The sequence below is a fragment of the Kogia breviceps genome, chromosome 17, assembly GCF_026419965.1.
Source record: "Kogia breviceps isolate mKogBre1 chromosome 17, mKogBre1 haplotype 1, whole genome shotgun sequence".
Classification (NCBI taxonomy): Eukaryota; Metazoa; Chordata; class Mammalia; order Artiodactyla; family Physeteridae; genus Kogia; species Kogia breviceps.
In genome coordinates, this window is record NC_081326.1 from 48,683,341 (window position 1) to 49,675,574 (window position 992,234).

General features: G+C 37.7%; 3 protein-coding genes and 1 long non-coding RNA gene across 12 annotated transcripts; 2 read left to right on the forward strand and 2 right to left on the reverse strand.

The window, feature by feature from the left end:
- Positions 1-13,639: 13,639 nt before the first annotated feature.
- Positions 13,640-53,929, forward strand: LOC131744244 (protein CEBPZOS-like). Its single transcript, XM_059043619.2, has 2 exons — positions 13,640-13,726; positions 53,212-53,929. The coding sequence occupies exon 2, from the start codon at positions 53,419-53,421 to the stop codon at positions 53,719-53,721; it is 303 nt and encodes a 100-aa protein (XP_058899602.2). The 5' UTR covers positions 13,640-13,726; positions 53,212-53,418; the 3' UTR covers positions 53,722-53,929.
- On the forward strand, positions 13,641-515,958 carry OXR1 (oxidation resistance 1). Of its 9 annotated transcripts, none has more exons than XM_067017533.1 (17): positions 13,641-13,726; positions 141,581-141,754; positions 276,014-276,210; positions 436,284-436,366; positions 441,518-441,625; positions 443,049-443,162; positions 450,689-450,841; positions 458,307-458,491; positions 461,315-462,075; positions 465,515-465,683; positions 469,168-469,330; positions 498,379-498,459; positions 500,411-500,536; positions 501,319-501,471; positions 510,108-510,203; positions 512,041-512,114; positions 514,049-515,958. In XM_067017533.1, the coding sequence occupies exons 2-17, from the start codon at positions 141,732-141,734 to the stop codon at positions 514,182-514,184; spliced, it is 2,622 nt and encodes an 873-aa protein (XP_066873634.1). In that variant the 5' UTR covers positions 13,641-13,726; positions 141,581-141,731; the 3' UTR covers positions 514,185-515,958. The 9 variants fall into 9 exon arrangements, with proteins under 9 accessions (XP_066873634.1, XP_058899590.1, XP_066873636.1 ...); XM_059043607.2 differs by lacking the exon at positions 13,641-13,726 and adding an exon at positions 56,764-57,052; XM_067017534.1 differs by lacking the exon at positions 13,641-13,726 and adding an exon at positions 57,270-57,431.
- A 6,881-nt stretch (positions 515,959-522,839) lies between these two features.
- ABRA (actin binding Rho activating protein) lies at positions 522,840-531,318 on the reverse strand. Its single transcript, XM_059043617.2, has 2 exons — positions 530,502-531,318; positions 522,840-523,439 (listed from the first exon to the last, which is right to left on the reverse strand). The coding sequence occupies exons 1-2, from the start codon at positions 531,167-531,169 to the stop codon at positions 522,920-522,922; spliced, it is 1,188 nt and encodes a 395-aa protein (XP_058899600.1). The 5' UTR covers positions 531,170-531,318; the 3' UTR covers positions 522,840-522,919.
- Positions 531,319-692,886: 161,568 nt separating this feature from the next.
- Positions 692,887-824,209, reverse strand: LOC136792883 (uncharacterized). The gene is made up of 3 exons (XR_010837460.1): positions 824,130-824,209; positions 741,840-741,926; positions 692,887-693,013 (listed from the first exon to the last, which is right to left on the reverse strand). It is a non-coding gene; the product is annotated as an uncharacterized lncRNA (long non-coding RNA).
- Between the last annotated feature and the right edge of the window lie 168,025 nt (positions 824,210-992,234).

Sequence of the window (992,234 nt, forward strand, 5' to 3'; positions counted from 1 at the left end):
GATATCTTCAAAGATTAAATATGTTAATCAGTCGGCTTTTTAGAGCTTTCTATTAAAAATAAAATTCCTGTTCTATTTGACTTGCAATTTCAGGAATTTTTTTTTTTTTTTTTTTTTTTTTTTTTTTTTTGCGGTACGCGGGCCTCTCACTGTTGTGGCCTCTCCCGTTGCGGAGCACAGGCTCCGGACGCGCAGGCTCAGCGGCCATGGCTCACGGGCCCAGCCGCTCCGTGGCATGTGGGATCCTCCCGGACCGGGGCACGAACCCGTGTCCCCTGCATCGGCAGGCGGACCCCCAACCACTGTGCCACCAGGGAAGCCCCAGGAATATTTTTAATGATGAAATTCAAAAGGTCAAAGGAGACATAATTAACGGTTACTTTTACTTCTACACACAAAACATTCTTTTCATGGTTTAATTTCACCTGAATAGTGTTCTTCGGTGATTTTGCCATAGCAATGCCTTAGTTTCATGCAGAAAATATTAACCCACAGTTAGAAATGAAATATATACGTAAGAATCAAGCCCTGCTCAGTGCTCTGTGGTGACGTAAATGAGAAGGAAATCCAAAAAAGAGGGGATATAGGTATACGTATTGCTGATTCGCTTGGCTGTACAGCAGAAACTAACACAATATTGTAAAGCAACTATATTCCAATTAAAAAAAAAAAGAAGAATCACATCAAACGCTGTTTCACTTCTCAGTGAAAGTCACTTTGACAGCAAATTTTTAAATAATTCTAAGCCACAGTCTACCCAGGCAAACTATTATTATGTAGTCTCTCCTGAGAACCTTTTGTTTTGGGGATTTCTTCCCTCTAGTGGTGAAAAAAAACCTGATTTCCCCCCTCCTCACCCCCGTACATGGTTTGCTTTTGATACAGTGGTCCTTTTAGGTAGGAAGCCCTTTCTTCTCTTGACCAGATTTGGTTTAAGTACAATACGCTATTTAGCTAAGGGGGTTTCCATGTCTTTTTGGTTACCTCACAGTGTTCCTTAAGCCCAGTGTGTATAAACAGTAAAGAATTCACAGCGTGTTGCCTTGTTTTCTCTAACTACCTAATCGACTCTCTTGCACTTGCTGAATTAAGGTTAGCTGCAAATTATATCTCATTCTCCCCATAGAGAGGTGGACTTTATTTCTTCTCTGAATCTGGCTGGCCCTGTAAACTTGCTCAACTATGGAGTGTGGTAGAAATGACACACTGTGCCAGGTTAAGCCTGTTCCTTAAGAGGGCGGCTGATTCTGCTTCCCCCCTCCTGGAATGCTTGCTCCTGGGACACTTCATCTCAGTATCCAGTTGCCATACTATGAGAAGCTCAAGACTCATGAAAGGGCATATGTAAATATGCCGGTTGAGAGCGCCAGGTGAGCTCTCATCTAAAAGCAAGAATTAACTTCCTGCCCCATGAATAAGAAATATTGAACATTGCATTCAGTGGAGTCCTTAGATGACTGCATTCCCAGGCAATCTCTGTAGAGCAGAAGAGTTACCCAGCTGAGTCCAGGCAACCCACAGAATCATGAGAAATAATACATGGCAGTTGTTATAAACACTTTCTTTCCCATTGCGGAGCACAGGCTCCGGACGCGCAGGCTCAGCGGCCGTGGTTCACGGGCCCAGCCGCTCCGCGGCATGTGGGATCCTCCCGGACCGGGGCACGAACCCGTGTCCCCTGCATCGGCAGGCGGACTCTCAACCACTGCACCGCCAGGGAGGCCCTAAACACTAAGTTTTGAGCGGTGTTATGCAGCAGTAGATGACTAGACACTGTCTCTAATGAAAGACGTCATCTTTCTTTCTCTTTCTGTTTTTAGGTCTAGCTTTGAAATTTTGCCCCCATGGTTCTTTTTCTAGCCCCATATACTGATTCTGAACAACTCCAACCGAGCTGAGAGCTCCAGGGAAAGGAGTACTTGTCATTTTTGTCCAAGATACCAAATTCCTAAGTAAACATTTTCAAAACAAATAAATTTAATAAATAGCAAAAACAATTCCTTCTGTATTTTTGAAACGATCAAGAATAAAATAAGGGTTAATAACACAATAGCTTCGGTTGTGACTGTAGTTAGAACTGCATTTTTGATTATTATGTGCTTATGTGCGTCCCCCATGGTAGGGATCCCACACTGATATTTAGCTTTTTCCTTTAGTGAAGCTGGTCTTTCAAAGGTCATTTTTCCCAATTTGTACATCTCTTGGTGTTCCTGTGACATCTGACCACTGCTTGATTCTCTTCTGGCTCCTCTTGTTCCTCCTAATATGTAAGTGCAACCATTCCTCCAAGTTCCTGTCCGAATAGCTCTTTATCTAGACATACACTATATGTCAGTCAAAATGGACCTGCTATTGCTTTCCAGATTAGTCAGGTCTTTCTCCAGATTTACATTCTGTTTCATGCTCTTCTTTCTGAAACAGACCTCTGACCTATCCTCTGCGAATAAACACGGTTCAGTGATGGAAACTCACATAAGGATCCGGTGAGAAGCTTATCTAGATCTTTAATCACCTTACTCCCACACTTTGTACACATTTCTCCAATAATTTTTTTTCCTTGCACCATGACCCTCATTTATCACCTAGCCCTTAGGTTGCAAAGCAGTTGGCATTTGCTGTCACACAACTGTATTACATACAGTGCAGTCCTCATACTCAGTTTGCTCATGCATCCTGCCTTGCACTCCATGGACCAGCATCAAGATCCAGCAGAGGGTTTCCTTGGTGGTACAGTGGTTGAGAGTCCACCTGCCGATGCAGGGGACGCGGGATCGTGCCCCGGTCCGGGAAGATCCCACGTGCCGTGGAGCGGCTGGGCCCATGAACCATGGCCGCTGAGCCTGCGTGTCCAGAGCCTGTGCTCTGCAACGGGAGAGTCCACAACAGTGAGAGGCCCGCGTACCACAAAAAAAAAAACAGATCCAGCAGAGAGGCCCATGTGTGGCCTGCACTGGCTGCTCAGCTCACTTTCAAGACCCTGCTTAAGTGGTTCCTTTCCCATGAAGATTTCCTTGTTACCTATTAATTATGAACTCCCTTTATTTGAATTCTCATACCTCTGTGTTTATATTTTGTGGAATTTATCAACATTTACCTTGTATAGAAGGAGCTTGTGGGTATGACTCATTTCCTTACTCATTTCTAACCTGCTTAGAGGACAGACTCTGTGCGCTTGAAGACTTCCTCATAAACACTCGCTTCTTCTTAGTCTTTACTATGCAGTCATATTACATATTTGACTTTCATTTGCATTGTGATTATCACTAACCCATGTCTATAGAACCATTTCCTAGAAATCATACTTTAGGCATCATCCACAAGTCATCTTCGTTAAGAAATTGTAGTACAGAACTTTTTATACTTAGAAATAACAGGGAATACTATCCGCCATATCATATCAGCATGAAAGATTTTATCAGATGAGAGAGTAGACTGATACCCTAAAAGCTAATTATGTGATCCAAGTCTTCTTTCTGAATTCATGCTTTGCCTACTTGAATTCTCCTCTTGTTAAGACATTTTTCCACTTAATACAGATGAACCGTTGCTTTCTCCATCTTGTCTCCCTAATTTATGCCAATTTAAAACTTTTATGAAAGCTTTCAAGGTCACCACCAACCACACCAGGCATCCTGGTAAAAGTAACATTGCTTCATCATGGCAGTTTACCTTTTAAGTAATTTACTTCATTTATTCAGCATAACCCCAATTCTTAAGCCATTTCTGTTGAAATAAAAACAGAAGTATTGTTCTTTTTAAACCTACACTAATTAAAATATATGCCCTTTTAAATATGTGGGCAAGAATACAGAATTTTAGAAAACAAGGAAGAGAGTTATCACTGATTTCTCTTTTCTTTTTTCATTAGAAGGGGAAAATTCAAGGACTAAGGTCGTAAGGGAAGTATATCGTATGCATCATTTGATTATTCAAAGCATTTGGCATCAAGCTTGGTAGAATAAATGAGTTAACAAATGTTTTCAATTCTGATTACATGAGAAGGATCCAGTAGGGGGCAAAGATGAGGAGATCCATTTTGGTTGGAGACGGAGAATATGAGAAGCCTGTGAGATTTTCAGGTATACATGTTCGTTTAGCAGTTGGTTTGAAGGCTGAATAATGGGAAAGAAGTTTAATGGGAAAGAAGTTTGGGCTAAACATACCAGTGTGAAAGTCATCAATGGGTAAAATGGAGTTTAAAGACTGGGATTGGGTGAACATATCCAGGGAAAGCTTGTAGCATGAAAAAAAAGAGATAGTGGAGGAAAGAATCTTATTTAGTACATGTCTGAATGCTTTAGTAGGGATAGAAGAAGAACTGTGTCCCATTACAGTCTGATTCACCCAGGACCAAAGAGATAATGAGTTCTATACACAGAGAATACATATAAGTATCTTCCTTGCTTATAGCAGAAGTAGACCTTAGTTTATTCATGCAAACGAGACTGAACATAGGTGGGGGGAAGTAGTCAGGGGATGGGTTGGGGATATTTGTTGAATGAATAAATGAGAAAGGTTAAATACTGTTTCTGGAATCCAGAGGCCTACCTGATCAAGCTTATATATCAAAACTTTCTTCCTTCTCTCCCTTGCCACTACACCTGAGAAAGCCTCTGCACAGCCACACTGGAGGGTCATTTCCTCCATTTCTCTACTTACCTTCTATCCTATTCAGCTGCTAATCATTATGCGAAGGTTCTAAGAGATACAACAAAATAGATACTCCACTCAAGTGCGCCTCCCCCATTTCTCATCACACTGTCTATTCTGATTCCCTGCCGTGCCGAGCATGTGCGAAGGATTTCTTTATCCATCTTCATTTTGCTTTCTCTCCTCTGAGCCCAGTTCCGGCCCTTCTAATTCTGAAAAAGCTGAAACTTCCCACCACCCAGGCTAAACTATACCTTCCCTAGGTTTATCCCACAATGTGCTGCTCTGATAGCGATAAAAGTAAAAGGCATGTCATCATCTCTTCAATCATTTCGTCCCCATAAACAAAATGTTTCAGACTTTATTACTTTTAAGATACTTAACACTTGGGGGGATGTCCGGGGCAGGAATTTGGGGGAAAGAGGTTACCAGTAAGTCTCTAATAAGAAGTTTTTCCTCTCTACAAATGTTTTTATGTCTATAGTAGATTTGTATTCCTATGTCTTCGGTGCCTGATAAGGCCCGCAGCAGACACTGTTGGATGCCTCAGCAAATGGATCCTCCCCCAACCTCAGCCTTCCATAATGACGGACCGCTGTTCAGGTGTTTGCTTTCTATGTTTGCTCAGCGAATGTGTCGCAATCCCAGCCTCAAGAGTGGGGATCTTGATTAGTCCAAGCCAATGGAATTATGCTAATTCTATTTCCCTTGCCAGTGATTGGCTTAGAATGAGTCATGGCACCGCGCAGTTCTAGAGAATGAGGCAAAAGGGGAATATTGCGGGCTTCCCTGGTGGCGCAGTGGTTGAGAGTCCGCCTGCTGATGAGGGGGACGCGAGTTCGTGCCCTGGTCCGGGGGATCCCACATGCCGCAGAGTCGCTGGGCGCGTGAGCCATGGCCGCTGAGCCTGCGCGTCCGGAGCCTGTGCTCTGCAACGGGAGAAGCCACAACGGTGAGAGGCCCGCGTATCGCTACGAAAGAAAAAAAAAAAAGGCGGGGGGGAAGACTATTAAAGGAGCTATGCTTTTTTGAAAAAGGATATTTGCTCGTAAAGAGAAACACAGAAAAAGAAAAATTATTGTTTCCCACCTCTGAGTATTGTCCGGTGAAGATTTGATTATTTGAAACTGTTGCAGCCATCTTAAGACCAAGAAAGGAGTAAAGAAGGGCATGACTGAGCTGTTTGGGATAAAACTGGTTGAAGGTATTTAAATAAACTGCCCTACCTCAGACTTCCTTTTTATATGGCATTATAAATTTGCTTTATTTTTATGACTTTGAGTTAAGATTTTTATTGTTTGCAGCCAACTGATACAGGGCCCTACTGAGAAAAGATTAAGGGACAGAAATTGATTTCCAGCTTCAGTGGGTAGGGAGAGTGGGTGAAAATGTGCTTGCTTCTGGGTGTAGGAACCTGAAGGAATAAATCAAAGAAAGGTGACTGGGATCCCACCATGGTCCAGGTTCTGCTCAATGTCCCATAGAAAAAAACAAACGGATGGGAAAAAATTCCAGTATTTCCTTGGTTTCTAAAAAAAACAAAAAAACAAGCAACAACAACAACAACAAAAACAAATGTTTGGGGTGAGATTAGCATGTATCTAATTTACATCAAAAACATTTTTTTAAAGCCTCTCTATTTCTGTGACCTCAGCCTATTGCATAGAAATGTTAGTTCTTCCTCCAAACCTCTTTTTCTCCCAGTTTTTAAAATCAATTTATTTATTTATTTTTGGCTGTGTTGGGTCTTCGTTTCTGTGGGAGGGCCTTCTCCAGTTGCGGAGAGCGGGGGGCCACTCTTCGTCGCGGTACGCGGGCCTCTCACTGTCGCAGCCTCTCTTGTTGCGGAGCACAGGCTCCAGACGCGCAGGCTCAGTAGTTGTGGCTCCAGGGCCCAGTTGCTCCGCAGCGTGCGGGATCTTCCCAGACCGGGTCTCGAACCCGTGACCCCTGCATCGGCAGGCGGATTCTCAACCCCTGTGCCATCAGGGAAGCCCTCTCCCAGTTTTAACTCCCAATCTACAGCTGCTCAGAGGCACAGACTGAGCTCCTTCTAGTGCTTCTTTTTCTTTCCCCTCTGTCTTTCCCCTTCATTCTTTCTTCCTTGCACCAGGGCAAGGATTCTTGTCAGTTTGGGAGGCCAGTTCCCCATCCTGGCTTTTCCCAGGTCCATTGCTCTCTGTTATTGCCCAATTCTGTGGCACAAAACTCAAAGAACTCTTATGGCAAAGTCAAACTTCTCTTAGGGGCCAGAAGCACAAGGCTGTGAACATTCACACCTCATATATTGCTATTTTTGGTTCTCACAATTCCAGAGCTCCAGACTAGGAAACTCTACAGGTGTTTTGTGAAACTCAACAAGTGATCTGGTTACTTCAACAAATAAATTGCAAAGTAGTGGGGGGCAGAAAGAGATAAAGGGGGAACTTATAGATGGGGAAAGACTAAAGAAACATATCAGCCAATCATAATGTATAAACTTTATCTGGATTTTGATTCCACCCCCTCCTGCAAAAACTTACTCATGCTAATGAAACTTATGAGATAATTGGAAATTAGAACACTGCCTGGATATTTGATAATACTGAGGATACATTGCTAATTTTATTTGTAATAATGGTACTACAGTTATGTTTTTTTAAAGTTATTAGATTTTAGAGATATCTATTAGAACATTTAAAGATCCATTTATATGGTCAGGTATTTGCTTAAAAATAATATGGGAAGGGTGGAAGTGGCCACAAATTTATCCTTATTGAAGCTAGAAAATGGGTATATAAAGGTTTATTATATTCTTTTTCTGCTTGTGGTTGAATATCTCTGTACTAAATGATGGATAAATGATGATAATGATAGAGACAGATGATAGATAGATAGATAGATAGATAATGAGAGAGACAGAGACTCTTACAGGAATAGATGATAGATGAACCTGAAAACACCACTGGTAGGTGACTTGGTGAGAGCAGCCTGACTAGGCCTGGGAAGAATAATTCTGAAGACCCTATGGTTTCTTATTTTTTAACTTTTAATTTTATATTGGAGTATAGCTGATTAATAATGTTGTATTAGTTTCAGGTATACAGCAAAGTGATTCAGTTATACATACACAGGTATCCATTCTTTTTCAAATTCTTTTCCCATTTAGGTTGTTACATAATATTGAGCAGAGTTCTCTATGCTACACAGTAGGTCCTTGTTGGTTATCCACTTTAAATATAGCAGTGTGTACATGTCAATCCCAAACTCCCTGACTATCCCTTTCCCCAACCCAGCTCCCCTAGTAACCATAAGTTTGTTCTCTAAGGATGCTATGGTTTCTGTGAGCATGAGTCATGCCTATCAATGATGTCCCTGCATAATCCCCGTGTTAGAACCTGTGTTTCAGGTGCACCGCATGGTATTTGTAATGATTCTGAAGGACCATGACCTTTCCAGATTTGCTCAGCATCCGACTACCCACTCACTTCATATACCCATACAGAAAAAAACTCCTAACCACAGCCTTTGTCGACACATCTGCTTGAAGCAGAATGGTGAAGCAAGCCAGGTCATAAGATAGATCTGTGGCAATTTTCTTTTAGCCATTAATGCCATCAGCCATATGTAAAAGGAATTTTAAAGATCTATCGTTTCTGTCTTCCACAGTGTCTGTGTTCAGAGATTCATCTCTGCTCCGTATTTAGTATGGCTCACACATGAAAAGGAGGTCAGAGGCCAAATTATATTTAAGCATCTCATTTGAAGTTGTCTCAGAAGACGTAACATAATTTTTCATTCATTATGACCCACTCTTTTATGAAAGACCCTAAGTTCAGATTCTAATCTCTTCAAAATAGTCACTCAGTTTTGTTCATCTGAATTTTTAAACTCCATTTCTAATAGTTCTTATGCACTTCTTTTTCATAACTCACTCTTATTCATGTAATAGAGTACCAATTTCTAACTGTGAAACTGCTTGTAGTTATTTAGTTATTGAAACAAATAACTCGTGAACTCAAAACATTTGTGCATTCCTGTAACATGGAGTTCCTTTTGTACAAAGTTCTCCAACTGAAAAAAAAATGTAATTCCTAATTTGTTGTTAAGCTTTGTAATTCTTCAGAGCACATCAGAAGTTCAACTTGCAGGGTAACATGTTCGAGATTAGGAAGTTTATTATCCCAAATCCTAAACCATCAATGGATCCCTGAAGAAGATTGACATACAATATAGTGGGGGACATGCACCAAGTACAAATAGAGCATTGGGATCTTAGATAGAAGGTATTCCTCTTTTTCTTCCTTGTCTAATATCTGACCTCCCTTCTACGTTTCAGAAATTCTCTGAACATGGGTGTTAGTAACACGCAGAGTCTATCTTCTACTATAAAAGCCAAAAAGGCCAGACCATTTCTTTCTGATCCTCTGAGGCAGCTGCTGTTCAGATTTGTGATCCAGGCTCAGCCAATGAAATGCACCTGACTTGGATCTGGAGTCTGGAGCTAGAAGCAGGGGGATTATTTTTGTGTCAGAAGCTGTAGCAACAACATCCAGTGTCCAGAGGTAGGATGGGCAGTGTCACCATGGTGACAGCTAGTGCTCAGTGCCAGCAGCAGTAGGGGTGCACGCTGCAGTATCCATGCCTGGTGGCATCAGAACTAGTCTTCTCACTGGACTGCTTCTCAAAACTGGTTTCCTTTTGTGATTCTGGCTGCACCATCACATTTGAGACTTGCCCATTTTCTGACTGATTCCTTGTTTTTGCCAAAAATTCTTCAAGTAACCCAATATCTATTCGATAAATTATTTTTCAGTTTAATTCAGCCAAAGTCAGCTTCGATTGGTAGCAAGTAAGAATCCTGGCTTTACAGAAAATGGTACAAGGAATGAATGGCTGCAGCATAGAACCTCCAGGAAATCTGGGAGTTAAAGAACATTCAGTCATTCACAAGGGATAGAAAGCTGATAGCCTAGGACCTGCCATGACAAAACATCTAATAAAAGTATGCCCTGAGTTCCCTTAGAAGAAAATTCCCACCAAAAACAAAATTTTGGAGGTCAGTGTGACTGATGGCATATGAAGGACATGAGGTATTGAATAACCATAGGGTAAGGTGCAATGAGGGCTTTTAATAGCACCTGTCAGCCGAAAAATCAAACAAGACACTCAAAGCCCAAAATTCTTGTCTCCAGGCATGGGCCTGTGTGTCGGTCCTGGCACACCGCCTCTTTCTCCTCCTCCACCCACAGCTACAGGGTTTAGAGCTGATTCTGCTCAGTGTGCTGGCATTAGCTGGAAGTGGACGGCCAGACTTACAACCCCACTAAGCATCACTTAAAAGGCAGCGGGTAAGGCAGGTCTTATCAAAAGGCAAAACGTTGGGCAGTAGATGTCTTTGTCCTCTTTGTGTAAAAGGAGAATTGTCCTAAAACAAATCTACACCAATTTGTGAAGAACAAATTGTTTGACTTGATGGTCACGGACTTGGGGGTAAAAAAAGCGGGATCAGTGACCAACAAGTTTGGGGAAAAGTTATGGATAGACCCAGTGTAGGAAGATAAGTGTTTGTCATATGAATTCTTACCAAAGCCTCCCACTCTGGAAAAGGTATTTCATAATTAGGAAGAAAGATGATTCACCCTAGTGCTTGTTCAGTGGACTCATGCACAGAGTGATCAGAAGTAGCTGTATCAGTTATCTATTGCTGTGTAACAAGCCACCCCCAAACTTAATAGCTTAAAACTAAGGGCTGGGGAAAACCTGGGAGAATCATAACATGGACAGTTGCTGTGGTATTTCAGGGTCTTTCCTTCTGGCAATCAGGCCTCTCTTTCAGTAAGTAGTTTTGAGGTCCAACAGTTGCCTCAGGTCTAGGCAAGGTATTGTAACTTTTTGGAGGGCAACTGTCCTCAGCTTCCCAATAATTCATTCTTAATGTCTTTTAAGTGCACACTTTGAGTAGTACTGTTACCAGCGGCCCATTGATGTTTCATGCCTAGGGACACCATGTTATATTAACAACTTCTATAATTCTCTGAAAGTCACACCCCATCTGGAAGCCCTTCCAGATTTGCCACTCATTAAAATGTGTCTACCTGACTGTCAACAGTTAAATGGTGCCACTGAACTCTGTCATTTCAAGGATCCTTGCCTCCCCACTACAAACCTTTGCTATTAACCCTAGCTTACAGGAGATGGTCACCTCTGACCTTTTAACTGATGCTGGTACCACTCTTACCAGGACATTCTGTATCGTTTTGGTGAACAGTATATCCTCTGGGCTCTTCCATGGAACATAGTCCCCTGTGAGAATTCTGGCCTTACGTAACAAATTTATAGAGTATTCTCTCTACCACACCCACATCTCTGAGCCTTTTAATCCCTTCTTACCCTATATGTCCTGGAAATTCTGGCATCCATACTTCATATGTGGTCCATGGCTAGTAATTTGTCCTCACTATTTTCCCAAGTCCTTACCAAGGTGTTCAGTTGTCTATCCCAGGAGAGTGATCCCAGATAATTAAATAAACTCTCCCTTATCTAGCCCTTCTGTTTTCCCAACCCGATCAAAGGCTCCCAGAATCCAGGGTCCTATGTACTCCCCCAGTCCTTAGGGTACATGTTAACAGGTCCTGTGGCAATTTGGAGCTGTAGTCCATTCCTTCCTTAACAAGCTCAGCACATCCCTAGCTGCAGTTATGTTGTAACTCAATCTTAGTTATTGCCTAGGAGACGGAAGGGAGTTGAGGGCGGATCTTGGGGGACTGGAGAGACACACATTGTCTTTGAGGGGAGAGGCTTCTGCATCATTTCCAATTGGAGGAACGTTCCTAGTCTTTAACAGGGAGATATAAGCCTTTTTTGTAGGCCCAAAGGACTCAATGAGATCTGGGAATTCAAGATTTTTAGCACATCAATTCCATACCAAGTTTCATGGTTCCTTTTTTTTTTTTTTCCTTCAACCAGGGTCCTGATCTTAGTGCAGTAGACCTGCCCTTAAAGGATTTGAACCTTTTTAAAGCCCACCTAATCTTTAGTCCTCAATTTCTCTGTCCCTTCTGCTGCAGAAGAGGAGAGTCTCTTTGATGCTACGAAAAGGGCCCTCTGGCTTTCAAACTCAGCTTTTAAGTGAATATTAATTATTCTCAGCTTTTTGCTGTATTTTTCCAAAGCATCAGTCAAGCTTAGCCAAACCCAGTCCCATCCTCCTGGTAGTTACTATGTTCTTCTTATGTCTCAAGCACTTCACACATCACACCAGTCAGTGCATTCCCTTCTACCAGTGTGTCATCCCTGTTTTCCAAGGTGAAAGTCTCCACAATCACACTCTCTTGTGCCAGAGGCTCTCTATGCTCTGCCTACTGCCACTAATGGGGTCCTCACTGGCTGCTGGGCAGTCGTGTGATCCTGCCACAAATCCTATCCCTGTGTGGGCTCTCTTGGGTCCCTCCTACCACCAACTCTTACAGATTGAGTTCTCTGATTCTGAGACAGAGATTTGCATCCAGGAGGTTTATTAGGAAGACCTCGTTGGCTCAATAGCTGTGTAAGGGAAGGGGAGGGAAGCCAGCAGAACTGAGTAGAGCGAGAGTAGAACAGGAACATAGCCCCAGCCAAAGCCCCAGCCAACCCTCTGGGGAGTCCTGAAGGTGGAACAAACCCTTCAGAGCTGTCCCAAGTTAGAGAAAGGAGGCTGGGTCACCACAGAAAGCCAGCGTCGTCAGGTGGCGCTCTTCAGCTGAGACCCCATCCCCAAAGAAGAGGGTAGACAGGTGTGGGCTGCCCCCCCAGCAGTACTACCAGAAGCTGAGTGAATAAAGCCTATATTTTATGTCCTGTAAACTACATCGAAGCATCCAAAAGGAGATTTCTGCTTCATAGTAGGAACGGGGAAGAATATAAATGGAGGCAGATATTCTTGACGGTACCTCTAGCACTACCTTGACTATTGGGAAAAAAAATAATGAAAGACGAGAGGAACCCTATATGGCTGGACTATTTCAAAATAATATGTGACTTTGCCTGATGATACTATTTATTGCCGAAATCTACTGTGCAAAAGTATTTTCATAGTGGAAGCACATAGGAGGGTAATTACCCTGGCCTTAGTATAACCATGGAAGGCTTCACATTCAGGATTTAGATAGATAAAAAGGAGAGGAGAGCATTTTAGGCAGGGGTACAGCCATGGCAGAGGCCTGACGTAATTGATGTATGCCACGTTCAGTGCACTGCAAGGCATTTGATACTAGAGATTTTTTGATATCGGAGATAAGGTTTGGAGAGTAAAGACTATTCCCTTTGCACTGTGATCAATCAATCAGGAAATATTAAGTTCCTGTACTGTTTAAATCACTGCCTATCTTTTGAACGACAGCAGTCAATATAAAAGAAGGTGATCTCTGAAGGAATTCTCAGTAGACCTTGAATTTGTTTGCCGATATGTTTTCAACCGTGACTTCTAATAGTTCAGAATCACTTTTTTTTTTTTTTTTTTTTTGCTTCATTCGTTATTTTGCCATGTTTAACTCGAAAAGATCTCAGGAAGAAAAAACTCCTACGTCATTTTTTTGTGCACTTGACCCTGATCGTGGTTCAACTTGAGATGTGGCTCTCAGTGACCTATGCTGGTGTCCTCAGGCCATTATTTCTTTTACTTCTCTATACTGTCTTTTCGAAATGAGCAGGATGTTGAACTTTTCTCCACTAATCATCCCATTGCTGGCTACTGTGTCTGCTCAGATTCACGGCAGTGCTCAAGCTGGCCACAGTGGTGACGCAATGGCTTTCTGTGAATAACTTCAGGCTTCCTGGGAAGGCATCACATGACCCTACATACCATCTGCCAAGCCATCTGTGTCTTACTCAGGAACCTAAATAAAAGCAATAGTCCCTGCTAACTCATAGGCACCATTCACTCGGCAAACATTTATTGAGCTCCTACTATGTTAAAGGTAAATCTGCAAGGTGCTGTGGGTAAAAAAGTCTCACAGAGAAGAGTAACAAGCAAGCAACTAACTACAAAACAGTTTCATAAGTGATACATAGAAGTATGTGCAGATTCTAAGGGAAGAATATGCACCTTGGAAAGAAGGTATGTAAAGATTTTCTTTCTGTTAAGGTGTGTACATGCTAATAAGTGTTTCATTTGGCCCTAGATAGAAACAGAATCAATGGTGGTGATACAGTGTTTTAAGTTGGTTTTAGTCAGGTAATTAGGCTGGTCATAAAATGAATGAAGGTGATCTGCTTTCAGCTTCTGAAGTGTTACCTATTACTCATCCTTGAATGAACAGACCCTCAGGGAGAGAAAGATCAATGGGCTTGGCAGTTCGGAGTGAGGATCTTAAGAGAAGCACTGCTCCTTGTGACATTTACAGCCATTGATATGATTACATATTCTTTCTACTCCTATGTGCTAGTCTATATTTATGTTGGAAAAAGGCTCCTGCCAGTATGTAAAAATGGGAATGCTCTTGGTTCCCTCTCTCCTATGCTAAGTATGCTAATTATATCTTCAACTATAATATTTTTAGTCTTACATTTATGGAACACTTACTATGTGCCAGACACTGGACTGTAGTACAGAGGTAATGACATTTAATCCCTCACGGGAACTCTTTGAGGTAGCTATCAGTATCCCCGTGCATGTGAGTAAATGGGGGCTCAGAGAGATTTAATAATGTAGCAGTTGACACAGGAAACAGATGACATATTCAGAAGGGCCAATTTTCAAAGATGGAAACAGATAAGGAAATCTATAAGGGAAGGAAGGATGTGGGAAGGATACACAATAATGGCACTAGGATGTACCATAGCAGGGAGCCACCACCACACCTGGACCCAAAGGGAAAAGGGAAGAGAGGGATGTTATTAGAGCCCACGAAGGCTTGAGGGAAGAAAGGCCATCCTCTAGGAGTTGAACCGTAGAGGGATGCAGCCACTGGCAGAGTCGCAGGGAACGGAGGACGTCTACTGGGGGAACAGATACCCTGACCTCTACTTTCTCTCCTCCCATCCTTCAGTTTCCTGCATGTGCCCCCCATTGACCAAACCCACCCAGAAACAGAAGGAAAGGGAGCCTAGGTGATGTACTCTGAGAAGTTCAGAACACAGAGAGTAAGAGATAGGGGGAGGTGGGAGCAAACAGAATCTCTAGCACAAATACCTAGCCCAGGGTCACACAAGTAGTAAGAGGCATTGCCGACAGATTCTGCAAACTGTTATCTTCTACTTCAAAGTTCATGTGGTTTCCGCCATGGAAAGTCATTTTCCAATAAATTATATTAATAGCTATTTCAGAGATCATATACTTTATAACCCAAGATTTTAAAAAATTTAAAAAAAATTTTATATCCTTTATAAAATCAAAATACTTTGGTTCATAAACAAAAGAATTTCTATCAATCAGAGATGTTCGAAGATTACCTGGATAAGTACCGAGGTCCTTAATGAAGACATTTCAATCTAGTAGGCACTCAATTAATATTGCACGAATCCCTAAACGAGTGCATGACCGTTTACCAGCGCTCTTAGAAAATTTCTGTACCTGTGAACTTTTCTAATTTGATGATCTCTGAAGTTTCCTTCTAAGTCTAAGATTCTGTGATTCCATAAACATCCAATATGGTCCTCAGACCTCTCAGTTACAGATGAAGGTTGCTTTAAAGAATTAGTTGTACAAGATGCTTAAGCAATCATATGACTAGAAATACTGCATTCCCAAGGGGGGATATCGTGAAGGATCACGTCTCAGTCAGGAATGCTTTCAGCTGCTGGCATCAAAAAATCCTGAGCAGAAATATTTAAATAAATAGGAAGAGAGTATTTGTAAGGCAGTTGTCAGAGCTAATGTCTTTACAGTCCTCCAGGGTTTTTTCCTCATGGCTGTCTATTAACTGCTGTGATTCCATCCTCAGTGTTCATGATTAAACCCTGAAGAAGGAGAAAGTGGCAATGCCTGGATCAGGAAAGCAATGGTTTTCCCAGGACTCTCACCACAGGACTCTGCTTCTATTTCATGACAACCCAGAAGGAGGTCAGGTAGAGGCTTGGAAATAGGTAGGTCAGCGAAGCAAAAGTATCTGCGGCAGCTCCACCTGGCGGTGGCAATTGTAAAAATGGCCCTCCACCCGCAGATGTTTTTGCATCGCTGATAAAGAAAGGAGACAGCCAGCAGCCACCACACAGGTTCAGGTTCAGGATCAGGTTCAGGTCCCGGTGGGTACGCTGTGCTCCTTAACATTTCCTCTAGAGATTAGAGCCCAGGGAATGTTAGCCCACAGCCATCTGGGGAACTGGAATTGCTGGAACTGGTAAGTGTGAGGAGTTCCTCCCAATGGGTTTTAAAGGTGAGTGCAGCACTTAAAAGCAGCCTTACTTCTCTGGTTGTAAAAAATTGAATTAATCAAACCGGAAGCATCTCTGCTTTGGAGCTGAAAATTATGAACTTATGTTAACCTCTAGTCTGATGGGATTTCTGACAGCTTTATTCAGCATCTGTTTAACAGCGCTGGCAACAGGGAACTTAACGCAACGTCACTACTTTGTTGGAACAACCTTTAAAAACTTTTTTATATGGAAGTGAAGCTGGAAGCCTCTTAAGTTCCAATTATTGACCCTAGGCATTTTTTTTTCTAGAGTTAAATTGGGATAAATCCCTATTTCCCGTGTTTTCCCACAAGTATTTGAAGCCATCCTTCCTGTTCCCACTTCTGCTTGTTTCCAAGCTAGTTGTCATTTAGTAATACTTGTCCTGTTATACTACAGTTTGACAGTGTCCTTCTTAAATTAATAAAACTAAACAGTCCTGACACCAGGGGGAAGAGCACACGATAGATGTGATAAGAATAAAAACTGATTCATTTTCTTTTTATACTGTTTTTGTAGCCAAGATTACATCAGTTCTTCATGTCAACTGTAGTTCAGCCAGAATGAGGTCAGTTGCGGAGCCCTGTGGCCTGACTCCAGAGATCTTCCTTAAGGTTGACTCAATCCCTTAATTATTTCATGCCTGTTACGTTCAAAGGCATTTAAGCCCATTTTTTTTCCCATCCTTAGACTCTTCAACTTATAAGATTTATATAATCATCAATCCCAGTATTTGCCCATATTTTTTCCATCAAACATTTTGTCATATGTCTTGTTGAAATTCATTACACTTTAATATATACATTTCCCCTATAAATAGGTATTTTTGATAAATGAGGGAACAAATATAGAAAATTTCAATGAAATGACATAAAAATCCATTAATCTGTAAGAATTTTAGAAGTTCTTCAAGACTGCTGATTAAAATCGTGAGATTAAGTATGCTATCAAAATGACTATATACTTAAAAACACACATGAAAACACTTGTCATCCTTAGCTGGAAATTTTAAAGGAATTGTCCTAGGAATATTCCCTTTAAAAAATAAATCTAGGCAAAATAAAAAGAACTTTAGCATATTACAATGTACCAGGTGTGGTATAAATGAGAAATGAAGATTTAAAAGGACTATTCAGGGGCTCTAATGTGAACGCTATGTCTTTAGAAACAGAAGATAATCACATGATGATCACAGCATGCAGGGCATATTAAAGGAAAAGAACAGAGAGCAGGAGGTTAAACAAATTATTGGTCAATATTTTTAGGGAAGAAGTTAAGAGTTTTCTCACTCCCAAATTGCTTTTTGAAGTGTACAGGTAAAAGGTGCTTAATCAAACACTGGCAAATGCCCAGGCAATTCTGGTAATTATGAACAAACCAAATGCAGTTAAATCCATGAGCTCAGATGGTAGCTACCTGAAATTTTTTAATTAACCCAAGGAGGAAATTGTTGAATTGTTAGCCAAAATGCAAAACAAAACCAAAACCAAAACAAAAGCACACAAAAAAACAAAAACAAACAAACAAACCAAAAGAAAACCTTTCTTTATAAATACAAAGATGCTAGAGGAGTAGAGTTTGACCTGAGACCTTCAACATGAGAAGAACCCCTTCAGGAGACTGCGGAAACTATGGTCAGGGAAACATTGCCTAAAGCAGGGCCCCTGCACACATTAAACCTTCTTACCTAAGACAACCCAGTTTCTGAAGGGGAAGGCATGCTGATGTAATGACTACGTGGGGAGAGAATGGAAAGAAATTCATTCATTCAGCAAATATTTACTGAGTCCCTGCTAGGTACCAGGCTCTCAGGGATCTAATATCTGGGAGGAAAATAATATCTGGGGCGGGGGGGAAGCAAACTGACAGAATCATACTTAAATATTCATGAGTTTCAGGAGTCATGTTTGTAGTTTGGGAGGCATCACTCTGTGTAACTTTCACTTAATTACGGCCAAGCTCAAGCCTACTGAAATTGAACAGGAAGGCAAGCATATTCAAGGACTAAAATATACACATTAAGAAAAGTTGTAAGCAGAAGACTTAGGGGGGAGAAAAGACTCATGGGCGAGTAGAAGGTTATCACAAAATGGTAGCAATTAGCTTCAAGGTGTTATGTGATAGGTTGGGCAAGAGAAGGAGTTGCCTTGATGCAGGAGAGGGGCAGCCTCTATGTTTCTATTCTCTCTCTGTCCACATAGTCTAGAGATGTTTCTGAGGTAGTAAGATTATTTAGTTCCACACAGTGCTAGCCAGAAAGTCACAGGGCATATTTCTAAAGAGAGCTCTGATGTTAGTAAACAAGCCAAGAATGTGACAAACTATGACTCCATTAGCTGGGTATAAGGAGAAAGAAGTATATGGAAAAAATTGAAAATGGATTTGTCTCTGAGGACAAAGGGCCCACTGCATGCATGAAGAAGAGCACTGTTCAAGACGGCCTGCCTTACCTGGGCACGGAGAGCTGATAGGCAAGCAGAGCTTAGACATGGAGCAACCCATGAAATGCACATGTGGTTTCACGCATTATCTCCCCTTAGAGGTTTACAAAAAAATGTTGGCTGAGGGGATCAATCAGGCAGTGATATAATTGCCTCCTTCTGATTTCATTTGGTATAAATCTATGAGGATTTTTAAGTGGCCGGATGTTTTAATCTTGCGTCATTCTTGAAATAAAGAGAAAAAATTGTGGAGATCTGAGAGTTGCTTAAAATTGTGATTTGGGGATCTGCTGTGGGATGTGTTTGTGTGTGTGTGTGAGAGAGAGACAGAGAGACAGAGAGACAGAAGGGGGGGGCAGGAAGGAGAGGGAGAGAGAGAGAGAGAGGGAGAAGATATGGAAGGGCATTTGGCACAGTGATCTGGATAGCATGGAAATTAAGATGCTGTTGTTTTGATGCTGCAATTCTGAAATATATAAATCCAAACATTTTAACACCCTCAATAAAAATAGTATAAGGGTTTACAACAATATCATTCATTGTATAACATGAAACTGTTTCTACTTCTTGTGCAAACTCTCATACTCATCCTATAGCTGTCATTGGTCATTAGTATGACCATGACCATCTTTAGTTTAATAAAAAGGGAAAGAATGAATAAACTACCCCCAGAATTAGATTAGGTCTCCGTATTATTCACTCTTATGGCATGCTGTACTTTTTCCCTTTTAGTATTTAGTATAATTGAATTTAATAGTTATTCATGAAATGTCTATGTCTCTTGTATTAACCTTGAAGGTTCAAGATGGTCTAGACTTGTTCACTGCTGTATCCTAGCACCTAGCACAGTGTCTGGCACATTATAGGTCCTCAAATATTTGTGAAGGAATGAATGATAGGGTAATGTCAGGAGTGGACATGTCAGTGACAGAGTGAGGGGAGGTCAGAGTAACGTGCAGCTCAGGAATGAGTTGAGAATGAAGGATCAAGAGTAGAATTCAGGGATAGGATGAGGGGTAGCTGTTATAAACATGACTTGATAACAAAATAAAATTGAACACTTAACACAAATGTGTAAGTCATTTTAGAGTCATTCATTCTTAGAATCAAAGTAAATATTAAACCATGTTTCATTTAATATTTTCAGCACCAAATTCTGAAGTGCATCTTGCATATTCTTCGTGTTGAAACGTTGATAGCATTTTCCGGTTGCGATTACTTGAGGATGTTCTCTTTGTGATAATTCACTGAGCTGTTCATTTTTGATATGTGCCCTTTGCCACATGTGTGTTATACTTTAATACAAAGTCTACTTTAAAAGATGCTGATATTTAATTAGCATGTACCCATTCACAGCTAGGCCTTTGCAAAGCCCTGACTTTTCATTCAAATGTAAAATCTCTAAAGAAAGACCATCCATCCTTGAACTGCACAAATTAGAAATGTTCCAATAGTTTACTTTTCATTTCAATGTAATGTTACTTGGCCCAGTACAAGAAAACATTGAACTTCCACTTTAAAGATCCTTCCATCTCCAGCACTGAGTCCTTTCGTGCCAACCATCCATAGGGCAAGGAAAGCATTGTGCATAGGGCCACAATGCCTTTAGGGACTCACAAATCAAAATGTTTGATCTTTTCTTTAATCAGAAGGAAAAAAAGAATGTATAGGTTAGAGAAAGCTCTTTAATAATATTAACATATTTGTCATTATATCAGTTGAAAATATAATTGTTAGTATTTTTATAGAGAAAGGGACACACAAAGGCAAAAATGCCTAGCACCTACAAAAGTCATAATGCTGGCCCTGGGGAGGAAACAGAGTGGATAGACAAAGCCTATTATCTTCAAGCAAGTTATGGTCTCGGAGAGATGAAATCCACTGGGTCTTCTCCAGATTAGGTCACACACCAACTTAGCCTGTACTAGCTATTTTTTCTTTTATATAACTGTACATCAGGCTGTCTTTTTAAATGAAAAATTTCAGTAAAGACCATCACTTCTACTTTGTTCAAATCTCTAAAGGCTTTTCAGAGCCAACGGCAGAACTTGCCCTGATGCTGCAAGAGTGAAGAATACTTGGAAAATACATAAACCATAATTCTCTTTTTGATTTATTTCTTCTATTATCTATTTTATTATTTTTCCTTTTTCTCTATGTCTCAACTACATTTTTCCCTATTAGTAAAATATAGTACATTTGAGTTTATACAAATGTGATCTTCACATCCATGGCAATTTTGTAAATCCATTTTAACTTGTGGCTGTAATGACACAGCTTCTCTTCCTATCTCCACTGGATGAAAGGTATGGTAACTATGTTGTATGGCCTACAGAAGCGAAGCAAATAAAAACAAAGGCTAGGTACAAGGTCCAGCAGGATGTCAAATGGAAGCCATAAATCACAAGCATAATTGAAAGATATTTCTGATCAGGTATTCACTCAACCTTCATTCAAAATACACGAATGTTTTAATGCTTTCTGTATGCCAGGAGTAGCAGTTAAGCCCACAGGAATGGAAAGTTTTCAACATCTGGTTCATTTCCTTTCCTAATAACCAGCTAAAAGTAAGGCCCAATCAAAAGTCCTAGGAGACTCCACTCAGTTGGAGGTAGAATCAGCTATTTTGAGAAGATGCAGTGTTAGTCAGCAACTGGCAGTTAACAAGGCATACCATGGCTGAGAAAGATTTACTCACTATGGACAATTTTGAATAACCTAAAATAATCATAAACTGCTTTAAGCTAGTACACAGTGTCTGAGAGCATTAGAGAATTGGGTGTCTCACTGGTTAACATTGCCATGAGGATTTGGAGTGAAATAGATGGAAAATCTAGGACATGATCCTATTGTAAAAGGGGCTCCAATAACAGACTGATGCTGTTTAATATACAATTACTACAGAGATGGTTTTTTAAAATTAAATTATAATTATAGAATATGGGATTCCTTTTCCATATAATGTAGCCGTTCCATTCCTGCTCTTGAATGCAGGATACCCATTTTTACCTTAACATTAATTTGGACCCCCAAATTTACAATTGTGAACTTAAAATATTTATACATAGATGATTTTTCCAGACTTGTTCAACTTGGAAGCCCAGAGGAGTCTACAGTCCCACTGGACCAAACATTGACATATACATCAATATCTATATCTATTTCATAATTGCTATTTGCTTTCCCTAAGGTCATTTTAATGATCTTAAATTGGTATTAATCCTTGGAAATGATGACTGACCTTCTCCAGGCTCCCAAAGCATCTCCAGCATTTCGCTGGATATTTTTGTCTAGTGGGACTAGTTTGAATTCTGTGAATCAAATTTTAATTAAAATAAATTAGCTTGACTGTAGGCTTTCTGATGTTCTTAGTTGCATGGTTTTAATCATTCATATTAAGTAAAGAGCTGACTCGGAGGACAAGCTGTTAAAGAAGATAGATACTTTTCCTGAACAAAGGGAAAACATAAGGAGCAGGGAGAATTCAGAGGCAGCCAAAGCTAGAGCTGTCTAGTTAAGTTGACTATGGATTAAACAGGCATGCTTTCAGGCTAGGGCTAAAGGTGGGATGCCTCTTTCTCCTAAAAAAAGTGTAGAGCAGCATGAAGCTTTTCCCCTTCCTCCAGCCCTAGCACCTACCGAAAACAGAGGAAAAAAGCAGCACTTAGGAATGGAATCCAAGGCAGAGGAAGAAAAAGTCTGTTTCAGCGTCATAGGAGATAATCTTGGGGCCCACTGTTGAAGGTTTGATTATTTCTAGAGTTCATTGGGAGGATTCCAGGATCCTTGCCCCCATCCTACCTTTTTCACCCAGAGTGGAACTGAATGGAATGAAATGACGGAAAACTGTTCCAGGGGCTGAGGAGAAAATCAGGGGAAATCAGGGGAAGTAAAACAAAGCATTAATGGAAGAAAGAGGGAAGGGGATAAAGCGGCCCAAGAGGTGGATTTGTTCCCTAGGAAATGTGAGAGACACGGCCTTGTCTAGTGTCTCCTCCAAAAGACCCTGGTCTTCTGGTGAACTGGGAATCATTTGAAAAGAACAAAGGAGCCACTTCCAGACTCCACCTCATCAATACCCCACAACTCTTGCATATGCAATATGGGTTAGAAACGGGATTTTTTAGTCTGAATGAAAGGTTTGCACACTCTTCTAGACTTTATGTGCGTCCATAACCAGCAAACAGGAAAAGTGGTTTAATAATTGCCCCTACGGGCACTCCCTTCCAATTTTAAGGGGTAATGCTAAGTAAGGGAAACTAATTTCAATTTATCTTGTTTAGCCTAATTAGTCTAAGGGGAAACATAAACAGCCTGATTTTCTTCTCTCCATATGGAATATCGAGTCTTCCCAGAAAGATGTTAATCCTATGCCAGAGTCCAGGTATTTCAGAGAAAATACATAAATATAATCATTTCAGGGGTTTTAAGATACAGGTTCAAAGGAAGCACTAATTCCAGACTAATGAGAGACAGCCCTTGGAAAAATGAAGGATTTGGAGAAGCGAGGATTCAGTTTCTGAGTTGTGATACATTATTTGTTGGCTACAGAGAATAAAAGATATTCCCTGGGGTAAATTTTCCTCTCCCTGAGTGTGTACTGATAGTAACACTGCAGGAAGGAGGAATTTGGGCTGGGATGTGTAACGCAGATAATGTGCAGGATTATAACAGGATAGAAACAGAAACCTCTGGAGCTCCTCCATGAACCACAATTATAAATAAGAAACTGTACTGGGACCCAAAAGGAATGATTGAAATCGCAGCTGAGACTTGCGAGTGAGGCGAACTGGGTAATCCATTCAACTGATTCTCCCTTTCAATAGGCAATTTGGTCTAATATGAAGACTGACAGGTCCTGCAGATTCATTGTAGACATGGGAAGCTAATTGAGCCTGTGCCAACTGCAGGTATCCTGGGCCTGGTATTACTTCTAATATTAGGATGGTATTTTAAATCTTGATTGGATGAGATTGCTGATCAGGAAAATGCATGCTTTTATTTTTTTTTTTAACTGCATTTATTTTTTGAGTAGATAATTTAGTCACAAATTTCAAAATTCAAAACACACAAAAGGACATAGAATGAAAAGCTCTCCCTTTGACCCACGTCCCCCAGCCACCCTTTTTCTGTGACCACTCGTGTTATCAGTTTCTCACATATCTCATCACAGATGTTTTTTCCTCGTATGAACAAATATTTGTTCGTCTCAGCCCTTTTTTGCATAAATGGTCGTATACTACACACACTGCTTGGCATCTTGCTTTAATAATATATGTATCCTAAAAATCATTTCATTTCAACACATAAAAAACTTCTCCATTCGTTTTAAATGGCTGCATGTTGTTCCATTGTCTGAATGTACCGTTCTATCGTTCATTGCTTTCAGACTGACTGATGTTTAAGTCGCTTCCGGTCTTTTGCCTTTACAGCTATTGTGCTTTAATGCATATTCTTCTATACACGTCATTTTGCACAGTGCACGTACATCTGTAAAATAAATTCCTAGAAAGGGAAATGCTAGGTCATAGCATAAGTGCATTTGTAATTTTGATAACTACTGTCAAATTACAGTTCATAGAAGTTGTGACAATTTATACTCCCTCCCTCATTAACATAATGTTATTAAATGTTTTGATATTGCTGGTCTTGTATATGAAAAACAGCATCTCAGTTTGGTTGTAATTTGTATTTCTCTTACTATAAATGAGGTTTAGTATCTTTTCATATGTATACTAATACCTGTATGTCTATTGCTGGGACATATTATGCCACCCAGATAAAAAATAAATTTGTATATTATTCTCATTCAGGTTATAGGATCACTTTTCTGGTTAATGCAGCCACCATTCGTAGTCTTATGCAGAATCTTGTTCAAATATACAGGATCCCTGGTCCCAAAATATCTGCTTCGGGAACAAATTTTACAACAAAAATTGTCTATAAGTGGGTGTATTATAAGAATATAAAATTCAGGGCTTCGCTGGTGGCGCAGTTGTTGAGAGTCTGCCTGCCGATGCAGGGGACACGGGTTCGTGCCCCGGTCCGGGAAGATCTCACATGCCGCGGAGTGGCTGGGCCTGTGAACCATGGCTGCTGAGCCTGCGCGTCCGGAGCCTGTGCTCCGTAACGCGAGAAAGACTATAAAATTCAACTTTTACCTTGTTTTCACCTTCAAGCAATGGATAGAATGGAACTATGGAATAGATTACAAAAATTCCACATCAAAATCCCCACCACTCTGAAATGTTAGTAGGTTTGGGTCTATTATTGGAAAATTCCCTCTTGGGGCTGGTCTTAATGGACTAGCCATTATGGTGCTATCTCCTGGGTTATCTGCATCCTAGCAGATAAGACCAAGGGACAGGGAAAAATAAAGTGAAGGAAATAAATTTGCTTAATAAGTCATACCACTGTCCCATTCCAGGTATATTTTGTCATAATCACCATGAAGGTCCTACAAATAAAAGACTTGAACATTTCTTTGTTGAAGGCAAGTGAAGAAAAAAAGTAAATCTTGCTTGTTAACTGAATTTAAAAAAAAAAAAATGATTCATGAAAATAGAAGCTAAAAATTTGAAAAAAATAATATAATAATATAAATATATAAAAATAATATAAAATAATGAGAGTTCCCACTTATTAAACCAGATCAAGGACTTATGACTTTATGATCCACCAAAAATATTAAGTAAAAATGACAATTTCCTTTGACCAAATAGGAGGCAAGTTATGGGTTAATTATGAAAGAAGTAATGCTTGAGAGCCCAAGAAAAGCTTATGTGGAACTGAACAAGTATAAGAAAAATATAATTTTAACCCCCCCCAATTTATTTAATATTAAGAAGTTTTACTTGATAAAAGTTTTACTTTTCCAGTCTGGGTCCCCAGTCCTATTCATTCTGATGATAAGCTACTCTTTTTTTTTTTTTTTTTGCTGTACGTGGGCCTCTCACTGTCGTGGCCTCTCCCGTTGCAGAGCACAGGCTCTGGACGGACGCGCAGGCTCAGCGGCCATGACTCACGGGCCCAGCCGCCCCGCGGCACGTGGGATCTTCCCGGACCGGGACACGAACCCACCTCCCCTGCATCAGCAGGCGGACTCTCAACCACTGCGCCACCAGGGAAGCCCTGATAAGCTACTCTTGATCATGGCTGTCATTTTGATTTAATTTACCCATATTTCTCTGATCACAAGTATACATGGGGTCTGGAAAGCAAAGCCATCTTTATTTAGAGCTTATCTGGAAAGCACTCAAGAGGCTCTCTAAAAAAGAAAAAAACAACCCTCAGTTTCCACACCAGAGACCAGCTACAGACACCCTTAAATATTAATTACATCTAATCACACATCTGGATGGCATCTGTAGGTGGAGACAGCTTTGCGGGAGGGGAAAGACTGTTCTACCATAGTTACTGGGAAATCGAATCTATGAAGAAAAACAAATGTTAATGATAATTGATGTGCATAAAGCTTAAGTCGGTCTTGGGGTGCCTGGTATCAGGATTGAGTTAAAAAGTACACTGGATTTTATCTAACAAAGCCTAATGATAAATGTTTCTATTAACATGCAAAATATTCAGTAAGCATTTGCTGGTACTCTGAGTGGTGGAGATCTCAAAATAAATTTCATTTTTAAAAACCTCAAGTGAAATAAAGAATCAGTCTAATATAATTAAAATAACAAATGGAGAAGTACATAGAAATATTAAGAATCAAACCCTGCTGGGTATGCACAGGAGATTAGGCTGTTTTAAGACTCTACATGGAACTAAATCATATTTGGATATAAAATTTGCCTGGATTTCACTGGGGTCATCCAAACTTTAAAAATTCCATGGAATAAAGAACTAGGTCAAATTGGATAAGAATCAGCTTGGCTTCAGGGTCAGGGAGACTACGTGAATGAATGAGCAATGCTATAATGTGGTTTGAAACACGTAAGTCTGTCAACATTTCATTGTGGGTCAGCCTTTGCCCACGTTCAAGAAGCTGAGGTTGTTGATTGGTTAGAATAGCAAAGGAGTGAAACTTGATTTAATGGACAAACAGAAGTATGAAATTTCTTAAAATAAATTATTAAGACCCCACCTCCTAAAAAAAAAAAAAAAAGAGAGACCCCACCACCCAAGACTGTGTGTTTAGTTCTGGAGTATGATTTTTTTCCTTTTTTATTAAAGTATAGCTTATTTACAGAAGAGTGCACAAATTAGAAATATACACTTAGATGAGTTATCATGAACAGAACATATCTATGTAACTACCACTTAGGTCAAGAAATAAAATATAACTACCATCCCTGGAGGCCACCTAATGATCCTTCCAATTTTAGCCTTTGTCTCCTGTGGAAAGACAAACTTCTAACACTGTAGATGAATGTCACCTGGGTTTGTACTTTATAAATGAAATTATACGCATGTATTCTTTTGTATCTGGCTTCTTTTGTTCAATATTATGTTTGTTGAGTTTCCTCCATCTTTCCTCTATGAAACTACAAGAGTTTCATGTTCTTGTAGTTTAGTTCATTTTAGGGTGTAATCTTATCGATAGCATCTCAAATGTGTATAAAGTGAGATTTGCTGAGAATGGTACAATAGCCACTTGTGAGCCTCAGGAGTGCCTGTTTATTTTTGATCTTCCAATCAATAAACTGTCCCACTTGCCGACACTATGCTTATATATACACTAGTGCTCAGTGGGTTGTTTTACTTCTCTGGGTCGGGAGTCTAAAATCATAGTCACTGCAGCAGAAATAGGAAAATCTGGCTCTGTTCTAAGAGGCTGTTATTACATATTCAACTATTCCTCTATCTACAGGAAAAGACCTAGCAATTCTAACAATTGCTCAAGAAATCAGTGGCAACTTAATTAGAGCATCCAATGTTTATATCAGTAACCCTCACAGGACCCTAATTAATAGTGTAACTTTTATAACTACAGGAAATGTTAATTTTCAGAATAAAGTTAGAGCGTTTGGATAGAAACCACTGAGTGCCAGTAGTATCATTCTTGAACTCAGTGGACTGAGCAAAAAGGGTCTGATTCAGTGTGTAAATCAGCTTAATCTATATCTTAGGTTAATATAAAATAAAGAGTTTTTTATTTGCATTTCTCTAATAATTAGCAATGTTGAACATCAATGAGATTATCACCTCACACCAGTCAGAATGACTACCATCAAAAAATCCACAAACAATAAATGCTGGAGAGGGTGTGGAGAGAAGGGAACCCTCCTACACTGTTGGTGGGAATGTAAATTGGTGCAGCCACTATGGAGAACAGTCTGGAGGTTCCTTAAGAAACTAAAAATAGAGTTACCATATGATCCTGCAATCCCACTCCTGGGCATATACCCAGAGAAAAATTGTCCAAAAGGATACATGCACCCCAATGTTCATTGTAGCATTATTTTTCAATATCCAGGACGTGGAAGCAACCTAAATGTCCATTAACAGAGGAATAGATAGAGAAGATGTGTGTGTGTGTGTGTGTATATATATATATATATATATATATACAATGGAATATTACTCAGCCATTAAAAAGAATGAAATAATGCCATTTGCAGCAACATGGATGGACCTAGAGATCGTCATACTGAGTGAAGTTAGAGAAAGGCAAATATTGTATGACATTGCTTATATGTGGAATCTAAAAAAAATATAAAAATGAACTTATTTACAAAACAGAAAGAGACTCAGATTTAGAGAACAAATTTAGGGTTACTGGGGGGAAGGGTGGGGGAGGGATAGATTGGGAGTTTGGGATTGACATGTACACACTGCTATATTTGAAATGGATAACCAACAAAGACCTGCTGTATAGCACAGGGAACTCTGCTCAATATTATGTAACAAAACTAAATGGGAAAAGAATTTGAAAAAGAATAGGTACATGTATATGTAAATATATATATATATATATATATATATATATATATATATATAAAAGAGGCCATAGAGGTGGATGTTAAATGAGCACAATGATGAAACAAATAAATCTGACAAATTAGTAGGCAATTTAAAACTTGTGAATGGAGGACCCTAAGCTGCTGAGGAAAATGCCTTCTTGCCTAGCAACTCGCAGCCTTGCTATGTTTGGGCTGGGTACCTATTTTTAGTTGTCTTCTGTTACTGAGCCATGTGAATGCCGCCCCCTTCTTTCATTTAGCTTTGGATAATGGCCAAACACCAGGATTTACTATTCCTTAAATAGTATAGCTCCCATCTGTTCACAATCAATAGGAAAAAAAATTGAGATGTGGAATACGCCATCGTCTCTTGGCCATTCTTGCCACATCAGACTGACAGAGGTTTAAGCTATTTGTCATGTGACTTTGCTTTCTTCTTTTTTGAACTTATGGCATTGGTAAACCACCACGAAGAGGGTATGGTATGGCAGTGCTTAATCCAGGTTTTCTCCAAGAACTAATTTATCTAAGTCATAACAAGGGAAATAAAATAAAAGCATAGGATATTTTTAAGTATTTGTCTTGCACAATATCCTGAGAATGTTTGCATGTAGCTCTTTTGGGCTCTCTCTACTAGAGAATAGAAGAAGACTGCCTCTGTGCCCCAAGTGAGAGAGGAAAAATAGTCATTGGCTATAGTGTAGTCAGCTTCCACTAGATTATGCTAGAGCAACAAACAATCCCAAAATATATGTGGCTCACAATAACAAAGTCTGTTTCTTGTCCATATTGCATGTTGCCTGGAGGTCAGCTGTGGCTCTGCTCTATGTGTCTTCCCTGTTTGAAGTTCTAGAATAAAGAAGCAGCCCCTACCTGGAATATGCCGTTATCATGGCAGAGGGAAACAAACAATGACAGAACCTTGAAATGGTTCTTAAATTTTCTGCTCACACTGGCATATATCCCCTGTGCTCACATTCTCTTGGCTAAAGGAAGTCATGGCAAGTTGGACAGCCACTGGGCAGGAAGGCTACTGCTCTTCCAAGGAGGAATATCAGGGAGAAGCCTGGTGAACAAGGGTCTGATAGAAAGAGTCATCAATATTTTGGAAAAAAATAATACAATTCACTAGAGCCAACATCACTGTCAATTAATCATCTTGGATATAAAAGAAAAAGACTTGATCTCAAGAGGGAGATGCCATGGTGGGAACTATTTGTAGAATTTAACTGGAAAAGATCCTTTCTGATCTAACCTCTCCTTCTGAAACAGGTGATTGACGAGACAGTGAGGATATTTTAACTGATTGAATCTTTAAAGCAAGGAGAATGAGCTCACAAGTAGAATCCTGAGAAGCCAGTGAAGGAACAATCAAATTATTGACGTATTTTTACTTGAGAAGAAAATAAAGGAGCTTGGCTGGAAAACCCTTCAGACTGATAACTAACTATCTTTTAGTATGCTCAACCTTTCATTCATTTCCTTGTTGGAATAACTTAGAAATTAATTTGGACCCTCAGAAGAAACAAACACCTGCTCCTCCATTTTTAAAAATCCCTTTATATAATATGCCCCTTGACAGAATATTTGTACAACCACAACTTCCAGACTTTACTCTTAGAACTACAAATTCCAGGGAAGAAATTGATCTTATGCTCTCTTTCGTCCCAAGTCCCTTGGAAAGGATTCATTCATCCAACTTGATGCCAATGTCTGCTCAAAAACCAATCACCAATGCCCAGGGATGGGGAAGGGGTCAGAGTAGTGATAGATAGATAGATAGACAGACAATTTCCATGGACTTATGTGAGTAGCTAGGGAGTGGTAACCCCAAATAAAGCTGAGAAGATAATCCCACAGATGATGAACACAACCACTCCTGCCTGTGGACTCATGCTTGTCCCTGGCCTTCCAGCTTCCCTCTTGGCTCTTTTTTTTTTTTTTTTTTGTGGTACGAGGGCCTCTCACTGTTGTGGCCCCTCCTGTTGCGGAGCACAGGCTCCGGACGCTCAGGCTCAGTGGCCATGGCTCACGGGCCCAGCCGCTCAGCAGCATGTGGGATCCTCCTGGACCGGGGCTCGAGCCCGCGTCCCCTGCATCGGCAGACAGACTCTCAACTACTGCATCACCAGGGAAGCCCCCTCTTGGCTCTTTTTAAAGAACTTTATAAAAATAAATAAAATATAAAAATGAGGGAATGGTTAAGAAAATAGTGATAAATCAATTAAATGGAATATTATGCACTTGTTAAAATGATATACATGAATATGGGTAATATTTCTGTTAAGTGGCAAAACCAGTATACAAAATGATCAAATCACTGTGATGAATATTATTTAAAATTTGATATATAACCCAAACTGAAAGGCAAAAAATCACAAAAAGAGTTGTTTATCATTAATATGCTCAATCATAATATATTTAATTATATTGTCCCCTTAAGTGACATTTTTGTGAAACATCAAGTCAAATAATAAGTAGCTTTCAGGTATATTTATATTTATATATAAAATTTATGTCCACACAAAAACCTGGACACACATGTTTATATCAGCTTTATTCCTAATTGCTAAAACTTGGACACAATTAAGGTATCCTTTCAGCAGGTAAATGGATGAACAAAATGTGTTACATTCATAAAATGAAATATTATTTAGCAATATAAAGAACTGAGCTATCTAACCATGAAAAGACATAGAGGAAACTTAAATGCCTCTTGCTAAGTGAAAGAAACCAATCTGAAAAGGCTACCTACTGTACAATGCCAACTGCATGACATTCTGGAAAAGTCAAAAAGACAAAAGATTAGTGGTAGCCAGGGTTTGAAGTAAGGAGGGAAGGATGAACACAGGGGATGGTGTATAGGGCAGTGAAACTATTCTGTATGACGCTGTAATAGTAGATACAAGTCACATTATACATTTGCCAAAATCCATAGACTACACAACACAAACTATGGACTTTAGTTAATAATAATGTAACAATATTGGTTTATCAGGGAATTCCCTGGTGTCCAGTGGTTATGACTCTGAGCTTTCACTGCTGAAGGCATGGGTTCAATTCCTGGTTGAGGAACTAAGATCCCACAAGCCAAGTGGTACAGCCAAAAGCAAAAAAAAAAAAAAAAAATCAAACAAAAACAAAAAAGCAGCAAAAAAACCCCACAATATTGGTTCATCAGTTGTAACAAATGTACCACTAAAGCAAGAACTTAATAGGGGAAACTGTGTGAGAAGGAGGGAAAGGATGTGAGGATATATAGGAATTCTCTGTATTTACTGCTCAATTTTATGTAAACCTAAACAGCTCTTAAAAATTGAGTTTATTAATTTTTAAAAATGGAACGAAAATACATTGACTCATAAGCTCTGAGTCTGTTTCTTAAAAGGTCAGTTAAATGTTTCCCATAGTCCATTTTTTACTTTCTTTAATAGACAATATAATAGTCCCCCCTTATCTGTGGTGTTTAGGGTCCAACCCCTACCAGTGGATGTCTGAAACAAAATATAGTACCAAACATGTATGTGTATATATACATATTATATATATATATATACACACATACATACACACACACACTATGTGTTTGCCCATGATGAAGTTTAATTTATAAATTAGGCACAATAAGAGGTTAACAACAATAACTGATCATAAAATAGGACAATTATAACAATATACTGTAATAAAAGTAATGTGACTGTGGTCTCTCGCTCTCAGATTATCTTATGGTACAAATTTAATGCCTTTTCCTTCTTAACTAAGCACTTACCATGCACTGTGGCATTAACTTTTGCAGCTTGAGGTGCAACAGCAAAACTAGCATGAATTATTTTTCCTTCTTCACAATTTCAAGGGTAGCAGGTTCGTTCCTCCCATGGATCTTAGCAACCTCAGCATACTATTTCTTTTCTTTCCGTATTAAGCAGAGAACTTTCACCTTTTCACTTAAAGGAAGCACTTTATGGCTTCTCTTTGGCATATCCAAATTGCCAGCATCACTACTCTTGTGCTGTAGGGCCAATATTAAGTAAAATAAGGGCGACTGGAACACTGTCACTGTGCTACTGCAACTGTAGATCTGAGAACTGACAAGGGTACTAAGTGGCTAACAGGCAGGATACCCTGGACAAAGGCATGATTCACCTCCCAGGCAGGACAGAGCGGGATGGCATGAGATTTCATCACGCTGCTCAGAAAGGTACAAATTTAAACATTCTGAATTGTTTATTTCTGGAATTTCCCATTTAATATTTTTGGACCACAGTTTACCACAGGTAACTGAAACCATGGAAAGTGAAACCGCAGATAAGGTACGACTACTATACTTTTCCCCCAGAATTGTCTGAGCCAATTCAGTAGGGAATGAATAAAGGAGATGTCACTTTGGTCACCAGAGCCTGGATAAGGAGACGCCCCTTGAAAAAAAATCTTGGAAAAAATTAAAAGGAAAGTATACTTTTTGATATGAAGTAATTTCAAAATATAAGGTAAAAAGTTTAATTAAAATTACTACCTAGGAAATTAAAACCTCTTTTGAATTTAACATGAGTTGTACAGAGCTAAGCAAAATCAAACCTCTTAAATGAGCCTGTGGCTATAAACAGTAAAGATTTAATGAAGCATTATCATTGCTGTTCCCTTTAAAAAAAAAGTCTTATTTTGGAAAACTCTGTCTTTATTAATTGTAAAATTTCATCCAAAATAGATATTCTCATGTTTGCTGCTGCTTCTAATTCAAGTGTGGAATTTCTTTTAATCAATTCTGAGTGAATTTCCTCAACTGTAGATTTTCTCACTAACAAGGAGTGTAAGAAGGAGACTTTTATTTCTCTGATTAATGCATTTGGCACCAATAATTTAATATCTTACAGGGACAATCTGAGTGTATTGTTTGAAAAGTTTGCCCTCTCCTCAATTCTAATCTGAAATTCAACTGCTGGAGTAGAAAGGAAAGTTCAGACTGCTTCCATTCTTGGTGATAACTCCCTGAGTGCCTGCAATATGCCTATTCCTATCTTTTCATGTGTATTTTGACTTGATCCTTCAGATTCTAAACTCTTCCAGGGGCTGTTTCTTATATGCTTTTGTGCCTAAGCTTGAGTACCTAAGAACAGTATGTGCTTAATAAATATATGCTATTAATAATGATATTATTCAAACTTTTGAATTCTAAGAAATATACTCCCCAAGTATTTTAAGTGTTGATATTACTATTTAAAGAAATGAATTGTTTGATTCACTGAGGAATCCTGGTATCTTTAGGGCATTGGGTCTTCAGGACACTAGAATCTCTAAGAACTAGTTCCTAAAAATGAAATATTAACTAGGTCATAATCTGTTATATTAACATGTAGAATCAAGAGGCTCAGGAACAGCAATTAAAATCCCAAGAAATTCATCTTAGAATTGAATTCTTAGATTTAATTCCTTTTCATGTTGATAACGGTATAGTAATGTCACCATTTAGTTGTACTTGCTGAGAATCAGACAACGTGCTACTATGTTTGTTACATGCTATGTATTACATAACAATCACTATGAAAAGTTACCTTTAGCTTTTAATGGATTCTTCTTTTACTTACAATAAAATCCATGATCTCCTAGACCCTCCTCAATCTCATCTCATGCCACCCTTCCCTTGCTCTTTGTTAGTTAGTTAAGTGGCCTTTTCAAGGCTCTTTCTAACTCCTGAGCCTTTGCCCATATGCTGTTCCCTGTGATTTTCTGTTCTTCACTAGCAAACTCCATTCTTTACCTTTCAGTTTACCAGTCATTTCTCTGGAGAGACCTTTGCTGACACCTTCCCAAATCTAAATTTGGTCCCCCTTTTTATTCTTTCTCATATCGTACCCATTCTTGTCCTCTCTTATCATTCATTAAAATTTGTGATTATCTAGTTACATATTTGTATTTAAATACCTATCTCCCTCACTAAGTAAGAGGCTCCAGGAGGGCAGGGACCACCTCTAATTTGTGAAAGACACTTATTATATTTATTGAGTGAATGAATGAATTCACCAAAAAGGAATTACAGTGTTGAAGCATGGTAATTTCTAAATCGTAATATTAAATAACTTTATTTTACTTTACTTTATTTGGTGGCTTTTTTCCAGTTTGATCCTGCTGTTTTTTTTTATTATTGAGACATAATTGACTTATAAGTTTAAGATGTACAACATATAGATTTGATCAATTTATATTGCAATATGATTGCCATTGTAGTGACAGTTAGCACCTCTATCACGTCACGTAATTATCATTTCCTAGTGATGGGAACAATTAAGATCTAGTCTCTTAGAAAGTTTAATGTATACAGTACAGTTTTGTTGTCTGTAATTACTATTTTGTGCATTAGATCTCTAGGACCTATTTATAGACTAGCTGCAAGTACGTACCTTTAAACATCTCTCCCATTCCCCCACCAGCCAGCATCTAGTAACTACCATCCACTCTGTTTCTTCAAGTTTGGTTTGTTTGTTTGTTTTTGTTTGTTTGCTTTGAGCTCCACATATAAGGGATATCAAACACTACTAGTCTTTCTCTGACTTATCTCACTTAAATTAATGTCCTTTAGGTCCATCTATTTTGTCACAAATGGCAGGATTTCCTATTTTCTCATTGCTGAATAGTATTCCATTGTGAGTGTGTGTGTGTGAGTGTGTGTGTGTGTGTGTGTGTGTGTGTGTGTGTGTGTGTGTGTGTATCATCTCTTCATTATACATTCATCCACTGATGGACACTCAGGTTGTTTTCATTACTTGGCTAGTGTGAATAATGCTACAATAAACACAGAAGTGATGTAGCTCTTTGACAAATTGTTTTCTTTCCTTTGGATATACACCCAGAAGTGGGATGGCTAGAGCTTATGATAGTGGAAATAACTTAATTTTAAAATAGTTATCCCCCAAATATTACTAAAACGTTATTATGTGTCTAAATACAATAGCCTCTTGCTTTTTTTGTAACTTAAACATTAAAAAAAAATACCGTATTTTATGGTTAAAGTGATTATTTTCCCACAGAATTAAAAGCCATCTTAACTCTGGAACAACCCTTTGATTTTGTCGCAAGGGAAATTGAATAAAATATTCAGAATATCAAACATGGAATACTTCAAAACATCAAGCTTAAAACAGAAAACAGAAATAGACTTATGGGATCATTTAACCAAAAGCGTCCTTTCGTGGATGGTTAGATTTCAGTTAGTTCCAAAAAGCCTTCTCCAGATATCTCTACACTAAGATCTCCAGTTTTTCCACACCATTTATAGCACTCATTTTTTTCAATTAATTATATATACATAACTTTGAATTGATATTTTGCTGTTTTATTTCTTATCTACCCAAATAGATGTAATGCTTCTTCTAGAAAGTAGAGGCTGTTTCTTAAATTTCTTTATACTATCCCCATCACAGTCCAGTGTACAGGGATTGCATTTGCTAAATAAACTAATTCCTAATTATTTTATTGCAATGACGAATCCAATGCAATGACCAGCAAATAGTTTTGACTCTGCTGCTTTCACTAGGAGTAGGAGACATTGCAGAAAAGTTCATGGAGAGTGCACAGAAAGGGAACATTTTCCAGCTGAGCTTAATATTTATGGAATGTCCATTATGTCCCAGGGTTTTAATAGATACTTTTCTCATTTGATTCTTCCAAAAACTTGTAAGATTGTTATTATTCTGCCGTTGGAGAAACAGAGTCTAAGTTAATTTTTAAGACCAGCTAGCTAATACGAGTTCAGAGCTAGATCTATTTGATTCCAGGATAACTCTTTCCACTAACCCGTCATATCTTTGGAGAACAGAAGGGACTACACAATGGTGGGTACGAATTGAAAGGGAGAAAGGAAATAAAAAGGGAAGAAATAAAGAAGCCTGAATTTGGAAGTTGAAATGGTCATCTGGAGAGAAGGAAGCTGTGACTTTTCCTCTCACTTCTGCTGAAACTAAAATTACATGCTCAGCAGATATTACAGTAATTCAAGGAACCGAACAATTGCTAAGACCATGCACCAATTGACGGGGCTGCCTGTGTGTATCTATTGTACTAGAGACCAGGAAGAAATTCCCACAGTGAGATCCCAGAGATGACAAGGCAGAGTGACATATCGGTGGCACACAAAGATGCCGGCTGACCAGCTGGACAGGACACAGGGAGGCAATGTTCTCTCCCTCTTGGGCTGTTGTGAACCAAGGGAGGGACTCCCTGAAGATTAGGATATCAAGGATAAGAACAGTTTGGAGTTTTTCTTTTGTCTTTCATATACCATTAATTGTCTTGAAGCTTTTTAAAAATATTATTTTATATTTCTTTAAAAATTTTTAAACATAGTAGTAAGGCCACAAGAAGATTGTAAGTACCTGTACTATAGTTCAGATATTTTCAGCTCAGGGGAAGAAGAGGAAATTATGCTAGAACGAATGCATAGACATGATTATTTTTGAACTCACAAGAAGTATGCTAATAAAAATTTCTCTCATGTATATGTCATTCCATATGAATAATGAATATATGAATAAATGAAGTGTGAAGTAAAATTCTGAGAAAGTACAACTATCTGGCAGCAAGGTCTATATTTGCAAAGATGCTAAAATAATCCTAACTTTAAAAAAAAATCTAACTCTTAAAAATTATTTGGTAAATATTCTTTCTGAGTTTCAGTGTGAAAATGCAGGATATTTATCTGACTTATTTCAAAAATCATTAGACGTTTAAAGTGGCAGTTCACTCTCCACACACTGGTTGTGAAATTCTTCAGACCATACTTTAGAGACCATGATGTCACCACAGATCACCTTCATGATTTCCAATAAGTTGCAAATAATTAAAGTACATTGTTCCTAAAATTCATAAGTCTTTTTGAAATTTTCATTTCTTTCTCTTTAACAAATTCTTGGTGACTTCAAACTTCTAAAAGTATGTATTGTTTTACAAGACTTTTTCTAAATTGCCATGAGCTATTAGAGTGTGACATTTTGATAATGACTTTTTAATATGGAACTTTGAGCTGGCAGGAAACAAGAAAATGGAGTCGTTGAATTTGGAGGTACAGAATTTACCTACTTACTAGAGACTCCAAAGGTCAGCGCCGAAAGGAAACAAGCATGTTGCCATCCGAAATTCTTCTCACTTCCTGAAGGCCTTGCAATAATCTGTTGCCACAAAGTGTTCTAAGGAGCAATACTTCCGTAAGAGGTGCATTACCAAAACTTTGGTGATAAAATAAGTTAGGGAAATGCTTCATATCAGATCCACCCTCATGTAGATCCATGGGAGTCTCTATGCATGTTAGCTTAGTGGAGTCTCCAAAGAGTGCTGAAGTAAAGAAGCTTCTTTGTCTTGTAATGCCTAATGGTTCGTAAACTTATTAGACGTTGGAAAACTTTCCTCTTCCAGAGAGAATTTAGTAGTTTCCTTCAGACCTCAGAGTCCAGGAAACAGACTGTGGAAAATGTTATATAGGGTTTGTATTAGTGGGGTCTCCAGAGAATATGTGTATACACACACACACACACACACACACACACACACACGATGGGGGGAGGTAGGGTTAGAGAGAGGGGCACTGAGATTTATTATGAGCAAGTGGCTCATGCAGTGACGGAGGCTGAGAAGTCTCACGATCTGCCCTCTGCAAGGGGGAGACCCAAAAAAGCCAGTGGTGTAATTCAGTCAAAGTCCAAAAGGCCTGAGAACCAGAGGAGCTGATGATGTAAATCCCAGTCTAAGGGCAGGAGAAGGTGAGACGTTCCAGTTCAGTCAGTGAGACAGGAAAAAGGGCTGAATTCCTCCTTCCTACACCTTTTGTTCTGTTTAGGCCTCACTGGATTGGATGAAGCTCAGCCACTCTGGGGAGGGCAGACTACTTTACAGAGCCCAAGGATTCAAACGTTAATCTCATGCAGAAACACCTCACAGATACACCCAGAACAATGTTTATCTAGGCACTCTTGCTGCTTGCCCAAATTGACACAAAAGTAACCATCACAGGGTTTAATTTGAAGACGACAACATGAACAACCAAAACAGAAATAAGGGCAATGAAGGGTTAAAACCACAATAACACAAACTTCATTTAAAACCCATGTATGGTTCACATATTTGCATGATGTCATGCACAAAAACTATTTATACTGTTTGGAAAGAAAACAAGTCCCCCAAATGTGAAAAACTACAAGTTATTCTAAGTGAGCTTATCTCGATTCAGTATTAAAAACTGCACTGTCAGCATGAAGCCATGCTGTAGAGTCAGTGGGTACCCCAGCTATGTTTTCATATAGGCATAACTGGGTTTCAGAGTATGTGATTTTCATAGGTGCAAAGAGAGACTCATGGTGTAGAGGAGTGTTTTCTTTCCAGGTATCAATTTAGCTCGATCCTTTTTATTCTCATCAAGCTTTTGACAAATGTTCACACTAGTGGAAAAGCACATATCACAGTCAGTATTATCTGAGAGGCGTGAGCAAACAACCACTTCGGCTGTCCTACCCCTTCATCATTACAAAGCAAAATGAATTTTGACCTGACCTTTCACGCTCTGTTCCACTCTCCACTCCCATGATGTCAGTCAGGCTCTGAACATCCAGAGACAGTAATTGACATGTGGCTATCCACAGCCACTCTAACCAAGGAGAAAGCCAAGGGAAGTAAGCTATTCTACCTTTAAGACTATGGCCCTAAAGAACCTCTATCATGAAACTATTTATAAAGAGGTAGATAATTCTTTATTTAAATGTGGGTAATTGGGTAATTGATCTAGCTGAAGGGAGAAAAACCTGCAGAAATGGATGTGTCCATGATAAATGTTTTAACCAATGGAATTTGAAGATCTTCGTGAATGAACAGCCCAAATCTAATCTGTCATGAAACAATCGGATCACACCGATTGAGCTCTAAACATAAAATCAAGTGACCTGGCCGAGTGGGGATTAAGCACCATGGTTTTCGTCCTGCTGCACACTTTGACGCTGCTCCTTTTTCAGCTAGCACTCCGACTGGATCAGCCAGTATATAAAAGCTAGTATATTTTAGACATAACTTGTTGTTCAATGAAGAGAAAAAGGAGTATAAAAGGAAGAGAAGAAGTAAAAAGAGGAGGAAAGGAGGAGGAGGGGACGGAGAGAGAGGAGGGTTTCGTTCTGGTAGCAAAGTAATAGTAACAAAACCAAGTTTTAATGTCTCCACACCATGTTCTAAAAAGAAAGAGTGTTTCTTCTGGAGGCTTATGCTTAAAAAAGGGGGAAACATCTTTCCAGAAAACCCAGGAAATCCTTCCTCACATCTCAGTGAGGTCTCATGCCTTTCGGTGAGGACATTTATGTCAGTTCCTCTGTTGCCAAGGAAGCAGTCAGCTTCCTTTGAGGTACCAGGACACTATTGGAGAGATGAGCATATGGGAACAAAATTCTGGGTATTATCATGAAAGAAGGAATCAGGAAAGGGATGCTGGCAACCAGTATTTTCCCCTACTCAATGATTTTCTTAAAAGAGAAAGTTTTATTTTGTAATACAGTACTAATTTTATATTCCTTTGTATCGTTAAATTAATTAAACACGGAGGCCTGTTAGACTGAGGTGTCTCTCATGCTGTGGTGATCCACGAAAACAAACCTCAATCTAAGCTTGTAAATGCCTCAAGGTTAGAAAGTAAAACCCAAGGACAACCAATTTGAGCTTTGCTCAAATAAACGAAAATTTTAATATGCCTCAGTTTATCTTTTAACAGTATTCATTTCCTTTCATTTTCTTATTATTTTTTTAAAGACTCAGTTGGCTTCAGCTGTGCTAAAGAGACACAATCGAGATTTGCTTGTTTTTTAAAAAATATACTCTAACCACAAAAAAAAAAAAAAAAAAAAAAGGAAGAAGAGATAAGGGCTTCCCTGGTGGTGTAGTGGTTGAGAGTCCGCCTGCCGATGCAGGGGACGCGGGTTCGTGCCCCGGTTCGGGAAGATCCCACGTGCCACGGAGCGGCTGGGCCCGTGAGCCATGGCCGCTGAGCGTGTGCGTCCGGAGCCTGTGCTCCGCAAGGGGAGAGGCCACAGCAGCGAGAGGCCCGCGTACCAAAAATAAAATTAAAAAAAAAAAAAAGTATATATATATATATATATATATATATATATATATACACTCTAACCAGAGTGTCAAAGAAGGAAGTGTGCAGAGCCAGAAAGATGAGTGCAGTGACTGCGGGACAGTCACGGCTGCTTAGTCAGACGCTTTCCCCCACCCCCCGCCCTGGAGTTTCCCCTTGGTAATGGCATACAGTGTGTTCCTGCCACCTCACCATTCAGTCACCCTCTTCTGCTAGACACAGCACCCTGCTTTTCCTGCTGACCTATGTCTCTCAATTCTCAGACTGAGGGGTCCTTTGGGGCTGACCCCATTCTCAGGCTCTAAGGGCTCACTCATAATGCAGACTTGGTCAAAGAACCACCTTCCCCGGGCCATAGTAATTGGCTTAGGGATAGGCAAAACCCACGTTTTGTCAAAAAGGAACCAAACAAGCAGCATGTACATCTTTTCCACCGTACTTGATTACCTGGCTGCATATAGCTTAGAATAAGCAGCAGCCATTATGACCACTGTGTAAAGAGCTTCCCGGCATTTGAAGATAATACAAAAGAAAGCACGGCCAACAGGCTGAGAGAGATGACATCAGGTGAGCCTTATGACATCGTTTGAGCACCTGTATCCAGTTATGCATGAAATTAACATTCCTCTTGGGCTTTAAGGTTTTATGGCCCAAGGCATTGCCTTTATTACGCTACAGCTGAGCTGCTCTCTTGCCCCACACTTCACCAATTCACCTTTCCATTGCTAAACTTTGGGGGTAAAAGTTTTATTTCATTACATTTATTTCCTTGTACTTATCCTTTGGCATTTCTTCATTTCTTAGCCTTCAGTGAATTTTTTTTCCATGACAAAATACCAACTTACAGTGAAAGAAGAAATAGACAACTACCTCCTACATGCAGTCTTCCTGGATTTTTGCAGCCAGAAATAATCTCCGCTTCCTTTAAACTCCCATGAGACTTTATTTCTCTAATATTTCACTTTTTTTCTAATATTTTTTCTTTATTCAACATGTAATGCTTCTTAAGACATAGTCTACATCTGATTCAATTTTGTACCCACACAGCATCTAATGCATTTCCTTTATTAAATTCTTACCTAAAATTGGAAGAATAAATAAACAAACAAATGTAGTCAGTGCAAACACTATCTTAGTACCACTCTAAGCCTTTTGTTGTCTTTTTAAAATTCAAATGGGGTTTCTTTTGCATTTTAGGAGTGAAGAATTTTCAGAAAGTTGCTTTCTGTTGTGGAAAAGAGCTAAATGAATCCAATAAGTAAACAAATACAAAAAGCTAGTCATAAAGGGCTAGCCTTTAATATTATTGTCTTACTAACACTTGATCCCTTAGCTCTGCCTCCAAAACGGCTTTTCAATGACTTCCCAAGCTCCTTTGGAGAGCACAGTCCTGAACTCTGCCAGACAACACTGCCAGGCTAATTTCTAAAGGCAAGAAGAGCAAAGCTATTTGTCCTGGGCAAGCGCATGCAGAGTCAGGAGGGGAAAATAAAGGGTAGCAAAGGGCAGCTGACCATTTGTAATTGAATGGAAACCACCAAAAGATATTACAGTTAGGTTATGAGCCGAAGTCAAAGTCAAGAAATGGTAGAAGCAACTCGTACGTTTGGCAGAGGGCACTTCAAAGAACTTTGCTAGTTTTAAAAGGCTCTCCCCAAAGCTCTTCGGGTACTGCCTCTTGGCATCTGATATACACCCAAAGAGAGGAAAACGTATAGACAAATCCCAAACCTCGAAATATTATTCCTAAACTAGTTTCTCTTCTACTTTATATTCAAGAAAGCATTTTAAAATTCCAAATATGTACTTTCTATGTTACAGACTCTGCAACCATGGTAGAACCTCTTCTTTCCCTCACAACAATCCTGGGAACTTGATGCTATTCTTTTCCTCTTCTTACTAATGAGGACACTGAAACACAGAGTAGCTGTCACTTCTGTAACATCACGTGTCTAGGAAGAGAAGTGAGAATTAGAACCCGAGTCTTTTGACACTAAATCTGGGATGTCCAAGGAGAAAGCTTCTTTCAGCTCACAACAGTGAAGCACATTTCAATATGCATTTAGTATACACTATTCATGTGTTCTTGAGCTCTTGAAAATAGGAAATGTTAAGAATCAATGTCTGCTTTAAAATTATAACAGTGAGTCATAAGAAAGGTGAGCATAAGGAAATATTTGGGGGAAAGAAAGGGGTTAAATTGCTTTTTTCTCTGTGTTTCATTCCAGTCTTCTGATATTAGAGGATTGTCAATAGTTTATATATTTCCTTATTCTTTTTCTTCCTCTACATTTTTTTTTTTTCTCTGATGGATTAAAAAGACAGACACTGAGGTGACTAGGAAAGCTAGATGAGATTATGCTGTACTGGACAAACTAGCTTGTTTAGGAAAGACTTAGGTTCCTTTCATTGAAGAAGGCACATTTAGAGAAGAAAGAAAGGCTCATAAAATTGGCAGCTCAGAGGATGAAACGAGAGAGCAAGCCAACTGTGTTGTGGTATCACTTTACTTTTTTAACAAGGGGGTGTTCTTGAGAAACCTTGAAAAGGACAGAGTTGTATTGAAATAATTCAGAACTGTAAAGTATGAGATGTATACTCACTAGAACATAATAGAACTAAATTCTGTTGTGAATTTAGTTCACATCTCTCTTTCTCTACCTGAAAGAACATTTAACACATCTGTCTACCTGACATTTCAAAATTCTGATTTGCCTTGTGAGAAAAACAAAATCCCTTTGACATACCCACTGAGTAAACTGTGTAGGAAGGAAGAAATCTGTCTGCTTCCATTTGGGGGAAAAGACTGAGGATACTGATTAAGGACATGTGGCGGGGGGAAAAAAGCCCAGATAAAGGAGGGAGAAGTAAAAAGATGTAGAAAAGATTTAAAGACATGCGAAAGAGATGACAATAAAACCGAGACCACCAATTTGTACTTAAGTTATGCATTGGCACTCTCTGGTTGATTATTTATCCATATGGGTGGCGTATCTTCCCAACTGGGCTGTGAGTTCCTTTCAACTCCAGCACCTAGCTAAAAGTTTTTCTCTGCACTAACTGCCAAAAATCTTTGGCTGTCTATTCATCAGAAAGAACAAAATGGAGATTTTTTTTTTTTTTTTTAATGTCCAAAGACAAGGTCTCTTCCTATATTTTGTGAAAGCCTTAACTGAAAAGAGAATTATCCCACAAGGGAAAAGGAAGAGAGGTAATTGCTTTGAGGGAGTTGAGGGAAAGAGCAGAGAGAGGACAAGCTCCTTCTAGCCCAGGGAGCAGAAGAGAACCATACATTTTATGAAGAGCAGGACCTCAAGAAAATGGCAAAGTTTCTTACATGCTAGGTGGCAAGATAGTGAGAGCTCTTTGGCCTTCAGGGACCCAGATCTTCCTGGACACTAGCTAGTTGAGCAGTAACCAGTGTAGATCAATGAAAAGTAGGACCTGCAGATGCTGTGTTATACATACAACATTCAGGGCTGTTGCAGAATTCTGTTGTAGGGAGAGTTCAAGGTGTATCTAAGGCTACAATTCCCATTAGCCCTGCAGGGTGGGAGATTTGGTTGGATTAAGTTAACTCAAAGGAAACATTTCCTGCACAGATGCATTTTTGGAATAAAAATCATAGCTGCTACATATTTCAAGTGCTTTGAGTCTTTCACGGCATCAAAAAGGAAATATAATTTTATAGTAAAATTTTTCTTTCTTATTGTTTTAAAAAATACAGAAAATTATAATGAGATAAATGAGACATGCCTTCACAATCCACAGATCACCACTTCAGAATTCTGGTTTATTATTCATTCATTCTTTCCATTATCTATCTAAAAGACCAAAATTTTCTAAATGCTCTTTCATAGAAAATGGAACATTTATATAATTGTAATCTCTGTCATCTATTTCTACTACATGTTGTATCTTCCTGGTAAAAAACACATTTAAAATTAACTTTGTAACCATATGTAGAACAACTACCTAGAGTTAGCTCTATATATCTAAATAGTTTTAATGCCAACACTTTGTGACTAAAATTTCATCATTCTTGAGGGATTATTTTTCCTAGTCATCATTCTTTTGTTGCATAGCACATCTTCAAGCAGATTATGTAGGCAATGTTGGCAACCAGTTAGTTTTATAGGAAGCAGCACAGCATGGTGGTTTTTAAAAATATGCATTGGTCTTAGGTCACATAGCTTAGGCTTTGAATATCTACAATAAGTGATCTTGTGACTTTAGGATATTTATTCAACATATCTGAGACATAAAAATAACTACCTCCTAAGGTAACTGTAAGGATTAGATAAAACAATCTCCTCTGTTAACCACTAAACTAGACTGGAAACTCATAAATTTTCAGTGACTAATAGGTGTTATTAATATTATTCCAGGAGAAACTATTCCACTATAGCCTCTGTTGAAGAGTTAGTTCTAGTCGGCAATATTTGGTCCTATATTACCCTCAAACATCATCTACAGCTCATTAAGTCAAGTATGGATTCTGTACCTAATTGCAGCTAATCCATAAGCTGATATGAAGTGATAAAAACAAATGATCCAACAATGGCTAGCTGGGCCCATCATATTGTCTTTTTTGGGTATTTGACATAGCTGATCTTGTAGACAGAAATGGACTTTTAGGCCATGGATGGAATGGATGTCTTTTAGGCTAAACAAAAATGATGTCAGATGGAAAATTGGACCTACAGGAAATGAATGGTAAGTAAGTAGCTGTAAAAATGGTGGGCTTTTTTTTTTTCTCATTTTTCCTCAAGAAAACAATTAGCTGTTTTGTTTAAAGCAAAACAATAATAGTGTAGGTACTATTTTGCACTCCTACAAGCAATGTATGAGAGTTCCTGTTGCTCCATCCTTGCCAGCTTTTGCTGTTGATAGTGTCCCAAATTTTGGGCTTTCCTGTACATATGTAGTAGTGTCTCACCACTGTTTTAATTTTCATTTCCCTGATGACATATGATGTGGGTCATCTTTTCATATACTTATTTGCCATTTGTATATCTTCTCTGAGGAAGTGTTTGTTAAGGTCTTTGGCCCATTTTCTAATTTGGTTATTTGGGTTTTTTTTTTTGTCATGCTGTTACATTTTAAGAGATCTTTGTATAATTTGGGTAATAGTTCTTTAACTGAAGTGTATTTTGCAAATATATTCTCCCGGCCTGTGGCTTGTCTTTTCATTCGCTTGGCATTGTCTTCACAGAGCAGAAGTTTTTAATTTTAATAAAGTCCAGCTTATCAGTTATTTCTTTTATGGATCATGCCTTTGGTGTTGTATCTAAAAAGGCATCACCATACCCAAGGTCATCTAGGTTTTCTTCTATGTTAACTTCCAGTAGTTTTATAGTTTTGTATTTTACGTTTAGTTATCTGATCCATTTGAGTCACTTTTTGTCAAGGGCAAAGATTGTTTTAAAAAGATTCTTAAAATGGGCAAAAAAACCTGGCAATGTTAATCAAATAAAAGAAAGCACAAAGTAATAACATTGGAATAAAAGAGTGAATATCGTAACAAATTTTACAGGTATTAAACTTATAAAAAGGGATTATGAATATGTTTAAGCTGATATAGTCAATAATTTGAAGAAATAAAAAATTCCTTGAAAAATATAACTTACCAAAACTCAAGAAGAGCTAGAATATCTGTATAGCTTTATACCTATTAATTAACTTTAATTGATAATAAAAAAAGCTTTCCACAAGGAAAAATCTAGATCCAGATCATTTCAGATGACATCAATCTTACACATATTCTCTCAGAAAATAGATAAGGAGAGAACAATTCCCAACTCATTTTTTGAGGCTATCCTAATTCTGATACCCTGACAAAGACATTACTGTATAGGCAAATTATAGACAAATATCCCTGGATCCACAAAAATCTTCAACAAAATACAAGCAAATTGATTCTAGCAACATAAAAAAAGAATAATGCATTTTTAGCAAGTGCAGTTCATCCCAGCAATAAAAGCTTGATCCAGATTTCAAAAGATGGATCAATGTATTTCACAATTCATAATAAATTTTTAATACTGACAAAATATCATACTACATGATATGTTTGATGGTATACCTAAGGCTATACTTTATTTGATTGAGAAAAGACAAGCATGTCTTCTATTTATCACTGTAATGCAATTTCTAGCCACAGCGTTAAGGAAAGAAAAAAAAAAAAGACGTGCTTTGGAAAGAAAGAAGTAAAACTATCTATTTGCAGATGACAGGATATTCTACATATAAAATCTTTAGTAATCTATTAAAAGGCTACTAAGAACAAATAAGTTAGTTTATAGGATACAAGATTAATATACAAAAGAAACTGCATCTCTATATACTTGCTACGAACAATTGAAAATGAAATTAAAATAGCAATACTATTTACAACAACATTAAAAAATATAGGGCCTTAGAGTCTTGGGGCAGAGGACATAAAAAGTACCCACCGTAAAAGAAAAAAAATTTTTTTTAACCTCTGGAAGTGGAGGAAAGAACTTGATTATTTCTATACCTACAACAGTGAATGCCTTCAAAAACCCTCTCACTGCACTCCTTCTTCTATTGTACAAGAGTTTGCACTACAGTCAAAATACAAGGTTTTCTCCTAGTGCTGAATGGGTCAAAAGGATCCTGGTCCTCAGAAGAAAGTGTAAGTCCAGGATATGGGCCTTTTAACTTCATGGTCAATCCTCACCTCCACATTTGCTTCTCTGAATTAAAGATATCATCAGGATCAGTTCCTTCTCCCTCAAATCTGGGACAATGCTCTGTAGAGAGAGTGTCCTTGTTCATTCAATCCATATTTATTGGAGGCTACTTTGTGCCTAGGCACTGTGCAAGTGTTAGAGATATTATCTGAAACAAGATATACCCCTTCTCTCAATTTGGGTACCAGATGAGAAATTAGTCAACAGCAGCCATGAAGTATTAGAGAGGAATGAGTAGGATATGATAAATTGAGAGTATTTAGGAAGAGCATCCAGTCCACCTCTGAGTGGTGGGGATGGGGTATTAGTGATTCCAGAAAGATGATGGGAGGTGGGTAGGTGAAGCAAATTAATCTGAACTGCACTAGCAAAAAGTGGTGTGTAAGTGACCCATTCCTGGTTTCCTGTGTAGATTTTTTTCTCTGTTAGCATAACGTATTTGTTATTGAGGAAGGAGTCTCTTCTCATTCCATCTTACCCTAGAAGCTTCAAATCAACACAATTTTAATTTTAATAGTAAAACCCCCAAATTTTCACCAACTCTTATTTGGATAAGCCAAAAACATTGCATATTTCCCTCCTTAATGACTTCTTTAAAAATCTGATATAAAATAGTGTCTTACTGATGTTTCATTTTTTCTTCTTTCTTTTGTTCCCTTGACCTCCTGTCTTACTAAATATGCATCATTTTGGTGTTTCACAAACTGTTCGCTCAATAACGAGTGGTAAAACGAACAACAAATACACAAAAGAATATCATAATTTCCCTATGTGACCAGTATCTTCTTAGCATCTCTTAAAGTAAGTAATTATTCTGTCCTTTTTCACAAATGGAATTTCTTTCAAACACAAGTCACTGAGATTTAAGGACATTTATAATGTTTATCACCGATTCCAAACCATGCTTCATCCTCCAAATGATTTCACATCAAATCTTGTTTTAGCACAATTCAAAACCTTTCTGAATTATAATGTCTGGCAGTAAAAACTTCATCTCTAGCTGAAGAAGATAGCTGTTATAAAATTCTCACCATTCTTTAAGAGAGGGTATGCATTAGAGAACACACCTATCCATTGAACATTCATTTATTCTAGGAGCCAAGATTGTGCTGGGAATATGGTGATCAAGAAGGTAGACACAATCCTTACTCTCTTGGAATGTACATTCTAGTCAAGAGGAGCAACATTAAATAAATAACTGGATAATAAGTACACATGTCTGTAAATACGTACTTACATATATGGAATTTTTATCTGAATCTATCTCCCTATCTCCTGGATGTCTTATCAAGGTAACTAGTACACCTCCTATTTTCTGATCACCAGATCCCCCTAGGAGAGTGTCATCAGTGTAGTTTTCCAGCATGAAACCTGGGGGATGATGACATAGTCAAGGGACTTCTGGATTATATGTTATGGTGCAGAACCAGAGAGTTGATCTTGCCCTGAGACAACACAGTAAATTGCCCTGCTTTTCTATCAAATAAAGCAATCAAATACCTTCTGCAGTTTCGTGTTTATAGAGACAATGAAAAACACACCTGGCCAATGAATAGATGCATACCAGGTGTCAGGGGCTGTCTTGAGTTGTTCCAGTAATGAGGTCACCTTTGAAAAATCAGCTGCAGTGGGTACAATCACCTAATTAAGCTTTTGAGAATCCTCTGTCTTTTTCCGGTATCCATATAGCTTGTGCATAAATTAAACAGGTGAGTTAAATGGGGGATGTGATTGCAGTCACTACCCTTGCAACCTTCAAGTATTCAGTAGTGACGTGATGTTGCTTTGGCTCACTTCTTATTACTTTGCTAGGGAGGTTAAGGTCTAGGTCTTTGGGGAGTATTTTGGTTTGTGTGTGTGTTTTGAGGGGTGACTTTCTGCCTTGAAAGCCTGCATGATAAAGTCAGAGAGTTAATAACAGCTGCTGAGTATATGTATTCTAACTTCACTCAGGAAGGGGAAAAATTAAGTACAGAATGGGTTTGCGGAACCACAGCGCCCCTTGTGACACTGATTAAGAACAGAATTTCTATTTATCCCCTGCCAGTGGACCACAGTGCACTCTGGGCTAGAATTAGAATGCAACCATCCCCAGAAAGATCTGGGTATTTCCTTTTTCCTATGATAGGCACTCTGGTAAATAATTGCAGGTCCTTTGGGGAAAAATGAGGAGAAAGAATTAAGTACTTGTGATGGAAGATCCCTCTCTGAATGTACCCAGACTCCAGTGCTCTAACTCAGGTTTGGAAATTGAGTGAAGAGCCATAATTTTTCTATTGTGATTTAAGTCAAGTCCATTTTCACCACGACAGAAATTACCTATAGATTAAGTAGGACCTTAGTGTGATACCCAAGTATCCAGTCCAAAGGAGACCATGACTTTTTAGCCAATTCCAAAGATCGTTGTGTGTCCCACTGTCTATGACCATTTCAGCCTTATCATCCACTATGAGAATCGCCCACCTTGACTCCAGTGATTAAGTTGCTACCTGCCTCCTCCACCCTGATAATCCTTTATTTCCATTAAATCCTAGAAACCATTTCAATGTCAACATCTCCCACCTTCATTCGTGGCCAAAGAGGAGAGACAATGCAGCAGTCAGTGTCTTGATGAAAGAATAGTCTTCTGGGTCTTCTCAGGGACCAGTAGGGAGTAGGTGAGCCAATCCTCCTTGATAATGCCACTCTAATATCCCTAGCTCCATAACCTCTCACATGCCCTTTCTATTACACACGGGAACTTCTAGCATCTCAACTTCATTCAGTATAGTACCTGTCAAGACCAGGATTTAGATAACCAAGTGAACAAACCATTAGAACCTTTCCCACCTATTCAAGCTTGTACATCAAATGCAGACTCTCTGATAATTACCCCCACATTGATAAATTATGTCCCTCTTTCTTCCCTGGGCTAGCAACCTCAGAATACATGCACGCGCACACACACACACACACACACACACACACACACACACACACACTTTCCTTCCCCTGGATCTTGATGATATAATTTTATAACAGCCAAATATTGTACTATGTAGGCATGTGGCTCATTACTATTAACTAAACTCTAGATCCAATTAACTTTTTCATTAATTTCCTCTTTTTGTTCCAGGACCCAATTCAGGGTACAACTAGTTGTCATATCTCCTTGGTCTCCTTTGGTATGTGACAGTTTCTTAGCCTTTTCTTGTTTTTTATGACTGTCAGTTTTGAGGAATACTGTTCTGGTACTTTACAGAATGCCACGCATTTTGAGTTTGTCTGATATTTTGTAGAATTGTAACTTTGGGGAAATAATTCTACAGAGATGAGTGCCCTTCTTATCCCATTGTATCAGGAGGTAAAAATAAATCCATATGACATCACTGGTGATGTTAACCTTCATCACTTGGTTAAGGTGGTATCCACTAGAAGGTTGCTACTTTCCTTTCTCCATATTCTATTCTATGGAAGCAAGTCACTAAGTTCTCTGGGAATTTTAAAGCTAAAACAAGTGGAATAGATTCGATATATATTTAAAGGAGGGATCCTTGGACTATGCAGGATGTAAGGAAGGCTGTCTGCAAGGTGGGTAATAAAGCTGACACAGGAGAGAGAGATGTTGATAAGAAATGGACAGAATCAAGATAGTATTTCCACACCCTGAGGTTCAGAGAAGCCCCCTGCCTTCTGGGGGGCACCACTATTGTGCCAGAAAATCTCCCTTTTCACCTAAACTAGTTTAGGTTGGATTTCTATTTGTACAATTTAAAAGATGCCAAGTAACATACTACCTCACTGGATTGCTATGAGAATTAAATGATAAAAAGTATGCAAAGTGAGTGCCTACTGGAGAATGAGACAGAAGTACCGACAAATGTTGGATATTATTATTAACTGATGCAGGTTAGTATTTTGAATCTATTATATTCAAATGTATTATGGAAATAAATTAATGGTCATGAATTTCTTGACAATACTTGAAAATCTGAGGTCACATGTTAAGAATATTTATTATTGTAGCATTGGACTCAATGAGAAGTGAAAAGAGTTGCAGCTATAACAAGACCTTGCTGCTTGTTCAATAACTAAGTCATGTTTGTGTTAGAATTAGAGGCAAGAAAAGAGCAGCCTGATATTTGAAGTGCATAATTATCCACATTCTTCTTCCCAGAGGAAAGGGCCATCAGAGCTAAGTCTTTTAGTCAAGAAGCATCTTTGATTCACATATACTATGAGCATCCTTAATGTCCCATGACTATTACCTAGAGCAGTTTTAGCCTTGAAGTGCAGAGAGAGGGGGAAATGAACATTTATATCTTTAGTACATATCCCTAGTTGATCTGTTATGACATTTATCTATGGTCATGAAATGAAAGAATAATTTGGGCATTAATGACTTTGATTACTCTCATTTAATTCTCCATTTTATACATTTTTTTCACAATGGGAAAATAACAGGTATCAAAAAGATAAGCTTTTAATAGCTCTTCAATGAAGCCATCATGATATTTCCATTTCTCTTAAAGAACTTAATTATGAATTACTTCACATTCCTAATTTAGGTCTGATTTTCTAAAAGCAAATTCAGTACGAAAGAAGGGCAAGGGAGAGGCATCCCAGTGTCCAAGTGTCTAAAATGGGCTCTCTCTATGTAGTAGAGGCAGAATATGCTCAGCGGTCGGTGCCAATATCTGGGAAAATTAGAGATGCTTGGCAGTGTAGCACAGATGATACTGAAGGCGTTCCAACCTCAAGTTACCAAGAAGTTTGGTAAGAAAACATCAAGGAGGGAAGAAGCGACTATACTGAGCTATCCCCAGACAAAATGGTGAGACAGGAAAAGTCTACATGCCGTGTCATCCTAACCCCAGCATCAACCCCCTCCATCCTTTCTCCAGTTCATGAAACTGGGGACTTCGTGCTTAGACCCATTGTTTCAGAACTAAACATTCACCTCCCTTTATAATCCATTAATGCGTCAGCGAACATCTATCGAACAATGAAGAAGATAAAAATACACACATATATAAATTTGCCATAGTCTCAATCCTCCATGAACTTGTGTTTCAGTGGGGGAGGAAAAACAAGTATGAAAATGAAAGCAAATGGGAGAGTGGTGTAAGAGAAGGACAAAGAACTGCACTGGCGAGATAAAGGAGAACTAGGAAAAGAGGAATAATCAGAAGTGTGGATTAAGAAGGTGTGGTGTCTGGTCAGAATGGCCATCATCAAAAAATCTACAAACATGCTAACACATATATATGGAATCTTAAAAAAAAAAGGTTCTGAAGAACCTAGGGGCAGGACAGGAATAAAGATGCACATGTAGAGAATGGACTTGAGGACACGGGGAGGGGGAAGGGTAAGCTGTATGAAGTGAGAGAGTGGCATGGACTTATGTATACTACCAAATGTAAAATAGATAGCTAGTGGGAAGCAGCCCCATAGCACAGGGAGATCAGCTCGGTGCTCTGTGACCACCTAGAGGGGTGGGGTAGGGAGGGTGGGAGGGAGATGCAAGAGGGAGGAGATATGGGGATATACGTATACATATAGCTGATGTACTTTGTTATACAGCAGCAACTAACACAACACTGTAAAGCAATTATACTCCAATAAAGATGGAGTATAAATTTAAAAGTATAATTAAAAAAATAAAAATAAAAGAAGGTGTGCTGTGAGAAATGTTGAGTGAGGAGTCCTTAGAAGACCATGTGCAAAGAAGTCAATGAGGAAGAAGACTAAGGAAAAGATATGGATTTGATGATTTTAGTGTAACTATAAAATGCAGTTTAAATGAAGTGATTCATTGATTGCATTCATTTATTCATAAACAAATACTAAAAAAGGGAACAAGCGAATTGCAGTGATCCATATGAAGACCTAATACATTTACTATAAGAAGGTCAGCATTTCTCCTCTGTATGTTCAGGATTGGAGGCAAAAGATACATATGTCACTTTTTATTGTCAAATGGTTTACATAATTATCAGGTATGTTAAATCAAAAAAGAAAGAATGGGCTTTAAGAATATGGAAAATGTCCTTTTCCCATAGAGACAGATTATCTACTGGAGGCCTCAGCTGACTGAAGGCTCATTAGAAGACTTGAATGAGCGGCACCACCTTGTAAGTATCTATGGCCCGGAAATAAAGACGAAAAGGCAACAAAGAGGGACTAACTGCTACCCTTAGGCAGGCAAATCAAAGGACCTCTTCCTAGCCCTGGAGCATGCAGAGCCCGGGAGTTCGCGCCTCAGGAGCATGCGCAGCCAGAGTACACGCCTCAGGAGCATGCGCAGCTCGGCAAGTACGTGCCTCAGGATGGCCCGTCCTATGGATCCACTGGCAAAGAAGATCTTTAAAGGAGTTTTGGTAGCTGAACTTGTGGGCATTTTGGGAGCATATTTTTTGTTTAAAAAGATGAACACAAGCCAAGATTTCAGGCAAACAATGAGCAAGAAATTCCCTTTCATCTTGGAAGTTTATTACAAATCCATTGAACACTCTGGAATGTATGGCATCAGAGCGCAAGATCAAGAAAAATGGCTGAACAGCAAAAATTAGGAATTTGACCATCGATCAAAGTTTGCCCTGTTTTGTAGTATCAGGCAAGATTAAAATCCCAAAGTTGACACGGATGGATTTTAGACTATTTAAGTGTAAACTCTAATTAAGTCAGAGGTTTTGTTCTTTGGACTATGAAGAAATTGATGGAAGGTTTGTTTATTATGTGATAAATGGAGTTTTGTTTACTACTCAAAATAAACCTGTTCTTTAAACCACACACACACAAAAAGCACCTCTTCCTAAAAAGAGATAGGAAAAATCACTTCTAAGCATCATTATCCTTTTACTCTTTTCTAAATAAGTCAAATCAACTGATATCCCACCACGGGCTTGCCGTTCTTTTTGTTCTGTGGGGAAACCTGCCTGTGGTGGATACCTATGCTTTCTATCTTGCAAGCATCCCTTATCCCTTCTTCCGCTGACTGGATACTTTATTTCCTTTTGAGAGGTTTCTTCCCCTAGAGGATGCACAAGGATAGCCAACCAGCCTCCTTTGACAAAGACTGATCTGCTCATCAGAACACAAGGTTTGCTTTCTTTGTAAGATCGCAAACTTTGTCATCTGTGTAGGGCTGGAACGGCACTCTGGACACAGTCTGATGGAGAATGAAGCCAAACCAGAAAGCAATGCTGAGAGCAAGTGAGAGAGAGAGAGAGAGAGAGAGAGAGAGAGAAACACATTCTAGCTGATGTGGTTAAGCCTTGGATAAGCCCAACCACCCCTTGTACTTCTGAGTTACATGGCCCAGGGAATTTCCTTTTTTGCCTAAGTTAGTTAGAGTTGAGTTTCTGTCACTTGCTATTAAGAATCTTGGATGCAGTATGTTTCTGAACTACACATTTGGGTAGGAAATCATAGTCTTTACTGTGAAATCAAAACCTGCCCGTTTCATGATTATGCTTAGTATGCATGCTATAGCATGAAGATGTTCAGCTAATCATACCCACCTTAAGATTAATTACTGAGAAAGGAAGAAGAAAAACAACGGGGATGAAGATAAAGTATATTTTTCATTTTCTTTCACTACCTACAGAAAGAATGGGTGCGTTGTGCTGATACTCTAAGGGAAATTCCATTTTGATTTTCCCAGTGAATTGCTCATGGAAAATTAGGAAAATGGTGTTGTCATTACAAAGTGGCTCTAGTCCTGGAGATGACATCTATCGGAGGCACACACTAAAGGAAGAAGGAGTCAGAAGCTGGAGACTAGCAAGAAAAAGGTCAAACGTTAACTAATCATCTATTTTGGGCTAGACATGGCACTAAATTAAAGTGGGGAGGGAAGGCAGAAACTTAAGAGGGAGGACAGCTTGGTCCAGATAGACACATACCACTGAGTTCTGTGAAAAAGCACAACTACATTATTTGGTAGGGTTAGCAAAACCGCATTAATTTGTAACAATGGCAAAAGAAAGTAGGCTGACAAAGAATCTGAACTGTGAGATATAAAATACATCCCCAGTGACTGCATTGTTCTTAGAAGATTCCCAGTAAATTCTCTCTGAATGAATGAGTAAAAATGAAACGCATCACTTTTAATAGAATCCACACAATCTAAGCTGTGAATGTTGAGAAAGAAATTAGGGGTAAAATAATGGAGAACAAAACTCATATTTGGCATTTTCCTATTCTGAGCACTCCACAGAGAAAAATCTAATTTTTTTCTGCCCTTATCAGGTAAAGCTATTGATTCAGGGGAATAGGTTATGCGGAAACCATGGAAGTTTCTAGTCAGGCAGACTCTGGGTTCAACACTATTACTCCAGGCAAGAGATGAGTGTCTCTGAACTTCAACGTCCTCATCAGTCAAATGGGAATAATAGTGATTCTCTTATGGGATGGTTGTGAGGGGTGAGTTAAATAAAGATTGGAATTTGATCCAGGAAACTTTTGTACCTCTCATTTTAAGGGAGGAAAATTTTCAAAAGTAGATGATCAGGAATTAAGGTAGAATACACTGAAAATGAATAGCAGGGATAGTTTGTTTGCAGGTGAGGAGGCTCTGAGACCTCGAGGCTAACAAAGAGCTAGATGCTCAGGACACCTAGGACGTTTCCTGGCCCGACGTGGCAAGAGGGCCGACACTTCTCTGCGCAGGGTCACCAAATGGCCCGGTTCCAGTTTAGGTGTCAGAATCTAACCATCTCCAGTTTGCATCCTTTTATTTCTGCAATTTAAAGTCGGAATGGAGGAGCAAGGATGGAGGTAAAACATGCGTTAAAAAAAAATTACAGCCCGCCGACGCAGGGGACACGGGTTCGTGCCCCGGTCCGGGAGGATCCCGCATGCCGCAGAGCGGCTGGGCCTGTGGGTCATGGCCGCTGAGCCTGCACGTCCGGAGCCTGCGCTCCGCAACGGGAGAGGCCACAACGGTGAGAGGCCTGAGTACCGTAAAAAAAAAAAAAAAAACAGTTCCGATTACAAGAACAACAAAATTACCAAGGCCAGGGTGGGTGTCAGCGAACCATGCAAAATCCTGCGGAATGAGGAGTCATAAACGCTCTGAGAAGAATTCTACATTTTAATTTTAGAAGCTCTTTCCAAAGTCCCCTACAGCCTGCCGCTTGCCACCCTTTGGCTCCCTCTCCCGGCTATTGATCATCACCTTCCTTTCCTCCTTTTTCCTTGCAGCAAAAGTAAGCATCCAAAAAAACTTTAATTCTCCAGAAGTCCTAAGCCAATTTCGCAGTCGCGGAGCTTTTTCATTGCTTTAACCCAACTTTCTTTCGTTTCTTTGGCGAGAACCTGAAATTAGGGCTGCCAGACAGGCTGGAGCCCTAAAACGGGGAAGCGTGGGGCTTAGTTTCGGCGAAACCCTCGGGTGCTTGTGCGGGAAGCTCATTTTCCCCCCGGGGTGGGGTTCAGAGTGCCGGCAGGGACCTAGCAGGACGCTCGCTCAGGTTCCGAGCCCAAGTCCCTGGCGGCGGGGACGCGCGCGCGGCGTGGGTGGGCGCTTTAAGCCCGAGCGGCGGCTGGAACACTAGCTATTTTTAGCGGCGCGTCGCCCCCCTTTCTCCCGGCCTCCGGCTTGGTAGCCTCCGGCGGGCGGCCGCCGCTCCGCGGCTCCCTCCTGTCTCCCCCGCCGTCACTCGCTCTTGGTAGCGTCCACGCGGGCAGGTCTGGAAACTGAGCATGTGTGGAAGCGCTCCGCGGTCTCGGCGGCGGCGGTGGCAGAACCAGGCTGCGTCAGGCTGAGCCCATTCACCGCGCGGCCGCAGGAGCGCAGCGCCGACGCCGCGCCGCGCCGCCCAGCCCAGCCGAGAGGGGCGCACTAGCAGCCGCGGGGCCCGCCGCCGCTCACCGCAGCCCCCTCCTGGCGACCCGCAAGTAAGTTTGTGAGGCGGCTGGGCGGTGGGGCAACGGCTTGGCGCCCTGGGGAAGCCCACGCTGGCAGGCGGGAGGCACGGCCGGCGCTCCGGATAGCCGGCTGGCCGCTGCCCCAGGTGCCCGGCGCCTCGGCGAGCCGCTTGGCCAATTTGAAAGTGGTGGCAGCTGGGATGTTCTAGCGGGGCGGGGTGGGGGGGCGGCAAAGCAGGAAGTCTGAACTGACTCCGGCGGAGGCCGAGGGAAGGACCACGCAGCGAGAGGGCGGGCTGGGGCGGGCTGGGTTTGGGATGCGGGCTCCCGGCCGAGAACAGCCGCAGAGGGAAAGCCGGTGTCTCCGGGGGACAGGGTTGAGAGCACCGTGTGGGAGGAATAGTAGAGGGTGAGCGTGTCCTGGCCGGAGGGGCGGGAGGGAAGATGGATGGAAAGTGGGGCGCGTGGAAAGCGGATTTGAACCAGAGCTTAGGACGCCGGTGGAAGGGGCCGTAGGCTCCGGGAAACGAGTGGACTCGAATAATTTGGGGAGTCTGTACCAGGTCAGGGCGATATAATGATGGAGAGGGACAGCCTTGGATCGAGGTCTTCGAAGTGTAATATGCGAGGCCAAATGTTGGGAACTGGCTGGACAGAGGATGGAGGCAGAAAGTGGCCTGGAAGGGCCAGTAGGAAAATCGCTGAGGGATTTGGGTGAAGGGGAGGAGGGGAGCGGTGCAGAGATCGAGCGGAGGAACGGGGCTGCTGTTGGGGCTAAAAGGCTCAGGAAAGGCTTGGAGGCTACTACGTGCGGTCCCCCTGAATAGTGACTTAGTAGCGGTTCTCTGAGGTTTACTTGCACGCCAGGCTCCTCCTTCATCTTCTGCCTCGCTTGTTAACAGGGCAGCTCGCTTTAGGCAAGCTTGTAGATTTGGGCAGATGAAGCAACCGGGAAGGTAGTCAGTCATTTGCAGGGGATCTGCCAGTGCTTCCCTTGAGTGGTTCCCGGCACCCTCAGGGTGCAATGTAGGGTCTGAATGTGTGTGTTTCAGGGGATGGGGGAGAGTGATTTCTGCTCTAGGCCACAGGAATCCGCGGTCTCTCCCGGGAGGTACGGTGTTTGGGGCCGGGAAGTCAGGCAGAAGTCTGCAGTGTGCAACTCGCGGCGGGGCGTGTGAGTATGCGTGTGTGCGCGCCTGTGCGCGTGTTGCCCGCCCGGGGTCGCGTGTGTTGCTGCAGTCTGTCTCCATGACGAGGAGATCCAGGGCTCCACAGGAGGCACGGGGAGGGGATTAAAGGAAACGTGCTTTCCTACCTCTCTTCTGCCTCCTTTCCCTAGGGTCACATTCTTTGCTCGTCCAATGATGCTCTTCTCTAATCTCTTTCCCCGACTCCTGCACGTCCCAAACCTGACGCCGGTCTTGTCCTCTGATTCGGTACCTCGGAGGACGCTGCTGTCCCTCCTCTGCCAGAGGGAATCCGAGGAGTCCCGCTGGTTAGAGGGGCTCCCAAATCCACCAGGCTTTCCCTGGGGCGTCACTCCGGGGGCCTCAGTTCACTCTGCTGCCGCTGCAGGTGACAGTGATGTTGCCCCACGGACCCCAGTGATGGCTCCAAATAGCCAGCACTTACTGGTCCTTGGGAGGTAGGTCTCCCCGGAGTTCCCCACAGGTAATTGTAACTTAAAAAGAGAAAGACCAGATTAGTAGAAAAAACAAGCACTGAGGGCAAAAAGCTTTATGTAAAAGCACCCGTTAGACTAACAAATATTTTACCCACCAACCACAAGAAGGGAAGAAGCTTCTACAGCGTATGCATCTGAAACTGGAGGGGAGGGGGCGGCGGAGCGGGAGTTGTCACCATGTCCACGGCTTCTTCGACTCCATCCAGCTTGCTATTTCCTGTCCTCCTTGCCATATTTTAAGCGAGACTTTACCAAATACAGGAAATGAGGATGAAGGCGACTCTGGAAACCTGTGCCATCTGTGAAAGGACTCAAAGAAGGGAGAGCGAGAGCTGTGCTTACTGTCTGCCAGATATCTCAGAGGGCTGGGCTCTGAGATTGTGTGTTCAGACATCAGAAATACTTCTGAACATCCAAATTGCAGGGGGGAGACTCAGATGAAGGGAAGTGAGAAACTCTAAAAAAATGATGAGGACCATAGTATGGGGTTGCCTGGCAAGGTGATCACTGACCTGTGGAGGGACACAGCAGGAAGAACAGCAAGCTTCTGATGGCCGGGGGCAGGTCGTCTTATTCCATCGGACAGTGGCTGGCCCAGTTTCTAGTACAGTAACTATTGAAAAATACCTTTTGAAATATGGCCATGATTCTGCGTATCTGAAAAGTTTGAATAGAAGGACATATACTGTCATTTTCTGCGTCTCTTACTCTGTTTTTTTCGTTGATTATTATTAGAACATGTGATGAAGGTAAAATAAATTATTATCTTACCCATTATCCTGTTCTCCCCAAATATGTTTGCCTGTTTTTTGTTTTGGGAGTCATGGAGGAAGGAGAGTTGGGCAAATTGATTAGGATGTCAAATAAAGGCAGAGTTTAGGCACCTGAAGATCTTACGCGCGCGTGTGTGGAGGTGAAAGCTTCATTTATATAATGCTAAATTCAGTGCAAAATGAGAAAACCCTTCTGTCTCCACTCCTCACCTCTTGCGTTTGAAATACAAAGGATTGTACCCTTGGGCTGGTTCCTAGTCCTCTGAAGCCTAGCTTAATAATTTTCCTGGAGGATTGTTCCCTAAATTCAGGTACACTTTAGGAAATAATCAATGGACTCTTTGCAGCCCTAAGGTAAAGTCATTTTTTAGAAAAAGTGTCGAAATGGCTTGATGAAGCAGAATAATGCGTGAGAGAAATATTAACCAAAGTGGAAGAAGAGAAATCACTTCCTCTTGCCTCAGGGTTAGAGCTTACTGATAGGCTTAGAACAGTGGTTCTCAACAGGGGCAGTTTTCCCTCCCATGGGACACTGGCAATGTCTGGAGATAGTTTTGGTTGTTACAACGGGTGGGGAGGGGTGCTACTGGCATCTCATGGGCAGAGGCCAGGGATGTTGCTATTATTCGACAAGGCATTGGGCAGTCCCCCATAACAGTTATCCAACCCCACATGTCAGTAGTGCTGAAGATAAGGAACCCTGGCTTAGAACTAGGTATGATTATAATGAAAAGCAGCTCCTGTCAGGATGCTTTCACATATTCCTTTTGGAAGTCTATCTTGAAAATCAAGAGTAGTTAATATTAAGAGACTTTCTATGCAAATGGCCCCATATTCAAAAACAGTTGCTTTAAGGAAATTAAAGAGGTTTCCTTTTAGCAGAACTTCTTTTCAGCCTTCCAAAAAAAAAGTCCTAAAGTAGATTGGGAATGTCTGAAAAGATATATAGTATGCATAGGAACTGAGTAAACGTGTTTTTTTTTTTTTGATGAAAACAAGTTAAAACTGTTCTGCCACTGTATTTTTCACTGTACTTGTTTGGTAATTGGTTTTAAAAATACATAGTGTTAAAATTAATCTTAATTTAATTTAAGTTACAACTAATAAATTCTTCATGTAGTGAGGGATTGAACCGAATCAGAGAAAAATGTTAGCTGAACACTTATTAGAAGCCTCATGAAGTGTTCCAAAATGAAACCTTAGTATTTGTAGACATCTTCCCAGGAAGGTAAGAACCCTGTATAATTTTCGTACATTTAGTTTCAGTTTTAAATCGACAGCAAGGCATGTATTGAGAAGCAGACTTTTCCGGCTTGCAGCACAATACACTGCCTGGAGAGGGGAAACAATAGCTTACACTCGTGGATGTAATAAGATCAGGGAAGTGTTCCAGGAACAGCTGTGTGCAGGAACTCAGAAGCTTGCTTGATAAAACCTTTGTCATGATCACACTGAGGCCTGGAGAAACTAAACAGATTTAGTCAGTATTTCTACCCTCTCCCCTCCATCTCCCTCCACCTGCCAGCACTTTTATTGGTGGGTTGGTTTCAGAATTCATTCTAAAGGGATCCTCATTAGGGCTGCTTACTTCCCTTCTTGTTCTAATAACCATACCCTCCATCCTTGGCCGTCACCATCCCTCAGTCCTGCAGGAATTCATGCAGCAGAATAGTCTCCTGCTTAGTTTCTGGGGCACCCAGTAACCTCTCCTTTGCTCCTGTGTGTACAAACACGAACAGCTCTTTCCTGCTTCTAAGAGGAACAGAGATTTACATCTCTCTTGGAAAAAGGCAGTGGGGAGAGTCCTTGTTTTCCACAGAGGCAACCTCAGCTTCTCTGCTTGCATCCCTGAACTGCCTTGTTCAATTGTTTGTTCAGTTGCATATTCTTGATTTTAGGAAGGCTTCCTCTTCCCAAAGACAGAGTGAAAGAACGGAGGAAGACAGAACTTCACTGTGAGCCGCACTGTTGTTGATAGAGGGCACCTCTCATGGGCTGTGTGAAGCCTCAAGAATATGATTTGAACCGATGATAATACTATTTGTAAATTCAACAGTAGCAGGTTCTGTCCTAGGCACTGGGACTCTGCATGTGCAATGCCGAGGTGCATTGTGCATTGCAGCCGGTTTGCAAAACCAAGTTCATTCAGAGTAATATTCGTATATTTCATGTATGTCTCAAAGTCTGTCTATAAAAAGAAACACAGGATGGGTATTCGTTTTCATTAAAGTTGGAGACGCTCTAGAGATATATAGCCTTGTTCTTCAAAATACTTTCGAACACATTGTTGATATGCAGAAGGCAAAAGAAACCATTAGGGGGGAAAGCACAGTTACATGTGTTTCTCTATAGATCAGACGAGGAGGGAGTGAGCAATCTGAGATGAAAGGGGTCACTTCTTATCTCCCTTTTCCTTTCTTTAGGAAATAGTTATGGGTTTTGTTTGACATTTGAGGAAGGAGAGATGGTTTCCTTCCCCACAGATACTTGTTGAATGGATCTGTGCCCTTTTCTACTTCTGATAGCCATAGTAGGAAGCAGTGGGCTGGCTGGTATGATAGTTAGAGTGAAGCAGAATTTCAGATCAATTTTGTCCATAATGTTTGTGACAAAGGCTCACTTTCAAAAACTGAGCATACCGTGTCACTATTTTGATGAGACTAACAAAGATTACGGAGCTGAACATCTCTGCTGATTTGGCTACTAGGTACTACCTATGCTTTAAACTATCAGAGTAAAGTATTGGGAGTGGGGACTGAAATAATATGGCAGCTTCTCTTACCTATAAACAAACTTGTGGGCCACTGTGGCAGGTCAGTTATTGTCCAGCTGGAAGAAGGGTAGGTGTCAAGGCTGGGAATTTTATTGAACAGTGTATGCTGTCCTTGCTGAGTTCAAGAGCAAGAAAAAGAACAACCAAAGCAGGAATTTGAAATGTATGCTACAGCAGAGGCAAAGAGAGTTTCTGCTTTTAATTTCATTTTAGCTTATTATTGTTAAGGACAAGCAGCAGTAATGCATGAAAAAGGTAACCTTGCCTGTGGAAGGTTTTACTTTTGTTCATAAATGATTGTTCATCTTAAGAAGCAAATAGCCTAGAACATATCCTGAGGCTTTCAGCCTTCAGTGTAAATCGTGTGTCTCTTCTATCTCTAGAATATTCATTATGTGATATCATTTGGAATCTGAATACTGGGCTGAATTGGCTGATGCAGTCCCTTCTAATTTAGTGATTTAGAGTTGTCTCTGTCCTTTTAAAGAAGGTGAAAGAGATATACTGTTTGTCATTGGGAACACAGTTATGGGTGCTGAAAGCAGCCTCTTTTACACACAGACGTGCCTGGTACTTGGCATTGGTCTGGGACTCCACTGACCAAAACATAGATCTCAGTCTTCTGGATTATGAAGCCTGATTTTAACAATTTTGATTGGAACCAGAGCTGCAACCAGGCTTGTGAATCAATTGATGTTTTTGGAAAAGACCAAATGATGAGCCAGAATACTCGCCACCCATTGCCAGGAAAGAAGTACAGCAGTTTAAGGAGGATCAAGAGATTTGCAGTCAGATCTGGCACTCTTACTTAGTAGTTTTGTGACTTTAGATGAGGTGTGTTTTTTTCTTTTTTAACTTCATGGAGCTCCAATTTCCTCATCTTTGAAATGGAGATTTTGTTTTTTTCCTGTAGAGTTCACTATAGAATTAGAGGAAATATTTTCAAAGCAAAAGTGTGTATTAATAGTGTTGGTGATGGTGGTGCTTATATGTCCTTCTAGTGCTGGAATTTAAATGGTTACTGTCTAGGAAGTGGAAGTAGTGGGGCCATTGGTGAGCAAGATGAGATGGAAAAGGACAGTGGGAGTGGATAGGAAGGGGTTTTGGAGGTGAAGTAGTCTGATGTCCTCTTTTAACTGATGGGGCCTTGGGGACTCAGGATTATGGTGTGATTTGCCCAAGGTTATGCTGCATCATTTCAGCTGAGTCTACAGTTTTTCAAAGTCTCCATCCTAACATTCTCCACCTTAAGAGCACACTTATTTTCTTGGTTAAATCCATGTTTCTTCTGTTTATCTAAAAATGGTTATTCAGCTCAAGAACCTCTGTTTTCAGTTGTTATATTCCAGGTCTTTTATAGGCAACTAAAGAAGGCATCAGTGGATCTCTAATTGAATTTGTATAGGAGTTCAACTCAGCTGTTCACTTAAATGATCAAGATGATCAAGTACATGTTTATGTTTTCCTAAGTGGGGTGAACACTAGTAGAGTTTTATCTGAAAACAAAGAAAAAAACACCACTATGGATAATGTCCTTCAAATAGGTTATTGCTATTAATGACAAGAAAATTGAAGATTGGCCCTTGTTGATGGTTCTGTTGCTAAATTAATAGTTTCGTTTTTGTTTTAAATCAGTGCTGTTGCCATTGTGGTTTCTTGAAGAGTTTCAGATTCAATGAAAATGTTAAAACCTACATGTGTTGGAAGTACTTTGTGAGTTGTAAGGTATATTATGTATGTTGTCTTATTTGTAATTTATGGTAAAGATATATTATCAGTTGCAATAGTGAAAGACTTAAAATTGAAAGCCAGGACAGAAAAAGCATTCCCTTTCGAATCAGACAAACTTGAATTCAAATCTCCATTTTTTAGTCACTAGCTGTGAAAACTTGGACAAATCACGTGACTTTCCAGCTTCTCCTGTCTTTTGCGAATCACACCCACCAGATCACAGGTATGATTCTTGTGATGATTAAGTAAGATAAGCAAGTAAAGATCTTAGCATGATGCCTGGCACCCTTCTTCGTCCTTGTACACTGCTAATTCACCGTACTGCAGCTCCACCTCTAAAGTAACTATTTATACTTGAATTAGTTCAGAGTTTTTCACTGTAAAGAATCAGAAAACCTGATTTTAAGTGACTTGAGGGGAAAAAAAAAAGAGAGAGAGAGACTTCATGAATGTGTAACTGAGTAAAATAGGGGAGTATATCTGGCTCCAGGTAGGACCTAATTTAAGGCTCAAACCATGTGACTAGTTCATTGTTAATGGGAGTGAGAATAAAAAGGTTGTTAGTAGTCCAGTTGGAAACTATGCATTAATTTCTTTTAAGTCTTCCAATAGTTTCCTCTTCTTGGACAGAAGCACATAGGCTTGCTAAAACAATAATAAATCCATTATAGACGGCTGTATGTAGAAACGTTTCGAGCTGCTTACATAGATTATTTTGTGGGAGGGAATGGAGTGAAGCTGAAATGTCAATGGAACCTACTAATAGTGGTAAGTCAAAATAAAATAAGCAGTGAGACACAGCAGAGCAAAATTCAAAGCTTCAGTTTTGTAATTTATCAGAGTTCCTTAACTGAATTAAATAGAAACTGGTTCTGGGCAATTTAAGCAGAAAGGAATTCATCATATGGTCATGGAGTAGTTCATGCAATCGAAGGAAATGCTGAAGAACAAGACCTTGGAAAGGAAACCCCGCTGTCGGGTTGTGTCACCTCTAGCTGTTTTCCGTCATTGTGTCACTGTGCCCAAGACTCAGAATTCTGAGAGAGAGAGAGAGTCAGTTCAGAGGAAGAACAGGGCATCTTGACTGGCAGTCCACCCACATTGTGTTTCATGGGCCCAAGGGGCTACTAAGGCATAATCTCTAATCTGCTCCTACCAGAAGGAGGGGAGCAGACGACACCAAGCAGGCGTACTCAACTCATGTCCATTACGTAGATTCGGATGGGAAAAACTTGCTTCAGTGATAATGAATTACTAGAAGGGAAAAAAGGAAAACAAAAAACAAAACAACAGCAACAACAAATAAAACGAGTGTATTGTCTAAACAGAATCCATGTGCGAGACAGAAATACTCTGTCAGTTTCCTAAGACTACTCTTACACATTACCACCCACTGGGTGACTAAAAACAACAGAAATTTATTCTCTCACAGTTCTGGAAAATAGAAGTCTGCAATCAAGGTGTGGACAGGGCCATTCTCTCTTTGAAGATTCTAGGGGGAGAATCTGTTCCATGCCTTTCTCTTCGCTCCTGGTGCTGCCAATAATGGTTGGTGTTCCTCTGTTTACAGAGGCATCACTCTAATCCCTGCCTGCATCATCACATGGTGTTCTTTCTCCCCTGTGTTGAATCTGTGTCTCTTCTTTTCTGATAGGAACACTGGTCATATTGGATTAAGGGCCCATACTGTTCTTGCGTGACCTCATCTTAATGTAAGCGATTACATCTATAATGACCCAATTCCAAATGAGGTCACATTCTGAGATTCTGGGAAGGACATGCGATCTGGGGAGACACTATCCAACCTAGTACTGATGTAATGTGGATAAAATAAACAACAATGCACATAGCTAGGTCTAAAGAGTGGGAAGGGGGTACTGTCCTATTATTCAGTTATAAAACTCTATCTGAAGTATCATGCCTGGTTCAGGCATCCCTTTTCAGATGATCATGTGTCCCCTGGAGAACTAGTGGAAAAACAATTTGCTTTGTAAGGGCAGTTTTTTGGAACTACGGACCATAAACTTGGCAAAGAGGAGTTCAAGATAAATATAATATGAGCTTCCAATTGTCGAAAGGAAGAAAGATTTAATCATCGTTGCTCACTTAAGAGCTAAGACCTATGGCCGGGAATTTCAGAGAAGCGGATTTTCTCTCACTGTAAGCGAGAACAATCTTATGTAAGTGTGGTTCAGGAGTCCCCATCTCTGGAAGCACTCAGCAGAAGCTCATCATCCATATTTGTTATGGATGATGTAGAAGAGATTTCTGAATATCCAGGGAGCTTAGATTAGATAACTGCCCAACGTTCCACGTTTAAGATTCTCTTCTTCTAGGAATACATAGGACGTTAGTGATCCCCCAAACATTTATTAAGCATGAAGCGTGCTATTATATGTTGGTGGAAACAGTAGTAAACATGGCATGCACAGTCTCTGGTTATTACGTAGGTAAATATTTCATTGGTCTACTGTGGTAGTGATAGTACATATCCAGGAACCTGTAAAGTATCTGGCACAAAGCACAAGATTAGTAATTACTTGTTGAGTGAATTTGTTGTTTAATCGGAGTCTACTTTACAAATATTTGTTCAAGTTGTTTACCTGGAGTACTTAACCTGCTAGTTATCAGCACTGTCATATTCCTTCATACGATTCCTCCATGGCCTCTGGCTGTATAGGATTACCTTGTTCATATATCATCCCTCTCTTTGTTTCATTTTTACCATCTTAAAAATAGGGTTGGAGTTGGGGAGTGATTTTCCTCCTTAATCTCTTTCGGCCTTTGGGCTGTCACTGCCAACAGAGGCAGCCCTGAACCTCTGAAGTTCATGTGTTAATGTGAAGACTGGAGGGGACTTGGGCTAAAGCAGTGTTTCTCAGAGTGTGGGACACTATGACTGATTTTATACGAGATGACTTTGGGTGGTGTGTGGATTATGTATTGAACTGAATTGAAAGGCTTTTGAATTTGTTCTCTTCCAATGTTTCTTATTAAGGCAAGGAGGAAGTTTCAGTTTGGTGCTAATGTTAAACATGTATTCGAGATACTAGTTTTAGCTCCCTTTTTAACAGAGTAGGCTTCAGTTGCCAAGCTTTCAAAAGTCCAGTAAAACTATTTTGTTTTCATTTTTGTTTTATTTTTTTCATGCTAAGTGCTAGTTTCCACATAAAATAATGACACAAAGCTTCCTTTAAAAATTCATGCAGGGCTTCCCTGGTGGCGCAGTGGTTGAGAATCCGCCTGCCGATGCAAGGGACACGGGTTCGTGCCCCGGTCCGGGAAGATCCCACATGCCGCGGAGAGGCTGGGCCCGTGAGCCATGGCCGCTGAGCCTGCGCGTCCGGAGCCTGTGCTCCGCAATGGGAGAGGCCACAACAGTGAGAGGCCCGCGTACAGCAAAAAAAAAAAAAAAAAAAAAAAAATTCATGCAGTTAAATTTTTTAATGGTATGATATTTTTAAAAAATCAATAAGGTAATATATATAGATGATTGAGACTTGGAAATTTCTATGTCAAAGTTCTCCTGATGATTCATGTGTCTGGACTTTCTTCCTTGCTGTTACTGGCACTCCTTTGCACTGTGGACAGCTGAAAGCAGCTGTTCTGTGTAAGAGTCCTCCCTTTCTGAGTTGGTTCACAAGATACCTGTTGGCCCAGAGAAAGGGAACTTTGTGCATATAAATATGGCTTTGCGTTGCTTATAGTGCCTAGATACTATGTATTTCTGAACTTTCTTTAAAAGCAATTCAGAATTGCTTTTCTGGCTTTTAAGGTAGATTTGTACATTGATAGAATAAATGTTGAATTAATATTAATTTATGTAATTCTTTCTTCATTGTATTTGTTTTTGTTTTCCTTTCTTTTTGTGATAGGGCCCAGACTTCATAAAGAGGAAAGGAGATTTTTTTTTTTTTACAGGTTTTTAAAAAAATATATTTTACTACCTCAGGGAATCAATTATAATAGTGAAGGAATTTTTTAAATTTTCAGCCAATTTTATACATGAGCATGTTTAAAAAGTCAAAATTTTCTACAAGGCATATGATATAGACTAGTAGTTTCCTCCTTCACTGTTCACTATCTCCAATTCCATATTCATAGGAAGCAACCACTTTTTTTCTGGTGTTTATTTCCATATTCCTAAATACAAACTTAGAGTTCTAGAGCTTGATATTTGCTTTTATTTGGTAACTTCCTAGATTAGAAGATATGGAAGATGAGTATTATTATATCTTTCACTAACTTCCTCCCATCTTGTTCCCACTCTTCCCAACATTCTTTCTTTCTTTTCTTTTCATTTTTTAATTTTTGATGAAATAAAGTTCAGAAGTTCGGTTTCCACTTAAGATGGAGAAATTCACAAGAAATCACTCCCACTATCACAATGACAAAAAGCTGGATTTTGTATATTATATAAAGTCATAACTTGTCTTGGGCCCATCAAGAGCTGAGGTCACAAGATAAGCAAGTGAACTGAAGTCCTTCTAAGGAGATATGGGACATGAACCCTTTTACCTGTGCCAGCTCATAGGAAGAAGAAATAATATACACAAAAGTGAATAAGAAGAGTACATCCATGTTCATAGCAGCATTAGTCACAGTAGACATGGCGTAGAAACAACCCAAGTGTCTGTCGATGGATGAATGGATAAACAAAATGTGTCATGTACATATACAATAGAATATTATTCAGCCTTAAAAAGGAAGAGAATTCTGACACAAGCTGTAACATGGATGAACCTTGAAGACATTATATAGGTGAAAGAAACCAGTCACAAAAAGACAAATTCTATATGATTCCACTTTATAAGGTACCTTGAATAGTCAAACTCATGGAGATGAAAAAAATGGTGGCTGTCACGGGCTGTAGGGAGGGGGAAATGGGGAGCTCTTGGCTAATGGATACAGAGTTTCAGCTTTACAAGATGAAGAGGTTCTGGAGATGGACGGTGGTGATGGTTGCTCAACAATGTGAATGGACTTAATGCCATTGAACTGTACACTTAAAATGGAAAAGATAATAAATTTTATGTTATGTGTGTTTTACCACAACTAAAGATAATAATAAAAATATTTTAGAAAGCGAATAAGAAGAAAGATTTAAAATCTTTAAAAAATTCTTGAAAGTCAAGTGAGGACTAACAGGATAGCTGAGAATACCTGGGAGTATAGATGCAAGGGGAGTCTGCACTCTCTCACAAGTTCTTTCTTTTTTTTAAATTGAAGTATAGTTGATTTACAATGTGTGTTAGTTTCTGGTATACAGCAAAGTGATTAAGTTATGCATATATATATTCCTTTTCATATTCTTTTCCATTATGATTTATTACAGGATATCAAGTATAGTTCCCTGTGCTATACCATAGGACCTTGTTTATCTGTTTTATATATAGTAGTTTGAATTTGCAAATCTCAAACTCCTAATTTATCCCTCTCCCTCCCATGGTAACCATTCGTTTTCCATGTCTCTGACTTTGTTTTGTTTTGTAAATAAGTTCATTTGTATCATATTTTAGATTCCACATATAAGTGGACAAGTTCTTTCCCATGGGCCTCTGCTTAGTGCTTACCAGAGAGTTTGGGGGCAAGGAGGTTAACCAGAGAGAGAGAAACCCCATTGGTTCCACAGGTGTGCACATAGTGAGAGGCTGCCCCTGGAAACAGGTGTAAAATCCCACCTCCAACCTCAGATTCTTCTCTTACTGGCAAAAGCCTTTTGCCACTGGGGAGGGGGCAGAAACCCCACTGAGCCCAGCATCCTGCACTGGTACAAAGTGGAGATCTGTAGAAAAGTTGAGGAAAAGCCAGCCCAAGGCCCAGGTTCATAGCGCCTAAGAGTGAGGGAAGACCCAGAGAACTCAAACGTTTATGTAGCAGCTGTATTCATAATTGCTAAATATTGGAAACATCGCAGAGGTCCATCAGTTGGGGAATGGATAAACAAATTGTGGTGGTATTCCATAGAATAGAATTCTACAGGACAATAAAAAGGAATAAAAGGAAAGTGCTGGCTTCACCACTGTGCCAGTGTTCACTGAGAGTAACCATCAGGGAGACAGCCATGAATATTTCATGAAAAACATGGCACTTTAGAAAATGCAAAGGTTGGGAAGGAGATCAAGACAATTATGTAGAAAGCAGGAGTACTTAGAGGGGCTGATTGTGAGGCTAGGAGAGACTTAGAGGTCATAATTTGCTCAGCAAGAAGACAGTCCTATATATGATCTGAGGGTTTTTTTCATTATGATACGTAAATACTATTGACTTATAAACTACTCTCCTTTTGAACCTCAAAGCCCTCTATAAATACATAAACAGTTTTTTCCTTACCCTAAACTGAAGTCAAGTTGGTCATAGATTCTTCAAAGTTAAAGTGTCTTTAGAATTCATCTAATATCCTTCTGAACCGGGGTTCTTAACTTGTAGTTCACAGGCATGGATAGAATTCAGCTAGTACACAAACTTGGGTAAGGAAAAATGACATCTTTATTGTTATTAACCTCTAATTGAAATTTAGCATTGTCCTTCATTATAGGTGTAGGTTACCAACCACAGTAGCATCAGCAGTACCTGTGACTTTGTCACCAATGGAAGTCACAGATAATATCATATCCCATTACATTTGTTGACAGATATTTTAACAAATCATCTAAGGAAACACTCCCATTTACCATTGCAACAAAAAGAATAAAATATCTAGGAATAAACCTACCTAAGGAGACAAAAGACCTGTATGCAGAAAACTATAAGACACTCATGAAGGAAATTAAAGATGATACAAACAGATGGAGAGCTATACCATGTTCTTGGATTGGAAGAATCAACATTGTGAAAATGACTCTACTACCCAAAGCAATCTACAGATTCAATGCAAACCGTATCAAACTACCAATGGCATTTTTCGCAGAACTAGAACAAAAAATTTCACAATTTGCATGGAAACACAAAAGACCCCGAATAGCCAAAGCAATCTTGAGAAAGAAAAATGGAGCTGGAGGAATCAGGCTCCTGGACTTCAGGGTATACTACAAAGCTACAGTAATCAAGACAGTATGTTACTGGCACAAAAACAGAAATATAGATCAATGGAACAGGATAGAAAGCCCAGAGATAAACCCACACATATATGGTCAACTTATTTTTAATAAAGGAGGCAAGAATATACAATGGAGAAAAGACAGCCTTTTCAGTAAGTGGTACTGGGAAAACTGGACAGCTACATGTAAAAGAATGAAATTAGAACACTCCCTAATACCATACACAAAAATAAACTCAAAATGGATTAAAGACCTAAATGTCAGGCCAGACACTCTAAAACTCTTAGAGGAAAACATAGGCAGAACAGTCTATGACATAAATCACAGCAAGATCCTTTTTGACCCACCTCCTAGCAAAATGGAAATAAAACCAAAAATAAACAAATGGGACCGAATGAAACTTGAAAGCTTTTGCACAGCAAAGGAAACCATAAACAAGACAAAAAGACAACCCTTAGAATGGGAGAAAATATTTGCAAATGAAGCAACTGACGAAGGATTACTCTCCAAAATTTACAAGCAGCTCAATATCAAAAAAACAACCCAATCCAAAAATGGGCAGAAGACCTAAACAGACATTTCTCCAAAGATATACAGATTGCCAACAAACACATGAAAGGATGCTCAACATCACTAATCATTAGAGAAATGCAAATCAAAACTACAATGAGGTATCACCTCATACCTGTCAGAATGGCCATCATCAAAAAATCTAGAAACAATAAATGCTGGAGAGGGTGTGGAGAAAAGGGAACCCTCTTACACTGTTGATGGGAATGTATATTGATACAGCCACTATGGAGAACAGTATGGAAGTTCCTTAAAAAACTACAAACAGAACTACCATATGACCCTGCAATCCCACTACTGGGCATATACCCTGAGAAAACCATAATTCAAAAAGAGTCATGTACCACAATGTTCATTGCAGCTCTATTTGCAATAGCCAGGACATGGAAGCAACCTAAGTATCCACCGACAGATGAATGGTTAAAGAAGATGTGGCACATATGTACCATGGAATATTACTCAGCCATAAAAAGAAACAAAATTGAGTTACTTGTAGTGAGGTGGAGGGACCTAGAGACTGTCCTACAGAGTGAAGTAAGTCAGAAAGAGAAAAATAAATACCATATGCTAACACATATATATGGAATCTAAAAAGAAAACAAACAAACAAAAAAACAGTTCTGAAGAACCTAGGGACAGGACAGGAATAAAGATGCAGACGTAGAGAATGGACTTGAGGACACAGGGAGGGGGAAGGCTAAGCTGTGACAAGGTGATGGAGTGGCATGGACATACATACACTACTAAACGTAGAATAGATAGTGGGAAGCAGCCACATAGCACAGGGAGATCAGCTCGGTGCTTTGTGACCACCTAGAGGGGTGGGAGGGAGATGCAAGAGAGAGGGGATATGGGGATATATGTATATGTGTAGCTGATTCACTTTGTTATAAAGCAGAAATTAACACACCATTGTAAAGCAATTATACTCCAATAAATTTGTTAAAAAATCATCTATGCTCATTCCTACTTTGAAAGTTTGGTTATTATTAGATCTGCTGTTAGATCTTTTTATTTAGAGTATTAGAAAAAGAAACACGTATACCATGTCACGAATTCATTCTTTTATAATTTGATAACTGTTTCATTGTTTTTCATTTCCTTTGTAATCCTGTGTATCGCATTCTTAGAAGAGGTCATAGGCTTTCACAGACTCCTAGAGGGATTCTCAGCGTCACAAAAGAACCTGGAACCTCTCTTAGACTGTCAGCAGTAAATTCCGTTCAGCACAGATGGCTTGGTCCAGAAAGCCGGAGCTGTTGAGTGCGTTCCCACACTCTGCACGTGTGCTTGATCTGCCGGATGCCATCTGTGCCGTTCTGTAAGGAACAGTGGTTCTAGCACGTTTTATGTCAATGGTGGGCATGGTTTTGAGCATCTGTAGATTCTCTGTGGCTTCTTTAAGAAGCCTCTCCTATAGTGGGGTCAGTGCAGCCTTAGAAGTAAGGACCTGGTGTCATGCATTTTAACCTTGCCTCTTAGGGGCCTAGGTTTTAGAGCACCATCCCATGTTCATGGCTCTGGGCCTCTGGAATCCTTGGTGGGGAGACAGGCAACTCTAAGAGAGGTCAGTTTTGTGGGTTCCACCTACATGTTTGTGAATTCCAGGAGGACTGATGTCTAACTTCAGAGCCATAGGTCAGGGCTCTTTTTCTAGTATTGATTCAGTTCCCTGGCAGGTAGTGTAAGGTTTAAATGAACACGTCTCCCTTGCCAAGATTTTTATATTTTTACTTTTATTGTCTTTTAAACTTTATTTTAAATGCTGTCATGCCAGAGTCATGACACCATTTGGGTGACTTAAATGCCAGTAGTGATATTGGGCAAATGGGCATCCACCTGGACGCCGAGGAATGGGAGTGTTGCTTCCCTGTGGGTTATACTTTGCAGCTAGATACGTATCTGTTATGAAGGTAAGTTTTCTACATATCTCAGGCTAGCTTATTTCATTTTTGACAACCCTGACAGGAAGTTTTGCCTCTTTGGGAATAAAATCTGCTTTTGTTTAACTTCTATCACTGACCTAGGTCTGGTCTGCAAAACCTCACAATTAAATTTCCTGAAGTTACTGCAGCGTTCTTACTGTGACCTTCCTGATGTGTTCAGAGAATGCAGATCATTGTGGAATCTGCCAAAGTATATTTTGACTGAAGTATACTTTCTGGGAGACATTAATCTTAGGCTGCAGTGGAACATTTTTCTTTTTTCTTTTTTTTTTTTTAACATCTTTATTGGAGTATAACTGTTTTACAATGGTGTGTTAGTTTCTGCTTTACAACAAAGTGAATCAGTTATACATATACATATATCCCCATATCCCCTCCCTCTTGCATCTCCCTCCCACCCTCCCTATCCCACCCCTCTAGGTGGTCACAAAGCACCGAGCTGATCTCCCTGTGCCATGCGGCTGCTTCCCACTAGCTATCCACTCTATGTTTGGTAGTGTATATATGTCCATGCCACTCTCTCACTTCGTCACAGCTTACCCTTCCCCCTCCCCATATCCTCAAGTCCATGCTCTAGTAGGTCTATATTTTATTCCTGTCCTACCCCTAGTCTCTTCATGACATTTGTTTTTTCCTTAGATTCCATATATATGTGTTAGCATACGGTATTTGTTTTTCTCCTTCTGACTTACTTCACTCTGTATGACAGACTCCAGGTCCATCCACCTCACTACAAATAACTCAGTTTCATTTCTTTTTATGGCTGAGTAATATTCCATTGTATATATGTGCCACATCTTCTTTATCCATTCATCTGTCATTGGACACTTAGGTTGCTTCCGTGTCCTGGCTATCGTAAATAGAGCTGCAATGAACATTTTGGTACATGACTCTTTTTGAATTATGGTTTTCTCAGGGTATATGCCCAGTAGTGGGATTTCTGGGTCATATGGTAGTTCTATTTGTAGTTTTTAAGGAACCTCCATACTGTTCTCCATAGTGGCTGTATCAATTTACATTCCCACCTGCAGCGTAAGAGGGTTCCCTTTTCTCCACACCCTCTCCAGCATTTATTGTTTCTAGATTTTTTGATGGTGGCCATTCTGACCAGTGTGAGATGATATCTCATTGTAGTTTTGATTTGCATTTCTCTAATGATTAGTGATGTTGAGCATTCTTTCATGTGTTTGTTGGCAATCTGTGTATCTTCTTTGGAGAAATGTCTATTTAGGTCTTCTGCCCATTTTTGGATTGGGTTGTTTGTTTTTTTGTTATTGAGCTGCATGAGTTGCTTATAAATTTTGGAGATTACTCCTTCGTCAGTTGCTTCATTTGCAACTGTTTTCTCCCATTCTGAGGGTTGTCTTTTGGTCTTGTTATGGCATCCTTTGCTGTGCAATACCTTTTAAGTTTCATTAGGTCCCGTTTGTTTATTTTTGGTTTTATTTCCATTTCTCTAGGAGGTGGGTCAAAAAGGATCTTGCTGTGATTTATGTCATGGAGTGTTCTGCCTATGTTTTCCTCTAAGGGAACATTTTTCTAACAAATGTTTGGGATCTTAATATGTGTCAGGCACTCAGCTGAACACAGATGGTATATATAATAAGGGGCAGAGCAGATGTGTCCCTGCCCTTGTGGGTGTTAGGGTGAGTGTGTTAGCTGTAGTGCCGGAAGGAGCTCAGCACACCAAGTAGGTGGGGTGGGAGGCTATACAGCAGAGTGAAATGACCCTGCCAAAAGAGGGACTCCCTAATCGAGGGCCGCATAGGTGGAGTTGGGGGCAGGAATAGGTGCGTGTCCCAAGCAGAGGAAACAGCTTGGCCTTTATGAGGCAATGGCAGGTGATCAGTGTGGCTGAGTCAAGGGTGAGGGTAGGACCACATGGAGGTGGAAAGGTGAGCTAGCATCAGACAATATAGGATTTTCTTGGCCAGGCTGAGGATTTTGGTCTTTGCAACAGAGAGTGACATAATCAACTATTCTTTATTGACACAATGACCCAAAGGTAATGCTGCTGTTTCTTTTCCAAGAGAACAGATGCCATTAAGCAGAAGCAGAATGCCTTTCAACTTAAAAAAAAAAAGTTTGCTATTTAAATACAGCAGACATGACACATGCACCGTAATACATGTACATTATTACAGATATTCCTTCACCTCCAGTAGCAAGCTTTTGGTATCAGTGTTAAGATTAAATTACTAGTTTCTTTGAGGTTCTGAGCTGAGGGAATTCTAAACCACTTGCCTTTGTCATTTGCCTTTGAAGACTTCTTCGTAAAGTTTCCATTATGAAAGCTATTGTAACATTATCTTCAATCTTTTAAAAAAAAAGGGCTATTAAAATCACTCAGGTATCTGCTTGTGATTTTAGCTGCCATTGTTTACCTGTTTATTTGGACCTCATTATAAAAGGCTAGAGGTATTATTGCTATAATCGAATTGAACTGACTTGCAATTTTTAGGGTTGGTTATCTCTGCTACATTTACATTTGTAGACTAATTTTGAATTTTCCATTTGATTAGAAAATATGGCCCATAGTAGTATTGAACACTTCTCTGAATGAAAAATTCTTGCAATATTTAGATCATTTGAGTAAGAATGTAAAACACAGTTTTAATTTCATGTATATACTTTCTGAAATGGCAGCATTTTGTCCAGAAGTTAATTGGAGCAGCTCTGCCTCATTTTAATGTTAGCTACCAGTGGGGATGAATTAGTTACCAGATCATTGTATCATTCTTGCGGAGGCATTGGACATGAACTTCTTCCCTTTAAAGCTGCCAAACCAAGATCTGTGTGTCCCCTTTTGTGCGATTTCTGCAATGTTTCACATGGAGCTAAGGCAGCATGTGCTGAAATGGCCAGCAGCCACCTGTACTTAAGTGGCTCATTATTAATGCCCCAGTTCTTTTTACCTAGTACACAGAAGATCTAGGAGGTTACTTATTGGTTCTACACTGTGAAGGACTTTGAAAGGACCTTGAGACAAGGATATTCAGAGGAGGTGACTAAAGCAGTTACAGAGAATTATTTTTTTGTGTGTTTGGCATCTTTACACATGATGTCAACAGGAGCCTCAGAGCCTCACCGTGACATCAGAGGGCTTTGTTCTGTATTTTAGGTTCTTCATTTGAAAATGTGCTCCCATGAAAATGTGTCTTTTATCTGTGCAGCTTTCCTGTGTGGACTGCTCCCACCCCTAGAATCAACCTTTTCAGTCCTGCAGTTGGTGTGGCGCTAGCCTGCCTCTTTGCTCCTGTTCACCTAGGGTGAGCATGTGACCCAGCTGGCCAAAGGGCCCCCACCTGCAGCCACAGTGATTTGATCAAGGATGGATGTGTGATCTCAGCGGGCAGGATGATGAGAGCACTCCCTGGGATTTTGACAGAACGCGGAAATGCTGTTCTCTTTCTCATGGGGCTTACAGAGTTGTTAGGATTTGTACCTAGAGCTGCTGGTGGCCATCTTTGTTATCAAATGGAGAAAGCCTGCCTGAAAATGAAGCTAGCCCAAGGAAAATAGAAACGGGATGAGATGAAAAGGCACACTTCAGCCTGTTGGTCTCACCCACCCGAAATCAGTAAGATTACCAAGTATTTCAGTTGCGTGAGCCCGTTTTTTTCACTTCCATTTAAGCTAATTTAAGTTAGGTTTTTGTTACTTTTATTTTATTTTAATATTTATTTATTTATTCGGCTGCGCCGGGTCTTAGTGGCAGTACGCAGGATCATCATTGCCGTGTGCGGGACCTTTAGTTGTGGCATGTGAACTCTTAGTTGCAGCATGCATGTGGGATCTAGTTCCCTGACCAGGGATCGAACCTGGGCCCCCTGCATTGGGAGCACGGAGTCTTAGCCACTGGACCACCAAGGGAAGTCCCGGTTTTTGTTACTTTTAAATAAAATAATTAAAGCATAAAAGCAGCCCATAAACTGGCCCTGCACAAAGTGACAGCAGGAAGGGAGAGGTCTGAAGATGTCATCTGGTGTGGAGTGAAGGATTTGGAAATCTCCATTGCCCTGAGCCAGAAGGTTTGTAAGAGAGACCAAAGGATGTGCTAACTTTTTCCTCCCTCCTGATACCATTTCCTTTAAATAGCACTGGATCTTTTAAACTAGATTCTGAGGTAGTAGCATCCTAGTCTTTCTCAAATGCAGAAATGGGAGACTCAGTGTTGCTGTGTATTACAGAAACAAACATAAATGGTGGCTGGCTGATTCCTAGTTACAGCCTTGCCATCTGAAATCCTTGGATACATTTATCTGTTATGGATTTGCTTTTGCCATGAGGCATTCTAAGGCCTATTGTTCAAGAAATAAGATATTATAACGCCAGTAATGGTCTCTAATGTGAATAGCAAGATTAGAAGGACAAGCAGTGACAATAATAAAAGACAAATTATCCTCTGCTTCTAGTAACTCAGCATTTGGACATTAAATAGCTAGAAAATATGAGTCAGTCATTTTGGACGCACGGTTCTGCAACACCTTCATTCCATTTGGCATACTAGGTATTGGTTTCTTACAGCCATTTCCTTTTAAAGACAGGTAAGAACAAGTACACAGTATGGTAATGAAAAACAGCATTTCAAGTGTCCTGTGAACCTAAAGTGGAAAGCAGAAAAGCAGAGGATCTATAGTGACATTTCTGATACAAGTTTATGCTAGTGGCTTATTTTTTCATTATTTCTTTCTGAAGAGATACATGAAACATCTATAAATTAGGATTGTTCATGGCTTAAAGGAGGCTAGGGGAGTCAGAAGCATTATTAAGACTTTCATTTTACATTGATGCTTGTCTCTTGGATAATAATTTGTGCTATGAAGGGTTATAACACAAGCCCTTTAGCTAATAATAGAACCTGGTTACTAAGCTATAAGAAGAGGTACTCTGCATATCATAATTCAGTGACCAGAAAACATTGTCTTCCAATATAATGGCCTGAATGGTCTCCAAATATGTAAAGAAACATCTTGGTTCACTTGCTCTCTTCCATTTAGAAGAGAAAATACGAGAAACACCAGTTTTCCATTAGATATCATGGAATATACTTGTGTTTATTATCCCTTGTGCTCCTGCAATAGAAAAAAATAGGTTTCTCCTTCCCAGGTAATTTAATGGGGAACAACATCACATTTTCAAAAGACAAATGCTGCACAAGAGAAAACGCGAGCGTAATGAAACTCTGTTGTGCTGTGTTTAGTGAACCGATGGCTTAATACACTATCTCCTTGGTGACAAAAAAACAAGAACCAAAACAGTTCTCACCTTTGTATCCGTAGGAGATTGATTAATAAACACAAATTAGCACACACATCTAAATTTGGTGTTTGCCTCCAGTATTCGGTTTATCAGTTATCATATCTGTAAGTATATATAGCTAAGAGAACAGAGCCCCCTGGGGCCGGTTCCAGCTAGATAGATGCTTTGTAGTCTCACACAGAAAGTGTCTGGAATGCACACTTCAGTGCAGTGGAGTTTCCTGTGCATTTGGCTCTCAGTCTGCATGTTCTTCTACCAAAAGGGGTGAGGTACGAAGCACATCCTGTTGCCCTGGCCGTGCCCATGTAGAATGCAGAGGCTGCTCGCCGGGACCTATAGCTGCAGCCCAGGGACAGATGGGCCATGCAGACAGATGGGGCTCCTGGGCAATGAAAATTCATTTGTGGCAGGCAGAGTGTATTGGAAGATGAGGAGACTCCTTGAGTTTTGTGAAATGAAGACAGGGAAGAGCTATGTCTATAGAAGTTCAAGTGGCGACTCTGGATTTATGAACCTTGCACTTGGTACAATTGCTGACAGAAAACCTGAGCATTCTCTGCTGTTTGCAGTACAACCCCTGACACGGGGAAGGGACTGTTCCAGTGCAGAACAGCATAAGTCACAGAGGAGCAACATCTGGGTGACGAAAGCACAGGGAAAGTCCAGACGTTTCCTACAGCCCGGCATGAATGAGCATGTGATTGGAGTTGATGTGTAGGAACCCCCCTCTCCAAATACATATTTTTGCATAATATACTTCAGCTAACTGTATAATAAACTGATGGTAGTTTTCATTGTGTATTAATTTTGAGGAGTCCCAACTCATTTATTCATTCTTTCATTCAGTACGTAAATTGATTGCTTACTCTTGGCCAAACATAGAAAGAAAGTGGTGAATAAATCCAAAGAAATCCCTGCTTTCACAGACATTACATTTCTGGTTTGTGGAAACAATCAGCAGTTAAGCACGTACATAGGTAAAGGCTTTGAAGAAAAGATATTTGAATAACGTGGATAATATGAAAGCATGACAAGCCCGGAGGCTGAGGAACAATAATAGTACATAGATTAAATATAGGAGGGATCTGAGGACTGGCTCAGGGTAGAGAATTCAGAGAATGGGAAGCAAAGGAGGAAAAGGCAAGGTGCCTGGGGAACAGCAGCCAGTGAGGTACAGGAGAACCAGGGGAGCAGTCCTTAGAGAGTGTTTCCGTCATCTGTTAAGCCTAACAGTGACCTGACCCAACTGATGATCTGAGAAGTTTCATCCTGGCTGCCAAGGAGGCACGGTTATCACCGGACAGGGACAGAAGAAAAGAAACGATTTAGTGGGCTGCTGCAATAGTGGATGTGAGAAATAAGGACTGCTTGGACTATGACTGTAGTGTTAGAAGTGGTCAAAAGAAGCTACATTGGGGATAGGCACAAAATATGGTGGAAGGTAGGATACAAATCATGCTTATACACGTATGACCTAGAGTTGGATTCAATATTGGGTGTGAGGGCAAGAGAACTGTCCTATTTGGGTGATCTTCATGTAGGTCAGTGCTACTCAAAGTACTGGGGTGCAGACTTCGTTGTCACTGGTGTGTGCCAACGTAAGAAGCTTGTGCCAAAACGTAAATCAGCTGAATTTCTTCTGCATAGCTTGGTTTTCTCGAGGAAGGAAGCAGTGCATTGATTTAAATTCTAGCACAAGCCCCTTCTTTTGCCGTAGACCAGAAAGAGTTTCCAGACCAGACTCATCTGTGGCCCTCACTCTGAGAAGCCTTGCTTTAGACAAAGTCATCAGTGAAAACCTTTACGACCCAGTTCTCAGGCGTATCCAGGTACGGCACATTCTTGAAGAACTGCTGATTTTGTAGTTGTACAAGTGTGCTGTGGTTGCCAGAGTTAACAGAACTGCACACAGATAAGTTATAAAATACTTTGTGGAGCAATACCTTCTTAAAGTTATGGTTTCTAGATTTTCATTAGCTTTGTTTGATTTTGTTTTTTTGATAAGTAGGCAAGTGTAAGAGAATGGGCTTAGGAGAGCATTCTTTTAAAATAACAGATTAACTCATATTTATGAAGTAGGGTCACAGGGCAACTCAAGCTATACGATACTTGTTCTTCAAAACTGAGCCTTAGCACAATCTTTTAGGCAGCCTCCCAGATCATCTAACCATTCGGATATCTGTCTTTTTTATGTGTTTTCACAGCACTGTGTGTGCTTTACCTTTGTCATAGCGCTATTATAAATCAAGAATGGTTGACTGACTTCTCCCTGCCTCCCCGCAAACTGTAAGGAAGTAGAAGGAAGGGCTGTGTCTTGTAACGCCAGTAGCAAGTAGAATGTGTGGAACATTGTAGATACCCAATTAAATTGTATACACTATGTAGCATGATCATAATTTCAGAGGACAAAAGGATACTGTGCGCATTGCTGGGCTTAATAGTTTTGCACTCAAGTTTGGGGTACCTACCAAAGCAAAGACTTCTCTAAGCTAATCAGAATTTGAGGTAAATGCTATCAGTTGTAGCCTCAAATATATAGAAGAGTTTTGAATAGTTAAATGAGTTTTGCACACTGGAGCTGTCACCCATATCTATTAAAAGAGAGCAATTGGCATGAGTGACATCATTTCAGATATAAAGGCCACTTCTGTATATATATTATAATAATCTCACTGTAGAGGGTAATGACTCATTATACCACAAACAGTGTCACAATCAAATTTGAGGTGGTGGGATCTGTCAACAGCAATTTCTCTTTCTTTCTTTGTTAGCTGGAGTTCAGGTGTGATGTTTGGCAAAATCTCTTGAAAATCTTAAGGTCTGATTACAGTTTACGAGTGAGCCGGTCACCATCCAGGGACTCCAGGTTTTGTAACCAGTCCGAATACTTGGAGCTAAAATTTTTAAAAAATTGTTTTCATTCAACAGATTTTTCTGAGCATTTAGCGTGTACAAAAAGTACCAGGTGCCGTTGAAGTGCTAGGTGCTGTGGGGGAATAGAAAGATGAATCAGACAGGGAGATTTTTGTCCTTAAGGAGGAGTCAACTGAGATATCATCAATCTTTTGGCTGCACATACTTCCAGGTGTTCTAAAATAACACAGACTGACCCCCCTTCCCTGGAGAGTAAGTCATGCTTTCAGGTGGAGATCACAGAGCCTGAAAGTCTTCTAAGCTGACCCTGTCTGCTCCTCCCAGCGAGTGCTTCCCGAGGTTCTTGTGATCGTTGATGGGTGTACCACTCATCCGGAAGGTCTCAGCCATGGCAGCAGTTTGCAGAGCCAGTGCTGTTCTCAGTCTCCTTCTGGTTGCTCCAGTCTGCAGTTCTTACAGGGTCTAATGGGTTTAGCATCAATTTGCATTGTACCCCACCCCTTTCATTTCCTTGTTTTGCTTTGAGGCAATCAAAGGTTCTGTCAACTCTCACTTGGCTATAGGTGAGCTGTCTAAGGATATTCTTCAAAAGCCCGTATAAAAATGACCTAGTCACTCTCCCAGCTTCAATCATAAAATTCCAGGGCAAGTTTCGAACGGGCCATATCGATTCCCTCAACTCTCAGCTAAGCACTGTGACTGGAAGGAACAGGGGCTCTTATGGGCTCAGCTCGGGCCACGTATTCAGGCCTGTGTGTAGAAACTGGGAAACCCTCATGGCTTGAGTGAAAAAGAATTATTCCTCAAAACTGGGGGAGTTACTGCCAGAAAAATGGTGAAATGGTTTTGGCAAGTTAAAAAAAAAAAAACACAAAAAACAAAGATGGCTACCACATTTTCTACTATTTTCATGAATTTCTATATATATGTGTGTGTACTTATATATCACACTTGCTCGTACATACATACACACAAACACAGACACACACATCACTATTACCATGTATCTTTCTCCTTTTAGTTAATAATAGATGATGATGATTATTATAGGTGAGTCCCTGACCCAGGTGGTTTGCAGACATTTTCTCATTTTTTCTTGGTAAAAACTCTAGAAGGAAAGTATCATTATTATGTCCATTTTGCAGATGAGTAACCAAGGCAAAGAGAAGTAGCTTGACCATCACCCTCCTCAGTTCCTACCACTAAATAGGAGGCACCTACAAAAGGAGCCTCAGATAGAGCTCTGGTTCGCCCATTAGCTTCTGGTGACTGGCTAAACTCTAGTGATGCCCTGGATTGTGTTGATGAGGAGCGGTGAGGCCAGTGTACATATTGTGGACTGAGTATAATCTCTGGCTCTCATTCTGTCCTTGGACAAGCAGTGAATATTTGTCTGCATGGTCCCCAGGATTGGGTCAAAGGCCAATGCAGGTTCAAGAGGGAAATGGTAAAGCTGGGGCGAGAGTAATCTTAGACCTTAACACTTAATTCCTAACCTGTGCTGGTACAGTTTTCCTAAATCTTGGCTTATGATTTCCATTATTTATTTTGACCTCACCTGGTAATAGATACTGTGTTGCCAACTGGTTTGCCCTAAAAACATTATTCTTCACCTGACAGGCAAGTCCAAGCACACCCTAAATCTTTGATGATGGCTCCACTCAATGTCATCACCACTAATATGTAGGGGCATTTACTCTGAAACTGCCACCTACTTCATGTGCATTGTCTCATTTAATCCTCATAACAAATTTTAAGAGGTTGATTCCACTGCATTATCCATACAGCATTCCCAAAGCTGATAACTGCATCTCTCATTCATTTACTGTCAAAGTCAAGTGATTTGGGCCCCATGATTGCAATATATTAGACAAATAGACTCTAAGATTTTATTTTATTTTGTCTTGGTTTGTATAGTTTTATTGTGTCTTAAAGTAGATATGTTCTTTTGTCTGTTTTGTCTTGAATTAGATAATTTTCTTAAGCGGAAGGATACTACCACTTATTAAGTATCTGCTAAATACTAAGCTAACCGTTTGCATACAGGTTCTTACTTTTACCAATCTTTTGGTTCCATGAAAATACTCATTGAGAGTATTTTCTCACAGATATACAAATCTCTGTCCAAGAACACCTTGGGAAAGTAGAAGGGAGAAATCTACAAGAGAAAGGAAATAAACAAAAGTTGGTGAGGGTACTTCATGAATACAGCACAGATGCTTGACATGGAGAACCGATTTTTGATGGCAAGCTGTGGCCCTGGCAGATACATAAAATTTATCACTGTGGGAGGCGGTGATCCTACAAAGGAATATTGTGAAAAAAACCGGTAGATAGGCAATAAAATCTTTTCTTATGTGCTCTTCTGCCTTCTCTGTCAGATTTGCTGCTGCTCATCGATGCATATCAAGTAGGGATTAGGAGAGAATAAATCCTGACAATTGGTCATTCATGAGTGCTGTCTCCATCCCTATGATACCTATTTTTTATGCAGTATTTTATGAAGATGAGTGGAATAGAGTGGAATTGAGTAGAAAATGATGCAAAGGCAGATAATCAGAACCGGAACTATACAAGGATGGAATATGCACATAGCTGATTTGATATGGAGTATCAAATGGTATTTATGTTTATTGTTTTATTGAGAGGAGACCCTTCTGGGGGAGAAAATATAACAAAAACAATTTTGTTTATAGGCAGAAGAATAAGAACCTTACTAATCTGTCCATACTGACATACCTTTCTTTCCCCTCTAGTGACTGTGAAACCCCTGAAAGTCAAAACATGAGAAAAGCAAGTTTACACACATGTGTGTATTTTGTGTATGTATGTGTTTCTATGTGCTACACAGTTTATGTAATCCCACATATATATACACATGTATAATGAATTGGGATAACCTAGGCTATGGTGTGTTAACAGTGAACCCCCAAATCTTAGTGGTGTAGACCACAAAAGTGTGTCACTCTTGCTGCATGTCTATTGCAAGTCAGCTGCAGCTCTCCTTGACTCAGTCTTACTTTGGAGTCAGGCTGACAGTTCAGCCTATATCTGGAATATTGCTTAGCTCATAACAGAGAGAAAAAAAATAACGTGGCAGACCTTATAATAGATCCAAGAGCTGCTGCCCACATGCGTCAGCTCTTCGCACATGTCACTGGTCAAAGAAAGTCGCGCTGAAGCCTGATACCGGCATGGAATGAGTATAGATGATCCTCCTGCAACGATATTTTTGAATGATTAATGCAAGCGACTACAATATGAGAACCCAATATACTGATACACAAACTGATTCTGTATTTGTTGGGGGAGTATTGGTGTACAGTGAGTGCACTGTAGTTTTCAGAATGGAACTGTACCCACAGGAATCGGTACATCTACTCCTAGGTGTTTTTTCCATGTGGTTGGGGAGATAGTAATAGATAAGAACAGAACATTGCTTTATGGCTTTAACCTCATTTATCCTCATATTCTCTCCCACTCTCCCTCCCCCCCAAAAACAAACCCTTTCATATTTCCATTCATTCTGTTATTAAGGACATTAAGTCACTATTTCTATATTATAAAGTTCACTCCGAATATTTTTCAATCAAATATCTATTGAGAACCTCCTCTGTGCCAGGCACACTACCATGTGCTTGATCACACCTTGATCTCATTCAGAAATGCTGTTTCTTAGTGATTTAAAGCCTGGAGGAAACACGATTTCATTAAAAAATGTATATTAAGTAAGCACTGTTGTCAGTGAATGAAACTAGACTACAGTCCTGTGGAGAAGACTTGTTGAAGGAGAGTTTACCAAGTGCTTTGGAACATGGAGAAGAGAAAGGTAGATTCTCGGGGAATGGAATCATTACATGGCCCTGTAGATGAGATCTGTTCTGTTCTGAGAAAGTTGGATAGGAGTTTGTTAAAAGTCAAGGAAGAAGTGGCAGGAAGGCCTTCTAAGCAAAGTAACTAGCTTAAACAAAAGCAGAGGCACAGGGGAAAAATGGTAAAAAGTTTGGAAAAATACAAGTAGTTCTTTATAGTTAGGGTATAGAGTTTGGGGAAAGCGTAGTTAAGACTGGGTCTATAGATTAAGAGAAATGGTGGATTTATTTGATAGAATTTATCATATCTACCTAGAAAGATTAGCCTTCCTGAACCTCTCGGTGTTCTCCCAGGCCCCGATAGTGGAGCCTTTTCTGTTATTTTCATTCCCCTTTTCAGTTGAGCAACGCCCCAGTCGAGTCCCAGGGTTTTCTTGCATCCATTACCTTTGATTAATTTGGGCCCCTGATCTTTCCCTTTTTCCATGTCTAAGATTTGCATTTAAGCCTCTTTATTTTATGGCTTATTCCATTTGCATAGAGTGAGCTTGTCCTAGTGAGTCACCTGAAACATTTCTCTCCTTTAAATTAATTCCTTATGTGGATTTCCATATTTTTGTTCAACATATACAGTTTTCCCTTTTATACATGGACCCCTCAGGTAATGTGTTTAGAAAAATGAATTAATGAGTCATTTGCATCATGAAATGCACCATGAGTCATTGTTTTTGTGATGTTCTACAAATATTCAACCCAAGACATGCAATGACTCATGTGTGGCATAAGGGCTGTGTTGTACAGACATTTTAGAGACAGATAAAAATGTAACCTGCTACGAAAACCATCACCACTTCAGTTCCTTTTTCATAAGTCAGAGGGACAGGTATTGAAAAAGAACTTCTGATTACCTTTTTGAAAAGGTTTGACGGAATTGAGGTGGGGAACACTATACGTTAATGCTGTGCTTTCCACCAGGGAGAAAGAATCTCTTCACACCCTGCCTTTCAGGGTATCTCTGTCGAAACCCTGTTGGATAATTTCTGTTGGATGATTTCATTCTTTTTCCTCACCCTTCTTTTTCTTCTTTCTATCTGGGTTAGAGAATGAATAGTTTGGCTTTAGAACCAGAATATTTCAAAATGATTCCAACCCTTATGTTGTAAAGTGTGACAATTTTCGGTCCAAAAATACGAAGTGATAAAGACTCAAGTCATATAAAAGCTGAGATCTAAAGTCAGGATTCTTGACTTTCATTATAGTGTTTGGACATAACTGTAACATTGCCCCAAATTAGGGATGATGAATGTTACCTGGAGGCAAATGATTTGAGGAAGGAGTGTTTGTTACTGATAGGATGTTGTTTATACATTTTATAACCACTGTGTATGTTAGCTATACTTATGTATTGATTTCACTGCTTAGAAAGTTGAACCATATAATTTGAGTTGAGGTGTCTTCATGTTATACATATAGAATATCTATTGAAAATTTTCTTGTATTAATTTATTTTTTATGTTTTGGAGGATTGATTTCAGTACTCAATCAGTAGGAATATAAAAATGTAGTCAGGCTTTGAAATATACAGGGGCTGGGAACTCAATTGAATGTTGAACTCCGGGTACAGATCCATCTAGCCGTTGTAATGCCATTGTGTAGGGGAGCAAGAGGGTTTGGATTCAACAAACCAGTTGGGGTCCAGATCCTTGCCATATGCTCTTCTTACTGAATTTCATCAAATGAAGACACTGTTGATTTTAAATAGTATCCTGTTCTCAGGGATGCATTCGAGTGAAACAAGCCCATCTTAGAACCTAGTAATCACAGTCGCTGTGTGATTTGGGGCACGTTAAGTAAGAACCTCTTTGAACTTTAATTTCGTTATCTGTTAAAAAGGTGAATGAATAGTAGTAACTTCTTTAGACAGGTTTAGAAATTTGCAGAGATGTTCTAAGAATTATATGAGAGAACATGTACAAATTTTGAGCCTTATTTTAAGGATTCAGTAAGTGCCTCAGTTATTCAAGGTAACTTGTTTACATTTCAAGTAAATCTTAGGAAGCAGAAATTAAAATATAGTTTTGGCATATTTCTCTTCTAAGAGAGAACCAAAGTCTCTATCACATGAGAGAATTGAAAGCAGAGTAGACAAACATAAAAATCATCTTTGTTAAATTACTGATGATAGGGATAAGAAAGAAATAACTAAAGAAGGACCTCCCTACATATGGCCAGATTGAAGTTACATGGGAATGTTAGCATCATAACTTTATAAAGAGTTCATGGCCGCTTGCTACTTTTCCCTAGTTTATTGTCTGTCTTCTTTGTCCCAAGTTCTAGAATCGTTCTTCGGGCAGAAGAAGTTCTGACTGTATTCAAATTCAGCAGTTTGTTTTTCTATAATACTAAGTTTATTAAATTTCATAGTCAAGGGTGAGCCTATGCCTTAAAAAAACATGGAGAATCATTTAGAAACTATGACATAAATACGACAGTGTAGTATAACTAGGGGAAAAAAGCTATAGATTGAATATTTTGAGAGAAGGGGGAAAAGGAATGCATACCTGTCTTTTCTAAATTAAAAACATGAAAAGGAAAGCCCAGAGTAAGTTAGCCTAATACTTTAATTTTCTATATTGACTTCTCTGAATTTGTCTTTTTTTTTTTTTTAAGATGTTGGGGGTACGAGTTTATTAATTAATTTATTTTTGCTGTGTTGGGTCTTTGTTTCTGTGCGAGGGCTTTCTCTAGTTGTGGCAAGCGGGGGCCACTCTTCGTCGCGATGCGCGGGCCTCTCACTATCGCGGCCTCTCCTGTTGCGGAGCACAGGCTCCAGACGCGCAGGCTCAGTAGTTGTGGCGCACGGGCCTAGTTGCTCCGCGGCATGTGGGATCTTCCCAGACCAGGGCTCGAACCCGTGTGCCCTGCATTGGCAGGCAAGTTCTCAACCGCTGTGCCACCAGGGGAGCCCTGAATTTGTCTTTGATTTTTTCAAGTGTACACATTTCACATTTATAGGGAAAGGAATAAACTTTATTGGATGCTTACTCTGCCATTAACTTGGAAATTTGTGTACATTCTTCCCTTACTTCATTCAAGTAAACCTACTGGATAGATTGAAAACCAGGATTCAGTCACTGTGGCATTTTTAGTACTTATGGTTCACATGCTCAGAAACACAAATATCTATTTAATGAAATATCTTAATATATATTGGAATAAACTATGTGTAATACATAAACTTGTTTTAATTAAAATTTTAACTAAATATTTTTAAACTGTTATATTTTCCCTTTCAGTACTTGTCAGGTAAATATATTTGAGTATGTAGCTCACCTTTCATAACTGTAATATCTACTAGTAGTTTAACAAGTATGTATTTCACTTATCTTGGTAAAAACAATGGAAATAAATAGCATTATTTGTCTCTCTTTTTAGCTGTGCAAATTACTGAAAGATTTTTCTGTAATAGTAAGAATCACTGCTATAAAATGCCTCATGTGTTTCATTAAATAAAATTGTCTGGCTACATTAGTATATATTATTTTTAATTACTTTTTCAGGAAAATTGATTCAGTCAAGTCTTTCTGCTAGTGATTGAAATCCTGATTAAATTTGAGTTGTTTTAAATCACATCCTCTCTAATTTAGTTCTAACCTCTAAATAGTAACAACTTCTTTGGTAACCCAAAATATTTAGTCATCACCGACATGCCTAAATATTTCATGTGCTTCTTTTAAAAGGCAAACGACTGGACTTTTTCCATCCTATTTTATATTCTATGTCTTTTGCTTGGAGACACATTTTCTTGGTTAGGTATTTTGAGTTTGGTCTTTCTTGCTGTCTAAATTCTAAGCCTAGAATTATGCCTGTTTATTAAACTGTGAGAACCAACCTGTTAGTCCCCCAAAATACTGGACTTAATTGTTGTGCATTTTAATTTGAAGAAAGTCAAATGAATCCATAGCTTTTAAAACCTATCAGAACCAGACCCTCTGTTTTTGTTTTCTTTTGAAGAATTCAGACCAGAGCTATCTAGTAGAAATGTAATGTGAGCTATGTTTGTAATTTTAAATTTCCTGGTAGTAACATTAAAAAAGTAAAAAGAAACAGGTGAAATTACTTTAAAAAAAAATTTTTTTTTATGCGGTACGCGGGCCTCTCACTGCTGTGGCCTCTCCCTTTGGCTCAGCGGCCATGACTCACAGGCCCAGCCACTCCACGGCACGTGGGATCCTCCCGGACCGGGGCACGAACCCACGTCCCCTGCATCGGCAGGCGGACTCTCAACCACTGTGCCACCAGAGAAGCCCTGAAATTACTTTTAATAATACATTTTATTTATCCCAGTGTGTCAAAAATATTATTATTTCAATCTGTAAGAAAAATAAAGTATTAATGAGATGTTTAGCATTTTTATGCTAAGTCTTTGAAATCCAGTGTGTATTTTATACTTACATCACATCTTGATTAAATTAAAAGCATTCAGCCCCTCCACTGCACTAGCCTCTTTCCAAGTACTTAATAGCCACATGTGGGGAGTATCTACCATATTGGACAACTCAGGTCTAAATGGTTATTTGGGGGTTCTCTCTCAGCAGGTTGTACTTTGACTCAAGAGAACTTTCACTGTTAATGATCACAGTGATAATTCACAGTAGCTAGCAGTTCAGCTAATACATAGATAGAAACCCACATGCCTAGTTTAAATTGGTTTTCCTTATTTGCAGCTGAGATAAAGGTGTAATAATGTCTACTAGAATTACCTCTCTTTTGCTACATACCACTTTAAGTAATACAGTATTTTATATAGAAAAGAGTAAAACTGTGTTGAGATTTTTTGCTTTTGCCTTCCAAATGAGAAGAAAAAATTATGTTAGGCTAAGGTAAAACTATTATATAGAAAAAATTATATTCATTACCATTGAAGATGTTACAGTACGTTTTTTCCCATGTGCTCAGTCTACCAATTAATTATATTTTAATAATTTTTTGTTCTATGTTTTATACCCTTTTTTTGGTACTGTAATTTGTGTTATCTTAAAATTTTTTCTTAATCTCCAAGATATAATTTATAAAAAGTTAGCCAGAAGAGTTTTTATATATTTCCAGCCTAAGATTCAATATGTGTAAAAGAACATGCTTTCAAATATTATTTACTTCAGGGCTTCCCTGGTGGCGCAGTGGTTGGGAGTCCGCCTGCCGATGCAGGAGACGCGGGTTCGTGCCCTGGTCCGGGAAGATCCCACGTGCCGTGGAGCGGCTGGGCCCGTGAGCCATGGCCGCTGGGCCTGCGCGTCCGGGGCCTGTGCTCCGCGATGGGAGGGTCCGCGACGGTGGGAGGCCCGCATACCGCAGAAGGAAAAGGAAAAAAAATATATATATATATATTATTTACTTCAGAGAGTCAGGTTTAGCAAATATACTTTTAAGTGTTAATAGCTCTGGGTAAGGAAACCACTCCAATTAAATAAATTTAAATTAGTTTAGGAGGTAGCTTTAAGTAATTTTTTTCATGATTTCGCTAATAGTTCTTTTTTTCACTATAATAAAGATGATCTTAGATTTATTTACATTTACTTAAGAAATATTCGATTAAAGTAATACTTAATGATTTTTTTAGCTAAGTGGATAATAATTTCCAAAGTCTATTTTTACTTTCAGACATCCCCTAAACACCCATTCTGTTTTCTGCTATGGCTGCTACTCATGTTTTTCTTTTTATCTGCCAGTGTACCACTTGATTTCTCTAAACCCAATATCTATTCTTAGCAGCAACTGTGTCTCAGATTCATTCTGTTCTATATTTTTGCTCCATCGCCATTTGTTTAACTATGTCAGTTGGATTTTCCTTCTGTTTTGTTCCTACCTTTAACTGATATAGAGGTTTTTATTGCTGTTTCTCACTTGAAGCCACAGTTTGTATTCCAAAGCAAAAACTAAAGGATTTTTTGCTAATCTACTTAAATACCTCAGGAGAAGAGAGTAAAGTATTGTCCAAAGGGCTTAGATTTTAGGAAGCAAAGTGGGTTTTTTCCTACTTTTAGGCTACCTTCATTGTGTATTTTGCCCCATACCTTCAAAGCTTTTTCTTTGTTTTTCATTAAAATGCAGTATGAACTGATTCTCTAGATTTTGAAGAGCTACTGATACTATTATACAATTTAGTTTTTTAAATTTCCTTGTGCTAGATGTTTCTTCTTTGGGGACATCAAAGGAATGATTTTCTTTAATGGCTCCTAAATTTGCAATATGAGACATAGGTGTTCAGATTTCATCTTCAAGTGAGATTCAGCAATTTCAGATTTACAAAGCACGGATGTGTAAATCCTTAAAGTTAATAACTTTATTTCATCTTTACTCATAATAAATTGGGGTTTAAAGCTGTGAGAATCTATTATCACTGTGTCTCAAACATACAGCTAGCCTGTGACTAGTTCAAGATATTTATTCAAAACAGATGGAAAGCTTTGTTTACAGAAATAGATGTACATGTTCAGAGTAACTGTAATTGTAATAGCTAAAAACTGGAAAAATCCCAAATGTTCACCAAGAGAATGGCTAAACAAATTGTGGTATATTCATACAATAGAATACTAGTCCGCAGTATAGAGAAAAATGAAGTGCTGATACACACTCAAACATGGATGTCTCTACAACTTTATGTTGTGTGAAAGAATAGTATTGTATTGTGGAATATTGTATGATTCCATTTTTATAACTTTCTGGGATAGGCAAAACTAATCTGGGTGATAGCAGATCAGAAGAGGGGTTGCCTGTGGGGGTTGAGAAATGACTACAAGGGAAAGTGAGAGAACTTTTGGGGATAATAGAGATGTTCTGTATCTTGATTAGGGTGTTGGGGACAGGGGTGTATGCAATTGCTAACATTTATCCAATTGTACACTTAGTATCTGTGCATTTCACTCTATGTACATTTTATGGAGATTTTCCAAATAGAATGTAGGTGTTAACAAATTTGCAATAGTAAAAGGAAAATGTTAGCCAGCCAAAGGGAAGAGATGTAAAAAGAATCCAAAGATGGAAGGCTGCTGTGCTAACCGCTATACCGCCAACACCTCCCAAAGATGGACAGAGAAGAAGCACTTGTAGGTTCAGCTTACACAGCAGGATGAGGAGACACTGATCCTATACTTAAGTTTACTTAAAAATGGGTATTGTATTTTTGTCTTTAGGGTAACATTCAAAACCTTTATCTTTCACGGGCTGGCACCCACTTAACCTCTCCAGCCTCATCTTTTATCAGCCTTCTTCCTTTCTTACATTCCTCATCCACCCATAATCTTCCAGTTTCCGAATGTGTCTTACTCTCTTTCATTCTGGGCTTTTATACATGCAGTTCCCTCAGTTTCAAGTACTCCTTCCACAAGATTTGTGGCTCAGACTTCTTAGGTCTCATGCTCACTTGCTGCAGGATTTTTTGATCCTGTTTGTTGTCCCCTAACTTTTTATCTATATGTATCTCCCACTAGAATATAAGCTTCCTAAGGACAGGGGCCCTATGTGTGTCCTTTTGAAGGTTGCATCCTTGACAGGCAGCACAGTGGCCTGGGGTGTGGTTGATTCTAGGGATATATTTTAAATTAATGAACAGTTGGAATTGTTAAAATAGTACCATGAATTTAAGAAATGATTTAAGTGTTGACTTCTAAATCTCTTCCCATAGTCTGGAGACAGCTCTTAAGATGCTAGGTCAATGGGTACAAATTCTTGGAGGGAGATTTCTGAGGATATAGAGTAAAGGCGGTGATTGTCAGTCCACTTTCTGACAATGTGTGGGATCTACTGTAAGGCACTAATCCAATGCTGACCTAGCCAGACCTAGAAGAAGGGTTCAAGAATTCCTTCCCTGCCCTTTGTATTAGTTAGTACTTCCTGTTAATGCTTTCCAGTTATATCAAAATCAAAGAAAGAAGCTACAAGTGAATATCCACACAGCAAGCAGCTTTAACATAATCCTCTATTGATTAATGCCTTAAAAGCTCCTTTTTTAAATGCTAGAATGCATTTAGAAACTCTCTTGTATGAAATACTGTGTGGTACTAAAAGATCTACACAAAGTAAAATTGAAAGCCAGATAAATGTGTGTATTGCCAGGAAAATACTTAATATTTACCTGCTTATTACCCTTATTATTTATAAATTATTGACAAAGGGGCTTCCCTGGTGGCACAGTGGTTGAGAGTCCGCCTGCCAATGCAGGGGACGTGGGTTCGTGCCCCGGTCCGGGAGGGTCCCACATGCCGCGGAGCGGCTGGGCCCGTGAGCCATGGCCGCTCAGCCTGCGCGTCCGGAGCCTGTGCTCCGCAACGGGAGAGGCCACAACAGTGAGAGGCCCGCGTACCGCAAAAAAAAAAAAAAAAAAAATTATTGACAAAGAAGAACATATATATTTCTCAGTTTGATGTAGTCAATATGTGATTTCAATTGTATGACCTAAAAAGCTTTAGAGATCTGCTTACAGAAAGTATTTAGCTTTAGAGATCTGCTTACAGAAAGTATTTACAAGATGGTCTCATACAAGAAAAGATTACTTGAATTGATTACTAAACGATGCAATTTCTGTTTCTGTTATAAAATCTATTCTCAATCTATTTGGAAATAAAACTATTTTGTTGGTTAGTAAAATGTAAATGTATTCATGAAATCTCTAATTATTCTGTAATATATTCTTTCTTAAAGCTTATTGGGTTCCTCATCAAGGAAGTTAGTATACTTAATTGGAAAACAAATGATGAGTAACCTCTGGAACTAAAAACTTCAAAATTTAGAATAAGTGTATTTTTCCAAAATCTACATATTCATTTAAATATTTAGCCATGTTCTTTATTCAAAATAATACTCATAAAAATCTATCTATAACTTACAGATCTGTGTTAAGTTGAAGTTCTTATAATAAGTGAAACATTTCAGAAAAATAAATAGAAAAATTGTCTTTCTAGTTCCTACATCCAAGTTGTAAATAATTTCTCTCTCTACATAGATATATATAAAAACTTATATAGATAGGTCGTCTCTCTCAATGAGAGTTACATGGGAGGTAACCTCTCAATTCTGCATACATTCATTCATTTAGTATTTATTAAGCAACTTATGTGATAGAGACACTCTTCTGGGCATTGGGGATACAGCAGAAAATAAAACAGACGACATACCTGCCCTCATGGAACTTACGCTGTGTGCTACTTGTTACTCACTGTACAATGAAACCTTGACATTTGAGAGAGATGCCTAATTTCTTTGAAAGTCTGTACTCACTTAATGCCTACCACTAGAGCATATACCTCACTTATAAAACAGGTATGTTGTAACAAGTCAAGTGCTACAAAACACTGTAGATTGGCAATGTTGGGTATACTTATCCTTTACTGTGCATTAAATTATCCCACAAGTTAATAGTTGTCCATTATCATTCAACAAATCACCCCACAGTCTGATAGCTTAAAGACACAATAAATACTTGGCATCTCACACAGCTTCTATGGGTCAAGGCTTTAGAAGCAGCTGAGCTGTATTCTCTGACTGGGTTTGTCACAAGATTGAGTCAGTTTGCCAGACAAGGTTGCAGTCATCTGAAAGCCTGACTTGGGGTGGCTTCCAAGATGTTTCATTCACACAGTGCTAGTGGTTGGCAAGAGGCCTTGGGTCCTTCCCATCTGGACCTCATTTCCTCAGCATTCTATGAGTTAAAGAGGTCAGCTCGCTCTGTTCTTTGTGCGAGAGTTTGCACAGTGAGAATCACTGCCAGTCATACTGGAAGTTGGCTACCACACTGGATATTTATCCAGTTCCCTTCCTGGTTAAATTGCTCTCTATCTTCATCTATAATGGCTGCTAAAACAATACCATAGACTTGGTATCTTACAAACAATAGAATGTATATCTCACAGTTCTGGAGGCTGGGAAGTCTAAGATCAAGGCACCAACAGACTCAGTGTTGGGTGAGGTACCACTTCCTGGTTCATAGATGGCACTCTTCTTGCCTTGTCCTCACATGGCAGAAGGGACAAGGGAGCTCTCTGAGGGCTCTTTTATAAGAGCACCAGTTCCATTTGTTAGAGATCTGCCCTCATGAGATAATCACCTTCCAAAGGCCCCCACCTCCAAATGCCATCACATTAGTAACTAAGTTTCAACAGATATATTTGGGGGGCGGACACAAACATTCAGTCTATACTACCCTCCAGCTGGAGTGACTCAGATTGGTACACAGAGATGCACTAAATTTTATGGTGTTACCAATGAAGAATCAAAATAAAATTGTTTATTTCTTGAAAGCCATTTACAAAGCTTAGATTAATCCAGCAACCTATACAATTTGTTATATAATGTGAATTTGGTTGTCAGCTAACACAGGACTCAATGGGTTGAACTTAAAATTACTCCTTCAGATATTAATAAAGGGTGCCTACATTGTGTGTAGATCTAGTGTTTCATGGTGATTATCTAGGCAAGACAATCAGATGTCAGATCACACCAAAATAGAGACTTCTGTTTGAAAGAGCAAATCCTTTGAACTGCATAGACTATTTCAGAGATATTTTCTTATTTTAAAAAGTGGTCATTAGAAATATGTGATAATAAAGAACATCAGAGATCACTAGGCAAGGTGAAATTTAAGAAGGGTATATAGGATCTTCATTTTTTTTTTCTTCAGTATACATTTGTATTTCTATACTAATAGTCTGAGTAGTCATAATGCTGTGAAATATTATTTCAAGATGGTGGAATACTGGTCTCTCCCTTGTTCAAAATAATTGCTATTATCGTGACTGCCTTCAAGATTGTTGAAAATTTACTCTCACCTTACATCGTGTTGTCAGAGCTGTAGTTTCATTCTTGAAACTTAAAATTCCCTAAGTACATACATTTTTTTAAAGAAAGTTGTAATTTAAATTTTAAATCCACTGGAAACCAGTATAATTAGGGTACAGCATATTCTGTCTTGCAGTAGTTTTCAGAAACTTGCAAATAAAGCGTATTGTTCTCCACGGTTGTTTGATTTTCATTTGGGTGTTTTGAATTTAATGAGATTTTCCTGAATGGGTGACCAGTAAGCTCACACCATGTTTTACTGTGGAATTTTTTTTCTCTTAGCAAGCACAGTTATGAATTGCTAGATTGGTATTTTGTGATGAGGAAGAATCTCTAGTCCAATATAATTTTTTTTTGTTTCCTCTTCCTAGGACAAAATGAATTGTTCCAGTCATATCATAGCCTAAAGATATATTTTTTGTGTGGCAGGAATCCATTGCCAAATTAAATCATAAAGCTTTTTATGGAAATAAAACAGTTAATATGAAGTATAAGACTCACTGCCCTATGCTATTCTCATCCTGGAGCCCTCCATACTAAATAAGTTGAACTTTTGACATGTAACTCCATGCCGCTGTAGCAGAATTTTCTTTGAAAATTGAAGAGGAAATCCATAATGCTATTGCTTTAACAAAAAATTAGAGAAGAGTTTTTTGGTGAACTTTCCAGTGAGTCTCTTGAATCCCGGACTATCTTTCCATAGAACTTGGTTTAATAGGTGTTATGTGGAGAGAAAAAATTCTGTGATCATACAAATTCAGGAAATTAAAAATTTGTAGCGTTAAACAGACTTCCTTACTATAGGTGGTCACAGAGCACTTGATCACCATGCGTGACCAGAAGGGAATATTTTATACAGTAGGAATCCAAAATTGCAGGGAGCTCTTTTCCCTCTAGGAGTATGTCATGAGGTCAGTATATGTGGAACAAATTCTGGGCAACACATTTTTAGGTATTTCTCATTCATTGCAAACTGAAGTTCACCTTGGTTCTTGATGTTTTGATCAAGGTGTGACCTCTAAACCTGTGTATTATGGACCATTGTGGAATTTTCACCAGTGCTTCTCCAATTCTAAAGGGAAGGCAATGTTTGATTGTTAATTATTGAAGGAACTGAATATGATATGCCTGAGTCTAAAATTAGGTTTAATTACTTCTGTATGTAAGACACTGAGCGCACTTTGCTCACTGCCTAAGCTAAAGTTAAATGCATTGAGATTTTGAATTTCCTTTCATAGGCTTTATACCTCGGCAATGCTTAAAATATTTATGGAAAGAGTCAACTGGGCTTACTCTGTGCTAAGTGGACTCAGAGCTTTATGAACATGAACTCTTAAATGATGATGACATTGTGGCTTAAAGAGGCTCAGTAAGTGGTCCGGAGTCACACAGCTAGTAACATAGTGAAGCAGGGGCTCAAAACCAGCCCAGCCTGGCTTCACGCAAGCTCCTAACTACCTCTGGCAAATACAGGCATGGATAGAACGTTAGGAATCAGTTGTTTAGTCTCATTAAAGGAAGAGTATCCTGATATATGTGAAAATAATGGGTCTTAACTGAATTTTAGAAAAGATGATTTAATTAGACTGTAACAATATAGTCACTCGGAATTATCTCCAGGGGATGACATTGGTTTTAGGGTCAGTGATTAGAGAGTAAATATCCCTGAAGAATTAGGTTGAGATGATATAAAAGGTACATTTCTCAGCAAATTGTTTTAAGCATATGAAAGTTTATTTTAGTAGAGATTTTGTTTTTTGTAAACTTGTCAAGTTGGCATTTCTTGGAGAGGCATTATAGTAGAAATGGTCTTATACTTTTTGACTTGCCGTTTTACCATTTTCTAAATCTCATACCTTGGTCAAGCTTTTGTTGTTGTTGCTGCTTAACCTCTTTGGAGCCTGAGTTTTCTTCAATGTAAAATGGGAAAAATATTATGTATTTCATAGGATTGTTGTAAATATTAAATGGAAGGACTCATATATACAGCACATACATAACACAAGTAGCCAGTATCAAATAAACGGTATTTTCTTCCCCTTTTCCCTATGCTAGTAATATTTAATAAGTTTGTTATTGAAATTAACTTATGTATTTTTTTAAACACAAGATAAAACATATGAGACTTTCTACAACTGGATAGCATCCTCTTGACATACTGATTTATAGTTGGAGATCTTTAAAGCCTGGCTGAAAATTACTTTTGAAATATCCTTTTGTCTTGATTCTAAGATTCATGCTTTTACTCATTTAACATTTCAGAAACGACGTTCAGAAAAGCTGTTATTAATTCACTAGTGAGACTTAAAATCAATGGCACCTTAGAATCAAAGAAATACCATAGAAAACATAATGGGTAAGGTAACAAAGAGAATTATTGCAACTGCTCAAATATGCAAATGTTACTTTCTACATTTCATTAAAAGGAAACCTAAGCTCAAAAGCCCACAGAGCAGTGGGTATAGAAAGGACTTCTGATTCCATTCTATTTAACACTAGTCCTTAATTCCACAAAGAATAACTCCAAATGAGCCACATTGGAAACAAGAGGCACGTAGAGCAGATCGGAAAAAAACTTTTTTTTTTTTTTGGTATGTGTATTATTTTTAAACTTTGATGTGAACTGAAGAAGAATCATGGAATGCATTTCTCAAAGGCCTTTAGAAATGGATAATCTGTAGAGTAGACCATTTGGAGAGACAGCTGGTCTTGAAAGGTTGGTGTGACATGATAGTGATTTGTGTCAAATAAAAAGCTGTAGTAAATCTACAGTCCATTTGTATCATTGAAGTAACAGGGTGTATAAAGGAAAATCTGACCATTGGAGAAACATAGACACCTATATTGGATAATTATATTCTAATGCAAACTTATCTGTTGTTTGGTTATATAAGGGTAAATTTATAAAGTACATGATTCAAAGCTTCTTTTTTTTCTGTGTCTGGTATACACAAACGAAGGCTAATAGAAATCGCTAGGGAGAAGTTTAACCGCCCAGGATGGGATATCTGAAGAATAATGACGTACATTCTGCCTTGAAGGCTACAATCAATTTTTATTGAAAAGAATCTAGACTAAAGACAGGAAGGGCTTTTTGGACAATCCTGCCTCATTACATTTTGCATTTATCTGCCATCTTCCTACCTCTCTTGGTCATTTGAGGGTTATAACCATTTACTTACAGTGATTTTTTATTTTTACAAAAGAAGATAAATGAACCTACAATAGTAAATCACATCCTTGTTTCTTTATTTTATTTGGCTCCCTGTAAAGATTCAGTGTTGAATTTCTCTCCCTTCGAAACTTAAGTAAAACATTAGGCTAGGAAAGGGTAGTGGCTTGATGTATTTGTTTTCTCTTTGAAAAGACAGAGTAAACAACTTAAAAAAAAATTTATTGGAGTACAGCTGCTTTACAATACTGTGTTAGTTTATAGTGTACAGCAAAGTGAATCAGCTATATATATATATATATATATATATATATATATATATATCACCTCTTTTTTGGATTTCCTTCTCATTTAGGTCACCAGAGAGCACTGAATAGTTCCCTGTGCTGTACAGCAGGTTCTCATTAGTTACCTATTTTATACACAGTATCAATAGTGTATGTATGTCAATCCCAATCTCCCAATTCCTCCCATCCCCCTTCCCCCTTGGTGTCCATACGTTTGTTCTCTACCTCTGTGTCTCTATTTCTGCTTTGTAAATAAGATCATCTATACCAATTTTTCAGATTCCACATATATGCATTAATATACGATATATTTTTCTCTGATTTACTTCACTCTCATGACAGTCTCTAGGTCCATCCATGTCTCTACAAATGACCCAATTTCATTCCTTTTTATGACTAATATTCCATTGTATGTATGTACCACATCTTCTTTATCCATTCATCTGTTGATGGACATTTAGGTTGCTTCCATGTCTTAGCTATTTTAAATAGTGCTGCAGTGAACATTGGGATGCATGTGTCTTTTTGAATTATGGTTTCCTCAGGGTATATGCCTAGTAGTGGGATTGCTGGGTCATATGGTAGTTCGGTTTTTAGTTTTTTAAGGAATCTCCATACTGTTCTCCATAGTGGCTGTATCAATTTACATTCCCACCAACAATGCATGAGGGTTCCATTTTCTCCACACCCTCTCCAGCATTTGTTGTTTGTAGATTTTCTGATGATGGTCATTCTGACCAGTGTGAAGTGATACCTCATTGTAGTTTTGATTAGCATTTCTCTAATAATTAGTGATGTTGAGCAGCTTTTCATGTGTTTGTTGGCTATTTGTATGTTTTCTTTGGAGAAATGTCTGTTTAGGTCTTCCCATTTTTTGATTGGGTTGTTTGCTTTTTGCTATTGAGCTGCATAAGCTGTTTGTGTATTTTGGAGATTAATCCTTTGTCAGTTGCTTCATTTGCAACTATTTTCTCCCATTCTGAGGGTTGTCTTTTTGTCTTGTTTATGGTTTCCTTTGCTGTGTGAAAGCTTTTAAGTTTCATTCGGTCCCATTTGTTTATTTCTGTTTTTCTTTTCATTACTCTAGGAGGTGGATCAAAAAAGATCTTGCTGCTATTTATGTCAAAGAGTATTCTGCCTCTGTTTTCCTTTAAGAGTTTTACAGTGTCTGGCCTTACATTTAGTTAGGTCTTGAATCCGTTTTGAGTTTATTTTTGTGTATGGTATTAGGGAGTGTTCTAATTTCTAATTCTTTTACATTTAGCTGTCCAGTTTTCCTAGCACCACTTATTGAAGAGGGTATCTTTGCTCCATTGTATATTCTGGCCTCCTTTGTCATAGATTAGGTGACCATAGGTACGTGGGTTTATCTCTGGGCTTTCTATCCTGTTCCATTGGTCTATATTTCTGTTTTAGTGCCAGTACCATACTGTCTTGTTTACTGTTATCTGCAGTATGTTAATTGCAATTTGTGACCAAGTTTGCAACATAACTTAGTATTTTTTATATTAAAGTGTATATATTATATATATAATATATACACACACACATATATATATAAATTTTTGTGTGCATGTGAACATTCTACGGTTAAGGTCTGATTGTAAATGTTGATCTTATTAATGCATTTCCCATAAAGTATGACCTTAATGTGTATTTTCCTTTAGCTCATGCCCCCAGATGACCTTCTAGCTAGGACACCATTGGAGCAAGGCAGTTAAAAAACTGAGAGCTTCTCACCCATTACACAGCACAGTGCTTCTGGTTATTTCCTATTTGGAGCAGCTGTAGGATCTAACTGACACAGCAGGATGCCTCAGAATACCTTTCTGTAGAGCTCTCTCTCACTCTTTGTCTCCCCACCTCACTTTTTCATCTTTTCCAAATAACAAAAATAAGGAGTTGGAGAGTTTGTGTCATTTTTCTAAAAATTAACTCTTAGTAAACACACTTTTCTTTTTGCGGCCAGGCGCAATACATTGTATTGACATTCTAAACTTTAATCCCTCATGAAAGAGGATACAAAGGAAAGACTAACAAAGAAAATAAACCTGTTGTGTAAGGAATAATATTAAATGTGAAAACATAAAATTAATATAGTCCAAACAACCTTGACAAGTAATAATGATTACATTATTAACTTATAATCCCTCTTACATAAATTTTATGAATACTAAGTATATGTCATACTTAATACACAAAGGCATTGTAAATAAAGACCCAAATTAGAGAATTACAACAAAATTGATAAATTTTAAAAGTATCTATTGTAGAGGGCAGACAGCAGAAGCAGGAAGAACTACAGTCCTGCAGCCTATGGAACAAAAACCACAAACACAGAAAGATAGACAAGATGAAAAGGCAGAGGTTATGTGCTAGATGAAGGAACAAGATAAAACCCCAGAAAAACAACTAAGTGAAGTGGAGATAGGCAACCTTCTAGGAAAAGAATTCAGAATAATGGTAGTGAAGATGATCCATGACCTCGGAAAAATAATTGGAGGCAAAGATCAAGAAGATGCAAGAAATGTTTAACAAAGACCTAGATGAATTAAGGAACAAACAAACAGAGATGAATAATACAATAACTGAAATGAAACCTACACTAGAAGAAATCAATAGCAGAATAACTGAGACAGAAGAACGGATAAGTGACCTGGAAGACAGAATGGTGGAATTCACTGTTGTGGAATGGAATGAAGAAAAAGGAATGAAAAGAAATGAAGACAGCCTAGGAGACCTCTGGGACAACATTAAATGCAACAACATTCGCATTATAGTATAGGGGGTCCCAGAAGGAGAAGAGAGAAAGGACCTGAGAAAATACTTGAAGAGATAATAGTCGAAAACATCCCTGACATGGGAAAGGAAATAGCCACCCAAGTCCAGGAAGCACAGAGAGTCCCATACTGGATAAACCCAAGGAGAAACATGCCAAGACACATAGTAATCAAATAGGCAAAAATTAAAGACAAAGAAAAATTACTGAAAGCAGCAAGGGAAAACCAACAAATAACATACAAGGGAACTCCCATAAGGTTAACAGCTGATTTCTCAGCAGAAACTCTACAAGCCAGAAGGGAGTGGCATGCTATACTTAAAGTGATGAAAAGGAAGAACCTACAACCAAGATTACTCTACCCGGCAAGGATCTCATTCAGGTTCGATGGAGAAATCAAAAGCTTTACAGACAAGCAAAAGCTAAGAGAATTCAGCACCACCAAACGAGCTCTACAACATATGCTAAAGGAACTTCTCTAGGCAAGAAACACAAGAGAAGAAAAGGACATACAAAGACAAACCCAAAACAATTAAGAAAATGGTCATAGGAACAAACATATCGATAATTACCTTAAACATGAATGGATTACATGCTCCAACCAAAAGACACAGGCTTGCTGAATGGATACAAAAACAAGACCCGTATATATGCTATCTACAAGAGACCCACTTCAGACCTAGGGACACATACAGACTGAAAGTGAGAGGATGGAAAAAGATATTCCATGCAAATGGAAATCAAAAGAAAGCTGGAGTAGCAATACTCATACCAGATAAAGCAGACTTTAAAATAAAGAATGTTACAAGAGACAAGGAAGGACACTACATAATGATCAAGAGATCCATCCAAGAAGAAGATATAGCAATTATAAATATATATGCACCCACCCAACAGAGGAGCACCATAATACATAAGGCAAATGCTAACAGCTGTAAAAGAGGAAATTGACAGTAACACAATAATAGTGGGGAACTTTAACACCTCATTTACACCAATGGACAGATCATCCAAAATGAAAATCAATAAGGAAACAGAAGCTTTAAATGACACAATAGACCAGATAGATTTAATTGATATTTATAGGACATTCCATCCAAAAACAGCAGATTACACTTTCTTCTCAAGTGCGCACGGAATATTCTCCAGGATCAAATCTTGGGTCACAAATCAAGCATCAGTAAAGTTAACAAAATTGAAATCATATCAAGCATCTTTTCTGACCACAATTCTATGAGATTAGAAATGAATTACAAGGAAAAAAACATAAAAAACACAAACACATGGAGGCTAAACAATAAGTTACTAAATAACCAGGAGATCACTGAAGAAATCAGAGGAAATCAAAAAATACCTAGAGACAAATGACAATGAAAACACGATGATCCAAAACCTATGGGATGCAGCAAAAGCAGTTCTAAGAGGGAAGTTTATAGCTATACAAGACTACCTCAAGAAACAAGAAAAATCTCAAATAAACAATCTAACATTACACCTAAAGGAACTAGAGAAAGAAGAACAAACAAAACCCAAAGTTAGCAGAAGGAAAGAAATCATAACGATCAGAGCAGAAATAAATGAAATAGAAACAAAGAAAACAGAAGCATAGATCAATAAAACCAAAAGCTGGTTCTTTGAGAAGATAAACAAAATTGATAAACCATTAGCCAGACTCATCAAGAAATAGAGGGAGAGGGCTCAAATCAATAAAATTAAAAATGAAAAAAGAGAAGTTACAACAGACACCCACCGTGTAAATACAAAGCATCCTAAGAGACTACTACAAGCAACTCTATGCCAATAAATTGGACAACCTAGAAGAAATGGACAAATTCTTAGAAAGTTATAACCTTCCAAGACTGAACCATGAAGAAATAGAAAATATGAACAGACTAATCACAAGTAATGAAATGGAAACTGTGATTAAAAATCTTCCAACAAACGAAAGTCCAGGACCAGATGGCTTCACAGGTGAATTCTATCAAACATTTAGAGAAGAGCTAACACCCATCCTTCTCAAACTCTTCCAAAAAATTGCAGAGGAAGGAACACTCCCAAACTCATTCTATAAGGCCACCAGCACCCTGATACAAAAAGCAGACAAAGATACTACAAAAAAAGAAAATTACAGACCAATATCACTGATAAATATAGATGCAGAAATCCTCAACAAAATACTAGCAAACAGAATCCAACAACACATTAAAAGGATCATATACCATGATCAAGTGGGATTTATCCCAGGGATACAAGTATTCTTCAATATACATGAATCAATCAATGTGATACATCATATTAAAAAATTGAAGAAGAAAAACCATATGATCATCTCAATAGATGCAGAAAAAGCTTTTGACAAAATTCAACACCCATTTATGATAAAATCTCTCCAGAAAGTGGGCATAGAGGGAACCTACTTCAACATAATAAAGGCCATATACGACAAACCCACAGCAGACATCATTCTCAATGGTGAAAAACTGAAAGCATTTCCACTAAGATCAGGAACATGACAAGGGTGTCCACTCTCACCACTATTATTCAACATAGTTTTGGAAGTACTAGCCCCAGCAATCGAGAAGCAAAAGAAATAAATGGAATACAAATTGGAAAAGAAGAAGTAAAACTGTCCCTGTTTGCAGATGACATGATACTATACATAGAGAATCCTAAAGATGCCACCTGAAAATGACTAGAGCTAATCAATGAATTTGATAAAGTTGCAGGATAGAAAATTAATGCACAGAAATCTCTTGCATTCCTATACACTAATGATGAAAAATCTGAAAGAGAATTTAAGGAAACACTCCCACTTACCATTGCAACAAAAAGAATAAAATATCTAGAAATAAACCTACCTAGGGAGACAAAAGACCTGTGTGCAGAAAACTATAAGACACTGATGAAAGAAATTAAGGATGATACCAACAGATGGAGAGATATACCATTTTCTTAGATTGGAAGAATCAGTATTGTGAAAATGACTATACTACCCAGAGCAATCTACAGATTCAATGCAATCCCTATCAAATTACCAATGGCATTTTTTACGGACCTAGAACAAAAAATTTAAAAATTTGTATGGAGACACAGAAGACCCCGAACAGCCAAAGCAGTCTTCAGGGGAAAAAAAGGAGCTGGAGGAATCAGACTCCCTGACTTCAGACTATACTACAAAGCTACAGTAATCAAGACAATATGGTACTGGCACAAAAACAGAAACATAGATCAATGGAACAAGATAGAAAGCCCAGAGATAAACCCATGCACCTGTGGTCAACTAATCTATGACAAAGGAGGCAAAGATATACAATGGAGAAAAGACAGTCTCTTCAGTAAGTGGTGCTGGGAAAACTGGGCAGCTACATGTAAAAGAATGAAATTAGAACCCTCCGTAACACCATACACAAAAATAAACTCAAAATGGATTAGTGACCTATATGTAAGATTGGACAGTATAAAACTCTTAGAGGAAAACATAGGACGAACACTCTTTGACATAAATCACAGCAAGATCTTTTTTGACCCACCTCCTAGAGTAATGGAAATAAAACCAAAAATAAACAAATGGGACCTAATGAAACTTCAATGTTTTGCACAGCAAAGGAAACCATAAAGAAGACTAAAAGACAACTCTCAGAATGGTAGAAAATATTTGCAAACGAATCAACAGACAAAGGATTAATCTCCAAAACATATAAACAGCTCATGCAGCTCAATATTAAAGAAACAAACAATCCAATCCAAAAATGGGCAGAAGACCTAAATAGACATTTCTCCAAAGAAGACATACAGATGGGCAAGAAGCAGATGAAAATATGCTCAACATCCCTAATTATTAGAGAAATGCTAATCAAATCCTCCTGCCGATGCAGGGGACATGGGTTCGAGCCCTGGTCTGGGAAGATCCCACATGCCATGGAGCAACTGGGCCTGTGAGCCACAACTACTGAGCCTGCGCGTCTGGAGCCTGTGCTCCGCAACAAGAGAGGCCACAATAGTGAGAGGCCCGCGCACTGCGATGAAGAGTGGTCCCTGCTTGCCGCAACTGGAGAAGGCCCTCGCACAGAAACGAAGACCCAACACAGCCAAAAATAAATAAATAATAATTAAAAAAAAAAACTATAATGAGGTATCACCTCACACCAGTCAGAATGGGCTTCATCAAAAAATCTACAAACAACAAATGCTGGAGAGGGTGTGGAGGAAAGGGAACCCTCTTACACTGTTGGTGGGAATGTAAATTGATACAGCCACTATGGAGAACAGTATGCAGGTTACTTAAAAAACTAAAAATAGAATTACCATATGATCCAGCAATCCCACTACTGGGCATATACCCAGAGAAAACCATAATTCAAAAAGATCCATGCACCCCAGTGTTCATTACAGCACTGTTTACAATAGCCAGGTCATGGAAGCAACCTAAATGCCCATCGACAGACAAATGGATAAAGAAGATGTGGTACATATATACAATGGAATATCACTTAGCCATAAAAAGGAATGAAATTGAGTCATTTGTTGAGACATGGATGGATCTAGAGACTGTCATACCGAGTGATGTAAGTTAGAAAGAGAAAAACAAATACCGTATATTAACGTATGTATGTGGAACCTAGAAATATGTTACAGATCAACCAGTTTTCAGGGTAGAAGTTGAGACCCAGATGTAGAGAACAAACGTATGGACACCAAGTGGGGAAGCCACAGTGGGTTGGGGATGGTGGTGTGCTGAATTGGGTGATTGGAATTGACATATATACACTGATGTGTATGAAATTGATGACTAGTAAGAGACTGCTGTATAAAAAAAATAAATAAAATTCAAAAATTAAAAAAAAAAAGTTTGTTTTGTTATCAGCGTAAACACACTCACAAAATGGAAAATCTGAAGTAATTGGTTAGGATTTCTTCTCTGTTCCCACCCTAGAGCTGATTAACTAAAATCTAGGTGTAAGAAAATATTTTTTTTTTTTTTTTTTTTTTTTTTTGGCGGTATGCGGGCCTCTCACTGTTGTGGCCTCTCCCGTTGCGGAGCACAGGCTCCGGACGCGCAGGCCCAGCGGCCATGGCTCACGGGCTTAGTTGCTCCGCGGCATGTGGGATCTTCCCGGACCAGGGCACGAACCCGTGTCTCCTGCATCGGCAGGCGGACTCTCAACCACTGCGCCACCAGGGAAGCCCAGAAAATATTTTTTAAACACTATGTTGTATAATATTTATTTCAGTTATCATTTGTCTCAGTGGTAATCCTTCTGGCCAGTAGTTTTGTTTGTGGGTTTTTCCTTGCTCAGAAATCTTGAACAGCTCCTCGGAGCCTCAAAGAAAGTTTTAAATTTTTGTATGGTATTCAAGGCCTTACAGAAACCTAGCTCGTGAGCCACTTCTCCTACCCTTTCACCTTGCTTCCTATGCTCACTGAGCTCTCTGCCTTTCCTCAAGTGTGATATAGACTTGCAGTGTCTGAAATGCCCCCTCATCACTTAGCTGCCTAGCAAATTCTGATTACTCTCAAAGCTCAGCTCAAATTTCCCCTCAAGTGAAGGCTTCTTGCATCTTTCTTTCTTTTGTCTCCTGGCCAGATTATTTACTTCCTCCTCTGCATTCCTTTTCTTTCTTTATTCACATCACAAGTGTGGCATATATTACACTGTTATTATAGGATGCTTGCTCTTCTGCTAGTTTCTTAATCTTATGGAGAGCAGATACAATATATTGTTTATCTTTTCATCGCTAGAGCCTGGCATGGTGAAAGAGGTAAATAAATGAATTGGATCACGGATCTTTTTACAGTTGTCAACAGCCATTTAATAAATGAGAAAATATCCAAAATGTCTTTTTCTTTTATATGAGTGTATTAATCTTAATGTTTAAGTGGATGGATCCTTTGAATAGTCGGTATTTCTAGTAGCCTGTATATTCCCAAGGTAATTCACATTGCTCCCACTTTTTTCCATAGCTTAAAGTCCAACCTGTGGGCTTCCTAAAGATTCCTTACAAAATTAAGGTAACTAGCTAAAATATATCATAAAATTTTCTTGAAACTTATTACTTTACAGGCTCTTGTTTCCATAAGATCTTCCAGCAGAAATAGTTTAAGGTTGGTGTCTATCCAAAAGCCTTCTGTATAGCTGATGGCATTGAAATGGAGCCAGAGAAAAAGGTAAAGCAGCAGGCTAACTACTCCTTTGCCAAGGAGCCAGAAGGACAAGCTGAAAAGTGCCTTTCTTTTGACTAAAGAAAACCACATTCCTCTAAAGGCAGCACATTTTCAGACTGGTGATTGGCCAACTTTGTATCCAGAAGAAAAGCTATTTAATAGAGGAGGGACCTTTCGGAGAATTAAACTTTTTGTCTAGGTCTGGACTGTAGAAACAAGGCCTGTCTTGCCCATCCTGAAGTAGGGCAATTAAAGCTCTTTTGGTCTATGAGAGAACATCAAACTCCCAGGGAATTTTAAAAGGCCTTTTGCTTGTGAAATATGACAGTTTGCAGAGCCTTTTCTTCTTCCATTTGCCCTTTCAATGAGGAAACTTATTTTCCTGACCAAAAAAAATGCATTAAGAAGCAGCTGCAGCCATTTCCCCGTAGGCAGCATGCTGGGGGAATATTTGAGAGAATAACTCCCTGAAGATAAATGGGTTCCTCAGTAGCCTTGGGCGGGGGGAATCAAAGTGAATCCTTTATTTTTATACCCTGGGCACTTGTGTGGATTGGCTGGTTAGCCCAATTTAAAAATCAGCCAAACTCTTGATAAGGAATAGTTGCTCATCTGCAGTGTTTCATGTCCCAGTTGTTGAAGTTTTGCAGGGGGTCCCTGTGCCTGGTTAAGGTTCTTTTCTCTATTTCCAAGTTTGAGGCAGTTTGAGAGGTGACCTCTTGTGGTCTGGAGTGAGGTTGAGAAGCTGAGTGAAGTTCCTCCGTCAGGAAATTGTCTCTCAGGCTGCGGGGCTTGGAGCGATAGTGACTATTATGGAAGTGTAATGACGCAGTCGTATCACACGTCACTCGGAGACTCTACGTAGGTGCCCAATCTCTCCTCATTTTCTGGGACTCTCCTCTTCCCTGTTCCTCACTTCTTTGCCCTGCTCTCCCCACAGACATTGTCTTCTCTCCCATTGCCACGTCTGCCTTCAGGATCTCCTTGCCATAGGCTTAGATTGCTGCAGATATTTGTCTGTACCTTTTACCTCTGATTAGCCCACAAAGACAAGATAGCAAAAATCCTCCTCAGAAGGGGAGAAGTGGGGATGGTTATGAAAACTAACATTTTAGCCTATCCCGTGATTCTGCTGCCTTGTGCTGCAGTGATGCTAATTGGATATGCCCTTTCATTTAGGATTTAGGGCAAAATAGATGACCTTTATCAGCTGAGAATTTACTGAGCATCTACTTTCCACAGGTACTTTCTTGGTGCTAATTATGAAATCACTCTGTGTTTGTGACTCTCATTCTTTCTTTCTCTCTCTCTTTCTTTTTTCTTTCTCTCTTCTCCCCTGTCATCCCTGACAACTGTTTTTACTTGCTTATGGCCTTTGACAACTGGAAGTATTGATTAATAATGCCTATGATTTAGTAACACAAGTCTACAGTACTTCATGTGACAGGAACAAAATTTCTTCAAATCTAGGATCCATTTTACCTCTTCAAATTATATGTTGAAAATATCATTTTTAGGTAAAATGGCCTTTGGAATCACAGTTTACAAAAACAGAGCCTTGTGAACAATTTTCTTTGTTGAGAGAAGGACCAGTGGATTTAAATACATCTTTCCCATATTAAATGTTTTGAGTTGATGATTCATGTTTCAAAGAAAAAAATATAATCTGATAGTTCAATTTTTTTTAGCATATTTTTTTTTTCTCCCTCAGTTAATGAAATGAAGTGTTGATAGTGAGTAGGGTCCTCTGGCAGTGGGCCTGTGACCAGCAATAGTGTATGTAGCAGGAGCCAGGTGAGAAGCAGAAGTTGGAGGTGAATGCTGAGGCTGGGGGGTTGGCGGTCCGGGGTAAGGTACAGATTAACTGAGCAAACCTAGATGTTACTCAGTACAAAGCAGCACCTCTTCCCACTTCTAAATGGCATTAAGACTGCTTTGAAAGGATGTTAGGTGAGCAGTGAGAAGTAAGAGTGATGAGGTAGAAGAGGAAATGCGAGTACAGCCTCTCCTTCACGTGCTGGCTTTCCCCCCAACCAAAGGCAGACCCCAGATTCCACCCCAGAGTTTGTTTGAAATGAGGTTAGAAGTTGCCTTCAGCTTCCCCGACAAGGGTTGTATTCTAGAATGACGATTTATGCTACCATTGTGAAATCACCAACTCTCTAATTGGGAGCTACCAAATATCTCTTGTGCTTGATGTTTTGAGGTTCACATTTTGTTGAGAAGGCCCTAGATTATTACTTGGAAAACAGATTTGTTAGAGCCCCTCTTTATACAACTTTACTTATCTTTATTATGCAAATAAAAATTGAGCAATAACAAAACATTATTATATGAAGGAACAATATGTGGTACAAGGAAAGGGCCAAAGGCTGCGAGCCGGTATGCCTGAATCCTAGCTTGGCCATCCCCATTCCCAGTGAGAATGGCATCGTTTTTATTCATTTTGTGTATTGAGTTTCAGTGTAATATTTTATTTGAAAGAAGGTGTTGTACCGAAAAAGAGAAAAAAGCTTTAGAAATCCCTGCTGATGCATGTGCTGCATCCTGGGTTTGTCCTTGGGTGCAGGGATGTTTCCTTTCTGTTTTCAGAGCACCTGGTGCCCTCAGTTGACATCAGCCACCCTCTGCCCGCTGTGCTGAGCTCACATGTACTGACAGAGTGATGATCCCCATGGGCCAGACACTCTAAGTGTTTTACCTGTGGGCTATCTCATTAGTGGGTAAACTTGTTCTGTAGAGGGCCAGATGGTAGATGTTGTAGGTGTTTTGGGCCATAAGGGCTCTGTCACATTTACTCATCTCTGCTGATGTAGTACAAAAGAAGCCATAAGACAGTATGTATTGTGTTTGGCTAAAACGCACACAATACAAGGTAAAAGAATTAGAAATATAATCCACATCCTTTAACTTCAAATCTTGTATTTTTTCCATAATTCCTGCTAGCAGAACGGCCCCCTGAAATATAAAGGAAATTTTCTATGTAAAATCAAAAATGCATTTATCATCTCTAAGTGAATAACAGACCTTTAGGAAAAGAATAAAAGTAATAAAAGACAAAAGAGGAAGGAAACCTTGGAAAGAATTTTTAAATTTTTTTTATTTCATAGAAATTCCCCCCCCCCCCTCCAGTAGAGCAATGCATTGTCATAATGTTGTTTGGCTGACTGTTAATGTACAGTAAGTCCCCTACATACAAACCTTCAAGTTGTGAACTTTCAAAGATGTGAACATGCGTTCGTATGTCCAGTCACGTAAGTTAGTTCATGTGTCTGGTGTACATTGTCACCTGCGTGCACCCTCTACAAGTGGTTGTACTTTTGTGTACTTTACATTACTGTATAGAGTACAGTAGTACAGTATCTTTATTGCAAGCCCAAGATGTCTGGAAGCAAGGGTAAAAGCAGCAGTGATATAGCTGGTACAGTACTACCCAGACATCACTGGATCGTTTTTTCAAGAGGATAGATAGAATTGAATCCAGCAAGGAACCAGAACCTGTGTCATCAGTGTCAGGCGTGAGTGAAATTGCAGCTCGCCCTCCGTCTCCCATTGCTGAGGATCCGTCAGCTCTACCATCTCCACCTCTTCCCCCTCCTCCAGTTGGTAACTATTTTTGCCTGTTCACTCGATGCCAGCCCCTGTATGCCAGCTGTTATACAGTACTACTGTACTTCTCAAGGTACTGTACTGTAAGATTAAAAATGTTTTCTTTATTTTTTGTTTGTTTTTTATGTATTATCTGTGTGAAAAGTATTATAAACCGGTTACAGTACAGTACTGTATAGCTGATCGTGTTAGTTGGGTACCTAGGCTCACTTTGGTGGACTTACGAACAAGTTGGACTCCTGCATTTGCTCTCGGGATGGAACTCGTTCATATGTAGGGGACTTACTGTATTGTTATGTAACATATCTGCTAATAATGTAAGGAAACATTCGTATCTTTGCTTCATTAATATTCTCTCTGAATCTACACATTTTCCTTTCAGAAGTAATCTTCCTGTGTTTTCCTTTGTTTATTTGCATATTTTTCTCTTTTTTTGGCCACGTGTGCAGCTTGGTGGATCCCTGACCAGGGATTGAACCCGGGCCACAGCAGTGAAAGCACTGAATCTGAACCACTAGACCACCAGGGAACTCCCTATCTGCATATTTTTCTTGCAAGAGACCTACTGCCTGTAGGGGACGATATGGTATAATGGTGCAATGGTTAAGGGCCCTAGAGCTAGGATCAGATTTCCCGGTTTTGACCTCCAGCTCTGGCATTTACTTTTTTCAAATAACTGAACTTCTCTATTCCTCAGTTTTCTCAACTGTACAGTGGGTACAATAATCGTGTCTGTGACATAGGGTTGTTGTGAAGATTGTATGAGCTAATACATGACAGCACCCCCTGCATATGTGCTGGTTACTCTTGTGCACACTCAGGGAATGTTGTCTGTTATCACTCTTGTTATTAATACACATCAACTCTTGAATCACCCCGAAATTTGCCAATCACGTTTATTTTTCTTGATTTATATTTTTCACTTGGATCTGAACATTTTATGAAGATGTCCATACAGAAAAAACCTCACTATATATTTTACATTTACATTTCTATGGAAATATGCACAGACTATTTTGATTTTAATTGCTCTTTAAAAATATTTATACCATTTTTATTGTTTGCTACAACATAAAATTTTCTTTAAAGGTGAAAGCATTTGTATATGAGGGTCTGTAGAAGAATAAATTTAGATGATGTCGTCTCTCACAGTTCCTTTCTGTTGCTTATAAAATAAAAGTAGAGGAGATGTGTGCACAGCCAGTGGCCATCATCAGTGCCATTGATTTTTTTTAGAGCTTGGGATACCAACTGTGCTAAGTCAGTTGTTTTGGCATCTTTGGAATTATAACGGGTTTAGAGGAATTTTGACTATGACTGCTGATAAGTATAATTTTTGGTGAGAATGTGCCATCTTTGTCGACATCCTCTGTCAAGAGTTCAATTTATCCACACGTCTCCCTCCATCTCTCACCTTTCCAAGCAGCATTCCCAAGGTGAACCAGTCTTACCAATAGAAGAATGTCCTCCTAGTGTGTGTTGAAAGGAAAATGACAACCACTATTGTGAAGTGCATTTAGATGAGGAACTGGGGTGCTTCCTAGGGGAAAAGACATCACCCTTTCACTAACTGTTTAACCCAATAGCAAAGCCGGGAGTCATTTTTCTGGAATGAGTAGCCGAGATAGAGTCTAGACAGACACATAGTAAAAATTAAAGTATATGGTTTGCTAAAAGGTGGTCAAAGGAAAGAGAAAATGAAGCAGAGCAGGGTAAGGGGCGCTGACAGGTATTTTAGGGCAATTTAAAATAGTGTGGTCAAGGTAGGCCTTCTTGAGAAAATTGAACTTGAACAAAGTCTTGAAGGACAAGTGAGCCAAGTGAATATCAGGCCAAAGAGCATTCAGGGCATATGGAAAAGCTCATGCAAGGTTGGAGCAGGCCTGGAGCACTGGAGGAGCATTAAGAAAGCCAGTGGGGCTGGAGCAGAGTGAGCCGAGGAAAGCAGGTGGGAATAAAGTCAGGAAGGTAGTGGGCAAGAATGAGGGACATCGTGAGAGGTCTATAGGATTTTTAGGAGGTAGTGACATTTTAATTATTTCTCTGCTTAGAACTTTCTATTTTCTAAAATAGTGACTGTTTGGTAAAAGAAACTAATTTATAATTAATATATAATACTTTACAACAGAAATCAATACATTATTTTAACTTTTAGGAAAATGCATACACAGAACCCTATAATCATTTAAATTTCCCATTTATGATGAAAATATTTGCCTATAGTAATTTCAACAATGAAGTGTCCTTTATAAAAACTTTCTCCTGGGCGTCCCTGGTGGCGCAGTGGTTGAGAGTCCGCCTGCCGATGCAGGGGACACAGGTTCGTGCCCCGGTCTGGGAAGATCCCACATGCCGCGGAGCTGCTGGGCCCGTGAGCCATGGCCGCTGAGCCTGCGCGTCCGGAGCCTATGCTCCGCAATGGGAGAGGCCACAACAGTGAGAGGCCCGTGTACCGCATAAAATTAAAAAAAAAAAAAAAAAAAATTGTAGCTTGAACCAGAAAGAGGTTAGCTCTTGCTCTTTGATTTCATTTTAATTTCAAAACTAATTTCATGCTTTTAAATGTTAAATTACTATAAGGGTTTTCAACTTCCTGTCTTTAATTCTAGCATTACCTTTTATCTACCATGCTGATTTCTTTCCTGATTGATTGGGAGTACAACAGACACCAGCACAGAAATAGCAGAGGTCAGAATGCTTACCAAGCGAGGTTCTGATATAATGCATAATTCATGAAATATATTCACTCGTGTTTTCCATTATGCTCAGTTGAAAATGTGCCCTGTTAAATGCAGCTCCCCACATTGTTTTAAATGTTGTTGAAGTCTACAGATTCCTACTGTTTTTATACTTTCGAGAAGGTCTCTTTTAGTCTTTGTCATTGGCTTTCTTTCTAGATGGTTCTTCTAAAAAGAATCCTTTTTGGTTTTGTCCCTCAAGGTTCTCCGAAGTTGATTACTCAGTACCAGCTCATAATTCCTTGAGAACCAGTTAGTTCTTAAGTTAATCTACTGATAAGCAAAGTTGAGTTTATTTCATTATATAATGGAGCTGTTTTTTTACTAATATTCTATTATTTTGTGTTTTCAGAGAGAAAATTAATTTAATTGCTGTTCTTGCTTTGGGAATCAGGACTCTCTCAGCTGCAAGTGGCAGAAATTCAATTCAAATTAGCTTAATTGAGAAAGGAATGGAAGGGTAAAGGATGTAGGGTCGATTCAAACAGTACATCCAGGGCTTCGTGGGGTAGCCTAGGATTCTAGATGTATGTGTGTCTCTCTTACCTTTACTAACTTCTTATTTTGGCATGATTTTTGAGTAACAGGTGGCAACAAAGATGGTCAGCTACCAGTCCCAGGCCTCATAGTTAACATTTCCAAAGAAAAGACCATGATTCTCTTCCGCCTAATGTTTATAATTTCTTCAGAAGGGTTACATTTGGCCGTTCTTGCCATGTGCAGACCCCTGGGTAAATTTTCATCCTGAGGGATGAGAAGCTCTGCGTAATATGAGTTGAGTGCCTTACTGAGGTGGGGAAGGTGAGATGGCCTGGCTGAGGGACGGGAGGTTCTTACACAGGAGTAGCAAGTCGAGCAGCGATAACAAACTTCCATGTCCAATTCAGGTCTTTTTGATGCCTAGTGTTAGGCCAAGGGTCTCTCTACTAACAACAGTTCTTTAGGTTAGTTAAATTTTAGAACTTCTTCAAAGCGATCTTCGAAATATCTGGAAACCATGAACAGCTCAGATACAAAGACTCTCAAAATGTAGGAGCATGTTTTTTCCCTCCATTTAAATCACTGTCTCCACAGTTAATTATCCTGGGTATTCAGAGCGCCTAGAGAAATATAAGCAACCTACATTGTAGTAAAGTGTGTATTGTGTTTGTGTTCTATCAGGTAGCATTCTTTAAAGTGTTAAAGTGCTAAGGGGTCAAAGTGCAAGGTGTGAATCATAAGATAGCGTCCTGATATGAGTAGTTTGGGGCCCTTTTGAATTTGGGAGGTGGAAGGAGCACTGATGTTTGTAGAGTAGCCTCATTTGTTTCATAATAATAAAGGGGAAGATTGTGATGACATGTTTATTATTTGCTATTTTCTGCTCCGATCCAGTGAAATCCTCTTTTGGATTAGAAAAATCTCACGTTAAAAATTAAAAATAAATGTAATAAGCAAAGGAGGCACAACTGTTCTCTTGGATGTGTCTGAAAGACCGCGTAGTGAAACGTAAACACAACCATGCTGGGATCTGATTGTAGGGGAGATGTTACACTTCAGTGTTGGTCAGCCTGCTTTCTGAGATTCACATATCGAAAGTGTGACAATTTTGTTTCAGAGCCAAGAATAAAAGATAAAAAAGGTAGAAAGTAATAGGAGAAAAGAAAAGCTCTGAGCAGGAATAGTACCATTAACAGGATTCCTAATCACCTGTCACCCTTTCAGACCAGGACATTGAATGACTCTTAGGGATTATCAAGAGCATATTTCTCATTTCAGAGTCATTATTTAGAAATTTAAATATATCTACTTGAATCAGTGGTCCAGTAGAGCCATTGCTTCTTTCCGTTTCTGCTGCCAAAATTCACAACTTCATCATCTCCAGCCTGGATTACCACTTTGGCCCCCTGGATATCTACCTGCTCCATGGTCTGTCCCCTGGAGTTCACGCTCAGCTTTGGGGTCAGGGTCACCATTTTCTGGAGTCAAACTAACTGTGCTACTTATCTTTGTAAGACTCATCCGTGACACCTTTTCATCTACAAGGAAAAGGCGAGACTTGTTTTTCTGCACAAGACCCTTTATATTAGGCGTAGAATCTGGAATCTGGGAGCTGCAATCAAATCACAGTTCTCCTGCTTATTAGCTGGGTAGCATAGGTATCAGTTTACGTACCTTCTTTATATCTAAGCCTCCTCATCTATAATGGGGTGATCAAAATAAGATCTGCTTAACAGACTTGTTTTGTAAGGGCTAAATGAAAAAAAAGTATGTAACATTTACCACAGCAGCTGGCATATGGTTAATGTTTTATTGAGGTACAATTGACATACAATATTATATTAGTTTCAGATGCGCAACATAGTGATTTGACATTTGTACAATATATGTTGTGAAATAATCACCACAATAAGTCTGGATACCATCTGTCACCGTACAAAGTTAATACAATATTATTGACTATATTCCCCATGCTGTAGTTTATATTCACATGACTTACTTATTTTATAGCTGGGAGTGTGTACCTCTTAATCCTCTTCATCCATTTCACCCCCCCCCATTCCCCTCCCTTCTGGCATCCACCAGTTTGTTCTCTGTGTCTATGAGTTTGGGTTTTGTTTTATTTTGTTTGTTTTGTTCTTTAGATTCTACTTATGAGAGAAATCATGCAGTATTTGTCTTTCTCTGACTTATTTCACTTAGCATGATATCCCCAAATTCCACCCCTGTCGTCCAAAATGCCAAGATTTCATTCTTTTTCTTGTGACAGAATAGTATTCCATTGTGTGTATTCCACATCTTCTTTATACATTCACCCATTCATAGGTTGTTTCCATATCTTGGCTATTGTAAATAATGCTGCAATGAACATAGGGGTGCATATATCTTTTTTTTTTTTTTTTTTTTTTTTTTGCGGTATGCAGGCCTCTCACTGTTGTGGCCTCTCCCGTTGCGGAGCACAGGCTCCGGACGCACAGGCCCAGCGGCCATGGCTCACGGGCTTAGTTGCTCCGCGGCATGTGGGATCTTCCCGGACCAGGGCACGAACCCGTGTCTCCTGCATCGGCAGGCGGATTCTCAACCACTGCGCCACCAGGGAAGCCCTAGGGGTGCATATATCTTTTTGACTTAGTGTTTTCACTTTCTTCAGATAGATACCCAGTAGTGGAGTTGCTGGATCATTTGGGAAGTCTATTTTTAATTCTTTGCAGAACCTCCATATTGTGTTCTGTGTGTCTTCACCAAGCTATTTTCAAAAAAGACAAGAAGTAACAAATGTTGGCAAGGATATGGAGAAAAGGGAACCCTTGTGCACTGTTGGCATTTAGTTAGTTCTGAATAAATATTGGCTACACTGTGAATTCTCTCTCTCTTCTTAGCCCCATCGTTGGCCATTCCCCTATATCTGCCCTGTGATTTAGCCACGAGCTTCTTGGTTCTTGAATTGCTATTCTGTTTTATATTTCTTGGCCTTTATACATTCGGCTTTCTCTGTTTCCCCCACTAGGTTGAATGGTTTAAGCTCAGTAATTATATATTACTTGTCTTTACTGTCCTTAACACAGTGCCAGGCACCTTGTTGAAGACTTGTAAGAAATAATGTTGAATGAGAACACCTGTTCATTCCTCAAAATAAAATTGGCTTCTTCGAGTATTTGCTTTTAGTTTGGTGTTATAGTGGGGTAATGTAGAAGCTTCACTGGAAAAAACTACTTCACGCTAGGGTCCTGGGTATCCAAGTGTTGTGGAATAGGTTCTTTGGGCTAAGTCAGTGATTTTTTTTCACAACCCTTTTCAGTCGTCTCTGACCAGACCGTCTATTACAACCGACAGAAGCTCGATTTAACATTAGATACTTTGAAAAAGGAAAATATGCTCATTCATGGAATTAAAAGAGAAAAGAAGAAAATCGTCTCATGGGCAGAAGTTTCTCTGGGCGTGATTTGTTTTCCTGGATGGATAGGGTTAAGACTGCTGGGTTTTAAGAATTCCTCCTTGATTACGGCTCGTTCTCTCAAGACCCCACCTTTCCTGCGTGGGAGAGAACCAGCCTGATTTAATATAAGTGCAGGTCACTGCTGTTGAGTTTGTCCGGCTGTGTCATCAAGGTGTGAAGAGCTAGTGGCACTTTCACTTTGATCAGTTTTGAAGCACTCAACCGAAGTGATGGGACCACAGTAAAATACATTAGGAACATTTCTACTCCAAAAACGTGCAGCTGTTTCTCAGCAACTTTTTCTAAGGACTCAGAAAAAATAATTCTTCTCTGATCTCCAGGAGCTAGTTTTGTTAAGGGGTGACCCGCTGGTTTTAAAAATGTAGTTAAGAAGGGAAAAGTATGAAGTGCTAAGAGGAGCTAAGGTTCATTGTGAACATTTCTTAGACTTTGCAGTTGCTCTGTTTGCATATTGCAGTGATTCAGTGTTGGTGAGCTGCCCAGAATCACAGAAGTACAATAAATGACTGTCTTGTTCAAGACCTACTCGTTATTTGTTTATGAACTACTACTCCAATATTGTTTTCCCTACTTTATAAATATTTAAGTTTACTTTAACTTTAATCTTCAAGTAAACGAACATTTCATCCAGTGACAAAAAAGAGTAGTATATTCTAATTGTATAATATCAGCAAAATATTTTAAAATAGACTTATGCAAATATGGTTGGATGTTTTCCATTTGTTGATTGAAATGAATTATTTGAAAAATTGCTTCAGTTGTTTTTCACAATTAAAAGTTTTGCTACCATAGATTAATTTGTCATGGAAACACTTATACAAATATATTTTCTTTATGAATTCATTACAATTACAAAGTATTAGATGTGTCTTAGAACTAAATTATAAAATTACTTTAAACAGATATTGTATTAGCTTTTTAGTAAAAATAAAATGTAATAAGCAATGGGTTGGAAGTTATTTGTGAGAATTGCAGAAGGAAATTCTATAAATCCCATTTTGACAGATATTTTATTCTTTGTAATTTGTGATGGGAAACACTACATAAATATCTTTAACGGTATGCTTTGGGCACCATTTGTTATATTTATTTCTTAGAAGGGATAGGGTGTGTGTGTGTATGTGTGTGTGTATGTGTGTGTATGTGTGTGTGTGTGTGTGTGTGTGTGTGTACATCTACTCTCCTTCTGCCCAACTCCCCACACATTAGTTTCTTTTTCTTTTTTTCAGTAAAATAAGTGATAACATTTTTTGGATTTGGGAATTTATAAAACCAAGTCATGTGTTGGGGAATTGGGAAGCAAATATGGGAGGGTATCAAGGGAAAATGTGGGCTAACATGATAAATTAACAGCTTCAAAATTTGAGCTGTGCATATACTGTTTTAAGAATCTGTTTTTGCTGTATCTCTTCATGTAGTTGGATCTTCTTCCAGTTGGATCTCCACTTTTATAAATATTATCGAAGAAAAGCTGACACTTAAGATCTTGCCATGTATATTTAAGAAACTTGCCATGCTTATCATAATGAATTAATGTTTTACATTCTGGTACAACCTCCTATCTCACTGCAGACTGGTAACTAACATTTCATCGACTGGCGGAGACCCATGAATCATACTGGGGGGTAGCACTACTCGAAGTCACCTCCTGGGTCTTTAATTCATGTCTACTCGATATTTAACACTTTCGACGTGCAACATCAGAGTTTCTGTGCTCTTTTCCATTCTGCAGTGTATTGGAGTTAATGTGTGTCTTGTTTTCTGGATATTAGTCAGTCTTCTTATAAAAAAGAAAAAAATTTACAATACTTATCATAACGAATTAGATTTTTACTGATTCCTACATAACTTTGTGGTCAGAAGGAATGCATTTATAGTACAAGGCTGATCATGGGAAAAGCTAAGGAAGATAACATTGGAATTTGGAGACTCGTACCTTGTAATTGAGACTCAGGCCTACTATGTTATGTCTGTAGAGTTTGCATTTCCTTTGGCAACACATTAAATTTTCTTTAAATCAAAATAAAATAGGCATGCCATAAAATTCACCCTTTTAAAGTGAACAATTCAGTGGTTTTTTCAAAAAACTGTGCAACCATCATCGCTAATTCCAGAACATTTCCATCATTCCTGAAAGAGATTCCATACCTACTGGCAGTCACTTTCTTCTCCTCCCTCTCTTGGCCCTTGGTAACCATAATCTACTTTCAGTCTCTATGGATTTGCCTATTCTAGACATTTCCTATACATTGAATTGTACAATATGTGACCTTTTCTGTCTTTATTCTTTTACTCAGCCTAATGTTTTCAAGGTTCATCTGTGTTGTAGCATGTATCAGTACTTCCCGTCCTTTTTATGGCTGAATAGTGTTCCATTGTATGGTTGTATGGGTATCCTACATTTTGTTTACCCACTTATCAGTTGATGGACATTTAACTTGCTTCCACTTTTGGCTATTATTAAAACAGTGCTATGCACATTTATGTATGTTTTTGTGTGAATACATGCTTTCAACACTTGTATAAATACCTAGGAGTGGAATTGCTGGCTCATGTAGTAATACCACGTTTACATTTTGTAGTAACTGTCAAACTGTTTTCCACACTTTTACATTCTCATCAGCAAGATACGAGAGCTCCAATTTCTAAACATTCTAGCCAATATTTAAATGTGGTAATTGCCCACATTTTAATTGGGTTAGTTTTCTTTTGTGAATGCTAAAATCTTGACAGATACTTTGCAAATATTTTCTCCCACTCTGTGGATTGTCTTTTCACTTTCTTTATAGTGTCCTTTGACATGCAAAAGTTTTTCAATTTTGAAAAATTCCAGTTTATTTTTGTTTTGATTGCTTGTGTTTTAGGTGTTACATCTAAAAAAGGTTGCCTAACATCTTTTTTGAACCATCAGACCTACCTTCCCTGTTTCATCTCAGGTCCTACCCCAAACACATACACACAGCCACACACAGACACACACACACTCTTTACGCTTTAGCCATTCCTATTCCTAACCATGTCAACATGCCATAGTCTCTCTGTGGCCTTGGCGTATGTTTCCTCCCTCACTCAAAGTGCTTCAGTTGGCAATTTTTAAAAACTCTGACATGAGCTTCTTTAGGAAGCTCACCCAGATCTGCCTTCCCTTGCCCTGATCCGTGGCTTTATATCCTCCACTTTCCTCATCTAATCCCCAGGCATACAATTGTGTGTTATTTTAATTGTTCATTTTCATCTCTGTCACCCACCCTGCACCTTGAGCTCCTTGAGATCAGGTGTTTCTTTGATTTCTGGATGTCCCAAACTGAACAGTGGTCTGCAGTAGATGCTGAAAAATATTTGAATGAATGTCTGCTGTTGTCCTCAGACTGCCTTCTTTGCCATCCATAATTAAAGGCTGCATGTTGCTTATACGTTTTTCCATGAGATGACATGACAATTTGGACCTTTATCGTCTCTTCTCCCTCTTTCAGACCATCATACCCAGTTGGCTACAGTCACTATAGTACTCTATTCACTGAAGTAAAATCAGAGCAAGTAACTTGAGCTAAATGATTCCTGGATTATTTAGTTCCTAATCTGATTAAACACTAATTCTCTGGATCAAGAATTAGAACCAGGTTCAGGGCCTTTGATTTTTCTCTGAAAGTGAGTTTTTTTTTTTTTTTACCCAGATAATGCAGACTCACAAGATATGAATAAAAAAGTTGACTTTAATACCAATCTCATTTTCCTTAGACCCATTGGCAAGAAGGGAGGGGCGAGGAAGGCCAGTCCAAAAGCAGATGAAAGGATCACAGTTTATGCAGGTGGGGCGAAGTGCAGACTGACAGTGTAGAAGAGGAGCAGGCATTATCTGACATCCATCCCTTGGATGTCCAAGGACACTGAGGTTTTCATTGTGTGCTGTTGGGAAGAATAACAATTGAGATGCAAGCATTCAGCAGTTCCAGGGGCAGAGTCAGAGACTGGGTGTGTTTCTTCAGGCTGCCCTGAATGATGGCCTATGAGTCACTCCCTTGGGCGGCAAGGGACCTGGCTCTAGTCATTAAGGGATTGGGTTTCCCAGGCATGACTAACCCACTGATCCCTTTGTAATATATTGCTACCTCACTTTCACATGTAAACTTGTGCCTAAATTCAAACTGATGCATTGAAATTGCATCCACCAGCTTTAACTAATTTAGAGCACAGGTTTTTGCATTCCCATGTGTTTGTATTTTACAGATGTGTTTAAATTTAACATCAAGAAGCTACGCTTAGTCAATTTTCTAATTGGAAATATCTGAGTTATAAAGCATGGCTTAAAATATTTAGTTTTGTAGTTAACACAGAATTACAAAGATAATTCATGAATATTCTTGTTGTTTACCGATGAGATTTTAGTTATGATTTTTTAAGTCCAAAATATCTCTATCAGATGACATATTTAGTGAATAAAAACAGTTTGGAAGAAATTATTACTATAAGAAAATAATTTTATAGTCTAGACGTGTTCTGCACATGGTATTGGCTTATTGACTAAAATAAGAAAACTGAAAGTAAGATCTTAGGTAAAATGTGACAATAGCATAAACTGAGAAATACAGAGGGAATAAAAGTCAGTAAATGAGGAAAAATTAAAATTTCTTTCTCAATTATTTAATGTATATTTCAGCTACATATGCCAACATTTGTAGAAATTAGTTTATTGTAAAAATCAGAGAATTTTCTAAATATAGACTCACTGAAGCATAGGACATACCTAGTAGAATATTAAAGACTTGATTTACTAATTTTTCTAAAAATAGGGAAGGAATATATTTATTTGTGTGTGTGGAAAGAGAGAGAGAGAAAGAGAGAAACAGAAACAGAAAGAGATACAGAGTAAACCAGGTTATTGTTAAAGCGTGACTTGTGACTAAGGCATTCTAAATAATTAAATATCTGATAAACAGATTGTTATATACCTAATAACTAGAATACAACAAAATACATTTAATGTTAATATTATATGGAATATAATTTCATATTTGGGGATTTAAAATTCATTAATTTTTCCAAAGAGCATTATAGCACAATTCTAGAATCTTAAAGCTTGTTATCTTAAGTAACAATGGTAATAAATAATAAAGATTATTGGAATAGTGCTTGACATTTTATGAAATATTTCAGGCAGGTGATGTAGTTCAACTTCCTTGTTTTACAGATAGAGACCGATACAAGTTCCTAAATGTTTCAAAGTTCCAAACATAAATGTTCTTTTTTAAAAAAATTTTTTATTGGAGTATAGTTGCTTCACAATGTTGTGTGATTGTACAGCAAAGTGAATCAACTATACATATACATATATCCCCTCTTTTTGGGATTTCCTTCTCATTTAGGTCACCACAGAGCACTGAGTAGAGTTCCCTGTGCAGTACAGTAGGTTCTCATTAGGTATCTATTTTATACATAGTATCAATAGTATATGAATGTCAATCCCAATCTCCCAGTTCATCCCACCATCACCCCTTTCCCCCTTGGTATCCATACGTTGGTTCTCTACGCCTGTGTCTCTATTTCTGCTTTGTAAATAGGATTGTCTATACCAACTTTTTCAGATTCCACATATATGTGTTAATATACGATATTTGTTTTTCTCTTTCCAAATTACTTCACTCTGTATGACAGTCTCTAGGTCCATCCACATCTTTACAAATGACCCAGTTTCATTCCTTTTTATGGCTGAGTACTATTCCATCACAGGCCAATATCAGTGATGAACATAGACGCAGAAATCCTCAACCAACATAAATGTTCTTGAAATCATACCTTTTCCATCAAGTTGTAAGGGACAAAATAAAATATTCCTGCAAGGAAGGGAGTGGAAGTATAAAGTCTCAGTTGGAAATTTAGTTAATCACCTTTATCTTATGTTGAAGTATGAACAAAACTCCATATCATGTTTGGCTTTAAGTACTCTCAGAAGCATTTGTATTTCAATATTTAAAATTGCACAAAAGGAAGACATAAAGTTGTAATAACTATCTCAAAAACTAAAAACTAATTTGGCTTTTTATAGCTTTAGGGGAACAAACCCTGATCTCTTCAGTGGGAAATCTCAGAGTTTTCAGTGTAAGTTGTTAAGTTTGAAATGATTTACAAGTATAATTCATGAAATGTCAATATATCCTGAACCATCCATGCTTTATAACTTGTAATTCTCTAAAACATATTTTGTTCTTCTTGAAATCGATTCAAAGATTGACTATTTAGAAAGGAAATATGTGCTTTCTGTTATCATACTGCTTCTCTCTCTTTTTTTTTTTTTTTTTTTTTTTTTTTTTGCGGTACGCGGGCCTCTCACTGCTGTGGCCTCTCCCGTTGCGGAGCACAGGCTCCAGACGCTCAGGCTCAGCGGCCACGGCCCATGGCACGTGGGACCCTCCCCGGACTGGGGCACGAACCCGCGTACCCTGCATTGGCAGGCGGACTCTCAATCACTGCGCCACCAGGGAAGCCCTCTTTCTCTCTCTGTCTCTGTCTCTCTGTCTCTCTCTCTGTCTCTCTCTCTCTCTGTCTCTCTCTGTCTCTCTCTGTCTCTCTCTCTCTGTCTCTCTCTCTGTCTGTCTCTCTGTCTCTCTGTCTCTGTCTCTCTGTCTCTGTCTCTGTCTCTGTCTCTGTCTCTGTCTCTGTCTCTCTCTCTGTCTGTCTCTCTCTGTCTCTGTCTCTCTCTGTCTCTCTCTCTCTGTCTCTCTGTCTCTGTCTCTGTCTCTCTCTGTCTCTCTCTCTGTCTCTCTCTCCTTCCTATCTGGTCTTGATCTGACTTTTTAGCAAATAGGGCTGTCAGTACGCTCTGTCCTCTCAAGTTACCCTCATCCTCAAAAGAAGGAATTTACACACAGCATAGAAATAAACAAAAGTGATTGCTTTTTTCAGTTTTCTATTAGTTAAAGCTGTTTCTCTTCTTAAAGGAGATTCATATTTTGGATTTCATGTTTCTCTGTAAGAACAGAGTTACATTTTCTGTTTCCATGTCAGGAAATTTACTTGAAAGCTTGCTATTTGGGAGTTCCCCCCTCATTGCATGTGTTCAGCTGTAGGCATTGACAACTTTAACAAAGGATAAAACAGATACAACAGATAACCAATGATATTCTGGCAAATAGCATATGCTGCTATTTAGATATACGTACTGAATAAGCCACACTGGCCTTTTCTTCTGCCTCGAGCGCAGTAAGTTCATTTCTGTCTCAGAGTCTTTATATGTTATTCTATCTTCCTTGTGATAAAAAAAATTTAATTCTTTCTCTGCTAAATGGAATATGTAGGGAATCATAAATTCATCAGTAAAATTCTGAAGAATGTACTACTTTTCTCCCCATTTTATAGACAAAAAAACCGAGAGAGCGTGCTTAGCTTTTGAAGGAGGAATTGAGATAAAGTGCTTAGAACAACATCTGAAATAGAGTAAGCACTTAATAAATATTAGCTTTTGTGATCTCATATGTAAATAACCTTTTGTGTTTATATGTTCCTTTTCCCAGAGTTAGTTTATAAAACACAATTCTCAGAGCTAATGAAAGAACTTTTGTAAGTCTACAACCAAAACCTCTTCTGTAGGCAAGCCTTAAAACCATCAGTCAGAATGTTTTAACTGTTTTCACCAAGTCCTTTTAACCATAGCTCTGAATTTTCATACCATAGCAATTAGCAGCAGTCAATAGATAGGTTGTGATTGGAGCAGCTGTCAGTGGGAGAAAGGAAAGAAAAGCTTCTGATTTAAATGGATCATAATAATGATCTGCCACCCAAGTCACCAATAAATTTTCTTTGTTTTATTCTATTTAAGAAAGCAAAGGTAAGTGTAATAGTATAGTTTTACCTGAGCTGCTGAATCCCCTACTTTTATTTTTGATACTTTTAAAAAATTTGTAAAAATACATAAGTACTTTAGAAAGGAGATTAAATCGTTCCCTTTTATATTTTTTGTCCAAATATCACCTCCTTGGATGGGTCTTCCCTGAGCACCATATCTAAAATAGTGACCCCATCACCCACTGGCCCCTTGCCTTGCTTTGCTTTTCTTCATAGCATTTATCATTTCTTGATATTATATATATATATATATCCCTTTACTATTTTGTTCTTGTAGCTTTTTTCCTATAGTATGATATAAGCCACATGAGGACAGCAGCTCTTTCCTTATTTTTTTGCTATGTTCCTAACATATAGAACAATGCCTCTCATGTGACAGTCATTTAAATATGGACCAAAGAATCAGTGAATGGATGAATTAATAAAGAATATAAAAGCACTAAGGAACACAGCAGGAAGCAATGACTTAAACTGCTATAAAGTTATACTGCCTACTACAATCTTAGAAATCTCAAACTTTTTCTCTTAAAGCCTGTTTTATTCAACCTTTACTGATATTTGCAAAACATATATAGCAAATCTTACTGTAATCTTAAAGATACATTAGATAAACTTACATTATCCATACTGCAGAAATAAGCAAACATAAACCGTGAATTAAGATATTAAGTGATAGACCTAAGCTTAGGTAGTTTATCTGACTCAAGAGCATTGAAAATATTCAACTGTTATGGTAAAAGTTTTGTTCTACGTATCCTGTAAAAAAGCAGGGAGGGATTCCAGTATTTATGTCATCTGTGTGTATATAATCTCTTTTATAATTAGCACCTTTACTTAAAATTATTATCTTGGGACTAAGGTGACTTTTCCCCAAATAAATGCTCTCTTGTCTGCAACAACAACAAATACCTTAAATATGATATTTAAATTCAGATTAATGGGGTTTGCATGAGATTGAGAAATAAATAATATTTAAAATAGTACATCCTTTTAGAAACACCTACGTATTTTTCCATGTTTATTTGATCATCCAGTCTACCTATGCCTACCTATCAACAAATAATAATGTTAAAAGAAAAGTAAAAGAGCTAGGGTATATGTCAGGGAAACACAGATAAGTAAGTTGCTTTTATTTCTCTAGCGGAACTCCAGTGTAGTAGGGGAAGATAGATAGGAACATCAAATATATGCATGCACACATACACATATATTTATTTAGTACTTGCCCCTGATCACCCTCTGCTCCTATTCCCCACATGAGCTCTTCTTCTATCTTGACTGCCCAGTGTCGCCTGATTGTTAGCTTCCTACTTTTCAAAGAGATTGGAAACTCTAACTCTCTTAGTCCTAGGTACCACAATTTCCCATTCCTATACCTAAAAATGTTCCTCTATCTGTAGCCAACCTCACCTCCTTTTGTCAAGGCTCAGATGAAGTTTTCTATTTTTCTGTACTGGCTTCATCCTTCCATCTATTATTCACCTGATCTCTTCAAGACTTTTCTTCAGTGCTTCTCTTTCCATTTTTTATATATTGTGTTAACTTTCCCCTGTCTGCTAGCTCTTTCTCCACAACTTGTACCCCATATCCAGATTATTTGCCAGCCCACACCAGCATGGCTCCTGAGCATCCCTTCCCAACTCTGCTTTCAATAATGCCACATTGGTAGACTGATATCACCCCCTTGTAGTGGAATTATTTATATGATAAAAATTTGGCAGATGTTCCCCCTCTGGTTTTTAAACATTTACAGGCAATAATAGGGGTTCTTAACTGGCAGCAATTAATTCTGGCTAGAGCTAGGAGGAATGAGTTGGGCAATGTTTCTTACTCTAAGATTTTAAATTAGAAACTATTAAACACATATATTCCTGCAAAGCAGATAGCTCTCACTATCTGGACTCTTGCTATCCAAATATTTGCCATAACATTGTATGAAATTTTCACCCAAAATTTACTCTCCTAATAGAAATTCAACTAACAAGTTTTTATAGTACAAAAATGGAAATGTTTTAAGTTGTAGGTGAGTCCATGTAGGAGAATGTATTCTTCCATCGTAGCTTAGCTGTTCTTTTTATAGGGTCATTTCAGGGTCTTCTAAGGAAATGGAAAAGCCTTTGAAGAAAGTTAGTGAGCACAAAAGGTCTAGGAAATCCCATTCATTAGAAGCAACATTGGAAGTATATTGAGAGGGGTGAACACAAGATATGAGCCTGGTCATGTGTATGTCTCCATCTATAACGCATGGGCTTTTTTCTAGTTTTGAAAACATCTAGCACAGTGCTGTATTATGATTATTGGTTTTGGAAAGCTTCACTCAAGCATAATATGGTATGTTTGAAAAGCTAGAAATTTGTCTCATGCAGTGTAGATCATCATAATCTTTGAAACCAGGTAGATGCTACTGAAGGTACTACACACCTTTGAAGATCTGAAGAAGATGAAAGAGATTGATCATCTGGTAAGAAGAAGTCAAGTTTCAACTTCAAGCCTAAAATGGTACAAACGATTTAAAAACTATGCAAGACAGCATCATTTGAAGATCACAGAGGAAGCAGCTTCTTGATAATGAGGTTGTAGCAGTTTTTCCCAGTGAACTACAGAAAATAATTGACAAAAGGAGCTAACAAATTTTTATAAATACTAATTTTCTTGATAAAATTTGGCATTTTAAACGGATAAGAAATAAATACCTGGGGCATTAAATATCCAAAGATAAGCTGGCATACCTTTTAAGTGAGAATTTAAAGTAATGTTTAAAAACAAACAATTCAACAAACAAAAACCTTATGTATTTGTATAACTCTGAATACCCCAAGGAAGTGTTGAAGAGTAAATTGCCTACTCTGTGGTTCTCAAATCATAAAACTTTGGCTGACAAAGGAGGCATTCAGTCATTATTCAAGGAGTCATAATTTCTGACAGTTCATTTCTTAAGGGTATGAATTCTTAGACGAACATAAAGAATTGGGGTTGAGACTTGAGTTAATTTTTATTTAATAAAATAGTTGATGAAGAGGTTGTTGAGTAAGCGCTGCTGTGAAGAAAGAATTTGGATGATAAGCTAAGAAAAGGCTTTCTTTTTTCCATCTCAGAAGGATATCTGAACTATTTTTCCATTGCCAATCCATTTCACCAGTGGTGACATCATCCCTCTGCAAAGGTGACTGTGTACTTCATTGAACCTTCTGTGATACTCTGATGTTTAGAGACACTTTCTGTTTAGCCCCAAAAGATGGAAGTTCCTCAGTTTAAGGAGGTCGATCTCTGCAAAATGAAAGTCAAAGGTTATTAGAGAAAACTCAGTTCTTCTCCAGACTTATCAAAGGACTTGTTTAAAGAAGTGAATTGGTTTGTGATGATGTTGGGTATTTTCAAATAATGTCCCAAAGAAGAAAACATTTGCCTTAGCGAAGAATGACATGCAAATATTTTTCTTGTAATCCGTAGCTGAGAAAAATGCCTCACTCTAAGATGTTATATTCCTTAAGAAATAGGTATTGCCTACATGGAGGGGCTGACTCGTGGTTATCAACAGAGAAGGTCTTAACATCTAAGATTTCTTCTCTTGGAAGTAGGCTGTTTTTCCTTATATCTATTATTTGAGTCTCTGATATGCAGATGACTTCACTGTCAGACAAAAGGAAAGACAAAAGAAAAATCAGAAACAAAAGTCAATAATTTGCATGACCATAATAATGAAGCAACTCAACTAAGATCAATTTAACAGATATTTATTGATTGTTCCTTCTAGATAATAAATCAGGCTAAGTAGTACAAGAATGAAGAAAAACAAGAAGTAAGAGATAATTATTTCTCTTAAGGAAATAGTATGACTCAGAGAGGTGAATAACCACTGGATTGCTTTGGCTTTGGTAGATTTTCTAAAATACCTACAAATATATTTTAAATAAATATTACTATATCTCCTCTCTGGTTGTCTGTCCATTTGTTGTAACACAGGGTGCTCCCATACGCATGGCTAGAAACTTCAAAGTCCATGTTTCTTAACTATTTCTTAGGTAGTTAAATAATATCATATTATTAACATGCAGTGCTCACCTTTAACAGACAGGTAAACCATAACACTAGTGAAGTGTGGTAAATATTGCAGTAGAAATATGTATATCATGAGAAGGGTACAAATAGGAAGGGGTCATCATTCCACTAAGTTTTGTTTTGTTTTGTTTTTTTGCGGTACACGGGCCTCTCACTGCTGTGGCCCCTCCCGTTGCGGAGCACAGGCTCCAGACACGCAGGCTCAGCGGCCATGGCTCACGGGCCCAGCCGCTCCGCAGCACGTGGGATCCTCCCGGACCGGGGCACGAACCCGTGTCCCCTACATTGGCAGGCGGACTCTCAACCACTGTGCCACCAGGGAAGCCCCTCCACTAAGTTTTAAATAACAGGGCTTTTGATATTTGAGCTGCACTTTGCAGGACAAATAGATCTTCAGGACCAGGAGGAGAGACATTCCCAGAAGTGGGAACAGAATGACCAGTCTGTTGGTTCTGAAACATATAGGCATGAAAGTGTCCAGTTTACTCAGGAAAGAACGAAGCACGGTATTCCCAGGCCTTAGGGGGTGGGCAGGGTTGGGGGAGCTTGAGGTGAGGATCAACAAGGTGACCTGAGCTGAACCATAAAGAGCCTGGAAGCCATGCCTGGCAAGTCTTCAGGGGACAATCAACAACTATATATTACATTCCTAGACTGCACTGTGCTCCTGGGCTGGTTTTCCCCAGTTCTCCTGAGTTAATTCTGAACACTAAAATGCTTATTTTCTCAGACTACAGGAAGATTTGTTAAGTGTGCCTAAGATATTTTTTCCCTTGAAAGATTTATTTAGAAAAAAATTCTGCTGCTTTGTTTCTTTCTGTTTTTAATTAAACTGAGTTTTGGCAGTCCTTTCTACTAGGCAATCCACATTAGATTGAACCTTTAGTGACTCATCAAAATGTAGTGTAAATTCTAAAAACCTTAGGCAGTTTCGATGTATCATACTTTTTAAAAGGCTTATTTATTGAGTGCTACCCTCGAGGACAGTAATGTACACCTGAAAATTTTGAGTTTTGAACTGAGAATTCAGTTTAGTATTTTTGACTAGTTCCAATGTGTACAGAGTGCTGTGATAGGCCTACAGCAGAGGGTGAAAACAAATTCACTGAACAATGGTAATCCAACACGAGTGAAGACAAGGCAGAAAATAGAGGATAGACAAGGTGGGAGAAGATCTCAAGGGTAGTATTCAGGTGGTAGGGAATCATTCGAGGTTCCCTAAACAACGAATTTGTGTACATAAGTGCTTTGCCTTAATAAAGTTAATTTCTATTATGGATTGAGGGTGAGAGACAAGTTTGCAACCAATGCAGCCATTTCCAACCAGTGATTTGAAAACTATGTACCAGAGAAGTCTAGCACTCAGGGGAGAGTCTTCAAGTTCAAGAGTTTTCAAAATGACATGTTCCTCATCCAACACTAAACTGTCCAAAGAACATTTTATTTTACTCTATTTTTCAATTAGAATACTGGTTCATCTTAAGATTTTAAATATGCTTTATTATTTATTTGCTGATATGTTTTTAGATGCTTTAAAATATCTGAAAAAAAAGATGGTTAAGACAAAAGATAATAAGAGCTTGAACTTGGGTGGTGGTAGGAGGAATAAAAAGTAGACAGTGACTTGATATTATTAAGTAGTAAAACAACAATAATGACAACAACAGCACAAGATCTGGCAACTGTTTAATCAATAAGCAGAAGAAATGATTCTGGAAGTCAGGAAAAAAGATCAGATCCATAGGTAGAACTTTGTGAATTATCTACTGGGAAAGTCACATCGGACAAAACTTTGAAGAATTTTGACATCAAAGGAAATGGAGGAATCATGATAGATTAGTGGAGAACAGAGAGGATTAGGAGAGCCTGGATGTTTCAGCATCCTGGAAGTCAAAGAAAGAGAGTTCAGGACAAGTGAAGAGTGAGAGTGGCACCTGACAGAAGGCTATTGGAATTAAATATTGGCTAGTTGACTGGTGATGAGGATATTGGAGTAGAAACCAGAAAGCAAAAGAGGGTGATGAAAAAGAGAAGACAGTGAATGTAGGTAGTATTTCATGGAGTTTGTCAGTAAAGGGAAGAAATAAGAAAAAGGAATAGTTTGAACTCACAACAAGGAAAGAGTTAAAGAATCAGGGACACAGAGTAGAACCAGGAAGAGATGGAGTTGGAAAATGCAGGCAACAGAGAAGCTTATGACTACATAATGATTCGAGAGAAGATGAGATCAAAGCGTGAAAGCACAAAGTGGAAAAGCCATCCTTATAGTTCATATAAGAGTAAAATGAATTTTCCTCAGAAAATTCTAACAATGTCTGGTACAGTCATTTATTCTGAAGGAAGTAGTCTCAAATGGTTTTAAGGGGATCTTTGTTTCGTGAGTTAATTTATTTAAAAATTACTCTAAGACACATAACCCTTGATTTCTCTGCCTATGGTAAGTGCTTCCTATAATTTGAACATAGGGGTTATTCTGGAAGTGGGTACTTATGATAATCATAAATATAGCCAAGTCTCTCTGATGAATGCTTTTAGACCAATTACTGACATGCTCAGTTGAATACTAATACCTCCCATGAAATGGCTTTAATACAAGTAAAATGACAGCTGCACTGCAGCGAAAGGACACATAGAGCTTTGCATTAGCTTGTCTCCAAGGTTACCATCCGTGCTAATCTGAAGTTTCAATGTGTGGGATTTGTCAACCCTCTGCAAAGACTGTATTTTTGGGCTGGGTATCAGTGGGGTATAAAAACAACTTGGAAGGTAATTGTGCTATTTGGTCTATAGCCATGCTGACCTTAATCACGCAGTTGTTCTAGAGAGACACACCTGTCTCCTGTTAAAAATTTTGTGTGATGATTGCAAAAGTAGCTAGAATATCAGGATTGTTTGACTCCATTTTGCATGTCTAAACAGAAAGATCTTAGTTTACTACTAAACCATGGTCTGGATAAAATCGAGGAGCAAAATAGATTTGAAAAACGGAATGACTTCCATTCAAGGTTTCCATAATTAATATTTCATGAGTAACATTCAAGTTTCAAAGAAATATAAAAAATAAGTTTCGGGCTTCCCTGGTGGCGCAGTGGTTGAAAGTCCGCCTGCCAATGCAGGCGACACGGGTTCGTGCCCCGGTCCGGGAAGATCCCACATGCTGCAGAGCGGCTGGGCCCGTGAGCCGTGGCCGCTTGAGCCTGCGCGTCCAGAGTCTGTGCTCCGCAACAGGAGAGGCCACAGCAATGAGAGGCCCACGTACGGCCAAAAAAAAAAAAAAAGTTTCAAAAATAATAACGTTTGATAAGTCTGGAACCTATAAACATGACCAAAATTAAAGAAATAGTATTTTTATAGTTTTAAAAGAAAAGAGATACTGCTTTTAGTTGAGCATTCTGTAGAATTTTATGTTTCTTTATTTCAGACATTTATTCTTTTTTTTTTGGAAACAGATATTTATTACATATCTTCTCTGTCTCAGGCACTGTGATATGCCTTGAGTTTACTAGGTTATGCAAGGAATTTACAATCTAGAAGGAAATATAGACCTGCATCAAGGAATTAAACCACTGTTTCTAAAAGCTATCATGGATTAAGAACAAGGTATTATGAGGTAACACAGAAGGCTACACCTAATGAGGATTAGGAAAGTTTGGAAGAAACACCATCTATGATATCAGATCACTTCGAAGTCTTGCTAACAATATCAAGGAATTGGGGCTTTACTATGAGGGCAAAGTAGAGCAGTTAAAGGGTATTGAGACAGACATCTATTATGATGAATGTCTCCTTCTCTTTCTTCTTCTTCTTTCTCATCATTACCTTTATCATTTTTTCACCTCTTACTATGTGCCAGACAATATTAAGTCCTTCTATGTATTATTATTTTAATTCTCACCATAATCTTAAGAGAAAAAGACTATTGACACTCCTATTTTAAAAATAAAGAAAACCAAGAGAATGTACTTAATTTTCCTGAGATCATAAGTTACAAGGAGCATAGATGGAAATCATACCCAGATTTGTCTGGCATCATCGTCTCTGCTTCTCTACTGCTCTTATGTAGAAAATGAGTGCATTCCATGAAGACCACTCAGCCCATAGTGTGCTGTGGGAGAATGTTTTGCATGAAGGCTAAACTAGAAAGGGGACCTAGTTATGAAGTCATTGTTATTATTCAGGCATCAGAAGACAGTGGACAGAGGTGGTATGAATGGAGAAGAGTGGACATGTTCCAAAGATATTTCAAAAGTAGAATCAACCAGGCTTAAGGATCCTTAACTGGCTGTGTGGAACAGTATTTCAGTTTTGAACGATGAATACACTTCAAGAAGTGTATTTGTAAAATCTACCAGGTTTATTGGTGCTCTAAGGAGTGGTAATGTCAGAAAGATTAAACTTATACACTGCCTGTAGGAATGCAAATTGGTACAACTTCTATGAAAGGCAATATACCTGTATCTTTCAGAGGTAAAAATATGTGTAGATTTGACCCAGAAACCTTACTTCCAGGTATTTATCCACAAACATATATCTGCGTTGTAATAGAGATAGCTGGATAGTTAGATAGATTGATTGATAGATATAGATATACACTGCAGCATTGTTTGTAACTGCAGAATATCAGATGCAAACTGAATCTCCTTCAGTATGAGACAGGCTAATAAATTAGAGTAAACCATTCAATGAAATGCAAATCCTTAAAGGCAATGAGACATCTCTATATGTGGATTGATAAGGAAATATTGTATATAGACATAATTATGTACATATGTGAAAAAGCAAGGCGCAGAAAAAGTGTGTACATATAATTATGTACATATGTGAAAAAGCAAGGTACAGGAAAAAAGTGTGTATGTAGGCTACCTATAGTAGAGAGGTAGAGCGAAAGAGAGAGTTTGATATAGATAGAAATCCATAGGATATCTCTTTAAGGATAAAGATTAACTTATATTCTCCTGAAGTCCTGGAGGTCCTAAAATTAGTAATACAAATAAGAGAATAAAATAAGAAAAAAAGTTAATGTTCGAACTGTTATTTTTCAGTCACTCAAACCATATTGCTGCTAAGGCATTGCATTTTGTCCACTAGTTTATTAACACCTGGAGAATACTTGATACTTTTAGACATAAAAGGCAATTCCTGACCTTTGCAAAATTATGGTTTATTTAAGCTAGTAAAAATAACATATATATGAAAAGTTATGTATACATTTTAATGCTCTCTCTATATATATATGTATATATTTTTAGTAGTTATGTATTCAGTATTTTATTTATTTATTTTTGGCTGTGTTGGGTCTTCGTTTCTGTGCGAGGGCTTTCTGTAGTTGCGGCAAGCAGGGGCCACTCTTCATCGCGGTGCGCGGTCCTCTCACTATCATGGCCTCTCTTGTTACGCAGCACACGCTCCAGACGTGCAGGCTCAGTAGTTGTGGCTCACGGGCCTAGTTGCTCTGCGGTATGTGGGATCTTCCCAGACCAGGGCTCGAACCCGTGTCCCCTGCATTGGCAGGCAGATTCTCAACCACTGTGCCACCAGGGAAGCCCTGCTCAATATATTTTAATTGCTAAATTGGATGTAGGTTAGTTCAGAAAGAGGGGAAGAGGGGAGATCAGAAATACGTGAAACTATGAGACAAGAATTCACAGGATATGGGGGCCTTGTATTGATCCTTAAAGAATTTGGATACATGCAACTAGAGGGGAAAGAAAACATCAGGCCACGGAGAAGAATCAGAACTTTGTAATACAGTCAGGGCTTAGGAATGAGCACTGTAAGCAAACAAGTTCAACCAGAGGTAGGGAATCTAGGTTTGGAAATATCAATGTTAGTTTATAGGGGGACCAGAAAGCAAGGAAAAAGCCTTTGATTTGATGTGATAATAAAGAAGAAACCACTCTGTAAAACTCAAAATATTCTAATATCTTCTTGATAATTCTCTTTGCTAACATTTATTTTGAATCTTTGGCATTAAAATGTTCTTTCTATCCTTAATGCATTTTATTCTTCACTTTATGCCCATTATTTCTTATAATGCCTTTAGTGGAATTAGAGTATATGTGTACCTCATTACCTGCACAATACATCATTTAAACAAAATCCAATGGTCTCACCCAGTTTGAAATTATCCTATAATGTTTAGTGTCGCCTTTGAGCTCCAAGCTCTCTTTTCTCTAGGCAAAGCAACGTGATTCACTTATGTACATGCAATAGTGTTTATGGTCAAAAACGCTTAATTGTTTTCCTTTCCTATTCCAAGTTTTTTTTTTTATAGGTTTACTTTCTTAAGTATGGGATATATAAAAACATACTTTTATTGTATGGTAGATTGCTTAAACTGATATTCATGGAATTTTAACATCTTAAAGATACAAAAGTATCTGTATTTATGGACTAGGTTATGAAAACACTTCTTTTGCTTAAGTCAAATCACTTTACAAAAATTCTTTAATGCTGTATAACTAAATGGCAAAGTAATTTCAACTAAATGAACATATGAGAATATAGTATTCCTTTCAGCTGCATTGGAAGCCTAGAATCTTTTTCATGAATAAAATGATTAAAAGAATTATTTTGATAAAGTATAATCCCAATAATTCACTGTTTTGTTCAAGTATTCACATTTTTAATGAATCTGCCAAGTGAAGGGTCTTGTATTAAATTCACATACCATTTTCCTTAACATTGTGCTAAAAGAGTAATCTAAAGAGTACAGTTGTGCATTTGCTTATAACTTACAATCCTGGCTGGGCATTCAGGGAAAGTCAAATCATTCCATATATTTTGAAACATTTCTATAACCATGAAGACATACTCTTTTTCCCTTGTGACAAAGGGACAGGATGTGGCTCTTAGTAATGCTAGAATTTTGACTGAAAGCTATAAATTCATACTTCAGTGTGGAGACTGATATTGGGATTAATATAAAGATTGTGAATCATCACAATAAACAGAAAATTTAAACTTGCGTGAAGATCATAAAGATATTTCCTCTGGAACGTTTGCACTGATAAGCAGTGAATCGTTTAAATGTCACTTAAGAGAATAACAAGTCCACTAACAAGGCCTTTGAAAAACTCTGCATCATAAAAATGCAAACAGAGACTTCCCTGTGGCACAGTGGCCTGCCAATGCAGGGGACACAGGTTTGATCCCTGGTCTGGGAGGATCCCACATGCCGCAGAGCAACTAAGCCCACGCGTCACAACTACTGAAGCCTGCGCGCCCAGAGCCCGTGCTCTGCAACGAGAGAAGCCACCACAATGAGAAGCCTGCACAGTGCAAAGAGTAGCCCCAGCTCGCTACAACTAGGGAAAGCCCACGCGCAGCAACGAAGACCCAATGCAGCCATGAATAAATAAATAAATAGATAGATAGATCGATAGATAAAAACAACAACAACATCAAAAACTCTCTCAAAGAAAAATGAACCAGCCAGAGTTAATTCAAGACTCTTGCACTAGGGAAGAGAGACTGAAGTCAACTCTGCTGAAACAAAAGGCAGGAAGGTTTTTAAGTGCTGGGATGAGCTAGTAGAAAAGTACTGGAGGATATTAGGGGGAGGTTGGTCCATGTGATTAGGCATCTGTCTTTGCTGATTGGTACTTATGGAAGTTAGGCTCCTGTCCTCCCACAGACAGTGGGCAATAGAGTGCTATCTCCCTTTACACTTAACATTTCAAAGGGATGGCTCTCAGGTCCTGGAGAAGAACATTTCTGGGTTGTAACACTGGCCAGAGGCTGGAAGAAGGGCAGAGAATGAATTTACGATGGCAATTTTTCTAAGGTGAATGCTCTAAGAAAGGGGATGTCAGCGGCCCACCGTCAAGAAAAAGCCTGTCTAAACTTTAGTCAGGCTGAAGGGAATGATAAGAGGCTGTCGTGGTCGACTCTTCACTTATGTTAAGTAGTACCATGTACACCAGCAATATTTGACCATTTTTGACCTACAAAAACAACAGTTTCATATGGCTTGATCAAAGATCCTGGATCAAATTTCTTTGCATGTTATTTCTTAATTTTGCAGAAGCAAACATATCTGGAACTGTGGTCTTTGTTGTGCCCTTTCTCACTCTAAAATAAAGTTGGGGGTGGTTTTATATGTATTTACATAAATATAGTGTGTATACGTGTCTGTGCTTATCAAAAAGAGGTTAAAAATTAAAGTTGGGAAAAAATGCAAAAATGGATTAGCACTAAAAAAGCAGACCTCAAGGCCCTATATAGTTCTTAAAGAAATACCATAAGTTTGTTTCAAAGCTTCCCATAAGTTAAAGCAAGGAAATAAGCATAAGTTGCAATAATGCGCCCCTGTTGTTGAATAGGGTTCAAGCAAACCAGACATTTAGGACAATGGTTTTCCTGGTGTTGAGATCTGACACAGTTTTCCACTGAGTACTTGTGAGGGCAGTATTTTTGTGTTAGCTAATGTTTCACCTAATAGCTGATAGCTCTTAGCTGATACCTAATAGCTGATATCACAGGCCTGGTTTTTGCTTGTTTACTTATTATTTTCTTCAGTGATGTCCCTCAGTGCAAACTCTTGGCCAAACACCAAAGTATAATTCAGTAAAAGTAATTTAGTTAGGTATTAAAATACTAACATCCAGACATACGTTTCTCTAAAGATAGAATTAAGAATATCTAGAGGATGAATTGTGTCAGACCGTATTACATACTTTTTTGGGGGGAGGGGAGGGGTGGTAACCAAACCCTGGATAGGAATCAGGTAATACAGATTGTGAGAGTTTGCAGTTACCACTTTGGGGAGCAGAATTTGGGGTTCCCATATCCTTAATAGATGTAAGCCCATATGTGTTAACAATTACCCAAGGTCAGGATGGACTTGAAAGCTTCTTGGACTGTAAGATGCTTTAAGATGCGAACTTTCTAGCTGCTTACGCCACAAGCAGGCAGGGTCTGTTAAAATTAGAATCCTTGAGAATGATGGTACTTTCTCTATTCCCCTATAGCTTCTTGTATGCCTTTGAACGTACGCAACGATTTTCAGCATGCATTTTGTTTTGTTTTATTTTTTACATGATGGCATCTGTGTTAGACAGTGAATTCTTTGTGAGCAAAGACTGTATTTTATTCATCTTTGTGTCCTTAGTACTTAGTTAGGGCCTTGTAAATAATAGGGCACAAAAAAACATTTTGTTGATTCTAGGAATGACTTGAGAAAACTGAAGAAGTTTGATATTTAAAATTACATATCAAATATGTAAAATTACCAGTGAACAATGGATCAATTCCACTTCCCCTCTGTCCCATGATTGTCACTTTGCAGTAGGTGCAGCATCATAAAATATTGGAGGTAAGGGTCACAGAGTCTCAAACATGATGGCAGACAGTGCTAGTTTTCTCACAAGACCCACTTGCCCCCTCTTCCTTTCTAATAGGCACCTTGGTTTGTGGCTGGACAGATGGCTGCCTAGGATAATGGCTGCATTTTCCAGCCTCCCTTAGAATAGGAGTGGTCATGTGGCTACACTCTAGTGAATGAAATGAAAGTAGAAATTTCATGCGTAAATTTTAGGGTGCGTCCTTCTTTCTCTCTTCCTATTTTCTGCTGGCTGGATGCAGACACACTCCCTGGACTCAGCAGCCACTTGGAGCAAGATGGGGAACCACATGTTGAGACTGATGAAACAACAAAAGAGGAGCCTATATCTCTGGTGTCCACGGAGTTGCTATATGCACCTTGGACTTGTTAACACTCAAGATTTGTTTTTGAAACTTGCAGCCAAACCTAGTGGTAGTAGTGCGGGGCATGTTTTCTTTAGAAATCCTTCCCAAATCTCTTGAATGGTTTGGAAACCCCTCTTCTGTGCTCCCATGTACTCTGTGTAAACCTTCTTATCCTATTTTATTACAAGGTATCTTTTTTACATAAAACTTTTTTTGAGGGCAGGAACAATGTCTTATTCATGTGCCATTTATCTTTATCCCTGAGCTGTACCTAGGATGGACTAAATGCACATAGTATATGTTCAATGAATGTTTATTAACACTACTGGATTAATGACCTGAACTAATGAAAGTGCCTAAAATAGTATCATGGAATTAATTGCACCCTCAGAAAAGTTTTGATTCAAGATCATAGAATACTGTACACAGTATATGCTGCAAAAAAGTGTGTGGAACTGTTTGTTATGTAAAAACGCACTGCTTACCTCCCGTGTGTTACTCCTTATAAATTCTCATTTGCTCAGATGTAGTAATGAATTATTTTTTTATTAAAGCTTTGGATAGGACAACAATTTGTGCCAAGGAGCTTTTTTTTCCAGTATCTGCTACTGACTAATCAAGATCTTGATCTGATCTTTTTATCACAAGTATATAAAACTGATTTAGAAAGCATAATTGATTGACCCTGTGGGGGTAAAGTTCAGTGCCTCTAAAAAATATATTCTCTTCCCTCCTTGTATTCTCTAGTTCAGGGAATTAACATTTTATTAACCTTTCAATTTATTTTCAAGAAAAAGCAGTCAGCTCGTCACAAACTCGATTTAATTTTCTTTGGTTTATGACATGTCTTATATTTTAAGGAAAAATTCATATTTTCTTTTGTGTAACTTATACTATGACAAAACTATTGACCTGGAATGAAATAAATCTGTGAAAAGTTATATAGATCAGGTACTAAAGATATCATTTTCTTCCTTTTCTTTCCAGGTCTTCTCAGACCGTGAGTAACTGAGTGGTTTGTGCATCACTGCGGTAGCCAAGCTAAAATTCCTGACGGCCTTGTCTGCTTGATCTACTCATTCCCTACTCTGAAACCAAGAGAAGACTGTGCCACGAGACTCCTCCAGAAATTGCTACAATGTCTGTATCTAATTTATCATGGTAAGTGAATGACTTCCTAACTTTAAATTCTAATATATGTATATCATGAAGCAATATTTTATAAGTTGTACACTCAGAACTAAAACAGGGAGAGAACTTAAAAATCTGTTTTCAAGAAATTGTTGTCCTATGTGAGCGTGAGGAAGGCAAGCTAGAATGAAAAGTTTGACACTTTCAGTACCATGGTGTCTGGGGACTCTGGAAAGGGTTCAAGCCTCCCACTGAATCCGTGTGATATCCACTGCCTTTCTTTCTTTTCAGCACACTCTGGGGGAGAGAGGGATAGGGATGTAATATCCTTTCAACATTCGTATCCTCTGTGATATGCCCAGATTCAGGACTAACAAGCTGTAAGCGTGGCTCTAAGGGTAGGATAGACATCTTCTCATCAATACTTTTCTTCAGACTTCCTATTTCAACAGACCTACCCAAGTTAAACTGAGTAGGACTCAAATATGGAAGAGAAATTTCCTTTATAGATTCATACCTCTAAACAGCTGGCATTCTGAATAATCTTTGACTTACACTTCATGTTTAAAAGCTGTTCGTGGTTTTAAAAAAGCATGCAGATGTTTTTCTGGCAAATAATCAACAACTTTTCCTTGGCAATGAAGAGCAGTACTAGCAGGGATGAATTTTAAGCTATTTTATTGAACCTTGGATTTTTTCTGTATATAAAGAGCTGAACAAGTGATATTATACAAATTCACGGTATTCAATATGTGAATGTCAGAAAAACCTGGTAATCTTCTCTGTTTCCTTAAGAACCCATCTCATCCTTGTCTTCAGTTTGTACTGGAACCATAGATAGCATCAGATTAAAGACTAGTTTCTGCAGTGTAATTCCATGCATTTAGTTTTTAGTTAAGTAAACAATTTCTTTAGGGCAGAGGATGGAATCATTTGTTTAGATTTAGAGTAGTATTTCTGAGTGACCCATTTTTATGGATGCCTTAGACTATGTCCTTGGGTCCCTACTGGGTGCTAAGGATCTCAGTTTGAAAAAAAAATAATTGAAGAAGCTGAAATATATTCTGTAAAAATAAATGAAGAAACCATTTAAGTTATGAATTATTACTGCAAAATGTTTCCTTTTATATTATTATGAAAATAAAATTATCATTAAAATTTAAAAACTAAACTATTTCTGTAAAACTTGTGAACCCATTCAAACCCCAAAAGAATTATACGCCTGGCAGACGTGTGTGTTGGAGGTGAATCCTCAAAAAGAAGACTGCATACAAAAGAAGAAAAAGAAAGAGAAGGAGGAAGGGGAGGGGACAGAAGAGGAGAAGAAAGAGGAGGGGGAGGGGGAGGGGGAGGGGGAGGGAGAGGGTTGGGGGAGGAGAAGATAAGTAAGAAGCAGGAGAGGGAGAGGGAGATTAAAACACACATGTGATTGCCATAGCTCAAGGTAGGCTGTGGTGTGGCCTGGTTCACAGTCAGGACAAGGCTGACACAGGAGCCTGTCCTTGTTTTGTACCTCAATGAACAGATGCCTTGATGTGAGTGAACTCCACACAAAGAGAAAGATTGTATCCTGTGGTTCCAGTCTAATTGTCCAGCCTGGCTCTTAGAATTCAGTGGATGTTCTATAAATTTGTGCTGTGTGAATGAGTGGAAAAAAAATGTAAAACAGGTAATTCAATGGGAAATTAATGTTTTTATTCGAGAAGAGAATTTAAAATTTAAAATTATGAGAGTATCTTACAGATTTCATATATCTGAAATTCGTTAGAATTCTTTCCATGTTAAAGGTTCAAATTTTACAGAGATAATTCTTGGATATTTTCATTCGAGGGTATCCTTAATTCTGGCCACAACTGATGTTCCACGTTAGATTTCCATATAGGGAGCTCTTAGTTTGTTTTACCAGTGTCACCCCTTCATACAACTGTGTGCCATTTGGCACTTCCGTTCTCCCTTTTAGAATTTGGGCTCCCCACATACTGGCAAGAAAGGAGTATGGAAAGGAAATCTAAGATATGCAAAACAAATCATTGATTTATTTCACTTACACCCCGTTTAGAAATCATTAATCTTCTTTTTTCACATTAACCTTTGTAATTCTATATTTCCTAACATTTCTCATCTACAATTTGGGAAACATTATCTTATAAATATTTGTATACAGATGCATGGTAACTCATCAGTTCTGTCTGAGAATTTCTCACACATCTACATTAATTTAGTGAAATTATTATAGTCTAGGGTCTGGCTCTCTGTTTTAAAATCCAGAAACTAAGATGTGGAAATCCTGACATTGGAAAATAAACTGGGTTGCCAAACTACTAATTTAAATAAAATATGTAGGTAATTTTTAAGTTTGTGGGATGCTTGCTTTGGCCTGACCAGTGCATCCTCTAACTGGTACAGAAAACTATCTGAGAATCTAAATCAGAAGTTTGGCTGATGTCACATTGTCATGGCAAGGAGAGTTATATGCTTCCAGAGTTCAAAGGAAACAGGATAGGCTGCGCCTGGCAGGATTACCTGTCAATAAGGGATGTATCTGCCACCTACCACCATCTGTTTCTCAGGGCAGCTTCCTCCTGGCTAGGAGTTAGAGGAACACTGTCGGTGTTTGTCACTCGGATTCCTCTGTTCCATGTCTGCCAGACTCTCCTCAGCTTGGCTTTCTCGTTAACGTTAGCACCGCGTTTATAGTCAAAACTTACTTCAGTCTGTGAATAGTTTGCTCGTCTGCCTACCATGATTTTGTACATACCTGAACATAACCATGTGCTGATTTTAAAATTTAACTCTGAGGCCTAATGGGAGAAGGGATGCCTAATTGTGATCCCTACACGTAACCTGGGAATTTAGAAAATATAGGTTAAGATACTTACATTCATATTTACAACTATCCAAGCAATCCTCCCAGCTTTGAAATACCAGCATAAGAAAATTGTCTTTTTACATTTTAAAAGCAAAAAATTTTCTTGCTCCAGAAGTTATGTGGGTGACCCCTCAAAAATATAAAATAACTTGGCCCTTTGATGCAGAATCTCAAAAAGAAATACAGTCTAGGAAAGTTCCAAATTTCTGGGAAATTATGCAGTGCCAATCAGGTAAGGAGGTTGGTGGGAACTGATTACGAGTCACACAGGGACACAAAACGGGTGTTTCATGAATCTTTGCCTTTAGTAAATAATTACCAGAGGGAGACAATGATTGAGTTGACGTTGGTTAAGATAGAGACAGAGGGATGTACAGAATCCATTGCAGACGTCCACAGACAGGTGAGAGGTTCCAGGCTATGATCTGAGGGAAAGAATGGTTGCTGGTAGCAGAGATAATTAGCAGGGGACATGAGGAAGTACAAAGAGTTGAGAAAGGATCCTATGTCTATAGCACAAAGAGGGAAAAGCAATGATGCTGAGAAGTGCTTGGAAGAAATTTCAGTGCTTCCTTTCCTGATAATCATCCTCAATCCGTCCTTTTAAAAATATTTTTATAAGATGTATATATGTACATATATAATATATATAAACATTTCATATGTACATATATGTAATGTTTTAAAACATACACTTTTTACAACATGCAATCTAAGTAAATATTATCAAGAGTGAACATTTACATGGCATTTACCATGTACTAGGCACTTTTTTTTTAGATACTTTGTCCATATACTCCTCACAGCAACCTTCTTAGGACTGTAATATTGTCATTTGCATTTGCACAAATGGAAAAGTTAGGCGCAGAAAGTTAAGTGATTTGCCCCATATGATACAGCCACTGAGTAGCAGAGTTAGGAAATGAAGGCGGGCGGCCATTTAGTACTCCTAACCACTAAACTACCCGTGTAAAACCAAAAACTCTCGGTGTGAAAACAGTATCCCTGCTCTGTGCGTGTGGCTTCAAAGCAAGCGCCCTAGTTCCCATTTCCAACCAGAATGCTTCCCTTAATTTCCTCCAGTAGGGATATCCTGGCATCTCTCCTGGAAGGAAGGAAGTGTGTGGACCAGGAACCCTAGCAGGCATTAGCGAGGCAGGATGTAGAATGAAACCCCTGTTTTCTGAGGGGCGGTAAGGAGGTTGTTGCTAGCAGAAACTTAGTTCCAAAATTCCGTAAAGTGAGCTAACTACTAAATATAAACTACTAAACTACTAAATATACTACTAAATATAAATCTTAGTTCCACTTGTTATGTTACAGGCTAGAAATTGTCAGGTTTTCAGCGTAATACCAAAGAAGCACAACAGAGAGATGCCCGCTCTTTGCTGTAGTTCAACTGAAATGGCTCTTCAAGTGCTTGTCTCATAGAGAGCCTCCACTACTAAATCCAGTACTTTCTACCTCCCCAGATCATCTTGCACCCTCAGCTTCCATTATTTTAGTGTTACTGTACATAGGTAAGTCAGTATTTAGAGAGATTCTAGTAGTGGCTCAACTTACTTTGCCAAATGACATCTCTTTGACCCCAAATTCTTTTTCATTGTCATATCTGCACACACTTCAGCTTTTGCCCCATGGTATCTTAAAGACATTATGGCACCTGACAGAGGTGAAGGTAACTCAACTAGAGCCAGGTAGGGGAGGAAGAGGACAGTGGATGAAAGCAAGAAGACAAATAGGCAGTCAAAATCAGTTGAGCATCTGTAATGTGCCATGTGTAAACACAGAGCAGTGTTGGTGGAAAGTAATAACTGCTCTTATAGGAGCTTATAGTTTGGCTAGGAAGACTGAGGTTGACCCTTGAACAACGTGGGTTTTAACTGCACAGGTTCGCTTATATGGGAATTTGTTTCAGTAAATACAGTTGGCCCTCGGTACCTGCATATGTGGAAACTGCGGATGTGAGGGCCCACTACTGGACTTGAGCTTGGTGGATTTTGATATCCTTGGCAGGTCCTGGAGTCAATCCCCTGCAGATAGCGAGGGAGATGACTGTAATCAAATAACTGATTTAATGTGATAAGCACTCTAAGAGGATGTCCAGGGTGTTTTGAAAATCAAAATGGATATTTGTTTGTTCTGCTTGGGAAGAAATGCCTTATTTTTCAGATATACAAATGCACCTCTTGCATTTGTTTCTAAAAATAAAGAACTATGCTAATTACAAAGAGTTAAACGCTATACAATTATAAAGCAGAAATTAAAAATGAACTAAATCCTGTCATTCATAGAAAGCCACTGTTATAAATGTGATATATTCTTTTCTACGTATACTCACATCTTTTTGCAAAAATGGACTCAAACCATGCATGATATTTTCCCATCTTCTGTTTTCACTGAACAGTTTCTACAGCCATCTCTCTATTTGAAGGGTATAAACTGACATCATCTCGTGTAAAGTCTGGTGACATTGTATGGCAGTACTGTTATTTATTTCAGCCATCCAGATTGGACCTTCATATGTTTTCTAATTTTTGTTTTTACTATTGTAAATATTGATACTTCTCGTGAGATGAAAATTATTCAAACATTGCTGGGTCACAAGGTACTGTGCCATTCAGAGTACCTGGCGAGGCCCTATCTTGTTGCAGCTCCTGGAATTGCAGACATCAAGGCTATGGAGAAAATACGGGATTTCTGAGAAAGAGTCTTGTGAACTCACCTCCTTTTTTATTTTAGAAAAGGACCCATCATGTATGCTAACCCTTTCACCAGATGTTTAACCTCATAAACGTTGAAAATGTGATGATAATTGTCAAAGAAATATTTTCTTATATTTGACTAATAGAATTTTATCAAAAGTCAACGAAATATTCTATCACGCATGCCCATAGGTTGGAAATATAACAAAAGTCTGAATTCTGTAAGTTATTGAGATATTGACTAAATTTAGAAGCAGTGAATATTTTTATTGAATATGCCTCTAGTATGAAACGCTATTATGAATGTGGGGAAGTTCAATAATGCTCTAATAGGAGATTGAAACTAATTTGAATTATCTTCTTTATCCAAATGTAGTGTGTTAGAATCCTAAATTGAGAAAGATGCAAAATTTGGTTTGTCAGATTATTCACATTATTTATAATATTTTTAATCTAGGTTCTTCTTTAATGAATAAATGAAGAAACGTACCATTCCATATCATTCTTTGGCACCTGCATTTAGGAGAAAAAAAAATTCTGGAGAGATGGAGCAGCCTGTTTATTCTAAGGAAGGGGGAGAAGGGGAAGAATCAGGATCTTTCCTCAAATTGGGAGATTGGGATTGACACATATATACTACTGATACTATGTGTAAAATAGACAACTGCTGGGAACGTACTGTATAGCACAGGGAACTCTACTTAATGCACTGTAGTGTGCTAAATGTAGGGGATATATATATATATATATATATATATATATATATGTATGGCTGATTCATTTTGCTGTGCAGTGGAAGCTAACACAACATTGTAAAGCAACTATACTCCAATAAAAATTAATTAAAAAATATTTTTAAAATTGCCTTAGCCACTCTTCTGCAAACTACTTGTCCTATTTACACTGTTAAATAGTAGGCTCTCAGGGACAGGATCTGCAGTGGCAGAGGAAGTAGAGATTTGAATTGTCTGTTTTGGGGGGGATCAGAACCCACAGGGGGGAAAATGTGGTTAAATAGAGAGCAAGGGAAGTTTTGAGCCTGAGTTTTACAGTAAAGGTTAAAAGTCAACTGTCAACAGCCCACTATTGGAGAAGAGGGAAAAAATAAAAAGGTTACCCGTAAATATAAAGCTAATACTTTGAACTGAAAAAAAGACGAGAGCTTCTGAGTGATAGAACAGGCTTAGCTGATTAGATACTGTGAGTATTTCTCAGTGTGGTAAGTGCATGTTGAATGAATGACTAGTATATTAAGGTACTGGGAAGAGAGAGTAGATGTGTGTGTGTGTGTGTGTGTGTGTGTGTGTGTGTGTATATATACATTCTTTTTCATATTCTTTTCCATTATGCTTTATCACAGGCTATTGAGTACAGTTCCCTGTGCTATACAGTAGGACTTCGTTGTTTATCCATTCTCTATATAATGGTTTGCATCTGCTCATCACAAACTCCCAGCCCTTCCCTCCCCCAACCCCCCACTCCCTACAACCACAAATCTGTTCTCTATGTTTGTGAGTCTGTTTCTGTTTCATAGATAAGTTCATTTGTGTCATGTTTTAGATTCCACATATAAGTGATATAATATGGTATTTGTCTTTCTCTTTCTGACTTACTTCACTTAGTATGATAATCTCTAGGTCTATCCATGTTGCTGCAAATGGCATTATTTCATTCTTTTGTATGGCTGAGTAGTATTCCATTGTATATAGGTACATCTTCTTTATCCACTTCTCTGTCGATGGACATTTAGGTTGTTTCCATGTCTTGGCTATTGTGAATGGTGGAGTTCAGCTTGATTTTAAAACTATTCCAGTTCAACTGAGAAAAAAAATCAAACACTTTTCAGGTCAATTGGATTGTCATTAAAAGAGTTAGATTTGTGGCTTCCCTGGTGGCTCAGTGGTTGAGAGCCTGCCTGCCGATGCAGGGGACACAGGTTCGTGCCCCAGTCTGGGAAGATCCCACATGCTGCGGAGCAGCTGGGCCCATGGGCCATGGCCGCTGGGATTGCGCGTCTGGAGCCTGTGCTAAGCAATGGGAGAGGCCACACAGTGAGAGGCCCGTGTACTGCAAAAAAAAAAAAAGAGAGAGATTTATTCATTTATACTTGCTTTTATGTTTTTTTTCTAAAAAATAGGTTTATTGTTATGAGTTGTATAGGAATCTAAAAATAATTCCTGTACAGAGATAAATTAGTGTATTTTAATTGAATTATTTTTATGTAAATTAGAATTTTTTATGGTTATATTCATGCATTTCTTCATTCAACAAATATTTTCAGTGCCTACAATGTGCAATTTTCAGTGCTGTGGATAGAATAATAAATGAAACAAGCCCCTACTTTCATTAAAATTATATTCTAGTGCTGAAGACAAACAAATTAACAAATATGTTTTATAATATCAGATAGCGGTAAGGATTTTGAAGAATAATCAGCAGAGTGAAAATATAGAGTGATAGCAGGCATGGGGAGTTGGTGAGGAAAAGCCTCTTGGGCAGGGGGCACTTAAGTAGAAAGAGAATGAGCTCTACAGCTGCCAGAGGAAAGCCATTTCAGGCAGAGAAACAGAAGGACAAAGGCTCTGAGACTGAAATATACCTAGTGTGTTTGAAGAATCATCAAGGAAGCCAGTTTGGTGGAAACAACCAATAGAGGGGAGAGTCCTAGGAACTGACTGAGCTTGAGGAGGTAGCAGGGACCATGTCGGTCACCAGAAAGGCTGAATTATATTCTAAGTGTGATGGGAAACCTTGCCCTCACTTATCACATTATAGGCAAAAGTTCATATAACATATAAATTTAGAGAAATTCAGTGTTGGGAAGAATTGAGTGTTGAAACCAGAGTCTTAATCTGATTTCTATTTAAAAGGACCTCTCTGTGATCTACAAATTTTATTAAAACAGTTTATATTATGTTCTGAATATAAACATACAGCAGATATGATTAATGAGATGTAATAAGGAAAGGTTTTTAATGAAAAACGTTTTCTCAGGAAAATAGCCTGTGTCTCCTTACCATCCATTTCAAAAGATCCAACATATCTGATACATCTGAATAATTAGGGGCATGGTATAAAAGAGATTTCATCTACAGAAATATTCTATCTTGCATTAAGGAGCCTATCAGAAGAAGGTGAATGAATGCTTTTGTAAATCATAGAAATTGAGAATATAATATCAGTTATCGGACCTTTGGGTTTAAGATGGTGGAATAGAAGGACGTGCACTCACTCGCTCTTGCAAGAGCACCAGAATCACAAATAACTGCTGAACAGTCATCAACAGGAAGACACTGGAACTCACCAAAAAACACAACCCACATCCAAAGACAAAGGAGAAGCCACAATGAGACAGTAGGAGGGGCTCAATCACAATAAAATCAAATCCCATAACCACTGGGTGGGTGACTCACAAGCTGGAGAACAGTTATACTACAGAAGTCCACCCACTGGAGTGAAGGCTCTGAGCCCCACATCAGGCTTCCCAACCTGGGGGTCTGGCAACGGTAGGAGAAATTTCCAGAGAATCAGACTTTGAAGGCTAGTGGGATTTGATTGAAGAGCTTCAACAGGACTGGGGGAAACAGAGACTCCACTCTTGGAGGGCACACACAAAGTAGTGTGTGCATCAGGACCCAAGGGGGAAGGGGCAGTGACCCCACAGGATACTGAACCAGACCTACCTGTTAGTGTTGGAGGGTCCCCTGCAGAGGCAGGGGGTGGCTGTGGCTCACCACAGGGACAAGGACACTGGCAGCAGAAGTTCTGGGAAGTACTCCTTGGCATGAGCCCTCCCAGAGTCTGCCACCAAAGAACCTGTAGCCTCCACTGTTGGGGCACCTCAGGCCAAACAACCAACAGGGAGGGAACCTAGCCCCACCCATCAGCAGACAAGCAGATTAAAGTTTTACTGAGCTCAGCCCACTGGAGCAACACCCAGCTCTACCCACCACCAGTTCCTCCCATCAGAAAGCCTGTACAAGCCTCTTACATAGCCTCATCCACCAGAGGGCAGACAGCAGAAGCTAGAAGAACTACAATCCTGCAGCATATGGAACAAAAACCACATTCACAGAGAGATAGACAAAATGAAAATGCAGAAGGCTAGGTACCGGATGAAGGAACAAGATGAAACCCCAGAAAAACAACTAAATGAAGTGGAGATAAGCAACCTTCCAGAAAAAGAATTTGGAATAATGATAGCGAAGATGATACAGGACCTTGGAAAAAGAATGGAGGCAAAGATCGAGAAGACACAAGAAATGTTTAACAGAGACCTACAAGAATTAAAGAACAAACACCTAGAAGAATTAAAGAACAAACAAACAGAGATGAACAATACAATAATTGAAATGAAAAATACACTGGAAGGAATCAATATCAGAATAACTGAGGCAGAAGAAAGGATAACTGACCTGGAAGACAAAATGGTGGAATTCACTGCTGTGGAACAGAATAAAGAAAAAAGAATGAAAAGAAATGAAGACAGCCTAAGAGACCTCTGGGACAACATTAAGCACACCAACATTCGCATTATAGAGGTCCGAGAAGGAGAGGAGAAAGGACGCGAGAAAATATTTGAATATTACAGTCGAAAACTTTCCTAACATGGGAAAGGAAATAGCCACCCAAGTATAAGAAATGTGGAGAGTCCCAGGCAGGATAAACCCAAGGAGAAACACACGGAGACACATAGTAATCAAATTGACAGAAATTAAAGACAAAGAAAAATTATTAAAAGCAACAAGGGAAAAACGACAAATAACATACAAAGGAACTCTAAAAAGGTAAACAGCTGATTCCTCAGCAGAAACTGTACAAGCCAAAAGGGAGTGGCATGATATATTTAAATGGAAGAACCTACAACCAAGATTACTCTACCTGGCAAGGATCTCATTCAGATTTGATGGAGAAATCAAAAGTTTTACAGGCAAGCAAAAGCTAAGAGAATTCGGCATCACAAAACCAGCTCTACAACATATGTTAAAGGAAGTTCTCTAAGTGGGAAACACAAGAGAAGAAAAGGACCTACAAAAACAAACCCAAAACAATTAAGAAAATGGTAATAGGCACCTACCTACTGATAATTACCTTAAATGTGAATGGATTAAATGCCCCATCCAAAAGATACAGGCTCACTGAATGGATACAAAAACAAGACTCACATATATGCAGTCTACAACAGACCCACTTCAGACCTAGGGACACATACAGACTGAAAGTGAGGGGATGGAAAAAGATATTCCATGCAAATGGAAGTCAAAAGAAAGCTAGAGTGCAATACTCATATCAGATAAAATAGACTTTCAAATAAAGAATGTTATGAGAGACAACGAAGGACACTACATAATGATCAAGGGATCCAACCAAGAAGAAGATATAACAATTATAAATATATATGCACCCACCCAACAAAGGAGTACCTCAATACATAAGGCAACTGCTAACAGCTGTAAAAGAAGAAATTGACGGTAACACAGTAATAGTGGGGGACTTGAACACCTCACTTACACCAATGGAGAGATCATCCAAAATGAAAATAAATAAGGAAACTGAAGCTTTAAATGACATAATAGACCAGATAGATTTAATTGATATTTATAGGACATTGTATCTGAAAATAGCAGATTATACTCTCTTCTCAAGTGCACATGGAACATTCTCCAGGATAGATCACATCTTGTGTCACAAATCAAGCCTCAGTAAATTTAAGAAAATTGAAATCATATCAAGCATTTTTTCCAACTACAATGCTATGAGATTAGAAATAAATTACAGGGAAAAAAATGTAAAAAACACAAACAGATGGAGGCTAAACAATACGTTACTAAATAACCAAAAGATCACTAAAGAAATCAAAGAGGAAATCAAAAAATACTTAGAGACAAATGACAATGAAAACATGATGATCCAAAACCTATCGGATGCGGCAAAAGCAGTTCTAAGAGGGAACTTTATAGCAATACAATTGTACCTCAAGAAACAGGAAAAATCTCAAATAAACAATCTAACCTTACATCTAAAGTAACTAGAGAAAGAAAAAATAAGCAAAACCCAAAGTTTGTAGAAGGAAAGAAGTCATAAAGATCAGAGCAGAAATAAATGAAATAGAAACAAAGAAAACAGTAGCAAAGATCAATAAAACTAAAAGCTGGTTCTTTGAGAAGATAAACAAAACTGATAAACCATTAGCCAGACTCATCAAGAAAATGAGGGAGGGCATCCCTGGTGGCACAGTGGTTGAGAGTCCGCCTGCCAATGCAGGGGACATGGGTTCGTGCCCCGGTCCGGGAGGATCCCACATGCCGCGGAGCGGCTGGGCCCATGAGCCATGGCCGCTGGGCCTGCGCGTCCTGAGCCTGTGCTCCGCAATGGGAGAGGCCATGGCAGTGAGGTCCATGTACCACAAAAAAAAAAAAAAAAGAGGGAGAGGACTCAAATCAATAAAATTAGAAATGAAAAAGAAGTTACAACAGACACCACAGAAATGCAAAGCATCCAAGCGACTACTACGGGCAACTCTATGCCAATAAAATGGACAGCCTGGAAGAAATGGACAAATTCTTAGAAAGGTATAACCTTCCAAGACTGAACCAGGAAGAAATAGAAAATATGAACAGAACAATCACTGAAATTGAAACTGTGATTTAAAAATCTTCCAGCAAACAAAAGTCCAGGACCAGATGGCTTCACAGGTGAATTCTATCAAACATTTAGAGAAGAGCTAACACCATCCTTCTCAAACTCTTCCAAAAAATTGCAGAGGAAGGAACACTGCCAAACTCATTCTACAAGTCCACCATCACCCTGATACGAAAACCAGACAAAGAAAGAAAATTACAGACCAATATCACTGATGAATACAAAAATCCTCAAAATACTAGCAAACAGAATCCGACAGCACATTAAAAGAATCGCGCACCATGATGAAGTGGGGTTTACCCCAGGGATGCAAGGATTCTTCAATATATGCAAAGCAATCAATGTGATACACCACTTAAAAAAATTGAAGCATAAAAACCATATGATCATCTCAATAGATGAAGAGAAAGCTTTTGACACCCATTTATGATAAAAACTCTCCAGAAAGTGGGCATAGAGAGAACCTACCTCAACATAATAAAGGCCATATACAACAAACCGACAGGAAACATCCTCAATGGTGAAAAGCTGAAAGCATTTGCTCTAAGATCAGGAACAAGAGAAGGATGTCCACTCTCGCTACTATTATTAAACAGTTTTGGAAGTCCTAGCCATGGCAATCAGCGAAGAAAAAGAAATAAAAGGAATACAAGTTGGAAAAGAAGAAGTAAAACTGTCACTATTTGCAGATGACATGATACTATACATAGAGAATCCTAAAGATGCCACCAGAAAACTGCTAGAGCTAATCAATGAATTTGGTAAAGTAGCAGGATACAAAATTAATGCACAGAAATCTCTTGCATTCCTATATGCTAACAATGGAAGATCAGAAAAGAAATTAAGGAAACAATCCCATTCACCATTTCAACACAAAGAATAAAATACCTAGGAATAAACCTACCTAAAGAGTTAAAAGACCTGTACTCAGAAAGCTATAAGACACTGATGAAAAAAATCAAAGATGACACAAACAGATGGAGAGATATACCATGTTCCTGGATTGGAAGAATCAATACTGTGAAAATGACTGTACTCCACAAAGCAATCTACAGATTCAATGCAATTCTTATCAAAATACCAATGGCATTTTTTACAGTACTAAAACAAAAAAAAATCTTAAAATTTGTAAGGAGACCCAAAAGATCCCAAATAGCCAAAGCAGTCTTGAGGGAAAAATATGGGGCTGGAGGAATCAGACTCCGTGACTTCAGACTATACTACAAGCTACAGTAATCAAAACAATATGGTACTGGCACAAAAACAGAAATATAGATCAGTGGAACAGGATAGAAAGCCCAGAGATAAATCCACGCACCTATGGTCAACTAATCTATGACAAAGGCGGCAAAGATATACAATGGAGAAAAGACAGTCTTCAATAAGTGTTGCTGGGAAAACTGGACAGCTACGTGTAAAAGAATGAAATTAGAACACTCCCTAAAACCATACACAAAAATGAACTCAAAATGGATTAAAGATCTAAATGTAAGACCGGACACTATAAAACTCTCAGAGAAAAACATAGGAAGAACTTTCTTTGACATAAATCTCAGCAAGATCGTTTTTGATCCACCTCCTCAAGTAATGGAAATAAAGACAGAAATAAACTAATGGGACCTAATGAAACTTCAAAGCTTTTGCACAACAAAGGAAACTATAAACAAGACGAAAAGACAACCCTCAGAATGGGAGAAAATATTTGCAAATGAACTAACGAACAAAGGACTAATCTCCCAAATATACAAACAGCTCATGCAGCTCAATATTAAAATACAAACAGCCCAATCAAAAAATGGGCAGAAGACCTAAATGGACATTTCTCCAAAGAAAACATACAGATGGCCACGTGGCACATGAAAAGCTGCTCAACATCACTAATTATTAGAGAAATGCAAATCAAAACTACAATGAGTTTTCACCTCACACCGGTTAGAATGGGCATCATCAGAAAATCTACAAACAAAAAACGCTGGAGAGGATGTGGAGAAAAAGAAACCCTCCTGCACTGTTGGTGGGAATGTAAATTGATACAGCCACTATGGAGAACAGTATGGAGGTTCCTTAAAAAACTAAAAATAGAATTACCATATGACCCAGCAGTCCCACTACTGGACATATACCTAGAGAAAACCATAATTCAAAAAGACACATGCATTCCAATGTTCACTGCAGCACTATTTACAATGGCCAGGTCATGGAAGCAACCTAAATGCCCATTGACAGATGAATGGATAAAGAAGATGTGGTACATATGTACAATGGAGTATTATCAGCCATAAAAAGGAACGAAATTGGGTCATTTGTGGAGATGTGGATGGACCTAGAGAAGGTCATGCAGAGTGAAGTAAGTCAGAAAGAGAAAAACAGATATCATATATTAATGCATATATGTGGAATCTAGAAAAATGGTACCAATGAACCAGTTTGCAAGGCAGAAATAGAGATGCAGATGTAGAGAACCAACGTATGGACACCAAGGGGAGAAAGCGGGGGGAGGGGTGGTGGTGTGATGAATTGGGGGATTGGGGTTGACATATATGCACTAATATGCATAAAATAGATAACTAATAAGAGCCTGCTGTATAAAAAATAAAATAAAATTCAAAAAATATATAAATTATCCAACTTATATTTTACATTTAGTTTTAAATCTCCCCCCACAATAAACTTTGACTAATTTATAAACACAAAAGTCCATTGAACAATGAAGTGTCTGTTTTATACTGGTTGTTTATGTGTGTGGTTTTAGTGAGGAGCCAGATATAATACAACATTCATCCAAGTGTTAACGTGTTTTGGAGAGAATGTTTGTATAAAAGGACTAGATGTTATTTCTCTGGAAAATGACTTCCGTTTAAGATTATGACCTTTCTACCCTTTTGGTGGTATGGTAATGATTTCTTTTATGGTACTGGTTATAGATGCAAGTTAGGTTATTGTTTTTTATGTCTTTACTTGGCAAAATTAAAGTTGGAGACAATGTTGATCCCACTCCTCCCCCATCTTGTGTGTGTGTGTGTGTGTGTGTGTGTGTTTTAATTAAATTGGACCATAAAAATCAAAAAGTCAGGAACTTCTGGTGTACTGGGAATTATTTCAAACTGGCTCCAATCCAAAGTATTAATTGTCAATGGCATATTGATCCAGGTCACAGAAGAAATCATCATGGATACCTGCCACCTTCATTTGGCACTATAGAGGTGTAGATTCAGTGCATTGTGAAAACTTGAAAATGACTTTCTTGCCTACATGGGATAAAATGGTCTTACAAGCGTATAATATCTAACCTGTTGGATTCTTCTTTTGCTAGACCTATGCAAGCCTCTGCCTATAATAAGGAAGCATGGCTAATCCATCCTTCTTCTTGGATGTACTATTTGATGTCTAGGAAGTATCTCTGCAGGGTTATAATTACCACTTTCCTGCAATTTGTTTTTAGTCATATTTAACATTTATGCATTTTCCTTCTCCTTTTAGTAATTACATTTTCTTTATCAGATAACATTAAAGTTTTCCTACTGGTGGTTCCGCAAACTCATTTTTTATTATGAACAAAATCAATTAGTTCATCACTCAATGCTACTTAACTTATTAATGCTACTCCCAAGTAATAAGAAATATCTATATTTCATAATAACTAGACTTGAACTTTTGAATGTGTTTTGAGTCTCCAGAATTGTAAAGTTAACTGCTCTCACATTCACATTGACGGAGGTCACATAAATGATATCTGGTGAATTGAAACTATTAATTATAGAAACCACGTTGAATTCAAGTAAACATTTTCCTTTGATCTAGGTCTGCTTAGATAAAATGGTGCGTGATTTTACAACTTCCGTGCTAAATATTCAGGCCAGCTCAGCGACAGTAGCAGAGAGAGAATAACCTCCTCTGACAGATGATTTCTAAAGAGCCGGCCGCACCAGGCCTCCCTGGTTCAGTTGAGAGCTCATGGTAGAAAGTACAAGTTCTGACACTCCCATCTTTTCTGACTGGTACATTTCACGCAGGAGAGATGCTGTTGTTCCAGATGGTTTTTCAGCTTTATGTACACTAGCTTTGTGGACTCCTGCTGTAACTGAAAATTGGTTTTACGCCAACATTTGACAAAGAAATTAGATTAGGTTAACTACTGTTTGGTTTTAGATTACTGATATAAAGTGCTTTCATGAATATGACAGAAGAAATTGAAATTCAAGTTAAGTGATGTCCTGGGTAAATTTTCATTTAGACATTTTCCCTGAGGTTTTTATAGTATCATAAACTTACATTCAAATACAGAATTTGCATAGAATCAGGCTCATTGAAATTTTGATGATCTTTTTCAATCTATAATATTCTTTTTACTGTTTTTATGGAAAACTAGCTAGATATTTGAAGTGACTATAAAGATGATATGAAAAGATTTGAAAGACATCTATTAATTCGTCTGCATGGTGAAAGCATTCATTATGTTTATTACTTCTGGGTTCTCATGAACTGAATAAGAGAAAGTAATTTTGTTGAAGTGAGGATTTGCTTGATATCCCTCCATAATTTTTCCAAGTTCTAAGCATTTGGAGAATAAAACAGACATATCAAGTACACACTATATTTGGTAAGTTGTAAATGTGATTGATTGAAGCATTGAGCTATAGCTCTTACCAGAACATATATTATGAGATGTCTGAAACTTCAGCTTCCCAGTTAGAATGTATCTGGACAGCCAACTGCTAGGACAGAGATGAGGTCATCTTGCACATTTGGCACCTGGTACTCACCAGATGCTTTGCACTCATAACTAGCTGAACGTTCACCAGAGCATTCAGCCTAATTCCCCAGGCACTGTAATGGACAGGGTATATATAGTATGGGTGGAAAATCTTGTTTAAAAAGAAGTCCAACATTGGAACAGCGGGTAAAGTGATTTGACTGTCATAAAGCTAGTCTGTGTCTAATGTATGATAATGTAAGAACTTTCCTGATATTTGAGAAAATAAAACAGCTCTGTTCCCATCCTGTGATCTTGATTTTTAACCTCTGCACTTTGGAGAAATTTCCTCAGATCCGTGTTCTGTCATCTTCTGCCCTTTCTGACTATCTCTTAGCCTTTTCACATCACCATAAATTATTGGCTGGCACTGGCACAGTATTTGCCTAAAATCATAGACCATTTTTGAGAAGGAAGCTGTGAGGTCACGTAGGGCATTGGTTACGGAGTTGGGGTTCACGGACACAGGGCAGTCAGTGACGAACCATCTTGTTACCAAATGAGAAAAATAAAGGTAATATCAGACTAATTTTGCTAAATTTCTTTTTTTATCTGAAATGATTATTTGATATTAAAATGGTCTTTCTTTTATGCAAAGAAGATGATAATAAATAACAATCATTATCCCTAATTAAGAAAAGCAGAAGTATGTAGCCTAAAATACTAAGTGGATGTCCAATTTTAATTTTCAGATTTATGGCTCTATGAATCTAAGAGTCTGGGAACTACTTACCTAGTTCAGATAGTTACCCAAGCCATGGATCCCATCAACAGAAATCCTAAGTAGTGGTAATTCAGCCTTTGCTCAGCACCCTTCCTGTGAGTCCCCAGCCTAATGGGCTGCTCATATGAATTTGGGCTTTCTAATTATTACAAGTTTTCCTCTACATTGGCTCTAAGTCTACTACTCTAATTACTAGTTTATCATTTTACCTAAAGCCATATATGCTGTGTCTAATACAACATTTTCCCAAATATCTTCTAAAGACCAGTAATTCCAAGGTATGTGTTAATAGGTATCATGAGGAGGAGGGGGAACCACAGACAGATTATTTGGGGAAGCGATAGTTTAAACCAGTAGATTGATTAATTTCAGTACTTCACAAATTCTTTATTGGGCTAATTCATTTAACAAATATTTATTGGGCATCCACTACATGGCAGGCAGTGTTCTATATTCTAATCTCTACTGGAGATATTTAGGAGGAAGATATAATAATCTGAGTTTCCCAAATTTGGACTGTGGTACCTTTTTTTTCTTTCTTGTAGCTGGTGTTATTAAGGGCAGCACTAAAATCATTAGATAAAAGCTATTTTTTCTCCTTCTCTGCCTTTCTTTAAAGATTCACAAACTAAACATGTTGATTCCATTAACTCTTACTCAGTCACATGATTTCCAGTCCCTTCTGCTCTACCTTGGACATGCCTTAGCTTGTCTTTAGCTTCTGTTAAAAATATGGCTAATACAGAGTGAAGTAAGTCAGAAGGAGAAAAACAAATACCGTATGCTAACACATATATATGGACTCTAAGGGGAAAAAAATGTCATGAAGAGATTAGTGGTAGGACGGGAATAAAACACAGACTTACTCGAGCATGGACTTGAGGATATGGGGAGGGGGAAGGGTGGGCTGTGAGGAAGTGAGAGAGTGGCAGGGACATATATACACTATCAAATGTAAATTAGATAGCTAGTGGGAAGCTGCTGCATAGCACAGGGAGATCACCTCTGTGCTCTGTGACCACCTAGAGGGGTGGGATAGGGAGGGTGGGAGAGAGGGTGATGCAAGAGGGAAGAGATATGGGAACATATGTATATGTATAACTGATTCAGTTTGTTGTAAAGGAAAAACTAACACACTATTGTAAAACAATTATATTCCAATAAAGATGTTTAAAAAAAAAAGAAACCTAATTGCCAGTATGATGCTATTAGGAGGCAGGGCCTTTGGGAGATGATTAGGTCATAAGGATGGAGAAAAAATATATATATATGGCTAATAAATGAACACAAAAACCAGGTTTGGCTTGACCTCGTGCAATATGGGACTGCTATCTTCTTTTTCTGGGTGTATATTCCTATAAGTGCAAGAGGAGCTCATTTTTGTTTAGTTTTGCTGTGCCTTGTTTTTGCCGTTTTTATCACGTGCTTGTCAAATATGAGCTCTGAGTCTATAACGAGCGCATATCTCTATCAAGCATCATCTTGTTAGAGCTGGCCCATCAACATGTCACCTTAAGATCTTGTTGGAAATGTGTTCATTGGACTTTTGAGGAAAGCTACCCACTGAAGTCTGTTCTAAGTAGGGACAGGTAATTGAAGGAATGAGTCTGGAATAATGAGGACAGGTATCTCATCTACACAGCTTGCTGTACTGCAGAAACAGTGACACAAGAAAGTGTCAGGGGAACACTGAGACAACAGGACCATTGGGCCTCACAAAATTGAGAATGTGTTTCAAGAACTGAAGGCTGGGCTTCCCGGATGGCGCAGCGGTTAAGAATCTGCCTGCCAATGCACGGAACACGGGTTTGAGCCCTCGCCTGGGAAGATTCCACATGTCGCAGAGCCACTAAGCCCGCGAGCCACAACTATGAAGCCCGTGCACCTAGAGCCCGTGCTCAGCAACAAGAGAAGCTACCGCAATGAGAAGCCCGCGCACCACAACAAAGAGTAGCCCCCCACTCACTGCAACTAGAGAAAGCCCGTGTGCAGCAATGAAGACGTGATGCAGCCAATAAATAAACAATCAAATAATTAATTTTTAAAAAAAGAACTGAAGGCCAGTTAGGATGCGCTGATGCCCTAGTGACTGTCATCTCATTGTACCAAGGAGCAAAACTTTACTGATCTCTCTTCTAGTTCTTTTGTATTCATCTAATTTAACAATGCCTGACCTTCCTGTGACCTTCTGATTCTGTACCTGCTACCACTGCTTAAGTCTCCCCATATATTTCAAGCTGAAATGGTGGCCCATTGAGTGCACTGTTATCTTATTTCAATATAACTTTCTCTCAATCAAGCAATTATTCTACTATGGCAGTTCTAATCTACCATATGGCTCATGTAACAGGTTTGATTTTTGATAACTATCTTTGAGATAAGTTAGTCCTAAGTAAGACCACAAGTTAACTAAATAGATTAGTGTAGAATAGTGGGTGGTTTTTAAAGTGTGCTCCCTGGGCTAGCAGAATTAGCATCACCTGGGACTTGTTAGCGGCTCCAGCCCAACCCTTCTGAATCAAAATCTGGGCCTGGGATCCAGCAATCTGTAGTTTATCGAGCCCTCCAGGTGATTCTGGTGCATGCTCAAGTTTAAGAACAGATGGTTATAAAATTGTCTCTCTAGAGTCTAGATTTACAGTGTGACTGCCAAAAATAATGACTTTGGGCATAATTGATATGCAAAAGATCCTTCCGATAATATTTAACTAACAGTTTCAGCTGTTTTTTAAAGTTGTTTTTTGACAGGAGGAGAGCATTGTCAGCATATAAGATCATGCTTCTTTTCCTGCGAGCTGCGGCATCCAGTTGATGTAAATTTCAGAGCAGTTTTTTGGTATACATGTTAAAAACAATCATTCTGATTTCTTAATGTTTAAAACATTCAAAGAGGAATGTGTGTTGCTGGAGGCCATTCTGGCTTTCATGGTATTGATATTTTAAAAATATATAACAGCTTTATTGAGGTAGAATTCATATGTCATATAATTCACTCATTTAAAATGTACAATTCAGTAACTTTTAGTATATTCAGAGTTGTGCAACCATCACCCCAATTAATACATTTTCCTCAGCGCCCCCAACAGAACCCCTGTATCCATTAGCAGCCACCACCCACCCTTACCTAACTCCCCCCTCAGCCATAGACAACCACTAATCTACTTTCTGTCTCTATAAATTTGCCTATTCTGGACATTTCATTTAAATGGCATCATACAGTATATGGTCTTTTATCACTGACTTCTCTGACAGCATAATGTTTTTAAGGTTCATTCCATGTTGTACCATGCATCAGTAATTCAGTCCTTTTCATTATTTCAAATCATTCCAAATAATGGCCCATTAAATATATATAATATATCTAAATATAGATGGTATTTTAAATATAAATAGATATACATTTTATTTATCCATTCATCGGCCTATGGACACGGGTTGTTTCCACATTTTAGAATAAATAATGCCACCGTGAACACTCATGGTACAGGTTTTTGTGTGGGCATTATTTTCATTTATCTTGGGTAGGAATTAGGACTAGAATTGCTAGTTCATATGGTAACTCTGTATTTAATTTCTTTAGGAACTGCCAGACTATTTAAGTGGCTACATCATTTTACATTCCCATCAGCAGTGTATGAGTGTTCCAGTTTCTCCATATCCTTGCCAACACTTGTTATTATCTGTATTTTTAAAAAATTAATTAATTTTTATTTTTGGCTGCATTGGGTCTTGCTGCATGCGGGCTTTCTCTAGTTGCGGCGAGCGGGGGCTACTCTTCATTGCGGTGTGCGGGCTCCTTATTGCAGTGGTTTCTCTTGTTGCGGAGCACAGGTTCTAGGCGCGTGGGCTTCAGTAGTTATGGCACGTGGGCTCAATAGTTGTAGTGCACGGGCTTAGTCGCTCCGTGGCATGTGGGATCTTCCCGGACCAGGGCTTAAAACCGTGTCCCCTGCATTGGCAGGCGGATTCTTAACCACTGCACCACCAGGGAAGTCCATTATCTGTCTTTTGAATCTAACCATCTTAGTGGGTATGAGTAGTATCTCATTGTTTTGATTTGTACTTCCCTAATGATTAATGATGTTGATGTTAAGCCTCTTTTTATATGCTTTTTGGAGAAATGCTATTCAGATCCTTTGCCCATATTTTAATTGAATTATTTGACTTTTCAGTGTTGAATTATAAAAAATTCTTTATATATCTTTATATATCCTAGATGTAGGTCCTTATCAGGTATATGACTCATGGTGGGTTTTTTTTTTTTTTTGATAAAGGCTTGAAGGACTAGATATGATTTCTATATATGGAGATGGAGATTAACGAGAGATTTGAAAAAGTGCATTTTCTTTTCAGTGAAACAGAGTAGCAATGGTCACTGCTATGATAATTCAACATCAACTTCACATGTTACTTATCTAGGATATTTAATTGAGGGATTTTGCTTCAAATTTGTTGAGGAGAAAACCAATGCAGAGTTTTAAGGGAAAGAGAGTTTCCATAAGGGGTTGATAGCCAAATGATGAAGAGTTCAAACAGAATGAGAACTAAATATAAGCTGTGGAAATTAGGATCCTGGTTATTTGTGACACAAGAGAACAGTTTCTCTGGAATGATGGGGCAAGAACCATAATGCACTCAGCTTATGTGTAAGGGAGAAGGAGGACATGGAGGCAGTATGCATGTGCCTTTAATAAATTGGCATGTGATGAGTAAGAGAGAGGAGGCTGGTCATGAAGTGGAATCAGGAACAAGGAAGAGAAGGGTCTTTAGATTGGAGAGATTTGAGCATGTTTGAGGCAATGGATAGAAAGTGTGTGGAGAGGGAACAATTGTTTGACCATAAAGGAGAGGGTGGTTTCAAAGTCTCAGTGAGGTAGGGCGGGGCAGAATAGAAAACATAAGGGGAGCAGTTCCTTATTGGCTGTCAGGCCACCTCTCTGAGCTCCGCAACCATTCTCAGACGTGGGACCCAAACAAACAGGCTGTACCTTTACTGTTCACATCATTTTCTGTTGGTCTCAATGAGATTTCTAACTCTCGTCACATTCCCTCCTCGTAATATGTTCATCTGAAGTTTCTATCAAATCATCAGTGTTGATTTGTTCATGAAGGAATGTTTCTTATTATAGAATATTCTGTGTTACTGAGTTTTTTTACAGTGACAATCTGTTTGAGGCAAGCTTTTAATTGAAAAATTCACCAGATATCCCTTACAGTTCAATATTTTAATGGCCTAAATATACCTCTAGTTACCCCACAAATCCAGGTGCCTATGGATCTTTGAAATGGTTACTAATTTTAATCTCTTAGCCAAAGCAAAATTAATAAATAATCTACACTGTTCTAAATGTTAGATGCTTAACAAACAATAATCTAAACATTTCTTTCTAAATTACAAGCTTTCTTCAGATGATTTTCTTTTTGTTTTTATGGTTTATATATGAAGCTTTCCCATCGACCTAATATCAATATCTGGAGAGTAAGTGTACGGAAATCAGACTTTTAACCGACCAAAAACTAGGAGACCCAACTTTAAGTCCCTCTGCAGTAACTAACTGTCTCCTTGGGTAAATCACAATCTGGAAGGAAACCTTATTTCTTCATGGGAAAATTACGAGGTCGAAAGTGGCTTCCAGATTTGTTACTTTGTGAGTCTTTTTGTAAATTTGGAGTTGCATTTTCTCTCTTTGTTTGCTAATCCAGATCTCCAAGTTAATATATGTATACCATTCTGATTTAAAGGTATAATGCAACATACTATCTTATTTTCTCATTGATGATTTTTTAAAAAAATTGTTTGCAAATCCTTCAAACAGAAATCCTGCTGTTTCCTTCCTGTCCTGAATCTTTTCATGTAATGTTGATTTGAGAGCCACTTGCCAGGCTGGCCCAGTCTCAGGCCTCCTGAACAGCATTTATACACGTGCTGGACCTCCTTCTCCATGTGAACCACATTTGTGATTACTACATTCTCACCCCACAGCCCAGCCATACCAGAGGGTCCCAGCAATCTGGTATTTTCTTCTCTACTCCAAATTCTCCTATCCAGGTCTGTGAACTACAGTGAGTTTGTTTGTTTGTGTGTTTTGTTTTGTGGGGCTCTGGATGGGGGACTGTGGGAACATTTTCCCTACTAAGCACTGTGCTAGTTACTCTGTCATGTAATTTCAATAATTTTTTTTTTTCTTTTGGCCACACTGCATGGCTTGCGGTATCTTAGTTCCCCGACAAGGGATTGAACTCAGGCCCCAGCAGTGAAAGCGCTGAGTCCTAACCACTGGACCGCCAGGGAATTCCCTTTAATCTCAATACCTTTTTATGCCTCTCCTGGAAATTAGGTCATCACCAATTTATACATGAGGAAACGAAGACGAATTCAGGTTAAAGAACTTACCCAAGTAAGTGGAGGGAGGTTGGCTGAACCTCTGACAGCTTACATCCAAAGTCTTTGCTCTTTGCTACTCTGGTTTTGTACATCTAGAGTAACCGTGGGGAGGAAGAATACTGGGCTGACCTAGGAGGAAGAACTTTAATGTTCTTTTCACTTCCTTTTTTTCCCCTGGATGCCTCGAAGGGTGGGGAGGAAAGAGACTTGAAGTATACGGGGAAGGAAAGATTGATATACATACCTCTGGAGAGCATGCTCATTTCATTTCAAGGTGTCTATTTTAATGGAAATCATGTTTTCCCATTGTTAATAATAAGTGATCATAAAAGCAGTTGTCATCCCTTGAGTTGCTTGTGTAATGAGGCAAGAACACTATTGATCAGTGTTTTAATTAGGTTATAGCATAAAAGGTATTTTTAAATTTCTCTATGTAAGACTCCACTGCATTTTACATAGTTAATATCATTGGTGTCTTTACATCTAAATTTATTTTCAGTACCTGTAATACGCCATGTTGTGTTGGTTTGGAAATGTATTATCAGTGACAGGTATTACATCCTCTAGGCAGCCACAAGATTGCATTAAAATGAAGCATTGGTTGTAAAGACGATGTGTGCCTTGTCAATGCATCATTTGAAATACCGTTTTATGTAGAAATTGAGGCAGTGTTCACAAATCTATCAGGATTATCTTGCACATGGTTGATAAAAACAAAGGGAGCAAATCATTACTGTAGAGGTTGGCAGTTCATCATGCATTGAGTGCACACTTTTGACCAAAAAATAAACAGATGATCAAGACTGAATCTTAGGCTTCATCTAGCTAAAATAGTCTGGTAGAGGAGCCAGAGAGATGATTGGATTTTCAGCACCATGGGAATCATCTTTATTTTGTTTACCCTATTTACCAAAATGGTCTTTGCCCATAAAATCACAGAAACCAAGTCAAAGCTGTCCCTAAGCAGAATTCTTTTATCATATAGCACTTTGGATTAAAAAAAAAAAAAAAAATCACTCATAAAACTGTAGTATGAGAAACAGTTGGCATAATAGCTCCTCGGGAAAAAAGACCTAGGTATTTTATTTGTCCATAAAGTCAGTGTACACCAGAGTTGTGATGAGCTCCCATACCTATTATAATAGGTGGCATTAATAGAAGCATAGAGCGAAAACAAATGGGCAAGGGAGAGAAGACTTCATCTGTCTGCTGTACTAATTAAATCACCCACAGAGGGTAGTGCACACTTCCAGCAATCACATTGTGGAGGAGGCTGACAAAATGAATCTGTCTACTAAAGGTAGGTAAAAATAGAACTACGTCTCATAAAGATGCTTTCATTAGAAAATGTTAGATAACGCTAAGACCAGTATGGAGTCTGTGATGATGGTGATGAAGGTATCATTAATGACAACTCATGCTTAGTACATTATCTTATTTAATGTTCTCACAATCCAGTGAGGTAAGGATACTTATTATCACCCATTTTGCAGAGAATAAAATGGGCACAGAGAAGTTCACGCACCTCCCTGAGATCACACCGTCAGGAAGAGGGACACTTGAGCCCATGTCCTTAAGGATATTGCCATGTGTTACCACTTGTAGACAGCTGCCTGTCCTTGAAAGCTCTGTCCTGGGACTACAACGCTTTGCACGAGGAGAGAGTGATTTTATACAGTGCCAGGGTGTGGAACTAGCCAGTGGGTTAAATTTGGCAGACAGAGTCTCAAACCTCTGTGTGAAAGAATCTTCTAATAAGCAGAGGTGCTCAAGAAGTGTCAGGGGAGCTGTTTTAGGTATATGCAAAATCAAGAGCGGCTCTTTCCTTTGGTCTGGCCCTAATGGAATGGAGATTTCCATTTATCTAAGATACTAAAAATTGTCAAAAGTTTTTGTTGTTGCTGTTTTACTGTCTTTAAATTATTGACTCAAAAAATTATTAAGGAGCATAATTATTATTAAGGTACCATGATAGTACCAGTCAGGATTCTCAGGATAGAAATAGGGAGTTCTTTTCAGAACTCGAAGTAAACACACTGGGGCAGGGTTTTTCCTTCAAAGAAACGTATAGGAAAGCTTTCATTACCTTCCCTAGGACAGCAATCATAGGCTATGACAATTATCTAATTTGAGGCAGGTTAATAACAGATTTCTTTCCATCCTTTCATAGCAATATTACAAAAAGCTGGCAAAAAGTCTCGGGAGAAAATTTTCATTGGTACTTTGCAGGTATCATATGTTCCATTTGTTGCAATTCATATAAACTGTCTTCTGATAAAGATGCACACAGATCTTAGTTCAGCTTACATAAGTTCAAGAAAAGCCACAATTTCATAGAAATAGTTATAACCAACATTAATTGAGCACTTAGTATGTGAGAGGCAGTGTTTCAGGCACTTTACATTTTAATGCCCTTAATCATTATACTAATCAGGAGAGTGGAGAATTACAAATATCCCCTTTAGAGACAAAATAAATGCGTAGAAATAATATGTGATTGCCCAAGATCACACAGATGGTGTCTGAGACGTGATTTGTACCTTAGCAGTCTCAGTCCAGGGCCTACTCTCTTAATCAAGTCTCCGCACAGCCCCATTATCCAGTTTGTTATCCGTAAGAGAAGCAAACTCATTCGTTGTATGGTGAGTGCATGGAGAGGGTGCTGCGGTTTGGCTCATTTGATACCCAGTCTGCTCCCCTTCTAGCATATCTTCCTGTGCTACAGAGCCTGGAAACTCAAAGAGCACCTTTTCAAGGCTCCCTGGCAGCTAGAGCTTTACTCGTGCTCCGGGCTCTGCCAAGCAGATTCTGTTGACTAAGACTTGGGGTGTGTGGAAGCGAGGTGCAGAAAAGGCAGCAAAGGCGTTTGTTCTCCTGTAGTTACTGGTCTGATCTTTGACATCACAGCTGCTGAGCAGGGGGTTGGCAGCAACAGCGAGCATTCGTCTATGAAATTCTTGTCATGTGGTTGGGAACTTCTGTAACTACTTACTACCCTGTAGTAGAATACTCTCTACTCAAGCAAGCTAGATTACATTCCCCGTGAACAAGAACCCTGATTAATGCAGAGGTCTTCAAGTCTATAAAGGGATATTATCCAAGCATCTCTTTGACCCTTGGTGTCCCTCCAGTACTGGAAAGTTGACTAGAGGCAGTGAATTCCTCCAGTATTAGAAAGTTGGACTGGAAGGCTCATTTCAAGTTTAAAATTCTATGACTTTTGAGATCGAGGACCAGAACAGAGCAGAGAGGAGGGACTTCATATGTTGGCTTAAGCCAGTTTTTCAGTAGAGTTTATCTCTTCCTTCCCTGAGTTAACCATCTCACAGAAAGCACTGCATTTCTGGGAGATAATGTGTCTGGCAAAAAAATAACAGACACTGTCTTGAGGAATAATAAACCTACATGATTAAGAAGGGCCCCCCCCCCCCCCGAAAGCTTTGCTTGTTATGTTAATACCCTCGGCTGTGGAGAAGCAATAATGGAGATTTTTCTCATCTCTCTCTTGCCTGTACACTATTTTCCTTCTCCTGGCCTCCCCGCCAAGTCAAGATGAAGTTGGGAATTGTACTTGGTCTTAGAGGAGGTTGGATAGGAGGCATCTCTGGAGGTGAACAACCATTGAGAAGGGTAGAGTGACACTGAGACAGTGAGTCTGCAAGTTTAGCTGAGGTGAAGGGAAGGACAGAGAAACAGATAAGGTTGGAGATAAGAACTTAGAACTAAGGAAATAATCTTCTATTATGTGGAGTGCCTGTTGTTTTTAGCAGATTAAAAAAAAATTTATTTTATATTGGAGTGTAGTTGATTAACAATGTTGTGTTAGTTTCAGGTATACAGTAAAGTGACTCAGTTATACATATACATGTGTCTATTCTTTTTCAAATTATTTTCCCTTTTAGGTTGTTACAGACTATTGAGCAGAGTCCCCTGTGCTATATAGTAGGTCCTTGTTGGTTATCTATTTTAAATACAGTAGTGTGTATATGTCAATCCCAACCTCCCAGTTTATCCCTCCTCCCTGCCTTTCCCCTTTGTTAACCATAAGTTTGTTTTCTAACTCTGTGTCTGTTTCTGTTTTGTAAATAAGTTCATTTATATCACTTTTTTTAGATTCCACATATAAGCAATATCATATGATATTTGTCTTTCTCTGTCTGACTTACTTCACTTAGTATGATAATCTCCATGTCCATCCATGTTGTCACACATGGCATTATTTCATTCTTTTTAATGACTGAGTAATATTCCACTGTGTATATGTACCACATCTTCTTTATCCATTCATCTGTTGATGGACATTTAGGTTGTTTCCATGTCTTGGCTATTGTGAATAGTGCTGCTCTGAACATTGGAATGCATGTACCCTTTCGAACCATGGTTTTCTTTGGATATATGCCTAGGAGTGAGATTGCTGGATCATATGGTAGCTCCATTTTTAAAAAGGCTCTTTTAAGAAGGTTAATATAAGATTGGTAAGTTGGGTGATTGGAGGTAAGAAAGAAATACAGTAAGTTACTGGCCAAAGAAAAAGTAGTACTTTCATATTCTTTAGATAATTTTACCTATTTCAGTTTAAAATACATTTTAAGAAAGTAGTAGAACATATATTTTAGGAAAATAGTAGAAAATCATTTTTAATGGCATCTCTACCTAAAAAAGCAGACCATAATTATTCTAAAGATTAGATGAATAGATGATTCATCCATTAGATGAGTAAATAACCAATGACAGGGCATTTGAGACACAATATTTTAGTCTAAGAGTTGAGGGTGGAAGGGACATATTTCAAAGCAGTTGACACACAGCCACCCACAAATCATGACAAGTTTGCTAGCTTTGAAAAATGAAATGTTTAAAATTAGAGAACATTTTAAAAGGATATGTTTACTGCTACATACCTTTTGGAATGGAAAAAAAATAAAAACTAAAGTAAAATAAAAGATAAAAGAAAACAGTTGCCTACAAAATCAATCATACACTTGACATATGACCCAACAACCCCACTCCTAGATAATTACTCAAGATACATTAAAATCAATATTCACCTGTATGAGGATTTTTATAATTATTCATAATCACTGAAAATTGGAAACAACTTGAATATCCTCCAGCTGGTTAACAGATAAGCCAATGTCATATAGCCATACAATGGAATACTATTCAGCAATAAAAAGGAAGGAACTATTGATATTAGCAACACCATGGATGAATTGTAACTATATTTTGTTAAGTGAAGAAGCTGAAGAAGAAGACTGAAGAAGCTATATATTGCATGGTTCCATTTGTTTGACATTCTAGAAAAGTTATAGAGATGGGGAACAGATCAGTAGTTGTCTGAATTTTGAGGAGGGGACAGTGGTTGAATAAAATGGGTGTGCACAAGGGAATTCTCAGGGTGATGAACTGTTCTGTATTCTAGTCCAGTGACAGATATAGGACACTGTGCATTTATCACAATCCATAGAAATGTATATCACAAACGTGAACTTCAATGTATGTATATACATTTTTTTAAAAGATCAACCACGATGTTGGGGGTTCCCAGGGCATAGAATGCAGACAGAAAACTAAATCTAACCTTGTTACAAATGTATGACATAGCCTTAGTGATCATAATGGGGAAAAAGTAGTTTACCTAAATAATTAGAAAACACTGTTTTGACTGGAAGCCATCAAGCTGGAGACAGAAAAGAACTATGCATGAACATTGTATTCTAATTGGTAAATTTGTTTCTCCCAGGAGTACCCAGTAGCAATTCTGAAATTACTTCAGTTGCGTATGTATATATGTAAATTGCATATAACTGGAGCCAGATTTATCACTATCAGAGAAATAAGTTATAAATAAGCAAGAGGGCATTTCTATATTTTCAGAAATATGGAAACTCCTCAGTAACCTGTTCTCATTTCCTTTGCATAATGGATTTGCTGGATTGTATGGTAGTTGTATTTGTAATTTTTTGAGGAACCTCCAAACTGTTTGTTCCCCATAGTGGCTGCACCAGTTTACAACACCATCAGCCGGGCACAAGTGTTCCCTTTTCTCCACATTCTTGCCAACACTTATCTCTTGTCTTCTTAATGGTTGCCATTCTCACAGGTCTGAAATGATATCTCTTTGTGGTTTTGATCTGCATTTTCCTGATTGATTAGTGATGTTGAGTACCTTTTCACGTACCTCTTGGCTATTTGGATGTCTTTTTTGGGAAAATGTCTATTTCATTCCTCTGCCTATTTTTTAATTGATTTTATTGTTGTTATTGAGTTATAATATTAGATATGTGAGTGTTAACATAGCTTCTTTTCTCCGTTGATACAGCTTTGCTTTACTAGTTCTATTGTTCTCTAAAAATATTCCTTGTATGTGCACATCTGGGAATTATTTTCTCATTTTCTCTAGAATTTCAGTTTAATCCTCCCCTCCCCTCACCCACTAAATAGCCTCATCCAAATTGGAATACTGAATCTTTAACTTTTGTCTCCATTGTCTTTATTTATTTGCACCAGCCATGATGATTTTGATGCCCCAAATGCCACTTGAAAGTACTAAAATGTTGAAAATACTAAAATGTTTTGAAGTTCAAATGGAAGCAACTACCAGTTAGATTTTAAACCTCCTAAATAATCCTGAGTCAGTTTCCCAATCTCTGACATTGATATAGTAATTTCATAATTATGTCAGTGTACTCATTCTGTTTGTGTGGAGATTAAATTAATAAAGATAGTAAAGAGGGCTTGGGGAATATAAAATACTCTAGCTCAGTAGTTTTTATTGTATTCAGTGATATAGCTGTGAAAATAGCAGTCCTAGCATTTTATTATCTTTATTTCACCTAAGCTCTCAGCTGTTTACCTGGCTGGGAACAATTGGAATGAAAATGAGTTGTTATAGCTCATCTTGGGCTTTATAATCTGAGCCAGTATATCATTTTTTTTAAACTCATAATTCAGAAAAGAGTGGCATAGCAAGAGATGTGAATAAGAACATTATTTAAAATATCATTTCACTATCCCAAAAGAAGCCTTTCTGAAGGCTTCTATTAGACAGACTGTGATTAGAAGCCCTGGTTTTCTTCTTTTCTAATATTTCATTGGATTCAGGAAAAAGGAAAAGAAAAATAAATAACCCAATTAAAATAGAATAAAAATGAAATGAGTAATACCATTTCTTCTTAGGAGTACAAATATATACAGTGTTTTACATAATGTAGCCATGAAACACTAAATAGTGAAACAGAGTGTATATAGTGATGTGAGTGGGTAATTGCCAAATCCCTGTCTAATACAGCAGAGAGGACTAAAAAAAATTAATGAATCATGCTCCTTTTTATAATTCCTTCAGTTATGTATAATTTTCTCTATCCTAGTTAGGACATACCTGTTTTGATTATATGTTAGTTCAGGAAAGTTTGAGTGTTGCCCTGCTGTGAAATAAGAGGTAAATTGCAATACATTTCCATTAACTTATAGGCATTTATGACTAAAGGAGTCTGAGTAGTTTTTTATACTAAGTATATACCTAACTTTGAAGTGGAGATATAAGCAGAACCTTCATTATTTAATTTTCTATTCTTTTTTCTAATATGTATGTTATCAGGATTTTCGGTTATGCTAAAATTTCTATGATCAAACATGTCTACTAGTTTAATGACCTGGCATGCCATCTGTGTGTTTTCTCTCAACATGCTGGAAAGTGCACATTACCCCTAATATGATCCCCTGTAAATGAAGTGCCTGTTTTTTACATTATTGCATTTCAAATAAGATATTCATTTCCTCTACATTAACTTATTTCAAGAGTAATTAGGAAATCAACAGGTCTTATGTATGGGAATCATAAAACACTGGTATTATTTTTAACAAGAACAAATTCAGAGAATTTAAAATTTTCTTTTTGTTTATGTTTTTTTTTTAGACCTCGAGATCTAGAGAATAAATAATAGTATTGGTCAGCCATTTACTAAGTGCCTAATAATATGCCAGACAGTGTCCAAATATTATTGTGTTATTTCATAAATCTTTATGAAAGTTCTTTTAGGGTGGTGTTATTCCCATTTTACTTTCGAGGCAAATTAGGATCAGGTGTGTTAAGGCCTTAGCTCAAAATCACGCAAGAGGGAACAAAGTCAGGGATCACATGCAGATTTTTCTAGTTACCAGAACCCCAGAATTTTTCCCCTATGTCAGAATGTTACTTTTTCATATCACTTATAGCTTCTTTTGCCCAGGAAATGTGAACAACCATCAGTAACAATGGTGTTCCTCAGAACAGAACCTCTCAGAATCTCTAGTAAGATGTGAGATTGTCAGGCCGCAGTACAATTTGTAACGGAATTTATTAAGACAAACTAGGGGGAAAGAACACTATTAGACCCACTTTCCAACAATGATAATTGTAGACGTGGGAGTTAATTTCCTTTACATATGTTTTACTATTTACATCTCATCATAGTATTCACTAACCTCCTCTATGAAATGGAGAACGTGTATCTCACAGGGCATTTGTGAAGATTACATGAAATAATCTATTCAAAAGACCTAGACTAGTACCTGCACATAGAAGGCGCTCAGTAGGTATTAGCTATTATTCTGTCAGAAGCTCTTACTTGATTGTTTCATTTGTGTATCTCTCACCATATCATGATGTATCAGAATTCCTCGGTCCTTGTTACCCCAAATGGTATTTGTCATAGAGAGTGCTGCATTTTGTCCTTCTCCTTCACAGACTTTTAAAATTTCTTCCTCAATTGCCTAACACTAAGTTATTAGAGATTATTTTATTTACAAATACTTATATAAGTATTTACTATATGCTAGAAACTGTTTCAAGCATTTTACAAATATTAACTCATATAATCCTCACAAAGCTCTATGAGAGAGACTATGAGTAAACATTTGTTCAGGAGATCAGTCACAATAAGTATTGTGGCATAAAGGGTTTATTAAAAGAAGTAGATCAATTGTGGGAGGAGCTGGGGACATGAAGGTCCAGAAGAGGAAATGAGAGGATCAGAGAAGTCACATGCCTATCAATCTGAGAAGCCAGGTCCATCCAGACACTGAGATGACAACAGGAAGGGGAGCTCCCGGAGAGAAGCTGTGGTTTCTTTGTCACTTCTGCCTCCGTGGGTCCTCAGTCAAGAGGCTGCTGGCTGCTCCGAGTCTGCTCTCGGTCAGCAGCACGACAAGTAAGTAAGAACCTCTGAATGGGGCAGTGGGGGAAAGTTAGGACAAGCTGAGACCCACCGGACATCTCTGCATCCGTCCGTCATCACGTCTGACCACAAAGCCTTTCAGAGATCCAAAGACCACTGCTTCACCTCCACTCTGCACGTCTCGGGCGAGTTTTCTTTTGAGAAGAATAACCCAGCAACGTACAGGGGAGGGGTTCTGGGAAGTGTAATTCCTGCCTTGACCGAGTTGGCATGGCACAGTCCAGCATGTAAGCAGGTGCATTTGTTTTCCTTGTCTTACAAACGAGGCAACTGGGGCACAAAGCCCAGTAAGTTGCCCAAGGCCGCCTGGCTCCCGAGTGGCAGAATCAGGTTTGGGTCCAGGCGGTCTGATTCCAGGTTGCAAGCTCTTAAGTCCTGTGCTTTTCTGCCTCTGCGATAAAATAGGGTTCTATAGACAATCTCAGTGTATTTTTCCTCGTTTCAAGTCTCCTCGTGTCTGGTTAAGAAAATTCGTCACCAGGCAGTTATGTAAAGCAACGATAGGAGTTATCTTCATTCTCTTCTATTTTTGTCAACATCCCTAACTTACTTTAGTTGTTCTCACAATCTGTGTTTTGCCCTTCCAAGACTCACTGTTTTTTCAAAATAAATTCTTGATTATTAGCTTTCCAACTATTTTGATGTTTTTTTTTAACTCTGTCTTTTAGCAGTTGTGTGTCTTACACTATTTGAATGATCATCTGAATGCCCGTTCTCTGTATGCATTCTTACATCGTTAACGTCCACACGCGTCATATCCTCAAGCACACTCCAACAGTCTTCAATCAGGAATACTACCTTCTTTTCCTTTGTGTCACCACCAAAGTGTGCCTAGTAGATGCTCACAGGTGCTTTCTATTAAATGCCAAATCTTCCTGCTGTAAGTAAAGGAAGTTTCATTTGAATAACTGGAAATCATGTTCATATTGAACAAAAGCACTTTCTATATATGTATAGCAAAGTGATCTCTTTCAACTCTGGGTTTTCAACTCTGGGTTTTCTTCCTCTGGTTTAATGTCTACCTTCTTAAAAATACCCTCAAAAGAGAATGACATAGCATGAACATTTTTGGACTGAAAGAATCCCAGCATTTCTCCAACATTAACAAAAATATTCCTTTCAAATCAGTTTCTTCTTTTTCCAAGAGTAGTAAAAGATTCACTATAATTTTTTAAACCTTTTCAAAATTAACATAAATTGGTCTTGTATTATGATTTTATAGCCAGAGTTGGCAGATTATTTGAGTGACTGAAATACTGTTATGACATCCAATTTGGATTAGGAAAATAAACAAGTTTTAAATTTGTTTCATTACAAAAGGAAACAACTGTAATAAAATATCTCCATAACAAGGTCCCATTATGAATCACACTTAGAGACAGAATATCTAATTTTGATATGGAAATAAAGCAAGCTCAAAGGTATCATGATCCTGCTGAATGGATTTATGACAGATAGATACAAGTAGGTATGTGTTTTGGAGGATTAAATGATCCTTTTGACGTCATAATTTAAGTTAGATGGTACTACTCAAAAATTTGAGTAGCTACTACTCAAAAATTTCAATGTGATACCAAGTACTCTAGTGAATACTAAGTTTAAGAAAATGAAAAGTTAAAGACAGATGGAAAGCTAAGCATTTAAAAATTGTTTTACTTGAAACTACTTAGCAAATGAGAATTTGATGATTGCTTTTGTTCTTGTCAATAAATTGGGGAAAAGGCATTCATTAGTATAAAAATAAAAGCTAACCAAAAATAGCTCCATGATCTTTCTATGTACTCAGAAGTGTACTTAAAGAAATGACTTAATGATGAATTATTTGAGGAGGAAGGGCAGTTTATCTCATTTTCCCAAACTGGGCAATAATTGTGTTTCTTATAGTGAGGTAAAGTTCCCTTATAACAGATAGTAATGATAATAGAAAGCAAGGAAAGCCATCACTAAATGCTTTCTGTGTGCCAGGCAGTATGTTTACACTCATGATAATACCATAAGGTAGTTACCAGTATTATCCCCATTTTACAGATAAGGTGATTTAGGGTTAAAGAGGTCATTACTAATCAGCTAGTGAATGACAAAGCTGGGTTTTGAGCTTCAGTGGCTTATTTCCAGAGCTCAGAACTTAAACCACAATGTTGTTCTGCTAGTCTAATAACCCACATGTAGCAGATTGCAAAAAAAAAAAAAAAAAAGGCATAGTTCTTCACTTTTTCCTAATCCATGCCCTGCACAAAGTGACTTTTCAGCTTCTCCCATCAAGAAGTGAAGTCTGTTTCCCCTTCCCTTGGATCTGAGTAGGCCTGTGACTTGCTTCAGCCAACAGAATCCCACAGAAGTGACACTGTGGAAGTTCAGAGCCTAGCCTGCAAGAGCCCTTGCATGCTTCCACTCCCTTGGAACCCTACCCAGACATCCTGTGAACAATTACATGCTAGCCTGCTGGAGGATGAGAGAATATGGGCCAGAGCTGTGTCAGCTCAGTTATCTCAGCCACAGTCACAGAGATGTGAGAGAGTATAAAACAGATCAGCAATGCCAAGTTGCACATGATGACAGATGATGATGGAGGCCAGTTGAGAAAAAAGAACCACCCAGATGAGTCCAGACAGAATTGTTTATCCAGAGAATCATAAGTTAAATAAGTGGTCGATTTTAGCCACCACAGTTCAGGGTGGTTTGTTACACAGTAGTAGCTAACCAATACACCAGGGAAGTTATTTAACAGAACAACAGACTAAATAGTAAATATGGTGTTAAAACTCTCTCCTACATATTCATATACAGTGAGCTCTGAAAAACATTCAGTCTTCTGAAGTCAATCTCTTGTCCCTCCTGAGGAACTAGTAAACATTTACAATTTGCATGGTTGGAAGAACATATTTAGAATCCTCCTCTCTGAATCTTACATTGGTCTAATCTTGTCTTGTGGGCCTGCTTGTCTTACTGTTGCTTTTGCACTTGTATGAATACTTGGAAAACAGTCTTTAATTATTACCCCAAGAATAGCTGTTATTTCTGGTTCTCTAACATAACTGCTCAATTTATTCAGGAACATGTAAGTTAGAAGTTTACTCAATACAAGTGAATTATTTTTGAGCCAAGAATATAAGCTGCGATACCCATTTTGGCTTTACTTAATCATATACATAAACCACAATTTAAAGAGTATCTGACTATGTTCATACAAAACGTGCACACAGATGTTGGTAGCAGCTTTATTCATAATTGCCAAAACTTGTAAGCAACCAAGATTTCTTCAGTATGTGAACAGATAAACAGTGATAGATTCAGACAATGGAATATTATTCAGCACTAAAAAGAAATAAGTTATCAAGCAATGGAAAGTCATGGAGGAGAGTTAAATGCAAATCACTAAGTAAAAGAAGCCAATTTGAAACAGCTACACACTCTGTGGTTCTAACTATGACATTCTGGAAAAGACAAAACTATTGGAGACAATTTTTAAAAATCAGTGGTTTCCAGGGGTTAGGGAGAAGGAGGGATAAATAGAGCACAGAGGATTTTTAGGGCAGTGAAACTATTCTGTATGATTCTATTAATGGTGGATAGATGTCATTATACCTTTATCAAAACCCATAGAATGTACAACTCCAAGAGTGAACCCTAATGTAAACTATGGACGTTGGGTGATAATGATATGTCAATGTAGGTTCATCAATTGTAACAAATGTACCACTTTGGTAAGGCATGTTGATAATGAGGGAGGCTGTGCATTTGTGGTGTCAGGGAGTATATGGGAACTCTCTGTACTTTCTGGTCAGTTTTGCTGGGAACCTGAAACTGCTCTTTACAAAAGTCTGTTTAAAAAAAAAGACAACAGTTTATATATTGAATTCAACTCTCATTTCTCTCTCTGTGGAAACATTCAGGATTTTTGAAGAATATTAATATGATACTTGTTCTCTACATCTGTCTCTATTTCTGCCTTGCAAACCGGTTCATCTGTACCATTGTTCTAGATTCCACATATATGCGTTAACATACGATATTTTTCTCTTTCTGACTTACTGCACTCTGTATGACAGTCTCTAGGTCCATCTACGTCTCTACAAATGACCCAATTTCGTTCCTTTTTATGGCTGAGTAATATTCCATTGTATATATGTACCACATCTTCTTTATCCATTCATCTGTCGATGGACATTTAGGTTGCTTCCGTGACCTGGCTATTGTAAATAGTAGTGCAATGAACATTGGGGAATAAATGTTTGGACACCAAGGGGGGAAAGAGGGAGGTCGAGGGTGGCGGGGGGGATGAATTGGGAGGATTGGGATTGATATATACACACTAATATGTATAAAATAGAAAACTAGTAAGAACCTGCTGTATAGCACAGGGAACTCCGCTTTGCTGTACAGTAGAAACTAAGACAACATTGTAAAACAACTATACCCCCATAAAAATAAATAAATAAAATAAAAATACGATACTTGTGTACATCTGTGACATGACAGGGTTGTAACTCTTTGAAACTGACTCCTGAGCAGTTTAATTCGCTGTCATTGCAGTAATGCTGGGATTTGTCTAAATGGTGAATGATTTCTCCTTTAAATCTGAATATTTTCGCCAGAGGGGCATGAAAAGTGAGGATGCGTTTCTAATCAGTTTTCAGTACCCAGGTTATTAGAACTGTTATTTGATTAGTGTCCACTACAAATCAATATAATACAAAGGGTATCCATTTTAATGAGCAGAGAGACTGCTATAGAAAACAGAAAAGATTTATTAAAGAATTTAATTTGAAGGCGCCCAGGAGGTCAAACACTAATTGAACGCCTTCACTTTATAGAGGTGGGCACTGAAACGCCCCAAAGTTAGGTAACTCCTCAAGATCACATAGCTAGTGATTGAGCCAGTACCATTATTTATGAAGTTATGCTGTCAGCAGTGCACAGTGTCAAAGATGCATTATGGTGGAGAAGGGAAGCATGGCAGAGCAGTGTTCATGTACAGTTTGGAGAGTTGAGTGGCCCAGGAATGGCTAGTCCTGACCCTGAATGTTCCCAGTTTTGAGATCTCCAATTAAATTTACTCACAGGCAAAGGGTTTATTTTAGCCTTCAGAACAAATTCTTGCTTACCCTTGAAAACTCAGCTCAAGTATCACATTGTCTGGGAAGCTTGCACGAATGTCCCCAGGTACCGTTGACTATGTCCCCACCATCCAGGATTGTACAACACATCATTTACAGCCATGGTTCTCAACCTAGGAGTGGTTTTACCTCTCAGGGCACATATGGCAAATGTCTGGAGCCATTTCTGAAGGATATGCCTTGAGGTTGCTACTAGTATTTAGTGGGTGGAGACCAGTGATGCTGCTGAACACCCTCCAGTGCACAGGACAGGCCTCCACAACAAAGAATTATCCGGCCAAAATATCCATAGTGCTGCTCTTGGGAAACCCGGGGTTACAGCATTGTCTTAGGTGCTTGCCAGTACCAGAGATGGTTCTTCTCTCTGGGGTAGCCTTTCTTTTAGTTCTTTTAAAATAAGCAGTAAGATGAATATTTCAAGACATTAAGAGATATATGCTAATTCATAGGGTTTCTTTCAGTGCTCTTTCAATTTTTTAAATTCAAAACTGTATTCAACCATATGCACATATGATTCACATTGGTTTCAGTTTTTTTGTTGGTGAGATTTCTTCTCTTCTTCCTCCTCCCCCACTTCCTCTTCTTTCTCCTCCTGTTCCTGTTCCGGGCCCCTATTTGGAAGATTTTGGACAGATGTGGTTTTACTCACTACTTCAGGGGAGTGGGTAGGGGATGGTTCCATTCCTTTATCTTCTCTCTTCCAAAGTAGAATATGGGGTTCTGATCAGAGCAATCTATTTATCTCACTGGTGGCAACTTTATTTCAGCAAATTAACTTTACATTTTCTTCCATTTTCGCCGCTCTCTAGGTAAGGTGCATGCAGGTGTTAGTATGACTTAGTTGAGGGAAAACGGAAAGCAGTTAGAATAGGTCAAGATCATTTATTCTATGGTGAGGTTTTGGTGGAAGCTGATAGGGAGAGCAGGAGGGGAAGTTGGCCTTTTAAGAGAGATTTAACCAAGGGGTCCTACAGGAAAAGTTTCCATCACTGCAGTGGTATTTAATTGTGTAATAGATTCATTTTCTCCCCTGGACTGTGAAACCCTTGAGCTTTTCTCTCTAGTGCCTAGCATGCGTCACGCGTACAGTAATATTATACTGATACTACACATAGAGAGGGAAAAGATCATGCATTACTTTCCCCCATGATAATTAGCTTTTCCCGAATCACTTCTGGAGGTCAATTTTGCAAAAGAAGAGAAATCAGAAGCATCATTGGGCTTTTCTCAGATAAAAGAAAGGAAAGATTATTTTACTGTTAAACACAACAAAAAATCTATTTTTTGGTACAGCCATGTTTCCTTGTCTGTAACATCTAATTCTTAGAAAATGATTATTTGGCCTGGGAAAGAGACAAAATTGAGAAAATGGTTTCTTTCCAAAGAAATTAAGTTTTATCTTCTTTAAGAAATAGTAGACTTTTAAATGTACTTGGCACACAAACCAATGAAATTATGAAAGTAATGAATACAGAACTTGAAGCACGTAGAGTAACTTTAAGTAAAGCTCACAGGGGTTACATTTACGGAAATTAATTCACAATTCCTGGAGAATATTTAAGAATATTTGTGATTCACTCACTAGCTTTATACAGCAGGTTGATACAGTTGTATTGTATGAAAGGCTTATAGTTGGGCTTAATGATAGAAAAAGAATTAGATAGGCTTTCTTTTCTTGGAATATACAAAACAACTAAATCTCATCTTTAAATTGAGCTTAGTGAATTAGATGATTTTTTTTTTTTTTTGTATATACTTCTTAATCTTTCTCCTTTCTTAGAGAGTCATCTTGAAGATATTTTACCTCGGAGAGTATGTGGCAAGGTCTCATCCTACTAAAGAGCAAACTGAAGAATTTCTTCTTTGATTTATTGGGATTGATTTTTTTTTAATGCCTATAGGAGGTAATATACACACACACATACAAGTATGAACTTTTTCAAAACTACCAATAAAATGCAATCCAAAAACCACCAATGAAGATATAATTTCCTATTATTTCAGTAACAATCTAAGGTCTATGGCTGAAAAAGTTTTGAGTTTGCATTTGCACTTGGCCTCATTTATTTCTAGGAGGAAAAGGAATAATAAATACCAGTTTTTCTGTAGATTGAATAACAGTTTTGCTTCTCTGTAAGCATCTTTCTAGTTTTAATATTCCATTTGTCAATGAAAGGAATTTGTCAGAGAAGAGAGAACTGAACGAAGTTGATTTAGCTTGAAAGTTAAAAATCCTGTTACTTTCTTGTTTTTCTAATCAAATCCAATGATAATATATTAAATATCTTTTGTATTTGGAACAGTGGTCGATGTTGGCTGTTAGTGACATCCTTAGAAGAAAGATGTGACTCTTTATTCAGTATATCAATTCATTAGTATAAAATCAACCCAGAACCTTGTTTCAAAAAGAGCCCTGCACCTTCAGAAGGAGTCTTAGCCTCTTAGGACATTGAATTAATTCCAAGGTAATTCCTGCAAACACGTGCTGAGCCTAGAGGGGTCCCGCAAGTGTTTATAGACATAGCAATGAGGTTATCAAACCTTCTGACTTTAAAACCTAAGATGTGGATAACCTGATATGGGATATGGCTCAAAAAATATGAAAGCATTATATGGATGACTGATTGGTATAAGCAAAAGAAGAGTAATGGAATGTGTACAACAACCAACTTTACCATGAGTGTCTCAGAGAAAAGGGCAATCATTTCTAATAACTTTATTTTGTACTAAATTCTAAGCTTCCCAGTATTTATCAATTTAACTGCATCTGTGGTCCTCCAGAAATGATTAAATCATTATATGTATGTTCCAGAAAGGATTCATTTGTTCCGAAAAAGAAATGAAACTGAGTTATTTGTAATGAGGTGGATAGACCTGGAGTCTGTCATACAGAGTGAAGTAAGTCAGAAGGAGAAAAACAAATACTGTATGCTAACACATATATATGGACTCTAAGAAAAAAAAAATGTCATGAAGAGATTAGTGGTAGGACGGGAATAAAACACAGACTTACTAGAGCATGGACTTGAGGATATGGGGAGGGGGAAGGGTAAGCTGTGACGAAGTGAGAGAGTGGCAGGGACATATACACACTACCAAATGTAAATTAGATAGCTAGTGGGAAGCTGCCACATAGCACAGGGAGATCACATCTGTGCTTTGTGGCCGCTTCGAGGGGTGGGACAGGGAGGGTGGGAGAGAGGGTGACACAGGAGGGAGGAGATATGGGAACATATGTATATGTATAACTGATTCACTTTGTTGTAAAGGAAAAACTAACACTATTGTAAAACAGTTATACTCCAATAAAGATGTTTAAAAAAATAAATAAAAATAAAATAAAAAACCAAAAAAAAAAGAAAAGAAATGCTTATTAATCCACTTATTCATTCATTTATTCATTTAATAAGTCACTATTGAGCATCTACCAGGTATCAGATACTATGTTAGATGCTGAGATTATAGCAGCAAATAAGACTTACAGTGTTTTTGCCCTTTTGCAATTAATTACATAAATAAGTGTTTAATTATATTTGAGGAAAGTGTTAAGAAGGAAAAGTATCTTATGAGATGAGAATGATTTATAGGGAATTTTCACCTGACCTAGTATACAGAAGAGAGAAGATTTCTGTATGAAAGTGACACTTAAGCTGACAGCTGCATGTGGGCAAACTTCCTGTGTTGGGAAAGTGCTGATGTCGTCAAGAATGATAAGAAGTGGGGGAAGAGAATGGTGTGACACGAGGCAAGGGCAGAGCATACACAGCACTTTGGACCAGGTTAAACATGCTGACTTTCATCCAGTGGGTACCCATTATGTCCTACACCATGAGGGCACTGTGTAGTATACAACTGTCACATAACAGACACATGATGGTACATGATTGGCACCATGAAGGATGTGAAAGTGTGAAAGTTATAGTTGGTTCACTCAAGAAGTCCTCAGTGTCCTAAAGGAGACATATGCATGATGCTTCTTCTCCCATGTGAATTTTCTGGGACAGAGTCTCCCTTACTTTTCATTTTATCCCCTGTCTCTAATGCAACAGATTTGTGCTCAGTAGTAAATATATGTTCATTGCATAATTTTTTTATAAATATCCATAGTGCAGTGATAAGGCTTTGCTTATCCAAGGTCCCTGATTTCTGTACAACTGTTTGAGTCTTAGAACATTGGCCTTTTGGCATCTAAAGAGTTTAAGGCTTCAGGCTACTCTGCCATTGATCCTTTATGGTTAAACTATATAATCTTAGTGTTTTGGGTTTTTTTTAACATCTTTATTGGAGTATAATTGCTTTACAATGGTGTGTTAGTTTCTGCTTTACAACAAAGCGAATCAGTTATGCATATACATATATCCCCATATCTCCTCCCTCTTGCATCTCCCTCCCTCCTACCCTCCCTATCCCACCCCTCTAGGTGGTCACAAACCACCGAGCTGATCTCCCTGTGCTATGCGGCGGCTTCCCACTAGCTATCTGTTTTACGTTTGGTAGTGTATATATGTCCATGCCACTCTCTCACTTTGTCACAGCTTACCCTTCCCCCTCCCCATATCCTCAAGTCCATTCTCTAGTAGGTCTGTGTCTTTATTCCCATCTTACGCCTAGGTTTTTCATGACATTTTTTTTTCTTAGATTGCATATATATGTGTTAGCATAAGGTATTTGTCTTTCTCTTTCTGACTTACTTCACTCTGTATCACAGACTCTAGCCCGAGGATGCCTGTATTATGTTCAGAACAGTTAAAAGTGCTGGACTGTAAAAGGCACTCTGCATACTCTAATAGTATAGGAATTGAACACTTTGCAGCCAAACTGTTTAGGATGCAGTAGTGACTCTGCTACTTACTAGCACTGTGATATTTTAATATTCTTGTCCTCAGTTTCTCAGCAGTAAAATGGAGAGAAAGCAGAACCTACTTCATACGATTATTGTGAGGATTGACTATAAACATTTCTATACATTTCTTAGTATACTCTCAATACATATTAATAGTAAACACTCAAAAATGTTCCCTTTGTTGTTATTGTTGTTATATTAGGTAATTCTCACAATTCTTCTGAGATAGTAGTAATTCTAGCATTTGAACCTAGATTTTTTTTTTTTGACAACTTTCACTCTTGACTATATCAGCCTCTCTCAGGCTTTTTGTGTCTCTCAGGAAATTTCCTTAGCCATATCCAATAGCATACAAATCAATCCCTAGCATCCCTGAAGGCAACCTGTCCTTCAAATGCTAGGATGGGGAAAAAGGTGTTTCTGGGACCAAAAGTGAGCTACATCTCACCTCTCAAACTGAGCTGTAAATACGAAAGCTATTTAAGGCCCAGCGCTGGAAACAGTTTCCAGACCTCTTTAAAATTGTCACCATACATAACACTGTGCATCTTAACAGCATTAAAACCAAACAGACCTTTGGGCCATGAGCAATTCCTACATAAGTGTTCTTATCAATTCTCATTACCTAGTTTATTTTGGCACAGAAAGTTCCTCAACAAATATTATCATTTTCAAGGTGAAGTACACAAGGAGTCAGGAGGTTTTAGACCTAAAACTCTGTCCTGAAATAGAATTATGCTAATGATCAAGTCAGGCAATGTGAGCCTCTATTTTTATTGTTTAACTAGTAGATTGAACTTTAATTCTTATATGTAATGGGATGATTTTTCTTTTATTTTGGTGTTTTCCTAAATTTTCTCAAAGTTTTATAATAAATGTGTATTATTTATATTATCAGATAAATCATCTTCTTTTAAAAAAGATATATATATTTCATTACAGGATGATGACGTATATATTTATCTCTTCTGTAATCCTGTTTGTTTGTATTGCCCTATAAAGTGGGGGATACTTATGCTTAACATGTTATAGAAATTCAGTGATAGATGGTAACTTGCATTCTTCTGAAAGCTAATCTTGATAAATACCCTATGAGTTTTCATTGCTTGCCAGGCAATCCATTTGGTTGTCTACGACTGACTTAGAACATTTTTTGACAAATAACTAAGGAAAAATTTGTTTTAGACAAGGCTAAGCTTTGCTTCCATTTAGTTTTCTATTTTTTAAAAAAATATATATCTTATTTTTCTAGGGTTGCTACTGATCTATTGTTTCATCATATATAAAGCCTGTTTTTAGCATTTTCATTCTATGATAATGTTTAGCTTTGGATTTGACTTTGATCTAACACTGCTTTTAAATACATGGTCATTTAACACTAGGCCAAAACATGTACTCAGTGCACATGCAGGTACCTGATCCCGGAAATCCTATTGTACTCTCCAAGTACTCTTCTCAGAATTAAATATCTTTCCAGTACTCACTGTGATTTATTAATGTATACACTAATAATTATAGAAAGACATCAATGTCTATCGAGCTTCTGGTTAAGCTTTAAAATCTTAAAAATGTTCAGGTCTCCTAGACATAGTTAGTGATTAGTAGACATTGTTAGATTGAATAAGAGCTAATCAAGACAAGTTTTCAGTAACACTGAAAAGAGTTTTAACAGGTTGGTTAAGGGTCAATAATTAGATTTTATTTCTGTTTTATTCAATAACTCCATTCCATCTAGAAAATATTCTTAATTAGATGTTTTCTAGTTTTCAAAGTAGACCCAGTTCTCACTGCATACACAGTGGTTAGCAGATTGTAAGTAACAGAATAGGATGAAAATATAGCTAATGCTTTATCTACTTCTGGTTGAATATCTTGTAATTATTTTGTTGTTAGAACTGCACAGTGCTTTTGTTTCTTAACCAATAACATTTTTTTTCTAAATAAGGAGTTACGAGGCTGTGTTAAATTTCTGAATTTGACAAACTGATTTATGATATTTGGGACTTTGTTTTCTGGAATTGATGGGTTTTGATTTGTAAATGTGCCATCAGTGACTTATCACTGATGACAAGGCACATATTTCCTATGTGACAAGTGCTAAGAGATCATGGACACCTCCCAGGTGACACAGTTGGAGTGTTTTCTGTCATATGTAATTCAAAGAGAGAAGAGCCCATCCTGAATTGGAGAAATCAGGGAAAGGAAAGCCAGTGTATATAGATTTTCTACCATGTGCCAGACACTATAACAGGATTTTCACATGTGGGATCTCATTTAACCTCCTCAAGCTCATCAGCAAGTAGAAAAAAAAATCAGAATTCAGAATCCAATCTGTCTCATTCAAATGTGACACTTTTCCCACTTATACCACTTACATTCTTTAATAGGCAGGGTATTTTTGAGATACATCAGGAAAGCTTGAAAAGCTGTGGTCATACAGAGGGATGGGACATTAAACATGAGGAGCAGAAAGAGCAGCCTGGTCAGACCCTCATGGGTAAAGAATAGATATCAGAAGGGGTGTGGGAGAAACAGGAAGAAGTTTAGTTGGACCAGATCAGAACAACCTTTGGAGTGGTGAAAATACAGACTGGAAAGGAAGGTTAGCAACATATTGTAAAGGACTTTGAAATGCCAAGACAAGGAGTATGGACTTAATTAGGAAGGCAGCAGGGAGCCACTGCAGGTTTTGTGTGGAGGAGCAATATGATTACAGCTGACAGCAGTCTTAATAAAGCTTAATAAATGGTCCAGTTTATAACCGTAGGCCAACTGCTGAGCAGAAGCCAAAAGCTGTGCTGCAGAATTAGCAAACTAATTACTGTGAGGGATGATGGCCTGAATTTCATCTGAGTCATCCTTTATAACGGAGTATGAACTCCTAGAATTGTAAACAGATATCTGAAGTGACAGGTGACACGTCTCCTCAGAGTCTCCTGTTTCTGTTTGACACCACAGTGGCACACTGGTAAAATGCCTCAACAGGACCATGATTTACTTCTCACCATTTCTGAAACCTCTCTTCCTTGTCAATATTCAGTGTATTTTTATGGCTTTTCAGCGGGCCTAAACTCTATTGCCATCTGTCTTATTACTTATAATAATGCTTTGCCATCTTTTATTGGTATTCATGTGCTTTGCCAAAAGGGAAGGCGTCATTATGTTATCTGCAGTTTGAATTAACAGCTGATGTTGACTAGAAGGCAATATTCAAATTTCAGTTCTAGCAACCAGGATAATTTTTTTTTTTTTTTTTTTTTTTTAGAGAGTAGGCTACAAAAGAATCTTTATGTAAGGTAAAGTTTCCTTTATCTTTTGGTTAAGAGGCTTTTAATGTGTTTGTATGTGTGTGTGTTTACATGTGTTGTGTGTGTGTGTGTGTGTGCGTGCGTGTGTGCGTGCATGCTTGTGAGAGCAAGGGGGTGAGAGTGAGAGAGACCATGGATATGAGTATGTAGAGAAAGGACTAGATGTTTATCATATTGCTTCTTTCTGTGGAATAACTCCTGGCAAACAAAAAAGTTGCATAATTAAGTTTCTTATAAAACACTTTCTCTTTAATACATTATGGTGATTACTCTCACCCTTAATAGTGAGAAATTTTTGCTCCCTTGTCAGCAATCCAATATTATTTTGAGCTTATGTAATTTTATATATTATATGATGGTGAGTTTTTTGCCCTTTTTCCCCCTCAGTAGATTGTGTGTCTCTGGAGGACAACATACTTATACATTTGGTGCAAACCATGGCACCTGGCTCATCATATATCTTCAAATAGTTATCCCCATACTGTGGGAGCTTTCCTATCTTAGGACAGTCTTGCCTGGGCTTTCATTCACTCAACAGATTTTGAGACGCTCCTAAGTACTTTGGCAGATAAACAGAATACAGCTCCCTCTCTTTAAAAACTTGCAGACAAATGATCAGATGATTACAATATAATCTGTAAGTGTTGTGATTGCTGTAGGTATAGTGTAGCAACAACCTTGGGGTAAAGGAATGGCTTACTAGAGGGGATGACCTTTTATCTAAGTTTTAATACGGTTTAAAAAGGGAAGGTGTAAGGATGAGAAAGCAGGAGAGAGTTAGAACGTACACGGCCCTGAGTGTGAAACATGGGCCTAGTGGGGTGACATTGCTGCTAACGTAGTATGACCATGGGAGGAGCGGCAATCGGAAAAGCTGGAGCCAGATCCTGAAGGTATTTTTTTGGTAACACCCCAAATCAGGTCACTCAATCACTAAGATTTCTATGTCATAATTCGAAGCGACAATTTAAAAGGTAATTGGGTGCTAATTTTAAGGAAGTCAATTACTGTGGCTACCCATTGCCATTTCTTTTAAAGAAGAAATGGTTGTTTGGTTTGAAATGGCATGATTTTGTCATTTTTGACTTTATAGGCACATTTAGAACACATATAGAATTAGAGTTCTAGTACCTATGTAAGAATAATAATAATAGTACCTACTTCTAAGGTCGCTGTGAGCTTTCAGTGAGCTAATGCAAAGTGACTACATGGCAAATATCAGAACTCAGTATGTATGATGGGTGTGTACTGTGAAGTGTTCTCTCTTGTATTTGTGGGAAAGGCCTAAAGCATGAAGTACATCAGGGCTGGTAGCAATGAATAAACCTGGCCGGCATTCTCTTGAAGCCTAATTTTTGTGGTCTACTATTTTTTAAGTACTACTTACCACTTGGGCCAAAGTGCTACTTATTTAGCCATTTCTTATCTCCAGATTTAAACTCAAAGTAGCAGCTTTGAAGATTTTGCTTTATTGGGCTTAGCCATTTGTGGCTGGTAAGACTTGGAAGGGGCGTTGACTTAGGGTTTACCGAGTTTTCTCTTAGAATGTTAATTAACATTACAAAGAAACAAGGTTGACGCATAGGAAGGAAGTGTGTTATAAAAAGACTAATAGGAATAGTATGCATCAAATATATTTCTGTGTGCTGAATGAATCATTTTTAGTGTCTTAACAGTGTTTAAAAATGTCAAGTTTCACCTTTGCCTTATACCAGCTACATGACCTCATCTGAAAAAAAATGATGTTAACAGTATACCTATGTCATAAAATCACTGAAGAATTATACAGTAATTTCTATAATATACCTAACATGGTGGCTGTCAGTTATTAAATATTCCAATAGTGTTAGCTATTGAAACTCTACTGTTACGTAAACATGACATGATTGTGCAAATAAGACAACCTGTAAAAATAAGAGAGAATGTGTACTACTTAACATTATGGACTTATCACTCAGATCTGAGCAAGGTTTACTACAATATGTTATATGTATAATCTTTACTCTCAGGTACAATTCTTTCTAACTAATTCTTTCTCACTTCACTCTCTGAGACCGAGGAAATTCTTTTGTTTAAAGCGTGATTGGAAAACACCTAATAGTCTCAGTAAATTTCAAATGTGTCTCTGAGTCCAATGAACTCAGTTATCAAATTGTCTCTTCCTAATATAATACATAGAGCTGCTATCTATAAAACTATTACTGTTTCCAGAAGAAATTTTTAAGTTTCCTCGTCAGCCAAATTTTGTGATGTAAAACATTTGATGTAAAAAAAAGGAACCACAAGGAGCTCCAACTATTACCGTGTAGCATCAGTATTACTGTAGTGTCTTTATACCTATGGAATACGTATGGTTTAGTCAGGGTGTTGTCTAGAAACAATGGCACGCTCAGAGTGTGTAGTTTGAGAAGAGTTTAATAAAGGGATGACTTACAAAGGGTTAACCAGCAGGTAGGGAGCTGCTAGGGAGAGCACAGAAACCTCCAGGGACCAGGGACAGTGGTGGTGAGAGAGGCCTTTATCACTCCTAGGCATGAAGTGACCAGGCATGACGGAGACAGAGGGCTCTGTGAAACGGGCTGCCTCACTCTAGCTGTGGCCGTGTCTGGTAGGTCCAGCTGTCCACTCAATATCAAGTGGCCGGCTTAGTTAAGGAACACCTTAAATGTCAACTTTTGACAAAATCACAGCTTACAGAATGTGATTACGAGGAAGTTAAAAAGAAAAGACAGTAAATCAAGGGGGAGGAGGTTCATTTGAGGCTGTGAATAAATGATGCGAATTTGGGATTTTGTCATCTTTAGTGTTTATTTCATTTTGTAAATGGACTACTCAGTATATGTTTATATATGATATACAAGATTCATTGGAAAATATACGAATGTATTCATCTCTTCACACCGTCTTTCTCTATATTCCATGTCCTTCTGTCTCGTAATGTCTCTGTCATCTCCTGATCCTTTGTTCATAACAAAATGTCTGATATTTTGAAATGATGCTAAACTTCCCTTCTGTTGTTTGTTGGTGGCTTGTTTTTCAGAATAAAACAGTGTATCCTTGCCACGGAGCACAACGCAGCAGCCATCGAAAATTGTGCTATCAATCTATTTATTTATGGAAGAGGAATAGATGTCCACAGCAACTGGGCAAAAAGCACGTTGCAAAATAGCACACACTTAGATAGGTTGCAGGCTATTTCTTATCCTCTTATTTGCAGAAAGGGAACTTTGAAGAGCCGAGTGGTGTATTGATTGGCTTGATTGTGGTCACATGGTGAGTATCAGCAGCTCTTCCAAGAACATCCCAGTCCCTAGAGCGTGGATCCAGTCAATAGCCTGTTAGTTCAAAAGCTAAATAGGTGACAGATGAGCTCGTTACTTGGCTAAAGGCATGAAAAGCTGAAATCCACGGAGTCTTGAGGAGACTTGTTCTGCTGCATTATGTCCCACTCCTTGGTGGGGCTGCAGAGGGTCCCCCTTCAGGACAGGCTGGGGCACTGCAGCCCTCAGCTTTGCATCTGTCTGGATTGCTGTCTCGTTGGGGGCAATCTCTTAGCTGCCCTCTGGTTCTCTGTTTCTTATTTGGGCAATAATTCAATGGATTTTCTTAATAATTTGGACCTTTTATTTGCCAGTCCAACTGCAATAGTGTAAGATTTATTTCATTTTATGGAATTAGATATAACTCAAAGCACTGTGGAACTCTATATGCAAATCAGACTTTACACTTAAGCTATTTTTTTTTTTCAGAAAGAATAAGACTCAACCTGAATAAACACATACAGACTATTCCAGCCTTCTTTTAAAGGGTTAAAACTGAGCTCTCAGGAAAATCGATAGCCCAGAATATTTAACTCTCTGGGGCAGAAAAGAAGGAAAGCATTTTTATGTGAAGGGGAGGAAAATCACTTGTGTTTTAAAAATACCTTTAAATTAAATATTCATTAAATATGAATGTGTATGAATTTGGCAGAATGGTGTAAGAGGAAAAGAAAAATACATGTGGTAGCATTATGAGAATTTAATATATAAGAAAGCCATACTGAAGCAAAGTTGACAGTTTTAAATTACTCTCCTTTTAAAGATATAGAACATTGTAAAATTGGTCATGAATTGAAGGTCATACATCTTTTTTCGTTAATTTGTAGAATTTACGTTCTAACATTTATCTTTACTCTCTGAAGTCATGAAGAATATATCTTTTTTATAAATTTCCTTATCTCTGAGAAATAAATATATCATTCCTTACTAGTTTACTAATAGATATATTTGTAATTTTAGTTCCAATAAAGGAGTTATTTGGGGGTTTATGTGATTAGCTAAATTAGCTGTATTTTAAAATCACTGTAATCCATGAATATGTGTAATCTCTTATGAAATCAAAACTCCTAAATCTTTATACTCTAAAATAATTGTGTCTTCTTGTAAATATTTTGTAGTAAAACTATTATATATCTAAATTTTACATCTAAAGTACCTTATATCTGAAAATATTTTATATCCAAAATATTAATATGATATCACACTAAATTGGTATGGCAAATTAAAATGTTACTATTTGAGGAATGGTCTCAAGCTAAAGAGACTGTGCTGTGTTTTCCCCTGCAGCTGTTCTATACACTGACCATATGTTAAAAAAAGGAGCCACTATACAGTCACTACCTTTATTTTTCATTTTCCTTTAATAGAATACTAATAATTTTTAAAAATACTTAAAACTGCACCGTATTCAGAAGAGAAGGGTGACACCTAGCCAATGAATGTGGCTTCATTCTGTTTCTGAAGAGATGACCCACCATGGAAGCCCACACTAGATAAGAAAACTACCAAATGTGAACAGTCAAGATCAGTGGCCTCTGAACTTTTTTGAGGGTGCATACCTATTGATAAAATATGTGCCTCCAATACATATGCATATATTTATTAATAAATTATATATATGAGCTATGATAATAATATACTCTGTACATGATAAAACATATTCCCCAAATAGAAATTTTAACATCTTTTGTACCCTTCCCAAACAGATGATTCTGTGGAACATCTGTGTGTGTGCCACCATCCCCCACATACAAACATACATGCTTCGGAGAACATTATTATAGAAGTCTGCTCTTCCTTAGACCTCTTTCAATAATTCTGAGTTGTATGACAGGAAGCTAAAATTGGAAGACTTTTTACTAATTTACAGGTATATCAGTTACCTATCACCAAAACAATACCAAATAACAACCTTCACCCAAACATAGTAGTTTAAAACAATAAGCATTTATCGTTATTCCTGTGTCTGTAGGTCAGCTGGATGGTTCTTCTGGGCTCAGCTGGGCTCGCTCTATGTCCGTGGTTAGCTGTAGGGTGGGGAGGCGGTTTTGCTGATCTTGGCTGGGTTCCCTCACGTGTCTAGCTATGGGCTGCACTAGGATTGCCTCAGCTGGGACACCTGGGCTCCCTTCCACGTGCTTGTCTATTACATTCCTTCAGAAGGCAAGACTGGGTGTGTTCTCACCATGATCTCAGAGAAGCAAGATTGGAAGCAAATGAACAAATGACCAAATGCTTTTTCAAGCCTCTGCTTCCATCAGTTTTGCTTCTGTCTCACTGGCTAAAGCAAATGCTGATCGGGCTCAGCATCAGATTGGGAAGGCAGTATACAATTAAAGAGTAAAAGGCATGGGTATGAGAGGTGGGGCCATTAATGCTGTCAATCTACGGCATCAACACAAAGTCTCTTTTCTGTTTAATACCTGCAAATGGACTGATAATTTCTAGATAGCTGTAAGAGTAGCCAGTGCCAAATATACCTCAGTCTTCTGATTATTTCAGTGTTTAGGGTAATTTTCTGGCCATAGAGGTTATAGATGTTTCATTTTTGTAGTTCAGCACATTGGAAGTTGAAGTTAAATTTTAAGATTGTATTTCCAAAAGGTTTCGTCATTAATGTCTTGGGGTAATCTCAGCTCTAAGGAAGCAGGAAAAGTGTAATTGTGACTGTTGTAATTATGTACTCACCTGTTTCGCATATGGAAAGTTAAGCCTCTTTTCATGAAGCATTGGTCTAAAACTAAAGGGGAAATGTGATAAAATTCTATCAAAGTTAGAAATTGATAATTCCTCAAAAAATACACAGTAAAAGTCTGTATCCTGTAATGTATAGCACACACATATATTATTTAAAGAACAAGTACCCTCCAAAGTAGAAGAAAAATGAGAACACCTCTCTTCAATGAAAAAAGAAGTTAATTCTGAATGGCAAGGTTGTATCTGTTTTTGAGGTAACTTATAAATGTCCCAGATTCTGTTACTGTCTTACAAAAACATTTGCTTACTTATTTAAATCATTATTGGAATTCCCTGGTGGTCCAGTGGTTGAGACTCTGTGCTTACCCTGCAGCGGGCGTGCGTCCCATCCCTGGTGGGGGAACTAGGATCCCGCGTGCCATGTGGAGCTGCCAAAAATAACTAACTAAATAAATAAAACATTATAAAATAGTAAAAAGATAAATAGTAATAATATGTTCATTTAAAGTCACATTTTATGATTTTCCGTGTGTTTTCCACCTGTATGATTTCAAATATGAAAGCCGAATGGCTTCTCAGCGTGGGTATTCACCCTTATGATGATTAACTACCATTGCTGGAGTACTCATTTAGTGCTCACAGTTCAGTGAGGTAGCTATGTTTACAGATTAATAAAAGAGTTAGAAAGGCTAAGTAACTTGCTCAAGGTCACAATCAATCAGTGTCAGAAGAATCAGAACTTGAAATCATTTCTTTCTGACACCAAATTCTACGTTCTATATCCTCAATTTTATTCTTAATCATTACACTGTAAAGCACTTAATATTAATGGGGTTTTAATATTATACAGATCTTTTAAGAGGTGAGTGATCTAAATGGTGCCTACAGAGGGGATCAAAATGGCTCTTGGTATTGCCCGGGAGAGAGGTTCCCCCTGGCTGGTTAGCATAAATATCCAGCATTTCCCTAGGGTTCTAGAAGCCTCTGACTTTCAGAGCTCAAAACCCCTTAGTCATATTATTGACCCAACCCTGATTGTGTTTTTACTGTTTCATTGTTATTTCACCCCACAAGGAATCAATAAGTAGTCGGGGCCCTGTGGGAGTGTGATTTCTTATTATAATTGATTAGATTAGCATCTAGTTGAATAAAAATTAACAAAGCAAAACACTTCAAGAGGGACCATGGCTCTTATCACTGTAGACTCAGTCTTTCAAAAGGATATGTGAGGGCTTCCCTGGTGGCGCAGTGGTTGGGAGTCCGCCTGCCGATGAAGGGGACGTGGGTTCGTGCCCCGGTCCGGGAGGGTCCCACATGCTGCGGAGCCCGTGAGCCATGGCCGCTGAGCCTGCGCGTCCGGAGCCTGTGCTCCGCAACGGGAGAGGCCACGGCAGTGAAAGGCCCTTGTACTGCAAAAAAAAAAAAGGATATGTGAGTGCACCCGATAAGTACCCTCAGATTTAAGGTCCGTCCTAAAGCACAGTTATTAACTATCCTTTTGACCATCCTTACTTTATTGGTAAAGCAATTTTAGGTGTTCAGTTTTGAAACCATCATTCAAATTAAGTGACTGGCCTTTATTTAAGGAGCTATTTCTGTATTTCTGGAACTATGGCTAGGATAAACTCCCAAATTGCCTAAATTCTGGCAGGTAAATTAGTTATTCTCAAGATGCTTCTAAATTAAGTTTACTTTCTAAGCCTCTTTTATGCTAATTTAGCTCACCTGAACAGTTGTTTATTTAGTGGATTAAATAAAAGCAAAGAGGTCAAGGGCCAGACCACAAAAGGCCTGAAAGGTCAACAGTGGAGCCAGTTGCCTGGAACTGCCACCTACTATCTGCCTGACCATCTCTGTGATTCAGCTGCTTCACCTCTTACATGGGAAAATAACACCTCCCTCACTAGGATGTTGTGAGGATAAAATGTGGTGTTACGGCCGAGATGCTTAGAATAAGGCCTGGCACTTTAAGCGTTCAGTAGCTTTTTGATATTATTATTTTAAAAAATTTTTATTAGAGTATAGTTGATTTACAATGTTGCATTAGTTTCTGCTGTACAGCAAAGTGTATCAGTTATACATATGCATATATACACTTTTTTAGATTCTTTTCCCATATAGGTCATTACAGAATATTGAGGATATTATTATTTTTTAAATTGCTACACAGATTCTACAGACCTCTAATTTCTGGCAAGTCTATTCTACTTTTCTTCTTTTATATGTCTTCTTTTATACACTCTTAAAATAATTGAAGATCATGCCTCAATCTAAAGTAACTTTATGTGTTAGAAAATATTCATTTTCATAATTGTTGTTTTCTGGGGAGTTCCCTGGTGGCCTGGAGGTTAGGCTCTCACTGCCATGGCCTGGGTTCAATACCTGGTCGGGGAACTGGGATCCCACAAGTCGCGTGGCATGGCCAAAAATAATAATAATAATTGCTGTTTTTTGGTTCTTCAAGAAGAAGGGGTATAAGTGATGGAGAAAAATCTCAGTGTGGTCTTAGACTTCTTTTGGAGGATCTCAGTACCTGGATGAACAGTGATATTCTCTTCGTAGCGTCACTGAATAATTCTTGATTTATTTCTGTAGGAACTTGATCAATTTAAAAGAATATAGTGACTAAGAGGAAGACTTTGGAGGCAGATTTTTTTAGGTCTGAATTTGAGTTTCACCATTTACTCAGTTGCATGACCTTGGGCAAGTTTTTAAAAACTTTTTGTGCCTTAGTCTCTTTATCTATAAAATTAGGATGATAACAGTACCTATCTCAGAGTACATTTGCGAGGATTAAAGTTTATGAACATTACTTGCAGTACTGCATGGCTCATAGTAAATACTAAATGAATATTAGATACTGTTATAATCACTGTTCTGTGACTTACAAGTAAATAAATAAGCTGAAATTGGAATTAATACTTTAGGAAATTTGTCAGAAATATTTTTGAAATTTGTATCATCTGCCTCTCTTTTGCTATAACAAAGTTAAAATTGTAAGAAATTGCCTCATCAGGTATTCTTCCCATTGATTTGAATTCTGTGATATGCCTCTGTGTTTGGTAGACTGATTCGTGATTATATTTATTGAAGCCCAATCAAAGACTGCAGGACACAGCTTCAAACAGTCACGCTTGCAGCTATGGGTAACTCTGTGGTCTCAGATTCAGCGCTCATTCTGTAATACTTTTTAAAAGAATAGAAGAGACTGCTATATTCTGAAAGGGCCAAGAGCTACCACTGGAGAGATAGCCATATATTGAGGTCAACTGCTTCAACTTGGCAAATGCTGTTATTGTGACATTGTGGCTTTCCTCTCTTCCTGAAATATTAGCACAGGAATATTAATTTTCTTAATTCTGCCATTATCTCTAGGGACAGTACTTGATTATTTGGAGTTATGTGAAGAATATGTTCTGACAGACCAATCTAATCCTCTAAGAAGTGCGAGAAATCTCCTGGATGAAAGGCTAGTGATAAATCAATGTGTGATATTTCAATATGGAATAAACAATCAAATACCTGGGGGCATATGGGCTTAGCTGAGAGACCAGGACTGAAATGTTTCTGCCCTTAGCTTAGTGATGAAAATATTAGCATCCGTAACATTTACAGTATATTTGGCTGCAAATAACAGCATTTTCTCCAGTGCTATTTAAGTAGAAATTTCTGTGATGATGGAAATGTTCTATAATTGCACTGTCCAGCACTGTGGTACCAAATTTGTTACCTTATTTAATTTTAATTTATTAAAATGTTAAAGCCACATGTGGCCAGGGGCTACCATATTGAAGAGCACAGCTATAAATGATGACTTGAATAAGTACTAGGTCTATTTCTCATATAAGAAGAAATCTGGAACTAGGAAATGCAGGGATAATGTGGGTGCTTACAGGCATTATTAAGGAAATGAGCTCCTTCAGTGTTCTGCCTCAGCAGCCCTACATTCACAGCCCTTTCATCCTCATGGTCACAAGATGGCTGTACCCCAAGGCATGTCATCTGTATTCAACACAGAAAGAAGGAAGTTGGGTAGAAGGTTAGGCCTTCACTTTAGGAGGCCCTTCTGCATTATTCCCAAGACTTTCACCCACCTCTAATTGGCTAGAACTTGTCACATGACCACCTCACCTGCAGTAGAGGTTGGGAGTCCACACGTATTTCTCTTACCAGCATCTACTGCAGAGAAAGCAAAAAGAGGAGAAGGTTGGAAAGGATATGGAGTGTACTGGTCTACAATTTTGCCATAGCAGACATTTAGCTACTTATCCTATGGAATTCCATATCCTATGGAATGCCACAATTATGGGCCTGGAGTAGTCAATATGTTTTTCAAAAATCTCGGTGACAAATTGTAGATGACACTAGACTTTGGCTTCAAGACTGTTTAGTACTGTAGAGTGTAGGACTAGGACTTTGATGTATTGGAGTGATGATGAGAACAGAGTGTTGCATTTAAGGAAAACCAACTAATATAAGTGGTCTCTGAAGTATTGAAAACAACTTAGCATGTTAGTAAGGAAATAAAGATATCAGAGTTAGAAATTCAGATGTCAACATATGTAGGCATCTCATGGTTATGGGATGTGTGGGAGGCATGGTTTGCTGCCATATGTGCCCATGGGTCACCCTGGAAGACCCCCACCCCAAAAAATGAATACTTATCCTCTCAACCATGGGCAGCTATTTAAAACCTCCTTTTACAAAATAGGAACTTGAGGGTCGGAGCAATTAAGGTACTTGTCTACAACTTTATAACCACTGTGTGGCAGTCAGCTTTCAGATCAATCTAAACTGACAACAAGACAAAGTTCTCCACAGTAGGATGCAGTGAGGACTGTCCGTCACTCAGCCCTGGGCTCACAATCTGTTTTCTTCACTTACTGTGTGATCTTTCTAAGATCTGTTCCTGCTAGTGTTTGTTCCCTGCTGGAAATTCGTTAATAATGGCTGCCCTTAGATAAAAATTGGCCCCTAGCCTAAATCTCCACCCTCTATCCCTCAATGGTGGAGGCAAGGCTACCTGCCCAAGACTGTGAGCTCCTCTAGAATTAAGAATTTCTTCTAATTATCTTTAAATCTCAGCAGAACATCTGGCACATAGTAGAGGTTTAAGAAATAATTACTTTATCAAACAATCTATGATAGAGATCAATATATCTCCCATTTTGGGAGGACTGTGAGATTATATATATATGTTTTCTATGTTTTCTATCTGGTTGAGTTTTCTCCGGACTGCTTTGGACTTCTCAGTTTTACTAAGAAAATATAATTGTGAAACGTAGGTAAGTTTGTGAATGTCTTCCAGTATTTAATTCAGTATATTTAAAGCTTATTATGCATGTTCAGTGTAAATATTTTCCAGTAATTTCTGAAATACTGTCTCTCTTTGAATTGATGGTTATAGAGATTTATGTTCCCTTAAAATGGAAACTAAGCTTAGAAGGATTTCTGTAGCCTCTTCTATGTGTGTGGATAGAACTTCAGTGATTTCATTTACATAATAGGTTGGTATCTTTTGTTTTCTTTTAGCATTTTTTCCTTAAGTCATAATCCCTTATAAAATGAATGTATTTTTCAAACATCCAAAGGCCTATTGCAGAGAATTGAAAGGAACTCTATGTGTTAATATAAACCAATGGACCAATTTAGTTTGCGTAGTCTTAAAAGGGAACCAATGGGATGAAGTTAGTTAGCATTTAAAAAAATACGGTTGTATACAGCACAGAGGGGAGTGGAAGTTATGTTTATCCATACTTTCTTCAAATGTAGATTGTGTTCTTTAGCTATCTGACTTCATTTCAGAGCTAAGTAAAGGGACATTTATTACTATGTTCAAAATACCTTGGTTTTAACAGCTGCCTCAGGAAGAAAGTATTTATTGATTTATTTACTGATTTACTGATTTATTGAAAGTTTATTGATGTTATAATCCGAAGAATCAAGAATTCACTTACCTATCTCGTCCCTCTTCTAAAAACCTGCCGGGTGTAAAATGATACTCTCTACCTTTACCATAACAAAGCTGCTACCTACTTTATAGAAGTTATAAAACTCTGGGAACTAAGACAGATGTACAGAGTCTGGATAATCTTAGATGTGGTATTTTAGTTTATCTTCCTATCATGGTCTTTCCAAGAGAAAATAATAGAGCCTTGTTATGACTATCCCACTCTTCCAGTCCTAGTGGATTTCAAGGATTTCCTTGACTCTCCTCATCTCAGAGGAAAATGGTTTTGGAGTCTTTTTGTTGCTTCTCTGTAAGCCTATAGGAACAAACCCATTTTAGAGGTCCTATCAGGTACTAGTTAACCCCTTGAACAACACGGGTTTGAACTGCATGGGTTCACTTATATACAGATTTTTTCAGTAGTAATTACTACATTGCTACAGTATACAGGTGGTTGGTTGAATTCATGGATGTGGAACCGCAGATACAGAGGAACCATGGATACGGAGGGCAGACTATAAGTTATAAACAGATTTTTGACTGCACGGAAGGAAGGTTGGTGTCCCTAAACCCTGCATTGCTGTAGACAGTTTCTGTACATTATTTGCTATCCTTACAACTCTCTGAGGCAGACATTATTGCTCCATTTTTTTAAGAGTTAATTAATGCATCTCTAAATAAAGTAATTCGCTGTGGTAGATTAAATTCCTTGCTACTCCTCCCATTGAGAGGTGGAGTTTAATTCCTTTCTCTTTATTTTGGGCTGGCTTCAGTGGCTTGCTTGACCAATAGTATGTGACACAAGTGATGTTCTAGGACTTCTGAGGCTAGGTCATAAGAAACTTTGCAGCTTCTGCCCAGAACTTCAAGGATAGTTGTTCTTGGAGCCCTGAGCTGACATAGCAGTCCAGCTGGAGCCACCATATTGTAAGGAAGCCCAAGATATGCTAAACCAGCCTACAGTTGTTTCAGCCCCAGACTTTTGAGCCATCCCTGCTAAAATTCCAGTATCATGAAACAGAGATAAGCTGTCCACGCTCCACCCAGACCAAATTCCTGACCCACAAAATTCATGAGATAAAATAATAATAATAAGGTGATGATGGTGATAAATTGTTGTTTTAATCCAGAGCAGATAACTGGAACACTTACCAACTTCTAACCAGGGGTTCTGACTCTAAAGTCTGTGCTCTTAACCTCCCTGTAAACGTCAGCTGCCTGTGTTGCTGTTATGTTTCATTAAATTTATGATTTATAACACAGGAATAAAACTGAATAAGTTAGATTTCTCTTATAAGAAAACAAAGCTAGAACCAATTTAAAATAACTCTGCCGTCATGCTTCATTTTTATTCATTTGCTATGATCCCAAATGGCCTAATATTATATGTTTCTTCAGTTGTCTGCATTCTTCCCCAGAATATAAACTTTACGAGGACTTTGTTTTTTACTTCATAGCTTCCATAGCACCTGCAACCAGAGTCTGGCATGAGTAGGTGCTCAAGGAATGTTTGTTGAATAGAGGAATGAATCAATGATTCACAGTGAAAAAAAGGCATCGATATTATTCTTTCTGTATAGACTATAATTCTTCTGGAAAAATATGAAAGCCAGAATATTATAAAGATAATATAGTAAATATCTGGGTACTCTAAACCAGGAATTAACAAATGTTCAGATTATACCATGTTCACATCAGAGTTTTCTTTTTCTCTAAAGGAAATAAAATATTAGAGAGAAAGTTGAATCTGCCTATGTTTTCCTATTCACCTTTCTCCTCTCCTAGAGGCAATACTATCACTATTCAGCATGTAAATTCTTCTGCTTTTACTGTATATCACTGTGTGCACAAACAATCCATCTGCTCGGCTTTGCCTTCAAAATAAAGTATATCACAGTCCCAAGCCCCATTCACCTGTTCCTGGTACTTACCTGGTCTACCGCCTGTCATCTTGTATCAGGGTTGCTGCAACATCTTCCTAACTGCTCTTTGCTTTCTCTCTCACAGCATCATCCAGCATACTCCATCTCTTCTTCACCTAGCAGCTAGATTGATCCTTCAAGAGCATACATCAGATCATGTAACTTCCCTCCTCCTAGCCCGTGGGGGCTCCACTGCCACTGGAATAAAGTCCATAGCCCTTGCCCTGTTCAACAAGGCCCTGTATGATCCTCCCTCCAGCCTCCAGGCCTCCCGCTCTCTATCTGGCAGGAGCACTGGCCTCCTTGCTGTTGAGGGAGCACATCAAGCACATCTCCATCTCTGGGCTTTTGCGTTTGCTCGTCCTTCCCTCTGGATGGCCCTCCCACAGGCCTGTCTCTTGAGGCTCCATCAGATCACTGCCTGTGTTCAGGTTTTGTCCAAAAGTCATCTCCTGATGAGGTGGGGAGACCATTCAATCTATAGTTGAATTGCCCTCATGGTCTCTTACCAGGTTTTATTTTTCTCCATAAAATGTACCACGACCTGACAGAATTTGCACATGTATGTATATATGCATGCACTTATCTGTTTTTGCGTCTATTCCTTCAGTAGATTATAAGCTTTTGTAAAGTCAGGGACCTTCTTTGATTTCATCTTTTTGGGGCTTAGAATAATGGCTGACATAAAGTAGGTGCCCCCAAAATGTGCTGAATGAAGAAATATAGGAATATAGTGTTCTGTGTATATAATATTATGTATTTATATATATATATTTATATATAATTTATATATAATACATATAATTTATATACACAGAACACCATACTCCATCCATCTATCTAGTTCAGTCATTTTAACTGTGGTGTGTTATTCCAAACATTTTATTTATCTGTTCCCCTATTTTTAGATTGTGATTACTTTTAGTTTTCACTTTTCTAAACAATGCTGAAAGAAACATTTTTTAAAATATACTTTTCTTGTTTGTTTTTCCTTGTAGGTGCATAACAGAATAAACATTTCTGAGTTTTTTCACCTAGCAGTTAAATTCATCTATAAAAGTAATTGCACAGAAATTAGTTTTTTGCTTACAGGATTCATCTGTCATCCACCAAATGTCCCTGTGCAAACGTAAAAGTCATTTTAGGAGTGGGGAGAAAAACAATGTCACAAAACTTTTTTTTAAAGAACAAGTTTAATATTCTATTTACCTTTTAAATCTCATACTTTCCTGACATCGTGCCCTAATGATGTATATGTTCTGCTGTTAAAACTAGAATATAATGTCACCTCTGATTAAATTATTTCATTTTGATGTTATGTGCCTGCATGTTTGTGTGGTTGTGTGTATATTTATATGTATATGATCATTTGAATTACTATGTTCCCAGTAGTTTAAGCAACGCTAATATTCCACTAAATCAGAGAGAAACTATTCAGAGAGTTTTGCATTTTGCTTGCTAAAGTTAAAAAAAAGCCAGTTTTGTTACAAAATTGTGAACTTTGTTAAACTGAAGAGGTGATGAAAAAAACACATTAAGCGCTTTAATACTAAGATATAATATAGACAATTTCCAAAAGAACTGGAGCTTTCAATATGCTTTGAAACAGCATATTTTACTGGATATCATACATTTTGACTATGAAGCTATGAATGCAACTAAAACAGATAAGAAAAAATTGCTTTTTGGGGGTGATCATTTTGCCTTGTTCCTTGTTAAATAATTCCAGAAAGGAAAAAAAGCTGAGTTCTATTTACTTAATTTGTAACAATTTGGAGAGAAGTTAATCTAAATGTCAACATTTAAAAAAGTTTATCTGTGCTAAGAAAAATTATCAAGTAACTAGCGTTAGTGTTGAATGGCAATTATACCTCAATAAACCTGGAAAAAAAGTTGGATTCAGGAAATATAATTTATCCATTTAGCAGTTATTTATTGAGGGCCTACTAGGAGTCAGGTGCTATTCCAGATACTCAGGATACAATTATGGATAAAATACTTGAGGTCTTTACTCCTTTGAGCTTACTAGCAGTAGGAGAGATAATAAACAAGGAAACTCATACTTAAATGAGATGATGTCCCACTATGAACTGACTCGTGCCGTGAAGCCCATAGCACAGGGCAGTGTGATTGAAAGTGAGTGCATCTGGGGGACAGAGAGGGGGTCAAAACTGCCTTAGCTCTGGTGTCCTGGGGGCACCTCTGAGGAGGTAACAGTTGAGCTAAGAGCTACATGAGGCATCAGTTATGCCTCATATGTCATATGCCTATGACATCCAATGAAAGACTCTGCAGTCAAAGGAACAGCAAGTGAGGACAAGTTTGCTGTGTGTGAAGACGGCAGAGGTCTGTGTGACTGAGGAAGTGAGGGAGAGAGGGGCGGAAAATATGGTTGGTGGGACAGCTAGGAGCCTTGGAGGCTGGCTAAGGAGCTGGATTTTAAGCTAGGAATTCCTAGGTATTCTAGGAAGCCACTGAAAAGGTTTAGCAGGGGAGTGGCATGGCAGATTTATGTGTGTGTGTGTTATACTAGACATACATAATACATATTATATTATTATTAACAATTATTGACATACTAATTATAATAATATTGTAAGGAAGGCACCATTTTACCTCTCCCCTCTTAGGGTTTTTCAGCTTGGTCTAATACACAAACTGACATCAGATAGATTAACAGGAGAAAACTTGTAAGTTTTACCTGACGTGGGAGCCCTCGTGAGGAAATGAAGACCCAAAGAAGTGGCGAAACCGAAATGCTTTATACCAGCTTGAACAAAGAGAGGCGATTGTGGAGAAGCCCCTAAAATATACAGGGAGGCTAAGAGAAGATAAGAATGATTTTTACAAGGTCTGTTTGCACAGAATTCCTTCAGCTTTGACTCCTGGTTGAAGAATGTTTCTTCTCTCTCTTGGTACAAGGAGGGGATCTTTCCCACGGGAGTTTTTATGTCCTGTTTTCGGGAAGAAAAGGGGAAATTGGAATATCCTTTTTGCATCAGCTCTTTCTAAAGTGCCTCCAGCCCAAAACCCGCCCTACACCAATAAGGCACACCTGGGGGTGGCCTTCTCTGCTATCTTTCAATATAATGAATAGTACAATATATAACATTTATTATATATGATATAATATGTATATGCTATATCGTTTTTTAACATCTTGATTGGAGTATAATTGCTTTACAATGGTGTGTTAGTTTCTGCTTTATAACAAAGTGAATCAGCTATACATATACATATGTTCCCACATCTCTTCCCTCTTGCATCTCCCTCCCTCCCACCCTCCCTATCCCACCCCTCTAGGTGGTCACAAAGCACGGAGCTGATCTCCCTGTGCTATGCGGCTGCTTCCCACTAGCTATCTGTTCTACGTTTGGTAGTGTGTATATGTCCCTGCCACTCTCTCACTTCGTCCCAGTTTACCCTTCCCCCTCCCCGTGTCCTCAAGTCCATTCGCTACGTCTGCGTCTTTATATATACGTTATGTATTTCCGTATTTTAATGACCTTTCTGGCTACTACCTGGAGAATGGATTGTAGGGGGCCACCTAGTGGGTGAGGGTAACCACTGAAGAGGAGCACGGGCAGGGTCGCTAGTAGTCCAGAAGAAAAAAGTGCACTAGTGGGTTAGATGAGGGCAGGATTTCTCAACCCAGGCACTATTGGCATCTTGGGGCAGCCACACACGAATGGGTGTGCTGTGCACTGTAGGATATTTAGCAGCGTCTCTGGCCTCTTCTCACTAGGTATCAGTGTCATTGCCCAGCTCCCTGCCCCAGGTGTTACCAAAAATCTCTCCATACGTTGCCAAATGTCCCCGGGGCGGGGGGAAACGAAATTGGCCGCAGTTGAGAACTGAGAAGGGGATAGTATTGGAGATGGGGGACAGAAGCCATATTTAATATATTTCTGGTGGTAGAGCATACATGACCTACTGACTGATCAGATCTAGACATTTCAGGAAAAAGAAGACCTTGGTTCTTGTATATGACCCCCATTTGCCTGTAAATAATGTTCTCATTGCAAACGATATTTATCTACAGTTTATTAATGCAGAACCTGAAGGGCTCTGTTTGGCAATGACGTCTTACTTGCTGGCTTTGTTGCTATTTACAGAGTCTACTTGAATATAGAATATAAAATTACTTACTAATCTGGGCTTGTCAGTTATTCAGTCAGGTCTTCTCCTTAATCACCCTCAATCATGAGGATTTGTGATACTCTGAAAGGAAAGTACCTGTTCCTGATAAATATCAGTACATCTGCTTAATCATTTATAAAGGCCTGAATTATTCATATGTGTGTGTGTGACTGTGAGCACATTGGAGCCTTGTGGGTATGACTTTATGTCCCAGATGAAAAGCTAGTACTTCTTCTATGTGTAGGATGTAGAGGAAGCAGGGGTAATCATAAAACTATGGAAAGTAGATATATTTTGACTCCAAATAATGGAAACTCTCTCCCCATTCTTTCACTTCTCTGTCTGGTCCTCTGGAACCATCCCCTCTTAGCCACTGGGGTATGTGCCCCTGTCAAATACCCTCTGTCTTCCATACACCCAGCAGCCCCAGATATGACAGCCACTCTCCATGTAACACGTTTCCTCACCCTTCAGTGCTCTGATCACCGACTGCTTTGTAGGATGCCGTTAGGCACATCTGCACGACCAACCATATCCAATGGTTGGTCCTAAACATGAAATTAAGCTCCAAAACCAGTCAGATGGATAAAGAGTAAACTGGGGCTTTATTTTGCTTATTCTGGGGGTTACATCCATTTTCACTGTTCACGGTCACATTGGCGTTTTTTGAAATGCACACGGCATTTTTTTTTTTTTCTCTCCAAGGAAAGAGTAAAAATAATTATGGCTTTTTGGCTAAAAACTAAAACAGATACTATTTATAGTGCTTTTGACATAAAATATATTAAAGCTAGTAACTATTGAAATTGGTAATAGCAAAACAAATAGCCACCATTTCATGGCTGCTGGTCATGTACCAGGCAGTGAGCTAGGCCCTTGCATAGGTTATTTCCAAATGGTATGATGTTTCTCTCAAATGCATATCATTATCCCCAGTTTACAGATTTGGAAACTGAAACTGAGAGGTTCTGCAGCCTTGCTCAAATTTGCCTTGCAGGTTAGTAGCACTTCCAGGTTTCAAACATAATCTCTTTGGCTCAGGAACTCGAATTCTCAACCGTTTCACGCTCTACCCTTTTTAAAATAAAAATAGCACCATTGACTATTTGCATCCCACCGTCTTTTAGGGACTTTGTGAATATCATCTCAATTACTCCTCCCCACAGCCTAATAAAATGGGTGTCTTGTGCCTGTTTCATAACTAAAAAAAAATGAGGTTGAGCGAAGTTTCATAACTTACAGTTTTATCAGGACCTTACAATTTCAAGAGACAGAAAACCTAGGTATTAATAATTCATGTAAAGTGGAGGAGCAGAACTGGCTTCCATTATGCCTGAGCCCAGAGGATGTAATCTCCCTCTCTCCAAGTCTTTGCTGTGCTTTTCCTCTCTGTTGGCTGTTTTCACACACAGCCTTCCCTGTTGAGGCAGCTGAATGACTGCCAGCTGCTGAAAGCTCACATCCTCTCTGCTTCCCAGTCCTTAGCAGGCCAGCCACGCCTCGTTCCCTGAACTTCCTACACATTTCTGGAATTGCATAGCATGTTCCTTGTTTGGCTGAGTCTGAATCCTGTCCTTCCCCTGGGGCAGGGAAGTAGGCTCAACACAACCCAAATCCACAGAGAGAAGCAGCCCATGGTACCTTCACCCCCAGAAAGGGGGGGATGACTGTGGGGTGAGCAAAACAAAACAACCAAATAACATCTGTGCATTACACGTGCCTGTGTTCCAGTAGCGCTTATTGACATAGATAGGACTCAAATTCAGATGTGTAAAAGGCCCCGAAGCACTTTCTCCTACCCTCTTCATCCCCAGATAATTGTCTTTAAAAATCCATTGTGAGATAATTTCAAAATCTCCTGTACTAATGTGAAAAAAAAAATGCCATTTTTTAAAAGAAATGACGTAGAAAAGCACCAGCATACTTGTGATATATCTCTTAAAAATAAGTCTGTCAACATAAGGGAAATATTCTTTCTAGATACTAGAGATTCTCTAAAGTTTAGGGTAAAAAATTGCAATGATTTAGTGTCTAATTTCATGACAGTTTTTTCATTGAATAAGATGTCCCTCATCACATCTCCAAAATAAAGGATATTTGGCATAGAATGGACTTTCTCCTCATCTTTCATTTTAAGCCTGCACTACTATTTTCTGTCTTTCCCAACAACACAAACGGTCTTTATCATCATTTCAACAATCTTTATTTCAGTGTCTTTAACCTCACACTTTGAGGACAGTACTCTCCCCTTGGGAGAAATTAAGTAGAAAAGTGTAGGCAGAAATAAATAATGTAACCCAGTGGAAAGAGTACAGGATTAGGAATCAGGAATGAGGGACAGCAAATTAGTTCCTAACTTTCTGAGATGTTCTCCTGTAACCCTCTTACATAATCTCATTAATGGCTGTATTTTCACACTGGGTACAGTAGAGCTTTTCAAATTGGCCAGTAAATCAAAATGCATTCACTCAGACGAAAATGAATTGAGACTCTGTGGCACAGTACAGAGGTAGATGTGGTGAAAGTTACAAGGTGGTTCTTCAAGGGAATCTGTTGTCATTCCCTAAAATGCATTGATTTTCTAATAGGTACATGACACTGTGCTAGAAGAGGGGATCTTAGAGATATACAGAAAAGCTCTAAGGGGCTTCTAGTCTACCTGGAGAGATATGGGCAAAAAGAAAGATAAATATACAAGGCAGCATATACAGTGAGCCATGTGAATAGAAGTGCTTTAGGCGTTTAACTTCTGGTGAGCAGTTCAGACCATCAGGGACTGTTGTTCTGCTCCGAAGACAGGAGTGCAACATTTCCTGGACAGCTGTGCTCAGCCGTGCCATATGGACCACTGCACAGTTTGTCCTTAATACTAATAAATGTCACAACCCCCAATTAAAGTGATTTTTTTTTCTTTACATGCTGAAATCACTGCTGATTTCAATAATGAATAATTATACGGTATGTAGTTAGGAGTAACAGGGCATTCTTTTCTAGTTCTGGGTGATAGAACAACTTCCAACTAATTAAAATTTTACTGCTAAATTTTGAGGCATGTACCTAAAAAATATGGGGCCACTGATGAATAGATTACATACTGTCCACAGTTTCTGCTCATTTGTTTCTTTTCAAGGAGGCACAGGATTTGGTTTGCAGTTTTTACCTCTTTGGATAAAGGCAGATAAAAAATAATATTGAAAAGAATATCTGGCAGTTGGAATTTTAAAATAATAATAAATAATATAAATAAATAAATAATATAATGTAATGTAATAAAATCAAAGTTGATGTTTCATCTTCGGAACACATAGTAAAATAGAAAGCAGTGCCGCATTGAAATTAAAATATCAAGTACAACATGTTAACCTAGGTGATCAGAATTTTTCCCAGTTGATATTCTCAGGTTAAATGTATAAAGGTAGTGAGTACCCTCCCATTCATAACATTTTTCCAGTGTGACTGTCAACTATTGTTTATTTTTATAGCTGAGCTTGGACTTACAAACATTGGTTAAATACATTCATTCCTTGTTTGAATTTTTTAAAAAGGAAGTATTATCTGAAAATGTAATTCCAAAATTCTTGTAGAAAATTTATGTACACACACACACACACACACACACACACACACACAGACACACTCATACCAGCTATACTTATCACACAGATGTTAGAATTAGGATAATTTAATATAAATCACAGTATTTTAGAACAAATATAAAATACTTTAGATATGACCTTGGGCAATAGCCATTAAGAATTCAAGGAGAGTTCTTTTTCTGATGTTTCTAAATCCTTTGTCTTAATGAGTCTACCAACAGAGCCCTTTATTTATAGGGAATTAAACGGAAACCACTAAAGCAGTCCTGATAATATCCACCCGCTTTCCTTTTATGAAAGAGCCTTACAGCACAGCGGAGTAGACAAACACTCTAATCTCACCTATTTTATTTCTAGTATAACATCATGGGCTCGTGACAAGTTTGTAGTCACTTAAGAGGCTTATTTAGGCACTCAATACCCAGGTAAGTGAACCCTGAATACCACGAGGCCTAACTGTTAAATTATGAGTCTGTCCAAACATGAGCATTTTCTAGTGCCAGGCAAATCCATTGGCAGGATACTGAGCCTAGCAGCCTGCTGCCCATAGTTTGGGAACCGCTCATTATTAACTGGTCATGTTTCAGGGCAGCCCCCCCAGATGGCATCACATCCAGCCTGTGTTAAAAGCCCAGCCTTATTGCTGTGCCTGGTCCTTATGTGCCCTCTCCCCATTTTTGCCAAGGCGTAGGGCATCCACCTTCATTTCTGTCCATGTCCATTATCCATTGCCTGTTTTTAGACTTTAGTTACCTTTTAAGTTTACTCTAGATGTCCACTTAATCAGATCTTACCTGAATAAAAATGTTAGGGACAGAAAGAAAAGATACACATGCTTCTTATTTCACAGCTTAGCACTACTCAGATTGCAAAGGCTCAGGAAGAATTTCTACCTGTGGCAAGTCATATCTTACTATTTCTCTAAAAGTACAATAAAAATGTAGCTCCTCCTGAAAGGCAGTGGCAAAAATAGACTTTTGTTGTTGTTGGGCTGGGTTTAGTTCTACCTTAAAAGCAAGTTGGCCTTAATTTCTCCTGGGGTATGGGTGTTAGTGAACAGAGGTGATCTTGGGTGGCCTCGGCCTGCAGCGGCTTGAAGCAGGATTTCGGTTCCCAACCGGAGCCCGAGGTCGGGCAGGAGCAGTGAGAGTGCTGAATCCTAGCCACCAGACCACCAGGGACCAGTGGCCAGTGACAAGGTCCTGGCCTGTCAGCTTTGTGGAAATGAATTTCCACATAGAGATGGAAAGTAGTGAAGCAAGTAAAGTGTTTATCAGGAGGAAAAAGAGTACAGTATGTGTGGAAAGATACACGGGAGGGCTCAGAGAGAGTCTCGCCCTCGTGGTAGTTTGAATCACTTTTATGGGGCATTTCTTCCAGGTTTCCTTTGACCAATCATCTTGCTTTGCCTGGTTCTGAGTCTGTATTTGGTATATTTCAGGGTCCTCCCCCGTGTGCATTAGCATCTCTTAGCCAAGGTGGATTCTAGCGAAGAGGCCTCTGGGTAGTTGACATCACTTACTATGGGGTGACGCCCGCTCCCTTTTGATCTCCAAGGAGCCTTTCTGTGCATGTGTAGTCGGGAAGGTCTCCTTGACTTTGAGAATGAGAAATATGTGGTCCTTTATCTCTTATCTGGGCAGGGCCCAGCCTCCTCTCTTGGAGGATGGCTTTGTGATAGTCTTCTTCTGCAGCCCAAGCAGGTGGATACAAGTGAAAAGTGTGAGCGTGATGAGAGGTGGCTGTCTCCCCTTCACTGTTACCCTCTAGAAACTGGCAAGGTGGACAAATGTGGTTCCTTAAGAGACTGGTTTGTCATCTGAGGAAGCTGCTCTATCTAACTCATTTCTACTTCTCTTCACAAGTCTAGGTGTGGCAATGCCCTGGGTCTTTCCTATTTCCTGGCTTCTCTGAATCCACAGGGAGCTTCGGCACTTAGAAATTGAATTTTCACAGTGATCTCTGGTAGCAGCAGTCTAAGTTTTCATCCCATCCCCAACATATCCTTTAAATAACATATGTTTGACTCTTTCTGCTACTTCTATTTGTTAGGATGCTAGGTAATTTACACCTAAGGACTGTGTTTACAGATTTTTAATATATTATCATCGTTGACATCCAAGATTTTGAAAAAACATTAAAAGTTGGGCTTCCCTGGTGGCGCAGTGGTTGAGAGTCCGCCTGCCCATGCAGGGGACGCAGGTTCGTGCCCCGGTCAGGGAAGATCCCACATGCCGCGGAGCGGCTGGGCCCGTGAGCCATTGGGCCTGCGCGTCCGGAGCCTGTGCTCCGCAACGGGAGAGGCCACAACAGTGAGAGGCCCAAGTACCGCAAAAAAAACCACAAACAAACAAACAAACAAAACATTAAAAGTTAAATGTTTCTTTGAAGGCATTTTAAACTTTTTTAGGGTGTTAATCTGACAGTAATTGAGGCTTATCTTTGGTAATGCTGCACATTAAATTACAAAATCTACCTTATCTAAGTATTTCTCCTTTTAATACTGAGGAAGAATGTTCTGGTGGTATGAAGGGCTTTACCTAAAGTAATGTAATAAAGTGAGGGAAATGGGATCAAGTGATCAGCAGGTCAGTGTTTGGAGTCTTTAAGGACAGAGTTCAAATCCCATTTCTTCCATTTACTAGCTATTTGACCCTGAGCAAATTCCACGACCTTGCCAATTTCCCATTCTTTCTTCTGTTAGGTGGAAATATGCATAGTAGCTACCTCACAGGCACCACTGTGAGAGTAAGTAATGCATTTAGGGCATTTGCCACAATGCCTAGAGCATAGTAAGAACACAATGAATTAAAGTGAAAGCCGTGTCCACTTCAGTATTATTGTGTTCTTTGACGGTTGAAAATCTGATATGGACACTATCTCTAAATCGCTTGTTTGTTTTGTATGCTACGACGAAATTTCACCTGAGCACTACCTATCATTTACTAACACATCTTATTGTGTAGTTTAAATGATATGCCACAAAGAAAAATACATTTATTGAAGCATATTTCTCACATACATAACCGAAGAGCAGTTGCGTTTAACACCCGCCTTCTTTGTACTCACTGAATAGCATGTTCTTTAGGGAATAACAGCTTGCTGTGTGGACTTCAGGGTCTTCTTTTTCCTCGGATGCTTTGCCGCATGCCACCCCCTCCCCCCAACAGCCGGGTCCCTGGTGGAGGTGTGGGCGGAGCTCGCGAGACACCAAGTACCGGGCTCACAGGTAACACAACGCTCATCAGATCCACCTGGGCTCCCACACAGCTATAAGGTTGCCTGCTCTCCCGCACTGAAATGACGAAGGACCAAAACAGCCCGGGGTAGGTGAGATCTACCAGCTCCATCTGTTGTTACTTCCTCTGTTATTATGAGAAAACGTTTCCTAGTTCCATTAGCAAATGAAATCAGATCTCTGATTTCTGTGCAGGTGGGAAATCAAATCTTTGTGTTTATGGGACCAAACGGATGGATTTCTGTGGCTGTTTCCTGGCAAAATGGGACCATGAACAAGGCAGGCAGCCAAAGGCATAGGTATTAAAGAAAGGGAAAACCTTCTGACATGCTTGGTTTGCTGTATCCATTACTTCTGATCCCTTTCAAAACCATAGTGCTTTGTAATCTTTTAATGCTATTTTTCTCATTTTACCTTAGCATTACCAATCATTGACTAGCACCTCTTATTGATGGGTTAAACGATTTTAAATGGCGTGGGGAGATAATCTTACTTTTTGTTCTCCATTAAAAGTGTCTTAAGCATTTAGTATATATTTTAGTATGTTGTATTTAGGTTAATACATTATTTAAAATCATTTTAAAATAACTTGAGAAAACGAGTCATGAAAAATTGTATTTTTCTGAGAATAATAGTTTTTCAAGCACTTTGTATTTTAAACTAACAATGGTGTCTGTCGGTCTAGCAACATAGAATATCTTTTGAATAGTCTCAATTTTCAAGTGTTTATGGGGCCGTGGTAGATGCCCATGTGATCTTTTACAACATCTGACATAGCAAAGGTACAGAAACTTGTCTTTCACCCCGAGAAATAAACTAACTCCCTTTACTCATTAATCCTTTTTTTAAGTCTTTATTTAATTTGTTACAATCTTGCTTCTTTGTGTGTGTGTGTGTGTGCTACGCGGGCCTCTCACTGCTGTGGCCTCTCCCATTGCAGAGCACAGGCTCCGGACGCGCAGGCTCAGCGGCCATGGCTCACGGGCCCAGCCGCTCCACGGCATGTGGGATCGTCCCCAACCGGGGCACGAACCCGCGTCCCCTGCATCGGCAGGCGGACTCTCAACCACTGCGCCACCAGGGAAGCCCCCTTTTTTTTTTTTAATGTTTTGGTGTTTTGGCCACGAGGCACGTGGGACCCTAGCTCCCCGACCAGGGATCGAACCTGCACCCCCACATTGGAAGGGGAAGTCTTAACCACTTGACCGCAAGGGAAGTCCCTAATCCCTTTTTTAAACTATAAGATTATGTTTTCTTTTTCTTTGTTTCTGTAAGATGTGGACTACAGCATTAGTAGTTTTTAACGTCATTCAAGTATCAAAATTATATTATTATACGTAATTAAAGCTATTTTTTTCTTCTGATATGGAGTTTACAGATGGGTAGGTGGGAAAAAACATAATTTTTGAAACTTGAGTATTTAACCAGATTACTTAATTAGCACTTTGCTGCCTGCTTTGACAGTTAAAGTTGACCATGAATGTGCATCTTGGAAGCAAGAAAACCACAATTTTCTGGAAACTTAATTAAAAATACATAGATTTTTGCCTGCATTATAGAAATATTTTAGGGGTTGAAATTTCCTAATTAAGAATTAACCTGGGCTTCCCTGGTGGCGCAGTGGTTGAGAGTCCGTCTGCCGATGCAGGAGACACGGGTTCGTGCCCTGGTCCGGGAAGATCCCACATGCCGCGGAGCAACTAAGCCCGTGAGCCATGGCCGCTAGGCCTGCGCGTCCGGAGCCTGTGCTCCGCAACGGGAGAGGCCACAACAGTGAGAGGCCCGCATACCGCAAAAAAAAAAAAAAAAAAAAAAAAAAAGAATTAACCTGCTTTAACAGATGTTTCCCTTTTGACCAATTTCACTCTGTTTAATAATGAGAAAAACTTGCAGTTCTTCTTGCCTTCCTTCCATAAATATTTAAATGAGGAAAACCATCCAAAGTTCTGAGGCAAAAGCAGGCAGCTACATAGAATGCTTTAGTTGCACAACCAATAGAGATATTCAGAAACCTTAACGAAATTATTTCTTTAGAAATAACCCCAGATGTGCCACCACTTATACTAGAAAATGATGTTCATCGTTTAATATGGGCCACTATTCTGTGTGCCTTACATGTATTAACCCAATTATCACAACCACTCCTGTGAGATTGGTGTTGTTATTATTCCTATTGTACTGATTAGGATACTGAAGTAAAAAAAGTAAATAAGTTTCTCAGCATCACACATTTACTAATGGTGGCAGGAGAGTCCATAGTGGGTTGGTAATAGATTTTTTAAAAATTAAAACAATCCAATTAAAGATTAATTTTTAAAAATTCCACTTATATTTTCTTCATTAGATACTCAAATTACAAAATATGGGCTTATGGATACAAATCAAATAGCACAAAAATGTACGAAGAAAAAAATTCTGCCATGTCCCCTTTCTGAACCTACTCTCCTGACAGTAGAGAATATCTCTCTGCATTTTTCTTCATGCTTAAGCAACAAACACATGTACTCTCCCACATGCATGTGTTTTTAAACAAACATAAAAACATCCAAACATTACTTTGAAATTTGGTATTTCACCAAATTACATGTCATGGTAGAGTCATGCTTCATGCAGTAGAGTTACAGCTCAGCTTTACGCTGGTGCATAATATTTCATGGGATGAATGAACCATAATTTATTCATGTTATGATGGATGTTCAGATAAGTGAATGATCAATTGCCTAAGTGTTTGAAGTAGACACCTGACAGAAAGAGTGTGATGAGCCAGGTACTTTAACCAAAGGTAGGGTCTGATTATGAGAACATTTTTCATAATACTGCAATTTCTTAGCGATTACTTGATCAAAATTATGCCTGGCTATATCCCAAGTACACACTTCTTAAAATGCTCCCCGTTGCCTTAAAGACTATAATTGATCTCATTATCTTTGTCTCTATGTAGTATCTTAGTTTAGATGCTTTGAAGCAAACCAGAAGGACTTGGGACATGGGAAAATTGAAATGTCTATACCTGTTCAATTTTTGCTGATGGGAAAAGTAAAAACACTAATTCATTGCAGTTCTAAATTTTGGTTTGAAAAGAATAAAACAAAAGCGATCAATCAAAACAATAAAGAAGGATAGGCAGCTCTGAAATAAATACATTGCCTGGGATATTCTCCATAAGAATATGCTTTCCATGGCCAACTGAACAGCAGTACACTGTATACAACAACCTTTTAAGGTCCTCGTCTCCTGTGGCGCCAGTCATATTTCGTGTAGAATGAAATAGGCATCTTTAAGCCACCTGAGTACCTCTTGAGCATAGGAGAGTTATTCCTTAGATACTTTTATGTTTCCATTTTATAGAGGCCTGAAAGAGATTTTTTTTCTCTTTGAGTTTGAAAACAAAGCACATCTTCTGCAATGATTAGTACTTCCTTTTTGTGCCTCAGGAAAATAATTCCTCATTTCTTATTTCTCAAGAACAAGCAGCTCATCAAGTTATCTGCTTGACTTTTCCTGCTTCCGGAACTGAAGCAAGTTTGCTTATCTAGCAGTATTCTGTAAAGCAGCAAAGAGTGACATTCGGTACCGTCCCCATCATAAATTGGGAAACAAGAGAGACTATGACACACTCTTTGTGCTCCTGTGGAACCCATCAAAGCTAGAGATGTGGAGCCTGACTCAATTCACATCTTAAATGTCTGAAAGAAATTTTGCATTGTGTTTATTTGCTCAGGGTTTAGTGCAAAAAATACATATATGCCCTTGAGGTGATGACAAGAACGCAGTCATCTGAGAATGGGAGTTTTCACATTGATACTCTGAGCGTTCTGTTCTGGACCATCTGGAATCTAGGGCTACATCTGAGTGCATGATATTGGAAATCTTACAAGTACTTACACTGGCTCTAATATATATGTTATTCATACACATGCATTCTACCCACTTAGAAACAAAAACTTATCCAGAAACTGCATCATGGTAGTTGTTCTTTTAATATACACCATTCAGAATAAAGGATTTGTTCTTATAATTTTGACCTTTTGAGAAATTATGTGTATAGTCATTCCCTTCAAAGCCAGTTCAGTTTCAAAGCAATTTATATGATTGTTTTTAATTCAGAATAATAGGAATTTTTTCTTTTTGTTTTTTACATATTGGGGTTTTTTGTTTGTTTTCTTTTTTTTTGTTTTGGTACGCGGGCCTCTCACTGTTGTGGCCTCTCCCGTTGTGGAGCACAGGCTCCGGACGCGCAGGTTCGGCGGCCATGGCTCACGGGCCCAGCCGCTCCGCAGCACGTGGGATCTTCCCGGACCGGGGCACGAACCCGTGTCCTGCATCGGCAGGCGGACTCCCAACCACTGCGCCACCAGGGAAACACCTACATATTGGCTTTGATGATGCTGAAGTATGCTAGTTGGAATATTAATGATTTAAAAATAGCACAAAGAGACAAAGCTTTATATACTATAAAATTTTAATTGTTTTCCAGAAGTGCTCATATCTGTTGAGACTAGCTATAAAAAAGTTAAATATTGTACATATATCTGTAATTTAGTTCAACATAGATTTCTTTAGCTTTTATTTTAGATTTATTTAGCTTTTATTTTTTGCAAGGCATTTGACTTTTTGTTATAAGAACATTCAAAAATGAGTAAAACACAATTCTAGCTCTCCAGATTTTCCTGGTTAGTAGGTGAAACTCAGAGTTAAATGTGTAAATATTAATATGGTATAACATCAGGAAGGCTGCTATGTACTCAAACAGTGGGGCATTAAAAACATGAGGCCATGAGATGATTTCGGGAAAGAGAGCATACTTGACTAAATGCCCACTGCGTACTCATTTCGGGGTCCCAGAGTCTGGCAAATATTTCAAAACGTTTCATGTGTAAAACACGGACCAAAGTCTAGCTCCTTACTCCATCTGCATTTGGTTTCTTTCTAGCAGGGTCGTGTGTGTAATGAAAGACACAGGAAAAGGATGTGGCTTATTCTTCAATGGTAATTTTAAAATGGTAGAAGATAGGTGCTGAACCCCACTGATATTCAAAAGAGAAGCGTGATATTCGTTGAAATTTTTATTCTCTTGCAGCTTCTTAAATTTGTGAAATGCATGTAAATATGAACTTAAAGACAGCAGTGTTTTAAATCTACTCTATAAACGACAGCAAACCAAAATGTTGATGTTAAATTAACTATTCATTTATATACATGTTTATATATTATTTATATTTACTGTGTATATATATTTAAATATACTATGCTCATAAATATAAAAGAGAAACTTTTAATTAATGGGAAAAATTTTCCACATTTTGTTATCTTTACAAAAAAGAATATTTAGGCCGCTCAGTATCTATAGACACCTTTTCTTTCTATTACATCCAAGTACATCATGGAATAATTCTGAAAACACTGCCACCCTCTCTACTTGATATTGGACTTGTTCTTTTAAATTGGTCAACAATTTACTGCTCCTGGCATTTCACTTTTTGAGAAGCATTTTAAATTAATTGCCTACTTTAATGGGGACATATTAGCTATCTCTTCCCTCGCTTTTTATTGTTTATTTTGAAACTTAATGAAAACCCTTTATGGGCTTGTTTTTATGTGTAATCCAATTTAGAGATAAGAATTTTGAAGGCCTGTTTAAATAACATAAACTGAAATATAGGTAATCCTTTAGTGAGTCTACAGTGCTCTAGGGTTAAATTGAAACCATTTAATATGATATAAAGCCCCCTGGGTTATATGCACCCTAATCTCTCCCTCCTGTCCATAGCCTTACCTATATATTGAAAATTGCTTCAAATGTGTTTTTCTCTTTCTCAGCTCTGTGTTTTTGCACAGGCTTACCTCTGCCCAGAATGCCCTTTCTTGGACTGTCCACTTGGTGGCTTTTTAGTACTTCTTCAAGTGTCTGGTAAATGTGACTCCCCCTTGGAGGTCCTTCCCATCTCCAGGCAGTGCTGCAGTACTGTTCAGTTCGAGCTGTCCCAGGCGGAGTTTGCCCTTCTGACTCTGCACATAATCACAATGGTGTAATCACATCACCTTTCCATCTCTCTCTCCCATTCACCTAGTAAGACTCAATTCTTTGTATTCCCAGGGCTCAGCACGGTACCTTGCCCTCCATGTTGGGTGATTTAAGGCTACAGTATATGCACCATTTTGAAAGTGATCATCTTTTTGATGATCAAATAGCTCTCAAATGCTATACTGTTCTTCCATCAATGTGAAGGCACTTTAAATTGAGTGCTGATTTTCTTTGATTATGAACTATGCACAGTGGGAATCAGGTTGTTTAAATCCTCTTCTTTCTTAGTCCAGCCTTTCATTCAGGCCCTCGTTATATCTCATACAAACTATTTCAGGATCTTCCTAACTAGTCTTCTCTTCCATCAGTCCCCTTCTGTGTCATCCAGCCTATATATCACTGCGAGAGCTAACTTCCTGAAAACATATCTGATCATTCCTGCTCTTAAACCCCCCTGGGCACACCCTATCATAATACATAATCCAGGCCCAGCATCTAAGACTGTAGCCTGGCAACAGTATGAGATCTGGGACACATCATGTTTTGTTCAACGTTATACCCCAGCACCTAGCACAGTGATTGGCATGTCTTACGATGCATGTGCTATCTGAGGATAACTTATTACATCAAATCTAAGATATCAGTGATCACAAAACACAATGTTATTTTATGTACCACTAAGGGAAGAGAAATCTGCAAATTCTAGTATGGCACAACTGTTTCTTTCTTACATGCTTTTGAATTTTTATTTTATTCTTCCTGAAAGACTTCTGAGACTTCTTCAGATAAAAGCAGGTTTTTGTTATTTATCACTCTGGTGCATAAATAAAAAGCAAAATATAAGCAAAATAAATGGGCTAACTTTATTCTTACAACTTTGCAGTGAAAGCCTGACGTTTCTGCATCTCTTTCCACCTCAGAGTCATTGACATTTGTGTTCTGTTCCACATAATATCGTTCTCTGTTTCATCAAGAGTATTAGTGATAAAAAAAAAGGAATATTAGTGATAAAGCATGTCTTAGAAGAGTTATTTTATTCCACCCACTTTGCAAGTTCTTATGTGCATTCATAGGTAGTGACAAGATCATAACTGCCAGCTGTCCAGATGCATCCTGATTTCAGAGGTGTTATAAGGTTAAAACGGTAAGGTACGTCTCAGAATTGATGAACAAAGTGAATTATGCATGGGCTGAATGCATGCTTTTATTATAATGCTCCCAACCTACACTTTCAGTCTCCTCTCCCCACCACTCAATCCCACACACTGTTTCTCTGAATTGAGAGACTTTGTGAATGGGAGGAGATCCTTTTGCAACTCTGTGCTCTTGCATTCATTCCTAGTCACTCAGCATGAAATTGACTTCTCTTCTCTGTTCTCAAACTCAGACTAGCTCTTCATGATCCAATTTAAATGCCATCTCCAAGCCTGCCTTCCTCACTACCCCAGATAGACTTTGTTTCTGCCTCTCCAGTACCCTCTGAGCATTTTGTATACACTCATTTGAACACTTCTCACATTTTTTTCTGATGACATGGTTAAGGATGAAGACCAAACATGTGGTATTTTTCTTTGTCCTCTTGCTGTTGGCACACAGTTATTTTTCAATGAAACATGAATAAATATAGTTTGGTATATCTCATTCGTTTATTTGACTGTGGAATGGTATGAAGTGAGAGAACGTTTTTCCAAAGTTTCCCTGGGAGGACTTGTGATACCGATGCTCTTATATGACTGGTATCCTTGGTCCAGTATTTTGCTTTAGATAGAATATCTAAATTCTGCATTGGTCAAGACCTACATTTTGCAAGACAAACAAAAACTCACTAATCCAATATTTGTGTACATTTCATCAGAATTGTACAACCTATTTGCTAAGCATCATTTATACATTCACAATTTTTATACTACAGTTAACCAGAGATCAGTCTGAAAAAGACAACTAAAAACAATTTTAGAAACTTTAAGAGCAAATTTAAATTCTCAGTTGAAACATTGTATATTGATTAAAAAAACATTAGCCAAGGTCCAATGCCTGTTCTTTAAGTGTCTCCTCATTTCATTAACAAGTGTCAAAATGAAGAGTCTATGTCCAAATCCCTAATGTTAGCCATGAGTCATTCTATAATATATATATATATATATAGATGTTAACGTGACTCAAAGAGATACTGACAAAAGAACAGGTGATGACCTTCTGGAACAGTGTTACTGAAAGTATTGTCTGGTCCAGCCTGCATCAGTCACCTACTGGATAGAAATGCAGTATGGGGCCTCAACTTCTGATTCCCTGGATTCTGGGTAATTTTTATAGGCACAGAAGCTTGAGAATATGTGATTTTAGATTGTGATCCATTGAATCTGATACCACAGAAGATATATTTAGTGTTTTCCTTGTAATCCTAGACTAATTCCCAAATTCCAATAGGGACTCTTTCTTTTGGGCTGTAAAGGTCAGCACTCTTAGGTCCCATAATGCAAAAACTTGGAAAAATATTTTCTAGAATATTTTCATCATTACCCTTTCACTATGAAATGCTGTAAACGTAATGCCATTTCACTTCACTCTGTATACATGGGGAGTTAATAACTCACTGTGAATGCAGATGGAAGAAAGAACTAAAAAAGATCATTTTGTATTGAATGCTTTCCAGAGGAAATGATCTGTGATATAGAATTAAACAGAAAACTTTTAAAACAATTCTGAGTCACTGCACACACTTAGAAAGAGATCTGAGTCATCATAGGTCACCCAGAGGATGGAGCCTAACTGGGCTCCTCCGTATCACCCACTTCCTTCTTCCTCTGATGATTCTTAATCTAGGCATTGCGTCATATGATCATGCTCCTGTGAAACAGTGTGAACAGCTTTTCATTAAGGATTTTCTGGCTTCTTCTAGTATATTCAGCAGAAGCAAAATAAGCATTACTTACTAAAAAAAAAAGACATTGGATTATTTACACAATAGGAACTTGAAAAAATAAATCATTGAATTTGAATACATCTAGCACTATTGTCTGACTTTATTTCTATTGACAGGATAATTATGTTGGAAATTGTTTTATAGCATCACATTGTAGTTTGGAGGAAAGAGACACATTGAATCCATCTCGATGAGGTATTGTGAGGTTTTTTCCCTCCACATCACAATTTCACCTTCATTTTTTTTCTCCACACCACAATTTCACCCGCATTTTTCTTTGCATTTGCATCTATCCATCATAAACTCCATAACAGTAAATTGGTCGGCTGTTTGATGACCTCTGGGGCCTACTTAATCCTTCTGTCCAGCCGCTCCTTTACTTGGATTCTTAGCAGAGTCCCATGTCAACCAGGGATGGCAGATAAATGGAGACTCAAGAATCCAAGAGACCACGTAAATAAATGTTGTGAGTGTGTATGTTCTTCCTGTAAATTGCAGTTATATTTATTGGAAGCATTTTATGTAAAAATGCATCATTAGGGCTTCCCTGATGGCCGATGCAGGGGACGGGGGTTCGTGCCCGGATCCGGGAAGATCCCACACGCCGCGGAGCGGCTGGGCCCGTGAGCCATGGCCGCTGCGCCTGCGCGTCCGGAGCCTGTGCTCCGCAACGGGAGAGGCTACAACAGTGAGAGGCCTGCGTACCGCGTTAAAAAAAAAAAGCATCATTAAATTGACCCCTAATTAAGTGGCTAAGACGTCTGACTGGGTATCATTGTTATATTTTAGGCAGTTTCCATCCAAATTTTCGGTCTTTGTCCACCTCTGAAGCTAGGGTTTACTCGTTACCGTCTACCTACTGATCACACACGTCCTACACCCCTCCAGTGTGCCAGGCACGGTGCTCAGCAGTGGGACTCAGGCGAGCAGGATACTTACTTCCAGCCAGCTTGCTTTTCTACTGCTGTAGCTTGGCCTTCTGGCAGCACTCGTTAGGAATAATTGTCTCTCTTCCTGTTCCGATCTATAATAAATGAACCACCTTCTGACCCATACAGGAGCCTTTCACTAGGGAGAAGGTGGGTCAATATCTTGAAAAGCCCAGGACCTAGCATATCTGCTGTTCATTTAGCTTAATATGTCTGTAATGACATGGCCTCATTAATACATGCCAGGTTTTTCCTGTTGCAGCAGTTGCCACCATGTGTTCTTACTTCACTAAAACAATCTTTTAATTTAATAAAAGACAATCTTTGTGACATACTGAAGCCTGTCGCAGAAACGATATCATTGTTAACCATCATTATTCACCCAGTGTCACACACGTGCTAAAATCAAGGGGAGGTAGAGCATTCATAGGTGTCTCTTTTCCTCTAGCTGTAGAGCTAGCTGACTGTCAGCTCATCATAGACATTCACTCATTTATTCATTCATTCCTGTTAAAATAAAGGGCATGTTGAGTGCTTGCTTGTGGCAGGCATAGTTCTGGGTACAAGAGATGCAGTGGTTGATGAGGCAGAGATGGTCCCGGACTTGTGGATTCCAGTCTGTCACTTGCAGCTTACTTTATATTTACTTTTTTTTTTTTTGGCAGAATTTTTTTAACATCTTTATTGCAGTATAATTGCTTTACAATGGTGTGTTAGTTTCTCCTTTACAACAAAGTGAATCAGTTATACATATACATATGTTCCCATATCTCTTCCCTCTTGCATCTCCCTCCCTCCCACCCTCCCTATCCCAGCCCTCTAGGTGGTCACAAACCACCTTTTGACACCAGTGCTCTAAATCAGTGCGTTCACAAGTTGAGAGTAACCCAGAGAATCACTGCGAATCTCTTTACACCTGGAAATATCACCAAGAATCTCTCTACACCTGGAAATATTTGCAAAGACTTTCAGTACACTATCTGAGGCTGCCCTGTCCTTCAAGAGCTGCCACTGTCAGTTTCCAAGGGCAGAATTAAATGCCATCCTCATCTTTCTATGTGTAAGAAACGTGACTCGCAATACCCTGTATTCTGCTTCCAGTTATCTTGGAATTGCATGGAAGTCAGCATGGGGGAATCTGAGTTGTTTCTTACATGCCATTTCCTGGCATTTTGAAAACATTTGTACCAAGTCAAGTGATAGGGCCAAGCACCGCCTTGGTTTCAGAAGCATTTTTCTAGTGGTAGCTAAAGGGCTTTAAAGCAGTCTCTAAAAGTAATCTAATCTCTATGCCTCATGCCTGGGCCAAATCAGGTCTACTGCTGGTGAAACAATTTGTGTAATTATCATCATTTTACAGAAGTAAGTTAATAAGCATGCACTGTGCTGGGATGTTTCAGAGTTTGGGATATGTCCCCGTTATTATGTCTTATTAAGGAAAAGACTTTCTGTAAGGCAGAATCTTCCTGTACTCAGAATGTGCCAGAGAAATTCAGATATTTCCCAGGTACAGGTGTCTGATATTTGTACTGTGCAGATATAGTCAGAAAGGCTACCCTCCTCCCCTTGTCTTTCAGGGCAGCGATTTTAGACTGCCCCTGGGCTGTCAATTTTTGCCTCTTTTGAATTTATCCCCTCTCCTCCCATACACACTATGGCCAGGATTGTTGTACAGACATAAACGGAAGTTTTAACCATGGAGCCACCAACAGTCTTGAAAAGAAAATGCCACTAACTCTGATTAAACATCTTTGATTATTCCACATTCTCTGAGGCTCAGCCTGTCTAAACTCTGTCCCTACCAAGGAAACACCAAAAAGTAACTGAGATATCTGTTGTTATTTACTCTGCAAATAAAATATCTGAGAGTGACATCAAATTATTGAGCATATTAAATGTATGTGTGTATATAGTCGTGACCTTGGGAAAAATATTTAACTGTTTTCTTTATTGTTTCTTTTGTGAAAAAGGAAGAGGACCCATAGTGTTCCTCGTTTTATAGAAGTCTGTTTAGGTGCCTCTACCATTATTCATGAGCAAACAATTATTGTAGTCATTTCTAAACTGTAAATTTAGAAATGTGAAAAAGAAGAGTATAAATTATCTTTAATGGGGCATTGAGGAATTTTACTTAAAGCATGTTATTATCATGAGTCAAACGTCTTAAAAGGAGTTCTACTTAAAAACAAGTTCTTTCTCCAGAACTTATAACAGTAATCTATAACAATAATAAAATCAGTAATAAAGTCTAAGGAAAAATACGGCAGGGCACAGTTAAAAGTATTTTCTCAGTTATTCAAGAGCAAACTTAGCATTGTATAGATGAACTCCACTAGTGATCCTGTTACTGAACCAACCTTGGGTGCATTCGCCCGTGTGCAGTAAAGCCCATCTACTGACACCGGGTTATGGTGAAGGAAAGTGCAGTGTTTATTGCAGGGCACCAAGCAAGGAGTTCAAGATGCTTAGTGGTCGTAAGTCCGGGACTCCCTGATGGGGTTTAGCAAAACATTTTTAAAGGAAAGGTGAGGGAAGGACATCCCGGGGTACATGATCAGCTCGTGGACAATTCTCTGACTGGTTGTAGATGAGGTACAGGACGGTGTCACAGGGGTTAACATTATCAGTCCTTAGGTGCCAGTACTGTGGGCTGTGAGCTCATGATCATCATGTAGTTAATTTCTTCCATTGGGTGGTCGTTTTAGCATCTGCAAAACAGCTCAGGAAATGTGCATCAGATGCTATCATCTAGGTACTTCAGAGAGGAGCTGAAGCAGAGGATATGGGGGAGGGGTCTGTCTCAGGAAGGCCCCATAGCATCCTGCTGGGCTACAATCCCCAAATGTATCTTCAATTACTCTTTTTAAGGTACTTCTCCCAGAGGAGGAGTCTGAAGTCATAGATCCATACTCAGCATTCAGTTCAGTGACTTCTTAGCAAGGCCTGCCATGGACAAGGGAACAGAAATTGTAGCATGTGTGACCTGTAACATATATGTAGGATATGTGATAATCCTATAAATTCCTACTACACTTATAATTAGTACCAGATTATGGAATGTTAATTTTACTTGAATTAGTCCATATACTTTTTTTTTTTTTTTTTTTTTTTTTTTTTTTCTGTACACGGGCCTCTCACTGTTGTGGCCTCTCCCGTTGTGGAGCACAGGCTCTGGACATGCAGGCTCAGCGGCCACGGCTCACGGGCCCAGCCATTCCTCGGCATGTGGGATCTTCCCAGATGGGGGCACGAACCCGTATCCCCTGCATCGGCAGGCGGATTCTCAACCACTGCGCCACCAGGGAAACCCAGTCCATATACTTTTAAAATTAGATAAATCCAACTGGACTATAAATTGATTGAGAAAATTTCCCATATGTTATACCACTTTATTTTTTTCTGTAGATGCTGTTCAAATTTGGGGTACACAGTAATTACTCAAACATGTATTGACTTGGTAAAGCAATGCAGTCGAATGACATTCCATTTTACCTCCATAGGCTTGTATAAAATCTCACAGAGAAATGCAGTATTTGGGGCCTATGTATATAGATTTATATTTAAAAGTTTATATATATTTATATGCATAATTGTATAATATACTGTATATTAATATATTACATATTTATTACATGTAAAGTTAGATACCAATTTAATATGTAAGTATATTAAATTAGTATAAAATATGTATTAGTTATATATTTTATATTATATATACTTAAGACACAAAGAAGAGTTATACAAGCAGAATGTTTAGCCTGAAGGAAAAAACACTAGGGGGTCATTAAAAGCCAAGCACATATGTTTAAGAATCTGTTTATCCAAGAGTGGTTAGATTTGTCCTAAGTGTCCTTAACGGTAAGCTAGGGCCAGTGGTTTGAGATTATGTGAACAGATTTTAGTAAGGAAAAATTTTCCCAAATTGAGATCTGGAGAAGGAAAGAGTATCCCCTTTGGGAAGCAATGAGTTCCCTTCACCAGATGTATTGACATATAAATTAGGAATTTTAGAGGGGCGTCAAGCTTTGGGTGTATGGTTCAAATAGATGGCTTTCACAGTTATTTTAAACCCAAAAATATAGACTCTTTGCTGATTCGAAGTTTCTTTATTTGTAAATAATAATACCTGCCTTTCCCCTCACAGGTTATTGTGCAGAGGAGAATAGATTATACAGCTGACCCTTGAACAACATGGGTTTGAACTGCATGGGTCCACCTATGTGTGGATTTTTTTTCAATAAATATAGCACCTGTGTTTTCATTTTACAGATCTTAAAGTGTAAGGGAAAAGTTTGTATTTGATTAGAGATCACAATACATGGAATCAGAACTAGGGTTTTGAGGCCTGATTCTATACAAACTGTCTCAGCTTCCTGCCCTTGGGTGAATGATTTATCGGTTGCTTTGTTTTTGAGGCAGAGATAGCAGAACACAGATTTTCAACTGTGGGGGGGGGTGTAGATCGGCACCCTTAACCCTTGCCCTAAACTCTTGCATTGTTCAAGGGTCAACTGTATATGCAAAGTGTTGCAAAAAATATAAAGAATAAGTAATTCTGTTTCGCAAAAGGAAGTTACTCATTAATGAGTGTGAATCAGATCTGACTAATACCACAGTCATTCATTAGCATCTGTAAGAAACATCCAAATTAAAACACCTAAAGATAATACATGAACTTGTATTTTTCAGACTTATGTTTAGAGAAAAGGGTACCGACTCACTTTACAGGGACTTGGATACAGATGGATTTATTTCCCTTTCATATTTATTTTTTAGTTGTATTAATGTATTATTTTTCTGTTATATAGAAGATCTTGGGTGATCTTACCGACAGGTTTTTGTTTGTTGGTTAGTCTATTGGACTATTTTGTGTGTCTCAAAGAAGTTTTGGAAAAGGATAATAATCTGTTCCAGAAAAGTATACCTCTGTGAATAATTTAGCCGAATTAAAATCATTTCAGAGAAATGAATTTAGATTTCTCAGCTTTATATATTCACATTCCTACAGTAGTCTTTATTAACCTTTAAAGGACACAAGGTTTGTCTGATTGTTACGCTTTAGGCAGCATGTGAAGGTGTAAATAGGATATTGTGTTGAACTTCTTAATTGCTATTTCTGCATTGAATGTGTTAGCTTATTTTTCCACCTCTGTTTCAATCACTATCCATTCACAGACTCTTCAGTTCCTGTGGGGAGCTTTGGGAGAACACATTCCTTCTCTGAATGAATAGCAAATGCAATCCAAAACCTTGGATAAACTATTTAAAAGTATAATAAGAGCCCATGAACTAGTTTTTCATGAGACTGAGAAATGCATAATGGAAGGCGAGGCAGTCTCGCTCTGCTTAGAGAAGTGGCATCGAGGTTGAGAACATAGCAAGGCTGTCAGCCTGCCTTGGTTGAACTAGGATTGGTTGAACTAGGATTCAAATCCTAGTTCAACCATTTCTGAGCTGTGTGACTTTGTTAAATTACCTAATTTATGCTTGTCTCAACTAGCCTATCAGGGAATCAGGGATTATAAGAGCACCACCTTCATTGTATTATTCATATAAAGTACTTAGGGCCATACTGGCATATAGTAAGAGCTCAATAAATGCTTATAGCTATATTTTAGAGTCCTGGCTTAGACCAGGATAGCCTGAGCTCTAAGCCTGAGTCATCTGGGTAGCATATAGTCGGTTATTGCGCATAGCAATATCACTTTCTTCATCGATATGTAATATAATTCATTTTATTCAAAACCACAGGTGCTTCTGCATTGTAGAATGTAATTTCAGGGCCTTACCTATTTATCATCACACTTAAGTGAACCTATCTATCCTTTTTTCTGTTATTTATGTGTTTATTACATTTTAACATAATATTTTCTAAAACTCCCTGATTGTACTCTCATTGTTTGTTTGATTGTAGCCTATTGAGTTGAACCTAGAATCTTCATAGAAAAGTACTGTCTTCCACAAATGTTTCCTCTGGAATAATAATAGCACTTGCTATTTTACAAAACATTTTCAAGCACAGTGTTGCACTACTCCTTAAAACATCTTGTGATGTAGGTATTTTTATTCTTATTTTGTGACGAGAAAACTGATAGCAAAGTTTATGGAGTAAAATTAAGCTAAGTTGTTTATTCAAGTTGTTTATTTCTAGACCACACAAATTAATGGATTATGTATGTGCCTTTGTGGGAAGAGAGGAGGCTTGTCCCTTGTGCAGTGCTTTGTACAAAAAAAATGCAAAAGTTGAAAACCTGAAAAAGAAGACATAAAGAAGGAGTCATTCATTACTTGACTTCTATTATTCCTTTTTTCTCTTCTTCACAGAGTGGAGGAGCTTTTTTTTTTTCTTTTGGCCACACTGCACTGCTTGTGAGATTTTAGTTCCCTGACCAGGGACCTCGGCAGTGAGAGCGTGGAGACTTAACCACTGGACCGCCAGGGAATTCCCGAGAGGAGGAATTTTTGATATGGCAAATGTCAGCCTGCTGCAGCCACCCTTAGATGTCCCCAGGTTCCTTGACATTAGCACAGTGTGTCAGTGAGAGAGACTCTTAGCGGTGCATCTGTCAGCCTTTTTTGATGTTGACTTCATAGTCGATAAATGGCAGATCTCATTTATCCTGCAGCTGGAAGAAATCTCCTTATGTTATTTTTTATTAATTTATTAATTCAAATATTTATAGGACACCTAGGATATGTCAGGCAGGGAGGTGCCTCTTTATACAGTAACCATGGATGGATGGTCATCTCTTATCTGGTTCCCTTTTTTGCATCACTGAACATGCACTTGTTCTTTGTTGTCATGACATCTACACTCATTTATTCATTCAATGAGTATTTATTGAGTAGCTACTATAAAGGCACTAGGGATAAAGTAGTAGAGAAAAAGGATAAAAGTCATTGCCCTCATGAAGCCCACACTGAAAGGAGGGGACAGACAGAAAAGCAGGATACTTGAATGAAATATATAGTATGTTAACTTTTTTTCAGTATTAATGATAATAAGATAGAAAAGGGGATAGGGAATGTTGGGTGGGTGAAATTGTAGATGATTTGGCCATGGAAAGCCTCACTGTGAGGATGATTATTGGATCAATACTGGAAAGAAGTGAGGGGGCCGGCTCTGGATGTCAGTGGAAGGAAAAAATATGTACAGGGCCTAAGGTGGGAGCATGCCCAGTGTGTTTGAAAAATATTGAAGAGGAAAATGCAGATGAAATGAAGTCGTCAAGGGAGTAGACGGGGGCAAGGGAGAGTAGGGGGGGATGAGGTCAGAAAGGCAAAAAGAGGCCAAACCATGTAGAGCCTTGTAGGTCATTGGGAGGACTTCGGCTTTAACTCTAAGTGAGATGGGAAGCCACTGGAGGGTACAGAGCAGATGAATGAGGTGATCTGATTGACATTTTAACAGAATCACTTTGGCTGTTATGTTAAGAATAGACTAAGGCATAGCAGAGAGGCCAGATGAGGGGATCTTGGCTTGGACCAGAGTAGTGGTGATGGGAGGGTGAGAAGTGGTCAAACCACGGATATATCTTGAAAGTACCTCCTGCATAACTTGCTGATGGACCAGTTGTAGCATGTGAGAGAAAGAGAAGGATCAGGATGATATCAGAGTTTTTGACTTGAGCACCTAGAAGACCCGAGCTGTCGTGAACAATTTGAGGAACACCATTACCTGTCATCATTCTCTCTCCCATAGATTAAGAATAGAAGACTTCAGCAACTTGAACATAGTGATAGGATACCATATCGTTATGGTACTTGATTGTACTTTATCCAAGAGACAGTTTGGGGACTCGAGTTCTGTTCTTGAATATTCCAGAAACTAGCCCCGTGATGTAGGATAAGCCACTTTAAGTCTCAAACTTACTTTATTCTTAAATGAGACTGACTCAGGAATCTCTAAGAAGCCTTCTCTGATGTCATTGTCCAAAAAATATTAATCAATTTCTCCACTGCCCTACTTCATACCTGTAAAAACTTCTGCTATTCTATGTGTTTATATTTTATTTTTTAAATTTTTTTTGCGGTACGTGGGCCTCTCACTGTTGTGGCCTCTCCCGCTGAGGAGCACAGGCTCCGGATGTGCAGGCTCAGCGCCCATGGCTCACGGGCCCAGCCGCTCTGTGGCATGTGGGATCCTCCCGGACTGGGGCACGAACTCGTGTCCCCTGCATCGGCCGGCGGACTCTCAACCACTGCGCCACCGGGGAAGCCCCTGTTTATATTTTATATGTTGCCATATCTGTTGTCCTTACTAGAACATGTGCTCCTCAATTGAGAGAAAAACTGATATCTGACAAATTTTTATCTTATGAATAATTTTGATACTGCACTGTAACAGTTTAGGCACATAACTGCTTATTTTACATGCTTTTCTAATTTAATAAAAAGATGAACATTCATCATTTTTCATGAATTTGAATCTTCAAAGTATAAGCTTGGAATATATTATAGGAATAGGAAGGGAGCATTAATATTATTGGTTTGCAAAATTGAGCCCCATTTTTGGGAGGGGGAGGATGGCAAGGAAAAGGAACTTTTCTTTCAAAGACTATTATTTTAACCCAGATAATTTATTCAGCCATAGTATAATTTGATCATGCTCTTGATTATTCTTTGGAAGCTAAAACTTTAACTTAGAAATGACACATTACCTTTCAATTTTGTTGCTTTCAATTCAGTTACTTTCATCCTTATAAATTTCATTTATTAGATATAATTTACTTCCAGTTCAATTTATATTTACTAATATTTTCCCCAAATGCAATACATTTCTGTACTAAATATAAAGGGGTAAATGTAGATATAGTAGAATAATGAAGAAGGGGTGAAACCCTGCCACTGAGGAAATCTGCAGTTTGATTCAAATAATTTAGTTAGCCTTGGTGATTAAGCTACAACCCAGACTTACTGGATCACATTCTAGCTTGCTTCCAATGCTGAAGATTCTTCAGGGGCCTCACATGAATAAAGCAGACTACCAAGCTAGGGACTCTGATTTTAAAGTAATGAGTGCTTTTTTTTTTTTTTTTTTTTTTTTTTGTGGTATGCGGGCCTCTCACTGTTGTGGCCTCTCCCGTTGCGGGGCACAGGCTCCGGATGCGCAGGCTCAGCGGCCATGGCTCACGGGCCCAGCCGCTCCGCGGCATGTGGGATCTTCCCGGACCGGGGCACGAACCCGTATCCCCTGCATCGTCAGGCAGATTCTCAACCACTGCGCCACCAGGGAAGCCCTGCTTTTTTGTTTTAAAAATTTGCTCTAAAGGCAGTTCTGGGAGGTAAATTCCAATAATAGCATATTATTATTTGAAGCAATAACAGCATGTAGGATATATATAAGCTACTTCAAAGAGGAAAATACTCTTTTATTTTTTACTATTTTATTTTGAAATAATTTTAGACTTAGAGGAGAGCTGCAAAAATAGTGAGCAGGTTCCCATATGCCCTTCACCTGGCTTCCCCTAATGTTAATTTCTTACATTATCATATTTTGATTATTGAGACCTGAAAATGGGTATATATAGCATTCTATTAACTAATCTACAGACCCTGTTAGAATTCTATCAGTTTTCCACTTTCTGGCTGGGGATCCAGTGCAGGATCCCATGTTGTATTCCATTGTTATGTCCCGTCGTATCCCCCATCTGTGTCAGTCTTATCTTCCATGACCTTGTCACTTTTGAAGAATAATGGTCAGTTATTTTGTAGAATGTTTGAATGATGTTTCCTGATGTTTGGATTCAGGATATGCAGGAAAATACTCTGTTGAATATACAAGCCTAGGATACATTTGTTCAAAAAGTGGTAATATGTCATATATAAATATAAATAATTTTAAAGGCTGTGTTTTTAACAGCCTTGGGCTGATACTTTTTCCCCAATTCAGATCTACTGAGGATTTCCCATTCACAAATAAAAGGCTCAGTAATTCAAACAGAAAAATTCTGAAAATATGCAGTAAAAATATACTGTTAGGTGCCCTGGGAAATGCAAAGAAATACAAGCCATAATCCTTTACCTCAAATACTATACAATCAGACTAAGATGGCAAGATATAGTTTGTTCATTATTTGATTGACTTTGTTCACTATTAAAATGTATATTCACAAAAGATTAAATAAAGAGCATATTAAAACAACATATTAAAGGAGGATTACACTATCATTTAAGTCATTGAATCAATTGATTCTTTTTAATGACTTAAACAAAAAATAATTTTATTGGCTTGTATAGGCTGAAAAGCCCGTATCTCAAGATGTTCTGGATTCAAGGCTTTAAAAATACCATCATTACTTTGTTCTTTTCCATCTTCTGTCAATGCCTCCTACTTTGTCAACTTTAGTCCCAGTCCTCATGTGTTAGCAAAATAGCAGCAATAACTCCTGTCTCTATCTTCTTGGCTTTTAGGGACAATGGAAAAGAAGAATCACTTTCTCAGAAACAATAGCATATATCTTCCCCTATCTCGTTTGGTCTAAGTCACATGCACGTTACTGAGCCAATAGTTGTGGCTAAGGGGAAAACGATGGTAGGATTGGCTTAGGCTTGGATCACAGAGCAGGTCTTACTGGAGGCACCTGACCAAGGAGGAGAAGGGTTGTTCCTCAGAGGGAAATATAGGAGTGCGGTTACAGGAAGGAGGGTAAGTGAATGCTAAATGTAAGAAAAAAAACCCAGATATTTATTATAACCCTCAAATTTGAATTGGTTTAAATTTAGAGGGTAAATGCTTCTCAGCATATGAGACAAATTGATTGCTGTAGTAAAGGGTATATTCAAACAACTTGCTATCCCATGCTTAGATCATGTAAGAGACTTATACAATTAAATTATATTAATTAAATCATCACTCCATGGTGATGTATCTTCTTTTCTTCTAAAGTTAATATCCACATTTGCCTGTCATCTAAATATCAGTGTCCAGTGCTTCTATTTCTCAGGAATTGCTCCTTATTAAGCCAGAGTAATCAGTACTCTCACTCCGTATGTTCTTACGGCCTAGGCTGCACATGCCCAAATTTTTGGAGCTGTTCTTAACTTTGTACTCTGAGGTTTTGTTTGTTTGTTTGTTTGTTCCTAGCAGTAAGCCATGTTACAAATTGCCTAACCAGGATAGGCAATGTGTTTTTCTGTGATTTTTTTTTTTTTGTAGCAGTACTCAAGTTATACATCACTGGTATGTCCTATGAAATCTGCTTTTTCACTCATTTTCAGCTGACTTCGTTATGAAATGATTGACAGGGAAGGTTATAAAGATTCTGTTTATACCAACTGGAAGAAGAAAGAATACTCTCTCTCTCTGAATAGTTCAGTGTATTCTTGGTTGGAAGATCATGTTGGATAAAATGACCACTCAGGTTTTCTTCCAGCCCTAAGGCAGGATAGAACCTAATGCCGCAGCACAAATAAGCTGCTGCCACAACTGGACACCAGATAAATGTCTTTTGATGACGGTGATTAAATAAAGGTCAAAGAATATCACAGCACCCTAATGGTAGTCATCACACAATATCAGTCTTTCTCCCAGTGCCTTTGAAAACACCGCTTGAAAAGACTATAAAAAATATGTGTTTTGTTTAGGCAGCAAATGCTCTCCTTAGGCATCTCAAGGTTTCTTCAGAAAAATAAAACAAATGTTAGGGTTCTGAGTAGTAGATTGTTAGGTTTAAAAGAAAACGAGGGCTTCCCTGGTGGCACAGTGGTTGAGAGCCCGCCTGCTGATGCAGGGGACATGGGTTCGTGCCCCGGTCCAGGAAGATCCCACATGCCGCGGAGCATCTGGGCCCGTGAGCCGTGGCCGCTGAGCCTGCGCGTCCGGAGCCTGTGCTCCGCAACGGGAAAGGCCACAACAGTGAGAGGCCCGCGTACTGCAAAAAAAAAAAAAAGAAAACTAAATGTAACCTTTTGCTATGTAAAATAATAAACTCCTAAGATAACCATAAAGCCTTTCTTTTAATACAAAGTGTATGTCTTTCTATTCTCTAGAGGTCTCTAAAAAGAGCCACATGCTATGACCACGTATGTATAGGGGAAAAAACGGATACTTTAATAAAGTAGAAGTTAACAGCGCTTAATTTCTAGTGGAAAGTGAAGAGATTAATAAAGAGGATTGTTTCTGTTCTTTAGGCGGTAAGCTTGAATATTATAAAAAATTATTGCAATACTTTAAAAATAACTGCGTACCAAATTGTTTGTATACATTTAATATCTGGGATCTCATTAGAGGGAGAAGTTTGTCTTGTCTATTCAATACTCTAAGAAAAATCAGACGAGAAGCCCCTATTTTCTTTCATATTGCCTTTGCCTTTCCTTGCCACTGACGTGAGACTTACACCTGCCAGTGGAAGGCAAAAAGGTTGTCCAATTTGAAAGCAAAACTTTGATTACTAAGTTGTACTTTGCTATCATGAATTCAGTAAGAAATATATATGTATTTTATATTTCATGTGAGTTTCAGACCAGTGTCCCCTTAGGACTGACAATGTTATGGACTATGTAATCTAGAGAATTTTTCTGTTTACCAGGTAAAGTGGCACCCCCATGTGCCAGGAAATGATTGTTACTCAAAGTGTTCTTGGAAGGCATAAACTTTTCAACACCTGATTATGGACAGCAGCATACAATTTGATGCGTGGATTTCAGACTAGGAAGGCTTATGGTAATCTAAAGAAGTGAATTTTTACAAGATCCTTATGTACCTTTAAGTTTGAGAAGCACTTCTTTAGATTACAGTGGTTTGGAATGTGAACTCTGAAGATGGATTACCTGGGATTAATATACCAGCTCCAACAATCCCAAGCTATGTCAGGGGTAGACAAACTATAGCTGGTCTTCCAAATCTGGCCTACTGCCTGTTTTTGAATCACTGGCAATTTAAGTATGGTCTGTACATTGTTGAAAAGTTTTTTTTAAAAAATGGGTGACACATGAAAATTATATGAAATTCAAATTTCTGTGTCCATAACTAAAGGTTTATTGGAACATGGCTATGCTCATTTATTTATGTGTTGGCTATGCTTGCTTTTGTGCTACATTACCAGAGTCGAGTAGTTGCAACAAAGACCCTACGTTCTGCAAAGCCAAAAATTTTACTATCTGGCCCTTTATAGAAAAAGTTTCCCTTCCTCTGAGCTGGGCAATCTTAGTTAAATCACTTAAATTCTGTTTCAGTTTCCCTGTGTGTAAAATAGGGTTAGTAAACGAGTACCTGTGACATAGAATTGTCATGAGAGAATAAAGAGGCAGCATAGTGTAATGGTTACAAGCATAGCTTCTGGAGCCAAACTAAGTTTAATATTGGTCTGGTATTTATAGCTTTTGGCCTAGACAAGTTACATAACTGCTCTGTGCCTCAGTGTCCTCATCTGTGAAATAAGGAAAACATAGTACTAGTTCCTACTTCATCAGTTGCTGTAAAAAATTAACACAGGTGAATAATATCAAGTAGTATCTGGTGTGACTGCTGTAATTTTATCACTGTTGGTGGTAGTGTTGTGATTGTTTTTACCTACCTCATAGGATTATTTTAAGAATTAAACGAGATAATCCAGGTGAAGTTCAGGGCATCTCACTCAATAAATGTTAGCTGTTATTGATTATGCACATCTTCAGCTATACTGTGTTGATGTGTCTGTAATTCTCATGGTGGCTGGGGATTGGAATGTTGTCAGAATAAAACGGAGTAGAAGGGAAGTAATTTAGAAAGGTCTTGCATAGGATTAATATATAATATTTATTTCTACATTTAAATTCATTGGTGATACTAACCTTAACTTGACAAAGTAACTTAATTAGTTAACAATATCTGTAAGTGACCTTGTTATATGAATAGGGGAGAACAGTTTATTATCAGTGTATGAATTTTGTGTAACCAGCAATTCTGCACGGGTTGAGTGTGATCGAAGGAGCTTCTCATTTTTGCACTTACACTGTTATTTCGCATAGCACACCATCCTTAATTTATTAAAAATAAATAAGTGACAAGCCCCTAACCAAACTGTAATTAATTTAAAGTTATTTGAGTCCAAGTGAATTACTTTATTTATTTATTTATCTTTTGGCTGTGATTTGTCTTTGTAGCTGCGCGTGGGCTTTCTCTAGTTGCGGTGAGCGGGGGCTACTCTTCGTTGTGGCGCATGGGCTTCTCATTGCGGTGGCTTGTCTTATTGTGGAGCAAGGGCTCTGGGCATGCAGGCTTCAGTAGTTCTGGCATGCGGGCTCAGTAGTTGTGGCTCACGGGCGCAGTTGCTCTGCGGCACGTGGGATCCTCCCGGAGCAGGGCTCGAACCCGTGTCACCTGCATTGGCAGGCGGATTCTTAACCACTGTGCCACCAGGGAAATCCTGAGTAAATTACTTTTTACTGTGTTCTATACTTTAAGCCACCTCAAATCACTAAACGTTGGTGTTTGGGGGGAAAAAAAGTTAATTCACACTTGCAAAGCAGAATAAAAGGACAATACCAGTATCTCATAGTTGAATTCTTTCATGTCTGAACGGTAAGAAAATGCTTGACAGAAAGAGCACCTATTTAAAAAAAAAGATGAAGTGCAGTAATTGGTTGAAAGAGACTCTTTGTTTAGAGATGAACACTGGACTTATTAAATCCAGAAAAAGCATAGTTTAGGATAGGGGTGGGTGTGATAGCATGAGAAGTTAGTCAGTGGTCCCTGATGCCTTGGAGCTAGTTAATAGTTAAATTTAACATAATCTATATGATTAATTCTAAAAAATAATTTGATTATAGGAGAGAGCTGTTATGTAACTTTTCCTACTATTTTTTGTTGTAAAACCATTGTAACTTATCAGTAAGAAAAAGTTTTCTTTCAAGTGAGAGTTAAAGATTAGAATTGGTTTCTAGGAAAAGTTGAAGAATATGTGTGTTATGTGTTATGTGAGTGTGTGTATACTTCTAAAGTAAGAAATTAAATTCAACTGCATTTAAATAATATATGACAGTTTAAATTCCTTATCTAATTTCAGTCCTATACTTTTGATAATTTCTAGATATTCTTTATTGAGTACTATAGCAATTCAATACCCACCTCCTCAGAAGAGGAGAAAAAGGGTGACTTTTCTCTAGATTAATCACTTTTACAGCTCTATCCTAACTTAATATTACACTGCCTTTAAAAATATATATTATCAATAATTAGCTTTTTGGTCTAAATATTTAGTGTATACTCTGAATAGTACTATATCAGTATCTATTTTATATCGTCTATTTCTCTAGGACTGTACTTGTTTAAATTATTTTTGTATGTTGATACTAACCATATGCTGCCGAGGACTTATGCATGCTACCATACTGCTCTGCCTTATGGAATCAAAAATCAAAATCTTTCATTCACTTCCCATTGACGTTCTCTGCAATGTCTTATCTACCTAGTAAGTTTTTATTACCCTCTCCAGTATCACTTTAGATTTTCTCATCACGTTTCCTCAACTGCTAGTTGGAAGCAATTGCTTAAACTAAATTCGCTTACAGGGCTGCCACATTACATAATTCCAGGGGGCACCAGTGTCTCCCTGGGATCGTGTGATGCACAACCCGCGTGGCAGCCACTTACCGTCATTACCCAAACATAGAGGACTTCAGTTTTGGATATTTATATTTACCATTTAGAGCTGCCCAGTTACTTTATATAAACTAGCTTTTGCGTAAAGATCCAGGATTTACTTACATGACTCAGTTGCTGTAAATTTAATCAGTACATTTGAATACAGAGATAACTGTAGCTTTATAGTTATTCCTGAACTACAAGAAGCACTTGAGAATGTAAAGATTTGTACTCTAGAATTTAATCACAAAAGATTAAAGTTTTTAACTTGATTTAAAGAACAAACTTAAGAGACTTTACTGGGAATGTAAATAGTTTTGGTTTATTTACAGTGCAGTGTTTTCAGTTGTGAAGTTGGCTAGTTATGTGGGCGGAGGTGTAGGAGTTGTGATAGTCAGTATATTACATTTTGCCACTTCCTGACTTCTCTATATTCTTAACGACTGTAGTAGCAATGCCTAAGTTTCTGGAATGCTCTTCCCCCACAGTAGTTTCCGAAGAACTAATTTTTGTTCATTAATTATCAAGCTCTATGTGATAAACAATTGAGAAGGGATGGGAAGAAGATGAAGAAAAAGAGAAACCCTGAAAGGTCACCTTGACTTTGTTAGCATTACTGCCGATATGCAGAGCCAGCCAGATATTTCGCTTCTCTGCATTGTGTTATTTCTCAAATCATCTTGCTTGTAAAATTCAAACCTAGTATAGCTATTTCACTTTCTGCATTTTTTTCTCAATTCCTGTTAGTAAAGTACTGATAGAAATAGGTTTTACATTAATTAGGCTTATGAAGAAATAATAACTGCTCTGAGTATACTAATGCCTTTTTTCTTAAAATTCTATTTATTTAGTCCTATTGATGCACTTTGATGGGTGGACTGGATATTAGCTGATAATAAACTATAGAAATATTTCAGTCCCAGACGTTTTGAGTGATAGTATTGCTTAATTCCTCCCTATGTTTCTTATTTCCTGATCTAGATAGTGAGCATTGGGAGTGAATGCGTACATGGTGAGCCCTCAGTAAACCCTTGTGATGTAGCACCGTAATATGTGCTGCAGCACTGGAGGATGGACCTGGCCTTGTGTGTCTTCTCTGTCAGTCACTAGCTGTGTAAATTTTCATAGTCCCTTAAACTTTCTGAACCTTAGATTGCTCATAGGAATATAAAGTTCCTGCCTTGCCTGTCTTACAAAGGGTTATGTGGATTAAATTATTTAATGTACATGAACAAACTTAGACCAATAAAGTGCCATATGAATTTAAGGAAGAGAGTGATTGAATACTTCTAACTAAATTAAGGTGACTGTTATTGTTCAGAAGCTCCCTTCTTTCAGGTCACTGAGTGAAATAAATTGGTCTCTCTGGGAATCTTACATAATCATCTCCATCAGTGTTAAGGCAGCTTACCATGTAAATGAAGATTACAAGGAGGCCATGGCTAGACCTTAGTAAGAATGAGGAGGTGGATGACAGTAGCCTCTCATTTCTCTGAAAATTTTTTATTGTGCTGATCCTAAGACAGGCAAAGGGTTTAGCAAAACATGGTTGGATCTTGGAGTCTTAAACGACTGGGCCATGTGTGACACACAGGATGAGTAATGTTAAAGGCTGAACACTGAATGTTTTCTTGGAAGGCCCTATACTGAAGTTATGTAACGGTTTCCTGCTACCTCCTTAATTCTACATGATAGATTAGACTAGGAGACTTTTAGAAACTTGCATTAAAGACTTCCAACAATAGGGAGAGGCTGGATACCAGAAACATAACCAGATACAGAAGGTTTAGAATATTGATCAGTTTATAAACATAAATAGAACTTTCTAAGGCAATATTGCATAGTTCTCCATTGAACTGTTTCGGTAGCTCTAGTAAGAATATACGACTGGCTTCTTTTGAAGTGAACTAGAAATTGAGTAAAAATATGAAGTGTCTTTAGGCTAGAGAACCAGAAGAATAAATTCTTAAGAAGAACCATGGGGGTAAAGAGTACATCCAAATAGCTTTTGAGAAAGGAAAGTATAAATCATTCTTACATGGAGCAACTCAATTTGCCACATTTTAACCTGTTTTATTTTATTTTGAAAAATATATCTTAAACATGCCCTTGATGGATTCATAGTATGATTTCTATTAAGTTAATATCTGTCTTCATGCTAATCTGATTCTGTGTCGTCTTCCTTCTAATTGCCATGCATATGAATTATGAGTAGGTTAAGGAATTAACTCTGTTTTTCCTGTATACTTATGATGCTTTTAGGCTTCCGTGAGTAGGATATACAGGATGAGAAATTTGAGGTACTGTTTTCAGAAAATTGGGGAGAGGACAATGGGGCAAGTAAAAATAACAGGCACATAACATTCATGAATGCCTTCATTCATTCATTAAACAAATGAATGTGTCAAATTTGATACAGACACCATACTGACTTACCTGTAAGTGAATCATGGCTATTTCATGGGGAAAAGATACACAGCTGCAAAACAAGCAACAAATTTAGAGTAAGATCAGAGTACTCCCATGGCTTCTGTATATTACTGCATTTTGGTGGATGGAGTGTTAGTTATAGGGGCTCTGAAAGACTATTCTATGGGCATGCATACTCTGAGCCCCCCAATTATCTGGAAGACAAGAGCACAGAGCAGAAATTAAACTCCTTCTCAAGGGTTCCAAGCAAGTAAATCATTCAACAATGAGTGGATAAGATGTTGAGGCAGTGTAGAATACTGGCAAGAATAAGAGTTAGGAATCAGTGGAAACTGGGCACAAATTCCATCTGTAGCCCCTGCAAGCTCTGTGACATTTAGAAGGCTACAGAAACTCCCTGAACAACTTTGTATTTTAAAGTGGAGATAAAAATACCTACTTCTCAAGCTCATTATATAATGTCTTGCATAGTTCCCGGTACATGGTAGACAATTAATAAATATTCATTTCCTTATTACTAGATAACTTCGATGGGCATTCAATGTGTCATATATCCATAGACTCAAATAGCAGAGAAAGTACTAAAGTCTTCTTCTTTATCTCTGTTATTAACTGTGGAATTTGTTTTGTTCACTCATTTGGATTTCACTTCATTATGGATCTTCTTTTCCAGGCTTCAAAGATTCTCTGAAATGAGCTGTGGCTTTATCCATGTCAGAATGTGAAGGCATTTAGCCCAATTATTTTAGTAATGAGCAGGTTGTGCCTTTCTGGTTTCCTTAATGTTTAGTTGTTGGGGCCTGAAATCACTATGAAGGTAAAATCTTCACAGCTAATGAAACAGAATAGGTGAAAGTAAATAGAAAACTGTCCAGCAATAAAACCGTCACTTGGTCATCTGACACCTGTAGGAAAAACATGGCAGCAACAGGTAGTTCCAGTCACTGGGGACTAGAAAATAAAGAAGAAATATTGCTTTCTGGCTGATAAATTTAAACCAATACTATGTATGAGCGCAGTCAACTGAGAAAGATTCATGGAACAAGATTTGACTTGAAGGTATTGTCATTTCTATTAAAAAAGGAAGGAAGGAAGGAAGGGAGGGAGGAAGGAAACAAGAAATAGAAGTGATAGCAATTGAAAATAAAAATTGGTGACTTAGTGAGTGAATGCTTGGTAGCACCTCTAGCCCCATCCTGACGGGGTGGTGATATGACACCTGAACATGATTTCTTCTTTAAAAATTATGTACCAGTAATACCACAAAAGTAGTCATTAAAGTCATCTGCTTATCTTTATCCTCGTCAGGAAGCTTCCAGTTACAATTTGGTTATGAATTATTAGCTTGCATATAGGCCAGTGGCGTATCTGGTCCCTGAAAACATTTCTGGTTATAAATTCATGGCTTAGCATTGTGATTTTAATGTGTTAGTCTCTTGGAAATCTGATTACCTATAGACTTTCTCGCATGGATGAATAATTAAATTTCCAAGCCCACAAGCTGAGGACCAGATTCTGGGAAATGGTGATGTCATCACAAGCTAAGGGGGCCAGTTTCTCTGGAGAGCCAGCCAGCCTTCCCCAAACATCTTTGCTAACACCTTTCCATTCAGAATGAAGCCATCCTATCCTGGACTCAACTACAGTGACTGAATTTACACTTGATTTTCAAGGGATCAGATCAAGAGATTTGGTTTGACTTTAGCCTCTTACTCTATTTATTAAAAATACATAGCTAGCGACTTCCCTGGCAGTCCAGTGGTTAAAGAATTTGCCTTCCAGTTCAGGTGGTTTAGGTTTAATCCTTGGTTGGGGAGCTAAGATTCCACATGGCTTGTGGCCAAAACACCAAAACATAAACTGGAAGCAATATAGTAACAAATTCAATAAAGACCTTAAAAAAAAAGGTCCACAATAAAAAAAAAAAAAATACATAGCTAGAAAATCTATTTGGTATTGAATTTGGCAATGACTTTTTAGTTAGAACACCAAAGGCACAGTTTATGAAAGAAAGAATTATCAGCTGGACTTCATTTAAAATAAAAATTTCTCCTCTGCGAAAGACACTGTCAAAAGAATGAAAAGTCTCCCAGAGACTGGGAGAAAATATTTGCAAATGAAATATCTGATAAAGAACTGTTATCCAGAATATATGAAGAACTCTTAAAACTCGACAATAGGAAAACAAACAGCTCGATTAAAAAATGAGCCAAAGACCTTAATGGATACCTCACCAAAGAAGATAAACAGATGGCAAATAGGCATATGAAAAGATGCCCCAGTTTAGACATCATCAGGGATATGCAAATTAAAACTACAGTGAGATGCCACTCTCCATCTATTAGAACGGTCAAAATCCAGAACACTGATAGCACTAAATGCTGACAAGGATATGAAGCAACAGTAACTCTCATTCATGGCTGGCAGGAATGCAAAATGGTACAGCCACTTTGGAAGACAGTTTGATGGTTTCTTATAAAACTAAACATACTCTTACCATGTGATCTAGCAATCACATTCCTTGGTATTTACCCAGAGCAGTTGAAAACTTATGTCTACACAAAAACGTGCACATGGATGTTTATATCAGCTTTATTCGTAATTGCCAAAACTTGGAGGTAATCAAGATGTCTTTCAGTAGGTGAATGGGTAAATAAACTGTGGTCCATCCAGACAATGCAACATTACTCTGCACTTAAAAGAAATGTATATCAGCCCAAAAAAGATAGGGATAAACCTTAAATTCATATTACTAAGTGAAAGAAGCCAATCTGAAAAAACTCCATACCGTATGATTCCAACTCTGTGACATTCTGGAAAAAGCAAAGCTATGAAAACAGTAAAAAGATTAGTGGTTGCCAGTGATTGGGGAGAGGGAAGGATAAATAGGCACAGAGGACTTTTAGGGCAGTGAAACTGTTCTGTATGATACTCTAGTGTTTGTCCAAACTCATGGAATGCACAACACCAAGAGTGAATCCTAATGTAAACTATGGACTTTGGGTGATAATGACATGTCAGTTTAGGTTCACCAGTTGTAACAAGTGTACCCCTCTGGTGGAGGATGTTGATAATGGGGGAGGCTGCAGTGGGGGGATACAAGGAGTAGAGGGGAGTATCTGTTCCTTCTGCTTAATTTTTCTGTGAACATACAATTAAAGTTAATTTTAATAGGTATGACTAATTTTAAAAGCATAAAATGTCAACTGTTAAATTATCAATTAATTCATCATTGGGTTGTACTAATTTATTGATTTAAATGTCACTTTAGTTTGCTTGCTTGTTTTTTGCAAAGATTTGCCCAAATAACTGGATTTACACTGTATTGAAAGTTACTAACATTGTTTTATCAAGGAAAATGCTTTATCTTGTTGCAAGAATGCAAAGCACCTACCTGTCTAACTGGATTTGAAGTCAGGAGTTTTTTTCCTCAGTCACTCTAAATTTCAATCCCATTTTTTAATGCTTTTTTTTTTTTTTTTTTTTTGCGGCACGCGGGCCTCTCACTGTAGTGGCCTCTCCCGCTGCGGAGCACAGGCTCCGGACGCGCAGGCCCAGCGGCCATGGCTCACGGGCCCAGCCGCTCCGCGGCATGTGGGATCTTCCCGGACCAGGGCACGAACCCGCGTCCCCTGCATCGGCAGGCGGACTCTCAACCACTGCGCCACCAGGGAAGCCCTAATGCTTTTGATAGACTAAAATTCCTTCTTCTAAGTAATCTAAATGTATGAAATAAAATCATTAATTTAGTGGTGGACTCTGTTCCAATGTCAGCATGGGTAAACTTTATAAAATTATAAATCTATTTTATATATAGATAATAGGCAATGCTATTTTTTAAGACTGTTTAAGGTCATTCTCCTTTATATCCCTGTCCTTCCTAACATAGCGTGTTCTTTGATAGATTCTCAGGTTTCTTATGGTACCTATGAGGTCGAAATTTAAAGATACTTATTAACCATGTGGTATATGTATGTGTGTATATATATATATATATGTGTGTATATATATGTGTGTGTGTATATGTGTGTGTATATATATATATATATATATATATAAAATGTTATTCCCCCTTTAAAAAGAAGGAAATACTGCCATTTGTGACACCATGGATGGAGCTGGAGGACATTATGCTAAGTGAAATAAGCCAGACACGTAAAAAACAAATACTGTGTGATCTCACTTATTCTTCTACTCCTTGCAGAATCTAAAATAGTTCAACCTCAGAGAAGCAGAGAGTAGAATGATGGTTGCCAGGGCTGGAGCAGGGGAGAAACGGGGAGATGTTGGTCAAAAGGGCACAAAGGTTCAGTTATTCATGATAAATAAGTTCTGGAGATTTAACAATATGGAACTGTATACTTGAAATTTGCTAATAGGGTAAATCTTAAGTGTTCTTACCACAAAAAGAAAGGAAGGAAGAAGGAATAGTGGGGGGGAGGGAAGGAAGGAAAAGAAAAGAAAAAAGAAAGAAGAGTAAGTGAGGTGATAGATATGTTAATTAGCTTGTTTTTGGTGATCTTTTCACAATGTATATGAATATAAAGGCTCAAACTGTACACCTTAAATATATACCATTTTTGGTCAGTTATACCTCAATAAAATCTAGCAGTCTCATGTAAGTTCGCCTCGGCCTGCCCAGTGACTTTGCTCTGTGCATTCAGTAGTTTCCTACAGCATTTTCTTCCTCCTGGCGTTATTGTTATAAGTAGAGTGTGTCTGTTTCTCTAAGCACTAACTTCAGCTGTCACGGTAACTAAAATCTAGTTTCCAAAGCAGTGGGTAATGAATGCACTGTAGTCAAGTGAAGCAACAAATCTTTAACAGTTGAAGGACTGCGAACAGTTCTATTTACACAGCATCTCTTGCTAAAAATGCAGATAAGAGCAACAGGGGCACCACGCTCCTGCCCTGGGAAGGGGATTGAGTGGGCTTACTGAGGGGACACTCCGTATGCTTCCTCCCACGGGGAGTGAGGGAGAAACCTCAGGAGCATGGCACCCTTGGGTTCTCTGACTGGCGTGGAGTGTTCTGGTCAGCCAGAGGACAAGAGCCTATGTGAGGGATAGGGGAGGGTGGAGAGGGGTGTCAGTCATTTTCCAGAAGAAAATGCAGAGACAAGGAGGGGAACAACCGTTGTCCCTTTAGAGGATAATTAGAGGGACCTTGAGGGAGAGAAAAGGCTTTTGTTATATTTGCTCAACATTAGGAATGCATGGTCGTTCTCTCAAGAGAGTGAATACAGAAAGTACGATCTTAGAGACGCCACATACACAGAGCCAACCACCTGCTGCAAGTTTCCATCTGGACACAGTATACATCCAGCCAGCCTAGCCATATCCCCTTCTCTCCCCTTCCCGCAAGCCCTGCTCAGCTGCTCCTGTTGCGGCAGTGCTCCCCACCCGAATCTCAGGAAATGGAACCGTGTAGTTTCCCAAGCCATAGACCCAGTCATTATCCTTTCCTGTTCTTATCTCTTCCTATCAGGTCCAGCTGGACTCTTATCTTGGGTCCCTTTGCTCCACCCCTACTGCCGTGCTGTAATTTCAGCTCTGAATGTTTTTATTCTGATTTCTAGTATTATCCCCTCGTCCAGCTGCTTTTAATCTTGCCCCTTGTAGTAGGTTTCTGTTGCTGCCATGACCACACGCTCAGTGGTTCGAGGCAGCACAAATTTGTTACCTCACAGTTCCTGACCCTCATCTCAGTGGGCTCAAATCAAGATGCGAGCAGGGCTGCTTTCTTTTCTGGCGTCTCCGGTGTTACTGAGCCAAACTTGAATCCACCTGCCCCCGTGCAGTAAAGCCAGTCGACTGACACGGGGTGGTGGTGAAGGCAAGTGCAGCATTTATTGCAGGGCGCCAAGCAAGGAGTCCAGGGAGGCTAGTGCTCAAACTACCTGAATTCCCTGATGGGTTTCAGCAAAGCATTTTTAAAGGCAAGGTGAGGGAGGGGCACCCCAGGGTTTGTGATCAGCTTGTACACGATTCTGATTGGTTGATGGTGACGTAACAGGATGGTGTCTTAGGGGTTAACGTTATCAATCCTGAGGCTCCAGTAGGTCTGGGCGATGTGCTTATGGTCACCAAGTACTTAACTTCTTCCATATGGTGGAGGTTTTAGCATCTGTAAAACAGCTCAGGAAATGTGCATGAGATACCGTTATCTAGGTACTTCAAGGAGGAACTAAAGATTCTGCGAGTGCCATATGGTTGATTTACTGTTTAAATTGTTACCAGTTCTCCTGGCCCAACTGCTACTTTTGTCACTACATGTTCACATCCTTTCGATCATTAATTCTTGAGCCAGGCTTTTGTGACTCAGGGGAAGCCTGGGAGACTACAGCTTTTCTACAAGCAAGAGGCAGGCAGAGGACGTGGGGGGAAGGGTCTGTCCCAGGAAGGTCCCGTGGGGTCCTGCTTGGCTACACTATGGGAGAATCTGTTTCTTGCCTTTTCATTTCCAGAGGCCAGTCACATTCTTTGATTCATGTTCTCTTTCCTCCGTGTTCAAAGCCACCAATCTCTGTTCCACTGTTGGTCATTTACTCCTGTTCTGCTGTGCTCATATATGCCCTGGAAGCTCTTTTCCCCGGAAGACACTTTTCATTACATCGGGCCCACTTAGATCCAGCATACTTTCCCCCATCTGAAGATACTTAACCACATTTGCAAAGTCCCTTTTGCTCTGCAAGGTAGTCTATTTACAGGTTCAAGAGATGAGGATTTGGACACCTTTTGGGGCTATATTCTGCCCACCACACTCCTGTTATCCTTTTCCTCACCTTCATAATCGCCTCCATGTAGTTGAGAGCATTGACTTTTAATTCTCGCTTTATCAGATTCTACCTGAGTGATGTTGTATAAGTACTGAACCTCTCTGAGTTCTGGGTTTCTCATCTGTAAATGAGTTGCCCTCTTACTTTACATATTGCATAGATTGTAGTACGCATTCAACACATTACAGCATTTCTGATAACAGCATTGCCATCGTTATCATCATGATAATTGTCTGTTTCCTTACCTCCCTCTGTATCTTTAAGCCTGGTTAGCAGCACCACCATACCTCCTTCATGTTAGTTGTTTTGTCTGGGATGGGGCCCCACCATAAGCACTCAACTCAATAAGTGTTTTTGAGTTCATTCAATAAACGCCTTTTGAATAAATTAATCAAGTAAAAGAAAACTGCCCACCTATTTCAGACCGTTGGTCTAAGAACACCTATTTTACACACTTCAAAGAAATGTCACCACAATAACCCTCTAATTGCCTCCGCTTTCATGTTCAATGTTTAGCTAATGTCACTGGAGCTCCACATTGGTTTTCTTTTAGCCAATTGTGCATGTATACATTCTCTCAGGTACGACCTTCTAGATCTCTGAGCCAACTGTGTCAAGCATTAAGATATATTAAGAAACTGGATCTTGGTAAAAAAATTTCTCAAATCCTGCCTGTCTTTCCTAAATTTGTATAATCATACAGAATGAATTAGAGAAAAATACTGATAGTTTTGTGTTTTTTTAAAAAAAAACAGTGCTGTTCTCCCTTTTCAATTACATATATAATAAAATGTATGTTTATATATTAATTTCCTGGACCTGTAGGAAATAAGCCTATTTTGTTTATATTAAAAGTTTTTGAGACTTCTCATGGTTTCACATTTTATTTATATGCCTGTTTAATTTAATGTATAAAATGAGACTTTTCATCTTGTCTTTTATCATCTGGGAAGAAGTAGAATTTGTAGATTCTCAGTCTAGTACTGCAGTTAAATTCATATGCATAATTGCTTATTGAAGTGACCAGATAGAGGTTATTATATTATAATAAGTATGCATAATTGCTTATTGAAGTGACCTGATAGAGGTTATTATATTATAATAAGTCATAATTACTGTAGAATGTTTTCAATGTCAATATAATTTTTAACCTAAAAGTTCTTGAAGTTCAAGTAAACAGCAGCTTGGGTCATATTGAGTAAATATCTCAAGTATTATGCAACCTTCCTGAATATGAATCCAGGTTCCTCTCGTGCTGGTGTGTGACCTGGAGTCAGGATAAAGGGTGCAGAAGGAGCCCTGGGGACCCGCTCCAATGCAGCACCGTCCCTGGGGTGACTTTGGGCAGTTGCCAGAAAAACCCATCATTGCAAATTTCCCCGGGAGATAGATTTCCTTTCATAATTAAGTCTATGTGCAATAAGTATTTGCATTTTATGTTAGCGTATCTGATATATTTACTATCTTCTGTATAGTAGATACTAGGTAAATATTTCTTGGTTGCTTGTTTTTGACATTTGAGGATTGGTATTGATAGTTGGTAATATTAAATAAACCAGTGATGATGTAGCCAACACAAAACATTATTTAGACATATCAGGAGAGTTGTTATGACATGGTTATACAGCATAATTTCAAAAATGTGCTAATTATTAACGATAAAATGTGTTTCATCAAGTTGTCTTCTGTACTTAAGATGTTTAGTTTTATGAAAGATGCTTGCCTCTTGTTGATTTAGGATTATGTCCTAGATTATGTACTAATCATACGCTCTGTGATTTTCAGGAGCTAATTTAACCTTTCCTACAACGTATTTTTCTCACCTATCAAACAGTTTTTTTTCCCTTTAACTAAGGTGACCATATAATTTGTGTCCAAATTGAAACACTTGAGAGAGAATAAGGACACCGTTAATAATTATGTCAGGACAATTGGCTTAAACTAGACTGTTCCAGGCGAATTGAATGTGTGATCACTCTACCAGTAGCCCTGTTTTCATTAAACACAATACTTCCTGAGGACTATTACATGCAAGACATTTTTCTTTGAACCAAAGAAACAAAAGAAGGAATACATTTTCCTTTCACCAGCCTTCTCCTTCACCACCAACCAGCTGTGTTCTGCTTTGATGAATTTTATTTATTTTCACATACACAATGTATCACCTTACTTAAAATGCTTGCAAACCACCAAAAGAGTAGAGGAGAAGAATAAGTTCCGTGTCATGAGGAAGATTTAGAATGCTGTGAGGTGCAGAGTTAAAGAAAGCGTATCTTAGGCAAGGTAGGAGGATGCAGTATTTAAAAAGCATGTTCCTCCTGAAGGTGAGCCTGGAAGGGTGGTTAAAAGAACTGAAGACGGAAATGTAAAGCGGGAGGTTCCCTGGGGCAGTTTCCCTGACTGAGAGGAAGTCTTCTGTCATCTTGGATTGAGAGGCACAGGGGAAGAAGAAAGAGTGGGATTTGGCAGATTTAGCCCATGTGTGGAGGAGCTGATGCCATGTGGCATGATGGAGGGCTTTGTATGCCAACATGAGGAATGTATGTTTACTGTGATGTGTTTATTATTAAACAAATGATAGGGGCTTCCCTGGTGGCGCAGTGGTTGCGAGTCCGCCTGCCGATGCAGGGGACGCGGGTTCGTGCCCCGGTCCGGGAAGATCCCACATGCCGCGGAGCGGCTGGGCCCGTGAGCCATGGCCGCTGAGCCTGCGCGTCCGGAGCCTGCGCTCCGCAACGGGAGAGGCCACAACAGTGAGAGGCCCGCATATGGCAAAAAAAAAAAAAAAAAGTGATAGTCCCAGCCCCTTCTCTTGTCCTGGCTGTCCTCTCTGCCTTTATACTGGGCGAATGTCTCAATCTGGGGTTATTCATTTTTCTCCCTTCCTTTCATGTCTGCTCTCCTGGCGAATGTGCTCAATATATAAGCATCCTGATTTCTACCGATTGTAAACACAATACCAACAGACTTGCTCTGCCTTCGGACCCTCGGGAAGGAATTATTCTTTTGCCCAATCTTGCCGAGATAACTGGCCTTAATTTTCTTTTCATTCCTTTTTTTTCCTTCCTGCCCCCAGTTTATTTTTGCTGTCTTTATGGGTTTCCCCCCTCATTTCTTAGTATTTTATTTTGGTTAATAGGACTGAAATCCATATGTGTGTGTGGACAGTCATTTGCATACAGACACACGCACACACACAAGCAGCAGTATGAGTACACTGATTTTCCTTGACCCACAAACGCTTCTTTCCCACATATTAACTAATCTAAACAGAATATATATTGTAACCAGTACATACAGTTAATGTGATCATGTATCTTTTCTTCCCACACCCCCCAAAAGCGCCTAAGAAATCTGTGACATTTTAGAAGTGTGAACATATCGGTAGTGTGAAATTTCCAGTTTTCAAGCCTGTGAAAGAGAGCAGAGGCTTGTTGAATTAACTCCACGTCACACTGTTTTCTCTGCTCCCGGCCTGCGATGGGCCCCAGTGTAGGGGTGACAGGGGCTGGCTCCACAGACACACCTACTGCCTCTGCTCTGCGTGTGTGTGACCTCAAGCGAGTCAACCTCTTCTGCTCATTCCTTGCCTGTAAAATGAGGCCGAGAAGAGCAGACTTTCCAGGATTGATTGGAATGGTTTGCATGACTATCTAGATCAATGCTTAGCACATCCTCAGGTATCTATGTGGTCATCCTTTTTTTTTTTTGGTTTCCTCTAGATTTAATAATGAAAAAGCAAATTTTTTAAAAAGTGGAAATGGTATAAAATACTATCTGGTTATATTTCATGAGATGCACCAGAGGTTCTCAAACTTCCTGGGTTCACTCTAATCTCAGGCTTTTCTCATGGTGCCCCTAGACTGAAATAAATACCTAATAGTTGGTTAATTAAGTCCAAACCATGGAAAGGTAGCTATTTGTGTTGACTGGAAAAAAAAAAAAAAAGCACAGCCTAAAAGTTGAGAATTATGTTTTATTCAGCGGAGATACTGGGGACGTAAGCCCAGGAGACAGGCTCTCAGATGGCTCTGAGGGACTATTCCGAAGAGGTAAGGGAGGAGCCAGGATATATAGGGAGTTTGGCAACAAAACCGAGGTAATCAGAACATCAAAAGATTACTGTTAATTAAGGAAAACCCAGCTATCTCAAGGTAATGAGTAATGACTTTAGCGCTTTTCTATGTATGGGAAGATGGGAGAGTCTGGGCTCATTTTAATCATTCCTTTGATAGGCACCGTAACTGTCTGGGACCAGCATCCTGTTTTTCTCTATCCTGCATGCCCTCAGGGTGCACAGCTTGGGCGGCTGTTAGCCGGGGCAGGGGGGGCAGCCGTGGTGGCTGATGGCTTGATGGCCACAGCATCCTTTGCTTACTGACAGGACAGGCTGCGTTCTTTGTCCACATTTGCATGATATCCACCAGTTGTCGATGTGTTTTCCCTGAAAATTTTAAATCCCTCCCAACCTCCACGGGTACCCCCTGTGAATTTGCTGCAGCCCCTGAGGTATTTGGGGGCACAATTTGGAAATGATGAGGGTACTTACTTGTTTAGCTCTTACCGCTGCCTGTTATTTCATAATCATTCAGCAAGTGCTCTGTGATGCTGATTCATGACTTCCCCTTCTCCTAAACCTTTAATCTGTCTGTACACGGAGTTAGCTCAGAAAGCCCTCAGAGGAAAACCTAAAAAAGAAAGCTGGGGCTTCTTGTAAAGTGTTGCTGTGTGCCTGAAGGCCTCGGAGAATCTAAAGCAAAACGTAAAGGAAAAAGAGACTCAGTTCTCCAGTGTGTTCACTGTGTCAATCACAGTTGCCCTTAAAACCTAGGAATACCTGCTTTTATGGTTCCCTGGAGCTCCTCTGCAGGTGTGCCAAGCAGAAGTTACCCGAAGGTCACCTTCACAATGATGTAGGTAAAAGGAAAGCCTGATGTTTACTGTTCCACCCCCCAGGCTCTGGAAACCTGCAGCAATACGGCAGTGTCCACTCACCGTCTTCCAGATGGCTCTGTACGTTTCAATCTGCCGCCCACAGGTATTTGGGCTGGTTGTAAAAAGCTAACTAAGTCTTTGGAGAAAGGAAGCACTGCCTCACCAGACCTGTAAGCTCCCAGGCCAATTAACCCATCATGCATTATATATTATATTATATGTTAATGTTTACCAAGCTGTGTTGCCAATGATTTAACAAAACTTCACCAGTCCAGACTCCTAAACAGTAAAATCTAGGTTTCTGAAGAGCTGGAGGATACAGAGACAAGAGCTTTTACATATGAATTGATGTTAAAAAGAATTTTTTTTTAAATGCCTCATACGTTTTTCCTACATGTTGGAAAGATATAGTTGCATATACTAAAGGAGCTGGAGTGGACCTTCAGGCTAAGTCACTTTTTACATGAAACTGGAATTAAAAATAAATCTTTCTAAAATGCATTGCAGATTGTTCGGCAACATTATATGCTGTAGCTATAGATAGGCGCGTGGTCAGTGAGGAGCTTCCAGGTCACACTGTGTTGCCACTACTTTACAGATGAGGGCAAAGCCCCTCCAGCCTGCAGGGCTGTCAAGCGGGCACACATTTATTTCCTCGCACGCCTTCTCCATGAGGTTCAGATGTGTGCTGATCGCACCCACACTGCCTGTGTGCCCCACGTATGTTCCCTGCACCCCAGAGTGCTCTTCCGTCATATCTCCTCTCACTCTCTCCTCCCCCCGCCCATTTCACACACTCTTTGTTATCACCATATCCACGTATCTGGGGACTCTGCGCTCAGATGGCGCTGTCCTCCCTTCCAGGGATGTCATTATCTTCCTGACCTGTGCTCATTGCTTCTGGGGGCTCAGGGTCTGCTGATGGAATACCAAGACCGTTTTTTTTTTCTTTATTCTTTTTTTTACATCCTATGTTAATGTTCACAGTCATTATAGGAGAGGAGATTGAAAGAAAAATGGAAGTAGGAATAAAGGTCAGTATAGCATTCCATTACCAAAACCAGCCCATGAGGCAGTATGAGCTAAAGGAAAGAACACGCTCTTTGAAGTCTGTCCTCTGTACCTGCTGTCAGACTCCAGGTCTCCCGTGTAGTGTTCATAGGATCTGGATTAAGACAGCCACTCTAAGCCTCAGTTCCTCATCTCTAGAAAGGGCATGGTGATACCCACCTTAAATAGTTGTTATGAGAAATTATGAATCAGAATATGTTGAAAGAGTTTAGATCTCTGAAAATAATAAACACTCACTGGTTATCATTAGCCCCATTTTACAGAAGGGGCAATTGAGGATAGAAGTAAGGGACTTGTTGCAGATCATGGTTCGTAAACAGAAGGAGCAGAAGACACCTTCGTCCCCCATCTGCCTCATTCCTCTTTCCTATGAGATATTCGGAGGCTGTCTAGAAGCTGGGGGTTCTGAAGCATCAGATTTTTTTCAGTATTAGGATTTTAGTGCTGCCTCCCTCCTGCTTCTCCCCCGCCCCACCGCTAGCACTTAGTGAAACTGAAAGCTGAATAAATTGTTCATGGTCTCACTGAAAACAATGACTTTCTCCCATGGAGGGGGGAAAAAAATTGTGTTTTCTGATGACCTTTCAGTGCACATAGTCAGTGTGCACTGTGAGGAACAAAATGAGCCCTGAAAATAATTTAATTTTCTTTAGAGCCTGAAGACAGGAATCTGTAAACCATAATGCTCTCCAGCTTTAATCAATATCCTGATTTATCCACCTGTAACTATAGCATGCCAGTCAGTTTAATGAATATTCACTGCCCCTAAATGAATGAATATTGAGTACCTACTATGTGCTGCTATGTAGTCACAAAACAGTGCTTCTCAAACCTTAACATACACACAAATCACGTGGGATTTCTTAAAACGTCAAGTCTGGTTCACTCGGTCTAGGATGGGACTTGAGACTGCATTTCTAACAAGCTCCCAGGTGACACCAGCGCTGCTGGTCCGTGGACCAAGAGGTGATTCTTAGGCACATTAAAGTTCTAGAAGCACTATGGTATCCCATTCTTCTTTTAATTCTCTAACGCTTTATGGTATTTCCTATTCTTTTATTATTTTACATATTACTTATATTCTCCAACAGAATTAAAGTTCTGTGAGACCACATACCTTTCTACTTTGATCATCACTGTATTCCGGGCTCCTAGAATAGCGCCTAACACGTGTGGGTGAGCCTCAGCCGAGAGCCCGTCTCCTCACACACCAGTACTCAGTAATATTTGTGATTCAATAAATGACTAAATGAATACGGGTAATGGTAATATACATACATACCTAATATTTACATATTGTGTATATTATCCTAATAGCAACATTCAAACAAATATACTATCAAGCTCAAGTTGTAAATATACAATAATACATGTCAAATTAGTGTTATGGACAACTACAATAAAACTTCTTGAAATTGGGCAAATATTGAAAGTTTCAGAAAAGGAGAGGAAGAGGTAGGTAAAAGGAGAGGAAGGTAATTCATACTGTAGATAGAATTTGGTAGGATAATTATTTGAGATTTAACCTTAAGTTTTATTCCCCTTGAAGCCTTCCCCCAGTTTCCATGCAGTTATCCAGTTCCCTAGTTTTCCTATCATAGAGAATTTTGCAGTGCAAAAAACAGAAGTTGCTGAAAGTCTGCTCTTTCTTTTATAAAATTCTAAACTTGAAGAGATTATGCTATGTATTGTGGGGTAGGGTAGAAGAGAGAAGAGTTCTTTTGAGGACAGCTAAAGGAACAAGAAATTTTCCCGAGGCAAAAGAATTCAGTCTAAGCTGAGAAGATGATGCTGTAGGTATTATTTCATTTTTTTCTATGCCATGGTCCCCTCCAGTAGTTTGGTGAGAATTACAAACAAAGCCTGTTACATTGAAATTCATTTATCAAAACGCTTTTTAAGATTGAGATATAGCAATATATATGTTTATTTATTAATGTATAAAATAATAAGATCTGGAAGCATAAGTAATAATTACCTTGATTTCGATATAGTGATGAGCATGGATTTTTTAGCTATGAAGTGATATAAAATATCTCTACTTTTTATTCATGATGGATTTATAGGTACTGCCAATATCAATACTATTGTAGTTTATTGCCTACGTTTGTACTAGAAGGAAATGGTACATTTTCCCTTAGAGGTTAATGAAAATAAAGATGTAAACATTCTCCCATCCAAGTCTATGGAGCCCTTTGGTGTGGTCCCCAGGTTCAAAGGAAGGACCGAGCATCACTCCCAGGTAGCGCTTATCAGTCAGGACAGTCTAGGTCAGTGGTTCTCAGTGTCTTGTCCCTGAACCAGTAGCATAAGTATCACCTAGGAACTTGTTAGGACTGTAAATTCTCAGGTCTTATCCTGGTCCAACTGAATAGAAACTCTGGGAACAGGGTCAAAAATCTGTTTTTACAAGCCCTCCGATACACGCTCAAGCTGGAGAAGCACTAAACTAAATTATACTTTAGTAACACACTAGCCCTAAGTCTCAGTAGTATCCATAGAAAACAGCATGATTTTAGATTTCACTCAAGTTGAATTTCCATCTTGGTTAGGATGGGTTCATTCTACTCCATGTCTCCTCACTTGGGATCTGGGTGACAGAAGAGCCACCGTCTCAACATTATTAGTACTGTGCCAGAGGAGAAGGAAAAATGGAGGGTCTCACACTGGTGATTAATGGACCAGAAGTGATTCATGGCACTTCCACTAACCACTGATTGGCCAGAACTAATCACAAGGCTCTACCCAGTGGCTGGGGGACGGGAAGTGCCCAGAAGCTAGGGATGACAAACACATTATCAAGAGACAGCGAGATCTCAGAGAGGGTGACCCACTAACACCCCACAGCCACTCCAGTGATTCCCATGTCTGTAGCAGGCACAGAAAAAGCAGAATCACATGGCCCTGAGGAAGCCATGCAGCCTGGATTAGTGGGTGGACCAATGTGAACCAATGTGACCACGAAGTCTATGACAAAGTAGACCAGTGACTGGGATGGGCCAAAGGAGGGGGCACTTCGCTTTATTTTGGTGATGCTTAAGACCCAGGGGCTTTTGCACAACTCGGGCAAGGAAGGAAAACACAAGAGTGACTGAGATTGGACTTCCTATTTCTGACACACCTGAGATTGTAGAGTAAGCTTCATATCCACCAGAGCTGTTGTCTGTGTAAAGTGCACTGGTTCGGTACTTAATGCAGGACATTTTAAAGGGTGATTTCTTAAATGCTTTTGAAGATGATAAAATAAACTCTTTGGATACTTCAGCACTGACTAAATTCACATAGTGACTTAGAAAGATTATAGGTCTGAGGTTTTTCTAAATTCATATTGGGACTCAGTTAATGGAGCAATGAGTCACTGGTACTTAATCATTTCTTTGTGATTGTGACAGGTAATTCTTTTTTATCAGTTATAAAATCTTACATTCAGCTGGCATTTTTCTACAATGTTCTCTACTTGCCCTGCATTTGCCTCAAAATAAAGAGAAGTTATTAGCCATGTAATTATGAGAAAGTAGTCACAGTAAAAGTTGATCTAATACGGTCTTGTTTAAAAAAAAAAGCCTGGCTCATCTGGTGAAGATTTTATGACTTGACCCTCTTGGAAATATCTTAGCCACTATGCCACCATAAATGTGCATTTGATGAAGATTGAAATCTGCAATTAAATGCTACATTTGTATTTAGTAACCAGGAATTTTTTCTGTTGCATTGTAATGTACCAGTAGGTGATTAAGCCCCTCCCTGATGGAGAAAAAGCTTCTGTAGAAGAATTTATGTGGTCACAATATATTTTTTGAGGGGGTATCTTTATTGAATGTCTGAGAATGAGGTATGACATATATGTTGGTAGAGAATATTTCACCTTCTCACTATGAAATGTACACATTATAATATCTGCCCACTGTCGCCCTATTTTTGGGGAAAAAAATGTGTGTATTGCCCAGGAAAACTCTATGGGATTAGTTAGTATACTTTTAACTGAGTTCAAATGTCCTGGCTCATCTCTGACTTTTGTTACATATGACTTGTGTTTTCTTATTGTAGTTCCCTGCTAGAAATTAGCTGATAATTGTCCTTAAGCAATAGCCACCAAAAGTTCTTATAGACACTCCTGGAAATTGGCATATATTGTTTGCTATGAATTCCATTTTGCAAAATTGTAATAAAATACAATTTTTAAGAAAATGGTACAAGTATATGAACGTCAGGTTTTACATTTATTAAAAGCAAACATTTTTCTCAATGTGGTTTTGAGGTTTGCTGCCTAGATAATAAATCCACATATGAACTATTCCTTTAAACATATTCCAACACACTCTGTCTTATGAACAAATCAATCAACAGAGTATTTCAGATATAATTTTAAAGAATGCTATCTGCAGAAATAATAAAATTTTTGCTTACTAACAAATTTCATGAGACAGTTTGGAGCCCCATATATTTTAGCTTCAATCAAATAAACCTTTGTATGAAATCCAGAAACTTTTAAATAGCAGCATAGACCACAGGAATGCAGTTTATTTAAGTCAGACTTTAAGACTGTTGTTTTAAATCATGATTGCATTTCTAGTTTCCATTCTGCTCACATCTTAAGGTGTGTGTGTGTGTGTGTGTGTGTGTAAATTAGTGCATTGTGGGATTCATTGTAGTATGTCACTTGAAAAATTTTTTTCAAAAATGCTTGGAGTTGATGTTTTCTCCAAGACAATTTCATTTGGCATTAGTTCACCTTGATCATCTTACATGGCAAGAAACCAACTGATGCAGGTTTTACCTCTTTGGCTAAAGAATGAGTAGATATTTTTAAAGTATGTAGTGTCCTATTTTCTTTGACAACTGTAATTTTGCCTGGGAGGTAATTACCAGATTAACTGCTTGTTAATTACTACTTTTGCTTTGGGCTGATACTTATTCTCATGAAAAATGTTATTATTTCTGGTGGCCTCTATCGAAATCCAGTCCATGAGGGTCATCCTAAGTCAGGGGAAGAAAACCATGTGTTTAATATGAAATATGTTCATTTTAATATCTTCACCTTCTGTGGCCCAAACCTTTGTGTAGCATGGTTTTGCTTTTTCTATTCTGTGTTGTCAGCACTAAAGTAACAAAACAGATTCTGCTCTGTGTGTCTAGAGGATTGTTTTCCCCAAAACCTGTATGGTATTTGCTTCCACTGTGCAGGAAAGATTAAAACACGCAATGGACCTATCACTGTCTGCAAAATTGCTGCTGCCCTTAATCAACTGAATGCATGACAAGAATTATGAACATGTGTCACAATTTTCCTTCTTCTTCCTTGATTCTTGAGTAGCACCTAGAATCTTATTCAACATTTCCTGTTGGAGTAGAAAGGAAACATAGAAATATAATTACAGTATTTTGATATATGTAGTGAGATAAAGCAATATTTGGGTTCTAACTCCAGCAATACCGGTGAAGTTAAATAGGAGAATATGTGGTAGAAAAAGAATTGTTCTTCCCCTAAAACTGACATTCTCGTCACTGTCTCAGCAGTGACTTGCCATTTTAAAGCTTTGTCTGAATAATAAAGCAGTATTTTTTGCCTATGAAGTGATAAATGAATGTTAAAAATGTAGTCACTGTGACCAAACCAATGACCCAGGGATCCTAAATGACCACTAATGTCTAGCTGCTGGCTGTAGTGCTGTATGGATTTTTGTGGTTCAAATTGTCATCATGTGTAGACTGCTTAATCGAGTTCCTGAGAAATTACCAAAGAATTTCTTTAAAAAGGAAAAGTACAATCATCAAGGAAAAACACCGCAGATAACTATACGTGAAGTGCTACATTTAAGATGTCAGTCTTTTTCCTGCATATGTAAAAACCTCTGTAGAGAAGTTGTCATTTTTAAATGATGGAAAGCATGTAACATTTCCTTCTAGTTAAAAATCTCTGCAGGTTAACTGTCATTTTTAAATGAATGTGTCTAGTGTTTCCTTCTTAGTTAATGCAGAATGAAGTATTTGAGTTGTGACACAATTGCTCTACCATCTAAAATTCTGTTCTAAGCACTGGAAATCTGTCAGTGAACAAGGCAGGTGAGCTTTCAGCTCTCACATCATTAATGAAGCGGTTCGGGACCACAGATCATTCACAAGAAAATATATCTATGATACATAGTCTGAAGAAAATACCAATAAAATAGGGTGATGGGAGGAATTGACAACTTCAGGTTGGGTGGTAAAGAAGGTCTTTCTCTAAAGAGGCTTTTGAGCTGAGACCTGCATGACAAGGAACCAGACGTGAATTTCTAGGGAAGGTGCGTTTCAAGCAGGGGCAGCTTCTAGTACAAAAGCTTTGAGACTAGTAAAGTGCCTAGGAACAGAAAAAAGTGTGGACACAGCAGTGAGTGAGGAGGAGCACAGAGATGAGGACAGTGAAATAGGCAGGGGCCCTGTCGTGAAGGGTCCTGCAGGATTTGCTAAGTGGTTTAAAGTCTATTCAGTGAAGATGAGAAGCCCTATTGGAAGGACTGACTTGATCTGAATTATGTTTTTAAAGCAGCAGTTTGCTCTTTGGGTGGAAAACGGATTGAATGAGAGGAAGGAGCAGTAGGAGGCTATAGGTCGTGGCATCCAAAGAGGGATAGTGGGGTCAGCCAGAACATTCTTCTCCAGACTCCCCGAACTATCCTTGCTCTGGAATGCCTCTTACCTCTGCAAAATAAAAATGTTATCCAGGGCTTCCCTGGTGGTGCAGTGGTTGAGAATCTGCCTGCCAGTGCAGGGGACACGGGTTCGACTCCTGCTCCGGGAGGATCCCACGTGCCGCGGAGCAACTGGGCCCGTGAGCCACAACTACGGAGCCTGCGCGTCTGGAGCCTGTGCTCTGCAACGGGAGAAGCCGCGACAGTGAGAGGACCACGTACCGCGATGAAGACTGGCCCCCACTCGCCGCACCTAGAGAAAGCCCTCGCACAGCAACGAAGACCCAACACAGCAAAAAATAAATTAATTAATTAATTTTAAAAAATGTTATCCATCTAAACACTTTCTGCTTCAATGCAAAAAGAAAAGGGAAGGATAGCATACTCTCCGCAGCTGTTTCCCATCCCAGAGCTGTATCACATCTCAGTATCCTTTTCTCCACATGGAGATTATTGTGAACCATCCGGGTGGTTTTGATCAAATTGTATACATGTAGAATATTATTCTTAAGCTCCAATACAGCCCCACAGACACAAAGATTAACAAGCTGACTCAGGACATTTCAACTGTCAGGAGGTTAAGACAGTATTTCAATTCATAATCTGCAGTACTTTGGGTTTGAGCTATGACCTGCAAGATACGATTTACTGACCAATAAGAAAGACTTCATCAAGCTGGACTGTCGTTCTAGAAGTGTTTCCTTATACACGATTCCTAGGTGCTGAAGCATCATTTTTAAAAAGCTCTGCTTTGGGAAATCAATGTGAGGGATTGTGTTAAGCAACACAGGCAGATCCAGCTTGACGGGTGTGTGCCCTGTGCAGCTGTACAGGGCCTGTGCCTGTCCACACTTGGTTTTGTGCTCTGCTGTCACTATCTTGAATTCTTACTACATTTTTAAACAAGGAACCTCGCATTTTCATTTTGCACAGGGAACCACAAATTATGTACCTGGCCCTGATCACAGAGCTTGGAAAACTGTATGAAAATCTATCCCTCTGCCGTCAGGCATAGAGAGGTAGAGGAAGGAGTGGAGCAGGTTTGAATAAAGGGATTCTCTGGTAAAGGAAATTCATTGCCTGTAGAATCTGAGATAATCTAGTCCAGTGGTTTTCAAGTGCCTGTGTTCAGTCCACGCCTACCTGATTTTTACCTCTTTGTGGAAAAGTAAGAACATGGACGAGGGTGTCCTCAGTTTTTTGTAAAGGTAAAATTTGTTCAGCTGAGAGGTCTGCTCTTTATTCTGAAATTAGATTAATCTTGCCACTTTGGGTCTAACGTTTTCTGTTTTGTAACATTGGTAGCAGGTAGGAACTTTTTATTTTAAAGCGCTTCTATAAAATAAAACTCGACCACTTCATTTCAGCCTAATGCTTCTTGACAACAAACAAACAAAATGCTCCATCCTGCCCCTGTCTTCTGCTTTATCTTTACCTCTTTTTTTCTAATTCCAACCTCACTTTTCTCTTATTTTAATTATTCCCAATAGCAATGACACACAGTTGACAAATACTTGAACCTAATTTCTTAAGGTTGAGTAAAAGGTAATCAGAAATAAATTCACAGGAATATTAGAACTTATAGGTAAATCCAAAGTGGAGGAGAGATTATCCTCCTGTAACCAGAGTACTTATACTTCTGTTTTATAAATCCATCCCCTTTTGTGTCCTAAAGGAAAGCAACAATTTTCATCTTGGCATCCCCAACACTTAGCATCGTGCATTAGGCTCAGTAATCCTTCAATTGAATATATTGAAAATAAATGTAAAATATATATATATATATTATATTATTATATTATATCATATTATGTTATATTTAACTGGAAATGTCCCTGAAATGGAGGAGTGTCTCCATTCTATCACCACCTTCTTTGGTGGTTCCAACCAAAGGGCCAAAGAGCAATGACCTTAAGAAGGGTTAATAAAGGTGCATCGCATCTGTAGCAGGAAGTTAAAATTAGACATTTTCTCTGGTTCAGCTGGATCTAAGATACCCGATACTCACACATGTCGAAATGAGGTGTGGAGCCGCCAGATGGAGATTTGAGAAGGTGATGGTCAGGGAGTGTTTTGTGACTCTTAGCTGAGCACCCACCGCCAGCTGATTTAACAGTTTGGAGATTAGAGCAGGATTTTTAGAGAGAGCTGCTGGCGTCCTGGGAATCTTGTCCTGTCCCAACCCCCAACCTCACCTTAAATCTATGTACGGGGCTTCATTGGGACAACCCAGAGAGCTTGGGGAACCAGTGGGTCAGACTTTGACTCAACCATGAGAAATCAAAGAGAAGGGAGAATCTGACACAGGGATACAAAGAGCTGCTATCTCGGGAGTGTGCTGAAACCTACAGGTCAAGGAATGTTTGTTTCTTGTTGGCAAAATGTGGCAGAGAGAGAGAGAGAGAGAGAGAGAGAGAGAGGGAGAGAGAGAGACCTGGCCCGAAAGGGTCTTGGATCTTTTTTTTTTTTTTTTGGCGGTACGCGGGCCTCTCACTGTTGTGGCCTCTCGCATTGCGGAGCACAGGCTCCGGACGCGCAGGCTCAGCGGCCATGGCTCACGGACCCAGCCGCTCCGCGGCATGTGGGATCTTCCCGGACCGGGGCACGAACCCGCGTCCCCTGCATCGGCAGGCAGATTCTCAACCACTGCGCCACCAGGGAAGCCCAGGGGTCTTGGATCTTGTCGAGGAGGGCTGTTTGGGGGAAATAACATGGCAGTGTATGTGAGGGCTGGTATAGGAGCTACTAGGGCCCAGTGAGGAGATTTGCATTCACTCAAAATGAGGATAATGCAGAGGATGGATCTCCAGTGAGGAGTGGACTACAAAGAACCTATAAAATATCCCACCTGACAAGAAGAATAGATGGCTTTAAACACCTAACAAAATGCAGAGTGCTGATACCCACAGCTAAGATCCCTGGAACATAGTACAGTGCCTTGAATAGATGGGAATCAGCGGATATTTGGTGAACACAAAGAATGTAAACTTGTTAGGCAAATATCACAGGGGTAATATCCAGCATGGTCCAGATGAGAATGATGAGGTTCAGGTTACGTGTGTTCAGTCAGCTTTATTCCTAGTTGTGGCAGAATCTAGTCGAGAGCACTGTTCTGAATAGGTGCTCAGAACAGCACTGTATGGCCATTACCAGGTTTGTGATATAAAGCAACTAAGAGTTCATAAGAAGACTCCAAGGCAGTCTTTCCTGGGGTACTTGTATGTCCCTGGTTATTCAGTTGATCCTTAGGTGAAGTCAAGCCTTTAATGGTAGCTACTGTGTGCCCGGCAGGGTACAGGACACTGGTGGTTCAAATATAAATAAGACAATATCTGACCTCAGGTAGCTTATGGTGTACAGATTAGAGGCAGTAATTGGTCATTTACTTAATATATAGCATGAGCTCAAGATATATCAGTTCCAGTAATGCCACTGTGAAATCAAGTGGTTGAACTCAGCTTCCCTACAGATTTTAAGGGTCCTTCAAACTACAGTTAAGTATAGATTGCTACCTTTTGCCATCATCAGATTTTATTTCTTATTCTTTAATGATGATTGACTGAATATACTATTTTAAATAGAGTTACGTAGGTATTTCTATCAGTCTTTAATGTAATTAGAAATTAACATGTATGGATATATTTTTTTCTACTGCCCTTTTCTTCCTGGCTTGTTAATATGTAATATTTTGCTTCTGTGCATTCAATCTCCATTTGATTTTCCTCCTAATGTAATTTACTACCTGCAGAAATATGACGCCCAGAAAATACAGGAGTGAAATGCCCATTAGCATAATGCCAGTATATCAACACATGTTTTAAAGGGTCTTCTAGCCCAAGACTATTTCTTAGATGATGCATTCAACCATAATTTTCAGCCTTTAAAATTAGTCCTTCTCATAGATCTGGAGACAGCTCTCTTTTCACACAACTGTTATGAATACTGTGGTTTTCTAATCATAGAGATGTGACAGTAATTTCTTAAGAAAGATTGGGGACACTGTGACTGGTCCAAACTAAAAATGAAAGAAGATGGAGAGAATAAACATAACCTCATGGCCTGTAAGTCTTCTGAGTGAAGACATGTCTGGAATTTATGCAGAGGGATAATTTACTTATTTCTTCATCGATTCGCTTATTCGTGTAGTAAATATTTTTGATGTGCAAGGCACTTGGTAGATGGATAAAGGCGATGTGCTTCCAGACCCACCAGAGTGAACAGCAAAGTGAGAGAGACAGAAGAGAGAAAAGTAAACATGAACAAATGTATCATTAGACTTGGTGATAAATACCCTGAGAAGCAAATGAGCAGAGCACTACAGAACAGCTTGAGTGTGGCTGGGAGGTAGGAGATAGGAGACACCTACTTAGAATCATGGGGAATGGGGTTTCTGAAGAGAGTTAAAAAATGAGTAGCAACCAGCAACTCAAAGAGTCAGAGGAAATGGCATGTGCAAAGGCCCTGAGGAAGGAAAGAGCTTGGCGTGTTTGAGAACCTTGAAGGACACCAAGGGGACTGGCACATGAGCAAGAAGAATAGCCCACGACGAAGTAGGAGATGGAGAGATGCAGGGACTTACGGACCATGGAAAGCAGTTGAGAAATTCATCAGATCACACTGGGGAGCCGTTCAGTTCTTCGGAGCAAGAGAATAGCCTATCTCCTTTAGGCTTAAAATGCTTGTTATGGCTGCTGCAAGCATAGGTAGGAAAAAAAGGAAAGTCTAACAGGGGGACCAATATGGAGGCTGTGGCAGTAATCCAGAGGGCTGGTGACTAGGGAGGTGGGAGTGGAGATGGAGAGAAGTGGAGAGGCTGAAGGTATAATTTGGGAAGGCAGAATGGAGAGAATGTGTTGATGAATTAGAATTGGAGAGTGTTGCAAAGGAAGGGAACAAATATAACTTCGAGTTTTCCGGCTTGAATAACTGTAGGTGTTGGTGCCATTTGCAAAGATGGAGAAGACAGGAAGGAAGGTTGGAGCAAATTGAGGAATCGAGAATCTGTTTAGGGACTTGGTGAGTTTAAGATGTGCCACAGGTAATCGATAATGCCAAGTAGCTAGTTGTATATTTAAGTTTGCTGTTCTGGGGAAAGTTTGAGATGGAGGTATAAATGTGGGAGTTCTTAGCATATAAATATTTCTTCCCAAGGGAGATAGTGAACGTAAAGCGAAGGGAGGCCCAGCTCTGTTAGGCCCCTGGATATTCCAGAATTTAGGGTTGAAAGGGGAAAAAAAAAGGAATAGTGAAAAAAAGAAAAGGAATATTAGAAGTATTGTGTGTCAGGGGCTCTAAGCTAGGATGTTTCAACATAGAGGGGCCGTTAAAAAAAAAAAAAAAGTTGAGGACTTATACGTACCAGTGCATATCATGCTGAATATTTATATGGATGATGTTATATTATCCTTTTAATAACCCTTCAAGGTAAGTACAGTTATTAAACTCATTTTACAAACGAGTAAACTGTAGAGAGATTAAGCAATTTGCCCAAATTTTGGACGCAGGCTTCTAACTCCAGAGCCTTACCCTTTGTGCTATCCTCCTCTACAAACACATCCTGGGACTAAAAGACCAAAAAAGAGATGAAAACCAAAAAAGGTAACTTTTGACTGTGTGAAATGATTGGAAACCTAAATGAGTTGTTTTGTGAGAGTGGTGTTGGAGAGGGTTGTGCAGAGATGAAGAGGTGAAGCCGAGTGCTGTGAAACAGAGAAGGGACATCAGGAAATGGCATGGGGTAGCCTTAGGAAGAAAACAGCTTCTTGAAGGGATGAGACATTTTAGCACCTGGTTGAATGCTGGTGGGAATGGTTTAGCAAAGAGGGGGAGATTCATGACCAGGTTGGAAGCAGATAACCTAGGAGTAAAGTTGAGAAAATGATGTAGGAGGAACATCGTCTGCCTTGCCTGCATCCCTTCCTGTGTGTGTAAAATAGAAACTTCCTTCCTTTCTGAAGGATTTAGAAGAGACCTTTGGCTCTCTGTATCTGTGCCTCTCCAAAGGAAGAAGAGCAACTTCTCAAACTGTGAAAAGGACTGCAGAGGTCTGACCCCACCTCCTCTGCCTTCTGTCTTTGGGATGTGATGCCCACAGCATCTTTGTGAAGTTCTCTGAACATGGAGCAGCCTCACCAGGATACTGCTTCTCCAAGCTGCCAGCTTGTAATAGAGTCCTTGACTCCTGTCTTTATTTCTCAGTTGTTTCAGGATTTACAGAGGGAAGAGAGTAGTTAGTACATTAAAACCTCAGGTGTAGAGAGAGGATGCTGTTGGATTCAGAGAACACATGGAGAGATTAGCTTTAACAAGAGGAGGACCATACCCTTTTCTGTAATAGGAAAAATGTTTTAAATAATAGGGAAAGAAATGTAGGTTTATAGAGTTGCCATTGGGAAGAAGACAGTGACTTCTTTAATGTAATTTTAAACATTTTATAGTATGTTTATCTGAAGAAAGTCTAAAATCCAACTTTGCTATATTGGGGGCATACTTCATAGACCTCATGTATTAAACCACTATTATCTGAACAAAAGAAAACGATAACAGATTCCCCAATGATCTTCATACTGGGAGAGGGCTCATGGTTGCCCTATTCTAAGGTAGCTACTTAGAGTCTACATAGGACAGTTTAAAAAACCTTTTCAATCAGGGATACCCTCAATAATGCAATCTTACACTTAAAAACAACAAGGCATCATTTTCATTTGAAAATTTTTAGGATGACAATAGGATGGGTTGGTTTAAAGAGGTAAAGAAACAATGGATTAAATGAGGTGATGTTTTCCATCAAGCTCCTGAATTAATATGTAAATAAGAGACCTATATTTTTGAACTTCTTTTCCTGTTTCTCATGTATTCATTTGGGGAAATTAAGACGGGAGATTTTTCTGCTACATTGGCATTTTAACTGTAAAGCATTGCGCTTTGGGCCAGAGTATTATTATTACCTGCAGAAGCTATCTTGATTAAGTTTGGAGTTGCCTTATGTTGTGCATAAGCAAAACTACATTTTAATCAGCTAGTCCATATGCTTTATACAGATAGTTTGTAATAGGCCCTGTTAAAAATAGATTCCTTTAATCAGCAATGTTGGATAGAAGCCTAAAGTCTTAAAATAGTCTTATTTATTCTGATTTCCTTCTTCCTAAGATGAATAAACAGAATGCAATCGATGTGGCAATAGCATGTTACAAATCATTTCATCAAAGGTAATAAAATTAAATTCCATCTCTGTGAGTTATTACAGAAGACTGTTGAACATTTACAAGAATTTGACTTCCAAATCCTTCAAGCCCTAATCTTTGGATTTGCATAATGTGTTTCTACTTTCAGGATTTTCCAGTCGAAAGGCTTTGAAGTTCCAAGGCAAAAACTGAAATAAATTGGAAATCTGTGTAATTTCAAAGTGAATGCTTACAATATAATGGTATAATTGGAAAGAACATGGAAGGGGAAACATAAAATTTTACTACTATTGACTTAATTTTTGGAAACTTGATAGTAGAAAGATAATATGCAAAATTCTTAATGAGTGATCAAAAATATAAAGTAGAACTTTCAAATCAATAAAATTATTTAATATTAGATTACTTTAAAACAGTAGATCCTGAACTTGAACCCCAGTTTTTGATTCCAGAGTCCTTGATCTTTTCACTTCTTCATGCCACCACTGAAATTTTTTCCATGGGGATGTCAATTTATCAAGACTGCAGAGTGTATTTTTAGAAATTACAAAGCTGAATTTAGTGAAAAAAGAAGTGAAATACTGTTCAGATTTATCATACTACTGATAATGGAGGTGGAATAATTTCCTTTGTCTAAGCTTCAAAACATTACCATGATCGGATGGGAAAGAGGCTATATTATGTGAATGTACTAAATTGATTATTATATCCGCTCCCAAACTGTCCAAAGTTACTTATTCTCTTAGTTTGTTTTCATGGATTTTATACATGAACTTGCTTGCATTTTTGTGTTATCTCTTGTGACTTTTTCCCATGAAGAAACCACTCATTCATTTAACTATTTATGACGTGCCTTCTATATGCCAAGAACTATGCTAAGTCCTAGGAATGAAATGGTGAACAGACTGAATTTCTGTGAATGCAGGAATTCAGTTGATCTGGTGGTTAGTATTCCTGATGAAAAATGCTTCTCTTCAGCCTCTTTTCTCTGGGCTGGCATAAGCATGGGAATATAAATAAACCAGCTGGCAAACTTCAAGGACTTGGATGGCTTTTTCATGAAAGGTCAATAAGAAAGGCTAACCTTTTACATTAGGATTTACATTAGGATTTATTGAACTCTGTAGAGGCAGATTGGTTTTGGATTTAATTTCTAGTATTTTTGTTACAAAATTAGGTATGATGGTAATGAATTCATGTATGCTTCTATATGGTTGATATTATGTACACTGGCCTTGCTCTTCACAGAGTTGAATTCAATTGCATTTAAGAAGAGAATTTCTAGCAAACCATTTCTACATATCATTGCACCTGTGGCTCAATTCTTGAATTTTCTGTGCTCTGAATCTCCAAGATAGGAAAGTATAAATCTCTTAGAATGAATACAGGGCTAGAAACATAACAAGGTCTCTAGTTTTGGTGTCCCATTAACTGTTCCAATACCAGTTTGTACTCCCAAATGATAATTCTGTTGAAACTTTTTGCGTTGGTTTGGAATTGTAAAAGAAGACTGTAATTCCTGATCCCATGTTAATGATATTTTCTGTCTTAATCCTTGTGTTTAGGAGCACAAAGAATAGATTGGCCACAGCAATTATAGAGCAGGCTGTAATTGGCATACCCCATACCCCAAGGGAGTGTTTTCTTGTTTTAATGCATAGGTTTCCAATCTGTCATTTCTTCTGCTTGGACTTCTGAATATGCTTGTTTTTTGATGTTATTGTGGTTTGTTTTTAGCTGCTGATTTTTAGTCAAAGTTTACAGCGGGGGGTAACAAAAGCCCTTAATTTTGCAGTGTGAAAATTCTTTAGGCATTCACTCTCAAAAGCTCTTTTTGAGTGACTTGACATTTTTGCAGCGCACAGTATCCAACTTCGAAAATCTACATTCTCAGCAGCTTTACTACTTTAAAAAATATCCTTACATTAGCTCTTTTAGGAAGCAAGGAGACAGCTTTCCTAACAGTAATGAGTTGTGCAAATCACAGATGGTCTCTGGTTGGAAGTTACTGGAAAGGACTACAAGCATTGAGTCTTTGGGGCATAGCCATTCACATGCATCCATGTATGTATGTGTACATGTACATTTGTGTAAGCATACAGCAAATAAATGGGGCAAAGAGGGAATTTGTATAGCTGCTACTGGTACTGCAGAGTTCTGTGGAATTTTACAAAGTACTTTCATTGAAATTAACACATTTTCTGTTCACAGTAACTCTCTTGGGTCAAGTAGGCAGATAGCCTGAATGCCACCATTGTGGGTAAGAAAGTAGAGACCCAGACAGTCCAAGTTCTTGTCCAAAGTCACATGACTGATGAGTGTCAGAGCTGAAATTTATCTCTGTCTCCTAATTCTAAAGTATGACTTTTTGGTCAAAATGTCCTGGTTGGATTCCAGCTTCCCTAATTTTTAGCCTCCCAACCAAACTTTTCCTGTGCCCTAGGGAATATTCCCCTTATACTGTAGTAGATTTTCCCAACTGTTGCTGTTATTGCTAGGGGCATCCTAATACTATATAGTAAATGATTAATAGAAAGGTCATTTTTTCCCCCAGATAGCTACAGAGCTCAGGAACATATCCAATTAGTTATCATAAATGTACAATTTAAATTCACTTGATGGGAGAAGTAATTCCAGTTAAGAACTCAGGTTAAATGAATTTCTTTTCTTATGTATTTAAGTCATACCATGGTTTAGTTTAGGTTTAAGGTAGAGTTCTATTATGCAGTATTCAAACAAGTTAACAAAACTGTTAAAAGATGCAGAGCATGATAGGCAAAGAAAGATGAAAAGCATTGCTTAGCTATGACTTGGAGGGAAGATGATTGAAGGGTGGAGTTATTGGGAAGGTGAAAATCCCCACAATGTGCGAGGGAAAGGGAAGGTAAGACCAAGAGAGTATGACAGGTAATAAACCAGACTAATAAACATCTAAATGTGAAGATGCTTAGAGAAAGCTTCTCCATGGTGAAAGCCATTGAAATAGAGGATTGACCCACATCTTGGGGAGAAAGAAGTCCTGTGTGGTGAGCAGCTGAAAGCCACATTCACTCACTGTCGGCACAAGTTCTGGGCTCCAGATGTCCATTAAATCCTTTAGGCCAGAGATTTGTGTATTCTACTCCGTGATTTTGAAAATGAGTGGAAGATTTCTTATGTTTCTGGTAAAGTCGAAATAAGTTAGGCAAGAATAAAATTTAGCTGATGACTATGAGATTAATTCTGTTTAAATTGGTTGGAATTGAAAGTTTTCTGCCATTCCTTTTTTTTCTCTAGTTCCTGTGACCTCACATTTCATCATCTGCCTACAGGGCTTCTCCTGCTCCTTGGAGAACTGGTTGAAATCGGCATGAACCCTATTTTTACAGAGTAGGAGAGGCAAAAACCCTCCTCACGCTTGCTTTCTAGTTCTTGTCCTTACCTCCTCCTGATTCCCTGGTCTCTACCTCTGCTTACGAGTTTGCTAATTTAGGTCAACTCCACACAGATTAAAAATATGTATAACTCAAGTGAACTATCCAATGGATTCAGTTGTTTCCCAAAAGATTTGGGGGCTCTCACAGGAAAAATATCATATTACACACCACCCAAAGGACCCCCATTTAGCATGTCTCCTCTTGTTATCTTCCACTCCTTCACCAAAATCCACACTCCAGAAAAGGTGAAGCCCCCTACAAAATGTAATGTAATCTCTGTAGGCTCAACGTTTAAAGCTGTGCAGTAGGGAAGGATCCCAAGAAACTGATATAATTTCCTCAGCATTCATAGAAGTTTGAACAAAATTATATCCCCTTACATCATCATAAAGAGATTGGAACTTGCATCCCGTGCAGGTGCTATGCTAGGTACTTTCCCATAGGATGTTGACTTAGTTCTCAGAACCTTCCTGGGTATGTTTTATCCCCATTTTATAGATGAGGAAACTAAGTCTCAGAGAAGTGTCCAACATTGTTCCCATGCTGAAAGGAGGTAGTGGGGTATATGTTTGGAGAAATAGGAAGAGTTCTTTTTTGTTCAAGAACAGAGGAACAAGAAAAGGCAAAGATTATGAAACACCAGACAGTGTGCCTATCAGAGCCATGCCAAGAGGGATGGCTCCTTCTAATCATTTCTTTCTCCCCATCTAAGATGTCACCGACGCTTATTTTCCTTTGGAAATGCAAAGCACACTAAACAAAGATCCTTTCGGTGCCTATTAAGGGATTATTTTTGTCTCTATTTGTAGTGCTTCATTTATCATCAATGGTTATTTTATCTCATGTACAACTACATAGGCTATTATACTATATTTACATTTGTTTAACACATTTAATTAAGAACATTGTTAAAAATGTAAAAAGACTTCCCCTTTCATGAAATTTGGAAATTGAAGGTAGCTTTTAGCAGGTTTCCTTGTCAACCACAGTAGAGACATTTTTAGAATCTTTAAAGGAGTCATTCAATTACCCACACAGTTCTGCTTTCTAAGATCATGAGAATGGAAGTCTTTTCTTAAGCAAGCCCACAAAGCTACTAGCCGTATTCCAGACTCCAGCAACAACATGAAAACATGATACCTTTCAAGTCTTGATTGGCACGAGTGTCTGTTGGGGAAGGGCGGAAAGAAGAGGGAAAACACAGAAAGGCTATTGGCTGCTTGCCTTTGTCCTTTGCTCATTCCAAAGAGGCTATAAAAGGAGTTGTGGGACACTTAGGTGTTTGAAGTGTTGGAGAACTTCATTAATTATAGTATCTAGCCCTTTATCAAACATAAGATCCATTGTTGATATCCTCCAATGGGACACATAAATTTAGTAACTCTGATCAATTCTAAAACAGACCAACATAAGATATAAACAGTTTCTGGTGATGAAATAGTCTGCTATGTGAATTGGAAATAAACTTTGTCACATTTACATTTTGAAAATAATCTTTGTTGAGAACTAGAGAGCAGCTGAATTTCTTTCAGTAAAATTTAGCACTTTTCCTTTCAATCCCTCCTCCTCTGCACCCCGCTCCCTGCAGAAAACTTGCTTTATACTGAAACTCAAATTTAATTTTGAAATAAAGTTTACAGGATGAACTCTAGAAAATTAACCTTTTTTGTAAGTGAAAATGGTCAAATATTGGTGATTTCTTAGAGTTTGTAGGGTTCAGTGTAATGTTTTTAGTATAGTCTAAGGCTTTGTGTCTAAGTGCAGTTTTCGGAAAGCCGCGTTGGGACAAATTAACGTTGCTGCTTTGGTGACCCCCAGCTTATTTCTTAACTTCTTATTAATCCTAATGCCTTCTTGAGCTGCATATACTACTACCGTAACTTGTAGTTCCAGTCTACAAATTCCAGACTAAGACAAGAATGATGTTATTGGAAGACCAAGGCATTAATAAATACATAACCCTGTACAAAGTAAACCCTTGTTTCCTTAAGTATGTTGTACCTTACGACATACTTGGTTGTATGTTGATTTGTATGTTGTAGGTGATTTTTGGTGGTGATTCCTTGAAGGACATTGCATGCAGTCTGCTTAAGTTGGAAGTACAGCCTTCAACCTAATTTCAACAAAGCAACCAAAGCGATTCTTTTAAAATACAGCCATCGTGCCGTTTCTCCTTTGCTCACATCCTCTCCTGGCCTCATTCTTGAATGACCTTGAAGCTCTGTATAATCCGTCCTCTGTCCCCTGCTCCCCAGCACCATCTTGTTGACCTCATCTCCTGTTCCTCTTCCCCTCCCTTTTTCTGTTCCAGCCACTTTGTTCCTCTGACACACAAAAAACTGGTTCCCCATTTGCTGAAATGCTGCTCCCCAAATATGCTCGTGGCTCCTCCTTTCAGGTCTCTTCTCAAAAGTCTGATGGTGGGAGAGCACTGCCTTGGCTCTCCTTTATATAATAGTATGCATGTACACCTCTGTTCGCTCTCCCTTTTACTCTGCTTTATTTTAATCCACAGTACTTTTTGCCACCTGGTTTGTTATCTATTGGTTTCTTTCTTTGCTTATTACTTGTCTCCCTCTATAAGAACGAGGATTCCATGATGGCAGGTATTTTGCCTCTTTTGCTCACTGTGTATCCGTGGTACCCAGTAGAGTGCCTGGTGCAGAGTAGCCATTCAAGGAATGAATGAATTAGTCCCTTTCAGTTCATGAAAAGCAGGGGGATGGGGTTAGGGGATAGCCATCGCCAGCGAGGAAAGGATCCTGTATTAGATTTACTCTACTCTGGCCATCTTTGGGAGGCTAGAGGCCAAGACTTTCTTTCTATTTCTTTCTATGGTCACCTTTTTGTAACAAGCAGCCATTCAGTAACTATATGTAATCTTCATTGTAAATGAATAAGTTAAAAATTCAGTCAGTTTCAGATAGAGACCTTTTATTGGAGTATGTGGTATACTCAGAAAAGATGCAAAAACCATAAATCATTAGATTTTCACAAAGTAAATACATCCTGGAACCCAGAACCCAGATCAGAAAACAAAATAGTACCAGAATCCCAGACAGCCCTTCATGTCTCTATCAATGTAATGATTCCCCAGCAGTTATCCTACCCACACTTTTAATATCATAGATTGTTTTGCTTCTATCTGAACTTTATATAAATGGAATCCTACAGCATGTGCCTTTACGTATCTGTCTCCTTGTCTCAACATTATTTTTATGAAAACCATCCATGATTGTTGCAAGTAACTGTGGTCTGTTCATTTCCATTGCTGTATAAAAGTCCACTATGTAGGTATTATCATAGCTCACTTATGCATTTCTACCGCTGGTAAGACATTTGGGCTGTTTTTGATATTTGTGTATTACAGATAGTCCTTCTGTGAACACTCCCAACTGGGTCTTTTGGTGAACACGCCTATATTTGTGTAGGATAAATTCTAAGAATAGAATTGGTGAGTCAAAAGATGCATGCCTTCAGCCAAGCAGGCATTTGCCCAAAGTGGTGTCTACCATCAGTGTCCCAGATTTCCAGTGGCTCCTTATCACCATACTTCATGCCATGTCTTTGACATTTTAGCCCTTTTTGTAGACCTATTCATGAGTGCAATGTGGTCTTCGTTTGTATTTCTCATGACTAGTGCTCTTGAGCACTTGTTAATATATCTGTTGTCAATTTGGACAAAGCGAGTCAATTTTCATGAATATTAAGTAGGTAACATAGGTGGTATGTGAAGAGGGCAGATATCCTACAGGTGATAATTAAAGGACTAAAATTGAGTAAACACTGCTTTCATTAAAAAAATCTTCTACTAATTGATATATTCTCTTTCTTTAACAAAGCTTTCGCTCTGGTAAATTCAATTTAATAAATGCTTATTGAGAGCTCATTATGAATAACCTCCAGTGCAAAATGTTGTCCGGCCACCAAGGTCTGTGTCACTGAAAGCTGCCCAGAGGAGACCACATCTAAGCCGAGCCTAGAAGCAGGAGCAGGGTCTGACCGTGGGGCAGAAAGTGGAAGCCTAATGTACTGGAAAAGCTTGAATAAAACCTGTAGGTGTGAAGGTGTATGAAACTTTCAGGAAATTCCAAATTTGCCGGTGTGACTACCATAACTGATAAAGAAAACTGCCAACTAGCTTTTTGTAGGGAATTAAGACTTGAAAAATGACACTTAACATTAGCCTCCAGAAGAACCAAGGGCCTAGAGTAAGCTGGGCTTTAGGGTTCAGTTAAATTACAAATAGCAAGTTGTGTAGCTTGAAGTATTTGAATTTAGCTCATATCATTTACCAATTATTTTTATACCAAGAGACATGTTCTCGTCTCACCTGGCCTTTTGCTTTCCATGTTAGGCCTGATGTCAGCTCTCTAAAATGCAGGAGTGCGCAATACATTTATCGTCATTGAGAGTATCTGGAGAAACAGTATAAACGCTATAATTTTTCCAGCTAAGATGCTGTTACCGATGAAACAGAAAAGCATTGGCAGCCTCTAGTTATCCAGATAGGTATTTCATTATTCTTCTCTGGGTTGCAATTATTTATTTCTAACTAATGTTTTACATTAGCATTAAAAAACACTCCTCGCAAAACTACAAGCAATAGTCAAATGCGTTTTCTTTGTCTGAAGTTACATTTTATTTGCTATTCAAAAAATAAAGGTCTTTTTTTATCACCTTACATTTTAATATATTTTAGTGAAACCTTTCAGAATGATTAAGACAGAAGATTTTCTTCCCCACTAGTTTCAAGAATATTTGAAGAATTTAAAATACTGTAGGGAAGGTCTGTAATTTCTGAATATACCTTGTTCTCTTTCAAGGCCAAGCATAACTCAGTTGGTGAAAGAAATTATGGTGGAGATAAATGTGAAGAAAGTGTGTCTTTCTCTAGAGTCAGTAATTACAGCATGTGGTATTCTTTACCTGTAGGTTGAAGAAAAAGTCCCAGTCGGTGGATATTACTGCTCCAGGGTTCAACCCTTTGGCTGGTGCAGGAAAGCAAATGCCACAAGCCAGTAAACCCACCACACCCAAGACGCCCATCACTGAAGAAGCGCAGAACAACGCAGAAAACTCCCAGAAGCATCCTTCCCGAAGGAGTGAGCTGAAGAGGTTCTACACCATTGGTGAGTACCAAGTTTATGCACGTGAATAGACGGGGTTTATCCGAACAGCACAGTGAATGTGTGGGGCTGTGGTTAAATGCCCCTTGTTTATATAACGTGTACAGTCCTCCCTCAGTATCCACGGGGATTGGTTCCAGGACCCTTCAGGGACACCAAAATCCAAGGATGCTCAAGTCCCTTATCTAAAATGGCATAGTATTTGCATAGAACCTATACACATCCTCCCATATACTTTAAATCATCTCTAGGTTACTTGTAATACCGAATATAATGTAAATGCTATGTAAATAGTACTGGATGTGCAGAAAATTCAAGTTTTGCTGTTTTGGAACTTTCTGGATTTTCCCCCCCAAATATCTTCAATTCTTGGTTGGTTGAATATGTGCATGTGGAACCTGCAGATACAAAGGGCCGACTGTGTATCTTTTTGATGGTTTATGTGGACATCTTCTCATACAGTCTGAACATGGAGTTGGAAAAATACTGCACACCTTCAGCAAAGTTAAGTAAGAGAGTAGGCCTGAGGACCTTCTATAGCCTGTCTAAGAGAAGTAAATTACATATATATGGTTTTCCAGGTTTTAAGCTTATGTGCTACTATTTTCAATTTTGCCAGTCTTTAGCCCGGCGCCGTTTTTGTTTTTCGGTTTTTGCTCTTTGCATGCTCCCTCCAGGCTTTCAAGTGGCTGACCCTGTTCTGTCAGGTTGTTGAGACAGTGGTTGATGTCAGCCTGTAACTAACAAAGCCACTAAGAAAATAGAAAATTATTACGTTCTGAGGAAGGACAAATTATGTTGTAGGTCCGTCTTTACCTTGCACATTAATTCACATTGGAGAGATTGAATCACATCCAGATCCCAATGTATGACAGGGTAGTAGGCTGTGGATAGGGTCTTGCAGACATTATGCCCCCTTTTTCCCAGGTAGAATAATATCCTGTAATTTTGAACGTTAGCACTTAATTGGAGTGTTAGAGGTAATCAATTCAAATAAGTTGAATTACCAGCTTTTATGTACCAATATTTGTTCATCATGTCTTTGGCCTTGATTTTTAACTCACAATAACAATTTTCAGTGTTTTAGGTCTAATTGAGAGAAAAGTTGCTAAACATATGTATGGTAGAGGTGATGCGTAGGGGAGATGAATCTACCAGGAAGAAGATGGATGCTTCGGTGTTGCTTATTATTTCATTTGAGAGATTCGGTCATCACCAAAATCCTTAATAGTAGACCCTGTTGGCTTAATGGCTTTATTAAAGTTACATCGAAGGAGTCATGTTTTTCTTGGTATCCAGCACCCTGCCACCCCATTATGGGATGTTTGGAATTTTTTCTCAGATATTTTAGTGTCTCTATCTAGAAATGTAATCAGATCAGATTTCTAGTTCTGATTCCCATACCAATTTTCTGTGTGACTTTGTCCAGTCATTCTCCTGTGTCTTTGGCTTAAATTACTTCCTTCACACTTGAAGAGATGCCTCCATGTATGTCTAGTAGTATTTCAGGATTTGGCTCCTAAAACCATGCTTTCCCTTCCTACCATTTTATATCTTCTTCCTGTATCTACTCTCAGGTTTCCTTTTTTCCAGATGAAGATGTTAAAGTCTTTTATTTATTTATTTATTTATTTATTTATTTTTTGCGGTACGCGGGCCTCTCACCACTGTGGCCTCTCCCGTTGCGGAGCACAGGCTCTGGACGCGCAGGCCCAGCGGCCGTGGCTCACAGGCCCAGCCGCTCCGTGGCATGTGGGATCTTCCCGGACCGGGGCACGAACCCATGTCCCCTGCATCGGCAGGCGGACTCTTAACCACTGCGCCACCAGGGAAGCCCTTAAAGTCTTATTTCTTAATAGGCAACAAGCATGGTGTCTTTGAGGATGTCAGTGGTCAGCTATAATGAGAATTGATGTAAGAGAGTGTAGACAGGTACATATTTCCTTTTTTAAAACTTACGATAGCAGAGTTCTAAAAATCAATCAACTAGAAAAGCCCGTGACGTTTACATAACTGCTTCTCTCTCCATTTTCCAATGTCCTCTCCTCCCACCCTTCAACATGTCCACTACCATCTACTGCTTTTCTGATTTATTAACTGGATAAGAAGACAGTATTTTGCCTTCAGAAAATGGAGTTTATCTTATAAACTCAATATTCCTTAAAGATGAGAAAATGAGGGTAAAACATTGACCCCTAGCTTGGCCAATGTAAATAAACAACTAAGCCTGAAAAGTAGAATTCTAAATGGTGAGTTTGGATTGCAGAAAGATGAACTATCAGTTATTTTAAGTAGTCCTAAAACTAGTGAGTGTTTAATTTTTGGATTTGCAACAGTTTGATTCATAAGCAATGTCAATGGCATGTCTATATGTTAAAATAGACCTGGAGACATTTTCAAGGCTGAAATATTAGCAACCACGTAATCACGTATATTGAAAGATCATTTCTTTCAGCATCCCTTAGTAAATGTACTGGTAATAAAGACAACAACAATTATAATTGCCATTTATGGGTAATTCCAAGTACTAGGCACACATTAAGCTCCTTTCTTCTTTCTCAATTGATCCTCACAACTCTTGTAAAAAAATACTCTCTATTTTTTTAGATGAGGGATAGAACCTTAAAGAAATTAAAGAAAAAACTGTGAGCCAGAGATAGCCAACTCTGCGAATGAAATTAACCTTCTTGTGACATTTTAGAGTCTGCCTTCTATGTCACTCGGAAGGATACCATCCCCTTCTAGAGAGGTGAGCCCAAGGAAGTTCTCTGAGTGATACAGTGGAGTGACATTTTTACTGAAATCCCCAGAAAATTTCACTTAAGGAAACCATGCCAACTAACCCATCCACCAGCCAATATGGCCTTTCATTTAAAGATATCTTTCAATGTCTCAATTTATAGCTCACACAACTGGAAAAACCTGGGAGCCCTCTTGTGGCCAAGTTACTACTACATTTAAATTTAGCAATGAAGTGCAGTACTATATTTAAGTAATCATTCTGGGAATTGAAGAATTTTTAAATTAAAAGAAAGAACTAGAAATTTTGGAGTTATTTAAATATCTCTTAGTGGCTAATGAGTGGCTGCAGTAGCCTCTCTAGAAATTTCTTTTGATCTCACAGCTTTTATCCCTCATGCACTTATGTACAGGATCCACTTCCTATTGAAAGAACTCTAGGAAATAGAAATGATTGCCTCCTTGTATAGACAATAGATTTAGGTCCTTAATTATTCCTGATAACAGAAACATGTTAAACCAATTATAGCAGGAAAAAAAATGGCACGGCATAAGCTCATTACTTTTTATAGGAAAACAATCTATCTTATAAGAAGTATAATAAAATTTCATTGTTTTGATATAAGCAGAGGAAAAGCTGTTCTCTATTGGTGTGAGATATATGAATCTTCAGCTAAATAAAAAGGAGAGTAACCACTATATCAGGACGGTGGCTAAAGAAAGAGTTTGTTCTGTGCTGCTTTTGTCACCAACTGTATAATCTTGCACAGTTATTTACCATCACTTGACCTTAACCTTCTCATCTGGACAGTGATAGATTTAGACCAAATCAGTCTTTCTGAGTATTTTTTCTTGCTCGCTTTTTATTATACATTTGACCGTATGAAGTACTGTATACGCTTTCTATTGCTGTGAAACAAATTACCACAAACTTAGCTGTTTAAAACAACACCCATTTATCAGCTCACAGCTGTGTAGGTCAGAAATCCACAAAACATGACTATATTTTCTGCTCGGGGTATCTACGAGGCTAAAATCAAGGTGTTAGCTGGGCTGAGTTCTTGTCTGGAGGTTGGTTCAGCTAGGGACAAGTATGCTTCCAAGTTCATTCCTTTTGTTGGCAGAATTCAGTTCCTTGAAGTGGTAGGTCTGAGGTCCCCATTTCCTGGTCGGCTGTCAACTGGGGCTCACTCTTAGCTTTCAGGGGCTACTCTCTTCCCTTGCCATGTGGCCTCTTCCATCTTCCAACCAGTAACTGCATGTCAAATCCTTTTCTTATGAATCTCTAACTTCCTCTCCTTGGGCTAGCCAAGAAAGCTCTCTGCTTTAAACGGCTTATGTAATTAGGTCAGGGCCACCCAGATGATCTCCCTGTTTTAAAGTCAACAAAACCTAATCATGGGAGTAATGTCCATCATATTCACAGGCCTGGGGATCACACACGTGTGTACATTACAGGGGTGAGGAATCTTGAGGACCATCTTAGAATTCTGCCTAACACATTTTACACCACTTACCCAGTGCACACTCACCCACCAACATAGCTGAAAAAAATTTCCTGAGAACATGTCCTTACTATCCATTCTGATCATTATTTTCATTTTTTTAAAATGCAATCTCAACACACTAAATTGACTACACGGTCTGTTAATGAGTTGTGACTTACAACTGGACTAGATATTTGAAGTCCTTCAGGTACTTAAAATTCTATTAGTATCTTTAAATAAAAGTGTTAATTAGAACTAGAATAATATAATATTAAATTAGTGGACTAGCTCTAATGGGTAAACAGATGAAAACAAAATAGAACTGTTCCCTACTCCAATTTTTGTTTGTGCTAAATAAAACTACTTGAGTTTAACGATGTATATAAGAAACCTATAAGCTTCAGAAACACAGTCCCTACTTAAAGATGGAAGAAGAAACCAAATAGTAGACTCATATTTTTAATACTTCATGTATTCTCTACATTTAATTTTGAGAACTGCATGTAAGGACTTCTGAAAAGAGTTGTAAAGCAGATGTAGAGATAGTGAAGAAGACTGGGCAGGCAGGATCCAAAAGTGACCCAGCGCTCCCTAAGGTGGGCTTGTAAGTCTATGTAATATTCATTCCTTGACTCAGAATCTAAAGCCAGAGTTCGTACATCTCTCTCCAGCATCTGTGACTATTAGTAAAATGTGCTGATGTCTTTCCATTCTGAGACTTCTTTCGCTTGACAGTTAGGAAGTGGGACAGGTCTTGAATAGATGTCTCCATAATCAGAGTCATTCAGTGACACACCAAATGCTGATTAGTCCTCCATCAGACCCAGCTGTGTGAAGGCCTCATAGAAGATGCTGCTCAGAATAAGAAGAAGGGTAAAACAGAGATCTCTGCTCTTGAGGTGTTCATCACGTGGGGGGTGGGGCGGGGAAGGGAGTGCTTGGTTAACACAGGCCCACCAGTGAGTAGAATACGAGACAGATGCTCTCAATGCCCTGGGTGGGGCCAGAGGTAGGGGAGATGAGTGAGGAGTAGCGGAGGGCAGGGGAGGTTCACTCAAAGTGCTGTGGAATCCAGAAGATGGAGAAATCACATCAGACCTTAAAGGCACCCCGGGGCTCTTTATTGGCTTCGTAGATCTAGTCACCCTTCATCACGCTCCGTTCTCCTCGCTGCCTTGGCATCTAGTACTTAGCTGTCTTCCTTATCTTCTTGTGTTAGCATGTCTCCATACCAAATCTCCATTCTTATGAGTAGGGAAGGATGGCATTAATGTCATTAATCCTAACACTGAGTACAGTGTAAGGCACACAGTAAGCGCTAAATAAACTTTGGGGGTGGCGGGGCGGGGGGAGGTGCTGGTGGAGGTAGTGGTGATGAACCTTGCCCTTTTCAGTGGAGGAGGAGGGAGGAAATGGGCCAAGAGCTCAGTGTAAAGAAGAGCTTTGAATACTTCCCGGCAGGAGAGAAGGATTGGAACCCCTGCTGTGGAGAACACTGAATAAGATCTACAACTTTTAAATCTGTTAGAAGAGAAGAAGGTTAGATTTAGCAAAGCTCTTTTTTAATTTATTTTTTTAATTGAAGTATAATTGATTTACAGGGTTGTGATAATTTCTGTTGTACAGGAAAGTGACTCAGTTACATTACATACATATATATACATATGTGTGTGTGTGTGTGTGTGTGTATATATATATACATATATATATTCTTTTTCAGATTCTTTTCCATTATAGGTTATTATAAGATATTGAATATAGTTCCTTATGCTATACAGTAGGTCCTTATTGTTTATCTATTTTATTTGCAGTAATTTGTATCTTTTAATCCCCAATTCCCAATTTATCCCTCCCCCTTTTCCCCTTTGGTAACCATAAGTTTGTTTTCTATGTCTACGAGTCTATTTTTGTTCTGTAAATAAGTTCATTTGTACCATTTTTTTAGGCTCCACGTATAGTGATATCATATATTTGCTTTTCTCTGTCTGACCTATTTCACTTAGTATGATAATCTCTATGTTCATCCATGTTGCTGCAAATGGTATTATTTCATTTTCTATGGCTGAGTAATATTCCATTTTGCGCGCGCACGCGCGTGTGTGTGTGTATGTGTATGTACACATCTTCTTTATCCATCTTTTTTATATCATCTTCTTTATCCATTCATCTGGGGTTTTTAAACAATATTTATTTATTTTTGGCTGTGTCATGTCTTAGTTGCGGCATGTGGGATCTTTCATTGCGGTACACAGGCTCTTCGCTGGGGCGCATGGGCTTCTCTCTAGTTGTGGCGCACAGGTTCCAGAGTACGTGGCCTCTATAGTTGCGGCACACAGGCTCTCTAGTTGTGGCGTGTGGGCTCAGTGATGTGTCGGCTTAGTTACCCTGCAGCATGTGGGATTTAGTACCCTGTCCAGGGGTCGAACCTGCATCCCCCTGCATTGGAAGGCGGATTCTTAACCACTGGACCACCAGGGAAGTCCCTCCATTCATCTGTTGATGGACATTTAGGTTGCTTCCATGCCTTGACTATTGTAAATAGTGCTGCTGTGAACATTGGGGTAGATGTGTGTTTTCAAATTAGAGTTTTTGTCTCTTCCAGATATATGCCCACGTGTGGGATTGCTGGATCATATGGTAACTCTATTTTTAGTTTTTAAGGAACCTCCATACTGTTCTCCATAGTGGCTGCACCAATTTACATTCCCACCAACAGTGCAAGAGGGTTCCCTTTTCTTTACACCCTTTCCAGCATTTATTGTTTGTAGACTTTGTGATGATGGCCATTCTGACTGGTGTGAGGTGATACCTCACTGTAGTTTTGATTTGCGTTTCTCTAATAATTAACAATGTCGAGCATCTTTTCATGTGTTTGTTGGTCATCTGTATGTCTTCTTCGGAGAAATGTCCATTTAGATCTTCTGCCCATTTTTTTGATTGGGTTGTTTGCTTTTTTGATATTGAGCTGCATGAGCTGTTTGTATATTTTGGAAATTAAACCCTTGTTGGTTGCATCATTTGCAAATATTTTCTCCCATTCTTAGGTTGTCTTTTTGTTTTGTTTATGGTTTCCTTTGCTGTGCAAAAGCTTATAAGATTGATTAGGTCCCATTTGTTTATTTTATTTATTTATTTATTTTTTGGTACGCGGGCCTCTCACCGTCGCGGCCTCTCCCGCTGCGGAGCACAGGCTCCGGACGCGCAGGCCCAGCGGCCATGGCTCACGGGCCCAGCCGCTCCGCGGCACGCAGGATCCTCCCGGACCCGGGCACGAACCCGTGCTCCCCGCATCGGCAGGCAGACTCTCAACCACTGCGCCACCAGGGAAGCCCCCATTTGTTTATTTTTGTTTATTTATTTCTTTTTTGCGGTACGCGGGCCTCTCACCGCCGTGGCCTCTCCCTTTGCGGAGCACAGGCTCCGGACGCGCAGGCTCAGCGGCCATGGCTCACGGGCCCAGCCGCTCCGCGGCACGTGGGATCTTCCCGGACCGGGGCACGAACCCGCGTCCCCTGCATCGGCAGGCGGATTCTCAACCACTGCACCACCAGGGAAGCCCCATTTGTTTATTTTTGCTTTTATTTCTTTTGCCTTGGGAGACTGACCTAAGAAAACGTTGCTACGATTTATGTCAGCGAATGTTTTGCCTGTGTTCTATTCTAGGAGTTTAATGATGTGTCATGTATTATATTTAAAGCTCCCTTTTATTTGCTATTTAAATGCTCTCTGCAAGTTCAAAGACAAGGCAGAAGAGGGTTGAAATTAGCCTTCCCAGGTTCCTGGCTCAGCAGGGCTTCCAAATGGGGCCAATAGGGGGCTCCTTGGATAACAGATGTCTGTATAATACCTCTGGAACTTTCCTTCAGTTGAGACTTCCGTGAAGGTCCTCACCTTGTCAAGAGAACTAACAGTCTTTTCACACCTTTTAATCTCTTGTTTGCCCTCATGGATCAGTCTCTACCTCTTGTCCTTTCTATATTAATCTCACTGTATCACCTTCTCTTTGTTGAATACCATCTATGATGAATCGGTCAGTGTTCTCTACGCAGCAATTTCCAGTTATATTCAGATAAACAAATTCTGGGTAACTCAAACTTTTTCATATATGAAAATATGTACCTTCATTTATTAACCTATTCACTTATTAATTAAATAAATATTTATTAAATGCCTACTACAAACCAGGCTTTGTTCAAAGTGCCACTAATACAAGAGAAAATAAGACCAAGTCCAGGCACTCAAGTGCTTATACTCTAGTGGGAACAACAGGGTATAAATAAGCCATTGGATATTCATTGTCAATGAATAGTAAGTTTTTAAAGAAAAATAAAACAGGTTAATGGAGGAAGGAGATAGAAAAGTTACTTTGTAAAATGGGTTTAAATCTTATACAATTTTTATAAACATTCTAGCAGATAAATGATAACAGTTCTGAGAAATCAATTAGGCTGGTCTCAATTACAGGACATTCGATACATTAATAATAGACTTTTCAAAGAGTTGTTTTTCGCTTGGCATAGAAGTAATTTATGAAAAGATGAATGGAATTGATATTTGCAGCATGAAGAAGAAAATGGTTGAGGGGAAATTTAATGATCTTCAAGCTTCCCAGCATTGTTTTGAAGAGGAGGTGCCCAGATGTTCTTCACTTCTACCAAGAAAAGAATAAGTTGTAGCAAAGAATATAAAAATTAAATAATACTGGGGGAATGTAACAATTTGAGCACTGTTACTGGGGAAGTTTGGGTCGTGTTTTCTAAAGTACAGCGGTTACGTCTTTAGAGTGGTTTAGGCATCAGCTTGCCTGGAAAAGCTCTCCGATCAGCTCTCCGAGATCCTAAATGGTTTTGATCAGTGGCAGGAAGGCGGAAGGGTCGTCATTCATTCTACTGCGCCTACTGAGCTCCTTCTTTTGGTCCCAGAGGCAGGATGGATCAATGGTGAGGAACTTGGCCTCTGGAATCTGATGCCTAAGTTGGAATCCCATTCCCCATGCTAGTTACGTGACCTTATATAAACAAGGCACTTCGAATCTCAAAGCTCAGTGTCTTTACTTATAAAAGGAAATAAAACCGATGCTTCCTGAAAGGGCCGTTGTGAGGAGTAAATGAAGTAGCCTATGTAAAGTGCTTATAGTTAGTAGTGCCTAGAACATGGAAGTTCTCCATGAATATTAGTGAGCTTGTTATTGTCGTTGTGCATTACAGATGCGGCATGAATGAGGTGTCATGATCGCTGCCCGCCTGCTAATGTGAAGCTAGCCTCCTGCCGTGATCCTCCTTGTTGATATGCTCGCTTATCCCCTGGTTTTTAGCAGGTGGTTCCTCATTCCCCACAAGATAAACGTTGTTTGTTGCTCTGTAGACCTTCCATGCTGTGCCCCAGTTTACTCTCCAGCTTAGTCTCAGACCCCAGCCCCACACTCTAGCCATGCTCCTTGTGGTTTCCCAAAGGCGTCCTTCCGTATGATGTATGATGGGCTTGATGGAAGTGTTCCTTCTGCCCAGAACAGTGTTAGGATTCCATCCAAATTCCCCTCATACTTGGCCACACCTTCCCCAGATTTGATCAACATGAATAGATTCAAAGCATTTTAACATATGCATTGTCAGTTTTTTAGGTGACTAAAAAATACATGTTAAATTCAGTGAATGCTTATAACATTCCTAAAAGATGAGTAGGATACTTATTATGGCCACCATATAGCATTCTTTGGAATTGAGTCTCTGAGAGTTGAACGACTTTTTCATGATCACACTGGAAATGGTGGCAAAGTCAAGGAAAGAATCTAAGTAGATTGATAACTAATGGTAAACAGTTTATCTTCTACACGTTTTCAGGTCAATTCTCTTCTCAAAAACAAAAACAAAAATGAAATTAGATCATTGACAGAGATCTCAGTAAGTGGTTTCGCAAGCGCTAGTCCATACCATTGATGGTGAAACAGATGCATTAAAAAAAGAATACTAGGGCTTCCCTGGTGGCGCAGGGGTTGGGAGTCCGCCTGCCGATGCAGGGGGCGCGGCTTCGTGCCCCGGTCCGGGAGGATCCCACGTGCCGTGGAGCCCGGAGCCTGTGCTCTGCGACGGGAGAGGCCACAGCAGTGAGAGGCCCCCGTACCGCAAAAAAAAAAAAAAAAATAATAATAATAATAATAATAGTTTTTCATGCAATTACATTTATTCGATTAAAGTGACCATCTTTTCCTTCTTTTGCTCATCCTTCCTTCTTTGTTTCCTTCTTCCCCTCCTCTCTTTCCTTCTTTTCTCACCTCCTTCCTTGTGTTAAAATGGACTGCCTTCTGTGAAATGATGGCATAGTATATATATTGCTTTTGTAGACGTTTTAAATAAGATGTGTTATTTTTAAATCTCCTCACTTGTCAAAATTAAGTTAGGAAATGTCCCCCAAATATTCTTTTGAAATATTACTCTTCTGTGAAATTGTAAAAGTCTGACTGATGTCCACTGATCTTGTCCTTTGCCCTGCCTTCAGAATAGAATATCATCAACATTCCAAACTTAATGAAGCACAGGTAAATACAGATTTGTATCTTACTAACCCCAGGCTGCTTACATATTGAAAAGAGAGCCTACAGAATTAGGGGTTCCCTGGGAATTCTTCTGAGTAGTTGGCAAAATTAAAACAGTAATAACTAGTTTGGAAACTCTAAAAAGGGAAAAGCAAGACACATATTTAACTGCTTTTTAATTGCAATACACCAGGCATTTTAAAATATCACCACATAACTTTTATGCCTCTCCTTCTGAATCCAGACTTTTTAATTATAAGAATAAAAAAGATCGACTCTAAAGTGAAAATATTGTAGCAGGAGAGAGAAAGAAAAAAAAAGGAAAAGACTAATCCTGCTGGAGGTGACACATTCTGCAGCATGAAACTAGGTCACCACTGAACCAGAACCTTCTCTCCACTCTAGAAGATTCTTCATGTAAAAGCAGGAAGTCTCTGATTTAATCAGAAGAGCCAACTTGGCACACAGGTCACTGTCTGTACGCACAGAAACTAAAATGGGTAACTGCTCTGAGGGTTCAGATTAAATTATGTCCTTGAGAAAAATGACTTTGTTTTGAATTGAAGTTCATTTGATGACTTCTTATACTTTCTGGGTCACAAGATTATTTAAGGAAAATTATTCTGTTGCTGAGGTTCCTTGTTATACATGGAATCTGGACTTCCCTAAATGGACCTGGGCTTCACAAATTTCAAAGATTGCTACACATGTAGAAGTGCCTTTTCTTTTTGACCCACATTGCATTAGATTGGGCCATCTGTATTAAGATAGTGGAATTTGAAGATATTGAAAATCCGAGTTCAATTTCTTTGTTTGCTTGTGGGGTAAGCAGACCTTGGGATTCAGTGTATGAGAATCTGCGTCTGTGTTTGTGTATGCGCTGGAGGGGTATTTGAATGGGTTGTTATTTCATGTCATTTAAAAAATTCCATTTAAAGTCCACTTTAAAACATGAGGCCTAGGAAAACTCACAGATAAAAACTTCTTTTCTACTCTAGAATAAATATGAACACTTTATTTCTTTCAAGAAAAATTAGATTTTTTAACTAAGCATTTATACAATTTTAACTAAATTTTACTAAGCAGTAGAGGTATACTCAGAAGAAGAAAAAGATGTTTGTTTGATACCCCTATAGATTGGTAATGTTTATAACATGCTAGATAAGCTTGCCAACTCTAATTTACAAAGTTACCACCATATTTTTTACATTTGTCTTATTCTCTTTCACCCTGATTCTGGTATTGTTCTCTGTCAGTGGTAATCAACCCAGGATCAAGAAACACAGCTTAATCATGGCTGTGCCAAATGGATTAAGAAATGTCAATACCCCAGGGTTTCCCTGAGCTACTGGTGTTGGTTTGGTATTTGAGTTGCAGCATAACTTATAACTTATTAGAAACAAATTATACCTGTCAATTTATTTAATGATTTCTAAGCAGCCTAATTGAAGCTATACTGGTTAAAATTGTGTAATAATTTAAACAGACGTTGTTTCATGGTGGAGAAATAATCATGATCTTATTTGAAATTTGCTAAATTCTTATGACAATAAATCCTTCAGCACTGCCAGCCATCAAAACTTGCCCTTTCGGGCTTCCCTGGTGGCACAGTGGTTGAGAGTCCGCCTGCCGATGCAGGGGACGCGGGTTCGTGCCCCGGTCCGGGAAGATCCCACATGCCGCGGAGCGGCTGGGCCCGTGAGCCATGGCCGCTGAGCCTGCGCGTCCGGAGCCTGTGCTCTGCAACGGGAGAGGCCACAATAGTGAGAGGCCCGCGTACCGAAAAAAAAAAAAAAAAACTTGCCCTTTCCACCCACCAACGTTTGTAGGAACGTTCCTTTCCACTGAACCATGGCTAGGGGAAGAAAATGACAGATTATTAAGAAATACCTACTTTGTTTTAAACATTAAGGGATAGAATTAATGGCATTTTGAACAGTGAAATATGTTCAAATTTCCCGCGAATTTCCATTTTTTTAAAAAACATCAATTTAAAGAGTTTCTAGGATCTTGCAAACATTCAGAAATAAAGCTATTGATAGCCCCTTGTTATGTTACACACCTGAAACTAATATAATGTCTATGTCAATTATACCTCAATGAAAAATATATTTTAAAAAGCAATCGATATCTCCTGATTTTTTAGGATCTGGATTTTCTTCCTACTTCATATCTAAAGACATTTTTCACACATTAGAAAAACCTGCAAGAGTCGTGCTCCTCAACAAAATTTTGACCGTGTTCACACTGACCAAAAGAATATCACTGAGAAGAATGTGAAAATAGTTGAAAGTGAGACGCAATTGAGGGAAATGCTTCTATTTGTTCTTTCTGCCAGAGGTTTTGAAATGACTTTGACTATAGTTAATTACTTGGAATAACCCAATTATACATGTTTCGGTGACCATTCCTAATAGATGCACTATAAATCGTGTGCACATCTACCTGCAAGCAAGCTTTTAGTGAGCTATTTTAAAACTTCACTAATTCAAACCTTGAATCATCTGGACAGACTATGACCTAAAAAGCCTTTGTGTCAGTATAATCTGTGAATAAAAAACTATGTGAATCCTTAATGGAAACATGATTTCAGAATACAGAAAATATTATGTTCAGCAAATTAGCTTAACAGCCTTTTAGTAGGTAAAAATACCTGCTAAGAGAAATTCATGTAATGGTTTTGAAGTAAATGTTATCTAATACTTAACCTATTTCATGTTACCATGTATGTTTGAAGATAACAAAGTTAAATACCTTCAAAATATAATCTGAATAAGTCTTTAGCTATTTAGATGGATGTTTCCTGGCGGAGAAAGCCTACATTATCTGTGTAATCATGGCCGACACATCTTAGCCTCCCATTTCCTCCGTTCTCCTTGGTCATTTATTTGATCAGCCTGTTTCATGAGTTGGAATCTTAAGTCTTCTGGTACATTCAGTCTTATGGACATTAAATATTAAGATGTTACACATTAACTATATGGAGGATAGTCCATCACAGAGAAATCAGTAAGAGTTTAAACAATGCCTGCCTACCTGCTGCATCACAATATTTTTTATTTCCTAGGATTTGCACTCAGGAATCCTAGGACTTAATTTTGTTGCTTAAATTTTAATATGTCGATAGAAAGGACATTGATTTCCTCTCCTAGTTCTCTGAGCCAAAGGAGGCAAAAATTATCATCAATAGTATATTGGAAATAAAATATCATAGGTGCCCACAGAGAGCTTTACCTTGTGACTCTGTTTATTGAGTGTCTCATAAACCAGTTCAAAACAATTTCCTTTTTAATTAGGTAATTTTAGTGTCTTTGAGGTCTTTTTCAAGTATTATTTCAAGTAAGTGAGTCATTATATAGCAGAACAGCAGATTACTGTTTACTCTAACTAAAGAAACAGGGTATCTGGTGTGCTATTTGAGACTACAAAGTTTCACTTCCTCCTTCAAATAATTCTCTCAAATTACAGATCTTTCTTGATATGAGAAACATTCTTGTAAATAAACATAGGGTGAGTGGGATGGGATAAGGACAGCCAAAATGTGGCACTAAAATAAGAAAAAGAGGAATATCAATAGTAATTCCCTCTCTCTATGCTCTCATTTAGTTTTTTCACCTCTACCCCTAAATAAGCCTATGTAAATCTCAATTCAGTGGTCAGTTTTAAGAATGCTTATTCATTCATTTAATAAATGAATGACTACTGTTGACAATTGGCAGTTGGAGATGAGGCTTGAGAAAGATGAGGAGCCAGATAATGGGGGGGTCTTGTGGGCTGTACTATAGAATTTGGACTTAATCATGACACCTTGGGAATTGTTGAAGGTTTTTGCCTAGGGGAGTACCTTGATAAGGTTGCTTTATAGAGAGATGTTTTGAGCATCATATGGAGAATGGGTTGGGGATATACATGCCTAGAGACAGAATAATCTTTTAGATGGGTAAGTGTCAGGGCTAATTAGATATTATGCTGTACGGCTTAAGAGCTTTGGCTCTGGAATTACACAGATCTAGTTTTGGATACCCGCACAGCCATTCTACGTAGCTCTGTGACCTTGGACAAGTCACTTAACCTCACTGATTTTCCTTTGGGAAGTGAGAATATTACCCTGTACCACTCAGGTTTATAATAAGGTTTTTATGAGGTAATGTGTACAAATTGCATAATAGATCCTGGCACAGAGTAACACACAGTAGAAGTTAAATAAAAAGTAAAGTATCAAAATAATATTAATGGAGAGTGACAAAGTCCTAATCTAAGGCAGAGGCAATATGAGAGGAGAGAATTACAGAGAGGTGATGGATATAAATGGGGAGGAACTGGTGACCAGCTGGAAATGAAAAAGAAGAAGATTTTCCAATCAGTTCTATGATTTCAAGTTTTGAATGCTTGAAGCAATGATAGCTGACATTTTTCAATTAAGGTATATCTTCTTTTCTAAACCAAACAAATATTGCTATGGGCCAGAAAAGGGGTAAAAACACATAGCAATAAAGGAGCATGGAACCCACAGTCAAGAACAGCTCAAGAGGACATGATATCTAAATGTAATGTGGTATCCTGGATGGGATCCTGGAACCGAAAAGGGACATTAGGTTAAAATGTAAGGAAGTCTGGATAAAGTATGGACTTTAGTTAATAGTAATGTATCAGTGTTAGTTTATTAATTATAACAAATATAACTAATCAATATAAGAGGTTAATAATAAGGGAAACTGGGTATGGGGTATATGAGAACTCTGTACTATCTTAGCAATTTTTCGATAAATCTAAAACCTTTTCTCAAATAGAAAATTTTATTTTAAAAAAATGCGTACCATGCACGTTAGAAGAACAGAACCCCACTTACTTCTACAAATTTAGCACCTGAGCAGGGATTCCCAACCATGAAAGGCTGGAAGAAGCTGTGATTACTGCCCGCCCTGGGTTATGGCTCAGCGTAAGCTTCAGAGGCCAGAGGAAACAGAGAGAGGCTTGGAACCTGGACCTAGGAGAAGCCACCCCTCCATTCCACAGCCGAATCTATTTTCTCGCCATGAGCCACCAATACAAGACCTTGTTCTGGAATGAAAGTCTCGGGGGCAAGTTGAGCTAAGAGCAAAATGGCTAGAGGAAGTGAAGGCACTAGAGAGAGGAAAAAAAAAAAAAGTGAAACCTAAAAGCTCCCTCTCAAGAGGAGTCTGAAACTAAAATTGAAGTACACGAGGAAAGCTAAAACTGAGAAAGTCAACAAAATCAGCAATTGGGTGAGGACTTCACTAGAGAAAATGAAAAAAAAAACCTGTTAGTTTCTAAAATGCCTTTATGATTTGTGTGAGCCTTCTAGGATAACTGTTGAGTTTCTGATTTGAACATCTAGGTGCATGGGGTTAGCATTTACAAAGATGGGAAATTCTGCTCAGGGGATAGCTACTGAAATGGGATATTGAGTTCTATTGTGGGTCCGTTGAGCTCTGAGATTCCTGGGGGGGGTGGGTGGGCAGCTGGATCTGCAGTTCTGGTGCACAGGAGGTAGGCTCAGGATGAAGATGTCTCTCCAAACAGCATGTGAGTATAACGGAATTTCTTAAGAAGAGTGAGTAAAGTGATAAAGAAAAGAGCCCTCCCCAAACTTTAAGGGGTAGGACCAGACCAATAGGCTGCAAAGGAAACTGAGAAAGTACGAACAGGGACATAGGAGGAATCTTTGTGGTTTCCTCAAGCTCTATAATCCTATAAATTGTCCCCTTGTTGCCTCTACTAGTTATTTAGGAAAGAAATGAAACTATGCCATTCACATGACCAAACATGCAAAAGATTATCATGATGGGGCCTTGACATCCTAGGATTCAGGAATAAATGTGTTCAAGAAAGCTATGGTGGAAGAGGGGGAGGGGAATATTCTTTGTCAAAGAGAGAGGGAACAGCAACTTCTCTTTGGTTCCCTTCCTTGGTCATCCCCTGTGATTTAAGTCTACTGGAGTAATAAAATCTGTCAAGAAAAATGGGATGAACCGGGATTGATGTCTTAAGTATCACATCAGAAACCTTTCGATGTTAAAGGCAAATGGTTTTTATCCGATTTAGAGGAAAGTCAATGCATCCGAAAACATCTTTTTCCAGTATTGAATCAGTATTCATGAGTCTGTCCTCTTAGCGTAAATCACACTTGTGATTCATTCTCTTTAAACACCTTACTTATTGCAGAGTCATGTCACGTCACACAGTCTGAGAACTTTCCACTACCTTATTTGGGGACGTGTAGAAAACTTCAGGATAAGTAGCAGACAGCAGGTGACTCAGGGTGTCAAGGCGGTTCTGTGATGCACCACCTGAAGGGGGGAAAGGCTTGGTTTTCCTTTTCATCTGCAGGACTCGGAAAGGAAAGCTCTACAGCCTTAAGACTATTCTAAAGAATCCCTTCTTAAATGGGAGAATCTTATAAGAATGCAGAGGCTGACTCAGTAGGCCTGGGGTGGGACCCACCATTTTGCATTTGTAACAACAGCCCAGTTGCTGCTGGCCCACGAATAGCAAGGCTGGTCTATAGAGCCTGCAGGCGTCTTCACTAGGCGACACACATAAAATATTTTTTGGTATTTGGACCCAAGTTATCATCCTGGACTAAAAATATATCTTGAAGACCTGTTCCTTTCTTGAAACCAACTACTGCTACGCCAAGCCCTGAATACCGATGCTATTAGAAACTTTCAGAGTAAGAATAAGAATGTGGATACACCCACGCGAGCATACACATAGTTTTCATGCTATCAGATACACAAATTACCCTAAAGTAGTAATAGATAAAATTGTTTTGTTAAGATTAGAGAATTTGCCACGTGTTAGCAGCTTCTGAATTTGATTAGTCAAGGCTGCTAATTGGGACATTATCATGTAATTTAGTGCAGAGCAGGAGAAATAACTAGGTTCTGAAACAAAAGAGACAGGTTAGAATTTAGCAATTCACTGGCTGTTTTATTAGCTCTGCTCTTCACCAGTTGCATGGGTCAAGTTGTTGAGCAGTTTGTTCAACTATTCAATGGGAATAAAAACACTTTCTTCATAGGCTTTTTGTGAGTATTCAATCAAACAATGCATGTAAAGCTCTTAGTACTGAATCTGGTTAGTAAATTCTTAACAAATAGTTGCTCTTTCATTACAGAAGGAGAATGAAAATGGAAAGAGGTCAATGGGGAAGTAATAGCCGATCAGTAATAATCAATTATAAGTAGTCTTACTTGGGGAAAATCCGTTATTGATATATTTTAATGTCTATATGTATGCATTTTGTCCTGAAAGCAAACGTGAGGTTTCTGCATCAGACTTAAGATTATCTACAGCAATAACAGCACTGATTCCCCTTCCCTGGCGTCAACTTGATATAGGACAATGTCAATCCTGCTTGTAGGGGTTTGTACTGCAGGAAGCCTGAGATGTCAATCTGGACATTTATACAGGAGCTGGACAGCTGCCCTGCCCCCCTCTGGAAAGAGGGAGGGAAATCTTTGTCCGTAATATGTATGAATCTTCTCGGGTCCCTAAACTTTTATAACCCTTGGCACAACAAACAAGATAGCTCAGGGTTTTAGCCTCCTTTGAAATATCAACACATAGCTCCAGGGACATAAATCTCTGTCTGTCTCCAGAGCTCTTCATTCATTCAGCCATCCTTTTACCTACATGCCAATCTTTTTTGCTAATCCTGGGCCTTCCGATGGCCCCTCCTCCCCTCCCGTCCCCTCCCCATGACTCCTGAACTTTCAGCACAGTTTATACAAATCAAAACATTTTTGTCTGTGATAGGATTTCCTGTGGAAACGGCTGGAAAGACTAAGTTCCTTGTCCTGGTTGAACTGTCAGAAATAGGTAGAAATGACAGACCCATAGGATAGAGAGACCCACCCCTGACATAAGGGTCAGACAGATCATCGTTAATAGTGGAAAGAGGCTACTCAAAAATCAGATAACTTTGAAACTGTTCCCACATTTACTCCTAATCAAAGGTGTGGTCCTGGACCTGGGTCACTTATCCTCCCAGAATTCTAACTCCTACTTGAAAAACTAGGGAATTTGCTATCCTCATGATCAGGAAAACCCCTTTGAGCCTTTAATACATGGATTTTAATATTTTTAACTGTGGTGCCTTTTATTAGCATTCCCTTCAAACACAGTTATTTTGAGCATTGACTTTTTTGGCATAACCCCTATCTAAATGCAAAACAACATTTGTTTTTAAAAACAGCTGCAGTTACTTGTACCTTGTCCTTTCTGTCATTTTTAGTATTCTTTCATGAGATTTGTTTGTTCAAACCCTAGGCTAGGCTCTTTTACCAAAATGTACAAGTCTCAGGTTGGAACTGCTTATTTCCTGTTCATGATTCAAACCATTCATCATGATTGGTCTTTTTACAGCCTCCTAAACTCCTTTTCTTTAGTATAATTGTTTTGCTGCGTTAAAAGAAGCAATCTTTATACTAATTAAATCATTTACAGAAAGGAACCTTTTCTCAGTGGCTATGTTCTTTGCTTTGGTTTCATGACCCCAGATAGTTCTCACAAACTCAACAATTCTGAATAGCATTGAAATAGGTGTTTTGAGTGCAATAAAGCGTAGTTAAAGTTAAGCATACAAAAGTGTGTGTGGAGCTAGCTTCTTCAAAGTAGGGAAGAAGAAGGAGAAAAAAAATCTCAACAGTTATAAGCACGTGTGTGTGCTGGACACCATGCGTTATCATTTTATTTAATTATCATAAAAATTTTGTGATAGGTTTTTTTTTTTTGGTCATATGTGTACATGTATACATGAGGTTCAAAGATATCGCATGGTTTTCCCAAGGTCATCAAATTCGTAAGGGGTAGAACAAAGATTTAAATCCACATTGGACTCCAAAACCTATCTGTCTTCTTTCTGTTAAATTTCACTTTCTCCAAAGAGTTCTACTCTTTCCTAGCAACCTGTTTAACAGATGAGATGAGGCCTGTATAAGCTCTGCATAAACTGTAAAGTGCTGTGCAACTGTGACTTATTACCACTATAATTGATAAAACTGGGTAAGTCATTTTAGGTTCCTAAGGAACGATCATAAATAATAGATAGGCACAATTTTGCACTTAGTCTTGCTCATGTAATTTTACTTCTCATATGTGTATTTGAAATAGCATTTTATAAATAATGTATTGTTCCCACTGAAGCACTATACGTGCCCTTTTCATATTTTCTCAATGAAAGCGGAATACTGGCAATGTTTGAAAACTCGTTGTATGATTCCGCTTGGGACTTGTTACGGAGTGTGTGTGTGTATGTGCGTAGATTTTTTAGTAAAACCTAAATTGAACTTCTGTTTGTTTTCATGCTCTAGTATATTGTGAACTGATAAAATTACAATTTTTTTTGACAGGAACCAAAACTAAGTTCACTAAACATATTGCTAAAAAACGGTAAATTAATTTAAAATGTCATGCAATGGAATTGGCTATGAGATTTTTAAGAAGGACTCACGTCAAACAAACCTTTTCTTTTTAAATAGCAGATTTAAGAATTAGGAAAATGCCATAGAGAAAATATCTTGATTTCAGCAGAGCCATCTGACAAATTTCTTATGATGGTCAGTTAAACAGAGAGAGAAATCAACATGAGATGATTCTGTGGATAGCTTCGAGGATGACTGATAATGAGGGCTCAGCTTAGAGAATGGTTTCCTAGTACTGGGCCATAAGGCCTGAATTTAAGACTTTGTTGTCTTGACCCATACAGATAAGCTCTAAATTGACACAATGCTGAGTGAAATCAAAATATGACAAGATAAGTTCACGTGAAATGATTGACTCAAATTGAAAAATTAACATTTAATAAGTTTAAATGTTAATTTTTCTCTGCTTGAAAAAGTCAACTGGACATGTACAGATTTCAGAAAACCCGATTTAACAGCAATTTGCATAAAAAGAGATCCATGGATTTTAGTTTTAGAAGTGGACTGTCAGCATTGTGACATTGCAAGCCGAAAAAGGGAATACAATCTCGAATGATCGGGACCTCAGGGATACCTGGTAGCTGTTTTCTACCTTAAGGAAGAAGGCTCATCTACATGACTCCCAAGGACAGCTCTAAAACCAATAGGTGGAAGCTCCAAGACCACTTTTTAGCTTAATATAAAGAAGGACTATATGAAAATATGACTGCAAAAAGAAGGGATTCTAAGGCAACTCTGCCCAACAGTTAATCTGTTTTGTTTTTTAAAATAATACATTCATATTTCATTTTTGCATAAAACCATGGTAATGTCTGTTCCATTTCTTAGACTATGCAATGCCACAGTCAAATTCTGTTTGCATTTTAATAGACTTCTGAATGATTTCCTTTTTTCTTGTAGTACTTCAGCATTACTGCCCTCAATTAGGAGGGCCCCTTAGTAAGAGGCAGTGTAGCAGAGGGTAAAAGCCTTCGCTATAAAGCTGAACATAGCCTGATTTAAGTCTAGGCTCTACTAGTTACTATGTGATACTGGGAAGTTTGCTTAATTTCTCTGAACCTCTGTTTCTACATCTCTAAAAAGACGTTGTCTACATCACTAGGCTGTTCTAAGCATTAAATGTAGATAATGTGTTTTTTAAATTAGTAATTTCAAATAAAATATGTTAAGTGCCTAACAAATACCCATTAATAATAATTTACAAGAGTATGATAATTCACGTTTTTAAAACAATTAGAAATGTGTCAGACACGTAGTAAGTAGTAGATAAATAAAAGTGAATGATTATTATGTTAGTGTGAAACAAATTGGTATAATGGTGCTCCTGGGATGCAGCACAAATCATTTATTCCCAATCCTTGTACCTCTACCAACAAGCATAAACTCAGGCTATATGATCTCTCCTAAGTTTTTCTGCAGGAAATACAAATTCATTTCACCATTTTTCTTTACATTAATCCTTACTAAGGGAGATACAGTGGTGAAGAAAGGAAGAAAATGAGGTTCATTCATTGTTGCCAAAGCAGGCTGCGTGAGTCGAGGGCTATCATAAAGCCATGTCTACCCCCGAATATTTTCTCTTTCGGTTTGATCCCAAAGCCCCCCCTATGAAAATCACCCACAAGTTATAAAACAAAGAGATGACTTTTTCCCAGGAATCACTGATCCACCTGTGAAGAAGAAAGGGAATACTTTTGATTCTTGCTTATTAGCACTTTGGCAAAACTGAATTTAGCAGATTGGTGTTTGCTATCTTAGAAGCACAGAAGCGGTTTCCTGAGGTGTGAAGAGCTATGGAAACAGCTGATTTCAGCAAGCCTTAGAGAAGCAGGGCAAGGATTAACACTGAGTGATTGAAAGGCAGAGCAGTCCCTGAGGGATCCCAGGGAGTGAATAGAGATCTCAAAGGTGATAGAGAAGAAACACATTATACCAAGTGGGACTAAGATACCAACATTTTATCTAGGCCCTAAGTTTATTGTTGTATTGGCTCTTGGCTCTTATATGTATCATTCTGTATTATCTTGAGCATATCCTATGAGTTATGTATTTTTATCTCCATTTAACCAATGAGCAAGTTAAGGCTCAGCTAGGTTAAGTAGCTTGCCTGAGATCCCGCAGTTAGTAACCAATAAACCAAGGATTTGAGTTTGCCTTCTGTACAAGAGCAGAAATCTGTTTATTCTCCGTCACTGAATGAATAAAATGAGCCTCTCTTTTACAAACACAGTAAACTTATTTCACCATGGAAATAAGGACACAGGTGATCTTCCTAAGCCCTTTGGAAAGAATTCTTTAGCTTGATAGAGGTTGTCTAGCAGCTAAGATTATATAATAATTGGAGATTACTATGAATATTACCCAACCTGAAATCCTAATGAAATAAGTTCACAAGAAAACACACAGACTGTAAGTAGCCTAAAACAAGTGTTTACTAAATGGGTGGAGCACCTGATAGGGTGAAATATATTCTCCAATTCTAGGAAGTTCTGGAGGCAAAGCTTCCAAAACATTCAGTTCGTATTCAGAACTTAAAAAGATCACAAAAACAACTTATTTCTTCTTCCCAATCTGTAGTTCTGCCAAGGTTTATTGAGAAAATGTTACACATTCATGTGTTCACATATATACAATCATAAAATTATTTTCTCTTAGTAAATTTCCACTGTGAGTTAGGCTTTTCTTTTTAAAATTTCCATTCCCTTCAATAAAACTGTGGTAGCGTTACTGCATATAAATAGATTCAGTTTAAGTAAATGTCTCAAATATATCATGCTGTTAGCAATAGCCAAAAAGTGATATCACTACAAGAAACTAAATTTCACATTGGCTTGAGGTCTAAGGTCATGAGAAAAAAAAATAATGAAACTGTGTGTAAATTAGTTCTGGTATCTCAGAAGATTTGTCCTTTTTTTTTTTTTTTTAAGCAAACCATCAAGCTCTGCTTTGTTGTTGTTTTTCACAAATGGATACAGTTTGTGTCAACAATTGCCCCCAAAATGTTGAGGATATGGTAAATTCCTTTTTCCCTGTAATTGATCTCAGATATGGCTCATAAGTCTGTTAGCTTTTGACTTAAGACTCACAAGTCTGAAGTCCCATTTTTATGACTTTTTTACGGTAAGTGGGCTACACCTACAGAAATTTGCAACTTCTTTTTGCACTGTAAGCATAAAGAAGAGGCTTCCTACATGTCTGTGCTTCTTGGCAAATCTTCAGTGACTGGCTCCAAATATAAACATTGGGGGATTCTACAGAGCAGGATGGGGAAGAGGAGAAGGAGGCAATCTACTGGCCACGACACTCATCATTCACAGAATTTCATAAAAGGCTTATTGGTCAAGTACCCTACTTTGAAATTACTTCCATTTAACTAGTTTAAGCTACGTCATTCCTGTCCCATCCATATGGTCATTCCTTTGTTTTTATACCCACTTTTTTTAAACATCCCCACCTGAGATGCAGTCAGTTTGTCTTTGTTTTTCTTCTGGGTTTTATGTTGATGGATTGTTTCTTTTCTTCTTCTTTTTTTTTTTTTTTTTTTTAATTCATCTATTTTTGGCTGTGTTGGGTCTTCATTGCTGCGCACAGGCTTTCTCTAGTTGCGACGAACCGGGGCTACTCTTCGTTGTGGTGCGCGGGCTTCTCACTGTGGTGGCTTCTCTTGTTGTGGAGCATGGGCTCTAGGCATATGGGCTTCAGTAGTTGTGGCTCGCGGGCTCTGGAGCGCAGGCTCAGTAGTTGTGGTGCACGGACTTAGTTGCTCCGCGGCATGTGGGATCTTCCCGGACCAGGACTCAAACCCGTGTCCCCTGCATTGGCAGGCAGATTCTTAACCACTGCGTCACCATGGAAGCCCGATTGTTTTATTTTTGAGGACCCGTGTGTGGGGATGAGAGATTGATTAATGATTCTCATGAGAGAAGGTAATGAACATTGTATATACTTGAAACAAAAGACCAAAAAAAAAAAAAAAAAAGGAACTCTGTAGAAATTATGTAATTCTTAGCCACAAGTGATTTCTTTAAAACGTATGAAAAGCTACTGCCTTCCTTAGACAGGATTTTATTTCTTCAGACACAAGTAGGTACATGTGTCTATCTCCCTATAGATACTATAGATTAGTCAGCTGATACTATAGACTGTCAGCTAAGGTTTGCTTAGGAAAACAGACCACTCTAGGTATTTGAGCAAGAAAGGACTTAATACAAGGAATTAATGCCTACAAAGCTATGGGAAAAGGCTGGGAGAGAAAGGCAGACAGAACCTTCTGGTTTTGAAAAACCTGGAGTGCCAATTTGACAGGAAGCAAGCTCTCAGCTGTCTACAGCACTGAAATAAATGATTTCAGAGACACGGGAGAGGCCTTTGAAAACTTCACATTGCCATCCACCCATAAGTCTACGTTTGCCACTAATGGAGGAAAGAAACGTCTCCTTATCTTCTCCTTTCCAAGTCTTTATGAATACGTCTCATCGATGGAATCTAAATAGAAAACTTACAGGAGAATAGAGAAAAATCTAGTTTTTAGGCTTCGAGCCCTTTGGGTCACTGTACTTAAAAGGTCAGGGATGGTACTGCATTGATATCTCTATAACAAAGAGAGCACTGCCACTTCATATAAGTCATAGGTGGAATTTTGTATTCTCTCCGGAGGACTCGCTTGAGTAATGTTGAGTGAGTTAGCATTCTAAATGTTTACATATCCTTTCTTATCCTGCCTCTTAATTGCAGAGAGGACAAGCTTTTTACTCCCATTTACAAGATGGTGTGCTTGTCAAAGTGTACAATCCAAAAGGAGACAGATATGTGCAACATACAGGTACTGAGGAAGTTACCTAGCAACCAACAGTATTGGCAAAATCAGCTTTCCTTAGCCTTTTATGAGCATTTTGGTTAGCAAATTGGATCACATTAAAAGCTGAAGCAAGCAGGAACATTCTTCAATATTTTCAGTTATATCTTGTTTTAGAAGGTGAAAGTTTATCCCCATGATGGAAATGCTCCTTCAGGTGTATCTGATTTGTTTTCAGCTGATGAGAGCAGTTAAGCATATATGTATGACTGGTGGAAGGAGCCTCACAGAAGAGAGCGCTGCTCTTCTTGTGGTGTCAGAGTCTTTTTGACTGGCATGAAAGTGTGTAAAAGTATTCTGTGTTCCTCTGCAAATAAAAATAATGGGGGCAGAAAGCCAATTTAGCAGCACCCCTGGTCTCTACCCACTGGGTACTAGTAGCACAGCCCACAGTTGTGACAACCAAAAATGTCACCAGACATTGACAAATATCCCCTGGGAGAAAAGTCCCCTATGGTTGAGAAGCACTCGTCTAGACAGTTCAATATAATACAAAGTAGAAATTAGAAACAGCCACTGAAAGGGAGACAAAGTTATTATTTTAGATAATTGTTTACCTGGTAAAACCAAGACATTCAATTCAGAAGTTATTTGAACAAAAGACTTCAATAAACTAGTCAAGACTACATATATATATACATATATATATATATATACACATACACAACACATACAAAAATCAGTAACCATCAGAAACAAGTTAGGAAATGCAATATAGTGTCCCTTTTGTAATGGGCAGCAAACACACAACAAAAACCTATGAAAACCACAAGCAAGAAATGTACGGACATTATAAAAAGAAGGGAATGAAAATATTTTTGCTAAAGCATCCCTTATACCTATAATAATCAAAACGGTGGTACACTGACACGGTATCTAACAAACAAACCGGTAGCACAGAATAAATGGCCTCAAAATGACCTAATTTACATTTAAAAGATTTAGTTTTGAAAGGTAGCATCACAAATCAGAAGGTAAATTTAAATTCATTTTTATTTTTTAAAACTTATTTATTTTTGGCCGCGTTGGGTCTTCGTTGCTGCGCACGGACTTTCTCTAGTTGCGGCCAGAGGGGGCTGCTCTTGGTTGCGGTGCGCGGGCTTCTTGTTGCTCTGGCTTCTCTTATTGTGGAGCATGGACTCTAGGTGCGCAGGTTTCAGTAGTTGTGGCTCACAGGCTTCCGTAGTCGTGGCTCGCAGGCTCAGTAGTCGTGGCGTATGGGCACAGTTGCTCCAAGGCATGTGGGATCTTCCCGGACCAGGGCTCAAATCCGTGACTCCTGCATTGTCAGGCAGATTCTTAACCACTGTGCCACCAGGGAAGCCCAAGGAGGGAAATTTTATTGAATGATTCTGGTACAGTTGGTTAACCATCTGAAAGAAAAATGTTAAATCGTTCCACACTTTACATTTCGACAAAATAGGTGTTGACTCTTTTGTGCCATTTTGTGGGTTATCCTTCTACCCAAGGGCCTGTTCTTTCTCCTTCACCAGCACACTTGACATTCACCCCTGACTTACCAGAGCCATTCCTCCCCTGACTTCTGCTGTCTCTGTTAATTCCGCTCTTATATAATTCCACACCAGGATGGGCTTAGCTTTTATCATGAGCTTCTGTTTACTTAGCTCTCTTCTCTGCTAAACAGCTCACTCTTTGAGACTTTTATCACAGCATTCCCAGGCTCTAGCACAGTGGATTTTGTTATTTGTAAAGTATACTTATATTTTTAAAAATTGTGATAAAATACCCATAACATAAAAATTACCATTTTAGGGGCTTCCCTGGTGGCGCAGTGGTTGAGGGTCCGCCTGCCGATGCAGGGGACACGGGTTCGTGCCCCGGTCCGGGAAGATCCCACGTGCCGCGGAGCGGCTGGGCCCGTGAGCCATGGCCGCTGAGCCTGCGCGTCCGGAGCCTGTGCTCCGAAACGGGAGAGGCCACAACAGTGAGAGGCCCGCGTACCGCAAAGAAAAAAAAAAAAAATTACCATTTTAACCATTTTTAAGGGTACGTCTCCAGTGGCATTGAGTACATCATACTGTATGCAACCATCACCCCCATTCATCTCCAGAACACTTTACATCTTGCAAAACTGTAACTCTATGCCAATTAAACAGTAATTCCCTATTCCCTGCTTCCCCGGCACCTAGCAACCACCATTCATTGTACTTTCTGTCTCTGAATTTGACAACTCTAGGTACCTCATGTAAGTACCTACAGTATTTATCCTTTCGTGACTGGCTTATTTCATTTAGCATGATGTCTTCAAGGTTCAGCCATGTTGTAAAATTTATCAGAATGTCCTTGCTTTTTAGGACTGAATGATATTTTAATGTATGCATTTACCATGTTTTGTTTATCCATTCATCAATTGATGGACCAGTGGGTTGCTTCCACCTCTTGGCCATTGTGAATAAGCTGCTGTAGACATGTATGTACAACTGTTTATGTTCCTGCCTTCAGTTCTTTTGAGTATGTACTCAGGTGAAATTGCTGCGTCATATGATAATTCTATTTTTAATTTTTTGAGAAAACACCATAGTGTTTTTCACAGTGGCTGTACAATTTTATATTCCTACCAGCAACGCACGTGGGTTCCAGTTTCTCCACATCCTCTGCCAGCGCTTGTTTTCATCTGTTTTTTTTTTTTTATAATAGGCATCCTAATGGGTATGAAGTGGCATGAATCATTCATTTTTATATCTTAGCAATTATCTGATTTGACTCACTCATTTTACCATAAGCAGACATTGAGTCAGAGAATTTATGGGACTGACCGCAGGTTAAGTGGCTACTTAACTTGTTCCCTGACTCCTGGTCTGTTGCTTCTCCACCAAGCCATCATGTTCCTCTGGTTACACAAGCAGACACAAAGAGGGACCTACTAGAAACTTTCCATTTTAACTTCACCTTTGCCTCTCTCCTACTTTATGGCTAAACATTTTCTAATCTTTCACTATAAAAAAGAGAGATAGCAGGAAAATTATGAGACTGTGGAGGAAATAGCTACAAAAATGTGCCTATAGGTAACAATACTGTACTGTGCACCTAAAGTTTTGCTAAGAGGGTAGATGTCCTGATAAGTGTTTACCACAATAAAAATGTTATATAAAAAGCTGAATAAGAAACATGAACAAATATTGTTTTCTCCACAAACCAGTAAAGAATGGTGAATTAAAAAGTAATTTATGCTCTGGTCTCAACAATGAATTGATAACCGGCTGAAGAGGTTTTAATTTATTAGTATACTATGTATTGGGGGCCTCAAAGAAGTCGTTCTCAGGAAATTGCTATGTGTAAAAGAGAACTGAATATATTCATAGGATGTATATTGCCTATTGCTTTGTCATTTTCTATTAATATGAAGAGATTTGGATTTGATTTTTAGAGTTCTCAGAATATTTCGTGATTCAGAGGTAATGTAGTCTCTGGATATTATAAAATGTGCCATTTTCTGGCAGCCTAAAACCAGCTGCAGAAAAAGAACTACTTGTGTAAACATCCAATCACAGAATCCTTCCCCCTCACTGGAATCACAACACAAAAATAACCCCAGCACATTCATGAATATATTAAAGCAACATAAAGCAGCAGTGCAGAATACACCTGCCTCAAAGTCGCTATCACTGAGAAAACCAGCAGCAGTGATGTAAATCTCAGCTATGGGTGCCCATCGCCTCCAGGGAACTGGAACAGCCTGCACAGAATCAAGGCTCTGTGAAGCAAAGGAAATGGTGATGTCACCAACCTGACTGCAGAACTCCCAGAGCACCCTGGATTTTCCCACCATAAGACCCATCAAACCTTTTTGAAGTGACTTTCATCCTTATCTAGACCATAATCTCCAGGAAATCAGGCGTCCAGGATGCTTGGTTCATCACTGTCTCCCCTGCACTTTGCTCAGGCCTAGACACATAGGAAGCACTCAATGAACACTTGCTGACTTTGTGAGTAAACAAATGTTAGCAAATGTGTATGAGCATGATTGGGAAAGTTCTAATTTTTTTAAACTCTAGAGTTTTATTTCTGCACATGACACCAAGGGTCCTTTCTTACTAACTCCCCATTATATCTGTTTGTAAAATGGTGTGATCGCCCAGATGAAAGGCTGAAGGTGTAAATGATAAGGGTCAACCATTTACTATCCACGTGGGAGATCCTCCTGTGTCCTCTTACTACTGCCTTTGGGAAGAACATAGTGTAGCATGGTCACCCTGAATAAAAATAAGTGCTATTTCTGATTTCTTACTATTTGCCTGTCATCAGGCTAACAAGCTTTCCCTAGATATCTAATTTAATCCTTTTAAGAATGCTGTACGATGAACTTGATGTTGCTATCATGCCTATACTACATATGAGAAAACCTTGGCTTAAACTGATTAACTATCTACCCAAAGTCACAATGCTACAAAGGAAGTGGGACTTGGAAAACTGTGCAGTTAGTAAGACTGTGCTGTTAGTCCTGGGTTCTGCTGCTAATATGATAGACTCAAACTGCTCTCTCTCTCTTAAGGAGAGCGTTCCAGTGCAGAAAGATACTGTAGTTGCAGCTCTCAAAACACTCAGATTACACTGTAGACAGAGAACAAGGGCCAGAATCACAGTATATAAATAACAGCATTCCGTATTCTCATTAGTAAGACTTCAGAAGCCTCACCCATCTGTATTTCACTCATGAAGGAAATACATCCACCTGCCTACAACACTTGATAAGGCAAACAGTGAAGCTGCCCCCGCAGAGGAGCAAACAGCTATCACCACATTTAAGCACTCAATTGTTTCTTTATCCTAGAATGATCCTCTCTTCTAACCCTCAGGTAATTAGTAGCCTTTTAATGCTCTCAAACTTAATTCAAATGCTACCTCTCCTGTGAAACCTTCTCCCGGCCCCCAAAGGAATCTTTCCTTTCTCTCTGCCCCCATTCCGTTGTACCTTTGTTTACTTGGGCATTTAATTGGAGTAATGAAATTCAGATAGTGTACGATCAAGAGCAGTTACATTTTAAAGTAAGTATGTAAATTATCCGGAAAATTCACTCATCCCAGAGGACTATACTTATTGTAGGAAATAGTTCAACATAGTATCCAACCAACTACCAGTTATGTAGTGTTCAATAATTGCTGTAATTAGGGAATACTTCTTGTTGAAATAAGCAAAATTAAGTGGAAACCTAACAGTTAAAAGAAATGAGCCCCAGGAAAACCACTCTAAAGTCCTCTTCTATTCATGCACGTTTGGGTACAAAAGGGGTTTTGTATTTTTTAAGTGCAAAAATATAAAAACTGTTAATTTTTTATTTGCTTAGCATTGGGTTCACTTTTTGGCCCTTAGAGGCTAAAATGAAATGCCCATCAAGCTACTTGAATTTTGGTTTGCTTTTGTGATAACAGCTCAGTTTAGAACGCTGAGGTGTGACTTCTGAGTTCAGTGCCGAGCGAGAGGGACTTCTTTGTACCAGGGGGAATCGCTCATACTAGGGGAATCGTAGTGTTCAGATGGCAGAAAGGATTTATATATCGTCTGAGATGCTAAAGCTTTATTTTTGGTGAAAAAATTGCTGTGCCTTTTAATGCTTGCCTGTAGGCAGAGTGCATGGCTGAACTCCATGCCAGAAGAGTTGCAGCTGAGATGAGGAACCAGACGGTGCTTTCTTTCGTGAATCTATTCTGAGTAGTCCCATTTCTGTTTATCAAGCAAATAAATTTTGATCATATCTCCCAAGCTCCATATGAGTATTCTGTGTGGGCTGCTCTGTTCTCTATTCTTAGGCAGTGTAAATATGTGGACTTCAGGCTGAAACTATTGTTGCATTTAAAAATCAAAATTGAGTCAGTATATTCACTCCTCCTCGAAATCCATAGGGACTTTACACATTCAGTATTAAGCCTTCCTGATAGATAGGATTCTGTAAATTTAGCTGCCGATTGGCCAGATGTATTTGTGAAAAACCAGAAAGTAAACTTGCATTGTGATTCCACTTACTCTGTGTCTTCCTGAGAGGATTCAGTGACTCTTGCATTTGCATAAAATAAAACACATAACTTTTCCAGGGCACGGAGGTAACAGAGACTATATTTAACCTTGGATTTTCAGATATGAAATTCATTTGAAATGCACTAAGTTCATTAGTGTGAATATTTCATTTCCCTTAACAGTAGTGACATTGATGGGCTCTCAGTGTTTTTTAGTCCCACACAGTTTCTGTAAACCTGAGTGTGGACATGGGTAGTGGATCATTTGAACCTCTCTCTCCAAATAAATAGTAGCATCCTAGGGATCAAAGACTTTTATTCTCCTCTTAATTGCCCCTCAGCATTGATCAGTATGCTGGGTGTGTAGTTAGTGTTTTATAAGCATTTGCTGGCATCTTAGGAAAGAAAATGTTTCTAAACCCAAAGGGAGAAAGACTTTTTATAAAAATAGTTAGAAATGTATTCTTATTTAGAGAAAAATAACCCTAAAGTCTTGCACATTAAAAAACACAACCCAAGCTAAACTTTTAATGCCATTTTATTCTGTTGCAATTTATTTCCTGTATTATATATATTTTTAAATTATATAAACAGTAAAATGTATATGGCCACTCCCTCCATACCCCACCTGTATACCTTGCTGTTCTTGCCTACAGTTCTTTATTCATGAAGTTCCTCTTTTGCCTAAAGGCTATTCTCACCTTTCATCAGTTAACTTTAAGTTTTTCTTTTAAGATTCAATTCAAATAGCATCACTTCCAGAAAGCCATCATAATACCTCTGTATTAGAATTTGATATTTTATGCTAAAAATATTTTCTTCCCCATTACCTTAAGCTCCCTAAGGGCTAAGTTTATGTTCTATTTATTTTTGTTTCCCAATACCTGGCATGGAGTGAACACTCAGTAAAAAATTTTAAGCCTAAATGCCAGTGATTCATATTTATATTATTTATATCTCCATTTATATTTGTATCACCAGTTTTCAGTATCTAGGAATGTATTTTTCTTGTTTTCCTCTCTGTAATATCCAAATCCCAGGATTTATCAAGTTACCATGGATTCTGGAGACATTATTAATCTCTTCTGTGTTAATAATGGTTCTCAAACTTGATTGCATATTGGAATCAGCTGAGGTGTTTTAAAACATACTCATGCTCATAGTAAGTCATATTAATATCCTGTACACCCAGTATGATGTATTAAGGTGGGCTACAGTATTACCTCTGTGGTACGCATCTGGAAAGGGTATAACCCAGTCTAATCATGAGAAAACACCAGGCAGATCCAACTGAGTGGTATTCTATGAAATGATTGGCTGGCATGCTTCAACATGCTTAAATTTATGTTACGAATTTCACCTTTATTTTCATGATCTAATGCAGGGTCCTCTGACCAGAAAATGGACATTAGTAGGAAAACTGGTACTATTTGAAAAAGACATAGATTAGTTAAAATACTCCATCATTGTTAATTTTCTGATTATAATAACTGCACTATGGTTATATAAGGTGTTAATATTAGAGAAAGCTGGGTGAAGGCTGTATGGTAATCCTCTGTACCATTATCGCAACTTGACTGTAAATGTACAATTACTTAAAAATAAAAAGTCACTTATGTCACTCCCAGGTGTTCTGATTTAAATTGTCTGGGTTGAGACCTTGAAACTGGGACGTTAAAAATCTCCCCGGGTGATTCCAATGAACAGGTAAGTTGAGAACCAGTGCTCTAAACCAAAGGTACTTGAGTTTGGCTGTCCATGAGAATCAGCTGGGAAGGTTTTTTTAAAATTCCAATGCTCAGTCTTTACCCCAGATTAAGTTAGAATGTCTAGGGCTTGGACAAAGGCATTGATATTTTTTAAAAACTCTTGAAGTAATTCTATGCAAAACATGGTTGAAAATTGCTGCTCTAAGCTAATGTTCCCCAATGTGCATGATTATAAGCATATCCTGGAATGTTCCATGATCGTGACGATGGTCCATGAGCGTTTTAATATAGATGTCCCCACGCCAAACCTACTGAATCAATATTCAGAGGAGATAAGAATTTTTAACATTGAGCCAAAGTGAATTTTATGATCAGAAAAGTTTGGGAAACATTACAAGTTATCTGGAAATACTGAAGTTGGTCTAGATTCTGGCAGTGAAGGCTGAGGCCCTGCAGAGAGAGACTTCCTTATGGTACCAGCAGGAAAAGGAGGGGTATAAATGATGGGCTCAGAGGAAATGCATGGATGATAAATCCCCCAGCCTGGATAGAATATGTTTGGCCATTATTTATTCAATAGTGATTTACTAGGGAAAGAGTAATGGAAAGGCAAGTACCTGACCTCACAAAACTTGCATTCCAGTGGTAGAGGGACACACATGATAAACAAGTAAATTCATAAGTGAACATGATATTTCAGATAAATTACACTTTAAAGTAATTTTAAAACAGTCCAAATGTCCATCACCAGATGAATGGATAAACAAACTGTGGTATATAAATTCAATGGAATATTATTCAGCCATAAAAAGGAATGAAATACTGATACGTGCTACAATGTGGATGAACCTCGAAAACCTTATGTTAAGTGAAATAAGCCAGACACAAAAGGTCGCATATTGTATGGCTACATTTATATTAAATGTGCAGAGGGCTTCCCTGGTGGCGCAGTGGTTGAGAGTCCGCCTGCCGATGCAGGAGACACGGGTTCGTGCCCTGGTCCGGGAGGATCCCACATGCCGCGGGGCGGCTAGGCCCGTGAGCCATGGCCGCTAGGCCTGCGCGTCCGGAGCCTGTGCTCCGCAACGGGAGAGGCCACAACAGTGAGAGGCCCGCGTACCGCAAAAAAAAAAAAAAAAAAAAAAAATGTGCAGAAAAGGTCAGTCCCTAGATACAGAACACACATCGTTGATCGCCAGGGGCTGGGGTAGGTGAAATGAGGAGCAACTACTTAATGCATGTGGCATTTCCTTTTGGAGTTGTGAAAATATTTTGGAAGTCGATAGAGGTTAGTTGCACAACATTGCAAATGTACTAAATGCCACTGAATAGTTCACCTTAAAATAGTTAATTTTATGTTATGTGAACTATAGCTCAATAAAAATAGTAATGAGTTTTAAAAACTTGATGTGGCAACATCATAGAGAAAGGTAGGTGGTGGATGGATACTCCAGATTGGGCCACCAGGGAAAGCATTGCCCAAGGAGTTACTTGTGAAATAAGACCTAAGTGAAAGAAGAAGTCAGTCATGTAAACATCAAGGGTTAGAGAATCACAGATGCAGGGAATAGCAAGTGCAAAGACCGTAAGGTGGGAATGAGCTGCACATATTGTAGGAAGGGAATAAGGCCAGCATAGTGAGGGAGGAGAAGAGTGAGTGAAGTTATAAGGGACAATTGGGGTAGGTCGTGTGGGAGCGTATAGAGTTTTAACAGCCATCATCTGAACCTAACTAACTAACTAACTAACTATATATATATATATGTATATGTACACATATATATGTGTGTACATGCATACATATACACGTGTATATATATATATATAATTAAAATATATATACGTGTATGTTTATGTTTTTAAGTCAGTGTATGTGAAAAATGGATTTTTGGAGACAAGGGTGGAAGCAGAAGGGCCAGCTGAGATGCTGTTTCAGTGTAGCAGGGAAGATAGTAGCTTGGAGTAGAGTGATAGTCACAGAGAAAGAAGTAAATGGGTTCAGAATCTCTTCTGAAGGGCATGTTGATGGAATAGATGTAGAGATGTGAGGGTAGGAAAGAGGAACATGTTGGGGGGTTGGTGTTATCTGAGCGTGTTTGTTTCCCCATTTCGGATAGGGCTGAATTTTCGGATAGGAGGGGAATTTTGAGGGAGAATACATATGTTTAATACCTCTCAAGCTCCAAGGTATCTTGGTGGCCCTAGAGGATTTTGTCTTATCTTGATCAATGTCAAGGGTATCTTAGACATTAAATTATTAAATGTTGGCGATGAGTACCTGTTTCAGTTACTAGTCATGACTGGCTTTGTTCTAAGGGCTGAGATAGGTTTCTTGTTTAATTTAAATTAAATTTAATTAAATTTTAATTAAAATTTAATTAATTTAAATTATTATTTTTTTTAATTTTTAAAAAAGTGTCTTTTTTTTCTGGCTTGTGTCCCTGCAGACATTTGGGAATTAGAATCAGGCTGAATATTTACAAAAAAGATTCTTCATGGGTGTTGAATTCTTATGCACAAATGCATGGAGTTAGAGTAGAAATAAATAACGGAGATAAACATCAATGCTTTTCCGTAGACATCACTCAGACCAGGTCCACTGGTGGCCATCCCCCTGCCTCTTGCAGATCCTGTGAACATCTGGTTGTGAACACCTGTTTTTCATTAAGAGCTCATTAGGTGACACTCCTGCAGAGGCATCACTGACCCCTTCCTTGAACGACAAGTCCTTTATTCTCCCTCCCACCACTGAACTTCAGTGATTGATGATCTGCAAATCCTTGGGGAGGAAAGCCTGGCAGTTTCTAGAATAAGAAAGGCCATGTGTTCCCCACCACTTTTCCTCCCCTTTACTCTTTGAATAGCAATACTTTCATTGAGGAAGTGGTATCACAGAGCTTCCCTCCTAAGAATGCCTCCTGCCAGCTACCCTTATTACTAACAGCATCTGGGAAGAAGCACCGTTGTAACTACACTTCCCTAAATTGTCATTTTGTAACAACTGCAAATCTGATCAGGAATCTTTACAAAGGAGGAGCATGGCTCCTCCATCCTTATTAAAATATATTCATTCTTACCATTGGTGTTTAAAATGAAAAATGTGTGAAAACAAGTTTGGCGTGTTATTTGAGGGAATTTGTGATTTCCATATTCAGTGGAAATAATTTTCCAGTCTCTTTCCTTTGAAAAACAACCAGCACCATGCTGATAAATATGGAATAATAAGCATCCTTGTCAGAAAGTGGCCTAATCTGATACTTTTCTACCTTTTGTGCAGAGAAAATAAACTCTGCTCATACAAACTATGTATTAAACTAATATATTATGTCTAGATTCATTCCTGTATCTGTGAAACAAAACCATTTTGCCAATATGTGTTGTTTAATATCCCCATAACCTGAGAAAATAATTTATATCTATATCCATATCTACATTTTATCTATATCTATCCATTTATTATCTATTTCCATTCTTGGTTTATGTAATAATGATACAGTTTGAGTAAAATAAACTCTGAAAACTAAACATACTGAGTAAATTTCCTTTTGCAAAACAATGGCTTACCATATAATGCTGTAGAACTGGAATTTTGCTATAGAGTAATTGATGCCCTGAAAAAAAATTAATTGCCCTCATAAAAGTATTTTACTTTAAGTGCACATTTTACTAAAGCAGCTTTTTGATGGGCTCAGTTCTAATGTGAATGTAATGAATATGCTGGTCATAATAATAAATGGGTCTTGGGCTCAGTTTTCTCAAGTGATGCTAAGGAGGTTTTTTCCAAAGTTTCAATTAAGTGTGAACTGAAGACTTTCTAGCCTCTGCTTATGACCAGCTTAATAAAATACCTTAGGACAAATTCTGACCTTAACTCCGTGTTCTGTTTTGAAATAAAGTTTTGCCACAGAGAAGAGTTGACTTACTTATTTCCTCAGTGGAAATATTGAGGAAGTTGAGGATTAGTAGGCCTGATGGCATGCTGTAGACATAACATATTTGAATGTTACATTTGCTCATCTAACAGGATATTGAAAAGAGACCGACATGGTATAATTTTCCCTTCTACTTAAGGCAGTTCTAAATTATTATTTATTTTGGCCTAAGTTTTACAAGTCCCTCAGCTTACTGGTATATTAGTATGGTTCATGTATGGATGAATTTTTTTCCTTTGGAGATATATATATATATATGATATAAATCAATGTATCATTCCTAAGACTGGATGATTATCCATGGAATGGAAAACATTCTTTTTCTTTGATCTTGGGACTCCCTCAGACTAGGCTTCAAGCCACCTGCTATGTTGGAAAACTACATGAGTAGAGTCTTCTAGGAAAAAGATGAAATTAGCTATAATATGAAGTTGTCCACACATCTGTTTAAGCCAGGACTTTGCCTCCGAGGAAAATTTGCAGTGTCCATTTGGAAAGTAAGTTCTATTCCACCGTAGGGTTAATAAAGAACAAAAAACGGAGCAGTGGAAGTTCTCTGAGTTTGGCTGGAGATTGTAATGAGAAAAAAAATGTTTGGGGAAATGTTAACAGATGCAGCAGGGGGTAATTCCCCAAAGATACGAACTCTCTAAGCCTTGCAGGGGAATGCATATTCTTGTCTGCACGGGCAGTATCTGAGAACTCTGCAAAACAAGGTATTAGGCATAACCTTTGCCTAGCCACGAGAGCTATCTTGTTAACAATAGAATTTGTAAAGCCCAGAGAAGAGTACAAGTAGAACAAGTAGGCTGGGGACACGGGAAGAAGCAGATTTAACCCCCAGCATTCCAGGCCCTTGTTACAGGGTGCAACGAAGAAGGCTAGGGAGTAATGAGGAGGCATCACAAACCTGTTTTGTACTGTGCTTTCATTTAAGACTCTGGATTTAGGCATTTGCAGGAAGAACAAACCAGTGTTCTGCAGCATTGAAGAATATACATTTTTATGTTTCAGGTTATGTTATTATCTCAATATCAGAAGCTGTAGAGCTCTGATGAGCATAAGCGTTCATACCAAATGACAGAATCTGTGTTCACATCCTGGTTCTGCCTTTATTTTCTTTGTGAGCTGGGCTGAATACTTAATATCTCTCCATTTATTTCATCTGTAAAGCAGGGTGAATCCTCATTCATAGGTTCTTATAATTAAATGAGATCATGCATCAACAGCTGAGTATAGTAGGACATCAAATTGTCCTTGAAAAGCAAGAGACACAAAAAACTGACTGCAGCAAAGGCTGCCCAGAAGCCGCTTGTTATGCAAGATGACCGTCTAATGCCAGGCCTATGTTTTATGTAATCTTTTCTCACTGATTAAGCAACGTCTCTGCTGTTGTTGCCTCACAGTCACTTGACTGTGTATGCTTCACTGCTAAATGTTCTTTCTAATTCACTGTGTTTCCTAACAGCTAGTATGATCTTTCCTTCCATAGCTTCAGGCCATAGCTTCCTGTTCTCTCATCTGAAACTGAGCAATTCCCTTCCCTCATTAATTTTGTAACCTTGAAGCTACTGAAGCAGTCTGAGCCAAAAACCCACCTGCAGTTTTCTTTTTTTTCTAAACTCATACGAATAGAATTCTTTCCTTTTCTTTTCACACATGCACGGAAACCTGAATTTCTTTTTCTCTTAGTGTTGGCTCTAGTTGTAGTTAATGAAACGTTTTCTATATTGAGCCCTTCCGATTAATTAAGACTTTTTCTTTTTCTAATGAAGAAGGCATAACCCATTACCTGAAAAGCAGATCAGTAGGACTTAAAGGAACTTTCCCCTTTATTGTACTTAAAACCATTTTAATTTCTTGCCGTAATAAGGTAGCTGAAGCATGGGAAATAAATCCATACATAGCGGTACACTAGCACTCAGTTTAAAATGCAATTTTAGACATATAAAGCATACAGTTAAGGGTTATGTTACCCCCAGAGGCTGTTGTTCTGGCCTGGGTTTCTTCTAAATGATGATCATTTGGCATTGACAGCAAAGTTAAATGATTAATATTTCCTGGACATGTTTATCTGAGGCACAGAATTAGCAGATACTGAAACTCTCAATAAAACTATGGTTTGTGGAATTCTACTTATTTATTGGGAACTATCTTATTACAGGTAGCTCCCAAGAAGAGAAAGAAGCAGATATTTCCCCTAGATTCCACTTATTGAATTTATCACATAGGATCCTTTGGGACTCAGCATTTATTCTCCATCTCTGCAGGCAACTAAGGCTGAGCTAAGCTAAAATGTGGCAAGAATAAACACTTAACAGTCCTGAAGTAGAGCTACTGTTCTGTGCACTTGTCAAGTTGAATGCCACTCATGTTGGTGTCAGACCCTCCTATCTGAAGTGGGATCTTTGTTGGACTCCTCTTATTTGTTTTAAGAGAAAAGGCTCCATCTTAATAATATCTTACCTCTAATGAGATTATTTTGTTTTCACACTCTCTGTATCTCATTAGGTGTAGGAAGAAGAGGCAAGAAGGGATTTTGTCTTTTATAAATGCTTGTTATGCATATAGAGATTTCTGGGATGTTGAGTTTATTTAGATTCAAGACAGGTGGACCAAACACTTCAGGTAAGTTCCTCAGGTTTTAAAAAGATTACTCATTGCAGATGCTCTGCAGTTTCATCAGCACTGTATGCTGTATAAAGATGCTGCCTCAAAAAGGAGAGATAGTTAGTTTGATGCCATGGCTTTCTTTTTGTGCTTACCTAAGTGAGGAAAGAGTTCAAATACATTTTTTAGCCTCATCTGTTTACAGTGTTTTCTATGAGCCCATTACCGGATAATTACCCAAATAAGGAGTTACTTCTCTGAAGTTGGTCTGCCAAAATTCATTGCAATACCAAATACAAGTGCTGTTAAAATGGGTAATATTTGGAAACTCTTGTTAGTCTGTCACAATAGGAAATATATTGCATAATTTGAAAGCCATGACTCTTATACATTCCTTCAAAACACAAAGTATTCAGGAAGAGTTGATAAAGGTAATGAAAACTAAGTAAAGGTAATGAAAACAAAATAATTTTTAAAAATAATTTTTGTAACCTTCTATTCCAGTTGCTAATAAACACAGAATATCTTCAATTAAAATGTAAATGGAATTCACTGCATGAAGCTACCTGGATGATGTGTGATCACTGAGTACTTTGCAAACAGCCACTGAATAATGGCCAAAAGAAAGTAGAATTATTGCTTCATGACTCACATTTTGATATTTTATGATCATTTCTCTCTAGTGCTGGGGCTTTGTGACCCTGGACAAGTTTCTTAGCCCCCCAGAGTCTCTGCCTTTCCATCTCTAATATGAGGAAATTGAAACCCACGATCTACAAGATCCTTTCCTGTTGTAAAATTCTGTGATTTTTTAGGTCACTGGCTTTATTATAGCTTGTTTTCTTCTGCCCTGCCTAATGAATTAATGAAAGAAGGACTGATTTTGGACCCAGATATGAATTCAGATCTTGTCTCCTCACTTCCTAACTGTGTAAACATGAGCAAGATACCTTTTCCAAGATTGTTGCTGTGTAACAAATGGAGAACACCTACCTGGTGGAATAATGATAAATAAGTAAGGAAGTAAAAAGCTCCAAGTACAGAATCCTCCACTTATAACTCATCAGGTTCACCATCAACTGTGTTCTTTTTCTTACCCTGCATCATTTTGGAACTCTCAAGTCTGCCTTTTCCATGAAATCTTCTGGCCTCTGACCTCTGGTCCCTACCGAAAAAGTTATAATCCTGGAGACTGTACTAGAAGGATGGTAAAATATAGAACCATGGCAGAGAAGACCTAAAAGATAAGACCTAAAAGATAATTTGGTTTTTCTCCTGAGTTGTCGTGGTGAAAAAAATAATGGCATCTATTGAAAACAGTTGTCCTGCCTTTTTCTTTTTGTCTATGAAGTCGTACTGGCCTTATGTTTTGTAAATGAGATGTATCTGAATCATGAGAAAGTGACATGCTTCCTAAATGACAGACAATCTTTTCTTTTTTAAAAAATTTATTTTATTGAAGTATAGTTGATTTATAATGTATTAATTTCTGCAGTACAGCAAAGTGACTCAGTTATACATATATATACATTCTTTTTCATATTCTTTTCCATTATGGTTTATCACAGGATCTTAAATATATTTCCCTGTGCTATATAGTAGGACACCTTGTTGTTTATCCATCCTATATATACTAGTTAACATCTGCTAATCCAAGACTCCCAGTCCATCCCTCCCTTACCCTCTCCCTTGGCAACCACAAGTCTGTTCTCTATGTCTGTCAATCTGTTTCTGTTTCGTAGGCAAGTTCATTTGTCTAATATTTATTTTTTAATTTTTAAAAATTTTATTTATTATTTTTTTATTTTGAATTTTATTTTATTTATTTTTTTATACAGCAGCTTCTTATTAGTCATCAGTTTTATACACATCAGTGTATACATGTCACTCCCAATCATCCAATTCAGCACACCACCACCCCCACTCCCCCGTAGTTTTCCCCCATTGGTGTCCACAGTTTGTCCTCTACATCTGTGTCTCAATTTCTGCCCTGCAAACCGCGTCATCTGTATCCTTTTTTCTAGGTTCCACATATATGCGTTAATACACAATATTTGTTTTTCTCTTTCTGACTTAATTCACTCTGTATGACACTCTCTAGATTCATCCATGTCTCTATAAATGACCCAATTTCATTCCTTTTTATGGCTGAGTAATATTCCATTATATATATGTACCATATCTTCTTTATCCATTCATCTGTTGATGGGCATTTAGGTTGCTTCCATGACCTGACAATTGTAAATAGTGCTGCAATGAACCTTGGGGTGCATGTGTCTTTTTGAATTACGGTTTTCTCTGGGCATATGCCCAGTAGTGGGATTGCTGGGTCATATGGTAATTCTATTTTTAGTTTTTTAAGGAACCTCCAGACTGTTTTCCATAGTGGCTGTATCAATTTACATTCCCACCAACAGTGCAAGAGGGTTCCTTTTTCTCCACACCCTCTCGAGCATTTGTTGTTTTTAGATGTTCTGATGATGCCCATTCAAACTGGTGTGAGGTGATATACCTCATTGTAGTTTTGATTTGCATTTCTCTAATAATTAGTGATGTTCAGCAGCTTTTCATGTGCCTCTTGGCCATCTGTATGTCTTCTTTAGAGAAATGTCTTTTTAGGTCTTCTGCCCATTTTGGGATTGGGTTGTTTGTTTTTTTAATATTGAGCTGCATGAGCTGTTTATATATTTTGGAGATTAACCTTTGTCCATTGATTCCTTTGCAAATATTTTCTCCCATTCTGAGGGTTGTCTTTTCATCTTGTATATGGTTTCCTTTGCTGTGCAAAAGCTTTGAAGTTTCATTTGGTCCCATTTGTTTATTTCTGTTTTTATTTCCATTACTCTAGAAGATGGATCAAAAAAGATCTTGCTGTGATTTATGTCAAAGAGTATTCATCCTATGTTTTCCTCTAAGAGCTTTAGAGTGTCCAGTCTTACATTTAGGTCTCTAATCCATTTTGAGTTTATTTTTGTGTATGGTGTTAGGGAGTATTCTAATTTCATTCTTTTACATGTAGCTGTCCAGTTTTCCCAGCACCACTTATTGAAGAGACTGTCTTTTCTGCATTGTATATCCTTGCATCCTTTGTCAGAGATTAGTTGACCATAGGTGCATGGGTTTATCTCTGGGCTTTCTATCCTGTTCCATTGATCTATATATATTTCTGTTTTTGTGCCAGTACCATATTGTCTTGATTACTGTAGCTTTGTAGTATAGTCTGAAGTCAGGGAGTCTGATTCCTCCAGCTCTGTTTTTTCCCCCTCAAGATTGCTTTGGGTATTCGGGGTCTTCTGTGTCTCCATACAAATGTTAAGATTTTTTGTTCTAGTTCTGTAAAAAATGCCATTGGTAATTTGATAGGGATTGCATTGAATCTGTAGATTTCTTTGGGTAGTATAGTAATTTTCACAATATTGATTCTTCCAATCCAAGAACATGGTATATGTCTCCATCTGGAGTTATCATCATTAATTTCTTTCATCAGTGTCTTATAGTTTTCTGCATACAGTTCTTTTGTCTCCCTAGGTAGGTTTATTCCTAGGTATTTTATCCTCTTTGTTGCAGTGGTAAATGGGAGTGTTTCCTTAATTTCTCTTTCAGATTTTTCATCATTAGTGTATAGGAATGCAAGAGATTTCTGTGCATTAATTTTGTATCCTGCAACTTTTCCAAATTCATTGATTAGCTCGAGTAGTTTTCTGATGGCATCTTTAGGATGTCTATGTATAGTATCATGACACCTGCAAACAGTGACAGTTTTACTTCTTTTCCAATTTGTGTTCCTTTTCTTTCATTTTCTTCTCTGATTGCTGTGGCTAGGACTTCCAAAACTATGTTAAATAATAGTGGCAAGGGTGGACATCCTTGTCCTCTTCCTGATCTTAGAGTAAATGCTTTCAATTTTTCACCATTGAGAATAATGTTTGCTGTGGGTTTGTCATATATGGCCTTTATTATGTTGAGGTAGATTCCCTCTATGCCCAGTTTCTGGAGAGTTTTTATCATAAATGGGTGTTGAATTTTGTCAAAAGCTTTTTTTGCATCTATTGAGATGATCATATGGTTTTTCTTCTTCAATTTGTTAATATGGTGTATCACAGTGATTGATTTGCATGTATTGAAGAATCCTTACATCGCTGGGATAAATCCCACTTGATCATGGTGTATGATCCTTTTAATGTGTTGTTGGATTCTGTTTGCTAGTATTTTGTTGAGGATTTTTGCATCTGTATTCATCAGTGATATTGGTCTGTAATTTTCTTTTTTTGTAGTATCTTTGTCTGGTTTGGGTATCTGGGTGATGGTGGCCTCATAGAATGAGTTTGGGAGTGTTTCTTCCTCTGCAATATTTTGGAAGAGCTTGAGAAGGATGGGTGTTAGCTCTTCTCTAAATGTTTGATAGAATTCATCTTTGAAGCCATCTGGTCCTGGACTTTTGTTTGTTGGAAGATTTTATTTTATTTTTTATTTTTAAATTTTTTTTAAACACCTTTATTGGAGTATAATTGTTTTACAATAGTGTGTTAGTTTTTCCTTTACAACAAAGTGAATCAGTTATACATATACATATGTTCCCATATCTCTTCCCTCTTGCATCACCCTCTCTCCCACCCTCCCTATCCCACCCCTCTAGGTGGTCACAAAGCACAGAGGTGATCTCCCTGTGTGTTGGAAGATTTTAAATCACAGTTTCAATTTTATTACTTGTGATTGATCTGTTCATATTTTCTATTTCTTCCTGGTTCAGTCTTGGAAGGTCATACTTTCTACAAATTTGTCCGTTTCTTCCAGGTTGTCCGTTTTATTGGCATAGAGTTGCTTGTAGTAGTCTCTTAGGATGCTTTGTATTTCTTTGGTTTCTGTTGTAACTTCTCCTTTTTCATTTCTAATTTTATTAATTTGAGTCCTCTTCCTCTTTTTCTTGATGAGTCTGGCTAATGGTTTATCAATTTTGTTTATCTTCTCAAAGAACCAGCTTTTAGTTTTATTGATCTTTGCTATTGTTTTCTTTGTTTCTATTTCATTTATTTCTGCTATGATCTTTATGATTTCTTTCCTTCTTCTAACTTTGGGTTTTGTTTGTTCTTTTCTCCCTAGTTCCTTTAGGTGTAAGGTTAGATTTTTTATTTGAGATTTTTCTTGTTTCTTGAGGTAGGCTTGTATTGCTATAATCTTCCCTGTTAGAACTGCTTTTGCTGCATCCCATAGGTTTTGGCTCATCGTGTTTTTATTGTCATTTGTCTCTAGCTGTTTTTTGATTTCTTCTTTGATTTCTTCAGTGATCTCTTGGTTATTTAGTAATGTATTGTTTAGCCTTCATGTGTTTGTATTTTTTACGTTTCGTTTCCCTGTAATTGATTTCTAATCTCATAGCGCTGTGGTCAGAAAAGATGCTTGATATGATTTCAATTTTCTTAAATTTACTGACGCTTGATTTGCGACCCAAGATGTGATCTATCCTGGAGAATGTTTTGTGTGCACTTGAGAAGAAAGTGTAATCTGCTGTTTTTGGATGGAATGTCCTATAAATATAAATTACATTTATCTGGTCTGTTGTGTCATTTAATGCTTGTGTTTCCTTATCAATTTTCTGTTTGGATGATCTGTCCATTGGTATAAGTGAGGTGTTCAAGTTCCCCACTATTGTTGTGTTACTGTCGATTTCCTCTTTTTTTTTTTTTTTTTTTGCGGTACGCGGGCCTCTCACTGTTGCGGCCTCTCCCGTTGCAGAGCACAGGCTCCGGATGCGCAGGCTCAGCGGCCATGGCTCACGGGCCTAGCCGCTCTGCGGCATGTGGGATCATCCCGGACCGGGGCACGAACCCGTGTCCCCTGCACTGGCAGGAGAATTCTCAACCACTGCACCACCAGGGAAGCCCCGATTTCCTCTTTTATAGCTGTTAGCAGTTGCCTTATGTATTGAGGTGCTCCTATGTTGGGTGCATATATATTTATAATTGTTACATCTTCTTCTTGGATTGATCCCCTGATCATTATGTAGTGTCCTTCCTTGTCTCTTGTAACATTCTTTATTTTAAAATCTATTTTATCTGATATGAGTATTGCTACACCATCTTTCTTTTGATTTCCATTTGCATGGAATATGTTTTTCCATCCCCTCACTTTCAGTCTGTATGTGTCCCTAGGTTTGAAGTGGGTCTCTTGTAGACAGCATATATATGGGTCTTGTTTTTGTATCTATTCAGCGAGCCTGTGTCTTTTGTTTGGAGCATTTAATCCATTCACATTTAAGGTAATTATCGATATGTATGTTCCCATTACCATTTTCTTAATTATTTTGGGTTTGTTTTTGTAGGTCCTTTTCTTCTCTTGTGTTTCCCACTTAGAGAAGTTCCATTAACATTTGTTGTAGAGCTGGTTTGGTGGTGTTGAATTCTCTTAGCTTTTGCTTGTCTGTAAAGCTTTTGATTTCTCCATCAAATCTCGGTGAGATCCTTGATGGGTAGAGTAATCTTGGTTGTAGGTTCTTCCCTTTCTTCACTTTAAGTATGTCATGCTGCTCCCTTCTTGCTTGTAGAGTTTCTGCTGAGAAATTAGCTGTTAACCTTATGGCATTTCCCTTGTATGTTATTTGCCGTTATTCCCTTTCTGCTTTCAATAATTTTTCTTTGTCTTTAAATTTTGCCAATTTGATTACTATGTGTCTCAGTGTGTTTCTTCTTGGGTTTATCCTGTATAGGGCTCTCTCCACTTCCTGGACTTGGGTGGCTATTTCCTTTCCCATGTTAGGGAATTTTTGACAATAATCTCTTCAAATATTTTCTCGGGTCCTTTCTCTCTCTCTTCTCCTTTGGGACCCCTATAATGCGAATGTTGTTGCATTTAATGTTGTCCCAGAAGTCTCTTAGCCTGTCTTCGTTTCTTTTCATTCTTTTTTCTTTATTCTGTTCCACAGCAGTGAATTCCACCATTCTTTCTTCCAGGTCACTCATTTGTTCTTCTGCCTCAGTTATTCTGCTGTTGATTCCTTCCAATGTATTTGTCATTTCAGTTATTGTATTGTTAATCTCTGTTTGTTATTTTTTTAATTCTTTCAGGTCTTTGTTAAACATTTCTTGCATCTTCTCAATCTTTGCCTCCATTCTTTTTTCGAGGTCCTGGATCATCCTGGATCCAGGATCCTGGATCATCTTCACTATCATTATTCTGGAGGGTTGCCTATCTCCACTTCATTTAGGTGTTCTTCTGGGTTTTTATCTTGTTCCTTCATCTGGTACATAGCCCTCTGCCTTTTTATATTTTCTATTTTTCTGTGAATGTGGTTTTTAATCCACAGGCTGCAGGATTGTAGTTCTTCTTGCTTCTCCTGTTTGCCCTCTGTGTGTCATAGTTTAGATTCCATGTATAAGTGATATCATATGCTATTTGTCTTTCTCTTTCTGACTTACTTCACTTAGTATATAATCTCTAGGTCCATCCATATTGCTGTAGAGAACCTTCTCTCGTTGCTACTTTTCACCAATTTTTTGTTATTGCTTGCTGTTCTATATCCCAATTTTTTAAATTAAAAATGACTTATGATTACTTGTTCATTATACAGAGTACCAGACAATATGAACAAATAGAACAAGTGAAGCATAAACACACTCTCCAGAGAGAACTACTTTGTATAATTTGTCAGATTTTCTAACTACATGTAAGCTGTGTTTACACATTAACAAAATCGGTTGATATTATATGGTTCTAAGGGAAGCACCAGTATATGTGCTCTGTAAGGGCTGGGATGTGCTTGGATTTGTTCATTGCTCTTGTTCAAGCATCTAGAACATGCCAATCACAGAGTATATACCCAATACTCTTTTTAACTACTATATTCCTATATGTATTTTTGTGTCAATGAGTATGATTCTGCAGCATCATTTTAAATGATTATATAGTATACTACAGTATAGATATACCGCAACTTAATTAGATTCTCTGTTATTGGACTTGTCAGATTTTGTTTGTTCCTGTTTACCTATAACAATATTTTAATCAAAATCCATGCAAATAAACCTATGCCTTTCTTCTTCTTTATGACTATGTTAGGATAAATTTGTGAAGATGGGAATCACCGAGTTCAAGTCATCCACTCACAATTTTAGAAAATTATTACATGTTGGCAAATTGCCCTCCAAAAGATTGTGTCAATTCACAATCCAGTCAACATAGACTGACTCTTTCTCTTCACTCTCACAGATTATTAGGAATTACGTTGAAAAAAATTAAAAATCAGTTTATAAAGTAGATCACTGCGTACTAAATGTTGAGAGTGTTTATTTCTGCATGCTAAGTTACCAGCCCAGGACAGCTTTCCAAACACTTTTTCTGAGATACAAGATCCTATAACCCAGAAAGGATAAAATGTTCCTAAAACAGTGTCAGGAAAGTTCTGTTTTGTTTGTTTCACTGGTTTGGTTAATTGGGAGAAATGACAAGAAAGTTCCCATAAATATTCCATTGATATTCATATCAATACTTTCACTTTGACATGCCACCATTCTACATTAAAATCATTTTCAGTAAATCATTTTTCACATTTGTATAGTTTGACAGTGCCCGTTTAAATCAATCCCAAACTGTTATGAAACCCAGAAACGGTGTAAAACTTTGTGAAGTATTTGTAACCTGTGCAGTGTCCTCCCCTTATGGAATCAAATGTGAAAAATCTGTGTGGGAGCTGTTTTACCAAGGTAAATAGATTATTATTTATATCTCTAGGTGCAAATACTTTGAAACAACCAGACCACATTGCAGCTGAATGTGGTCTTACAAAATTTTCACAGCTACTGCATTCTTGTCAATATGCTGTCATGGTGCAGCTTTGGTGGTTTATCTGAGTTTACCCCCAGCCATGACTGTTGCTCACAATTTTATTATACACCCTTATGTGAACAACAAATCTGACAATGTCCAGTTCTGCTTCCTTGTGTGCTCAGACTTTGACATTCAGAAAAATCATTAATGCCGCTGCCACTGTGTCTGTGTCTCCAGATGTGAGATTTTTTTCCCCCTTGAAGATATTTCCAGACGACATAGTCTTGCAAGTACAGAGCCAATGGCTTTGTACTTTCTGTATTGCGTAGAGCTCAATTTGATATGGTCACTTAATGATTACCAAAAGGTTTAGACATGACTTTGCTATTTAAGAAGCAGCTCAAAGAGAGAGAATTGACAACATTAATAATCAGGAAAGAGGTTGGGTGATATTGTGAAGATTTAGAGAAAGGAGGGGCAGGAGCATTTAATAAGAAGAGTTAGGGCTTCCCTGGTGGCGCAGTGGTTGAGAGTCCGCCTGCCGATGCAGGGGACGCGGGTTCGTGCCCCGGTCCGGGAAGATCCCACATGCCGCGGAGCGGCTGGGCCCGTGAGCCATGGCCGCTGAGCCTGCGCGTCCGGAGCCTGTGCTCTGCAGCGGGAGAGGCCACAACAGTGAGAGGCCCGCGTACCACAAAAAAATAAATAAATAAATAAATAAAAATAAAAAGAAGAGTTAAACAGGATATTGAGAGAAAAAAATGGGAAACTTGAACTTCAGTGCCTCCTAGAAAGAGATGATATAAAGTAGACAAAGAAGCTGGCCTCTACCTGCAAGGGAAGAAGGTTATTGTGGAAGAGAAGTTTTCCAAGAAATCAAAGGAAAAATTACAGTAAGAAAGTAGAAGCATGGCCAAGAATCCTGCTTTAACAATAGAGATAGATTTGAACTGTGGGACTCTGGGTAGCTTAGAGAGATGGGGAAGAACTCTGAAAATTGCTCTTTGATAATCATTTGAGACACGTGTGCCTTCTGATGATAAAGACTGAGGGAAAATGGTTACTAGTTGCCAGACTGTTCAAATTGGCACATTCATGTTTTCCTCTTTTTAAGAGTCAGTGATATCTGCCTTGTTTTGACATTGAAGTTATCTCTAAATGGTCTGGAAAATTCCCAGTTTTTCCAAAACAAAATTTTAAGTCTTCAAACTTTATACAAATTTAAAGAGGTAGGCGGTGACCAGTGTTTCAAAAACTCACATATGAAAGGATATCTCAATGTTTTTATTTGTTTGGAATTTATTACTCATCTAAAGCAACCTAGTATAATAGGAAGAAACTGAGGGGGACTTCCCTGGTGGTCCAGTGGTTAAGACTTCACCTTCCAGTGCAGGGGGTGAGGGTTCAGTCACTGGTCCGGGAGCTAAGATCCCACATGCCTCACAGCCAAGGAACCAAAACATAAAAACAGAAGCAATATTGTAACAAATTCAATAAAGACTTTAAAAATTAGAAGCAATATTGTAACAAATTCAATAAAGACTTTAAAAATGGTCCATATAAAAAAAAGTCTTAAAAAAAAAACGAAAAGAAAGAGACTGAGCTTTGGAGATTCAATTCCCAGCAGCTGGATTAACTGCTGTGTGACCTTGGGCATATTCTCTGAACCTCATTTTCTGTATCTATTAATGGAGACCCTACCTTCTCAGCTTTGAGAATTAAATAAAATAGAATACGTTGAATGCCTAACTCAAAGGAGGCAGAGAATTAATAAAGATTTCTTTCCCACCACCTTCCCACTCAATGTGGGGAAGGTCTGCAGAGGTTTATGAAAGTAAACATGCTGTAAATAGTGTAATTAAGTTAAACAACCAAGGACCACCTTTAAGAGAGGGGATTGGCATTATCAGGAATGTGAGAATAAACTAGTGTTGCAGTTAAGCCCTGAATTTGTCTCAATTTCTCGCTGTCTCTACCAGGATGCTTTTAGTTACAAGCAACAGCAAACCTATCACAAACTGATTTAAACATAAAAGAAATTCATAGGCATGTGTGACTGAGATCTGGAGGTAAAATGACTTGAGACCAGGCCTGATCTGTCTACTTAAATGGCATGAGAAAGACCCATTCTTATGCCCTCTCTGTTTCTTAACTCCGCTTCTTCAGCGCTAACTCCATCCTGTGCAAGCTTCCACCTCAGTCCCAAGACGGCTATTTTGTTCACATTCAGGTTTCTTTACGGCTAAGGCATCAGATCTGCATTAGCTAACAGTCTATTGTGAATGGTTGCAAACTTGAACTTGAATCTCATATAGGCTAACCTCATTCTCATTCAGCAAAGAGTACAGGTTTCCGACTCTCAAACAAAATCCGGAGCTTTAGCCTAAGTTAATCAGCTTAGAGCACTTGCCCACCCTTTTCTCAATACATGTGGCTGGATCTAGGTTAGTCGAATTGCTTTAGGCCTGAGCCGTAGATTCTACTTTTAATGTGGAGGTCAAGCCAGTTACCCTTGAAGCACATGGGCTGTATTGGAGAGGAGTGGAACCAGGACAAGAATGGGAGAGCTTTTACCAAGGGTCAGAGGAATGTATGCTGGTAGGCTGAAGGGAAGATATCCCCCAGAGTAGCTGTGAAGGGGAAACTTTGGGTTTTATATATGTATATATTAAAAAAGGAAAAGAAATGTATATTTGAAAAAAGGAAATGAATTTCCTCTTATACTTCCAAAAATGAAATTGGAAGAAGAGTTTATTGAATTGAGTTATTGTCTAAAAAAAAAAACTATTTAACAGAGGCAAATGTATTCAGTAATAATTCTGCTAGATTAGGTAAGAAACACCAGTCAAGTACTAAGCTTTTATGTACATATTTTGTTTTTTCATGTTTTAACTTAATTGGAGACATGATTAAATGCTTGAGCAGTATTCAGTTGCTGTCAATTCATGATTCAGTTCTCTGGGAAGGGACAGCATCTAAGAGATGAAGTAAAGCAAGGTTTCTTTATGCTTAAGATGTCAGATCTGAAGTGCCTGACATTCTGTTGTGAACAGTTGAGAACCTGACTCTCATTTCAGCACTGGTGTCAAAAGTCATGTGACCTGAAAGTGCTCCCAACAGTATCCCAATAAATACTTTGAATTTTTCTCCAGCAACTGAGTCTGAGCCAAATGGCATATGATGAGTGACTTTTAATTTGAAAAAAAAAAAAAAAAAAAAAAGAGGCATTCATTCTTTGAAGGACCTTAGATGGCTTCTGGGACATCTGATTTCAAGTAGCATGCCACTCTGAACCCTCAAATGGGTTATTTAAGATGAGCTCTTTAAATGTTGGGGAATGGGTACTAAATATAGTGATTTTAGTTTTGGGGTAATTAACGGTGAACTAATCTTCTAAAAGTAATCAACTAAGTCCGGATGCTTCTGACAGATAGAAGCAGCACTAGTTAAGATACTCATTCGGCTGCTGCTATAATAAAGGCCCAAAGATTTTATTTTTGTCCCATACAACAGCCTGAGGGTAAAGAGTCCTGGGAAGGTTTTTAGTGTCAAGAGTAGAGACTCATTCTAGTTTCTCTGACATATTAATATTCATCTTCCATCTCTTGGTCTAAAAAGGCTTCTCTAGTGTCCACTCCAGCATCTGCATTTCAGCCAGTGAAGAGATGAAATAGAAAGATGGGACAAAACCCTTCCTTGTAGGAGCATGACCCCAAAGTTGCCACATCACTGCTTCTGTTCATTTCTCACGGGCCAGAAACTAGTCATGTGGTCACCCCTAGAGCCAAGGAAGGCTGGGAGACAAAGTCTTTTGCTGGATAGCCTAGTGCCCAATTAAACCCAGTGTCTCTATAGGAGACAAGCACAGATATTAGGGAGAAAACTAGCAGGCTCTGTCACAGAGTCTCTGAAGAAAGGAGGCTGCATAACTCTCTATCCACCCAAGCTAAGTTACATCTGTCCAGTTCTCCCAGTTAGTGCACCAGCTTGTCCAAATATAAACTATAAGGGACAGAATATAAGATTTTTGTACACTAAAATAGTTTCTACCTCAGTTACCATGGGTTACAGAATCCAGCCTTTAAAATCATTATAACATGTACTTTTTGTTTCTGATTTTTTTTTAAACGCGTATTTTTGAAAGTTTGGAAAATACAGAAAAATGTAAAGAAGGTAACAATCAACCATAATTCCATTAGGCGGCAGTAACCATTGTTAAGATTTTGGCGCGTTTACTTTATGGCTTTTCTCCATGAGATTTTTCTCTTTATGTAGATAATTAGACACAGTTTTGCATTTTTTAACCAGATAATATTAATTATTATCACATCTTTGAAATATTAAGTGATTCCAGATATATTTTATGTTTGCATTAACTTAACCTGTAGAAGTACCAGAATTTATTCAACATGTTGCCAATATCAAATACTTAGAGTTTTAGGTCTTTGTTGGTATTAAGAATGTTACTGTGAACATCTTCATGCATTAATGTTTGCCTGCATTTTTAATTATTAGAATAGAGTCTTTAAAATAAAGTTGAATCACAAGATAAGAACATTTTAAAGGCTCTAGATTTATATTGCTAAATCACTTTCCGCAGAGGGTCATGAAAATTTCTATTAGTTCTATTACTCTCTTTCATATCACTCTTACTAGCATTATTATAATTAAATAAATTTGTCTCACTTAGTTACGTGAAAAAGGACATTCACAGGCCCTTGATGACTGATGAGCCCGAGTGTGGCTTCACATGTACCAGCAGTGTTTTCATGTCTACATTGAATTCTATTATATTGATCTTTTATCCATCCTCTGTTTTAATGCAGATATAAACTGTCATGTACCCAGCTGTGTTAGTCACTAAAGCAGGTACGAAGTGAATGTAGGACATCTCACTTAATGACACCAACCAGCTTGATTTAGCCAAGAATCCTGAAGAGCATATTTTAAAAAAGAGAAAGAGGGGCTTCCCTGGTGGCGCAGTGGTTGAGAATCCGCCTGCTGATGCAGGGGACACGGGTTCGTGCCCTGGTCCGGGAAGATCCCACATGCCGCGGAGCCGCTGGGCCCGTGAGCCATGGCCGCTGAGCCTGAGCGTCCGGAGCCTGTGCTCCACAACGGGAGAGGCCACAACAGTGAGGCCCGCATACCACAAAAAAAAAAAAAAAAAAAAAGAGGGAAAGCGGGTATTGAATTGCTAAAATAAATGACACCTCATTTATGTGCCAAAGTTCATGAAATTTTCTCAGAGGGGAGACTTCAAATCCTCATTTCAAAGCACATTAACTCTGAAGTTAGATAAAATCCTGACACATTTGATTATATGATTTCCAAGTCAATAGCAGATTAAAAACAGATTAGAAAAGAGCAGCAGACACATTAACAACAAATAATGGTAGCTAAGAGGTTGACAATGAGGAGGGAGAGAGAGACAGAGAGATCTTGTGTTGTTTATAACACAAACACACACACCGCAACCTGAAATTCTGCTTTTTAATATTGTAACTTTTTAACAAAACTAGTGTTTAATTAAACTATAGCTCACCTATTGAAAGAATGTTAAGAAGGCCTTACATATTATTTTTATGGGTTTAATATAACAGAAAAAATACCATTTATAATAAGAAAAAGCTGGATATAGCTTTGAACATAAAATTTGATCACAGACATTTTAAAAATTGAAAAGGGACACATTAGAAGTGAATGCACTAAAATATGAACTCTGATTTTCTTGGGGTGGTAAGATAAGTTTTCCTACTTTTCTTCTGTATCTTCTAAATTTTCTAAAAAGTATATGTATTACTCTAATAAAGCGAATTAAAGTTATGTTATTTTGGAATAATATTCCAGAAAATTTACGAATAGAAAATTCGTAAATTTTCTGGAATATTATTCCAAAATAACATAACTGTTATGTTATCAATAACATATTGATAACATATGGAATTATTGATAACATATGGAATTATACAATAATTCGTGCTTATAGTGGCAGCCAAGTTCACAAGAAAAGATCAAAGTTGGTGCAACAGACTCAACTGCAGAAAACCTGAAAAGTATAATCTCTTTTCGAAAGATTTTTATCCATATCCAGAGTAAAAATAAACATGCAGTATTTGTAATATATAAAATGTAAACTAGATGAAATGCAAAACACATAATTAGTAGTGATGTAAAAAACATCATTATTTAGTCAGTAGTCTTTGGGGGATGTCTCTTGGAGACTATTTAAATTACTTGTTCTATGAAGTAATGATCATAATGATTGATCATGCATTATGATGTTAGAAAGGAAATTCTTAAATTAGATAAGTCGAGCATCATTATATATTTAGACAGAGTGCTCTTACTATATAAGTAATATTGCAGACATTTGACAAATTAAAATTATGTTTCAGGCATAAGTAGTACTTCAACAATTTAAACCATAAAGTGTATTTAAATTGTTCTCATATACACTCATCTTGCATGTAGGAGTGGAATATTTATTTTAATTGTTTTTGTAGCATTCTTCGGTGTAAATTATTTTTCTTTGTATTTAGGGAGAGTAACTTTTACTACTTTTCTTAGAAGAATTCATAGTATTTTCTAGAAAATTACTAAATGTATGAAATATTTCCTTTAATATAATAGCTTGAAATTGATCATCTGCAGATTTTCTAATCACATGAACAATGTAATTACATGATTTCTTTCATTAAATTATGTTACATTGAACATATTTCTACATGTACCAGTTTTTAAGTAAGTTATTGTCTCTCAGATCCAAACCCACTCTTCTGGGCTCAGCTCCGTTACGGCTGCAGCTGGGTCTCTGTGAACCAAGTTTCTGCTCTGCCCATAGGGGGCGCCAGAGGGAGACAGCAAGGCCGAAGCGGGGAGAGGAACTCTTTCCTGGCTGATTGCTACTCCTATGCGTAGCTACCCAGCTACCCTTAACTTTTGCAACCAGGGTTCATTCCAGTAGCAACCCTTCTCTAAGTTCCTTTGTTTTCAAAGTATCAACCACTTCTTTTTGCTCCCCAGCCCAAGGTAGTAACTGCTTTCTTCAGTTGCCGTCTTTGTGATAGCTTAGTGTTATCTACTTCATAACTAAACTGTTCTTTGAATTCTGTTCTGTCACCTGGCTACACTAACCGAGACAGCATAATTTCCTAAACCAGAAATACTGGAATTGATAAGATAATTTTCCTACTAGTTAATAAATTAACGTGGGTACATATGGTAACTCTGATAGAGGCTATCAGAACTTTGTCTACTTTGCAAAGAAATGAGTTCATATACAGGATATAAGTAGTTCTTTATGGTTCAGGAACACAAACCCGCCAGTTCTTCTCATGTGCCAGCATAGCTTCCTTGACAACATTTTAAGGAATTAAAAATTGACCATATATAGTCTTTGTGTGTATGTATATAATTGCATATATGTATATATGTATATATGCATATATGTGTGTGTTTATGTATATTGTAAAAATGTGACAGGAAGGAAAAACTTACAAATTTAATGTGGTAGTAAAATAGGTCAATTGTTAATTTGTAACATGGGTGAAGTTTCATTGTACCACTTGTACCTGAGGTCTGAACTCTTGAGTACTAAATTCATTAGTCAGCAAAATACTTAACACATCCGGTTACATATTCATCCGTTCAAAAGTGTTTACATGGTGTTTGCATTGTTCTTATCAACAAGGTTGTCTCCGATTTCCCATTGACTCTCTTCCTGGTTCCTGCCATTATCTGAACTCAACTACTGTTATAATGGCACTTTTGACCTTAGTTACTACCCAGATAATCTTCTCAGTCTTTTTCTTGCATAGAAAGAAAATACACCAAAACCTCCTGAAATAAATGCTGCCTCTGTTATTGCTGACTTGGACTGACCCCTCCTAGCTCCTGAAATTCTTGACTCCCTACTCCGTTGCCTGTCTCCAGCTGTGACTGTTTGGATTCCAGAATTTTTGTGCTGACTCTGGGTTCCTGGCTTGCCCCAGACCACGTTTCTGGCTTGCTGCTTGGCTTTTGCTCTAATTTTGTTTATGGCTGCCGTTGGTTATACAGTGACCACTTGAAACTCATCCCTTCCTGTCTGACAGCCTGTAATTGCTGTTCCTTGACCCTTGAAACTCCTCACGTCTGATTCGCCCCACACTCTGGTTCTCCTGTGTGTCCTTTCATCTTACCTGAGGTCAGGGTTAGCCCTAGCCTTGCTGATTCCTGGGCCAGCCAGCCTGTAGCTAAATAAACTGAGCAGGAAACCTAGGTCAAAGTGGGAGAAGTGAGTGACTGCCTTTGCATCTCTGCTCACATCAGGGTATTTGGGGAAAGATGTTGGAAAGCCTCATGGCTGCGTTTGCTGGCGCTGGAGTCAGAAGGACTGAGCTCACACAACTAGTTCAACCATTTACTAGTTGTGTGACCTTAGGTAAGTTTCTTTACCTCCCTATACCTCAGTTTCCTTGTGTATAGTATGAATAGAATAGTATGAATATATCTGCCTCAAAAATCATTCTAAAGGTTAAATAAAGCATGCAAATTGCTCAGAAATGTACAACACAGAAAAAGCACTCAAATATTAGCCTTTCTTGTGTTATTCCTCAATCGTGATACTTGATGATTTTGTTGATATCTAAAGTTGAATATCATGTCTAAATGGCTACTGTCCTGACTTATCAATCATTGAGAGGATGGTTGAATACATATAACTTCCCTTACACAAGTATTGAACCCTCCATTTTTATGTGGCATCTATTTAGGTAAATGAAGAAGGGAGAAAGATCACTATTAATAAAATCTTTCTTTCAGTCTGTGTTTGAAGGGCCCAAAGATTGTAAGAACCTGGAAGAAGCAGTGACTAGAATGGAAACCTTAGAACAGCCTGTTCCAGCCAAGTTGCTGGGTTAAGCAATTAACAGTCTAGCTTAGTTTACACTTGGGTCTATGTACGAGACAAAGATACGATTTTCATCTGTCAAGGCAAACCTGCGTGTAATTGGCTAACATTTTTTTTTTGCCCTGTGCAGTGACTCTACAATGAACAGTTACTAATAATATACATCCTAGATCTATTTGATTCTTAATCCATATATTTTAATTATCAAATAACTCTAAAGAACTTATTACATTTGTACAGTATTAGGGTTTACAGAGTTTTTTGGTAAGCATGATTACAATTGATCACATTTAACTTACTTTCAAGGTTTTAATAGAAATTAATCAATTTTCCATATGAAGATATTGACACAATATGTAAAGTTTACACATATGTATCCAGTGTAACTTAGCTAGTAGTCAAGAGCATATCTACCCCTTCCTATGGTTACTCCAAATTTACTATCCTTTCTATTACCTCAAGGTGATGCCAAAACTCTCTTACTACTTAAAAGGATGTCACAGTTTGAAAGTAACAATGGTAAAAATTAATACTATTAATATTTGAATATTTAATACCTTAGTATTTGAAGGAACCAAGTAATCTACAAAATCAAAGTAATTATAAAGCCTGGTTTCAGAGACTCAGTAAAACAGTTTGATTCATTTTCTCACTCAGAATATTGAGAAGAAAGCCTCTAGCTTCAAATATCTTCTCCAAAAAAGAAAACGTTGTAATGATAGCCGAGATTTAAGTGTTACGTGCCAGGCACTACCGTGAGCGTTTGCATGCTTCAGCGGATGTACCGCTCTTGAGAGCCTCACAAAGTACTTACAACTTTTTTTTTACCCCTCAGATGAGAGAAAGCAAGCTTGCAGCTCAGAAAAGCTAAGAATTTCCAAAGTCATCCATACAGCCTCGAAGTAGGGAAGTCAGGATTCAGACTCCGACAGGCTGAGTTCTGAGCCCCTATTCTTCATCACTATGCTATCTACGTGCTTGATTTTGTAAAAATTTAGCCTTCATGAGCTGCGCACTTTAATTCAGTGACGTTTAGGGTAGTAGTAATGAATGGTTAAAAGTCCAGAAAGTGTCGCTAGTCTCGTAGCAGCAGCCCTGATGCTGTTGTCACCCCAGGCTCCTAGCAGAAGTGTGTGCATCTGAATGACCTCCCGCTTCCAGCCAGCTGCCTGAGATCATTATTCGTGATTTAGCTTGGAAAACATATCCTAATGACCAGCATTTTCTTCCTGTGTGACTGACCAGCCACTGTGATTTTAAATGCATGGAATGATAGTCAGAGAACAATTTAAATAAGAAGCCTTTCAAACGTATCTTTCTCCTTACCATCTTAACCACTTTTAGTGTACAGTTCAGTAGCGTTAAGTATATTCACACTTTTGTGAAACAGATCTCCAGAGCTTTTTCATCTTGCATATCTGAAACTCTATAACCATAAAACTTAGTTTTTCCCTTTTCCCTTCCCCCTTCGCCCTTGTTAACCACCATTCTTTCTGTTTTTATGAATTTGATTACTTTGTTAGATACCTCATGTAAGTACAATCATAAAATATCTGTCGGTGACTGGTTTATTTCACTTAGCGTAAAGTTCTTGAGGTCCCTCTGTATTGTGGCATGTGGCAGGATTTCCTTCCTTATTAAGGCTGAATGATATTCCGTTTTATGTATACACTGAATTTCGTTTGTCCATATGCATCCACTGATGGACATTTAGGTTGCTTCCAACTCTTGGCCATTGTGAATACTGCTGTTATAAACATGGGTATGCAAATGTTTCTTCAAGACCCTGCTTTACTTTCTTTTGGATATATATCCAGAAGTAGTATTGCTGGATCCTATGGAAGTTGTATTTTTAATTTTTTGAGAAACGTACATACTGTTTTCCATGGTGGTTGCACCATTTTTCAGTCCTACCAACAGTGGCCTAGGGTTCTAATATCGCCACATTCTCACCAACACTTGTTATTTCCTGTTATCTTTTTCATGTTACGATGAAGAAATATACTTTGTATTTCAGAAAATGTAATTTTACTGAAGCTAATACTTTGTGAGAAGCAATTTGGGGCTAACATATTTAAATGTTTTCCAGCCCTCTAAAGTGTGTTTAATCTAAGAAGCCAAATACTCCCCAGAACATTTCTTGCGTAAATGAATAACTTGCTCTTGTGAACCTTAAACACATATTTGTTTCTTCATTCCTTTGGTTGCCACTGTCTTACCCAACTTTAAAATCTTCTTAAAATTAGTCAGAGGAAGACAAGTGGGAAGGTATAGACTTCTCACTTCAATATTCTCTAAAGATGGGGAAAAAATGGTGCTATTCAAAGGCACTCTGTACTTGGAGATTTAGAATTTGGGATGGAAATAAACCCAATGAAATAGCAAGAATCTTTGAAAGACAACTTGCCAACCCACTACTGCAGAAGGCTGAATTCCAAAAAAATATGCCTAGTATTCATGAAGTGGAGAAGTAAGTTTCTGAAATCATGCCTATTTTTTAAATTTCTCATTTATTTGAAATGTCAGTCATAGTTGGGGAAAGCAGAATCCTGCTACTGAAACATTTGGTTAATGGAAATTAACCAAATGGTAGAATCTTATGCAAATAAGAATGGATTTGGATATTTGCATAGTGGCCCTTCTATGGAATAAGCACCAGAAATTGCTAACCTTGGACTTTAAGAGCAGTAGTTATGTTAGCTGTCTGTAATATTTTGATTCTGTGATATAGGTTAAAAAATATTTGAAACATTTATCTTATTTCTATTAATATTGTTTGATTTTTCTTGTTTCCACTTCTCATTTCATTAGTAGAAGTGTCTAGAAGCAAATATCTTTTTTTACTCTAAACATGAGAACAGGTGAATAAAATAAAATTATAATAATTTAATCTCACGTTTATTTATTATAAGATGACGGTATTTAGATTCTCTAAAGAATTGATAGTATGGAAGAAAAATCAGAATATTTAACATTTTCCAGCCAGTGACTAATAAATTTTCTAATACTATCATTTAAGTGATAAAAAAAAAACACAGCGAGACAAATAGACTTTTATAATGTATTGAAAAACAAATATTGCTCAAAACTCAAGGTAGTTTACTTAGAGAGAAATAAAAATCAAAGACCTAGTAGGTAAGACAAGATTATGTGGAAGTGTAAGAGTGAAAGTTAATGATGAGCCAAGAACAAGGCATGTGTTCTGTGTGGCAGCTAAGAATAGCAAACCTGGGGACAGTGAAATTTTCTTTCACATATTTGTTCTTTGTTATGGTTTTCTAGCATGGGGAACAAAACAGAAATGCCCTGTCATTGTAGAGCTTACTGCATATTCTTTCTGAAGGGTACGCGTTCAACAAAGGAGAGCATTACATAAAAAGTCTTCTACAACACTTTAACTTTGCCTTTGCTAACCTTAAAAAGCCAAATTCCTTACTGAGTTTATGAGGAAAGCTTAATAATAACAAAGTTAGAGGGAAAACACCACATGTTATAAAGTAGAGACAGTAACTTACAAAGCGACAGCAGTGTTCTAGTTCCTGTTTTTAGAAAATAACTAAAGCTTATCACTTGACCAGCAGGCTTAATTTATGAAGGAATCACTAATATATAAAACAATGAGACTATGGAGGCCATGGACTTAGTCACAAAGTGGTTGCAAAGCAAATAGATTTCTTAGAGAAAATTGGCGTAAAAGAGAAAAAAATAAAGACCTTTGACTTTTATAGGGATATTTTTAATGATAGTTGGAGGTAGTAAGTAATGTCCAGCCATAGTTATAACAGTATTTTTTTTCTTTCTAGTCTATCAAAGTCTTTTGCCAATGAAATAACAACATAGCACTATTATCTAGTGGGTCCTAATTAACAGACCCAACAAGCTATTCGACTGACTTCATTACATTACTCCTTTCAGGTAGTGGACACACTATTCTCTGGAGTTCTGTGTAATTACGCCAGAGGATGTCTAACTACATACAGTTCCTCCAAACTGCCAGCCCCTCAGAGGTTCCCTGAGGTTCCCTTTCACTACGTAGGTGTCCCTCTTGTTTGAGGGACATTAACAATCAACAATCAAACAATTCCAGGGAATTAGCTACCATGATATCTTGGTAATTACTTATCATGGCATCTGGTTTCCAGAAGATAGACTGCTTTGCTCTGCCATTGGTGGAAATACAGCCCAATGCCTACACAGCCTCTTTTACTTTCTCTGGCCAGCCAGCTGCAGCCAGGTTCTCTAAAGGCACCCTGAAGTCTTTCACTTGGTTTGACATGAGGAAGAAGCTTTCCTAGCCCTCTTCCCACACCAGATGGGGGTGGGAGTGAGGGGGGGTGGTGGAAGCACAATATACTGACCACTTTCTCCAAAGAAGTTCTCTTTCAGTGACTTCCATAGCAACTGTTTTATACCCTTCAGGTACGTGATGGGCCAAACCAACGTTATAGTTTCTGCATCACTTTCAGGATATGGAGATATTTGATACCCACTCCACAATCTTCAGCCTTAGGATCCTCAGCCAAAACTGAAAGTTTCATTTCCATAGCTTCTACACTTCTGTGACATGATGTACTTATACTATTTCTCATTTATTAAAAAAACACTTTATTGAGGTATGATTGATATACAAAAAGTTGTACATATGTACTGTATACAGCTTGATGAGTTTGATGGTTGTGGTGATCATTTTGAAATGTATTTTTGTTGTTGTTGGTACACGGGCCTCTCACCGTTGTGGCCTCTCCCGTTGTGGAGCACAGGCTCCGAACGCGCAGGCTCAGCGGCCATGGCTCACGGGCCCAGCCGCTCCGCGGCATGTGGGATCTTCCCGGACCGGGGCACGAACCCGCGTCCCCTGCATCGGCAGGCGGACTCCCAACCACCGCGCCACTAGGGAAGCCCTTGAAATGTAGTTTTAAAAAAATCATCATGTTGTGTAACAGGAACTAATACAGTGTAGCAGGTCAAATATATTTCAAAAACAAACAAACAAATGTACAAACAATTCATAGAAAAAGAGATCAGATTTGTTGTTACCAGAGGTGGGGGACGGAGGGAGGGTCCGTCATCAGTTGGATGATGGCAATCAAAAGATACAAGCTTCAGTTATTAGTAAGTACTAGAAACGTAATGTACAACACGATAAATACAATTACTGCTGCTTTATGTTACATAGGAAAGTTGTTAAGAGAGAAAATCCTAAGAGCTCTCATCACAAATCATTTTTTCTATTTCTTTAATTCTGTGTCTATATGAGGTGATGAATGTGCACTAAACTTATTTTGATAATAATTTCATATTGTATGTAAGTCAAATCATTATGCTGTATACCTCAGATGTATTCAGTGCTGTATGTCAATTATATCTCAACAAAACCGAAAGAAAAAAAGATACACAAGAGGCAGGTGGTACCAATGGATACATCCCTGCTCACTCTGTGAACATAGCAAACAAGTTTACATCCAATATCTTATCACTGAGGAAGTCTTTTAACCCCCAAACTGGCATCGTTTGGGGGACTCCTTTGGAGAGAATGACTAAGGAGCTGGCTATTGTCAGGTGTTCAGAATCAAATCTGTAGACCTAAACCTGCATTTTAAAAAAAAGAAAAAAACTGTACACATTTAATGTATACAACTTGATGAGTTCAGAGATAAGTATGCACCCACGAAAGCAACACCACAATCTATGCCATAAACATCCATTACCTCCAAAAGTTTTCTCCCACCTTCTTTATTTATTTTTTATGATAAGAACAGTTAACATAAGCTCTACCCCCTTAGAAAAAAATTTTGGTATATAATACACTGTTGTTAACTATAGGTAGTATGTTGACCAGTAGTAGGTTTCTAGGTCTTATTCATCTTGCATAACTAAAACTTTGTATCCTTTGACTGTTACTTCCTCGTAGGTCCTAGTAACCACCAATTTACTCTCTGCTTCTGTGGGTTTGACTGTTTTAGATTCCTCATGTAAGTGGGATCATCTAGTATTTATTCTTCTGTATCTGGCTTATTTGACCTAGCATAATGTCCTTCAGGTTCATCAATGAGGTTTTCAGTTGGGAGGAAGGGTAGTCTTTTGTGAAAAAGGCTTTTTAAAGTTATTTGTGTTTAAATAAATAACTTTTGTAAACTAAATGTTAATTAGAAAGCATAGTTTTTCCTTAAGATTTAAGTACAATTCATAAGTCTAGGTGTTTTATATAAACTGTAGTCACTTCATTTCATTAAGTCATAAATTTAACAGATTAAGTTCCCCTGAAATTTACTATCATTCACAAATCTAGTTAAACTTCTTTAAACATTTTAAACTACACTTACAAATGATTTTTAACAAATCATGATTTTTATGTCGTTTTTAACAAACATTATAAATGCTTAACGGGACAAATTAAAATGTAATAAGCCAATACTTTCTAAGCACTCAACTCCTGTAAAACTAATAATCAAACCTATAAATGTAATAAATTGGTATAGCCCCTGTGGAAAACTGTATGGAGGGTCCTCAAAAAACTAAAAATAGAACTACTATATGATCCAGGGTAAATATCCGAAGAGATTTATTTGCACTCCTAGGTAAATATCTGAAGAAAACGAAAACACTAATTCAAAGAAATACATACACTCCAATGTTCATAGTAGCATTATTTACAATAGCCAAGATATGGAAGCAACCTAAGTGTCCATCAACAGATGGATGGATAAAGAAGATGTTATATATATATATGTATACACATACACACACACAAACACACACACACACAGTGGAATACTACTCAGCCATAAAAATAATGAAATAATGCCATTTGCAACAACATGGACAGACTTTCAGAGTATTATGCTTAGTGAAATATGACAGAGAAATACAAATACTGTATGTTATCACTTATATGTGGAATCTGAAAATAAACTAGAGAATATAACAAAAAAAGAAACATTCATGGATATAGAAAACAAACTAGAGTTTACCAGTGGGCCAGAGGGAAGGGGTAGGGGCAATATAAGGGCAGGGGATTAAGGGTAGGGTATTAAGAGATAAAAACTACTATATATAAAATAAATAAGCTACAAGGATATATTGTACAGCATGGAGAATATAGCCAATATTTTATATTAACTAAAAATGGAGTATAATTTTAAAAAATTGTGAAATACTATGTTGTACACCTGAAACTTACATAATATTGTGAATCAACTATACCTCAATTTCTAAAAATAGTAACTTAGATCTAAAAAAAAACAAGCAATAAGTTAGATGCTCCTAAGTATTTCAGACATCTTAAAGTCATGACTGGAAGCAAGACTTCCAGTTAAAGACGGCAGATTAAACACAGCCATTAAGGTCTGTTCCTTTTTGATGCTCAACTAAAATGACAGTAAAGTGATTTTATTTTTTTAAGAAGGCACATATAGGTTAAAAGGAATATAGAGAGGAAATGACAGTTAAAATATTTCAGAAGTTGGAATGGCTTAGCAGACCCAAGAAAACTAAGGCTAACTCTGGGAAAAGTGAGAAGCACAAAATTTACAGTGCAGAACTCCTGAAATGCAGTTGGTGATATTGAGTATTTCGGAAAGTAGGAATAAAGGTAGAACTAAAATAATATCTGTTTAAAAAGTAGATTGACCCAGGAGAAAAGACCTCGTTACTGTTATTAAGAATCCTGCTAGGAATCAGCTCAACTAGAGCATCTTACAGTAAACACTGCAACTAACCAAGCCCCACTTCCAATCAGCTTTTTTAGTGTCCCACTCTTAAATAGGAAAGCTATTGAGGTATGTTTCTTAAATTAAGAAAATTTCTAAGGGAATTCCCTGGCTGTCCAGTGGTTAGGACTCCATGCTTTCACTGCCCGGGTTCAATCCCTGGTCAGGGAACTAAGATCCCACAAGACAAGCCATGCGGGGTGCAGCCAAAAAAAAAAATTATTTTTTTAATATGAGAGCACTGATCAAACCAAACATGCAGGAAAAGAATTGTAAAGAACGTAAAATATACAGGAAAAGAGAAAAACTTCTAAAGACATCAATAATATTCTCAAAAGGATAAAATATATTGTATCCATGAAACCAAAATAGGGAGATACAAAAAGGAATATTTAGAAAACAAAACAAAACAAAAAGGCTCTAAGAGATTAAAGATACAATGGCATAAATTTAAAACTCAGTAAAAGCTTTGAAGGACATCTTCCCAAAAGTAAGACAATAGGATAAAGGATGAAAATAAAAAGAAAAAAAAAAAAAAGGAAATTAGAGGACCAGTCATGGAAGTCCATCATCCAAACAGGAGTTTCAGAAAGAGATACAAAAGAAAAAATAGAGTGGAGAAGAGTCAGAGAAGTAACTCAAAATTTCCCATGACTGAAAGACATTAGTTTCCAAATTGAAAGATCCTAGTACCAAGAACAATAAATAAAAATAGGCCCACACATAGACATATTATCATGAAATTTGAGAAAACTGGTGATAAGGAAAAGATCCTCAAATCTTCAAGGTGACATATGTAATCAATGGATCAAGAATCAGAATGGTATAGGACTTCTGCTTTCAAAATTCTAATGTAAATTATTTCCTACCAAAAAGTTTACTCAAATTATAAATGATATGTGAGAGTAGAATAAAGCCATTATCGTAATGCACATTTTTAACATTTCCCTGCCACATCCCCTTTCTTGGATGTGCCATCATTATTAAAAAATAAATCAAGAAAAAAAATAGGTATGGCATTCAGAAAGCAGGATATATCCATACATAAGGGAGAAATGAAGGAATCTTCTGAAGGACAGTTCCACTAAGAGCTGTCCTAGATAGCAACAGTCCAGGGCGGAGCAGTTCTGTAGAAAAAGGAAGGGACTGGAAGAACTGCTTTATTTTATAAGAAACCCAGGAGAACTAACTATGGGCTCCTTTAGTTCATGTGGAACTTTGATAAAAATTAAAACTAAACTTACAAAGTGTAATCAAATCATCATGTTGATTAGAAAATTCACAAGTTTCTATAGACCCAACTTGAGCAATATTCATTTCTTTAGCATCTCTGCACTTTTTCTGATGTACTTTCCTCATGTTAAGGAGTGCCAGGGAAGGGGGTGTGTTGCAATCTTCTTTAATGGTAGTAAGGGTAAGCCTCATTGAGAAGATGGCAAAGATGAGCAAGAACTTTAAGGAATTGAGGAGTTAGCAAAGCAGATACTTGGGGAAGTAGAATTCCAGGAAGAAGGAAAGAAAGGCCCTGGGGCAGGAGCTTGCTTTATATGTCTCAAGAACATCCGAGTCAGTGTGATTGGAAAGAAGTGAGCAAGGGAAGAATAAATGGGAGATGAGTTTGGAGAGATAATGGACCAGATCATATGGCATCTTAGAAACTTCTCTTCTGGGTTAATCGACTACAGCTCTTACTCAGAGTGAAATGAAGCATTATTAATGATTTTGAGAAAAGATGTGACAAGATCTGACTCACATTTTGAATGAGTCATTCAAAATGGAATGTGGAGAATAGACTGGTGGACCACCAAGGGTGGAAGCAGAGACACCACTTAGGAAGTTGTTGCTCTGATTAGGTGAGAAATGATGGTCCTTCAGAGCAAGATGGCAGTGATGGCGGTAGTGAGAAGTGGTCACATTCTGGATATAATTTAAATGTAGAGCCAACAGATTCTCTTGATGGTTAGATATGAAGCGTGAAAGAACAGAGAGAAAGTAAAAAACAAACAAAATAAGGAGTCAAGTATTCTGCTAAGGTTTTTGGCCAAAGCAAATGAAAGGATTTTCCCTCATGTAAGGTGGGAAAGACATGGGTGGAGCAGGTTTGCAGAGAATTCGTGAGTTTATTTCTGAACGTGTTACATCTAAGAGGTTATCTAGGCTTCCAAGTGGAAAATCAGGAAGTTGGCTCTGTGAATCTGGAGTTGGGGAAACACACCTATGCTGGAAATATTAATTTGGGAATTTTCAACATAGACGTAACAGAAGCCATAGATGAGCTCACCAAAAGAGTAAGCATTGACAGATGACCAAGAACTGAGGCCTAAGGTCTCCAGTGTTGGAAGAAGAAATCTGACAGAAGAGATGGAAGGAGTAACCAGCTCAGTGGGAGGGCAACCAGGAGACGGTGATGTCATGGAGCCCAGTGAAGAAAGTGTGTGGAGAAGGAGGTAGAGGTCACTGTGTTGAATGAGAACTGAGATGGCCATTGGTTTTCTCAAGGTGAAGGTCATTGATCACTTTAACAAGACCAGTGCAGTGGTGAGCCTGCCACCACTGTTGGAGTGGATTTAGGAGAGAACATGGGAAAGGAGAACTTAGAAATAGTGAATATGGAAAAATTCAAGGAGTTTTTTTTTTTTTTTCAGCCTAGGGAGCAGTCGAAGGGGGTGCTCATCCATAGAGTAAAGTGGGTCAAGAGAAGGCTTTGTTAAAATGGGAGAAATAGCATCATATTTTTATGTGAATGAGAGTGATCCAGCAGAGAGGGAAACAATTGACAAAGTAGAGGAGAGTGGTGAGTTTCAGAAGGTTTGTCTTCGAATAAGTAGTAGGGGAGGGAGATAAATGAGCTTAAGATAGGAGCAAATGAGAGTTTGTGTGGGTGGGTGCAGTTGCTGGGAGGTGGGTCAGGGTGATACTGAGGGTCTGTGGAAGTCCTCCTTGGAATGCTTCACTTTTTCAGTAAATTAGGTAGCAAGATCATCATCTGAGGATATGGATGGAGGAAGAGGTTATTTGGGCTATTAGGAAAGAGGAAATGGTGTGAAGTCATCATCTAGGAGAGTGGGAGAGTGAGTAACTAGGAAAATGTAGTACAAATGCCAGGCAGCACTGCTTGAAGTTCACAGTAATATCTCTAGAAAGCTTGCTTATCGTGACTGTATAGTTGTATTTGAAAATAAAAAGGATCCTTATGGTTGTTCTTTTAAGATGGATTTTGAATAAAGAATGTTCTCAAAGAATAGGCTAGATTTCTCATAGAAGTCCAAAGAGGTCAAAGTATAATCATCCGTGCGTTTCTCTTTGACATGTATGCTCACGTGACCAAGGATGTGCCTACATAAACATTATGACCTGGCTTTTCTCCTTCCTCTCTTCTTGAAACCTTTCTGTATCCCCTTTCCGCATGTTTTCCCTTTCTTGTTGGCATGTATTTCCTTTGCTTATGACATTTCTAGATGGAAATTTTAATGTTTGGACTGATGGGTATTAGCATTATTTTTTAGCTTGGGAAAAGGAAAAACAGAAGCAAAAAAAGGTAATAGAATGCCTGAGAACAGAGAAGGGAAAGTTACAGATTTAGATAAGAAATTACTCAGGATAGACCCATGAAGGTAAGGCCAGCTGAACTATGATCTAAATATTTTTTTAAAAAGAAAAAAGTAGGCTGATCATGTGGAAATTTAATCTGCCTCAAAAGGAGTCTCAAATTATTTTCAGTTACTATTGGTAGATCTGCCAGGTATTGAATTAACTGAATACTGAACCTCTTATTTAATGATCTAATTTTTCAAACAAGGAAGAAAATTTTTCTTGCTTCTTAGTTTTCATTTACTTGCAAGAAATTCATATAGTCCCTGTTTACTTTTAAAACCAAGCAAATTCTTATAACATAATAGTTAACAGCTTTCTAGCAGGGCTTGTATATCTCAGCTGCATGATTTTAGGCAGGTGACTTAATCTCTCACTGGTGTTTTAATATCTAGCTCATAGGGTTAGCCTGAGAATTGAATAGTATTATTATAGATAAGTTGTCTTTAGCTACTTATTCCCAACATTTCTAAGGCCATACAGCTAGTAAAAGGTAGAACTGAAAGTATCACCTACCATCACCCCAATCCTTAAATCCAATTCCTATGTGTCCCATGATTAATTGCTTCCCATGTGGAAATAAAATCGGAAACCAAGAGTGAGTTTTTCTTGATCCTTGAATTGAAAACAGTTTTTACAGAAAGAAAAGACAGTTTACACATCATTTCTCTCAAGATATCAATTCTTTCCTTATCTCACAGGTTGTAATGACTTGATGGAATATTTAAATATAAGTTACGCAGCTCGAGGGAAAACAGAGGATACCTGGACTAGAGCTGCAGATGCATTTTTTGGTGCACTGCTGCCCCCTGCTGCCTGATACATAACTGTACACTTTCAAACGTGGGACCCTTACAAAATTAACAAAACTGTATCCCATATTATAGAATCTCACTAAGGCACCCCAGAAGTGACCAAGATGACACAGATGTTGCAAGATTCAGGTTTAGGCTCCACTGAAAAGTCACTTCTCCCTGCTTTATCATATTACCTCTCCCGCATTAAATTGAAAGTCAACAAATTATTTATTGGGTGCCTACTATGAGCCTGATGCTGTCAGAAGCACTGAAGATGGAGAAGAGAAAACCAAGAGTTCTTCGCTGACAGAATTCATATTCTTGCACGAGTACACAGACAAAAAAAATAGGGAAAATGTCAATAAATAAAATAACTTAAGGTTATGATAGATGCATTAACCAACAGTGATGATAATTCGTATTCGTGGGTCATGGTGAATACAGAAAGTTAAAGGCACTGTTCAGTTAAAGGCTTTCTGTGATTTGGTTCTCACGGCAACTCCAAGCAGCTACTTCACTTGACAGCTGAAGATACCGAGGTAAGGCCAGAATGATCCTGAGAGGTGGAACCAGGATTTGAAACAGAACCACTTCTGCCTCCAGGAATGCTTAGGGTCAGCTTCTCTGGGGAGATGACACTGAAATGAAGAGGAGAAGCCAAGCTTTTGAAGATCTAGGGGAAAGCAAGCCAGGCAGAAGAAATAGCAGGTGCAAAGGCCAGGAAATGGAAGTGAGTCTGGAATGTCAACGGAGAAAAAGAAAAAAAAAAGACCCTATATTAGAGGAGCCTGCAGAGAAAGTAACAGAGGCCGGTTCACGCTGAGGAGCTTGGATTTTATTCTCAGTTACAAGAGCGAGCCATTGGAGAATGGTAATCAGAGGAGTAACCTTGTTCCTGACTTCAGGAGCTCACTCTGGATATTGAAAGGACAGCAGACTATAGGAGAACAAGAGCTGGTAAAGGGCAACTAGTTAGGAGATTGGTAACTTCTGTCCCATCTGGGCCTCCTCTTCAGGAGACCTAACATTCCCAGTTCTCCAGCCCTTCTTGTCACCATAGCCTTCAGCCTTGTTTTCTGATGTTCTCTGGTTTCCCAGTATTCCCTTTACACTCAGCACTGGGCAGGCTGCTCCAAATCTCATCAGACAACGGAACAGTCACCTCCCTCAATCATGTGTCATGTCATCAAATGCAACTGGAAGCCCCCTCTGATTTCCTTCTCCATGTGACCCATTTGGGAATGAGATTGGATTTATGGCCAGCTGAATCCTATGTCCTTAGCTTGATCCTTACAACACCTAGAATCCCACATCATGTAGTTAGCAACAGATTTCTTTTGAGACCTCCTTTTAGAAAAATAGGAAGACCATCTCTCATGTTTCTAATTAGAAAATCCTTTTCTGCTCCTAAGCTCTCTTCCCAGCAATAAGGTAGGGTATTTTTAATTTTACATACTTTCGATTTCCTGTTAGTTTAAAATTTTTTCTCCTTGCCCAAACTTTGCATAAATTGTTCTAAAACCCTTTACCTACTTTACATCAACTTTATCTGGATTAGTACTTTAGGAGAGAACAAAGCCCTTTGTTCCATAAATACAGCACAATGTCTATAGTGGAATGATAGAGAATCCTCAACCTTGTTTCTATGAGTTGTGGATATCAGTGAAAACAATTAGAGCAATCAGAACTAATTTTTTCATTATGTCAGTGAAAATATATATAATATTTGTATCAAAAAGGAGGTGCATTTAGATTGTGGTAACAGAGACACAACTACAATATTTAGTCAGAGTAAACCTTTATACGCATGCAGAATGACCAAAGATCGGCAGTTCAGATTCCACAAAGTCACTGGGCTCTGTCTTTCTGTTCTGCCTTCCTGAGCACGTGGCTTTCATCTCTCACATGGGTGCTAGCATTCTAGCCATCATGCCTCCTGCATATCTTCACCTGAACATTCCTTTGGTCCATCAAGCTCAACTATCCCTGGAAACCTGTTCCACCCCCCTTTTCACATTTTTTTTCTGTAGTACTACCATTCTGCTGAGCACCCAACTTTAAAACTTATGTTATCAACACTCTCTCTCCTGAACATCCAGTTTCTAAGTCTGAAATATTCCTCTGAAATGTCAGTCAGACAAGCTTTGTCCTTTCCATTTCCACTACCACTTCAGGTCCTCATTGCCTCTCACCTGAACAATGCAGTAGTCCTTCTATCCTTGTCTCCATTTTCACTCATTTTACCCACTGTTGCCAAAACATAGCTCTGACTTGTTGAAGGAGAAGAACACTTATGTTTAGGGACTTTGTAATCGTAAAGGGGCTTGACTCCAGCTCTCCCATTTATCTGCCCTACTAAGCCATGGGAACATTAATCTTTCTAAGCTCGGTTTTCCAATTTGTAAAATGAGAGGAAATAACAGTACATATTGCACAGGAGTGTCATGAGAGTTAAATGAGATAATGCATGCCAAGAGTTCGGCAAAATGCCTTCTTTATCGCTATCTTTATTCTGCTCAAGAACATCTGAGACAGTGGTTACTGAATTAAAAGTAGAATCCTCAGTTTGACCTTCAGTGCCTTCAGTGCCTTCCCAATCATGGACCCAATGTATTATTAAAGCATCACCACCCATTTCCACCATTTATGTAAACGTTACACATCACCACCCGTTTCCACCATTTATGTAAATGTTACAAACACCCTAGAAATACTGAACCTCTTCATGTTTCCTAAATATTCCCCCATGTCCCCCTGTCCTATTCATTTTTCAGGGTTTTTTTCTACCTAGAATCCCCCCTAGAACCCTCTCCTCCTTTCCATTGCAACCTTTTTTAAGATTTCTTTTGTGAAGCTTTTTTTGATCCCTCAACTGTATAATAATTCCATCCTTTGAACTCTGTAGTATTCCAGGTATAGTTTTCCTGTGTTAACCTCTATTCTAGGATATTCATTAAGTACCTGTCTCATTGACTGTTCGATGATAATCTTGAGATCAAGGACTAGGACTTGCAGGGCCACCAGGTATGAGGGTGTATGCTGACCCCTTCACAAGGGCACCCAACCAACACTGTGATTCATAGCTAAAATCCAGCTGAGTTCTCCTTGCTAAACTGAGCCCCATGGCAAAGGACTGCATCCACCAAGAAGGCTTCCTTTTTTGTCTAATTTGCATAAAGGTGCCATGTAGAGTAGGGGGTCCAGCATAGATTTCACTCATCTTTGCATCCCAAACAGCACCAAGTACCTAGCACAGGAGCATCTACATAGTAAGTGCTTAATCGACCTGGTTTAGTTGATTCTGATTTAACTAAGTCCAGTTGTGGAAACTTAAGACCACAAGCTCAAGGTTTAGAGTCTGTGTTGGTTATTTGCCAAGGCTGAGTGCAGAAAGGAATGAAGTTGGGTGTCCTCCCAAGCCCCACTGAGCAGCCACCATATCTCAATCTCAAAGGGAAGTAAAGTACAAGTGTCTGTTAAATTGCTGAGGATTTAGTTTTTTCTCTAACTGGCAATTTATAGGGCATGTGGCTCTATTTTGAGGGCTGGTTTCTTCTTTTTTCCCTATAAAGTGAAGCCCTCACAAGGGCACACCAGCATCAATACTGCTATGTAAGAGAAAATCTCGTCATCTCTTAAATTAATTAAAAATTAAATTAATTCATTGTCAACTTCATCTATCAGTCTGTAAAAGTGGTCCTCTTTGTTACATACAAGAATGGAAGAGTTATGTCAAGCCTCCACAGAAGTCTTGGAAACCTCTTCCACACCCCCATTCCTAACTACTGCCTAGTTGTCTGCTATTTCATTTTGAGAACTTAATGATGCATTTGTGTTATAGCTCTTGTTTGGAGGCTTCTTGACGTTCTCATCTGTCTTTGCCTTCAATATGAATGAGTTCAAAATCTCGAAGAGCAAGTTTAGTTAAAAAGAACAAAAATTGTTTGCACCTAAAATATGAGGATGCCAGCCAGGGGTGATATGAGGCATAGAACTTGGAGCCCAAAGACACTGGTAAAAACGGACTGACTCAAATTGCTGCTAAGATGCAGAACAGACCTATGAATCACAGACAGCAGACTGGGCACCAATGAACCAGAACTGGTCTCTCCTCCATCAAAAGGTGTTCAATCTTTACACAGTCCTCCGTGCCTGCAGGGGCAGGTACTACAGGGGAGGGGAAGTGACCAATGGGAGAGTCTGGAATAGAAAGCACTGCGCGATCAAACAGCAGCTCCTCTTTAGCTCCAGGAGGCCATTGCTTTGCAGAGATGCCTGCCCTACTGCTGCCAGACTTTTCAATGGAGGTTGGCATTCTGGGTTTTTGTGAAAAATCTCATGTTCTTTAATTAACTTAGCAATTAATTTAAAAATAGTTTTGAAACTTATAGTCAAAACCATACTCTTCTGTGTCAGGGCCAGATGTGGCCTGTGGACCACCATTTTGCAACCCTTCCTTTAAAATTATAATAGGCTCCTGGTCCCTGGACTCTGAAAAAAGAGCATGCACAGAACTAGCTTTTTGCTTTATAACAACCAGTTGCATCATTACATTATCTGTTCAAACAGAGGCATTATGTCCTTTAAGAACACCAACACTGTACCTCATGGAGTAAAAAAAGTCAGAAAGACAGCATTTGTCTTATTTTTATGGTCACTTTACCTATGTAATAATGATAGAAGTGGCTTTTTCCTCCTTGCTTATAAACAAGCCAACAGGCATAGTAGGAACAAGACATATTCAATAAAGGTGGCAAATAATACTCCTAACGAAGTAGTTGAATTCTCAATAACCTGCTGAAATTAGAATTCAGTACGTGCTCTGGAAATGTGATCTACTGGCTGTTATGAGATCCAGGTCAGAGGAGACTAGTGAACAGAAACCTTTGTAAACCAGAGTGTTGAAGAGGCTTTAGATTTTGAAAATGCATTCCAAATGTTTCTTCTTAATTTTGTAAATTCTACTTACTGTAATTATTTTGAAAATGTACATTTTAGCAACAGTTTCTACTGAACTTCCCTTTCATCTAGTTATTTATTCAGTTAATTCAGTAAGTATTTATTGAGCATCTACTAGTGCCAAGCACCCATCAAGGTACAAGGGATCCATCATTTAACAAAACAGATGAAAATCCTGCTCTCAAGGAGCTTATATTTCAGAACTAATAAATAATAAATGTCCTGGTATGTTAGAAGGAAATAAGTGCAATGGAAAAAAGTAGAAGTAGAGCAGGCTAAGAGGGACTGGGGATGGGGGTGTGCACATTGGGATTTTAAATAGGCAGGTCATGGAGGGCCTCATGTGACTTCTGAGCAATACAGAGAGGAGATAGGTGTTTTTTTATTGTTTACCACTCCTTTTTTCCATTTATCAAAGCAGTATAAGCTAAGTGATAAAGAACTGACACATTGTGTGTATACTGATGGAATTCATATCTTTAATGCAAAGAAGACAGATTTCATATAAACAGTTCTACAAATTGAGGGAAGGGAATAATATTACAATATATTTTTATAAAGCTTTACAGTATACAAAGGTCTTTTCATACATTTTTATTGGATATTCATTATAACTCATTGGGACAGGTGGTATGATTTCCATTTTTTCCTTAGGTGAAGTAATGAAGCTTAAAAATTTGCTTAATTTCCTTACCCCTCAGTGGTTCCTCATTGCCTCCCTCTGATTCCCCATTCCGCTGATATTTGTTCACAAGACCCTTCATGATCTGGCTTCTGCCTACCTGTTCACACCATCGCTTGCCAATTTCCCTTTCACTGGCCACACTCCAGCCGTACCGAGCTACTTCCTTTTCCCCATTTGCCAAGCCGTCCTGCCTCTGGACCGTCGCACATGCGGTTCGCCCATCACCTTCTCTGGCCCTCAGATGGTTCTCCTCGTCTCTGCTTGGGCATCACTTGCTCTGGTGAGCCTTCCCTGACTCCACCAAAGCTGAACTTTGTACCCCCGCAATTATGTGTTTCCCCAGCACCCCATGCTTATCCTTATCATAATACTAACTGCTTCTTCTGTAATTGCTTGTCTGGTGAGCTCCTGGAGGGCAGAGACTATGTCTTCTCCATCACTGTATCCCCAGTGGTTAGCACAGTTTATGGTCCATATGGGTCTTTCTTTTTTTTTTTGTATACATCCTCCCCTCCTTTGGTTTTTTTCTTCATTCATCCATTCATTTTTTTTTTTTATTGGAGTGTAATTGCTTTACAATGGTGTGTTAGTTTCTGCTGTACAATGAAGTGAATCAGCTCTATGTATGCACATATCCCCTCCCTCTTGGACCTCCCTCCACCCCACGCCCCATCCCACCCATCTAGGTCACCACAGAGCACCGAGCTGAGCTCCCTGTGCTATACAGCACGTTCCCACTAGCTAGCTATTTTACACGTGGGGTCTTTCGACTGATGAATGAACAACACGATTAATCAATTGTTCAGACCACATAGGAAGCTGCAGTTCATGCAAAATCTTCTAGGTCCGGGGCTTTCAGTAGTTTTCTCCTGGCCACCGTCATTTGTCTCAACACTTCCTCTTCAGAGCCCTACACAATGATCCTCAGCCTTCATCAAAACTTTTTCAACTTATTCCAGAGCTGTCCTGCAGCTTGGATATGGTGAAATCCATAATCTGACTAGATCGAACTTTCCCTCCCTCTTTCCATATTCTTTCTTGACCTTCCAAGAGGATAGCTCCATTGCTTTGCACGTGCCTCCTCTGCAAGCGTAACGCTGCCATCAGGGCTCTTCCTGTGGCTCCCCGCTTCTGCTAATAACTTCAGTTTCCTTCTGCCAGCTGATTCCTGTCCTTGTCACAGCTCAGTCACTACAGAAAGAAAGGTAACTCCTTCCCCTCTGTCTCTAGGCCTCTCTAGAACTTCTCTAGTTTTGATAATTACTTACCAACATCTGGCACGTTCCCAGTCCTGCTCCGACTGCCTCCTTTCACTGCATGGAAGTAAACTGAGTGTTTGATTCCTGCTTTCGGAGTTACCTGCTGCTTCATCCTCTCTTTGCTATAAGCACGGATCTCGCATATGGGTGGAAAATGTCCACAGTCGTCTTGTTTATCTGAATGGCTGAGACTTTCTTCATCACAGCAGTTAGCAGTGGGCATCATTAACTCACAGGGAGATCGTAGAGGTCATCGTCATCATCGTCCAGTTCACCTGCCATGTATGTTTGGCTCACAATGTACCAACGTTCCCCAGTTAGTTATGTCCAGCTTTCACTCACAGCAGAAATGCAACTTTGGGAGCTTCTTATGCCTGATCACCCGCTCCAAGTATAATAGTGGCAGTTTGCTGGCTGCCGTGGGGGGATAAATACAGCAGAGTATTTTAATTTGAAAATTTGACTGTTAATATATCAGGCTTCCTTAAGGGCCTTCAAGTAGACAGAGCCCTCTGACCCACATTGTCTCCTTTGGTTTCCACAAAACCATGAGACCTATGTTACGGATGAGGCATAAGAGGCTTAGAAAAGTCACCATCTCTTAAGCCCAAGGTCACACAGAAGTAGCAGAACCAGGACATCAGCCCAGGTGCTTCCCCTGTTAAATCATACCACCTCTTATTAGCTCTTGTTTATATACAGTTCATGCCCATAGATAACTTGTCCTCTTTTTAATGCCAGGGACATTGCATGGGACCAGAGCCTGTCCAGTAGAGAGTTCCTTCATCCATGACTCTTGCTTAGTCCTTTTCTTCATTGTGAGTTTTTAAAGCATTCTGGTTTGGGCCCAAATTCCTTAAATCCTCATAAATAATCTTTAGGAAAACTTTCAATTAACCAGAATGTACAGATAATTTTGCTTAACTGGATTTTCAGAACAACAAATGCAGTTCAGAGAAGTATAGTGGAAAGAGGCAATTTCCAGTTACTACTCTGTGCCTAGGTTTTCTTCTGTAGAAATTTAACTACTTGAAATGCAGTGAAGGAAAAAACCAAAAGCAAAACTCTTTTTTTTTATAATGCAGCAAGAACCAGCAATATATAAATATTCAATCTAATCATAAATAAAATTTGGTCCAAAGAAAAATATTGCCATACAGCGTGATGTTAGTGATTCATAGATGTATATGCTGTGTCTGAGTCCTTACTGTATGTGGTTTTTTTTTTGTTTTTTTTTTTTTTTTTTGCGGTACGCGAGCCTCTAAACCGTTGTGGCCTCTCCCGTTGCGGAGCACAGGCTCCGGACGCGCAGGCTCAGCGGCCACGGCTCACGGGCCCAGCCACTCCGCGGCGTGTGGGATCTTCCCGGACCGGGGCACGAACCCATGTCCCCTGCATCGGCAGGCGGCCTATCAACCACTGCGCCACCAGGGAAGCCCCTGTATGTGCTTTTTAATCTCTTAATTTTAGATCACTTTCTAAAAATAATCAGGTACCTAGGCAAGTCTGCTTTTCTGCAAGTCTATGATAGTTAGAGTTCACATAATTACTAATGTGTGAAATTACAGTACATCCCTGGCAACTCAAATGTATCCCATGAAACAAAAATTGTTCATGAATATCGGGTTATATTTTAATTTTGACTTATGTTTAACATTTTGTGTTAAGTGAACCAAAAGGTTGAAGAATTCAAAAGGCAACCGTTTTTAAGGTATATGTTACATAGCTGTACAGTAATTTTAACTAGTACCTTCTAGTATTTTTGTAAAGCATAAAAATATCTATCAAAACAAAACTCATGAGCAGAACCATTGCTGATTTTGAAGTGCTTAATATTCATATTTATGTAATCCAGATGGAATACATTCAGGATGAAGTTCTAGTATAAATTTTGCCCTTGAAATAGTCTTTGAAAATTTAATCTCACAACTATGTAATATGTTGCAGGTGGCTTATGTTTTATAAATACGATTACCTTAAACTGAGGCTGAATTTGTGAAGAATATATCTTTCCCTGCAAAATGCTATACTGTTCGGGTTAGTATCAATTATGGATCAATTATGGATTATGGATCACTAATTGACAGGCTAATTGACTGTAGTCATATTGGATCAAGTTTACAATATGATTTTTGAAGTTCATTCATTCTCCAAGATTGCCACTAGTTTCAGCTGTTCCTCAAGACAGTTTTTGCCTGCAGCCTGTGTTCTTGTACTCAGCATACTCAGTTCCCATGCAGCCCGGGAAGGCACAAGGGTGAACACTTCTCTGCATAAGCACACACAGGTCTCAAGGTAATACTTCCTGTCTTGCAAGGAGCCATGGGGGTAAGACAACTTGGCGGTCTCTGCAGAATCACAAGGTCTCCCACTTGACCCCATGACAGGAGAGAACCTAAGAATTATCAGAGGCAACTTCATGATGTCCCCTCCACACCTGGGGCTTTGGAGTATTGTGAAGAAAGTGCCTTCACTATAACTAATACTTAACTATAATTTAACTAAGAGAGAAGTTGATTTCCACCATCAGAGGCTGATGTTAGTGGGAGACCAGGGGTATCTCTGGACTTACTTAACTGGATGTAAAAAGCAATGTAATAGTACAACTAAAATAAAGACTTATTAACTCACCAAAATGAAAACCTATACTCTACTAGACCTCAGGAAAACGGGTATGAAAGACTACCACGTGCTTTAGGGTATGTTCAGATGTGGTAAATTAAAGCCACTATTAGGCAACTATTACAAAGTTTTACAACCAACCTCCTGAAATATAATAGAAACACAACCTATGAAAAGAAAACTTTGGTTATCTGTTTGATTACTTACTCTGTAACCAAAATGTAGATGATGATGTTTTCTGTTGGCTCAAAAAAGTTGACCAATGCCACAAAAATTTAAAATATTCAAGCCTCTTATTCAGTATTTAAAAAACTGTTATTCCAGAAAAAATATGAGTTTAGATTTAATACCACTTAAACGGTATTTAGGCAGTTAAAGATTATAGGCAAGTTGGGCTTCAAATACAAGTAATATCCTAAATTACTTTTTTTACTTTATATAAATAGCGTTGTTGTTTCCTTTTCCCTAATTTTAAGGTGATAGACTATTTCTGTAATAACAAGAAGCTGAGTTGTTTGTTCTGACTGTTCAGTGGCCCAAGTACTAATTGGCTAAATGACACCATGGCCTGAGAAGAATTAACATAATGCCTTAGTGTTTAAGCTTTTCAGGTATTCATTGATCACTCTTAGACTCGCATCATTGAAATAAATGCCAAGTACAGGTTTATTAATCTGAGAGTTTTAGTGTAAATTTTATTATATTGTACAAAAAAATTATTTTTTCTCATGTCCTCACTTAAAAAAAATTTATTTTTCCAGTTTTCATATGATAAAACTTGGGAAATTGACACAAAATATGGATTTTTTGTGAAGAAAATGATAAACAAATGAGAAAGAGGGGACTTTGAATCAAGTTCAGTGGCTTCACTTAGTAGACCATATTCCATTTAAGGAGGCTAGTTGACAGGCAGATTAGAGAATAGTGTTACGTCCTTGCACACAATGAACACTTTTCTTTCTTCCTAGTTGCTGTTTATTACTGAAAGGAGAAAATGTCAGCATTCCCTTTATCAGATACTAGTTCAGCATCTCAAACAGTAAAAATTGGTGGTAGGACACAAAGTTGGTCCACCACAGTGGTTTACAATGTGCACTGATAAAATCACATATAGTTGCAACTCAATGGCCTGAAATCAAAAAGAACATTGAGCCTGAATTCAATATTTACATGATTAGAGAGACTTGTTACTTTCCATATCTTCCTTCAAATATCTGAACTGGGTCATATTTATTCTTCAACCAGGAACGAAAAGATTAATTTTCTTTTGGTCCGCAGATGTGTTGGATTGTTACCAAGTTTCTTATGGGAAAGGTTAAGTCAATATTTTGATAACAGACAAAATCTTCAAAGTGAGCCACAAGCTTATGTAATGAGAGTTGGATTTCATAGGCTAGAATGTCAAGGATAAAGAGTAGAGAAAGGATTTGCAAGTCACACAGTGATTATTATTTTTAGTGTAAGGTTTATATCCCTCCCTCCCAACAACTCTCTTAACATGTCACTTTGTCCTTTATAAACAAGTGTTGAAAGAGACCTTAGAGAATCCAAGGGCAGAAAACTCATAGGCTTGTTTGGGGTCAAGCAGCTACTATAAATAAGTATATACATCATTTGCAAATAATAAGAGTGATGGAAACCATGGGAATTCGAGAGTGTATGCCCTATCTAAAGATATTCAAACCAACTTAAAAGTAAATATTGTTTGCCTTCCAAACAAGCCCATCCACAAAACAAACATGGCCTATGGATCTCCAACTTGCTACCCTTGTGATTTAGCCCAACCTAAACAGCAGTTTCTTCCAACCTCTTACCCAAGGCTCACATCCCTTCTTGAACAGTTTTGTGAAGTGGCCATTCACTTCTCTTAGAACAATTTCAGTGACAAGAACTCATCAACTTTTGAAGCTGCCAAGTTTGTTTTGTGATTGTCACTTGAGAATCTGTCACTGTTGAGGGTTTTAACACTTGCTTCATGGGTGATACATATAGTTCCTTAACTGCAAAAAGGTCCTCATATTTTCTGTATTATCCCATGTTTATGTATATGGCTCATGTCATATAGGCTGATCTTAGAAAGGCCCATTTGCCATTAGCATTTGTTCATCCCATCACATACTTACCGAGCAATTTCTTGGTGCTAGGCACTGAGCTAGGAACTGGGATACAATGGAAAAAAGACACAAAGGGCGGTGCTTTCCTTAGTCTTACAGTCTAGTCTGGGAAACAGACGAAAAGCAAGATAATTAATTTTCTCTGATATAGTTCCTGAAATTATGTCTAGACTCAGATGCTATCCTCGTTCTCAATTAGCTTTCCTCCAAAAACACAGAGTGTAAAATACTTTTTATACAGTTTCTCTATATAAAAGAAAGAACAAAAAATGTCTTTTAACATTTTTCATCCTGTTTTTCTATATTTCTTGGATAATATATGGTAGATAATACTACCTTATTATTCTTCTGAGCTAAAACTATCAGTGAAAACGTCTATAGTATATCTCAAGAATCAGTAATTTAAAATGTATTCCATGTATGAGGGTGTATATTATTTAATAATGTTCCCTATGGGTGATGGGCTTATGATGAGTGATTGTTTTATTTTTATTATTTTTCTATATTGCCCAGATGTTTAGTATTGAACGTGTAATTTTCTCTAAAAATAAAGATTTGAATAGAACTTCAAATTTTAATTTAAAAAAAACCCCTAAGATGTCTTAGAAAGCAATTCCTTGAAACTGCTTTAAAAATCAAGAATAAACAGACACAACCCAGACACTTGAAGGGATTAAATGAAAAAACTCTTGAAAACGCAGGCTTGTACAGTGTAATTGTATGCCAGAAGCCCTGACCTCAAACCAACAATTATACGTTTGTAAAAAGCTAAACCACCCTTTAAATATATATAAACACCTTTTAAAAATGGGTTAGGGGGACTTCCCTGGTGGCGCAGTGGTTAAGAATCCGCATGCCAATGCAGGGGATATGGGTTAGAGCCCTGGTCTGGGAAGATCCCACATGCCGCGGAGCAACTAAGCCCGTACACCACAACTACTGAACCTGCACTCTAGAGCCCGCGAGCCACAACTGCTGAGCCCACGTGCTACAACTGCTGAAGCCCACGTGTCTAGAGCCTGTGCTCTGCAACAAGAGAAGCCACTGCATTGGGAAGCCCATGCATCGCAACAAAGAGGAGCCCCCCTCTCGCCGCAACTAGAGAAAGCCCGCGTGCAGCAACAAAGACCCAACGCAGCCAAAAATAAATAAACACATTTATTTTTTTTTAAAAAAAAAAAAGGGTCGGGGAAAAAAAAAACTGCCAAAAGGGCTAAGAGTCCCTTTTGGTGAAGGGATAAGCCAGGGTGCTGTGAAATCAGGAGGCTTGACTTTCAGAAGAAAAGAAAGTCTTTTACAGCTCAGCATCAAGCACATATGTCAGTTATTAAATGGCGTTTGGAAACCACATTAAAAGACCTACAGGCTTCTCTTTGTTAATGATGATAATATCTTTTGAGTTTTTTCTATGTGCTGGGTAGTCTGTGCTTTACATGTACTCGATTTTTGAGGACTTTACAGAATTTTTTTATAAGTTGACTGATTTTATAAATGAGGAAATCATGTTCAGAGAGATAGCTTGCCCAAGATCCCCCCTTGGTAAAAAGAGAGGGTAAGATTTAACCTTGGGATTGTCTTACTCCTAATTCTTGCTCTTAGCTATTACTTGTAATCCGTAGCCTACCGTCTATCTAAACTGTTTTTCTTCCAAGTATATAAGCAATTTAACCTCCACTGCTTTCAAGACTGGCTGTCTTTGGGTCAGACTATGTGCAACTTACTTCTCTGCCATTATCACCTCTAATCATTGCTGTGCACCGAGGCACTTGGTGGGTGCAGAACCTCACTCTCTGCCCAGTTTGCTTCAAGCTGGAAACCCACACTTTCTTCCTTTGGCTCCCAAGGCACCACTAAAACAACATTAAGAGTGTGACACACTTGATTGGAGATTGGAGGTGGGGAGAGAAGTGGTGAAGGTGTCTCCTGCAAAGAGCAGGAAACAACTAAAATTCAGTATCAGACACTGTCCCTGGGAATTTACCAGCAATTCCTCACCACAGGTTACTTCTTTCTCAGACTCAGGCCTCTGGACACACTGCTGGACGCTCTTTCTTCTGCAAGTTGTTTCTATAAGCCGCACCTGGCTTCCTAACTCTCCAATACTCCCTCAAACCAGGAAGATCACACAGCTATTTAGCTCTCCATCCCTCGCCAGTCTAGGCTCTGGTCCTATGTTCGTATTTCAATAACTCACTAAGATAGTCTGCTAAGCCAGGTGCCATCCACTCAGGATCTCTACCGCCACCTTTACAAAGGACTGCCTGCAGATTTTAAACTACGGTTTTTTCCTTAACACCTCCGGAGTCAAATTCTCCCACCCTCAACAACCTCAGCAAGCCCTAAGTATCAGTCAGGGTTCTCCAGAGAAACAGAATCAACAGAAAACACACACACATACACACACACGCACAATTTAAAAATATGTAATCTGGGCTTCCCTGGTGGCGCAGTGGTTGGGAGTCCGCCTGCCGGTGTAAGGGGCTCGGGTTCATGCCCCGGTCCGGGAGGATCCCGCGTGCCGCGGAGCAGCTGGGCCCGTGAGCCATGGCTGCTGAGCCTGTGCGTCTGGAGCCTGTGCTCCGCAACAGGAGAGGCCACAAAAAAAAAAAAGTGTAATCTATCCAACTCGCTATTTATCTAGAGAGATTTATTTTAAAGAATTGGCTTATACAGTTGTGAGAGCTGGCACATCCAAAATCTGAAAGCAAGCTGGCAGGGTAGAAATTCAGGGAAACGTTGATGTTGCAGTCTTTAATCGTAATTCTGCAGGACAAGACAGGAAGGCTGGAAACTCAGGCAGGGTCTCTGTGTTGTAGTCTTGAGGCCTAATTCCTTCTTCAGGAAACCTGTCTTTTCTTTTTTAAATTTTTTTTGAAGTATAGTTGATATGTGATATTTTATGTTACAGATGTACAATATAGTGCTTCATAATTTTTAAAGGTTATACTCCATTTATAGTTATTATAAAATATTGGCTATATTCCCTGTGTTCTACAGTATATCTCTGTAGCTTATTTCATACATAGCAGTTTGTACCTCTTAATCCCCTTCCCCTATACTGCCCCTCCCCCTTCCCTCTTTCCATTGGTAACCACTAGTTCTCTGTATCTGTGAGTCTGCTTCTTTTTTGTTATGTTCGCTAGTTTGTTGTATTTTTTAGATACCATATATAAGTGATATCTTACAGTATTTCTCTTTCTCTGACTTATTTCATTTAGCGTTATATCCTCCAAGTCCATCCATGTTGTTGCAAATGGCAAAATTTCATTCTTTTTTATGGTTGAGTAGTATTCCACTGTATATATAGACATACCACATCTTCTTTATCCATTTCATCTGTTGATGGACACTTAGATTGCTTCCATGTCTTGATGATTGTAAGTAATGCTGCTATGAACATTGGGGTGTGTGTATCTTTTCAAATTAGTGTTTTTGGTTTTTTTTCGGCTATATAGCTGGGAGTAGAATTGCTGGGTCATGGTAGTTCTATTTTTAGCTTTTTGAGAAACCACCATAATGTTTTACACATTGGCTGCACCCATTTACATTCCCATCAACAGTGTAGGAGTGTTCCCTTTTTTTCACATCCCTGTCAACATTTGTTATTTGTGTTCTTTTTGGTGATAGCCAAGTGATATCTCATTGTTTTGATTTGCATTTCTCTGATGATTAATAATGTTAAGTATCTTTTCATGTGCCTGTTGGCCATCTGCATAACCTGTCTTTTCTTTTAAGGCCTTCAGCTGGTATGGCCTGTCTACATTATGAAGGCACTTTACTTAAAGTACATTGATTTAAATATTAATAACCTTCAGTGTGCTTCAGGATTAGTTGAAAAGCTTATGATTCTTTAAAATAGCCTTTACTTTCAGAATCCACTTACCCATTATGCCCCCAACACCTGTATGCAGTACTCTCAGATTTACAGAATTAGGATAAGGGCTAAAACCTCCAATGACGAGTTTGGCACCATTGTGTTAGGGGTGAGAAAGCTCCACCATTCTACAGAAATTCTGGGCATGGTGTCAGTTATTAGGATAACAAGGACATTTATGAATATGGACAAATTTTGTTAGGAAATTTGTTAGGAAATTTCTGCTGGGAAGAAACTGTCTGGGTGTGATGGTGGTAGCTGGATGGAATAACGGAGATGGACAGAGTCCCAAATTGAAAATCCCAGCATTGGACAAAGCTCTACAGTATTGAACAAAACCTACCTATTTCCTTTTTATTGCCTATAAAATAGGAGTGATATTTTTCAGAGCTTTAGTAAGGGTCAAATGAGAAAACTGTATAAATTTTTCCAGTGGAATATTTCATACTCTTTAAATAGTAGTGTTCTTTCTAGTCAAGGCTGAGTCATAAGAAGTTACAACTATCCAATCCTACTAGATAGAGATGGTAATGATTGGGCAAACAATGACATCCACAGTCCAGGCTTTGTGAACATAGGACTTGGTCCTAGAAAATCACGAGCCAAGGTTGTCTCTCTCTTCCCCTGCTTCCCCAAAGTCTTTGACTTCCATTTTTCTGTGCAAGTCTTTTCCGTTCTCCTGTGTATAGACTTGTTTCCCTCCTTATCCATTAGCTTATAGATGGCTTTTGTTGTTATGACTTCAATTAGGCTCTAAGAACATGGTCTTTGAGCTCCAGAATTCATCTCTCAGTTCCAATTTGAGAGAGTATCTGATTGCCCAGACTGTCTGCCCATGGAAGAACAGCCCTTGAGTCAAGTGTCAAGACCTCATTATCCAGTCAGCTCAAGGAAATAGTCATGGAGAACCATATGCCAACATGGGTCCACCTCTTCAACAAGAGGAAAGTGTAGACTTTGGTGATATCCCTAGACATGTTACCACTTGCAGCTGCAGTGGAATCATACCACCTTGACCTTTTTCAAGGACTTCAGACCCAAAGCCCACATAAAGTGTAGAATGTACCTCCATTATTGTCATCTAAACCTCATGATAAATCTATTAAAATTATAGAGCTTAATATGAATAACAGAACTAAAAAGCAGTGTACCAACAAGCAAACAGAAACACTTTGTAATCTCCCATCCATCCCCTATTCACCACTAGGGTTTCATAGTTATCTTAAAGACAGTATGGTTTGAATGTCCAAACATCTACATATAGACATTCCGTTTGTTCTTCCTTTAAACATGCTTTAGTGTGCTTAAGAATGTCTCTACATGTGGTATATACACAAAACCATGCATACCATATATATGGGTGATTTAATGATTTTTTTCAATCATAAATTTGACAATACATGTTTTTCAGCTCTTCCCCGTAGGCTTAAAAATTACCTCCATGTAAGCTGGTCCTCCATGTGGTAACACTTTCATTGGTCATTCCAAATGGAATATAGCTATTTTGAGTTATAGATGGTGCTGATTAATATTTGATCTCATTTGTTTAGTTAATTATATTGCCAAATAGATGTTAGAACAGCAAGAGTTCTTACTAAGTTTAATTTAAAAGACTTCTGTAAGGTTTATGCAACCAATTAGTTTTAGAGCCAAAATACTTGGACTTCTATTCTTGCTCTTTCTTTCCCCAGTTATTTATCTGTAAGGTTTGTTGTGTTCCACAGTCATGAACTGCTGAGTTATTTGAAAAACATCAGCTGTTAATAGCCGAGAACCGCAGAACAGGAAAACACGGCTGTATCGGGACAAGGCCATTGCTATTAATGGAGAGAGAGTGCAAAACTTGTTTCCTGTGTTCATGGTTTGGTACCATCTTTTAACAGGGAACAAACACAAAATACATAATTTATTGGACAAATATGCATATTTATGTGAATTTTAAAAACACTTAGATGCCACCATCTTTCCCCTTTCTGTCATATACAGTATTGTTGACATCCTCTATATTAGGTATGATATTGGTTTTCAGCTTTTTGTAAATTTCTATGGGTATTGCTCTTACTAAGCAGACTTTAACAGCATTAAAAATCATTGCTTCTGAACTCATCCATTTGTTTTCTGTGGGCAGATGTGGAAATTTATGCAGTAACAAAGCTCAGTTGCTTTACTGAAGTGTCGGATTACATGATTTTAAACCAGGGCAAAGAGAGGAAGAGGGTTATTGAATAAAACTGTTTACTGCCTTTCCAGTACACGGCTAATTAACAAATGGTTGTACAGCTGTTTGCAATAAGATAGAGGCAGTCCCTACCTTTTGATAATTGTTACATAAGCTTTTCTTATTTATTCTCAGAGAGTGGTTTTCAAAAAGTTTATGTACTATGATTGAGGTAAGCGTTTCAGAAATGATTTAGGCAGCTCATGTTTGTGTACAAGATGTGTGTGTATTTTTTTGCCCTGTGCACACGTGTGTTCATGTGACTCGCACATCTCTTTGCACAAAGGATTTGAGGTAGGACAGGATGTCGTTCTGGTTAAAAAGCCACATCAGGTTACAGTCAGTTAATAGACCGGAGGCTGCATAATGCTGTCTTCAGCTTAGATGTCTTGAAATGTTACAAGATGAAGGAGGTGAGATTCTGGGACTTTTGATTTGCACCAGGGCAAAATCATTCCTTTGTGCTGAAGGGGAGTGAGGAGAAAGATTTCATGGGAAAGGCAAGCTTTTAGAAATGTTTACTGTATAAGATAATTCATAAAGAGAAAAACTCTGTACTGTCTTGCGCTTGAAAACTAAAAATTTTTTAAAAGGAATTGTCTATCAAAATTACAACTACAGGAATTAAATTAAAACACAAGGATAGGGTTTGAGTGGCTGTTGGCATTGCCAATCTGGTTTCTGTCTGAGGTCTATTTGTACAGGTCAGATGTTCTTCCTTCTTCTCCAGCAAGACTCAGCCAGAACAGAAATAGCTAGAATTTAATGTGAACAAGGGCATTGCTAAAGACCTCAAGTCAGATAGCTCCTACTTCTTATTTATGTTGAAACAGTGTAAACACTAAGCTTCAAGGAATGGCAATTAGTTATTTGTGACAAGGCACTTCTTACATTCCTGGTTGAAAGCTACTAATACAAAGTCATCCTAACAAGAAGACAGTCATACTGTTTTTATTGGGTGCGATTATAATCCATTCTTGTCCCATTATAGTATGATGTGGTTGTCTTTAGATGAGTAGAACTTTGTTGAGGAATTTTGTAAAAAACGAAAGCCGATGACTTGAGGCTCCTCGCTAGATGCTGGGTTGGCCAAAAAGTTCGTTTGGGTTTTCTGAAAGTCTTATGGAAAAACCCACATGAACTTATCGGCCAACCCAATAGTTTGAAAGAATTTGGAGGGGGAAACGTAGTGACTAAGAGCACGGGCTTTGGTAGCAGACCAAGGTATGACTTCTCTTCATTTTAATTCTTTGTAAATTGGGGGTAATAATAGGTCCTACCTCAAGTATGGTATGTGAACTATTTGCCAGGTGTATTAGTTTCCTGTTACAATTGTGACAAATTATCAAAAAGTGAGTGGCTTAAAACAACACATATTTATTATCTTCCAGTTCTGGTGTTCTGAAGTCCAAAATGCATCTCGCTAGGCTAAAGTCAGTATGTGTGCAGGGCTACATTTCTTTCTGAAGGCTCTAGGGGAGGATCTATTTTCCTGCCTTTTCTAGCTTCTAGAGGCTTTTAGAGGTTTCTGGCTACAGCCCCACTGCCATCTTCAGGGCCAGCAATGGCCAATCGAGTCTTTCTCACATGCATCACACAGGCACTGACCCTCCTGTCTCCCTCTTCACTTAGGAGGACGCTTGTGATTACACTGGTCCCACCAGGTTAATTTCCCATCTCAAGGCCAACTGATTAGCAACCTTAATTCATTTCATCTGCATCTCGATTCCATCTACAACCTTAATTCCCCTTTGCTACTTAAGGTAAGGTATTCACAGGTTTGGGGGATTAGGACAAGGGCACTTTTAGGGGTTATTATTCTACCTACCACACCAGAGTACCTGCCACGAAGCAACACAGGGAACGTTAGTTTTTGCTATTCTTGATCCCCCATAAAGAAAGAAACCCTCTCTGAATGTTTTTTGTTGTTTAAATAAGAAGACGCCAACTGACCAATGTCCCAGAAACCAGGTGAGTGTAGAACCTCCCACACTGTGTTTCAGCACCTTCTACAAACATAGTTTTGGCGCTCTGCCTTTAAAGCTGAAAAATGAAGAAGAGGATTGTTACGTCTGACCTAAACACACATGGTCTAGAGCTTTCCTGTTCTCTTGTTTCTCTACACTTTTTCCTTTCTTGAGGATATTTTCTGCGGTGGTATCAACTCACCTATTGTAGCTGACTCCCCCAAAATAGAACTTGGGTGCTAACCTTTCTGTTAAGCTTAAGGCACCACACGTCCAGCTGGAGCTGAGCGACTGCCCCCTAAGAGTCTGTGGGTCCCTGGAAACACCTGAGCGTTCAAATGACCATTTTTGACTCAAGCCATCTCTTCCTGCACTCTGGTTGCAAGGGCAGCATCCCTCTCTCTGCCACGCAGACGTGAACATTGGGAGTCACGTGTCTCGGGCTCCCTAACACTCTCACAAGTCCTCTCCCGTCGTCTTTCTCACTGGTGCTATCCAAGTTCGAGCTTCTTGTGACCTTGTCTGGACCACGACATAGCTGCCTGTCTCCTGCTTTCCTTCCTTCACTGATGTATGTCACCGCCTCCAGGAAGTCTCGGGTCCCTCCTCTCCATCTCTTCTTCCTTGAATCAGGCCTTCTGCTTTGTAGTAAATCAGTCCTTGTCAGCATGCTGAAGGGCTCAGGGAATTATTTTTAAGCACCTACCATACGGTAGATATTGTACTTAGACATGTTACATATGTTATCTCATTTAATCCTAATTTAATGCTCTGGCAGGTACATGCTATCTCCCCTTTGTTACTAGCGAGGCAACTGGGAGATTAGAGAGCTTTATGTAATTCAGCCAAAGCAACACAGTAAGCAGCAGAGAGAGAATTCAAACTCAGATGTGTCTGATTTCAAAGCCCCTAATTTTACAGCTTTATACTGGAGCCCCACCATTTGATTTTGTTTTTAAGGTTCTAAAACAGATACCTTATGAAGGTACGCCCAAGTTCATGTACTTTTGGGGCAAATCTTCCAGTAGCCTAATGGCAAACGTATCATGGTTTGGTCATCTTGGTGGTGGTTTCCGAGGGCAGCTAAGGACTGCTCTGTGTACTATTTTTTATCAGAGATTTAAGACGTATCAAACCTTTGCCCTTGACGTGGCTTGCAGATTAACCCAGGTCCATTTCTCATATCTAAAAGAAAAGGGAGGGGAAGCGAGGAAGCCATTTGCACAGCTATGGGTGGCTTTGAACGATGTGAAGTCAGGACTCTTGTGGAGGTAAATAATTCTGATAAATCTGTTTCTTTTCCATTAAAGATCAACATTCAGTGATAAGCCAAAACACACTTCTCTTCTTTGACCAAGACACCCACAAAGGAAACAGAAACCAGTTTAGCAACTTTGCAAGTGGGTGCGAAAGGATTCCTATAAATAAAGCCTCCCATTGTGCAGCTCTGGTCCTGTTAGGTTTGGAATGCTGATGGTTTATATCGTCCTACTCTGAACTCCTACTGACAACCTACTGAATTTAGCTCTAGCTGATGCTTTGGTGCATTACATTTTTTAGAATTAATAATTTTGATACTTCTTAAAGGTGACTTTAATCATAAAGTCTACTTTACAGAATGGACTTTGTCGCCTTCCACCACTACCCTCCATCCTTTCCTTATCAATTACTTTCCTAAAGGGAGAAAAAAAAATATAACTCAAATTAGCTGATCTTGGGAATTCCCTGGCTGTCCAGTGATTAGGACTCTGCACTCTCACTGCCGAGGGCCCAGGTTCAATCCTTAGTCCATGGAACTAAGATCCCACAAGCTGCGAGGCCAAAAAGACCAAAAAACAAAAAAGAAACAAACAAAAATTAGGTGATCTTAAGAACAGGAAGAATGTTCCCTGGGGGCTTAAGAAGCTTTATTGCTCATAAAAAAGCATCAAAGCAAATACTATACAGAGGAGGTCAGTTAGGCAACTCTTTTTTATTCATGTGATAGCTTTGCCCTTTTGTAGATGATAGGACTCACAGAATTTTTAAAAAAGCTGCAGGAGATGGACTTTAGTAACATAAAGAAATATTCTTTCAAACCTTATTACTTCTTTTATAGGAAGGAAAATGCAAACAAAGACAACTACTTAACGTGACTCTTAGACTTTTGTGTAATTGTGAAAGCCAAACTTAGCAGAAGAAATCAACCTTAACTTAAGAATTAAAAATGCTGTCTGGAGTCATTATTGGGTCCGTAGTCAAAATTGGACTGCAGACAACAATCATATAAAAGTATTCTGTCGATGTGAAATTGACTAAATTGAAAACTGCATATTCATGGGTATGCATGAATATCCATATTCATAGGACGTATACACTTGAGTATTTAGGGCCAAAGCCATGATGCATGTAACTTACCCTCAAAGGGTTCAACAAATATATACATTATGTGTGTGTGTGTGTGTGTGTGTATTCATATATGTCAGAGAGAGGAAAGAGAGGAGGAGCACACATGTAAAACATATGGGATAAAATATTAACAATGGCTGAATCTAGGTAAAGAATATATGAGAATATGTTTGTCCTAAGCGATATTAATTCACATCCATGAGCAGATGATGTTCGAATCTAAATTTCCAGCTGAGAAGATTATCATAAACTTTATTTTACTTTATTTATTTATTTATTTTTTTGCAGTACGCGGGCCTCTCACCGTTGTGGCCTCTCCCGTTGCGGAGCACAGGCTCCCGACGCGCAGGCTCAGCGGCCATGGCTCACGGGCCCGACTGCTCCGCGGCATGTGGGATCTTCCCGGACCGGGGCACGAACCCATTTCCCCTGCATCGGCAGGCGGACTCTCAACCACTGCGCCACCAGGGAAGCCCTATCATAAACTTTAGACCTACAACTGTTTACTAGACATCTACTAGGATATTCCACAGGTATTTCAAAACCAACCTTTCCACAGTTGGTTTTCTAACGCCCCCCTTAAAAGCTGAGTTCCCTTCAGTATTGTCTGGTACCAAAATAGATTCTTTCTTCTACCACCCCAAGCACATCTCCCCCATCAACACAGCTATAATCACTCAAGAAATCCTAGCTATTCTAACCTGTAAAGTGTCTTCAATTGATTCACTTCTTTCATTATAATAAAATGAAATAATGTCCCTACTGTCATTATTTAGCTTCATATATCACATGGATTATAATCATCACCCCCTAAGACCACTCTTACATTCAGGATGTGTCCCCCTCCAATCCATCTCCTGTATTGGGGCTAATTTTTACAGTTCAAGTCTGATCTTATTAATGCTCTCCCTGTTGCCCTCAGATTAAAATCTAAATTCTCAGTGTAATTTACAGGGCACATGAGGCCCTGGTTCCTGCTTATTTCCCTAATCTCATATCTCTCCTCTCTCTGTACCATAATTTGTCATATCTTCTCCTATAGCATGCTACTGTCACACTGTACTTCTTGCAGTTGAATTTGCAGTTGAAGCTTCCTCACCAGGCCTTTTCCCCTGTAGTCTCTCTGCCTTGAGTACTTTCCCTTTCCCCTGTTCCCACCTACCTTTTCAACACATGATCCTCTTTGCCTAATTTATTTCTCTCTTTAAATCTCAATTTAGACAACATTACTCTAGGAAAGACTCATGACACCCCAAGTCTGAGCAAATCAGTAATTAGAAGCAAATTTAAAATAAAATAGCAATAGAATTATTATTATGAATACATATTTTTAATCTAGCATAAAGCATGTACACATTCATTCAGTCTAAACCTTAATAGGTTTTCCACAAGTACTCATTGGACATCTGTTATATGCCCAGCAACTTCTAGTTGGGCCATTGAATAGGTATTACTTGGTCTCCCACAGTGTTCCAGACATTGTTTTGGTTGTGGGGACTATAGCACTGAACATTCTTAGAGCTTAAATTCTAGAAGGGGGTGGACTATGCAGAAACATATAAAGGTATAATATCAGTTAGTGATGTGTCATGAAGGAGGAAACATGTAAGGGGGTGCTTCCCTGGATACTGTAGTGAGAAAAGACCTCTCTAAGGAAGAGCTATGTGAACAGGGACTTAAAATGAGGGAGCAAGGTCAGGCAAATGTCTGAGGAGAGCATTCTAAGAAAAGGGGAACCACAAGTACAAAAGTGTTAGGACAGGAGCATGCTTGGTGGGTTCAAAGAACAGCAAAGAAGCCTGCATATGTTAAACTCAGTGAGCAAGAGGGGCTGATGATGGAAAGGAGTTCTTAGGCCGGATCCTGTGAGTAGTGAATCCACTCTGTCAGGTCTGCTTTTGTCTGAGTATTGACTTCAGTCGTTCTCATGGTTTTCTACTTTGACTGAGAACACAAACTGGATTGCATTTTGTGGGGAAGAAAGGATATTGGGGACCAAGGACAATGGGAGGAGAGTCCCATCTAGTTCAAAGATGTTGCCCTGAGAATTAAAGAGCCAGAATTGGACAGACCCTGGAGAACTGTAAGGGTGATGTCCAAAGGTGTTCTGCTTAAAAGCCTAAATACCTCCCTATTGCCCTCAGATTAAAATCCAAATCCTCAGTATAATTTACAAGGCACAAAAAGATTCTTTCAAGCTGGTGGAACAAAGCCTTTGTTCCATATAAAGTAGCAGTGCTGGGCAGACAGCCTAGACATCCCAAATATCTTCCTTTTGCTGTTTCCCATCCCCATTCATTCCTGACTATTCCAAAGTTAACTTAGTCAAATCTAGGCTTTTTTTTCCTTTTTTTTCCAGCCATTAAATGGTGATGGAGAGTACTTTTGCTTTTGAACTATAGAAATGACTTTTGTCAGGAAGTGTAATGAATTCCAGTTTTTACATCAATTTCCAGCCACATAGTCTAAATAGGTTAAATATAGTATAATTTTAATTTCTACACTACATATGGTAAACATGTGAAAACAAAAGCTAAAAGGTCATTCTGATTTTCAAGAGGACTAACTTGTTTCTGACCAACATGACTGAGAGATCTTGAATTATTTTCTTAACTGATGTCTATTCCATTTTCTTTTCTTATTAATCAGTCACTAATCATTTCATTGTTTTTCTTTTTTATAATCTTCTGCTTGATCTTTGTTGTTTCCACTTCTCAATGTCCATAATCTTAATAACTGTCTCCCTTTTGTTGAAAAAAAATTTTTTTTTCTCATGCACATACTCTTTCAAATTTGCATGAAAAAAAATATAAATCAGTAAGGATAGAAGAGAAACCAGAGAGGAAAATCATAGGTAAATGAAATCAGTATATATATATACATATATATATGTATATATATATATATATATATATATATATGGCATATAATTCATATCTGGGAAAAATTTTTAAATTAATAATTATAATAAAATAAAAGTTTAAGATATACACTATTAGACAATGTCCAAGGCACCATTGATTTGTTTTTAATATTTATTTATCTATCTATCAATTTATTTAGTTAGTTAGTTAGTTTTTGCTGTGTTGGGTCTTCGTTGCTGTGCACAGGCTTTCTCTAATTGCCGCGAGTGGGGGCTACTCTTCGTTGTGGTGCATGGGCTTCTCATTGCAGTGGCTTCTCTTGTTGCAGAGCATGGACTCTAGGAGCCGTGGGCTCAGTAGTTGTGGCTCACGGGCTCTAGAGTGCAGGCTCAGTAGCTGTGACGCACAGGCTTGGTTGCTCCGCAGCATGTGGGATCCTCCCGGACCAGGGCTCGAACCCCGTGTCTCCTGCATTGGCAGGCGGATTCTTAACCACTGCACCACCAGGGAAGTCCCAAGGCACCGTTGATTGATGTAACTATTTTAATCAAACACTAACTTTAACATAATTCTTTTAGGCTATAATAATTTTCACGTATTGTGTAACGTTTTATGTGTGGAATCATTCATTTTCTTGGTTAGACTTTATTATAGGAGCTTGAAATCAAGCTTAAAACTCATTTGTCATTATGAACTCAGGGTTTTTTTCCTTTATTTCCTTTCTGCATCTCTTTTCTTATGACAATTTTGAAATTTCAAAATCAGATAGTTAAGGAAATGTTTTGTTTTGAAGAGTTCATCCTCAAAAATTTCTCTGTTATGAAGAATGTTATATTAACATGGCTTATCTTGATATGGCTGGCATATGTGAAATACCTACACCTACTTTTATACCTTTCTCTTTATAATGATAATTTAACAAGCTAGCATTTACTGAGTACTTATTCCATGCCAAGTACTATTCTGAGTTTCTCATATGTATTAAAGCACTTAATCCTCATAGTATACCTATGAGGTAGGAAGTATTAAAATCCTAGTTTCACAGGTGAGAAAACTGAGAGGCAGAGAGGTTAATAATTTACCCCAGGCCTCATGGCTGGAAAGTGGAGGCTGGAACCCAGGCAGACTGGCTCCAGAGTCTTAACTGTTGATCATTCTGCAATATTTACATTAGCTGATACAGCCCAGAGAAAGGAGACAAGCTGACCATTTAGTGCAGATTGCTGAGAAATATAACAGGAGGGAAAAATAGAACAGAAATTGTGCTCCCTGCTGAATAGGAGACATTTTTCCCAAGGGAAAAACACAGAACTTTGGGCTTTTTTCCCTTCAGTCAGAAAGTATGTTCACAAGGAGAAAGAAGAAAAGTAAAAACACTGTGTATATCAGGTTACTGAATCACTACTGTAACGCCAGTGTTTGGCAAAGGCTTCCCTCAAACACTAGTTGCTCAGTAAACAGCATTAATTTTGTTACGTGCTACCTGATCTGGTTTGGTGAAAGCTCTTTTAAGCAAACTAAACTTATAGGAATTTTGCGAGGCATTTATTTCCACAAAGACTAGTACACTTGAAATACCCTACATATACCCAACAATAATCTCTACTGTAAGCATTTCAAATTTTCTTTTAAAAATCACTCTTAGGGCTTCCCTGGTGGCGCAGTGGTTGAGAGTCCGCCTGCCGATGCAGGGGAAACGGGTTCGTGCCCCGGTCCGGGAAGATCCCACGTGCCGCGGAGAGGCTGGGCCTGTGAGCCATGGCCGCTGAGCCTGCGCGTCTGGAGCCTGTGCTCCGCAATGGGAGAGGCCACCCGCAAAAAAAAAAAAAAAAAAAAAAAAAATCACTCTTAAACACCCTTTCTCTTCTAAAAGAAAATTAAATACTTGATAAGTAGCCTTTCTCATAGAGAAGTGGATGTTTTCTCTCCACCAGGGAACATTGCCTTTCCTTGCATTCATCCCCTGGAAAACCTTTGTTTTAGAACTGACACCACCGATCACTCAGCATCTTAACCACATTTGTTTGGCCCTTCACCTGAGGAGGAAAGTGTTCTTTTTGTATTCTGTAGCATGCATTTTGATAAGGGTGCACGCTACAAGTAAAATTCACATCTCAAGTTAAGGTTGTATCCTTGGCTTTGTAATGTGATATTAGCAAAGTGCTTTTATAATCCTACCTGCCAACAATTAACATCTATAAATAGGAAGACCACAAGATTCTGAAATTACCCAAGTATTGGAAAGACTATTTTTTCATAAATTTTCCTTTAGCAAAGGAACCTATCCCTACCATTTTCAAAAATTTGTTCAGTCTAAACAAGCCCTAATTGTGTAATCAAGCAGATTTATCCATCTCATAGAAATAAAACAACAAATTTTTATATTCAAAGTCACATTATTTGCTGGAGAGGGTGTGGAGAAAAAGGAACCCTCCTACACTGTTGGGAATGTAAATTGGTGCAGCCACTATGGAGAACAGTATGGAGGTTCCTTAAAAAACTAAAAATAAAACTGCCATATGATCCAGCAATCCCACTCCTGGGCATGTATCCAGAGAAAACGTAATTTGAAAAGACACATGCACCCCAATGTTCATAGCAGCACTATTTACAATAGCCAAGTCATGGAAGCAACTTAAATGTCCATTGACAGATGAATGGATAAAGAAGATGTGGTATATATACACAATGGAATATTACTCAGCCATAGAAAAGAATGAAATTTTGCCATTTGCAGCTACATGGATGGACCTAGAGATTATCATACTAAGTGAAGTAAGTCAGAAAGAGAAAAATGAGTATCATATGATATCACTTGTATATGGAATCTTTAAAAAATGATACAAATGAACTTATTTACAATACAGAAATAGACCCACAGCCATAGAAAACAAACTTACGGTTACCAAAGGGGAAAGGGAGGGAGGCATAAATTGGGAGTTTGGGATTAACATATACACACCACTGTATATAAAGTAAACAACAAGGACCTACTGTATAGCACAGGGAACTAAATTCAGTATCTTGTAATAACCTATAGTGGAAAAGAATCTGAAAAAGAATATATATGTGTGTGTGTATATATAGCTGAATCACTTTGCTGTATATTTGAAACTAACACAACTTTGCAAATCAACTATACTTCAATAAAAAATAAAATAAATTAATAAGGAAAAAAGTCACATTATAATGAACAATAATGTATTGTACGCAAAATTTTACACGTTAGCATGTTAAGTGTTGGCATTCAAGTAAGAGCCACACACATATCAAACACACTTGTGAAATGGCCATATGAAAAGTACCTATGTAAACAAATATCTATATATGTGTCACATCTACACAAAATACGTATGTCCCGGTATGTTGTCATTTGCTCTTTCTTATTTACTCACATTAGGAATCTGATAAGAACTAGACTGTGTGGTAAGAACATTATGTTCTTACCACAATAAAGTTGAAGAAAAAAAAAACCCTTTCAATGAAATAAAATGTCTCATTATCACGAACTGATCAAACTACATGATGTAACACACATAAGGCAAATCAATCAAGAAGTAAGATAGGAAATACATTTTTAAAAAACTGGGAAAAGAATCTAGAATAAAAACCAGAGGTTATGTAGAAGCAGTGGCTTTCCTGACCACAGCACTAAAAATATTTTAAAAACAGAGCTTCTTATCATCCTGGATCCCCAAGTTGATGGACAGCTAAGAGAAAGCAATGCCCAAGAGCCAGTGTTTATTCTTTGGAAACTATGTCATCAGATGCCTAACGGACGGTTCAAAGCACAATTAAAAGATTGACTTGGTCTTACAAAACCTTGAAAGAACTACACTTAGCTGACAAGTGAGTCAAATCTAGTTCCTATCAGATTCCTAGTGAAAGCAAATAAGAAAGAGCAAATGACAAAATACGGGGAAATATGTGTCTTGTGTAGATATGAAATGTATATAGATATGGATGTTTGTTTATACAAGTACTTTTCATATGACCAGTTTACAAGTGTATTTGATATGTGTGTACGTCTTCATACTTCTATTATTTGAATTCAAACACAATGCAGATATAGATAGCATTACCATCTACGTGAGATGTAAATATATAAAAGCCCCCCTTTTGCATTTTCTGCAGATCCTGAAAACCATATGTTTATGTTTTTGTCTAGGGTTCTTTGTGTGTGAGTCTCTTCTAATATAAAGTCTTGATTTAAAAAAAGAGCCGGGCTTCCCTGGTGGCGCAGTGGTTGGGGGTCCGCCTGCCGATGCGGGGGACGCGGGTTCGTGCCCTGGTCCGGGAGGATCCCACGTGCCGCGGAGCGGTTGGGCCCGTGAGCCGTGGCCGCTGGGCCTGCGCGTCCGGAGCCTGTGCTCCGAAGCGGGAGAGGCCACAACAGTGAGAGGCCCGCATACCGCAAAAAAACAAACAAACAAAAAAAGAGCCAGTTCATTCCTGCTTTCTACCTGCTTGCTGTTGTTTCCAGGAGTCTGCAGCTATTCTAACTTATTTGAAGGTGAACATTAGAGCAACTTCAAAACACTTCTGCCCTCTTTTTGCTCACCATATAAAGCTGCAAGAGTACATTGTCATTAAGTTTCTATACATAGCTAACTCCACAGAACTTTGAGAATAAGCAACATCTCCCAGGGTGGTTGTGTGTATAACTAGAGAATATTAGCTGAAGTACTTTGTAAATGATAAACCCTTACCTACATGTAAGGCATTGTTTAGCTTTAGCATTGCTCTTACCTAGAATGGTGTCTAGGACTGGAATAAGCCAGTCGTATCATTAGGAATGGAATAGAAATTAATAGCTGTGAAAACAATTATAGCGGAGTGCCAGGAACTTTACCAGAAGTTTTACATAGGTTGTCTTATTTAATTAATAGCATTCATATGGAATATTGCTGGAACCCTTAAAGGAGCCACATAGTTTGTGGTGGATACGATGGTAGCTCCATAGAGAAGATTAGATATCATAAATTTTCATTTGAGAATGAATTATTTTGCCAGTTTATACCCTTTTCCTCTGAAATCACGTTGGTTTGATCTGGTTCTTTACTAGCCAATGAATAGCTTGTTATGGAACTGTCAGAACTTGGCAAAGGCCATAAGTTCTGTACTGCACACAAAATCTTGGTCTTATTGTATTAGGTAGAGATGCCAGTGTCATGAACTGGTGGTAATATGAACTCTGTTTTCTTTACAATAATTTTCATTTCATCACAATGTACTGCACACAGTTTTCAATGACGTGTATGATTTTTAAGTTGTCCCTGGAGCCCGCCTATTTTGGCAGACAGTAGACCTTGGACTTGCAAAGGGTTTTTATCTACTGAGTTGACATCTTCTCTTCCTGATGATAATAATCCCTACCCAACAAATAAAATACAGTATTATCATATGTTTATATCTCAGTGAGCTGCCATTGAAGGATTCCATAAAAATGTGATGACCCGGGAGAATAAAAGGGAAACATCCACCAAAATCTTCTCCAGGATTCTGAAGTTTAAGAATATTGACAGGGAGCCACATAGAGCCAGGCTGTGGATGGTGCCATTTGCTTTTAAAGGACTAACACAGAATGTGAATGAAGGGGAGGTGGGGGGGCAGGTAGGAAGGAGTTATGACTCATTCATTCATTCAGTTACTAAGTTCCCACACTATTATAGGTGCTGTAATGTACTCTCTCCGTGTCCTAACAGGGGAAAAATACAGAAGGAAGTAACTGTAATGGTAGTGTGTACTATACCATGACAATGCAGATGGAGGTTCTGGAGAAAAAGAAATCAAACTTATGTTTGGACAATGAGCTAACAGCATTTAAATATCTGTAAAGGTATAAAACACCAATCAGGTTAGGACCCAGCCTTAGCAGATCTGCTGAGTGTCAGTGCTGTTAGGAGTACATAATAGAGACTTGTTAAAGGTGGCTCAGCCATTGATTCACTTTAAGATAAGAAACGTACAGAAGTTATATACTGAGTTCTGTTATCTCACTCCATGATAGACTTAGAGGGTCCACTTGGTAGTGTATTATGTAGAGCATGCTGGCACTGTTTCGAAAATGTTCAGTGAACCAAGAGGCAGGCTTAGGCAGCCAGGAGGCAGTCAATACAGTGGGTTTACCGTGTGCAGAAACAGAAACCTTTGAGACTCCACTGCCACCAGAGGTCAGGGCCGGGAGTAGAGGGCACTGTCCCAGAAAGGAAGTGTTGTATTACCCGGGGAAGCACAGGAACCAAAATCCCCGTCCTCTCTTCCTGAGAGCAGCACTTTGCTGGCTGAGTAGGGGTTGAAGAGAGGACCTCAGAAATGTTCTGCGCACGTAAAGGTATGTGTAAGTGCTCTCAGCTTTAAACAAGTCATTTTAGGAGGTCAGAGAAAGGTGACTTTGTTATATTTTCAAAATCTAGATGAGCTATATGGATCTGTTGGTTACTACCGCCAGGAAGGGAATGTTTGCTGGGGGCAATCAGGAGGGAGTGACTCTGTTGAAATACTAATCTGAATATAGGATATGAAAAAGACTTTCTGTGCAACTATATTATTTGTCTATGATTTGCTGTAGGTGCAGCTGCTGTGATTCTATATGGAGGCCCTACCACAAATAGATTCAAACATAGTGATTTTGGGTCTGTTTTCATGTCCAGTGGCCATTTATATATGTCATTAGTGACTTTTTTCATTCATTCATAGGAAATGAAATTTGTCAGTAAGATTTCCATATTGCCTTATTTTGCCTTTAACTGAAAGGTTGTGCACAACTAGGGTAATGATAGTGATTAGGTCACATGCTTATGCGTGTTCTCTGCGTTTCAGAGACTGGTAATGCATTTCATTAGGCTCTCCTAACCATCCTCTTAAGAGTTTGCTTAAATGCCTTTGTTTTCCTTTGGCATTTTATTGAAATAAGTCCTTTAGGCTCCACAGAAATGCGGAGGGAAATCAATAGGAGGTCTTTGTCTTTTTCTTTTTTTAAGTTTTGGTCAAACAAGTCAAAATAACATTATCATTGATGGGTCGACCTATACTTCTAAATGGAAGGCATAAAGATATAAAAAGATCTGAGGCACATAAGTAACCTCTTTGATTTTTAATGGCGTGCGGCAGATGGAATTCATTATTGACTTTTAAAAATGAAATTGCTCTGGGCTTCCCTGGTGGCGCAGTGGTTGAGAGGCCGCCTGCCGATGCAGGGGACACGGGTTCGTGCCCCGGTCCGGGAAGATCCCACATGCCGCGGAGCGGCTGGGCCCGTGAGCCATGGCCGCTGAGCCTGCGCGTCCGGAGCCTGTGCTCCGCAACGGGAGAGGCCACAACAGTGAGAGGCCCGCGTACCGCAAAAAAAAAAAAAAAAAAAAAAAAAAAAAGTAATTGCTCTGCATTATTATTTATTTATAGTTTTTCCTTTTAAAAGAAGTAATTACCATTACTAGGTTAGTTTTTCCTCAATCACAAGCAACTATGTAACAGTATCAGAATGTATAATACAGTTTATCACTTAGTCATGAAGCTTAATGATGCTACAGGATATTATCCCTTTCAAATTAGCAATAAATTAATGAGCATAATGCACGGCTAAAAGGTTGAGTATCTTTTCTTCTTATTTGGTTAATTGCAAAAGCAATTATTTCACATTACAGGGTAATTTATTTATGAAAATCTCACTGCAGAAACAGAAATGTTTTTAATTAGAAATAATCTAATTTAATTTTACCAGTTCATAATAATCATAATAATATGCAAAATGCCCAAGTTAAATATTTAGATGATTGGTTTCAGCCCAAACAACTTTTTAACTTTAATCACAGAATCTAAAACTTTTAAGTCATCAAGAATGTTGATAACCAGTCATAACAAAATTTAATTTCCAAGCAATGTCCAATGTTTAAGCAATTACATTTAGCTCAAATTTGAGAGGTATCAGAAGTGTCTAAGTTTTCAGTCTTTGTGATTTAAACAATGTACAAGAATGGAAAAATCTTCAGGGTTAGACTATAAATGTTACAAAAATGTTTGAAGCCCTTTTTCAAAGCTGTTGTTTCAAAGAATCATTTCACATACAGCCCAGCAATTAATAGGATCGGGAGATCTGTGCGCACACGATTCAGACCACTCATGAATTTCAGTGAAGCTCCTGGATAGGTTAGACCCTCCTTCCATTCTTCCTACCTGTCCTCCAAGCCATCCTCCCCTCCCCCAGCTGCTTCCTCCTCTTTATTCCTCTCTCTCCTCCTCCTTCCTATACCTCGTGACCCCTTGGCACTTGCACACCCTGACATCTTTTTTGCACAGGCAGATTTGATTTCTCCAACCAGTGGTCATCATTGGGAAACTGAAGGATAGCAATTAATATTTCATATGTAGCACTTAAGCCTCTTCACCTAGATTATGCATTTTGCTTCTTTATACCCATCCATAGGCCCTTAATAAATGCTTATTGATTGTCTAGTTAGGTTATATTGACTGATTTTGAGACTTCGCATACCCTCGGCAGTTACCAATACTATATACTTCCTGGATTCTAAGACGTACCTTTTTTCACATTTTGACTTTTTAAAATCTCAAAATAGCTTATGATCAATGGTGTATCATGGTTTAATTGACAGGGTTTCGTTTTTTGTTTTTCCTCTTGGTGGTGCATCTTATAATAAATGCAGTCTTGATGAAATATGGCAGTAAAAATGATAGATAAATGCATTACTTGTATAATGTGCTGAATGCTGTGCATTTCACATTCACACTCTGTAAGAGTATTCTCTTTCTGTTATGTAGCTTATCCATGGCCAATTTTGGTCTCTTCTCGGTACCTTCCTCCACCCTAATTCCCTTGCACTGTGGGTCTCCCTGTTCTTGGGCAACTGTCTTGACTGAAAACCTCTGGAAAATACTCAGAGAGTTTTTAGTAATATAATTACCAATATTTAACTGTAATGAAATGGACAGGGTGCAGTTTTTTAAAATTAAAGACATGGTTCAAGTTACGATTCTGCTCCTTTAAACTATATGTACTTAGTGATCCAGAATTGTTTTCAGAGTCTCAAATTACATATCTAAAGAATAGAAATCATATGAATAATTTCTCCATCATGATATTGTTAGGACCATTTGTAAAAAATATTGGGCCAGTAAAAATATTGAATACGAAATGTATATGAGAGCACTTGCTAAACCATGAAGTACTGTTCAGCTATCAATTTTAACATCAACATTAAACAAAACTTTAGACAGGTGGGAAGAGGAAAGAAGGAGAAATTATAGAATTCATCCCAAATTAAAGAGAGTACATTCTGCATTTTAATTATCTTTGGAGATGATGATATGACCCGTTAACTCACTGCCTGCATTAAAAGGAGAACTGTGACATCTATCTTCAGAGAACTTCCAACTTGCAGCGTGCAACCTATTTTGAGTCCCAGTGCTGAATGCACGCCAGTCTCTGAGAACTTGTATCCTTTACTGAATTAGCAGAACTACAGCCCACAGCACCTCTGTGGCGTTAAAAATAAAAGAGGTTACTTAGATTCCCCAATTCTTTTCCTGTCTTTGTTCCTTCCATTTAAGAGCCATATCGATCTGTAAATTACAGTAAGGCTTTGGGAAAAATAACATAAGCGTGTTTAACAGTGGATTTTGGAATCAGTATATGACAAAGAATTTTGTCTAACTCCTCACCTTCAGAGGAAAACACGGTGGGAGGGGGTGGAGTGGGGTTTCCAGCAGTTATTGTTCTTTTGGTGTTTGTTTTAGTTGCTTGGTCTGGTCAAAGCAGCCAAACCTTATTGTCTATTTATTGGGTCCCCAGTGTTATTTATTTACCAGGCCCTGTTATACATAAAGACTTGAACTGAAATAGAATTGGCACATGAGCATACATTTTAATATTCATACTTCCTACAGAAGGAGAGTTATAGGTATAAGCTAATGCCCACTGGGGGGAAAAATACTGTTAAGTCATAATAGCAATTATGGAAGGGCCCTACTCCCTGATCCCAGATATTCACAACGGAGAAATGAAATGATGCAAAGTTAATTGAATCAAATGGAATCAGTCACATAGTTATTTCCATAGCCAGACCCTTTTTCTGCCATCAGGAAGATTCCAGATATTTTTAGCTTGAAATGTCATCTTACAATTCGCCAGTGAAAAATGAATTCTATAGAAGAACATAGAAACAAAACCTTTGCATAGAAACCAAAAGTGCTTTAAAAAAAAAAAAAGCTGGTTAGGATATTTGTATGTATTTGAGCATTCTCCTAATACTTACATTTCATTGTATTGGCTTTCACAGTTTCAAGAACATAAAATAACAATAAAAAATAAATGTCATCGTTGTATCTTCACAATACAAGTACTTCCATGGTACTTAAAATAGTATTGTTGAATGTAAATTCCCTTGCTATAGTGAGTATAAAACAAAGATTTTTTTTTTGGAAGGTTAATATGTTTTGTGCATGTGTTTTTTGAAGTTAGGGATACTTTCAAGAGGTAGGAGTAAAAAAGAGAAAAATACTGTATTAAAGGCACATGCAGGTGAAAAGGGGGAATTGAAGGAGAGGGAATTGTGCTCATTACTTGAAAATCCTATTTATCTCCTATACTTTAACATCCAACAGAGAGTCTTTCAGTATCTCATTTCAGTCACTTTATTTCCAAGGACCAAAAGTTTTAACTCTACTGTGAACATTTTCCCATCTAATAATATTCTGGGGGTTAATACATTTCCCATCTCAATTCATTAGTAGTTGACAGCAAACACCTATATTGGTCTGACTTGGTACTAAGTACTATACTAAGTGCTTTACCTATATATATATATATATATATATATATATATATATATATATATATATATATATGAGTATAATTGCCTTACAATGTTGTGTTAGTTTCTCCTGTACAACAAGTGAATCAGCTATATATATACCTATATCCCCTCCCTCTTGGACCTCCCTCCACCCCCATCCTACCCGTCTAGGTCACCACAGAGCACGGAGCTGAGCCTCCTGTGCTATACAGCAGGTTCCCACTAGCTATCTATTTTACACATGGTAGTGTATGTATGTCAATCCTAATCTCCCAATTCATCCCACCCTCCCCTCCTCCCGCTGTGTCCACACGTCCATTGTCTACATCTGCGTCTCTATTCCTGCCCAGCAAATAGGTTCATCTCTACCATTTATTAACTCATTAACAGGTTAACACATTTTAGCAAAATTACATAAATCATGCATTAAGCATTTATTAGTATTTCAGTTCATGGAAGCACCCTTTTTCTAGTCGTTCAGGCCAGAAACATTGCAACTCTTCCTTTTCCTCTTCCACTCTATATCTGATCAGCCCAGAGAGTCTGCTAGCTCTGTTCTCATAATAAATGCAGAATCTGCCCAGCTCTTAACCACCTGTACTACTTCCTTCTAGGTCCAAACACCATCATCTTTCAACTGCATTATGGCAATAGGTCTCCCTGCCTCTGCCCTTGCTTTCCCCCACCGCCCCTCTACCAGTCAGCTTTCAGTAAGGCACCTGGAGGAATGCCGTTAAAACATGAATCTCATTGCGTCTTTCCTATGTGCACAAAGCTCTTCAAGGGCTCTTCTCTCTCAGAGTAAAAGCCAAGCTGAAGTCCTCATCGTGGTGCACAGGGCCCTACCTGACACCCTGACACGAGTACACACACACACACACAACTTCCTACAATTCACTGCACTCCAACTACACTGGACTTTTTGCTGTCCCTTGAGCGCACCAGACAAGCTTCTTTCTTCCTCAAGGCTTTTACAAGTGCTGTTCCCTCCGCCTCGGAGGCTCCTCCCAGAGACTGATGTGGCCAGCTCCCTTGCGTTCTTCAGTCTTTTTTCAGGACTTTTCAGTGTGAACTTCCCTGGTCACCTTATCTAAAACTTTAAATCCCTCCAGCCCCATCACAGTTCATACCTTTCTGGGTTTATTATTTTTTTTCCTTAGCACTTATCACTAACACATGTGTGTGTGTTTATATTTATTTTGCTAACTGGAATGCAAACCCTGTGAAGGATTTTTTTTCTTTTATTTTCATATTCTATCCCTTGTACCAAGAGCAGAACCTGGTATATAATATACCCTAAATAAATATTTGTTGACTGTATCCTTGGATCAACCCTATTCATTGGGTACAATTATTACCCCCATTTTACAAACAAGGAAGTTAAAATGCAGGTAGATTAAGAAATTTGCCTAAAGTCAAACGAGCTAAGTTAAGGGTCAGAATCAGGATTCAAACCCAAGACCTGGCTCTGGGAATCTGTGTTCAGACCACTCCGCGTCCTTAATTAAGTGACTAAGTAAATTAATTGGAAAAATAGAACGATATGTAGATTCAGCTATTCTCTGGGATTTTCTTCAATTAATTAATTAATTTTCTTCAATTCATCAATTGATTAATTTCTTCAATTTTCTTCCACTTAAGTGAAAAATTGAGAGTTGCCTGGCTTAGCACAGCCAGAACACAGTGAAGCCTCTTTCCTCCATCACTTTTTGAATTTTTTTTCTAAAAAGAAGGTATGAGTTTTTAGCATAGAAAAATGTACAGGGGCTTCCCTGGTGGCGCGGTGGTTGAGAATCCGCCTGCCGATGCAGGGGACACGGGTTCGTGCCCCGGTCCGGGAAGATCCCACATGCCGCGGAGCAGCTGGGCCCGTGAGCCACGGCCGCTGAGCCTGCGCATCCGGAGCCTGTGCTCCGCAACGGGAGAGGCCACAACAGTGAGAGGCCCGCGTACCACCAAAAAAAAAAAAAAAAAAAAAGAATAAAAAAGAAAAATGTACAAACAAATGACCCCAATTCCACTCATGTTGACATTCAAATAGTAATAATAAGGTAACATATGGGCAATGGTTAAGAAAAGAAAGGTAACATGGTGGAAAAATATAAAATGAAAGCATTTATTGAATGTCTAGTATATTCTGTAATAAGTAAGTGCAGGGGCTCCATACTTGGTAATGCAAGTAGAATTTAACAAGAGGGACGGACACATATGCAGACCGTTATAATTATGCATTTCGTTAAGTGTCATAGTTGGGTTATGTATAATTCTGAATTGGAATTTAGAAGAAGAAACAGCAAATAGAGATCTGATGACAGCTGAAAGCAGGGCCTTGGAGAGTGAGTCCTGGGGCAAGTATGTAAATAGTGAGTGGGAAGGGATTAAATGCCTCAAAGAAGAGGAGGCTGGGGAATGCCAGCAATAAATGTGACATGTCACAATTTTGCTTTTGATGATGGGACTCAGTGAGAGACGGTATTTTAAAATAGTATTACATATGCTATAGAATAGAAATGACAGGCAAATCAGTTATCTGAAGGATGTTGAATTTAATTAGTAAAAGGATATCATTACTTATCCAAATGCGTCATATGGAAAATTGTCAATTTCACATCCTTCCCCAGCCACCTTGTTCCTCTGGAAAGTCTGGTTTCCCGCTGACCACGTCTCTCATTTGGCAAGGTCACTATGAACTTCCTGACTGTCATCCAAAGTGTTGGCAGTCTGATCTAGCTTAGTGACAGACTGCTTGGTTGTTACTAAGGTTCTCTGTAAAAAGGACACTGTGCCCTTACATGGTGGTGATTTCTCCACAAACAAGTAAAAAAGAAAGAAGGTATTTAAATAATAAATGTTAAGAAGAAAATAATATAGAGTTATGTGGTCACATGAGACTGGAGTGGGGTGGGCAGAGATACAGTTAGCTTGGAGAATGATGGGGGTGTATCTCTGAGAATGTGTCATTAGAGTTGAGACCCAAATGATGAGAAGCCACAAGGAACCAGGAGAAGAGCTAACCAGATAGACAGATAGTAAGTGCAAAGGTTGGGAGGTGAAAACGAAGTTGGTTTGTTCACAGAACAGAAAGAACACGACGAGACAGAGTGGTAGTACAAGATGAGGGCTCAGAGTTTGCCAGTGACATGATGTGCACTCATAATCAACCTTCATTTATGCCTAAGAGCATTGGAATTGTTTTTCTTCTTTAAGTGTGTCTCAAGTGTAAATCTACTACTGTTTCTAGTAGAGAATAACTTGAATTTGCTCTGTACTGCATAATTTATAAAAACCTTTACATGCATTCTCATTTTACTTAAAATTCCTTAACATCCCCATGAAGTAGACAGGGCTAACTTTATTTCCATTTTACAGGGAAGGAAACTGTGGTATAAAAATGTTACATAACTTGCCTACAAAGATGTCTACAGAGCAACCCTTCCCCCACCTACAGACATTCATGTCATCTGATTCCACGTGCACCATCAGTATTGTCCGAGAGTCAAAACTGTCTTTTAACCCAGATTTGAAATGAACTTGGGGCTTTGGTATATCTAAAGGCTGCTCATTGCTGAAAAAAAGAATTGTTACAATCAGTAAAAGAAGAGGTTTGCTCTAATAGCGTGTGTGTGTGTGTGTGTGTGTGTGTGTGTGTGTGTGTGTGTGTATGTGTGTTTTGTAGCATAAATTCTTTCAAGGCAAAAATATATTTTAAAAATTGAATAAACAATCTGGACATATTAGAACTATCTCAGGGCTACAGATACTAAGCTTGCTTATTAGAAGCAAGTCAAGGTTATGCAGTTAACCACATATTCTTTTTTTAAATTTTTTAAAATTAAGTTTTTTAGAGGTATGATATTTACTGTCTCAGCCTATTAGCTAAGAAAACCCTTTTTCCCTTTTGTAGATTTGATGATTACATTTTTAACTAGTATTTCCTCTTTCTTGCTTATTATATTTATATTTTCAATTGTATTCCTACAAATGTCATTCTCTGTATGACATGGCCTTGATTGAAGTTTGACAGCTTTTCTCTTTTAATTAAGTCCTTTTTCATATTTTTAAATTAATTTGTTTATTTCTCCTTTGGTCTTGTGGGGTTTTTTTTTTTTGCGGTACGCGGGCCTCTCACTGTTGTGGCCTCTCCCGTTTGCGGGGCACAGGCTCCGGACGCGCAGGCTCAGCGGCCATGGCTCACGGGCCCAGCCGCTCCGCGGCATGTGGGATCCTCCAGGACCGGGGCACGAACCTGTGTCCCCTGCATCGGCAGGCGGACTCACAACCACTGCGCCACCAGGGAAGCCCCGTCTTGTGGTTTCTTAACACCTTATCTGTCTGGATGATTAAATCTTGGTTATAATTTTTTTTTATTTTAAAAGTATCTCATGTTCTTAGTTTTTTAAAACTCATACACTTTTTTAAAACTTGAGATAAGTGTTTCCTTTAAGGATGTCTTTTTCCCTTCTGCTTTATCTTACAAGTTAAGGCTGATTTCCTCATTTAATATTGTAGATCCTTGTAATAATCAAAACAACTGCCACCACCAAGTCTTAAACTTGAAGAAAAGATCTCAAAGTTATTATTCATTATTGTTATGATAACGTTTTCTCAGTTTCAAACACATTAAATTAATACTCCATGGTTTCAAAAAAATTTTAGGATATTTACAGTTTCTAATTGTCATATAAATATTTCAAGCCAATTTTTTAATAATTAACATATTTCAGATGCAACGTGATTTTTAATGTACCCAGTAAATTAAGGGCTAGCACACATATTTTCTTTTATTATTTAAAAATTGCAAATCCTGAAAAATAGAAAATGCTCAGACCCTTTTTTTCCCTCTAGGTCTTGACTCTTTTCTCCAGATGGTTACGTCTCACATCAGCAACAGCATTTATCCCAAAGTACATGTACATGTTATGCAAACAACTGAAATCAAGGCAACTCTGATAAAGCATGTCTTGTTAATCAAAACTGGATCAGAGCACATGCAGTAAGGGAAGACTTCAGGATAGAAAAGATGGTATTTCAAAACTTGGTTTCTCATATATTTCTCAGGGTATATATTCAGATGCTGGTCCATAATCAAGAAAGCAGTCCTTCTGAATTATCTAGCTTCTGTTTTGTTTGAGAGAAAAGTGGCCATCAGACTGTTTTAAGCTTCCCTTGCATTCCTTTCTCTTTCAAAGCATACATTTTACTGTTGATAATCTTAAACAAAAATAGTGGAAGGGGACTACTGTTTTATAGCAGAAATATTAAATGCTTGGGATAAGGAAAATTGGCTTTTTGAAATAGAAAAAGATGAAAAACTAGGTATGTGGTGGTAAATTAATGTAAAGTGAGATATTCTGTTTGCGTTTTATATCAACTCTACTACTGTTGTATGTATGATTTACTACTGTTGAGTAGATTGATGATGATGATGACATCATCAACATATGAAGATGACAAAAATGATAAATGTAGCAACCTACCCAAATGATCTTAGAGCTTTTGCTTTCTACTTCTCCCCTACAGCCAAGGAACAATCACACTGATACTGAATTCTTCCAGTGCCAGCAAGGGACTTACTTGCTGCCTTTTCAGAGATGATTAAAACCTCATGCCACTTGGTAACAAAGACAACCAGTCTGAAAAGACTGTCAGTGCTGGTGCAAGCCAAAGCTGAAAACAGTAGCCTTAAGGCAAGTCCTGAAGCTTTTGCCATGACAGGATATAGGAAGAGGTGGAGGTTGGAGGGGCAGGGAATGTGCCAGCCATTTTTTCTAAAGGTCTGTAGTGTGGCATTTAGAATTTCCCGTACTATTATTACTCGGAGTGATGTACTACAAGGAATTCCTAACTGGACTTCTAACCTACCTTCCTTTCTTCATGCCCTTCCAACCCATTATCCACACTGCCATCTTAATGATCTTTGTAAAATAAAGAACTGATTGGTTCTCTCCTTTAAAAATCCTCTTAGATTTTCTGTTGGCTGCTACATATATGCCAACTCCTTATTATGGCACACACAGTCTTTCGTGGTTTGGAAGCTATCTTCCTAGCATCTCCTGTCTCTATATCCTCTTTGCATTGACCTGATTTTAGGAATGCCTGTCCACTGGATTGTGGCAAGATTTCAGTGAGAAACTGTATATAGAGTACTCAGTAATAACTAGGATTTACTGAACACTTACCATCTTACCAGGTGCCAAAGACTGGGCTGAGTGCTTATGTGTATTAATCTTCATACAACCTTATGAGGTGTAGATACTTTTATACAACCTTATGAGGTATAGATACTTCTATAATCTCCATTCTCTAAATGAAGAAACAGACTTTGAGAGGTCAGGCAGCTTGCCCAAGGTCACACCAGTAGCCAGAAATGGAGTTGTAATTTTATCTATCTGACTCCAAAACCGATGCTTTTATAGATGTTACTGCTGCCTGGTACATTGCCTGGTGTACAATTCAGCTTGATTAAATATTCATTTTTTTAAAAACCCATTACTATAAAACTTACAGTGTCTGGAAAATGACCTTTTTTTCCTTGCTTCCATTGCCTACCAAGGTTAACGGATAAACCACTTTTTTGACTCTCTCTAGATGCTCCAGTCTCCTCTATGCTGTCCTCTTTCACGTCACGCTCAGCGTACTGTGGTGTAATAATCGTTTAAGTAGCTACCGCCTCTCATCTGTGGGCTGTTCCTTGGGTCAGATACCACATCTTCACTGTCTTTGTGTCCTTGGAGCTGAGCATAATGTGCAGCGTTCAGCAACTGGTGAACACATGGAAGGAGTGAAGCAAGCTCTGAAGAGAATGTTGAAATATGTGAGGCTTTCTCCTTTCTCAAAATGAGGAATTCCTCCTTCCATTTAATGTGTAACTGCACTAACCCTTCAAAGAACACTCAACCGGATGATTATGGAAGAGCAGAATCAGACTTATGAGGTCCGAGAGGGTGAAGGGAAGATGAGCCCTCCTTTTTCTTCATTCCCCTTTTCCCTCCAAATGAGAAAGAGGCAAGATTGAAGGAGAGAAGGTAATAATTAGAAATCGTGAAATGACATTTAAATTCTTTTAAAAAGATACTAGTTATGCCTCATGCTAAGTTGACTAAGACTCAAGTCCTAAGCTTTCCCCACCTTGATCCTTTTTCCATTTTTCAAACACAGTTATACCTCCATTCACACATTTCTCAGAGGTTAGTGAATTAGAAAATACCCCTAAATTTTAAGATCTGAGAATTTAGAGGAGATCAACTGATAGACACATGGTCACAGAGTGAAGTCAGCGAAAGTCCCAGGAATAAAGTTTAGATCATCTGACTACTAGTTGAGGGTTCTATGCATCCAACTCCTGCCATGTCCCCTGAAGGATTTGGTAAAAATAGAAGATGGTACAGTTGGGGAAAGAAATCATTGTCATTGCCAGTGCCCATATTCTATTTTTCCCTGCTTAATAGAATAATAATTTTTAACTCATAAATGCATATGTTCTGTTGATTAGCATGTAATATTATGATAAGAATACCAACAAAGATATATGTCTAAAATTTATATTATCCCCTAAAATATAGAGAGCCAACATATATCAGCACAAAAGCATTTCTTAAATTATAAAACAAGTAAGTATTCATTGACCATCCTTATTCTGTGTGAAGAAGAGGGTAAACATTATTTTAATTAACTACTACTTTCCTTTTTCTTTTTAACTTGTGTGGTGGGATCCTCCATCCGTAAGTGATATTCAACAACTATAAGGTCTAAAGCAGATTTGTTATCCTGGGGGAAAATAGCAATAATTTCCCTGAGTCAGTGTGATCTAATACGGTATGTATATCTACACATTACAATCCCATGTCTTAAGAGAGTGAAACCCCTGCCTCTGTCTAGGAACTTGGAGGTGACCCTTAACATCTCACTCATCTGACCTCCCTTATCTCCTCTTTGTATAGGAAAATGGTGGCTTACCTTTCTCTGCAGATGTAAAAGTCAGCTAATACCTGGGTTTAGTTCCTTGCACTGCTACCTGCCAGGTGTGCAACAGTAGACCAAGTCATTGAACCTCTTTTACCCCTCATTTCTTCATCTGCAACATGCGGATAACATATTCCTCCCTCCCCACAACGTTCTTGCAAAGATTAGTGACATGTGTAAACGTGGGCATAAATCATAGAATCCTGAAAAGGACCTTACCAAAGTGAATCTACCTCACCATTTTTCAGCTAAGAAATCGGAGGCAGGGGCATGGTAAATGCTGTGTCCAAGACCAGTTAGCCTGTGAGTTGTACATCTGAGGCTAGAAACCAAGTCTTTTGCTTGAGTGTGCTTTGTTTTTGCTTCCTTTTTTTTTTTTTTTTCCCACTTGCTAGGCACCACAGAACTGATATACACAAGGAAGGGATGTAAAGACTATGATAGAATGATCTTAAAGAGGAAGTAGGTTTTTTACACCAAGTGACCTGACAGCAAATGAGAAAAGAGGAAGGTACAAGGAAGAATATTTATTAGAGGGTTTATAGCATGCCAAACATACATTAAAACATGAAAAACGTTTAATTACCCAAGTTGTATTACATAGTTAAATAGCTACAAAGGTGTTTTTTTAACTTACAGAATTATCAAAAACACATTTCTTGCCTTCCCTGTTTCTAGCACTCTTCTCGGACTTAGCAGATCTTAACAGTGAACATGCAATCCCTGCTTTATGCTGTGTTGCCACCTGTGCTGGCTGTGGGCGGAGGGTGTATGAGGAAGTTCAAGGGGCTGAGCTGGGAAGAGGAGTAGCTGCTTGGTTTAGATGAGGGTACCAGGGAAACCTCTCACTCACAAATGACTCTTCGTGCTTTCCAATTTTAGAAGTTCAGCTGGATTTTCAAGTCCCTCTTATGAAATGCAAATATTCTCTTAAAATGATACTTATATCCCCATAAATTACTCTTGACAGTAAGTCTACATTTCTCCTCTAATCACATCAGCTTTGATTGGTGGTGGAGAGGTAGAAGAGAGTGTAACTGAGAGCTTAAAGCCCTGAGGAAAGGGCAGACCTAGATAGGAGTTGAATGGTAGATACCAAAGGTTACTGAGTGCCAGGAGGCAAAAGAAACTCATTTAAAAAGAAAATTGGTGAGAGAGGAGAAAAACAGCCTTTGGCTGCTTTGCTTTTTTGCTTAGGGCTACAGAGGTAACCAATTAAAATCCAGGATATGACATTACCCTTTTTTTCATGCCTAAAACTTGATATTGAATGCTGTATTTCACGGGTGCTAGGAATAAGAACAAGTCAAATTTATAGTCTTGGATTAGCAGACACCATAATCTAGAAGAGACAATGGAAAGGTTACAGAGCTGGAAACTGAGAACCTAAATTCAAATTCCTACTCTAATAGCAAGAACTTGCATTTGTCTGTGCGTAAAGACTCCTGATGACACTTATCTAAACACATAAAGCTTTCGTTTTCTCCTGTGCAAAAAAGTCCAGAAATAGGTAATCACTCGTATAGGTTCAGGATGTCAAGGCTGGGGTCTCTGAAATTTTCTTAGCCTTTTCCTCATGGTTCTAAGAGATCTGCTATAGCTCTTGCCATCACATCCATCTTCCAGACAGGAGGAAGGTAGAGGCAGAAAGGAGGGGCACCTATATCAGTGAAGAAGAACTTCTAGCACACTTCAGCTCATGTCTCAGTGTCCAGAACTGTGTCACAGAGCTACTTGAAAAAGAATGTGAAAAATTAGCTTTTTTGCTAAACATACTGTCATTCCAAATAGAATCAGGAAGGAAGAAGGGAAGAATGTATATTTGGTAGTTGCAGTCTTAGAGCAGCATTGATTAGAGGAAAATAAATGAGAGTTTCAGCAAATTGAAAAGCAAAATGGAATATATAAAGTTAAGGTAGTTTTATTAAGAAGGTAATAGATGGGAAGGAATTTTATGCTTTAGAAGAAGGAGACTCTAATGCATGCCTTTCCACTTCTCTGGTCATCGGTGAGAGTAAAATAAGCATGAATTATTTAAAAATCCATGGTGGGCATTTAAAAAATATACCAATAGGTGATAAAAATTTAACCTTATAATATACCAGCTGCAAACCATTGTTACATCCATGACCTCCATAAACTCTTGCCATTCGACCAGTCATGGTGCAATCCAAATGTGGTCTCAGAGTGTCTTGAAAGTTGGGTCAGATATGCCTGGTGTAGGACAAGACAGTTAAAATATTTCTATCTGGAAATCCCTAATGTGAATAGCTAGCTTTAAAAAAAATTTTTTTTTTTTTTTTTTGGTGGTACGCGGGCCTCTCACTGTTGTGGCCTCTCCCTTTGCGGAGCACAGGCTCCGGACGCGCAGGCTCAGCGGCCATGGCTCACGGGCCCAGCCGCTCTGCAGCATGTGGGATCCTCCCAGACCGGGGCACGAACCCGTGTCCCCTGCATCGGTAGGTGGATTCACAACCACTGCGCCACCAGGGAAGCCCCCCCAAAATTTTTTTTTTCAAACAAAGGAGTGGGAGTGGGGGACTGAATTTTAAAAGTAAACCAAATGGTATTTTTTTGTATTCAAGATTACAAGAACTTCACACTTTTCTAGTGAAAAAACATTTATCCTTTGTCAGGCTGACAGTGGTCTACACTGAAATGTATCTTTCAATGGAATCGTGTTAAATTTTAGTTTCAAGAGTATTGCTATATAATCAAAATTAGACTTAAATTTAAACATCAGAGATCAACTAATTGTTCTGAAGCCACCCATGCAAAGTAACCTTCTCATATAGATTTGGAAATAGCTAAATAGTTTATCAGTGAAAGATATCAGGAACAGTAGCTCTATAGCAACACTACTAACTAATTGAAACAACCGGACCCTTAAGAGCTAGGATAGATCTAAGAGTAGTAAAGACACTTATTTCACTGAAAGATTTGATGTCACTACCCAGAAGTTTTCTTTTGTTTTTTAACTTCCTGGACTGTTTTATTTTACTCAGGATCTATCTTACGAGCCTGGGGTAGAGTGGAGAGGTGGGGAGAGCCATAGGCCTCTTGCTTGTACGTGGATCACAGCTGAGCCAGTATTCAGTAAGTGGACAGGACAGTTAAATGGAAATTTCTCAAGTAATCTGTAGCATTATGCTCAAGAAAAGATTAGACCAGTTCCCTCTGGAGGATTTTCTTCTGGCCTTTTGCTGTATGAAATGGGAACCTGACCTCAAGTGTGAAACCTGGAGGAATACACCACGAGGTCAAGAGAGCAAGGGAGATGCTTCTGGATCAAAGGAAATGGTTGTCAGGCATGGAAACCATGGGAGGAGGAGAAAATACTGATTAAATATCTCCAATACAGGTTCAACAATGAGAGGTAGGGAAGATCAACATGTGAGTAGTAAGAGATGAAGGGCAGGAAAGAGAGCTGGGAGATTGTGGAAATGTTTGAAGTTTTTCAGACTGGAGTCTACACATACACAATTACAACCTGTAGTTTTCTAAAATCTTACAACTATCTGATAGTGATTCTTGACAGCGTTATGTGAGGATGTTAACAACTGTTGTTTTTATAAGTATGGATGGAACATGAAATTCAGACAAATTAAGTGTCTTTAGAAATAGTCACCCTTGAATTGTTATGCATCTTGTTTTGCGTTTATCTCTTTTTTGGGCACACACACAAAAAAGTATATCAAAATATCTTTGTGGCTTTAATTTTAAGTAGTTATAAGTTGAATTGTAAAAGGTAGAATAGTTCATGGCTATGAGTCTAGATTGAGAGCATTTAGTGAACATGTAATATGTTTTCATTGTGTTCTATTGGTACTTATTAACTTAATTCAAATATGTATTGAATGGCTACTGTGTGCCAGTAATGAGCTAGATCATGTCATAGAAGATCATAATCAGTCTACTAAGAAAGATTCTTACTTAGTAAGAACATATAAACATTCAATAATTTTCAACACACATTTACTTGGAACATATTACTGATACAGTGATTTAATCACCAACTGAAAAGAATTCCTTCATTAAAGTTTTAGTTCTCTGTTCTGAGAAGATTGCTATGTCTGCTGTTTATTATAACACTTTATATAATACTATGCCTCTCATCAGGATACAGTACCAAAAAAAAATGCTGAAGACTTGCAGTTTGGAAAATGAAATAAAATCAGAGGCACCAGAATATTTTAGTTCATATCCTAGACAAGAAGACAGAAAATATCTACCCTCATTGAAAACATGTTATTGATATGGTCCCTAAACCTAAATACGATTTGCCAAGGCAGAAGGTTTCCTAGGAGATGTAGATCTTGCAAATATTAACAGTGAAGAAAGATACATGATCTGATTAGGCCTACCCTTCAGATTTTAGTAAAAGGTTGTGGGAGAATAAGAGTGTCCTTCATGCTTAATTTGGAAACGGATATCACCTTGAGGTGTGATCATATAAGTACATACCTAGCTTTGCAATGTCATTCGTTGTTTGAGTGATTGCTCACATAACACATCTTCTGTGCCTTTTATCTTTATATGGATGGTTTGGAAAACTGCTGTGGCCTAAATTCTAAATACGTTTATAAAATGCAACTTTGTTGGGCTTCCCTGGTGGTGCAGTGGTTGAGAGTCCACTTGCCGATGCAGGGGACACGGGTTCGTGCCCCGGTCCGGGAAGATCCCACGTGCCGCAGGGCGGTTGGGCCCGTGAGCCATGGCCACTGAGCCTGTGCGTCCGGAGCCTGTGCTCCGCAACGGGAGAGGCCACAACAGTGAGAGGCCCGTGTACCACAAAAAAAAAAAAAAAAGCAACTTTGTTTCTAGGTGGTCTTATTCCATCTAATTCCTTTTTATGTTTGGCTTTTAATCAATAATTTCAGGCTAAATGCAGTCAAATGTCTGAAAATGGAAGAAGTCCAATAAAATGCTCTATTATCTGATAATAGATGGGTTGTCATTGTTGGCTAATGCTAATACTGTATTGATCTGGTTTCGGTGTTACGTGTATGTCTGTGTATGTATATGTAACGTGGTTTAGGTGCTATATGTGTATGTGTATATATTATAGCTACAGAAAAAGTGGGGGACACTTTTTGTATACCACCCTTTTTTTCATTTAAATTTTTGCTGTGTTTTGTTAAGTTAGACATAATTATATAGTCTACCATACAGGTTCTAGTTATTCTTTACTTGCATTACATGTAAATACTGATTCCAAAACACTGCATAATTATAAAATTATGGTAATATCACTACTCATCTATTACCATATGGCTGTCTTGAAAATAACTCTTCAAAAGTAATTGACTTTCAAAATATTCTCTTCAGTTATTTTGCTTTGCTGCTAGTACTCTTTGCCAATTCTACCTTCCTATCTTATTCTCCATATCATTAAACTAAGAGAATACATCTCTGAAACAGATATATTCATTGTTTCATAGGAAAGACATCTGAGAAAATCAGACTCAAAAGGAAAAGATAAAAGAGCAAAGTGTAGAACAATATTGGGCTCATTGCCAAATTTATTTTTGTCCCTGATTATCTGGGCTAGCGCTTGCTTGCTATGAAAGATGACTCTAAGTGACTCTGTGCTGATGGAATTTATTACAAGGAAAGGAATAATTTACTAGTCATGGCTTCAACTTACAACTGCAGACTTCTTGTCCATATAAATCATGTGCTATGTTCATACAGTCAGTCATAAAAAAAAATTCAGAATGTACTGTGCTGTTTTAGATTGACCTAGGCTTCCTTCCCTAGCTTCTTAGATTTCCCAAAGTATCAAGTTTAATTTGGGAATTCTCTCCAAACTTCACAAGCTAAAAGAACGATGAAATATCAGAGTGTACCATCAGCTTAACTTCAGTAATCTTGAAGATTTACTCTCTGACTAAACCCTAGTCCTAGTATCAAAACATTTCTTACTGGTAACACACTTAAAAGCTCTAAAATTTATATAGGATTTATATGAATGAACAACAAGTTTCCTTAGTTTTGCAGCATCCACTTAAGATGGTTGATTTGGAACATTTCATATTATACAATTTTATTACCTAAATTTCTATAGTGAACTGCCAAGAACTGATGCTTTTGAAAGGCTTACTCGGATGAGTTGATACAAGATTTTTTAAAGTCTTATTTGTAGGCTTTGTAAGCCATGATACCATGAAAAAGAAATTAAAGCATAAGAAGGAAATCCTCCAAAAACTAATAATATTCTCTCCCTTAGGGTCCTTCCTAGTTCTGTAGTCTGCACTGTACAAAAGAAGACAGAAGCCATAGCTGATTTATACGGGAGCCTAAAAATGAACAAAGAGCTGAAAAGTTAGTTTTAGGACTTAGAAGAAAAATCCCAGAAACTAAAATATTTTAACTTGGAGTAAAAAGATTACAAAATCAATAACAATAATAATAGCTTGCACTTATTGAACAATTGTCATGTGCCATTCTTCACAGTTACTCTATAAGAGGATAGTATTATTATACCCATTTTACTGATGAGAAAACTGTGGCTTGGAGAAAATTACCATGTCCAAAGTCATATAAGCAGTAACTGATGGAGGTGAAGTTGAATCATAGAAATCTGACTCTACAGCCAGCTTTTTTTTTTTTGCGGTACGCGGGCCTCTAACTGCCGTGGCCTCTCCCGTTGCGGAGCACAGGCTCCGGACGCGCAGGCTCAGCGGCCATGGCTCACGGGCCCAGCCGCTCTGCGGCATGTGGGATCTTCCCGGACCAGGGCACGAACCCGTGTCCCCTGCATCGGCAGGCGAACTCTCAACCACTGCGCCACCAGAGAAGCCCTACAGGCAGCTTTTTAACACAACAGTCACCATAAAGTATATGATATTCATGCAGATTGAACAGTGATTTGAATCAGAGAATACTCCTTAAGATATTCGTATGAAAAGAGGTGAGCTTGAACCTATTCCAGTTTTAGAGTGAACATTATTTACAGAAAGTAGTGGTAATGGAAGAGGAACAAGTTAAATAATATCACCCGAAAACAAACATGGAAATTCAGACCATGGGACATAGCCCAGTATCACTGACCTGTTTCTGCAACAAGCCAATGGCATGCAAAAAACAAACAAACAAAAACCAGTGGAGCCTTTGCTCAGATCTTACACTTTAAATGTGGCCCATTTTGAGTCCAGCAACACTGACACCACCTGGGAGATTGTTAGACAGACAGTATCTCAGGTCCTGCCCCAAGGACAGACCTGAATCTTAAGATCCCTAAGTGATTCATTTGCACATTAGGGTTTGAGCAGCACTGGTCTAGATGACTAGAGATTTAACTAATTGTAATAGGTAGACCTTGTTTGGATCATGCTTCAACAAGCCAACTGCAAAAAGACATTTTCACCTATTGGGGAAATTGGGCACAGACTATTTCTTGGATTCTGAGCTCTAATTTTATTAGTATGATAATAGCACCTAATGGTTAATGATGAATGTCCAAATCATTTAAAATTTAGGCATGTATACCAAGATATGTTGGGGTGAAATAATATGGCTGGAATTTGCTTTGAAATTTGTTGTGGTAAATACAGTAGCAGTAAGTGATACAAATGTGGCAAAATCTTGAAAATTGTTGTATCTGTCATTCTGCTCTTCTATCTACTTTTTTTTTTTTTTTTTTTTTTTTTTTTTTTTTTTTTTATGGTATTATGCGGGCCTCTCACTGTTGCGGCCTCTCCCGTTGCGGAGCACAGGCTCCGGACACACAGGCTCAGCGGCCATGGCTCACGGGCTTAGTTGCTCCGCGGCATGTGGGATCTTCCCGGACCGGGGCACGAACCCGTGTCTCCTGCATCGGCAGGCGGATTCTCAACCACTGCGCCACCAGGGAAGCCCTTCTATCTACTTTTGAATGTTAGAATATTTCATAAATTTATAAAAAAATATCAAAATAGGGACTTCTCTGGTGGTCTAGTGGTGAAGAATCTGCCTTCCAATGCAGGGGACGCAGGTTCGATCCCTGGTTGGGGAACTAAGATCTCACGTGCTCTGGGCCAAGTAAGCCCGCGCGCCACAACTGGAGAGAAGCCTGCGTGCCGCAACTAAGACCCAATGCAGCCAAATAAATATTTTTTAAAAATCAAAATAAATGGACTTATGCCCTAGAAATTGTAGAAATAATTAAAAGAAGTCTCTTATAGTAGAAAGGGTTAATCGTTTCACAGAATGTCAGAGAATCTTTCTCCGAAGGATTCAAATAATAGCACACATTTTTTGGTTTATGGGCAATTTTAGATATAGTCTTGGTGAAAACCAGAAGACTTAAAAAAATCTGCCAAGCTCCCTTTCTCAAAAATGATTCTGTGGTCGATGTTACACTTTGTGAATACTTTGGGCCATTGGTCTCAGATTTAATGCCTTAGCTGTATTTAAAAACAAGAAAAAGCAGTTGGTGATGCTTCTGTTCTAGCCCTGTATTTCCTCTCTGTGGCATTCTTCACTTTAATGGTTGACTGATGGAATGTTGGGCTACATAGTCATCCAAATCAAGCATTTAATAGAGAGTCCTGTACTGATCTCATTCTGTTGAGAGTCTATGCCTTTAAGTGCAGACTAAGGCCTTTTGATGTTATGTGATCAATAGGAAACCCTTTAAGCTGGTATGTATTTGTCATATAGAAAGGCATTCCTTTCAACATCATATAAATCCTTGATGTACTTAACCACTGCAAAGCATATCATTTTTTGTTTCTGGAAAAGGGTGCAAAAGAGAATTCCACAGGCTATTAAAAAGAGGAACCAAGTACTTTTTTAGCTTATTAAGTGGCAGTATTTGTGGTAATATGTTTTATATTTTCTGGCTCCTTCCTATAGATACCTAAGAATGGCTCTCAGAGACTAAATAATAAACTCTGCCAACAACCCCAGATGTAGACATTATACTGTTTACAGGTGAACAGCTGACCCTGACTGGTTTAGTAGGTGCCTTGTGTTTATGGAGTGAGTCAGTGGATGAGCAAGAATTTGCTTCCAGAAACCTTCCCATTTGAACCACAAGTAGTTTTCCCTACATGGCACTATATTTTGGCCTGTTGGTTTGGATTTTATGGAATAACCTAGAGCATCTAAGGTTTTCCTTTGATGAATATGTATTTGGAGGAATAAATGAGTAATGGGATAGTGGAGGGAATTTGGGATCTGACTCTGAATCAGAGTGACTGACACTCAGGTGCTGCTCCTTGCACTTCTCTCATTTAGGCTGTGCCCCGAGAGGCTCCCTAGTTATAGGAAGCTGCTTTGTTAGATGTGTGTGGGTTTTGATTTTTCAGACACAAGTTCTTTTCGCTCTCTCTTCCTATTCTTCCTGGTAGATGCCCAGTCAGCTACTATTGCTTGCTCTGTTCTTTTCACGAGAGCAGCCTCTGCATGAAATTTTATATATTGCTCATTAGCCTTCAGTACAAACAAAAACCTGTTAGTCAAACCATGATCTTTTTTCTTTTTTTTAATTGACATATAGCTGATTTACAATGTATGTGCAGCAAAGTGATTTAGTTTCATATATATATATATATATACTTTTTCAAATTCTTTTCCATCATAGTTTATTAAAAGATATTGAATACAGTTCCCAGTGGTATACAGTAGGACCTTGTTGTTTATCTATTTTATATATAGTAGTTTGTATCTGCTAATCCCAAACTCCTAATTTATCCCCCCCACCTTTTCCCTTTGGTAACCATAAGTTTGTTTTCTATGTCTGTGAGTCTGTTTTTGTTTTGTAAATAAGTTCATTTGTGTCATATTTTAGATTCCACACGTAACTGATATCATATGATATTTGTCTTTCTCTTTCTGACTTACTTCACTTAATATCATAATCTCTAGGTCCATCCATGTTGCTGCACATGGCATTATTTCATTCTTTTTTATGGCTGAGTAGTATCCCATTGTATATATATATACCACATCTTCTTTATCCATTCATCATGGACATTTAGGTTGCTTCTATATCTTGGCTCTTGTAAGTGGTGCTGCTATGAACACTGGGGTGCATGTGTCTTTTCAAATTAGTTTTCATCTTTTCTGGATATATGCCCAGGAGTGGGATTGCTGGATCATATGGCAACTCTATTTTTAGTTTTTTAAGGAACCTCCATACTGTTCTCCATAGTGGCTGTATCAATTTACATTCCCAGCAATGGTGCAGGAGGGTTCCCTTTTCTCCACACCCTCTCCAGCACTTACTCTTTGTAGACTTTCTGATGATGGCCATTGTGACCAGTGTGAGGTGATACCTCATTACAGTTTTGATTTGCATTTCTCTAATAATTAGTGATGTTGAGCATCTTTTCATGTCCCTCTTAGCCATCTCTGTGTCTTCTTTGGAGCAATGTCTGTTTAGGTCTTCTGCCCATTTTTGGATTGGCAAACTGTGATTTTTTTGGCATTCTGCAAACATGTTCCACACACCTCTGTACCCTTCAGCTTGTTTGTTCTGCTTCAGCACAATATTATAATCTTTGGCTGGAGAATTGTAATTAGAACAACTTGTTGTTTTTCCTAACCTTGTTGCCACTGTTAAAATTGTTTATTATTATAAAATATAACAATATTTCCAAAGCTCTAAAATACTTTTATTACTGTAGATGAACTTTATAGGACGCATGATGCAAAGTTTCATAGCCCAAAGAATTAATAAATATATCAAAAATAGTATATCCTTTTGCTATTTTAAAAGAATATCATTATATTTTTAAAAAAGCTTTGATGTGTGTATCTATGCATGTGTGTATATCCCAAATAGGTTCTATTAGAGAAATAAGATGGTCAGAGGATAATTTTCCCCAAAAAAAGGTAACATCAAGACAGATATAAAAATTAACACATTAAATATTTTATTTAACTCATTAATTAAGGAAGCAGTAAGATGTTACAACCAATTTAAAGGAGAATCCAAACAGACAAAGAACAGGCTTATTGGAATGAATGTGCAGATGGGGACACATTCTTCCACTGTCGGTGAAGAAAGTCAATTCAAAGTCTGTTGGACAGGATTTGCATAAACAAGAATGTCTTTGTTTATAGACAAGAATAATTTCGCATAGCTCTCAGCTTTTACACTTTATAGAGTTGTAAATTAGGTTCCACAGAATCAAAAGCAGATAACCCAGAAGAGTGTACTCTAGACACTGCATAGTTTTTCCACTGAAGCACAGAATTATTTTTTATTTATTATCTATTATTTATTTTTTTAACATCTTTATTGGAGTATATCTGTTTTACAATGGTGTGTTAGTTTCTGCTTTACAACAAAGTGAATCAGCTATACATATACATATGTTCCCATATCTCTTCCCTCTTGCGTCTCCCTCCCTCCCTCCCACCCCTCTAGGTGGTCACAAAGCACAGAGCTGATCTCCCTGTGAAGCACAGAATTATTTTTCCCTTACAATACTGTACCCCTAAGTGCATTGTTACTATCAGTGACCCTCTGCTATCAACACAAAAAAGTCCAAATTCCTTAGGCATTCACAATTTAGCTTCGGCCTCTTTCCAATTTCTGTTCTCCAGCTCGACACCCTTAAACCCTACTTTCTTCAGCCAAAGTTAACTACATTCTACTAATTCTACTAATCCTTCAAGTCGCAATTGTCACTTCCTCCAAAAAGCCATGTTGTACTTTATCTATTTTAACTAGGAATTACCATACCTCCACTTGAGACTCATCACACTTTTTTCTGTACTCTTCCTGTGTACTGACCGTCTGCTGTGATCTACAGTAGTTCTCAAACCTAAGAGTACATCAGGATTACCTGGAGAGCTAGTTAAAACACAGATTTCTGGGCTCTGCCCATCCTCTGATTCAGTGGAGCTGAGCTTGAGCCTGAGAATCTGTATTTCTTACAAGATCCCAGATGATGCTGATGATGCTGGTCTGAAGATAATACTTTGATAACCAGCTGCCCAGAAGAACCCTGTAAAAAACTGCAGGTAAGATTAATGAGACATAGATAGCCCTTTAGGAATTCATAACCTAATGGAAATGTCAAAAGCTGGCTCCCCTAAGACTACCTTTTGGTAAGAGAAAACTGAGTTTATTGAGGTAGAGAGAATACCACCTCAGCAGAGCCTTTTAAGTGCCTTGTGTTGGGGGTGAGGAAAAGTCAGGGGGAGTAATAGCTGAGATTTTTGAGATTTTCAAGTTTGATTTAAAGCAGGTCTTCCAGGGTAACAACTTGGTTAGGACTGGGTAAGAATCATGGTATGATAGTTTAGAACTGATAGAATAAGATGAGGATTTTGAGGCAAGGGTTTCAAAGAGCTCTGGTGTGTAAACTGTCGGTTGATGCTTTCTGTTGAAGAGTTGATGTGTTCGTTCAGGATGTTTCTGAAATGAACCAGAGGACAGTAGAGTAGTAAAGTCATATGAATGTAGACAGTCAACTAATAGTTTCAGAGACAGACACATAAAGTGTGTCTGGAAATACCAAGTACATGTCTCATAAACATTCAAAATTTTGGAGGGGTGGAAAGAATTCATATTTGTTAAGAACCAATTATATTACCCATACAGTGAAGTGCATGTGTATGTATATATATATGTGTGTGTGTGTATATTTCAACTAACTGTATATGTATATTAGATTTTTGTGATAATTATGATTATCCCTAGCTAATGCGGATAATCCTTATTGGGACCTTAGGATAAGAAGACCTTTGGATAGAGCTCTTTTTATATTATCCAAAACTCATGGTCTCTTCTTTTTGGGAGAGATAAGTAGTGAGTATGATGATTTTAAAACACATTAATTCTTTATATAGAAATAATAGAAATAAGTGTATATTTTTAAAAGCCTGATTGGCAAATGAGCTTTACTTCGGGAAGTAACTCAAGCTCTAACCTTTCGTGGCATAAAATTGACATCTGTTACCTTGCAAATCAATTTTTAGGAACACCCTAAGGTGAGTGTATTAAAGTTACACCTTAAAAAGACAAATCTTTTGAAATTCAAATTCTGGCACATGATTCAATGTTTAAGCTCTTGAAGAAACAGTTAAAACTTTGTACCAAATACACCCTATGTTCGGTCACAATACTTGAAAGAATATCCAGCATGCTTTTTACAGATTCCAAAATCAAACTAGAAAATATGCATAATATAAAATAATTTGACTTAGATTTATTCATGACAGGCTCATAATGCATGTTCTGTAAAATCACTGAGGTAAAATTCATTTCAGTGTTCTTTTGCTAAAGTTTTAAGAAAACCTCTGAAGGTAGCACACCTGTAGAAGTTATCAAATATTTGCCATTCATGCTAATGGTATTCACAACATAAAAATTTGCTATCTTCAGAAGCATCGTTCTGTTAGCAGTAAACTATTTTGCATGCAGCTGTCTTCTCCCTTTGCCATCTGGGCTTTTATGACACCTTTCAGTCCCAGATTTCTCTGTGCTAATTGCAGCTAAGTCAAATTGGTGCAAACAGGACTTCAGAGAGTAGGGTGTCTTAATTGGGACCACATAGATTTTGAAACAATAAGTGCAAATGTGGGGCTGAAAGAGAAAGCACAGAAAGATATGGCAGGAAGTGGCCATAGGCTGCCCCACGTCTTTTCTGTAATGAGATGGAGAGGTATGAGGATCGAGAAACATGCTGTCTCCATGCACAACATGCTTAAGTGCAAATGTAAAAGAATATTAAATATGACTTGAGCTAGGCAAAGGATGAAATAAGGCTGTTTGAGGACAAACTATAGAAGTTGCCAGAGGCATAATGCAGTTATCTTTCCCAGCATCTACTAGATCTGGGTTTCTCCACCTGGGCGCTATTGGCATTTGAAGCTGGATAACTCTGTTGTGGGAGCTGTCCTGAGCATTGTAAGATCTTAAGCAGCATCCTTGGCCTCAACCTACTATATGCCAGTAGCACACCTTCAGTTTGACAGCCCAAAATATCTCCAAACATTGCTAAATGTTCCCTTGGGGTAGGGTTGCCAGATTTAGCAAGTAAAATTAGGGGACCCCGAGGTAAATTTGAATTTCTGATAAACAGCACATAACTTTTTGGTGTAAGTATGTCCCATGCAACATTTGGTATAGAACTGTACTAAAAATTTATTCATTGTTTATCTGAAATTCAGATTTAACTGGGAGTCCTCTATTTTATTTAGTAACCCTACTGGGAGGCAAAATTGCCCATGATTGAAAAGCCCTGTGCTGTAGATATCACTGAATTAAGAGCAGACACCCAAGAGACTCTTAACTGACTTGACAGTGCTGCTTTCCTTTACCTCTCTGAGGTTACCGGTTAACCTTGTTTACAAAGGGAGGGTTCATTAACTTTCCCCTCAGGGTTGACATGAGATCTAAAGGAAATAATGTATGAAAAACCCTTAGTACAATGCCTGGCATAGTAAGCAATGGATATATATTCATTATTATTACCTTAGGATCCCTCACAAGATGGTGTCATAATAGTTACTGGTCTCTGGACTTAATTTTCACTAACAGGAAAGACTGTATTACAGAAACAACAGGAACCCAGCAGTGATTCTCAATCTTGGCTACACAATGAAATCACTTAGGCAGTGTCCTCCCTGATGTCTGTATCCTACCTCTGAGAGATTTGGATTTCATTGATCAGGAAGGTGGCCTGAGCCACTGGGATTTCAGAAGATCCACAGAGGTCCTAAAATGTGTAGCTAAGGCTGAGAACCACAATTGGAGAGAAAAGTGTTGGATAGTTGGTACTCCTTAATAATGAAGAGAGGGAGTAAGCTAGACTTAATTACATCTGATTCTTGGGTTGTAGAAAAATGGGTTGGGATCCAATCTAGAGAAAAGATGGACATGATTTCATTCATTCATTCGTTCAACAGATACAATACCTGAGTGCCTACGACGTGCCAGGCCACATTCTAAGCAGTGAAGGGAGTCCCTGTACTTGTTGAATGCTAGTACGGAGAGACAGACAATAAATAACACGTTTTAATCTAATTTCAAAGATTAAAACTGAAGCCTACATGAGAGATGATAGCATTCCAAACAATCAAAGTCATCAATACTCTTATTGAGAAAGCAAAATGGGGAGAAATCAGTGTGACTTAACATGTTCTCTTAGTTCCTAGAGGAGATAAAAGTAGGAAGGGCATATTAACCAAGACAAGTAAAAGGATGGCATAAAACTGTAAAAAGTGTTAGAAAGGTCAAAACACAGAGTGAGGTTTCAGAAACACTAAAGGAACTAGCCAACTAGGATCATTCTGTGAAAAGGGAAGTCTTAGAATAAAGGAGAATAAGAAGCCGGTATGAGGCTCTCTTCTTGAGGAAGATGTGCATTGTTGAACCGATTATGAACAGGCAGAACAACTGTGCCTATTTTGCTTTTTCTCAATTAAGAATGAATGAGCTACACGTCAATTTAATAATCTAGCCAGAAGAACCTAGAAGGGTAGAGGAAAGTTTTCTTCTTCCCCAACAGAGCACTGATCATATGTCAGGCCTGTGTCAAATGTCATGAACTTACACTGTTTTCATTAAACACTAGGTCACCATTGCTACCCCAGTGTGATAGCTGAGGAAACTGAGGCTAGGCAGCGTTCACTGAGTTATTCACAAATACAAATCAGGAAGCACTAGAGGCAGAAGGTTGTCTGTCTGGGTTAGCATCTCCCTGGTGCCTAGTCAGGGCCCCACATCTGTTGACTGACTGAACCAATAAACAAACCCCTGAGCATTATTAAAAAAAAAAAATGAATGAGCTACTAGAAAATACAAAACAAAAACTGTGACATGGAGATTTATAGCCTAAGGTAGGTGAGGATGTAGTGAAAGACCACCTACATCCACTTTGCACAACTTGTAACCTCTTTGTCCAGAAAACTTGATTATCAGGATATTTTGTTATGTGGTCACAGACCCTTTGGTAGTAATATGATGAGAATGATAGTGTATTTGTGAAAATTATACTCCCTTTTGTAACAAACAAACCTCAAATATATATATAATGACTTAAATACAAGGGAAATTTATTTCTTGTTCAAGTCCAAAATTGGTGTTCCTGAATGGTGGGTGGCTCCCCTCTAAGAGTAGATTCAGGGACCCAGGTTCCTTCTATCTCGTGGCTCTACCATCTTTGACAAATGGCTTCATGGGTCTTCCTGCTTATCTGCTTCCAGGCTGTAAAACGAAAAGACTGTGAAGGGTCATCAGTGGGAGGCTCTTGCGGGCCAGGTCTGGAAGTAGCACACAGCACTTTTGCAATCCTTCCATTGGCTAGAACTCAGTCACTTGGGCACCGTGATCAAAAAGAAAGCTGGGGGCTTCCCTGGTGGCACAGTGGTTGAGAATCTGCCTGCCGATGCAGGGGACACGGGTTCGTGCCCCGTTCCGGGAAGATCCCACATGCCGCAGAGCGGCTGGGCTTGTGAGCCGTGGCTGCTGAGCCTGCGCGTCCGGAGCCTGTGCTCCGCAACGGGAGAGGCCGCGGCAGTGAGAGGCCCGCGTACCGCAAAAAGAAAAAAAAAAGAAAGCTGGGAAATATAGTATGCCCAGGAAGAATAATCAGATTTGTTGACAGATAACCAGTCTTTACCAGGATAATAGGAGATCTGCCAGAAAACTATAGTTAGATGAATAATTCAAATTTCAAAGGATGGCGCTGAAATGGAGTTGAAGGATACAGAAACAAAAAAGGTTTGAAACCCATTGGGAGGGGAAAAACAGTGATCTTGTGGAGTCTGTACCTCATCTTCTTCTGTACATTAGAAAGGCATTTAACAAATACATGACATAGTTGATAAATGTGGGTGATGGTATCATTTAGTGGATTCATACTTCTTCAGATAAGCATGTCCAGTGAGTGGTAATCATTGTCAACCATGAAGGCACTCTCTTGTGCTGTGCCCTGGGACTCTCCTTGCCCATGTCCCAAATATTTTTAGGAATAACTTGAATAGAGATAAATTTGTGGCTGAGTCAGGGAAAGAGATAATTGAATGATACTTCAGTGAAAGAATCAAGAGTAGTTTCAAAATGATCTCAGCAATCTAGAACATGGGTCAGCAGAATTTTTCTGAAAACAGCATGGAAGTAAATATTTGGGGCTTTTGGGTCATAAGGTCTCTGTCACAACTAGTCATCTCTGCTGTTGTAGCATAAAAGCAGCTATAGACAATACATAAATGAACTGGTGTGGCTGTGTTCCAGTAAGACTGAATTGATAAAAACAGGTATACCAGGCCAGATTTGATCCATAAGCCATACTTTGTTGAACCCTGATCTAGAAGCATAGGCTGAAATTTGAAGGCAATAAATCTAAATTTGTTTACTTAAGGCCAAGGGACAATGGGTCTAACACTGAACATGTGTGGTATCCTTTCTAATCAAAATAGAGCTACAAGATAGGTATTATTTGCTCTGATTTTACAGATAAGAAAGCTACATCTCAAAAGTAAATAGTTTGACCTAGCTTTCACATCTGGAAAACACTTTATGGGACATCCTGCCGCTTTAACAAATGTTCGGGTGAATTGAGTCACAACTCATTGCTCAAGTCAAAGATGGAGCACTTCATGTGGCGGCACTCCCTGGAGAAAAGCCCTGGGCTCCTCTGGCTCTGCTCTTATCCAAGTGTGTGACCTTGAGAGATTCACCTGACCTCTCTGGGTCTTAGCTAACAAATCAACAAATGTGAGAGGCTCAAATAGATAAACACCAAGGTCTCTCTCAGGTCTAACAGGGTTGCTATGACTAAATTAAGAGCAGTATGTGAAAGAGAATTGAGACTTACTCTTTATAGCTCTAAAAGCAATTCTTTTTAAACTTCTTCTAATATAGTTTTACGTAAAACCAATATATAGAACATAAAAATGGCATTTTATGAGCCTACATTTGTTTTACAAGTTCAAATTTATAATATTTTCTGATCATAAAGACATTTATTGAGAGAATTAGGCTGATATGAATGAAACTAAAGTTTTAAACTGGGAGTGATGGATGATTGATGGGTTCTTTTTAGCGTCAGCACCTCAGTATTCTACTCATTGTGTTTTGGTTTGTTTGCTTGCTTTTGGTTGTGAAATATCAAGAAAATTCTTATTCACATACATCATTTAAATGGTAAATTTATAAATATTCTTGGAATCTGAGAATACTCATCAGAATATAGAAATGGCAAGAGAGGCCTGAAAAACAAAATGCATGAATTTGACAACATAAATCAGGAAGCATGTTATTATTATTATTATTTCTTGCGGTATGCGGGCCTCTCACTGTTGTGGCCTCTCCCATTGCGGAGCGCAGGCTCCGGACGCGCAGGCTCAGGGGCCCAGCCGCTCCGCGGCATGTGGGATCTTCCCGGACCGGGTCACGAACCCGTGTGCCCTGCATCGGCAGGCGGACTCTCAACCACTGCGCCACCAGGGAAGCCCAGGAAGTCTTTTGTATATTAACTTGGAAAATATGATAAAAATCAATGTAAATTAAGCATTTGTAAACCCTTGTATCAGTCAAGGTTGGCTAAGCTTCTGCTGTGGTGCCAAATGAACCCCTAAACCTCAGCGGCTTACTGTACTAGTGTTTGTTTGTTTATTTATTTCTCGCTCATATTACATGTCCAATTCAGATTGAAGTTGCGGGGAGGGACTCTGATCCATGTAGTTTCTCAGGGATCCAGGTTATCGGAGATGGCTCCACCATCTCATAGCTGTGCGACCTGAAGCAGGTAGTATCCTTGGTTGCTGAGGCAGGGGCAGAGGCATATGGAGTGTAGAACATTGGCTGCTTTAAAAAGAGGCTGTTTCTTTACACATGTGACTGTAAAACACGTCACTTTTGCTCAGTGTTTGTCAAAACTAGCCTTGTGGCCCTATTTCAGAAGTAAATGTGTGATTTGTGTGAACTAAATATGCAAAGCACTTAGAAGAACTGTAAAGGAGCAGATCTCAAACACGGCTCATAATAAAAAAATGAGGTTCCTGAGCCCCACCCTACAAGCCTGGAATCGGGATCTCTGGGGTATAGTAGGGAAATCTGTATTTTTAAAAATGTTCCACAGCTGATTCTCATTAACAGCAGGATGTTACTGCTGTGAACAGGAATGTTTTTAAAGTAGAGGAAAGGCAACAATTAGATCTATGGATTTGAGATTACCCAGCTGCAGTGTTGGAGATGATTAAAGAGGGGAGAAACTAAAGGCTGGGAGGTTTCATGTCACACAACACGTAGGGTTTAATGACCAAACATAAATGCATGTGTTCATGTATCATGCAGCCTAACATTGCTGTTGTATCTTTCTCTGTATGTTTTAAGAATCTCCTCCCCACCAGTTTCTTCCTAAACTCCAGAAAATTAGTAGAGTCGGCACAAAGTGGCTTCCAACCAGTCTTGGTTCATTTCATTCATTACATGTTTTTCATGCCACGGCTGCTCATGGTGTTGGTTGTAGAGCCAGCTTAGCTCCCATAAGAGGCCCTGGGTAGGGAGTGGGAAGTGGGGTAGGTGGGCTTAGTCTGCTTCTCTCTTGAGAGGTAGCTGGAAGTGGTCAAACTTTTCTTCATGACTGTTAGAACATCACAGAATCTGGTTCTATTGATGTTTCTGTTGACTTGTGAGAACTAAGAGTAGATCTGCAGTGGGAGAGAATGGCCAGTGCATGACTCTTTTGAAAATCAAACCTATCTGGCTAGCACTGGATCATTTAAGGATTGACCATCCAGGTTTGGGTTTCTCTTCCTATATGCAGTCTGGATTTTGGCTAATTTGCCTGGTATTATTAGCATCTTTCCCAAATGTTGTTTGGGATGGGGAGGTGGGGAGTCAAGGAACCCCCATACACTCTAAGAAGAGGAACAGGTTCTCTTCCTTTCAAATATTATGTTCAACACTTAACCAGTTTTCTGCTCAGGTACCCTGGCTGAAACAAGTGGAATATTGATAAGAACTTGGCATTGCTGCCCAGAACTTTGTCTAAGAGATATGGATGGACTTGTAGGCAGGTTCTATTTTTATTGCCATGCTTCATTTTGTCTTGTATTGATAGAGCCCAAAGTTCAATTCCCCCATAGCCCCTCCAACAAGAAAAAACAAAAATAATAGTATCTAATTACCAGCTACAGACTAAAGCTGGAAACTGGCATTTTGGTATAAAAATAGTAACTAGCAACAGGCTTAGGTTTCTCCCAAGTTGTTTTGCTCTTTCTTTTCCTTTTCACATTTACATTTTTCTAACACCTTTTAAAAAAATACAGGGCAGAGATACAGAAATTATTTCTAATATAGTCTAAACTAAAATAACGGATCACATACAAATATAAATGTTCACAAGAGACTACTATGAACAATTACATGCCAATAAATTGGATAACTTAGGAAAAATGGATAAATTTCTAGAAAAAGTCAACCTAAAACTGAATCATAAAGTAATAGAAAATCTGAACAGATCAATAATTAGTAAGAAGTATGGATCCGTAATCAAAACATCCCCAAAAAGAAAGGCCCAGGACCAGATGGTTTCACTGGTGAATTCTACCAAACATTTAAAGAAGAATTAACACCAAAAAAAACCACAGGACTCTTATCTCTGATGAATATAGATGCAAAAATTCTTAACAAAATACTAGCAAACAGTGGGATTTATTCCTGGGATGCAAGAATGATTCAACATATGTAAATCAATAAATGTTATATACCACATCATTAAAATGAAAAATAAAACTAATATGATCATCTCAGGACTTCCCTGGTGGCGCAGTGGTTGAGAGTCCACCTGCCGATGCAGGGGACGCGGGTTCGTTCCCCGGTCCGGGAGGATCCCACATGCCGCGGAGCGGCTGGGCCTGTGAGCCATGGCTGCTGAGCCTGCGCGTCCAGAGCCTGTGCTCTGCAAAGGGAGAGGCCACAACAGTGAGAGGCCCGTGTACCACAAAAAAAAACACCAAAAAACAAACAAAAAAAACAAAATCATCTCAGTAGATACAGAAAAAGCATTTGACAAAACTCAGTATCCTTCCATGACAAAAACTCTCAATAAATTGAGTACAGAAGGAATGTACCTCAAAATAATAAAGGCCATATATATGATAAGCCCACAGCTAAAATCACACTCAGCAATGAAAAGTTGAAAGCTTTTCTTCTAAGATCAGGAAGAAGACTAGGGTGCCCACTGTCACCACTCTTATTCAACATAGTACTGGAAGTTCCAGCCAGACCACTTAGGCAAGACAAAGAAAAGGCATCCAGATTGGAAAGGAAGAGGTAAAGTTACAGATGATATGATCTTGTATATAGAAAAAATCCTAAAGACTCGATAAAAGTACTGTTAGAACTCATAAATAATTCCATAAGGTTGCAGGATACAAATTGACAGAGAAAGTCAGTTTGTTGTATTCATATATGCTAAGAACTATCTGAAAAAGAAATGAACACAATCCCATTTACAATAGCATCAAAAACAATAAAATACTTAGCAATAAATTTAACCAAGGAGGTGAGAGATCTCTACTTTGAAAACTGTAAGACATTGATGAAAGAAACTGAATAAGACACAAATAATGGAAAGGTATCCTGTGTTCATGAGTTGGAAGAATATTGTTAAAATGTCCATACTACCCAAAGTGTTCTACATATTCAATGTGATCCCTATCAAAATTCTGATAGCATTTTTCATAGAAATAGGACAGACAATGCTAAAATTCATATGGAGCTGCAGAAGACCCCAAACTGCCAAAGCAATCCTGAGAAAGAGGAACAAAGTTGATGCATCATACTTGCTGATTTCAAATTTATTACAAAGTCATAGTAATCAAAACAGTGGGGTACTGACATAAAAACAGACACATAGATCAACAGAACAGAATCAAGAACCCAGAAATAAATCATGCATATACCATCAACTCTAAGGGAGCCAAGAATAGTTTCTTTAATAAATGCTGCTGGGAAAACTGGATAGTCACATGCAGAAGAATGAAATTCGACCCCTATCTTAAAACATACACAAAAATTAACTTGAAACAAGTTAAAGACTCAAATGTGAGTCCTAAAACCATAATACTCCTAAAAGAAAACAGGGAAAATGTTCCTTGACATTGGTCTTGGCAATGAATTTTTGGATATGACACCAAAAGCACAGGCAGCAGAAACGAAAATAAACCAGTGGGACTACATCACAGTAAAAGAAATGATCAACAAAATAAAAAGCAAACCTAAGGAATGGCAGAAAATATTTGCAAACCACTTATCTGATAAGGGGTTAATATCCAAAATATATATGGAACTCATAAAACTCAATAGCAAAAAAACCCACAATTGAATGAAAAACTGGGCAGAGGATCTGTATAGACATTTTTCCGAAGAAGACATACATATGGCCAAGAGTTACATGAAAAGATGTTCAACATCACTAATCATCAGGCAAATGCAAATCAAAACAATAATGAGATCACCCCACACCTATTAGAATGGCTGTTATCAAAAAGGGAGGAGATAAGTGTTAGCAAGGATGTGGAGAAAAGGGAACGCTCATGCACTGTTGGTGGGGATGTAAATTGGTACAGCCACTATGGAAAACAGTATGGAGGTTCCACAAAATATTAAAAATGGAACTACTGTATGATCCATCAATTCTACTTCTGGGTATATATCCATAGGAAATGTAATCACTGTCTCGAAGAGATAACTGCACCCCCATGTTCACTGCAGCTTTATTCACAATAGCTAAGACATGGAAACAACCTAAATATCCATCAATGGATGAATGGATAAATAAGATGTGATATAGATACACAATGAAATATTATTCAGCCATAAAAAGGAAACACTATTTGCAACAACATGGATGGACCTCGAGGGCATTATGTTAAGTGAAATAAGTCAGACTAAGACACATACTGTATGATCTCACATGTGTAATCTAAAAAAAAAACTGAACTCATAGAAACAGTAGAATAGTGGTTGCCAGGGTCTGGAGGTTGGGGGAAATGGTGAGATGTTGCTCAAATGGTATAAATATCCAGTTTTAAGTTGAATAACTTGTGGGGATCTAACATATAACATGGTGACTATAGCTAACAATATCATATAATTGAAAGTTGCTAAGAGAGTAGATCTTAAACGTTCTCATAGCACATATACAAAAAAGATAATTATACAAGTTTATAGAAATGTTAATTAACTCTACTGCAGTAATCATTTTGTAACATATACTCCTATAAAATCATCACATTATATGCCTTAAACTTAGAATATGTTCTATACCAAAAAAATAAATCCAGCAATTCAACTTCTGGCTATAGAGAGAAATGAAAACATATGTCCACAAATAAATCTGTACATAGATGTTCATGGCAACATTACTCATAATAGCCAAAAAGTGGGAATAATACAAATATCCATTAACTTATAAATGGATAAGTAAAATGATATATCCCTATAATATCATTTGGTAATAAAAAGGAATGACATACTAATACCTGCTACAACATGAATAAGCCTCAGAACATTAGGCTAAGTGAAAGAAGTCAGACACCAAAGACCAGATATTGTGTGATTCCATTTATGTGAAATGTTTATAAAACGCAAATCCATAGAGACAGAAAGTAGATTAGTGGTTGTCTATGCCTGTGGTAGGAATGGGGAGTACTAGAAATGGACAAGAATTCTCTTTGCTGGGTAATAGACATGTTCAAAAATAAGATTTGCGTGATGGTTTAACAACTGAGTAAATATGCTAACAACCATTGAATTGTATACTTTTAACAGATGAATTATATGGTTTGTAAAATCATATGTCAATAAAGTTATTTTAAAAATAAGGCAAAGGTTTGCTGGAGGAGGCATGCACTATATATAAGGACACCTTTTTTTTTTTTCTTAAAGGGTGAGAGGAATATATGTGGTGATATGGCATGATAAGGAGGAAGGAACCAGAGTAGAGAGAAAAAATAATAAAACGCAAAGGAATAATAAGGCTGACAAGTCATAGACAACATACACCAGACTAAGGTCAAGAATTAAACTGGAGGGCTTCTGGGCTTCCCTGGTGGCGCAGTGGTTGAGAGTCCGCCTAACGATGCAGGGGACACAGGTTCGTGCCCCGGTCCGGGAGGATCCCACATGCCGCGGAGCGCTGGGGCCGTGAGCCATGGCTGCTGAGCCTGCGCGTCTGGAGCCTGTGCTCCGCAACGGGAGAGGCCACAACAGTGAGAGGCCCGCGTACTGCCAAAAATAATAATAATAATTTTTTTAAAAAATTAAGAATTAAATTGGAGAAGGAGAGGCATGGACAAGAGTAAGGACTTCCTTCCTTCTGAGGCAATATATGGAGATGAGCTTGTAGATTAAAAAGGAAAGGGGAAGAAAAGTGAGAGTGTTTATATTTCATGGCCTATGATTTTGAGTCATTTAGAAGACCAAGGAACATGTTTGAGTAATGCATTTGGTAACTTCAGGAGGATGGTGATGGGTCAGACAACAAATGGGCAGAATAAAAAGGAAAGCTGATGAAATGAGAAAAAGGATTTTAGAGACATTAGGACTTAGCTGAGTTTAAATAAAAACTTGTAAAGCTCTTAATCATCAAAGTTATACATTTTTATACAGCAGCTCTAGCTGTCCATGAAACAGAAGCAGAAAAAATTGATGGGTTAACTGCTTGTAAACCTGTATTTGAACTGGTAGAGTACAGGTTCCTACTAAGGTTAGATGTAAAAATGCAGGTTTCATCAGGTATAGAAAACTCAACCACTATTTTGGATATGATTATCAAAAACTAATGGCAAATTTGAAGATGTAAAATATATTTTAGAAAAAGGATTTCACTGTAGTTAATCAGGATTAGGCTTAAGTCATTGAAATTCAATTTTTGAAGCTTACTGAGCCTCTCTGAGATCTTGGAAGTGGTGCTAAGCTTGGTAATGCTTCCTTCCTTATCAAATGGAAATCGCAGAAAAACTGGGAGCCACTTACCACTCTACCACATGGGTTCCAAGGAGGTACAGAAGGAAGTCTGGAGCAGTGCTTTCCTACGCAGCACATCTGAACACAGGGATGGTTGCTGAATATGCATATTCCTGGGTCCTTACTCAGAAACACTGTGAAATCACACTCTGGGGGTACAGCCCAGACAGTCTATACATTTAACCAAGTGTAAAGGTGATGCTGATGTTAGAATGGTGAAGTTTGTCCAACCTATTAAGAATTTAAGCTGAAAATGGTGATGATGGGAAAAAAATCAGTCAAATAATTTAAAGGGGGGTGGGCAGGGCGGAGGATAATCTTTAATGGTTTGGCAAAATGCTTAAGTTCCTGAAAGATGTTTTCTGGACTCCATTGTTTGGTATGATTAGCTCTTCAACTTCCTAATTCAAACCTTTTTTTCAAATGCATTAATAAATTGGTAGTTCCAAGAAAAAGAGTTTATTTACGGCATGGGAAAAGCTAAAAGAGCTATAAACAGATGTGAAAGGAAGAGAATAACCAGATCTCACAGGAAACAAAATCGGGTAGTAAATGTCCGTCAAATGTCGTTGCTCCTTCTCTGCTTAAAGGAGGATAAAGTTGCACACTGAAGCCCTAATTACCTTGCCTTACAGGACCAGAGTATGGAATGTCAGACTCTAACATCAGTTCATAATGCCACGGCGAACTTCGAACGTGACGATTAATGCTTTATTTTACAAAGATGGTCTCATATGGCTTCCTAGGAAGCATTTAATCTGTTTTATGTTAACTACGACTTTAGTTTTACCTTAAAGCTAACATGCTCTCCTTTCTCTCACCCACCCCGCCCAAACTGCAAAAGTTTCCTGTGGATTGTGCCCCTCCCCCTAACACTCACAGAAACTTTTGGACACACAGAAACTTTCGGACACTGCCCTCCTAGGCCCCCAAACTCTCCGCGAATCCAGCGAAGACTCCCCAGGGCCATCCTTGTACTCGGCTCTGCCCTCGGGTCCCGAGGCTCGGCCTCCTCCCCTTTCCCCAGCAGTCCCGAAAGTCCGGTCGCGTTGGGACTGGGCGGGGTAGGGCGGGGCAGGCCTGCTCCATTGGAGCCAGGCACGTGGGGGGAAGCGGATAGGTCCGGTTCGGCTTGCTAAAAGGCCGCCGCGTTTCGACGCTGCCTCTGTTCCAGGAAGTATGCATCTACTTTACAAGCTAAGTTTGGCCCTAACTGGCGTTTGGAAGCAACAAGGAAAACTTTTCAAAACTTTTGTCCAGCTTATTTTCCCCCGACGCCTAGTTCCCTGATGGTCCGGCCCGGGGCCAAGTTCCGGACGTCCCCTCCCCTTTCCCCTTCCCCCTCCCCGCCTCCGGTGAGGCGTGCGGAGCCACCGCCCCCAGTGTGTGCTCGGACGCGTGGGTGGGCGAGCACCGGCTGGCTGTCTCGGCGGAAACCGTTGGCCTCCTCGGCGCCTGCCCGGCGGCAGCATGGATTACCTGACCACGTTCACGGGGAAGAGCGGGCGCCTTCTGCGAGGCACAGCCAACCGCCTGCGGGGGTTCGGGGGTGGCGGCGAAGCCCGGCAGGTGCGCTTCGAGGATTACCTGAGGGAGCCCGCCCAGGGGGACCCCGGGTGCGGGTCCCTGCCCCACCGGCCCCCGGCGCCGTCCAGCCCGGAGGGACCCGGTGAGCCCAGCCTTCCTTCGCGTCCCGCGCGGCCGACCCGGGCTGAGGGCGGGGTGGAGGCGGAGGTGTGGGCGCTGCGCGGGGGGCGCGGCCCCGCGGGCCGCCGTGGTGACGGGGTGGGCGGGGGGCGCGGGCCGGGAGTTGGCAGGTGTGCCCCGGCCGGGATGGCGGCGGGACCGGGGCGAGGAGCGGAGGACTCGCTCTGCTCTGGGGACGGAAGACTTGCTCGTGTCTGCGTTGTAGCTCTTCCTGCCCTGCTCTTCCTGCTTTCTTCACCTATGCTCGACTTTCCTTACCCCGCCAACTATTTCAAGGGTCGGATCCCTTCGTTTTTCCCTCCCCGTGAGAGGTGAATATCGAACCAATTGTGACGCTCGTGTTTTCCCTCTTAGAAATCATTAACACAGCTTGACTTGGGTTTGGTTTGGGTCATTGTTTTCATTTGATATTTGCCAACTGTTAGAATTCACATAAGCACTTAATACGGCTTTGGAAAAGAAAATGTTTAGCGTACACGGGAACCCAGTGGATTTTTGTGTCGTATATTTTGAAAGGCTGCGTGTTGTCTTGAGGTGGCAGAACCTGGAAACTTTCCTCAGGTATCATTTCTACTGCCTGTTAAGTTTTCTTTCGTCATAGTGGCGTTGTACTGCCCTGTAAAAAACAAAATCAGTCATAATGATAGGATATTGATATCTTACGGAATTTTTAAAAGCACTTGCTGAAGCGGTGTTTGCATCATGCATATATGGTAACTTCTCCAATGTCGTTGGCTTCCCGAGTTAATAAGTGGCAGACCTCTCCTAATCATATTTTATTCTTGTTACCTGTTTTAATATGCATTTTGGTGTTATGAGAGTAAATTATGTGAGTATTAGTTTAGAAAATAGAGAAAAGTACAAAGAATATAAAATCTATCCATAACCCACATCCTAACATTCATTTTAAAGCACTGAAACTGTGAGGACATCTGTTGATTGTGTGTGTGTGTAATTTAAGCTTTGAAGAAACTTGAATATTAAAATGTAACTTTAACATGGCCCCTTTTATTAATTTTTCTTCAGTTTACATAATATCTTTTCTTCACAATTCTTGTTTATGGAATTAGAAAAATGAAAAAGGGGATACTTGGTTTCTGCTTTGAAGGACATTAACCAGATGCAGAATCCTCTTAAAGGCGGGACCAGGGATGAGGACTAGAACTTTAAAGTGCTTGAATAAAGGATTTTTTTTTTTTTTTTTTTTTTAATGAGACCTCAGTTGACTAATTGAAAACAATTGAAATGTGACCAGCCTCTAGGTAGATGAAGAACTGAGAAATATGTGGTGTAACTTAACCTGGAAAGGGATATGATGAATACTTTAACAAATATGCCCAAATATATACATCTGATTCATTGATTCAGAAACACTTAATGAGCACACTGCTATATCAGACACTCTCCTTCAGAGTTACAGCTTCAAATTCCTCTTCTGTTGAAGCTGCCTTATCATGGCACTTTCTTTAATATTCATGGTGCCCCCAAATCTCTGACACAAGTTAGAAAGGCCTTGTGATGTCAGTTTATGACCAAGGTCAGTGGACAGGTACTTCTAGCATTAACTAGCTGAAAGAATTTGTATAAATTACTTAATCTCTTTGGGTGTATATTTTCTTGTTTTAAATGAGGTTGATTGGATGATCTCAAAGGTTCTCTGGAGCTCTTTTTTCATTTGGAACAGAATTAGTGAAAATGATAGATGGTAAAGCTACAAATTAAATAGCATTTGGGGTTAAAAACATTGTAAGTCTATAAAGTTATGCCTACAGAGTTCTGAAAGTAGTTCAAAAGATGAATGCCCCAGCAATAACTTGATTACCCCCTCCCACTCTTAGTATAAGTATAGCTTCCTCAGCTGACTCCTTTGAGAGGCAACATGTATACATACAGGTTTAAAAAAAAAAATGGTTCTTCATTAATTTCTAGGCAGCCTTTGCTTAAAATGAGAACTGTTTTCTTGGCAGCTGCCTAACAGGTAGGTTTTGGGCATAGGGTTTTTCTTTACATTTGTGTCCTTTGGAATGAGCATTTGTTAGTCTGTTTAAAGGATTTCTTCTACTCTTTCTGCTTGTGACTACCTTTATTTTAGATTTTTATAACAGCTGCTTAAGTTCCCTGTTATTTGTCACCCTTCCTTCAGTTCTTTAAAATGTCCTGTGTGTTGTAGCAGTATATCTTGTGCAGACACTTCTACACTTGTAGATCGCCTACACTCCAGGACTCCATTTGTTGTTTGTGATCTTACCCCTCACCATGTCATGTTCAGTAACGATGTTGATAAAATAGTTTTACCATTGACAGTTTAAGGATGGACCAGATAAAACTTTGGTCATATGTTTCTCATTTTAACTCTTTCTGTAAACAAACTGCTTACCTGACAGTGTTAACTGCCTTCACTCCTCTCCAAGGTGGCTGCTTTTGCTTTTACCAGTTTTCAGTGTTTGCTGACTCCAACATTACAGTCCCCTCAGGAAAATCTAATTGGGACTTAGACACATTAAGGAGCTTATCACACCATTGCTCTAGTTAATAACAATTACAAAGAAGACACACTATGACACAATTTTTGCTCCTGCTTAAAGAGTAAATTATATTCTGATTCAAAAAATTGTTTAGACCTTTAGTATAGATCAGGTTTGGAGGCATCACCATAAGCCTGTATTGGGTAACCTTTAAAAGTAGTCAGTTACTAGATCACATGATAATAAGTAAAAAAATTTAACATATTTAGAGTTTCAACTTAATTGTAGCATAATTTTTATCATAAACTTCCCTGTTATGTCAACTCTTTTCTCCCACTTAGTGACAGTATACTTTAAATACATCTCACTCCTATTTGAAGTTTCTTTTCATTTACTTTTACCAATTAAAACAGTATCTTTTGGGGAAATTACAAGGATAAGAGTGGCTAAGAACATTTTCTATGGAGCAGGCACTAGCAGATATTTTTATTTAATCCTAATAACAACTCTGTGAGATAGGTACTATTATTATCCCATTTTCCTGACAAAGAATCTGGGCCAGGCAAAGAAGTAAGGCATATAGAATCCATTTGAGTATTATCTTCCTATTTCTAAGAGTTATGTCAGACAGGAAAAAATGTGGGAAGAATGCAAAATTCTATCATGTGTGATGTTAAAGTTAAAACAAGTTAAATTAGGTAAAGGATTGGATGGATAGTCACTGATATTTCTTTAGAATCAGAAGGATATTAAAATGAGATGAAAACATAAAATCCAAGGAAGGTGTAAGAAAACAGATATATATTTAGGTTGGAAATTGCAGATGCACATTGTCTGGAAGAGTTAGATAATAGTTTATCTTGAACCCAGAGAAGACCAAATGCCTGTATAGGATTTGGAGTACCAGTTGTTACTATTAAAAAAAACAACTCATGGTGCTGGTCATTCATGGAAGAGGATAACCTTAGATGTCTGCAGTCTTAGTCTCATTTTCAAAGGTGACAGGGAGAAGAATCTCTTCTTGATAAACAACCTCAGTCTTCTCTGATGGTAACTCCAACTAAGTTTGAGGTCTTAATATTGTTTCCTTTGTCCATTGGTTCTCAAGCATGAAGTAGATTTGCCCATTTTAGAATTGCTGCTCACCTCACAGGATGGCTGAACTCAAGTCTTTTGTATTATCTGTGTTTTAGGACAAAACTTCCTCTTGAGTAGTTGGAAGCTACAATAAAGCAATGAGTCTCAGACTTTAGTGTGCCTCAGAATCACCCAAAGGCTTGTTAGAAATGTTGGACCCCTCCTCTAGAGTTTCTGATTCAGTACTTCTGAGCCAGGACCCATAATTTGCATTTCTAACAACTTCTAAAGTAATGCCAATGCTGCTGATCTGGGGACCACACTTTGAGAATCACTGCTTTCTTTAGTGGGTAAGTCTTTTACCCTTGCTAAGGTTAGAAGTAAATATGGAAATGATGAAATTTGTTAAATGCTTAGTATTTTTGTATTAAGTTTAGGAATAATCACTGTATTTGGTCTTTAAAATATTTGTTATATTTCAGAGAATTAGGCCTATTAGAGTGCATACAAATTAGCCTAAGAATCTAATTGAAGATGAATACTTATGTAATTGTTTTTTGAGTGACTTTAAGTTAAAAGGTGCAAGTATTTGGCTAAATTTTGAAACTATTGGAATGTTTAAGAGAACTTAACACTCATTATATTTAAAACTTTAATGTATTTACTAGAGTGAAGTTTTTAGAAAGGTTTTCTTGTTAGAGGCAATTAAAGTGTTTAGATAGTAGATGTATAAATACAATTTAGTATATATATGTGAGAGAATTTAATTACTCGTTTGTATTTAAGGATAGTTTGTTTTCTATTTGAGTTGATTAACTATCAAAAGCACCTTAGAAAGTATGTTAAATTTACTAGTTTTATAAATGGAATACACTTATAGTTAAAGGCTTAAAAGAAAACTAGATTTTTATATTTGTACTTCAATAAATCAGACATTAATTAAAAAGTAAAGTAACTGCAAATAGTTTTTTTCTGTGTTTATAAAGACTCCCTAATGGCCATCAGCAAACTTACATTAAGAGACTCTTGATACATTTTTTTGAATGAATGAATATTAGTACAAAAAAGGGGCATGTTTTAAGACCAAATTAATGTATTAGAGAAAGGCCAAAAATTAGCCTTTGTTTTCTAGCAGTCAGTGAAAAAGGGAAATATGATCAGACATAAATCACAGTGTCACTAAGATAAAGATAAACCCGTTGCTTAGGCGGGTAAGAAAAACACAACTTTTCCTGGTAGAATAAAGAGAAAAAATTCTCATGGAATTCTAATATAGCAAAAAGTGTCCTCATCATCTTTATACTAAATACAGATTCTGACTTCAAAAAGCTATTTTTTAACACCGTTCTTTAATGTAGTTCAGTGGTGTGACAACAAAATGCAAGGTAGTAAAAACAGCTCTATACAAGATGAAAACAATTAACCCAAATATGCAGTTATCTGATAGTTTGTCTTAACTGAGGGGTAGGTGCTAGATTATAAACTTTGGTAAAACTAATGCATGCTAACTATGAAGAAGTCATACATAACAAAGATTAAAGCTTAAAAGCCACCTCCAATCCAACTATATAGTGACGTCATTAATGTTAGGGTAGGCATTATTGTTAAGATCTATTTTATGAATATATACGTATAAAATGATGGATAGATGGCTAGAGGGAAAGAGTGACTGAAAGATATTTGTTTGCCTTCAGAAAGTATTTCCTAAATGGTGTGTCTAAAGTTAAGCAGAATCTGCAAAAATATTAATTAAGAGATTGGTATTATTGTTACATTCTTGTTTCAGTTTTAGGTGGGGTTTCTTTAACTGTTTGAGTTAACATGATCAGTGTCATCTCCCATATTTCTTCTCCCCACCTCCTGATATTTATTACATCATATTTATAATTCTTATATAGTGCTGTCATACTTATAACAGTCACAAATAGTTTTTCCACTACATAATTGTTCAGTACTCCCTTCTACTCCTTTGATCATTCCTAGAGTTTTTATTTTGATAATTTGGTATAATTTCATTCTTGTGGCATTGAATAATGTTTCAGTAAAGAGATTTTAAGCAAGCTAGACTGTTTTCTTTTTCCCCTAGTAGGTAATTTGCTTCTTATGCATGAATTCCTGAAGAACTTTTATTTTCCAAGCATTTTAATTTAACCAGGAGCAGAAACAGGAATGACTAGATGTGTGTACAGGTATGTGTATGTGTAATAGCCTTTTAGAGAGTAGTCACTGTATGGAACAGCCCTGGTCTTGAGATAGAAGGAAAAAAGGCCTTAGAAGTTTAATGTTGGGTCTTAACACTTCTACCTGAAAGACTCATGGTTTCTGTTCACCTTTCCTTGGGAAAAGCAAGTCACATAGCCAAGTCTGACATCAATGGGATGGTACAGTGTATTTTATATTCCTCCCCAGGGAGGAATACAGAGTATTTAGTAACTGTAAGGTAGTCTATCACAATGACTACCTTAGAAAACAATTAGTTTGACAGAGATTTGAAGATGCTACTGTTACTGTCAAGGGTAGGGAGTTGTATAAGGAAACCTGTTTCTTCTGTCAGTTATTCAGTCTGCAAGTTTAATCCTTTCAAAAGCTCTACTAACAGTCCTTCTCAAATTTATTGTGCATGCAAAGGTGAATCAGTAGTCTTGGAGTGAAACCCGAGATCCTGCCTTCACAGTAAGCTCCCAGGTGATGCCAATGCTGCTGGTCCTTGGAACACAATTTTAAATAACAAGGCTCTATAGCACTCTGTATCATGGATCTTTTCACTTAGAAGTGAGCCACACACAACACAAAAATTCCTTGGCTGGGTAGAGGAAAGAAGCATTAAAGGGGAACAAAAAACGGGTTAGAGACCAAGGAGTATGAGATGTTACCAAATAAAAGGAAAGGTGAGTGTTGATAAGGAATTAGTTGGGTGCTTCATAAAGTTCAAATAAAATAAAATTGAAAAAGACTATCAGATTTTCCCTTTAGTTTATTCTCCTTTGCAGGTTTAGGGAACTGGGAAGACAGAAGACATTGCAGTACATTGTGGAATCAGTAAGAGGTGATGGAGTAAAGACAGTGAAAGTAGACTCTTATTTCCAAAAGTTCAACTATGAAAAGAAGCAGAAACAGGCTGATATCTAGAAGAGTATCGTTACAAAGTTCAAGAAAATTTGAGGAATATTTTTTAAAGTTTATTTCTGTTTTGACTATGGATAAACAGTCAATAGCAATGAAAGGTTGAAAATACAGGCATTTTTTCCTGTACTACTTCACTATAGATGGGATCAGTTAATTAGAAAAACAGTAATCAGCATATTTTTTTTAGTTTAGAAGATGCTTTTCAAAGTTTAAAATCTATATTATTGTGTTTGAAAATATTGACTCCCAGCTCAATATTTTAATTTATTTTTATTTGATTTCATCTTTTTAACATCTTTATTGGAGTATAATTGCTTTACAATGGTGTGTTAGTTTCTGCTTTATAACAAAGTGAATCAGCTATACATATACATTTATCCCCGTAACTCCTCCATCTTGCTTCTCCCTCCCACCCTCCCTATCCCACCCCTCTAGGTGGTCACAAAGCACCGAGCTGATCTCCCTGTGCTATGCGGCTGCTTCCCACTAGTTATCTATTTTACATTTGGTAGTGTATATATGTCCATGCCACTCTCACTTCATCCCAGCTTCCCCTTCCCCCTCCCCATGTCCTCAAGTCCATTCTCTACGTCTGCGTCTTTATTCCTGTCCTGCTCCTAGGTTCTTCAGAACCATTTAAAAATTTTTTTTAGATTCATATTTATGTGTTAGCATATGGTATTTGTTTCTCTCCTTCTGACTGACTTCAGTCTGTATGACAGACTCTAGGTCCATCCACCTCACTACAAATAACTCAATTTTGTTTCTTTTTATGGCTGATTAATATTCCATTGTATATAAGTGCCACATCTTCTTTATCTGTTCAATGTCGATGGATACTTAGGTTGCTTCCATATCCTGGCTATTGTAAATAGAGCTGCAATGAACATTGTGGTATATGACTCTTTATGAATTATGGTTTTCTCAGGGTATATGCCCAGTACTGGGATTACTGGGTATTATGGTAGTTATATTTTTAGTTTTTTAAGGAACCTCCATAGTGACTGTATCAATTTACATTTCCGCCAACAGTGCAAGAGGGTTGCCTTTTCTCCACACTCTCTACAGCATTTATTGTTTCTAGATTTTTTGATGATGGCCATTCTGACTGGTGTGAGGGGTACCTCATTGTGGTTTTGATTTGCATTTCTCTAATGATTAGTGATGTTGAGCATCCTTTCATGTGTTTGTTGGCAATCTGTATATCTTTGGAGAAATGTCTATTTAGGTCTTCTGCCCATTTTTGGATTGGGTTGTTAGTTTTTTTGTTATTGAGCTGCATGAGTTGCTTATAAATTTTGGAGATTAATCCTTTGTCAGTTGCTTCATTTGCAAATATTTTCTCCCATTCTGAGGGTTGTCTTTTCTTCTTGTTTATGGTCTCCTTTGCTGTGTAAAAGCTTTTAACTTTCATTAGGTCCCATTTGTTTATTTTTAGTTTTATTTCCATTTCTCTAGGAGGTGGGTCAAAAACGATCTTGCTGTGATTTATGGCATAAAGTGTTCTGCCTATGTTTTCCTTTGTGAGTTTTATAGTGTCTGGCCTTACATTTAGGTGTTTAATCCATTTTGAGTTTATTTATGTGTATGGTATTAGGGAGTGTTCTAATTTCATTCTTTTACATGTAGCTGTCCAGTTTTCCCAGCACCACTTATTGAAGAGGCTGTCTTTTCTCCATTGTATATTCTTGCCTCCTTTATCAAAAATAAGGTGACCATGTGTGTGTTGGGCTTATCTCTGGGGTTTCTATTGTGCTCCATTGATCTATATTTCTGTTTTTGTGCCAGTAACATAACTGTCTTGATTACTGTAGTTTTGTAGTGTACTCTGAAGTGCAGGAGCCTGATTCCTCCAGCTCTGTTTTTCTTTGTCAAGATTGCTTTGGCTATTCGGGGTCTTTTGTGTTTCCATACAAACTGTGAAATTTTTTGTTCTAGTTCTGTGAAAAATGCCATTGGTAGTTTGAAAGGAATTCCGTTGAATCTGTATATTGTTTTGAGTACTATAGTCATTTTCACGATGTGGATTCTTCCAATACAAGAACATGGTATATATCTCTCCATCTGTTTGTATCGTCTTTAATTTCTTCATGAGTGTCTTATAGTTTTCTGCATACAGGTCTTTTGTCCCCTTAGGTAGGTTTATTACTAGGTATTTTATTCTTTTTGTTGCAGTGGTAAATGGGAGTGTTTCCTTAATTTCTCTTTCAGATTTTTCATCATTAGTGTATAGGAATGCAAGAGATTTCTGTGCATTAGTTTTGTATACTGCTCCTTTAGCAAATGCATTGATTAGCTCTAGAGTTTTCTGGTAGAGTCTTTAGGATTCTTTATGTATAGTGTCATGTCATCTGCAAACAGTGACAGCTTTACAACTTCATTTCCGATTTGGATTCCTTTTATTTCTTTTTCTTCTCTGATTGCTGTGGCTAAAATTTCCAAAACTGTTGAATAATCATGGTGAGAGTGGGCAACCTTGTCTTGTTCCTGATCTTAGTGAAAATGATTTCAGTTTTTCACCATTGAGAATGATGTTGGCTGTGGGTTTATCTTATATGGCCTTTATTATGTTGAGGTAAGTTCCCTCTATGCCTACTTTCTGGAGGGTTTTTATCATAAATGGGTGTTGAATTTTGTCAAAAGTTTTTTCTGCATCTATTGAGATGGTCATATGGTTTTTAACCTTCAATTTGTTAATATGGTGTATTACATTTATTGAATCGCATATACTGAGGAATACTTGCATTCCTGGGATAAACCCCACTTGATCATGTTGTATGATCCTTTTAATGTGCTGTTGGATTCTGTTTGCTAGTATTTTGTTGAGGATTTTTGCATCTATGTTCATCAGGAATAATTGGCCTATAGTTTTCTTTCTTTGTGACATCTTTGTCTGGTTTTGGTATCAGGGTGATGGTGGCCTTATGGAATGAGTTTGGGAGTGTTCCTCCCTCTGCTATATTTTGGAAGAGTTTGAGAAGGATAGGTAGGTATTAGCTCTTCTCTAAATTTTTGATAGAACTCATCTGTGAAGCCGTCTGGTTCTGGGATTTTGTTTGTTGGAAGAATTTTAATCACATTCTCAATTTCAGTGCTTGTGATTGGTCTCTTTTTGTTTTCTGTTCCTTCCTGGTTCAGTCTTGGAAGGTTATACCTTTCTAAGAATTTGTCCATTTCTTCCAGGTTGTCCATTTTATTGGCATACAGTTGCTTGTAGTAATCTCTCATGATCCTTTGTGTTTCTGCAGTGTCAGTTGTTACTACTCCTTTTTCGTTTCTAATTCTATTGATTTGAGCCTTCTCCCTTTTTTTCTTGATGAGTCTGGCTAAAAGGTTTATCAATTTTGTTTATCTTCTCAAAGAACCAGCTTTTAGTTTTATTGATCTTTGCTATCATTTCCTTCATGTCTTTTTCATTTATTTCTGATCTGATCTTTATGATTTCTTCCCTTCTGCTAAATTTGGGGTTTTTTTTGTTCTTTCTCTAATTGCTTTAGGTGCAAAGTTAAGTTGTTTATTTGAGATGTTTCCTGTTTCTTAAGGTATGATTGTATTGCTATAAACTTCCCTCTTAAAACTGCTTTTGCTGCATCGCATAAGTTTTGGGTTGTCTTGTTTTCATTGTTATTTGTTTCTAGGTATTTTTTGATTTCCTCTTTGACTTCTTCAGTGACCTCTTGGTTATTAAGTAATGTATTGTATAGTCTCCATGTGTTTGTATTTTTTACAAATTTTTTTTTACAAATTTTTATCTAGTCTCATAGCGTTGTGGTCAGAAAAGATACTTGATACGATTTCAATTTTCTTAAATCTACCAAGGCTAGATTTGTGAGCCATGTCCATGAGCACTTGAGAAGAAAGTGTATTGTGCTGTTTTTGGATGGAATGTCCTATAAATATAAATTAAGTCCATCTTGTTTAATGTATCATTTAAAGCTTGTGTTTCCTTACTTATTTTTATTTTTGATGATCTGTCCATTGGTGAAAGTGGGGTGGTAAAGTCCCCTACTATGATTGTGTTACTGTCAGTTTCCCCTTTTATGGCTGTTAGCATTTGCCTTATGTATTGTGGTGCTCCCATGTTGGGTGCATAAATATTTACAATTGTTATATCTTCTTCTTGTATTGATCCCTTGATCATTATGTACTGTCCTTCTTTGTCTCGTCATAGTCTATGTTTTAAAGTCTATTTTATCTGATAGGAGTATTGCAACTCCAGCTTTCTTTTGATTTCCATTTGCATGGAATATCTTTTTCCATCCCCTCAGTTTCAGTCTGTATGTGTCCCTAGGTCTGAAGTGGGTCTCTGGTAGACAGCATATATATGGGTCTTATTTTTATATCCGTTCAGCCAGTCTGTGTCTTTTGGTTGGAGCATTTAATCCATTTACATTTAAGGTAGTTATGGATATGTATTTTCCTGTTACCATTCTCTTAATTGTTTTGGGTTTGTTCTTGTAGGTCTTTTCCTTCTCTTGTGTTTCTTGCCTAGAGAAGTTCCTTTAGCATTTGTTGTAAAGCTGGTTTGGTGGTGTTGAAGTCTCTTAGCTTTTGCTTGTCTGTAAAGGTTTTAATTTCTCCATCGAATCTGAATGAGATCCTTGCTGGGTAGAATAACCTTGGTTGTAGGTTCTTCCCTTCCATCACTTTAAATATGTCCTGCCACTCCCTTCTGGCTTGCAGGGTTTCTGCTGAAAGATCAGCTGTAACCTTATAGGGATTCCCTTGTATGTTATTTGTTGTTTTTCCTTTGTTGCTTTTAATATTTGTTCTTTGTATTTAATTTTTGATAGTTTGATTAATATGTGTCTTGGCATGTTTCTCCTTGGATTTATCCTGTATGGGACTCTCTGTGCTTCCTGGACTTGATTGACTATTTCCTTTCCTATGTTAGGGAAGTTTTCAATTATAATCTCTTCAAATATTTTCTCAGTCCCTTTCTTTTTTTCTTCTTCTGGGACTCCTATAATTTGAATGTTGGTTCATTTAATGTTGTCCCAGAGGGGTCTGAGACTGTGCTCAATTCTTTTAATTCTTTTTTGTTTATTCTGCTCTGCAGTAGTTATTTCCATTATTTTATCTTCCAGTTCACTTTTCCATTCTTCTGCTTCAATTATTCTGCTATTGATTCCTTCTACAGAATTTTTAATTTCATTTATTGTGTGGTTCATCATTGTTTGTTTGCTCTTTAGTTCCTCTAGGTACTTGTTCAGCATTTCTTGTATTTTCTCCATTCTATTTCCAAGATTTTGGATCATCTTTACTACCCCTTATGCTTAATTCTTTTTCAGGTAGACTGCCTGTTTCCTCTTCATTTGTTTGATCTGGTGGGTTTTTACCTTGCTCCTTCATCTGCTGTGTTTTTCTCCATCTTCTCATTTTGCTTAACTTACTGTGTTTGGGGTCTCTTTTTTGCAGCCTGTAGGTTCCTAGTTCCCATTATTTTTGGTGTCTGCCCCCAGTGGGTAATGTTGGTTCAGTAGGTTGTGTAGGCTTCCTGGTGAATGAGACTGGTGCCTGTGTTCAGGTGGATGAGGCTGGATCTTGTCTTTCTGGTGGGCAGGACCGTGTCTGGTGGTGTGTTTTGGGGTGTCTACGAACTTGTTATGATTTTAGGCAGCCTCTCTTTTAATGGGTGGAGTTGTGTTCCTGTCTTGCTAGTTGTTTGGTACAGAGTGTCCAGCACTGTAGCTTGCTGGTCGTTGAGTAGAGCTGGGTCTTCACGTTGAGATTGTGATCTCTGGGAGAGCTTTCACCATTTGATATTATGTGGAGTCGGGAGGTGTCTGTTGGACCAATGTCCTGAACTCAACTCTCCCACCTCAGAGGCACAGGCCTGACACCCGGCCGGAGCACCAAGACCCTATCAGCCACATGGCTTAGAAGAAAAAGGAGGAGGACAGAGAGAGAGAAAAAAAATGAAAGAAAGAGAAAAGAAACAGTTATTCAAATAAAAAATAAACAATAATTATTAAAAATTAAAAAAATTTAAATGCAGTAAAAAAAGATAGAAGAGAGCAACCAAACCAAAAAACGAATCCACCAATAATAACAAGAGCTAGAAACTATACTAAAAAAAACCCCCCAAAACGGACAGACAGAACCCTAGGACAAATGGTAAAAGCAAAGCTATACAGACAGACTCACACAAAGAAGCATACACAGTCACAAAAAGAGAAAAAGGAAAAATATATATATATCGTTGATCCCAAAGTCCACCACCTCAATTTTGGGATGATTCATTGTCTATCCAGGTATTCCAGAGACACAGGGTACATTAAGTTGATTATGGAGATTTAACCCGCCGCTCCTGAGGTTGCATGGAGAGATTTCCCTTTCTCTTCTTTGTTCGCACAGCTCCTGGGGTTCAGCTTTGGATTTGGCCCCACCTCTGCGTGTAGGTCGCCTGAAGGTGTCTATTCTTCACTCAGACTGGACGGGGTTAAAGTAGCAGCTGATTAAGGGGCTCTGGCTCACTCAGGCTGCAGGGAGGGAGGAGTATAGAGTGCGGGGCGAGCCTGTGGCGGCAGAGGCCGGCATGACATTGCACCAGCCTGAGGCGCACCGTGTGTTCTCCCAGGGAAGCTGTCCCTGGATCATGGGACCCTGGCAGTGGTGAGCTGCACAGGCTCCCAGGAGGGGATGTGTGGATAGTGACTTGTGCTTGCACACAGGCTTCTTGGTGGCTGCAGAAGCAGCCTTAGCGTTTCATGCCTGTCTCTGGTGTCTGCACTGATAGCTGTGGCTCGCGCTGGTCTCTGGAGCTCGTTTAAGTGGTGCTGTGAATCCCCTCTCCTTGCGCACCCCGAAACAATGGTCTCTTGCCTCTTAGGCAGGTACAGACTTTTTCCCAGACTCCCTCCGAGCTAGCTGTTGCACACTAGCCCCCTTCAGGCTGTGTTCATGCAGCCAACCCCAATCCTCTCCCTGGGATCTGACCGAAGTCGGAGCCTCACCTCCCAGCACCCTCCTGCCCCGGCAGGTGAGCAGACAAGCCTCTTGGGCTGGTGAGTGCTGGTTGTCACCTATCCTTTGTGTGTTAATCTCTTTGCTTTGCCTCTGCACCCCTGTTGCTGTGCTCTCCTCCATGGCTCCAAAGCTTCCCCACCCCACCACCCCCCATCTCTGCCAGTGAAGGGGCTTCCTAGTGTGTGGAAACTTTTCCTCCTTCACAGCTCCCTCCCCGAGGTGCAGGTCCTGTCCCTATTCTTTTGTCTCTGTTTTTCCTTTTTTTTTTTTTTTTTTTCCCTTTCCAGGTACCTGCGAGTTTCTTTCCTTTGGGAAGTCTGAGGTCTTCTGCCAGAGTTCAGTAGGTGTTCTGTAGGAGTTGTTCCACATGTAGATGTGTTTCTGTTGTATTTGTGTGGAGGAAGGTGATCACCACGTCTTACTCTTCTGCCATCTTGAAGGTCTATGTCAGTATTTTTAAATCATCAAACTTTTTATCAGTAGCTACTACCAAAATTACAATATTCAGTTATAGTAGATGTCTTTTTGTATATTAAAACCTCATACGGGGCTTCCCTGGTGGCGCAGTGGTTGAGAATCCGCCTGCCGATGCAGGAGACACGGGTTCGTGCCCTGGTCCGGGAAGATCCCACATGCCGTGGAGCAACTAAGCCCGTGAGCCATGGCCGCTAGGCCTGCGCGTCCGGAGCCTGTGCTCCGCAACGGGAGAGGCCACAACAGTGAGAGGCCCGTGTACCGCAAAAAAAAAAAAAAAAAACCTCATACGGTTTTCATTGTTGGTTTTCAGTCTTGCTTTCTTCTTCCACTTTGCCTTTCCCATTCTATTACCAACCTGATTTTTAATTTAAAGTCTGATACTGCTTTCTCAGTTCTCTACTTAAAAATCTTTTGGGACTTCGCAAGCTAGGTAATTCAGACTGTCCTGCTGAGAACAATTTAAATAGCTGGGCCAGTCATTAAAAAATCAACAAATAACAAATCCTGGAGAGGATGTGGAGAAAGGGAACTCTCCTGTGCTGTTGGTGGGAATGTAAATTGGTGCAGTCACTGTGGAAAACAGTATGAAGTTTCCTTAGTAAACTAAAAATAGAGTTGTATGATCCAGCAATCTGACTCCTGGGCATATATACGGTGAAAACTCTAATTTCAAAAGATACATGCACCCCAGTGTTCACAGCAGCACTATTTACAGTAGCCAAGACATGGAAGCTACCTAAATGCCTATCGACAGATGAATGGATAAAGATGTGGTATATATGCCCAATAAAATACTACTCAGCCATAAAAAAGAATGAAATAATGCCACTTGCAACAACTTGGATGGACCTAGAGATTATGATACTACGTGAAGTAAGTCAGAGAAAGACAAATACCATATGATATTGCTTATATGAGGAATCTAAAATATGATACAAATGAACTTATATACAAAACAGAGGCAGACTCATAGGCTTAGAAAACAAACTTATGGTTACCAAAGGGTAAGAGAGGTGGGGAAGGGACAAATTAGGAGTTTGGGATTAGCAGACATAAACTACTATATATAAAATAGATAAACAAGGTCCTACTGTATAGCACAGGAAACTATATTCAATATTCTGTAATAAACCACAATGGAAAAGAATATGAAAGTGAATATGTATATATATGTATAACTAAATCACTTTGCTGTATATCAGAAACTAACACAATATTGTAAATCAACTATACTTCAATTATAAATAAATTAACTGCTGAGTGAAAACAAAACATTTTATTTAGGGTATTAGAATGCTAACTGATTTGACTAGATTAGGATCTGAGTGCTAACAGAGGCCCAAGGAGGAGCAGCTCCAATTTGGGATTGCTTTTCTTCCCTGGGGGTTGTGTTGATTCCAGAAGCAGCAGCTGAGAGATTAAGGGGTGCTTTGGTAGCCTGTTGGGTATAAGGAGACAGCAACAGAGTACAAGACCCACCACAGGAGAGGGGTGAACTCCTCTCACTTAGGATCCCAAAATGCTGTACCTTAGGATACAGAAAAACTGAAGTGGCTAGGCTCTCATAGGATGGTAGTTCAGCTTTAAATTATCATTCCTGTAACTGCATTAATAAGATCTGGTATTGCTCATGTCCTCAAGTATTTGGCAGAAGCAAACATCTTTTCTGGAGAAATACAGCTTTCTTTGTGTCAAATTCTGTCTATAGACCATTTTTCAAATTTAGTATCCAGTATATAAAATAAAATTAGGCACCTGACAAGATAGCAGAAAAAACAAGAAAATAGAAACAGACCCACAGGAACTCTGTATCTTGTAGTTATCAGATTTAAAATAGCTGTGTTGAGAATTTTGAGCTAATTGGTTTTGTAGAGGTACAAAGTATAAAAAAGAAAAATGGATATTCTAGAATTGAAAAATGTAATCTAATTTTTTAGATTAATGTAATCTAAAGGTCTTAATTAGTATCTTTGTGGATGAATTTAACAGCAAATTAGCCACCACAGAAGAGAGAAGTAGTGAATTGAAAGATAGGTCAAAAGAAAATATCCTGAATAAAGAGAGAGGGACAAAAAAAATGGAAAATAAAGGAGGGGGTAAGTTTAATACAAAATATAATGAGAAGTTCTTGGGACTTCCCTGGTGGCACAGTGGTTAAGAATCTGCCTGCCAATGCAGGGGACATGGGTTCAATCCTTCCCTGTACGGGAAGATCCCACGTGCCACGGAGCAACTAAGCCCGCGCACCACAACTACTGAGCCTTCACTCTAGGGCCCATAAGCCACAACTACTGAGCCCACACATCACCACTGCTGAGCCTGCACGCCACAACTACTGAAGCCCGTGTGCCCTAGAGCCCATGCACTGCAACTACTGAGCTCATGCGCCGCAATTACTGAAGCCCAGTTGCTCTAGGGCCCGCATGCTGCAGCTGCTGAGCCTACATGTCACTCCGCAACAAGAGAAGCCCCCTCAATGAGAAACCTGCGCACCACAACGATGAGTAGCCCCCGCTTGCCACAACTAGAGAAAGCCCATGCCCAGCAACGAAAACCCAACACAGCCAAAAAAGAGAAAAAAAGATTTAATTAGAAGTTCTAATGTGTGTATATATATGAGTCCCCAAATGAAAGGAGAGAAGGGGGGCAAAAGTATTATTTTATGAGAGAATGGCTGAAAACTCCAAGACTGATGAAATACTTCAATTCACAGATTCAAGCATCCCTACAGGCCCCTAGGGGAATCAATACAAGTCTCACTAAAGATGAAAAATCTTAAAAGCAATCAGAACAAGTAGTCAGTGACGTAGCGATAAGATTGACAGTTGATTTCTCAACAGGAACAGTGGAAACTAAAGGGTGGGAAAATACCTACCAGCTTTGAATCCATCCCCTGTGAAATTACTCAGAGCTGCATTTAAAATGGTAAATATGAGGGCAAAACTAAATGAATGTTGACTGTCTAGAAAAATAATAATGTCTTACAGTGTTTTTAAATAAACGTACATGTAATTAAAGTATGTAATAACAATTGCATATAAGTCTTGGTAAAGGCACATAGTTTTTAACATCCTTATATTATCCAGAAAGATGATAAAAGTGCTAATTAATATTAGATAGTGAAAAATTAGTAATTTAGGCTGTAATCTATGGAATGACCACTAACATAATAGTTAAAGAGTATGTCAAACAAAAAATATTGTAAGAAAAGTTTCAATATAGTGGGAAGATATAATCTAAAACAATTAGTAGGTGTTCAGTTCTTAATTTGTATGAACCTAATATCACGGTATCAAAATATAGAAAGCAAAGTAAGGAGACTTAGGAGGACCTGAATAACCCACAATCATAGTGGGAGATTTTAACAGTCTCTATCAGTAATTTAAAGAATAAGCATGCAGAAGCAAACCAATATGGATGTAGAAGATTTGAACAACACGATCAGCAAACTTAATCTCATGGATGTGGAGATAGGAGTGTGTCTGTATGTATGCATATCCACACATACACACAAACACACATATAACAGTACCCTACAGTACAGAATACACATTCTTTTCAAGCACGTATGGAGCACTTACTAAATTTATATGTGATTATAGAGCAAGTTTCAACGAATTTTATAGTTTTTAACTATTTAAGAGTATTTTCTTTTACCACAGTACAATTAAGCTAGAAATCAGTAACCAGAAGATAAAAATCTTTAATTGTCATAGATTGGCAAATTAAACAATATTTTCTAAATAGCAAAAGAAGAAATTAGGGTAAAAGCCATAAAATATTTTGGATGGAATTATTAAAATACAGTGTATCAAAACTTGTAGGATGCAGTCTAGATGGGAATTTCTTGTTTTAGATTACATATATTAAGTTTTTGCTCCTGGTAATGATGGAGTAAAATCTAACTCCCTGCTCTTTCCACTATACCAGAAAATTATATCTCAGGGAAAGTCATATATATTCATTTATTTATCAGATATTTATTGAACACCTACCATACGTCATGCTTGCTACTGTATTAGGTGCTGGGTATATAGCATTGTTTCTCAGCTTCAGCAGTGTTGGTAACTGTTAACTATTATTTTGATTGTCAAATATCTATGCATTTCTAAACTGTAATAATTTTTGTAAAGAAGAAAAATAGGACCTCTCCTTTCCATACTTCCAATCTAGATTTATGTTTGCTGGCAACGGTCCTTAAAAGGGTATTATAGGGCTTCCCTGATGGCGCAGTGGTTGAGAGTCTGCCTGCCGATGCAGGGGACACAGGTTCGTGCCCTGGTCTGGGAAGATCCCACATGCTGCGGAGCAGCTGGGCCCATGAGCCATGGCCGCTGAGCCTGCGTGTCCGGAGCCTGTGCTCCGCAGTGGGAGAGGCCACAACGGTGAGAGGCCTGTGTACCGCAAAAAAAAAAAAAAAAGGTATTATAAAGTTACCAAGTAAGAGACTGGACTAGGTAACAACTGTGATCACTTTCAACTCTCAAGTATTGTGATTATATTTTCATATTGATAGAAAAGAATGATCAGTGTATTTCATTGTACTCTGGTACTACTTATATTTGTGAATACATGTTTTAATATTGGTTATTAAAATAATTTTAGAACTTTTTATAATATTATTACAATATATTTTACAATTTTAAATTATTAAAGTGAATACTTTCAATTTGTTTGAAACTTTAAACTGCAGAAAACTGATATATTAGTTTTTTTGCTCTAAACTGCACTCCATGGCGAACTTTTGAAAATGGTAGTGCAGTTGCAAACTTAATTGTGATTAAATGTTTAATGAACTCTTTAACTGTTTGGAAAATTACTGTTAGACAAATAAGTGTAGACTAACGTTTACTACTGAAATCAATTAAGAAAGGATATATATTACTAGTTAAAAGTAATCTGTAATTGTAATTTGCATTGCTTTTAAATTACAAAATGAGGAAAGTGTTTTTGGCTCCTGCTGTTTATGAAATAGCAGAAATAAATTAATTTTTTAAATTTATTTTAAAATAGTTTTAATGTTTTATCACAAAAAATCAAATTCACATATATGCTGTTCATTGGAGAAAAAATTAGAATATAGTGATAAGCAAAAATATTCTTTCACTAAGAATTGTACCATTTTGCATTCTCACCATACCTTTAGAAAAATGCCTCCTTTTCTACAGCCAGACGGTATATATATATATTTTTCCTTTGTCCACTTTTCTTTAAAAAAACAAAATGACTATAACAATTATGGCAGTTCTAGGTACAGTTCAAGTTGTAGCTTCAAAACATTAGTTCATGCAAATGTGATGCTTGCCTTGTGTCTGGCTCTTTGTTAGGCACTGAGAAGTGTTGTGAACAAAGCAAGCACGGTGTTTTATAGGTTACAGTTTAGTGGGAGAGATTTAAAAAGAAACTTTAAACTGTGCCAGGTGCTGTCAAGGAGACAAAGATGCTCTGTGACTATTAACAGAGATCTGGCTTAGCCTGGGTGATCAGGAAGGTTTTAGGACAGCCTTTTTAAGTATTGCAGAGCTAACTGACTTCTTTCGGATTCAGACTTGATTATTAATATTACTTGTGTTATTGTTAATGCTTCATTAGAGCCATTCACCCAAATGAGCTAATTAGATACATATAAACAAACTCTAGTATGGTCAGAATGTCAGTTAAGATTGGCTAGGTGGAGAACAATGAAGTAGATATTTTCTAGATTCTTTAGGCTTAGGTAGAACTAATTTTTCTTTGAAAATTACTGTTTTAATCTTATAAAAATTGAGTGTGAGTATAGCATTTTGCTATGTTTACTATCCTACTCAGTTTTGAGTTTTTTATTAGTTTTTTAGAGATTGATTTTATTTAAAATTGTTTAGATAGGAGTGGTATTTTATCAGTTCAGTGCAATCTTTGTTACATGAAGTATAGATGAGATTAACATTAATGCAAAATTTAAACTAAAACAGATACCATAAACTTGGTGGTAATGATGTGTTCAAGTGAAATGTCTTGATAAGCAAGTGAAAAATAGTTGGCACTCTATCTGAAATGAAGTGCATAAAAGTATCTTTATATATGAAAGAGTATCTTAATCTACTTCATGGTGTATGTAAGGAATTCAGTAATACAATTCCATAGAGACGACTCAGTCTTCTACTATGATTGTAGAAGTAGAGACGTTTTCTTCTGTGAAGATTAATGTTACATATTTCAGACTTGGTTTGGTTAATAATAATAATCTTCAAATATAGTTTTATTATAATCAGGTTAGATGTGTTGAAAGATATGGCCTTTAATTTACTTTTTAATACCTCCCTTTCAGCTGACAGTTACTTATTAGGTTTTGAATTGACTTCCAGTTATTATAGTGTTTCATTCTAGTCAGTTGGTAAAGCAATCAGGAAGTACATTTACTTATTTTGATACTCGGTTGTATTTTAGAATAGAGAATCCTAAGTAGCAAGCTGTATTACTGGTGAATCCAGTAGATATCTGCCCAGTGAGCTCTATTTAGCAGTCCTTGACATCACTGTGAAAGGAAAATGAATTTAATAGAATTTTGCATCGTTGTTTTTTTTTTTTTTAGACACTGGCCAAAAGAAGACCCTAGACAAGAAAGATGGGAGAAGAATGTCTTTTCAGAAACCCAAAGGGACTACTGAATATACTGTAAGTTATTTGTTTTGAAAAAGCTGATTTCGCTTTGTGATAGTCTTATTTGAGGCATTCTTTGTTTATGCTGTAAATAAGACAAAGGTTCCTAATTGCCTTATTTTAAAAATCTGTATACAACTTTCAATAACTGTTTTACTAATAATAATGATACTTCAGTTCTTAACTATTTAGGATTTTTTTTTTCCTTAAAGAAAAATTTTATTAAGTGTGATATAAAGATAATTATTCTAGGAAATTTAACAAAATGATAATTTACTTGGAGTTAAAGTTCCTATGGTACAGTAATTTTTTATTAGGTTAGACTTTTAGGGAAATATTTACCTTTTTAGAAATGTGATCTTCATTATATTCCCAGCAGTGCTAACGATAATGAAAATGGCAGATAGAATATAGAAAAAACAAGTTCATATTAATTTTCCAGAATAACCTCACATTAGATTATTTGCACTGATTTATGGTTAAGTTTCTATGTTCTTGAAATGACCCTCAAATTTCCTTGCAGTCAGCTTTTCATATTTCTGGTTACTATGGGAAGCTGAAGTGAGACATGTACTTTAGTCTGTGATGTGCTGCTTCTTTGATTGAATGTAAATGTTGTTAGATAATTTTAACATGTTAAAAATCTGTTATTTTATCTGAGCTTAATTTTGTGTTATTTTGTGTTTTTCTAATATGTTATTGTAACTGTATTAAGAAGAAAATAGCAAGTTGAATTTATAAATTTGTGTCATCATGAAGTCTTACAATCTTGGTTTGAGTCTTGATTATTTTTCATAAATTCTAAAAATTGAACAAATTATCAAAACCTTGAGTTATACTTTATTTTCATATACTATATAACTGACAATTTGAGATTTTAAGTATTTTTAAAAGGTTTGAAACCAGATAATTTAGGGTAGAATTGTATTTACTACTATCAAAAGAATCTCCTCTTAAACATATTATAAACTTGAGTGTGCTTGTACATTTTTTGCATGATTGAGCAATTGAGAATATAAATTCAGACAGTAAAATATTGAGTAATGTAGTTTGATGTATTCATTAAGACATAAGACTGTAGGCATGAGGCATAAGATGTTATCTACATATGTAATCCTGTGGTTTTGAAGAATTACAAAAGTTTAGTTGGTTTTGAATTCAGGAGTTTACCAATTTTTTTCTTGTAATTCAATAAAACTTGTGTTATCGGTAGCAAATTTAAATTAAGAACCATTATTTTGGGCAAAGGTTAATTGAAACTTGGCCATTTGTATCCTTGGGTTCTGCATCAGTGGATTCAACCAACCATGGATGGAAATATTTGGGGAAAAAAAATTCCAGAAAGTTCCAAAAAGCAAAACTTGAATTTCCCTTACTGGCCACTATTTATATACATTGTATTAGGTATTATAAGTAATCTAGAGAGGATTTAATGTATATGGAGGATGTGTGTAGGTTATATGCAAATATCTATGCCATTTTATATAAGGGACTTAAGCACCCATGGATTTTGATATCTGTGGGGATCCTGGAACAAATCCCCTGGGATACTGAAGAATTACTATATATTTTTTCTTATGTTATAAATGACCTTTGGGAAATAACCAGTTACTGATAAGAAAAGTTATAAAACATCCTCTAGGAGATCTTTGTTTTCATTTTTTATCCCTTTGTTTATTCCTGATGCCATATCCTAAAGAAAGAAACAGATGTGTTTCTAAAACTAAGATATTTACTGTCTTCTGTTCTTATTATAATTTGTAAAATCTTCATATAATATCTTTATATAAGGTACATAACATGATTTTTGTATTTGGGAAAAATATATTTTTCTGTATTTCTTTTGAAATCTTTTAATATCACAGTGTACTTTCAACATTTACTTATTCTAAAATATTTATGGTTTAGCTTAAATGTATTTCCAGACCACCTAAATATAGTATAAATTAGTCATTGTACCTTAGGTAGCTTTAAAGTTAAAATCATACATATATATTATGTATGTGTTTATATATGCACATATGCACATACATGCACAGTTTTCAACTATAAAATTACTTTCAGTAGGATCAAGTAGACCTTGAAAATGCTATACATAACCATTTTCTTCCTAGTTAATTTAATATCCCTGTACCATTCTACTGAAAGCCTTGTTCAAGGTCACTAATGATTTTTTGTTTGTTTGTTTGTTTTTTTGCGGTACGCAGGCCTCTCACTGTTGTGGCCTCTCTCGTTGCGGAGCACAGGCTCCGGACGCGCAGGCTCAGTGGCCATGGCTCACGGGCACAGCCGCTCCGCGGCATGTGGGATCTTCCCGGACCGGGGCACGAACCCGTGTCCCCTGCATCGGCAGGCGGACTCTCAACCACCGCGCCACCAGGGAAGCCCTTTTCGTGGTTTTTTTTTGTGGTTTTTTTTTGCGCGCGATTTTCTAATTACCAAACCTGATGGCTTTTTCTTTGTTGTTGCATACTACTCACTGTTCCTTCTTTCTGGTTTTACTTTCCTTCTCAATGTATCATTCAGTGAGCATCTGTGAATGGATAATCAGGCAGTGTCTGAAAAGTCTTCATTGCACCCTCATTCCTGGTAGTTGAGCTGCCTATAGATTACTGGGTTAACAGTTATTTTCCGTCAGCACTTTGAATGTAGTTATCTATTATCTTATGCCCTTCTGTTACCTTTTAATTTTTATTCATTTCTAGGCAGTCTTCTGTTTTTAGATTGTTTTCTGAAGTTTCCTTCTTGTCCTTACAGTTCTATAGTGCCACTGTGATAAGTGTAGATTCAGACAAATTTTTACCTTACTTATTATGTTTCTTCACTCTAAGGAATCATGCCATTCATAAATTCTGGAAAATTATCAGCCATTATTTATTTGATTATATACTCTCCTTTCTTAATTTATTCTTGAAACTAATTGTACTACATTTTGCTATCATTATGCTTCATTGCCCTGTTCTTGCTAACATTTTGACTGTATCTTACACCTCTTTCACTGGTTATTCTGCTCTTGTTGATTCCAAATGTGAGTGGTTCCTTGTATCTTTTCACTTTCCCATTTACATTCTGCAACTTGGAGAGCTTAAGAACTTTACTATATGAAGTAAGACCCAAACTTTTTTCTATTTCTACCTTTCTAGATGCTTATATTTCCTACCACCACCTCATATTTAACAAATTATAGCAAACCTTTTACCAATTTCTTCTTCATCCTTGCCCAATGCTTTATTTTCTTTTTTCCATTTTCCTTCAATCTTTTGTTCATCCAGATTGGAATTTTTGGATTTAGCATCAGATGATCATTAATGTTTGCACCTCTGACATAATACAGCTACTGCTATGTTACAACCTCATTCAATCCATTCCTGTTTTCTCTTGAGTCTTATCTGAAAATCTTATACCTTTATCTCTTTCTTTACATTTGTATGACCTTAAAGATGATCTGCTGCTGTAGTATTACATTGGTTTTTCTGCATCCATTCTCTTGCCTCATTAATCATAGACCTGTAGCCACTAATCTAAGATGCCACTCATTCATGTAACTTCCTTGCTTCGTATTGGTGTTTTTATTACTTTCATTACCACAACTGATAGGATCATTGTGAAGATGAAATGTGTGTTAATTAATATGAACTTTGTAAATTTCCAGATGTTTCTGCAAAGTAAAATTGGTTTATAGAGAGCTTTTACATACATTATCTCAATAAGGTAGGTGACATACCATCTCATTTCATAGATGAGAAAGTTTGCATGGAAGAGAGCAGAGATAGATTATTAGTCTGTGTCTTTGGCATCAATTCGGTTTTACAAAACCATTAAAGAAAAAATAGATATTTATTGTTTGGTTGTTTTTTTTTTACCCCCACATACATATCTACCTTTCCTGATTTTCGAGGTCTTTTATAGTCTAATTCAAAATGCCCTTTCAATCTCATCCTTTTTTAAGATTTGGCTCTACTTACCTTCCTAAAATCCTAAATTCATGAGTGTACCCTGGATGGTTTAGGAGGTAGAGATAGTATCCCACAAATGTGTTTTGTTCTTTTCTGTCTCCTGATATGTCAGTTCTGTTCTCTTCACTTTGAATGTTCTTCCCTTCTTTCTACTTCTCAAATTCCTACCCCTTCTTCAAGATAGCTTTAAAACTTTTCCATAAAGTCTTTCTTGGACAATTTGGAGCAAATATGTTGCTCTGTCTGCTCAGAGCTTCTGTTGCATTTGTTGTTTCACTTAAATTGCTCTTTATCTTTTATATAACCTTTTTTGTCTTTCTTATTTTCTAACTAGACTGTAAATCCCTTATGCACTAAAACCACTTCGTTGGACTTAATCATTCTCTACAGAGATGCTTTATGTATAGAGAACTCTAAAGGAATACATTGACTAATCAAATGACTTTTTCTTTCAGGATAATTGACAATTAAATCCCATGATTTAAGATTTCTGTAAATATGATCATTAAAATATACTGATTTAGGGCTTCCCTGGTGGCGCAGTGGTTGAGAGTCTGCCTGCTGATGCAGGGGACACGGGTTCGTGCCCCGGTCCAGGAAGATCCCACATGCCTCAGAGCGGCTGGGTCCGTGAGCCATGGCTGCTGAGCCTGCGTGTCCGGAGCCTGTGCTCCGCAATGGGAGAGACCACAACAGTGAGAGGTCCACATACCACACACACACAAAAATTATATATATATATACTGATTCAAAAACATATTCCTCAGCTTTGGTTCAAATATATTTTCTAATTTATCTATTTAAATGGCAGATTATGTAAAGATCATTAGAAACAGCAGGCATACTTTGCTAAAGTAAAATTAGTTTCTAGAAGTTACATATGTTTTACAAACTATATTGTTTTAAAATCTTTGTAAAATAAAAATCACTTGTTTGTGTTTTGAAAATTATATTTCGTAGTTTGAAATTGCTTGAAGTAGAGGCCTACATGTAATTGTGATGTATTATGATAAAGCATATACTCTGTATCATAATAGGTTGAGATCAATTGCTAACAAACACAAAATTTGTCAAGTTATCCTATCTCTGAAGATGGAAATACAACTTATTAGTCAAATGTAAAATTGGTCCATAGACATATTAATGATCATTAAACCTCATCGTTTAGTTTTTCTGTTTTAACAGATTAATTTTTTTTTCTCTTAAACAGGTTGAATCAAGGGATTCTTTGAATAGTATAGCCCTGAAATTTGATACAACGCCCAACGAACTTGTTCAGTTAAATAAGTTATTCTCCCGAGCAGTTGTTACTGGACAGGTATCTTTTTTTTTAATGCATTGATGGTTAGAAGCATCAGTTGTAAGACAGAAAGTATCCATTGCAATATAGTTAATTTAAGAAGAGTAATTTTATGCATACTTTGAACAAATCACATTAGTTCTAGAAGAGAAAATTAAATGTCACTTATATCCATGTGAATTTTTCTTAATACATATTGAAAATAACTGTTGTCTTTTCAAATATAGTTTTAAAGAGCTTTAAAAATATTCAAAGCAGTACATGTACCTGATAAAAAATTCAAACTTTTTTAAAGGTAGTTTATCTCAGACTTACAGTTTCCTTTTCCAGAAGCAACCACAGTTACCAATATGTATACCCTTCCAAAAATATTCTAGCCTTTCTTTCTTCTTTAAAAAAAAAATAACTTTGATTCTGGAAAAATGTTCTATTTAAGCATAACTCAATCTCAGACTTTTTCATGTATGTAAAGTATTGCACTCTATTAATATATAGGCATGCCTTGGAAATATTGTGGATTTGGTTCCAGAGCACTGCAGTAAAGCAGATATCACAATAAAGCGAGTCATAGAATTATTTGGTTTCCTAGTGTGTATAAAAGTTATATTTACACTACACTGCAGTCGGCTAAGTGTGTAATAGCAGTATGTCTAAAAAAAGTACATACCTTAATTTAAACCTTAATTTAAAAGTACTTTATTGCTAAAAAATGGTAACCATCATCTGAGCTTTCAGAGAGTCATAATCTTTTTGCAGCAGTCACTGATCACAGATCACCATAACAAATATAATAATAATGAAAAGTTTGAGATATTGGAAGAATCACCAAAATGTAACCCAGAGACAGGAAGTGAGCAAATGCAGTCGAGAAATGGCACTGATAGACGTGCTTGACACAGGGTTGCCACTCAGTTTGTAAAAAAAGCAATATCTGCGAAGTCCAATAAGTTAACACAGTAAAACGAGGTGTGCCTGTATTATGGTTTAACCAAGCACAGTAAGCTTTAGACTTTCTACTTTTTTGCTATTGTAAACATTGCTCTAGGAAACACTCTTGTTTGTTTCTCTTTTTCTTTATATGCACGTATATCTATAAAGTCAAGTCCTAGAAGTAAAATGGCTCAGTTAAGGGATATGTACATTTTAAATTTTGCTGGCTGTTGGCAAATTGTCCTTTAAGAGGAACACCCATAATTTATAAGAATTATTTTTTTTCCCTTCACTGTTGCCCACAGTTTGTGTTCTCAAACTTATCTAAATGAAATATCTTTTTAAAAATTTTGTTACAGTTATTTCGGTAATAAACATTCTTTTAATCTAAAGGTTTTAATTTTTAAAATTTATTTCTGAAGGTCATTGTTAATGGTGCTCGCTTAGAGAATACCATCTGATTATTAATATTTTAGTTTGAGTAAATCTTTATGTGAATATTCTCTTCCAGGTTTTATATGTTCCTGATCCTGAATATGTCTCCAGTGTTGAGAGCTCCCCGTCTCTAAGCCCCATAAGTCCTCTGTCACCAACATCATCCGAGGCTGAACTTGATAAGACCACTGTAAGTTTCCCTTCTTTTCAAAGCTATCACGAAATGTCACTGTATTTGTATATATCATCATTTTTTTAATCCTACTTTGCCTATGGCTTGAAAGAAATTTTACCTTTTTACCTTTAAATTTGTGAATCCTGGTTTTTAGAGTGAAACATTCTTATTTAATCAGACAGCTTAAATTGATTACTGTTGGTGGTAGTAATAATCCAAAGATATTCATCAGCCCTTTTATATAAATATCATATAATAATTCAACTAAGAAAGGAATTTTACTTAACAAACATGAGTGTATCATGATAGGAAGTCCATGTCCAATTTGATTTTTATTTGAGTTTCTGTGAATGTTTATATAATACTTAAAGCTCTTGAGTTCATTTTTGGCACACTTTAAAAAAATTATTTATGGGGACTTCCCTGGCAGTCCAGTGGTTAAGACTTCGCACTTCCACTGCTGGGGGTGCGAGTTCGATCCCTGGTCAGGGAACTAAGATCCCACATGCTGCACAGCACTGCCAAAGGAAAAAAAAATTATTATCTTAGTTGTTCTTCAGAATATTAATTCGGAGTAACTAATAGTATATTAATTTATCTAGCATTTTAAAGGAATAGATGTTCTATATGTTACATTTTACAAATGAACTCCAAGGAAAAAAACTTTATTTAATAATTTTGATTAAAATCCCTCTGACAGGAATTATGTTTTTTGTGCCTTTCCTGTGTAAATTAATGCTAATCATAATTTCCCATTTTCATAATGACCTAATGATTATGTTTACATGTAAAAGGTTATTTCTCCATTAACTGGCTAGACTCCTGTAGGAGATTCTTCTGTGTTGCTATGCTGATTTTAGGAGACATACTTTTCTCTGCCCCAATTTGCACTCAAAGTTTAGTATACCAAATGGAATACTGGTAACAAAACACAAATTATTAATGTTAATTTGCCTATAAATTATTAGGAATTATTAGTTTCTAAGCTCTAGTATTAGACTAGTTCCACTTCTCTCATGGAGTAAAGAACATGATATTATTAATAACTATTTGTCTCCTTGCCTAGGGACTTTTTTTCTGTGTGTTTGTGGTGAGAGAGAGAGAGGGAGGGAGGGAGAAATGGGTTCTTTTTCAAATGTTTTATTTGTTGGCTATCTTATAAAAATGACAACTACTTTAGAATACAGCTACATGAAAGGAATATATTACATTTATTCTCATCATTGAGGAAAATGGAAGTCAGTTTCTAATGATACTGGACCAAATGATTACTGAACCTTTTTGAACATGGCCATGCCATTTTCCCATGGGACTTAACAAAGAGATATATTCATAAGGGGCAATGACAAAGGAGAGCAGTGTAGCCTTTGGTTAATTTAGCTTGTGTTCCATACCCTAAAGCAAAATTGTGAAAAGCTAGACTACTTACCTGAATTAGGATTCCAACGCAGATAGTCTGAGTCCAGAGCCCATGTTTTTTTACTAGCACTTTATAGCTGGAAATTGATAGCTCAGAAACTACTATTGATCAGTAAATAATTGTACCCAACCCCAAAAGATAAGTAATATTCATTCATTGTGAGTGTAGTAAAACCTGTCACTTTTGCACTATCATCATTTTGTAAAATTTTTTTAATCTAACATTCTTTTGTAAATATAAAAACCTTTTTTGTTTGTTTACCTCCTTTGATTTCTCCTCTCTGCATCTTAAATTTATTTATTATGCTAATGCCCTTTTAGGCTACAGCTACTAGTGTGATATATTTAGGATGGAATTCAGAGGAAAAAATATTTAGAATAAATAATGGAAAAGTGAAATGGTTTTAAATAGTTTTTAATTTCTGCTTATGTTACTATACTCCACTGAAAGATGGGCTAGCAGATAGTTGTATTCTCTTTAATGTAAAACACTCTTTAGTATACTCTAATAAATCTAAAAGATAATAAGAAAAGTAGAGTACTTATAGTGTGGTAAGAAGATATAATTTTGAAATTATATTTCATGGTAGTAAGAAAATATAATTTTGAAAAAAATACTACTAAGAGATTCTATGGAAGGTCTTACAGGAGAAAATATATAAAGCATTAATAGAGTTTAGGCACATTAAAAGCTTTTTTTTTAAGCATAGGCAATTATTCTGCTACACTTACTATTAACATTTAAAAAGTACTTACTATGCATTTATTAATGAGGAAACTAAGGCATAGAGAGAATGAGTAATTTACACAAGGTCACATACTTCATGAGTGGTAGAGCTGAGATTTAAACCCTGACAGTCTACATCCAGGTTTTGTGTTATATTCTTAACCACTTTTTGAACTAATTGATGAAAGGGTAAGGATTAGCAGCACAGATTCTCTGTGACTGAGGCATACAATCTAAAATTAAAATATATGTGTCCCAAATTGTAGAAACTGGAAAGTTTGTAGTAAAGAGCTATGTGGAAGTAATGTAGCAAATTTTTGCTTACCAAAGCAAAAATAAAAGTAAAGCAGATCATCGGAAGTATTGCTTAAAATGATTAAAAGGTGAACAAAAGCATTGCTTTTTTTTCTCAATATTTAATATTCTCTGGACTTTTTAATATGTTGTTCTTCTGTTTATATAACTTAAAAAATTATTATTTGCCTGTATTAATTTCCTAGGATTGCTGTAACAAAGGATTACAAAAAATGGGTGGTTTAAATCAGAAACTTACCTCACAGTTCTGGAGGCTAGATGTCTGGAATCAAGATGTTGGAAAGCACCTTGTGGGGGAGGATCCTTCCTTGCTTCTTCTAGCATCTGGTGTTGGCCCACAATCCGTCATTCCTTGTCTTGTTGGACAGATTACTCCAGTTTCTGCCTTTGTAGTCACATGGCTGTCTTCTTCTTGTGTGTTTGTGTCTTCACATAGTGGTCTCCTCTTCAGATAAGGAAACCAATTAAATTGGATTAAGGGTCCACTCTACTCCTCCTGTGTGACTCAGCTTAACTCACTTCATCTGTGAAAAGCTGATTTCCAAATAAGATCGCATTCTGAGGTGTAGGGGGTTAGGACTTCAGCATATCTTCTTGGGTGACACAGTGAAGTCATAACACTGCCTTTTATAAAATTTCAAGAGAACCACATTGTTTAGTCAGGGAACTTCAGAAGATTTTCTAATTCTAGTCAAATAAGATTTTTCTTAAAAAGACATTCAGTGACTATTCTCTTTACATATAGGTGAGAAAATATATAAAAGAGTGATGTTAATTTCTTACAGGGTTTTGGGGATCTTGAGAATACTTGTGAAATCTAATAAAATAAACCTCTCTATTTTAATCATACTAATCACATAATTCATTGACATCCTGAACTTACATACCTGAAAACAGACATTAAAGTAATAGCACACCACACATGCAAGAAGTTAAAAATATTTTAGTTAGAAATATCAATATAGTTTGAAGAGATTAAATATAGCATGTGCTTCAAAAATTGTTCTCACATATGCCATCCTTAAACTAGTCACAAACATGCCTCTCCCCTTTCCCTTCTTCCTTACTTCCACCTCCTTCCTCTCTCTCTCTGTGTATAATATTATATATTTAAACTTAAAATAAATTTAAAATCACTAAAATATATAGTATATAAAATATATTTTATCTGATATATAATATATAAATTATAATTTTAAATTTCATGCTTTTAAACCTAAATTTTCATATGTAAGTATATATACTTTATTATATAATAAACATAAGCTTATATATTACATATTATATTAAAATAAAGTTAAACAGCTATAAATGCTGTATGTATAAATAACACATGAATTATATGTTACCTATATATTTTATAATATAATTTATCTTTGGTGCTTTTAAACTTAAATACCAGCAGTTTATTAGGGAATTATAATTTTTTAATATGTACTTTTTAAATGATGGTGCTATAATTATACCTTAGTCTTACATTCTTAGGACAAAATTTTACATTTGAAATATGTGAAAACATAGAACTTCATAGTAGGACTTTGTATTTATATAGATTTTAGGAAAGCATTTCTTTATATAGAAGAAATCTCTATATTTGTAACATCACAGATAAATAGTTAAATTACTGGGTGAGAGTTTTCTTCTAGATTCTGAAAGCAAGCATTGTTCTCATAATTAGAATTTAAAAATTGATCCTTCTTTGCTTTTTAACCTGGTTTCTAAAAAGCTCAGCACCAGATCCCACACTCCAAGTACAACACTTAAAATTGCATTTTATTTTTTCTTCATTCTGATATTTTTATTTTTTCTTCATTCTGATATTTTTATTTTTTATTTGTATTGTATTTTATTCTGTATGTTTGTTTTAAGAGCCTCAAATTCTTAAGAAGTGGAGTTTAAATAAATCTTGAGAGTGATAGTTAAACATAACAATTTATAGGAAGTAAATGGTACCCATCATATTTATTGGATTGAGTGAAGAAACATAATATACATTACTTTAAAAATAAACATTTTATTTTAGATTATATATTATATATGTTGTATGAAATAAATATAAATGTTGGTATTTCTGTGCCTGTATGGTTTTTCCTCCTCAAATTTTGTATGCCTTACCTACATGTTACCAGAGAACATTTCCACATATTTTCAATCACTAAAGAACAAAAACTCCATAAAGCCAAGGCAACATGGGAAAAGGAGAGTTTGGGATTGCTAATTAGCTTATGGTAATGATTTATATAATACTCTACAAATTATATTATATAATATTTAATCATATTGTACAAAAAAGATGACCATAAGTCAACCTTTTTGGGTCACTTGTCATAGCATTGCTTTCCTTTTGCACATCTGAACAATTGAGGTGACAATTGAGGCTTGGTAAATAAATGTTTATAATCCTATATTTTTAAGGACCTTTCCATCCCTAGTGGCTAAAACAAAATTGCACAAAGAAGCTTCAGAAAGCACTCAAATAAGCGTATTCAAATCACCTTATTAAGAAACAATCTATAAATTCACAGAGATACAGAGATACTGATACTTTGGATCATGTACATGTATATAAGTTAAAATGAGGTCTGATTATGATTTCTCTGAATAACTTTGATCTCTTTTAAAGAAATACTCTTTTGTGTGCTATACTTTGAGCATTCGTTAAGCTAATCTCATGTATTCTTTTTAATAGGATTACTTTGACAAGTTGGGATTGCTATTGATAACTGAGTTGTAGATTTTGAGACTTTGAGGGAACCTCAGGTCATGTTGTTCTATGAGGTATATGTTTAAGGAAAATATTTGACAATGTACCTTGATACAGTTTCTGTGAATAATATGGTTATTTAGTAGATACTGTTGTCACCTGATTTGGGAGTAACTGAACAGTCATAGACAAAATTTGTGTATTGCTTTGTGCCAGCTTGCAGGGGGCCCTCTGATGGCTCTGTATTGGCTTTTTTCCCCCCTCTGCACGCAATCTTTTAGAAGAATGTTTGAAATGGAAAGCATATAGTAGTACAATTAAGCTCACTAGTTCCATGTGTTGGCAACATGGGTTTTCATCTCAGCTTCATCTTACTCATTGGGCAAGTTACTGAATTTGGGCAAGCATACGTTTCCTTAAAAATTAAGGTAATAGTGTATACCTTATGAGTGATTTGAAAATGAAATGGTCTTTATAATATACTTAAATATAAAGGTATTCATAGGGCTTCCCTGGTGGCACAGTGGTTGAGAGTCCGCCTGCCGATGCAGGGGACGCGGGTTCGTGCCTCGGTCTGGGAAGATCCCACATGCTGCAGAGAGGCTGGGCCCGTGAGCCATGGCCACTGAGCCTGCGCTTCTGGAGCCTGTACTCCGCAACGGGAGAGGCCACAACAGTGAGAGGCCCGCGTACTGCAAAAAAAAAAAAAAAAGTTATTCATAAATATCAATTAATATTATTATTAATGTCCCTTATTTAGTTATCTGTGCTAAATGAATTTGTATATGATATAAACTCTTAGATACAGTAACTACCAGAGACAACAGGATGAATGTAAAGTTATTAGTTTTCATCAAAATGAAAAGATTGATAATAATGCTATAACAGTATCATGCAGCTGTTAAAATATAATTACATTTTAGGTTTTTTAACAATATAATTATATCAGATGTAGCTGTTTTGCAGTGTTCTGAACTGGTCTACCTTCAAAAAATGTCTGTTGAGTATCTGCCCAAGTGCTTGGGATTCAACCCTATATTTTAAGAAGGGTATATAAAATTTAGAAAGGAAGTCTAAAAATTCTGTCCTATATAGGACAGAATTTAAGGAATTCATTGCATTTATTAGAGTAGAAAAAGTTATGTTAAAATTTGATAGTTCTTTTCAAGTATCTCAAAGTCTGTGAGACTGAAGAGGAAGCAGTCTTGTTTATTATTTCAAAAGGCCAAATCATAACTATTAGGTATTAATTACAAAGTGGCAGATTATAGTTCAAAGCTCTGAAGAACCGTGCTACTATGGAAACTATTATATAAGGCATTGTGTATTTACTTATAAGGTATGAAATACCTCTGTGGAGGTATTTAAAAGATTAAAAGGCATCTGTCTAACCTTCCTACATTTGTACAGAATATTGAACTTTGGGAAAACTATGAGTTTTGTGAACTTGGATAGAAAAATTTTTAAGTGAAATCTAACATTTTTAAAGATTAAAAATATAAGCAGCAAACTATAGAAAAGCACCAGGGATACCTGTGACTTTGTCACCAATAGAACTCACCTATTTTCAAATCAATTTAGAGTTGTTGCAGATATCACAGAATGTAGTTTATGGCCATGTACTTCAAAATTATTGTTATGAGTCATCACTAGATCTTGTTATTTAATGTATTAATAAAGAAGCATATATATCTATAAATAAATATATCTCTGATTAAAAAGTGTTTTGATAATTGTTTCAATGTAATTGTTTTTCTTTGTAATTCTATATTTATTTTGAGTATTAAAAAAAAAAAATTCTGAAAAGGAGGCCTATAGGCTTCACTGTGGGAATGGTCCATGGCATCAAAAAAGTTAAGAACCTATGATCTAACTAATTAATACTTTGAAAAATGGTACTGATACATTCTTTATAGCTTGAGATTTTAACAGGCTCTTCAGTGAATGGATTCTGCTGAATTCCTATGTTTCACAGACAAGCACTCACCTTTTCTCTGCTCCCAGCACCTGAGGGATATATTAAATGATCAGGACCAGTGATTTGATTCAGGAGCAACTGAATGCGTATGTGTATGTGTACACACACACACACACACACACACACACACACACACACATTATAACCAGTATATATATATTCCCATTAAAAAAATCGTTGAAAATGGAAGTTTAAGCTGTATTAGAGATCTTTACCAAATGTAAAATAAGTGACATTCTTTCCCATATTTTTTTACATAAAAACGTTTTGAGCTGATCTACAGAATGTGATGAGAAGGAAAAACACTTACTGGGGAGAGCTATTCATTTGCATTTAACAATGTGCTTAGTTTTTTTTAGTTCCCTGAAGTGTCTTTATCTTTTTTTTTTTTTTTAAAGAATCCTGATGTAGTCCACCCAAAAGAAGAAACTCTCTCATCTGCTTTTACTGGTATTCGACCTGCACGAGTTGTATCGTCAACTTCTGAGGAGGAAGAAGCATTTACTGAGAAATTTCTTAAAATTAATTGCAGATATATTACCAGTGACAAGGTAATGGATAAAACTTTAGAAAAAACTTTTAATCATTTTTTATTTATTACTAAAATATGACAGTTTTGCATTTACATTTTTAGTCATCATCAGCGCATGATGATCAATTTAAAATCTTGTGAAACAGGCAGTCCTATTCCTTCTTCACAGGAAAAAAAAAAAAAAAGACTTTCAGAAAAGGTTAACTAGTCCAGGGTTTCTCTATCCTGGCTAGAATTCAAACCCAGTTTGAATCTGTGTTTTATCTACTGCACTTTGCTGCTTTTCTAAAGCAGAGAACTTCTAGTCTGCAAAGGGAATTATAGTAAAGTACAATAGTGTTCAAAATTAACTCCAGGTGTTGCTAAGAAAGTAATTATAGTATGATACCCACTTGAGAAGTCACACATGAGAACCATTTCTTTATAGTTGTAATTCATAAATTATGGGTATTCGAAATACGTATTTAGTGCTATAAATTTCCCCCTATGCACTGTTAACTGAATCCACAGTCTTGATATGTTGTATTTTCATTTTCATTCAGTTCATAATACTTTCTCTTTATTTCTTTTTTTGCCCATGGAATATTTAGAAGTTTCTTAGTTTCCAAATATTTGGTATTTTTCAAGATATCTTTCTGTTATTGATTTCTAATGTTTTTCCATGTGGTTAGAGAACATACTACTGTTTGTAGGCTTGACATTTAATGGTGCAGAATGTATTATATCTTGATACATGTTACATGTGCACTTGGAAACAATGTGTATACTGCTGTTGTTGGGAGAAATAGTTTATAAAGTCAGTTAAATCAAGTTGAGTGTTACTATTGATTTTCTGTCTTTTGTTCTATCAATTATTGACAGAAGGATGTTGAAATACCTCTATAATTGTAGATTTGTCTATTTCCCCTTCTAGTTCTATCAGTTTTTTTGTGTGTATTTTGAAACTCTGTGGTTAGGTATAAAAATGTTTTGGATTCTTATATTGTCTTGATGAATTGACTTGTTTAATTATGAAAGACTATTCTTGGTAAAACTCTTTGCTATGAAATCTGCTTTGATGGATACAAATGTAGTCACTTAGCTTCTGTTCAGTTAGTGTTAACTTGATATATCTCTTCCATTTTTTTACTTTTAGACTGTGTCTTATACTTAAAGTGGCTTTCCATAGTTCACATCAGAACTCACTCTTTGTGTCGTACATTCTATGGGTTTTGAGAAATGTATGATGACATGTATCCACCATTACAGTGTCATGCAAAATAGTTTCATTGCCTCCCAAATCCTCTGTGCTCTGTTCATCCATCCCTTCCTCTGGACCCCTGGAAACTACTGAACTTTTGGCTGTCTCCATAGTTTTGCCTTTTACAGATTGTCATGCAGTTAGAAGTATGATTGAATGATTTCAGAGTGGTTTCTTTCACTTAGCAATATGCATTTAAGAGCCTTCCATATCTTTCATGGCTTGATAGCTCATTTGTTTTTACCGCTGTGGACGTACAGTACAACAGTTTATCCATTCACCTACTGAAGGGCGTCTTGGTTGCTTCCAAGTTTGGACACTTATGAAGATAGCTGCTGTAAACATGAATATGCAGGTTTTATATAAGTTTTTATTTCCTTTGGTTGAATACTAAGGCATGTGATTGTTAGATTGTGTGGTAAGACTGTGTTTAGCTCTGTAAGAAACTACCAAACTGCCTTCCGAAAGTGGCTGTGTTATTTTCCATTCCTGCCAGCAGTCACTGAGAGTTGCTGTTGCTCCACATTCTCACCAGCATTCACCGTGGTCAGTGTTTTAGATTCTAGTTATGCTTATTGGTCTTTGGTGATAACTCATTTAATTTACATTTCCCTAATGACTTGTGATACTGAGCATCTTTTCATTTGCTTATTTGCTATTCATATAGCTTTGGCATTTTCTTTAATTTTTAGAGGTATTTTCACAGGGCATAGAATTTTAGGTTGACAGGGTTTTCTTTTCCTTTCAGAACTTTAAAGATGTTTCTTTCAAATCTCTACTATTCTCTGGCTTGCACTGTTTCTGAAGAGAAGTCTTCTATTATTTTTGTATTTGGTGTGCTGTATAAAATATATATTTTTCTTTGTTTGCATTTAAGATGATGTCTTTATCACTGATTTTGAGCAAGTTGATTATTTTTTTAAATTTTATTGTTATTATTTTTTTACATATACTTTCTTTTAAAAATTCTTTTCCCATTTAGGTTATTACAGAATATTGAGCAGAGTTCCCTGTGGTATACAGTGTTGGTTATCTATTTTAAATATAGTAGTGTGTACAGATCACTTCCAAACTCCCAGCCTATCCCTCCCTCCCCACCTTTCCCCCGGTAACCATAAGTTTTGTTCTCTATGTCTGTGAGTCTGTTTCTGTTTTGTAAATAAGTTCATTTGTATCTTTTTTTTTTGATTCCGCATATAAGCAATATATATTTGTCTTTCTCTGTCTGACTTACTTCACTTAGTATGATAATCTCCAGGTCCATCCATGTTGCTGCAGAGAGCATTATTTCATTCTTTTTAATGGCTAAGTAATATTCCATTGTATATGTGTACCACATCTCCTTTATCTGTTCATCTGTTGATGCACATTTAGGTTGCTTCCATGTCTTGGCTGTTGTAAACAGTGCTGCAGTGATCATTGGGCTGCTGCATATATATTTTCAAACCATGTTTTTCTCCAGATATATGCCCAGTAGTGGGATTGCTGGATCATATAGTAGCTCTGTTTTTACTTTTTTAAGGAACCTCCATACTGTTCTCCATAGTGCCAATTTACATTCCCACCAACAGTGTAGGAGGGTTCCCTTTTCTCCACACCCTCTCCAGCATTTACTGTTTGTATATTTTTTTGATGATGGCCATTCTGACTTGTGTGAGGAGATATCTCACTGTAGTTTTGATTTGCATTTCTCTAATAATTAGCGATGTTGAGCATCTTTTCACGTGCCTTTGCCCATCTCTATATCTTCTTTGGAGAAATGTCTGTTTAGGTCTTCTGCCCATTTTTTGATTGGGTTGTTTGTTTTTTTGATATTGTTGAGCAGTTTAATTATGATGTGCCTTGGTGTGTGTTTCATATTTGTTTTCCTTGGGCCTGTAGGTTTATAGTTTCATCAAATTTGGTAAAATTTTGGCCATATTTCTTCAAGTGTTTTTTTCTCCCCCATTCTCTCCTCTTCTTTGGAAACTCCAGTTATGCATATTTTAGGTTGCTTGATGTTGTGCTTCATAGCTTACTGATACTCTGCTCTTTTTTTTTCCTCTCTCTCCATTTTGGACAATTTCAATTACTGTATCTTTAAGTTCAGTAATTTATTTTTTTGCCAAATCTAATCTGGTATTCTATCCAATGTATTTTTCACCTCTAAGTTTAAACTGGGTCGCTTATGTCTTCCAAGTCCCTACTTACCAAGCAAAATCTTTCTTTTGTATTCTTGAATATGTGGACTATAGTTAAAATAATTGTTTTAATGTCTTTTTCTACCATTTCTTTTCTCTCTTCCACTTTTGGGTTTGTTTCAGTTAATTTATTTTTGTTATTGTTGTGAGCCGTATTTTCCTGTTTGTTTGCATGCCTAGTAATTTTTAATTGGATACCAGATATTATGGATTTTATTTTGTTGGATGATGGATATTTTTGTATTTCTATACATATTCTTGCACATTTTTCTGTGACACGGTTGTTTCTTGGAAACAGCTTCATCCTATCATGGCTTACTTTTAAGTTTTGTTAGGCATGACCAGAGCAGCTTTTAAGTCTTTAACTAGTTTTCTCCCCTTACTGAGACAGTACCCTTCTGAGTATTGAGGTGCTGTAAATTACAAGGGTTTTTGCTCTGGTTTGTGAGAACACAAACTATTTCTGACTCTGTGGACTCTAGGGATTGTTTTCTCAGCTTCTTTTGAGTGCTTTTTTTCTCATCCTTGGATAGTTGCTTTCACACAGGTGGCAATCAGTCCTCAGCTGGAACCGTGGAAAAGGATCCTCTGTAGATCTCCAAAGCTTTCTCAGTAGGGAGTGTTCTCTCCTTTCCTGTCTCTGTCTGTGGCCAGGAAACTCCACCCAGTGTGCTGGGGCATTTGTAGATCTCATTTTATTTATTTCCCCTTATTCAGCATTATAGTATCGGAAAAGAGTTATTTCATGTATTTTATGTGTTTAATAGCTTTAGGCAGAATTAGTTCTTGGCTGGAAGCAAAATTTTAGTTGGAAGTATTCGAATAGCAATTTTGCTTAAGAATCAAAGAAAAGATAAAGTCATTGGCAGGGTTAGGAATGGCTTGCACTGGTGTTATTGGAACATAATCTCTTGTAAGAAAATAAGCAGGAAAAGATGCTTTCTCATACAAGTCATCTTCTTTCTTCTTCTTACAGGTTGATTGTAGTAAAGATTATTTATATAAAATTATGGAAATTTATCAACAATTATTGTAATGGTTAAATTACTGTGGACTTAAGACTGAAAAAAAAATCAGTACAAGCTTTTATTTTTCCTGGGATGAGTTCCCAAATCATAGTCTTTTATCTTTTAGTATTTACAGAAATATTGTAATGTAAGTGGTAACTTTTCTTTTAGAAATAGACTTTATTTTCTAATAGAAATAATTCCTTCTTGGAGGATTAGTCAAGTACTTGCACATAAGGAATTGGAAGGTACTAATACTAAAGGGAAGTAGGTGCTTAAAGTTTCAGCAGGTCATGTGCATTAAGATGTGCTAATTGGAAATCTCTTACTTACAGTATGCTCTTGCTCCTGAAAATATGTCTACATTTATGAAACAGTATTTAAAAAGAATGAAATGTTAATGGTTTAGTATGAGTTTATGATTTCACACTTGATCTTGGCCAAATGAATTTGAGAGGCTACTTTCTGAAGAGATTTTTGTGAGTTTTGTGTTGTAATGTTTCTCTTGGCCATCTCTTTTGATTTATGGAGACAACTGACATCTCACAGAACACTTCAAAGAGCTCCAGCTAAACGCAGAGGGAAAGAAGCTTGAAGAATATATCAGTGCATCATTCAACAGTAGTAAATAAGGGTGAATTCCTGGAATATAACATTAGCAGATTGACCATTCCAGTGTTAAGCTATAGGGCTTCAAGCCCCTTGTAATCCAAGTAGTAGAAGTATGGTTTTGAGAGGCTTTTCAAATCGTTTCTATAATTACACTACTAAGATTATAGTATTCATGTGTATAGTGAATTAAAGTATTATTACTACACTGGACCTTTTCTATAATACCTAGTAATCATTGTCTTTAATGAAAATCCTCTAAAGCAAAAGATGTAGTGTTATGCCAGTGAACCAAATTTTATATCATCATTTAAAACTAATGCTCAGATGAAATTTATGAAATCAAGAATGACCTGAAGTCTTTCAGAGAAGCTGAAGTTTGCTTTCCTAATCCTTACTGATTGGTTTCATTTCTCAAATAACTTGCTCGTAGATGTGGTGAGATAGAGGAAGGTATTAACGATTGGAAATCTTTCAGCTTTTTTATATTGTATATACTCTATTCTTGATAATTTATTTCTTGGATTATCCCTGGCAGTGTAAATGTCCCTGCAACATATTTTATCATCACTCATTGATTTCAGTTGGCATGTGATCCAGACATAATATATATGAATCTGTTTAAAATATTGATCAAGGGGTGGGAGGGAAACGCAAAAGGATGGGGGTATGGGGATATATGTATACATATAGCTGATTCACTTTGTTATACAGTAGAAACTAATACAACATTGTAAAGCAATTATACTCCAATAAAGATATTAAAAAATAATAAAATAAAATATTGATCAAAAGATGATTAGGCTATGGTTTACATAAAGTTCCTCCTTATTTAGGAGGTCCATGGTCTGAACTAAAAGAAATGCTAGTCAGAGTTTGAGATTGATTCCCTTTCCCCCACCAAAATGCACTCACACACATATTCTCTCCAGTATTGCATGCAGTTACTGTAAATAATAAGCATATTTTATAATCTCAAACATTGGCAATAACTTTTTTTCATTTGTGATTGGGTGACCGTTTTTAGTAGGATTTCTCTTTTTATTTTTTTGTTTCTAAAGTTAGTGTCTGTCATAACTTAAGTTTTCCATTCTTAAAGTTAAATCAGATAAATTCACAGAGCTGAATGTGGACTTGGAAGGAGGGTATGATACCAAATCAAGCAAGATTTAAGTTTTTCTATTAATAGCTTCAGAAAAAAAAGACAACTTTGAAGTAATTATTTGGTTTAGTTTTAGAATTCTGTTTGGCTCTTTATTTTTATTCCTACAGGATGTAGTGGAATGGGAGTTTGAAAATGGGATTAAGAAAGAATGTATACATAACTGAATCACTTTACTGTACAGCAAAAATTAACCCAACATTGTAAATTAACTATACTTCAATAAAAATAAATAAAATAAATAAATAGGATTAAGGAACATTTGGTACTTGAGTTGAAGTGATTATTGTTTGTAACTCAGATGTCAAAAGATTATAGTAAAAAGCGTGGACTGCTTGGATTTTGGATCTTGGTCCTGCCACTTATTAGTTAGCTATGTTATTTATTATTTACGACAAATTGCCTAGCCTCTCTCAATTTTAATTTCCCCACCTGTATTCTCATCTCAGAGCTATAATTGAACAATAATATATATAAATGAACAATAATATATATAAAGCATGGTACGTACAAAGCATTCAAGAAACATTAGCTAATATTAGTGGGATCAGCTTCTTACATACTTCAGTTTGCTCATTTGTAAGATGAGAGGGTTGGACTCTTTATATTTGTATCACTATTTGTATAAATATATTTAAAATTTCATAGCTTTTCATGATTAAAATAATTACTGTATGCCTTAGAAGTAATCTAATCTACCTAATTTTACAGATGAAGAAACAACCCCAGAGGCTTTGCTTGCCAGAGGTCACATAACTAGGCAGTAGCAGAATCAAGTGAAATGGAGATTTTTTTTTAAGATATTTTAAACGGATTGTACTATTTTCCTTTTATAATGGATTGAGTTATCAGCACATTATTTATTAAACTTGCAGTGTGTGCATGAAACTGTTTGATACCTGTAGTGATGGAAGAACACAGGAGGCTGTATGCAAGTTAATGTAAAACATGGCTCATGCCTTGAAGGGACTTTACAGTCCTTCTTATATTACTGAAGTTATCTTGCTGATATAACTCAGCATTTTACTGAGGCTGCAAATTTTAATTCCTGACTTGATTGATTGAAGGTGAATATGATATTCTTTGTATTTTTCCTCTGCTAACAAGGAGAATTTACTGGGAAAATTTGGGTGTTATTAAAAACATTTTCATGAGAATGCCATAGTACTTGACTATACTACTTTTATATGTGGTAGGTGGCCTAACATCGGAAATAAAAATATCTAGAATAATTTTTGAAAATTTAAACTTGGAAGATTAAACATTATTTTCTTTTTTCATCTTAGGGCACAGTCAGTGGTGTGTTGCTAGTTACGCCAAATAATATAATGTTTGATCCACATAAAACTGACCCCTTGGTTCAAGAGAATGGCTGTGAGGAATATGGCATCATGTGTCCAATGGAAGAGGTGATGTCAGCTGCAATGTACAAAGAAATTTTCGATAGCAAAATAAAGGAATCCTTACCCATGTAAGAGTGATATTTATACTCCTTTGCAATTTTATTTCATCTAGATAGTTGACCCTGGTCTAATAACTCTGAAGTATTTTTTAATAGTTTTATTATAGCTGCTTTTCATTTTATCATTAATGAAACAGAAATATATATAGTATTGAAAAGATTATTCTTACTGCACTAGAATAGTTAGGAATTGTTTTAGATTTATATTTGTATATTTGGTCAGAGAACCTGATATTTAAAAGTAACCTATAGTACTCATGTAATTCAATGTTTACCAGCCCATTTTATTCAGGTAAATTCAATTTATTTTTATTAGTAATTTAAGGTAATATAAGTAATCAAGGGTAGCTTTCAAATTTTCCTTAGAAGAGCCTGAAGAGATGGGTGTGGGATTTGGGGGAGGTCACATGAGCAAAGACCTGACATTAATAAAGCCAGAGCAGCTTTGTCTTTTATTGATTTATATGTTTGCACCCTTCTCTCAGAAAAGAAAAGTATAAAATACAGGGAAGAAGACCCACAGATTGCACAAATTTAAAGAGTTAACCTTGGAATATACTGGTTAGGGAATTTGTATGTTTCAGGTAACATAGATGTGAGGCTACAGGTCAGCATAGCCTTTGAAAGTAATGTGTTTAACTAAAGGAATAACAGAGAAAAGGGAAGGATAAGAAATAAAAGGAGAAGAAAATAAAAGACAGATATACAAACAAAGGAAGGGAAGGACAAAAGAAAATTTATATGTAATAGAAAAGAACTCCCCCATTCCTCCATACATGACTTTGTCAACAGTTTAAAAACTGGCTTCACTTTAACTGAAGTGTTCCTAGGAGCGCTTTACTTCACTTTAACTGATACTGATACTATAATAGCCCACAGGGATGATAATGGTTGTTTTGAAATTAACCCCTGTGAGACAGAACTACTTACAGAAGAGATGGAGAGCAAATTATTTTTGTTTCTGAGGCAGACTACATGAGTTGTTAAAATACCTATGATAGAATAAAATCTTATTTAAACAGTCTCCATTATAACGGCCCCCCCAGTAGATACTGTTTTGGCTTGGTAAACTCATCCTTAGAGGTGCAGATTATTCCTAGTATTGCCTCTACTGTTAGCTATTTAATATATCATCATCCAAAATCAGTCTCAGCAAATAAAGATTATTGTGGCAGGTGGAGGGGTTAGACAGAGGTGAAGGAGTGAAGGATTAGATTCAAAGAGAAACAAGAGTATATGTATGTATATGTTGCCAGTCATTGATGCGATCCATTTTATGTTGCCCTGCTTTTCCATTTGTATTAGGATACTTTGGGATTCTATTATGCTGAATGATCCATAACTGTTCTACACGGATGCTATAGGGCCCTTCCTCTTGTAAATCACTGTTTTGTCATTCAGAACATCACCTGGAAAGACCATCTATTTGATCCAGACCTTTAAAAAAGTTACTCTACTCCAAAAGAAATATCTTTCGGTGCTGCCTTATGAATTGATTAAAAACAATATTTGGCAACAACTCAGATAATGTCATGTATGGTAAAAATGAGGTGTAAGATTTGATTGGTTTTCTTCTATCTTACACTGCTTGGGAAGTTAATTGCAAAGGTATTGTTCAGGAACTGTGTTGAGCAATAGCAACATCATTGACATAAAAAAATAAGGTTACAACACTTATCTAAATCTATATACTGTTAGGTTTACTTAACTTTATCTCATACCCAAGGGTCTTATTAAATCTACAGGTACAGTTTCTCAGAACTTTTGCCAAGTTCCAAGACCTTATATGTGCAGTTTTAGGGGCTCACCAGTAGATGACACTATTACACATTTAATAGCACAGATTAGATGCTTACATACATTTCTTAAGGTGAATCAGTCAGTACAAGGGAAGCAGAGATAGGGACTGGACTTCAGCTAATTAATATTTTTTAAAAAATAAATTTTACCTATCCTATGCACAATGAAAATTATGCATATCATTATAAAAAATGTCAAGTACTAGAATAAGAGGAAAAGAGTTACCCAACTTCACCATCCAGGAGTAGCCAATAAATTGTGTGTCGGCTTACTTCCAGTCTTTCCTATTCTCAGACTTGCATAAATGTTAATACTTTTTCCACTAAGAACTCATGCAATTTCCGTTTATCAGAAACTACTTTTAGCCATCATTTTGAATTGCTGACTTTTATTTCATATAGTGTTTACACTGTCTCCTTCCAGAACTTAAACTGTCTAACCATTGAACATTAGTGCTTGCATATACAAATGCCATTAAACATGGAAATCTAGAAGTAATGATGAAACATTCAGCTAGCTAATATCTAACCTCTAAGCACTTTTCCTCAGTTCTATTCAGGTTGGTTTTTAGCTTTGCATTTGAGTCATTTATTTTAGTTTAATTTCTATTTAAATGTAAATAAGCACTCTGTGTGTGTGTGTGTGTGTGTGTGTGTGTGTAATATCAGTGTATTTTTATTTTATTGAGACATTTAAAATTTTAATCAAAATTTTATTTGCATATTTCATCAGTGAATACATTTTAGTTTAGAATTATAGCTTCACCCAGAACTTGTATCTTCAACTTCTGTTCAGGTAGATCAATTCAGGAAATCTTAAATTGATATTTCCCAGATCTTAAGCAGTTGATGCAAAACTTGACTAAATTACATGGTCTATAGAAATCAATCAAATTTTTGATATGCTGTTAAGAGATGTATGCTACATCCTTTTAGGAAAGCCTTTTTAGTGATATTAATTCAGTGTTAAGTTTGTGGAAAATAAAATTCTACAATTTAAAAAGTAATAACTTTAAATTTTGTTTACTGACAGAGAGATAGATCAGTTATCAGGAAGAGACTTCTGCCATTTAAAGAAAATGACAAGAAGTAATACTGATGAAATAGACTCAAGAATTCGTGATGCAGGTAATGATAGTGCCAGCACTGCTCCTAGGAGCACCGAGGAGTCTCTTTCTGAAGATGTGTTCACGGAATCAGAACTCTCTCCTATACGAGAGGAGCTTATTTCTTCAGATGAGCTGCGACAAGATAAATCATCTGCTGCGTCATCAGAATCTGTGCAAACTGTCAGTCAGGGTGGAGTAGAATGTTTGACAGTCATAACAAAGGCTGCTATTACTCCTGACCACTTAATATCCGATTCTGGACAGACTACCAATGAAGTTGGGACTCTTTCTCTTAAAGCTGATTTAAATAATCTTGAAATGTCTACTAAGGAAGGAGATCAGACTACAGATAATCTTCAAGAAATATCAGGTCCTAAAGAACAAAGCACAGGTATAAAAGGTAATGCAGACCAGGATTTTCTTCTTAATGAGAATTCATTACACCATGAAGAAGGTGAAAAAGAAAGTATGCCCTGTGGGGAAGCAATAGAATTTAAACAAAAGCCAATTGTCAACAAAGGAAAACAAGGAAAGGAACAAAATCAGGACTCAGAGACTGAGGTAGAAGAGCTACGGAAACTCTGGAAAACCCATACAATGCAACAAACTAAACAGCAAAGGGAAAATATTCAACAGGTGTCACAAAAAGAAATTAAGCATAAAATAGCAACAACCAGTATAGAAGGTAAGTGTTAAAGAATATATAAAGATAGTTTATCTTTTTGCATATTGTCTCCGTCTTTCCTCACTGACTCAAAAGCTACTGTATCTTAGGCCACTCTGAAGGATGATCTAGTAGCCCTTGACTGATGTTTCTCTGGGGACAAGTACATAGTCTCTGGTTTCTCCTGTCTTTTCTTATCCCACAGTGGGTTGTACATGTAATGAGCATCTTTTCCACCATGTTTAAACATTCCTCACACACTGCATTCTGCCTTTAAACAATTTATTTCTTGAAAATACCTCTGATTTCTCCATTTCTCTTTTAGTTCTTGGTATGTTTCATCATTAAAATACCTTTTAAAATTACATATATAATGTCCTAATTGCAATTTGCAATTGCCGAAGTTGTAATCCCATCACTTTTTAAAAGTGCAATTAGACATAAAAATCTATTTCTGAAATTCTTTCAAGTATCCACAAGTTTCATCATTGTCTGATTAAATGTTTTCCTTTAAAAAGCAGAACTAAGGATAAATTAAAACACCATTTTGTTTTTTCATACTATTTACTTATGAAAATTATACTAATAGTTTGTCTTTTATTCCTAATATACAGTGCTTCCACTTAGTACATTATGGGTTAAAAGGTGTATAACTCAAGTATCTTAGCTAATAACATTTCTCATATTCTATTGGAGTATTGATTCTAGATTAATCCAATTTACATATTAACTTTCAGTTTCTTTAATTAAAAAATTTTAATTGTTAAAATATACATAAAATAAAAATTACCAGTTTAACCATTTAAAATGTAAAATTTAGTGGCATTAAGTACATTCAACATTGTTGTACAACCATGGCCACCATCCATTTCCAGAACTTTTTCATCTTCCTGAACTGAAACTCTGTGCCCATTAAACAGTAACTTCCATTCTCTCTTCCCTACAGTCCCTGACAGCCACCATTCTACTTTTTGTGTCTGAATTTGTGTCTCTACCCTAAGTACCTCATATAAGTGGAATTATACCATATTTTCCCTTTTGTGTGGCTCATTTCCCTTAGCATAATGCCTTCAAGTTTCATCTGTGTTGTACCGCATCAGAAATTTCTTTCTATATTAAGCTGAGTAATATTCTGCTGTACACAGCACATTTTCTTTATATGTTCATTTCTTGATGGACATTTGGGTTGTTTCCACCTTTTGGCTGTTGTGAATAATGCTGCTGTGAACATTGGTGTACAAATAACCTGTTCGAATTCCTTCTTTCAATTTTTTGGATATATACCAGAAGTGGATTTGCTGGATCCTATGGTAATTCTGTGTTTAATTTTTTGATGAACCATTGAGCTGTTTTCCACAGTGGCTGCACCATTTTACATTCCTACCAGCAACACACAAAGGTTTGATTCAGTTTTTAAAAACACTGAATTTTCTTTGCATTGTCTAATTTAGGTATACTGAAGACATAAGGATTATATTCAGTAGATGTTAAGGAATTCATTTACTCAAAGCAAGTTCTATCAAAGATTGAATATTTTTTCTTTTGTAATTTTTTTCTTTATTCAGAACTAATGGATGTTCATTAAAGAACATTTGACAAATATAGGAAGTTTTTAGAAAATTTATAAAAATTACTTTGAGTTCATCACCTAGAAGTGATCATTGTTAATATTTGGTGTTTTTATCTTTGATCTTTAGTGTGTATGTGTATATACATACACACAGACACATACAATTTTGCTAGTTTTTATATGTATCTTATGTGTATTTTTCACATAAAATCGGGATTATATGTAGTGTTGTTTCTTGCTTTTTTTACTTAGTATATTATGTAATAAACATTTTCCCATGTCATTATACAGTAGACCTTTGAATGACTCAGGGGTTAAGGGGTGACACACACCCCTCTCCCACATTTGAAAATCTATGTATAAGTTTACAGTCAGCCCTCCATATCTGTGGTTCTGCATACATGGATTCAACCAACCGTGTATTGTATTATAGTATGTATTATTTGAAGGAGATCTGCATGTAAATGGACCTGTGCAGTTCAAACCCGTGGTGTTCAAGGGTCAACTTGAACCCATATAATTCTTTCATGGTTTTTAATGGCCCTGTAATTTAGCCATTTCTGTATCAAGACATTCAGTTGTTATTAACAATTCGTATTATTAAGATACTTCTTTGATGTTGTAAAGAATGCTGGCATAAATATCTTTATTTGATATGTTTGTGTCTGATAGTTGTCTTATATTTTGAAATCTTTGAAAAAGATAAAATGAGGCATTCCCGTTTGACCCAATAATATAGTAGACTACTTTTATTTTATTGGGTTTGTTTGGGTGCAGGGTTTGATGGGAGGGACATCCCATTATGACAAAATACTAAAAGGAGAAAAATTGGTAGCTGGTTTAGATAGGTATTCCTGGATTGTTACCATTTGTTTTCTTCTTTTTGTACCTGTGTATGGAGGGGGGACAAGAAACTTAGTTTTGTTTTGTTTTTTTTTGTGGTACGCGGGCCTCTCACTGTTGTGGCCTCTCCCGTTGCGGAGCACAGGCTCCGGACGCGCAGGCTCAGCGGCCATGGCTCACGGGCCCAGCCGCTCCGCGGCATGTGGGATCTTCCCGGACCGGGGCACAAACCCGTGTCCCCTGCATCGGCAGGCGGACTCTCAACCACTGTGCCACCAGGGAAGCCCTAAAAGTTCACTCTTTTAACCTGATGCAAATGTTGGGGCTCAGATAAATTATGTACCTTGCGCAGTATTACACAGAAAAAAAAGCCATGACTAGTACCCAGATCTCCTGACTATAACTAAGTGCTTTTTCTTCACAGTATGCCACCTTCGTAAGCTAGTTAATGTCTAGATTGCTGAATTGAACCATGCTGTCAAACTCTCAGTGTGTCATATGTCAGCATCTGTGCTTGGACGGGTTAGAGATAATTCAGGCTGTCCAAACTGATGGCTGAATCTAGCATATAGTTGTTTTTATCACACATTCATATGCGTATAAAAGCTTCACAAGATTTTTTACTAAATTTTTGTCTGTAACAACCATATTACAGAAAATCTTTGAAAATTCTACAGACGTATTTAGATATTGTTCTAGAAGGCTGATAAAGAACATGCAGAAAATTGCACATGGGTGCAGTTGCTTTAGTGCAGTTGTCACAAACAAATTTGACAACAGTTCCTGGATCTTTCACCTTTTCCCTAACGCTTAGACATAACGTCAGCTCATACTTTGCCTGTTAGTTCATTAGTTCTGCTGTACTTGTCACTTTGCCTCTGATGGGAAAAAATACAAGCTACTTAAGAGAATTTAGTAAGTTGACGTTTTATTCTGTAATTATTTGTCAGAAGTCTGGGGATAAGTATTACTTAATCTAAATTATTTTAAATCATTCAAGCATCGTGTATGAGAATTGAATAAACATTGTTTGTGTCTCAATTCTAGGTTCTGCACTTTTAAAAGAAAAGAGGAGTCATCGATTTCATAAGTTCTTATGTCTCAGAGTTGGAAAACCTATGAGGAAAACATTTGTATCTCAAGCAAGTGCAACAATGCAACAGTATGCACAGAGAGATAAGAAACATGAATATTGGTTTGCTGTGCCACAAGAAAGGTAAAACAACAACAGAATCTTCAAAACATTATTGAGATTCCTTGAATTGAAATTATTTTGTATAATACATCCCACCAGTAGCAAAGTATTGAAATAGTTTATGATTAAAACCTGACATTAAATCTATTCAAAATCGTTTAGCTCCTCTTTTATACTCTTTAATTTACCCCATTTCTAATTTTAGTCCCCTTCATGGTTTGATGCAAAAAATGTGAACATATACCTAGTTTTAGTAGTAAAGAAACTTACTTAAAATGTCTTAGATCTAGAAGGTTCATCAAAATATTAACTGGTACAGCCCCTACCTCAAGGCACGTAATGATGTATAATTTCCTTCTTAAAAATTTCATCAAATGCTTACTGAATGCCTACTGTAGAAAACAGCACTAAATTAGCTACTAAAAGGATGTGGTCCTCAAACTATTTTTTATACCCACTACACAGTAAAATTTTTCATCTTCAGTTTAAGCAATTCTAAAGGATGTCTGTCATCACTGCATTGTAAATATTGACATTTTAAGTTAAAACTTGCATTTATATTTTAAATATACCCAGTAGGATCTAAACATTGTAACAGTTTGCCCTCTACCATTATCCATTTAAACACCACTTGAATGTGCTCTTTAACAGTTAGAATTTGCATCGTTACTTTTTCTCTTTGAATTTGTATTTCAATTATACCTCCTCATAGAATCTTACTCTAAGGTACTATATTTTTATTCCCTTTTACATTTTTTGCAAAAAATTACCTATACTTACACATTTATCTGTATGTGTGTGTGTGTGTGTGTACTTGAATTACATGTATTTTAAAATTTTCTGTGATTATTGTCAAAAGAGTAAAGGGTCTAAGGCTTACCCTACCTTGCTAAAAAGTTGGCCTGCCTCAGTTTAATGCATGCTGGCAGAAAACAGAGTCACAATAGCAGCAGTCACAGTACCGGCACTTGTATGAGTTCTTTGAGCTTCAGTCCCCACAGTTGGATGTGAAGAAGGCCAAGTGACAGCTACATGTGCCATGGGTTATGTTAAAGAAGAGGAACCGTAAGTTTAGGGAACTTAAACCTTTTATAATATACAGTAAGCATGGTTACCCTTTGCTCCAGAGTAAGGTACTATTTCTGCCTTCTAAAACTATGCTATGCTTTGTTTCCTGTTCTAACATACTTGAAAAGGTAGTGCTGAACAAAGATACACAATGCCTCTGCTCACAATACATGTGGAAATAAAAGAGAAAATTGTCTATCAACAACTGCATTATTCCAAATGTTAATTAAACACAAGAAAATTTTATCATTACAATTTTACTAATAAACAATTCAAAGCAACATAAATTATAAATTGTCATAATTATTACATATAAAAAAGTAAAATATAGGAAATGCCTTAATAAAATTTTTAGGGCTTTCCTCCAATTAGTTTATGTATCCATTGATGAATATTGTTCATTGAAATGATGAGATAGGATTCAGCCCCTCAGTTCTACCCCCTCCCTTCTTTCTTTTTATTACATTAATTACATTTATTACATTATTTTTCATTTTTATTACATTTTATTACATTTATTACATTACATATAGTATTGATAAGCTTTGTTCATAAAAGTCTCTAAGACTGAAAATTTTTATTATAATGTCACTCAATTCTTTAAACATGTTTCTATTTATATTCCAAAATTACTTACCTTTCATCAAAATTATTTTTAGTGACCATTAGTGAACAACTTCATTAAAAACTCCTCCAGTTTTATGGAAATCAGTGAATTAGAAACCACCTGATATGCCAAAGGACTTGTTATCCAGTCTTTTAAAACTTTTCCCCATCTCGGTACCAACTTTGGGCAACCAGGAAGTTTTTACAGTTTATGGCATGTAAAATTCTGGATGACTGATGATAGTGCTTTAGTGAAAGCAGAGAACAGGCAATCTGTAAGATATCTTGACCACACTGTTCTCAGGCAGCTTAGTATAAGATTAACATATGGAAGCAGAATATAAGAGATTACTTCCCTTAAAACTATCTTATGTGTCTGTGTACCTCTTGGAAAGTCTTTATATGTTGCTCTGAAGACTGTTGCTTTCAGGAATATAATAATAAAATTCTTCTCTCTCCCCCCTCACCTAAATATACAATACAGTCTGTGCATTCAACAAAATGTGATTAGAATAATTTTAAAATATGGTGTGATTTGCATAATTCATGAGTACAGGAAAGGCAAAGAGCCAGATACTCAGATCTGCCAATGATACCAAGATGATTACAATGAAATATTCAACCCTATTATATCTTTAGTTAAAAATAATGTAAGGATTTGTTTTTCTCATTACTGTTGGTTTTATTTTAATTTTTGCATGGAATTTTCCATTTTATGTTGTCTTTGCACCTTGGCTAATGTTCATTAAAAATTAGTTTTAGGGCTTCCCTGGTGGTGCAGGGGTTGAGAGTCCGCCTGCCAATGCAGGGGACAAGGTTTCGTGCTCCGGTCCGGGAAGATCCCACATGCCACGGAGCGGCTGGGCCCGTGAGCCATGGCCGCTGAGCCTGCGCGTCTGGAGCCTGTGCTCCGCAACGGGAGAGGCCACAACAGTGAGAGGCCCACGTACCGGAAAAAAAAAAAAAAAAAAAATTAGTTTTATCAGAATTTTGAACTGTATTGTATCTAAGTAATTTATGAAAAAACAATTGCTTGTTTCCATGGAGACAAATTATCTGAAAGATGATAGTTAATACCTTTTTAAAGTGTTGCCACATAAGAAATGACATTATTAAAAATTTTTATTAAATTAGAAACAATGTCCAGAACAGTGGTTATTGATTGGTATGTGCTAGTGGAGAGTTTTATAATCACTTTTCATTTATCCATGCTAATTAAAGCCAACAAAACATACATATTTGAAATGTGTTGCTGACCCTCAGTGTTTATCAGGGATTGAGGCTTTACTCTAGTAAACAAAATTGAAAAGGGGAACAAGAGAGTTAAAAGGTTGGACCATCCCTGAACCAATAATACACTGTGTGTTCCTGGTATTTAAAAGTTAAACATACTAAATTTCTATTAACTTGGAAAAAATCTGTATAATGTCCAGGTTTCAAAATAGGTAATTAGTAAGTTGTTTACTTATATTTTAGATAATTAGATCATTGTGTGAATGAGGTCAAAATGGTGGGTTGAGTTTTCCTTCCCATTACTAAGTTTCTTTAAAGAAAAGAAACATTACTGTGGACAGCATCTGAGCTTGTCAAAACCATGCTAAAGAAAATCCTAATGTAGTTTTCTCAGAGCTTGGCAGAACACAGCCAAAAAGTTTTAAGTTAATGTCTTCCTGGTAGTGGGCTTTGTTTTATTTTTAAATAAAGCATGGTATATATTTTGTATATGTTAAGTCTTCAAGTTTTGTGAAAATATTTAACAAATATAGTTTTTAAATTCTAGCTAACAGCACAGAATACTAGATCTATTGTTAATAATCGCTTGTTCTAACAGGACAGACCACTTGTATGCCTTCTTCATTCAGTGGAGTCCAGAAATATATGCAGAAGATACTGGTGAATATACCAGAGAACCTGGATTTATAGTAGTAAAAAAGATTGAAGAATCTGAAACAAATGAAGATTCTACTAATGAAGCAGCAGCTAGAGAATGGGAGGTAAGGGGAAAAATGTGAAGATTTCATTTATCTTTTTGCTTTGTGTGAATTTATAGTTTTATAGTAGTTACAGGCAAAGTACAAGTGATCTTTGTACAAAAGAGTAATTTTTTAAAGGTTCACTGTCCATGTATATACATGTTTATTGAATAAATCTGATTAGTAACTTTGGTTTATTCCTATTTGTTATTTTCCTTTTGCTTTAAAATACTGGAGAAGCAACCTATAGCAATAAAATGCCTTTTATTGAGTGAACTTTAGAATAATATTAACTGCTGTTATACTAATTTTCATAAAATACTTATTTCAGATCTGATTTGTTTTAATGTTATCTCCTGCATGGAGGCGGTACAGCAGTTATTTAACACATTAGCACTCCTTTCTAATAAGCTCATAAAGCATTATCTTGACATCAGTTTAGCAGTAATGCTAGGGAAATAAGCTGTTGCTAATTTTACTCAGTAATGCTAGGGAAATAAGCTGATGCTAATTTTACTAAGTAATGAAACTTTTTTATGTGGTCAAATTTACTGATTGTCTAAATGGTCAGATTAACACTAATCAACTTTTTATAACCCCTCTTAGATCCACCTTTTAATATTACATATTATGTTTTTACATGCTTTGTCTTGTGGGATTGATAGGATGACAGTATCCGGTTTATCTCTTGTTATGGTTGCCTGAATTAATCTCTTCGTGCATTAGAAAATACAAAGCAGATGCTAAAATGTTTTTTATTATTTTTATAATTATTCAGATAATAAACTGAATCAAATTTTGTTATCCATGTGGTGCTAATGTTTGCAGTTGTTTATGTGATGAATGTATTGTGTATGTGCTTAACATGTATAATGATTGAAGGTATACATGGCATGTCTTTTGTTTAAAATGCAAACCAGATTTTGTATGTGCCTAAGTCCATTCTGTGTGGTATATACAGCATCAGTTTCTACTGTGACTACAACATAATGGACAAAACCAACATTATTAATCTTCTTACCAGCTTTATTCACAATAGCTGCAAACTGGAAACAACCTGAATGCCTATCAGCAGGAGATTGGATAAATAATTTTCAGAATATTTATATAATTCCAAATAATATAGCAATAAAAAGGTTCTATCGGTAACAACAACATGGATGAGTCTCAAAGATAATAGTTTAATAGAAGAAGCCAAGCCAGACATAAAAGACTGTATCACTGCATAATTCCATTTATATAAAATTCATAAGGGCAAAACTAGGCAAAAGTCCACCAGACTACCTGTTTCTGGGAGTTTAGGGCTTGGCTAGGGGCAGGAGGGAACTTTATGCAGAGTACTGGAGATGGTCTGTATTTTATTCTTGGTGATGATTTACATGGGTGTTCACATGTACAAAATAATCCCTATGTATTTAAAATTAGCTTTAGGATACTTTTAAAATAGCCCAGGTGATCAAACGTAGTAACAATAGAAGGTAGAGTGGAAGGGGATAAAATAAAGTTTTTTTTAAAGGTATTACCTAGCTAATAAGACAGGATTTAGTGACAATTAGGTAATGGTGAAGTTTCTAACTTAGGTGGCAAGGTGGATGGCAATATTTTCAATCAAGTAAGGGAGTTGAGAGTTTTCTCTCCTTTGGGATTGGAATACTTAACTTTGGAAATAATAGACTTTTATTATTGTTTTTTTTGAGTATTGACATTTTGATTCAAAGGAACTGCCTCAATTCTTGTGGAAGACTCTGCAGGTTATGATTTCTAAGGAAAAAAAAGTCTCCTCACTTGTTTTCAACTAGAATTGATTCAAATAAAAAGAAGATGGATGATAAAAAATTTAATTTTAAAAACTTTTTTTGCTGCATTGTCTAGAAACATTTTGTTGCACTAATATAGTAGCCACTAGTGACATGTGGCTATCGAGTACTTAAAACGTGGCTAATGCAACTAAGGAATTGAAGTTTTAGTTCTATTTACTTTTAATTAATTTAAATGTAAAAACCAATACTTGATTCAGTATTGGATGATGTTTAAATATGTTTGGAACAACTTGGATATATGAATCTATTCTTTCAACTATAAATTCCATGAAATCTAAATATGATCTAAGTAAGTTCAGGTATTTCCTATGAAATTAGGTGTCTGCATTGAGATGCAGTTAAATATACTAATTCCTATAGAAAGAACAGCCCCTAGCCACTTGTAGCTGTAGAGCACTTGAAATGTGGCTAGTCCAAATAGAGATAATCTGTAAATATAAAATATATACTGGATTTTAAAGATTTAGAATTGAAAGGAAAAAAAGTAAGATATCATTAATTTTTATATTGATTATGTTGAAATGATAATATTTTGGATATATTGGGTGAAGTAAATATATTAAAATTGATTTAACTTTTTTTTTTCCTTTTTTCATGTGTCCACTAGAAAATTTGTAATTGCATATGTCTTGCATTGTATTTCTCTTGTATAGTGTTGGTCTAGTGCCTGATAGCTACTAAGTACCTAAAAAGTAGTTGTTGCTTTTTTTTTTTTCCATCAAAAGTCTGTTGTTCACCTTAGGGCTCACTCTTGGTGTTGTACATTCTATGGGTTTGAAGAAATGTAAAATGACATAAAAAGTATTTTAAATGTTAAAAGGATTTTTTTAAAAAAGGAATTTGACTAGAGACATATATAAAGTAAGAGTAATTCAGAATTTCTACCTGCGGCCAGAGAAGAGGTGACTTAGAATTTAAGATGAATTTATTATGAATTTATTTCATGCTAACATGAAATTTATACATTGGGGAAACTTTTGCATATGGTAAACTCACCTCCTCTACTACTTGTCTTCTGTTTCCTTCCTGTCCCCCTACCTCTGTAAGAGGCATGAGGGCAGGGTTTTATGGGTTCCATACACTATCTGCAGAGCTAAGAACAGTACAGGCATATAATTCACCCTCGATAAATACTTACAGCATTAATGAATAAATTTGGACATAGATTAAAATAAATAATGAAACTTGTATTTATTAAAAATTGATCTGTATCCTAAAATAAGTTCTTATGTCACTTGTAGTAAATATTTTGTCATAAAGCCATAGACTCTGGAAGTTGGAATTAACTGACAGTTCAGCCTCTCTCATTTTACATTTTACACTGTTCTTGGTTCTGCTGTAATATATTTAGTGATAAGAAACTTACTACCTCAAAGGGCAGTACTTTTCAGTTTAGGAGTTCTGTTAGAAAGTTCTTTCTCTTAGTGAATTTAAAGAAACATACCTTTGTAAGTTTAATACATTTGTCTTTGTTCTTCCTTCCAGTGCACATTAATAAGAACATATTTTTTCTATATACTATGATATGAAAATTTATTATCAGATATTAATATTTAAATATAATTAAATATTATTTATTATTATTATCTTCCTTTTTAATCCTCTACCGGGATTATTTTCCCTGGTACTTCTGTTTGACTTTAGTAACTCTTCTTTGATCTTACACTATCCTCATCATTACCCTAAAAGGATTCATTAACTTTGGCACCCCAGATTACTAAAATGTGCACCCTTTTGTAGCAAGAAAAATTCTATAATATTTGAAACAATTTCAGATTCCAAATGTGCAAATTGAAAGTTCTACTGAAGATAATTAGAAAAGGTTGGAATTCAAGAATTAGAAATGATGAGAAAAGGAAGAAGATGAGAGCAGTATTAGAGATTTGTACAGTGAATTCCAGAGGGAAGTGAGAGCAGCAGAAACCTACCTTTACTAGCAAAGAGAAAAGATAGCTAAAATTTAAGATTGTCAGGAGTAAGAACCCCTTAAGATACATTAGAACTAAGATTCCTGAATATTGGGAGAAAGAATCTAGAAATACTATACATGTAACTCAAGATGTGTAACAGATTAATGTTATTTAATATGTACTCTTTATTGTTCTAGTTTAGTCATTAGTCAATATAAATATAGTTAGCATAAAACATCAGCTTACCTCAACATTGTTTCTTTTTTAACCATACTGTCTTGAGTTTCTTAATTATGAATTCTTCTGCTGTTGGTAGTTTAATAACCCTACCTTGTGACTGAGAAGGAACAATTGTAGAGTCTTCTGGTTTCTGCCAGTATTCAGTGCAAGAAGTCAGTAGAGCATGTTTACTGAGGATAATGTGTTATGTGGGCCTTTGCAGTTTTGTGAGAAATATTACTTGCTTTTTGATGGGGAGTGTTTTTATGGATGTTCACTGAAAAGGAAAATACACTAATGGCATTTCAGCAGTGTCAGGTAAATGTGGCAAAAGATGCCTATTTTGACCCCTACTGTTTGCTGATCATTGTGCTTTGATTTGATTAATAATACATAAATATAGAAATTAATAGTATAGTGAATGTGCATGTGCCACTCAGCTTTCTCAACTTATTTTATCTGTAATCCTTCCTTTTCCTCAGTTCACATTTCTTCAAATATGATAAAAAATGTTTAAAATACATGTAATATGAATGTATTTTTACTGTTTGCTGTTTGAATCGGCATCCAACTAAGGTTTAGATGTTTCGATTAGTTAATACGTCTCTTAATTCTCTGTAGATGTAGGTTCTCCCTCCATTTGTTTGCCTTGCTTTGCTTTTTTACCTTGTAATTTTAGCTTTTAAGAAATCATATTTTTCCTGTAGAATGTCCCATAGTCTGGATTTTGCTGATCACATCCCCACAGTCTTACTGACATGTTCTTCTGCCTTGGATTTCCTATAAATCAATATTTAGATCTAGTGTAACCCGCTTAATCATAGACTATTATTTTTATTTTACAGATAATTTCTCTAAGCTTGTTTCTTAAGCTTAATTTTAGCTAAAATCCTCAAAAGTGGTTCATCTGTAATTCAGAGACTATACTCTTCTACCACACCAAGTTCTCAACCTAGGCAGAACCTTTGAATCATCTGGGGGAGCTTTCAAAAATCTTAATACTCAGGGTCACCTCAGAGCAATTAAATCAGAACCCCTGGGGTGGGACCTACTTATCAGTATTCTTTTAAAGCTCCTCAGGTGATTACATTGTACAGTAGAGGTGGAATAACTACTGTACTACCCCAAGCCACCACTTTGGGTGTTGTGTTAAACATATATAATGCTAAGACAAAAGATACTTTCAGACTATATTGGTCATAAAATACTTTAATTTTCAAGTGTCTGTCATGCAAGTTACAATGTATAAAACATTTTCAAAATATTCCCCTTGTTTCTTTAATCATTTTATGCTTTGATTTTTAAAAAGATTTATCAGTAGTAGCAATCCTGACATAGTTACTTCAGGCATAGCTCCCTTACATACCAAAGGACTCCTATCACCTTATGTACTCAGAGACACTACAAGGAAAGGGAAATCAAGAAATATACCAGGGCTTCCATACTTTTTTTTTCATTGATCTATGCCTCTTGAACTTATCTGTCAAATGCGCTTTAAAGTTTGATGCACTTGACAAGTACCCAAGTGTCCAATGGTGTAGTCTAAAGCAGTGCCTACCACAGTAAGCCTGAATTATCTTTGAAGGCTGTTTTATTTTTAAGGTTCATGTGAATTTTGGATTTATCTTCTTAATTTATCTGCTGTACCTAAAAAGCTTTTAAAATTCTTATCATGAAATAAAAATGATGCTATAGTAATACAGATCAGTTTTATCCTATCACCAGGTACCATGGCACATAACTGCACCCCTCAGGCTTTATTACCCTTGACCCCAAATACCAACTTCAATAGGCACTCTACTAGAATCCTCTGAGAGTTTTAGGTTTCAGCTTGTCACATGTGTTGAGTGTACCAGTCTTGCTGCTTGATGACATGCCTCAAAAGTAGAACTTTTAAACTTAAAATTGCTTGTTGTACCACTTCCTTTGGGTTGACATTCCACTCCTTTTGGGATAAGAGCTGGCAGAAAAAGTTTTCAATTTTTTTTCATCTCTAAAGTTAATTTTATACCATTTGTAGTGCAGTATCTCTCATACTCCAGACCTACTAATTAAAACATCCAGTGGTCAAAACAACTAAGAAATTGACTTTATTAAATTAGCTTTAATTGATTTATTTAAAAGTTTACCTCCCAGGCTTACGTTTGTTGGTTAAATTTTAAAATACAAGTTTACTAAGATTGTATCCCCAGGTTTATCCTTGTTCATTAAATTTTAAAATATGGATTTACTAAAATTATATGCCCATAGTAAATTATATAACATATTAGTGCTTTTCATTTTTAAAAGCAATGATTGATATTAGAAGATTACTCTGGTTTACTTCTTACTTCTTACACTTGCCAAAGTATTGATAAAAATATGTTCCGTTCAGTGTTTGGTTTCTGATATGACTTGTTCATTTTTAGGTGCTTGATATTACTCACATTTTCTCAAATAATCAAAGCTTTCATTTAAGTGAAAGTGTAAATGTAAATATATCGGCTTCTTATTAAATAAACCTGTACAAAGGTTTTGTAGTTATTCCAAGTATTTTAGAATCTGCTTTCTGGCATAATTTTGTAAATCATTTATAGGATCTTCCCATTTTTACATTAATTTTTAGTGTTCTCCATTTTAATTATATAAATTTAATATATTTAACCTAATCTTAGCAATTTAGGCTATAAAATTTATCATATTATATCCTTATTGATTTAGTTTTCCACTAGGATGTGGTAATCATCATGTGGAATCAGTTCTGTTTTCTTAGTTGCCACTAATTATGTAGAGTTATTGCCATGGTTGTTTATTAGGTTTCTCAGAGAAGACTAACAGTTTGGTATTGCTGCAACTTCTAAGAAGCACCAGTATCAGGAGGCTTCAATTGTTTGGTTAATGTTTTACTTCTTAAGTTGGCAAACAATGAGTATTTATTCTGGTGTTCATTTTCTTAAACACATGGGTTGTTTTTTTGTTTTGTTTTTTAAATTAAAGCACAAATAATGCCAAAATTAAAATTGAGTCAATATATAAAACAAAATTCCTGATCTCTTAGCCTAGCCTGCAAAATCCGTACAGAATTGATTTTGTTCAAAATGAAAGTAGTCTCTATCTCTAAGTTACTAAGTAGAGGTCAATTTCTCAGATAAAAGCAATTAAAGAAGAATATACTTTTTTTTACATTGATCTAATCACATAGGATTACAAATCATAATGCCAAAGAAATTTAGTAAATCTGAAAAATTCATAAATCAAAAGCATTAAAAACAATTATAATTTATGAGTTAATACAAATTGTCGTATATCATATTTCTATATTGAGTATTTTTAAACCTCTTTATTGAGGTATGATTGATATACAAAAAGCTGTGTGTATTTAATATATATGATGAGTTTGGAGACGAGTATAATATCCATGCAACCATAACCACAGTCTATGCTGTAAACATTCATCATCTTCAGAAGTTTCTTCTCACCTCTTTATAGTTATTATTTTGTAATAAGAACACTTAACATAAGATTTACCTTCTTAGCAAATTTTCAAGTATATAGTACAGTATTATTATAGGCACTGTGCTGTAGAGTAGGTCTCTAGTTCTAGGCTATTATGTTTTTTCATATTAGCATTTAGCACCCAGGAGTCATTATGGTCTGTTTTGACTATTACTGATGTTAACTACCTCAGGAAAGTATTGAACCAATGCTTTGCTTTCCCTATTAATAATCTATCTCAGTTACTAGCCAAAAGCTACAGACTATAAAATTTCTATTAAAGCACAAAATGTCTAATTGATATTGTGAGAAGGGATGAATAAATGACAGACTACTTTATGATTTTAAAAATTAAAATATTACTTTAAATATTGAGTAGGGTAGATAATGTATTATTGCTTCTAGTAGACCACTCCCAACTTAGGGGATATCAGATATAAGGTAATTCAGTAATTTCAGCCCTGATAAAGAAAGTAAAGGAAAAAACATTAAGTTGAATATGTGAATTATGAGAACAGATTATGTTCAACCTTAAGCTGGTTATGTTTTTAAAAGTGCTTCATTTTATAGCCTGTCATTTTACATTTTTAATGCTAAATTGACATCTGCTTCAAGCCCTGGGGTATCTAGACAAATTTAAATGACCTAGCATTATGTTTTCTGAGTATTATGAAAAAAGAAAGGGCAAGAAGGAGATTTACTGAGCTCATTTTATGTCTGCTAGGTAGGTATTGTATTTATTAAATGGAAGTATTTGGCTTCAAGAAACAGAAAATCACACTTAAAAAAGCTTAGACCAGTTGATTTTTCTTTTTCAATTGAGGTATAAATAACATATAACATTAGTTTCAGGTGTACAGCATTATGATTTGATATTTGTATATACTGTGAAATGATCACCACTGTAAGTCTAGTTAATCTTTTTTGTGACAAAGACTTTTAAGATCTATTTATTCTCTTAGCAACTTTCAAATATGTAATGCAGTATTATTAACTATATTCACCATGCTATATATTATATCCTCATGACTTATTTTATAATTGGAGGTTTGTACCTTTGAACCCCCCTTCACTCATTTTGCCCTCCCCAATGCCACACCCCACCCCACCCCTGGCAGCCACCAATCTGTTTCCTGTATTTGTGAGCTTCATTTTTTGTTGTTGTTTTAAATTCCACATATAAATGAGGTCATATGATATTTGTCTTTCTCTGTCTGACTTATTTCACTTAGCTGATGAACTCAGAGTCCATCCATGTTGTCTCAGATGGCAAGATTTCAGCCTTTTCCCTTTTTTTGCCTATGTAGTATTCCACTGTGTATATATACCACATTTTATTCATCCATTTATCCATTGATGGACACTTAGGTTGTTCCCATATCTTGGCTATTGTAAATAATGTTGCAGTGAACATGGCAGTTCATGTATCTTTTAAAATTTGTGTTTTCATTCTTCAGGTAAATACTCAGGAGTGGAATTGCTAGATCATATGGTAGTTCTATTTTTAATTTGGGGGGGAACCTCAAAAAATATACTGTTTTCCATGGTAGCTATACCTATTTCCAATCCCACCAGTAGTGCAGAAGGGTTTCCCTTTTCTCCATATTCTCGCCAGTGCTTGTTATATCTTGTCTTTTTGATAATAGCCATTCTCACCGGTGTGAAGTGATATCTCATTGTAGTTTAGTTGTTTTTCAAAGTGTGGTCCCCAGACCATGACCAGCAGCAATAGTATCTATGAATTTGTTTTAAAAGTACAGGGAATTCCCTGACGGTCCAGTGATTGGGACTCTGCGCTCTCACTGCCAAGGGCCCAGGTTCGATCCCTGCTCAGGGAACTAAAATACCACAAGCCACAGCGCAGCCAACAACAACAACAAAAAAAATTTTTAAATACACATTCTCAGGCTCCATTGCAGTCTACTTATCAGAAACTGGTTTTGAAGCCCAGTATTCTGTTTTAACAAATGTTCCAAGTGATTCTGGTGTAGGCTAAAATTTGAGAGCCACTGGGTTAGATCTTTAAGAACCCATCCTTTCTAGGCATGGAGCCAGCCTTCTCAGAAACACATGGATGAAAACATACCTTAGCAAAATCAAAACTGTATTAGGAAGAAGGTGTGGAGATGTATGCTGAGTAAGACAACCAATGAAATAAGCTATCCTATACATGGTGCATGTGTGTATATTTTTTAAAATCTCATTTAAACCACATTTTAGTATGCGTTTAATATTTCTAATTCTAGAAAATCCGGCTGGAAGTAATGATAGGTTTTCAAAAGAGCACCCCACCACCACCAAATTATTGAATGCTGTTGGTGTGTGCAGAGGGAGTGCAGGGATGGGGGTTGGCGACCACAGTTCTCTATGTATATAATTGAACCCTGTATTGTAAAGCTGGTGTGGAGATGGGTATAGTGTGCCTACGAGGGACTGTGGGAGAGAGATCTTAGGGTAAGTGTGGTGGAGCTGGTGGGGGAGTTAGGGGGGTGACTGGTATGAGTGGCATGGCAGGGTGGATATTCATCAGGGGGTGTGCTGTGTCTTGTGCATGCACATGCTGGAATGTGCAGGAAGGAGATGGGGGTGTGTGGGTATGGTGCAGCGTTGTGTCTACTAGCAAGGTAGCTGTGTGTGTGTGAAGGGTGGCATTGTGTGCACAGCTTTGTGTGTACACACAACAAGGTAAAGGGGAAGGAGCAGTCTTAGCTTAAAATGGAAGAAATATTCAGTGTATCATATGGCATTGATATTCTAGTTAAAATTGAGGTAATCTAGGTAATTATAGTTTATAGTCATAATAATATTTAATCTTAAAAATTCACTTATATTCAGGATACCCCTGGTTAGTGAAGTATATACATAGGCATAGTAAATATAAGTACTTTTTCAAGAAACTAGATGTTAGAAAATGCAGTTTAAAAATGGACTGTGTTAATACTAAAAGGAATTTTCAGGTCACACTGAGTATCTGTATAGGATTTATTTGTAGTAGATTGGCTTCATTTTTACATAGTCATTCTAAAAGTTTGAGGATTGAAGGGTCCTCAAAGGATGTTTTACTGCTTAAAAAATACATGTAAGATGAAATTTTATAGGACTCTTAGATGTAAATGAGGAACAGAATTTTATGACTGTATGAGCAAATAGTAAAATGTTAATTGAAATCATTTGTGTACTTTGGGAGGGACTCTGGAAACTGTACTGATTACTTTTTTATGACTGGGTTATTTTTAGTATATTTCTTGTATATTGGTATTTGGAAATACATGCTCTGTATCTTTAAGCTTTTGAGTCCTTTCTCTGCACATTTGGGTACAGTGCAACCAAACTTGAACATGGGAAATCCTCTCTTCCCTCCCCAGCTTTACAGTCTCCACTCAGGACTATCTTTGCAATGGATGCTACTTAGTGATTAGCTCTCTGTCTTGTCAATCAAATCTTTGTCTCCAGCAAACTGTTTTGTCACTGTAGTAGGGCTCTTGTGCTAGAAATGTATTTTTGACAGAGGAAGAATGCTTTTTAAAACAGTTCTTAGGAGATTTGATGTAACTTAATTTGCCCTGGAAAGGAAATGTCTCGTCTCTGGTATGGGAAAAAAGGGAGAAGGCATCAACCAATTAATCAAAAATATACTCTGGTAAATCTTAGTCGATGATTTCAATTTCTATATTTATTAGTCTTTTTATGGTGACATTCTGCAAAATTGTATAATTTAAAAGTTTATAGAGAATATTTATAGAATACAAAATTGTATGATTATAAACGCATACCTTAATTTAAGCTATTTCTGCTAATTATAAATATCTTCAAAAAGGAAATGAATAAGGGACTGTAATTTTGGTTTGTGAAAGTGTTTTGGTTTTCCTGTTCTTCATCAACAGGAAGTTATCAAACCTTTATTCCTGCCTTAATTTTTAATTTAACTTTGTAGGAAAATATTTGGAATTTTTCTTTTGCTTAAAAATAAATTTAGTAGAACTATCTTAGTGAATTAACTTTAATTTTTATTGACTGGATCCCAGACTAAATACATTTATAATTTTGTGTTTTAAGACTATTACTTTAGCAATCCAAGAAGAGTCTTTCTTAAGCTATCCAAAAAGTTTCAAGCTTTGTTGCCTAATACAGAACTTTAAATGATATTCTAATAAAGAAATATCTTATTCAACCTTACTATTTCAAGAATCCTAGATATTTTTAAGTATGTATGCATTATTTATTAGAAAATGTATTGCCAGTTGTTTTTTCTTTGGTAATTTAAGATTATATCTTGCCTTATGAATATTAATGTTATTTTTACTGAGATTATAGATGATTTAAATGAGACTAGATATATACTTAGAACCGGGAGTGACTTTGGAAGATGCCCCCAAAGCAGCTTGCCACCCTTAATTAAGTTAAACATGTAAAAATACCAAAATGATTTCCATTGGTGGTATTGTAATTTGGCTCTAGAGTACTTTGTTAGGTCTTTTTATTTTTAAGTTGAACGATTTCAAGTTTTTGTTCATGAAACATCAGCACAGAGGGGTTTAGGCATCTGAAATGATTGGATATGTTAAAATTCTTATCAGATTATCAGATTAGCCAATTAACATAGCTTTTTTTTTTTAAACCAAGAACAGTGATGCTATGCATGTAGTTTTTTGATTTGCAGTTTGAATTAACATTTATCATTAGTTTGCTAATACTGTAATATAGTTTAATTTATTACAAATACAGGCAAAATGTGGATATTTTGAACTTTATAGGTCATTATAATGTACATCACACACTTACAGTCACCAATTCCTTTTTAACCTCATAGGAAGCTGTTATGTGATTTTTTTTCAGATATGAGAGCATGCTTCTCACTGGTCCTCAGCTCTGCGCACAGAGTTTATATATGTTGTTTCACTTAACCTTCACAATAACCTTGCAAAGTCAGTAGTATTACTTCCCATTTTAAAGGTGAAAATTCATATGGAGTGGTTTACTGAACCAAGTTGTCATGGAGCACAGAGATAGCTAGACCCTAGCATATTCATTACATCGCCAGGATGTCTTTGAACATTTTATAAAATAGTACAATACATTATGATGTGTTTTGGTGTGTAGACAAGCTCAAGTCCCAGTTTTCTAGCCGTTTTCCTTGCTTTGGAGTAGAAATCCTAGAAGCTGTAGGGTAGGAGAAAGGCTTAAGAAAATATGGATTAAAATGATAGCAGTTCTTTTACTTGTTTTGTAGATTGAAATTTCCTCTAAGATTCTGCCAGAGAGGGAGCTCTTCCACTTTAAAACTGAAAATAAAAAATAATTTTTCTAGGAGTATAACAAATATTTTAGAACAAATAACATTTCTCATTTTTGGACTTCGTATTTTGTAACTTTTACAGTTCTTCATAACTTTACTCAACTGATTAGTAGAATGGTACTACTTAAGTAATAAATAGTCTTATAGCTAGTATTGATACGGCCATATATTTATGTAAACTAGGACAGTTTTCTAAATGCTCAGTAACTGTGTGTTAGCCAAAGATAGATTATTTTCATTTTGTAAATGAATTAAAGTCTCAAAGATAATAACTAATAAGACTAATAGTTAGAATATGCTCCAAAATATATGGAAGAAAGTTAAACCTTTGCCATTTAGCTTGGGTGAGAACGATGTTGATGAAACAACTTTATCTTTTCCTTATACATTTTTTATTGAGGTATAGTTGATTTACAGTATTATATTATTTTCAGGTGTACAACATAGTGATTCAAAAATTTTTGTAGATTATAATCCATTGATAATTATTATAAAATACCAGCTATGTTCCCTGTGCTGTACGGTATATACTTGTAGCCTATTTATTTTATACATAGTAGTTTCTGCATCTTAAACCCCTACTCCTGTATCACCTCTTTCCACTGATAACCATTAGTTTGTTCTCTAGATCTGTGAGTCTGTTTCTTTTTTATTATATTCACCAGTTTATTTTTTAGATTCCACCTATAAGTGATAACATACAGTATTCGTTTATCTCTAATTTATTTCACTAAGCACAATACCCTCTAGGTTCATCCATGTTGTTGCAAATGGCAAAATTTTTTTTGTTTTTTATGGCTGAGTAGTAGTCTGTTGTATATGTATATACACCACATATTTAGGCATTCATCTGTTAATGGACACTTAGGTAACTTCCATATCTTGGCTTAATTGTAAATAATGCTGTTAGGAAAATTGGAGTGCATATATCTTTTCTTAAGTGTTTTTGTTTTCTTTGGGTATATACCCAGAATAGAATTGCAGTTCTCTTTTTAGTTCTCTGAGGAACCTCCATTCTGTTTTCCACAATGGCTGCACCAATTTGTATTCCCACCAAAAGTGTGCCAGGGTTCCCTTTTCTCCACATCCTCACCAGCATTTGTTAATTTGTGTTCTTTTTGACGATACCCATTTTGACAGGTGTGAGGTGATATCTCATTGTGATTTTGACTTGCATTTCCCTGATGATTAGCAATGTTGAGCATCTTCTCATGTGCCTGTTGGGCATCTCTAGGTCTTCTGTGGAAAAATCTCTATTCTGGACTTCTGTCCATATTTTAATTGGGTTTTTTGGTTTTTTGATACTGAGTTATATGAGCTGTTCATGTATTTTGGATATTAACCACTTACCAGTCATATTATTAGCAAGTGTTTTCTCCCATTCAGTAGGCTGTCTTCGTTTTGTCAATGGTTTCCTCTGCTGTGCCAAAACTTTAAGTTTAGTTAGGTCCTGTGTGTTTATTTTTGCTTTGTTTCCTTTGCCTGAGGAGACGGATCCAAAAAAATAATGCTAAGGTTTATGTCAAATAGTGTTCTGCCTAGTAGTTTTCTTCTAGTAATTTTATGGTTTCTGGTCTTATATTTAGTTCTTTAATCCATTTTGAGTTTATTTTTGTATATGGTGTGAGAAAATGTTCTAATTTCATTCTTTTACATGCAGATATCTAGTTTTCCCAGTACCATTTATTGAAGAGACTGTCTTCTCAAGATTGTTTTGGCTATTTGGGGTCTTTGGTGTTTCCATACAAATTTTTAAAATATTTGTTCTAGTTCTCTGAAAAATGCCATTGGAATTTTGATAGGAATTGCATTGAATCTGTAGATTGCCTTGGGTAGTATAGTCATTTTAACAGTATTAATCTTTCAGTCCATGAACACTGTATCATTCCATCTGTTTGTGTCTTCTTCAATTTCTTTCATCAGTGTACTACAGTTTTTCAAGTATAGGACCGTTACCTCCTTAGGTAAGTTTATTCATAGGTATTTTATTATTTTTGATGTGATGGTAAATGAGATTGTTTCCTTAATTTCTCTTTCTGATAGCTTGTTGTTGGTGTATAGAAATGAAATAGATTTCTGTATATTAATTTAGTATTCTGCAACTTTACCAAATTCATTGATGATCTATAGTAGTCTTTTGTTGGCATCTTAAGGATTTTCTATGTATAGTATCTACCTTCAGCAAATAGTGACAGTTTTACTTCTTCCTTTCCAATTTGTATCTCTTTTTTTTCCCCTTGTTTAATTGCTATAGTTAAGATTTCCAGTACTGTGTTCAATAAAAGTGGCAAGATTGGGCATCCTTGTCTTCCTTATCTTAGAGGAAGTGCTTTCAGCTTTTCACCATTGAGTATAATATTAGCTGTGAGCTTCTCATACATGGCCTTTATTATGTTGAGGTATGTTCCCTCTATTCCCACTTTCTGGAGTGTTTTTATAATAAATGGATGTTGAATTTTGTCAAAAGCTTTTTCTGTATCTATCAAGATGGTCATATGGTTTTTATTCTTCAATTTGTTAATGTGGTATATCATACTGATTGATTTGCAGATATTGAGCCATCCTTTCATCCCTGGGATAAATCCCACTTACTCATGGTGTATGATCCTTTTAATGTTTTGTTGGATTCGGTTTTCTAATATTTTGTTGAGGATTTTTGTACCTATGTTTATCAGTGATATTGGCCTGTGATTTTGTGTGTGTGTGTGTGTGATATCTTTGGTTTCAGTATCAGGGTAATGCTGCCCTCATAGAATTAATTCAAAAGTGTTCTTTTCCCTGCAGTGTTTTGGAATACTTTGAGAAGGATAGGTGTTAACTCTTTGCTAAATGGTACAATTCACCTGTTAAGCCATCTGGTCCTAGACTTTTGTTTGATGGGAACTTTTATTACTAATTCAGTTTCATTACTGGTATTTGGTCTGTTCACATTTTCTCTTTCTTCCTGGTTTATGCTTGGGAGATTGTACATTTGTAGGAATTTGTCCATTTCTTCTAGGTTGTCCATTTTATTGTCATATAGCTGTCTGTAGTAATCTGTTATGATTTCTCTTCCTTTTTCATTTCTGATTTTATTGAATTGGGCCTTCTCTCTTTTTTCCTTGATGAGTCAGGCTAAAGGTTCATCAGTTTTGTTTATATTTTCAAAGAACCATCTCTTAGTTTCACTAATCTTTTCTATTTTTTTTTAGTCTCCATTTCATTTATTTCTGCTTCTATCTTTATGATTTCTTTTCTTCTGCTAACTTTGTGTTTTGTTTGTTCTTTTTCTAGTTCTTTTAGGTGTAAGGTTAGGTTGCTTATTGGAGATTTTTCTTGTTTCCTGAGGTAAGCTTGTATCGCTATATACTTCCCTCTTAACTGCTTTTGCATCCTATAGATTTTGGATCATTGTGTTTCATTTTCATTTGTCTCCAGGTATTTTTTGATTTCTTCAGTGATCCATTGTTTGTTTAGTAGGATATTGTTTAGCCTCCATATATTTGTGATTTTTTACAACTTTTTTTCTTGTAGTTGATTTCTAGTCTCATATCACTCTGGTCAGATAAGATGTGTGATGTGATTTCAATTTTCTTAAATTTACTGAGGCTGGTTTTGTGGCCTAGCATGTGATGTATCTTGGAAAATGTTTCATGTGCACTTGAAAAGAATGTATACTCTGCTGCTTTTGGATGCAGTATTCCATATATATCTATTGACTTCATTGGATCTAATGTGTCATTTAAGGCCAGTGTTTCCTTATTGATTTTCTGTCTGGATGATGTAAGTGGGGTGTTAATGGCCTCTGTTATTATTGTGTTACTGTCAGTTTCTCTCTTTATTTCTGTTAATATTTTCTGTGTTAGGTGGTCCTATGTTGGGTGCATATATATTTACAGTTGCTATATCTTTTTCCTGGATTGATCCCTTGATCATTATGTAAGGCCCTTCTTTGTGTCTTGTAACAGCCTTGTTTTAAAGTATTTTGCCTGATAGAAGTAGTGCTACCCTGACTTTCTTTTGATTTCCTTTTGCATGGAGTATGTTTTTCTATCTCCTTATTTTCAGTCTGTGTGTGTCTGACTTCTTAAGACAGCATATATTACAGGTCTTGTTTTTGTATGCATTCAACTACTCCATGACTTTCGATTGGAGCATTTATTCCATTTACATTTAAAGTAATTATTGATCTGTATGTACTTACTGCCATTTTGTTAATTGTTTTTGCAGTTCTTTTTTTCTCTTCCCTTGTGATTTGATAACTATCTTTAGTGTTACGTGCAGATGCCCTTCTCATTTTTGTGTATCTGTTATAGATTTTTGGTTTGTGGTTACCATGAGGTTTTTATACACACACACACACACACACAAACAGAGCGAGTGAGCAATCTATATATATATGTGATTATTTTAAATTGTTGTTCTCTTAATTTCAAATGCATTTCAACAACCCTGCATTTTTACTCTTCTCTCTTCAAGTTTACTGTTTTTGACATATTTAACACTTTTTTCTTTTGAGTATTCCTTAAGTGTTTATCATGGATGTAGATGGTTTTACTACTTTTGTCTTTTAACCTTCCTACTAGCTTTTATGCAGTTGATTTACTACCTGTTTGCCTTTACCAATGAGCTTTTTTCTTTAGTAATTTTCATGTTTCCAGTTGTGGCCTTTTCTTTTTCACTTAGAGAAGCCCATTTAACATTTCTTGTAAAGCTGATTTGGTGAACAGTTTTACGTTTTGTTTGTCTGTAAAACGTTTAATGTCTCCATCAAATCTGATTGAGAGCCTTCCCAGGTAAATTATTCTCAGTTGTAGCTTTTTCCCTTTCATCATTTAAAGTATATCGTGCCACTTCCTTCTATCCTGCAGTGTTTCTACTAAAAATTCAGTTCATAGTCTTATGGGAGTTCCTTGTATATAAGTTGTTGCTTTTACCTTGCTGCCTTTAATATTCTCTTTATTTAAAATTTTTGCCATTTTAATTATAGTGTGTCTTGCTGTGGTCCTCTTTGGGTTGATCATGTTTGGAACTCTGTGTGTCCTAGACCTGGATGTCTGTTTCCTTTCCTAGGTTAGGGAAGTCTTCAATGATTATGTCTTCAGGTATTTTCTCTGCCCCTTTCTCTCTTCTTCTCTGACTCCTAGAATGCGAATGTTAGCACACTTGATGTTGTGCTAGAGGTCACTTAGTGTCCTCATTTCTTTTTATCCTTTCTCTTTTTTTTCTGTTCCAATTCTGTGATTTCCACTACTCTGTCTTCCATCTCACTTATCCATTCCTCTGTGTCATTTAGTCTAATGTTGATTCCTTCTAGTGTATCTTTCATTTTACTTTCTGGATTCTTCACCTCCATTTGGTTGTTCTTTTATATTTTCTAACTCTTTGTTAAACACTTATGATTTCTCACTCTGTTCATCCGTTTTTCTCCTGATTTCTTTGATCATATCATGATCATTACCTTGGTCCCAGTTCTAGTGCCTGTGTACTGGTTGGTGGGCCCTTTGGTAGTAAAGGGGAGGCTGTGGGCTCAGGGGTTCTTAAGGCGGCCTGTCTGCTTTTGGGTGGCGCTGTGTCCCTGCTCAGTTAGTTGCTTGGCCTGAGGCACCTGGTACTGGTACCTATAGGTTGGTGGGCAGGGCTGGGTTCAGGTGCTAATAAGGTAATGGGAAGATTCCAGATGGCACTTGCCAGCATCAATGTCCCCATGGTAGAACAAGCTCCCAAAGATGGCTTCTGCCAGTGTATGTGTCCCCAAGGTAAGCTCCTTTTGCCTCCTGCCTCTCCAGGAGACTGTCCAAGATCAACAGGCAGGTCTAACTCAGGCTCCTTTCAAATTACTGCTTCTGTCCCCAGTCCCAGAGTGTGTACACCCTCTTAAGAGTGAAGTCTCTATTTCCTTACAACCCTCTGGGTCTCCCAAAAGGAAGCCCCACTTGCCTTCAAAGTCTAACATTTTGGGGGCTTGTCTTTCCAGCACAGAACCCTTGGGTTTGGGAGCCTGATGTGGGGCTCAGACTCCTTGGGGAGAACTTCTGCAATAATTATTCTTCTGTTTCTGGTTCACCTACCAGAGGTATGGTCTCGACTGTACCATGACTCCACCCCTACTGCTCATCTTCATTATAGTTGTAAAAGATCTTTTCTGATAGGTTCTGGTCTGTTTCACTGATAGTTGTTCTGTAAATAGTTGTAATTTTGGTGTGCTCATGTGCTCAGGGTCTTTCTGCTCAGCCATCTTGCTATGTTTTCTTTATTTTTAAAGGCTGTTTTAGAGTTTATTCTGATAAATAACCTAAACTTTAATCTCTCATCATTTACTTGAAGCTGTTTATATATTTGATATACCCATATACTATATTCTGCCTTTTTAGTGTCTGTCAATAAATTGTAATTCATGTGAAGGTTATAAGCTCATTTTATAAGAGTATAAGTTTAATCAGATTAAAGTCACAAAATATTAAATAACAACATCATTTTTTTCTATCAGTACTTCACTGAATTTTCTCATCTTTTCCTTTTTTTGTTTTTAGGCCCTCATATATGACAAGGTGAATTTTTTTTTCTGTATTTTATGCTTTTATATTTGAAAACACATGACATGATGAATTACATCTGTATAGAAATTAGCTCACAGGTAGAATTTTTTTTAATGAAATTTATTTTATTTATTTTTTTAACATCTTTATTGGAGTATAATTGCTTTACAATGGTGTGTTAGTTTCTGCTTTACAACAAAGTGAATCAATTATACATATACATATGTTCCCATATCTCTTCCCTCTTGTGTCTCCCTCTCACCCTCCCTATCCCACCCCTCTAGGTGGTCACAAACCACCTATCCCAGGTAGAATTTTAAGAAGAACAAATGTAAATGTAAAACTCTTTCTAGTGACCTCAGCTAATGATTATAATACTGATTAAAATATTAATAATTACTTATACTTACACTTACCATGAGTTTTTTACTTAATCCTCAACCTGTGAAATATTGCTGCTTTCACCTTCATTTTACAAAACAGAAGCATATAACAGCCATACTGTGACCAATAAAGGTCAGAGCTGTGGTTTGAATCTTTGAATCCAGGCATTCTGTTCTGGCTATAAGCTGTGCCCTTAAATTCTTTGCTATACGTGCTCTCAAAATCTTCAGACTATAACTAGGAGAAGGGGATTAACATTTATTTTATACATTTGCTGTATCATTTTCTACTTTATATATATCTTACACATACTATTATTTGTTCCTCATAAAGTGCCTACGATACAATTATTATTTTCATTTGAAAGACCAGAAATTGAGAGATTAAGTACGGTTGCTCAAGTTCACAAAACTAATATAATCAGACTTCCTTATCCACCAGTTCTGCATTCGATGGTTCTGCATCCGCAGATTCAACCAAGCACAGATTAACAATATTTGGAAAAAAATCCCAGAAAGTTCCAAAAAGCAAAACTTGAAGTTGCCACAATGCTGACAACTATTTACATAGAATTTACATTGTATTAGGTATTATAAGTAATATATAGATGATTTAAGGAGAGGATATGCATAGATTATATGCAAATACTGTGCCATTTTCTCTAAGGGACCTGAGCATCTATGGGTTTTGGTTTCTGTGAAGGTTTCTGGAACCAGTCCCTCAGGCATATGTAGGAATGACTATTAAACAGAATCAGAATTAAGACAGAGTTCTACAGCTATGTCGCCTACCTGTAGTACACATTCATGGGAAGTTTTTTAACTAGTGTTTATGCCTTATTGTGTAAAACATCTGCTTACTAATTATGTCACAACGTAATTGAAAAAAGGACATATACACATATATTCAGTGTAGAATCTTTTTTCTTTATTTATTTGACTTAGTAGTTGAAAAGCCTATTTATTACATATGTAAGTTGTGAGACATAATGATAAAATGAGTATTTGTGTTCCCACTCACTCATTCACTACCCAACTTAAGAACTAGAATGTTACCAATGAAAGTGCATCATCATCCTATGTGTTCTTTCTCTATCTCATCTCATGTCACCTCCACGTTGGTAACTACCTCCCTGAATGTTGTGTTTGCCATTTCCCTTTTTTCTTTAATTAATAGATTTTATTTTTTAGAGATTTTAGATTTTAGATTTACAGAAAAATTGAATGGGAAGTACAGAGAGCTCCCATATACCCCTTTCTCTCCAAACACAGTACCCCTGTTATTTACATCTTGTATTAATGTGGTACGTGTTATAATTTATGAGCTAATATACATTATTATCACTCAAAGTCTGTAGTTTACATTAGGGTTCATTCTTTGTGTTACACATTCTATGGAATGACATGTATCTGCCATTACAGGATGTTACAGTGTAGTTTCATTGCCTTCAAAATGCCCTGTGCTCCATCTGTTCATCCCTCCTTCCCTCCACCTGAGAACCACTGATGTTTTTAATCTTTCTATAGTTTTGCCCTTTCCAGAGTATCATCTAGTTGGAATTTTATCACATGTACCTTTTTCATATTGGCTTCTTTCAGTTAGTAAAATGCATTTAAGGTTCCTCCCTGTCTTTTCATGGCTTGATAGCTCATGTCTTTTCAGTGCTGACATTTAATATTCCATTTTCTCAGTGTACCACAGTTTATCTATTCACCTGTAGAAGGACATTTTGGTTACTTTCAAGTTTTGACACTTATACTAAATAAAAGATTGTTATAAACATTCATGTGTAGATTTTATGTGGACCTAAGTTTTCAACTTTTTTAGGTAAATACCAAGGAGTGTGACTGCTGGATTGTATAATAAGAGTATGTTTAGTTTTGTAACAGAAACTGCCAAACTGTTTTCCAAAGTGGCTGTACCATTTTGTGCTCTACCAACAATGAATGAGAGTTCCTTCTGCTCTACATCCTCACCAGCATTTAATATTGTCAGTGCTTTCATTCATTCTAAATAGGTACACAGTGGTATCACATTGTTATTTTAGTTTGCATTTTTCTGATGACATATGACATAGAGCATCTTTTCATATTCTTACATGTCCAGATCTTTAGTTCATGTTTTGTTTGTTCTCGTTGTTTTTTAAGAGTTCTTTGTATATTTTGGATAACATATTTATCAGCAATGTATTTTCCAAAGATTTTCTCCCAGTCTGTGGATTATTTTTTTATTCTCTTGAAGCTGTTACAGAGCAGATGTTTTTAATTATAATGAAATCCAACTTAACTAGTTTTTTTTTTAATGGATCATGCTTTTGGTGTTCTATCTAAAAGTGCATCTTCAGACCCATCTTCACCTAGATTTTTTTCTGTATTATCTTCTAGTTGTTTTATAGTTTTGCATTTTACATTTAGGTTGATGATCCATTTTGAGTTAATTTTTGTGAAAAGTATAAGGACTTTGTCTACATTAACTTTTTTGTGTGTAGTTGTCCAGTTTTTCCACCACTATTTGGTAGAAGACCATCCATTCTTCATTGCATTATCTTTGCTTCTTTGTCAAAAATCAATTGACTGTACTTGTGTGAGTCTATATGTGGGTGCTCTCTTCCATTCCATTGATCTGTTTGTTCTTTTGCCAGTATCACAGTCTTGATTACTTTATAGTAAGCCTTGAAATAGAATAGTGTCAGTCATTCAGTTTTGTTCTTTTCCTTCATTATTGTGTTGGCATTGGGATCTTTCTACATAAACTTTAAATAATCAGTTTGCCTATATCCACAAAATAACTTGGTGGGATTTTTATTGGAATCGTGTTGAGTCTGTAGACCAAGTTGGGAAAAACTGATATCTTGACAGTATTGTCTTCCTATCCATATATATGAACATGGAACATCTCTTCATTTATTTAAATCTTCTTTGATTTCTTTCTTCAAAATTGTGTACTTCATGTATTTCATTTGTTTCCGTACTAATATAAATAGTATGGTTTTACATTTCAGATTCTAATTACTCATTGCTGATATATATAGAAAAGCAGTTGGCTTTTGTATATAACCTTGTATCCTGCAAGCTTACTGTGATTGCTTATTAATTCCAGTAGTTTTTGGATGATTCTTTAGAATTTTCTTTATAGACAATTATATTGTCTGCTAAGAGTTTTATTCCATCCTTCCCAATCTGTATACCTTTTATTTCCTTTTCTTGTTTTACTGCATTAGCTAGGTCTCCCAGTACAATGTTGAATAGGAGTGGGAAAGTATTTCATTCACCATTATGTATGATGTTAATTGTAGGATTTTTTCGTTAGATGTTCTTTATCAAGTTGCAGGAGTTACCCTCTATTTCTAGGTTGCTGGGAGTTTTTATAGTGAATGTTAGATTTTGACTAATGCTTTTTCTGCATCTATTTATGTGTAATGGATTATACCAGTTGATTTTCAAATGTTGAAATACCTTGCATAACCCTTGCATACCTGGAATTAAATCCCACTTGGTCACTGTATAGAGAGATTTTTTATACATTGTTGGATTCAATTTGGTAATATTTCGTTGAGGTTTTTTTGCATGTATGTTCATGAGAGATATTGGTCTGTAGTTTGTCTTTCTTACAATGTCTTTGTTTATTTTTTATTAGGGTAGTGCTGGCCTCGTAGAATGAATTGGGAAGTATTTTCTCTGCTTCTGTTTTTCTGGAAGAGATTGTAGAGAATTAGTATAATTTCTTCCTTAAATGTTTATTTGAATTCACTAGTGAATCTATCTGGATTCACTGAAGATGCTCCAGAGCTAGAGATCATACCACTTTGGGTTTCTTTGTAAGTACAAAATCAGCTGCCGTGGTGTATGCATTTTTGCTTTGCAAAAGTCAATATAATTATATTGGCCAGAATGAAAATCTGTTCAGTTTTTCCTTTTTTCTATTATCATGTCTGTCATAGCGATCAACAAGTTTGCATAGCTTTTCATAGAGTTACCTTGATGTTTATTGTTAGCTAATTCATTTTAGTTGGCTGGAACTGGGCCTGGTACTTTCTGTTTTGCAAGGCTATTAATTACTAATTCATTTTATTTAGTAGATATAGGGCTGTTCAGATGATTTGTTTCTTCTGTGTGAGTTTAGTGGTTTGTGTCTTTCAAGGAATTGGTCCATTTCATCTAGGTTTTCAAATTTGTAGGTATAGAGTTGTTTATAATATTCCTTTATTTTCCTTTATTATCAATAATGATGGCCTGTCTTCATTTATGATATAATTTATTTGTGTGTTCTTTTTCTTATTTTAGTTAGCCTGGCTAGAGGTTTATCAATTTTATTGATCTTTCCAAAGAACTGGTTTTTGGTTTTGTTGAGTTTTCTCTATTGATTTTCAGTTTCACTGATTTCTACTCTGATTTTTTTCTATTATTTCTTTTCTTCGACTTCAGATTTAATTTGCTCTTCTTTTTCTAGTTTCTTAAAATGGAAGCTGAGATTATTGATTTTAGATCTTTCCCTTTTCTTACATATGCATTCAGTGCTATAAATTTTCCTCTTAATTCCTGCTTTCACTGTATCCCAAAATTTTGGTAAGTTATATTTTTATTTTTATTTAGTTCAGAATATGTTAAATTTCTCCCAAGACTTTAATGATTATGTGTTAATTAGCACTGTGTTGTTCTAAAGTAATTTGGGATTTTCACACTGTTTCTCTGTTACTGATTTCTAGTTTAATTTCATTGTGGTCTGAGAGCATACTTTATGATTTATATTTGTTAAGGTATGTTTTATGTTCCAGAATGTGTTCTATCTGAGTGAATGTTCCATGTGAGCTTGAGAAGAATATGTATTCAGCTGTTGTTGGGTGGAGTATTTTATACATGTCAGTTAGATCCAACTAATTGAGAATACTGTTCAGTTCAGCTATGTCCTTACTGATTTTCTCTCGGATTTGCAAATTACTGGTAGAGGAGTTTTGAAGTCTCCAACAACAATAGTGAATTAATATATCTCAAGATTATGTAATGAGTGTTCTTTTCCCCTGATATGCTGTGGGGAAAACAAGATTATTCCCTTTTTGTGAGATTCACTTCTTACGTTTATTATTCCATGAGGCTAGTATATTACATATTGTAATTGAATGGTTTTGAGTAGTTAACAGGTTTCTTTTTGACTAAAAGAACAGTGAATATATCTGCTTTCTTATGAAATTCTGTGTGAGTCATCTATAGATATACTTAACAGGATGTAATTTTACATATAAAAGATTTCTTCAAATGAAAACTTCAGTAATGTGTTCTGTTTTGTATTCATTCTGGATTTAATCCTTTTTCCCTCTATTAATTCTACTTTCTAGTTACCTAATTTATGATTCTCTATTTGCTCCTTTTATATTTTATTTAAGTTACAGAAGTGTATTTTGAAAACAGTAGTTTTAATTTAAGGGAAAAAGGAGTAAAGTTTTAAAATAATCCAGGTCTTATTTTGTGATAAAACTTTGTCATATATTATGAAATATAGAACAGAATGTTATGTAACTTCAGGATGCTGTTGTATGCCCTTTTTTGTTAGCTACAACAGCTCTACTTTAATTTCCTCTTTTTTAAATATTTTTGGATTCCAAAGTAAAGATAAATGGCATTGTTAAATAACATTTTTCTTTCTACCCCATCTTCCTTTACTAAGGAATAAAAGTAAGGCATAAGTGAGAAATAAAAATTGCGCATTCACAGATAACTTTTTTAGTCTGCAAGGCAGTTGGGCGAAGGGAGGTTTTTGGCTTGTTTATGGTGTAATCTCAGGGGGAAATACTTGAATATCCTGGAAGGAGGACTGTTAGACTGATGTTAGACTGAAGCTCTTTTCTTTCTAGGACAGTATGTTCTTATTCATGGGATTTGCAGCAACTATACATTTCCTCTATTTTCAGCTTCTGTTCTGGTTGTTGTTTTTATTAGTCTCTTTGTAATAGATATAGGTAGATTTAATTCTGCCTTTACATTTGTAATTTGTTGAAAATAAATGCTCTCACTTTGTGAGAGTCCTTTGTCAAAAACTGAAGAGACTAGAGAGTAGCACTTAATTCTGCAGAGGGTAGTTCATAGTACTTAGTTTCTGCAGATGGGATTTAACAGTATAGGCAAACCACTTTGCTCCTCAGGAAATGACTTTTTAGCCAGACAGTGAGCACAGTTTTAGTTAGAAGGTCTTGATTTCCTCAACTGTGTACCTTTAATAATTGGGAGTGTGATACAGGACATTTTGTAGCAATCTGTCCATTTTCCACTTAGGTTTAATCTTTTGGGTAAAGTAATACATTCTGTACATGGAGTATGATTTACTGAGGGGTTAAAAATTAATTTGAGACTAATTCCAGATCCACCATATATACTAGGAATCTATATCTCTTTATTCATTTATTTTAAGAGGAGGAAGTATATTTCTCTAGTTGAGGCAGGAGGTAGATGGGGCCCCAGGCTGAGCAACTGGAGTTTATCCCCTGTGGACAGATACTCCAAGATGAATACAATAGCAGGAGGAAGGAGAGGCTATAAGCCCTGCCCAGATGAAAGATAAAGGGACCACATATTTCTCATTCTCAGAGTCAAGGAGACCTTTCCCACTACACATGTGCAGAAAGGCTCCACAGAGGTCAAAAAGGGCAGGGGGCGTCACCCCATAGTAAGTGATGTCAACCTACCCATAGGCCTCTTCTCTAGAATTCCATCTTGGCTAAGAGATGCATGTGTACACATGGGAGGACGCTGAGAATAAACCAATTACAGACTCAGAACCAGGCAAAGCAAGATAATTGACCAAAGGGAATCCAGAAGAAATGCCCCATACGAGTGAGGTAAACTACTACGAGCACATGACTCTAGACTCTCTGAGTCTGCCCATGTGAGTCTCTTCATATGTACCCTTTTTTCTCCTAATAAACACTTTACTTGTTTCACTACTTTTCATCTCTGGGAATTCATTTCTACAAAGCCGACGAGCCAGGGACCTTGTCACTGGCCACTGTCCCTGGTGGTCTAGTGGCTAGGATTCAGCGCTCTCACTGCCAAGGCCTGACTTCAGTCTCTGGCCGGGGAACCAAAATCCTGCTTGAAGCTGCTGCAGGTTGAGGCCACCCAAGATCATAGTCATTTGATTTCAAATCCTTTTTCTTTATTATTTCACCTACTCTTTTGACAATATTGTATATCATCATTCATCACAGCGTGAGTAAATATTTAAAGGTAAGGAAGTGGTGAGTTTATAAGTTCCAGAAAGGAGTACAGTTCAAAAAAAAAAAAAAGGATGAGGAAAGAAGTTTTGTGACTTTAAAGAAACTATGACTACCAGATGTTATAAGCTTATACTTATGATGGCAGTTTATGGTTCCCTTACATGATTCCTACTCTAAGTGATGTTGATACAATTAGATTATAACTGATCCCTTTTATGAGCAAATTCAATTTTTCTTTCATCCAGGAACTGTGTTTTATATGGTAAAAGGAAGAGCTTTCAGTGTTGAATAGAGGAATAGAAAGAATGCAGAGGAATAGTTAAGTCATATAATTTGAAAATTCTTGTCTAGGAAACTCTCGATTAGACTGAATGCCATAGGAAAAAGGAAGAAAGATATAACTGGTCATTAAATATTTTGTAGAGATTTCTTTTGCTGGTCTTAGAAAAGCAAGCTGTGATTTTTATTTTTTTACTTTTAGTACCTAATTTTTCTTTCATCTTTATTGAAAATTCTGTTGTTCTCAATTGAAAAATCTTTAATATTTTAAAATTAAACTTTCAGAATAGACAAAGTATACAAAATAGTTGAATTCTTAAAACTGAAATACTTTAATATTAAAAATAAAAACCAAAAATAAATATGGAAACTCTTCAACATTATTCTTTAGTCCTTAGGGTAATTGATGGAAAATTAAGTAAAAGTAGTGTTAACCCCTCCCTATTTAGTCTGTGGTGGGCACTGTACTCAATCCTTTATGTGCATTTCATTTCTTCATTTTATTTACACAAAAACCCTATTTAGTATGTACTACTATTATTTCCACTGTTTTATGGAGAAGTAGATAAGGAAGGGGGAAAACCTAGGTCTATCTGATTCCCCAGAGCTTGAAATCGTAACTACTTTGGGTTTCTTTGTAAGTAGAGAGTCAACTATCATATTGCAAGCATTCTTGCTTTTCAAAAGTCAATCTAATAATAATGGCCAGAATGGAAAATCTGTTCAGTTTCTTTTCCTTTTTTCTATTCTCGTGTTTTTCATTGCTTTCAACAAGTTTACAGCTCTTCATAGAAGTAGCTAACTGATTTTAGTTGACTGGAACGAGAACCTTTTAAAACCTAGGTTAGTTTAAAAATCTAAACCTTTTATGGGTCAATTGGTTTAACTGCATTTTGTGGCCAGACCTCTACACATAATTGATTGATCACAAGAGGAATTTGTCATAGGTCAGGAGAATTCGGCACATATTTATAGCACCACCAGAATTCACTATGTTATGCTTACTGTTTGGGGGACTATGTCATGATCTGAAAAAGCTGTAGCTGTTGTGTCAGTCTGAGTAAACTTGTCTGTTTTCGTGGGCTTTTTATAATAATATTTATCTGTCAGACATGGCTTTCAAATTCAGCACAGTGCAAGAGACTGGTCTAGGCAATTACAGAAGATATAGAATTTCCCTTAGAAATTTAGAATGTAGGAAAGTCATTACATTTTAGTCACAAATAACTGGTACAGTACCAACTACAAAGAATTACTGTAGAGGAAAGGCAAAAACTTTCAGTTGAAGATCATTTAGAAAGACTAAGTGGACATGCCTGACAATGCTATTAGATATGCTTTTAAAAATCTAATTTTCTATTTCTGGAGCTTATTTTTCATACTGTCTTAGGTTTTAAAATGTACTTCATATCTTTTTCTTGCTCCCCCACTTCTCTGTTCTGATACAGATCATATAGCACGGGTACATTTGTTACCTTTGCCTAGAAGAAATTTTTCCAGCATTGCCATTAGGATGTAACGTTTGAGTTAAACTGATTTGAATGGGAGAGTTGAAACTACTATTTTCTTTGTAAACTTCAAGACAGTTAGATTTTAGATGTTATCTTTGATGTTAGCAAAGCATGTTATGTTTTATATAGCATTTCTTTTATAAACGACTGTAATTTTATTTATTCAGTCAAATTCTGTCTATATGAATCTTAAGTTGTGTACTAGTAGTTATAAATAAACCTTAAGTTGTGTACTAGTAGTTAGTTGGATGTAGTAGTTAATAAGTTAAATTCATTTGTGTGTATTTCACCATAGTTTAATATATAAATCTCTTGGATTTTCAGCATGGAGTGGGGAAAGAAATCCTGATTACAGTTCTCTTTCCCATTTAAATTTCTCCAATTTTTGTTTTGTTTTGGCTGTTTTTCTCAACTGTCAGTGGAATTATTGTCTTCCTGTCTCCATATTCAGGTAGTGTCAGTGGCTGAGTATCACCGCAGGATCGATGCTCTAAATACTGAAGAACTGCGCACACTCTGCAGACGTCTCCAGGTGCCCCCTTCAGTAGTTTAAACCCCGACAGAGATTGAATATTCCCTGTTTTCAGTGTCTTTTGTCAGGGCAAATCTCTTTTTTGAAAGATCGTTTTGACTGCAGCACTAAAATACCCCATCAGAAAATTCCTTTTGTATTAAAGAGTACAGTATTGCCTTGAAGAGCTGTAGGACTATCTTTTCTGGCATCTTCATTTGAAAAATGTTCAGAGGAATTTTCTGTTATTTTAGAACTGTTCTCAGTACTGTATTTCTTAGATTGATGAGGAGTTCTTTTATATTGGAAGAATGTCTTGGGTTTGAGGTTGCATCTTTACTAAATGGAATCCGAAAGATGTGGTACTGTGGGAAAATATTTAAAAAGTTAATGGATAGCAAGGTTCTCTTCTTTAAGGCTATTTCAGTTGTATCAACCCTACATCAAATATCATAATGAGATGAATTGTTTTTCTCCTTGAGGTTTTCCTGGTTGGTATTAGGAATACTTTGGAATAGGATAGATTAGGCACTACAACTAGATAAATTATTTAAAATTCTGTGAAATAATCTTTGTGATTTTTCAGGAATAAGAACTATATATTTGACCTCATTTTTCAGCTTTGTGTATTATTGTGTGTTTTCCTCTTCTTAATGAGATATGCTTTCATGGCTTTGCTAGAACTCCTGAATTTTTTTTCTTTTCTTTTAATGCTTCTCATGCTGCCTTGGATTTTTTTTTAACCTTTCACATCATCAAAATAAGGGTAAAACATGATGATGATGTGAAAGAATTAATATAGTTTTCATCAAAAAAACAATACAGTTCTAGAACATGTATTGGTTGAAAATATATGTTGTTTAGGTTTGGTAAGAAGTCTGTAAAAGGAACAAAATAATTTAGCAAGATTTCATTCCTGCGTGGAATCACAGTCGTCGAGAATTGCTGCATTTTAGTTATCTGCTGCAATAGAATTCTGTTTTCCAATTTAAAAGTTTCATCAAAAGTAGTTTCATATATTTTATTTTCTAATATTACTGCATTTTATATTTTAAAATAAAATTAATATGAAAGAGTACCAACAGAATAAATTGTACAGGAATTTAAGTTAATCAACATTTCTGTCACTTTAAGAATATCACTGTTGTTAAATATATTTTATTTTCTAATATTATGCCATTTTACATATGAAAATAAAATTAATAGGAAAAAGTACCAAGAGAATAAATTGTATAAGAATTTGTTTTGATTTAATCAACATTTTTATCATTTTAAGAATATCAGTGAGATCATTTCCATCAAGCAAAAGCATACACACTATTTAGTGCATCAAATTGTTGTAATCTAAAAAATGTATTTGTGAAAAAGTTAACTTTCAAAGGTATTGTTTAGTTCAGCTAGATAAAAAAATTTCATGTTTAGAAAGTAAAAATTAAAAAGGCATTTCTAAAAATAATGGCAACCTTTTCAATGAAGCAGATAAATACACATGCACACCAATGAAACATTATACTTTTTTTTTTGTACTATTTTTTAAATTAAAATTTTGGCACCCAGGAAGTTTTCTTAATTACTTTTGGCAAAGTTTATGTTTACCATGAAAAAATAGTCTCACATATTTTAAATAGCACAGATAAAAAGCAAGCTAGCTGGCTCATTTTTTGCCCTTGAACAGAAAAATTGAAGTTTCTATGCAACTTACCTCTTTTTACCAGAAATGTGGAGTTTATCATTCAATACCTGTCCTTGCTCATATAGTAGATGAGAAAAATGTCTGCTTATAAAAAAACTTTTTCTTCATTGGACATGCCATTGTTATTAGATGGAGAATCTTTTGCCTATTCTAAAATCCTAAATTAAAGCTTTAGCCACCTTTTTTAAGGTATAAGGTTTTATTTCTCTCAAAGCGCTAAAATTTTTGAAGGTTTGTTGCCATTCTGTATTAATATGTTGCTGCTGTTTACTTCTTTAGATTACTACAAGGGAAGATATAAATTCAAAGCAGGTTACTCCAGTGAAAGCAGATCTGGAATCTGAATCTTTTCGACCAAACCTAAGTGATCCCAGTGAACTCTTACTGCCAGATCAAATTGAAAAGGTATGACATACCCACATATGTGCATTTCTGAGTATGTGCCATGAAAATAAAATAGCCTGTTTTCAGTTGTTTTGAAAACCGAAGAAGCCAGGGCTATTTTTCCTAGTCTTAGTCTTCAATGCAGAGGAAGTAAACAAAATATATCAACTAATGTAATAGAAGATATTAGGAGATTTGGGTAAGCAGACATTAAAATAAATAACAGTAGCAATTTAGGTGAGACAATATAATGGCCAGTATTTAATTTCTTATTGTGTGCCAGTTACTTGCTTTATATGGGCAATCTAATGTAGTTGTTGCAGTCCCTGTAGGAGTTGGATGCTCTTATTGTCACATTTTGTAAGTGAAGAAACTTGGGTGCAGAGAGGTTACGTAAATGTTCAAAGCCATACAGTTATAACATATTGAAGCTTGATTTCTAGTTCTGATAGTCTGCCTCTGCATTTGAGAGGTTATTAATAATCAAGCTAACAGTTCGTCAAATATTTTTGTTAATTTGATACAGAGGATGCAAACAATAAGTAATCCATGTGTCTTGCCTCTATTCTAATCTGTATATTGTTTGGTATGACTGTTTATTTTCCTAATGAACAATTAATACTTCATACTGAGAAATGTACAGTTATTCTTCAAGCATCTCAGTATCTTGACAATGATATTTTCTACTGTTATTTTTGTAGGCTGCATTTTATAAAGTACTATTAAATTTCAACTGGCATTAGTATCGTACAGATTAACAATAAGCAACTATTGAGCATGTGTTAACAATTTATTTTTCAAAGCTTACCAAGCATCTTCCACCAAGAACAATTGGCTATCCATGGACTCTTGTTTATGGTACTGGGAAGCATGGTACAAGCTTGAAGACCCTTTATCGAACAATGACAGGTTTAGACACTCCAGTGCTGATGGTGATTAAAGACAGTGATGGGCAGGTATGAAAAATAACAACATAGACACCTTACCTTTTAAGCGATGGTAGTAACAGTAATGTTAGCATATTCTTTTGATAAAAATTTTCATTAGTACATTTTATTAAGTTTAACTGGTAATTATTGAGGGCTTTTTATATTCAAGGCAATGCTGAGTCCTACAGAGGGATAGATATGAACATGAATAATTAAACAGTTCCTGCCTTCAAAGGAATTATAATCTGGTAGAAAAGAATACTAAAGTATGCGAGTATTTCTAAAGCCAAGCAAAATATTCCTAGTATAGTTAGAACCTATAAAAAGTAAAAGGGGTGTTTAGATTGTTCATTCCTATCTGAGGGAGATAAGAATGAGGTTCAGGAAAATAGTGGAAATTGACAGTCTTGAAATGTGGGTAAATTTTAGAAAGTTAAAGATAATTGTGAGAGAGAGCTTCTAGATGGCAGAGGAGTAAGACGTGGAGATCACCTTCCTCCCCACAAATGCATCAAAAATACAACTACATGAGGAACAGCTCCTACAGAACACCTACTGAACTCTGGCAAGAGACCTCAGACTTCCCAAAAGGCAAGAAACTCCCCACGTACCTGGGTAGGGCAAAAGAAAAAAAAAAAGACAAAAGAATAGGGACAGGACCTGCACCTCTGGGAGGGAGCTGTGAAGTAGGAAAAGTTTCCACACACTAGGAAGCCCCTTCACAGGTGGAGACAGCAGGTGGGTTAGGGGAAGCTTCAGAGTCACGGAGGAGAGCACAGCAACAGGGGTGCGGAGGGCACAGCGGAGAGATTCCTGCACAGAGCATTGCTGCCGACCAGCACTCACCAGCCCGAGAGGCTTGTCTGCTCACCCACCGGGGCGGGTGGGGATGGGAGCTGAGGCTCTGGCTTCAGAGGTCAGACCCCAGGGAGAGGACTGGGGTTCACTGCATGAACACAGCCTGGAGGGGACTAGTGTGCCACAGCTAGCCGGGAGGGAGTCTGGGAAAAAGTCTGGACCTGCCTAAGAGACCTGCAAGAGACCATTGTTTTGAGGTGTGCAAGGAAAGGGGATTCAGAACACCGCCTAAACAAGCTCCAGAAACGGTCACGAGACGCAGCTATCAGTGTGGACCACAGAGACGGGTATGAAATGCTAAGGCTGCTTCTGCAGCTACCAAGAGGCCTGTGTGCAAGCACGGGTAACTATCCACACCTCCCCTCCCGGGAGCCTGTGCAGCCCACCACTACCAGGGTCCCGTGATCCAGGGACAACTTCCCCAGGAGAATGCACAGCACACCTCAGGCTGTTGCAACGTCATGCTGGCCTCTGCCGCCGCAGGCTCACCCCACATTCCGTACCCCACCCTCCCCACTGGCCTGAGTGAGCCAGAGCCCCCTAATCAGCTGCTGCTTTAACCCCGTCCTGTCTGGGTAGGGAACAGACACCTTCAGGCGACCTACACGCAGAGGTGGAGCCATATCCAAAGCTGAACCCCACGAGCTGTGCGAACAAAGAAGAGAAAGGGAAATCTCTCCATGCAGGCTCAGGAGCAGTGGATTAAATCTCCCCAATCAAATTGATATACCCTGCATCTGTGGAATACCTGAATAGACAGTGAATCGTCCCAAAATTGATGAGGTGGACTTTGGGAGCAGCTGTAGTCTTGAGGTTTGATTTCTGCAGCTAATTTTTTTCTGGTTTTATGTTTACCTTAGTTTAGTATTTAGAGCATATTATCATTGGTAGATTTGTTTATTGATTTGGTGCTCTCTTCCATTTTTCTTCTTTTATATATATATATATTTTCTTCCTTTTCTCCTTTCGTGAGTGTGTATGTATATGCTTCTTTGTGTGATTTGGTCTGTATAGCTTTGATTTTACCATTTGACCTAGGGTTCTCTGTTTTTTTTTCGTATAGTTTTTAGCACTTGTTATCATTGGTGGATTTGTATTTTTGTTTGGTTTCTCTTTTCTTTCTTTCTTTTTTAATTTTTAATTTTAATAACTTTATTTTTCTTTCTTTCTTTCTTTTTTTTTTTTTTTTTTTTTTTTTTTGGTCCCTTTTCTTCTGAGCCATGTGGCTGACAGGGTCTTGGTGCTCTGGCCAAGTGTCAGGCCTGAGCCTCTGAGGTTAGAGAGCCAACCAAGTTCAGGGCATTGGTCCACTAGAGACCTCCCAGCCCCATGTAATATCAAACAGTGAAAGCTCTCCCAGAGATCTCCATCTCAACGCAAAGACCCAGCTCCACTCAACGACCACCGGGCTACAGTGCCTGACACCCTATGCCAAACAACTAGCAAGACAGGAACCCAACCCCACCCATTAGCAGAGAGGCTGCCTAAAATAACAAGTTCACAGACACCCCAAAACACACCACCGGACGCCGCCCTGCCCACCAGAAAGACAAGATGCAGCCTCATCCACCAGAACACAGGCACCAGTCCCCTTCACCAGGAAGCCTGCAAAACCCATTGAACCAATCTCATCCACTGGGGACAGACACCAAAAATAACAGGAATTATGAACCTGCAAGCTGCGAAAAGGAGACCTCAAACACAGTAAGTTAAGCAAAATGAGAAGACAGAGAAATACACAGCAGATGAAGGAGCAAGGTTAAAAACCCACCAGACCAAACAAATGAAGAGGAAATAGGCAGTCTACCTGAAAAGGAATTCCGAGTAATGATAGTAAAGATGATCCAAAATCTTGGAAATAGAATGGAGAAAATACAAGAAACGTTTAACAAGGACCCAGAAAAACTAAAGATCAAACAAACTGATGAGCAAAACAGTAAATGGAATTAAAAATTCTCTAGAAGGAATCATTAGCAGAATAACTGAGGCAGAAGAACAGAGAACTGACCTGGAAGATAAAACAGAGGAAATAACTACCGCAGAGCAGAATAAAGAAAAGAGAATTAAAAGAATTGAGGACAGTCTCAGAGATCTTTGAGACAGTATTAAATGCACCAACTTTTGAATTTTAGAGTTCCCAGAAGAAGAGGGGAAAAAAAGGTACTGAGAAGATGTTTAAAGAGATTGTACTTGAAAACTTCCCTAATATAGGAAAGGAAATAGTCAAGTCCAGGAAGCGCAGAGAGTTCCATACAGGATAAATCCAAGGAGAAACATGCCAAGACACATATTAATCAAACTTTCAAAAATTAAATACAAAGAAAAATATTGAAAGTAGCAAGGGAAAAGCAACAAAAAACAAACAAGGGAATCCCCATAAGGTTAACAGCTGATCTTTCAGCAGAAACTCTGCAAGCCAGAAGGGAGTGGCAGGACATATTTAAAGTGATGAAAGGGAAAAAACCTACAACCAAGATTACTCTACCCAGCAAGGATCTCATTCAGATTTGATGGAGAAATTAAAACCTTTACAGACAAACAAAAGCTAAGAGAATTCAGCACCATCAAACCAGCTTTACAACAAATGCTAAAGGAACTTCTCTAGGCAGGAAACGCAAGAGAAGGAAAACACCTATAATAACAGACCCAAAACAATTAAGGAAATAGGAACATACATATCAATAACTACCTTAAATGTAAATGGATTAAATGCTCCAACCAAAAGACATAGACTGGCTAAATGGATACAAAAACAAGACCCGTACATATGCTATCTACAAGAGACCCACTCAGACCTAGGGACACATACAGACTGAAAGTGAGGGGATGGAAAAAGATATTCCATGCAAATGGAAATCAAAAGAAAGCTGGAGTAGCAATTCTCGTATCAGACAAAATAGACTTTAAAACAAAGACTGTGAGAAGAGACAAAGAAGGACACTACATAATGATCAACGGATGAATCCAAGAAGATATAACAATGGTAAATGTTTATGCACCCAACATCGGAGCACCTCAATACATAAGGCAAATACTAACAGCCATAAAAGGGGTAATCGACAGTAACACAATCATAGCAAGGGACTTTAACACCCCACTTTCACCAATGGACGGATGATCCAAAATGAAAATAAATGAGGAAACACAAGCTTTAAATGATACATTAAACAAGATGGACTTAATTGAAATTTATAGGACATTCCATCCAAAAACAACAGAATACACTTTCTTCTCAAGTGCTCATGGATATTCTCCAGGATAGATCATTTGTTGGGTCACAAATCAAGCCTTGGTAAATTTAAGAAAATTTAAATCGTATCAAGTATCTTTTCCGACCACAGCACTATGAAGCTAGATATCAATTACAGGAAAAAAAATCTGTGAAAAATACAAACACATGGAGGCTGAACAGTACACTCTTAAATAACCAAGAGATAACTGAAGAAATCAAAGAGGAAATCAGAAAATACCTAGAGACAAATGACAATGAAGACATAACGACCCAAAACCTATGGGATGCAGCAAAAGAGGGAAGTTTATAGCAATACAGTCCTACCTCAAGAAACAAGAAACATCTTAAATAAACAACCTAACTAACCTTACAGCTAAAGCAATTAGAGAAAGAAGAACTAAAAAAACCCCAAAGTTAGCAGAAGGGAAGAAATTCTAGAGATCAGATCAGAAATAAGTGAAAAAGAAACGAAGGAAACAATAGCTAAGATTAATAAAACTAAAAGCTGGTTCTTTGAGAAGATAAACAAAATTGATCAACCACTAGCCAGACTCATCAAGAAAAAAAGGGAGAAGACTCAAATCAATAAAATTAGAAATGAAAAAGGAGAAGTAACAACTGATACTGTAGAAATACAAAGAAGCATGAAAGATTACTACAAGCAGCTATATGCCAGTAAAATGGACAACCTGGAAGAAGTGGACATATTCTTAGAAAAGCACAACCTCCCAAGACTGAACCCGGAAGAAATAGAAAATATAAACAGACCAATCACAAGCACTGAAATTCAAAATGTGATCAAAAATCTTCCAACAAACAAAAGCCCAGGACCAGATGGCTTCACAGGCAAATTCTATCAACATTTAGAGAAGAGCTAACACCTATCCTTCTGAAACTCTTCCAAAATATAGCAGAGGGAGAAACACTCCCAAACTCATTCTATGAGGCCACCATCACCCTGATACCAAAACCAGACAAAGATGTCACAAAAAAAGAAAACTACAGACCAATATCACTGATGAACATCGATGCAAAAATCCTCAACAGAATACTAGGAAATAGAATCCAGCAGCACATTAAAAGGATCATACACCATGATCAAGTGAGGTTTTATCCCAGAATGCAAGGATTCTTCAATATATGCAACTCAGTCAATGTGATAAACCATATTAACACCTTGAAGGAGAAAAACCATATGATCATCTCAATAGATGCAGAAAAAGCTTCTGACAAAATTCAGCACCCATGATAAAAGCTCTCCAGAAAATAGGCATAGAGGGGGGAACTTACCTCAACATAATAAAGGCCATATATGACAAACCTACAGCCAACATTGTTCTCAATGGTGAAAAACTGAAACCATTTCCTCTAAGATCAGGAACAAGACTCTCACCACTGTTACTCAGCATAGTTTTTTGAAAGTTTTAGCCATGGCAATCAGAGAAAAAAAAGAAATAAAAGGAATCCAAATTGGAAGAGAAGTAAAGCTGGCACTGTTTGCAGATGACATAATACTACACATAGAGAACCCTGAAGATGCTACCAAAAAACTACTAGAGCTAATCAATGAATTTGGTAAAGTAGCAGGATGCAAAATTAATGCACAGAAATCTCTTGCATTCCTATACACTAATGATGAAGAATCTAAAAGAGAAATTAAGGAAACACTCCCGTTTACCATTGCAACAAAAAGAATAAAATACCTAGGAATAAACTTACCTAAAGAAACAAAAGACCTGTATGCAGAAAACTGTAAGACACTGATGAGACAAAGAAGATACAAACAGATGGAGAGATATACTATGTTCTTGTATTGGAAGAATCAACATTGTGAAAATGACTATACTACCCAAAGCAATCTACAGATCCATTGCAATCCCTATCAAACTACCAATGGCATTTTTCACAGAACTAGAACAAAAAATTTCACAATTTGTATGGAAACACAAAACACCGCGAATAACCAAAGCAACCTTGAGAAAGAAAAACAGAGCTGGAGGAATCAGACTCCCTGACTTCAGACTATACTACAAAGCTGAAGTAATCAAGACAGTATGGTAGTGGTAGAAAAACAGAAATATAGATCAGTGGAACAGGATAGAAAGCCCAGAGATAAACCCCCCCCACACACATGGTGACCTTATCTTTGATAAAGGAGGCAAGAATATACAATGGAGAAGAGACAGCCTCTTCAGTAAGTGGTACTGGGAAAACTGGACAGCTACATGTAAAAGAATGAAATTAGAACACTTCCTAATACCATACACAAAAATAAATTCAAAATGGATTACAGACCTAAATGTAAGGCTGGCTGTACAGTACAAAACTCTTAGAGGAAAACATAGGCAGAACACTCTATGACATGAATCACAGCAAGATCCTTTTTGACCCACCTCCTAGAGAAATGGAAATAAAAACACAAACAAATGGGACCTAATGAAACTTAAAAGCTTTTGCACAACAAAGGAAACCATACACAAGACAAAAAGACAACCCTCAGAATGGGAGGAAATACTTGCAAACGAAGCAACTGACAAAGGATTAGTCTCCAAAATATACAGGCAGCTCATGCAGCTCAATATCAAAAAAAACAACCCAATCCAGAAATGGGCAGAAGACCTAAATAGACATTTCTCCAAAGAAGATATACAGATTGCCAACAAACATATGAAAGGATGCTCAACATCACTAATCATTAGAGAAATGCAAATCAAAACTGCAGTGAGGTATCCCCTCACACCAGTCAGAATGGCCATCATCAAAAAATCTACAAACGATAATTGCTGGAGAGGGTGTGGAGAAAAGGGAACTTTCTTGCACTGTTGGTGAGAATGTAAATTGATACAGCCACTATGGGGAACAGTATGGAGGTTCCTTAACTAAAAATAGAGGTACCATATGACCCAGCGATCCCACTACTGGGCATATACCCTGAGAAAACCATAATTCAAAAAGAGACATGCACCCCAATGTTCATTGCAGCTCTATTTACAATAGCCAGGACTTGGAAGCAACCTAAGTGTCCATTGACAGATGAATGGATAAAGAAGATGTGGCACATATATACAATGGAATATTACTCAGCCATAAAAAGAAACAAAATTGAGTAATTTGTAGTGAGGTGGAGGGACCTAGAGCCTGTCATACAGAGTGAACTAAGAAAGAGAAAAACAAATACCGTATGCTAACACATATATTCGGAATGTTAAAAAAAAAAGAAAAGATGGTTCTGAAGAACCTAGGGGCAGGACGGGAATAAAGACGCAGATGTAGAGAATGGCCTTGAGGACACGGGGAGGGGGAAGGGGAAGCTGGGATGAAGTGAGAGAGTGGCATGGACGTATATACAAATAGATAGCTAGTGGGAAGCAGCCACATAGCACAGGGAGATCAGCTAGGTGCTTTGTGACCAGCTAGCAGGTTGGGATAGGGAGGCTGGGAGGTAGGGAGATGCAAGAGGGAGGAGATATGGGGATATATGTATATGTATAGCTGATTCAATTTGTTATACAGCAGAAACTAACACACCATTGTAAAGCAATTATACTTAAATAAAGATGTTTTTAAAAAAAATAGCAAAAAAATAAATAAAATTTACAAAATAAATAAATAAAGATAATTGTGTGAGGATGAGACCAAGAACAAAGTCCCAGATAAGCAAGAGATAGTTCGGTTATTCCTGAAACAGCAAGTTCATAAATGGGCAAAACACGTCTTTGTTATTGTCACACCTAGTAGCTTCCTAGGTGGAGGTGGTGGTACAGAGTTTCTGGGGTGCTGGTAATATCCTGTTTCTAGGTCTGCATGAAGGTTAAATGGGACTTTGCTTTGTGATGATTCCAAATTAAGCTATAGATTATATTTTATATATATATGTACATATACACCTTACAATAAGAAAAATCTATTTTAAAAATTGAGTATAGAAATAGAATGTCAGGAGAGATAGTGACTGTAAAGATTATCGAACTCTACTTTGCCATTTCATGATCTGGAACCTTAGACCCACAACATTGAAATGACTTGTCCAGGCCTCTTGTTCATTTATTCATCCTTTTTTTAGGGTATCTACTGTGTGTCGTGTACTGTGTAAAGCCAAGGCATTACAGGACCAAACAATTCAGACTGAAGTTCTGTCCTCATGGAATTTACTGTCTAATGAAGAAGAAACTGGCATACCTTTTTAGTAGTAGAATGTTTACCCATACCTGAAGGGTTTTTGCTGTCGTAAGTGCTACAGTACCACAACAGCATGTTGTCCTCACTATGTGTACATTGTCATGCTGAAATGTGGCTACCACTTTTTTAGATTATCTTTTTGTTATAATAGACATGTTTTTAGATTTCAAAACTAGGAAAAATCTGTTTTTTTCCCACTGAGAAACTGATATGCTTTGTACCTGACAATAATATGAATTGTGTGACAACTGGTCATGTTTCACTTTTTAAGTACAAGTAGACAAAATTATGCTAGATTAAACTTTTTGCATTTTACTTAAACATATATAATGGGACAATGCTTACCGAAACAAATTAACAGTCATGTCATTGAACATGCCTTTTTTATCCTTAGGTTTTTGGTGCATTGGCATCTGAGCCATTTAAAGTAAGTGATGGCTTTTATGGTACTGGAGAGACCTTTGTTTTTACGTTCTGTCCAGAATTTGAGGTAAGAACAGTTATTCCAGTTACATTCAGTTTGTGAAGAGGTGGCATCTTGAATAGAACATTCACGTTGGAGTCCTGCATACTTGCATTTGACTCTCAATCTCTGCCTTTTACTAACTGATAACCAAGCACTTTTTTGACCATTGTGAGCTTCAACTTTCCTGTGGTTAGAATGGGGATCATAAAACGTAACAAGGTTGTTTAAAAATTAAATGAGAATCATATATGTGTAACACTTGGTGTGGTACCAGAAGGAGAGCATGGGCTCAGTAAGGAGTATACATCATTATTACTGTTTTGTTTATTAATTATCATTGTAAAATTTCTAGAACCTTTTTTTTTTTTTTTTTTTCTGTACGCTGGCCTCTCACTATTGTGGCCACTCCTGTTGCGGAGTACAGGCTCCGGACGCGCAGGCTTAGCGGCCATGGTTCACGAACCCAGCTGCTCCGCGGCATGTGGGATCTTCCCAGACCGGGGCACGGACCCATGTCCCCTGCATGAGCAGGTGGACTCTCAACCACTGTGCCACAAGGGAAGCCCTAGAAACTTTTAATGACTAAATAAGTTTAATGATGTCAGTCTTGAAAACTTAAAAAATAAATTATTTGGGGTTAAATCAAAAGTGATTACCTGATTTCATTTTCTTTATTGTGACTTGACTAAAATTAGATACATTATAAATGCCAATGAGATATGAAATTTAATACATTAATTTTAGTGAATGTGTAACTCTGTTTAAAGCATTGAGTGCAATCTCAGAGTCTCTGGTTACCGTCAGGTTCAGCATGTCAGACAGTACCTAAGAGATGAAATTATAACCTTGAAAATAGGAATCAACACAGATGGTTTAAAAAAAAAAATTGTCGGGCTTCCCTGATGGCGCAGTCATTGAGAGTCCGCCTGCCGATGCAGGGGACACGGGTTCGTGCCCCGGTCTGGGAAGATCCCACATGCCGCGGAGCGGCTGGGCCTGTGAGCCATGGCCGCTGAGCCTGCGCGTCCGGAGCCTGTGCTCCACAACGGGAGAGGCCACAACAATGAGGCCCGCATACCGCAAAAAAAAAAAAAAAAAAAAAAAATTGTCTTTAGGAACAGTTTCTTTAATGAACAAAATAGGATTTGATAACATAATAGGAACGAACTCTCTTAACAAATTTGGGTTTAAGTGGCTCACCAGATTAACTAGTGCTTTCCATTCCTTCCATAAAACATATCAACTGATGCCTACAGCTATTTTTGAAGTTTCAGTTGTACTTGTTTCCAGTCCTTTTTTTATGATGCTGTTTCTACCTGGTAACTAATAATGTAATTAAACAAATGTTATATATCTATGAAAAAGTGAGTGCTAAAGTTTCTTTTATTGAAAACTATAATGAATACTTCGGAAAATTTTTATAAAGGTGAGGTGTTAGAAATTGATGTTGTATTAGGTTTAGGTAGAACTTCCATGAAAGGTTAAAAATATTTAAGGATATTAACATCTAGAAGTTTTACCCTTGAATTTCTCAAGTGTTTTTATGTTCACTCCTCTTTAAAGAAATTGAAACTGGAAAGCATAAACACGTGCTATAGGCTTCTGTGAGAATAATGATAGGCAAATTCATACCCAAAGAAAAGACCTTGGCCCTATATCAAAATGTTAAAACATTATCAAATTAATGTACATTTATATTTGATGCTAAAATAAAAGTTAATGACATCTACTCAGTTTATAACTAATTTTCCACTTTCTTTAACTTTTCTCATTAACCATCGAACTCTTGTGGTCAGAAAAGAAATTCACATAGATAGTGATATCTTCATCTACATATTTAAAGCTTTTGTCATTTTTGTAGGTCTTTAAGTGGACAGGAGATAATATGTTTTTTATCAAAGGAGACATGGATTCACTAGCTTTTGGTGGTGGAGGGTAAGTCTCTTGAACATTTGACTGTGAGATTTTGAAAGAAACTTTAAAAATTCATTTGTGTTATTTATAAAAATCAGCTATCTTTGGAAAGTTTTGGCATTAGAATCCTAATTTATATATTATGAATAAGGAAGTATAATATTTGCAAGAAGGTGCTTGAGTGTAGTATTTGAAACTCTTGGTAGAATATTACTCATCTCAAAATGCTGTTTAGTTGATTCCCTTTTCATTAAAAACCCTCTTTTAAAGTCTAGTGACTTCTTGATAGTTGAAAGAGAAATACACTAATCCCTTAGAACTTCTCAGATTTTCAGAAAACCATGGTGATAAGTTCTTTCTCTCAATTTATAAAATAAAGGTCTAAATTTTTTCATGTTATTCTACCCTGGAGACTATTTGGATTGATATTTCAGACAATAGAAATCTGTTTTCCTGTTAAAAATGTTAGTGACTGCCCCCAAATTTTCAGGGCTTGTTTTCTTTTTTTTTTTTTTTTTTTTAACAGTGTGAGTAATCAGCCGTTTTATTTGATTCTTTGGGCATAGCAAGCACTGTGAGAAACTTTGTTTTTTTGTTCTGGTATTCCAGCTTCATTTAGTCTTCATGGTGTTTGGGGGTAGCTTGCTCTACTGCCTCCTAGCCTAGACTTCTCAACTAGCCCTGAGCAAACACGACCTCCTTCATTTGTTATTGCTCTATATCCTTCAGGATCAGAATAATGTATGCTAAATAATTCCCAAACTTATAGAAGTGTTATTTGTTTCCCACATTTGAGGATATATAATAATAATTCATTCAGGTCACAGAATCTTGTTAGCCTGAATATTCATCATCCTGAGTGATTGTAACAAATTCTCTTACAACTTCTCTGTAGATAGGTATTTGGAAGACATGATTTCAGTGATTAAAAATTAACCATGGTTATGGTAGCCTTCTCTGAAGGACATAACCAGGTAACTAAAAAAACATGTTATTTTTAGTTGTTGGAATCAGCTTATAATATTTATACGTTCCAATTACATCTTTTTTGTTTGGGGAGAAGGCAGTCATTCGGCAGGCAGTCATTCGGCTCTACTTCACTGGTGGTCTTACATGTGATTCAGTTAGCTCTCCAGGAAAGCCTCACAAGCAAGTGGCTTATAATTTCAAGCTGTTAAGGGTGCCTTCAGTCTTTGAAAGTAATGTAAACAATGTCATTAGATATTTGCTGCGATTTAGTGTTAATGATGCAACATGATTCCAGCAAGCTAAACTAACCACTGGGTCAGTTGAAAACAAATTAAGACACGTTTACAGTCTTTGAAGGTGAGTACAGTCTCAGAAAATGAGAGCTATAAGGACTTGATATTCCAGAATTCCAAACAGGAGCCCCAAAGAAATCAAAATCATGTTATGGACTGAGTATAGGCTTTGGAGTCAGATAGACCTGATTCAGATTCCAGCTTCAACATAAATCACATGTGGGACCTTGAACAACTCAAGTCTAAAGTTTCCTCAGCTGTGAGTTAGAGATTGAACCCTTAACATTAACCACACATTTTATTTTAGATGATAGGGAGTTTTCATGTCTCTAAGAAACTCATGTTAAATATATTAAAACTGAACAGCAAAGAGAAATTCATAATACCAGGCAAAGAATAACAGAGTAGTACCTGCCTCAAAAGCTAATTCTATAATTTTAGAGGGTTCATCTTACTCCTTGATCTATATGTTAAGTGACTTTATAAAGGGATGTGAACAGAACAAAGTTGCCTTGTGCCACTTTGTGTGGAAAGGAGTGAGGAATGGTTTTGAAAAAAAGATTTTTAGAGTTGTTGAATATTGAAATGTCTCATTAAATTAATATTTTACAACCTCTGCAATTATTCTTTTACAATTTAGGGCATAAGTATTAAAAGATTTTTGTTAGAATTATTTTCTTCTATGTATTACAGGGGAGAATTTGCCCTGTGGCTTGATGGAGATCTCTACCATGGAAGAAGCCATTCTTGTAAAACATTTGGAAATCATACACTTTCTAAGAAGGAAGACTTCTTTATCCAGGACATTGAAATCTGGGCTTTTGAATGAATATAATGCTCTCTCTCTTAGCAGGATAATGGCCCAAACCTGACATGGACAAACAAGCATTGTTTGGAAAGTTCAAGAAGCAATACAATGTAACATGTAACTCATGCTTTAAAAATAGTTCATATCACCATTTCTTACAGCTATAATTTTGGAACTTATTTTTAAAATCATGTTTATGTCCCAGAGGTCTTTAGGGTTAGACCATGGCGTGGGTCCCTGCAGTGTAACAGCTTAGGTTTTGTCAGAATTTTGGTAGCATTTTGATCATAGTGACCACCTCATCTATAATCCATGTTTTCTCAGTCTCCTAATAGGATGGTGCTCTTTTGTTGAACCTATTTTGGTTTATTATTTTTTAAACTATATTGTTTGTTTTAGTAGAGTAGTCTAACCTGGGATATTGAGGGAATGAAGACTAGGTACTGCTGTATCTGTGAGGTTGGCACAGGTGACTTTTGGACATGCTCAGCTTAGTTATTCTTAGAAAGGAAAAAACACATGCCAAAACAATGCATAGACCACTGAGTTCTAGTTTTAATTCACAGTACAACATTCTCTTTATTAATTTTGCCTGTATTCTCAATTTCATTTTAATAAAAATGAAATTTGAGGAGAATTCTGATTGTAATAGACCACAGTGCATATGATCTACAGGTTTGGGCATATGCTTTCATCATTGAATTATCTGATAAAGAGTTATAAAATGACAAAGGAGAATGAGAACTTGATGATTCTACTGAATTTAATATATCAAGCAAGAAAATATACTATTTACATATTTGTAGCTTAGCAGGGCGTTATCATAACTACAGAAACTAAGAAACCGATGCGTATTTCGTCAACATATTGTGTCAGGTATGCTGTTTTGTAGTTCTGTTGTTTTAGCCTTGTTGCACACCAACTCCCAAAATAAGGTTCCTGTTCAAAAGAAGAAAAAAAAAACCTTGTGATTTTTTTTTTTGAGTGGTATATGTTATTAATCACCATTAGCATTTGCTGTTATAAAAGGACAATGATTATAGTAGAATATTGTAACTCAGTAGACTTGTTGAATATGCAAATTTACTGTCAAGTGACCTCAAGAAAAAGAAAAGATAAAATATATCAGTAGTTCTTATCCTCTTTTGTAGGAAACCAATAATAAGCCATTGCGGCAATAATTCATCAGTTAATTTCAAAGCTTCATGTAATGCAAAAAAAAAAAAAATCCTGCCGTTATACATGTGACAGTGACCTTGTGCTGAAATTTCAGCTATTCCAGGTAAACATTGTATATTATCTTGTAAATTAATGTTTAAAGGTAGTTTTGTTCTTATAGAAAGTGTTGATTGCCAGGTTGCTTATAGCACTTTAAACTATTCTAAAAATGAAATTATAAGCCAAATATGTTGGCTTAAGTAGATTTAGTTGTATAGTACTTGGATATATTTAGATCTTTTGAAAGTTTAGATAATTATCTAAAGAAAGCATAATGCTAATGAAAAAGAAAATCTGATAATCTATTTAATATGCTGTTGCCGAATATGAATAGAAATACAGGGCATCGTTTCCTTGTTTATGTAAAGCTCTCATTAAAAGTTACTAACAGTGTATAGGTTAAATGTTTACAATATAAGGAACTGTAAATAAATATATCAGTTTTTTTCCCCCTTTGGTCTTCCACAGCAGTATTATTGTCTTTGTGGAGTTGACTAATCATAAAAAAATCCTGTATTGGATTTCAATTACAGTAAGGTCATAGTGGTGTATACCAAATAAAATTAAATACATAAATATAAATTTGAGTTTGGATTTATTGAATAATCAAGTTATTTTTATATTTAAGAAGTCTGATTAATGTACTACTGTCTTTTATATGTGAAAAAATGGTTCTAGGAGCTATGGTGGTGGTGTGGTGGTGGTAATAGTAATAATGATGGAAGGATGCAGTCAAGCAAAGGGAACAGCACAGTTTTTAAAATGGGGATGTACCTGGGTACTTGGCACATGAGGAAATGCACGTCATTTGTTAATTTTAAATTATGTCCCTGGTTTTCTTGGTGGGGAGTGCATAGCAAGGTAAGACTAATTTCATAAAGAGCTCTGTTGTTGTGCAGTGTCAAGAAATTTAGATTTTTTTAATCTCATAGGAGCGATTAAGAAAATTTGAGTGCAAGAATCTTATGATCATATTTCCACTTTAGAAAGATGTCTATGAAAAGTAGATTAGTAGAGAAACAAATTAGAGACAAGGAGACTAATAAAACTGTTGAAAAGTCCAGAGAGAAACTGTTGAGGTCTGAACGAGAATAGTAGCAATAGTGTTAAGAACGGAGGCATGTATTTGAAAGAGATTTAAGAATTAGGATTAACAAGATATGGTTATTAATTGGATGTCAGAAAGAGTTAAGGATAGCTCTCAGGTTTTTTTGTTAGGAATATATTATTCATCGAGATGGGTGATGTACAAAGAGTAGAAACAAGCAGCAGATATGGAAGTTAGGTTAGTTGTGGACCTTATTATAGTATAATATGAGAAACTAGAGAACAGATTGGGGGCAGGGGGAATTAATATTCTGTTCTGATAGATTAAAAAATTTTTAAATCAACAACATATAGGTAGATGTTGAAGCCATAACCTGTGGATGAGATGCCCTTGGAGATTATAGACTGAGTGAAAAGAGAATTCTTGAGATAGGTTTTGGGGGTATAGTAAGTAATACTAAGTGACAGGCAAAAGAAAAGGCTGTAAGCTTCCATCTCAAACAGCTAGAAGAACAGTAACAAATTTAACCTAATGAAAATAGAAGGAAAAACGAAATAAAGATGTGAGCAAAAATCAATAAAATTTAAAACAAGCATACAGAACAGAAAATCTGAGAATAATAAAATTGTAAACCTCTAGCAATATTAAGAAAAAGACAAATCACTGTTAAGAATTTAAAGGGAGACATCATTGGAGCCATTGAACCTTAAAGAGATAAGATATTGTGAAGAACTTTGCATCAATAAACTTGACAATGTAGATGAAACAAGAATGTTTTGGAAAACAATTTATTAAAAATGACCCAAGAAGAAATAAAATTTTTGCATTAAAGAAACTGAATCTCTTAATTAAAAAAAAATCCTTCCCACAAAAAACTCAGATCTGTATGCTTCCACTGGGTAATCCTTTTAAGTATTTAAGGAAAAATAAAGTATCAGTCTTACATGAACTCTTCCAGGGTACTGAGAAAAGGGAGAACTTACATTATTGAGGCTAGCACCACCTTGATACCAAAACTTTACAATCCTAACCAAAAAAATTACAGAACAGCATGGTATGAGCATAGATATAAAATCCTACATAAAATATTCACAAATCAAATTTAGCAATGTATGAAAGAATATTACAACCAAATTGAGTTTATTCCAGGAAAGCAACAGTAGTTACTTTTAAATTGGTGTTATTTTCCACATTTAAAGGAAAAAATCCATGATCATCTCTACAGAAGCAAAAGAAGCATTTGATCAATTTCAGTGCCTGTTTATGATAAAAACTTAGCAAATTAGGAAAGAAGGGATCTTCCTCAATCTGATAAAAAATTATCCTTGAAAAATGTACAGGAAGCATCATCTTTAATGGTGAATTATTGAAAGTTTCCTTCCAGAAGTAGGAAACGTAACAATAATAACTGCTTTCACCACTTCTATTCAACATTATCCTGGAAGTTCCAACCAGTTCAATAAAGCAAGATAAAAAAAAGGCATAAGGACTGGGAAGAAAAGACTTTAAATATCATTTGTATAGGACACAATTGTGGACATAGAAAATTCCAAAAAGATCAAATTATTGAAATCAGTTGATTTACCAAGGTCACTAAAGACAAGTTCAATATTTTAAAAAGAGTAAAAACCTTACTTTTTATTCTTTCTAAACCAACAATTAGAAAATGAAGCTTAAAATACTGTCATTTTGCAATACCATTGAAAAAACCGGATATATAACAAAAAGATAGACATAAGTAGGAAGGATATACCATGCTCATGATATGAAGACAAAATTGAAAGATGTCAGTTCTCTAAAATGAATCTGTATTGGCAGGGAAAATCTCAGCCAGGTTTATTTGTGGAAATTAAGCTGGTCTATAATTTATATGGAAATGTAAAGGCAAAGAACAGCTGAGGCAACAGTGAAGAATGAGGCTGTGGTCTTAAATACTAGATAATCAGGATCTATTAAAAACGTGTTTAAAACAATGTGGTATTGGTCAAAGGATATACAAAAGAATGGATTAAAGTCAAGAGTCTAGAAACAGACTGATTTTTTAAAAAGATGCTGCTGCTTAGTGGAGAGAATGGTCTTTTCAGTAAATGATGCAGGATTAATTGGATGTATGGAACAAAACATCTTGACCCATCTCATACCACATACAAAAATTAATTACAGATCGTAGATCTAAATGTTAAAGGTAAAAAAATAATGCTTTTAGTTGAAAAATATAGGAGAATATCATCATGACTTTAGGATACATGAAAAGCACTAACTATAAAGGAAAAAAATGGTAAATTATACTACATTAAAGTTTTAAGAGCTTTTCATCAAAAGACATCATTAAAAATGAAAAGGCAGCCAACAGTAGAAGGTTTTTGTAATACACAGATCTAGTGAAGGTCTCATATACACAATATACAAATGACTACGACTCAAACAAAAGATGAAAAAGGCAGAAGACTTTGGCAATTCCTAAAAGTATTAAAATAGCCAATAAACGCTATTTTAAAAAGGAATGTGAAGTGGAATAACTGGAAAACATTTTTTGGCAGTATTCTACTAAAGCTAAATTTGGCCGGCAAATTTCATTCCTTGCTATGTACCCAGCAGTAATTGTGTATGTTTGTTTACCAAAATATAGGTTCTAGAGTGTTGACAAAAGAACTTTTTGCTTTCTTTCCCCTCTCCTGACCATCGCCCTGCTCCCTCCATCACTCAGCCATTCACCTGTTTCACTGAGTCTAATTTACTGTTTCTTCTGGCTTGTTCCTGGAAGTAATCAAGCACGTGGGCACACTTCACTAGCAGAGTCTCGGTTCTTACAGCCCTCTGGTAAGGCGCACTGGTTTTCAAACCAGCTAAAGGGTCTCATCTTCCCAGTGTCGGACTCCAGGTCTGGGGGTGCCCAATGTGTCTCCAGCCCCTCGCTCCCCAGGCAGGATCCCCAAGTTTGTGATATATCCCCCTCCTCTTTGTGTTCCCTGCTCAGGGTGCAGGCCCTGATCTGACAGCTTCTCCTCCCTTCCTACCTGGCTCTGTGTGAATCTTTCTTTAGAGTCTTCGTTGTAGAATAGCCTTTCTGCCAGTCTCCAGTTTGTTTTCAGTGAGAATTGCTCCACGTGAAGTTGTACTTTTGATGTGTTCCTGAAGTGAGGTGAGCTCAGCATTCTCCTACTCTCTGTCATCTTAATCTCCACTGCAACCTTTTCCTTACTTTTATCAGAGCTGTATCCATGTGTATGTGCCATGCTTTTTTCAGCCATTTTCCTATATGTATTAGGTTATTGCATTATTTTACAATTAAAAATAGTACACTATGTTATGCATATGTATTTTCATATTGTTTGAGTTGTATCTTAAAAGGAAGTTTGGGGATTGGAATTTATTGGTCAAAAAGTAAATGCAATGTGATTTTGTTAGATACAGGGGTGCCCCGCAAATCTGGGCACACAATGCCATGAGATATAATCCTTGCTGGGATGATATTGAACCACAGCACTCTGAAAACCTCTAGGCCAAGAAGTTAGGTCATACAGCGCATTTATAAATTAAATACTTCTGTAGACATTGTGTTCTTACTGTGTATCGAGAAACATCCTTGGTACTGGGAATGAAAATGCATATTCTAGGAGGCATCTGCATTAAGAGGCCACTTTAACATGGTTCCCTGCTTCTGTAATCCCTGAAAATAGTAACAGTAAAGTACAGTGATACTTTCTCTAGCATGAGTTTCCATTGAAACGAAATTCTACTTTACACAGAATTATTCCCATATCATGTGAGAAACAGTACCTAATATATCTGTTGGTAGTATTAAAAAAAGGGAGGCGGGACTTCCCTGGTGGAGCAGTGGTTAAGAATCCGCCTGCCAATGCAGGGGACACGGGTTCGAGTCCTGGTCTGGGAAGATCCCACATGCCACGGAGCAACTAAGCCCGTGCACCACAACAACTGAGCCTGCGCTCGAGAGCCCACAAGCCACAACTGCTGAGCCCTCATGCCACAACTTCTGAAGCCCGTGCACCTAGAACCTGTGCTCAACAAGAGAAGCCACCGCAATGAGAAGCCCACGCACCACAACAAAGAGTAGCCCCTGCTTGCCACAGCTAGAGAAAGCCCGCATACAGCAACAAAGACCCAACGCAGCCCAAAATAAATTTATTTTTAAAAATGTATATCAAAAACAAAAATTCATTTTATAAAAGGAACTTGAGTTGGGGAAGGGAAAGTAAAAGCAGAAGTAAAAATATAGGTGCAGCCTCATTTTCCAACACAGTGTTGGTGAGAAAGAAAATCTGAGTGCAGACTTCCCTCCTGTTGATGTAAGTGGGCAAAGTGATAAGAAGGTGAACTTGGGAATCAGGAAGTCATAAAACTTCAAGTTAAAGAAATAAAAAGGCATCAAACATTTGGAGGTCCATACAGAAAAGGTTAAAAAAACAAAAATGTACCTTTCGGTAAGCCCAAGCTCTTTAAACATCAGATTGAAAGTTTGGAAAAAGGAAATCCTGAAGATTTGGAAACCAACTGTACACTTATCCGTTACTGGGAATTTAGAATCGCCAAAGGTAAAGTGCTTTATATTTTTATGTAAGTATTTACTTTATATATATATATATTTATATAAATATTTTATATATTTTTATATAAATATTTACTTTATATATAATTATTTCATATGTTATTTGGTGACTGTGAAAATATGAGGACTTTCATTAACATGTTTGCCATCTGAGTTCTACTCTTTTTTGTCTAAAAGCCTTAAGGTTTTCAACCATGGAGTTTTCCTATCATGGAGTTTTTTTAAGATAAAAATCTGTCATATAGCAGGCATTTTCCTCTAAGAAAACTTCCTGATTTTACAGTCACACCTTATTCAGAAGAGTGTTAATGTAAGCTCTCTGAGAAGAAGACTTATAAATTCCATCCTCAAATTCAGACAAACTGAACTTTGAATGATCTGCATCGATGCTTGCATAAACTATTACTGTCCAGAATTGAATATGCGCTCTTTGTCTAAATATTCCACCGATTCTAGAAGTAACCCGAGTTGCACTCTGTAGTTTTGTATTTCAAACACCAGAAAAGTGGTATTGTGGAATATAACTTCAAAATAGTAATATAAAAACAAGAGCATAAAATACAAGAAAGTATCTTTTATTCTTGTGCCATCTCTTTAAATTTTGACATAGGTTTCACTTGTGATAAAAGTATACATCTTATATGAAACCCTACTTAGAAATATTCATCATTAATTTGTAATTTAGCAAATCTATTATGGAAACAAAAATATGTAAACTTTCTTCTTTAAGAAGATTTTTGGAACTTTCAGTTTGAAAGAGAATCATACATGAAAACAAGGATAACTCTTACGGTAGTTTAATCCATACTTTATAGTAAACCTAACGCCTAACAATTATGAGTGTCTATTACTTTGATGTATTGTGCTTTGACATTAATTTCTGTATCTAACACTGAAGTGCTATAATATCATTTAGTAACTTCCATTGAATTCTGTAAGAATTGTAATCTCACATTTTTTATTCAGTTTGTTTTTAAAATTATACAAGGCACGTTAAATCTAATTGAGAACAATTGACAAGTAACAGATTAGTGCCAGATAAATTTATCTGTCATCATTAAGCTATACTTTTTTCACTTTGGCAGGACTAATATTGCTGCTTTAGGACTTTCAGATATTTCAAAAATTAAAATGTCTCAAGTCTGTTTCTGATCTACCCATGATTCAGATTCTTCTACACTCAACATTCCAGTTCATTGTAGCATTTTCTGTATTTCTACTTCAAACAGCATGACTCATTAAGGTTTTGAGAAAAAATAAAACTTCCCCAAGAAGTTCTGCAAAGGCAGGTAAATCTAAATGTCTTACCTTTGCTCTGCTTTCATAGAGAAAGTGAACAAAACCGCCTTCTCTGCTGGCTCTAAGACCACCAGCAATGTCTTTTTATGTGATTTGTGCAAATCACATCAGAGAAGGGTGGCTAATTTCTGTTGGAAACCTATTAAATTCAAAGTCCACAGAGAAATTTCAGCATCTTATTTGAGTACAACTTCTTATTTGTGTGCTTATTTTGTGTGCTTGTTTTTTAAGGGATAAAAATAATGATACAAAGTCAAGCTTCCTAGAAAATTTTAAATTTAGTTTTGCCAAACTTGCTGGAATTTTTTTTTCCTGAACAATGACACATTGTGATATGTTTTGCTGATATTTCCCTGAAGTCAACATTTTTCTTAGATATAATTATTTATTTAAAGATTTATAGTAGTTTTGCAAAGAATAGCCAGACATTTTTGCTTAAAAGGGTAAATGGAATTTCAAATATTTATACTATTGTATATGAATAGTCCTCAGTGTGCTTTCTGAAATGCTTTGTGTGTGCTTAGAGTGCCAAAAAAGTCAGTCATGTAAAAATTGTTTAATATTTACCAACTTATTACAGAGCAGTTTGCATTTTACTTTTCACTACGTCTGCATTTAGCATTAAGACAAGAGTGGGTCGAGTTTGGCTCGTGCAGTTGAAGGTTCACTCAGTAGAGTAATCACAACATGGTCATCCCGGCCTTGCCATAGCATCTCTCCTTCGAAGTCAACCAGTCCATGCTTCCTGGCACGCATGAGAATGCCCACAACTTTATCTGAAATACGAACGTATCTGTCAAACAGATCTCCAAAGGTAACCTGGATCTTGCCGTCCCGTCTGTGGTGAGCCAGCGTGCGGATGATGAAGCACATGTCCACGATTTCTCTGTAGATGTGCTCCTCGGCTCTCTTGGCCCTTTCGGCAGTTTTGGTTCCTTCCTTGGGACGGCCGTAGCCTTCATCTCCTTTGTGCAGGCAGGTGGACATCGCCAACTCATAATCAAACTCTTCACTGAAAGGATTGAGCTTCTGAGATTGTCTGTGTTCATCAGCCCAGTGTTGCCATCTTTCTGTCAGGTTGCCCACTTGGCTGTATTTTTGCTGGGCCTTGCAGTTGAGTTTCCCTGTCAATCTGTTTGCCCTAAAAGAGAGAGAGAGAGGATGAAGAATCAAAATATTGATATTTTAATACCCAAGGGTTGCTTTCTGTTTGTACTTCCTGTACATATGCATCTTAATGTAACTCTATAATTGTTTCATTATTAAAAAAAAATGAACAATTCAAAAAAATAAGACATGAAAGAAGAAAAATCATATACAAGGCCACCATTGTTCTTAGTTTGAGGTATCTCCTAGATAATGTTCTCTCTAAATAACAGTAATTTTTAAGCTCCATAAAATAATCATATTAAACTATTTCAAGAAAAAAGCTTCCTTACACAAATGTAATGCAAATATATGTATCTTAAAGTTGCATATTAGTAACATTTAGAACTGGACTGGAATGAGTGTATTAAGGGAATCCACTTTACCTAGGACATCAAGAAAGAGTTATTTGCCCAAAATAGGCCTTATATCAGCACACATACTCTGTATATTCACTCATGTATAGATTTTTATATATGGATTTCTTTTAACAGCACCGCACAGCATGCGGATCTTCTTTCCCTGACTTAGGATGGAACCCGTGCCCCCTGCAGTGGAAGTGCGGAGTCTTATGCAGTGGACCGCCAGGGAGGTCCCTATATATGGATCTTTAATGAAGCATATCTATACTAATATCTATGATGTACCACAAATTTTGAAAAATCAAGCTGTACATATAAGAGACACCAGCTAGCAATAGTAACATTTATTGAACACAGTGTGCTGGCATTCTTCTAAACACTTTCTACTAATATTTCCACAACCATTTCATGAGATAGGTACTGTTAATCTCACTTCACAGATGAGGAAACAGACCAGAGGGTTACGTAACTTTGCTTAAAGTCACAAAGATGTTAAGTGATAGAGCTAGGACTTGCACCAAAGTTAAGCCGGCTCCAGAACCTGTGTATAACTTCTGTGGAATGCTGCCCTAACCCAGCGGAAGAGGCAGGATTCAAACCCAAACTGTCTTAGAGTCACTGCCCTTCCCTCTGTGCGATGGTGCCACTCAGCCTGCCAGGACAGTGTCTAATTCATGGATGAGCTGTGTCTCCAATGTGTATGTCTGCCCTTGCAGTTTGGAATGCATTTCTTATTAAAACAAAAACCAGCATTGGAAAGTGTAGACCAATAATGTCATGAGGATGCAGATCTAATTTTTAAATGGCAAAATTTGTCTTTAACAGACTTTCCTGTCATTTCTGTATCTCCAATCTCCTAGACTTTTTTTCGAGGTCTCTTTGCCTTCATGAGTAAAGCATGAACTCTTGGACTATCTAAAAGTCAGAAATTCGTATTCCTCATCCGTACAAGTGACTCACGCATCCTTCTCCCCAACTCCGAGTGTCTTCATGTGTGGAAGCATTGGAAGTGGGAGATGTAGAGCAGCAGGGTTGAATTTGCTTATGGGAATGGCACGCCCGAACTCAATAGCCCCTGCTATCTGAACTCACAATTTGCTGTTCAAAACCCAGGAACGGGTCAGATATGGGTCTTCCTCACTATCCAAACTCACTTCCTGCAGTCTGGTCATTCAGATGTAGGAGGCTAACACTCTGGATAGAGAGGCAAGCATACTTGCATCAGCATTGTTTTCTTCGAAGAGGAAGGACATCCACTAGATGGCGACCTTTCACTAATTCCCGTGGTTTGTGTCCTACACTTGCCTTGTTTGACTATTGCAGTAGAATTCAAACTAGGAGTACATTGCTGAGTATAACACTGCTGTTCTTTGTAACGACATGGGCAAAAGTATATGACAAAGTTAATTGGGAAAAAGCATACAAAAACTGTTTACACAATTATCACAACTTAAAAAAATCATACATGTATGGAAAAGTGCTAGGAGCTACACTGCCCTGAAGTAGAATTCATTTCCCTCAACCCTGCTGGTCCTCGTCTTCATCTGCATCTCCGTAGACTGTCTCTGTTCAGCTGCTCAGATTATGGGCTGCTTGATCTCATGATCAAAGGAGAGGAAACACCTAGTGCCCTTGGAATGATGGCAATCCATGGCAGACATAGTCTTCAATAACAAGCCCAGGGTCATCCTGGCAAAACCCAAAGCTCAGCCTCATTTGAGGCTGGAACATCTTGCTGGAGAAGCGACTTGAAACATCTCAGAAGAAAGTGAAAAGAATAGCATGATTTATTAACTCATACTTTTTGTCTCCTGGGCACCACCTGTGGTTCTGTCCTATAGTATAAAACATAATACATCCTCCCTTTAAGGGGCTTCTGGGCACTTTGACATTCCTTCCATCCTCTATTAAAGTACTTACGACAACTATTGTGTGCCAGACACTCTTCTAGGTACTAGTTGAATATTCAGTAATGAAAAAAGAATGGCGAATAACCACTAAAAGACATTCATGAGAATCGTCAGAGTAAAACAAATCTGAGTATACATGGTACAATTCTAACCATGTAAAATGTGTACACACCAGGCTGAAGAGATCAAGAGCATGTGCACAATTGAAAATAATGATGTTGGTATCTAGATGACGTTTGATTTTTTTTCTTTTTCAAAATTCTCTTTCATGCCGGTATTACAGTTGACCCTTGAACAACACAGGCTTGAACTGCGAGGGTCCGCTTATCCATGGATTTTTTTTAATAGTAAATACTACAATACTACAGGATCCTCATCGGGTTGTTCAAGGGAACAGTGGTGGGGGAGGAGTTCTGATCTTTCAAGCACTTGAAAATCCGAGTATAACTCTATACTGTATCCATGGTTCCACCTCCATAGATTCAACCAACCATGGACTGTGTAGTACTGTTGCAAGCATTTATTTTAAAAATCCGCTTATAAGTGGACCCACACGGTTCAAACCCATGTGTTTTGCGTCAACTGTATTGATTTTTAAATTTACAAGAAGCATAAAAATAGAAAAATATTCAAATTATCATCCAGAGGTAATTTGTTTAAACTGTATGTTGTATGGGTCTCATTCATTGATGTAGTATTTTTTCTTCTAATTTTAATTAGGAACTTATATACCCTGAGTGTTGACACTCTATGTCATTTGGGATAAGGGTTGGGGTTGGTGAGGTAGTAACTCTGTGAAGAAGAAGGTGCATCTAAAAAAGCACCTACTAAATCTTAATTTCCATTTGTTATATGGTCAAACTAATTCCCAGTAATAAGAGAAAAGGAAAGCGAAAGAATTGGTCCTATTAGCAAGAATTAGAAAATAGACAAGTTTGTTTTAAAGAAGTACTAGAAGAAAATATATCTTAATGAGTATTTAATTTTCTCTATCTTATAAACGTTCTATATTGTCTTAGTATTTCCAATTTTTAAAAAGTATGGAAGTTTCAGGTTTAAATCAGGATTATCCTTCTGATCAATGAATGTAAGACTTAATATATCAGCTTATCCCATTTTTCTAAATTTCAAGTGAAAATGTGAATAATAGTTTAGATTGAGCTTTAGAAAGACAATCTCGTATACATTTATAGAAGCAAAGTGATACTCAAAGACTGGCACCACATCCATATCTTAGGTTAGAACACTTATCTGTCAGTAAACTGAAGAACTTCTGCCACCCTTTCCAACTTCTCAGGGAAGTTCTGGGGAGAATCTGCTCCTCTGTCCACTGGTTTGCTTGCCCTTCACCACAGGAAGTATATATAGCCAATTTGGTTAATGGGAGATTGATATCTACGGGGTCACACTTATCAGAAGCAGGGTGACTGAATTCAAAACTGTGCTGTCCTTTCTGTTATCAACCAGGTTTGGGAGCCAAGCCTGTGCTTCTCCTTGCAGATTGGCAACTGTCCTCAGAGTCCATGGAAAGGGTTCCAAGTTCGAGAATTGGGAGCAAGTACTAGAAAGCTATACTTTCCCCTTCATTTCTAGCAAATATCTTCAATATAGTTGTACCAAAACACTACAGTTTGGGAGTTATTGGGATTCCACTAATTAAGCTGATGCTTTGATCTCCATTTGATTTCTTGAGTCCATTCTGTCCTAAGAGAATCAGTCTAACACAGTGGTTCAGAATGCAAGCTCTGGCATCAGCCTTCCCAGTGTCATCACTTACTAGCTCTATGACTTGTATACGTCTCTGCGCTCAGTTCCTTTTTCTATAAAACGCACCGTCATGCTCGACCATTAGTATTTTTGCCAGACAGAACTTAGAGGAGAGGATGGACAAGTGATTGTCATTTCAATATTGCATCATTACTGTATGGGAAATAAAATTTCCTTTGTCTAAAGGAGCTGGACCAAACAAGTCACATAGCTATACAATCAAAAGACTGAATATTTAAAAATTAAAGCATAAAATAGAAATCATTTTTAGAGTAAAGCCCCAGTTAGTAAAACTCTACTGGTAAAGAATATTTCTACTTTCTACCAAACCTGACTTGTCTCTGTTATCCGTAGAACATCTTAACCACCAAGAAAACTTTTTTTCTACTTAAATATTCGTGACACATAATTTTCTCCCTGTTAGTGGATATGGGGAAAGAATGGTGCTTAGAATTAAAAATAAATGAACAAAACCCCCTTTCACATAGGCCTCCTCAATAACGCCACATTCATTTCTCAAGCCGTATGTGAGAGTCCCATCAGGTAAAAAGTCCCATTGGGCTTCTGCTGAAGCTTCCTGAGCATAGCTAGGATTACTGCCGTCATTCAGAGCTGCTGTTGCTGTGTCTGTGTACAACGTTCTGGTACCCTATGTATTCTAAGACTGAGGGAAAGGAACCAAAGAAGGAAGGAAGGGATTTCATTCCCATTCTCCTCCCCAAACCCTGAGAGCCAATCTCCTAGCATCTCGTAGTGTTGGGATCACCAGGGCTGGCCCCTTGCGTTATAATGAGTACAACTTATTAAGTAGCTTTCCTGGGTCCATTGCTTTACATAATTAATACCAAAATAACTCTATGGATTATCACATCTATTTTTTTTTTTAGATGAGAACAAAGAAACTTAGGATTTGCCAGAGTGACCATGATTCAAATCTGTCTCTCATTCAGAGGTATCTCTCTGTCACACTAAGAAGGTGTCCATGTACATGTGTGTTTGGGGGGACCAACAGAAGTGTCTGGTATGCAAGTTCTCACTTCCAGGTGAGACAGTTTAGAATAGTGGTCAAGAGGGTGGGCTCTGGATCCAGAGTGCCTGGGTTCAAACCCCATGGGCTGTACAACCTTATACAAATTCCCTAATACTTCTTTGTCTCATGTTCCCATCTATCCAATGAGGATAATGATTATGCCTTCCCCAGGGGAATGTTTTGAGGATTAAATGAATAAATACTTAGACAAGTGCCAAAGAAGAGTACATGTGTTGGAGATTGGTCCCAGATGCCACCTCCTTACCTCTGGCCAATTCAAAACATGCCGACAGGAAGATCGTCATTGTGCCACCCTTGGTCTTTATTCCGTTGGGTTTATTCTGTTCTATTGTTTCGTTTTGTAGCACACACACACCCCAAGTTCACAAGGCCAAAACTTAGACTATGGTTCCGTATGGTCTGGTAGAATAGTGATTTCTGATTATGAATTCCTATGTGAATGTCAGTAGAGCACATATCTAGGTCTCTGAACGCATCCTCAAGGTGCTGCATGAGAAGCAGCATCATGTCTGGTTTCAAAGCATTACATTTGGAGACAGGCATACACATCTCAGGTCACTGACTTGCTGAGTGAAATTTCCCTCTGAGCTTCAGTGCTCTCATCCCTAAAATGGGATATTACCTACCTCACTGTGAGAGTTCAAAGGGCAAAGCACGTAAAATACCCATAGCACACACTAAATGCACGCGGAATTGTGGTTATCTAAGTTTGCCATTTCATTTCTCTCGAAAGCTTTCAATATAATAGTGCTAATCCTTTCAAAACATCTTTAAAGTCACAAACTGACAGCTTTTTGTCAAATAAGGTAACCAGTTTTGTTCTTTACTTTCTGATTATTTCATAAAAGTTGAAAAACACCTACACATCTAACCGTTCCCAGAAGGAGTCAGTTTATAAGCATTCGCCATATCTGAGACTTTTCCTATATTCTGAAATCCTGTGCTTGTTGAGTGAGAAATCCTGACTTTCTGTTATGTGGAGGCAGTTACTGTCTTGAAACAAAACATGCATTTCTTGTCAGACTGAAATATCAGTTTGAGTCTCTGTGTGTGTGTGTGTATGTGTGTGTGCATTTAATTGTTTTAAGATTGTGATATTTTAATTACCTAGCTTTAATAGCATTTCTATCTTTGTTTATAAGCAGAATAAAGTTTTCTGAACGTTTGAAAAATTGCTAAATAATCGATATGAGGAGTAATAACTTTCATATAGTGAGCTCATGTGCAGGCACTGTGCTAAGTTCTCATCTCCTCCCAATACAGCAGAATTTATTCCAAAAGGTTACTGTTGGCATTGTTTTACAAAGGAGGAAATGGGTTTAGAAAACTAAGCAGGGTTTTTTTTGTGGTGAGAACATTTAAGAGATATTCTCTTAGCAACTTTCAAGTGTATAATACAGTATTGTTAACTATAGTCAAGGCAGAGCTGGAATTTGAACTTGGGTCTGTCTGATTTCAGAGCCTGCTTTCACATCAGACAGCAGCTTCCCACCTGTATACAGGCTCACAGAAATCCATGTTCCAGAGGCACTATTCGGGTAGATGTGTCTCTTGAAAATATTGTAGACTGATTTTGGACAAGGGAGAGGTTTCTCCACTCAGTCTACCAGCAAATACTTGTCTCTGCAGAAAAATAAGCCAATTTGTTACTCATTATAGAATTGACTTTTAAAATTTACCCAAAGCAGATACCCCTCTCCGGTGGCTTCATCTTTGTTGTGGCTAAACGTTGAGGGTTCAAAACAGAAAGGAGAAACCAAATAGTGCAGGCCCTTGGCCCACAGGTCCATGACTGAGCTTGGTACTGCCCTCTTAGCCCAGGGGCGTGCCTTTCCCCAGACCGTGCTTCCTGCCCGATCTGTGAGATTCTCACTCTGACTTTGGTAGTCCTTCCCTGCTCTCTGGGATGCCCCCAGCTGCCTGGGGCTCAAGAGCGGGATAAGGAGTTGGAAGATGCTTTCACTTACTGGAAGGACAAGGGGCGTTTGATTCTGGCAGCGGCCACCTGCTCTCCCTGCTGCTCCAGCCTCTCCTCCGTCTCCCCTCCGTAGCCGCTGTCCTCGGTGTCTATGCTGTGGCTCCTGCACTTACGCTCTTCCTGCTCCATCTCTTTCCAGCCTTCGGTCAGCTCAGACACCAGGCTGGCACATTTTCTCCTCCGCGTTGGGGAGCCATGGCTGTGGAGGATTCTGTCCAGTTCACTTTCTGGCTGCCCAGCTTCAGGCGTGTCCCCATCCTTCTCGTATCTGTGGCTGAGGTGGCCCACATCTCCTCCTCTCTCATAAGCCTTGCTGACAACTGTTTTGGTCACCTCTTTCCTTTTGATCTGAGAGACCTCGGTGGCTTCCTCTGAGCTTTGTCCATCTCCATGTCCCTCTGGCTTTGGGGAGGAAGACTTCGGGGCGCTCTGAGCTTTCCGGTGGGTGTCGGGGTGTATCACTGGTCCAGAAGCTTGGGGTGGGTTCTGGGTCCCGCCTGGCACCCAGCCTGTGGGTTCCTGGGCCTGCCTGATGCTGTTTTCATTGGCCCACTGCTGCCAACCTCGGGCCAAGCTGATAACCAGGGTGGCTGTGCCTACCTTCCGGAGGGCACTCTTGGCTGGCCCCTCCTTCCTTTCCTTTTCCTCCGGAGCCATGCTGCCCTTCTCTGCTGCTAGCCTGGGCACTGGCTAAAATGAGTGTGGGCCAGTGGAGGACCTGGAATTTAAATAGAAGTGGGATGTGGGGGGGGGGGGAATTTGGTGACGGTGGAAACTATGTTAAGCACTTCTTGCCAAGATGCAGTGCCTTCCCTGTGATGGTGTGCTTTTTTTAAACCCTGACAGCTCCAGTTTCATCAGAGCAGAAGGACATCTCTGTTGGTAAAGGACAGTGATAGGATCACGCCCTTTCTTCTCCAAGTGCCAGAGTGGAAATTACTAGATCCGATCATGTGCTCGCTCAGCCTTAGGTTTTCCCTGACCTTAAAATATGGTCCTACCATTTATAGGAGCATAAAGTACATGCACAAGTTGTGCTGGGAACATTACAGGCTTGTTTCCATTGAAACCTCAACAGCTTTCAATATAGCTCTTAGTCCCCATTTTATAGCTGAATACATGACACATAACTTCCTATAGCGAATAATATCTGAGAGTCAAACCCAGATATCTGATGTAAGGCATGTGCCTCTTTTCACTCTACTAATGAAAAGTCCTCAGTTCCCTTTTTCTTTTGCTTTCATCTCTATTCGATACAGACTTTAGAAGTCACCCCATCCTACCTCCATTTACCAGATGAGAAAATTGAGGCCCAGATAAGGGGGGAGACAAGGGCCTGGTGTTTTAGTCCCACGTTTGAATTATTTTATAGACAAATCCTATTAATACATAAGACGATAGTCAAAATTTTGGTCCAATTATTTTTTTAAAAAAATCTTTAAATTGAGACCTACACACACACTGAATTTCAGAGATTATTACAACAAATCTTTCCAAATATTTTGTTAAAGCAGACTATTTAAAGACAAAGTAAGTGAATGCTATCAGAAGCAACCCCTACCCGAACTTTTGTTTTTAATAACACAGCCTTCCTTAGCAGAACTTCAAGTTCATGCAGAAAAACCATTTTTTTCAATTCTCAGAACAAAGACTGAAATATAGTTTTTAAAAAAGGACTAGATAGATAGGTCATTTGGACAGGAAAAGAACCATCTATTAAGTGTCCTAAACCAGGTAAAAATGCTCAGGGCTCAACACTGAGTAATTTCTTAAAGTAAGACAAATAGAATTTTTTCTTCATACAACAGTTCTATAGATTTTTAAACTGTATACTTTCCTCCAATCTTGACATGCAGTTAACCACACTGATTGAAAACTGCTGTCTAAGAGCATGAAAAAGGTAAGAACTTCAATTACTTCTGATTGTGAGACAAATTTATTTTTAAAAATATGATGTCAGTTTTCCATCCTGTAGGTCATTTACCTCCCAGGATTAAGACAGTTGGAGAGAAGATTTACTACTCTATCTAGAAATCTGTCAGATGTGTTTTTAGAGTTCAACAGCATCTGATAATGTTAACTGTGGTCCGACAATGCAGAGACAAAATCCCTCTTGATTAAGAGGAAATTGGATCACAAGAAAAGAAAACTATGACAAAGATTTCAATCTGAGTCTGAAATTTCTGGCATTCTTTCTTAGAATGTAGACACACTGCAGACTGTTTGGTTCCTGTCAGAATCCCTTCATCTACTTGGAATGCCTTGGGAAGGAATGGGGCTCCTCAGAGATGCCCATGAACTCAACCCAGGACCAGGCTAATTTCTCTCTCTCCAAGGGACTTTTCGGCTTCCCTCCCCACACCTGTTCCACATTCAATTCTTAAAGGGAGAGAATGGAAACAGCAAAATGTTACTAGTCTTTCACATATTAACAGGCATTGCAGTCAGCTGCCCAGGGCTTAGGGCTATCAGCGGATAGTCTTGGCAAAAAACAGGCAGCTACTAAAAGAATCTGGTCATTCCTTCTGAGATTTTACTTCCACAGCAACTGTGGTCCTTCACTCATGCTTCTTCAGAAGAGAGTGTGAAATCCTTTTCCTCCTTGTGTCTGCTTTGGGCATTCCTTCCCTAAAGAAAGGTCTGTATGCTACCTACTGTGCATCTTATAAGAAATATCTTCTTTCTCAACCTCGATCTAGATTCTTAAGAATTCAGCATTCTTCTGCTTTAATAGAAGGTGTAAAAGAAATGAAAATGAAGTCTCAAAGAAAGATACAGTGAACTCAATAGTTTACAATGTGAGTCTCCTGTGAGACCATGAGATTAGAAACTGTAGGTGAAGATGCAGACCTGATTAATGAAGTATTTACCACCTAAGAAATTTGTCGTAAGTGTGAAAGTGTTTTGTAAAAAATATTAGTTATTATTTGATCATATGGGCAATATTAGGGAAGGGAGGGAGTTATATTTATACAGTTCTCTGCATGATACACTTAGAAGCCAGGTGGAGCCAGCTCTCACCAGCTATATAATCTTACTAAAGAGACTTTAGAAACCGACATTTGCTGAAGGCTTATATGAAACAATAATATCATTGATCCTTTCTACATAAATGAATACGTTTTTACCTTGTTCATTCACAGAAAGGTGGGAATGAAAAGACTTTAATGGGCAGCAAAAAATGGCTTTTGATTTCAAGTGAATTTACTTAACTCAGTGCTCATGGAATGAATACAGTGGGTGAGGCCTGATGGTAGATAGACAGTGTTGGGGAGAGTCTAAAGCAGAACAAAGCACAACCTACTTTCAAGGTTTTCATATCTAGCCAGGAGAGGACATGCATACAACTGCCCTTAAAAGTTTGGAGAGAACTACATTAGAAATAGAAATAAAGCTTTATGGGCTCATTGAGCACAGGTGACTGATTTGTTTGCGATACGCGGGCCTCTCCCGTTGCGGAGCACAGGCTCCGAACGCGCAGGCTCAGCGGCCGTGGCTCACGGGAGCAGCCGCTCCGCGGCACGTGGGATCTTCCCCGGGCCGGGGCACGAACCCGCGTCCCCTGCATCGGCAGGCGGACTCTCAACCGCTGCGCCACCAGGGAAGCCCGGTGACTGATTTTATTGGAAGGACTTCATAGCAGTGGCGGTCCTTTATCTGATCCTTAAAAGGTAAAACTCTACCAGGTGGAGAAAGGGTGCTCTAATCTGAAGAAACGCCATGAACGAAGATACGAAGGCATGAAGATACACGGTACACCTAGAGACCTTCTAATGGCCCGGCGTGGAGATCACAACCTCAAATGCCTACAGGATCATGCGGGTCATTTAAACCCATGAGGTGAGTTGGATTGGGGCACAATATGGGGTGGTGAGGACTGTGGGCAACCGGCGAAGCAATGTCGCAAGAGAAGTAAGAGATCTGGAATTTTACATGAACTCTCCCAGTTCTCTGCATGGTGACAGTTAATACGTACACACACACACGCTCACACACAATAGTACTGGGTGAACCTACACAGTTCTTGGACCAGATTCTGTGGGCCCCCAGCTGATAAGCTTTAGAGAAGAGCATACAGTGTTTCTGGGGTAAGAACAAGGGGCCCGGGAGCAGGAGGGCAGGCCTTTGAAGAAGTCAGTTGGAGCTATATTATGAAGAACGTCTTGCTAAGGAATCAGTGTTTTATCAAATGGGACTCACTGCATCACTAAAAAATTTTAAACCTCAATGTGTTATCAAATTTGCGTCACCAAATTATCAAATAAAAAACCAGTGAGGTGGGGTTTGGATTTGAAAAAGATAGGACTAGGATAGGGAGACTCTTCATAGGGGTTACAAAAATCATCTTGGAAAGAAGCCAGTGAGGATGTGAAAGAAGAGAGAAAGGTTTGAGAGCCATTGAGGGTACGTCAGACCCGCTAGTTGCCAAGGGTGACGGGTATCGGGGGTGGTCTAGAGGTTTTAATTTAAGTGACAGGTGTGAGAAGTTGACATTAGCTGGAAAAGGATAAAAGGGATGATTTGTGGTGAGAAGGAGGAGTTTCCCCCTTGAGTTGCGGAAGCGCTGGGGCGCACATGGAGACTTGGAGCTCTGAGAGGAACCAAGAATACGGACCCGGTGGTCGCGCAGAACCAGGTGAAGATCCAGGCTCTGGAGGTTAGCAGGGTGACCTAGATCATGTTACCTAATTCTCTAAGATTCAGTTTTTTCATCTGTAAGATGACTATTATCAGAGCGTCTCCGTCATAGGGTCAGTGTGAGAATCAAATAAGTAACACATCTGAAGCACTGAACAGCATGCCTGGCCCATGGAAGCTCGGTAAGTGGTTATTGTTATTAATAGCTAGATGTTGAGTCATGGAGTTAGAGAATTAAAGCTCCTTAGATAATTCTGTCTGACCAAGGACAGGACTGATTCCAAACCCACGGCAGCGATGCGTCTTCAGGTGGGAGGGTCAAGTGGGGTGATTTTGTAGGGACTGTGGCTGCAAGGGAACGCTTATTTATAGTGTTTCATTGTAAGGTAATTTATAGTGAGGCCTTTAAAGCAGCGTTTGAAAGGTTTCCCTCAGCCTGGTGCAGGTCAGATGAGGTCTCGGTTACTTGGTAGGGATAACCAAAGAGTTGAGCACAGGTGCTTTCCTGGAACCTCCTGGAATATGGAGCTTAGTGGTTTCCAATCACTGAGGCTCAATTAGAATCTTGAATCACATTGGGATCACCTGTGGAGCTTTAAAAACTACCACTGGTGCTAAACTGTCTCTGGAGACAGGTCTTGGGTAGGGTCCCAACACCATCTTAACCTAACACACCATTGGGGCTGACAACCCTCGTTCTAGATTCTAGAGGCTTCCAGCAGACATTCCACATGCAGGTCTCAAGAGTGTCGTGACCAGTAGCCCAGATACGGGCTCAGGCAGATTGATTTTGCATTCTGGATCTCCTTTCAGAATCCGTGTACCAGAAGAGTTAACTCCTCTGAGACTCAGTTGCCTTGTCTGATGGCAATAACATGACTTTCCCCACCGTTGTTTGTGTGTCTACATGAGATGATGTTTGTGCAGCAATTAGCACAATGCCCGATACACTGGATAAGAGCACCACGTGGAAGCTGTTCACATTGTCTTTATACTGTTACTGAGGATAATGATGCCACCTTCCACATAAATGACCTCAGTTCACAGACAACACATCGAACCTCAATATGTATCATACAGCGTAAACTTTTACATCATAAACAATAATAATTTACATACGTTGCCAGAGACCAAAGAAAATTTCAGAGAACAAATGTCACACAAACCATTATCAATCTATAGTCACGTTAATTTAATTCAGGAAACAGATAAATGCTTATGATATTTAATTAAATCTGAACAATGGTGTCTCAGACACTGACCTTGAAATCATGACTGAAACTCACTTTTCTTTGAATAACAGTTGTTCATTCTTCACTATGTTATTAACACTAACTTGGTTCAATTCATGTTTAGTCGATTAACTCCACACTGCACAATTTAGAAGTGTACCTCATTAACACCCTAAACTGACAATACCCATTAAAGCGTCATGTTCCTAACTCCTCTGATCACTGAATAGTATAGTATAACACACCTAGGATGGTGTCAACCTATAGTTCAATGAAAGAAAAGTGAAATCAACAGCTGGTTTGGGCTGATCACGCCCACTTAATTAGTGCAATAGCTCCTTAATACATTTTGCTGTGTCTGATTTTGCTCTATGCAAATCCATCTGTATGCATCTCCCATGTTTACCTTAAAACTCAAAATTCATGTACTCGCTCAGCTGATCAAAAACCCTTTAAGCACTTCCCAATATCATCCAGATAAAGTTAAAATGTCTTAGCCTCTTAGTCAAAGCTTGCTATCATTTGCCTTCACTTTTCACTCCTTGCCTTTATAAGTTTGGTAACTCTATGGAGTTTCACCTAAAAAAGCCTTTTTCTTCCTATTTTGGAGGATGTATGGTTGAAACAACAGTGTACACAGAGAAGCTTTGTGTGGGCTGAGACAATTCATTTAATTTTTGCTCCTGTTTCTTCCTGCAAAAATCTTTTTTGTCCTGGGCTTGGTGTGAGTGTCAATAATGTATACCAAACTGTTTCATACACTGTAAAGAACAATAGCAGCCCAGTCACCATGCTCGGACTTCTCTCTTTCTTCTTCACCACTGGGTCTATTGTAATATTGTAATACATCTCTGGCTGTGTTACAGCTCTGCACCAGCTGTAGTTTTTTAAGCTCCACAGGTGATCCTAATGTGGTTTAAGATCCTAATATGATCCTCAGTGATTGTGAACCACTGAGCCCTGTAATACCCCCGTCTCTGGGTTCCATTGGTGCCACCTACTTTTACCTTACTACCTGATGTCTTGTATACCCGTGTAGTCACTAAGCACCACCTGTGGGCTATGGAGGGGACGGGTGACAAAAGAGATGAGTCTGACCAGTGTCTGCCCTAATGAAGCTCACAGTAGAACATGGAGAAAGAAAGAAAGCAATCGGGTGTTACTGGGTTATGATATACGGGTCAGAATAGGGGCATATCTGAGGTCAGAATCAGTTATATCTTTGGGGTTAGGGAAGGCCTCAAAAAAGAAGGTGCTGATTGAACTGAGCATTATGGCTTGCTGTCCAGTCGAAGGCGATTGGGGAGATGAAGCCCCAGAGAGAAGCTTAACGACTCAAGGCACGGAGGAGAAAACAGCCTGTCTTACTGGAGTGTAAGCTGAGTTTCCCTACATACTACACAGCCTGATGGGGTCCCATTTCTTTTCTCTTTTAAAAAGAAAATTTGTAATATAAGTTTATTTATTTATTTTATTTTTGGCTGCGTTGGGTCTTCGTTGCTGCGTGCAGGCTTTCTCTAGCTGTGGAGAGTGAGGGTTACTCTTCCTTGCAGTGCGCGGGCTTCTCATTGCAGTGGCTTCTCTTGTTGTAGAGCACAGGCTCTAGGAACACGGGCTTCAGTAGTTGCAGCACGCAGGCTCAGTAGTTGTGGCTCGCGGGCCCTAGAGCTCAGGCTCAGTAGTTGTGGTGAACGGGCTTAGTTGCTCCGCGGCATGTGGGATCTTCCTGGACCAGGGCTCGAACCCGTGTCCCCTGCACTGGCAGGCAGATTCTTAACCACTGCACCACCAGGGAAGCCCCCCTTTCTTTTAATAACCCAAGTAAACGACTTACATCCCCCTCCACTCAGTGTAAACGGAGAGTCTAGTGGCTATCTTAGAAGTCTTTTGAAATATGAGTGTGCATGGAAGTATCTAGAATTTGACCACTTCTCACCATCTTTATTGACATTAACCTGCCTGCCCCTTCTCACCTGGACCATGGGCAGCTCAAGCCACCATCAGCATTTTTGTGGATTATTACATCGTCTCCTTAACTGGTCTCCCTACTCTTAATCTTGTCCAATCTGTTCCCAACGTTAGTCATATCCTCTAAAAACTTAACTCAAATGTTTCTCTATGTTTTTTGCCTCAGAGTAATAGCCAAAGTCCTCACAATGGTCTGCAAAGTCTTACCACACTCTCCCCATTTAGGCCCCTGACTGCTTTCCCTGTGACTCTCCCTTAACCCGTTCTTCACCCTGCCTGGGCCACACGGATCTCCAAGCTCTCACCTGCCCCGGGACTTCTGCACTATAGCTCCCTTTGTCTTAACCTCCTGATTCCCCACCAGCCGGCGCCATTGCCTCTGCATATTCCAGAGACACAAATTCTCTCTAAACAAAAGAGGCTCTCTTAAGAGCAGTGCTGCATCCTTCTGCAGTGGAAACCGAGGAAGGAGGTGCAGTGAAGTTTGCAGCTGGTCAGGTAAATAAGTAAGACCGGATAGTGGAGGAGCTTTAAAGCCCTGGTAAGAAATACAGGTTTTATCCAAACCTTGTAAAGTTTTAACCCGAAGAATGGTATGATCAGAATTGCATTTTAATAAATTCATTTTGTCAGTAGTATGGAGAATGAATGGACTCAAGGATCGGGAGTGGGCAAGAGTAGAGGCTGAGATAATTTTTGTTTTCTTTTATCCAGAGGCAATCCGCGCCAAGGGCAGGATGTTTGGGGGTCTTTCTGGTCTCTTTCCCACCCCCTTCATAAAGGCTCTTCTAAAGCAGAAATTCCAGTCAATTATTTCCCCTACTAGTTCACCAACTAGACCAAAATTGTTTCCACCGCTGGAGGTGGGAGCGTGGAGAGGCGGCCCCACCCACTAAGTTTCGTTACTATGGTGACAGCCGGGGGGGGGGGGGGGGGGGGGGACGACACACCTAAGTGCCTCTCCCACCCTCCTCCCAAACCGAGAAAGATAGTGGGCCGTGCTGACCGCGCCAAGTTCTAGCCAACGGGCAGCTGCTCCTGCTTTCCGCCAGTTCTCCCTGCCCCTCGTCGGCCTGGCCCCCAGGAATCGGATTCACGAATCTGGACTAGGGATTTACAGTTCCAGGCCAGGTGCGAGGGTGCCGGGTGGAGGGGCGCAGAAAGCTAGGTAAGAGATGATGAAAACCTACTCTAAGATGGTAGTGGTAAAGTCGGAAAGGAGGGAATAAGCACTACAGGTGGAATTAAGAGGTGGAATTGATAGGAGTTGGTCACAATGGGATATTAGGTGTAAAAGAAATGAAGGCATTTGGGGGGAACAGAGGCTTTTTTTCTTGGGTTGATAGGTAGATGGTGGCTTCATTCACGAAGAATAAAAATACAAAGGGAATACTAAGCTTGGGGGTTGGACGCACATTACGTGTTGGACATACTAACTTGGAGACACCTGTAAGACCTCCAGGGTAAGTTATCTAGTAGATGGGGATTGGAGCTCAGGAGAAAGGTCTGGGCTCTCATTTAGATTAAGGCATCATTTTGGATCATGGAGGCTAAGTCATGCCAAGTCATAGAGCCAACAAGAGTTAACCCTGGGATCAAAGCCAGACACTCACTCCAGAGTCAGGGCTGCTACTGACTGTGGTCGCACACGAATTCCTTTCCTCCTCCTTGCTCTGCGGCCCACCTCGAAGGACGGGCTTCAGAGGCTCGTGACACCACTCTCGAAAACAGCTTCTTAAGAAGATCTAAATATAGAGTTTCTTAGCCCTGACTTTCTATCTCATCCTGTAAAACTTTGCTTTCCTTAATGCCAAGTGTCTGTATGTGACCCGATGGAGGTGTTAGCTAACTCTATAGTGGTAAGAATTTTGCAATATATAAGTATCACATCAACACATTATACACCTTAAGCTTACGCATTGTTATATGTCAGTCATATCTCAATAAAGCTGGAAAAAAGGTACGTTTAAAAAGTAGTCTTCACTTTTAATCTGTGACCTCCTGTTCACCTCTCAACCCATTCAACCCACAATTCTGGTTTCTGCCCACAAACTCAATTTAGTCAAGGCACAAATGACTTCCTCATTGCCAAACCCAAGGGAGATTTTTAGTTCTAACTTATTTAAACTTCCTATAGCATCTGGTATACATCCCCTTCCGTGTGTGTGTGTGTGTGTGGTGTGTGTGTGAATATGTGTATGTGTTGAGGGAAAGAGAGAAAGTCCTGACAGAAAGATAAAGTTTGGAAAACCAAGAAGGAATAGCCAATCCTAATTATACTCATGCAACTTATTCATAGGCCGGCATGAATGTAACAGAGTTACAATTTATTCCAAATCCTGAAACTTTGGTTATGCCAGAAGTATTCCTTTCAGTGCAGGGCTGTCATTTTGAGAAAAAAATGCTGAAATAGCCCATTGAACATGGCTTTGTACACCAGATGTTTCCCCTCTTTTCCTGGAAATCATCATAAAGCAACAGGTACAATTTTTTTTTAAAAAAACCTCTCAGACTCTATCTTCTGTTAAGTACGACACAGGTAATCTACAGACTCTGACATAAGTGTAATAATTGCTAAAACTAGCTGAGATTGATTAGAATCTATGTAGCAGAAAGTCAAGAGGGATACTGAGAAGGCCTGCAGGGGTGGGTTGCAGAAGGATTTTGCAAAAACGCATTTTCTGAAAGGAAGCAATTCACCGTGTAGTAAAGAAGCTGCATGGCATGTTTGCTGTAGTGAGTGTAGAAATCTGGTGTCAGGTCTGGCAATCTAAATCCTCCTAAACTTCGACTTTGAAAAGCAGTTTTTTTTTTTTTTTTTTTTTTTAAGCATCTTTGGAGTATACTTGCTTTACAATGTTGTCTTAGTTTCTGCTGTACAACAAAGTGAATCAGTTATACATATACCTATGTCCCCATATCCCCTCCCTCTTGCATCTCCCTCCCACCCTCCCTATCCCACCCCTCTAGGTGGTCACAAAGCACCGAGCTGATCTCCCCATGCTATGCAGCTGCTTCCCACTAGCTATCTGTTTTACATTTGGTAGTGTATGTATGTCCATGCCACTCTCTCACTTCATCCCAGCTTCCCCTTCCCCCTCCCCGTGTCCTCAAGTCCATTCTCTATGTCTGCGTCTTTATTCCTGTCCTGCCCCTAGGTTCTTCAGAACCATTTTTTTTTGTTTTAGATTCCATATATATGTGTTACCATACGGTATTTGTTTTTCTCTTTCTGACTTACTTCACTCTGTATGACAGACTCTAGGTCCATCCATCTCACTACAAATAGTTCAATTTCGTTTCTTTTTATGGCTGAGTAATATTCCAGTGTATATATGTGCCACATCTTCTTTATCCAAACAACCCAATCCAGAAGACCTAAATAGTCATTTCTCCAAAGAAGATATACAGATAGCCAACAAACACATGAAAGGTTGCTCAACATCACTAATCATCTGAGAAATGCAAAGCAAAACTACAATGAGGTATCACCTCACACCCGTCAGAATGACCATCATGAAAAAATCTTCAAACAATAAATGCTGGAGAGGGTGTGGAGAAAAGGAAACCCTCTTGCACTGTTGGTGGGAATGTAAATTGATACAGCCACTATGGAGAACAGTCTGGAGGTTCCTTAAAACACTAAAAATAGAACTACCATATGACCAAGCAATCCCTCTACTGGGCATATACCCTGAGAAAACCATAGTTCGAAAAGCAGTTGATTTAAAGAGGCAGAAGCAGTAAGGGTACACAAAGAATTAAATGGATGCATCATATTTGCAAGAAGCAGTTCCATCTCTAAGGTGGCTATAGAAAGTTCTTTGGATTGAAACACCTGGAAGCTACTCTGGTCCATCCTCTTTCTTTACAGGAACTTTCTTAAATGCCTAGTCTGGAAAAATTCAACTCATTTAGTGATGTAAAAAAAGTTTAAAAATGGTACAATAGCAACCCAAAGACACTTTAAGAAAAATATGTGGAAAAGAACAATAAACTTACCAACAAAGACCACTCACCACAAAAAAGCTACCACAGAAGAGGTGAAAAATGTGAACCTTCAGCCAAAACTTTAAAGACAGAAAACATGACCTCTGTGAAGAAGAAGCGAGCACACAAAGCAGGTAAAATAATTCATGGGAGACATGGCAAGACACCAATCAAAGACAAAAAGACTAGAGAAAAGATATTAGAGGTAGAAGAGTGGGACCAGAAGAGAGAAATCTGGTATTTTTCTCCAAGAATTTGAATGTATACTTGGAAAACATGAGAGGAGCACACATGGTAGGCGCTCAACAAATGTTTGGTCAGTTGGGCTTCCCTGGTGGCGCAGTGGCTGAGAATCCGCCTGACGATGCAGGGGATACGGGTTCGTGCCCCGGTCCGGGAAGATCCCACGTGCCGCGGAGCGGCTGGGCCCGTGAGCCATGGCCGCTGAGCCTGCGCATCCGGAGCCTGTGCCCCGCAAAGGGAGAGGCCACAACAGTGAGAGGCCCACATACCACAAAAACCACAAAAAAAAAAAAAAAAAAAAAAAAAAAAAAAGTTTGGTCAGTGAATGAATGGGTAATGGGGCAGGGAGATGTTCCTGAATTCCATTGTATACCTTAATAATGAATCTATTTTAAAGGTACATTTAAAATAAAATGACAAAAGAGTGAATGATAGAAGGGCCTCAGATTTATTCTTATTTTCTCCAGTGGTTATGTTCTCCAGTTCAGAATTTATGGGAATCTGTCTCCATTTCCATGACTGTGTTTTGATTCGAGGAGGACTGAAAATGTTTGGTTGCTCTGAGTTTCATGGGGCCTCCTCTGTATCCCCCCAAATGAGGGCAGGGTTCCTGGTCCTTCTTAGTCCTGCAGAAGAGCCACACAGGCGATTCCAGTCTGATCTGCCCTTTGGAAGGGACTGACTGGGCACAGCTTCCTCTGCCTGCTCTCAGATATCCCAGGCTTGCTGTCTCTACAGGTTCCGTTTGCCAGACCTTCAGTTATTTCTATGGCCCAAGTCAACAAACATTCATTGAGCTACAGGTAGGTATCATGGTTGTAAGAGGTACCGAGACACACGAGGTGGTGTCTCAGGGTTTGCACCCTAGTCAGGGATTCGGGTGTGCATGATAATTACAGGGGCCTCGACAAGTTGTTAACCTAAGGATTTGTTTTGTCTAAGTCTGTATTATTTTGCTAGGGCTGCTGTCACAAATTGCCACAAACTTGGTGGTTTGAAACAGAAATTGATTCTCGCACGGTTCTGGTGTCTAGAAGTCAGAAATCAAGATGGTGGCCTGGCTGTGCTCCCTGTGACGGCTTCAGGGGAGAGCGCTTCCTTGCCTCTCCCAGCTCCTGGTGGCCCCAGGCTTCCTCGGCTGGTGGCTGTACCACTCTAGTCTCTGCCTCTGTCTTTACATGATTCTCTCCTCTGTGTCCGTGTCTTTTTCTCTTATTTCTGTGTCAAATTGCCCTCTGCCTTTCTCTTGTATAAGGACACGTGTCATTGGATTTAGGGCCCACCCAGATAAGCCAGTGTGATCTCAAGTTCCTCAAATTAATTACGTCTGCAAAGACCCCTTTTCCAAATATCATATTCACAGATTCCAGGGGTTAAGACGTGGACATATCTTTTGGGGGGAATGAACCCACCACAGCCTTCTTGCAGAGTGTTTTTCTACATTCTTTTGGCATCCTATTGTGCTTTTAGGCTTCTCTGTTTGTATTATATAGGCTGACTTTGGATCAAATTAAGCCCTATTGCCAGCTAGCTGTGTGACCTTTGAGCATGTTACCTAGCTTCTCTCTGCCTGAGTTCTCTATTCAAACAGGAAGTGCAAATGTGCTTTTGACAGGATTATTAGAAGGAGTAAATGGGGCATGGAATGTAAAGCTATTAACACAGCTCAATAAATATGGGGAGAGATGATCTCACTGTGCTTGGTGTCTGTGACGGCAGGGGCTGGGCGGACATCAGCTTCTCAACGCGTCGTTTTACAAGGAGGCCTTTATCTCTCCTTTATTTCCTTCTGCCTTAATTTTCCCAGCGCCAAGGTAAGCACTGCAGACTTGCTCCAACCTCAGAACAGGGGCTTTACTTTGAAAGCCTCGCGCAGCTAGCTGGCAGACAGCTGGAAATTCACTATTTTAAGTTTTAGGACACTGGCGGGAGGTCTGAGTTATGTTAATTTCAGAACCTCTGACAGGCTTATCTTCAGATTTCTTTTTTTGTTTTTTAAATAGAGATTAGAGCTTACTCAAAGAGGCAAAGGCAGCTGTGTGGGGAGGTATCTAGTTTAACGTCTGTCTGTCATTTAACACCACTGGTACCCCACAGGGAGGAAGGAGAGGCTGCCTGAGAGCTAAATTTAAGTTGTAAGGGTCTAAGCATCATTTTAAAAAGAAGATAGATAACAGCTTCCTGTCTGGGAGAGATTACCAAAAAAGAAACTTTAATTCAACCATTTTTATGCTTTTGGTGAGAATGGTTCCCCCATACAAAGTCCAGGGAGAATTATCTGTAATTAGTTAAGTAAGATGTTTTAAATCCTTGTAAGTCTTTTCTTCCAAGTAAATATTTATTCTCTTAAAACACCAAGGAGTGTTCAAGACCTGTGCTATCTCTCCTTTTCTTTAAAAGGAAAAATTTTTCTGGTAAAACACTTGGTCAAGTAAAAATATCCATGGAGGCCCAATGTATAAAACAAGTTAAGAAACTTCTCTCATTTAGAGAGGGGAGGTGATGGTTGAGAATCCACGGCAACGCTTCTCCAACACTCCTCAGCAAGCCGCAAAGGGAACAGGCAAAGTCCCCTCCCCAGGGGGTGTCACCCTTAGCCAGGGCAGACTGTCACCCGGCTGAGGAAGGGGATGGAGGACACTAGGGCCAACTAGCAGGTGTCTGAAGCTTTGATTTAAAGGTTAGCTTGCTCGTGGTAAAGCTTTGTTCTGGAAACCACATATATGCGAAAAGAGGTAATCAGATGTCAACTACATTGAACACCTTAGGGTTCCAAGAATAAATGCGCAGCAAAAATAAAAGTAGACCCATTGTTGCCAACAACCTTATGTCCAGTCCTGGGAGATTTAACAGGTATAGTGAAGGGGTTAAGAGCATGGGGCCAGGAGCTCAAATTGCTGGTTCCTACCTCAGCTTTACAGGGTCTTGGTGGTCCCCAGACTGTCAGTAGCATCAGTATCACCTGGGAGCTTGTTGGAAATGCAGATGCTCAGGCCCCTCCCAGACTTACTAAACCAGAATCTGCATTTAACAAGATCATCAAATGATTTGTATGTACACTGAAGTTTGAGAAGCACTGGCAGACAGACGCTGGGGTGACCCCCCAGTAGTTCCTCCCTCCTGTTGTTCATGCCTTTGCATAATCCCTTCCCTTGAGTGTGGGTGGGGCAGGTAGCCTCCAGGACCAGAGGGTGGCCTCCAACCAGAAGCCAGATAAAAGGGACACCCTCCATCATACAGCTGCAAGGAGATTATTCCTACTAACCACCTAAATGACCTTGGATGTAGATTCTTCCCCTGCTGAGCCTCATGATAACGCAGCCCAGCTGACAACTTGATTGCAGCCTTGCAAGATGCTGAGCAAAGGACTGTCAATTCAGGCCTGGACTCTTGACCAACAGAAACTATAAGTGAATAAATGTGTGTTGTTTTCAGCTTGTTCACTTTGTGGTATTTTGTTACACAGCAATAGAAAACCAGTACATCTAAGGCAATTTATTTATGCACTCTGTTTGCCTAAATAGAAAAAGGCGATAAAAACAGTTTTAGCCATGGGGTTACTGTGCAGATTACTGAGTAATACGTGCAAAGTGCTTAAAACCGAGCTTGGTAAAACATGTTAAGTGCTAAAAAATTGTATTATTACAGCATATAACTGAAATGTGGTTATAATTCCTTACTTTTTGAAAACTGCTTTTTAATGGGGCTGAAGCAGGATAGACAAAGCGAACGATGGTCAAGGAATTGTGTTGTATCTTGTGTATATGAGCTTCCAGGACATCCCAAGTGGGTCTTCTTTTTTTTTTTTTTTTAACATCTTTATTGGAGTATAATTGCGTTACAATGGTGTGTTAGTTTCTACTTTACAACAAAGTGGATCAGTTATACATATACATATGTTCCCATATCTCTTCCCTCTTGCATCTCCCTCCCTCCCACCCTCCCTATCCCACCCCTCTAGGTGGTCACAAACCACCTAGCTGATCTCCCTGTGCTATACAGCTACTTCTCACTAGCTATCTATTTTACGTTTGGTAGTGTATATATGTCCATGCCACTCTCACTTTGTCACAGCTTACCCTTCCCCCTCCCCATATCCTCAAGTCCATGCCCTAGTACGTCTGTGTTTTATTCCCATCCTACCGCTAGTCTCTTCATGACATTTATTTTTTTCTTAGATTCCATATATATGTGTTAGCATACGGTATTTGTTTTTCTCCTTCTGACTTACTTCACTCTGTATGACAGACTCCAGGTCCATCCACCTCACTATAGATAACTCAGTTTCGTTTCTTTATATGGCTGAGTAATATTCCATTGTATATATGTGCCACATCTTCTTTATCCATTCGTCTGTTGATGGACACTTAGATTGCTTCCATGTCCTGGTTATCGTAAATAGAACTGCAATGAACATATTGGTACATGACTCTTTTTGAATTATGGTTTTCTCAGGGTATATGCCCAGTAGTGGGATTGCTGGGTCATATGGTAGTTCTATTTGTAGTTTTTTAAGGAACCTCCATACTGTTCTCCATAGTGGCTGTATCATTTTACATTCCCACCAACAGTGCAAGAGTGTTCCCTTTTCTCCACACCCTCTCCAGCATTTATTGTTTCTAGAGTTTTTGATGATGGCCATTCTGACCGGTGTGAGATGATATGTCATTGTAGTTTTGATTTGCATCTCTCTAATGATTAATGATGTTGAGCATTCTTTCATGTGTTTGTTGGCAATCTGTATATCTTCTTTGGAGAAATGTCTATTTAGTTCTTCTGCCCATTTTTGGATTGGGTTGCTTGTTTTTTTGTTATTGAGCTGCATGAGTTGCTTATAAATTTTGGATATTAATCCTTTGTCAGTTGCTTCATTTGCAAACATTTTCTCCCATTCTGAGGGTTGTCTTTTGGTCTTGTTTATGGTATCCTTTGCTGTGCAAAAGCTTTTAAGTTTCATTAGATCCCATTTGTTTATTTTATTTTATTTTTTTCCATTTCTCTAGGAGATGGGTCAAAAAGGATCTTGCTGTGATTGATGTCATAGAGTGTTCTGCCTATGTTTTCCTCTAAGAGTTTGATAGTGTCTGGCCTTACATTTAGGTCTTTAACCCATTTTGAGTTTATTTTTGTGTATGGTGTTAGGGAGTGTTCTAATTTCATACTTCTACAGGTAGCTGTCCAGTTTTCCCAGCACCACTTATTGAAGAGGCTGTCTTTTCTCCACTGTGTTTCCTTCCCTCCTTTATCAAAGATAAGGTGACCATATGTGTGTGGGTTTATCTCTGGGCTTTCTATCCTGTTCTATTGATCTATATTTCTGTTCTTGTGCCAGTACCATACTGTCTTGATTACTGTGTCCTTGTAGTATAGTCTGAAGTCAGGGAGCCTGATTCCTCCAGCTCCATTTTTTTGTTCTGAAGATTGCTTTGGCTATTCGGGGTCTTTTGTGTTTCCATACAAATTGTCAAATTATTTGTTCTAGTTCTGTAAAAAATGCCAGTGGTAATTTGATAGGGATTGCATTGAATCTGTAGATTGCTTTGGGTAATAGAGTCATTTTCAGAATGTTGATTCTTCCACTCCAAGAACATGGTATATTTCTCCACCTATTTGTATCATCTTTAATTTCTTTCATCAGTGTCTTATAGTTTTCTGCATACAAGTCTTTTGTCTCCTTAGGTAGGTTTATTCCTAGATATTTTATTCTTTTTGTTGCAATGGTAAATGGGAGTGTTTTCTTAATTTCCCTCTCAGATTTTTCATCATTAGTGTATAAGAATGCCAGAGAGTTCTGTGCATTAATTTTGTATCCTGCTACTTTACCAAATTCATTGATTAGTTCTAGTAGTTTTCTGGTAGCATCCTTAGTATTCTCTATGTATAGTATCATGTCATCTGCAAACAGTGACAGCTTTACTTCTTCTTTTCCTATTTGGATTCCTTTTATTTCTTTATTTTCTCTGATTGCTGTGGCTAGAACTTCCAAAACTAGGTTGAATAAGAGTGGTGAGAGTGGGCAACCTTGTCTTGTTCCTGATCTTAGTGGAGATGGTTTCAGTTTTTCACCATTGAGAACAATGCTGGCTGTGGGTTTGTCATATATGGCCTTTATTATATTGAGGAGAGTTCCCTCTATGCCTACTTTCTGCAGGGTTTTTATCATAAATGGGTGTTAAATTTTGTCAAAAGCTTTCTCTGCATCTATTGAGATGATCATATGGTTTTTCTCCTTCAGTTTGTTGATATGGTGTATCACGTTGATTGATTTGCGTATATTGAAGAATCCTTGCATTCCGGGAATAAACCCCACTTGATCATGGTGTATGATCCTTTTAATGTGCTGTTGGATTCTGTTTGCTAGTATTTTGTTGAGGATTTTTTCATCTATGTTCATCAGTGATATTGGCCTATAGTTTTCTTTCTTTGTGACATCTTTGTCTGGTTTTGGTATCAGGGTGATGGTGGCCTCGTAGAATGAGTTTGGGAGTGTTCCTCCCTCTGCTATCTTTTGGAAGAGTTTGAGAAGGATAGGTGTTAGCTCTTCTCTAAATGTTTGATAGAATTCGCCTGTGAAGCTATATGGTCCTGGGCTTTTGTTTGTTGAAACTATTAATCACAGTTTCAATTTCAGTGCTTGTGATTGGTCTGTTCATATTTTCTATTTCTTCCTGGTTCAGTCTTGGCAAGTTGTGTATTTCTAAGAATTTGTCCATTTCTTCCAGGTTGTCCATTTTATTGGCATACAGTTGCTTTTAGTAATCTCTAATAATCTTTTGTATTTCTGCAGTGTCTGTTGTTACTTCTCCTTTTTCATTTCTAATTGTATTGATTTGAGTCTTCTCCCTTTTTTTCTTGATGAGTCTGGCTAATGGTTTATCAATTTTGTTTATCTTCTCAAAGAACCAGCTTTTAGTTTTATTGATCTTTGCTATCATTTCCTTCATTTCTTTTTCATTTATTTCTGATCTCATCTTTATGATTTCTTTCCTTCTGCTAAATTTGGGGGGTTTTGTTCTTCTTTCTCTAATGGCTTTAGGTGCAAGGTTAGGTTGTTTGTTCGAGATGTTTCCTGTTTCTAAAGGTAGGATTGTATTGCTATAAACTTCCTTCTTAGAACTGCTTTAGCTGCATCCCATAGGTTTCGGGTTGTCGTGTCTCCATTGTCATTTGTTTCTAAGTATTTTTTGATTTCCTCTTTGATTTCTAGAGTGATCACTTCATTATTAAGTAGTGTATTGTTTAGCCACCATGTGTTTGTATTTGTTACAGATCTTTTCCTGTAATTGATATCTAGTCTCATAGCGTTGTGGTCGGAAAAGTTACTTGATATGATTTCAATTTTCTTAAATTTGCCAAGGCTAGATTTGTGACCCAATATATGATCGATCCTGGAGAATGTTCCATGAGAACTTGAGAAAAATGTGTATTCTGTTGTTTTTGGATGGAATGTCCTATAAATATCAATTAAGTCCATCTTGTGTAATGTATCATTTAAATCTTGTGTTTCCTTATTTATTTTCATTTTGGATGATCTGTCCATTGGTGACAGTGGGATGTTAAAGTCCCCTACTATGATTGTGTTACTGTCGATTTCCCCTTTTATGGCTGTTAGTATTTGCCTTATGTATTGAGGTGCTCCTATGTTGGGTGCATAACTATTTACAATTGTTATATCTTCATAGATCAATCCCTTGATCAGTATGTAGTGTCCTTCTTTGTCTCTTGTAATAGTCTTTATTTTAAAGTCTATTTTGTCTGATATGAGAATTGCTACTCCAGCTTTCTTCTGATTTCCATTTGCATGGAATATCTTTTTCCATCCCCTCACTTTCAGTCTGTATGTGTCTCTAGGTCTGAAGAGGGTCTCTTGGTGACAGCATATATGTGGGTCTTGTTTTTGCATCCATTCAGCCAGTCTGTGTGTTTTGGCGGGAGCATTTAATCCATTTACATTTAAGGTAATTATCGACATGTATATTCCTATTACCATTTACCTAATTGTTTTGGGTTGTTCTTGTAGGTCTTTTCCTCCCCTTGTGTTTCTTGCCTAGAGAAGTTCCTTTAGCATTTGTTGTAGAGCTGGTTTGATGGTGCTGAACTCTCTCAGCTTTTGCTTGTCTGTAAAGGTTTTAATTTCTCCATCAAATCTGAATGAGATCCTTGCTGGGTAGAGTAATCTCGGTTGTAGGTTTTTTTCCCTTTCATCACTTTAAATATGTCCTGCCACTCCCTTCTGGCTTGCAGAGTTTCTGCCGAAAGATCAGCTGTTAACCTTATAGGGATTCTCTTGTGTGTTATTTATTGTTTTTCCCTTGCTGCTTTTAATATGTTTCCTTTGTATTTCATTTTTGATAGTTTGATTAATATGTGTCTTGGCATGTTTCTCCTTGGATTTATCCTGTATGGGACTCTCTGTGCTTCCTGGACTTGATTAATTATTTCCTTTCCCATATTAGGGAAGTTTTCAACTATAATCTCTTCAAATATTTTCTCAGTCCCTTTCTTTTTCTCTTCTTCTTCTGGGACCCCTATAATTCGAATGTTGGTGCGTTTAATGTTGTCCCAGAGGTATCTAAGCCTGTCCTCAGTTCTTTTCATTCCTTTTCCTCTATTCTGCTCTGCAGTAGTTATTTCCACTATTTCATCTTCCAGGTCACTTATCCGTTCTTCTGCCGCAGTTATTCTGCTATTGATCCCATCTAGAGTGTTTTTAATTTCATTTATTGTGTTGTTCATCGTTGCTTGCTTCCTCTTTAGTTCTTCTAGGTCCTTGTTAAATGTTTCTTGCATTTTATCTATCCTATTTCCAAGATTTTGGATCATCTTTACTATCATTATTCTGAATTCTTTTTCAGGTAGACTGCCTATTTCCTCTTCATTTGTTAGGTGTGGTGGGTTTTTACCTTGCTCCTTCATCTGCTGTGTGTTTTTCTGTCTTCTCATTTTGCTTATCTTACTGTGTTTGGGGTCTCCTTCTTGCAGGCTGCAGGTTCATAGTTCCCGTTGTATTTGGTGTCTGTCCCCAGTGGCTAAGGTTGGTTCAGTGGGTTGAGTAGGTTTCCTGTTTGGGGGACTAGTGCCTGTGTTCTGGTGGATGAGGCTGGATCTTGTCTTTCTGGTGGGCAGGTCCACGTCTGGTGGTGTGTTTTGGGGTGTCTGTAGCCTTATTATGATTTTAGGCAGCCCCTCTGCTAATGGATGGGGTTGTGTTCCTGTCTTGCTAGTTGTTGGGCATAGGGTGTCCAGCACTGTAGCTTGCTGGTCGTTGAGTGAAGCTGGGTCTTGGTGTTGCGATGAAGATCTCTGGGAGATTTTCGCTGTTTGATATTACGTGGAGCTGGGAGGTCTCTTGTGGACCAGTGTCTTGAAGTTGGTTCTCCTACCTCAAAGACAGCCCTGACGCCTGGCTGGAGCACCAAGAGCCTTTGATCCACATGGCTCAGATTAAAAGGGAGAAAAAATAGAAACGAAGGAAAGGAAGGAAGGAAGGAAGAAAGAAGATAGAATTAAGTAGGATAAAATAAAGTTATCAAAATAAAAAATAATTATTAAGAAGAAAAATTTTAAAAAGAAAAAAAAAAGGGACTGTTAGAACCCTAGGACAAATGGTGAAAGCAAAGCTATACAGACAGAATCTCACACAGAAGCACACACATACACACTCACAGAAAGAGAAAAAGGGGAAAAAAATAAAATATCTTGCTCCCAAAGTCCACCTCCTCAACTTGGGATGATTCGTTGTCTGTTCAGGTTTTCCACAGATGCAGGGCACTTCAAGTTGATTGTGGAGCTTTAATCCGCTGCTTCTGAGGCTGCTGGGAGAGACCTCCCTCTCTCCTCTTTGGTCGCACAGCACCTGGGGTTCAGCTTTGGATTTGGACCCACCTCTGATGTAGGTCGCCTGAGGGCATCTGTTCTTCGCTCAGACAGGACAGGGTTAAAGGAGCAGCTGATTCGGGGGCTCTGGATCACTCACGCCGTGGGGAGGGAGGGGCACGGAGTGCGGGGCGAGCCTGCGGCGGCAGAGGCCGGCGTGACGTTGCACCAGCGTGAAGCGCGCCGTGCGTTCTCCCGGGGAAGTTGTCCCTGGATCCCGGGACCCTGGCAGTGGCGGGCTGCACAGACTCCTGGGAGGGGAGGTGTGGAGAGTGACCTGTGCTCGCACACAGGCTTCTTGGTGGCGGCAGCAGCGGCCTTAGCGCCTCATGCCTGTCTCTGGGGTCCGCGCTGATAGCCGCAGCTCGCGCCCGTCTCTGGAGCTCCTTTAGGCGCGCTTAATCCTCTCTCCTCGCGCACCAGGAAGCAGAGGCAAGAAAACGCCTCTTGCCTCTCCGGGCAGCTCCAGACTTTTTCCCGGACTCCCTCCCGGCCAGCCGTGGTGCACTAACCCCTTCAGGCTGTTTTCACTCTGCCGACTCCAGACCTTTCCCTGGGATCCGACTGAAGCCCGAGGCTCAGCTCCTAGCCCCCGCCCGCCCCGGGGGCTGTGCAGACAAGCCTCTCAGGCTGGTGAGTGCCGGTCGGCACCGATCCTCTGCGGGAATCTCTCCGCTTTGTCCTCCGCACCCCTGTTACTGCGCTCTCCTCTGTGGCTCCGAAGCTCCCCCCCTCCGCCAACCGCAGTCTCCGCCCGTGAAGAGGCTTCTAGTGTGTGGAAACCTTTCCCCCTTCACAGCTCCCTCCACTGGTGCAGGTACCGTCCCTATTCTTTTGTCTCTGTTCTTTTTTCTTTTGCCCTACCCAGGTACGTGGGGAGTTTCTTGCCTTTTGGGAGGTCTGAGATCTTCTGCCAGCGTTCAGTGGGTGTTCTATAGGAGCAGTTCCACGTGTAGATGTATTTCTGATGTTTCTGTGGGGAGGAAGGAGATCTCCGCGTCTTACTCTTCCTCCATCTTCTCTCAGTAGCGTTATTCTTGTAATGCAGGGTTGGTTTAATGTTCAAACATGAAGCTGATCCCAGGAATGAATTAGAGTGGAAAAAAGGTCAATTAACACAGAAGTCTTGGGAATTCCGCGAAGTGTGTCTTTTGAATTTGCTTCAGTGATAATATAGGTAAATGCTGCTGGAGTCTATGTTGCCTAGTGTGTTAGGTTTATTCATTTAAGAGAATCTATCCAAGCACCTCCTGGTTATAACTCAAAGTGGAAAAACGTGTGCCTTATCTTCATTTTTACAGATAGGTAAGTGAAGCTGTGGAGGAAATGATTTGTCCGTGTTGTGGAGGAAATACACGATGCATGCTAGAATTGAAGTCTGGCATCTTGATTCAAGCTCAGATAATCAAAACAGCATGAGCTGTTTGCTGTGTGGATCAAGACAGGTTCAGGGAGAAGATGGGCTATATAAACGGACATTTCTCAGTGCAAATCTCACCACTTGCTTCTCTCTTCTGTGTCTGCCCTTTCTAACCTGCCAATCAGTAAACTGTCCAGTTTTTCCCTTTGACTGAAACTTTGTTTTGGGACTTGCAAAATGTTACTTCCGATTATACACCATCTCTTGCAGGTATAAACAATACAAAAGCAATAGCAGGTCTCTGAGCCTTTGAGTGGCAGCCTGCCTCCTGTCATGACAATAAAATTAGAATGGGAGATGAGTTATACCCTTTCTTCTGAGACAATTTGTTAAAGCCCCTACGTGAAACTTCATGTGCAGTGTAATTTCCAGGCACTTGCTTCCTGAGAATCCTTGTCATTCTTTGTCAATGCCTGTGTTACCTTCTTATTGGAATGGCCTCGTATATTGTATTTAAAAACTATTCAGGTATTTTTAATTATAATGCCCTTTCAGGAGACTTGTATCTGGCAGCCACCTATTATATTGCTCTTTGTTTTGAAGATCAGTATGCGTTCAGGGCTGTTTTTTTGTTCTACTTTACCGAAGACACTCACATTTGGTTCTTGGCAAATACCACAGATGGGGTCACACTATAATTGAACTTTCATAAATCATCCTCTGCCACGTGCAGCCAAATTCCCACAACCTTTTCTTCCCTCAGAAACATTTTCAAGCTGCTAAAGGATGAGATAAAGAAACGGGTCTGTCTCCCTCAGTACATGTTGTACTTTTCATTCCTTTATCAATTAAGGGTTCGGGTCTTGTGGCTAATGCACACGTGCTATTCTCAAGTCAGCTGCTGAGGAAGTGGCTGAGTTGTGAAAATTGTATGTGTCCTCAGATGTTCATGATGATATTGTGGAGGATATACATATATATTTTATGTATACATGTTAATCATTTTAATATGCCATTCTTGCTGTTCACAAGTCATGTCTCAATTAGTATACAGGTATCTGCATACATATAAATATTTATGTCCTAGTAGTAGAAGTCCCTGGATTTGTAATATACTCTAACCCTAAGATGCCAACATCATAATTATTATTTTTTTATTGTAAAAAACATGAGGAGAGTATATTTTTAACCCAATCAAAAATATTTGACTTAAGGATAGTGGGAAAAAAGTGAACATAAACTTCCCTTTAGAACATCATTAGGTGCTGAAAATATCTAAGTAATGTCAGCACAGTGCACCAGTGATGATGATAGTATGCATGCAATTTTAATGCCCGTGTTAGGAAAGTTACAGGACGAAAATTCTTTAAGAATATTTCAAAGACAGACAATGCTAGAGAGTAATAAAGAGCTTTCTGATGACAGATTTCCCTGCAGAAAGCTTTCACAATCTCTGTGTTTTCATAATGACTGAGGTTAGAAAAACTATTTTACACAAGAAAACTAAGACAATGAGATTAATCACACGGTTGCCTAAGAAACACAGCAAAGGTTCAAAATCTGGATCATATGTTTTCTGTTGTATCTCCTAATGAACAATTTGGAGAGGCATAAAACAGGAATAATATGATGCCGCTGTACACAGACATAGCCAGTACGGTTGCTAGAATGTTGAAATACTCATGTAAACAGCAGTTACGCTTTCCCACCTCACCTCTGACCCAGGGACCTCTAGACACCCCCAGTCCAGCAACCAAGGGATTAACACCTGGCACGTAGTGGGACTTTCAAGACCCAGGTTTAAGTCAGTGGTCAGGCTGTCCAAGTGGTTCAAGCGTTTGAGTGTTACCCATCGATAAAGTTTAGTAGGTCATTTTGATGCTAGTGAAGTTTCAGTGGTTGAAGTGACCTGTTAAAAAGAATCGTGGTATGTCTTCTCTTATTTATGTTGCGGTGTGTTTCATTGCATCTTCATCTCAAACTCTGAAAATGTCAGTTTACCCACCTCTGTTCTGTAAAGTTTCAACCTGGAAAGCTACTCCAGGGCGTCTGATATTTGGAAATCTGAATACCTTAATGGAGCTGCTAAAATACTCTTGCTGAGACAGGAAAGGGAGAAAAGAAACGGGGACTCTACATATGCTTTAAAGCAGTAATCCGAAGGGAGCAGAAATATTATCAGAAAGACTTCTTAGAGGATGCCGGGATTTGGCTACATAGCTGCAAATTTTCCTGGTTATGGTAAGCTGGCTTCAAACATATAGGAATAAAGAAGAGGTTTTGATCTTCCCTGGAAGATAAAGACAGTCTGTGAATTAAGTTAAGTAAACCTCACAAGTTGTTGTTCTTTAAGTGAGAGAGAAATAGTAACAGACGTTTGAAACATCTATAAATAACCATGCTTGTCTTTCTACAGCAATGATGATACAAGGTTAGAGCAACATTTCATGTAGCAAGATCCACCTTAAATTTCCAACATTATCTAAATGCCTCTAATGGCAAGACTAGTTCTTAGGGAAGGAGACTGAAGACTAAAATTTCAGATGTTTTTACCTGTTTCAAAGGCTGTTCAGAAATGCTGTCTTAGGACAGGTTGAGCTCAACCTTCATCTTGTATGGAGTCAAATTGATTACTTCCCCGTTATGACCTTAACTCATTTGAATTCCTAATCCTTGTTTTCCAAGTAAAACTTTCTTCTAGTGAGTAGTGGTCAGCTCACATCAACAAGATGCATATATTGCTGATCGACAACCAGTTTGATTTTGCTTTCTTCCAGGGCCCTGTGTACTCTGATTCAGCATGAAATGCACGCCCCCCACCCCACCCTATTACCTTTCCTTCCCTACTCAAGTGGCTTTCCAGATCCCGTTACTGATCGCTATTAGTGAAATTTTGTGTTTTCTGATATAGTGACAGACCCAAAGATCATAGCCCGAGTTTTCAATCAGTGACTGGACAGTATGATCTCATTTTTCCCTCTCGGTATGTTCTCCCTCTGGGCTTGGCTTTCAGAAACAACTCAGTTGCATCTTAGTCCAAATGTACAGCTGAGTTGCTTGACCTTTCTATTCTGCAGTCTCTCAGGGCAAGCTGGGCTCTCAGCCTCCCCCTTTCACATCTCATAGCAACAGGCAGGACATGTTCTTATTCACTACTTTTCCAGCCACCAACTGTTTTGCTCAGCAGGCAGCTATGTTATGGCTGGGAAAGGTGACCTTCTAACAGACCTAATATTTATTTAACCAACAGCAACCTCTGGGGCTCACCTACAATCATATTGAGCCTCAATCAAACATTTTCTGCACATGCCTAGGCATGTCAAAGGACTTGTGATTAGAAACGTTGATAGAGTGGGAGATTTATACTAACTTAGGCTCCTGAATGCCTTTGGGGCTCTCAGCTTATATTTGGGACATTCATGAAATATGAAAAGGAAACAGCAGTGCGGTGGATGTTATATAATTCCAAATATAAGCCAAGATCCGTGTTAGGGGTGAGTTCTTTCGGTTCAGTTAACATTTTTAAGTGCATTTAAGGGAAAGCCTTTTATTAAAGCAACTGGGCATAGACTTAAATGAAAAACAGGTGTAAATAAAGTCAAACAAAAATTTTACTTTTTAAAAAAGGATTAAACCATTAACCTACTACGTTTTAGTCCCTTATAGGGTCTAATGTATAAAAATATTGGGGCAGGTTTTTTTTATTGGATTCCACGTTCTTAAGTTTTTCTTCCCCAGGAGTCAACTTATTTCTTAATTAAACCAGCTCTCAGAAATATCCTAGATAATCCATATATCAGTCCAGTGTAATTCATAACTCTTCCATTTTACCTACTACCCTGATCCACCGAAGATAGCTGTTTCCCTGCCACCACTTGTGTCTTTATAACTTGCCTCCACCTTTCTGCCCTTTGTTCACTCCTCACTTCACATGCACTATTTGATCTCTCTTTGGCATCTTTCTATTCTTACTGATTGAAGTAAGTGTATTCTAGAGAGCAGAAGCCATGTAACAAGTGCCACAACAATATTAATCATCTCTAAAGCATGCATATTGGTGGTATCAACAAATTCACCGAGTTTGCTTAGTTTGAAAGCAAAAGCAGAGGATTTAGCTCTTGGAATAGAATTGTTTCTTGGTATCCAAAGGGGATTGTTTCCAGGACCCCCAAGGATACCAAACTCCACGGATGTTCAAGTGCCTTGTGTAAAATGGCATAGTATTTGCATATAACCTATGTTATCCTTTCATATATTTAAACCATCTCTGTGTTACTTATAATATCTAGAACAGTGTAAATGCTTTGTAAATAGTTGTAAATACAACGTAAATGGTGTGTTAATAGTGGCCAGTGGGCTTCCCTGGTGGCACAGTGGTTGAGAATCTGCCTGCCAATGCAGGGGACACGGGTTTGAGCCCTGCTCCGGGAAGATCTCACACGCAGTGGAGCAACTAAGCCCGTGTGCCACAACTACTGAGCCTGTGCTCTAGAACTGTGTGCTGCAACTACTGAAACCTGCATGCCTAGAGCCCGTGCTCCGCAACTGTGGCGAGCATTGCTCTCTGAGGAAGGCGCCATTAAGACCCTCATAAGCCTCAGGGCCCGATTGTACTCTCCTTGGTATGCATCCTGGACTTTATGGTATGAACGTAAAAAAGGAGATGGCCTTTGGCCATCTAGCTCCAGGGACCTGCTCAGTTACTGGGAGTCCCTGGTTGTTCCCTAAAGCTAGGAAAAGCAACCCTGGAGGGGAAATTGGTGCCTTTAAGGGAGAAGCCGAGAAGCCAATCAACCAGCTGATGCCGATAAGGCGTGACTAAGCCAAGAAGCCAATCAACCAGCTGATGCCGATCAGGCGTGACTAAGCAAATTCCCTGCTTTAGGGGTATATATGCGGCTGCGCTTTGCTATTAAACGTGCCTTGCAACCATCAGTTGCTTGTGCCCTTCTGATCCCATACCTTGGTGCGTTCAGTTCCCTACCCCCTCTTGTCGATTGTTGCTGCACTTTGAGGACCCGCCGCGGCTGGCGGCAAGTGGCGCCCGAACAGGGACCTGACAAGAGGGACATCTGAATCTCGGTAGGTGAATCCCCGGAGTGAAGAGTGAAAGTGTGGCCACATAGTAAAGTTGATAGTAACTTGGGGCAATAGTCAGAAGTAAAAAAATATGGGACAAAAAGTATCCAAGGAGCAACCTGAGATCACTGATCAAGAGAAGGAGTTGTCCACCAGTGCTTTCCAGGCTTTCACAGCTGGAAATTATGATGTCTGTCTGCAACATCTTGCATGCCTACAAGATATAAACAAAGACGATTATAAAATAATTTTTTAATACGGCAGTAGCTGAGTTTTTCAAAAGTAACCAGACAACAACAGCTAGTTTAAGACAGACACTTAACCAATTGAAGAATCAGGTGCACTCGGCTGTTGAAGAAATGGATGGACTAGATGATCTTGAAAACAGTATGTTGTATTACAATCAAGCAGTCATCCTGTATCATGTCCGACAGTATACAGAAGCCATATCCATTGGTGAAAACCTTTATCAGTTCATAGAACCTTTTGAAGAAAAATTTGCCCAAGCAGTGTGTTTTTTGTTCATAGACCTGTATATATTAACCTACCAAGCTGAGAAAGCTTTACATCTTCTTGCTGTTCTAGAAAAAATGATTTCACAGGGCAACAATAACAAAAATGGAAAGAATGAGACTGGTAATTACAGCAACAAAGATGGGTCTAATCATAAAGCTGAAAGTGGAGCTCTAATAGAAGCTGCAAAGTCAAAGATACTATTTTTGTGTTGAAGTATATGTAGGAGGACAAGGGACTTTACTGGCCGGCCATAGTTTAAAGGTAGTTAAAACTGTTACAAGTTTGACGTTTCCCTCCTCTTTTCCTTCTGATTTTCCCCAATCTGATTTTGAATTCTCAAATCTGGTGCACCTTAAATTATAATAATGGTACCATTTTAATTTCTTCAGTTTCTGTTACTAATAATAGTTTGGTTTTTTATAAGCATTGGGATTTTAGGAAGTTTGCATTGTCTTATTCTTATCAACCAGTTATTACTTGTGTTACACCCTCATATGCCTTGCTAATAGGAGATTTACAGATTGAGTTTACTTCTGGTTCCTTAGGATATAATATAACTTGTCAGAATTGTATTTTTAGTACTTGCATTCTGCCTATGAAAGGAACTTTTTCTGTTATGATGTTAAAACAACCTTCCTATGTAATGCTGCCTATAAATATTTCTGAACCATGGTATCATAGTACTAGCATGCAAGCTTGGCTAGAATTATCTGAAGCTTTAAAAAGCCCTAAACGATTCATTGGAATATTAATATGTAGCATATTAGCCTTAGCCGTTTTAACGGCCACAGCCGCTACTGCCGGTTTAGCATTAAGTAAAACTGTACAACAAGCACATTATGTTAATCAATTGTCTAAAAATACCAGTATTGCGTTAGCATGACAAAGTCATATTGATACTCAACTAAAAACTGAGGTTGATGAGTTAAAAAATGCTCTCATAGGTTTAGGAGACCAAATTATGGCTTTAAAATTGAAAATGCGTTTGATTTGCCATGCTAAATATATTTGGATTTGTGTGACTCAACACGCTTATAATGAAACTGACTGGGATTGGAACAAAGTAAAAATGCACTTTTTAAGTGTATAGACTGATGGACACATTAGTTTGGACATACAAAAAAATTAATGCGGAAATACAAGCAATTCAAGAAGCTCATCTACAAGAAGACGGGCCCCAACAATTAATTCAAGGACTCTTGGATCAGCTTCAATGGTTAAACCCAATACATTGGTTTCAAAATGGACTCACAGGATTGATTACCGTGGGGTCATGTGTATTGTTGATGTTAACTGCATTACCTTGTTTATTACGCTTTATTGTTGGCCGTCTCGCTGCTCTTCGTCAGGAGGTGTATGGGTTGAAATTGCATTATCAAGCTTTAAAAAATAAAAGAGGGGGAAATGTGGCGAGCATTGCCCTCTGAGGAAGGCGCCATTAAGACCCTCATAAGCCTCAGGGCCCGATTGTACTCTCCTTGGTATGCATCCTGGACTTTATGGTATGAACGTAAAAAAGGAGATGGCCTTTGGCCAAATCGCTCCAGGAACCTGCTCAGTTACTGGGAGTCCCTGGTTGTTCCCTAAAGCTAGGAAAAGCAACCCTGGAGGGGAAATTGGTGCCTTTGAGGGAGAAGCCGAGAAGCCAATCAGCCAGCTGATGCCGATAAGGCGTGACTAAGCAAATTCCCTGCTTTAGGGGTATATATACGTCTACGCTTTGTTATTAAACGTGCCTTGCAACCATCAGTTGCTTGTGCCCTTCTGATCCCATACCTTGGTGCGTTCAGTTCCCTACCCCCTCTCGTCGATTGTTGCTGCACTTTGAGGACCCGCCGCGGCTGGCGGCACGCAACAAGAGAAGCCGCCACAATGAGAAGTCCACGCTCTGCAATGAAGACTAGCCCCTGCCCGCTGCAACTAGAGGAAGCCCACGCGCAGCCAACAGAGAACCAACGCAGCCCAAAATAAATTAATTAAAAAAAAATAGTTGCCAGTGCATGGCAAATTGAAGTTCTTCTTTCTGAAACATTCTGGAGTTTTTTTTCCCAACTTTTGATCTGTGGTTAGTTGACTCCGTGGATGCGGGAGCTGTGGGTATGGGGGCCACTGGACTCATTCTTGGGATGCTCTCTAGGACCACAGCCACCATGTTGGGAGATGCCCAAGCCATGTGGATTTGCCATATGTAGACACTCTGTCAGGTGAGCTCCCGGTCAGTAGTCAGTTCTGTGAGGTCTCTTGGGTCTGCAGCTCACTGGCGTGATTAGACAACTCCAGCCCCAGCAGCCATGGAATTGCACCTACATGAGAGACCATAAAAGAGCACCTTTCAGATGACCCTGGTCACCCTACAGAACCCTTTTCCAGGTGGCAAATATATCTCAGTTTTTAACAGAGTAAAGATGATCTGAAGGTTGCTGTTTTGTTGACTCCTTATAGACCCTTTAAAGTAAATAAGAAGTCTTCTCAGAATCTTCTAGGCATTGTCTCACCTATAATTGCCAGATAAAATACAGGATACAACATTTGGCAATACTGTACTAAAGCTTCATTTATTGTTTATCTGAAAATCTAATTTAACTGGACCTCTATTTTATTTGCTAAACTTGGCAACCTCGCATACCCTGAATCTCTACCCAATATTGAAAAGGGGCTGGTTTCAAAGAGACTACTTATCTTCCCTATCCATCCTTCATTCCTTGACTCCTGGTTAGATCAATACAGGAAATAAAATCGCTAGATCAATCAAATCCACTTATTAAAATCCTGTAAACCTTTCCCTAAGATCCTCTAAGTAACCATTCATCACCAACACTCCCAAAACATCTATAAAATATGTAACTCAATCCCACAAAACAAATCCAAAAGCAGAGTAGAACTTGGGCTTTGGAAAAATCAACTGCAAATAAGAACAAACTTTGAAAAAAACCAAAGCCGTCCTTGTTTTGATTTGTCTCTGAAGGGTACAGTGAAAGAAAAAGAAACCAAAGAAATTAAATGGTTTTCAGTGACAAAAAAAAAGACCTTAAGCGTGGAAAAATAATCCAAATAGCATTTAATTGTTGGATATTGATTCATAGTTTACAAAAGATTCTTATCTAATTTGAATTTCATAAGAACCTGTATGAAGTAGAAAAGCGATAGATCATTTTTGAATCTTATGGACCTTAGCTCTGACTGGGAGTCAATACACTGTTATGCAGTTGGATAGTTATTTCTGTTTGCCTGCAAATAAACTGAGGTTCTGAGAAATTATGTTACCTGCCCACTGCCAGAATTAAATAATACTTGAAAAAGCCAGGACTTGAACTTGATATTCTCAGTCTTGATGAAGTGGTTTTCCCATTATACCATGCAACTTCTCTGAAAATTCTGTAACAAATGAAAATCAATTTAAAAAATAAGCAAACAAAGACAGCATCATAATGGAGGAAAATGCTGATTCAACTTATGTTATTGAGCACCTATTATTGTTATGTATCAAGCACTAAGCAAGTGGTTTTGCACATGTTTTCTCACCTCACAAGGACTGTCAGTAACAGTTTATGCAGAATCCACATATTTAGACCTACAAAGCCAAGAAATTTAAAAGTTTCAGAGCAGTTAAATAAGTGCCAAACTGTAAATTCATTTAGTCATTCAGCATATGTTTATTGAGTACCAATTATATATCATCTACTCTGGTAGGTTCTAAGAATGCAGATGTGGCCCTGCTGTCTTAGACTTCTGAGTAGTGGTTGATGAACATAAAATAGTTTATGCACTGCAACTGTTGTACCTTATTCATTGCAGAGCTCCTTAAATGATCTATGTAGTCTTATTTTAGCCAAATTCTAACAAGCTCACTTAACCATTTTCTCTTCTGCCACAGGTTGGAAATGGCAATGAGGAAGATATACTTACAGCACTATGAAGCCACAGGAGGACACAGCAGACACAACTCCAACTGCATGTGAGTTTGAAGTCATCTAACATATTGGCTAAACATCCATAGAAACCCCAGTAAGTTATAAGCCTTGAGACTATCACTGATTTCTGATGAATTAATTCAGTTGATGTTTTTATCTATGACCCAGATATGTATGCTAACTAAGCTACTACATAAAATAATGCACTTTAGAAAAATATATCAAAGTAACACATAATTAAAACAGTTATCTAGGAAATCTTATATAGAATACCTTGTTGTATGACAATGTTAAACAAGATAGTATCATGTTAGGACACTAAAAACTAAATGTATAAAGCTATGAAAGTCATTCATTTCTACTTCATTTTAAGGCATGGATTGTTCTGCAAATTATTTTGTGGATATCAATAACATCCTTGGCAATTCGTGCATTATATACTAGTATAGGTTGAAAATCTAAGAACAAATTCCAAAGTAAACCCAAATAACATAAACTAAGCAGCCATAAAAATCTTCAATAAGCTAGAGGCTCTCCTTCTGCAGAGTTGGGTTATACCCAAAGGCTCATTCTTCAGAGGTCTCGAAGCAGCTCTCAAACTTTTATCTGCTTTCACATACGTGAGAGATGGCACTTAAAAAATATGGATGTAAATTTAAGCAAAGTTTACCATAATGGTATCAGAGTCAGTATGGATATGGAGATACTACTTACTCTTTTTGCATTTTCCCTTGGTCTCTTTCTTATTCAAAATGTATCTATCAAGAAAATGAGAAAACAAATTGTTAGAATTTATGAAATTATAATCCACAAATACCACCACAAAGTCATCACTGTTGTCATTCAAGAGAGTAAAGGGTAAGATAGGATCATCTGTTACGTATGTTTGACCAGTGCTTTTGCTGAAGCTCCACCTTGATATTTGGAGTTGACTACTTTTGGTTTTGTCTGCTTGGCTCTCATTTTTCTTTGTTCTGGAAACAGCATCCCAATTTTTCTTTGAGAAATCATCTTATTCTTTGCCTATGTAGTTGAGTGAGACTAAAAACCCACCACCTGTCCTGTACCTCCCGTCCTGGTGAGTGACTGATCTAACAAACCAGTGTGTTTTATCCCTGCTGGAGGTAGGAATGGACAAGTAACCTTATTACTATAGTGAGACTCAATCCCAGAGTTTTTCTGGAATTATTGGGAAGGAAAGGTTTTCTTTATATTGGTGTTGCTAAGTTTTAAGGTATGCTGTTTTGCTACATAGGGAGAGCCTACATGAAAATGCAATCAACATAAAGGAAAGCAAATCAGAAGATGAGAGAGTTAGAGTCCAGATAACACTCTTTTAGCACCTTGGTCAAGCCATACCTGTAGATATTACTCCCCTAAGACTCGTCAATTATGCTAGCTAATAAATTCCCTTTTTTATTAAGCTACACTGGACTGGAATTTTATCATTTAAAATCAATCAAAATCCGCAATTAAACAAAATATAAACCAGCGGGAGTGACATTATAGGAAAAACCATGCTTCTGTTTTAATTTAAGAAAAGCATAAATTTTGACCCCTTCATGGGAATTACCTTAATTAATGAGATAAATTATTGACCATTTGTGCCACTGACTTCAGAGCACTGTGAGATGTCTGTGAGGAAGAGCCATTATTTGTCCTTTGCACATATTTAATTAAATGAAGGCATTTACTACACCTAAGAATGTCCTATGGCCTAGCATCATAGACAAGCCACTTCACTACCATTCATGAGAAATCCCAGCACAAAGTACTACAAAACACTAAACCTAATAGGTGGCAACTTCTTGAAATATATAATATGAAATTCAAGCAAGGAGTACTTGAATTGGATTTAAGGTAGCCTACCCATGTGAGTGTTACAAACAAGGAAACAAGATGCCGTAGTTTACCTTCAAATACTTTTGGTCAGCTAGCACAAAAGTTATGTCATGGAGAAGATGCTGTTTAAACAATGACTGTAATGGGCCAGGTACTGTGGTAAATCTTTGCCTTGAGAGTATATTAGCCACAGGTTTGTTGTACTAGTAGTGTTAGGGCGATAAATATTTATACCCCTCAAAACGGAGGATTATATTCAGTTTTCCTGCCAAAGAACTTGTCCTTCAGGGTTAAGAAGGACATTGTAACTGCATTCACTTAAAACTTTTACAATAAATTTTGGTGATCACGTATGAGGTTGGTGGCACAGAGCTAATAAGCTTGAACTTGTAGGGGACAGATTCGCCTTCCCTCTTATAGAAATATAGAAAGACCCTATTTGAAAGGAATTCCTCCTTTTCTACCTCCTTCTCAAGTCGTGTGCAGCCATCTTGCCCACATACCTGCTGGTCTAGAGTAAATTCCTCCTTGGGCAGGAAATACCCAGTTTCTCTGGCAAGTTAACAAGTCACCTTTACCTTAGATGGGGCTCTTCTGAATTCTAACCAGAAGTTATTTTTGATGATCACAGGGATCCTTCTCGGGGGTTTTTTCCTTAGTTTCTAACTCTCAAATCCACCAAAATCAATGTGTGTTTGAGTGTGCCTGTGTGCGTGAAAAGCAAGTGGCTACTTTTAAATGTACAAGCGACACTGTCATATCCCAGACTGGAGCCCCGGTGAGCTTCTGGAAGGAAAGGAATTTAACAGCACTAGAGGTTAACTGCCCCTGGCTCTGGCAGGCCCCTCGTCACGCCAGTAGGTGAGAGGCTGCTGCCACATGCTCCTTTAGTGCCCTACATTTCCCCAAATTATACTTCATTTATGCTAGTGCTTGTTTATTTGCATATTTTCCGTATCTGTTAACACCTTGAAAGGCAGGACCCACCCCTATCTTGCTCACCTCTTTAATCCGGTGCCTGCTACAGTGCCTGGTACAAGTAGGTCCTTAATACATATTTATTGAACGAATGATTTCGGTTTATAAATATACTCAAGGGACAGGTTTGAGCCAACAGTTAGAGCAGGCTTGAAAACATCGAAAGGGGACCTGACTAATTAGGGCTGGGATCTTCACTGGATTACAAACCATTTTGCTCACGGCGAGGGGAGTTAGGGCAGAGAAGAGTAGAGGGTGGGCCATTTGCATTCTCTGGTAACCTGCGCCGTTGACAGAGCTCATGCTCTGTCGTGAACAGTGGCTCCAACACAGAAAATAGGCCAGGCCTCCTATCACTGATGCTCCGGGGTGGCGGTGGGGCTGTGCTAGGTCCCTATGGGGCTGGAAGAGTCATCTGACATCTTAGAACCCACCACCTGGGAGCCTTACATGATGACTGCTTCCAGATGCTGGAGTGCAGACCCCGGCAGTGTGAAGAAGCTGTTCTAAGGGCTGCTAGGCTAGCCTCTCCTTCCAGTCATTTTAAATCAGTGATGATGCAGCCCCTGCTGGAAGAGCTGATGTACAGTAGAGCTCAGTCCGTGGCTAAGCCATTCTCCTTAAACAGCAGCACCAAGAGGTTTCTTTTTGTATTTTGTCCTGAAACCTGATTTCCTGAAGCGTCTGTCCATGGGACCTCGTTCTGGAGAAACACATAGGGACTTAATCCCCCCTAAGGTAACAGACCTTGAAATATTTAAAGAGAGCTATAAGTTGTGGCCAAAATGCCTTTATCTGTAATGTAATTGAGACATCACCTTGAGTCTAAGAGGAAAATAGGAATTAATTATTTTGAAGGAGAAATGGGGATTTCTTTTCCTAATTGTGTAGTGTTTATTACAGGGATTATATTTATTAAAAATCATCTAAAGTAGAACCCTGCTAAAAAGAACCCATTTATCTATCACTTTTAACTTACTTTTCCATTCCCAAATACTGTTTCCATAGACTATCACCACATCTGGCAATGGGACATCATAAATATACTTTAAAGAAAATCCCAATTTAAAAAGTCTCTATCCCACAAAAAAGACCCAGGTGACCTTATTGACAGTCTGAAAAAAAAAGTCACGAAGAACGGAGGGGCAGGACAGGAATAAAGACGCAGACGTAGAGAATGGACTTGAGGACACGGGGAGGGGGAAGGGGAAGCTGGGACGAAGTGAGAGAGTGGCACGGACATATATACACTACCAAATGTAAAACAGAAGCTAGTGGGAAGCAGCCGCATAGCACGGGGAGATCAGCTCGGTGCTTTGTGACCACCTAGAGGGGTGGGATAGGGAGGGTGGGAGGGAGATGCAAGAGGGAGGGGATATGGGGATATATGTATACATAAAGCTGATTCACTTTGTTATACAGCAGAAAGTAACACACCATTGTAAAGCAATTATACTCCAGTAAAGATGTTAAAAAAATAATAAAATAAATGGGTTTATGCAAAAAAAAAAAAAAAGGCCACAATACCAAATGCTGCAGGGGGTGTGGAGAAACTGAATCTCTCATATATTACTAGTTGAGAATGTAAGATGGTACAGTTGCTCTAGACGATAGGTTGTCAGTTTCTTAAAAAACTAAACATAAACTCACCATACAATTCAGCAATTATGCTCGTAATGAAAACTTATGTCAGCACAAAAACCTGTAGGTGATTGCTAATAGCAGCTTTATTTGTAAACCTGGAAACAACAAAAATATCCTTCAATAGGTGAATGGTTAAACAAACTGTGGTTTATCTGTCATCCCTACCATGGAGTGAATTACTGATTCACAAACTTTGATGGATATCAAGGGCATTTTGCTAAGTGATTAAAAAAAAAAAAAAAAAAAACCTCAAAAAAAAAAAGTCACCCAAATTCTTGGTTATTTTGCTATAGAATAGAACCTTGGACTCTCTGCTCCATTAATTTATTAATTTGGTTAATATGGTTGTGATGATGGATTAAGTTTTGCTCTAGCTGAATTCTTCATTTTCAAATGTTGTCTCCTGAATTCATACACTGCCTTATTCACAGCTTATAAACAACCACCTCAGTTGCTTTGTTTAGTTCCTAAATCACTTCCCTATTTTTAGATCATTACTGTATTTGAGAAGAATAGATAACCTTTGATTTCTTGTGCATGTGGCAGCCTGAGGTGCCAGCACTTAAGGTTAATGTAGCTAAATCTCAAGCATGGAATAAAAGTATGGGATTGGTTGTATGCGTGACATCTACTTCAGTGGAATTTTTTTGTTTTGTTTTCTGAGAACAGATCCCATTTAATAACTTTAGCCCAAGTTAATGTAGCTCTGTTGGAAGCCCCTGTCCCTCTCAGTGAGTGGCTGTATGGCGACATGCCCACTGGCCTGTGCCCTGTAACCCAAAGCCACCTGCAGTTGGCTGTGTTGGTGCCTGATCTCCTAAGAAGTCACGCTATGCCCTTACAAGTGCAGCCACTGAACCTCGTTCTGTTTAATGCTATTCCAAGTCAGTTTGCCAGGAAACATGACTGACTCATGGAAAAAGAACTTGTATTAAAAGTGGAGGAGAGGGGCTTCCCTGGTGGCGCAGTGGTTGAGAATCCGCCTGCCGATGCAGGAGACACGGGTTCGTGCCCTGGTCCGGGAAGATCCCACATGCCGCGGAGCAACTAAGCCCGTGAGCCATGGCCGCTGGGCCTGCGCGTCCGGAGCCTGTGCTCCGCAATGGGAGAGGCCACAACAGTGAGAGGCCCGCATACCGCAAAAAAAAAAAAAAAAAAAAAAAAAAAAGTGGAGGAGAGTACAGTGAATTTATCCAAGAAGGTCCTAATACCTAAATCACTTTGAAATCGATATTTGTTATCCCTGACACTGTGTGTTCTGTGCATTGAGAATGTAAAGGCCTGTGGGATTGACACATATCCTACCAGTGTATATTCTCAACTGAACATTTTCCTATCCTGAAATAGCAAAGTTTTCCTTGGACGATAGCTTTGTTTATTTCCCCTCAAGATACCTTTGGGATAGAACAATTGTTCTGAGCCACAGATTATTTTGTCTCAAGGGGACACTTGGCCATGTCTGGAGAAATGTTTGGTTGTCACAGTTGGAGGCTCCTGGCATCTAGTGGGTAGAGGACGCTGCTAAACATCCTACAATGCACAGGACAACTTCCCGCAACAAAGAATGACTTGGCCCTAGATGTCAGTAGTGCCAGATTGAGACACCTTGGGTTGGAGAATTTATTTCTAATTGATTAAAAATGTCTCCCAATTGACTTCAACTTTATTTATTGTTTTAGATCATTTTCTTGAGTCTAAGAATGACTAAAGTTAGTACAGAACCGCTGCTTATCAAAATTCCCCACACCACATCCAAGATAAACTGGCATTACAAGGGTAACAAGTCGAATACATATTACTAGTGTATTCCTAGGTGAGACTGTGTCTCCATGTCTTTTGTATCCTTAATGAGGAGAGACTGAAAAGGAATAAGGAATTACTTTTCCAGGGCTGCTGTAACAAATTACCACTTAGTGGCTTAAAACAGCACACATTTATTATCTTACAGACTGTAGGTCAGAATTGTGACACGGATCTCACTGGGCTAAAATCAAGGTGTTGGCAGACCTGTGTTCCTTCTCGAGGCTCTAGGGGAATGTTCATTTCCTTGCTTCTTCTGTCTTCTCTAGACTGCCCACTTTCCTTTGCTTGTGGCCCCCCTTCTCCACTGCAAAGCCAGTAATGCTGCATCTTTCTGACCAGTCTTCTGTAGTCATATCTACGTCTGCTCACAGCCAGGAGCTGTCCTCTACTTTTAAGGACCATTGTGATGACTTTAGGCCCACACATATAATCCAGGATAGTTTCCTCATCTCAAGGCCCTCAACTTCATCACATCGTCAGAGTCCCTTCTACCATGTAAGGTAACATACGTATTCACAGGTTCCAGGGATTAGGATGTGGACATCTTTGGGAAGCATTATTCTGTCCAACACAGAATAATACTAACTTTGGCATCACCGAATTTCCATTGAGCTACTGATATCCCACAAACTGGGGATGGGCTAAAGCACATGGGCTTTGGGAAATATGCCCTCAGTCATCATAGAACAGTCCTGTGAACAGCTCAACTGCAACCTTGTAGTAGGAGTGGGTTTGCCTCCGAAGGAAATGGACATTTCAACTGTCGATCATTCTGGAAAGAAGTCATTCCTAAATGAGCCTTAGAAGAGGGTGAGGGAAACACTTTTCTCTCTCCCTCTGGGACTGGGTTCCCTTTGGCCTAGACCTGGAGATGTGGAGGTACCTGGAGCACGAACAGCCAGTGAGCATAGGATAAACCCTTGGGGCTGAGTCAGTGGCCTGGGGTAGAGGACATGTTATAAACTTGTTTTATAAGGGATCTAGAAGGCGCTGGGGACTGTTCAGTCCCCTTGAATTACTTTAAAAATAATTTTATTATCATTATTTTTTCAAAAGTAGCCTGTTTCTGCTTGGTTGTGAAAGGAAGGGCTTCTGCTATACTTGGGGATAGCTCTCCTGGGGTGAGAAGAAGCAGCTTACAGAATCTAGAATCGGGTGACTGGTGACAGGAGGATTTGGAGAACACACAGGACAACCTCCCACAACAAAGAATGACCTGGCCCTAGATGTCAGTAGTGCCACATTGAGACATCTTGGTTTGGAGAATTTATTTTATTAGATATTTGAGATATTCAGAAACCGGTAAAAGAGGAAAACCTATGCTGTAGGCAGAATATTTATATCCCTCCCCCCTAAATTCATGTTGAAATCCTAACCCGCATGATGATAGTTTTAGGAGGTGGGGCCTTGGGAGGTGATTAGGTCACAGGAGCAGCGTCCTCGTGAATGGGATTAGTGCCCTTATAATAGAAGCCCTAGAGAGCTTCTCGCCCCCTTGTACCATGTGAGGACATAGTGAAAAAATATTTGTCTGTGAACCAGGAATAGGGCTCTCACCAGACACCAAATCAGGCAGGTGCCTTGATTTTGGATTTCCAGCCTCCAGACCTGTGAGAAATAAATTTCTGTTGTTTATATGCCACTCAGTCTATGGTATCCTGTTAGAACATCCCGAACTTGAATGGACTAAGACAACCTGGAAAAGAATGCATGTTAAAAGGATGAGGGATTCCAACTGTTGTGATTTATGTATAAAAGGGAAATGTGACCTCCTGGTTGCTGAAGTCTGGGATATTTGGGCTATGTACCAAAATCTGCTTTATAGTAAACAGTACAAGTGTGAGATTTGAATGCATTTTGGTAATAAACATGACATTTTACATTCACAGAAAACTGTCTTAAATCACAAGATTTTACAACGTGATGCTATGGAGATGACATTAAGTTTTTCCCTTGAAGGTATTGACTGGGGTGGGCCTTGTGGAAAGAACCTTGGGTGGCTCATGAGGAGACGGGCTTTTGTGTCTCCTGTTTTCACTCTGCACGTTGTACCTGAATGATCTCCTTACTCCTGCATTTACCCACTGTAACATATGTGATTCTTGGTGTGATGAGTGTAGTTTGTTTATTTCTCCTTTGCACCCATTGGTACCCAGCACCATGCCTGGAAAAATGACCTTTTTTTGCTAAATAACTACATCAGAGTCTCTAGTCTCACTAACTAGCTGGCTGGCTTTGGTGAACTCACTTTATTTGAGCTTCAGTTTCCTTACTCAATATGAGGAGTGTGGAAATTTTAATTCTAAGATAATTTCTGGCTCTCATATTTCACATTATTGTCAATGTATAAAGTGTTGCTTCAACCAGTGATTGTTTTTCCTACTCTCCTTTATTTGGTAAAGTAGGGAAGGCACCTAATTATCTTCCAGTAAAGTGTTGGATGTTTCACCTGACAGGTAACCAAGCTAAGAGTAGGATGACCCTTGATATATATGCATTTCGTTCCTTTGATTCCACTCGGTTCCTGCTATGTCTATACAATATTAAGTGCATTGGAAATAAATTTCACCCTTGTCGGGCAGAAATCAAAGGAAGCAGTTTCTGGCCTTTACATCAGACAAAGGTTTGAACCAAATGAGGCGTGGGATGGGCTCTGATCTTTTATCATTCCCTTCTGCCTTGCTTTCTCTTTAAGCTTCTTAGATTCATGTATCTAGTTCTAGAGATTCCATTCCCCTGGCTGGAACACCCTTAACTCTCCAGCTTTTCCCCTTGTTCTCCAAAGGAAATGCTGAGGTTGTGTGCTAAAACATTTCTTAATTGCATTTTCCTGCAATACACACACAGCTGTCTTTTGAGCTTTGGCATGCAAGTGATGACAGAAATGTACTGGCTTACAAGTGCCCACACCCAAGGCCGCCACAGGGATGTAGAATTCACCTGCCAGAGCATTTGACAGTTGCGTCAGGAAAAAGCAACAGCTGAGAAAAGCCCTGTGAGAAATGGTTGTTCACGTACACAGGAAAGGCTGTCCAGAATTGTAAATCAGTGGGATGTCTGTTTCTTCCAGCAAATTCTCCCAAGGGTGGAGGAAACGGGGAGTCTATCCAGCTCACTTGGTGGTTGTGTGGAAAATGATAGCATACCAGTGATGCAGGAGTCATTTTGCACCGTGAGATGAAGGCCTTTGGTTCCTCATCCTTAGAAGTTTGGCTAAGACTGGGAGACCAATTGCTTCCAGGTGCAGAGGTTTGGGTGCCGTCCCCTCTTCATATGTAATAGTAGAGGTCACAAGCTTTGAGCCCGTCTAAAGAGACCAGCTATTTCATTTGGCCAGTCATGACGATGGTATTCAGGTATCCTTCCCTTAGCTCTGCCACCTTGAAGCCTAATCTTGGAGAACTTTTCCTTTCATCGTGATGCTGTGCAGACGCCTTTAGATGCGAACAGGAAGTAAGCCACCCGGTTTATGGCATTTTTGTATAGCAGCCTGAACGAACTAAGACACTCTCTCTTAACTTCTAGGACATTACACTTTATAGATTTTCATCCCACATCTTCGATTGTGTCTTGGTGGTTCGTTGACCTTCATCTGTCACTTAGAGGTCAGTTGCTCCGAAGCTGGCTAGACTTTCTAGATTCTTCCTGGTCAGTCCCACCCACTTTTACATTTTTTTCTAACAGCTCTATGGTGATGATTCATAATTTTCCATCCAAGTTTGGACCATTCTCTTAACTTTCAGATCTGTGTTTCTACTGTCTCTAGTTGGTTTCATCACATACATTGCAATTATTTTACTCATACAACAGATATTTGTTGAATACTGACAACACAACAACAAATAGCACAGTTTCTCCGCCCTTTCGTTGTTCATGGATTCTTGTGAGAGGCAGTTTTCTTGTCTGTCCTCTCTAGAAAGTGAAATCCTTAGAAATATAAATTGTCTTTGTTTTGTGTGTGTCCAGATTCTACCAGTAACTGGCACGCTGAGATGCTCAAAATATGTGCACTGCGTTAATTCATGAATCATAGACACATGAGGGCAAAAGGAATCTTACATTCAACCACTGTCCCAATTAGATTCCCAATTTGATTTCCCTCTAAAATATACCGAGACCTGGTCACCCAGTTTCTGCAGTCACTGGGAGTTGTTCTTTATCACTGGTGTTTACAGACTATGCCAAGTGGCTTTTTTCCTGTCTTTTATAATGAGAAAGAAATACTGAACCTAGAAAAGTCTGGGGAAAATTCTAGGATATGTGAACAGAGGTAGAAAGAAATGACCACTTTGCAAGGCAGAAGTCATATAAGCAGGTTAGAAAAAGGGACTGAACTATTCACCTCCTATAGCACCCATTCAAAACAGAGGGTCAATAGCTACAGCTGTTTCAGTTTTGCCAGTTTTGTCCTCCAGATTAGACACGTGCCTTCCATTTACTTTAATGGGAGCCATATGTGTGCAGTTGATGGCGGTACTTATTGCTAAGGAAGCGAAGTACTGAGTTCCTGCCACCCACCCACATCTGCAGCTTTATAAGCCGCAAGAAAATGAAAAACAAACACGCTGCTGGCATACTAGGAAACCGTGGTGGAGGTTTGACAAAACCAACCAGGAAGAAAAAGAGAATTGGAGTGTGGAGACTGTGCTAGTGGGACACTGGAACATCAGAAAAGGTCAGGTCTTAAATTCACAACCCTTGGGTTACTTCGCTCCTCATCGCTGGGGTCTTTCTTTGGATGAAGTGTTATGGCGGATATTTCTGACGCTCTCGGACCTGGGAATGAAACACAAAACTCGTGGGTAATAAAGATAGCTTTCAGTTCAGTTTTTGAACAAATGCTTGTTTGAGTTCCCAGAAGTTGTTAGCTAGGACATGGCCACCCTTCCCATAGTACCAGGTTTGAGCGGTTTTTTTTTTTAAAAAAAAACTCTTTTCATAAGTACAGTCAAGGATATTCAGTGCATCATTCTTCATGCTGTCTCTAAATTGGGTAGAGGTCAGTGGTCAGCAATAGTGGACTTGAAAAATAAATGATAAAACCTTTATACAAGGAAATTTGTAGAAGTTAGAGAGGGTTAAGCTCGTAGGCACTGGTATGAAACTCTTCCCAAGACATTGCTAACTGAAAAAAGAAAAGCTGCAGAAAAATATATGTGTGGACTTTTGTTCAATAGACCGAGGATTCTCTGGAAACACAATTCCCTTAAAAGCTTAGTAGGTTTGGGCTCTGTTTGCAGCCAGTCAATTTCGGTAAAAACAAAGCTAGTTGTCTTGTCAAGTCAGTGCCTCTGAATTGAGATTAGAGTGAGTTCTGTCCATCTGACCAGAGATCAGCTTAATACTCTCCAGTTTGGCCTCTGTCTCAAGATAGGTCAGAAGTCCCATCTTCTCTTTCCCTTGTCCCTAACCCGAAGTCCAATGACTGGCTCTTTTCCTTGGGGTTGATTGTCTCCTTTTAAAATAGGAAGTTCACAGGTTTTAAGAAGCCTGAGGGAGAAGGCCGTTGATTCCTCTTGCTGTCTAATCTCCTGCTCCACATTTATCTTCAATTCCAACGTTATCCTGGGGCTTAGTATCTCTAACCCTGCAAGTAAAATACGAGCAGAATTTAAAGCTTCTCCAAATTACTTGTATGTAGAAAGGGTCTTTCTTAGCAAGGTTTTATTTTCCCTCTGTTTCCAGAAGGGCAAGTGTGCATAGGAGTTCTTTGTAAAAGAATTTTTTTTCTTGCTGGACCTTAGTGAAGGCGGCAAGCAGTAACAGATACATCCCTACATTCTAGAGTTTTTCTGCAAAATTCCCGAATATTCCAGCCTTCTTAGACATGTTCTCTATATCCCCAGGTGCAACAGGTAAATCACCTTGTACCAAACATTTCCAACTTCTTAGCTAGTTAGGCCAGAGGTCTCCTTACTGCCATCTAGCCTATCACAGCTTGGCCAATTCCCCATTATGGACTCTTATTCATAATACTATTCCCCATTTCCAAGCACTGGTTTCTGTATTGCATATAACTTTCAGTGTCAAGTGACAGAAACCTAACTCAATATACTTTAAAATAGTTTCTCTTTCGTTTGTGAAACAGGGTAGTTTTTCTTGAAGCGCAGCTGGATTCCATCAAAAGTTTAGGTTTGGGGGCTTCCCTGGTGGCGCAGTGGTTGGGAGTGCGCCTGCCGATGCGGGGGACGCGGGTTCGTGCCCCGGTCCGGGAAGATCCCACATGCCGCGGAGCGGCTGGGCCCGTGAGCCATGGCCGCTTCTCCTGCGCGTCCGGAGCCTGTGCTCCGCAAGGGGAGAGGCCATGGCAGTGAGAGCCCCGCGTACTGAAGAAAAAAAAAAAAAAAAGCTTAGGTTTGGGATTAACCTACTTGAGCAATGCTGTCACACCCAGGTGCACCTATTTTCCACCCCGTCCTTGTTGGTTTCATTCTCAGGCTTCTGTGCTCACTTAGGGCAATTAGAGATGTATCTCTAAGGCTGGTATCCTCAGAAGAAAGAGAAAGTCTCTGTCTAACAGCATAAGCAGTCTTGAACTTGTCCCGTTGCCTCTAACTGGCCTGGCTGACCTGTGCTCACCCTGGACAGACAGGTCACTGTGGATCATAGGTGATGGCCAGCTCTCGCACTCAGCCTTGGAGACAGGTTTGCTCAGCTACATTTGAAACACTTTCAAGAAAGGAGGTGATTTCCTGAGAAACAGTGCTTTTATTACTAGAGTAAGAAATTATGGATACCGGGCATAAAACATAAAAGGTAACAACGACAGAGATATTATAGAGACAGAAAGCTATTTGTAGGAGGAAAGAGTGGATTTGGAGAAGGAGAGAGACATGGAAAATCCTTAGTAGGCTGAGTTTTTGAAAGGCAGGGTGTTTCTGAAAGAGCAGGGAGGAGGTATTAGAGACATTTGCTATGCTGTGATGTGGGATTTGGGGAAGATGGTGTTTTTAAGCTTACTTTGCTGTGTTTTATGCTATATAATTTCTTCTCTCTCACTTTTCAAGAAATACAAGTAAAGACTTATACCCCTTTTCAAGGCCTTTTGGAGATATATTTGTGCTGGCTTATGCATACAACACTAGGCCAGTTCTGGTCTAGAGGGCACCCAGATTTGTTTGGGTTACATAAGATACTCAGAAACAATTGCTAAATATTTAGGGAGAGTGACTAGACGTTAATAATCTTGAGTACAGAATTTCTACTTTCAAGCAACAGACAATTTTTCTAAGCGCTCTCCTTTTTCTAATGGTCTTCCATTTTTTCTTAACTGGTCAATTTCCTTTTAATAGGGACTTAGGGCCATTTGCAGTACTACCTGTAGCAAGAGTTGAAGGTGAACAGTAAGGGTGGTCAGCCCTACAGTATGAGAAGGCATTCAGAAACATTGATTCTGAAACCAATAAGGATTAATTGTCTGTGAACATAATAGAAAGCAGAAATTCACTTAGCTGCACATGAGAATCATGAGGGAGCTCTTAAAAATACCAATGCCGTGTTCCCACACCTGATCGTTTGCTATAACTGTTCTGGGGCAGGCTTGGCATCAGCATTTTTAAAGGCCCTTTAGGTGATTCGAATGTGCTGCTAGACTTGAACCATTGCTGCAGAGGTTAGGGCTTAATCAGGCTTGCTGATTAGTGTCATCGTCACATGAACTGCCTTTGTTGAACACAGACCTTCTATCCAACACGCTCCCGTTAAGCATTCCCATATCGTAGTAACCTAAATAATGAGCTAACTGTAATGCTTCTCTCAGGAAGTAACGACAGTGTCAAGTAAGCTCTCTGGGTTGGGCACAAGGAGCCAGGAGTTGGCCTGCAGAGCGCCTGAACCCGACAAAGCACTTCATGACCACATTGCTACGTTGCACTTGTAATTGAGAGCAGAGCTGACCCAGAGTTAAAGGCCGGTAAGTAAATAGCAAAAACCTGCAGCAAAGGCCTCTGAGATCTATGGAGCCAATCAAATATTCAGGCCATGATCTGACAGCAAAGCTGTTTTGACTTTCTGTGCCTGTAGAAAGGAGGACCAGGCCACTTAGTTCGTATTTAGCATACGTGGCAACTCTAACTCCCATGTAGGAGAGCTGCCACGGACTTAGGGAGAAATAGTTGATGAGTTAGAGCTCGGGTGTTTCACTTCCTTTCACCTCACCTGTCCCCCTGCCCTGCCCAGAAAAGTCTTTTTAGGCAAATATACGATGACTTTTAATCCTTTTCCTTGTTAAAATTGAAGGAGATCGTACTCTTCCTAAGATCTGTTTCAGGTTATCTGTTACTGTGTAACAAACCACCCTCCAATAGTGGTTTGTTAGAACAATCTCTTATTATCTCTGATAGTGCTGAGAGTTGACTAGGCTCAGCTAGGGGGTTCCCACTTGGCGTCTCTCATGGGATTGCAGTCCCTCCGTGGCTGGGTCTGGGTGGTCTCTAAGGCCTCCAGACTCACAGGTCTGCTGCCTGGGCTGAGAGGCTCCCACAGCTGGGGCTCCTCGGGCATCTTTCTCTGGGTCTATGTGCCCTTTCCATGTGCTGTCTCCATCATGGTAGTCTTAAGGTAGCAGCACTTCTTACACGGTGACTCAAGGCTCCAAATACACTTGTCTCAAAAGAGATTGCCAGGCGGCTTCCTTCTTGGTGGCTCTCTTTCTCTTAGAGCATGTGCTTCTAGGGAGGCCAGCTGCCATATTGTGTGCAGACCTTTGGAGAAGACCATGGGGTGAGTAACCGAGGGCTGTGGGCAACAGTCCCATGAGTGACCTGGGAAGTCGATCCACCAGCCCAGCTACGACTTCAGATGACTGCAGCCCCAACTGATAGCTTGACTGCAGCCTCCTGAGAGACCCTGAGCCAGATGCCCCCAGCTAAGCCTCCCTCAGATTCCTGACACTGTGAGATAATACATTTTTGTTGTTTTAAGATACTGCATTTGGGTTAACTTGTTATGCAGCAGTAGATAACACATACAACCTCTTTTCTGCTCTTTGCTAATCTTCTGTCTGCCCAGTAGGCACTCAGTTGCTGTGGAATGAATAAATGAATGAGGAATGAATAAATACATGGTTTTGGGCTCTCAAGATAGTCCATTGTTCCTCATAGCACACGCTTGCTTTTGTTATGGAAACTTTAGAGATCTATATTGATTGTCTCCACTTCCCACAGAGCTGAAAATTGCCAAAGGCCGTTACTTAATCTCCATCCAATAAGTCAGTGATATATACACATAAACACACATACACGAACACACACAGCCTATGTATGTATGTACATATACATACATGTATATATGCATAGACACATACATACATACACTGGGCTGCCATATATTTTTCATGTCAGAAAGGCTTCCCTTTTCTAATAAAATAAATTAGATGGTGTGTTGGTCTATCACATCCAGAAGTTATTTAAGTCCTAGCGTAAGTATGGTATAACCCTATACAAACTTTTCTTTTTTTCTGACAAGTTATATTCTTGGCTGTTTTGTTGTTTGTAGTGTTTATTTCTGCCTATTTACTTCTCACCTCTTTAAGTCAATTTAATTGGTATCTGGGAGTTATAAAAATATTTTAAAGTAGACTGATTTTTACTACCCAACCATTGGGTTATGATTTTGAATTCTCCCTTAGAGGATATATATATATATATATATAAAACATCTGAAAGTAATTTTTGTGCCAGTCGACTCTGTTAAAGGTATTTGCTTTGGATCTGTAGTGCCCCAATTATACTTTCTATTCTTTATGTAGAAACATGCTAATAATTCAGTGAAACCTAAGTCAAACCGGAAAAAGTGGCTTGCTCAAGATTTCTTTTTGGTAACAAGAGGTAAAAAGATGAGTGAAGACATTCTAGGTAATGTTTCTAGATCCTTCTCACCTGCTGTAAATCTCACCCCGGACTGTCCTTATGGGGGGCCCTTTTTCCCTAGCTCCGTCAGCGTTCACTCCTGGCCACTCTTGCTCCCTCACTTGTCCCTGTCGCAGAAGAGTGACTTAGCTGATGTGACTTTGGTTGAGGAGCTGAGCACACGTGACTCAATCCCTTTCTCTTTCTTGGCTCAGGAGAGCCTAACGGCTGGTCTGCTCTTGGTCACATGGTGAGGTTGGCCTGTGCTGTCTGTGACTTGATGGGTGCAGCAAGTACTGTGGGTGCCTCATCTCTCTCCTCCCAGCCTTCACCTCTACAGGCGTTACCAATGCCTGTTCTTTCTTAGTGTGTCTTCCTGGCCACAGGAACGTGCTTGGCCCATGCACAGGACAAGCTGGAAGTGTGCTAGAGTTGATGTCCTTAGAGGCAGCTCTCCAACAAGGAAGGAGTGGGAGTTGATGAATAAAGAGCTAGTTTCAGAGACACTGGGGTGAGACAGCTCTCAGAGGTGTGTTCTCTGCTTTCTCCCAGAGTTGGGTAAATCTGTTCAGGGTGCATTATTAGGGACCGCTGCTGCTTCCCACCGGAGTCACATTCTCCAGTGGCTCATGTGAAGCTGACATCTGTAGTCTCATTTGCCCGACTTTATCTCGCTTAGTTCAGAACTCAGGAGGGTAAATGGATAATATCATTAAGGCTCCTTCTCAAATCCCCATAACTTGTACTTTTCCACGTCTCCTAGTTTCTTCACATTAAAATTTAGAAATATAAAATTAAGGCTTATAAGCAAACATCGAGTGAATTTGGCTCACAACCCACTCTGTTCCTGCCAAGGACATGGATAAAAAAATGTGTATTTTGATATATGATAAATATATAACTTCTATTTTGTTTACAATGGTATAGTCTCATGACAAGTTTAATATCTTTAGCTAGATTTTGACAAAAATTTCCTTAGTTGCAGTATTGAATGTTTTAATTTTTTTTTCTGCTGGATAACTGCATTTGTCTCTTTATTCTACCTTTATATGGTGATTTTCTCTGGAAACTGAAAACATTTTTAAGAGCATATGGCTCTTTATTTTTATTTTCTCTTAGAGCTGAGTCAGAAAAAAAATTTACAAGTGGGGAACTTGATGCTGAGAAGTTAACCCAATGTGCAAACTTGGGTTAATTGTTTAGCCTCCATCTCCTCATCTATAAAATGGGCATGGAATTATTTTACCCACAACACAGGATTGCTGTTAATATCAAATGCAAGTGAAATTGTTGTCTTATAAGCATGAAGTGGTATAAAAATATTGGTTTTTATTTCTTCTTTGATTTTGAGGCAAAAAGGGGTAGCTAATTCTCAAGGATATGGCTAATTTGAAAGCCCACGCGAGGCCCCCGCAAGAACCCATTGACCTCGAAGTAGAAAAATATGAAATTTTCTGGGAGGTGCCAGTCTTTTCGAAGCATGGTAATTTTCAGGGCCCATTGAGGTGAGGGGGAGCTGACGATTTTCACTTGATTCTTTGTGGCAGAGGCAATTCCCTAAATAGGCAGAACCTTCTCTAAAATTGCCAGTAAGAATCTGAGCGAGGTTATTTGCGTGGGGAGAGTGGAAAAGCCAGTTAAAATTCCTTGGAATTAATCAAAAGCTGTGATCCTGCAACAGCTGCCCATTTCACGTAATGCTTGTGCTGATACCAGGTGGGAATGCCTCTGATGGCCAAGTTTATTAAAATAATTTTGCTATTTGCTGTGTATCTGATCAATAGGAAGCACTGTTTCTTCCTCTCCCAATGTGACATTGGTTAACTAAGACAGACATTCTCTGGAATCATGAGAAAAATTGGGAGTTCATTTATTATGGTGTTCATTAACAAACTTTTTTGATAATTTTTTGTGAGTTTCTATATTTGATATTTCCTTTATTATCATTACTTTTCACTATTACTATTAAAACATGTCCAGAATGTTATCTCCTAGTGTAAATTTAGGCAAGTTATTTTTTTGAAAACACCCAAACTTGATTTTATTTTCTAGCTTTCACTGACCCCTGGTGGCTTCTCCTGCTATGTGGGAAGGAAAACCGTGCTAGGTTGTACTTTGGCTGGACAGCAAGCAGCCAGGTGACTTCTGTATAATGTATTTGGATTTCAGAGAATCTTCCATTTCTCAGTCAAACTGTATATCCTCTCTAGAGCCCCCTGCCATGACCATCTACCTTCCGTATCATGTTTCCGGTGCTGGATTTCCTTTGTTTGCTGAGGATTTTCATTATTAGAATTTTTAGTTTTGCTGAGGTTAAATTTACTTCCTACTTTATATGGCTATTAATCTTCTCTCCTCCCATATTTCTTCTGTTTTTTTTCTTTAATAGAATCTTGCTCTTGTTATTTGGGAGACAAATAGAGACCAGATGACCCATAAGATGTGTTGGATATTCTAGACTGTATTGAATCTGCCTCTTCAACTGCAGAATTTGTTTGTGTGTGTTTAGGGAGAGGAGGAGTTAGAACTGAAGAGTTCAGTGTTCACTCTCTCTTTTCCTTTGCCCTGGGGTCATAAAGAAACTATCCTGGAAAGTGAAACTGAGCTGATTTAGAAATGGCCCATTTTAAACCTGTTGGCATTCTAGGATACCAAATAATTGCCTGTCCTCTCCTCTAAGTGCTAATAGATATAAAACTGATTCAGGGAAAACAAATGATTTTTAAATCAAGAACTAATAATTCCAAAGCCGTGGGCTCCTTGGTTGGAAATTAAGGCAAAATTCCTACTGCCTCCATCTAAATCTAGACCTTGAACTGGCCTTGGAGAGAGTTGGGTCTGCAAAGCAGACAGTGAGTTGACTCTATGAGCTTTGTGCAGGATCTTGGGCTGCCTTACAGCCAGGAGAGCAAGGAGAAGAGAAAGATTTCCATGTTGGTCCACTTGGGAGGCACCAAGACTCTAGTAGCCTTGGAATAGTGATGTTTCACACTGATGCAGTCCAAAATGAACACTCAGACATGGTTCACAGGTGCCCCACAATAATTTTTTTCTACATAAAAAGTTCACAATTATTACTGTCTCTGTTTAAATTCCATTCCAGCAGTATGGAATGGTTGACCCATAGGGTAGAAATAGTAGAAATAACAGACAAGAAACTGTATGACTAATGACTCACTTAGATGCATCAGAAATTGGTATTAGTTTGGTCTCCCTTTAAAAACTTTCATGGTCAAGCAGAATCTTCAGAGTTGGTTTTTGGACACATACCCGCAGGATGCTGGCCTCCTGAATAAAGCAAACTTTTTGTTCCTATGGAAAAAAAAAAAGGGGTGTTAGCTTGCAAAGTGCAGGGGGTGGGGAGATTAATGAAAATTTAGTCACTAATTAGGTAATAGAATTCTTGTACGTAAATAGAATTGACCTAATAGGCACTAAAAAAGTGCTATTTGGAAATTCAAGGAGAATCTGTTTCCTACAGAAGCACGCTTACTACTAAAATTAGTGTGACATCACAAACTTCCCATATGCTCGGTACTGGCTAGGTATTTGCTGTGGGAGCTTCTCAGTCAATTTCCCCTTTAAAGGGTATATTAGTGTTCTCCAGAAAAGCATTGATATAGATCAATAGGATCTATATCCATATCTTCAGATATATATGAGGAGGTTTGTTTTAGGAATTGACTCATGATCATGGAGGCTAAATCCCACAATCTGCCATCTGCAAGTTGGAGACTCAGGAAAGCCAGTGGTATAATTCAGTCCAAGTCTAAAGGCCTGATGACACTTAGCGTATAATTATTTTTTTCTCTTTTCATGAGAAACAAATAGGATTAACAAACTGTGCTCATTGTTTATTATTCTTAAACAAGTCACTATAAAATGCATTCTACATATCACACAAGGGGAGAAAGCATGTGGATCTCGTAAACATTTCTGAGATAAAGTTGTCCACAATTCTGCATGTTGTTTAATGATTCTATAACAGGTTAGAAAGAGATTTGCCCCTTTATGACTCAAAAGAAGTAAAAGAGTTGTGATTCGATAGCACAGTTTGAGGTCCACGTTGCACCAGAAGGACGTAACACCCCCTCACCTTTTGCAGCCATCACTTGGTAAAGGCCATGAGGTTTGGCTGTGGATTTGTACACATACCCTAGGAATCTTGGATCACTCGGGTGGGGAGACGCACACCCTGCTCAGAGCAGGGGAAGAGCTGGTGTTTCCTGGGTGCTGCTTGGCACCACATTTTGTCAGACCAAAAGGGACAGTAAAGCTTTCTTGGCTGGTCTAATTGTCCTAAGCTTCCATCTCATTGTGATTAAAACAGTGCAAAGTCAAGTCCTGCCTAGAATGGGGAGGTGTCACTAATTTCATAAAGCTCCTAAGATCTTTGGCAAAAAAATTTGACGGGTACTAAAACAGTGCTGGAGAGACATTCTTGGCAAACGCCTTGTTCCTATGAAAGCCCAATGTCTGTCTTTCTGTTGAGCTGATATAATACCATGAAGGCAGAAACCGTGTCTTACCCATCCTAGAATCCTCAGCAACTGACACACCAGAAGACACACAACTAATGAGATAAATGGGCAAAAGTGAGGGTTCTGTGGGGAAACAGTGGGAGATGAGTCTAGAAGGTTAGAGTCACTATGGGCAATTCATGAAGGGTCTTGAATGAACCCTGGTGAGTGTGTGGTTGATTTTAAAAAGAAAAAAAGTATTTTTTAGTTGCACATTTGAATCTGAAGCTCTAATACCTTAAAATCCAGGAAAGGCACATAATTGGAGAACTATGATCACGTGGCCTCTGTGTGAGATTTATGAACTCATCTATCTCAGATAGGATAGTGTTTAACTCATCTCGAAGAGTGAAGAGTTAAGAATGGATTTTACCAAGTCTCTCAATGTCAGGTGTTCATGGGAGCTTTGGGCCAGGGCTGGATCATAGAGAATTCCTGTCTGCATTCTTGGAGTGCCCGAAGTGCCAACTGTCTGTGGTTTTGATTAAAGATAGATCTATATGCCTTACATGCCAGACTTGCAGGCTGCGGAATTGACTTCCTGCCATGAAATGTTAGCAGCCCTGGCTTTTGTGCTTAGACACAGGGATCATCCCACAGCTGGGAGGAAGCTTCAGGGCTGCCTGGGAGCAGGGGAAATATTTTGGTTAAAATAGCCTAGGCCTTCAATCCACTAACTGTTGAGGGAGGCATTCGTATCCTTTTGTAAAAAGCATCCTAAGAGACCTATTAAAACCTTGTTAGGGACGGCCACCAGTCTGGCTACTTTTGGCTTACAGTTTAAGAAGGAGATTGGAAAAATTATGTGCTAGGAAAGGACTTTAGCACCCTGGCTTCTGGGGACAGAGAGGGAGACAATTTAATCAAGTCTATTTAATGAAACTGTCAATAAAAGAGGATTTCTGATAGATGTTTAGATGTCATATCAGGCCTCCATTTCAAAGAGTGTTACAGGAACTTTAGAACTTCTTCAGATCAATTTACCAGGTTGCTTAAAACTCTTCAGTGGTTCTTTATTGATTCTAGAGTAATGTCCAAACTCTTTTATATGATGTTCAAAACTTTTCAAAATTTGGTTCCAAAGTTTCTTTTTGGTGTCTTCATGCAACTCCTCCCATCTGCTTGTTCCCCATCCTGCAGACACTTGATAGAATTTCACACCTGTCTAGCTACTTCTACCAGGTTCTCTAAAATAACCTGCATTTTTTTATTGTGGTAAAATATATACAACATAAAACTTACTGTTTTTACCAATTTAACGTGTAAAATTCAGTGCATGAAGTACATTCATAATATTGTGCAACTGTCGTTACTATCTAGTTCTAGAACTGTTTTTATCGCTGCGAAAAGAAACCCGTACCCATTAAGTGGTCACTTCCATGTTCCCCCACCCTGCCGCCCTACCCTTGGCATCTGCTGACCTGCTTTCTGTCTTTATGGATTTACCTATTCTGGATATTTTATACAAATAGAATCATAGAATAAGTGGTCTTAGGTGTCTGGTCTCTTTCACTTTGCATAATTTTTTCAAGATTTATCTATGTTGTAGCAAGTATTGATATTTCATTCCTTTTTATAGCTAAATAATATCCCATTGTATGGATTTCTCTCATTTTGCTTATCCATTCATCCATTGTGGACATTTGGGTTATTTCTACCTTTTGGCTATTGTGAATAGATCTGCTGTGAACATTTGCATACAAATTTTCTTTTGTATAATATATACACACACACACATGCACACCTAGGAGTGAAATTGCTAGGTCATGTAGTAGTTCAAGGTTTAAATTATTGAGGAGCCACCAAACTTTTCCACAGTGGTTGTACCATTTTACATTTCGACCAGCAATGTATGAGGGTTACAGTTTCTCTACATCCTCATCAATAGTTATTTGCCATTTTTTATTATGGCCATCCTAGCAGGTATGAAGTGGTATCTCGTTGTTTTTTTTTGTTTTTGTTTTATTTTTGGCTGCATTGGGTCTTCGTTGCTGCACGCAGACCCTCTAGTTGTGGTAAGCAAGGGCTACTCTTCATTGCTGTGTGCAGGCTTCTCATTGCAGTGGCTTCTCTTGTAGCAGAGCACGGGCTCTAGGAGCACAGACTTCAGCAGTTGTGGCACGCGGGCTCAGTAGTTGTGGCACATGGGCTCAGTAGTTGTGGCTCGCGGGCTCTAGAGCGCAGGCTCAGTAGTTGTGGCACATGGGCTTATTTGCTCTGCGGCATGTGGGATCTTCCTGGACCAGGGCTCAAACCCATGTCCCCTGCATTGGCAGACAGATTCTCAACCACTGATGCCCTTGGAACCTATTACCAAATTGCCCTCTATAACAGTTGTACCTTTTCACTTTCTCTGTTGAAGTGTAAGAGAGTGCCTTTTTTTCAACAGCATCACCACTACCAGGTTATCTAATTTAGTAACTTTTAAAGTTTTTCTTGAATATGACCCAAGAGTAAGGAAAAAAAATATGTTGTGACTTAGAACACATACATTCATACACACATAATAAATGCATATACATAAACACATATATTTAATGAAAACAAAAATCACACAAAATAATGCTAACCCTTACTGTATAAAATGCATTTGATTTTTTTTTTTTTTTTTTTTGTGGTACGCGGGCCTCTTACTGTCGTGGCCTCTCCCGTTGCGGAGCACAGGCTCCGGACGCGCAGGCTCAGCGGCCATGGCTCACGGACCCAGCCGCTCCGCGGCACGTGGGATCTTCCCGGACCGGGGCACGAACACGCGTCCCCTGCATCGGCAGGCGGACTCTCAACCACTGCGCCACCAGGGAAGCCCAAATGCATTTGATTTTTTAAAAAATTTTTATTTATTTTTGGCTGTGTTTGGTCTTCGTTGCTGCATGCAGGCTTTCTCTAGTTGCGGCGAGTGGGGGCTACTCTTCGTTGCGGTGCACGGGCTTCTCATTGTGGTGGCTTCTCTTGTGGAGCACGGGCACTAGGCATGTGGGCTTCAGTAGTTGTGGCACATGGGCTCAGTAGTTGTGGCTTGTGGGCTCTAGACCGCAGGCTCAGCAGTTGTGGTGCACAGGCCCAGTTGCTCTGTGGCATGTGGGATCTTCCTGGACCAGGGCTCGAACCCGTGTCCCCTGCATTGGCAGGTGGATTCTTAACCACTGCGCCACCAGGGAAGTCCCTGTATTTGATTTTTGTATCCTGTTTCATTAAAAAATGCTCGCTGAGACCCACCAAGTAGATTTCATAAATGGCTGGAAGAAATGGTAAAATTTTAGGGTAAAATAAATATGACCTAAAAAGCATCTTATCAGCCAGAGCAAAAGTCCATAACGAGATGAAGTTTAATACCAGTATTGTGAGGCTCCTCAACTGGATGAACGCCAACATCAACACCACCTGTGTCCAGGTTTTCCATCCATCCGGTGCTTATCCTGCCGTCACTTGCTAAAAATCTTTTGAACTTTAAGATGTTCTTAATGGTTTCCATTCCTAATTCATCATAAAATTTGCTTCATTCCCTTCAGTATGCTCCCCGAGTGTTTAAAATCTGTGTTGGTCATGATCCTTGCAGCATCTAGCACCGTTCCTCAGCTTCTCACCTTTAGGCAGTCATCTTCAAATTTAATTCAGGTACCCCTCTTTGTCCTTAGAATTATTTGGAACCATTTTTGTCAAACTGTCATTCTGCCCCTGGGCATCCATCCTTCCACCCTCTCCCTTCCCTATATGTGCTAATAACCTTCAAAGAATCTTCTCTGCTTGACTCTTTCTTTCCTTAGAATGACGTGAAGATGCTCCTCAAACCCTAAATTAAAGGGGCTTCTGTTTGGCCCATCACATGTGCTTGGGCATTTCTGACTTTTAGGAAAAGACATGGGTGTTTCCTTCTCCCATCCCTACCGTTCACATGGAGACCTTCAGGGAAATGGACTTTACTGGCTAACTCTGGCAGAGTCATCAAAACCTGACTTCATTCTTGATCCTCAGAACATATCATATCACCTCCAGAGCTCAGGAATACTGCCCATTTGCCTTCCACTTGGTAACAGCCGGTGGTTTACAAACTGTAGTCTGGAGGCCTAGGGGTTTCATCAAGACCTTTATGCACTCCCTCAGGGGCAGGAGGGAGATGTACTAGTGGAGGGGAGATGCTCCAGAACTCCAAGGCCCTTCAGTGAAGCTGCCACACTTTTATAACTTTTTATATGCTGGGCTTCCATCTAAAATCTACCTTAACTCTCCACCAGTAACTTCCATAGAATTTCCAATACTAGAAGATAATGATAAGAAAATAAGAAATTTACCCCCAAGTATTAAATACTTAAAAAAATTCAGCAGGCAGTGTTAAAAAGACATCAAGTCCCATTAGGACATTTGTATTGCTCTACTAACTGTCACGCGAGTGAGTGACTGGGGCAGTCTCTAAATGATCTAAGAGGGCTTACCCTGGTGGGTCTTGGTAGCCTAATAATAGTTTTGAATTTCACATGGGCAACGTGGAGAGCAGTCAGATGTTTCCTTTCTGGTACCTGTCATTTCCTGCTACAACATAAAATAAGTAGAGTGGAATTGGCTTTAAACTTGTACTTGGTCCTTTATCCAATGCTGTTTTGTCTGCCAAGTAAACAAAAGTCCATTGCCTTTTCTCCAAACAGCCCATTTCAATTTTGTACAGCATTTCCCACCTGAGTTGGGGCACTGAAGGTTGTTTTCAGCTTTGTTGCCTCTGATGGTCTTACAGAGCCAGTACCAAGCCCCTAAGCATAAAATCCTATCCATGCTGCCCTCCCAGAATCTGGGCAACAGCTTATTTATGAGTGCAGCTCTGAATTCAGAACATCTGGGTTCAAATACCAATACTGGGACTTCCTAGATGTGGGTCCTTGGGCAAGTTAGATCTCTCTGTTCTTCACTTGCTCATCTGTAAAAGAGTTTTGATAAGCGTAGTACTTGGCACATAGGGATAGCATGAGAATTATATATACATAAGGCACTTAGAAAAATGCGTGGTGCATAGTAACTTCTCAAGAAAAGTTTATTTTATTATTCCCACATGACTCTAATCCACTCTGATCTAAGTTAAGATTGAGATTTTACTGTAAGTGAAGGCTACGGGTCTGTATTGCTATATCAAAGTAGAAAAAGTGTGAAAATAAAAACCATTCACACGTGTGGAAATATCGGGTTGGCCAAAAAGTTCATTTGGGTTTTCCATAAGCTGTTACGGAAAAACCTGAACGAACTTTTTGGCCAATCCAATGTTTTTGATTCATTTCTTAATACAACCGATGTTTTTGATTCATTCTCTTAATACAATGAGTAAAATGAGTCAATTTGGTGTGATGTCTAGCTTTATAAATTATGATACCACTCCATAGAGATATTTTAGAGTCTGACATATTCTAAATATATCAAACAGTTTAACAAGAAAAATCCTTTTTTTGAGGAGATAAGTGACTTTTTATACTCACTGATTTCCTCTACCTTGTCACCACTTTTCTTCTTCCTCCACTGTCATTGCTAATAGCTTTTTAATGGAGCCTCCCACAAAGTACTTTCACATTTAGGAATATAAAAAGCACAGACGCATGTCGAGCTGGAAGGAAAAATTTAGATCATCGAGTCCAAGCAGCCACATTTGCTGGGATCTCTGCTTCCCCTAGAAATGAGAGGTGTCAGTACAAGGTGATGCTGTGCTTAATGACCCAGGAAACTGGTGAAATCCTGTGACAGAGATCTGAAAATGTTGGTCCTGATTCAAACTTGCTAGGTGTTCAGTGATGCTGTCAAATAGATTGAGTACCAATAAGACCACTTCTGTTATCGTCAGCTGATTCATGGACTGTTCCTTGTCCTAAACCGATCATGACACTTTTTTCTTTTTTCTTTCTAGAGCCAGAGGTGACATACTAACTGCCATATTTAAGTTTATAGTTTTCAACAACTCTCTTTATGACTGCATATTTTCGTTCCTATGTATCATGATAAGGTGTATACAAATATTGAATCCTGAGACTTGGCTCTTTTTAAATGCCTGCACTGCATGATGCCCCCTCTCTGGATAGCAGTGTAGCATTGGAAGAGGTTGTAGGGACCTCTGTTGTATTTGGCAAGAAGAGGAAACCCTTTAGGCCGAGTGCTACTTCAGACTTGGACTCTTCACTAAAAATCATTATTTTTGTTAGCTTTTGTTTGCGTCATCAGATGACACTATCCCCCCTCTCCTGCTTGAAATCCACCTGGCTGTAGCCGTAGTTAAAGCTCTCCACTTACTCATTAGCAAGGAGATGACTGTTTTTAATTGTTATCTCTGCTCTACATATTGGTTACACGCAGAATTGAAGATATAAGAGAAAGGGAAAGATCAGAGAGAGAGAGAAAAAGAGAATAGTTTATAGCGTTTGTGTTAGGTGGAATTATTTTGGTTGAAAAGAACAGAAACCAACTAAAATGAATTTCGGCCAGAAATTTCTTTATAAGGACACTCAATGTAGTGTGGAACCCAAAGACAGGAATGCTTCAGGAAAGGCAGGATTCAGGGATCTGAACCCCCTTCAAGACTGACTTTTCTCTCTCTTCCTCACTCTGTATAGGTTTATTGTTTGCTCTTACTTACATGACGGAACACAGTCACCCAGCAACAGCTCCCGTGCTTTATGTGTTATAGTGTAGACACGAGGAAAGACTGTCTCAGTTCTCTTGATTCAGGTCCAAATTTCCAAGGAAGGAAACTCATTTGCTAGCGGGCAGGTGACCTGTTGTAACCTGACAGCTCCTGGAGCAACTACCCAGGCTGTGGAGAGATCAATTCCTAGAAAAGGAATGCTGGACACACACAGAGGTGATCACTTTGGATATTTTAGCCAAAATTCTTTTTCTCAAACCAGTTTTGAATTAATCTCTACAAATTTCTAATTGCTGTCACCTCCTAAGTTACCCAGCTGAAAGAAGCCGGACTTCTCAACCACTGCGCCACCAGGGAAGCCCCCCTTTTTTTTTTTTTTTGGGAGGGGGGGTGATTTTAGATTCACAGAAAAGTTGCAAATATGGAGCATTCCTGTATAGCATCACCCAGCTCCTCTGCTCTAATACCATGTCATATATCCTTGGTTCATTTGTCAAAACCAAGAAATTAACACTGATACTATGCTAGTAACTAAACTACAGACTTTATTCAGATATCACCATTTTTTTCCACCAATGCCCTTTTTTTCTGTTCCAGGATTAAATCCATGACACCATCTGGCATTTTGTAACCATGTAATTTTAGTATTCTCTAATACTGAATACTAATTTTTAAATGTACCTTTTATGATTTTACTTTTAATAATTATGTTAAATTGTAGAGAACACTAAGAAAATAAAAATACGGTTATCTAAAATAAACTAGACTATATGTCATTTTACAGTGATTCTAATGTTGCTTAAATTAAGATTGCCTACTATCAGTATAGTAGAAAGAAAATTTATCAGATTTAAATTTCAAGATCTGGAAAGGGAACATTTTCCCTGACATCTCTTGGCCTCTCAAATTCCCTTTATTTTAAAATATAGCTCTATTTAGTGACTTTCATAATATAGTGAAGGTTTATTTCTTAGCATTGATAATTCAAATTCTACTCAGTTAACTGGTCTCTGGAAAAAAAATATTTTACAATTTTAGTATTGTAAGCAAATTAAATTCCAAAGGAAATACTTTTAGAAACAAAAAGGTTGGAATTTTGGAGTCAATCTTCAGATATTTTGTGGTAATCCTGGTAGGATTTTTAAAGATTGTCAGACACACCCAGTCTTCTATCTTGATTATTGCATTATGTGCTACTTTTCTTGCCTACATTTTAGTTGTGGCTTCCTGTGCAGCTATATAACTATATTAATGTACTGTCCAAAAGCTCTTGCCTTTTCTCCAGGAAACAAAATACCTGGTGTTTTTTTCTAAGTCATGTGGTAAATAAAGGTAATCTTTAAAACTGGATGGTATTCCCCACCACCCCAAATCTAGTATAATCCTTGGCACATAATATGTTTTCAAAAAACATTTATTGAAAAGTCGAACTCATAGAAGCAGAGAGTAGAATGGTGGTTGCCAACTGGAGGATGGGGAAAATGGGGAGATGGTCAAATGGAATTAGACTTTCAGTTATAAAATGAATAAATTCTGGGGGTGTAATGTACAGCATGGTTACTGCTGCACATTAGGTCCCCGGACTATAGTTAACAATATTATATACTTGAAATTTCTAAGGAGGTGGATCTAAGTGTTCTCACCACAAAAAGAAAGGTAACTATGTGAAGTGATGAATGAGTTAATCAGCTTGGTGGTGGTAATCATTTCACTATGTACATATATCAAATCATCATATTGTACACCTTATATAAAACTTTTAATGTTTCAATTATACCTCAGTAAATTTGGGGAAAAAAGAAAAAAACGGTTTGTTAATCGATTGAATAACAGGTGATCTGAATCAGAAAAAAAAATCTATGAAAAGTCTTTCACAAGCACTCTTAAACTTAGTCTAAATCCCCGCCTGCCATCTTGTGGACACAGTGAGAATTGCAACAGATTCTATCTAAACCATGCCTACTCGAAAGAGCAAGGCCATTTATTGACTCAAGGAGGAAACACTGCAGTTTTTAAAAGGGACGTGAATTGAGACAATTGTTCAGATGATTAAGATGGAAAGGAGTTTTCACCAGAAACGTTCCAATTAATGGAAGCAATTTCAAACAAAATTACAAGAAAAACTATTTGTCCTGTACTTGATCTGGTTAGAGTGGAGAAACATAAAACATCTACCATATTTTCTTAAACTCTTCAGTATCCATGGATCAAATTCTATTTTATTCAAGTAGTCTGTTTAATTTTCTTAAAATGTATGATGCTTAGGTTGGAAACAAAAAAGCCTATTGATAATAAAGGAACAAGGAGGGAAGAAGATCAGGCAAAGAAACAAGAGGCTGCTTTGCATACGGTCAAGGGATGCATCACCCTTGTTATTTTTACCATGTAAAATCATGTCACGTGAGCACAATGCAGTGGGCTGTTTGTGGCCAGATAAATCTAGGCGTAATCCTTTTTCTCTCTTCCTTCTTTGTCCTTTTGCCTCATCACAAATCTATACCACTCTCTTATTTTTATTCCCTTACAGAATCTTTTTGTACGCACAGGGCACAGTCCCTTTCTCTACATTCACCCTTGATTGTATCTGGTGGCGCTTTGAACTCCCAAGTGTCTGGTGCACAAAAGGTGCCCTTTGTGTGAGCGGTGAGGCAGCACCCACACCCTATCCTTCAATGTCCTTTGTGGAATCACTGCCTCTTTAACATTCTTCCTCTTGCAGCCTGTTTTCTCTTTATTGTGTCATTCTGAAACGTCACGGGTATTGTTCTCCGTAATGATCATTTCATTGAAAGTCTGTCCCGTTGTGAAGCCCACAGCCCTTCAGCTCTCCATCTCCTGTCTCGTCGGCCTCTTCAGTGCACTCCTTGATCTTTCCAGATGTCTCATTCCCAAAACACAGCTGTCTTTTCTCTTCCTCATTGTTGTGCATTTGCCAGCCAGATGATGAGAATACTTAACGTCATTATGGACACATTTTCCACACGAGGATTTTAATGGGCATGGCTGTACATCCTGGGATTGACAAAATCGTTAGAACTTGGTGTCGGGGGAGCACACCCAAAGAGGAATCGGTTCTGGGCAGCCAGTATAGAGTGGGCTGTCTGTAGGTACAGAGATTTTTCTGCTCACTAGGCCAGTGTCTTTATACTCCTGTTGCTCTGGTGGTTTCAGCTCCTACCTGATACCTCATAGATCCGTGTAAATGCTGAGTTTGCCAATCTCTACACAATCCCTTTGAAAGCTAACATTTCTGAGAAACGGCACACATGCTATGTAACAGTAACTGTGTACCAGGCATTATCTGAAGCACTTTACATATGGTAACTCATTTTAGCCTTACGACAACCCTATGAGTGAAAAACTCATCATCTCTAGTTCAGAGATGAAAAAATCAAAGCTTATGAAATACTTCTCCCACCGTAGTCTTGGAAGGTGTTCTCCAAAGGTACCTGGATAACGAAACTCCTAAATTGTGGAGCCAGGATTTGGACATAGGCAATTGGTCTCTAGAATCTGTACTCAGATTATCTAGATGCCTAATGCTGGTGAATACCTCTTGGGGCAAAGGTGAGAGGGGTATTTTATGGGCTTCATTGGCTTTCAAATGATCTGATATGCTCCAGCAAGCTACAGTTAATTCAGCATGTTAACTCTAAAAGAATGAATGTCAGACATTAGGAATTTGATTAGAGTCTGTGCACATCAACCAGAGCACCAAGTCTGGGTTCTCAAGCTGTTTTAGTGGTAAACCCTCAACCCGAATAGAGCTCTCCTCACTGAAAGATGAGGAATCTGGTGAAAGGTAACATTGGACTTAGGAAAAGATTCTACGATCTAAAGAATGACACTGTTTTTCTCAAGTTGTAGAGAAAAATCAGACTTCTAAAAATTATGTAAAACACACAAATTTAAATTTTATAAACCATCTGCTTTGGGTTTTCAATAGAATACAGGAAAATTATTCTATAAAAATACATGAGGAACACACATATATATAGGTGACTAACATAGTAGTGTAATATACATTTGACAAGAAATATGAAAAAGGAGTGACTTCTATGGAGGTAAAAATAAGAAAATCCTGCACAAAACCTAAAAATGATGAAGTTTGATTTACAGCTGCAATAGAAGCAGTGAAGGGTGTAATCAATATTCAAGAAATTCTATTAGAAAAAAATGTTCCTGGTCAGAAAAAAATGAAGAGTAATAAGGAACAAATATATAAAAGCGTAAAGCTTTACTGACTTAAGAAAGACCAATTATAAATAAAGTAGACTCAACCAAATATCAGGCAAAATTGATGAAGAGGAAACAACCCTGAGACAGATCCTGATGAATTGTTTGTAAATTTTAGAGCTAGAGAGCAATCTATTTAAATGTCCAGGTGGAAAAAACCAAAACAGATACAAACTAGGGTAATTACAAAGAAATTGAAATGAAACTGTTTTTACAATTTTTATATTACTGTTAGACTCTAAGGGCACAATGGTTACATCCACTCCTGGGAAGAAATTGTGATCCAATTTTTCTCTTTTTCTTTCTTTTTAAAAATAAAGTCAGTTGAAATTTATTTGACATATAACATTGTTTAAATTAAAAGTATAAAACATGTTAATTTGGTAATTTTAGGTTGTAATATAATTGCCATTGTAGCAATAATTAGCACCTCTATCATGTTATATAGTTATTTCTTTTTAGAGGTTGGAATAATTGAATTCTAAATTCTAATCTCTTGGCAAGTTTGATTTTAATACAATATCGTGTATATTCACTACATTGTGCATTAGATCCCTAGGACTTATTTACTACGTGTTTTAAGTTTGTACCCTTAAACAGCATCTGTCCTATCCCCAAGCCCATCCCCTGGTAACCACCATTTTACTTTCTGTTTTTATGAGTTTGGCTTTTATAGATTCCACATACAAGTAATATCATATAGTACTTGTCTTTCTCTGTCTGACTTATCTCACTTAGCATAATGTGCTCAAGGTCCATCCATGTTGTTACACATGGCATGATGTCCTTCTTTATCATAGTGGAATAATATTCCATTGTATAAATATATCACAACTTCTTTATCCATTCATCTGTTGATGGACACTTAGGTTGTTTCCATACCTTGGCTATAGTAAATAACGCTGCAATAAACATGGGAGTGCATATATCTCCTCCATATCCTGTTTTCATTTCCTTTGGCTGTATACCCAGAAGTGGAATTGCTGGATCATACAGTAGATCTAGTTTTAATTTTTTGAGGAACCTCCACGTTGTGTCCCACAGAGGCTGAAGAACCAATTTATATTCCCATCAACAGTGCACAGGTTTTCTCTCTTCTCAGCATCCCCACCAATACTTGTTATCTTTTTCTCTTCTTAATGATATCCATTCTGACAGGTGTGAGGTGATAATTCATTGTGATTTTGATTTGTATTTCCCTGATTAGTGATGTTGAGCATCTTTTCATGTACCTGTTGGTTCTTCGGATATCTTCTTTGGAAAAAATGTCTATTTAGTTCCTTGGCCCCTTTTTGAAACAATTTTTTGGTCATGTTCTATGAGTTATTTATATATTTGGATTTTAACCCCTTATCCAATATATGGTTTGCAAAAATTTTCTCCCATTCTGTAGGCTGCCTTTTCATTTTGTTAACTGCTTCCTTCCCATTTGTTGATTTTTCCTTTTGTTGTTTGCACTTTTGGTGTCATATTCAAAATCATTGCTGAGACCAATGTTGAAGAACTTCTTCCCTAGGTTTTCTTCTAGAACTTTTATGGTGTCCTATCTCGTGTTTGAGTTTTTGATCCGTTTCTAGTTAATTTTTGTGAGTGGTGTAAGATAGGGGTCCAATTCCACTGTTCTGCATGTGTTTATCCAATTTTCCTGAGATCATTTATAGAAGAGACTATCCTTTCCCCACTGGTATTCTTGGCTCCCTTGTTGAATATTATAAGACTGTGTGCTTCTGGTGTCTCCTTTCTGTTCCTTTGATCTATGTGCCTATTCTTTTGCCAGTACCATATTTTTTTTTTTATTACTATAGCTTTGTTGTGTAGTTTAAAATCAGGAAGAGTGGTGCCTCTGGCTTTGTTCTTCTTTCTCAGGATTGCTTTGGCTATTTGAGGATTTTAGGATTTTTTTCCTACATCTGTAAAAAATGCTATTATTATTTGATGAAGATTACATTGAATCTATAGATTGCTTTGGGTAGTATGGACGTTTTAATAATATTCTTCCAATCTATTGACATGAGATGTTTTTCCATTTGTTTGTGCGTTCTTCAATTTCTTTCAACAAATTCTTGTAGTTTTTACTGTACAGATCTTTTACCTCCTTGGTTAAATTTATTGCTAGGTATTTTATTGTTTTTGATGATGTTGTTAATAAGATAGTTTTCTTTATTTCTTTTCCATATTTTATAATTAGTGTATATAAATGCAACTGATTTCTGTACGTTGATTTTATATCCTGAAAATTTACTGAATTTTTAAATTAGTTCCAACAGTTTTTGGTTGAATCTTTAGGATTTTCTATATACAAAATCATTATCATCTGCAAATAATGACAATTTTACTTCTTCCTTTCTGATTTGAATGCCTTTTATTTCATTGCCTTGCTTAATTTTTCTAGATAGAACTTCAGTACTTCTCACTAGTGGTGGGAGTGGCCACTGGCATCCTTGTTTTATTCCTGGAAGAGTATAATGTGGGCTGTGTGTTTGCTGTATATGGCCTTTATTATGTTGAGGTATGTTCTTTCTATATCCAATCTGTTGAGGGTTTTCATCATGAAAGGATGTTTTATTTTTTCAAATGCTTTCTCTGCATCTATTAAAATGATCACGTTATCTTTATCTTTCATTCTATTAATGTAATGTATTATATTTATTGATTTGCATATGTTGAACCATCCTTGCATCTCAGGGATAAAGCCCACTTGGCCATGGTATATAATCCTTTTAATGTAGTCTTCAATTCAGTTTGCTAATATTTTGTTGAGAATTTTTGCATCTGTATTCATCAGGTATGTTGGTCTATAGTTCTCTTTTCTGTAGTGTCCTTATCTGTCTTTGGTATCAGGGTAATGCTGGTCTCATGGAATGAGTTTGGAGGTGTTTCTCCTGTTCAATTATTTGGAAGAGTTTGAGAAGGATTGGCATTAATTCTTCTTTAAATGTTTGGTATAATTTGCCAGATAAGCCGTCTGGTCCTCTCTTGGGAGAGTTTTGATTACTGATTCAATCTCTACTCATTGGTCTGTTCGGGTTTTCTGTTTCTTCCTGCTTATGTCATGTAGGTTGTGTGTCTCCAGAAATTTACTCATGTCTTCTAGGATGTCTAATATGTTGGCATGTAATTGTTCATAGTATTCTCCTATGAACATATATATTTCTGTAGTATCAGTTGTAATGTGTCCTTTTTTTTGAGTGTTTACCATTTTTTTCTTTAATTGAAGTATAGTTGATTTACAATGTTGTGTTAATTTCTGCTGTACAGCGAAGTAACTCAGTTATACACATACATACATTCTTTTTTATATTCTTTTCCATTATGGTTTATCCCATGATAGTGAATATATTTAGTTCCCTGTGCTACACAGTAGGATCTCATTGTCCATCCATTCTACATGTAATAGTTTGCATATACTAACCCCAAACTCCCAGTCCATCCCTCCCCCACATTCCTTCCCCCTTGGCAACCACATGTCTGTTCTCTATGTCTATGAGTCTGTTTCTCTTTTGTAGATAGGTTCATTTGTGCCATATTTTAGATTCCACATGTAAGTTATATCATATGGTATTTGTCTTCCTCTTTCTGACTTACTTCACTTACTATGATAATCTCTAGTTGCATCCATGTTGCTGCAGATGACATTATTTCATTCTTTTTTTTAAATAGCAGAGTGTTATTCCGTTGTTTATATGTACCACGTCTTCTTTATCCATTCATCTGTCATTGGACATTTACGTTGTTTCTATGTCTTGGCTATTGTGAATAGTGCTGCTATGAACATAGGAGTGCATGCATCCTTTTGAACCATGGTTTTCTATAGATATATGCCTAGGAGTGGGATTGCTGGGTCATATGGTAATTCTATTTTTAGTTTTCTAAGGAACCTTCATACTGTTTTCCATAGTGACTGCACCAACTTACATTCCCACCAACAGTGTAGGAGGGTTCCCTTTTCTCCACACCCTCTCCAGCATTTGTTATTTGTAGACCTTTTAATGATAAGTGTAAAATGGTACCTCATTGTAATTTTGATTTGCATTCCTCTAATAATTAATGATGTTGAGCATCTTTTCATGTGCCTATTGGCCATCTGTATGTCTTCTTTGGAGAAATGTCTATTTAGGTCTTCTGCCCATTTTTTGATTGGGTTGTTTGCTTTTTGTTGCTGTTGCGTTATATGAGCTGTTTGTATATTTTGGAAATTAAGCCCTTGTCGGTCCCATCATTTGCTGGATTGTCTTTTCAGTGGATTGTCTTTTTGTTTTGTTTATGGTTTCCCTTGCTGTGCAAAAACTTGTAAGTTTAATTAGGTTCCCATTTGGTTATTTCTGTTGCCTTGGGAGATTAATGCGTCCTTTTTCATTTCTAATTTTATTTGAGTCTTCTCTCTTTTTTTCTTACTGTAGCCAAAAATTTGTAAAATTTGTTTTATTTTTGAAAAACCAGCTCTTAGTTATATTGTTTTTTTCCTATCATTTTTCTGGTCTCATATATTTTATTTATTTCTCTTCTGATCTTTATTATTTCCTTCCTTCTGCTGAATATGTGTTTAAGTCTTTTCTTTTTTTTGTTCCTTGAGGTATAAAATTAGGTTATTTGAGCCTTTCTAATTTTCTAATATGTGCATTTATTGCTATAAATTTTCTCTCTGAATGCTTTTGTAACATTTTATTGGATTTGATACATTGTGTTTCCATTTTTTTTTTTTTTTTTTTGGTTTTGAGATAATGTTTTACTTTCCTTTTGATTTCTTCTTTGACCCATTGGTTTTCCAAAACTGTCTTGTTCAACTTTTACATATTTGTAGATCTTACAGCTTTCTTTTTGTTGTTGATTTCTAGATTCATACCACTGTGATCAGAGAAGATAGTTGGTATAATTTAAATCTTAAATTTGCTAAGACTTATTTTGTGGCTTATGATATGATCCGTCCTAGAGAATATTCTATATGCACTTGAGAAGAATATGTATTCGGCTGCTATTGGTTGGAATGTTCTATATATATAACTGTTAATCCATTTGGTTTAAAGTATGGTTCAAGTCCAACATTTCTTTTATATATATATATGTGTATATATATATATATATATATATATATATATATATATATAGGTCTGGATGACCTATTCATTGCTGCTAGTGGGGTACTGAAGTTCCCTACTATTACTGTATTGTTATCTATTTCTCCCTTCAAATCTATTAGTTTTTGCTTAATATATTTAGGAGCTCTGCTGAAGTGTGCATATATAATTGTTGTATCTTAACCCTTTATCATTATATAATAATGTATTAACCCCTTCACCATTATATAATTGTCTTCTTTGTCTTTTGTTACTGTTTTTGGCTTAAAGTCTATTTTGTCTGATATAAGTATGGCTACCCCTGCTTTCTTTTGGTTTCCACTTGTCTGGAATTTCTTTTTCCATCTCTTCTCTTTGAGCCTATGTATGTCCATAGGGCTGAAATGAGTCTTCTATAGGCACCATCTAGTTGGGTTTTGTTTTTTAAATCCAGCCAGCCACTCTGTGCCTTTTTGATTGGTGAATTCAATCCATTTATGTTTAGAGTGATTATTGATATGTAAGGACTTACTAATGCCATCTTATTGTTTGCCTTCTGGTTGTTTTGTATATCCCTTGTTTCTTTTTCTGTCTGTTTCTGCTTACTCTTGTAAATTAGTGGTTTTCCATTGTGGTATGCTCTGTCTCCCTTTTTTATGTTTCATGAATTTACTGTAGATTTTTGCTTTGTGGTTATCACTGAAGCTTGCATAAGACATCTCATAGATAAAACAGTCCATTTTATGCTGATAGCAATTTATTTTCATTTGTCTATAAAGGCTCTATTCTTTTATTCCTCCCCTTTTATCTTCTTGATGTCACAATTTACCTCTTTATGTTGTGTATTTGTTCATAAACTATAGTAGCTATAGTGATTTTTAATGCTCGTTTCCTTAAACTTTTATACTATAGTTAAGTAGTTAACACACCATTCTATCAATAATAGAGTTATAATTTTCTAATTCTATCAACTTTTTACCTTTACCAGAGTGTAATATACTTTCATATGTTTTCATGTCTCTGATGAACATCTTTTCATTTCTGCTTGAAGAACTTTTTCAGCATTCTTGCAAGGCAGGTAGGTATATTGGTGGTGAACTCCCTCAGCTTTTGTTTGTCTGGGAAAGCCTTTATTTCTCCTTCATATCTGAAGGAAAACTTTGCTGGATAAAGTGTGCTTGGCTGGCAGTTTTTACCTTTCAACACTTTGAATATATCATAACACTCTCTCCAAATCTGTAGAGCTTCTGCTGAGAAATCTACTGATAGCCTAATTGGGGATTCTTTGGAGTTATTTTCTTTTTTCTCCTTGCTGCCTTTAAGATCCTTTCTTTGTCACTGATTTTTGATAGTTTCATTATGTGTCTTGGTGAAGGTCTTTTTGCATTGAAACAACAGGGTGGACTTATATGTCCAAGTTCTTCCCCAGGTTTGAGATGTTCTCAGCTATTATTTCTTTAAATAAACTCCCTGCCCCCTTCCCCTCTCTTTTCCTTCTGATACATCAGTTATACTTATATTTGCCTTTCTAATCAAATCCAATAACTTTCCTAGGGTTTTTTCACTTAAAAAAATCTTAGTTCTCTCTCTGCTTCTAATTGAATTATTTCTGTATTCCTATCCTTCAAGTCACTTATTCTCTCTCCCATCTGTTCTTCCCCGTTATTGATGCTCTCTATTGCATTCTTTATTTCATTTATTGAATTCTTCAGCTTCAGGATTTCTGTTTGGTTCTTTTCCTATAATTTCAGTCTTTGGGTAAAGAACTCCTTCTCTCCATTAATTTTATTCCTGAGTTCATTGAATTGTCTTTCTGAGTTTTCTTGTAGCTCAATGAATTTCTTCATAACAGCTATTTTGAATTTTTCATAAGTTAGACTGCAATATTCCATGCCTTTGAGTTTGGTTGCTGGTGAATTATCATTTTAGTTTTATGATACCACATTTCCTTGATTTTTCATACTGTTTGAAGGTATGCACGTTTGCTTTTGCATTTGAAGTAGCAGACCCATCCTTAATTGAACTTTGGTTCTTTGGTTCTTAAAATTCAACACACTGTCCATTAGAAACCTTTCTTTTATATTCCAGAAGGTGGCATGATAGCTCAAGTCTGTGGTTTCTCCTACTGGAGCTGGCTGTCTGGGAATCACTTGGGAATGTGGAACTGGCAGCAGAGTAAGGGGAGGTGTGAGCTTAGCACCTGCGACTTTTGGGGTACCCACGAACAAGCCCAGGGACGAACTCCTCAAGTGTGTCACTCACAGAGGCCCACAGGCTGACCTCCTGCTGAAGTCCTGAAGTAGACAGCAGGAAACACACTCCTTCAAAGCCCTTTTATGTTATCTGCCTCCTTCCCTTTCCTGTCCCTTCCCCAGTCACAGAGTTTCGTCCTCAGAAATCTGGGTGTTGGTAGAGAGAAACAGGTTTCTCCAGCTGCAACTTGCACACCTGGGACAGCCTAGAATTCACTCACCACTTTTGCTTTTTACCTCCTCCATGGGAAGGGTCCCCACTGACACAGCCAAAAGCCCAGCCACTTGCAGTGTCGCCCTGGAGAGGGGTTCCCATCTTGGCAATTTTCTTCCTCTCTTCTGCATCCAAACTCATCTCTGTCCTGCTCCTATGGTATGCCAGATTCTCCCCTCAGAAAGGCTGGACCTCCACAAACTTTCTCACAGGTGGCCACAGGTATCCACCCAGTTTTGTACCCTCCAGATTTCCTTTCTGTGATCAAGGTGAGTGAAGGCAGGGCAGGCTCGTCAAGTCAGCCTCATAGCCCCTACTGAGGTCCCGTATGCCCATTTTCGGAAGCACGTGTGGGTAGAAACCTTCCAGGTATCCTGGTATAATGTGCAGAGGCACTTTTGTTCCATTATGGTTGTCTAATTAGCTGTTAATCAAAGGGGAGAGAAAAGAGGAGTGACTCTTGCTGCCATGGTGCTGATGTCACTCCCAGCTTCCCTTTCCTTTCCCAAGGTATATAGGAAATGGGAAAATATGAGTATGTGGAATATGAAACATATTAAATAAAGGAAAGAAATTCTCATAAAATCAAAAATTGTATCACTTATCTGTTTTTTAAAAATTAAATATACGTTGGAACAAGACGTAAATTAATAACAAACTGAAAAAAAGGACAAGTTGGGTCATAAAAAGATTGATTTTAGGGAATTCCCTGGTAGTCCAGTGGTTTGGATTCAGCTCTTTCACATTGAACCAGGTTCATTCTCCTTGGTTGGGAAACTAAGATCCCACAAGCTGTGTGGCTGAAGGAAAAAAGAAAGAAAAATTGATTATAAACACTGCTACCAGTGACACATAGATAAGTTTAAATTCTTGCTGTAAATATAAATTTTAAAAGTACAAATTTAAAAATATGCCCAAAGAGAGTATACAAAATAAAAATAAATCGTGCCGGGGGTTCCTTGGTGGTGCAGTGGTTGGGAGTCTGCCTGCCAATGCAGGGGACACGGGTTCATGCCCCGGTCCGGGAAGCTCCCACATGCCGCGGGGCGGCTGGGCCCGTGAGCCATGGCCGCTGAGCCTGCGTGTCCGGAGCCTGTGCTCCGCAGCGGGAGAGGCCACAACAGTGAGGCCCGCGTACTGCAAAAAAAAAAAAAAAAAAAAGGAAAAAAAAAAAAAAAAAGCCTTAAAAACTCATATTTTATATATAAAAAAACTGAGTAGCTGAGAGAGAATTAAGGAAAGCCAAACATGCTAATTTTCTTATTTACAGAGGAAAGGCAAGAGATTCTCTTGCATTCTTAATATTGATCATTGAAAACAGCGAGTTCAAGCACATTTTGAGTTTTGAAAACACTTAGGATAACTTTTAATTGATAAAAGTAGAGAAAATATAGCAGTAGTGCACAAAGAAAAGACAGAAACGAGGTAAGTTATAGGACAAACTGTCAAGGGGTGTGTTAAAATACATACATGTAAATAACAAATTGGTCTATAATTTAATATAGATAGTTACAGTTTTATATTTTTTAAAAAGAGAGAGAAAAAACCCAAAATAAATATATGTTGTTTCCAAAGGACAAAACTAAAATAACAAAAATTATTGAGAGTAAAAGGATTGGCCAGAATAGATCAGGCACATAGAAATGAAAAACGGTGTGAACTCCTACAATGGGGCTCTCCTGTAATTCCAGGTTATTCTCCCCTCGTTGAAAAAAACAAAACAAAACAACCAAACAAACAAAACAGTTGTGGCAACATCAACATGCTGCAGAGAAGAACCATTTCCTCTGACTCTGAAACTAAGTAGCACACACACTTCAAAACCAATAAACAAAACACAAAACCCCATCCAGTCACATATATACACCCGTGAAATTAATATTTGAAGAGCAGTACATATTTACTGACTTTGTACACTTTGAAAGCACTTTGAAACTGTTCTCTTAAATGTCCCCCTCTCCTCCCATCCAGCTTGCACACTTCATAGTCTTTTCTTGGCTCCTCTCATTACTTACTTCTGTGCTGTGTTTACCACTTGACTAATCCCTACTTCCTCTCTAAACTCTGTTAATAGTTTTTACACTGTAATCCTTGGCTTTATTTTCCTTCTTTGACCAACCACACCCCCTGTCTTTCATAAATATATGTTCTCCTTAAGACTTAGTAGATTTTCCCTTTTTCAGCATCCCATCCCAATTTTAATCTCCTATCAGTTGTCATGTCTATTTAGAGAAGTCAATTTAGATCTGTCATCCTGATCTCCTTTCTAAACTGCTAGCTTAAAATTTCAACTATATATGCCTACTTGGAACAATTTACTGAGCATCTACTATGTGACTGGTACTGTTGATATTTTAAGTGTGTTCATGCGTTCACTCACTTAATCTTTGGGAAATCCTGTAAGGCAGATGGTATCACCACATTTACAGAAAAGGAAGTCAATTTAAGACATTTAGTTAACTTGTCTAGTAGAGCATCAGAATCTGTTTTCAAATCTTTTTTTTTTTTTTTTTTTTGTGGTACGTGGGCCTCTCACTGTTGTGTCCTCTCCCGTTGCGGAGCACAGGCTCTGGACGCGCAGGCTCAGCAGCCATGGCTCACGGGCCCAGCCGCTCCGTGGCATGTGGGGTCTTCCCAAACCGGGGCACGAACCCGCGTCCCCTGCATCGGCAGGCGGATTCTCAACCACTGCGCCACCAGGGAAGCCCTGTTTTCAAATCTTATTCTGCCCAGTTCCAGTGCCCAGGGAGAGGACAAGTGAACACTTAAGTTTAGGAAAATCATCCTTTTGCCCTTTCAACTAGGGAATGTCCAAGTTCTTTGGGATGAGAAACAGAAAATATTTTTAGAACTTGCTCTGTACCCAGCACTGTGCTGCATCTTGCACCTGTGGTCTCTTTTGCAACAACACTAAGGGGTGGAGGCAGACAGGAAAAGACGCTTGAAAAGATCATGCAGCGGATAAGCAGCAGAATAGACATTTGATTCTGAGTCTTTTTCTTCATTGTACATTCTGCCTCAATTAATTAATTAATTCGTTGTAAATTTTGGATTAAGTTGCTTTCTTTCCTAGTCTGTGCTCAGTTTCTTTATTTTTAAAACGAGGAAGTTAAACATCTGATAACCGAAGTCCTCTTTGGTTCTATCATTACAAAATTCAGCAGCTCTAAACAGAAAAGTTGTTCTCTGATAAAATTAGGTACCTTAGTAACAGAGCTGCAATTGGGTATTTTGCCTCAAAATCCACCCTCAGCGTTCTCGTTAAACCCAACCTGCTCCTTCTCCTGTTGTCTCCATCTCAGTCAATGGCACCATCCTCCATTGAGCTGACAGACATGTGTTTGTGTGTGCCCTCCTCACCCCTTCAATTTAGACAATCATCTAGTCCTATCCACTCCTATGTCCATTATAACTTTCAAAACTGGACACTTCTCCCCCTATCCCCATTGGCACTTCTTTAGTCTCAACTACCCTTATCTCTAGCCTGTAACAATGCAAGATCCTTGTTACTGGTCTTTCTGCTTCCACTATGGCCCTTCCCTAATCTACTCTCCACAAAGGGCCAGAATGGTCTTTGCAAAAACCAATTCTCATAACAAAAGCCTTATTGTGGGATCCCATGACACTCAGCATAAAATCCAATCTTCTCAGCATGACAAATATGACCCTGCATGATCTAGCCTTTTCTAACATGTCTAGCCACAGTACATGTCACTTCTGTCCTGCCTCTAGTAGCGTTGAGTTATTTGCCGTTCCCTGACTCAATCAAGTTCTCTTTTCTTTTTTAAAATAAATGTATTTTGTTTATTTTATTTTTGGCTGCATTGGGTCTTCGTTGCTGCGTGCGGGCTTTCTCTAGTTGGGGCGAGCAGGGGCTACTTTTCGTTGCAGCGCGCAGGCTTCTCACTATGGTGGCTTCTCCTGTTGTGGAACATGGGCTCTAAGCGTGCGTGCTTCAGTAGTTGTGGCTCGTGGGCTCTTGAGTGCAGGCTCGGTAGTCGTGGTGTATGGGCTTGCGGCATGTGGGATCTTCCCGGACCAGAGCCTGAACCCATGTCCCCTGTATATATATATATATATATATATATGAACTACCCTTAAATAGGATGCCCTTTTCTCCATTTCTCACTTAACTTTTCAGTCCTTCAGGTTTCTTTGTCCTAAAGCTTGGGTCAAGTGTCATTTCTGTGAGCTTCCACATTATCCATACCATGCTGGGCTTACCAATGGTATTTATTACAGCATCTTAAAACTGCCTATTTATTATTTTTCTTCCCACTAGATCATAGTTTTCTTCTATATGGAGAGTCTGTACCGAGCCCACTATATGGCATATCTAAGGTGCTTAGTAATATTTGTTGAATGAATTAAATAATTTCTAGAAGAGTCATAGTCCCCTTTTACATCAGCTAATCTTTTATCACAAAAATATTTGTCCGTGGGGCTCCTTTCAGTCCCATCCTGCTTTGTGGGAGTGCTTGCTGAGAATAAGAGAAGAAAGATGAGGACAGGGGCGCTAGAGGAAGGAAGGTGATGGAGTTTGGCAGAAAGAGAAGAAAAAGAGCAAATAAACTTCCCTTCACAGAGTAGACTTAGCCCATTCCAAGGCTATTGTTTTGGAAAAGGAGGCAGACCAGAGGCGTGTTCTCAGTTACGCCAGGTAGGATGTCTTATGCTGATGAGAAGGGAGAGAAAAGTGTCCGGACAAAATGCCAAAGACCCCAGAAGGCCTGTTTTTCAGTATTCATCTAAAGTTCAAAATCATTTTGCCTTAGATTATGCATTCTAAAGTGGACTTTTCCATCTTTATTTGGACTTGGGCTTTTGTTTCCTCTCATAGAGGTGGTGCTTCCTCTGCTGCAAGTGTATAGTGTACCCTCTTCTATAGCAGTGGTACTCATTAGGGGCGGTCCTGCTGCTAAGCGATGTTTTGGAAATCCATGTGAGGTGTTTTATGGTTGTCCCAGTGATTGAAAGGCCCTACTGGCACGTAGTGAGTGGAGAATCGGGAGGTTGGATGTCTAATAATATTCAGAAGAGTCCTGAGCCACAAGTAATTGCTTTTTGTACTGCTGACTTTCAGAAGTCCCACCAGACGTTCGTATGTGTGAACAACCTATTTATAATTTTCTGAAGGAAGAACCAAATGATCTTTTTACATATAAGCAAATGGTATTTTTATGCAGTTTTACTATCAACTGAATTTGCCAGAGTATAACCATTGTGCACATAGACAGATGTCTTCCTTTGTTTTATTTGGAACATTTCCGAGAGTTATTCATCACTGTGGAACATCTCATCATCTCATCGCTTGAGGTACTTGAGTCAAAAATGCAACACACCTGTGTTGGTCTGCATTTTTGGCTGTTGAGGTCATTATTTCTTCTAATGTGAGTTTTTGTATATTGAATTATGTATTATTTTACTGTAATTTGCTTTGTTTTGATTTCTCTTTTGTATAACAACTAGGGAGTTTTGGGGGGCTTTTTGTCTGTTTTAATCATATCTGTAGGTAGATTATATTTTCTATAAATTTATTTTAGATTTTGAAATAGGAGTTAGACAGTATTATTTTTAAGTGGGTATTTGATAGGGTTAAAAACCATGAATCTATAAAGAAGAGCTTAATGATTTAAAATCAAGGACTATGGAGTCAGCCCTGGGTTTGAATCCCATCTCTGCTACCTGCTTGCTGTGGGAACTCTGAAAAGCTATTCCCATTCTCTTTGATTCCGTCTCCTCATCTGTAAAACAGTTAACTTGAAGGGTGGTTATGGTAATGATGCAGCAGAAGGTGCATAGATCTGGACCTGGTACGGAGAAAGTATTTGGTAAATGTTGGGTATAATTATTATAAGCCTTGATTATTTATTTATTTATTTATTTATTGGCTGTTGAAAAAAGAACAGCTTTATTGAGATATAATTGAGATACCATGAATTCACACTTTAAAAGTATAGTTCAGTAGTTTTTAGTATATTCACAGAGTTGTATAATCGTCACCACCATCTAACTTTAGAACACTTCATTAGTCCAGTGAGAAATCCTCTGTCCATCAGTAGTCGCTCCCTATTTCCCCCTCCCCCCAGCCTCTGGCAACCATGAATCTACTTTTTACTTCTCTAGATTTGCCTATTCTGGAAATTCAATATAAATGAAATTATAAGTAGTGGCCTTTCACTTGACAGGCTTCTTCACGTGCATAATGTTTTTAAGGATCATTCATGTTGTGGCACGTATCATACTTTATTCTTTTTTACTGCTGAATAATTTCTGATGTATGCAAGCGTTGACTATTTAAATACTCATTTCCTATCTATTTTTTAATCGTATCTGAAAGCATCTGTTTTAATTTTTGGTTCTCCTCTGGTATTTATTATTAGACTATTAGACTTTCCAAAGCATTTTTATCTTTGCATATGAAGTATAACTTGTCAGACTGTTAATATTCCATAGTTTAAAGTACAAAATTAATCATTTAAAATACTTTGAGACACGTTTGGGTTGGAGAGAGTTTATAATCATTATAAGATATTATTAGAATAGTAATAAATAGTTACAGATTAGTTTGTGGATTTACTTGGACGATGAATTAAGATTTGTGTTTGAGTCTACTTTTGGAATGGGGTCATATTTGAAGATTAATTGATGGAGAAAAGATGAGAGTGCAAGGTATGACACTGAGATGGCCTTGATTAATCAAGTAATTCATCTTAGTTCTTCTTTTTATGGAAGACAGCCTGTAGATGTCCCCCGACACAGTTGTGCTAATGTTTAAAACGCAGCTCTGCTTAAAGCAGTTAACACACTTGTAAATTATCAGCAGCTCCAGTTAAAGGGTACAGGAGGGAGAAAGGCAAGCCTGAGATGGAGTTGGCTGGTCTTGGAAGGGTGGAGGAGGCTCAGGCAGAACGAGGAGTGTCCCAGAAGACAAGCACGGCTGCCAAGAAGTGGAGAAGGAAATAAGGAACTCTGTATTTCCAGGAAGGATCATCAATTATGGATAATATAGCCAAGAAATAGATTTGTTTGGCTTATGCAGTGCTAAAATAAAGTTTTTAAAAATTTAATTGGTAAGTTTGAGATTTCGATTTTTAAAAAAATTCCAGACAGAAAATTTATACAGTTTGGTTGACATATTAAAACATATGTTACTAATCATTATATTCCTTAACTTGGGAAGAAAAATTTTTTAATTATTTAAATATATTTATGGTCAAAATATTTTTGTTTTTTTTTTAAATTGACATGTTCTTAAAGTCTTACTGCCACAGAAAATGGCATAATAGAGATATATTTTCAATGGCTTTTGGCATCTAAAAATCTAACTAGTATGTTAACCAATTGGAAACTGGAAGTGTGACATAGCCTAAGAATTAACTCATTATAATTTATTCATCTATGAAGGCCACTGGGTGTAAAATGATGTGACTCACTAATAGCAAAATGAATAATTAGCATTTGTTTACCTCATTGAAAAGTTCAAGTGAATTAGGTTTTTCAGAATTTGATTGTACAAAGCAGATGACATCTTGGATGTACAGCAAAAGTCCAGCTGAAAAGACCTATGTGCCAGGAACAGTTATGCTCACATGCTTACCAAGATAGGTGAATATGCACCAGCTATTATTTTTCTGGTGAGATCATTGCTGAATATAAATGCTCTCAGTGTAGAAGAGTAAATGAATGGAAGTATTAACAGAATTTTAGAGCTCAAAAATACAAGAGGTAGGGTGGAGAGCATTATTTATCAACCAAACCAGGGCATGTTTCAGTGTGAGAGGAGATGCCATAAGAACTCCAGAACAGGTGCAAACTGGGTCTGTTCTTGGATGTATGGTCATTTACTAAGAGGTCAACTAGTCAACCCTTCTCTTGGTATGTATTAGGAAATGAAGCCACAAAGATTTGCAATTTAGTGAAGTCACATTCTATCAGGGGCCAAAGTAGGACTACAGCCCAGCTCTTGGTAAAGTGTGTATCCATTTCTCCTACTCATGTGTCTTCCTTTCCCATTACCTCTTTTACACGTTTCTATGATCAACTTGCAAGAGAGGCTACATCTTGATCTTTGCAAACACAGAAGGAAACAGAGCAGAAGTTAATCTTTATCCTCAGCTTGTTTTTAGAAGTTGGGCTTTTTGCCTTCTACCTGCACATATGCAGAAATACTGGGAATAGAATGAAAGAAAGGACTTTAGAAGTATACTGGTTAGTGATCTCTTCACTAGCTCAATGTCACTGTTTCAAAGATTGTGTTATTTCACCTACTTTAGTCTTACTGTTTTCTGAAGCTTGATTTCAGAGTGTGAGTTGCTTTCATTGTTCTTTTCTTCTTTCTTTCCTAATATCAGCAACCGGGTGATGCTGAATAGATGCTAATGCAGTGCTTTTCAACATGACGTGTCTTTTATGTTTATTTTGGTTTGTTTCACTTAACTACTGTTTAAGCACACTTGTGCAGGCACTACTAAATTCGGTACCTCTTTGTAACCCGTTCTACCACATGAACCCTGGTATGGATCAGGTCTCCTGGGGACACTGCAGAACATACTGTCTGCATTTAAAGGCCTCCAGTACACCCAGTGCTGAATTTGTGGGGATACCTAAGGGGGTCATCAGTGTACAGAGCCAAGCCTGAGGGCTGTATGTTTGAGGACCTTGTTGAGCCACCAAGCACAGTGAGTTCTGAATCTACACATTAGGATTTTAAAGCCCTTCAGCCTGTGGGCATACGATTGTGGGTATCCCTGCACCAGATGCCCAGGACATCTGTAGTTCTTGGCAGGTGGGGAAACATGTGGCAAACATTTGATTTGACTTGTCAGAACTTTATGAAAAAGATCTGACCATAAAAGGATTCAAGCTTTTTCTTAAATCAAATTTGTTCATTAAAATGAACTTTATAAAAATTCTTCAGTTTATAATGATTCTTTCGTGCATTTAAAGTAAGAACAAAGTCATTTTGAATTTGTGACATTAAATTTAAAAAATTCAAATTCTTTTATCCAAAAACTACAGCGGAGCACGGAGAACTAAAAAATGAGATTGTAAGAGCTCCCGTTAATTGAGCCCTCACCACATGGCAAGTATGGTATTATGTGATTTATAGGTCTTAACTAGTTAATCCTTAAGATAACATAGTAAAATACACATTATTATGATCAGACTCTAGACGAGTAAGCTGAGGCTCACAAAGTTTGAGTTTGTTGCCCAAGACCACACAGCTAGTAGTGGCGGAACCTGGAGTTAATCAGGCTTCTGTTCAAACCAAAGCACATGCCATGTTTCTTCACCTAAACAGTAGCAAAACATCGTTCAAGTAGTGTCTACAGAGTTCCTATCAGCCATGGTTTGGACTTGCCCTGTAATATCAAAAACTAGCTAGCTTTTACAGTTACTAAGGAAATCACATCATCATTAAAAAATCCATCCCCATTCTTTTTCCTTCGAGGAACGCACGCACGCACGCACGCACGCACACACTGCATGGAGAGAAGCAGCTTGAGCCCATCACAGCAATTTGAAGCATCTACACTTGTAGATGCTCTCTGTTTGGAGATCAGATTTGAAACCAGGATTTTCTCTGTCAGTGGTGTCTTAACATTGTCTTTGGCAAATCTCTTCAAGCTGGCAGCCGTACTGGGCTTTTTATGTTCCTTAGTTTCAGCTGTTCAGGCACTTGGGGCACAGCCCGTAATAAAGATCAGTCATCCCAAATGTAACATACAGATCTGATGACAATGTATATTTGTCTACTGCTACAGCGTATAGCAGCAGACAAATATATACATAGCCCCGAACTTTAATAGATCATTTTTTTTAAGAGCTTTTGTCTCTGTGTCTTTTCCACCGAAGAAGAATGAATGTGGGTACTTGGCATAGAATATGTAATATCCGTATAATAATTGGTCCCTCCTGTCGTGAATATAGCCAGTGCTCACCAACTCTCTCTTCTTCCCTCCCGGGCGTGCAGGAACCTTACTCCACAGCCCTTGCAGCTGTGTGAGGTCTGTGAGTGGTTCATGACAATGAAATATGAGCAGGAGGGAAATAGGTACCCTTCAGTTTCCCTGCTTATATAGCCTACCCTGACACCCTGTTGCCCTCAGGGTAAGTACCAAAGTCTGAATATGGTTTAAAAAGGTTTCCAATGCCCTGACTGCCTTCACCCCTCCATCCCTTCTCTCACTATTTCATGCCTTGCTCTTTGTCTCAGGCATCCTGAAGCTTCTAGAAAGAGCCAAGCTCTTTCTCTCCATTGTCATTCAAATGACAGTTATTTCCCCCAAGCACTCCTCTCTGACCTCCAAAGCATGGTTTACTTCCCTACTTAAACCTTGCCAATAGTTTACTATTTTATTTAGAATTTAAGGCAAACTCCTTGTCATGGGCCTGTGGTACTACGTGAACTGGCCACAACCTACTGCTCTGACCTCATCTCATATATGCTCAGTACTTTTCTTTTTTTTTTCTTTTTTTTTTTTTTTTTTGCGGTATGTGGGCCTCTCACTGTTGTGGCCTCTCCCGTTGCGGAGCACAGGCTCCGGACGCGCAGGCCTAGCGGCCATGGCTCACGGGCTTAGTTGCTCCGCGGCATGTGGGATCCTCCCGGACCAGGGCACGAACCCGTGTCTCCTGCATCGGCAGGCGGATTCTCAACCACTGTGCCACCAGGGAAGCCCCGCTCAGTACTTTTCAATCACTCTGGCCTTCCTGCTGTCCTTTGAGCTTGTATAGTCCAGGTGTGTTTGTGTGTCCTTTGTGCTGCATGAATATCCCATTGTGAGTTGACAGTGTGTCCGAGGGCAGTGACAAAGGAGCAAATGCAGTGACATGCCATCTTTACTACCTCTTTTATTTCTTTTGCTATGTCAGTAAACTGCTGCTGGTAATTAGTCTTGTAGCCATAGATTTTTTTTTTTTTTTAATCTCCTAAAGAGAACTAGGCTAAATCACTGCATAATGGCTTATGGGATAAATTGTGTCATTGTAGTCAGGAAAAATTGCTCTTCTCCTGGAGTGGAAACTTGCTCATTTGGCAGAGACCTGATGAGGAAGTAAGTGTACAGAGACAACTAGCTGAAATTGAAGCTACTTACTGACTATAGGCATACCTCGTTTTATTGTGCTTCACATTATTGCACTCCACACACTGCATTTTTAACAAATTGAAGGCTTATGACAGCCCTGAATTGAACAAATCTATTAACACCATTTTTCCAACAGCATTTGTTCACTTCATGTCTCAGGGTCACATTTGGTAATTCTTGCAATACTGCAAACTTTTGGTTATTATATTTGTTATGGTGATCTGTGATTAGTGATCTTTCATGTTACTATGACTTGCTGAAGGCTCAGATAATGGTTAGCATTTCTGGAAGTAAAGTGTTTTAAATTAAAGTATGTACTTTCTTTTTAAACATAATGCTATTGCACACATAATAGACTGCAGCATAGTGTAAACATAACTTTATATGCAGTAGGAAACCAAAAAATTTGTGTGACTCACTTTATTGTGATATTTACTCTATTGTGGTTGTCTGGAACTGAACCCACAATACCTCCAAGGTATGTCTATATTTCATTCTTCAAGGCTGTCCACATTCTTTCAACAGCTTAGCTGGCACTAAAAATCTAGTAATAACCAGAAAGTAACTAGAATGGACCTCACAATATAGTGTAAGAAAAAATCTTAACAGGAATATGACAAATAAAGGACTGAAAATTGGTTCAGATGAGAAATATTTTACCATTAAGCAGATAAAAATTAGGATAGAGAGTCTTTATAAAGTTAAATAGTGGCTACCCTGAAATAAATGCTCAAAGTGGGAATAAGACAATAGAACATAATAAAAATATTAAGTTGGAAGCACTCATTAAAGAACCATGAGAAATAAACGAAACCACATCAGAAGTGAAAAACATAGATGGATTAGCAAAAAGAAAACTGAAGATTAGATGCCGCTGAGTATGGAATTAGTGGTATGAAAAGCAGGTCCTAGGAAAATGAACAAATAAATTTTTAAAAACCCCAAAAAACATTGAGTCAAAAAAAAAAGGAATACACAGAATGTTCCAGAAAGTCAAAGGAGATACACATACATTGATATTTTGTAAAGAAAGAATGAAAAAAAATAGAACAAAAATATACAGTTAACCCTAGAACAACACAGGTTTGAAGTGCACTGGTCCATTTATATGCAGATTTCTTTCAATAAGTACTACACAATCTGCAGTTGGTTGAATCCACAGATGCAAAACCACTGATATGGAGGGCTGACAAAAAGTATTATATGCCATTTTATACTGTGCAGAGGGTCAGCACCCCTTCCCCTCATGTTGTTCGAGAATTGACTGTATTAAAGTATACCCTAAATATTTCTTCTACTGAAGACAACTGAAAATGTTACATAAAATATATCTTTTCAAATGCGTCACTGAGCTGACAAGGAAACAAATCCATACAGGCCAAAACCTAAGTGAAAGCAGGAATACTGGGAAGTGAAGGTTTGCCCTGAGGATATCTGCTACACCCTAAGTGACCCTAGACTTCTGGTTGTTTGGTTTTTATTATTTTATTTCAACATAGTTTGAAACTACAAAAAAGTTGCAAGAATAGCACAGAGAATTCCTATTTATCATTCACTCAGAGACTCCATTCAAGTTTTGCTAATTGTCCCAGTAATGTTTGTTTAATAGCAAAGGATCCAATCCTGGATTATGCATTACACTTGTTGTCATGTCTTTCTCTTTCAACCTGGAACAGTACCTCAGTCCTTGGCTTTCACCACGTTGATGGTTTGCAGATTCTAGGCCAGTCATTTTGTAGAATTCCCCTCAATTTGAGTTAGTCTTGTGTTTCTTTACCATCAGTCCTAGATTATACATTTTTTTCCCCCAAATATCATTGAATCCTATTGGGTGGCACATGATGTCCATTCATCCCTTTATTGATTGTGTTAGATTTGACCACTTTATTTAGATGTTGCCTGCCAGGTGTCTCCACTGTAAATTTACCCCCAATATTCCTCCCTTTTAAATAATTATTTTGTGGGGAAATACCTAGGGACCATACAAAATCTTGTTTCTTAACTTTCACCTACTAATTTTAGCATCCATTAATGTTTCTTGATTGAATTAATTATTACTACTATGGTTGTCAAATGGTGATTTTTCTAATATAGCATTCCTTCAGTATTTATTGACTGGCTTCTACTTATTTATTAATTTATATTAGTGTGGACTTTGGGTTCTTATATAAAAAGTAGGATATAATCCATTATTATCACTATTTTTTTCTTTTTGAGTTTCTTTTTTTTGAATTTTTGAATTTTATTTTATTTATTTTTTTATACAGCAGGTTCTTAATAGTCATCAATTTTATACACATCAGTGTATACATGTCAATTCCAATCGCCCAATTCATCACACCTCCACCCACCTGTGGCTTTCCCCCTTGGTGTCCATAGGTTTGTCCTCTACATCTGTGTCTCAACTTCTGCCCTGCAAACCAGTTCATCTGTATCATTTTTCTAGTTTTCACATACATGTGTTAATATACGATATTTGTTTTTCTCTTTCTGACTTACTTCACTCTGTATGACAGTCTCTAGATCCATACACGTCTCAACAAATGATCCAATTTTGTTCCTTTTTATGGCTGAGTAATATTCCATTGCATATATGTACGACATCTTCTTTATCCATTCGTCTGTCAGTGGGCATTTAGGTTGCTTACATGACCTGGCTATTGTAAATAGTGCTGCAATGAACATTGGGGTGCATGTGTCTTTTTGAATTATGGTTTTCTCTGGGTATATGCCCAGTAGTGGGATTGCTGGATCATATGGTAATTCTATTTTTAGTTTTTTAAAGAACCTCCATACTGTTCTCCATAGTGGCTGTATCAATTTACATTCCCACCAACAGTGCAAGAGTGTTCCCTTTTCTCCACAACCTCTCCAGCATTTGTTGTTTGTAGATTTTCTGATGATGCCCATTCTAACTGGTGTGAGGTGATACGTCATTGTAGTTTTGATTTGTATTTCTCTAATAATTAGTGATGTTCAGCATCTTTTCATGTGCTTCTTGGCCATCTGTATGTCTTCTTTGGAGAAATGTCTATTTAGATCTTCTGCCCATTTTTGGATTGGGTTGTTTGTTTCTTTAATATTGAGCTGCATGAGCTGTTTATATATTTTGGAGATTAATCCTTTGTCTGTTGCTTCGTTTGCAAATATTTTCTCCCATTCTGAGGGTTGTCTTTTCCACTTGTTTATGGTTTCCTTTGCTGTGCAAAAGCTTTGAAGTTTCATTAGGTCCCATTTGTTTATTTTTGTTTTTATTTCCATTACTCTAGCAGGTGGATCAAAAAAGATCTTGCTGTGATTTATGTCAAAGAGTTCTTCCTATGTTTTCCTCTAAGAGTTTTATAGTGTCCAGTCTTACATTTAGGTCTTGAATCCATTTTGAGTTTATTTTTGTGTATGGTGTTAGGGAGTGTTCTAATTTCATTCTTTTACATGTAGCTGTCCAGTTTTCCCAGCACCACTTACTGAAGAGACTGTCTTTTCTCCATTGTATATCTTTGCCTCCTTTGTCATAGATTAGTTGACCATAGGTGTGTGGGTTTATCTCTTGGCTTTCTATCTTGTTCCATTGATCTGTGTTTCTGTTTTTGTGCCAGTACCATATTGTCTTGATTACTGTAGCTTTGTAGTATATAGTCTGAAGTCAGGGAGTCTGATTCCTCCAGCTCCATTTTTTTCCCTCAAGACTGCTTTGGCTATTCAGGGTCTTTTGTGTCTCCATACAAATTTTAAGATGATTTGTTCTAGTTCTGTGAAAAATGCCATTGGTAATTTGATAGGGATTGCATTGAATCTGTAGATTGCTTTGGGTAGTATAGTCATTTTCACAATATTGATTCTTCCAATCCAAGAACATGGTGTATCTCTCCATCTGTTGGTACCATCTTAAATTTCTTTCATCAGTGTCTTATAGTTTTCTGCATACAGGTCTTTTGTCTCCTTAGGTAGGTTTATTCCTAGGTATTTTATTCTTTTTGTTGTAATGGTAAATGGGAGTGTTTCCTTAATTTCTCTTTCAGATTTTTCATCATTAGTGTATAGAAATGCAAGAGATTTCCATGCATTAATTTTGTATTCTGCAAACTTACCAAATTCGTTGATTAGTTCTAGTAGTTTTCTGGTGGCATTTTAAGAATTCTCTATGTATAGTATCATGTCATCTGCAAACAGTGACAGTTTTACTTCTTCTTTTCCATTTTGTATTCCTTTTATTTCTTTTTCTTCTCTGATTGCCGTGACTAGGACTTCCAAAACTATGTTGAATAATAGTGGTGAGAGTGGATATCTTTGTCTCATTCCTGACCTTAGAGGAAATACTTTCAGTTTTTCACCATTGAGATTGATGTTTGCTGTGGGTTTGTCATATATGGCCTTTATTATGTTGAGGTCGGTTCCCTCTATGCCCACTTTCCAGAGAGTTTTTTTCTTATCATAAATGGGTGTTGAATTTTGTCAAAAGCTTTTTCTGCATCTATTGAGATGATCACATGGTTTTTCTTCTTCAATTTGTTAATATGGTGTATCACATTGGTTGATTTGCATATATTGAAGAATCCTTGCATCCCTGGGATAAATCCCACTTGATCGTGGTGTATGATCCTTTTAATGTGTTGTTGGATTCTGTTTGCTAGTATTTTGTTGAGAATTTTTACATCTATATTCACCAGTGATATTGGCCTGTAATTTTCTTTTTTTGTAGTATCTTTGTCTGGTTTTGGTATCAGGGTGATAGTGGCCTCATAGAATGAGTTTGGGAGTGCTCCTTCCTCTGAAATTCTTTGGAAGAGTTTGAGAAGGATGGATGTTAGCTCTTGTCCAAAGGTTTGATAGACTTCACCTGTGAAGCCATCTGGTCCTGGACTTTTGTTTGTTGGAAGGTTTTTAATCACAGTTTCAATTTCATTACTTGTGGTTGGTCTGTTCATATTTTCTATTTCTTCCTGGCTCAGTCTTGGGAGGTTATACCTTTCTAAGAATTTGTTCATTTCTTCCAGGTTGTCCATTTTTTTGGCATACAGTTGCTTGTAGTAGTCTCTTAGGATGCTTTGTACTTCTGTGGTGTCTGTTGTACCTTCTCCTTTTTCATTTCTAATTTTATTGATTTGAGTCCTTTCCCTCTTTTTCTCGATGAGTTTGGCTAATGGTTTATCAATTTTTTTTATCTTCTCAAAGAACCAGCTTTTAGTTTTATTGATCTTTGCTGTTGTTTTCTTTGTTTCTATTTCATTTATTTCTGCTCATCTTTATGATTTCTTTCCTTTTGCTAACTTTGGGGTTTTTTTGTTCTTCTTTCTCTAGTTCCTTTAGATATAAGGTTAGATTGTTTATTTGAGATTTTTCTTGTTTCTTGAGGTAGGCTTGTATAGCTATAAACTTCCCTCTTAGAACTGCTTTTGCTGCATCCTATAGGTTTTGGATCATCGTGTTTTCATTGTCATTTGTCTCTAGGTATTTTTTGATTTCCTCTTTGATTTCTTCAGTGATCTCTTGGTTGTTTAGTAACGTATTGTTTAGCCTCCATGTGATTGTGATTTTTATGGTTTTTTTCCCCCTGTAATTGATTTCTAATCTCATAGCATTGTGGTCAGAAAAGATGCTTGATATGATTTCAATTTTCTTAATTTTACTGAGGCTTGATTTGTGACCCAAGATGTGATCTATCCTGGAGAATGTTCCATGCGCACTTGAGAAGAAAGTATATTTTGGTTGAAGCATTGAATCCATTCACGTTTAAGGTAGTTATCGATATGTATGTTCCTATGACCATTTTCTTAATTGTTTTGGGTTTGTTTTTGTAGGTCCTTTTCTTCTCTTGTGTTTCCCACTTAGAGAAGTTCCTTTAGCATTTGTTGTAGAGCTGGTTTGGTGGTGCTGAATTCTCTTAGCTTTTGCTTGTCTGTAAAGCTTTTGATTTCTCCATCGAATCTGAATGAGATCCTTTCTGGGTAGAGTAATCTTGGTTGTAGGTTCTTCCCTTTCATCACTTTAAGTATATCATACCACTCCCTTCTTGCTTGTAGAGTTTCTGCTGAGAAATCAGCTGTTAACCTTATGGGAGTTCCCTTGAATGTTATTTGTTGTTTTTCCCTTGCTGCTTTCAATAATTTTTCTTTGCCTTTAATTTTTGCCAGTTTCATTACTATGTGTCTCAGTGTGTTTCTCCTTGGGTTTCTCCTGTATGGGACTCTCTGTGCTTCCTGAACTTGGGTGGCTATTTCCTTTCCCATGTTAGGGAAGTTTTCAACTATAAGCTCTTCAAATATTTTCTCAGGTCCTTTCTCTCTCTCTTCTCCTTCTGGGACCCTTATAATGTGAATATTGTTGCATTTAATGTTGTCCCAGAGGTCTCAGGCTGTATTCATTTCTTTTTGTTCTTTTTTCTTTATTCTGTTCTGCAGCAGTGAATTCCACCATTCTCTCTTCCAGGTCACTTATCCATTCTTCTGCCTCAGTTATTCTGCTATTGATTCCTTCTAGTGTAGTTTTCACTTCAGTTATTGTATTGTTCATCTCTGTTTGTTTGTTCTTTAATTCTTCTAGGTCTTCGTTAAACACTTCTTGCATCTTCTCAATCTTTGCCTCTATTCTTTTTCCGAGGTCCTGGATCATCTTCACTATCATTATTCTGAATTCTTTTTCTGGAACGTTGCGTATCTCCACTTCATTTAGTTGTTTTTCTGGGGTTTTATCTTGTTCCTTCATCTGGTACATACCCTCTGCCTTTTCATGTTTTCTATCTTTCTATGAATGTGGTTTTTGATCCACAGGCTGCAGGCTTGTCATTCTTCTTGCTTCTGCTGTCTGCCCTCTTGTGGATGAGACTATGTAAGAGGCTTGTGTAAATTTCCTGATGGGAGGGACTGGTGGTGGGTAGAGCTGACTGTTGGTCTGGTGGGCAGAGCTCAGTAAAACTTTAATCTGCTTGACTGATGATGGGTGCGGCTGGGTTCCCTCCCTGTTGGTTGTTTGGCCTGAGGCAACCCAACACTGGAGCCTACCTTGGCTCTTTGTTGGAGCTAATGACAGACTCTGGGAGGGCTCACGCCAAGGAGTACTTCCCAGAACTTCTGCTGCCAGTGTCCTTGTCCCCAAGGTGAGTCACAGCCAGCCCCTACCTCAGCAGGAGACTCTCCAACACTAGCAAGTAGGTCTGGTTCAGTCTCCCCTGGGGTCAGTGCTCCTTCCCCTGTGTCCCGATGTGCACACCACTTTGTGTGTTCCCTCCAAGAGTGGAGTCTCTGTTTCCCCCAGTCCCGTCGAAGTCCTGCAATCAAATCCCACTAGCCTTCGAAGTCTGATTCTCTAGGAATTCCTCCTCCCGTTGCCGCACCCCCAGTTTGGGAAGCCTGATGTGGGGCTCAGAACGTTCACTCCAGTGGGTGGACTTCTGTGGTATAAGTGTTCTCCAGTCTGCGAGTCATCCACCCAGCAGTTATGGGATTTGATTTTACTGTGATTGCATCCCTCCTACCGTCTCATTGTGGCTTCTCCTTTGTCTTTGGATGTGGGGTATCTTCTTTGGTGAGTTGTAGTGTCTTCCTGTCAATGACTGTCCAGCAGCTAGTTGTGATTCTGGTGTTCTCACAAGAGGGAGTGAGAGCAAGTCCTTCTACTCTGCCATCTTGTTTCCTCCCTCTTTCTACTATTTGTTTTGATACTTTAATTTTCCCCGATTCAGCCAATGTGAGTGACTTCAAGTTGGCATTTGTGTTTTTTTTCCATGCCTTCAGTATTTGCATACTTCATTACTCTTTGGTACAAGAGATTCTAAGGTCATCTTTCTGTTCATATGCTCTAGCCCAGGATTCACCTGTTTTTTCCAAAAACCCCGATTCCATTTAGTGGAGAACAGTATGCAGAAACCAAGATCTAAGTGGGACTTGTGCATGATGCTAATGAACTGTCACTCTTCCCAAGCTCTATCAGTGGAAACATTAAGAAACATATGTGTATATGCACATATACATATTCGCAGAAAACTTATTTACATTTAACTCAGTGTACATTTAAAGCCATGAGTTTACATGGTTATCTCAAGTTCCCGTCCAACAATACAAGGTTTATTCTAGCTTTTCCCTTTTTTTGCTATTTGTACTTCCTCCTCTGATGAGAAAGCTAGTTCCCATGGTCTCCATCTCTCTGTATATATCCAATGTTCTCCTCCTGCTGACTGTTCAACCCCTCCTGCAGGAGAGTGCTTCCCTAAGATACCATCTCATTTAGGACTACCTCATGGCTTTTTGATGAAGAAAAGAAGGAAGTGAATAATTTTTTAATTAAAAAGAGGAAAGCAAAGGAAGAAGAGAATTGAAACCCAGTTTTCAAAATTCATAGGGCTTGATGTATGGGAAATAAAATCTAGGACCTTCTCAATGTGAAGAATATAATAGAAGACTCTGCTAAAACTAGAACCTCAAAGACTCACACTTCAACACAATGGAAAATGAGTAATAGCTCTGCCACACAGAAGAGGACATACCTTTGGCATTGCTTGAAAGGAGAGCATATCCCCTTTGATGATTTGTACAAGTTAATCCTCACAGAGGTTTGCTCCCAGGATTCGTGTAATCTGTTTGTTTCAAAAAATATGTCAAACATAAACCACTCTAAATTTAGTGGGTAATCTGTAAGAGAAGAGTATAATTTTACCTTTTGAGACCACATATAAAAAGACATAGAAAATGTATAAGACAGGATAAGGCACACACATACACGATAGTGAAATACGTCTAACATATACCTATTTAGAATCCTAAAAGAAGAAGTAGAGACTAGAAAAGAACAATATTTGAGGGATAAATGCTAAGAATTTTCCAGAATTTTGGAAAGACCCTTCAATTAAAGAAAGACAAAGATAAGACACAAAATTAACAGGATAAATAAGAAGGAATTCTAATTTAGATGAGTCAGAGTGAACTGTAGAATACTAACAGCAAAAGTAAGATGTTGAAAGCAGGCAGAGAGAGAAAAAAATGATTACTACAAAGAAATAGCAATTTGATGGCAGACTGACTATTTAATAACAGTAATCAGAAAACAAGTAAATACCTTCCAAGGGCTAAAGAAATAACTGTCAACCTAAAACTATATATCTGGTGGAAATATCTTTCAAGAATACTGGTAAAATAAAGTCATTTTCAGACAGCAGTAACTGAGAACATTTATCACCAATATATCCACACTAGAAGATATTCTAAAGGATATTCTTTAAGGCAGAAGAAACATTTTACTGTAGGGAGGCTGTCAGAGGTGAAACTAAATGATGAACGAAGATGTTAATAATTGTGTGAGAAAGCTCTGAACAAATATTTGTTGTGATAAAATATCTGTAAAAGTATAATTCACGTTTTTTGGACTGCATAGACAGAGAGAAAAATGTAAAACTGAGAGGTTAAGAGAAAAGGATAGTGAGATACAGTCTAACATATATCATATAATGTGAGTGAAATACAGCCGAACATATATCATGCAATGTGTAATAGGGGAATTAATAATACAAGATAGAACTAAGACACTGGAAAACAATAGCATATGAGTTAGCAGGGGATATCAGAATTAATGTGTCCTAAGATTCTTAGATTTGGGGGGGAAGAGAGTAAAGACCTGGTCTGGAATTAGAATTGGTCTGGATTTAGTTATGCATGGAATTTATTAAAAGAATAAGCGTTGGGCTTCCCTGGTGATGCAGTGGTTGAGAGTCCGCCTGCCAATGCAGGGGACACAGGTTCGAGCCCTGGTCTGGGAAGATCCCACATGCTGCAAATCAGCTGGGCCCTTGCGCCACAGCTGCTGAGCCTGCACTCTGCACCATGCAAGTTGTAACTACTGAGCCCAAATGCTACAACTGCTGAAGCCTGTGTGGCTAGATCCCATGCTCTGTAACAGGAGAAGCCACCTCAATGAGAAGCCCGCACACCGCAACAAAGAGTAGCCCCCACTCTCTGCAACTAGCGAAAGCCCGCAGGCAGCAACGAAGACCCAATGCAGCCAAAAATAAATAATTTTATTTAAAAAAGAATAAGCATAAAAGCATGTTATATAAATTAATAGAGGGAGTAATGGATTGAGAAAAAAATCTTCTTCCAATTGAACAAATAAGGCAAGATAGGAGAAAGAAAGAGAAATAGGAAAATCAGGACAGTGATAAAGTACAAATAAGATGGTAAAAATATATCAAAATTTATCAGTAATCAAAATAAATACAAATAAAAAATACTCCCCAGTTACAATACAGTAATTGTAAGACTAGATTTTAAGAATCCAACTTTGTGATATTTATAGGTGAATCGGCTGAAACAAAAATATACTAAAAATTTGAAAGAAAAAGAAATGGAAAAATATCATTATATACTAACCAGAAGAAAAGGAAATTCCAAAGTGTTTGAATTATGAGCAGGCAAAATAGACTTTAAGGTTTAAAAAAAAAAAAAAGACTGTAAAGATGATTAAAAAAATTTATTTTATATTTTATGGATTCTCTTCATAATGAAATAATGTTTGATTCACTTGGGAGAACTAAGGATTATGAACTGAAAATATGGCTAAAAAATATTATAAAACAAAAATTAAAGTAAAAAGAGAACTGGAAAAATCCATCATTATCTAGGGAGGATGTATTATACCTCTTTCAGTACCTGGTAAAAAAGCAGTCAAAAAATCAATTAAGTACATAATAAATTTGAACAGTAATTTAGAAACTCGACCCGATGACAAAAATAGAATGCTGTATTAAATAACTGGAGAATATGTCTAGTGTCAACCTGGGAGCAAAACACTTAAGTGCTAGCCTGAAAAGATATTCCTATGAGTTACTGATGAGAAAGGTTTAAAATTTTAAAATTCTTAGAGATCTAAATCCAAAGCCCTAGACAAAAGCTTATTCCTCAGTCTTTACCTTTATGTTTTTCTATTTCCCTCCTGAACTTCAAATGTTTATACATAATGAAGTTGGCAGTATTTGAATTAAAAACCTGCTGAGAGTGAGTTTCTGTTTTCCTCCATCTGTGTCTAATTGGATTTCCTTCTTTCATGGGCTGGTCAAATCAAGTAAAGCTTGTCTACAGGCAGAGCAGATTGTAAATTCCCATCCAGATTTGTGATCAGTCAGGCTTTAATAAGAGTGTTTATCATTTTATTTGGGACAGGCCAAATGTTCATGTGTAACGTTGATCTTGAGCATGTTCACAGAATATTTCATTTCCCCTACTATGCTACTAACTTACTATACGTATTTTTCTTTTCTTTCCTGTCAGGTCGTCTTTTCATGTTGAGGATTGTGTGAGTGGCCATATGGCCATTCTATATACCTATTTTAGTAAAAAATAATAGCTTTTTTATTTTCAGATACATATGGCATTGGCATCTGGTTCATGAAAATGGAGGTGTGTGTGTGTGTGTGTATATCTCTCCTACTCTTCAGAGAAACAATGGGTGGTCACATAACGTATGCAGAAATTTCATCTTTCATATCAAATCTCAGAAAAAACACCCAACTTCTACTAGTCTGAGGAAACTTCTGTTATAATCTGAAGAGATACTCTGCCTACCAAAATATAGGGTTGCACTGGAGTTCATGTAATTGGCTGAAAAGTAAATCTTAGAAAAGAATCCTGCATAAGAAAGAAATGTGATATGGCTAAGGGTTAAAAATTCTGATTTCTTTTTTCTATGGAGCTTCAAAATCCCTTATCTGTTCTGTTCCTGATGAAGTTCTTACTTTTAAAGTTAATGCTCACAATGCAGCTCCATTTCCTGGTCTCTTTTTTCAATTAGCCTTAGAAAAGATGGCCTGTTTTTAAAAATTATTTTTTCAGCTTTACTGAGGTATAATTGACCAATAATATCGTATATATTTAAGGTGTACAACTTGATGCTTTGATATAGGTATACATTGTGAACTGATTACCACCACCAAGCTAATTAACATACTCATCACCTCACATAATTATTTCCTTCCTTCCTTTTTTTTTTTTTTTTTTTTTTTGCGGTACGCGGGCCTCACACTGTTGTGGCCTCTCCCGTTGCGGAGCGCAGGCTCCGGAAGCACAGACTCAGTGGCCACGGCTCACGGGCCCAGCCGCTCCGCGGCATGTGGGATCTTCCCGGACCGGGGCACGAACCCGTGTCCCCTGCATGGGCAGGCGGATTCTCAACCACTGCGCCACCAGGGAAGCCCTCCTTCGTTTCTTTGTGATAACTCTCAAGTCTACTCTTTCAGCAAGTTTTAAGTATACGATTCAGTATTGTTAACTAAGGTCCCCGTGCTGTACATTAGATCTCCAGCACTTATTTACCTTGCATAATTGAAACTTTGTACCCTTTGACCAACATCTTATTTCCCTTTCTGTAGTTTGTGTTTGCAGATAACTTAGCACTTCACAGGTGCTCACTGCTTCAGAAAAATCTGTGCAATAGAAAAGTTCAGTGTAAATTTATTTTGTTTGTGTATATGAATCAGTATTAGAAGACTTGATGTTAAAGTCATCCCACAATGGTTACTTTAGTAATAACAACAATGCTGGTATACAGAGAAGAGTTTCTAAAACTTGAATGTGTCTGCATACTATCTGAGGATCTTGCTCAATATGGAATCTGATTCAGTTACGTTTCCAGTGGGCCCAAGATTCTGCCTTTTTAATGAGTTCCCAGGTAATGCTGATGTTACTTATCCTAGGACCATGCTTTGGGTAGCATGGGAGTAAAGCCTTGTGAGTTTACATGGAATTCTCCCATAGCTGCTTGGAGTAGGTATTAACCCCTTGTACAGATGAGGAAATAGAGGTTAAGAGAATTTATCCGATACTGTAATGCAGCCATAAGTCCTCCGATTCAGCTTTTTTTCCCCCTGCTATTCTTCAACTGCATTCCTCTTATAATTATCTTATTTATCTCTTGAATTACTTTTTTTGTATATTTAGTTTTCATGTAACAGCAACTCCTGCTCTTCCCTTAAGGATTTTGTATCTTCTTTGTGAGTTCTTTCTAAAATGGTAATGTTTAAGTAAACCATAACACTTGTTAGCACTAGATTTAAAAAATCGTATGGGCTTATAATTTGTCCAGTCCCTTAAATAGGACAGCCCCACTCTCTTCTGTATAGTTGACCACAATACAGCTTCATGTTGACCTGCAGAACACAGCATGTTCTGCAAACATAAGGCCAGGGAGCTGACCTATTTATAGGTCCTTCTGCTAAAGGTGAGTTTGGGATCTCTCACCAAATTTGTAGAAGAAATTCTCCCAGAAGTTAACCTAGGCTGCTATTAAGAAACACCTGTGAGTTTTTAAACACAAATGTCATTGGGTGCCAATCCCAGAGAGTCTGACCAATTGTTACAATTGTTATGGAGTTGGGCTTGACATTACATGGTTAGAGAACTATTATTATTATTATTATTATTATTATTATTATTATTATTATTTTTGTGGTATGCGGGCCTCTCACTGCTGTGGCCTCTCCTGTTGCGGAGCACAGGCTCCGGACGCGCAGGCCTAGCGGCCATGGCTCACGGGCTTAGTTGCTCCGCGGCATGTGGGATCTTCCCGGACCAGGGCACGAACCCGTGACCCCTGCATCGGCAGGTGGATTCTCAACCACTGCGCCACCAGGGAAGCCCCGAGAACTATTATTTTAAAATAACTGATATTTAAGCACCTACCTACCCAGGACAATTAATCACAATTTTGGGTAGAACTCAGACATAGGTTTGTTTTTTTTTTTTTAAAGCTCCTAGGTGATTTTAATGTGGAGCATCTTTGAAAATTGCTGCCACAACTCATTTTCCTAGTGAGTTCATTACCTTTGAGATGTATGGCTTATATTAGTTTTGTGGATTTTTAAAAAGGATTATTTTCTTTCTCCCAAGAAGATTAACGAGAATTATCACAAGAGGCTAAGGGGTTAGCTTTGGTTAAAATGATAACAGTTCTGAAAACTGAAGTAACAAGGAAAGGGCATCAGTAAGATGAGGTCAGTTTCTACATGTTTTAAATCAGTGGTTTGTAAACAAGAATGTGGCCATTATTTGTCAAATAACTGTCAGTTAATCTCATTTGTACTAATCTTAATGTGTGTTTGATTTGTGTATCTTTCCCGTTAGACGTATGGAATATTACTCAGCCATAAAAAGAAATGAAATTGAGTTGTTTGTAGTGAGGTGGATGGACCTGGAGTCTGTCATACAGAGTGAAGTAAGTCAGAAGGAGAAAAACAAATACCGTATGCTAACATATATATATGGAATCTAAGAAAAAAAAAAGTCATGAAGAGCCTAGGGGTAGGACGGGAATAAAACACAGACCTACTAGGGCATGGACTTGAGGATATGGGGAGGGGGAAGGGTAAGCTGTGACAAAGTGAGAGAGTGGCATGGACATATATACACTACGGAACGTAAAATAGATAGCTAGTGGGAAGCAGCCGCATAGCACAGGGAGATCAGCTCGGTGCTTTGTGACCACCTAGAGGGGTGGGATAGGGAGGGTGGGAGGGAGGGAGACACAAGAGGAAAGAGATATGGGAACATATGTATTTGTATAACTGATTCACTTTGTTGTAAAGCAGAAACGAACACACCATTGTAAAGCAATTATACTCCAATAAAGATGTTAAAAAAAAAGAAGTAATAAGAATAATTCAAGAAAGTAAAGGTAAAAACATTTTAAGATCTCGTATTAGGTGAGTTGTTAGAATTCTTCAGAGGTTAACTTTTATCTTCAACATTTTCCCCTGTGGTGATTTTTTTTCCATAGGCAAGGTCATGCTGATTTGTCATGTAAGTTATTTTAGCCTCGTAGCTCTTAGTTTCTTATCAAGTTCAATGCCATATCCTTTAATATAAAAACAGCAATTGCAACAAATTCACGATGTACTGTTCTTGGATAAAAATGGAGTATGACTAAAATGCATTGCTCTAATTGATCTAGGTTGTGCTACAGAAAAACTACAAGGCTATTTTCTACAGTACAATGAAATATGTTCACATTCCCATATGGAAAGCAAACTCAAATTTAGGAGCCTGTCTACCACTTCCTTCTAGAGAGGCACTGAGATTTAAGTTGGTCTCTTCACAATTTATTTAGAGAGAAACTCAGTTCCTGCCCAAGTTGATGGCAAAATCAAAATGTTGAGGTGAGACCTCAAGTAGTCAACTGCCTAGCTTATAATATTCTAGGTAGTTAAAGTAATTATTTTTCATGTTTATTTTCATGCAGCATATTCTCGTGAAGTTAGCTCATTGATAGTTGATAAGCAGACAGTAAATATCTGTGCCCCATCAACCTCTTGCCCTTTACCAAGACCCTCTGTTTGGAAAAAATCGTAATTTTTGTGTGCTTTCAAAGAATTGAGGTGGGGAGAGGGCAACGCAGTTCTCCAAAATGATGATGATGATGATGATGATGTGACAGAAATGCAGATCTCATGGTGACATTGTTTCATAACCAATGGGCGCTGAACTATTAAATGTGATGGGCCTTCATGGTGAACCATGAGATGCTAAGGTCCCTGATAAGTTTGTGCCATATTGACAGGTGTTTTTCTTCATTTCTTCAATACTTGCTAACCTCTCTCACTTTCTCTTACAGAACTTCCCTCCTTCTATTCAACAGTTAAACTAAACTGAATTTCTTTCAGTTCTTGCAATGACGTTACGTCTCTTCTAGCCTCTAAAATTGTGCACGTTTTGTTCCTTTTGACCAGATCAGCAATTCTCAAACTGTTCTCAGGATCCCTTAACACACTTAAAGATGATTGAGAACCCCAAAGAGCTTTTGTTAACATAGGTTGAATGGTCATATCTACCACATTAGAAATTGAAACTGAGAAAAATTTAAGTTATTAATTTTTCTGATATAATGACAAACCCATTATATCATCACAAATAACATTTTTTATGAAAAGTAAACTATATCTTTCAAAGAAAAAATAAGTGAAAGGAGTGGCATTGTTTTATGTTTTTTCAAATCTCTAATAGAATACAGGTAGATTCTTATGTTCTGCATTCAGTCTTGTGTAATATATTGTTCTGATTAAAGCATATGAGCAAAATCCAGCCTCAGACAGATTTGTAGTTGTAAAAGGAGATGTATTTTAGTAGCCTTTTCAGATGATTGTGAATATCCTTCTTTGCTACTATACCAAAATTCAACAACAGATTCTTTCAGCTTATTTGTGCTGTGGTTGCAAGACTAGTTCACAATAGACATTTTTAAGATGCCCAATCACAGATTTACTCCCACTTCTTGGAGAGAACAAAGAAATCTCTGCTTCTATGAACCTTCTCTCAAATCACCTAACACAAGCCAACATCCTGTTACGGATCATTTCTTAAACCCTCTTTGGAACTCTCCCCATGGTTCTCCACGGTATGTATTCTCCCTTGTTGCAATAAGTCAATCAATAATGCCAGCTTTGTCTGACTACAGGGATATTCCTAGTGGTGGTCTTGGACTGGAAAGAATCAACAATTTCTTTTATGGCCCCTTGTGAGTGGGGATTGGTAGAGTATATTTCTACAGGCAGATAAAACAACTTATTAACCAAGAGATTGCTATAAAGATAGAGCAGCAACAGCCCTGCTTTAAGGATTGGTGTTATTCTGACAATACAACTGCTTTGAGTCTTTTGGCTTTCTCTTTAGAAGACCCTGAAACCCAGTAGTAAATGCTGAAAGTGTTGAATTGTAACATTTGTATCTGGGCTTTGTGAATCTGAATCCCAGAGTCAGACTCCCTGGGTTCAAGTTTCAGCTCCCCCACTTACCAACTGTATGATCAGGTGCAGTTTATTTATGCTGTCTGTATTTCACCTTCCTCATCTGTAAAATAGGGGTCATAGTACTACCCACTACATAAGATTGTTATGTGGATTAAAAGAGTTAATATTTGTGTTCACTCTGCATAGCATCATCGGGTACATTATGCATATGTGTTTGTTTGGGAAAAAAAAAAGTTTCTTAACAACAGAACCTGAACCCTGAATATCCCCTTAGACCTTAGCTTAACTGCACAGGTTTAATTAGAGACAATTGTCTTGTGTGGTTGTCATGATGAAATAGTGATGTGATTGGTTGAAAGATAACTACTTAAACAATTGAAGATTGTGAAGTTTTTTTAAAGACCACTAAAGAAAGTTAAAGGTATGATTACATGAAGTAGGAGATAATAAAGCATTGCCTCCACAGAATCCTAACAGCACGGCATGTTTAATCCATGTGAAAATCTGAACTTTTATACTACAATTACCTAAGCTCTTCTATATTAATAGTATCCTAAACTTTACTTGGATTGATATGGGAGGATATATATGTAATATGAATTAGGATTTATAATTGAAATTAATTATAATTTAAATGTACTAGTTTTTTATTAGTATATTGTTAGACAATTACAGAAAATACCTAGAAAATACAGCAAAAATTACAGGAGTCCACAGAAATGATTTTACATGAACTTTTGTGGTAAAGTCCATCTTTATCCAGCTATGTCAATGGAAAGTTTTAATACACGAGGAAACCTTTGTGTACATAAAGGACCTTTTACATTTATTAGGATTTTAACTAATACTGAAATTATTGAAAGTATAAAATTGAAACCTGGCTTTTCTTAAGCCCTATGTACAACTTACAAATTTTCTTTTACATAAATCTATGTGATGGCAGAAGTCACACATTTACTTGTTTGATTTACATTCATTAACTCATAAATTTAACAGATTAATTTCCTCTGTATAAATAATCTCATCTACAATGTTATTTTAAATATTTCAAAAAATTAGTGTACCGAATTTTCTCAACACTATAAAGATTCAGACTTACACGTCTAGCAAGCAGAATATTCCTAAATCTTTCATTACTACTTCTGAACAAATATTGTGTAAACTTATAAATTTAATAAATTAGATAACGTTTAATATTAAAAATACTGTATACAAGTTGATCAATCTGTCTTTTATACCTTTCAAAGTAAAATCACATCTCTAATATCAATTTAAAAATTTTAAGTAAGACAACATGCCTAATAAATCAATAGAGGGTCCACATCGCATAGTAGATAATACCTAGTATGAACTCTGGAACTTGACTATCTTAGGTTCAAATCCCAACTTTACCACTTACTACCTGGATAACTTTGAGCAAATTAATCATCTGTGCCTCATTTTCTTTATCTATAAAATGCACAGATAACAGTACCTCTCGTAGGCTGGCTATGTGTTTTAAATAGGTTAATATTTCTAAAGTACTCAAAAGAGTGCCTGTTACATAAAATACACTGTTTATCAAAATAAATACATACATAAATTTCTCTAAAATATCAAATTAAGCATTTAAAAGCCTAAAAAACACGTTTGATTATTGCAGAACTTATTTATAAATGTTATACCAAATTAATTATATGGGTTTGATTTACTTATTATTTCTGTCTTTGCTTTCACAACTTCTTGTAGTTTCAAACTCACCTAACTACATAGAGGAAAAGTGTAATGTCTTATACAAGTGGACATTACTCACTCAACATTGGTGATTGTGATGCAATCATAGATTTGAGTTATTGGCCAAAGACTTGAGGAACAGGGGCCTAGGATCTTTTCTGAGTTTGTGCCTTCCAGAAGGATTTTTTTCTAAAATATTTAATGTTGATAAGCTGATCTTACTCTTAATGGCGGGGCTCTGCTTGCTTTGTCAATAGAGAACTGAACATTCTTAATTACAGCTATGGTTTAATTTATCGATCTGGTAACTTTAGCTCTAACCCAATTTTCAACTTCAATCTTATTTCTAATCTTGTTTCCAAAATTTAATTGGCTGAATGGAAAGGATGGGATTTTTCAGCCCCTACATAGACTTTAATTTATTCACTATTTGGATTACACAAATCTCTTCATTGTCTGACAAAATTTTTCTTTCTTTTCATTTTTTCTTTTTATACCATATAAAATTCTATGATCATTTTATTGACAGCTTCCTCAATTACTCTGCTCCCCCTTTTTATTTATTCCTAGCCAAAACACAAAGGAAACAAATTACACTATTACACTGTCTGACATTGACAATCGAATTACTGGCCCTCTCTTGGCAAAGCTTTAGAACCCTTCTGCTGGCCCCCTTCAGCTGGAATATCTTGGGCCTTGTGCCTCCCTCTCTTGAAACAAAATGTTATCAAAATCTGAAAGAAGTAGCTAAAACACTCCACCATCCTGACATTTCCTATCCAGCTGCCTGGAATTCTTATCTTTAGTCATATTATCTGGGTCTCAAAATACAGCAGATGGTTGCTTAATCAAACAACTTTTCTGTTTAGCGTAACAAGAATTGAAACTTTCCCAGCCTTTAATGTAGGAAAACCTCACTGTTTGTCATTCAATCCATGCAGTTATTTTCACATTTTAGTGTTTGGAACTTCCAAGGACTAACCTCTTTATTAGTTAGGACTCTTGCTTGCAAGCAACAGAGGATTACTCTGGTTAGGAAACTAGGGTTATTGAAGAAATACTGTGATAGCCCATAGAATCAAAGGAAGAGTAGAACAGTTTAGCCTTGGGGAAGTAAGAGGAACAGGTGGACTTCGGTTCTTCTATCTAGTGTTCTGACATTTTGATGACATAGTTTGAAATTTTTTTCATTAATTACCTAAGTCCAACTCTACTCGCAAAATACCATTTAGACTCTAAGAAGTTTTATCAAAATTCAGTGATCTTAAACCCTGTTCACTTTACAGATGAGAAAACTGATCTGGGCAAGTTAAATAATTGGATCATTGTAAATATATTAAAGTTCCTTTGACACTTAACTAAATAAATCCCTCTGAATGGTCCTTAGAGTAAATTAACTTATAAAGCATTCCTAAGAGTAAATATGATTAAAGTGACATTTTACCAAGATGCATTGTGTAACTCCCTTTGTTGTGTCACTGAATGTGGCACCATGATCTTTATATTTATTCAGTCTTTATACTTTTCTCAGCCCTTCTCCTCTATCTACAACAATACCAAGATTATGTATCAGTTGTTGCCCAAAGTCAATCAGTAACACTGAGAGCATATTTGAGAAAGACTGCCTAGATGTAATACTTTTGGGAAAATCATATTTTTCTATATTATCTCAATACTTTTTAATCTAGTGGTTTGTTAAGATTAGCTTACTCTGAAAAAATTTTTTTCTTTGGAATTTCATTCATTTCTTTAACAAAGATTTATTGACCATGTACTGTGTGTAAGGCACATAAAAATTTGGGATGCATTAGTGAACAAAACAAGAAAGAAAAATAAAGTATCTTAAACTCCCATTCTCATTGGAGAATAAATGATAAACATATAAGTAAATTATATACTATATTAGCTGATATTAAGCATTATAAGAAATAGAGTAGTTTAAGGGATCAGAACTTGGAAAGAAGGGTTGAAATTTTAAATGGAGTGGTTAGGAAAGTCCTTGCTGAGAAAATGACATTTGAACAAAGACTCAAAGGAGATGAGAAACTCCTTCATGTGGGTATTTGGGGGAAGAACTTTAGACTATACTACTTTGATTTACTTTGGATTTTTCAACTAACTGTATTGAGGTATAATTTATACACAATAAAATGTACCCACCTTAATTTCAGAGTTTTATGAGTTTAGACAAACGTATATTCCATGTTACCAACATCACAACCAAAACACAGGACATTTTCATCACCTCCAAAACTTTCTTTACATTCTATCCCAAGCTCCACTTATTACCACTAGTCTTAGCTAACAGCTGATCTTCTTTCTATATCTATAATTTAGATTTATCTTCCTAGAGTTTCATAAAAATGAAATTATACAATATGTATTTCTTTGTGCCTCCCGTCTTTTGCTTGGCATAAACTTTTTCTGACTCACCTTTGTAGTTGTACATCTCAGCAGTTCATTCCTTTTCATCACTGTGTATTATTTCATTGTATGAAAATGCTATAGTTTGCATCTTTGTTTACTTGTTGACATTTGTGTTGTTTCCATTTTTTCACTATTGCACATAAAGCTGCTATGGACATTTAAGATAAGACTTCATGTGGACATATATTTTCATTTCTTTTATCGATACCTTGGAGGAGATATCTTGTTGGGTCACACGTAAGTTGTATATTTATAAGAAGCTGTCAAACTCTTGTCGGAGTGCTGACACCATTTTTATTCCTGACATTAACATATGAGATTTCCAATAGCTCTATATCCTTGCTAACGTTAAGCAATGTCAACCTTTTAAAATTTAACCATTCAAGTGGGTGTGTAGTGGTATCTCATTGTGTTTTTTGTGTGTGTGTGTTGGGGGGTTATTTATTTATTTTTGGTTGCATTGGGTCTTGGTTGCTGCACGCAGGCTTTCTCTAGTTGTGGTGGCTTCTCTTGTTGCAGAGCATGGGCTCTAGGCGTGTGGGCTTCAGTAGTTGCAGCATGCAGGCTCAGTAGTTGCAGCACATGGGCCCTAGGGTGTGCGGGCTTCAGTAGTTGCGGTGTGCGGGCTCAGTCCTTGTGGCATGTGGGCTCTAGAGCACAGGCTCAAAAGTTGTGGCATATGGGCTTAGTTTTATATATATATATATATATATATATATACACACACACACACACACACACGCATATATATAATAAAGAATTGACCTTTATAAAGTGTGTATATATATATGTGTGTGTGTGTATATATATATATATATATATATATATATATATATATATATATATATATATATATAAAGTAAGGAATGGGCTCCTGTTGTTAGGAAGGCTGAGAAATCCTAAGGTATGCAGTTGGCAAGCTGGAGACCTGGGAGAGCCAATTGTCTAGTTCCAGTTTGAGTGCAAAGGCCTGAGAACCAGGAGAGCTGATGGTATAAGTGCTGGTCTAAAAGCTAGCAGGCTTGAGAACAAAGAAAAGTTGATGCTTCAGTTTGAGTTTGAAAGCAGGAAAATATAGAAGTTCTAGCTCTAAGGCAATCAGGCAGAGGAGTTCCCTTTTAACTCTAGGGAGGGTCAGCATTTTTGGTCTATTCAAGCCTTCAACTGAAGTTCAACTGATTGGATGAGGACCACATCAGAGAATTCAATCTTCTCTACTCAGTCTACCAATTCAAGCGTTAATCTCATCCAAAACACCCACATGGACACACCCCAAATAATGTTTGAGCAAATAGCTGGGTACTCTGTGGCCCATTCAAATTGACACATAAAACTAACCACCACATTGTAGAAGGGAAACTATCTACAACGTAACAAAGTTCTTCTCAATTTACATGGGGGCCTGGCAAATCTGGGTAGGCAAATTTCAAATAAGAAGAGATGTAGCTATACAAACATTTATACTTGGTACCTACCTATAGAGATATATAGGTATCTTTTAAAAAATATATTTATTTACTTATTTATTTATTGGATGGGCCTGGTCTTAGTTGCAGCATGAGGGATCTTTAGTTGTGGCATGTGGGCTCTTTTAGTTGTGGCATGCGGGATCCAGTTCCCTCACCAAGAATGGAACCTGGGCCCCCTGCATTGGGAGTGTGGAGTCTTAACCACTGGACCACAGGGGAAGTCCCAACATATAGATATCTTGAACAACACAGGTTTGAACTGCATGGGTCCACTTATACATGGATTTGTTTCAGTAAATATATTGGAAAAAATTTTGGAGATCTGGACAATTTGAAAAAACTTGCAGCTAACTGTGTAGCTTAAAAATAGCAAAAAAATTAAGAAAAAGGTATCTCATGAATGTATAAAATGTATGTAAATACTAGCCTATTCTTACACAGGCATAAGGTGAGTGATATTTAATATAAAATTAATAATGTGCTTGTTTTCTTACTGTTTTATAACTTTGCTTTCAAAGAATTACATTACTGTAGAGTATGCCTCTCTCTAGTAATTGGAGAAAACTGTGTATTGAGCTATCATCACACGTAAATTTTTTTTAAATATAACAATGTTTCCACTACCATATTATGAATGTGACTATTATAGCGTATGCCATAAAAATTTTATAGCCATTTTTTATTAGTGTATAGGCTAGGCTACTGTGAAGTAGTCATATTACTCCTGCTTCCTCATCAATGCATGAACTGTTTTACCTGTAAATAAATAAGAATTTCTTTTTCACCTTATCTTTTCATTTTTTGATGTCTAGTGTAAGTAATACATATAACATCTACAGTGTTTTGTGTCATATAAGATAATATGGATGTAGGTACTAACAGATAATTCATCTTGTAAACAGACAAACTTATGGTATCCATAAATGCAGTACAGTACTATAAATTTCTCTTCTCTACCATTTTCTTAAAAACATTTTCTTTTCTTTAGCTTACTTTATTGTAAGAATACAGTATATGGTACATATAACATACAAAATGTGTGTTAATCAACTATTTATGTTATTAGTAAGGCTTCTGGTCAACAGCAGCCTATTAGTAATAGCTATACTTGTATTTTCCACCATGCAGGGGGTTGATGCCCTTAACACCCATGTTGTTCAAGGATCAACTGTATCTTGAATTACTAGGTACTTGATGTGAATAAGTACCTACTTTTATTATAAACAATTGTTCATTGATGCTGTTACTACATTTTTATTAAATGTGTTTTAGAACTGCGTTGTTTAATGTTCCTAAATTGCTTGAAATATTCAGATGCCAATTTATAACCCCTGAAACTGGAGGAAGATATATTTCCCATTCAGTCACTGGGTTCTTAACATTGCCTAAGTTTTACAGGATGTAAAAGAGAAGATATTTGGAGAAAAAAAGGAAATCAGATATTTCTAGTTTCCATGAGGTGCCATGCTGTGGTCAGACCAAATCACTAATGAAAGCTTCAGCTGTGGATATATAAAAATGCTATCTTCTTGGTGAAGAACTAGAGACTAGACATGAATCTGAGGTTGTATCAGAAGCACTCCTTGCTTTGGCTTTCCAGGGACTTAAAATGACAAGCTAAGGCCAGCTCCGTGGTGGGCAAGATGCCAAAGTAAGACATTCCTCTCTAAACCCACCATACTCATCAGAGACATTGGCCCATGTTAACATAATAGGAAGCAGGATTGTCTAATGGGTTGGAAGCAGATGTAAGGAACACGAGCTAGTAAATTTGTAGGTGGCATTTGTCAATAACATTGCCTACATTTTGTTGATAGAATAGTATGTCTTTTGGAATAGCTTCAGATGGCCAAACAAGGAATGGTTGGGTATAAATGAGGATGGGAAGTCCAGACAGGATATGGTTTCATCCTATTAAATTTCCAGGTTTTTGGCACTGATTCCACTGCTGTGGGGAGGAGTCTACATAGCCCATCACATCACAGCTTTCTTCTAACTTGACAGAGCTTCTATTGTACCAGGCAGATAAAACCCAAGAGAGATTCATTTGGATTTAGGCTGTGGGTGGGAACTAGGTTAAACTTTGTTCCCAGCTCATGTTCTACATATCACATTCTTAGGCCAAATAAAAAAACACCCATCCCTTCAAGGTTGACATACAACTGGGTTTTACTTCACATAGTGAGATTGAATTTTTGAACAAGGAGCATGTCCCTAGGGGCCACTTATGGGTGAACTTTCACTCACTTCAAGCTGTAGGGGAAATCTCAGCAGCATATGAATATTCAGTGAGACCATCAGTACTTCTGTTAGAATACAGATTCTGTTTGATTTTTGTAGGATAGGTACTTATTCATTAGGATTTTTCTCCTTGGAGATTATAAAATTAAATGTTTTTCTTCCTTTACTAAAATACTTTCAAGAGAGGAATTTTACTCCTTAAGCCAGGTGGATTCCAGTGATATTTACCTAACCTTCACTGACATCAGATGTTCACATTAATTCAATTTGCTTACAGCTCTAGCTATTTTCTAAAAGAAAAAAATTTTTCTGAGATTTTCATGATATGGAATCTCCCCACTTAGCATATAATATTTTATCTAATTTTAGATTTGGTTATAAAATTTTGTCTTTATTTTCTTCTTATTCATATTTACCACCACTTTATTACTTTGTGAATTGTTTTTGTGGGTAATAGGTTTGAAACTTGGGATGTTCTTTTGTTTTTGAAGAGTTTCATATCACAAAGAGTTCCATATCACTAGGGTAGAAATTAATTCACTTTTGTGGCCTCAGTCAAAATAATTTTCAAAACAATGTTATGTTCAACTTTCACCTGATAATATTTTACAGTTTTGACCATCTGTCAATATCCATTGTGCTTCCATTCTCATATTCGCACACTCTTACTGTCGTGAAACATGTTGTAGCATGAAAAATATAGTAGATTTTGTTTTTTCATTTAAAGCGCACAACTAGGGACTTCCCTGGTGGCACAGTGGTTAAGAATCTGCCTGCCAATGCAGGCGACATGGGTTTGAGCCCTGGTCCAGGAAGATCCCACATGCCACGGAGCAACTAAGCCCATGAGCCACAACTACTGAGCCTGCGCTCTAGAGGCCGCAAGCCGCAACTACTAAGCCCATGCGCCTAGAGACCATGCTCTGCAACAAAAGAAGTCAGTGCAGTGAGAAGCCCGCACACTGCAATTAAGAGTAACCCCCTCTCACCACAACTAGAGAAAGCCCGTGCACAGCAACGAAGACCCAACACAGCCAAAAATAAATAAATTTATTTAAAAAAAAATAAAGCGCACAACTAAGACTGACTACTGGTATTACTTTAGGAATTTTCACAGAGTGTTTTCTTTCTGGGAATTATGAAGTTAGTTTTGGGATCTGGACAAGTTACAAAGAATTCTGAGAATCTTGAGTTCTAAAAGTAGCTATATCAGTTCAGAGGTCAGGTAGTTTGCCAGTGAAAGGGCAATGCTGGGGCAAGTGACCCTTCATCATGCTGTCATAGAACTGCTTCTTTCTCCTACAATCTGCAGTGTAGAGAATGGCTTCTTTCCAACCACCTAGCCCCATTCTGCCTCCTCAGTTAACATCTGATGTGGGGGCCTGTAGCCCCTGTTTGGGGCAAGGACTTATTGAAGATTGGTGAGCTTTGTTGCTGCTTATCTCTCTTGGCTTCTGGCAAGACTAGCTATGTTTGTTTGGAAATTGATTTCAGTTTCTTTTGTTTTTGTTTTTTTTAACAGATGAAAGTGCTTCATCAAAGGCCCAGATTCTTGTCCTCAGCCATTCTTGAGTTGTGTTTATGGTAATCATATCATTCAAACTGGGACAGTTTTGGTAGTGAAAGATGTATCATGAATAATTACACTGGGGGACAGGTGTAAAATAAGACTGTCCCAGATGAAAACTAAGATGAAAGTTCACTGTATCTATAACAGTATAGAGGTGGTTTCACAGTGTATCTATAGTAAGAGTGACTGACAAGAGGAGAAATGTACTGTCATAAGGTGAACTAGGTGATAGATCGATGCCATGTACATGCAATGACCTTATAAATCACAGGCCACCAGGACCAACACAGAAGGGAAACACTAGGTCATTGCTTATCACTCACTGTTTGGTTTCAGTAAACCAGGACTTGCTCAACTTTGTGTAACAGACATTTTTTGAAATATGAGGAAAGTATGAAAGTACAGAGCAGGGGCTTCAGTCCTGCTGTCCTCAGCTAAAGTACTTGTGGGAAAATCTCAGAGAGAGGAGTCATCTGAGAAGTATCAGTTGCCAATACGCCCAGCAGCTGGGAGAATGGCTGTTTCTTTCCTACAGTGGGGATCTGGGTGGGCACCACAGCATCCACTAAATCATTAGAAATCAAACTTGCCTGCACATTAGAATGACTTGGGGAGATTTGCAAACTTCCAAATCCCAGTGTGCATGCTGGACCAATTAAATCATAATTTCAGGAATTGGGGCCCAGGTGTCAGTGCTCTTTAATACTCCCCAAGTGGTTCCAGCATACAGCCCCAGTCAAGTTGAAGAAACAACTGCATTTCAGTACAAACTTCCACTTATATAGGTGTTTAAAAATGTCTTACGGTATGATTCTTTTGAGTGTAATTGTCCAATTTTCCCAACACCATTTATTGAAGAAGCATTCTTTCCTCATTGTATATTCTTGCCTACTTTGCTATAGATTAATTACCCATATAAGGGTGATTTCATTTCTGGGCTCTCTATTCTGTTTCATTGATCTATGTGTCTATTTTTGTGCCCAAACCATACCATTTTGATCACTGTAGCTTTGTAGTATAGTTTGAAATCAAGGAGCATGATACCTCCAGCTTTGTTCTTTTTTGTCAAGATTGTTTGGCTATTCAGGGCCTTTTGTGTATCCATAAAAAATTTGAGAATTATTTGTTCTAGGTCTGTGAAAAATGTCATTGGTATTTTGATAGGGATTGCATTGTATCTGTAGATTTCCTTGGGTAGTAGGGTCACTTTAACAATGTTAATTTTTCCAATCCGCAAACACAATATATCTTTCCATCTGTTTATGTCCTCTTCAATTTCTTACATCAATGGCTTATAGTTTTCTGAGTACAGGTCTTTTACCTCCTTAGATTTATTCCTAGGTATTTTATTCTTTTTGATGTGATTGTAAATGGGATTGTTTTCTGAATTTCTCTTTCTGATGGTTTGTTTTTAGTGTATACAAATACAACAGATATCTGTATATTAATTTTATATCCTACAACTTTAACAAACTTACTGATGAGTTCTAGTATCTTTTGGTGGCATCTTTAAGATTTTCTATGTATGATATCATGTCATCTGAAAATAGTGACAGTTTTACTTCTTCCTTTTCAATTATATTCCTTTTATTTCTTTTTTTTTCCTTATTGAATCAAATTGGATTACTCTCTCACACCATGTACAAAAATAAATTCAAAATGGATTAAAGGCTTAAATTTAAGACCTGAAACCATAAAACTTCTAGAAGAAAACATAGTATGCTCTTTGACATCAGTCTTAGTAATATGTTTTTGGATATGTCTCTTCAGGAAAGGGAAACAAAGACAAAAATAAACAATTGGGACTACATCAATCTAAAAAGCTTTTGCAAAGGGAAGGAAGTTATCAACAAAGCAAAGGGGCCACCTACTGAATGGGAGAAGATATTTGCAAACAATATATCTGATAAGGGGTTAATATGCAAAATATATAAAGAACTCATACAACTCAACATCAAAAAAAAAAACTTGATTAAAATATGGGCAGAACAGGCTTCCCTGGTGGCACAGTGGTTGAGAGTCCGCCTGCTGATGCAGGGGACGCGGGTTCGTGCCCCAGTCTGGGAATATCCCACATGCCACGGAGCGGCTGGGCCTGTGAGCCATGGCCGCTGAGCCTGCACATCCAGAGCCTGTGCTCCACAGCGGGAGAGGCCACAACAGTGAGAGGCCTGCGTACTGCAAAAAAAATATTGTCAGAGGATCTGGATAAACATTTTTCTGAAGAAGACATACAGATGGGCGACAGACAATTGGAAAGATGCTCAACATCACTAATCATCAAGGAAATGTAAATCAAAACCACAATGAGATATTTCATAGCTGTTAGAATGACTGTTGTCAAAAAGACAAGAAATAACAAGTGTTGGCAAGGATGTGAAGAAAAGAGAACCCTCCTGCACTGTTGGTGGGAATATAAATTGGTGCAGCCACTATGGAAAACAGAATGAAGGTTCCTCAAAAAATTAAAGTATAATTTTAATTATATTTAAATGATCCAACAGTTCCACTCCTGGGCTTTTATCCAAAGAAAAGGAAAACACTAATTTGAAAAGATATATGCACCCCTATGTTCATTGCAGCATTATTTACAATAACCAAGATATGGAAACAACCTAGGTGTCCATCGATGGATGAATGGGTAAAGGAGATGTGGATATATATATATACAAAAGAATATGTCTCAGCCATTAAAAAAGAATGAAATTTTGTCATTTGTGAGCTCATGGATGGACCTCTTGATTATAATGCTAAGTGAAATATGTCAGACAGAGAAAGAAAGATACTGTATGTTTTCACTTATATGTAGAATCTAAAAAGCCAAACAAATAAATAAATGTAACAAAATAGAAACAGACTCACAGAGAACAAACTAGTGGTTGCCAGAGGGGAAATGGGGTTGGAGAGGGGCAAAATAAGTGAAGGGGATTAATAGGTACAAACTACCAGTTATAAAATAAATAAATCACAGGAATGTAAAATACAGCACAGAGAATATAGTCAATATTTAACCATAGTTTTGTATGGTGTGTAATCTACAAAAATAGTGAATTCACTGTGCCGTACACCTGAAACTAATATAATATTATAAGTCAACTGTACTTAAATTTTAAAAATGTCTCTTCAAAAAAAAAAAAAAAAAAAGAAAACATCTCCATGGAGAAGAATATAAACCTTAATGCAAGACATTTTATTTTTTTCTTCCAGTTTTATTACGATATAATTGACACAGCACTGTATAAATTTAAGATATACAGTGTAATGACTTAACTTACATATACTGTGAAATGATTATCACAATAAGTTTAGTGAACATTCATCATGTCATATAAAAACAAAATTAAAGAAATAGAAAAAAGACTTTTCTTGTGATAAGAACTCTTAGGACTTACTCTTAATAATTTTCATATATAACATACAACAGTGTTAATTATACTTATCACATTGTACATTACATCCCTAGTACTTTATTTATCTTATAACTGGATGTTGGTACCTTTTGACTGCCTTCATCCAATTCCGTCTCCTTGCAACTCTGGTAAGCACAAATCTGATCTCTTCTATGAATTTGTTTTTGAAGTATAATTGACCTACAATACTATGTTAGTTCCTGTTACACAGCATAGTAGTTCAATATTTCTATGCATTTCAAAATGATCACCATGATAAGTCTAGTTACAATATGTCACCATACAAAGATATTACATAGTTATTGACTATATTCCCCATACTGTACATTTCATACCCCTCCTCCTTCCCTTCTAATAACTAGTACTCTATTCTCTGTATTCATGTGTTTGTTTTTGTTTGTTTTAGTTTATTTATTTAGTTTCCACATGAGTGAAATTGTTATTTTGTAACTGGAGGTTTGTACTTAATCTCCCTCACTTTATTTCTCTTTCTCCCTCTCCCTTCTGGCAACCACTTGTTTGATCTATGTATCTGTAACTCTTTCTGTTTTGTTCATTTGTTTTGCTTTTTAGATTGCACATATAAGTAAAATCAGGCAATATTCGTCTTTGTCTGACTCATTTCAGTTAGCATAACACCCTTTTGGTCCATTCATGAGGTCACAAATGACAAGATTTCATTATTTTTTAATGGCTGAGAAATATTCCTTTGTATATATATCCACATCTTCTTTATCCCTTCATCCATCAGTGGACATCTAAGTTGTTTCCATACCTTGGCTATTGTAAATAATGCTGCAATGAATCCAAAAAAGAGGGGATATATGTATATATTTAGCTGATTCACTTCATTGTACAGCAGAAACTAACAACATTGTAAAGCAGCTATACCCCAATTAAAAATGAAAAAAAAAGAAAAAAAGAAAGAAAACCAACATATAGCAGGTTGTTATGGCAACTGGAATACCGGAGTTTATAACATCACTCTAATTAATGTTATCCAAATGTTATTAATCTTTCAACATCACTCACATTCTCTGAAGGAACAACAGCTCTGGCTCTCCTAGGATTTTTCAATAGTGTAATCTCTTGCAGCTTTCTTCACATTTTTTTTTTTTTTTTCAAATAGATCTTACCCTGACTTTGCTTTAGTGAAATTAGCTATTGTTTTTACTCCTTTACTCATTCTATTTTTGGCTACTATTTTATTTTATTTATCTATTTTTTTGGCTGCATTGGGTCTTCATTGCCACGTGTGGGCTTTCTCTAGTTGTGGCGAGTGGGGACTACTCTTTGTTGTGGTGCATGGGTTTCTCATTGTGGTGGCTTCTCTTGTTATGGAGCACAGGCTGTAGGTGCACAGGCTTCAGTAGTTGCAACATGTGGGCCCTAGAGCATGCAGGCTTCAGTAGTTGTAGCACATAGGCTCAGTAGTTGTGGCACATGGGCTCAGTAGTTGTGGCTCACAGGCTGTAGAGCACAGGCTCAGTAGTTGTGGTGCACGGGCTTAGTGGCTCCGCAGCATGTGGGATCTTCCCGGACTGGTGATCAAACCCTTGTCGCCTGCATTGGCAGGCAGATTCTTAACCACTGAGCCACCAGGGAAGTCCTGGCTGCTATTTTTTGATAAAACTCGAAATAAAATGGAAAAAAAAAATTACAGCTAAAAAATAGAATAAAGCCTAAAGATTAAAAAAGGATTATACATTTAAATGTGGAGAATCTGAGAAAAATATTAAAATATTTTACATACAAAAAATAATAATGTAATAAACATAGGGCTGCATATATCTTTTCAAATTTCAGATAAATACCTAGGAGTGGAATTGTTGGATCATAGGGTAGTTCTATTTTTAATTTTTTGAGGAAATTTCGTACTGTTTTCCATACTGGCTGCACCAATTTACATGCCGACCAATGGTGCACAAGTGTTCTCTTTTCTCCACATCCTTGCCAACTTATTTCTTGTCTTTTTTACAGTAGCCATTCTGGCAGGTGTGAGGTGATACCGCACTGTGGTTTTGATTTGCATTTCCCTGATGATTAGTGATGTTGAACATTTTTTCCTGTGTCTGTGGCCATATGTATGTCTTCTCTGGAAAAATGTCTATTTAGGTCCTCTGCCCATTTTTTAAATTGAATTGTTTGTTGTTATTGTTTTGTTGTTGTTTTGATATTGAGTTGTACGAGTACTTTATGTATTTTGGATGCTAATCCTTATCAAACACATCATTTGCAACTACCTTCTCTGATTCAGTAAGTTGCCTTTTCATTTTGTTGATAGTTTTATTCATTGTGGAAAAGCTCTTTAATCTTGTCCCATTTGTATCTTTGCTTTTGTTTCACTTGCCTGAGAAACAGATCCAGACAAAATGTTGCTAAGACTGATATCAAAGAGTGTACTGCTTATGTTTTCTTCTATGAGTTTTATGGTTTTAAGTCTTATATTTAAATCCATTTTGAATTCATTTTTGTATATAGTATGAAAAAATGGTCTTGTTTCATTCTTTAACCTGTAGCTGTCCAGTTTTCTCAACACCACTTATTGAAGAGATTGTCTTTTCCCTGTAGTATATTCTCGCCTATTTTATCATAGATTAATTGCCCATTTGTGAGTGCATTTATTTCTGGGCTCTCTATTCTGTTTCATTGATCTTTGTGCCTGTTTATGTGCCAGTTTTGACTACCATTAACTTTGTAGTATAATTTGAAGTCAGTGAGCATGATACCTACATCTCTATTCTTTTCTTTCTCAAGATTGCTTTGTCTATTTGGGGTCTTCTGTGGTTCCAAACAAATGTCAGAATCATTTATTCTAGGTCTGTGAAAAATGCCACGGGTAGTTTGATAGGAATTGCATTGTAGTAGTATGGACATTTTAACAATATTAATTCTTCCAATCTATGAGCAAGCATGGGATATCTTTCCATTTATTTGTGTCTTCAGAGTACAGGGCTTACATCTCCTGGTTAAACTTATTCCTAGGTATTCTTTTTGATGTGATTGTTAATGGGTTTATTAATTTCACCTTCTGATAGTTTGTTACTAGTGTATGAAATGCAACAGATTCTGTATATTAATTTTACCTCCTGCAGCTCTACTGAATTCATTTATTAGGTCTAATAGTTTTTTGGTGGTGACTTCAGAATTTTCTAGATTTAGTATGCTATCTGCAAGTAGCAACACTTTTACTTCTTTTCTTCTAGTTTGCATGCCTTTTATTTCTTTCTCTTGTCTGATTGCTGTGGTTAGGACTTCTAATACTATATTAAATAGATGTGGTGAGAGAGGGCATCCTTGTCTTTTTCCAGATCTTAGAGGAAAAGTGTTCAGCATTTCACAATTGAATATGTTGTTATCTGTAGGTTTTTCATATATGGCCTTTATTATGTTGAGGTATATTCCCTCTATACCAACTTTGTTGAGTGTTTTTATCATGAGTGAATGCTGAATTTTGTTAAAGGCTTTTTCTGTATCTATTGAAATGATCATGTGATTTTTCTCCTTTGTTTTATTAACATGGTGTATCACGTTGATTGTTCTGTGGATACTGAACCAACCTTGTATCCCTGGAATAAATCCCACTTGATCATGATGTATAATCTTTTTAATGTGTTGTCAAATTTGGTTTGCTAATTTTGCTGAGTATTTTTGCATCTGTGTTCGTCAGGGATATTGACCTGTAATTTTTCACTTTTTGTAGCTTCTTTATCTGGTTTTAGAATTAGGGTAATGCTGGTCTCATAAAATGAGTTTGGAAGTGTTCACTCCTCTACAATTTTTTGAAACAGTTTGAGAGGAATAGGTATTTCCTCTTCTTTAAATGTGTGTCAGAATTCCCCTGTGAAGCCATCTGGTTCTGGACCTTTTTTTGTTGGCATTTGATTACTGATTCAATTTCATTACTAGTAATCAAATCTGTTCAGATTTTCTATTTTTTCCTGATTCAGTCTTGGAAGATTGTGTTTTTCTAGGAATTTATCCATTTCTTCTAGGTTGTCCAGTGTGTTGGCTTATAATTGTTTATGGTGTTCTCTTATGATTTTCTTTCTGTGATATCAGTTATAACTTCTCTTCTTTAATGTTTAATTTTATTTATTTGGGCCCACTATCTTTTTCTTGATGAGTCAGGGTAAAGGCTTATTAATTTTATTTATCTTAAAAAAAAAAAAACCTGGCTCTTAGTTTCATTGATCTTTGGCATTTTTCTTTTTGGTCTCTATTATATTTTGGTTTCTGCTCTGATCTTTATTTTTTCTTTCCTTCTACTCCTTGGGCTTTGTTTTTCTAGTTCATTTAGTTGTAAAGTTACGTTGTTTATTTGAGAATTTTTTTGTTTTGCTTTTTGAAGTAGGCCTCTATCACTATAAACTTCCCTCTTAGAACTGCTTTTGCTGAATTTGATAGATTTTAGAAAGTTGTGCTTCTATTTTCATTTGTCTCAAGGTATTTTTAAATTTCCTCTTTGATTTCTTCATTGGCCCATTGATTTTTTTTTTTTTAGTAACATTCTGTTTAGTCTCCACATGTTTGTTTTTTTTCTAGTTTCATTCCTGTAATTGATTTCTAATTTCTTATCATTGTTGTTGATGCTTGATATGATTTCCATTTTCTTAAATTTATTGAGACTTATTTTTGTAGCCTAGTATGTGATATAATCCTGGAGAATGTTCCATGTGCACTTGAAAAGAATGTGTATTCTTCTCTTTTGGGATGGAATGTAGATATTGATCAATTTCATCTGGTCTAATGTGTCATTTAAGATCACTGTTTCCTTATTGATCTTCTGTCTGGATGATCTATACATTGATGTAAGTGGGATACTATTATTGTATTACTATCCATTTTTCCCTTTATATTTGTTACTATTTGCTTTATATATTTAGTTGCTTCTATGTTAGGTGCATATATGTTTACAAAATGTTATAACATCTTCTTGGATTGACCCCTTTACCATTATGTAATGCCCTTTTTTGTCTTTTGTTATAGATTTTGTTTGAAGTCTATTTTATCTCATGAGGATTGCTACTGCAGCTTTCTTTTTATTTCCATTTTCATGAAATATCTTCCCATCCCTTCACTTTCAGTCTGTTTGTGTTTTTAGCTCTGAAATGAGTCTCTTGCAGGCAGCATAAAGGTGGGTCTTGTTTTTATTTATCCAGTTACCCTCTGTCTTTTGATTGGACCATTTATTCCATTTATATTTAAAGTTGTTATTGATAGGTATGTACTCATCACCATTTTGTTACTTGTTGTCTGATTGTTTTTGTAGTTCTTTTCTGTTTCTTTCTTCTTCTTTTAGTCTCATTCTTTGTGGTTTGATGATTTCCTTTAGTGTTACTCTTGGTTTTCTTTCTTATTTTTTGTGTATCTGTTGTTGGTTTTTGATTTGGGGTTACTTTGAGGTTCATGTTTATCAACCTGTATTATCCCTATTTGTTTTAAACTGATAGTCATTCAAGTTCAATCATATTCTAAAAGCTCTACATTTTTTACTCCCTCTTCCCCCATGTTTTATTGTTTGATGTCATATTTTACATCTTTATGTGTATCCCTTAACTATCATAGTTATAGTTTATTTTATGACTTTTATCTTTTAACCTTTATGCTAGCTTTATCAGTGGTTGACCACTACCTTTACTATATATTTGTCTTTACCAGTGAGATTTTTAAATTTATTTTCTTATTTTTTGTTGTGTCCTTTTCTTTTTCACCTAAAGAAGACCTTTTAGTGTTTTTTTTTTTTTTTTTTTTTTTTTTTTTTTTTTTTTTTTTTTTTTTTTTTAAGTCATGCTTAGTGGTGATGAACTGTTTTAGTTTTTGCTTGTCTGAGAAATTCTTTATCTCTCCTTCAGTTCTGAATAATAACCTTGCTGGGTAGAGTATCTTTGATTGTAGGTTTTTTCTTTCAGCCCTTTATATATATTATGCCACTACCTTATAGCCTGCAAAATTTCTGCTGAAAATCAGCTGATAGCCTCAAGGGTGTTCTCTTTTATGTGACTCTATTTCTCTTGCTGCCTTTAAGTTCTTTATCTTTAATTTTTGCCACTTTAATTATGATATGTCTTGACGTGGATCTCTTTGGGTTCCTCTTATTTGGGACTCTGTGTTTCCTGGACTTGGACATGTGTTAGTTTCCCCAGGTTAGGTTTTCAACCATTAGTTCCTCAAATAAACTTTCTGCCCCTTTCTCTTTCTTTTATCCTTCTGGAACCCTCTGTAATGTGAATAGTAGTACATTTGACGTTGTTCCAGAGGTCCCTTAAATTATCCTCATTAATTTTTTTTTCTTTTTGCTATTCTGATTGGGTGATTTCCACTATTCTCTTTTCCAGGTCACTTATGTGTTCTTCTGTATCACCTAATCTGCTTTGATTCCCTCTAGAGTATTTTTCATTTCAGTTATTGTGTTGGTCAGCTCTGATTGGTCTTTTTTATACTTTCTAATTCTTTGTTGAAGTTCTCACTGTGTTCCTTTATTCTTTTCCTGAGTTTCGTGAGTATTTTTATGACCATTTCTTTGAACTCTTTACCAGGTAAATTACTTATCTCCATTCCATTAGGGTCATCTTGTTCTTTCATTTGGAACATACTCTTCTGTAGTCTCATTTTGTTTGAATTTCTCTGTCTCTATGAAATTAGACTATTCCAGTCTTGAAGGCATGTCCTTGTATAGGAGTGTCCCTAAGCAGTCTACATGTAGCTGGTAGTTTTGGTGGAAGTGCTGGAGCTGAAACAAGCATGGGCTGAAGCTTTTTCTGGGGTGCCTAGGGCTGCTGTCTTGGCAGGTGCAGACTAGAGCCAGGGAGCTAGTGCCAGAGCCTTGTGCTTCTTCTGGAACATGCATGAAGCTTTTCCCTTATGTTTATTTTTACCTATTGTGTTTTTTTTAAATTACCTAAAATGCTTTTTTTGAAATCTCATTTTCTCTTGTTGCTAGTATATAGAAATAAGCATCATTAAAAAAATATACCTATGTCCATCAATCTTGATGTATTTTCTTAGTAATTATCACACATTGCCTGTGTTTTCTCTTATGATATCTATACGAATAATTATAAATTATTGAATAATAATTGTTTCGTTTCTTTCTTATCAATGTTTATCCACTTAAACCTTATTTTCCCCATCTTACTGTGATGGCTTGTATCTCCAGGGCTAAGTGGATGACAAGTGATGATGACTGAAACAATCCACTCTTGATTTTAAAGGGGATGCTTTTAATGATTCATTATTTTTATTATTTTTTATTTATTTATTTTTGGCAGTATGCGGGCCTCTCACTGTTGTGCCCTCTCCCATTGTGGAGCAGAGGCTCCGGATACGCAGGCTCAGCGGCCATGGCTCACGGGCCTAGCTGCTCCACGGCATGTGGGATCTTCCCGGACTGGGGCACGAACCCATGTCCCCTGCATCGGCAGGTGGACTCTCAACCACTGCGCCACCAGGGAAGCCCATGATTCATTATTAACTATGATTTTTTTTTTTACTTTTTATGTAGATCCTCTTTATTGGGTAATGAAATTCTCTTCCTGCTTTTATAAAAGTTTTATGTTAACTGGTATAGAATTTTACTGAATTGTCTTCTTGCCTATATGGTTATCTGAATGTTGTTTAATCTGTTTATGTGGTGCATAACATCTTCTATTGTTAAAATATTCTTTCATTCACAGAACAAATCCAACTTGCATTACCCCTTTTTGTTTCAATTCTGTTCATTAGTGAGTTTTGTTAAAGTTTCCTTTTTATACTGTGATATTGGTAAGAATGTTATACTATCCTTAAAAAAAGATAAAACATGTTATTTCTTTTTTCTTTGGTAGAGCTTTTGAAGTTTGTAACAATCTTTTCCTTTATTGTTCAGTAGAGTTCATCTGTAATACAGTCTGAGATACTTTTGATTACCTGGGTAGATTTTCAACTACTAATATAATTTCTTTCATGATTTAGGACTGTTTATGTTTTCTTTTTCTTCTTGAGGTAGTTATACTAAGTACATATTTGTAGGAAATTGTCCATTTTATTTAGTTTATTAAACACATTGGTTTGATGATAAAATGATTATTATTATGTCTTCTTCTGATTTTATGGCTCTGTAGTTGGTGCTAATATAATTTATTTGTCCCTTTTGTATTTTTTATTAGTCTTTTCTGGGGAAATGTATCCATTGGTCTCTTCTCATGCTAAGGGTGATGAATAGGTTCATATTCAAATACTTGATCCAAAGAAAACATTGGATTTGACTAATGCTCTTCTGCAAACAAACCCAAAGTTTTTTAATGACAAACATGTTGAGCATACTTTGGGAGGGGTGGGTGTTAAACTCAAGACTTTTGAGAAGTTGCCCATTTCTGGTTATAAGTAGTACTGCTTTGCTCTCATACATTGCCCAAGTTTTTTTGTTTTTGATGTTGTTAACAATAAATTAAAAAAGGAAAAGGCATATTCAAAAATAAAGAATTAAATTCAAAGTGTACAGCGAAGCAATGAACAGATTTGTTAGTTTATTCATTCATTTATTCAACAAGTATTTATTAGACACATGTGCCAAGTAAAATTTTAGGCATACCACATTACTAGGCATTGCCATTTTCCTGGCCTAGAATGCACATTGCCCTGTGATTTGAGATGTGCTATTTCTAAAAATCCAAGAAAAACATAGAGTATTCATAAGGGCCAAGATCAACAATAGGAAGAAAACACTGCATTAAACAGTTGATAGAAACTAAAACACTGGGCTTCCATTCTACCTCTCTTCAGCCTAAGTCCTTGTGACCGAAGTGTATTTGGGAATGTTTCTCTCCTGGTGCTATTGTTTATGTCAGATTGATGTCACCCAATGAGAGGTTCATTTGCTTCATACCATTTATATTGCTGGTGAAATCTGAATAGAATATATATTTCTTTAACTGAGTTTTTTTAAATTATATCACTGTCATTTCTAATATATTCTGAGATTTGGTTACATAGTTATGTCCACTCACATATGGAAAACCATTTTGGTGTTGATGATACATAGTTTACATTGTTATTGCCAAAATCTAAGAGTCAATAGCCATTTATATGAGAACCATTTTACAATTTTCAGTTTTGACCTGTTGCAAATTGCTTTTCCAGGGTATAGTGTTTGGCATTCTTATTGTCCTTGGTGGAATATAGATATTAATTCTCATTCTCTATTATATAAATAAAATTATCTGAACATGCTTTGAAGACAATTCTCATTTCAGTGCCATCTAAATTTGCCTTTAATATTCTTTTTATGTGACTTCAGAAGAAGACTTCAGGCATTTTACAACTGAGTTGTTTCCAATCTCATGTCCTTCCCAACACAACTGAGTAACTCAAATGCTTTCATTAGGAAGTGAGGTACCTTATCAATGATATATTTGGAGGTGGGGAATGATATTAATTTTATAAAAATCCCCAAAGAAGTTTATTCACAAAGATGATCATAAAAATTTGAGTGTTGTCTATATGTTAAAAACAATCCCAGCTACCGAAGATATAGCACTGAGCAGGATGGTTATTGCTCTCTTGGGATTATATGGTGAACTTTTATCAGATAATGGGATAGGAGTTATCATGGATTTAATACAGGTGCTCATAGAGCATGGAGGAGATGCATAGAGCCCAAACTTGGAGACTAGAGAAGGCTTCCTGGAATAAATTATCTCTACACTGAGACCTGAGTAACAACAGTTAGCTAGATGAAGAGATGTCAAGGTTGTGGACTGGAGGTTGGGCATTTTAAGAAGCAAAAAGCAAACAAAAAAACCCATGTGGAATGAGCTGGGGTTCTATGAAACAGAGCAAGTTTAGTAAATTCAGTATTCACCAGCTGTACTAGAATGTGTACTGGATGAATTGAAGCAATTTTAGGACATGGGTCTGTCCCTCTTTGTTTTGTCATTTCCTTCATATATACTGTGTATACATTTCCTTCTTATATACTTAATAGTGTGTGAATTAATTTGTACACCACCCTTTATAGCTTTTACATGCTTAGGCTCCAAAATCAAATGGATAAAAATGGCAAAAGGGGGTATTCAGAGAACAATGGTGACTATTAGTAGTCCGTCTGGTGAAAAGAGCACCAAATTTAGTATGAAAACCTCATTTTCTCTGGCTCAGAATAACATTCCCCATTCTACAGAAGTCACAGATGCCAACAGCTCTGGGGTATACTTGCTTTACTGTACAACAAAGTGGATCAGCTATATGTATACATATATCCCCATATCCCCTCCCTCTTGCATCTCCCTCCCACCCTCCCTATCCCACCCCTCTAGGTCGCCACAGAACACCAAGCTGAACCCCTGTGCTGTGCAGCAGCTTTCCACTAGCTATCTATTTTACATTTGGTAGTGTATATATGTCAATGCTACTTTCTCACTTTGTCCCATCTTCCCCCACCCCATGTCCTCAAGTCTGTTTTCTATGTCTGCGTCTTTATTCCTGCCCTGCCTCTAGGTTCATCAGTACCATTTTTTTTTAGATTCCATAAATATGTGTTAGCATACAGTATTGGTTTTTCTCTTTCTGACTTCACTCTGTATGACAGACTCTAGGTCCATCCACCTCATTACAAATAACTCAATTTTGTTCCTTTTTATGGCTGAGTAATATTCTATTGTATATATGTGCCACATCTTCTTTATCCATTCATCTGTCAATGGACATTTAGGTTGCTTCCATGTCCTGGCTATTGTAAATAGTGCTGCAGTGAACATGAAAAGTACATGTCTCTTTTTGAATTATGGTTTTCTCAGGGTATATGCCCAGTAGTGGGATTGCTGGGTCATATGGTAGTTCTATTTTTAGTTTTTTAAGGAACCTCCATAGTGTTCTCCATAGTGGCTGTATCAATTTACATTCCCACCAACAGTGCAGGAGGTATTAGTTTTCCATTGCTACCATTACAAACTACCACAAACTTAGTGGTTTAAAAACAAAAATTTATCTTTTATTTCTGCAGGTCAAAAATCTGATCCAGATATCATTGGGCTAAAATCAAAGTGTTGACAAGGCTGTACTCACTTATGGAGACTCTAGTCAAGAATCTTGTTTCCTTGCTCATTCATCTTATTGTCAGAATTTATTTCCTGGCAGTTGAAGGACTGAGGTCCCCGTTTCTTTGCTGGATGTTGGCTGGTGGTCATTCTGAGTTTCTAGATGCCAGCCTCATTCCTTGACATGTAGGCCCTTTTGTCTTCAAAGCTAGCAATGGCAGGTGGCTGTCTTTTTGTGCCTTCTTTCTTCTGCTTCTTTATCTGTCATCACATCTCTCTGCCCACAGCTGGGAAAGATTTTCTACTTTTAATAGTTTATGTGATTAGATTAAGCCCACCTTGATAATCCAGAGTAATGTCCTCATGTCAAAGTCCATAACTTTAATCATATCTGAAAAGCCCCTTTTGCTGTATAAAGTAACATTCACCAGTTCTGTGAAATAGCGGAAGGACATTTTGGAGTCCATTTTTCTTCCTACCACAGGTCCCTTATGAGATTCTTTGACTCTTTCACTTAAGTTTAATTGCATTAAAAAATAACTTTCAGGGGGTGGGTAAGATGGGTGAATGTCATCAGTAGGTGTAAACTTCAAGCTATCAGTTCTAGGGATATAATATATAGCATGATGACTATAGGTAACAATATTGTATATTCAAAAGTTGCTGAAGAGTAGATCTTAATTAAGAATTTGCATCACACACACATACTCAAAATTTGTGACTACAAATTTGTGGTGATGGATGTTAACTAAATATGGTAGCAATCATTTTGCAACATATACATATCTCAAATCATTATGTTGCACACCCAAAATGAATACAATATTATATGTCAATTACTGCAATTAGAATGTTTTAAAATTTTTTGTTAAAACATTAAAAACTCCTACTGTAGGTTATAAATATATAGGGATTCTTTAAAATAGTAAATATTTAAATATTTTATCTAAATTATTTAAAACATCAGAAACATTGAGAATTAAAGGGCTTTATCTCTGTAGAGAAACTTCTCAAGAGTACTTTGAACAATGCTTCCCTTCTTTTCATCATATAAATAAGGAGCAAATACCTTTAAAAAAAACTTTCTGGGAAAAAAACTCTATCCCAGTTTATGCTAAGTATACTGTGAAATGACAAACCTGAAACAATTTAGTAACGAGTTTGATGTCCTTTATTAGGAGGAAAACAGTCCTTGGATTGGGGGAGTGCAGTGCCTCATACGCAGTAGAGCACTCCTCCCAAGGGATTTTGGGCAAGGGCAAATTGTAGAGACTGTTAGGGGAAGCAGTATGGTACAGGGCATGATTGGCAATGAGGTTGGGGGATCTCCTTAAAGGCTAGCTAGTCCTATTTGCTGGGGTGAGGTAAGCTAGCTGAAGTTGGGTTGGAAGATTGTGACTGGTGTTTACCTTCCTTGATAGTGAGGCATTTCCATAAGTGCAGGATGGCTTAAGTTTAGATTTGTGATGTGGGCTGGGCGACTGGGTGTGCCTCCATTTTGTAGGTCCCAATATACAAATTAAGTTTATCAATACCAAATAAAAGGTTCATTTTTATTAATTCAGTTAGTCAATCCCATGAAAAAATTATGCTCTTGGTTGTTTAGTGTCAAAAGACTGAAGGTCCTGGGCTTCCCTGGTGGCGCAGTGGTTGAGAATCCGCCTGCCGATGCAGGAGACACGGGTTCGTGCCCTGGTCCGGGAAGATCCCACATGCCGCGGAGCAACTAAGCCCGTGAGCCATGGCCGCTAGGCCTGCGTGTCCGGAGCCTGTGCTCCGCAACGGGAGAGGCCACAACAGTGAGAGGCCCGCATACCGCAAAAAAAAAAAAAAAAAAAAAAAAAAAAAAAAAAAAAAAAGACTGAAGGTCCTACTTTCAAGGTGTGAAACATAATCACATAAATATAAATCCACTAAAAGAGAACATTAGCTTAAAAGAAAATGTGACAAAAGAAAAAATAAATTATTTGGTCTTTGTCCTTGGCTCCTGGCATAGAATTCCTAAAGCCTGTAGAATCTCCAGATTAATGAGTGTCTTTTGTATGTTAATGAGATGTCCAGTGCCCCTTGGATAGCTTCAGGGTGGGTGCTAGTCACCAGAAAAACCAAAGTATGATTAGAGGGTGGAAACTTCAGTCCCATCCCCTGACTTCTGTGTATCCTTTAACCTATTATTCGTTTCCTAATCTATTTACTGACATTGATTGAGCTTTTTAACATATATAATTTCAATTATATTTTTTATACCTGTAAATTACAACCTCTTCAATTCTATCTGCTTATTTCTCATAGTTTTACTATGTACTTATCTTTGTAATTGCATTTTTCTTTTATAAATTTTATAAATTTCATACATAGCTATTTTCTGTTATGTCAAACAGTTACAATATCTACAGTTCTTTCCATTTAAACCTTTGTTTCTTGTCTGCTGATTCTCACACATTGTGGCTTGTTTTTCTGTGTGTTTGGTGATCTTTATTTGTAAGTTCATGCATGCTTTCGATCTGTGCAAGACCCCTGGGCCTATTTTAGGAAACTTTCCTCCAAGGAGAGTTTACTTTTGCCTCTACTGTTGGGTGGGTAGGTGGGAGAGTGGGACATTCCTGATACTTCCCACCTCTAATCCCAGTTATGGTTCCGACAAGGAATCTCAGACTCTACTTTCCCTCCTGGTGCTGTTCCTACAACATTGCTGCCTCGGGTCTCTGCCTCTCAATTGTGCCTGTTGATTAAGCCCTCTGTCCTTCTGTCTGCCTACTACTCAAACTCTACTTTATTAGCCTAGACTATCTTTCTCTGTGGGCCTGGCTCCAGGACATTTCATCAGATCCTTCAGAGATTCTGCTGTGTCTTCTGCCTCACCCAGTCCCTGACCCTGGAAGTCCTGTGGTCATCTCTCCTTTGCTGACTTGTCTGTTTTCTTTCTGGGGGAGGGGAAAGAAAACAGACAAGTCAGCAAAGGAGAGATGATCACAGGACTCCTACCTTTTGTGACACCAGTGGTATCCCCAAGAATGTGAAGTATATGGTTCTAGTTGCGAATACAATGATTGGTCATACCTCTTAGATACTAGGGCTCTTGGGAGTAAAATCAAGCCAATGGCTTCTTGGCATTTGGTTTTACAAGTGAGACTTCCAGAAGACAGCCATATGTTTGTATACAAGAGAGCGAAGAAGCTGTATTTGGGAAGTTCTATTTTGAGAAGCAAATGTTGGCAATGACTATCTTGCTTGTACTTGTGACCAGCTAACAAGAAGCAGCAGCCAGAAACTGGACAACATTGCAAAGATAAAAAGAACAGTCAAATCTATGCGTTATCTCTGTGGAAAGGAAGGGGTGAGAGTTTCAATGCTGTTAAGGATATTCTAATTATTTAAGTATTAAATAGCTTTAAATATGAACTATTTTCTGTTCTTTCTAGGAAGCACAAAAATCTGGGTACTATATGAATGATCTAGATGGGGAGAATTTATTTTCTGTACAAGTCTATAGATGTATAACTTTGGAGGAGTTAATGTCACATTGTCCAACATACATAGATAACATGAAAAGCTTCTGAGAATTATAGAACTTTATAATTATAAGGGATCATCTCCATTCAGCTCCTGTAGGAGACTAAGTTCAAATAAGGCAAAATGTGTTGTTTAAATATAAAGAATCAACAAGTAACACAGCCAGTTCAGGATAGGTTTTTGATTTCCAGACCAGTGCTCTTTTCATTGTATCCTGCTGCCAATCTAAGGATGGGTGAACAGGGCCTTTAGGGACAAGCTGAATAGAGAGTGAGGGTCTTTGAATTAAAGCAAATCTAAAACTGGAGTTGGTTTTATTTAGGCCTTTAACAAAAAGCACTAATTCGTGAAGAGATGTTAGCAAAAACAAATCTTTCTTGAATTATCACTGATTGAAATGTCATGGTGTCTGCTGATTAAAACAGTGTGTTCAAGGAAAGGACAACTTGTAGCTTCATTTCTTCCTAATGAGGTAGAATTTGGCATTCATCTAAAAAATTTAAAATATGTTTCAATTTTCATGGTGCCCATTTCTATCATTTTATGCTATTGAATAGTTAATGAGGGAAAATAGAGGGAACAGTAACATTTTGAAAACATTTAAAAATTAATTTTTAAAAGAATAATAATCATGGCAGCCACTTTATAATGTTCAATGTGCCAAGCACGGCTCTGAGTGTTTCAGGAATTTTAACCCATGTAACCCTCACAACAACCCCATGAGATAAGCCTTATTATAATCTATATTTTAAAGATGAGGAAATGGAGGTACAGGAGATTAACTAACTTTCTCTGGGGCAAACAAACCATTAAGAATATGAACCACATGTCTCAGTATTAAATTTCCAAAATGGAGTAGTTTACAAATCCTTATATATTTAGAAATGAAGAGCAGAACCAATTATAAATCTAAGTGAAGATTTTTATACCAGTTCATTAGATGGCTTCTAAAAACCCCTTTCCCAGATTTGAGTGTGAGATTTCAAAGAGGTACTCAAATCCATTCATTTTGCTGATTGTCCTTTCCCCCTTTTTCTAGACTGCTTTTGCTGATGTTCTTCCACGAGGCATAACTTTACTCTGAAAATAATTGACATCTGTGTAGGAAGATAAGCAAGGTCAGAAAATTCCATAGAGAGCAAGGCACTCTACAAGAGTGCCAATGACAATATTATTGTATAGTTTCTATATGAACACAAATAGAGGACATCTGTAATGAGTTATAGTCATTGGATAGTTTTATGTGGTCATCACCTTAAGTGGGGTACCCAGCCAGTGATGGTAGCTATAGAAAGAATAAAAATGGTTTCAGAAAATCAAAATAAAAAAATAACTGTGGAATTGGAGATGACAGTGGTGAAAAAGTTGATGGCAAGGGATGTAGAGATTGTTGGATTGACTAGAGGAATATGATCTTGAATTGAATTGAATAAAAGAATAAGATCTTGAATTGAAAAGAATTTAATCTTGTTTGCTCAAAATTCTTTTGCAGATAAACCAGAATGTTTTTCCAACATTTTGGTCTAAGTAAATTGTTCCGCACACCCCATAGAGTATCTAAATCAACGACCAATGTTTTAGCCTTTAACTTTGTTCAAAAATGCCACATGGAATATTATACATAAAGAACTTGACATAGACTAAATGGCTACATATGTTTAGTGTAAATAGATAACTTAACTTGGAAGAACATCTTGGATTGGATATTTCCTAAGTCATAAGGATGAAATTCAAGTCTTAATAGAATGCAGAGTGGGAAATTTCTTACGTTTTCACTGTTTGTTTGTAGGGATTGATAAGGGTGTTGTTAAGGATGCTATCTCACATTTTCTTTTTAATGTTGACCTGCAGAGGAAATGTCTGACAGATTTCCATGACGTGAAAAGTTGTATTTCTCTTGAGTCACTACTTTTTAAATTTGGGGGTCATTATGTATCTAAGTGATTATGTTTCTCTCTTTGCTTTGCGCACTAGGAATCTCAAAGTTGAATTTGCAAAGCTTTTTAATAATCATGTAAGCTCCTGTTGGATTCCATTTTATGTATTGAATACATCTAACAGGCCTGCCTTTATTCTCCTTTGCACTCATTTGCCTTTTTTTTTTTTTTTCTTTTGGCTCTGCTGCTGTATCTATATTTCTGTAAGCAACTCCAAATCATTTTGAAAGCATGTAGGGTGTAATTACCTTAACAAACGCTCTATCTTTTCCTTACCAAAACTTATAAGTATGATAAACAGTGATAGGGAATGAATTATCAACTATGCCAAAATGACATATTAGAAAACCACATACCATTAGTTTGAGTATGGGGCTCCAAAGTATAAAGAAGATCAGAAATAGAGAAGTTTTAATGTTATATTATTTCAATAATGGAAAGGGAGAAAGATAGATATACAATTCAAATATTGAACAAATACTAGATAAGTGTTATTGGAAGGAATTAGGGCACCAAAGTCACTTATTGTTTGAAATTTAAAACATGGTTATGTATTGGAAAAACTTTTTAAAATACCTTTAAGATGTATGAGCTTTGTAATCTGTTTTGCTTAATGTAAACCAATTGTAAATTATCCCACTTGTTTTTTCCATATTAGTCAGTGAGGGTATTCAAGGGACCAAATTTAATTTGTTATACGTTCACTTTGGCTTATTCAAAGGTCAGATTTTTGGAACTGAATTTCAAGAGCATAAATAATAGTGATGGGATTGTGATTTGAGGCCAGGCAGTTTGCTGATCTCATCCTCTTAATCACTGTGTTACATTGTTTGCATCTGTAGGGGTAGACAAAGTAATGTGCAGTAACAAAGGACCTCCCAAACGTAGGGGCTTTAAACCATAAAAGTAGATTTCTCATTCACATGTACATGTTCACCATGGGCTGGCTGGGGCTTTGCCATCTGTTGTCTTCAATCTTGAACCTAGGCTGGTGGAGAAGTTCCTATCAGGGCATTGCTGGGCTCATAATAGAGGTAAAACTAGAAACATGATTCATGTGCTGGATCTGAAAGCTTCTGCTAAGAAGTGATATGTGTCACATTCTGTTCACATTTCATTGTGCAAAGCAAGTCACATGGCTAAACCTATTGTCAACAGAATGGGGATATATAATCCTCCCACAGAGGAGCAGTTTTGAATAGTAATACAATATATAACATTGCTGCAAACAAGAGTCTTATCTCATGTATTTTTTTGTTTAGCTAGATTGAGCTTGGTATAGTGTACAGAACCTAAACTATATGGCTATCTGTCAAGTATACACACTTCCAGACTATCTGATCTTGACCCTCGCACAAATAGATAGCATTTCCTTCTTCCTGTATTGTCTAGGATGACTACTCTTTGAGGTGATGAAACTGAAACCAAAGTCTCTTAGTAAAGCCTACTCTCTTACATTCTTTTCTAAAAGGCTTTACAAAGGATAAATAGAAAGTGTATATGTGACCTTGGCAAAGGTATGAGGTATGGCATATGTTTACCTCATAGAGTTGTTTTAATGATCAAATGGGATGATTTTGGGGTGATCTTTAGCAAGGTGTTTGGCACATGGAAAGTGTTCAATAAATTTTATTAGTAGTAGTAGTATTAATTCTAATGTAATATCATTTGCTCTCTTCATGGATCACCTAATGCTTGAACAGTTGTGTAAAACAGTGACTTACTTAAAAGAATTTGAAAAAACTACCCTGTTCCATACATTAGTATTTTATTAATATAATGGTGTGTACACACACACAACTAGAAAAGATGTATGTGAGAGGCATTATGTGTTTAGCCTACTAAAAAGGCAAGACAGGTGTGCCAAATTATTTGAAGACTCTTTGCAATACATCTGGATCCTCTGATCCATTCTGACCCTCCAAAGTTTCATGGTTAGCTTCTTGATATATGTCGACAACTGCTTCCACTCCTGCAACAGAACACTAATTCTAACTCTGGCCTCTCATTAACTGCCAATCATCAAACTCAATATTATACTGTGGGTTTCGCTGACCTTACTGGTCATCATCAAGAAGTTCACTTAAATCTTAATGATTTCAAATGGATCAAACTCTTCTGAATTAAAATTTTCAATAAAACATACATGGCTTTAAAATTGGAGGGCCAAAATATTCCATAAAATATGTTTTGAATTTAATGAACCTAAGGCTGTTAGCAATAATTTGAATCCCAATGAAATGAACATGTGTGGCAAAGATTTGTCTACTCTGGTAACCAGCATTGCATTTGTGCACCAATTTCAGCTTTAAGTTTTATTTATTTATTTATTTATTTATTTATTTTTTTTGTGTGGTATGTGGGCCTCTCACTGCTGTGGCCCCTCCCGTTGCGGAGCACAGGCTCCGGACGCGCAGGCCCAGCGGCCATGGCTCACGGGCCCAGCCGCTCCGCGGCTTGCGGGATCCTCCCGGACCGGGGCACGAACCCGCGTCCCCTGCATCAGCAGGCGGACTCTCAACCACTGCGCCACCAGGGAAGCCCAGCTTTAAGTTTTATAGAACTGTAACAAAAGAGAATGTGGTTGCTAACTTCAGCTCAGTTCTTTAAATCAGTTTCTGAATAAAGTGGAGAAAACTTTGCAGGAAAATAAATGAATGACATCATTTAATACCATCATACAAGTGAGTTGACTTTTCTCCAGAGAAATTATATATTATCATGTTAGTACCATGCCTTGCATTTTCACTGTCTTTTTCTCTAGAGAAATGTTTTCCTTATAGTGGAAATTCAATGATTTCTTTCCTTATAATTGAAAATTTCTGTTTGCATGAGGCTAAAGAAGAGCAAATAAGATACAAGTGAAGGAGGCTGACAAAGAAATGTTGTATGGAAGCTCTTTCCTTGTGTGTAGGGGTAACAGACACAAATGCCTGTGCTGAAGTAGTTTTACATCACTAGAAACAAGACTTAACACTGAAGCACTGTGTGAATTAATGTTTTGGAAAATGAGATAATTTATTCCCATTGATTTATAACTATAGAGATATTTGGTTTTTATTTCTAATTGCTTTTTAACAATGTACCCTCCTTATTCAACCTTGAAAGTATATATCTTCTATGTATACATAAGAATTGGAAGATAAAAGGATACTATACAATTTACAGAACTTTGGGATGAGTGAGTGCTTATGTAAAATGAAATATACTATTTTAATGTTAGTAATACCTTTCAGTTGATCTCTTTTGCAAGTTGGTCTTTTAATATTTACTCTTATCCTTCTGAAAGTGAGTGTACAATGAAGAATCTGTTTGTAATGTGAGTGATTGTCCAGTAATTTTTCTTCTTTGGAGGTATGGGCCAGTTACATGTTAAGTTTCAAGGGAGGAAGGATAGATCCACACATCTCGGATTGGGAATGGGCTGGGTCTGAGGAGTTTTGCCAAAATAACATGGCCCCTAGTGTTGGTGGGGCAGAGGTCTCCACAGAAGTCCCACCCATCTTGTGGCTGGGAGGGCTTTCATCTTTTCATACCCTGGTTCCCATGGTAACTTAGTACATTATTTGCCTTTGACATTAATAGTGGCATATCATGTTAAACTAGAGCCAGGGACTTAGCTGCAAATGCTTTGGCTTCCTGATTTATGAGAGATAGCATGATTTCGAGAAAAGAATTTGTAAGTAGCAATTAGAGGAGCAGAGGTAAAGAATTGCACTAAGATTTATTTTTCCGGTGAAGTGCAGTTAATGGAGCATGTAAATGGAAAGGACTTTCCATTCTTTGGCTAGCTGGTACATTCTCTGATTTAATCAAATGAGACTGAAGTGTGCCTTTTACTTTCTATACAGTCTGACAAAGGTAATTTAGGATGGAGCTTTTAGATGAGTGTTGGCTGTTGCTGCCAGGACTTATGTCTTTATGAAGGAACTACAATTACAGATGTCTTCTCCAGCTGATTGATAGGCAGTAAAGAAGTGAAACAAGAGCTCCATCTCCAAGAAACGAGAAAAAGTTGTGTTTGTTAAATAGGGCAGGAAAGATATCTGCTATTCTGTTGTGCTTTTTCCTTCTCATTTAGTGCCTATGTAGATCTGTACTGCAGCATGTGAAACCTTATACACTTTACAATGTAACGTACTTCGTTTGAGTCATAACATTTTCACTGAACTGCATATCCCATAATGCTCCAAAGCCAGCCAAAAAATTTTGGCTGATTAGAATTATCCACGTTTGTAAATTATTGATGTTGGACCTGGAGAGAAAAGAGAATTTTCTGGGCCAGGGGCTCTAGCACATATTGTAATTAATAGAAGAATTTAAATTCAGATCCTTGTTTTCATCCTCAAGTTATTCTCTTCTGTTCATATAAAATCTATCTACTAAAAATTGAAGAAAATACTCTAAGGTCACTGTATAGATTGTTGTTTATTACTACAGCACATTCCTTCTTCCCTCACTCCATTCTTACGCACATTTATCGCATCTTTACATACCTAGCGAGGACATCGCTTTCTGCTATGGAGATACTCATAAAACTAAATAATTATGATGCAGCCTGTCTTGATAATAGTAGATAATTTCTATACTAGAGGATTAAGTCTGTGTAAGAGATTTGGAAAGACAGAGTCAGTAACTCTGTCAGACCTTTGGGGGTGAGTCAGAGAAGACTTCATGCAGGAGCCCAAGGAGAAAAGAAAATTCCAGGCAGGGAGAACAGACAGTGCTACAAAGACATGAAAAAGTAAGGTATTTTCAATTACTTAGTTCCGGTCAAGACTCCAAGGAAGGCCTAAGAACAAAGGGTAACGACATTAACCTTTCCATTGCTACTAAACTGGATTACCACGTTGACTTGATATTATAAAAGTGAATAGGGTTTTCCGACAAAAGATGTAGTCAGGAACAAAGTTTAAACGTTACATTTCTCCTTGATAAAGGTCTCATGTGTGTTAAGTGACTGTAATATTCACCTAAGCAAGGTGCACATTGATAAAGAAGATCCAAATATTTGGTGCAGATAGCAAGAAGCTCCCCAATTTTGGAGAAAGTATGAACAAGCAAAAGTGATGATTGTGAAAGATTATTGTGAGATATCTATTTTGGATTACTGTGATATCTATGCAGGTATCGGACAGGTTAAGTTTGAAATGCTAATGAGTCAAGATAGTTATCCCGTAGCTAGAAATACAAATTTAGATTCCAGGAAAGAAGCTGAGATTTCAGACATAAATTTGAGAGTGCCTATCATAGAGTTGGTAGTTAAAGCCATGAAGTAGCAGATGAAAATACCCAAAATTGCTGTACATGAAATTCTAGAAAGCCACAAAATTTAATTCACAGTCTAGGGGGAAGCTGATTGGCCTTTGTCTATGGTCAGCTGAGCAATAATACTGCCTCTTTCCCCTTCCTAACAGTACCAGATTTTTGTTTGGATATCCACACATCTTTCCATTATGCTGCTGATATGTGTCCTCAAAAGCTGAGTCAAACCCAGCTCTAGGGATGAGGCCTGGTTTATACAGCTATTCAGAGTAATCCTATACCACTGCCACAATGATGGGTTCAAATACCCCAAGCCTAAGACAATCGGAACATTTCTAGGGTAAGAAGGATTACTTTAGGAAGGGGCAGAGACCCAGTTAAATTTAACGAGACATGATGGGAAATTCGCCGGAGGTTTTGGGGGGAAAGATCTCCTGAAAGGTAAGCTCCTCCTTCTGAGACGTGTGGCCTATTAATATGAAGACTGGAACTATTACAGCATAGGATGAAACTGACACCAGAGAAGCAGAATACAAGGAAAGAAACCGGGTTCTTGACGAACTGCCTAATCAAATCAGCTCTGAAACCTGCTGTAACTGAAAATGTGGGTTATATTACCTTGTAAATCGTTGTTTAGGCCAATTTTAGTTTAGTTCTTCTTTATTTGCAATGAAAGTCATCCTGACAGATATAGTCGCATTGTCACAATCAAGAAGACATTGAGAAAAGTGTCAAATGTCACAGATTACTGAGGTAGACATAGGTTTGGCAATTGCAGTTCATTCCTGATCTTTGCTAGAGCAGCCTTGGATAGGGTGGGGACAGGGGGATGGGGGAGAAGGGGGGAAGCAGATTTCTCTGGGTAGAAGAATGAATGAAAAATGAGACAATGAAAACAAGTTCAATAAGGGCAAGCATTTTTGTCTTTTTAAATTACATTATTGTATTCCCAGCATCTAAAAATACTCGTGACACACAGAATGCACCAAACACATACTGGAGAGTGAATGAATGTGCAAAAATTTATTGCCTGTCTCTCATTTAAGAAGTGTAGGGAGGAGAGAATAGAGAGAATGTGGTAACAGCTGAAAGAGGGTAGGGTTAAGTAAAACAATTCAAAATTGAAAATTTTTTAGTTTAGCAAGATCTTAACTAAGTCATTAGAAGAATTCAGGAAAATGTAAAAGACAATAGAAAAAGGCTAGAAAATGTGAAGAAGAGTCCTAGAAAATGTTTGATAAGGTGGAAGATACAAAGAGAAAATCTTGCAAGTTTCCTGGTTGAGAAAAAAAAATAGACTATTTACAATGGAAGAAAAATGATACTGGAATTCTGGAAGCAAAAGGATGGTGGACTGACTGCTATAGGCTACTGGGAGGAAAAGGCTTCAGGCTGAGAATGTTGATGTAATTCATTCGCTAAGGCATAGGAAAGATTTGTGGATTTGTGAGGATTCAGAGAACGTGTCAAGCACACACCCCAAATGGGAAAGATACTTGTAAAAAACCCTGAATCAGAGGAATTCTCAACATGGTGAATATAAAGAGAAGAAAGAATGGCAAGCAATAAACTTTAAAATGTGTGTAAGTGGACATAAATATATGTAAATTGTATTAAATGTATATAAATGAATAGTGATAATGTAACAAGAAATATAAGTGCTAAATGCAAATTGTTAAAGCAGAAGGGACATATGGAAAGGGAAGCTGCCGTTTACTAAATATTTGCCTAAAAACTTAGAATTTAGGTGTTGGTGGAGTGGAATAAATAATGGGGAAACATTCTACAGAACTCACCACCAAGCAGTGGAGAAAGAAAAGCCTTTATAGTGGTCTTGTTGGGGAAGGGAAAGAAAACAGTGGAGAAAAAACTCATCTCATTTGGGAGAAATAGTTGTTATTTTGGTTCCATATAAAAAGATAAATAAGAGTTTGATTATGAGTGTTGGAAAAAAAGTAAGTACTGGCAGCCTGGAAAAGTACAGATTTTCAAATTAAATACAGGGGAAAGAGGGAATAGCCAGCAAAACAGCAAAAGCATGAAGAAAGAATAAGTAAGCAAAACAAAGTAAAAATAAATGAGCAAACAAAGATGTAAGGAGTAAAGTATGTAAATTGTCACATTCAATATGACTTGGCAAATTCTCTTATTAAAAGACAGACACTGAGAGATTGGATTTTTCAAAAAAGAAAACAGATACATTCACTTTAATGAAACACACTTGAAATGATAAAGTTTGGAAATAGAGGATGGACAAGAGAGAACAAAGGCCAACAAAAATGAGAGTGGTGAAATTAGATGAGGTTGAATTTAACATTAAAGCATCAGATATATATGTGTGACCAAAAGAATGAGTTAGATTTTTTTTTAAATAGATCTTCATTGGAGTATAATTGCTTCACAGTACTGTGTCAGTTTCTGTTGTACACCAAAGTGAATCAGCAATATGCCTACATATGTGCCCGTATCCCCTCCCTCTTGAGCCTCCCTCCCATCCTCCCTATCCAACCCTTCTAGGTCATTGCAAAGCACTGAGCTGATCTCCTTATTCTATGCTGCTGCTTCCCACTAGCTAACTATTTTACATTTGGTAATGTATATATTTCGATGCTTTTCTCACTTCACCTCAGCTTCCCCCTCCCACCCTGTGCCCTCAGGTCCATTCTCTACGTCTGCATCTTTATTCCTGTCCTGCCCCTAGGTTCATCAGTACCATTTTTCTTTCTTTCTTTTTCTAGATTCCATATATATGCGTTAGCATATGGTATTTTTCTCTTACTGACTTCACTCTGTATGATAGATTCTAGGTCCATCCACCTCACTACAAATAACTCAATTTCGTTTCTTTTTATGGCTGAGCAATATTCCATTGTATATATGTGCCACATCTTCTTTATCCATTCATCTGTCGATGGATATTTAGGTTGGTTCCATGTCCTGACTATTGTAAATAGTGCTGCAATGAACATTGTTGTACATGTCTTTTTGAATTACAGTTTTCTCAGGGTATATGCCCAGTAGTGGGATTACTGGGTCATGTGGTAGTTTTATTTTTAGTTTTTTAAGGAACCTCCATAGTGTTCTCCATAGTGGCTGTATCAATTTACATTCCCACCAACAGTGTAGGAGGGTTCCCTTTTCACCACACCCTTTCCAGCATTTATTGTTTCTAGATTTTTTGATAATGGCCATTCTGACTGGCGTGCGGTGATACCTCATTGTAGTTTTGATTTGCATTTCTCTAATAATTAGTAATGTTGAGCATCTTTTCATGTGCCTCTTGGCCATCTGTATGTCTTCCTTGGTGAAATGTCTATTTAGGTCTTCCGCCCATTTTTTAATTGGATTGTTTGTGTTTTTGATATTGAGCTCCATGAGCTGTTTGTATATTTTGGAGATTAATCCTTTGTCCATTGTCTCATTTGTAAATATCTTCTCCCATTCTGAGGGTTGTCTTTTCGTCTTGTTTATGGTTTCCTTTGCTGTGCAAAAGCTTTTAAGTTTAATTAAATCCCATTTGTTTGTTTTCTTTTTTATTTCCATTACTCTAGGAGGTGGGTCAAAAAGATCTTGCTGTGGTTTATGTCAAAGAGTGTTTTTCCTATGTTTGCCTCTAAGAGTTTTATAGTGTCTGGTCTTACATTTAAGTCTTTAATCCATTTGGGGTTTATTTTTGTGGATGGTGTTAGGTAGTGTTCTAGTTTCTTTCTTTTACATGTAGCTGTCCAGTTTTCCCAGCACCATTTATTGAAGAGGCTCTCTTTTCTCCATTGTATGTTCTTGCCTCCTTTGTTGTAAATTAGGTGACAATATGTGCGTGCGTTTATCTTTGGGTAATTTATCCTGTACCATTGAACTATATTTCTGTTTTTGTCTCAGTACTGTACTGTCTTGATTACTATAGCTTTGTGGTATAGTTTGAAGTCAGAAAGCCTGATTCCTCCAGCTCCGTTTTTCTTCCTCAAGATTGCTTTGGCTATTCGGGATCTTTTGTGTTTCCATGTGAATTGTAAAATTTTTTGTTCTAATTCTGTGAAGAATGCCACTGGTAGTTTGATAGGGATTGCACTGAATCTGTAGATTGCTTTGGCTAGTATAGTCATTTTCACAATATTGATTCTTCCAATCCAAGAACTTGGTATATTTCTCCATCTGTTTATGTCATCTTTGATTTCTTTCATCAGTGCTTTATGGTTTTGTGAGTACAAGTCTTTCACCTCCTTAGGCAGTTTTATTCCTAGGTATTTTATTCTTTTTGTTGCAGTGGTGAATGGGATTATTTCCTTAATTTCTCTTTCTGATTTTTTCATTGTTGGTGTATAGGAATGCCAGAGATTTCTGTGCATTAATTTTGTATCCTGCAACCTTACCAAATTCATTGATTAGGTCTGTTTTCTGGTGGCATCTTTAGGATTTTCTATGTATAGTATCGTGTCATCCGCAAACAGTGACAGTTTTACTTCTTCTTTTCCAATTTTTATTCCTTTTATTTCCTTTTCTTCTCTGATTGCTGTGGCTAGGACTTCCAAAACTATGTAGAATAAGAGTGGTGAGAGTGGACATCCTTGTTTTGTTCCTGATCTTAGTGGAAATGCTTTCAGTATTTCACCATTGAGTGTGATGTTTGTTGTGGGTTTGTCATATATGTTCTTTATGATGTTGAGGTAGATTCCCTCTATGCCCATTTTCTGGTGAGTTTTTATCATAAATGGGTGTTGAATTTTGTCAAAAGCTTTTTCTGCATCTATAGATCATCATATATATTTTTTCCCTTAATTTGTTAATGTGATGTATCACATTGATTTATTTGCATATATTGAAGAATCCTTGCATCCCTGAGATAAATCCCACTTAATTATGGTTTATGATCCTTTTAATGTATTGTTGGATTCTGTTTGCTAGTATTTTGTTCAAGATTTTTGCATCTATGTTCATCAGTGATATTGGTCTATAATTTTCTTTTTTTGTGATATCTTTTTCTGATTTTGGTATCAGGGTGATGGTGGCTTCCTAGAATGAATTTGGGAGTGTTTTTCCCTCTGAATTTTTTTGGAACAATTTGAGAAGGATCATTGTTAGCTCTTCTCTAAATGTTTGATAGAATTCACCTGTGAAGCCATTTGGTCCTGGACCTTAGTTTGTTGGAAGATTTTTAATTATGGTTTCAACTTCATTACTTGTGATAGATCTGTTTATATTTTCTAATTCTTCCTGGTTCAGTCTTGGAAAATTGTACATTTCCAAGAATTTGTCCATTTCTTCATGGTTGTCCATTTTATTGGCATATAGTTGTTTGTAGTAGTCTCTTATAATCCTTTGTATTTCTGTGGTGTCAGTTGTGATTTCTCCTTTTTCATTTCGAATTTTATTGATTTGTGTCCTCTCCCTCTTTCTTGATGAGTCTGGCTAATGGTTTATCAATTTTATTTATCTTCTCGAAGAACCAGCTTTTAGTTTTATTGATCTTTGCTGTTGTTTTCTTCATTTCTATTTCATTTATTTCTGTTCTGATCTTTATGATTTCTTTCTTTCTACTAACTTTGGGTTTTCTTTGTTCTTCTTTCTCTAGTTGTTTTAAGTGTAGGGTTAGATTGTTTATTTGAGATTTTTCTTGTTTCTTGAGGTGAGATTGAGTTACTATAAAGTTCCCTCTTAGAACTGCTTTTACTGCAACCCATAGGTTTTGGGTCATCGTGTTTTTGAATAAAGAAAAAAGAATGAAAAAAAATTGAAGACAATCTCAGAGACCCCTGGGACAACACTAAATGCACCAACATTTGAATTTTGGGGCCCCAGAAGAGGAAGAGAAAAAGAAAGGGTCTGAGAAAATATTTGAAGAGATTATAGTTGAAAACTTCCCTAACATGGGAAAGGAAATAGTCACCGAAGTCCAGGAAGCACAGAGAGTCCCATACAGGATAAACCCTAGGAAAAACACACCAAGACACATATTAATCAAACTAACAAAAATTAAATTCAAAGAAAAAATGTTAAAGGCAGCAAGGGTAAAACAAAAAATAACATACAGCAGAATCCCCATAAGGTTATCAGCTGATTTTTCAGCAGGAACTCTGTAGGCCAGAAGGGAGTGGCAGGATATACTTAAAGTGGTGAAAGAGAAAAACCAATAACCAAGATTACTCTACCCATCAAGGATCTCATTCAGATTCAATGGAGAAATCAAAAGCTTTTCAGACGAGCAAAAGCTAAGAGAATTCAGCACCACCAAACCAGCTTTACAACAAATGGTAAAGAAACTTCTCTAGGCGGGAAACACAAGAGAAAAAAAGACCCACAAAAACAAACCCAAAACAATTGAGAAAATCGTAATAGGAACATGCATATTGATCATAACCTTGAATGTAAATGGATTAAGTGCCCCAACCAAAAGACACAGACTGGCTGAATGGATACAAAAACAGGACCCATATATATGCTGTCTACAAGAGACCCACTTCAGACCTAGGGACACATACAGACTAAAAGTGAAGGGATAGAAAAAGATATTCTATGCAAATGGAAATCAAAAGAAAGCTGGAGAAGCAATACTCGTATCAGATAAAATAGACTTAAAAACTGTTACAAGAGATAAGGAGGGACACTACATAATGATCAAGGGATCAATCCAAGAAGACGATATAACAATTATAAATGTTTATGCACCTAACATAGGAGCACCTCAATACATAAATCAAATGCTAATAAACATGAAAGGAGAAATTGACAGTAACACAATAATAGTAGGGGACTTTAAGTGATACAGTAGACCAGATAGATTTAATTGTTACTTATAGAACATTCCACCCGAAAGTGGCAGAATACACTTTCTTTCACATGCCCCAGGAACATTCTCCCAGATAGATCACATCTTGGGTTACAAATCAAGCCTCAGAAAATTTAAGAAAGTTGAAATCATATCAAGCATCTTTTCTGACCACAGTGCTTTGAGACTGGAAATCAATTACAGGAAAATAAATGTAAAAACCACAAATACGTGGAGGCTAAACAGTGTGCTACTAAATAACCAAGAGACCACTGAAGAAATCAAAGAAGAATTCAAAAAATACATAGATCTTTATTCACTTTCTTGGTGAGATTTCCATGTGTGAGTGTGAAATGGTAGATGTAGAGAGTATAATGTGAAAATGAGTTGTGTAATTTAGTCCCTCAAACCTAGATACTTGTGTTTGTGAGTATGGATGTGTACTTCTATGATCATGAGGAAAGGTGTGGAAGGATGTATACTAGGGTTTAACATTGGCTGCCTAGGAAGGGTTGGGGCAGGTTGTACAAGATCAGGTCAGGTGAGGTTGGAGGAAGAAAAATAAGGATTCGGTAACATCTGACTTTGAGCAAATGTGTTGGTAAAACAACACCACCACCAGATGCCTTCTAAGATCTTAGGACTACAGGGCTTGAATTGAGAAGGAGACCTTGGAAAATTGGATCAATAACCACAGGGTGGGATCTTAGAGAAAAGGTTCTAGAACAGACCCACAACTACTTGCTGAGCCACACTACGTAGGCAGAGAATAATTTTTTTTTTTAATTTGGTCGTACATAAGTGTACAAAGAAACCTGCAGAGAGTTTGCATTTTAAAAAAATAAAGGCATAAAAAGAATGTTTGATTCCAATAAAAATGTGTTTGCTTTGTTGTGACTAAGTGTCCAAGGCAAATAAACATGAATATATTCCTACATTATTGTCCTAGGTGAGTACATATGAAGGAGTGTTACTAAGTCAATCTTCCATAGTCCTGCTATCACAGGGCTAATGTGTGCCACTAGGATTAAGTGTAAGAAGAAAAGAGGCCACTCTGAACACTTCGGATCTGTATCCCACCCCTTCACTGACATTTCCTATAGGCAGATTAGTTTTGAAGAGACAGATATTTGCACACATAAAGATTGTCTTGTTATATGCCTAATTCCAGGTAATTGCTTTGGGTATCCTGGAGAGGTCTAGAGTCATCTTTATTTGGGTGATTTTTAAGTAAAGGCAATTTACTGTATAAAACCTTGATAAGTCAGAATTTTTCTATATGTTTCAAGGTCTAAGAAGTATAACCATGACTTATGTAAAACTCAAAGGACAGAGAAGTTCTCCAAACAGAACATAAAAAAATTATCTTGTATGAAAAAGCTTAGTAACTTCATGATATTATTTAGATGAATATGTCAGAGGTGAGATTGCTTTTCTTTCCATAGCTACAAGAGGAAGCTAGCCAACGTGCTGTCTGCTTAAAAGAAAATCCATATAATGCATTCATGAACACAAGAAGATTGAGTTCATTTACAGGGGGGCTGGATGGATTCTAAGGTTGACGTTGGTGAGCACATTCATAACTTAAGTGTAAATTTATCTTCTGATAACAAACATTTTTTATTTAAGTGAATGAGTGTGATTTCCTGTAACAAATGTTGCAATAAAGTTTGTGGTCACCAAAAACTATATTGTTAAGTTCACATTCCTTTGTGATGAAACCAAAAAGTTAGTTAAGTAGCTGGATATTAAAGAGAAGAGCTTTAATCATGCTAATAAGAAACAGAGCTTGTGTAGGTTTAAACGTAACTAAGATAGTTCCTTCTTCTGGCTAATCTCTAGGTCATAGGCTACCCTTGTTCTGTCTCCCTTTTAGGTTCTGCCAGGGAGAGGCACAGGCAGGCTACTACTGGAGGTTGGGAGAGTGGGTTGGGATACTTCTTCCCCTAGCTCCCTCCCTGTCCTATTGCTGCAGGTAGACCGCGTTTGTCCCTGGAAGTCAAGGCTGTCAGCAGCCCCTTTAGACACAAGTCTATGGGTTCCAGTAACCGTCTTTCCCCTCGTCCCTTCTGATCTGGGTGTGGTTGTGACTCCCACTATTGCCCTAGGCTACTGTCTGTCCTCTGCTCAGAGCTATGCATAGGACACATCACTGAACCCTCCTCAATACATAGTATGATTGTGCCGAATGTTTGCCATTAGGCCCCCGACACAAATACCGTGTACTCTACCCTTGTCTTCTGCATCTTATTCAGAAGTGCAGTTCGACACAGGGCTTTTTCTTTTCTTTTTTTTTTTTTTCTTTTAACTTATATCAACAAGATAGTTCTCCTCAAGATCATTTTCCTCAAATACAAGCATACCTTACATTTTCATAATCAAAGCCAGCCAAGGAATTTAAAATTTACTAAGCCCAACTTTCATAGTTAGATCCTGTTTTATAAGTTGCTAATCAGGGGACACCCAATTATGATGTGGATGTTATGATCTAGGGTTTCATTACTGTATATGTTCCCAGGTTTACTCCTGTATTTCTTTGGACTGTGGAATTAACGTGTTGACATTTTCTGGCAAGGATGTCTTTAAGAGAATCCTGAGTAGGTATGAGTGACACTGATTTATCATTTTGTTGTTGTTTGTGAGACAGACAGTCTCAGCAGGGCCTCCCAGGGTGCATAAAAGGGGAGTGTGCTGTGGATGGCAGTGGTGATTGACTCTCTTTGTCCCTTCATCCATTCAATTAAGAATTCTTGAACAACTAGAAGTTTGAATCTTTAGAGCCGTTTTCCTGCTCCAGACCCCTCAGCTTAGCTAATGACAATCAGGTATTTCTCAAACTGAGAACATCCTAAAAAGCATGAGGGAAGAGGACCTACCACGAAGGATGAGCAACCTGACAGCCCAACATGCAAATCGCTGAAAAGCCTTTGTAATTTGTAATCCTCAAGCTTGGCTTTTGTTTGGGAAAAACTGCTGCCCATAAAATTCCACAGACTCAACTGTGATTGGGTTGCAGTTTCTTTCTCACATGAAACAGAGCTGAGAAGGTTCCTGGATAGGATTTTTGACCACCTGATTAGTGTACTGCTCGGTGCCCGCATCTTTTTCCAGGAGCCCTGCCCAGAGATCCAAGAGGTCAGAAAGGAGACCCAGGTTTCCCAGCCTGAAGGCTAGCTCTATTCTCTAGAGGCCTCCTGTGAAGACGGTAGTGCCACGAACAGGAGAAATTTGGAGCCCCAGCGCAATCTTCCTCTGGGTAGCTTAGAGGTTTCTTACAAAACATACTCTTACCATGTGATCTAGCAATTATATTCCCTTGTATTTACCTAAATGAGTTGAAAACTTACATTCTCACGAAAACCTGCACACAAATGTTTATAGCAGCTTTCTACATAATTTCTAAAACTTGGAAGCAGACCAAGATTCCCTCGGTAAGTGAATGGACAGATAAACTGTTGTGTATCCAGACAATGGAGTATTACTCCACACTAAAGAGATTTGCTCTCAAGTCATGAAAAGACATAGAAGAAACTTAAGTGCATATTACTAAGCAAGAGAAGCCAATCTGATAAAAGCTTCCGTATAGAATGATTCCAACTGTATGACATTTTTCAAAAGGCAAAACTATGCAGACAGTAAAGAGATGAGTGGTTATCAGGGTTGGGGGTAGGGTTGGGGGTGAAGAGGTGTGAATAAATGGAACACAGAAGATTTTTAGGGCAGTGAAAGCATTCTGTGTGATGCTATAAATGGTAGATATATGTCATCATGCATCTGTCAACACCCATCGACTGAGCAACACCAGGATTGAACCATGATGAATCTATAGACTCTGGGTAGTAATGACGTGCCAGTGCAGGTTTATTGCTTGTAACACATGTACCACGTTGGTGCAGGATGTTGATAGCGGAAGAGGCTGTGCCCACGTGGGGGCAGGAGCTATGTGGGAAATCCCTGTACTTTCTGCTCAATTTTTCTGTGAACCTGAAACTGCTTTCAAAAAACAGTCTATTTAAGAAAAAGAAATGAGGCCCAGATTTAAACGTGAATTGAGTGAGGACGTGTGTCTCACAGAGTCTCCAGCTCCGGGGTCACATATAAAGAATGTTCGAACAGCCTCTGTTTAAATGCCAGGATCCTTCCACACTGTGTGTCTTGCTAATAGAGCAGAGCATCAGAACTCTAAAACAGGGAAGGTCATCCAGTGGTCATGGGACATACCCCTGTCTTCAACTTATTCTTCTGAAGCATTCTATGCCCGTGGGAATCTAATGAGAAGTTTAATAAACACCCTCAATCTATTAAAGAGTTTCATCGTTATTGGGGGCATTGGCCTTTTTGTGTGTTTCTAAAAACTCTTCCTAAATTACTGTTTGTGGCTTGGAAGCATTCAGGGGTGTCCGATTTCTAAAGACCACGGGTTCACCCTGCACAAGATTTTACTAAGAGGATAAGAGAGAGAATTTGTACTCACACCAAAGACCAAATGAAATACTCTGTGCCATGCGTGCACATTTTTGGAGTACTGAGGCTTTGGGGCAGTGTTTTCTGATGCCCGTAAACTTTCAGTAGTTGCCAACTGGCCAAAAAAGAAAACAGCAGGAGGGCACATTTCTGTCCACTACGCTTCATAAAGGTTTTGGATATTTCCCCCAGAGAAACTGATGCTCCTTTGGCAGATGGTAGATCATTCTTCCATCATCCTGTCCTTACGGAGGAGAGTTTTCTGATTTAACAGATGAAGAAAATCTGATCACCCATGGAAGAGAGACTGACAGAGATCAGGGCCTTGTTTCATGGTGAATTTGAACAGCTTAGACTACTGTGTACTTACGGTGCTTTGGCGGCTGCTGCAGTTTCCAAGAAAGATTGGCCTGTTTGTCTTGACATACTCATTTCAGAAGCAGATGAATATACAGGATAGCATAAATTTGGGGCAGAAGTGTTCAGACATTTCTCATGCTACGCATTCTTTCATCTCTCCTGGAAATTCAGCACATGCATCTATCCCATTAGTGGTAGGAGAAGAAGTCCTGATCACCTTCCAATTCATATGATGTACGGCAGTGGGTTGGGGCAGTGCTGGTGATGCATTCTTCTCTGCTTAGGCTGTTACATGTACTTAAGGGTCCTTGAAATCTGAAAATGGCCACACTATAAGCAGCCCCTTTTCCGAGCTACTGCTTAGATACAGATTTTTAATTTAAACAAATATCCTAATCCAGGCTGCAGAACTCTGAAGGAGATGATAGAAAATTCTACTTCCAATTTCACTTCTTTGTTGTGGTTTGTCGTGATTTTACAAATAGAAATTTAGGTTGGAAAAGAAAAGACACATATCTTTATCACACATACATAAACATACGGGCGTGGTAAAAACAACATCAACAAACCTAGCTGGTTTGAGCTTTAGAACCTTTTGTCCTGGTGTTTTGTGTGACTGCTGTTAGGATGATATGAGGAGCGTGAAGAAATGTCAGCAACCTACCGGGAGGGGAGCACTGGGGTAATTTTTCATGCAGAACCCGTTTCCCAACTGCAGAATGACATGACATTGGGAAAGAGTTGCAGAGCCTCTCGGCTTAATGTCCTTTATCTCCTGTCTTAGTAGGTGTAGGCCAACTACATTTGGAGAGATGGTTGAGTTGAGCCCTCTGGTGAATTGTTTGACTCTAATGACCCGCCTATAGATTGAGTTCTGTGTCCACCCCCCCACCACAAAATTCATATTTTGAAACCTAATTCCCCATATGATTGCATTTGGAGGTGAAGCCTTTGGGAGGTGATTAGGTCGCGAAGGTAGAGCCCTCATGATGGCATTAGTGCTCATATTAAAGAGACCCCAGAGAGCACCCGCATCCTTCCCCCATGTGAAGACACAGCAAGGCGAGGGCTGTCTATGAACCAGGAGGTGGGTTCTCACCGGACAGTAAGTCTGCCAACACCTTGATCTTAGGCTTCCCAGACTCCAGAATTATGGGGAATAAATTTCAGGTTTTTTTAAATAAGTCCCCCAGTTTATGGTACTCTTTTATAGAAGCCTGAACTAAAAAAAGTTAGAAAGAGTAGATTGTATTTATGGCAACAGCATCAAGAGGCAGGGACACTGTAAAAGCAGTATAGAGTAGGGATTGTGAAAGGTTTTGGAGTTTGGAGGCCCATGACTTGAATTCTGACTTTGACCTTTGGTTGTCATGGGTGAGCTTTAATTTTTCTTGTATATAAAATGGTTTCAGTAAGAAATAAATGTAGGTAAAACACTTAGCGTAGTTCCTGGCCTATAGTGGACATACAACATATAGTGCGATGATAATGATGATAGTTATCATAGAATAGATTGGTTTTGGATCAGACTCCTGAAACCTTTTCTAGCATCTTCTACAGAGTTACAGAATCTGAATAGCTAAGATTAGGGACTAGACATCTGCATTTTAGAAAGCTCCATAGATGACTGTAGGGGTTGGACAGAAAATCACCCTTTGGGGGTTAGGACTCTCTCTGACCTCTCCAAGCTTGGTCTCTGGTTATCTGGCTCAGATAACTTGAGTCCACGCTGCGTGCAGCTAAACTCCTGGTCCTAACCCAGCCTTTCCTTGTTGTTATACGATCCCTGCCTCATGCCATAACCATTTCTCTGCCCCCCACCCAGAACCCCACACTTCAGGGAGTGGTCAGAGGGCTACTAGGAAAATAGTATTTTAAAGAGAATGACAGTTACGCTGAAGTGGGACAGGTCTTTTGCGTAGAAGATACAGCCTATGAAGAGATGTTAAATTTAGGAGTGGTAGAACCATTTATAATCATACCTTGTTTTATCATGCTTCGCAGTTACTGTGTTTTTTACAGACTGAAGGTTTGTTGCAACCCTGCGTTGTCAGATGATGGTTAACATTTTCTATCAATGAAGTACTTCTAATTAATGTATGTACATTGTTTTTCTCAGGCATAATGCTATTGCACACTTCATAGACCACTATATATTGTAAACATAACTTTTATATGCACTGGGAAACCAAAAAAATTCATGTGGAACACCTTATTATGGTATTTGCTTTATTGTGGTGGTCTGGAACTGAACCCACAATCTCTCTGAGGTGTGCCTATAATACATGATAAAGTTGCATAGGCAAAATTGAAAACTAACTTCTGATTCATCTGTATTTTTACTGAAATAGTTTTATCAAAACTCCCAACTTATGTCAAGCGTGCAAGAGGGTAATAAACTAAAATTTATTTATTCAGTCTGGCATTTGCTGTGTTAACTCTGTTAGTTGTTTAGGGAATGGTGGATATTTAAATATACCATTCACCTGTGAGTTTAGGGAACAGTGGACATTCCTGTTCACTTATGGGCAGTATTAGGGTCATAGAGAGAGCAGGACTAGAACTGAGCACAGGTGAATGGAACACGGCTTTTCATAGAGTATTCAAGAAGAGAACCAAACCTTCAGTGTCAGTGAATGTTGTGAAAATGTGAAGACAATCTCAGAGATTGGGCAGTGTGACCGAGAAATTGGAATTCCAGGTGAGATTTCTAGAAGTGAAACTTGAGATCAGAAGTCCAATTATATGAATCTGGGAAGATTTTTTGGATGTTGACTCAGGAACCCAGAATAAAATGATGAGACACCAAAGAATAGTGAACAGGTTTTAAGTCAGGAGAATCAGCCTGGGATGCCACTTTTTCAAGTTAGAGAATAACTTAATGCTATCAGACCCTTAGGATAAGATTCCATGTTTCAGGGAATCTTCAGTCAAAGGAGATTAGTAGGTATAACTGTGAGGAAGGTAGAAAGAAAACAAAGTCAAAGGCAATGAGGACAGGGATTACCAGAGTATTTCCAATTTTGAATTTGCCTAAATGCAATTTTCAAAGTACTTTTACAGGTGAGAATCACTGCCACCTAGGATTTTATTAAGTACTTAGTATGTGCCAGGGACTGTGCTAAGTATTTTACATGTATCATCTCTTTATTCTTCCCAGTAACCTTATAGGTAGATTTCTTTTATCACTGATAAAATTTTCAGAGAATATGCTAATTGGAAGAGCTAGAATTCAAATCCAGAGGTGTTAACTACCCTATACCTTCTGAGTTTGGCTCGAATTTGTTCATCTGTGCTAAATAAAAATAGTCCTTTCTGAAGTAGTTTTCTTTATTCCTTTCCACTTGTAACTCTACGTTACTCAGAAGGGAGATGAAGAGACATGAAAAGACACGAGAATATACTCACATTCTCCTTCTCTCTGTCTTCCATCTCTCTTTCTCTCTCTCTCTGTTTTTTGTTTGTTTGTTTGTTTGTTTTTTGGGGGCTACTTTGGGTCTTCGAGCTTTCTCTAGTTGTGGTGAGTGGAGGCTACTCTCTGTTGCAGTGCACAGGCTTCTCATTGCAGTGGCTTCTTCTGTTGCAGAGCACGGGCTCTAGGCACACAGTCTTCAGTAGTTGCAGCACACAGGCTCAGTAGTTGTGGCACGTGGGCTCTAGGGTGCATGAGCTTCAGTAGTTGTGGCCTGCGTGGGCTCAGTGGCTGTGGCTCGCAGGCTGTAGAGTGCAGGCTGAGTAGTGGTGGCACATGGGCTTAGATGCTCCATGGTATGTGGGATCTTCCCAGACCAGAGATTGAAGCCGTGTTCCCTGCATTGGCAGGCAAGGAAGTCCTGTCTTGCATCTCCATTGACTAACTATAAATTTAGGTCTATATAGTGCTAATGTAGCATCAGTTGTTAAACTTTACAAATACTGAGCTCCTATTCTGTCTTAAACATTAAGTAAGACGGTGTGAAAGATTTAAGCATGCAGGAAATATTCTCCCTGGGCTCAAGGAATCTATAATTCAGTTGGGGGCAATAAGACAAATGTCATAATAATGTAATGAAGGTCATATATATCACATGCTATGCAGTCAGGCAAACAAAATGCTATAGGAGTCCAAAAGAGGGAAATTATCTCCTTTGATAATTGGAGATGACTTCATGGTCAAGGGAGCTATTCAGTTAGGCCTTCATAGAATTCTGTAAAAATCAGCTGACTTGAGTTTCAGGCTTTATGTCTGTACCAGGAGTATCTAAACCAGTGCCTAAGACACAGTAAGAGTCAATAAATGTTTTGTATTAGGAGGATGAGCCAATGAATGATATTTTTGGACCACTTCTCTACTTTTGTAACAGATTTATGGCCATACATAAATCATTCCCTTTATATGACTGTTGTGTATTATTTAAAAGATAATTACATTTACTACCAAGACTTTGAATCCAATCATCTTCTAATATTTGTGGTTATTATAAGGGGCTCTCAAAGAAAGCTGGAAATGGAAAATAAAAAACCACTTAGACCTGGAAAAGAAACTCAAAATGTTTTGAATTAGACTCATTAAATTGTTCATATCTGTATTTTTGCACAAGCAGAAGCTTGCAAAATCTTGAAGACAAGCAGTTCTTATCCTACTGAAAGAGACTCAAAATAAAAATATTTCTTTCATTTTTGGGAAACCAGTATTAGTATATTTCTTTATTAATTACTAATAGCTTCAATCTTCTAGTCTTTCCCTCCCAAGGCAGTTGCAATGCTTATCTATTTTGGTAAAATAAATCACCCCAAAACTTACCAGCTTAAAACAACAAACATTCATTATCTCAGTTTCTGTGGGTCAGGAATTTGAGAACAACAGCCCAACGGTGTGGTTTTGTGTCAGCATCTCTCATGACATTGCAGTCAAGATGTCGACCTGGGCTGCAGTCATCTGAAAGCTTGTCTGGAGCTGGAGGATTTACTTCCAAGCTCTATCACGTGTTGATAGGAAGCTTCAGTTTATCACTGGTTGTTGGCTGGAGACCTCAGTTTCTTGCCACATGAACCTCTACATAGGGCAGCTCAAGACAAGCTAGCTGGCTTCCTTCAGAATGAGTAATACAAGAAAAAGAAAAACAAGATAAAAGCCTGCCTTTTTATGACCTAGTCCCAGAAATTGTGCACCACTGCTTTCATTGTATTCTATTTATTAGAAATGAATCACTAAGGCCATCTTCCCCCCAAGGAGAAGGGAGTCAACGAAGGTGAAGAGAAGCAAAGAATTTGTGAAGGTTTATTTCAGACCACCACAGTGACATGTTTATATTTGTCTCTATATTCTTCCTTAGAATATGAGCAATTTTTTTCCTTGAAAAGAGTGATGTATATTTTGGTATATATCACTCTCCATACTACAAATGGATTGGCATGGTGGCACTGGATGAAGTGTATTTTAAGAAACAAACTTGTGTAAATCTCATTGTTTTGTTGATGAGATGAATGTTTATCATGCTAAGTAAAAAACAAAACAAAACAAAACAGTTCTGCTTCATCTGAACAAATAATTTTTACTTTTGGGGCCCTGAGAATCTTTAAAATGATCAGGTTCCCTCTTCATGCTACCGGCAAGATTTAAAGTAACATTTCTGGCCCAAATTTAGTGAAATTAAAATCTTTTGTACGTATTTTGAGAACTTATGTCATACCTGTCTTCCTCTTGTTATCTTACTATAGTTTGCCCTTATCCCAATTTTTTTTTTACTTTTGTTTTTATAAATTTATATTACTGTTAAACAAGCAGTTTTTAAAATGTCCTATTGTCCTTTTTGGAACAAAAGTGTGTGTGTGTGTGTGTGTATCTTTATCATTCTAAAGTAATGACTATCGTTTCTTGAGTGCTTATTAGGTATAAATCATTTTATGAATAATATTTAATTTAATGTTCACAAAGATACTTTGACATAGGGAACATTATCCTCATTTACAGATGATGCAGCAAGGTTAAAAAATAGCTAGTAACTGGCAGGACCAGGGTTCAAACCCATGTCTGTCTGACTCCACAGTCTCCCCATAACTTAGAGCATATGTAAATAAATGGCTAAGATGCCTGGCCCCTCTCTTCCCAGTCACCACTGATCAATCCTGCTTCCAGGAAAAGACACTAAGTTGCTCTCTCTGGGTCACAGGCTTGAACTGAAACCTTCCTTTTTGTGGTACGAGGGGTTGGCTTCCCAGCTCTTTTCTGTTTTGTCCATTCCTCTCCCCATCTACCCCCAACAATTAAGCAAAACAATGAGATAGCACTAGTGGAATGTGGACAAAAGTTTATATTTTGGGAAGGCACAAACAACTTTGTGGAATTAGCATACTTGACAAGTATCTTTGAGGGCTCAGTTTGATTCTGTAAAATTCCCTTCACATTTATCTGTTTGGTCTTTGGGATTGAGATTAGTATTTCACCTGATATTCAGTCTTCCTGCCAAAATGAAACAATGACCTTCTTCTTGTTTTTAAAACAAATCTATACAATTTACTGAGCCATGTATAATTTCTCCCTGTGTAGAAAACAGTGACCTAAAATCAGAGAAGGAGGCATGGAATATACTTCATTTGATCTGTTGGCTGGTGAAGGCAGAGAATTAAGTTTATGTGATTCAAATTCACATTTTGCTTTCAGTCAACTTTTTTTAAGTCTAGAGAATATATTTTTTCACTCTCAAATTTCCCACATGAGTAGATTCTGGAGTAGTCTATTCAGTCCATTCTATGACAGGTTGACAGGGAGGGAGATCCTTGATAGGCATAAACTCTCTGAACTGCATGTGGTCTGTAACATTCGTCTACTGATCTGGCCCAGGGTGAACTCAATTTATTCAGATCAGCATATGAGTATTGGTTGATTGTAGCTCCTGCTTCATTTGTTCATGTAGATTGTATTCTACTTTAGACCTAGGAATATAAGTACAGATTTGAAGTATTATACAAATAGTTTATATTTTCAGAGTAGTCTTTTTTCACATCTGTAGGGACTGAATTCTCTTAGAAGGTAGATTTAGCAGAATGCTGAAGTAAGTATCTCAGAAGTTGAATAGAGCAGTAAAAACTTAGTCTCAAGGATTGAAATGGTATCATTATTAGGCTTTCTCTAAAATAAAACAATTACTCTATCCTCAGATCTATGAAAGTATAAAAGAAATTGTCTTCTCAGTAAATGACTAGAAAACTCAAATTTTCTTAGGGAAGATTTAGGAAAGGCATCGATTTGAGTATTTTTTTTTTTTTTTTCCTACAAATTTCCTGACTCTAGTCCTCTAGAGCCAGGACTAAATTTGTAATTTCTGAAGAAATGAGCCCAAAAAGATTTTATCTGATATAGCCAAATAATTGAAGCCAAATGAGGATCTTTAATTAAATTATTCAAATATTTCCTTAATCTCTCTTGTCACTGAAACTAACATTGAAAAAAGAGCACTCAGCTGTGTATTGGGGATGGCATAGAGCCTCTGGGACACAGAAAATATACAATGTCAAAGATTTTGGATATTCATTCATTTATTCATTCAACAATTTTCTGGCTACCTCTATGGACCAGGCAGTGTTCTAGGTACTGGGCATTCAGCAGTGGAAAAAATAAAAAAATAAAACCTAAAGTGAACAAAAGAAAGACAAAAATCTCTGTTCTCTTGGAGCTGAATGTCGGGAACTCTGAAGGGAATAAGGAGTGTCATGGTGAGGTCTTGTTTGATGGCTTTAGTATGTGTAGAGATGTGTGACCTTGACCTATGTTTTGGGTGTCTGTGAGGCAAGAAATTCCCAGAGTTTTTATCCCAATGGAAGCAACCATGAATAAGGAATTGCTATTGCCATTGAATAGAACAGATAGTCAGATATTGTCAATGACCCACGAGTCTATAAAAAGTGTTCAGAGAAGGCTGATTATTGTCTAGGTCATCCTACAGTACTAAGACAACTGCCTCAAATAGGTCAGTCATGCTGACCCTTGGGGCCATCTTTGATCAGGGATGTCCAAGTTAGGGGATAGATAGTAGCAGCTCTCCAGGGAGCCCCATCACATGTGCCATCCATAAGGTGGATGAACTTCCCTTCTTCTTTTTTTTTTTTTTTTCGGTACGCGGGCCTCTCACTGTCATGGCCTCTCCCGTTGCGGAGCACAGGCTCCGGACGCGCAGGCTCAGCGGCCATGGCCTACGGGCCCAGCCGCTCCGCGTCATGGGGGATCCTCCCGGACCGGGGCACGAACCCGCGTCCCCTGCATCGGCAGGTGGACTCTCAACCACTGCGCCACCAGGGAAGCCCGAACTTCCCTTCTTGATCACTCACTTGATTCCTGTGGGCTTCCCAAGTGGCTAGTGGGTCTGAAGAGGGATGACCATCTCTGGTTCCATTGCTCCTGGCAGGGAATGATAATGGGGAAGCCACTTCCTCCTATAGGTGGAATGTCAGAGATGGTCCAGGTTTGGCTCTATCTGTAAGTACTGTTTCCATTTGAATAAGGAATTCTCTGTGGCTATACCGAGCCTTCAGCATTCTGCCCCCATGACCCAAGGCATAACAGTCAGTTGGGCATGGAGAGTCACAGGCTCAGGGCTTGTGAGAGCCTCCATCTCCAGAAGGGTTCAGTATGTGGACAGCATTTGCTGCTCTAATGGAGTGTAGTATGGGGCTGAGGAGGGCAGTTTCTTGTACCAGAAGCATATGGGCAACTATGGCCATCTTGGATAATCTAGAAACTCTGGGCAGCATGAGAGGAGGTTGCCAAAGCCTCAAAAGTGACAAAGTCTCTGTGGACACCAAGGACAGTGCCTGTCATATAGCAATTTGAATAGATTCTAGAGTCTGTTTTGTTGGAGGACACAATTCAGAATGAGCCAGTTTGTAAGTAACAGCATAAATAATCCTACCACCAGTTACAGGTTATGCTGGAATTGAGACATCTGATTCAATCTGAGTCACTCAGATAGTCTTGGCCGAGACACACAACCCGGGTCCACTTTAAGGGGAGCCCCACTCCCATATTCTTGCCCCTGATGTCAGTTATTGCAACTTGTGACTTAGGTAGGTTACAGGCTTGGTGGAACTCTACAAAGGCAACAGCATGTAGGACAGCTCAGAATGCAGGCTTGCCAGGGGGCAGCCACAGAGCTCAAAGCTCACGCTAGTTGGCAGACAGCTGCTCAGAGTGCATGTTTACCAGAGGCAGATGATCCAGTCAGCAAACCAAATGCAAGAGAACGAAGATCCCCAGGTGGCGGCCATCTTTACGGCACCAGTTGTATCGTGGGGGCCTTGTGGCAGGCGGGATCAGCCTAACTCAGATGTGGTTCAGATGTTGAGAAGGGTGTTGTCATACATGCACCAAGAGGATAAGATAAGCTTTATTACTCAGATAGTGGGATCATTCAGAGTGGCTTAAACCAAAGAGGGACAAGTGGCTTTGGTTTCTATTGGGGTTGGGGGCTGGGATGAAGGGTTTGTGTGGTTTGAATTCCCCCTCTTGTGCCAGAGGTTTTCTTAGGGGCTTTTGCCCAGATATGGGGCAAGAGGGAGGGGAGGGGGATGGGATTTGAAAGCAGTCAGGGTCCAACAGCAAAAATGAAGTCAGACTCTTTATTATAATACGTACAACATAACTCTGTTTCTATTGAAAGAACTAACCTGAATACTCGAGGAGAACATTGGGTAAATAATTTGTGCATCCATGCAACGGAATATTGTGAGGCTAGAAATATTGTTAGGGGAGGAAATTAAGTTATGCTGTATAATTCTATTTTAGTGTATATCCAAACATACATCTAAACATGCATACACACATATACACACACATATAATTAGAGGTAAATACACCAAAATGTTAATGGTTTTTATTCTGATTTTATTTGCCTTTTCCTTTAATTTATATTAAAGGAATATTTTTTAAAGTGTGTAATACTTTTCTAAAATAAGATTTTTGGGGGGAGGGTGTGGGGCAAGCAGTTTTTTCTTGAAAACTTTGGTTTAATGTCATTTCGAGCCATGGGGCCACATGTAGAGTTGAGGTGAGACTTGGCTTTGCTGCACGTGGATTGGGTCCTTCTTCCTGTGTTTCATCATTTTGTTTGTCTAGTTTAAAGATGATCCAGGTGGCCAAAAATGCTATGTTGTGTAAATAGCTTTGCTACATGGTCTGCTTAATTCTGATTTACTGTGGTTCAGAACATCTTGAATTACTTTTGTATTTATTTTGTAAACCCACCAAATTTCAGAGGTAGAAAGATAAGATTATTCAGAATTACTATGGTAAATTACTTTCCCCTCCACTTTTTCAGTGCCTTGCCTAGAAATGGTAACATCTTTATAATAAAGTTTTTGAATTCTGATGACTGAGTAGAGTGAAAATTTGGTCCATGATACTATTTATTAGTAAAGAGCATAATTTGTAAAGGACATGAACATTTCGTAGCACAAATGAAGGCTAACAAATGAGGATAATTAAAAACTGTCCTAAAAACTCTCCAGACTTTGCATGTTTGAAAAGAGCATTGCTTTCTATTGAAAATGAATTACTATGATAAAACATAAAAGATCAATAAACATGTGTTAATGCTTCATCATAAGTACTGAAAAAAAGAATATTTGTAAAAGTTGTTTTAGGCTTTCCCTGGTGGCGCGGTGGTTGAGAGTCCGCCTGCCGATGTAGGGGACACGGGTTCGTGCCCCGGTCCGGGAAGACCCCACATGCCGCGGAGCGGCTGGGCCTGTGAGCCATGGCCGCTGAGCCTGCGCGTCCGGAGCCTGTGCTACGCAACGGGAGAGGACACAACAGTGAGAGGCCCGCATACCACAAAAAAAATAAATAAATAAAAGATGTTTTAGTAGACCATCTAAAATTAAGAAGTCTTTATTATGTGGTATTTACTTTCATGATCAGAATATTAGTTAAATATATAACAATGTCAGTGGTTAATACTGTAAAGCCTTCAAAATCTGAAAAAAAAAGAGGGTTCATTGAATTCAAAACTGTTGGCAATAATTACATGTATTACATTCTAATTATTTTAAAATTGATAATTTACATAATGTATATTTACCATTTAAACACACTAATCCATAAATCAGAAAACCTATTCTCCAATTGCCAAATATAAAAAATTTGTATAATATAGTTTCTAGAGAGGTGAGTGTTTTAAGACTGGGAAAAGAAAGGACATGCATTACTTGGCTATTACTTGGCTGTGCCACACGGCCTGAGTCTTTACCCATATTGTTTGTCTATTCATTGCTTTTAAAAATTCATTCCTCTAATAACTCTTATTGAACAGCTATTACATGCCAGCCTTAAATTGGGGGTCAAAGTATCTTCTTTGATGAAATTTATACCTGTTTATATAATTTCAGCCTTTTAAAAATAATTATTTTAATTTTTGGCTGCATTGGGTCTTTGTTGCTGCACATGGGCTTTCTTTAGTTGTGGCGAGCGGGGGCTACTCTTCGTTGTGGTGCACGGGCTTCTCATTGCAGTGGCTTCTCTTGTTGTGGAGCATGAGCTCTAGGTGCGTGGGCTTCAGTAGTTGTGGCATGCAGGCTCAGTAGTTGTGGCTCGTGGGCTCTAGAGCGCAGGCTCAGTAGTTGCGGCGCATGGGCTTAGTTGCTCTGCGGCATGTGGGATTTTCCCGGACCTGGGCTCGGACCCGTTTCCCCTGCATTGGCAGGATTCTTAACCACTGAGCCACCAGGGAAGTCCCTAATTTCAGCCTTATTACAAGTCTTCAAAAGGAATTTCTGTAGCTGACTGATGGGCAGGGCTATCCTCCACTTCATTTTCTCAGCCTCCTCATAGCTAAGACGTGGGCACCTTGACCCCAGGCTTTGAATGGGAAGAGCAGGTCCTGATGCAGCAGAGCCCATAAGAGAAAAAGTCTGTACTTGTGACTGATGGAAGCAGCGGGGATGAAAGGGGAAATCCATTTTCCTGACGTGGCATGGCATCCTGGAGGTGAGCTGAGATGTCTGCCATGGGTGGCTACTGTGGAGGTGGTCAGCCTCTGAGCATGGTTCTCTGGTCTTCCCTGAGATCCTGTGAACCACCCATTATAATAGCCTTTAACTAGTCATGTGGTTTTTGTTTCTGTTTTGGCTAAAATCAGCTAGAGTCAGTGTCTGTTGCTTGCATCTAAGAATCTAAGTCATTTAACGTTATTAATCTTATTTTACCAAGGAAGAGACAAAATCTAAAAATATGACTAAGATCTGTTTGTCTGCAAAGCCCATGCTCTTGTTAATATGTCACGCTGCAGAGGTGGCTTCTCTTGCCAGAAAAGCTGCTTCTGTGTCCAATTTTCCAACCTGCTGGAAAATCACTCAAGGCTTATTATAGCTTATACGCCCTTCTGCAATGACACCTCTAATGAGGGCAGGAATAGGCTTTATCGTCTTAACCTGGGTTTTGTCTGTGGTGCTGAAACAATCTTCAATTCATTCAATTTAGCGGGAAAAACAGTACAAAACATGGCTGTACAAATAAAGCTCAGCATTGTGGAAGTCGCTAAGTTGACTTATTGCATATTTTAGTTTTCAGGTCATTGTTTTGCTCTTAAGTATAAAATAGCACTTTTAAAGTAAAACCTGGTCATCTTGTATCAGAGAGGGCGAGGCTGTTTGAAGTGGGTGCTGGTAACATTGGCTCATTCCACACACTCCTGCTGTTATGTAGAACATGCTCTCAAGATTTATGTTTGTTTTGAAGTTAATTAGCCCAATGTAAACCTTACATACTTTTGATTAATGGGTTTCACACTGGTGGGCCCTGACACGCATGCATGATCTAATGCTGACCGGGAAATGGGAGGACCTAGACTGGTGGAAGGAGGAGGGCTGGCGGCTCTGAGGAAGGAGCGGGTGGAGGTCTTGCCGTAAGGTGGCACTCCGTTCTCTTTGTTCTCAAGTGAATCCAAACAAAAACCTGAGTACATTTTACAGTCTCAGAGGAAAAATTTGTTTTGCACCCCACATCATGATTTCATGATGTATCAGGTTCATGTCTGAGCTCATTTCTGACAGTTACAATATATGTTCTGTTCTTTTGGGTTTTGTTTTGTTTTTTTTCAGCTTCTCAGGGTGTATTTTGTGAAATTCCAATGGTGGTTTATGTCTTTTTTTTTTTTTTTTTTTTTCTTTTTTGCGGTACGCGGGCCTCTCACTATTGTGGCCTCTCCCGTTGCGGAGCACAGGCTCCGGACGCGCAGGCTCAGCGGCCATGGCTCACGGGCCCAGCCGCTCCGCGGCACGTGGGATCTTCCCGGACCGGGGCACGAACCCTGGTCCCCTGCATCGGCAGGCGGACTCTCAACCACTGCACCACCAGGGAAGCCCTATGTCTCTTTTTTATGTACCAGAGCCCTTCTTGAGTAAATACTCAGTTTTTCAGATTCTGTCCTTAACCCTTCTCCTTCCCAAATTGACTACTTAGCCCTTGGGGTGGTCCGAGGTGGTGGGCATGAAGGAAGGTTTCAGATCACCATCAAAGTCCCAGACTCATTTTCGGGGCCTTGTTGGGCTCCGCTTCATGGCAACTGTGGTCCATGAGATCGCTGCTTAACCTGCTGGCTCTACTGCTCAAGCCCACGGCTGCATTTTCTCCCACCCCTGATCTTCCTTTCCTTCCCCTGCTCTGCCCCTCCTTCCCCTGGCTTCCTGTCCTAAGTCCTGCCTGCTTCCCAGAAGGAACCAGGCAAAGCTTTTCCTCCCTCCACGGTACATATAAAAACCTTTGCATACCCTCTGCATCATATTTGGACAGCTGGCAGAAGTTCTAGAAAGATAAACCCAGGCTCTGGTTCTCCTCCATTGCACCATTCCATTGTATATACCGTCGGGTGGCTGCTCCATGTGGGTCTGCTTCCACAGGACAAGATGGGAAACAAGGCAAAAGCCATTCCACTTTCAGTTTTCCCCTCCACCTATCGAATATGCCTCCAGCCCCAACCTAAGGTTTTGGCTTAAAGCGGGGAGGAGGTCTTGACCCCTCCTTACCTCTAAATCTTTTCTTCTGTCTGTAATCTTCTAGGCTTGGAAGAAACTTCTTTCTCTTTCCCAACATGACATCTGTCCTGTCACCTTCTCTGGGCTGTAATGGTTGATCAAACTGTAAAAAAAAAAGAGAGACTGGCTTATTTTAAGAGAAGTTCCAAAAATTTTATGGAATTTAAAATTCCATGTGTATGTGTGCATGTAGTTCTGTTGTAATTGGATACATACATAATATTTTTCTGCACCTTGTAGTTGTAACTTAATAACATAACATGCACACTGTTCTTTGGGGGAAGTATGTGTACTTACACACTTCAAAGAATTTTTTAAAACGGAGACAAGACTCCATAAGTAAAGCGGTAGTTACTGGCCTTTCTCTTCCCTACTCACTGTTCTGTTCCCCGGAGGGAAACATGTTTATCTTTTTATATAATTGTTTACATTTTTCTGATCATTATTTCTATATCACTAGATAGTTCAGTATCATTGTGAGGAGGGAAGCTGTCAGCCTGCCGGGAACTCCCCCACTCCACCTGGAGGTGAGCTTAGAGATGCATCACTTGTATCTGTTACACTGTCTCTATGAAGACTTAGAACCGTCTATTTCTTTTTGAGAACTCATTACATGCTAAATGTATGGTTATGATTAAATTTACTGTAGCATTTGAATTAAGCATGTCCAATTGTTTGCAGATGTCTTAAAATGTCACAACCGCAACATTTATAATGAAGATTACCTATCTATAATCGGTATGTGTTACTGATAAATTGAGTGCATTACTCATGGGATGGGATCAAAGCTTTGTCTCTCGATGCCCCTTTTGACTTTATTCAGTAGAGAGAAGACTTTCCGCAGCTACTCAACAGAGCTATTGAAATAATAGACCGTCCTGGAGCCAGTTTATGTCACAAAACAATCACATTTTAAAAACGAAAAGCATCTTGTCCAAGCTATTAACACTTGAGTCCTTATTCAAAGGCATATCTTGTCACCTTCTCCCAGCTAAGACCCAGGGTGTAATGATCATCAACAGTCCTTCTTTCTTATTCTGTCCTCCACGGGATGCTCTTTAGCCCATCAGTGATGAGGCATGGGAAGAGAGGAGAGCTAAGAGGACACAGATGTTGTCTGGATGGCTTTGTGTCCTCGGAACTTGGCATGGTTAAAGCCTACTCTTTCTCTGTTGTTCCTTTCTTTGGCTCTTTTGAGAATGCCAAATGGGAGACCACTTCACGTGCTGTTTCCTTTGACCCAGAAGACTGATTGTCTACTCTGACTAGTGACTTGAGCCTCTTTCTACAGCCTCTAGGAACTTGCTTCCACCTCTAACTTCCTGCATCTTCTAGTTTTCTCTCCAAATAGAACATTCTCCAGCCTACTGCCAGACATTCCTCCATCTTTTATCCCCACCAGCACCCTGGTTCACTATGCTTCCAACTTCTGGGGTCACAGATGAAGCTCTCTGCAGAAGCTACCAGGAATCCCTCCCCACCAGAGCTTGAGGTGAGGGGCCACCCCTGCAAGCCCTCCCCCTGAGGGAATAGGTCTTGCAGCACTGTGTTGGCAGTCTCCAAAACTCCTCTTCACACAATGATCTCCTCATATCATATCTCCTTTCCACTCTGGCCTCCTTGATGTTCTTCATCTGGCCATGGTGTTCAGAGTCATAGACAAGATTTTGACTCCGGTTTTGTAAGTTCCGTATTTTTATCTGGCATTTCCCCTTTGTAAATTTTATTTTTATCTTTGTAATCTATTTAAAAATGTAAAAATAACACTTTGTCACATACTTTTTTCATCCAGGTCACCAATCCTTTCTTACACAGTGAGTTGATTATAGTTCACTAGCTTGTAGTTTTTAGATACAAGTCTCAATTCATCTCTTGTCCTGTTTTCCTTTACCTGCATTATTTAGGATGCTTTGCTTTCTAACTAAAAAAAAACACACCTAAAGTTGGCTTATGCAACACTTCATGATGACAGCTCTTCCATTGAGGTGAAAGGCATGAATGCAGCTTGGCATTAGGGTAGCTTTGAGCCAGGAAGAAGGTGATAGGGTGCCTAGAGAATAGTCTCATTCTATTCTATTTATACACACACGCACGCACACACACACACACGTGTGTGTGTGTGTATGAATTTTTTCTCTCTTTCTTTGCAGACAGGCTGGCTGGCTTTGTTATCAGCAACTGTAGTGGGAGGAAAGAATGGTGCTCAAGTTCATATGTGATAATGCAAGTTGCAAAGAGAGATATCTCTTATTTCTAGAAAACGGGATCCTGATTGGCCCATCTTTGGTCAAGTGTTCATTTCTTGTTCCCATAAAGAGGGATAGTAGTAAAATAATAGAAACATTGTTGTTACCGGGAGCCCAACATTCTGGACTGGTGTTGGTGAACAGCAAATACACTAAAGCTGTGGCCGCTGTAACATCTATGATGATTTTTCTTGCTGAATTGGCTGCCATCTAATTGTCACTGTAGTTACTGAATACCTTTTCAATATTAGTTTCTATGGCTGCTGTAACAAATTACAACAAACTTCGTTGCTTAAAACAACAAAAAATTATTACCTTGCAGTTCTGTAGGTCAGAAGTCTGAAATGGGACTCACTGGGCTAAAATCAAGGTATTTGCACGGCAGTATTCCTTCTGGAGGCTCTAGGGGAGAATCAGGTTCCTTGCCATTTCCGATGTTTAGAGGCTGCCCACATTCCTTAGTTCATGGCCCCCTTTCACCTTCAAAGACAGAAATAGCTTGTTGAGTCCCTTTCAGGCTGCATCACTTTGACACTCACTGTCTTGCCTCCCTCTTTCACTTACAAGGACCTTTGTGATTACGTTGGATCCACCTGCAACACACAAAATAATCACCCCATCTCAAGATCCTTAACTTAATCACATCTGCAAAGCTTTTTTTTTTTTTTTTAATGTAAGGTGACAGAATCACAGGTTCAGAGAACTGGGATGCAGATATCTTTGTGGAACCATTATTCTGCCTCCCACAACTTTCATTTGTCTACATTTTTCCTGACTTCTCTGTATATGTTGTACTTGACCCTGTGCTTAATGTTTCTTCTTTCTCCTTCCTCTCTTCTTGGCTACTTTTCTTTAGTTGGTCACCGGCAGCTTACACAGACAAAAAATGATTTTCTATTGCTTTATTTAGTGTATTGTGTCACTCACTTTACTGATACTACAGGAGCTTACTACGTATTTATTAGATGGACTTGTAGGTGAAAATTACATATCAAATAGACCTTGAGAATGTATATTCTTGCAAGGTGATGAGATTTCTAAAAGAGCAGAAAGCTAATGAGATAAAGGGATAATAAGAGAAAGCTAATTTTAAAGGGTGCATTCTTATTGGGAAAGGAAGAAGACACTGGTTGTATGGTGACAAGGAAAAGTGGTAACTTGAAAGTGAAAGAAAAATGATACTCTGGCGTTATGTGATTTTTTTCCCAAAGCTAGTCAATTAAGGAACCAACAACAATATAATTAATAATTTTAGCTATGAATAAAATCAGGAAGGTCAGACAAATTAATAATATATATTTATATGGCTAGTAAAAAATGAAAATACTGGCTGTCATTTATTGGAAACTTAGTATGTGACAGGTATTGCATTAAATGCCCTATGTATACAATCATAATAATAATCCTGACAGCTTAGGTATTATCATTATTCCCCCTTGTAACTGGGAGACTGAGAATTAGCCAGATTATGTGAGTTTTCCAGAATCATACCAGTTGTAGGTAGAGGAATTTGGATTTAAACCCATGTGGTTCAGTTATACTCTATAGTATCCCTATAATACATTTCAAACCCCCCACTAGTTGCCCTCCTCCTCACTTTATCCACCCTACAACCATACAGATAAAAACATCAAGGTATGGTGAGCTCAGGAGACTTTCCCAAGGCCACCCAATTTTTGACAGAGCTAGAACCTAAGAGTCTAGGTTCTCTGATACCCAGTTCAAGGATGGTAAGTCTTAGGTATCAGCAGGAGAAAAAAAAAAGAAAGAAAGATAAATGAAGAGGTGAAAAAAAGAAATGAAGTAGAAGAGTGGGAAAAAGCTAAGTGGGGAAAGGACAAGAAGTAATTTAAGTTGAATAAAACTTAAAAGTACTCATGCTGGGCACTGGTAGATGCTGCTCTGTTTCCCTGCTACCTATCTAGAATACTTGGATCCTATTCAGCTGAACAAAATATTCCTGAGCTCCCACTATTTCCTGTTCTTTCCCAACGGGCTGAAAGCTAAGCTGTGTTGTTTTTACATACTCATGAGCCATTGATGATGACCAAGTTTTATGGTCAGGTAGGGGGTCGTTAATATCAGATTGTAAGGTCATACTCATAAGGAGATCCCCTATGGAAACAAATTGGCATTACCTAGACCTTGATTGAAGGCAGTTAGATGGACATGAATTTGGATGCTCTTTTCCATTAGATGGCACCGACAGTCACTTATTGTAAGAGTGGCTCTAACCTCATCTTTGCTTTGCAGACATGCTTCTCTGCTTCTGGGATTACCGTTGGCGTGAAATGATGATGACCCAATTCCTGGAGAGTTCATTGCTCCAGAAAAAAAGACAAAAAATTGGGACTTCCCTGGCGGTCCAGCAGTTAAGGCTCCGCACTTCCACTGCAGGGGGTGTGAGTTCGATCCCTGGTCGGGGAACTAAGGTTCCTCATGCCGCATGGTGTGGACCAAAAAAAAAAAAAAAAAAGACATACAATCGGGCTCGTCCTCAAGGCTGAAGGCCTGATGACCCCAGGAAGGGTGAGGAGTTAAAGGATATGTAAGTTCTCTCTCTGCAATTTATATATGGATAGATAGCCACATACTGCTTCTTAGAACTGTCCCAGGAAGTAGCCCAGAGTGAAAACTTGTAAAAAAAGTTGGCAAAAATATTGTACATCCCCTTGATGGGAGGATGTAAGTTTAATAAGCCTCTGGAAACAGGTTGTCACCTGAGACAAACCCACGTGTCTTCCAGATAATCTTACTCACAAGCTAGCAGCGGTTCCTCAACAGGTCTCGCATACACAACCTCTGCAGGCAATTGGTGTCAGAAAATAGAATGTTTCACTTGCCAGTAAGACCAGATAAAATGGTGATCTCAGCTCTTGTCTAACTCCTTTATAAATGCACGAGGTGGCTGGAATCTAGGTCCCTTTCCAGGAGGGAATGTGTCTGTCCACAATGTGTCTATTCATGACTGATTCTAGCAAACCTCTCCATGAGTGGGAACAGGGGGATAATACAGGCTTAGTCCTATGACTTTTAGAGTTTGTAGAGTTTGCCCTCACCCCTTATTTGGTGAATGATGGTCTTGATATCATTCTCTATCTAGAATGTGAGAAATATACCATTTTTAGTTTCTGGTCCCACAGTTTGTCTAGGGTTCTTTGAAATTCTCCACATTTAGCTCATCTTTACCCAGATCTATCTCCGTAAAATACAAAGAGTCGTTATATGGTCTGGCTAAGTGGAGGTCAAGGCACTGGGGGTCAAGGAAGATGTGTTTTTACTCATGACACACGTTCCAAATCCATACTAGAGGTTTTCAAGTGGAAACATGAGAGCTAAATCTGGCCTATTATGACCAACATATGGTGATTAGTTTTTCTTTTTAGTTTATTTTTTTTAATTGGAGTATAGTTGCTTTACACTGCTGTGTCAGTTTCTGCTGTACAGCAAAGTGAATCAGCCATATGTATATATATATATATCCCCTCTTTTTTTGATTTACTTACCATTTAAGTCACCACAGAGCACCGAGTAGAGTTCCCTGTGCTGTACAGTAGGTTCTCATTAGGTATCTATTTTATACATAGTAGTGTATATATGTCAATCCCAATCTCCCAGTTCATGCCACACCCCCGTCCCCCTTGGTAACCATACATTTGTTCTCTACGTCTGTGTCCCTATTTCTGCTTTGCAACTAAGATCATCTATACCATTTTTCTAGATTCCACATATATGCATTATTATACGATATTTGTTTTTCTCTTTCTGACTGACTTCACTCTGTATGACAGTCTCTAGGTCCATCCACATCTCTGAAAATGACACAATTTCGTTCCTTTTTATGGCTAACATTCCATTGTATTTATTGTACCACATCTTCTTTATCCATTCCCTTGTTGATGGACATTTAGGTTGCTTCCATGTCCTGACTATTGTAAATAGTGCTGCAATGAACATTGGGATTCATGTAGCTTTTTGAATTATGGTTTTCTCTGGGTATCTGTCTAGTAGTGGGATTGCTGGGTCATATGGTAGTTCTATTTTGAGTTTATTAAGGAACCTCCATACTGTTCTCCATAGTGGCTGTATCAGTTTACATTCCCACCAACAGTGTAAGAGGGTTCCCTTTTCTCCACACCCTCTCCAGCATTTGTTGTTTGTAGATTTTTTGATGATTAATTTTTAAATTTAAATTTGCCATTATTCAAAAATGAGAATAGATCATACATAAGTTAAAGTGTCTATACTTTTTCTTTAAAAAATCCCGAGTGGTTTCCAACACTTGATGGACAATATAGTCCCCCCCTATTTTCTCTTGTTCCTTCAACATGGTACTGTCAATTGCCATATATCACCACACACACACACCCTGAGATTCTTCTCATAGTCCAGAAGTATGAGCATCTAAATTTTTAGCTGTAATTTCAATAAAGCTGAAATGTTTATGATTGCATCCCATGTTCTGTTGAATTTCCATAAGGAATAAAATGATTGGTAAAGAATTGATTCAGTATGGGCAGAGAATGAACAGGTGAAGTTAGGCCTTATTGTATATACTTTAACAGGGCAGTGAGATACTCATTGACAAAAAAACCCCAGTAAAGCAGTGACTTGAACTCTAAACTGCAACAGTGAATATCAATAATTATTGCTAAAATGTCTTTTGATTTTGTTCTTTGATGGGACAGGGACTAAGAACATGTGAGAAATGTCTGAAACCTGATTTCCCAGACATAGGCGTGGCTCTATTCTTCATCTCCTGCAGCTCTGCTCAAATATTATCAGTGGAGCCTTCTCTGAGCAGCCTATTTAAAATCACAACACTGTTTACTCCTCGGCAGTCTCTTGTTCCCTTCTCTGCTTTACTTTTCCTTCAAAGCAATTATCACCTTTAAAAATAGTAACGTATTAAAAAAAATTTTGTTGTTGTTTATTATTTGCCCCCCATTCTAGTCTTAACTAGAATGTAATTTCTATGAGGACACAAATTTACATTTGTTTGATTCACTCCCGTGACCTAGAAGAGTGCCTTAAATTTAGTAGGTCTTTAATCTGTATATTTTGAATGGATAGCAGTTAAATGAAGAATCACCATTTGTTGAACGGGTAAAGAATGTGTACCTCCATTTTTAACTGATAATCTAAACAAATATTTTCCAAAGCAGATGTTTCTAAGATTTGAGAGTTATGACCTATTTAAAAACAAATTAAGTCAGTTTTTTGCTTAGTTGTTTTTTATCATAGTACTTTTCATTGTTTAAGATGAAATAGAGGTTACTCAGGGGAGATTATGGAGGATTTTTCTGCTCTTGTCATATTTTTTAACATGAAGTTTTTCCTGGAGAACATTCATATTCATTTTTTGATCAGAAAAAAAAATCCATGAATATGTATTTTAGTGATTATCCTTAATGTTTGGAATTTGTGCTATCTGGAATAAGGACAAATCCTGAAGGCTGTTAACAAACGGGACATCCATTTGTTACTAATTCAGTCATCTAGAATCTCAATATTTTTCATAATGGCATGCTTCCTTGCTATGTATTTACCAGGGCCAAAGAGTGAAATTGCTAAATTCAGAAAGCATCTAGGAAAATTCTGTATATATCCTAACATATTATTATAAGCAAAAGTAAGCTAGTTGGAATGAAAAGGAAATGGCACATTTAAACTTTTATTCCTTTTTACTTAATTCAGAACTTTTGTTGTTTTTCTATCTAAGATAATTTTGGCATGCATTTATTTTATTTTATTTGTATGTAATGTTACTGAGAACAGTGCTTAAGGTTTGTTCTGATTTGTGGGGCGTTCTTTTACTATATTTTATTAAACCAATAGAATATTTAAGATAACATAATAATTAATACAAAGCCCCTTTAGAAGGGACACTAAGGTGATTTATAAACATTGTCTTAACAGTTTTATGAGATATATGTGGAGCAAATGGCTCATTTCTTCTATTTGCTGCATTTAAGTTGAATTTTTATCTCCATTCACCATATGGTATATTTTAGCTTTCTCATACATATTTTCTATGACCCACAACCCATTGAAGTAGCTGGGGGAATTTGCAGAATGTGATAGTGTAGGCATAGAATCTTCACAAATAGATGGCAGGAAGCAGAAAAGAAAAGAGCTTGGATCTCTCAGTTGTTAGATAAATGTGTTTAGTTCTGAATATAGTAGTAAAAGCTTGAGGAAGATATTGTTGTATTTATGGCTGTTTTATTATGGATATAGAACAATGAAGAACTCTGGTTTTGAAGTCATAAAAGTCAATCACAATTTCGTATCATTATAATGTTGGGCTCAATTTCTCTAAGCCTCAGTTTCATCATTTGTAAAATGGGTACCATTAAACATAAATGTTATACATTTATAATACTTACTTGTTTGTCTGTTTATAAGGTCTATATCTTTAGTCTTCCCAAACCATATGAATTAGGCACTGACTCTGACATTATGGTATTGATCAGGGAGGTTTAGTGACCTAAGACCTCATAACTATTAATTGGTAGAGTCTGGGTAAGCCTGAGACAGCTTCCAATACTGCTTTCTTCTCATTATGGCCCATAGGAATTATTAGCACCTGCCTTATAGGACCTGTGGCATCCAAGAGATAGAAAAATAAACAGTTGGAATTAATGAGAGACCAAGAGACAATGAAAATAAGTGGAAGAGCAAATGAGAGAGAAGGAATAGGTCAGCCAGGGTTTAAAGAGTTTTCTTTTATTACAGATTTTTTCATTGAGAAATAATTGACATATAACAATGTATTAGTTTCAGGTATACAACATGATTCAATATTTGTATATATTATGAAATGATCACCACAGTAAGTATAGTTAACATCCATCACGACACATAGTTACAGATGTTTTTTTTTCCCTTGTGATGAGAACTTTTAAGATCTATGCTCTTAGCAACTTTCAAATGTGCAATACAGCACTATTAATTATAATTACCATGTTGGACATTACATCCTCAGGACTTATTTATTTTATAACTGGAAGTCTGTGGCTTTTGAACACCTTCTCCCATTTCACCTATCTCCCACCTCTGACAACAACCAATCTGTGTTCTCTGAATCTATGAGCTCCATTTTTATTGTTCGTTTTTTGGTTTGATTTTTACATTCCATATATAAGTGAGATCATGCGGTGTTTGTCTTTTTCCATCCTACTTCACTTAGCATAATGCCCTGAAGGTGCATCCATGGTGTTGCAAATGGCAAGATTTCCTTCTTTTTTATGGCTGCGTAATATTCCACTGTGTGTATTACATTCCACACACACCCACCTACACACCACAACTTCTTTACCCATTTATCTATTGGCTGCTTCTCTGTGTTGGCTATTGTAAATAATGCTGCAATGAACATGGGGGTATAGATATCTTTTCAAGTTAGTGTTTTCATTTTTTTGAGATAAATACACAGAAGTAGAATTGCTGGATCAAGGGTAATTCTAGTTTTAATTTTTTTAGGAACTTCCATACTGTTTTCCATAATGATTGCACCAGTTTACATCCCCACCAACAGTGAACAAGGGTTCTATTTTCTCTATATCCTCGTCAACACTTGTTATTTCTTGTCATTTTGATAGTAGTTATTCTAACAATCATGAGATGGTATTTCATTGTGGTTTTGATTGGCATTTCCCTGATAAATAGTGATGTTGAATATCTTTTCATTTATCTGTTAGCCATCTATATGTCTTCTTATATGTCTATTCAGTTCCTCTGCTCATTTTTAAATCGTGTTGTTTTTCTGTTGAGTTGTATGAGTTCTTTATATATTTTGGGTATTAAACCCTTATCAGATATATGATTTGCAAATATTTTCTTCCATTTGATAGGTTATCTTTCCATTTTGTTGATGATTTCCTTTGCTGTGCAGAAGTTTTGTAATTTGGTGTAGTCCCACTTGTTTATTTTTGGCCTTTGTTGCTTTTACTTTGGAGTCTAAAGGTAGTTTAACGATTTGAGTAAAAATGCAGTAAATTCCAATCATGAAAGTGGAACTGTCATATTCACATTTTACTTATGCAAATTCAACTACATGTGCTCAGTATAAGAAAATCATCTATAATCACCTATTACAGAATGAACTTTATATGTTAGTTAATTATTTGGTGCTCACCAAAAAACCAAAAACCAAAACCAAAACCAATTCAATCCCATGTTGTAGAGAGAGAATGCACAAAATCACATAGTGTAGTTTATGGTTATTTAATGGGCTATTAAGCATAATTTTTACAACATGCAGTTTTCTCCTTATGCACTTATTTTAAAACATAACCCGTGTTAGAGATGATTTTACTGTGGTGTTAATGTAAATGGTTTTCTGTGAGTTATATTTTTGCATAATTACTATAATTCATAGATTTGTACCAACCCTTTACATACTGCAAAAAGATTTAAGTAGTATAGAACTGTTTTTTTTTTATGGTGGTATGCTTATATGTCTATTATTTCCTAGTTTGTTCATATTTATATAGCTTAGAATATATTCATATTTTATATTCATGTGCATATAGAGGCACTGTTTTAAATGGTAGTTACTGCTCCCCCATCCCCAGAAACTGCAATGTACCTGAAATACGCATTCTACACTTATAATGAAGACAGTAACACAATATGAGCTTAAAAGTGAATTGCCCTGGATTACTCATAAAGCAGAAAAACTTATGCAGAGAAATGCTTTGAAAGCCTTGGAAGAAATGTGCAATCAAAATGCAAATATGTTTTCACTTAAAAATAAAAAAAATTTCTCTCTGGAAACTGGTTTACATAGGATTTGGAGTTAACATTCCAGTTTTTCATCTGATTGAAACCATTGGCTATTTTATTTACCAATATTCTTTGGACTTAGTACCATCTGCTGTTCATTGTTGGGGCATGCAAAGTTCCTGGGATTATATATCCTCCAGCAGATTTATTTGTTATGGTCCATTTTTGTAGGCTGTTGGTTCAACTTTTCTTGGTAGTTCCAGTATTCTTTTTGCTAAAATCTGTGTTTGGGTGTAGTTCTTCCATGACCTGAATTACAAATTACTACTTTTTAGAAGAAATAACAAAGCATATGTAAATTGTCATATCTTAAATTATTCTGACTCTATTAACTACATTTAACTTATTTTGCTTTTGATAACTAGATTCATTTCCCTTCCTCTCATTTTTGCTTCTTCCTTGGACTAAAATCATTTAACTTATGTTGTTACCTAAGGTATTGTTAAGCAGTACTTTAGTCCATTAACCCATTAAATAAAGTCCTTCCTGATCTGTTGCTTATTGTAATGTGTTGATTGTGTCTCCTCTGCTACCACTCAAAAAAGGCATACTGGAATCTTAACTCCCAGTGTCTCAGAATGTGACCTTATTTGGAGATAGGGTCTTTACAGAGGTAATCAAATCTCCAGAGGCTAGGAGAAAGGCCTGAAACAGATTTTTCCTTAGTGCCTGGAAAGGGAGCATGGCCCTGCTTGATCTACTTGATCCCAGATTTCTAGCCTCCAAAACAGTGAGAATAAATTTCTGTTACTCAGTAAGTAGTACTTTACTATAGCAGACCTAGTAAACTAATATTTACCAATCTTGTTGCCCATTCTATTACTTCATGTCCTCTCCTATGTTCCCAAACTTTCCCCATTCTTTGCTTTTTTTCGTTGCTATTCATCATGGGCTATCCTTCTCTCATATCAATATATTCAAAATTTACCTTTTATTTAAAGTCCTGTTTCTCAAATGCCAGATTGTTTATGAAAATTTCATAGACAATAAACTTCTCATAAAATTAGGTGTGTTTTCTCCCTGATGTCCTGTTGCAAGATCCTTTGCTTAATCCCAAAGGGCTAGCTAGAGATTCTTTCTATCACCATACTAGATATCCAGGGCCAATGTATTCTGGGAAAGTTCGTGAAATGAGGTATTGGAAGAAGACATGAGATATGCACATGGAAACTGACATATACAGGTGCAGGTGGTAAGAAGTCCACATTTATGGTGAAATGAGTGGGAAAGTTCTCCATATCTAAACCAAGTTCAATTTCTGGATATTACCCCAGAGGCCCTAGGAAAGTTTCTTCTTTATTCCGCTTATCCTGGCTCTGCCCAGGTAGCAAAACCACTGCAAAAATGTTCTCCTATGTTTTATCCTAGTTCACTTTCTTTTAATACTTAGCCTTTAATATGAAATTTATTTGGGGGTGCAGTGTGATCTAATTTTCTACAAGTCAAGTTTTTCCGACTCCACTCAAATAGAATGACCCAATTCTATTTTATTGTGCAGTGATTCTTCTGTTGATTGATTTTGGGGTTAAGTTTATATTACTTTAATTATTGTAACTCCATAATAAATTTGAATTTTATACAAGGCACATCCCTTTAACACTTTTGTTTGTTTTTAAAACACATATTAACTAGATGTTTGTTACTCCAGATAAATTTCAATATATTCTTATGTCTGAGTGTAACCTAAAAATTTATTACAGAAAAATATCATCTTTATAGTAATTAGCATTATCATTTAATGTGAATTTTTATTCTTTAGAAAAATTTTGTATACACCTAATATGTTTCTTATTGAGGTCGTTTATAGTTACCTTTCTTTTCCTATTGTCCTCCCATTAAATTAGAAGAGTGATTATTCACTTGTGAATATTACATTTTTATTCAGATTCTTTACTCAAGTAATATTTCAATTCTAGTAAACTTTCAGCCAATTCCCTTGAGTTTCTAAGTAAAGAACTGTTGAAATAAAAGTGGCTTTTCTCACTTTTATATTTTGTTACATCTATGTTTTCTGATTTCTTATTGTAATTCACTAGAACATAAAAAAAGGAAGATCAGAATAGGAATCCTTACTAATTCCTATTTGAATGGAAATTTATTTTAACTGTTGTATTAAGCACCAGTAAGTGTGAGATTTTTATCAATTGTCTTTTTCAGTGTTTCATGAGATGACTATGAAGTCATTTTTCTTTCAAGTTCTTTTGGCTTTCACATTTGGGTCAATTTTGGTAATTTATATTAGCAAATCAGTTTTTCTATTCTCGCTATAATTTCTAGTTTTAATCATGTTTTCTTTCTCCTTAATTGAATAGAAATTTGTTTCTAGATATGTTTCTATATATCTAAAATTCTATAAATAAATGTTTATATATATTTACTATTTCTGTTACTTAACAGATTTATGTTTTTATCCTTATACTTTTTTCTTTCTGAATTCTATGCATTTTTTATTATTTATTTTAAGACATTTTTTCATTGAGATATAATTCACATATAACAATGTATTAATTTCAGGTGTACAACAGAATGATCTATATTTGTATATATTGCAAAATGATCAACACAGTAAGTCCAGATAACATGCATCATTATAGTTATAATTTTTTCCTTGTGATGAAAACTTTTAAGATCTACTCTTAGCAACTTTTATATATACATTATTATTAACTATAGTCATCATACCGTACATTACATACTCATGACTTATTTATTTTGTAACTGAAGTTTGTATGCTTTGGCCACCTCCCATTTTGTCCACCCTCCCAGCCTCTGGCACCACCAATCTTTTCTCTGTATCTGTGAGTTCCAATTTTATTTGTTTGTTATTTAGATTCCACATATAAGTGAGATCATATGGTATTTGTATTTTTTCTCACTTATTTCACTTAACACAATGCCCTCAAAGTCCATCCATGTTATCACAAATGGCAAGGTTTCCTTCTTTTCTATGACTGAATAATATTCCATTGTATATACAAACACAACCTCCTTATCCATTCATCTATCATTGGACACTTAGGTTACTTCTATGATTGGCTATTGTAAATAATGCTGCAATGAACATGGAGGGACAGATATCTTTTCCAGTTAGTATTTCTGTTCCTTTCAGTTAAGTACCGAGAAGTGGATCATATGGTAATTCTATTTTCAATTTTTGAGGAATGTCCATACTGTTTTCCATAGTAGCTACACCAATTTACATTCCCACCAACAGTGCACAAGTGTTCCCCTTTCTCTGCATCCTTGCCAACACTTGTTATTTCTCATCTTTTCAATAATAGCCATTCTAACAGGTACAAGATACTAACTCATTGTGGTTTTGATTTGCATTTCTCTAATGATTAACAAGGTTGAATACCTTTTCATGTACCTGTTGGCCTTCTGTATATCTTCTTTGGAGAAATGTCTTAATTATATCCTCTGCCCATTTTTAAATCATTTTCTAGTGTTTTTTTGTTTTGTGTTGTTTTACTATTGAGTTGAATGAGTTTTTAAAAATACATTTTGGATATTAACCTGTTATCAAATATACGATTTGCAAATATTTTTCTCCCTTTTAGTAGGTTGCCTTTTCACTTTGTTGATGGTTTATTTTGCTGTATAGAAGCTTTAAAATTTGATGTAGCTCCACTTGTTGTTGTTGTTTGCTTTTGTTGCCTTTGCTTTTGGTGTCAAATGCAAAAAGTTGTTGCCAAAACCAAAGTCAAATAGCTCATCACCTATGTTTTCTTCTAGTTCTATGGTTTCAGGTCTTTGTTTAAGCCTTTAATCCATTTTGAGCTAGTTTTTGTGTGTGGTGTAAGATAATGGTCTAGTTTCATTCTTTTGCATGTGACTGTCCAGTTTCCTAACAACATTTATTGAAGAGACTGTCCTTTTACCATTGTATATTCTTGGTTATTTTGTCATAAATTAATTGGTTATGTATATATGTGAGTTTATTTCTGGGCTCTCTATTCAGTTCCATTGATCTATGTGTCTGTATAAAGGCAATACCATACTGTTTTGATTACTATAGCTCTGTAATATAGTTTGAATGCAGGATGTGTGATGCCCCCAGCTTTGTTCTTCTTTCTCAAGATTGTTTTTGTTAATCAGGGTCTTTGTGGTTCCATACAAATTTTCGGTTTGTTTGTTCTATTTTTGTGAAAAATGTCATTGGAGTTTTGATGGGAATTGCATTGAATCTGTAGATTAGTTGGGCAATATGAAGGCTTTAACAATATTAATTCTTCTAATCCATGAGCATGAAATATCTTTTTGTTTCCCTTCTTCAATTTCTTTCATCAAGGTCTTAAAGTGTTCTGTGTACAGGTCTGTCACCATCTTGGTTACATTTCTTCCTAGGTATATTGGGGGTTCTTTGGATGTAATTGTAAATGGGATTGTTTTCTTAATTTCTCTTTTTCATAGTTTGTTATTAGTATAGAGAAGTAAAACAGGTTTTTGTGTAAAGATTTTGTATCCAGCAACTTTACTGAATTCATTTATTCTAATATAGTTTTTTTGGTAGTCTTTAGGATTTTTAAATATTTTATCATCTGCAAATAGTGACAGTTTTACTTCTTCCTTTTCAATTGGGATACCTTTTATTTCACTTATTTATTTACCTAATTGCTCTGTCTAGGACTTCCAGTACTATTTTTTTGTTTTTTTTTATAAATTTATTTATATTTGGCCATTTGGGGTCTTTGTTGTTGTGCGTGGGCTTTCTCTAGTTGCAGCAAGTGGGGGCTACTCTTCGTCGCGGTGCATAGGCTTCTCATTGTGGTGGCTTCTCTTGTTGCAGAGCAGGGGCTCTAGGTGCATGGGCTTCAGTAGTTGTGGCATGCAGGCTCAGTAGTTGTGGCTCATGGGCTCTAGAGCACAGGCTCAGTAGTTGTGGTGCACAGGCTTAGTTGCTCCGTGGCATGTGGGATCTTCCCAGGTCAGGGCTCGAACCTGTGTCCCCTGCACTGGCAGATGGATTCTTAGCCACTGTGCCACCAGGGAAGTCCCCAGTACTACGTTGAATAAGTGGCAAGAGTGGGCATCCCTGTCTCATTCCTGATCTTAGAGGAAAAGCTTTCAGCTTTTCACCATGGAGTATGTTAGCTGTGGGCTTGTTGTATATGGCTTTATTATGTTGAGGGTGTTACCTCTATACCCACTTTGTTGAGAGCTATTATTATAAATGGATGTTGAATTTTTTCAAATGCTTTTTCTGCATCTATTAGACAGTCATGTGATTTTTGTCCTTCATTTTGTTAAAGTGGTATATCACATTAACTGATTTGCAGATGTTGAACCATCCTTGTATCCTTTGAATAAATCCCACTTGATCATGGTGTAGGATGCTTTTAACATGTTGTTCAATTCAGTTTGTTAATACGTTGTTGAGGAGTTTTGCATCTATGTTCATCAGGGATATTGGTCTGTAATTTTTTTGTGACATCCTTGTCTGGTTTTGGTATCAGGGTAACATTGGCTTTGTAAAATGAGTTTCAAAGGGTTCCCTCCTCTTCTGTTGAGAAAGGCTGGTAATAATTCTTCTTTAAATGTTTGGTAGAATTCACCAGTAAAGCCATCTGCTCCTGGACTTTTGTTCGTTGGGTGATTTTTCTTACTGATTCAGTCTCCTTAGTAGGAATAAATGTGTTCAGATTTTCTATTTCTACATGCTTCAGTCATAGTGGATTGTGTGTTTCTAGGAATTTATCCATTTCTTCTAGTTTGTCCAGTTTGTTGGTATATAATTGTTCACAGTAGTCTCTTATGATCCTTTGTTTCTTTGTATCATTTGTAACATCTCCTCTTTCATTTATGATTTTATTTATTTGAGTCCTTTCTTTTTTCCTTGGGGAGTTTAGCTGAAGTTTGGTCAATTTTGTTTAACTTTTCAAAAAATCAGCTCTTAATAGCATTGCTTCTTTTTTTTTCTAGTCTATACTATTTCATATATTTCCTTTCTGAACTTTGTTATTTCCTTTCTTCTACAGGCATACCTCAGGAGATTTTGTGACTTTGGTTCCAGATCACTGCAATAAACAGAATATCACAATAAAGTGAGTCACATGGATTTTTGGGTTTCCCAGGGTATATGGAAGTTATGTTTACACTCTATCTTAGTCTATTAAGTGTGCAATAGAATTATGTCTTAAAAAACAAAGTATATATCTTAATTTAAAAATACTTTATTGCTAAAAATGCTAAACATCATCTGAGCCTTCAGCAGGTTATAATCTCTTGCTGGTGGGGATTTAAAATATTGTGAGAATTACCAAAATCTGACACAGAGACACAAAGTGAACAAATGCTTTTGGAAAAATGGCACAGACAGATTTGTTTAGTGCAAGATTGCCACAAACCTTTAATTTGTAAAAGATGCAATATCCATGAAGTTCAATAAAGTGAAGCTCAATAAAATGAGCTATGCCTGTACTACCTTTGGGCTTCAATTGTTCTTTTTCTAGTTCCTTGAAGTATAAAGTTAAGTTGTTTATTTGAGATTTTTCTCATTTCTTGGTCTAGGCATTTATCACTAGGAACTTTCATCTTAGAATGGCTTTGCTGCATCCCATAAGTTTTGGTATGTTGCTTTTATATTTTCATTTGTCCCGAGATTTAAAAAGTTTCTCTTTTGATTTCTTCTTTGACCTTCTACTCAGCAGGATGTTGTTTAATTTCCATGTATTTGTAAATACTCCACTTTTATTCTTTTTTAAAAAAATTTTTAACATGTTTATTGGAGTATAATTGCTTTACAATGGTGTGTTAGTTTCTGCTGTATAACAAAGTGAATCAGCTATACATATACCTATATCCCTATATCTCCTCCCTCTTGCATCTCCCTCCCACCCTCCCTATCCCACCTCTCTAGGTGGACACAAAGCACTGAGCTGATCTCCCTGTGCTATGCAGCTGCTTCCCACTAGCTATCTATTTTACATTTGGTACCACTTTTATTCTTGTAATTGACTTCTAGTTTCATACCAATATGGTCAGAAAAGATGCTTGATAGGATTTCAGTCTTCTTAAATTTATTAAGACTTGTGTTATGGCCTAATTTATGATCTCTCCTGGAGAAAGCTCCATGTGCCCTTGAGAAGAATGTGTATTCTGTTGCTTTTGTATGGAATGTTCTGAAAATATCTGTTAAGTCCATTAGATCTAACATGTTGTTTAAGGCCAATGTTTCCTCATTGATTTTCTGACAGGATCATCTATCCATTGGTGAAAGTGGGGTATTAAAGTTCCTTACTATTATTGTGCTATCTATTTTTCCCTTTAGGTCTGTTAATATTTGCTTTATATACTTAGATGCTCTTATGTTGGGTGCATAGGTATTTATAAGTGTTATATATTCTTCTTCGATTGAGCCCTTTATCATCATGTAATGACCTTCCTTGTATCTTTTTAAAGTCTTTGTCTTAAAGTCTATTTTGTCTAATACCAGTATGCTGTCCCAGATTTCTGTTGGTTTCCATTTGCATGGAATATCTTTTTCCATACCTTTATTTTCAGTCTGTGTGTGTCCCTATATCTGAAGTATGTCTTCTGTAGGTGACATAAAGATGGGTCTTGATTTTTATCCATTTAGCTACTCTATGTCCTTTGATTTGAAAATTTAGTTCATTCACATTTAGTAATTATTGATAGGTATATACTTATTGCCATTTTGTTAATTGCTTTCTGGCTGTTTCTGTCCTTTCTTCTCTTGCTGTATTCCTTTTGATGGTGATGTTTTGTAGTGCTATGCTTAGCTTCCTTTCTTTGTGTATCTACTCTAGTTTTTTGCCTTGTGGTTAACATGGGGCTCATGTAAAGCAACTTATAAGGGTCTATTTTAAGTTAATAACAACTTTAGTTGGAATGCATCCCAAAGCTCTATATATTTACCCCCACACACATTTTATGTTTTTAATGTCTTAATTTACATCCTTTTATATAGTATATCATTAACTAATCATTGTAGTTATAGTTATATATACTACTTTTGTCTTTTAACCTTCATACTCGACTTATAAATGATTAACGTACTACTTTACAACATTAGATTATTCTGAACTTTACTATATATTTACCTTTACCAGTGAGATTTATACTTTCATATATTTTCCTGTTACTCTTTAGCAAGCACCTTTCATTTCAGCTTTAAAAAGTTTCTTTAACATTTCTTGTAAGGCTGGTCTAGTGGTGATGAACTCCTTTAGCTTTTGCTTGTCTGGAAAACTCTCCTTCAATTCTTTTTTTTTTTTTTTAACGGTACGCAGGCCTCTCACTATTGTGGCCTCTCCCATTGCGGAGCACAGGCTCCGGAAGTGCAGGCTAAGCAGCCATGGCTCACGGGCCCAGCCACTCCGTGGCGTGTGGGATCTTCCCAGACCAGGGCGCAAACCCGTGTACCCTGCATCAGCAGGCGGACTCTCAACCACTGCGCCACCAGGGAAGCCCTCTCCTTCAATTATTAATGACAAATTTTATTCTTTTTATAGGTAGTTAGGTGTAAGTCTTTTTTCATTTCATTTCTTTTTAGTAGTTAATTTGGGATATAAAGTTACTTTGACTATACCTTTGTCATTCTATACCTTTTGATATGTAGTATCATTTTTATTATTCTATAAATTGTTACTGCTGTTGTTTTAGATTTTCTCTTTGTTCTTATGGTTAGAAAATTAAGTTTTAGTTCCCATGGTTGGGATTTGCTTTATTTTATTGTGTTTTAATGTTTAACTTTTTTACATTATGGAGAATTATAGATTTTAAGGTTTTATTTAAGGTTGAAGAGATGATTGATTTTAGCAAATGTTCCTTGACAAAATATGAAAGTCTTTCTTTCCTTTATAGGATAGGAAGTTAGTTATATGTTTTTATTTAACTTTATTTACGCAAAACCTTTTATTTCTTCCTCTTCTTGTTTGTGCGCTTCATCTGTTAAAGATTGAAAGTTATCTGTTATATCCCCCACTATAATGTTTTCAGTAATTTGTGCTTTTTATTTGTTTGTGTATGTCTATCTGAACCTCAGAGGCAAAGGACTGAGTGAATCACACACCTCAATACACAGTGCAGGATCACTGATAGTCCTGTAAGGCCCTACTCTCTTTTTTTGATTTATATATTTATTCCTTCTAATCCTCATTTTCTATTCCACCTGTTCCTCTCCCACATCCCAAACTCAATTCTGACTAGTTTGGCAGGTGTCCTTTGGTTTGTATATATGCCTGTGAAACATGAATTGTTTTATGTACATTGTTATTTTTTAATTTTCATAAATGGTAACGTAAATTACATCTTCACCTGTTTCTCACTTTTTCACAAAATACTGTGCCTACATGACTATCAATTTTGTTGTTCAAAATTGGCTTGGTTTTCATTAGTCGTATGTATGTATCTACCATGTTTATCCATTTATTCTATCAACAATGGGCACCCAGATCATGTTCAATTCCCTGCCACAGATATGCATAAATTTCCTTATATATTTCCCCTTACAGACCTTACAGACTTACTTCTTATAGAGGCAAGAGAAGGATGCCCAGATGGAAGGATATCAATATACTTAATTTAACAGATTTCTCAGGAGCATTACACAGTCTGCACTTCCACCAGCAAGGCATGAAGATCCCTATGTCCCTAATCCCAGCCAACATTTGGCCTTATCCAGCTTTCTAATTTTTGACAGTCTGAAGGGTATAAAATGATATTTCATTGTAATTCATTTTTCTGATTATTAGTTAGTCTGAGCATATATTTAAAGGTTGAGGCCTTTTAAATTTCACTTTTTATATTTTGCTTGCTTTTACCTTTTGCCTTTTTGGAATTGCTATTCTTCTTTTGTCTTGTTCATTTGCAAAGCTTCGTTTACAGTCTAGACCAGGGTTCAGCAAATCTTGGTCTCTGGCCCAAAACTGACTTGTTGTCTACTTTCATACAGCCAACAGGCTAAGAATGAAGTTTACATTTTAAAATGATAGGGTAAAAAATGAAAAGAATAATAATACTTTGTGACACATGAAAACTATACAAAATCAAATTTTAGTGCCCATAAATAAAGTTGTATTGAACGTAGCCATGCTCATTCATTAATGTATTGTATGTTGCTGGCTTTATGCTAACAATGACGGAGTTTAGAGTTTAGTTCCAACAGAGATTATATGACTCACAAAGCCTAAAATATTTACTAGCTATCCCTTTATGGAAAAAGTTCACTGACTTCTCATCTGAAAGAGTCTCTGATTGATTTCAGACACTGTTAATTTTGCCCTTATGTTCCCTAATCAATAGCCATTATTTTGATATAATCAGGTTAATCAATTAAAAATTTTTTTCTGATATTCCATGCGTTAAGATTATGTTTAAAAAGTTCATTTCCACTCCACTGTCACAAAGATAGTTTCTCACATCATCAATAATTAGTTTTATAATTTAACTTTTACATATAGGTATTTTATAAACCATGATTCCATCTTTGCAAATTATATTAACAAATGAACTAATTTGAATTTTTCTCTGTATAGTGAACCAACTTTCCCCAAACCACCTAATAAATTATCTGTTCCTTCTGTTTAGTACATTAATGTATAATGCCATCTTTATCATGTGTTAAGTTCCTATATGTTCTTGGGTCTGTCTCCAAGCTTTCTCTTTTGATCCATCTGTCCATTTGTCTATTTACTGGTTATTATAATGACTGGAAAAGCAAGTGTTCATCTTTGCTTTTTTTAATGTAGGTTAACTTAGTTATTTGCAAACTTGTATTTGTTCATGTAAATTTTAGAATATTTTTGGCTTTTTCTTTAAATATTCCAAATGGATTTTTTTTTATTCAGTTGAGTTTATAGATGAAATTGTGGAGAACTGATATTTTTATAATGCTAAGTGGACTTATCCACAGAACAGAATATAATCCATTTATTCAGGTAATTATCTACATACTTTAGTGAAGTTTTGTATATTCTTTTTTTTTTTAAGTTTTTTTTTTTTTTTTTTTTTTTTTTGCGGTACACGGGCCTCTCACTGTTGTGGCCTCTCCCGTTGTGGAGCACAGGCTCCAGAGGCACAGGCTCAGCGGCCATGGCTCACGGGCCTAGCCGCTCCACGGCATGTGGGATCTTCCCAGACTGGGGCACGAACCCGCGTCCCCTGCATCAGCAGGCGGACTCTCAACCACTGAGCCACCAGGGAAGCCCTCTTGTGTATGTATTCTTGATAAAGAAAATTCCTAGGTACCTTAAGTCTTGTTGCTATTGGAAAGATATATTTGTACTGTATTTTATAGTTTGTTTTTGCTGTTATAGAGAATGCCATTGGTTTTTGTATATTGAGTTTGTCTCTGTCAACCTCGCTGAACTCTCTTACTCTTCCTGTTTTTTAATTTAGTTGGTTTGTCTAGGTAGATGATGACATTATCTACAAACAACATTTTTATATCTTGCATTACACCTTAGTTCCTCCTCATCATCATTGTTGTTGTTGCTGCTATTATTATAATACTTTATAGTATTGGCCAGGAGTGCTGGTACTATGTTAAATGACACTGTTGTCGGTGGACATCCTTGTTCTTTAAAATGGAGTAACTTTTAAGTTTTCCTGTAAATGTTCTGTTTATCATAGTTGGGTTTTCTGTGTGTGGGTGTGAATATAAACTTTAACAAGTTAAGGTGGTCTCCTTCCATTCTAGTTTGTGATTTTTTTTTCTAATTTGGAAGTTTTTCAAAAAATGTTTGTCTTTATTGAGGCAATCACATTACTCCCGCCTTTTTATGTGGCAACTTACATTGTCATTTTTTTATTAGGTATTAGTCACATTTCATAAAAATCACTTTTAAAGTGTACAGTTGGGTGGTTTTTAGTATATCTATATATATGTGAAACTACTACTTCAATCTAGTTCTAAAACATTTTAATCACCCCCAAAGGAAATTCTATACCCATTAAGCAGTTACTCATTGCCCTGTACCCCCAGCCCCTGGCAACCACCAAGTTGCTTTCTCCACCTCTATGGGTTTGCCCATTCTAACCATTTCATATAAATGAAATCATACAATATGTTGTTTTTCTTTTTCTTTCTTTCTTTTTTTTTTGTGGTACACAGGCCTGTTGTGGCCTCTCCCATTGCAGAGCACAGGCTCCGGACACACAGGCTCAGCGGCCATGGCTCACAGGCCCAGCCGCTCCGTGGCACGTGGGATCTTCCCAGACCGGGGCACGAACCCGCGTCCCCTGCATCGGCAGGCGGATTCTCAACCACTGCGCCACCAGAGAAGCCCATAATATGTTGTTTTTCATGTCTGGCTTCTTTCACGTAACATAGTATCTTCCAGATTCTTCCGTGCTGTAGCATGTATCAGTACTTCATTCTTTTTAGAGCTGAATAATATTCCATTGTAAGGATATACCATATTTTGTTTATCTATTCATCAGTTGAATATTTGGGTTATTTCTACATTTTGGCTTTAATGAAATATTTGGCTACTATAAACATCTGGATACAAGTTTTTGTAAGGATATATGCTTTCATCTTTCTTAGCTATATACCTAGGAGTAGAAATGCAGAGTTATAAGTTAACTATGTTGAATTTCTTGAAGAATTGTCAGACTGTTTTTGAAATCAGCTGCATTTTTTTTCATTCTCATCAGCAATACATGAAAGTTTGCACATCTTCACCTTCACTTATTTGTTGGTCTTTTTTATAACAGTCATCCTAGTAGGTGGGAAGTGGTATCTCATTGTGGTTTTGACTTGCTTTTCCCTAATAGTTAGTTTTTTGTATATCTTCTTTGGAGAAATATTTCTTTGCCCATATTTTCATTGGGTTATTTGTCCTTTTGTTGTTGAATTTCAAGAATTTCTGCCAATATGGATGCCTTTTATTTTTTCTTCTTGTCTAATTGCTCTTACTATAGCCTCCAGCGCAATGTTGAATAGGTGTAGCAAGAGCAGACATCCTTGTCTTGTTCCTAATTTTAGGAGAACATTTTAGGAGAAAGGCTTTTGGTATCTCTAAGTATAAAGTTAGCAGTGAATTTTTCATAGAAGTCCTTTACCTGGTTGAGGAAGTTCCCTTCTATTCCTAGTTTATTGAGTGTTTTTATAACAAAGGGTGTTGGGTTGTCAAATGCTTTTTCTCCATCTATTGAGATGATAATGTGTTTTTAATCCTTCATTCTGTTAATATGGTGTATTATATTGATTAATGTTCATATATTGAGCCAAGCTTATATTCCTGGAATGAACTGAACTTAACTTGCTTTGATTAATAGCATATAACAGAAGAAATGTTATACCAATTTAGGCCTAGCCCTTAAGAGTCTTGGAAGCTTCTGCACTCACTCTCTTACAGCCTAAGGCACCAGCTAAAAAAGTCTGACCTTCCAGATAGAGAGGCCCAGCTTTCATAAGATACCAAACAGGTGAATAAGGTCAACTTGGGAACTCTAGTCCCAAATAAGTGATCCCAGACAATGCCAAGTGGAATAGAAAAAACACCCAGCTGATATATGCTAGCCAATAGAATAATGAGAGATAATAACCCCCAAATCCTTCTTAACAATTCAGAATTGCAGGCTTGCTACTATATCTGACTATACCCCAAGCTCCCTGCAAGCTCTGCCTTTGGAGCAAGGGTGGAGAGTGTCTTGACACTCAGATAGGGAAGATTAAATGTCCTGATGCTCATCAAGGATGGGGAAGGTAGTCCTTATGAAAAGTTAGCAAAAGACAAAGATGCTATTTGAAAAGAGAGTTCTAATACAATATATTTGCAAGAAAGTCAAATATATATTTGAATAGAGGGGAATCCATGGTATTTGTTCAGAAAAACAAAGGAAACATGACATTGAACACCTATAAAGGGACCTATAAAGGAAGTAATACACTGAGAATAATTTTTGCTTAATTTTTAACTAAATATATGACATGAGGGTTTTTTTTGGTGGGGGTGGGGCTTATGGATGGGCTGATTTTCTCTTCTTTATAATTTATCACTTTTCTGTGGCTGTTTCTAGTGGGTAGAACCAACTGTAAAATTATGTTGTAATTTTTTTCTCAGTGTATCTGGCTCCTTCCTCTGTGTCCATTTTGCTATGGGCCCTTTAAAGTTCATTGTATCACTGTCAGTAAGGGCAGAGCATTGTTTGTAAGACTGGGACTTGTTTGTACTCTAGGATATGCATACTCTGAAGACATCTATGACTGAGTATTGGCACTGTGACTAAGACTGGTTTGGGTAGGAATCATTTGTCACAGAGAATAAAAAGATTTTGCAATCAACATGATTCTATTCCAGATAATTCTATTTATTATCAAGGTCAAATGAGGTAGGTTCAATCAGTATTTGTAGGGTGTCCAAAGTCAGACTGGGCGAGACACAGAATGTTTCCTATTATTAATACATTCATAATAATTTGACATTTGTATATAATGCCTTTTGTAGAATATTTGAATTTTCAATGTTTAGTACTTTTGGAAAAAATTTAAAGGAAAAATGTCAGCTTCTCAATAATTACTCAATGTCAAGAATCCTTCTTTATCTTTGGTTTTCAACAGTTTGATCATGATGTGTCTAGGTGTGAATGTATTTGAGTTTCTCCTACCTGAAGTTTGTTGAGCTTCTTGGATGTGTAAATTAATGTTTCTCATAAATCAGGGGGTGTTCAGCCATTATTTGTTCAAATATTCTTTTGCCCTTCTCTCTCTTTCCTTTTGTTATTTGTATGTTGGAACACTTGAATGCATCCCACAGGTCTCTGAGGCTGTATTCATTTTCTTCTCTCTGTTCCTCAGTTCTATTCTTGAGCTATCTTCAAGTTCATTGATTCTTTCTTCTTCCAGCTCAAATCTCCTTTTGAGTCCCTCTGGTGAAATTTTCATTTCAAATATTATACTTTTCAACTGCAGAATTTCTCTTTAATCTGTTTCTATTGATAATCTCTACCTGGTGAGAAGTTGTTCTCATACTTTCCTTTAGTTCTTGAGGCATGAATTCCTTTAGTTCTTTGGACATATTTAAAATAGTTGATTAAATCTTGTCTATTAAGTACAACAACTGTGTTTCTTCAGGAACACTTTCTATTGACTGATGGTTTTTCTGTGCATGGACCAACACTTCCTTGTTTGTTCCATGTCCCATAATTATTTTTTGTTGAAAACTGGACATTTTGAATAATGTGGCAACTTTGAAAATCTAATCTTCTGCTCCCTCAGACTTTGTTGTTACTATTTTTTGTGATTGTTGATGTTTGTTTGCTTAGTGATGTTCCTGAACTACTTCTGTAAATTCTGTGATCTATGTTGTGCGGAATCACTGGAGTCTCTACTCAGTTGAAGCTCAGATTATGATTGGACAATGATTTCCATAAATGCCTGGAACCAATACGTCTCCCAGTCTTTGCCAAGGCTGTGTGTGTGCATGTTCATACAAGCTTTCCACAGTCAGCCAGGCACTTTACAACTCTGACTTACCCTTTATTTCCTTGAAGTCAAGGTCAGCCAGAGGTAACTGCAGAGGGCTTTCTCAGGTCTTTCTGGAGCATGTAGACAGCCCTGAGCATGCACACAACCCTCAACATGTGTGCACCCTTCTAGATACCCAGGAATAGGTGTGAACTTATCAAAGCCTCCTATGCCTATTTTCCACATCCATATTGATGGTCAGTGGATCTTCAAAGTTGAACATTTCTCTTGAGAATAGTTCCAAGGGGTTCCTGGCTTGGCTATGACTCTCTGGTATAGGCAGTGACTCGTTGGCTGGCTGCTTATTACGTCTTCCCTCCACACTTATCTTCTGCCTCTAGTGGTAAATGTCCCCTTCCTTCTGCAGCATTGCTCTTCGAGCTCCAGAAGACTGGCATCAAGCTCTCCAGTGCTTCTTAAAATTCCTCATTAGGCATAAAGGGACATCTCTCTCTTTTTTATTTTTTTTTCTAAACCTATGGGGGAGAGGAAAAAAATGCTATTCTAAAATTTTTACCATGAAAGTTTTCTCTTTTAACCTGAAGATAATTGTCCTTGATGTGGTTTTGGGCTGAGTGTTACCAGCTACTTCACAACTGTTTCAAAGGTATTTACTCCTTCACTTCAGAATAGGTACTTCATTTTGTTCTTGGCCTCAGGGACTCTTTTAAAATAGATAGAAAGAGACCCATTTTAATATTCTACTGTATATTCAATATGATGCTAGTTATGTTTTCTAATGACAATGCAATGAAATTAGAAATTGAGAAGAAAATGATAGTAAAATTTTTCTTTCACGTCAGTGAAAACTTTCTACATGGCTATAATAGTTAAGATAGCACAGTATTAGAATAGAATTAGATGAACAAATAGAACAGAGAGCCCAGAAACAAGGCCACATATACGTAAGAATACACACTATGACAGAAGTGTTAATACAAATTAATGAAAAAGAACTGAGAATTATAAATGGTTCTTGGGAAATTGATGATCTAAATGTAAAACAATAAATTGCTACCTCATTTCATATACAAAATCCAAGTTAAGGTAGATTAAAGAACAAATTGTAAAAATCAAAACTTTAAATTGTTAGAAGAAATTATAGAAGATATTAAAACCTCAGAATAGGGAACATTTTTAACTATGACACCAAGAACCTATTTCATAAAAGTATTGTTGAATAATTTAAAATATTCGTGTAAAAATGTCATCAAAATTGAAAGTCAGTTAAAAAGTAGACAAAGGAGATTAAAAAGATAATTTTCTGAAGAGGGAATCCAAATTAGCAATATATATATGCTCACTATCATTAGTGAAAGAAAATAAGATTATCTTTTATATCTATCAGATTGGAATACATTTAAAAAGTCATGCAATAGCAAGTGTATTGGTTTGCTAGAGCTGGTGTAACAAAGTATCACACCAGCATGGTTTGAACAATAGAAATTTATTGTTCATAGTTCTGCAGCCTAGAAGTCTCAAATCAAGTTGGTAGGTTTGGCTCTTTCAGGGAGCTATGAGGGAGAATAGGTTCTATGATTTCTCCTAGCTTCTGGTGGTTCTCTAGCAATCTTTGTTGTTCCTCGGTATCTGTTACATCACCCCAATCTCTGTCTGCCTTTATCTTTACATGGCTTTCTCCCTGTATGTATGTCTCTGTATCCAAATTTCGTCTTTTTATAAGGACATCAGTCATTGGATTAGGTCAATATGATCTTATCTTAATTAGATTCATCTGCAATGAGCCTATTTCCAAATAAGGTCACATTTGAGGTGCTGGTGGTTAAGACTGCAACATAAATTTTCAACATGATTTTTTTAAATGAATTTTGGAGGAGGACACAATTGAATCCATAATACCAAATATTGTCAAGGATGTGGAGTAACACAAACTCTCAGTCACTATTAGTGGAAACATAAATTAGTACTATTGATTTAAAAAGCAATTTGGCAATATCTATTAACAGTGATGATACATAACTGTAACTCAGAAATTTTACTTCTGGATGTCTGTCCTAGAGCAACTATTATACAGGGACAGAAGATAATGTGTTTAGGGATGCTCACACTAGCATTGTGTGAAATAGAAAAAATAAGAGACTGGATAAGTGGACAAGTGAAAACGAAAGAGCTGGTACTTCATGTTTCAACAAGGATAAGTACCAGAAGCAAGAGTTGAATTTAAAAAAACAAGTTAGAGAGTGATTTATATTCTATGATAACATATATTTAAAGTTTATCTATACATATGGTCAATAGCTATCTCTCTATATAGGATTAGGTATATAAATCTGTGTTGAGAAGGATACATAGCACCTTCAGGATTGTGGTTTTACTGAGGAGAGAGGGAAGGGGATGGGATTTTCAGAGCTATCAGTTGGGCTGTAACTATATTTAATGTTTGGTTTTCTAAAAAATATAATAACCAAAAGAAAATATGGAATAATGTTAATATTTATTTTATCTGAGTTTGGGCACATGGGTTTTCATTACACTAGTCTAATTTTTCATATGTTTGAAATATTTTGTAATAAAAATATTTTTTAAAATCTCAGCAGGGTAGAATAATGCAATGACAAGATAAAAATAGGAGAGATAAATTTTTTAAAATTCTAACCTTAAATCAAATAGAAATCCCAATAATTGGATATATACACAGTAGGGGGCATGTGGGTTAAAAGAAAAATTTACTTAAATCTCTGATTTGATTTGACTGTAATTTCATGTATCAATACTACTAAAACCGGGCTTCCCTGGTGGCGCAGTGGTTGAGAATCCGCCTGCCGATGCAGGGGACATGGGTTCGTGCCCCGGTCCGGGAAGATCCCACATGCCGCGGAGTGGCTGGGCCCGTGAGCCATGGCCGCTGAGCCTGCGCGTCTGGAGCCTGTGCTCCGCAACGGGAGAGGCCACAACAGTGAGAGGCCCGCGTACCAAAAAAAAAAAAAAAAAAAAAAATACTACTAAAACCTGCCAACAAACCTAATTTGTCCTAAAGCTGAATGGTGTGAGTGAAATGTCAGAAACAGAAAAATGGTAGTACTATTCAACTTTGGTTCAGTCAAAGCTTATGCTGGTCAATTTTATAGAAACTGGAAGCTATTTAGAGGACAATGAGCAGAATAATGAGAGGATCTCTTGAGTTGTGTCATGTGCCTGGCTCAGAGATGACAGAGTTCAAGATGAGCATGATATCCATCATTGCCTATTGCTGTCTTATAGAAGTAGGATTTGGATAGTATTCTGTGGCCTGAAGGGTAGAACAATAGCCAAGAAATTTCAAGGAGATGATTACAAACATTATGTTTCACCCCAACATGAAGAACTTTCCAGTAGGACTGGCCAAATATGACATTCCTCACCATTAGAATTGCTTAAGCAAAGACTCTGATTATTTGGTTGTGAAGTGTTTGTTGCTGGCTGGACTAGAATAGTGATTCCAGAATTTGGAGTTTCATGGACCAAACTTCAGATGAATAATTGGCGAACAAACAAAAAGTTTCCAACCTACTATTTTGTTAAGGAAGATTGTTAGACAGACAAAAAACATACACAGATGCTATTTTCACCATTACTTTAACACCAAAATTAATGCAGTACATTCTCCCAGAGTATTTTTTTTTCTTCTCAAGAAAAAAACATTGGCCACTTCGCACTATTTTTAAAAAATACATATTTAAATGTTTTCAAATAGAGGAAAATATAAACATATTTTTGGGTTTTGTTATATGCTATGTAATCATATCCTTGATTAAATAAATCAGTTTGGGAATTGATACATATAATTATATACTATGAAGTGGAATATAAATATCCAAACTATAGTTCAAATTCATTTTTGTTTATAGTCATGGTCAAACATACTGCTTGGCCTCGAGGTGGAAGTAAATTCCAAATGTTATTTCTCTTAATTTAGAATATTCTACATGGGCTGAGAAAAGCCAAATAAATCAGCTAATATAGTTCTAGCCTCCCTTTTGTGCCTTTCTTTTTAGGCCATAACAGGTCAGGGTCCAACAGGTCTGCTACAAGGAAGGAGTGGGGCAATGGTCTCCAAATAATTGCTTACAAGGAAGACCACACAGCTTAGAAATAGGGACAGAAACCCCACCAGGTGAATACATCCAGAACCAGGGGGAACATGGCTCTAAACATCTGCTTACAATGAGGACCTCCAAGGTCAGAAATCAGTAAGATCGTTCTTCCTCACAGATTGGGCTGATCCAGTGGACATTGATCTACAGTGTTTCTTAATCTCTGCACTTAATATTTTGGGCCCTAATTCTTTCTTGTCAAGGACTGTCCTGTGCAATGTATGATGTTTTGCAGCATTCCTGGCCTCTACTTAGTAGATGCCAGTAGCACACCCCCCCGAATCCAACTGTGACCATCAAAAATGTCTCCAGACATGCCAGATGTTCCTTAGGGACCAAATTGCTCTCAGTTGAGAGCCACTTGTTTAGAAGACCTTTAGACTCTTCCCAGACTGGGGACGTTAGGATCAATCTTCTTGAACTGACCTGATGTATCTAAAAGAGGGTTTCTGATAGTAATTCTAGAATTACTCACTTGTTTTTATGATCTTTAAGCATAAATGAAAATCAGAAAGGGCATGAGGGTAGGCAGTTTTACAGACTCTCTCCTATTTAGTCAGAGATATTTCTTCTTTTGGACAGGGATATAAATATCTGGGAACAAGTTTCATCTGCATTTGAGTGTAGGGAAACTGGTGAACCTTTAAATACCATAGCTGCCCTTTTTGTATTAATCAGTCTTGATGAAGGCTGTGGCCCTTTTATCATGCTGTTTCTTCTTTTTAAAAAATTACCTCCAAGTATTTGGAAAACATTTTTAAAGTTTTGTAGTCTGACCATTACATTTTCATCATCCTCCAAAAGCCATCAAAACGTTAACTTCATTATTTGGGGGAAATCCCTACTTATGTAGGCAACTTTCTCTCAGACATACATATGGCTTCTCTTATTCTAGGTTTGGCCTTCTGCCTGGGTCAAAAGTAGAAACTGATCTGTATTTGCCTTTGAGAAAGGGATTTGTGATCTGACTTTTGTTTTCCAGTGCTATTGCAACCACATACTACCCAGATGTAAATAGTCTCTCATTTATCCCAATGGAAAATTATACATTGCAGATAAAGTTTTAGTGTGTCTATACAAGGCACCATCGGGACATGTGAAAACAGCAAAAGGAATGAAGTACTATACCAATTAAATGAATATTTTCAGGTATATGTTTTCATTATGCAGAGAATAAAGAATGCAGAGGTTAGAGCAAGGCGTAATTTGTATGAAGATATTATTTAGTGCTAGAATAAGTAGTTCATAAAATAAATTTCATACAGGCTAAAATCCATCTCAGTTTCAAAATCACCTTAGTTTCTTGATAGAGCTGTGTATGGTGTCTGGAGCCTATGCTTTCCAGAATTTTGACTCTTGTTTGTTCTCAGAACTCCATTTATTCCAATAGGAGAAAGAAATCTAAGGCGCCAGTTAAGGTAGATGACTGTTCAGTGATCTGTTTTGTAGACATATCTCAAAGAAGGTAGAGCTAGTAGCCCAATAGTTTAAGATCTCCTAATCCCATGCATTGGAAATCATTAACTACTTATGAAAAATGGAATGAGTTAGACTCAGAGTAGTGGGGGGATTTTTTGCTTATGTATTTTGTTTTGATAGTGAATGGGGCAAGACTCCTTGTTTTAGATACAGATATAGCCAGAGGCAAAAACAAACAATTGAAAAGCAACTTTTAATATTTAAAATCTCCCCTGTGGCCTGATTACAGATTCATTCCCTGTGGTTCATTTCCCTTTGGGGTGTTTGAGAGTGAGGAATGCCCTTTCAGGAAGGTCAATGTCACCAGCAGAGTTTTGGGTTGAAAGAGCTCTACTATGTATTCTCTCATGTCCTTTTCTTAGGAAATTAAGTCATTATGATCTCCTCTCTTGCTTTTTTTGCCCACACTTTTCCATCAGTAACTATCTGAATACATATTCTAGTCTCATTTTGTTGCTTTGCTCACAGTTGTAGGAAATTTCAGTTATGACTTGTACAAATGTCTTTGACTTATTTTTTATTACTCTTTTTTCCCCTGCTTTTCAGATGCTGAGAATTTAATGTCATTGTCTTTGTTTCTTTTTTAAATTTTTTATTAAAGGATAGTTGGTTTACAATGTGCCAGTCTCTGCTGTATAGCAGTGAATCAGTTATACACTTATAGACATTCCTTTTTTTGGTATTCTTTTCCATTATGGTTTATGACAGGATATTAAATATAGTTCCCTGTGCTATAAAGTAGGACCTTGTTGTTTATCCATCCTATATATAATAGTTTACATCTGCTAATGCCAAACTCCCAGTCCTTTTATATCTGTATTTCAAATGAATGTGAGAATTTACTGTTGGTTTCAGGATGGTTCTTTGTGTAACCCATAAGCTACCTTTCTGCTAAATATGAGGTTTTTTTTTTTTTTTTTTTTTTTTTTTGCGTTACGCGGGCCTCTCACTGTTGTGTCCTCTCCCGTTGCGGAGCACAGGCTCCGGACGCGCAGGCTCAGCGGCCATGGCTCAAGGGCCCAGCCGCTCCGTGGCATGTGGGATCTTCCCGGACCGGGGCACGAACCCGCGTCCCCTGCATCGGCAGGCGGACTCTCAACCTCTGCGCCACCAGGGAAGCCCCTATTACATTCTTATAAATATCATATATGCAAATTCTATTTTTATAGTAACCATACTGTTATCAGATTTTCAGTTTATTTTTCCCTTAGGTTCTTCTTACATGAGGATAGAAAGCTTTTCTGCTCTCAAACTGGCCATGTGGCCCTTTGGAGCAAGTGTTACTTCAGGATAGATGGTTATTGATAAACCAGGCATCAGTGATGGTAGCCCCAGGACTGCCTGAATATCCAAGAGCTCAGTGGGAGCATGACAATAATAGGAAGAATGAGACCCACAGAGAAAGTGAGATAGGCAGGTAGGAAGGGGGAGAACTCTGATCCTGATGTCTGCAAAAGCAAGATAGGAGAAATGAATTCTCTTTCTGGTGACACTAGGGAGTGAGAGTATAAATGGGAAAAGCACATCAAGGGAGTCAGGGATTATTAGCATATGATAAAGTTAAAATAAAGTCTTCTCTACAGAACCAGTCCCTTGTACCCTAGTTGACCTAGCCTCACACCATGAGGAATCTCATAGACTGACAAAAGGTCAGATTGCCAGCTTCTTATACAAACTACTTATGTTCATATTAGTATATAAAATATCCTGGTCTACATTTCATATATTCCCAGGAGTGTTGGAAGAACAGCCAATTTAGCAAAGGTCTATGAAATAATTTCCACAGAAATTCATCTAAGAGGGCACTGACATGGGTCTTACACCAAGAATTTCACCTTATTGGTGGTGAGCTATTCCAGGCTTCTGTGTAACCTCTTCTACATATACTTCTGGGATGTGCTGCCTGTTTTGTTTACCACTATACTTCTAGTGTCCTGAACAGTACTTAGCACATATCAGGCCCACGATAAATATTGTTGAAAGAGGCCAATATTCAGAGATCTTAAGTATCTCACTCAAGATCATACAGCTCAATCTAGCAATCATCAAAACAAAAATTCCAATCCAGATCTATCTGGCTCCAAATTCATGCATTTTACGTTCACTCATGCATAATGTAATTCAATTAATATACCCTTCTTACCATTTTTAGCAAACCAATTATGCAGTACATCAAACAGTACAAAAAAGCTCTGATTAAAATGTCATGTAATATTCAATACATATAAATAATTGATGTGACTTTATGAAGCATAATAATACCAACATGGTGAACTCACTGTTTAGATTAAAAACTAGAATGTTATTGACATCAGTGAGTTATGTGTGTATTCCTCCAAGATTCCAATCTTCTACTACCATTCCAGGTAACTGATATATTATTCCCTATGCATTTTTTTATTTTGTAAATATGATCATTTTATTAGAATCGTGACCTAAAACCTATATAGTGGTAATTATTATTTCAAGTTCTGGGTTTTATTTTTATTAGAATTTTTTTTAAAAAAATTTTATACTGGAGTATAGTTGATTTATGATGTTATGTTAGTTTCAGGTCTATAGCAAAGTGATTCAGTTACATACACACACACACACACATACATACATACACACACACATATATATATATATATGCTTTTTCAGATTCTTTCCCCATTTAGATTATTACAAAATATTGAGTAGAGTTCCTTGTGCTATATAGTAGGTCCTTGTTGGTTATGTATTTTATGTATAGTAGTGTGTATATGTTATCCAACCTCCCAATTTATCCTAATTTACCCCAACCTCCTAATTCATCCCTTCCCCCCCACCACCACCTTTCACCTTTGGTAACCATAAGTTTGTTTTTCAAGTCTGTGAGTCTGTTTCTATTTTGTAAATAAGTTCATTTGTATCTTCTTTTTTTTAAGATTCCACATATAAGTGATATCATACGATATTTGTCTTTCTCTGACTTACTTCATTTAGTATGATAATCTCTAGTTCCAACCATGTTGCTGTAAATGGCATTATTTCATTCTTTTTTATGGCTGAGTAATAATTCCACTGTATATGTGTACCATATCTTCTTTATCCATTCATCTGTTGATGGACATTTAGGTTGCTTCCATGTCTTGGCTATGGTAAATAGTGCTGCAGTGAACATTGGGGTGCATGTAACTTTTCTTATTATGGTTTTCTCTGGATATATGCCCAGGAGTGGGATTGTGGGATCATACGGTAGCTCTATTTTTAGTTTTTTAAGGAATCTCCATACTGTTCTCCATAGTGGCTATAGCAATTTACATTCCCATCAACAGTGTAGGAGGGTTCCCTTTTCTCCACAACCTCTCCAACATTTTATTCCAACATTTACATAATTCTCCAACATTTGGAGAATTTTGATGATAACCATTCTGACTGGTATGAGGTGATACCTCATTATAGTTTTGATTTGCATTTCTCTAATACTTAGCGATGTTGAGAATCTTTTCATGTGCTTTTTGGTCATCTGTATGTCTTCTTTGGAGAAATGTCTGTTTAGGTCTTCTGGCCATTTTTTTTTTATTGGGTTGTTTGTTTTTTTTTGATATTGAGCTTCATGCGCTCTTTGTAAATTTTGGAGATTAATCCCTTGTCAGTTGCATCATTTGCAAATACTTTCTCCCATTCTTTGGGTTGTCTTTTCATTTTGTTTATGGTTTCCTTTGCTGTACAGAAGGTTTTGAGTCTAATTAGGTCCATTTATTTTTGGTTTTATTTCCATTACTCTAGGAGACAGATCAGAAAAGATATTGCTGCAATTTATGTCTAAGAGTGTTCTGCCTACCCTTTCCTCTAGGAGTTTTATAGTATCCAGTCTTACATGTAGGTCTTTAATCCATTTTGAGTTTGCGTAAGGTGTTAAAGAATGTTCTAATTTCATTTTTTACATTTAGCTGTCCAGTTTTCCCAGCACCATTTATTGAAGAGACTGTCTTTCCTCCATTGTACAGTCTTGGCTTCTTTGTCGTAGATTAATTGACTATAAGTGCATGGGTTTATCTCTGGGCTTTTTATCCTTTTCCATTGATCTATATTTCTGTTTTTGTGCCAATACCATACTGTTTTGATGATGGTGGCTTTGTGGTATAGTCTGAAGTCAGGGAGCCTGATTCCTCCAGCTCCCTTTTTCTTTCTCAAGATTGCTTTTGCTATTCGGGGTCTTTTGTGTCTCTATTCAAATTTTAAGATTTTTTTGGTTTCAGTTCTGTGAAAAATGCCATTGGTAATTTGATAGCGATTGCATTGAATCTGTAGATTGCCTTGGGTAGTATAGTCATTTTGACAGTATCGATTCTTCAAATCCAGGAACATGGTATATCTTTCCATCTGTTTGTGTCATCTTCAATTGCTGTCAACAGCATCTTATAGTTTCAGAGTATATACATGTCTTTTGGCCCCTTAGGTAGGTTTATTCCTAGGTATTTTATTCTTTCTGATGTGATGGTGAATTGGATTGTTTCTTTAATTTCTCTTTCTGATCTTTAATTGTCAGTGTATAGAAATGCAGATTTCTGTGTATTAATTTTGTATCCTACAACTTTACTGAATTCATTGATGAGCTCTAGTAGTTCTCTGGTAGCATTTTTAGGATTTTCTGTGTATGGTATATCATCTGTAAACAGTGACAGTTTTACTTCTTCTTTTCCAATTTGGATTCTCTTTATTTTTTTCTTCTCTGGTTGCTGTGGCTAGGACTTCCAAAACTATGTTGAATAAAAGTGGAGAGAGTGGACATCCCTATCTTGCTCCTGATCTTGGAGGAAATACTTTCAGCTTTTCACTGTTGAGTATAATGTTAGGTGTAGGTTTGTGGTATATGGCCTTTATTATGTTGCAGTATGTTCCCTCTATGCCCACTTTCTGGAGAGTTTTTAGCATAAATTGTTGAATTTTCTCAAAAGCTTTTTCTGCAACTATTGAGATGAACCTATCGTTTTTATTTTTCAATTTGTTGATGTGGTGTATCACACTAATTGATTTGGGGATATTGAAAACTTACATCCCTGGGATAAATCCCACTTGATCATGGTGTATGATCCTTTTAATGCATTGTTAATTTGGTTTGCTAGTATTTTGTTGAGGATTTTTGTGTGTTCATCAGTGATAACTGGGCTGTAATTTTCTTTTTTTGTGGTATCTATTTCTGATTTTGGTATCAGGGTGATGGTGACCTCATAGAATGAGTTTGGGAGTGTTCCGTCCTCTGCAATTTTTGGAATAGTTTCAGAAATGTTATAGGTGTTAACTCTTCTCTAATGTTTGATAGAATTTGCCTGTGAAGGCATCTGGTCCTGAGCTTTTGTTTGTTGGGAGTTTTTAAATCACAGTTTCAGTGCTTCTGATTGGTCTGTTTACTTTTTCTGTTTCTTCCTGGTTCAGTCTTGGGAGATTGTACCTTCCTAAGAATTTGTCCATTTCTTCTAGGTTGTCCATTTTATAGGCATAGAAACACATATTTCTATGGTGTAAGTTGTAACTTAGTCTTTTTTCATTTCTAATTTATTGACTTGAGCCCTCTTTTGTTCTTGATGAGTCTGGCTAAAGCTTTCCCAATTTTATTTATATTTTCAAAGAACCAGCTTTTAGTTTCATTGATCTTTTCTATTGTTTTCTTCATCTCTATTTCATTTATTTCTGCTCTGAACCTTATGATTGCTTTCCTTCTACTAACTTTGGGTTTTGTTTGTTCTTCTTTCTCTAGTTGCTTTACGGGTAAGGCTAGGTTGTTTGAGATTTTTCTTGTTTCCTGAGGTAATACTGTATTGCTATAAACTTCCATCTTGGAACTGCTTTTGCTGTGTCCCATAGGGTTTGGATCATTGTGCTTTCATTTTCGTTTCTCTCTAGGTATTTTTTGATTTCCTCTTTGATTTCTTCAGTGATCCATTGGTTGTTTAGTAGCATATAGTTTAGCCTCCACATGTTTGTGTTTTTTACAGTATTTTTTCCTGTAATTGATTTCTAAACCCTTGGTGTTGTGATCAGAAAAGATGCTTGATATGATTTGATTTTCTTAAATTTACCAAGGCTCACTTTGTGGCCCAGCATGTGATCAATCCTGGAGAATGTTCCACATGCACTTGAGAAAACTGTGTATTCTGCTGCTTTTGGATGGAATGCTCTATAAATACGAATTAAATCCATCTGGTCTATTTTGTCATTTAAGGCCTGTGTTTCCTTCTCAATTTTCTGTATGGAGAAAGTGGGATGTTAAAGTTCTGCACTATTATTATGTTCCTGTTGATTTCTCCTTTTATGGCTGTTAGTATTTGCCTTATATATTGAGGTGCATATATATTTGCAATTGTTATATCTTCTTCTTGGATTGATTCCCTTGATCATTATGTAGTATCCTTCTTTGTCTCTTATAACAGTCTTCAAAGTTTATTTTGTCTGATATGAATATTGCTATTCCAGCTTTCTTTTGATTTCCATTTGTATGGAATATCTTTTTCTATCCCATCACTTTCAGTCTCTACATGTCCCTACATCTGAAGTGGGTCTCTTGTAGGCAGCATATATACAGGTCTTGTTTTTGTATCCATTCAGCCAGTCTGTGTCTTTTGGTTGGAGCATTTTATCCATTTACATTTAAGGTAATTATTGATATGTATGTTCTTATGGCCATTTTGTTTTGGATTTGTTTTTGTAGGTCTTTTTTATTCCCATTTTCTTTTGTTCTCTTGTGATTTTATGACTATCTTTGGTGTTGTATTTTGATTCTTTTTTCTTTATCTATTGTAGATTTTCAGTTTGCAGTTACCATGAGGTTTTGATATAGCAGTCTGTATATAGACAAGATTATTTTAAGTTGCTGATCTTTAATTTCAAATGCATATCCAATATCCTGCATTTGTTCTCTCCTCACAATTGCTGGGTTTGATATCATATTTGCATGTGGATGATTTCCTACCTTTACTGTATGTTTGCTGATGAGTTTTTCCATTTGTAATTTTATTGTTTCTAGTTGTGGCCTTTTCTGCCTAGAGAAGTTCCTTTACCATTTGTTGCAAAGCTCATCTTGTGGTGCTGAATTCTCTTAGCTTTCACTTGCCTGTCAAACTTTTGATTTTTCTGTCAAATATGAATGAGAGCCTTCCTGGATAGAGTATTCTTGGGTATAGGTTCTTCCCTTTCATCACTTTAAATATATCATGCCATTCCCTTCCGGCCTGTAGAGTTTCTTCCTAGGAATCAGCTGATCACCTTATGGGAGTTCCCTTGTATGTTATTTGTTGCTTTTCCCTTGTTGCTTTTAATAGTTTTTTCTTTGTCTTTAATTTTTGTCAGTTTGATTATTATGCGTCTCAGCATGTTCCTTCTTGGGGTTATTCTGCCTAGGACTTTCTGCACTTCCTGGACTTGGGTGACTGTTTCCTTTCCCATGTTAGGGAAGTTTTCAGCTATTCTCTCTTCAAATCTTTTCTCAGGTCCTTTCTCTCTCTCTGCTTCTGGGACCCTTATAATGCAAATGTTGGTGTGTTTAATGTTGTCCCAGAGGTCTCTTAAACTGTCCCCCATTCTTTTCATTCTTATTTCTGTATTCTATTCTGTGGCAGTGATTTTTACCATTCTGTCTTCTAGCTCACTTATCCATTCTTCTGCCTCATTTATGCTGCTCTTGATTGCTTCTAATGTATTTCTCATTTCAGTTATTGTATTGTGCATCTCTCTTTGTTTGTTCTTTACTTTCTCTAGGTCTTTGTTAAATATTTCTTGTATCTTCTCAATCTGTGCCTTGTCTTTCTGAGATCTTGGATCATCTTTACTGTCATTACTCTGAATTTTGTTTTGCATAGATTGCCTCTTTCCACTTCACTTATTTGTTCTTTGAGGTTTTATCTTGTTCCTTCATCTGGACTATATTTTTTTGCTATCTCATTTTGTCTAACTTTCTGTGATTACAGTTTCCATTTCATAGGGTGCAATGGTGTGGTTCCTCTTGCTTCTGATGTCTACCCCTTGGTGAGTGAAGCTGGTCTAGAGACTTGTGCAGGCCTCCTGGTGGGAGGGACTGGTGCTTGCCCACTGGTGGGTGGAGCTGGGTCTTGTCCCTCTGGTGGGCAGGGCCGTGTCAGCAGGTGTGTTTAGAGGCAGGTTGTGGGCTAAGGACGACTTTAGGAAGCCTGTCTGCTGATGGGTGGGCTGTGTTCCTGCCCTGTTGATTGTTTGGCCTGAGGCATCCCAGCACTGGAGCATACAAGCTGTTGGGTGGGTCCAGGTCTTGGTACTAATGTCCCAAGCAAGATGTGAACTTTCTGATGAGTATTTCCAGATATGTTTGCTACCAGCTTTTATGTTCAAAGAGAGAACCACAGCCACCCCCCACCTTCCCAGGTGACCCTCGGACAGCAGTTAGGTCTGGCCCAGGCTCCTATGAAGTCACTGCTTTTTCCCTGGGACCTGCTGCACATGAGGCCTTGTGTGCACCCTCCAAGAGTAGTGTTTCTACTTTCCCCAGTCCTTTGAGTTCCTGCAATCAAGCCCCACTGGCCTTCATGCTCCTCCTCCTGAGGTCAGACCCCCAGGCTGGGGAGTCTGACTTGGGGCTCAGAACTCTCACTCCTGTGGGGAACCTCTGCAATATAATTATTCTTCAGTTTGTGGGTCATCCAACTGGCATGTATGGGATTTTATTTTATCACAGATGCACCCCTCCTATCATCTTGTTGTGGGTTCTTTTTTGTCTTTGGATGTAGAATATCTTTTTTGGTAGGTTCCAGTCTTTTTTGTCGATGGTTGTTCAGCAGATAGTTGTGATTTTGGTGTTCTCATGAGAGGAGTTGAGCTCAAGTCCTTCTACTTCCCCATCTTGTCTCCAACCTCTGTCCCTTTCCCTCTTAAATAAAATCTTCACATATGTAGCAATCCCTAAGTAAAATTACAAGTAAAATGTATAGCATATAACTTAGGTAATTACATAATTATGCATGTATATGCTTTATATAATTTCATAATATGTAATTTTCTTCAACTTGCTTTTTTGCACTCAACATTGTTTCTATGATTCATCTATTGTGTTCCAGTAGGTATAGGTCACTCATTTTCACAGCTATATAGCATTCTATTATATGTGACTATGCCATAATCAATTTATCCAGTTTCTTTTTGGTCAATGCTTCTGTTACCTGATTTTTTAATTGTTTTAATTATTATTGTCATTTATACAATTCTTATACTTTTGGGACTCATGTGCAAGTTTCTCTAGGTTTTTGTTTCTGGGAGTAAAATTCCTCAGTTACAGGTACATTCATGTTTAGATTTACAAAATGATTGTTTTTCAAATTAGATGTTTCAATTATATGTCCCCTGAAGCCGTATATATATATTTTTATCACTCTGCTTCCTTGCCAGCAATTGATATCAGAATTCAATTTTTTTAATAGAAATAAAATATATTTCATTGTGACATTAATTTGCACTTCTCTGATTACTAATGAGGCTGAATCATTAGTATTTTCTCTCATTTGAAATGCCTGTTTGGTCATTTATGAGGTTGTTGGTTTGTGTGTGTATGTGTGTGTGTTTTGTTTATGGGAGAAGGGTAGTTCCTTTGCATGTTGCTTCATAAGCATAACTATACTTAATGGATACTAATCCTTTGTTGAACTATATGTTGCAAATAATTTGTGGTATGGACTCTATTTTCTTTATGGTGGCTTTTTTTTTTTTGGTGGTACTCGGACCTCTCACTGCTGTGGCCTCTCCCATTGCGGAGCATAGGCTCCGGACACACAGGCTCAGCAGCCACGGGCCCAGCCGCTCTGCGGCATGCGGAATCCTCCCAGACCAGGGCACAAACCCGCGTCCCCCGCATCAGCAGGCGGACTCCCAACTACTGCGCCACCAGGTAAGCCCTATGGTGGCTTTTGATAAAGAGAAGTTTTTCTATTATAATTGAGTTTAGCAATAATTTTTCATTTAATGTTGACATTTATCCTATTCTGTGATCATAGAAATTATCTTCTAAATTTTCTTCTGAAAGTCTAAATAATTTGATTCCAAAGGGAAACTTTTTAGTCAACCTGGAATTTATATATATTTATTATATAAACAAAAAAATAATTTTATTTTTTTTTAACATAGCTCCTTTCTCCAGTGATATCACCTTTGCCATTATCAAGTACTATTAAGCTGTTTTGGGGCTTTGCTTTCTAATCTATTGAATATTCTATACCAATGGCCAATTGGTCTCTCCCTGAATAAATATCACATTTTATTCATTGGCATAGCTTTATAATAAAGCTTGGTATCTGGCAGCACAATTTTTCCCACCTTATTCTTCTTCAGTTATGCGTTACCTGTTATTGGGACTTTGCTTTTTCAAGTAAGTTTTAGAATTAACTCATTTCCTCAAAAATCCTGTTAAATTTTGATTAAATATATAGTGAAATTTAAGAACTTTATTATATTGAGTTATCCGCTCCTGCCATCTATGAACATGGTATATTTCTTTTTATATTTCTGTGTTCTAAAAATACCTTTCAATAAAATTAAGTTTTTGTTCCTTAGCTTTTTGCAAATCATTTTTTAAAATATCTATTTCATTGTATTTTTATATTATTAATATATATTTTAAGTTATGCTGTAAAATTGTAGCTGGTGTATATTAACACATTAATTTTTAAATATTATATTCAGGCACTTTGATAAGTATTCATTCTAATATTTTGTTGGTATAGTCTTTGGGTTTCCATGTAGACAATTATATCATTTGTTAATAGTGACATTTTAGTTTTTTTCCATATTTGTTTTAACTCTTGTCTTACAAACTGTATAGCACCTCCAGTACATATGGCTACTAAGCACCAGAAATGTAGCTAGTATGAGTGAGCAACTGAATTTTTAACTTAATTTTATTAAGTTTAAATAGTAATTTGTGGCTAATAGATACTGTATTGGACTGTGTAGATCTATCAATTGTATTTTTATTGTTTTTTTAACAAAAGTTGTTCATCATTTAACAAAGAAGTTATCAGTTTTTTATTTTTACATTTTTTAGATTAATTTACATGTTTAACAGTTTCTTTGATCAATATTTCTTCCATTTCATAACTTATATCTAGAAACTTTCTTTCCTTATTTAAGTACATCTTTTAGAATGTACATTAGTAAATGTTTGTTGGTGGTAAACTCAGTTTTTCTTTTTGTAAATCTTTATTAAAATAATAACCTTGAGAAAAGAATTTTTTTAACACAATTCGTTCATAATTATGTCTCCCAATATTTTGAAGATATTGCTCTAAGGACTTTTGACTTCCCTTTAAGTTGTTCAGAAGTATACTGTTTGTTAGACTAAATTTTCTTCATTATAGTTCTGTTTTTTCCCTCTGGGTGACTTTCAGATACTTTTATTGTGGGTGTTCTGAAGTTTTATGTTTTACATATAGATTTTCCTGTGATTATTATGGTTCTGTCTATCATAATTCTCATAAGGCTCTCATGTTCATAAGACTCAGCAATTCTCAGCCCAATTCTCAATTATTCCATTATTGCCTCTCTCTATTATTTTCTCAAGGACTACAATTAAATGGAGTTTGACCTTCTTGTGTTTATTCTGTCTTCAGTGATTCTTAACCTTTCTTTTATATTTTCATGCCCTCATCTCTCAACTGCAAATTCTTTAGTTCTTGCTTCTAGTTCATTGTCTCTTTAGCTGTGTCTAATATGTTATTTAATATAGCGATTGAGCTTTTAACTTCAGTAACTATTTTTTATTTATAAAGCTTCTATTTGATCCTTAATTACAATCTGCTTGGTCATTTTTAATAATTTCTTGTTTCTTACTGATTTTTACTGTTTCTTAAAATTTTTAGACTTTTATAACATTATTTTATATTTTCTGTCAGCTAATTTTAATATCTCCAGGTTTTGACAGTTTTATTTTTTGTTGTTTCTCATGACTTTCACTCATGAAGCCTATTCTATTTATTGTTAAGTGATTTTTTAAAAAAACTGTAAGTCTTATTTTAATTACACAACTTTGGAGAATTCTGAAGGTCTAATGTAGTGTGGCTTTCTGCCACAGAAGATTTGCATTTGCTTCACTGAGCCAAAGGTATGTATACCTACAACCACTTTAGCTCCTGTGGAACATCCTGCCTTAATATTCAGCATTCCTACCTTGCAGAGAATGGCTTAGGTGTTTCCTGAGCCCAGGACTGCTATTAGAATTGGGGAAGCTTGACTTTTGTATTTGTTTCCTGGCACTATTCAGGGTTTAGCTTCCTGTTCTTTTTATTCTTCCCCCACATATCTTTTCTCTTCCTTATCTTAACCTTTGGAGATTTTCTATGTTTGTTTGTTTTTGTGCTCAACTCTAATTTAAAAAACAAGTATGTTGTATTATACAGGATCAACCTGCATTGCCATAGGAGGACCATTTGGAACATCTATCCTATCCTGCTAACATCAAAAGTCAGTGCATGGCTTTTATTTGATAGCAAATAGGCTTCTTTTAGAGCCCTACAGCATTTCTGGATTAGAGAGTGCTTATTATAGAGCTTCTAGCAGTGGGATTAAATTGATTCACTTTATTTTCCCTGTATTCCAGACTTTTTTGAGCTTCATAAAAATCCAATTATGTCATCAGATCATTAAACTGATTATTTTACTAAAATATGAGCAAAATACTAAATTATATATGAAAAGCAGACATAGGTTTCACACTTATGGTCTTCCTTGGGAAAATAGTTTCCAAAAAGGTTGTAGATATACTTTTAAAAAATATTTCTCAATTTTATCCTTCTGGTCCATATTGTCTAAGATTACAGAGAAAGACAACTCATGGAAAGAGTACTAAATTTGGGGTCAGAGTAATGACTAATTTCAGGTTAGACACTATGCATATGATTTTCAATGATGTAATTAACTTCTGTGTACCTGTAGTTCCTCATTTGTATAATGGAGATAATTTCTATTTCACAGTTATTATAAGAATTAAAGCCAACAAAATAGTACATGTGGAATTACCTATGACAATTTCCAGTGAGGAGAGCAGAATATGCCACCCCCAAATATTTCTCTTTGACATAAAAATTATCTTGACCTGGTTATTTTTAAGACACAAGAGAAGCTCTGAAAATTGAGTAGAAGTTGTCTGTTTTATAAGCAACATGCACATTTATAAGGGAAATGTCCATTTATAAGGGTGTCTCCCTTTCTGTACCAGGCAGAGAAGGATCACTAAATCTCTAGACACTCTTATTCAATGGAAAAGGCAACTATACCCCTATTTATTTTGCTTTGCCTGATAACCTTCCATAACTGGCTTATTCCTTCCTTTCCCAACATCTTCCTTTGTCTTGAGCTGGTATGTAAGGTGTGGTTTGGACCATTTTGGGGAGTTACTCAGTTTTCCATGTTATTAAACTTCTGTTTTTCTCCTGTTAATCTGTCTTTTAGTACAGGGGGTCTCAACCAAGAACCTAGAAGTGTAGAGGGAAAATTAGTTTTCCTCCCCACCAGTTTGGCGACCCATGATGGGACCTGCTGAGACACCATACTCACTCCAGAGCCTGCAGATGGGATTCTGGAAGACTGGTAGAAACTGGCAAAAAGTAAAGCTTCTTACCAAAGTCAGCTCTCCCAAATCTCTCTCTCTATGCCCAGTTTAAAGGAGAAGGTAAAAAGTTATTGTCCCTTCCTTTCTAAATTTAGATTAGCAGGAAAAAATATTCGTGTGAACTAGTTTCTTGCGTATAGAAACTGGTAAAGATTTTTGTTATTGCTCTTGTTTTCTCTTTCCTCCCAGAAATGGTTATTGTTTTATCTCTGTCTTTTGTGTCCTTTGTTTTAAGGAGGAGAATCATGGGCAAGATGACATTTTCCTTTTGTCTAATTTTATGTTTTGAGAGCTTGGCTTTGTGGCCAGTGAGGATATTCTCTCTGCCAGCTAAAACAGTCTGAGGGTCCATGACATGAACTGACTAGCCACCTTCTCTTTGTCCACTAGGGCTGGCTCACAGGGAATTTGTCTTAAGGGGTCCTGGTCCATAAAGGGCCTTTGTCATCTCAGCCTTTATTGTCTCATTAGTGCTGAAAAGTCCCATTCCAATTGTACATGCCCAGTGTCACAGATTAGCAGGTCTGTAAGTAGAGGCATTTCATGTTCTGGGAGACCAAAGACGCTGTTTTCCCTCGCACCTTTCTTAATACCTGAGGCAGTGACGGTCTCTTTGCTTTCTTAGGCCAACTCTGGGAGTGAACATTTTGGATTATGGGGGCTGCATCTTCTGCACTATCTTTTGCAATGCCTTTTGTGTCCCTAGTTAAGTCAATAAAAGGCTTATTGGTTTGAGTCACTACTGAGATAAATATATTGAGGATTCTACTTGTCAATGGCCAGATGAGGGATCTTTTGAACTGGAAAAACTTCTATATTTGAAAAAAGTTGTAAACAACTGTCTTATTGATACCTATGGAAAGATAACGTTGAAAAGAAGACACAAATGAGTATGGCATCTAGCCTTAGGGATTTCCTTAACAAGATGAAATTATATAAGTCCCCCGTTTTCTTACTTCCAGTTTCAAAAGATCCTACCGAATGTATAGAAGAGTTGAAAAGATCAGTGGACATTCACATTGCTACTTACAGGGGACCTTGAATGGCTGCTAAGGGGTGTTCTTTCATTATATTACTGTAGTCAACAGAAAAGCCAGACGGCCCCCTGGGGAAAACACCTCTTACAGAGGTAACAGATGAACAGAATTTCTCCCAGGCCCTCTTACACATGAACAGGAAATGGCTCAGCCGGAGGTTGATGTTAAGAAGCTGACAGAAGCAATAGCAGAGCTTTTCATCCTAAGGTGAACTGGTTGAGGTTGAGTCGAACACGCAGAAAAAAAGGTAAGCATTTATACAGACTTTACCAAAGCATACCACATTAAACCCTGAAGTTCCAAAACATAGGATTCTTTTGATTTCCATCTTGGTTGGAAATCTTGTTGATATAAAAGAAGGAAATTGAAGATAATGTATTTGGATGGGCAGACCGTGATATAATTCAGACCACAATCCAATTCCTTGAGGAATTAAGAACAATTGCTTTGTCTTTAAAATCTTTACAAAACCAGAAACGTAGCTCTAGAAAAAATTCAAAGTCCACCTATCCTTACCAATCCCCAAATCTCCCCAATTGATCTCCAAATGCGTGCAGATATTGTAAAAGACTAGGACACTGGAAACAGAATTGTCCTGCACTTGAGAAAAAGGAAAAATTTTTCCCTAGGCCTCTAATCCTCAAAATTTCATCTTGGGGAAAACTTGTACACTTTCTCTGTGCCTACCTCGTCTTCTCCAGGAGCTGAGAGCCATTTCTCTGAAATGCAAACTTCAGGTAAATCATTCTCATCTAGAGGGGACAAGAAGCTATTTAGAAATTGGGCAGATAAGCAATCTTAAGTGTCTTCTCCACAAATATTAGTAAAAAAGCTTCAGCCATCTGAGCAGGTAAACTTATTCCATCTGCCAGAAACACAATTTGGATCCAATTGTTTTTTGTTTTTGTTTTAAAATAAATTAGTGAGTTTTGTATTGTACCTGACTCATGGCTAAAAGTTTAGAATAAAAGCCATACTATTTCTCTTTGTATCTCTCTATATGATCATGTGTGTCTATATAGGTATGTTGTAGATGTCTTATTTTTCTGTCTCTAGATGGTACTGTCAAAATTAATTTGTAAAAACTATTCGGTTGGCTTGAAGGAAAACGCTGTATGGATTGGGTATTCCAAAACTCACAGAAATACAGAAACTAATGTTTTTCAAGTACATGTGATCTGGAATAATATTTGGTAAATGAAAGCTAGTTGAAGTTTGTTGGTTTAATTAAAATAGAAATGTCTTCAGTATTATTAGCATTAAATATAATGCAGAGGTGCAACTTTTATTCTACCTGGGTTTACTACTCAGCTAAGCTCATGTTATGTCTGTTACAAAAATTGTCAGCAAGAGAAAAATAAGATGATGGTTAATTTTGCTAATATTTTATGAAACTTTCGTAAAGAATCAAAATATGATTATTAATAACAAATGAAATAGTTGAAGGTAGACTAGACGTTTATAAATAAACTTTTCAACAATGATGAGGTTTTATAAGATATGTCTCCTTTAAAATCTTTTAAGCTTCCAAAGTCTTTTTAGCAACTTGATACCTTAACATTTTGCTAAAGTAAAGGATACAAATTCATTGAAATCTACATCATTTCTAAATAAGAAAATTTCACATTAGTACCTCTGTAATAAAAAAAGGTAGATACACCAAAAATGTTTGGGTCTATTAGTAAACATGTCTCATGCCACATTGAAAAACTGTACTATAAAAAAGGCATATAATTCTAGACATTATGAAATGTATTCACAAATTTAGCAATCTAAAGAACACTGTTGTAACAAGCCATTCACAATTGCTTACTTCTGAGTTTTCACTAGCAATTAAGGTTTCTACAGGTTAAGAATTCTAATGTAATTAAAACTACTAGCAATAGTAAGAGAAACTATTCCATCTTTGTATGCAGGGAAAGTAGGGTATGTTATTGGGTAACAAAGTATGAGATAAGGAGATGCATTTTTGTTCAGGGCAATGAAAGAATTTTGTCTTCAAAAACAACCAGCTACTTCAGAATGGAAAAGATGAGAATAAATAACAATCTAAATGGATAGTAAAAGTTCTGAAGAGAGAATCTTGTGTTGTTAAGCTGGATAAAATTGAATTGTTATAAGGATTTTTAAAATAAGCTTTAATATCAATATTGTACTTATGTAAAACTAAAACTTAATTTTCTTTCACTAAATACCTAATTGCTTTCACCATATAGGTCTAACTTTGGGAGCCCACCTGCAAGACTGCCTCCTGAAATGAGACACAACTGTTTAACCTAACCATTTCAAGACTAATACTGGTTCAATGAGCTAGATATGGAGCAGTCTTTCAACTCAGCTTCTGTACTATGAAATTCCTTGGAGAAATTTCAACAGCTGGGCTGGAGGTGAACAGAATATGCCACCCTGAAATATGCCTCTTTGGCATATGGATTTTCTTGAGCTGGTTATTTTTAAGAAACAGCAGACACAGGAGAAGCTCTGAAAACCAGTAGAAGTTATGCTTTTGTATGAGACACTCACATTAATAAGGTAAACCTTTTATAAGGGAAGTCTCTTCCTCTGTACCAGGAAGAGAAGAATGACTAAATCTCTAGAAATTCTGATCAGTGGACAAGGTAACAACTTAAATTCACATGATAACCATTCCCTTGTTTACTGTGCTTTGCCTGGTAACCACATAACTGGCTTCTTTGCCCTACTCCCAACATCTTCTTTTGTCCTTAGCTGGAGATGGTATTTAAGGTAGTGACTTAGGCCATTTTGCGGAGTTAGTGTTTCTGGGTATTTCCTAGGTATATCTTCCATGTATACTCAGATTTCCATGGGTCTCTCCCAGGTATACATGTTGTTAAACTTCTATTTTTCTCCTATTAATCTGTCTTTTATTAGAGGGGTGTTTTAGCCAAAAACCTAGGAAGGCAGAGGGAAAATTATTTTCCCTCCCCTACGCAAGCACATAGTGGGTACTTAGACAGTATTATTTTTCCTTTCCTTCTCATGGCATCTTTGAGCTAAGATGGTTAAATGTATGATTTCAAAAAATATATCTTGAATTCTCATTGATACTTATTCACTTCTAGAGAGATCTATCAGCCTTATCTCTGTATTTAAGTTGAGAGTTAATTTTTAAAAAATAGAGCAGACTCTAACTCCTGCCTATACAAATTAAGCTACTTTCAAGAAATGGGAACTTAAGTCTGATTGTACTTAACAATATGAACAATGCTTATGTAACTTTAGTTAGGCAACATCTGGAGCTGATTTCCTAACTTTGATTAAGAGAACCAGCCTGATGAATCCCAGATGTTTAAACATGGCTGTGTTTCTTACACTCACTACATTATGAGAGTGAATACATGGAAGGAAGGGAAACATTTATAAGAACTAGGTGTCAAAGTGGCCAGGGTGTTGGCTTAGTTGCCGGGCGGGGGTGGGGGGTTGTCTTTCTAAATGAACATCCCCTTTAAAGTTTTATGCCTGTTATTAAGACAAAAGCCCAATCTTTGATAACCTCAATAGTATGGTATGTCATAATAGTTTGACTCATATTTATTCCTGCAGAAATATATTTTTGAGCATCTACTATATCTAAAGTCCTGTGGTTAGAAAGATAAATAATAAACATTCCCTGCCTTTGAGTCACTCAGTTTAGTGAAGGAGTCAGGCATGTGAACAGTAATTAGAATCAATTACAACTGCTGTATTGAAGGACTGAGTTCAGAATGTAACCAGGTCTTCCAAGGAAGATAGGATGGTTTCAAAGAGAAGGAAGCTTTCTATGCATTACTTCTATCAGTTGCATTTAGCTGTGCTAATATAATTCAGCTTCCATACAATTGTATGTTCCATTAGATCATGGGGCCATTTATGTGTCATAAAAATACATTAAAAACAGCGATTTTGAAACTGTACAACTATTTTGATAATCCAATCCAGTGTCACAGTGGTAAAAACATGATTATTAATCATGTTGACTTCCCATCATTTGGTAAAGCTTTTAGAAAAACAATATTTTAATCTTTCTTTCCCAAAAATTGTGCTTTTAAGTAAAAGAATGCTTTTGCCTTTTGCAATCTTTTTCTTACTCTAATGCATGCCCAGTGTTATGGACAGAAAAAGAAAATCAGAAATGTTCTGAGTTCAAAATTTCTTTAGAAGTGTTTTTTGGGAAAGGTGTAGTAGTTGTTTTGGGATATACTTTAGTTCTCATAAAACCTGCTCCATTTTTCCCCCCAAGGAAATATCAACTCTGGGTGAAAAGAAACAAAATGTGTACCCTAAGGAGAATAACCCAAATGCCCTATTGACAGCAATTTTGTAAAGAATTAAAATGCATTGTTATGCTTTCAGAGGTAGAGAGGGATTAAGTATAAAATATTAGCCTGATGACAGGAATAAAAAAGGCTACCTCATTCTTACACAAAGGTTTTCAGTAAAAATTCATGTCCCATCAGGCTCAAATGTACTTCAACTTCTTTCTTTACCCAGCTATGACTAGCAATTTCTTGCTTCTGTTCTGTATTCAGTGTCTCAGTACCTCTTTCTCTATCACCCATTGAACCTGAACTTCCCATTTACTCCTGTACATTCTTCCTCTGAATTAACCAATATTGTCCACTTTGACAAGTATACCAGAGAACCTCTACCAGTAGACCTGGGCTGTTCCCTCTTCTTCGACAGTCTCCTGAGCTTTCAGCTCTTCACCCAGCAAATGCCTACTTATCTTTCACAACCTGGTTTTAAGTATCAGTTCCCCAGAAAGGACTTCCCCACTCGTTCTAGGCTTGCTAAAATCCATTCACTACCGCATATGCCCACGTAACCATATCACATGATCTTCATCACATCTGTTTGCATGCTGAGTGTCTGTCTTTCTCACCTGATTGTAAGTTCCAGGAGAGCAGGACCTTTTTGTATTTATATCCATCATTGTATTTTCATCTCATTGCATTCATGCAGTAGATACCTGCAGCAAAGAAAACATTCAAAATCTTTGAAAATCTTTGAATGTAATATTTAATTTTTTTGCTTTAATATTGAAAAAGATTGAGTAATATGATGAAGTCATGTCACAAAGGAGCTCTTTGGTCCTCACCCCAATCTCAATTTGTTCTTACTTAAGCTCATTCAGTAAATGGTACCACTCAGCTGCTCAAGTGGAAAGTTTTGGTCATTTTGATTATCCTCTTTCCAGTTCCTTCTAATTATCCCACCACTGAATTATGCAAGATATATCTCAAAACATATTTCAAATCAATTGACTTCTCTTCATCTGTCCTGGTACTGCTATCACTATAATATTTCATGCTCTAATAATACCTTGCCTGATCTATCTAAAAGGTATGTGTTACCTTAGAGGCATCAATACACTGTTCTCTCTGGACCAACTTTCTCATAAATGATTACCTCTTGACCTTCAGGTCTCAGCTGAAACCTCACTTTTTCATGAAGATCTTCCCTTACCAATCTGACTGAGTGGGTTAATTTCTACCTTATTTGTTTTCTTCATGGTGCTCATCAGAATTTATAGTTATATAGTGAATTTTTTCTTGTTCAATAGCTACGTCAAGGGCAGGACTGTGTTATCCAGTATTTAGCCAGGTGTTGACTAGACAGGAAGATGCTTTTTTTTTTTTTTTTTCTGAATGAATAGAAGTTACATATATTAATTTGGTGAAGCTCTCTCTAAATATATTTTTTCAGTTTCTTAGGCACAGGGGCTGTGGCTTTTCATCACTCTTATTCTATATCTAGCATGCTTCTTTATATATATATATATATATATATATTATATATATATATATATAAGGAGTTCATACTTTTTAAATTAAATGTATATAAATAATGTTTTAGAGTCATCCAAAGAACTTGATGTCTTATTATATAAAGGTTGTCATTTATACTCTATATTAGAAAAGAAATTCAAGATGAATTGCATATCAAAGACAGTAAAACATCAATTACCAAAATCTAACTATATAACTTTTGTTCAGTAAGTATTAACACCTGGTGTGCAAGGTGCTATTGGCCTCTCTGAACAAGACAGAGACCATCTACTCAAGCAGTTTTATTATTGTAACTGGGGTGGCCCTTGCCTCAACATTTCAGGGGTGTTACTGTTGGGTTCCAATCCATCATGGGAACCTTACCTATTAGGAGTAGCAGCAAATCCCAAATGACTCCCTTCTCAGAGGTCCTGTGGTGTTAAACACTCAGAACCAGCCTCCCAGTGCTGCCCTTATGAATGAGTAAGTGCCTTAGATGAGCAATCTAATGTGCAGACCCTACGATCCCCAGGTATGCTAAGATCCATTCTCTCCTGAAGCTCCTGGGCAGGGTCACCAGGGACTTGTGAGCCCAGGGGCTAAGCAGGGTGCGCTGTTGAGGGCACTGACAGGTGCCCTGGAATGATGCCTCTTTAAAACCATTCTTATACTTCACAGGCCACAGGACAGCGTAAGGGAAGAAAAAGAATTTTTCTTCCACCCTTCTAAGTTCCTGACTGAGACCCTGCCCCCATAATGGAAGACAGATTAACAGGAGAAAAACAAACAGCAGTTTAGTAACATTCTTGATGGAAAAATTAATAGTTAAGAAAGAAATGGAAAATTTTATATGAGCCAACCTGAGGATTATAACCTGGAAAACAGTATTTCAGAAAAGCTCTGAGGACTGTTCTGCCCATTAGAGGTCAAAGCAGTTGTATACGTTTTGAGACAAAGGGTTATATTTCAAATGATGTATTGACACTTTACACAATCCAGGTCTACATGTACAAAGAAGCACATAGTGGGTCATGTGTCATCCTGGCCCATTAAAAGATTAAGAAGGAAGGTTATCTCCTAAGGAGTTGTAACCCTTTATGTGACTAAGAAGCAAGGAATGTTATCTCCTAAGCAGGTCTGGTTAATGCAGATGCACATGAGGCCCAAATAGGCAAAGCAATAATTTATATTTAAAATGTTTTCATCCTGCCATAAAATAGGAATTTTATTTCGTCAACATGTCTACCTCCTGTATACATGGGACATACCCAGAAAAACTGAATAAAACTACCAGAAATGGCCAAAGCTGCCATCTTAAATACCATCTCCAGCAAAAGACAAAAGAAAGACATTTTGAAGGGGAGGCCAGTTATGGGAGGTTACCAGGAAAAGCTTGGTAACAAGAGTAAGGGTTGCTATGCAGATTTAAGTTGTTGCCTTCTCCATTGGTAAGAATTTCTGGAGATTGAAAGTCCTCCTCCTGGGACAGAGAGGCAGACACCCCTACAACTGGAGATGGCCTTTATAAATGTAAATGTCCCTTTCCAAGGGGCAAGTTCTAGTCTGTTTTCAGAGATCCCCCTGTGTCTGCTCTTCCTCAAAAATCATGGGCTAAAAATAATCCTTATGCCAAAGAGGTATGTTTTGGAGTGGCGTATCCTGTTGCTCTTCAATAGCTTCAGAGGGTGGGTCACGATTGGGATGAGCATCTGCCAACTCTCCCAATCCTGGGGCTGCTCTTAGTTTAAACTAAGAAACATAAAAGGCTTTGTTCTGTTTTCTTTCCGAGGACAGGGGGGCTATCCAGTCACACCAATCTTCTTTAAGTAAAGCAACTTTTAGTGTTTCCAAGTGCTTTTCTCTCCTGAGGGTAGGAATACTGATTCGGTGATTGCAGAGTGCACCCCACCTCAGCCACCCACTCAGGCTCTTTTAAAAGAGCTGGACCCCATTTTTTCCCCCTTTAAAGCATCTTTCTTGCTGAGGCAGAAAGGGAAATGTTCCCAAGTTTAATCTGTTAGGACAATCCAAATATAGTAATACTATTAGACAAGATTAAATGTTTTCAGATATAAGGTAATGAATGATGCATGCTGAAGGGTACCAGGATACATCACCCCCAAATACTTCTCTGGCATATGGATTATTTTGAACTAAAAGTACATTGAGAACAAGCAGGAAAAGCTCTAGAAACAGGTACAAGTTTTCCTTTTATAAAGGAAATTTACATTTTTAAAGGAAATTTCTCTTCGTAGAGATGTCTCCCTCTCCAGTATCAGTAAAAGGCAACCATTCTGATTCTGGAGAAGATCACAGAAAAAGTAAGGCTGTCTGGGCTGATGGGGCACGCAGACAGGCCAGCTGTCTCTATCACTGTAAAAATGGTAGCCTCATAGCCAAGGAAAAAAACAATACCCTCTTAAGAAAGAGGCCATACAAGTAATCCAGCCGGTTTTAAATGGATTTCTAAAGTATGGACTAAGTAGACCCTGCAGGTCTCCTTATAATACTCCTATTCTTCTGGTCAAGAAACCTCATACCAATGAATACTGATTCATTCAGGATCTGTGAGCCATAAATGAAATAATTTAGGACATTCATCCTACAGTTCCAAACCCATACACCTTACTTAAGAACCATACCTGGAGATTATGATTACTTCACTGTATTAGATTTGAAAGATGTCTTTTTCTGTATTCCAGTAGAAAAGAAATTGCAGTTCCTATTTGCCTTTGAATGGCAAAACTCCAATTCCAAAACAACAAGTCAGTACTGCTGGATGGTGCTGCCACAAGGATTTAAAAATTCTCCCACCCTCTTCAACGAGACTTTGGCTAAAGACTTATGTGGATTATACGTGGATCAAGGTTGAGTAGAGGCCTTCCCTCTACTCACTGGAAAAAGCATCTGAAGTGACAAAAGCCCTTCTTAAGGACATTATTCCTAGGTACGGCCTTCCCTCTACTATTCAGAGTGACAATGGATCTGCTTTTGTCACAGAAATAACACGAAGAGTAAATAAAGCTTTAGGTGTAAAATGGAAACTTCATTCATCATGGAGACCCCAATCTACAGGAAAGGCCAAGAAGATGAATCACACCCTGAAGAAAACTCTCACCAAGCTATGAAGGAAACTCATCTAAAATGGGACAAGGTCTTGCCAATCGCTCTCCTCCATATACAATTGGCCCCTAGAAGCAGGCTAGGATTGAGCCCTTACAAAATTATATATGGGAGACAATTCTTAGCTCCTAAGAGTAAAGAAAGAAAAACGTTTCTCATGCAGGAGGTAAAAATTAAACAGTATGTACAACAGATTGACCAATTGTTAACTGCTACACATGAGTTTGTGTCCCAGAGGTCTCCCCCTCACCTGGAAGCTCCCTTGCATCCCTTCAAAGCACAATACTGGGTGCTGCTGGAAATGTGGAAAGAGCAAGGACTTGAGCAGCAGCTTGAAGAGAAATGGAAGGGACCCTATGACATTCTTCTTACTACTCATGCCTCTCTAAAATTGTATGGAGTAAAACCATGGGCACATCACACTAGAGAAAAAGATTAGCAGAGACTGACCAGCCAAGCCTGCCTATAGCCAGTGAGCAGATTCCCAAGAAGTGCACATCTCACCTTTTGGGAAACCTTAAGTATTTGTTCTGGCAAGCGAAATGAAAGTTCTGTTTTCTTATTCTTTCTCATACATTTTACCTTTCCCCACAACACTATAGATTCATATGCTGATTCTTTCAGTAATTCTAACTGCTGGATATGTGGTCAGCTTCCTATTTCTGGGTCTTCAGGATTGCCTTGGTGGGTTTGCCCCCTTACAGGAAATGGTGTGGAAATAACTGGCCACAACAAGTCTCCCCAAACCAGTTCCAGACTGGGTTTCAGACTTATTCTCCTGAATTCCTAAGAGAATGAGATGTATTTTGTCTACTAAAGTTCCAGTTGTCACTCCTCCTACCTCTAACTGGGTCTGTTGCACCAAAATGGCAGACAAAGAAATTGAGATCTTAATCATACAAAACTCAGATCTAGGACTTGGACCTCAAATATTTCTAATTCGGTATCCAATCCCCCAAATTTAGGCAGACTACACCCCATTTCAGCAGGAAGTAGCCAGAGCAATCATTGCCCTGTCCCTGAAAGATTTGGGAAAAGATAAAATCTAAGTGGGGATTAAAACCAAGTCTCCCTAAAACCGAGTTCCTCTGCCAAGTTTATGATTAACATCTCTATCCAAAATGATTATTCCTTTTGTTGTCCAACATCTGTTCTCCTCAAGATTGAGAAGTATCAAAGAAAAAGGGAGAGTGAAACTGAGCAGGACCCTGTTGTCTCCTGGGCACAGAAGCCTTTCTGTGTCTCCTGTTTCTTGTTTGTAGGGAATCGACTCTAGCCTCCATGACCTTCCCTGCGTTCCAAAGAGCCGATTTGAACAGTTGCTAACCAGGAGAGGGATGCAGAGACAAGGGAGAAGCACCAAGAAACAATAGTGCAGCCTTGGGGCAGGGTTTTGGTTCCATCTTAAGGGATAAACATAACATCTTTGAGCTATTTACAGAACTAAAACCCCCAACAAATGGAAGATGTCAGCATTCTTTATTCCAGAGAAGACCACTTGAGGCCAGATTAAAGGAACCAGAGAAATTCATCAAGAGATTACCAGATTAAAGGAGTGCAGGCCCTGCACACACCGTAATCTTATCAGCAACCCTGCCCTTTAATCATTGCTATAAAACTCCTCATCAAATCCTCCCAGGTTGGGACACATAGTTTTAAGGAGCATGAGCCCACTGTGTCCCCCTTTGTCTGGCAAAGCAATAAAGCTATTCTTTTCTACTTCACCCAAAATTCTGTCTCCAAGATTCAATTCGGGACCAGTGCACAGAGGCCAAGTTTTTGGCATCGTTATCAATGGAGAAAGCATTTCTTAAATATGCATAACAGACCTTAATAAGCAATTCTTGTCTACCATGCTTTCCCTGGTCACATTCCCTTAACTGCCTCCTTTGCTGAGAAGCTGCAAACTCCTTTACCTCCTTTTAGCTTGAGATAAACCAAAGTTCTAATCACCCCTCTGAGTTACTCATTAGGTGCTCCCATGTGTACATTCATGATACAAATATTAATAAACATGTTTGTTTTTCTCCTGTTAATCTCTCTCTGGCCAGTCTAATTTACCAGGTCCCATGCTAGAGAATCTAAGTTGGGTAGAGGAATTTTTTTTTCCTCCCCACAATGCCACAATTTGTAGAAATGTATGAGTAACAAATGAGTTCATGGGATGGCAAGATCCCATTTACTTGAAGGAACCAGGACAATTATGGAGGAAATGGTCTTGGAAGTTCACGTTGAAAGTAGGACAAAGCTTGAACATGTGGAAAGGTAGCAGAGAAGATCAACTGAATGTAATAATACAGTCAAAGACACAGCAGGGAGAATAATACATGACCAGGGGCGGGTGAGAAGAAAGACCTGGAAAATTAGTGCTAGAGACAGATTATGGATATCCTTGACTGGCAAAGTAAGGAGACTTGACTTCAGCTAGAAAAACAATTTTAAGCTGGGCTGTGGTCTGCATGTAGAAATGATGGGATCAGGAGCATATTTAAATATTCCAGGAGAGAAGTTAATGAGATTTAGAGTAGAAGCTGTGGAAAAGGACCGAAGAAAGATGGACTAGATTGAAAGAGGTACAGTGATTGATGGTGCTGGATGTGAGGAGAGAGCAGAGTCAAAGAAACTGCCAGTTCCTGATGAAAAGATCAGTTGGCATCATAGCATGACTCACCCCACAGATTCAAATTCTTGTTCTGCCCCAAGGAACAAGGGCTTTTGGGTTGTTGTTGTTTTTTGTGTGTGTTTGTTTCTTTTCTTTCTTTAATATTTTTGCCTAAAAAATTTCCAAATTTTCTTTCAGAGTTAGAACATAACTCACAAAAAACTGCCTTACCCGCTCAGGGATCTTCTATGAGCTTTCCTTTTTTCAGGTGCAAGGTTTTTTGCCCAACAACCAAGAATTTCCTTTGAAATTCTACCCTTAAGAATAATTTATCCTTTCTTTGATCAACTAAGGAAATAATAGCTCTTGACATGTGACAGTTGTTATAATCTGATAAGTGGGTTTCATATATTCCTCATTTTATCCTGATCACAGCACCATGAGAAAGGCTTTGAGACTCATTTGTATGTGGGAAGCAGTGTGCGTTGTTTAGGTGTTATTAAAGTTATCTGTGAAACTGGAAATAATAAAAAGCCACCTATGAGCAGCTGCAGCCCCATGGGCATACCTGGGGACATCTGTAGTTTTAAAGAACATGAGGCAAGAACTACCAGTGTGCTGTGTCAGAGCCCAGGTTCCTCAGTCAGATCTGGGCATAAATACCTTTTCAGGCAATTGCCAGTTGCATGATCTTGGGCAAATTACCTAGCTTCTCTGGACTTTAATTTCCCTTATCTATATAATGGGGTTATAGTGATCAATCTCATTAAATGGAAAAAAAAATGCTAGTATCAGTAGCAGCTAATATGCTACATTTCTTGATTGCTAAGTACCAAACATTCACTAAGAGTTTTACATGCAATATCTCAGTTCATTCTCAGAATAGCCCTGGAGTAGGTACTAGCAGCATTTCCATTTTACAGATGAAAAAATTGAAGTCCGTTGAAACATTGATTTGCCTAGATTACATTACAATGCTAGTAAAGTGCCAAATGAGGATTTAAATCTGTGTTGGCTGATATTATATTGGTGCTTTTAAATTATTATTCTATACCATCACTGTACATGTAAAATACTTAACACAGCATCCAGATGCAGTAAGGACCAAATATGTAATATTGCTGTGATGGTTATTCTCTTTAGTCTCAAATCAAATTACAACTTCAATGGTATAATATATATACTCCACAAACTATTTAATGTTTAATAGAACTGAAGTTTAAGTAAAATGTGTCAAGCAGTGTAGAATCAGATGAAAGCAACTGATTTTAAAGTGCTAATAGAATATTAAGATGCAAAATGGATTTTAAGATGGATCGGAGAGTTAAAAGATAAAAGTGATAAGGACATTGAAAAGAGAATAGGTGGAGGGAGGGAAGGACCAGAAAAGGAACATCATCATGCTAGCATTTTGCCATTCTCCCCTAATGAATTGGGAAAGCAATGGCTGCAGCAGACCTATCTGCAGGCATGGAGTCTATACCACAGACAGCATATGATTGTACTACCACCAGGATAGTCTGTAGGCCAACCATTTTATTGTGCAGATTGATTGAGGGGATAGTGTGAATTGCACATAAGATTTGTTGGCCACAAGTACCCTGGGAAGAGGCCAGGGTAGAAGACCTGGGAAGAAAATGGTAGAGATTTCTTGCATAAAATGGCTACACCAGATTCTGTGAGAGTCTTACTAATGTGCTCCATAGCACAAGGGTCTATGAAATCAGGGAATGGCTTGGGGAAAACCATGGACTGGAGCTGCCAACATGCTGGAAAGAAACCTTAGCTTGTGAAAGGGAGAGGACTCATGTTTCTACCTGGGAAAAGTTGAAATCACTGGCAGGAAATTCTTCTGAGGACTTGAACTTGATGTCAGTAACCAACACATGGTTCTGCATGAGGTTGGCCTCCAAGAGTAAAGATGTCATAGCCCCTCCCTGTTGTATCAGTGAGATTGCTGATCTCAAGAGTGCCAGTAACCAGGTAGGTACTTAATGCCATTATGGTTCTGTATTAGTGCCTCATTCCCAGATTCCTAATCTGTTCAAACACCTGCATGGGACGACATTCTGAATTAAGCTGGACCTCCAAGTTGTATCCGTATCACCTGTATAACTTGCTGATGTCTCCTGAAGTGTCTGGAGCTCATGGCCTCCCCAGGGAACGTCATATTTCTGAGCCAAACTCAAGACAGTTGTTCTTTTCCTGCCTACTTCTGACTGACCAAGGTAAACTTTCCTACAGAAAAATGGTACCAGATGAAGACTGAACTTGAGAAAAATGATGCCAGGTGGAGACTGACCTACATGAAACATGGCTAGTCATTTCTAAAAGTATAGCTGAATCCACACTCAAAGAGTTTATAATAATTATGCATACACTATGCTATTTCAACATGGTTTTTAAAATAATGAAACTTAAATTACCCAGAAGATTGTAGATCTGTCTCTACACAAGAGAGTTTGATTTGCATGGTAAAACAGTGGTCATGCTTTTGTTTAACTAAACTGACCAATAGTTTGATTGATTTAACTGAATGAGCCAGTTATTTTTGTGCTGAGTTGACTGTAGAAGCCATGCATGTAGGCTGTAGACATTAAGCCATGCTGGCACAAATAAGCAGAGAATATGGAGTTCACCTTATATGTGTTTTAGTCAGTATTGTCCACATTCTGTGCTTTAAAGGAGTACAGAATCGCTTAAGCTGAATTTCAATTAACATGGTTAACTTTATACAAGGGGCATCTTATAATTTTGTGTCTCTTCTCCCATCTCCTTGCATTGCAGTAACAAGTATCTTTACTTTCTTTTGATGCTACTTCAAATAATCAATTTGAGCTGTAGAAAATACTGGAGAGTTTCACCTCAAAAGAAAATTTGGGGCAAGTTTTGAGTGAAAACAGAATTATAATAGAATCCACTATGCATACCTCTACCACTGAGAGCAGACCTCATGTTTTTATAGTCACCCAGCGCTAATGCAGCAGGAGGGCTCTGTCCTAGATTCTTTGTGACTCCAGACTACTTTATTTCCTTTCTTCTCACTGTAGGAGAATGTTTCCTTTTTCCCTGTGTCTCAGGGCCTATGAGACATCATTAGCCCTTCTGGCTCTATATCGTGCTATTTATCTTTTTGGCTTTCTTCTGTTTCGATTTTCATATTTTATTATTTTTGTTTCTCTGTGAATAAGACTAGACTCACTGCTAAATTAAAAGCTGGAGGAATAATAGTTCATTACTACTTGTGAATACCTGTTGCATGCCAGGCGCTATAGGTGCTCTGCCTACCTTATTTCTAATACAACAACCCTATAAGCAAGGTTAATCACATTTTACAGCTGTGGAAAGTAAAGCTTAGAGACTAAGGGAAATCTTGATCATGCAGCTGATAAGTAACAAAACTAATGGAAGACCTCAGGACCGTTGCCTTTCAGAGGCTGTACTCTCTTTCCTATCCTCAGTCTATGCACCTGGTCTAGCTTAGCATGGGTTACCTTCCCAGGCATGGAACACTAAACTGTCATTGATGACCATGGAACTTTTATCTTTATCAAAGGATTAGGTTTCTTCTTTAATTTTGTGACATTTCTTTTGCCAGCCTGTCTAGAAACTATAGCTTTAACTGGAAACTCATTAGACTGTGCACTCCTGTCTGACTTCAAAGGCTCTGCTCTTTGCATCTTGCTACACTTCCTATCCAGAATGATTGATCAGTTATCACCCATCCACCAAGTGCTGGAAGCTACAACAAAATTTAAACTTCAATGGCCGAGTTTCTTGGAAGTGCTTTCAAACATATAATTGGAATTTTCTGACTTAAATACACCTCAGCTACCCTTTTCTAAACTGTTCTTTCTGAGACACTGTCAGTCACAATACAGTTATAAGACACAGAAATTTAGCTATTTGAATCAGAAAAGGATTCAAAACAAGGAAGGAGTAGACTCTAGGCAGGTCCTCCAGGAATGACCCTCACAGTAACAATGAGGCACTTGCCAATCAGAAGAGCCTCTCCTTCTGCCCCAATCAAGGGGTAGGAATCACAAGGCTACCACAGCACCTTTACAACTGCCGCTGGGCATCTCTATGGCAGCAACCGGTCACTAGAGCGACAATTTAGAAAAACCCAAAGTCTTTGGCTGTGGTTGCCCACAGAAAACAGCACCAAAGCAAATCACTGGCCTCTACTTCACTTCCATCATGAGTGGATCTCATTTGTAAACCCTGCCTGGTATCTAGAACCCTCACTGCAAGGGAGTTTGAAAAGCAATTTTTAGGTTTTCAGTCTCTGCCACACAGAAACCTTTTAGAAAGCAGATGGAATAGACAGCCAGTAAACCAATTACTCTTATCCAACAGAGGAGTGTTTGGTAAACAGATTTTGTTTTGTATTGAAATGAGATGGAGAATTGTTGGCAAATAGCTATAATCACGTAAACAACGTTATAGCACACCATGTGAGTATCTCACTTATCTGGATGATTGGTGTCTTGCCTTATTGGATATATATTTATACTTCATTGATGACAATATTTGACAAAGGGTTTTCCTTTATAAAATGCATAAGTGATCTCTTAAGTGGAGGGAGTCTGTCTTAAAGACTGACTCCAGGTAGAGGGACTCAAAATGTAGAATGTAAGCTCTATAATCCTTATGGTATAGAAAGACTGGAAGAGAATGGAAGGTATCTTCTTGGCAAAAGCTAGACCTCTTATATTTCAGATTAAGCTAAAAAAAATTCAGTATTACAGGGAATCTTTAACCAATTCAAAGCCAACTAACCAATTGTAGAGAAGTCAATTAACACTGGATCATCATGCAACAACAAAAAGTCTAAGGTTCTTTATCTAAAAGAGAAAACCTTTCTAGAGCTTTCAGAAATAGTAGTGATGTTAATGACCAATTTCAAATTGATGACAGAATGAAAATTAACATATAAACTTTTCATTTCTTTAAATGAAGCTTGAAACTAAGTGTTCCTTAGCCAACCTATTGCTGGAAATAGTTATTATAGGAATAACAAGAAATATTTATCTCATAAGTGAAATTTTTTTCTTTTATTTTTAATTGAGCTGTAAACTAGTCATCCAAAAAACTATCAAAAAAGAGGCTTATGTATAAAAACACAGTGAAAGAGACAAATCGTTAATCTTCTTTGAAGAAACAATTAGCTTTCAAGAAGTGAATTCTAAATATAATACCAACTTTTAAAATCTGGATAATGTAAAATTCTATTTTGGTTACTTTAAATCAATTTATCTTCCTTGTCTACTGTTTCTGACAGGGGTATGGTGTAGGTTCCTAAGGTTAACTATTCTCTACTTTTCAAAAGCACTTTCAAATATGTTTTCATTTTTGAGTTCTTCTTAGATAACTAAATAACTAAATAACTAAATAACTTAGATAACTGCTAGTCTAGTTAGTTCAAGAATTTGAGTCCTGAGAGTTCTGGTTTGAGATGGTAACACAGAAAGATACTGAACTCACCTCCTCCCATGAACACAGCAAATCTATAGCTACATATGGAACAATTTCCTCTGGGAAAAACGAAAACTCATTTACCATTGCATCAAAAAAAAAAAAAAAAAAATACCTAGGGATAAACCTACCTGAGTAAGAAAAAGACCTGTACTAAGAAAACTATCAGATGCTGATGAAAGAAATCAAGGATGATACAAACAGATTGAGAGATGTACCATGTTCTTGGATTGGAAGAATCAATATTGTCAAAATGACTATCCTACCCAAGGCAATCTACTGGTTCAATGCTATCAAATTACCAATGACATTTTTCACTGAACTAGAACAAAAAATTTTGAAGTTTGTATGAAGACACAAAAGAACTCAAATAGCCAAAACAATCTTGAGAAAGAAAAATGGATCTGGAGGAATCAGGCTCCCTGGCTTCAGACTATCCTACAAAGCTACAGTCATCAAAACAGTATGGTACTGACACAAAAATATAGATCAGTGAACAGGATAGGAAACCCAGAAATAAACCCATGCACCTATGGTCAATTAATCTATGACAAATGAGACAAGACTAAACGGTGGAGAAAAGATGGTCTCTTCAATAAGTGGTGCTGGGAAAACTGGACAGCTACATGTAAAAGAATGAAATTAGAACATTCTTTGACACCATACACAATAATAAACTTAAAATGGTTTAAAGACCTAAATGTAAGACTGGATACTATAAAACACCTAGAGGAAAACATAGGCAGAGCACTCTTTGACATAAATAGCAGCAATATCTTTTTCACTCCATCTCCTAGAGTAATGGAAATAAAAACAAATGGGACCTAATTAAACTCAAAAGCTTTTGCACAGGAAAGGAAACCATAAACAAAATGAAAAGACGACCCACAGAATGGGAGAAAATATTTGCAACAATGCAACTGACAAGGGATTAATCTCCCAAACTTATAAACAGCTCATGAAGATCAATATTAAAAAACAAACAATTGAATCAAAAAATGGGCAGAAGACCTAAAAAGACATTCCTCCAAAGAAGACATACAGGTGGCCAAGAGGCACATGAAAAGATGCTCAACATCACTAGTTATTAGAGAAATGCAAATCAAAGCTACAATGAGATATCACCTCACACCAGTCACAATGGCCATCATCAAAAAGCCTACAAACAATAAATGCTGGAGAGGCTGTGGAGAAAAGGGGACCCTCCCACAATGTTGGTGGGAATGTAAATTGGAGAACAGTATGGAGGTTCCTTAAAAAACTAAAAATAGAGCTACCATATGATCTAGCAATCCCACTACTGGGCATATATTCAGAGAATAACATGGTTCAAAAGGATACATCCACCCCAATGTTCATTGCAGTCCTGTTTACAATAGTCAAGACACAGAAGCAATCTAAATGTCCACTGACTGATGAACAGATAAAGAAGATGTGGTACATATATACAATGGAATACTACTCAGCCATAAAAAAGTATGCAATAATGCTATTTGCAGCAACATGGATGGACCTGAAGATTATCATACTAAGTGTAGTAAGCCAGACAGAGAAAGAAAAATAATATTGCTTACATGCAGAATCTTTAAAAAACGATACAAATGAACTTATTTACAAAACAGAAACAGACTCACACACTTAGAAAACAAACTTATGGTTACTGGGGGAAGGATGGCGGGGAGGGATAGATTGGGAGTTTGGGATTGGCATGTACACACTGCTATATTTAAAACAGATTATCAACAGGGACCTACTGTATAGCACAGGGAACTCTGCTCAATACTCTGTAATAACCTAAATGAGAAAAGAATTTGAAAAAGAATAGATACATGGATATGTATAACTGAATCACTTTGCTGTATGCCTGAAATGAACACAACATTGTTAATCAACTATACTCCAATATAAAATAAAATTTTTTTTAATTAAAAGTAAAGCATTGATGGGAAAGGGGAGGAAATTCGCAAATAATAATGATGTAAAACTGTAATGAGAATTGCTTTGAGAAGTATTCAAAATGATATTGGCAATTTAATAAAAATATACACACCCCTGGGAAAAAATAGATAACCAACAAGGACCTACTGTATAGCATAGGGAACTCTGCTCAAATTGTGTAATAACTTAAATCAGAAAAGAATTTGAAAAAGAATATATATATATGTATAACAGAATTACTTTGCTGTACACCTGAAATTAACACAACATTGTAAATCAACTGTAGTCCAAAATAAAATAAAAAACATTTTTAAACCCCAAAGCTAACTGAGTGACTCCTACAAATTGAAGAAGTGAGAAAACAAACAAACAAACCCATATTGCAGTGGGTAGGAGAGGCTGAGCCACCCGGATGAACAAAGGTTTTGAACCCTACATCAGGCACCCTAACTTTTAAGACCTGCACCTGAGAGATGAGCCCCAAAGCTTCTAGCTTTGAAAGCCAATGGGTCATGGGTCCAAGAGAACCACAAGGCTATAGAGAACTGAGAAACGGTTCTTAAAGGGCTCCTGTGCATAGATTCACCCATCCCAAGGCCCAGCACAGAGACAGCCAACTGAAAAGCACCCAGACTTTCTGCAAATGAGGCTTATTTGCTTATCTCAAAGCATCATCCTGAGGACCAAGCATCTAATTTAACAAACATCCAGTGACCTACTTAAATACTCTCCTAAAATAGAGGCCAAGAGATGCCATCTTTGTGGTCTCCTTCTGCCTCATGTCAGGTGGCTGTTATCTCCTGGAAAGCAGCTTGTACACTCATCTGGCATCCCAGTTTTAACATCTGCCGCCCAGGGGGCACCTCTAGATCATCTGGCTCTGGTGACTAGTGGGGGTTAGGCTTACGGGTCCCACAGGACTCTAACAAATGGAGAAAGAGAGCTTAACCAGCCCACAGGGCACAGCAGAGAAGCAATATAGTAAGGTGTCCAGTCTTTCTGTGAAAGAGGCCTACTAGCTCATCTTTATAGCTGTGGCCTGAAGGGTAGGCTTCTAAGTAGACACACATCTAGGGTCTGAATATAAGACCCTCAGAGAGTGAGGAGGATGGCAGGCACCATATTAGCACTCCCCTTCTGCTCCACCCCAGGTCATTGGTGTCTTTAAGAAAGGAAATTCTGTATAAGTCTGGTGCCCCAGCTTTTGTGTCTGCCACCCAGAGGATAATCCCTTGAAAGCCTGACATTAGTAGCCAGCAGTGCTTATGTTTATGGATTCAATGTTTATGGTGGCAAAGTAAGAAAGAGTTCTTAACTGGCTATCACCCCAGGTCTCAGCACAGAGAGAGGAGACAGAAATGTCCATATCCCAGTCTTCCCTTGAAAGGTGTATATTTTTATATTTTGAAAGTTGCTGCCTGAGGACATGGCTTCTAATCAGCCTGAATCTAGGTGCTAAGATGCTGCCCTTTGGACACTGACAGGATTGGCATACCTCAAATACTGGGATCCACTAAAAATAAAATAGGCTGCTTGGACAATCACAAAGATTTGAGAGACCTAAGAGCTAGGGCAGAGTTGAATGATAATATTCATCTCCTGCAGGAGACCACTCCTTCAAGACTGGGGGAGGTGGCAATTGTATCTAATGCATAGAAATGCATAACCCATACAGAGTCAAGGAAAATGAAGAAACAGAGGAATATGGTTCAAATTAAAAAAAGATGGAACCTCAGTAAAAGAATTTAATAAAATGGAGATAAGAGATTTACCTGACAGAGTTCAAAATAATGGTCATAAAGATGCTCACTGAGCTCAGAAGATTGAATAAATAAAATACATTTTACAGAGAGATAGAAAATAAAAGAAAATATTAAATAGAACTCAAGTCACAGAGCTGAAGAATACAATGATTGAACTGAAAATATAATAGAGAGGCTCAATAACAAAGTAGATAATGCAGAAGAAAGGGTCAATGAACTCAGGTACTACAGTGGAACTCACATAATCAGAGCAACAAAAATGGATTTAAAAAGGGAAAATTGCTTAAGGGACTTATGGGACAACATCAAGTGGACCAACATTCATATTATAGGGATCCCAAAATATAAGAGAGTGAAGAAAGGGACAGAAAATTTTTTTCAAGAAACAGTGGCTGAAAACTATCCTAAACTGGGGAAGGAAAAAAGGTTCCAAAAAAGATGAATCCAAAGAGACCCACACCAAGACACATTATAAGTAAAGTGGAAAAAGTTAAAGACAAGGAGAGAATCATAAAAGCAACAAGACAAAAACAACTTGTCACATATAAGGGAACCTTTATAGGACTAGCAGCAAAATTTTCAGCAGAAACTTGGTAGGCTAGAAGGGACTGGCATGATATATTCAACCTACTGAAAGAAAAAAAAGCTGCCAACCAAGAATACTTTATCCAGCAAACTTTTCCATCTGAATTGAAAGAAAGTTTTCCAGACAAACAAAAGCTAAAGGAGTTCATCACCACTAGACTGTCCTTTACAAGGACAGTTAAAGGAAAGTCTTTAAGCTGAAGTAAAAGGGCACTGATGGTAATAGGAAAACATATGAAAGTATAAATCTCACTGGTAAAGGTAAATATGTAGTAATTCTGAATAGTCTAATATTGTAAGGTGATGGGTTAATTATTTATAAAGATAGTATGAAGGTTAAAAGGCAAAAGTAGTAAAAATAAGCATAAACCACAGTAATTTGTTAATATATATACAAGCTAAAAATGGAAATTGTGACATCAAAAACAAATTATGGGGGAAGACTAAATATGCAGAGCTTTAAAAAATGTTCAAATTAAATTTGTTGTCAACTTAAAATAGGTTGTTATAGATATAAGTTGTTCTATGTAAACCTCATGGTAACCACAATGCAAAAACCTATAGTAGATACACAAGAGATTAAAAAAAAAAAATCTAAGCATACCACTATAGAACATCAAATCACAAACAAAACAAGCAAAAGAAGAAGAAAGGAAGAAAGAAATTACAAAATAACCAGAAATCAATGAACAAAATGGCAATAAGTACATACTTATCAATAATTACTTTAAATGTAAATGGAATAAATCCTTCAATTATAAGATACAGAGTGGCTGAATGGATCAAATAGCAAGACCCATCTATATGCTGCCTACTGGAGACTTGTTTCAGATCAAAGGACACACCACACACAGAGTGAAAGTGAAGGGATGAAAAAGATATTCCATGCAAATGGAAATTTTAAAAATCTGAAGTAGCTATATAAGCATACCTTGGAGATATTGTGGGTTTTATTCCAGACTACTGCAGTAAAATGACTATCTCAATAAAGTGAGTCACAAATTTTTGTTTCCCAGTGCATATTAAAGGTTATGTTCCACTATACCATAGTCTATTAAATTTGCTATATATATCTCTCCTTATATTTAAATAATGTACATACCTTAATTTTAAAATACTTTATTGATAAAAATTCTAATCATCTGAACCTTCAGCAAGTCATAATCTTTTTGCAACAGTAACATCAAAGACCACTGACCACAGATCACCGTAACAAATATAATAACAATAATAGTTTGAGAATTACCAAAATGTGACAGAGATATGAAGTGAGAAAATGCTGTTGGAAAAATGGCACTGATAGATTTGCTTGATACAGGGTTGCCACAAACCTTCAATTTGTTAAACAACAACAACACACCACAGTACCTGTGAAGTGCAATAAAATGAGGTATGCCTGTACTTATATCAGGCAATAGACGTTAAGACAAAGACTGTTATAAGAAACAAAGAAGGTCATTATATAGTGATAAAGAGGTCAATCCAACAAGAAGATATAACATTTGTAAATATTTATGCATCCAATATAAAAGCACCTAAATATATAAACCAACTATTAATAGCCTAAAGGGAGAAATAGATGGCATTATGATAATAGTAGGGGACTTTAATACCTTACTTTCATCAATGAATAGATCATCCAGAGAGAGAATCAATAAGTAAAGATTGGCCTTAACATACATACACAGAACATTTCATCCAAAAGCATACACATTCTTCTCAAGTGCATATGAAGAATTCTACAGGATAGATCATATGTTATGCTGTAAAATGGGTCAATGAAAAAATATCAAAAGAGAAATTTTAAAAATAGCATACCAAAGCTTATGGGATGCAGCAAAAGCAGTTCTAAGCAGAAAATTTATAGTGATTAATGTCTATATCAAGATTTAAAAAAATGAAACAACCTAACTTTACACTTCAAGGAATTAGAAAAAGAGCAAGAAATTACAAAATTATTAGAAGGAAGGAAATAACAAAGATCTGAGCAGAAATAAATGAAATAGAGACTAAAAAGACAAAAGAAAAGATGAAACTGAGCTGGTATTTTGAAAAAGTAAGCAAAATTGACAAACCTTTAGCTAGACTCACCAAGAATAAAAGAGAGAGGACTCAAATATGTAAAATTAGAAATGAAAGAGGAGACCTTACTACACCAGATAAATACAAAGGATCACAAGAGACTACTGTGAACAGTTACACATCAACAAGTTGGACAACCAAGAAGTGGATAAATTCATAGAAACATACAATCTACCAAGACTAAATCATGAAAAAGAAAATGGACTGATTACTAGTAAGGAGATTCAATCAGTAATCAAAACTTCTAACAAACAAAAAGTCCAAGACCAGATGGCTTCACTAGCCAATTCTATAAAACATTTAAAGAAAAATTAATACCAATCCTCTCCAACTATTCCAAAAAATATAAGAGGGAGTACTTCAAAACTCATTTTATGAGGCTGGCATTACCCTGATGCCAAAATTAGACAAAGACACTACCAGAAAAGAAAATTACAGTCCAATATCCCTGATGAACATAGATGCAGAAATCTTCAAGAAAATATTAGCAAACCAAATTCAACAATACATTAAAAGGCTCATACATCATGATCAAATGGGTTTTATCCAGGGATACAAGGATGGTTCAACATCTGCAAATAAATCAATGTGATACATTACCTTAACAAAACAAAGGACTGAAACCATATGATTATCTCAATAGATGCAGAAAAAGCATTTGACAAAATTCAACATTGATTGATAATAATAACTTCTAACAAAGTAGATATAGAGGGAACATACCTCAACATAATAAAGGTCATACGGAACAAGCCCACATCTAACATCATACTCAGTGGTGTAAAGCTAAAAGCTTTAGGGTCAGGGACAAGACAAGAATGCCCACTCTCACCATTTTTATTCAACATAGTATTGGAGGTCTTAGCCAGAGCAATTAGGCAAGAAAAGGTATAAAAGGAATCCAAATTGTAAAGGAAGAAATAAAACTGTCACTAGTTGCAGATGACATGATATTATTATATATATCAAAAATCCAAAAGACTCTACCAAAAAAAACCTGTTGGAATTAATAAATAAATTTAGTAAAGTTTCAGGATACAAAATCAATATAAAAATTGTTGTGTTTCTATACAACAATAATAAATTATCAGAAATTAAGAAAATAGTCTCATTTATAATCAAAACAAAAATAAATTTAACCAAGGAGGTGAAAGACCTGTATACTGAAAACTATATGACCTTATTGAAAGGAATTGAAGAAGACACAAATAAATGGAAATATATTCCTTATTCATGGATTGGAAGAATTAATATTATTAAATGTGCATACTACCCCCAAAAATCTACAGATTCAATGAATCTCCATCAAAATTCCAATGGAATTTTTCAAAGAAATAGAACAACAATCCTAAAATTTGTATGGAACCACAGAAGACAAATTGAAAGCAATCTTGAGAAAGAAGAACAAATTGGAGGCAACAAAGTACCTAATTTCAAACTATATTACGAGAGCTATAATCATGAAAACAGTATGGTATTGGCATAAAAACAGAGAGATAGATTAATGGAACAGAAGAGAGACCAGAAATAACCCCATGTATATATGGTCAATTAATTTTCTTTAAAGGAGACAAGACTATACAATGGACAAATGACAGTTTTCAGTAACTGGTGTTGGGAAATCTGGAACACATGCAAAAGAATGACAGTGGACCATTATCTTATACCACACACAAAATTTAACTCAAAATGGATTAAATATTTGAATATTATACCTGAAACCATAAAACTTCTAGAAGAAAACATAGGTGGTAAGCTCCCTGACATAGGTCTTAGCAATGATTTATGGATTTGACATCAAATGCAAAGAAATAAAAACAAAAACAAGTGGGACTGCATCCAACTAAAAGCCTCTACACAGCAATGGAAACCATCAACAAAATGAAAAGGCAACCAACTGAATGTGAGAAAATACTTGCAAACCATATATCTGATAATGGATTAATATTCAAAATATATAAAAACACATACAACTCAATGGCAAAATAACAATCCAATTAAAAAATGGGCAGAGGATCTGACTAGACATTTTTCCAAAGAAGACATACAAATGGCCAACAGGTACATGAAACAGTGCTCAACATTACTTATAAATAGGGAAATGCAAATCAAAACCACAATGGGCATCACCTTATACCTGTTTGAAGATTATGAAAAAGACAAGAAATAACAAGTGTTGCCAAGGAGGTGGATGTGTACAGTTGGCGGGAATGTTAATTTGGTGTAGCCACTATGTAAAACAGTATAGTGGGTCCTCAAAAAATTAAAAATTAAACTACCATGTCATCCAACAGTTAACTTCTGGGTATTTATCTACAGGAATCAAAAATACTAACTCAAAAAGATATGTGCACACCCATATTCACTGCAACATTATTTACAATAGCCAAGACATGGAAGCAATAGAAGTGTCCATCAATGGACGAATAACTGAAGGAAATGTGGAGTTGAGTGGAATGTTATTTACCCATTAAAAGAAGGAAATCTTGCTATTTACAACATCATGGATGAAGCTGGAGTGCATTCTGCCAGGTGAAATAAGTCAGAGAAAGACAAATACCATATGTTCTCACTTATTTGTGGAGTCTAAAACAAAACAAAACAACAAACCTCAGATACAGAGAACAAATTGTTGCTGGTTGCCAGGAGTGGGGGGTTTGGGTGGTGGGTGAAATGGATGAAGACAGTCAAAAGGTACAAACTTCCATTTATAATAAAAATTAATTTGTGGATGTAATGTACAGCATGGTGACTATAGTTAATAAAACTGTATTATATATTTGAAAGTTGATAAGAGAATAAATCTTTAGTTCTCATCACAGGAAAAAAATTTGTAACTGTGTGATGAGGAATGTTAACTAGACTTATTGTGGTGATCATATCACAATGTACACAACTATGGAATCATTATGTTGTATACCTGAAACTTATATAATGTTATATACCAATTATATCTGAATAATAAAAAGGAATTTGAGTCCTTGAAATCTGATTCTTAAAAAAAGTATGATCCATACAAATACAATTGAAGGCTGTCATAGGTCATTTCATTTTATTTCACCACAACCTCATGCACATCATTTTAGCCAGTTTATTATGCAGTTTTATATCTCCAATTAAATGACAGCATGTCTGAAATCAAAGTAGAATCTGAATCCTGGACTTCAAGACATAAATGCAAAGTTATTACTGTCATAAGTTGTGGGCAGAATTATTTATTTCCAATACAAAGGGACCTTAATTTATGTAACAGTTTTGAGGTTATGTTCCTTAGATGCAGAGCCTGAGACAAGAATTCAAATGCAGATTTTTTTCGGGGAGTGCTCTTCAGAAAAAATCTGTAAGGGTGGAAGTAAAGTAAAGCAGGATAAGAAAGGTGAACAAGTGGAGAAAAGGCAGTAATCTGTGGGGTGAGGCAGCTCCTGTCAGCTGAGCACAGTTTCCTGGAAAAGGCAGGCTGCTGTAAGCCCTTAACAGCCACACTCATGGGACCAGGGAGGTGGGTGTACCAGATCATAAAGTGGGATATGGGTTGGGCACCACCCACCTGTTGCAATCGGAAAGAAGGAACCGCAATTGGCATAATTCACAACAGTCATAATAGTTGCTTCCCTCTGGCCCAATTTAAGGACAACTAAGCTAGCAGCAATGGCTGCAGAAGGAGTGAGTCTGGACGATCATCTTTGTACCATGGGATAATCCAAATGACACATGATTGGACAACCAGGGCTAGGCCTTGAACAAAGGGCAGTCAGTCCATATGAGGCAATCAATCCATATGTCCAATCCATAATGGACAATCCATTGTCCAATGAGCTATGATAGGACCAGATTTAAAAGATGACCTGGGAGATCAGCTTTTTTAGTTTAAATATTTGAAGAAGGCAGTATTGGGAGCATAAATTGGAAAGTCAGAGAGGTCATGATTATCTAATGTAGAGGCTGAAGTTATGAGGGAAGAAGAAACTACAAGTAAGCAAGCAAGCATGAGGTAGAGAAAAGTCATATAGACAATATCGGTGAAGAAACCATTTGCTGGAGAAACGTAGGATGGAAGACAAAGTAGAAACATAAAGGGCAGCTAAATCACATTGGTAGAGCTCCAGAGCAAAGAACTGAAACATCCTGATGTTACTTTTATTTCATCAGAGAGGGAAAGATTTCAAAGAGCAAGATCAGGAAACACCAGACTGGATAAATTGCCTCTGGAGAAGGCAGATACTGTTATTTCCATGATCTTGTTTTCTTCAACACTGAAATGCTTCTGGTATGCTTGACTGTGCAATTGTTCTGCATAAGGGATACTAAAGAATCCAGGAGGCAAGGGGGCCACCAGGAGACTGGTTAAACAAAAGGTGACTTTGAAGAAGATAGATGCCCAAGCAGAATTTTAAAGTTGTTAATGGTGGAGTGTGCGATGTAAACCGATTTGCACAGTGATTTTTTTTTTTTTTTTTATGAAGTGTGATTCAACTATAGGGATGAGGGAGCAGTTGAAATCTGGACTACCCAATATTATTTCCCTGAGAAAGGGACAGAGATGTACAAAGAATTCAAAGTGAACTCACAGGAAAAGCACTTGCCAATCAAGGAAGGATTTCTGGAGGAGGAGAAACCAGAGAGAAATGTGAAGGATGAGCAGGTGTTAGCCTGGTGAAGAGGAGGGAAGCTCAGGTCACTGTTCTAGAAAATAGTGAGAAGTGTTGGACTTGATTATGTCTATGGATCTTGCTAGCTTTGACTCTTTTAGTGTTCTTGAATATAAGGTCTTAGGCATTCTGATCTCCTGCAGCAGGTGGAGAGAGAAACTTGGGTGGCCTGGGCCAGAATTTAGTAAGGGGAGTCATTTCTGCAATGCTCTGAGGTTGCTGAAACAGTTATGGTAGTAAGGGGGCTGAAACCTGGTTATCACAACTCATCCCCTCTCCCCCATGAGAATACTCTATAAGAAGTATTAAATATACAAATTTTAAAGTCAAACAATGGCTGACTCTCCAGGGGGATATGGGTTGGGCACCACCTACCTATTGCAATCAGAAAGAAGGAACTTTCCTTAAATAGTTCTTCCTTAGTATTTGAATTATGAACTGTTTGACCCAAGAAAACAATGTGTGTGTGTGCATATGTGCGTTTATGTCTGTATGTGAAAACATATCCATAGATCCACTTTTATGAGGTCAAGAGAATCTGACACATACTTTGTTGTTTCTGCATTTGCCCTTTGCATTTAAGGTTTGGTTTGATTTCTTGAACATGCCATTAAAACAGATCTCAAGATAGTAATAATGGAGCTATAAAATATACAATAAAATTAAATAATAAAGCAACACCAAAAAAGATGGTAGATTGAGAACAAGTTCATAGTGTAATGAGCCCTCATTATATGTGGCAGTGGTGTTTGCATGTGAGTGTATTTGTGAGTGTCTAATTCAATGATACGAGAACACATTTAACATTAATTCAGGAGAAACATCTCAGTAATTATTGATTTACCTAGCTATGAAATTCTTGGATTCATCTTGCTTCCTCTTGAAAACACTATATAAAGCTACTACAGATCTTTCCTCCACACCACTTTCTGGAGAATATCTAAGAGATAATTTCACAGCTTTTGGTGTTAACAGTGCTAATCTTAGATACTTAGAGTCTTTAATTTTAAATGGAAAACTTTCTCTGTTCCCGCTGAGTGTTGTCATAAATGAAATACAATCACTAGAAGAAAAAGTATTAATCAGATCAGTTCAAGGTTGGAACTTAAATGGAATGCTCTAAAAATCAAAACAGTGTGCCCCTAATGTGATAATATGTATTTATAAACAGCTCTGTGGTTGATGCCATCAACCACTTTGCAAACTCTTGCCAATAATATTATTGCCATAAAAATTGGAGAGTTGATTAGTGGGTCACTTAAAACCGTAATCTTAGCCTTTATAGGATTTATTTAAATCTGATTTTAAAAGAGTTCTTTAATATTTATTTTTACAACAGTTTACTTAGAAATTTAAGATTAGAAAATAGTTTCAAACGAGTGCTGCTGAAACTAAAAGAATTTGGATATGTGGCTTTTTTCCAAGGTGGTCGTATTTCCCTCAAGGCCAATTTGTCATTGATGAAACATCTGTCCAAAACCATTCATGTGTGTTTTGAGAACCTAGGATCAATCAAATTCTGTTTGGATAGGCAACTATTGTTTTCTAAGTAAAGATGGATGATGATAGGTGAATATATTTTTAGACTTAACTTTAATGATGTCTATTTATTTTTCTGAAATTGGAAAAATTCTGTGCTTTTGCCTTATCTCACAATTAAGTTCTTATTGGAAACTTGGAAAAGGAAACAAAGGATATTTAGAAGTCTTATGAGATATTTTATTTTGTGCTAATGGCACTTTCTCATGGAACTGTGAATACACTGCCAATGTGGAACTGGGTGTTTATAAAAACAAATTACTGAAGATTTTTCTACTTTGAAACACTTTTTTTTGAGGCACAAAAACCATGACGTCATTCTGCTCTTCAAGGTCTACATGCTCCATTTTCTATCTCCCAGATCTCCCTTTTCTCTATTCTAGCCACAGACATACATTAGGCTTATTGTGCTAACATATACATGAACTGGAAGTTTTAGTCTTTGCCAATATAGGATAAGTGATAACTTTAAGTTGAAATCTCCAGAAAGAGTTACACAATATAGGTTAAGCTTTTCACTTAACCATTTATTCATTTTTTCACTAAGAATTAGTTGAACTCTAAGGCACATTTTACACTACACTATAATTAGTTGTTTAATCTCTTATCAGACTGTGAGAACTTCTATCTCAGTGCCTGGATTAATGGCTGTCATTTAATCCATTTTATATATATGTCAAACAAATAAATGTGAAGATTCAAGAGTGATGTTTTAAAGATGAAGGGAAATGGAAAAGAGACACCTAACATCTATTTAGCAAGTAATATATGTTAGAATCACTTCAGTTATATTATCTTCTTTGTTTTATTCAAATCTTATAGTAACCTCTGAGAAAAGATGAAAATAACTAGAATCAGGGAGCTCTAGTGACTGGGTCAAAGTCAGTGGGCTAGTAACTTGGAACTGGGAGTTGAGCTCATATCTACATGGGCTCTTAGACTGCAATAGCTGGCCACCACACGAAACCGTTACCAATCTACCAGGCTCAATGAGAAAAAACTTCTTTTACCACTCTGTTCCATTAGCAGGAAATTTAATAACCAGGTTCTATGCCACCCTTGAAGGTATGATAGAGTTGAATTATACAAAACATATACAGCAAGAGACTATAAACTAGGAATCATTTCAGGTGGCAGGAATTAAGTGGAATGAAATTATAGTTATAGCTTGCAAATATTTGGTGCTTTATGTGGGAGACACTCATTTTCTAAGTGTTACACATACATACCAGCTCATTTAATCATTACAATAGCCCTGGGAGGTAGATACTATTATTATTCGCATTTTTCAGGCAAGAAAATTTCAACCACAGGGAGATTAGGGACCTTGCCCAGAGTTATACCAGAAAGTGACAGTAAGGTCACACCGGAGAATAGAGGTCAGAATTCCCATCCCACCCCAGCCTCTGGCATTTCCTCATTGCGACGTGTGCTATTTGAGTACTTCACTCTGGAAGAACAAAGGTAAGCGATGGAGAGGACCAATACCTGCAAGGTTTTCTTGAGAGAAGGCAGCAGTAATTCAACTAACTGAATGCATCTGGATTGTTGAAGATGATAAAAACCAGCTCCATGAGCAGAGCTAAGCAAGGACAACTGACTCATCATTGTTCTTATGGGTTACTGGGTTGTTGAAACAAGGCTGGGAGAGTGGCCCAGGGATAGATGATTGAGTGAAACGTCATGGGACAAGAATCAAGACAAAAGGTTTTTTAACATCCTGACCTTATGAGGGGGGCATTTTATTGCACACCAACATAAGGATACCTTCCTCTCATTGTCATGCCAAGGTGGACTGCCTCACTTGACAGAGCAGCAATCGAAATAGAAAGGGAGATATTTCATGTTGCTCCAGGCCCATAAACTCGTGGTTACACAGTCAAAAGACAAGGCAACAACAGTGGCTAGAACATGTTCTGTCTTCGGGAAGTAGGAAATGGTTGTTGGGTGTTTGTGAGGCAGGGAAGGATTTGCAAGATGACTATTTTCCTTAAAGGGCCTTGTAAGGTTTTTAAGTCTTTATGGGCATATATGTCTAATTTTTGTTAGACGAACTAAAAACTGTGATGATATTCAATTTTTTACCTATTAGCAAAGATGCTAGTGAGTCTGGGATGAAAACATTAAGTATATGATGGAATGCTCCAGTTACTGCTGGTAGCAGAGTTAATTGGTATGACCTTTCTAGATAGCAATTTATCAATATGTATGAAGAGCCTTAAGAAACTTGATGTCCTCTGAACAGCAATGCCACCCCTGAGAATCTACCATAATAAAACAATCCTAAATATAAAAAGGAGCTTTCATTCAAAGAAGTTCATAGGATCATCATTAATAATTGTGAGAAACTGGAAACAGACAGAATGTCCAATAACAAGGAAAAAACTAAACCATGGTACATTCACTCATTAAAATATTATGTACCACTTAAAATATTTAAAAAGATAATGTAAGAACAGGGAAAATGCTAATGGAATAATGCTAAGTGAGAAGAATAGGATATAAAGCCATATGTACAATTTTATTTTAAGTGCACATATTTTTGTCAAGGGCTTAGAAGACAAAAGACCATAACTGTTAGAAAAAGTAATTGAAGGTAGTTGGTAGGAAAATTGATTTTCCCCTTGTTTCTGTTTCTCTGAATTTTCAAGTCTGTTCATAAATATGCTTTGAATTTAAAAATTAAGTTATATGCAATAACAATAGTGTAAATTTAACCATCAGAAAGAAAGAAGAATTGTAATAAATGAGCCTGAGCCCCTTAAGCTCATTGCCGTTAATTAGGCCAAAGGAAAGTCCCAACACTTGAAAAGTGTAATTTAATGTTCTACTATAGCTGTTATAGGAATAGCTTTCAAAGAGAATCTCATAATAGAACTAAAATAAATGTTCTGGTTATGTGGCAGAGCTTAGTTTATTTGCAATCAGTTGGCTCAAAAACTGTTGTGATTAACCTGTGTAAGAAAGCTGGAATTTAACTTGAATTTTCAGTTATATTGCATCCAGTCTTGCTTATTTCACTGAAAAAAACTTGTACTGGGAAAGGGTGGGGTGGAAAGTAAGGGGAAATTACAGGCAAATATGTTTTAAATTAGACAGTCTTTCTAGACTATGGCTCTGAGGTGTAATTTGTCATTGCCATGAATGCTTCGGTACCAGAAACAGTTTTCAAAGGAGCAAAGGTAAGCGTGCGCCAGGTTTTCTCAGGTTCTCTCACGTTTGTATAGTCACTTAAACTAGGATTCAAGTTAGGAGATGGCAGCCAGGGCTTCTAATTTGTAACCCACTAACAGTATTTTTTTTGTTTCTTTTAAAATTTCTTCTGAAGGACTGGCTTCTCTTAGTGCATAGCTTTTCAGAAATGTTTAAAAGCACAATAAATACCATCTCTTGGTTATTGCCCTAAAACTTACAAGAAAAAAATCCTGCCATGTGCAACAACGTGGATTATCATTGAGGGCATTATGCTAAGTGAAATAAGTCAGACAAAGACAAATATTGTATGATATCACTTATATGTGGAATCGAAGAAAAAAAAAAAAAACCCTCAGAGGGCTTCCCTGGTGGCGCAGTGGTTGAGAGTCCGCCTGCCGATGCAGGGGACACGGGTTCGTGCCCCGGTCCAGGAGGATCCCACATGCCGCGGAGCGGCTGGGCCCGTGAGCCATGGCTGCTGAGCCTGCGTGTCCGGAGCCTGTGCTCCACAACGGGAGAGGCCACGGCAGTGAGAGGCCCGCATACCGCAAAAAAAACAAAAACCAAAAAACCCCTCATAGATACAGAGAACAGATTTGTGGTTACCAGGAGTCGGGGATGGGAAGTGGGCAAAATGGGTGTAGGTAGTCAAAAGGTACAAGCTTTCAGTTATATAACAAATAAGTCCTGGGGATGTAATGTACAACCATGGCAACCATAGTTAACAATACTCTATTGTGTATTTGAAAATTAGATATGAAAAGTTTTCATCAAAAGAAAAAAACTAACTATGTGTGGTGATGGATGTTAAGTAAACTTATTGTGGTACTTCTTTTGCAATAGGTACATATATCAAAACATTATGTTGTACACCTAAAACTAACACAATGTTGTATGTCAATTATATCTCAATAAAAGATGAAAAATTAGAAAAAGCCAAAGTAATACTTTTAGATATATAAATCTGAATTACACCGAGGGACTCACAAGATACTATATATAATTTTACTTTTGTTAAAAAGTACCTCTTGCCCTTTTTCCCCAAATGTGACATTATTCTTTTTATTATAAAAGAAAAAAATGAAGAAAATATAACAGGATCACTGCCTCTATACATTTTGGACACTTGCAAAGTGTAGTAGATGCATGTAATAGATCAGGTCACTACTTTTGGCTTTTTCTTGCATTCCCAGTAAGATAATTATATTACAGGAATTTGTGCATTCTGTCTATGCTGATACTACCTACTATTTTTATTTTCAAACTCGACTGCTACCTTTAGCATTGTGCAATGTTTGGCTAGCATCGTGTTTTGGCTCTGTCAGGACTCTCTTGTGTTATACATGATTGCAGTTATTGATTCCAGATACGTTTATATGTCTTTCTTGTTCTCAATTTTTGGAGGTTAATCTGTAGAGCATTTGTTCCCTTTCTTGAAGAAAGGAATCTAGGAATCCTCAAGAGTTGGGTGAAACAGGCACAAAAAGGTAGGGGGAAAAAACCTAAATGAAGTCTTTGGAGAGAAAACTGACTCAAAGGAAAACCTTTAGTTCTGGAAAATCTCAGACAAATTTAGAAATATTCTTATGTACAGTCTCTTCACATTGTTGCTGAGTATCAGGAGTAAAAATAAGTGTTCATTGATATGCTTTTAAGTGCATAAAATGGTGTATAGGCTTCTGAAATTGACGCCAGCTCTATATTTGGCCAGCAAAAGAAGCACAGCATGGCAAAAGCCGCCAGTACAGTAGCTGGTGGTGTTTTTCTTGGCGTGTCAACATGGTGGACAGGTAGACACAGATGGAGTTATCCTGAAAGCTGTTTCAGCTGACCTGGTTCTCATAGAAAGGGCATTTTCATCTCTGTCCCAATATTACCATATGAACCACCTGAATCACTGGATACAATCTAAGCAGTTTTAGTTTTGTCTCCCACTGCTCCTTTATAATTTACTTAGTTGGAGAAAACTTTTATCTATCAGATTAAAACTTAGCAGACCTCAAAAGTGTTTACAGTGTTTACAGTATGCAGTTACTTTAAGAGATATGACACAGTCTCGGTGCAAAATTTTTCAGACAATCCAGTGCAAGATATTAATTCGCATTTTGACTTTTCATCCAGAGTAAGAGGCTGAGACATGTAGATGGTAGGCTGGGGCATTCGGAGAGAAGAAAGAGAAACGGATCAGTAACTTTCCTGAACTCAGACTCATCAAACTATAGTTTTTGACCATGCCATGTCTGCAAAGGGAGTAGGGAAGAAAGGGAAATAGAAAAGGGAAGTTCTTTCCTGGCTGGGGACTGATATCTTCATAAGCTGGCTTCTCACTCTAATTTGGCAGGTGGTTGTAGCTGATACTTTCTCCTGTGGGTGCTTTAAAGACCACTGAGTAGCCCTTTTTAGTGGCAGCTGTCACGGCATGAGTAATGTCTTCCTTCTACCCTCAGCCCTAGTGTTGTGTGATCTTCCAACTTGGTGTTGCACCCAAGTTCTCTTGTGCTCCAGATCACCTCTTTCCCCACAGGCCCACAATTTGGTCCATGAGAATCAAATATTCCTTGACTTTTACTAGTAGTAGAATTTCTTTGCCAACCTAGCCCTGTCCTCTCTTTATTGTCCTGAAATAGGCCACTTTATTAGTCCATGGGATCCTCCAACTATGAAGAGAATTAGGCCCTCCAAGGGCTCTGGCTGAACCCCTTACTTGCACTGAGATGGGGGGCAACAAACTCTTCTCCTTTCCCCTGGGGAAGTGGAGGTAGGGCTCAAGCCCAACTTTTTCCATAGAAAAGTCCCCCACAATACCTCTTTCTCTGAACGCTGTGACCCCTTTTTATATTCTTGATCTCACTGAATGGCCCAAGAAGAGTGGAACCAGTTTTTGTGATTTTTTAATTTGTGAGTTCTGCCCTCTGTCTGGCCCCTAGCTTTGGCATGCAGTCCATTTTGTATTTTGTTGCCTGGACCAAAACTTTATTTACACACCTTTACATTGATGTGACTCCAATCACAGTCATGTTACTTTGATCTTAGCCTAAGACTGACAGATAAAATAGAGGACACACATTTAAATTTGAATTTCAGATAAATAACGAATAATTTTTTGGTGTATGTCTTATGCACTATTGGAGACATGTAAACTAAAAAATTATTCATTGTTTATCTGAAATTCATATTTAACTGGTCATCCTATATTGATTTGCTAAATCTAGGGAACTTCTCTTAGCCAAAACCCTTTAAATGAAAATGAAAAATATTTTGATTAACATTTCATTATCTGCTGGGCCATATGCATGTATGCATGTCTCTCATATCCAGTTTGGATAATTAGGTGTAAACTCTGTTAGAGGCATAAAAGCTATTCAGCAAATCTCTTTTGATGGCAATATACATGGTTCTGCTTCTGGGTGTGTAAGCTTTGTCATCTTCCTGGCTACTAATTTTTCTTGTACCTACACATGTGTATTGAATCTTGAGAGTAGAATAAAGTCTGTTTCTCCTTAGCCATGTTGAGAGCTGACTTTGGGAGGGTTATGATAAAATGAAAAGCATTTTAGTACAGGGAATAACCTGTTTGTTCTGCTATTAAACACTTTTTAACTGCTTGAATTTATCTATTTATTCTTCAACTCATAAATACATTTATAATGTGCTTTGTAAGGAGTTCAAAATGCATCCTATTAAAGCTATCTAATTCCACTGTTGGTATTATTAGATATCATGCTACGATCATGCTTTTAATGATAAACAAAGGAGTTGAACAATGAGGTTACAGAAATCATAGCACAAGAAAGCAATTTATGAAATCAAGGTTTCTACTCAACATTTTCAGTTCACATCATGAGAATCATTTAATCACACAATCTTTGTGAGGAGTCTTTTTGTAGTTGTATGTGTTCTTGAGATCCTGCTTTGGTGGTAGACAGAAGGACAGGTTCACCAGTGAGACCAAAGAGGTGTGTTTAGAGTGTAGAGTTCCTGAGAGGGTGTCGGAAGATGTTTCACGGAAGATAGGATCCTTTTTACCACAAATTCTGAAAATTTTAGCAGAAGACAGTGTGGTGGAAAAAGATAATTTATGGAAGTTACTTGTGTGATGCTGTAAATATATAACAAGTGTTTCTGATTATAGATGGTAAAATTTATTATGTTTCTTTCATAGCCTGAGAGTTTATAGCCTTACCACTGTAATAGTTCACTATTTAATTTCTAAACTGAAGAGGATAGGATCTCGATGAAGATTGTTCTATATTTGTGGGACATGTATAGAATGGAATGGGAGGGAACTACTTTAAAAGGAGCTAATGTCGGGAAAAATACACAAATTATAAACATCATCTGGCCATCTTAAACCACAACCAGTTCAACATAAGCTAATGGTGTGATGACACTGGATAAAATATTAATGGTTGGTTTGCAATAATGGAAATATACTGGTGTAGCCACCTCTGTGCTCACTTCTAGGTGTAATGGAAGATGTGTACGAGCTTACAATATTTATGAGAAAAAGACTTAAATGGGACATTCTAACTACTTTCAGATATTCAGAATGCTCCCTCATGTAGAAGATGGGCACACTTAGAGTAGCTGAATAATATAACCAGAGCATCAATGAATAGAACTTACCAGGAGACACATCACAGCCTGTCACTGGCTGACAAAAAGAATACAAAACAAATAGAAAAAAGGAAACTGGGTACTCTTTGGTAGCAAATGGCTTATTGAGAAAGAGATTACTTAAAGATCAAATGATGATCACCTTTCAAAAATGTAGATTAAATAAATGGTTTAAGTTCTTTCTAACTTTATGATTTCACAATTCTATGATATTCTCACAGAACATGAGAATAGTTAAAATGTACAGAGTACTTGCTATCTCTAGGCATTGTCCTAAGGGCATGTACTCATTCATTCATCCATTTATTTATTCATTCATAAAAGTTTAACTAACTACTAGGTATGAGGCATTGTTAAAGGTCCATTTATATATCAAATTCTTGCCTTCATAGAGTGATATTCTAAATAGCGTAAGTGAACAATTTACACAGTAAATGAGAAAATGATACAAGTTGAAGAGAAAAAGAGTCAGGAAATGGGATGGGGAGTCCTGAGGGAGGATTTACAGTTTTGAATATGAAAAGCCTTGTTGAAAAGATTATATTGGAATGAAGGTTTGAAGAGGGTAAGGGAGCAAACCATATAAATGCCTAGGGGAGGAATGAGCCATGCAAAGGGAACAGCGGGGGCAGATATCCTAAGGCAAGCCTTGCCCTTTGTTCTGAAGACACGTGGCACAGGGGAGAGCTGTAGAGGTTGAGGTCAGAGGCATAATGAGGGCCCAGCTTTGGTTAGACCTTCCAGGTCTTGGTTGAGAGTTTACTTTTTCCTCTGATCAAGATGAACAGCCACTGAAGGGTTTCAGGAAAGGCGTGACATGGTGCGGCTTACAGTGTGATTTTCAGAGAATACATTGTGGGGAGCAAGGGTGAAAGTTAAGAGACCATTGCATTGGTGCAGGAGCGAGATGACAGCTGGCACCAAGTTGGTGGCAGTGGAGATGGTGAGAAGTGGTCAGAGCCTGAATTTATTCGGAAGATAGAGACAGCAGAATTTGCTGACAGATTGAATGTGTGGTGTGGAGAAAGGAGGGATTAGGATGACTTCAAGGACTTGGGCCAAGCAAATGAAAGGACTGAATTGGCATGAGATAAGATGGGGAAGACTAAGGTTTGGGGAAATGGGAGGGGTATCAGCAGCTTTACGAGAATGATCACTTTAGTCATCTTAAAACCCTCTGAGGTTATAATGCCCATTCTGCAGGTGAGGAAACTGAGGTAGAGAAAAGTTAAGAAACTGGGTAGCATTCAGTGCTGAATGGAGGATGTGAACATAGGCACCTGACTCTACCTAACAACAATGTTTTGGTGTCTCATAATAAACCTGGTTACAACATAGCCTCAAATGCTTCTCACCAGGATGACACAAGCTTCAATAACGTGAAAAACACTGAATTGTAGGAATCTGTAGGAGGAAACATAAGGTACAGAAAAAGGAAAAAAACTGAAACTCCAATTCTGAGCATAGACAATGACTCCTGTCTTTTATTGATTATTATTAGTGAAGAAAAGCATTTTGAGTAAAGAGACTTTTCTCTGGTTAGCTAAATGTTGAATTAAAAAATTTATTTTTCTAACTTGAATTTGATTCTGTCTCATTTATCTAAATTGAGCATGGAAGTACTCTTTTTCCTCCTTTAAATGGTTTTGCTTTTACTTTTAATCATCATGGCTAGAAATTTTCAGCATGACAAAGACTTTTAAATTTGGTATTATATACTCCTTTTTATGAATATTAAAGATACTTTGAAAAGTATAGCAAAGTATTAAGAACCTAATCAAGGTCACACTAAGAAGTAACTGTGAATGATCTTTGAGTACATTTCCTTTTAATAAACTGCCCTTTAGTACTTTTAGTATTCATATTTATAGATGTTATATATGGTGGACATTACACTATATATACAGCTTTGTATTATGCTTTTTCACTGACATGATATCATGACATTGCCCCCCCCCTTTTTTTTCTTGCTATGTCACATGGCTTGTGGGATCTCAGTTCCCCGATCAAGGATTGAACCTGTGCTATGGCAGTGAAAGCACCAAATCCTAACCACTAGGCCACCAGGGAACTCTCTCCCCATGTTATTAAATTCTTTATAAATATAATATCTATTCATAATTCTTTTAAGCATTTCCCTGCTATGGAACTGACCCATAAATCTGTGATATCTGTAAAAAAAAGACTTCTTGGGCATGTTATGAATATTTCCCAAATGCAACTGTTTTTGTTTGGAATGAAAACATATGATGGAGATGGTGCAGTCAGTGATGTGCCAGTGTTGCTGTTTTCTCTGAAATGGTCATTGGTAAGTGAGAAAGCTCGTCAACTGATAAATCACTTCACTAGAGATCTATGTTTTATACTCTTTGAGAATTTGGTATTATTAATGTTCTCTTTCATGTCAATAAACTTCATCACAGACATCTGTTTAAAAGCAGGCAAAGAAGTGGTATGCCCCATGCCAAGATTTGTATTTTTGTTATAGTCTTCTTGGAACTTTTATAGGACGTGATAAATACAAGCCTCTCCAAATAACAATGTGAACTTCAATTCCATTTAAATGATTTTTTTCCGCTAAGTGGTGTTTAAGTGTTTAATATTTTTCAGGGATTAAAGCTAGACTAATGGTGCAATCTATGATAAGCACATCGGGATATATTTGTAAATTTCAAGCTTTGGGGATTAAATTTGCTAAGTGCTCTGGAAATATTGTTGTGTATTTTCTTAGGTATAATGAATATACTCTAATACTGATCCCTGTTTATTCTTGGACAGACTCTTGATTGGAATATAAAGTGACTTTGACAACTTTGTGATGAATCTATGGTGATACTATTTGCCTACTTTATTTTTACCAAGAAATAAATGTAAATTTCACCAATTTTCATGAAGTATTTGTGGTAGCTCATGCTCAGGTCAAGTCTATAATATCCAAAAAATAAACCAGGTTGAATGAAGAGGTAGTCAATACCAAATTATATTTAAGAAAAACTTCTATATAATAAGTAGATGGCCAATTTTAAAAGTTAAATATGAAAATAATACATACCTAGAATTAAGATTATGCTGAATAAAATTTAATCTGATAATTTGTACATTTATTTTTCGAATTATAAAAGATTTGCATGAAAATATCAACTGCTCTTGTATTGTGGATATTTTGATGTTTACTAAGAAAAACCCAAGAATATTAGAGTTGGAACACCTATAAACTTAATCTAATAAAAACTTTCTAGAAGACTGGAGTCAAATAAATTCAAATAATGCAGAGCCATAAGTAAGCCCCAGGTTGTCTGACCTCTCATTCATGGACTTTCTTCCACAACAGGACATCAATCACTCTTCTTTATGAGGCATCGGCTTGTAAATATGACTTAATGCTAGGTGAATAAGCCTCGTGTCCAAAGATCCTGAGAGAGGAGTGACATTACCAGTATGGCAACATAAATCATTCCCGACTTTGCTTCCTTCTCACAAGGACAGTAACTAACAACTGTTCACAGACAAGATAACCTGAGAAAATTCTAGAACACAGGGGTGAGGCTGAAGCACCCCTTCTACCACAGCAACCAAGACACTGTATTAGAAGTGTAAAAGGAGTAACTACACACTAATGACATTGCCCCTCCTCCAGGCTGGTATAGCACCACACTAAGAAGTCTCCCCTAAGCCTATGGTTCCTCCAGAAGGAAATGAGAGCCCAGGGTAGACATCCTGCCTCCCCAGCATTGTGGGTCACTCCAGGGAAGCTCCCACCCTGGTTTTATTCCATGGGATTGCAGGACAATCTGTGAGGCTACACCCCTGGAAATCTGATTGTGATGGAGAAGTAGGTAGGGGCTTGCAACAATCAGCACTCAGATCTCTGTGGACTGAGTTCCTACCTGCAGTGCCCAAGTAAGTGTCAAAATCCACATCTTCGCTCATCAGTGGAGCCAAAACAGTGGAGCAGTATGACCAGGAAACTTGGCAGGGTAAAGGTTTGTCTGATTCAGGTCTTAAAGAGTATTGCCAGCCTTAGAATTTGGTCAGGACCACAAAGAGACTTTTTGGCTTTGAAGCCAGTTCTCCAGCTTTTCCCAGACAGGGAAACTAATTTGTAGTCCTGCCCATTGCTAAACACAGCCTTCAGCCTACCCAACCACTGAACCTATTTAGAGTACATAGAAAGCTGCATATCCCATCCAGCAGCCATCTGTACAGTGGAACTTGAACAGCGAGCATAGGTCATTGCTCTCTCCATCTGCCAAGCAAAATCAGTGGCCTCATCTGAGGCTAGAGAATTCAGCACATGATCTTTCCTGATTTGGGTCTCCAAACTATGAGCTGTGTGAGCCCTGGGGCCCATTTTGCTGCCCTGCCAGGACCGGAAAACTAATCTGTAGCCTTGCCTACTGCTGAGAATAGTATCTAGTCTCAATATTTAGAAAGCCTAAACAGATAACCCAGGGAACTGCAAAATCCATCCTACAGCCTTGCTTGGGCAGGAAACCAAGCTATCAGTCCTATCCAACTATTCTCCACCAGCAGCACAAATCCCCCTCCCTCACCTCAGAGCTTGATAGGGAACTTGCCCCCAAATAGACCCTGATAGCAAGCCCCACCTGCATAAGGGCATTAGCAGAAACCCAAACTGAATTGACTGGTGAGGAGTTATCTCTGCAAAAGTGAACCTATAAAGTATGGAAGAGGAGATTGCTTGCTTAAATGTACAAGTACCAACAAAAGGAATTAAGAATCATAAGCAATTAAGTAAACACAACACCAAAGAAAACTAATAAAGTTCCAGTAACTGACCCTAAAGAAATGGAAATCTAAGAACTGTCAGAGAATTCAGAATAATCTTGATGTTTAGTGAACTACAAGAACACACAGATGGACAACTAAATTAAATTAGAAAATCAATGCATGAACAAAAAAAGTTCAAAGAAGTAGAAACCATCACTAAAAAATCCTAGAGCTGAAAAATATATTGAATGAACTGAGAAACTTAATACAAAGCTTAGAAAGCAGACTCAACCACTTATAAGAAAGAATCAGTGACCTTGAGATAGAACATTTGAAATTATTCAGTCAGAGGAGCAAAAAGAAAAAAAAGAATGAAAAAGAGTAAAGAAAGCCAATGGGACTCATAGGACACAACAAAACAAAACAATAGTCACATTATGAAAGTTCCAGAAGGAGAAAAGAGAAAGGGACAGAAAGTATATTTAAAGCAATAATGGCTGAAAACTTCCCAAACCTGGGGAGGGAAATAAACACCCAGATCAACGAGGCCCAAAGTACCCCAAATAGGTTGAGCCCAAATAGGCGTGTAGAAGATATATTAAATTGTTAAAAGTCAAAGACAAAAAAAAAAAAAGAATTTTAAAAGCATCAAGAAAGAAGAGATAAGTTACTACAAGGGAATCCCCATAAGACTATCAGTGGATTTCTCAACAGAAACAGTTCAGGCCAGGAGAAAGTGGAATGATCTATTCAAAGTATTGAAAGGAAATAAACCTATCAACCAGAATTCTACACCTGGCAAAACTGTTCTTCAGAAACAAAGGAGAGAGAAATACTTTCCAGAAAAACAAAAGCTGTGTGAGTTCATCACCACTAGGCCTGTCTTACAAGACATGCTAAAGGGAGTTCTTTAGGTGTAAGTGAAAGGATACTAATTAACATCATAAAAACATAAGAAGGTAGCTTAAAACTCAATGGTAATGGTTAATATATAGTCAAAGTTAATAATATGGTAATGGTGGCATGTAATTCACTTATGATGCTAGTTTCAAAATTAAAGGAACAAGTACAGTAAAAATAACCATGACTACAATAATCTCTTATTGGATACACAATGTAAAACTGGTAAACGATAACATCAATAACCTAAAAAGTGAGAGGGAAGAGAAGTGAAAGTGAAAAGTTTAGGAATGATATCCAAGTTAACTTGTTATCAGTTTAAAATAGGGGGTTATAATTTTAAAATATTTTTATGCAATCCTCATAGTAACCACAAGGGAAAAACCTGTAATAATTACACAAAAGAACATAATAAATAAGTAAAAGCAAATTGATACCAAAAGACATCAAAACACACAAAAAAGACAGCAGGATAAGTAAGGAACAATGGATATACAAAATAGCCAGATATTTATGAAGTGGCAATAGTAAGTCCTTACCTATAAATAATTATCTTATTATTTTTTAAGTCTTTATTGAATTTGTTACAAAATTGCTTCTGTTTTATGTTTTATTTTTTTGGTCCCTAGGCATGTGGGATCTTAGCTCCCTGACCAGGGATCGAACCGCAACCCCTGCATTGGAAGGCAAACTCTTAACCCTGGACCACCAGGGAAGTCCTATTACCTATCAATAATTATTTTAAATGTGAATGGATTAAATTCTCCAATCAAAAGACATAGAATGGCTAAATGAATTTACAAAAAAAAAGATCCAGTGATGTGATGAATACAAAGCTCACTTTAGCCTTAGACACACAAAGACAGAGTGAAGGGATGGAAAAAGATATTTCAAGCAAATGGTAACCGAAAAACAACAATAAACTGCAGAGGTAGCTCTACTTATCAGACAAAATAGACTTTAAAAATACTAAAACAGGCAATCTTCTCTCTCTACATAGTGATAAAGGGGTCAATTCATCAAGAAAATATAACAATTGTAAACATTTCTACATGCAACATTGGAGTACATAAATATATAAAGCAAACAATAATAGAGCTAAACAGAGAAATAAACAGCAATACAATAATAGTTGGGGACATCAATACGCCAGTCTAAACAACAGATCACTGAGACAGAGGATCAATAGGGAAACATCAGATTTGAACAACACTATACAAATGGACCTAACAGACATATACAGAACCTTCTATATGACAACATCAGAATACACTTTTTTTCTCAAGTGCACGTAGAACAGTTTTTAGGAGAAACCATATATTAGGCCACAAAACAAGTCTTAGCAAATTCAAGAAGACTGAAATCCTACCAAATATCTTCTCTGACCACAATCATTTGAAACTAGAAATCAGTAACAGGAGAAAAATCAGAAAAGTCGCAAATACATGAAAATTAAACAATCAGTGGATCAAAGAAGAAATTAAAGAGAAAATTTAAAAATATCTTGAGACAAATGAAAATGGGAACACAGTATGCCAAAACCTATGGGATGAAGCAAAAGCAGTTCTAAGATGAAAGTTCACAACAATAAACACCTACATTAAGAAACAAAGATCTCAAACAATCTAACCCTACACTTCAAGGAACTGGAAAATAAAGAATAAACAGAGCCAAAGGGAGCAGAAGGAAGAAAATAATACAGATTAGAGCAGAAACAAATGAACTAGAGAACAGGAAAATAATAGAAAATAAAAACAAAAATGAGTTGGTTCTTTAAGAAGATTAACAAATTAATAAACTTTTAGCAAGATTAACAAAGGAAAAACAAAGGACTCAAATTTTAAAAACTGTAAATGAAAGAGGAGACGTTACAACTTGATACCACAGAAATATACAGGAGCATAAGAAGCTACTATGAACAACTTACATCGACAAACTAAACAACCTAGAAGAAATGGAAGATTCTTTGAAACAAACAACCTACCAAGACTGAATCAGGAGGAAATAAAAAATCTGAGCTGACTAAGTACTAGTAAGGAGATTGAATCAGTAATAAAAAAATCTCCCAGTGAGGAAAAGCCCATGACCCAAACTTATTTTAGGCAGCCAGACCTACCCTTGTATGAAAGCCAGAAAAGGACACTAGAAGAAAAGAAAATTACAGGCCAATATCCATACTGAAGATAGATACAAAAAATTAAAACATTAGCAAAGTGAATTCAGTGGCACATTAAAAAGATCATTCACCACGATCAAGTGGGATTTACCCTTGGGATACAAGGAGAGTTATCATATGCCAATCAATAACAGTGATACACACATTAATAGAAGAGAAAATACCATATGATCATCAATAGACACACTAAAAAGCATTAGATAAATTTCAACTCTGTTCATGATAAACCCTCTAAACAAATTAGGCACAGAATGAACATACCTCAACATAATAAAGGCCATATATGACAAGCCCACAGCTAACATCATACTCAATAATGAAAGGTTGAGGGCTTCCCTGGTGGCGCAGTGGTTGAGAGTCCGCCTGCCAATGCAGGGGACACGGGTTTGTGCCCCGGTCTGGGAGGATCCTACATGCCGTGGAGCGGGTGGGCCTGTGAGCCGTGGCGGCTGAGCCTGTGCATCCGGAGCCTGTGCTCCGCAACGGGAGAGGCCACAACAGTGAGAGGCCAGCGTACCACCAAAAATAATAATAATAATAATAATAATGAAATGTTGAAAGTTTTTCTTCCAAGATCAGGAACAAGACAAGGGTGCCACTCTTACCACTCTTATTCAACATAGTACTGAAATCCTAGCCAGAGCAATCAGGCAAGAAAAAGAAATAAAACTCATCAGAATTGAAAAGGAAGAAGTAAAATGGTCTCTGTTGGCAGATGACATGATTTTATACATAGAAAATCATAAGGACTTTGCCAAAAAAAAAAATCGGTCTAATCAAGGAATTCAATAAAGTTGCAGAATACAAAATTAGCACAAAAAACTCAGTAGTATTTTTATACACTAACAAATATTCTGAAAATAAATTTAAAAAATGATTCCATTCACAATGGCATCAAAACCAAAATAATACTTAGGAATAAATTTGACCTAGAAGGTGAAATATCCATATACTGAAAACTATAAGACATTCATGAAAAAATTGAAGACACAAATAAATGGAAAGGTATTTGTGTTCATGGGTTAGAATTAACACATCAGTACTACCAAAAACCATCTATAGATACAATGCAATCTCTATCGGTATTTTAAAGAGATGCTTTACAGAAGCAGAAAAAACAATTATAAAATTTTTATGGAATCACAAAAGACCCCCAAAGTCAAAGAAATCTTAAGAAGCACAAAGCAGGAAGTATCATACTTTCTGATTTCAAGCTATATTATAAAGCTATAGTAAGCCAAGTAGTATGTTACTGGCATAAACAGACATATTTACCAATAGAACAGAATTGAGAATCCAGAAAAAAAAAAACCATTCATAGACAGTCAACTAATATTTGATGAAAGGAGCCTACAATACTCAATGGAGAAATGAGTCTTTTCAATAAGTTGTGCTGGGAAAATTGGATATTTACATATGAAAGAATAAAACTAGACCCCTATCTTTAACTTAAAATGGATGAAAGACTTAGATGTAAAACTAGAAACCTTAAAAATCCTAAAAGAATGGAAACATATATATATGTGTAACTGATTCACTTTGCTGTAAAGGAGAAACTAACACACTATTGTAAAACAGTTATACTCAAATAAAGATGTTAAAAAAATAATAAAAAATTTTTAAAATAAGAACTCATTCTACAAAAAAAAAAAAAAAAAAAAAAAAAAAAAAAAAAAAAATCCTAAAAGAAAATGCAGAAGAAAACTCCTTGACATGAGTCTTGGCAATGAATTTTTGGACTTCACACCTAAAGCACAAGCAACAAACTAAAAAACAAGTGGAACTACATCAAACTAAAAGCTTCTTCACACACAAAGAAAGATCAACAAAATGAAAAGACAAAGTAGTGAATGGGAAAAAACATTTGCAAAATATGTATCTGATAAGGTGTTTTATCCAAAATATGTGAAGAATTCATATGACTCAGTAACAACAACAACAAAATTATATATACATAAAATTTTAAAATGGGCAAAGGACCTGAACAGAATACCTGGAATATTCTTCCAAAGAAGGCATATGAATGGTCAACAGGTAAATAAAGGGTAATCAACATCACTAATCAGAGAAATACAAATCAAGACCACAATGAGATATCACCTCACACCTGTTAGAATGGATATTATCAAAAAGACAAGAAATAACAACTGTTCTGCAGGATGTAGAGAAAAGGGAACCCCTGTGCACTGTTGATGGGAATGTAAATTGGTGCAGCCACTGTTGGGAACAGTATTGAGGTTCCTCAAAATGTTAAAACTACCATATGATCCAGCAATTACACTTCTGGGTATTTATCCAAAGGAAATGAATACACTTACTCAAAAAGATATCTGCACCTCCATGTTCACTGCAGCATTATTCACCATAGCTAAGACTTGGAAACAATCTAAGTGTCCATCAATAGATGAATGGATAAAGAAGATGTGATACATATATACAACAGAATATTATGCAGCAGTAAAAGAGAAAAATTTTTGCCATTTGCAACCACATGGAGAGACATTGAAGGCATTATGCTAAGTGAAATAAAGTCAGAGAGAGAAAGACAAATACTACAGAATCTCACTTATATGTGGAATCAAATCAAAAACAAAAACAGAAAAACCAAAAAAACAACTCATAGAAAAAGAGATCAGATTTGCAGTTTCCAGAGCTGAGGGTGGGGGAAGGGAGTTGGATGAAGATGGTCAAAAGGTACAAATTTCCAGTTGTAAGATAACTAAGTACTAGAGGTGTAATGTACAACATGACAACTTCAGTTAACACAGTTGTATGGTATATTTGAAAGTTGTTGAAAGTAAATCCTACAGGGTTCTTACCACAAGAACAAATGTTTTCTTTTTTAATTACCTGTATGAGATGATGGATGTTAACTAAACTTATTGTGGTAATTAATCATTTTACAATATATGTAAGTCAAATCATTATGCTCTACACCTCACATTTATACAGTTCTCTATATTAATTATATCTTAATAAAATGGGGGGAAGGTCCTTTGAGAAATTTAGGGCTATTTTTGATGATATTATCAAACTATTGTCATGTTTTCCCAGTTTTAAGATGCCATCATTTAGTTAATGTAGTCTATCTAATTACAGTAGTTCAGGAAAAAAAAACTCACTACCACATGAAGGTTCTAACATTATTGATTTTAGAAATAGTAATTGTATACCTTAGATTCAAAGATGTAATTATGTAAACTTTTTGGCACGTACTTGTTGGCTTTTATACATTTAGGCTCTGTTCAGACACAATTTAAAGAGACTGCTTGTTGACTTGTTCCAACAGAAGTGTTCCCCGTTATAGTTCCATTTCTGTACATCTATCAGTGATCCACAATACTAACTGCAGTCTTATTTGGATCCTTCTCATTTACATGCCCTTCCTTAATAATGTCTGAACAGGTTATTTTACCTGATATTTTAGAAGATCAACAAAAGAATTATTTGAAACTTAAAATCTACTCTTTAAAATATTCAATTTACAATTGACAGAGGTTTAAGACAATTATTGCTTGCAGATTGCCCGCAGCATTTTTCCAAGCTTCAGACTGCAAATCCATGGCACAAGTGCCACTCCGTATGGCTCTTCTACCTATGGACAGCCACTGATTATCAACCCTTTTCTTGCTACTGGTGAAGCCCCTAACTGGGCTTATTTAGAACAATGTATCTATCTGATTCTTGGTCTGTTCTACATCTTCTTTTTTCTTAGTTCTCTTTCTGCCTCTGACCCCTATTGTTTGCTCCTATATCCTACATCTGGGGCTCGCTGAGAGCAGCAAATGTTTGCCTGCAACTGTTCAAAGCTCAGCTTGTAAGGGACAGATGCTTTCTTTCTGAACTCATGGATCCCCTCAATTGTAATTTTACTGTCTCTTCTGTTTCTATCTACTATTGCTCAAATGGAAAATAAGAAGGGGTGTTACAGGAAGTACAGTTCTCATTTGAAACTCCTTTCAAATACTCTCAAGTAACAAGAATGACTGAAATACTTTTTGAATAAGTTTTGGCAAGAAATATATTGCCTGTACTAAGAGCTGCTGGGAGACATTCTTTCATGATGGAAATCCTTTCTAAATCCTATTTCCTTCATAGTTGTTGGCAGTCTTTCACTTAAAACCAATACAAACAAACAAAATAAACATGCATTTAAAAGCACACACATGCACTCAAAAAAACTGCCCCATGGCACTGTATCTGCAAAAGCCCATAGGATTTTGCTTATAATAACATATGAACTATATTGGGGTCTCACAATCACTCGTGACTTTTAGCTGTTTGCAACCCATGTAGAAAACAGTTGTTTCCAAATCTTTGAAAGATGGAAGAAGTTAATACAGTATTATCAGATGGTTTCATGGTAGTTCTCAAACTGTAATCCTATAAACCACTAGTGTTTCTTAGCTGAATAGATTCCAAAAGAAAACCAAGAAAACAAGAAACAATTAACAGCAGCCTTTTCCAGATTCTAGGAAAGAATCCACAGATATAATTTTCCCAATTTCAAGTTATGTGCATTTGTTGTTTTTTTAAATCTTTGGTGTTTGCTACTGTTACGGAATACAGTACTACAAAATAGAGATACAATGAATGAAGAAATTTCAAATCAACATGAATGGGATAAAACCGATCATATCCATTTTAGTCACTTGCTTTCTTATGCCCTTGTGTGTCTAAGCCTACTTGTATTTTATACATTTTTGGAGAGACTGAGAGACTTGAGGGGAGGGAGGGTAGAAAAGAGAGAGATCCTGCTCATAAACATGATCTTAATTTACACAAATAAGTTCAAAACAAGGTATTTTTAGTAGTTGAATTCCATAAAACAAAAATTTACATCATTCTGTAAAGAATTCCATGACTTCCAATTACTTTGACATTTGAGCAAGTTTAAGAAAAACCACCCAGTAAGGTTCATTCAGTTTTCTTTGCCACATCAGAGGTCTCTGCTACCATCATAGTTCTAAGTTCTATCTCCTCTACGGTTGCTGGAGAAGTGCAATTAAGAAACTTATAAAAATGTCTTCCATTAGGCAGAATTCCCTCTCAGCATGTATCTGAGAAGACATTCTCTTTCAAGTAGCATTTTTCTTGATGAACTGTTGTTGAGGTGATATTGTGTTACATTAGCAGTATGTTTCCTCACTCAGAACATCATCAAATATTTTCCCTGTCTTAGCAGCTAGGTCATCTGCTAAGTCATCCTGGGCTTATTACCCTCATGGTAGAGATGTTACTGCAGAAGTGCAGAGGAAAAGAAATTAATGATGCTTAGCTTTTGCATTCTGAAATAAATGTTTGAACTTCAAGACAAAGGTAATAGTAATGACTTTTGAATTGCAGGGGTTGGGCTTTTATCTTTTTCAGAAGCAGAAACTGAAGAGTTCGGAGCATAAAGTTCATGATAAAAAAAATTGGGACATTTTTCTCAATCTTGACAAAGATCTTTTGAGTTGGACTTAGGGAGATAATAGTCAAGAAAAAAAATACACGTAGTTAAGCTTGGATGCAAGTGTCTGAGATACAAGTGGGTTATGCTACGTTATCCCTCTGGTTAGTTTCAAGTGGAGGCAGATGATAGAACATTTTATACCTTCCATTTAAGTTTGTTATTGAGTGGGAAGAAGGGACTATGCTTGCTTCTAAGGTGGAATTCAAGAAGCCAGAAAAATTTGAGATTGCCCTTATACCACATCAACTTGGTGCAGTAGCAGTGAAGTAGAAGTGGCGGTATGATGTGAATAGGCAGATCAGACTTGAGACAGCTCTACATTTTCTTGTGGCCCCAGAAAGGTTCAGGGGAAGTATTAACATATCCCATGGCCTCCAGAGTGGAAGAGAAGTGGATGAGAGCAGGATAAAAGATTAGAAAAGTCTTCTCTCTATGAAGAGAGGAACATAAACTTTGTAGATCAATGACTATGACCAACGGGATAGTGCATCTCAGTGGATGCCAGCCTGGGAGGATGAGATGCCAGGGACCAGGGAGGATGAAATTGTCCATAAGTGACCAGATGATGACAATAATCAACCTTCCCCCATCCCTTCCACCACCACTCACCAATCCCCACAAAGTTAAATAAGAACCCAGGAACCTGGGAGAGGAGGACAGGAAGAGGAACCCCTGGGATGGCTAACTGAAGTTTGGAATGAACTAATTTTAATCAGAATTAACTAAAGTCAGGTAGGATGGGGGTTTGAGTTGATTTATAGAAAACTATGGAGGCATGCTATTTTTGCATATTTGGATGTTATGACCTGATAACTTATACTTGCTACATATGCTTGACTTCCTCCTATTTCTGTTGTAGAATACTGATTGAAAGTGATTCTATCTTGGGGTATAGTAGAATCACTTCTTAAAGATTTGTTTCTTAAACAAGGGTGTAAAGCAAAATTTTTTACAATAAAAATCACTCAAAATCCCTTAAGTCAAGCATACAAGACAGTACACAGGCACATTCTCATTCAATAAATCCCACACAGGCAGGTTTCCCTTTAGGACTAGAGTATAGCTGTTTCTTCACGTGACACTGGATTAAGTTGTATGCTTTAGATTTCCAGACAGTAGGGCAGAAGATGCCCTCAGTATGAGAGGGTCATGGGATTGAACATCAAGGGAGGACAGATTCACTCCTCCTACCTGCCATCCTGAGGCATTGGCTCATCCAGCAAACAGCAGGCACCTTGCCCCACGTTAACTGCACCTTTCCCCAAATTAATTCTCTCTCCCATACATGTGCTTTCACTTACACTCTCCCTCTCTTTCTCCCTCACCTCACTCTTGTATATTTGAATAAACTGTACACAGGCAACTGGATTCTTATGTTAATTCTTGAAGTTTTGATGTTCAAGTTATGGCTCTGGGCAGGTGACCTCTGTAAACATCCTATCTGGCTTGATAATTTGGGGCTGGATCCAATACCATTTAAACTCAGCCTCTTTCCTCCCAGTGTTGTGTCTGTTCTCCATCTCAAAAGGTTAAAACAATATGGGCTCCTTTCTTCACCAGATACACAGTGTTTTACAGTGTGCTGATGTTTTCAAAACTACACTTGACAATTCAATAAAACAAGTGCCTATTTGTAAAAACAGACTTGAAGAATACCTGGCTTCTAACTTCCCATGGGCACTGAGTCAATGTCTTAAATACAAATCTACTGTTGGTGGTAAATATTTTAAAAACAGAACTAGTTACACTTCCTTAATTGTGAGCTCATATTCCTCAATTATTTTCTTTAAAAGTAAACTTTCATAATAATTTTGAGTTAGGAAAGGCAATCAAATTACACTGAATTTTAGTGTTACTAATTGATTCTCATTATTGGTAATGACTGTAATAACTACAGGTGCAATTACAGGAAGATAGAGGATTTTGTGGGACTTAAATTTTAATTTAGGAAGCTTTCTAAGAAAAAAAGATATATACAATATTACAAAGTTAGTTATTAAAGTTAAATTTGCTTACAATGAGATAATTTTAAAAATTGTTTTTATATATTAAAAGTTGACATACACCACAAAGCTACACATTGCTAGGGCTTCCTCCAGAGTCTTAGAAGATATCCCAAACAAATGAAGTGACCAGAAACATACTTTGTTAGCTGCATGGTAAATCCCACTCTGAGCACAATTTATTGAGCATTTACTACATGCTGGACATTGAATTACATACTTTAGTATCTCATCTGTTGTATTTCCTATTATCATCCTATTTAGAAGTTAGGAAGGGGGAGCTTAGAGAGGGTAAGACACTTGCCTAAGGTCACACAGCTAATAACTGAGAAAAAAATCTAATAATTCAAGTCTGATTTGTTCCAAATCCCTTATTTCCTTTTTATAATACTTTAAAAAAAATTTATTACATAATTTAAAACATTACTTAATGTCATAAGTTGCACTTAAACATGAAGAGGCAGAAATATTTCCTTCTTCACCCATCCTTACAATTTATTTTACATATAAATTAAATCTAGACCATAGATATACGTTTTAAAAGCCAATTCTCTGACAAACACTAGACTTGTACCTGGATTCTGGGAACAATTATGTTTTGGAGTAGGTTCTGGGCAAAAATCATGTTAGGCACAGAATTTTATTTATTTTTAACATCTTTATTGGAGTCTAATTGCTTTACAATGGTGTGTTAGTTTCTGCTTTATAACAAAGTGAATCAGTTATACATATATCCCCATATCTCCTCCCTCTTGCATCTCCCTCCCTATCCCACCCCTCTAGGTGGTCACAAAGCACGGAGCTGATCTCCCTGTGCTATGTGGCTACTTCCCACTAGCGATCTATTTTTACATTTGGTAGTGTATATATGTCCGTGCCACTCTCTCACTTCGTCCCAGCTTACCCTTCCCCGTCCCCGTGTTCTCAAGTCCATTCTCTATGTCTGCGTCTTTATTCCTGTCCTGCCCCTAGGTTCTTCAGAACTTTTTTTTTTTTTTTTTAACATTCCATATATATGTGTTAGCATACAATATTCGTTTTTCTCTTTCTGACTTACTTCACTCTGTATGACAGTCTCTAGGTCCACCCACTTCACTACAAATAACTCAATTTTGTTTCTTTTTATGACTGAGTAATATTCAGGCACAGCATTTTAAAACCCCAGTAGTGCTATCAATACTTATGTGAATGACAACATTCCACTCAATGATTTGCTGAAAACTGAATGTTCTTAAAATGTTTTTTAAAAATTCGTCCTTGAATTATATATTGTGGGACAAAGAACTGGTGTAAATACTGGCTTCAGACTTGTGTTTGTAATTCACCTGAGCTCCAGCTCTGTCTTGTAGATACACAGAGCACCATGATTTTTTCTGTGCTTTGATTAGTGTCAGCTCAGGTTATTGATTTTTGCCTCCAGCCTGGAGTTTGATATTTAGTATGCCTGGCTAATACAGGCATTATGACTACAGAAGTCTTCAGGTTCCAAGTACAGGGCAGCTTTTGTTTGGTGGATTTACAATTTTTCAGACTTCTGGGTATGTATGTTAAATAAGAGGTAAAAAGGAAAAAAACCCACATCTTTCATAATGTACATGTGTATGTGTGTATAGATAAATTGGCAAAGGTTATTTGTGTTCAGATGTGGTTGCTCTTGACATGATGACCCCACACCCCAAGTCCCTCACCAGTGGAGATTTCTGCTTCAAGAGTATGTCTTGGTTTATTAGCTGCTTTGGATCTTTGGCTGTGTGATCCTTTTGTTTTTACCCTCGGTTTCATGGTAGGTCTTTCAAACTGTGCCATAACTTTGTTCACATCATCTTAACTTTAATATGTCACAGATCAAGTATCTAATTATATGCTTTCTTGCCTCCTATGATCTTTCACTGCTGGTTTCCTGTCAACACCAGATTTTAAATTGAATTCCTTTGGCAGCCATACCCCTGAAATTTTTATATATGTATATACAATTCTTTTTTGCCCTGGAGTTTGTCCATAGATTTTAGCATCTAGGTTTTAATCAAGATTTTAACTTTGTTTTCCCAGTGACTTCCAACGGTAAATTTACTACTTTCTCTGGGCATCCCTTTGAAAAGGAGACATGAAGGGAATTTTTAAATTCCTCATTTATAGAAATATAATCATTGTAGTATATTGAATAATATAGACAATGTATGAATAATATAGACATTTTGGCTCCTTAGAATAAGATGGTGATTGCTCTTCAGGTATTGGTGGGGGGGGGATCACACTTTTATATAAAGTCTTTTCTTTTATTTAATGCTTACTAATAAATTTTCCTCAGAGTCAAGGCATAAAGTAAGCACTGCTGTAAGACGGTTAGACTTTTTTTACTCTAGTATCTGTTTTTATTTTGTTATATTATTTCAGGAAATGGTGTTATTGATTGAGATCTAAGAAGTGATTAAAAACATACATGCCCTATAGAGTCATGTATTTTTTCAGTCTTTTCCAGAAAATTGCTTACATTTTGCTAAGAGTGTTTAAACCTAATCATTGTTGATATTACATGGTAAGACTTGGCATTTAGAAAATAAAATGTGAGATAACTCAAGTTTAGTTCAGCTCAATGAATGATTCTTAGGTGCCTACAGTGTAGCAGAAAATGTGCTTGCTTACCATTGAGAATATGAAAATGATGAACACATGCTCCCTTCAAGAGCTCACTATCTATTAATGGTGAAATAGAACACTGGCAAGACAGGAGGGAGACTGTTTATGAAAGGAAGGAGTCATAGTGGCAAAATAATTGTCTCTGAAAAATTGCAGTGAAGATTATCTCCAAGAAATGTATTAATTGATGATCTCTGTTCAATTAAATTGTGTGATACATACCAGAATAATTCATCTGTGGTCTCTATAAAGTTATTATCTCAAAGGAAATAGTAAGGAGGGAGTATAGCCTCATAATCTGGTGTCAGGACACCTCTGTGTGACTCTTGGCTCTACTTCTAAATGTTGTGTGACTTTTTTTCATATCTGTAAGGTGGGGATAATATTACGTATTTGTTCAAATTTATTATATTAATGAGATTAGCTATTACATAATGGTGTGATAACATAAGCCTTCAAAAAATACTGCTTATTAATTTGATCAGTATTAGTGGTAACTAACAGTGCAGAGACCTATATCATGATCATCTCCTGGTTCCCTCCCTCAAAGTAGTCAGGAGATGATCATGATATAGAGCAATGTTTTCTTCTCCAAAATCCCATGAGGAATGAAAAGTAATTGGATGCTCTTAGGAAGATTTTCAAAATATTCATGGAGCAGAGTAATTCTGTAGAGCAGTGATTCTCAAAGTGTGGTTCTTGGAACAAATGCATTAGCATCATCTGAGAACTTGATCAAAATGCAAACTTAGGGCCCCATTCCAGATGTTTGGAATCAAATTCTGGGAGTGGTGCCCACTGATCTGTGCTGTAATAAAGTCTTCAGGTGTTTCTGAAGCATGATAACATTTGAGAACCACTGTTATGGAGAATACTGACATCAATATCATGTCTCATTAGACAAGTCAGTTGTGACCAACCTTTTACAAAACACTTCTTTATTACTAAGTCTGTATTTAGCAGTATACCCCAATTTACTCTTATATGGAAACTTTCAAAATCATTCATTATAGCAATTTTCCTTTTCATTTATTAAAGAATTACTTTAGTCACTAGGGAAGAAGAGGAAAAAATGTTCAACTGGTAAAATTTAGTACAGATTGACATATAAAGTAACAGAATATTCTGAGAACTTTTATGTGATAATGACTTGAAGGTAAGAACATTTTTTGGTTTCTCCTGATCATAATGTTCTTGTTACTATAATTTTTTCCTCGGCTGATTTTTTAAACATCTTCTGGGAAGTAACTGTTCTGTCCAAAATGCTTTTTTTGTTTTCATTTGGCAGGGAAGACAAGAAATATTCATAAACCTACCAGATGGAGACTGCTTGAGAATTTAAATGCTATTTAATACAATTTTGCATCCATAGTATCTACCAATGTGCCTTGTACATATATTTCATAAGTATTTGTTAAATTGCCTCAAAATTATACTAGTACAAAGCCAAAAGTGACTGATGCCATAGATGAAAAAAGGTAAAAATAATGTAAGATTTCATAAAAGAGAGAGTTCACTTCCAGCTGGAGGACTAAGAAATATTTCACAGTAAAGATGGAATTTAAGCTAATCTCTTGAAGAATGAATAGAATCTAGACCTGCTTGGATGGAGGAGTTGGCAGGCATAGGGAATCCTAGGCAGAGTGAATAACATTTTGCAATACACTGAAAGAGGAAGTGCAGGATATGTACTTGGAGCAAATTGTTCTGTAACAAAGAACTATTATGGAAAATAGCATGATAAAATTTTTTGAAGCCAGACCATTGATGAATAACAAACTTGGAGACCAAACATTATTCTATGAGTAGTATACAGCCATTTTAGGTTTTAGAATAGGAAGTGAATGCTTAGAGCTATGCTTGAAGATTCATCTGCCAAATGTAAACTAGATTGAAGAAGGAGCTGTTGAATGTGAGAAGAGGAGGGAAATCTTGATTTGAGAGAAATAGGGAAGTTCAATTAACAACTCAGTGTTTTATGAGGTGTGAGGATCAAAGAATGGTAGAGAGATGTCATTTAGATTTAAAACTTGGGTCATTAAGAGAAAAGTGACAGAACAGAGGCTGAGGAGGTTTAAATTTTGAACATGATGAATTGGAGTTGCCTTCAGACCAAACAGGTACAGACAGCTAGTAAGTAGGTAAAGAAGGCTAGTAAGTAGTTAAATATTAAGTATTACAGCTTTATAAAGAAGTCAGGTTGGACACACAGATTTAAGAGCTATTTATTTAGAAACGATTATTATATTTAATTAAATATGATTTTCTAAGGAATAAGTGCAGTAAAAGTCAAAGATATATCTTTGGAGACACTTCTTCCACACTATCTGCATAGTGTGGAAGAAGAAGAAACATAGAAGAGAATATCTAGAAGTATCAAATAAGCAGATATAAAATAGTATAAGGGATGAGAGAAGGCCTACAAATAGATGATTATGAAGTCATTAGTGACTATCAGTCAAGCAGTTTGGCAGAAATAATGTTGGAAACCAAGTTCTCTAATATTTAGAGGGGATGAACCATAAAGGAATAAAAGCAGACATGAGAAGTTGTCTTTTAAGATGTCTGGCTGGATTGAAAGAGTGACATTAGTGTCATGATGGCATAAGATGTCCCTCGTTTTTGTGCCCCATTTTAACAATTAAAACTCAACATTTATACATGAACAAAAGTGCCTCTGTTAGAGTTGTAGGATCTATCACCACACACCAAAGGGCCTGGGAGAAGTCTTGCCCATCTGGGCACTGCGTAATAGGCAGATAGACCTTGGTATGGGCTATGGAACCAACAGGAGCCTATGAACTGGCCTCAGCCTCTCTTGGCTGTGTTTGGGGTACACCTGGAGAGTGCTGACTAGGGAAGACACCCACAGATGAGAGACCCTTTGTAAAACTCCATGTTTCCAGAGTAGAAATGCTAGCACTCCACTGGAGGAAAAAAAACCACAAGTTTGGATGTTTTAGAAAAGGTAAAAAGAACTTTGCCAGTGCTGTGCCTCCACCAAAGTAGCATGGCATAGGCTAAAGAAGCTGGTGGCAACCTTTCCTATGGGGAAAAGGAGAGCAGTGAGCTAGTGCCTGGCTATTCCAACTGTGCTGACACCATGGAAGAAACCCTCTTGTCCCCTGTGAAACCTCAGAGTATTGAGGTAGAACCTTCATGACTGGAGGAGGGAGGAGACTAGGGAAAAGGCAGATAATGTATCAGCATAAAAGGGAAGTGGTTCCTGCTGACCACATTCTAAACTTCAGATGGGAAGCCTGCCTATGAGCTACTGGAAAAACCTCACTTGAGAATCACCCCACCTGGTCCATGGGTACTCCCAAAGCTCCAAGTGCCAAACCCACATCCTCTCCACTCTGAGGCTATCTCCTTATGTGAGCTCTGGCTCCTTGTGAGGCTCCAGGGGCAGCAGTGAGAGCAAGCTCTGGTAGACAGGGAATGAGCATGGAAAGCAGTTCAGAATCTATAGGCAAGAGAGAAACCACAGATTTGAGCTGTAGCACCACCTTTGGGAACACAAAAGAGATTTCCATCATCTGGTTTGATGAGTTGTAAGATTGAAAGAAGACATACAAGCTTAAGAATTCTGCCACAGTTAATACCCATTTATGCTGAAAACTCTCAACAAAGTAGGTATAGAGGTAACATGCCTCAATATACCAAAGGCCATGCAGGACAAGTCCACAGATAGCATGATACTCAATGGTAAAAAGCTGAAAGCTTTGCGTCTAAGATTGGGAACAAGAAAAGCTTGCCCACTCTCAACACTTTTATTCAAAATATTACTGGAAGTCTTAGCCAGAGCAATTAGGCAGTAAAAAGAAATAAAAGGCATCCAAATTAGAAAAGAAGTAAAACTGTCACTATTTTCAGATAACATGATACTATATATAGAAAATCCTAAAAGACTCTACCAAAAAAAGTTAGAACTAACAAATTCATTAAAGTTGCAGGATACAAAAATCAATACACAAAAATCAGTTGCATTTCTATGCACTAACAGCAAACTATCAGACATTGAAATTAAGAAAACAATTCCATTGGCAATTGCATCTAAAACAATAAAATATCTAGCAATAAATTTGACCAAGGAGGTGACAGACACATACACCAAAAATTCTAAAACACTGATGAAAGGAATTGAAGACACAAATAAGTGGAAAGATTTTGTGCTCATGGATCGGAAGAATATTGTTAAAATATCCGTACTACCCAAACCAATCTACAGATTCAATGCAATCCCTATCAAAATTCTGATGCATTTTAAACAGAAACAGAGCACGCAATTCTAAAATTTTCATGAAACCATAAGAGACTCCAAATAGTCAAAGCAATATTGAGAATAAAGAACAAAGCTGGAGGCATTATACTTTCTGATTTCAAATTATATTACAAAGCTATAGTTATCAAAACAGCAAGGTACTGGCATAAAAACAGAGCCATAGATCAATGGAATAGAATAGAAAGCCCAGAAATAAACCCACACATAAAGAGTCAATTAATTTATGACAAAGTAAATAAGAATATATAATGGAAGGAAAGAAAAGACTCTTCAAAAAATGATGTTGGGAAAACCAAACAGCCACATGCACAGGAAAGTGGACCACTATCTTACATCATACATAAAATTTAATTCAAAATGGGTTAAAGACTTAAATGTAAGACCTGAAACCATAAAACTCCTAGAAGAAAACATAGGCAGTAAGCTCCTAGGCATTGGTCTTGGCAATGATTTTGTGGATCTGACTCCAAAAGCAAAGGCAACAAAAGCAAAAATAAGTAAGTGTAATCTCATCAAACTAAAAAGTTTCTGCACAGCAAAGGAAATCATCAACAAAATGAAAATGCCATCTACTGAATGGGACAAGATATTTGCAAATGATATATCCAACAAAGGGTTAATATTGAAAATATATAAAGAATTCATGCAACTCAGTAGCAAAAAAGAAAAATCCTATTAAAAAATGGGCAGAGAGTCAGAATAAACATTTTCCCAAAGATATACACATGACCAATTGGCACTTGAAAAGATACTCAACATCAATAATTGGGGAAATGCAAATCAAAACCACAATGAAATATCACTTCACACCTGTCAGAACAGCTATCATCAAAAAGACAAGCGATAACAGGTGTTGGCAAGGACATGGAGAAAGGGAACCCTTGTGCACTGTTGTTGGGAATGTAAATTGATGTAGCCAATATGGAAAATATGGAGGTTCCTCAAAAAATTAAAAGTAGAACTACCATATGATCTAGTAATTCCACATCTGGGTATTTATTTGAAGAAAATGAAAACACTAATTCAAAAGATATATGCACTCCCATGTTTAATGCAGCATTATTTACAATAGCCAAGATGGAAACAACCTAAATGTCCATCAGCAGATGAATGAAGATGTGATATATATATATATATACAAACACACATACATACATATATACATATAATATATACATACAACATATACATGTACATATAATATATACACGTACATATAATATCTACATATATACACACACATAAATACATAAATCCATACACAAAGAGGAATATTATTCAGCCATGAGAAAGAAGGAAATCCTGGAAATCCTGCCATTTGGGACAACATGGATGGACCTTGCAGTCATTATGCTAAGTGAAATAAGTCAGACAGAGAAAGACATACACTGTATGGTATCATTTATGTGTGGAATTTGAAAAACAAAACACCAAACTTTCAGCTATAAAAATAAATAAGTCATGGAATACAATGTACAGCATGGTGACTATAGTTAATATTGTATTGCATATTTGGAAGTTGTTAAGTCAGTAGATTTTTAAAGCCCTTATTTTTTTAAAAAAAGAATTCTGCCAGAAGAGGCAGCAAGAAGCATGGAGCAGGTGTACCCATACAGGGTTAGAGAAAGCTCCAGATATAAGCAAGATCAATGAAAAGTATCTCCTCCCTGATGGCAATTAGTAGAAATAAGAGGATGTATTTGCTACTTCAAATACAAAAAACAGCAATGGAAAACTCAAAGAAACATCAAGAATGAAGGAAACATGACATAATCAAAAGATCACAATAATCATCTAGTAACTGAACCCAGAGACACAGAATTCTGCAATTTACCTAATAAAGATTTCAAAATAGCTGTTTTGAGGAAACTCAATGAGGTATAAAACAACAAAGACAATGCAACAAAATCAGGCAAAAGATACATGAGTAAAATGAACAATTTAACAAAAAAGGTAGAAATCATATAAAAACCAAGCAGAAACTCTGGAGCAGAATAATTCAATGAATGAAATTGGAAAAAAAAAAAAAAACCTTTCAATAGAGAGCATCACTAGCAGAACAGACCAAGCAGAAGATAGAATTAGTGAGTTAGTGAAACTTTGAAATAACTCAGAGGAGAACAAAGAAAAAAGAATGTAAAGAAAGCCTACATGATCTATGAGACACCATTTAAAAAATCAAATATCACAATTATTGGAGATCCAGAAGGAGAAAAGAGGGAGAAGGGGATAGAAATTTTAAAGATATAATAACTGAGAACATCTCAAACCTGGGGAGAGATTTGGACATACATCCAAGTTTACAAAGCTAACAGTTCACCCCATTTTCTCAATTCAAAACAAACTTCTCCAAGGTATATTAACCTGTCAAAAATCAAAGAAAAAGAGGGAATCTGAAAAGTAGCAAGAGAAAAAAAAGATTGTAACCTACAAAGGAACCCCAATCAGGCTATTAGCAGATTACACAGCAGAAACTTTACAGACCAAGAGAGAGTAGAATGATATATTCAAAGTGTTGAAAGAAAAAAAGTTGCCAGCAAGGTGATTATCTAGCAAAGTTATGATTCAGAAGTGAAGGAAAAATAAATACTTTTTCAGACAAACAGAAGCTGAGGGAATTCATCGCCAAGACTTCCTTAGAAGAAATGCTGAAAAGAGTTCAAGCTGAAATGAAAGGTGCTAATTAGTAACAAGAAAGCATATGAAAATATACAAAACACTGGTAAGGGTGAATATACAGTCAGATTAGAAAACCCTAATTCTGTAATATGATGGGTGTGTTAACTACTTAATTTTAGTATAAAGGTTAAAGAAAAGGAATATTAAAAATAACTATAGCTACTATAGTTTGTTAACAAATATATAAAAGAGGTAAACAGAGATATCAAAAACATTAAAGGGGAGGAATAAAAAGGTAGAGCTTTTATATATAATTCTGTTAAATAGCTATCAGCTTATAATGGACTGTTTTATCTATAAGATGTTTTATGTAAGCCTCATGGTAAACACAAAGCTAAACCTATAGTAGATTCACAAATGATAAAAAGAAGGAAATCAGAGCATACCACCACTAAAAGTCACCAGCTCACAAAGATAGGCAGAAAGAGAAAAAAAGGAATAATGGAACTATAAAACAGCCAGAAAGTGGTTAGTAAGATGACATTAATAAACTGTTACATATCAATAGTTACTCTAAGTGTAAATGAATTGCGATCACCATCAAAAGGCACAGCGTGCTTTCATCCAGCTGCTGGATGGATAGAAAAATAAGGTGCAATTAACTATGTGCTGCCTACAAGAACAGCTTCAGGGAGTCTGAGACCATTTTAGTTTCATGACAGTTACACTTTAGTGGGAGGGTCTTTTTCATACCTGCCATATGCCTTCAAGTTGCTCACTGACTCCTTACACTTCCAGTCTGTTAGCAAAATGTAGTTTTAAATGTATTAACATGATCCCAGTATATGTTTGATTTTTAGGAGTGACTGAGGAATGGTTTTCTAAATTTTGCTTACTATCTTCATTAGGGAATAATTCTATAAGCATTTAAAAAACTGTTACAATAGGTTACATAAGCAAGTTCTAAAACAAAGGACTCATTTTTAGCTTGAGTATTAAAGAAACTAACTTCAGTTTTGCTTAAAATGAACAGGAGACCATAAATGTTTAACAGAAAGCTACCAAAAGTTTAGTATAAGGAGAAACCTTAGAATTTAATTAAACCTGCTTTTTTCAGAGTTTGTATTAATGAGAAATGAAAAATAAAAACATGCAAAAATAAATGTTTTATTTTATATTGGAGTATAGTTGATTTACATTGTTGTATTAGTTTCAGGTGTACAGATTCAGTTATGCATATACATATATCCACTCTTTTTCAGATTCTTTTCCCATATAGGTTATTACAGAATACTGAGTAGCATTTCCTGTGCTATACAGTAGGTCCTTGTTAATTATGTATCTTATATATAGTAGTGTGCATATATTATCTGGAGAAAACCGTAATTCGAAAAGATGCATGCACCCCAATGTTCACTGAAGCACTATTTACAATAGGTAAGCATGGAAGCAACCTATATGTCTATCGACAGAGGAATGGATAAAGAAGATGTGGTACATATATACAATGGAATATTCCTCAGCCATAGAAAATAATGAAATAATGCCATTTGTAGCAACATGAACGGACCTAGAGATTCTCATACTAAATGAAGTAAGTCAGAGAAAGACAAATACCATATGATATCATTTATATGTGGAATCTAAGAACAAGATACAAATGAACTTATTTATAAAACAGAAACAGACTCACAGACTTTGAAAACAAATTTATGGTTACCGAAGGGGAAACGTTGCTGGGGGGAGGGACAAATTAGGAGTTTGGGATTAACATATATTCACTACTATATACAAATTAGTTAATTAGATAATTTAAATGATTTATATAAGACATTCATAATATAATCTATTTGAGTGATATCCCCCCTAGTGTTGTGCAATGTACAACAAGACTGTATTCAATGGCTCTACTCTTAGACATAAAATTGCCGTCTCCTCCTGAATGTCTAAGTTTATATGTTTAATTGCCTATTTGGTTCAGTTTGGAGATATAAAACTTAAGAGACATTGGCATACAGATGATATATGTATGGGATCATGGGACCAGGGATATTTTATAAGGAGACTGTTCCTATAAAGAAGAGGAGCTACTGAGGACAGAGTTGTAGGGTACTTCAACAATTAAAGGTCTTGTAGAGGAAAAGAATCTTAAAAAGTGATGAGAAGAGTACTCAGGTAAGAGCAAAGGAGCCAAGTGTGTGGTCATGGAATCCTAGCATAAACAGCATTTCATGAAAATAGAAGCAGCAAACACAGTCAAATGCTGCTAAGAATGTTGGCTTTTTCAAAAGTTGGTGTCTAGTAACCTTAAGCAGTTTCACAGAAGTAATGGGGATAATGCATCAGGCATTTTTATTTACAAGAGGGAATCCAAATTAACATAACATAGATTCAGAGCTTAGGCACTACACAGATAAGATGATAGTCCCTGGTGTAAAAAACTTTACTTAAGCAATGGGGTACATAACTCATTTAGGGCTGGGGCTATATCTTACACATTTTCTTAATCTTTTGGCCTAGAATGGAGATTTACACATAGTAGTAGTACATAGTTCATAAAAGAAGAGAAGACAAGCTTATCTCTAAGTTGTTTTTAACTTTAACCTTTTATAAGCCTATGTTAAGGCCCTTTAAAAATATTTGCACCTTGTAAAAAGACCAAAATAAATATGGAATAGTGAGAAAAATAAAGAGAATGCTATAAAGGGAAAAACATTTTACCAAGAACAAAAAGGTTAAGGAGAGAATTTGGTGTAATTTTTCTCAAGTTCATCTGCTTTTTGTGCTTTTATAAAGGATATATTTCTTGACAAATAGGGCACCTACCAGGCACTTGTGGGGGACCATGGACATCTAAGGGGAGGGGACGAACCCCCAGTGACCAAGTAGGACGTGGGAGGGTGGGGAGAGTGAAGAGGGAAGAGAAGTGGAGGTGGAACAGGACTGGCACCCCTGAGGGGTGGCTGGGGGAGGGGAAGGCATCACATGTCTGAAGGGGGAAATTGGGGAATCATTGGGAAGGCAGAGAATCAAAAGGGAGCATGGCCAGGTTTCCCCTGCCCACTTGGACCCCCAGGAACCTGCTGAGATCCGGAGCCTGATCCTCTGCCCACCGGGGTCCCTTCCAGCCGCATGGGTCCTGAGGGAGTGGGAGGGAGGGAGGGAGGGGGGAGCAAAAGTAAAGCCCAGACCTCCGGGACCGGCACCCCTGAGGGGCAGCTGGGGGAGGGGAGGAGTTCCTATACCCAGCAGGACCCACCCACGGTTAAGGGTCCAGCAGCAACAGGGAAGACCCTGGCGGAGACGGTGGAGAAGGAGAATGAAGGAACGGAAGGGAATGAGGCCCGTGCTTTCCCTGTCCACTTAGGCACCAGGAAGCCTGTTGGGTCCTCTGCCCTCAGAGCCTCCTTCCTAAAGCTCACAGCCCAAGCCCCACCCCTACACCCACACCCAGGGCCCCACCTCTACACTCTGAGACCCCCCCTCCAATGAGATGGGCCTAAACACCACCCACACACCCTCAACCAGGGCCCTACCTCCAACTCGGGAACTCCACACTCCAGAGTCCCTCCTTTCCATGTGCTGCCTCCCCCCTTCTGCACAGGTCTTAAGAAGATGTCCCGCCCCACGCTCAAACGTCAGTGCCCCAACCTGCCTAGGTCCCACCATACTCCAAACCCTGCCCCTGACTAAATTCCACCCCTGCCGAAACTCTGCCCCCATAGCCAAGGTATTTTTCTTTCTTTTCTTTTTTCCTCTTTTATATTGGCGTTGTTTTAACTTGTTGATTCACTGTTGTTGATACTTTTATATATTTTTTTGTTCCTAATAAATCTTTTACTTTTCTAATTTTATTTTAGTTTTATACTATGTTAGTGATTGCTACTTTTGGCTTACTTCCTCACCCCCACCCCCTTTTTATTTCCTTTTTTCTGTTGTGGTTTTATTTTATCTTGTTGCTGCTGTTCCATTGTAATTTTATTTTTTCTAATATATGTTTTATCTTTCTGATTTTATTTTGTTATTTATTCTTTGATATTGTACTGCTTGTTTTTTTTTCTTTCTCTCTTCCTTTTTATTTTTTTAATAAATAACTGTGCCATGAAGGTTGTGGGATCTTGGTTCCCAGGCCAGAGGTTGGGTCCGAGCTACTGTAGTGGGAGCTCCGAGTCCAAACAGCTGGACTAACAGAGAACCTCAGACCCTAGGGAATATCAATTAGAGTAAATCCTCCCAGAGGTCCACATCTCAGCACCAAGACCCAGCTCTATCCAACTGTATGCAAACTCCAGTGCTTGATGTCTCAGGCCAAACAACCAACAAGACAGGAATACAGCACCACCCATCAAAAAACAAAAAAATGAAATGAAAAATGATTTGTTACAGACGAAGGAGCAAGGTAAAAACCTACAAGACCAAATAAATGAAAACGAAATAGGCAACCTACCTGAAAAATAATTCAGAGTAATGATAGTAAAGATGACCCAAAATCTTGGAAACAGACTGGAGAAAATACAAGAAACATTTAACAAGGATCTAGAAAAATGAAAGAGCAAACAAACAGTGATGAACAACACAATTACTGAAATTAAAAATACTCTAGAAGGAATCAATAACTGAGGCAGAAGAACGGATAAGTGGCCTGGAGGATAAAATAGTGGAAATAACTGCCAGAGAGCAGAATAAACAAAAAAGAATGAAAAGAATTGAGGACAGTCTTAGAGACCTCTGGGATAACATTAAATGCACCAACATTCGAATTACAGGGGTCCCAGAAGAAAAAGAGAAAAAGAAAAGATCTGAGAAAATATTTGAAGAGATTATAGTCAAAAATTCCCTAACATGGGAAAGGAAATAGTCAAGTCCAGGAAGCACAGAGAATACCATAAAGGATAAACCCTAAGAGAAACATGCCAGGTCACATATTAATCAAACTATCAAAAATTAAATACAAAGAAAAATATTAAAAACAGTAAGGGAAAAGCAACAAATAACATACAGGGGAATCCCCATAAGGTTGACAGCTGATCTTTCAGCAGAAACTCTGCAAACCAGAAGGGAGTGGCAGGACATATTTAAAGTGCTGAAAGGGAAAAATCTACAACCAAGATTATTCTACCCAGCAATGATCTCATTCAGATTCGACAGAGAAATTAAAACCTTTACAGACAAGCAAAAGTTGAGAGAATTCAGCACCACCAAACCAGCTTTACAACAAATCCTTAAGGAATTTCTATAGGCAGGAAACACAAGAGAAGGAAAAGACCTACAATAACAAACCCAAAACAATTAAGAAGATGGTAATAGGAACACACATATTGATAACTACCTTGAATGTAAATGGATTAAATGCTCCCATCTAAAGACATAGACTGGCTGAATGGAAACAAAAACAAGACCCATATATATGCTGTCTACAAGAGACCCACTTCAGACCTAGGGAACATACAGACTGAAAGTGGGAGGATGGAAAAAGATATTCCGTGCAAATGGAAATCAAAAGAAAGTTGGAGTAGCAATACTCATATCAATCAAAATAGGCTTTAAAATAAAGACTATTATAAGAGACAAGAAGGACACTACATAATGATCAGGGGATCAATCCAAGAAGAAGATATAACAGTTGTCAATATTTATGCACCCAAGATAGTAGCACCTCAATACTTAAGGCAAATGCTAACAGCCATAAAAGGGGAAATCAATAGTAACACATCATAGTAGGGGACTTTAACATCCCACTTTCACCAATGGACAGATCACCCAAAATGAAAATAAATAAGGATACACAAGCTTTAAATGACACATTAAACAAGACGGACTTAATGGATATTTATAGGACATTCCATCCAAAAACAACAGTATACACATTTTTCTCAAGTGCTCATGGAACATTCTCCAGGATAGACCATATCTTGGGTCACAAATCAACCCTTGGTAAATTTAAGAAAACTGAAATCATATCAAGTATCTTTTCTGCCCACAATGCTATGAGACTAGATATCAATTACAGGAATAAAAATATAAAAAATACAAACACATGGAGGCTAAACAATATGCTACTAAATAAATAAGAGATCACTGAAGAACTCAAAGAGGAAATCAAAAAATACCTAGAAACAAATGACAATGAAAACACACGACCCAAAACCTATGGGATGCAGAAAAACAGTTCTAAGAGGGAAGCATACAGCAATATATTCCTACCTCAAGAAACAAGAAAAAGCTCAAATAAACAACTTAACCTTACACCTCAAGCAATTAGAGAAAGAAGAAGAACAACAAACTCCCCCCCAAAATTTAGCAGAAGGAAAGAAATCATAAATATCAGATCAGAAATAAATGAAAAAGAAATGAAGGAAACGATAGCAAAGATCAATGAAACTAAAAGCTGGTTCTTTGAGAAGATAAACAAAATTGATAGACCATTAGCCAGACTTATCAAGAAAAAAAGGGAGAAGACTCAAATCAACAGAATTAGAAATGAAAAAGGAGAAGTAACAACTGACACTGCAGAAATAGAAAGGATCATGAGAGATTACTACAAGCAACTGTATGCCAATAAAATGGACAACCTGGAAGAAATGGACAAATTCTTAGAAAAGCACAACCTTCTGAGGCTGAACCAGGAAGAAATAGAAAATATAAACAAACCAATCACAAGCACTGAAATTGAAACTGTGATCAAAAATCTTGCAACAAAAAACAGCCCAGGACCAGATGGCTTCACAGCCAAATTTTCAAACATTTAGAGAAGAGTTTACACCTATCCTTCTCAAACTCTTCCAAAATACAGCAGAGGGAGGAACACTCCCAAATTCATTCTTCGAGGCCACCATCATCCTGATACCAAAACCAGACAAAGATGTCACAAAAAAAGAAAACTATAGGCCAATACCACTGTTGAACATAGATGCAAAAATCCTCAACAAATACTAGCAAACAGAATCCAACAGCACATTAAAAGGATCATACACCATGATCACGTGGGGTTTATTCCAGGAATGCAAGTATTCTTCAATATATGCAAATCAATCAATGTGATACACCATATAAACAAACTGAAGGAGAAAAAAACATACGATAACCTCAATAGATGCAGAAAAATCTTTCAACAAAATTCAACACCCATTTATGATAAAAACCCTCCGAAAGTAGGCATAGAGGGAACCTACCTCAACATAATAAAGGCCATATATGACAAACCCACAGCCAACATCATTCTCAATGGTTAAACACTGAAACCATTTCCACTAAGATCAGGAACAAGACAAGGTTGCCCACTCTCACCACTATTATTCAACATAGTTTTGGAAGTTATAGCCACAGCAATCATTGAAGAAAAAGAAATAAAACAAATCCAAATTGGAAAGAAGTAAAGCTGTCACTGTTTGCAGATGACGTGATACTATACATAGAAAATCCTAAAGATGCTACCAGAAAACTACTAGAGCTAATCAACGAATTTGGTAGAGTAGCAGGATACGAAATTAATGCACAGAAATCTCTTGCCTTCCTATACACTAATGATGAAAAATCTGAAAGAGAAATTAAAGAAACACTCCTATTTACCATTGCAACAAAAAGAATAAAATACCTAGGACTAAACCTACCTAAGGAGACAAAAGACCTATATGCAGAAAATTATAAGACACTGATGAGAGAAATTAAAGATGATACCAAGAGATGGAGAGATATACCATGTTCTTGGATTGGAAGAATCAATAATGTGAAAATGACTATACTACCAAAAGCAATCTACAGATTCATTGCAATCTCTATCAAACTACCAATGGCACTTTTCACAGAACTAGAACAAAAAAAAATCACAATTTGTAGGGAAACACAAAAGACCTTGAATAGCCAAAACAATCTTGAGAAAGAAAAAACACACCTGGAGGAATCAGGCTCTGTGGCTTCAGATTATACTACAAAGCTACAATAATCAAGACAATATGGTACTGGCACAAACACAGAAATATAAATCAATGGAAAAAGATGGAAAGCTGAGAGATAAACCCATGCATGTATGGTCACCTTATCTTTGCTAAAGGAGGCCAGAGTAGACAATGGAGAAAAGACAGCTTCTTAAATAAGTGGTGCTGGGAAAACTGGACAGCTATATGTAAAAGAATGAAATTAGAACACTTCCTAACACCATACACAAAAATAAATTCAAAATGGATTAAAGACCTAAATGTAAGGCCATACACTATAAAACTCTTAGAGGAAAACCTAGGCAGAACACTCTATGGCATAAATCACAGCAAGACCCTTTATAACCCACCTCCTAGAGAAATGGAAATAAAAACAAAAATAAACAAATAGGACCTAATGAAACTTAAAACCTTTTGCACAGCAAAGGAAACCATAAAGAAGATGAAAAGACAACCCTCAGAATGGGAGAAAATATTTGCAAATGAAGCGACTGACAAAGGCTAAATCTCCAAAATATACAAGCAGCTCAGCAGCTCAATATCAGAAAAACAAACAACCCAATCCAAAAGTGGGCAGAAGATCTAAATAGACATTTCTCCAAAGAAGATATACAGATTGCTAAAAAACAGATGAAAGGATGCTCAACATCACTAATCATTAGAGAAATGCAGATCAAAACTACAATGAGGTATCACCTCACACCAGACAGAAAGGCCATCATCAAAAAATCTACAAACAATAAATGCGGGTGAGGGTATGGAGAAAAGGGAACCCTCTTGCACTGTTGGTGGGAATGTAAATTTGTACAGCCACTATGGAGAACAGTATGGAGGTTCCTTAAAAAACTAAAAATAGAACTACCATACGACCCAGCAATCCCACTACTGGGCATATACCCTGAGAAAACCATAATTCTAAAAAGACATTTACCACAATATTCATTGCAGCACTATTTACAATAGCCAGGACAGGGAAGCAACCTGTGTGCATCAACAGATGAATGGATAGAAGATGTGGCAGATATATACAATGGACTATTACTCAGCCATAAAAAGAAATGAAATTGAGTTATTTTTAGTGAGGTGGATGGACCTAGGGTCTGTCATACAGAGTGAAGTAAGTCAGAAAGAGAAAAGATGCAAGAGGGAGGGGATATGGGGATATACGTATGCATATAACTGATTAACTTTGTTATACAGCAGAAACTAACAACACTCTAAAGCAATTATAGTCCAGTAAACATGTTAAAAAATTGTATTTCTACTGTTTATATACATATCCCTAGGTCACTCTCAATATTGGTATTTTTTTCTTCATTGTTCCCTTCTCACCTTTTGTGTTTCTGCCTTTTCTTGTCTCTTTCCTTCCTTCTAAGAACAATGGAAGAAGAAAGTGAGAATTTCAACAAAGAAAACATTTTTTTAAGTACCAAATGGAAATCAGAGCTGAAGAATATGGTAACAGAACTAAAAAAAAAATTCAATACAGTGCTTCAAGAGTTGACTAGATTGAGTAGAAGAAAGAAAGAATCAGCAAACTCAGAAACAATGTAATAGAATTCATCTAATCAGAGGAACAAAAAGAAAAAAAATAAAGAAGAGTAAAGAGAAGTTAAAGGATTTATGGAACAACATAAAATGAACGAGTATCTACATTATAGGGTCCCAGAAGGAGAAGAGAGAGAAAAAGCGAGGAAAATCTTATTCAAAGAAATAATGGCTGAAAACTATCCTAACCTCGGGAACAACAGATATCTAAGTCCTGGAAGTGCAGAGAGTTCCAAGTAAGATGAAATTAAAGGGACTGACATCAAGAAACCTTACAATTAAACTGTAAGAAGTTAGAGACAAGGAGAGTCTTAAATGCAGCAAGGGAAAAGCAACCTGTTACATACAAAGGAACCACCATAAAACTATCAACAGATTTTTCAATAGAAACTTTTCAGGCCAGAAGGGAGTGGCATGATATATTTCAAGAGCTAAAGTGAAAGAAAAAAAAAAGCTATCAACCAAAAATACAATAGCCAGTAAAGTTTGTCTTTCAGAATTGAAGCAGAGGAAGAGTTTTCCAGAAAAACAAAAGCTGAAGAAGTTCATACCATTAGACCAACCTTACAAGAAATTTTAAGGTGACCCCTTCAAACTGAAATAAAAGGATGCCAATTAGTAACAAAAAAAAAAGTTTGAAATTATAAATCTCACAGATAAAGATAAATACATACTGAAATTCAATGTTTTGTGATGGTGGTAGGGATATCACTTATAATTCTAGTATGAAGGTTAAAAGACAGAAGTATTAAAATAACAATACCTACAATAAGTTTTTAATGGGTACACATGCTAAAAGATGTAAATTATGCCATTAAAGCATAAATTGAAGGAGGGGGAGAGTAAAACTATAGAGCATTAGCATGCCTTTGATCTTAAGTTGTTATATAATCTTATAATAGACTATTATAAATATAAGATGTTTTACATAGCCTTATAGTAACCACATACAAAAAACCCTAGAGTAGATACAAAAATAATAAAGAGAAAGGAATATAAGTATGCTACTACAGAATATCATTAAAGAGTAAAGAGCATAATAAAGGCACAGAGGAATTACAAAAGAGCCAATAAACAATGAACAGAATGGCAATAGCAAGTCAATACTATCAATAATTACTTTAAATGTAAATGGACTAAATTCTCCAATTAAAAGAGTGACTGGGGCTTCCCTGGTGGCGCAGTGGTTGAGAGCCCGCCTGCCGATGCAGGGGACATGGGTTCGTGCCCTGGTCTGGGAAGATCCCACATGCCGCAGAGCAGCTGGGCCTGTGAGTCATGGCTGCTGAGCCTGTGCGTCCAGAGCCGGTGCTCCGCAACAGGAGAGGCCACAACAGTGAGAGGCCCGCGTAACACACACACACACACACACACACACACACACACACACACACACAAGTGGCTGAATGGATTAAAAAAAAAAAACAAGACCAAACTATACGACGCCTATCAAGACTCACTTCAGCTTTAAGGACACACATAGACTGCAAATGAAGGGATAGAGAAAGATAATTACATGCAAATGGAAAGTAAAAGAAATCTGGATTAGCTATACTTATCAGACAAAATAGACTTTAAGCCAAAGTTTGTCATAAGAGACAGAGAAAATCATTACATAATGAAAGGGGTCAATCCAACAAGAGGATATAACAACTGTAAATATTTATTCACCAGCATAGGTGCACTTAAATATAAAAAGCAAATATTAACAGAACTGAAGGGAGAAAAAATGGATCAGTATCTGATCCATTAGAAAATCAGTTAGAAAATCATTAGAAAATCAGTTAGAAAATCAGTTAGAAATATTGGACTTAACATATTAGGCTACATGGACTGAAAAATTTACAGAACATTCTATCCAACAGCAGAATATATATTCTTCTCAAGTGCACATGGTAAGTTTCTCTAAATAGATCATATGTTAGGCCACAAAACATATCTTAAGATTGAAGTCATAATCAAGCATCTTTTCTGAACATTGAAAAATGCACAAATATGTGGAGATTAAACAACACGCTACTGAACAGCCAATTTGTCAAAGAAGAAATCAAAAGAGATAAACTATCTTGAGTAAAATGAACATAAAACATACAAAAACTTATGGGATGCAACTAAAGAATTCTGGGAGGGAAGATTATAGCAATAAATGTCTCCATTAAGAGAAGAAGAAATATCACAAATAAACAACCCATCTTCACACTTTAAGGAACTAGAAAAGAAGGAACTAAGCCCAAAGTTAGAAGAATAGAAATAAAGATCAGAGTGAAAGAAGGAAATAAAGACTAAAAAGACAATAGAAAAGAGCAATGAAATGAAAAGCTGTTTTTTGAAAATATAAATAAAACAGATAAACCTTTAGCTAGACTTACTGAGAAAGAAAAAAGAGAGGACTCAAGTAAAATTTGAATGAAAGAGGAGACATTACAACTGATACCAAAGTATCATAAAAGCCTGGTATGAACAACTGCATGCCGCAAATTGGACAAAGTAGAAGAAATGAATAAATTCTTAGAAACACACAACCTTCCAGAACTGATTCAGGAAGGAATAGAAAATCTGAATAGACCAATTACTAGCAAGGAAATTGAATCAGTAATCAAAAATATCTCAAACAAAAATCTAGGACCAGAGGGCTTCACAGATGAATCCTACCAAACATTTAAAAAATGATTAATAACACTGCCTCTCAAGCTCTTTGAAAAAGTGGAAGAGAAAGAAAAATTCCAAACTCAATTTATGAGGCAAGCATTACCCTGTTACTAAAACCAGACAAGGACTCTACAGAAAAGAAAAAAAAAGTTACATGTCAGTATCTCTGACAAACACAGATGCAGAATCACTCAACAAAACATCAAACAAATTCAACAATACATTGAAAGGGTTATACACCATGATCAAGTGGGATTTTTTCCAGGGATGCAAGGACGATTCAACAGTCACAAATCAATCAATGTGATACATCACATTAACATAATGAAAGATAAAAATAATGTGATCATCTCAACAGAAAAAGCATTTGACAAAATTCAACCACCATCCATAATAAAAACTCTCAATAAAAAAACTGGGTAGAGAGGAAAACTTCCTCAACATAATAAAGGCAATATAGGACAAACCTACAGCTAACATCATGCTCAATGGTGAAAAGCTGAAAACTTTTTCTCTAAGATCAAGAGCAAGGCAAGGGTACTTACTCTAAACTTATCAAGAACAAGGCAAGGGTACCCACTCTAAACTTTTATTCAACATAGTCCTAGAAGTCCTAGCCACTGCAATTAAACAAACAAACAAAAAAGACATCCATACCAGAAGAAAGAACTAAAACCATCCATTTACAGATGAAATGATACAATATATAGAAAACCATAAAGACTCCACCAGAAAATTGTTAGATAAATGAATTTGGTAGATTTGCAAGATACAAAAATCAGTGTACAAAAATTAGTTGTATTTTTCATACTTTAACAATCTCTAAGAGAAATTAAGGAAACATTTCCATTTGTAATTGCATTAAAAAGATTAAAATACCTAGGAATGAACTTAACCAAGAAGGTAAAAGTCCTGTACACTGAAAATCATGAGACATTGATAAAAGAAATGGAAGGTGACATAAACAAATGGGAAGATAGTCCATGCTCATGGATTAAACATAATATTGTGAAAATGTCCATACTACCTAAAACAATCTACAGGTTCAGCATAATACTTATCAAAATTTTGTGGCATTTTGCACAGAAATAGAACAATCTTAAAATTTGTATGTAATCACAAAAGACCCTAAATAGCCAAAGCAATCTTGAGAAAGCAGATCAAAGCTAAAGACAACCTACAGATTGAAAGTATTTGCAAACCGTATCAGAAAAAGTATTAATATCCAAAATATGTAAAGAACTCATACAAGTCAATAAAAACAAAAAGAAAAATATATGAATAAAAAATTGGCAGAGGAACTGAATAGACGTTTTCCCAAAGGAGACATCCAAATGACCAACAGATACGTGAAAAGATGCTCAACATCACTAATTACCAGGGAAATGCCAATCAAAACCACAATGAGATATCACCTCACACCTGTTAGGATTGCTATCATCAAAAAAACTAGATATAACAAATGTTGGTGAGGATGTGGAGTGAATGGAACCCTTGTGCATTGTTGGTAGGAATGTAAATTGGTTCAACCACTATGGAAAGCAGTATAGAGTTTCCTCATAAAATTAAAAGCAGAACTACCATATGATCCACTCTGGGAATATATCCAAAGGAAATGAAAACAATATATTGAAGAGATATCTTCACTCCCATACTTATTGCAGCATTATTCACAATTGCCATGATTGAAAAAAACCTAAGCATCTGTCAACAGATCAATGAATAAAGAAGATGTGGTATATACAAATAATAAATTGTGCAGCCATGAGAGAAAAGGAAATCCTGCCATCTGCCACAACATTTATGGACCCGGAGCGGTGTTATGCTGAGTGAGATAAGCCCAACAGAGAAAGACACATACTGCATGGTGTCACTTATACATGGAATCCTAAAAGAAAAATCAGACTCACAGAAACTGAGTTGAAAAGTAGTTGCCAGATTTTGGGTGGTGGGAGAAAGAGGGAGAGGTGGTAAAAGGGTAAAAGCTTTTAGCCGTAAGATGACAAGATCTGAGAATCTAATGTATCACATGGTACCTGTAGTTAACAACACTATTGTATAATAAAAATTTGGTAAAGAGTAGAAAAGAATGTAAATATGTGAGGCTATGTATGACTAGATGATAGAAATCCTTTCACAATGTATATGAGTATCAAATGTGATATATACTTTAAATATTTTACCATTTTCTTTCTCAAATATATGTCAAACAAAGCTTAAAAATGAAAAAAGGGAGTAAGCGCAACCAGAGTTGATCAATTTCAGAATAGAAGGAAAACTCATTATCATTTCAGTAAATGATAAATTATAAGATGCACAAGAGAGAAGAGATTCAAGTAAAAATTTAAGAATACTGAAGAAAGGCATGATAACTTCCAAGAAACTGAGAATGAAATAAAGGTATAAATAAAAAGGGTCAAAGAGAAAGTGGCTGAAAGGAAGTCAAGCAAAGAAGGTTTAATATACACATCACTGGAGTCTCTGGAGGAAAAACATCTATGGAACAGAATATTTAAACTCCTAATCCAATAAAACTTTCTGGATATAAGAGAAAACACAAATTCTATAAATCGAAAGATTCCACTGTATATCTATTAAAAATATTATCAGGGCCTCTATGTAGATGATTAACTTACAAGATTTTTAAAAATTAACTTGATATCAGACTTCTCAAGCAAATGGAAATACAAGGTTACAGTAGACCAGTATTTTTCAGCAATCAAGGAAACCAAGATTTGTGAACCAAGAATGTTGTGTTCAAACTGTCCTTCAATTATCAGAACTATAGAAAAAGAGTTCTAAACGTGTAAGTAATCAGGGAATATTGTTCAGAAATATCCCTCTTGGGGAATTTACTAGTAAATAAGTGTCATCCAACCTAGTAATAACTAGGGAAACTTTAGCAACATAACCCAATGGTGAGCATAAAACATTTATAAATGGTGAGAAAACAATATATCTAATTATAAAGCCAAGACAAAAACACAAGTGGGAAGACGGAAGGAAGAATATTTGTGTTATGTGACATTTATAAAGTAAGAAGACTGCAACTAAAAATAAGAAAGAAAAAGGGAAAAGTGGAATAGGCTACTGTTGTTGAAAACATCATAGGTGGGAATCAAAGGATGCAATTTAAAAAGACTGCATAAGAAGGTAAGAAAGAAAAATATTAGGGACTTTATAAAACTATAAATACAAAGGTAAGCACTAAAACAAAAATACAAATCTTTGCAAATTCCAAGAGAAAATTTTATAAAATTAAAGAAGGCATGTCCAATAGAGAAAGAAAAATGGCAAATAAAATGTAATATAGTAATTACTATATAAAATTATGATACAGTTGAGAACAAATATATAGCAGTGCAATCAATAAGTGTAAACTGGATGAACTTTGCTGTTAAAAATATTTTCAAGTTTGAAAATCCAAAAGATACATACCTATGTACATACATAAATACATAATTAGGGAGTGGTGGAGATTGAAAACCACCATTTTCCAAATGCCATAGTAGTTAGGCTGAGGCAGTAACTTAATAATTATGAATAGATGATAAATCTTAGGGGTAGTGGGTTGTCTGATGAGGAATAAGATGTTTAGAGTGTTTTTAAAGCGTCTCCCCACAAGACAAGAGGAAGATTAGATGCAAGGGGGAAACAGTACTTTTACAATGACAAGATGAGATATCATCTCAGGCTTAAAATTGGAAATAGGGACTACTGGACATCATGTACCCTGGATTAATACCCAAAGAAGGTAATAACATCAAACTTATATTATTCAGGCTGAAGAGGCATAATCTGACTATAATCACAAGGAAGTATCAGACAAAGTCAAACTGGATATCATTTGTATAAAATGACTGCTCTGTATTAAAAAAAATAATGTCATGAAAGCTAAAAGCTAAGGAATATGTTTTAGATAAAAAGAGACTTAGAGATATGGCAGCTAAGTGCAGTATGTGATTCTAGACCAGAACCTGTATTGAAAGGAGGGAAAAACATTATAAAGGACATAAGACCATTCACAAAGTTGGAATGTGGATTATAGGTTAGATAAGAGTACCGTATCAATATTAACCACCAAAATCAAATTCAGAAAATTTATCTAAGAGGATGTCCTTGTTTTTAGGAAATTCACACTGAAGCATTAAGGATTAAAATAGTCTAATATATGCAGCATGCTTTCAAAAGGTTCAGAAAATATAAATAGTCTGTGTGTGCATGTAGATACAGAGAGACAGAATAATCAAGTGTCAGGATTTAACATTAACCAATGTTAAAATCTGGTAAGTCTAGGTATAGGGGTTCCTTTCATTATTCTTCCAGATTTTCTTTAATTTTTCACTTATTTCAAAATTTAAAAAGTTATAAAGGGAGTAATGTTTCAATAAACAGTTTTATTCTTTGCTCTTATTCTTTCAATTAGATATTTTAACAATTTCCCCCTCTCTCTCTTTGACATGTGACTAAGCTTCATTTTACTGTGACAACTTTAAGAGTACTAATTTTCTCATGGATCACATGATCATGAGAAAAATCACCTTCCCTACGTAGTCCCAGTAAAACGCATGTAATTTCATATAATATTGCTGTGATTCTAAGAATTTTGATGTAATCTAAACAAAGGAACATCACCTCGGTATACGACTAAGTTACTAGTATAACTCTTTATAATACAGGATTCTAGTATCTAAAGAATGCACACCAACAGCTCAAACTAAGGGGTCTAACTATTTTTATTATTTAACAGTATGTAAATATGGATAGCAACCAGCTTCTCATACAGCCTAACGAACTGCAGGTTAGATCAGGTAGAGTAATGTGTAGCACAACCTCAGAATTCAAATATGTTCAATTATAAGAACTCAAATGCAGAAAGAACAAAAAAAGATACTAATATTAGAGATGGAAAATTCAACTTTCAGGTCTTACCTGGGGATATGTTCACACTACCTAGTTACACATATTTCATATTAATATGAGTATATATTTACATAGAGCTTTATAAGTTATAAAGTATATTTATACACATTGTGCCATCTTAATTTTGAACTAATATTTTAAATGAGTCTGAAATCATCACCCATTTTACAGTTTAGGAAACCAGGACATAAGTGATTAAGTGTTTTGCTCAATAATGTCTATTAAGTTACAGGAACAGACAACTATTGAACTCAGTTCTTATTTTAAGTTTACTGCCTTATACTCCATCCTTAAGAAACAAGTGGAGTCACCTTAAGATCTTTTGTTTATATTTATGACAACAGGAATGAAAAAATAATTTAGAATGCTTTTCAACAATTCATGTCAAAAGCAAAAGGACTCTAATTGTTAGCAAACATGCAATAACAACAAACACAGTTACGCAGAGTACTTGGCATATTCTGATGGCATGCAATTCAACTTCATATAGATAGCAGGCCATGAGAACACTCTTCATATCTCTGTGATATCTAATACTATTCTAGTAATTGCATCTATTTAGAGTTGAGGAATTGAAGCATAGTTTAATATACTCAAAATATAGTAACAAGCCAGGCATCTTTATACGACCAGCATGTTAAAGAATATTCCAGATTGGAGATTTTGATTGAACCAATCAAAATTGGTTTAAATTGAACCAATTTGCATTTGCTCTTTGGGGAGGTGTATTTGGAATGATGGTTACTTGGACCACACAACTGATTGCACTGTTGGATAAAGGGTTGTAGATTTCCTGTGGGTTTTGGAGCTTAAATAGTGAACTTTTCTCCAACCCTTAAAATATAGACCCCTGCCTTTGTCCAATAACATTAGTAAATATTTATCTTGTGAAAGGACAATGTACCCTCTAAGCAGTTTCAGATTCCTTCATCTTTAAGCGTACATACTTTTTGAGAAGATAAACAAGTATAAAGGAAGCAAATTTAGCTGTGTAAGAGATTAACAATACTTAACCTTCTTATATTTCAGTTGAGTTGATGGTAAGGATTAATTCATGGATGCCAGTTCCAAGTTGAGCCTGGTATTCTGTCAAATCCAGTAAAATGAAGTGGTTATGAGCATGAAATTTAGAAGCAAATTTCTGGATTTGAATCCTTGTCCCATGCTTATCAACTGGGTACCTGGGACAAGTTAATTAACCTCTCTGAAACTCAGCTTCCTCATCTATAGATTAAGGGTAAGGGTAGAATCAATGTCATAGGGTTGTTTTGAAGGTTGCATGGGTCCATATATATATAAGGAAACTGATATATAAAAACAGTGCTCAGCATATTATAAACAATTAAAAAATTACTGTCTACTTGGAAGTGCCAATGTAGAGAATCAAAATCAATGCTGCTTATCTCATAAATCCTCAGGGAGTAAGCAAACAAAGCTGAGACAAGCATTTCTGGGGCATGTGCAATTCTGATAATGAAGGCATTCATGTACTCCTACTTGAGTGTACAGAACCTGGGCCACCAAGTGGAGACAGGGCACCAAAGAGAGCCATTAAGAGAGCTATAACTCTGACCTGAGTCAAACCATAAAAATATCCAAATAGAGGTAATGGATGCCCAGACCTCAAGCTAATCTCAGTGTGAACAAGGGATGAAAAGGTATCACTGAAGGCAACTGGGTGGCAAGGCAGGGTGTTCCTGCATTCTAGGCAAGAGTTCTGCAGGACTGATCTATTCCTTTCACTTGCTAGACTCCGAAATTCTCAAAGGTAGCGATTATTATCATTCTTTTACTTAAAAAATATCCCTAGGGCTTCCCTGGTGGCGCAGTGGTTGAGAGTCCACCTGCCGATGCAGGGGACGCGGGTTCGTGCCCCGGTCCGGGAAGATCCCACATGCCGCGGAGCGGCTGGGCCCGTGAGCCATGGCTGCTGAGCTTGCGCGTCCAGAGCCTGTGCTCCGCAACGGGAGAGGCCACAACAGTGAGAGGCCCGCGTAGCGGGAAAAAAAAAAAAAAAAAAAAAAAAAAAATATATATATATATATATATATATATATACGTATATATATATACGTATATATATATATATATATATATATATCTCCCTATTCTTGGCATGTTACCAGATGCTTAATAATTAGGGTAAGCATATGACCCAGTTTGCTTTGGAAAAGCCCAACTTATACCTATAGTCCCAACATAATTACTAATAGCATTTCCATTTCACTCTCAAAAGTATCTCAGCTTGGATAATCAATTACACATTTTTCCTATTAATAGTAGCTGAATGAACAAATTCTCCCAATCCATATATCTGTCTCCTACATCTAATTTATGTTCCCTGTCTTTTCAGTATTTTCCACTACAAATAAATAAGTGAGGGGTGTATTATATTCTGTTAGGAATAGGCCTTTCATATTTTTATTTTAACTTCTTTATTTTTCCTTTTTAGAGAATTGAGACAGATTAGTGGAAAGTTGTATATGTTATTTAATAGAAAACAGCATACCTTTAAATATATTTAACCTTCATGAGAGTTAACATAAATAAAAAAGAAAAAGCCATTTCAGGGAAGGTATATGAAGAGGCAATTTTACAATCTAGTAGAGGCAGTTGCTATCAAAATCGAGCAAAAAGCAGTTTACTTGATCACAGTTCCACATATTTGAACCATCTGTGGGCAGCTGTTGTTTCAAATTATTTTATTAATGCAATAACATTTGAAGAATGTACTATTACAATCGCCAAATAGATTCAAATATACGAAGAAGCTTCTAAAATTTGTTTTTAAAAGAATTGCAATAATTAAATTAGCTCCAAATTGGAAATGTCCATAATTTCATGGAAGCAACTCAATAACACTGTAAGAATTATATTTACTAGTACACTCAAACATTGCTACTATCAATCCTGTTTCTGTTTCCTCATCTATTCATTTTGCCAGATATAATTTGATTCAGTTAAAAATTCTGCAGATATTTTATTATCTTTTACATAATTTATTCTCAATTGAATTCCAACCAACCAGAACATTGCCTTTCTTTGTTGCAATGACACCCTCAGTTGCTAGTTATTAAAGGCATTGTTCAGACTCATTTATAACATGCCTGTTGGAAATTTGTGCCAAGAGAAGAAAAGTTAGAACCCATTCTAGGGGCTTACTGTCACCATTTTTCAGAAAAATCATCAAAGCAACAGTGTTGGTAAAGGTCTGGTTTCTCCTTCCCCACCAGCTCTCTCTCCGTCCTTTAGCTTGGTTCTTTCTACATAGCACTTATCACATTTGTATCATTTAATCGCAAACAAAAATTAGATTAATTTTAGTAGGATTAAGACCACAAATATTAGTCTGAATGTTTTCCTTCACCTTCTCTTTATCTTTTTCCTCCAAAAATGGCAAGGGCAGCTCCATTGTTTATCTAATTTGTGGGTAAGTTATGAGGTTGAATGTAATAAAGCTGTCTTACACTTTAAATTCTTAAAGGAGCATAACTGCACAATGATGATTTTTAAATATCCATATATTTTAGCCATATAAGTACTCATTGGTTAACTGCTAACATTTCAATGGACAAGAAATGTTTTTAACTGGCAAGTCCCCTTTAAATTTTGAAAAATCACTAAGGATAAAATTCAGTAGAAACATTTTTATTAATATTTAAACATGTTCACTACATCTAAAATGGTGTTGTGTTCATCTGCTTTAAATTCCTGTTTTAAAATCCTTTGCATCGTGGATGTCTGGAAAGTCTGTAGATTTAAACAATCTATTTTTTCTTTATTTCTTTATTCCACCAAGTTTAAAAGATAATATGTTACACCACTGACCTTATAAACTATTCTTGACCACATATTTTGGATGCATTCTTAGAACATACTCCACTGGAAGCTGGAAACTGGTGATTTATTTTGATTATAGATATAGAATAACATAATTTAGAGAAACTGATTTATCAGTGGCTGATTATCTCCAGTTTGGAAAGGCTTACATTTAAATCTTTTCTGAAGACAAAGAAGCAGGTATTAACTGCTTTGAAAGCCTGACCACTGATACAAAAAAGGAATAATTTTTCTACTGTATTTGGTTTAATCATGCAAATTAGGATGGAACTAGTAGATTTAGTTGGCCCCAGGGGTGTTGTAAGGTTAACATTCTATAGTAATCATTTGATTATTCACCCCTTTTTTGTTCTTAATTTGATACTGCTTTGCTGGATTGAAAGTTATTTTCTAGCCAAATAGTAGATTCTGCAAACAGATGGCTTTGCTACTCATATAGGCATAACCTGTGATCAGCTAAGTTTTATTGACAGAAAAATCATAGACCACAGCAGAAGTTATTATCTGAGACCCACTCTGTTGACCTAACACAGTCAGGAATTTTATGTAGGTATGCTTGTGAGCGTTTTTGTGGGGAGTGGGTTCTGAGCTTTTATATAACCCTCAACAAAGCTCAAGACCCAAAAATGCTTGGGAACAAGTCAACCACACTTTATTACCAAGGCACCCTCCATTCAATTGCCTGTGTACCTCCACCTTATATTTAATGCACATGGCAGACCACTGGGGAAAATAATGATTAAGTACAGACTCTGTACTTTAATAGCTTACAGACTTTTCAAGGAGACAGAAGAGTAATTATTATAGAATGTGATAAAATCTATGATAGAGGTATCTTCAAAATACTGAGAAACTATTCAAGTAAGACCAGAGTTGATCGTTCTGAAGAGTGGAGATCTCACTGAGAACATGATATTGACCTATATCTTGATAGGTAAAAACAAACACAAGAGGATTCTGACCTTTGGGAACAGGATAGGAAAATGGTAGAGGAGTAGAGGTGTGAAAAATTTGAGGAACAGCAAAAGCGGCTGGAGTACCGTGTAAGGGGGTGCAGTAGATAACTAGGCCAGAAGTATGAAGGGACAGAGTGTAAAGGGATTTATGTGGCAGGTTAAGTAATTTAGTAAGATAATAGTTCTCAATTTGGGGGTTCATGTATCCTTTCCAGTGACCTTGGAAGAAGTCTAAATACTATTGGCAGTACTTCCAAAACCCTATAAAGATATCTGCACAAGATAAAAACATTTAGCTTTGTGCTGAGATTTTATTTAAAAGGCACTATTAATTAATGCATTTAGGGAATCAAAATGTTTCAAAACGTGGGATTTATGAAGGAAAAAAGATATCTTTTGCAAAGTTTGCAAAAAGTTGCTATTGAATCACTCAAGTGGATGGACTCTAGATTTAAGGATTTGTGTATACTTGGATATGGAGATCAAGGGAGAGTAGACGAATGAAATTAACCCCCATCTTTCTAACCTAATCATAGATAAAGATATTCTCCTCTAGATAGATAGATATTCCATTCACTTAGGGAATAAAAGAAGCATTCAATAGACAACTTCTATAACCCACTCCTGGAGATTAGGGCTGGGTATATCAATTCAGTAGGTTATTGGGAGAGTATAAAATAAGAAGGAATCCTTGGTGAACACTTTTAAGAGATAAATGGACATAACAGCTAAATGCAATGTGTGATCCTTGATAGATCCTACACTGAGCAGGGTGGGGAGCTACAAAGGGCATTACTGGGCAATTGGGCAAGTTGAAATATGGATTCTGTATTAGATAATAAAATTACACAATGTTAAATTTCCCAAGTGTAATTGTTCTCAGGAGATACATGCCGAAGTAGTCAGAGTGAAATGTCAAAATATTTGCATTTAGCTCTCAAATGATTCTGAAAAAATATATATATACCATAAATGTGTATGTGTATGGAGGAGGGGTGTGGAAAGAGTGAAATTAGGAAAATGTGGCAAATTATTAACAATTGGTGAATCTAAATGAAAAGTGTGTGAATATTCATTACTGTATAGTATTCCTGCAACTTATTCTGCAAGTTTGAAATTTTCAAAATAAAAAGGGAAAAAAAGACGTGGATATAGAAAAAAATGAACTGGTGAAAGGAACATCGGTGTGAAAAGCAAGAAAGACAAGCAGTGGATTGTAGTGTTGGTCACAGAGTTAGCCACCATTGGTGCTCGTGGAAGAATGTTTGTCTCTGAAAGGAAGGAAAGAGAAACAGTTTAAAGGGAAGGGACCATTTGTAGGAAACTATCTGAAGATTGATATGTTAGTGAAGGAAGGAGACTTGGAAAGAAGGACATCAGCTATAAAAGTTTAGCTACAAAGCCCAGGAGTAGTTACTGCTTAAAAGCAGATGAATATTTTGAAGGAGGACTGTACAAAAACTTGCTCTGAAAACTATTTTAACCAAAGTAAGTGTGTTGAAGGCAAAAATCGGTTGAAATTTTTCCTCGATGACTTTTTATTTCAATTGAGAGCATTTCAGAGTTCATTAGTTCGTATTTGCTACGACTCTTTCAGAAGCCATTTCTTTCAGAGAATATTTTTTCAGCTTCTTAATGGTAATAATAATGAAAAGATGCTCAACATCACTAGTTATTAGAGAAATGCAGATAAAAACTACAATGAGGTATCACCTCACACCTGTCAGGATGGCCATTATCAAAAAATCTAGAAACAATAAATGCTGGAGAGCGTGTGGAGAAAAGGGAACCCTCCTGCACTGTTGGTGGGAATGTAAACTGATACAGCCACTATGGAGAACAGTATGGAGGTGCCTTAAAAAACTAAAAATAGAACTACCATACGACCCAGCAATCCCACTACTGGGCATATACCCTGAGAAAACCATAATTCAAAAAAGACATTACCACAATATTCATTGCAGCACTATTTATAATAGCCAGGACATGGAAGCAACCTAAATGTCCATCAACAGATGAATAGATAAAGAAGATGTGGCACATATACACAATGGAATATTACTGAGCCATAAAAAGAAACGAAATTGAGTTATTTGTAGTGAGGTGGATGGACCTAGAGTCTGTCATACAGAGTGAAGTCAGTCAGAAAGAGAAAAACAAATACTGTATGCTAACACATATATATGGAATTAAAAAACAAAAAGTGGTACTGATGAACCTAGGGGCAGGGCAGGAATAAAGATGCAGACGTAGAGAATGGACTAGAGGATACGGGGCGGGGGGAGGGGGAAGTGGGGGCAAAGTGAGAGTAGCATCGACATGTTTATACTACCAGCTGTAAAATAGATAGCTAGTGGGAATCAGCAGCATAGCACAGGGAGATCAGCTGGGTGCTTTGTGATGATCTAGAGGAGTGGGAGAGGGAGGGTGGGAGAGAGACGCAAGAGGGAGGGGATATGGAGATATATGTATGCATATGGCTGATTCACTTTGTTGTACAACAGAAACTAACACAGCATTGTGAAGCAATTATACTCCAATAAAGATGTATAAAAAAATTAAATAAATAAATAAATAAATATTATAATTAGCATCATTTGAGTACTCACTATTTTCTAAGTACCAGGCAAAGAGCTTTGGCTACATAGCCAGGTTTGATTCTTGCAAAAATCCTATTTGGAGATATAAATTTTATTGCTATTTCGATTTTGCCAACTTTACAAGGGAACTAGATAAGGGAGATATAATTACATAATCACATAGATTGGAGGCTGCAGAATCAGGACTCAGACCAAAGTATCTGATTCTAAAACCTGTGATCTAAAACATAGGATGTTTATTTTCGTTGAGAAATATTAAAATCCTAAATAGTACCAACTTCTCATTAGTTGAATATCATAATTTCAACGGCTTATTTTAGATTTACTATAAACTTAAATCTCAGTGTAATACGTTCATAAGCTGCCCTCCCCACTTTTTTCCTAACTTGAAGCATTTTGCAAATTAGATTTTCTATTCATTCATTCATAAATATACATTTATTGGGGAAATTGCTTTGTCTATATACTCACAACTGATAAGATATGTTAGTGGGAAGTCTTGGGGGAGGAGGGAAGGAGAGAAATTAAGGATACTGATGGGCAAAGGGCACAACTTGGAATAGTTCAGAAAACTTGCCTGTTTCTCCTTCTCCAGAACACAGAGCCACCAGTTTCAAAGTCCAGTCAGCCTCCTCCTCACTCCCACTCTTGTTTATCAAGGCTTCTTTTAAAGAAACACATCTTTAAAACTGAAGCCCTTGTTGTGAAAGAATCATACCATGTCTACAAAAACACCACTTGAGAATTCATTCTTCCCCTGAACATGAGTATTCCCAAGAATTCACAAAGAACAAGAGGCCTAGATTAAAACCTTGGCAAGATTCTTGGCCAAACTAAATAAAACCAGCAGATGATGCCTAGCAGTTCTGGTAAGAAATGATGAGTTACTCCTGTAGGATACAAGATCCCAGAGCTCTGTTCTTTCAGAAGAGACCTAAAAGCCTAATGGAAACATGAATAAAAGAACAACTTTTATGTGATAATACATAAATATTTTTTTCACTGGGAATCACATTCTAATGGCGTGATACTTTCCATAAATTCAGCAGAAATGCATCAGGAGGTTACAAATGATTACCAGTGAAAACTCAGGGTCAAACATTGTCTGCTGGTTGAGTACATTCACATATTTTCACTAAGGTTTTTTCAATTTCTTGTATGAAATTACTCATATAAAAGTAGTTTCAATTTCGTATATGAACTATTATACCTGCTCAATTAGGCCTTATTCCAGGCTTTAAGAAATGGTCAGGCCAGTGATAGGCATTGAGTGAAATGATAAATCAGCCATAGGTGATGGATGGACCACAGGAAATCGGATGAAGAAGGGAGGCAGGAATGATTTAGAAGTCCTACCGTAGAGAGACCCAGGAGACTGACAGTTGTATCAATTTGACAATGCACAACTGAACAAAAAGTGAGTATCTGGTTAATTTTGGTTTCACACAGTCCAAATAAAACTTATTAAATGTTTGAACAAGTTCATTTAAAAAAGAAAAACTAATTTAGGGCTTCCCTGGTGGCGCAGTGGTTGAGAATCTGCCTGCCAATGCAGGGCACACGGGTTCGAGCCCTGGTGGGAGGATCCCACATGCCGCGGAACAACTAGGCCCGTGCGCCACAACTACTGAGCCTGCGCGTCTGGAGCCTGTGCTCCGCAACAAGAGAGGCCGCGGCAGTGAGAGGCTCGCGCACTGCAATGAAGAGTGGCCCCTGCTCACCACAACTAGAGAAAGCCCTCGCACAGAAACGAGGACCCAACACCGCCAGAAATATAATTAATTAATTAATTTAAAAAAAACTAATTTAAATGATGCAACCACCTTGAAAAACAGTCTTGCAGTTCCTCAAAAGATTAGAGTCAGCATATGACCCAGCAATTGTACTCTTTAGTTATACGCCCAAGAGAAATGAAAATATAGACCCACACAAAAATTTGTACAGACATTCATAGCAGCATTTTTCATAAGAGTCAAAATGTGGACACAACCCAAATGTTCATCACCTGATGAACAGATAAAATATGGTATCTTATACAATGAAAAGGGATAAATTACTGATACATGCTACAACATGGATGAACCTTGAACACATTATGCCAAGTGAAAGAAGCCTGTCACAAAACACCACATATTTCATGACTCTTGTTTACCTGAAGTGTCCAGAACAGGCAAATCTCTGGAGAGTTACTAATGGTTGCCTAGAGCTAGAGAGAAGGGGTTGGAGGGTGACAGCTAAAGGCAGTGGGTTTCTTTGGGGGATAATGAAAATGTTCCAAAATTAATTGTGATGAAGGTTGCACAACTCCAAATTACTGAAAAATCATTGAGTTGTACACCTTAAATGGGTGAATTGTGTGATAGGTAAATTATCTCTCAATAAACCTGTTACCAGGAAAAAAAAAAAACCCACCTAATTTAGCTAACAGAGGCAAATAAGTTTTTTTTTTTTAAAAAAAAAACAAGAATAATTTCCCTTTTGTCTCCTTTCCTGCTACTGGTGGCTCTGTGTGAAGATGCAGGCTTCAGACCCATTCTTTTTAAACCAAGTTGATCTCATAGCGATGGATAGTGGAAAAATAAAAGTTCTAGATGCATAGCTTACATCATCTATGATTGGGGAACAGCAAGGAAGAACACAGAAAATATGGAACTTGCTACAAGGAAACCTGGAGCTGAGACTTGACCCTGCCATTAACCATCCTGTTGACCTTGAAAAGGTAAACTAATCTCTGTGAGCCTCAGTTTTACTGATTTGTACAATTTGATTGAATAACAGCAACGAGGACTTTACATAACTGTAGATCAAAAGATAGGTTTGTTCATTTACTTAATATGTTAGGGGTTATAACTGGGGACTTGCAGACCCTTTGGGGAGGCTGAGAAAAGTCAGCTCTAGATTTGCTTTGAGAGCAGATGAGAAAGCACCTGATCCTGATTAGGAAGTTAAGGAATTAGCCTCTCAGGAGCTGATTCTTGAATAGGGAGGATTTAGACAGGCAAGAAGGTGTGGCGGTGGGGTGGGTGTTTGAACAAGGAAAAGCTAGACAAAGGCTCATAAGTGCCCATAAGCGGGATGTTCAAGGAACTTCATGTAGTCAGACATGATGAGAGCGGCGGTTCTCAAACTGTGATCCCCAGACCATTAACAACAACATCACACAGGAATTTGTTAGGAATGCAGATTCTAAGTTCACACCACAGACCTACTGAATCAGAGATTCTCGGGATGGAGCCCAGCAATCTGTGTTCTAATAAGCTGTCTAGGTGACTGTGATGCCTGGTCAAATTTGAGAACCACTGGACTAGGGCCTTGGATACTAGTAGCAACAGATGTGTCTGCCTACCCTAGCTGCATATTTGTATGGTTTACAAAAGCAGTTTTATAGGTCAATTTATAAGCTGTATAAATTACTTTAGGCTATTTATTAGAAAACACAGAAAAGGCTAAAGAAAAATGTAATCTCACTATCTAGACATACATATTGTTAGTATTTGGTGAATTATATAAATATAGCTTTTTTTTGCAACATTGGGCCATAACGTACATACCTTTTATTCCATTTTTGTTAACTTAATATTTTATGAGTTTTTCCCTATGAATTTTGAATTCTATCAATCAGTCCTAAAACTCATAGAAAATATTTTTAATGACTGCAAAGTATTTCATCATGTGGATAGACCATAATTTAATTTACCACTTATTGTTGGAGATTTAGATTGTATTATTTATAAAAGTTATTGAAACGATGATGAAAAACCTTTTCCATGAGTATTTTTTCTGCACCTCTATTTTCCTATGGTAGATTCCTAGACGTAGAGTTACTATGCTGAGTACCTATTCTTCTTGTCTGTGTCTCTCCTTCTTCTGGTAAGAGACCCACCTTCTCTGGCTACAGGGCTGGCAAGTGTCCTAGACTAGGATGATTATGATGCCCATTCCTCCTACCACACGGATAATTCAGGGACAGTTCTGTGACTCAGGCTGTACCAATCAGCTTAATGACTGTATATTGCAGGGAAGCCATGCCCCTCCCCCTTCCAAGAGTAGAAAGAAACCAGTCAGCTGTAGGAAGCAATGAAATTAATCTGAAAAGAGCAGAGAGGCAGAGAGCAACCGAATTTTCAATGTTTTCTAGTTTACTTACTCTTCCAAAACAAAATCACCTAAAATCTAGTTCAAGCTGGATTTATTAGTCCTGAACAATACATAGGGCCTTGAAGGGTATGAGTGCAATTGCATTAAAACTATACTTTAGTCTGAGAACATTGAATACCTTTACAGTATTTAGCCTTCCTATTTGGAAGCATTTCATGTTTCTCCAATTGTTTGGATTTTCTCTTGTAATCTGCAGTAAAATTTTGTAGGTGTCTTCATATAGGAGCAGCATATTCCTTATAAGGTATATTCTTAACCATGTTATTTTTGGTTGACTTGTTATAATGAGCTTCCCCCTTGTATTAGATTTCTAGGGCCACTGTAACGAATTACTACAAACTTAAAACAACACAAATTTATTATCTTACCATTTTGGGGGTCAGAGTCCAAAAGGCGTCTCAGTGGGCTGAAATCAAGTCAGCAGGGATATGTTCCTTCCGGAGGCACGCAGGGAGGATCTATCGCCTCGCCTTTCCAGCTCCTAAGGGCCGACCCATTCCTTGGCTACTGGCCCCCTTCCATCTCCAAAGCTAGCAACTGCTAGCTGAGTCCTCCTCGCAACGCCTGCTATCTGCTTCTGATTCTTCTGCTTCCTGCTTCTCCTATTTAAAGTTTGCGTGTTTCCATTGGGCCCACCTGGGCAATCTCCTACTTTAAGGTCAGCGGATTAGCAAACTTATTCCACCTGCAACCTTAATTCCCCGTTGCCAGGTAACTTATAGTCACAGGTTCTGGAGATTGAAATGTAGACTTCTTTGGGGAATTATTATCGCACCTCCTGTGCCCTTCATATATGTATCAATTGGCTACTGATTTTTGTACGCATATGTATGTTTATATGTGTGTATATATATTATATAAATATATAATTTTTCTGCTTTCACAGCAAAACTCCCCAAGCAATTGTGTCTCTATATTTGCTCTTGAATGTATTGCAATCATGCTTTCATTCTCACTATTCTTTAGAAACTTATTTCAAAGTTATCAATTACCTACAGTCTGCCAAACCCAGGGATTAATTCATTGTTCTCATCAGGGGTTGCTTACTGACGTTCATGAAATCGCAATCTCTTGGCACAATGAAAGCTTATTTTTTTGCTCATAACACAGTGAAATGAAGGTTTTAATATGGGATGACTGGGATCCACACAGTCATGTATGACCCGAGTCCTTTCCAAATGATGGTTCCATCACCCCTTGAGCCCCAGAGACCTCCCCTGAATCCTCTGTGTACAGCTAGCAGATGAGGAAAAAGAGAAGAAAAGGGTGCATAGTTTGCCCTTTTCAAAGGAGCTAGTGCTGAAACAATGTACATGATGTACAATAAAACTTCCACACCCCATTCGGCATAATTCAGTCACCTTGCCTCACCTAACTGTCAGACATGGTGGAAATTGGATCTAGCTGTGTGGTCAGGAGGAAAGAAAGATGGGGGTTTAGGGAACATATGGCATTGTGTCTGCTGCTAACCAGTCATGTGCATTTGGTGCAATTCCTAACTGCCTTTCTGGGCCTACACTATTTCCCTGAGACCAACCCAGGTAGTGTCTGGAAAACTCAGCCAGTTCCAAAACCAATATAATTTGCACCAAATTTAGGATATCTGAGACGATTTAATTCTGTACTTATTTTTCTCTCCCCACACCTTTCCTTCATCCTATTTTCCATTTATCTTTATTAGTTTTCTGTTTTTCTATAATAATAACACTATTAAGACAGACAGCATTTGTTTATATGTTTGCCAAGCATTAGGGTAAGGATATATATATGTTCATTTAATCTGCAAAAGAACAAATTATTTTCCCCCTAATTTCCAAGTAAAAGTTCTCTCTCTTCCTTTAACATGTCAAATTTCATTTTGTTCAACCTCATAATTATTATCTGAAGGTCTTTTCTTATTATTTATTTATTTTTTACTTTGTTCAGTATTTGACCTGCCAAAACCCTTTTCACAATGATAATAGCTACCATGTCTCATGTGCCAATTATGGGCCAAAGTGTTAAATGCCTTATGAGAACTGCCATATGTAATAATCTAAGACACTGGGACTTTTTACCTCCATTTTACAGAGCAGAAAACAGAGGCACAGAAATATTTAAGAACTTGTCTGAGATCACGTGGTTTCACAGGTGGAAGAGAAAGACCCTTAAGGGAGACCCAGCTAACAGGGGGATTCCATCCCCTGTGGATCCAGATGATGTTCCATCCCCAGTTTCCCAGACGATGGTGCATTTCTCATTTGGCACTTGACTCTCCCAGATTGCTCTGCCTAGGCCCTTGTTCCTCCTCTTTAGAGCATGAGTCCTGTCCCTAGCTAATTTTCTGTGCTGGATGTCTTTTACCTACTTTATAAAATGACAATATATTAAAAATAGAAATAAGGTGGGGATTTTTTTGTATGCATTATTTTTAAAAATAATCATGTCCATATATTTTCTTTTTCAGTTCTGATTTTGCAGAATTTTGATGGTAAAATTAGAATTAGGGTTTGGTTTTCATGAGGTCATCAATTAGCTACATTTAAAACTGCTTTTTTTTTTTTTTTTTTTTGTGGTACTCGGGCCTCTCACTGTTGTGGCCTCTCCCGTTGCGGAGCACAGGCTCCAGACGCGCATGCTCAGAGGCCATGGCTCACGGGCCCAGCCGCTCCGCGACATGTGGGATCTTCCCGGACCGGGGCATGAACCTGCGTCCCCTGCATCGGCAGGCGGACTCTCAACCACTGCGCCACCAGGGAAGCCCTAAAACTGCACTTTTATGCCTTAAAATTTTTCTAAATAAGATAAAATTCTGGCATGTAAGAATGAAATACAAATTCATTCTACTTCAGTTCTACAGATGTTTACAATGGGAAGCAATGAGGGTAACTTCTGAAAAAGATTTAAAATTCAAAGTTCAACATTAATAATGCTAAGCATGATAAATAAATAAGCGTGATAAATAAAAAGGGAATTAAAAACCAACACATGTATGCCCATATCTGGACAAGTTTACTAGTCCCTGAACTTCTAGCATGGGTTCAAGTAGGCAATAAGCACAAAAACTGTTCCATCGCCTCTTGACTAATCGGACTCTTAGTAATCACCTCTCTAGTCATGAGATAATACACAAGTCACTGTAAATCAAGTAGAATAAAATAGGCTTTGAGGTAACCTGATCCAGAAAATCTCCTGGCTTTTTTCTAGATCCATGCTCAATCAATTCTGGTAATTTTAATTTAGCCAATTCATGTGCCAAGATGAAAACCAATAAAGGTATCTTTTGCAGTATCATTTTTGGAGAAAAAGACTTCATGTTTATTGATAGTAGAAGGAAATTCAAAAGATTGAGGTTATGTTGAAATTTTCATTAATAAAATATTCTAAAAATGTTTGTTAAGTTTTATTTATAAGGAATGCAGATTACATTCTTATTGGAATACCAATGTTGACCTCAACCCAATGACACTTGTCAACTTTGAAAGTGAAGAGTGTAAAACTGCCTGGATTTCCATGGTGATTTAACTTTGCTGACCCTTTTCATCAGTTCTTATTTTTGAAGATTTGTAGTTCAAAGAAAAGTCCACAGTTTAGCCCATTACAAAGTAGCATATGCTCAAACCCATGTGAACTGCATCAAACATTACCCTAGCTTTACTGGGTCTCTCTTGTTTCCTAAAGAATCTGCAGCTATTTAGCAAATGTTTCCGAAATTTTGATTTGATTCTTCTCCTAGTTTCCCTGATGTATGAGCCACATGTCCATAAGCTATTTAAATTTTTTCAACAAAAGCTATAAGAATACATGCAAAATCAAGGATAAAAATAAAGTCAATTATCCAAATAATGCAAATCAACATAATCTCACCTTTAGTCCTGCTACCTGTTAATAAATCATAAAAATTTGCTCTTCCTTTTCTCAGAGTAGTTTTTAGTCAGGTCAACGCGTTGGTCACCAGAGTGTGTTATTGTAACAGTATCATCAACAGAATATATTCTATGATTTTTATTCTACTCTTCCTACCTCTAGATGTTTTCTGTTTGTATAAGTTTATATAACATTTGATTTTTAAAATGTACATTTTTAAAATCTGACTTTACAAAAATTGAAAAAGTATCACGAGATCTTAAGCTTTATTCATTGTAGCATTTAAGTTTGTCTTGTTGACCAGAAAAACAGGAATGTAATAAAGATATTTTCCAGCATCAGTTATGAAGGTTTGGAATTAGAAGGGAGGTGGGTCATTTGGGCAACACACTTCCCTTGGGTCTGATGCTGGTTAATTTAAGGCTTAGAGCTAATGGGTCTTATCACCTCCTATGACATAAAATTGGCAAGAGGCCCAGACCAAGAACATTTAATTGGATGACTGATTATTAATTCTGAAGACAACATAAATCAAACGATTTAAAGAACGGGGCTGTTAATGGTCATCACAATTGGCATCTTTAGTAAATTTAATAATTCCCATCCTCCCACCACTGGCAGACCACGTTAATCTTGGGGAGGACTTCAATGTAAGAAAAGGTTCAGGCCAATATGATCATCAAGCTCTGTGGCTCAGACTCCAGACAAGGTAGATGTAACATTATCTGGGAGCCACCAGATGTCATCCATACATTGTTCGTTATTTGAGTCCTTCAAGTATATGTAGTAAGCACTGGAAAGAAAAAAAAAGTTTCTGCAGTTGTTAAAAGGGTAAGAGGATTCTATCCAGAGCAGTGTTGAGTTCACAGATAAAATCTGCTTCCTCTACCTTTGTACATGCAGTTTATTAAGAATGTCTACTTCATTCATGGGAAGCATTTTTTTTTTTTTTTTTTGCGATACGCGGGCCTCTCACTGTTGTGGCCTCTCCCGTTGCGGAGCACAGGTTCCGGACGTGCAGGCTCAGCGGCCATGGCTCACGGGCCCAGCCGCTCCGCAGCACGTGGAATCTTCCCGGACCGGGGCATGAACCCGTGAACCCTGCATCGGCAGGCGGACTCTCAACCACTGCGCCACCGGGGAAGCCTGGAAGCATTTTAAGTTAACATGAAACAGAATAATTATTTTTATGATGATTCAATTTTCCTGAACACATTTAGAATAGTTTTCCTTTCAAGCTGACTCCTTGGTTATTTTTCATTCATTCAATGTACAACTCCTAATTGAGTGTTTCCTATATAATCACCATTAGCTAGGTGCTGGGGATACAAAACTAAAACAAAACTAAATAAGACATTCTCTGTCCTCAAGGATCATACAGTCCATCAGGGAGTTAGAGAAGTAAACTAACAGAACACAGCTACTATGCGGTCTCAGGTTAGGCTCTGTAAAAGCAGGTGCTGAGATGGAGTTTGGGGTGCAAGATGGTTATTAGGGGTGAACATCTGGGAAAGGATGGGGGAGGAAACAGGATTGGGCAGGGGAAAAATCAAACTGATGTCAGTCTGCCAAAGTGTTGGCCAACACACCAAAACATTCTGGAGCGAGTATTAATAGCCCATCAGAACTGTTCCATGCCAGGTCGGGTCTTTAAATCTCTTACTTTGCTCAGTGGCCCGATGTCGGGGTACCCTAGGAAGGGCATGACCTTGGGGAAGGTGGCTGTCTGTGGCTGATGCAGACCCTGAAGCTGTCAGCTGAAGGCTGTCTGGCGGCCACACTCCCTGTAAGCTGGGAAGCAAATCCTTTTTGTGGGAAGATCTAAGTGGTACATCTCTGTGTTGACCACACACAGGATGCTGTGGGACCCTGGAAGAAGGTTAGTTCAGTCTTGGGGGCTAGTTCATAGAGGTTTAAAATGAGGCCATGATGAATCTTAAAAACAATAATGATAATAATAGCTAAGACTTATTGAGCAATTCCTATATGTCATGTATAATATTAAATTTTTTACATGGATTCTCTCATTTAAAATCTATCCCACACCTGGGAGATGGATATGTAACTATCATTCTCAGGTTACAGAGAAGGGTATAGCAGATGAATGATTAAGTAATTTTCCCAAGTTGGATTCACAGTTGAATTCAATTCCACAATTCACTTCAATTCAACTCAGTTCAACTCAAGGCTATATGACTTCAAGACCCACTGAGTATAAGCATATATACCAAGGAGTGCGGGCTGGGCTGTTACTTTTGGGGAAATAGTGCTTAAAGACATAAACTGCCGATCAAGGTTCCTAACGCAGAATGTGAATTTAATAAGTATTTGTTGAAGGAGGTAGAAGAGGAGGGAAGGTGAAAGAGAGGAATGAAGGGATGAAGGAAGAAAGGGAGAAAGTAAACAAGCATATTTAAAGAACTGTAAGACGATAGATATGGTTAGATACCTGAGTTCCAAGCCCTACTAAGAGTCTCCCAAATTTTTCCTAAAAAGAATTGAATGGGTATTAGGCATGTTGTTCTTTGTGTTCTCTGTATGGGAAGATATACTCTTTCTGAGATTATTTCCTCCAATTTACCTTTTTTTTTTAAGCTACATATGTGATTGATAGTTCTTTCTCCAATGCATATCAGAGATATCCTATGTTGCTATTACTTACAGAGGTTTTTACACCTTACCTGTGGCCTTAGAGACCACACGATTCTTGTCTCAAAAAGGTTTTCACTATCCTTGGAGTACAACAGACTGCCAACCGGATTTGACTGCACAGAATGTGATGCTTATGCTAAATTGACTCGCTCTTTCTCTTGTCTCTTTCCCAGCTTTCTCCTTTCTACACATTTTGTGTTCAGCCCATCTCCTCTACCATCTAGCGGTACTTGTGTCTCTTGCTCGGTTTTCAAGCCTAGTGGAAATGTGTTTCCACGAGACACAAGCCTGATTTCAGTAATATTGGAATATCTGCATTCTTAAGTCTACCTTAAGCATATAATGTTGTTAAGGGTTATTAAAAAATCTACATATGATGCTACTTATGATAACTGCATAGGTACGTTATTATGACACTTTGTCTTTTAACCTTATTTAAGGGTCTCAAGATCTTGTTGATTAGATTTTCTACTTCCTGGCTGTATTTTAACTTACGTGGCTCTATTTTAAAGCCCATGCTTCATGGTTTCTGGAGTTGAGAGCAATACGATGTACAAATAGAGCCTTATATATTTAAGATACTAAAATGGAAAAGAATAATGAAATAGAAGAGGTGTGTGACAAATGTATTTGTTTCTTTCATGAGTTTGGAAGAGATGACATGTCAGAAAAATCAGTTTCAATCGTGCTGGCAGATAAGCCTCTGGAGCCCAAACATCCAGCAGTGTTTTAAACTTCCACCAGTTCATTTAAAAAACTTACAAGAATCTTTATAAAAGAGAAGCTGGGACCTCTATGAAAAGCTAACACCATAGGTCCAGTCAAGGCCCTGCAGATGTCTGATTTTCTGCTGAATACTGGTAATCTGGACCGGCCCCAGTGTGATATCCAAGGGCAAAGCAGGAGTTTTATCTGAACTGATTTAGGAAGCATATGCTTAGTGTCAAATCCAAGGTTAAATGAGGGTTAGTAGACAAGAAATAGAGGCGATCGAGTACAAATTTGAGCATCCTTGTTGACCAGGGCAGGGAGATGGAATGAGAGGTCCAGAACAGAGACAGTCAGTAAAGGCACAGTTTGGGAACATCTTCTAAACAGTCCAGGGAAGGGTTAGCTTAACTACACCAGAGCTTGAGAGCGGCTGTGGGGTTGTCTGTGTTAACATGGGGAGCAGGAGAAAGAGGGAGGTATGTGATCTCAGAAGGCACATTCCACTTTATTTTCTGTTTTTATCTGATCTACTTACACATATAAGTGTTTTTCAAAGTGTCTTTACTTTACTAGTGGACACAATTCTACATGGAGCCTCAATATAGAAAAGAAATAAAAGGAGAACTATAGTGGTTAAGATGGGGTGGTAGTTCGGACCAATGTCTTCTTCCTCTTCTGTTCCCCACGTTAACACAGACATCCCCGCATGTCTGTGGGAGGACGCTTTCAACAGTTTCTACAGGTTTAACGGTACCTGAGAGGCTATAATGAGGACCAAATGAATTAATACACATAAAACACTTAGAATACCCTCTGGCATATAGTATGTGTTACAGAAATACTTTCTATTATTTTTGTCATTATTAATATTATTTTCTGTACCTTGCATTTGCAGGCAGATTGCAAATTTCCTGAAGTCAGAGGCATTAGTTATGTCTCTTTTTATCCTGAGTGACTAGAATAGTGTTTTGTATGTGATATTAGATTAAGATAGTCAAGAAAGTAATTAATTATTAACCACCTATTAACTGGGCACCTGCTGTGATAAAAAGGCATTCTTAGGGTTTGAGAGAATAAATATGAGTAAAACAGGGCTCTTGAGAAATTTGCAATCTAATGACCCTAAGTAAAATATAGTTAAATATACTTAATTTAATGTAATTTAATTTGGTATACATTAATGTAATAAAAGAGCTGTAATAGAGGTATGCAAACAAATGTTTAAAAACACTTTGGGAAAACAGGCACTTGGGTTAAGTTTTTTCCATTGGTAACAGTACCCTGAATTTTGTTTGAATTAAATTTTGAAGAATGTATTAGAGTTTGCTAGTTCTAAAAGTGTAAAAAAGACTTTTGCCCAAAAGGATGAGTATAAGTAAAGGCACAGACGCAAAAAGCAGCATGACATTCAGAAATAGCAAGGCCTTTAGGTTCTGAAAAAGTGAGAAATTATTACCTGCATAAGATGTAAAGGTAAGTAGGAACCTGAACATGGAAACTCAGTGAGCCTACATGTCAATCCCAATCTCCCAATTCATTGTACCCTCCCTTTCCCTCTTGGTATCCATATGTTTGTTCTATACTTTTGTGTCTCTATTCCTGCTCTGCAGATAAGTTCATCTGTATCATTTTTCTACGTTCCACATATAAGTGATATTATACAATAATTGTTTTTCTCTTTCTGACTTACTTCACTCTGTATGACAGTCTCTACAGCAGAAACACAACATTGTAAAACAACTATACTCCAATAAAAATTTTTTTTTAAAAACTGAAAAAATAAAAAAAGAAATGCAGTGTGCCATCCTAAGATTTAGGACTTACTCCTGTAGAAATTGAGTAACTATGCAGGTTTCTCTGCATAAATATTTGTGGATTCTGATGATTTCTATTCTGGATTGAACAACTCTATCAAGCTCCCTTTGGGGCTTTTGGATCTTTATACATAGATCCTTTTTTAAATAAAAAACTAAAAATGAAGATCTTTGCTCCTTGGTGGCTCCAACTAAGTGTCATTAAAGGTCACTGCAAATAACTGAGAGATTGTGTATTTTGTACTATTCACTCTCCCAGGTTTAATTTTGAAATCCTGTTTTTCTGCAGCAAAATTAGATTTTTTTTATATATAGTAAAATGTCAGGAACATAATCGTGGGAAGTTTTCACTTGGACAAAAACCACAAGTTCATAGTCTACTGTAATTTTGTCGGAGGAAGAACAAGAGCTAAACTTGGCCGTAACACATTCTTTCTCTAGATTTAGGAGAATGAGAACCATCAAAGCACATGAGGTGGCCTGTGAGATTTTGTTGAATTTTGGTCTTTCCTTTTGTACTTTAGCTTTAAAACTGGTTTATATCTTTACTGTTTTATTAGATATTTTATGCCCTTAGGTTTCTTTTTTTAATGCTTACCTTGTAGTAAAAATTCAATAAATGGTTGTTATATAAGTGAATAATAAAGTCTGACTTTCCATACCAACTAATTAATATAAAATTCATGACAAATAATAAACTTGCTGATTACATACAGAAGTAGAAAAATCTCAACAAATCTCCATTCTTTTAATGCTATGATATAAGTGGAAAAGAAAATTTTCCATCTTAAATGCCTCACCAAAGGCCTTCTTACTGCTTCTTACTGCTTTCAATGCTAATGACCTCCAGTTCCTAGATTCTGATAACGGATCTCTTTCTCAAAGTTCCTATCTAAAAGGTGACATGTTTTTTTTTTCTTGGAAGAAAGGAAGAGGGAAAGCAAAACAAAATGAAAACCTCTGCTTGTTTTGTCAAAGCAGCAACATTCTCCAAGTAAGAACATTACCATATGTTGAAAAGCATATGGTTTTCAGAAGTAGATCTGGGTTCAAAACCGGGCTTTGATTCTTGGGTGACCAAGCTTGTGACCTAGGTCAATTTACTCTTTTAATCATCAAATGAGGAATAATGACATATATCTCATAGGGTTGTTTTGAAGGTTAAAGAGAAGGCAGGCGTGGTCACACATAGCATAGTGAGCATTGCCTGTTGTAAATAGCAGTCATCAACACACCCTGGGTACCCATTCTGCTGCCAAATTATGCCTCCTGGCTTCTGGAAGCCACTCTCTTTCCAGAGATCTAAACCATAAAACTTTCCTAAAATAGTTATTGAAAATAATAGTCCAATGAATTCTTTGTGATTGCTTACATTAAGTGGTATGGCAGACATTTCCAGTATAAGAAGCACTCTTTCCCATGGTTCTGTGGTTGAGATAACCCTAGTCACTCCATTCATCTATCACAGGGGTGGTCCTGGTGGTCATAAACCCCAATCAAAGAAGTATTTCTTCCTTTAGCCAAAGAGATTGGTTAAGAAATGGGCATGGGATCTCAGTCAGGACAATTCTTCCCTAGCTTTTCACCATAAAAGTGAAGCTATCTCTTTCCACTGGTCTCAATAAATTGACAAGATATGAGTCGGGATTTTTCTTCAGCTATCTCAGGTACCATAAGAAGAACTGGCTGAAGAAGGAAAAAAAGGAAAGAGAGAGAGAGAAAATCTTATAGTATCAGTTGAATCCCTGAAAACAGATATCCTGGAAGTCATCTTTATGTTTCTTCACTGTATTCTTACACTGTTTGAGATGGGTTTCTGTGGTTTGCAATAAGAAGAATTCTGAAAATACACAGTTTGGCTTCCAGAAGAAGTTACTTTGACCAAGTAGATTAAAAATATCAATCAGCCCTTTTACACATTTATAATTTTTTAAAGACAATTTTATGTTGGAAAAGATATATACAAAAATATTTGATATTTTCCAATTTTTAGGTCCTTAGTATTAATAGCTAGACTAAAGTTTATAGAGTGAGATCAGACTTTCTTGCATTAAAGGAAGTATATTAATATTGAAGCTAAGTGACTAATTTTCATATGCAAATGTACCTCAGAAGCAGAAGAGGCCACTTGGATTAAGAATCCCAAGAAAAGTCAGCATTATCACCAAAAACAAAACCATAGACATGCTGAGAATACTCAAATGTGTTAATCAGGGCAAGTGCTTGACTAAGCTGCTGGATACAAGCCCCTGACAGCTCCTCTAGAATCCCTGAAGTATCTGCAGTGTGGTACTCTACACCTCACCACTCTCCAGTGACAAGGGATTTAGTACAATTGAGGTGGGGAAAAAAAGTAAAATTGACAACAGCAACTAAAGTAATAGAGAAAAATGACTGGTTACAATGATACAGAAGACTAAAAATGTGTTTCCCCAAAGTCACAAAACACAAGAACTCAGTCTTCTTGGAGACTCACCAGCACGTACAGCCTGTTAATAAATCATCCAGTGTTTGTTTAATCCTCTCTTCAACAGATAATGAGTTCCCATGAAGTGCTTGTTACTGGCCTAAATCCTGGGGATACAGCATTGTACAAATGCAAATCAAAACTACAATGAGGTACCACCTCATGCCGGTCAGAATCACCATCATTAAAAAGTCTACAAATACCAGATGCTGGAGACATTGTGGAGAAAAGGGAACCCTCCTACACTATTGGTGAGAATGTAAATTGGTGCAGCCACTATGGAAAACAGTATGAAGGTTCCTTTAAAAACTAAAAATAAAGCTGCCCAGCAATTCCACTCCTGGGCATATATTCAGACAAAACTGTAATTCAAAAAGATACATGCACCCCTATGTTCATAGCAGCACTATTCACAATAGCCAACACATGGAAACAATCTAAATGTTTCCACTGACAGATGAACGGACACAGAAGACATATACATATATACAATGGAATATTACTCAGCCATAAAAAAAGAATGAATTAATGCCATTTGCGGCAACATCAATGGACCTAGAGATTATGATACTCAGTGAAGTAAGTCAGAAAGATAAATACCATATGATATCACTTATATGTGGAATCTAAAATATGACACAAATGAACTTCCCTAAAAAACAGAAACAGACTCAGAGACATAGAGAACAGACATGTGGTTGCCAAGGGGGAGAGGAAAAGGTGGGGGAGGGATGGATTGGGAGTTTGGGATTAGATGCAAACGATTACATATAGAATGGATAAATAACAAGTTCCTACTGTATAATACAGGGAACTATATTCAATATCCTGTAATAAATCATAATGGAAAAGATTAAAAAGTGGTCCGCTAATACAGAGAAGCAACACAAATAAGGTATGTGATAGGATTTCTTGGACATTTCTGTTTCTTAGAGTGCCATTGCCTACTTTCTGCAAATTGTGTTTGAATTGCAAGCGAGTCTTCTAGGGGCTGTTAGTGTCCCCACTTAGTAGTAGACAGGACATGCTGAAGTCCTACACGTGGTAGACCCACTGGATTTCTATGCTCACAGGACATTGAGATCCCTCCTTATATGCAAATGAGGCAGCAAGAAATGGCCACATGCATATTGCACGTGTCTCCTCTGCTCACACACGTTCCATCATCCCATTGGATTTCACTTCAAAAATACACTCGCAAAGGTTGAGAACGGCAAGGCAGCAACAGCAGAGCACTAAACGAAGCATGGGGTGACGTCACAGGTTGCATGAGCCCAGTCCTGTTTAGATCCTACATTTCATTAAGGGGCCCTCCTTCTTTCAAAATTCAAGATGAAACTTCCTGGATTCTCATGTAAAGGGTGAGATTCACAGTATTTCCCAAATAGTTTTTTCCCTACTTTGCTCTATTCTCTCCTTCTTTAATTTTTGCTTCCCTCACTCTTGGGTTTGCCTTGGAAACTTCCAAATCTTTTCAGTATTTCCTTAAATTGTATAGTGCTACCCTCATTCCTACATCCCACCCCAAATTTTGCCCAGCCAGAACCCAATCACTGGTGGAGGGTGTACCTTCCGATCCATATCACTCATCAAATGTACTTGCAATTATGTTTCCCCATTAACTTAATTATCTATCTAAGAGGGATTTGGCTGTCATTTGTCAGTTTTCTTCAATTTCTTACCTCGTTATTTCTATGCAAATATATTTTCCTCTTATAAACATTTTTTAAAATGTGATTACAACTTAAAATCAATATGCACATGTAATGTAACAGTGTTTCAGGTATGTTAATATTTGAGGGGGGGGGATGTGTAATACAACCCAACATCTATTTGGAAACATTTTGTGGCCTTTTAAAGAACTAATTAAAAGAGAACACATGGCATCTGCCCAGTGCTCCTGAATAGTAGTTCATACATAGCTTTATGACAATACTCATTACTCAGAATTACAAGTATTTACACTATGTCTGTTTCTTCTACTATACTGTGAGTATTCTGAGGACACAGACTGTGTCATATGTGGATGGGCACCCCCATCGCCACCTGCAGAGCTAATTTTAGGCTCCTAATAGAAGGTATTCAGTGCTGATATCCTGAGAATGAAGGGCTGTTTGTTATTCCTGGGGTTACAATTTTAATTAAGTTTTCAAAAATACATTTTAATGTTTACAACGCATTCTTCATAAACTGCTCTGATGTTTTTGGTTGTTATATGTGGAAAACCACATTTAGGAATCTATATGAGTTAGTAATACACAGACACAATATCTTAAGCATTTTATGTTTTGTTTGTACATACACCTTTAATCTGCCGAATCTCTGAATATAATTTTTTCCAACACCAACATTAGACAAGAGGTCGATGCCTTGTATAGTGAAATTACTCTCCCAGTGCTACTCTATGCCTTTTTCTGGGCGCTGCTCAGTGCACATGTATCCCTATCTGCAACAATATTTTCTCATAACTTCCAAGGTCACTTCCAGGGCACCAGGACAAAAAAACCTAAGTTGACACAGAAGAAACCTATATAATTCTACCACTACCCACCCCCTCATATTTTTATGGAATTTTAGAACCCTTGAATTGGGAGCAGACTTGAAGATCACCTAGTCTGACTTCTTTCTTAACGCAAGAATCTAGTGTATATCACCTCTGACAAGTTTATAAGAATTTGTCTTTGAGTTCCAGGCTCTGAATCAAGATTCAGAAGTGTGTGCCCTGGAGTGGGAAAGAATGTGTTTCTGTTTTATGCTCAGAACGCTTCTTCAAGGGTGGCATTTCTCAGTCATCACCATAAGCTACATGCCTTTTGATTTCATAAGACCTCAGCTTTCAGAATATATTACTTTTTAAATCATATTTTTCTTTTAAGAATTCAGAGAACTTTCTTTTTTTGGAATTACTTGACCCTAAATGGCAATAGTTATAACTCTGAATACAACTATGAATTTCTTTTATTTATAAATATGCACCTATACCTCAGGCCAGGTTACGTGAGATGAAAATCCCCATTTACTTATTGTTTAACAAGTATTTGAGGACCTACTAGGTACTAGGTGCTTCTTCTAGGCCTTGGGAATAAAGGGATGGTCTCAGAGCTATGGCTCCTACCTTCAGAAAGCTTATGGTTTTGAGAGTAGAAAGGTAATTAAACAACTAACCCTGATGGACTTGCAGGAGTTTTCCAATGTGAGGAAAGCTGTAGGAGAATATGTTAGAAATGCCTACCTGGTTAGCTTTCCTGCACAATAAATATTTAAACGGATACCTGGATAGACCTAAGCAAGACTGGAGACAAGAGGAAGCGTGAAGGCCTGGACCAGGGTGGTAGGAGTAGGAATGGAAATACGTGGTTACCTTTGAGAAATATTTAGGTATGGTCTGTCCTTGTGGAAGTAGATACGGAGGTAAGAGAAAGGCATAGCAAGCACCAGGCTCATTTCCAATGCATCAGTGGACTTCTAACTTGACACCCTTTAAGTAGTTCCAGTTTGAAAGCAAAGGTCAAACTCTTCGGACATTCCATTCTACATTCAGCCGTGCCATTTGTTTCTTAAGAAAATGTGTATTTAAAAATCTTACATAGGTTCTTCTGAACAAATTAATAACACTGTACTTCAATTTTGATCATACGATCAGTAACATAAAGCAAAAGCCTTTTTCTCTCCAGAGGCTCGCTTTGCTCATCTGGCATTTATTGCTGATGCTCTGCAAGCCCTCTCAAAGACATGAATGCCAAATGTGGAAAGCAACTTGGACATTAAACTCTATGTCCTCATGTGATGCTGCGAAGATGACTTTTCCCCAGGGTAATGCTGAAGCAGATGTTACAATTCTGTGAAAGTTTTATTTGTAATTTTATGAGATTAGCCCACAAAAAAATCCATATGGTATTTTCTCTTTGGTTTTCAGCAAGAGTTATATATATTATGGAGAGGTAAGAAGCAGAAGAGAAAATATTATCTATTTTGGCCAATTCAGTTGCTAAGCAGACTTATTATTTATGTCCTGGTTCGAGAGTAGCACATTTCGAATGTGTATCAGAATTTTTTTTTTTCTTGTTGTGTCAGATTACAGGGGTTGAATTGCTTCACCAATAGTTACCGTTTCTGTGACTGAAAAGCCATATCCTGTCATTTTTACACTCCAGAGATGATTCTGTTTAGATAGAGAAAAGTGTCAGGAATGAAGCTTTCTGACAGCAGGGTGAAACTCTCACGTTGAAAGAATTCTCACCAGAGGTGTTTGTAATCTCCCTGCAATTTTTCCTTCCTCCTAAAACCTGTTTGAAGATAAAGCAGAGTGTAACCTGGGCCCTGTCAACTTCCTGCAGGGTGTTAACTCAAAAACCTCCAGGTCACAGAATACATCATGTAACTAGTTCCTGGTGATCCGGAATGAGTTCCAGATCACTTTCCATGGGACTGATCGTCTATCGCCCAGGCCACTGTAGTTTTTCCTTAAATCTTCTGGAGGAGATATCTAGCTTCATGATTAAAGAATCTTGAAACAACGCACAGTGTGATTCCTTGTCAGCAAATTCACCTCACCTCCACCAAACTAGGAAGATATGAAGTGGCTTATGAGAATTTAAGAGCTTTCAAAAAAAGAGTATGAGAAAACTCTTGATATCCAGGGCATGTTTTTATTGTTGATATGGTCATTATTTTACTTTTAAGATATAAAGATAAGTCCAAATCATTAAATCTTCTTTTAGTTCAATAATTAAAAAACAAAATCCTCTCTTCACACATTATACTGGGATGTTGGGGTTACGGTGGGGAACACAACACATAAATTTCTTGCATTCTAAGAATCAATAATTGACTGAATGAATAGATGAATGGAGGCAGGAGGCTGAATCAATTTTTCACTGAAGATTTCTTCCAGCTTTTAAAACCTTTTTATTTTGAAATAATTTTAGTCTTAATAAGAGTTGCAAAGATGGTCCAGAGAGTTCTTATTCCCTTAAGGTTAACATCTTACATCTTGCCTGGTAAGACAACCAAAACTAGGATATTAACGTTGGTACAACAGTAGTTACCAAACTATAGATTTTATTCGTATTTCCCCATTTTCCCCTAATGTCTTCTTGCTGTTCCATGTCTAAGCCTGGATATCACATTGCAGTCAGTTGTCACATCTCCTTAGTCTCCACCCATCTGTGACAGTCCCTCCGTCTTGCCTTCTCTTCCATGACCTTGATACTTTTGAAGAGTCTTGGTCACATATTTTGTAACATGTCCCTAAGTCTGGGTCTGTCCATGTTTTCTCATGATTAGACTGTAGTAATGGATTTGGGGGAAGAAAACATAGAGATGTGTTCTCATCGTCATCTGGGAGGGTTCATGTTATCAATGTTTTATTAAGAGTAATGTTAACCTTGATCACTTGGTCAAGGTGGTCAGGGATTTGCTACTGTAAAGTAACTAATTTTCCCCTCACAAACTCTATTCTTTAAAGTCCAATCACTAAGTCCAAACCACACTCAAGGGAAGGGGGAATTAGTTTCACCTCCTAGAGAGGAGCATCAAAGAATTTGTGGCCGGGGTTTCCCTGGTGGCGCAGTGGTTAAGAATCTGCCTGCCAATGCAGGGGACACAGTTTCAAGTCCTGAGCTGAGAAGATCCCACATGCTGCAGAGCAATTAAGCCTGTGTGCCACAACTACTGAGCCTGTGCTCTAGAACCCACGAGCCACAACTACTGAGCCTTCGTGCCACAACTACTGAGGCCTGTGCTCCTAGAGCCTATGCTCCGTAAAAAGAGAAGCCACTGTGATGAGAAGCCCACGCATTGCAACGAAGAGTAGTCCCCGCTCACCGCAACTAGAGAAAGCCCGCGTGCAGCAACGAAGACCCAACACAGCCAAAAATAAATAAATAAATGTATTAAAAAAAAAAAAAGAATTTGTGGCCGTATGTTAAAACTACCACCATAATCAATAATTATGTTGAGGGAGGTACTTTGAGACTATGAAGATTTCCTGTTTCTGTTTAATTTAGCCTTCATCCCTGAATCTTGCTTGCAGAAGTTTACTGTGGTCTTCTTACTGTGATCTAGTAGTGATCTCCTGCTTCCCTCATTCATTCAACATTTATTAATTAGAGTTCCTCTGTGAGAAAGAGCTCTCCCTGCTCCCCAGTTCATTTGTTTGTTTGTTTGTTTCATCATATATTCGTATCAGTATGGACTCATGGATATGTATTTCATTCTTTGGGCTATAAAACAATCTTATTGTTTTTTTGTTGTTCAAATTGTTTAAGCTTTGGCCATTTCATTTTTGGTTGAATGCTCTACTGTTTGCCACTGAGAGTCGGCACTGTTATTTTTTTCTCTGTACGACATAGTGGAATTTCCTTCTGTGAGAGGCAACTTTGTATGAAATGTGTGAGGCTTAGAAAGAAACCTGAAGAAAAGAAATTGTCCTAACTTTGAGGAATGACTCACACATATATTTACAAAAATCAGCTGCATTTGGTGAGTGGAAGCAATAGCCCTAGCATGGAAGGATAATGAAAACATACATTATCTTGGGTTTGTTAATGTATTATTAAGAGTAGTCATGCATTTCTTTAAGTGAGATACCATGCCTTGAAGACACCTGTCAATTCTTGAAAGTTTTGTCTGAGCCTAGTAAAATGTCATGTAGGAAAACCTAGCTAATCATTACTTACTGAACTTCATCTCATTTGAAGTTCATTTTGGCACAGGGAAAATCAGAAATGCACGTGTTTGTTGAATAAATGAAGACGTAATTCCTCCACTGAAGAATTATAATATCTGCCCGTGAGATAAGATGAAAGACTTTGAAGCAATTAATTCAGAGCACAATATTATATACAGGTAAATTTACATTTCATGAAATAGATGTAAGGGATGCTCCTAATTAGAGACTTCACTATTTGCTTTTTGTTGTTGTGATTAAGCTTTAGGGGTTTTAATTGTGGTTTACATTGAAAACTGAAATGGTTATGAGATACAGTTTAGGCTAATTACTCTGTCTTATAAGAAGGTAGACTATGTTTAATGTCATAATCATTTTTTCTTGTCACCTGGCACCTTAATTTAAAATTGTTGTGAATTAGATTTCTAACTTCAATATATTCTGATATAATATACTGCATTTAAGGGATCCCTGAATGACTTCTTAATTTAAGAATATTGTTGGTAAATATTGAGTCAAGATCAAAGCATTTCAAAGGAAGACTGTTAAGATTCTGCAGTGTATTTCCTCACTCTAACTTGGCCTTATCTATCACTGCATGTAGAATGGACGATTATTATTCCATAGGGACTTTCTCCAGTGTCCAGATTCAGGAATAACTCACTTCAGTGTGCAAACACAAAGCCTCAGGAAGACGTGCGTGTAGTTGCTAGGCTCACTCGCTCACTCAGCACAGCAACCATACATCCTTTGTAATAGGTTCAGGCTCAGCCAAGATACACAGACATAGATACCACGTACCTGGGGGCACTCAGGAATACTCAACATGGCAAATTTAAATTTGAGAATACCAAATATGTAGTGTTCCTTCAGGCAATATTTGGAGAAAGAATATTTTTCAATGTCAAATATAATTTTATTATCAGATCACCAGGCTTTTTTTGGTCTCTATGTTTTGGTATCTTGATATTCCAATAGTCAGGGTTCTGTACTTCAGGAGCATTTGACTTTGAACGGAGAATTACCAGCCCTTCTTCAGTGTGACAGTAAGATGTCTGTTGAGATGTAGGAACTTCAGCAGAACCAGCTTTAAAAAAACAGGTTCAGGCAGCTGTCTCTACATCCATGGGTATGTTTGATGGAATCAAGCTTGTGAAGAAGAAGGAAGAATGTATGGGAGTTTCCTTACCAGGACCTTTGAGAATGCACTTCCCCCACATCTAACAGTATATATTAGAGTGTAATATAATATGGTATAATTAATTTTATCAACTGTAACATCTGGGCCAAAAATGATTGTATTTTAGAACAGAGCATCATAAAGATAAGCATCAGAATTGCAGAAACTGTAGGTAAGATTAATAAAAAAATGATAGGAGGAAACTGCTTTCTAGAAGTTATTGTTGGGAGGGACTAAAATCACTTACATAAAATTATGTCTTGGTGAGTGGTTTTTCTCTTGCTTTACATACAGATTTAATCTCCCTCACATTCAGTCAAATATAACACTTGGGCTTCCCTGGTGGTGCAGTGGTTGAGAGTCCGCCTACCGATGCAGGGGACGCGTGTTCGTGCCCCGGTCTGGGAGGATCCCACATGCCGCGGAGCGGCTGGGCCCGTGAGCCATGGCCGCTGAGCTTGCGCATCCGGAGCCTGTGCTCCGCAACGGGAGAGGCCACAGCAGTGAGAGGCCCGCGTACCGCAAAAAAAAAAAAAAAAAAAAAAAAAGTAACACTTTAAGTGTTGTTATTGGTGGATTATTTCACTATTGTTCATCTCCTCACCTCCCTGACAACACGTACTTTTAACTTTATATATATGCGAATACACACACACACATATATAAACATACACATATATAAACATTTATATAAATTCTTAAGTTTAGTTATTAGACCATTATCATCATTGTCATGATATCATCACCATCACATTATTACTGGCTATTCTTATCCAGAATAGTAATGGGAAGAAAATAAATGAAAAGATATTTATTTCATAAATGAAAGGATATTTTTTTAACTCCCAGCCTTATATATAAGCTGATAGACCTTTCAGAGAAGGGAAATTAGAAGATGTTCCTTATTTCTTAACTTTTAAAATCCTTTTTAATGTCCATTGCAATATAAGAAATATTTTCTGGCCCTGGTGGTCATGAAAAAGATCTCCTCAAAACAGAAAAACCAAAACTAATATAAACAGAAAATTCTACCACTAACAGTGAGAGAATTACTATTAACAGCTCTTTTTTCTTTAGTACAAATGCTGGTTTGGAAGGTCTGGCTTCTAAGAAGTCTGCTTATCTAATGAAGTAGCTCTACATAAATTGAAATTTAACATTACCCAGAAATTTGGCTAAGTTTCATAACTGACACACATCTTATGACTCTTAGATGAAATTTTAAGGAAGCAGACATTTGCCTGTTTCTGATCATGTAGCCTCAAGTCTGCATAGTCACATTTAGATAGAGAAGTTTAAATTACAAATCTTATTTAAAATGTGAGTGCCACTCTGATAAGAAGCTCATAAATAAGAGCATGAAATACATTTAAAGATTATGAGCCTTACAAAATAGATTCAGAAACATATCTTTACAAAGTGAGTTATATATGGAAAGGTTCTCTTGATAATAGGAATCATTACTACATTCAAAAATCAATATTCTTTCTCTTGTGGTAGTAAAATAAATGGGAACCCACAATTTAACATTGCTAGCCAAAGAACCCCTTATTATTCCATCCCCAAAATTCTGTTACAACATTATTTAGTTGGCAGTTTAGAAGTTTAAAAATAGAATCATATTTTAGAAAATTAAATATCTGTGACAATGGAAAAATAAGAATAATATGTGCATTAAATTTTATTTTTAAAGTCTGATGATACTATGTATTTTTTCATCAAATTTAATATCGATACATGTCATTTAATTCTAGTGTCCTCCTTCCAAAAAAAATCAGTTAAAAAAAAAAGTACCCTTTTCAAGGACAGCTAAAAGTACATAAAAAAGGGTAATAAAGCCTTAAAAATACATTTCAGTTTGTAAATAGCTCATGGTTAACATAATGGATTATGGCATTGTGTGTTAATGAAATACACAGTTAATATATGTGAAACAGTCAATTAAAAAGTAAAACATAGACTAATAAAAATGCTTATTTTAACTCCACCCTTCAGAATGGACCATGTATCTTAACCAAAGTGAGTGCTTGTCTAAAGCATTTCATGGGCTCCCTAAGCCTTTTTTTTAACTACCTGCTACTACCATTGTATCCAGACCCATAACAACCATATATAGCATCACCCAGCTTTCTAATTTCCCTTACTTCTTCCAGTTTTCTTTTCCTTCGGTCATATCTTGCACACTTAGTCCAGACTAATTTCAATTTTGTTCTCATCATTTTCTTACTCACAGATCTTCAATGGTTCCCCACAACCACTTTTTTTAAAGGAGTAGTATCCAAACTATTATTAGCTCTTAAAAGCTTTACATATCCAAACAAATCAGGACCTTTGAAACTGAATCTGACATTACTCTTTCTTTACACATTTCTTCAGCTAGTGTGTCTTGCTTGCTGTCTCTTAAAGGAGAAATACTTATTGTTGATTTTATAACATTTTTCTCAGTTATACCTTTATTAGAATTTCTGTCCATCTTCTCAATTTGTGTTACCTTGCATTCCAGTTACCCTTCCAACCACCTTTGTTTCCAGGTCCCATTCAACTCCCACCTCCTTTCTGATAATTCAAACTACACTAACCTCTAATCCCAAGCAATTATCACATTATATCAATCTCTTGCACTTAATCTCATGATACTTCTTGGCATATCTTATGCCTTTTTAATGTGCTATAGTTTAGTTCTTGGACTGTTATTTAACTATCTGTTTTCAGAGTCCGTTAGGGCTGACATTGTGTACTTTAACCTTCAGAATACTATGAATAGAAAAGGCATTGATTTTAGAATAGACAATTCTAAGATTGAATCTTGACACCACTATTACTAGCTGTGCCAGGGCCATTATATAACCTTTCCAGGCTCAGTTCGCCCATCTCTAAGAATGAGTGAGACAACTACTTTACAGGATTGTAGTAACAATAGTCATACTCAGGTAAAGCACTTAGTACCCAATAAATGTTCTTCCCCCCTTGTACCATGCGCAGTATCCTTACTCAGTAATTATTTATCAAATGCATTGAAGAGGCATTCACATATCTGCTTGACTCTTCCTTTAATTAGTAACTTAAGGAAGTATCAAAATCCAAGTCCAAGAGGCAAGAGATATGGGGACATAAATATCTGTATAACTGATTCACTTTGTTATAAAGCAGAAACTAACACACCATTGTAAAGCCATTATACTCCAATAAAGATGTTTAAAAAAAAAAGTCAAAGTCCAAAAGATTTGAGAGCTACATGGCTCTCTGTGGAAAATCCTTTGTGGATGGTATCGCTGAAGCATTTTACCAGCATCAGCTATATTCTCAGCTCAATTTTGCATAAATAGGATGAGGTTACCAAAAACAAAATTCTGGAACGAGCGAGTCATCCGGATGTTAGCAAAGCTGCCTCAGAGTCAGCTCTGTTGAGGTAGGTAGTCATATGCAGGAGACAGATGACGGCATGAATCCAACCCAAGAGCTCCTATAATTCTACATGAGATTGGCTATGCAGAAAAGTCAGAGAAGCATTGTATTTAACATACAAGGAGAAAACTTCAAACAGGGAACCGTAGGTGAGAGATTTGGAAGGTAAGAGCACTGAAGATGGAAGAATTCATATTCAGATATTTAGACCTTTCCAGTCCCAAACAATGAGGAGGAGCCCAAATCACATTAGATTGTTAACAACAACAACAAAAGCTGCATGGATGTGGTAATAATAATTATTAATATGGAAAGTTATAGGGAAAATTGGAGGACTTGCATTGATCTTTAAAATCACAATTATACATGTGAAAGTACTATAATAAATGTAACATGTTCAGGAAAATATATGTGGTAAGGGTGTATAACCTAAGGAACATTTAAGTTATTAATTTGTAATGACGTTCATGTATATCAATTTGTACTCAATACTTAATTTGTCCAGCAAATGATTAAAAGGATGTGAGAATTCTGTATGGATACAGATATAAGTAATATTAAAAAATCTGGTTTGGCCACAGAGATTTCATGTCATAGAATATAATCCACCACTTAAAAAGAGGAAAAAAGAAGGAAAAGGATGTGAATTGTCAGGGAACTTATGTCAAAATGTCATTTCTCTTTCATTTAAAAAATACTAAATTTTTCCTAACATGTTTTCAAAATATTTATATACCAGGACTGACTACTCTTCAGAATGCTTGGGAAATACTTCAAAAGGTGTTAATCATTACTCTTGATAGATGGCATTACATTACTATTGGTGAATAATGTACCTAATTTATTTAAATCTGTAATTCTTTTAAAGAATTGAGAAAGCAAGAATATAGTTTTGCTTTCAGAGACTTTGATGAAGTGAAATGCTTAGTGTTTAACATTCTTGGTACATTTTTGTAATTTTTTTTTTTTTTTTTTTTTTGCGGTACGCGGGCCTCTCACTGTTGTGGCCTCTCCCACTGCGGAGCACAGGCTCCGGACGCGCAGGCTCAGAGGCCATGGCTCACGGGCCCAGCCGCTCTGCGGCACGTGGGATCTTCCCGGACAGGGGCACGAACCCACGTCCCCTGCATCGGCAGGCGGACTCTCAACCACTGTGCCACCAGGGAAGCCCCCCTTTTTTTTTTCTCATTTTTTTAAACCACTTTTCTTCTCTGGTACCTAAGAACATTCAGCTGGGTGCATATGATCAGCCAGTGATTCCTACTCCACTACCCAAGCAAGAATAAACTATATAAACATTTGTTTCTCTTTTTTCCTAATATGTTTAAATAATGATTTTCAACCTTCACTTTAGAATCAAAAGCCCATGGTAAATCAGCTAAATGGCTTGGCCAACTCTCTGAGCAAGAATCCGTTAAATCAGTTTTATGTAGTGCTGAAGACACAACTGACTGAAAACCGAGTGATTCTTATTTTCTACTGGCTGTCTAGACCTCACCCGAGACGCAGGCATAGAGATGTCCACAGGAGTCTCACCTTGACTTTCACCATTTGCTATTGCAGTAGTGCCGCAGGGGAGTAGCTGAGGCTCAATCACATTGACCCATAAAATAGAGGCAATTACGTTTGCACATTTTATATACACTTTAGTCTGGCCTTCCCTACTGTTATCACTAGATTGGGGTAGAGAGATATCCCATCAATTCTCTTCAGAAAGAACTCTTATGGGTACGTGTGTTTTGCTTTTTGTTTTTTTGCTTTATCCGTAACTGCAATTTAGAGGACATAATTTATAATGTCAATCTAATTGTCTTAAACTCTATCATAGTGAGTGGAAAGTCGACAGTAAGAAGGAAAGGTCAAACCTTCTGTTAAGACAAGCCTTTGCCTGAGGAAAGTTTGTTGGACAGGAAGTTTTATTTAAATTGACTGGGGATCACTCTAGATTGAGGTTTATTGTCATCACGGTGCTACTTTCGTTGCTTCTAGTTTTTTCTTAAGAAAAAATAGTATTCTATAATGTGCCCTGGCACATTTGATTACACACATGAACTAATAAATTCCAAAATAAAGAAGTGTCTTTAACTAAGGCGGTCTATAAACCAGGATAACAATGAAAGAGATGGCTAGTCTCCCCAGAGGCCCAAGCCACACATGGGAAAGCAATGGATTTATTTTTCTGAAAATGTTTTCTTATCCTAAAAATAGATATATTTATATAGACACACATACAAGTATAAGTGTATATTTATACACACATATACCAACACACTTCATTAGAGAATATGAGGTCAGTTTCTGTTTGTACCCTTAAGATATTTAAATACACTTTGTTCATTTCATTAAAGTGAAGACTTAATTATTCAACTCTCTTGTTCTTGGATCTTTAAACCTTTCAGAAAAGCCAGGAATCAAGATGGAAGGAGTCAAAGACTTCAGTGAAGAGTTAAAGAAATTCTTAGGAGCTGAGTGAAATATGTAAGATGGGCTAAGAGATGATCCTACTGTCCAGAAGAAAGGATCAGCATGTGGTCAGAGCTAAACCTCACTGGTGCTAAGTCAAAGATGTTTAGAAAAGTCATTTTGAAAAGCAAAAGAAAGCAGCTGCTCCAGCAATGTGTGTTGCGTGGCAGAAGCAGTGGATGGCAGGTGCTGTGATGGTGATTAGTAGAAGTCATGCGGGTTGAGTAAAGCTGAGAAAAGTAACATCGGTAAACAGATCTGTAGGCAAATGCCTTAAATTCTCTGAATCTCAGTTTCTTCATTAGTAAAACTGGGATAATAAAAACATCTACCTCACAGGATTATTATATCATTTCCAAAGATATTCATGTAACAAATGAAAAGTATCATATAAATTGAGTTCTTGCTGTTAGCTCTATAACATGAAGTTTCCAAAAATCGTTGTCTCTCCTGATATTCCATGCCTGTCCACCTACCTATGGTTTGTGTTGATTATATTACCTTGTTGGTACATTGGATTGTGTGTTCTAATCGTCCTACATGGCATGACATTTTTCCAGTTCACATCCAATTTTGTGATGGTGTGTAGTGTTGTGGATGAATTAGTGGCCATGGAAGCTAAGATTTTTAAGAATGATATATTCTCAGTAGAGAAGTATAGTGAAGTTTAATATACACAAGTATCAACTAATCAGACCAGATACTGGCTCAATTTGGAAATGAATCAGTTATACACAACTGGAATAGATATACCACTGTGTTCCGAGAAAGACTAGGTGATTCCAAGTTCAGCTAATCTGCTCTGGGGAAGTTTTGGGGGTAGATTTCAGTGGATGGCGGAAACTCCACAAGTCCCTGGTGATTATTTAAGGATTTATTAAAGCAATAAAAAGATAAGTAAAATAAAGTATTTAAAAATTGGGCAAATCCTCTGTCTTAATTTAGGTAATGTATTATTAAGTTCCCAAAGGTTAAAAAAAAGAAAGGATGCCTACAAGGGGACAAAACAATGCTTTCATTTTTGAAATCCTGTAAATAATATAAATATTTATAAAAAATTAAGTTGGATATAAATGTAAGCAAGTTAGTTTTCAAAAATCTTGAAAAGTCTGTGTGAGAATGACAGAAGAAATTAAGACATCTCAGAAGATGGTGAAATACTCAGAAAAACATGGGTTTTAGGAGATTTGGTCATTGGGTACATTTCTCATTTAACTGCTTCTAGGCAAAGGGGTTTTAGACAAAGTACACTGAAGTAAATAAACCCAGATCTACTTGATTCAAAAAGATTGCCATGTCACACCATAAGAGAAAGATTTTCTGGATTAGTCAGATCTGCTCCAAACCTCGATCACTGGATGACTGAATTGTGAATGTAGCATGATGAATTAAATTAATGATCCTCTGAGAACTTGCATTACCATATTTGGGACCAACTTCTTGTAATGTAGTAGGTACTTGGGTCATCTTAAGAGACCCAAGTTTCTATTGGGGGTCCCTATTAAATGAGTTCATTAATGGGACATAAAAGGTGGATAAATGGAACTTGGAACATATGGTGTTTTGCTGAAACCATAGAAACTTCAAATATATTAGCCTAAGCAGTCTGATGTTCTAAGAGGGTAGATGCAGATATTGATGAATGACTAGGACAGGCTATGCTCTGGAACTCTACTGCTTGGATGGAAATATTGCCTAGGGTTAGCTTAAAAATGATGATGACTGAGCTGTATGTAGATTGAGAATTTCTGCAACAAAGTCTGAACAATATATTAGAATATCATCCAAATATATTACATACTAACTCTAATCTTTCCCAGGGCAGGAATTCATGGAGTAAACCCTTCATTGACTAATGGGACACAACATTACAATGGTTTATGGGCATCAAGAAGTTTGAATTGGCTTAGGTGCATACCCAGAGGAGTTTGTGTATACCCTAGAAGGACAGTTTTTTGTAGACAAAGGATTCTCTAATACAGGTAAACCAAACTGTATTGTTAACTACACAGAACCCAGAGAAGACCAGGGCCAGGGGCTCCTGGGGTTTTTGTTGTTGTAGTTGTTGATATTAGGTCAATTTCAAAATAACAGTTGTGGTGTGAGACCTAATATTTAGCTTCCGAATTGGAAAAGTCTCCTTGGTAGGCATATATTTGGGCAACATCTAAAGTAAGGGATAGAGTAGACTTGTAATCTCAATTGGCCAGATATGATTCATTTAGAAGTAGTCTGTCAGAAAGCACAGTAAGTACAGGCAGCCCTCACTTTCCATGGCATTGTGCTGAATGACACCTGAGCCTTCCAAAATAGGCTCATTGTTTTGTATGGTTCCATTGTATGAAGCCAGCAAACAGTTCTGACATGCATGAGTTTCCATTAACATCATACCAGGCAAAGTGATGACTACCTGTAGTTACTCCAGGACATAGTGGGTCACAGGTAGGTGACAATATAATTTGTTGTTCAAACTGGGATGGGTTTGAAAGTGAAAGTGGGCTCTATTAATTATCACATTGGGATGACAGGCATAACTCAGAACTGTTCCAAGCAAAATATATGGTCACTGTGGTCTTAGGCTTCTAACCAGGTGACACCAAGGATGAATGGGAAAGAAGTGGTAGACAACATCAGTAGTGCCAAGACCTCTGTCCAGACACAGGGCATGGTCTTGAGAGGATTATTGACTGTTAGCCTGTTAAATTGCCAATTCCTTGACATATATCAGATTGTGGGTCCAAAGGCAGGGCTTGACCTGCTCTGTATCGAATTAGTAGCTCAACACTCCCAGCATTGGCAAGAGTTTTAGGGTTATTGGAGGTCAAGCCTGAGCTTGACCACTTTCCCCAGTACTGTAGAATGTGGTATTTACCAGGGACAAGTGGTGATGCAAAATGGATTTGCCTTTCTAGTAGCACATGGTACTAATAATTCAGCATGCTTGGTATTTAGTAGGCAATCAATAAATATGCAGAAAATTAAACACAAGATGCTTTCATACAACTTTCTTGCCAAATGGTCATCTAGACTGGTCATCTAGACTCTGCTAGAACTCCATAGAATATCACCTGTGACAGAAAACATACAGCTTCATACATACAATTGACTTCATAAGCAGTCAATTTCATTGTTAGCCAACTCTAGCTGTTTAGTATTCTTTCTTAGATAATGTTGATCTGAAATCTGTCTTTCTATACTTTCTGCCCTTTTCTGTCTTCTGAATTAATAAAGAACAAGTTTATTTCCTTTCTTGGTATTCTCATGTTACCCCTTGGACCCTTACTTTACTCCAGGGGAAAAAAAAATCCCCATTGCTGCCACCATGCATCAAATGATTTGTTCTAGCTACTTAGAAGAAAAGTATATTAGAAATATCTTGGGAAGATGCATGAAATTCTCTTGCTTTGTGTAGAAATTAACAGATAAGTCACACTATTTTCTTTCTCTATGATATAGAGTATTAACATCTTGATTCATGAGCTGTACTTATTGCTGATGATAAATTTTAGTGCCCTGTTCTGTTAGCTATTATCTTTGCTTTTTCTCATTTATCACTTTTTAATCTACTTTGTGAACAGTCAGATCTGTCACTAGAATTTCAAGAAACTATTTAATAAAACTGTTTTCTAAGAAAATATACTGTCTCCGTTATTGTAGAGTCATTTTGTTTAAAAAAGATTTACAATATTCCTGCACCATCCACCCGCCCTTAATCCACCACTGCTTCAGTGTTGTTAATCTAAGCTTCAATGGATATATTAATTCTTTTAAATCAGTCATTATTTCCATAGATTATTTTTTTAAAGAGTACATCCTATGTATGCAAACTTGGCATATATGTTGCCAAATTTCCAGCAGGGAAATAAAGTTGTTTATATCTGGATAACTGAAAAAAAAGTTTTGTGTGTAAACCACAGACTTCTCACATGATGAGAAAGAAGCTAATGAATAACTTAGGTTTGCTAGACAATAAATAGTAGAGGTTATTGATAAAGGGCCTCAAGGGTTAAAATGCATTTTTATGGATTTTATCTTATGTGGTTCTAGAAAAATGGTGGAGGTTTTTAAAGAAAGAAACTTCTCAGGGCTATCTGCACTATGAAGATGCTTTACAGAATAGATTCCTGATTTTTGACAAGCAAAGCAATGTGACAAAATAAAACAAGCAAAGCAATGTGACAAAATAAAACGAGTCCGGTGGCCCGGGTAGCCTTAGGAAGGCTCTGTTCAACATACACGAAGGAGGCCACTTCTGCTCAATGGCTGTCTTTGAAATTATCCACTCTTGGTGATTTCTGCTCTTTACAGTTTATTCTCTTATTACAGTTTTGAACCAACAGATTTTCTTGAAGCATCGTCTAGGTGTTCACAGCGGGACTCTTAGTTTAGTATTTCAGAAGTAGGGTGTAAAAGGACAATTGTTTATAGATTTAGGTCATTTGAGGATTGGATGTAACTTGTGCACTTGAAAAGAATCAAATCAGGAAAAACTTATTATTCCAGAGGCTGGATTTCTTGAGTAACTGTAAACCTATCCATTTTTAAATTACTCTGATTTTTAAGATACACATATTTAGCTCTAAGACAATAAAGCACTTGAATTTGCCCCTAGGTCAGCAGTTGGACTCTAATTGCTGACATGAGGTGAATACCAACCAGCTAAATCACAGTGGCTCCAGAATGTTTTAAGGAGCTGTGTCTGCACAGTATATGGCCTCAAGTGCAAAATAGAAGGCTGCTTATACAAACAGAAGTGTGCACGTGACAATTCCTTTTTGTGTTGAGAGCTGCTTATTTTGTACAGATAATCACCAGGCCACATTCCCACTAAATATATTCTGCTGCCTTAAATTGGGGGTTTAATTGTGAAAATTGATCCTTTGAAGACATGAAACTCTTTGAAGGTTTCTTTCCTGACTGCAAAATTTTATGGGTTTTGTCTATAAATTGAGTTGTGCAGGATGACTGGGCTGATGGATTCTATAGACTGAGGTCCAGTGGTGTCAAATTACCCATCTTCTACCAGAATACCCTCTGGCACAAGGAGCCATGGGCCATAAGCTGATGGTGACCTTAACTCTCCAGTAAGTCAGGTCTCTGCTGTTGGACATTTCCCCCATTTGGATAAGTCTCTCATTGTCAACAATTGGGAAACATGTTTGTATCAGGATAAAACTGTTACGTGGAGACGAAGGCACTAGTTAACATTAACAAATGATTATGTTTGTTACTTACCGGAAATGCTCTGAGCACTGGGAAGAAACGGCTTTATAGTGTCCAAGGCTTATACTTTCTCGGTTCATCATTTCTGAGGGGGAAAATTGACTGCCAAGATTAATATTAGATCCCCAGATCTTTCCACAGTGCCGGATTAAAATTTATTTGGCACGTAGGTGCAGAGAACATCTACACAGACAGGAATACTTTGCAAAGTTACCTTTCAGAATCTTATTTGGGAGACTCATTGGATGTTCTCTATGTGTATTTTTATGTATTCCCTTCTCTGCTCTGCTGATTGTGTCCTGTAGGATTGACATGTGATCCTGAGAATGACAGTGCTAACCTGGCTGGGAAAATTTTAAAAACAGAGCACGTGTAACTGGAACCAGCCCGCAAGGTAGGCGTGAGTACTTGTGGTTTGCACTCTAAATCCAAGGTGTTGCTCTTAGCTACTCTGTAACTTCGCCTCAAACATTGCCATGAAGAGAACCTTCCTCATTGTCACATACCAAGCCATTCAATCTGCTGTGGTTTGGCCTGGAAGCCCACATCTGTGCCATCTTGTGAAGGTAGGTCACACTGTGGTTTTAAAACACTGCCTTTAATATATTTTGCCTGTGAATTGACACAACTCTTCTGAAGGGAAATTCAGCAGTATCCATTCAAAGACTTAAAAATGCCTACAATTCACGACTCAGCAGTTTGGCTTTCTGGAATTTATCAGAAGAATTAAAAAAACAGTGTTTTAAGATTTATGCATATAGTTCTTCAAAGTGTTAGGTATAATTTAAAAATTGAAAAGTTTTATGCTGCATAATGAAAAATTGTTCATATAGATTCCATAGTATTGTAAATCAACTATACCTTAATAAAAATAAATAAGGAAAAATAAAGTGAAATAAATTTCATAGATGAGGATGCTATGCAGCCACTAAAAACTAGTGTGATCGATATGGATATTAGGAAATGTTTATAATTGTTTAAAAATGGAAAAAGTAGTTTTGGAAAGTATGATCACTTTGAAACTATATTATGTAAAAGAAAAAAAGAGTTAACTATATAATAATGAGCACTGTCATATTACATAATGTGTGTATATAATGTTATACATTATCATCATCATATATTTTTATCATCATTAAATGGAGTTTTTAATCTTCTTTTTTGTACTTTTTGGTATTTTCATAAAAAACTAATAATCACCATGTATTAATAGTATTATAATTAAGTAAACAATAGTTGTTCCATTTTCCCCCCTCATATGGAATTACGAAGGGCAGCAGTGTTTTATGGAGAAGTCTTAGGACTAGACAAGCAATGACTGGGTCTTCAATTAAAAAAACAAAATCCTTTATTACTACAAAAGCAGCGTAGCTAATATGCGCTCTTATCCTGCCTTCTCTCTTCCTGTGTGCACCGAAAATGGCTGCAGTTTGATTCTGAAATCATGGTCCATTCCTTTCCAAACGTTACTGCACAGCAACACTACAATGGCCACCACCCCTTCCTGCTGCAGTGCTTGAAATAAACAATGTCCCTGCATGCACAGCAAACTTAATACTTCAACCAGCGAAGGGGCATATTTTTATGAAGCTATTTCTGTCACACTGAAAGTTGAGGAAGGATTAAAGAAATATTAAATAGGTAGAAAAGAGATTAATGTATATGGGGATTGGGACGAGGCAAGTTTGACTTTCAGGTTTCTGGTTTGAGCAACTGGTCTATTCGTGGTGCCATTATCCTAAATAAGGGGGAAGGAAGAGGATCAGAGATGGATAAGGAAGAAAACAAATTGGAGTCTAAACATTTATAGCGTGAAAAAAATAGCAATGCCACTTGCCAGTAAATGTTGCCGTGCTGTGATTGTTGCAGTTTGGACACTGAAACAGTTTAATTGAGAGGTCTTTCCTGTAAAAGTTCTGCAAAAAACCCCAAAGGGAATCCTTGATCGTGGCTTCTTGCCACTTCCACTGGACTGTAGGTATCTTTGCATATTACACTCCAAGTGAGCTGCAACACCACAGCCCATCACCAGGGCATCTATGGGTTAGCATGCAGGGTGTAGGGACATAGAGATGGATAAGGCACTGCTGTCCACCCACGGGAGCTCTCGATGTAGAAAGTGAGAAACAAATATTATAATGCAATATAGTTAGCATAATAATTGACATATGTACTCCATACTGCCAACTCAGAAGAAGGAATAATTACTCTCTGGACCTTGAAGCTCTATTTAGGTTTCAAAACCAGGGTGATTCTTGATTTGGATCTTGAAGATTGAGTAGGCATGAAAATTATGAGTTCTTACAAATTATAAGTACTGCAAATTATGAGTGGTGACATGTGGCAATGTAGTCCCATCATTTAGGGTTTTCTTAGGCTAACACAAAGGTCAAATTTGGTTCAGTGAACTGAACCATTGGAAAATGTCATTTTGAATTTTACATATATAGTCTTCTCCCTACATGCCGTCTAAGAAACACCAAAAATTTCACAGCTGTGAGAAATGATACAAGTCTTCAGTATCAAAGAAACAAGACCCACACAGGCAGTGGATTCTGTTTATGAAGCATAAACTTCAGAACAAGAACTGATAGTGTTTCTCTACCTTATTTTCTTTCTGCCAAAGAGCCTTTTTAGACATTTTTTCCTAATTGCCTCTTCTCCCCATGAAATTTCAATATCACAGATATACTTTATCTGTTTATACACAACTACGGACCACTGTAACAACTAAGATTTTCTTTTACACTGCAAGAGCCAATTTTTGTCCCATTGGGGTTCATATTGCCCCCATTGCCTATGTGTGATTTAGGTGAAAATGTTAGCACAAAAATCTGTCTCTTAGATTGCTTGCAGCCCAACATTATTTTTAAAGGGGCTTATATTTTATTTTGTTGTTTACATGCCTCAAGCATATAAATTGAAAGACATACATTGACTGCTCTCAAATCCTTTAATGTGACCCCAAATAAACATTCAAAGCAAGAAATCTTGTTCAGATTCTTTATGATATCATTCTCAATTTCTGAAGTATAGTTCTCCAATGAATATTTTGACTGCCTCTTACTTCTCAGATTTTCTAACATTACCTCATTTTTGTTTTCACACTATCATGAGTAATAATTTAAAAGATAGACATAGATCAAAAATCCTTTGAATGGACAGTCCTTTTTTTGGCCATAATTTCCCCTGGGCAACCTCAACTATACAAAATCAGCATCAAGCAGTTAGTGCAATTTCAAAGAACACACACATACTCACAAACTAAAAAAGAGGCATAATTTTATTTGGCAAACACAGACTATGGCCAAAATTGTCCTGTAAAGTATAATGCTTCAAAAAATAGCATACCCACAACTATGCATCATGGAGGCTCCTTATGAAAGATAGTAAAGATTGATGGGGGGAGGGGGGAGTCTCCACAGGAAGATAAAAGAGACAGCTTCCTGGTTTGGCAAAGTTAAAGTGGAAGACATTTGGAAAGGAGACGGGTTGAGGACTTCAAGTGAATAGGAAGATGTCCCCTCTTCCCTGGACATATTTAGGATCCGAGGAGCAAAGAGCTTTAGATTCCTTCCCAGTATAACGGCAGCACATGAGGTGCCTCAACAAAATGCAGATGGAGCCAATGAACTCCGAAAGATGGAATGTCCTGGGGACTAAAGAATGAATATCAGAAAAGCATGGAGGACGTCCAAGAAAGACTTCCTCAGATTGCACCATCATAGCCTGACTCACACGCACCGGAATTTTACAGCTTCAGGGAAACGATTTTGCCAGTTTCATACACCAGCTGCTGAAGTGATACATTATTAAAACCATTAATTTAAAAAAAAACTATGAATGAAATATTTTTGATATTTTCCCCAGGAGCAACAGAAATTGCAGTGAAGGGCTGGAGAGGGATGAATCTGTTATCTTGTCCATGGGAGTGTTTACAGGAAAAAAAATTCAGGGGGACGTGGCCGGAGACGGGGTCCATAAACAAAATGTGCCTCAGTGCTATTCTCTCCCCTTGGTTTTCTCCTTCATCTGCAGAACTCTCTACTCAACCCCCTAGATCTGTCCTTCAGCCATCAGGAACCTGCCTTCTTCACTTCTGGATTAGAGAAGAGTTACCACCTCAGACCCACTGACATTGTTGATCTATAAACTTTCTGTTGGTCTGAGCTTAAGGTTCACAAAGTGCTGTCTTAAATGGATAGTAGATGTGCCCAAATAAAATGTTTCATGGGAAAGTAAGGTTGAGAAACTAGGATGAATAAAGTTAAACATGTTTACCAATATGCTAACAAGCACTTGATTCTTTAAGAGGAGCATATAGTATAGTTTCCTAACATATTGGGAGATGGTTTGAGAAATGTTAAAAGGCAGCATTCTATTTTACCTTCACACTGACTAATAGAAACTGTTATTTGTTAATTTTCTTTTGGGGTTACGGGCAGAAATAACAACTGTTGGTGAGCAAAAAAAACAAAACAAAAAAAAAAAACACAAAAACCAAAAACCTCTTTGTAGTTACTTGGGATCTAAGTGAATACTCAATTTATAAAGTTTAAAAAATTTTAAAAACTAAGCTTTCTTTTAGCTTTTCAATTCAACCTATAGCTCTTGATCTTCTCTCTGTACATCTATGATTAATACTATGAGAATAAAATCACTTTCACCTGAATCAAAATGCCAATCAATTAACTCAATTTGAATACACCAAATCACCTTAAACCACCAACTACATTTAAAATTTAAATTCCTCTAAATATTTTATCTGCATTTATAAATTTAATCATTTGATTTTAAGTGACTCAAATATATGACAGTGTACACTTATGAGCTTAACTTGCAAAAACTTTCTAAATCCTTACAGCTAATGTTTATATAGTGTTTACTCTATGCCAGATGATGTTCTAAGCTTTTTGCAGATATTCATTTAATTAATCCTCACATCAGTCCCATGAGGTAGCTAACTATTCTGATTTCCGTTTTACAGTTCAGAAAACAGGTATTGAAGTCTTGAGTAACTTGCTAGAAGTCACACAAATAATAAGTGCCAAAGCTCTTATTAGTTTGATACAGTAAACTGAACAGTAAAATAAAATTCTCTTAGTCACGCCAATACTCTTGACTAACTTAAATTCTCTAATAACCTTCATTAATAATTACAAAACTGATATATCAGATTCTCTCAAACATACAAATACCTTAAATAACAAACGCAGACTGGAATGTAACATTGCCTTTTAATACTAAGGATTAAGCTTGATTTTTAATTGTAAGTGTTCCTAGAGTTTAAACTCAGGACCACAACATAGTTACTTCTCAATCAGAAATCAGAACCTAGAACATGGGGCCTGGGAGTAAAAAGCTTCCAGATGACCCTTCTGGAATCACAGTGGGAATGTTAGGTCATTTATTTTAGTACTGTCCATGGGTCCTTGTGTTGAACTGAAATTGCAACCTACTTCTGAAATTATAACCTACTCTACTGGGGTGTGTGTGTGTGTGTGTGTGTGTGTGTGTGTGTGTGTGTGTGTGTGTGTGTGTGTGTATGTCTAAGGAATGCTTGGTTGGATTTACAAAGGTTTTTTTTGACAGTCTCATTGATTTTATTGATTTGTATGTTTTCCTTTCAGCAACAATTCTACAGTCCTCCTAAAGATAAATTATGATAAGCAGTTTGCAAATAAGGAAGCTGAGGATATGAGAATTAATTAACTTGCCCCAGGTCCAGTAGGGGATAAACAGTAGAGCTGAGATATAAGCTCAGGTCTTCTACATCTCAATCCAGTACTTGCTCATAACTGGTTCCTAGTCCACCTGTTGTGATTGCTTAGGTGAAACTTCAAACTTGCCATGCAATAGCTCTGTATCTCATGTTGAAATTATACTCCCTCAGCTTCTTTCTTCTGCCTGTGCCTTTGAAAATATTCATAGTTACTATTAGGTCATTCATTATTTCATCAGCCAGTCACAGTATTTATTGGGTTGCTGTCAACTGCTGGGCACCACTTTAGGCACTTAAGATGTGAGAACAAAGTATTAATTTATATTGAGAGAAGAGTTAGACTGCTTTTAAACAGACCCGTCACTCCTGTATTTGTCAGGGGTTTTCCCCCAAAGTAACAGAAATCCAACTTAAATTAAATTAAATTTAAATCAAGTAGATTTATTTGTGTAACTGAAAACTCTGTGAGTAGGAAGCCAAGTCTTCACATGTGGCTGGATGAGAAGCCTAAAGATGTTATAAAGTATACCTCACTTGCTCTTACAATGTTTTCACACATTCTCTGTCTCCACATTTCAATTTGCTAAATTTTGATTTCTGGCCTGATTTTTTTCCTGCGCTGATTTCTTCCACTTGGCAAGTGAAAGTGACTTCAGATCTCTTCATGTGCATTTTCCTTTCATCTTGTGATTTAAAAAGAAACAAGAGTATCTCTTCTACATGTTATTGGAGAAGAAATCTTGGGAAGAACATTAATTGATCCATCTCTTTGAGCCACATGCCCATCGCCGAATGAATCACGGTAACCAGGGGTTTGGAGAGGTTTGGACCACATGTCCTGGAGTGGAACCACTCCTGTCCAAGTCACTTGGAATGGTAAAGGAAAGATGATGGGCAGACAAACCTCATGGGCCACATGTGTATTATTCTCTCTCTCCCTATCTCCATCCTTCCCTTCTTTTCTTCCTTAGTTGCAGGATACAGAATTAGTGCTCAGAAATCTCTTGCATTCCTATACACTAACAATGAAAGATCAGAAAGAGGAATTAAGGAAACAATTTCATTTACCATCGCATCAAAAAGAATAAAATACCTAGGAATAAACCTACCTAAGGAGACAAAAGACCTGTATGCAGAAAACTGTAAGACACTGATGAAAGAAATCAAAGTTGACACAGATGGAGAGATATCATGTTCTTGGATTGGAAGAATCAATATTGTGAAAATGACTATACTACCCAAAGCAATCTACAGATTCAATGCAATCCCTATCAAACTACCAATGGCATTTTTCACAGAATTAGAACAAAAAATTTTACAATTGGTATGGAAACACAAAAGACCCCGAATAGCCAAAGCAATGTTGAGAAAGAAAAATGGAGCTGAAGGAATCAGGCTCCCTGACTCAGACTATCCTACAAAGCTATAGTAATCAAGGCAGTAAGGTACTAGCACAAAAACAGAAACATAGGTCAATGGAACAGGATAGAAAGCCCAAAGATAAACCCACACACATATGGTCACCTAATCTATGACAAAGAAGGCAAGAATATACAATGGAGAAAAGACAGTCTCTTCAATAAGTGTTGCTGGGAAAACTGGACAGCTACATGTAAAAGAATGAAATTAGAACACTCCCTAACACCATACACAAAAATAAATTCAAAATGGATTAAAGACCTAAATGTAAGGCCAGACACTATAAAACTCTTAGAGGAAAACATAGGAAGAACGCAATCTTTGACATAAATCACAGCAAGATCTTTTTTGACCCACCTCCTAGAGTAATGAAAAGAAAAATAAAAATAAAAAAGTGGGACCTAATTAAACCTAAAAGCTTTTGCACAGAAAAGAAAACCATAAACAAGACAGAAAGACAACCCTCAGAATGGGAGAAAATATTCAATATTTGCAATTGAAGCAACTGACAAGGGATTAATCTCCAAAATATACAAACAACTCACACAGCCCAATATCAAAGAAAAACAAACAACCCAATCCAAAAATGGGCAGAAGACCTAAATAGACATTTCTCCAAATAAGACATACTGTTGGCCAAGAGGCACATGAAAAGATGCTCAACATCACCAATTATTAGAGAAATGCAGGTCAAAACTACAGTGAGGTATCACCTTACACCCGTCAGAATGGACATCATCAAAAAGATCTACAAATAATAAATTCTGGGGAGGGTGTGGAGAAAAGGGAACTCTCTTGTACTGTATGGAGAACAGTATGGAGGTTCCTTAAAACACTAAAATTAGAACTACCATATGACCCAGCAATCCCACTGCTGGGCATATACCCTGAGAAAACCATAATTCAAAAAGGAACATGCACCCCAGTGTTCATTGTAGCACTGTTTACAATAGCCAGGACATGGAAGCAACCTAAGTGTCCATCGGCAGATGAATGGATAAAGAAGATGTGGTACATATATACAATGGAATATTACTCAGCCATAAAAAGGAACGAAAATGGGTCATTTGTAGAGACGTGGATGGACCTAGAGACTGTCATACAGAGTGAAGTAAGTCAGAAAGAGAAAAACAAATATCATATATTAATGCATATATGTGGAATCTAGAAAAATGGTACAGATGAACCTATTTGCAGGGCAGGAATAGAGATTCAGACATAGAGAATGGATGTGTAGACACTGGTGTGGGGGAGTGGGATGAACTGGGAGAGTGGCATGGACATATATACACTACTATGTGTAAAATAGCTAGCTAGTGGGAAGCAGCCGCATAGCACAGGGAGATCAGCTCAGTACTTTGTGACCACCTAGAGGGGTGGGATAGGGAGGGTGGGAGGGAGATGCAAGAGCGAGGGGATATATGTATACATATAGCTGATTTACTTTGTTGAACAGTAGAAACTAACACACCATTGTAAAGCACGTATACCCCAATTTAAAAAAGAATAGTTATGGTATATCTATTATGTTCTACTTAATGCAAATAGAGTTAGGAAGAAAACATATATAACCTTGCACCTCTGAAGCTTAGTCTACTATCAAGGAAGATAGGCATCAAAGGAGAAGTTAATTGTTCAGTTTATTAATTAACTTCAACTGTGATCAATATTAAGAAGCAGAAGCATAGGTTGTTAACACAGTGTATAGTGAAGCAGTAGCCTGGCCTAGAAAGTCAGGGAAGGCTTTCTTGAGAAAATGTGATTGAGATATTTATTGAGATTCAAATGAAAAGTAGTTATTAACCTGAAAAAGAAGAAAATAAAGAGCGCAGCAAGGAAAGGGAGGAGAGTCTTTGAACTCTCTGAGGTGGGCAGGACCGTGGTGAGTTAGATGATGTAAGAGGCTAGTGTGACTGGGCCGTACTGCGCACGGGAGAGAGGAAACAAGAGCATGAGCTGGGGGTCAGTGGCGGGAGACAAGGGGCCAGATCACGCAGGGTCTTGGGAAGTCCTGGCGAGTCTCTGTGGCTTTATAGAGACAGTGCCCTACTTGTATTGACATTGTGTAATCCAAAGGAATGAAATTAATGCCAGGAATTTTATTAGAAATGTGGAATGTGAAGACAACAAGATGTCAGGCTATTTAGGGGCACCTGGGTCTTACAAAGTTCCACAAACACTCCATGTAGCTGGCAGCTGACCCTGCCCAGGGGTATGTTAAGACGAGAAGCAGCCACTGCTGAGGGGTTCTGCCCTCAGTCTTTCTCAGCCTAGAGCACATTTAATTTGGTTTGTAAGGATAAATGACTCTGGTGAGCATATTTTAAAACTCTTAAGAAACATAAAGTCTGCACTGCTTTTGAATTTTGAAAAATTTGAAAACGCCCAGAGCTATCTTTATGCATCCCTTATTTTCAACCCTTTGCCAAGAAAACATCTATTCATCCTTGGATATAAGCTCAAGCATCACTTCCTTTGAAAGTCTTCCCTGATGCCCAGTCTGGATCAAGATCTATCTGCTACATACTCTTTACCATAGTTCTCTTGCACAGCACTTACAGTTACTAAATACATATTTATGTGATGCTAGATGAGGGTATAGATTGTAAGTTCTATGTGTGTAATGACGATATTCCCCAGTGCTGAGCACGTAGTAGGTGATCAATAACTATATACAAATAAATGCATTTTATTTTTTCTGATTTATATTTAATTTTTCACATTTATATTTAAACCTGGTGATATTCTGTGATTGTGGTTGGTCTGCAGTTGAAGACTCTCAAAATGGGCTCTCAACAGTATTTGTTGAAAGGAATTAAATGAAGAAAAATAAATCAAGGCTGTTTTTAGAATGCCTGAGCCATGTAACTTTTTACATATAATTTGATTAAGAGATCAAAAGCACAGAAGAAATATCCAAGTAATCTCCTTTTGAATTCTGCTCTTTGTAGAGTCACACATTCATGACCTTTGTTCCTGTCTCTGAATCCCTCTGTCAGAAAAATGCCTGCTGCTTCAACCCTGGAGGGGGATGAGGAGACACGAAAAAGATGGGACAGAACCTCTGGGCCAAATAATAACCTCATCTCTTCCGGCGAATACCATAATATGCTATGGCTCAGGTCTTGTCTGGAAAGATCTTCTTAGACAGTTTTATTTATTAACTGTTCAATGTTTAAATGATTCTTAATAGAAGAGGATTGAGCACACGCACACACACACACACACACACACACACACACACACACGTTTCTCATTTGCTGATGTCTCTCTTGTTTAGTTCCTGTGCCTCACCATAACTCTTACAATTTTACATTATCCTTTAACCTTAAGTTTCCTCTTGAATAAACACCATGTCCAGACCTCCAGCAGTAGCTGGTTAGGACTGTACCGTGGCTACTAGGATATGAGATTTCAGTGATGCTAAAATATTCATGGCATTTGGACTCATAACGGCTGAACTATTCTAGAAGGGGAATCTTGAAGATGAGTTGACATAGCTCCATCAGCAAACATCCCATTGGATGTTTTCTTAAGCATTCTGAACAAAGTTCAACTGCCCTTTGGGAGAGAACACACATTTCTTCCTAATTTATAATTTTTGGAATGATACCAACCAAAAAATTCTGAAGAGTTCATTAGAGGAAAAACTGCCCAGATATAACAATACTTTGCTTGTCCTTTAATCCACAGAACCATATATTTTTTTTAAGTATCTCAGCAATTAATTACCACCCTTTTCTTGAGGAAGACAGGAAATGCTAGCTACAGTTTATAGCTGTTGTAGCAGAAACAGGAAGGGTTTACTCTTCTGAGATTAAGAGCCTTCCTAGAAGAAGGTTAGCTTCTTGGAGAATGTGCTAATAATTTAAGCTCATGGTTAATTTTAGCTCTGTACAAGAACAGCAGAATTCAAAGCAACCAATATAGACTTTGAGTTTTGCAAATACAAGCTGTGTTGTGGGGTTTTCTTTAAAAGATGAAGGACCTAGTGGTTAAGAAACTTGGAATAGTTATGTAGCTCAATGTGGAAAATATTTATCTTCACTGAATTACATTTACACATTTATCTTACATTTCTTTATGCCACTGCAGCCTGTAGTGCACTGCAGGTCATAAACAAAATAATGGTTTCCAATGATAGCCCCTTTCCAGCAATATCAACGAAACCTGAGTGGTCTAAAACATTTTCTTCCAGTTTAAGCACTGTTTGGTTTTTCCCATGTATGTAGGAGTAGCTAAGGGGTTCATCGTTTTCAGTTTTGTGGTAATCAACCTTGTATCCTTGTTTGTTCTAAATGTTCACTGATTAGATTCCCTCCCCCCCACCTCCAACCTCTGGCAACCACTGATTTTTTTCTCTGTCTCCACAGTTTTGCCTTTTCCAGAATGTCATATAGTTGGTATCATACACTATGGAGACTTTTCTGATTGGCTTCTTTCACTTAGTAATATGGATTTAAGGTTCTTCCATATCTTTTCATGGCTTGATAATTCATTTCCTTTTAGTGCTGAATAATATTTTATTTTCAAGATATACCGCAGTTTATCCATTCACATCCTGAAGGACATAAATATCTGTGTGCGCGCTTTTGTGTGAACATAAGTTTTCAACTCCTTTAGGTAAATATTAATACCAAGAACTGTGATTGCTGCATCGTAGGATAAGAATATGTTTAGTTTTGTAAAAACCTGCCAAACTGTCTTCCAGTGTAGCTGTACCATTTGCATTCCCACAGGAATGAGAATTCCTGTCACCCTGTATCCTTGCTAGCATTCAGTGTTGTCAACGTTCTGGATTTTGGCCATTCTAATAGGTGTTCATCATTTATTTTTGTGATTCATTCACATTGTTGTGAGGTTTATTCATTTTCCTTGTCTGTATAATATTTTATTGTTTCATATCTTGATGGACTTTTGGGTTGTCAGTAAGTGTTTTTAATAATCTGAAAGGTTCTCTTGTGAACATTCAATGTTCTGTTTAATTCTGTGTAAATATGTATAAGTGTTTCTCTAAGGTATATGCCTTAAGAGTGAAATAACTATTGTAGAGTCAGTTCAGCATTACTAGGTGAGGTTCAGTTGTCTTCCAAAGAAGTTGACCCTATATATATTCACCTTTAATGAATGAGAATTCCTTTCGGTGTATAATCGTATCAACACTGTGTCTAACATTTAACATTTTTGCAAGTCAGTTTAGTTTGAAATGTTATTTCATTATTAGCAAAGTTGAGTATATTTTCACATTTTTATTGGTCACTTATGTTTCCAGTGAAATGTCTCTTTATGTCCTTGCTTGCTTTTCTTTTGAGTTGTCTTTTTCTTAAAGACTTGGAGAAGTACTTTGCAATTTACATATTTAGAGTCTTGTTTACAAAATTCTTTCCTAACTGTAGGCTTATCAAATTTCTCCTACATATTTTTCTAAAAGTTTTGTCTCTGAGATTTAAGTCCTTAATCAATTTGAAATTGTTTTTGTGTATATTGTGAGGTAGAAATCCATTTCCATTTTTTCCCACACAGATTTTTTTTTTCAATACTACTACTGAGTAGTAGTCCTTCCTTTCCCTACTTATCTCCTATACATCTCTTGCCCTGCTTCTGTTTCCATGGATTTTGTGTTATTTCCAAGCCCTGTATTTGATTTCATTGGAAAATTTTGTCCAGTGCTCTTCCACTATCACATTCTTTTTTGCTATAGCTTAAAAATATTTTGATATCTAGTAAATCAGCTCTCTCTAGCTAACTCTTCAGGAAGGGTTTATCTCTTCTTGGTCCTTTGATCTTTCATATAAATTTAACATCAAACAAATCCTATTGAGTTTTAATTGGGTTTCACATCAATTTATAGATAAATTTAAATAGAATTCAGATTGATGTCTTTAAGCTATCGTGTTCTATTCCACGATCATGCTGTATCTTTCCATTATATAGACCTTCCTTAAAATATTTATTTTAACAGTTTGATAAATTTCTCCAGGATAGTCTTGTACATTATTTACTAGATTTATTCTTAGGTGCTTTATATTTTCAGTTGCTATTGCAAATTATTTTTTAAATTTCTTGTCTAACATTTTCTCTCCAGTATACAGAAATACAATGGACTCTTGTATATCAATTATATATAACCCTTGCTAAAACCTCTAGTGAATTCTAATAATAGTTTGTTCACTTATAATTTTGGTTTTCTGTGTGTGCATATAATCATAGAATCTGCAAAAAATAATAGTATTATTTATTCCTTTCTAATTTATACTTTTTTTAAAAATATTTTTGTGTGTCTAAGAGATGATCCCTCTCTGTTAATAAAAAAGACATGTTTCTGGAGTTTGTTTGGTAGTAATGTGAACCAAAATATCAAGGCTATGAAATGGTATTTGGAAGAAAAATTTAAACCACTAAACAAAATTATTACACTGTTGTAGGATTACTCAGGTACAATTTTGGTTTTTAAATCTAGGAATGTATTTATTTCAGCTAAATATTCAGTATTTTTCCTAAAAGTTGTTCGTAATATTATCTTATCTTTTATGTCTTTGTTTCATCTCTAATCATGCCACCTTTATTATTATGAACTAATAACCAGTTTTGAGTATTTAAAAATTTTGGGTACTATGTCTTCTTTGACACATTAATATTGATTTTTTTTTTTTTTTTTTTTGGTACGTGGGCCTCTCACTACCGTGGCCTCTCCCTTTGTGGAGCACACGCTCCGGACACACAGGCTCAGCGGCCGTGGCTCATGGGCCCAGCCGCTTCGCGGCATGTGGGATCTTCCCAGACCGGGTCACTGCATCGGCAGGTGGACTCTCAACCACTGCGCCACCAGGGAAGCCCTAATATTGATATTTTTTAAAGGTGCATTTTCTTGGTTTTAATTTCTAAAACTGAACTTGGATTGATAAAGTTCTGTATATAAAGCTGTTTGAAATTTGAGATGCTATATGGGCTTATACACTATGAATTTATATACATATATATACATATGCATACTTTATGCTGGCAAAGAATATGTATTTGCAATGATGGGGTCCAGTGTTCTGCAAATGTCCACAAAATCAATCTTGTTAATTGTGTTCAATCATGTTAATTGTGTTATTTGTATAGTCTTATTGATATCTTTTATCTGCTTGTAAATCAATACTGAGAGAAGTATTAAAATGTTCAATATTCCCAGTTGATTTGTCAATTTCTTATGTAGCTACACCAATACTTTCTCTTTATATTTTGAAAGTCTCACCATAAGTGCATTAAAGTTTAGAATTGCTGTATCATCCTTATGAATTAAAAATTTATCATGTGATGATCCTCTTCATCACTAATATTGCTTTTTGCCTTAAAATACATTTTCTGTGTTATTAATATAGCTAAACTAGACTTGTTTTGAATTATATTTACACAGCATATGTTTCTTCATTTTTAAATTGCAACTTTTGTTTCCTGTAAATAATACAAAATTAAATTTTATTATTCATTCTAACAGTCATTGATTTTCAAGAAGAAATCATTTTTTACATATATTATAATTACTGATATATTTGAATTAACCTCTAACACCTTATATTCTACTTTCTATTTGCCCACTTCTTTATTTTTTTTTCTTTCTTGCCCTTTTAGATTGATATTTTTTCCTTTCACCATTGAATATTTTCTCTGATAGTTTGCGAGGTATAAACTATTTCTCTATAGTTTTCTACAGTTTATAGTTTTAATATAAATTATTTTTAAAGTTTTAACACTACACATTTAAAAATACTAAAGTAACCTATTAAATTCTAAAGCTAAATACATACCTTTATTCTTCTGAATAATACAAGCATCTTAAAGTCATTTAACTCCAGTCATCCATTCAAGGTAGTAATAATGCTTCATTCAGTTCAATCTTGAATTTTGAATCCCACAATGGGATTCATTACTGTTAAAATTTCATACATTTCTACTAAATCATATTTTTCCATATACTTAAAATTTTCTTTGCTCACCATTCATCTCATGTCTCAGATCTCTGTCTTTAAGGACATCCTTTAGAAGTTACTTTCATGAAGATATTTGTGTAATAAATCTCTCAGTTTTGTTTACCTGAAGTTGTCTTTATTTTGATCTTTTTCTTTTTTTTTTTTTTTCGGTACGCAGGCCTCTCTCTGTTGTGGCCTCTCCCGTTGCGGAGCACAGGCTCCGGACGCGCAGGCTCAGCGGCCATGGCTGACGGGCCCAGCCGCTCCGCGGCATGCGGGATCCTTCCGGACCGAGGCACGAACCCGCGTCCCCTGCATCGGCAGGCGGACTCTCAACCACTGCGCCACCAGGGAAGCCCTATTTTGATCTTTTTCTTAAAAGACGGTTTTATTGGCTATACTAACTGGCATATATTCTAAATGCCATTACTTCTTTTTCTCTGCACTTTGATTGTGTTATTGCACATTCTATGCCTTTTATAATCTGAAGCATGGCCCCAGTTCTATAGACCATTTTAGTTTCAGACCAAGGCAGAATTACAGTTTGGTGACACACATTTCTGTGACATACGTTTTTTTCTTTGACTCTAGTCCCACCAACAAACTTGATGGAAATCCAGCTTCTCCTTCAGAGTCTCTATACTGTCCCTGGGAGTTCCCCACAAACAAGTCACTTCCTCTATGGGTAGCAGGTATCATTTTCTCTGCCAGGCTCTCTGCCTCCTCCAGGCCTCACCCATCTATGAAGCCACATGAGAGGATGTACCTTTGCTGAATGTTCCCACCACACAGTTCTGATGTTCATGCCATGCCAGGGTTCCCTCATCTCCAGGCCCCTGGTGGTGCTTCTTCTTGGCAGGCTGTGTCACATGGAGAGGAAGGGGCAGAGGGCAGGGAGGTGAATGCAGGATGCACTTCAGCTGCAGGGGGTTGGTGGGAGAACTCCGTATATGGCAGGTGCGAAGTAAGAGACACCGTGCGCTTTTCAGAGAGACCTGGTCCTCAGATGACTGATGTGTTGTTAACACGATAATCTCAAATGTCTGTCTTTTTCTTCTTTACAATGAGATCTTTCCCAGGTTCCTCTTTCTTCCGTCAGACAAATAGCCTCCTGGTGGACCCATCCTATAAGCCCTCCCTTCATACCCAAGCATACCTGAATCCCAGGCTGAAGAGCTGTGTATAAATTAATGGTGGAGCCTCCCCAACAGCATAAATTGGATGTTTTATAAGTATATTTATACTCTTATTTTACCATAACTTTCTATCTCATTCTTTACTGCATCTGTCTTAATTTGCTTTACATTTAAATACAAAGATGTGTATTATTCTTTGAAAATTTCTCTGTTGAAGCATTTATCATTTATTTAGCTGGCTTCAACCTTCATTCCTGTACTTTAAATATAATTAAGCTCCTCTTCCATTTGTTGGTGGTTTCTTCTACATTTAAAAAACTATTTTACTCATTTTTTAAATTTCCTGTTTTCTATTCGTATTTTTTTTAGCTGATTGTATTTTCAGGTCTTGAAAGTTGAATTTCTTGATGTCTGTTTCTTCTTTTTTCCTTTTTTTTTCTTCATTTGAGAATGTTTTGTGCTTATTTGTATTTCTTATCCTTGTTAAGACTTTCTCTGGTGATTTACTCCTTGGCCCTTTTGATATACTTTAAAATTAACTGAATAAAGATTTTGTAGAAGAAATTCAGTCTGCCTTATTTTAGACATTTTTATTTCAACTTTTACTTAAACTTAATGTGAAGCTTTATAAATATTATTTAATCTGTTCTGTATTCTCAAATGAACATAACGACCATGTTTGTATTGCAGCTAAAGCCTTGTAAAATGATATTCAACTCATGTCTCAAGACATGTTGGCCACAATCAGTGAGACCATCACTGACCCTACAGAAAAGCAAAGAAGTGGAATCTTTAATATATATTAAAAAAACTTGGCTTGAACTTCCAGAAATATGAATGTTTTATTCTTTGTTCTCACCTTAATATCAGAGTCCAATAGTAAAACTCTCTGTTTTCAATGACCACATTAATCTTAGGAACTCAAAACACCATCAGAACAAATATGAAATACTAATAAACTTAATCAGTGAAATCAGCACTATTAAAGGGAATGGTGTGTGTGTGTGTGTGTGTGTGTGTGTGTGTCTGTGTGTGTGTGTGTGTGTGTAGAATCTCAGCCACTTTTTGATTTAATTCTGTCATGCATTGAGCTTCTTATATGTTTCTGGAATTCTATATATACCTTGGTATATGTAAGTTTGATATTGTGTAAAGTGATTTAGAATTTTATCTTAAACATATGCATATTCTATAAACAACAATTGAATACATTTACTTCTGCGTATGCCAGTTTGCATGAGGTGTTTGTTTTTAACCTTTTCAAAAACCTCCTTATTCTGCCCTTAACATTGGACAAGAGGGATGGTACAATCATCACTGAAAATGCATTAGCGCTGGTTCGTCAATCAGACACAAGTCATCTATAGAAATGCACTGAACAATCCTTGTCACAGAACAGTCTGCTCCCAGGAGTGTCTCACCTGGCAGCCGATATGGAGGAGTTTTCCTACCCATTTGCTACCCATTTCATGCTCACCTGTGCACAGTCTTTCTCGCTCCTGCTCCCTGTGGAGCCTACGACTTTTAAGGGTTCCTCTCTCTCCACTGCTTCACCACTGGCCTTCTAGGTCCACCTTCACACACCACTCCTCCCTCTTCCTACAGTCTTATTCCTTCCCTTTCTCCTTTGACTGGGGATACCTGCCATGCGGTCCCCACTATTTTTCTTTTCTTCTGGATGAAGCAAGAAAGGCTTCAAATCCAGGGAGGTTTGGGGAAATTGAAAGAAGCCAATTGGAAAAACTTGTACTGGTCTGATCTCAGTGACATATCTCTACAAGATAAACAAATCTTGGCATAGCCAAGGTCTGTCTCTTGCAGGATACCTGTGCACTATTTTATTGAAGAGACCCTCTGTCTACTATCTTGCTCTCCAGTGCAGTGAAAAGGGGCTCTCTTTTGCCATCCAGGTTTTCTAAGTGCATGTTCCAGAAGGGTGATGGATATTTTTGTGTTGGATGTTTTTGTGTTCCAGTGGGTGCAAGAAGGAGAGAAAACCTCTCATATTTCACATCTGTTGAAAATGGATTTGAACACATCGAAAAAGCCATCACAGATGGTGTTGAGCAAAACATAAGTTGAAAACTGTAACATTTCTTGGTAAGTCTTGGTTGGAAATCCATTGGCTTACAGTGAATTTGGGAAAGTAGATCTACACAGGCAGAAGAGAGTGTCAGGTTCAGCCCATGACATTTTCCCAACCCTTCCTTGAGCAAGTCACGCATGCATGTGGTTAGTGAGGAGCTTGTGGCTTTCAAAAGGTATCTGCGTTTGGAGCAGGATTCCAGCTGTTTGAGCAAATAATATAGTTCACTCTACACCTGCTCAGCATAATGGACATTTTCCATGCTTTCCTAACCCCTACTCTGGAGTGAGGGACCTGAGCTTGAAGATTTGATTGCTGATGCATGTGGTCATTTGAAATACTCGTGGACTTGTCTCATCTGTTTTTGGCAGAGTGCAGTTACAAGGTTAAGCTCAAAATTCTGTAGGGAAAGCAATGCAAGTGCCAGATTTAAATGTTCTTTGGAGATTTTTTTAAAAAGACATTTATATGGAATTTTCCGTATTGGTAAAATATACATTTCAAATGTAAATGGGGACATTGCTAAAGTCATCACCGCTTATTGAGATTTGAAGCTATTTTCATATGAACTTTAGAACACACCCTGGGGTAGTATTTAATCCTTATAACAATGTATTTGACTGTCATTATCTAACTTAAGGGATGCCTAAAAAATAAAAGCTAGAACAATATAATTCAATGCACAATGATTAAGTGTGTTCTTTAAGGGAGTATACACTAATTCTTTACAGTCTAATATCATACAGATCTCCATGCTGATGATTTTTAAGATAAATACTGTAAAATCTGCCCCTCATGAAAAACAGCATAGAAAAAGGTAACATATGCATGTTATAGAATGCTCCCTAAAATGATTGGGGTTAATGTCCTCAAATATCCTTGTTGTTATGTCTCATCCGAACCTCTGAAGCTTAGAACCATCCAATGCTCATAAAAGTATATGTTTAGGCTTTTATTAATCTTGAGTATTTAAATGATAAAGGACCTAAACAATGTAAAAAGTATTTCTTAACACGTGAGCTATAGAAGAGTATCCAGGAATATTCATTCATGTTAATCACTCACAAAAAGTTTAGCTTTTAAATAAATTTGGGAAATTCTGGTTTAAACAAATTTAAGCAGGATTTTTATTGAAATTCTACATGATATTTTAAGATGCCTCATGGCACTAGATAGCATTCAGGCAATAAATATTTATCCAGTCCCTACTGTGTGCCAGGAACAGCATCCTATTTTGCTCAAACAAATGTCAACAAATCAGATATGGTTTCTGTCCTCACAGGGTTTATGAAGTAATGGGAAGGTAGAGATTAAACAAATAATGATGTAAATATTTAGGTTGCATAAATATTTAAACTGTATGGTGCTATAAAGAGAAAGAATAGGATGCTATAAGAATGAACAAGAGGTACTAATTAATTGGAGGAAGGATTTAGGAAAAGACTCTGGGAAGAAGTGAGATTTAAGCTGAAGCAAGAAGAGGTAGAAACTAGCCAGAGAAAAAGGGGCATTCCAGGTGGAGCGAACAGCAAAGCCAAAGCCTTGAGGCAGGAGAGAGTCTGCTATACTGGAGGAAGAAAAGACCAGTGAGGCTAGGATACAGTAGACAAGAGGCCCACGGGGAGGCAGAAGACGTAGTGAAGGGTAAATTCATGCAGAATCTTATAGGCTATGTGAAAGATTCTTATTTTAAGTGAATCAGGTTTTAATGAGGGGACTGGTGTTAAAATACCATTTTCCTGAAGAAAAATATAGTATTACATTTAGCATTGCCCAACTGTATTTGACCACGGGAACATTTTGCGGAGAAATTTCCTGGGAGCAGCATCCTCAGAAAACATACTGCCTACTCTAACCAAGGATGATGTCCTCAGATTGTAAGTGACAGAAAACAGTAAAAGAGACTTTACCAGTTCAAATTCAGTTATCAGTATCAGAAACATTGAGAAGGGTGGTTGCCAACATGGATGGATTTGGTGTTCAAATGTTACTGGGACTCAGTTTCTCTTCATCTATCAGCCTTCCTGGCCCTGTTTTCATTTTATTCTGAGGCTCATTAATAAGGCCACAGAAGCTATAGGATTTTCCCATTGCGGTGGCAAGGGGAATGAATCAGCTCCTCACATGCTCCCGGACTGCATGTCAGTGGGAAAGAGGAGGCTCTTTCACAACATTTGCAGAAAAATTCCATTGCCTCGTGCTACCTCTCATTGAGGTGCCCATCTGGAAACCAGTCATGGAAGTAACCAAAGTAACAGGGTATGTGGATGGGTTTAGGCCTAGGTAACCTACAGCCTTGACTATCTGGATTCTCAAACACAAATCTAGGATGAATACGACAAGAAGGAACAAGGTTGGAGAGGCAGAGATCAAAATTACAGTACAGATTTTTTTACATTTTAGTGTTTTAAATTATGTGGATACGTTTGAAGTAAACATGTTGTATTTCTTGTTAAAAGTATAAGAGGGAAAAGCAATAAAGTTTCCAAAATAGTACAAATGAATGTGCTTTTGTTGCTTCTGGGTGGTTATAGAAAGTAGAAAAATTATGGAACAGTGAAATAGGACACTTCTGTTATTACTACCACTGACAATTCACTTGCATTCATGACTTTTTTTTTTTTTTTGGTCTTTTCCATCTGCATGGAAATTGGTCTACCTAGACTAGTGAATCACTAAACAAATGATGTCACTGAAATTATGTCGGCAACCCTTCCATACACACACACACATGCACACACACACAAATATAATATGTATGCATATATGTGTGTATATATAACATACATACCTTTACAAAAATATAAATCTTCAGGATCATAAAAGATGATTTTATGGTTGGATTCTTTAATCAAAATGTTCTCTAGAGTACTTTTAAGATAGTAATAAATATTGGAATTTATAAGAGGCAGTGAGTCAAACTACTGAGCATGTAAAATAAAGTTTAGAAGTACAAAAGGGAAAAATGCTCTTCTATGAGAAGATTATATGGTCTGAGTGATCAAAATAGACTTAGATAAACTGTGGAGCCTGAATAAAAGCTACAGGTCAAGGAGAAGCTATGACCCTTACAACATCAACTAGCAACATATTTTTAGTCTTAGAGAGGGTGCTTAACACTTCTGGTCATTTATACTTTGTTCCTCATTTTATGACTGTTGTCTAAAAATAGTTGGGGCAGACGGGCAGGAATTGTTAGGGAGGAATTTTTGGATAAAATGAGACTTCGGGGAATTCTTTTAAAGGGGGCTGTTGGAAGTGCATGGTAGAGAATCCTAATAGGATGTCAAACAGAGGGGGAAATAGTTTGGCAAATGCAATTTTACTGTTCCCACCTCAAAAACAGGTCCTTTTTGCCTCAAATCACAAGACTGGTCCTGTTGCAAATTTCTTAAGGATTTCCAGACTGGTGGACAGCCAAGGCTAGATTACATTTTCTGATTTCATTCTGGATATTTGTGTCCCTGTATATTTCTCTCTCATCCTAGAGAAAGGACACAACTAGGTTTGCCTTTAGAAGTGAAGAAAAAGGCAAGTATGTACTTTTTATTTCTCTCTCTTTTTTTTTTTTTCTTTTTTGGTCCTTCTGAATTAGGTACATAGGTACAGAAGTTTTAAAGCCTATGGGTTTAAGCATAAATATTATATAAATGTACTTTTTTACTTAGCAATCATTGAGTATTAGAACACTCAGTTTATAACATATCCATCAGCTGTCCTGTGTCATCTTATCGGTTGATGTGCTCTTGTAAAAGTCCAGATTTACAGAGCTTATTCTTATAATCTAAAATTTACAGATGTTTATTCTTAAATATCTGTATCTTTAGATTTTGTAAGAAAAGGGATTAGTAAACAACCAATTGTCACATGGCTCTGTGAAGTAACGAGGGCTTCATTGGAAATGTTATTAGAATTACCTTATTAATATAACTGCTGCAATTATTTCCTGAATCATACAAAATCCCATGCATGATGTCCTGGTTGCTTTTAAGTGTTATGCCATGTTTATTCTTTGTTTTAAATGATAGATTCTTGCACTCTATATAAGAATATTAATATTTGTATATGTTTAGTTACTTAAATTATGCTAAGGTGATGCATTAAACATATTTTTAAATCTCTCATGCATACTTTATTACTAAGATATTGAATAATGTACTTCACAAAAGTTGGCAAACCAATTAAGGTAAAATGCTGACATACAAGAAACAGTGTAACTTACTGAAGAGAGTAGCAACATGAAATCCCAGTATGGGCTGTAAATCTACAAGGTGAGAGCAGACTGGAGGTAGAAGTTTCCAGGAGAAGTCCAGAAAAACAGAGTAAGTTAATAAATACATACAATATAATTTAGAAAATAACCTTACTATATCAGATCAACGGTTATTAACCATGATCATCTATCACATTAGAATAGTCTGGGGAGATTTAAAATGATATCAGTGGCTGCGCATCACTAAAGAGTTTTTGATTTAATGAGTCTGAGTGTGGTAAGTGGTGGATGTGGTAGGTTTTGAAGGGGAGAGTATACTTCAAAGGCAGAGGGCTGAGTTCATCATACTCTTCATTTCATGGCCATTATTGTCATTGATCCCTGCTGATCCCACTCCTAATTTTTTGATTTCCTTTTATCCCTATGCCACACTTCATTTCTTCTCCCAGCATAGGAAACCATTTTGATTTCTTATATAACTGTTTGTATCTGTATATAGAACCATGTATGTATGTGTATATCTGTTGGTATAACAATACAAAATGGGTATTACTTTGAATACATCTATTTAATTATGTAAATGCCAATGAGTGATGTATCTCCGCTCCTTTTACTCCTCGAGGTACTATGTTACAAGGTCATTCTATGTTGTTCTGTGCTTCTCTAGTCCATTTCTGTGGGATGAACAATTTACACTAGGCAACAACGGATTATTATTTCTCATGATTCTAGGGCAGTTCTGTTGGTTGTATATGGTCTTACTTATGTCTTTGCAGTTGGATGTAGTCTTTTAAGGACTGGGGCACCTGAGATAGTTTGGCTCCCCTCTCCTTGCGGTCTTTCATCTGGGCTTTTTTACATCATGTGTTCTCATGGTTCCCAGAGAGTAAAAGCAGAAACTTCAATGACTCTTTTAAGACCTCATCTAGGAAGTAGAACAATACCATTTCTTTCACACTCCATTGGTCTAAAACAACTCAAAGTCCAGCCCAGATTCAAGAGGCAGGGAAATAGACTCTGCTTTTTAATGAGATGGATAACCAAGTCACATTGCAAAGGGCATGGAAAGGAGAGGCATGCTTCATTGGGACTATCACTATAACCATCAGCCATATAAGTCAAACAAACAAACAAACAAAAACAAAAAAATCACAACTGAAGGAAAATAAGAAAATGTAAAATAAAGAGTAGGCCACTACATGGCACTGAACAATATTTACATAATCATCATAATAATGTAAATACTATTTATCAATTTGAATAAAGAAAGGGTGATAACTCTGGAAAGGCTAAATGCTCATCTAGCATCATAAAATATCAACAGATAATTTATAAAATCAATAAATTAAGGAAAAATAGCATAGCATAATATTTTTAAAAATTAGAGTAAATACTCAAGGAAATAATTTGAAAAATTAATAGTTGTTTCCTGTGGGGAATGGTTTATGGACTGGAAAATCAGAAATTTCTGGGTTTTGTTATGGGCCTTTTGTCCGTTTTGTAAAATGTGCACAGAGTTATTATAGAGTAAAAGTATTTAAAAATAGATACTAGCATATTAAAGTTTTATCAGTTATTATTAAACTAACATTAACATTAATTGTTTTAAGGAGGATTTTTTTTCACCATGAATCTAGTTGTTTAGAAATGGCATTTTTTAAGCTTTATTGAGGTATAATGAAAAAATAAGAATGGTTTTAATTTAAGGTGTACAACTTGATGTTTTGATATATGTATGCTTTGTGAAATTATCACCACAATCAAGCAAATTAACATAACCATCACCTCACATCTTTACCACTTTCTTTCTTCCCTCCCTCCCTCTTTCTTTCTTTCCTCCTTCCTTCCTCCCTTCCTTGCTCCCCTCCTCCCTCCTTCTCTCCCTTCCTTCCTTCCTCCTTCTTTCCTTCCTTCCTTCCTTTCAACATATAAGATCTACCCTCTTAGAAACGCCAAGAATACAATATGGTATTGTTAACTATAGTCACCATGTGGTATCTTATAAGAAAAAAACAACCACCATGTTTTATTTGGTATCATATTTTGCACCGAACACATATCTGAGGATTTTAATCTGCCACATTATATTTTTTGTTTATTTTCTTTTAGATTCCACACATAAGTGAGACCATACAGTATTTGTCTCTCTCCATCTGACTTATTTCACTAGCATAATGCCCTCAAGGTCCATCCATGTTGTTGCAAGTGCCACGTTATTTTTTAAAACAAACAAACCAAACTAGGAGGGAATTATGAAAAAAGTTGACTAATATGATGGCTAAATTCACATTAAAGTAAAACTCAAGAATTCTGATTTCTTTCTCTCAATTTATATAATAACCTAAGGAGCCTCTTAAAAAACATAGGCTGTGAGCTAGAACATTACTTTTAGCTAAGCTTCCTTAGCCTCATCATATGCGTAAAACAGAAAAATACACTTCCTTCTTCAGTTTACCTCTCCTACCTTTTAAGATTTTCCATGGCAGGTTCTATTCAGTTCTCACAATTTCTGTGAGCTCCCACCACCCCAGCCTGGATCTTGTGTTTTATCTCTATAGGCTGTGATGTAACCAATTCCTCCTACACTCATTAAACCACCTTCTTTACCCACAGGACATGCACGTGAACTTATCTACCTATGATCCAGTTCCCAGAGTTCTCAAACTAGCTGTCTTGGTACCAAGTCAAGGAAACTCAGCAGAGATAGAACAGTGAACTTTTCTTTCATAATGGCCCCCACTTCCTAGTCTCCAAATGCCCAGAATCATCTACCTATCACCAAAAACACAAAAACCTGAGGGCAAATGTCTATTATTACCAAGTGCTGATGTTCTTCCTCTCCCACATCTACACTGCATTCCTTTCTCTCCACCTTCATTAATTAAGGTGTGCTTAAATCCCATCTTGATCACTGTAGTTAACTTTTTAAAAAATTCAAATTCTGGTACCAACCCATTATTATTAATTATCAGTGTTTTCTCTTCATTTTGGGAAACATGACATTCTCCACTTTGGTATCTTGCACTGTTTCCAATTACACTTTTCACTGTTTCCAATTAATACTTTTCAATGAGTTCCACTTTTCTAAAAGTAGGATGGATACAGCAGAGAGTGCTTGTATGAGATATAGGTTTATAAAAGAAGTTTTTACACAGAATTGGTCAGGATTCTTCCCACTGCAAGTGACAGATAAAAATAACTGAAACTGTTTTAAGTTAAAAAATAAAACTTTATGCATGGCTATCGAGAGGCTCAAACAATATTAACTGAACTCCAACTTACTCTATCCATCTTTCAGTTTTGCTTCTTTCTGTGTTGGCTCAAGTCTCAAATACTTTCTTTTCCTCATGGTTGCCACCAACTTCAACTTACAATTTACCTTCTCAAGATTCTACCCAATGATTCCAATAAATGTCTTAAAATGGAGTCTCATAGCCTCTGATTGGGACACATGCTTATTCCTGAGCTCACCACCATGACCAGATGACCTCAGTGATCTAATTGGCCATATCTTTGTTATATGCCACCTCTTGCATCTAAGGGTGGCGACATCATGTACAGAACCATATGGACTAGAGTGGAGAAGGGGTGACTTTTAAAAGATTAGAATACTATTCAGAGAACCCAAAATCAGTAGCTATAAACTATATATGAGAGGGAAAAAAGCATACAGATATTATATCAATAGGGAGTATATATAAAATATACACAAATAATCATGGAGCTCAGTATATCATGACATAGTCTTAGAAATATTTGACATTAGGCAGTAATTATAGAGTAATCCTTATTTTTTTCAAATACATAATATTTAGGATTATTTAGAGAGTCACCAAAAAGTAGATGAAAGAATTTTCCATCAGGCCGTCTCTAACAAGTGTTCAATTATTTTTTTCAGGAACCAGTGATCCCTTTCCCTCTGGATATGGGTAAAAAAGGCAGATTACCTCAAAGGCACAGGCATATTCATTATAAGTCTCAGAATGATGTCCAAACTCTTCATTATTATACATTTTTTTCTGTCCTTACCTGTAAATATCTTTCAAAACTGTCATTAATGGAATACTTAACTTCTTAATATATGTACTAATAAAAAGAAATGTATGAAAGGAAAATGGATAACAAAAATGAGTATTACAATCTATAATTTAAATCTCTTTCAGGTGTACTTTGTTGGCCATAGGCAAAAGCAATTAAAGTTCACAATCCTGTGCAGAAGCTGCTTTTTCTGAAGATGGATAAAATCAGCAAAGTTGTAATTAGAGTAGGTTGAGAAAGGCAGCTATGCTTAATGTTGAGAAAAGTGCTCCAGACCAAGAAACAACCTCACCTTGTGGAGAAATAATTGGATCGTGTATAATGACTGGTGACCAAGAAATATCCAACATTGTTTAGGAAAGACAACTGGTCTACATATACAGAGACCTGGCTTCTGGTCCTGATTTATTAATTTGCTATGTGATACTGGCTAAGGACTTTACCTTTGTGGGCTTCAGTTTTCTCATCCTTAAAATGTTTGCGTGTGCATGTGTGCATATGATTTCTGTTTTCTAAGTTCACTTCCAAGTACTGAGATTCTGTAATCCAGTGGGAGGAGGAAAGATAAAGACACATGGATAAGAAAAGTATTTTGAGAACCTGTACAATTGCATTATGGCAGTTGCTGTGCTGCTAAAATAAATACTGCATAATGGTTCCATGCCTGAGAGTAGAATGACATCAACAACACTGGCAGCCAGGATCATCAAGAAATGATGCAGGGAGGGGAGAGTGCCCTGAGCTCACCTCCTTCCACAGGTACACCAAAATTACAACTATTTGTAGAGCAAATATTGATGATAAAAGACCAGAAGACTAGCAGAAAAGATCTTCTACATCTAAAGGTGTAAAGAAGGAACCACAACAACATGGGTAGGAGGGGACAGAGACAAGGTATAGTCAAGACCCATACCCCTAAGTGGGTGACCCACAAATGGGAGGATAATTGCAACTGCAAAGTTTCTCACCAAGGGGCAAGGGCGTCTGAGCCCCACATAGGGTACCCAGTGCAAAAGTTCTGTATCAGGAAGACAAATCCCCAAAATGTTTGGCTTTGAAGGCAAGCAGGGCTTAATTTCAGGAGAGCTAGAGGGCTATGGGAAGTAGAGACTCCACTCTTACAGGGTGCACACAAAATCTCACACATTCCAGGACCCACGGCAGAAGCAGTAATTTGAAAGAAGCCTGTGTCAGAACCACCTGCTGATCTTAGAGAACTTCCTAGAGAGGCAGGAGGCAACTGGAGCTCATCCTGGGGACATAGACACTGGCTGTCGCCATTTTGGCAGTCTTGTTCTACCATGAGGTCACTGGTGCTGGTGAGGGCCACTTTAGAATCCTCTTCTAGCTTATTAGTTCAGGACCAGACTCAACCCACCAGCAGTCCAGCTGCCTTAAGGCCCTCTGAGCCCTCTGAACTCAACAATGACATTTGTAAAGTTGCAGGATACAAAATTAATATATAGATCTGTTGCATCCCCATACACTAACAACAAACTATCAGAAAGCAAAGTTAAGAAAACAATCCCATTTACAAATACATCAAAAATTTAAAAATACCTAGGAGTTAACCTAAGGAGGTAAAAGACCTGTACTTGGAAAACTATAAGACACTGATGAAAGAAATTGAAGATGACACAAACAGATGGAAAAATATACCATGCTCATGGATTGAAAGAATAAATACTGTTAAAAATGACCATACTACCAAAGGTAATCTACAAATTCAATGCAATTTCTATCAAAATACCAACTGCATTTTTTATGGAACTAGAACAAATAATTCTAAACTTTGTATGGAAACGCAAAAGACTCTGAATAGCCAAAACAATCTTGTGAGAGAAGATCAAAGCTGAAGGTATCACACGCTCTGATTTCAAACTATGCTACAAAGCTACAGTAGTCCAAACAGTATAGTACTGGCACAAGAACAAACACACAGATCAATGGAAAAGAATAGTGAGCCCAGAAATGAACCCACACTTATATGGGCAATTAATCTTCAACAAAGGAGGCAAGAATATACAATGGGGAAAATACAGCCTCTTTAATAAATGGTGTTGCGAAAACTGGATAGCTACATGCAAAAGAATCAAACTGGATTACTCTCTCACACCATGCAAAAAAATAAATTAAGAATAAATTAAAGACTTAAATATGAGACCTGGATCAATGAAACTTCTAGAAGGAAACATAGGCAGTAAGCTGTTTGGCATTGGTCTTAGTAAATTATTTTTTGGATATATCTCCTCAGGCAAAGGAAACAAAAGTAAAAATAAACAAATGGGACTACAAAAAACCAAAAAGCTTTTGCATAGTGAATTAAACTATCAACAAAATGAAAAGGCCACCTACTGATTGGGAGGTTATTTGCAAATGATATATCTGATAAGGCATTAGTATCCAAAGTATAAAACTCAAAAAAACAAACAAACAAACAAACAAAAAACCTGATTACAAATGGGCAGAGGATCTGAATCGACATTTTTCCATAGAAGATATACAGATGGCCAACAGGAGCATGAAAACATGCTCAATGACACTAATCATCAGGGAAAGGCAAATCAAAACCATAATGAGAAACCTCACACATATCAGAATCCACCATATCAAAAAGACAAGAAATGGCAAGTGTTGGAAAGGATGTGGAGTAAAGGCAACCCTACTGCACTGTTATTGGAAATATAAATTGGTACAGCAACTATGGACAGCGGTATGGAGATCCCTCAAAAATTAAAAATAGAACTACCATCTGATCCAACAATTCTACTCTGGGTATTTAACCAAAGAGAATTGAAACACTAATTAGCAAAGATTTATGCACCTCTATGTTCATTGCACCATTATTTACAACAGCCAAGGTACAGAAGAAACCCAAGGGTTCATCAATAGATGCATGGATAAAGAAGATGTGGTATATACAAACAATGGAATATTAGCCACAAGAAAGAATGAAATATTGCTATTTGCAACAACATGGTTGGGCCTAAAGGGTATTATGCTAAGTGAAATAAGTCAGACAGAGAAAGTCAAATACTATATGATTTCATTTATATGAATCTAAAAAACAAAACAAATGAACAAACATAAAAAAATAGAAATAACAAAAAAATAGAAATAGAGTTTTAGATATAGAGAGCAAACAGGTAGTTGCCAGAAGAGAGGGGGATGTGGGGATAAAGAATAAGTGAGGGAGATTAAAAGGTACAAACTTCCAGTTGTCAGATAAATGAATCATGGGTATGAAATGTAGTGTGAGGAATATAGTCAGTAATTATATAATATCTTTGTATGGTGACAGAGTGTAACTAGACTTATTGTGGTGATAATTTTGAAATGTATAGAAATATCGAATCACTATGTTGTGCAACAGGAACTAAGATAGGTTGTAGGTCAGTTATACGTCAAAAACAAGCAAACAAACAATTAGAAAAAGAGATTAGATTAGTGGTTACCAGAGGCAGGGATGGGGGAATGGGGACTGGATGAAGGCAGTCAAAAGATAGTAATACTAACTTCCAGCTATAAGATAAATAAGTACTAGGGATGTAATGTACAACATGATAATTAGCCCTGTTTTATGTCGTATTTGAAAATTAAGAGAGTAAATCCCAAGAGTTTTTATCACAAGGAAAAAAAGTTTTTCTTTAATTTTGTATCTATATGAGATGATGGATGTTCACTAAACTTATTGTGATAATCATTTCATGATGTATGTAAATCAAACCATTACACTGTACCCCTTAAACTCATATGGTGTTGTATGTCAATTATATTTCAATAACACTGGAAGGAAAAAAAAGAAATGACTCAGGCAGAAGGTAAGCTCTCCCTCTCAAGTGCACATGGTCCAACATAAGAAGAGTGTTGAACAGTTGGAGAAGGTTGGCAATTGACATGGCCACACATGAAACTCCTTTCCTAGAAACTAAATTGTTCCTAGAACTAACCCCATCCAGCAACATGATTGTAGCAAGGAGCAACCTGGCCTCAGTTTACTAGATCAGTAGTGGGCTCATGAGCCAAAGTGGACTAGTGAACCCTTTCTTCAGAAATTTGAATATGGCATAAGCAACTTTTCCCTTTTGAATGGCTGACCTTATAAGCCTTGGAATATGTTAATGGTCATGACTTCCACCATATGGTCAAGATAACAGAAGAAACTAGAAAGGAAGAGAGAAGGATCAAGTGGATATTCAGAAATGTGAATAGTTGTGTGACAGAGAGATTCCAGCTGGTTCCTGGGATTCCTCAGTGGATTAGATTAGGATTAGATTCCTCTTCTAATTCTTCTTGAGACCCAGTGGCATTCCTGTCCTGGGGTTCTATAAGACTCTCCAGTTATTATTTTAAATTATTATTAATCAATCATTTCTTTCCTTAAGTTAATTTGAACTCATTCTAACTCTTACCAGCTGGTGGTAGCTGGAGTCAAACACCTGTTTGATCATAAGCTAAACTTTTACTATTTACTGTAATTATTGGGTTTTTTATTGAATTATTAGATATTCAGTATTAAAAATAGATTGTTTTCTTTAATGCCCCTAAATTTTATGAAATGGGCAATATTATCCCCTTTGTACAGATGAATAAACTGACTGACGTTTGTTTTTGTTACTCATCCTGAATCTGACAGCTATTTAGTGGTGAGGCCACTTTCTAATAGACTTCCCTTAGCTAACTAATCCATTTAACCTCAGGCATATGGTTTCAGCCACTAATTCATAAGATTAGGTTAGATGATTTGCTAGGGGGAAATCTGATATAGAGAAAGTGTACAAAATACTGATTTTCCTAATACTTTTCAATTTTCCAGAAAATCAATATAATTCTGGGGTAGGAATAGAGATACGAGTTGATACTGGTGGGTGATTAGGGATCCTGTTATCAAAATGTATCTTGTTATGTCAGATCTCTGTAATTCCAAAAACTGGAGACTCATGGAATTGCAAAGGGAAAGGAAATTATGTAAGGGCTAGTCATTTAGAAGTGAAGTCTGTGTATCATTTAGCTGGTATTTACCAGTGCCAGAGGTCAAAAGCTACCACTTCAAGCATTAGTGGATTCTCCCTCAATGAATTTCTCCCAGGCTGCAGGACTATATAACTCCTCTCAAGTCTAGCAGGGTTGCTTTCACAAGTATTTTTAATCACAAACATTCGGTTGGCCACAAACACATTCCTGTACAATCCCTTCATCGGCGTCTTCTTAAGAGTGAACTGAACTGTTAACTTACTTTTAAACAAAACGGAATAGTTGAAATGTCTGACTGCTTCCTATCAGTATAAAAAAATATGAACTTGAACAAACAGCTGCAACTCATTCATTAAGTTTTACCCAAAGAAGGACAAAAAAAAAAAGTTGTCTGTAACAAGGGAAGATTAATGTTCTCAGTGGAAAGAAATGAATATACCCACAGCTTTTTAATGTTGGTTAACATAAAAATGGCTTTGAAGATTAAATGAAGAACATCCTTTCTATTGTGATTCATCTTATTTCCAGATGATTAGTAGTGTCAGACCATAAAGACTGTAAAATTACTAAAGAAAATGGGGGAGCAGGATTTGGAGTACACTACAAAAATTCAACAGCAGTAACTATAAAACGGTTGATCAAACTTTGTAAAATGACATGGCTGCTTTATAAAGAACGGCAAAAATATGCCTCTGAGGTCTTTCCTCGTGGAGACCCCTAGCAATCTTTCCCCATGAGTGAACTAATTGGTATCTTTTTCCACTGACCAAAGTTACATAACAATATTAAATAGCTGTCAAATATTTTATGAGCACTCATAACCCACCACTGCCAATTAACAACTCTTCCAAGCATGCGTGGTGCAGTAGTAGTAAGTGAGAGGGAAGCTCCTGCAGCCACTGGCTGTACATCTAAGCACTAATATCTGGGCTGAACCACAGATTTCATGGTCAATCTCTGCTCTTTAAAATCAGAAATGGGCATTCTCAGCCCACCAGAGATGAACAGCTTCTTAGTAGCCAACTTGCTCATCAAATCATTCAATAAGTCATTTAGGAAACATGGCACAGAGGACGAGAGAAAAGAGTCAGGAGCCAGCTGCCAGATGTTAATCTCATCTAGCTTTCCCACTTGGGCATGTGGCTTAACCACCGTGTGACTCAGTCATAATCAGCCAAGTGGAGATAATGCTAATTCTAACCTCACAGGATTGTTATGAGAATTAAAAATGTTAGTAATTAGAAACCCTTCAGGACAGTACCTGACACTGTAGTAAGCACTATGTAATTGCAGAATATAAAAATGAAATTCATTGATTTGTTCCAGCAGTATTTCTTATGTGCCTGCCAAAGCTCGGGTGCCATGAGTTGCTCAAGATTGATAAGGTACCTGCCCTCATGAAGCTTACATTCTAGTGGGAGAAGGGAAACAATGAAAAAGTAACAATTAAATAGACAAGATTATGGTAGACACTGAAAATTTCTGTGAAGAAAATAAACTTCAGAATAAATGAGGAAATTAGAAGATTTGAGGTGGGGAGATGGGGAACAGGTACTGGTCAGAAAAGCTCTCTTTAAAATTTAGTATTTGATGAGAAGGTTCCAGCCATGTGAGGCCCAGAGAGGAGAGCCAGAAAGATGAGGGAGGATAATCTAGTGTCAGAGGGTGGGGTCAGCTTCACAGGAGCAGAATGGAGAGAATGAGGATGGAGGGCTTTCCCAAAGGAAAATTTAAGTGCTCCTAGCAGAACAAGAAGTGATGGATTCTGGACAGGCAAGCACAAAATATTTCTATCAGATATTTGAAGGGTTTTAACCAAGTAAATGATATACTCTTAGTTACATTTATTAGGTACAAGATTTTTGATCCATAATTTGACCATCCAAAAACAATTTTTCTTATTTTCTTTATAATTTAAAATAAATTATCTCTTGAGCTGCTATTCTCCCTGGTGTCAGAAAATGTAATCTTCTCAATGCCAAGTAAACTCAATCAAATTAGCAATTTCCCTGTTCGCCTCATTCCTCTCTTCTCAGTTGAAATGCTCTTCACGCCAGTGGGCTTATATAACATCATGTCTTTATGAGGTTGGGTTTGGAGGACCACCAGGATTGTGGTGGTCCAAGTTCCTCATGTGTCTACTCTGCCTACTGAAATGTATTTCATTTCCATCCTTCTTTGTGTTTTGGCATCTGTCTCCACCGGTATCTGTGGAGAAGGCAAGTTCCCATCTGACATGGAGGCACCGGTCCACACACACACTGCATCCTCTTGGATCCTAGAAAACCCTCTCTGGGGTGCTTCTGCATCCTTCTGAGGACCAGAGAAACTTTCTGACTCTCTCCAATATCATCAAAACTTGAGGGGGTAGGCACATCCAGCCCCTCTGCCCTCTGTTTACTTTTCCTCTGTGAATCACCTTGGGTGTGAGGATCACAAGGTTTCCTGCCTCCTTTGGCTTCGCTCAGAGGCTGGGCACGAAAAATCTGCTCTCCGATCCCACTACACCTCTTTTGGAATGGGGATGGTCAGGAGAAGATGACATGATGCACTCCTTCAGAAACTACCAAACCCCAGTCCCTACTGCCTCTTCTCAGGCTCTTCTCCTGCCTCAGCCTGAATTTTTAAAACAATTTAGGGTAGAAAAACTGGCTCTTATGTTATATGCATTCTTTTCAACTCTATTGGTTACACACAATGATTTTAATTTTGGTAATCAAAAGCCAGGCTTTGGAAACTCAAAAATCCTTTATTACATCCTATATCCTTTGCTTAGAATTTAAAAAGCCGCTTTTTTTTTTTTTTTTTTTTGAGAATTGACTTTTCTTTTCTCTGTTCAGTGTGACTTCCCTTCTCTAGTGTGAGTCCAGTCCACACTAGCTGATATCTGAAATCCCCTCTGTTGATAAAATTATGTGCTCCAGATCCATTGTCAGTCTTTCTGGGAGAGTGAGGGATGTACATTAACATGGTTAGTTTTTCTAAATCTTGTTTTCCAGGTTATCACTCTCACCTTGTTTATATCTTTCTCCAAGACAGAACTTCCAAGAGCTTTTCCAATGCGCAATTGTAAAATTCAGTTTTTGATTGTAAGCAACAAATATGTACTGTGGCTATTTTAAGCAAGATGGGTTTACTTGGATCACATCCAGGGCTCACAGATGGAAGGACATACAGCAGGAATTTAGGAAGGCTGTCACCACTACAGTGGTAAAGAATAACCTCTGACCATGACTACGTCCTTGCATCATTTACTCAGGTCCAGGAAGAGAGCATCTCATTGGCCAAGATCACATTACACCCACTGCATGCAATGGGCCATGGAGAGGGGTTATCTGGTCCCCATGACGCTGTAATAGGAAACAGAAGTTACTTCCCACCAAGACTGCACACAATGGGGAAAGGACAACTCCGTTTACAGAAATCAAGATAGGATTAGGAAGGTGAAGAACTCCTGGACAGGCAAAATGACTAGGTCCACTGCTACAATTCTATGATTCTATATTTTATATAAAATATTGCCTAGATATCACTAAGGTGCTATTGGGGAATATTACAGTGACCTCTTTCTAAAGATTAACAATGGAAAAAACTCCTTCTACCAAAAAAGAACTTGTTAGACAGTTTACTTAATTCCTCCTCCTATGCAAAGCTTTAGTTATGTTATATGCACCAGGGAAGAGAGCTCAGCACTGATATTCAGTTCCTCTGCTGACCTGGACAGATCTTTCTTTTCTACTAACAGATAGAAAACAAATGAAATGTTAGAGCCAACATAAGAAAAACAGTTTGGAGAACAGTCAAGGGATATAGAAAGAGTAAGGTAAAAGAAGGAGAATGAGAGGAAGTCGGAAGTGTGAGAAGGAAAGGAAAAGAATTCCATTTACAAAGATGCTTCAGAAAAAGCTTTAAATGGGAGACAACAAATGAATCATTATCATGAACTGAAGGAATAGCTCTCTTTTCTTGCCTCTTTCTCTCCCCTTCTCTGTCTCTCTCTTTTTCTCTCCCTTTCTCTTTAATTTTATTTTGACACCAATATCCATTCCCTGGTATCTGCTATTGGGCAAAAAGACTTGTGAGGTAACTTCTGCAATCTCAAGTATACTCTTCACCCAAATGATCACCACAAAATGACAATTCAACCAAAAATTAAAATACTACACAGAGAGTTCCAGGAATTTTTCTCTCTTTCCTTTAAAACTTCTAGAATCACCTTTAAAATGTTCATTGGAGCCAATCTGTAGCTATTTCCCATACAAAGCTGACTTACAGATTTGGTTTTTTGTCATGTTAAAGTGGTAAATAATCATAACATGCTTTGAAAATGTATAGTTTTGTGTAAATCTAAACTACAGTTCTATGTAAGCCTGCCCACAAACGTGTTTCCACTAAATCTGAACAGCCTATACCCAATGGTGAGAAACATGTAGAACTCCGTTTCCTTAGCTTTAATGATTTCTTCAACAGAAGAGTCCTTTAGATCTTGGTTGGATATAGACCAACAAATTCATTCACACAGTTGGATGTAACTATTAGATAGGTATGTCATTGGACTGGCTGCAAGTTTTTGATAGCATTCAAGTTGTATGGTTTCTTGTGATTCAAGTTGTATGGCTTTTAATGAAAATTAAAAACAATCATCATCATTATCTTCAATAGTTATTGAATGCTGACTATCTTTCAGGAACAATGCTCAGTACTTTAAATGCAGTGTTTCATTCAATCCTGATAACCACCTTATGAGATTATACATTGTTATGTATTGAGGTATGTTCTGTCATTGCTATTATCATCCCCATTTTACGAACAGCTTACGAACAGCTAATCAGTAGTAACCATACTTCAAATCGAGGTATGCTTATTCAAGAGAACATGAGGCATTATATCCTGAAAGTGATGGGCTGGAGCATTTGGGCAAGGGATGCTTTATCATATTTATCTCTGTAACCAGTACTTAAACTTATGAGACTGATGATAGCAGTCCAATATGTACTGAGTTGATTTGTCGGAAGAAGTACTTTTCCTGAGCTCACCAAGACACTCTTGTAGTGTATCTTCTGTTGTACTTAGTTCACAGCACTTCTTCAATTTGAATTTGAGTTGAAGAGAGCAAGGATTTCACCTTTCTTTTTACTGCTGTTTTCAGAGCATCTTAAAAGGTTGACTGACCCATGGCGTGTGCTCAATGAATACTCACTGAATGTTGAAATTGCAGATTGAATTTCAGCCATAAAAATAAGCTCTGCACCAGATACCCAGATGAAATGAAAATCCGGCCCCATGGATAATGTAATCTGCTTTCCCAGTTCTTCCCTTTTTGCATTCATCTGTATGTGTGTAGGCATTTGTATATATGTGCCTGTGTGCGTGTTTGTATACTAATGGAGATTTAACAAATTTCCATGTCTTTGGGGGAACACTCAGAGTATCTTCTCCAGCCTTAGTAGCATGGAGTTTGAAAATGTGCCATAGACAAATATTTAAAGCCCCAATTGCCTTTGAAAAGTATTTAAAAGGACAACATATGAAAGTGATTAAAAATATGAGCTCTTAGTCTGGCAGCCTAGGTTAAAATCCCTATAAATTCTAATTTTCTAATTCCTTACTATATTCTCTTTATATTTCTCATGCAAATATTAGCATTTTCGTTCCCTTGATTACAATGTTAATATATGTTGTTTCATTTTCTATCATATTTTACGGGCTAGATCTTCCATTTGAATGTTGAATAGAAGCAGTAATAGCTAGAATCCTTATTCTAGTCTTGACTGTAAAGTGAATGCTTTAAAATAAATTACGATAGTTGTATATTCTTGTTAGATTTCCATTAGTAATTATTCCAGTTATCAACTTATTTCCTCTTGGCTCCAAGTATATACTTTATTGCCTGCTCTTTGAAAGTGGAGATGGGCCCGTTAAATATTATTCCTTTGACAACTGGTATGACGTTAAAGTGAGGCAGTAGAGGCAGTAGAGAGATGGTGCAGAAGGAAAGGGTTCTCCTTCCTGGTTGCATTGCCGTGTGCTCACTGGACATGCTCCTGAAGCTCACAGGGATTCTCCAGTGCCTATCTCCTAAGGTACAGGCAGCTCTTCCCGCATCTGGCTCTTGAAGCACCATAGCTTCTCCAAGCCCAGGCATCTAGAGAACAGGCAGCTTCTCCAACATCAGGCTCCTGTGGTACACGCAGCTTCCCCAATGTCCAGCTCCTGCAGCACAAGCTACTTCTGCAGCACTAGCCTCCTACAGTGCATGGAGGTCAGTAGCAACTAGTGGCTAGCAGATTCCACTGGCATCCCCTTGTATTGTTTCATTGCATAGTTCCTCCAACAGGATACCTTCCCATGAATGACTTCCTCCAAAATTCTAAAGTAAGTTTTTGGCAACTTCTAGAGGGTAGATTTCCAGCAAATTCCACTGGTATGACACTACAATAACTTCTCTGCCCTCCTTTTCTCTAAGGAAGTCAGGACCTTAGCTAGGGGGTGAAGAGGAAGGGTCATCCTTGGGCACTGTATCTCAACTCTAGGGGTAGTGCTGCCTCTTATTGTTGCCATATTCTTTAGTGTTCTCTTTACTTTTCACTAACCAATCCCTCACTTATTCCAATAGATTGTTACAGTTAAAATTCTTTAAGCTGTCCCTGTTCAAATTCCTGTGTTGTTTCTGTCTCCTGATTGGACCCTGATTGATTTGTCAGGGTAAGTATGTTTTCTTCTATACTTATTTTGCTAAAATTCTTATTATAAACATTCTGAAAGGGCACTGAATGTAATCAAAGGCCTTTTACACACAAATTGAGATAATGATGTCTCTCTTTTTAAAAATTTGATAATATGATGATACACATTAATTTTTCAAAAATATGAAGCCATTCTTTCACTCCTGGGATAAATCCAACACGGTAATGATTTTTAATGCCCTGTTATCTTTGATTTTTCCAATGTTTTCTTAGGATTTTTGTGTATATGCATAATACACACAAGTTTGAGCTTTTCTGTTTGTCCTTACCTGGTATTAGTTTCAAGCTTATGCAAATATTATGAGAAATCTTGGAAAGAGTTAGACCACATCTATCATCCCAATTCCTTTTCTTTCTGGCCTTTTCTTTTTCTTTGAGCAGCTACTATAGAATCTCTTTTCATTTTCTTTGCCTTTGCCTTAGATCTCCATTATCTTTAATTTGGGCTATAACAAAGGCTCCTCCCATACCCAAATTGATTCCTCCCCTACCCATGTAGCTATCCAAATAATCAGCCTCAGATAGTCCCCTGTTTTCTTACAGAATAATATACCTGAAAACTTATCAAAGGCAAATATATGCAAGCCACTAATGGAATTATGCATTAAAGAAAAACTCTCTTTCTGGAAGACTAAAAATTGATCCCAAATTCCTAATTGCAGTTCACCTTTTAGACACAGACTTTAAACATTTATAACTAATATGTTATACATGTTCTTTTACTTTCTTCTTTTCTTTCCTAATTACTCATGTAGTGAACAGGTTTATGTCCAATGAGTCTCTCTGTTTAGACTAATGATTCCCATCTTCTTCTCAAGTGTATTAAGTTTATGAGATCTTTGCTTGTTATCACTAGTGTCAGCACTTTTGGGGGGTAATCATGTTTGTAAAATAATAAGGGTAAAATGCAATGAAACATACTCTTTACAAAATTTCTATGCTAAGATGCTGACATATTTATAAGTGCTAAGGCAAGTACTACCACCAAAAGGATAATTGACAGAATGGGGTATAACCATGTAAATTTAGAACCTAGAAGGCAATTGTAGGGCTTTCAAACATAATGGCTGAAAATGAGCATTGTTTGAAAATATTAAAATGGCCAAGGGCTCTATTTACAAAAACTTTGGGTGTTTCCTCATTTCTTTAAAAATAAATCTAAACTTTTGAGCATGTCATTCAATATCATCTGCAATCCCTGCTGACTTTTCAAGCTAGAGCTCTCACTATTCTTTTACTTGCATCTCCCCATGTACCACTCACCATTCTCCAGTGCTTGGGTTTCATGCCTTTTCTATAGTATGACTTGCTGTCAGTCTGGCTTTACTAACATCTCATCTCTCCTTTCTAATCACACTAATGTTTTCTAAGTCTTTTGGAAATACTAACTCCAACATGAATCCCCTCCCTTCTCCTTCAAGCATCTTCAGAACAAATTAATTTTCCTCCTATGTTCCCATAATACTTTATTTCTTGAAGCTGTACCTTCTGATTGGAGATAACTGTACCAGTTTGGGGTACAGTATAAATCACATCTTCTTTTAATATTTCAATTAAATAGCTTGAGTCGTCATTTAACCTCTTTCAGTAATTTCTTCATATTCCCAGAGCTTACACTGTAGAACAATTCCGAGAACAATAAAAGTTCTAATAACTGTTGGCACTTATGTAGTACTTACAATGTGCATTTTGTGTACATTAATGCATTTGACACACTTGTCAATTTGTCACAATGCATTTGGCACACAGTGCATGTGACACACATTGTGATACACAATGCATGTGACAACAACCTATAAGTAGATCTTATTATAAGACCTATTTAATACAGCAAGATATTGAGGTACAGAGAGGTTAAGTAACTTGCTCAAGGTCACACAGCTGGCCTCTATCACCCGGGTGCAACCCTCTGAGCCTTACGGAGAGAGACGCTGCAGGCAAAAGGTGAAGAAACTGATTTTGTGAGTGACTATGAAACCCAAGGTGGCACAAGCAGCTTTGGGGGCTCAGGTGAAATGAGGCAGAGTAAGAGAGAGACTCTTCTCACTTCTGAGCGGATTTCATCCTGGCTTCAGTGCAGTGAGGATTCATGGGAAGGCAGTGGCTCAACTACCATAGAGGGTTGCATTTGGGCAGCACTGGAAGCCAACATTCTTAGCACATGCGCTGGCCTTTCCATGAAGGGCGTAAACAGCACAGACACGGGAAAGGCTTCAGGTTCACAGGATATTGATGAGGAAAGCACTTGGATGTTAACTATTGTTGGGGAGATCTCTCTGGAAATGCCAAGAAGTAACCAGGTGAGACTTGGATAAACTAAACTTAAGTTCTCCGTGTCAGGGACTGGGCAGGAGACACTGAGACTCCCCAGTGCTTATGGCTTTGGAAAGTCAAGAACAACTTTGGATACACAGATAATCTTATCTATAATCCACAGTTAGCGTTCAGGATACGCATTATTATTTCTACCTTAGATGTTTAAAAAACTGGAACTCAGATAAACAAATAACTTACTCAAGACCAGGATTCTTGTAAGTAGCAGAGCTGGGGTTCAAACCCAGTGATTTCTGACTCTGAGGTTCACATTCTCTCCACTGTGCTCTCTGTCTTCCTGTAACGATGAAAAAAATAAATACTGTGGTGTCTTCTGTTTGACACACACAAGCGAAGCATTCCTTTCTCAGTACTTGGCGTTTCTCATAACCTAGAAATTAGAATTCATTGATATTTTCATAAAATGAATTCCCCAGTGAAGAGTTTTGTCCTCACCCAAGTTAGATAAACCTCAGAATGCTGCTACAATCTGATGCTTCTCAATGTGGTTTTCTTTAGAAAATGTGAGTGCAGAGTATAGCTATCACTTTTAATGTGTGCATAAGTGTGTATGGAGACCACAGCCGTCCACTATCACTTCATATGGCAGACACATGAGGCAGGACCCTCCATTTCCCACAGTACACAGTCCAGCTTCATGTAAGTTTGTTTTTTTCATATTTACAACAAAATGTGTTTCCCAAGACATTACATTCCTCAAAACTCTGCACATTATCTTTTTAAGAAAGAAAATATAAGAAATTCTCTGAACCGCTTCTCTTACTAAAAAAAAAAAAAAAAAAATGAAATTGTGTCTCAAATAGGAAGGAGAGAGGGTGTTACAATATCATCAATTGAAATATAACCCAATCAGGGGATTCTTCTGCATTAAATTAGATTCAGTTCATTTCAATTTTGATGAAATTATAAATTTGATTTTCTTTAATAGATCTTTATTGGAGTATAACTGCTTCACAATATTGTGTTAGTTTCTGTTGTACACCAAAGTGAATCAACCATATGCATACATATGTCCCCATATCCCCTCCCTCTTGCATCTCCCTCCCACCCTTCCTATCCCACCCCTCTAGGTGGTCACAAAGCACCGAACTGATCTCCCTGTGCTATGTGGCTGCTCCCCGCTAGCTAACTATTTTACATTTGGTAGTGTATATATGTTGATGCTACTCTCACTTCACCCCAGCTTCAGAGTGTGGTGAAAAGGGAACCCTCCTGCACTGTTGGTGGGAATGTAAATTGATACAGCCACTATGGAAAACAGTATGGAGGTTCCTTAAAAAAACAAAAATAGAACTACCATATGACCCAGCAATCCCACTACTGGGCATATACCCTGAGAAAATAATAATTCAAAAAGAGACATGTACCACAATGTTCATTGCAGCACAATTTACAATAGCTAGGACACGAAACCAACCTAAATGTCCATCGACAGATGAATGGATAAAGAAGATGTGGCACATATATACAATGGAATATTACTCAGCCATAAAAAGAAATGAAATTAAGTTATTTGTAGTGAGGTGGATGGACCTAGAGTCCGTCATACAGAGTGAAATAAGTCAGAAGAAGAAAAATAAATACTGTATGCTAACACATATATATGGAATGTAAATTTGATTTTTGTCATAGCAAATGTGATTACGCATTAGATTTAATTTTGAGGAATTTATGATACCATAAATCAGAAGAAACTTCAATCCATTCCAAAGAAGGGGGAACACCACTGCTTATGGCCAAAAGTTAAAGTTTCACTGACAAACTTAGTTCAATGGTTTGCTGATCAGGGAAGCATATCTGATTCATTAGGACACCTCAGCTGAGCATGTGAATGTTCCCCAGGTGGGCTACTTCAATCTGTACCTACTTCTCTTTCTCTCTCAGCCTATCTGAGTGTATTAGGTCAGGTTGGTGAAGTGATGCCATCCTGTACCTAATTCTGACTGGCTAAAAATCAGCAAAGTTTCAGAAAATACAGCCCCCTTGGTTAAGTTAAGAATTTAAATTCCCATGCCACACAAATAGGATTTTTGCTAGAATGCACAAATGTAACAGATTTATATTTATATAAATTATATATTTTTACATTATATGTAGAAGCAACAGGGGAGAAAAAAATTATGTCTGGGAGTCAGTCCCTTCTAGTTATGCAAAAGTTCCCAAACTAACTGCCTGAAGGAAAATCAAGAGTATATTTTTGCCAAGAATGTTTCCCTCTAGTATTTTAATCCCAATAAATTCTGTATGTTTCAGAAAATGAATCCATTCTTTTCTAACATCTTTAATTTGCTGCTGTTCATGTTTGTCTACATTTTAATTAGAATCAAAGTGTGAAATGGGACTTTGGTTCCAAAAAGATGCACTTTGAGTTTTGTACCCAGTTAGAATCTAAAAAGGTTGTTTTGAATATTTGAGGTTTTTCTTCCTCTTTTAACAATCATGAATAAACTACTGTTCTTGCACAATGTGGATGATTAAATGATAAAACATGGAAGTAAATTCAATAATGGAATAACAATGAAAACTCATGAGGGTTGTAGTGATGCTATGCGAGGTATTTCATTGAAACGGTTGTTGCTTCTTAACAAATGATTTATCCCTGCTTTTGAGGCTGGTGTGTGACTGACTGCTGAAAATGTAGCAGACTGTTAGAGTATCTTAAGAGGGTAAATCTGTTGCAACAAATCTTCAAAGTCAGAACTAGAATCTGAAAACCTTGCAAAATGAAGGCCTGTTCTGTCCTCTTAGCTAGGAATGCAATACCTCACTATTCTCCCACAACGCCAGGTGCCCCCATCTCCAGAGGGTCATACTCTTTATATGTTTCTAAATTCAGTTCTAATACCGCCTTCTCCACAAACTCCCCCCATATCCACCTCGCTCCTTTAAAGTCAGTTCTCTTCTTTAAATGCCCCTATTATTACCTGTATCTTTCTTGAGGCAGATTTATTCCTCTTTATTATGTTCATTTGAATCCCTGTCTTATTTCCCCTACTTGATTTCAAGAGTTCTTACACATCAGGTCCATTATCTGATTCATCTTTGAATCCTTCACGGGCCTGAAGTAGCGCTGGACACCAGCCAGGAATAATCATAAAGAGAGCTTACATTTATTGAGAGTTTACTATGTGCCAATCAGTCTGAAAGGTGTCATTTAATCCTCCAAAAACCATGCAGGGTAGATACTATTACTATTTCTATTTTTATAAGTGTGAGACCAGAGACTTCAAGAGAATCAATAATGAGTAAATATTCAAACACAGGACTCAAACCCAGACAGTGTGACTTCAGAGACAGTGTTCTTAAAAAAAAAAAAAAAAGAAAAGAAAGAAAGACACTAAATCAGAAAATATGAACTTACCAAGAAATTGAATCAATATAAAACAAAGAACAGAGATTAAAATTATGTGTTCCAACCTTCCGCTGCAAGAGCAGTCAAATAATCTAAACCCCATCTTTTATGCTCGAACACTCTCTAAACCATTACAAAAAGCAGTAGTCCACAGTCTCCCTCCAAACACAGTTTTCTGGTCAGATTTATTCTAACCTGGCAGTGGCAGGACTTAAGTCTGGGAATACTGGAGTCCAAAGCCATGTGTTATCAACCACTTTGCTAGGGCCCTCTAATCCCTTGAAGATTTGTCCTTAGCTTCTGTTATGATCATTAGAGTTCATTTCCACCTTGTTCCTCTTTTGCCCTCTTGACAGGTCATAGACCCTCTCCCTTTACAGCCTGTCTCCTGTATTCTTAGGCTTCTCATTTCTCCCCCAGCCTCCTGTTTCCAAGGTCAAACAAGCCACCTTTTTCATTCTTTCCTGAAGGTCAAATTTTTGGCCTTGCAACATTCTTGCTCCTCCTCCCTGTGCCTCATCAAGTTATACACACATGACGTTAACATTAAGTGACTGCTTTGAATTATTCAGTTGTTGATCTAGTAATTGTAATGTGCATTTTTCTGAAAACAATAATTGCAAGATTGCATAGGCTGATTCGGTAACTCTGCTGTCATGTGCATGAATATAAAATAAACACAAGGGAGCAGATGAGAGGACAAAGTCACTGCCAGCTGGAATTTGAGAAAAGAATGATGTTCTGTAATCTCAGGAGCCACTGAGCACAATTAAACCTTGTCTATTTTTGGCAATATATTAAGGCTACATGAAATACTGTGGCTTCCCTCCCTTGCCCCTATGCTTTTGGGGTATAGGGAACTGATCTAGCTCATAATGGTAAGCAGCATAGTAAACTTGGTTGCATGGTACTTCAACTTAGAATGTGGATCAGAACTATTTTTGGCATTTTGTTTCTATCAAGACTCATAATGATATAGCAATCCTGGTTCTTTTCTATGTTCCAGTATTTCTATGTTTACCCTATAGAAATAATCCAAACGACTTTTCTTGTACACAGGACATACAGATTTTATGAGGTTATTATGCAGAGCTTTAGTATTGATCTCAGTTTTGTTTTTTTTTTAAATTAACCTCTGTCAAAATACATAGGAGTAGAGAAGAATTTCAATATTTCCTTGCACACACCATAAAATACAATGTTATTATTATTATTTTTTTTTTCGGTACGCGGGCCTCTCACTGTTGTGGCCTCTCCCGTTGCGGAGCACAGGCTCCGGACGCGCAGGCTCAGCGGCCATGGCTCACGGGTCCAGCCGCCCTGCAGCATGTAGGATCTTCCCGGACCGGGGCACGAACTCGTGTCCCCTGCATCGGCAGGCGGACTCGCAACTACTGCGCCACCAGGGAAGCCCTCCCCCCATACTCTTAAGGGTTTTCCCTTTAACTTGAATTTCTCTCATAGAAAAAGTATATAAAAGCAAGAACTGAGTAACTGTACAAGTCTTAGTCATTGTCATAAGTACTATTTCTGTTACATTTATCATTTTTATTGTTAGTCATCATTGTCTTATCACATTTGGGAATGTGAAAATTTAATTTGCTTATTTGGTGATGAGTTTCCATAAGAAGTCTCACCTAATTATATAATCAAGCCCATCTTGAATAGGTTCTTATTATTGATAATTTAATTATGTCCCTGCATTTCCTTCTTTTGGTTTTGAATCTAACCTGTTCTCTTAAGATCATGTATGTCTCAGTCCCAATGTTGCCCTACTTTGGAGCACTTCTTCTCCAACTTCAAACTTCAGTGTACATACAGATCCCCTGGGGATTTCATTAGCAGCCCCGTTCTTGGTAGGTCTGGGTGGGCCCGAGAGTCTGTATTTCTCACAAGCTCTCAGGTGTTGCTCACGCTTCTGGTTCTGCGGACAACACTTTGAATAGAGAACAGTTTTATGTATAATAAGTTCTCAATTAAACCAATGTAAGTAGTATCCTTGATTCTTTTCTCTTCCTAAATGTAAAACTAATCAGTCAGTTTTTCAACAAATATCATTGAAGCCCACTATGTGTCAGGTAAGTCAAATATTCTTCATTTTAAAAGAGCCATGTACTTTTTTCACTTCTGCTGCTACTACCACCCAAGTTCATGCAAGTATTCTCTCTCTCCTGAATTTCTGCAACAGCTGCTGAATGCATCTCTCTACATACATCCTTGCTTCCTTCTTCAATTCATCTTTAAAAATAGCAACAGAATGGATTTTTTAAAATGCATTTCTAATCATAGCATTCCAGCGTATCAAATACTTCAAAAGCTTCTCATTGACTTTTAAGATAAAATCCCAAATATTTAACATGAAAAAAAATCATCAAGAGCCTGCTTACATTAATACCTACATCTCCAATAACTCTCCTTCTGGCTTTTGATGTTCCAGCCCGTTTGGCTCTCTTTCAGTTATTAAATTTGCTAAGCTTCTTCCCACCCCAAGTCTTTGGCACATGCTGTTGCTTTGCCTAAAATGTTCTCCCTCTCCTTCTTTATCTAATACTATTCATCCTTCATAACTCAGATTAATATTACCTCATCAGAGAACCCTCAGGATATTATGTAACAAGTTCTTTTAGTGCCCCTCATTTCTTTTTGGGGGGACTTTCACAGCCATAATTACATAATTAAATATGCAAATTAATCTGCTTCGTCTGATAACCAGTTGCATGAGGGCATGGATTTTGTCTGTCCCTTCTTGACTTCTATACATCTAGTCCCTAGCACATTGCCTGGTGTAGAGTAGATGTCAACAAATATTTAATAAATGAATGATTAAAAAAATAGAAAGAGGTTGGAACACTCTGGTCCATCTATATCCCTCTGTTAAAAACAGAAGTAGCTTGTCAGTTTTCAAATAACCAGTCTATAACAAAATATACATCATTAAAATATCATCCAGTCTCTCAGATGTATCCATAAGGTGTTTTATTATCTTCCAGTGCTCCCAAGTCTCTTCTACGGTATCCATTTTCCTCTAAATTTCATGCAATGACTAACAGAAAGCTTAAATTACTTGTATGTGAAAAAAAACACAGCTGTTTATGTATTTGAGAAGTGTTTAATATACTACAATATACAACCTCCTACTGCTTCATAAATTGTTTCTGATGACACATAGTTTTTATATATAGTGAATTATTATATGTGCTAAGAATCCTTTGTCAAAAAGGAAGATGAATCTCTGGGAGTTACATCCCAGAAAATCTTTGTAATTATGTTATTTGGGTATTCTACAAGGCTATGGCCTCATCTTTCTCTGGTTGACAATTTTCATTTGTGAAAATATGTGTTGAATCTATTTCTTGAAATTCTGTCACCACCTTGGGACATAGGGGAAGGAAATGGAGGGGTTCCTGCTAATTATCCACGAGGCCTGTGTGTCCCAAGATATTCAGGACCACAAATATGCTGGTCTAGGAGATCTCTAGGCTCTCTTCAGATAACATTATTTTAGAAATACTTTTCAAGGTCTGGAAAGTCATCCTTAACTTTCTGAAATCAGTGGAGAAGAAAAACTAACTTTGGAAAATCCATCTATCCATCATCCGCATAGAAAACAGGAAAATAATTCAAATTGGTAAACTGAAGTAATACAGTGTATGGCTCCATTCACATATCTTTTTTTTAAAAATAAATTTATTTATTTATTTATTTTTGGCTGTGTTGGGTCTCCATTGCTGCGCCCAGGCTTTCTCTTGTTGAGGTGAGCCGGGGCTACTCTTTGTTGTGGTGCGCGGGCTTCTCATTGCGGTGGCTTCTCTTGTTGTGGGGTACGGGCTCTAGGTGCGTGGGCTTCAGTAGTTGCGGCATGCAGGTTCAGTAGTTGCGGCTCGCGGGCTTTAGAGCACAGGCTCAGTAGTTGTGGTGCACGGGCTTAGTTGCTCCACGACATGTGGGATCTTCCCGGACCAGGGCTCGAACCCATGTCCCCTGCATTGGCAGGTGGATTCTTAACCACTGCACCACCAGGGAAGCCCTCACATATCTTCTGAAGGCCTCTATTATCGTCCAACCCAAGAAGATCGCAAGCAGTGACCTCAGCTCTCCCCTGGCTGACACATTCTGTACCGCCAAAGTGGTGATTCAGCTTTATTTTAAGCTCCACATGAAGCAGGGGAACAATATTTTCCTCAGGTCCACAGTGGGCTCTAGGCCAGCAGCAGCTGTCAGCTCGGTGGTTTTCAGCAAGCTGCTCGATGCAGACTGACATAGAGCCCTTGGCCAGTGCAAATGAAAGCCTTGTATTTATGGGAAAATGCTTAAGTTGTCTACTCTCTTCTTGTGGCTATTGTTTTACAGTTCAAGTTCCACTTAATAGACATCAGGAAAAACCTGCTCCGTCAGCAGTGGCAGTGGAAACATCCATTCTCACTGGTGCTTTGCACTAACACAGCTCGACGGAAGGTCACTGAACTCTTGAACCAACAGACAGGGTGGCAGTGGGTGTTCTGTAACTGAGGGGATCTGAGTACACATCACCACAGTGTTATCCTCAGCCACATTTTGGTCCTGGCTCTAACTTTTACTCACCTTCTCACATGTACATCTCTAATTTTATCCTGTTCCCAAAGGCTTAAGAACATGGCTACGGTAAGCATTCTTTTTACAGTCGTTTTTCTTTTTTTCTAACAAACCACGTTCCAATTTTTGCCTGTCATTTTCCTTAATCATTTGAGTTAATACCTTTAAGATGTTTAAGCTTTAATCTTCAAGCTGAATTTCCTAGTTTATAAACAGGGTAGATAGTTAAGGTAACCAGTCTATGAGTGAGTCTAGAGGCTCAGTTGGTTCCTATAGAATATTCAAAGACTTTTGTTTTTGTGGCAATTTGGATATTCCCCTCTGACTTTCCTTTCCCTTCTAAGGTCAAATCCCATAGTTATATCCCCAAAGAATCCCAGGATATGACAACATACACCTTCATCTTGCCAGTTAGGTTTGGAGGGGGGATGAAGGAGTTTTAAATGACCCACAGGAAATACACCACCTCTTCTCCATATTCTCTCTCCTCTCCTTCACTGTGTGCATGTGTTTCTCACCTCCTCTTATCTTTCCATTTCACTACAAAACCTTTCATTCTCTTCTTTATTCACTTATTTAACAACATTATGCGGAGTTTGAGAAGCTAGACTTGTCATTAGGGATGCTGTAATGAGCAAGACAGAACGTTTCCCCGTTTGCATTTGCATTTCAATGAGGAAAACCAACAGCCAACAAGTAAACCAATTCACCCTCAGGAGAGTAACGGGCTGCTGTTATAGATACTGACAGAGACAGTTCCTTTCTACTTAAAGTAGAAACACTCTACCTAGTGTTCAGGAGAACCTTCTCTGAAGAGTTATATTTAAGCTGAGATCTGAAGAATGAGATCAACTCAAACGTGCAAAGAACCCGGGGAAGAAACATTGCAGGCAGAGGGAAAGGCAGGGAGCAGGAAAGAGCTTGTTATAGTTTAGAAACTGGCGGAAATCCAGTGTAGCTGGAGGATGAGACACAGCGCCTGTGATTGAGCGCCCGTGCGTGATGCTGGGGCCAGGTCACCTGAGAGCCCTGTGGGTCATAGCAAACTCTAGAAGAACAGTGAGTGGGAGGCTCTTGGTGAGGATGAACTTGTGAGAGCTCTGGTGACTGACCAGTAAAACCATGATAAGTGATAAGTGATAAGTCCAAGGAAATCATGTGCTTGTTAGATTATGCATAGACATGTTCAGCCGGGACCTGGGGTGAGTGTCGGGGGAGAAACTCAACAAAGCCCATTCTCAGGACTGCTACCCACAGAGAAGTATCCAGAAGAACCAGCCTTCTCATTTTCAAGAGTCCATTGTGTAATATAATGTATACAGTGATGTATATTCCAGTACTTGGAATGTCTCCCCTATGTTATTTCCAGTCCGTACTTCCACCCACTAGGCCGACCACTTATCTCCCATCAGGACTTATTTATCAGGCATCTAAGTTGGGCACACCAATGCAAATTTCTCAGCGAATTTGGCTGAGCTCAGTCTACTTGAAAACAGACCAAAACAACCTCTAAATGCTAACTCCTTTTAGCTTTCCACTCCCATGATTCCTTTCTATGTGAATGCCTATTGGGTTAGTTCTTTGTACAATATTTCACATCTGTTAGTATTGGGCTTTTAAAAAATTCTTAATATGCTTTTATCACCCTCCCTGGTTACATGTTAAAATGTGTTCATCTGATTCCTAAATCCCCCTCTTCTATTTGGTTTTTGTTGGAGGATAGCCATGAAGCTGTAAACTCCTAATATTTTGGTAATAGTTTTAGAAACTTAAAATACAAATGCACTCTCTGCATTATTTTCCAACATACCATTTTTTCAATTCTACTTCAAATGAACAGTTTAATTGACTTCCTTAGACTCTTTGAATAATAGGTTGAGCCAAAGGTGACATGACATCTTATTATTTGCATTTGACTGTATTTCAGAACATGTGACTAACTCTGGTGGAGAACTAGGATAAGTTACATATAAAGGCCCTAGATGGCAGAATACCACATGTTCTATGTCTTAGTATGAAACAGCTCAAGCAACTAAACTATTCCCAGACGTTTATTGCTTAGCTTAGGTCTGGAATAATTCTTGTGCTTCTGGTGAGGGACAAAGGTGGAAAATGGACATTTAAGTAGTTAACATTAAAGGAATTATTGCATTCTTTTCTGAACATAATCACCTGTAACTGGAAAAGTAATAGTTCCACAGGTCATGTTCTTTATTGATCTGTTAAGATATATGCACTTGTTTAACCTGAGTGTAGGTGTAGAATGTTGCCAATAGATATTCTTGAGAACTTAATAAAACCAAGTGGTATTGCTAATAGAGCAGTATGTCTAGAGTATATAGAAGATAGTAGTTCCAAAAATATAAATAGCATGCTTTTGTTAAAATATCTAAAAATATGTCCTACCTCTATTACTTATACAGTTTTCAAAAAAACTGACATACAGGGCTTCCCTGGTGGCGCAGTGGTTGAGAATCCGCCTGCAGATGCAGGGGACACGGGTTCGTGCCCCGGTCCGGGAAGATCCCATATGCCGCGGAGCGGCTGGGCCCGTGAGCCATGGCCGCGGAGCCTGTGCTCCGCAACGGGAGAGGCCACAACAGTGAGAGGCCCGCGTACCACAAAAAAAAAAAAAAAAAAAAAAAACTGACATACATTTTGTGCACTCAGTGCAAATTGTGGTACAATTTTGTTTGATCACTTTATACATATACTTCTTGGGGGTTTTTTTGTTTGTTTTTTTGTGGGGTTTTTTGCAGTACGCGGGCCTCTCGCTGTTGTGGCCTCTCCCGCTGCGGAGCACAGGCTCCGGACGCGCAGGCTCAGCGGCCATGGCTCACGGGCCCAGCCGCTCCGCAGCATGTGGGATCTTCCCGGACCGGGGCACGAACCCGTGTCCCCCGCATCGGCAGGTGGACCCTCAACCACTGCGCCACCAGGGAAGCCCTATACATAGACTTCTGAATGTGTATGGCAAAGCTCTTTTTCATGGCATTTCTTACCACCAAAGTCACTATTTTTGAGCTGGCATCTCAATATCCCACTTCTCAGCAAAGAAGATATTGTTATTTCTTCTTTAACAAATATGTCATTTCTCTTATTGAAATTACCTAGATTATTTAAATATATTTTTATGGCCAGGAATGAAGATTATTCAGTATGAGAGCCTTTGATTAATAAAGCTATTAGCACTTATTTTTTTTTTAATTCAGAAATTAGTAAATGGACCAAGGCAGTTTCCAGGAAATACCTGATTTCAGCTAATACCACCAACAAAGTACATTCAGTTTCCTTTAGCATAAAAACACAGTTACCTAGAAGAGGCAGCTACTCAGACCTCCAAAGAGGAAATCACAAATGAATGACTCCAGGCATAAATCATAGCTCTCTTGGCTTTGATAAGACAATGTACTATGATGGGAAAGAAATATTTTTCCTATATTTCCTGTATGAATTTTATCTTGAGGTATCCAAATAGCTTATGAAGGAAAGTTTTTATTTATAAAATAATACAAGCTAATCAACTCAAGAAATGGAATTTAGAAAATCACCTAAAATATTCTTGAAAAAAAAAGTGTAATTCAGGCCAAAGTGTCAAGATTTACATCCTGTTAATAATTTTAAAACTATCCTGTATGACAGAATTTCAAACATTATTACAAAGTCTCCTTTTTTTTCAGAATAGAAATTCAAACCCAGAGAAGTAAAGGGACTTGGCCCGGGTCATGCAGGAAATCCAGGGACTCTATACATACTGGAATCACAAGCTAAGTCTGTCCTTTTAAGATAACAAACTTGTTATTTTGGTGCTCTTTCTATGACACTAGAAGGAGAATGTCCCTTAGGATTCTACTGGGTGACAAGGGCAATGCATGATAAAATGGCTGTTGTCTTAATTTTGCTGCGAGAAGGAGCCCCAAACTGAAACAAAGTGAGTAAAGACTCTGAGGCCTCTCTCCTCAGACTCTTTTTAGAGTGAGGGTTACAGAAGTCCATGTTTGCAGTATGTGCAGTGGCCACAGTCACGATTGCCCAGACAGTTTAAGCAGAAACTTTGGTTCTTCATAAGTAGTGGGTCTGTGGAAAAAGAGAGCCTTCCCAGGCTTTTCTATAACTTTCCATGGCTTACTGCTGGGGGAGGAGGAAAGGTATGAGGAAAACAAACAGAAGCAGACCTTCTTTGTGGGCTGGCTCCTGGCCTGCCAAATCAGCTGGCTGGACGTGGAGGCAATTTCCTTAGTGTCTGTGGCCTTACGCTGGCTTCCGCACAGGGGAGCTGGGCAAAATTCATTGCTGAATGGGGCCTTGGGAGATCATTCTTAGAAGGAACAGCCTCTGTGGACCCTTGTGTGTTGGCTGAAAGTCTCCTGTAGCCAGGGTTTCACAAACTAGATGTGACTGCCTCCTTCTAATGCAAAAATGACTTGGAAACAGAAAAATTCTTAAAGTAAGTCCAGACTTATAGACGTGGTTTTTTCTCACTCAAGGTGAGAAAAACTCAAGCACTGAGTTAGGGAAGTGTGGAAACAGGGATACACTTGAAGATACTGCGAGCTACTTTCTAGGATTTTGTGAGCCATTAAAATTTAAAAATATCTAGTTACTCATTACTCATATATAAGGGATTTTTTTTTTGTTTTTTTTTGAGCTTCCTTTACTTGCAGAATCATGGTCAGGTACTAGAAGAGATGCAAAGATGAAAAAAGCATGACCTTTGACATTAAGGTGCTCACGCTACCATCTTTCAAAAAAAATCTTCCAAAAACAATAATAAATAAACCACATGGTATCAATATTAGTCTAACCTAAATAGTCCATCTACGTGTCATAAAGTAGTCATTCAAATACCATCTTTTGTCACTATTTCTCTCCCTAAGTTAGCATATGGAGAAAGGGGTGCCAAGTACATAGCCTTAAGTTAATGGGAAGGGCCGGGCCCTCGGGCTCCATGCCATCTGTCACATGGGCTCTAGGACAATGTCCCTCATCCAGCTGGTCTGCTGGTGCCCTGGTCATTTGCAGCTGAAGTGTGCAGCTGGCCAGATTCACCAGCTGGTCTTTGCCAGCCTGGTCAGGGCTGAGCAGGCCTCCCTGGCCACAGAGCCTGACATTGGCTCCTGCTTGTGTATAGACCTTGCAGGGTCTAACTCAGTCGGCCTTGAGCCTTGCAGGCTGCTCAGTAACCCATGTGATCTAACCAGTGTGATAAGCTCCCCAGCTAGAGTCTCAGTGGCTTCAAAACAGCGGGTGACTCCAGAGTGAACCTTTGAGGCCTTCTTTTGCCTGACCACCTCGCATTGCCAAGATGCTGTGGCCACCTCCCAGCGTGGTGATGTTTCAGAGGTGACCTCTTTCTAGAGCCCTCAGTGTGGAGCGGGCCAGAGCCCTTCTCTGCCTTCAGTGTTTCCCTCACCTCTCGGGAATGTTCTCTCCTCTTTGCCACAGAGGGGGCATCAGAAGATACCTATGTGTCATCCTCTCTCACCGTTCTCTTCTCTTCTCCTTCCCACAAATTTCCTAAGCCCGAAGAGGCTGGACATGGCTTCTATTTCTCCTAAATCATAACTCCTCTTCACACTCACTTGACCCAGATAGAGAACACCCTCCACAGCACAGTGAGGCCCCTGAGTGTATTTTCACAACCTAAAAGGACAGCAATGGCTCAACGGGACCTGAAAATTCTAGTCTCATAACCATAGTCTGTCTATTTTGATTTCAGAGGCCAAGTATTAACTTGCTTTCTCTTCACAATATACAAATGTCCCCTGAGGCTAACGGATGCTTTGGGGAAACAGGGGGTGAAGAATCGTATATTCAGAAAGGTGAAAGGAAGAGCATATTAATAATATTTAAGGCTTAACATTTGGGCTTGTCTTACTGCCAGAGAGCCAAAGGACTTGTGACTTAATCCTCGTGTGAGGAGCTCTATGGAAATGAGTGAGGAAAACCCAGTTTACTTGTCAGTGTAATCTCCTTGAAACAGTGAGACCAGTAACTTTCAACAGCATCTTGCAATGATGAGAAACAGTGCCAGAAGCTTCTATAGTGACAGAAGGCACTCTTAGGAGCAGTCAGTAGAGCCCTCAGTATAAGGAATGAATGGCCTCAAGACAGATATCAGAGGCTGGCACAGCCTTCCTCTGGCGCCGGTCAGCCTTTGGCAACCCCAGCAGGAGGGAAGGTGAGCACACAGTAGGGCTGCTGCTTCAGGGTTCACCAGCCAAGAGAAGAAAACGAAGAAGAAAATGGAAGAGGCTGAGAGTCCTCATCCGTGGAGCACGTGTAAGACAGTCTGCCCAGGATTGATGACACTGTTCTGGAAGAATTAAGAGGGCCCTACATTCCCTAAACACCAATGGCAGGTTGGAGAACTTGGGGGAAGACAATTTGGAACATCTTACCTTTTTCTCTCCCCTCTCCCTATGTTGGGACCCGGGAAAAGTGATAGAAACATGTTACATCACAATGGAAATGACTATATCCATGCAATTACTATTTAAAGTATTTTAATTTCTCACTTTATATTGCCGATTTAGTCTCATTCTTTAAGAATTTTAATGTGGCAGTTCTATTTTTATTTTTACTTTTTTAATTTGTAAGCAGCAAGTCGTTCACAGGTCAATTGGTTCTAAAGCCCATCGGGTTCCTGGATAACAGACAGACACGGACACTGCTTCTCAGAGTTAGTATCCGACTGATGGTAAGATAGAATCTTGCTGTCCCCTCAGCCTAGAGACCCCTTTCCTCCTACTCTTTACACATTTAACTTCCACTGATTCTGCTGCCCCACTTCTCAGCTCCGACCCTCAAACTTAAATCAGATCCCCATTATACTCTCTCATGGTTTCCTCTTCTTGCCTCACTTAGCACTTATCTTGATTTGTAATTATATACTGATTTTCAAATGTCTGACACAAGAGTTCATTCTTCAGAGAGCCAAGGAGGAGAGGGATAAAAAGAGACCCTCGTCACAGATGGCAAGTGGCGCCAGGAACCTGAGAAGAACACAAAGGAAGTGATCTGACCATTTCAGAACAGTTGCATTTGGGGGTTTACCCCACATGGGCCCCAGATCCTCTAGCACTTTCCTCGCCTACTTGCCGAGAGCCCAGATTTATGATCACCACTTTCCCACCCAGCTCCCAGCTTACTCTCCATCCATTTCTTTTGCTCTCTCTGTAGCGTCCTCTGCCTGAGCCTCACCCTCAGAGAATTCGAGTGGAGGGACATTTCCAGCTGGCTGAGAAGGGACAGATTACGGAGGGGTCATGGGAAGGATGTTATAAACCACTTAAAAGCTAAAGTATTGAAAATGAGCTTCTGGAATTCCATGTCAGACCACTAGACATATACTTTTCTCTAAATACATGGTAGCGGGAATCTAAAGTAGTAGTAAAAAATGAGAGTCAGTGAGCTTAAAAATGTGCCCAGGGCTTCCCTGGTGGCGCAGTGGTTGAGAATCCGCCTGCCGATGCAGGAGACACGGGTTCGTGCCCTGGTCCGGGAAGATCCCACATGCCACGGAGCAACTAAGCCCGTGAGCCATGGCCGCTAGGCCTGCGCGTCCGGAGCCTGTGCTCCGCAACGGGAGAGGCCACAACAGTGAGAGGCCTGCATACCGCAAAAAAAAAAAAAAAAAACAAAAAAACGTGCCCAGCGTCTGTGGCAGATTGGGAACTGAACCCTGGCCAACTTGAATCCAAGGTGCATGAGCTTCCTGTTATACCCAGCCGCCTCGTGCTCCCAGCTCAGCCTCGAGATTGACCTATATGCAATTGTATTTCCAATACTGCACGCTGGAACCATACTGAGCTCCTTGCTTGATTTTTGTTTTTTTAATGACCAAGCCCCTATTTCAGTGATTTTCAGCATTCCACCTTTTTTATTTGTCGCAACACACTTGTGCAATAAGAAACTTTCCTATCAGTGACAGTGGCTTATTATGATAGAGTGGACGGTGGAGGGAGTAGAACGACTGTGTAATGTGAAGACGGCTTGCCCTTGCTCCATGCAGGCTCTGACGTGGATTGCCTAGGGAGACGTGCCCCCTTCTATTTCTGACAATCCTTTTAAGGTCCTTTGATTGCAGAAGCAGAGTCAGCTGTGCTTTACTCCTTGCTCTGTGAGTCTCTCCATTACCCCATTCTCTCTAGAACCAAGGCCCTTTCAGTATCAGAGATTTATTCCTGAACACACCTCCCCTGGTACGCACTATAGCTGTACTTCCCAGGTTCTGACTGCTTTTCTTCCTCAACTTCTGTGTGCTGCTTACTGCTTATCCCTGTCCACCGCCACTCCCGTGCTCTGCTTGGCCTCTTCTCTCCTAACCCCAGCAAGCCCCACCACCACGCTCTCCTCACTAACTGGAATGTCTGCCAGCTGTTTACCATGAATCTTTGGCACATCTGTGTAGATCTCCTTCTCTTTATTTATACTCAAATAAGCCCCCAGAGGACATCCTTGTGGTCTGTCTGGTCGCCGGGTCTCCATCATTCTAACCCCACGACCATTCGTCTGGACCTTCCCACCACAGATATTCACACAATTACCCCTTGTTCTTTATTGTTAACTTGAACCTTCTTTTAATAGCTTCGGCATGGATGAATGAGCTTTCAAAAAGAGAAACGTGTCTTTCTTACATGCATTTTTATATGAATTCTTGTTTTATAGTCCCAGAATGGGTTGATTTGTTCAGGAAAACACAATAGAGCACAGATGTTTGGGCCAAGTGTGCTTGCGAAAGGTATGCTCTATAGGATGCTTTTAGGAATACGAGTATTCACAACAAAAGATGGACATGTTTTCCCTTTGAAGGGTTTTATTTCTTCTCAGTCTTGTTAAAAGTTGGATTTATAAATTAAATTGGTGGACTATTTATTTTAAAATATCACTAGCAAAATGTATGATAAATGTATATTAAAGCTTATGAAACCACTTTCATAAAAATATTAAACCCTTTAAAGGTTGGTATTACCAAACGTTTTTCACTAGGTTGGACCTGTTGGTTCATATTCTTGCTCAGAAGAATTTTTTTTTTTTCTCTGAGCCATTGAGAATGGCTCTAGCAAGCATGTGTTGGCAAAGCCTGGCATGTTATGGAGCTACTGGGTGAGGCCTTTGACAAATACCTATTCTGTGCAATTCAGTGGAGGAAAAAAGTCTTTACTGCAAGTTTGCTTTTGAAGAATTTGTTTCTCCTGGTAACTGTGGCCATAGCAATTACCTAAAACAAAATCGGTAGTTGACTTCCTTCTCTTTACTCAAAGTATAACGGTATACTTCTAGGGACTTTATTTATCTATTTTTTAATATCTTAATTGGAGTATAATTGCTTTACAATGGTGTGTTAGTTTCTGCTGTATAACAAAGTGAATCAGCTATACATATGCATATATCCCCATATCTCCTCCCTCTTGCATCTCCTTCCCACCCTCCCTATCGCACCCCTCTAGGTGGTCACAAAGCACCAAGCTGATCTCCCTGTGCTATGTGGCTGCTTCCCACTAGCTACCTATTTTACATTTGGTAGTGTATATATGTCCATGCCACTCTCACTTTGTCACAGTTTACCCTTCCCCCTCCCCGTGTCCTCAAGTCCATTCTCTACGTTTGCATCTTTATTCCTGTCCTGCTCCTAGGTTCTTCAGAACCATTTTTTTTTTTTTTTTTAGATTCCACATATGTGTTAACATACGGTATTTGTTTTTCTCTTTTTGACTTACTTCACTCTGTATGACAGACTCTAGATCCATCCACCTCACTACAAATAACTCAATTTCGTTCCTTTCTATGGCTGAGTAATATTCCATTGTATATATGTGTCACATCTTCTCTATCCATTCATCTGTCAATGGACACTTAGGTTGCTTCCATGTCCTGGCTATTGTAAATTGTGCTGCAATGAACATTGTGGTAAATGAATCTTTTTGAATTATGGTTTTCTCAGGGTATATGCCCAGTAGGGGGATTGCTGGGTCGTATGGTAGTTCTATTTGTAGTTTTTTAAGGAAACTCCATACTGTTCTCCATAGTGGCTGCATCAATTTATATCCCACCAGCAGTGCAAGAGGGTACCCTTTTCTCCACACCCTCTCCAGCATTTATTGTTAGTAGATTTTTTGATGATGGCCATTCTGACTGATGTGAGGTGATACCTCACTGTAGTTTTGATTTGTATTTCTCTAATGATTAGTGATGTTGAGCATCCTTTTATGTGTTTGTTGGCAATCTGTATATCTTCTTTGGAGAAATGTCTATTTAGTTCTTCTGCCCAGTTTTGGATTGGGTTGTTTGTTTTCTTGATATTGAGCTGCATGAGCTGCTTGTATATTTTGGAAATTATTCCTTTGTCTGTTCCTTCATTTTCAAATATTTTCTCCCATTCTGAGGGCTGTGTTTTCATCTTGTTTATGGTTTCCTTTGCTGTGCAAAAGCTTTTAAGTTCCATTAGGTCCCATTTGTATATTTTTGTTTTTATTTCCATTTCTCTAGGAGGTGGGTCAAAAAGGATCTTGCTGTGATTTTCGTCAGAGTGTTCTGCCTATGTTTTCCTCTAAGAGTTTTATAGTGTCTGGCCTTACATTTAGGTCTTTAATCCATTTTGAGTTTATTTTTGTGTAGGGAGTGTTCTAATTTCATTCTTTTACATGTAGCTGTCCAGTTTTCACAGCACCACTTATTGAAGAGACTGTCTTTTCTCCATTGTATATTCTTGCCTCCTTTATGAAAGATAAGGTGACCATATGTGAGTGGCTTTATCACTGGGCTTTCTATCCTGTTCATTGATCTATATTTCTGCTTTTGTGCCAGTACCACACTGTCATGATTACTGTAGCTTTGTAGTATAGTCTGAAGTCAGGGAGCCTGATTCCTCCAGCTCCGTTTTTCCTTCTCAGGATTGCCTTGGCTATTTGGGGTCTTTTGTGTTTCCATACAAATTGTGAAATATGCCAGTGATAGTTTGATAGGGATTGCACTGAATCTGTAGATTGCTTTCGGTAGTATAGTCATTTTCACAATGTTGATTCTTCCAATCCAAGAACATGGTATATGTCTCCATCTGTTTGTATCATCTTTAATTTCTTTCATCAATGTCTTATAGTTTTCTGCATACAGGTCTTTTGTCTCCGTAGGTAGGCTTATTCCTAGGTATTTTATTCTCTTTGTTGCAACGGTAAATGGCAGTGTTTCCTTAATTCCTCTTTCAGAATCTTCATCATTAATGTATAGGACTGCAAGAGATTTCTGTGCATTACCAAATTCATTGACTAGCTCTAGTAATTTTTTGGTAGCATCATTAGGATTCTCTATGTATAGTATGATGTCATCCGCAAACAGTGACAGTTTTACCTCCTCTTTTCTGACTTGGATTCCTTTCATTTCTTTTTCTTCTCTGATTGCTGTGACTAAAACTTCCAAAACTATGTTGAATAATAGTGGTGAGAGTAGTCAAACTTCTCTTGCTCCTGATCTTAGGGGAAATGGTTTCAGTTTATCACCATTGAGAATTATGTTGGCTGTGGGTTTGTCATATGTGGCCTTTATTATGTTGAGGTAAGTTCCCTCTATGCCTACTTTCTGGAGGGTTTTTATCATAAATGGGTGTTGAATTTTGTCAAAAGCTTTTTCTGTATCTACTGAGAATATCATATGTTTTTTCCCCTTCAATTTGTTAATATGGTGTATCACATTGATTGATTTGCATATATTGAAGAATCCTTGCATTCCTGGGATAAACCCCACTTGTTCATGGTGTATGATCCTTCTCATGTGCTGTTGGATTCTGTTTGCTAGTATATTGTTAAGGATTTTTGCATCTATGTTCATCAGTGATATTGACCTGCAGTTTTCTTTCTTTGTGACATCGTTGTCTGGTTTTGGTATCAGGGTGATGGTGGCCTCGTAAAATGAGTTTAGGAGTATTCCTGCCTCTGCTGTATTTTGGAAGAGTTTGAGAAGGATAGGTGTTAGCTCTTCTCTAAATGTTTGATAGCTGCTTCACCTGTTAAACCATCTGGCCCTGGGCTTTTGATTGTTGGAAGATTTTTAATCACAGTTTCAATTTCAGTGCTTTTGATTGGTCTGTTTCTATTTTCTATTTCTTCCTGGTTCAGTCTCAGAAGGTTGTGCTTTTCTAAGAATTTGTCCATTTCTTCCAGGTTGTACATTTTATAGGCATATAGTTGCTTGCAGTAATCTCTCATGCTCCTTTGCATTTCTGCAGTGTCAGTTGTTACTTCTTTCTCATTTCTAATTCTGTTGATTTGAGTCTTCTCCCTTTTGTTCTTTTTTTTTTTTTCCCCTTTTGTTCTTGATGAGTCTAGCTAATGTTTTCTCAATTTTGTTTATCTTCTCAAAGAACCAGATTTTATTTTTATTGATCTTTGCTATCATTTCCTTCATTTCTTTTTCATTTATTTCTGATCTGATTTTTATGATTTCTTTCCTTCTGCTAATTTTGGGGTTTTTTTGTTCTTCTTTCTCTAACTGCTTGAGGTGTAAGGTTAGGTTGTTTATTTGAGATTTTTCTTGTTTCTTGATGTAGGATTGTATTGCTATAAACTTCCCTCTTAGAACTGCTTTTGCTGCATCCCATAGGTTTTGGGTCATCGTGTTTTCATTGTCATTTGTTTCTAGGTATTTTTTTATTTCCTCTGTGACCTCTTAGCTATTTAGTAGTGTATTGTTTAGCCTCCGTGTGTTTGTATTTTTTACATTTTTTTCCCAGTAATTGATATCTAGTCTCAGAGCATTATGGTCAGAAAAGATACTTGATATGATTTCAATTTTCTTAAATTTACCATGGCTTGATTTATGACCCAAGATATGAACTATCCTGGAGAATATTCCATGAGCACTTGAGAAGCAAGTGTATTCTGTTGTTTTTGGATGGAATGTCCTATAAATATCAATTAACTCCATCTTGTTTAATGTGTCATTTAAAGCTTGTGTTTCCTTATTTATTTTTGTTTAGGATGATCTGTCCATTGGTGAAAGTGCAGTGTTAAATTCCCTTACTATGATTGCTTTACTGTCGATTTCCCCTTTTACAGCTCTTAGCATTTGCCTTATGTATTGAGGTGCTCCTATGTTGGGTGCATAAATATTTACAATTGTTATATCTTCTTCTTGGATTGATCCCTTTGATCATTAAGTAGTGTCCTTCTTTGTCTCTTGTAATAGTCTTTATTTTAAAGTCTATTTTGTCTGATATGAGAATTGCTACTCCAGCTTTCTTTTGATTTCCATTGGCATGGAATATCTTTTTCTATCTGCTCACTTTCAGTCTGTATGTGTCCCTAGGTCTGAAGTGGGTCTCTTGTAGACAGCATATATATGGGTTTTGTTTTTGTATCCATTCAGCCAGTCTGTGTCTTTTAGTTGGAGCATTCAATCCATTTACATTTAAGGTAATTATCGATATGTATGTTCCTATTACCATTTTCTTAATTGTTTTTGGTTTGTTTTTGTAGGTCTTTTCCTTCTCTTGTGTTTCCTGCCTAGAGAAGTTCCTTTAGCATTTCTTGTAAAGCTAGTTTGGTGGTGCTGAATTCTCTTAGCTTTTGCTTGTCTGAAAAGGTTTTAATTTCTCTGCCATATCTGAATGAGATCCTTGCTGGGTAGAGTAATCTTGGTTGTAGGTTTTTCCCTTTCATCATCAATATGTCCTGTCACTCCTTTCTGGCTTGCAGAGTTTCTGCTGAAAGGTCAGCTGTTAACCTTATGGGGATTCCATTGTATGCTATTTGTTGCTTTTCCTTTGTTGCTTTTAATTTTTTTTTGTATTTAATTTTTGATAGTTTGATTCATATGTGTCTTGGTGTGTTTCTCCTCGGTCTTATCCTTTATGGGACTCTCTGCACTTCCTGGATTTAACTGACTGTTTCTTTTCCCATATTAGGGAAGTTTTCAACTATAATCTCTTCAAATATTTTCTCAGTCCTTTTTTTCCCTCTTCTTCTTCTGCGACTCCTATAACTTGAATGTTGGTGCATTTCATGTTGTCCCTGAGGTCTCTGAGACTGTCCTCAATTCTTCTTATTCTTTTTTCTTTATTCTGCTCTGTGGTAGTTATTTCCACTATTTTATCTTCCAGGTCACTTATCCGTTCTTCAGCCATTGATTCCTCCTAGAGAACGTTTACTTTCATTTATTGTGTTGTTCATCATAGTTTGTTTGCTCTTTAGTTCTTCTAGGTCCTTGTTAAAACGTTTTTGTATTTTCTCCATTCTATGTCCAAGATTTTGGATCATCTTTACTATCATTACTCTGTATTCTTTTTCAGCAGACTGCCTATTTCTTTTTCATTTGTTTGGTCTAGTGGGTTTTTACTTTGCTCCTTCATCTGCTGCCTATTTCTCTGTTTTCTCATTTTGCTTAACTTACTGTATTTGGGGTCTCCTTTTCGCAGGCTGCAGGTTCATAGTTCCTGTTGTTTTGGGTGTTTGCCCCCAGTGCATAAGATTGGTTCAGTGGGTTGTGTAAGCCTCGTGGTGGAGGGGACTGGTGCCTGTGTTCTGGTGGATGAGGTTGGATTTTTTTCTTTTTGGTGTGCAGGACCACATCCGGTGGCGTGTTTTAGGGTATCTGTGAACTTATTATGACTTTAGGCAGCCTCTCTGCTAATGGCTGCGGTTGTGTTCCTGTCTTGCTAGTTGTTTGGCATGGCGTGTCCAGCACTGGAGCTTGCTGGTCGTTTAATGGAGCTGGGTCTTAGCGTTGAGGTGGAGATCTCTGGGGAGCTCTTGCTGATTGATATTATGTTGGGCCGGGAGGTCTCTGTTGGTCCAGTGTCCTGAACTCAGCTCTCCCACTTCAGAGGCTAAGGCTTGACAACTGGCCAGAGTACCAAGACCCTGTCAGCCACACACCCAGGTACGTCGGGGGTGGGTGGGTTCTTGCCTTTTGGGAAGTCTTGTTCTGCAGGAGTTGTTGCACATGTAGATGTATTTTTGATGTATTTGTGGGGAGGAAGGTGATCTCCACGTCCTATTCCTCTGCCATCTTGAAGGTTGATCCTCCAGGGACTTTAACATTACTTATTATGGTTTTTATTTTTTAATCTTCCAATCTTTTTGCTTATGAAGGGAAGACCCATAGAGGAACTGATAATAACAGGTAGAGCATTTTCAATTAGTAATAACAATTACTCCTGTTTTCATATGAAGAGGTTTTAAGTATCTGAAGATTTGGACTATCATTTCCCCAATAAAACTTGATATATATCTGTATATCTCTCTCTATATATAGATATATAGAGATATACAGATATAGCTTTAAATTTCAGTAAACTGATAAGGTCAAATACATTCACAGCACAGTTGACTGTGCTATTTCAGAGAAGTTCAGGATAATTTCACATCTGAAAAGGGGGTCTTCTTTGCATTCTGGACAAAATACCCATTGGGAATTTTCTTATTTAAGACACCCCCTGCCCCTGCCAATAAAATATAGGTTATATGATTCTAAAGTTTTCAGTTAGAAAGTTTTGCTTTCATGGCAGAGGAAAACTGCAAGTTATTATAACCCATGATGTGTATTTAGGGAAAATGGGGGTAAAACACGTAATTTCAACATATTTCTGGACTAAATTAATATGATTATATAGTATTTCATACCACAAAAGTAAAACTATTCTCTCATAGAAGTTGATTCTTCTCCCAAATGAACTGGACTGTTAGTTATTTTGATCAATATTTTCTATCAGTACCACAACCAGCCAGATAGTTTAAGGAAAAAATAAAATCATGTTTGTCACTAGTCTTACCTCAAATTAATGATAAGAAGCAGGTAAATTGCAGAATATGTACTTGTTAGTTGGAATTTGGGGTGGAGGGGGCAGTGGTAATCATTAGTGGTTATCTGTCTACACAGCTTACCAAGAGCATACAGTCATTAGAATACCTAGGTTCAGCCACATAGACAGATGACCACTAGGGACTAACTAAATCTGGCTGCCCTCTTGAAGGAAAGAGATGGAGACATGTACGGGAGGCATCTGACTTGGGGAATGCTGTTTGAGAAAGACTTAAGAGCTAAGATTCTTTTTTTTTTTTTTTTTTTTTTTTTTTTGCTATATGCGGGCCTCTCACTGCTGTGGCCTCTCCCGTTGCGGAGCACAGGCTCCGGACGCGCAGGCCTAGCGGCCATGGCTCACGGGCTTAGTTGCTCCGCAGCATGTGGGATCTTCCCGGACCAGGGCACGAACCCGTGACCCCTGCATCGGCAGGCGGATTCTCAACCACTGCGCCACCAGGGAAGCCCAAGAGCTAAGATTCTTAATTGATAGTGAAGTACGTGTTTTAGAAGGCCTATGGAGCTACCATCTTACCAAGGAATATTCAGGAGATTAGTTACCATAAACTTACTCAAGATGAAGTGAGGTGTTCTCATTCAAACAGGTAAATGAGAGAGAGAATTAGAATTGAGAAATGTGTTTCTGCTTACATTACCTGGATTGTGTCTCCCAGCTAACGCAACAACTAAGTTGAAAGATGTGCCTCTCAGATGAAGGAAAAGTGAAGTCTATAATTTAAAATATCACAACTCCCAAAGTGTCTGGGTTTAAAAAAATGCAGAGAGAGTTGATCTACTGCCCAGTCCGCTGGAATTGGAAACTCGAGCATAGCTCCTTGAGAGGGAGTTTCCCAGAAATTTGACTACATATAAATTGTTTAGACAATAAAAAATGTATTTAGCCAAAATAAAACAATGAAAACAAAGTTAAGCAAGAGCACTTGTAGCAAATTTTGATAGCTCTTTTCTATATTATTTTATATAAAGGGCTCATAAAAATAGTAAGAAATGCCCCAAGAATACCAATGTATAAATAAATAATTTATACTGAGAGAATTGAAATATTTTCAACATCAGTAATAACAGAATATAAAAGAAAATGATAATGTAATGCTATTTCTGGTAAAAAACTGAAGGGAATATTCTAGTCCCCATTAACTGCAGCACAGAAAAGTAATTAATAAAAAATAATTTTCTAGAAATCTATTCATTAATTCTTATCAAGAAAATTTAAATATTCATTTCCTTTGGCCTAGTAGTTTTACTTCTAGCAATCTACCTTAAAAAAGAAATAATAATAAAGGCAGAAAAAATTATGCACAACCATGTTAATTTGAACCTGACAAAACTGTGATCACCCTGGTTCCATCCCTAACTAGTTCTATGGCATTGATGGTTATTCTCTCTGAGTGAATTTTGGTTTCATTATCTGTAAAACGTGATAAGATGGCGGTAAGAACCTCCATCTCATATAAGTATGAATGTTGAGATGGTATACATAAAATGCTTAGCAATGTGTGCTCAATATGACAGAAATATAATATTACTAATATATATCTAGAATATTAAACTATTAAATATGTATAAAATTATTATCTTAGAATATTAAATATATAAAACTGCACAGAGAGTAGTCAACTCTCTCAGAGTAGAAACTGCCAAAAACATGAGCTATGCTGATGTGGATTAGGGCCCCAATTCCTAGCCTGCCACACCTGGAGGAGAGCTTCCACCCCATGAGAGGAGACTGGGTGGAGGAAGCCCCCCGGCCAACTTCGTAGCTTCACTCACCTAGTATACAGCCTCTGCAACAAGAAAGCTGAAGGTGATGAGAAGAGCTGGTGTCCTGCCCAACTTAGGGAGAATACCACAGCCTTCAACTGAGAACTTCGGGGTGGGGATAGGGGGAGCAGGAATTTTCAACATTTAAATAGAAAGAAAAGAAGGAAGAAAACAGGAAGGAAGGAAGGAAGGATGGAAAGAATGACAAATGAAAGAAATTAAGTCTATAAAAATGTCCTGGAGGGAAACAGAGCAAAATGTTAGCAATAGTTGCTTGTGGTAGGATGAAGAACATGTCTTCCCCTTGTATAGCTGAAAATGTGTTGAATAGGTGATCCACTTCCAGACTGATGGTGTGAGAATCTCTGTAGACCTGCTCCTCAGCAAAACAACTGTAACTAATGAAAATAATAAAGAACAACCATTTAAAATCTCTGCAAGTTTTCCTAGGGACATGCAGCTAATAATATATATTTTTTGAACACAAACATTTATTCAAGAACATCTCTTAAGTCTCAGTAAGAACAGTGGCAAACTGTGGTGCTTGAGCATGACCTACTCTCTGCCTCCTCTGCCCCCAGCTCAACATGATGGAAACTCTGCTCTGGATCAACATAACCAAGAACACAAGATTCCTGCTCCCCCTCTTTCTACCCCCCAGCTCTCAGTGAAGGCTATGGTATCTCCCCAAGTTGTGCATGACACTAGTGCTTCTCATCCCCCTCAGCTTTCTGTTGCAGAGGCCATGTTTTAGGTGAGCAAGGCTAAGAAGTTGGAGGTGTGGGGGCTTCCTCCACCCAGTTCCTCTTATAGGGTGGAGGCTCTACTCTAGGTGTGGCAGCCCAGGAACTGGGGCCCTAATCCACCTCACCCCAGCTCACTTTTTTGGCAGAGTTTCTACTCTGAGAGAGTTGACTAGTTGAGAAGACTAGATGCTACTGCCACTGCTGAATGATCTGCTCATAAAGCAGAACTGTAACTCCAGTTCTGGAGGCAGATCTCAAAGATTTTGACCAAGGGTGGGAGGTAGGACATAATAACAAAGAGTTCCAATGTTTTTCCCATGGAATTAACATTGTTCAGAACAGACAATGGGGAAGTTTTAAGTCCAATGGCACTCTTTAAAACCATGAAGATTTTAGTGATAAGAAATAAAGAGGGTGCTGGTAGCTCCATGAGAGCAACAAACTAAATCCTAGGCCAGCTAGTTACCAGGGAGAACCAGAAAAAGAGGTAACTAAGAATACGCTTGGTGTCCAGAACAAACCTCAAAGCCTGGCTTCAAAAAGTAGCTCTTCAAAGACATCTGAATTTAAATGGATCATGCTGTGGAGTAGTTTCTGATCCAGAGAATTATTGAAAACAATAGAGAAATCAGATAGCAATGATCGGAAGCTAACAACGGGGTGTGATACCAAAAGAGGCAGCTAGTTTAACACAGATCATGGGAAAAAAGCAGTCAAAGAGAGACCTGGCTACAACTACTGTCATAGCAGGGGACTGTGCACATGTCCAAGGCCATGCCCTCTGAGGAACAACATCAGAGGCTTCATACTGCGAGGGATATAGACTCCATAAAATAGTCCGGCCAGGCCACTAAACAAATAAGCAAACAATAATAATAAGCCTAGGGGAAGAGGTGGACATGCGGGGGTTGTCATATCCAGAACCATTAAAATATATGCTCTAAAATGGCCAGTTTTCAACAAAAACTATGAAACATGCAAAGAAACAGGAAAGCATTTCTCGCACACAGGGAAAAAACCAAAAAAATAGAAGGTAATGTAAGAAGGCCTGCATGCCAAACTTACCAGAAACAAATTTCAAAACAGCTACAATAAACATTTTCAAGAACTAGAGTAAACCATGATTAAAGAAGTAAAGAAAAAATATGACAATGTCTCGTGAAATAGAACATATCAATAAAGAGATAAAAATTCTTTAAAAAGTCAATGGAAGTTTTGGAGTTGAAAAGTGTAACAGCTGAAATGAAAAATTCACGAGGGGCTCATAGTAGATCTTAACTAGCAGAAGAAAGAACCAGTAAGCTTGATAATAAATGGATAGAGATTATGCAATCTGAAGAACAGAGGAAAAACAATGACGAAGAAAAAACGAACGCAGCCTCAGAGAAATGTGATACCGCTAAGCTTCCAACATATATGTAGCAGGAGTGTCAAAAGGAGAGCAAAAAGAGAAAGGTTAGAAAAAATAGTCAAAGAAAATTACCCAAATATGATTAAAAAAAAACTTTACCTACACATCTAAAGAATTCCTAATAAGATAAACAGCAAGAGATCCACACACAGACGTATCATAGAGAAAACAGTAAAAGCCAAAGATAAAATCGTGAAAGCCAAAATAAAAACAACTCATCACAAACAAGAAAACAATAATATTAACAGACGACTTCTCATTAAAAACAATGGAGGCCCGAAGAAGAACGATGATATTAAAATTGCTGAAAGAAAAAAAGCCTATAAGTATCTTATACTCAGCAAACTATCTTTAAAAGGTGAGGGCAAAGTAAAGACATTCCAAGACAAGCAAAACTTAGAAAAATTATTGCTAACAGACCTTCCTTGCAAGAAATACTAAAGGAAGTTCTTCAAGCTAAAAGTAAGTGATGCCAGACAGTAAGTAATCTACCTGAAGAAAAAAAAAAAAAAAAAAAAAAAAAAGGGTTCCAATGAAGGTAATTATGGGGACTTCCCTGGTGGCGCAGTGTTTAAGAATCCTCCTGCCACAGGGGACATGGGTTCGAGCCCTGGTCCAGGAAGATCCCACATGCCGTGGAGCAGCTGGGCCTGTGTGCCACAACTACTGAGCCTGCACTCTAGAGCCCGTGAGCCACAACTACTGAGCCCACATGCTGCAACTACGGAAGCCCGTGTGCCTAGAGCCCATGCTCCACAACAAGAGAAGCCACTGCAATGAGAAGCCCATGCACCACAGTGAAGAGTAGCCTGCGCTCGCCACAACTAGAGAAAGCCTGTGCACAGCAACGAAGACCCAATGCAGCCATAAATAAATAAATAAATAAATAAATAAAGGTAATTATGTAGATAATTATAAAAGACAGTAAAAATTATGTATTGTCTCCTTTCTTCTTTTAACTAATCTAAAAAGCAATCACATAAAACAAAATGTATAAAATTATGTTATTGGCCTACAATATATGTAAATGTAATATATTTGACAATAACAGCACCAAGAAATTGGGTAGGAACAAAGCTATATTAGAGTAAGGAACTAAGACCAGATGGTAACTAGAATCCAAAGAAAGGAAGAGATCAAGAAATAGTAAATAAGAAAATTACTATAACAAACTATATGAATATATACTAGCTCTTCTTTCTTCTCCCAGTTTCTTTAGAATACAGAAAATAACATTAGATAATAAATATAAAAATGTATCGCTGGGGACTTCCCTGGTGGTTCAGTGGTCAAGAATCCACCTTCCAATGCAGGGGACATGGGTTCAATCCCTGGTCGGGGAACTAAGATCAAACATGGTGTGGGGCAACTAAGCCCGTGTGCTCTAGAGCCCATGCACCACAACTAGAGAGCCCATGTGCCACAACTACTGAGCCCATGCACTCTGGAGCCCATGCTCCACAACTAGAGAGAAGCCAGCGCACCACAGTGAAAAGCCCGCACACTGCAATGAAAGATCCTGCGTGCTGCAATGCATGCATGACGAAACCAAATAAATTAATTTAAAAAAATGTGTTGCTGGTTTGCAACATATGTAGATGTAAGATATATGGGAATAATAGCACAAAAAGGGGAAGAGGGAAAAGTCATATAGGAGTATATATATATCTAATTTAAATAAAGTTAGTATAAATCTGAAGTAGATTCTGATAAGTTTAGGTATATATACCAAGTCCTAAAGCAACCACTGAGAAACAACTAAAGAAATAGTGAAAATATCATTAAAGGAATTAAATATCAGTAAATTTTTGGCATTTGGGTTAGGCAAAGCCTTCTTAGATATAACACCAAAAGTATATGCAACAAAAGGAAAAAATTAAATAAATTGAACTTCATCAAAATTGAAATCTTTTGACTTTTGAATACCATCAAGCATATGAAAGGACAACCCACATGATGCAAGAAAATATTGCATTGAGAGGTAATTTGTATTTAGAATACATAAAGAACTCTCTCAACTAAATAATAAAATACAACCCAGTCAAAAATTCACAAAGGAATTCAATAGACATTTCTCCAAAGAAAAAATGCCAATAGCCAATAAGCACATAAAAAGATATTCAACATCATTCTTCATCAGGAAAATGCAGGATACAGTCAAAATCTCAATGAGATACCACTTCATACCCACTAGGATAGAGTTAGTTAAAAAGTCAGAAAATACTACATGATGACAAGGATGTGGAGCAGTTAGAACACTCATCCCTTGCCGGTGGGAATGTAAAATAATGGAAAACCATCTGGTAGCTCTTCAAAAGCTTAAACAGAGAGTTACCATATCACCCAGAAATTCCACTACTAGGAAAACACCTAAGAGAAATGAAAACATATGTCCTCACAGAAACGTCTACGCAAATATCCATAGCAGCATTATTCGTAATAAGCCCAAAGTAGAAACAGCCCAAATAACCAGCGTCTAATGAACCCTAAACAAAATATATGTGTGTATCTTTGTCTAATATGATCTATGATCCCATTTATATGAAATGTCTAGAACAGACAAAACTACTGAGACAGAAATTAGATTAATAATAACCTGGGGTGGTAAAGTTGGGGTAAAATGGAGAGTAAGACAGATAATGCCTATTGGGTTTCCTTTTAGTATAATGAAAATGTTGTAAAGTTTATTGCAGTGCTGGGTTCAAAATTCTGTGAATATACTAAAAATCACTGGATTGTACACTTTAAATGGGTGAACTAGATAATATTTCAATGATATGTCAATAAAGCTGTTATATTTAAATAAATAAAATATATAACAAAATGTGCACAAATGCACATACAATACACCTTTCGCTATAGAAATAGACCATTTTATAACATTCCTCTAATGTTAAACAACATGATTATATGAGAATATTAAGTAAATAGAGAAAAAATAATATTTTTATAATGATAAATGAAATATAATCAGATAGCAAAGTATGAAGAGACCTTAAGTATGAGGAAGAAGTGGCGAGATCTAGGTGTTGCCAAATTTGGGGGACTATCCTTCTGGAGAAGATAAAATTTGATGGAATCCTTAATGGTAGGGGTAATTGGTTAAATAACAAGTCTCTCATGAATAAACATGTTTTGTTTTAAAAGGGCTCTTTTCTCTTAAGTCCCTGCTATTTTGTTCGGCACTTTTCAAGGTATTTTACATACATTATGGTTTACCGCATCATTCTGTGTTGATTATTATAATTTAAAACTGTGTGATCCACAAAACAAATTTTATTAAAACATCTTTGGCATATTATTTGGTTCAAAGTGAAGAGGAGAGAATAGAAATTTGTAGTCAAAGTCATTAATTTGTGAATAAATTCCCAAGTTCCAAAGAAAATTCCTGGGACTTCTTCAGTATTAAACCTTTTAAAAAAAGCATCTCAGATCGCATAAGCAAGTTTCCCAGGTGAAAGTAATGCATTTTTTAGTTCTTTCTGGATAGGTATCATTAAAGACTATATTCTCTCAGTTCTTTAAAAATGATTGCATGAGGCCAGTCAATGAAGAAATTTTGGTCACATTTATGAAAAATCTTAAAAGATTCCTTCTCTCTCTGGTTGCACAATGTATCATACCAAGTATTTTCTCAGCTCAATATGTTAACAGCAATGTCCCTCATGTAAATAATATCTTAAACAATATATAATATACTAAAACTCTATACTCACCCTTATGCTTTAGATTAGATATTAAAGGAAGGAAAACACCAGGTTTATGAGGATTTTTTAAATTATCTAAATGTTTGCAGGGGTTTTTTTGTAAAGAAAAATGATCGTTTTTCCCCAATGGAGAAGTAAACCAGTAACAGAATTTTGACAGGATTTGTATGATTCCAATTAGAATTTAGGTCGCAAAGAGTAACAAATACATTGGTCATGATCTCCTGCTTGTGTGAGCCTCTTAGAACATGGAATCCCCGATGAGATCATACCTTTGGAAACATCATTTCACCAACATCTGGTCCTAAAATACCTCGGTTTCATTCAGATAGGTTGATTAAGACAGGACTATGCTGATTAGAGGGGAGAGAAAGGGTGTGCTCCAATTAGAGTAGGCAAAGCTTAGACCAGAACTTTATCTTTAGGGATTGATTGATTTAATGTGTTGCAAATTTATAGAGTTTAATTCATTCACCCCAGTGGAACCTCAAACAATTCCCAGATATGCAAAATGTCCAACATGTCTTTGAGAATAGACGTATACATTATATGACAGCGGTTTATGTCTTTTAATGGAAGGGAGAGAGCTCTTTTTGCTTTTGAATTTGGCAATGATATATTCTCTTTGGCCAACAGAGTAGAGTTATTGTGGATTAAGATGAAAGGTATGAAGAGTGAAAGGTAAATCATAGGAAGCAATCACAGGGCAATGATGAAACAGCAGGAAATGCTGATTTAGATAAATGAGGCATTTTAAAGGCTAAAACATCATTTATGAGGATTCTCACCCAAAAAGAATTTATTTTAAATTCTAAAATAGATTCACATAAAAGCACAAGGTCTTTAAATGGTACATGGTCACACAATCACAGTCCCAAACCTCTTATTTTAAAAAATATTATGTAAGAAAAAGGACATTAATTAAAACGTCTCCCCACATCCACATCAAAATAAATGCTATGGAAAAGAATAATGCTGAAGAAAGACAGCCCTGAGTTTCAGCTTCCTTATCTATAAAAATCACAGTAAAAATACTTGCCAGTTTGAACTTGTAACCTCTGAGATTCTTTCCAAATTAGTTTTTATGATTCTAGGTAAGATATACTTATTGTAAGTTCAAGGTGTCACATTTAGCAGGAGGGTATGAATTTTAATAAGTAATGAAGAGGCTTCAATACCCCGTGGGATGAACCTCCAAGGATGAACTATCGTGCAGTCTGACAGGTTTGTGATGGACACATATGTGTGTGTTAGGAGGGAGACACTTTCCCCAGCCCTTAAATCACACTGCCATTACTAAAGCAAATTCTAACAAGGAGTTCTCAAGCTTAGCTGCATATTAGAATCTGGGGAGCTTTAAAAAATCCTGATGTCCAGGTCATGTCACAGAACAATTAAATCGGGATCTCTGGGGATGGGACCTGCACATCAATATTGTTTTAAAGCTCCTGAGGGGATTCCACTGTGAGCCATGAGGAGCACCACTGCCTCCTTCTTTCATGTTACAGAGGAGAAAACCGAGACCCACATAAGCTAAGTGACTGCGTTTAGGTTAAGGAGTCTGAGGGGAAGCCAGGACAAGAGTCCCAGTCTCCCACATTTTCATCCTATTCTTTCCACCACATCTCTGTCTTTCTGTTTCTCCTTATTTCGTACCATTGCCTCTAAATTGGCCTGCCTGTGCTCTTAATTTCAGATCTTCTGTTTAGCACCTATACATGTCACATAACAAAGCCATGAGAAGTCTCCCCTGGTACAATTTTTGTGTATTATTTTCCTTTTCATAATCATTGGTTTTCTTAGACTTGCAGTTTAGTGTTGACCCTAATTCTCTCATCCTACTGGTGAGAAAATTGAGCACCAAAGAAGTTAAGTGACTAGTCTACGGTCATTTAATCTGCATAGATCAAGATCCAGAACTGAAATTGCTTAATATCTTGTCCAAGTTCTCTCCACTCTCCCAAGCCTCCAACTTTGATGATGGGAATGTCCCGCAGGAGACACTGGCACCTTTTGTCAATAAGCTAACACACATTTGTCCCAAGAGTAGAGAAGCTGAAGAGAATCAGGCAGCAGCATCTCACTTTTTATGCTTGGAGGTCAGAGGAGAGCCCAAGATGCTGTTGCAGCTCACACGTTACTGCTAATGGGCTGGTGCCGCTTGCAGGGGGGCAGCATCTCAGAGCACAGTTTCTCCTGCAGGGCTCCTCCGTCATGAGAGGGTGAAGCCTGGGAACAGGGAGAGACCACTGCAGGGGCCAGTTCTTGTTCATGGGCTCCAGTTCAATGTTACAGGTTCTAGTTTTTCTTTGTTTCCCCCTCATGTCCATTCTCCCTTCTTAACCACTTGTTTTCTAGGCTTCAGCTTCCAGTATGAGACACAAGGAATAAACAACAGCTTGAAATAGACTATGTAACCAGCTCTGACAATTGCATAGGGTCAAATCCCTATAATAAATTCTATCTATATCTATAGCTATAGCTCCCGGAGCTCTGCTTTTCTGATTGGAACTCTGACCCATTTGTGGGCTAGGACTGGGTAAAGGGAATCAAGTGGCACCACTCTCTTGGCCATGACTTCCCTTTGTTTACAGGCAGGCAACTAAGATTGAAAAACCCGAGATCAATAATCAGCTTTTCTAATAACCTTTCGCTGATACCATTTTTGACTATTTCTCTGATTTCTTTTCATGTCTCTGATTTTTATGCCATCTCCCTGCTCAAATTTGTTTGTATTATTTCTAATGTTCTCATTTGTGCCACTCCTTATATTCTTTGTTAAAATTTTAATCCTTGGGCTTCCCTGGTGGCGCAGTGGTTGAGAGTCCGCCTGCCGATGCAGGGGACTCTGGTTCGTGACCCGGTCTGGGAAGATCCCACATGCCGCGGAGCGGCTGGGCCCGTGAGCCGTGGCCGCTGAGCCTGCGCGTCCGGAGCCTGTGCTCCGCAGCTAGAGAGGCCACAACGGTGAGAGGCCCACATACCGCAAAACAAACAAACAAAAAATTTTAATCCTTGAGTTTAGAATGCAACAATTCTTATACCTCTTCTTATCTATTTAAAGATTAAGATAGAGTTAGGAATGTAATAGAAGCTCACTGAATAACTGTGGAAATTAAGAGCTTTTCATTGAAGGTCCACTGTTTATTTATTACTATGCTTGTTTTGTTGGAAGGGGGCTGGCAACTTCCCTTCTAGTATATGCTTTAAATAGAACAGCAGTATTAGCCCAGAGCAACTTCTGTCTGTCTGCCTTCAAGACATGTTGACACCTAGAGACCTGGCTGATAATGTTGTGAATTAGTTGTAGAAAGACAACTACCACATATACACTCTGCAAAACTTTATAGCCACAGTATTTTGAAAGGGAAAAAAAATATTTTATACCCAATAACTCAATAATAGAAAATATCACCTTTGAACAATTTATTTTAGTTTTCTATTTTTAGAGCAACATCAGTAATCTGCTTTCAAAAAAGCATATTATGATAATATGTTATATGACATACTTCATTTAGTCTTGTTTTGAAGTCTGAGGTGATGGACTTGTTTTTAAAAGTTGCAGCTGCAAATGATTGACTCTTTATACTTGTAATCTATGTTTAAAAATGCTGATACAATTATTCTGTATATTTTAAAATAGGGGAATTATGCTATAATCTGACCTATTGTAAAAGAGAAGTATGCAAAACTCAAAAACTTGACACTTGAAAAACAAAATAACTTTCCCTTTAGAGATACAAATTTTTTCATTTCAGTATAAATATATGTATGATTAGATAGATCTTCATTCCATATGTAAAATTTTATAGTCTGCTCAATTTTTACTTAAAAATATAAGAATTTTACATTAAAACCTAATTTTTAGTGCTCACATATTTTCTTCCATAAATATAACCAGTTTACTTAATCAATCTCCTACTGTAAGACATTTGATTACAAGTAATGATTCACTCCTACACTGTTGGTGGGGATGTAAATTGGTGCAGCCACTATGGAGAACAATATGGAGCTTCCTTAAAAAACTAAAAATAGAGCTACCATATGATCTAGCAATTCCACTCCTGGGCATATATACAGAAAAAAACATAATTCAAAAAGATACATGCATCCCAATGTTCATTGCAGTATTATTACAATAGCCAGGACATGGTAGCAACCTAAATGCCCATCGAAAGAGGAATGGATAAAGAAGATGAGGTACATATATACAATGGAATATTACTCAGCCATAAACAAGAACAAAATAATGCCATTTGCAGCAACATGGATGGACCTAGAGATTGTCATACTGAGTGAAGTAAGTCAGACATGAGCAATATCATATATCGCTTATATGTGGAATCTAAAAAATTTGGTACAAATGAACCTATTTACAAAACAGAAATAGACCCACAGATGTAGAAAACAAACTTATGGTTACCAGGGGGAAGGGGAGGGAGGGATAAATTGGGAGATTGGGATTGACATATACACTACTACATATATAATAGATAAGTAATAAGGACCTAGTGTATAGCACAGGGAACTTTACTCAATACTCTGTAATGACCTATATGGGAAAAGAATCTAAAAAAGAATTGATATATGTGTATATATAAAACTGATTCACTTTACTGTACAGCAGAAACTAACACAGCATTGTAAATCAACTATACTCCAATAAAATATTTTTTTTAAATAATAAAATAAAATAAAAATGAGTAATGGTTCAGCAATGCATTTTGTTCATCAATCATTTGGCCATAATTTTATTTTACTTTTTTTTTTTGCCATACGTGGGCCTCTCACTGCTGTGGCCTCTCCCGTTGCAGAGCACAGGCTCCAGACGCGCAGGCTCAGCGGCCATGGCTCACGGGCCCAGCCGCTCCACGGCATGTGGGATCTTCCCGGACCAGGGCACGAACCCATGTCCCCTGCATCGGCAGGTGGACTCTCAACCACTGCGCCACCAGGGAAGCCTGCCCATGATTTTAATAATAATCTCAGGATAAAAATTTTAAAGGTGCTTAAAACATATGTGCATTTAAAAATGTTTCCTACATATTTTCTGCTTTTTCTTAGAAAGGGTACACCAATTATATTTTCATCAATAATTTATCCTTTTTTTATTTTGCCAAGTTGATAAGCCCAAGTTATATAACATTATTGTTTTAACTTGTATTTCCTCAAGCCTACAGTTCCAAAGACAATAAATATGTTTATACCTCAAGATAACTGGTGGTTTGGTATACTGAAGGATGCATTTTTTTTCATCAAACTTTTAGTTTATCAGGTTTCTTTTATATACAATAATTAAATAGTGATAGAAAACACTGATTTCAGAAAAGGGGGGAAAGAAGCATAATTTTGAAGTGAGGGCAGTGAAACTGAAAAATTGCAGAACAATCATTCTTTCCCCATCCAAAAATCAGTGATGGACAGAGAGGAGTAAGATTTGCCTAAAGTGGGGATTAAGTTGCTCTGGATATCAGACAGTAAGACTGTGTGAACAGCTTTGGCTGGGACACTGCAAGCGTTAGATGTTATAATGGACAGGGCATCAAACCAAACATTATAAGACTGATGAAGGAAGTTAGAGTAGAAACTGGAGAACTGTCAGTTGACATTTTCACAACTTTGTTGAGCTCAGAATGAGATCCCTGAAGATAAAGATGATGATTAACATAACCCCATTATGATAAAAAGGGGGAAGGGCTGGCAAATTACTCAGAATTATATACGTCAGTCTATTCTAATCTCATGTGGGAGAGAAATTGTACAAGCCTTTTGAGGAATCCAATAGAGCTACACTTAGCAAGCCCATGGTTTGAGGGAGAACAGCCTCTTGCTCTCATTCCTTGGCTTATTAGAATTATTTGAGTATATCATTACAGCGAAGGTGCTAAGCCATCTTCAGAAAAGAGGAAGCATACAGCGTGTGCTATTATTGCTTTGCTGGTGCAGGTTTGGAGCTGATACTGTCTACTGAGAGGAGACTTCATTTGTAATCATATACAAGCTGTGAATGACTTGGGTCCTTCTGAAGTGGCTTGTATGAAGAAATGCTTTTTGAATTTCCAAAATTCTGGTAAGAAAAATCTTCCTCCAACAAAGGGGATTGTCCTTATATATAGAAGACTTGAGGACATGGCAGCTTTGAGAAGAGTGGGCTGGCGTGGCAAACGTGTGAGATGGCTTGTAAGCAGTCGCAACCTACAGCTTCCCCAGAACCTCTGGGAACCTCTAAGAGGCAGCATAGCCTGAAGACTTGACTACTGCCCAAAGTTCAAAGAAGGGGAAAGAAAACACAAGAGAGGAGGAGCTAAATGGCAGAAGAGAGATAATGTATAACCAGTAAGTCACAAAGGAAGGCTTCTAAGGACAGCACCCTCCCACCCCCTCTTCACTCTCATTCTGAGTCTTTCTTATATCTAAGGTCCCCTGGGCCCACAAAACTGGGCAGAAGTTTTCTGACCCAATTAGTTGCTTAACAATTCTTTTAGCCAGAGAGCAGCCAATCATTTCCTGCTTTAGACACAGCTGGAAAAAAAAGGAGCCCAACACATGTAATTAGCTCTCAAGTAGCTTCTCAACAGAATGAAGATTATGTAAAATTTTTTAAATGTCAATAATCAATAAACTGCCTGAGATAGTGGTCTCACCCTGCTGTTCCAAGGACTTAGGCTTGGCTGATCTAGCCACTCTCTAGTAAACAAACAAAACCAAACCAAAAGACAAAACCTCTTTAAAGACTGAGTCACTATCCTTATCCTGGAAGCTATCTGGATTGCTTCTGTTATAGATTTTCTGCCCTAGTTTAGAATAGTTTCCTGTAATCCAGACCTGGTGGTTGTAAAACTGAATAACCCCAGAACATTTACAAGTCCCTTGAATAACACATGTGCCTGGGAAGCGGTTTCCTGCCTTTGGCCGTCTCTCTGAAGCTGCAATCAGGGCATCCTTGGACAGGATGTTCTGTCCTGGCTTAAAAGGCACAGGATGAACAAGACTCTCAGTTACACCTGCATGTCCAGATGGTACCTGTCGTTTGTATTTACTTTCAGAAACCAAGGACAGTATTACTCCATTTTATTGAACCACAGTCCTAGTTGTGGGAGATCATTGAGATCAAATGTATTGGCCTAGAACAAGCTTTAGCAAGCCTCTGGGAAGAACATGTCTTTTCTGTCCTAGCTGAGTGTGTTTCCAACACATTTCCTCGCTTCAAATGGGGTCATCCAACCATAACTCCTCGTGGTAGTTTCTTTTAATAAACAAGCCTTACCTTTTATCTGGGTATACCTGGCTCTGTCTGAGTTCCTGGGGTAGTTTAAACACTTTATAGTGGATAAAAGAAAGAAATTATGGCCACTGTGCTAAACTGGTTCTGATGCTATCATCCACCCTTTGCGAGAGGGCTGCGATCGTCAAGAGGTGACATAGAAGGTAAGAAATGGGAGGATTTCTCAGGATTGCTTATGTTCCCCATTAAATTGATAATGAAAGACTTGAGGGTCAATTCAAAAGCAGAAAAGCACACTTCAGCCAGTAGGAATGTTTCTACAATTAGGCAAAGCAAGTAACTGTGCATGTTTAATTATCATAAATTTTCTTCGCCATCTCAGCATGGAGAATTGGTTTTCCTAACTTCATACTTTCACATATCTCCTTCTATGCTGTGCTGTATCTTAAACTAAACATGTTCACATAAGATTGCCATGTGTTTCTTAGAACACTAATGAATTATAAACAATCTGAAGGCAAGCACAAGTTGTCGTCGGACCTAACAGCAGTGCTCAGCAAATGGTAAATTTTCACTGAAAATTTTTTGCTATCTCACTGGCATGTTTTGGGGATATCAAGCGACTCATTCTTCTTCGGTATACTTTTAAATCTTTTCCATCTTAAATACCAGTCATGCCACTTGATTTCCAAAGAATAAAATTTCATTTCTTTAGGCTTGGAAGTTTCTAAACTTTACTCATGTCTAATTAAAAATGCAAATAGACGTGGGCAGAGTGAACCCAAGTTCTTCTCTTCTGGCAATGTGTACCACTCTCCCAAGGTATTTCTCTTTCTCAGGCCCTTGTTTTCTAGTATCTTCTTTATTATCTAAAGACACATGCAGAAGACAATTTGGATATTTCATTTTCCTTTGCATGGAACTTAAAATAGTTGCCAATGTGTTTTAGTGTAGCAAGTCAAAGAACTTGCTCTAGCTCTTCTTGAAATTTTTTTTTTTTTTTTTTTTTTTTGTGGTACGTGGGCCTCACTATTGTGGCCTCTCCCGTTGCAGAGCACAGGCTCCGGACGCGCAGGCTCAGCGGCCATGGCTCACGGGCCCAGCTGCTCCGCGGCACGTGGGATCTTCCCAGACCGGGGCACGAACCCGTGTCCCCTACATCGGCAGGCGGACTCTCAACCACTGCGCCACCAGGGAAGCCCTTCTTGAAATTTTTGATTTGTAACTTTGACACATCTGCGGGTTAAAAAACAAACCCTACTTGGCCTTTTTAAAGTCCAGAGTAATTTCATATTTGCATAGTTAGCTTAAATAGTGAGTAGTTGAACCTTTCTCTGAAAGCCTTCACCGTCTGAACTATCATGGTGTTCCTTTTTGGTATTTAGGGGAAAAAACATTAATTTTCATAAAACCCAGGAAGACAAAAGATGAGTCAAAGCAGTTATGGTCTATATCTTCCTATTATGCATAGATATTCAGTGTTGGAAAGAAGGGAAAATTTCACAGTTTTCAAAAATTTATACTCCAACTGCCTTAACCCACAAGGGAAATGTTAGGATGGCAATAGAGCAGGAGACCTGTTTCTAATTCACAGCCCTGCTGTCTGTGGATCTGAAGCCTTTTAAAGTTTGGGGGAAATTCATTCCTTTGCTCCTTGCTTCATCGTGAAGTCTTTGAATGTTCTCCACTCCTCTCTGGCTCTTTCAAGAATAATTAGTACCCTCATCAATTTCCCTGCCCTTGCTCATTTGACAAACAAGTGGCATTTGAGTGAAATGTTGGCATTCTCTGCTGAGCAGAATTTGGGGGCAGTTTCTAATTCTATAGATTTCACAGCAGCGATGTTCCCAAGAGAGTCATAAGTGAATTTGTGGTAACACAAGGAGTTTTTGACAACCAGCAGTGTTTAAATTGGCCTTTCATTACAGTGGTTAACAGGTGTGATGAAGGAAGGCTTTGGTTTCAGCTTCACTTAAATTCAACAGCCTGCTTCTGCTTTGCTACCAGGTCTATGAAACAATAATATCAGACTTGCAGAAGAGTAACTAGCCTTCTACACATTTAGATGATTTCAGAAATGACTTAGCTAGAAAAATCTAACACAAAGCACCAAGCAGGCACAATTTCCTAACTCCTTCCTCTTACAATTTTATAAAGAGAATGACTTATTTCAGGCTGTGTGTCTTAACTAAGATACAAAATCTCTTTTAATTTCAGAACTGTATAATAAATTATAATCATTAATCCATAAGACCAATCCTGAATCATTAGCCTGAACATGAGCTATTTTCCTGAATGTCTTCCTTTTTTTCTCCAAGTGCATGTACTTGAGTCATATACTTCCAGAAAGTTCCTACTGCAAATGATTATCAGGAGAGTGGGAGGATGTAATAATAATAATTCACGTTACTGTTTGTTTTCAGACAACCTAAAAGTTGGTTTGAAGGGGTTAACAAAAAAAAAAAAAAGAGTTTTTGAGGGGGCAAGACAATGCTATTGAAAGGTTTTCCCGGATTGCACTGATGTCCCCTCACTCACCCGAATCTGAAGTATCTACTGTATACTGAGTATTGAAGTTGGCTCTGGGTGAAATACCAAGAAAAAAAAAACCAAAACAAAAAAACACATTGTTTCTGCCTTTTTGAGAATGAGAGACAGGCCACTGACACATGAAATAAAGAGTAATACAAATAGCTAAAAGGGTCAGGAAATTCAAAATAAAGGGATCGGCACCCTGGAGCTGAAACTGTCAGAAAAGTTTTTTTACTTTGAGGAAGGGAAAGGGAAGTCATTGAAGGCAGAAGGCACAGAGACAAGAAGAATCAAGTACATGCACCAAAGGGTAAGGCTGAGTCAGCCACACATGCTGAGAAAGGAGGACATCATTCTAGTGGCTGTGGAACCAGTTATTCTTTTTTTTTTAAAATTTTAAATTAAATTTAATTTTTTTTATACAGCAGGCACTTATTAGTCATCAACTCTATACACATCAGTGTGTACATGTCAATCCCAATTGCCCAATTCAGCACACCACCCACCCAACCCCCCCCACCCCGCCACCGCTTTCCCCCCTTGGTGTCCATACGTTTGTTCCCTACAACTGTGTCTCAATTTCTGCCCTGAAAACCGGTTCATCTGTACCATTTTTCTAGGTTCCACATATATGCGTTAATATATGATATTTGTTTTTCTCTTTCTGACTTACTTCACTCTGTATGACAGTCTCTAGATCCATCCACGTCTCAACAAATGACCCAATTTCAGTCCTTTTTATGGCTGAGTAATAGTCCATTCTATATATGTACCACATCTTCTTTAGCCATTCATCTGTTCATGGACACTTAGGTTGCTTCCATGACCTGCCTATTGTAAATAGTGCTGCAATGAACATTGGGGTGCATTCTTTTTTCGAATTATGGTTTTCTCTGGGTATATGCCCAGTAGTGGTATTGCTGGGTCATATGGTAATTCTATTTTCAGTTTTTTAAGGAGCTTCCATACTGATCTCCATAGTGGCTGTATCAATTTACATTCCCACCAACAGTGCAAGAGGCTTCCCTTTTCTCCACACCCTCTCCAGCATTTGTTGTTTGCAGATTTTCTGATGATGCCCATTCTAACTGGTGTGAGGTAATACCTCATTGTAGTTTTGTTTTGTTTTAACATCTTTATTTGAGTATAACTGTTTTACAATAGTGTGTTAGTTTCTCCTTTACAACAAAGTGAATCAGTTATACATATACACATGTTTCCATATCTCTTCCCTCTAGGGGAAGAGATATGGAAACATGTGTATATGTATAACTGATTCACTTTGTTGTCACCCTCCCTCCCACCCTCCCTATCCCACCCCTCTAGGTGGTCACAAACCACCGTGCTGATCTCCCTGTGCTATGTGGCAGCTTCCCACTAGCTATCTAATTTACATTTGAACCAGTTATTCTTAGGTTTGGAATAATGGCATCTGTAGTGAGAGAGAAACGCTAGTTTCTTAACCAGAGAACTGATGTAGAGAAAGCTTTCATGTATTTCCTTACTGCAGCCTGGATTAGACTGGATGTTCGGTATCAGTTAAAGCTCACTTATGAAAGAAGAATTTGAGGCAAACAATCAAACTTAAAAGTAATACAAATAATCAAGGAAGAGCTCCAAATCATCTAACTTTGGTTGGTTATCCTGGGATTGATATTAATCAAAATAGTAGATTGAAATTAATGAATTCACTTGAGCTCCAAGTAACTTCAAATGTTACTGAGTCACTGTAGCCATCCACGTTTCCAAATGATTCACCTTAAGTAATTATGAGGCAAAACTATTACCTGAGATGTGATCAAATCCAGACATCTAAGACAGGAAACATACAGAGCAGGTTATTGACATATTCCATTCCTTATCATGACACTTAAAACCCTGAAAAAATAAGGGCTTCTTATTCACAAGTTTACAGAATTCACTGGAGCCAAGGATGACCTTGTAATCCCCGCGGTCAGTCTTCAGAGAGATCTCACCCACAATATAACTGTTTGAAAGCAGACTTGTCATTATAAGATCTGGACTTAAAGTCACAATTTATGATCAGCACAATATTCATGATATGCATTGCAATGTGAATTAGGCTTTGATATGGCTTGACATTCACTGGAGGATATTTTAAAGGCAAAACTTGGCTTTAGTTTTAGTCATTGGTTGCTTTGTTATCTAAAACAGAAGAAAGCATTTATCAATGCATCAATCAAAGTTTCGGAGATCTCAGAATGTAAAATTACTTAAGGGGACCCAGGGGAGCCATGCCAAACTGTCTACCTAAAATGACTTCAATGTTATTGTTATTTTTTACTGTGAATACTAAAGTTATCTGATTATAGTGATTTTGCCTTACACTTACTCAAGAACAGATTCACGACCCTGCTTTCAAGCTGAGTTTAAACCTTAGAGAGATTCCTAAGTATAAGTAAAACATTGTAATCAATACCACCATTTTACAAGACTCTGGGAAATAAATTAGAAATTCCATTCTTCTAAAACGAAACATAAATTAACAAGATTTTCAAAACGTAGTTCATATGATGTACTTTGGCTGCATCTTCAAGATTGTTTTCAAAACATAGAAATTAAACTAATGCATATTGAACTGAGAACACTGCATACTTTGGAACCAGTAGGAACGCATGTTACAACATTTCATTTATTGTGTTCATGTTAATTTGTTCATTCTACAAATATTTACTTAGCATCAAATATTATTGTGCATCAAAGATAATGAGAGATGCTAGGACACAAAAAGAAATCAGAAGGAAAACTATTTTTGCCACTATTCATTCTCCCTTTATATTAAGATCTTCTTTCCAAGTTTTTAGACTGTTCAGTCCATGATTCTTTTTCTCCCCTACACAGAATCTAAAGACTGTTTTAGTCAGAATTTAAATAAAGATTTCAGCTAAGTGTAGGGATGGTTAATTTAGATTGATAATTAATGGAAAGTTGGAAATAATTAATATGCTTCCCTATCCTTTTAAGACTGGTGTTCCAAGTAGGCTGCTTTAGTCAATTCTTGATCTTCTTTGAAGGACAAGGGGTTCTAAAATATTTCTAACTCAAGAAAAAGATTGCACCAGATTTCAGGATGTCACAGAAGAAAGTACAGAGGTAATTCAAGAGAATAAAAAGGTTGCAGGGAAGCCAGTGACTATCTTGATTGCAGGAGTCGGAAGGAGGAAGACAAAGAGTGCAAGTAAGGACACACATGTGGCACCTTTGAAGACATTCATTTTTTAAGAGTTTATAATATTCTGTAGAGAAATGGTGTGTGTGTGTGTCTATGAATTAATCATGTTAGAATCTTTGACAACCACAGGTAGTGTGAACAGAAAATTCAATCCAAATTAAATGGACCAAAGAAAGTGGAGGCCAGTATTACAATAATTCCTCCATGTGAGTAGCAAGGCATGGATTTCTTCTTTTCTAGTAAGTGCGGATATGTTGTAAATGTTATGGACAAAATACAGGAAGACAAAAGTGAACCAAGAGAAATATTTACAATGATCCTCACTTTGGCTGCCTGTGAGAATTGCAGAGGTGTGATCCTCCTATTACCAATGAAGACAAGCAAGATAGAAGATAGAAGCACAGTCTTGGGGGCTAAAGCAAGTATTATGTTTGTCTTTATGATGATAGGTTTGCAGGCTGTGAAATATGTGGGCAAAAACATCTGAAAGCTTATAAGTGTAGGTCTGGACAGGAGTAGGAAGGTTGGCTTAGAAAGGTAGATCTGGGAATGATCTGCAAGATGCTGCCATTGTAGCTGGAAGAGTATAGGAGTCTGCCAGGGACAGAAGGTCTGGGTGTCATGTCATCCAGGAGTTAAGCCAAGTTGGAGCTGGTCCCAGACACAGGGAGAGAAAGCTGGGGTGAGACTGCAGAGAGCACGTTTCTGGAGCTGGAGCTTCAAGATTCTGTATCTGTATGAATCCTGCCTCTTCGTATGGTTAGGTGTTTGCATTTCAGAAACTAGCAAAAGCAAACAACAACAAAACCAAAAACAAAGAGAAGACAGATGCCTGCAAGAATAGGGATATGCCTACAGAAAATGGAAGTGTTACCACAGACCAAGCACAGTGAGAATGGGTGAATGGCATGTCCATCAGACACATTTAGTTACTTTAATTTTTAATAATCTTTTGTTCACATATTTTTTAATTCAACAAATACATATTTAACACTGTATATGCCCAGGCTTTGTGCTATGAGCTGAGGATATAAAGGGGTTGAAACCCTCCCACTGCCTTCAAGATGCTGTCAGTCTAGTAGGGTTAATAGAAGTCATCAAACAATCACACCAACACATGTAATTTCAAACCATGATGGATACAAAAAGGAAAGATAGAGGATGTTACGAGAGTATCAAACAGATCTAGTTTGTGGGGAACATTACCCAGGAGTAGGTATGGGTGGGGAAAGAACAAACACCACGTGGAGGGGACACTACAATGTAGAGGCTTGGAGGGGAGAAGGAGCTTGGAGCATAAGAAATACCGAGACAAGGTTGGTGTAGCTGGAGCCCAGTGAACAAGCTGCTCTATTTTTGTTGTTGTTAGGTAATTTGCTACAATATCTTACTGTGCCACTTCTAATGTATGTTTAATTCAGGTTTTAACTGCACTTGCTTTCACTGACATTATAGATTGACATTATGGATCAGCACTTGAGAATGGAATTCCCCTATTCTGTGCAGAGCACCTGACAAATTTCCTGGGTAGCACAGAAGATGACTTTGAAGAGTTGGCAGTCTGGCTGAGAAACTAAGACTGATAGAGAGACAGTAAGCAGGGAGCAGAAATAGGCATAGTGAAGGACTAAATTGTGAATTACAAGTCAATTGCGGTTACAGGATTTTGCAATTTGCTGGATCAGTGCAGGCTAGAAAACATAGGGAGGGCTCAAGGAAGAGTACTCAGAGCCGGGCTTTGAAGGATGGGTGGGATTTGACTTGACAGGGAAGGGGAAAGGCTTTACTAATATGAGAAATGACATGAAGATTAGACTAAAAATGGCATCTTTGAGGTCTGGTAAGATAACCAGCCTCTCACAAATAAATGGTGTATGTTTAAAGGTTGTGGGAGCTAACACTTGTTAGATGAAGGAGAACTTGGAAAGCTGGGATGGGGAATTCAGATTTTAAGCTGGGTACAGGTACATTGCCTTTACATTTGGAGGGTCATATCTGATTGAGGCTGCCAAGGTTCCTGACTTAGAGGACCACTGGAGCCCAGAAGAGGTGAGGGGAGACGAGTGTCCCTTCCCACGCCACAGCTAATGAAGGGCGAGCTGTGCCCAAAGTCCATTCACTCCAGTGGAAATATTCCAACTGCACCAACAGCCATCGGCTGCTCTCAGCACCGAACACCAACCTGTATCTCTTCCTCTCCTTGCAAGGTTATTTATTAGCTGTGATTCTAACATTCAGTCCGATCAAAGCCTTATGCTTAAGACTTGGCAATTGTATAGTTTCAATATGTTAAATGAAAGCTAGCAATTTATCCCTTGGCACAGAATGCGGCACACGGTAAATGGCAGTAAACCAACAATATGCCCTCTTTCTTCCCTGCAGCCAGCACACCCTAATTTCACTACCCCACCTTGGATTTTCTTTCTACAATTTAAATGCTGTCACGTCCTTTATTTTTCTAAACTGCTTCTGGATCTCTAACACCCACAGCGGAAGATGGCAGTGTCATCCCCTGAACAGCGGCAGGGCAGTGGCATTGGCATTACCTGGGAACTTGTTAAATATGCACATTCTCCTTGTGCCCCCCCACCGACCCCCGCCGCCCCAGACTTGCTGAACCAGAAACTCTGCAGGCGGGGCCCGGCGATCTGTGGTTTAAACTGTCACGCAGGTGATTCTCATGCATGCTCAAGGGGAGAACATCTCACCTACAGGACGCAGTGATGACTCCTTAGAATATCATACAAGGCTCTTTACAGTCTGTTCCTGACTCACTTCCCCAGTCGTGTTCAGCCTCTGGCCTGGCCGACAGTCCAACCCTGACGCTGAGTATTATGGACAATGCACAATTTTCGGAGTTGCCTGACCACATCGAACTCTTTAATGCACCTTTGCTTTTGTGTTATCATTGACGGCACCACGCTCATTTTGGTAAAGCCCTACCTTTCAAGTACACCTTCAACATTCCTCGGCCCTGCCCAGCAGTTACCTTAGTCCCAAAGCCCTTTGTTTACCCTGCTGATATAACAATTATCACAATTGAATTGAGTGCTCTGTTTATGTGTCTGTCTAGGTTCAGGACAGGAATCTTGTTGCATTCAACTCTGAATACTTACCCACATCGGAGAGTCCGGACGCTGGATCTAATCCCACCTCTGCGGACTGGCTGGTGCCCTTGGGCACATGGCTTGGCTCTCTGACTCCGGTGTCCCCATTTCTGCATCTGTAAAACGAGGGAGTGGATTAAATAATCTACATTTCTAAGATGCAGCCCGGTGATTCGTACGCACTTTGAAGCTTGAGAACCACTGTTTAAGGCCTCCTTACCTATACAAAATTAAAAGGCCTCCAGCTATACATTTTGGAAAATTTCATCTTCTTTAGTTCTAGTCACTTCAAATAATTCAGACTCCTAAATCGCTGCTTACCAAGCAAAGTGTAATGAGGAAGCCGGCCCAGGCTTCCTCTCTGCCATCGGCTGAGACTGACTTGAACTTTCTCCTAATTTCACAAGTCTGTAGAGGTCCAGTGAAAAGCGTCACTGGAAGCTCCTTAGAATTACCAGTAACTTGTAGAAGCAGCTGAAGTAAGGTCTGGGAAGGAAGCGAGAAATTTTAAAAAATATGTTGTGCCCGTTTCTGTTTGATCAAACAAATTAAAGAAATTATTTAACAAGTCAATAATCATATATTCAAATAATCAAATTAGTTCCCAATTAAAGATTAAATGCCATTATAGCCTCTCCAGCCCCAATTTCTCATGAGCTGGTTGTTACAGTTTTTGCAAAGTGGTGAGCATCCAGGAATGTGTATATATGTATATTCTTTTTCTTATCAGCAATGGCTGACTCAGTAGCAAAGACAGGCCACCCACCGTACCTTGAAGCCACAGTTTGCTACCAGCAATGATTTGGTTAACCTTTGATTAAACATAGGAATTTAAAGCACGAAAAGGTCTGGAACCCGACACAGCCCTTTGACACTGCGCTGTCTCCCATTAATGATAATCCACCATTAGATGTTCAGCTTTGAAAATGGAAATTAGATGACTCCAGTTTGCAGCCCTAACCCTGCAGTACTGTAAACTGAACCCTGCTGCGTTTGGAGACTTCCTGATTTACTGCTTCGACTTTTAACTCTTTTCAAGCAAATGGGAGTTGGGGGCAGGGTAAAAGAGACCAGGGATCAAGTGAGAACAAACAAGGCATCTCAACGACCATCAAGAGAAGCGAATTTCTGCTTCAGTAAGTCACTAGGTCAAAAGAGCTTTATTCCCAAGTTGATTTAATCTTCCCTTTTTTTCTTTGTTTCTTTCTTTCTTTTTTTTTTCTTTTAACTAGGTATAAGAATTTCCTTGCTGGGACATCATGCAAGAAACATTCGGTATCCTTTTTCACTTCCTTTTAAAAACAACAGCAATAATGTTAGAGCTCCCTGGGGTCACAAAGGTTCTTTTCCTTTTTAACCACAGTACATCGCTGATGTCTGAATGCTCCACATCTCGTTTCACGTGTAGTGCGGTGTTCAGAGGAGGATTCAATGTATGTCTCAAGGTTTGCTGAATGAACAAATGACCAGATCTGCCTCCTAGTTCCCAGACTGTGGTTTGCACATAAAAGCAAGTTTTAGACAACAATAAAATTACAGGCAGTTGACCCAGACCTCTTCCTGTTAACAGTTGACTTGTTATTCTCAGGTTCACTTTTCTGGCTCTTGAGTCCATGGCCATCCCTCTCCACCCACAGCCCGTAGATCTCTCTCAGCTGTAGCTGGTGGACCCAGGGCTTTCAATGTCAAGGCTCCTTCTTTAGTCTCCATCCCTCAGAAGCCCTCAGGAGGACTGCAATTCACCTTCCCTGCCCCCTGAGGGGAGAGATTTGGGCATCGTCTTCCATCTATCTAAGTGAGAAGGACTAGAGTAAGTTGTATTTTCTTTGGATCTCAGATGCAGGGATGGGTTGACATAATTTAATCATTTGATTCTCTCCACCAAATGTAATTACATTGTATCACTGCCATACAAACACTTGGCAAATTGTAATAACCTCCATGAAATTTCTGTTTCAAGCGAAGGGATATGACACAACCACTATAGCCACTACATCAGCATTACTTTGAGAATCTGGAGGCTATTCCAGATTAAATCAACCAGTCACTGTACTGGGAAAATTTATGTTATTTAACAAACACACATAGCATTTGCCATAAAATAGACACTGTTTAACGTGCTTTATAAATTTCAATTTATCTACTTTCCAAAATGTAAGAGGTAGGTACTGTTATTAGCTGTATTTCAAAATGAGGAAAGTGAGACAGAGGATTATGTAACTTACCCAAGATCACTTAAGTAATGAATGGCAGAGTTAGGATTCAAGTCCACAGAAATCCAGCTACCAGGCCTGTGCTCATAAACGCTTTACTTGACTCCATCTGGTATTTCTGAAAAGAACTTAAAGATAAATGATAATTTAATGACATCATTAAATATCATTAATGATAAGATTAGGATAAATGGTTTTATTAATAATAATAGATTAATAATAAGAGAAATATAAGATAATTTCTCCTATTATTTGATAGTATGATCCATGTCCTGGTATATATTATACCATACGTGGTTTAGATATTCATTTAAAAATGAGATTACTGTTTTTTTACTATGATACATAAGTACTATGATATTAGTATTTCCTTTTTATTGTGAGTATATATATATAATAAAATGCCATTTTAACCATTTTAAGTGCACAGTTCTTCAGTGGCATTAATTATTTTCAGAGTGTGGGCAACCATTGCCACTATCTCCAAAATTTTTCATTACCTGAAAGCAGATACTCTGTACCCATTAAGCAATAATTCCCTATTACTCCTTTCCTCAACCACTAATCTACCTGCTGTCTCTATGAATTTCCCTATCCTAAATATTTCACATAAGTGGAATTATACAGTATTTATCCTTTTGTGTCTGGCTTATTTCACTTAGCATAATATTTTCAGAGTTCATCCATATTGTAGCAGGTATTAGAACTTTATTCCTTTTTATGACTGAATAATATTCCACTGTATGTATACAACACATTTTGTCTATCCATTTATCTGTCGATAGAGCCTTGGGTTGTCTCCTCTTTTGGAGGAATTTTAATGCCTGAATAAACATTGACATACATGTTTCTTCTGGAGTCCCTGTTTTTCAATCTTTTGGAATTGCTAGGTCATATAGTAGTTCTATTTCAAGCTTTTTGAGGAATGGCCAACAGTTTTCAATAGCAGCTGTATTATTTTACATCCCCAGCAATAATGTACAAGGTTTCTACTTTCTCTATGTTTCAGCAACACTTGTTATTTTCTGGGTTTTGTTTGTTTGATTATAGCCATCCTAATAGGTATGAAATGGTATCTCAATGTGGTTTTGATTTGCACTTCCCTAATGACTAATAATGTTCAGATCTTTTGAAATGCGCATTGGTCATTTATATATCTTCTTTCAAGAAATGTCTATTCAAGTCCTCTGCATGTTTTTTAATTGGGATGTTTGTCTTTCTCTTGTTGAGTTGTTATGAGTTCTTTATATTTTCCGGGTATTAAACCTTTGTCAGATTTAACATTTTCAAACATTTCTCTCATTGTGTGGGTTGCCTTTTCACTCTGTTGATAGTGGCTTTTGATGTAAAAAAGTTGCTTTTTTAAAATTTTAATGAAGTCCAATTTATCTATTTTTGTTGTTTCTGTTGCCTGTGCTTTTAGCATTATTTTTAAGGGACAATTGCCAACTCAAAAGTTGTAAAGATTTGCCTTATGTTTTTGCCTAAGAGTTTTACAGTTTTAACTCTTAAATTTAGGTTTTAATCCATTTTGAGATAGTTTTTGTGTCTGGTATAAGGTAAAGGTCCAACTTCATTTTTCTTATACATGGATTTCTAGTTTTCCCAGCACTATTTGTTGAAGAGACTGTTTGTTCTCTCCCCTGTTGAATGGTCTTGGCAACTTTTGTGGAAAATCATTTGACCAAATGTGCAAGTTTTTTTTTTCTGGGCTTCTGGGTCTGCTATTGTATTCCATTGGTCTATATATCTAGCCCTATGCCAGTTTCACACTGTTGTTTTTTTTAGTTACTGTAGATAGTTTTTATATAACTATATTCTAATCAGCCACTGTAAGAGTTGAGGGTCAGCAGCTTTGTGTGTAGGTAGATCATCTGTGTCCCACAAAACACTGAGTTCAATTAGCTAAATCTAATTACTCTAAACACATAATTCCATTCTCAGAGATCTGGAGCTCACTAATATCCAATTTTCTTTTCATTCTGGAAGGACTTAAGACTTCAGGGGTCCTATGAATAGTTCTGGCCAATAGGCCCTGAATAGACATGACGTGTCACTTCTAGATCAAAATGAGAGTGGCTGTGAGATCTCCATGGCTCTCTTCTCCTGCTTTGACAATCAAGGAGGTGGTGGGTTCTAATGGTGCAGCTACAGAGGTGGAGCCCAGCCTGTGTCTGTGACTGTGGAGTGACTGGGGGGCAGAGGCAGCCCTAATCCCTGCACTTTTATCCCACCCCAGGCAGCCTGTGTTGGACTAGTAGCATGTGTGACAAATGACCTTTGGCTGTGGTAAACCACAGGAACTGGGGGGCACATGGTTAAAACAGCACAAGTGTTCTCAAAGTGTGGCCCCTGGACCAAGAGCATCAGCTTCAGCAAGGAACTTATTAGAAATGCAAATTCTCAGGCCCTACCCCAGAATACTGAATCAGAATCTCTGAGGTTGGGGCCCAGAAATCTATAAGTTAAAAATCCCTCCAGGATATTCTTATACAGGCTAAAGTTTGAACACTATTGCAGAAGCATAATCTAGCCTATCCTAATACTTGGTGATGGATTTTTTAACTTGTTGAATAATCAAGTACAATCTATGTATTAGAAATAAAAAAAATAAAACTAACTGCATATTTTTCATCATGATCTTCTTTACCATTCCTACTATTACAATGTTAGTTCTGGGAGGGTGCGTATTGAGTTCAGCTGCAGTACAGGGTATGAGAAGAGGAGTAATGGAAAAGAAGATTGTGAATAAAGGTTTGGGCCATATCAAGCATGTTGTATGTACAGTTAATGCTCAGTAAATGATGATTATCTTCCTCTGCCCTTTAGCTCCCTAGTACGTCCTTATTGGACTAATGCAGAAGCCCCCTCTCTGTTCTGTTCAGTTTTTCTCCATGCTAGTCTCCCTACACTTCACTACTAGTTTGCATTAACCTTTCAGAAGTTCAACTTTGATTACATCATTTTTAACAGATTTATTGCGATGGAATTCACCTGAGGAACTTGGAATTAAGGGAGGGTTCCCATCATTACTAGAAAAGATAAGAATGGCTCACTTATGCCTAAACTGTTTGCACAAAGGATGTGGTTTCGCTGAACTCCTGCTTTCTGTTTGGAAGTCTGGAATTTTTTTTTTTTTTTTGAGCGGTACGCGGGCCTCTCACCGCTGCGGCCTCTCCCGTTGCGGAGCGCAGGCTCAGCGGCCATGGCTCATGGGCCCGGCCGCTCCGCGACACGTGGGATCCTCCCAGACCAGGGCACGAACCCGTGTCCCCTGCATTGGCAGGAGGACTCTCAACCACTGCACCACCAGGGAAGCCCCTGGAATTTTTATACAAGTTAGGCAGACTGCCTAGGTGAGCAGTCTCCAGTAAAAACCAGTCTCTAATGAACTTCGCTGCTAGACAACTTTCCCATGTGTTCTCACAAAGTGGGGACAGAGGAATTAATGCATCCCGTGTGATCCACTAGGAAAGGCTCTCGGAAGCTTGCACCTGGTTTCCTCTGCACCACACCTCATTCACGTTTTCTTCTTGTTGATTTTACTTTGTCACCTTTCACTGCAATAACTTATAGCCCTGAGTACAACTGTATGCTGAGTCCTCTGAGTTGTCCTAGTGAATTGTGGGACTGAGTGCGGTCTTGAGGTTCCCCAACATAACCTCCATCTGTTAGCTTCCGCTAATTGCTAACTGATTGCTCTATTGTTTTTGTTTGTTTGTTTGTTTGTTTTGCAGTACACGGGCCTCTCACTGTTGTGGCCTCTCCCGTTGCGGAGCACAGGCTCCGGATGCCCAGGATCAGCGGCCATGACTCACGGGCCCAGCCGCTCCGCGGCACGTGGGATCTTCCCGGACCGGGGCACGAACCCGTGTCCCCTGCATCGGCAGGCGGACTCTCAACCACTGCACCACCAGGGAAGCCCCTGCTCTATTGTTTTTGATGATGCCCTGGGGCATAAATTGTTTCACAGTTTAATCCAATTAATGTCCAGCCCTTTGTAGGGACAGGGGATTGCCAGACTTTGAGACAAGCTTCACCCTGGCAGGGCTCCTCTTAGCTGTCTCTCTCCCTGTTTCTCTCTCAGACTAGTTTTATGGAGCTATCAGTTTTTTCTCAACCGCTCAGAACCAAGGTCACCAATGTTTGGGACACCTTCAGGCAAAGACTTCCCCATGCTCTGTTCCAAATGAAGTCTGTTTCCTTAGAGAAACAGAGAACTTCAGAGCTCTCTGATCTTATGGCTGGACAAACCGAGGGCAGAGCTGCAATTCCAGAGCAATGGAGCTGGGGCCAGAGACACGAGGCTTGCTTCTTCCATAGAGATATGCTGCTCTTCCAGCAAAGGGTACTGGGTGTGGAGGTAGCCCCTGCTCTTTTGCAGGCTGAGCCTTCTGGCATGGGTCCTCCTCCCTATGAGAGAACTGATGTAGAGGCAGTTGAGGCCTTGTCTTCTTGGCCTAACACATCTGGGGTAGGGACCCTGCCCTATGAGTGGAGGTTGGTCAGCGGAAGCAAGCTCCAGTCCTCTTAACCTGGAAGGGCTTTTGCAACACAGGATGTGGGAATGAGAGAGGGCAGCAGCCCCTCCTGGGGTGAAATTGTCATCCTAGACAAGGAGGTGGGGGAAGAGGCCCATCTCTTGGCCACTCCTGCCTGGAGTAGAGCTTCTGTTACACTGATCAAGGGAAGTGTGGTAGCAGATTGTAACTAAGATGCCACAGGCTCTCACTGTTCTTACTAAGAGTTAATAGATTTCCTTGAATGAATATTTCCCTATTTAAAATTTCCAGAGATAAGTGGTTGTTTTTTAAAATTATCATTTATATTTTTCATCAGGTAATCAGTTTCTTTATTGGGCAAAGAGTTCATTGAGCTCCTCATACCACCATTCTGGAAGCCCTGCTTCTGATCATATTATTATACTCAAAATTGTCAAAGACTCACTATTTCCTACTGAAATAAAATCTATACTCCTCAGCTTGATTTTCAACGTTCTGTATAATTTGGCTCCATATGGTATCACTGTAAGCACAACAGAGCAAATCTGGTGTTCCTGGAACATATCTTGTGCTGTTCACTCTGTCAAAACTTTAATTTCCTTTCATATCATAACACATATTCATATTCTTCAGTACATCAATATAAATATGCCTTTCTTTGTCCTTGGCTAATTTTCCAGCTCACAGTTGTCTCTCCCTATAAAATATGTTAGGGCTTCCCTGGTGGCACAGTGGTTGAGAATCCGCCTGCCGATGCAGGGGACACAGGTTCGTGCCCTAGTCCGGGAAGATCCCACATGCCGCGGAGTGGCTGGGCCCTTGAGCCATGGCCGCTGAGCCTGTGCGTCCGGAGCCTGTGCTCCGCAATGGGAGAGGCCACAGCAGTGAGAGGCCCACGTACAGCAGGAAAAAAAAAAAAAAAAAAAAAAAAGTGTTAGAATATAAAGACACTAATCACATTCTCTTTTTCTAATTTTGTACAAGTATTAATAGATGTTATCATTCACTGCAGTTATTAGCACACCTGACACATAGTAGACACTCTAGAAATATTTCTTGTTTCGTGTACAAATGGCTAAATGAGAACAAGTCAGAGCAGCATGTCAAAAGCAAGGTCTTTACCATTTAAAGAGGACTTTCTCACACATGCTTTCCATGTGCTTGTCCCAGCAGCGAAATTGGTCAAGATTGTCATTATTACTCCCAGGAGGAAACTGGGGCTTTTGAATATAAGATTTCTACCTCAGATTATAGAGTTACTGGGTCTCCATTGCAGAGCTGAGTGCAAAGCCTGGGCTCTGTTAAAAACCAAACTCTTTCTATAGTGAAAATGATCAGCAAAAGTAAGTGCCTTCTCCTACTGAGGCTTGCTCATTTTTCAGTTAGAAAGGGATAAGGGCAATTAAAAATAAGGACAAAATAGATAAAGGAATCCCTTTATCAAATTTTTGCTTAGATTATCTAAAATGTAAACTTAAGGCTTTGGTAATGAATGTTGGCTATATAATAGATAGGAACAAAGTCAGTTTATTCTTCACAAAAAATGCTCTGTGCTAACCTAATCACATGGCCATTTTATTACAGTAACTGTGTTGTTTTGAAAAATAACTCATTCCACTGAAGATGAAAGATAAGTGACTGCAGTATATGAAACAAAAAGGGGAACTCTTGTTGTATGAATGAGTAAGGCTAAGGGCGGGTCAGAGTTGCCTGAAGAAAATGATTTGGGAAGGAATTAACTTCTGGGTGATGGGGAAGGCTATTTAGAAAGGATATCTCACTCCTTTCTTTTAGGCCCTGAACCACCTGTGTACTCATTCACCGGGGGTTACTTTAGCCTCCCTCGGAAAAGCCCTGTTTAATGGACGTTCCGTAGATTTTGTTCCCTACACTTGACATTGTACCTGATTCCTCCACTTAGACGGGCAGTTATCGACAGAGGGGCTTTTTTTGGTAGGTGTTCGTTAAGAGTTAAAAAGTAACTCTTTATCCAGTCTCTTGAAGAGGCAGAACCAATATCACAACACTGTACCCTGTGCCCTGAACCCTGAACCTTGAGCATCACTTTGCCTAACTTTAAAATGGGCATATTGGGCTTCCCTGGTGGCGCAGTGGTTGAGAGTCCACCTGCTGATGCAGGAGACACGGGTTCGTGCCCCGGTCTGGGAAGATCCCACATGCCGTGGAGCGGCTGGGCCCGTGAGCCATGGCCGCTGAGCCTGCGCGTCCGGAGCCTGTGCTCTGCAACGGGAGAGGCCACAACAGTGAGAGGCCCACGTACCACAAAAATTAAAAAAAACAAACAAAAAAAATGGGCATATTATTCTATTTATGTGTTGCCCTAATGATTAAGAAAAATATGTGAACATGTCTAGCAAAATGCCTGGCATATGATATGTGCTCAACAAGGTTCTACTTGCCTGCTTTGCCTTTCCATTGCTGCTACCCTCTCGACATGGTCCCAGATCCCCTGATTGGCTTTATCAAAGTGGATAAAAATATATACAAAAGAATGTTGATGATGCAATACATTAAAGGGAGTTGAATTTTCCCATCATTCACTTATTTTTAACTGTGCCGTTATAGTGGTGGTGGGGAGTGGGTGAGTGAAGCTGTGGCAATGTTATATGTACAGATCACACAAATAATAGATGATTTACCCTGTGTTTTCCAGTTTGAAAAGCATTTTCATGTACATAATCTCATTTGACTCACCCCAAGCATGATGATGTAGATGTGCTTACTGTTCCTTCTACAAATAAAGAGACTGAAGTTCAGAGATGATCGATGATACACCAGACATATTCAAATGGAAATGTTAGTACGGGTGACCATGTTTCCTATGGAGAGAAAAGAAGTGGTCATTTTATAATACTTCATAGAAAGAAAGATGGCAACAGACAGGTAATTTTAGATTAGGAATGAAGCGTCATATTTATGCTTAGGGGTGAGGAACAAAATTTATTTGGGGACTATACTTGCAATTATGCAACTTCTCATTTCTGGTATCAGATTTTTTTTGAAAATAATTTTCATCCTCCTTTTCTCGTTGCTCCTACAGAATCTCTGATGAATGCACATGACATTTCAGAGTGAAAGCATATACACTTTCACTTATCATATATTCCTCCAAACAAAAAACTCTTATTGGATAACAACAAGGAATTTGGAACAGTATAAAAGAATTGTATTTTATTGACCATTTCCTTAGTTTTAGTTCATTTGTAATAAATGGGTTGAAGAGTCCGATGAATGGGTTGAAATGCCATTATTATTTATCAATATATTTTTATTCACTTTCTTTTTTTTTTTTTTTTTTTTTGCGGTATGCGGGCCTCTCACTGCCGTGGCCTCTCCCGCCGCGGAGCACAGGCTCCGGACGCGCAGGCCCAGCGGCCATGGCTCACGGGCCCAGCCGCTCCGTGGCACGCGGGATCCTCCCGGACCGGGGCACGAACCCGCGTCCCCTACATCGGCAGGCGGACTCTCAACCACTGCGCCCAGGGAAGCCCTATTCACTTTCTTTTAACTTTAAATCTCTGAATATACCTGACTTCCTGATGCATTATTTTTAAATCCTACGGACTTTCATTTCTTCCTTTTATGTGGTAGGAACAATATTTATATGGTTTGTTTCCAATTAAAATAAGAGGTGTGTAATAGTAAATACTTATTTATAGTAACCAATTCACTCATAAATATGGGAAGATTTCAATAAGAAAATACTAAAGAACCAAAATATGTAAGTTTAAGGAAAAAAAATTGAAAGTAACTTAAGCAACCTGAGTTTGGGAGAAATAGAATGAAATAATGTGAATATTTTTGGTCTGTGGTCTTCTATACTAATAATTAAATTATTTGGAAGAATTATTTTATTCACATTGTATATTATTATTATTAATGTCATCATTTACTTAACATCAACAAAAGTTTAGAATTCATGGCTAAAGACAAAGGAAATTTAACATGGACTTAAGAGAGAGTTTTATTTCTTCCTGGAAATATATATTAAATTTTATTCTAGGTTCACTTTACAGAAAATTAAACCTTGATTTATTTTTAGTCTAATTTTTCTTACGAGATTGAAACTCCTTTTTAAAAATTGTTATCTCTGATAACATTACCCAGAACACTTGCTGAAGATAAACACGATGGAATCAACACAGTAATGTGATATTTCCTCATGGAATACCAAGCTTATCCCCCCTGGGACAGGAAACCCATAATCAACTGTCAGCGTTGTGAAGGTCTTTCTTACACACTAGATTGATCTGATAATCCATACCATGTTTGGACATATTGTATGTACTACAACTTATATTCTTTTGCTTCTATGGCAACTGATGGTTTTGTAAACTTTTGAAGCACTAGGGAAAGAAACATATTGGCAGAATGCTTAGGTTTTCATTTTTTCGTAAGATAGGAAAAGCAAGATATTCAACAACTAGCTGTGATGAGGTGACAAGAGATTATTTAATTATCCTTGACATGCTCCTATGTAGCCAAGAAGTAATCTTAATTTTGCTAAAGGCCAGCATCAATTTAAAAACAAACTCAAATACAAACATTTATTTTTTTAATTTTAATGAAATAATAGATTTTTCGGTACAACAACATGCACGTGAAGCATATGTACCATTTTGGTATAACTGGAAATGAAACCTTGCTATTTTGAGTATCCAAATGGATTTTAGTTTTGAGTCACTGTGTTTTAATGACAAAAAATTGATTAGATTTTTAGAAATCTCAAGTTTTTTAAATGTATTTCTACATGAGAAATTTTAAATAAATATTTGCTGCTTTTCATCAAAACTTTAGTTTTCTTAATTGGCTAATTATTTCTATTGAGATAGGTTAGGGGTTAATAAACTGTGGCCTATGAGCCAAATCCAGCCTGATGATGTGTTTGTACATCTTGTGATCTAAGAATGATATTTATATTTTAATGGATGAAAAAAATTTTTAAGGAATAATATTTCATAACACATGAAAATTATCTGAAATTTAAATGTTAGTGTTTTTAAATAAAGTTTTACTGGAACATAGCCATGCTCATTCATTTATGTATAGTCTATGGCTGCTTTTGCACTATAATAGCAGATTGAGTAGTCGGGACACAGATCTTATGGCCCACAAAGCTGAAAATATTCATTATCTTGCCCTTACAGAAAAAGTTTGCTGGTCCCAGAAATAGTTACCTCTAAATCACAGATGGCAACTAAAATACACACGTAGACATGCACACACACATGTACACATATACTCAATGCATCCTGGGCGTGAGTTCTATGAAAAAGTTTCCATTCCAAATACTTTGATTCATGGGAATTATCATTTTATATTTTGAATATATCTTTTCAAGTTTAAAAATTTTTAGGAAAACAGTTTCCTATATTTACCATCAAGACCATGACAGTTTAAAAAGAACTCCAAAAAACTGAAGAGAACCTATTGTGCAAATATAAATGTCATGGGTTAAATGTACTTAAATCCTGGGGTCACAAACTGATTGCATTGATATGTGAAGTATCCATATTCTCCTTCCTTATTCCCCACCATTGAACTGAAACATGAGTATAGTCATTATTAGGACATTTGTTGTTACATGGTTGATACTATTGTTCAGAGTGGTATGTTGGACCATTACTGAAAAATGATGGAATCTAGAGTTAACTTAATTTTAATAATTTGTATTATCTTCACTGGAAATCCAATTATATGTTACTTAACAGTCTGATGTCTAATTGACATCATATATCTCTATGATATGATACGACCTATCCAACAATTTACACACTGATCTGTATTTTCCAAAGAAAGAGCTCAACTGAAAATAGCTTTCAAATTGTGCAGAGTTCTGGAGAGGGGCTGGCTTGTGGGAGAGATATAAGGAAGAAGCCAAAGGGTTTAAGGTCCTTGACCTTTGCCCCTTTCAGCCGAGCAGTTTTTGTTTTCTGAACTTCATGAAGATTTTTAATGTTCTACTTTTGCTAAATGCAGTGGGTTTATACCGTGTCAACTTAGGCTAACTAGAACTACGTTCTCCAGAAATCCCTTCCCTATATGATTCCAGGTTAGCCTTGGCCACAGGGGAAGTTTGCATTAGACTGGGTAGCCAAGTGGAGAGGTATCATTATGCTCTGAAGTTCAGGGTCGGGCCAGTTCATACACATTGTCACTGATCTGCCGGATCCCTTTGTTTGCTTGAGACAGCACATCGTCCCCTAGATTCTTCAGCTTCTCCATGCCCTCAGCCTGTCAAAATGGAACTCTCCAATGGTGCAGGGCACGAGCTTCCTTTGCAGGTCACCCACATCATCACGGTTGGAGGTGGTGAGGAGCAGAGGTAAATTTCAGTTTGACCTCATGGCTGTCTGTTGTCCTTGAGAGTTTCAGTTTGTGCATGCTCTCTCTGCTTCATGGTCAGGATTCCTTCCCAGAAAGACTGATTCTGCTGACCTACAGCAACTTCAGACCTACTCCCAGACAGAGATGCAACAATCTTCCATACATGTCTTCACAGATCACACTTTTTTGGGGTAATACCAAAAATAAGTCCCTTATTCCATATCACTTCAAGAGGTATGCCTCTCTAATGGAATCATAACAGGTATACTAAAAAGTATTTGAAAGCTATTCATCATCCATACATATTGTTTCATAAATAAGGAAATTGCAATTCATAGAAAATAGTAGTCAACATCATCACAGGAGTAGTAGTAGTAAACATTTACCCAGGGCTTTCTAAGTAAATACTTTAGCATGTAAAGTCACCTACTCCTCATTCTAACCCTGTAAGTTAGTGATATCATTTTCCCCATTTTAAAGGCGAGTAAAACTGAATCAGAGAGAATGTACATTTAAGTCTTGAGGTCATAGTTATTTAAATAGTGGAGTTAGTTAGAATTTGAATCAAAGCAGTTCGATTCACTCCAAGTTCTTAATCATAGCTTATCTTTGATGGTAGAGATTTTGTAGAGATGAACTGAAAAACAATTGTTTGCCAGGTCTCTATTTCCCCAGGCAATTGCTTAAACAATTCACAAATACTTATTGAGTATCTACTGGAGGGTCTGTCCTAGACAAGCAAGACAAACATGGTTCCTGCCTTCATGGAATCAGCATATATTTTGTTATACCTGCATTTGTGAAATGAGAATTGTGCTCCTGTTTGAAGCTATATCTATATCTATCATTCTCACTCTTTCCCTCTATGTAGCTATATTTCATTGCATTCCAAACATAAATTTATTAGAGGTGATTTGAGGAAAATCATAGGCATTTACAGCAAATGTATGGAATCCTAAGAAATAATAAAAACTTCACAGTTTTTAATATATTTAAAATAGAATTTGTATTTTTAAAAATGTAATCATTTCACATGAAAATTATGATACACATGATTTGGAAAGAAAATTATATAGGTCCACTTTCTAATTCAGAAATGAATAGACAGGTCAAATATGTACTGTGGTTAGCCATATATTATCATGAATAAGCCACAGTAGTAGAAACCCGTTAGACACTTAACACCTTTTGGAGAACCCTGGTAGCGCTCACTCTGAAGATCCTTGATAACATGTGTAATTGACTACAAACTAGAATCAATATTAAACTTGGCTCTAGTGTGGAACTTCTGTTATCCGAGAATTGTCTTTCCAGGAAGCTCAATCTTCTATAACAAGTTCTAGCCTTTACGTAGCCTTCTAAAATGAACCTTTCTATGCTGTGAAGAAGATGCCTTAAATGGCAACGAAAATCTTTAGGGCCTGTCATTAGGTTGCCATCCAGAAAGGATCTTTCTGCTGGCTGGTGGTGTCAATAAAGTAATTTATTGACATTCTTTCATGCATTAATTGGGAGGTTTGTGAGAGAAGTGACAAGAGATAAATGAGACACGAAGAAGAAAAGAGGTTCACACAAGGTAAGAAAGCAATAAAATGAGATTCCATACAGAGGTAGTTGCAGTTAGAAGTGGCAATAGGAGGGGTGAGTAGCAAACTGCCGGGTAGGGGAACGAACACTTGTGCTTGATTAGCCCTTAAACGCATAGACATCATTAAGGCTTAACTCTGGGTGTATTGTTAGATGAAGCAACCTCCTTTCCCTCCACTTTCTCTTTCCATTTGTGTAGCATTGAATCCTCCCTCTACCCCCTGGCTGATGCTTCCTCTTGCCAGATATGATGACTTACCTGTAGAATTTTCGAAAAGGACTGATCCTCTGTAATGTTGTTCTTTTTGCTCACTTTTCTCTCTATGAATATCCTGGCTACTGAGAGCAAGGGTTCAGGAAAGGGGTGAGTTTAGAGAAAAAGATTCTGCCTTTGTTGTAGGGAAGTTCTGAGGTTGTCCAACGCTGCCTATGACTGGGGGTAAACCCGTCTAATTCTGAGGTCCAACTTTGGGAAGTCTACCATTGAATAGGCTAGCTCAGGTACCATTATGTCAGGCTGTCCTGGAACTTGGATGGAAGTATAGTCTGTTCTCTTACTGGTAGACCACAGGATATGTGGGAGTACTGAGAAGTGGGAGATGTGCCTTATCTCATTCACTTGTTCCATTGTATCTCACAGGACTTAGAGGCTGCCCAGTCTGTGATACAACCATTGTATGAAGGCATGCACTCGCACCCCAGGGGTCCTATCAGACTGCAGTGCTGGAGAGTGAAAGTGGCGTTACCATGTTAATAGAAGGGGCCTCCCACTCCTCTATCTAACCCTCATAATGCCCATGACAAGAAAGAAGGCATGTAGGGAAACTTGGACAGCTCTCTTCTAGGCTTTAGAGAAATATGCTCATTTTCCTTTGGGTTCATCTTTCCGTGACTTTTACCATTTACAGTGATGAGACTACAAGGACTAAGTCTGGATCTGAGACAAAGGTTCAACCAAGTCTGCTAAGGCAAGCCTCAAGCAAGAGTGTCAAAAGGAAAACATATGTCTCTCACAACAGCCGGCCTAGTATGTGGCAGAGAAGACCAAAAGGGACTCGGGGCTAAGGCCTATCAAGTAACAAAGAGTATTTTTGCCTAGACTGTCAAGTTGTATCCCTCTCAGGACCTGTGGTGGAAAAAGGCATCTGGTCAAGGATGGGGCACGTTTGTAGTCTGGCTATGTTTCCTTCTTTGTCTCAGAGATGGTTCTGATAAAACTGCTGCCTTTTTCTCACAAATAAATTAGCAGAAGCCCTGGGTCAGTGTCTAAGGAAAGAGACTCTAGCCAAAAGTGTGTTAATCTACTGAATTCTGCTAAACCTTTTTTTTGGTAACACATGACATTCTCACTTATAGGATAAAAATCTATAGAATCTTATAGAGTAACACTGTAACTTCTCTCTTTGGGACCCTTTATTTTCAGGCCTCACTTATATACTTGCAAAAAGTTCTCCAGTCTTTATCCATTTGTTTATTCAAACTGCTTTTGAAAAGTTCTGCAAAATGCTGGATTGTGCCAGTTTATCCCAGGCATGGTATTGTGTTTGTTTGCTTGGATCTGCAGCTCTCTGTGGCTTTAATGCTCTGTTCTTTCTGTCTTCTCTTTGCTGGATGTGCTCTACTGACACAGGTCATGGTTACATTCTCCTCCTTAGATGGGAAGGGTTTCTCACTTCTTTATTAGAGTTAGTGTTGAAAACTAGACCGCCCGTTGTAAAGCACCATGCACAGATTTTGATGTAGCACCATTACAGTCAGGTCAGGGGTACTGCTGCTAAGCGACTTCACACCCAGTATCGTGTGGGATTTGGGATTTGGGGACTTGGTTATCTATATCTCGCTCCTGTGACTGTTGAAGGCATTAGAAACAATAAGATAAGCCAAAATATGGTTCACAGCACACCTATGAGCATAATAATACCGATTGTTCTGTAGATAATATTTTTCAATAATATGTGGCATTTTCTTAAGTGTGTTCTAGGGAGCATGAGTTTTGAGACTTTTGGATAATGGTTCAATGAGAAAAGCGTTTTGATACTGGGAAATGCTGCATATTATAACCACCTCATGGAAAATTATAACTATACTAGCATTTTTTCGGGGGGGGGGCTGCGTTGGGTCTTCATTGCAGCACGTGGGCTTTCTCCAGTTTCAGCGAGCGGGGGCTGCGCTTCGTTGCGGTGCACGGGCTTCTCATTGTGGTGGCTTCTCTTGTTGTGGAGCACGGGCTCTAGGGCTCTAGGCGCGCAGGCTTCAGTAGTCGTGGCACGCCAGCTGAGTAGTTGTGGCTCACGGGGTCTAGAGCGCAGGCTCAGTAGTTGTGGTACACGGGCTTAGTTGCTCCGCGGCATGTGGGATCTTCCCGGACCAGGGCTCGAACCCGTGTCCCTTGCATCGGCAGGCGGACTCTCAACCACTGCGCCACCAGGGAAGTCCCAACTATACTAGCATATTAAAAGCAAGTAATTTTGCAATAAATCAACTGTTTTAATTTTTTAATCCAGTATTTCTGGACTTTATTTGAACACAGACTTTTCTTTCTTGTCATCAAATCATTTTTTCACATGGAAGGTGATACCGAATGAGAAGCAAAGTGCAGAACCATATTATTGGATGTCCTCACATGAAGAAAGGAAATGGACATGTCTTTATATCCAAGGATGGGAAGGGTCAATGAGGCAATATAACATAGATTCATGCCCCTTATTTAATATCAGGGTTAAGAAAGGGAAGTTATTGAAAGTCTTTGTAGGTTTTGAGTGGAAAAGATACGGTTAAATACCTCATTGAGTGATGTGTTAAATCTGTGCTCCGAGGATCCTTTCCAGCCCCTCTGATGCGTGTGGTGGACATTGCTGGGTTTCTTCAATAACTGCCTCTCCTATTCCGCCAGGAACGTGGAATATTGTACTTCTCAGTCCTCTCACTTGTTGGATGGGCAATGTATGAGTACTGGCCAGTGAAATGTGGGCCGAAGTGACACATCTCACTTCCTGGTAAAGGAGAAAAGAATGAAGGCTCTGTGAAATTATCCAGTCTCTTTCTTTCCCTGTCCTTGTAACCAAGTCCATGAGCTTCTGAAAGTAAAGTAATGAGATGGAGGAACCTCCTTTAAGTCGGATCCTTGAGTGACTGTGAGGACCTTCATCTGCCCCCCCAACCCCCGTTCCCACGTCCTGTCACTCTCACTCACCTACCTCAGACGCACAGAATGAGCAAGAAATGTTTGTTGACCAAAGTGACTGAGAATTAGGGATTGCTTGTTACTGCAGCGTAACTAAGCCTCCCCAGAGTACATGTGTGTGTGCGTGTTGTGAGGCGGTGGTAGTCCAGATCTCCGTACTCAATGTTTCCCCTCTTTAAACCTCCTACCCAACCCTGCTACAATCAGAGAAACTATATGTTGGTTTGTTTACCAGATTGGATGTCTAAAATTCTCAAATAATTCCATTGTTAAAAATATTGGAAATAATTGTTAAATTTCATTCCTATTTTATGTTTAAGAATACTGAAGAACCACTCAAGCATACAGCTCTGTAAAATTACTTTTGACAGTGCAGAAGCAGAAATAGAACTCAGATTCTTGTTTTGTTTTATATCATTTTAAGTTTATTTTATTTTGTTGCACTATAAAGTCAGCAGTTAATAATTTAAAAAATGAAAAAATAATACCAAACAATAGAAGAACAAAAGTAGGCTCGCCACCCAAGGACAAACACTCTTTGTTTTCTCATATGTTTATGATCTTTTAAATTAATAATAATGGTAATAATCATCTGTATCTATTGAGTCCTTCCAGATACCAGACACCCAGAAGTTAAAGGCAAGGCTTTTGGAGTCGGCCTGGTAAGTATCCATAGCCTCCTCTTATCAGCTGTGTGACATTGTTGAACCCTCAGCACATCAGATTCTTCATCTTTAAAACAGGGGTTTTACTATGGTTTCATAAAGATTGAATAAATTTTAAAATATGTGTAAAATATTAATACTTGGAAGAATGCCTGGATTATTGTAAACACTTAATAAATGTTAGAAATTTTAATTTTAAACTTTTCCCCAGTTAATTGTCACGTCACGCCTGTGAAATAGGTATTACTATCTTTCTTTTATAGGTAATGTAAAGAAGGATTAGGGAAATTAGTGATTTCGCACAGTCACACAGCCAACAAGGCAGCAGAGACTTATTTCAGAACCTGTTCTCTTAATTACTATAATATAAAAATATGCAATTTTTGTGCATCATTTTGTGCGACATACAAATGAGAGGTAGTCCTGTTTCTGATTTTTTCACTATTATAAACAATATCTTGCATGCAGTGAATGTTACTGTGAATTAAATATCATTTTAATAAAGGTTTTTGTGTGTTTTTATAATTGTTCCTTAGGCTGGATTACCTGTAATGAGGGGAGGGGAGTGGGAAGTGAGAGAAATAGGTGAGGGAGATTAAGAGGTACAAAGTTTCAGTTACAAAATAAGTGTCTTATTATCATGGTGATCATTCTGAAATGCACAGAAATATCAAACCACTATGTTGTGTACCTGGAACTAACATAGTGTTGTAGGTTACTTGTACTTCAAGAAACAAACAAACTTATAGAAAAAGAGATCAGATCTGTGGTTACCAGAGGAGGGGGGCTGGGGGAGGGGGAATTAGATGAAGGCACAAACTTCCAGTTATAAAATAAATAAGCACTACGGATGTAATGTACAACATGATAAATATAATTTAACACTGCTGTATGTTATATGTGAAAATTAAGAGTAAATCTCAAGAGTTCTCATCACAAGGAAACATTTTTTTTCCTTTTTTTCTTATTTTTTATCTGTATGCATTGATGGATGTTCACTAAACTTATTGTGGTAGCACTTTTATGATGTATGTGCTGTATGTCAATTATCTCAACAAAATTGGAAGAAAAAGGGAAAGAAAGAAATGTTTTATTTTTAGGTTCTTGACTCATACCCTTAAGACACTGTCTAAAATTGTTTTACCAAGCCCACCAGCTGTAAATAAAGATGTGCTATCAGAGAAAAATATTTGCTGTTCTGATTTAAAAGGAGAGGTGTTGGTGGTTAATCAACTAGATTTTTTAAAAAAAGGATCTCATTTTAATTTGCAGTGGTTTCAATGTTCATTCTTTAACCAACAACATTTTATTTAATATTATATTTTATATAATCAGGTGCTTAAATAGACATATTATATGGTCCCAAGTCTTCTTTAATTGAACCAGGAATTTAAAGTTCCTGCATGGTTTATCCTCTGCCATCTTTTCTCCTCACTGCACATTCACTCCAGAGGACAGCATCCACACCTGAGACTTGTTTATCATCGTTATCCTGCCAATGTCCAAATGTCCAGATCTCCAAATCTCCAACCCAGATCTTTCTGCTCAGTGCCACCCCAGATATACACATGTGCTCCGAAAAGTACCATCTGGTAATTCCTTGTGTACCTTGAACTCAAATTTTCCACTGCCTCACTCATCTTTACCTCCAGACTAGTTCCTCTTATTTTGTTCTGTATGTGGTGACTTAGTGATTTAAAAAACCATCTATCAGATTGCCCAAATTTGAAATGAATTTCTTTTCTTGAATTTTCTCTTTCCCTCACACTCCAAGGCACATGGGTGCTGAGCCCCCAAATATCTCTAAAATTAATTTCTTTTCCCCTGCACTGGAGCATGTTTCATCCCTTGCCTCGAATCAATGAACTCTTATCTCCCTTCCTCCTATCCAGTTCCCACAAAATTCAACTTTTGTGCCACCGCCAAAATGGCAGAAGATGGCCATCCTATCACACCACCCCCCTATTACAAAATTCGTGTTCTTTCCTTTGCTTATATGACAAGACCTAGTGTTCATCTGTAAATCTGATGGAGTGCTCATCTCCAGCATCACTCTCTGCCACCCCTGCCCCTCTTTCCCCCACCTCCACATGCACTATGCTAGAGCAACAGTTTTGAAGTCTGACAGTACATTAGAATCACCTTGGGAGCTTTTAACAAAGACCATGCCACGACACCATGCCCAGAGCCTAAGGGTTTGAGTGAAACCTAGACACTGGTATTTTAAAAAAACGAATCCAGGGATTCTAATGTCCTGCCAGTATAAGACCCACTTCTCACCAAATTAAACTATTGTAATTTCCTCAATTTTCTTTTTCTGTCTTGCCTGTCTTCCAGGGGTGCCCTTGCTCATCATTTCAAACTTGCAAACCTCTATTCATCTTTAAGCACTCAGCTGAAGTTACTTGAGGGGAGACAGAGTTGGAGTGACTTCGGCACTGCCCCCGCCCGCATATTGGCCATGTCCCTTCCATCTTTTCTCTCTGTGAACACCTGACAAGTTTATCAATCTATGAAGTGCTATGCAAATACAACTTCAAGCCAGCCACTTGTGACATACTGCTGCCCCTAAGATTCTCCTAGGCAGTTATTCCAAATCTACTGGTTCAAGTGCTACAACCTCAGCAAAATCTTTTTTCTCTATTGGGTAGACTGGGGTGCCCCCACCTTAGGTGTACCTGGCACCTTGCATTTTGGCAGCTCTTTGATAACCCTTGTGGCCATGCTGTACAGTAACTCCTCGTTTGCATGTTTCTAGGGCCACTGGATGCTACAGCATTCTAAGGTGGCTGCAGCAGAAGCATCTTAGCCATCTTTGTTTCTCTATAGTCTGGCATAGCATCTGGCTATATAATAGAGACTCAATAAATGTTTATCCAATGAGTGTCTTTGTTAATCAACCCAGCTGCTGCTGGTTGACTACTACAAGCTCTGCAGATCTCAAAGGGACTTAGGTAGATGAGGAATCAGTCATAAGGAAATGACTCTCTGCCCTCTTGAATCTTGGCTTACCGACCGAGTTCACCTTAGGGTTGTGTTGCATTTCCATTATCAAACTTTATTTTGTGTATCTGGAAAAAATCCTTTCCATGTGTTAGGGTTTAAGTGAAATAGTTTCAACCTTTAAAACATTGATTCCTGCTTCTGGAGTATGGACTATATACTTACTCCATTCTTTCTGCAGTTCAGGAGTTTGTGATACATAATAAGTCCAGGATGTGCATTTCTCCAGTTTCTTTACATCTAAATAAATCAAATTAATGAAAAGTCACTACTTACTCTGTTTTTAATAAGGCTTTTAGTCTTTAAACTGGTATAGGCAGAAAAGTCCAATTTATTTCTGCTTTTCTTCAGGGGAAATGTGACCCTTAATCTTAATTAGCTTGTAGGAGTGTGTTTCTTTACTCTATAACTTCAACATGACTGAAAATGTCTGAGTTTGTTGGTTGACAATGCTTATACTTGACCCTGTGCACTCTGATAAGGCCCTATTAAGCAACAGTCTTCACCTTGGGTTGGGGGTTACTAAAAAATAATACTAATAGTACTATGACTAATACAATGATTGCCTACTATGGACTAGACAGTGAGCTAAGGGCAGGTAATGCATTATCTTATTTAATACTTATTACTGAAGTTCAAAGTAGTGAAGTTTTCTCTTAGTGTCACATCTTCACTAAGCCATGGAGCTGGCATTGCAGGGTTGAGTTGAACACAAAGCTGAGCTCCCTGAAAGGCTGCCAGGTCTATGACTAATGCATAGAAACACGGTGCTGCACCTCTCTAACCTACAAGTGTAAGCTGATGGACATACCCCAGAGGTGGCTCCAGAGAGTTCTCATGCCCCTCCCCCACCCTATCCAGTAACCATGAGTCACCCAATGCAGGAAGGTATCTGAGCTTTCTCTGCACAAATATCTTGAACCAAAATATTTTCTTGTGGTTTTTGTATTGATTATTTACAAAGCACATAGTAAAATAATAAAGAGATATTGTTTAAAACATGATATGAATCATTGTGCTTGGTAAACTTGACCTTTGTGTCTTTGCATTCTGGGAATGGTTATCTTTCAGCTAAGAAACACAGATAGAGGATTTGTGATTGCCAACTAAGGACTGAACTTCTTGAAAGTTCATCCCTTAAAAGCAGAATATATAGTTTCAAGACAATTTTGAAAGGGAATTTTAGATTCAGAGCTGGTTGCCCTATAATAAATCACACTTTTAGTTTTTAAAAATATGTTAGTTAATTTATTAATTAGTTAAAATAGGCTTAATTAGTATTGTCCTAATTCCACATAGATCATACATGCCTGTTCTGTCATGTCTATGTCAACTTCTATTTTAGGATACTCAAGAAATATCATCATTGATTCACGTTTTCAATAAAAATTAAGTCTATTTCTGAGTGTTAGTGATTCCACCAAATAAGAAATCTCTCTTTGGCGGTCACTTGGTGGCATGTACTTGCTTTAGCATGTAAAATGTCATATACTGTGTTAGCACTAGGAGAGCTGTATATGATTAGTGATTTTCTGATGATGGGGGTGGAGAGACAGAATGGAAACACTGTATGGACTCATAGCATGCGCTCTATTTTAATTAAAAGTGGACTCATTCTCCCAATGGAAATCATTTTACAGCACTTTGTATAAAAGGATGAAATTGCTTTTCATTTATCATAAAGTTTTCCCCCAAGACAGCTTGATTTCTGTAACTAGTGTAATACTTATTCTTTTGTTTAAATTTCATGCTATCAAAGAAACTGAAACACATTCCTCAAGGATGACTAATTGTTTGATAAAGATGTTATAGTGAAGGATCTTTCTCTCTGACTCCACTTTCCCTCCCTCCTTCCCTCTCTCTCTTTTTTTTTTTTTTTCTGGTCTACTTTCTGGAATTCTCATTGAGTGTAAACAGTCTACTATGAATCCTCTATGAATGTAGGTGAGCTCAATTTGTGCCTAAAATCAGGCTTACTGTCTGATATCCCAAGGTCCATACCAACAACAATAAGAACAAGAAGTGATCGTATTTTGGCAATACAGTATCCTTTATCTGTGTTATTAAACGGCTTCAAATCATTCCCTGTCTTGTGGTACTCGCGCCCTCTAAAGTTAAACACACATGAAAGACACCTGGTTTTAAATTTTGAAGTGAAATGTAAACCAGATGGATTTTGTCGAAAATGTGGTCCTTGACTCATGCTGAAATGGGAAGTTGGTTTTTGTAAATGACATCTACAAATACACACTTAAAAGGCAGCTTTTGTTGGTCAGATGTTAGGGCCCTTGGGGTTTTGGCCTGTCCCAAGAAGTTGTCCTATAGAGTATTTGGCCTCCCTGCATTGGAAGATAAGAAAATTTAGCTTCTGTTGAGACGTAGTATTCAAAGTCCAAAAGTGCTACTTTTTTAACCTAATTCTGAGACAGTATCATGGCTTTAGCATACTAATTCATCATAAAGTGGCAGGGAAATATTAATCTTAACATTTTTTTCAAATTAGTGATATAATCTATACGTGATAAATTATAACATTAGCTTATTTTTGAGGGCCTACATTGTGCTAAGCCCTGAGTATGCAATGGTAAACAATCAGATTTGGTTCTTACCCTCATGCAGCTTAGTCTTGTGAAACTATTTTGTTCATTGTTTAAAAACAAAAAACAAATCGATAATTAGTTGAAGAGAAGAAAACTAGCACATGACAAGTACTAACTCTGTACCAGAAGTGAGCTAGGATTTTTCCCTCTTGTTTAAACTTCCCAAGAGCCCTGCAAGATAGTGACCATGATCCTTGTTTTACAGATAGGAAAACTGAGGCTTAGAGAGATGAAGTAACTCGCTTAAGGTCACACAGCTAGTAAATTAGTAAATGGCGGAGTGAGCACTAGAATCCAGGGCTGACTCCATAGGTCAACAGCTCTCCAAAGTTTAGTGCCATCTCTGCTTTATAGAATTTTGATTCAGTAGCTTTCCTCTGCTCCACTAAATGATCTAACTTTATCAAAAGAAATAATATACTGTAGAACACAAAATACCGGATAGAAAATATGGAAATCTGCACTCCCAGTATTGTCATTGGCCATTAGAGCTTCAATATTTTTTTCTTTGAGTCTAGTCATAGGGCTGAAGAAATTGAGCAAATGCACCTAACAGATTTTAAAACTAAAAATCCATATAAATAGGAGGGACCCTTTTTTCTTTTAAGCTTAGAAAAGAGGCCAATATTTAACAATTGCTTCTTGATAGTTTTGATTATTTGATGGGGTAGCCAGGCAGAGGTCTTTGCTGGGAAAGATGGGACTTTATGAAAGCTGGTTTCCACTCATTTCTATTTTTATTCCAGAGAGTCACCCTCAGTGGATGCTCAAATCCTTCCAGGCCAACTAATGTAAAACTTAAAGCTCATTTTTTTCATATACTTCTTAAATTCTCTCTATAGCCTACTCACCAAGGGTATTCTAGTTTTTCCTTTTAATATCTGCAATAATAGGGATCTCACTATCTTTTGGAAGAGTTCACTCGAACATTTCTGTTTAGTTCTAATAATCAGGTCATTTTTCCTCAAAATATGACAATGCACATGTTGTTTACATGTACAGGGAATATTTACTTACTATTTTGTGTAGCGATCATTCAAATCTACCCCATACAGTTTTCTGTGTGGCAGCCATTCAAATTGATAACTATTTAAAAATAACTATCATGATCTCTATCTGTTACTTCTATTAAATATCCCCAATACTTTCCCCTGCTCCTGGAATAAGAAAACCTTGAGTTTCTTCACTTGAAACAAAGATGGTACTGACAGAGCTAAGCCCCACATTCCCAGTGTAATTTTATGTAAATAGTACACCAATTCTAAACCCTTTCCCTTTATTCTAATATAGTCCCTATCTTTATATCAGTAAGGTCTAAGTTCATGTTAGTTTATTTTGGAAGTCACTTCTTAATTTTGGCTAAAACTGAGTTTACTCTCAACTTAAATTCCTGTGCTTTTAACCTATGCTCTTGTTTAAATTCTCAGCATTACCTTCAATGTTGCTCTTTGGATGTTTACTGTCAGCCTAATTTTATTTCCATATTATATTAGTCAATTTTTTTTCTCCCTACTTGCTTTTAAATTTTCTTTATTTGGTGTCCTGTAGTGTTTTTTTTTTGTTTGTTTGTTTTTTTGGTGTCCTGTAGTTTTATTAGGTTAACCCTAGTTGTAGATTTCCTGTGTTCCCTGAACCTAAGCATTTATACCTTTTTTGGTTCTGTAACTTTCTCAGCCATTTTACCTGCAACGTTTGCCTCTCCCATATTCTCTGAATTTTCTTTTCCTGATTCTCGAATATGGTATGTTAGACTATTTCACTGTATCCTCTATGTCTTGTTACCTCTATTTTATTTTTGTGTTGTGTTGTATTTTGACTACTTTATTCAGATCTATATTTCTTGCATGGAGTTTTTTTTTTAGCTGAATTTTACTTTGGGTATTTCTAGGGATTTTCTAGTAGCTCACTTGTATTTTTACCCTTTGATCTAATAAGTCCACTTTTGAAACTTCACATAAATGTACAAAGATCTGTGTATCAAGATGTTTCTTTCAGCATTTCATATAAACAAACTGAATTTCAATCTATAAGAAATTAAAGAGGCTCTATTAATAGATCGTTATGCAACTGTTAACAAGAATTAAGTGCGTGAGGCTATATGCATACATATATACATATACGTGTATCTATATATTATATTTATATTCACATAGAAAATGTCTAAAAGGATAGGCAAGAAACACTGAAGAGTGATTATATTTGAGAAGTGAGTAGGAGTCCAGAAGGAGGGGAAAGAATCCTATACATTTTACTTTACAGCTTTCTGTCCCATTTGATATTTTTCTAAAATTGTTTTATACAGAGACTATGCCTTTCTATATTTAAAATATAATTTTAAAACATCCTATTAAATTCAACTCCTCACCCCATTTATCTTTTTTTTTTTTTTTTTGGTGGTGAGGCAGAGACCTGACAGATGGTCAATAGGTTAGATAGCCTCCTTTACTTCATGTCATCTGAAAATTGGTTAAACATGAATTCTATAACGTCATCAGTCATTGGTAAAAGTTTGGAATGCCTTTCAGAAACCTCCTTCCAGGGAAGGCTTATCAACTGGTAACCATGGCATGAAGGAAAATGATCTGAACTCATATTTTCCTTTCCTTTCCTCTCCTTTCTTCTCCTCTCCTTTCCTTCTTCTTTCCTTCCTCCCTTTCCTTCCTTCCTTCATTCCTTCCTTTCTTTATTTCTTTCTGTCATATATAAATTTGTGTATAACATATCAAGCACTCTGCCAAGCATATTATTTCTTTTAGACAAATTAAAAGCATGAAAATATTGACACATTTGTCCCTTGTGCATAAAAAAAATCTGCCATCATCTTTCCTGTACTATCAAAATTACTTGAGATCAAAGAATTGTAAAATTCATATCTTAATCATTTTCCAAAACTTTTAAGTGTCTCCTTTTATTATGTCAAGCTACAAAAGCATTCATGACTTACATTTTTGTCTTGACACACATAAACGTCAAGATATAAGTCTCAGAAAGCAGACCATCTTGAATTGAGAAGAATTGTTGCTATAAGCCAGATAAAGGCTTCGGTTTGAGACTTTCCTTCCATGTCATATTTCTTCAAGGTATCAAGTTAAGAGTTCAGATTAATTACATACAAAATCTAAACTGAATTTTGCAACATCTGAAGAGGGAGAAATGAAACTGCTTGCAAGGAAATAAGAGTTTTCTGTAGTGATTAAGTTTGATTTTCCCTTGAGTGATGCTACATCTGAATATATTTCTGTGAGGTACCAAGGAGTCAAAAAGGTAAAAATTGCTTCTTTAGTACTGCACATTTTCAGCTCTGAAGTATCCTTTCCAAAGCTCTCCAAGTCTTGTGGATACTGCTGAAGGAAGGTCTCTGGAAGAGTATCCAGAAGCTTCATCTAAGCTTTTCCTTTGGAATCACTTCTGCTCCCCCTCTACCTTCCATGAAGATGAATCATTTCACTCATCTTAATTGGATTCAACTATTTTGGAAAGTCTGGTGTGAAGATACTGTACTTTGGAGTTCCCTGATTGACTTTCAGAGAACAGTGAGCGTATCACTTTAGGTCACCTGTACCTAGGAACCCAGAGTTTCCCTCTTTTTAGGGGTGTGGTTTTATTTTCTTCATGCCATTCAATATATACAAATTTCGTAAGACATGGGAACTCTTTACAAATCATTTCACCATTTTTTAAGTGGGTAAACCAGCCTGAATAAATAAAAATAATAAGAGGAGTCTAAATAAAAATTAATGTATTATTTTTCTTATAGTTGGTAATTCCTGGTTCCGACTGTGGTTGAATTAGGCTTCATAAATAAACGACAAAATTTTGTGATTTTAGAATCAAGTCTACCTGAAGTAATGTTTACAGACAAAAATTAGTCCAGCAATTTTGACTAATTTTTACTGATTTGAGTGCTGAAACTAAATTCACATACATTCCGTAAGTTAAAACTAACCAATGTTTACAAGAAGGGATTGATTTTTTTTTCCAGCTAAACTACCCCATAAAGTAATAAAAAAATTTTGATCTGGTTATATATCTGACCCAATGTATGTAAACAAAAACATCTTTTGTTTCTTCTAAATTGATAAGGCTGTAAAACTTAATGTAATTATGCTCACTGTGCTTAAACATTTTACGTGGTTTATTTTTTTATCCTTGGTATAAATCTAAATTAGAGGAATTAATGTTGTTAGTTCCATTTTGCAGGTGAGAAACCAAGGTTTGAAAAGGTTAACTATCAGGCTCAAGGTCACCCAGATAATAAGTGGAAAATTTGTCATGAAAATGGAAATCTAGATCAGTGCTGGAGTCCAGCTCAGAACCATCATACCAAATAGCTTTTCAGTATTCTCAACTTTCACATGTTAGACAGATGTGATACTGACTGGTTTGGAGACTCTATGCTAAGGAAAAAGTCAAGTTTGCAATTCCGTCCTAATCTACTGATATAGGAAGGGTTTTACAAAGGCAAGTGCTCGGCTAATCGTGGCCCACAGTAGAAATCACAAGGGTGTTACAGGTCAACAGTTATGGGGGAGAATTTCAGAGATGCTTGTACTAGGTCTGGTTCTAATTAGTAGCTCATTGTGAAGAATACTAAACACAGACAGGCACTCAAGATTAAATGAAAAGATGAAAAGGCCATTTTATCCAATGGAAACCTTTTAAAAATTGTCCTGAATAAATTGTTGCATACTTAACAATTTTCTCCTGATGTTTATTACAGGATGTTGCCAAAGTTTGCCTATTTCATGCACAGCCAAAAGTTTTGCAATTTCCCTCTGATCTGAAAACATTCTTGTCAGATTTTCTTTTGAGTCATCAACTTTTCCAGACATCACACAGTTAAGTCAATTAAAATAAAGTTAATTGGTATTTTTGTCCTTTGTCAAATTAAATCATTCCATATGGAGGGGTTTACAGATTGCTGGAGATGTCTTTTGGGAAGGTGAGAGTTCAGAGGTAAAGGCCAAGGAACTGTTTTACTCCTTTGGAAAAAAATAAGTGATCTCTTTCAAAAAATAAGAAATGTCACTTTAAAATAATCTAGGTGCCAACCCTTGGAAAAATAATTTCTTGAGTTTCATAAGATTTTACTTAAATGTGTCCACAGAGGAATGTAAGTAAAACTAACCATCGCAGAGAAGTCATCTTGAGAGATTGTTCTTTTTCATAAATGTTGAATCATATTATTTTATTATTCATGTTCTTTGTTTAACCCTTAAAATACATATTTGGAAGTTGAGCTATTTTGTGGTGAATTTACGTAAATTTGGTTAAAAAATATCCACATGTTCATATAAGTTCTTGACTTTTCTCATAAGCCCTTGCATGTGGGTTTCTGAATTTATTTAGGTGGTTCAGGGACCAGAAATGGTTACAGATTCACTGTGTTCTTTCTTTTAATCAAAATATGAGGCTGCACTGGTAACTGTTATTTTAACCATTTAAATAATAAAAGCTACCATTTAGTATACTTACCATGTATAGGGTGCTGGAACGTAAAATAAGTTTGTACATTTTTTCCCCTTAACCCATATCATAGTCTTATGATGTAGGAATTAGTCCCATGTGGAAACTGAGGTTCAGACAGGTTAGGTAATTTGCTCAGCATCACACAGCTTTAAGAGGGAGGGGTTCAACCCATTCTCTGTATGTGAAAAAAGTTATCTTCCAGAGCTTGCTATCTACCCTGAATATAGTTCTTAGTATATAGTGAGAATTGACTAGGAGTTTGGACAAATAGAGACATGGCCAAATGACTGACCTGAATGAAAAGGAAAGAAGTATGTAGAATGGGGCCTTTTAAACAAATAATCTTGTCTGACCTGGTGACAAATAAGCACTGTCCTTGGCCGCAATAGGAAAAGTGCAATAGGAAATGTGCAATAGGGAATGTACAATAGGAAAAGTGCAATAGGAAATGTGCAATAGGAAAAGTGCAATAGGAAATGTGTAATAGGAAAAGTGCCAGAAAGAAGGCAGCAGTGACTGAGAGAACACTGAGAAGCAGATTCTGAATCAGGAAACATCCATCTCTTGCCAGAATTCTGTTCCAGTGGATTATTTTGATTCTGATCATCTTTTAAGAATTTTTGGCACCAATTTTTTTTTTTTTTTCAAAGGAAAGTATACTCCATTGTTACTAGATCTTCTATCATCAGAATAAATTTACTATCTTTGGGAACATTTTATACCTTGAAAGTTTTTCTTCATGGAATTAATCTTTAAGGATTGTTTTTATTCATTATCTTCCTAAAATTTTCCTCAGTAAAGAATCTGTGAAAGAATGTATTTCTGGAATAATATTTAGGATAATACTTGGCATATGCTCTTTGCTGCAGTGATATCAGTGATAAGAAAGGGATGTAGGGTATTAGAGATCCAGCTGTAGCTCTCATTACAAAGCAAAAAAATAAATTGAGATAACCTTTAAGAATTAAATCAGATCACATTGCTTGCTGCTCAAAACCCTCCGCTGCTTCCCACAGCGCCTGGAACAAAACCCATTCCTTAAACTACACTGTAACGACCTACAGGACACAGTTGCTTCAGACTTCTGCAACTACCTCGGCCACTCCCAGCCCCGACTCCCTCCACGCTGACCTTTTCTCTCCCAAGGACACCAAGCACATGCCTGCCTCTGGGGCCTTTCATTTGCTGTTTCCTCATCTAGAACACTCTGTCCCCAGAGGCTCTGCCTAGTTTACTTCTTCACATTAAAGTCCCCTTAAAGTCCTCTTCTCGTTATTGTCTGACTACTTTCCCTGAAATGGCCGCCTTATCCTCTGCCCCTTCATGCTCACATCTTACCTTACTTTATTTTCTTAATAGCCTCCGTCAGTATCTGAGACTATATCGTTACATTATTTATGTGTCAATTAAGTCTCCCCCAGAAAAATATAACCTCAGTGATGTAAAGAATATGTTACTGTTCCCAGTCTAGGGCTGTATGTACATAATGTCTATTCATTGTATTCATTCATAAACAAACAAAAAAACAAATAAATGTTGCAGGAGGTGACTTCTAACTCCCTTTCCACTCTCCCAGTAGTGTGCTAATGTCTCCATGTTTCCAAATTAAGGCCAAGGACAAAGTGAAAGCTTTGTCTCTTATCAAATGAATGTTTGTTTTCTAAGTCTCTACTTCCTCTCTGGGTTTTGGACATGAGAATGTCCTCTGCTTTCAGGGGAAACACCGTCCCCAGTTATTCATTGTTTATCTTCCATGACGACTTCCTAAAACTATTTTTCTATCTTATTACTGGGATCTCCCAGCCACACCTCCCCTGCCCCACCCTGGACTGGGCTTTGTAGTTATTCTGCCTTGTTTATGGTGAGATTTCCGAAAATAAATTTGGGTGGTCTGCTGTTTGTCCCAACTCCACCAAAATGTTCATATGATACCTCCTTCCCCCAAGCCACAGATCAAAATTCCCTCAAATAGGCTTCCACACATCTACCCAGATATATACTCAGCCTTCTTGCAACACTAGTGTAATTGATTCCATTTGGGGATGTACATTTAATTGGTGCTGGTTTCCTGACAATCTTGTCTTTCTAGACCTGATCTTTAATTACTTCTGGCATGCTTGTTGGTAATATATTCTGCTCAGTGATGCATACTAATCTCTAGTTGCGGATGGCCCTTTCACTTATCATTGGTTATTGCTTTTTTTATTGAGGCACCCTCCTAAAAATGTTGGAACAGCTTTCCTTTCTCCTTCCTTATTTGAGAGTTTCAGTTTGCTTTCTGGGAACCAGGCCCTAATTCCCACTCACTGTTTTATGTAAGGGGACTAAGAACTTTCAAGCAAATAGAAGCTGGGAAACTTGCCTTAGCATTCCAAAGACCTGGAATGGAAATGATGAACAACCTTTGTCAGGATCAATATGTTGCAGTCAGCATTGAGGGTGTGACAGAATCAGGGGTGAGACCTTAATACTGTAGAAAAATAAAAATACTTGAGTTAGTTCAGTTATTGATGTTCCATTCAATTACCTATCAGAGTGACGAGCATAATATTGAGGGTGTGACACAGTGATGTCCCAACTGAATTGTTCATTCCTTGTAATAAAATGCTTACTTTGTTTCTTTGCTATCCATAGCGCCACTGCAGCATTTTCCACACAATAGGTGCCCCATAAATATGGACTGTTTGGAATCTGGAATTTCAAGTGTCATAACCTAGGGGTTATTGTCTCCTTATAACTGCGATTGTGAACTACAAATGAAGCTAAAATTGGATCTCTACCTTGAATCAATTCCATTCAGCCCCTGGTCTAAGTCGCACAGCCTAAACCCTTAAGGTAGAAATTATCCTTTTTTTTTTTAATAGCTCCAAGTCTATTATTTAAGGCCAATAAACAGTGGTTGATAATGGAGAAGTCTTAAATTTCAGATATGTTTTCAGAGACTAAACCTAATAATATTATTAAGTGGAAGCAAAGAAATATTATTTGTTTTGGTGGTAGTCATTAAATATCTAAGAGAGCACACAAATCAATAATGGTTTTGTGGTTTGACTCTTGCTTCCTTAAATATAGGAAAAGGCACTGAAAATAATTTTTTTAATGCTTAGAGTCTCCCTTTTAAATAAAGCAGATATTTGTAGCATTCTAAATCAGATTTCAGATATTTGGGGAGTGCTTCTTAAGAACTTTAATAAAATACAGCTCACCATAATGAGATTTGTGTTACTGTTAAACACTGCTATATCTATAATCAGTGTCATTAAAAGGTGAGTGAAATGAACCTTAGAAAATAAATTGAGTAAACCAGGCAAAATTTTCTCTTCCGAAAGAGTAAAAGTATATATAACTTAATCAGTATCTATTATTTCAGGGTTTTTTAGCTCCACAAACAGCTATTTAGCTTGTGCCAAACACTGAACTTGGATGTAGGTTTACAAAATGACTAAAACTTTCGTCCCTGCATAGGAGGAGTTTCTAAGAGAGAGGAGTGGTTTCAAAGTGGGGTTGCTACACCAGAGGGTCTGTAGAGCAGGAGTTTGATCACAGGGAGAAACACTAAAACATTTGTTTCTGTTTCTATGTATAAAATTTTAATTTTTTTAATAATAAAAAATTAATCAGTAAAATATAAATTCTAAAGATGTCCAATCAAAGAAATTAAGACATCACCCAGATGGCCCCTGGTGCCTTAACTCTCTCACATTTAGTATGAGGAATTTTGAAGAAAGTAGTCAGAACATATAAAAATAAATACCTCTACCTTTGTCTAACATAAAATACTAAGACACACAACCAGACTACAGTATGAAATACACAAAGAACTACTTTTTTTAAAAATAAACCACAAAAGGAAAGATGTAGCAGAGATGATGGATTCTCAGCAGAAAATTATTTCCTTAGTAAAAACAATGTTTTGTGGAAATAACTGTGAATTGTAACCACTGATTAAGCAGCTGTTTTTCACTGGAATTTTTCAAAGGGATTCTAGGGAAATGTTGAGGACAGAACATCATTTCCTGATATCTTCATAGGTAAGCTATTTAGACAAAAGGGTGCATAAATCCAGAAATGCTTAGATTGCATAAACTCTTAAAGAATATACTCTGTATAAAAACAAGGGGAAGGGGAGGGTGGGAATGAACTGGGAGATTAGGATTGACATATATACACTACCATGCTTAAACTAGATAGCTAGTGGGAACGTGCTATAAAGCACAGGAGGCTCAGCTCGGTGCTCTGTGACCACCTAGATGCGTGGGATGGGGGGTGGGGGTGGGAGGGAGGTCCAAGAGGGAGGGGATACAGGCATACATACAGCTGATTCACTTCATTGTACAGCAGAAACTAACACAACATTGTAAAGCAATTATACTCCAATAAAAACAAACAAACAAAAAAGAAGTATTTTAAAGAGTCTACTATGTCTTAGATGCCTTGTTTTTTGTTTTTTTGTTTTTTTTTTTTTGAATATAATTCCTTTACAATGGTGTGTTAATTTCTGCCGTACAATGAAGTGAATCAGCTCTATGTATACCTGTATCCCCGCCCTCTTGGACCTCCCTCCCACCCACCTCCCCATCTGGGTCATCACAGAGCACTGAGCTGAGCCTCCTTGTGCTTTATAGCATGTTCCCACTAGCTATCTATTTTACACATGGGAGTGTATTTACGTCAAACCTAATCTCCCAGTTCGTCCCACCCTCCCCTTCCCCCACTGTGTCCACATGTCCATTCTCTACATCTATGTCTCTATTCCTGCCCTACAAATAGGTTCATCTGTACCATTTTTCTGGATTCCACATATAAGTGATAACATACTGTATTTGTCTTTCTCTGTCTGACTTTATTTCTCTAGGCATAATATGCTTCAGGTCCATCCAGGTTGTTGCAAAGGGCAAAATTTCATTCTTTTTTATGGCTGAGTAATATTCCATTATATATATAAAATATATATAATATTCCATTTTATATATATAATATACATGTAAATATATGTATATATATATGTATGCCACATCTTCTTTATCTATTTGATTATCGATGACACTTAAGTTGCTTCTATATCTTGGCTATTGTAAATTAATGCTGCTATGAACATGGGCTGCATATATCTTTTCAAATGTGTTTTCATTTTCTTCAGGTATATACCCAGGAGTGGAGTTGTTGGATCATGTGGTAGGTCTATTTTTAATTTCTTGAGGAATCTCCATACTATTTTCCGTACTGGCTGCACCAATATACATTCCCACCAACAGTGTACTAGGGTTCCCTTTTCTCCATATCCTCACCAACATTTATTATTTGTGGTCTTTTTGATGATAGCCATTCTGACAGGTGTGAGGTGATATCTCATTGTGGTTTTTATTTGCATTTCTCTGATGATTAGAGATGTTGAGCATCTTTCCATGTATCTGTTGGCCATCTGCATGTCTTCTTTGGAAAAATGTTTGTTCAGATCCTCTGCCCATTTTTTAATTCTTCTACATAAAAGAGTATTCCAAATTTGTTGATGATAAATGGATATCACTAGTACGACAACTAATGGATTTTTTAAAAATCACATATTTATTCTAAGCAAAATTGATATTCAAACAAATATTTGTTATGGAAAAATCATTTTGAAAAAGAATGTTAAGAAGTTTTTCCAGGTTAAATGATTTTGTTTCCGAAAGTGTTTTGCGTGTGTTTACTCTGAAACATTAATCTCTGCACATTTAAAAAATACTGGAAACATTTTCTTCACTTGTTAAAAATCTTACAAATAGGGCTTCTCCGGTGGCGCAGTGGTTGCGAGTCCGCCTGCCGATGCAGGGGGCAGTGCCCCGGTCCGGGAGGATCCCACATGCCGCGGAGCGGCTGGGCCCGTGAGCCATGGCCGCTGAGCCTGCGCGTCCGGAGCCTGTGCTCCGCAACGGGAGAGGCCCACGTACCGCAAAAAAAAAGAAAAAAAAAAATCTGACAAATAGAGTTCTTGTGGGGTTTGAATCCATTCACAAAAAATTCAAAGGTAATATTTTTGATCAGTTTGCAAGAAAAACTGATCACATGAAGGAAGATGAAAAGTTACTAGTGAAATTTAAACAAAAACATTTGCATAATCTATGAATGAGGTTGAAAACCCCTTTTTAAAATTTAATAAGCCCACTTTCTGATGGCCTTCTACCATTTAGACGTATGTATCTCTTTAAGATTTCACTTTCAAATTTCCCTGATTGTCTTACAAATATATGTTACAGTTTGTTCAGTTATATAGGGTTCCTGTAAGTTGGTAGTTAGATGTAGAGGTTGGATAGGATTCAGGTTTGGTTTTCAGCAAGAATGCTTCATAAACAATGTTGTGTGATTCAATCAGGAGTCATATGGCGTTTAGTTCTTTATTTTTATTAATGTCAATAGCCATTGCTTAAATCCAGTAGCTCATCCTGGGGAATGTAAAATGGTGATATTGTAATTCTGTCATTCTATAAAGAGAAATATTCCCATCAACTATTTAGTTACTCTGAGGTATAGTTTGTCTAGAACAGGCAGGATAAATGCCTGATTCTTTCCTTTCATTTACCACTTTTCAACATAATGATTTTGCTCCCTAGTATCACCTGCAATATCATATACATAGTGTATATGTATAATGTATAATATATGTATCAGACACATAATATTAGACATGATATACAAAGGCATGGGGAAGGAAAGGACCAGATCAACAGAATATACTGAAAGTTCAATAAAACTGGAATACAGAGTGTAAAAGGGGGAGAGAAAATATATTATTTCACCAAATATTTATTCTGATGTACCATGTTTTACAATACAAGGTTGAATTTTATGCTAAATTTAAAGCATACAACAATTAATAAAGAGAGTCTCTCTCTTGGGGAACTCATGATCTAGTAAGAAAGAAAGGCAGTCACTAACAAGTAAATATAATACCTTGTATTAGGTGCTCCTATAAATTTTAAAATACTATGGACTCACAGGCATGGAGATGAGGCAGCTATGGATCAAGGGAGATATAATAATGTTTGAGCAAAATCTTAAAGGATGTTTTGGAGATATTCAGTAGCCCTGGATGCAGGGTGGAAAACATAAGGCATTCCTGACAGTGGGACCCAAATGCACAAAGATGCAGGACTTGGGTGGGGGAGAATTTTGTGTTTGAGGAATGTGACTTACAACAGTCTGGCTGCAGTATTTTGCTGGTCCAGCTCCCAGCACTTTAGCAACCCAGGGTTGAGAAAGAAGGTTGCCATGGGGACAATGGGGTCACTGATGTGCAGTATGACCGGTGATGTGGTCTCCATGACCTTGACTCTGCATAAGACTCTAGGACCTCCACACTATGCTGGGGTAGGGGAGCCCCCAAAGTAAGTGAAGTGATTTCCTTGCTGATTTGATGGGGGTTTGAAGATAAAATTAAGCTGATTAAAACATATAATGTATTATATAATTACATTACCACAATATAAAGTATTGTGATATTTCTTGCTTGTCTGGGCTTGTGAAATTGAGACTTATAATAGATACTTAAATTTTCACATTGATTCTGACAATGATACTTGCAAAGGAAAAAGAAGCAAGTAAAGATTATTATTATCCATGTTTAATAGCTGAGGAAACAATTTCAGAGAAGGTAAGAAAATTTTCCATGGGAAATATCAGTGCTAGGTTGTTGGCCTAGATCTTCTGAAATATATTCACCTGAGATGTTTATCTACAGATATCTGTCCTCTGTTGAAGACTCTTTCTTGAGACGTTAACTATATATCGGACAATGTTTTATTGAATATGCACCATTTTCAAAACACTAGATCTATTTCCTGATAAGCAGAGTATTATTATACCCATTGTTTCTCATCCATGATAGGCGGAATTCTTTGCTGGCCTCTAAGATTCTTTACCCTATGTTTTACTTGCCCAGTATAATCCCCAGGACTGTGAATGTGATGGATTTCACTCCTGTCTCTAACCTCTAGACCCAGATTTACAGGGCTCATGTGATTAGGTCAAGCGCATATAGACAATCTGTCCTGAGAGTGGCCCGGAGCCAAGTATGGCCACCCGCTCACATCCAGTAAGAAAAAGAGACTTCAGTTCTACAGCCTCAAGAACGTCATTCTGCCAACAGTGAGCTTAGATATATCCTGAGCTCCAGGTGAGGGTACAGCTTGCTGAAGCTTGATTTTGACCTTGTGAGACACGGAGCAGAAAGCTCAGAACAATAATACAAAAGGACATGACAGTTTGAAATAAATATTTTGATAAAATGTTTCTTGGAGAAAACAAATAAGGTTTTCATGTTGCAAAACAACGAAACATACTGAAATGTTTTAAGCCAAATACATGTTTCCCACCGAAATAGTAATATGGAAAACGATCTTGGGTTTGCATTTAATCACTTTTAAAAACATGAAAGACTGAGTTATACCGTTTATAGGACTAAAAATGTTCTGAGTCTATATAATCAGGGAGGAATGAGGTTGGAGCAGTAGAAAGGTAGCAGGGAAATGGAGACGGGGCAGTGAGAGGAATGTTGATAGAGAAGAGGTGAAGAATAGTATAGAATAGAGAAGTAGACCATTGACTTGGTTCTGCGTGAATGTATCAGATGCATTTAACTTGGGGGCCACCCTAAAGAAATCTGATGATTCCCTTAATCTGAAATAGTCCAGGTTTACAGTGGTAGAAGCATCTTCTCACGAGGAGGGGCAATATGACTTAGCTGCTCTAATTCATATCTCCCCGGGTTTACCTTCCCCTTGGAGAACTTCCCAGTCCCCATGGCCATCCCCCAAATTGCCTCAGGGATAATCATTTTTAATTCTCCTACTCTATCACAGAGTGGGCACAAATCCTTCTCTCAATTATCCATGGTATATTTGATGCTAGCCTGGCACATTTAACAAAACATTATAAAGGGAAGCATAAAGGTAACAGAAATAAAATACAATTCACTACTGGTATTTAGATGACCGCTTTGAGAGACCACCAGCTCCATCTGTCCTCACAGAGGCTCCTCTGTGACTGATCTCATTCAATTGGCCTTTATCTTATTGAAGGCACCTCTCTGTTTCTCAATAATTAACAATGCACCTGATACATACAGACCTCTCTTGATTTGGGTTCTGCAAGAAGTAGAGAATGAGGAAAGGAGTTATGGGCAAGTAGTTCATTTGAGAGGTGATTCCAGGAACACTGGTAAAGGACTGGAGATAAGACATGTAAGAAAATAAGACAACGAATAGTGTGCTACCAAGCTAGTTGCCAATGTGAGCAACTGGAGCTCATTTCTATGGGGGAATCTGGGATACAGTGTAGAATACATCCCAGGGTTACCTCAATCAAGGAGACATTAACCATCCAGCACTTCTAGGTCACCCTGTGTGAGAGCTGAGCATGCTTTCCTGGTCAGTAGAAACAAAACCAAAGCCAAAACCAAAACAAATTAACAAAAACCCAAGAGCAACCCCTCCCCACCAAAAAAACAAAAACAAAAACAAAAACAAAAACCCCAACCCCCCCAAAAGCCCATAACTCTTGATAGAGAATCACAGATGGCAAGTTTTCCCAGTAAACAGCCTTTCCTATGGAGAGAAAGTGCCTCGGGGCACCAATAATGTCTGCTGTGAGACTTCTCAGTCTTGAGGCCCAGAGACTGTCAGTTAAGGCACTTTTACTGATATCTGTCTACACACCAGGCGCGGCTCATTCCTACTCTTAACCTCACAAAAGCAATAATATCAGAACCTGATAGTCCAGAAGAGACTACAGCAGAGGCTTTGTGGGGTTTTTTGGTACAATAATGGAAATTCCCACTCCTCCTTTTCCCTGTTCTGCTGCCCCCAGAAATGCTGTCATCTGCACTTTGGCTCTCCCTTCCTGCGGTGGGGCTTGGATCAGCATTGTTGCTCTCTGAGTACTAGACTCATTGTGTTTATTACTAGTTTGGACATAGGCAGCTCAAATATAAGCAAATGTTTTTGTTATGCTAGGATCCAGTTCTTGTTTCTGGCTGTTCCTTTTACTCTAAACAAAAAAGCTTTAATTTTGAAAAAAATATTACCCACATGATTCTCATTAGTATATAAGTAATCTGATGTTCTTTGATGTTTGGGGAAAAAATGTGTCTATAATTTTTTGTTGAAAGCAGAAAGGCATTTTTCTTAAAATATAACCTCTCAGAAAAAAAAAAAAAGACTTACAGATCATTTTGAGTTCCTGCAGTTTTCATTCATGTGTCATGAGTCTATACATCCCCCCACCCACTCAACCAATCAACCCAATTTACTTACCATCTAAGTTGTCTTCATATTATACTGGCTCCTGGAAACACAAAGTAAAATAAGACACAGAATAAGAACTCAAGTTACAGTCTGGAACAGAAAAAGTGCAAATCATTTGACACTTAATTGAGATTCAAGAATGTTCTAGACACGATGTCAGGTTCTAGTAATTAAAAAAAAATTAAATTTGATCCCTGACCCCAAATGCTCATTATCTGGACAGAGAACAAGTACATTCATAGTGGACAGGAACACAAGACAAACTGAAAATTCTCTCATATAAGTAGAAGTAAAATGCCATGGGAGCACAGAAGAAGGGTGAGTGATTGAGTTTAGGGGAATTTGGGTGAACTTCAAATAGGAGACGGTTTTCCTGGATATTAACATTCACAGGCGCAAATGCTATAGGCTGAAGCGGGCACTAGGTGCTGTAAGTGACCTAGGTATGATGGAGTGAGATTTTAGGTGAGGCTATTTATTTCATTATCTTCACACACATGAAAATCACTGGGAAAAGTAGATTAGTCTGTTCACACTCATGATTTCGAGTCTCAATTAAACCTTTAGAAGCACTTGGTAAAGTTGTGACTCCTTTGGGCGTTTAGTTCTCCCATTACCTTAAGTGGTTATTCCAAACCTATTTTCAAACACTATTTAATTGAACTGCCCACACTCTCATAAAGTTTCCTTCCCTTCTACTTCCTCTATGAAACAGAGGCCATTGGCTGTCCCTCCTACAGCATTTCATTCTCTCCTAATTTCTTCTCCTAGAGGAAGAGATGTTTCTCCTCCTGTTCAAACTCCCGATATTCCATGCTCTCAACCTCAAAACACTTGTTCCTCAAGGAGTTTTCTGTTCCTTCTTTCAACCTCAGTTCGTCTAAAGGCTCATCTTCCTTAGACTTCATGTACATTCACACACCTGTCATCCTAAAAACCATTCCTGTCCCTCTAGTTCCCTCCCTATCTCCTTCCATTCTCAGCATTCTTTTTGAAAGTCTAATCTAAACCAAGCCTCCTCAAACTTTAATGTCCACGAGTCACTTGAGGATCAAATTAAAATGAAGATTCTAAGCAGTGGGATGGGGTCTGAGATTCTGCATTTCTAATGAGCCCCTCATCTATATCGCTATCCTAGAAGTCATTCAAAATAGGAAGGGTCTGAACTCTTAATTCTCCTCTTGTCCTTACCTCCCATTTATTCATAACCCTCTTGCTATCTGGTGTCTACCCCTCCACACCTAATTCTGGCCTTACAAAAATCACCAATGGCCCCTTGAATGCCAAATTCAATGGACACTTTTCAATCACAATGCCTCTACCCTCTATGGTGAGTTAGGCACCCCTGATTCTTGATGCAATCTACTCACCGACTTCCATAACTCCATTCCCTCCTGATGATTTTTCTCTTGTCTAGCTGTAATTTATCACCTCCTTTATTTTTATTTTTATTTTTTTAACATCTTTATTGGAGTATAACTGTTTTACAATGGTGTGTTAGTTTCTGCTTTACAACAAAGTGAATCAGTTATACATACACATATGTTCCCATATCTCTTCCCTCTTGCGTCTCCCTCCCCCCCACCCTCCCTATCCCACCCCTCTAGGTGGACACAAAGCACAGAGCTGATCTCCCTGTGCTATGTGGCTGCTTCCCTCTAGCTATCTATTTTACATTTGGTAGTGTATATATGTCCATGCCACTCTCTCACTTTGTCACAGCTTACCCTTCCCCCTCCCCATATCCTCAGGTCCATGCTCTAGTAGGTCTGTGTTTTATTCCCGTCCTACCACTAATCTCCTCATGACATTTTTTTTTTCTTAGATTCCATATATATGTGTTAGCATACGGTATTTGTTTTTCTCCTTCTGACTTACTTCACTCTGTATGACAGACTCTATCGTCTCCTTTTTGAATTCTATGTTTACCTGCTCCTTAAAATTTTTATGTTCCATCAAGTGTTTCACTGAAATCTATTTCACTATACACTCTCATGAAATAATCTCATTTCTGCCTAGATAATATAGAGCCCAATATCTTCCACTTTAGTCCTGCTTGAGCTCAGACTCATATATCCCATTGTCAAGCTTGAATCACTAGACTCTCTACATCAACATGTAAAATTGAACTCATTAGCCACTCCCCCAAACCCGTGTACCCTATTTTGGACATTTGCACCATCTTCTATCAAATTAACCAAGACAAAAATCTGGAATGACCTTGACCCTGTCCACCTTCCATCTAATCATTAAATTATTTGGATTCTTTTTCCTTAAAACCACTCAAAATTCAGCTCATCCAGTTCATTCATATTGTACTGCTGTATAGATCATGTCCTCATTCTAACAGACTTGTATCACAGTGTCCTCACTAGCCCAAACTTTTCCAGTTTTAACTCTTTCCAATGCATCTACTAATTGCAGCAAGTATAGTCTTTCTAAAGTGTGCAAAACCCTTCATTGTCTCCCTTTAACAACAAAATAATGCCTAAGCTTAGGAATATGACCTATATTCTCTCTTTATCTAGCCCTATCTCCAGCCTCATCTCCTGCTGACCCTCTCTCAAATAAACTTCACAGTCTATTCATACTAAATAACTTGGGGTTCCCTATAACTCCATGCTTTCTGACATCTTTATGCCTTTGCAGTTCCTCTGTTTCTCTGCAAACTCCCAATAAACCTTCAAAACAAAGCTCAGAGGCCATCTTCTATAAAATGCATTGTATAAATTGAGGGAGGCCTACATGTTTCTTTAAATTTTAAAAACATGCACATATAAAATTTACTACTGAGTAGTAGTTTGTTTTCCTTACACGTTATTATCATACACAACATAACCTTCAGCACATAATCACTCTTATCTCAGTATTCTTGTTGCAGCTTAAACAAACTTATACTAATTTTATTAACTTCAATTTTGTTGTACTCCTCATTAATGGAACTTGCTTATTTTTCTCACTGATTGTAAGTTTCCTTATGCCTTAGTCACCTATATTGCTATTACCTTCTTAATGCTTCATCTGGATGCTGAGTAGTTTCTATGTTTGTAAAAAATAATTCACCCATGTTTTATAGTTTTCTGCATATAGGTCTTTTGTCTCCTTAGGTAGATTTATTTCTAGATATTTTATTCTTTTTGTTGCAATGGTAAATGGGAGTGTTTCCTTAATTTCTCTTTCAGATTTTTCATCATTAGTGTATAGGAATGCAAGAGATTTCTGTGCATTAATTTTGTATCCTGCTACTTTACCAAATTCATTGATTAGCTCTAGTAGTTTTTCTGGTGGCGTCTTTAGGATTCTCTATGTATAGTATCATATCATCTGTAAACAGTAACAGATTTACTTCTTCTTTACGATTTGGATTCCTTTTATTTTCCTTCTCTGATTGCTGTGGCTAAAACTTCCAAAACTATGTTGAATAATAGTGGTGAGAGTGGGCAACCTTGTCTTGTTCCTGATCTTAGTGGAAATGGTTTCAGTGTTTAACCATTGAGAATGATGTTGGCTGTGGTTTTGTCATATATGGCCTTTATTATGTTGAAGTAAGTTCCCTCTATGCCTACTTTCCAGAGGGTTTTTATCATAAATGGGTGTTGAATTTTGTCAAAAGCTTTTTCTACATCTATTGAGATGATCATATGGTTTTTATCCTTCAATTTGTTAATATGGTCTATCACGTTGATTGACGAAAGAAACTAAAGATGATACAAACAGATGGAGAGATATGCCATGTTCTTGGATTGGAAGAATCAACATTGTGAAAATGACTCTACTACCCAAAGCAATCTACAGATTCAATGCAATCCCTATCAAACTACCAATGGCATTTTTCAAAGAACTAGAACAAAAAATTTCACAATTTGTATGGAAACACAAAAGACCCCGAATAGCCAAAGCAATCTTGAGAAGGAAAAACAGAGCTGGAAGAATCAGGCTCCCTGACTTCAGACTATACTACAAAGCTGCAGTAATCAAGACAGTATGGTACTGGCACAAAAACAGAAATATAGGTCAATGGAACAGGATAGAAAGCCCAGAGATAAACCCACGCACATATGGTCACCTTATCTTTGATAAAGGAGGCAAGAATATACAGTGAAGAAAAGACAGTCTCTTCAATAAGTAGTGCTGGGAAAACTGGACAGGTACATGTAAAAGTATGAAATTAGAACACTCCCTAACACCATACACAAAAATAAACTCAAAATGGGTTAAAGACCCAAATGTAAGGCCAGACACTATCAAACTCTTAGAGGAAAACATAGGCAGAACACTCTGTGACATAAATCACAGCAAGACCCTTTTTGACCCACCTCCTAGAGAAATGGAAATAAAAACAAAAATAAACAAATGGGATCTAATGAAACTTAAAAGCTTTTGCACGGCAAAGGATACCATAAACAAGACCAAAAGACAACCCTCAGAATGGGAGAAAATATTTGCAAATGAAGCAACTGACAAGGGATTAATCTCCAAAATTTACAAGCAGCTCATGCAGCTCAATACCGAAAAAACAAACAACCCAATCCAAAAATGGGCTGAAGACCTAAATAGACATTTCTCCAAAGAAGATATACAGATTGCCAACAAACACATGAAAGGATGCTCAACATCACTAATTTAATCACTAAGTAGAGAAATGCAAATCAAAACTACAGTGAGGTATCACCTCACACCAGTCAGAATGGCCATCATAAAAAACTCTACAAACAATAAATGCTGGAAAGGGTGTGGAGAAAAGGGTACCCTCTTGCACTGTTGGTGGTTACAGCCACTATGGAGAACAGTATGGAGGTTCCTTAAAAAACTACAAATAGAACTACCATATGACCCAGCAATCCCACTACTGGTCATATATCCTGAGAAAACCATAATTCAAAAAGAGTCATGTACCACAATGTTCATTGCAGCACTATTTACAATAGCCAGGACATGGAAGCAACCTAAGTGTCCATCAATAGGCGAATGGATAAAGAAGATGTGGCACATATATACAATGGAATATTAGCCATGAAAAGAAACGAAATTGAGTTATTTGTAGTGAGGTGGATGGCCCTAGAGTCTGTCATACAGAGAGAAGTCAGAAAGAGAAAAACAAATACTGTAAGTGAACACATGTATATGGAACCTAAAAAAAAAAGGTTCTGAAGAACCTAGAGGCAAGACAGGAATAAAGACACAGATGTAGAGAATGGACTTGAGGACACAGAGAGGGGGAAGGGTTAGCTGAGATGAAGTGAGAGAGTGGCATGGGCTAATATATACTACCAAATGTAAAATAGATAGCTAGTGGGAAGTAGCTGCATAGCACAGGGAGATCAGCTGGGTGCTTTGTGACCACCTAGAGGGGTGTGATAGGGAGGGTGGGAGGGAGACGCAAGAGGGAGGAGATATGGGGATATATGTATATGTACAGCTGATTCACTTTGTTATAAAGCAGAAACTAACACACCATTGTAAAGCAATTATACTTCAGTAAAGATGTTTAAAAAAAAAATAATTCACCCTCTGTCCATTAAGCCTATAAAATAATTTCCTAAAGGGAGAGCTATGTAACTACAATCCAACAACTCCTTATGAATATTATTGTTATATCTTTCTCTTAATGGAAACGTTCAATTAATTTAGAGCCTTAATAATTTTCTTCTCTAACCTTTTATATCACTGTTTTGATGTTTAGGCATTGTATTAAAGTGCACACATATTCTTATGTGTGCTTGTAATATTTTCTTTTAAGTCCATTATAACTTACAATGTTTTAGTACTTTCTCGAAAGTCACTTCTGGTTCCTTATAGCATATGCAGGAAGCATACATGTATTTTAAAATTTAACTTACATAAGAGGAACTTAGGTAAGGTAGTCCCAGTTCTGTGACAGTAAGACCTGATAATGTTACCGCCCTTTATGCTCTTTACCTTTTATACCAAACTCAGATATTCAGAATGCATCCTATTATTCTACACTGAGTTCCCAGAATTTATTAATTGTCATATAATAATCCAACATTTAATAATTGACAGGACATCCTAAAGCAAAGGAAATAAAAGCAAAAATAATCAAATGGGACCTAATTAAACTTAAAAGCTTTTGCACAGCAATGGAAACCATTGACAAAACAAAAAGACAACCTGCTGAATGGGAGAAAATATTTGCAAAAGATATGACAGATAAGGGATTAGTATCCAACATATAT

Bases quoted from the DNA above. Each gene is read 5' to 3' on its own strand.
- LOC131744244 (XM_059043619.2), top strand. From the start codon at position 53,419: ATGCGCAGCCAGAGTACACGCCTCAGGAGCATGCGCAGCTCGGCAAGT.
- ABRA (XM_059043617.2), bottom strand. From the start codon at position 531,169: ATGGCTCCGGAGGAAAAGGAAAGGAAGGAGGGGCCAGCCAAGAGTGCC. The intron at 523,440-530,501 runs GTAAGTGAAAGC...TCTCTCTTTTAG, and splicing joins AAACGCCCCTTGTCCTTCCA to GGCAAACAGATTGACAGGGA.
- OXR1 (XM_067017533.1), top strand. From the start codon at position 141,732: ATGTCTGTATCTAATTTATCATG. The intron at 276,211-436,283 runs GTGAGTACCAAG...TTTTTTTTTTAG, and splicing joins GAAGAGGTTCTACACCATTG to ACACTGGCCAAAAGAAGACC. The intron at 465,684-469,167 runs GTAAAACAACAA...TTGTTCTAACAG, and splicing joins TTTGCTGTGCCACAAGAAAG to GACAGACCACTTGTATGCCT.